Source organism: Neopsephotus bourkii, unplaced genomic scaffold (assembly GCF_033783945.1).
Source record: "Neopsephotus bourkii isolate Nb327-2 ecotype Australia unplaced genomic scaffold, CSIRO-AGI_Nbou_v1 NB_1768, whole genome shotgun sequence".
Classification (NCBI taxonomy): domain Eukaryota; kingdom Metazoa; phylum Chordata; class Aves; order Psittaciformes; family Psittacidae; genus Neopsephotus; species Neopsephotus bourkii.
The window spans coordinates 10,188,273-11,237,500 of record NW_026902242.1 but is presented as its reverse complement, the minus strand read 5'-3'; the positions used below and the strand labels follow the sequence as shown (position 1 = coordinate 11,237,500).

At 39.6% G+C, this 1,049,228-nt stretch overlaps 21 protein-coding genes, 11 long non-coding RNA genes and 1 other non-coding gene across 76 annotated transcripts in view; 18 read left to right on the top strand and 15 right to left on the bottom strand.

The window, feature by feature from the left end:
* The window catches only part of LOC133226035 (uncharacterized), an 8,032-nt gene extending 6,716 nt beyond the window's left edge, over positions 1-1,316 (bottom strand). Inside the window, exon 1 of the long non-coding RNA XR_009729368.1 lies at positions 1-1,316. This exon is cut by the window's left edge and continues 418 nt beyond it. This is a non-coding gene — a long non-coding RNA (uncharacterized LOC133226035).
* Positions 1,317-4,665: 3,349 nt separating this feature from the next.
* On the bottom strand, positions 4,666-6,687 carry LOC133225920 (uncharacterized). Of its 2 annotated transcripts, none has more exons than XR_009729318.1 (3): positions 6,503-6,687; positions 5,036-5,193; positions 4,666-4,913 (listed from the first exon to the last, which is right to left on the bottom strand). It is a non-coding gene; the product is annotated as an uncharacterized LOC133225920 (long non-coding RNA). The 2 variants fall into 2 exon arrangements; XR_009729319.1 differs by lacking the exon at positions 6,503-6,687 and adding an exon at positions 6,333-6,409.
* An 18,319-nt stretch (positions 6,688-25,006) lies between these two features.
* ZNF644 (zinc finger protein 644) lies at positions 25,007-106,231 on the bottom strand. Of its 10 annotated transcripts, XM_061379141.1 has the most exons (10): positions 106,097-106,231; positions 103,212-103,359; positions 54,532-54,583; positions 42,338-42,410; positions 39,018-41,064; positions 38,021-38,576; positions 37,222-37,827; positions 34,517-34,639; positions 27,337-27,439; positions 25,007-26,844 (listed from the first exon to the last, which is right to left on the bottom strand). In XM_061379141.1, exons 5-10 carry the CDS (start codon positions 41,031-41,033, stop codon positions 26,652-26,654), a joined length of 3,597 nt encoding a protein of 1,198 aa, XP_061235125.1. In that variant the 5' UTR covers positions 41,034-41,064; positions 42,338-42,410; positions 54,532-54,583; positions 103,212-103,359; positions 106,097-106,231; the 3' UTR covers positions 25,007-26,651. The 10 variants fall into 10 exon arrangements, with proteins under 10 accessions (XP_061235125.1, XP_061235119.1, XP_061235117.1 ...); XM_061379135.1 differs by having other exon boundaries at positions 38,021-41,067; positions 42,308-42,410; XM_061379133.1 differs by having other exon boundaries at positions 38,021-41,064.
* Positions 106,232-118,025: 11,794 nt separating this feature from the next.
* Positions 118,026-153,871, bottom strand: HFM1 (helicase for meiosis 1). 5 transcript variants are annotated; one of them, XM_061379381.1, is made up of 39 exons: positions 153,815-153,871; positions 153,210-153,308; positions 152,716-152,837; positions 151,117-151,444; positions 150,080-150,342; positions 148,666-148,713; positions 146,865-146,935; positions 145,361-145,493; positions 143,016-143,167; positions 142,612-142,689; positions 142,313-142,474; positions 141,672-141,872; positions 141,502-141,590; positions 140,538-140,581; positions 140,337-140,438; positions 138,241-138,386; positions 136,616-136,710; positions 135,745-135,878; positions 134,771-134,818; positions 133,463-133,543; positions 132,779-132,870; positions 131,865-131,971; positions 131,732-131,779; positions 131,446-131,543; positions 131,228-131,359; positions 128,403-128,488; positions 127,254-127,337; positions 126,040-126,197; positions 125,229-125,332; positions 124,274-124,429; positions 123,777-123,872; positions 123,260-123,378; positions 122,344-122,420; positions 122,080-122,189; positions 119,734-119,832; positions 119,219-119,279; positions 118,863-118,968; positions 118,464-118,618; positions 118,026-118,193 (listed from the first exon to the last, which is right to left on the bottom strand). In XM_061379381.1, the coding sequence occupies exons 2-39, from the start codon at positions 153,278-153,280 to the stop codon at positions 118,127-118,129; spliced, it is 4,323 nt and encodes a 1,440-aa protein (XP_061235365.1). In that variant the 5' UTR covers positions 153,281-153,308; positions 153,815-153,871; the 3' UTR covers positions 118,026-118,126. The 5 variants fall into 5 exon arrangements, with proteins under 5 accessions (XP_061235365.1, XP_061235367.1, XP_061235366.1 ...); XM_061379383.1 differs by lacking the exon at positions 142,313-142,474; XM_061379382.1 differs by lacking the exon at positions 153,815-153,871 and having other exon boundaries at positions 153,210-153,329.
* Positions 153,872-179,066: 25,195 nt separating this feature from the next.
* Positions 179,067-197,396, top strand: CDC7 (cell division cycle 7). Its single transcript, XM_061378857.1, has 13 exons — positions 179,067-179,190; positions 180,748-180,836; positions 181,738-181,843; positions 184,374-184,460; positions 186,295-186,430; positions 187,028-187,121; positions 187,204-187,346; positions 188,193-188,443; positions 189,003-189,097; positions 189,930-190,108; positions 191,336-191,418; positions 194,222-194,371; positions 195,112-197,396. The coding sequence occupies exons 1-13, from the start codon at positions 179,082-179,084 to the stop codon at positions 195,477-195,479; spliced, it is 1,890 nt and encodes a 629-aa protein (XP_061234841.1). The 5' UTR covers positions 179,067-179,081; the 3' UTR covers positions 195,480-197,396.
* Positions 197,397-204,385: 6,989 nt separating this feature from the next.
* On the bottom strand, positions 204,386-230,575 carry LOC133225910 (uncharacterized). The gene is made up of 2 exons (XR_009729311.1): positions 230,527-230,575; positions 204,386-204,481 (listed from the first exon to the last, which is right to left on the bottom strand). It is a non-coding gene; the product is annotated as an uncharacterized LOC133225910 (long non-coding RNA).
* Positions 230,576-245,724: 15,149 nt separating this feature from the next.
* Positions 245,725-362,326, bottom strand: TGFBR3 (transforming growth factor beta receptor 3). 2 transcript variants are annotated; one of them, XM_061379237.1, is made up of 17 exons: positions 362,094-362,326; positions 347,986-348,161; positions 312,371-312,555; positions 291,835-291,972; positions 279,088-279,271; positions 273,349-273,517; positions 271,147-271,294; positions 266,671-266,860; positions 265,124-265,446; positions 264,312-264,461; positions 262,395-262,526; positions 261,992-262,159; positions 259,417-259,716; positions 258,468-258,588; positions 254,705-254,740; positions 252,743-252,850; positions 245,725-246,013 (listed from the first exon to the last, which is right to left on the bottom strand). In XM_061379237.1, the coding sequence occupies exons 2-17, from the start codon at positions 348,044-348,046 to the stop codon at positions 245,895-245,897; spliced, it is 2,532 nt and encodes an 843-aa protein (XP_061235221.1). In that variant the 5' UTR covers positions 348,047-348,161; positions 362,094-362,326; the 3' UTR covers positions 245,725-245,894. The 2 variants fall into 2 exon arrangements, with proteins under 2 accessions (XP_061235221.1, XP_061235220.1); XM_061379236.1 differs by having other exon boundaries at positions 265,124-265,449; positions 362,094-362,325.
* Positions 362,327-378,497: 16,171 nt separating this feature from the next.
* Positions 378,498-382,445, top strand: LOC133226162 (uncharacterized). Its single transcript, XR_009729427.1, has 3 exons — positions 378,498-378,644; positions 378,730-378,791; positions 381,694-382,445. It is a non-coding gene; the product is annotated as an uncharacterized LOC133226162 (long non-coding RNA).
* A 16,482-nt stretch (positions 382,446-398,927) lies between these two features.
* Positions 398,928-414,711, top strand: EPHX4 (epoxide hydrolase 4). Of its 2 annotated transcripts, none has more exons than XM_061379278.1 (7): positions 398,928-399,248; positions 401,442-401,527; positions 404,984-405,141; positions 406,332-406,460; positions 408,567-408,670; positions 409,553-409,701; positions 413,482-413,772. In XM_061379278.1, exons 1-7 carry the CDS (start codon positions 399,006-399,008, stop codon positions 413,552-413,554), a joined length of 942 nt encoding a protein of 313 aa, XP_061235262.1. In that variant the 5' UTR covers positions 398,928-399,005; the 3' UTR covers positions 413,555-413,772. The 2 variants fall into 2 exon arrangements, with proteins under 2 accessions (XP_061235262.1, XP_061235261.1); XM_061379277.1 differs by lacking the exon at positions 413,482-413,772 and adding an exon at positions 413,782-414,711 and having other exon boundaries at positions 398,930-399,248.
* A 2,124-nt stretch (positions 414,712-416,835) lies between these two features.
* BTBD8 (BTB domain containing 8) lies at positions 416,836-450,796 on the top strand. Of its 3 annotated transcripts, XM_061379213.1 has the most exons (18): positions 416,836-416,948; positions 417,027-417,212; positions 425,078-425,349; positions 426,244-426,361; positions 429,587-429,676; positions 431,805-431,885; positions 432,861-432,957; positions 433,585-433,673; positions 433,890-433,992; positions 437,586-437,768; positions 438,540-438,677; positions 439,718-439,847; positions 442,263-442,324; positions 443,365-444,001; positions 444,335-444,422; positions 444,971-445,110; positions 446,241-448,565; positions 449,889-450,796. In XM_061379213.1, the coding sequence occupies exons 1-18, from the start codon at positions 416,836-416,838 to the stop codon at positions 450,356-450,358; spliced, it is 5,322 nt and encodes a 1,773-aa protein (XP_061235197.1). In that variant the 3' UTR covers positions 450,359-450,796. The 3 variants fall into 3 exon arrangements, with proteins under 3 accessions (XP_061235197.1, XP_061235198.1, XP_061235199.1); XM_061379214.1 differs by lacking the exons at positions 416,836-416,948; positions 417,027-417,212; positions 426,244-426,361 and having other exon boundaries at positions 425,222-425,349; XM_061379215.1 differs by lacking the exons at positions 416,836-416,948; positions 417,027-417,212; positions 425,078-425,349; ... (1 more) ...; positions 429,587-429,676; positions 431,805-431,885 and adding an exon at positions 432,069-432,087.
* Positions 450,797-459,583: 8,787 nt separating this feature from the next.
* GFI1 (growth factor independent 1 transcriptional repressor) lies at positions 459,584-567,585 on the bottom strand. 5 transcript variants are annotated; one of them, XM_061379219.1, is made up of 8 exons: positions 566,005-567,585; positions 565,666-565,873; positions 563,797-564,022; positions 563,350-563,556; positions 558,383-558,798; positions 558,156-558,293; positions 556,320-556,506; positions 459,584-459,594 (listed from the first exon to the last, which is right to left on the bottom strand). In XM_061379219.1, coding segments are annotated over exons 3-8 (1,065 nt in total). In that variant the 5' UTR covers positions 563,912-564,022; positions 565,666-565,873; positions 566,005-567,585; the 3' UTR covers positions 459,584-459,592. The 5 variants fall into 5 exon arrangements, with proteins under 5 accessions (XP_061235203.1, XP_061235200.1, XP_061235201.1 ...); XM_061379216.1 differs by lacking the exon at positions 459,584-459,594 and adding an exon at positions 552,963-554,314 and having other exon boundaries at positions 556,341-556,506; XM_061379217.1 differs by lacking the exon at positions 459,584-459,594 and adding an exon at positions 552,963-554,314 and having other exon boundaries at positions 556,341-556,506; positions 567,206-567,585.
* CUNH1orf146 (chromosome unknown C1orf146 homolog) lies at positions 461,610-469,495 on the top strand. The gene is made up of 5 exons (XM_061379297.1): positions 461,610-461,780; positions 463,715-463,808; positions 464,899-465,067; positions 467,879-467,957; positions 469,253-469,495. Exons 1-5 carry the CDS (start codon positions 461,712-461,714, stop codon positions 469,370-469,372), a joined length of 531 nt encoding a protein of 176 aa, XP_061235281.1. The 5' UTR covers positions 461,610-461,711; the 3' UTR covers positions 469,373-469,495.
* On the bottom strand, positions 469,756-491,353 carry GLMN (glomulin, FKBP associated protein). 2 transcript variants are annotated; one of them, XM_061379296.1, is made up of 19 exons: positions 491,193-491,353; positions 490,146-490,217; positions 489,421-489,546; positions 487,889-488,008; positions 487,111-487,219; positions 485,693-485,939; positions 485,117-485,216; positions 481,598-481,785; positions 480,910-480,963; positions 479,934-479,964; positions 479,463-479,552; positions 478,911-478,952; positions 478,743-478,816; positions 478,325-478,409; positions 476,710-476,816; positions 475,544-475,607; positions 472,125-472,248; positions 470,551-470,633; positions 469,756-470,418 (listed from the first exon to the last, which is right to left on the bottom strand). In XM_061379296.1, the coding sequence occupies exons 2-19, from the start codon at positions 490,209-490,211 to the stop codon at positions 470,311-470,313; spliced, it is 1,818 nt and encodes a 605-aa protein (XP_061235280.1). In that variant the 5' UTR covers positions 490,212-490,217; positions 491,193-491,353; the 3' UTR covers positions 469,756-470,310. The 2 variants fall into 2 exon arrangements, with proteins under 2 accessions (XP_061235280.1, XP_061235279.1); XM_061379295.1 differs by having other exon boundaries at positions 476,710-476,819; positions 491,193-491,352.
* On the top strand, positions 491,541-528,984 carry RPAP2 (RNA polymerase II associated protein 2). 3 transcript variants are annotated; one of them, XM_061379327.1, is made up of 13 exons: positions 491,542-491,652; positions 492,772-492,817; positions 493,813-493,927; positions 494,627-494,725; positions 495,772-495,837; positions 497,041-497,129; positions 499,367-499,402; positions 500,247-501,162; positions 501,457-501,551; positions 503,068-503,148; positions 510,183-510,251; positions 528,097-528,246; positions 528,877-528,984. In XM_061379327.1, coding segments are annotated over exons 1-13 (1,824 nt in total). In that variant the 5' UTR covers positions 491,542-491,591; the 3' UTR covers positions 528,878-528,984. The 3 variants fall into 3 exon arrangements, with proteins under 3 accessions (XP_061235309.1, XP_061235311.1, XP_061235308.1); XM_061379325.1 differs by lacking the exons at positions 528,097-528,246; positions 528,877-528,984 and adding an exon at positions 511,287-511,995 and having other exon boundaries at positions 491,541-491,652; XM_061379324.1 differs by lacking the exon at positions 528,877-528,984 and having other exon boundaries at positions 528,097-528,412.
* On the bottom strand, positions 528,580-552,126 carry LOC133226145 (uncharacterized). 2 transcript variants are annotated; one of them, XR_009729417.1, is made up of 3 exons: positions 551,842-552,126; positions 549,925-550,003; positions 528,580-528,908 (listed from the first exon to the last, which is right to left on the bottom strand). It is a non-coding gene; the product is annotated as an uncharacterized LOC133226145 (long non-coding RNA). The 2 variants fall into 2 exon arrangements; XR_009729418.1 differs by lacking the exon at positions 528,580-528,908 and adding an exon at positions 533,191-533,271.
* A 1,471-nt stretch (positions 567,586-569,056) lies between the features above and the next one.
* On the top strand, positions 569,057-571,250 carry LOC133226113 (uncharacterized). Its single transcript, XR_009729408.1, has 3 exons — positions 569,057-569,336; positions 569,868-570,001; positions 570,989-571,250. It is a non-coding gene; the product is annotated as an uncharacterized LOC133226113 (long non-coding RNA).
* A 2,285-nt stretch (positions 571,251-573,535) lies between these two features.
* EVI5 (ecotropic viral integration site 5) lies at positions 573,536-651,265 on the bottom strand. Of its 7 annotated transcripts, XM_061379270.1 has the most exons (21): positions 651,109-651,213; positions 640,324-640,375; positions 639,862-640,091; positions 635,557-635,746; positions 632,260-632,484; positions 631,156-631,230; positions 630,266-630,391; positions 629,371-629,514; positions 628,485-628,574; positions 628,274-628,371; positions 626,759-626,819; positions 624,832-624,885; positions 622,437-622,469; positions 621,734-621,877; positions 614,702-614,836; positions 612,426-612,566; positions 611,748-611,906; positions 609,934-610,080; positions 604,945-605,040; positions 595,237-595,332; positions 573,536-574,806 (listed from the first exon to the last, which is right to left on the bottom strand). In XM_061379270.1, the coding sequence occupies exons 2-21, from the start codon at positions 640,330-640,332 to the stop codon at positions 574,501-574,503; spliced, it is 2,559 nt and encodes an 852-aa protein (XP_061235254.1). In that variant the 5' UTR covers positions 640,333-640,375; positions 651,109-651,213; the 3' UTR covers positions 573,536-574,500. The 7 variants fall into 7 exon arrangements, with proteins under 7 accessions (XP_061235254.1, XP_061235248.1, XP_061235251.1 ...); XM_061379264.1 differs by lacking the exon at positions 621,734-621,877; XM_061379267.1 differs by lacking the exons at positions 614,702-614,836; positions 640,324-640,375 and having other exon boundaries at positions 612,426-612,560; positions 621,725-621,877; positions 651,109-651,265.
* LOC133226114 (uncharacterized) lies at positions 641,437-644,606 on the top strand. The gene is made up of 2 exons (XR_009729409.1): positions 641,437-641,762; positions 643,724-644,606. It is a non-coding gene; the product is annotated as an uncharacterized LOC133226114 (long non-coding RNA).
* A 1,493-nt stretch (positions 651,266-652,758) lies between the features above and the next one.
* Positions 652,759-660,170, top strand: RPL5 (ribosomal protein L5). The gene is made up of 8 exons (XM_061379279.1): positions 652,759-653,004; positions 653,750-653,819; positions 653,910-654,025; positions 655,554-655,688; positions 656,255-656,457; positions 657,393-657,570; positions 659,269-659,357; positions 660,008-660,170. Exons 1-8 carry the CDS (start codon positions 653,002-653,004, stop codon positions 660,105-660,107), a joined length of 894 nt encoding a protein of 297 aa, XP_061235263.1. The 5' UTR covers positions 652,759-653,001; the 3' UTR covers positions 660,108-660,170.
* Positions 657,137-657,233, top strand: LOC133226177 (small nucleolar RNA SNORD21). Its single transcript, XR_009729436.1, has one exon. It is a non-coding gene; the product is annotated as a small nucleolar RNA SNORD21 (small nucleolar RNA).
* Positions 660,171-661,925: 1,755 nt separating the features above from the next.
* On the bottom strand, positions 661,926-676,687 carry DIPK1A (divergent protein kinase domain 1A). The gene is made up of 5 exons (XM_061379275.1): positions 676,166-676,687; positions 666,274-666,408; positions 665,880-665,987; positions 665,016-665,192; positions 661,926-663,756 (listed from the first exon to the last, which is right to left on the bottom strand). Exons 1-5 carry the CDS (start codon positions 676,631-676,633, stop codon positions 662,944-662,946), a joined length of 1,701 nt encoding a protein of 566 aa, XP_061235259.1. The 5' UTR covers positions 676,634-676,687; the 3' UTR covers positions 661,926-662,943.
* A 230-nt stretch (positions 676,688-676,917) lies between these two features.
* Positions 676,918-688,366, top strand: LOC133226112 (uncharacterized). Its single transcript, XR_009729407.1, has 3 exons — positions 676,918-677,021; positions 685,762-686,002; positions 686,954-688,366. It is a non-coding gene; the product is annotated as an uncharacterized LOC133226112 (long non-coding RNA).
* Positions 688,367-693,139: 4,773 nt separating this feature from the next.
* On the top strand, positions 693,140-720,594 carry MTF2 (metal response element binding transcription factor 2). Of its 4 annotated transcripts, none has more exons than XM_061379272.1 (15): positions 693,140-693,393; positions 704,012-704,210; positions 704,993-705,074; positions 706,529-706,624; positions 706,983-707,083; positions 707,418-707,566; positions 708,732-708,827; positions 709,903-709,971; positions 710,800-710,923; positions 713,949-714,016; positions 714,393-714,563; positions 715,186-715,294; positions 715,480-715,538; positions 715,677-715,781; positions 717,675-720,594. In XM_061379272.1, exons 1-15 carry the CDS (start codon positions 693,389-693,391, stop codon positions 718,027-718,029), a joined length of 1,788 nt encoding a protein of 595 aa, XP_061235256.1. In that variant the 5' UTR covers positions 693,140-693,388; the 3' UTR covers positions 718,030-720,594. The 4 variants fall into 4 exon arrangements, with proteins under 4 accessions (XP_061235256.1, XP_061235255.1, XP_061235258.1 ...); XM_061379271.1 differs by lacking the exon at positions 693,140-693,393 and having other exon boundaries at positions 717,675-718,067; positions 719,648-720,594; XM_061379274.1 differs by lacking the exons at positions 693,140-693,393; positions 704,012-704,210 and adding an exon at positions 705,421-705,471 and having other exon boundaries at positions 705,018-705,074.
* Positions 720,595-727,561: 6,967 nt separating this feature from the next.
* Positions 727,562-733,401, bottom strand: TMED5 (transmembrane p24 trafficking protein 5). Its single transcript, XM_061379323.1, has 4 exons — positions 733,171-733,401; positions 731,028-731,125; positions 730,190-730,373; positions 727,562-727,808 (listed from the first exon to the last, which is right to left on the bottom strand). The coding sequence occupies exons 1-4, from the start codon at positions 733,345-733,347 to the stop codon at positions 727,590-727,592; spliced, it is 678 nt and encodes a 225-aa protein (XP_061235307.1). The 5' UTR covers positions 733,348-733,401; the 3' UTR covers positions 727,562-727,589.
* Positions 733,402-734,592: 1,191 nt separating this feature from the next.
* Positions 734,593-763,054, top strand: CCDC18 (coiled-coil domain containing 18). Of its 4 annotated transcripts, XM_061379309.1 has the most exons (25): positions 734,598-734,809; positions 734,968-735,124; positions 735,401-735,568; positions 736,560-736,669; positions 737,536-737,664; positions 740,355-740,451; positions 741,166-741,287; positions 742,355-742,664; positions 743,565-743,665; positions 743,775-743,935; positions 744,593-744,813; positions 745,600-745,710; positions 746,499-746,630; positions 747,377-747,511; positions 748,119-748,196; positions 749,629-749,745; positions 750,964-751,131; positions 751,601-751,743; positions 752,240-752,403; positions 753,465-753,678; positions 754,253-754,352; positions 755,310-755,426; positions 755,879-756,016; positions 761,907-761,975; positions 763,029-763,054. In XM_061379309.1, exons 1-24 carry the CDS (start codon positions 734,694-734,696, stop codon positions 761,934-761,936), a joined length of 3,339 nt encoding a protein of 1,112 aa, XP_061235293.1. In that variant the 5' UTR covers positions 734,598-734,693; the 3' UTR covers positions 761,937-761,975; positions 763,029-763,054. The 4 variants fall into 4 exon arrangements, with proteins under 4 accessions (XP_061235296.1, XP_061235293.1, XP_061235294.1 ...); XM_061379310.1 differs by lacking the exons at positions 761,907-761,975; positions 763,029-763,054 and adding an exon at positions 758,889-759,152 and having other exon boundaries at positions 734,600-734,809; XM_061379311.1 differs by lacking the exons at positions 761,907-761,975; positions 763,029-763,054 and having other exon boundaries at positions 734,654-734,809; positions 755,879-756,241.
* LOC133226139 (retinol dehydrogenase 8-like) lies at positions 755,896-769,502 on the top strand. Its single transcript, XM_061379320.1, has 7 exons — positions 755,896-756,016; positions 761,818-761,975; positions 763,029-763,194; positions 764,384-764,559; positions 765,630-765,723; positions 767,402-767,585; positions 768,685-769,502. Exons 2-7 carry the CDS (start codon positions 761,879-761,881, stop codon positions 768,916-768,918), a joined length of 951 nt encoding a protein of 316 aa, XP_061235304.1. The 5' UTR covers positions 755,896-756,016; positions 761,818-761,878; the 3' UTR covers positions 768,919-769,502.
* On the bottom strand, positions 764,367-766,193 carry LOC133226143 (uncharacterized). The gene is made up of 3 exons (XR_009729416.1): positions 766,040-766,193; positions 764,992-765,135; positions 764,367-764,496 (listed from the first exon to the last, which is right to left on the bottom strand). It is a non-coding gene; the product is annotated as an uncharacterized LOC133226143 (long non-coding RNA).
* A 2,567-nt stretch (positions 769,503-772,069) lies between the features above and the next one.
* Positions 772,070-783,524, top strand: DR1 (down-regulator of transcription 1). The gene is made up of 3 exons (XM_061379294.1): positions 772,070-772,815; positions 777,847-778,010; positions 781,360-783,524. Exons 1-3 carry the CDS (start codon positions 772,596-772,598, stop codon positions 781,504-781,506), a joined length of 531 nt encoding a protein of 176 aa, XP_061235278.1. The 5' UTR covers positions 772,070-772,595; the 3' UTR covers positions 781,507-783,524.
* A 14,895-nt stretch (positions 783,525-798,419) lies between these two features.
* Positions 798,420-854,032, top strand: FNBP1L (formin binding protein 1 like). Of its 3 annotated transcripts, XM_061379316.1 has the most exons (17): positions 798,514-798,716; positions 826,385-826,500; positions 833,358-833,411; positions 835,792-835,939; positions 836,302-836,364; positions 837,917-838,021; positions 838,539-838,667; positions 840,840-840,986; positions 841,787-841,990; positions 844,372-844,530; positions 847,600-847,614; positions 849,190-849,299; positions 849,869-850,001; positions 850,459-850,553; positions 851,009-851,157; positions 851,547-851,705; positions 852,778-854,032. In XM_061379316.1, the coding sequence occupies exons 1-17, from the start codon at positions 798,693-798,695 to the stop codon at positions 852,783-852,785; spliced, it is 1,818 nt and encodes a 605-aa protein (XP_061235300.1). In that variant the 5' UTR covers positions 798,514-798,692; the 3' UTR covers positions 852,786-854,032. The 3 variants fall into 3 exon arrangements, with proteins under 3 accessions (XP_061235302.1, XP_061235300.1, XP_061235301.1); XM_061379318.1 differs by lacking the exon at positions 852,778-854,032 and having other exon boundaries at positions 798,420-798,716; positions 851,547-852,262; XM_061379317.1 differs by lacking the exons at positions 844,372-844,530; positions 847,600-847,614; positions 852,778-854,032 and having other exon boundaries at positions 798,519-798,716; positions 851,547-852,262.
* Positions 854,033-855,404: 1,372 nt separating this feature from the next.
* BCAR3 (BCAR3 adaptor protein, NSP family member) lies at positions 855,405-947,789 on the bottom strand. Of its 3 annotated transcripts, XM_061379313.1 has the most exons (12): positions 913,069-913,427; positions 906,453-906,780; positions 891,581-891,620; positions 867,316-867,444; positions 865,732-866,174; positions 865,111-865,211; positions 862,697-863,337; positions 859,726-859,841; positions 858,739-858,910; positions 858,439-858,562; positions 857,422-857,634; positions 855,405-856,307 (listed from the first exon to the last, which is right to left on the bottom strand). In XM_061379313.1, exons 2-12 carry the CDS (start codon positions 906,770-906,772, stop codon positions 856,120-856,122), a joined length of 2,487 nt encoding a protein of 828 aa, XP_061235297.1. In that variant the 5' UTR covers positions 906,773-906,780; positions 913,069-913,427; the 3' UTR covers positions 855,405-856,119. The 3 variants fall into 3 exon arrangements, with proteins under 3 accessions (XP_061235297.1, XP_061235298.1, XP_061235299.1); XM_061379314.1 differs by lacking the exons at positions 891,581-891,620; positions 906,453-906,780; positions 913,069-913,427 and adding an exon at positions 877,252-877,476; XM_061379315.1 differs by lacking the exons at positions 855,405-856,307; positions 857,422-857,634; positions 858,439-858,562; positions 858,739-858,910; positions 913,069-913,427 and adding an exon at positions 947,638-947,789 and having other exon boundaries at positions 859,722-859,841.
* LOC133226142 (uncharacterized) lies at positions 926,212-936,149 on the bottom strand. The gene is made up of 3 exons (XR_009729415.1): positions 936,012-936,149; positions 933,643-933,762; positions 926,212-926,323 (listed from the first exon to the last, which is right to left on the bottom strand). It is a non-coding gene; the product is annotated as an uncharacterized LOC133226142 (long non-coding RNA).
* Positions 947,790-961,817: 14,028 nt separating the features above from the next.
* Positions 961,818-962,609, top strand: LOC133226117 (uncharacterized). Its single transcript, XR_009729410.1, has 3 exons — positions 961,818-961,859; positions 962,027-962,134; positions 962,250-962,609. It is a non-coding gene; the product is annotated as an uncharacterized LOC133226117 (long non-coding RNA).
* A 14,002-nt stretch (positions 962,610-976,611) lies between these two features.
* Positions 976,612-1,004,426, top strand: SLC25A36 (solute carrier family 25 member 36). Of its 2 annotated transcripts, none has more exons than XM_061379322.1 (7): positions 976,612-976,751; positions 987,087-987,257; positions 990,144-990,221; positions 992,444-992,544; positions 1,000,054-1,000,120; positions 1,002,633-1,002,922; positions 1,003,628-1,004,426. In XM_061379322.1, the coding sequence occupies exons 1-7, from the start codon at positions 976,711-976,713 to the stop codon at positions 1,003,819-1,003,821; spliced, it is 942 nt and encodes a 313-aa protein (XP_061235306.1). In that variant the 5' UTR covers positions 976,612-976,710; the 3' UTR covers positions 1,003,822-1,004,426. The 2 variants fall into 2 exon arrangements, with proteins under 2 accessions (XP_061235306.1, XP_061235305.1); XM_061379321.1 differs by lacking the exon at positions 976,612-976,751 and adding an exon at positions 986,887-987,011.
* Positions 1,004,427-1,049,228: the final 44,802 nt, after the last annotated feature.

The window sequence follows — 1,049,228 nt, the reverse complement described above, 5'->3', positions numbered from 1 at the left end:
CAATTTAATTCTGCAGTTGCTTCTGTTTAAAGAGTGTTTGGGGCGAATTGTTTCTTTTGTTTATGATCAAGCAAACGAGCTCTGGTAATCTTATGTTTTATCTCCCTAACATATGGAAAAGCTATTTATCCCAGCCAATCACAATAAAGCGAAGAAAACCCCATTTTATGGAAAGGTATATATCACAAGTTTGTTCATCATTAAAGATATGATTACCAGTGAAAACCCTCCGAAAGTGGCACATTTATGATTCCGGGAACAGATGGGGACATCCATTTTCCTTGCAAATACTTTTGAAATTGCTCTACTGGTAGCAGTATAAAAATGATATACAGATGCCAGTGCCAACGAAGCCGGGACAAGAGGTCCAGATTTACACAGTAAAAGCTTCACATGCGCTCTGTCAGCTTTGATTGATCTGTGCTATACCTCAGAAACTTGTTGACTGGGAAAGGAAACAGGGCAAATAATTCACCGCAACAAGGCAGATAATTCACCCGGCCAACCGCTCCGCGCCGCTTCCCCGGGCGGTGACATACGAGTCCTCATGCCGCACAAAGAAGCATCATTCTCCGGCGTGAGCAGCGGCCGGTGTCACGGGGAAAGAAGGGGGAGAAGAGAAAGGGGGAGGAAAAGAGCGAGGGAGAGGTGGGAGCAGAGCACACAAAAGGAGAGACGAGAAAGGAGAAGTTGCTCCTGGGTAATGGGCACAGCCCATCTACCTTTTCCGCGCGGAGCCCAGGCCGAGCCATTGAGCCCCAATTGTCATTATCATATTGATTAAGTTCATCAGAGAGCAATTTTAGGTTTAACGCCAGCGGACTGGGAGAGGGAGCAAAGAATTATCTAAGAAAAGCACAACATTCTTACCGCAGGGACGTTTCCCTGTTCCAGTTCATTGAGGGAGTTGATTAAGTTTAAATGAAGCAGACACTGGATAAAAGTAAGGGTATTGACCACTGGGCAGCGCGGCCCGCGCTTGAAAAGGCCTGATACATGCAGAAAAGCAAGATTTGCTAAATGCTCTAATCTTCAATCAAATCTTACATCAATACAGACAAAGTTTGGTAATGAGAGATTCAATGAAGCATGCGGGAGAAAGAATTAATCCTCTTGGTCTAAACTGGGTTCAACTTTGAAGCCTGCTCCGAAGGAAAGACAGTTATCTAAATGCTAAATAAGAAACTTATTGTACTTTTCATGGCATGCTAATCTTTTGTCTATTTCATCTCTATTATTTGTATGCTCATAGGCGGCAGTTGTCATGGTGATTATATCAAACCACTTCTGTGCAGATGCCTGCGAGGAACCAGGGCCTCCCTCCAGCCCTCCGCCGGGGCCAGCCCGGCCCTTCCCTCCCTTCCGCGCCAGAGCTCCGCAACCGCTCACGGCCCTGCCGCTCGGGCGGGGCTGAAATCGGCTCCCCGGCTCCGGCAGCGTTTGGACGGCACCGGCACCCTCCTCTTTTCCCTGTCCCCCCGCATCACCCAAACCGGCGCACCATGACGAGATGCTTTTTTTTTCTCCCTTCCTTCTTTCTCTCTCTCCCATTTTTTTTTTTTTTTTTTTTTGAGGTTGCCTTGATAAGCTTTTGATGTCACAAATCAAACACTCGCCAGGAGGTAGATAATGGGGAGTGTGATCTCCTCTATTTGTACATAGACAGCGTTTTTGCACCGTCGCTGCCTAGAACCGGTGTCAGACTCCCCGGGCTTTGCTGGACTCTGCCCATTGCCCCCGGCCTGGGGAGCCCAGCATCGAAATGGGAGTGGGGGAGTGGGATCCACAGGCAGCCGCCGCTCCCCCGGGCTCGGGCAGCCCCTGAGAAGGGGAATTAAGATTCATGATATGCAAATGCCGAGGTGAGCGCAGACAACTGATTGCGACAGGTTTGGAGGGAAAGAAGAAAGCGGGATGGGGAGAGAAAGAGCCCGATGGTGATCATTTATGTATTTATTTATTTACTTACTTACTTACTCTTAACCGCACGTCGTTAACACTCGCAGGCAGCCACCGGTAGCAGGCACCGGGCTCTGGCCCACGGGCAGCGCTGCGGGGCAGGCTGGGGGTGGGAGGGAAGCGGCAGCCCCAGTACCCCGCGGCTCAACGGAGCTATCGGGATGAGGGCTGTAAATCCGCACGCTGTCCATCAGACATCCTAATCTCTCCCCCTGCGGTACCCAGGGGTTTTGGCACAGCTCCGAAGGGGAGACAGGCGGCACAAATAGGTGGGTGCGAGAAAGAAGGGGCCTTCCCCCGGCTTGCTCCTGAGACATCATAATCTGAGCGCACAAGGGTGGCACCCGGGCTTTTATGTCTTTTACAAAAGTTGCCAAATTAAGGCCGGATTAGGGCTCCCTTCAGGATTTGTGGGCTCTTTAGAGGCTGGGAGCTGCCCATATAGCCCTCCAGTGCTTATGAAAAGCTTAAAAAGTAATAAAAGGGGGAGTGATCCCGAGAGAAAGTAACATGTATAACTCTTATTAAAGGAGCAGCGAGCGGGGCTGTGAACTTGAATAACTGTTTGAACTTTAATTTGTTCATTAACAGGATTTGCCCCTGACTGTGAATGTTATTACTTCTCTTAAAAGCGAGGTGCAAATGCAAAGCCATAATGAAAGAGCCTGGCAAAAAGTTAAACGCCTCGTAATTACACCAGCCTCATTGAAAACTTGAGGTAATAGAAACATGAGGAAGACGGGAGCCGGGCTGACGGGCTTCCAGCGCCCCAGCCTCGGGCAGAGCGGTCAGATCCGGGCCTCGGTTCCCATCCTTGGGGACTCCCGACAGCTCGCTACAGTCCAGTGCCAAACGTGGGTGCTTGAACAAGTTTAAAACACCTTTACAGCATAAAAAAAAGGGGGCGGGGGGGCGGGGAGGGGGAATCCATGTTTTCCTGAGTGGGGGAAGCTTGGTTTATCCTCCAAGTGTTGTAAGTGAAACACGGCGTCTGAAGCCTGATATAATCTGCATGTTTGTATCCTAAACAGGGCACATTAACTGCTCTTTCCCCATCACAACGACAGCAGATAAAACTCTGGAGAACCGGAATAAAACAAACTACTGCTCCTCTCAGAAGGTATATGACTTTGTACCGATGCTTTTGCCAGTTAGCTCCGCGCTGTCTGCCGTTTCATCTGTCACTTATCGCTTTCCCGGGCTTGTCAACTGCGGCTTTTATAGATTCGCTTGTGATCTGCATCCTTCCTCAACAGGAACATGCAGCCAGGTCGCAATTAAATATACAGATACACGAGCTGTTAGCAAGGCTTCACCCTCCCATCCGGAGCGATGATTGCCCTGTCACTTCTTCTTTAGACTTAAACCGCCTTAAAACTCTCCGCTGGAGCGCAGGGTTTGTGAGCTGGGCGCTTGCTTTTGTCCGCCTCCCTCTTCCCAGCGACGGCTTCTTTGAGGTATTAACTCCAGAAGCTCTTTCTCTCCCGGGGGCCCTGAGCCCGCACCGCCCCACAGCCCTCCCCGGGGCCGGGCGGGCTCAGTAACGCACCGGGTATCCAGGGCAAGGCCCGAGCCCGCCGGTGCAGCGGCATCACCTCCCGACTGCACTTCCCAGTGCAGGGCGGAAACGGAGACATCGCATCGAGCCGGGTCCTGCAGCCCTGTGTCAGAGCAGAGGAAAAGCAAGAAGGGACTTCTTAAAAAGAGGGAGTGAAAACTTCTCTACTGCTTTAACACGCTTTCCTGCTTCTACAGCGGCATGCACATTGGGGAAGTTACGTTATCGTAACACTATCAACTCGAAACGTTTCAGTTACACCACTATAAATAAAGATATGACCCATTTTCTAGACCTAATGATTTTCTTCTTATATTCTTTTCAGCATCATTAAACTCATCAGAAAACAAACAAACAAACAGTGTCTCCTCCTCCCTCCCCCCTTTAATCCAATTGGTATTCAGGGGAAAAAACCCCATCATGTTACTCACAAAGTAATTACATTTCTTCATCCCTACTCGTCCATTCCAGCACTGCCACCCCAGGGAAGACCTGCAAAACCAGCAAGGCCCAGTTACCACCTGAGAAGCAATGAATGCAGCCTGGCCTTGACCAAGAAGACATCAGGCAGGAAGGGGATAGGTAGCACTTTCTGTTCTTAACTCATCAGAATCGTTGTTCTAACCCGGAACTGGAAAGAAGCTTTGTAAAATTACCAAGTCCCAAGACAGCAGATCTTAGACAGATCACACCTTCCTCTGAAGCCAAAGATGAAGCACAGGGGGAGCGAGTTTCCTGCAAGGAACAGGACAAACATGCCTACATTTGGTGCCACATCAGGTGCCCTTTGGCTCCATCTCACAGAAACTCTGCCCACAGCAACAGGATGGTTATCCTTAACAGTGTCCCTGAATCAGCTCCAGCCTTACCACCAAGCAGAAACAGCGTTTCTGGCAATTGCTGCCATGTAAGAGTGAACCCAAGCTACTCTGTGGTTATTTAGACACAAAAGTGTCCTGAGAACATGATCCTTACCATGGTCTTGGTCTTCTAATGACGATGCACCAGTACAGGCTGTTCTGCTTACATAGCTGTGCTGTGACAGTGCTTGCAGGATCAGGGCAGGAACTACTAACTAGGTTGCCAGTTTCCCTCCATCTAACCCCTAATGATTGCTTTAGATTTGAAGAGAATTTGATATAGCACAGATAAATTACATCCAAGGCTTCATCAGACATGGATTAAATTGTTCAGCTTCACTGAGTGGACTCGATTACCTGCAAAATTGGAGCTGGACAGCACCTTCATGTGAGCACTGCAAGCCTACCTATTTCTGCTGGAGCCATCCCCGGAGATCCACGGGATGAAGGCCACTGAGGCTGCTCAGAAAGCAACTCGTTATGGGAAACAGGAAAGCAAAACCCTCGGCAGCTCATGGGCCCCGAGGATGTGTCACCTGGTGGTCAAGAGCACATAAGAGTCAGAAAAGATCTTTACAAATATGAGCAGGCACTTATTTAGTTCACAGGAGGCATTTGTTCCTCTTATGGGGGGGGGGGGGTGGGGGGGGCTGCTTACCACTCCTAGCAGGGCCCCGTGAGGACTGCTGAGTTAGGCCACAGGATTGTGTCACTAGAACAAAGGAGGGGTTTGCTTCAGCTACAGCTTCTCCAGGCCAGGGGTGGTTTATGGTACACCTTCAAGCTTCTGCTCCAGCACATCTCTGGTACCCTCACCTTTGAAGACAACAGCAGTTTTGCTTTAAGTATACATTGGCAGATCAATCCTTTATGTATTTCTGATAATATAATTCATGTGATCCGACCTGCAAGATATAGGGATTGTAACACTGATAATTCAGCATTTTACACAGCACATGCTGCTGCTGCGAGCTAACCCCAACTTCAGAGTTGATAACTCCCAACATCATCGCTTTGAAGCACTGGAATGGTGTGATGGCAATCTACTGACTGAGCTAGAACGTATCTCTCAAAATAAGCATATAAATACCATACAGTGCACCTGAAGTTGATTTATTAAATAGTCACGAGTTAAAGTCCTGATATATTAGCAAAAATAACTAGACCTTTAAAGCCAAGAAGCCCTTAGGTTATAGTGAAAATCACTGATGTAGGAAAAGCTTCTCTTTCGATGATAGTGCAATCACACACACACAAAAATACCACCAAAACGTTTCTCCTTTCCTGGGATAAAAAATAAAAGCTATTTTGCAGCAGCTGCATGAAATGTTTCCTAGCGAAGTGTATGCATTTTAACTTTCGGTTGCTGGCGACTGAACTTCATTTTGCTGCGTGAAACCACCTGGCTCTTCACAGAGATGCTACTGCTGCTAACGAACCCAAGCCCGGCGTCCTCCAGTGGGGTCCCGCAGGGAAGGGGAGAGAGCCTCTTGTGAGGGAGCTGCTCTGGAGCGTCTCCGTCCCTTCCTCCTGTTTTGCTTCCCAGGAAACGGGGAGACGGAGCCAGGGAACGGATGCGTTTTTCCCGCGGAGCTCGGCGGGGCTGCCCGGCCCACACCGGCGCTGTCCCTCGGCGGTGCAGCACTACCCGGGGGTACCCGCGGGGACCCGCATCACCGCGCTGCGGATTTACCCCAGCACCCGCCCCAAATACAGCTCCTGTTTGTCAACTGATTTATTTCTAAATACAACTACTAACGCGCTCGGTTGTACCATTAAAAATAACATGGTTTTAATGGGAAAAAGCCGGGACCGCAGCCTGCAGATGACGGCAGCAGCGCGGCTGTACCTGCGGTTATGTCCGCGGTCATCCGGGACCCCGGTCTAGCGCAGACAGAGATATTCATCTGTATTTGGTCGGCATAATGATATAGATGGCTATATGATTATCAAACCTTCGCAGCAGTTCCCGGAGGGGGAGCCTCGCCTCAGCGCCGAGCAGCGGAGCGGTGAAGGGCCCGGCCGCGGTGTGGCGGGCAGAAGGCCCGGCTCCGGTACACGGGCAGGGCAATGCGGGGCCGGGCAAGGTATCAGTATCGATATCGCTACCGGTATCGGCGCTTACGGTGCCGCTGCTCGGCCCTGCCGAGGACGCGGAACTGCCGCCGCGCGGGAGCGGCGCCCTCTGGCGGCAGCGGGAGGAGGAGCAGCCGTGCGCGCCCCCGCCATGCCCGGGTCCCGATGAGGAGGACCCGTGCTCAACCCCAAAGTCCTCCCGATGGGTGCCGCTTGTGCCGCGCCGTCCTGAGGCCGAAGCCATCAATTCACCTCCAGGGGAGGGGGAATCGGGTCCGGGAGGTGCGTCCGATACCCGGGATGGCACCGCGTCCGCCGAGCGCTCCCGGCCCGGGCCCGCCGCCTGGCTCGGCTCTGCCCGAGCAGGGAGCCACCCGCTTCCTCTCCCTCCCTCCCTCATCAAGAGCCCAATTTTGTCATTTGGAAACACTAATTATCTAATCACGCCACGCTGCCGAGCGTACTTGTCTGCCCAATTAGCTAGGACAATTATTAAGATTCGGAGGCCTAATTATGTCTCAATTTAATGCTGGCAAACTCACGGATAGAGCAGTAATTAAAATCCTCTCCTTGCCTTTGCCTTTAGGGCAGCGGCTGATGAGGACCTGTCAGGGGCTGCGCTGCACCGAACCAGCCAAGCGGATTGTGCAACATGACCCCGCATTGTTAAGTGTGTCAACATATTAACCTGAATTCCCTTCAGCTCCCATAATCGCATCGGGTAGGAGGAAGAAAAGGGGCTAAAACATGAAGCATTTTATTAAAAAAACATAAATTCTTTTTAATTAATGCTGTAAGAGATCTGACGCCGCTTGAGCTACCAAATGCTGCGAGTCATATAAGGCTGGTGCTTCTAATTACCCAGCAAAGGAGGGTTTGCTCTTCTCTGTTAGAAAGGCTTCCCTCTCCTCTCATTTAAAGAAAACGATCTTTCTTTTGGGTAGTGTGTTTTTTAAAAGCCAGCTAGTTGGCTCCCAGTGATGAAGTTGATTACCAGCTTTTTGTTTGATGATGGGACACAAGTGAATATTGACTTGCGCGAGAATCAAACAGACGACCGGAGGCGTAAATAAAACGGTCAGGATTTAACACTTGAAAGAAGTTGATAAAGTTGAAAATTAAAAATCATAATATTGGGATAATTTCTAAATATTTATTTTTTTGCGCAGCTCTCAAGTTTGATGGGAAGTCAGCGCCGAAACACCAACCAGAACCAGAGTTACCCCAGTGGCTACTTTCCTGCTCCCATCATGAATGAGGAGCCCTGAGCCCAGCATCCCCCAGTGATGACCACTGCAGGAAGAAGGCTGGTCCTGCTGGATTTACCAGCAGAAACATTCCCCTCTAGCATGTCCCTTTTGGGCTGGAAAAACACAGCACCGAGTAAGGTGGTTCCTTCATCTCCAGTTAGTGAGTTCTTCAGTGTCTGAGACTATGGAAACAAGCCTTAATTCCTGGAGCAGGGAAGGAAAGGAGGGAGAGACAGGGCCTCATCTCCCACTGTGCGTGCCCTACATCTTGGCAATGGCCCTGCTCCCAGCCTCCTCAGATGGCAAACCAAAGTGCAAATCTGTGTTCTGGCTTGTTCCAGTGGCTGTCAGCGTGTTTTCCTCTTGTCAGCAGCAATTGACTGGTCAGGTTCACCCTTGTACAGCGATTGTAACAGCTCATTGACAGACTAGTGACCCAGCCGGACCCGATAATGGAAAACTATTGATTTCTGTGGGCTCAGCAGATCTAAAATGAATGCCCAATATAATGTCATCAGCTGTCTTGGACTCAGATATCCTTTAACTTGTCTAAAGAGACCAAGTATCAGAGACGCGCTGCCTACCCTGACAATCTACTTGATAAAAATAATGCCGGATACAAACAAACATCAAAGTGGCCTCTCTCAGTCACCCCCTCACAAGCAACAAGCAATGAATGCCTGGGTAAAGGCTAAGAAACCACAGCCTAGATGTGGCCAGGACTCCAACTGTCCCTTCAACTGAGGAGGCCCATGACAGGCCCTCCAGGTTTTAAAGACAGAAGAATAAGCACGTAGGGGAGTGACACTGAACTCTGCACCCATCCACCAGCCTCCAGAGAGCACATAAGGCAGGAGGCAGAAAGGCTGCTTGCCATAAGCAATACCAGATATGAGTTTAAACAGCAAGAGAAACAAGTGTGGCAGCGTCTGGGGAAATGCTTAACTTTGTGGGATAAAGCAGTAGTTCAAACATTGACTGTTTTGGTCTTCAGGAGCCAAAGCATGGCTTGTGCTTCCCAAGTAGATCATCCCACCTGTATGAAGCAGCTGTCACTTCTGTGTCCCTGTGGCTGACGGACAGGGCTCAAACCTCACTGACACTTAGGCACATCAGGAAGTCAGTGGGACATTTACTAGTGCAAGATCTATACGAATCACAATTAGCCTGGTGCTGGTTTTCTGTGGGATACCAAGCACTTGCTGGAGAAGTTTCACTGTGCCCCAACCTCCTTTGGTAGGGCTTGGAGCCTTCCAGAGCTTATTAACCAGGTTTCCTATAAGGAAAAGAGAGGAGGAGGAGAAAACAGAGGTACCTACCCTGGCAGATGCCAGCGCACATTTAATTCAAGCTCTAATACCAGTGGAGATTTGAATAGCTTTGTGATCCCCATGAAAAAACTCAAGTGACCTTGGGGAAATATTCCTTTTAATTATGAACAATTGGTCAGCTCTACCACAAAGATACCAGCCCTTCTTGAATGTGTTCTCATCTTTTGCAGCCTTCTGCTCAGTGCCTTCTCCCCATACGTGTCTCGTACCCCTCGCATCATTGTTCTGTCCATGACATGCACACTCATGTATTGTATTGCCTTTGCCTTCCCCTGACAACAGGCCCAGCACTGTGATGTGCTACATACACTCATCAAGAGGGAATGACTGCATGGATTACGTTAACTTGACTGCAGCTGAAGACATTTCAGTTTCTCCATGCATTTCCTACACATTTCCTTGGCTCCCTCTCCTGCAGATGGCTCTGAACCCACCTCCCTCCACTCAAGCTTTTACTTCTAGTTCAATTTCCATATGTTGCTTTCAAGCATTTCTCTTCTTGGCATCCCCTCAAGGCCTTATCCTGTGAGAGTGAGTATGCCGCACCACAGCAAGGCTGTGAGAATTGGTCATTCCGCTTTGGGTTTTGCTTTTTTAATGATCATCTTGCATTAAATGAAATGTAAACTCTTGCAGCCATTGCTTTGTTTATCCAAAACAACCCTTCCAAACATTTCCCATTAGCTAGAATGAGGAGCTGAAATCCCTCCTATCCCTCTCACGGAACTGTCACAGAAGAGTCTTTCAAAGCAACAGAACCTCTCGGGTGATGTTCAAACCCAGATGTCTTATCCCTGGAGAGGCTCACTTCAGTCATTAGCTCTTCTTCCTGCCCATTTCTTGGAATCCCAAATCTTGTGTTAAGCCAAGCGTAGATAACATCTCCACGCTATTCCCTGCCTAAGTACAATGAACATGTTCAGGCCTTTGGATAGCAAGTTCCTGAGGCAGGGATTATGCTCTGTAGTATTACTGTTGTCATATTTTCCCTGTTGTAATGTTCCATGTACATTTATGTCATTTATAAAATACAATTAACAGGCATATTGGAATCCACAATGGCCCGAAGAAGGGAATAATAGAAGTAGAGTAACCATGTACATTTGCTTCCTACAACGACGCAGGCTGTGGTGACCCACTCCCAACCAGCAGGTAAGTAGTAGAAAAGAAACACAAGCCTGAGTATTCAAAAAGTATGGCAAAGCTGCCCATAGTTCCCTCTCACTTAGCAGAGACTTCCCAACAGGGTTCAGCTTCTCTCTGCCTGAAGATGTGGACCCCCTCTGTCCTCACATCACACCTCGCCTCCTTCCAGTGAGTACCAACAACTAAGGCTTAGCACTGCTACAACCTGCTGGCTCACCCAGTCACCAAGACAGCATTCAAACACAGCCATCCAAAATGAAACGCTGGAAGGCTTGTACCAAGTCATTATTCTTCCCTGAGAGAAACCACTCTGACTTGTATGTAACTGCACTTCCCAAACATATGCACCGTGGGACTCGCTGCCCCTTGTTTTCAGTGAAAGGCATCAGTGGAAGACAGACTGCCACATTTTTACTAGTTTCTAAATCAATGTAAATATGTATGTTATAGCATTCCATATTTCAATAGTGTGTGCACATACCTGCCTACTCTCAGGTCCGAGCCTCTTGTATCACCTCAGCGTGTGTACAGTGTGTACAACGCTGCTGTACTGGGAGTTATTGTAACTGGGATGATTGTAGTTCACCAGTATGGGCTGAGATTTTATAGGCAATTGTCCTCTGACAAAGCCCAAGTTGTGGGTTTTAACATTTACAAATAGGTTTGTGCAAATAACTGATTCTGCTGTAAAGCAACTGAATAAAACTAAAATGAACAAAATAACCATGTTGAGAGAATCTGAAACATTTTCCAGTTTCCTTTACTGAAACAGAACAAATCCCCTTAATTTTGCAGTGAAGAAAGTGCTTTGTTTCATCCAAAATGTTGCATTTTGGGCACTTGCAACACAAAATGCCCCCTAACCCACAAAGGAAATAAGAGGTTGGATTCTCCACAGCTGCTGTCATTCCCTTTTTATCCACTAACCCAGTAATTAGGGCAGTGACCCAGGATGTGGGAGATCCATGTTCAATCCCTTCTCTGCCTGGAGGGATTTGAACCTCCATCTCTGAGGAGAGAATTAGAGCTGTGGTGCCGGGGGGCCCTTCTCTGCTGTCTCCCCTGGACAGGTACTTTGTGTACACACTATGTGTGACTCAGATGCCCCATGTCACCCTGGCACTGCCCAGTTCTCAGCATTACTCCCCTACCTCTGCTCCCCAATGATGCTGCATGCCAGGTGGAGGGGTTTCAGAAGCTTAGATGACTCTCAGGTGCGCTGAATGTTTAAGGTACATCCATGACCAGATCACAGAGGTGATCCCAGGTCTGGGTATCGATCCCCCAAGGCAAAATGTGGGTCCTCCTTCCTATATACGTATCACAATGCCAGGGCTTTCCCTGAGGAAGTAAGCAATATGCTTATAAGAGGGAAAAAAGGTCTAGTTCAGATAAAAATTGTATTTCTCTAAGCTGAAATTTCTTCCCACTTTTCTAACCACACTTTGCCACACTTTTCAATTACCCCCTAAAGATTTTTTGTCTATTATTGCAAATTGCCTGGCATGTTAGGAAGAACTGATGTTAAGAAGGATTTCCTAATACGAACGTACTACTTTCTTGGTCTCTATTTTGTACCTTTCTACCATAATTAGTTTCATAAGCAGCTTACCTTAGCCCAGGAATTAGTTGTACCATACTGAGTATAGAACTGAACATGTCAAACCTTCAGCCTTGTGCATAGCTTTGCACACAGCAGCTCATTTGCATAATTTTCCTATCACCAGTGAGATCAGCCCACGTCCTTATTTTTAATTAGGAAATTTGGGCACCTCAGTGCTACATTGTTGCCAATTTTTAAACTACTTTCATTATTTTAATAATGCTATTTAAAATTATTTTCTAGCCCATATTTTTATTTAAAAGAATGAACTCCTTTACTCAGCATTTGCTCTCTTGTTTCTAGAAGGTAGATGAATTGCCTGGCACTTCTCACGAGTGGACTCTGATTACCGAGAAGTCCACCATTTCTCGGTATTCCACAACCCTTTATTAGGGCTGACCTCTGGGGGCTCTCCAGACAAGTGGCCACATGAAGTCACAGTCAGAGAAGGGAATTCACCCGCCCAAGTGTGAGGAGGACTCCTTTGTAATGAACATTAAAAACCTCTCTACTTTCATCTTGCTTTAAGAGCCTCTAGCACAGCGTATTTACAGAATAATAAAACAGGGCTTCAGGCCTTTTCTGCTCATACATCAGTAACAGGATTCTCATGTCAGACTCATGTGCTCTGTACATGGTATAATTTACTGTGTTTTGCTTCTCAAAGCTAATAGTCTCAAATACAACTAAATGAAATAAATCTTCTGATACTGTTCTCAAACAAAGAGTTAAATCCCCAGGCACAAAACTGGCTGAGAATTTCCCTGTGACCACTTCTGTCACCTCCTCTACCCATGAGATAACCAGTCCCCACTGGCATGCCACTTGTGCGACTCCTTTATTGTTACCTAGGACAAACCATCATTCTGATTATTACTACTTATTTGAATTACCAAGACGAAACTTCAAATGAAATCCCTATTACCAAAAGCTATGCAGGTACAAAACTAAGAAGCTTCACTTCTCAAAGAGCTAATACTCTAAAGAGACAGGAGGTGGGAGGAAGGAGCAGGGCATCCACAAGCACAGTCATCAGAACCGACTGTGCGCACAAATCAAGGGAAACCACTGCTTCCAGAATTAGCTTTGCCTCTCCTTTGCACTGATTTTAGAAATGATAACAAACCTGGAGTTACTGGAGTTAGAAATGAAAACAGGGAATGAACGGCTTGTTCTGGGGAATAACATGAATTGCAATCCATCAAGGTAACCTTAGACCTTCATCTGGAAAGTAATAAACATCTGGGATTTTTATACCCACTTCAGTCAGTGGGAAAATGGTGCTGTAAATTATCTGTATTTCACGGGCATGTGTGAATGGGCGTGTAAGTGTGTGTATCTAGAGGTATGCTCATTGTTCCATTTAATTTTTGTATCAATCAAAAATACATTAGATGGTACAGAAAAAGAAACAGCCTTTCTTCTCATGGTATTTTTAATCTGCAACTGTGCAAGAAAGGGAAAAAAACCCCAAGGTCTCATGCTACTCTGAGTCATAAGGAAAGTGAGGGGGGTTTGTAATGAACGCTCACAAACAGATCCAGAAGGGAAGGAAAGCCATGCTCATCCCACTCCCTTACATCTCCACCAGTTATCCCAAATGCAGTTTTGATGTGATTCAGGATCATCACCCAGGAGTCCATCCACAGAATTATGGGCAATGCATTAGTGTGGTCCTATGGGCATCCTGCTTTGAAGCAAAGCATAAAATGTTAGTGCTTTCATTGGCTAGTGACAATCCCTGCTAAGAACTCCCCTATTCCTATCCCCACAAGGGGCACTCTTAATTTAGTCTCACTTGCAGCACCAGATGCTCTAATTACATCACCCTGATCTTCTATGAGGTGTATAGGAGGAACAAATGCTACCCCTATAACAGTAAAAAGTAGTATTTTTAATCTCATCCATGATGGTTTCATTTCAAAGCTCAAGAATCATCCATTATAGCAGGCCCATTTTATGTTTTCGCATGGCCCAAGAGCCTCAGTGAGGAACTCCTGAGCTGTATTCACTTGAATCTGTTTACAGAAAGTCCCAGGCACATAAGGCCATGAACATTTCTTGCCCATCTGCTTCATAAATTTTTCTGTAAGGGTTATTGCGGACCACATGGAATGAGTTATAGGTGGTCAGCTGTTGCCTTGTGGTTTTGCTGCAGTTGTTGCTCAGTGTGCTGCAGGTAAGAGCCCATATCTGCATCAGCCTGCTGATACAGCCTCTGTCCCAATGGAACTGTTAGATCCAGCATCCGGATTACTGTATCAGCAGCATCTTAATGATTCATCTACACTGGTTATATAGAGGTGCAGGAAAGGATATTGAAGTCTGTAAGTTATTTTATTGGAACATTATAGAAACCAGATGTTTTCCCCTTAATCATGATGGCATGTTTAAACAAAACCCAGGACAATTAGAAACCCAATGCCCCAGGGACTGATTACCTATCCCTGACAATTCCCAAGCTTCTCCTTTTTTGTTCTCAGAGTTGATATTTTATCATTGCCTGTCTCCATCCTTTGGAGTATAGTGAAAACTTCTAAAATGCAGTTCTCTACCAACCTGCTTTAAGAACAGCAGCAGTAACATCCAACGTGATGAGTGACTGTTCAGCAATATCTGAACATCTCAGTCATACACAGAGAGACAGAAAGCCCGTTATCTCCATCAGCTGAGACACACAGCTCTAACACACTCAGCATCAGCCCTCTTTATTTACTCCAGGTCATACACAGTAGAACTCAGAGCTAATCTGATTCCTGTCTTGATGCTACTCATTTCAGAATATCCATTGTGCTTGAAAATCAACATATAAGCCCAGTGAAATACAGGTTAAAGGAAAAAGAACAACTCAAATGAGGAAAACAAGCTCACATTCTCAGCAGCATCATGGCCACCCAGGCTCCACATTTGTTCCAGAACACTTCATTTCACAAACAGGATTTGGGGCAAACAAGAGAAGGACAAAGAAGACGGGGGTACCCTCTGCTCCACAAGCATCATCAGCCTTGTGGAACTTCAAGTTCTTGTCTCTGCTCTGCCTGCTATTGCCTTAACAAAGGGGAATATGTAGGTAGCCCTTAAGTGTGGGCATTGCTGAGGCTTTTAACCATTGATCCCACTGGACCAATTCACTTCCCAAATTTCTTCATCATCAGAATGTTACCTGTGACTAATTACCTTCAGGAATTTCACATGGTGAAAACTTCCGCTGCATCAGCCCAAGCAGGGCAGGAAACATCTTCTTTTTACCTTTCTTGAGCTGTGAACAAGCAATAGAAGACACAAGTCAAATGTATTTGGATGGAATAACTGTGCTCAGAACTGAGTATTCACAGAAGAGCTGGTAAGACCTTTCTAGAGAGCTCCAGCATTAGCTAGCATGTATTTTACTGACACGTTCAGGCATTCCTCTCTGTTCAGGTGAAGTGTTAAGATTTCTGCAACTCAAGTATCTCATTTGCCTTCAAATTGTGCCTTTTGTCCCTGTAGTTTGTCCTTTACATGGGTGAGCAATCCAAAATCCACCTACTTCTTGAAAACAAACCAAACCCCCCCCAAAACCCCAAACAAAACCAAAACCCCAACGAACCCCAACAACAACCACCCCAAACCCACAACCTTCATTTAAATAATTAAATTGGAATTAAAACTACTTGACTTATAGAAGCTGTTTATAGAATTATGTCTGTAAAGCATCCAGTTACTTGTTCACTTCACAGAATAATTTTGGCTACCAAAACTGCATGGCCCAAACAGAGCCTTACAAATACAGGCTATGCATTTATGCAAGGAAAAGAAAAAAGGCCAATTTTAAGCATGGTGCTGTCAGAGGGAGGGAGGTGTAAGTGGACAATTCCCATTAGAGCCAAGACAAGGCTTGACACTAAAAGCAGAGAGAAAAGTGACTGAGATCCACTCCCAAAGAAGTTGCTTCCTGGAAGGCAGCTTGGGCTGACTCAGCAGGAGCTGCCCTGCCTGCTGTTAGTGGTAGTCTCTGAGTACCAGCGAAAGGCATATAGATCCATTATGCTTTAAAGGACAGCAAAAACTACACCAGACTTAGAGAACATTTAGTAGATGGCACAGGAAGTTTGGAAGTGGAAGCAAATAAACTGCCCCCCATTAGTTATGCACTGATGAGAAGAAACCAGACACCAAAAATACCAGAGTTAAAATACGGGCAACAGTAAAATAAAGGCCCTTAAAAGCAGAAGTACTCTTCAAAATGGAAGCTGTGGAGGAAAGAAAGCCTAGCTCATGTGTCCTTGCCATCACTGGGCTTCTGCAACTGTGCTATACCTTCCTTGAGCCAGAGTGCAGTGCTCTGCCACAGCCCACGCTGCCCAGCACATCCCTCACCCATTGCACTTGTGAGCAGTGATACACGTGAAGATTTATAGGCATGTGTCCAGAACACACTATATCTTAGGCTTTAATCTCTTTTAAATTACATACTCCCACATGAGACAGAATTAAGGCTGTATTCACGCTTTTGTTACAAGATGCTGTGCCTACATTACAGCAAGTTCAGTGAGTCCCACTGGACTCCATGTCCCTCACTGCACTGCACTTGTGGCTGAGCCAGATGGCTGGGGTGGAAGCCTCTTCAGGAACACATCTCTATAGAGGAAGATGTCACACTGCACTGGGTGACCGGGCTCTCACTGAATGCAACTCCGTCACGGTAATTAAATCACATTAAAGCTTGCTTTTATTACATACCCCCTTGTGATTTTGCCTGACTACATTCTAATTACCAGCCTTGCTGCAGCACACCCGGGTTCCACAGCTCATTCCCCCTCCTGTTTTATGGGAAATGACTTACCTTGCACAATCCTAATGAAAATACTGCAGTGAGATAATTCTCTCCTTTTTATCTTGCATTTCCCATTCTATAGTGTGTAAGCCATGTTTTGCATGGGAGAAAACAAAATGTTCAGGCTTACAGGCTTTGTTAGAAGCAGCAGATACATCTGTTAAGGCTCCCCAAAGTAGTTTAATCACATCTGCTATTTTCTTACCTAATACCTGATCTTGAAGCAAAGATACATTTTTCCATGTCAGATGCACCAGTTTCTCAAAGATGCTACATTTGGCACTTCTTATTCTCCTCCTATTAACTTCTCAAGTAGAGTATTTTAAAGCAGCTGCATTTCACCAACATACTAGTATACTTACTATCATAACAGTAAAATTATACTTTTTACTTGAATATACCAGAAAATACTTACACTAGTAGCTTCTGAGCAATGTTTCTAGCAGTAGGCACAATTCCTCTCGCCTATCCAGTGAGCTCCTAGCACTAATTAGGTCATCTGAACGTTAACTGAGTACTCCAAAATTGCTGAAGGAGTAGGATGTGGCTTCATTTGGTGTGTCCCCAGCACCACCCTTGGCCATGGTTTGTTTTCCAGTTACAGCACTAACTGTACCTAAACACAATGAAGCCATTTTCAGTCTGTTAAAGTAGGGAAGACATCTGAAATCTGGAAGATGACAGCAAGATAAGTACCTACTGCTTCAAAAGATACTAAAACAAAAGACACTAAATCTGGCTGCCACAGTAGCAGGTATCATCCACATCTAGGCTGCAGATACTCTCATGTAACATACCTGCTGCTTTCAACTCCTAAGGTAACATGAAGGAAATGCAGTAGGAACCATCATACAACTTCCACAGCCAGCACACACAACATGTTACATCAGGAGAACTGAAAAGCATGGCTTCTCCCTCTTCTTCCCATTCCTTGGGGGAATTCTGTGCCAGCTGCTGCATATTGCAGTGAATTACAGAAACCTGTAGGCTGCTGATTTTGTTTGCTGCTGGCAGTGGAGGGGGCTACTCATGTACTCTTGGCTCATTTCTACACCTAGACCTGAAATTACAATTTCCTAAGAATTTCACGTTATCTACTGCATTCACCACTTACTAGTAAATGTGCTAGGATTCTCCAATGTGTTTTTACCAGTTTTTAACAGACATCCATGCTTTGCATTGCTCAAAGAAGCTGACCAGCTGCTTCTTAACAAAAATCATTCAAGCAAATGCTCCATTTTCTAAATACTTACATGGTTTCAGAAAAGCTGTCAGGAAAAAAACAACCCACCACCAAAAAACCAAAGAATAAAAAAAAAAAAAAAAAAAAAAAAGGAAAACCCAAAAGAAAGCAAGCAAAGCAAAGGCAGGAATCCATGTTTACGCAGAGAAACCAGAAAGAGGGTACAAAATGTTCCCTTTCCCAGATGGGCTCATGCCCATGGGCTGCAGCAGGAGATGAGGGAGTTGCAGAGCACCAAGTACATCGGGTTTTTCAGAGTACTCTAGGTCCAGGTGGATGTGGAAGGCACTGCCCATGAGCTCCCAAGAGCAAAGTCATCACCAGTCCTGGGCTGGTACCAACTCTATAACCTGGGACTTGTGTTCTGTACAATTCTTCTTCCAAAAACCTAAACATCTCCTCCGCCCGCATCAGTTAAGTACAGGCAGCCGCTGCCTCCATATAAAACAAATCAGAAATCAGGCCATTAGCTATGCTTTTAAGAATACTAAACAGTACTCTGTGTTCACAGTGATATAGCTTATGGGACTTTCCAAAAAAGCTTAATCACTGGTAGCCAGAGGTAAAATAAAGTCCTAGAGAACAAGAGAGATGAAAAACGGAGAAGAAAAAGCAAATGTGGATATAAGCAAAAATCGAGGAAAAAGGAAAACAGACCAAGCTAGGAATGAAGATAATGAAAATGGTCAGGTTAGCAGCCCAGTGAGACGCGGCTAAGTACCGTCCCCAGATGGGAACTGGGGCCTGAGGGCAAAGAAATGAGTTTGGGATCCTGGAAGAACACTCACATTCTGGGTCAAGGTCTTTAGTCATTCATTAGCACTCATGGTCAGCTGCAGCCAGAGAACACTGAGCTTAGTATTGGAGGTTATTTCAATAAGAAGAGGATGTTATCAAATGATGGATGAAAAATAGTGAAGCGATTGTTTTGGAGGCAGTGAATGGTAATTCCTGCATGAACAGAACCTAGAGTATTCAGAGCTCAGCATCGAATTTGTCACTGAGGCCACATGTGAGAAGAGCAGCTAAAGTTCCTTCATGATTGGACCAAATGCCTATGAATTTGTATGTAGCACTTAAAAAGCACCAGTAAATGTACTCCAGATAGCAAAGGGAATGGTACACTTTCAACACAAGAAATGGGATTTAAAACCTCTTTTCCCTGTTACTACCCATTTCTTTAACAGTTTGAGGTTAACGTATTCCTTGGCTGCTCAGCTAAGGATAATATTTGCCCTAACCTCCCCTGTGCCAGGAACCCAAATGCACCCCTGAAGATTTGGAGGCACAGCAAATGCAGCCATCAGCAGGATTCCAGAGACTACAAAAACAAGTGCCAACCTCAGGCTTATACTGTCTTCTCCTGTTTGCAGTTTCTGTTTCAACCTATGGGGTTTTTGTTCATTTGTTTGCTTAAAAAAACTCATTTTTTCCCTGCTGCTTTATCCAAATAAGGCTCTTTTCTTTCTCCTACTTTCACACAATTGTTTTATTCAGACAAGAGACAGATGAAAGTATAATTTCTTGTCAGCAAGACTTGTACCTGGATGACATGGAATTCCTTATTTGGTTAAAACACAGGTTAATGGTGTTGGCTTGCTTGCTGCTTCGTCAAGTCACTTCTGTTCTGAAGCTGTTTCAAAGAGCACAATGGGATTCAGAGCTTCAGCATTAGTTGCTGCAGCAGTGAGGATGGATTGGAGGAGTTTCACAGAGAGCTACAAACATGATTCACAGCTGCTGCTGGCTTAAAGATACATAAACAGATGTTTAACTGTGAAGTTGCCAGTTTCCCATGATAAGCTGTTTAAGAAGTGGGATATATATTTAGGAATACTCACTATACATGTCATGTAAGCCCAGTTCATGTTGCAGGTCTCTGACACAAAAGCAGAGGGATTACAGAATCATAGGGTTACAGTATCACAGTATGTTAGAGATTGGAAGGGACCTCAAAAGATCATCTAGTCCAATCCCCCTGCCGGAGCAGGAACACCTAGATAAGGTTACACAGGAACGTGTCCAGGCGGGTCTTGAATGTCTCCAAAGAAGGAGATTCCACAACCTCCCTGGGCAGCCTGTTCCAGTGTTCCGTCACCCTCACTGAGAAGCAGTTTCTTCTCAAGTTTAAGTGGAACCTCTTGTGCTCCAATTTGTACCCATTACCCCTTGTCCTTTCATTGTTTGCCACTGAGAAGAGCCTGGCTCCATCCTCATGACACTCCCCCTTTATATATTTATATACACTAATAAGGTCACCCCTCAATTTCCTCTTCTCCAAACTATAGAAACCCAGCTCCCTCAGTCTTTCCTCATCAGGGAGATGCTCCACTCCCTTAATCATCTTAGTTGCCCTGCGCTGGACTCTCTCCAGCAGGTCCCTGTCCTTTTTAAACTGAGGGGCCCAGAACTGGACACAATATTCCAGATGAGGTCTCACCAGGGCCGAGTAGAGGGGAAGGAGGACCTCTCTCGACCTACTAACCACCCCCCTTCTAATACACCCCAGGATGCCATTGGCCTTCTTGGCCACAAGGGCACAGTGTCGGCTCATGGTCACCCTGTCGTCCACCAGGACCCCCAGGTCCCTCTCCCCTACACTGCTCTCTAACAGGTCGTTCCCCAATCTATACTGGAACCTGGGGTTGTTCCTGCCCAGATGCAGGACTCTACACTTTCCCTTGTTATATTTCATCAAGTTATTCCCCGCCCAGCTCTCCAGCCTGTCCAGGTCCCTCTGGATGGCAGCACAGCCTTCTGGCGTGTCGGCCACCCCTCCCAGCTTAGTGTCATCAGCAAACTTGCTGATAGTACACTCAATTCCCTCATCTAAATCGTTGATGAATATATTAAATAATACTGGTCCCAGTACCGACCCTTGAGGCACTCCACTAGATACAGGCCTCCAACTAGACTCCGCCCCATAGACTACAACTCTCTGGCTTCTCTCCTTCAGCCAGTTCACAGTCCACCTCACTACCCAATCATCCAGACCACACTTCCTCAATTTAGCCGCAAGGATGCTGTAGGAGACCGTGTCAAACGCTTTGCTGAAGTCAAGGTAGACCACATCCACCGCTCTACCATCATCCATCCACCGTGTTATTTCCTCATAAAAGGCTACGAGATTGGTCAAGCACGACTTCCCCTTGGTGAAGCCATGTTGGCTGCCCCTCATAACCCTCTCATCCTTGATATGCCTTAAGATGGCACCAAGGATAAGGTGTTCCATCACTTTCCCAGGAATGGAGGTGAGGCTAACCGGTCTATAGTTACCCGGGTCCTCCTTCTTGCCCTTTTTGAAGACAGGAGCCTGAAATTACCTTAAGATCATCTTAAGATCATCTAATTCCAACCCTGAAATCATCTCTTGTTCATACCTCAGACCTTATGAGTTAAAAGTGTACTTTTAGGTGAAGATACAGGACAAAGCCCAGCAGTGCTGCAGGTTATACAACATGTACAGTACAGGCACTTTAGAAGCTGTGAGAAGGCGCCAGGGCTCCCTCTGTTCCCTCACTGGACAGTAAGAGTTGTAATCATGAGGTCTCTGGGCTCACAGTTACCACGGATGCTACTTGCTTGAGTTTTAATTGCGGTAAAAACAGTGTGCCAGGTCTGCACAAGAAAGGTCTTTCAGTGCTTTTATAACAAACTTTGCCTCCCCCTACAGAAAAGCATCCCTACAGGGATGCGTTTACTCCGTTTATTTCTAGCCAAAATAGCAGCATGTCAGCCTTCAGGTAACATGTGCAAACCATCTTCATAACCAGCAATACAGATTCCTCCACCTCCGTTCTGGCAGACTGGGGCTACCTGTGCTTGGGTGCAGCCAGGCGCCAGCTACTTGGACCTCAAGGTTCTTCTACTTGGTACACTTAAATTTTACTAACAAGTTTTATAAAAGGCTGTTAGCTGACCTGCATTAGAATTTTAATCATAGAATAATACAATCAACCAGGTTGGAAAACACCGTTAAGATCATCAAGTCCAACCATTACCCCAGCACTACCAAGGCCACCACTAAACCATGTCACCAGGGGCCTCATCTACATGGGTTTTGAACACTCCCAGGGATGGCGATTCCACCACTAATAGGGGACCAGGGCACTAAAGTTACAGGGATTTCCTACTTTGTTTTTTCAATACAAGTTCATCAGCCTATAGTGCAACTACAAATAAGAATGAGCAGTGCCAGTACATCAACCCTAGTAAGACTGTGTGGAGGGAACGCCCACTCCAGCCCTTGTTTAAACAAGTAAACACCGCCAATATTCTTTCATGCCAGATTTGACCAACCCCTGCATATATGTTCTCTGTGTGTGCCACACCACAGTGGTATGGCAATGATTTCTTTCACGCTGTAGCAGGAGAAGGTGCAGAGCACCAGGCAGGTTGGGTTTTTCCGAGTACTCTGGGTCCAGGAGCACATGGAAGGCACTGTGCAGCTAGCACTGTAGGGACAAACTGCTTCTAATTGGGAAAGGTGGTGAAAAAACTAGATTGTGCAGCTTGAGAAGTGGGAGGACAGGTGCAGATGAGACCTCTGTCATTCGTGGTTTGTCGTCCGATTTGGGCTCCTGTCTTGAGCAACAGCTTCCCTCCCCAGTCCTAATTCTGTTCCCCAGTACTGCAGTGCAAATAGCCTCTTCTCTGCCTCACCTCTGATTTCTCAGAAGGCTACAGCCAACAGACCTGTCCTCTTCGCCTCGCCATGCAACTATTCAGGTTAGGGGGGAAGTCCCCGGGTTAAGCCAGGTGTGCCGTGCAGCTCAGCTCTGAACAACAGGAAGAACACCAAGCAGCCTGCAGTGTTAAAAAGGAACATTTTATTGCAAGAGATTACAGACCTGGCACTATGGCCACATGTTTCCATTACACCAAAATTGCTACCCATGGATCAGGCAACAGCACCTACAAAGCACGGTGGATTGAAGTATCTGAAATCATAATGCAGGCAGGTTTTTTTAGGAATTACCATCCTAACAGGATTTAAAAAACAAAGTCAAAACTATATAAACCAAATTTATTTTAAATATTCAACTGATGTTTAAGTATCCAGGGCATTAACTACTGTGACAAAAAGTGAAAAAGTCTGTTAACAATAGTGCTCAACTAAACAGCCTTTGCACGCAGCCCTTACCACTTAGTTAAAAGAAAGTACTTGATACTTGCTGTTCATTTGCCCCACATTTGTTTTCAGAGTCAGGTAGAAGATTTAGTGAGAAACCCCTCTTTAAAGCACTAATGATACACAAGAAATCCAGAACCACAGCTGGCCCAAAAAAGCACTGGAGTCAAACCAGCTCTGCAGGAAAAGATCTCCCATTCTGTCCCATGATGCTGACCTTTTCAAACTCGGGATGGATGCACTTCTCTGAGCACCAACTCATGACTCACATTCCTCCTGGGATCCACTTACCTCAGAGACCTTGGCGATTTCCCTGAATGTGGCTGAAAAGGCAGGACCTTCGACAGACACATAGGTCAAGCACGGAAAGTCTGCCCAGGACCTAAGCCCGAACTGTTATAATCCCCACCTTCGGCACGTTACATGCTTGCTCTCCCTCCCCAGTGGGTATTGTCTGGTAGTTGCTTTTCCTCCCACAGAGAAGAGTCAGCAGCTCACTTCTGGCATCAGAGCTGGAGATGAGCCCTGGGAATGCAAAAGTTGGATCTATGGGCTGAGCTGGACTGCCTCAACCTGTGGGAGCGGCCCACCTAACACAGTTCACAGAGTGCACAGGAAGCAGTAAGTGCCCAGGGATCTTTGTGAACCAACATCTGTTAAGCACTTGACTCCATCTCCAAGTTTCCACACATACAGCCTAAACACACTACCAAAACTGCTACACCACTGCAGCCTTCATCCCAGAGCAACCTACCTAATGGGAACAAACCAACACTCGTGTTTGTATGTGCAATTCTGTCAGTCCAGTCCTGCGGCCCAGACTGCCACAGAGCCTCTCAAGCCACACATCTCAAAACATGAGATTCGTACCATAAAGCAACTGATTTAATTAACTGGCTTCTACCAGATTATTTAGAATGTCTGTAACTCTGGAAAGGGAGACTTTTTTTTTCCTCCTTGTAGGCAGTGACAGAAGACCTGTATTTCCAAACACCAGAAAACAAGAAAACAGCTCCACAGAGGACTAGAGGCTAAAGAAAGCTCAAGGGTAACTCAACTACCAGTAGTTTTTAAAGACCATTCAGTCCATATCAACCATATATGCAATTAATTTAATAATCAGAAGAGTTCTAGAACTTCTGTATCTACTTAAAATTAGATTGTCAAGGATCTGATGCGAGCCCGCCACTGAAAACTGCTGCTCCTCATCAAAAGAATCTCATTTGGAAAATAATCAGCCCTAAAGCTCCCTGTTCTTCAGACACAACCTTGCATTCTAGTGTTACACAAACCAGCTCACTATTGGGATTTAATGAATTAAGTAACTCAGAATTAACTAGGGTCTTTATCATTATGAACCTAATGGAGATCTTTGCTAACGCGAAATTCCGCATGGTATGGCTTTATCTTACAAGCATGCTTAACAATACTAGATAAATATTATTTGCACTTAATTGATTTATCTGTTAAACAGCCAGAAAATATGGTGCTCTCACAAGCACCTTTTTTGGTGAGAAAGTAAACAAGCACTCTATTAAAGCATTATAAACATTCAAGGTGATTTGATCACTTCCCTCTATCCTGTTTTCACACACTGCTGTTAAACTTCCATTTTCACTGTTTATAAAAGAATCCCACAATCACCCACTGATTTTAAACTTGTGTTAGTCTGCATACACATAATTTGTCTGCAACACACTTCAACATCCCAGTTACCTTTCCTAAAATCTCTAGTTTTTTCTCCAGTACTAATGCAGATCTTCCAGGTAAAAAAAAAAGGGGGGGGAATAAATTTTGACAATAAAGCTAAAATTATGTGTAGCAACTTGTACGGTAAAACATCTGACAGCACTGATTTAATGAAAGCCTTGACAGAGCTCGGATGGCTTTGTCTCAAGACCCTGTCCTGCACAACTGAGCAGTTTCAGTCCATCTATTTCACCAGAATACTCACAAGCCTCGTCTGTTAACTGAGCTGTGCACATACAGGAAGACAGACATTTCCCTTCACATTTTCCACCAATCCAATGTAATGTGTCTGTGAACAAGTCAGTTTATTGCAAGTAAATGTACTTTCAATTAAGATCATGAGAAGACTCTAATCTCAAGCAAGACAAATCAATTTCACAAACTTAATTCACACAATGCAAATAAATGCTTCACATTATAGACATTTAGATTTTCTTTAAACCTTTTTATTTAGAGATTTTTCTGGTAAGGAGATATACCATAGGAAAGCAATTTCACTGGCAGTGAGGTATGTATATACTCTACCAAAATACTCCTCTTGTTTTAACTGCTTTTAGCTTTATTTACATATAAAGAAAATATCAATGCATATCCTTGGCTTAACTACAGTATCTGTTACCCTATATGAGTAAAATGAAATGTTACCTGCATACAAAATTGGTTTGTAGAGGAATCTAATTTGAACAAAAATCATATTCTGAAGACAGTTTAAATGAACAAACACAATTTATCATGACCAAGACACCTGCACCATATTTCCATCCTCACAGCACATTTATTTCAGTAATTCTGTAAGTAGGTCCTTAGCATGAGCATAGTGTTACAGTTTTCATACATATAATCACATCCAAAACAAGCTCTAAATTTTAAGTTGTAAACATTCTCTTCATATGTAGAAACATTTCAACCTGTGTTCGAATTCTCTAAAATGATCAATCTTTTAAACAGAATTATAAATGAAAAGTCTACTCTAACCGTGTAGTGAGCAATGCTTATTAGTACATTTCTACAGTGTTAAATAAAATATTAAGAGAGGCAAACTTCTGTAAGCAAGTCAGACTTTAAGTAAATCATCATAAAGAAACAAACTTGTTAACAAAAAAAAGAAGCGTTGTAATAAAGAAAGTCGGACTGAATTTACTATGTTACAAAAACATAAGGGTAAATACCATCTTTGTTGACAAGTAGGAGGTAGCATGGATGCACCACTTTATTGTCAGTGAGAAATGCAACTGAAGTAAAGAATATTTCCTTACCACAAATTTCCAGTATTATGTACATATTTCTCTTAGAAATTTGTTTAAACAAGTTTCCCTCCACTTTTTTAGTACAAAAAGCCTCATGTGATTTAAAAAAAAACACTTACACACCTAGATAGAATAGTACTAATTGCCCTATTTGAATGAAACAGTCTCTTGAACTATGAAGTACATGATATTTAATGCCCTAAGTTGAGTAAATTGTATTAGCAGTTCTTGGTATTATACAAAACACTACATACATACAAACAAAATATAATAATATCTTATTTTACTATGTAATTCTTTTTTGGAATAAACAGAGCCTTGATTTGGGTAACACTGAAGAGAACACGGATTCTTTGTTTTATTAAAATCTGTCTTTTAAGTACCCATGTGCAACAATTTAAAAATGGCTGTCGTACATGTAATGGTCTTGTATTGATAGTGAACACAGTAACTGACAAAAACATAATAAACCTTAAAAACACGTCTTCCACCCTATATAAAATATAAAGACTACTTACTGTAACTGTTAAGTATTCAATTTCTTTTGATGTTACTGTAATCCACTTCCTCTATTTTTCTGTCTTTAGCATTTATAAACATAATTTAACGTAGCAATTTATTTTAAAAAATGACAAAGTATTTCAAATTTACATCCAATTAAAATTTAAAATGTTTCCTTGTTCTATGATGCTGCTTCTGCCATCAGTAAAGAAAACGAAGTTTCAGTAATTGAAGCAGGTTTTTTAAGTAGTGATGTGACTTCAACCATGCCAGCTCCAGTCCGTGGAAGATTTGCGTTGACAATATGTCGCTGCAAGTGCTTTATCCAGTCTTCTTGAACAGACAAAGGTCCTCGAAAGACCAGACCACAAAACCTATGCAGACATTAAAATTATTCCATCAAGATGTATCTAGCTCTACTGAAAAACTATAAAGACAAGACACTGAGTGGAAAGTCTGAATTTTCTTGAAGCTTGTTTCTATGTATTTTAGCTGAAAACGTTAGTAACTGAGTCCATTTACAGCAACTTTGAGCATAAACCCCTGCAGTTTATACAGCTTACACTCTTACATTTTTAACACTAGCAATAACAGTCTGTTCTTACATAAGGTTTCTTTTGAAGGACCGAATATTACTCAGACACGACCAATAAGATTTTAGCTTGAGAAATAGTTGGCAACCTAATGCCTGAATATGATCGATTCAAGTCCTCTTAAGTTAATTAAAATATGCAACCGTTTCCCCCTCCCTTATTATTCAATTTAATACAAACACATTTACAGGATATAATCTTAAATTTTTTTATGACTAAATGTAGTGAGCTCTACAGATTATTTTATTCATTCAATAAAATAATCCTATGTACCTGCATCTGAGTATGTAAACTTCATCAGCACTATGAGGTAATGGCAGCATTTTTTTCTTGCTTCCAGATCTTGATCTTGACTTCTTTTGCTTACAGTCTAAAGCTAGGAAGAGAAATTTCCGTATGTGAAAGTGATACTTCAATAATTGTTAACCAAACAGAGATATTTAGTAAGCATCTCCTATAGCAGTAGTGAAAAGACATTTACCTCCTTGTTATTCTACATTCAATTATAACATAAATTGAAAACAATTACAGTGTGCTCTAAGAAATTTACTGGCAAAACACATGAAGCTTTTTTAGCTTAGCACAGTGCTTGCTCTTTAGAAGACTAGATAATTTGACATTTGGCATTAAACAGTTGTTATAGTATCAGCAAGCACCTACTAACCTATTAGAGAATGCAACAGAAGCAAAGCACCATTGGAAATTCCCTTTCATGCATAAAATGCTGTCAAAATCTTGGAACTTGTTTTGTGTTTCAAGGACCATTGTAAGACCACTCATTTTCAACCAGTCTACAACTTCGTAAAGTTGCAGCTTTCAGCTAACACAATCAAGAATTTCTAGTTTGAATAAACCACCTATTTGTTTTCAACATAAGGCAAAAGTTTATTTTAAGTTTCAAATGAAGCTTCCCTCACTCCTGTCTGAGTTCTAATGCATCTTCTAAGAATTATGTGTTAATCCTTCACAGTGGGACAATCAACAGGGATGGCAAAGCCACTTTTGAAATTCAGTCTAAGCATTTGAAACTATGTATGAAATTAATGTGTGTGAACAGGAAGCACATAGCCACTGTGTTCAGTTAGCATTGAGGTCTGTACCTCCTGTAAACAGATGCGATGGAAATCCGTAACAAAACCTGAAGATTGACTTTAAGCAGCAGCCAAAGTTAGGGGATGAGGGAATTAAGCTGAGTTAATATTGTTATGATGAGAACAGCTGATAAAGCTCAAGAAAAAATCAAGATGCTTGGGACTGCCTGAACTGAGAAGTAAATCTAGCTCTGCTTTAAGACACTGACACTAAAACTCCATAGAAACCTGAAAGACAGTAGCAAGTGGTATTCTTGATACCACAAAGGCAAAATGCTATGCTACTAGAGCATCTTAACAGTAAAATAAAAACAAAGTAATTGTTACACTTGTCTAAGTTTTGACCCCTGTAATACAAAACAGAAGAGTAAATCTCAGTATTCTGAAGCATAAGACATCATCTGGTGAGGCAAAACATGCTGATTTAAAGAACACACATCCTGCATTTGTTATGTCCTCCAAATGAACGCCCCTCAAGCTTTTATCCTGTAGCCAAACTGTTAACTTGTAGATACACTCGGTATTTCCCAGTTCCATCCCCAGATCTGAAGATTTTTATATTATCTAGAAAACTCAGAATGAATTTTTGAGGTTTGAAGGTACCAGAGAACTAATCAAACAAGTAGAAAGCAGGTATCAACCTGAAGAGACTTCCTTCAGAGCCTGGGTTAAGCCATCATTAGGAAGATGAGGCTCAACAGCATATTTTCTGATAGCAACAATGAAAGCAGTCTGGATATAAAGGCAGTAACCTGAGGTGGCGGGGGAGAGAAACAGAAATGGCCAAGACAACTTCTGGAAAAGTGAACAAGCAATAGGTTCTTAATGTTTTGTGCTCTCATAAAAAGCTTATTCTTCATATAATTAGGAAGAAAAAAAATCCAACTAACTTTCAGGCTGTAGGAACTACCAAGTAGTATAAATACTTTACATACCGGAACATCAGTAACACCACCGCCAGGCATGTAAGCACATAAAATACTGAAACCCGGATACCCATTCTCGGAAGGGAAATACTTGTAGGAGAGGCTACGTGTCTGAAGCAGTTATTACAGCAAAAGCTTTGCCATTACTGCTCATTTTGCAGAACATTGTGGGAAGGAGGGAACAGAAGTCAGTATCTGAATGCAAACATATCCATGAATTGCGTCCGATGTAAGTTAGCTGATGTCAGTTGATACAAGTAAAAAAAACGGGCAGTAGACAGCACGCTCCTTCTACAGCAGCCTCCATGCATTTGAAACAAGAATTAGCTTATTTCCTTCACATTGGCAAACGTAAGACATTAATTCCCATCAAGAAATTAGATTCTGTTCACATACATCCCAAGCATTTCATGGAACTTTCACTTTCTTGCTAAACCTGAACTGGCCTTCTGCAACAGAGTTCCTGAAACCTAATGGCTTTGTATGTGTGTAATATTCTAAGAAAGAAACCCTGTAAGGTACTGTGCAGGCAAATAGACAGTGACATAAACAGAACTGCCATAATGTTCGAGGGGTAGTTTCTACTTCCTTGAAAGGTACCTTTTCCAAGAACAATGAGAAAACAAGGAAAACAAAAAAATGCGCATCTTCTCTGAGCCATTTAGGACAGAAGCTCCAGATAAAGCCATCACAAAACAAAGGACAGAAAATATCACCATAAAAGACATCAAGAAAAAAAACATTCAGATCACTCAATACACTCTTTCAGTAAATTCCCCAAGATTGTAAGTAGATTTTGCCTGAGCAAGAAGCTGTTACCAAAAGACAGCAAGCACTAATACTAAACCTGTGTTCTGCAAGATTATTTTTTGTTCCCTTTTTCTTTTATATCTACTGAACGTATTCCTTCACTTCTTAGGGGGCACAAAGCAGCACAAGTACATTCTGAAGTTACTCCCATGAAGCAGGAAATTAAGTGGAAAAGAGTAACAGCTGGGTTAAGCTGACTGAAAAACATAATTCCAACATCAGTTATCAGAGATGTGTACCAGTAACTGTCACATACATCCAGTGTCTCTCCAGCGAGTAACAAGTTGAAGTCGCATGCACACATTTAAGTACTCTGTTGATACGACGCTTACAAGCAAGCATCAAGTACGTCACGCTATTTGCTTCACCTGTAAGAAAGCCATGTTCTGACCAAAAAGTTACTGCTCTTCCAATCCTTTACTGTAACAAAGCATGACCTCCTCAGAAAATATGTTTTTATCACTTTCAGGAAGAACCCAAGGATATTTAGTTCTAGTAAGCGGCATGGAAATTGCAGCAAATTGACAGAGATACACAGGAACAACCTACCATTAATGCCTACTTTGTGGCTATCGGAGCTCCCAAACTATCCTCATTCTCCATAAAGGCTTCTTTTTGGAAAAAGCCTCCTTCCTTCAAGCTTGGCTGCCCAGTGTTTCCTGGTTGCTATTCCAAAACTTCTTTGTAAAAAAAACAATGACACCACTTCATCAAACCTCTTCAAAAAAACACATGCCAAGTAAAAAGGTTGCACATAAACCCCTACTTTATCTCTGTGACTGCTTATCAGATGGAGATGGGAGGCTTAAATGCGCATGCCTAAGACAACATGAACTAGGAAAGTCACAATTATGGGTTCTTCATGTCATAACATTTGGTCTGTAGTTAACAATTAAAGGGCATCTATGCTAAATTGCACAGAATCATGCTCCACTGCTTGACGTCCCCCAACACGGAACATATTTCAGGAAGACTGAAGCTGGGTCTTTATCCAGACTTCGTTACTTTTGCCACAGCATATGTAAGCTAACACAAGCGGAATAACTGCACACATAAATGGATCACTTAACCATTTAAAAACATTGCCAATTAAAAAGTAAAGGAATAATGAATTATCAGATTCAATCACTTGCAATCTATTCTCATCAATACTGCACAGTAAAATGTGTTTGAAAACCCCCTCCACTAATTTACTACCTGAAGGATTTTATGGGGTACTAAAAATCAGCTTACTGTGCTAGTTAATCAGTTGTAAGTGTAGCAGCACAGAATACAGACATGCAAAGCCAGTGGATCTCAGGTCTCTGCTGTAGCTGCATATGCTTCCAGTCAACTTCCCAAAGCTACAATTCCGACAAAGCAGTATTAGAAATTATCTGGAAGCACAATGGCTGCATGAACTGCTACCTCAGTCATACTATTGGCTCAAAGGCCGAACTCCTTGCTCTGTATTCTATTTTTCTCCCCCAAACTTCTGGAAAAGCAGTCTCCATCTACAGAAGCAAAGACTGAAGGAAAGGACAGTGATATCCAGAAGATGACAGCTGGAAAGAACAGACTTGAGAATGTGAAAATAGCCAGCAAAGAGAAGATATAAAAAGCCAGGGTGCAAGAGAGTATCAAAAGACTCAAGGGAGGAGGAGAAGGGGCCACAGAGGCCTAGAGAGAAGAAAAGGAAGCCTGGATATACAACTGTACCAAGAAGAGTGAGATGCACTGTGAAAATCTTGCGTAAGTCTGTTCAGTGCTCTAATCAGAAGAAAGAGGCAAGTCTGCCACATCCTCTGAGAAACACTGATGTGTTGCTCTTAATCGAAACGGGTATACAAGATTGTCATCTACTAAAGATGAGTGATTAAATAATTACGTTGTTCAAAATCAGACCGCATTAACAACAACAAATTCATGTTCCACTCAGACACCTGAAGACCATGATGCAAGCAGATACAAAAGTAACTATCCAAATGGACCTAGACAAGGATTTGCTATACAGTGGATCCATACCGCGTAACTAAGGCACAAATTAATAAACACTAACGTAGGAAACACCAACAGCCTAGAAAGTTGTACATCTAGGATGTTTTTCTTGAGTCCATTCTTAAGATCTCCCATTATGTTTAACTATGTGTATCATATTGCTAAAACTGTCAAGTTGTATTTGGAGTAAAAAGAAAACATCACCATCCCCCCACCCCCCAACAAACTAAATGTGATCCAATTACTGACTCTGAAGAAGCAGGGCATCTGCTAGGAAAGCAATGTAATAGTCAACATCAAAACCACAGGCAGACAAACTGCAAAACTGAGCAGAAGACTAGTACGTTAGCTAACGTAGTGCTGGGAAAGGTCTCCCTTTGGTGATATGCAGAGATGACTGCACTTCTGTTACTAAACACTAATGCCTAGACAGCTTCTGTAAAAACTGCCAGTTAACAGAACTGCAATTCATGTTTACACACAATTACTCACCTACAGCAAGAAACTGAGATAAGTATTCAACCAACATGATTTCTCTTTTTGGTAGTTATGTTTACTTTAGAAGATATAACAAAGGCTTTGTGAAAGCAGAAGAAGGAAGCTTCTGTATGAACATATCATTGCCTCCATATAGGTTCCAGGCTGAAGCCAAACCAAAGACATCTTGTTCTCAACTGCAACCATCTTTTAATAAAAAACTCCTGAGATTCCCCAAGAGCAACACTCATAGCAAAGTTTAAAAATAGTATGTGCTAGTGAAATGTTGCATTAAAACATTTATCTTCACTAAAGTTTATAATATAAAGTGGAATATCAAATAAACCACTTTTTAAAAGCTTATTTTTCTGGTCTATGAGCCTTGCATGGATCTTGCTCAAATGAAAAGTCAACAAGCAAAGTTTACAAACTTTGCAGTTACAGCAGTTTTAATAGTAATGACTAAGTTAATATTGGTTGCATGAAGTTATAGCTAGGACTTAAGCCTATGTCACTGGCTTCAGTGACAGGCCTTTCACCACATGGTATGGGCTATTTATCTCCAAATTTATCCAAATTTATTTATCAGCACCAGCTTCTGCAATCAAAAGATTTGGGTTGTTTTAAAGTCTTGTTTCTAACCCTTCTTTTTTTTTCTTTTCTTTTTCAGCTTTGTCTCTAACCTCTTTTTGCTTCTAACCTAATTTTAAACAAACTTCTAGGTCCAATGATACAAGCCTCAGGAGTTTTCTTAGTTCTTTTAAAGTGGCCACTGCTCCAATGAGTATGCTACTACTTCGCTAGAAAAAAACATTTCTTAAATCAAACAAATATCCCTGAAAGCACCTTAACAAGCTTCCTTCACTTTTCCCATTTAGCGAAAGAGAAGCTGGGTTACTAGGAGCTTGGCCAGGATCCAACTTCTGTGTACTATCCTGTGTGCCACAGTGTGTCCTCCACTGAAAATTTCAACATGCAATTTAAATATACAGCTATTGGAAAGTATGCCACCAGTAGGTATATAAGCAAAGTAACTTACCACAGGGCTAGTATCAAATCACAGCAGTGGTAAATGATGTCCACTATCATCATCTTTCTAATGACTAAATATGAAAACTTTCAGAATCACTAACTAAAGGCATATACTCCTACACGTTGGATATTACTGCGTCTGCTGACTTCCTTCTAAATCTATTATGCTGTATCATTAACTTGATGGAACATAAGACCTGGCAGCCACAGGCCCTGTCTGTAGAAGTATTTCTTTCACCCTTCTGCAGAGAAAGCCCCAAACTCAGTTTGTCATTCTTAGCATAATGAATTACATCTGCAGTTAAAATCTGTGCTTGTTGACACAAAAAACTGATGGTTGCCCTTCTTAATTACTGAATACTCCTGATTTCTTGTCTCCAAATCTTCCTCTCTATATTCCACCTCTGCTCCACAATTTGCTGTTGATCATACGAAGTCTCACTAATCTGAGCAACAATCCAACTGAACTCAGAAACTGCCTATATAGCCAACCAAACTGCAGGCCTCTGGAAATCAGGCAAAATATGCAGTATTCAAGGAATTTCAAAGTGAAGTGGTTTTTAATAAAAACCATTAAAGCAGTGCCAGATGCTGTACTGCACTCACCCCACGTCAGACCAGGTACTCTGGGGGTTGTGAGCCAAACAAGAAATGAAACCAGCTACATACAGTATGTTGCCATAAATACACAAACTGTAAAATTACTTGCTTTTCCTCTCTGAACAACAGTACTTTTAGTAATTTCATGTGCTAGACTGTAAAAGTTACTTGTTGGTTTGTTGTGGGGTTGGTTTTTATTTCCCCCCCCTCATCAGTGAGGTACTTTTTAAAAACACTTCATTAGAAGGCTGGTTTGGAAGTTGTGATATTATAGGAGAATGAATTTAAGCAACCATCTCTCAGTTTTGCTTACATACCTTAAGTGTTGGATCCAAAATAAATGAATAAGAATGAAAATCAGGCATGAGAGTGGACAACAGCAACATACCTTTGCTTACAAGTTGCTGAAGTTTTATGGCAAATCATCTGTTTACCAGTAGAAGCTTCAAAATAATTCTGAATTAACATATGCTTTTGTCCAGTCTGATGAGGAAAATGTATCATAGACAGACTTGCTTTTACATCTGTAACAAAACATACCTGTCCCAGTCAAAAGTCCAGCACTCTTCTTTCGTGCATAAGCGCGTAAGTGGTTGGACAGGCTAACAGCACTTGTAAACGTCGTATTGCAATGCACACACGTTCTAAGCTTCACAGGCATACCTATCATTCAAAAGAAAACTATAATCCAGTTCTCTCTTCAAAAAATGAAATTCTCAAAGCGTTGTAAAAAGTTTTCTGCAATAAAGATGGTTTAAAATATATTCACTGCATTGACGCAATTGTTCAGTATATTAGAAGGATCCAAGTTAACTGTTATTAGTTTTCCATGTAGTGCTTTAAGCCAAACCATGTTACTTGAAAAAGAACAGAAAGGAGGCAACTTGAGCCCAGTAGGCTACTCTGCAGTTAATACCTACTATCATGGTTCCTACAGATCTCCACATTATGAAGCTCTAGTCCCAAAATACAATCCTGCAATTCGAATAGCACAACTCTTTTGAGAAATTTCAGAGCTTGCAACATTTCTCATAAAGGGAATTTAAGCAGTCTCATTGACAAGGCGGTAATTAAAAGTGTTTTACCCACAAGACTAAAGAGCTCAACACTAAATTAGGCTGCTGTTGAAGGCTTGGAGAAAAAGGTGGTAAAACACAGCACTGAACAGCTGCTAAGAACGAACAATTTGTTCAGTGCATTTTCTGTTCATTACTTTAGCTGCACAATCAATAATGAAAGTTAATGATTTGAAGTTTTTTGATAAAATCTTTGTGCTAAATAAATGATCAACAGAGTAACATGCTATTATCACAGGAAAGCAGTGGAACAATACCGAACTCCTCACTTACCAGACAAAGAAACCAAGAAACCATTATAACTTATCCCCTGCTCACCTTCACGGTAATGTTTCTCCCTTTGTTTTACCAAAGATACATTATTTTGGTCGACTAACATTTCAAGTTCTCTACCAATAAATTATTAGAAGAATAAATAGAAAAAGCTAAAACTACTCAGCTGGAAACCCTGTGTTTGATAGAAAGAAAGAATGCTATTCTCCAGCAGCCCACAGAAGACATGCTGTTTTTTCAGGCAAGTTACAGAAGAAGAAAACTTGGCTGGTAAAAACCTTTATAAAAACTAAAACCAGAATTAGAAATATTTGCCTTTTTTAAGGAAAAACAGAAGAATTTCAACTTGATGTTACGTATTTTCGTATTAACTCAACTGGCGCAGTGCGTTAGTTGTCAAATTCTGTTAACTCAGCCAGAGATAATTATACGGCCCCAATCGTAACTGTTAGTACTATATAAGCAAGTGTTTATTTTTACCTGGTTGTTCATCACAACCAAACAGGAACTAGCTAGTATTCAGAAGTAAGTATCAAAACAGAAAGCAATACAGAGTGTCAGGTTTGGCCAGCTATTCCTTTATCATTGTTTTTCAAATCATTAAGCCTGTCAAAGATACACTTCCTTTATTAAGCAATTTCCTGTCTTAAAGGACAACCATGGATGTCCAGAAGACAAGAGATGTAATTCCATTCCACCTCTACTATGTCATTTTAGAAAGCCACCTTTGTTAAGAAACTGACTGCCACACTTCTGTAGTCCCCTAAAAGAACTTCCAAGCATGTCAGATTGTTGTCATGTTTATATGTTTAAGGGAAGACAAGAATACAGGTGAAAAAGTACTAGGCACTGCCAGTTTTACTAACCTGAACTGGGTAGCAACAAGAAAACCAACAGAACAAAAAATATTCAGGGGTATAAAAATAAGATCCTGCTCCTCAATCTAAAGATTCCTGCAGAGCTATAAGGAGGTGTCCAAACAAGAAAAGGGTAAATGCAAGCTCTACGTACATGTTAAAAAGGATGTCGTAAGAGTTCCCCAAGACCAGAATGTCTACTATGCCAAGTAGATTAAAAATCACTCTAAAAACCTGCTCTATTAGTATACAGAGTATCAAGGAAGTTGATTACAGAATTGTTTCATTAGCACAATTCTCAGTGGAGGGGCAATCTAGGTTCTTATGGGTCAGGGGCTGTGCATTAGAAATCTGCTGGCTACAACTCTACTCCAACAAAGCTTGAACCAGCACAGTCTTCACTCAGGACAGACAGGCCCTAAGCAAACATCAGTTTCCCAGAGCAGCCGCAATTTCGAAACAAACAAGAATTAACCTATGTTGTAAGAGTACATTTGCCTAAAACCATCAGAATTAGTTGACAGTGATTCACCATTTTGCAATATTATGTGTTTATAACAGTGTCAACAGTTCTGTTAGTTTGAGCAGATGTTGCTTTGCACAAACCTGAAAGAATTCAGTGAAGTAGCTCCCAAACCAGCTGTTTTAATGCCCAGAAATAGGGTTAGAAGCCCAAACATTTCAGAACTGTTAAGTCTACCAAACATGCATGGACACTTCAACTTGGTATTGGAGGATGTGTCTTGTTCCTTACTGAGGCTCATTTTATGTCCGCTTTGAGTTTGTACGCCCAGCCACAGGCAGAACAGGAACTCTGTTCCATACAAAACCCCCTCAGTGCTGCTGCGGGTTATTTTTCACTTTAGTAAAACCATGTCAGAATAATTTGCTGTGCTACCACTCGCAGTCAGTGTCCTCTGGAAATGAAATAAGAATTAAATGAACAGAATCCCAAATAAAATACTCTGCACTTGTACCTTCTCTAGGAATTAACAGATTCTTTGGAATGTTGTCAAGATGGCTAGAAACATCTTCTTACCTGACTGCATAGTCAAGTCCATTTTTTGTGGCTGATATATCAATGGACTGTCTTCATTTAATGGAAGAACACATTTCTGAACAAACCTCTTTCTTGCAGTTTGATTATGAATCTTTTGAGGAGAAATATCAGGATTCCTCTCTTCTCCTAACCTCTTATTTTTCAGGAGTTCTATCAGTGTAAGTGACTGATTTTTTTTTTCATTATGTAGTACTGCTTTTGTTTCATCACATTCATTTAGGAAACTCAGCCCTTCTTCCTCTGATGCAGACACAGATGTATCTTCAGTCTTTAGGCCATTATGGTATGCTTCAAGAGGTATAACATTCTGAGATAAAAAGTCATCATTTGATGCAAATTTCTGAGCAACAAACGGTCTGGGAATAATGCGGCGACTGTTCAAAGCCTTTAGGATTTTTTCATACTTCTCTTCGTTCTGCATCATCTCATTCAGAACACAGATCGGAGACTTGTGCGCGTCCCACTTGGTTTTGCCAAGCCTCTTCAGGTGTCCTCGCACATGATTAGACAATCCAATTTTAGTATCGAACCAGCCTCCACAGAGCTGACACGTATGCTCAGAGGAAGTTTCAGACTTCTCAATCGCTACAAAGGAAACAACAATAATGTTTTTTGACAACTATAAGCAGTGAAACATCACAACAGCAAATCACAATGACGAGGGGCTTTACAACAAGATAAAGCAAGTCTTGCATAGTGCTCAGTAAATCCCTTTGTCCCCTTTACTGTATACCCAAATTCAAAACCGAAATAAAACACAGAACTCCCCCAAACTTACCTTTTCTAACACGTTTAACAGGAGTTCCTGTTCCAGTTCTTTTAAAATGCTGCATTTTGTCACTTGTGGCTATCTGTTCTGGTGAAACAACATGACGGGCTTCATAGCTTAGTCCAGCTCTGTGAAGATGTCCTCTGACATGATTAGACAATCCAACACCTGTTTCAAAGGTTGCTGGACAGTATGGGCAGGACTTCTTTTCAAGCGACAGATCAGTCCAATGGAAAACTGAATTATGCTTTGGCAATGCTGATCCTACGTTTTCTAAATTCTGAGGATCATGCAAATCATGCAGGAAGTTACTACCCTCAGCATCTTCATAATACTCAAAATAAAAGCCATCATTCTGCTCATAACTAAGTGAAGATTTATCACCAGCTTCATGATCTTCCATTTTACCTTTGAATATGGGGAATAGGTTTACATGCTCCTGATTAATATCACTGTAAGATTCATCCTCCACAGACTGTGTAGTGTAATCACATAGTTCAATATTATCCCATGAACTTTCATCCTCCGTTTCATAGCTGTCTTTTTTTTCAGCAGAGTTAAGTTTCTGTAAAACAACAACAGTCATTTTATGCAGAAAATCTGGATAGCAATCCAAATCATCTCCTTTAACAGAGCCTTCCCTCTTGGATTCTTTAACCACTCTTTTTACAGCTACACGCCTACGAGCTTTACAGCCTTCTGCCCTTTTGCAATCAAGATTATTTGAATCCATGTCAAAGCAATTATTATGGGGACTACTTGATGAGGAAAATAAATGTAAAGAACTGACAGAGTTGGACTCTTCCTTTTTTAAATGCAAAGGATAAGAGCCACTAGATTTTTTAATCATCCTGTAGTTTTCATATTTGTGCCTATACAAATTATTACCACGTGCTTTGACACTAGCTTTCTGCTTTGCTGCTTGATGAAAATACTTAGGTTTCTGGTCAATGCTATTTCTAATCAAAAAGGTCTTGTTTGTGGAATTTAGACTGCACACACTTACAGATGTCTGTGAAACGCTTTTCCGAGCCTTCTGTATCCTGTAGGGCCTCTTGTGAAGTTTTGCGAAGTTACTGGACTGTGAAGTAGAGCCAAATGATCTTTTTACATCCTGTTTTAAAACAGAGTTCTTTGGAAAAGTAGAAGATTGTTTGATCAACTGTTTTGTCCTACTACCGAAATCTAAAGATTCTTCTATGATGCTGCCTTTTCTTTTGTCTAGTCTAAGATGGCTACCAAAGGAATCAATGCATGACGCTGGGTGCAAATATTCCATGTGTTTCTTTAAAATACTTCTAGTTGACGTTGAAAAAGGACACATCTTACACATATACGCTGATGACTTTTTTGAGGATCCTAAATAGGGATCTTTCAAGGATGCCTTTTTCTGTGTTTTCCTCTGGGACATGTCGCTACCGATAACAGAACATTTGACTACTGCTCCATGAGCAATCCCTCGATGGCATTCCAGTTCATTTTCTGTCACAGCCATGAAATTGCATTCCTCACAGCAATAGTATCTTTTATCTTTTTCATGGGTCTTTGCATGCTGCACGAACGTTTTGGGACAATTGGTACCAAATACACACTGTGGGCACTGTAACCGTGCGCTCCTACCCTCATCCTGAAGTTCTTTCAGCTCACGGATTTCTTCCATCAGTTTCTGCCTTCTTTCCTGGTGAATTATCATATGTTTAAGTAGGGAATTGCGATCTCGAAATGTCCTTCCACATTCCCTACACGCATAGGGCCTGGGGACATTGAGATGACGGAAATGACTGTTCCCATCTAAATGGTACATCATATGCCTATGCAGATGTTTCTTCTCCCTAAAATTCACATTGCACTTTGTACAGGGATAAAAGGATGGTTCATCAGTACTGAAAGTGGATGGCGTTTCAGATTCATCCTGTTCACATTTATTTTGTAAAGCATTGGTAAGAAAAGTGCTAGTGTGAACAGGAGAAGTATCGTCTGCACAGTTACTAGCAGGACTGTAAATGAGCTGCTGGATAGCATCAACAGCTTCCAGCTCTTCATCTGGGGATTCAGGCTTTACTTTACTCAATGAGTATTTTTGTGGTTCTACCATTTGCAGCTCCTCATTCTGCTCTAAGAAGTCTACATTTAACAGTTTTGATTTACTAGGAATACAACTGGTATCACCAAAACAGTCCTCAGTATAGCGTGTTATTTTACTAACATCCATTTTCCTTTTCCGTTTTTTTTCTAAGCCTACTTTACAGTGAATGGGAGACTTCTCTATTGTGTCTTCATTTGTCATCAGAAACTGGATAAACTCTTTCTGTGGATCCCAGCTGGGATCACATCCCGATCTGAAACCACCTGTACCTGAGGAAATGCCTGTTAATGTATCGACACAATCATCTTTTACTAGTAAATCTTTATCGTCCTCACAAACTTCTACTTGGCCTACTAAAGTGCTATCTACACTATTTCCTACTGATTTCTGTGAATCACAACCAATTGAAGCAGAGGTAGGTAGATTTTTAATGGAATGAGTCAGGTTCTTAGCATGTGCTACATCAGGTAACAAAAATAAAACTTGGTGCTGATTTGATTTCTGTGTTGTACTCTTTGCAGGCAGCTGAATATCATGAACCACTGTCAAAGTTGAGCAGGAATCTGTTTGATGACCTACAGACTGTCCAGTGGTTAATGAAACACTGCCTTTATTCATAATGGAAGTCTTAGCTGAGGTGGAGTGTGAAACTGGTCCATTAACAGCAGTTCCTCTAGACAAGATAAAGTTTTCGTTAGAAACAGTAGGAGCACCAGTGTGTATAAATAGAGAAGCCTGGCCTCCACTTAAGGCTTTTTCAGATCCGTCCCTTGACAGCTCCTCAGGCAGAGTCAGCGTATTGTTCTGAAACGACGTGTCGCTCTCCTGTGGTTTAAGAATGCCACCTTCTTCCTCAGATATGAAATTATCATCACAGAGGATTTCTTCTTCTTCTTTAGCACCAGTGACATCAGTATTTATCTCTATATCATCCATATTGCTGGTCTGTCCATTAAGTACATTTACACTAAAAACCAAACAAGAACAGAATCAGGCAATCACAGAAATGAATAATAGTAATCTTAACTGACAGCCGCCTTTACACTGTAATCTAAAAATATGTTTTGAACTTGTTAGAAATGTATTTTTTTTCATTTAGGATATTCAAGATGTTGAAAATAAATCAATACTGCAATTATAAAAATTACATATACATATATTGTACTAATAACCATACAGCAAACTAGCGACTGTCCAGTACCCCAGTTCAAAAACACCTACATGCAAGCAAGATGGGGGAAATGAGATTGTCAAAGACTTGTGCAAACATATTCTACATATACATTAACATAAACAGAGTTTAGTTTAGTTTAATTCTAGAAGTAAAACAAGTTCAGAGCAAAGGCTACTCAGACACCTACTAAGACATTTTAGTGTTTTGTTTGTTTGCTTTTTAAACATACTTCCCTTTAGGACCTATGAAACTAAAATAATCGTGCTTGTATACAACTGACCTTATGCTATACATAAGCCTGAGGAAGTGCTTGCTTTGGTATTAAAAGAGGAAGCTAAGCTGACTTCGAACATCTGATTACTGACAGAGACATAGCAAAGGATCAAACTCACTGAAGAAATCAAATGTCTTCCCATTCCCTTCTTACAAAAGGGCTCTTCTAGCTTTAAAATAAGTCAAATCCTGATTATACTGTAAGTCCATTTTAAATTATAATCAAATAAATCAGCACATTTTCAAAGGTGGAACACTCCCTTTCCACCCCCCCCGCCCCCCAAATTAGAATTTTTTAATTAGGATTTACCTACCAGAAAAAACAGTGAATCCAGAGCATGACAATAACACCATCCATTAATACTGAGAACTACTACATATTAATTGCCTCTAGGAGACCTTGTGTACATGTCTTTCTACAAATGACTTATATTCATACACAAAAGCATCTACCCAATGCTTTGTGAGCACAAAGGAACTGCCTACACATGAAAATCAGTATATAATAAACTGGAGCGTGAACTTCAGTTCTACCCTGGCATTTACCTCTTATATAGAACCTCAGAACACAGTAAGCATAAGGCATTAAAACACACATCCAGGAGCCAGAAACATCCATATTTTACAGAAATCACATATTTTACCCTTAAAGTGTACTACTTGCTTTGATCTTTTGGGGGATTTGATTCCTGCCATCGCATACTTAGTTTCAGTTACTAATTAACATTTTTAATAGATCTCAGTTAAAAGGAGTCATTATCTAGACTCTCTGAATTAAGATGTTACAACTCACAAGTAATATCCATGGCTCCCTGCAATGGTCCTTCATCGAAATTAAGGATAATCACTCTTGACATCCTTTTTTCCTAAGGAGAGAAAACAACCTGGTTAAACGACACCACTTTCACCTTTATATGTCACACTCTAAAATAAATCCAGCATTTGTATTAGTTTTTAAATTCAACATTATGACAGCTATTCACACAATTCAAAGCTAGCTACGGCCTCATGGCAATTCTCTGTTATTGTGCTTGCTTTGTTCACAACTGGCAAAAGGACAAAACAAATGCTTTAAACTCCTTTATGTTTGTAAAACCTAAGCCTGAATGTAATAGGACTCATTTACTATTCTGAAGATAAAAATATTGAGATGGGTCATTTTCCACCATAATAAAGACTTCCAATAAGATCACATTCAAAGCTATCACCCTAAAATGGTGATAATGCACCACCCAGCAGGAGTCTTTACATCACGTACACAAGTTAAAAATGGGCAGTGCAAACGTGTACTAAGAATCAGTAATGAGTAAGTCAAAAGAAGCGAAACCTCCAAGGATGTACAACAGCCCCATCAATTTTACACCTGAATTGAGTGAGCTTCACACAGTATCAGGCAGCAAAGTATAAACATGATCACAGAAAGTTAAGAAATTTAGGAAGCCAGTTTTGCCTGAAAGATGTGTGTTTCCTTGTTCTATTACTGCAGAGGTAGACAAATATATGCTCAGTCAATCTGAGAGCCTGTATTAGCTTTTCCCAACAGGAAGCAATGTTGCTAACGAAGTGGTAAATTCAGTGTTAATGAGTGGCTTCACTGTTACCACCTCTGAGGTAAAACCTTCCATGTTCCAAGTTCCACCCATCTGTTCTGGTGTGAGGGGTTCAGGGGAAGAACAGACGCTTCCCATTTAAAGCAAGTTCACTACTACCCTCTGAACAGCAGGGAGGCAAACTGAGAATATCGTGCCTGCTTGGAGACTGCAATCCTCATTATCAGAATGGCTCCTGAAAACTTTTCACAAGTTTATGTGATGAAGACAAAACCATGTTGCTCTTCATACAAAACCATACTGATGCTAAATATTAGTGTTAAAGCTTCAAATAAAACGGTGGCTGGGGCACCATACAATCACCTTTAAACTGAAACTCTCTTCAGAGTTATCATGAGCATTATCTAAAACATTACACTGTGCAATCTTGTAAGAGACTCGCTTCCATACTGTGTATTTATGGAGATTGTGAACTATTCCATATGGATCTGATTAGAAGTCTTCTCTGGTAATCGGCTGTTCCTGCAAGATTTCAATCTTTGAATGAAGCCTGAAATGCTTACTGTATCAATAATATCACTAACATTTTATTAATTTTCTACTAATTGTCATACTTTTCCAGGTATCAGGGTGGTACAATTCGCTGTTTCACATGCATAACAACAAGAAGAAAACAGTTTTAACAGTGTGGTTATTAATGAAAGCACATAAAATGACAGTAATTTAGTCTTATGATGACACCTAGCCAAGATGCAATACTTCATTTACGTTATCTATTCCATGTGTAGAAATTTATGCAGGAACAATGATAGGTGTAAGTAGACACAGATAAGAAAATATTTTGTATAATCCTGTAATTCTGGGGGAAACATTATGATCTAACTCACATCACTGAGGAAGTGCAACACCCAGACTGAAACACTACCTAACACAGTAATTAATCCTTCCTTAGTGTATTTGAAAAACTAAACATTGAGATCAAACTTAAAATTTGCTGTCAATAGTGTTTGTTGTATCTCCTACCAGGGCAAACATCATACAATTATTTAAGCACTTTAGTGCTATATATCTAAGACACATGAAGTGTAAAAATGACAATGCTTAAAAAGCAAACACAAGCACACACAATCCCAGGTTCATACCTTTGAAACACACTTCATCTAAAAGGCCAGGCCAAATTTAATTCAGTTATGTCAGGTAAGCCTAGAATGACCATAGTGCAGTTAACAGTGTTATTCTTGGTTTACATGATACACTTTATTATAGAGAAACTATTTCATATTCAAAAGCAGAAAACAATCAATTATTCAGCCAAGACACATTCCACCCCATTTAATTAAGTACTTTTAAATTTACGTAATTTTTAATATTGGTTTTCTTCATAAAATATCAGTTTTTAAAATCCTAATGAGTTCTTCAGATATGACTGCCTGTGGCCAGACAGTCTAAGCATCAAAAAAGTGTAAGGTCAGATCTATCTTCAAGCTGACAGATCAGAATTTAAATGCCTTAAGCTAATCTTATTGTCTCAAAAATCTTGAACATCAGTATTTTTGCAAACTATCAGCACTTGCTATAACACCCTTACTACACTACATCTTGAGGTTACTACAGCAGAAATGAGGTGATAATTGCATATTAACATAATTATTCGGCAATCCCTCTGAGCAAGCTTCCTGGGTCACTCAGTAATTTAGATTAGATGCAACCTTCCTGTCATCAGATCTATGCTGTCCACTTTCTGTTCATTAAGAATTCTTTTTGATAGAAATATACTTAATTTCATTGTTCTATATAACTTATTAATCGTATTTATAGCAAGTAGGTTTACAGCATCTCCAGGTTCTTATTCCAAAGTGTCAACGTTTGCTACGTAACAGGGTCACACACCAAATTAAGAGTACTGCTTTCATGTAATACTAGTTCATTAAAGCTTACATTCCAGTGGTACACTGTTGCCTACAAGGAGTTGCAGTTAGACATCTGTCAGTTTCTGTTGCAAAAACCCCTGCCTTATTTTACAAGGATTTAGAACAGATTTCAAAGCATACCGGAGCTGAAAAATTAACATGGAAAAAGCTGGTGTAGTTTGTGAAAAGCATTAAGTGCTTTTATGTGTTTTGGTATCAGGTTTCTCATTAAATTCATAAAAATACGCAAATTAGCTAAAAGAGCAAGTATTAAGTAGGAAAAAAATTCAGAAGCCATCTCCTAAATGGATTGAATTTAACCAGTCTAGTTAAAGTAATGAAGAAATACAGCATCTTTCAGCAGTGCTGTTATGAAGGTAAAAATATCTTTTGCTAAGTAACTCCTCATAAACCAAAGTCTTTAAGCAGATATGTGAATGAGCAGGACACTCAAGGGATTATTCAAATATTTAGGAATCAGGAAAGGTGTTTCACATTTGTACTGCTACCATTTAGTTTTTTCAAGACTTTGTTAAGTAGATAGAGAAAACTAACAAAATCTATAATATTATTTACAAGCATTCCTGTAATAAAGTTTTCTCAAATGACACATTATATTAAAGGTGATGGAACCAAAGTCACAGATTTTTAGGCATGAAACAGCAGACCAGAGAGAGCTTAAGCACATCATGGCACAGGACTAGAGATGCACCTCCTTCCATTTTGCCCCATTACACAGTCACTGAGCTTGCTTCAAAGGTGAGATGTTTAAAAACCTTTGGAAAATGAAGGTTAGTACAGAGTAATAGAGGAACCGGTAGCATATTCGCATAAACCAGACACATCTTGAGAAAAATGAACGCCAAGTTATTTAGAACACAGATGCACAATTATTTTTGCCTCTTCCATACAGTAACACACACAGCTCACACTACCTGAGTTTTGGGTGTTATCTGGCAATATGAATACCCAAAGTCAATAAAATCACAATACTCTGATCATTAGAAGAATACCTATCACTTATTTTCCACTTTCTCTCTTTTCAAAAGCTATCCAGATCCACGCTGCAGATGGAAATAGAACCATGAAACCTGACAGCTAGCGGAGTCAGTGACCACCGTGCCTTCCTCCAGCTTCTATTTGTGCCTGCAAATTGAGGTGTTGAAAATACATTCCCTTCTGCACAGCAGAGACACTATTTGAAGACTGCCTTGCTTAGCTTTGAAACCTACAAATTCACCTCAAAGCTTCTGAGGTTTCATGAAAACCTCTGTAGCAAGAGACAGCTTAATACGCACAACACCATGACTACTGCCCTCCCACAGCTACTTTCCATACAAACACATGGTTATTAATATAATTACAGTCTGAGGAGTTCCACTGAACTGAATTATCTTCAATTCACATCCACAGCTGTTCACATGAAAACATAAACTGGAAATTCTCATAGCTAATCAAGACTCTCATATTTTTAAAGCACCAAGAAAAATTACTGATGCCACACTAAGAAGTTACATTATTCCTAAATAAAGAAACACAAAGTTATTGCCTCCCCCAGTCAAACATTTTACCATACTGTTGAAAGATTCCCTGACTTGTCACAGCTATGTAGAAGAAACCAACTAAAGAGAAACTCTGAGTTACAGAGGAGTCACCACACACAAGCAGCCTGTCTTTTCAGGAAGGTTATATTCAGGAACAGATCTGAAACACACTTCTTCTCAAAGTTCATTTACCTTCAAAAGCTGTGTATCAGGTACTAAAGAAACAAAATAAACTTGCCTTAAATTTCAGAAACTTTACTTCTGGTCTAAAATGTTGGAAGAGTGATACTTTAACGGCTCACATGCGAAAGGAAGCAGTATACAACTGAAGAATGAAATTATAGGAGAGAATCCCATTACTGCCACCAACCATTCTTAATCTTATTCCTCTAATATTGATTTGCTTGGGAAAATAAACCAGTTTGTCACAACGGGGTGCATCATGCTAAAATTCAATACTGCAATCAATAAAATAAATTACAATACAATTTAAGTGTCAAAAGAATCAGATGTATGACTTTAAAAAAATACTCTTGGAAGTGCTAACACAGCAGTTTAAGGTGGTTTCACTGGTAGAGACTTTCCAACGGGAGTCAGGTAATTTCTAAAAGATGCCTACCCAGTACAAAAGAAGCATGACTTTGAATCTGGTAACTGAAGAACAGTCACACATTGTCTAGCAATTCACAGGTTTCCATAACTTCCCCCAGCACTCCAGAACCCTGTTCATAGAGGAAAGCCACGTACTTAAACCTCCACATTCCTGCAGCTCTTTGTCTAGTCTGGATTTCTAGTAGTGTGATCTAGTTTGACTTGCAGCGCCATTAGTTTCTACTAAAGATGAGAACTACAGTGTGAGTTTTCCTCCATGCAAACATACATGACTTTGCAGCATTCCAGTAAGAGTCACAGAAATGTAAATAATACAGATTTAATGCTCTGTGGTAAGGCACACTATTTCTCCCCCAAAATGCACTTTTACATGCAGAGATAATTTATCTCAATCTCACATGCTCACACAATTTTTCTCTCTAAAGAAGCTAAATGTTTGAGAAAACACTTTTCATCCCTTTCACCACCATTACCTGTGTTTTTCAGCCAAATGTATTCTTAAGTCCCAAGTATGGTACTAAAACTTGCTTTTATTCAAACATAATACAAGTAGTTTAGTTTATTAACCACCAAAACTACAAAACAAGAAGGTTTCTCATTACAGTCTATAAAGACAAATCCTTATTGTGAGACAGTTTTTTATCTGGCTGCCAAAAAATTAAGGGTTGTGATCAGCAGTACAAAGTATAGCTGGTGGTCAGTAACTGTACCTGTAAACTGGGGTCAGTACTGGTCCAACACTGTTCAGTGTCTTCATTAATGATGTAGATGACAGGGCAGAAGGTACCCTGAGCAAGTCTGCTGATGAAAAAGACTGAGTGGAGCAGCTGAGTGGGCTGTGCTGCCATTCAGATGGTCCTCAACAGGCTGGAGAAACCGGCTGACAGAAACCTCATGAAGTTCAACAAAGTATGAAGTCTTGTACCAGGAATAACCCCATGCACCAGTACATGCTGGCAAGCAGCTTTGCAGAGAAGTACCTGGAGGTCCTGTTGGGCAGCAAGCTGAACACGAGCCAGCAACATGCTGTGTGGCAAAGGAGGCCAATAATACCCTGCGAGGAGTGCTGCCAGCACGCTGAGGGAGGTGAGCCTTCCCCTTTACTCAGCACTGGTAAAGCTACATCTGGAGTCATGTGTTCAGCTCTGGGCTGCCCAGTTCAAGTGAAATATGGAGCTATTGGACGGAGTCCAGAAATAGGCCACTAAGACAATTAGGAGACTGCAGCATCTCATATCAGGGGAGGCTGACTGACTTCAGACTCTTCAGCCTGGATAAGACAAGGCTCAGTATGATCTTAGTATCACAGAATAGGTTGGGTTGAACATGTACAAACATCTGATGGGAAGGTACAAAAACACAGAGTCAGACTCTTTCCAGTGGCATTCATTGACAGGACAAGAAGTAATGGGTGCAAACTGAGATACCCCAGTTTCCATCTGAAAGCAAGGAAAACTTTTTTACTGTGTCAGTAACTGGCACATGTTGCTCAGAGAGGCTGTAGAGCCTCCGTCCTTTGAGACATTCAAAAGCTGTCCAGACATGGTCCTGGACAAACTGCTCCAGGTAACCCACTTAAGGCAGAGGACTGGACAAGATCTCTATAGGTCCCTTCCCATCTCAACTATTCTGTGATTCTGTTTTAGTACACTTTGATACACGGAATTCCAACTCCTGCTCGCGTTACTCCTCTTCAGAGTGCTCCGTATGCTCAGACTATCCACTTCTTCCTTTCATTTCAAATATCAGCAATACAGCTACAAGTGTATTTTTATTTTTTTTAAAGTTTCCAACCACCAACTTCTGATTTATCATTCAGCTTAAGAAAATGACACAAAAATAATCAGGTATATAACAGAAGTACATTCTCTCTATCCCAAGTTATATAGAACACATTCACAGCAAAATTATAGCCTGATGCCCCTCAATCTTCTCTCTCTCTTCCAGTGCTGCTGTTTCCCAGAGTTGTCTCACTACATAAAGTAATATTATCACATGCAAATGCATTTCCCAAGTCACACCTCCTTTTCTATTAGTATTTCTACAATTCAGGACTTTCCACAGGATGTATCCTTCTTCTATGTCACAATTTATTTAGATGCCTTCTTGACATGTCATATCTCAGAGGGGCCTAAGGATGCTGGACTCTTAGCATCGGCTTTTCAGGCAAGACAGTAATACTTCCTCCTCACAGAACCCACTCCTACCAGCAATGCTCTGCTGCAGCTTCAGTCACAGTGAAAGACACACTTCACAAACAGCACATGTTTGGTGCATTCTTCCAGGCTCATACAGTCCTTACATGAGGGATAATACTAAAATGAAAGACTTGCTGTCATTGCAAGATTCTGGTTTAAAGAAAGAGGAAGTAGCCTCAACATGGAGCCAAATGTTGTCGAATTACTGTGCTATACACTGGAATCATGATTTTCTTTGCAGCAAAGGCAATTTAAAGCACTCCTGCCTTCCTCTGCTCCCCCAGGTTCCTTCTTTCACACTTCTGACCATTTCATTATCCAGTTAAAAAAGCTGGGACCCACATGCTGCTGAATCGGCATAACCAAGAGGCAACAACTATGAGTAACAGCACAAACTTTTGGCAGCTTTCTTGACAGAAAAATCTACTGGAGAATCTTTTCCTAAAATTTATACTAATAAATGAAAAAGTGAAAATGCAGAGAACATTTTAGAAGGCAAAAATTGGTTTGGCAGTCCTGTATTTAACTTCAAAACACATCCTTATGAAGAACACTACCATGAAGCAAATTTTATGTTCTAAAATTACTTTAAGTACACTGCTCAATCAAAGTGAAACGCTAGAAGTAAATGCTAGAATAATTCAAGTGGGGAATATTAAATACATCACTTGAGAATAGTATTAACTCAAGAAATAGGCTTAAATTACGTATTAGGCATAATAGCTTGGTCTTCCATAGAGACTTACAAATGCAAATCCTTCCAGTAGGTTAAATAAAAAGTATTCTGATTTCTAAAACACATCACTAACTTTTAGACATTTTATGACAAATCTACTCCCCCTTAACCTATAGCTGTACAGAATCAGTCACTTCATCTGCTCAGAAACAAGTCCTTTTGAAGCCAGGTACTGCCACCAAGTGGTGGTGAAATTCTGTATGCAAATCTAATTACTCCCCACGTGTAGAACACACAGAAATGAAAACGTTCCTCTGGCCACCAAGTGTGAGCAATGGTGTATTTAATGTACTTAAAATTCATCAACCAAAGCAAAACCTACAGAATTTTTATATCCAAATCTAAAACTGACTTTCTGTTTAGAACAAAGGCTTTTCCTGCAATTCAGTCTTTTTGTTCAGGCACCTTTTGTGAGAATCTGGGTAAAGAACTATTTCTTCAATATAAATGCAATATATAGCAACAAACTGACTCTAACAATTAGCTGTTTTCTGTAACTGTACAAATCCCTAGTCAACTTCAACTACAAGGTCACAGAAGTCTTATTTTCACCATAGACCCAAATTTCAGAGAAAGGTGAATTCAGTAACTGAGCAAAAGACCTCTTAAAGTATAAACATTCAGCTTGTTATTTGGACAAGCTATATTATGTACTTCTGTTAGCTTGTAAAGTTCAAAACAGATTGGGAAGGATTTTAGTCAGGTATATTTGACTATTTTTACAGGAATATTTCTCAATTCACTATATTGTTAGTTACCTGCATGAACTAGTGTCAGTCCTACAGACCACAGATGAAAACTTGCATGACAACAAAATGATGCTGCACAATGGATTTACAGTAAAGCTTTCTTAAAAACAACATTAAGAACAGTTTAACTTGATTTTATTGAGGCAGATCTTAGAAAACCTTTCAACTTTGGAAATATTCTGATCTTATTTCCTATTATAGTAAATAAAAGTTGAAATCCTTTTCATCCAGCACAATTTGAAACACATTTAGCAATTTCTCATGCTTTTCGGTTGGCAACAATTTGCTGTCCATATTAACAGCGTCACAAATGTTAAGACTTCTTAACTCCTAAAGCATGCTATCCTTCCCAAATATAAAAAGACTACTTGAAATGAACACTCTGTTTTCACTCATTTAATTCAGAACTTTAGTGTAATGGATTATATTAGCGATATTCACTCATCCTTACCAGCAAAGTAGCTCTCATACTCCTCTATATTCTTTCAGTGATCAAGGGTTAAAAACCTAATAAGACTGAAAGAAGCAGTGCCAGGTTAAGGCCAAAAAACTACCTTGTACCTTTTTAGTTTAAGAACAAAAAAATCTGCCAACTTGGAGAAAGATCACTTTTACCGACAAACATGAAATAAAGAGTTTTTAAAAGACCCTAAGCTACATAACTCTGTAGATGATCAGATGAACAGAGAAAACTTGCAATTCCATGTGACAAGAAAAGATAATGTCACCCCCTTCATAAATGGTTTTTGTTTAAAAAGTCATTACCATAAGTGATTTAATGGCAGAAAACTCAACTTGATGTTACCAGGACAATACGAACAAGATGAAAATTGTTTTGAGATCCATTGTATGAGCCAAAGAAACACACATCCCACGTACTCAAATTTATCCTGTGCAAAATTCTGTACATAACCTATCCTTCTTCAGCATCCACAGTACTATTATAATTTATTACATCCTCTACTTTTACAGCAATACTTAATACATTCAAGACACTTTCTGGAAGCAAGTGTTTTCCCCTGATACCTCAAACGCTTAAAATCTGACCTCACTATACACACTGTTACAAGGAAAGTCAGCTCAAGCACCTACCTTCTGTCACCTTCTGGTTACACAGAAGCGTGACCCACTATTCTATTAACACACTGAGACCAAGATTATTTTTTCCTTACTTTTCCCCATATTTAATACAAGATATCTCCTCATATGGAGCTCAGGAAATACAGCCTGGAATTCAGAAACTTAAAAACTATGGTAATCCCAATAAAGTACATTCACTGCATATAGTATTTTACACCTGTGTGTTTTAAATAGCAAAAGGTTATTATTTTTAATTTCCAAAAGCCAGGATATCAATTTTTTTGCATTTGTATTAAAGAACAAAAAGCCCAGATCCCAGATCCTTTATTCAAAGAAAACCTACATGGAAACCACACTGTCAGTCATTACGAAATACATTCGGGTCAAGTGTACAAGAAAAATGTTTGAGCAAATCATTAAATCCCATTTTCAGCTATTGGTTTAAATTACATAAGCTTATGCAAAAGGACAAGGTTGCACTGAGTCGTGGGAATTCAGTGTTTAGAAGTCTAGAAGATGCTGCAACCACCACAGTCATGAGTGAAGACAGAAGACAGAGGCACTTGGGAAACGCAGTTTGTTCTTTAAGTCTTTCAGTGATCCTTGCTGCCCTTCTCTAACCTTCTGTGCCATTTTTCAGTCCCAGAACTAGACTAGTACTCAAGAAGCAATACACATAGCAATGCAATGCGTCTATGATACACCACAGATTTGTATAACCGGATCTGGTTTTTGTTTTATTCTGGTTTTTGTTTTGCTCCCTGATAAATGCATAATATTTGCATTGATTTACTGACTATTCAGTTGTCATTTTTACAGAACTGCCAGAACCTCAAGATCTCCTCCAAGCAATAATAACACTGATCAAACACCATTACACTGTTTCCATGTATTCTTTTACGCATTTTTTCTGCCCTCTTGTTATGTATGCAAGAGCAGAGGCTTTCCCCTCAGAGACCAGCTTTTTTCTATTATACAGAGACAACCACCATTAAGATGAAAGGTCTTTGGAGTTTCATTCAGATGATCTCATGCTTAAAGAACATATTCAGTTATTTATATAGACTTCTCAATTAATTTTCTGCATTTAAACCAGTAATGAGATAACACATAAATTAAGAAGAGACAGAACATAAACTGTAAGCATGAAGTACTTTCAGTACTTTCAGCATTAGAAGGCACAGGGAACAATATAAATCTTACTGAGAATACAAGTCCCTTCTGTAGCCATGATTCTTGTTTTGCACTCATCCTCAGATAAAGTATTTCCTTTTGCAGAGTTGCATTTATTTGTTTTCTCAAAGCAACATATTCTAGAAACTTCCTAAGTCAAGCTAAGGCAGTAAACATCGTCTACATCTGATTATATGCATGCTACAGCAGTACAGCTTACTTCTAATTGTTCACAGTTCGGAAGACAATCCATAATCAAAAGTCCTGAATCAGTTGTACATTATACAAAGGAACAACATCGAACAAAGTGTTGTTTTAAATTCCCCACAAAGCATTCTGCTGTAATCAGTATTTTAAAGTTGACGGCAGTAGCACTAAGAAAAGTCTTTGCAGAGCAGAAGACACAACAGACACGTCTATTTTAAAATGCACATACTACATTTGGGGAGTTAGAACTGGGTGATCCTAAGGACTTTTCCAACCCTAAACATTCTATGATTTTTAAAACTACATCTACAGCTAAAAAACAAGCCCATCTGAGCAAACAGGATCTTACTCTCACCTCTTCAAAACACCAGGTCACCGCAAGAAGATGTATCACAGACGGCATATTGGTCAAGTAGCAAGCAGGAAACTCGAGAAGCCAGCTTTTGTTTGGTATGGAAGCCTGTGTACACAAGTCCATCATGCTCTGTTTCCACAGCAGAGAATTTACTGAACTGTGGGCCTTACCTAAAGATACTCTTGAAAGACTCAAGCTAACACAGACTAAAGCAAATTGGTCCCTGCTACATTTCACAAAATTTAACGGAGAAGAGACTAATATTACAGTTCAAAGTTTTCCTGAAGTAGAATATCAAGTAACATGAAGAGAAACAAAATATGGGATAAGTTCTCTTTTTCCTCAAAATATCTGGGGGGGTGGGACAAATACCAAAGTTACAGAACAATTTTCCCAGACCCACACTTCACATTTGCAAATAGACACCTGAGTTCTACAGCTCATGAGTACCAGCAGTAAATCTTCATAGACTTTTCTGTCTTTCAAATAGCACCCAGAAGTGTCCCTGAGGGGTCAAATAAACCACCAAAACCCAAACCCAAACTCAAGAGAATTTCATTATTAAAAATTCTGATAGCTGGTCAAGTTTCCCACACAGTTATTTATTAATCGAGTAAGTGCAAGTTTAACAGCTGCTTTCACAATGCAAAGTACACTTTCAGTACTTTGAAACCAGGTGTATTATGTGTAGAGGATGAAATTAATTTGAAGGACTCATCATTTTGGTTCTCAACAGCTAGCAGAATTCCTTGACAGCTTTTTGAGTGTTTAGCAGTATACACTAATGGACCTAAGGAATTTGGGGTAGGGGGGAAAGAACACCCATTCCCCCCCCCCCCCCCGAAAAGCAGAACCCACAAAACTCCTACTCACCTTTGTTTGATTTACATGAAGCTGTGAGATCCACTTCCACATCAAAACAAACCTGCAAAATAAAACAAGAACTTACTGTACAAATATCACTGTTTCCTGCTTGTGTTCTAGACTATGAGGCAAGACAGACAAAGCACAGAGATAAGAAATTCACAGCTAAACAAGTATTCCATCAGTTTTGTCTCAGCGTAGAAATATCAAAATTCCAGTGGTCTTCACCCAATTACACACGTTAATTTCCAAATACACACAGATGTTGGTATTTCAATTAAAGATCCACCAAGAAATCCTGTCAAATACACACAGGCTATTAAGCTAAGTGAGCGGGACAGGAAAAAGTTACAGGTCAGAAAAGCTCTGCTGCATTTTCTACTAGGGCCTTCAAGGTCCCTGGATGGGGAATGAAACACATAAAGGAAATTGTCACAGATGTTTTTTAAATCTTTCAAGGAAAAATGATGAACATATCCAAGATTAAGTGTTGGACAATTTTAAGTCTGGGCCTCACTACTTCCTTGCCTTTCCTAGGACAAAACTGTGCTTATTGTTTTAAGGCTGGCTGAGCCATTTTAAAATCATTACTTACTTTGCCTTCATGAAAGATAATTAAGATTAAATGCTCTAATCTCAGTTTTGCTCATGGATCTTTAACAGAACTAACTATAGAGGAAGTATTTCACTTCCTAGTTGGAGATAATCAGAGTATGTAACATTTGGAAGAGACCCCAAAAGTCACTGAAGCTGCAAAAAAGCAAGAATGGATTTGGGTACAGCATCTCTGGGTCTACTTCTAATGAAGACGCACCAACCAGCATAGAGCTTTACAGAGAAGGTTATTTGTATCTAAACCAATGTATCTATCACAATAAGTAACTCTGAAACAGATACCCATTCTCAAATACTGCTGAAGATTCTTTCCCTCCAATTTGATCACACACAGCTTTATGATTCCAAGTTCCCCGGTTAACCTGTAACTGTGTCAAAGCCACCTCCCAAATTACAAAGAGTAAGAAAAGACAGACCTTTCAAAGAAGTCTTGCTGGCAACATAAAGCAAGAGAAGACAAGTCTCCAAACTCCTTTCCCTAGCCCCAGGATCATTACTTAAGTACCACATAAACCTGTTGCCTTTATGCATTATTGTTATTCAAAATACATGCTCATTTCTCAAGTAAGATGTTATTACAGAAAAAAGTCAAAAATTCTTTAGTCAGGTTTCAGAGTAATGTTGATGTGCCTGGAGAAGCAGAAGTGTTATTTGCAAACAGTAATGGAGCCCTGCTGTGTGTTACAGAAGGTAAATGTAAAGCTACAGTTAAAAACACCCACAAAATACCATGCATTTTTGAAGAGCCATAACACCTTTCAGTAAATGGGATCCAAACTCTTTACAGGCTTTAACATTACCAAACACTAATATCAGCACTAAACCAGACACCTCAGTAATCCTGTGTGTGCACTTTGTCTGGGCAGAGTCAATCCCAGTCAAACACTTCTCTCACTGCAAGTAAGAACTACATCAACGTCTTCCCCCTGCAAAATGATCTCACACCACCACTGTAGCAATTCTCACATTTTCTGAACATTGCAATTAGCTGAACATCAGTAATAACTGTTCTCAATATAGATTTCATGGTTTGTGATTCAAGCGCAGACAAAATTTTTGCATCAAAGGATTTAGCCCAGACAACTGTAGATCAGTGCGGTAATACAGTTACTCACTGTAACAGCTTTTTCATGAAAACATTAATTTGGAGCAATCTATTCCTCTGTTGACATAAGATGGGAAGTCTTACCCTACACTGCCTATCTGGAGGGTATGTACTACTCTTGTACTCACTGAATGTGCTCTTTGGAGAAAACTTAAATGCAAGTACCCTTTGGTTCATAGGAAGCTCACAGACCACTTGGGGGATAAACCTGGGGGTACTCTACTGTCCTGGGGTTTAGCACAGAAGGAAAGAGAAGTGAAGAGAGTAGATGGGATATTGCCTGGCTGAAGGAAAGGTGACAGAAGTCTCACCAAGAAGATGATCGGCAAGCAAACTGCTGAAGCACCAAAGGGCTGGCCACTGCAGCCCTGTGTTACAAACTTCAAAGGGCCCTACAGAATTAACTCCCCTTTCTGGGATTTCAAACTCACTTGTGTTCAAAGCTCCACTCTATGGGTAACAGGTCATGCCACGGCATGCAAACATCTTAATGAAGTCAATGCGATTCACAGAAAGACACCAGATTTTAGCCCGAACTACTGACAGCACTGAGACTCTCACTGTTTAAACCAATCCAACCTACAGTACTTAACCAACACTCAACTCTCAAAGGTCATTCTGCTGTCAGAGAAGATTCCTCTCATGCCAGTATAATCAAACTCTAACACCTACCATTCATTTCAAGGGTGTTGACATTTGGAATAACTGAGCACCTGAAATTCTTCACCATCAGATCCAGGAGGGCTAGTTCTCCAAGACTCCTTAGGGAAAGGTGAAGATTTCAAAATCACAAATGCTTTGGCTCTGATTTTTCTGTCTCAATTCTCATTATCGGAAAAGGAAGCAAGAATGAAAGCCAGACTCCCTCACCAGTAATAAAGACAGCATCAAAAGACTCAAAAGCAGGTAGGAAATGTAGTTACAGAGCATTCACCTTGAGGCCTTGCCACTCAAAAGGGGCCCAACAACAGGTACAAGGACTGCTGTGCAATGGTGAGGCTTCTGATCACTGATAAGCAGGTGCCTGTTCTGATAAGGGCAGAGAACAGGGAGTGAAAGAAAACTGCAGTGGTGGAGACAGGAGATATCTCAAGTGTACCCACAGTGGTACTAAAGAAACACAGATGGATTCTCACAGGTGAGAAAGCTTAAAGAAGCACAAGCATTTCTCACTCATTGGTAAATGTGAACCAAGCCTGGTTCAATGATAACTATGATCACCTTGCCTAGTGACAAAGCAAGAAAGCATCATACCAACGATACTTCTTTTCATGCAACATATTAAAAAGGCCAAAGTAGGCACAAGAAGTTCTCCAGTCTATATGCAATGACAGAGTCACACTGGTGAGTACTGGTCAGAGACAGAACAACCCCTCAAGTGCATCTGAGCTACAAAGACACAAAGAGATTCTCAAAAAGCATTTCAGGAGTCATTTAAAAGGCTGTATACACAGGCTGCAAAATAACTGATACAGATAATCAGAGTTTTCAATCCTTCTGGCCAGCTAGAGAGCAGCTACAAAAGCTTCCATGATGCTGCTTTCCCAAGTAAGCAACAGTTACAGTTGCTACTTACAAATTCAGGTTCATAAAGAACAACTAAGATAACTACTTTCACATCAGCAAAGATAGCAGAACAGATGTTACTCATGACTTACATCAAGCTCATAACCATTCACAACACAAGGTTATGTAATGACAATTCGAGTCCAAAAGTGAGCTACTGCACAAAACTTGCCTAAGTACTCCTCTTGTTATTAGAACTGGATCTTGTATCAACACTAAATTTACTTCTATTCACTTTATGTTATTAGGGCCCTATCAGCTATAGTGAAATACCTCCTATAGCATGCCCCTCTATGGGGCAAACATCTGAGAAACACTAGAATGCAAAGGTGCACAATGAGTAAATAAAATCTGAAGTAATCCCGACAGTAGTTTTGATCCATTTATCTACTACTTAGCCCTTATTTCATAGAATCATAGAATAGTTAGGGTTGGAAAGGATCTTAAGATCATCAAGTTCCAACCCCCCTGCCATGGGCAGGGACACCTCACACTAAACCATGTCACCCAAGGCTCTGTCCAGCCTGGCCTTGAACACTGCCAGGGATGGAGCGTTCACAACTTCCCTGGGCAACCTATTCCAGTGCCTCACCACCCTCACAGTAAAGAACTTATATCCAATCAAAACTTTCCCTGTTTAAGTTTCACCCCATTACTCCTTGTCTTATCAATACAGTCCCTAATGAAGAGTCCCTCCCCAGCATCCCTATAGGCCCCCTTCAGATACTGGAAAGCTGCTATGAGGCCTCCACACAGCCTTCTCTTCTCCAGGCTGAACAGCCCCAGCTTTCTCAGCCTATCTTCATATGGGAGGTGCTCCAGTCCCCTGATCATTCTCGTGGCCCTCCTCTGGACTTGTTCCAACAGTTCCATGACCTTTTTATGTTGAGGACACCAGAACTGCACACAATACTCCCGGTGAGGTCTCACAAGAGCAGAGTAAAGGGGCAGGATCACCTCCTTGGACCTGCTGGTCACGCTCCTTTTGATGCAGTCCAGGATACGGTTGGCTTTCTGGGCTGCAAGCGCACACTGAAGCCAGCTCATGTTCATTTTCTCATGGACCAACACACCCAAGTCCTTCTCTGCAGGGCTGCTCTGAATCTCTTCTCTGCCCAACCCGCAGCTGTGCCTGGGATTGCTCCAACCCAGGTGTAGGACCTTGCACTTGGCATGGTTAAACTTCGTAAGGCTAGCATCAGCCCATATTAAGTAGAGGAAAAACAACTGCTCACAACTGTTTCCTAACAGATCTCTGCTAACTGACACATCTACACCTATCTGGGAAAAGACACTTAACCATCTTCAACCAACATGCTCTCCTGGAATGGCTGCAGTCAGAAATGTAATTCATAGAGAAGTTTTTTTGGTGTGGTGGGTTTTTTTCTTTTGCTGGTTGGTTGCTTTTAAAGACACTTGTAATGTAATACAAATCTAGCTTTTGACCCTATAGGTGATTATGCTTGTGGAAGAAGGACAGAAAAGGAAGAAACAAAGGGTAGAACAAACTGTACTGTCCAAACTACTTTTGCTGGTGTAAGCTGTGGCTAAACAGTGCATTTCACCAGATTAACATAAAAACACAGGAAAAAGCTTACAACTGTAGGCTTGATTTTCAAGTGCTTTGTCGTGATTTAACCCCAGCCAGACAGCTTTCTCACTCACTCCCCCCCTTCTTGCCATCCCCCTACTCCTGAAGGGACGGAGAGGAGAATCGAAAAGAATGCAGCTCCCATGGGTTGAGATAAGAACAGTTTAGTAACTAAGGTATAACACAAATCACTACTGCTACCACCAATAATAGTAATGATGATAAAGGAAATAACAAGGGAAGAGAATACAACACCTCACCACCAGCTGACCAATATAACTCGCCCCCCCCAGCCCAACCAAGCACTGACCGATACCTCCTCCAACCCCACAGTCCTAGCCATTCCGGGTAACCCCAGTTACCTCCTGGGCATGACGTGCTGTGGTATGGAATACCTCTTTGGTCAGTTTGGGTCAGGTGTCCTGTCTCTGCTTCCTCCTGACTTCCCCTCCTCCGTGGCAGAGCATGAGGCCCACAAAGTCCTTGGCCAGACCAAAACATCATTGTTATCAGCTCTGTTCCCAGGCCAAGAGTCAAAACACAGCACTGCACCAGCTACCAAGGAGAAAAATGACTGCTACTGTTGAACCCAGGACAGCTTTCTAGGACTTACAAGCTTTGATTAGTTGGTTGAAATGCAACATTTACATTTATTAGGATATTGCCATCCCGGCATTAAAATCTGCTAAATTCAAAATGGGGGGAGGAGGGGGAAATGGGATGATTTCATTCTAGTACCTGATGCAGCTCTGATAAATGTCCATAATCTTACAGAAATCTAACAATTCTAAGAATCAGTGCAGGAAAAATCAGCCAGCAGAAAGCAGAGATTACTCTAAGAAAAGGCTATTACAAGAAACCCAGAAGAAGCTCCAGCTAAAATTGTACACACAACTATGAAGGATAAAATCACTTCAGAAAAGGACTGAAAAAGCTAAAGCTTAGTTGACAATAGTATCCTAAATCAGTTAATACAGCTGAAAAGCTCTTTAAATACAAGATATACTGCCATTTTCTCCACAAGTAGTCAGAAATGACCTTGTCTGTACAAAATGTAGCTTCCTTCTTTGTGTTTGCAGAAGCTTTGATGCTCTTTGATTTCTATTAAACAGTATAAAAATAACTTCATCTACATTCAGTACCCACAAATATGTAGAACTAACATTCAGTGTAGCTCCATTTAAATCATCACTCAAATGTAAACATGAGGTTTTCTAATACCACAAAATTAACTCCCTTTGAGGATTTGTAGAAGTTCTCTCCATTTATGCTATTTAAACTTCAGCTTAACCAACTGAATTATAAATGCGACAACAAAATTTACCTAAATTTAATTTGCAAAGGAAAAAATAAAGATCATTCTTCTTACAATTGTTAATGAAAAGCAATCTTTAAGTGCAGGATAACCTACTGAAGCCTGCATTATCCAGAAGTCAAATTAAGCAACAATTTAATACTTCACAATATGAAGAGATAAAATTTAAGTCCTTTTAATGGAGATGCTTCTGACTTCAAAGAATCTGCAGTGAGTGAACAAAAGCAAGCAAGGGACTGTAGGAAAGACAGCCTCCTGCATTTTGAATCTCCTGACAGATTTTGAGAGTTATCTGAAAACAGTTCTCAAAGAAGTTACAGCTCTTCCTTTGTGGATTCATCACAGTAAAGCCACATGCACAGTTCCCAAAGCTGTGGTGGGGCTTTCACGCGGAAGTGTTGAAATCTCTTCTTTTTCTGCTTGGAGAAAGTTGTGCTTTTTGACAACACTCTGTATGGGACGGTGAAGCACTTCAAGGAGAAGTGCGACAGAGTAAGAAATGAACACAACTAATCACACCTCAGGCTGTGAAGCTGCTTCAGTCCAAACAAGATTACAACTAGAAGAATGCAACGTTATCAGGAGTATCACTATAGGCATGAAAGCAGTCAGAGAGAGTAGCCTGAATGGAAAAAAAAAGAACTTATGTTTTTACAAACAACAGATTTCATTATTATTTAGGAAATCTGTATTATGCAAATGGAAACAACTGAAAAGGCCATCAGAGGGAAAAATATCCTATGAAGAGTGTGGTTTGGACTAACAAAACATACACTGGCCAAAAAGGTTACTTTTCCTCTCCACCACTAAACAGATAAAGAAGCAAGCATTTAAAGATGTACACAACAGGCCCACAATAAAGATAGAAAGATGTCTGGAGAGAGGCAAGGGGAAACTGACATAATTTAAGAGCTGTGTACTTTAAGAATACATTGTTTAGTAAGCAAATATGTAACTACAAACATACAAATGAAAGCATGAAAGCACCGAACTAATGCATCAGTTTAAAGATGGAGTTCTGCAAACATCTGGAAATTCAAGGCCTTAAGAGAACATACTGAGATGTTGTTTCTGAAGCTTATTTATCAATGCAGTTTCTCCCTCAGCTAAGATTAGGTTTAACACTCTAATTATCACTGATATTTAATAAATAACTTTACAGTCCATCAATATCCAACTAAATTGACTGGCATTCTTCACAATGAGAATTCCCATAAGCAGTAAGCTGCAGAGAAATAATTCACCTTCATTATAATTTCTCTACCAGTTTAAGGTATGGATCAAGACAGCACTTGCATAACAAACACCTGCACATTTTCAGTCACCCTTCAGCCTGTTTTTCTTGACCACACAAACTAGCTCTTCATTGGCTGCATTTACATACCTTGAATAGAACAGTTTCTCTGAAAACAGGAAAGCTTAAAGCACAGAATTACATCATTCCACTCCATACTAATGGCACTGCACATAACCTTGGCATCATCCTTGACACTGAACACTTCTCCTTTCATCATGCAGTCAGCAAAACCTCATCAATACATCACCTGTGCAGGAACTGCCTCTACCCTTCAGTTACAGAATCACTCTTTCCGCCAGTCTTAATTACTACATATTCCTTCACCATATCATCACACAGGCTTTACATAAGGCACACCAAAATACACTGGCACACCCTCTTACTTAAGTACCACATCAATACACTTCAGAATACAGTTACATGAGATCTTGCCCACCTCACAGAAATTGATGATGGTTCCTTACAAATTCCTAGTCCAAGTTTGCACACCCATTTTCTCAGCTGAAACAAAGTAATCCAAAATCCAAACCAGTAAGTTTCTTCACTTAAGTGCTTCCCCCTAAGGAACCAGCTGCCTTGCATAAAAAAAACCATGCATTTTGTGTCGAAATAAAAATAAAAAACCACAAAGCAAAACAAAGCTTTTGGAAACATCTGAGGCAGCACCTTCCATGTGCTCATTGTAAGAAAACAGCCTGTTACATTTCAAGGTTTGTTTTCAAATACCAATCTGTACAGTGGTGTTAAGACTTGTGTAGTGTTACTACACTACAAAACCCATTGAATTTTAATACAGACATGAAGGAGGCAAAGCTATCAACAAAAAAATCAAGTTAAGTTTGTGTACATCAAATCAGTGCATCCCCTTTTGTGTACCACCAAGCAGCAACATTCTGTTGTCCAAATTACTGTCTTTACATACTATGCATTGCTGTAGAACTTGAAACTTGCATTTTATGTATGGGGTATGGATGCCTGTAAATGAGGCAGGATTCCACTGAAATCAGTCGGAAGACTGTTTTGTACAAAATACTGAAGGAAACTGAAATAAGATTGTGCCATAAAAATACTACATAGGTACAATCAAAGTAAATAAAACATGCATGCTATTTGAGAAATACCATGTTCTAAGTATAGATACTTGCATTCCAAGTCATATGCATGCATATATTTTAGATGCATACTTTAAGTAAACACCTTCTTAATTTTAACCACTGAATAAGCCTTTGTAAGTCTCCTGAATAGAAAACAGTTTATCAGCTTCATCTCTGCTCAATTAATCCCGTGCCTTTTCATTTGGGAAGTCTGACAGAGAATTTCACCAACCTTCCTTCCTTCCAGAAAACTACAGAAAAATGGGATCTGCTATAGGTATACAGGACACAGCACACAGATGGGACCTTGATGAAGAGCAGACGGTTCATTGCCAGTCCATACCTGCCATCAAATCTGCCACCTGTGGAATCCTGACACGCAGAGAAATACATCAGTTGGTCTTCACACATTCACTGCACTTCACTTTTCCCTTTCCTGACGTACTGCATTATACACCTCTGAAATTCTTCAACATAACTACATTCTTCTCTATTAATAAAAAATAACCGCAAAGAGCTTACTCTGCAATACATACACTCGCATCCTTATGAAGAAAAATACAACACAGATCCCTGAGTAGATTCCACTCTAAAATCTGATCTTTACTTATAAATCTTCAACCAGGGATTAGGTTAGCCATATTTTTCTTATTTTGAACCCAAAATACAAAAATATCTTAAACAAAAGCACTGCTGCATAAAAAATACCCACAAATATTACAGACTTCATTTCTTTACACCAGAATTATGTTCCCAGATACCACACCTTTTGTAAAATACTATCAGGTTAGTTGTTTTTACAAATTATTATGAAAAGTGATCAATTCTCTGTACTGTTTGGTATTTTGGGGTTTGGTTTATGTTTTTCACCACCCTCCCCCTCCCCAAGTTGTTTTACATGGGCATTATGTTCAGTAAAACTGCTAAGCTATTGTTTGGGGGTAGGAAAAGCAGTAATAAGGTTTGAAAAAATATTTACTAGAAATTAGTTTTTCCAATAAATAGATGCTAAACCAAGAAGCCTCATGATATCCATTAATATCTCAATGGATTTAAATCTCTGCTCCCATTAAGGACACTTTTACGTAACAGCAGTATCTTGCACAATTTTTCTAAGAGTAGTTAAAGCAGCACATTAATAGTCAAGCCATGTTGTTACTGTAGCAACAATGATTTCTGGTAGCCATTTTCTCATCAGCTTTAATACTGTTTCAAAGCCAACAGTCCTTACTGCAATCTCTGTTTAAACCCAAAGGCGGCAAACTGCTCAGCAGTTTTCTCTCTGCCTGCATACTTCAGATACCTCCCTCGAGTCTCTCTTCAGCCTAATGTACTTACCTAACACTCTTCCCTAATGCTGGACTCCCCACAGTCTGTTTACAATGAAAATGGAACAGTATGGCAGTCCATTTAAAAACAACCTATCTATGTTTTGGAGACTAAACAGTCTGCAGGACACTCCGAAGAGCAGAACAGTGATGCAATTCATGATGTTAAACTGCAAGCTGTAAGAATGCAGGTCAAGACAAGATCACCAGGTAACAGGCTTTATAGCCCTGGTCATCACACTGCCAGCAGTCACAGAGAGCCCCTTCTCAGATCACAGATTAGAAAATCAAAGCAAGCACTGTAGCTGAAAGCAGTACCTTGGTGGATTGAAGTATCTCTCATTTTTCTGTATCTAGAAAACCAGTTTAAGACAAAACTAACACACACATTCATTTCTAACCCCTCCTCTACATTTCTGCAGTCTTAAAATTACACCTGAAACACCTTCCAGGCTTGCTTAATACTGCAATGCAGTTCTGAAAAACAGGTTAAACCTAAAGTTCTAAGGCTCAAAATAAGTAATAAACGACACTATTTTCACTTCTTTCTTAAAAAAAATGTAAAATCTCCCTATCTTGTATCATGACAGTTTGAAAGAAAGCTATGTGGCGGCAGGGCACGAACAAGAAAGTGAAGTACATAAACATTCATAACAGCAATGGGAGGAAGTAGTGAGCTGGTATTGTTAGCATCCTACAGAACAGGATCCCAAGTCCAAATTCAGTTCCTCACAAGTTTGTTCCAGTTGAACAGGTAGCTATGCTGGGATCACGAGCTCTAAAGCCCACTGTTGTCTGTCTAGACAGTGCTTTCGACTCTTCCTGTAGACCGTGGCAGGGAAGGGATTCTCCTTGTTCACAGCCCCAGCAGAAGTGTATTTTCTATGCATGTGAAAATGTAAACTCTAACATAAATTTCATAGAGCTTTCATGCACACTTACATTTCCGTAAGTATTTGTAAACCTCTGCTTATAAACTAGTAATAAATATCTCATATGTAAGGACTTAAGCTTAAAATGAAGATAGGTTTATGCTGAACTCTGAACTGCTGTGGCTGAGATGATACTCTGATATCCCTATGACAGTAACCTCCAGCAGAGGACAGAACAGACACTCTGGAGTATTAGCATCTGTAAACAGCACTGCTAACTCCCAAAGAGCTTGCTTGCTCATCAGAGGACTAAGCTATCATTACAAGGAATGTTCTAGTATGACAAAATAACCATATAAAATAATCACCTAAAAATACAAAATCTACTGGTATTCTCACCACAATAGGTTTGTCCAAATACACATACATTTTACACAACAAGATTCAACTCCTGTTTACCAGATTTAAAGTGAAGCTACAAAATACTCTGCTTTCTAATTGGGTTCATATACATGCTATTATTTATCATCCATGAAAGATCACTTTGGGGAGTCACATATACATAACTAGTAACATAAAGCCTGTCCTTCATTTTGCAGGAGCCTGCTTATTGATGACAGAGGATTGGTTTTGGTGAAGGAGTAAAGTTAGAATATGCTCTCTATCGATAACTATTGAAAATGGGTTTTTTTAAGTAAAAATCCATTCCTCACTAAGCTACTCAGTGTTCACTCTTGGTCTGGTGGCACTTAAAGCTTCCAACATTGTCCATCATCTACTTAAGTAGGAAAACTTATTTTACTTTAGATAAGCTGTAGCAATGCAACATAATTAAACCAATTGTGTTTTATTATTACATCATTATGCTAGATAGCTGCATTAGTGTGTCTGAGTCATCCTCCCCCTCCCCCCCCCCCTTTTTTTTAATAGGAACAACCCCCATCTTACAACCCAGGTCATACTACCTGGTATGCAAACCAAACTGGGGCAGATGCTTCCATACACCTCTCTGAAACGTAGAATGAGACCAATCGCTACAATTTTGAACACTCCCATCAAACCACCACAACAACCAGAGATCAGCTCTGACACAACATCTGTGTCTCATTAGCAAGCTCCTATTCATGGTCCTTGTGTCCAGTTTTATCACTAACACATTTAATTAACTTCCATACAGGGCTGTTTCCTATAACACCATTTCCAAATGTTTTGTAAAGTTACTAAGCCTTTCTTTGCTAAAAATTATTCCATGAAAAGCATTTTACTATGAAGCAGATATTCTCAAGGTCTACCCCAAGGTCTCTCTACCCAGGTTACACAGTATCTTGAGGTCTCTTTCTACACAGTTTAATAAACTTTTATGGAGTCTCCATGTCAGATTGCAAGACAAGTGTAGGTGACCGAGGCAGGCTTCACTTCAAGGTTAGGGCTTCAGCAATCTTTTTCTCTTCAAACTTGAATGCTTTAAATGCTTGTGGACTTTGTATCACTGTTCACTTCCTTTTGCTTAGCCATCAGAAGATTTCTCTGTTTGATTCTTTTACTATTTAAATTAATTCTTCCAAATACATAACAACCAGTGGACAAGCTCAGTCCTTCTAATTTGCATTTTTTTAGTAATGAGATGTCTGGGATTTCAGGTGTTAAGTGTGAAGCGTTTCTTGCAGGGACTTATCTCTGTTCATCTGGATACAGGCAGCAAAGTATCTTGGTTTTTACTACCTTGTCACACCTGCAAATACATAACTACTGGCCTACTTTTCACTAGCCAGCTGTAGTGACACACAACCAATAAACTGAGGCAGGGCATACAGCTTCTAACAAATACATTTAAGGGTCACAACATAACTTCCACACAACAAAACAAGAAAAATTCATTACATCGGATGTGCTCGGCCACTTCATCACCACCATTTTGGTCATGTAACATAACACTGCTATTCATACGAAATGCTGACCTCATGCTAAAAATGCTGATGTCTTCATCATATGATGAATGAGAGCAGTGAGTACCACTGCTCTGGCTACAGGAAAGCACCCTTCTGGTACACCCCCAAAGAAGCTGTTAAGATTTTTAGGAATGACAACAGCAACAAGCATGCTGGTTATCCTCACCCGTACACATCCAGCCAACTGGCTGTCCTGAGGCATCTCATCTGGTTGGGGATTAAAAATAACATATACACTTGATTTGTCAATTTTCCTGACCAAAACTGACTTCCCAATCAAACTTTCAAAAGTAGCTCAAGACACAAGACATATAGTCTAAGACTGTTTCTTATGCTTTACACTGGATTACAGGGGTACTACAAAAGAACCAGATCTGCATGGGTTGAAGTTGCATAAAATCAAGAGTATAAAATTAATACACACACAGCTGGCACAAGCCATTCACATTACTACTCCATTTCAGAATACAGATACAAATGACAGGGTTTTTAACTGAGGCAAAGAAACCTGTATGTTTCCCATGCCTCCCTTGCACCCTAAAAAGCACATAACCCTGGGACACAAGTATTTTCTTCTAGCAAGTAAACAGCTTTTGTTACTTGCACTAATAACAAAGCTTCTTAAATGGAAGCAAGCCTCCAACACAAAGGAAATTTTGCTGTTGTCCTGGACATCCACAGTTTCAATGATCACCAAAATACCTCCTGCAAAGACTTCATAAGTTCACATAGATATTGACTATGTCCCAAAAACTTAAGTCATCCTCATCAATAGAGGCTCTGTGACTACTTTTAGGCCCGTAAAGAGTTGACTACTTGCCTGCTGACTGCTCCCTGAGCTAAGCCAGTATTGGTGGTTTTGTAAGCATACAAGTTAAGATTTTCAAGGTTAGTATTTCGTGTTTGTTTTCAGCTGGAGCACCAAAGAAACTCTGATCAGCACTCAATGCTTAGACAGTATCTATGAATGTGAAATCTTCTGGTTTAAATGGCTTAAAGGAGATAGGAACATAGAAGCACACTTAATTAGGGCAATTCTGATATGAATGCTCAGAACTTACCCAATTTCTACTGCATAAACTTTAAACAGCTTCCAAGAAAATGAAAGCCAGGAATTACTCTCCAGAACTGTTAGAAGTGCAGAAACACATGAAGTGTTGCTACAAATTTAAGAAATAACATGTGTTTAGCCCCAGATTCACAAAAGAATTCAGAGAACAAATTAAACAGAAAACGAAATAAGTTACAGCACAGAATAGGTCAACCTCTCCCCAGCTAGGCTTCAGAATACCCTAACCAAAGGTATTCCTCGACTACATTTAAGCCTAACAGAAAATTGCTGGGAATTTACAGCATCTAGAAGAAAACTGTGGTATTTGTGTCTTTATTTTTTTATGAGGTATAGGCAGCCATAAAACTCTTAGATTTGTACTGAAGGTGAGACTAAAGAGAAGGGGAGAGGCGTTTCATAGTAGGGCATTCTGTTGTTTTCTGGTTTGGTGTTTGGTTTTTTACCTTAATAGTGTTGCCCTATTAGAAAACAAAGTGTGAATTCTAAATAGAAGAGTACTGGTAACAAAAGGTAACACTTTATGTTTGTGCTCTTTCAAATAAGCTGTTGATTAACATCACACAGCTTTGGTTTTTATTTCTGAATGCTAAAATCTCCTTTAAGGTCAGGAAGAAATGCTAACGAAGATACAGTGACAAAAAAACAGGAAGAAAAAAGACATTATCAGGAATGTAAAAAACAATGCTCTTTCTCCTGCCGAAAACGGCATTCCAGAAGATGACTTAAAAAGAATGAAAGGGAAGTTAAGGTAAAACTGTTGGCCAGAATGAAAGTGAAGTCACAGAGAGACTATTGTGTACAAAATCACCCTAGATCCTAGTATTATTACTAAATCGGAAGACTTTAAGTTCATCATTGAAACCACAACACAAGGAACCACTAATTAATCCTCCCTCCTTTATTTTTACATCCTTTGAAAAACAGAATGCATTAGCACGCTCCAGGACCAGCTTACTAAATACATCTAAAGCCAAGTTACTTGAACTATATTAATCAGAACTTCATTTAAATCAGCACTCAACATCCTAAACATCAAAATGATCACTGTGCAGAAGTCAAACAAATCCACTTTTCTCTAAATGGTTTAACAGACAAAAAACACCTAACTCACCTTTAATGCTCCAAATGACATGAAGAAATGTTCTGCTGGGACATGGGAGCACTTTTCATGCAAAAGTATAACCCTCTGTAATTCCCTAATGGACATTGCTGGACTACCAAAGAGACTGCAGAATATGGATGTAGTCACAATTTTAGTATGTTTAGTATGTTTCAGTATAGCCTTAATTTAGAACATAGTATCTTGTTCCCTAACACAATACTCTTACACTGGAAAACAATAAGGAAGATTTCGTTTGTTTCTACGCAATCAGTTCTGGTGTCAACATAAGAAGGACATGGAGCCGCTGGTGCAAGCCCAGGAGGGCCACGAGGATGATCAGGGGACTGGAGCACCTCCTGTATGAAAACAGGCTGAGAAAGTTGGGGCTGTTCAGCCTGGAAAAGAGAAGGCTGCATGGAGACCTCATAGCAGCCTTCCAGTGTCTGAAGGGGGCTCCAAGGATGCTGGAGAGGGACTCTTCATCAGGAACTGTAGCTGTAGGGCAAGGGGTGATGGGTTTAAACTTAACAGGGGAAGTTTAGATTGGATATAAGGAGGAAGTTCTTTACTGTGAGAGTGGTGAGGCACTGGAATAGGCTGCCCAAGGATGTTGTAAATGCCCCATCCCTGGCAGTGTTCCAGGCCAGGTTGGACAGAGCCTTAGGCAATATGGTCTAGTGTGAGGAATCCCTGCCCCTGGCAGGGGGGTTGGAACTGGATGATCTTAAGGTCCTTTCTAACCTAAACCATTCTATGATTATATCATTCTATGAGATGTTTATAAAGATCTGTCTGGAGAGATAGGAAAGGAACACACATAAACTGTGCACAGACAAAACTCCTGCAATTATTAAAAAAACCCCCTCTCCCACTATAATACTGCAATATTTTATTTTTGACATAAATCCTTGCTCATCTACCTCCTGCACATCATCTTCTCTGGTAGCCTCTGCTAGAACTTCACTGGATTCAAAACTGGAAGGCAAATTCCCAAGTCCTTTTTAGTGTCTAGAAAACATTTCTAAGAATGAATTACCACAGTACCTGTATGGCATTTTTAGAAAGAGTCTGACACTGCGGTTGCATAGGAACCTGAATGGTTTCTTCCAAGTCTCATTTCTATTTTGGTTCTCTCCCTTGTGCAGAAATAAGTTATGCCTGCTAATGCACATTACTGCTGGTAAAATTGTGACAAGCAATAGCAGCCTTACAGTCAGAGTAAAAGTACACTTAGGGAACAGTTTTTTTCCTGGACAAACTGTTTCTGTTCCTCTCCGAACCTTACGCAGGCCAGGAAAGAAGCTCTCTTATGTACCACCACTTTCACCCACAGGTAATAGCAATGACAATCACACTGAACTTAGCCAGAATGTCTCACCAGGAACATGGCACTGAATGCTAGTGATGTACCTACCTACCTTCAAAACACTAACAAAAGAAAGGTCTGTAAGAATCCATGCTGAAGTAGCTCATCAGCAAGCCTACCACTTCTCAGCACAACACGTATCACTATTGACCAATACATTCAACTCCTTCTAAGGACAGAAAAAGGCAATCACTATCCTAAACCATCAAAGAAAACAAGTCAGGAAAAACAAACCTTCAGAGCTTTTCCCAAAGGAAGGATGCAGAAAGGATATACAATAATATCTACAGTCTTCTTTGGTTTATGTAACACACAAGCAACATTTCCACCTCAGCTTCATCAGCATTTCAGTTCAGTCTGCATACCAGACATGCGAGTTCTACTCCCTCCCATTCTGTAATTGCTCCAAAGCCTCTAATTTTTTCCACTGCAGCTTATCTAGGCTAATTCACCATCATGTGTTTCCCCCAACTTATCTTCTCCCTTTTTCCCCAGAAGAAAACTGCCAAAATATATCTTTTCCATTTATAAGTACCTTAATAGGGAGCACTAAGTGCTATTATGTTCTCAACTTCCCAGAAGACAAAAAACTGCTTGAAAAATCACTTCAGAGTTCTAACATCCATTATAATTTGCGTACAATGCAGTTATTTTCATTAGACGCCACAGGTTCTAGGTTTTAAGTATTTCTCAAAAACAGATTAGGTGATTTCACTTATGTCAATACATATATATATTAAAGAAGGAAAAAGGAAGCAAAAGAGTACAGAGTACCCACTTCACTCTGTGAGAGAGCTGGCAAAAGCCAGCTGCAGAACTGTCACTTCCCACTCTCTGTGACAGCACATGCAATCAAGACTTTCTCACAGAAGATACATTCAAAACAACTATGGTATTAAACCAACAAAAAGCAGCACTTCTGTGTGAAGAAACAAATTTATTTATACTGAAATTTTACAGGCAGAGGCTGTCCTCTTGAAAATATCATTTCTAATACAAAACCAACTAAAAGTAACATTAAAAACTTTCCCTTTCTCCTTCCTCCCCACCAGTTATCACAAGGGAACACAGAATCTGGTGTCTCTGGTGAAGGCTCCTAAGAACACCTGTAAGAATACAGTTTCTTCGCAAACTAAATCATTATAAACACAATAAACACTTCAATAACTACAACCACTGTTTTGCTGAAGCCTAATTTTAAGATACAAATTCTGTGAAGTTCCTGACTCTTCTGATTGTAAAAGAGAAACATGGAAAATAAAGTTAATATTAAGAGACAGTTTTTGAAAATCTACAGCCACAAAACTGTTGCACAAGTCTACACTGAAGATTGAGAAAGTATCAGCAACAAGTATTACAAACATTAAGGGCTTTCTCAAAAAGTAGTCATGAAGAATTACATCACAGAGTGTTCCTAGGAGAGCTGAGCAGTATCAGAAGCGAACAGAAGAACTATTCAGAAGACAGCCACTCAAGACAACAAAACCTGAAGTATAATAATAATAATGAACCTACCAACCAGGATACTCAATGAAAAGCAGCAAAACAAAACAAACCCAAACCATAATCACTACCCATCACCCCCTGACTGCAGCCAGACAAGAAACAGTATCTACCACTTCCTACCAGCAGCAGCAAGAAGCAGCTTCAGAGCTGCCATGCTTTAGAAGCAGACATAAGTAACAGTTTTCCAACAGTAGTCCCCTGACCTACTGTTATTTGCCTTTTCTGGAAGCAAATCTTGAGTGGAAAACCCATCCTGTCCCCGTCAGAGTCACACTGGGAAAGTACATGGGATAAAACACAACTCATGCTATCAACGCACCAAATTACAGTTCTGTGAACAGGCATGCAGGAGGGATTCATCACTACTTTTTAGTATTGGAATGATTACATTTGTTAAGGAATTCCTCTTTTTTTTTCCACTCAAACTAAAAAAGGATACATCAGGTAAAAGCCTGTTAATAAGGTTAATTATACGAGACATATACCTTACACCCTATTTTTCTTATGTTCCATTGCTTTGCTGTGTAAAGTACATTTACAAGGGATGTTAACAGTTGGCCCAAGAAAGCTACAATTATCTCACTCCTTGTCTTCAGGTGCAACTGGGCAAATCACTATAGCACCTGCAATTCCCTCCATCCTCACAAAATAATGTCCCTTTATATATATAAAACTTCTGATTGCAAATATCTCAGACTGCAACTTCTACCTTTCTTATTTTCACTCAGAATAGAGTAAAACTGTACCCTAAACAGTACAGCAAGTATCTAACTTGCAATGATCAGCATAATGAAAAGTTACCACACACTAACAGTAGGCCTGAAATATTCCAAAGCCCAGCAATCTGACCTTTATTCTGATTTGAGCATGAACTTTGCATCCTCTGGATTAAGTCTGAAGAAATAATGAATTACTAAATGTTCCATCATCCTTCAACCAGTCGCTCATATGTAAGATTAAGCACTCAGTATCAATCAATAAATGTCAACTAAAGATTAACCATATCCAGTAGCTGTATTTAGTCACATCTGAAACCAGCAGTTCCCACGCCAGAAGTATCTACCGGACTAAGAGTTGTCTGTATTACCAAGTTCACTCAGAAATACTGAGTTTAGTGCAACAAAAACCAAAAAAAATGCATACTCACTGTTAAGACACTTTCTCCCTTTTTAACCTCATTGGCAACACATAAGGATGTTGCTGCAACGTTTTGTCAATGTTAACAGTTGCTGAGTTGAACAACGACAGAAATAAAGCACAACCCGCTCCTGGATTTTTCAGTTCCTTACATTTAAAAAAGCTTGCTCTCCTTCAATGAGGTGACTCCAATAACGAGAAAATCCCAGGACACCTGGGCAGCCTTCAAACCAAGACACAATACTCATTACCCGACACCGCATCCCAAGCTAGGTAACATGACTGACCCCATGACTATCATGTCCTTACCCATAGTCAGGAAAAAGCACACCTCAGAACTTTATGCAAACTCGTGACACGGTCTTTCCTGACAGGCAGCTGTGATTTGAACATCAATCAGACTACACCTCACAGTATGACTGTACTGTAGAGACGCACTGTGTTTGTGCCCATCTTTACATCACCAGGGAAGCCTAAGCAACCACTGCACACCCCTGCCTATCAAAGAGCAGCTTTTCTACATTTTTGTGGACAACATGGGCAGGATTTTTATACCATCCCTGCTTGTGTGAACAGTTCTCATTTAGTTTTGATTTAGGGGACACAATGTATACAGGCAGGAAAGTGTACAGGATTTTTTTGTTTGTTTGGGTTTTAATTAAGCATGAAAAGGATACTGCTTCCTGATACTACCAACTACATGAAATCCTTTAACCCAGACAGTATCTTTATGTATGTCATCCAGAATGACCAACATTCACAGTTTCCTCGGGTAGCTTATGCTTTCTTTCCAGTAGCTATATGAAGTTTGCCTCTACACAGGGGGAAAAAAAGAAGCAGCACCAAGGAAAAATGTTAACTATCAAAAATCAGCTTATATTTAGAGCGCTCAAGAAGATAAACCGATGTATTTTTAGAGAAGACAGACTTGTTTTGGTTTATTTCACCAGGGATTTCTTTACACTCTCAAGTTGGGTGGACGCTATTTTCATCTGACGGAATCGAGCTTTGGAGGCTATGACAACTGAAATCAGTCTCAAAGTCAACTGAAGTGAGAGCAAAATTGTTCAGGTATAACCTAATTTTATTAAATTATTTTCCTCCCCATCTCTGAATACATAGTGCAGTACATTCACAACCCAGACCACACAGGGAACTAATTCAATCGGCCTTAAAATAACTAACATTAGTGAAGTGCATTTGGTATTACAATAATAGAGGGAATAAAACAAGTATCTTAAGGCAGTCCTCTAAAAGCTGCATCACTGGAACTTTGTTGATGACAAAAAGCTGGTTTTAAATGTAAAAACTTGTGGACAGCGAGTTATTGCCTAGCCAGACACACACAGCCAGTCAGCAACTGTTCAGAGACCTTTAATTCAAACCAACTTCAGGTGGAACTTCACAGCAAGTGACACTAGTCTGTGTTTCTTCCAGTCTGGAGTTCTCAGATCTTTTGCAGATTCGTACAAAGCCTGAAAGCATTTGAAATCAGTAACAGCGTGTGAGCACGTGTGTGTTTTATTACCATGGAGAACTTAATTCACTTTTGCAGTGCTGCTTTCTCCAGAAGTGATGTCAAAAGGTGTGAATAAAAAAAAAACAACAGTATATGTGCTAGAAGGTTCTGCTAATACTTGCAAGTATAAGCACCAACTATACCACAACAAATCCCACTGACAACCCTTAAATTCAATGTCCATACTGAATTTCAGCCTGCACTGTTATTTTAAAGTGGAAGGCATTGCCCTATTGTTTAACATCCAATTTATCCAATTGCTGATACTTCCATTTCAATCAATTGTTGCTGTAGTAAATAACCTCACAAGGATGCTCCCAGTGATCCGTGCCTTTTCCTCCCACCAGCGAGGTCACCTGTTGAGATTTCAAGACAGCAGTATTCTCTTTTAGCATTCACTCAGGAACTCTCATACACGTTTTGTTAGGCACATTCCTTCTAGTGCTGTTCAGTATAAAATAGATTCTGGACTTCATGGAACTTTGGGAGGGAAAAAAAAAAAGGTCAGAGTAGTACACCTTATCTCTGATTTTGATATAATAATACTGGCCAAAGATATTTTAATTATATATACACAAGATACCATACAGAGTAGAGAAAACAAATGTATCTTTAAAAAGCAAAGTTTCTTTGGTGATATGAACAACTTTTTACTCCACAGAACTCCTGCTCCTTGGGTAGATTTTATTATTAAAAATGAATCTATTTGAATAAATGCCTGAGAGCATAAGAAACTGTTTTAAGACAATACATTGAAGATTAATTTCAATTCTTGTTGCAATTCTTGTATAACTCTGCATCACATTCCCTGCAGTTACACACTGGACAGGTTTGCAGCATCAGCTCTGACTGTAAGTCAGTGTAATAGGGTTGTCACACTGCGCTGCTCCTCCATGCACTCTAAACCCCTCTCAAATAAGAAAACTGCTGCATTTTCTCTGCATATAAGTGACCCACTAAAAGCTTTCCAGATCTATTCTACATTGTCTAATCAGTTCATTTATTCTGCCCTCGTATCACCTGCCTTGCACCAGTCAGGTAATGAAGAATTCTATGCAGAAGAATCACATTAAGTTACCAGAACTCTGAAGTAATTCACACTCAACTGTGAGGAATCTTCTCTTTGAAGATCTGTTTTATAATGGGAATGAAAAATTATTTTGCCACTTATGTAAAAAAACCCAAACAATATATTGCTGAAACTTCTCAGTAAAAGGTACAATTCCAGAGATGCTCATCAGCCTCTTAAGTGTCTTTGTCCCATGTGTTAATTCATTAGTTTATACAATATGAAATGGCTTCTTACTCTAAAATCTGGTGCACATTCATTCCCCATATGTGTCTGAAATCTAAGTTCCATGACACAATCTTCATAATTAAATTATGTGCTAGAAAGGGAGGGAGGGGAGGGAGGAATCAGAATATCACTGCCAATGAGATTTTAATTAAAGGGACAGAGTTGTGTACACTGAGAGAAACCTATTTTGATATAACATGCTCGGTTTTCATTACAACCTTGTCAGTTTACAGCCCACACTACCGCAATACAAGTATTTCCAGCAGACTAAAGGTTACATATAAGCTGTAAAAAGAAAGAAAACAATTTACAGATTTCAGATAAATGTCATTGATCAAGACGATGCTCATCACTGCAACCTGGTGTAACACAAACTTTGTCAGAAAACCCGCCAAACCCTGAAGCAGACAGGAGCCCGAACAAATGGCTTCGATACCTGAACAGTTAACTTTTCCTTCGTTGTTGTAAAGCACCTCGGCACCTGGAGCCCCGTGCCTACAGGCAGCAGCACTGCCCCGGTACGTAGGGCACACCGGCCAGCCGTATTTAACAACACCGTGCACTTCCGAGCCGCCCTGTTTCATGCCAAGAAGGAAGGGAACGAAGGGGGAGGGAGTACACCGCACGTTTCCCATGCCCCAGAACAGCAGCAGGCAGCCTTTCCCGAAGTGACCGTGAGCCCGGGTTGGCACTGCGTGTGACGAGGCGCTCTAACGAGGCCAACGGCAGCGAAGCGGCGAGCAACAGAGCGCAGGTCCGCCCAGCAGGACCCGCCGTGCCCCCCTGACACACCGGGGCAGCCAACGGGAGGGGGCCGACGGCTCCCGGAGACCCCCAGGGTGACCCCGGCCATCACCCTCCGGCGACGGCATCCTCCTGCCGCAGCGGCAACACGAGCGGCATTACCTGGGTCCCCGCGGCCCCGCGCGACTCTCCCCACGACCTAGGCCCCGCCGCAGAGGCACCGGGCTGCCCAACAACTCCGCGCCTGGCAATGGCGGCGGCCCCGCTTCCCCCTCCCAGCTCCGCGCTCACTGGCTGCGCCGCTTCATGTGACTTAACAAAAACCTCCTCGGCACGGCCCTTTGTGTCCTGCACAGACGGGACACCGGGAAGGCCGCTCACCGGCTCGGGGAGGGGGCGACGGACGACAGGGAGTAAGGAGGGAGTCGATGAGGAGTGCCGGGGCGGGGATGGCAGCAGCGGCGGGAAGCGCCTCGCGCTCTCTCTCTCACCCACCCACCCTACCCTCGGCCGCGCCGCCACATCCCGGCCACTTACCGCGGCGCGGGCGGCTGCGGCCGAGCGGCGGTGCCGCAGCGGGTCGGTAGGCGGCCGCCATGTTCCCCGGTGCGGCAGGATGGAGGCCTTGAGCCGCCCTCCCCGACTACCGCCGCTAGGGCGGCCCAGACCCGCCCCGCCCGCAGACAGCCAGCGCCGCCGCTGCGGTGCCGCTCGCGCCCCCCGTCCTTCCTCCTTCCCCTCCCCCCCCCCGAACTCCCGGCGTCCGGCGGAGGGAGGAGGGGAGGGGTGTAAAAATAATAGAAGCAGCATAACGGGAAACTCACGGGGCTCGCGGGTGTGCGTCACGCCGGGGTTACGTCGTGCGCGCGGCGGCGTGACGTCACCGCGCACGCTGCCCGGCCCACACCGCTAACACACACACAGAATACCGCACGCACACGCGTCCCGGGGAAGGTTAGGGTGCGTAGCACGCATGCGTGAGTTCTTCCCGCGCCGGTGGCAGGCGGCCGTCACAGCTGCGCGCCTGCGCCCACAGCGCGGCCCCCGGCGGGTCGGAACCGGTGCGGCGCCGGGGGGAGAGGAAAGTGCCGCCCGGCGCGGCCTGCCCTGCTCTCTGTTCCCGCCCCTGCGCGGTAGGGAGCTGGCTGCCGGAGCATCCCTCGGCAGTACCTTTCCCACACAGAGTGCAGAACTAGGTCAGGTGCCGCGGGAGCTGTGCAGAGGCCGCGGAGAGGGGCGGGCTGCCCGGAGAGCCGTGCGGGAGGGGAACAGGGAAGCGGAGAGGAGGCGAGCTGGGCACTCGGTCCGCTCGGGGCGGGGGGGAAGCCATAAGGGGACACCGGGAAAGGAGAAGCGTTCGATGCTTTTTTAATTAACGTTACTGACGGCAAACCCCGATTGAGGGAAAAAATTATGTAGAGACTGCTCTGATAAACTGTTACCTTTTTCCTTGATTTGCTGGGTCCCAAGGATTTCACACTAGAGTTAGCGGTACGAGCAGTCATCACCAAGAACTCAAAAGACAAGTTGAGATTTCAGGAGACCAGAAAAGGAGAAACACGGCACATAGAATTAGAAAAGGGAGGAATAGGTAGAGCCAAGAGCTGTCAATCATTCCAGCCTCTATTCCCAGAAAAGGAATGAAGCAAATAATCACACATTTTTAAGTACATGGTAGCTAATGAAGTGGTAAATTACAGCTAACATGTATTTGTCAAGAAAAGGGTATCAAGCCACACTTATCCCGACACACTGTTGCAGTGTAACCGGCCTTGGATGGGAGTAGCAGTGTATCTGTTGTGGCTTGACTTAGGTAAGGCTTTTGACACCATCTCAGAGAACTCTTAATTGAGCAAGCAAAAGACATATTATAATGAAATGTCTATGCAAAACTACATCAGCAGTGCTTCATTGTGACAAACAACAGGATATAGAAAATGCAGTTCCTTGGAGATGGGTATGTCTGGAGCTTGGTACCAAGTCTAATGGTGTGAATGACAAGAGTGCAGTTTACATTGGAGGGCTCTGCCAGGAATTCCCGACCGGCTGAGCTGGGAGCATGTCACAGGACAAGAAAAGAATTCAAAACGCTCCTGACAAACTGGTTGCAGAAATAGGATGTAATGGAATAACTACAAGTGCCAACTTCAACATTTAAGCAGGAAAAAAACAATTGCACAATGGCAAGACTGGGAATAGACAAACACCGGGGCTTCAGAAAAGGGGATGGGAATCAGAGTCTGTAACAAACTGAACATGCATCAACAATGTCACACCATTGTGGGAAAAAAGCTGCAGTACAGGAGAGATGTGTAAACAGAGCTGTTATACCTAGGACATACAGAGAAGTTCTCTTAATACTGGTAAAGCCTCATCTGTAAGATTCTGTTTGGGCTCTGCATTTCAAGAAAAATAGCTTTCATAAAAGTCCAGCAGAAGGGATTACAAGGAAGGGGAAAAAAATAACAATGTTTTTAGAAGACATGACCCTAACTGAGAATAGGAATGCTTGAGATTTTTAAGTCCAGGGAAGAAAAGACTATGGGGAGAGCAAGACCTTGTTCTCAAAGCACTGCAGACGGGGCAAAAATTAATTGAAAGAAATTTAGGTTAGACATAAGGAAAAGTTTTTGTATGACATGGATAAGTGGATGGAGTATATCCTCTAGAAGGTTCTGGAAACATCATTAATGTATTTTAAAGACTACGTTAAATATCCCTAAGAAAAGTTTAGAAGCATTTGCTCTGCTGTGAGGTAGTAGAGGCAGAGTAGGTAATCACCGTTTCCAGCGACATTTCTGTAAGTGCAGTTACTATCCAGATAGCTGTTCTGATCCTGGTTTTTCCTGATAGACATAAATCCCAGAGACATTTAAACATTTCATGTGTTTGTGTGATCTTAGGCATAGGTATCTCCTTTGGGAGTCCCTGTCATGATACATTCTGTATAGCTGTATGGCATCGTATGTCACATGCTCAGCTAATTTGTTAACTTACAAATTATATTGCACTATAAATTCCACATTGAAAAATAATGACTTTGTTAGTTTGAATCACACCTTTTGCTTTTCTTTGTTTCTTGGTTCGTTTATTTTCATGGTACCACATATTAATTTTCCCCACAATCCAGGAAATATTTGGGTTTCTCTGGAGAGCTTTCTAGCTAGGAAAAGGTGGTGTGAATGGTTTATGTAATGCAACTGAGACCCACCAAACTCATCTCATTAGGCATGACTAAAAGGCCATTAAATAGGACAATTTTGAATCTCCACCGAGTTTGACTGAATTCAAACTGATAGCCCATAGGCAAAAGGCTATGAATTTCATTAACAGTACCCTAGCGCACTCAATCCCCTAATGAGTGCTAATGTTATTCTTCTGAGAATTAAGCTTGTTTTCTGAAAAGATACATTTATAAAATCAAGTTCTGGTATTTTGGAGCACATATGGACAGTTTTGCACTGCACTTAATTAAACACAAGAAACATTATCACTTCATGCAATGCACAGATTTCTTCTAAGGTTTTTGGTCGTAAGTGCTCCATGCTAGCCAAAATACAAACAATAGAAACATGAAAAAGCAAGTATTAACTCTGCCCGTATACTTCTTCCTGAATATCATGTATTTTACTATACCAAACCATTTTAAAGCTCATCACGCTTACATATATTTTGTCCCCGAGAAGATTATTTTTATGCAACAACAATTCTTCCTTCAATTCTGCAATTAACAGTTGAAGGAAACCACCAAATTCTATAAAAGCATTAACTTACAGAAGAAGATGCAGTGTTTTATGATATTTCACATCTGTTTCTAAACACGTAAAAAAGTAAAATGCTCAGCATAAAGAAATCTGAACTTCAGTTCTAATGCTGCCCAATCTCACAATCTTATTAACAGTTTAAAGATACCTTAGTTTAATCCCTCACTTTACTACTTGAGCTAAAAGGCCCAGTTCCATAAGCAGTAGTAGACTCCAAAATATGCTTATGATCCACAGAGTGTGTGGATCCAAAGAAAAATCCACATTTGGTGTGAATTCATGGAGCACATAGCTGCAGTGTTCCATCAAAATGACAGTGTGGTAAAGGATTACATCTAGTGGTGTCAGAACTTGTTTTGATTCCTAATTCCACCAGTTTTGCCATTTAGGCTCATAATATGTGAAAGGTAATAGACCATCTTAAAGGCTGCATGTTGGATTAGGAAGACTTGAGAAATACATACAAAATGACACAAAACTGGAGTGCATGAAATAGAAGATTGTGAAAGAGCATGACCAGTAGAGGACCATACAACATGAGTTCTGAAAATGAAGCCAGATACTGCTCAGCTGGCTTTTTGTTCCCAGTAATTCTGGTTGTGTCCTGTATTCCACCAATATCCTGTATCCACCAATGCAGACAAGGCCTAATAATGATTAAAACAGCATTTGAAAACCTCTTGAGAAAACGTTGGTACCTAGTTCCTCTTGGTCTTCAACATGGCTATAAAAAGCTTAAACCAAGGCAGGCTCTTTCATGTTGGCAGCAAAATATGATTAACTGAAACCCATTTAGAAATGGTTTCTTCATATAAACATTTTTGTAGCTGAAGCTGCAGAGGGAGAGTTGGAGCAGGTCTAAGCTGAAGCATTTGGAATGAAAGACTGCAAATGCCTCCTTGTAACACACACAGCAAAATCCCAAATGCCTGGAGGGAAGAACTTTTTAATGATAATTTCTTACATTTATATAGCACCTCTTATTCCCTAGGACCCCAAGCACTTCATTAGCTCTATGCTAAAAGCCTCATCACAGAAATACAGCCAGTATATGCATGATTTTCTGAACGTTTAATTTCCAGGTGACACATTTCTTTCAGTAACAAAATATTCTGCTTATCCCATATATAGCAACTGAAACACCAATGTATAAAAGATTAAATTGTATAGTTCTGAGCTGTAAAACAATTTAAGTCTGTATGATTGTCATGTAATGGATACATTGCATTTATCCCATCCGTTTCCCCTCTCCATTTATTACTTTGATCTCATCTTTGTATTGTAGCCTTTGGTAGAAAATTGTGTCTTCCATAACTTTTTCAAAATTGAAATGCTCCTCGATGTCTGAATTTCACACAAAAATGGGGTTTATAGGAAAAAGTAGCATTTTTTTCTTAAATCCACTATTAGAAATTGAAAAAGCAGAGGAGTTTTTGAGTACACAACACATAATGCTTTCTTTTTCCAGCTAAGTTGGTTGTTTGAATAAAACATCTTGCCATTACCTACAAAGTTCATCTTGTCTTTGCCCTTAGACTCTCGTAACTACAAAAACAAGGGTCTACAAACATGATGTGAAAGGTATCTGTGTGTTGTTGCTCAACTTGCCACAGTTTTTATCTCTACCCTACAGAGATATTTTGGTTTCTTGGCCTTTCCTACAAAGATATAGTACCCATTTCACCAGTTTCAACATATTTAGGAACTCAGTGCACTGTCTGTTTCAAATAGTAACTAATGTTATTTCCATTTAAATTTTAGAAGAATAATGGAATGAATTGGAGCAGCTTGATTTATTTCAACACTAAAAATCTAAAAGAAGAACAATTACTTTTCTTAACTCTTTGTTGTTTGAGCTGTTGATTCATGTTTTTTTGCTTGCTTGTTTCAGAGGCTCTTTTGAAATACAGTTGTCAGTGATAATTAAAGAGGATTCTCTAGTGTTGTCTATATTTCAGGCAGAACAAAAATGTATTTTATGTATAATATGAATTTAGTCTCTGCCACAAATCAAGATATTCCAGTCATCTTTGTCAGCATCAATGAAACTTTTAGAATTGCCAGTAAAAGAATAAGATGACAGTAAGAATATAGATAAAATTAAACCCATTAGCCATTAAAACCTATGCCTGTTTTAACAGTGAAATCAAGGTAAGGTTGAGTCCCGAGATAAAATATTTTGCCACAGAAGGATATCCAGAAGGTCTCCCTGGCTAAATATTGCCACTTGCCCCTGTGATTTGCCTTTATAACTGTTGCACTGTTAACAAGTGCTTTAACTCTTCCAGCTAGGAGAATTTCCCATGTTACATGATGAAGACAACTGTTTTCCCATTTCTAGGCTTCTGTCCACAGGCATCAGGATGAAAACACCCATGTTTGTTGGTTAGTCCTGTTCCCCTTGGCCAGGCCTGTGCCAGCAGTTACAACACAGCTTTTGTCAGGAGGAAGCAGCTTCTTACCCAGCCTCCCACAGTTGTCCCCTGTTTGCGGTCTCACCACTAAGGAGTGTTATTGTCATCTGCCACGGAGCAGAGAGAAGCAGCTGTTGGGGCAGCACTATCTGCCTGGCACATAAGTCTCCATTCTTAGCTGCTCCTCAGGTAACCACCATAATAAATGTTATCAATTAACAAATACTGGATTGATTGTCAGTAGTAATTAATTAACCTTGCTCTTTATGCTTGCATTTTATCTTGCATTAGTCTAATTCATCCCACAATAAAAAGATGATAGTTAAGCCTACATCTTTGTTCCCTTCAGGAGGATCTGACATCTCTCTTATGTCTGTATTACTGAGCTCAAGTCTCACAGAATTCAAAGGTAAGAAGTAAGCAGATTAGTATAGGAAAACACCACCATATATCATAGCACTAACCTTCTTAAGAACAATGTATTGCCTTGGAGGATTGCCATTTGCATCACGCACAGGAAGTATTAATATACAAAAATATGCTATGAGCAACAAAACGGTAACAAATTTCTTCCTTAGTCTGCTGATGAATTGTAATTCAGTGGAAGAGGAAGAAATCTGTAGCAATAACCTGGCCTTCAGCAGATGATGGAAAGGACCTAGATAAAACAAACATAAATTATCGTAGCTCTGCTTAACCCAGACTGATGACTCAGTTCACATTATAGTGCCAAAATGAGAGAGAGAAGACTGAGATAGTAATTTCAAGCTCCTTGTTTCAGGTATCACCCTGATAACAGTGTATCCCTGTAGAGGACAGGGCATGGAAAAGCCTAGCTATGACTATCAAGCACATGCCTGTCCCATGCTGGCAATGTTACTGATGAGCAGGAAATGGCACTAGACTTGTAGAGTGCTGTGTTCTTGTCTCCTAATTGTGTCACACCCCGCTTGTCCCTACACCCACCTCCGTGACTAGCGTTAAGCTCACACCCACATCTACAGCACATATTAGAGACCTGAGCAATGTTAATGTGGAGAATTAGTGACAATAATCCTTTCTCGCATACTCCATCTTCGAGTTTGTGACTTCTCCATGTCCCAGCGAGGGCCACAGGTAGCATAACACAGGGAAAGTCACCTTCCTCAACTGAACACCATTTCAACACCGTCACAAAAAGGAAAGGTTAGTAGCCAACTCCCACCACTTCTGTGTTTCAAAGTAATCTGGCCAGGTGGAAGTCAGAACAAAGATCCAAGTGAAGACATCTGCACCAAAAACCTTTGCCTTGAGAAGCAAACGCACTTGAAAAATGAACAGCATCTCTCAGTTGTCAATGTCATTGCCACTGTACCAGTACAAGTACATAACTACATACCAGGCAGGATTTCTAGCTACCTTCCCTTCCCCACAACCCCTTACTGTTCTGCCTGGTAGGCAATTGCTACCTAGCAGTTATAAGTTCACTAAGTTAGACGGCCTTACATCCCCTTGTCCATATACTTGACACAAACAATTATGTAACTCTTTATCAGTGTCGGTTTGTAAAGCACCAGAGGTTTGTGTACAGGAAAATACAATAATATTTTTAAAAGAAGCAAAGAAAGCAAAAGAGCACTTTATTACTATTAATGTAGAAATACTGAGGAGCTTGTATTTAGGTAAGATCACAGCAGCAGAAAGTCTGTTTGATATGCCATACCTTCTGTTTGTTTCTTAATTGTAAAGAGTTTGGGTTTGATCAAGACAATTAATTATGAATATAGCTGAGTTTTTTCACATCAGAGATAAAGCTTAAAAAACCACAAAAGCTTTTCTTTAGAGTATATTGTACCGTATAGACAAGTACGTATCTTCAGGGCATGCAAATAGACATCTTTGTAATTGAATACTGAAAACGAGGTGAAAAAAACCTGTATAAAACCATGACAGCTTTATGAAGTCTTCAAGTTAATATGAAACGTTGAGAAGTTATTTGTCAGATTCTGTGGTGGTACAGAATCACTATATGGGAAGTTGACAAAAATGAAGAGAGCAAGTTACTACCTGGGGTTACTACAATGTGACTTCTGTTACCCAGTAACATTCCTCTTTACAACCTCCCTCCTTGTCCCTCTCTATACCAACAGATGAGAAGCATCTCCTAGGCCACATCCATTACCACTGAGCTGCCAAAAAGTATTTTCAGTGCAATGATCAAAGCTATATTAAAACTTCTGCTACTCTCTTGTTTATCCAGTATTTCCACATCACATCCTGCCTAAACTCTCAGCTGAATTATTTTGAACAGCAGTTCATTTGCTATTACCCCATTCAGGAAATACTGTCTTAGGTTTGGGATTTGCAGGCAGATCTTGTATTATAATACTACTGCTTTTAGTGCGAAGCTCAGAGGAACATAAAGTGTCTCATTATAAAATCAGTGAAATAGCTGCAAAGACTTTCATGAGCTTTCAACCAGGCTCAAAGAAAGAAAATTCTAGCACTAATTTTCCTAGTAATAGAAATCTACATATTTAAAATAACTGTAAGATGTGTATCCTGAAATGCATGCTGAGTAGAGGGTTTTCAGACAAAAAAAGAATGAAGAAACTCAGAACAATTGTAATATTCACTTTTAAAACTTGTCCCAGTTTCACAGCCCTTGGCTCTGGTTTCCAACAAGGCGTCCATAGGTCACTGTGTGGAAATGGACTCAGGTAAGGCTTTAGAAGTGTATTTATAGTTACGCCATGGACATAATTCATAAAGTAAAAATAGGGTATCTGTAAGAGCAGAAATAGTTGGCAGAGTAGTTTAATTTTGGGAATTTCTGCAAAAGAAGCAATATCTGAACAGTCTCAGGAAGCCCTCCAGTCTACCTACTACTGTATCAGATGTATCTAATTCCATCACAAGCATATGAAAATTCCTTTTTCAGAAGTTATATGTGAATTGTCATTCAAATATACCTCTGGCTTTGAGTTACTATGTTTATATTCTGCTTTAAAACAGCAGAATGGCTGTTACTTACTCTGTGCAAAAGAGAATCCTGATTCTGAATCTTGACAGGAGCCAGATAATGGTGGTTTAATGTTTCATGTAGATGTCTTAATCAGCAAGTCATTTAACCCAATCAATGTAAGACTGAGAGTACTTTTAAAAGTATTCCACTTATGAATAGCAATAACCATGTTTTGTCACATTTATCAATTATGCTTTCTAAGAGGAGGGTGTCATCCCATTTGTGATAGAGTACATTAAGAAGCATGGCTTTCACAATGACTGTTAAAATAGCACATGCTCTGGGAAACAGGGCTTATTAGGATTCAAGACAACGGGTACTCACTAAGTACGAATTGTATACTATCACTTCCATCATTCACATGTTACAGTTTATCAAGGTAGCTATGCAGGGGCTGCCCCTACATACTGTTTGGTCTCCAGGTCTCTTGAACACATCTGCATGGCAAAGCAAACGAGGCAAATTTTCCACCCAACATCAGCAGAATACCATGTGAAGCCTTTCTAGTCCTCATGCGACATCAGCACATTTGTACCACATATAACCCACAACCTACACACCACTACCTACCCAACTTCACTGGTCACCACCCTTCTGATCATGTTGCAGAAGATTGTTGAACCTTTCCCTGGGAACAGTCAGCACCTCTGTGCTCTCACAGTCTATTCTGAGATGACCCACTCAGGCCTTCACTTTAGAACAGACTCTGTAGTGCTCTCCTTTTGCCTTCCAGACGATACGGAGAATTGGGCCACTCTTCCTTCTGGGAAGCAAGGTAGCTGACGCTCCTGGTTAACAGAAGCAAGAAAGGTTTGGCTTGTAGCTGTGGCTTCCCAAGTGTGAAGGAAGACTGTGATAAGGACAAACTATTTACAGATGGCATCCTACAGCCAGGCAGAGAGCCTGGGCTGGGAGGCAATGAGGGTATGTCACTGTAAACCGGAGGGCAGCATGGCCAGATGGTGCTGAACAGGTCTGGGCAGGTATGGCACACATACAGGTGCAGAGCTGTGGTGCAAGGGCCAAGCCATATGGCTTTGTTGGACAAGTAGAAGGGTGGTCCAAGGAAAGGAGTGGAGATGGTCCAGACTATATGTGGGGGCTGGGAGGCACAGAGAAGGTTTCAGAGCAGTTTCCCTGCAGCATCCTAGCTGGAGCACTCCTGTGGAGCCCCAGAGTGCATATGATGCTCAGGCAGTAGAACCCGAATGGTAGCACAGAAACACTTCCACTGGACAGAAGGACAAAGCTAGCTGGCTTACATACATTTGGCAGTTCTTTTGTTCTGAGCAGAATGAGGACATTTTACTTGCAGGAAGGGGAGGCTGACTGAACAAATGCCATTTCCCAAACAGAGCAGTAAAACTAAATGGGTTGGGGAGATGCTCACTGCTTATCTGGAAATGCAATGTGACTACCTGTGCACCTAGAAGGAAAAATAACAATATAAAATGCAGTGAACTGCAGTGCATCCTGACTATGGGATCGTTTGTCTCAAAGGCTATATGATTCCAAAAATATGCCTTTGAGGCAGAGAATGAAATATCAAGTCCTTTGCATAATTTAATTTATAAATTACAATTATTTTTCTTTAAATATTGGGCTGGGATTGTGAAGAGACTGTGGAAATAGGACTTATCACGAAACAGCTTGTAGAAGAATCCAAAATTTCTCATTTCTGATTTAACTTCAGTGGAACTGTAAGTGTAACAATGCTTGGTCCAGATTTGATCATTCTCTTCTAGAGCCTGGGAGACTTGCAGAAGGAAAGCCTGTGCTTTACATTCTGCTTTATGAGAATACTATTGTACTTTTTATCTTACAGATATTTAAAAGCACTCACTAGAAGTTCCTGCAGCTGTTTGGTCACATAATAACAGACAGACTCTGATTTCTCATGCATGCACTCAGCATGGTGTATCAGAAAAAAGGCCCCAAACCTGCTCCTGCATTCTAATAAGTGCGTGTGTCACTTTGTAGGAGATCAGAATCCTGTCCAAATTCCACAAAATCTAATAGGACAACAGTTGCCAAATGACAAAAGCTATCAGAAGAAACAGAGTAAAAAGGCACATCTTTGTTTCTGATCTTCACAGCTTCAATATTGGCAAGAGAAATGCCAAGGTTTTGAAAATAAAGCCAGTTAACCACTGTAACTGCTCTTAAATATAAACAAGGACATAAAAATAGAGATGTTGGAAGCCAGGATATGAACATTTGAAACAGTAGCTATGTATACAATTACAGTTTTGTTACCATCGCCTGCTCCCAGGGCTGTGCAGTGCCAGGGGCTGCGTGTGTGCTGCGAACAGAGGCACAGACCTTTATATGGGGCCTGTAGCATCTAACCAGCAATGGGGAATCCCAAAAGCAGAACGGTTTTGCAGCCATGCTGTGCTGTGCTGTGCTGTGCTGTGAAGAGAAAAGAGACTGCAGAGAGAGGCAGCTTCTTTCCCTTTACTGTCACGCAGGACATGCATTACACAAGGAAGCAGCAAGAGTACCTTTACTGTCCTCTCCAGTAGCTCTCCTCATCTTAGTAAAGGCAAGCAAAATAAATTCATGACAGCAGCTAGTTGTAAAGGCTCTGCCACAGTGGCAGACACATGCACTAGCATCCTAAACCAGGTAAAATCACTTGGAAGATAATATAAAGTGAGACCTTAATGGGCATTAGTTAAGTGTATTAAAAGTATCCCTGTTTTTCTTGCACAGACACAGCTGTTGAGTAAATGCACTGCACAGCATTGATCATCCATATGACATGGTAAATGAAGATGGCATATTCCTAAGAAAGAACTATAGTCTTGTCTGTTCACAAAAACTGCATCCATTTGATTTAATCAGTAAAGAAATGGATGCAACACAGCCAACGTGTAGACAAAATGCAGGGGTAAAATGACACTGTATGCATCTATTCAAGACTTACAATTTTAGCAGCCTTGTTTTCTGCAGGTACAATACTGGCATTTTTTGTCTGAGCACAGATATAATGATCCAGATTCTGGATGTGAGGAAGAAGAGTAATAAGACAGTGATCTACAACCATGATCCATGCAGGTCTTTCAGGGAACTGCTAAAAGAAGCCAAACAGGATTGTTCATCTGCAGAACTGTACTGAACTGTAATCTGAAACATGGTCATTATTGGACTATTCCTTGTGCTTCAGTTATACCCTGAAATAATTAACTGATGTCATTAAACTACTGTGGCATTGAACACATATTGCACTTAAACATAATTAGTGTTGACAATTAATTATTTCAGGTTTTATGACAATACCTCTTGTGATAAATATTTCTAAAAATCAGATACAGGACGGAGGAGTCTGCACACTAGACTGCCACAAAACTGAAGACTTGTCAAACCAAAATGAGCTATAAAAACAGTAATATTCAGGCATCGTCACTCTCATTAAACACCTAATGATGCCACAGGCATATCAGTGGGGAAATGCTCATGAGGAATTAGAAGGGAAAAAAGCAAATAAACCCCCTGCCCCTAAAACCGCTTGCCAAGCTGTTTGTACATTCTGCCGCAGGCAGTTGCTTGGAAAAGATGGAGACGTGAATGGAGACAGTCAGTGACTATTAGATGCTGATGATGGTGAGGGCAAGCAGAAGAACTGATGCTAGAGATTAAGGGCTGCCTTTTGCTTTCAGTTATGTCTCGCCTGTCTCAACATTTCATAGTATTTAAATGAATCTGTTGCATAAGGCATTTCTCCTGTCTATGCTGCTCAGCAGCCATATTCTCCTCTCTGGTATGGATTGTCTTGGGAAACTTGCCAAGCTGTGACAGAGCAGTGCATAAAAAGAAATCATGCTCATAAGCTGGGGGTGGGGAGAGCTGCAGGTGAATAGATTCAGTGCAGCAACATACATACAGCCTCCTGGTTCAAAACCTCAGCGTTAAAATGAAATGGCAGCCAAAATATGTAGTGTGTAGGGCTGCTGGAGACCCCAGACCGTCCTATTCATTTGCTCCAGGGAGGGTGTGAGCACAGTGCAGTAGAATTGCTCAACACTGCACTGGCTGCTGCTCTAAGAGACTGGAGAACAAACAAGTATTTCCTCTAAAGATGCCAGGAAAGCCCCATCCAGTTTTGAAGCCCATTCTTGCCAGATGCTGAATACTTCCCTTACACTTAGGAAGGATCTGGACCTTTTAATTAAAGACAGTGGGAAACAAGGGTGGACCCAGCCTCTTGTAGAAATAAGCTATTACCTGCCTGCCAGGACCTGTCCGAAAGGTCTGGCATTTCCTGTAGAATCCAGGGAATGTGCTCATTGTTGTTAATATTCATTAATTTATTAATAGCCAAGCTCCCAGGCAGTTGTTGGCTTTTCATCTCTAGACCTCAAAGTGCTTTACAAAGGAGATCATTATCAACAAAGGAACAGAGACATCTACATTTGGTCTTTGGCCCAATGTAAAGAGCATCTCGGATCACCTGTAAAGCAGCTTTGCTACTTGAGCTTAACTCTGGCCCCCTGCCCTGGAAACAATCTCCAAATCTTAAAATGATTGGGGTTAGGAAGAGCGATTTGCAGCTGAAGTTCAGTAACACAAACATCTATAGGGGATTAGGCAATTCTGCACAATGCTGTGATTGGCTGGAAGATGTGGAGGTCAAGCAGACTCTCAGCTAGAAGTCTGTAACACTGGAGTAACCTTCAGGCATCTCCAGATCAGATACCCAGGATACCTTACTACCCAGTGCTGCTGTGGATTCCAGCACTGAGCACTTTCAATTGCCTCATCCCTGAAGACAAGATTTACTGTCCTTTCTCCATTTTCAGTTGTTGCAGTAAAAGACAGGTGAAAAAATGTGCTTGGGCTGCTAATTTTCTTTTGCATTTTTGCCCTGCACACAGACTGGGATTTTCCATCTTAATGACCTGCAGCTGAAACAGATGTTTTGCTTTAGCGTTTTAAAGCACTTCACAAAACTTAACACTAATTTATTCTTTCGCAGTGCTAGGGAAAAAAAAGAAAGATGTTTGATTTTGTTACTCACATAACAGAACAATGTGAAAAATGGAAACAGATGTTTCTCATTTAAGCATGAATAAGAAGGAAGTGAAAGAAAAAAGATGATGTAGGAGATGTAGATTAAGAGAAATACGATGGCTTGGTTAAGTCAAGACAATTTCTTATGGATCTCCAGTCAGCCCTGAAAGATCTAACAGCTTGGTTCCCTGATTCAGCAAGCACATGGAAGTGCTTAACTCCAGCTGTGGAGATTGTCTCACACGCTTCATTTATAGTACTTTTTAAAGCTGTATAGCTATATGAATGCTTTACAGTTAGGAGCTGAGGGATCAGTGGCATTGTTCCTGTAGATAGTAAAGCACTATTTTCACAAAGTACAGACATTTAAATATCAGAGTAGAAATAAAGTCAAACTGAAAATACATTGTTTCCTGAAACATGAAGAAGGGCTTTGATATTACTGCAGCACAGAGCAAGCATTCCGAGACCCAGAAGCAGCAACCTGGGACACACTGAGAGCCTTGGCTCCTCCACAGGGCGCAGCACTGGCAGGGGCGACCTGCTCTGCTTTGGCAATTGCCTCTCACCCTCTCCTTGTCCCTGCAGAAGTAAAGGTCCAACCTCAGCTGCACGGCTTTCCCAGTAAAATCTTTCATACCATCAGGCTTATACAAGATTGTTCCCCTTCTTCCGTCCCTCCTAAGTAAAGTCAGGAGACATGTCCCCGCCCCAGAGCCACCCTCCACAGGTTCAACAAGCCTCCATGGTGCTGTAGGGTTCACCTCTGTGGAAGAAAGGACAGCACTACCCTGCCAATGCTTTCAGCCTGGAGAGAGCTGCAGAGGTCTTTCCTACTACAGGAGAATCCTCCTGGCAATTCTATCTCACCAAGCACGTGCTCAGACAGTTTTCACTCTTTGTTACTCCTGAGAAAATTAACCTCCCTGGCATATTCTGCCCTTTCCAAGGCAACCTATCCCCAACTGGCAGAAGTATACCCACTCCTGATGTTCCCAACAAGGAGGAAAGAAAAAGGGTATGTTCCCATTCCCCATGGATTACAGTACTGTTAAAAAAAAATAATCAAAAAATAAAGCAGACCAACAAATCCCTTTGTTTCCAGGCTGTACTAATCTATGAGGAACCACTGGGCAGAAATACAGTATAAAATTCTTTTTGTAGTGGAATTCTTAGGAGGAAAAATTAAAAACTAAGCTTCAAATCCTCTTGTTTGAGTTTTAAGGACAATTCTTCAGTTGCAGAAAACCGTCACTTTCCACTCAGAACCTGTAATATGACAATAATGTTTCTGAAATTGTCACTGCTTTCAGCACACTTGCTGAGAAGAGATTTGGCCCAGTATGCAGTCCACAGGCTGTGCATGCAGAATTCATAATCTCCTTAACATTACTATATGCAAATGCTCCCAGGATGCAAAGAGAGATTTGTATTTCACATTAATATTTTATGGGAATTTTGTGTGTACATGATAAATGAATAAATGGAGGGACAAAAGGGGACATGGAGAACATGTGCATCATGTGTGAGAACTGCATTAATTCTTAAATGTTTGCAATGGCCACAAGATGGTTAAGGAACAAAAAGATTTATTATTGTAATTACATAGGAGGAAAGAATAAGAGAAGAAAAATGAGAGATCAAGGGAGCAGTTTCATGTTACAGTTTCTCCAGCTGCAGAGCTGGTTTAAGAGGTTCTCCAGACCCTCCTGCCCCCATCCTTTCCAACCTGGCTGCAGATTACCACCCCTTTAATTTTGCCAATTCAACCATTTACATGTTCAAGATTTAAACCAGCTCTTAATTACAACATGGAATCACACCCTTAATCTACTTGGTCTTTCATTTTCAGATGCTATATAATGAGGGGGCAATTCCATATAAAATCTCATCACTAACACAGTGCTGTGGATATGAAAAAAAAGAGGCATATCAAGAAGACTGATAACAGGTCTCAGAATCTGGGGTTTAAACTGAGTTATTTGGACAGAACCACCACTGGTTTCCCACTGTTTCAGCTTCCGAGTCACCCCCTTCCTCACCTTTCCAGTTGCCCTTATTCTATTGAAGTTTTATTGCTACTCTGGAATGACATGAAGCTCTCTCATGCTTTAACTGTAAGAAATGTAATATTGTATTTGTCCAAAAACCTACATGAGTAAAAGAAGATCCCTGAGGGGATATTATTAACTGCCTACTACTTATCATTGATGGTTATTCTCTGAGACAACTCTTCTGCTTAATCTTTATGCTCTCGACAATAACCCTTCTCTCTTTTTGATCAAGTGTTTAATTTTCTTGAAAGATTTTCTCTGACTTTAGTTATTATTGAAGGGGATTTTAATTTTACCCCAACTCTTTAATGGCTAAATCTTGCATATCCACTATTTCAAATAGGGGTATTTCAGTTACTCTAAGTAAATAGTTCAAGGATTTGGCCTTGATAGGTAGCTGGAAAATTTCAAATCGAAACAAAATTGAAATTGCAGTTTCTTTTCCACTTCAGAATAGAGTTCTTAGTCTCCCTGAGTGACCTGTCAGTGTATTGGAGTAAGAAATGGATACTGCTAGACTGCTACGGAGCATACTCCCATGTCAGCGAGTTTTATCAGCATGAGTGGCAGCCCTGCATGGGAAATCTGTTAGCTGGTTATTTCATCTGCAGCTGATCAAAGATAAACAAGATAAAAAAGACAAACAAAGGGAAGTGGTGATGTAGAATGTATTCTTACTTTCCTAGTCTCCACAGGCAATATTATTGCTAAGTTTCCTCTAATTGTTTATAGTAGAACTTTGAAGCATAAGAGGAGAAAAAAAAATAAAGAGAAAAAAACAGTAGAGGTTCAGCAGAGAGTAAAGCCCATAAACCCTTGAAACCTTCTTGAAAACCTTCTTACAAGCATCCTCACTCCTTCCCTATTGTCACTGCATCTCCACAGCCCCATGGAAGTCCAGATGATGGGTAAATATCTAATAATATAATAGTTACATTTAGGGCAGTTCGTATTTCAGGAAAAGACAGCAACATAGGACAGTGATTTTTTTGGGAGGCTTGTTTTGTTTTGTCATACTGGGCGTTCCTGTTTTCAATGACCTTGTTGTCCATGATAATTACAACAGTTTACAATAGTCTCCTGTTCCTTTGAGCCAATAAATTATTAGACTGGGCCCATGGTTTTGCACTTCCAGTCTGTCTTCCCAATATTGGTTTATTCTCTTTGCCTGTCTGATCTGAATGTGTGTGAGCAGAAGCAGAGAGCCTCAGGCTGCTCCTTCCCGTGCAGCCACTCTGTGTTCCTGGTTCCCAGGTTCAACATGGGAGCTCAGCACATCCTTCTTACAGCCTCAAGCAAGACACTTGTTCACTCATCTTCCTCTCTCCTTTTCCACAATAACCTATCTTCAAAGCTACTCTTCTTTCCAGCATGGACTTGCTTGCAGGATGCAGAGAGGTACCAAGAGCTGTATAGGACACAGCTGCTCCATGATCAGGAATGCAGATGAGGAAAAGACTGGAGTGAAAATCAGCAGGGCCAAATGCCTATCAGCAGACACCAGAATATGCAGATCTAAATCTATACATCTGAGCCTTAAGTTTCTCCATCTGTAAAAAACAATGTTGAAATACTCCCCCCATTTCTCAAGAAAGATACTAGGGTTTAACTAGTTCAATAGATTAATGAACACTTACAGAACACCAGATGTCAGAAAAATCTTTTTCCTAAATCAATATGGTTTTGAGTATTTCAGTCAATGACAGAAATTAATTTTACAAACAGGTACAACACAGACTATAAAAGGTGGCTAATAACATCAAGATGGTCCCCTTAAGATTAAACTAATACTACAAAGTCTTTCAGGGTGAGTATTTATTTCCCCTGTTTCAGTCCTGTTGAGGCAGTTGGACTCAGCAGCCCCATTTGCTTTCTCAGCATTTGACACCAGAGTACACAACAGTATGGGTGGAAAGAACACAGCAAGAGAGAGATGTAATCAGCAATGAAATGGAGCAACAGACTTAAAAAGAGCATGGTTATCACAGCAGGTCAGCTGAACTGGCAGCTGTGCATTTCTGGACTAGTACCAAGTGTCCACTACCACCTTACAACAGCCTTTTGGCTTTAGATTTTATCCCTGTTGAAATACGCAAGTAGTTTCCTAACAGTAGTATTGCTTTTCAGAAAGTACTGCTTCAGCCCCAGCATACAACAAACTTTCTCCACTACCTCAGTTTTCTGATCTCCCAAGACTCAAACAAGAGATGTGCGGAGAATCTTTGTGTGCTGCCTTCACACCTGCATTCAAATCTTCCCTGCTTAATGAGCCATGGGCTGTTGCTCTGAAACAGAAGACATTAACAGTTCAGAAAAAAAAGAAACCCCTGCAGATTAATCACCTGGCTTCTTCATGGGCCCAAGTCCAATCACCAGGCAGTTTGAAAGCAGAATATCTCCATATACACTGCCTAACTGATAAGCCTATTAGCTGATTGCTATGCCTGGCTTTGACAAGCATGTAGAATATGAGTCCTTTTCACTGTTTATTTCAAACGAATACCAGAGGTCTCCAAGTGTCGCTATATTCACAGAAAAGAACAACTGCACAGCCATTACATGATGCTTACAGCATCCCCCCCCTTCTCTGGGACAGTGAAATACTATCTATTTCATGCTTCTTGATTTTTAGAGTGAATGTTTCATTGTTTTCTGAACAGCATTTAACTGCTAAGTATTACTTCTGAGTCTGCCATGCAGCAATCCTCGCAAAGACAAGGATCTCAATTCACCTTGAGAACTACACTTTGCTAGAGGCTGGCCACTAATGGTATTCCTGCTCCTTGGTAAATCACTGGTAGCTTTGTTGTTACACAGCCTGACCACTCAATTTTAGTACAGGAGGTATAGTATGAAAAAGAAACAGGATTAAGTGTGGCCAAAAGGATCGCAAATCCATCAAAAGCTGTTCTGGGTTCAGCTGTAACAGCTATTTTTAACCTTAGTAGCTGGTGCAGTGCTGTGTTTTGGATTTAGCCCGAGAACAATGCTGATAACACACCGATCGTTTAGTTGTTGTCCAGTAGTGATCATCCTGACCAAGGACTTTTCGGTCTCAATGCTCTGCAAGTGAGGAAGGGCACAAGAAGCCAGGAGGAAACAGAGGCAGGACAGCTGACCCAAACTAGCCAAAGGGGTACTCCATACCACTGTTACAGCTGAACCCAGGACAAGGCCTTGCCAAACCTTGAAAAGAACACTGGCAGGCCGCAGTGCTTAATTTTCTGGAAACACAGATGAAGAGAACACCCAAACAACCAGTTGTAGTGTCAGCATGATTTCCCCCATCCCACAGCAAAGTAAGCTCAAAAAAAACCAACTGGGATATGGCATTAAACACATAAACAGATTTGATCTGTTCCAATTTATGTAATGGCAATACTCATCCTTCCCTGCAATCCACCTCTTCAACCCTGCCCACCCCAGCTCTCTATGTTTCAGGAGACTTTTTGAACAGAGCGATTCTAGTATAACATGAAGGAAATACCAGCTCTACCTTTTGATCGCTTCTTACTCATCTCCTTTCTCTTGTTAGGTCAAATCTCAGTCTCGCTGAACTCCTGATTTAGCTTATTAGCAGGGAACAGTGAACCCCCATCCTCATTTCTTCCCTTCACATATCTAATGGCTTGTTTCCCATGTTCCCATTTTTACAGCCCTTAGAGGCTTCAGGAGTGCACTGCTTTGATTACCTTTACCTTATCCTTCTTACAGGTCATAGAGGTCAGTGGCATACCTGGAATAAACTGGGACTGTTATTTCAACCGTCAGTCACGCTTCAGCTGGAAGGCAAAGTCCTGTCAGCAGGGAGATTGAAGTGCTGCAGAGCAAAGCAGAGGACAGTAGTATCTTTGATGGCAACTGTGTACTTTAGCTCCTGCCTGTTAACAGGTATCCATGCGCACCGTTGTTCCCCTGACTCTCTTTCCCTTTGATCGTGTTGTGTTGCTATTGGAGCATTTCAGTATACTGGGCCCAGAGCAGGGTATATGTGCCTCTGTGAATACGTACCACAGGCTAGATCATCCACAGATTGAAAGTAAAAAAAAGTTGTGGTGGTTTCCTGAACTGGGGATTTGGCCCTATATTCTTAATATTCCTCTGCCACCAAGGAGGGTCTCATCAGGCAAGATGCTGCGTGGCTTTTGATTAAGACCAGTGTGAATGAATGGAGCACATACAGCACCACACACCCCCCAGAAACAGTCCTTTACAAAGAACAGCCTGGATGCTACAAAATGAGCCACATAAGGAGACACCATAAATACAATGGCATTTTAAACTGGACATCTCTGTAAACCACCAGCCTCTGCTGGGGTTGCATACCCTGGGTTTGGGCACATTAATTCATTACTTCTTCAAAGAGGCAAAAAAAACTGCTGCAAACATGTTCGCTTTATGACGACGTATAAAGACTCTGCTTGGAGTCTCCTGAACAAGCCTTCCCTTTCCTTTAGTGGCATGCAAACAGTGCACACTACATGCATTAAATGGGATTCAAGTCACTTTTTTCATTGCTATTAGAGCAGGTACTGCTGGAGATAAAAGCAACTGTCTCAGAAGAGCAGGTATGACATCTGGTACACAGCACCAAAAATAAATCTTTAACTTCCTCTCATACCTGCCAAACCTGCTCCAAGGAAATAAACCTGGGAAACATTACAAATACACACTTCTCTCTGATTTCAAAGGAAGAACTGACCTATTTTTTCTTTGCCCGTTTTAAACATTTCCTATGACAAGATCAGTTTGCTAAAACAATGGGTTCTGTTCGGAATAACCACAATCATAAAAGAAAATTGCATGCATATGAAGAAGGCAAGTGGCCCGATGTTTGCACTGGAGGTAATTCACACTAATACTGCTATTTATAGTGCAGCAGCACCTTAGGGACCCAGTCAGGCTCAGCACACCTACTTGGTAAGCACTATACAAACATGACATCTGATAGTCTCTCCCCTGTAGTGCACTCATAGTTATGATTTATGCCAACTGGTTGGTAACATCATATAATCTGGGAGTGGTCCTTTGTTAAATTATTTTCTCTGGTCATGTTTATGTAATAAGTATTTTCCATATCCTTTCAATAGCTGACCTGGCTTACAAGACTACTGGAGATTTGTGTATTGGTGAAGATGACCTACTTAAATCAGGAACAATTAAAGACCTAGTTCCTATTTACAAGCTTGACTAAGAAACCACACACACACACAAAAATCAAGTTGTAGCAGCCAGGAAATACCTCTCAGTGCTACAATTCTGGTCATATGGGAGGGTTTGGTGGCGGGGGGAGAATCAAAAAAGGAAGTGCTTGTGATTCATTATTAGCAATGTAAATAGGACACATTTGGAGGCTGTCACCATCCTGATCGCTCATCTGCTTTTATTAGTCCTCATTCTTTATTCTTATTGTCTTTGGTTTTCTGCGCTTGTCGTTAAAGTTAGTTATGTTATAAGCATCTGTTTAGCATATTCTATATGAAAATGCAAATAGAGATGAAAAACAGTAAAATAAATATATGCAGCTTCCCTGTCATGTATATATTTGACTGTACCACGTCAAATACAAAAGAATTATCACATTGAAAGCCTGCTTGTTCATTATGTGCATTACTTTTTTACCAGCAGATGGCAGTTTACCATTATTTTAAATAGGTTCTTTTGTTAATATCAGATGTTTTAAAGTTCTAAGTGATTGTGGAAAAGCTGTGAGCTCATTTCAAAGTTTATTTTTAATTCCATTTCCTTCTGCCTCATCCCCTCTAGAAAAAGTAACCAGGACTGAACTATTTGTTTCAATTTACTGTTGACCAAGGCTGAACATCTTCTATACAGAGCTAGTTCATGAAGCCTCAAACCTGCCCCCTGAGGCACACTTTACACTCCCCAGTTGCCAGTCTGCGCTTGGGAAGTTGCACACAACATTATTAACACTAATAGCAGGTCAACATGAAGGATGCGACTCTGTACAAAGGAGCCAGTGGCTTATTTACTGTTGTGTTGCTGTTGTGGTTTAACCCCAGCCAGACAGCTTGTTCACCCACTCCCCGTGCTTCTTGCCCTCCCCCTACTCCTGGAGGGATGGAGAGGAGAATCGAAAAGAATGCAACTCCCATGGGTTGAGATAAGAACAGTTTAGTAACTAAGGTATAACACAAATCACTACTGCTACCACCAATAATAGTAATGATAAAAGAAATAACAAGGGAAGAGAATACAACACCTCATCACCAGGCGACTGATAACTCGCTCCCCCCAGCCAGACCAAGCACCAGCCGATACCTCCTCCAACCCTGCAGTCCACCCAGCCCTTCCGGGTAACTCCCAGTTACCTCCTGGGCATGACATGCTGTGGTATGGAATACCTCTTTGGTCAGTTTGGGTCAGGTGTCCTGTCTCTGCTTCCTCCCGGCTTCCCTCCTCCCTGGCAGAGCATGAGGCTCACCAAGTCCTTGGCCAAACTAAAACATCATTTTTATCAGCTCTGTTCCCAGCCCGAAAGTCAAAACACAGCACTGCACCAGCTACCAAGAAAGAGAAGAATGACTGCTACTGCTGAACCCAGGACAGTTGCCTGGACACTGTGTGAATTCTGGGTAACAAAGAGTTAAAACCACCATCCTGGCAATGCTGTGAAGGCAGCCAAGGAGGACCAAGGGTGCAGGGAGTCTGTGCCAGGAGATGCAGCCTGCAAGGGCGCTTGCAGAAATTCTGCCACTACCCAAGGCCATGCTTAACCCAGTCACAGGTGCAACTACGAGTCCACCTTCCCTGGCCTAACACTGGGATGACAATGAGAGCTTTCCCGGGGAAAAACTCCAGCAGGGAGCACAAATGAAATGAAGGGATGGGTTTGTTAGTCCACCTTTAACACTTTGGCATTACCAGACCTGTGCAGCCCTCATCGGCACAGCAGTACCACCCACAGCCTAGGACCAGGCACTCAGAAGATACGCTCGAAGAGCCTCCCCCTCCACTCACCCTGTGGTGACGCAGCTCCTCTGCATGAGCCCATCTTCCCTTACCCTAACAACTCCCTCCTTTGTGTCAATACCACCATTCAGAAGCCCAATGAAGCAATGCAGTTGCTTGCAGTTGGATTTGTTCCCTCATCCAACTCCACCACCCACCATAGCACACAAATGCTCCTCTTGGCAGCACTGGGCGCAGATTTTTGCTGGATTAAAACAATCATGTGGCTCATGCCTTCTCACAGGAGCAGCACCAAAACATCAACAAAGAGCAGAACTCTGCTCACCTTACACCACAGGCGTGCCAGTTCTGTCTTTCACTGTGAGAAGGGACTCACACATATCCCTTTCTGCCAACTCTCCAGCCACGGAGCACAATGGTGGGTTGAAACAGACTGAGAGCGAGAAGGAGGAAAGGGTTTCCCTCACCTGCTCACAAGCTGGGGCAGACTGATTTTGTGGCTGGGCTGGGATTTTGTTCATTTGGGGTTTTGTTTTGCTTACATGGCAAACTGCCTTTTCCCTAGGGCTGCACAGGTCTTTTCAAGTCCCGCAAGTTTTGAATTTGTGTTCCTGGTAGTCTCACACTGAAGTGGCAAACAAGAGATCCAGAGATCATTTTGCATCTGTTAAAGAACTAAACAAAGCTAAATATTCCAAAACAACGACCACTGCTACACACCAGCCTGTGACCTATCTTGGGAATGCAGTGTTTTCTTTTACATGCAGTCCTACATAGCCTCTTTTTAATGATCTGCAGAGAGACTGATAAATTCACCCACAGTATAAACTCAGAAGCTGAAAACAACAGAGAGCAGTTGTGTTATACAAATGGACAAGGAGAGATGAAAAACACAGGAAGAAAGGAAATGTGACAACATTTGGAAAAAACAGGAGAGCATTACAGCATAGAGAGCAACAGGACACATGTACACAACAGCATCAGGTGTGGATTGACCAGGGGTGATCAAAAATGTGCCAAGGTGAACAGTCCAGCAGTAGTGGGGGACAGACTGAGTAACAGGTCATTTCTAATGTTGAAGATCTCCGAAGATGCAGGATAATGGGTACCCATTGTGGTGAAGGCCTCATGGGCAGAGCTCTGCTTATAACACTGATTCAGTTCCAACAGCCTTCTGTTGGGACAAATAGCAAATGGAAGTATTTCTGAATCTCATAATTATTTTTTAGCTTTTGATAGCTCCCAAACAATCACACAGCCAGAAAATACACGCTGATCAACCTTTCTTCCTTATATGGACAACTGCATAAGTAAAACATATTCCACGCAAACCTGACACCATCCTATCAACTTTTGTTTCCATCTGCGGAGTACTTTAAGTAACATTCAAAGCAGGTTTAACATCAGTTATTACTCTGCTTGATTACTTCATTCCTAAGATAATGAATTTCAAAACTGTATTTTCCAGTTGAAGATTAAAGAGCTACTTCTAGGCTTCCTACCTTCTTTAATAAAGTAAGATTCAAACTAGTCTCAAAAGTTGAACATTAATATAAAGGAGATTTGCTGTCATCTTACTAAGTGTTACCAGCAATCATTTAGAATTCCTATTACTTTCCCACCCAAACCTCACCTACTTACATTGAGAAACAAACTGGATTTCTTATACCCACACACCCCCTTCATCTTGCAGATACTTGGGGATACCTGCCACTGTAGGACTTCAGGCCTTCCGCTCTGCTTCACTGAGTGAAAGCAGGTTTGTGCCTCCAGGCAGAAAGAGGGCAGCTTTTCATGCCTGTGATGCACAGGTACCCCCCCGGACCTTCTGAGCAGCCTGCTCCTCCTCCAGGGAGGCTGCTGCAAGGAGGGGAGAATGCTGCTGGCTCACCTCATGGCCAGTGTGCAAATAGCATGTAGCCATGTTTTATGGTATACTTGGTATTGGAAAGCAACACACATTCCTTCAGAGTGCAACGCAGGAGGGAATCTTTTAATTGTCAGGTCATGCACATCAGCAAGCAATTGAAATATATTTGGCGAGTCCTGCATTTCCTGTACACACATCATCACCTCCATATTGCAGGCACAGAGCCCCAGCACTTGCCTATGATTACAGTATGCGTCCCCAGAAACACGGATAGAGGGACGAGTTGAGACATGCCCCTTGGCAGAGTTGACCCTGTCAATCTCACCCTGCAGAGCCAAGAACAGGTTAGCTCCTGGCCCTGCTGCTGGAGAAAACAAAGGGAAAATCCCACATCCCAGTAAGAATCCAAAGCAAAATTGTCCTCCGTGGCTTTTGTCTGAGAGACAGCATTACTCAGATCAGCTCTAATTGCCACACAATAGAGGACAGAGAATCTCTTAATTCCCCCAAGAATCCACCTCAAAGGCTAAGCACTCTTAGCATCCTCATAATCTTGTGCAAATCAGTAGCTGGACTCAGCCTAGGTTTGCCACTCTATGAATGTGCACTACACTGGGAGGCAGGAAGAGTTGCAGTCTGAACCTAAAAGCCTATGCATTTCCTCCCCCTGCCCTCCCCCAGCTTTACATCAAAAGCAGAGCAGCAACCGGGTGACTTAACTGCTGTCAGCACCTTCAACTTTTTCTAAGTTTCCTATAAGGGCACAGAGAAACCATAACACTGAAGAACTATGTTACCAGATTTTACACCTCCCTCTATGACTTGTCATACCAAAATCTTTGCCATTTGAGTTATAAGAAGAAAATGAAGGCTCAAAACCTGGCATTTTACCTCAAATATGCAGCAAATCTATAATTTTAAGTTAGTATTTATGAGCTAAGCTCCTCTACTTTAACTTGTTCTACCCCAAAGTATCACTACAATGCCACTTAGAAGACAGTAAGGGTGGAGGTGAGATCACTATTAAGAGAAACACAGCAGAGTACCATGTGGGAAGCAGAAGCAGACTAGAAGCTGACAGTACTGGGCTCTAGAGAGACACCAGCCTGCAGGACAGGAACAGAGAAGCCCACGGACAGAGGAGCTTTGAGACATTAAATACCTGGTGGCTGAGAGCTGATGCAGCTGCAGCAACCATGAAAGGTTTGTCTTCATCTGCTGAGCAGGGCTGTGGGCTCCTTCCCGGTGGAGGCGGACGTGGTGGGTCACGTGCAGCTGTGTCCCTGGAGTCCAGCTTCCTGCAGCGTGCTCTGCAGAGGGCAGCAGCTCAGTCAGACAGGAACTGAAGCCAGGGAAAAAAACCTGCCTGTCTCACAAGGCATCTTACTGTGAGGATGCCCCTGAGCAACACCTCTGCCTCTTGGTTTCTGGGTAGAACCAAGTCCTAGGAATGAGTGTCTCAAACCTGGCACCCCAAAATGGAGTTCCAAATAACTGGATGCTTAAAAATATTGCAGTGCAATGTGTTTAACAAAGGTGGGAGTGAAACATAAAGCAGAAATTCATAATCTTATTGTGTGTGTAAAGGAGGCCATGTCCCATCAGAAGCCAACCTGTGATTAAAACCAGGAACAAAGCAAGGCCTGAGCACCTGCAGGATAGAGAATACCCTCCAATGAAGCAAACAGCTGAAACTAAGAGCCATTAGTCAAATTCCCTTTCACCTCTTAGCGGATGTAAATATGTGAAGGCCAAACTTGGGCAGGACTCTTGGTTTTGTGGCAAGTTTTCTCTGACTTAAGAACTTGTGGTTTTAGTCCAGCACGTGAGATCTTTGGACAAGTTGCACACTGCTACATAACCTGCAGATCTACCTGGCTGGGGTGCAGGACTAATTCTTCATCCACTACTCACCTACTGTGGCAAATACAATGAAATAAGAATACACTAAGTCAGTGAGCCCTGTAAATGGCAAGTGTTGCAAGGGTTACTAACAAAAGAATTTGCAGGATATACCCTATTTCATTTGCACCCTGCATACTGAAAATTAAGATCCATACCCAAGAGTGAATTTTGCTCAGCGAAACTCAAAGTTTAAGTAAATGCAAATAGCCTACACTGAAACTGTGAAAAATAAACAAAGTATCATTTAATTTAATTTGAGCACCCAAGCAAGTCATTTGCAAGTCTGTTTAATGTTTAGGAAGAAAAAGCCTTAGTTCAGTCTCTACAAATGGTTTTAGTTACTTCTGTGACTTTCCATCTCTTGAGGGTAATCTACTCCTAATAAGGACAATTGCTTAGATTTATAACCCCACTGAGGTCTTGTTAAAGATCTAACAGAAATCCTATTTAAATGAAAAGGACAATAGAATCTTTAAAGTCCATGTAGAGTTTAATTAAAACCTGAAACAGAACCCATGTCTTCATGCATAACAAAAGCAAAATCAGATTTCAAAGCTGTTAAACTACATGTAATTGGCATAAACTATCCATTCAGCCAGAGTAAAAAACCCAAAAGCAGGCTATCATATGGAAATTGGAGTCTATTAATAAGTAACAAACCTGATACATGTGCATAGCACCATATTTTTGCATGCATTTTTTTAATTTCCTTAATTTGCTGGGCATATCTAAGAGCAAATACGAGACACTAATGCAGAGGGTTGACCAATGTACAGGGGGGTTGTACATTGTATGTACATTGGTCAACCCTCTGCATCAATACACTGTTAAGTTGAACAAATCCAAACAAGACCAAAAAAAAAAGTCTGACTGAAATCAATGCATTTACATGCACCAGCATTTAAAAACGTTTCATAACATTCCCAAAGAGAGCATGTAAACTGCTGCAGACTCACTGCAAAACTGCTGTAATCTGTATTCCTGTGTAGTCATTATTCATACACGGGAGTATTCAGTTCCTACAGTCATTTTTCACGCATGAATAGTTTAAAACCCAAAATCACTGACATAAATACGGGGGGCGGGGGGGGAGCTCCCTTTCCAGAGTTAACGTCTCATGAACCCTGAAAGGGAATGTGAAGCCAAATGCCAGTCGAGGTGGTGACATAGCTCTCCTGTAAAGAGAGAAGTGGCTGGTTACAGCCCCCCTACAGCCGCAACCGACCTTCCCCAGGCTAAGAGTCACCACCAGCCACTCGCACTCCGCTGTGGAACCAACTCCATCAAGGTCAGGACAGCACAGAGCAGAGCAAAGCAAAGTCTTATCACATCTCCCTTTCCCCCACCAGCATGCAACTGGGGCCACACATGCAGAGAAGGGAGGTCAGCCCAACAGCTGCTTTGGGCATGCAGTTTCCTTCTCAGGAGATGAACGAAATCCCATAACCTATTCCTGCATTAAATAAAGGGCGAAAGGGCACTTCTCCTGTTTTCCACATGATAAAGGATGATCAGCCGGCTAGGGGGAGGCAGACACACAGATGGGCTCTGCACAGAAAGAAAACGCACACGAAGGTACACACCGAGACAGCTTCTTGCAGCAGCGGCTGGAAAAGAGGGTGACAGAATGGTGGCCCTCCCCTCCTGGCTGGCACAATGACAATGCAAAACAGCCATTAGGGAACTCCAGCTCTGAGGTGGGTCACCTCATCTGGAAATACCCCGAGAGGATGGTATGTTAACCATCTCCCTACATCACATCAGTCCCTCGTTTAATGATTTAATCGATTTTGCTAGAATACATTTCAAGCCCATGCTACATAGCCAGCCATTCTATTACTTAAGGCTTTCCCCCTTTTAAAATCGCACCTTTTGCTGGTGCTGTGGTAGTAAGTTGGCAACTTAGCTTTTAATTTGCGTTTTTGTACGAGCTTTGAATATTTAGGGCCACCTCTTTCCAGTTCATAAAAACCTGCCTCAGGCCAGCTGCGTGCCCAGGAGCGGGTCCCTGAGAGGGCCCTGCGGCAAGTGGCTGTGGTGAGCTTCCTGCCCAGAGCTCTGCCACCTCGTCCTGCTGTGACCTGAGAGCCAAAACCACCATGGTTCGGTTACACCACCAGCTTTGCACCGCCTCCAACTCACCTTGCACCCGGTGCTACTACCACCGAGGCGGGGGACCTGGGAACACGAGAACGCCATGCCCCACGCAGCCCGCCCCAAGTCGACCACCCGCTGACAGGCAGCGGGCAAGATGGCGGCCGCCCTGCGCCCCGCCCGCCAGGCCGGGCCCGCCCGTCTCCATGGCGACGGCCGCGCTAGGGGGGCGCTGAAGGAGACAGGCAGCGGCCCTGCCTCAGTCCGGCGGCCTCCGCCGGTCCCTGCCTGCGGCGGACCGCGGGAGCGACAAGGTCATGAGCCCGCCACGCTGGCAGCCGCGGGTGTGCGGGCAGGGGCCGCGCAGCACCGCTCCAGTCAGCGGTGGCTCGTTTCTGCGCAGTGTGCCCCAGGCCGGCCACTGTAATCACTGCATTTAATCCTTAATCAAGGAGGAGGAACGTCCAATATGAGGCCTGTGTGAAAGACACGTTAAAACACTTAAGTGTGCAGTGCAGCCTGGGGTTGTATTCCTCAGTGACCCTTTTAAAACGTTTTGGAAGCTCCTGTCAGTGTGTGGGAAGGCACAGCTGCTTACAGATGTTAGCCAGTACTTGGAATTACATTTTGAATTCCGCTTGGTGGCAAAGGGATCATTGCCTGTTCCATCCACATAGCAACTGGACATGCAAAACTAATGTCGTTCTTGTTTTCAAGACAAACCCCATCCCAGTTTCAAGGCAGTGTGGAAGGTTGTGAAGCTGGGAGCATCTTGGAGCATCCCAACCACTTTCAAACTCCTCCAAAGCTAACAAGCAGAACTACATGGTGGTAATTATTGCTAAGCTACAAATAACAAATACAATTCAAAACACGTTAACAGCTGCCAATTGCAATTCCAAGTAGGATTTAGGATCTCTGTTTTATTGATGTCATGTAGTTCACTTGCCATATACATGCAGCTATTTTCCAGTTTGAAATGTAACTGTAGAAGATAATGCTTTAGTCTGCTCTGCCCATACACACTTCTTTCTAGCAGTAACAGCATTGCCAGGAGGTAAGACACAAGCTTCTGAACAGGAAATGTGGGGTGGTGGTTACTCATGCATTTGTTTTAGCTAATTTCACACAACCACCCTATAGAACAACTGGATTGTCACAACAGCTGGGTGGCAAAGGTCAGGAGCCTCATGCTTAACACAGAACGAGCCTGCATGCTTAACACAGAATCACACTCAGTGAGTACTTTCATCACAGGTCTCCACAAGCATGTTTCAGTCATACTGACTTCCAAAAAAGCCTGACCAGGCAGCACAACCTTGTCTAGCCATGTGAAACATAGCATCCGTGTAAAGGTTATCCATAGGAGAGACAGGGCAATGAAGATGAGGCTTCATGTAAGCAATAGGTGGTTCCTAAAGCTGGGCCTCTGAAAGAGAAAATGAAAATACTTTGGCCTGTTCTTTTTCCTCCTTTTTTAAAGTTACAAGATGAACTGAGTTAAAAGTCTTGGCCCAGATGCCCCACTCCCACGTTAAAAATTATGGGAGGAACTTTTTCATGAAGGCATATCTGTGAGAGAGGCTTGTTTAGTGATTTTACTTTGCTGGGGGAATGGATTGCTGTCCTTGTCCAGGGCAAGCTGATGTGAGGAGGCTGACACTGGCTCTGTGTGCCTTCCCTGATGCAGAGGCCTGTGACTCTCCTTGCAGGCCTGAATCATGTTTCCATGTCTGACACCAGCTCCACCTACAGCTGCAGTCACAGTGAGCACTTACACAGCTACGGCACCTGACCCTGGATCAGCCTAGCACTTCTTCCTTATACCTGTAAAGGGTATGGAGAAATACAGATAAAGTTCTTCCTTCTGTGCATCATCCTACCCCAGGAAAAGAAACAATTTCTCACAGAGCTTCAAGTAAGCAAAGGTGTGGCGTACAATTAACTGGGGCCACAAATACAAACATTTTGATAACCAGCTCAATGAACAGGTAAACATTTTAGTGCTAACACCTGCGACCCTGACATGGGATGACACATTTTCAAAATCAGCCTCAGAGTGACAAACAACATAAAGGAAAATACATACCTACTCTGGAAAGCGTTAATGCAGATTAAATCCAGTCAATAGCAAAAGTCAAGAGTTCCCCATAAACTCTTGTGGTCCTCAGATCTGCTCTTCCAGAAGAAAAGCACTTTGAGAACATGACAGACACTTTACTTTTGAGCATGCTCCAGCAGACCTCAGTAGAGCACATATAGGAGTGAGCAGGAGTTCACTCAAGTGAGTGAATAGGATTATCCCACATGTGTTTCAACTTACCCACTTGCAGCACCAGCACACACTTACCTCTGTAAAGCTAAACCCGACCAGCCAAAACCAGAGAAAGGCAAGGTTTAAGGGTAGTTAGTTCTTTTTAATCTTACCTGCAGGGACCATGAATTAACAACTGTAGTTAGGTAGAAGCTTTTCCTTCTGACAAGCACATCCATAGAATCCAGATTTCTAAGAACAGGCATTATTAAAATGACAGAACAGAATTATTCTTTAAAACATGAGAAGACTGATGTGTTGGAGAGCGAGATTAAATAGAAATGCTTGAAAATTACTTTCCCCATAGCATCACTGCAGGGTAAATCCTTCTCTCCAGTTTTATTTCCAACCTGAAAATTTCCAAATGTTTCAGAGATCACCACAGACACCAGCAGCCTGCTCTAGGGAACTCTCCATCCTCCCATTGCTTACAAAGCTTTGCTTTGTCTCACAAGAAAACCCCCATCTCCTCCACAGCATTGCCTATAAGATCTTAGCTCACTGCATTTCCCTCTTCTCTACCCACTTGGGAGTGTCAGATGCCCCACCCCTAAGCACTGCTTCATTCCTCTCAGAGGAGACAACTGCCTCTTCCCCCAGTAACCCAGAAGTCAAACAGGCACCTTCTGTGCAGCTACCTTCATGCCTTGCAGAAGTGCCAGCAACAGGGTATAACAGGCAATACTTCTGCAGTGAGCTAGACATTCATCACAGACACAAGCAGGAAAAATCCAGGACATTGCTTAACATGAGAAACAGCTGAAGAGGGACTTGGGTTTTTCTTTGAGACAGTAATTTTTGTTTACATAGACTGTAGAAAAATCCTGTTTTCTTGGGCAGAGTTGTTTATAAAAGCAGGAGGTATTTTCTTTGCTCAAAATTCAAAGGGACACTCAACTGGACTAAATATAAACATGCTTTTAGCATTTTATTAGGTAAGCTTTTTCTACTGTCACTATGACTAGTCCTATCTTCCTGTCACCTTTCCCTTGTTACTTATTAGTGCTGCATTTCAACCCATGTATCTGCAGATACACCCATCCACTAAACTAAAATGCAACAAAGCCTCTACCCAATTGTGGATCTGCTTGAACTGTCAGTGAAGCCACATGGTACAATAGGAACAATAGGAAGTACTTGAAAGTATTCTCAAGACAATACACTTAAATAAAACAGCACCACTAGGAAAAAGAAAAATCACAGCAGGTCCTGCAAGAATATTCAGACAAGAACTTGAAGTGATGCCTTGTTTCTTTTCGGGTTACTGCTTGTTTTGCACTACGTTTTAAACTCAGAATGCTGTCAGGAAAGCTGCCATTGCTGTTACTCTCCTGGTGTTTCTGTAGGCACCTTAAGACAGTCACTCCCCAGCAAAACTTTTGCAGAGGTAGGCTCTCGTGGTAGAATGCATTTAGAAATGATGGCCAGATGGTGGCACAGCAAACGCCCCTCTTCTGAAGGGCTGTATGTGCCTATGAGAAATATTCCTTGTTCTATATGCATATCACAGTAGATTAGACACATACAGTCCTCACGCAGAACAACCACTTCCCAAAACACGTCAGCAGAGTATTTACTACCAAATCCAGAAGGAATTTGTGATTCAAACATTGTCCCCATTAATGAGAAAAATGTCAGTGTACAAAAGCTCTTTTTTCTTTTTTCTCCTTCTTCTGAAATCCTTCAAACAGCTGATAACTGCCTTTTATAGATTGAAGAGTCAGGGAGACTTTGGAATCTATTACTTTACTAAAACCCCAGGGGTCAACTTATCACCTGAAAACCATTTTACATGGACAATTTGACTTTCATGTGGAGTGTCAGAACATACCCTGGATGGAAATCTAAAATAAATTATATGGAATGCTGCCTGCTTTGTGCTGAAATTTATCGCTCCCACACTACTATAATTTTGCAAATTGTATCCCTTAAGCTCCAGTGCCAAGATATTATTAACTGCCTGAACTGAAAGAGCAGTTCTGACTGGCTGCTATCATGTCTATGGACAGAGACTAATTTCTATTGAAGCACATGCTTATCTGAAGCTGTTTTCCACCATTCCAAGCTGCCAACTTTATTTTCTTCCACAACACACTGCCCATTTTATTACTGTCATTCTCTGTAGGCACTTTCACTTTGGCAAATCTGTTCCAGAAGTTAAAAATGAGTCTAAGCTTCTGCTAATATGGTTGCCTGAGACAATCACACCCAAGAGAGTGGGAGGGAGGGATATCCACTTGTACCTCTTATCTTCCTAATACAGGTTATTTTCCTCACTAAGCAAGCCTCCAGTCTGAAATGCATCTCTGCGATGTACCACAAGATAAGCAGATCTATTTCATAGCCCACACTTCCTTAATCACGTCTACTGCCATATGCCTGAAATAGAACTGTTTGATAATGTGTTGATGGTTTGGTGAATGCTCTTTTTACATCTATTAGTATAATTTTTAGAAACCACCCAACTGACCTCAGAGGCTAAAATCTTTAGAATTGAGAAGACACTGAAAATGTTAATGATCCAGCTGCTGGATGACTATTATTTGAGTAGACATTCCCAGCTAGACAGAGAAACCTCCTCTAGGCATAACATGTATGTTATGCATGTATGTTATTCCTGCACCCAGTAACCTAACAAGTCTGGATTACAACAGCTAAAATACTACGTCACAATGAGGAAAAAAAAAAGCACAACCCAACAGAGTCCTAGTACTGAACTCTACTGCCCCATTTTCATACAGATAAATTAATAGCCTTTATAAACTGAAACTGCTAAAAAGGAAGTTCTGACCTGCACATCCAAACTTCTAGGCAGCACTACCTTCACTTTTTCTTAACAGTATCTAGTGTCTCCAAGGGGCATTCAGACTAATGATAATTCACCATGGCCAATCATTCGTTCTCAGTAGACAGATACTGCTTCTATCAACGGCATTCAGCTCAGTAAGGCCTTTGCCAAGCAGAGATTGAAAACAAAGGTTTTGCAGGTCTCTTCCAAACCTTTACTGCCTGTCTGTCCAACATCTTTCTTTTATGTTATGTATCTAAGTAGAAGCAGGAGCCTGTTAGTAAATGCACAGTACATTGCAAAGTCACAATCACAGCCTTTCAGGGAGGGAACTGGCTAGTTGACTGGAACTCTGTGTTTATGTTCTCTCACACTGACTTCCCAAGGGTATCTTCAAGGGTCTGGGAGAGCTCCACCAGCTTGCTTGTTGTTTGCTGGTGCCTAAGCTCTGTATTCAGTACTGGTTCTGAAGCCATGCTGGATAGTGCAACATTCAAGCTCAGCAATTAGATGACTACAGTTTATTATTAAAATCCTCTAGAGTTACACTTCTACTGAAATACTGTATTTTACAGAATCTGTGACCTGAAACACCTGGGATAAAATGGTATAATATAGACTTAGCTTTGAAACAGTTACTTTCTGTTTTGGCCAAGCATCTCAGTTGGTCAGTGGTGGTCTACATCAGGCAAGTTTTAGAAGTATGAACTTATCTTTAATAGAAAAGATAACCTGAAGAAAGTATCTGGGACAGTGAAAGTAATATCCACGTGTCTGCTTTAATTATATCCTACCCTGTAGTAAAGTGACTAGAGCCAGTTAGCAGGACTGTCTCACCCAAACAACAGGAATTCCTTGCCTCACAAATTCACAGTACTGAAGGAAAAGAGCAAAGTGTGGAGTTGTCCGCTTGTATTGATAAATATTCTGAACAGTTTTAATTGCTTAAACTGTTGAGATAAATGCTTTGGAATCTGTTTCTACAAATGATAGCTTAATTAGCTCAAAAGCAGAAATTCACAATTTCATAGTGGACACAATTGATAGAGCCTGAATCGAGCTGGAATTGTGATCAGGTATCAACATGCAGCAGCTTAAAACAACTTACACAAGCTGACCTTAATATGTGTGACTATCAGCTTTTCACTGTAGAAATATATATTTTTCAATATCCTTTTCTGAGCAGAAATCATGTCATTTATATGCAAATAATACTATATTCTGCAGCTGTTTCTTTTGTGCTGAAGCCATGGGAATTATTTGCACTTAATAAAGCCTCATAAATAGGTTTTGTCTCTAAATGGATGGGGGAGCAGCAAATATATCACAGCCATTTACAGTTACAAGCATCTTCTTATTTTGAAACTTATATGCATCCTTTAACAGGAAGTTTCACAGCTGCAAAAGAAACATTGTTTAATTTATATAAACAAAATACCCTTACAGCCTTCAAAGCAAAATGTTTTGCATTTTTCCCTATGCTCAACTATCTAAAATGCAGAAATTGCCATGTAGCATCAATCAAAAGGACAATCTAGATCATCATTACATGCTAGCTCCGTTTATTATAACTTAAATAGAGGAAGAAGTTCCTTGCTATTGAGTCTAGGCACTTTTATTACATTTGAAGGAAATACACCTTCTTTATACAAAGTATGTCCACCCCATATGATCTACTTCATTTCTGCAGAACGTGTGACATTTTCACACACCACCAATCAGATGTGCCCCTCAGGTCGTGGCACATGGAAACAATCCATCTAAAAACCACAGGATGACAGACTCAGGAACACTCAAAGCACATCCCACAAGACTAGAATGAAAGAAGAATGGAAGTGTGGAAGTGTACTGTTTAACGTGGTAGGTAGCATACTAAAGTGAATAGGGAAACAATTTCCCCCAGCTGGTATAAACTTTTGAGTTGGGACGTGTTGTTAAGAACGGGACGTGGAGTGCAGGCCTGCATGTTAACAGCAGCGCAGGTTTTCCAGTCACTTCACAACCATAGGAGAGAGCAACAGTGATCAGCACCACTGAAAGGCAGGAGACAAAAGGGCCCCAAAGGCTCTATGACTTACGAGGATGCAGTCCTTACCCCAGCCCACCCCATCTGAAATACCTGTCAAGAGCACATTGAGACTAAGTGTTACAACACTGGGGAAAATAGCGATGGTTTGGACAGGTACGATTTTCTCTCATTCAGGTTTCAAGAACAAATACAGAGATGTGGTTCAGCCAGCGTAGCCCTTACATCAGACAAATAGTGGCAGCCAATAAACCACTGCCCATTTTCTATCTGACTTTTTTCAGTCAAGCTAATCATCAGCCAAACTATCAGCACACAGTGTGTGCCTCAGCTTATTCTCATCTAAGCCTTCAATAAATTCCATGTGTTGGTAATCCTCTGCAGGAAGTTAGTTTTACCCTGACTAGCACCTCCTTTTCCTTGTCAAGCAAAGAAGTTAGGAAAGACCCCTAAAACCCAACAGACATTCATGGGTCTCATTTCATGGATATAATTTAAAGATTCTTTTGGTAAAACAATTGACATGATACTGCTCTCCTACATAAAAAGCAGAAGGAGTGACATAAAGAGGTAAGGCAAAATAGCCTTTCTTTTAGAAGGGATACCAGTTATTGTCATAATGATGCCTTAGAGATGTATTATTTGTGCTTTACAAAATGACAGATTTTAACTCTTTTTCAGGTGTATATTGGTTCCATACAGTGACTTCCATTCACTCCTTATCATTATGCTGACTGCCTTTAAGAACACCAACTTTTATACCTCACATAACTATTCTGTGAAGGTACATTCAAGTAAAAACACATACAAATAACAAGAGTCTGACTTGTAACCACTATCATTATTTTAGTAATTATGGTAATATTTAACCCATTAAAGTCTTCAAATACATGAATAAGGTCTACATAGTTAAAATGATCACGAGACATGCTGCATACAATTATACTGATGTCATGTTTACAGTATTCCATATGCAGTGAATGTACCTTAAAGACAAATGCATCTGGCAACATGTTTAAACACTATACTCATTTTCCTGCTAACAATAAGATCATGGGGTTTGAGGGGATATTGCATTTTCTTCAGGCACAGATACAGTTGACCTGAGTTTGTATTTTGAAACCAATATATGTGATAGGACAAGGAATCATGTAAGGAAGTTGAAGTTAAATTAAAAGCAGGTATAAGCATGTATTTTATTACAGAGAATCAGACAAGTAAGATAGTAAAATCTGACTTCTTGTCACATTGAATTTTCTTTCACCACTCCATTATGGGAAACAGTATTTTTATAATGTAAATTTTATAGAATCATCCCCAGACTAAAGTCTGTGGCATTCTGCTGTATCCCCAAAGAATTACTTACACAATCCCACTGACTGAAAATCAAGCTACTCATTTAATGTTACAACTCTATGCAGAATTAAAACCAAGGATCCTTTCAGACTTTAACAATGTTTTTATGTATTTTAATCTGTATTTTATCTATTGGTAGCAGCTTAGTGAAATTGTCTGATGTTATCCTGTTGAATTTAATCAATATGTTTTATCATCTGGACAGCAAGTAAAAGGAAGCTACATGCAGCATTAGTGGAGCACAGCCATCTTTTGCTGTGCAGAAATAAGACTACTCAACTTAGGAAAGTTGAATCCTTATGTAGATAAAAGAACTTGGGCATCTCTTGTGCACAAGAAGGGCAATACTCAAGTGAGCCTCGCTATGAAATTACAGCACACCAGCTGTTCCAAGCTAACTGTATGTGGTCACTTTCATAATAGCTAATTTGGTGAGTTCCACCTGAACTGAGAGCAATTCAGCCCACTTATAATGTGAATGATCTTCTGACAGTGTCTGCTTCTTTCTAATGACTACACAGGGAGCCAGGTGAACTAGGTTATCACCTAATGTGATTCAGTTAAATGACTAAAATTACAGCTCTTTGTAGCTATGTCTGTACTTAACTTCCAACGCATAAGATGGGATTTTGGTCCTTGGTCATTCATATAAAGCATCTGTGGAGAAACACCACTGTTCCTGCTTGGAAGCCATCTGATTGCCATGGAAGTCAGAAGATGGAGGTAAACTCTGCACTCTTAAGCCTTACCATGACATGGAACTGGGAAAGTGACTAGGATGCACATGAGTTGGACTCAGTAGCAGCATCGTAATTCTGAGCTACCTTAGTTTGGAAATTGAATTAAAAAAAATCATTAAGATTTTACTAGATTTTTCTAATTTTGTAGTCAGTTTGCTTTTTCTGCCTGTATTTGTTTTGAGGTATTGTCATTGTGTATCTGCAAGTAATTGTTGCTATAGAGACCTACTATGATTATCACTTTTGATCTTTGAATTATTATGATTTGAAAACTGGAACAATAACAAATGCTGCCATATGAACAGTCATTCCTTTTCCTGAGATAAAGAAAACTTCAGCATTTAAGTACTTCCAAATTGGTTCTCTGAAAGTGAATTAAAGAGTCATAGAGCTAATATGAATAATAAAGAGAAACAACAGTGCCCAATAAAGCCCTTATCTCTAGAAAAATGTTTTTTGCACCAGAGGTTCAGTGTTCCTGTAAAGACATAGCAGTATTGAAAGATTTATAGTCTGAAATCTGTGAAATGCTGTCAGCAGCAATAGAAGAAGTTTGTAATTTTCCAAGGATAATACAGGCTGTGGATTTCTAGTGAAAAACAGAGACAGGAAACGACCCGATAAACCATCTGCAAAGTGCTCTGAATAGTCTCAAAAGTACTGAAATTCTTCTGTTATCATGTGTTCTGACTATGGGTCAAATTGAAAATTAAAGCCTTTTAAAATACGGTATCAGAAACTTTATCAGTCTGAATGTTGAAGTACCTCAGTAATAACTTCTGAACTCCTGCACTGGGGAAAAATAAGAGAAAAATATAATACCTGCCTGCAAGGGTCATTTTCTTTGGAGTAGTATAGATATAAACCTGTTCCTATAAAGTAACTAAAGCCAAGTGGTTATATTTAGACTATACAAAAAAAAAAAAAAAGGCCAAAAATGGCAATAATATCAATTACTTTTTAGACATTACATAAACTACAAAAATATCTCACAGAAAAATGGAAATACACCTTCAGTGTAGTAATGGGGCCAAAAAAAAACCCTCAAAGAGATGCTTCTTTAGTACAGAGAAGTAAATGAAGCTTACCTTACTCATTTTTATAAAGACCTAAGCACAATCAACCTCCACTAGTTTCTGCCTCGCAGCTCAAGAACCTTTAGAAGGAGCTTCATGCAGAGCAGCAGGAAAAGGTGCAGCACCTGCCATCAGAAGTTCTCCCAGTCTGCAGGTGAGGCCTGAGCAACCAGCAGTTGAGTAAGGTTTTGGAAAGTTGCAAGTTGTATAATGACAATATGATATAAATGATATATAATCTCAAGATTACATTAATTGCTTCCTTCCTCTTCTCTTTCCCATGTTTGAAGCTCAGCCTTGTGTTGCTGTGTAAAAGCTTTTGGCCAACATGAAGAAACTGAGGAACTGCTCAGTTAGTTGTTGCAAGCTAAAAGGCCGGGGAAAGGCAGGATACAAAGGCAGTTAAAGAATGCCATGTAAATATAAACTATACATTTAAAAAAAAAACAACCCACGTATTTCAAGTAGCAGGGAGAGAATCAGGTATTTAAACATTAGCATCCAGTACATTTTAGATGCCCTAGAAGATCTGGAACATATCTGGCACTGTATATGGAGCCGAGGGAAGATTCTCTGGGTCACCTAAAATGACCTTTGGCACTTTGCATTCTTAAATCCTCACTCTAACACAGAACTGGGAGGTGACTAGGAAGTATATGACTAGGACTGCAGGGCTAAACATAGTAGAAATACTTTAGTTTGGAAGTTTAATGTAAAAAACAATTGAGACAAAAAGAGATCTGACATACTGCAAACTTTCAGATGCAATGAAATATTTGAAGTACAGTAAAGTGAGTTAAAGCTTTGGTCTGTTGGAATTTGTGCAGTTAAAACCATACCAAGTGGTGGGTGCTGATGCTGCTTATGCTAGGCCATGCTTTCATATGGAGAGAGTAAAAAGTGTAAGGAAACATCAGAGTCAAGTAAAATGTTATTAACTGAGAAAGATACAACCACATAGTACGGCAAAATAACATTGCATTTGGTTGCAAGAACAGACAACTAAAGTTGCAGGCATGATTTTAACATTTTAATTCCATACATTTTGAATAATTAACAGTGAAAATTAGCAGTTTCTTGGACTTTAGGCAATATCACATATTTTTCTAACTATTGAACTTGCAAGGTCTACTGTTCAAAAAATAGAGTTACAATTAGATAACTAAATCCAATGCTTGGTTGCCTAAAACTGTACTAAGATGCATAAATGTCCATTTTATGACCTTTGGTGTGAAAGTGCACAGGCAAACACAACTTCTGAGTATTGTTTGTAGACGTTTTAGAATGTCAGAAGTCTAGAGTAGCTTACCATTCTGTTCCTTTTATTTGTAAATCTAATTATTTTTACAGAAACACTGCTATGAACAAAATCAGCATTAGAGAAACTGAAAGACAACACTAAAAGGCATTAAGAAATTTCTGAGGAAAGAGCCTTTCATTCATTTAAAGTGTACTTGTAAGCAGGGCATGTCATATACAGCTCACTTCCCCTTATGTGTTTTTCACTTTATAACAGCACCCTCAGTTTGAAAACTATTCTCCTGTGACACATTCCAGTATTTTCTTAAAAACAGCAAAGCCAACAAATGAGTATTTAAGTACATTTCAAAACAAGATAATATACCTAGAATTGCATAAATTTTACATCAGTTGTGTTATCATCTACTATGTGGCATACAACAGAGATCATTCACTTAACTGGATTTGAAGGATTCCCTCTGTAAAGATGACTGTAACTTCTTTCCCCAACTCTTACAATGTATTTTGGTTTATATGTTTTACAAAATGCCATCAAATATACCAAGAAAGGGCTTGACATCATTGATTTCATCATCAAGAAGGTATCTAATGAAGATGAAGCAAACAAAAACATATAGTACATCAAAACCTATGTAATCAGGAACACTATACAAAGAATAGTCAAGAAATATCAGGACAAGCAAAATAATTTTAAAGTATTTCCTTTCTAAAAAAAAGTTAATTGCCTCTATTACTATGAAAATTCATCTTTATAAAATTAAGGTTATACATTAACACATTGCCTAAAAGTCTGTGTTCCATGAGGAACTAAGCATTGGAACACTGAGGCAACAGAAGAACACAACTTTTTATTACCTGGGATCTGCTTCCTTTTCACGTTCTGTGAAAATAAAGAAATCTTCTTTCCTAGTGAATTTAGAAGAGTCTGGGATCTTTTTTGAGATGGAAGAACATTGTGCGGTTTTCAGCTCTTGTGAAAGATTTGAACAGTTTTTCTCTTGAAAACTGAACTGCAGGGTAAATGGTGAAAAGTGCATCTGGTTAAAATAACAATCCAGAAGAGAAACTAGTAGACTGCTGTAGTATGCAGTACAGATATTTATACTATACTGAACACAGCATGCATGCATATCTGGACAACACAAAGGTTCAGAAATTCATTATGTCCAAGCTGACTTAGAAGTCAGCTGTGGTAAATATATTTACACCTAGGAAATTATAGGAAATTCTCTTATAAAAAGTATTTTTACTCACCATATTTATATTTCCATGCTGTGCAGATAAATTCACTTTTGATGGGCTATTAACCACAGAAACAGTGGAGTTCTGAACACTGGTCTCATCTTGTAACGTGCATGAACTGAAAATACCAATTGAATAATAAAAGTATTATTTACTTTTCAGTTCAGAATTTTCTATTTATTTCCCTTCACACTTAAACAGGGAAAAAAAGAAAAATCAAATCATTCAACAATTCCTGCCTTTTAAAAGCTGAAATTCCACTCAGTTTTATGAGTGAGGATCCTTCTCTACATTTAATTATAAAGCTACATGTGAAATACAAACAATATTTTTAACTAAATAAAATGGTAATAAATAATAATGCTTACTGGTTTGAAATGTCATTTGTGGCTTTGCTTCTTGTATACTGTCCAATTGGTTCACACTCATCTGGAATTTAAAGGCAGATATTTCCATGTTCCATGTAAGAATGAAAGTTTAAAACCAGAGTCACAAACCAGCTGAAACCCCCTGTAAATATCTTAAATAATATGATAAATAATAGGTTGAAAATTATACAAATGCCTTAACACTTGAAATATTTCTTCTGTAGGTTTTAAGCTAATGAAAAAATAGCAGAGATAAGCAGTCAAATAAAATAACAACTATGCAGTTGCAGGCCATCCAAAAGATATTTCATTATTATTTTCTCAACTCTCCCTTATGTATTACATTTATCTCAATATAGATGATATTGAAGGGAGAGTAACAAACCTGGTGGTAAAGTCAACTAACCAAAAAAATTCAGGTAGTTGTCTTCACTGTGTACTGTAATAAATTATTCTGAAATAATAGCCTGTAAAATAATTTCTACATAGGAAACAAAGAATTTTGTAAACCATACCTATATCTCTACTGTCAAAATTGCTAGCATATACTAATTTCTCATCATCAATATCATCCCAAACATCAGCCTGCAGTTCAAAGTCCACATCGAAAGCATCTGAAAAACAAGATGTGCTTTTATCTGCATCCATCAAGTTACACATTAAAGATTGAATTTTTTTTTTTTTTAATTCCATTGTCTCAGCTTTTCTCACACTCAAACACTGAACGTTCCCAAGGAAAAGCTGTAATATATTTGTAATGGACAAGTACAACAAAACCTGTCTGGTTTACGACCACTTGCTCAACCTATTGATAGGAGGATTGTAATATATGCAACTTTTCTCAGCATTGTTTTGAGAAAAGTCACCCTCAGTGTAGATTCTAGGAAAACCACTGCTATATCATTCTGTGCCTTTGTCAGAAGCATTGCTTGATTCCAAACTTAGTACTTTTAATTCAGTCCATCCTTCTGTCCAGTTTTCAACACACTGAATGCTCTCTTCCTCCACACAGATCTAATGCCCAAGAACAACCATGACAAACACTTTTTCAAGCATTGTTGTTAAAATTTGTAATTAAGATGTGAGTTAATATTTTAAAATACTTTTTCTGTTGCAAACATGACTTTTCTATCTCCTTTAACTCTTTCCCTTATGTTGTGTTATTTCTTTTCATCACCAGTGCCATTCTCTCTGCTATTTTTTTCATCTTTCTTTTGCCAAACTACCCTCCAGCATCAGACAGTGGTGGAAACTTCATTCTGTTGCCATGGCCCTAATTTGCCTAAAAAATCCTGATCCAGGTCTCCCTTTCAACAGAGGGGTAGCAGGACAGGCTCAAATCAGAAATCCTGTTCCAGAGACATTGGCAACAACATGAAGGGACTGCCATTGTCATTTGGGATGTGCACAGTCAGCATAGTGCATTACTGCAGTTACACAGACTTTAAATTATGTATTTAGGTTACTACAATTTCACTGTATATTCTTAATTACCTTTCTCTTTTTTTTTTTTTTTTTATGAAATGGAAAGATAGTGTATTACAGATGCAGTTAACCCTATAAAAATCACATAAACTGATGCCTTTATTAGAACTATTTTTGGTGCGTTTCTGTAAAATCCAGCCAGCCCAATCATTCTGGCCAAGGCTGGCTTTTCTGCTGCTTATTCAACAGAGGTGGTTTTTAGTCAGCAGTATCTTCTACATTCCCTTGATCCTGTATGATTTGCCTCAAGATGTTCTTTAGCACAGACTATAGCTATACTGGAATATCCATTGGTCATCCCATGACTTTATTCTTTTAACACAATCATATGATACATTAACACCCTGCTCTCTCCCCCTAGCAAACCATGATACACCTATGCAACAGTCTTCCATCTTAAGATGAGAACAACTATAGCAGGTAAATTAGTATTGCAGGAAAATATGAAGCATTAAAGAAATAGGATTACAATCCCATTGTCAAAATATTAAGCAAAAATGAAATTACAGAACCATAGAATGGCATCCCTTCCACATCCCCTCCAGAGTGTTGACTGTACCACACAGCTTGGTGTTGTCATAAAACGTGCTGAGGGTGCGCTCAATCCCATTGTCCTTGTTGACAAGGATGTTAAAATTACGCAGTATAGCTGCCAACACTCAAAGCAGTACAGACTAAAAAAAAGATTCCATTCATTTCAGCATAGTGTTTCTTATATGTCTGAGTATGACTTAAACATTGGAACTGCTATTTAATAGCCAAATTAATCAAAGCTTCGTTCACACAGATCTGCTGTCACCAAATACAAAGGCAAAAGGCATGCAGTGAGAACATCACAGTTATATACTGATAATGAAGACAAATCATTTAACAGCATGTGTAAGAAGATTTGTGGCCTTTCCAGTGGAGAAGAAATAGAAATTTTTTTCCAGATAAGGATGTTTCACTAATTATAAACTCAGTTACTGAATGGTCACATTTTATCAACTACCAAACAAAAGCACTTCTTCCAGCAGAAAGGGAAAAGAAGAAAATATATACATATAGTGGTAAAATACTTCTTGTATTACAAGTGGCTTCAGTGGAAATATATTACAGTCATACCTTTCAGGAAATATTATAGATTTAGAACTTCATATCTTTGATCTAGTCATTACTGTTTTATTTAAAGGTACATTTAGACACTTAGATACACATTAGAAATTCTTAGCAATACCAGAAAGAAACCCAATTAAGACCACTATATCTCCCCTATACATTCAGTGTTCTATAATGTTATAGTGGTTGTCGTAGTGATTTCAGCAAGTTTGAATTTACAAATGCATTCAAATCAAAACAGTAAAAAATCGTAATTTCAAACATTAGCAATAACTTACTACTTTTCCCATAGTTCCAGGATTGCAGTTGTTTCTGAAATCCCCCTAAGCTATTAATATTATCTGCCTGGTCCACTGAAGGTAATGAAGATGACTGTCCATTGCTAGACCTATTAAAATAAAAGGAAGAAATAACTGACATGCCAGTAAAACAGTAGCAGAAAATTGCAAAATAGTTTTAGTCAGAGAACAGGTTTTAGTTGTTACAACTTAATATTACCTAAAATAAGGCAGTTTTCTTTTGTTACTTATGTTAATCAGTACCTCAGCAATGCCGGCAATGAAGATTTAGGTGTAAAAACAAATTGCTTGAGATCCACAGTTTGATTTAACATCTGCATCTAAAGAAAGCAGATTATTGTAACTGGTAAGATGTAAAGATATTGAAAACCATTGGTTTCTAACAACTTTAATGACATCATTAATACTGTATGAAGTTAACATAATTTTTAAAGATCATATGTAAAATCTGATGTTTGCTTATCTAACATAATCAGTTAAAAAGGTTTGAATTACTTGTGTCTACTGGAGGTATCCAAGTACCATGGCAAAGTCAGACTGATTATCACTAACTCAACTGTATTAGCTACAGGCTATATCATTCTCTATTGCAAACAAACAAGCAAACAAAACTGAGGAGGAAATAAAACACTCCAATACCTCAAATGCCATTCTTGTTGCAGAAAGAACTAGTTTAATACTTTCAAAGGGAAAAAGTGTAACCCATAAAAACCTTCAGAGGTTAAAAACTAACATGGTTGTTTTTTTTATAATAGGTGTATTTACCTGTCAATGCAAAAAGATCTCATTGTAGCATTACTCTGATAAATACAACTATTTATTTTCATTCAGGTCATATTTGGCCCAAACCAAGTCAGAGTACAGTACCTTCCAGTGATGCCTCTGCACCTCACCCACCACAATATATCAAATGCAATACAAGTAAAACCAAAGAGTACATGTACAGAAGTGGGTCATTTAAAGTATTCCAAACAGCAACAGAACCTCTCAAAGATTCCTAGACATTTGGTACCTTTGTACTTTGCTTTTTGTATTCCACACAGAAAAGACAAACGTGAGTGTTCATATTTAGTTATAAAATTCTCTCTGCAAACAATACATACAAATACATAACAGATTAAAAGAAATCTATTCAATGGCTGACTGTATTCAAATGAACCTTTAAACGTTTTACTGGGGGTACACATGAAATTGAGTTCCTGCTCCTTAAATCAGCTAGGTACAAAGAAAACTTTGCATCTCCATTCATCTCAGACTTTGGAGGTACTCCAATTTTACCTAAGAAGAAAAGGGATTAAAATAATGTTCAGATTAATTTAGAAGTGATAAATCCTAATTCTTCCCAGATAAATGGGAGCTTTGCCACTAAGCTTAGTATGTTCTAATAAAAGATCTTAAAAGATGTAACACGCCAATATTTATATAAAAGTGTAACAGGCTTTACGTTGCTCTTTAATAAGATGCTGCATGTTCTGAAAGGTATTATTAATTATGTAGTTCCTATAAAAGTGTAAAAGACAAAAGTTGTTATTCGTGCTTGTATGACTGCATGATAACAGCAGCTGAGGCCTGACTCAACACATTGCTTCTGTTAATATAGCTGTTGCTGTAAATTAAGCTATTCTAAATTATATTTGTCAAAAATTAACAGAAATAGTAGATTTAAGGAAACTCACAGCAGTCATGTCCACACACATCTTTGTTTTTACAGCGGTGGTTGCATTCTCTGTTTCCGTATTTCTTGTAAGTAATCCCTTGTTTAGATTTGTCTCCTACATACATACAGAAATGCTCATTTTTTATTTCATATGTATTTTTGAGAGAGTGCTTCAGGCAGTAAAAGACAGGCTAGAAGTAATCTGGGTCACTAGAATTTTGTTGCCTTCAACAAAACTTTGGGCTGCTCAAATAATATTAATATTAATCAGTGGTACTGACAAAGGCAGTACATATTCCCACATTCAGTGATAATATTAAATACCAAATACTTAATTCTTCTTATTTTCATGAAAGACTTGCACTGCAGCACTTGACAAGTGGAAGCAGTGCCACTGTATTTCTGTTATACTTCTGAAAGAAACAGTGTGGGTAAAGATGTAGCTCTCGACTGAAAGCAAACCTCAATTTTTTGTTGATTTTGGTATTAGCCAGATGTTATGATCTGACTGTTTACCTGTATCTACTTTTGCTGCTGACAGACTCTGAGGTGAGCCGTAACATGTATCAAGTGAAGACTTGGCCTGAAGGTTTTGATTTGTAACCACCTTACTTCCCACTGGTTTTGGTGTTAAGTAAAAGGCTGTATATGCTTGCTGTATATCAAGGCCAACTTTAGAAAAAAAAGAAAAAGACAAAAATATTTAAAATCGCTCTAAGCTATTTCTAAACTACTGATTACTTTCAGTTTTGTAAAGAGTATAAATGCTATTAAAGGATCATGGAGATTTATTAAGGTAATGTACCATTAAAAGCACACTATTATATGAATGGATTCTTTCGATCTAGACTAAAAAAACCCGAACATTTTCAGAATTAAAAACATGGTTACTAGACAAGTAACAAAATTAGTCCCTTTAACAGATTTTTTTTTCTCTGTATTGTTTTAAAACTACATTTATCTATGGCTTTACACTGCCAGTATAATGGTGATTGACACTGAGGGGACCTGTGTTTAAATCTACACACGTTAAAGGACAAAATTTTCCACTGTAGAACTGTCTTACTATTAAAGTGAAGATGAACCCATATTTAATACTTTTTCTATCACATTGCAAAACCTAACCGTTCACAAAGACAGCTCCTCCCAGCATAAATAACTTATCAAAATGATAGGTTATCCCAACTGAAAGTTAATTCAACTTAAAGGCAAAGGGCAAAAGAGAATCCTAATCTGTATCAGAGTAAAATATTATCTCCCAGTAACAGTTTTGATGTTTCCCAGTTCATTAATGCACTAATAAATGAAACAGATATGTAACTAGGACTGTTAGGTAATACTCATGTAATATAATTTTGTTTCCAGATCAGTTCATTTTATTGTAATTTTTGGCTTGTTATAAAGTGTTTTAATCATTTATTCAAAATGTTATGCAGTTGTTTTCAAATTAAAAGCATATCAACCAACCTACCATAATCAGAACTAATTAAATTTATACTAATTTCCTCTGATTTAAGAGCTCTTTTCACTTCAATTTTCTTTGTCCAATTGCCAGTTTTCAGCAGCACAGAATCCCTGTAATGTATCAGTGAAGTTTTGTTAGGCATGGACAGTGAAAACATGATTGTATACTATGCTATCTGTAACTAAATGAAAGAGCCTTTCTTTGGTCTTAGTTCTTGGATTTTGCTTGCTAAGTGGCCTAAAAATAACCTTCCAATAATATACAATCTATGGTCATAAGAAAGCCAGAATCCTGCAGGTAAGTTTCAGTTCTGCCAAAAGTGCCATACTTCAGCCAGAACTCATGTGAAGGTCACACAGTTGGAAAAGGTTTTGTTTCTCCTTTCCCATTTCCTCCAAGCAAACCTTAAGCCAGCTGGAGAATTTAATTCCATCTCTGAATGAAACAACTTTGACAATATGATATAATTAAAGAAATATAGCTATGAAGAGGAAGTAACAAATTGAGAAGTTGTTTTTTAAATAGGCTTGTATTTATGGTTTATATTGATATGGAAATTATTATGACTTCCATAATATGACATCAGTCTTGTACAGATACACATACTCTGTGACAAACACACTGGCATGTTTTGATGGTTTTTGAATCTTGTGCAGCATTTTAAATGACAACACTGACTAAAAAATTCTGTAGGATAAAGAGTGATTTTGTACCATTTATCATCAATACAAAGTATTGGAAAACTCACGAATCACAGTAAGGATTAAAAGTCAACAACCTTAAAAGATGTAAGGTAAACCCCCCTGATAATACATACATAATTTTCTGATTAAAAATGACTTGGTTGTCAGCATCTCCTATAACCAATGTAACATAGTGGAAGTCTGTTGCTGTTCTCTTTATTTGTAGCTGCTCATAGTTCGTTAATCTGATGGTTACTAAGATTTCAGCCAATGTATCACTGTATTTTGGAAGCTAGGAAAAAGTGATATAGAAGAAGACATAACTACTAAAACATGCAAAGTATATGCTCTACCATAGATTTTTAACTGTTGATACAAACAGTCTCGACTCAAGCAATTTCAATTTATGCTACAATGTTCATTTGTTGTTCTGAGACATTGTTATACAGTACTAACTTGCCCATAGCTGAATATTCTAAATTTGATTAAGTATTGAGAGTAAAAGACAGTCTACGTTAAGCCCTTAAAAAAATTCTCCTCTGTTCAATGCAAACAGAAAGATACAAGAAGAAAACCTAGGTGTGTTTTGACATCACAACATTCCTCTAAAAGATACCTTTAACTGCTAAATCTTCCTTCTGAGAATAACTTTAAAGATACTCATCTGGTATTATGTCAAATGACAAACTAAAATAGAACTGATTGTTACAACAATAGGATTTCACACATTATTGAGTTTTTAACTTCAAGGGTATCTTCATGAGACGCTTTAAGGCTATGTTTCAAATCTCGCATTTCAGAAAGGTAGCATGGCTGTGTGATCTGTTTAAAGACAAAATGAGCATCAAAACCGCAAAGCTCTTGGCTGCACATAGAACTACACCCTTCCTTTGAAAGGGTATCATTGAATTTAGTGTAAGCATTTAGTGTTTCTCTGTGTTCCTACATGTGACATTGAAAATAAACATCAGTTAATGCTTCTTCAGTAACTTTTATATGGATGCTTTTTCTGTCTCTAGGATTTATCATTAAGACAGAAGAGAACTCTTAGGCTTACATATAATGCTAGAATGTGGAACATACTGGTTCGCATCTGGAACATAAAATGCTATTAATGAGAGAGGGAGGTCAATGTATTACACGGAATGTCTATTCCAAGGCTCTCCTTCAATATTTAAGAATTTGATTATACACACTAAGGTGGACAGAGGCCTTAATATTGTGTTATCTTCTATCAGCAGAGGCTCAAAACTTCTTTAAGTCAATATTTGCTCTTTCATTTAATAATATCATGCTCTTTCATTTAATAATATAAGCATAAAAATAAACTAAGTAGAAAAGCATTTACCTGTTCAATGTCAAGTTCATATTTTGGAAGGTGCAAAACAGATTCTTTTATCTGGTTTCCAAAAGGAGGATGTCTGTTTAAAATCTGCAAAGATTTAATTTCATTTCTGATACATTCAGCTGAACAGAGATGTCAGGAGAAATGTAAATGCAAGGAATAAAAGTCACCAGAGTAGTTATACTATCAACAAAAGCCCTTATCATTCCTGGCTCTTTCCTGTCAGCAGTTCCCAGAGTAGCAACAGAACCAAAAGAAAATTTCAGTATTTTTCTTGTTGCTACCACTGCTCTTCAGGTAACAGGCAATGAATTAGCCAATAACCTCAAAACCTGACTACTCAGGTTTTATATGAGGTGACTCTTTTATGTTGCCCTAGTTTTTATCAAAACAAAATAAATGACAGGAAGACTGCAGAAGGAGGCAGAAAAGAGAACTCAGATTCCTAAAGCCAAAACAGAAAAACCCAAGTAAGATTGATTTCCTTTAGAAATCTGTTTTATCTTCAAGAACACTGGAAAAAGAGTTTCCTCGGAAAAGAAGCCAAAAGCTAAAGAAGTTGTCCTGGGGTCACTTTATAAGCGATTGAGAAGAACTTTGTTTTATGACTATCTTTAACTAAAACTATCAGTAATGGAAATTCAGGATTCTCAATTAACATACATGAAGACAAATTTTAAATATATATATTCCCTTTCTAACACTTGTAAAAGGGAAATGCATATTGTCTTTTGTTTCAAATCATATAATGATGAAATTCTACAGATTTAAGCAATTGTTTTCCAAACCTAGCCAAATCAGTGAAATCATTTAATTTGCTACAATAAAACATCATAGGTATTTTCAAGGAAAAACAGCAGTAGCCACGTAAGTTTCTAATTCACGAGTATAAGCAAATTCAAGGCCAGGGTGGATGTGATTCTCGCAACCTTATCTAGTTTAAGATGTCCGTGCTCACTGCAGGGGAGTTGGACTAGATGAGCTTTGAAGTCCCTTCCAACCCAAACTATTCTATGAGTCTATTATTCTAAACCACTCAATTTTGCTAAGAATCATATAGTAGATATATATTAACCATACCACTTTTACTGGTAACAGTATTAATACTCATTATTTTCCTTATACTTATTTTCATACAAAATAATCAATTACCAATTCAAGTTCCCTTGCATTTGTTTCTTCTATTTTTTTAAATGATGTCAGCCCAGCATTCACCATAGCGTTTGCAAGTGATACACCTGGGAAAAATTGAAGTTTTATGCTGTTAAATGACAATCACTAACCTCAAATTGCTCCCAACAGCTTCATTATAGCAGGTAAAACCAAAGCAGAAATCACTTAATAGTATATTTGTCCCAGCTTTTTGCCCAGTAAATCACTAAACTTTTTTCCAGTTGATTGCTTTCAGTATCATTTCTCTTATCCATTAGTAAAAATAAATGCAATATAAATCAAACATGAAAACATTGACTATTTCAAAACTGACAACTTTAAGATACACTTTCTAGAGTAAACTGGATTTTAGATCACTTTCTGCAAGATCCAGAAACATGTTCTACATAGATAAGATGGAAAAAAAACACATCACACAACATTGTCACAGAATATTTTTCCCTACGTACGGAATTATTTACCTGTGTTAAAAGTCATAAGGATCTCAATGTTTTTGAGCAAGCTAATAATAAAATACACTAAAAATAAGTACTTATAATCTTTTAGGAGTCTTTGCAGATATATCAAAAATTTTTCCTCTGACATATCTACCACAAAAGCAAACTGGCAGAGAATTCCATACAATCTTGTTCCTCTTTCCACGATTCCCAGTTCTTTCAAACTTCCAGTGAGATTTAAAGTCATCGCAGCATAGAAGAAGGCATTTACCTAACCTGACACTACAGCCTTCTACAATAACTAGAATAACTACAATAATTTTAGATAAAAGAATGAGTATGTGGATTCTTCACATGTAATTCTGTAGGAATAGTCAAAGAGATCTGGAAATTAATTGGGAAACCTCTCAAAAGGCTTTTAAGTTGCTTCTTGGAAGACATTACTGCAATCTTACAAGAAAAGACTCATTTCAACTCAAGAATGTAAAAATTTGAGAAACAGAAGACCTTTTGTCCTCTTATATTTGAATACGTTTTGGTTCTGACTGAGGGAAAGCATCTTCTACCACCTCCCCTCTCCTTTGCCAAAGCTCTGAAAACAGTCCAAAGAGTCTCAGCTACTGCAGCTACTTCAGTTAAAGCTGTTGCCTTGTTTCTTTATAAATGAAGTTGAATACTAGTTCATCGTAATTCCTAAAATGGCAGATGGGTTTTGCCAGTGAAGAAAATAAGAAACACAGTAAGACTTTCTTTTTGTCCTTTATTTCTGAGCAAGAAAAAAAAAATAGAAGCAGAAATCAAACTGAATAAGTAGCAAAGGTGATAAAATCCTATATGGTAAGTGATTGTTAACCTGTCTGTCAGAATAAGCAAACAGAAATCAAGCATAGCAAACAAGAGGGAGTATCATTACTGGACAAAACTAACAGCAGTAAGGATTCAGCCAAACCCTCAACCTCAGTAAGGCCAAATCTCAGTTAAAGAACAGTCATTCTTATAAAAGAAATACAGGTTACTAAGGCTTTTTTAAGATTAAAAACCCCATATTGAGGTAAGAGTTTAGAAATCAAGAATTTCTGAATGTGTTACATGTTCTCAATAAATTTCTGTGTGCTCAAGCAGTTAACTTCATAACGACATAGAATAGGCTTATCAGACATATTAATGTAGGCATCTATTCAATATTTGATTCAGGAGAAGAGAGTGAACTTTCAATGGTTCACAAGAAGCCTGTGAGCAGAAAAAATGGAACTTTGAAAGTCAGCAGTTCTTTGTAACATATGCTGGAGAGCAATGATACCAAAAAAAGAAAACAGGACAGATGTGTATGTATAGCACTTCTATTATTAAGAAAAATAAACTGTCTTTATTCTATTCAATATAGTGTACAGGAAAGGATTTGACTACACTGTGTGTGCCATGTTTGTTCCACTGATCCTAACCCCCAGAAATGCTGAACATGAGGCAGACCCTCCAGATGACTATGTGCACATCAGCACAGATCCAGAAGTGGTGGAAATGGGTTCCTACCATGCTGTACAGTACTGCACACAAGCTAACAAGCCCTGCCCCTTCCTTTGAATCCACATGAATGAAGCTATATAGCTTCTGCACCTGGTCTGGCAAGGCTGTAATGTACTGTGCAATGCGGATCTTCCAGTTTAGCTATTCTCTAATTTGCAGGTCTCTGTACTGTGCTCTTCTGTACAGAACATATGTGTCTTCACAGATGAAATACAGAGAACACTGCAGTGAATTCTAAAAGCAAGAATTTATAAGATCAGACATAAATCAGGAAGCTATACTATTACCTCAAACAAGTATAACTACATTTTTGTAATACAGAGCACTCCAAAATTTCCAAACTCCTTCACAAATAATTATGATAAATTTCTACTTCCAGCCAGAAGTTCATCTATTAACTGAATAGAGTGATAGGAAGAAACTTGTGATCCACATGTGTAAGCACCTCCTCCACAGTAAACTATTTCTATTTCATGATTCCTATCCAGGTCAAAATAAATTAAAAGGCTTTCATGCATATGTGTTACAGGACCTATAGTGAAAACTGTTTGGAAAGAAAGGCATAATTTAGAGATACGCAATCACAGAAATGTGGACTATGCCCAAGATACTGAGATGAACATTAAGAAAGAAGAACAACTCTGAAATACTTTGAAAGCCTGGAAGATTACCGAATGCATTACTTTTTAGGACAGACTATTCTGACAACTGTGGTACTCAATTGTGGAAAGTAAGTAGTAAGGAGACTCAATTATGTATGCAGACAACTCAAAAATCAGCAGGCTAATTCTGAGTCTTGATTTTCGATTGGATTCACCCTTATAATACGTGACTACCACCTACCAATTTTTTCCAGTTGTTTAGACACATGAAGTGAATTTTCCCAAAGTCTGCATCTGAAACACTTTGCTAAAATCAAAGAGTTTAATAAAGCAGAAAAGTTGCCCTTGCATGATGCGAGAAAGTCAGTTAACCCTGTAAAAAGAAGATTGACTTGTATTAATCAACTAAAATGTAGCGTATTATTATGTGTTCCAAAAAAGATTTAAATTTCACCATACATCTAGTGACTCTTAAGCCATTTCTAAATATTCTGCCAGTATCTTGTGTCAAAGTAAAGTCTTGAATAGGAATGCATCCGAGCTGAGCCTGAATAAGACTGTTAAAAAAAAAGAAAAAAAAAAGACTGTTTTGGTATATAAGCCAGACTGTAAGGAAAGTATAACAACATAAAACTTTCTACTAAGACCAATTCAGAATAGAAACAATTAAATGCAAATGATGCAAATTTCAGCATCTAAAATGACAGTTTTTCAATGGGAAGTAACAAAACAATACCATATTTACCAGTTTATTTTCATTTCTCTCGTTTTTATCTTCCCCTCCATTGGAAACCTACGAATGAAAATAGATTTTCTGCTCTTCATTTTATTTATTACTAAAAAGAGACTTTCCTTTTCAGTGTACTTATTTTTTATACCTGATAGTTATTTTGTCCTTGTCTTTATTTAATGTGTTCAGTATTTTCTTTTCATTAGTTCTTAACTTGACATCCAGAAATTCTGTGCAGTTGCAGATCATTGTAATCTGTAACAATTTAACTTTTTTTATTCATTCTTTTTCTTTGTCATTTTTTCTACCACTTCTTCCAATTACCTTCTTTTTAAAAATAAAAAGCTTTTAAAAAAACATTATTGTGTCAACCCTATACCATGGAAAGAAGTTCAGTTGATTCTAATACTGACCAACTTCATCTTCCTATAAAGGCTATTAAATGGGAAGACTTCTTTGGTTTTATATTACTATCCCAATTGAAGTTATCCAGAATCAAACACACAGCTAACACGTCATGACATATAAAGGAACTGTAAGTAATTTTTGCCCTCTTATGTATTTCAGTTTACTTTCTTCATACTTTCATAACAGAACAGTCTCCTGAGGAAAAAAGGAATTCCATTTTTTCATGACCAATCTGTTCTGCCATAGTATTTGCATGAAAACAACACGTCTTTTGTGACTTAACAGTGGCAATAACAACCTCTTTTTTGAGATAGGAAAATTATTTAAACCAGAAAGACAGCAACATTCCTTTAAAAGCAAAATGTGCTCTCCATGCAGCTTGTTTTGGCACTAAAAGGTAACTACTAAGCCACAATACAATACAGTGACACATAAAGAGAACAGCTTCAGCAACTTTTATCTTCACAAGCAAGGTAAGTGAGGGTAGAAAGAATTTGAAAGCAAAAGATCTCAAAGAGTAGAAAGCCTCAAAAATACTCCAAAAGGAGTTTACATAGACAAAGCATGAGCTGTTTAATTAAAACTTCTGCTTATCTTTGAATCTGCTTAAAATCAATTGATCATATGTAAATTTTCTTAGAAAAGTTAAATTACCAATTCATTTAAAGTCTCTGTTCCCTTAATTGTGAAAAACTGTTTCACTGTATCAAATGCAATATAGTACCATGCCATTAATCTTCCAGTCTCTGTAAAAGAAGAACATACCTTAAAAAATAAACATGCCAAATATTTTTCATGTATTTTTAAAATCACAAAATCAAAGTGATTTTCTTATTAGAGGAGTCTATGACATTTACCACCACTGACTCAGTATATTATTGCCCCCAGCTGCCTGATAGACATTACTGACCCCATCACAGAGTGGCAGAAAGAAACATGTGCCAGGTACAGTTTTCTCCGATGAAGATGAATTCACACTAATACACCAGAATGTGAACTGTGGTTGCTGAGAAGCCAACCACCTCTAGCAGAGGACTGTATTGATAAACTCATCCTTCATTGCACTGTGTCACATTCAACTATTCTGTGATAATTTTCTGTAATTTTCTCCCAGTCTGCAGCAAATTTACCAGCAACAAGAGATCTGTTCCTGGATAAACATTAAGAGAATGAACTTCCATGATCTGCTGAGGAAACTTGTTTGTATATTCTAGTCAAACAATCTCTCAGATTCTACTCTCTCCTACATTTCTGTACTTTTATTATAAATGGGTCCTATTAAGTTGTGACCTGTTGTAGTTCACTGCTGAAAATCAGTTTATTTTAAAAAGGTGTTACCTGTTGGTTTGAATTTATTTTCTTCATCCATCCTGATCAAATCAAATGATGATAAATCATTTAAGTTCTTCAAACATAGTTCTATCAACAAATTGAAAATATATGTGGGTTTAGTGTATGCAAAACAACTACGTACAAACCAAAACATTATCAAATTGCATTGAATGCATACCCAACTAATTCTATAGAACTCAGGTAAAGGTTTTGGAATATGAAACTGCTTCTGCTACAGTTGGTGGTTAACTTCTGCCTGGAGAAAGCTCACTGAAAGATACTGATACAGGACAGCACAACTCTTTTTCAGGCAAAAATTATATTCAAACAATGTTCAAAATTTAAAAGGATGTTGGGAAAGTGCTCAAAGTGATAGCAACCAGAAATCATTCACACTGCAGTGAAATGTATGAGAACATAACTACACACATTAATACAAAATACTTCCTGTGTGCAGGGAAAAGGAGCTACAACAAGAACTGTAAAAAGAGGTTTTTAAGATCAGAGTACTTCAAAGAAATACAATCCGCACCTACAAAGCATTTGTAAGTGAAGCCTTCTACTCTGGCACTATACTTAGAGGTGATTTCAAACCTTAACAACTTATTTAAGAAGTAACATGCTTCATTAAGTGCCAAAAATAGAAGTGTTCTGATCAAAAAGACAGGAAAAGGTAGAAAACAACTGAATGAACATAGGAACTAGGTAACTTTTCTTACTGAGAACTAAGAAGTGGTAAATGCTCCACCCGTGACAGTGTTCAAGGCCAGGTGACAGAACCTTGGGCAAGGCATCTCTGCCCATGTCAGGGGGTTGGAGCTAGATGATCTTAAGGTCCTTTCCAACCAAACCCATTCAGTGATCCTATAATTCTAATTTTAAACTGGTTCTGAATAAGGTGAAGATGTTTGCATTTTATATCCTTTGTTATCAAGGCTAAATTTATGATGAAGGGAAGATGCAAAAAAGCTCTTTCAGAAACTGGCTAGTAACAGAAATTAGTGAAAGCAAATGACAACCATCAAAGGAAAAGCAACCAAAATCTAAGTGCTCTGTCCCACACACATTTCTGAGTATATACATGGAGATGAGATAGGTAAAGGCATTTTTTTCTCTACACAAGAGAAACCTTTCCACCAGTCAAAATGTACTGATAATGTTTTGAAAGTATTATAATAAAATCAATAACACAACATAGTGAATTACATTTGTTCTGTGAACGAATCTATTAAAATTAATGTAAATATAATATACATGGGTGATCCTGCCCTAAAATGTAGCGTTTCACCCAAAAAAACCTTTAAAGTCACTTACCTTGTAATTTTGCTTCAATTCCAATTTTATCCAATCCAGATGAAAAGCCTTCATGAAAAGACAAAATGCTTTTTAACCTAATATAATGATATACTCCTCCTCGAATCCTTACTCATCAAAACTGATTTACTGATTTGGGGGAGCCAGAATACCTCAAATTGGTAGATTTTATTTATTATACTGGGAACAAGTTGAAAGCCTTACATAGCATAAGTATCTAAGTATCAGCAAGTGACTGTTAAAGCAAATGTACAGAGGTAAAAGCTGCAGATATTCCCCTATGTAAAATATTAGAGTCCTAAAAGTTGCAGAAATGTCAGAACTTCACATGTAGAGTTTTCCTATTTTAGAATACAGGAAGCCACCTAAATCATAACATCGCTTTAAGCACTAGATGTACCGTGTACCAGTCCCATCTATAAATCCTTACAAAAAGTTGTCTCCAGCAAGTGCCCAATGACCTGAATGCAACAAAACCAGGACACTTCATAATCAGGTGTAGAGCAAGTGACCAGGAGCAAAGACATGGTCAGGGCTGGGGACTAAGGGGCTGTTCTGGGCAAGACAAACTGAGGACATCAGTTAATCTTTAATTTCAGAAAAACTATTTAAAATTAGACATTTGGTTTTTTTTTTTTTTTTTTTCAGCAGCGCATTATCTAATCAGCGCTGAAAAGTACATTGTAGCTCAATATTGCATTAATACATGGTAAAGTGTATTAAGTTCAAAAGAAACAGATCATTGAGAAGCTGTAAATGCCTTCTTCATAGTTTTTTAGTGTTATACCATACTGAAACTCCTATTACTTCTATTAAAGCAGCTGAAACTGTTCTTAAAAAGTCACAAGCCATATTACACATTTGGTTTTGAAGCCCTTATGAAATAATAGTGCATAAAGAACTGAAAGAAACAACATGGATCTAGCACATACTAGTGTCATAACTTAGACAAATAAAAAAAACAGCCAACAAACCATAATGAGTTGGATTTTTTAAGGCTCTGATGTACAAGAATGTTGATCGTATCCACTGCAAAGCTACAGTGACATCCGTGACAGTACGCAGCACGATTTCTGCATTCAAGTGCTCAACAAGATGCCTGTGCAAGCTAGTGAAACAAAAAAGTAAAAGGTAAGTACTTTTATCAATTAGTAGTACAGAAAGTGCCCAAAAGAAAACAAAACCCTCCCCAACTCACAACAATTTTCTGGGTTTGTTTTATTTTTTGTTTTCCTGTCAACTGCTCACTTTAAGCAGCGAAATCAACAGAACACTGTAAAGAATACGTAAATAATCAACAATGTAATCTGGTTATTATGGCTTAATGTCCAGCAAGCAAAAATAAAAACCCTGTCAACTGTAAAGTTCCTCATTCTTTAGAAAATAAAGCTTTAAAAGTTCAAATACATTTAAAAGTCACAGAACAGTGTTGGTATTTTGAATATATTTGAAAATTCAAACCTTAGCAAAATTTCATGTTTAACCCTCCAAAGTCTTAACTTTCCTACATGTTTCTCTTGATACTCTGTTCATGTCAAGTGAATTCTGTAGCCTGGTATTATCCAGACTATAATCTAAAAATTCAGAGACACGATCTTGGTTCAGTTCTTGCTTTTTGTCTTTGCAACATGTACTATTTCAGTTTCTTCAGTTTTCCAGCAGAAATCTACAACATTTTTGTTTAGTTTAAGATGTTTAAAAGATGATTTTAGGTAATAAAACAGAGGCTGTTAATTTCTGTAGAGCTTGGTTTGATTACATTTCTTACATTATTTTCTACACATTCTGTAGGAACTATGAGACACTGCTACCATCTATATAGTCTTATAAAAAATGTTTACTTACCTGCTCTCTATTATATCAGCACCATTTAACATCTGCATATACTTTTCCCTTGTGCTCCAACGAGTCATAATAACTGCTGTAGCTGTAGTGTCAAACTGAAAAATAAGACCACAAACAAAATCTGCTGTTTAGCTCTTAGCAAAGAAATTTCAGTTGAATATACATCAGGTATGTGTTGAAAACCTTAAAACTGTTTTCTTAAAATCCTTGTTGAAATGGCTGTTGAATGACGAGGTCTCTCTAACTTAAACGTGAGTTACAACTCCTGTGGGTAGCAAGCAGGACTCGGGATTCCAGCTCTTGCTGGCTGGCAGACACCAGCCCTTACGTGCTAATGTACATATAACAGAAACATGTTGAGAAACACCACAAATGTGAACTGTTAATGACCTCAGCTGTTAAAAGGTCCACAGCTAAGGAAAGGATTCCTGACCACAACCACAGAGAATAATTCTCTGACATAAATTTTTATCATCATCTCCAAACATCAGGAAGTCTTGAATGAACAGTCAACCCTTTTATGGTAAATTTCTATAATCTTCATATCTACTCTCAAACCACCTCACATTATTTTGTTTTGTGAGGGGAAAAAAATATTATTAGACAGATTTGTTGGGGTTTTGATACAAGAAGTTTCCTAATGTCTGCATTTTTTTAAGATCAGATTAATACATGTACTACTGTAAGGCAGATCTTGGTAAATATTTCAGGTCTTGACTCAGGAATTTGAAATGCCTTAAGATTCTGAGTCACAACTTTAAAAATCTTACTGAATTTACTCTAGCAAAAAAACCCCAAACCCAATCACTTAAGAAAGTGAGGACTACTGGCATTCCATACTAGTTTAGATCTTATGTCCAGATAATATACTGTTGTGTCATGTACACAACATACCACAGTGGCTAATATACACACCATATCTCCTAACTATCTCCTGTGTAAGGCTTTATATTGGCTCTATCTATCTATTTATCTATCTTTATTCTAAATATTGAAAGGTTTAAAAGTGTAAGATTTAACATAAACGGTTTGAAGACTTGAAAGAGGCAAAATTAAAATAATCATTTTTAAATCCCACCCCTCCCTTCCTTTTTACAGCTAAAGAAATGTCTAAAGCCTTTCTAACACACAGCATTCTTGGCATCAGCAACCTCTTGTGGAAGCAAAATGAATTAGAACTCTTTGAAGGCACTGTTTCTGGCCCTCCCCTTCTAATTCCACAGCTAACTTAATTATACATTTTCTTAGTTTGATGTTGAGAGAACAAAAGCACATGGCTCTCCATGCTATTATTCAATACTATTCAATATTGCAGAATCTTTATCATGTCATTTGGAAGTTGTATACCAGCCTCCTACTTTTTCTCTACTCCTTATTCATTACGTAACCCAAATGTGATCTTTAGATCTTCTTCCAGAGCAAGGTGAAGCAGTACATTTTAGCGAACAAGACAAAAGAAAACAGAATTCCTTTATGAAGTTACCCAGGAGTAATTTAACTATTAATAACAACCCTTAAAAACCCAAATACTGCTGTAAAATCGTTGGTGGTGTACTTTCTTTGCCATGAATAGTTTCTACTGATCCAACCATATAGAGCATCAATGTAATATAGCATTAACTTACTTGAGGCCTTCCTGCTCTCCCAATCATTTGCAGAATGTCAGTTTCACTGTACTCTTGGAACACTCCTCCAACATAGTGCATTGTGGATTTTATGACTACCAGATGTGCAGGTAGATTGACTCCTATTGCTAAGGTGCTAGTAGTAACTACATCAGATTAAAGTATATTGATTGCAAAATGAAAAACATTGCACAACAATCTTTAACAAATTACATCCTAGATATTTTTATTTAAACATTCCTTAACATTTGGAGATAATCCAGAATCCAATCCATCTTCAATATGACACATACACATTGAAGAAATATTATTCATATTTCTTGATGGATAGGTATTTGAATATAGCCCTGATTACACCTTGCCTTGTAGTGATCAATCTCTTTAAGGTATTTTAAGTCAGTCATTAGCATCTTCATAACCATGGTACCAAACCAGGATCACCACCAATACTATTGCACTACTTTACCAATACACACTTTCACACAGAAAACCCCAATCAAGTTGGTGGCAAATTCTCTCACACTCATGTTTTCTAATTCACTTTCTCTAACAAATATATGGGGTGGCAGGAACTGAACATGGAAAAACACCTATAAGAGTCAAATGATAAAACTACGGCTCTAGGAAAACAAAGTAGCAATGAATTTTCCAGTTCTTTTCTGAAATAAAAGCAGAACTAAAATTCAGGTGCATCAGGAAGGAAAACTTTAGTGTAAATTAAAGACATATCCACCCCATCTTGTGAGAGTATTATGTATTATGTTTTGTCATATTGTGTTGGTTGCAAAATGGGATATTTGTCAAAGCAAAATGCGCTAACCATAAAAAAGTCCAAAGAGAGGTTTTTTACAGTGCAATCAGAATTCAGTCCATATAGGTGTATGCTCATACATACGTGTATGCACACACACACTGTGAGTATACAAACACTCTATTTCAAGACCAAAGAATTTTTCCCCTTTGCAGTATCTGTGAAAGGTGTGTTTAAACTCTACCTTCAGATATATAAAGTGGAATATGCCCCATACTCTTTCAGTTTCCCCTCAATACAACTTAGGTAATGTAATTCTATATCTCAGAAGATTCCAAAATATTCATACAAACTATAAATTTCAAATTACTTAAGTACCAGTAAGCAACCTTGCATTTTTTCAGTGGTAGTCCACATACACCTTCATGGTGTGCTCAGCTGTGGCACAGGTTTTCAGAGTTATTTTTGCAAAAAGCAATTGTAGAACCAGTCTCCTGAGACTGCAGAAATGGCACTGCAGTTGGCAAAGCCATATGCAGTGCACCAGGCAGCCAAAGTACAGTAGATTGCAGGGATGCAGAGACTTTTTAATGTCATGGACACTGCAACTCCAGCAAGGCTGCCAGGTCACAGTAAGGGTATGTACCTTAAATTTTCATAGTGAGTCATGACCATTGGGTAGGAAAGAAAAAAATCCATGAATTTTTCAGTGTTGTGCAAGAACCACACAGACAATTCCCCAGAGGATCTGAATTTTTTTTAACAGAAAAAGAAAGCCTGGATGAAATGAAACTACCATGACTCAAACAGGTACATTCTCATCTTGGGTAACAGCAGATGGAATACTCAGAAACCTCCCCATCAGTCAAAACACCTTGCATGGGAGTTTGAACACAGTAGCCTGCCAATCTAAGAAACATAAACCTAAAAGATTACCTTTATCACTGTATTTTAACCTGTATCACTGCCGCAAAGGATGCAAATAAAAAAAACCCACATAATGTGAACTCTGAGGCAAGGCACACTAGTAGAGAGTTTCACCTCAACAGGATGGCTCAGTGGTATGAAAAGGAGCTGGACATTGGCAGACCTATATAGACATATGAGGAAGGATGACCTCTGTGTATGCTGTAAAAAAGTTCTATAGTCTTTAGTAACAGTGTGTATGCATACTCACAGGGTGAAAGTGTATGTAAAACACAAACACCTCTTTATCTGGATTTCACAAAGTAATAATTCCAAAGGTTAAACAAACCATAGAATCATAAAATTTTACCACTTCCAAAGTGCAGTCCCCTCAGGACACATTAACATCATTTTGACTTTCAAAGTTACATTTACTTACAAAGTACTGGTAAGTCTCCTGCAGTAAAGGCTCCTTCAATTATTTTTCTGTCAGATAACTCCATACCCGCATGATGATAAGCCACACCATACATTAAAAGATCTGATAGTAAAATAATTATAAGAATAATTACAGTTATGAAATAATACTACTCAAGCAAGTATCCATTCACAGAGCAGAGAAGTAGTAGGTTATATTTACCTCTCAGTTTGGAATCTTTCAGCGAATTTGCAGACCTCTGTAATCTATGGAACACACACAGAAAAACCCAAATACTTCAAAATCACAAACCACATTCACTAATCTAAGTGCAATATACAAAGACTAAGTATGTTTTTAAAATGCAAAAATAAAGCTTCATGTGAAACTAGATACACCATTACCCCACCTGAAGATTGTAAGATGTATGCTTTGACATGTACATTTTTTACATACTTTCCCATAGTTCTACTGCATTTGTGCTTTTTAAGGATGTTCGTAGTTTCCAGTTACATGCTAGACTATCAAAAGGACATAGTCTTAAAATAATATTTAACGTATACATTCTTTGGATATTTTCAACCACCACCTTTCCCATCTTTGCAAAGGGAACAAAACTGACTCTCTGGGGCAGCTGCTGCAGCCTTTCCAGGTCAGTTATCTTTCCAGGTCACAACGTACAATCTAGATGTTGTTCACATAACAAAAAGAAGAATTATGTCTGAGGTCCAAAATCAGGAAGTAGCTCCTGCAGCTGCCAGGACTAAGCAACCCTGAAGTAAATAATAATATGGGTCAGGGCTGCATTTATTAAAGGTTCCTGATAATGCAAAGACTCCTTACAGCTTAACTTAAAACACTAGTAAGACCACATCCAATTCAACTATTCAAAATGCTTAACCATTGCAATATAAGGCTTTATAGGTCCATAGGAATTAACATCTGTATACTTAGAAGGCAGCTTTTAGAAATAGCTGAATGTTTGTATGAAGTACCCTAAACATCCAAGAAGTAAATAAAACTTCCCAAGAAGTGCCAGTTTACCAAAAAGAATGTCAACTGTGAGGATGATTTTGTTGCAGACACTCTTCTACTACAAACTGTATTAGTTCAAAAGTTTTCTTCACAGAAGTCACAGGTTTACTAGAACACACAAACACTTATTAACAACTCAACATACAAATACCTTTGTTTCTGTTCTCCACTCAGGAGAAATTTAGCATCTTTTGCAAGAACAGAAGCAGCCTGTTGCACTCCTTTTCTTGTGGCACAAAACTATAAATAAAAGGTTTTTTTAATCAACACTTTAAAAGAAAGAAACAGTTTCAAATGTGATGAAGGGAAAAGCTGTTATACCACAAGTGCTGGTTTTTGTTCCGAGTATGCTTGTATAATACTAGCTATCTTGTAGTTAAGAGTTAAGTCAAATTTGAATTCTGTCTGATTGTCACTGCATGGAAAACCAAGAACAATTTTGCGTAGCTTGACTGGTCGTTGATCCTCATCTATTTTCAGGCATACAGCTGGCATCTTACTATCTGAAAGCCATTCTGCGATCTGTGAAAAAGAAGAAATAGAATAGAAATGAAAAATTTCTGCTTTTAATCTCCCTGTGCTCTAACTGCATCACACAATAATTAACTTGGCTTTTGTCACATGTAAACTATTAATACACTTGACATTGCTTTTATCATTAAAAACACAGGTGAATCGCTGCTATCTACAGGACCAATATAATTTGTACTGAAATCTCAAGTCAGTTGCGAGTTGTACTTAAAGACAAAAATCACAAATCTAAAACTGAAGCATGTCCGTACTTGGCTAATAATTCCATATGGTTGTAGGTCATGTGGTACCTTAACATCTACCTCACAGCTGCCTTCAGGTGACAGCTTCAAAATGACACAACTCTGTTATCAATCTGAATTTATTAGTCCAGATAAGTTTTATAAAATACAACTACATTAATTCAAATAAAGTTAAAATGTAGCTCTTACATCTTCAGCATTTGGGATGGTTGCAGAAACAGCTACAAATCTCAAGGGAGGAACAGTGTCATGATTCTCAAAAAGATGCCAAAGTGAAGACTGAACAGTCTTCATTCGACTGACTACAACTTCTAACGTTGCACCACGGCTTTCATCCTTTATAACATGCACCTATTGGGAATTTAAAAAAATTTGCTAAATATTTCTCCAGTTACAATCTATACATGTCTTAAATAAATGTTATACTTTCAAGTTTCCTTTTATCTTCAAGAAGAAAACCAGTGCATATAAAACATTAATTTTCTTACCTCATCAATGAGAAACAGGCGTACAAGCTGGACTATAGAGTTGTCTCTCCACCTTCTAGTCATGCTATCCCATTTTTCCTAGGAGAAAAAAAAAAACCCCATAACAAAAAACAAAAGGCAAAAGATGCTTGAAAGGCCAACATATGCCAAAAGTACGGTACAGGCAGACATGCCCAAACTTTAATTAGTCTTGAAACAAAATCAGTTTAATTCAAGCTAATGCCATGTTTGTTTCATCTAGCACATGATTACTAGCTGTTGTTTCTATGAACTAATAGTATGCACAGCAGTGTGTGAGCAAATATAAGGATCATAAAAAAAGAGCAGTCCTACTAGAATACAATGAGTAGACTACTACTGTCTGCTTATTCTAGTTTTTGGTAAGAGTTGAGACTGAAACCTACAGGTGTAGTGATAATAATGTCAGCATGATGTATTTCAAATAAGTCATCCACCATTGTATCTCCTGTCAGTTCCTTGCAGCTGAGTCCTATAGGTCCAAATTTTTCTTTCCAGTCCTCAAAACGCTGACTGCACAAAGCTTTTATTGGAGCCACTAAAACCAACACAAAATAATCAGTGTTATATCAGGTAAACCAAAGCTTCAACTGTATTGCTAGATGCTAAATGCATAGATTTTTAAGATGTCTTCTTGAATCTAATTTCCCTAATTTTCAGCTTTGCTCCCAGAACCATAAAATTTGTAACTGGTATTATTATCCTATTCCATGTGCACAGATCAGTGTTGAGCTTTGGGCTCCAGTTCTTCCCCATCAGCAATCAGAACCCTTTTACTACAGTTATTTATGCCCTTTCTTAACCCCCATTTTTAACTCAATCCCACACGGAAAAAATTACTCAGCTACCGAAGATTTTATCATACATGGAAGAAACCACAGGAAAGACATCTTTTCCAACGGAAGATCACACAAATACCAACCTTTTTCCAGTTCAGAATGATTTGAGCACTCTGTATTCAGAGAGGAAAAGGGTCATAAGTGAGAAACCATCCACGAGCAAGAGACAGTATGGTAGAAAAAAATCAAAATCTATCTAAACCAGATGTGCAGTTAAATGTAGTCAGCACCAAGCAGCTAACACAGCAACTAGCAACTAACATGGCAGGCAGCAGTTCTGATGCTGGGCCTTATAAAAACAGACTCCTAGAACAACCTATTTCTTCATAATATTTTTTTTCCACTGGACACTTACTGTGTTTTGCAGATGGAAGTTGATTCCTAGAAATCAGAAGTAATTCTCTAGACAGACTAATACCAGCAACACATGTAAGTCTATATTGGATGGGTAATCTATACAGAAAATGCAGTGATTTAAGTAAAACAAGTGATCTATGCATGATCTGAAAACAGCAGTAAAAAAATAGATCTTGCAGTGATCACATACTAGGCTTTTTAGAGCAACTGAATATGACCCATCAGCATCATATCAGTAGACAAGTGATTCCCAAAATGAAGAGATTTAAATAACCAGTTTCTGCTTCAGAAAGAGGTATAAAATCTCATGTTATCAGTGGTCTATAAGGCAGGGAAATCACCAGCTCCAGAAAACAGATTAAGCTACGAGAAAGTAACTCAAAATTGCAAAGGTAATGATCTTTTGCTGTGGAAGAATACAAGAAGCTAATGATTGCTCTGGTGACTTCAGTCACCAATCCTCAGCATCTTGGAAACAACTCTAATTTATAAAACTACTGCAAGATATTTCATATAGATTGGGCCACTGATGAAGCAGGTATCACAGCATGCTCTGGCAGTACATAATCTGATTAACACCTCTGTTCCAACATTTGGAAAACTACGTCTCCTTCTCCACCACTGTCAAACCTGGAAAAATCAGCAGATCTAATTCCACCAGCAGGTAACTGGCTTCCTTACTGAAGTTCCAACCGGACAATTTGTATCAGTTCTACCAAGGCAATCAAACCATTACAGTACACTGAAATGTTTCACCTCGATACGCTGACAAAGAAACTGTAATATGTGCCTGCTTATACACCTCCTGTTTAAAATACACAGTAAATTGTACACTAGCTTTACTGTAAGAACTTGAACACATTGGAATTAAGATAAATACATTAAGCTGAAACTTTTGTAAATATAAAGAATAACCATTAATAGAAAACTGACAAATATATCACTGTATGAATAAATTAAAACTGGGAAAAGCCACCAATTTCACCTGATTTACATGTTATGAATTCGGTTATCCATAAACGAAAGAAAATAAAAGGTGTTAATGGTTGTGACTATTCTCAAGTATTTTCATTAGTTCCTACACAGATCAATTAAACTCAAAGATCATAGCTTTGTTGCCTTTGAACTAGTAGACAGAAACCCTGTCAGGTAAATAAAAATGGAAGATTTGATCCTCATCTTAGAGCAACAGACAGGCATCTGCCAGTAAGAATTTTAGTTTTCTTTGCTTTCTTCTTCCCTTTTAGTGTCTATCTTGCCTTCCTAGATGACAAACTCTTCACGAGATTTCTTTATTTTTATTTGTATAGGCAATGCTGAACGCTACAATTATACAGTCCTGTTAAATACTAGTAAGAGTTACAATGGTATCACAAAGAAATAAACCCTAAAACAAACAACTTCTTAAAGGTAGGCCACAATTTCTTAACATATTTAATTTCCATATAATTCAAGCAGTCACTCTAGATCTCCACAATAGAGAATGACATTTTCTACTGCCGTTACCAGAAGGGTTAAGGCTGCATAATACTTACTGTAAACAACCTTAATATTTAGCCAAGGCAGTGGGGCTTCCATGAGTAATCTGGTAATAGCTAGCTCGAACATTACAGTTTTTCCAGAGCCAGTTGGAGCACAAATCACAAAATTCCTATCTGTATACAGAAGCTAGGAAAGAATTGCAAAGTAGTAAATATAACACAGCTATCCATAAGCATTGTTAAGGAAAAACCACACGAGGAAATTATTATTACATTGACATATGTACTCCTCTAAAAATATTTGCATTAGCTGTGAACTTTATGTTACAGCACAAGAACATCATCTTCTGCCACACACCTGCCACAGAGCCATAAATGAGATACTGTGTTCATCTTAAGGTTATTATGGAATGCAGTTTACCATTCTGCAGCAAACAAAAGAAGCAGTGTCTCGCTTTATATTACATTAAAACAGAATCACTGCCAGCATCCGACTGGAACCAAACATAGGCTCATCAGAAAGACGTATTTTGTGTTCAAATTCCAAGGGCAATTTGTTTCCATTCTGTAATTCAAACTGCAGTCAAAATTGCAACATTGTTGAATATGTATAATTTTAATAGCTATCATTTTAATAGAATGTTAAGTTTTTAAAACTATTTCCCTGAGAAACTAAAATTATTTCCCTGTTTCTGCAACTTCCATGAAAGTAAATCTTGATTACATGCTGTTTCCCATTATTCTAGGAACAGTCATACAAGATCATTTTACAGGCCAATATGATGTATAGCTCTCCTCAGCAAATAAATGCAAATTTGGAGGCAAAAAATAACCCAAATTTATGCATAGAACTAAAAATGTAGGGGGGGGGGAAGGCAAAACTACAACTCCTTGTATAATTTTAATACAAGATTATTCTGCTCATATAAATACCATTCTTAAAGACTTCACTTTATAATTAGTGGATAAGAAATTAAAACATTTGCAACATCAAAAGTAGCTTGAAAAACACACGCTTATAAAAGCTGGTAAATGACACTGGATTCCCCCTGAAGTTGAATAAAGATTTCAAATGCTCTGATGAATACTGATGGATCATGTATCTCCTCTCTGCAATACCTATAATACAATCTTTATCTGGTCCCTTTTAAAAGAAGTTTTGGTTTTAAAAAGAGCATAGCTGATACAAGAGGCGATGGATAAACATCACTTTTCCAAAAGTAAAACTTTCTCTAAAGTTCTGCTTTTCTTAATCTTCCTATGAAAATAAATTTAAAAATATTACTAATCTGTATGCAGAAATCCACACAGAATTCACATCTTCACATAAATTTATTTAAAACTGACAACAACATTACTTAAAAGTTCTTCTGGTCCCTTTTCTCAGCTAAGCAAAACCCTGCTCAACTGTTCCAGAAGAGGTTCTAGATATATCACAATTTTCTAACCCCTTTTAAGTTATCTACTTTTTCTAACCCCTTTATGTTATCTACTTTAACCCCTTTTAAATTTATCTACTAAGTATTACTCTGTACTGTATCTAATGTTTCATACTTACATCATCCAAAGCTTTAGACTGTGCATAGTTGAAATATGGGAACTCCTTAAAAATACTCCTAAACTGGGTTGCTTGACAGCATTAAGGAATTTAAAGCAGTTGAAAGTCACAAAATTTATTTGAGAACTGTAAACTAATATCTTTCTTATAATTTAAATGCAAATCAAAACATATACAAGAATCTTTCACTGATACAAGCTTGGGAAAGTTTACCAAAAAGCAACCTATTAAACTATTTAGTAGCTTTATTTAAATTCTTTGTGTGCCATATAATTCCACTTTGCCAAAAAAATCCACTACCTATTTGAGATGTCTCAGGATTATACCAATGATCAAGAACCTGCTCCCTGGCATAGGCTTCCTGGAATGGCATACAATTATGGAGAGTGAAACTAAGCAATAAAAGCTTTATTCTACACTGTAAACCAGACATGAGAAGCAAAGCACTGCTGTTTGCATATCTAACGTGTCAATGGTCATATTATATCTGTATATATCTATATATATCTACATATATCATACATATATAGCTATAGCAGAAATTATTTGGCATAATCTTGTCTGTCTGGTCACCTACATCAGTGGTTTTAAAGATATTTTCCAGTGTCTAATATCATGTATTCATCAAACAACAACATTCTTATCTCAAAAACGATTAAGAAGAAAAGAGAGCATTGTTACATTACACATCCAGTAAGTGAGTTGATCCTTGTCTGGACTTGCATTGAAGCCATAAGCAGGCTAACTGTAATGTCTGATCAGGCTGAGGATGCACACACAGTCAGACATAACACCTCCAATAACAAGAACAATGAACTGCTGAGGCCTCAGGTTTATTTTACATTCAGAGACTAAATAAAGATGAAAAAGAAATGGAGTGGGACATGAAATAAAAGCAGTTAAGTAGAACTATTAAAAACGGGTGAAGATAAGCAAGCATTACACTAAATAAAATAAGGATTTTTTAAAAAAACTTCCCTAAAATTCCCTAAGTGCATGCTGTATTTTCAAAATGAAGAACATTGACTATGGCAAATTCAGACCAACTGAGTCTTTATTAACTTTGGAAATTATGACACTTCTTAAAGCTATTCATATGAATTTAAGTTGCCTAAATTTACATATTTCCTATTCCTGCTATTTAACGTACCATTTGACAGTTTACTAGAAACAAAATATTGACGAGACAATGTAAAAACAGAAAAAGAAGTAAACAGACATCTATAGATGGATGGTTAATTGTGTTATGGGCTCAAGGCAGGGCCAAGAAGGAAAATTATTGTAAAACCTGCTTAAAGAATGGAAATACACTGCATGCACACTACAACATAAATACAGAACTATAAGGAGTAGGTGAAGTTTATTTTTTCCTGAGAAAATGGGACAAAAAGATTTGGTTTTCCTAATAAGCCTAAATAATAATTCACTCTTCCTTTATTTAAAGTATATGGGGATGTACATGTTTGCATATAAAAACTTGCCTGAAATATATATGTTATGCAAACAAAAAATTTTACATTATAAAAATAAACAGTTTTGAGGATAAATTTCAAATGTTTGAAATAAGAATAGATTGATTTAGCAATGAGCGAGCCATAAGTTGTCCTATTTTCCTTCTAGCTCAGGAAGTCCAAAGGGTAAACACCTATTCATCATTTTATTCCCAGCATTATGTTACAAATCAAAACTGTTACAGTGTAAGGCAAGAAATCCTATGGCTACAAATTAAAACTGTTATTTTGTAAATGTAAAAAGCATTGTAATAAAATCAGTAAATCAGATACAGCAAATGTAAGGATACGTATTTCTGTAACAGCTCTCAAAATTTCCAGTTTTCTTCCTGTAACTCCTAAAGAAATACAAGTAGTAAATTTATAAAATCGGATTTATTTTCAACCAATACCCATGAAAAGTACATTCCTGACCCCAAGCTGTGTGTTCTGTGAGGCACTGCAAGGCTATAACAAGGTCCAGGTAGTACAGAAGTTGCTGAGAGGACAGGAAAAAGAGGTCACAAGCTCATCATCTGGAAAGACCAACTTGGTGGCCCTTTGCTGAACCCACTCCAGTTTAAGGATGTCTTGCCTGCACCAGAGGCGCAAAACTTGGTGCAGTATTTAGATCCAGTCTCAAAAGTGCCAAGAAGGGGATAATCACTTCCCTCAATTTTCCTGGCTCTGCTCCTGTTAAGAAAGCCCAGGATGCTGTAGGCCTGTGTTACTGCTGGGACACGCTGCTGGCTGATGTTCAGAGCGCTGCTTGCCAGACCCCAGCATTTTCCACAGAGCTGCACCCAGTCAGTCCATCCCAAGGAACCCACAGAAGTTCTTCTCCTTCCCAGGGGCAGGACTTTGCATTTGTTCCTACTGAATTTCATGAGATCACTAGCAGTCCCCTCCCCCAGGACAGACCCCTGCAGTTGCAGCCAGCATGTGGGCAATATGTGACCTGTTAACACTCACCTCTGAGCCCAACTATTCAACCATTATTCTACCCATGCAGTTGTACATGCATTGCTAATCCAGAGTCCTAATTCAGATACCAGAATGCTGTGGAAGACAGTGCTTCTCAGCCATTCTGAGTCTATGAAAAGTCATACTTAAGTCAAAGTACATGACATCCACTATTCTCCACTCATACACAAAGCTAGTCACCATTGCTCAGAAGGCAGAGAGGAATCATGTTTTCCACTCCTGACCAGCTTCCAAATCCCATCCTAAGCCACAGCTCTGCCTAGAATTTTCTGCTAGAACTATTTTTGTATTCTGCATTTCTGCAGGAGTTAGCCAGGTACACAAGGTACATTCCACAGATACAATGAGACCCTGTCCCAAAAAGCTTAAAATCTAGATGTAAACCACATCACAAAGAAACATTCCATTTTCAAATGAAGATGAGACTATTTACCACATGAAGGAATGAGGCTGCTCTTTCTCAGATTTAGAGGACTGATTTGGAGTGACATTTTCAAAATGACTTGGCACTTTTGAAAATGTGATTTTTCTTCTTAAATTGTTTACCCGGCTCGTATTAAAACCCAATGCAATTAAGTTACATAAAAATGCAGTATATTCTTCCAGCTTGACCCAATTATCTCACCTTGAGCTGGTGGGAAAATGTTCTTCACTCTACTTGAGATCATGGATATCCCTTACTATTACATACCAAAGACAGACAGTGGACTATTTTTCTTGAAACAGAGTAGTAATAGTTACCTGTCATATCCAGAATCTCTGAAGCATTAGGAAATGATTTCATATTCATTCCATTTTTAGATGCAATGTTCCCATTATTTACCCTACACAGAGTTAAATCTGAGTCTTCAGTTATTGAAGAATGATGATTATTTCTCCATAAACCTTTTTTTACTTCTTTCATGTTTTCAGTTGTATTTAAGTAAGTATCAATTCCTTTCACATCAATGGGACTATCTTTCAGTTCTGTTTTTGTGTGCATATAATCAGGCATTTTAAATAAGCTGAAAAAGATCCAGAATTTCATTAGTTTGTTGTAATATTACACAGTTTCTCTAACATTTTAAAAGTATATCTATTTGTATCAGAAGCAGAATTAGTAAGATACATCCATAAGAAAAATTTATCTCTAACTTTATTTAATCTGATGCCCTTCTACCTAAAGAAGACTCCTTTCAAGATACGTTTGAACTTTACTGTCATTCCAGAAAGAACCCAAATTAACTCCTTGTCCAGATGAGCTCTGAATCGCTTTAAGAGATTAACTGTCAATCTCTGCATAACTAGGAACAATAGAGACACACAGGTTCTGAGCAATGAGAAGAGCTGGGCAGAAGATGAGTTTATCTGTAAAACCTCTCTTCCCAGGAAGCACTGAAGCACATGTTGAGAACTGATCAAGGTATTCCTGGCTGGCAGACCTCTGCTCTGAAATGCGAGTGATCTTTGCCTTCTTTCTCATTACCATGTCAATAAAGAACTCAAAATAGTATTTTGAAAATCCTTTGTTATATAACAATTTATTTAAAATCAAAGCAAAGAACTTCATCCTTACTTTTCTCCTAAAAGAGGATGAGCTCAGGACACATTTAATTACAGTACTGAAATACTGACAAAAGGAAACATCTTTCTTCCTTATACTGAAAAGAACTAGTGACTGGAATCCTGTTTATATACCTTCAATTGAAGGATGCAAAACTCTGTGTTTAACGAACGTTTCTAAAAGAGTAATACGATCCTGACAGTGGATAAATGATCAGACTTGACTAGACACATACTTTTTTCTTAATGTTGAATGGGCACTCTCGTCATCATCATCACTGTTTTCTGGAAAATTACTTTCTCTTTTGTTTTGTGCAAAAATTGTGCCAGGTGGACAAGAAACCCCTGTTCCTGTTTTAGATTTATTTTTGTCAGAAGAGAGAAACAATGAAACCATTTTCAGACTTTCAGGGCAAAAACTAATTTTCTCTCTTTCTCCTACACTAAATTGGAGCACTTCTTTTTCAGAGGATATGCCAAACTGAACTGGTGCTGGTGATTTATCATGTCCTTCCTCAGAGGTACTCTTACATTGTTGTATAAACTTCTTACGTTTTTTCCCTCCTGCAAAAAAAAAAAAGATTAGCATTTCTATTAATATTCAACTTCCTATTCATACTCAGAGTACTCATATAAATATTTTCCACACAGAATAAGACAAATTCATGTCTTTTACATGAACTGATATTTCTATCTTATTGCAAGAAATTCAGTGCGCATTTTACAACTCATGCTGATGAATGCAATGTATGTTGTTAATTAAAAAGTTATAAAAACATGGTCACTTTCTATGCCTTATATACAAACTAATGGAGCAAAACTATTCCTCAGAGCTACAAAGTAGTTTGTAAGATAGAAACTCTCCACCCTGTCCCAGAATAAAGACAGTCTTTCAAAAAGATGATACAGAGACCAAGCTTGAAGCTCCTACTACGAACAGCCATGATATAAAGCCTACAATCTCAACAGTCAAAATTCATATTGATGGTTTCATAGTCATCTTGGTTAATTATCACATTTTGAAAGGTTAGCTCTCAGTAGGATGTGTCAGCAGAAGGAAAGCAGAAATGAGCAATTGAATGCAACAAGATTACAGAACAGCTGTATTACACAGCCTATTAATTTCAGTATTATCCATCTAGAAACTAGGAAAAAACACCTTCTGTATTAACAATATAATTCCTAAACAGAGACTATCATAAACCAGCACAGCAGCTGAGAAATGCAGAAATCTAGTTGACAGAGATAAAGCAACCAAATTCTTTAAAATAAATTTCCTTAAGGTGATCCTGAATGTCCAGATGAAAGGAATACCTCACTTAGCAGCAAGCAATGGCCAGATTCAAACTTGGCCTCCTGAACAGCAATTTGAGAAAAAAGCCACAAAAGAGAAGAAGAAAGTTAGGTTCAAGCAATATCTCTCAGACCCATGTGTTGCATTATGCTCTTACAGCTGCTTTTCACCGTGTTCATGGAACAATGTAGAATAGCTGAAATTTTGATCATACTTCTTACCTTGCCCACTTCTGCACAGTAAACATGTAGCTTCTATACACCCAAAGATGACTGCTAACACTCCAAACATATGTAAGATCACTCTCAACTAAAATACATTCTTTGTCTGTATTTGCATAGCTAGAATATTCCATATTTCACAGTAATAGAAAAAAGAGGAGGAATTATCTGTAAAGCTAATAATTTCTTAAACCATTAAAAATGAATGTCAAATATAGCTTAGCAAGACTTGGTAAGGTTAGGTTTATGGTTGGACTCCATGATCTTCAAAGTCTTTTCCAACATAAATGATTCTATCATTTTATTGTATGATATTTTACCCTTATGAGTGCTGGCTGTGGTTTTTTCCAGCTCCCTCTGCAACTCCTCTGCAGCTGGAATTTCAGAAATAGACGGAGCAGGTGCAATACACCAAACCTTAGGCTCTTCATTTTCTAGATACCTACTTTTAACACAGAAATGTAAAGTCAAAGCATTTTTAAGCACCCTTCACAACATTTAGCTCAAAATCACTAATCACAACCTACTGTTTCTCCTGCTAAAAGATATTCTTGAATTTGTATGATTTTTAATCACAGAAAAATTTAACAGGCATAACTTCCGCTAACCCGTATTTCTTATAGCCTAAGACACACCTGCACCACTGAAACTTCAAGTGTCCTTGGGAAAACATTTCAAAGTATGGGTTATGAACCTGGAAATTTCTGGCCCATTTCTATTGGTAGACAGAAAACGGAGCTACAAAAAATAATTCTGCTGTAAAACAATTCAGACTGTGGAAAAATATTATATATATTTAACAATGAAGATTTACCTTTGTATTTTATCTGGTCTTTCATAAAAAAAATTGTCCAGTGAAAAGACCATGTTTGCGGAGTTGAACATTTTTAGATCAAATATGAAGTCTCTTAATCTGCAAAAAGCAGCTCCAGGAACCGTGGAACTGAAATGATTAGAATTGAACCTGTATAAGCAGTAGAAATCTTATTAGCCATAAGTGCCAATATTTTATGTCTAGGTTATCTTCTTTTAGAGCTTTTGCCTGCATCCTTAATTCTTCTTCAAAAAGAAAATCTCTCTCCTGATAAAATATGGATCCTATTACTTATGACCAAAAAATACTGTAGGACAGCCTAAACAATCTTTACACTACTATGATATCTCATGAGGGAAAAGTGCTGAACAGTGAAGATGCAGATAAAGTTTATGTTATCTAATTTCTAAGAATAATGCTAAGATTCTCTTGTACAACTGCAGACTGTATTTTTTTCCCGAATGAAAAATACAATCTGTTTTATGAACATATTCCATCAATTTTTGCAAAACAAAATAGTTCTATTATCTAAAAAAACCCCAACAATCATTTCAATTTACAAGCAAATCGGATTACTTTTTGTAACCTATGTACAAGTTGCTTACTTGGATAACTGGAGTAGAGGCCCAACTCCTTAATGTTTTTAGCAGGTTTGTTCTGAAACATCAAGACCAGAGGTTATGTCTAAATTGATCATATACAAGTTTTAAAAATACTCCAGTTAAATGTTCTTCAGTCATAATCAACTCCTGGCATTAGACATGTTTTCTTCATATATTTGTAATGAGAAGTTTCAGAGCTCTTAATTTTGTTTGAGAACAACTTTATATAGCAAAGATCTCACTAAAAAATACCAAATAAAGAATTTTATGACTCAAAAAATCTTAGATTCAGTGAAACAAATGGTAAAATATCAAACCAACAGAGTTTACGCAACTCAATATAAGGCCAAATCTGGTGATAAAACAACAAAGCAAAGCTATCTTCTCTACCTGCGGAGATACACCAAAGGCAACGCTTCTTTTGTACTCTAGCGTCTCGTTAGTAACACATGAACAAAGTCCTTTACAACACTTTGCAAATAGGATTCAGGCTTACTTAATTACTCCATACTGTCATCTGAGAATCAAACATTTTAAAAGTATCTTTTCTTCTACAGAAGCTGCAAAACTTCAAATATTCCAGAGAAGTGTTTCGAATTGAAACCAGAAAACATTTCACAGTATCAGCACAACACAGAGCATGTAATCTAAACTGTCTGTGAGCACAGGGAAGATGACTTGTTTGAAGTTCTAAAACATAAAATCTGTCAATGCCCCTTTCATACTCCTTTTCTGAGCACCACCACTTCTGCCAGTTTCTGCCACTCCCCCACTGCCAGGGTTTGCCACTCTTTTCCTTCACACTAGTAAACCTAGAATTTAGAAATCACATTCATAAATCTAACAAAGATGGTTAATCTGCCACCATGCTCGCACACGCTTTCAATGTCAGTAATCCAAAGCAGGAGTTCTTAGGCTTGAATATCAGTAGTGGCAGCAGAAAGCATCTGTCATTAGTGCTATAAAGTTGTTGCTATTCAAGTAGTAGTATCTGTGTTAAGCACTTATCCAACTGAATAACCACTGCTCCAGCAGCTCCTACGAGCTGCAAACACTGCACACAAGTATGAAATGCTTTTCATACCTCAGGTATTGTCAATCTATGATTACGTAACTTCCATTTAAAGAATCTGGATTCTCATCCTTGAACAGTCTTTTACATACTTAATATTCAGAGCTCTTCAGGCCCCTGCTCTCTATGCATAATTTATTCTTTGTCTGACTGTATTAATTCCAATTGCTTGATAATGTAAATAAAAACGGTAAGAGATGTCAAGGTCATTCTAAGAGACTGGAAAACCCTGGTACATCACTCCTTTGGGCAGTTCTACATTTATCCACTTGCTTGCTGGCAGTCAGCTGAGACAGCCCTCAAAATCCACAGCCAAGAAACACTGAGGGAATTCTCTCAGACTTTTAAAAGAAGAAAAATTAAAGAAGAAGGACAACAATAATGATGTGGGGGAACGCATGTCCAAGATGGACACGAATCCAGGGGTCTTTTCCATACTTTCAGTGGTATGACAGCCCAGGAAAAATGCATATTCAAGATAGCAGAATGAGGGAGATGAGCAGGCATTTGCAGAGCATCACAGACCGCTGAATCACATTTATATTTGCCAAATGCTGTAAGCAAAGTCCTCTCATGTATCTACTTTAAGACAGCTTACTATAAACACTGCAGGCCACAAGAGGGTTTGCTCAGGTTTGAAGCCACTTTGCTTCTCACCTCCCTCCTAAAACCAAATAGTTTCCTCACACCCTGTATTTCACCTCAGCGCTCCCTCCGAGGGGCCAAGTGAAGGTCACAACCTCCAGGGGCTCCGCCCAAAGCAATTACAGCTGCTCAGTTCCAGCCGTGTAATAGGTGCCCTCAAGGGCCAGGGGCCATCCCCACTTCACAGCGCTCGTTCCCCGACCCGGCAAGGAAAGAGAACTCGGCTGAGTCGCTGCCACCTCGCCAACAGCGCCACCCACCACCACTGCGCGAAATGGCGGCAACAGAGAGGCCAAGGCGGTGCCGCCGCAGCGCCCCGGCAGCGCTCTCAGCGCCCTTAGCGCCCTTCAGCCAGGCGAGCGGGAGATGCCACCCGTGGCGATCGTTCCCTGGCAGCGCTCGCCCTCCACTGCTCGCAGGAGCCGGTCGGGGTCTGTGGGCTCCCGGTGTCACGAAATGGAGGACGCAGGCCCGCTCCGCGCCGGCCGCCTTTCCTCTGAGGTGAGGGACGGCTGTAGCACCTGACGGACCAACTGCACTCGTGAGTGCTGAAACACATGGGGAAGGGCTAAATTCTCCTTAAAACGGTAAGAAAGGAATGTGGAGGGACTCCACTGGTGCCAAATTTAGAGTTTGTCCAAACATGGATTTTTTGGGGGGGTATTACTCTAAAAGTCCCTACTCTTCCCGTGGTATAAATCAGGTGAGGTGGCTCATTCCTGTGCCGTATGACTGCATTATCAAAGGGATTCCTGCAGAAAGGAAATAAATATACTGAACATATCTATCCTTAAAAGTACATTCTAGTGGGTTTCTGAAAGTATTTTCTTCCTTGCTGCTAAACTCGAGCAACAAAACTCCAGTTCATATGAATTGAAACAATACCACATAAAATGCTGTAAAATGAAGAAGTAGGTTGCTTTATTTTTTTATTTCCACTTACAGTTCTGGACTTGCCATTAGAGCAAAGCTTGTGAACTATTAAATATAAAATAAATAGCAGAACTGTCTCAGAAAGACTAAGTTTTAAGCTGGTTCAAAGCTTCGTGCCATTCAACAAATACTATAGAGGCAGCTAGTGTAAATATGTATTTCCTCATACATAAATAGATGAAAAGGAGACAGATTTTCTCAAATATTGATTGATTTTAACATAAATAATTTTTATTTAATCAACTTTTGTTTTTCTTCCTGGAAAATACTGATTTTTAACTTTGCATTTCAAATTCTTAGACATTGTATGTTTACTTAATGTAAGTGTATTCCTTCAGGTTGTTCAAGCCTAGGTCAATTAAAAGAATGCAATAAAGGTTATGATAATTTTTGCAATTCAACATATATGAGGTCTTTATTATTCTTAACCTTAAAAAGTCTCTCATCAGAACTTGTCATAGTACAGTATCCCCAAATTTACACCACATGTTTGGATGCTTTAATCCACCTCCCAGTCTAATTACTGGGCAGACAGCCAAGGGTAAAAAGCACTTCATTCCTATTTCCAACATGACAGAATCTTGGCCAGCACAGAACAACAAAAGATTTTATGATAAAGAGCATAGAATGCAGTCAGGATTGCTTATGAACCCATTGTCTGAAACTCAGTTCTAAAGCCGCCAATGTTACTCAGTAATTGGAATAAAAGTGGGAAAATGGTTGTATTTATAAGCATACAATAAGCATTCATTTTGTGCTTATAATAAATTCCAAGACCAGAAAGCATTTTTTACTCCTTGGTAAGGAGAGGCATTAGAGAGCGCTTTCTTCAATTCTGACCTCAGGCAAGTTTCCATCTTAGTTCACAACATGTGCTTATAGCTGACCAGACTTTAATGTTTAGAGCCATAATACAAACAGTTCATTTTTAAAGCTATTTTTTTCTTCAGTTCCCTTCCCTAGGTGACATCTCCCTCAACACACACACACAAATCACATAAAATATATAGCAAAGCAGTCTCTCAACTGCTTGGAGACAGTTTAATTTTTGATTTTCCCCAAGCCTAACATCTGATCTGCCATATGTTCTGAGTCTTTCCAGCTCACAGAGATCACATATTAAGTCATAAACCTGCATGTTCTGGAGCAATGCAACTAGAAAATCACAAACACCAGACATTGGTCAGTGATCCGTATTATAACAGAATAATACTCGTACTTACTAAATACAAATCTGTTAGAAGATTCAGTTTTCTCCAGATCTTACAAATTGAACAGATCAGATACAAACAAATGAAATGCAGAAAAGTATGAAGACGTTAGTAAGCTGAGAATTATTGATGTCTTCTGTTCCCTTCATTTGGCTTTATCCACAATTTGAGAGGCATGACAAAACCACTGGTGTCTAAAAAGGGCCCTAACTGGTAACAGAAATGACAGTGAAATGTTAGAAGTTCTTAAAATCACAGGCCACTCCTGAACTGTATGATTTTTTTACCTATACTTGATAATGGTTGCAATGGTTCGTTTATTAAAGAAACTGTAAAATTCAAGAATTAAATATTTGCAGCTGTAACCTTTCCCAGTCAAATTTGGGAAATAAAAATACGGTGAACCCCAAGCTGCTTAGATGAGGCAAAGGCAGTTTCTTCCATTTTATCCTGTTGGCTAGCATTTACAAACATTGGCCTAATGTTGCACCAGCCTTGCAAAAACTTAAGCCAGGTGAATAACCTGATTTGTGGCAGCTGAAATTACTCATGTGCATAAGTGTTTGCAAGATTGGGTCTTAAGAGAGCTAAACGCAGCTCCTGCTGGGACCTGGCAATACTGCTCTGCATGTCTGCTGGAGGGGATCTCCCAGTCCTGGTACAAGGCACTGCTCCCCAGGGCTGCACCAAGCAGCCTGTTCTTGCTGTGCCCCTGACATATGCTTCCCCAAGAAGTTGAGCTCTTGAACTTTGATGTTTAATGTGGCTAAAGTAAAATATTTTTAACACTATTCCCCCCCCATGGTGAAGTTCTTTTCTGTGCTTATTTTACCTTTGTATCATCTTTCAATCCCTTACTCATCTACTTTTTTCTTTTAAGAGATGGACTCCCACTGAACCCCTCGAGCATAGACTAACCACCAAGAGCTGTTTTCATTATGTATAGTATTAACATCTTCAGATTAACAAAGCAAGCACATGCCATGTTCATAACTCCACTCTGCACAAATCTCATGTACAAACACATTTTATGGCATATACTAAAGACGTTAACAATTCTGTAGACAAAGGAGATAATATAACATTGAGTATAGATTTTACAGTTCTCATAGCAGGCACTTTTTAATTCTTGTATATTTAAAACATAGGCACAGTTGAGAAAATGAGACACATGCAGAAAGAAAGAAAAGGAAATGAATGCTGTGGTGATACTTGCTCCTCTGGCAAGTACCTCTTAGGAGGTAAGTCATTGTTACTTCCCTTAAAAGTAAAACATGAAGAAGGTCTCACTGATACAACATACATGGAGTCTGCTTTTTTACAAATGACAAATAAACCTGAAAGTTGTATCTACAACCACTGTCTTGGAAAATAACTTGGCTATTTTCATCCTGTCAGTTCCAGCACTGTACTTTTTTTAAAGGTAGGAGGGGAATGGATGTTTTTATAAGCTGAAGCTGTTTTGTTGAAGTCAGACCTCCACAAAAGAGTAACAAAATGCTCTTATTAGCTTTTTGCTCTAAATTTATTATGAATCATTGATATTTACTACTATGCAGTGGCTAACATCTGGATTCCAGATCCTCTGATGGTTCATGTACTTTAACAAGGTTTCTTGTCAGCATAATTTCTTGGTTTGGAGTGGAAACTATAATTTTGTAGTTGAAAAAAATAATTCAGAAACATCTGACATTTGTAGATTCTTTTTATTAGATAATCGTAAAATCTACAGATTTTTTTTTCCACAGAATAGTTCTCATTTGTTAGAAATATAAACAGTTCTAATAAAAATTAATGTTATGAATAGCCTTAGTTCTGTGGTGGGCTTTGTGCAGGAACTTAAGTTATAATGTTTTCCAATTTTAGTGTGAGGCTATTTACCACTTTCAAACTAATTCCCTGGAGAAAATAAAGTTTTCTTCTGCCCGTATTTTGAAGTAATATGCACTGGTCATGAGCTTCACTTTGTGTACAGTTTTGTCAGATTAAAAAAAAATTTGCTCATAGTAGTTTTCATGTATCACTCTGAATAAATGACTGAAGTACTTATCCTCCAAATCCTCAGTTGTACAAATATTCCTCAGTAATACTCACAGACCAGTTGACTTTAGTTAGGATTGTAGGTGGAAGCCTGCTAACTTGCTGCTGCTCATTAAACCAGCAAAACCCACACACTTATGGCAAGAAAAGGTCCACAGATTAAGTCAGGAAATGTAATTCTCAGGAAAAGGGAGGTTTCTCATCTTGGAAAATCTGCTAATACAGAAATCTTGATATGATGGAGGTATTTATCCACATACCAGAGACAGGAGAGAATTTGTGAGTTTTGAAATGAGGGGTCTGATATGATTTTTTAGAATATGCTTTGTTTTACACATAGCATTTTTAGTCTCCAGGAGAGTTCGTATCTGTTGAAGTTTTTTTATCCTAGCAGATGATAAATTAGAGGAGTAGACAAGAGGTAAGGAGAGATCGATTCTTCGCATAACACTGGCCACTTAATATCTACATGTCTGATTCTTCTCACGGGAACTTCATTTCTTGGTTTTGTGTCCACTCCATTTTCTTTAGGGAAGAAATAATCTTAGCTATTGTCCACTTTGAAATGCTTACCCCAAGATTTCTAGAAAAGCTCATCTTTCCCACCTCGTTCCCTAGTCCCATCCTTAATTGCTAAACTTAGGTTGATTAAGGTGGAATAAAGCAATTCAGCCCCATAAACTGGATAAAGCATCAGTGTGATCCACATGTGAAGTGAATGTGGTCCAGACAATATGATTAATAGCTTGATTCGGTCAGGCCAAGACACCTATGTAAGCTAGATAATTCTGATAATTTTCAACTGCCTTTCCTAGGGTGACAGCCTGCTTACTTACTCTGTTATTTCTAATAATCTTCCATACTGTAGCTATGCTGTGCATTTTAAGTTAAACAGCAACAACATGCCAATTAAGTTTCTGCAGACTATATGATCTGAACACCCTACAGATCCTTAGCTTTTTCAAAGTAGGTCCGTGTATACAGGTTTTGTTTGATCTCTGGTTCATGTCAACCTGGTTTTGAAACACACCTGAACTAGAAAGGTATTTCTTTATGATATCTTAGTTATCAGGAATGCAGTCTATAATGGGGGGGGGGGTGTTCATGCAGTGATTATTCTTGCATTAAGGTAGGAAGCATACATTCCTCAGTTTGTATTTTCTCTGTACCTATCTATTTTAACTATTATGAGCATAAAGAACATTGCCTTGAGCCTTACTTTAAACTTAGTATTTTTATACTAAGTTTAAAGTATATTATATATAATAGTATTTACTGATTGCATCACAAAAAGGTGATGTGCAAAACTGCACCTCTTGTACAGAGCTAAGTTTGATCTCATCCTGAGGAGAGCTTTAGGGCTTTGCAGCATTGCAGTGCAAGTAATAAACAATAGGAAGTATGAGTGCAGAACTATTACATACACTTGCAGATGGTGGAAGAGACATAAACCAGCCCTCTTGACTCCACATCAGATACCAGGAAAATGTATTTTACAGCACTCAGACTGTATTGTTTCAGAAATTAATATGATGTGGGCCTTTAAAAGGTGCAAGGAAACTGTACTGTTGTACATGCAACAAGTTGTTGACACTATAGTATACACAAGAATGATACAAGTATCTATAGTAGGAGAGAAATAGCCTTAAATCATGCCAGGGTGATTCAGATTGTATATTAGGAAAAAATTCTTCATTGAAAGGGTTAAAAGAGTCATCATCCCTGGAAGTATTTAAAAGTAGATGTGGCACTTAGGGATATGGCTTAGTGCTGGACTTGGCAGTGCCAGGTTAACAGCTGAGCTCAATCTTAAAGGACTTTTCCAACCTAAACGCTTCCATGATTAGAATATTCATTACATTGAATACTTCAGCATAGGTTTTGGGTTCAGTGACCTTCATGTACTAATCTGTGCAATTCTGTTGCAGAATTCTTGAAAGCATTTGAACATATTTTCAAATTTAGCCAAATTTGTAACTTCGGGAGTGGACTGAAAATCCTTGTGAAACAAGTATAATTCAAAACTTAAAAATATCAAACGTCTTCCATTCTGCAGTGCAGTAACTTGTTTAACTTTCAGTTTGGGCACCTGAGGCAATTGTACCAGTTCCTGACATGCTATCTTCTGAAAACAAAACCCAGAATAAAACAGAAAATTACATGAGAAGAAGCAGAACAGAAAGCCCAAGTACACTCATACTTAAGAAATTGTCCTTCAGACGTGTTCGTTCCTAGCAAACTGTGGACTCCACAATGCAGATCATGTCTGGAATAGGCATTGTATTAGGCTGAACATGTTCTGGGAAGCTTCCAAACACGGAAGTAGAGACAGTGACTGAAGCTTGGGGACTTCTCACCATCACAAAAACGTTTGAGTTCAAAATCCCACTGTATTTTGGCACTAAATGCTGAAGATAGCTTACACAGACTCAACTTATCCTCAAAGTAGCACAACTGCTTTGGTGACAATGGAGAACCTGAGATACCAACATGTTGTGAAGAAAGAGGAAAACTTGTCACACAACTTCTGATAAAGATGGAAGACGTGGCAAGGAACACAGCTGAAAAACACAGTGTGTCGACATGCTACCAAAAGAAACAGAGTTAGATATGAAACACTTTTATAACAAGCTGACTACTGACAACGATACAGAAAGTAGGTGACAGCATTTCAAAGTCAAGACATTCTACATACTTGTTGATGTGTTTACAACATAGATGAAAGAGCAGTTTCAAGATTTCACAGAGCAATGCAGGCTGACACATTGACACTGATAAAGTTTTTGAAACATCTTCTCATATAAAGGCACAAAGAAAACTTTATAATTTGCATATTTAGTCCAGCTATTCACTAATCAGCCCCTTCACATATTAATTCAGACCATATAGAATTACTGGTTAATTTTTTGTAAGATACTCGGAAGAGGATATATAAATTCAAATGCATGAAGAAAATATGGATTAAGCAGTGGACTGTATCTACAGAAGAACTCAGGATGCTGCTGTGCTTTATGTGTCTTTTGTTGGAAGGCGGTGATGTGTTTTCTACTGGAATGTCCTGTGGGAAATTGAGAGTCTTGTTTTCCTGTAGAATTCTGGGGAAGACTTGGGAACTTTCAGAGTTTAGCAAGTCATTACAAAATATATAGTGTGCTTTGTTCTTCCTTCATATGTTTCAGACAGCATTATAGTGTTCATTCAAGACCCCTTCCTTTTTTATGAAGGAATTTCAAACCATATAAAGGGGGCCTACAAGAAAGCTGGAGAGGGACTTTACACAAGGGTGTGTAGTGGTAGGACAAGGGGGCAAACACCTTTAAGCTGACAGAGGGGAGATTTAAATTAAATATTGGGCAGATGTTCTTCCCTGTGAGGGTGGTGAGGCCCTGGCACAGATTGCCCAGAGAGGCTGTGGCTGCCCCATCCCTCGCAGTGTTCAAGGCCAGGTTGGACAGTGCTTGGAGCAGCCTGGTCTAGTAGAAGGAGCCCCTGCCCGTGGCAGGGGTTGGAACTGGGTGAACTTTAAGGTCCTGTCCAACCCCCATTGTTGAAGCATTCTATGATTCTATGATCTCCCACCTTCTGGGTGAAAATTCCAATTACTCAATCACTGGGTTTTGTGGGCCAGGACTCTCAGCTCTGTCAGGGTAAAAGCATTTGAAATGGTATGGAATAATTAAGCCTTATATAGAAAAAGTACATATATGCCAACACAACCATATGGCTCAGGAAAATCACCTGAGTTGGAAGACACTCTCACCCCCCAACCAAATCACTGCATTCCCCAGGGCTACAGGATAATATAGTCATGTGCACTCTTGTCCAGTTATTTAATTAATGCAAAGGAACACAACCAAATACCTACTATAAGCAAGCAAAGCATTTCTAATGACATCAGTGATGCATGGATAACATCTGCAAGGAAACCCAAAAGGTCAAATCAATATTTAGAAGTGGAAAATGTAATTTGTTCACATTCTGATAACACTGGATTGCAGGAGTGGATTTTATGTAAGTTTAAAAACTATTTTAGTATTAAAAAAAGTAAAGATTAAGAACTGATGCTTTAACAGAAGTCACAAGTACGAAACAGATCTTTTGCAAATCATAACTTAAAAAAATTAGTATGGTCAGTTTTAACCTAAACTGTTGCTGTAGCATCACAAAGTGTTAGGAGTGGGTTTTGGGTGTTTACTAGCATTAATTACTTCAAAACTCATTTAGGCAACTATTTTCCTGTCAAACAAGCTAGAATTGCAACCTCTAGGCAAATGACTTTAACATTTGGTCTTCATGAGCTAACTACAGAATATCTAGTGTGAAAAAAGATGCATTTCTTTGTGAAGAGAAGTGTTATTTTATTGCTTGAGAAGTTGCTGGTAACACTCTCTTGATAGATAGTATTTTAATTAAATGTAGATATAAAAATAAATTTCACTCCTGTCACTTTGTTTTAGCTCTTGGTTGTTTTATGGCTTTACCGCTCCAGAGCCAGAGTTGTAAGATCAGGGAGGTCCTAAAAATCTCCAACATGAGCTACTTCATATAAAAAGCTATAAAATTTTACCTCATCATCCCTGTTTTGAGACCTGTAACTTTTCTCTCCATGCTTTTGTTTCCTCCAAAGTGTGATCTTTGGCCTGTATTTACAATCTGTGCTTAGACTGTGGAAGCAGAGGGATTTGAGGCAGAAATATCTCCTTGGGCAGTAGAAGTGGCAACAGCAGGAGTCCCAAGGAAAACAAAGTGTTAGGATAAATCTCCTCTAAAAGGAAAGAAGTCACAGTGCCAAGCTGTTCCTCCCAGCTATACATACATGTTAGGGAAGAAGCTTAACCACCGGCACAAGGTACAGAATATAGATCTACAGAACTTTAGAATTAACTTAAACTCACAGTATTCATTAGAAATAACAGTAATTTTTTTCCTAATGGGTGAAATGCTCTAGAGTGTTAAGACATAAGCCCAGTGTTCATGCAGTTTTAGAGCACATTTATTGTGTTACCAGTCAGCACACTGTATCTGAGAGCTCTGCTAGGCAGGTCTAACCACTGCTTTCCAGATGCCAAGGAGAGCAAGAAACAATGCAGCTATCATAGAATAGTTTGGGTTGGAGGGGCCCTTAGGATCATCCAGTTCCAACCTCCTGCTACAGGCAGGGATGCCTCACACTAAACCATGTTCCCCAAGGCTCTGTCCAACCTGACCTTGAACACTCCAGGGATGGGGTATTTACCACTTTTTTTGGCAACGTGTGGCAGTGCCTCACCACCCTCACAGTAAAGAACTTCTTCCTTTTATCTAATGTGAACTTCCCCTGTTTCAGTTTGAACCCATCACCCCTTGTCCTGTCACTACAGCCCCGATGAAGAGTCCTTATCCAGCATCCTTGTAGCCCCCTTCAGATACTGGAAGCTGCTCTGAGGTGTCCATGTAGCTTCTCCAGGCAGAACAGCCCCAATTTTCGCAGCCTGTGTTCATATGGGAGGTGATCCAGCCTGATTATCCTTATGGCCTCCTCTGGCCTTGCGGCAGCTGTCACCACGGTACAAACCATGCAATGAAATAGTAGGTATCAGTTCAGTGGGGGAGGTTTACTTAGTCAAGGAAAGAAAAAAATCCAAACCACCAAACAAAAAACAATAAAAACCTGTACAAACCCACCTTAACTAGTGACAACAGCCACCAACCAAGCAAAAAAACCTCCAAAACAACAAAGCAGCATAGGGAAAGGCTCTGAGAATGTCTGAGACTCCTGGAAGAAGGGGCAACTGGATCTCAACTTTGATAGCACCTGCTTTGGTCAGCTCCCAAAGAAAGATTTGGTCCCATTTACTTGTGGGTATTTTGTGCTTCAAAAGGCATTCTTATTTCCTCAGATACATTCAAAGCTTTTCGACAGGGTCATTACCGTTTCATCTGTTCCACAAAGACTAAAGGGAATTCACAGTGGTCTTCCAGAAACTTTCTGCTTTGTCATTAACTCATGGGGTGGGCATTGTGTGTATTTTAAGGGTTGAAAATGCAGCTTGGGTGTCACCTTGTTCTTCCTATCTGACACTGAAAACATAAAATATGCCTCCAGTAATAAATACAGACCAACATGCATTGGAAACTAAGAAATAGACACATGGACTCTAGTACACATAGCTGTAAGAGCAAACACGTAATTTACAGCAGTAATCTTTGGGAACAAAAGAACAGCAAAACCCCCTCTTGGAATCACTACTGCTGCATGTCCAGACCAAAAAAAGTGTTCAACCATTACCCCTTTCCTGATAATTCAGCAGTTGTCACTGAAATACAAAGAATTCCAAGAATTCAGACTATATTCCCAGTAACTGCCACATCACTTTCTCTGGTAGTAATTTTATTTTTAACTGTTATAACTGGTGATTCCTTTGATGATTTCTGGAAATCCCAGAGGCATTATCACAGAAGTGTGAGATTTAAAGATACATGGTCCTAGCACTAGGAAGTCTGGTTGGCTTTGTTTTTACACTTGAACAATTTGGTACAGATTCAAGGTGACGCTTGAGACATTTACCTTAACATTCTGCTTTACTTTGTTAGAACTGCCATCTTTCTGTTGAAGACCATGTCACTTGATGTGGTGGAATAGGACAGAATCAGCTCTGTTCTCTAGACCAAGAGGGCAGCTTTCATTGCTGACAGAGAACAGGGAAATAAAAGCTAGTGAGATACTGTGATCATCATTAAAGTGACACAGGAATTAGCTAAAATTCTAGTAACTCCAACTGCTTTTAAAATACCCAGTTGTTTTGAGACTTTCCATAAAAACCTTAGGCAAAGGTGGCAGGTATCTCCAAGTGGAATATTCTGATGGTGAAAATTAAGCAGAACATGGCTTTGCTTTAACAACATTTCAGTAATTTCCAATGCATTCAGAATAGTCTTGTAGAAAAACCACATGAAAATGAGATTTTGCAGGTACAGTTTTTTAAATTTCAATTATATTTTTGCATTATCTTCATTTTTTTCCTAGTTTTAATTTAATAGCAGAAATCTTGGCAGTGTTATTTGCTTAATATCCTTAAAACGTTGACTTATATAGCTGGAAAGCATGTAGCATGTATCTGAAGTCATACAGAGTTGAAATTTACATGAAATAGTATTTGTTAATGTTACATTTTGACATTATGCTAAGAACTGTTGACCATATATTTGGAAAGTATTAGAAGATATTCATTCAATGGGGAGAGGGACATGCTACTTAGCAAATTTCTACTGGATAGCCACAGCATTTCAAGTAACTGCTATTTTAAGCATCAAAACCCACAAGAAATATCTATAGAAATATTAAGAAAAGAAAAAACCCTAATGTTAAAAACTAAGGATGCTCATGCATTTTATTACTAATTATTACATTAAGCCAAGCTTTTAGGTTAATAATCTACCAGTTCTTGGGAAAAAGACAAAATATTTCAACATATACATTCAGTTTTTCTGATTTAAAATGAATTCTTTTCAAAGAAGGTAACAGTTAACACTACAGAGGGATTTTTGCCCCTTTGCAATGCTGCAGTTCTGAAACACTAGCTAGAAATAGGACTTCAAGGCAGTGGTGGGAAGCATAAGATGAGTTCAGGAGCTTTCTGTGATTCTGTATCCGTTGAATCATTAGTACTTCTGAAACTCAAGAAAACTGGGTATTGTGTAAAATAGCTTGAGGGAACAGCTTCAGAACATTAAAATACAGTCCACAGGCAGTTTTCTAAAAGAACTCCCTTTTCCATAGTTCTGTCCTCCTTTTTAATATTTTAAGCTACATGCCTTAAGTGATATATGTATTACTTTCCTTTCAGTATACAATTTCTTATACTGCTTTGGTCTGGGGGCCCCAGCACTGCTGTCTGCTCAGTCCATGGGGACCCCGGCACACCTCTGCTACGGTTGCTGCTGTGCCAGGTCGAGCACAGCGTCCTTTGTATGCACTGCTTTCTTCTGCATGGGGTATGGAACATTTCTCTTATAAGCTGTGGGGCTTTGTTCTTATGTTCATAGCTATTCAGAGCCAGAAGTATGGTAGGCACGTGGAAAATACCAGACAGTACCACTGCTGCTTGTCATTAATTGGTGAACTGAGGGGTTAATTTTACCTCTGTTACACTGTTGTAAACAAGGAGTAAACACAGTCTGGTCTATAATGCTAAACTAAGATAAAATACACATGAACAAGAATAGCTAAAGCCTGGAGTTCAGGGCAGGAAGGTAGAAACTTTTAGAGATTTACAATTTTGTTCTTTTAAACAGTAGAAGTTGGAGGCAATTTCCTGTGGTTCATGAGTGGGGGCAAAGACTGAAACCACACCAATCACTTCATCATGGGAGGGGTGGGCTTAGAAAGGCTTGCTGGCTTGTTTGGCTCTCTGTAAAAATCATCTGTAGGGGATTTCTGCCAAGCAACAAGAATGAAAGAGCTCAAGTTAAAGCACAAATATGTGTAGTTTCTTTTGGTTTTACGGTAGTAAAACCTTGTGTACATGGACATATGCATAAGCTAAATAGCAGACAAGTGGACACAGTTTTACTAGTATGCAAAACCACATTCTCACATCAGTGACAGCTTCAAAAAGTAAACCAGATCCTACAAGTATGAAAGGTATTATCAAAAAAAGTGTTTCATACAAAGTCAGTTTTCCTGCTTATTGATTCTGGGAGCCGATTCTCCTCTTTATCCCTCCTTTTTACACCACTGATGCCAAAATATGGAAAACAAGAATACTAACACCGTAAAAAAAATAACAACCCCCTAAATATTTTTAAATGAGCATCAGTGGGTAGAATGTAGACAGAATTCACAATTTCAAAGTGTGCATAAAATACTGTACAGTTCAAGCAATAGAGCACAGTATCATGGTTTCCTAGAATGATCTTTTAACTTAAAGAATTTAACCTTGCTAAAGCAGAATGCAGATGTGAAACAGGTAAATCCTCATAGAACAATACACAGGAGAAGTTCAGCAGTATTAAAGGGCCATAATAGTAACAACAGTGGAACAGTGAAATTACAGTTGCTTAGAAACAGTGTAAGAGTCAAAATCTAGCCTTTTGCATTGTTTTAAACGAAAGCCTGCATGTATGTCATTAGATCATATTGAAAGTGACATTAACAGGATTCAGCCAATGAAGCTGTACTGATATTTATGAAAGGCAGGGCCAAATTCTACCTGAGCTTATATTATACATGCAGTGCTTATTTTGTTTTGCTCTATTCTGACCTAATGGTTGCCTCTGTCATCTGTGATGCTGACTTCATCCTTGACCCCAGCTTGCTTCCATTCCTGTATCTCCTATTGCTGGATCTTACTGCTCTCATTGCTTTACCCATCTATTTTGCTACCTTAATTCTATCCTCACTCGAATCTTTCCTTACAAAAATCTGATTATAGTTATAATTGAAGCTATTTGCTTTCCTAATAGGAAATGCTTGTATTTTGACCTTAATGGTTCTCAGTATAAACATCCAGCAGAAACCTTAAAAATTGATCCACTTAAGCCACATAAGTGTAAAAATATGACCATTTTCATCTTCAGCTATCCCTACCAGCTCTTCATTGATTAAAAAATCTGTTAGGAAGTGTCTTTCTTTTGTTTCTTCCGTGGATTTTCTTGAGACTTCCTTTTCATCTAAAAGCTTGTCTTTACATTCCACTTCTTAGGAAGTAATTTTCATTAGAGCTGTGTGGGTACCAAATGCTGTCAGGTAAGAGATAGCATTGCACACAAGTTTATTTGCATTGATATATATATGAATGAAGATAAAGTCAGTGGCAGATAAGGTCCCATTGGTCAGTGTTATGCAAGAGTGCCCTGGGATAAACAGACTGTGTCCAAAGGGTGTATTTTGGATGGAAAAAAAAACCCAAAAGAAAAATAGGGTTTCAGTTGAGAAGGAATGGTTAGGACACAAAGCCTGTGGCTACAAGAATAATGGATATAATTTAATAATATAATAAAGGGATTGTGATGGTATTCATTTCAACCTTATTTCTTCTCCCTTACTCATAAATCCCTGAAGGAAGACACCCTCCTAAGTTGTATGCTTCCACAACAGCTTAAAGACCCTTGTGGCTAGGACAAACATGAACTTGTCAGCTTTCCCCAGCAATTCCAAATTAAAGCTGTAATGTTCCTGGGAGTTCCCCCCACATTCCCAATTAGCACCATTCTCCATTCTATCCTTTACCAACATTGTTTCTGGAAACTGCTCCTAAGCTGTTTCTGCTATCAAAAATCACCTCACTTTTCTCAGTCCTTCCATCCAGTCCTACTGCTTTTGCGTTTGTCTTCAAGCTTCATATGATAATACCTGTTCCTGAGCAACACCTTTTATTTTGCTAAAAATTCCAGTTAACAGAGGCACAAAAGAGAGTAAGAGATCGCTGTGACAATGAGCAACATCTGAAGAGTGCCATGGACTTGCACAAATGTCAACCAGTGACATCTCAGCACCTGATGTTTGTTGAGTACATGAGCTAGTCACTAGGTAGCTGCAGCTCATACGGACAGAGTGTGAACAGCCACCATTGTCTCCCTCATTGCCCTTTCAGGGATGCTAGTAGCAAGTCCATTTCCAGCTAGGCAAAAGAACTCAAATACCTCCCTGTGTTATTCATAAATTCATTTTCAGTTGTGTTCTTAACATTAGGTATTTTAGAAATGCCTGTTGGACAACAGTAGTACAGCTTTCTCTGGCTTGCTGTTTTCTTAAACAGTGACATTACTTTTGATCTGTTTAACTCATTTCCACATTTTGTGGCTATAAGAGGGAGCAGTTGCATGATCAGCTCACACACTGCTGGAGCAGGTTTGCATACCACAGAGTGAAGAAGAAAACTAAAAATCAAAATGTAATCCTAAAAACCCTGCCCTGGAAAGTTCATATGCAGCCAAACCCTCCACATGGAGCATGCCCACACCAAGGTACAGCGCTGAAGTGTTCCCTCACAGAAGATACGATCCACAAACTCCAAAAATGATGTTGTGTGGGAGGAAGTCCAGAAAAAAAAATGTACTACACACCACCCTGCAGAAACATCCTATGGCAGAAAGCAGGCAAGCAGGTTCAGGCAAGGCAGTGTGACATAGCAAGGTTTTCTCAATTAGTTTCTATATTTAGAGGGATGTTAGAAACTATGGCATTTCAGGACTCGAAAGAGTTCATTTTTCATTTTAAAATGACCATCCTGCTTATCTAACATGCAGAGGTATATGCTGCTTGGTGCTGCTTCTTATCTGTCTGGAGAGAGCTTGTCTCATACACCCAAGTGTGTAACTTGACAGCAGGGTGTCGTGGTTTAACCCTAGCCAGACAGCTTGCTCACCCACTCCCCCCCCCCTTCTTGCCCTCCCCCTACTCCTGGAGGGACGGAGAGGAGAATAAGAAAGAATGCAGCTCCCACGGGTTGAGATAAGAACAGTTTAGTAACTAAGGTATAACACAAATCACTACTGCTACCACCAATAATAATAATGATAAAGGAAATAACAAGGGAAGAGAATACAACACCTCATCACCAGGTGACCGATAACTCGCCCCCCCCCCCGCCTGACCAAGCACTGACTGATACCTCCTCCAACCCTGCAGTCCACTTAGTCCTTCCAGGTAACTCTCCATTACCTCCTGGGCATGACATGCTGTGGTATGGAATACCTCTTTGGCCAGTTTGAGTCAGGTGTCCTGTCTCTCCTTCCTCCCAGCTTCCCCTCCTCCCTGGCACAGCATGAGGCTCACAGAGTCCTTGGCCAAACCAAAATATCACTGTTATCAGCTCTGTTCCCAGCCCGAAAATCAAAACACAGCACTGCACCAGCTACCAAGAAAGAGAAAAATGACTGCTACTGCTAAACCCAAGACACAGGGGAAGCACGGCTCCCATTTATTTGCCAGGGGCCACAGTAGACTAAAAAGATGGCATGATTTTCCATGCAGGGAGGAGAAGAAAAAGCAGCCTCCCCTCATATCACATCTGTGCTAGAACCCACACAGGGCCTTACATATTTTGACACAGAGCTTCACCTGAATGGAAGCCACAGTGGACTTAAACATTATTCTCTGCCAGTCCATAGATGTTGCCACCTTTTCACACAATTAGAAGTCAGCTCATTGTAGTTTCTTGTAACAATGAAGCTCATTTTCATTTCATTACTTGTAGCTGAAAGTAACAAAAAAGGAAAAAAACCTCAGACAATTCTCTTTAAAAATAATTGAATCAGTCAAGTAATAGGAAACTACTCACAAGAGAATTCATCCTTGGAGTTTAATACAGAACAAGCTCTTTAGTGCACCACTACACACCTAAGTAATGCCTTTCCAAGGCATGCTATCCTCTCCTCTTACTGAAGGAAAGAAAAGATTATAATATCCAAGTTCAATAACTGTTATCCCTACAGTAGCTGGTAGGCACTGCAGTAGTATTTGAGACAGCTGAGTTAGAGGTATGTCAACTATTAGCACAAGCAGATTGCAGGGTATTAGTTGCCCCAGGGAAAAACTGAAGCGGCAACAGAAGCAGGCTACAAGTGTATCACAACCCTAACTAATTGTTCTTACTTACTGCTGAGCTGGTAAAGCCCAAAAATCAGGTTACTTAGCTGCCTATGCCAGGATATACAGTTCCTGATTTAAATTCCTGTGTTTTTAGTCCTTGGCCAACTGACTGGGGAGTTTGAACCAGAAGCACATGGTTACATGCAAAGAGAGGTGCCAGGCTGGAAACACACAGGTGAAGACGTACCCGTCCAGAAGGTTTTAGTGGAAAGTCTCTGCTGTACATCTCTGTAATGGAGGAGAGAAGTGATGGAGAGAGGATTGCTGGATTTTTAATTCACTAAAATCCAGCTATACTAATAGTCTTGTGAGGGCACATCGAAAGGTGGCAGCTGTCTTCATGGTGGGAGGGATGCCCAGGGTGAGCAGAACCTCACCAGCCCCAACCAGGGGCAGCCCTCAGCACCCATCTGAGGCTTCCCTGGGCACAGGACATCCCAAGGCATCAACCCCATAGGTTGGCACATATCCATGCAAGGCTGTGGGGAACAGGAGACCAGAACTGTTCCAGCATCACTAAAGCCCCCTCTGGGCTTAAATAGGGTCCTGGGCAGGGTGGGAAGAGGCCCCAGGTGGGGCTGATCAGGGCTGATGAGGCCCATCAGTGCCTCCAGGACCTTGGCAAGTCTAAATGTGTGTAACCACTTCCAACAAAAAAAGGGTGAAAAGTCAACATATTCCTGGTTTCCTCGCTTTGCAGAGCTAGGAGTAAGATTCCCATCCATTTCAATACTCAGAATTAGCATCTGTCCTCTCCCAGGGTGGCAAGTTAGGAACTGCTTATGAATTTTTGGACCAGTAGTTCATCCTTTCCATTCAGGCCCACAAAATGATGTAATGTGCAGGTTAACAACTTATGCTTCCACATTCAGTATGTACTGAATTCCATAGGTGAAACTATACTTGAAGAATACCGTGTGCACATTTTCTGAACTCACTCTGCATTTAATTCTAGCCTTACTAGAATATTGCACATAGTCTGCATTATTTTCTAGATGACATACAAGCTGGTTTAATTTTCAGTTTGAAATGGGGGCACCAGACATACCAAAATTCACATTGCAAGCTTTTTTTCTGCTCCTTTTACTACCCTTTGTAAATAAAGCTTCATAACATGTCCTAGGGGTTAGAATTGGAGTCTACTTTCAAAGAGAATTTTGGTTTTGGCATATCAAATGTCTGTAGCCTTAACAATTTGCTATTCTTGGCTGTAATGCTGTTACAGACACCTCAGCAAACCAGACATTTATACTTGTTTTACTTCTTGTTTTGCCTCTGCTTATTATGAATAATTGTGAACAATACCATGAACAGGCAGCAAATAGACACTGTTAAAGGAATAACTCATCATTACACTGTTGTCTAGAAGATTTAGTTCTGTATTCCACAGGCAGAAGATTAAAGAGTCTGCAGAAAAATGTTTATTGTAATGCCTGTTTTTTAAATCAAACTCCTGAAGTGAGAGTGCTTCAGTATTGATTCTTCTTCAGAAATGAATGCAGTGAGTATTTTAGTGTTAGTGTGTTCAGAACTTAATGTTATCAACATAAATGAAATCTGTGGTATCATAAACAGTGGTTATTTTAGGACTTCTGTAATGCTAACCATTGTGTGAACATGTGTAAAGTAGCACAGAATTAACATACATGATTAAATGTTGCTCTGACCAGCATTATGTTCATGATGACTATGCAGAGTTGAACATTTTTGGCATATCCTTTGCATTCTTGGTTCTGTTGACCAGATGAGGATCCTAAGGTGCAGCACTGGGTGTCTCATGACTCTATTGCTCTATAGGTCTCACGCTTCAACTCCAGAGGGAGAATTCAGAGCCAGTATTTCAAAAAGTGCCTATTTTAACTGCAGTATAGGGACCTAACTTGGACAAAGCAATTTACACAAACTTAAGCACTTCAGTCTCTGTAACTTGCTGAAGAAAATCCTTAGGTCCCTAAATTCCCCCTGCTGCATACATGAAGAGGCTGATGCCTTGACTAAGCAGGGCATCAGGGCATCCCTGTTCTGCCTGACCCCATTGGGAGGTTACAGACCTGGCTGTCCCAAACCAGGGTTTGTTGCCAGGGCTCAGCCTCTTTCACAGCACAGGTAGAACTGAGTTCACTACAGGAGCACACTGACTGGGGTCTGTACCTGAAGGGAATATCAAGTGCTGGACACTTAGTGGTGGTTTCGAAGCCTGCCGTTTCAGGCTGTCAATTGTGCTGTCACACACACAGTTAATCCTCAGTCTGCAGAGCAGATCCTCTGCCATTTTGCACAAAGTGCCTCTACCAAGGAGAAATACATAAGGAAAGAGTATTTCATCTGGATAACCCAATGTTTCCATTACAATCACATAATGTCTAATTATGTACTCCATAAATCTTCATATTTTGTTATGAAGCTCATAATAACAAAGTCTGATAAATAGATTATTTCCCCTGGCTACTACCAATTGAGTAGAAAACATACTTATTTATGAAGCTTTATTAATAAAATCTGAATAATTCAAACAGCTTCTTCAGTGAAGAAACAGCAGTAGAGTATATTCTTATTTGCATATAAATGAAATGATGCCTTAGTGTCAGAGTGAAGAATTAAATAATAGGAATTTTTACAGTGCAGTCCTGACAGCCTCATAAATATTATGGTCGTAAGTTGCAGTTTCCTAAAAATCTCATTTTATCTTTTATTACAAAAATATGACCAAAGGGCCGAGTCCTCCTCATTTTATATGTGTGAGTATTCCCAGTGACAACACAATTACTCAGTAAGTGAGGTTACCAGAGTCAGCTTTATGTCAGATAGATGGAGCAAAAGCACAGTGTTATCTACAGATCTATTAGGAGAACATAACCTCTTATTTAACGATGAGAAAAGCCTCGTGTGATGATAAAATACTGAGAACAACAAAGAAAACGGCAGCTCTGCGTTCAAACAGATGCTCCAAGTAAAGAAAACAGGCAACATAGGGAAAGGCAGAGGAAAAGCACTTTGCTCATAGCTGTAAGGTGCCAGTTGTCCCTTTAGTTACCCAAGTACCAGTTTAGCAAAGCCTAATGTTCCTGTTAGACTGTGAGCAAAACCTGCAGCAACTCTAAGAACATTCAAATGACTCTGAATGGCTTGTTGCTGCTGAGTAAAGCTTTGGCTTTGTCTATTCTGATTTGTTCTAAAGGCTGAAGAAGTCTCTGAAGTGCAGCCCTGACTGGCTGGAGAGAGCTAAGCTGGATGAAGTGTTTTCTCCTCAAGGACAAATAAAGGTGAGGGCCGGGGACACTGCGTCAGAAACTTCTCTGAGGACTGCAGAGCAGCTCAGCAGCTGGGACAGAAATCCCCATTACCTGCCAGTGATGTTTTCCTGGCCACAGTGCTGTGCAAGTGGGTCAGGATAGTCAAATATGGAAAAGGTGTACATGGAAAGGAAAGCTAAACCTGGGGTGGTTGGAGGAACATAATTATTTATAGAGATTCTGAAGAGTTTACGAAGTATAGAAATTTATGTATGAAGCCTAGAAGAGAGGGACTATGTGAGCATGTAGTTTGATCTCCTGTAAATTACAAGCAGTTGCATCTAACCCTAAACTGAGCCTGCTGCACTCAAACACAACACAGCCTGCATTTGGCTGGCCTGTGTTTTCCGGGGAGGCATCAAGCCTCAGTCTGAAGGCATCAAGAGCCAAGGAACCAACCACAGCTCTTGACTGTTCCAAGGATTTATTTACTGTCAGTGGTTCTGAATCAGGTACTGAAGACTATTCTATTTTCATTTGCTTGATTCCAGTCGCTAGGCGTTACCCCTTCACACTGCACTCTTTGCTAGGTTCAGGTGGCCCTTTTATTCGGTATTTTTTCCTGTGCATTAATGTATACACTGTTACCAACTCTCTTTGATCCAGTGAATAGGTTAAGATTTCAGTATCTTCAATTACATGGCATTTTCTCTGACTCCAGATCATACTGTAGCTCTCCTCTACACTCAGTATCCATCTTGCAATGTGAGCATCATGACTGTGCACACCATGCTCTAATCACCCTCAGAATTTGCACAAACAGGTAAAAACTGCCACCATGAAAATTGGCACTCCAGCTATAGGCTAAGGTTTGCATAAGCCCTTTTTGCTACAGTAAACTCATCAGTCTTTTTCAAACTTTGCTTTGTGGAGGAGAACCTGCATTCTTTATTCCAGGTATGCCTTCTATTGATTTTATTACAGCATACTTTGTTTGATTGAGGCACAGTTTAGAAAAGGTCAAGAATTCCACTGCATCTTTGCCTGAGGTAATTTTTCTATCTATTTTTAACCCCTTTAAATAGGCTGTGTTCTAGTATGTTTCCTGACACCACAGTAATTCCTTGACATTTCAGATACAAGTGATCAGAAAACACTGGCAGAGACAGTCACTGCCACATCCCAGTGCATTACTGTAGGGCTGCAGAGCTCTGGGAAGTGCTCATCTGCATGTGAGAGCAAAGCTGGCAATCTCAGCTTCCTGCAAAGTGGTTAAGGTATGAAAATGGAAAATGAGAAACAGAAAAAAGGACTTTAGTCCCACGGTTTTCAAATCAATCTCTTCATGTTAGTGCAAGACTCATGAGTCCTGAGTGATTGAATTTGACAGGATTCCTAAAGGGCACAACAGCATGAAGAGATTTGTCTCAACCTGGTGCTAAAGAGAACAAAATTTTGCTGCAGACTTGTATTGCCTAACAAAAAGAGGAATTAAAAGTTGGAAAGCATGTGGCATTTAGGCTAATGAAGACTGAATAATACATTTAACAGTCTATACTATGACTAAAATTGAATTTTTATATACATGTGTATAAGTATATATATATATTTGTGCTGTCAGGGTAAGAACCACTTTCATTTGCTCATTTGTAAATAGATTGATTTCTAATTCTAGGCTGCTTCTACTGATTTAACTGACCCAGGAAAGGTTAATAGATGTGCTCTAGTGTCAGCAGGGATGCTTTTAGATCTGTCACCAGAAAGAAAAAGTTGGATTGAGATATGGATTCTGGCAGCAGAGGATGCAATCCACAGCAATGTTTGGAACCTTTCCTGGCAAGCTCCCAGAAGTGGGGTTTGGCAATTGCTTGTCAGCTGCAAGGAATATTCTGCATGGCCCTGGCTTGTCATTTGGCTTCTCATCCTTTAGATCCAACCAAGATAAATTGAGGTATTGCAGGGAAAGAAACCACAAGTAGGCAGGGTTTAGATCAGAAGACATAATGAAATGGCTTTCTCCCTGTGTATGAATGCAACCTAAGTGATGGGGATAAAGGCGGTATGGATACGACTAACAGAGCACTGCCAGTAATGGAGCTGTACAGAAATGCTGACAGTTCCATATTGCACAGGATGGGATGGTTCAGTAGAGGATTCAGAAATCACTACGGGTCAGATTGTCCCAAGAGGTTAATTCAGAGTGACCGTAACTGTCACCAGCACTAAGACAAGCACTCACAAATGTTTATGCTGCCCTTCTGACTTCCATAAGATTACCTGGATAAAAGCAAGAGGGGAATTTGGCCTGCAGTATTTTGTCATGATCCTTCATTTAATTCATTTTTGCTACAATCTGCTTTTAAATACTGTCATCCTTAACTGGAATTCTGAGAGTACATCAGTAAATCCCAGCTACTGCAGGGGACTAAATAATAAGCTAAATAAGCGCAAATTAGAGCAACTGTTGGAAAAAAGACCCCCCCATATCACAACAACCCCACAAAACCCACCTGAGCAGCTCATAGCTCTGTCCTGCACCATCTTTCTAAGCTGTGTAATGGGAAGCAACACAAGTTAGCAAAAGTGGTGGAACTTCTTCCTAACATCTTTGTTAACCTAAGCAGTTATTGTAAGGAAATAGCCAGGCTCCAGCATTGCCTTGGGAACTCTGGCAACCCCTGCTTGTTGTTACTTACCAAGGGGTGCTGTTAAATACCTCTACATGAAGCATGCATTCAACAAGAGCATTATATTCTAGTGAGCAAGAGCTCTATTCATTATTAAATGCCAGAGAGCGAGTCTCTAGTAAGAGCAGTGCTATTTTATCTTAGATGAAAAAGAAACAATAACCAAAATCAGATAATGACATAAAGTGCTAAATTCTTTTATGTACATCCATGCAACTTCACCAGCTTCAGTAAAATCCAACAACTACTTTGAACAACAGCAAACCATTATTCCAACAGTCACTTTTCCTACTCGTGCTCATTGTTGGTCAGTGGCTATAGCACAGGTCAGAATAAGATACTTATTGTTGTATTCTGTGCTTTCGTGTCTCACGGACCATCGACTATTTCATAGCGTAATTTATGGCAGAGCTAACGCGACCGAGCTCTTGTCCAGGGACTGCAATCACTTCACAACGATCCCATGCAGAAAAGCAAGCACTCCGAGGGCTGGGTGCTGCTGTTCGGAGCACGAGTATCCCGAGCAGCTATTCCCGCACAGCTCCAGTTACCGGTGACACCGGCCGCGTCCTCCCACCGGGACGCTGAGGGCAGAGAGTCCCCGGCCTCCGGTTGCGGCGACCGCGGTCACAGCAGGCCCGCACTACGCCGGGACCGCTGGGTCCCCACCGCACGGTGCTAGGTACAAGGCCAGGCAGCCAGGCCTGGCTGTGGGGGATGTATCCCCGACCCGGCCTCTCCTCCTCCGCACCGGCAGACGCGGGACCAGAGTTGGGCCCCGAGCACGTCGCCCGCCGCACCTCTTTGGGCGGGCCTCTCCGAGCTTGCCAGCCAATAGCAGCGCGCGTTCCTGCGATCGGCGCTCCCATTGGCCGATGCCGCGGCTTCCGCCGAGGCCCGGGATTGGTAGCGGAGGGGCGGTCGGCAAAAGGCGGCAGCAGGCAAAAACCCCGGCGCGCGCCGCGACAGCAGTCCGTGCTCTGCGTGAGTCCCGGCGAGAGACCCCCACACCCGCCCCGCGGGCGGTGCCATGGCGGCCCCGCCGCGGCTGTCGGGGTGGGATGGGGATGGGATGGGGGGAAAGGGGGGTGGGGGAAGGGCTCCGGCCCGGCCCGGTCTGAGCCGGCCCGGCCCGACCCGCCACGCGCGGCGCGGCCTGCTCAGCTGTGGGGAGGCCCCGCTTTGCCTCCTTCGGGCCCGGCAGTCCCCGCGGGTCCGGTCGCAGCCCCACGGCTCTGGGGAGCCCCCGCGGATTCCCCTCTCCCTCACTCCCGCCCCTTCTGCTCCCGTTATAACCGCTCTCGCCGACCGCCGTTTGGTGCCCGAGTCCCGCCCGTTTGCAGTTCGCGCCCCCTCAGAGTGCAGCTCGGAGAACGACGGTCTCGCTGCCAGGGCTGCCCTGTGGAGCCAGCTGCGGTGAGGGGCTCCACATGGAGCCTGGCTGTAGGGGTATCGTTATGGCAAACTGAAGTTCTCATGTGCGGCTTCTGCCGCTTGTCTTGTAATAAACGGGTTTACTGTGCATGTATACAAAACATCAGCTCATTGCAAGGCTTATTCCAGCCACAACGTTTGGTTTTTGTGGCTGCCCCATCCCTGGCCGTGTTCAAGGCCAGGTTGGACGTGGCTTGGAGTAACTTGGTCCAGTGGAAGGTGTCCCTGCCCATGGCAGGGGACTAGAACTGGGTGAGCTTTAAGGGCCTTTCCAACACAAACCACTCTAGGATTCAACAAAGTAGAGATATCAACTTTTATTTTGGTCACACTTAAGTTTCTCCCAGGGGTGTCCATGTGTGAGTTCCGACTTAAAGGAGCTCTGCATTTTAGTAGCAGCATTGCTTTAGCCAAGGATTCAGCAGCAGGATCACCGGTTTCTCTGTTACAAGGTTCAGGTACCTGACTCAGAAACTGCTGAAGCTGTGTAGGCTGTTTGAGTCTGTCACTATCTGTTGTTTGTAGGGGTTATGGTTTATTTCACTGGAGATGTGATTTAACTGCAGGAAGGTTCTTTGAGCTGAAACTGAATCATTTTGTCTTAATTTTGTATGTCTAATGATGTCATTTAAGTGTTTTTTAAATATAAAACTAAATGTCCGACTGAATCAGATTTCATGTTCCATTTTATAGCTGTTAAGCCCCCATCCAACTCAGTAAACCATTTGTCAATGTATGCACGTACTCAAGGTATTTGGTTCTGCACGTTGTAGCTTGTGTGTTTACCATAAATTAATGGAAATGATACATGGGGTTTTGAGGCCCCTCCACCCTCTCATGGCCAGCAAGCCCTGAGTGTGTTCCCATGGCAGTTTGCAGGCAAAAGCGTTCATGTGCTTCTCCCAAACAAGGTGCTTGCAGCCAGCCTTGAACTGGAAGAGCTGGGGCTGCCATGGGGCCGAATAGAGCAAGGGGATGTCTGTGTTAATTTGCACTCCTTATTCTGCTAGAGGCCATGCTACTTCAGGGTTCGAACAGGCTTATCTGCCTACTCAGCAGTAGTAGAGGGAGTGTCTACCCGTGAGAGACTAGAAATCATTCCTTTAGTTTCCAAGTCCCACTCTCCAGCAAAGCTCCTTCAAAAGAAGAGGCTGTTCCCTGTCCCTGTTCTGTTGCACGAGGATGACAGACTAAAGGTAGTTCAAATTCTTCGGGGATAAAATACATTTCTAGCTCCATAGCTCAAACAGATGAATCCTTTGATTTGAAGTTTTTCAGGATATGTTTCCCCCTTGTGGAAAAGTTCAGCCAGAACTTGGAAGGTTTGGCAAAGTGACAAGCAAGGAAGGTCTTTGGATGGAACTAGGGCTGGGCAGCTGTGAGAGGTAGTGCTTCCAGGCACACTGATCACCTGTTATCCTGCCCTGAGGCTCTCTGCATTTCTTTCCTTAATGAAATAGGATTGTCAATGGTTTTTGATTGTACAGTATGAGTACACTTTACTAATTTACAGTTTTATTACAGTGTTTACAAGATTTGGAAAGAAGCAGTTCAAAATAAGCATATTCTATGATTTCTTGTTATTGGGGAGAAAGACACCTAATTATGCCCCTTTGTTAATCTTATCTAGAAGAGGGAAATCTCTCATGTTGAGAAGATACTTTGTTTTTCTCTTACAGTTTCTTTCCAGGATGTCTGTCTTTGTGTGTTGCAGAACGCAGTGCAGCTATTTCTGTGTGCCTCAATTCTTTGCCTTTCAAAGCAACCTTCAGGGGAAAGATAATGCTTTTATGTGAATGAGGAAACACACAAGAGATGAAAGAGGATCGCTTGTGTCTAAGCTTATCCTGCAGTCTTCCCTCTCTTCCCCCGTTTTTACCTCTTACTAGAGATGAGGAGTGGATTTACTGGTTTGTCTCTGAGATGGTGGGTGACGCTCTCTGTTGTTTTAGGTAGCACAGAAGAACTCCTCTGACTCATAAATCTCGTCTCAGGAACTGAGTGTGGGGCCAGAAAATGTCTTACCTGATCTGCTGCTCTGCTGGCTTCCCAGGGTGTCCCGAAGTGGTGCTCACAGTCTTGGGTTTTTCACTTCAGGTTTGTTGTGTGATGGAGGCAGTGTTGAGGTCTCACTGTGATGAACAGCACCCTCATCAGGCTGAAGACTTCCGTGGAAAGCATGAGGAGAGCAGCAGGCTCTCAGGTATGTGCTAAAGCAGGGATTGCTAACATTAGGTTTTGTTGCTGACATGCTGCTTCATTGCTTCAAGAAGTTTCAGCATCGATTGTAAACTTCTCTGTATGTGACCCTGTTGTATAAAGCACTAATGAAATGAAAACATTTGAGGTGGTTCTTGATTTTAGGTTTATTCCTGCATATTTTGTATGTTACAGAACATCAGCAGCAACAGTTTGTCACAATTTGCTCACCCTATATTCATTTATTACAGAGTGTTCTAAGAGAACACCGGAACTCAAAAAAGACAGCCCTTGAGAATAAGACTGTATATATAATGACTTGATTTTCCTAGAAATAGGTAGTCCTGTCATTCCCTGTCACATCCGTGTCTGGAATTACAGAGTGATGCTGAATAACATTTAATTGTCTCACCTCTTGCAAATGCTTTTCATTCCTGGAAGTAAAGGAAATTACTTTAAAATCTTCTCACAGGAAATGTTGGATATTATTTATTCTTACACTCTGATGGAATAATGACTATATGTTCTCTATACTCAGCTGGGGATTCAGGCCCTGGGAAAGAATAGGTGACGAGTATACTGAGGGCCTCTGTCCTGTAGCTGCTGACCTTTTGGGATGAAGATTGTGTAGGGTTTCAGAATTCAGCAGCAGGATTATCTTCCTGAGGAGAAAGGCCTATGTCTTTGGGTGATGCAATAACATTTCAATGTGAAGTTCTTTATAGTTCTGGTACATGGTTTCATCTCTTGATGTCTTTGAGTATTCGTGAGGAAAATGGAGCATAGTGCAAATCTCAGCCTTTCCTCTTCCTTTCTGAAGGTTTCTGAAAGCTTTTGTGTGTGCCTCATACATGCCAAGTAGCACGAGCATTTGTGTAAAAAATGGAAATTACTGCGCAAACTACCTGGAAATACCACTTTTAAAATGACAAAGCTTTCTAGTGACAAAGTGACAAGAATTACAGCAATACTGGATATGTTTCTTCAATAGAGTTCTGAGCACGTGGGCAATGTGAATACCATCAAGTCAAAAAATGTTATGTAGTAACTTCCTGAATTTTCAGTGTTACTTTCAATAGAATTTTTTTACTACGTTGACAGGAAAATGAAATGATTCCTCTCTGTAAAACTGGGGAATACCCAGAATAACTGTCTAGCTGACCTTAGCCTTTTCCTTCAGGGATTATTGGACGCAGGGCCCTGTACGTCTTGTACTAACAGTCAAGTCTGGTCATTCTTATCCTAGGATAGCTTTGCGCTTTTTAGGTATGATTCCTGGCATAACTGATTATCCTTTTACTTGTGTTTGTTGATCAAAAGCATCTTAGATGACTGTTAGAGGTTCTAGTGTGTAGTAGAGAGGTTTGTTTTTTTTCTGCCATTCCTGAAATATCTCCCCTGAAATGACTTAAAACAACCTGGAGAAGCAGAGGGAACACCTTAAAGGAAAACGATAAGTAACCGGATGTAGTAAGAGAGGCAGCAGGCTCCAGTTCTCAGAAGTATTTTTAGTATGTTGTGTTTTATAAATTGTTGAAACAAGAAAAGTCAGTCAGAAGTTACCTGTAACTTGAATTACCAACTGATTTCTTGTGCTTTTACCAAGGAAAAGGGTTCTTTAGGTATCCTTCAGCTTTTGTTGCTGTATGAAGTGAGCTAACACAGGAGGTTGTGGTTTCATGCTAACCCATACTTTGTTTCTAGCGTATCAGTGATATTTTAAAAATCATTGTCATTGCTGATGGTTTTCTGCCCTGGTACAACACCACATTTTAATGGATACAATACAATTTATGTATTTATGTTAAACTTCATTTATTATTTACTTTTTGGGTGAAAAAATCTATACACTTTTTTTTTCCTTCCATTTGATGGACTTTCCAAATACCAGTTTGTGCTTAGTTCTGTATAATAAAATATTCCCCGCCATTGCTTTACAGAAATGAGTCACAGCCTCTTCATACCTCGTAGATTCAAAAGAAGTGAGTTGTTATGCAGGGGGTAGAGAACACTTAAACTACTAGGATTTGTAAACTGAATGGAAAACTACCTCAATTTTTTGCACTACTACAATACAACATCCTTGTCCTGCCATCTAATGATCGCAGCACGAAGTGCAGCAACTTCAATGCAAACACGGGGTTTGCTATTTTAAGTAACAGTGTGAAGGACTGCATTCCTGAGCTTAAAAAGAGGAATTTCCTACATTTTGGAATTTCATCCGATGGATGTGCTCGGTGCTTGCAGAAGCAGCTGCTGTAGTTTTGTCTATTAATGTACTTGACATTGTAAATCTCATGAAAACATTTATCAGTGAGCTGTAACATGATGTTTTACTAACCAGGAGCCTTTTGCCCCACCAGGAACTGCAGATAATGGCAATGTCAGCAGGGACAGATACCTGTCTCTGCTGGTTTTTCCTGTGTGTATGTAAATTCATTGTCCTATGAACGCAAGTTATGATTTGTGATCTCAAATAGAAATAGAATATTGAATCAAGCAATAAAATTCATATTTCCCCATTCTTTCCAAAGCAGGAATCAAAAAAGATATTCAAAAGCTTTACGAAGCAGTGCCACAGCTTGTGAATGTGTTCAAAATCAAGGAGAAAATTGGAGAAGGTAAACGTTTTATTTTAGCTACCTTAAACTTAGATTTCTTTTGGTATTTATAACTTTAAAAGTATAAATCTAGGATGCCACTATATGCAATTTAAACATTTACTTAAATTTACCTGATTTACTTCTTAGCTTCTATATATATGTTGCTGCCAGTATATGTGTGTTACATAGGGATATTTGCAAGGTATTAAAGGGGGGTATTAAAGCCTTTCAAAAAACCAGCATTCCAGTTTTGACAGCTACAAAGTTTGAGGTAGACTTGAGTAAATGCCTTAGCTCTCCATCCTTTATGTCTTTTACATGAGGAATCTGTTCATATGCAGCTGAGTTTTGACATATTTAAGTACTGTTCCCTAAGGTGGCCTTGTTTCTCCGAAAACCCTGTAGGCAGACCTGGAGGAGACTGAAAGATTATAGCTGCTTTATTTAAACCACCAAAAACTTACTTTCTCTTTTAAAGACATGTGGTATCAAATTTTAGAATGCTTGTGTACACCTTGCCTTAACAGACACTACTGCAGATACCTTCAATTAATGTTAGGCAGGACTGTAAGCAGATGCTTAGGGCTTTCAGCACTTTTTGGAACTTTACCCACTTGATCTCTGAAATGCTTTATGACACTCCACAGTTTAAACAAAGATGTTGATGAGAAGCTAGATTGTTCTGTGGCTGTTTCATGATGGAATACCTGTGATAGCAGGCTACAGGGCTGAAAGTTCTTGTCTCAAATCCTCCCAAAAAACCCCCTCCCAAACCCAGCTCCGTTCACGTCAGCAATAACAATTTCAAAACCAAAACGGTCTCAAAAGGAGTTCCGCCTATCATAAAAAAAGACAGTATAATTAAAGTAAGTCTCTGGTTAAGGACAGTACTCTTGCTTTTGCTCTTGGGAGCAAACAGTGCTTTTAAGAAGTACCATTTGCAGTTTGCAGCATTATGGGAAAACAACTCCACTCTGGAGTCACTTTCATTTTAGCAGTTCTCACCACCAAAAATAATGTCTTAGGTCAACTTGGTAACCCTTGTTGCTATAATCAACGATACTGAATGTAGCGAACTCCAGGGGTTTTGTCACAGCAAGAAGCATTTAGAGGTTTTGCTGGCATTTTTGCATGTATGCATGCACTTAACAGACTGTTGAACTGGCATGATGCAAATGCAATACTTAATCAGTGTGATTTGTAGTGTTTATTCATGCGGAAGAATGCTTCAACTTGTGTATTCAGGTATCTCAGATCATCAGGATAAATTAACTTTCCAAGAGGTATATTAGGATATACTTAAAAGGAAATGGGTGAGTCCGAATACTTCCTTCCTCAAGTTAGACTGTCACATTCTGTCTATGCAGCAATGCTCTGGGCAAACAAATAGTAAAGTTATACATCATGTGAGAAGTCTTACTTTATAGGTAACAGAATTAAGAAAAATGTAACAATTTTAGAGGTGCTTTGAATAGTAAAGGCAGTGCTTTCCAGATTAGCATTATATAGCCCACTTAACATTGTAAGGAGAGAAGTTAGATGTCAGATAAAAATAAGCTACCCAAACAAGAACGCAAATCAAAGATAGGAAATTTACATTCAAAGAGCTCTGTGTCCCAGGCAAGTTAGACAGTGTTACATTTGCATTTTTACTGACATAAAAAACTTGTATACAAGATCACTGAATTCAGGAGTAGAAAAAAGGAGCTGAATTTTTCTCTTCTTGAGTTGGCTTTTGATGTAGCATCAAATACACAGCAGCAGGATTGTGAACAGTTAGATCACTTCTGTAGAAATCTGAATTGACCTAATTAAAAATGCTGAAGACAGTGTTTTTCTCCTTTCCCTACAGGTACTTTTAGTTCTGTTTACTTGGCCACAGCACAACTACAAACAGGACATGAGGAAAAAATGGCTCTGAAACACTTGATTCCAACCAGCCACCCTCTGCGAATTGCTGCTGAACTTCAGTGCCTCACAGTAGCAGGGTACATACACAAAGAAACAGTGGTTGTTTCAGCTGCTGAGCATTGTCTCACTGTTCTTTAAGTTTTGGCATTTCACTTGCTTTTTTTTTTTTAAGCACAGAAATGTATATTCCTTTTGTCAAGAGCAAATAAGAAATGGAGTGTCTTACCTGTAATGAATGCCCGTTTTTGCTAATCTCAGTTTGCAGATGTGTTTTCCATCTGAGAAGTTCTATGAGGTACCTCTGATAACAAAAATTCCAGGTCTGAAATGCTTGGAAAAAAAAAGTCTTCATCAGAAAATGTGGTTTCAGGTATTAATAATTGTTACCAGAGTGTGCTGAATGACACCTTCTTAAAGGAGATGGTAACATAAAGGTTAGATCCTATGTTTAATTACAGCTGTAACTACAAACCGTGGCCCCAGAAATAATCTTTGGAGCCTTTACTGCAAATTGCGAATGGAACATAGCAATGAGTGTCACCAGGATGTCAAATGACTGCTGTCAAATATATAAACTAGATCATAAAAGAAAGCCTGGATGAAGTTTTTAAGAAATAAAGGGAAATAAAGACCTAGCTTCTGGTCTTTATTCAGTGACATTACTTATCTTCTAGGGGACAAGATAATGTTATGGGAGTTAAATACTGCTTTAGGAAGAACGATCATGTGGTTATTGTTATGCCATACCTGGAACATGAATCCTTCCTGGTGAGTCCCAGACTTTTTATGTGTAGTAAAACCTTTTAATTGAATGCAGTTGCATAATTACAGTATCCATATAATCTTTCAGGACATTTTGAATTCTCTTTCCTTTGAAGAAGTGAGGGAATACATGTTTAATCTATTCAAAGCACTTAGGCGCATTCACCACTTTGGGATTGTTCACCGTGATGTCAAGCCCAGTAACTTCCTCTACAACAGGCAGCTGAAGCAGTAAGTCTGTCCAGATGCCCCCACTGTGATCTCAGGTGGGGATGTGCCCATTTTCTTTCTGTATTTAGGGATTCGAGAGTAATGATTCTATAATTCTATGTAGTAAAAGTTTGTAAGGGAGGTTTGATTATACTTTGCCAAACTGTAAGCTTAGAAACTGGAGAAGTACTGGTTATTTGTTTATTTATTCAATCTGTCAAAATGAATTTGTAGTGGTGTTTTGCTCTTCCAGCATTTATTTGAGCCTTAATCTCTCCTTCAGGTGTCGAGGCCATAGAGTTAAGTTTGAGACTCAGAGACAGGGGTTTTGTCTCTGTACTGCTTGTAGCAGAAAATAATTCTTTTTAAAGACAGATCTGAAGTGTGAGCAAATGTGGTCTTACCTCTTTGAAGACTGAAGTTAATTCCAGTAGTATTAGGTGAAGTCTGACAAAACTCTCAGCATTTTTAGCCTTGTCTCCATCATTCCTTCATTTGTCCTCTGACCATGAGAGTCCTGCATGGGTCAAGTCACTTGACTTGGCTGCAGGGTTGGAGCTGTAGAATTAGAAGAATCCCATAAAGGAGTTGCTGGGAATATTTTTTTAACACCACTGGAGAAAGTGGAGCAGATTTTAAGGCAAAAAAACAGTGAAATGAAATGGGTATAGGGTGAAAGCGTTGAGGGGGATAGCTAAGAAAGGACAAGAGGAAGAGGAGGAAAATAAGGCTCTGATGCTGGCAACAGTATAGATAAGCAATATATTGAGTAAAGCTTGAAAGAAAGAGAAGGAAACAAGTAATGAATAGTAAACTGAACTTACTGATGGATACTTTGTGGTTTCTAATTGTAAGTTTGTCTTTCAGGTATGCCTTGGTTGATTTTGGCTTGGCACAAGGAACCCCTGATACAAAAATTGAACTTCTCAAAACTGCCCACTGTGAAGATCAGCAGGGAAGTTGTTCGCAAAATAATCCCGCCATAGCCTTGGGAAATGGGGTTTCTGTCAGTGTCACAGCACCTACACAGACAGCTCAACAGTCAGCCTCAAAAGCAGCTGATAAAAGGTCCAGCTCACTATCAAAAATACAGATTAAACAAGGAAGAGGAGGAAAGGTTCTCAGACTTTTTCATTAATATTGTTGTATGCTTAATGTATTACTTCATCCATCAGGGGGAGATGTAATACTAGAATAAAAGCTGTAGATGCATGTCTTGCAGGTCCTAATGCGCTGCACAGAACTACAGCTTTCACATCAAAGTGACTGGTTTTACTGGCATCATTCATTACCTGTTAGATACACAGTGCCAAAGGCTGTGTAAAAAACCCTAGCATGGGTTTCTATTTAGACAGCCTTAACTTTTCGGTGGTGTACTTTGGAATTCCTCTCCAAGCCAATAATTATTCATCTGCGCTTAGTTTCTAAATTGCGTAATAAATACAGCATGGATGACATTCAGATTGTCTTGGGGCACTTCTGAGGTGTGATTGGTTTTGTATGCATGTTTGCTCTTCTGTCTAGACCATGTTTTCCTCATTCCCAGTAAACTGATGTCTGAAAATGACTTACCCTGCTGCTGTTCTTGTTTTATGTCACTTCACACTTTGTTTTTCTGAACTGTTGGTGTCCAGCTGTGTTAGATAGGATCCTCACTGTCCTTTCTGTTGGTATTGCAGGATTCTGTGCACCATTCTGTCCAGCGCTCTGTCTTTGGAGAGAGGAATTTCAATATCTATAGTTCCACATACCAAGAGTACTCGAGTACAAAAGTAAGAAGTATGACTTACCAGTAAGAGCAATCTGTTACGTATCTGAAAAATTATAGAACTGGTTCTGTAAGATGAGACACTACTGCAGGATGCTGTGAAACTACAAGGTTTGGAGCAGATTATTAAGTGTGTCTTTGGTGAAAGGCTTGAATAATTTTTCCTGTATTTCAGCCCCTTTTGAAACTCTTCAAGAGCTAGTTATGTAGATGTCCCCCGAGCTGATCTTGTTTGTGTGCGGAATCAGTCTTTTCTGCTGCATGTGCATCTGTACAACTAAGATACACTTATCTTGTCAGACTTTTTTCTTTTATTTTGCAGTTGAAGCTGGAGATAAAACTTGTAGTAAATATTTTTCTGCACTTTTTCTAGTTAGTATTTAATGACAGGGGGGAAACCCAATTAAATTAGAAGGTTTGGCCAACGGTGATCATCTTATTCTAAATTAGAGGTACTGCCTGTTTATTGCTATGGCATTTCATGTATGTTGTTATTTTATTCTTATGTTGAGGCAAAAGAATTTGTGAAGCACTATACTAACCTGAGAGATACTGTGTTGTAGCTTCAGAATATCTAATGTATATTGGTTTTTGGTAAACACTGGAAAATGTTTTCTGAAGGGAAATGGGAGGAAACCAGCACACGTAGAAAGCTTCAGTGTCTGTTTTGTAGCTGTTGTGATACTATTGAAAAGGTTTGTTGTTTTCTGTTCTAAAATTGCAGCTTCTTGCTCATGAGCATCTCTTCAGTCTTAGTATTTTAGGAACTGGCCTATCTGTATGTAAAAGGGAAGTTTCTTAAATACGTCACCTTCTCTAAAATATCTACATTGCAGCTCATAAAACAGTCCAAGATAATAGATGTTTCATCTAGGAAGTTAGTAACAAAGAAGAAGATTATTTCTACCAAAGCAGTGAGCAATGGGGCATCCAGAAAAGCTGCTAGTGCCTGTCCCTCAAACCTGACCTGTGACTGTTATGCGACGGACAGAGTTTGCAGTGTTTGCCTTTCAAGGTAATTTGCTTTGACAACGTTGTAAAATTGCCTGTGTGCTGTCAAGCGAGGTCAGAAACATGGATTTCTGGACAGCTGATTAAGTAGGTAAAAAAAAAAGCATTTGGACTGTGCAACCCTTAAAACGCTGAGCATTCTCTTTTGCAACAAGAAGCGTTCATGGAACTCATGGACTAATTGGTTCACTGTCTGCAGCAAGAAGGATTCACTGCTAATGATTTTGTTGTATTTAATTATCCACCTTCATGTGTTGTAGAAAATTGCTTGAATTAATTACAACACTTAAAGCGGACAATACATCAATCTGTCATTAGTAGTTACCTGTTTAATAGGCCTAAATCAGCCAATGGTTTGGATTCTGGAAAACATGGAACGTAAAAAGGAAATCTGACTGTATTTGTTCATTTAAAAATAATGCTTTTTTATAATTTTTAATAGTAGGTTAGAGAATCTTAGTAACTCAGCTCAACTACATCCCTCTGCAGTTAGCGTTGGTTAGGATCTGCTACTGTCTTTTATCTGCACATTAAGGCACACAGATTAAGGCAGAGAATTTTGCTTACTAGGCATAGCCATGTAATTGTGGGGTCCCCTCTTCCCAGACAAAGTACGGTGTTATCAACTTCAAACTTGAGGAATTTGCCCAACTCCAAAGAGAAGTGGCCATAGAAGGTCATACAAGAAAGCTCTAGAAAGTATTTTGGGTTTTTTTAAATAATGATAATCTCACACCTTTTAAGTAATCTAATGAAAAGTGATTTCTTGTCAGCACTCAGAAATAGTGAACATTAGTTTGCTGTGGACTAATACAAAGTCCTGAGGCCAGAGCAGCCTCATTCAAGAACCTAGTGCATATTTTTGCCTTTGGTTAATCAGTCTCAACTATAAAGTTTCCTATGGAAAGAAGCCTTTAGCAAAAACAACGCTGCTGTTGAATGAAACTAAGAAAGGTCATTGTGAGTGAAGTACGCAATAAGTATTTCTTTGGCATTACCTTATGGTAGATAATACTATAAAAATAATATAATAATAGAATAAGGCTTATAATTATCTTATGCAACATAATTTTCTATTAGGTAATTATAAGAGACTTCAAACTCCTATACAACTGGAGTAAGACTGTGTTAGGCTGTTTGCACATCTTACATGAGTAATATTTAGCATTATTATGTTTAGAACTAATGTATCAACTTGTATATTCTAAACATATTTATTTCTTACTACAAGGTGTCAGCAAGTTGCTCCCAGGGCAGGAACACCAGGATTTAGAGCACCAGAAGTATTAACAAAGTGCCCCACTCAGACCACAGGTACTGGACCACAGGGTGAACCCCATGCCATTTTCACCTTTTGATCGTTGTTACTTAGCAAATTATGCTGTCTTTTCTATGTGAGGATTTTTGTTTACGTATGACATTCATTTTATCATCCTTTCTAACACTCATGAAGCGTTTCCTGATTTTACTTAAAAGTATTATTCAGAGTAAGAACAAATTAGGAATGTTTTTCCTGTGTTTGAAACCTGAACGTGTTGTTACTCACTTTAGGGGCAGTGTTGTGTGCAGGAGTTGAACGCAGTGCCTTTTAAAAGAAAACTAAGCTGTAATTTTTATCAAGTTTCTTGGCTTATGGGCTTGTTTATTCAAATCAAATCATGAATAAATCTGAGGCAGAGTTCGTAACTTTAGACTTCTCTCTTGTCACATGAAGTTTGCTGTCATAGCAGGTAGCTAACGGTATAATTACAAATGTGTTTTAGAAAGCATTGGTTAATACTTTTTATCAGATTTTTTCCTTTTTGCTGTTGCTTTAAATAGCTCATCTGTGAAGGACAGATTCTTTACTTAACTGCATTTTTAATTTCTCAGGGTTAAAAACTAGCAAGTGAAGTTTCAATAGTCTGGGAAAATACCAGTGCAGAGCAGAGGAATGCTTTAATGCATTAACTGATGCAAGTAGGATGGGAGAGATTGTGCCTACCTGGAGAATGGAGGACAAAGAAAAGCAAAGTTACCTGTTAAACATTTGGTGTATGACAGGAGCTTTCACTCCTGGGGAATAAATACAAACACTGTAAAAAATTTGATTTAAAATACAATTAGCCACTTTTTTGCTGAATACCTTTTGACAAAATCGTCAATTTGCGGTACTTAAAATGTGTTAAGTCTCTTCTGAGTGTGCATACAATGTCTTTGATATAGCATAATGTTATTTGAAACAACATCTGTGCTGGGGGCATGACTGGGGTTTTGAGAGGCACGGCAGGCTGTTTGGAGTCAGTATGCCTGCGCTGTAACAGCCAGCTTTATGGGCCAGAAGACATCCAGGACAAGTTTAGACAATTTCTGAGTCTGTCTAGACAGAATTTAGGCAGAAAGAAGACATACCTAGGAAATCTTGGACATATGCTGGTGTTAAATATGCTTTCAGACCACTTTCTATTCTCTAACGGACAGCAGGATTACAGAGAATACGGATAAATCTGGAAAGCCTTGGGTGTGGCACAGACAGCCCTGAAAGTACTGACTCATTGGTCCCAAACTCTTGTATGTCAACAAAGGCCTTTATTAGAGCTGGGTAGACTAATACTAATATTTATGAGATGATGCTGTATTTGAACTAACAAGTCTTCTTGTCCACTTCCATCTGGAGCTGCTGCAGTCACCTCCTTGTATTTTTGCCAGTCTTACTACTAGTTTTGGTCTCTGTGCTGAGACCAAGTTACCAGATGGATCCAGCTGACTATCCAGAGCTACTTTAGCGCATCTGACCCAGGCTCACAGTGCAGGGAATACAACCTAAACCCCAAAACTGACATTATACAGCACCAGTGACACTCTGACTTCGCTTTTCCCTCTGTTCCCCCTTCCTCAGTTTGCCCCACTGGTTGTCACTAGACAAAAGCATAGAGAGTCATGACTTTGATGTCACTGCAGAGGATCTTGCAGTGTGCTCATGATCCCAGCTCTGCCGGAACTGTAGGGCCAGGATTTACCAGCCATTCAGATATATAATGGCTATTAATTTCACCATGAGTAATTAAGTTTCTTTAAAGATCCTGACCTACCACACCACTGGGGTGATGTGCACCATCTCACACAGAGAGTGTGGTCTTTTCAACAGTGATACAGTAATAGTATAACTTTTTTTTTACAGTAACTATGAAGATACAACTTTTTTTCCACCATAAATTATGCCAAATTATTAACTTGGGGATTATTTTTTCCTTGAAAGACTTAGAATCTGGTTTTGCAACTCAAGTCAGCCTAATACTCTTTTTTCCCCCTAAGTCCTGTGCTAATAGTATTTCTAACTAAAACATTCAAATTAGTTACTGCCTATTTTACTAGTTAGAGGAGCATAACTATGACTTTATTTCTCAATTGTTATTTTTTTTCTCTTCAGAGTTTGAGAACCTTTCAAACTCTCTCCTGCACTTTCCTTGCCATCTCACAAACTGTGCACCTCAGTGAGCCAAAAACTTATGGCAGACAGGTATTCTCATAACTTTCAGTATTAAAGTTTCCATCATGCTTTGGCATCCATCCCCAGAGCACTCTCTGTACTCTTCATAACACAATGAAAGTGATGAATAACTTCTACTATTACAGTTCTTAAACTGGCTATCTTGTCAAATGATTTCATATTCAAGAGGAACAAACTTCATAGCAAGACAAATTTCTTTAGTACTGCCTAACTGTGGCAGTCTCAGCACCAGAAAAAGTCAGATTTGCATTCATTTGTGCGTTAATTTTTATTTATGATCCTTGGATAAGGTTTTCTTCGTATCAAAACTAGTCATTTTTTTGCTCCCTCTCATCACCACGGGTGAAACAACCTCAAACATTATTTTGGCACATTATGAATTTAGCAAGTTAATGGAATTACGTGAATTCTATGGAAAATCTCAAACACTCCCTTTGTATCTTCAATCTTAATGGTAGCTATTTCCACTGCTGAAGTGTTATCTATGTGACCAAAGGCAGTACTTCAGAACAGAACCTTCTCCTGACAGAAGCTCTTCAGGTCATAGTACCTTTTTACAGAAACTTATGATTTTGTTTGTGATCAAACCATGCATTTAGTTATCACTAAGTTTGCTTTCAATTCCAGCTATTGACATGTGGTCTGCAGGAATCATATTCCTTTCTCTGCTCAGTGGACGGTATCCATTTTACAAAGCAAGTGATGATTTAACTGCTTTGGCACAAATCATGACAGTTCGTGGATCCAGAGAAACCATTCAAGCTGCTAAAACTTTTGGTATGTAAACCTTAATTAGTGGGGAAGAGGGGAAAATGTGTGCTTGGTCTGCAGTTTAGTGCAGTGACTTACAATCTATGAGGTTTTTAATAAATACACAAATACATTTATAGGTTTGCAAGTCATCTTGGAGGGAAGTCACACTTTTTGCATGTAAAATACTAAACGCTCTGGTCTATATGTACAGAGTTTTAAGAAAGCTTCATATTTTTCTGTATTTTATAATTCCCATATGGGGCACTTCATGCTACAGGTTTCCCAACCTTTCTACTGCTTTTCACTAAGCCAAGGCCACTCGAGGTGAAACATGCCAACTAAATGTTTTCTGCTGGCATTTAGTTAGAATTCTTGAGGAAAACGTTTCTATTCCTGCAAAATGTGCCCTGGAGGCTTATGTCAATATGACTTAATATTCAGATGATGTAAACCGTGCTTCCTGCCCACCTCCCCTCCCCAGAGGGCTAGGAAAAGAAAACACAAAACCAAACCCCAACAGATGGCCTGTTAAAAAAACAACCCCAAACAACAAAAGCCCTACCAAACACACGAAGAACTGAAATAACCATTCCCCTTATTATCTGCAGGCCAAATAACTGCCGCACTTGCTACCTGGCAGTGTAACACGGCATGGAATTTCATTCTCCAGAGGTGTAAGACATGAGGTTTCTCTGAAACAAATGTAGAATTCTGTTACAGTTGCATAGAAGATATAACATTGCTTCCTGTAATTTTATTTCTAGGCAAATCAGTTTTGTGTACTCAAGTTGTCCCAGCACAAAACTTAAGAACCCTCTGTGAGAAGCTGAGAGGAACACATAGCAGCTGTATGAGATCCCAGGACGAAGTGCCCAGCAAGGCTGGAAATGACTCAGCTTTGCCAGACAAACCGTGTGCTCCTGCGCCACTTGGAAGGCAAATTCAACAGTTAAAGAGTTTTCAGGAAGGTGATGGTGCTTTAGAAATGAAGGCAACAGACATGAAAGGATGGGATCAGGTTCCTGATGAAGCATATGACCTACTTGACAAGCTACTAGACTTAAACCCTGCAACAAGAATAACTGCAAAAGAGGCTTTGCTGCATCCTTTTTTTGAAGACATGAAACTCTGAGAAGATCCCATGTTCTGTTCTTCCTTTCATGCATTTAAGTAGAAATGGGATACTGAGATAGTTTTGCCTCGTTACTCTCAATATTTACACTCTGTGAAATGCCATCACACTGTGCACAGAACTACTGAAGTTGCCTTGTACAGCTGGACTGCAAATGTCAGTGTAATACTTGCAGATGTAAAAATGACATAAACATCACTAACATGGTCTTATCCTAAGACACTTGTGAGGGGTTATTGCTATGCTTACCTGTTCTCTGAGAAAGTTAACTTTGATCAAAAACTACAAAGAAAAAGGATTTCACAAGCTCTATGCTTAATTCTTAACATATTCCCTTAAAATTTACAAACTTGCCTTAAGGTACAACTGAAATATGGAAGTGCTTGAGAGACTTTTTGGCATACTTACATCTCTCTGCCTTGTTCCCCATTAGTATGTGGGGGGCTGACAATGGAACAAAGTGTGTTCATTTTGACTGTTTTCAGAGAGCAGGTTTTCTTTGGGAGTGTTGCTGGAGGAGGGGCCAGGTGATGAGGGTCGTATCATCAAAAGGAAAGCATAACTGTTTTAACAGTGCATTTTTTGTTCCTGTCTGGGCTTTCCTATGCAGGCAATAGTAATAAATGCAGTTAGTAATTTTGCATAGCCCATGTTTCCTCAGTGCCATGGGTAACTGTCAATATTCAACAACTCCTGCCTTCAGAATGTCTCATGTGACGTGCATAGGTTTGATTTCTGTTATGGAAACTGATTTTTTTAAAATAATACCTTTTAAATAAAGGATTTGTTTTTACAACTTCAGAAAATTATCTAGAGATGTTCTATAAAAGTCAGGTAGGGTCTTCCTGTGGGACGGTGCCGTTCAGGAAGAATCGTGCACATTTATTTCCTGCATAAATTCCTCAGTGATAGAAATGCTTTTCAGATAGCTCGAGTGTATTCAGCTGTTAATGTGGAAGTCTCTTAATTATCAAGGAAGTCTTACCACAGAGTTAGGAACTATTTTCTGGTCCTAAATAGGAAAACCAACCAATAACCCCATACATTCAATGTGCAAAGTGAGTTACATTATGCTCAGCAAAAGTTACTCTAAACCCCTTGATAATTCTGGAAGCTGAAACCTTATACAGTGTTTTTCCATGTGCATTTCTTGCAATGCTAATGGAGTTGCTATAAGAGGTTACAAACCACTGCTTTGATAACTCCTATATAAGTCCTCTCGTATGAGCTGATGGTTTTGATAGTGCAAAGGTCCTGACCAGGGATGGGGCTGCAGAGACATCATTTCAGTCTATTCATACCCTACAACACACACAAAGTGGGGGTAACCTTGCTCTGTTCCTGGCATCAGCTGTTGGAGAAAAATCTTTGCAGATGTCAGAATATTGATTGCAGAAACTTGAAGCCCACAAGCCCCAGAGGCCCAGGTCTTGGTCATTTTTGCTGTTTATGTAATTTAAATGCAGCACGTCACTGAGAAATTATTTGTCTAAAGGAACTGTGGCCAAATTTGGCAAGCAATGCTGTCTTGCCAGTGTCTCCAGCTGTATTGTTTCCTCCTACGTTCCCTCACACTATTGTCTAATGAGAGCACTAGCTGACAAGAAGCAAAAATATGTTAGCTATCTGTTGTTGAGCTTTCTAAAGGGCTTCAGCTCTTCAAGCTTCCCTGCCAGGCACAGCACTGAGCAGCTCCTTGCAGCCAGCACTGCAAACGTTACCATTGCTGCAGTTTAACAGCCAAACAGGGAAAAATCATTGCTGATGGTGTGTTTATCAGAACTTTAGGGGTAAACAGAATTCTGTAAGGAACAATTCTAAGCTTTGTATGTCCTGTAATGTGCTAGAAGAGCACGTCATTATTCCTGCTTCCATACACCTGTTAAATAGGCTAAATAATAAATAGGTTAAAATCCAGAGAGGTTTGGGGTATCTTTTCTAGGAGAAGGTTAAAGTGAAAAGAATAATATGTTTGAACAAGCATATGATTATGAAATACTTAGTGTAGTACTCTACAAAAGAATGAAAGCCAGAAGTAAAATGCAATAGACTCTCAATGGAGAGAGAATTAAAGAAACATTAGAGTTGAGCAGTGGTTGTCACTGAGTTTCTGCTGCTCTCCCCTGTGGCTCTAAGAATCCCTCAAAGCCACAGGGAAGAGCCAAGTACCATATTCCTTTAAAGGCTAATTACAGTATTTGAGATGTTTATAAACTGGATGTGAATCTCCTACCACGAGAGCTGCATTTAGAAGAAACTGCATAGAAATGCCATTGCTGCAACATGTGTTCAGTGGTGGTGAGGCAGCTGCTGGGTTACTGTTAGGTGCTGGCCACCATGCTATGACAGTGATATTAATCAATCGGAAAGAAAGCAAAATGGCAGCAAAAAGCAGCATGGACTTGGAAAAATGAAGAGAAACTGATACCTAAAATCCTGAGAACAAAATGCTGGGAGCAAATCTAAATCCATCTGTGTATCTATCTGCCAGAGAGAACACTAGATTAGTCTCAGTGCTAAGCCAGACCAGGTTAGCAAATTGTGGCATGCATTAAGTTTATGGTATTTTTCCTGGTTGTAAGTGAAAACTAGCAAACAGGAGGGCATCCTATTAAAGAGTGCCTGAGGAAATGCCTGCAAGACAACAAAGAAGTTTTTATGGCTAATACTGATAATAGCGGATAAATGAAACAAAATTCTATCGAGTTTGTAGTCAGATCACTTTTGAGATTGTACCCAAGTGAATTTAAAGCAAAGTACTATGTGGATGAAACAAAAATAAATGGGGAATCATTATTCTGTCTGGAAATAATCAGTATGCTCCTTATTTCATGTATTTGCCACAAGCAGAGTTTAGATACTCTGCTCTCGAGAAAGTAAAAGCAATATGCAGCTGAGACTTCCTGTGCAGGTGCAGAAGGTTCCCCTTTATCCTTAAGTAGCCTCTTGAGGCCACCAGGTGTGATGAGATCCTAAAGTGTTTCCATAACTGCCTGATATCCAGCCAAGTTCCTATGGTCAGGAGCTATGTTGGACCTTAAGGTAGAACACGAAGGACATTTTGCACACAAGAGAAGCAAAACCCCAAACCGGTTTTCTCCCATTTGTTCAGTTTATCATCACATGTCAAAGCTGCTTCAGCTACGGGGGAAAATTACCAACTATTGAATGTACCTCATAGAACAACAGTGTTTGGAAGGAAATTAATACTTAATGGCTTCATGAATTCCTTTTCTATAATGAAACAATAGATCTCAATCGTTAGGCTTATAGCAAGGACAGTTCTCCAAGGTATTACTCAGGCAGCGTTCTTACTGCAGCAGAGTTGTAAACGGGGCGTAATTTCTTTGGGTTTGTATGTTTGGGGTTTCCTTAAAGCGCACAGTGAGTTTTTCTACTAATGTAGCCACAGAACGTTCACTTCAAATTCCTGGTCCCTTTTCCAGAGAGCAGAACATGTACCAGGTCAGTGGCAGTACATACGTGGTTCATACTCCTCTCTGCTGCTGCGTTCCTGGCTGCCCAGCTCAAGGGGTAGTAAATATTTAAATTGGCAGCCTGCGCACAGTGGGTGGAAATTGGATAGTCCCTTTGATCATATGCTTCTGAAGGCCAGTATATAAGCTCTGCTACCCTGGGAACAAAAGTATTCTGGTATCACTGAGGTGAAGATCCAGTAAATTGGGTATTTTGCAACAGGAAGGCACAGCATAACCTAGATAACAGAGGGGTTTTAAATGGGCCTGTTGTATACTTAATTCTGCCTCTCCATGACTCAGCCCTTTTCACTTTCATGTCCTTTGACTCTACAGGAATTTTATCCCTATACAATGCTTTAGTGTATCATGTTAAAAACTAACCACTAATAACATTCCTGAGTATCCCCAGGGTATTGTTTATGCCATTTCTGGAAAGACTTTAAATCCTTCTGTGGGGCTACGGCAGGGAAGAGGCTGGTTTTGTTACATGTTATTTGCTTTCTTGGAGAAAGTTCTTCCATGGTTGTCAGAAGAGTCAGATTTTAATCTAAGCCCTAATTATACCTTTGTTCCAAAAATACTAGCGCTAAGGAGTGCTTTACCCAAGGTGACCATTCAATCCATTTCTTTCATATGTCATGAACAAACTACTTGTAACAATGCATAATTAGTGTTACTTCTTCATGTGAAGATATAGGATGTAGCCTGAAAATGGGAATATTTTAAGGAAATTCCCTTTTTATGAGAAAAGGTTATTTAATTTGGTTTAATGAATGCTATGGGTCACGTCTAGCAGGAGGCAGCTCATTGATAAAATCTCTTGTACTTTCCATTCCTGTCAGCTCAGATCAGGAATCTTTTTGTTCCTTTAGTACTTTCTGGCTTAATGGGTTGAACCAGGGTAGTTTACCACAGTAAATCCACCATGGTGCAGAACCGGCCTGCACACAGCTTATAGCCCAGTGGTTATCGCCTGCTGGGATCCTTCACATGTGTAACCTGGCATATGTTTTCCATTGTGGGTCTGCTTGCAACTAACTCTGTAACTTGAGTCACATTCATTACAGTTGCTTCATGAAAAAACAGTGTGTAGTTTGGATTTATAGGGACTTACCCCTGTTGCCTTTGTTAAAAAGAATCACAGTATTGTGGAATTTTCACTTACAGGCAGCCTATTCTGGGAGGGGAGAGGGGTTCGGGTTACCTCCTGATTGCTATGCTTTTTGTTTGCTAAGTATCAATGATCTGATTAATTTGATGCATTATGACTGGTGTACGGTAAGTCTCCCAACAGCCAGCAAAATGAGGACTGCAGAAACCCTGGTAAATTATTTTGGATGGCTATGCAAATACACCAGACCAATAGTGCTCCATTGCCTGGCCTTGTGTCAGAGCTTATAAAATGATACTTAATCTAGTGCTTTTCCTTGAGACATTCCCATGAAGATCCATCATCTACAAATTTCATAGAACACATTAAGCTGCTTCTGTCCATTTTGAATCCTCATGAATTTGGTAGGACATCACTGTGCCACTTCAGCTAACTGCTGCTGAACCATACAAATCCTGCTCTCACACCCCCTTTAGGACTACATTCTGATCCTTGGAGATGAGCGTATCCTCTGGACATGCTTGAGTCTGCCTACAGCCTCACAGTAAAATTTGAGGTGAAAACTTAAAATTCCTTTAGCAAACCAATTCTTTTTCACATGCTGACTGACCATAATCACAGTTTGTGAGGTGGTATTTGAGTAAGTACAAGTATGTACTCATTCAAAAGAGGAAGCTGTACCATCATGCTTATAACTCACTAGTTTTACCTCCAAGACTTGTGTATCAGGGCCATGAAATGCTGAGGTATACCACACATTTAAATTGTAGCTACAACATCCATATGTCAGTTTTAAGTGCCTCAGTACATGCTAAGCTTTGGCATGCAAACCTGAAAATTAGATTTACCACATAACTTTCAAACGTTAACATCACTCATCTCCTATTGCTGGTATCAGCCTAAGTGAAATGCTAATTTGCAGTGTTCAAAGAAGCCTCAGAATATCCAGGGGAGAAATTCAGTGCTGTGATTCAGCCAAGTGCGTGCTGTTTGGGTTAATCCCAGCAGGTCTATTTTGTACCTTCCAGTGCAACAAAGTGGAGTTTGGAAAATAATTCCTCCTCATGAGTTTTCTGGGAATTACAAGAAAGGATTTTGTAAAAGCTTCTGCAAAAAAAGGACTACATTAAATAAGAGGTCAAAAGAAAATTCAGGGATCACAACACCTGCAATCATTACAGACAGTGGTAGAGGATTTTGGATTGACCCTTTTGGGGAGCAGGACAACAGTGATCAGCAGTGCCCTGAAATGGCTTCACGGCCTCGTTTTTGTGTGTATGTATGTTTCATAAAGCACTGTCAGATGCCAAGGCTGGAGTAGGTCAGCTTCTGTGATTGTTCTCCAGCTTTATGTGCCTGGATGGCAGGCATCCCATGCCCATCACTTTCTGGAAGTCTGCTAAGGAAGAGATGAAGTAAAGCAGGACACAGTGCTAAGCTACCTCTGCTAGTTTCAGTGTCTGGGGGCACAGGCAACTCATGGTCCCAAAAGCACTGGAGCTGGCACAGTTTAAAGTCACCTGTATGACTGAGTAAGGGAGCTGTGGGTGCAGAGGAGGAGCTCTGCTGGCCACAGGCTCTTGAGGCAGTGGTTACCAAGAGGGCAGTTCTTCCAGGGCACTGCTTATGGCCCAGCAGAAGAAATCATTCTTCAACAGTTAACACTGGTTCAGATAATCAGCAATCCTCTCTTTCTGTTCCCACTAATCTTTTCCAGTTTATAAAACTGACAAACAGAGGATAATAGATGGCTTTTAAAGATACGCAGCTTATTTATCAGGAGGAACAGAGCTGGATACAGCAGCACAGGATTTTTTCCTTATCAAAACAGATGAAGAACTGAATGATGGATGCTACCAGATACCACAATGAATTCCAACTCCCATCAAACAAGCTGTAATGACTCATTAACATCCCCCACACAGATAGAGGGAGATCTTCCTGTTGGTCTGTTCACAGAAACATGCCATTTGTTGTTAAGCCATATTTCCCTTGGTTCAGAATGAAGTCTTTCTAACATCAATAAGCAAAATATGTTCCCCCCCTGCACCCTTCCTTTCACTTCTACATTCATCTTCCCCAAAATGAGTTTATCAAATAGATAATGCATAATTAAGTATACCAGACCTAAAAACAGGAGGGATATTTAACTTTTCCAAACTTGCTAGTGACTGAAGAGTCAGAAGAGGCCTCCAAATTGAGTTCTATCATTTGAGTGGAACAAAGCAACAGTTTCCACTGTGTGGGAGAACAGAGCTCAACCAAAAGTGTTCAACAGACTAGTGCTATTTTGTCAGTAGTTTTTCAGGTATCACATCAGTGTCAGGGCAAGAATGCCATTCTCTCTGAACATATTCAGCCATAGTTCTTCTCAAAAGGTTCCCTATGACCCTGCTGGGACACCTGAGATTTTAATTCAGATCTTTATTATAAATAATATATAGAATATTTCTACACAGACTATTCCAGCTAATAATCAGCATGAGTACAGGAAGAGTCTAGACAGGCAAAACCCAGAAGAAAACATGACAGAGAAACACACAGGAGGAGCAGCAACAAAATGAAATGGGAATTCAATCCAAAAGGAAAATCAATTTGTTTTCATAGCTTGGAGGAGCAGAAGGAACAAGCCCACTGCAAGTTTTCACAGCTAGACACCCCAGATAATTGCAGGAATACTGGTCAGCCTACGCACTGAAGTGTTACTGAGCACACCACCCTACCTCAATGTGAAATGAGAACACTCAGACCGTTTTGTAGGCTATTTGTATGCTGGGGCAGGTGTGCATGCAGCAGCCCTGCAGTCCCCACCTCTTGACTGTCCAGATTGGAGACTCATATGAACAAGCTACAGCTCTCTTTTAGGCTGGGGCACTCAAGGTTCCCCCCTTCTGCAAACCTAACATATGGAGAGACAGAAAAGAGAAAGAAAAGGAAGAGAGAAATTTTGGGACTGCATGCCTATGTCTTGCCACACTTTGAAAAGACGGTCTGAAGGTAAGGAACAAACTCCATCCTGCTTGAAAAGTGCTTTGCCAGCACAACTTTATGAAGGAAAGCACTCAGTACAGTGATTACAAACAAACCCGCCCCCCCTTTACTTAGCAGGTCATGTGAGAGAAGCTTAAAGCACATGCCTAAAGTTAAACAGATGTTTAGGTTTCTGCCTGAGTGGGCCTGTGCTGACTCTGCAGTACTGCAGATTTACAGGACTGACTAGCAGCAACTGCAGGCCCTGAATTCTGCTGGTACCTCTGCTTTGCTGATACGGGCTGCTTGGTATGCACATACTGCAAACCCTGGCCCAGATGCCAGATCTCTGTAACGTACACAAAGCCATAAAAGTACCTCTCAAACTCGAGCACTCACCTGATCCAAATAAAGCACATATATTTCTTGAAAATGAAATAGGTATTTGTGTGCTAAATAGGTACAAAATATTTTCATAATCTGATTGTTGACCCAAATATCCTATAATGTCATATTAAACCAACAGTGGGAAAGGATGAAATGCAAGAGAATGTAAAAATAAAGAGTTAAGTTTGCTACAGGACACTTTTTTCACGTAGTGACACGTTAAAGGAGTATTTTATCCACAGGGTCTGGAAACAAATCAGTGTGTTACACATACTTGCGTTTAATCTCTAAACCGTTCTTCAAAACTCTGCCCTTTTTTAGCCTAAAACATCAGGTTTTTCTAAATGGACCTTATCTGCTTTAGAGACAAACTCCATTGTGGGGGGAAGCTCTAGTTGCCAAGCACTTGGCAAGACAGATTTGCAATTAGGTACTTCCCTCTACCCCGAGGAACCTGGGCTATAAAAAGAGAGCAGGAGACAGACCCAGATTTAACTAAATGAACTGCACCCACTCCAAAAGCAGTATGCCAAGTTTCAGAATATTCTGGCTTGCAATAAAGCTTTAAAGATAAGTTTCCAACAGCCATCTCAGTACACACACGCATGCTAGGATTTTATACAGAAATATAGTTCATAGGAAGGCCTGGGCAATGCAAGTTTTGCCAGAATTAGGGCATATATAGAGAGAGAACATGCAAATGCATTGCCTATAAAACTCAGTCCATTAATCACGGATGGCAAGCAACACATATAAGAGAAAAGAGTGGTTGTGAAATAGATTTCAAGATCTGCTGGTTAAAGAAAGTGTCTGTGCCAGAGGTGCATAAGCAGTCTGAATAAATGAGTGTATTCCTGCAAAGTGTTACTGACTATGAAGACAAACTGGCACACAGATCCTTCACTAGCACTACAGACACACAGCAACTGACTTGCTAATCAAGTTACACTAAGCATATCTCTTTCTTACAGTTTTAATGTCCCCAAAGCCTCAGATGCGCATGTCATGTGGGAGGAAGAGGTAAAATGGTCACAAATGCTCAAGTGGTGCCACAGCTAAAAAAAGAATAAAAAAGGAATTATTTCCTAATTCTTCCTAGTTTTTGAAGCATACAGTACAGAAGCAAGATGAATGATCCATTTAAGAAGAATCTATGGAAGAAAGCCTAAGCCTTTCTCTTAAAAGGTTGAATGAATTTAATCCCTTCACATGTGAGAGTTGCAGTGATATTCACAGATTCTTCCTTTCCTACCTGGTTGAGTTTGCTGAAACAGACTGGTCCCCCAAAAACCTCAGCTGTCGTGGTGATGAATGAACACACAAGTGCAGGCAATCAGAAATATGCCCTAGACAGAAACAAATGCAATGTGAAGCATATAAATGTTTTAGGAAATATTTTCATTTACAATTTTTAAACAATCTCAACAACAACAAAAGATTCTAAAATTTATGAAAGATTACTTTCGTATCATAACATTTATGAAACTCATTCTATTAAATATTCTACACATGATTTTGAAATCTGATCTAAAGATGATCAATAGTCTGTGTAAGTCTTTGCTGTACTTTGCTGGTCAGGCCAGCAAAAAGGACAAAAGCCCTGCTTGGATTTTCACATAATTTCCACTGCCTCCATACAGACAGAGCCCACAGCAAGCACATGGAAAGGGACAGCAGATCCATAGCAGAAAGGATTTAAATTCCTTATAAAAATGCTGGATTTCTAGTAGCACAAATCTACATAATATCTTTTCCAAACCTGATTTTCCCATTAGCTTTCATAATAACAAGCAGCACTAGAAGTGTATAAGATACTTCTTCTCTTCCCTAGAGAGCCATAGTTTTTAAGTGATCTCTCAGATGAGGCAGTTCTGGAGGTACCAGGATTCTGCAGCATTGGATTAAAGATCCTTTCAGAGGAACCAGAGAATATACCCCAAAAGATATGGGCAGTACTTCATGACCTTCTAAATTTCATACATCTACTTTAGCCTGGGTTTGTCATTATAAAGCTGTAATACAAGAAAAGTTTACAAAGTGTCTTTCTTCGGGTGTTGATGATGACAGAAGTATGCCATTTCAAAACAAAAACAAGTTTAGATCATCTCTGAAGAATGCACTATCCTGATAACAACCGTCTCCCAAGCAAACTGAGGAACCACTGGGAACCACAGCAACGTGAAATTCATCCTTCTCTGAAATACACAGGAACTGTTTATTTCTTCATGTGCTCAGCCATGATCTGGATTTTCATTTAGTTATTACTGTAGCACAGTGAAATGAGATCTATAGCATCCTGGTAGATTAATTATGGCACAATTCCCCTCCATCTTTTTTGTATCTTGATTCTAATGCTATAGACAGGCACACAGTTTCCCTCCCCCTCCCATTTCTAATTCATCTTTAGAAAGGACCATCCCACACCCAAGTTCAGAATTTGCTGATTTTTAGCAAGACTTTACTATATATTCCTTTCAAAACACAGGTTTGCTTTTACATAGTGTTTGGTTGTTTCCAGTCATTGCAGTGCTGCTGGAGCTGCAGGTCCTGCTTCAGGTCAGGTTTGCCTGTCTGTGATACATGATAAGCATGGAGGTACCAATGGTCAGGTGGGCTCTACTAGGGGAGGTTTCACGCTCTGGGTCAGAGCCATTTAGGGCCAGCCACGATAAGGGAAGGAGAGAAGGGAACATGCACACAACACCAGGTTTTAGTAAAGCACAGCCTGCTCTTCAGCACCCACACCACCAACCTCATCCTCCACTGCAGCAGGGGGGGAGGCAGGATCCCAGTCTGTCCTGATTGATCGCTTGGCCAGGCTTTTTTATTTCCTTTCTTTTGTTTTAGGTTGTTCATACCAGAAAAAGTATGTAGGAACTGTCTTCCTGCATTGAAGCAGGGAAGATCACAACTGTCCCAACCCTACCCATTAGACATCAAGCATCGTTCACACCTGGTATACAGGGGAAAAAAGAAGTTTCCTCCTTATACCATCTTGCTCAAGAGCTCTGTTTGCTCCAGTCTAAGATATCTGCACTATAGCTATCGAGCTCTGAAGGGCTCCAAATATTACCACAGGCTGTAAAACACTTCTCAAAAAACATTGGCAGGGTTCAGAGTTGCAGCAAGAGCCCCAGAGCCTGGTAGCACACTGTAGGAAGAACACTGACGAAACTGAGTGTTGTTCCTGCTCTGGTCCCCACAACAACAGGAAATTTGTTAAACAAAAGTCTGATCTCATCCCAAGAAGCAATCAATGCCCCCAGTACACAGGAAAAAGATATGACCTGGAAAGAGAGGTCAGGAAACATGCGGGCAATCAGCTCAGTCTCAGTACATGCACAGCCGCTTGAGCAGTTTTGATACCCCTTGAGATGCATAAATGGCACAGTCCTGCTCAGGATGAAGTTGATTTTCATCAGCTTCTGCAGTCTGGTGAAGCACAGGAGAGTTCAGCAGGCACATAACTGCACAGTTGGTATGTATTGCTACGTGCCAGCTGCTTGGTACCTCCCAGCATCAGCATCATCTGCAATTCAGCAGCAAGGAAATGCCTACTGAAGGCCAGTAAAAAGTAGGAGCAGCAGCAGCGCTGCTCCACAAGAGGATGGGAGGCAAGAGCAGAGGTGACCACAGTGCAAACAGCCCCCTCACCAACATGCCACAATCTCGCAGCATGGGAACAGGACAGGCAGAGCTGGGTGCTGGCACATGGGCAGTCACTAGTGAAGCAAAAGCAATATAAACTGGGTCCAGTGTCTATGTAGAGGGTCCAGTCAATAGCAAAAGGAGATGGAGTTGAAGACAAGGCTACAACAAAGGCCCAGGACCTATACAGGAGGCAGGGCCAGAACTGGAGACAGGAGCACTAATAAACTTGACCTGAAGCACAGTCTCATGGAAGACTGGTCAGGGCTGGTGCTGCACTGGGGACCCCAGAAGAATGGCTCAAATCTTAACTGCTCACCTCCTTGTAGGAGGAGGTCACTATTGTAACCCTATTGTTTTTATTGTCATGTTCCCAAAACAGAAAGGGAACTGCCCCAATACTTTGTCTCTCTATTAAGAGAACAGTTTTTAAACCAGCTGTTTGGGTAATTTAAGCTTATGCTGCCAAATAAATTGACCGTGCAATTTTTGAGGTTGACTTCATTTACACCTTTTAAAGCCAGCCTCGGGGATCCCAGAGTTGCTGTTCAAGCGAGTATTTCATTGCTTTAACTTAGTATTGAAAATGTATTACTGTCATCTTTCAATCTCTGTGCCTTTCATACAAGCTGCTTCCTGCCACATCACACTCATTCATTTCTAGTTTTCTGCATAAAAAACAGAAGTCAGAGGCCCAGCATGCTCCTGTTACGTAAACCCCCGCTAACAGGAGTGGGAATTTGGGATGCCGAGTGGCCGCGGATGAGTGAGCACTCTTGGCAAGCTCAGATTGTACTTCCTGTGGAACTGGAATGCAGAGCAGTTTGCTGGGCTTTGGCTTTTGTACAGTAATTATTCCACTAAAGAGTTACTCAGGGAAAGGAAAATGAGGCAGATGTTGAAGAAAGCCTAGTGCTAGGTCTGCAGAGCGGAACTCACCTGGAATCAAGGGTTTTAAAGTAGGTCAGCAGACCACATTGCACAGATGAGTAAGTGGTCACTCTAGTCAAATTGCCTGTGGGTCACTGGGCTGCAACAGAACATATAAGAGCAGGATTCCAACTCAACATGACTCAGAAGAGTGAACCAGCTCTATTCCTTCTCTTTTCCTAACTCCTATCCCAGCTTCTCCATGCCCAAATATTCCCAAGCTGCTTCATTTCTAACCAGATGGCTGCTCTGAGTAACAGAAGGAGAATGAGTTTACTTTTGTGAGTGCTGGATCTACAGAGGGGTGTCTTGCTCTCAGGCTCTGGTACCATGCACCCCAAATGTTGCCAGTCTCCAGGAGATGTTGTTGCAGGACAGGCTGCCCAGCCCTGGAGTCCTAGAGCAGGTCCACTGACCTGTGAATGTTACCTGCTTTCTCCCAGTACTCAGGAGCACTGTGGAAATGGAGCACATTAAGCAAAGAGAGATTTGATACAGGATTCAATAGGCTAAATTCAGATAGGTCAGATATTTGCAAATCCCCTGGAACTGGGCTGAACTGCTGCACCAAAACATGGACAGCTACATTTCTCAGTGCACACACAGACACATACATCCTTTCCCCAGGTCTGTGGTTCATGTCTTCTGTGAAAACTTAGGTATAACAGAGATAGTAAGTTTCATACTGGTAATTTAGGGCACTGTTATCACCACCCCTGGGAACTCTGGAAAAGGATTCTAGTTGGACAGTTTTGAACAATTTATACATGCAAAGTTATGAGAGCAGTAAGTTTTTTTAAGTTCAGCTAGTACAGGAGGCAGAACCGAAGTGTCCAACCCATAGAAATGTCATGCAAAGGGACAGTGTTGGTGGCAGAACCCCCACACCTGCTGCTGTTCCCAGGAGACTTGACCTCCCGAATCCCACTGCTCTTTGAATTTCATCCCATCTGATACCCAAGCAAGTGCCACCAGTGTCGCTTGACACAAACTGTTATTTAGTAAGCCTGCATTAGTGACCCTCTTCATTTCTGCTTCTCCTAGCTGAGATGAATTTCCCTAAGAGCTAGAACCCAAACCAGCTCTTCCCAATTGAAGTGTCTGTATCAGGATCAAGGTATGATCATTTCTTCACTGTCTGAGGGTTCCACCACTCTGTACCACCCAGCATGTTACTGGTAGACACAGCACCTCTGCTCAGCACTGTTAATGAGTCAATGATTAACAATTAACATTGGTATATTCTCCCTTTTTTTAAAGGAGTTCACCATTTGCTGTAAGCAAAACGCAGCACTCTGACCCTTTAGCTCATATCCACTCCTCTGCTGCTTCCCTCTAACTTGGCACAGGGGCCACCACCATGGGACTCCCACTGACTGAGCTCCTCCCCGCACTAAGGTGGTGGAAAGTGAAATTTAAGCAGGATCCCTCCTCCCTATGCATGTTACTCATTTAAAAACCAGTAAGAAATAGTTACATCTGTTATTATAAATTTAGAAATCAAATCCTCTCAGATTTTTGACAGATCATTTTCCCTTTGTTTTCTTAACAAGCTGTGTTTGTGAAGGATCCAAGTAACCCCTATATTCTCCGGAATTCATCATTTTCTCCATTTTCTTTTTTCCTTCCTGAATCAGGATCATAAACACATCACCAGTTAAGGACACGATCTAGCAACAGTTAAATAGTCCTCATTCCCCTGAAGATAATGGGATTGCACACATGAGACTGTTTTGAAGCACAACAGATTTTTTTTTAAACATCTCTTTTGGCTTAAAATATTTAGAATAAGATCTCCCAGTCCTCCAGCAGCAGCTGTTCTATGTCTGGCTTTTCACCCAAATCTGTTTGTACCATACCAAGATTCCCAGTGAATAGCTGCAAAACCTCAGGGCTGATTTTCCCCAGCATTGGCAGTTTATCCCTTAATCAAGGAATTTTTCTAATGGACTACTTCAGTTAAATTTCCTTCATTTCATTTTATAGCATTCCTTTGAGGATGCATTCTGTCAAATAGCTATAAGATTAGGGATAGCTCAAGTTCCTGAACCAAAACCTGGAAGTGAGAAGTTTTGGCCAATGTCTCAGGAGGAAGTTTTCAATTCAGGAGGGAAAAAAAAAAAAATAAAAAAAATATATATATATAAAATATCCTGATTTATTGAAAATTTCTCATAGGGAAGAGCTGGTTTTGAAAAATGTCCAAAAAATCCGAAAAAGCAAAAAAGAAAGAAACCCCCAAACTCAAAGCCTTTTTGACATGTCTGAATCAGGTATGTCTAACTCAGAAAGAAGAGTTTGGGTCCAACATTATGTTACTTGATGTACTTAAAAGACCAAAATATATACTTTCATTGACTGAATTTAATTTATTTTTATATCAACATTTAAAAAAGTTTAAATTTTACATAAAATCAGATTTTTATTATTAGAATATTATTAATATTAGAGTATTTATATCTAATGTCTCACAGAGAAAAACATCAAAGAGGGAAAATTTGACTTCTCTAGACCTTTGCTTGTGCTTCTGAAGCTGGAATCAAATACAGTTCAACTTTTCAGAGTTTAACAAGTCTATTTATTTATTTGACATACCAATCAAATGGAGGAAACCCCCAAACTCCCTCAGTATTCTGCTTCCATCTGTGTGCAGGCTAAATCACATTTATCCAACCACTTTCTGACTGGGTGGAGGCAGTGGGAAATAGTTGGCCATAGTGATTTTTTTGTTCCTGACAGTGGTTGCCCTGATGGAAAGTGATGTTAGACTACACAGATGGCTGTGGGTGGTTTTGTGGAGGAAAGCACCACAGAAATCTAGTACTTTTCAATATTTAGTGTTTCTAAATCTAAATTAAATAACAACAATAATAATAATCTAGATACTAAAAACTAGAATCTGGGCTTAGAAAGTTTTGAGTATCTTTGAGCACTGAGGCAGACACAGAACAGGCTTTTATTGCTCATTTAACTTTAACAACCACTTAAAGTTAGATTTCGAAGCACAGTATATTTGACCATGCTTTGTAAAAAAAGACCCAAACAAGTCCAGGAAATATGTGGATATATTCAGACCAGAGAAGGAACTTCACAGAATATTCATCTCCTTCACCGTGTAATTGAAAATATTTTTACTTATATTAAAAAAGATACCAGCATACATTAGGCAACCCATTTTGCCAACTTCTACATGCTAGCAGCTACCAGAGGAAGAACAGTCTCTTTTCCCCCATTCCCCTAACAGTGACTAGGCTACTTTACCCCACTATGGGATGTATATAACACCACATGCACATTTGTCACAGAAGCCTCATCTCTCTGATGGTCGTGTACATGGTTATGTACAGCCAGAAGACTTCAGAGATGGAAAAAGCCACTGTCTAAACTGTAGCCCGCACTGGCTCATCTCCAGGCTCAGGCCACGAAACCTGCAGTTCAGTCCAGGTAACCTGGGCTAGGTACAATCACCTATATGCAAACCACTTCCTCTTAGATGATAAAGAGGAGTAATAAACAAAGATTTTTCTGAATAAAAACCTTTCTCTGAACAAGCCATTCAGAGTTTGGGTATTTAAGAGCATGTTGCGATCCAGTCATGACAGAACAGTTTTGATCCAAAGTACAAAGCAACAATATGTTGTCTTTCAGCTGCGAGCTCCTGGCTTTGTGGAGCAATGCTGACTCCAACATTGACTCACTTGTGCCTAATGCTGTTGCTGCTATTAATGTATCTCTGTAAGTGTGCACAGTTTCATAGTTCAGAAGTTCTCCTTCACAATTTCTGTATTACATATAAGGCAACAGCCTCCTGGCAAGCTGGCGTGACTAATCTCTTGATTTCTTTGCTCTGGGACTCTTTGCAGAATAGACTTGACTGAGCTATTTGTGGTTCCCAATAACAGTTCAGTTTCAAGTTAAAACCTAAATAAAGTGGGAATTGACAGATAATCCCTGTGTCCTAAGAAGAAAAGGCATAGGCCTTTACAGCCAGAATACAGCATATAGCTTTTGGTGAGTTTCCTCAAATCACTGGTAGGATCACTTAAAAATAATAGTATGAGCAATTGTTGGTTTCAGTACATTTACCTTCTAGATTGTGATAGGAATCTACAGACTTCAAACACTTGGAATGCAATGGGGGACGAATGCAGCAATAACACCTTTCTTCCCAAAACACATTTGGTTTAAGAGGACCCCTCCTGCAGCGGAGCGTCCTCTACCCTCCTTCTCCCCCTTTCTCTCACACTGGCACAGTTTCTGTTTTGTCCTTGCTGCAAAGTGAATCACTGAAACAAAGGAGCCCTCCGCTGTTTGTGAGACTTTGGTGCACCACTTAAGAGGCAGAATCAGTGCACAAGTGCACCAACACTTCCAATAATTCAACCAAAGGGATAGTAAACTGTAAGAAAAGCACAGGGGCATGAAAGGACTAGGGTGTGGGAAAGCCAGTACCAAGCTATAATTTCAAGTTAATTTAATCCAAATTCAGGGTTAACACAGCTGTTGAAATGGGCACATCAAAATCCCAACCCAAGCATACATACAGCACATATATCTACCGCAGTAATGTTTATAGGTTTTTTAAAACACAAATGATCTCTTCTGTTCAGCTCAACGTTTTTGAAGTAATGTTTGCTGGAAATTTTTCTTTTGCTGGTACTACAACTTCAACTGTGTTGGTGCTGAAGTTCAGAGCAGAAATACCTGATTAATAGTTTGATTTTGGAAAAGTAACAACACTGCCAAGGTGTTTTAAAGGCAGCTCCAAATAGAGAACAGGTTTTAGGATACTGCTTTGGTGTGCTTCTGCTTTTCTTTTTTTGGTCAAAACATATTGTGTGCCCATCAAATACTTAAATTTGTGTCCTGTGGTACAAAAGGTGCAGAACACCAATAGAAGACAGGAATAGTTTATTTATAGCAAATATTCTGGAATTTGCCTCATCAAATAGTATTCGTTGGAGCAAATCTAGATGAAAGTCATTTGGCTGATGCTATTCTTCCCGCTATTTCATTCAAGTCAGGAGATGAACATGCTCTCTTGAGAATTTCTCTGCTTTGTAGAAATCCTGACGCTATTGTCTGGTGCTTTGAGTGTTACAATCAAATGAGTCCCAGCCGTTCATTCCCCCATCCAACATGTTCTTTCACTCAACTCAACACACCCTTCACTTACAGAACTGATACATTCCCCCTTGCATTCATTTGTAGGCCTAGCTTTCTAGTCTGGTCTCCTACAGGAAGGAGGATTTAGTGACTGTACTGTCTGTACATCTATCACTTGTTTACCCCCCTCCACAAAACCACTTTTGACCACTTCTACAAAATCTGCTGAAGTGTAGAAATCTCTAAGATCTGTTAATAGCTGGCCCATAGATAGAAGAGAGACTCAGATTTGTTGCCCACAAGGGGACCATCTGTAGCATGTATGGCAGTACAGTATAAGACAACAAGAAATTCACTCACAGGCATGCTAGGAAACCCGTGAGCACAAAGCCTGAAGCATTACATCAGCGCCCAGATGGATTTCCACATGCACAACCTCAGCTTTTCAGGAATACCTACAAGTATAAGGCACGTTCATGCTTTAAAATCTGCTGAAGTAGAGCCATATAGTACATAGTACTGGCAAACTCCCAAGCCCTTGAAATACATTAACAGAATTGCACAATCCTGCTGTTCACTTTCTTCCCTGTTGCCTATTTTCAGAGTTAGGTTGTGGGGTTTTTTTCACTAATTTTTCAAGTATTGTAAGTTTGCTACTATTGGTTATCTTTACTTTCTCCTACTTTGCCATTACATTTCACATGGCTTCAGGGCGCGAATTGCCTTTCACATAAACAGTGTCACTGGTTAAAAACTGCCATTTAATTGTGATTGATCATTCTGCAGACCTTTGCACAGGAAAGAGCCTGTGCAATCTGCTCACATCAGCAGGATTTTCCCTGTTAAGAGCAAACTGCTAAAGCTTTGAATTTTCTTTCACTGAAGAGTTTTAAATGCAGAATGCATTTAATTCACAGAATTATCTATTGCCATCTTCTTACATTGCTTGTTTGAACTGCACTGCTTTCTGCTGTATTCCTCCCTAAATGGCACAGTTTACAACAGAAAATACTGAAACAGCCTTTATCTTTTATTCTCTAATCCCTTGCATTACTTAGTTCTATTTTAGTTAATAAAAGCTTATTGTAGCCAGCAACACTGACTGTTGCTATGGTTTTGTACCCCTTACGTTTGTTTCCATTTCTACTGGTCCTTTGTCAGTTGTTTCACATGTTTTTAGTTGCTTCAGCTACGGTTAATCTCCCTATTGCCTCACTTGCTTAGGTATCATTTGGACTCAAACCATCTGATCACATATCTGGAATATATCCAGACTTTTAAAACAACATTGCAGGAGATTATGCTTTGAGTTAGATGGCAGTCTAGCTCTTAGCTACCTTCAGTTTTCTATTGGGTGACTGCAAGTCTTTTTAGGAATGTAACATACTCCACAGTTTTATGGCCACATCAATAATCTTTTTTGTTTTCATCTGAAAGTAATTTTATATCCTATTACTCTTTATGATGTGCAGACAGGCAGAACCTCAGGATGGAGCTTCTGCAGCCACCATTTTATTCCATGGATCTAGCTTCTGGTGGCTTCCAGCTGGGACTCTGGTTGGTTTTCTGACCTTGCCTGAAGAAGAGCAGGCTCTATCTTTTTTTGGATTAAGTCACTTCCAATAGTTCCAGCACTTACTATGAAGTCCTGTGTGAAAATCCCTTTGAAGCAGGCAATTTTCTTATCAAGGAAGAAATTAATGTCTCTATACTTGTGATAAGCACTTTAGTACAAGATGCACCTACTTCCTATAGGTGCTTTGAGCAAGATTGGACAGAAATAGGAAAATTAGAACGTAGAAGTTGGTAGTGTTATAAATCTTACTCGCATGACCACTCCATAAGGGCCAAAGAAATGACCTACACAAACGTTCCCCATCACAACTACAGATTACACAATCAAGAATCTTAAAATAGCAGCAAAACTTACACAGACATAGTGTTATTCTCAAATCTTCACCCAGACAGTTCAGCCTTCAAGATTTCAGGCCAAATCACTTTTCATACACAGATTGGCTGAAAAAAATTGCTGAGTCTCTGTTTTAATCTCTCTCCAACACATCCCAACCTTTTTTATGTGACATTTTTCTACCCTAAGTAATCCTCCATTCAGCTAAAATGGCCTTACAGTTGCTGAATCTTGAAATATACTAGATAGAAGATGACCAAGAAGAAGATTGAGGTTAGCCTTCTGCTGAACAGTCATTGCCTAATTTATTCATCAGAGATGCTTTCAAAACCCCACGTGTTCATATTTGGTAATGTTTACCACTTTCCCATCCTCATCCCATTTGTAGTTAGACTGGATATGAGGTGTTAACATCTAAGTCACCAAGACCTAATCAAACAATTCTGCTCTCTCCCACATATTAAGAAGTGTCTAAACTTTAATTACACTTGACTTGTCACAAGTGCTTATATTCCTTATACAGGACTGTGAAGGAATAATTTGTGGTTTCTAACTCCTGTTAAGAAGTACACAGTTGGTACACAAGTACAGCTGGTGGCCCATGCATAGTGGAGGTCGAAAGGATTAGATCCTGTTTAGATCTGAAAGATGAAGGACACTGAAAATGTGCACATTAGCTCTTAATATTCATGTTGCATTGTTTTATACCTATTGTCTAATACTGCTTTTTAAAAACTTCTGTCTTCTTTGTTCTGGATACGTTTTGTTATGCAAAATACAAGCCTGCACAAAGAACATGCTTGGGCAAAAGACTGCAAGTCTTCTCTTCCAGAACATTCCCCCTCCTCCTTGCATTTCTAAGTCCTTTCTTATCAGGGATTCAGAACTTGCTGATTACAAGTTGCTGTGCAGAAACAAAATATCTACTCAAATCCCACAGATGGCAACATCCTTTATAATTAAATATTTATTTAGTGATAAAGTTCATGTATGGAGTGTTTATAATATATCATTTACTAAGTTGTATGCTTTCTATCAAATTTTTATAGGGAAAATCTATTTTGCCAGGGGAAAAAGTGTCTTTTTTTACTAGTGAAAAATCACAATGGAAATCCTGCTATTAAAAAAGCCCGTCATAAACACTATCAAAGAATCATACCAAATAAGGTTTGTAAGAATCTTTTATTTAAATAACTAACAAACTATTTATACTTTTACAAGAGCCTGTCCTATTTTAGTAAATATTTGGCAAAGTCATTTGATTAAGAGAGCAACCTGACCCTCATTTAACATGTTTTTTTGTCAGAATCTAATCTTCCGTCATTTTGGTTTAACTACACAAATGACTTTTTGATATCTTAGGTTAAGTAATACTTTTTCCTAGCTTGGTTAAGACTGTATTTGCCACGTTAAGTGACCAAAGAGCTTTGAAAAGGCTTTTTTATAGAGACATCTTAAAGCTGAAATTGGTCTTAGCAATTTAGCACTAAGTGCTACATGGAGAACAGCATGGTCACTTCTTGTTTCTTAACTAAATGCATCTCTGACTCCCATACCAAGGCTTGCTTTAGAGGCTATTTTTTGACCTCTGAAAGAAGCTGGTGATCTCTGCTCTCTGCTCAGATACTGAAAGAGCCCCCATCCCCATGGCATGCTACCTGATGTAGTGTCTCCAAGTGACTTGTATGTATCAAAATCAACAGAGAGCTTGGCATTAGTGCGGCAGAGGTGCAAGGCAGCAAGGCACTATCATGCATCCTGAAATAATCTGCATGCTGTCTTCTGGGATATACCAGTATCGGTAACACCTAGGCACACTGTACTCCTCAGACAGCAGCAGCTGCGTGTGCAGCATTTACATATCATCTCTACCTCTACCACACAGCACCGTTTTGTTCTCAGATATTAGGCATGGCTACAATGTACCACTCCACTAACGTTTTTTAGCTTGACTTTTCTGAAGGAATTTTAAAATGATTTCTGTAGAGCACTTCTCTTTGTAAAAGTGGAAACTCACTTTCTTATTCTGTGCACACAAAGATACCAGTTTCAGTACAAATACTGGATGCACACGAAATGCAGGATTTGCTTTACAATTGATTTTGATTTGTAATGTCCAGTAACTTCAGATAAGTAAAGCTGGTAATAAAAAACAAATGCTCCACATACGACACATCTGAAAGAACTTGATCAGAGAGCACTGAATTCCAACAAGAGCATAAGCCAGTCCATCAGTTGAAATGCATTTTGCTGTATTTCATGCTAGTAAGGTACCAGTGTGGCTTCTATTTCAGAGTGTGCAGTGGCTACCATATGACAAAATAATTTCATAAACCCATGCTAGGGTAAGGATTGATTCATATTACAAATACAGTGTAGTCAAGAAACTCTGCTGCAACAGTTCACATGGACAAGCTTTAGCCTTACCAAGATCTGCAACTATTTATGAATACTGGATGTTTACCCAGTTATTGGGATGTTTATTTTATAATTAGATGAGGGGGTGGCAGGGTATGGTCTCTGCAAACACTTGGGTGCTGATAAGAGACAAGTACAGCTGATGGCCCATGGGTATTGAATGTCAAAAGGATTAGAGTAACCTGAAATGGACTTCCTCAAAGGAAGAAACAAGCAAAAGAGCATAGGAAAGAAGAACAAGTAGACTGACACATGACTCTTTGGATGTCTATGGAAGTTAGGTCTACCATGCTACAACAGACTAAGAAGCCTTCATATAAATAACGGTGTACTTAGACTTCAATGACCAGTCACCTCTGCATCCCAAGCACTTTCCTCCTACTGATGAACCGAACTACCTGATTTTAGGGAGCTCATTGCGACTTCCAGAAAGAGATGTATTTTCAGGACCCATTCAGGTTGCAACAATCTGGCTCTTGTTAGTATCTGTTTAGAATTTCACCTCCAGGGAGGTAAAGAGGCAAGGCTGTAAAAGCTACACTCAATAATTAACTAGCATTTGTAGCATCTTATTTGTGGCATATTGTGGATTTTGTGGGCATAATCTAATCAGAATACAGCTATGCCCTTGGAGCATGTTAGGCCCTTTGGAGATCTGAGGCTGGTTTGAATATCAATAATTTGCATTAATTCCATAGCACATGGTCTTCATAGTTACAAGCAATGACAACTTTTCATTTGCTGTTTTTGACTAAGCCAAATGCTTAAAACAGCAAATTAAAAGCTGTGGAGAACCATGCTTCTGATTCTCCTGCCAAATGTGAGAACTATACAGACCAGGATCTGGGCAACCACTTGTTTTCCACATGCCTTATTCTGACAACAGTGAAACCATGAGACAAATAATGGAGATTATCTGGCTGAAAATTAACTTTTTTCTCCTCTCCTCTCCTCTCTCCCCCCCCCCGCCCCCCCCCCGTCCCCCCATTTCAGCTCTCATTTGGGCAAGTTTGCCCCAGTCACAGCAGCAGTCTTTCATCTGATGAAAGCATCAGTATCACCATGACCCAATGTCCACAGGAACTGATCCAGAGACTGTTTTCTGCAACTCATGACTTCCAGGAAGTGAGGAAAGAGGATCATGTTTTAGACTATGAAATCTTGCCATTGCTGTTATTTTTCCTGACAGAAACACAAGCAGTCTCTTCAGACTAACCCTCTTTTTTGTGGAGAAGACACAATGTGTCACATAAAGATACAAAAATCACAATGTGGCACATATTTGTTTAGCTGTGGACAGAAGCAGCCTCACTATGTACATAGAAATGTCTATTTTATCATAGTGAAAACTCCTGGAAGAGGTGAGATGTGAAATTCTCTTCAAACCCTGAACTGATATAATCCAGAATGTACATTCAATTGCTCTACAAAGGGCTCTGTCAGGAGAAAGTTGGTTTAGATGACACTTCAATAGTGAACTAATAAGATGCTAGTAAGATGAAGAAAAAGGAAACTCAAAATCATGATGGAGATAAGCTATCTTCACTGAATAGGCTATTTGTCTCTTGTGCTTGTGTCTAGCAAACCCTTTTGTAGTTGCAGTTCTTTCTGGATACCCTGCTAACTCTGTGAAGAGGACTATTTATCAGGACATTACCCCAAACCATTGCTGCCATCTGTAAATATTTGTACATATTATCAGAGCTCTGACTGTGCAAATTTCTGACAACTGAAATAAATCAGGCCATTTAACTAAAAAGACTCAAATGTCAACTGTAACAGCTGAAGAAAATATCAACTCACACCCTCCCCCAGCAGAGGCTTAAAAGGAGAATGTTCTTGTTTCTGAAAATGAGCTTGTCATTAATTTAGTGAAGTTTTCCACTCCTGCACTGGAAAAGCATGCAAAGAGGTTTTAAAGAGACCAACTTGTCAGTGGGTATCTCCAGCACTGGGGAGAAAGGTCTTAGAAGATCGGCAGCATGTGGAAGGAAAATAAGAGTCTCAAGCAAGCGGATATCACAGCTAATAAGCAAGAAAAAGCTTAGTTCCTGCTGTAAGAACAGGACTGCTGCTGCTGCCCCTCTGCCTCCTTCAGCCTCTTAGCTGACAGAATCATTAGGATAACCTTAAAAGGTTCAAAAGGTATTTCTAATGATGACTGATAACATCATTCTAACAAGGATTTCATGAGCTTCTAGTCACAGGCATCTTACTAAATGCATCTCAGGATCTCAGCAACATGGGTCTGAAATAATGTTGAAGGTACCAGGAAAAAAAGATATTTAAAGCATGAGGCACCATGTTTTAAAGAGTGAAGGAGAAGCAAAGCACCAGACCAGTTGCTGTTTACCTTTCTTAGCCACTAAATAAAAACCAACACCCTACTTTGCTCCACACAAAAAGCAGTATCCATTTGAGAAAGTCTGCGATTCTTTAAATTAATCTTAAACTGCCCATAGACAACATGGACAAGAGTTTTTCTGGTACTTGGCCCCATTTCAAAATTAATTGTATTTTTGCATATACCTGTGTGCATACACACACATGCTATAAAACCAATACATGAAAACACTGCAATACTGCTACTGCTTTTTTGCACCACTGCTGGAAAAGCACAGATTTATTAAGAGTTTTAAGCTTACTGACAAAATGCTCATTCTTGAGAGCTAGTCAGAAATAGATAAAGGTAAATCCTGTGCCAATAAGTAGCAACATCCACTCACTAACATTAACAGGAAATAGGTGTCTGTGTAATGAAACCTCTTGTCAATAGAGATGACTTCAGCTTCAGAACACTAAAGCAAGCAAGTCTATAAAGCAATTGCTATCCATTTGCTAATATACCTGTTCTTTCCAAACACAGCGCTCCACAGGATCCCTGAGCATGCCTTATTACAACAGGAAATTCTGTTTTCTTTTAATGTCACAAAACTCCTTATGACTGTTTTTTGACTCTGGTTTTCACACAATAGAAGAGTGTTTCTTCAAAGCAGCCTTCAGGATTTGCCTTCAATAATTCTGTCCTCCAGATGGATTTTTTTGTGTGTGCTTGGTTTTGTTTTGGGTTTGGGGGTCTGTGTGTGGTTTTTATTTTATTTTTACTTTTTTTTTTTTTTTTTTAAGGATTTCATCATATTCTGGTACTTACGGGGAAGATTTTATAGATTCTACAAAACTCATGAACTGCACTGCACAATTTTAACACCTTCTACAGCATGTTATTTATGTGCATTCACAGGTGACTAGGACAGATGTGATGCATTATCTGATTCAGTGCCCACTGAAGGAAGCTGGAGAGAGTTTTGTACAAGGTTATTATGAGAGGCTTTCAAGGAGAGAAACGTTGTACTCTATCAGTTCTCATTAACAAATTAAACTGTGAACCCAGTAATATTTTGGCCACCTCAGTATAGCCAAGGGGAGCAGAGAATATGAAGTCCCATGGGGGATATCCCTGCAATCAGAGCTTGATTCTGCTTTGGAAGATCAATTTGCTTTCCATTAAAAATGAAGGAAGAAAGTATGTTTTAATTTTTCCTCAATGCTCTCTGCTGGTCTCATACTGTCAAACACACTCTTGCTCAAGAAGCAGTCAAAAATCCAGTTAAGCAAACATGACATTCCCCAGGAGAGCTGCCTTGCATGCACAGTGGTGGCACTCTAGTCTGCTCTGTTTAAAACCCACTGCAGCCCTTTTGAGTTAGCAGCCCTTGTACTTAACATGCACAAGACTTGTTTATAAAAAAGGCTTTAATTAACATGCCAGACAAAAAAAATCCAGGCCTGTAAAGATACTATAAAACTACACAGGAGAATACTGAATAAAGAAGAAATAGTAACGTGCAACAGGAAACAACTTTTCCAGCTCTGTGCAGCATCCACAGGGAACTGAGAGCATGCAGCAACTATTAGATTCAAGCCATTGATAATTTTTTTTCCTGTTCATTTCAAATCAAACTTCCAGCATGAATCATTATGCAGAATATAAGAATCAGATCCACATGATTATTTTCACAAAGTTCACACTTCCCTGCAAACTCCACATCTTTGCATCTGTTGTGCACAACTCATTGTTGTCAGTTGGACTCCTAAGAGCCAGGAGCCACTCATAACAAGCTGGCTTGTTATGAGTGTTACCAGTGCAAGCAAGAATTAAGAACTACAGCATGAACATGTCCACCCTCCAAGAGTCTAGGTGAAAAAGGGTGAAAATGGCCTTTGCAGGGTGCTCACGGAACGAACACGTCAAGCACACAGCAGGCTCCTGAAGCAGTGCTCCCAATGACACCGTCTCATGCGGAGCATAAGAAGTCCCCACCACCAGCTCCCTCCCACTTCTCTGGGGGCACTCCAGCTCAAACACCAGTGCCAACCTCCAGGGAGGCAGCACTTCTTCTGCAAACAGCATTCAAAACCATTTCAAGTTTTACAACATAAATCTGATTATAGCTAGAGAAAAAGTTGCTGTAACTGCAAGTTATTACAATTGCCTATTCAACTACAGTATAAACTGTGAAAAGTTTATATTATAAACATTCCACATAGCATTCTTGGGAAGACTGAAACAGCTAATTAGGCAGTGGCTGAAGGTGCACATCCTGGGAAGCTCTGTCCTGGTGGGCAAGCTGCACCATCCTGCACTGGTCCTGTCTTTCATATCACAGAACTGTTCCTTCCCTCAGACTCCGAAAACAACATTTTCTATCCTGAAAACCTGATTTACCATATTCAGAAAAGCCAATTTTGCTCTCGAGGCTTAAAAGGGCTGCTTGTTTCTGTGGAGGCAATATACATCACACAGAATTTTAAATCTTGTTTTTCATAATGCATCATCATCTAGGTCTTTCTTAACCTAACCCTGCTTTTCTGAAGGACTCCTGAAATGTGAAAGTTTGTGTCTTCACTCCATTTGATCTGTTGTTTGTATGCTCTCCTTCAGTTTTTCCATCTACTGCACTTATTTTAGGACTCTGCATTTCAAGGAAGCCAAAAAAGATTACAGTTCCTTGTATCTGGAAAATATGTCTTCAGACAAACCCTGGTAGTCTGCTCAGTCTCAGCTTTCTCTCCACCAGCATCTGCAGCCAGGCAGGGCATCCTGCAGCATCACCCAACTGAGCCCCAGCACCAGCAGTTGCTCGCAGAGCTGGGGTACAGGACCCCAGGCACGGCACTCACTGGAAGGCAGGCTTGGATAACCAGGATTCTGCTCATTTCCAGTGTCTGAGGAACAAGGACACTGTGTACTATTTTTTTTGTGTGAATAGAACGGTTGCATTTCTGCCAAGGAAACACATGCTCCTGCCAGTGTCTGCTGACAGAGCAAGCCCTGGCTGGTCTCCTGGGCAAATAAGAGCAAACAAGTGGAGGAGGCCCAGTACCCTTCCCCTCTTCCCCAGCTAGTGACATGTGTGAGCATAATTATCCCCATCAGTTCCTGTTTCACCAGAAGCAGGAAAAACCACCTAGGTGCTTAAATCAACTGAGTACATCAAGTGCACAGGCTAATAAAGCCTTTTATTGAAGACTGAAGTTAGATTTCAGTCTGAGTGGTTAACGTGTTTTGGTCAGCTGTTTGTTTTTCTCGTCAGTTTGCTCCTGACCACTTTGTTTGCTGTGAGGTATTTGTGTCTTCTTATTACTTTTATTATTTATATGAGACATAAACCAAACACACTTTCCACCCTAACTAGCAAAACAGCCCAGTGCTCTGTTTCTCTTACACAGGAATGGTCTGGAGGCGTGACATCTATCTTTCCTCTCATTAGGTTAGCCCTTAAACAGGCAAGACTTTCTCCAAGGCCAACTGTCTGGATCTGTCACTGCAGACTGTGCCAGCAAGCTCATACCACCATATCAACATGATGAAATACCAGTTCCAGCTTAACTTGTACTGCTTCCCATTGCTAATGGTTCAACAGCCTCAGTAACACAAGAGATTAACGACAACCAGCAGTCTGCCACTCAATTTTTGTACAAGACATTATTCACTCAAGTAGGATATAAATCATCAAAAGCAACAAATTGTTGACTGTCATAAAAAGAGTTCACATATTAAATTGTGTGCTACCCTGGAGATTTGACTTTGGAAATAGAGTATCGTGGACTGTTCACATCTTTGAAAGAGCAAGCAGGGAAGACCTCCTCTCAGAAAGCTTTCTGATGGACAGACCTCTCCCAGAGCAGAAATGATGCCAGCTTGAATTTCTGCTGTATAAAGAGGGGAGAGGAAGGAAGAGACTGATTGAGAGTTTGTTTTAAGTCCATGTTGGCAACTATTGCAATTTTATCACCACTCTTCAATTTTGTCCTGGGGACCTATTTAATAAACCCCTCAGATTTCATTAAAAATAATACATTTGTAGTTGTGCTTGCAGAGAAGCCTTCTTTAATTCTATAGTAAATGCTATGCAGATAAGAAACCAGAAATCCATGCCAAGTTTTAGCCACTGAACATGGCTTGCAGTGGCTTCTCTCTCCTAGTATATGCTTTGGCATAGGCTTCAAAAACTTCTAGAGAAGCAGGCTAAGTACCAGGAGTAGCTTGCTCTCTCTGAGCTTTGTGCTCCAAACCCTGCACCACAAAGCTTCAGCAACCTTGAGAACGTGAGCCCCAACTTAACAAGATTTTTACTAGATGCGATTGGAAGGCCTGAAATATAGCACTAACTGCATGCCATATCCAGTGGGACATGAGGGTAGAAAACAAGAGGGTGTTGTGGAAAGGGAGGAAAAAAAGAAATAAGGAAAAAAACAGGGAAAAAAAGACAGGCAGACAGGTGAGCAGAAAATACAGCTGGAAGTATGGGGAACTAAGCCTAGTTAAGAGCAGGAATACCTGAGCGAAGCAGCTAGGGACAAGCATATGAGAGGGAGTTGGTGCCATCTTATTAATTCCATGACAAATGTGCACAGCAAATTCAAACAAAAGAACTTGCCTTCTCCAGCTATCTGGGCAAATTCATTGCCACTGGTGCTCATTTTGGCTAATTCATCCATACAGAAGACGACAACTCCTTCCTGGAGCGGCAGCAGGGACAAGTTTTGAATCTCCCCAAAACACCATGATTTCCTTTCTTTTTAAATTAAAATCCTTTCAGCCTTCCCCCCAAACACAGGCAGAGGAAGAGAGAGAGGTTGGGAGGTGCACAGATTGTAACAACCCCTCACATGCACAAGTTTCCACACCAAAGGAGGTGAACAGGGTACTGTACAGCATACTCAAGGACCTTTAGACCTTCAGATCCACTTTATTTGCCGAGGTAGGGTAAATTTCATTGCCAACAGGGATGATATGAGGATTCAGACACTGCTGCTTTAGACACTGTACCTTTGCTTACACCAAACACACCACCAGATTCAGGGGAAGATTCTCTATACAGCCAAAGGCCAACAGTACAATAAGTTCCATGCTAGGGAAAATTGCTGAACAAATTGTATTCTTTCACATCAGCATTTGTTTCTAGCAGTTGTTATCGCAGGGACACTACAAAGAGAAGTTGCTGTTAATGACCTTCTATATCTTAATTGATCTTAGCTTCCTTATCCAAGGCCAGGCAATGTGGTCTGCTAGTCCTTGAGTTAACACTGCATGGACTGTTGAATTTACCCTTATCCGTGTTAACACAGTAGAGATCTAAAAATCTCAGTACATAGCCTTGACTCTCAGCATGCATGAGAATCTGGCAAATTCCAATTAGATTATAAAATGCAAACCCTCCAATGTAAATTACAAAACAGCCTCCTGAGAGCAAGCTCAATGGCTTCAGAATCAATATTCCACAGAGGGCTAATTGTGGCAAAAAAACTGTGTTGAAATTCTTGTGTCCCTGATGGGTTTCCAGCTTTCATTTTCAGCTGTAAACAGTCAAGGAAATGATGTTTGAGTTCCCCCTTTCCCTGGAGGAAGGGATACATAGAGCTTTCCAAAGCTTTGTGGATTCCTTTGGCACCTCCTAATTGAGATCTCCCCTTGCCAAAGAATGAGTATTTTACTTTGTGATTTTCTCAAAAATGTGCTACAATGTACTAGACATTTGGTCAGCATTACATTCATTAGTGTATTTCCATGGGCTTGACAGCGAATCTGTCCCTAGCTGCATGGCTTGGGTTAGTACTCAAGGCTACATATAAAATGAAGTTTCCGAGCATAGAATCACAGTGATGAAATATTGCAGTTATCCAACCTTTGGAACTGTGGCCTTGGAGAAAGGACATACCAAACTGCCTTACCCAGAGATGCCATTTGCCCTGTGTCTGAGAACAATGTGAACCATGACCATGACAGGGAGGTTTTGATAGAGGTTCTGCCAAGTAGCTTAACTGCAAGCCTCAGTACAGACCCACATAGAAGCTGTACAGCTGCCAAGTAGGATAGGCCTGGAGAAGAGGCATCTTGTCTTACTTTTTCTTTGCCGTGTACTTGTCCTCAGGTACGCAATGTAATCAGAACTGGATAATCACCACCTAATCTGCTTATTACCTTGAAAGAATAGCTTCAAGTGCTGTTAAAAAGGCTATATTAAAAAGGGCTGCCTAAGCAAGTGGTGGGCTGCACAAGGATTTCAGCCATGGCCTCTGGACCATGCCTGGTGGTCATGGGTTCATGTTCAGCCCATACTTAGGGTTATGAGAGACACACAGCCCCAAGCAGGGCCAGAATGCAAAGGGGCGGCCAAAAGATTAGGTTACCAAAAATGAACTCCTGACATATTTGTCTGGGCCATAACTGGACATTATTATATACTGATCAGCCAACACCTGGGGTTAGTGTTAGGGCAAGCAAGAACTCATAGTGTTAGGAGCACCAGGGTTGCAGAGCAACTAAGAGATGCCAGAGGGAAGGATAGGATGTGCAAACTTTTCAACCCTGACAGTTTCAGGGCCATAACTGGGAGTCATAGGCTCACCCCATGACTAGAATTCAGGTTCAGGTTTTGGGTCAGTGTTTACCTGGGCTTTTTTTCTCTGCTAACCCTAAGCCCAAGTATAATAAGACCTGGACTGAACATTTTTCCACATCCACCAGTCACCCCCTAAATTGTCAAGGACAAAGTCCTCACGCAGCCCACCCTTTCCTTTGGTAACCACTTTTTGCCTCTACACCACCTGGAGCCCTTGGCTTTTTCCACTTACTCTAACTCTGGACTTGTCTTTGCCACATTCCCCAAGACCAATGGAGCTTTATCAACAGCTGATTCACATTGCTCTTTTTCACTTTAATGATTAGTCTTGTCAAACCCAGGCTAGTCTTGCATTGTGATCATTGCTAACCTTAGGGCAGTTCCACTGACTCTGGGAGCTCACTATCCTGGCCCTGAGTATAGCCTATATTTCATGGGAAGGAAAGAGACAGACCAGCTTGCAGCCTGCTAGCATTGCAAGCTGTAAGCACAGTGCTGTTGTAAACTGTATTTGTGGCCATTTTTTTGTCTTAGCTTTAGTATTTTATGAAGTTGAAGCACAAATATTGCTATACTACCTGAATGCTTTAACTGCTTCTATCCATCATCCCTCAGTTTGAACCCTTGTCTTTGATGCTGGAGTAGGGCTCCAGAGAATAAACAGCCCAGGAATGCTACACTGCTTGCTGGAGTCCTAAATAAGAAAGTGGGTGAGATGGTGTTTCTATGTAATGTCAGACTATTTGCAGAAGGGAAGGGAACAAACAATGCTGTTAATGCTGTAAACAACTGCAGACTTGTAAACACTAAAATAGCTAAGGCAGCTGGCAAAAACCTCTTGAAGAAAAACTACAGCAAACTTCTGACTCCAAAAGCAGAAGTAGAGATCAGTTGGCACAAACATCTTATTGTATGTTGAGAAGTAGTCCTCAAAATTCCTTGGGAGTTAGAAGCATTTTGCAACAACCACCACCTGCAAGAGCACTATAGAGCCAAGGGATATAGGGGTAGCACAGGAAAGGGATGATGGTAGAAATCTTACTGGCCAAGCTCACTGTTTTCAGGAAACATTACAATATCACATACTGAAGTGCCTGGGTTAGAATCATAGAATAGTTAGGGTTGGAAAAGACCTTAAGATCATCAAGTTCCAACCCCCCTGCCATGGGCAGGGACACCTCACACTAAACCATATCACCCAAGGCTTTGTCCAACCTGGCCTTGAACACCGCCAGGGATGGAGCATTCACAACATCTCTGGGCAATCCATTCCAGTGCCTCACCACCCTTACAGTAAAGAATTTCCTCCTTATATCCAATCTAAACTTCCCCTGTTTAAGTTTTAACCCGTTACCCCTTGTCCTGTCACTACAGTTCCTAATGAAGAGTCCCTCCCCAGCATCCCTATAGGCCCCCTAGGGTTGTTTTCCTTGATTTATCATTTGATTTTCCGCATGGTTTAGTAATAAGCCACCTTATTTCCATTTAGTACCATTTAACATCTCTAGGAAATATGTGTTATGAAATGTTTCCTCAAAGCAGTTTTTAAGCAGGTAACAGAAACTCCATAACACTGGCTCTGTGCATACAGCGGAGAGAGAATTAATCTATGGCCATCTGCCATAAAACAATGTCTCTCAGGTCTGCTTAGCAGGCAAAATAGCGTGAACATGACAGCCAAGATGGCATAGTTGTACCAACCTCTTGTAACTCCATAAACAAAAAATTAGCTGGTGGAAACAGAGCACAGGTTGCAAAAAAATACCCCCAAATATCTATTGCCTCATCAAGCCATTTGCCACTAAAACAGATGCTGTACCTAGGTTACTTTCCATTGTACAAGTATTTAGAAGTATTTAGTGAGCTCAGGCCATTGCACAACACCGTCTGCATAGAGAGGGAGGAATTAGTTTTTCCAGACTTGGAGCTGTATCAGAGACAGCTGAGATGCATTCACAGCTGGTTCTTTTTGGACCCAGCACTGACATGAGTGAGCACTGAACAGCAAGTGATCTGGTGCCTGTTTGTCAGTGGAACTTACAGCAGACCAGGACACTGCAGTCATATAAAAAGTACCTCAGACACAGTTACAGACTGGCCTTAAAAAAGGAAAAAAACCCCATGAAACAAGCAAAGAAAACCACTGCCAACACACAGATTTAGTCAGCTGAAAAAGCTTAAGCAGCAATAAATAAATGTAGCAATGGCAATCACTGGCTATGATTCCCTGTTGGTGTCTATAGCTAAATTTGATTTCAGCTCTGACTTTCTGCCAGCACTATATACCAATTCCCCTGGTTTTTATTCAAACCAAGACCATGCTGTAAATTAACTAAGTTTATGGTGCTCTTGAATCACCCTTTGCCACTGTCCTCCTCTTTCAAACATGATGACATTAGAGTGCCTTTGCAGGCCTGTGCCAAAGCTAACAAGTCTTGGGTACTTCCTAAGCATTTTGGTATGGATCAGTATCCTCAATCTTGCTCCATACAGAAACATGGAGAAATTTAATGAAGCCATACATTTTAATACATTTTCAGAGCTGCAAAATGGAAGAAGTGTAGATTGATATGATAGCCAAAGCTGTTTATATCTGCATGTACTAATTTTTCCCCTATTTACCTTTTCTCTTGAAACCTCATTCAATGACCAGAGTTGCTTAGATAAACAGCTAAGCATATCCAAAAGAAACAACAGCTAAAGTCTAAGAAAACTCTCAGTCAGCAACATTTTCATCATTGTTTCAAACCACCAATGTTTTCCACAAGCCAACATTTCTTAGGTCTCAGCTTTAGTAACACGCTTGTTCAAAGTTGTGTTTTATCCTCACCAAGTTAGCAATGTATTAAATCTCCTACGTATTAACATTGCCTCTGTTGGAAAGCATCTTTTATGTCTTACTATAAATAAAAATAAATAAATCATTGGTCCAGCCTTCCATCACCTGAAGTGGATAAGAAACCATTTGCATATTAATAAATCCACAGGAAAACTCTGTAACTCCAGCTAGTGTTTGTGAGCCTGCTGGAGTCCCGTTGGTTGCTGGAAGGCAGAGCACAGTCAGCACCAGCTGTGCTGCATTGCGTCTGGGCTGTCAGTGTGCTCCTGCTTTTCCCCTCCTGAGCAATGACCCTGGGATGCTTGGACCCTGGTCACAGTTCTGTTCCTCTTCAATATTCCCAGGGAATCCCTAGCAGCTTGAGGAGCAGGAAAATACAGATTTCTGCAGTAATACAAATACTGAAACAGTATAAAACCGCAGGAAAATGAAACCACACCTAAGCCCAAGCAGCTGGGCTCAGCTCTGGGAAGATGAGAGCTCAGTAGCCAAGTGTCAAACTTCAGCTCACAACTATGAGGGCAAGAGCTGAAGGTTCTGCTCTGTGCTGCATATCACACTGTTTCCTCTGCCTGAGTAGCCACGCAGGAACACCCTGCTGCTTTCAGTCTTCCAGACGTTTGCTTCCACAAGAAACCCTTTGGTATTACCTTGGTGGCTGAAGAAAAGAAGAATATCCCCAAGGTTTAACTTGCCCCCTTCCCTCCATGCACAGATACTCAATCTCCTGCCACCATGGCCAGGATGAAACTCACTGTGATGTTTTTATTTTTAATTGCAAATTAAATGGAAGTGGACAGAAAACTGAGCCATAACCCAAGCTCCTACTCCACAAAAATCAGTTTTTACACAGACTTCAGAAGACATATCCTGACATGTGAATTTATGAAGGATTTTACAGCTGATATTCCTCTTTGCTTAACATGCACATTTTTCCCCAGTTTGCCCTCCAACATCAAGCCATTCCTCTCTCCCTGCTTGCACATACATTCTTTTGTGAGTCTTAAGTAGAAATAAAGGAATGCAGTGCTTATCTGACATTCTGTTTACTCCTATATATCACCATGTGTAAGATCTGTAAATATTTCCCATATGTTAGCTAAAGCAATCCCTCCATTTCAGCATCTGCAAGATCTGTCCACACAGCCTTTCAAATTGGCCTTAATACACTACTTCTGACGCAAGTCAAATAAAGACAGTTCAAGGGCTCCCCCCCCCAACTGAATATAGCTTTACTCTCAGATGCAAAATCACTGTGGGGTTCATAATCACTGTAATTCTACAATTTTAGGTTCAAAAGTCTGTCTGAAAAATAAAACCGTAGACTTTGTTAAGATGCCTTACCTTAGTCTGCAGAGCTCAGAGAAAGCTCCAACACCCAAAATGGTCGAAACCTTCCCCCTGTACCACGAAATAGACCCTTGCAACATCTCCACCTGCGACACACAACCCACACACCCTGGTGGCAGGGGTAGGCTGTGGACTCACTGATGTGCATTTAACACAGCTGAGCTGGGGAAACAAGGTGTGCTCAGCTTTGTTAGCTGTAACAGAAGGCACATAGGAGAAATCCAATTTAAGTCATTTAAAACCAAACCATTGCTTTTGGCACCAAAACTTCAAGTCAATTCAATGAGTTGACATGATGAGAAGCATTAGAATAACTTCATGTAATCCTATTCCACCAAAGTCACTGATTAAATGAAGTAAAGTGGTCTTCCTTTTGAGAGAGTCCTATCTCCATGTACAGGTTCCTGTGCTTGGCAGATTTTTGTGGACAATAGGTTCTGTCATGGTCAAAAATCAAAGTAAGATTTATGAACTTAATATTCTATGTAAACAGATACTCTAGTAGAAACATGAATGTTAGTGCATACTCAGTATAAGAGAGTTAAATGGAGTAAAGAAATAAATGAACTGTACTCTAGTGCCTATTGATTTAACTGGCTACATGGACTTCTGTTAGGATAATATCTGGATGGCAACATTCAGAGGAAGTATTTATACAACCACAAACAACCATAAATTGCAATATATTCAAAGTTCTGATTCTAATTAAACTTCCTTTTACCCTCTACTTCTCCTTCCTTTGCTATTTACTCATCTCCCTTGTAGCCCTTATTCCAAGCTGTCTGCACAGGCAGGAAAATGTCTTCCTCTGCAAGTAAAATCATCATTAACCTGAGAGTAGGATGAGAGGATTTCTCTGAAAAGCTAAAATGGGAATACCTCAGAGAGTTTACTAAAGAACACTCAAATGTTTTCTGCAAAGATACAGCCAATTTCTTTTGTTTCTCTCTCACCCCCTGCACCCAAGCAATAAGTGAGTCCGCTCCATAATGCACCCAGCATACACTAATCAGATCACACAAAATAAATGTCTCAAAAAGCAATCTGTGCTTCTAAGAAATCTCCAAAACAGTTTGAGCTGCCCCTTGCCATGTGTTCCAGTTTCTCATCCTAATCTTAAAGAATTCATCATGGATAAAGCACACCCTCCCCCAGTAAAAAAACTGCTGCCTGTGGCCAGTATTCTTGTTTACTTGAATGTGGTTGCTCTCCAGTCTGAGTGAAAGCAGGAAAAACTCAGAATGGAGAAGACAATCGATGGAAGGAGCCCCTCCTGTGTATTGGATATGCCTGGCTAGAGATGGAGCAAGATGTCCCAGAGCAAGAGCAAGTTGTGTGCTGCAGGATACTCCAGCCTGGTACAGCAGCAGGGAATGGAGGGCAGGAGTCCAGCAAATCCCAAGGGGTCAGGATATCCCTCATTCCTAGTAAAATGAGAGCACCACAGTGCAAAGTCTGACAAAGGAAAAGGCAGATTTTGCTGCCAAGCTTTCAGACTTCCTGAAGACAAAGGCTGGGCAAGGAAAACAGTGGTACAAAAAGGGAAAACTGTTTATCCAAATTACAGAGCAGCCAGAGCTTAGGGTCAGACCAAGGTATCCCAGCTTCCAACCTGGTGGTCAGCCTCTGCCTGGGAGCTGGGAAGAGCAGTTCTGACCTCAGCCACACCAGAGGCACCAGCTGTGATCACACAGGTCTCTAAATATGAGGGTACTTTGTACCGAATGTCTCGTTGGATAGTGTGATTCACCCAGCTGTGATACAACATCCATCCTCTCGGCATGAGAACTTGTTAAATACACTACTCCTGGTGGAAATGTGGGATCCAGTGTATTTCAACACCCTCTAATCATCTATGATGATTATTAGATTAATTCTCTTGACCTACAAATCAACTTTATTAAAATGGAATATGTTCTATGTCCATCTGCAGAACATTCTCCTTCCCAAGAACGAAAAGCTTATGAAATAATATAGGACACAGCATTCATTGCTCAGAGCCAAAGTAATCTCAGAGCATGCAATTACTTTCGAAATATGGAGTCAACAAAACATGGTTGTTTCAAGTTTACCCTGGACAACGATGTTTCCTCCCCACATGAATCCCTTCATGATGCCTCCCTTTCCTGGGAGTGTTTAGTTTACAGCCTTACATTTAACAATCATGCAGATCCACTCTTCCATGAATTCTGCATGTTGTGGCAGATGCACCTTGCTGTAAACACACTGGATAATAACTCAAAAGAGGGAGAACAGCCTCTTACATCCTATGTACTACCCTTTACTGTAGCTTATGAATTTACAAGCTTTGTCAGGAAAGGGATTGTGCCTATAAAGTAACAGCTCCTGAGTTCCATTTCTTCATGGATATATCTGTTGTTAGTGGTAAAATTGCCTCATTTATTTCTAATTCATAGTGTTATTTGCAGTAGGAAACAGTACTGAGTATTTCACTGTTTTACCTTTGAAGATAGCATGGGGAAAACAAATTACCAATAGGAACAAGAAATCCACACCTTAAAATTATAGAGAAATCTTCTTGATGTACTGTTTTAAAAATATAGTGAGGGATTACATTTCTTTGTACCTGCCAAAAAAATGTGCCTTTCAGCAAAAGAAGTTAGAAAACACTTACAGAAAAGTGTTTTAACCTTTAGTATTTACTGTAGATTGCCAAAGTACCTGAAGTAGAACAGAGACCTCCCCCCCCCCCGAATGCCAGCTGTCAGATGTGCATCATCTTTAACGTGCTCAAGTGGATGTGAAAGGCTCACGTGCAGGAAAAGTGAGGCATAGAAAAGCTAAATGCCTTGTCAGGGCTACTGGCAGTGCTGGGTTCTCCACTGTGCTGTGCCCTGCAGAGTGGTTTACATTGCTCCATAGGAAGTACAAAGGTTATCTTTCTTGAATGGCATTTGGCTAGGGGATGTCATTCTTCAGAACCAATGCTTAAATGAAACACAGCAGATAAGAGCTTCCCCCAAAGGGCTTCAAGTAGACTGTATAAATCTCAAGCAATGTAGTAATACATCCCCAATCCCCTGGATTTAGACCTATCAAGATCTGCTCTGAGTTTCCTGCATCTGGGTACCAGAACCTGGCTCAGCTAATAATCAGGAGTTGTGTCACAGAAATCAGCACTAATTCTCTGCTATAAAATCCACATCACACCTCCAGATGTCTCAGACATGCAGACAAGGTGGCCTAAACAGACACTTTCTGTGTCTAATTTACAGCATGTGAACCTTTTATTCTAAAGGTAATTCCACTGTATTGCAGTACCTGGAGTATGCAGAAATAACAAAAACTAACAAGAAATAGTTTGCTGAGACCTATTTGTCACTATCAGGATTTAGAAAGGAAATAAACACAAGGTGTTTTATTGCAAAATGAACTCAAACTGTGAGAGGAGGAAGATAGATAAACGGAGATTAACAGTAAGGAGTCAATTGTTCAACCTATCTGCAGGAGAGAGACTAACATGGGAAATTGCCATTAGGGCTCCAACAATTTATACACAAACCCCCACGTGCCTTGGTTGGAAAACAGACCTGCAGTATTAGATACTATTGAGATACCAGTAAGCAATACAGTTTCAGCTCTCTGGCACTTGCCTGTTTGCATTGGCCTGATAGGAGCATCAAAGAGAAACCACTGCCATGGACAAACGTTTTTCTTAATTGGCATCACCAGTGAAAGGTTCTTATGACTAACATAGTTATAAGAGTAAAACCCGATGGCTTTGCAGGACGTACGTGCTAGCTTTGATCAACCAATTTCCCTCAAGAAAAAACACATGGGCATCTCTTCCATGTTTTTAGTATCCCAGTGACATCCACATGAAGTTATCAAGTGCTTTAGAAGAATAAAGCAAAGGTGTGAAATTTCCTCAGCTGGCTGCCAGTACATATCTGAGTTCACAGCCAGAGGCATAAAGCTGTATGACATAATTCAGTAAAGCAGTTTAACATAAGCTTAATTTTAGCACTAGAAATCTTCAGAAAAATAAAGCAAGGCTTCAGGGAAAATACAAGATTTCCCATGAAAGCTTTGGTGAAGTTTCAGTCTGAATCACATGTTGTATACGCCTTTTGTTGGGGTCATCTAGTGAGCACTTATGTGGCAGTCAGTCCTGTGAAAGACGAGAAGTTCACAGAACATCCCTGCAATCTCTCAGTCCTGGATGATGAATCACAGAGTATGTTGAAAGCATAGCTCATGATACATGAAGAGTGGTTTTCTTAAATTTGATGACTGATAAAAGAACTACTCTAATTCCTAAAAAAATAAAAATATCTTAGCACTGTGCAACAGCTTCATGTGTCTGTATTTACAGAACTGGAGAGTCATTTCTTTCCACAAACTTAAAATCCTCCCCCAAGAGTTCAACATGCTTACTGCTTACAGCTCTTCTGTTTGTTTTCGTACCTATGACTTGTCTAAGAGCAGTGTGCGATTCTACTGTTTTGGTTGCTATTTCAAAGCATTTGATGAGCCCTGAATGCAAGTTGCAGTCTATATGCTGTTTGCAGGGTGCTTTCTGGAAATAGTTCTTTATTACTGAAGGCTCAAATGATACTTCTTTGTTTCCTGTGAGGTCACCTCTCTTACACACTTCCAGAAGACAAAGGCAGAAGTGTCAAGCTAGAGGTGTGCTTGTTTTGTCCAAAAAAAGCATGCTCAGAAGCATGAAGAGACAGCACTCAATGCAGGAATGGCGAAGAGCTCAAGGGAAAAAGAGAAAGAAACCCCCCTAAAAACTTGGATCAATTAAACAGTTTTTAAGCCTCATTGGTAAGCAGCCTTCATCACATGCAGTGCTAACTAGCCCAATCCCAGCCAGAGCATGGACCCACTTTAAAGTAATTGCTAGTTAAAAACATCTGGAAACAGGCAATGTGAATAGGATTTATAATGGGTGGGATAGTTACAGCTGAATCACATATGACTAATGCTAGCTTTTTCCTTGGAAGCCTAACCAAGTGTTGCTTAGAGGAATGACACAAGAGCAGCAGTGGCCCATTGACTGCTGTCACCCCTGTCAGGAGCAAGCCCATAGGCAGCCTGGAAGCCATTTGGCTTCACAAGTTCCGAAGGGACAGCACCTGAGACACACAGCAGCAGCATTTCTCTACCTTTACAAGAGTGACATTGCTCCAGAAAGACAATGTGTCAAATATATCCTGGTGTACTTGTCTGGGCAGGCCCACAACCACTCTGTGAGTAAACAGTTACAGAACCACCAAAGACTTTATGGTGTCAGAGAGAGCTTGTGGGCTTTGCTGTAGAGAATGTCTGTGACTAATCAACACATTATTCATACGTCCATGTGCGCTGCCCAGAACACCTGGTTCAGACTTTTTTGGGACATTTTATAGTGAATTCACACACAATTCATTGGTGCCAGAATGGCTCTAGTGCGCTGCTACCTTGCAATCCCTGCTCAGACCACAGGCATCTTTGAAAAATTACCATGGCATTTTGTATTGGCTGATCTGAAACGTGGGTCATCTTGACCTAAATGCAAACAGGAAGACCAGCACTGCAGTTGTCAGAACCTCGGCTGGAAATAAAAGCTTTTAATGCTGATAAAGGCTTTAAAACTGCAGAGCAAAAATCAGCTGAACTAGTGTGCTGAAGTAAAGTTGCAAGAAGTATGACTTCAGAGACTAGGGAACAGGTCCTGTTTTCAATAAAAGTCTAAAGAAGGAGGGAAGAGCTGGGGTTCAAGAAATCATTTTTGCATCTGAAGTACACTGGCAGCTATTCAAATTGGCTGCTTGCCAGATTATGTTTCTGTTATTCAGTGCTAAAGAGCAGCTTACACACTTGAGAGATGCTCTGCTGGTGTAAACAGACAGAATCGGGCTGAAGTCAGAGGAGCAGGTTTATACCAGCTGAGAATCTGGCCCTTAGTTTGCTCTAAAAATGAAATATGGACTCTGAGTAACAACAAACTTGTTTTCCTTCCAGCGTGGCACTGAGCCTGGCTGCTGGCAAGTGGGCAAGTGCCTCCTGTTTGACACACGTTGGTTTCTTTCAATGCTGTGATAAATGTTCGGAAAGGTTAGTAAGCAGAAGGCAACACTTGAATTATCCCACCTATAGATGGAAGCTGCACAGCAGTGACCCTGGTCTCCTCTTAGCCTCATCCCGTGTAACTGCTATCTTCACTGATTGTGTCAAAATAAATTTACATCATTGTAACTCTACACTGGCACCACAGCACACATAAACACTGAGAATTTATGAGTTCATTCCCATTACATGATTTTTATGAGAACTCCCCAGCCTGAGCAACGCAGTCTAGAGAAGATGGATGTCCAGATTCATCCTGGCCAGCTGCAGGTGCTCAGTTAGGAATGAAACTGATCTAGGATCTCCCCGGTGCCCATACAGGAGATAGGCAAGGTGTGCTCAGTCAGCCTCTAGCGACCACACAGGAAGCACAGCTGATGATTCCCCTAACTGCCTGAGCTAAGCAAAGGGAATCCAGACCTCTAAGATTTTGAAAGAGCACAACTAAGCCATATTTCCAGATGTACAACGCTTGTTTGCAGCGCTGGCTAGCATACTTGAGATGATTTCTGCACTACTCATGTGTCCACGCGCATTTGTCCTCTGACATACACATTGGTACTTTCCCTTCTTGAGTTCTCCCACTACTAGATGGAATGATTTGTGTTTGTATATACACGTGGGTTTATATTTAAAAACGCAGATACATGATGACCAAGCTTTTTTGGTATCACGGTTTTGTCTTTGCTCAATAACAGCAATACAATGCAAATACAAAAATAACAGCTGGGGTCCCTGTAACAACACTATTTGTCATTACTCAAATAAACACAGTAATTAAGATTTCTTACAGCTTCTGAGAGAGAGAATGTCAAATTTGTTCTTGGTTCACAGCTGTTTAACCAGATATTGACTAACAAGTATGTGCTCTAGACGCATGAAATCTGACTTTCAGCCTCCTGTATACTTGGCCTATGACGTAAATTTTTAGTTAAGCTTTTTGTATTTTACCTCTGAATTTTCATTCAAGCAATGCCACAAATGAAAGTTTACAAAAGCAAGCAATGGAGAAATCTTCTAGAATTAGCTTAGCATAACCCTACTTTTACCATTAGACCCGAGAACAAAATCAAGTGTACACAATGCCTTGCCAGAGCAAGCAAGCTTCAGAGAGATTTCTGAAATTCCCAGTACAATTACGGTCTCCCCAGTAGGTTATTTCATAATGCTGGTGACAAGCACAATGCAAGCAGAGAAATCATTCCTTGTCCACAGAGCAGATCATCCTGTGCATTCCATGGCCCACGGGTACAGGAGAAAGGCCAGGCAGCCAGCCTAGCAAAAGCCTCTTGGTTTATGACAGACCCTTGTTGTCTGACATCTAATAAACTATGACTCACTTCAGGGACACACATTTGAGGGAAGTCACAGAATAATTAACTGAGCACTGCCAGTAAAAACACGGGTGTTCTTACTCTGGCTTTGTAATGGTACAAAGCATGTCAGCAGGGTACACACTTTCCAGTGTAATCATCCCTCAACCCTCCCCAGACAGAACCAGTGCATTCTGCTTCTCGTGCTACAATATTCGTAATCGCAGCATTGATCCAACTTTCTCTGTCAGACAACTTGACAATAACCTCATCATGGATTCCTTCCTCTTTCCACCCTTAATTACCAACATCGCCTCCCCACTGAGGGCAGAGACAACTTAGTCTATGTGAAATAAAAATACAGCCTTACCTTCTTCCTAACTTTGATGTTTGCCATCCCATGCTCAGTCTTGTCTGTCTCTGCTGACCATCTTCCACATCTTCAGCACCTTTCACCATCTTGCACTTGCAGTAGTCTCCTTTTTTCATGCTGCCCTGTGCACTGGAGCTGCTGACAAGAGAGCCATGCTTTATGGCTCTCAAGAGAGGGTTTGAAACATCTAGTCAGAGGACTGGGATCCAAACCCCACCTTTGGGTCTCTTTCCACTTAAAGCAAAAGAGTGAAGGCAGGTCTGTTTTGTGACCAGAGCCGCAGACCATGCAGAGATGCTGTACAGAGTCTCCAGAGGACACAGGGGCCCTCATCACTCCCAATATGGTGGTTCAGTTAGATGGCAGTGTAATTATGGAGCTAAAGAGTGAGGCACCTTCCCTCGTCCTCCATCAAAACCCTGAGGAGCCTTTTTTGATCACTGCCATGCAACCCTCGACTGTGCCCCAGCACCTCTGCGCTGGAAGCTGCCTCCCCCTCGCTTCGTCTGAGCTTCACCACAGAGCCCCTTTAGGTTGGCCGCCATCTTGAGCCCACCTCAGGGGGACACCCCTCAACTGTTCCCCCTTGTGCTAGAGCTGCCTTCCACCTTACTTTGTCTGAGCTCCACCACAGAACCCCCTTGGGCTGGCCGCCATCTCAAGCGCATCTGAGAGGGGCACCCTCAGCTTTCCCCCCTTGTGCTGGAGCTGCCTCCTCTCTTGCTTTGTCTGAGCTCCACCACAGAACCCCCTAGGTCCAGCTGCCATCTTGAGCTCACCTCAGAAGCTGCAGGTCTCACCCTGCCCCTCTGCTCCAGCGCGAGGCAGGAGTCTGCTCTCATTCATGACGCAGACTGTTAGTTAGAACTAGAATTCAAGCTAAAGTTTCAGTTTGAGCATGGGTTTTAGCAGCAGAGGAGCTCCCCAGAAGCAGTTCCCTGTTCTCCTGACACCACGGACACACGCCACCTGAGCACATCCCAAGTGGCTTGTCATTTGGTTCTGTGACTTATAACTAGAGCCTTCTGTATTTCACAGCCTTTCTTCCTGAAGCAAAAGACAGAGAGAGCTTACAGTAAAACCTTATTTGTCTGGAAAAGCCTGTTATTAAAGGGTTTATCACAGGAGATACCCCAAAGTTACTATTGCCAAGTCTTGTCCATAATAATCCTGCTTCAGTTGCTGATGCCTAACACTCTGTGAGTTCCTGGTGATGGGTAACATCCCACCTGAACACCCTCTGCTTGCCAGAGACCAGGTCATGGCTGCAGTGTTGTGTGGTGGCCCTGGGAGCCAGCCAGCTCCAGCTCCGTTCAGGATTAAGTGTGGAGTGAGTCTTCAGCCTCCCATTTCCAGACACTTCCTAACTGCTTCCTTCATGTTATTTTATTTCAATGATTTAAATTTTCTGTGACATGTTTTGGCACTCAAATATTTTGTGAAAACCTAAATATTCCTGCTGAAAGTGCCCTGCATGTATGAGCCCCTTAAACCTTCCTGCTTATTTTATTTTCCATTCTTAACAGCTAACGTTACTAATCACTTTTAGGATCACAGGCTAATAAAAATACAGCACAGAGCAAAGACTTTCCCTACATCCCAAGCGCTTACATCCCCATGGGATATGCCTGCTTGTACTAAAGGACAGACTGAGAACTCTTTTGAGCCTTTCACCCTATTTACAAAGCAAAGCTGGAAGTGAAATCCTTATAGAGAACTGGGAGCACCAAAGTGCAGGGACTGCACTTTAATTTTAGCAGGCATATCATAAAAAATGGACATGGCTGACCAAACAGAAAGGGAGTTTGCTGAACCACTTAAAGCATATTTAAATACCACCAGTGCTTAACACTCAATAGCCTGATTTTTACAGTACTAACTCAGTTTTTTGTCAGTACACTCTGTTCCTTACCAGAGCTGGCAGTTTACAAGCAGCAGTAAGTAACGTCAGAGTGAAAAAGAGACTCCACCCAAATATCTTTTAACCAATTCTCCAGCAATACGCACCAAAATAATTGGATGGAAAAAACCTTGTCATTTTAAGAAAGTGCAAGAGGAACAATTTTGTGCTGCTTTTCTTCCTCGACTGTCCATAAACCTCTTTATCCTGAACACAGAAAGAGTGCAGCACTAAATGCCAGGCTGCTTGCATAGCAGGCCTGGAGCCACCTTGGTGCACTTCATCTTCTGGACGTGCTGCTTTGAGTCCCTAAAGGCTTCTAGCAAAGAAGAGACTATAAAAACATAAGTTGAGCCGTATCCTTCTTTGGGAAGGTGAAGTGATGTAACTTGATCTTTTTTGAAGCAAAGAATTCAAACAAAGTGAATGCACACAGGTTTGCAAGGCCAGGGCTAGGTCCCGGAGATCTGGGAATACAGTACAAAAATCAAGCTGCAAGCATACTTCCAGCCTCATAAATATCTGCTTTACAACTACAAAGTGACAGCTCTGAAAATGTATCAAAATATTGGCTCCTTCCCCTTTTGTATTATTTTGGAGGGAACACGGCGATAAATCTAATTCTGTTTGAATTTAAAGAGCTCTGGACTGTGTTTTTGCCAAAACTGGCACTTGGTATTTTTTGACTCTCCGAAATGTTTGCTTCAATCGCAACTGCTTGATAGGAACAAACACGCGCAACACTGACACCTCCCCTGTAACATGGGGAGACTCTTACTTCTTAATGTCAAAAAATAATCATGCAAATGTATCACAGTTTGAGGGCTAAAAATTGCATTTTAAAATTGATTCCTCATTTGAAACACTGATCATGCTTTCACGTCATGTTTCAGTTGAAATTCAAATCTTAAAAGGTGAAGAACAGCTCCAGGATCTTTAGGCTGAGAGTCAGCTCTATGGAGTTAATTTCCAAAGGGGAAAAAAAAGTCTTTATGCAGAAACTGAAATATGGTTGTTATGAAGCAATAAATCTCTGCACCTCTGCAAGATGTAAGTCACAGGCAACGTATAAGCTTACAACTGCTTCTAATTACTGGCCTTTTCTGTACTGAAGGAATCTTGATATTTACAAGTAATCATTAAACATTTTAGAACCCTTTCTTGGGGAACTTTCTTTCCTCAGTTAATAACCACAAGCTTTGAATAACCCAGTGAAATACCGCTGAGGCTGGCTCCCCCAGTGTGCTCATAAAGAATATTTTGCACATGAAATACAGGAAACAAAGCAATAAGCAGGACAGTAAACACTCAAATCCTTGCCCTGCTGACACATGGCCAAACTATCTGCTCTAGCACAGGAAGACCCTTCAGTAAGTAATGAAAACACCTCAGCCTTGCTCACGTGGCTCCAGTGTACTTGCAGTCAGGGGTACAACAGCCCAAGGGAGCTCTTCAGGCACAGAACTAACAGCAGACTCCTTGGCTTGACTGTGCTCAAGCCAGGCTTTGTGCAGGATGGGACTGAGGCTGTGCCTCGACATGCAACAACTAAATGCCTGCAGAATCAGAGCTTTGAACTTCAAATTAGAGTGAAGAGCATTTACCTAAATAGATCTACTGGTTTTTGCAAGAAGCCATGATACGGAGAAGCCTGTGGATAAAAGAACACAGAAGGAAAATGGATGTTGCCACCCAAAATCATATACCGCCTTAACACACAGTCCCCACTGAAGTTTATAGGACATAAGGATGCAGCAGTGAGACAGAATTTGATCTGCTGCTGTTGGCCCTGCACAACTTCAAATAAATGAATCACAGCACCAATTATTAATAAATTGATATATACTTTATTATGCATAAGAGACTAAGATGACATGACACTGTGGTTATCAAAACTGTACAACTTTGCATTTCCACAAGTCTCTGAAATACTGAAGGTAATATGAAATACAAATGGGGTGTTCAGACTGGCCACAGGTATTAGCAAGTAAATTTCTCCCATTCTTTGATTTAAAAAACATCTGGCATTTAGATCCTAATGAAATGTACTTATTTAATTCAAACACGAGAATGTTGTGTTAAAAAATGGTAGGAACATGGCAGCAAAGATCTCTATGAACACTCTATGAACACTCATCTCACTATGAACATCCCTACAAATGACAAACGACAATAGGGCAGAACAGTCACCTCACACGAAGGGCTGTCAGCAAACCAACAGTAGAGTCTTCTTGTGAAGTATGAGGTAGATATACGTAACAGAAGGAACAGTACATACAGGAGAAAAAATGGTTACAAAAGGGCAGGGGGAAGGTTACAATCATCAGCATCTACAAACATTTCGCAAAATCCATTTCCAAGTGGAAAATGCTACAAAAATAGCCTAACACAGAAAGATGTGACTTCTCAAAACATGAATATAGTGATGTCCAAAACCAAATGCTGTAAAAGGTTAGACCTAGTGATTAGACAACGCATGACACAACAAGCAGTCTACTTCAGAGTTTAAGTATGCTACCAATAGCTTTTACAGACAAAAGGTGTCCCTTTTAAGCCCAATCCTCCCATTCTTATATAAGAAGTTCCTTTGCAGTCAATTCCATCACGCTACAGTTCACCCCCGCGCCCGTCCCCCTGAAGCCCTGCTTTAAAGCCTCTGCTGGGACAGGAGTGCCTTGCTGCCCTTCCAGCATGGCGAGACCAGGTCTGACAGAGGTGGGAGCCAGTGGCTTTGCAGTTACACATTCACCACACACAGAAACCTGCTGTAGAGACAAATGCCTATGATAAAAGTAGAGCTTATAGGTGGATCAGTACTCTGAACTGCAGGCAGCTACCAGCTGCTGGGAAGTACTATCCACTTTCATTATAAAGCTATTATCTGGGAATGCCCGGGTTTGGTTCTCTCTCTCCGTCTTTACTGAAGCAGAAATGGGTGTTCCATCTGCTAATTAAGCGTAGTTTTGGTAACCTCCAATAGGTAATTAGTTCAGATCGATTAAAATGTCTGAATAGCTGAGTACACCGTGTTCAGTTCATTTAAATTGTATTTCAAATACAAGGCAACAAATTGAATCTTTCATCTTTCTATATTTTTGGTGTATCCAAAGGTAAATATAAATCTGTAAATTACTTTAAAATTTTTTTTAATAAAAAACATTGATAATGTTTCTCTCAAAAATATACAATTATCTATTTTACATAAAAGTTTTCAACCTGTCCATCCCAACAACCAAATCCAATACTTCCTATGAGAAACTACTTAATAAAATATCTGAGAAAGGAAAGGCTTAAAACAGGGAAAAGAATTTACAAGATATATAAATTTCACAGTAATTGAAATTAAACATTTCATATAGAGTAACTTACATTTATCTAAAACATTTAAATATATCTTTATACAGAAATTTAATGTAGTAAAATATAGCTATGATTGAACTTAAAAGACTCTAGTCTTCTTTGAAGACATCTTTAAAGACTTTACACATAGAATATGCTTATACAATACATTCTGCTGAAGGTTAGGCAAAGCGCTTTCTTTTCAACCACAAAGGAGGCACATTCGTCCTCCCAACATCTCGTAACATCCTGCATCCCCTTAAGTATAAGAATAACTACACTTACATGTTATCCTCCTGATGGTACCAGCACAGCTCATTGGCCTGGTAACATAAACCACTTTTGGTATAAGCAACTCTATACACTGGCCATCTGCAAGGACTCCAAGAATAGCCATAACATGTAGAGCTGGGCATGTGCTTGTACTAGCAAGGACAAGGTGTGTAGTTACTCGTATGCATAAATGCTTGCAGGATTAGTAACAGATTTGATTGAAAATGAGTAATATTCCACCTGATCCTGGGCACTTACATCTATTGCATATCTTGCACTTTGACCATCCTGGCATCAGCAAGGCACAAGTGTAGAATCAGCAAAAGAAATCTGCAGCTCAGACTTCAGAGCAGACTATCACTCTAGTGTAATGAATTCCTTTCTCCTCTTGCAGAACACAGGTAACCTTCGCTACAATTAATGAAAGTTACTGATCTCGTTTTTAGAGGAAAACTATGCTTGTTTTTCTTCAGAAGGAGAAGGATCAGTAGAACACATCACAATTACAAAGTGGCAACATAACAGTCAGACAATTACACATTAAAAGTGTCTTTTTTTCATTTGGCATTGATTTGGAGGTCAAAATATGGCAATGACACTAAAAAAATACTGTGGCAATTAGGACCTTTCTGCCATTTCCATATTCCAACACTACTTTGGGAATATCCAATTGCAATGTTCATACACCAGTCTGATACAAAACTGCACAACTATCTTAATAGCTTCATTTTCATGCAGTGTTCTGCACAAACAGGCTGTACTGCACATTCTTTGTGCCCTCAAAACCATCCCTTATTTCAAGGGGAATTTGGGCTAGCTAGAGGAACAGAACCAAATCACCTGTTCTATCTCCTCTACCTACCATAAACTGAAGAGAGAGCTGTTTTTTAATATATCTATCTATATATATATATATACGCATTATATATTTTATGTGAGGAAGGAACACTAACCTAATTTCCCAATTGTTAAAGTGGTAAGTTAAGTTAGGCTCTGTATACATAGGTATACGTCTATTTGCATAAAAACATTGCCATTAAAGGTACACACATCTATGTTAGTGCACAAGACCATTATTTGTCTTAATGTCTGTGTGTGCCTCGATTTGGTATAGGATATTAAAAACCTCTGTTGTTTAAAGAGCTTTGGCCCAAAGAACAAGAAAGGGAATGTTAGAGTGTGCTCCTCTCCAATTAGCAAATCAATACATAGTAAACCAAAAATACCTGGAACAAACTTGAAGCTGCAAACACAACAGGAAAGCAAATGAGATGCTGTAGCTGTAAGCTGAACAAAACAAAGATCACTCAAAAGTAGCTAAACATAGCTGAAGTAATAGAATGTTATTAACCAAAGAGATCTGACCTTGAGGCTTTCTTGCTTCTGACAAGTAAAAATCTTTTGACCTAAGATTATCTTTCTTTTGCTTATGTTGTGTAGTGATAGGATAAGGGGTAACAACTTTCAGCTGAAAGAGGGTAGATTAAGATATTAGGAATAAGTTCTTTACTGTGAGAATGGTGAGGCCCTGGGGCAGGGTGCTCGGAGAAGCTGTGGCTGCCCCATCCCTGGCTGTGTTCAAGGCCAGGCTGGACAGGGCTTGGAGCAACCTTGTCTAGTGAAAGGTTTCCCTGCCCGTGGCAGGGGGTTGGAACTAGATGATATTTAAGGTCCCTTCCAACCCAAACCATTCTATGACTCTAGGATTGAAATCCTGTAATTAATACCTCATGTCAATGAGAAGGCTTAGGGAAGGAAAAAGTCATACAGACAAAGCAGCATTTTCCCAAACTGGCATAGATTTCACATTGAGGGTCCACAGACCCATAGAACAGGTTGCAGTACTGTAAAATTAGTAGCTTTGTCACATGTTGCACAACATCCTATAGAAGATCCAACAGGCTGTGTTTACACACTCACACACACAGTGGCTTCCCCAAAAGAAAGTCTTTTTCCTTTTTTTTTTTGTAGAAAAATCCCTCCTCTTTTTTCCTTTTCTTTCCCAAAAGCAATCCTTTTAACTTAAAAAAGCTGATGTCCACACACAGTCCTTTGAACCTATGCCCTCCTACGTGCCTCCGCAGTGTTAGGTGGCACTGCTGCTGGAGCAGGGGGTGCTCTGCGTGCTGCCGATGCTGTGTGCTGCACTGCTGTTTTCAGAGGCTGGCGGGGATGTAGGCACCTGCTGCCTTCCCGTGCTTTCTCCTGAGGGAAAGGGAAGACAAAAAGTGGGGTTGGGAGAAGGGAAATAGAAAATGTTAGTTGTCATGAAAAGCAATACTCCATTCCTCCCCAGTCTTCCTCTTCTGGTGGTTTGTATTGCCCACCCAAATATCTTGGGTGACAGTCATAGAATCATAGAATAGTTAGGGTTGGAAAGGACCTTAAGATCATCAAGTTCCAACCCCCCTGCCGTGGGCAGGGACACCTTGCTCTAAACCATATCACCCAAGGCTTCGTCCAACCTGGCCTTGAACACTGCCAGGGATGGAGCATTCACAACCTCCCTGGACAACCTATTCCAGTGCCTCACCACCCTAACAGGAAAGAATTTCCTCCTTATATCCAATCTAAACTTCCCCTGTTTAAGTTTTAACCCATTACCCCTTGTCCTACCACTACAGTCCCTAATGAAGAGTCCCTCCCCAGCATCCCTATATGCCCCCTTCAGATACTGGAAGGCTGCTATGAGGTCTCCATGCAGCCTTCTCTTCTCCAGGCTGAACAGCCCCAACTTTCTCAGCCTATCTTCATATGGGAGGTGCTCCAGTCCCCTGATCATCCTCGTGGCCCTCCTCTGGACTTGTTCCAACAGATCCATGTCCTTTTTATGTACTGCTGAAAATGTTACTAGACTTTGACACCTGAGCATTGCACACGGGGAAAACAATACAGCTGTTTTCTTAAGCATTTTAAAAGCAGCTGATGAAAACTGCCAAGATAGACACTATCTTCTGTTGTCAGCTGTCACTCAAATGGGTCCCGTTACATGACTCTGATCTCTTTATAGTTTTGCTGTTTCATGAAAAAAGGCCAATGAAACGTAGGGCTTTAGTTTTAACGTCAGCTTATAGAGCAGCATACTCAGTTAAAAGTGGGGCTGAAGACAATGTTCTTCGATCAGCTGGACACCACACACCCTGAGACATGGCCAGTTTTCTTCATGTACAAAACCAACAAGCTACCCTGCAAGCTTGACTTGATTTACTCCAAGTATAATTTGCAGGAAGTTCCCCTATAGCTACCACAGTACATGCATCACTTACAACCTCAAGTGAGAAGTCTCACCATTTCTTGTTAATTGTTTACTGATGGTAAATTCAAAGCTCTTTGTTACTTGCACTGCCAAATCAAGCACTAGGAGTTAAAGCCATATTTATGGCTTCTGATAAAACCTAGATTTCTGTCTGCTCACCTCACACCTCTCTGGCACCTGTGGCTCAGATGCTATGAAAAAAATCCAGGTCTCAACTAAGGTGGAAGTAAAAATTACGTGAATACCTAACAGATCATAAAGAGGCCATGTAGGAAACCACAACTGACATTTTTAAAGTTACAGCGCTCAAAATCTGCAACCTTAGCAATATTAAAATAGTCTCTTCAAAACAGATGGCAAGACTAAGTTTGTATGACATGCACTGTAGCTGGCCCCTCCCTTGAACTCCTCTCTCAGGCTGCAAAGCTGTGATCTAAGCAGCAGTAACAGACTGCTGCTGCTTGAGCTGCAGACCAACCATGGCAGCCAGTGCCAGCAAAGGAGCAAGACGGAAACATTTTGCCACATCATGGGCAGGGATGACTGGGAAAAAAAATAATCAAAGGCTGTTGCATCTCCTGCCTCATGAGTTTATAGTGACACAGTTCTGCTCTACATTGCCCTGATGCCATGCGCTAGTTCTGCAGAGTCCAGTTTTTCTTCCCTGCTCAGGATTTGGTAAAGTTCTCATTAGCCGGTGTCTGCTTCAGTGACAGGTTGAAGGCTGGAAGCACAGCCTGCATCCAGAGGGTTACAGAGCAGGGACGAGCCAGCTTCCTCCCCCAGGAGCTGCTCTGGCACATCCCCATGCCCTGTGTGCTGCTGCCCAGCTGCCAGAGCCCCATGCTCCTCCGGAATGCGGCTGCGGAGGAAGTGTGCCTTTAACACTTTGTGTCTCGGGCCATAAGATGTCCTTCTGCAGGCTGCTCAGTATTCAGAGGTCTGCTACAAACAAGGGAGCTCTGAGCACTCCTCACAGCAGAGGCTGCATCTGAACTTTGTAATGGGAACCAGCAGGTTCGCTGTTAGCTTACGCCACAGCTGTAAGTGCACCGAAGGCCCCACCACACACAGCTCTTGCCTTACACCCCACTGGCTTAGGAATGGGGAGGAAAGGGGGGACGGGACAGGACAGTGAAACAACAGACTAAACCACTAAACCACATCGCCCAGGAGACCAATGAAATGCTCAAAAAGAGGACGAGGATCTCACTCTTAAATTCAAGCACTCAGCCCGGCATCTACTCTTGTGAGCAGATTTTGATTCTCTTTTCCCCAGTGTAAGAAATATCTATGTAGCTTGCTCACGAGCAGCAGATTTCTGCTGCAGGTCAGAATCTATCCTCAGTTGTCAGTAAATAAACCGAGTTTCAGCTCTAATTTGCATTGGAAATAGCTTTGCAACCCATCACAGGAAACTGTAGCAAACCAGTGCCTGTGTTATTATACTGTAAAAGCTTTCATGAGCCTTGTTTGGATGCCTTCCCCTCGCAACTCGCTCCCTGCTCCTCCAGTTGTTTGTGTACAAGTCTTCCTTCTTTTTGTACTACAGGATATATTTACAAAGGCAGTGATAAGCAAACTCCCCTTCATTAAAGCAAAACAAGCGAACACAAACATGAGAAAGCAGTGAGGCAGTGAACCCTACCCCGGCAGCAGGAGGAGAAGCTGTGATGGGCGTGCAGAGGAGCCGCAGCTCCCCCGGCAGGGCCCCTGTCAGCCCTCCCTGCAGCTCCGCTGTCACCCATTTTACAAACCACATGGTTACACACAGCTCTACGTCAGCCTCGGCATGGCAATACAATCTGCATGCATTTAGCCATAAATTCACTTATAAGCTAAACACATATTGGTTTTGTTTTATGGCAGAGTGACAAACGCAGTGCTGGGGTCCCTATGTGAGCCCAACAGTTTGCTTTACTCTTCCCAGCTCCTCTGGAAAGCATCTTAGGAGGAACCTTTCCTTTGGTTTGGGATAGGAGCCCCCTTCCCTCTGCTGTAATTCAATTGCCTCTGAAGCACCTCATCTCTAGAGCATAATCAGCAGCTCTGATACACCAAACATTTGTCAAACAATAACAAATTCTCAATGTCCTCAAGCAAAAAACAACCCAAATTCCAGGGACGTTATGAACGCAGTCTAGTAACCACATCTGGACTGGCTGACTTTGCCTGCATTTTATTTCCTCAACACCTAGCTAATCTGTAGTGAAGATTTCTTAAAGAATATTCACAAAAGGATGTAAAGAGATGTAAACTATCACCGTGAAGGCATTTTCCATTTGCCTTTTTCATGTAAACAGCTTCATGTATCTCATCTTCCTGAACCAGAACTGCTCAAAATGGACATGTCTCATTTATTGATGGTAAACAAGCTTTTACCCATCTGAATGCGACAACATGCACTTTATTATTCACACTTAGGAAAGCTGCCAGTTGTACTCCCTGTCCAGGAAGTCTGAATGTTTGCTTTTCTATCTCCATTTGCCAAATATAATTGGTTGCTATGTTAGTTTATTTTAAATCAGATCCATAAAAAAGGGAGCAGTGGGGGAGGAGAGACGCTTTTAACTTTCCAGATTTTGGAACATTTTACCCTCTATACTTGCAACACTGCCTGGAGAAGGAAAAACACACTTCCTAAGAGAATGAAGCGACTGATATCCTCTGTAACACAGTTTACATGGATTAGCAGTCTCACTAACTCATCAGACTTGCACACATCCCTTCCTAAACACAGTCAGTTATTCCTACAACAGATACTACCTTGACAGATATTTATCTGGTTACATTTTGAAAGTCTGCATCCATGCACACTGCAACTTTTGTGCTTCCTAAAAACAGCCAGGTAAATTGGGTTAATTGTGGCAAATCTCTGCTACCTTCCCTTTGTTCCTCTCCAGCAGAACCCACACAACTGTGGAAAGCTTTCAGTCACGTTCTATGTCCTTTCACTGACTGGAGAAAGAAAAGTATGGAGTCATTTTGCAGAGCAGTTAGCTAAAATTCCTTCTCTGTTGCTGTAATCCTAGCCTTCCCTCTCTCTTCCTCTACTACCTGTGTATCTTAGGACATTTGTACTCCATTATTAATTGTTTCAGAGAGCCTGGAGTATTCTAAAGCATAGTTCTCATGCTCTGGCAGAAGTTGTCCATGACTGAAATCACCAAACCCCACATGTAGGGAAACCACAAACAAACCCTCAACACAACAATCCTCCTTTAATATCTGGGGATGAAATTCTACTTCTTTTATAGTTCTCTTCTGCTGTCAATTGTTTGAGATTTAAATGTTAATGGCCTATCAATGAACAAACCAGCTCCTTTATGTAAAGCTTTCTCTATGCTAGAATGAATCTGACAGTAGAGACATAGTGATAAAAGCCTTTTGCTGTATTTCATACAGGACTATAGCAATAAAAAATACCTTTCTTCAGAAATTCCCAGTTGCCATTCTCCACCAGCAGTAGTCTTTGTCGATGCTCTTGAGCATCAGCTAAATACTTTAGAATGAGCTCCTATGTTTCAACCTTTGGTCTGAAGTACGTTAGAAACCCCTGTGCTACTTGCAACAAAAGATGGGATTTCAGAGCACAATTCAATGCATGAATTCTCTAATGGCAGAAGACAGCCACTCTGTAGATGAAATTTAGAATATCTCCCTCCTCGTCCCCCCCCTTTATTTTAATAAAGGCCTGCAGCTAGCTCCAGAATGTTTCCACAGCAGCTGGATTATCTTGTCTGCCACAGCAGTTGGCCTTTAAGAGACTGTCCCTGCCAGAGCCTTCACTGCACTCTGCTGCAAGCTGTGCTTTGGAGATAGAAGATCCTATGCACAGAAGAATTATGTGCACAGGAACACAGGTTCACTTTCACAATCCTTTCAGAATCTGAACCACATGTTACTAGGTATTTTTTATCATTTCTGCAAATCTCTGATGAGTTACAATGTCCCCTTCCTTTCTTTTCTTCTCACTACTTTTGTCTGGCTTTTTTCTCCACTTAGTTTCATCTCTCAAACACAAAGCAAGAGCAGCTGCTTGCTCTACTACTTGCATGCAGCCACTGTGATGTACTTTGTTAATGTAACTCTTTAATGGGATTGGTCCAAGTGCTATTGTTCCTGAAGGATTTATCATGTTGGCTCCTCAGTGTTCCTTGACTACTGACACACAACATGTGTCTACATGTGTCTCTGTTCTATATGTGAACAGAGACAGAACTTCCATATATAACTTCCAATATAAATTATATTACTTTAACAATGCTTAATTTTATGTTAATAAAATCTACCTATTTGGAAACTATCTTCTTAACTTACACATTCACTCACTGAAATTGCACTTTGCTTCCACAATGTTTCAATAGTATATGAGGCAGAATTATACTGTTTATACATATTATCACAACCTTTAAATTTTCCACATCTCAATTCCAAACAAGCTTTGTGCACAGCTGATGCATTGAGAAGTATTAAACTGCTTACACAAAACTCTTGTACTGCCAACTAGAAAAAAAAAACACATAGGTTTTGGGTTTTTTTTCCAAATTAACATAAGCTCCTGGGTCATAATATTTACAAAAGCTCTGACCAACAGTGCTGGATGCTCACTCCTAAATAGCCTCCATGAGGTTTTAGATGTTGAAAAAACCTGTGGTGGGTTAGAGGAGAATTCCCGTGTCCCAGAGACTCATAGGTTTGAAGTAACTGACTTCATTTCCCCCCCATCCAGAGATCTTGGAAGGGTCTTGTCAGGTCAGAAGTGGAAGCAGTTGGGAATCCAGCAGGCTGTATGGATCCTGAAATACCCATAATCCACCAGCACTCAAAATAAGATGTTGCAAATCAAAGCCCCATCAGTGTCCAGTCTTTGTCCATACCACCCTGCAGATTACATGCAACGAAGTTCCCAAAACTCTCTCTTCTTTCGATACAGTACTGTGTTTCTGCTAACTTATGCAAAAAAAAATTCTAAGATACTGAAAAACCACCTATGCATCAAGGCTGCACCAATTCAGGCACATTCCTGGTTATTTGGTTGGACAAAATTAAGTGAGAAGACACTCAACTTCTATCAATTTAATGTCACAGTTGAAGAATGGAGGAATAAATAATTGGGGGAAAATTTCTATGTAAGCAAAGCACAGGTAACATTTTCAAGTCTAGAAACATTCAGAATACATCTATGTAAATAAAGCATTCTCTCGGCCATTTGGCCCACTACTCATACTGATCACATCGCATTCTCAGTCACATCAGCCTAATTTAGTAACTGCAAGAAATTTTTTAAGGAGGAGTATGGGAACCAAAAGGGATCCACTGACTGAAACATGAACTGAATCTGAAATACAGAGATGCTACTAATGATTATGCACAAGGAATACTCAGTGTCATTCATGTCCCAAGTGAGTTTTCAAGATCTGCATTTAAAATTATTTCAGCAAATTTCAAATCATGTTCATAACATGTAACATGATTCCATCCCTTTAGGGAAGGGCAGGTTTCAATCTGCCAGTACGCACCAACAGGCTCATGGGAGGAGGTGCTGGAAACACCCTAGTAAGAGCAGAGAGCAAGGAACAAAGCCCAGGATAGCCTCTGCAAGGTGGGAGGAAAGGGAAGACCACATTTCCTGCAGCATGATCTGCACTAAGGTCTATGGGAGCCCTCACCCTTACCTGTGCGAGAGTAGATGAACCAGAGTGCTCCTGTTAGCAGGGCGCCGATTACAAATGCTGCAAAGGCAATGCCCACCACAGTCAGCGTGTCCAGCCCGTAGAACACAGCTGCAAAGGTAAATACACGTTATGAGTACTTCTCATATTCAGTGGCAATAGTGGTTTATAAAAATTCATCTCATACTTTCATGGGAAAGACTTTTACAAATTCATAATTAATTAAGCACTATTTTAAGGAACAGACGAGCTGATTTGCATCAAGGAAATAAAAGTGATGCTTTCAGACACTGGCTTCACTCCAAGCAACTGTTCCACATCGCAGAGGAAAAACCCACCTCAGCACACCCAAATCTGGAAAATGTTGCAAAAATTATGCATTTTCAGTTGACATTAATAACTTGCCTTCAATTATATATCCATTTATTTTACAAATTATTTCTAAAGGGCTGAGATTTTTAGCAAAAGATGCTTTTTATTTAAATGCCCTAATACTCAAGCAAACTTTCCCCTACATCTCCAACAAATTCAGTCTGAAATCTAGGTGGGGAGCGGAACTGCTGTTAAGAGGAAAGAGATGCCAGCAAAAAGTCAGTGAAAACATAAATAGAAACAATTGTTTTTCACATTTGGCAATGCTTTCAATAACTGAAATTAAATCCAGAGCACAAAAATAGAAGCATACACACACGCAAATAACATTCTAGGGGAGAGGCCCTTTTGCAGTGCCATTTCCAGGGCAACAGCATCTGGTTCCTGCATGTATTGCCCCCCAGTGTTAACCAGCCAAACAGTGAAACTTGGCTTTTGTGGTTTTCTTTTTGGTGATTAGAAATACTTAAAAAAAAAAAAAAATCACCACTTTTAGTGATCATTTGGGGGAATTTCTTCTCACAAAATTGATTTCTAGTTTCAGTATTTTTAATGTCTCCCAGTGCACAAAATGGTTTAGGCCAATGATTAACATTTTACTAAGTTGGCCAGGAAATGAGCCGACTGGATCTTCTCAATAGTATCCTTCAGTGGAATTTCAGTTCTCAAACCACAACCAACACCCTCACTTTACATGTGCCTGCATCCAGCAGATGTCCCTGTGGACATCCCTCAGTCCAAAACCTCCTGAGTTCCTGAGGGTCTTCTGGCAAATGTCTTCTCCAACAGTTCCTATTGGCAAGGGCCTTCAGGACTCACTTCTGGGTGCCTGTGACCAAGTTTGCATATGCAATAGCTGACAGATAGTGGCTTAGAAGGTTTTTTTCTCCCAGAAGCATCATTTCTCATTCCCCTTGCTATTTTGAGCAAATTTAGCCCCAAAGACATAGGGACAAGGGCAGAGGAAAAAAAAAAACACCCTTCTTTGCACTTCCTCTTCTCTATCAATTCTTGATTTTGGCTATAAATCATCTTCACCTTCCTGTTTACTACTGTCTTCTAGTGATGCTTCTCTCCTTTTCTTCCCTTGCTATTGACCCTGATAAATTCACCACATCAAGACAACAGAAAACCCAGAGAATTTAATCCATATCAAGTCAGTGATCTCATCTCCAGCATGACCTGTAAGTGCTGGTGCCAGAGTAACTGGGGATGTGGCCAGCTGTGGTGCAAGGTAGGAGCGAGGTTTGAAGTAGAACATGGGAGCTCCATCAGTTGGCATTGATGCTGAAATGCTGGTATAGGGAAGCAGTGAATGGGGAAACAACAAACACACATCAGCAAATGCACTTCCTAAGGCTGCACGGTGTTTCCCCAGATCTGATTTGCACATGTACAAAAAGTCACAGCCCTTCACTCTAAACGCTGATCGGAATCTTTCAATCAACAATACAGTCAGAATTCTGTCTTGTCCCAGAATTTCACATGCACACACACACGCTCAGAAAGCTTTAAGATAATTTTCTTCATTGCTCTAATACTCTCTAGATAAAAGTTTAAGGCTTAAAAGAGATCTATTCAAGAGTTACTTACGTGGCTGTCTCACATTTGGCTTTGGAAGGGAAGAATCTAATTAAAAACAAAGAAAGAAAAAAAGAAACAAACCATTAATCAGAGTTCCACATACAGCTTACAAACTATGCAAGCAACCTTCAAGACCTGATCTGACATAAATGCATTAACTGTAATCTTTACAAACTAGGAATTGCAGGAAAACCAGCCCAAATTCAATAATCTTGCTCAGCTCAGAAGAATTCTGTTCGTGTATTGATCACTCCTTGGAGAAACACATCTATAGTACAGTTCATGCATCATATGTTTTGCTGGCAAGTACACTGCAATTTTTCACACCCAGATGTCATCAGGTCTGACCTGTACTAACTCTGGTTATTCCTACATGGAGCTCTTAAAGATTTTGTACAGATTGCAAAGGCTGGTTTTAAGGTGATTACATTCATCTGAGTATTCACTAATGACAAACTTGAGATACCAGTAAGCTATATCACAAATATTCAATCAAACACTGGCTTCCACAACTGAAGAAAAGTCAGTATTATGGCATGATACACCCTGCTTTGTCCAAACTGCATGAGTATGCATTGATTCACAGTTTCCTGAGTATATCCTACTTGGTATTTTGCTTTAGAAGTTTGGTGATATAATGATATATAAGAAATAAATGCTCATAGCTATTATATCAAAGCTATTATTCTTGGCAAGAATATCAAATATCATCATTATTATCATCATGTAACAGAAAGAGACAAGTAAACATATACTTAAAAATGAAGAATTTTCCCTTCTTTTGATAACTGGCTTCTCTTATCTTTCTCCAAATATGCCACCTCAAGCAGAAGAGCCAGAGATTCTGGCTTCGGCCCCAAGGACCTGTTTGGTCAGCTGCAGTTTGTTTCTGGACTGCCCAGTAACCTAGGGATCTCATTTAAATTCTGGCATATCTGAGTGTGTTCAGTGCAACAGCTGTAAAAGGATTTGGTAAGACTGTGTCCCAGTAGTTGTTTTTGTATCTTTAGCAACTGAGAAAAAGAACTGTTTAACTACTATCTAAACACAGCAGCTCAAAAATACTGCAAATAAGTATGTTAAATTACCCTTAAACCAAGGCCATGCTTCTACTTTCTGAACCCCAAATGGCAGCACTACCCTACAAGATCATTAGGCTTGCATGTGCCTACAACATCCAAAAAAAGCATTTTATTCGTTATCTGTGTGATTGTCACTTGTTCTAACACACAGCAAAAGTGTAACTTAATGCAAGATTTGTGAGGACGGCTGGACTGAAACCAGGGAGCACTGAATAGCACAAACATAGGTAAGGGCACTATCAGTTTGTCCAAACACTCCACCAGCATATTCCAAGTGCCAAGAAAATGCCTTCTGAGCTGAGGGGAGAATGAACTTTTCATGCTCATTCTGCCACTGGCCTCTCTACAGAGGCTATAAAGTCCGTTAATGATAGGCTGCATTGTCCACTATCAATTCTCCCCAGTCATCCAGCTCTTACACATATTTTAATGTGATTTGCTCAGTGCAACACAGAAGCAGCAGGAATCCTTAAGGTCCAGGAAAAGCATCCAAGTTAGAATAACCAGCAGCCAGTCTTGAGAAATTATCATGATTTTCTACAGCTTCACAGCATAGAGGCACTTGTTAGCTGCTCACCTGACCTCCTTTCTATGATCTCTCTCCTTTTGCTGTGGAAATAATAATCTATAGTTTCCACACTTCACAAAAATCTGAACAATTGGTAGATTATTTCTACAGAAGAACACCTATTTCTGAGCATTTAAAGGGCCACCATTGAATATGCCTCTCATTGAAGTGGGGGAGAGTATGTGCATGAAATGCAGGAATGCAAAGGCAAAGAATGTGGCATGGAGTTTTAGACACTTCCATTGGGATCTACTGCAATAATGTAAGCAACTGAGCTTGGAAATAACTAACAAAATTAGGAGGAGAATTATTCCCATTCAGACACACAGTTCTGGTTTCTATTACAGTCAATGAGTCATAAGCCTGTGTTGGAAGAACAAAAGACAGCACCTTTGCAATGACCAGCTTGTTCTGACTTTTGAAATGTCAAGTGCATGACTTCTGCATTTAGCTCAGAAAAAAGATCCAATGGCAGTAACTCACGTAAGATGCTTTACAACAACGAAAGCTGGCCTGTTCCCACGAAAGCAAATGAAGGACACCACACCTCTGAAATATCAATTCACCTGTTCAGTATTTCTTCTCCAAATCTTACGTTCGCATATTGGCCAACAATGGCATTTGGTTTTTAGAAAGAGGCTGCTTGATTCACTGCAGAACAACTGCATACCAACAAAGCTATGCTGCTAATGTGCCGCTTTGTATGATGTCTGAAAGCTGTGATATGCTGGAGAGATTTCCACCAAACACCCCACAATTAGACTAAATCATCCACAATGCAACAAAATGCTCTATCACACTGGTGTCTTGTAACTAATCTTTATAAATTTAGCTCATCTTTGCACACTGAGAGCTTGTGCCGCTCACAAAGACAACATTCTCATTGAAGCCTGGGACGGGAACTACGCACAATGCTCCACACATCAGAAGGGCAAGACAGCTCAGAGTACAAGTCTGTTTATTGAAGGCTTAACTTCAGTTGCAGGATTTACTCATTCCCAATAGAATAACCACTAGGAAAATAAGAGAGCTTTGCAAAAATAAAAAGTTGCAGAATTGGGCCCACAGCACAGTTTGCATTCTACCACACTGACAGGCCTTTAATTCAGAGTGGATCTGATCTGTAAATTTGTAAAACCCCCAAAACTAAATATGAGCTGACTTGCAGAGTTAAACAGAAGCAGTTGTTGCTTATTTCCCCTAGCAATGCTGTATGGAACTTTACATTGTTTGAAGACTAAAAAGCATGCACTGTACAAGGGACATTAAAGGACTTCCGATCTGCATCCTTTTGACACTCCCCAGAAAGCATTTCAAGGGTCAAACAGCCTTTGGACATAATTGGAAGATTTTAATGTGCAAGTGAAGCTACAAAAAGTTCTGCTTAAATTCCCATGCTAATATAAAGAAAGGAAAAGACAACACATATTTTCTTCTCCACATGCACCAGAACGTGACTGATGCTGCAAGAGGGATTTACTACGAAAAACTTTCAAATTTAACGTAACTGTGAACACAATTCCTACTTCCCATCACTCTCAGGGCATAATCTTAAACTAGAGTCAAGTCCCATCGTGCTGTCTGGTATTATCTCGTAACGCTCTTCAGCATTTCCAGCTCCTTCAACAGCCACACTGGTGAGGTTTTTCCTTAAAGATTATAGAATCAAACAAGCCCGAAAGTGGAGCTAAAATCCCTTTGTGCATCTCACCTTTTGCTCTGAGTATCAGGCTTTAGAGTCCCCAGTACTCTGAAATTCCATTGTTGTCATTCTTAAATATGTATTTACATGCAAAGTGAAGAAATAATACAACAGGGAGAAGAGTACTGCCTTTGATCTCTGACCAACTAGAAGTTGCTGCAAGTACTATTAATAAATATTCATACTTCTCAAAACCGCTCTGGTGTAGGATGGTATTCTTTCCACAATGCCTGTCAAAACCACATGCCCAGAGATCAGTAACAACAGTCAAAAACCAGCAATGAACTGCCATGATGATTGCTGCCATGGAGATGTCTCAACTAGTAACACCTTACAAACACAGTGTCGTAAGATCAAACAATGCCACATGGAGCACTCCAGCATTTCAAGCAGCTGTATCTTACACAACAGTACAAGTACCTTCTGGTTTTCCTTCATGTGATACTACAACAAGGGGCTTGGTGAAGGTTTTCTTGTTGTGCATCATAGCCAAAATCATATCCACATTGAGAGAAGTGCAAGCTTCATCAGGAGGAATGCACTGCAAGTGGAAGAAGCAGTGCATGAGGTCAGAGAAAGTCACCCATTGCCAGCTCCACAGTTGCCCCATCATCAGTTTTATCCTATATTCTTTACCAAAAAAAGAGGATAACCTCCAAAAAACCCCATATAATGTACTGGCACAGGTAATTCTTAGCTGTGCTTCAGGACACAACCTTTGCCTTCATTAAGGATCCTTTGACCTTCATGACAGGTGTTACTATTGAACTCAAAAAGTAGTAATTATTTTATGATAAATCTGTTTTTAAAAACCTGGTAGCCAAAACTGTAGCTCCCAACACGTGTTGATCAACATTAAAAAGTCATCTTTAATAACCCCAAACAAAACATTTTAAGGAAAACGTGCATAAACCCCAACAAAATTTCAAATTCTTAGAACATGTTCTTTAACAACCAATTTACAGCCATTTCCATTAGTTATAAAGCAAAATTTGGCAGTTCTCTTTTGTAGCAGTCAGATAGCTGCTATTTTACATGTCATTGGAAATTAAAGGTAACATTGTTTGTGCTTTGGATTTTAGGTAGCAAAGATAAATTTGAACTACTTGTAAAATAAAAAGAAATTTCTATTTATCCCATGTAACCACCTAATGCAATTTAAACAAAAACTGTAAATCATGCAATGATTTACATCACAAGTCTTATCTGTTAAAGCCTTGGCCCTAGAGATAAAATGTTCATGACATCAATGCCACGGAAAAAACATTTATCCACGGAAAAAACATTTATTCACTTCAAAGTTCAGATGACAAAAAAATCTCTTATTTTCATCTAAATCAGAAACTTAAGACTTCAATAAATTACTGACCTTTGGCAGTCCTTGAGTATCTTTATCTTTGTTGGTACACAAAGTCAACTCACAGTGAAGAAAGAGCAGTGAGATGTTGAATATTGGTTTAAACACAAAGCTAAACCTCTTTTTGTCCTTCTGTGCATATGGTATCAGAAAGTTCACCTTCTCAGTGCTATAGAATTTAACAGATTCATCTTTAGGACAAATGTTTTCTATAATGGTGTAGTCAGACATTCTATCGGGATTTGAGAATGGGGAAATGAAGCATGTTTGAATGGCAAAGCCCAAGGATCTGTCAGCTTTAGTCACAGACACCTGCATTAAAGAGAGGCGGCAAGATGTCAGAAATTGCATTTTCAGTTCACATTTCATTAATATTTTCAACAATTTTTCAAGCAGTTTTCCAGTGCCACTTCCAATCTGAACTATTTTGAAGGCTAAATGTTAAGGGTAGGCTGTCAAACTGCGAGACAGAAAAGCTGTGGTTTCAAAACCAGCAGCTGTTTAACCGCACAACCATGCCTAAATACACCAATCCCTTATCTTTCTGAAAGCAGAACTAAAACCCAGTCTAGATCAGACACACAGTTAATGCCTGCAACTGCCACCTGAAATGGCTCTGCTTCCCTTAGACATACAGGCTGGAACAGAGCTGTATGGAAGTCAATTATTAATTCCATGTCTTTGTATCTGCTTGAAACATTAATGAAAAAGGGCAAAAAAAGAAAAAGGGCAAAAAAGAAAGGCAACAGACACAGCAGAGAACCCACCCCCAGCCAGGAGAGGAATGCAGAGGCAGAGAGGAGGTCATGGTCTGACATGTGGGTGGCATTCCTGGACTCAGGGGGCAGGGGAGCCTCCTAAAGGATCCTTTTAGTTTATTGTAAGTCTGAAATTCATATTCCTTTATGAAAAATGACTGCAAACTTCCAGGACACTGATGCTGTTCAGCTGGGCTGGAATGCAGGCAAGAAATGCTACAGAATAATTAGGGAAAAAAATTTAATGGAATTTGTGACAAATGAAGCATGTTGCTCTTAATAAACAACAGAAGTGTTGTGCCTCAACTATTAACACTGCCTGATGAAAACAGTTACACAAGAAATGATTTTCTTCTTAGAAGAAATGTGCTTTATGTGCACTTAATCCTGATGTGCTGCATGTATATTTAAGGAAGAGCCTGCCAAAGTTTCCTGTGGTCTGTACAGAAATTTTTGGATGCTATGAGTTGTGCAGTGAATAAAGGCATTTTTTCTCTCCCTTATGTGAGCAGCAATCAAATCAGAAATGAAGGGATGTACTGAAGCATCTAAGCAAGAAAGACCATCCTCTAAAATGAACAGAAATAAAGACTGATGAATGAAAGTCAAGTCACAGATACTGACAGTTAAGCTGACGGCATAAACTACTTTAAAAAGGGATCATGTCAGGGGCAGGCATGCTACACTATCATGAAACACCATCAGGTAAATAAAGGGAGGAATGATATTTCAAGGAAATAAGAGAACTAAGGAGGATAGTGAGACCAAAATGTGGTAAGAAAATGACAGAAGAGAACAAAGATGAAGAAACATAGCCAAAAGATTCAAATACAAAGAAACATTTCTAGCAGAGAAACAAAAGGGAGCTATAGAGTTCTTACAGGTTGTGACCTAAGCAATCTATTGACCAAAAGAATTATCTATATTAATAACAGAAGCAAAACAGGAACAGGAATAAAAATGTTAGAAGTCTGCGTCAGCTAAAAATGGAATCACAGAACTTCAAAACTGATACAGGTTTTCCACTGTGCAATAAGGAGAAGCAGGGAAAATAAAGTTTTCTGCCAGGACAGGTGATGAAGAAATCAGAACATCTGTCTGAATAAACAGCTCCAGAACTGGTCAAATCCAGAGGGCCTGGAGCCACAGGGATTCATCCCAGATCACTGAAGGAAGCAGCTGGTTTTGTCCAAATGAAAAAAAAAACCCCCACACTCTTAACTGAACACAACACATTTTTGCTTCAACTGCCTTAAGTATTCTCACTGTGTAGAGAATGAGGAGGAGACACAACACATTGAAACAATGATGAAAACTGCACCAATGTCAAACAGGCAACTACGCTTCTGCAACACGGGCTGCCAAAGAGGAGGTATCTTGGGCAAGGGAAACATGGTACAGCACTGCTTCTGGCAACATCCTCATTTTCCTGGCTTTATAAGCTCAAAATACTGACTGTACTGGTCTGAAGTTCCTCAGCCATTATTACTGAATAACATGAACTCTGAAGTCTTCATCAAGAAATGCCAGTTCAGAAGAAGAGCTCAGAGAACACCTTGAAATTCTGCACAGAAAAGCAGATTTGGCAAAATGACCTATTTACCTTGTTAAATTCACCGATTTTGCAGGAATCTCTTGGTTTTGACCCAAAATAAATTGTCCTGCTTCTTACCCCCCAGTTTCTGTTCTCTGCAGCAACTAAAGTACCTGCTTGTCTGCCTAAAGCAACTTCTCAACAAGACCTTTCGACCGACAAGAACAGATCTGGCGCAGCTGCATGGCCTTGCAAACCGTTTCCATTGGTTTGAAAGCCTTTTTCAGTTTGTTACCTCCACGTATATTTGTCCGTTCTCAGCAACAGAGAAGAGTCCTTGGGAGGGAGCAAGGAACAGATCTGTTCTGTACAGCTCCATGTTGAAGGTCACATTGGCAATGTGTGGTTCAGGAGGCCAAAACATGCCTCTGTCATCCTCTGGCTGGTGCAGTGTGCAATTAAACTGAAATCAAACAAACCAATACAATAACATCCTGAGTCAGGGGTGGGAGCTGGATAAGAACAAATTTGAATTGTACAATACAGTGTAAATCTTCAATAGGGTCACAAGCAATATAAGAGAAAAGAAATGTGTTAAAAGACAAATTAATTGCTGTACAATTAATGTGATTTCTTGTGAAGTGCCTAGTACAGTAGGCATTTCTCTAGTGTCAGGTGCAGACCCAAGAGGGACATACCGCTATTTCAGGCCAGCTTGAGAAAGCAACATCTCCTTCATCAGCATCTCCTGGAAACCCATTATCACCTGATTCCATGTCATCATCATCAAAGCCACTGCTTTCAGCTGGTGATGACAGCTGAATAACGATCTGCACAAAAGGGATTTGAAATGCATAAAATTAGGTGATAACTCAGCACTCTCTCTTCATGGTTATTATTTCCTTCTCTCTTCAGAACAACACAAAGGCCAGAAGAAGTGCACCAGCTAAGCAGATAGTGAAAAGCACGTCTTAAACAGCCTTGTGCTGAGCATGTAAGGTATGTAGGGTCTATTTAGAGAATGTCCCTTATTTTTTTTCCACAATTCAGAGCCAGCAAAGACACCAGTCTGGGTGCTAGCATCTGAATGAGCAGCCTAGCATTTCCATTCTATTTCTGGTATTCCTATAACCAACACTGAAAAAAGAAATGGCTTTCTAAAGTGGGTTTTTTTGCAACTTAGTTTTCCTTAATGCACTCATGGAAAATCACTGCAAGTGTTCAGGTCATTAAAGGATTTTCTCTTCTGTCATTTGACTGTTTTTTTCAGAGATGTACACCTAAAACCACCATATCCCTGTCTTAATTTTTCCTTCATTTTTCTCTGAATTACTACTGAATTCCCCCTCCCTTTTCGTCCTCCTTTACACACTTCTCCGTTTCTTCACCTGACAATTCCTCTTTTTGCTTTCCAATGTTCTGCACTCTGCTGCTGTAAGCCCTGCAGCTCCTCAGCTAGCTCCCTCCCCTCCAGAACTTCATTTTGGTTGTCTTGGCCATTGAGCAACTGCTCAGAAGTGACAGATACACTCTTTGAGAGTCCACTGCATGGTGCTCATTTTTTAGGAGAAATGCTCCCAAATTCTGAAAGATACCATACATGTTTTGGAGTGTCAGTGAGTAGCCAAAACCATTAAAAGACGTGATGCAGAAAGGAGAAGAGGCAAATATCCATTTTAGTTTGGGCCATAATATAAGGGCAATGACAGTATTTAACTCTAGACCTGTGCTACTCTGTAGTTTGGAGGTGTTTCTATCCACAGTCTTGGTCTGGGACTGTTTCTAAAGTTAGGTGCTACAGACTTGCCAGTACAGAATGGTTTTAACCAGGCAAGGTCAGATCAGATTGCCTTAGCTGTGTTTGGGTTGGACCATCATTTGCTGAGGTTAATTCTATGTACTGGAAAGCTCAGCATGAGAAACATGTCATTACTTTCTAACCCAGATTAGCTGCACTGTACTCAAGCTCATAAGCCGAGTCAGCCTGGAAGCAGTTGCTTAGAACTTAACTGGCTCCTTAGCATCATCATTCATTCAGAGTACTCAAGAATCCCTTCATCGTGTACATCAACTGATAGCAAATATGAATCCAATTTAGAAGAGAGAAGCATGCAAAAATATTATCTTCTCCCTTTTCACATGCAATTTGGGAAGAAGAAGTTTCACTTAATGAAATAATGAATTAGTGAGTAATTCAGCATATGAATTAAATGGTATTGCTTTGTGCAATCACAAAACTTAACTCCTATTTCTCCTTACAGCTATGTAGTACTGTTATGTACAGGTACATCAAAGCTGCATGGGAAAAGCTGATGAAAGTTCTCTGAGACTAGTATGGATGGTCCCCAGATTGCAGTCATGCAGTTTTGTAACAGTATTTAACTCCAACTCCTCCTTTTTCCTTTGGAATACTATCTGACCACAGGAGCACACTGAATGTGCAGCCTTCATATCTCCTTGAATACAGGGACTGTGACTACAACTAGGTTTGAGATAGACAGGAAAAGATCCGGATGCATCCCTTTTGCTAATACCAAAGCTAACTACAATGGCTTCCTTGTCCTTGTACCACTATGATGTGCAGCGCAGGAGGCTCTTCTTTGTAAAATACTCACAGAGTTAAAATAAACAATCTTGTTCAAGATATATGCTGTCCGAGTCCCACATTTGTTCAGCAAAGACTCCAAAATGAAATGGGTACCATTCATCCTGGCTTTGCAAGAGTGATCCAACAGCGAGAGTTCTGTCCTCGTGTAGCCACTAGCCTGAAACAAAGGTGCTTTGTAAGTGGCTGAAACACAATTGTGTTAGGCTCTTGCTTAAAGTGCAGCTCAGACTACCGCTCATGACTGCTAATAGGAGGAAGTGAAGTTCATTGTACTGACATTCAGGGAAGGTCACTCTCAAAATGCTGTTGTACAAGACAGGGAATAAATGTAACATGGAACAAAGAAAACAACAGGTTCATTATTAATCTACTGATTAATAATGCTGATTCTGTTTGGTCTGAAATGAGCTAAAAATGCTGTCTGTGTCGGGCTCATTTCCACAATGGCCACAAGCAACCTGTCAGCTGGTAGATGGTAAAGACAGATCTATTCAGGTCTCATGCAGCTATCAAAAGCAGCTTCTTTGTACTACAGAAGTTAAAACCAGACTGATGGCTGAGTACAGTCGTTTTCTGACAAACCAACCCTTCAAAGCTTTAATCAGAAAATCCCTCTACAAACTACCTTATTGTTGGGAAGAGGAAACATGACTTGAGTTACAACTATATTATAGTTTCCTCACCAAACTCTATTCTGGGAGGCTGGCTGGTGATGGGTATAGACCTTAGAATGTTTATTTTTTATTATTATCAAAATGCAAATAAAATGATTTGCCCAGAAAAGCCTTCTCAAATTTGAGAAAAAGAGATTACACCAACCTGCAGAGAGTCTTTTTCTACAGCTACTGTCATGATTTTGTCATCACACTTTATTGACAAGGCCATATCAGCACTGCCCTGAGCCTCTTCAGGTTCTTTATGTTTTGAGAGGGAATGCTCAAAATCATGATTTATTAATGTATCCACTGAATCCCTGGATGGGAAGATTCCTTCTCCCACTGTGTCATGTCTTCCTCTGTTAATGTGAAAAGGAAAAGTCAGGCCATCACTTAATGCAGGATTCTTTGGGGCAGGCAGTGGGTTAGCACCCAGCAATTCTGTCAGCTCCGGAGGAAGGGAATGATCTTCTTCATCATTCATCTCTTCTAAAACAAAAAAGGAAGGAAAAAGAAAATTAAAAAAAAGGGAAAACATTAGGTTATTAGATATTTTTCCTAAAAGTATTCAGAACTAATCATTTTCTTACAAAAAAAGCAGAAAATATTATCCAGAAAAGAAGTTCCTGAAGGACACTTAAAGCACAATCTTTGTATTTTCCAGGTATCTAGCCACAATTCCTCCAGTAAGGGTTTAGTTGTTATTGTGACATCTGATCTCGGTGTATTTTAGTCCCTGCTAGAAATCTGCCGCACCAGGAGCTGAAAATAAACTTTGAGGAATGGGCCTATTATATGCAAAAGGCAATCACAGATAAAAGGAACATCCCATTTAGAAAATATTCTAGTTTATTGCTGCTGAAATAGCCTAAGTGCAAATCATGGCATGAAATACATTCACACATTCAGTTACTCCACAGTTGTGGAACTACTTACATAACCAAAGTGAAGTTAAATGAGGCTTAACTTTATACTGTGCAAATGAGAACACTATCTACTGGCTTACACACGCAACTGCTCAGGACAGAAGTCTCAACACCCACCCCAAGCAGGTAGTTTATCTGTAACCCAAGAGAGTGCAATTGATAAAATTAATGTGAACATCAGCTTTATCAAACCAGCTAAGCAACACTTCTAGTGGCTGAAGTAGTGAATAAGCAGATGCAGCTCTACTAGCTTCAATGGACACAGATATTTTTACATCAGTAATGACTCTGGCCAAATAACTAATTTAAGGGTTGTATTTATTCAATTTGCTCAGATTTTTATGGTAAGACAGTTTTGTCTGAGAGCAATTTAAAAGTTTATTTAATTATCTCAAGGAAATACTATGCTCACACTTTTGGGAAAAAAAAATATTATAGAATCAAAGCTGGGTTTATTAACGTACAAAATATCCAGCTACTGAAGTCCACTGCAGTGAAGGCTGCGCATGGTCAGCTGTAACAGCTTGTGAGCTGGATAAACTCTAACCATTTAATTTCACTAAAATTTCAGGAAATAACACAATTTGCCCGGATTTTTCTCATCAAAAAGCCACAGAATACTTATTTTAACCAGCATTCATAGATACTCCAACACCAACTTTCTTGACGATGAGTAACAAAAGTAGTGCAACCCCCAACAACTGACAAAGCACCTTTCAAATCATCATATTCCTGGAAATACAAGACATGTTTTCTATGTGCTAGAAGTCCATTTCAAGTGTACCTGTATCTTCAAGTTGCAGATGAAATCTGTTAGCAACAGGGGCTTTTGTGTAGGAAATAACTGGACTGTAGTTATGCTCATAAGCCCACTTGATCAAACTCTCATGCGATGAGGGAAGATCAGGTATTACTGATTTACTCATGCTCATGGACCGTTCCATTTCCTTTCCAAAACCAATGCTATTTGATGTCTGCAAAGAAAAACTTGGTTCATGATTTACCATTTAAGGATAATTAAAATGGAATAGTGACACTGACTGAACATGTTTTTTTACTCTAGTAAGTAACAGCAAGCTGAGAACACCTGGGAAATAAACCAAACTCTGCCACCTTAGGCACAGAATTGCTTCAAACACGGAGAAAAGGCCCCCCTTCCTCCCAGCCTCTGCCAGGAGTACAATAAATGAAGGTAGCTTGGATCTGTTAATCCCTAACGAGACAAAGGCATATTTACAGCTGTATTTTCTTCAAAACTGAGTTGAAATGACTTCTGAGGTAAGGGGGACTCAGGATGACAACTGATTCTTTCAAATGCCCCCTTCATTTCTTTGAGGAGAGCATTACTTAAGCTACACATGGGAAAACCTTCATTCAAATGAGCATTACTGAAAAAGGCAAAACATAGCATGCTCATGAAGTAGAGAGCTGATACCAGCTAATGCTTTAAAGTCAGTTGGAATCGAGGATAGCCTGTGCCTCTCTGAATGAGCTTCATGCTGTGTGTCTCCTGCAAAATGTTGAATATGTTAAACAGGACTGAATTCAACCCTTAATAGAGCAATATGCAAGAGCATACACATTTATGCAAGGCCAAATTGCTTCGAAGGACAGCATATACTTTCTTCACAATAAAATTTCAGATTTCATTAACAACGTAAGTTTTGCACAAATACATTCATACAGTGAACTCATAATGCACTTGCTGACCTTTCAGTTTTGCCATTAAATCATTAAAAGTAACAGCTCCTCAGAGTTGGCCATGGAATACAGATAAGCCACACAACCAGTTCCCTTTCATTTTCTGTATAAGTTCTGTATAACCTGCAATTTCCTCATAAAAATGGGTTAGTAAAACAAATGTAAGAAGCATCTCTAGCTGTTAGAGAGGCAGTTAGGAAACATTCACTGATATTTCACTTGCTTTTAAGTGCTTGGCCTCTTAAACTAGTATTCACACAAAGCTAAATACATATATATTTATTTTCATATACACAACATTACTATTATGCCTATAACAATCACATCAACAACTACAGAACAAGCTGAACAGACATACAGCAGGAAAGGCACAATGACCCACTTGTCAAGGATTTCTGCAATGTCATTGAATTGCACTTTCTATATGCAGATGACACCACTGAATGCTCTACAACAAACACCTTCACTTCTATGCCTGATTACCTTCATCATATAGGCTGCATTTTTTTATATCCCCATTGGTTTCCCTCAGTGTAAGCTAATCTTGATTCTCTTTCACTCTAGAACACCGAAAGATTGACTGCATCGATCTCTTTTGCCCAGACTGCTTTTACTCAGTGGTTTGTATGGACCTGCTACCCAGCATCACTGAGCTCAGCTGCACGTCTCTGCCTGACCTCAGAAATGGAGCTTTTGAAGAAAGTAGTGAATAAAGCTTGTACAGAGTCCTGATGGAATGGAACAGCACAGTTTTTGTTTGGCTCCCTCCCTCATTTCTTCCTAATGACCCAGTTCTACATCCTTTAAACACTCATCGCTTCACAATTGAAGTTAAAAGAGAATTTTGGACGCAGAGTGTCTGGCTTGAAGATACTGTTACCAGTACAGTTATCAATGACCAGCAAAGGCCACTGAAGATAAGAAACAGAAAGGAAGCAATAAGTATCCTAATTTTAGTGCCTTACAACTGTTTTGGATCAAAATATCTCTTTTTCTTCAACAGATACTAATCTGGATATGATTTATCACACGTTTTCACATTACCACATGGCTTTGACTGGTTGGAATTATTATACTACCCCAACTTTGCTGAACCTCCCTCTCTGCTTTCCCTCTCTTTTTGCCATGAGGAGACAGCTGAATAAACATTATCTCAGAATTCTACTGTCCTAACTGGCACCTGACCATTCTGTTGGCTTGTTTTTACCTCTCCACTCCATGCTGAGCCTGTAAACATTCAGTCCTGCATTGCCTCAAAGAAAGAAAACCAAGCACAAGGGCTTGAAGAAATAGAGATAGTGAAGTGCCTTCACTTGCCTGCACTGCCAACACCTTCACTCACGGTAGATGAAACCAGGCAACGAAAGCCACCTTCTAACCTACTGAGACCATTTCAGAAACTGGTGGGCAGTTGTTCTGTAAATAAAAGTCCCTTTAAGCTTTTGAAACCCTCATGGGTTTGTTCCGCACATTTCACCTCTCTCACTTTTTGCTCCTCAACTCACTTGTTTTCTTTCTGCAACTTCACATCTTTGCCCCCTGTACAACCCACAGCTTTCTCAAAGGACACTGAGTCCTAAGTAATGTGAATGGCAGAGAGTCCACAAGCACAGAAATACACAAGCACTGCACCGGGGGTGAAGGAATGACAGACTGCACACACGAGTTGCACACACAGCCTGGAAGGAAAGCATTGTGCACATATCACATGCAGTTTAAACTATTCCCATTTTACTTGATTTTGTGTTCATCCTCTTTCAGAGTTTCAAAAAACACAGCAAGCTGGGAGCTGAGCCAGATGACCCAAAAAGTCTTTTTCACTTTGTCTATGAACTTAGACCTTAATAACTCATGGTCCTGAATCTGAGGCAGCTTAGCACTAACCTTTCCCTCTCGGTTTGCCAATCCCCTCAAGACAATTCTGATTAGTACTGAGGGCAAGAAGTTAGGAAAATTGAAGTGCATGGAACTGCTTCAACTAATAAAAAGAACATTATGAAACATTACCTAATTGTTCAGTAATGTTATTATGCATTGTCTAAACTTGGGCTTGGAAAGGCCTTGGGCTTAACAGAGATACTGAGAGATCCTAAATGCTGGATGTACAGGCTTTATAATGACATGGGGGTGTTTAGTTCTCTCCCACACCCCTCTAAATGAAGGAGAACAAATACACATTCAGAAAATGAAGCATCTATATAAATGTAGCAGTATAGCAAATGAAGCAGTATGGCAGTTACAAATCCTAATATAAATATGCAGTATTTTATATACTGATATTTCCATATATAGTATTCCTTTCTCGTTTCCTTAATCTAAATAAAATGTTACAATATGAAATACGGTACTTCGGCTATCTCCAAGCATGAAGTGAACTGATGCACAATTCTCTATCCTGTAGACCTATAAACAGGTCTATTCAGGACCTACAGAATGACCAGAACATCCTTTCCTGTCCATTAGATAAACATGCATCAGAGATCAAAAGGGAATTTCATCATCCACCCTAGACAATTTTTCCATTCAATTTCCTGAGTAGCACAGTAATTTATTTCCTTTTATTTCCCTGTCAAATTCTAGCATGAAATCCTGCCTATCAATCTGTCCTCTTAGAATATTTAGACTAAGCAGCCTTCTGATCATGTCAGAATTGCCCTTGCACACATTAAAGGGAGAAAGCTACTAAGCAAAGTGAAATTCTTGTTAATATAGATAGCCGGAGTTTGAAAATGCATCCAAGTTACTGCAAAGCTTAATAAGGAGGCCACCCAGAAGTCCTGAGCAAACATTCAGCTCAACTGCACAATATGCTCTTAACTGATCACTTAAGACTGAAACAGGCCACACATCTATAGGCTGCAAGAGCAGTCCAATTTGTTCATTTCAAAGCAAGGAAAAGCTCATTTTCTTGGTAGAAATAGTGTTGAGCCACAAAGCCTATAGCAAAAATCATTCTGCATCGGAACCTCCAGTTATGTATAAGTATAGTTTCAGAAGTTTAGTTTTATAGATCCTGGGTTAACGTTTTTTAAAGCTTCCTCGCTGTGGTCTGAGGAGAGGTGAGGTCAATTTGAACAAACATTGCTGAGGACAGAAGTGCTGGGAGGGAAGAGGGCTAAAGACTACTAGAACCACAAGTGAAAGGAGTAAAAAAGCCTTCACTTCTACAGGGATGTACATGCCATAGTATCTAGGATTATCCACTCTGTACTCACAGGCATCTTTCCAACTTCTGAGATGAACCTGCACATCCACTCACCAAAGTAACAGCAGAAAGGGAGATGAACATCCAACTCAGTATTTAGGGTACTTCAGTAGTAGCCAAAAAGACACAGACCCTAAATCCTTGTATTTTTACCACCTGGTTTCTGTGATGTGCTGGTGAGTTTAATAGCTCATGTACTAAGTTAATGAGGAAAAAACCCATAGTTTCTGATTTTACTCCTTGAAATGCAGTTAATAATTAAAAAAGCAGCTAAGAGAGAAAATGTGATCTAGCACTGTATCACGTTTAAATGGATTCTATATTGTTGCAAAAAATGAAGGTGTCTCAACTTACAATCACTTCCAGCTTTCCTTGGACATCATGCGACTTGATAACCCAATTGACAGACTTTTTACACTTGAGGATAAGTACGACATCTCTGACAAGTTTGGCACCTGGTTGAGATGGTTTAATGTCAACGATTATATCCACCTGGAAAGCACTGTATGTGGAAAATAGGGAGAAAGTCAGACCAGAATGCCAGAAATTTTCAGCTATCAACCTTCTTCCAATCCATCATGTTTCCACTGTCTGGCCAGCTGATTAAAATGCTGGAGATTATCCCAGGCAACACAACATGTGCAAAACAGATTGTTACTCCACATACGCTTAAATGATTTTGAATAACAATAGAAATAAAATATTTTTTAGATAAAGCATATCTTTTGGTCTCTTGTTTACAAAAACTGTGCTACTCACTTCAGCTGTTACTTAGAGGAGATTAGTTATATGACTAGCAGTTTGCTTTAGAAAGTAAATATTATTTTCTTATTTCACTGTGACAGTGCCTAAATATAGCTGTTCCAGTTTCCTTTGGCTATAACAATATTAAAGCTCAAAATCGTACCTTAAAAAAAGACAAATTAAACAGGTCAATACCAAAAAAACTGCACAAATACTGTATCGGGGAGGGTCTCTGCCTAGGCAGTTAAATTGTGGAAATGACTTTGCTTAGGATCTTGCGTGTGTTGAAGAATTAAGCTGTGTATTCTGTTTCCAATACTTCTGGATATATACTTTCTTTAAAATGAAAAGAAAAGCAGATGTCCAGCCTACTGCTTGCTGGAAAATAGATGAACACTATCCAGATTTTCAAGACCTCAGTAAAATAAGTAGAGCAAATGGGTTTGTACCCATTAATAATATCTTGTCGTGCAAAGTATTAGTTGAATAGAAAAACCTTTAATTCCAGATTGTCTTATGGGGCTATATGTCACAAGAACGTGCTCATCCCTAAGTAAGATACACTAAGCATCTTGGGACCTTTGTTTCACCTCCTGCAGTTTTACACATGCCCAGCTCAGCTTCTGTATGTTTCTTTCTGGATATAAACTTTTCAAAAATAGCTGTGGATAACAGAGAAAAGTAAAAATGAAACAAGAGGAATTTATTACTTTTTACTTTAAATAACAAAATATTTTGCACTGTTATCATATGAAAAACAAATTCCTATCTTACTACCAGCCAAAGCCAAAAGCCCAGAGGACTTGGAGACAGGGCTGTCATTGCACAACACTGCAAGGGACTTACTGGTGTTGACACTGAAGAGCCGCTGTGTTCAGAATGGGGCTGCAACTTAGGCCACTCAGAGGCAAATCATTTGGGTTTACCTATACTCCACTTCCACTACACCTCTGTACATTTTTACTCTCCCAAGGTTGACAGGCACGGATATTCCAGGCTCTGGATTCACCATCTTGCAATAAAGTAGTTACCCTTCTTGCAAAGATCCCTCCTCTATCTCCCTGCGTGAACGTCTCATCATGGAATGGATGTGCCCAAATGTAACTACATGAGGAGTACAATTAGACGTGCTGGATATCCAGTGTCTGCAGTACACAGACAGGATTTTAATTCTACCTGATCTGTGAGGAAATTGTATTTTTCTTCTTGCATACAGAGAGTTGAGCAATTTTCCCTAACCACTATTTATAAGCCTTTTTGGACAGTGGACCTCTGTCAACTCTTAACATTTCTTGCAATACACACTATCCATTAAACTTAACTGGAAACTTGACAGAAAATACTGTTACGGTTCTGCAGACCCATACTGGAACAATTATCACGGACCACAGACCACTTGTGACCTCTGAACCACTGCTTGAAAGCCACTGCCCTAGGCCTTGCTTCCAGCTACCCCTATCTGTGACAGGTCAAGATTACTTTCAACCTCTCTCTCACTTCCTCATACAGTGGTCCCATCTTTAACACTGTCTGTCAGATACTCCTCTCATTCTTGGAATAATTTGATTGACTGAGCAAGAAGAGAGGCAGGATAGAGTCCATAAGAATTGTGCTTTGCAGCCTCGTCCAGAAAAATCCTGGGATCATGAAGCAGAATTCAAAACCTTTACATATTGAAAAAACAATCTTTAAGACAAAGCACTAAGGTCCAAGCTCTTCTTGTAAGGTTGAAGCGACTGTTTCAGTCAATTTTCAATAGACAGCTTCGGCCATGATTTCAAACAGATTTAGTGTATTTAGACAATACTTTACCTGTATGGATTGGAATTTGGAGTGATTAGTTCAATGATGTGAACTTCTCTTTCTTGGACTAAGTGAGACATAAGGCACCCTTCTGCTGTTTTTGGTTGTAGGTATCCTGCAAGGTAATTTAACGAGAGAAAATTCTTCTCTATGTTGCACGAAGGAGGAAAAACTTGATCTGGAGGAGGAAAAGAAACGAAAGCATACGCACCTTTAAACACGATATTAGCTTACGTGCATGTATGCACATTTACTTCATTGCTGCACTATATGACACAGGTCTTTAGGCTATAAAGTTCATCTACTATCTATCATAAGCACTTATGACAAATCAATATAATACTGAATAGGAGATCACTGTTGTAACAACACAGCATATACTTGATGTAAAAGATAAACTTCTAAACTGAAGAGTTTATATTTATTATTAGATATTTAATGAAAGAAAATCCCAAGAAAGAGAAATCTGAAAACAAAACTGAAGCAAAATATGGAGCATTTTCCAAAATGAATAAAACACATTTAGTTTGTTCCTTGCATCTTTAAAACATTTATTTCTTTTGAAATTATCTAGCAGAAAATGTGATCAATTCCTTCTCCCTTTAGAAAATGTTTTATTCTTGTTATTATGAACTTGAAGTATTTAAAAGATCACAGAAAGTATTTTCCATTTCCTTACTCCATATATTTTTCCTATACATTGTATAGTATCAGTGCTGTGTAGAACTATTGCAGTTCTCTTGTGCATGGAAAATAACATATAGTAAGAGAATAATGAAACCAGTTATCGATATTAAAGAAGCCTGACCATAATATCCCTAACTGAAAGGAAGAAATTCTAGAGTAGATATTCAATCTCTCTTTTGGTTTTAACTGACGAGCTGATGATGAGCATTAACTAGCATACAACACCAAACATAAAACAGTCACTTGGTGTAAAGTTCTCATGCCCAGCCTACACTGCCATACCCCCCAAAAAAAAGTTTCCATTGAAGAATGGGAATACTTCGTATTTCTGAGATAGCTTTACATATGAATTGTAACAACACACAGAAGGACTAAGTATCATGTTCACAGCAAAGTCCTGTAAGAATGTAATTCCAAAGGGCTGGCCCTTTGACCTTTGCTTTACAAAGAAGGCTTTCCTACTACAGTTAGAAGGAAGAGAGATGCATGCAGAACTGTGGAAAAGCTCTTAAAAGCTGAGTTGAGACCACAGTTAGCACTTGCTCCCTAAATGAAAGCTGAAATGTCACCCCTGAAGAGCATTTGTGTGTGGTACACAGCTTTGCAGGGAGACCAGAGACAGGGGTGAACCCGGCCTCTGCAGAAACAATTAGGGAAGTTTCTTCTCCTGACTGTACACAAAGTAGCCTTTGAATATTGATCTTGCTGTCTTCTCTACAGAACCTATGAGAGCTGTATGAAGCTGTTAACAATTCATACCGCCCAAGCAAAGCACTCTTCTAACATCTGCTATGTGCCTTGCCAGATTAGCCTTGAATGCTGCTGCAGTTTTGACCAGCTCCTCCCACCACAGCACAGAATGGAAAAACATCCCAAACGGCCTCCACTGAGCTTGAATTTATACCTGTACATACGCACACAGATGGATATACTAGGTACTTGCTTCTCAGCTGCCATACAACACAATTCAAGCCATAAAATAACAGCCTGTGAATAGTTTGTGGATAATTACACACATGCTATTGTTTGCTATGGCAAAGAATTTGGTTCCTGCTCCAAGCACTTTCATTAAACATCTCCGGAGTTCTCAAAAACTGCTGGTTTTGCCACCACCAGCACAGAGGCTCCCCAGCCTGGGCCTCTGCTCTATAGCATGCTTTTCTTCTGCAACAAATTTTAACTACTAGTTTTACTCTTGCCTGTTCTCTTACTCTTGTGTACCAGCACAAGATCTGTGCTGGAACAGAAAAGGGGATCTATTTCATCTTTCTTTCCTCACCACACTACTTTTTTAGTTTCAGGACTGTCTGCTTTGGAAAGGGACTGCAGGTGTCTGCAATCAGTTAAAAACCTTACTAAACCAGCCAGCAAACAGTCACATTAGGGACCCTGTGCCTCTCCAATCTTGACAGACTCCCAGTATGGAATCAGGTTAGAATGTAATATCCTCAGCACAGGGGCTCTGGCCAGCTTGCAATGGAGCTGCGCACAGCGGCCAGCAGCACATGCCAGGCTGTTCAGATGAAGACAGAGGATTGCACACTGGGATCTGGAGTTTCTGTGGGCAGCACCTCCTTCTTACAGACAGCAATAGACATTGTTATATTCTGCACTAATTAGGTGCCATCTATAGGCTGTAGCTAAGCTGGATAGAAGTTGAGCATCCCGGCTTAAATGAGGAGGTCTTTGTGAAAGTGAGTGCCATTAACCAGGTGTAACTCTCCAAGACACGTACCCTGGGCAGCAGCAGCAGCTTGATTCAGCAATACAAATCCCATTGAAGCAGAGCCTGCCTTTCAAAGTGTGAGCTGAGAATAAGCAAGGCATATGGGATTTCTCCCAGCCACTGTGATGGCAGGGCTTTCTCGTGTATTTTGCAGTTTACTAGCTCTTAGCATGACAGAGATCAGAACCTCAACAGACATTTAATAGCAAGGTATAAACGGGAGCAGAGAAGGGAGTGCAGTGGTCCCCAGAGGCAGGGTGGAAACTCTTGGCAGTGCTCATTCCCCAGCAGGACACACGGTTAAAGCCTGACACCATGCAATCACCTGCAAGTATTAAGCAAGTACAATGGGCAGGATACATGCACCGCTATGTACAGGCTACAAACTGAGAGTCAGGACTGAAGCTTCAGCTTCTGCCAGGACAGGAGCAGAGTGTTACTGTCTGTAAAAAGACTATTTTCAAGTCTAGTTATTGTTACAGCTGATAATTACTTTTTTTTCTTATTTAGCTAAGAAATGTGTTGAAATTAGGCTCCTCCAGGCTAGGACATCTGCCCTGGATTTATACTGGATGCATTAGGTAACATTTAGCTAACTGCTAAGTCTTCCTGACTTGTACAATCGTATCTCATTGAAGCATGAAGAATTAAAGTGAATTCTGCTGGGAAACCTGTACTAAGATCACTTTCACCATGAGCAGTTTTGCTTTCTAGAATCTAACAATGATTATTATGACAGTCACTTTGCAATTCACTTCACTAAGCAAATCAAACCAAGAACAAAAACCCCACTTTTTGTACCCCCTTCCTCCAAACCTTCATTCTGGCCCCTTTAAGTTCTCACTGTGCTCACCATACCTGCAGTATCTGAACCACCACTCTTCTGAATTGATAAGATTGAGATACATTCGGCCCTGACCCAGTTTGCTAGCTCGCTCAGCTGCCTTTCATTTGAAGCTTCTAAAGTGATTTCAGAGACTCATGGCACAAGCAGCAGCTTTATTCTATGAAAGATCACCCTTCTTCAGATCTTTGTCCTTTGGCTTGCATTTTGCTGTATTCAGCTACAGCCTCCACTTCTAAAATGTGTCTTTCAGCTTCAGATCTTTCTAACTTGAGTGAAGCTGAAATGTAGACAATTACATGAACACTGCCATTAAATTCTGTACGAGTCACGTAGCAATGAACTACTTTATATGACTACTTACAGAGATTATGAGTAATACTAAGCTGTGATTCAAAAACTGGCAGCTGAGGGTTACCTGACTAAAGCACTTGAGGGTGTGAGTTTTGTAGGAAAAACCTGAAATGTCCATCAGCATACACTGGGATTTGTGGAATCCAGTGATTCCATTGCTCGCTCTGCAGAGAAGCAGACCAGGTCCACATCCCACGTGGTTTCCACAGAACTCCTCACACGCCTAGTGCAGTTCAAGAACTGACCCTCTCTCCACCCCAAACAGATGCATAGCCCCCAAACATACACACTTATTCACTCCTCTGCCAAGAATTTAACTCAAAATCAAACATGGTTAGAGCTGAGCTAGCTCATAGCAGCCTTCTCAGAAACTGTCTATTTTGGTTGCCTGCCAAGTTCCATTTTGTGTACTGACTCTTAATTAAATTGTGTTTTAACACATTCTAAGGATGATGCAAAGCTCTCATATTTAGTTGCCTGCTTTGACTGGAGATGTGCAAATCAACACAATTTTATCTGCTTTTTGACATGTCTAATTAAATGTTCATCTCTGCAATGCAGAGACCACTACTCCCATTTATACGTTCCAAGAGCACTTTAATAAGCTAATAAATATATTTCTGAATGATTTTCTGGCTCTGAAATCCAAAACTGGTGCCAAGAAAAGTCACACAGGGGAATACTATACAAATTTGGCAGGATCTGGATAAAGCCAACACAGGCATGTTCTGATTTTGGGGGGCAAACCTCAGGCTTCAGGAAATCAAATGATCAGATACAGGTGGTTAGCAAAGAATGTTTTCTCCACAGCAGGTTTTGGGCTGGGTTTTCTGGTAGCCAGCTAGTTCAGCTATGCAGGGGTTTCTCTGGAAGTACTGCTGAAACACTACTAAATTAGGCTGCTGATGCTAGTAAACACTGAGCCCACCAGTACAGGTTGGACATTGACACAGTGTTTGATTGGTTTCTACTCTTCCCATCACTGAGTTTCTTGAAAGACAACAATTAGTTTCAACATATCTGGACCATTCACTGCAACGCAAATCAGCTCCAGTCCACTTTTACCAGCCTTTATTCCTGCTGCTTTTGATTTAGCCTGAACCTAGATGTGTGATTTGGCCTGAACTTGGATGACAGCTTCAGAAAACTAAAAAAACCCACTAAACTGCAGGCTAGTAGGTAAAAAAATCTTAAAACATCCCACACCTGCAAGAAAGCAAATTTCATCCCAAATCATCCTGCATCATAGAGGAAGGTGTGCTTTCCCTGTGAAGCTCCTTTTACTAACTATAAAAAACCAAACTTGAATAGAGGTAAGTAGGGCATAAACCCCTCTGAACCGACTGCCTTTCTCCAAGAATGTTGAAGAGCCATGGCTCCTGTGTTATCCCTGGTTTATGACTGGCTCAGGTGGAATTCCCCTGCAGGAGACATGCTATGAGATCAGCACCAGCTTGAGACAAAGTTCTGCAGAGGTTCATATTGTTAAGTTGTTCCAACACTGCTCAGATACAGAGCTACAGCCCAGGCCCTACCCTAATATGTGCCTGTGAAACCCCTGTGGAGCTGGAGTCCTCTCCCACCTGCCCTAGGCCACCTGATGAATTTGGCATGCAGCTCACCCAGACAGGAAATCTTTCTCCTTGGGATGAAAACACAGAAAGACACCAGATTGAGCCAGCTTATGTCTGTGAGGAAAGCAGTAATTCTTTGTCCAAAGTAGTCTGGAGCCTTATACAAGCAAATGCTAAAAAAAATCCCAACCCCAAACCCCTAACTCAGGTTGTTCTAGAAACTACCCCCTACCTCAGGTTCTTCACTTCAGTCCTTTATACAAAAGATATCCAAACAATCACCATGAGTAGTTTATTCCTTTTTAAAAGGTGAAACTTGGACTCCTGTAAGATTCTGGCCAACTGCATCCACGTTTATGGGCATAAAATTAGGGCACCAGAATCCACTAGAAGTTGCCCAACTCCAAGGTCTGGTCTTTACACTTCCTCTTATTTCTCTGCCTTCCCCTTTCATATCACATCCCCTGGAAAATGAGTTATGTTTAAAGATTCAAATAACTACAGCAAAACATTCTCAACATCCAGAAGTATTTATCAATTCTGTTGGGTTTCTTTTGGTTTACCTTCTCCTACTTTAATATAGATATTTCTTGATATTTTGAGCTCAGTGAAAGATGTCACTGCTCCATATTCCTTCTGGGCCCACTGTAGCAGTTGTTCATTTTTCTCAGGAAAAAGCTTTTCTTCTGTTTCTGCTGACAAGGAGAAATTTCCCTTCTCAAACCGAACAATGGAACCTAAGGACACCTGATGGGAATAAAAACATAGTTTTAATGTGGTACATTTATCCTCACAGACAAGGTAGCGTGTTTAAGCAATGTAATCTGTCACACCCACATGCATTCACTGAAGGTGATTACAGCTTATTTCCAACAACGCCTAAACTTCACATGTTTTCACATCTGCATCATGATTCCTTTTTCAGAGATGTTGTTACAAAATGAGGCACCCCTCATCCAGGCTGGGGTGCTACAGTCCAAAATCATCCTGCTGCACAAGTGGCACAACTGTGCTGCAAGAGGAGCTGAACTGTGCAAGTGAGGGGAGGGCAGGAAAACTAGGACAGGAGAGAGTAAAAAGATGATGGTCTGAGGAACTGAAGCAAGACAAGGATGTGAAGCTCATTAAAACTTGGAAGTACTGAAGCAACTCCTAAATCAGAAAGAACAGAAGTCAAAGCCCAGTGACAGAAAGGCCAACAGAGAAACACAGAGTAAGGAAAGAGAAAGGCTAAGAGGAAGGGAAGATATTTATTGTTGCTTTATTTACAGGAAGCAAGGAATTGTTTTAGTCTAATACATAAAGCAGATGAGTTATACATCTTTGGAAAAATCTTTATAAATGTTACACTAACTCAGGTCTTGACTGGTAAAATTGTAACGCTGTTTGAAATATTCAAAATGGAGAAACAGCAAGTGGGAGTGTAACAGGTTCTGCAGGAAAGCCTAAGATTTTCAAATACAGCTTCACTGGAGTGGAAATAGCATCATTCAAGAAAAGGCAACAGCAGAGGGTCAGGCTCAGATTGGGACCTGCTTCAACTTGCATTGGTCTCAACAGATAAACAAGTTGTTCCAGACTGATTGCAAAGCTAGACTGTGCCAACAACAACCTTTTGGCTCTCTTGCTCCTACAGAGGGACGTGGCCAACAGTTTCAGAACATTTGTCAGCTCTCAAGAGGTCCTTATATCAAGTAGTGAAAGAAGAGCACTTCTTCATGTGCCCAACCTCAGGAGCCACCACTCATCTATGCACTTCCCTGTTTCCTCCTTCAAGGTGCTGGAGGTCTGCGGCCTGCATGCTCTACTCAGGCTGGTCTTTCCATCAGCGCTTGATTCCACTAAGATCTAAAACATCAAGTCACGGATAACATGTGCTTGAGTGAGAAAGCACAGAAAGACGAACAAGCTTTCAGGTCTGAATGCATCAGTGAAGATTTCTTTGGACATACTCCCTGTAGCAGTGTGCTGCCCAGTGCTTGCCCAGATGTAACACAGCCCTTACTTCCAGATCACTGCAGTAGGCTTCAGGAAAGAAGTACTATTTTCTGTCCTAAGGGCAGAATAGAAAGAAGCTTAACGCACTCAGCTGCTCTCTCCCCCTTTCCCTTTCCCTGTCGTTCTATTTTTTTCTCCAACTGAAAATCCAAACTGATTAATGATGATGACTGGAAGAGTGAAAAATACATTATAACAATTTCTAACCTGTTCTGAATATTATTTACACATTGTAGCAGGATAATGGTTGTTAGTATCTCTCCCTAACCTTTTAAACAACAAAATGCATCAATAGCAACTATTTAATAAAGATTATCTGAGGTCAGGTTCCTGTTAGAGAAATGAACTAGTTGCAACCAGCTGCTGCTTTCCCTGGAGCTGTTGCTCCCAGCACTATTTCAGGATGTTACACATCAGTTTGTTTAGCACCTACAAATATTTGTCAAAGTAGATACATAAATTACATCCTTTGGCACATGGAAAGAATTTCAAAACTCCTCCCTGTGCTTCCAGCTATTACACTAGCATTTACATATCACATACTCTCCTGCAAGAGGAGGCCCATGTAATTCAGAGTTCAATTTGACCAGGCCTGTGACAAAAACCAGCTTAGAAATCCTTTTGCCAGAAGAGTTTTCAAAGTTTAAACTAACATCTGTTTCAATTCTGAATGATCTTCCTCGTTTGCTGTTTTGCACATGACTACCATAAAACATTTCCTTGAAAAGTCTTTATTCAGCATAATGCAGAGTACACCATATTCTTCCAATACTCTCAATACTTGTCAAATAAGAAAGCAAACTCTGCCATTGGAATAAATCAACTGCCTCCAAATTTATAACACTAGGAAAAGAGAACAATAGTTATCTTTAAAATGTAGTTATCAAGTAGCATTCACTTGATACTTTCATCACTTGAAAGCAGCCACACCATGAACTGATTTTACAGGGCACCTCTACAATGCTCCTAGAACATGAAGGCTTATAGCGTTTGCAGTCTTGCAGGACAATGCTGACATAGCACAAGGCAGGTATGCAGGGATCACATACAGAAGAACACCATCTCTTAGCAATGCTGTCTTTTACATCTGAGGCGTGTGGAACATCTTTTTGGAGCTCTGGCCTAGTGGTGCTTAAAAACTGCAGGGCTTAAGGATTTAAAACATCTGAGGAAAGTGTAAGAGAAAACATTATCCCTCCTAAATATTGAGAAAAAACCCAAAGCATTAGTCTGCGATAATGCATTTTCACTGTATTTTTCATTTGAGATATTTAAATGTTCGCTAATACAACAGCTCTTCCTCAGAACACACTTGGCTTTCAATTTATTCCTAATTAGATTTGAAGACTTTCTGCATCATTCTGTGGCATGACAAATGTCTTCCTCAGAGACAGATCTTATCAATGAACCCCCAGAGCACTGAGTCCCACTAGGGAGGAATGGACAGACAGAAAGCAGAGTGACTAAAAAGTCTGGCACAAGCATCCTCCCTACATGATCATACAGTAAATATCTTTAAACAAACATGAAGCTTATCATCATTTATTTTTCTAACCACATGCTCAAGTCTATTTGAAATGCTGGTTCCACTACCAGGTTTTAGAAAGGACTGAACTGCTGTGCCTGCCAGTGTTGGGATTTTTACTACACGGACCTAAGGCAAGGTTAAGTGAGCCAAGTACGTTATTTTTTCTGGAAAGAATTCAATAGCCTCTTCCAAAAAAGGCAACCATCACTGTTTCAACACCTGCCTTGAACATTAACTACTTACTTTTCAGAACAAACCAAAAGCAGCTTTCGCTAACGTACTTAGGATAAGCCAGAGCATTAAAACCAAAGAATTTGGGAGTATATCAAGGATTTTTATCTGAACACTCATTACACAGCTGACTGGATGATTAAGGAACTGCTGCCACATATGCTTTTATCACCTCACTTCATCCCCAGTGGTTACTTTATGAGGCTGCAGAATGGAAAAATGTGCCCCAGGTCTATTTCTTCCTGTTGTTCTGAGGACATCAGAAGTGACTGCATTAGAAACACCCTCTGCTGCCGAGTTCACCTACATGCCTCACAACACTTCTGAGGCTAAATGAGGAAACTTCCAAGCCTGACTCGGAAAAATCAGTCTGCAAGACAAAAAGATGGTTATGGTCACTAACCACAGCAAGGACCACAGTTCAAAGGGCACTTCTGCACTCAGAGGAAGTGAGGATCAAGTATATGATTCTGAAAATAAGGACTGTGATTTCCTTTGCACTGTACAGAAGCAAGGAAACATACACCCCTCATGCTGGGAGAAAATACAAAACTCAAACAACTTTATATGTCCCTCAAGAAAAATTTCCAGTCCTACAAAACCTGACCTTGAAAGGATGCTGTGGTAGTTCAGGGCATCAGCTACCTGGCAGATGTGCCAGATGGTGTAAGTTACTACTCCCCAGAAAGAACAACTCTCAGAACCATCCCTGAGTTGTGTCAAATACATATAGTGGTGAAGGTGAACACTGCACACACTCAAAACAGCGTCTTCTGTTTCCTATTTTACCTATTTCCTTCTCTCTTTTAAAATGTTTATTGCTTTTTGTTTTCTTTGAGCCTGATCCAAGTGGGATATTTACTTTGTTTTATGACATTTTAAGTATTTAATATAGCTATAATTCAGAACTCCCAAGTAGGAAGAAGTAGGAAGCAAGTTTGTAATTTAGCCTTGAAACAGGTAAGCACCTTTGGGAGATAACTCATTATACAAAGTTATGTGCCCATGACTACACAGCATGAACCAACCCCTCCCCTTACAGCAACAGCTACACCACTACCCACCAAGGCCCCTTCAGCACAAAGGACCAACAAAGCCACCTATAAAGCCAAGACAGGAGCAAATACACCAGCAGAAGAAAAGCAACCCCCTTTGTAGTTTTATCTGAGCTATTCAGTATCAGACCTCTGGCAAAACATGTAGGAGAGGAGTAAGTCTGCTCAGAATGAAACTCTAAAACTTGAACCAACTTGCACAGTGGCCAGCATGGGCTTCAGACTCAGCTGGTGTTTTTTGTTAATGTACTTTGATGTGTTTTGGTCCCCTTCTCCATTCTCCTGGATGGAGAAATTTCTCCATCTCCACTTCTCCATCACCCAGATGGAGAAATATCAGGTATTTGGGAACTAAAAAATACATCCGTTTATGTTCATAAACCTACATTCAACATTCAGTAATCACCAAGAGAACAATTCTCTTTGGTGACTAAGAAACATGCTGCTTTTGAAATGAAATATAACATTCTATCATCAGCTTTGCATGGTCCTTACCAGCCACAAAAGTGTGATGTTTTCATGCAGCAGCAAAGCTTTTAATTTTCAGCTTAGTGTTCTCAAGACCACATAGAGTCATAACAAAATTCTACTTCCAGTTTTCAAAAGCAAACACATAAAAGCAGCAGCATTATCTTAGTTATATTTTAGATTTTAATTCTAGGAGATGCTCAACTACAAAAGATGCTGTTAGGAATTAAGGCTGCTCAACACTTTCTCAGGATGAAAGCAGACCCTTGGGAGGTCAGATTCTTGTCCATCTTTATGTACCTAGAAAGAAGATCCTGGGATTTTCAAACAAAACTGAAACTGTGCCAAAACAAGTGCAATGTTCAAAACCCTCATGGAACAGTTACTAGAATGATACAAAGGAAACAAGAAAGAAAACAAGTTCATGTTAAAGGGAAATCTGTTCCCAAAGTTTAAGGCTCAGCAAGGGTTTATTAATTGTACACAGGTAATTGTCCACTCATCTCACATTAATCTTAAAATTAAGATGTTATTAACATCTTCATGAACTCAATGTAACACTCATTTGATCTGAACAAAATACTGTAGCAGAAGCCTTTGCAGGGGTTGTTTCAAGTTAGATTCAATGTAGTGGAAGAAAAGAAGGGGAGAATAAAAGCCTATCTATGCAACTGCAGCCATAGTTTCCACTGGAATCGATGACTCAGTAACACAACCTGTTGTGATTTATTATCTCCACATCACTAACACCAATAGCCTGCCAGAATCTGCTGCCTGCCTCTGTAAACTTCCACTAGCTAAACCCCCTGTTTACTGAAACAAGCAGAGAAGGGAAGGAGCCGTGACCATAGAGAGAAGACCACCACAGACACCTGTTCCAGGCCCTTCAGCCTCCTGCATGCTGGGTCTGCAAACACATCTCAGCTACTAAATGCCTGAATGGTGTTTCTTTCCTCGCTTTTGCAGCCTGGTTTAACTTAAAACCCAAGTCTCCCTATCTATCAGCCTCCCTTACTCTGGAAGTGATGGGTCTGAGTTCCTAGAGGGGGAGCACTCAGGATCAGTGGCAGCAGTGAGAAACACCAGCATAAGATCCAAGACGTGGTCCATCCACACTTCTAACATAAAGTTTGGTTGGAGTGGTGACCCATGAAGACAGCCTGCTCCTAAAGCTGAAAGAAACACCAAGCAATAAAGCCTGAGTTTTGAAAGATGGTTTGAATCACATGGGACAGGAAAAGATCTAGTATGAACCAGGTGATAGTCTTAACAAACCAGACTCCAGAAAATACAGGACTTGAAAGCCACAAGAAAGGAGAATCTAAAGCACACAGACCTGCGCCTTCGTTCTTCTGAAATTTACTGGCAAGTTGGTATTTTTGCAATATTTCTGTCCAAGCTGAAGTGCTTCCAGTGAAAGCAGAGGACACCAAGGCACCATAAAATTTCCCTATTTTGGGACATCACATACCACATATAGACATTTTTTACCATACACTGCCTATTTGCTTCATGTACTGTGTATCTTGCTTCCTAAGCCAGAAATATCACTCTCTTCTGGAACGCCTTCCTGAAGCAAGCTTCGAACAAAAATAAAAGTAGAAAAAAAACCACAAAAAACCCCCAACAAACCAAAAGAAGAAAAGCAGATATTTAAAGATGCCTCACTAGGGTTATTGTACTCAAACTCCTTTTACTGAATGCAAGCAATGCATCACTTTCAAACATTGATTTACCACCCTGTCATGTTCTGCTGTCCCTATTTCTGACAAAATCCTTCCACTCTACTGCCAAGAACTTCAGAACCACCATACATAGCCTGAGGTCCCCTTGATATTTTGGGGAGTAAACCAGTTATACAGACTTTAGAGAAGCAGGATCTTGCAGGGAGGGTGAACCAGACCAGGAGACAAAGTCTCCAAGGAAATTGACTATTGTGAAAAGCATTGTATGAGTTACTGTTTATTAAACATTGCTTTTAATTAGACACTTCATGTTATTTTCACACTCTTTGAAAAGGCAAGGAAATGGTGTGGGGAGGGTAACGGGGAATATCAACTCTGCCAAGTGAAAAAGGGCAACTACAGGATTACTTCCAGCTCCTGAGTAGAAGGAGGATGAAGATCCAAAAAAAAAAAACCGAACCAATCAGACCCAGGTTTCTATAGAAATGCAATAGTCCTTTTAAATTCCTCTTCAAACTGTTACACAACACTGAAAATCTCCTGCTTTTACTTTGAATAGTGAAAGGTCACTTTTTATACCAAATTTATCACTAGTCATGCATTTCCTATCCTTCCTCACTCTTCTCCTAGCAGAGCACTCTGTTCACATCTGGGTCTGTTTAACCAGTGATTGGAAATTTAGCCTCCTGATTTCCCGTTAAATACTAGGCACAGGAAAACAAATAGCACTTGTTTTTCAGTGAGTTTTGTCAGTCATCCAAAATCTAGTGCAAACCATAGAACAGCCTGTGGTTTGGTGGCAGGGACCCAAAATATGTAAACCATATTTTCACGAAGTAAAAAGAATAAACCAGCTATTGGCTGAAGTAATAAGAACATGGCCTTTTTCTTCTTATACAGAAATGACTAATAATTAAACTCTTAATTCTATCACTTACTCTTCTTTAAAGCTTTTTTCTTTTCACATCTCAAGCCAAGAGCATGTGATCTGGTTTTGCAGTTATCATTAATGCTATTGCTTCTTCCATTTTACTAACTTAATACGCACATTCATTCCTATCAAAGGGGTTCTTGTAAGTAAGGTTATTTGCTTGCACAACTTACTCATTCAATCATCTGAAAAACTAACTCAGAGGAAGAGCTGAAGCATCACGTCTTGAATCAAATATTATATAAAATCACATATGTTGAAGGGGATTTGAGTTTTATTTTAACACTGATTTCTGTCAGGAAATCACCAAGGATTGGGTTCTTAAATTCTCACTACTTTCACTTGCCCAGTACAGGCATTCCTAGGTTACAAAAGCAATAGAGAAAGGCTACCAAATCTAAATTAAAACTAAAAAATATCACTAGATGAGCAGCACCCACAAACCCCTCTTTCTGGGTAGTTACATAAATTGCTGGTTTTCTGCCAGGACATGTTCACAATAAATTGCTTTAGGGAAGCAGAGAAATAACGACTTGATGGAAAGGGAGGAAATTACTTTGTTATATGAAAACTTCAAAGTGTGGTGGTGGGAGATGTCTGGTAAGGTTTTTCTGCAAGACTGACCTGCAAAAAGATCACAGGTAAAAGCATTTTCTACAGGTGTTACCTAGATTATGTAAAACTGCAATCTGTTGCAATCCAAGCATCCGTCAACTTCCTCTCCCACTCCCCTTTTAGGTTATAATTTTGGCATTTATTTCCAGCTGAGCAAAAAAAAATAAAAAATAAAAAAAACCAAACCAAAACAATATATATATATATATATATATTTAGCACAGATATTAAGTGTTTCCCCCTTGCTGAACTGATCAGATCTTCCCACCCATGCACTGCTTTTCTGAGTGACAAGAAGACCAACAGCGCAGGCCAGGAACACCTCAACAGAAAATGCCGAGTCCCAAACTGTTGAATTTTTAAGATATGTAAAAAATATCCAACCAGACTAATATGACTCTATATACCAGTAATCAAATGTGATTTTCAATACTTAGGTCAGGTGGAGTTCATGCACTAACCCATTTCAGGTATTTTTGTTCTGAAATGCCATAATACTTTAGGTATATTTTTTTTAACACAATGCGACTTACTTTACTAAAATCACAATAATTTTCCCAGCACCACCTACTTAACCCATCAAGATATATATAACTCACGCAGAGTCTGAAAATAACCCTGTCTCTGCCAAATGTATTAACACCATACTACATACTCACTATACATTCACTTTTCTCCAACACACACATAGAAATTTACATCAGGGTTTTACCAAGATGCCAATACTTAACACTATTCACTAGCATTTTTTTCTGGTTTACAGATGGGGAAAGGACCCTGAGAAGCAAAATGATAATACAGTAAGGCAATAGGCTTTAATTTGAATGACAGTTTGCTCCACTCTGAGGTTTAGGTACCGATGGACTTTCTGTGAAAATGAAACTGTGAGCTGTGTCCATGAAGATAAAGCACGTGCCAAGCCACTGTGCTAGGTTAAGCTACATGCATCACAGGATGAATGCAAGTGCAAAACCATATTTATACACCGAATTCGTATTTTTTTTGTACTGAGAGGCATTTACCAAGGAGGCATTTTGTGCTTCTCTCTACACTACATGCCCAAAGGCTAGATTTTTGCCCCCAATCATTTTAAAATTCTGCCTAATGGAGGACCAGACTCAAGGCAAAAATCCATGCTTGAACTGTATGATAAGAAGTTAAACTCCAGCCCAACTCAGTAGTACTGTATTTTCCTGGTCTTTACAATATGTGCTGACACAAAATTTAAATCTTTTCATCCTTTCCTTTAAATAAAGCCTTACTCAAACAATGAATTCACAGAGCAAAGGCAGCAGACCATCTTCCTAATGTGGACACAGAGAACATAGAGCACTAACTCTACCCTCTGCTGCAGTATAAACACCATTTAAGCTCAGTGTGCCCTAGTTTCTCCACCTATACAGTGGTACTAACAGCACTTAACAGAGTGCTCCGGTTCATTATCTATTCATCTCCTGAAGTTCTCTTCTTTCGTAGAAATAACCTTGGATCTTCTAATGCATTAATTTTTATTTTTATGTATTGATTCATTCAAAACACACCTCCCTGTAACAGTTTAAGAACTTTATTATGATGCTTTACAGGGAAAAAAATAGTAGCTAGCAATAAAAAGAAATAACCAGCTAGGACTTCACTAATGGTTACATGATTCCTTAACAGCGAGCCCTGACCTGGCTCTAGGGGTGTTGTCTTTGTCAAGAGTAAGTCCCAGAAGTTGCCATTTAAACCTCTTACCTTTCTAACTAGGGATGAATCAATGAACTGGTGCAATTCATACTTTACATACAGTATATTAATAAAATTGTGAATGAATGTATTGTATGCAAAGTCTGAAAGAGAAGTTGGAAAGTCAATGATTATTCTGCCCGAGGCTTCCATAGAGACAGACACAATAGTTATGACAACCCTATGGTATGTGTGACACAGATTTCTGTTCTGAGCACAGAATTCGTGGGCATTAAAAAAGGTTTTTAAATTTGAAATCTTTTCTGATTCAAAATACTGTGCTCTCCGGCTTGGCTATACATTTAAGGAGAAGGAGCAGGACAGAGCTGCAGAAGTACAAGGATAAGCCAAGTATTTTCAAACTAGGGCCAAGGCAGCAAGCTCTGTGCTCTGCAGCCCTTGGAGCGGTTATTTACACACCAAGGCTGCAAAACTACAGCCCCTTCATTTCTTTTTGGCATATTGCATTCACCCACAGGTGCTGCTAGGACTTCCTCAGCATTTCTCAGTGCTCTTTTCTTCAAAAAACTTTTGGGAAAACAATGCATTTGTCCCTCTGTATAGAGTGGAACTGTGGAAAACCCATAGGTGATCACCACAGTTGAAGTTGTTCAGCCTGTAACTTTATGGCCTACCATCCCAACCACACTAGCTACTGAGAAACTGGTATATGAAAAGCAGGAAAGCTGATGGGCTTCTGATAACAGGCTGAAGTTAGCTTATGCCTGCAGCTAAGAGAGCAAACAGAGAATTCAGTTCTGTGGCGATAGGGAATGAGAGACTAAATTGGGAGAAATAATGGTGGATCAGTACCCTGGCATTTTTTGTTCAAGCTCTTTACAGAAAATAATAGAGACCTTAACACAGTGGAAGGAAGAATACATAGAATCATATGGCACTTGTAAAGATACAGAATTGTTACAGACAAAATTGTTATTCAGTTGTTTAAACATGATTAGGCATGGTTCAACATTGAGAGCCAGTTCACTCCTTGCAATGGAAAGGTGAGCTCCCTGTTCATATCTGCACAGTTTATATGGGAAGCAGTGCTATCCTACCACCACAGGCATGTGCTGGGAGGATGGATGAAGTACCATGACTATCAGCCTTTACTATGACCAGCAGAGCCTAAGAGGCTGGAATACGGAGGGGAGTTACTAGAGCCCCATCAAAGAACTGAACCTGTACTACCTACCAGCTACTGCTGCCCCACCTGAGAGACAGCGCAGTCCTTCCTGCAGCATCAGGTTTAAATCACTGTGGCAGTTCCTGAGGTAAGACAACTTCTTGTTTGGCACAAATCATGAGTGCTGCTGCTCACATTTCCAAGCCTGGTTTTGTAACCAGGAGAGCTTGAAACAGTTTTCTGAAGCAAACAGTTAGCTAATGGTACAGTTTGGGCAGACAAGGCCTTAGGCACATTCCTGTTGTTCCTATGCCCTAATGCAGCCTGCTGAAGCCCTGCTGAGCCAAGCCAAGCAAGCCCAGCATGATCACAGCCTGAATACCAGCACAGTCTGCTGAGCAGAAATAGATGATGGCTCTCAGCAGAGCACCTCTTTGCTCCCAGAAGCCAGGTGAGGGAAGAGGGAAATCCTGGAGGAGGAGAATGAGGAGGAAGAAGAAGAGGAGAGAGGAGAAGAGATAGCTGAACAAACTAGCTGATATGGAGTGATGATGTAGTAATTGTAGGAGGAGATCTAAACTGGAAGTAGATCCAAGACTTGATTAACTGATGAAAGGTGCCGTTTCTTTTGGCTGGGATAGGAATGAGGACTCTTAACAATATTGTTCTTCATCATCTTGTTCCTCAGTCATTTTCTAAGCAGACCTGAACTGTACTGGTTGCACTAAGAACATATACCAGGAATGGTCAACAAAGAAGGTAACAGTCAAGAGTCTCTAACAGAGCAACAAGAAAACCTAAGATTATTAATACCTTAGAAGACAAAAAAAAAGCATATGTTCTTTGCACCAATCAGTAACACTGTACCAAAATCAGGATGGAGTCCTTCAGAGTTCAAAATATCAAGGATACTTCTACTCATGTACCCTGATGACAGGAAAAAATAAAACAAACCCAGAAAGCTTTAGGTGTCCAGCAAGTGATAGGACTCCTGATGCACTTAATGGTGTCACCACTATAGCAGGTCAATTGAGAGAGCATTGTCCCTTTCCAGTGCACTAATGCTGCAGTACTGTTCATCTTCCCCTGCTGGTGATGCATAAGTGACACCATCAAGTTCCTATCTGGTACTGCAGAAACAGTTTTGCCTACCACTGTCAGCTGTGCTGGAGGAGCAAAATTAAACCCTATAAGGACAGAGCTAAAAATAATCAAGGTTAGTTCTGCAATTAGAATTGAATATAGTAAAAGCTGTAACTTTGAAAAGACAACTCGTGATTAGACATGATGTCACACATTAAAAATTTCATCCAAACAAATTGTCTGTTTCACTACAAATAGCAAACTTGAATGTCCTGGCAAACTGTAAGGACATGATTTACAAATACTAGGTAATATTTGGATCCTACATTATAAGCAGTGCTCCAGTCTTTCTGAGAAATAAAAATGACTTCACTCTGGGCTTAGCTCAGTCAAAAAAGCTGCATTAGAGGAGTAAACCATAATTGTACATATTGAGCTCAATGCATACACATTTTTGTTTTGGTCACAGACCACACAACTAGTGTCCACCCATAGTATTTCCCATTGCTTTAAGACTTCTTGCATTATGGTACTATTAAACTTCTAATCAGGACTGGCAATCTATTATAACCTCACAGCTTTCTGAATTGGGAGTGGCTGCTAATTGCATGATATACACATCCTGAAGAGGCAGGTTTGCTTTCTTTACCTTGAATTCACCTAACAAAGAATTGGTTACTTTTCCCAAACTGCTTTGCCCTAACACCTAACTGTTCCCCAGAGCCCTACACCGAAACCTGACCTCCTCTTAACTTGTTATTTTTTTTTAATGTATGTTTGAAAACTTTCCAAATGAATGCCATTAACCAAGTCTTGTGCGACAGTAGCTATGATAGAAAGCAGGCAGAGGTCTGTGTGTACTTACAAAGAAAACTCTTTGGATTCCAGGTGCCAACCTTTCTGTTTTCAGCTTCCAGACCAGAGGCAAAGGAGAGTTGAGAAGAAACACCAAAGGCTTCTGGTGAATATGCACTGATGAAATTGGATTCAAATGTAACGTGACCTACAGAGGAACATATAAATATATGAATACCTCCTTGCAAGTTTCAAAACCAAAGTGAAATTTGAAAGGTCTTTTTTATATATATATTATAGCTTTCAGCATTCAGACCTTAGGACTCAAGCTTACAGACTAATCTATTTCCCCCCAAAATCAGTCAGCAGAGCACAGATAATACAAAGAATGAAACAGTTAACGTTTGTGCTGTATGCTTGCGAAGTGCTGCTAAAGTGTTTAAGAAAACCTTGGCAAATGCTGATGAAAAATAGCTTATGCAAAAGGTCAAACCACTAAGCTGAGACTTGGAGAACACGGAGATAAAAAGAATTGCAAAGCAAACTCTGCTTTCTAGATGATAGCCTACAAAGCTGGCTTAGAGTACAAACCTCATCTGCTGATGCTATTAGGGCATAAATCTAACCTGCAAAATAAATGAAACTAAACAAACAAAAAACAGGAGGGACACGTCCAGAAACACAAAGCAAGCACTGCACTAATTTGTGGAAGGAACTGCAATAAAAGACCTAACATACACCAGGGAAAGAAAATGCCTGTCTTCAGGGACTAAACGAATACATATGGAAAATGATCCTAGGAAAGCGGACATTGTAGAAGAGAGGCAACCTGTTAGAGGTGACTTGTAAGCAATGAGTTTGCAGTTGCTGGAAGCCTCTCCTGCCTGGCTCCTTCTGTCCCAATGCCTGTCCTTCTAGAAAGGACACAATCTCGGGCAAAACCCTAACCAAGTGCATGACAGAACAGCCTGCCAGTGTTTAGCTAATAACAACTTGTAACTGATATTATACTGGTTTTGCAGTATCTAAGATTTTAAGCAGTCAGCATTTGGCTTTATAGCTCATCCTGATTTACAGGAAAAAGGCTTTAGTGCACAATGGGGAGACAATCTATCACACAGACTGCGCAGGCAAGCTGATGTCTCAACAGTGGGAAACAGGTGGGACAATCACAGTTCTTCCTAAGAAAGTGTAGAGAGCGTAAACACAGCCACCAATCTGAATGGTGGCATGGACAAATGAGCACACAGCTAATTCAGATTTCTTTTGTTTCCTGCTAGAGAATTTGAAAGAAAACCTGAGACATGGATGGTGCTAAGGTTCACTGCATTATTCTTACATAGCAGTAGGCATCAGTTTACTACTTAAAGTAGTGAAACAGGTGTCTAATCCCATAAGCACACCTCTGGGGGCACTGAGGACATCCCTATCTGTTATCCTTATTAAAACTTGTTGGAAAACTGATATTAAAAGAATAATTCTGTATTTGTGCTAAACCCAAACTGCTTTAAAGATATGGGGCTCCTCCCTTCAGCCAGCAGCTCGGGCAGCACTAGTTCTGCTTGCAGGAAGGCTGGGCACCACCACGTTCCACCTAAAGGAGCCACCTTCCTCACTGCCTGGCTCAAGCTGTATTTGTGCATTTCCACCAGAAAACACGGAGTACCACAGATTACCACATCTCTCAATTTTCTGGAAAGAAAGAAAAAAAAAATATAAAATACCTCATTTTAGGTAACTGCAGTGTGTCAGCACTCTGAATGCTAACAGGATGACAAAGATTTCAAATGCCAAAGTCATGACCTTAGCTATAAGAACTGCTTTACAGTATCAGGCTATAATAAGAAAGAAGATAACATTATTTGTTTTACAAGGCTTCCACTTTGTTGTTCTGTCTAGAAATGGAGAGATGGAAGTGGAAAGAAAAAGGTGCTTAGAACTGCTATTAAATTCATGGCTATTAAAAAGCTTTCAGTAATTCTTGTGGGTTTTCAGCTGTAATCACAGCTAATTAGTAATAAGCTGTTTAAACTATTAAATATTATTACCTTGTTCTGGGGTTATATTTTCTTACAAAGCACGAAAAATACTGTAATCTAAGATGACCAAAGCAGCCCAGTTATATCTTTTGCAGTCCTGATCTGGCAAATATGAGATCAATTTTTATTCTGATTAGGGTTTTCTTAGCTCTAAATGGCATAAAGTGCATCCAGCTTTAACTTTTTTAAAGTTTCAAAGAAAAAGTCTACTACACTAAATAGAATAAATATTAAACACATGCACGCTTAACATATGCATCCATTTTCACACCCAATGATAACTGGGTTTCCTAAAGGATACTGATCCTAAAGGTAGTAAAGGCTAATGTAACTATTAATGAAATCAGCTGTAATATAGGTTTATGTATATAACCAAGAGTAGGAAAAGAGTAACAGCCCTGTCACTCTGGCCCACATGTACTCAGTTTGGGTTTGCACCCTGGCTGTGTTTTCATTAGAATGTCAAGTCAATGTAAAGAAGCAGCTCCTATTAGAAATCTTTAACGTTTCTGGTATTTAAAACCTCTGGTATTTATTAAAACCAGAAGTGATACAAGAAATATGACACACTCTGAAAACTTCATCTCAGAAACAGCTAGGCCAAGTCCTTTGGGTAATAAGGAAATGGAGAAGTATCTCTGTTTCAACTAATCTCAGACAAGTTTATTCAAAGCCAACATCTATCAGACAAGACAGATGTTTTAGACTTCAGGAATATTTCTGCCTGTTGGTTTCATCACATGAGAGAGCATTAAGAGCAATCACACCATCTTAGTGAGAAAATCAGAGACTCTTTGCAACTGGATCTACCATCAGATTTTGTAGCTGCTATTCCTTTACACTTTGGAAATTAAATATGTATATATTATGCACATATATGACTATTTCCATACATGCATGGAAATAATCAACAAAGTTTGAGCCATATTCAAAAGTAGTGATGTATCTATCCATGCCTTTGGCTGGAACTGTAGGGTAAATTATATCACACCCTGGAATTTTCCTGCATTTCTGCCTGAAATGTGCAGACTGATCCTTAAGAACAGCTTAAGAAAAGCTTAAGAAAGCTATAGGTCTTGAACACAAAATCAAATGATTTTTCACTAGCAAATTAAGTATCTCTGTGCAAGTTTTCAGGATAAATGCTCATGAATGAGACGGCAACAAACCATAAACCATAGAATGTGCAATTCAGATTCTTAGTCCTAAACCTGAGAGAGAATATAGTCAACGTGATCAAGCTTCTGCAGTAGCCTCTGCCACTGTATTTCTTGGCATATATATTCCCTGTCACTACACTTCTTAGAATAATGAAGTCCTCAGCACCAGCTTGGTTTTACAGGCAAAGAAAAACAACCCCCAGAGCTGCTCAAAAATGGCTCAGGACCATCCTGATCATCATATTTTTCATCATTCATTTTTGCTTCAGAGGAGCAGCTGGGTAGCCTTGTCTGAACATGACGTTCCCACTGAGAAGTCACACAAAATTAGCAGACTTCTCAGTATAATTATTCCCCTGCCTATTCTTGATGATACACAACAGTGGTATCTCTTATGGGAGACTTTTTCCTGGCCCTTAGAAAGATTTTTCCAGCAAACTGCTGTGGGGAGTTACTAGTATTTTGCCAACAACCTAGTTGCCAGGCATGTGGGTTTTACCTTGTGTAACAGCAGTCAGTGGACTATTACACTTGGTTAAGCTCTCATCCTCTTGCCCTTTTGCTAGCTTCTGCCATGGTTGTCTCCACCCACAGCACTGCAGTGGATGATCTGCAGTGTTATCTCACCAAAACGTCATTTCTGCTAGAGTGCCCCCACTGTGGCTCCAGTTGAGCCAGATACTGGCTGAATCCTATGTGTTCTCCCCTTCCCCTGGCCATCTTTGTGTCTCGCCTTAGCTTATGAGCTCTTCAAGGCACATCCTGTCTCAAGTGTCTAGACAATTCAGAACACCTTCTGAACACTCCACAAATTAACAGAAAGGTACTGGATCACTTCAAACCACCAAACAAAATGTTTCTAATTAACAGCCGAAAAGCTAAGTAGAATTTTTCCCTTTTTGTATTTTCACTGGCAGCATCCATATCATTAAATACTTAAGTGAAGCGTTGCCCAGAAACTCCACCAGAAACCAGTCATGTTCAGTGCTGTAAGCTAGACATGAAGACATGGTGTGGAATTCTGAACTCAATGAACTTTGTGGTAAAAATCATTATTTTTCTGGAACTCCCATGTAAGCTTTTTTTTTTTCTTTTTAACATTAGTCTCCAGAAAAGGATATTCCCCATCCGTTCTTCCAGGTTCAAACAAGCTTATAAAAATACACACATTTTGTACTTGTTAACAACATACTGTCTCAAAGTCTTCTGCATCTTAGACGGTTTGGTCAAACAATACCAAAAGAAAATTAAACCAGAGCTATTAAATGGACTAATGCTCTTTTAGCTCACCTAGTCCATGTAACAAGCAGTTACTACTGATCTGCTCAAGTTGATTTTAAAACATATTGAGGACCAGCACTTTACCCATGCAGATATCAGTATAACAATGGCACAGGACAATCACAGAATGGTTTGGGTTAGAAAGCACCTTAAGATCACTCAGTTCCAACCCCCCCTGTCATGGGCAGAGACACCTCACACTAGACCATGGTGCCCAAGGCTCTGTCTAACCTGGCCTTGAAAACTGCCAGGGATAGGGCATTTACCACTTCCTTGGACAACCTGCTCCAGGGCCTCACCACTTTCACAGTAAAGAACTTCTTCCATGTATCTAACCTGAACTTCCACTGTTTAAACTGATCACCCCTTGTCCTATCGCTACAGTCCCTAATGGAGAGCCCCTCTCCAGCATCCTTGTAGGCCCCCTGCAGACACTGGAAGCTGCTATGAGGTCTCCACACAGCCTTCTCTTTTCCAGGCTGAACAGCCCCAACTTTCTCAGCCCGTCTTCATACGGGAGGTGCTCCAGTTCCCTTATCATCTTCATGACATCTCCTCAGCACTTGCTCCAACAGCTCCATGTCCTTCTTATGCTGAGGACACCAGAACTGCACAGTGTTGCAAACAGGACAGTAAGTCTAACATATGCCTCACTACCACAGATGAGCATAGCCAGCAGCTTCATTGTGCAATCAACAGTTAAGCCAGACCTTCTGGACATGTGTGTCAGGAGCAGTCCTCTCAACAAGGCTCAACTTCAGCAGCTGTTTGTCAGAGCAAGCTCCTCTTCCAGACCCACGTCTGCCTTTGCAGCTTCCTCTGGCACACGGTCCTCCTCATAATGCATGACTAATTTGCGAGGAATATGACAATTTGGTCAGAGGTGAAAAGTAAAGATTACAGCTAGTCTAAAACCACCTTATGACAAACCCTACAAATTCACTTTTAAAAAGCACGCCAACACAAAGCATAGAACTGTGACTAGGACATGAACCACAGAGTAGTTCTGCCATTTTTGATAAAATACGTTTTCAATGTATGTCATAAAAACTGTAGAAAAATAAAGACCTTTAAAAGGAAGCACATTTCAGAGGTGCCATGTCTATCAAGCCAGCTCTGTTTGCATGTATCCATGCTGGTCACTGCTGTCTGCCCAGTCTCCACAGAGTTCTTTTAAGGTCTCTTGCAGCAGCACGGTTAAAGCGGCTGCTGAGGCTCCTCTATCCCCGGGGATCACAGTTTCATGGAAGGCTGAGTATCACCACAGAAACCAACTACAAAAACAGTCTGCGGGCTCCTGCCCCGTTCCTCTGGTAAAGCAATTTGTAGTACGTGAAAGGCAAGGGCACAAATGCTGAAAACTGATCAAAGTAAATGCTGCTGGTAAAGTACCATTTTGTTTTGCTGACTTCAAGGCATCACATCACAGCCTCTGTATTTTGTTCTAAAAAGATGAAAGTCAAGTGCCAAGGATTTGTAAGGTTGAATTAACTATTCCAGTGTGAAGGGCTTTAGAGAAATTCATACCACATTTTCCAAAACAACCATTACGAATTTGTGCTAATAAACGTGCACAAAATGTGCTGTGCTGTATTGAATTACATTGCCCAGGCTAGGACAGCTGTTCTTTAATAGAGGAAAATGAATTTTAACTCTCAGATCATATAAACACATTTTCTGACTTAAAAGTGATGCACCTAAGAGGGATTTGTGAGTTTTTAACTCGCTGCTCAGCTGCAAAGATTAAGGTAATCAGTATAAAGAAGGCAAAATACAAAAGTGAAATTTGAAGATCTATACCTGTCGCTGCCCTCTATTAAGTGTTTTCACTTTTTCATTAATATTTATAAGACAAATTATTCTGGTATTGTAGCAGTCAAAGAAACTAACATGAAGAAACTTATCTTCCCAATTCATCACTGTGTAATATCCAATATAAGAGGTTTAGAATTTCTACTGAAATCCACATGAAGAACATTCATGTCCATACATTGCTTATAAAAGAATTCAGTCAAGGATTAATCCATGAATCCACTTCCTGTGGTGGGATCTGGTACTGCACTGATTTATAAAAGTGTTAATCAATTGCTTTAGGAAGGATCTCCAGGCCAGTTTTTCTTCTAAGATGAAAGCAAAAGTGTATTCTTCAGGCAGGTACTGTGAATTCAAAACGGAACACTTCCCTCCTCCCCCTGCCTTGTGTTTTTGCTATGCTCACTGAATATTGTGTTACAGATTTGATACCGAGCCAGTTATAGTAGATTGCAACGTCCAGCTTTTGCGAGCCAACAGTTTCTGAGAGAAAATTTGCTGATTTTTCCAAGAAACACAAAATACATTCACGTGGTGTTACTGCTTGAAGGTACTTTTGTGTAAAGGGTTACATATTCACACTCTTAAATCAAACTATGATATAAGCCAGTTCCTGTAAGCACAAGACCCCTGCCACACTCATTTGCACAGGGCAAGGACCTATTTATTTTCAAAACTTAGCCCAGCAATGAGACAGAAGATCTTCAGAACAGCATCACAGAACTAAGTATCTCCAGGAAAACTGCAATGCCATTAAAAACAAGCACTCGCATCCACACAGTTACTTTTTCTCCTGCAGAACTCAAAGCTGTACCACCCTCACAGCCCATGCCAGGTACACCATGCTTCCATCTTTCTGTCAGGACAGCACTAAAGGATGCTGCTGGAGCAGGGACCAGCCCCTCTGGGAGAAAGCAGGGGGGCTGCAATGCATGAAGCACAGGTGGGGAGGGAAAGCCTTTTCTTTTTGCATTACTGCCAGGATGAGGCACGGTTTAGTCCTCAGGGAAGGGGTCTAAGTCCCTGGTAGCAATTACCAGGTGTGTGGAAGACTGAATTTATTTCCAAGGCTCATGTAACACTCATTTTAGAATAAGTCCTTTGCTTATTTTATCCTAAATATATGGTTGCAAATGGACTGGTATTGCCTGGACCTTCTCAACCACACTCTACGAAGAGAATCAGATTGACTAAACAGCAGTTATAGCTCAGTTCTGAAAATCAAGGGAAAGATTCACCCCTGGCATAATTCCAATGAAGCATTAAGCCGGACTGATGTGGTCCCATACTACTGCAAATCTGCTGGTGCTTATGATCTACCACCACCCAGAATGGAAAACTGGGCTCCAAAAATTATGCAACAGAACAGAAAGGTTGATAAGAACTACCCAACTATAAACTACAGCCCATTGCACGCTCCTGCACCACATGTGTGCCAGGATCCACCAACAAACTATTCTGAAGTATACACGATGCTCTCAGAAGGCCACTTTAAAATGAAGATGCATTGTTAATGGCTCAGAGCAGAAATGCAGCCTCAGCTTGTGTGTTCAAGGGAAGAACTAAACAAAGCTCCCTTCACCCTCAGTGAGGACGCAGCATCAGCTCTATATTTGGCACATGTTATCCTCAGAGCAAAGCAATGTACGCAGATGTAACAGTACCTTTAATAAAGATCTAAAGTTTACACTCAGAACCAACCTGAAAACTGACCTGCCCATCCACTGACATGGTAGCTGTGTCCAACAGCCTGATAAAAAGAGTCCATTCGAACAAAACACTAATAGGTTGCTGCATATTCAAATGCTGTCTGTAGTTCTCCTTCCAGTCTATGTTCTGGTACCTTTCTAGCCCTAAATATTAAATGACCAAGCTGAGGATTTGTGTAACAGAATGGTATTACAGCACATTTAGGTATAGACTCCTCACATGGATTTGTAATTCAGCTGCTCCAGAGAGACTGAAAAACCCAACTACAAGTAAAATCTAGTGCTATAACACTGTCAAATACATTATGTGCAAGATGAGTACAGTATAGTACAGCGGCATGCTGTATGGCACTAAACATACTGCTCAGTACCTGGCCGTGCTGCCATTTTCAATTGCACCAGTAACAACTTTCTCCTCAAAAGTTTAAGAGTAGGCAACTGTGCTGGCAAGTTTTAACTGGAAATGCAGTGATGGAAGTGCCCGTTCAGAAAGCACCACAGCTCACGCAGCATCAGACAGTTCATACACAAGTAGTAGTTCTTACACAATACTATAAAATACTAGTTCTAACTTCATGAAAACGTTGGACTGTTTCTGCCCACAGCTAAGTCACATAATTTATCTTCAGATAAAAATGTAGCCAGTTAATTTCTAGCGTTCCAAAGTTGCTATTTTAAGCTGGAGCTGCCAAATGCAAGCACATTATGTTAGATGCTAATAATTTATGCAAATAGCTAGGTAATCAAAATATTCAGAGCAAAGCTATTCCTAATACAAATAACTTGGCAAACTGGCAGGATGGTTACTGAAGTCCTAATTTGCACTAGAAAGTGGTATTACTTTCAGTTAAGAGAATAAGAAAAGTGAAAAAACTTGAGGCTTTACGTAAGGACAGCAGATTTAGAACTCAAAGGGTAGTAACTGTATTAGCACAAGTCATATTTAGACTGTGCTACTTCTGTGACAATGATCTTAATGGCTGAGGGGGCGTTAGACTGGAGACGAGAAGGCTCAGGGGGGGACCTTATCACTCTCTGCAACTGTTTGAAAGAAGGAGGTAGTGAGGTGGGGTTGGTCCCTTCTCCCAAGTAACAAGCAATAGAACAAGAGGAAATGGTCTCGAGCTGTACCAGGCGAAATGTAGATTGGACATTAGGAACGATTTCTTCATTGAGAGGGTGCTCAAGCACTGGAACAGGCTGCCCAGGGCAGTGCTGGAGTCACCATCCTTGGAAGTACTCACAAACGATGTAGACAAGGCCCTCAATGATATGGGTTAGTGGTGGCCTTGGCAGTGCTGGGGAACAGTTGGACTTGATGATCTTAAAGGTATTTTCAAACCTGGTTGATTCTATGATACTATGATTCAAAAGTATAACCCAAAGACTTTACTGATACATTTTACATAGTCATCATACACAATGTAAACTGTACTTGAGTTTTGTTTATCTGAGTAATACAAGATCCATCTTTCCCTGTGTATGTATATATTTCAACCCAGTTTTTACTTTTGCTGTGTTATCCATTATATCATTTGGAGAACCAGAATTCTCCTGAAAAGCAAGGGTTTTCAAAACCATCTCTGCACAAGTATCTCACCCAGCTCTGACAATCGGATCTGATCTTTGCAGGCCATCTCTGCTGTGGGCACCTGCAGAACAAGGACTACCCACAGTGACAGCCCCAGGGATCATCAATGGAAAGCCTATGCCCACCAGAGCAAGGCTGGGGCCACTTCACACATTCCTCTTATGACCCCAAATAGATGCTCAGGCTCCCAAAGGTAAAGTGAAACCATTTGTGCCATCTGCCCTTCCACACAATAGCCAAGCTTCACAGCTCTTGAGACCTAAAACCACAAGGTTTCACTCATTTTTGCATAAATCATTAGATGCCAATACTGTTCACATGCCATATAATGAATCCTAAGGGGAAAGTCATCCTTTTATACATCTTGTGGGAAAATCTCTTGTTGGTTTTAGATCTGTTTAAGGGCACAGGATGCATTCCTGTAAGATGCAAGTACAGTATCTCCCCTATTGTTCTTAAGTGGCCTATTCACAAAATGGTATCACATCAAACTAAGTTTAACAATTAAGGCAGCAGACTCATGTGAAAAGCCAACATTTTCCCAGACAATTCTGCACTTATGTGCAGATATATTGCAGATCTGTGCTTTTCTTTGGTCAATCAGCTGGGCTGCAATGTAAGTTTAATTTTATTCTCCTTTTCCTTTCTCCCAACCCTGTACTATTACCAGATAGTTGTGTAACATAGTGCCCAACACCTTGAAAAAACAAAGGTGGGGAGGGAAGGATTTAAGCACTAAATTGAGGGATATACGGGTACATACTAAAGAGCAGATTCTACTCCAAAGCAAACGTTTCTTAAACTGACAGGTAGAAGCCAGATGACAAACTGCTGCTAGGACCATTTTCCTTACATGCATTTGGGGCATTCTGAGCAAATCTACAAAGGCTTTTCCAGGTAACCACAAGATTCCACCACCTGTATTTTTCAGCTGGCTAGATAGGTGCTATTCACCCAACCAGAAATTAATGTGTTGATACTGTGGTGGTACATCTTGCCTCCCAACAGCTCTCATTAATCAGAGTATGATAGTAACTGTGGGTTCAGAGGCTCAGCATTAGCACTATCTCATCTCTGCCAGCAGACACAGCAAGTTCACAGTTCTCTCAACTGGAGAACAACATGCAGATGTAACAGAGCACATGGTGTCATACAAACATCACAGAAAAACTGGAATCTGAATACAGAATTATCCAAATCTCAGGGTAAATCCTGAAAGGATGAACACTTCTCACTTGTTTCAAAAGCTGCAGGTGGGGAAGGGGAAGAGGCTGAGACAATGAGGCTTCACAAAGCAAGAAAACATGACAAACAAACATGAGATGATGGAAAGACTGCAGGACAAAGGGTTATGCCATTTGAAAAACATATAGAACAATTTGTTCCTGTAAGGTTTTGCAGCCAGATCACACATAGATCTAGATGAGTGGAAAAAAGAAACGTCATTCTACAGGTGTCTTTTAGAGAGGCACAATCACACTGGGATGTGTAAAATGTGGAGTTCACATTTTTATTGGATGTGTAAAACTAAAATCTTGCTTCCCAAGCCAGAGTAAAGAACAGCGTGTGCACATGAGTCATAAAAAACTGAAACACTGGGCAGCAGCACCAGATTTAGGGAACAGTTTTGTTGACTTTATTGTCAGTAACACACCAGCCTGAGTAGGAGTTGGTGCAACTGTGTGTCTGTAATACAGAAGCTCACAAATGTATTAGAAATTAAATACAGTGGAAACTGCTTTTGGAAGATTCAAAGTAACTGTAACCAACACATTGTCTTCTTACTCCTCTGCAGCAGGTCTTCATTCTTCCCAAGTTTCTTCTATTTGGAAACTTGAGAAAACAATCAGTACTTTTACTACTCCCTGTACAAACAAAATAGTATTCTGGGAATAGTTCAAAGAATGAATTTATGATATTGATTACATGGAAAAAAGGGGAAAAAAAAACCAATCACCAAACCCCCAACAAACCAAATCTTATATTTAATCAGGCCTTTGTATATGCTTGCAGAATCAAAGCCATGAAAACTGACAAAATGCGCCAGAAGACATTACTGAGGCTGCCATGCAAGTATTTGCTTGCACAATGATGCCACTCCATGCACTCATCTGCACTGTGTTGCAGATTCTTGCTTAAAAACAGGTTTACTGAAAATAGTGGCATGCTTTCCACGTAAGTGTAAGAACAGACTCCTTGCGTGCTGTATTTTCCCACGTCGCTTCAGATGCATTTTTCAGTGTCCTCAATGCAAGTATCACCTGAAACCCAGTTAATGGAGGAAAGAAGCAACATTCCAATGGTCTATTCTGAAAGGATACTGCAAAGCAAGTGCACTGTGCTTCTCTGCAAAACTAACGTCATGCAGAGTCACATTTCCCAACAGGTCTCAAAGCTTCACTTACGTATTTGCATGCACTAGCAGATCATGTCTGTACAGAAGAAATGAAGACTCTGCATCCTTGGGTGATGACAAAAGAGCAAGTCAGGCTTCAACCAGCCTTCAGGGTTGGAGAATCCCTGTTATCTCCAGAAAGGTGACATGTTTTAATACTTTTCCCTTACTGATAAGATTTGGCTCATCACCAAATATTACCTCTAATCCAGAAGCATTGCCAGAGTCCTGTTTATCACATACAGCATCAGCTCCAACCAGAAGAAAAATACTTCTGTATTCTAAATTGCCATGGCACTTGTTAAAGAGGCACTATCAGCTATAAATTACCTGTAATTCCTTTAAACTTTTTCAAGAAATTTAAGTTGCAGATGCTTGTACCTCACGGTGGTGTTATTTTCACATCTTCTTTAAGTAACAAGTTTTACCCCTGCAGAAGTACTCTGTTTATGTGTCACAAGGGAAATAAAATGTGCTTTTAGAAAAACACAAACTTGAGTATATGGTGTTATCAAAAGCATAATCTACATTAAAAAAAAACAACCCACAATTAAACCATTTGTGCCTCTTGTATCTTGCCACTGCAAGGTTTTACTTTTTTAGCTGATACAAGAGGAGCATGACTGTCAGGCACAGCTCTACACAATTTATATTGGAAGTTTTCCTCAATGCTGGGAGGTTGGAGGAGAACAGCTTCACTAAATACAGCTTTTGGTTCAAACAGACACTCCAGAGAACAACATAAACATAACCACTCATGACAAGTGGTGCTCCAACACCTCTCTCACGTATAGCAGGGGGTTGTAACTTAAGGTCCTTTCCAAGCCAAACCATTCTGAGTCTGTGAGCCCAAAGCTAGACTGGAACCTGCCCATCAAGTTTGTTATAGAAACAGACTCCTGGAAATGTCATCACTTCCTTAATTACCTTTTCTTGGGGAAATTAACTATAGACAAGCAGTAATTCATAAATACTCCAGGGCATGTCAGAGAGAAGCTTTGAGGAGGGGACTGGAGACCACAGATGTGAATCACAGTTTAGGATGAAAATCAAAACACACTAAGAGAACATGTGAGTAATGTGCACAGTGTGCTTACACACACAAGCAGCAGAAGAGTTCATCTAGTAAAGACAGCAGCAGTAGCCCCCTTTCCCTCTACAGTCCTACAACTGCGTATTAGTACGTGCTGGGCAATTGAAGCAGAGGAAGAGAAGCGTCCAGCAGGTCATTTTAAATAGCAGTCAGCAAAACTGAACAATATGAGAGACCAGAGAAGTCGTTCTGACATTCTTCTGTTTGAACCCTTTAGCTATCTGTGCTGGGCCTTGGCATGGCTTCAGTCACTGCTCCAAGCAGCTCTGAAACTGAGAACAGGTCTCACTTCCTGTGCACAGCAAACAGTCCCTCTTCTAACCGTGGAAAATACCATGACTTTCCAAGGCAGAAGTCACTGCTGCCTCTTTAAGGGCGGCATGCACCAAGCCACGCTCCTGCAGGACAGCAGGCTCTGCACAAACAGACTCCTCTGGCCGACACATGACTTCCGTTGGCAGTTCTGGTGGGCAGGACTTGAAAAGACTGCCAAATCCCAATGACCAGCAAATCCAGAGCTGGCTAAAAACATCCCACAAACCCTGCAGTCCAGAGCAAACAAGATGAAAAAAACACATTAAAAAAGGCTGGATTTTATGTAAGCACAGATGCTTCAAAGTGCTAATGAAGAGGAGGAAGAGGGTTGTAAGGGCTCTAAGAAACAGAGGCTGGATGGCTGTTGGTTTCTTTGTTTTTTAGAGACATGGCAATTCAGTGTTCCTTTTAAGACATCAGTGCCATATAGCATCTTAGCTGCATGCAAGCTGCCGCTTTCAGTAAACATGGCTTCATCTGAGAGAGGCACTGAATGATTACAATTTCTGTGGAGCATGCTGTCAGTATCATTTAGAGCTTTAAGGTTTACCATGTGCTTCACTTCTGATTCAGTCCAGCACCCAGGCAGCCTCAAAAGGGCGTTTGAACAAGGCTGTGGGGAAAGGGAGTAACAACAGCCTGTGAAAACACACTGGTGAGCCAGTGGAACTATCACTGTGGGCAAGCTTTGGAAAATACTCAGGATCAAGAGATGCATATGATGAGGGACTACTGCTTTCCAAGTAACAAATACAGGGTATTCCTGGAGTACATTTCAACTTGACTCTGAGACCTTCCTGGCATAGAGCACTGGTGGAAGTAGTAATTCACTTGGGCTTCCCATTCTCGGTCTTCTGATGTGGGCCCCCCTTCCCTCGCTCTTACAAGTGGTATGCAAAACACCATGAAAGAAGATGGTGATAAAGAGCAGCAGTCAACTTCAAGCTTGACACAGAGGTTTGCAGGCAGTCAAACTGATTTTCCACTGCCACACTGCACGTCCTAGTTGGACTGATAAGGATGCCTCTCCATGATTTTGTGAGCCACAGATCACCAAGGAACAAGCAGTTACAGGGTGAAAGTGATCAAGTTGATCTTGGTGGGCTCCATGTAACAGGAGAGCTGGCCTGCATATAAGAGGTTGAAGCCAACCAATGTTTTGGAAAACCTGAATATCATGCTCCCACCCAGACCCAGATATGGTATCTTAAAATGTCCACAGTGGCCTACAGAAACATGCAGTACCACTCAGTACTGTAGGAACAGGAAAAATCTACAGCCCCACTGAAACCCTGACAGCTGGGGAAGCCAGTATGAGCAAAGTACAGCGTATGTGCCACAGCAAAACTGCAAAGTCAGGCACAGGACAGGAAGCATGGGGGAAGAACTTCCCCAATAGCCAAAGTTGTTTCCCAAACTACACTGGAGTTTGTCAACTCCCCGTACAGAACTGGCTGGCTAATTAGATGTCACACTCCAAGTGACAAAGGCCGTCTTTCCTGGAAGACACTCTTACTGGCTGACCCATGAAGCTGGATGAGATCAGCCCCAACTTCCACCAAACGTCTTCCAAGTTGTAGTCTTCAGGGTTTACCTTCTCACATTTGGAACAAAATCATTTGCCATCAAGTTACCGGTTCTCTCATCAGAAGTCTCACCTCAGACTTCCCCATGCACAGAAAAACTAAGCATCTCCGATACTGCCATCTTCTCTCCTTCACCCCCAGACAGACTAGGCAGGAATACAGTCACCTGCCCTACTCTTCTATTAGTTCATGCCATGCCTAGTTCTAAACCCCTGCATATACTTGCACTGCCATTTGTATGTCTGCTGTTATAGCTAGATATCCATTACTGCTGCCAAGCAAGGGTGGTCAGAAAGTTGAGACTCAAGAGCAGCAACATTCCCATGCAATGTTCAGATCTGGTCTGTACCCCGGCAGAAGCACAGGCACAGTGCTTTGTTTTATCTTTGAAAGCTTCTAAAGCAGCAACTGTTTTTCTTCAGAACAAAGGCCTTTTGGCCAACCTAAAGTACCAAATATACCCATGAACAGCAGCACAGGCTTTGCACTACACCACAGTAAATGAGCATAGGGCAGATGCAATACAGCCTTGCAAACCAAGCAACATGTCCTTTACTTCCCAGTTTAATTCTGTACCACATGTTCTGTTCAGCTCACCAGAAACATCACATTTGTACAGCCAAGTGACCTGGCAGTGCACAAATCAAATATTAACATTAGTGAAGTCTGGGGTCTTACTCAAAGGTTTGATCTCACAGAAGTAACAAACTCTTTGTTCCTGAGCTTCTTATTTTGCTATAATTTCAGGACTGCATTGGATAATGATTCAATTACTTTAATTTGGATTATTAAGCCCAAACTGCAGGGTGCTTCAAAAATACAAATCAAACCAGCCTGTCTTGTCAGTTTTAGAGCAGCTGGTCAAGCTGACATGGAGAGTTTAGCACTGAAAAGCCGCAGTAGAAAAAGAAGCTGAACTTATTTTTACTGTGTGAGATCCTAAAGTCTCAGGAAACAGCCTAGAGCAGACACTGATGGATGCTAAATGGAAACTTGCTTTAACAAATGCACTCTTAGAGGAAGAAATAAACAAAACGGAATCAAGCCAGTGACTAGGTAACAAACCCGTCACTAACTCCAGCTGTCAAATAACAAACCTTGGATCCCCTTCCTGCCTGCTGATAACACGCGACCTCCAGGGCCCCTCAACCATGGCCCTGGTGCAGTAGGTCAGCATGTTTAAACCACACTCAGTAAGTGGCCCCTTTATCACAGCTGAATCTCAAGGCTGTCCCCAGATCTCTGGATGCCTGAGCATGAAAAAAAACATTTTTCCCTGACATAGCCTTGGGTAAAGCTCTTGTGTTAGATTTCTGAGAACAGTTACAATGAACGCACTGGGAGCTAGAATAAATATGTGGAAACATAGGCAAAATGAACCAGGTTTTCATCAGCCTCCTTGTCCCTGTCTTCATAGTCCTAAAATACATAACCACTGTGACACAAAGGAATTATCTTGACTTCAGGATGCATTGCAAAGGCCAGGATGTAGAAATACATTATCAGGTGACTGTTCCAGAGTCTCTTCCTGTCACGTTTTTACAATGTAGAGGATCTCTTCAAAAAGTACTTAAACACCGGACTTACATAAGTTTGCCCATCATTTTATGACTTCGAAGTGGGTCAGGCTCAGGAATCTGAGATACATCACTAATAAGTACCTGGCTATTATCATCAGCCAGCTCCACAGGAACTAACAGGCATTTTAATAGCAGGTTTGCTCTCAAAGGAAAATATTTTTTATTCTGAAACTGTTGCCAAGTAACAGTGATTAAACCATGGGGGAAATCTGTCAAATTACTGAAGCCTCAGTGGCATTACTCAAAATTATAGAAATAAAGATGAGTCCTTGATTTTCCTGCCTTCATTTCACGTAACATGTGTTGAACATCTGTATCAGCCATAAAAGCTATTGAAGATGAGGATATCGATGAAAACAATAGTGAATCCATTGCCAGGAACTCTGTCTCCATGTATTCATATGTATTCAATCCTAAATATTCACACGAGTAATTTTATATGTCACTGCTCTGCCTTCAGCTATTTCAATTGTGGCTGCATGCCTGAAGCAGCTCAGGGAAATCCAACTGACAGGTAAAATACAAGAATCCTCCACTAACTTAGGACTTGATAACTTCATCTTCAAATAAGTTTTACATTTTCTAGATGCATTTTTTTCTGGTGCAATCTCCAGTTTCCAAGTGCCTCCACAAACAATAACCTTTTCTTATAACAGAACAAGCAGCTCCATGAGAAAACAACTATTTCAGTTCTAAAACCAGTGAAACTGAAACCGTGTAGATAGTAACTTTCTCTTCAGCTTTGGGTAGAGTTCAGTAGTTGCTGGCTTTTAGCTGAGACCCAGATCAGAGAACAGAAATGCACACATGCACTCACTTCCCCAGGAATACTTGATCAAATAAAACAAACAAAAAAGGCTTGCGTTCCTCATGCCAAGTTCAACATAAACACTTGTGGCTATTACATGCACCCGTATTCTATTTCCTATGATAAAGCACGGTCAATATGAATTGTGATAAGACATTTCTAAGAAATACTTGAAAAAGATTGGAACTTTGGGGTTCTTACTTGAAGAAAGTGCCTTCACAGTCTCTGTAAATGAGATTTCATCCCAACAGGGATTAATGAAATAAAATACAAATCCCTTGAAGATCACAGATACGGTCACAGCATTCGATCACAGATAGGACCAGATTTCAGCCTTAACATGAAAGCAATATAGTACTGATGTAGTTTTGCAAAGTTTGTTCAGAACTCATAAACCCAGAAACTTCCAGTTCACCTTTTTTATCTATTCACATTTACAGGGAAGAAAAAGCACCCAAACTTTACCAATCTTTATAGAATCCCTGCATGTATCACAGGAGGAACATGTCCCTTCCATGCCCTCCCCTCTGTATCAGCCACCCTCCTATACTTAGATTTGCTAGCATTTGCCTGTATATTCTACACAAGTGTCAAAATGAGTTAAACTAATGCATACACATTTTTATGAGAACCAGGATAACTGCACAAGTATGTTTAATGCATAAGCCCTCAAAGGAATTTGCTAGGGGAAGTTTACACTCCTCCCAGCCAGTAAGGAATGTGTAATTTAGCAGCATCTAGCACAGGGCAGGTTAAAAACAAAACAAAAGCTGACCTCCTCCCCCAGAGAAAGCCTTCACTTAAAGATTCTCAGATTTTGCATTCCACATTATCAGAACTTCAACCTCTGAACAAGTGCAGGATTTATTTTAAACATGCTTTTGATGCTGCTAAACCTAACTAAGGCACTGTCAAACAAAACGACTGGTTTTATTCTGGAGTATCCTGGAAATACTGGATGAGAAATAGATCTCTACCTTTGCTATCAGCATTTGCAGGCAACAGGAAATACCTCAGTTGGTAAATCAAGCTAATGTAACTGAGGTGATGGGTACATTCTACTTTAAGACAAAAGGCCACTTGGAGCCGAATTTTACAATAATGGAAAAGATAACATTTGCTCTGCTTTGTTTCCCGGCTTTGATCCTATAAGTAAAATCTGATTTTTCCAAGTTGTTTACGCTCTTTTGCTTGACACTGTTGCCAGCAAGCTTTGCTCTAGCTTCCTGTGCATTTTCAGAGCAGCCATCTATCTCCAAGGAAGGGCTGTGACTGGAAACTGGCTGGGAGATGAGGGAAGGAACTTAAGGGGCTACAAATCCTTAAGCATGTTCTGTGCTCTACACTTTGGTATACCAAAGAAGCACACGGAAAGGACAGCTTGGGACAAGCTGCTTTCTTACTGTAAGCATGCTAAAGGAGGCACAAGCAGCCTCTTTCTTCTAGACAGCAATTATTTTTATTGCAAGCCAAATATTTAAATCTCATGTCTTTCTATCAAGGATCAGACAGCAGTGGCACAGCGTGCAGCCTTGTGCACATGTGACTTGCTCACGTTGTGTGCACACTGTTACACAAGCAGTGCCAACAGCATCAAACCAGAGCAAAAATTAGGGTTATGCAAATGGGCTCTTTGAGCTGATTCATTCTGGTCTGTCAGGAGGCACAAGCCCCAGCTGTAGCCTGCTCCATCCTGCCCCTCGGCACCCTTTAGTAACTAAGAAATTACCATTTCCCGCTATCCCATCTTCACACAGTGAGAGCACTCTTCTGCCTGTTTTCAACAAAATTTATGATCACCTTGTGAGACCTACCACCTCCTATATTAAATTTGTCTATGACTCGCTAACGGACTTAAAGGTCCCTGAGTGATGAAAGAGGCAATGACAAATATATAGCAGAATCACACACAGCTCTAGCTTTCACGCCCAAAGACCTGATTGTACCTATGCTTTGTCAGGCATTCACAGTGTACTCATCACACGACAATCCAGTGCCTGGCAAATTAAGAAAGGCTTTCAAAACCAAAACAAAACAAATATAAAAATCTCTGTTCATCATTCCGAGCCCCGCAAAAAAACCCAAAGTGCTTTTCTATCCATTTAGTGACAGCTGAACTGAGAAAGACCTGACATTTTTGATTAAGAGCAACCCATGAGATGCCTACTGAAAAAACAGTAAACAACTTTTTCATCATACACCAGACATTTCAGACAGTATATACACTGAAAGTGAACACAACAGTTGAAGTTTCATGGATGCATCCAAGACACATTGAGCTGAACACACCACAAACCCAACAAAGCTGCTATTGAAGCCAATGGAAGGACTTTGATTATGTCCAAGAGTATCTGCCTTTATTTAAATCACTTTATATAAAAGACTCCTCTTAAAAGTTCTTTCAGCACAGATAATAGACCCTCTTTTTCTAAGCTTTTGCCTGCCTGCAAGATCATCATCTTTGTTCTCTCATTACAAATTCTGCTAATTGCGTACTTGCCCATTGCTCTCACAGGACACACAATTTGTGTGTGTAATACTATAAGGATATGAACTAAGATGCTCAGCTGTCATGCCATGAGTGTTTTCTTTTCAGCACTCTGTTTCGATGTGTTTTGAGAGTAAACAACAGTACTGCACAAGTTAACATCAAAAATTTTCTGCTTGTGCCGTTGCTTTCAGAGCAGCTGAAGCTCTTGCTAGTCCCTCTGAGTGCAACATACATAAATAAGTAATAATTGGATTGTACTTACGTACTTCCATAGTCAGCAACACTTGCTTTCTGTATGGCAGTCCCCCCACAGCGAAACAGTAAGGATGTATTACAGAGGTAAAAGAATCTGAACTTAAACATTTGTTTATAGTGGCCTTGGCAGGGATCCAAAGGTATTCATGCTAATTTACAACACATTTAGGTAAACGATCTGCTTTTGAAGGCAGCCAATTCTGCAAAGGCCTCTTGTAGATCTAAATCTGTTTCTTATTTCCTTTGCCCACCCTGCCACCTTTTTAAAGTGTACTTCGTGGTTGTGAAAGGTGATGGAGAGAGTGGCGGGGTATGGAAGTGGTTTACTCATGACGCACAAAGCATAGGTGGAAAGTATCCACACACACTGTGTGTGCTTCCTTCTGGTCACAATTCAGAAATAACTTCATTCAGTAAATTAATGTAGAACAATCCCATTTGCAGACACACTTGGAGCCAGGGATCAGGACAAAAAGCAATTTCCCCTTTACCTCTCTTTCATGATGGCCAAGCCCCTCGTCAGGATTTCTGAGATTGAGGACATGCACCTCTTGTGGCAGGGCTGTTGTACCTCGGCTTGCACAGCCAGACAACACCGTGAAACTCTCCAGCAAGGCATGGACTGGGTGCGAATTGTTAACAGGCGACAAGACACATTCACTCCTAGGCACAGGGCCTGCAGAGGAAGACAAAGAGGCACATCATTTGGAGAAAAGAGCTATACACAGATTACACCTGTCAAACAATCATCATCCTTTTGGTCATGAAGCACATAGGAACAAAAGCAGAGGCTTCATGTTCATTGTCCACAAAATGAAGACATTTATTTTCACTGAATACACTAACTTGTTGGTTCATTTCTCTCTGAAAGTCTAAATTTTAAGTATGAATTCCAAACTGAAGGTGGTCCTGTCTTTACCAGGGAGAAAAATCAAGGATTAAAAAGGGAAAAAAAAACCCAAAACCAAACAAAAGAAACCCCAAAGTGGTGATAGTGGTAGGAGGAATTGGGTCATCTTAGATGCGAATTATTTGTTTATGTCAAACATTGTTATCTCCAAGCACTGAAAACTGCAATCATGTACATATAACAATGAAAAGTTAATCTCTAGTACACAGGTAATTACATCAGGAAGGATCTGGGAGAGTTGGATTTGTTGCTTTTGAAGCAGTGCTGATTTATAGTGAATGTTGTTCAAATAGATCGTACAAAACAGCAGGCATCTGTCACATGATAAAAATGAAATGTTTGTTTACTGAGTCTATTTTGTGTCTGACAGCAATTATCTACACTGATAACAGATATCTAGTCCAAAACAGAGTGTACGCCCTTTCAAATAATCACCACAGCATGATGTAGTGCCATACTCTTATATAGTACGTGAGACAGCGTGATGTGATACAGCAAGATAGCACAAAAACTGAAACATAGGGAGCAGTTTACATTTAAACTATATCTCAGGAAACTAAAGAAAGACAAATATTTATGAAAAGCAGCCCTGCTTTTCCAAAAGGACTCAAACCCACCCCTGACAGTAATAGATACTGTATGTTTTTGATTCAGAAGGCCACAGGGGAACGTAATTGACTTAACCCCTGATTTGCACCAAAAATCACTCAGATAAGAATGAGACACGCATCAACCAGTCAGTTCAGAGGCTGCAAGGCATAAAAGAGAAATATAAGCTAAAAGCATGACTTTTTTCCCCCCCTTGGAGAGCATGCATCTGCAATAGAAGTAAAATGCTTCTTTCAAATCCAGTTCAAAATGAAAGCAAACCCTCAGCTGATCAAATGGCAGAGCTCCATCTGCTTTTGTGAAATCTACATCCAGCTATTGCAGCCCCAGAGGTCATACGACTTATGTGCACACATATGTTTAATTATATTACCACTGATTACAAAGGCAGTTCACTCACGACACAGCTAGCAGCTGGCTGTTTAGAAGGCAGAGTCCATCTTAAACCAGACTTCATCTGGAAAAAGCAAAGCCCCTGAGCACAGGGAGATTTCCACAGTGGCTTGGGCCATGCGTGCCTTGTCCTGCCGAAGGGGCCATTCCTGAAACCCACCAGTGCATAGTACGTATCCCACCAGCTCCCCCAGAAAAGGAATATTTGTTAAAGGCAATGCTCAAGGCATGAATTATGCATGCCTGTGCTTGGGAAACAGGATAAACTTTCTGCTCTGTACAGAAGGAGCTTGGTAGTAGCACTGACCACCAGCCTGGAGGATTTAAGGTTCATTTGGGTTTAATTCCTTCTTAAGAGTGGAGCATCTCCCTTATGAGGAAAGACTGAGGGAGCTGGGTCTCTATAGTTTGGAGAAGAGGAGATTGAGGGGTGACCTTATTAGTGTATATAAATATATAAAGGGGGAGTGTCACAAGGATGGAGCCAGGCTCTTCTCAGTGGCAAACAATGAAAGGACAAGGGGAAATGGGTACAAATTGGAACACAAGAGGTTCCACTTAAACCTGAGAAGAAACTTCTTCTCAGTGAGGGTGACGGAACACTGGAACAGGCTGCCCAGGGAGGTTGTGGAATCTCCTTCTTTGGAGACATTCAAGACCCACCTGGACACGTTCCTGTGTGACCTTATCTAGGTGTTCCTGCTCCGGCAGGGGGATTGGACTAGATGATCTTTTGAGGTCCCTTCCAATCCCTAACATACTGTGATACTGTGAAGAATGTGTATACAAAGTGTGACCAGTCCAAGCAATGATACTCAGTTCAAAACCAAATCAAAACCAAACCACTAAAAACACAAACTATGAAAAAGTTGCCTTTTGTAATGGTTGAAGAAGGATTTAGAAGTATTTGTAACAGTAACACAACCAGCAAAGAGGCCTTGTTTTCCTGATGTACAAGCGTAGATCAGAGAACCTACTAATCAATTAGCCCAGCCATTGGTGTGCAAGTCCTGCAGCAGACCAGGTTATACAAGCTGCACAAAAAGCATTTCTGAATTCCACAAGCACTTCTTGGACTGTGGAATAAATTGAGAGCCAAGGAGTGTTTGTTCCTTGAATTCCTTCTTGCAGACCAGAATGGAGCTGACATTTGTTAAGATGTTTCTATCATAAAGCACACATGAAAGAACAAGGTGCAAGACTCAGAACTCAGCAGAAACTGAGTTGTTGACAAAAACAACTCAGGAAAGGTTCAGGAGAACAGCTAGTAACTCCCTCTCTGAAGAGGGGATTCCCTTGCAAATGCCAATTTCCATGCAGTACATCTACCAATCCTCCCCTCCAGCCCTCATCTGATCTTTATCCTGTACAAATGGGCCATATTAGAAGACAAGACATCTGGATTTTCCCCTCAATTCCTACGAGGACTCATCCACATGAAGACAACAGTGACTGGTACATTCAGGCTGTCTGTAACTGACTCCCTTGCTGGCACCTCAAGTGTGCTTAAGCAAGCCCTTCTTGCAAGGCCCTCTGTTCTGCTTGACATGAAAGACTGAAATACTCCCGGAGGGAGCAGAAGTTCACATCCTGGATAACTGTGTGCAGCTGAGCTTATCTACACAGCAAAGAGCAGAGCAAAGCATGCCCGCTCTGCCTGTGCTCCATACCGGCTGGAAGTGGGCCAGATCTCCTTGCAGAAACCCCATCACCCCACTGGCATGCCACTTCTGTCAGCTCTGTTTTGAACAAACAGGGCACAGAGCTGCTCTAAGCTGCTCCATATAAGAAACCAGTGTTTTTGCAGAGTTCCTGCATTTGGTAGAGTTGCTTTCAGATCAGCCTCATAAGCAGCTGGTCCTCAAAATCAGAACAGAAGATCACAGTACCCACTGAAGGCTGGTTCCACTGCATTCAGACCACATATGTTGTAAGGCTGCCTACATACAAAAGGAATGATGGTGGGTTAAGTAACAGAGGGGCATTTTTGCCAAGTTTCATGTAGGTGCTTGTGTAGCTATGTCCTAGAGCCGTAATACTATTTCTAGGAGCTCAAGACTCTCATAAACGTTATTTCTCTTAAACATGCTGCTGGCAGTACCAAACAGCAATCTTAATGCACTGAAATACACACATATGCCCAACCACTACATGGAGTGTAGTGCCATGTCCAGCATATGCTTGCATGCCTGGAGGTAGTGCCAAGCGAAAGCAAAACTTGTCTCTAGCTCACAAAGTCCACTGATGGTAAGCCTGTCTATGGCACAAGCCACCTTCTCTCCATCTATCTATTTCTTTATGCATAAAATTGCCTATTTTTACACTGCACGCACCCCAGTGCTGCCTGAGTTATTCATTAAACATTAAGTAATTTTATTTCCAGCACTTCCTACTTCACTTGCAGATCTGTCCCAACCAAAGACAGGTAGGTGCCACTATGAGCACCCTCACTCCAGTGGGAGCAGCAAGAGCTCTCATCTTTTCAAGTTAGCTGCTCTGGCTCTTAGCTCCCTCACAGACCCCTCCTGCTCATGCGCATTCCTTCCTGCCACCATTGGAAAGCTAGTTACTTCTCCGAGGCAGTTTAAATCCTAAAAATGCATATTTACCACACTGAAAAAAAAAAAAAAAACCAAACAGCAATCCCTTTTTATGACACTACAAATCTGATTGTTTATCACTTCTGCACCACCTGCTTCTACTGAGAGCCAGTGTGAAGCCACAGCCTCATCCTGCCTGGATTTCACTGTTGTGCTGCTCATCCCTTTACAAACAGGTTCCTGACAGCTTCCTGCTCCAGCCCCACAGCCCTCACCTTCATCAGCAACAACATCTTGCCAAAATTCATTATCATCACCGCTGAAGGGCCAGTTCATCCAATGAACAATTCAAGGCTGCCTCATCAGCTCCGAACACATACAGATACTCTTCTGCATTTACCTCCATCGAAGTGGCACTTGAAGAGTCAAAAGTATCTTCCAGTTTATGCACCTTTGTGCTCCTACAAGCCTTTAGTTTCTTCTCTGTAAGAACACAAGTGTGCACGCACAGCCATCACTGGGCTTTTGTTTAACTTTGGAGCATGCATCCAGTTAACCTTGTTAGCAAATTCTGGCTCTTCCCACAGTCAAACTTTTGTTGCTTAATGCCTCAAAAGCCTTTTGAAGATGGAAAGCAGGTTAGGCAGTATTATAAGAACCACTTATTACATATGTGTTTTATGATGGCAAGTGTTTTATGACAGCAACTGTTCAGCAAATTTTGAATTCTAGAGAATCATTTAGTATTGAATTATTTTCCACTTCCAATTAATAAGTCTTTTAAAGGAAATCTTAGTGCAGACCCAACCTTGTTTGATACGAACATCTGGAACCTATTCAATACAATTTTCAACATTCTTGTTTCCCATATCATCCATGCTACTAATGAGTAACATGTGTTCTGCTGGAAGAAAGTAGCAGAAATGGGAGTAAGACACTAAAGGGGAGAATACAACAACCCAAGAGCAGCTCATAACTGTGATGGATTTTATTCAAATTGTAAAGGATAATATACATTCTGTTGTACTTCTACAGGGATTTCTACACTGTTGTCAGCTGAAAAGAATGACCAGATCCTGCAGATTATGTCAATCTCTGATGGGGGACACATGGCGTGCTATAGTGGTTCCCATACGGCACACCAGAGAACACAAACTACACCAATGGGATATAACACTCCTTAGGAGAAGGACAGATCTATTCTAATGGGGTTTTGAATGAAGGAATGACACAAATCTAGTCATTATACAGTAAGACAAAACATTCAAAATCCAGACTTGAGGAACATTAGAGATCTCTGTGCTGTCAGGTACAAAGTAATAAAATGACTGCAGATCCTGCTAGAATTCATCACTTCATATGCTGAAAAGTGTATCTCGGAGGAGGCTGACTGTCCAAGCAGAGATTTCAGTATGCCCAAATGACAGACTTTCACAAATTTCTTTTGAAGAAGGTTAATTTAAGGGTATTTTTTACATCAGCTAGTGACAATGACAGATGGAACAAGGAGGGAGAAAAGAGACAGGATCCTTCAACCTACTTTTGAATGATAACAGGGTTATGTAAAAACAAGAGGAGGGGAAGCCATTTTCTCTTGAACTGAAAAGCTTAAGATTCACTGCAGAGCACTTGAGTAGATTTAGCAATAACTTCTTTCTATAATCTTTACCACACAGTTCTAAGCATACAAAGTGCATGGGCAAAAGGCCACTGCTCATTGTGGAATAGTTACCACCTACACAGCCTTCCTCTCATTAAGGGTTTCTCACTGAGGGAAGCATTTATACCAAATAGTTGTACTCAAAGATTCAAGCAACTTAGAATCGACAGAGAGGAGGAGTGCCTATCACTTAAAGAGAAAACATTAGTCATTACTATTATTTAGTATGAGTGGCTCTGTAATAACAACTACTAAATTCCTTCCTGCACACTCCTTCATGGAGCACCACCTGGGAAGCCAAGTGGCTGGTGATTCAAATGGAGTAGAGGATAATGGACAACCTCTACCATCAATACGAAGAGCAGCTTTTACTACAGGTGACCATGAAAAAACAGCTTCAACTCCTAAGTGAGCACCTGAGTAAGACATCCCTGCTCAGGATCAGTCAACTCTGGCAAGCAGCCTGAAGTCCCGAGAGATGGAAAAGACGAGATGGTAAGAAATACCACAGCTGCTTTGTGATGAGAGGCAGTGGTATAGAGGAAACTGCAGTGTTTCTCCTCATGGAAAAGGAGAAGCATTTCCACCATGATCACCAACAAGAAGCTGGACTGTCAAAGACTCTTCCTGGACTACACCATTTTCCTCTCTGAGTAAGTATGACCACCGTAAGATGCAGGGGAGAGGAACAAGATATTGAAAGGAAGATTTGTACATAGGGCCTGCACACTGGCCAGTAGAAAGACTGAAGTAGAATATTTTTGTATTTGTACAGATCTACTGCTGATTTTTGTATCTTCCAGACTGTTTGGCTGGGAGGGGGAGGAGAATGTTACAATTTTCTTGTTCTGCTCATGGCAGCAGCTCCAGATCTGAGGAAACACAGCACATGCAACACAAAATGATACTGCTGCTAATCTGCCATCATTTTGGTATGCAGGAAGAAATTCAGTGCCAAACAAAATTTGGGGGTGTTTTAATATCACTTTTCTGCCTTAGTACATAGTCAGAGAAGGGTGGGACTAAAAAGATTATAGATACATTCTAACAAAAAAAAAAAAAAAGGAAAAAAAAGCAACTCCCGGATACTTTAAGAAACAAATTTTAAAGTGTGGGGTGGGTTTTTCAGTTATTTAACCTTCATTTTCAAATTACAATAGGATATGCTCAATACTGCAATAAAAGCTTTGATATTTTAGAGGGCTGGGGAATGAGATGAAAGCAATAAGCTTACAGTATTAAATAAATTCCATTCTTATTTGGATATTCTCTCCTCTTTGTCCTTTCTACATGTTTACTTGACACTAGGACAGAAAACCTCAGTGACATTTGGCCTTTTCACAGTATGTCCCAACACTTACGTACTTAAGTAATATATTACTTAAAATAGGTATATAGATACACCTACTAATATGTAGATATTTTACAGTATGTCCCAACACTTACTTATGTACTTACTTTAAGTAATATATCTAAGTAATATATCTACTAATATGTAGAAGACCTACATATTAGGTCTTCTAAGCCTTTCCTCATGCAACTATGACGGCATTGAAATGCAGCAGTTATCTCCCTTCAATAAGACTACTTACATGAACTAGGAATTACCCAGGGAGAGTATTTTAAACCTTAAAAGCTCACATTTTCCACATCTGTGGAGTAACTAATGAGAGTTTGTTCAGTCACTGCATCTTAACCACTGACTAGCATCAATGAACTTAGAGCAGATTCTGCTTTAACAAGGAAAAGCAGACCCTTTGTGCACTGCAGCCAAAGCAGGACTGAAATGGAGTAAATGTTAATGAAGGCCCTTGAATGCATTTCAGTACTTCAGCAAAAACTGACAGAAGAACAAAAGTGTGAGAAAACAAATACACACTGAAAATTAAGTGGGGGTACATGAAAAAAGTACTGAAACCACAAACACAGCATAGCTGTTGTACACAGGGCTGGGTAAGTTTCCCTTCATATCCTGATTTTTCAGAGAGTTCTTTTACCACCACATCTAGCACAGTCTTCTCAGCAATGAAGAGTACTTTTCATGATGCAAGTACTTTTGACTGAACTACCACAGGGGTGAGGGGGACAGGTTTAAAGTTACAGGGGAAAAGATTCATGGACATGGACTGATTTTGGCTATTTTTTAAAAACCAAACCACCCCAAATCTCAGCCTCCACATACATCTATTCAAAATGAGCTATAAAACCTGAACTGAGAAGAGGAAAAAAATCCACTGTATCCTCAAGAAATATTTAATACAGATGGCAAGATTTGGTTGTAGAAAGAGTTAAATAAAACATGTAAGTTGTACTAACTAAAACCATGTGCTTATGCAAAAACACAGCAGAGCTTCCCCATCCCAGTGCTTGAAGCCCACTAATCTTCAGAAACTCCCTTCCTGACACTATCCTTGCTCCTTGTGTTTCTCAAAGGGAAAAAATACCCAAACCAATCATCTGGAACTATGCATTAATCTACATACCTTACGCTGGTTTCTGTTGTTAATGTTTCAGACTCCTGCTCTGTGTGCTCCCAATCCCAACTATCAACCCCCAATTAAGTCCAATTCCACTATCATCAACCCTGCCCAGATTTATTCTATGTAGGGGCCAAACTATTCTGATGGTTCAATATTGTATTTAATCTCCAATGTATTTTGAGCCTCTATTTTCTGTAGTCTTTCTAGATGTTTCTGTGATGCATGGTAAAATCTACCTAGCATCTTCTGCCTGCCCACTGGGAATCATCAGGACCCACAGATGACATGCCTCATACCTTTTTGGGGTTGCTGTTATGTTTGGTACAACCTTCTGATGCTGGTTTCTCCTTCTAAGCAAAGTAATCCTTTAGGCCTCTCTGGAGAACGTGTTGCAAAATATCCATTCCCACTGTTTCTAACCACTGGTAAAAACATGAGGTTTATCTCATCTGTTTAGCAGAGATGATCTGACTTCAAATGGTGCCTGCACAGATCTCACATTTTTTTCCATGCAGGAAAAGAGAAAACACAAAACGAACAACAAATTACATTTCAAAAGTAGAAATGCTTTCTTCTACTTTCTTCAAAATAGGCTTCTATTGATCTTTTGTCCTTATCAGGACATAAAATTGATGCAAGTTCAATTGGAAAAGTTTACCATCAAATAGAGCTCAACTTCTGTAGCAATACACTGCTATTTAGAAATGATTAATTATACCTAACCTACCCATTTCATGAAAATAAGTAAATGATCAAGTCCAATTAATTCTTTATACAGCAAAACTTATTTCAAAGGCTGAACAAGCACAGCAAAGCTAGGCAACGTCAGTCAGTTCAGTATCTTGCTTAACAAAAGGAACTCCATCTGTCTTGTTTATACACCTCAAATCAATTAAACAGAAAAGTCAATGAGTTAAAAACCTGTTTGGTTTAACATCTGCTGAGCACAACTTTAAGATACAGCTATGCATGAGGCATAATCTTAGAAAACAAACATCTGCACCTGGAAAACAAAGAAGTCTTTCAAAGTAGACGTACTGTACCACAGAGCTCCATTTCATGTAACCTCTTTCTGACCAGAAGTACCATCCAATCTCTACCTTCTCCTGAGGTTTGCAGCAAAACATTGCTTATTGGAATTCCTCTCTAGTATTTTTCCATGCTTAGACATCCAAATACTTCCATACATGTTCTCTCTCTCTCTTCTCATCTCTTCTCCCAAGCAAGTATTTGAAAAACACACCACTAACACAAGAGCATCTTTTTAAACTGTATAAACAGAACAGCATGAATGTGTTGACTTTCATTTAAATATATCCAGAAAGCACAACCTCTGTTTTCCATGCCCAAGAACTGAAAACAAAGTAGTCCACTATTAATGTTTCAGAAAGGGTTGACGAGTTTTTCCCATTGGTAGCCTCAACTAGTAGAAACAGACAAGTTTCCAGCAGCAGGTCTAAAACTCAAGTGTAGGTCATGCTCTTGTATAAGTCTCAGGTCCATGGAGCTCCTATCCTTTTTCAGCAGTAGCTAACACTACTCAGACTGAGGGCTTTCCCCACCATAGACACGGCTGTATTTCAGAGATGCCTGACTTCCATCACAAATTCTCTAAAATGCAAGTAAATCATTGTGCCTTAACAGCCTTAATGGAAGGACCAAATGTAGCATTCAGTTTTCACCAATGTTAATGGATGAGTTTGTCTTAAGCACCATGATCGTACAAAAAGGAAGAAATGAATAAATACAAACTATTTGTAACATTCCTTGTTCATTATTCCAAACAGCAGTCAAACTTCTTGTTGTGAAAGTCTCTTTTCCCCAGAGATAGCCCATAAATTCTCTCAGATTTATCCCCCTTTACCGTAGAAAGGATAGGAAGTTGCATGAAAACAATGAATGGAAGTACACTTTTTATCAGACAACGACAGGAAGCATTCTGCTTGGTTTACATGAGAACTCTGTATTAGAGCCAAAAGCTGGGGTGGGGAGGGAGGAAGACTATGAAAATGAAATGCCTGCTTAGAACAAAAATAGCTTAAACAGGCTTCAAAACCATTGTATTTTCAATAAATTGAAACTCCTCAAGCCATCTTACCCACACTACTGCTGTTACTGTAATGAGTAAATTGAAGATGACAGAGAGGAAATGCCAGACTTCATAAAATCAGTTTCAGGAGGCAGAGAGAAAGAACCATACTTGCCTTCATGATCAGCCACAGAGGAATTCATGCATCATCAAAAAGCATGCATAACAACACGTGTAAACATAAATCAGACCTCAGCAGTCTATGCTTATTTAAGAAAAAAAGTCTTTTGAGCCTCTCAGCAAAGTGTTACCTATTTAAACTGCAAATGTATACTTCAGTTCTTTGTATACTCATGGGTACTTTGGAATGTGCTGATACAAGTTCTCATGATTTTCAAACCAGCACAGGAAGTGTTAATATCCCCTCTGAGGCAGCATTATTAGCTATAGTAGGTGGTACCAAAATACACAGTAATAGTAAGATTATACAAGATATTCACTCAATTGGGGGCAGGATTTTTGGTTTAAGAGGATTTTGTTTACGCTTGATCCCCACTGACTTCCATTTGCAGCTTTTTCCCAAAATACATGGTGCTGTACAGGTTGTCCAAGGGGCACTACCACGCAGTTAAAAGAGTTTATAGCCCAAGTCTTACCTGATGACTAATGAGGGTACCCTCAAGGAGATCAGGAGAGATTAAAGATGTCTCATGTTAACTGAATCAGTGTGCAAACCAACCAGAGTTGATAGCTACTCTTTCAATTTCCAGGATTTTATAATTGTTGTTACTGGAACTATTAGACACTCAATAAACATTTCTAAACCATTACAGCATTAGAGACTTCTACAAACCATTAACAGATTTTCCTTTAATTCAGAACATGAGCATCATTTTTGATAGGTCATCCAAACTCCAAAATGAATTCATAGCTAAAGTTTTCCTTTTTATTTAATTTCTTTTATTTGGGCCCAAATTGCTGCTTCTCCTTCACACAAAGACACACTGAATTTACAGGGGCTCCGTCTGCGCCTTTTTTTCTCTATGCACTCCTTTCCACAGCTCTCAAACTTCTCTGTAATTTGTTTTCTGCTGTATCCAGCCCTTATTATTCCATTAAACAGTTCCTATGCAGTCACTCGGTTTCACCAGCACTTGTCATTCACTGCACCTACATACATACAAAGGACTCTTCTTTCAGTAAGAAGCCTTGCTTTTTTATCTATCAATGGCTTATTGGCAAGTCATTTTTTGGTCTTCAAAGAGGAAATAATGCATTCTGGATGTTGATGCATATTGATGCACACACATCTGGAGAGAGAGAGGTGATTTTCTTGCAAAGATATCTTTCTGATGAGTGAGATGTAGAGCACCAGAGGGTGTAGGCTTTAAGCTCAACAGCAACTTGCATGCAATCTTCTTCTGCTTTAACTTTGCCACTACCCCTGGGGGCACATGGGAGACTTCCCATTCATGCCTCACACGTCTGAACAACAGGCTGCCAGTCACTGCCTCTAATCCTTGGCCAGTACTGGAGCATGTGGATCCTGCTTGCAACACCAGGCATTCAGTGAAAAGCAGATGAAAAAGGCTTTTTGCTTTGGGGTTTGGATCCTTCTCCTACCCCTTGGTTTTGCCTGTCAGAAGCCCTTCTATGCTGGCGTATAGGTGCTCCACTCCAGCATGAAGCTTTATAAGCCTTCCCCTCCCTAATCCCAGCTAGCACGTCAGGAACATCACTTTATACTAAAAAAGGGAACATCTGCTCAGTGCTGAATGTGGAGAAGATCTGATAAACACGCTGCTGGCCACAGAGTCGGAACAAGAGCGGCGGCTTTGAAACGCATGATGCACATGCTGCCAGCCAGACCGGGACGTGTTGGAGCTGCCTTTCCCACCTCTTCAGCTGCAAACGGGATGGAAATGTTCAGCAGTGGACAGGCCCCTACATAAAAGGCAAAAATGTTGCTCCGTTACTTGGGCTTCCAGCTGTGGAAGCTGGCAACTGCTTGCCTTGGTCCCATCAAAGCAGCGGGCCTCAGAAGAAGTAGCACAAGCCAAAGGGAAGGAAACAGTCTTGGGAGAAGATGGCTCCACAACTGAAAGAACACCAGCCCTTTCCTAATTAAAAATAACAAGATTACAAGTTCAATTGAAGGCTGAATTCCTGTAACTGACCCTTTAAGGATGAGTTCACTAAACGCCTCACTGCACAAACCTTGAAAACTGATCCGTGTCAAATGCTTAAGCAAAACAAATCTTCCCTCCTCAAAACATTTAAAGTTTCAGTTTTGCCTTGAAAAAAGAGAAAAAACTTCATACCAAAAAAAAAAAAGGGGGGGGGTGTGGGGTGTGGAGCAAAACGTACTATACTCTTCCCCATCCCCCACTCAGTTAACCAACTCTGCTCATTCTCTGTTGCAGAATCAGCAAGGAAATCAGTTCTGGAATATGCCCTGCTACAGGTTTTCTCTTCAGACTTGCTAATTTTATTATCTGGTTTGTTTTTAACAAGGAAGGACCATGTACCCAAAACTGTTTGACTCCGCATAAAGGAGAGGAGGCAACATGTGGTTGACCCCAGTACTGAGGGATGTTTACGTAGTCCTTGATCTATCCTGAACTCAAGGACAGCATCCCCTTGGACAAGGGAACAGTGTCCACACTCCCCTATCTGAAAGCTATAAAACTAAATGCTGACAAATGTTTTTCCAAGTTCATCAAGGTACCTCAGGCAAGTTGGCTGAATCAGGCTGGTGTTGACAGCTCAAACCACAGCTCAATCTCCAACAAGGGCTATAAACATAACAGAACAGTGGTAGTAGAACTGTGGTCCACCCGTCATTGATGGCTCAGCTGCCCATACATAGTCTGTGGTATGTGTAACCATACTTCAAAAGGGTTGACTACACATCTGGATATTGCTGCAGAAGACAAAACCACCTCATGTTTCTGAGTTACTAGGAACAGAAGTCAATCAGAACAGCCATCAGTAAGCACCATCAGTAAGCAGCTGACCTAATTTTGCTTTAAGAAGCATTTACCCTCACTATTTCCATATATGCCAATTATTCCTCAAAAAAATATCCTATTTCTGATTACAAATAAGAAAAAAATCCTTTATCATGTTAGTTTTCAAACTCCTCAGAAAAGATACACATTAATCTATAAAGCCCCTTTAGATCTGATTACGTTAAGCAAAAGAACGTATGTTAATCGAGATCCACAGGCATCTGCCTATGTTTTATAAACAGTGTCAAGCGACATCTTGTAGAACAAGACCAAAGAGAGTTTTCTAAAGTCCACATGCCAGAATCTTTAAAACATTGTTTAAAATACTTATTACCAAATATTCAACTCCCTGCTGGGTGACAAGCTCAGCTACAAAATTACTTTAACTCTCAAGACAGGCAAGTAACTGCAACAATAAAAAAGAAAGGCCTACCGAACCTTGCAGCTGCCTTTTCTGCTTAAAACAGAAGTGTCATTACAGCAGAAATACAAAGTGCCTTTAAGTTATCATGGTAATAGGCCTTAGCCTTGCAAGCTTATCTCCAGAGTCATTTTTTAAGCCATATGAGTGCAGTCAGCATTGGCTGACTGTAGGCATGATGGCTCATGTAGTTCAGCAAGATCATGGATATTCCTGAAGTCAGCAACTAGCAAGGACTTTGCTCAATGTATTCAAAAGCTTGCAACCCTCCCCCCCCCCCACCAATCAAACATAAGAACACACCTTAAAGGATGTTCCTCATGCGATTTTAGTAGTGAAGAATCAGGGAATTCAGGTTTTGATGCTACAGTTACGATCTCCCTCCTTCATATCTACTATCAATTTGTACTTGAGACTAAAAACCTCAATTTATTATCCTAAACCAGCCTCCAAAGTGAAATATCAGAAGACAGCTAACAGAGTAAATGAAACTCACTCTGCAATACTGCTCCATGACCCGGAGATGGGAGCCCTTAGACCAGAGAAAGGCATGGGTAGACAAGCGCAACAGTTTGGCCATGCACTGGGGTGAAGCCCCAAGCCAAGGCAGAGTGGGGCAATATGGATTAGTGCATAGATGGTATTTGAAGTTTTCTGGGAAGCCCCAGCCTGGGTGCAAGCAGGTGTCCAAACGCTGGCTTGTGGGTGACAAATGCTATGTCTGGCATCTAGTGCACAGCTTGGTGCTTCACGTACACGGGTTGCTGTGCCATCCACACGGGACCATGGGAATGGACTCAAATGAGCAAGTCTCTCACAGGATGGCAGGTTTGACAAACCTAATTCTACAGGCAGAGGAATGAAAAGCCACTGAAAGCAAACTCTGCAGGTTTACGAGACAGAATGAATCACCCCACATCTCAACACAGCCAAAACCAGGGTGTCTCATTCCCTCCACCTTTCTTCTTCCCACCAACACTTCCCAGGTACTTTATGCCTATTTTGATGCTCATCAGACCTGCCTCCGCCAGGAGCTGATTCAACTCACTAATGTGACAGGAAACTAACCCAGCAATAAAGAGACTAAACAGGTTTCCGTTGGTCTTTGGTGCAATGAATGGCAGGGAGGAAGGCTTGAGGAGCACCTCGGCTGGCTCCCACCAAGGGCAGTAGGGTAGCCTGCACCCCTGTCCCTACTGTAGGCAGCAGAAAGCTATCAGACTTGATTGCGCTCACAAAACCACAGACTGAGCATGAAAAGATCTTCCTAGAAAGAGATACAGCTGACTTGAGACAACGTGCTGTCTGTGCAAATACATTTTCCCTCTAGTCCACGATCAGCACAACAGTGACACAAACTACCACTTTCCAAAGCCCCTCATGCATTTTCACTTTGACTAAACCTTTCCACAGTGGAGAACACAACTAATCACAACTTAGCAACCACTCTGATTACCAAAAGGGCTCCATGCAATACCTCACTAACTTTCATGTATATATGTGTATGTGTAAATAGGCACACACACACATATCCTCCAAAGCTATGTGACCCCCATGTTCACAAAAAAAAACCAGTGGAAATGAGATATTTCAATCACACTTCAGTAATACGAAGGTATTTGTTCCACTTTTGATGAGCACACAGGAGACTGTTGTTTTTTAACATAGCTCTTCCTGAAGCAATTTCATTTACTTTCCTCAGCATTACTAAAGAAGTCACCATTCACAATGACAGGACATTGCAGGCATGACACAAGGTCTCTTAAAATTGCTTCCCTAACCAGCATTCCCGTAAGCCCACTATTAATACCTCAGATGGAAGGCAAGACTGAGGCTAACTCCTTTATAAGTAGTACCAAATTGCATTTCAGCACACCTCTCTCATCATCTTCCTCTTCTGTGTTCAGCTCCTGGAAACGCATTTACAGCTGCACTGGAGTATTAGACCTGATGTGGGAGAAAGCTGAGGTTTGAATGGATTTAATAATTTGTGAAAAGGATACACTGTATCCTCAGGTAATTTAGATATTTGGGACCTCATGGCACAAGTCTTCAGCTACCATGAAGTTACTCACTCTTGTTGAATCAACCTAATGTTTTCTTTTTCACACAGAATTATTTTCAAAGAGACTGAAGGAGCTCTCAAATGCTTTTACCAGATGAGCTCTCAGTCCAAGTTAGACCAACCTCTACCTGTCACAGGGGAAGGCTAAGGGAGGGGAAATGCAGGGAAAATGAAAATGAGGATCAGGAAGTTTTACTTACTGTTCTGATTAAACAGATCCTGAGTAAATCCTGTTTGGTTTACAGATTCTTGTAATTATCCCAGGTTACTATTATAGTACCTTTTTATGACACAAAATGTATGCTCACAAGATGCTACAAATATGAAAACTACTGCACAACGTCTTTTGCAGTTTCTTTACACATTCACCTTGCAAGATCACCATACCATCTGAAGGCATTAAATAAATACCACACCACAAACAGCTTCACCTGCATTACTACTGAAACAGGGTAGGTTGCTAAAATATCCCAGTATGTCCATGGAGAAGTTGGCAAGGATATAGAAGGGGTCTATATTAAATTTTACAGTCTTCTGGCCATGGCAGAAGAGGTTGCTTGTAGGCAAATGCCCTGCAGTAGAAGAGCTTGGGATAAACTCTTCAGATCACTGTAAAATGCTGTCTCACCCTGAACTTTTTCTAATATAAAGAGGAGCAACCATTTGTCAGTTTGTAACAAACACAACAGCAAAAACACGAATAAAAGAAAGTTAAAATCTGCAATGGTCAGTCCTCTCTTTCAAAAGCAGAAGGGTTTTCAGTCCAATTCAGGGTTCCCATGGGGAAATCCTGCATGGCTATACAGCAGTGTAACACCAGTATGCACCCAGTATGCCCGCGTACCATGGCCATTTCACCAGAACTTCTAAATACCTGGAAGCAATCCTAGACCTGTATCATCATTAGCTTTAACCAAGCTCCTAGATCCCAGGGAGTCCTGAACAAACAGCAAAACTCCTGTTATTTTATCCAGAATAAGCTTCCAAGCAGAAACAAAAAAGACATGGTGACAAAGGGCAAACTACTTTCTGATAGTCTTGGGTAGCCTGCTGCAGGCAGGCAGCATCTAACTCATGAGGCCAGCTACACTTAGAGCATCTTAAATACAGATGAATGCTCCAGTGGTCAAAAAGTAGCTCGAAGTAGGATTAAAATAATGTTGTTTCTAAGAATTGCATGTATTTCAATGCCTGCATCCATTGCACCCAACTAGCTGTTAGGGTCATGCCAAAATGACCAACTGCTGCCAGGTACGTGTACAAAGATACCAGCCACTCCAGTACAGGGACATGATCAGTCAGAACCACCATACACAGAGCTGGGAACCAGAAAGTCTGAATCAGCAACACAGAATTTGAATTACAAAATTCAAATCCCTTTACATTATTGTTCTTTATTATGCAGGGTGACTTGATATGCAGTTTGTTGCCTCAAAGGAAGAGAAAGCTTTCTATGGGATGAAAAAAGTACCTCTGATTCAGACCAGCTTTGAAAGCATCTCATCATGAAGAGCTGCATCTATGGTCTTTAACCATAAAAAACCTTTTTTAAAAATTAATGAATAAGTATCTCCTCAATAATAAAGGTTTGTTTGCTGGGCGCAGTATCTGTCCAGATCAAGGGCATGTTTTTTCTAGTCTGGTGCTGCTTCTATTAAACTGTCAATAGTCAAACAATTAAATAAATACATCTGCTCTTCAAGCTCACTGCTTTTGGATTATAGTTATGAAAAGCAGAAAACATCTTTGTTTTTTCCTCCCCAAACTGGAAGAAATTGAACTTTGTCCTCTTCATAAGGCTGACTCAACAGGATGAGTGGAATACAAGTGCAGAGGTCAAGTGGCCTGAGAAATCCCTGTTGCAAATCTCCACACAAAAAGGCTGATTAGGAGCAACAAAAACAATACCTGAACACTAACAAGTTCAGTGTTTACACCACACTCTGAAAACAGGCTCTGTTTGAAATGTGATGTTACATGTTAAACTCAACTTCTAAGCTAATACCAAAGTGGGAAAAATGACTAACCAACCCTCCACTAGTCCAGAGGCCATTCCACCATAGCTCTGTGTTGCCACCATCACAGTGAAGTTATCTCCAAGCAAGATGACCTAAACCAGAAATGCCAGGTCCTAAGACCTAGACAAATATTTTTCAGAGTATTTTCAGAGTCAAGGATCTGAGGCTGTTGAAGTTCTTGCACTCAGCAAAACAGGTCCTGCTTTCCTAAATACATAAAGGGAAGCTTAGCACTTAAGATAAATGCTTTGCCCCAGTGTGACTCCAGGGCTATATTTTCCACTTTTATAACCTGTTAACATAACTACCACTAATTTATAGAGCAAAAGAAAATTAGCAGTTGAAAAAGTGAGCTTGTCCTTAGGCAAAAGAAACCAACCCAACAACCAACCAACCTTGATGGCTTTTAAATGAGAATTGAAATTAATGTATTTACCTAACACAGCATGTTCTTTGTGAACTATTTACACAACAAACACCACTTGTGATTTACATCTTCCCTAAAAAAAACAAACCCAACATATTGTTATACACACTGAAACAGAAGCTGAAGGTCTAAGTATGCAATGATACAGCACCTGTCCAGAACAGCACTTTACAGCATATGCCCCATGATCTCTCCAGTTCTTTCCTTCAGTCTTTGCTGTCTGCTCTTTCTTTTCACAGCTTTGCACTCTTCTCAGTCAAGCTCCATATTTACTACCTTAAGCTGGACAAGCCCAAATTTCTTGGTTGATAACATCTTGCACACAGTTCTTGCTGCAAGTTCAAGAACACCTTTGCCAGTCTGTTTCATAGCTTTTTTCATTATAATCTCTTTGGGGCAGGTATCACTTGGGCCTTAGCAAAAGGATATCCATTCTGCTGGACTTACAAGCACCCAAACTTAGCTATGCCTATCTGCATAAACATTATGTGTCACTAGGTCATCACAACAGAAGTCCATGTTGCAGGAAGATAACAAGCATGACGTGTTTTAACACACAAGTGTTATCTTGTTTGACCAGATAGTACCATGTGTCAAATCACAGTGTAACCCATCCCCATGAATCTTGTGAGATGCCAATTATATGGGGAAAAAGAAGACTGCATGCACCAAAAAATATTTTTATAAAAAACAGAAATGCTAGTCTTGAAAGGCTGAAAGAGCTTAAGCACCAAAAAGCTACCTAGTTTCTTAGGTGACAAATACATCTACATTTTCAACAGATGTTGCTTTAATTGAATATTACCTATGTGTACGGTTTGCTTTTCAATACAAAGTGATTCTTTTGGTAGGCATCAGGTAGCCATGCTGTAGTCTTCAACTTCAAACTTTTAAAGGTTATCCTTTCAACATAAAATTGAGCTTCCTTATGCTTCAGCACAGAAGTAATCAGAGAGAAACCTATAAACAGCATTACAACATTAAAGAGCAATTTTTCAATGTCAAAAATATCCGCAAGTTAAACTGTATTATATATTTACCTGGTTTTTAATTGAAAGCTAATTTGGGGATTGCATAAGAATTTCCATAGTTCATTCTCCCTTCAAAGATTTGGTGGGAGTTCTGTTTTTCAAACAAGCCTTAGCTCTGGTAGTCTGCTTTGTAAATAAAGTCTAAATCCTATTATCCACACAAAGAGCTGAAGGTCACTACTCATTATCTCATTATATGGCCTAAGTATGTAATGTGTTTTCTTCTGGGATGTGATAATTAGCTTTGTGTTTCTTTGTTTTTAACAAGAACTTGAAGATACCGGAATCTTTTAAGGAAGTGGTGAATCATATTGGAAGGTTGTGTGCAATAAGAATCAAAGTTACAGCCCTTCCTATAACTTAAAATTTCATGGCCTCTACTTCCCAAAGGAATCTGCTCTTGGGACCCTGCTTTTAGGAAAACAGCTCCAAATGAACACAAGTACCAATAAGCCAGAATTTTCTGGTGAGGAACATCTCAATATACACATTCAGAAAAAGAAAATTCATTCTAAACAAGCCACAAAATCCACAGAGACATCGTGTGTTTTCCTTTCCATTGAGGATTCAAATCATGGTAATATACTTGCAGTTTAATCAAGTTAGGGCCAGCAAGTATGTATACTGTAAAGCAGCCAAGTCCTAAAATCATTACCTTAAACCCAGCATACATGCTGAACACTGTAGCAGCACATAACTCCTTCAACTCCCATTGAAATCCACAGGTTCTTGTGGGGATGCTGGGGTTTTATTATCTCACAGAGTCAAGCTCTTAGTCCTTCATCAGGCAAGAATCCAGATGAAATCCATGGGAGATTTGCCAGAGAAAGGACTAAATGGAGAGTGAGAAAGGATGATTCTAAACAACTTGGGAGCAGATCTTTATAGGGAACACAGTGCGCGCATATTGTACGTCTGATTCATAGGGAGTTATTTAGCTCACGCAGATGGCAGCCACATGTAAAAAGATTTGGCCGTATATATCCTATACTTGCACCTCTTCTTCATTAAAAGAAAGAATGGCTCATCACTGGACAGGCATGATTTTGATTATCTCAAATGTACAGAATTTGACAGAATGAGTCAAGAATGAGATTTAGTCAAAGCTGCTAAAGTAGCCATAAAAGTATGTAACTTCAATCGTAAAATAAAGCACTTACTAATCAGTACCCTTGAGGTTCTTCTCTGCCCTTCAGACCCCCACCAGAAATGAAACTAACCCCACGCCAAAACAAAATCATTCTCAACAGACAAGTGAAATTGCTCACTTAAGAAATCTCTCTCAAAAGGTGATCTGCAGTATCAGTCAGAGCTCTTAAATGAATTACTAATGCCTCTCTTTCAACTTCCCTTGAGGTAAAGTTTTGCTTAAGGACTTCCTTACTAAATGCTACTACTCTCTTCTTTCTACCTACGAAACAACTCAATGCCCTGCTCTGTGCACCCCTTCTTCCTTTCCAAAATGCAAAAGGATTTTCTCCTCCCTGACCTCTTTCTGCTCATTTCTTTCCTTATTAAACACGTGCTCTTTGTGTTACCCTATTGGATTACTCCCCATATAGTTTTGACAAGGCATCTGAAGAAATGCAGAGATGTGGTTCTACAAGAGTTAACTGCGTCCAAATTTTGTTAATGCACTGACCAGCTGCTTGTTAGCTGTAACCACAAGGAGCACGCACACTGGCAGTTAACTGTTAAATGCATTTGCAAAACTATTAATAAGCTGGAAATAATTCAAGCCCAGGACGTGAGTACAGTGTATACTCCCAGGCGAGCAACAGATATAAAAAGAGAACTGAGATGGCCTCCATATGAAATCACAATGGCTCTTCTCCTCAAGTAATCTTTTATTGACTTTTGCCCTTTTTTTTTTTTATTTAAAGGGAAGTTGGGGAAAGGAGTTTTAACTCAGGAAATAAGTCATTTGTGCCCAATGCTAACATAACCTTTATAAGGCATGTATCACAGTATCACTGCTGCCTGGAAAAAAAGTCTCAGGGAACCTCAAAGCTGATTCAGGTTTCATGAAAATATAAAATGTTCACACACACACATCTAAAGTACTTCCCTTGCAGAGACCCCACAGAGCTGAAATCCATCTCTCTGTATGGCAAGGGTTCAACTCCTGTTTAAGCGCTTGCCTGAAAAAAGCAAGAGCCCCCTTGACACTACGAGCAGCAGGGACTCTCACAGGGAACCCTACTGCCAGTGATACAGTGCAAGTCATTGTCTTTTCCAGTGCACAGAAACTCTGGATGCTCCTTGAATGATCAAACAAACAAGGCTTCAAGGAGGGGAAAAAACAAAAGGCAGGTAGATTCTGTAAAAACTAACCACAAAATATTAATTAAATGTAAAAGCCTGAGGATGTTCACGCTGCAAGAACACAGAAGCTTTCTTGCCACAAGTTAACTGGAAACAGATACCACAGTGAGCAAGGTGGCTTTTTCCTTCCAACAAAAAGACAAACCAACAATCCAGCCCTACATAGGGGTGAGCAGTGAGAAACCTTACAAGTGGGACTTTCAAAGTGACTTGGCAACACTTACAACAGCATAACCCTGTTTTCAGGTGCAATCAGTAAAGGATAGTGGTAGTTAGAAAACAGTCTCAATATTCTCTAACTTACTAGATGTAAAATAACTTTGCAGTGGAGTCAGCAGTCTGTGGGGCCTCATACATACTTTGCAAGCTTTGAAACAATCCCCCAGAAAGAGCATTAAAAGTGAGTAATATCCCTTCCTGTTAAACATTAGAGGTACACGTAAGAACTGTCACTGAGTCAGCACTTGGTGGTGGCAGCTCGTAGAGTAAAATCTGTTTTGCTGGAATTTGTAACAATCCAAGTGTGCCCACTGCTACACATCTCACATACCCATACATGTATTTTTTTAGTTAGTACTATTATTCTTGTAGAGTACAATAACAGTCAAACGACCCACTTCAGCATATCCATAATTAGGGGGTAACATAAGGTTTTGATTTGGGGGAAAAAAGCTAGGCACTATCCTTCCCAGCTGACAAAAGTTGGACATAAAACAAATAGCATTTTAATATGAACTGAAAAGAAAAAGCAAACAAAGAACCCAATACAGGGCCCGGTTAAATCACCCTAAGGGTTCTCTCACATTGTTTGATAGGGTTGAGATAAACTCAGATGTTTCAGGTTTTCACTGGGGAACACTGCAACATAACGCCCCAAGTGTGAAGGGTTCCGGCTCAGTCCAAATTCAGTTACTGCCTCTCATCTAACTATTTTAATAGGAAAAGCATGTGAGTTTCAACATCCCATTGTATAATGGTGCATTTCCTTTCCATAATGTATTGCTGGAATTTCCATAATGTAGCATTGGAATCGGCTATGTTGGCAAACCCTTCTTATTGGTACAATTACATCAGTTACATAAACAAAAAAGCATTTTTGACAGCCTTTAGTGTATTTTTTGGGTAAGGAGGCAGAGCTAAGGCAGTAAATCAAAAGGCTTTGTTGCCATATGTTCCAATTCTGACAGGATATGTTTTACTCAGTAGATGCAGTCTAAATGTGCCACCAGGTGAACCGCAGATGAAGCTACTCGAAGTACTTGAACAATACTTCAATACTTGACTTCTATAAGAGGAAATACAGTTTTGATCTAGTACAAACATGAACTGCTGCAAAAAAAACCCAAAAAACAAAGGGAGGCCACTACTCCTGCCACCTACCTTCAAGGGTCCTTGTGTTTGCTCTAGCAATCATGAAGGTTCAGGGAAAAACCAACTGCTCTTCTAGGACTTCAAAAGTTCTCATGTAAACACACAGGAGCCAGGCTGAAACTTATTCTTCCTATCAGTGAAAAAGTGGTTAAACTTCCATTCCTTTCAACGAACTTAACACCCATTGTTTTACTAACAGCTCATGAGATTTGTGATCATTTACTGGCTGTACAAGTGAGAGGCAGTCTTCACATTACATTGCAAGGGAAGTTACTTGGTTAAGCATAAGCCTTGCTATCCATACTTTAAAAAAACACCCCCTACTGATGCAGCTGAAGAGTGGTACCACCGTTTTCTAATAGGATACAAACAACTGAATAAACAGACACACCCCTGAGGTCAACACAGACCTGACTCACAAGAGAGAAAAAAGGCAGAGCAGCTCAGCAGTCCCACTGCTCTCATCCCTACTCCCAGTGCCACAAGACTGCCTGGAAAAGAAGAATGAAGTTCTTGTTCAGCACAAACACTCTTCTCTATTGATAACAAGGCTACAATAACAAATCAAATATATTCAGAAATAAAGCACGGAAGTGCGCTCCCATTCACCAATTCTTTAACGGCCCTTAATATAATCATGAACAGCTTGGTTAACCACCTAGGACAGTCAACTACAGCTCTCATTCACCATAAATGCAGAGAGAGAGACCCCATATATAACATAGAATGTTAAGCCATTGTATGAGAAAAAATGCTTACATTTAAAACTTCCAAAGTAACTGCACTGTTGTATTAAAATGTTCTTTGAGATTATCCAGGAGATTACAAGGACTGTTGTTTAAAAAGTCTGTGCCGGCCACTCTGTGTGTACAATAGGAGCGTTACAAAGGCATCAAATACTCATTTGTGATGAGATCATCCTAACTAAGAAAACATATTAATACACATCTTGGATATAGATGGTTACACCGAGGTATGAGGCACAGGAGGAAGAATGCACCCCCAAGGAAAGAAGGGAGCAGAGAGCATCACAGTCATGGCAGGATCCCACTGGAAGTAACAAGTATGGGCCCCTTCATTGGCACTACAGCAGGTTCCCACTAGATCTCTAATTGTATCACTCATGCCTTATTTAACAAAACAGTGTGGAGGACCTAACAAGAAAAAGCAAATCAGAAGTGGAGAAATAATATCAGAAGACTTTGGACCAGGATAACTGACTGTTACCCACTTCAGGCCATGAACCCTAGGATTAATTCCACTAAGGAAGCAGGAGCTGTACTACACTGCTTTCAAATTTCTGCCACAAAATTGTCCTAGAGACGTAGTGTTACAGGACCATGTCAGGATCAGACACCCAATGACTGGTTTCGAATGGGATTAAAGGGCAGAAGATGTTGTGACTTTGTGCAAAAAGTATCGACCCTTTCCAGGTTGTAGGGCTTGTAGGCCAGGAAGCAGTCAAACGAATCCTTGGAGAAACATTCCAGCAAGGGACCCTAGCAGGGAGCACTTGGGCACCAGCATACAGGCTGGCACTGAGGAGCACTACAGAAAAATCATATCCTTTTTACTGGAATAGAGTATCACTCCTTTCAAAAATTTAAGGAGAGCAAGTGGAACAAGGAAGGCAACACAGGTATCAGAACTGAATTCACTTAATTAGTTCACTCAACTAGTGCAAAAAATGTTTGCTGCTCTAATTAAATTAATCCAGGTCAACAGGCCAAAAAAAATAATAAAATCAGTGATTCATTGCTTAGGAATACACCCCAGTAAGTCCTGATTTCCTTTCAGCACTTTTGTCAAATCACAGACAGATATATGAGTGCTTGATCTACAAAACCATCTTAGGTGCATTATGATTTCACAGGAGAAAGAGGGAAGCTGCATTCTAGGACTTCTCAAGGCAGGGGGGCTTCTTTGTTAGCAACAACCTTTACTTGAAATGTCTTGGACAATTTCCTTTGATGAAAACTTTTGCCTGTGTGATGCTAAAGCAACCAGAAAAATTAGCCAATTAGGTTTTCTCCATTTCTTTAACACCACCATCAAGCAGCTCAATATTCAGTACTGTTTCATTAGAATTCTTTTCTCCTGAATCACATCAATAAAAGTGAAATTCAGTTTGGTATTTACAAGAGCTGACCTACAGGCTTCTTGCTGCAAATGGCCTTTTGAGATACAGTAAATGTAACAGACCAAGAATTAAGTAACTTTAGTTTTTAAAATTCTTTCATTCAAAACCAGTCATCAGTCTTACACATTGCTTTACTTTTTGCATGCGATTGCTTAAAACAACCAGCCCAGCTTTGCTAATTTAAAAAGAGAATTGGGATTTCAAGGGAATTAACAAGCAACAGAACAGGGCCTTTTCCAGCGTTGCTTTTATTTTTCTGCTACAGGCATGAAATATTCCTTATTCTAAGCATTTTAGTTACATGATTTTTTCTCCCCCTTGTTATAAAACCTATTACTAAAGTCAGTTAGCTGGCTTTGTGAGATACTGGAGAAGCATTTGCCTGGGTGTTACAGTTTAAACAACTGCAATCCTTTAAAAAAAACCTTGAGTCCTTGCTATGATGCATATTTAACCCTCTTACTTCCCTCCGTGATGGTATCGGAGAGATCAAACATTAGCACTCAGTATGGCCACGAGGCTCTACTTCAGCAAGAAAAACAACTACTCTTGGCCTAGTTCCAAAAAGCAACTGAGACAAGTAATATCCAAGGTAATCTCTGAAGTTTTCTTGCCAGTTTTCTCAAACACCTACTACTTTCTCAGCCTAAAGGCAAAAATATCCCATAGAAAAATTAATTACTGCTTTGAATTCGTTAGTGTTATAAAAGGAAGTTTTGCCAAACTGATCTAACATTTCAAAGCACAACATGCACAAAACCAACAACTTTCAAAATTACATAGTTTAACAAATTATATTCATAGGTGAAGTCTGCCCTAATGCAAGCAACTGAAGCCACATATTAAGCTTCTAACATGTTGCTCAAAGTATGCATGAGATGTAACGTAGTCCTATCTGCTAAGTTTTCTTCTAATGATGCAAGAGAACATTTCACCTGAAAACCCTTTTGCCTACAGCTAAAGTGAGAGTGTTCCACACTCCCACCCCTTTGCTTCGAGTATGACTGATTCTACTTCCTGTAAAATATAAACTTTAACTTATTTTTTTCTTTCAAATAAGGGCTGGCATGGCAGGAGAAGAGAAAAAAGAAGCAGCTCTATCAATTCAGGCACCCCTCAGGACATCCTAACTAATTTATGACTTGCCAAAACTTCAACCAGCTTGCTTCTTATCTGAGGCCACAAAGAACTTCTGCAGTTCAGCATCCAGGAGTCTAAACACAAACAAGGCAGGCAGAAAGGATGACAGACCTTTAAATAAAACCTTTCCCATTTTCAAGCCTCCAAAAAAAGGGCAGGGGGGAGGTTTTGAAGAATTAATGAGATAACAGCAGCTAGCACTGATGTGATCCAAGTACTTTAAAGCTATTACTTGAGCCCTTCAAACAGTCCTGCATGAAAGATGACAGGGCAGAACGCATCTGTTTTACATATAAAGAGACCAAGATTGAGAGATGAAATAACTCGTGATGAGATCAGAGAGAAAGTCACTAATACAGATACAAGCCTTTCATCTTTCAGTCAAAAGCTGAGGCTCATAGGTTAAGCCTATGCATTTAATATACTAAGTATAAATTAATTAAGTATATATAAAAATATAATTAATATACTTATGGCCATCAGGCCACCTTCATCTCCACAAGAAGAATTGATCCAGCCTCTGGGCTCTCCTCCAGGAGCTTTGCTCATGGCCAAGGACAGGCCACAGCTGGAAAGAATCGATTTGTCAGCCCCTAACTCACTCCACCCTCTCCCAAAGGTCCTTCAGACACAGGCACTTGTATTTAGTCACACACAGGGTGAATACACACACACCGAGTCTCAGAGGGCAGTTGTGAGTTGGCTGTGTGAAAAGTGCGTCAGTCAGCAGCCTGGAGAAGACTCCACCATGGAACTCAGACACAGCAGAGCGCTTCCATACCATTGCTGAGGCCTGAAGAACAGCCATGACATTGTGATGCTCAGTGCCCATTTACTCCCAGTGAGGCACACAATCTAGCAGCTGCCCAATAAGGGAACAATAGATCCATCCTATAAAGTACACTTAAAAATATGAAGAAAAGCTCACTGTGCTTGGAGCAGCTACACTTCACTGGAGTTACTTAAAACCTTTGTTTTTGTCACCTTGGGTCAAAACTTGCCCTTCCTGAAATACTACTGACTTAAAACAAGTTTACATCAAAGAGGAATCCAGTTCAGTGCCTTCAGGTAACAAAACATGGCACAAAGTCTTCGCACTAAATATATATTTTTTTACTCCAAATTCATGTCTTCTGTGACTTACAGCTTGAGGGACTTCCACTCCTTTTCTTGTCATTAGCTACAGAGGATGAAACTATTTCTCTTTGAAAAGGAATATCTCTGAACCCTCTATTTTCTCTACACTATACCATAACCAGTAGTAAAAAACAGTATTGAGTCATGCAAATATATTTCAGTGCAAAAAGCTTGCAAAAGACTTGCAGAAACTCAATACATTCTTCATGTGCAAGTAACAACTGCTTTTCTAATAGCAGATGCTCTATTTCTTGTTGCAACACCCTATGATCACATGCAGGAATCACAGAATAGTTAGGGTTGGAAAGGACCTTAAGATCATCGAGTTCCAGGCCCCCTGCCATGGGCAGGGACACCTCGCTCTAAACCAAGGCCTCATCCAACCTGGCCTTGAACACTGCCAGGGATGGAGCATTCACAACCTCCCTGGGCAACCTATTCCAGTGCCTCACCACCCTAACAGGAAAGAATTTCCTCCTTATATCCAATCTAAACTTCCCCTGCTTAAGTTTTAACCCATTACCCCTTGTCCTATCACTACAGTCCCTAATGAAGAGTCCATCCCCAGCATCCCTATAGGCCCCCTTCAGATACTGAAAGGCTTCTATGAGGTCTCCACGCAGCCTTCTCTTCTGCAGGCTGAACAGCCCCAACTTTCTCAGCCGATCTTCATATGGGAGGTGCTCCAGTCTCCTGATCATCCTCGTGGCCCTCCTCTGGACTTGTTCCAACAGTTCCATGTCCTTTTTATGTTGAGGACACCAGAACTGCACACAGTACTCCAGGTGAGGTCTCACAAGAGCAAAGTAGAGGGGCAGGATCACCTCCTTCGACCTGCTGGTCACGCTCCTTTTGATGCAGCCCAGGATACGGTTGGCTTTCTGGGCTGCAAGCGCACACTGCCGGCTCATGCTCATTTTCTGATCGACCAGCACCCCCAAGTCCTTCTCCGCAGGGCTGCTCTGAATCTCTTCTCTGCCCAGCCTGCAGCTGTGCCTGGGATTGCTCCGACCCAGGTGTAGGACCTTGCACTTGGCATGGTTAAACTTCATGAGGTTGGCATCAGCCCACCTCACAAAAGCGTGCCAAGGTCCCTCTGGATGGCATTCCTTCCCTCCAGCGTATCAACCCAACCACACAGCTTGGTGTCATTGGCAAACTTGCTGAGGGCGCACTCAATCCCACTATCCATGTCAGCGATGAAGATGTTGAACAAGACCGGTCCCAACACCGATCCCTAAGGAACACCACTTGTTACTGGTCTCCAGCTGGACATTGAGCCATTGACCACCACTCTTTGTGTGCGGCCAGCCAGCCAGCTCTTTATCCACCGACTGGTCCATTCATCAAATTGATGTCTCTCTTAGAGACAAGGATGCTGTGTGGGACAGTGTCGAACGCTTTACACAAATCCAGGTAGATGACATCAACTGCTTTACCGCTGTCCATCAGTTCTGTAGCCCCATCATAGAAGGCCACCAAATTGGTCAGGCAGGATTTCCCCTTAGTGAAGCCATTAGTGAATGCTGGGTTTGGGGCCCTAGAGCCCTTGGAGCCTCATTTTTCCTGTTACAGATAAAACTGTTTGATGCTTGCACATGCCCTCCTTAGTCCAAAGGACAGAATTTATATGACCTTGCAGCAAAATAAATAAACATGCACAGTTCAGCCCATCAACAACCTGACGTCATTCTGATGAGGGGAGAATAATTCCTAAAATCATAACGATGCAAATACCTGTTAGTTAGAAGACAGTTATTTTCGGGTATGTTCCAGAGTACCCACTTCTTTACTCTGTAGACCCTTGAGTCAGAAAACTTTTGTACCTCTCCTTGACATCAGACAAGACAAAAATATTGTCTCTAGTAAACCAAGTATGCCCTTTTCATTTTTTTATTAACGAGATCAATTTTTGTCTTATTTTTAAGATAAATGACAAATGGAGAAGCTAAGAAAGAGTTAAGAAGGGCCTACAGTACAGAAAGGATATTAAAAGATCTAAAAGCAAAATCCCAATTCCCTTTGGAAAACAAAAGAATTATTTTTAGAACAGTATTTATATAACAATTATGTGATGCTTAGGACTGTTAAAGACAAGTTTCTCCTTAAAAAACTTCAATAAATTTCCTTAGAAAGACAAGGATTAATGCCATTCACCAGTCTATGCCGTAACATTTTCTGCAGAACTACTTCTTATCAGTTGACAGAGACACTATTGTGTCTCAATCTATACTGACTTATAAATTTGCCTGCATCTATACATACTAGTACAACATTATGGACTTGACATTTCTTAGGATTCCTTTGGCATCATCCAGAGTCAGTTTTAGTCAAAGAACCAGACTTTCATGTTTACCCATCAATGCTCTCGTTCAGCAAAGCACTTAGATACACACTCAGCTTTTTTGCTAAATCAGGACCCACAACCCAACATCCTACTGCTCCATGTGGGCGCAAAACTGCCAAAATCCAACTGTTCTTTTTTTTGCTTCAGAGCCTTGCTGATACAGGAAAAATGCAGTCTGCTGAGTTTAAACCATTCTAAGTCTGTGATACAAATACCTCTTCTAAAATACATAACCTTTCTCTGTGATGCTCCAAAGTTCTTCAGAATTTTTGTGTGGTTTTGGAAGATATAAAAAATACTATTTATGCATAGACCACAAAGAAACAGCACAGGATCTGACTCAATTGAGCTGCTCGAGAGACAGGCAGAAAACCAGAGTAAAAACCCAAATTTACACAGGAAGACATCACTAAACTGCAGTGCTAAAGAAACATTAACTCAGAGGACCTAGATTTAGACTAGCGTCCCAGTTCTGACCAGTCTTTGTATTTAAATTGCTCCCTTAAACACATCATTTACTGCTTGAAAGGTATTACTTCTTTTTTGTGTGAAATTTCCATTAACTATCAATACTTCTTATGTCTATTTTGGCTTCTCAAAGCTATCTCACCAGCTCACTGACATGAAGTTAGGAATTCATCATTAAAGGCTCATCGGTGGTTCCTAATGAGTGTTTCTCAGCACTGAGAGCATGACAGGCTCTCACAAAAAGAGCATGGCAGCAGTACAGGTATGAGATAAGCAAGCCACAGCACGTAAACCAGCCTTCCGCTCCTCTAACTCTTCTCTCAGCTTGCAAGTCATGCTCTGTGTACTGGTTAATATCATCCTCTAAAAGACTGCCTAACCAGACCATAAAGGGATAGCACTGGGTGGCTTTTCAAAGAACGTAAAAATTGGCTGATTACAGAATCACAGAACCACTTAGGTTGGAAAAGACCATTAAGATCACTGAGTCCAACCGTTACCCCAGGACTGTCAAGCCCACCACTAAACCATGTCACAAAGGACAAACTCATCTCCCCTCATGATGTCCAGTCACAGACACACTTCATCTGCCCCTTCATAGTGGTCCATAGCATATAGCTGCCAGCACAACCCCCTCGTGGCCACCCCTCACAGCCCATGGCTGCGCCTGCTCTCCCCTCAGGATCTCTCCTCACAACCGCCCCAGAACTCCCTTCATGATCTTCCCTCATGGCCACACCTCCTGTCTCCTCATGATCTCCCCTCACAACTGCCCCAGCACTTGCCTCTTGGCAGTCTCTGCTTTCTCTTCACCATCTTCTGTCAACCTGCATGGCTGTCCTGCTCTCCCCTCATGACAAGCGTGAATTCCTGCATCCTGTATTGAATAACCCCATGGAGATGTATAGAGTTGGGAGTGACTGGCAAGGAAGCAGCTTTGCTGCAAAATTCCTGAGAGTTCTGGTGAAGCAAAGTGGGAAACACAAGTCAGCTGCATGCCCCTGTGGTACAGAAGAATGATGGCACATGGGTATATTAGCAATTGTAACCAGCAGGCTTATTAATTCATTATTTACCTCTATCTAGCATTTCTGACAACATTTCTAGAGTATTGTGCCCAGTCTCAAGAAAGACCATAAGAAGAGTGCCACAGAAGGCTAGACTGAGCCTGAGAGATGCATCTGATCAGCTTCACCGCATCACTTAATGATTATGAGAAAGAATTGAAGGAAAAGGGAGATGGAGAGTGAAATCTCTATCCACTCACAAGTTGCAAACAGTTTGTGCTTTACTTCAGCCCTAATAATTCCAGGGCCAACCTCTGTCCCTTGGTTCTCTTCCTCTAACCACAATTTAAACAAACAAACCCCCCTGCACCTCTGGCAACAAATGTACTGAGGAAAAAATAAAGCTTACCATTTAATTACATTGGGAAAATACCCAGCAAACACTGTTTAAACCAAAGCAATGTGTGTGAGCGACTCCCAGCATATGTATTTTTAGGTTGTGTTCTTTACCTACCTGTGGAAGGACTTTCTATCGTACTTTGAAAGATCCTACATTGTTTCTGCAAACACCATGTTCAAGGTCAGGGGAAGCTCCTCTTCAAAGAAAACCAAAAATGATGTCATGACAAGGCCTGTTCTTTCCTGTTGTGATGCTTATTAACATGGTACCCACCACCACATCTTGGGGGGGGAGGCACAGATCCAAAAAATACACCAGATACAGACAAAGAGCCTTACTGAAAATGAAGCACACATGCTCTGAGCAACACAAGATTACTTACAAGAACAAGTATGCGGAAAGAAAGAAAAAAAGCTAGGTTAACAATAGAGAACTAGGGAATAAAGAGCTGTTGAAAGAAAACGATAGAGACAGACCTAAAACAAGCAGATAAACCAGAATGGACATTCTTACAGTAAATGGGTAAATTCTTCAATATATCCAATTTTTACAGTCTCTCCATCAGCCTGACCACAACCACAAACTCCACGAAGGGATATAAAAAAATGAGAGCAATTTCCACCTTTAAAAGCTCATCAGGTGCTTCCTAATTAGTTATTTCTCAGAACCTTTCACAAGAACCCTTACAGTCCCTACAGGACAGCTTCACAGAGAGGTGCCTACAAGGAAGGCACAGGAAATGCTAAATATGAGGGAAGGAGAATACAGCTGCATGGGTGAATTGAGGTTGGTATCAACACCACAGCTGTGCTGCTTTGTCAGCAGCAGGAATGACCTGCACTGCCGGAGGATCTACTCCAGGAAGCCTGAATGAGACCCTGGGCCAGAGCAGGTCCACAGGCTCCATCACCTTTCTATCTTCTTCCCAGCTCAATAGTAAAGCAGGAAAGAAAAAGACAAAAAAAACAAGTCTAAAACACATTCCTATTCCTTCATGGAAGAACCTATCTTGTTGATGGCTTAGCCCTCAGGGTCTAGGGCAAGTATGTGTCTCAGCTGCCCTCCAATCAGACAGACATCATGCACCCAACTGCATAAAATTGCCAGCAAGTAAAATAAATACATTTCAGACTTTGATTTAAGCCACATTAGGACAGAATATTTTTGCTCCTAAGACTACAAAGCCAGACTTGCTTATGAGGTTATCCAAGGCTATAGCGTGTGCAGTTCTGAGTGTTTATGTGGAGTTCCTACTGCAGGTTGCCAGACCTTAGTCTAAGCCCACTTCAAAAACATAATTCCTTCAGACAGGCAGGTAGCTTGCCAGCAGCTCTCTTCTCCATCCTGCCTTGAACTTTCCATGGGGAAGAAAAGGCTCACAGTAATCGAGGTTTTCTTTGCAGTCTTTTTCTGTACAATTAAAGATGTATAAATAAGAACTTACAAGAAATCCATGTACAAGCTCAAAGTAAATCAGATTCAGATAAGCATTTAGCTACACACATCTGAGCAGTAAGTGAGGGTAGAATAATAGACAAATATTCTTTGAATACTTATACAGACTATTTTCAATGCAAAGTTAGCAAGGTGTATTCTTCAAGCTATCAGCATGAAAAACATGCAATTTTGTAGCTTGCGTTTGAATATGCATCTCTGTGCATCATGCCATCCAACACCTGGGGCTTTTCTGAGATAGACTTCACGCATTAGTACCTTAAAAAGCAAGAATGGAAAGAAAACAAAACATGAACGCAGGTTTGTCCAGAAGATCGCCTGTATCTAAAAAGATAACAATGCTGAAGGTACTGGAATGCCAGCAACAAAACCTAGACCAATAGCAGCAGTGGCAGACAAGAAAAAGGTGTGTTCTTCTGCAGCACCCTCACTGCTTCAGAAACCAAGAGTAAGCTAGAAAAAGCTCAATATATAAAACTGAACACCCTCGGGAGGTGGCATGCTGCCCCCTGCCTCCCCCAGGCTTTACCACAGGCACGCAGGGATTTCATTTATACTTCTTAGTCTTATTTATACTCCTCAGTTTTATTTATACTGGCTTGGTAATGGTTCAAGCCTGAACAAGCAGGGGTTCTGTACACCGGCAACTAAGAGCTGAGCCTGCGGTCCCCTGGCTGTCACGCTGACAACAGCTCATGGGCATCTGCCACACAACTAGAACATGCTACTTGTTCCCACCTCTATTTCACCTATAGACACAAACTCCCTGCCTTTAAAGTATAATTGTTTAAGTTAACAGGACTACTAACAGAAAAACACTGCAAAAGCTCTATCTAAACAATCTTCAGAGAACAGTCCTTCCTTGGTTGTAACTGTGTCTGCCTGAGATCTCTCCCTGACACACGCACTTCATCAGAGTACATCAGTTCTTTATTGCTCTTATCTCACTGTACTCACTATACTCTGTAAAGGACATTAAGTAGGTGATCTCATTAAGAATTTATTGCAACAATAAAAAGCATGGAAGAAAAACCAAAACCCACAGGACCACAGTCAGAGTGCTTCCTCACCTCCTCTTAACAAACTGTGGCCCTTTCCATTCCCTTCTGCTATCTACTTCCCATGAAGATAGTGGGAAGAATGAGTCTCCAAAAGAGAAGTAACTTTGAAACTAGCCCTGCTCTGAGCACAGGGCTGGATTAGATTCCCAGAGGTCCCTTCTAGCCAAAATTGTTCTACTATTCTACTTATGAATAAGCATCTGATCAAGTCCAAGGCTATCGTGCTTTTTTAAGAGTTTGCTTCAAGAATAGCTGCCAGAGGAAAACAGAGAATTAGGGAGTAAAACCAAAAAACCACAACAAACTTCAGGACAGACATGCTAACAACCAATAGTAGTACTGTGCTTGATAACACTTTTAAATTAGTGGGTTAGTTAAAGCTAGCATTAAGAGGTAAGCTGACTTCTTGGGCAATCTCTTCAGCAGCAAAAGGGAACTGTGGCTGTGATCAATTAACAGTTTTTATTTTCTTCACTGGCACCTTCTTTCAAAGCTGATTTTTCTGCATCTCTAAATTCAAATTCACTCCCAGCAATCGCTCTTCTCAGCCAAGACCAGCATTCACATCCTCAGCTCAAGCCGCAGATGCACTCAGACACACCCTGTATTGCTGCAAGTTCATCTGGAATGAAGCTATTGCAAAACCTTAGCATCATGTACTATTAAACAATCGAAGTTACTAATGTTGGATGGATGCCTGCAGGAGGTCAAGCCCAGAGAAAATCCCACAAGGCTTGAGGGCTTGAAACAACATAATTTTCCATGCTGCTGATGAAAAGAAGCCAAACTGTAGCACATTTAATTGCTCAGCCCTGTCTCTTCGAAGCTGGTCATCTTTTCCACAGTGAGGACATCTCAGATTTAAGCAAACCATCTGTCCACTGTCCACTTTTCCCACTATCTCATTTTGACTAACTGTATATCCACTTGGCCTCCTCTCCAATGACCCACACTATGCTGGACACATAAGAAGAGGCTTCCCCTTGCAACCACAGGAAGAACTTTGACAAACATAGCGAGAAGAATCACTTCAGCACTTGAAGAAACTACAGTATAGGTACTTGAACTGTACAGATCTCTCTCTGTTCCAAGTTACTGTAACACAGTTTTTATTTTGATGAACTAAAATAAAGGGGACTTCATTCTAGGTTACGGCCCTCAAAGGCAGCACTGAACTGAAAACGGGTACACCCTTTCAGCCCAGCTTGGGAGAGAGACCCCAGCTCAGCTTCACCAGCACAACCCTGCACCCAAGGGAGCAAAAACAGCCTCTTGGCAGAGCTAACATCTCCACAGCATCACATACTGGCAGAGCTACCCTGCTTTCACTCCCAAAGGCTTCCACAGTAACCTTCCGCTTTGTAATTTATGTGCACCACACACTTCTCTTACTTTCTTTTTAGAATAAATAATTACGAAAATAACTTACGTTACAACTGCAGTTCTTTAATGATTTTAAAGGGGAAAACAGGTGCAGAAAAATGCTCTCACAGGAACAGCACTGCTCCTCACATCACCGTACCAGCAGTTATGATCCCAATAGTTTTATATAAAACCCAGCTGACCTACATTTTTCCAGCATGAAAAAGTATTTTTGATCAATAATTCTGGATATATACAATAAGTTCCAATGAACGCATGATTTACATAATGTCACCTACCTGCAGCTGCAAAGCACAAAATCATCAAAGCAAACACTGAAGTCACACAACTTGAAGACATTTTTGCAAGGGCTGTATCTTCTCAAATCAAGTCCCTTTGTAGCTCTTCATGTAGATTTACTTCCTTTGAAATTTGTGGTGTGTTTTGAAATCAAATCTTCCAGACTTCTAATTGCCTACAGAAAGAAGTAAAAAAACATTTGAACACAAATATCACTTACAGAAGCATTACCAGGTATTTAAAATTATCTCCCTTGTAATAAGAGAAACAGAATTCTTTCTAAAAGGACTACTAAAGAAGTTCATTTTATATTACCAGATAGCCAAGGTACTGACAGCTCAGTACTCTTCCCTCTCCTCCACTTCTGTGCAGCTGCTGCTCTTTCATATTATACATTGTGCAAGTTGTGATCTTCTTGGAAGTGAAATCCCAGAGTTCTGTCAACTGAAAACTGCCAGTAGTACTCATAGCTTCAGACATGTTTATTTTAAGTATTCAGACTTTCTCTGGGACAGATAAACATTTGTTTGGTTAATTACCTGCTGTTACCTGTATTACACCACAAAGCAATGTTTCACATGTGCTTTAGCTGGTTTACCAGTAAAACGATAAATTTAACTCATTATTTCTCAGTATCAAAATTCTGAAAGCTTTTCCAGGCCACTTGACAATAAATACAAACACAAAGCTGCTCATATTATGTTAAGAGATTTCGAGACACGATATACCAGGTCAGTAAAACAACTTAAATATGCTATACAAATAAACGCAATAGAGCTGATGCCCACAGGCATTAAAAGCATAGGGAATTCTGACCGCAGAATGCACACTGCAGATTCTTGAGGGAAAACACTCACTAGATGTGCAATATCCTCATCCACTTTTTTTATCTATTCTCAGTCATCTAGAGGTCTAGAATGTGACTATAGATCAAGCAGGTAAGGAACCAGGATGTTGGTATTGTATTCAATCTAACACAAATCTTACCTACTTTACTTCACTACCAGTCTTCAGGAGCAGACAGTAACAGATGGTGCCTCAGCAACCACTAACACTCACCACAAAGCAATGCAGGCAATTACTAACAACCATCACGGGGCTAAGTGAGAGCAGAACGTTGAGTCAGGACCAACATCTGAACCGCAAAACATGAATACCAGTCAAAAAGTTCTTGCTGACACTAAACTGGAATGAAACGTAAAGACAAAAGGCTAGGCTCTGTTATACAGCATGTGCTGTGCACAATCAAGTCTGCACAAGGAAGACCTGTACCTAGATCATCACTTCAAGACACCTGCTCATAGCACTGCTATGACTATGAGGAGAACACTAGAAACTCCTCTGCAGAACCTCTCCATTGGTTAGCTGGCAGAGCCAGCACTGCCCTGTGCAGAGGGAGCTGCAGCCACCCAACCAGGAAAGGAGTGTCAGTGCCCAAGCACAGAACTACAGCCTCAAGCAGATACTTCCCTCAGCACCCTGCTCCCAGCACCTCTGACCGGTCTTGGCAGTGCCCCAGGTCCCATCTGTGTAGGAGAAGAGCCCAGGAGTGTCTCTGTGGGGTGCTGAAGCACACAGACACCACACTGCTGCAGAACAGGAATGGGGCAAGGAAGGGGTTGAGTATCTATCACAACACAGGGTTTCTTACAGGTCACTTTCAAACTAAGCATCCTGTAAGAAACACATCTACTTTTGTTCCCTGCTGGCTTTTGACACTGGATGTTTTAGTTTAAAATTCTGTAACTGGTTCTCTCTCATGTGTACCTCCTCATGGCCTGGCTTCCACCAACTTCAAAACATTGTCAAACCACAACAGTGAATGAAGGAAACCTCTAGAGGAAAGCTAGTTCGGCTAACACTGCCTACTAATCTTTATCTTCAACCTGCTAGTGCTTAATCTGGGGAAAAAGAATTTACTCTTCATTCTGAAGAGGTACATGTCACTTCGCACAGTGCAAAAAATATCTGGGTATCTTGTTATCTGCTATTCATGAAGTTATGTATGATTAATGTATCAGAGTTAAATTCAGACTATGATTACCTGTGAAAAGATTTAGTCAAATGAACCTAAAACCTTGACCTCAAAAATTAAGAACCTGTGAAACTATCCTTGGACATTTCAAGTAACCTTAGCCACAAAACCAACCTCCAACTGCAATTTTGTGCTCTGCCATGCACTGTCCTTTTCAAAACTGGCCCTGAATTTAGAAATAAGAGATTAATTCATCTAAGAGAAAAAACATTTCAATAAATAAATACCTACTTATGTATCATTCACATAACAAAGCCAGTTCTATATCATTTCACTTATTCCATCTTAAAACATAGCACTGTTACTGATGTTGAATGTTTCCTCACTTACAGGTTCACCAGCACAAACTATTATTTGCTAGGGTCAACACCGCCACACAACCTGACTGAGGTAATGAGACACTGCAACAAACTTTTATCACTGAGAGCAAGACAAACAACACAGCCTCTTAAAGCAGCAAGAGTCCACCCCAAAAACCCAACCAAGCATGATTTACACAAAGATTTCTTCCACAACATTTTATAGAAGATGGATTTCGAAGAGAAAAGTTCTGGAGAAGGATGAACACACACACAAACACAATGCTAGAGAGAGCTCAAAACAGGAAAACCTCATAAAACAGCAGCTTCTTTGGGCAATTTATAAGGCTTGTAAAAATTACTCATCCTGAACATACTGGAAGCATTCAGTAAGTTCCTAGATATCTTGCATTTCTCCCCAGAGTGTAAAGTTATACCGCTAAACCCTTAAATCCATGAGGAATACCAAACTCTGTGGTAAATTAAGGTAAACAGGAATAATAAATTGTTGACAAGAGTGTTGGACAATCCTTCAATACAGAGGGTTTTGAACCTGAAAATCCAAATTAAACAGGTTTCATGCCAGAATGGCAAGCCATAAGGAATTCATGACTTCCACTGGCCAGTCAAGCACAGGAAGTTGGCAACTGGTGTTGTCAATGGTTACGTGGAACTTGTCTAGGCTAGAAAGAATTAGTCTCTTCAAGGCTCTTCCAGCCAGTGTGTATTTCATGTTGACAAATGAAGGGGGTTTTGGCAATAAGAATTCTATACACTACCTTGTCCCCTGAACACCAAAAGCTTCATCATCATGCAGATGTGGCACATACGGACATGGCTTAGTGGTGGACTTGGCAGTGCTGGGTTAACAGTTGGACTCTACCATCTTAAAGGTCTTTTCCAACCTAAACCATTCTATGATACTATAGTGAACATCATTTGGGAAGTCAACTGTAAGATGTAATCATTTTTTGCTATTTCTCTAGATAAAAAGAAACCTACTCAGTGAGAGTATTCGGCTGAGAACTGCATAGTTAAATGTTGCCATGAAGGAAAAATATCAAATAGGACAAATCTTGAGGTTTCTAGCCAGTGTCACCTATAAAAGACCATCATAATGTCCTGCAAGATGTCATTAATAAGCATTCTGAAACTTGACTTCCTACATATAACCATTCCATCAACAACAACAAACAAAATATTAATCAGAAAAAGAGTAACTACAGCACAAATGCTCACTAATAAACTGAATAGGAAAACACAAGCCTTTACTTAGATCACTCTTCACAAGCACAGACCTCATTCTTCGGTGAGGTTTTTGTAAGGCACACAGCTGTTCAGAAATAGGGAGCAAAGGGAAAGAACTGGAGATAAAGCAACACTGAGAAGAATCCCATTCTGTGATGACCACCAATGTATGTTAAAAGGCCAGTTAGCATTTGATTTCCATTTGAAAAAAAATATTTAAAAGGGAAAGAGAATATATACACATTTCCATCTCTATGTAAAACCAAGAGAGTCATTTGATGCCTGTCACAAGCCACTGACCAGTAACATTTACAAGGCATAAGTCAGAGCAGGCAGTATATGAAGGGAAAGCCCTAGGCTTCTACACTGCAAACCAGAAAAGTCCACAGAACAGGGGGACATTTGCTTGGAAATAAAAAGAAATCTTTGTAAAGGGCTCACGAACCTAAACTATTTATCCAAGCAGTAAACACAAGTGCTAGTCCATTTGAGATTCAGAAGAAATTTCCAAGAGAACCATCTTTTCCTTTGGGGTACATCTGGGTGGCTATTTCTGTAACTGAGGTCACAAAAGAGCATATTAAAAGCATGATAAAAAAAAAAAACCCAACGAGGAAGAGCAGCAGAAGGTGACATGAGAGTTCAGGTTTTTTAAACACTCCATGCCAATGCTTTATACTATTAGAAGCTGCAAGAAAGGCTGGCAAAAGAGGGCATCTGCAGCCACAGCCACTGGAGACTCTGCCTAAGAGACACACACTCTGCTAGGCTCATTTTCACTGAAGTTTGCTGTCACAGAGGCCACTGGTCCTGAAAAAAAGTGCACAAAAAGGCACAAAAGAGCCTGTTTTGTTGAGAAGTATTATTTTGCAGACGCAATCAGGAATAAGAGCTACTGGGAACATCAGGAAGAATCTTATTACTACTAGGTTTTATTAAGTCTGAAAGAAGACTGGGGTACACACCTTGAAAGTGTATGAGGACAAGAGGAGGAAGTATGAGGTTTTAATGTGGTCTGAAGTAGGAGCCTCTAATGTCTATGAGAATTTTAATACATTAAAGGGGACAGGCCACTGCTCTAAATGTGAGTTTCTTGCACATGGAAATGACCAAGTGTAAGCCCTAAGGATTAAGCTCTGCCTTCAGAACATTTGAGCACCTTTTTACTCAGCCTATTGCTGTACTTCTAGCAAAATACCGATTACATATTACTCTTGGGATCAGCGATCTCCTTATCTTCAGTTTGTACCACTGATCTTCTGCTGGTCAGTTTAATTTTGCCTGCTTTTTCAAAGCTTCTCTGCCCAGCTCAGCCTAGCAATATTATCTGCCTGCAGGTGGCCACAGCCACAGATCTGGGGTTGTTTCTGTTTCCTATTAAAAGGCTTCTATACCATAGGAATTTGCCACATTTATTGCTGAATTGCATTCTTATTGCTTTATTTTTCCTTTTTATTTCTGGTCCCTTAAGCCTTTTCCCCAGTAGTCAACATCTGTTTCTTTAATCACAAACTACCTTTCCCCATACAAGTTCTTCCCTTGCCTTAACTCTATCCTCCTCGTCGTCTAACCTTTTCCTCTACTGCCTGAAGAATAACTTCCACTTCCTCTTCTCCTTATCAACATGGACTCTGGTAATTCCCTCCTCTTTCCACACACAGTGCCAGAGGTTGCACAGCTCTCTGTAACACTGATAACAAACACTTCTCTACCAAAATGAGCCAAAAATCCTCCTCTTATAGGTCACAAGTCCCACTGAAGTGAATGGGGATACTAGAGTGAAGCCAGCAGGATCTGTCCCTTTGTGTTGTTTTACCATAGCAACGTGAACCCAGGTTTCTAGGCCACCCAAGGCAGCCTTTACAGCCAAAGCTTTTTCACTTTTTGTTTGTTTGCTTTATGCATGGCAACCATTTCACTCAACTAGGTTTTCTCCCATTGCTCCATGTTGGTTCCCTATGCGAATGCATGAATACATGCATGACATGCAGAAGAGAAAAAGGTAATCATCTGTAATCAAGTAGACTCAAGCTCAATAAAAGAACCCCCCCCAAACGGTTAACTACACCAGTAGCTCTTTCAAAACCTCTTCTATTTCTAGATTTGTAGATTTTATTTATAATTCTACTCCTTTTAAATATACATGTTAGCAGATTTCTTTTTTATTAGATCAGATTTATCCTCTGTCAATTCTGCATTATTTGGACGCATACTTTGGTCAGAAAGCTAACAGGGCTAGAAAACATTAATGTGGAAATGACTTTGTATCTATTGTTTTTTAATGCCTACATCCAAGGCAGATACATGAAGTCCCACAGTTCAGAACTCAAAACAGTAACTTATTCATAAACCATTAAGGGGACAGATTCTGTTTTAGAATCAACGTGATTTCATTTCAGGGAATACATGAACAGTAATAAAGAATAAAAGTCCTGACATATCAAAAGCCTAAGAAGAACTAACCCTGATGGCCTGCAGTTCACATGCTGCTGTGCTTGTAATGGGACATTTCAACAAATCACAGTTAAAGGCTATGGGAACTGGACAAGTGCCAAGGGAAGATGTTTTATGCCATTTAGCAATTGTGCCCTTCTATTCCACATGACTTTTGTTTTAACATTGTATTTATTTTCTCATTAATGTATTACAAAGCATCCTGTCAAATTACAGGAAGCCACAAAACATACACAAATAAGTCCATAAAAGATGTGAAACCATTCCACCTTTTTAGTAACAGTTCACTGAGGTTGGTTTTGTTACCTGGTACGTATTTTGCCCACAGCTGGCATGAAGCTCTGGTTTGGATGACAGCAGCTACTATCAGTTAAATTTCGTAACCAACTTTCCCTTCAGCTTCCCAACAAGTTTCTTTTTCATCACCTGACTTGAACTACTGCGAGTTTAGATCAGAAAAATAAAGTCATAACACCAGACACTGTGAAAGTTTCAGCTGAATAATCATTGCATAATATAGCACAAAAGTAAGAGACAGTCTACAGAAACAGGATAAAAATCATTCTGTTTAATGTTCCCAGGACTTCCCTTCCCCCAAACAGAGGGAGGTATGCAGCTAAATCTGCATAGGCTGAGGGGCAAGGTTTTGCTTACCAAGCATAAACAAGAGAATAGCCTCTTACAGGATCAGGATGTAGGAGGCTTTCAATAGGTGGAAGGGAAGGAAGTGTACTTTGGGAGTCTTTTAGTGGAAGGAGTACACAAGAATCTTCTACAAGAAGGAGGCTGGAACAGATTCCTTTTTGACAACAGCAGAAATTCCTAGAGGTTAGCATATGTCTACAGAAGGAAGCACACAAGACACTAAAGACAGAGTTTAGCAAGACCAACATCCTACATGTAACTTAAATACCATATCAGATGTTTTCTACTTTAACATAGAGCACTTGGGAGCATCCTGTTTCAGAGCATCTTTAAAGGGAGTGGGGAAAACAAGATGTTGGGATGCTGTACTGTTCCTGTACTATAATGGCTCAAGCAATCTGCAATCTAGTACCAGGTTCAGCCCCGAATTTTCTGTGCAACTCAGTCTATTCTTTCACAACCAAAAGAGTTGTAGCAGGACCTTGATGTGCTCACAGCAGCCCCCCCCCCCCCCCCCCATAACAATCACCTAGGAAAACGACACTGCTTTAGGGAGTTCTGCTTCCATCTTCTTGTTAGAAGATAGATAAAAAAACATCTCACTGCTCTTATATCAGGGAATACCGGTGGCACAATTATATGCCATATTCCTGATGAATATTCAGGTAGCAGGAGGAGGAAAAAAGCAGACACTTCTAGAAAGGTACATACATAAAGACTGGGTTAAAGTTTTCATGAAAGCTCAATAAATCTATGATTCTAATACCTACATTTAAATAAACCTCAGGTACCAAATGAACTCAACCAGTAATATCTCACCACAACTAACAGGAGCTAGGCTAACGTTTTTTAAATGGGACTTGCTGTTTCTGAAAAGCTTACCCTGAAATAAAAACATTTCTAGTGCACAGGAATCTTCAGGCTGAAAAAGATGATCATAAATTGCACAAAACAAATCTCTATAACCTTTCCTCCTCGTAGTTAATTTTATTTGGCCTAATTGCTTCATTTTTTTATGGTTTCTAATTGGAAACATAATAGGTTTCCTGGCACTGGACTATCTTATTCTACACAAACACAGTAGCAGCCAACAACCTCACACAAATTTCATTTATCTTAAGTTTTACTTGGCTTGGTTTCTAATTGCACACCTAAACTAAACAGATAACAGCTCTAATGTACCTATCAAGACAGATAAAACTCTAGGGAAGGCATCTCCTTGAGAAGGAGCCACAGCAGGAAGGAAAGTTACCAAGATCTCAGCAAGGCTTCTTCCACTCAGGGTAAAAGAGTTCAGCAAATTGTTCTATCACTGAGTGCTTGATGCTGTGGTTTTTTTCAAGACTGAACTGCAAACCCTTAGTCCTGTATCTACAAATAATCCAGCTGGAATCATTCTACCAGGAAAAAGTAAAATCAATCTTAGCTGGATTTAAAAATCTTTAAACAACCTTTAAACATTTAGAGAACTGGTTCTGAAACCATTGCCTACAAATACCTGAAATTCTCTGGGTTAATTGTGAGAAGCCCAAAAGGGGTAATAATGAAAAGCAAGACTATAGCATTAACATAAATTTGCTATATAAAGATGCAATCCCCTGGGAGGCAGAAGAGGGAGGAGAGGAGAAAGGTAGACAGCAAAGGTTGAACAGGATTGAAAACCAGCATTTCCCATTATAGGGGAACTGGATGAAGTGATACAAATCAGCCCTCCCCACTGCCACTGGCCACAAGATATTATAAGATGTAAAGTAACAGGCTAGTATTTTAGCTACTAGGTACTTTAACCGCATGCATTATCAAAACCACATTTTGGGGAAAAAAAAAAAAAAAGAAGGTAATGAGTTTTGCTCTCTAGAATAAAGCACACTCAAGAAAGAAGGCAGATGAACAGATTATCTCTTTGGGTTGCCAAACAAGAAGATATACGCATTTATCTAACATTGGCTGATAGCCACTACGTTTTCAGATGCGTATATGGAAGATTGGAAACTTCTCCCACACAAATAGGGAAGGCCTTAAACTGCCTCACAGTTCAAAGAATGAGTCAGAAGGAGCTTCTTCACTTCGTGTAGGGGTAATCTACCCTCTCCCCATTTGTCAGACAGATAACAAGTGTAATTTAATTTATTGGGCATAGAAACATATTCAGGACAAGGTAAACTTTTCCATAACAAATTATCACTTAAAGCACTGTGATGAGGATTTGTTTCAATCAAGACACACATCACTGCCATGTTCTGCTCAGAGTGGAGATAAACTCCCCTGTAATTTTTATCTTACAGAATTTCCTGTCTTTCAGTATTTTATAATCAAATGCACTTATAAAGACCGTAAAAAGCTTTGAACACAAGCTTAGGGAGATGGAAGGCCACAATAAATTCCTGTGTTCATATAAATAATTTGTGCATCTCGTATGGCAGAAGGAAATCACTACACCTCATCACTGGAGTGAACCAGATCACCAGATCTACATGGATTCAGACATACTGGTCATTTAAACTCTGGAGGGAGGAACTAATCCCTCACATACCATAAGCTGTACATACTGGAGGAGTGACTTGGTCCATTAATGCAATAGGTTAAACAAAAGAAAAGACCCACCTTTTCAAATACAGCAATAGCTCTTTTGTAAATTAGCAGAATTTTACTTTACTCAAATCATTGTCAAAAACAAAGTATCACATTCTTGATGAAATACCACCATAGTTCTCAGTTACATTAAAAGTATGGCTCTAGTCTAACAAACAACTTCTATAAATCTAAGACAAAAGAAAGAGGACATAGAAGTCTTCAATCCACCTCCAGCTTCTGGGCAAAGAAATACACGTATTCAGCAGATCTGTATTATGCAGTCAGCTCCCTGGATAGTTTGGGATTTTTTTAATTGTCCCCAACTCACAATAAACCTACACCAATGTCCAACAGAAAATGCCTGTGCTTACAAAGGAAATCAAAGCGTAAGTGCATTGGCATTCTTTATTCTTTTTCAGAATCACTAATTCTTATAGACAGCTTATAGATCACAGCCCCTATTGCCTTCTGTGCAGAAATACAACCTATACATGTTAGCTCTATAATTAACCTGTTTCAGAGCCATGACCTCTAGATAAGCTATTCTTCTGCAATCTAAATAGGTCTCTTGCAAGGTCACAACTAAACTTATATAAGAGGGGCCCCTCCAGCCAAATCCCAAAATCTTACAACATACTGCAACAGGAAGAAAAAATAAATCTGAACTTGGACAGCGACTGTATTGAAATTAGACAGATTACTAAAGTGCTACATGTAGGGCAATTAAATTTGTTAAAATGAGATGTATCTGTCTGTTGTTAAAGTACTATACAGAACAAATATGAAATACTTTCACGTTTTCATCAATAAAATAATTTATTATAAATACAATAAAAGAGCCTATTTTGCCAAACATGATTATTTGTAAGGAGTACAACAATATTAACAGCTACAGTGCAATAGAGAAACTGTTCTCTGCTGAACTTTATAAACTTATTTAGATACTCAAGGTCATAAAAGTTGCTCTTAAAAAAATAAAAATAAAAATCAATTTTGCCAGAGTGGAAATAAAAAATGTGGGATATACACAAAGTAGCAGCTATAAAGTCCCTCTTTCAGTGATTTCCAGAAACGTGTGAATCTTGTTTCCTTTTGGCTACCACAGAGTTAACTGTTGCTGTAAATAAATAGCACAAGAAATGCTGCTCTGTTGGATGACTGCCAGGACATAAAAATGTGAATCCACAGTTAAGGATAAAATAATTCCAACTGCACTGCTTCTTTGCTAGTATGTTTTTATGGCAAAACATGCTTATATTCATGAAGTGGCTAGAAACTAGCATACTGCTGTTGATCACCACAAATATTACTGCTGTCCAAGTAATGCCTATGTATAATACACAAGAATGCTGTGGAACTAGATCAAAAGTAATGTGATTGCTTGCAATCAGTGTTCCACAGAGTATTTTCTGAGATTTACAATTGCCCATGACTTGGTAATACGTATCTTAACAGAATATTATTGGAGATATCAAACAAAACAGTTCTAAGACAACTTTGGCAAAGCTTCAGTGCTCTTTTCCAATGACGTTCACAAAGAAATCTCACTTTGACTTTACACATTGTGGACTGGAGCATGTCAGAGAACTGTAAACGGGAGGAAGTTTTGTGATTCCACAAAAACAATGGAAGAGGGAGATTGTCAGTGGAACTTAGCATGCACCTTTTTGTACCTTCAGTGATAGGCAACATCACATAATGCTCTTGGAGAAGAATGCACAGCCACTGGGATATGCATACACATGGACACTAAAATAAAGGGAGGAAAATTCATATGCAGTCAATACCTCAGTATTCAGGCAGTGCCATTCCAGAACCAGAGAAGCTTGCATTTCTTCCTTTAAACCTACCCTGCAACTGTTCATATCAGTTGAAATGTATTTTGTCTCCACTTCTCCTGATGCTAGGAGAATATACAACTGTTATTGCTCACAAGTACCAAACCAGCTACCCCATGGTACATGCTCCCAAGCACTTTTTAACTCCAGCATCAGTGAAAGACAGCTTAAGCCCAAGTATAAGCAGCAAGATAAATCACATTTACTGCAGGGTGAGAGCCAGTTCCCTGGCTCTTACTGGGGAATAGCTGACATGCTGCAAATTCCCATTCTTCACTTAGCATTCAGCAATCTGTTTGTACACTCGTACCTTAAGTATTTGCCATTTGGCTGTATCATACTCATGCTTCACAGACTAGAAAGCAGTAAGGATCAATGCAAGTCATCCAGATGACCTTCTCAGGCACAAGACTTTGCATTAAGTATTCCTCACACACAAGTTGTAGTCAATTGTAACACAAATACAAATTAAAAAAAAAAAACTTATTATTGATCTGTGCTGGAAGTGTCATTTGACCTTTACAAAAATAAGCTAGTAATGACTTCTTAAAACCTAAGAGAATATCTAAAAATACTCTCTCTTATGGAAACCCTAAATACTAGGAATAGTTTCTTGTGAGAATACAGCTTTTTTGCAACTCAACTTTAGTTTTTGAAAGTTCTATATGCAACCACAAACATGTTACAGCAACAGTTTTACTGTGGAAATATTCTGCCTAGCTCATTTTCGAAAATTTTACAGGATTGCTCACAATATTTCTTCTTTTTGGGGTTTAATTAATTCACCTAAAATATCTTCAAAGAGGTTTATCTTCACTTAAATAAACCTCTAATAATCTTTTCAAGGTTGGTTCTGGCTAACATGACAAAAATTCCATTCAGAACAGTGGGAGACATGCCTGTTAGCAAACTAGTATCAAGCATTCAAAAATGATGTATTTATTACATAGTATGGGGTTATTTTCCAAGTAAATTGATAATCATCTTCTAAGGAAATACTATCAAAAATATAGGCCCAACATTTTAACAAACTGCAATTGTGGTAGGAAGAGAGACATTACAGAGAGAGAGATCTGTGTTCCCCCTGCTGGTTTAGCAATTAACTTCGAAACACTGTTCCTAGAGGTAGGCATCAAGATGCTGAGGTATTAAAAGATATTCTGCATGCCAGAGAAGAAAAACTGAAGCTTACTGTTTAAAAGAAATCACGCCCATAATAGATAGTGCTTACATGCTCTGACTAGGTGATCCCATGGAGACCCAAAACATGCATCAGAACCAACAACCAAACAAGACCTCCCCAGAGAGAGAAAGCAGGGTAGAAAAGAAAAATCTGAAGTGTCACTTTAAACTTAACAAGGTTGGACTATAACAAACAATTGGGGGAAGCAAGATTCAGAGTAAAGGACTCTTCACCAAAGGAAGCCAACAACCTGCTCCCCCTCCAACACCCGTCCCTCCCTTCCTCCCCCAGCCAGCCGGGAATGCCAAGCACAGGCTGCAGCCATTGGTGTCAGCTCAGGTCTGTGTCCTAACAAGAGCAGTTCCTCAGCTAGCACTCAAGCTCTGTAAGCTTCCATAGGTTCAACTGGAGCCATTCAAAGGAATAAGCATCTGCCACTAACATTTTGCTAATGCTCTTGTTGGAAATACTTTTGACAGGGCACCTGTCTAAATTAAATTGCACAGGTGCTAATTAAAAGCAATTTATGTTGTCCCTGGCATTCATTGAAACAGACATGGACTTTAAGGGAAATCAAGTATTCCTAGCAAGAAGAGATAAACAAATACATTTTGTCTTTGTAAGCAATTGTATTTACACGTGTAGTTTTAAGTCTTCCCCATGCAAGACTACGACAGCAACAGTGCTCCCTGTCATCATGAGCCAAACCTAACCAGTCCCACAATTCACAGAGCAAGCAGCTCTCTCATTATGAGTTTTCTCTCCAGGTGGAGGCTAGTATCAGCCTGCTCGGCCTCATCCAAAAGCAGTAAATATATCCATACCTTGGTATAAATACAGACCCATTCAGGAAAATTTCCTTCTTAGAACAAAATCATGACACTTGATCATACAACTCTAATTCATTATAAACCTATCGAGAGGTTTCTACTGAAATTGAACTGTGCTGGTGATCAAACATCTGAGAATAATAAATGATAGAAATAAATTATAACACCTATGCCTTAACAGAACTGAAATAAGTAGCTTTACATCTGGTTACATTCACAACCAGGGGAAAAGGTGCAATCACACACACAGCTACACCTGAAGTGCTTTCTGCTCGAAGGGACAGGAAGTATCATCTCCCATACTGCTTGACTTGAATGACAGTCTCTCTGGAATTCCAAGTACATCTGAAACTAGGGGAAGTTGAAGAAGTTACTTAACTTATATCTAATTTCAGTGGCATAGTTCTGCTACTACTTGGAGAGCTGCAACTCAGAAGACTGCAGGCAACTGACCTCAGCACATCCCCTACAAAGCCTGCTACGATAAACCCCACAGGTCAACAACTGCTCTGTGAAAGAGTACTGGAATGACACTTTACTGGTGTTTGCACTTTTCTCACACACACTGAATTTACACTCTGCTAGTACATTGCTGAACTCCCAGCTGGGCTCGTTAAGGGTGCGATACCTCGGCTCGCACAGCGGTGTTAGCATCTGCAGAGGACTTAACCTCGGTGCCAGCGAGTAACTCGCCCGGCACGTCCCATCCAGCCTGACAGCGCCCACGTTCGCTAGGACACCTGTAGCTGCTTCTCGCCACAAGTCCCCTCACGACCCTGGACTTAACCCCTGCACGCACGGACGGACGAAGCCCTCACGGCTGCACAGCCGTTGCCAGCGCTCCTCACAGCACCCACGGACACACCGTCCGGCCCCCGGAGCCGGGCAGCCCCGCGGCAGCCACCGCCACTCTCCCGGCGCGGCCAGGGTGACATGTCCCGGGGGACCCGGTGCTTCCGCCCGACCCCGGCCGGGCCGGGGGTCGCGGCCGCCGCTCTTACCTGGCAGCAGGTCTGGCCTCGCCGCGTCCCTCAGGGGCAGGCGAACAGCGTCGCCATGGGCACCGCAACGGCGGCCGGGACGGGGACAGGAGGCGACGGGACGTGAGGGCAGCCCTCGCCGAGGCCGCCCAGCGCCAGCCGCTGCTGCCCGGCCCGCGCTGAGCGGGAGGAGGCGGACGCTGAGGAGGCGCGCGGCCGCCCGCCCGGCCCCCAGCTCGCGAGTAACCCCATGGCGGGGCGGTGCCGGCGGCGGGAGGGGCCGCTCCGCCATTGGGAGCGGGGCGGGGACAGCGCCGTGACGGGGGCTTCCGCCCGTCCCACAAACGGGGTCGAGGGGCTCGAAGCCGTGTGAGGGACTTAGAGGGGGCGCTATAAGTTTGGGGGAGACTGTTCAGCAGGGCCTGATGCGATAGGACGAGGGGTGATGGTTTTAAACTAAACGCGGTGAGATTCAGGCTGGTACAATGGGAGTTGTAAAATCTTGGCACGGGCTGCCCAGAGTCTGGCTGAAGATGTCCCTACTCATTGCAGGGGGCTGGAATAGAGGAGCTTTGAAGGTCCTTTCCAACCCACACTACTCCTTGACTCGGTCAATGTCGAAGCCATTGAATTCTGGAGCAAAAATCCACCATTAAGGCAGCTGCACCATGGAGGAGGCCTTTCTACACATAGCCCAGCTTAACAATAATTTTATCCTTCAGCAAGGATAAGCTGAGAGCTCATTTCTGATACAGTTCTGCAAGACTACAAGGACTCATTTGTGCTGCCCTACTGCTCTCATTACCTAAAAACCTTTAAAAATCATGGTAATTCTTACTGCTACTGGAACTTTGCAAACATTAATACAGCAAAGTTCCCATCTCAACATTGAGTTCTAATCCTATTATCATCCAAAAAAGCAAATATTCCTGCATAGGCATTGAGACCATGCGGAGACACAGAGAAACACAAAGGACTTCCAGAATGCTTGAATAAAACTTTACTAGTTTAATGTGGTTTCTCACTTAGGGGGATGTAAGCATTTTTTATAGTGCTGGTCTTGTTCATTACCAATCAGGCCATTTGTCCCTGAATCACCGATGATGAGTTCCTACATCTACCCAAGTAAGAGGTGTGTTAAGAGCCTTCAGGCACTATTCAGCCACTCTTGAAATGCCAGTTTGCAACCTAGAAAAAAACATTGCCACTTACACTTAATTTTGATCTCTACCTACTTGGATGAGTCTTAGGAGTTCTGCTGCATGTGCCATACACCAGTAACCGGCTGGGACCTGGGAAGTGCTCAGAACCCCAAGACTAGGCCTCAAAACATCTACATGATCTGTGTATGAGACTCTAGCAAGTATATCAAATGCTGCTGTAAAAAGCATTTAGTCTACATTAAATATTTTGGTGAACAGGCTTATAAAACCTGCAGAAACAAGTAAAATGCAAGTTCAGACTGCTTGTTGGCAGCCTAGGGCCACTTACATAAGTTTTGATTTATTTTTAGTGTTCAAGAAGTTGTGCATGTTGGAGCATGACACACTCTTATCACTCTCAGTCCATATGTAGGATGCTAAATCTCTGCAAGAGAGATATGGAGGCAGGGAAAGTCCCTTCAGCAAAGAAGAAAATTAATATTCTACAGCACTAAGTGCAACATATGTATTGCAATGCATATTGTGTGTCTACTCTATTTCCGCTAGCTGAAATTCCGGAGTGCTGATTAAAAATGGGATTGAAACTTCAGCAAACCAATTATTTTAAATACTCAGTGAGGTCCCAGTCATGAAAAGATTAAATTAAATAGATTAGGTTCACTCAAATGAGCAGCCATGAGAGCTGTTCAAGTGTGTCAAGTCAAATGTGTACACAAGTCTTGGCAAAATCAGATTCTTTGTACACAGATCTGAACCCAGCCAAATTGTTTTAACCATTTTACCTGATGTTGGTTAAGAACTGATTCTTGTCCTTGGCGCCAACTCAGTTAGGTACTGACCATCCTTGACCATAGTTCAGACTTTACACCACTTCCTCTGGTGTCTGAAGAAGTTCAATACTCTCCAGGACATGCTCAACACTAATATGTAGTTGATGTACATGGAGTGCAAAGGCTGAAGATATTAAAAACTGCTACATGAAAGTACAATTATATGCATGGGCTGGTTCACCCAGAAACATTTCATGGCACAATAAACAAAACCACCCAATTTCCTGTTGAAAACAAAGCAAATTCCTGTAGTCTTAGCTGTGGTGTTCAATCTTTGCAGCTGCGGAACACAATTATATATGTAATTTACATTTCTACTTACTTTTAATGTATTTGCTGATCTAGCGATTAACTTCTTGTCCTTCCTTTCCTTTTTTTTTAGACAGCATCAATTCTGAGTCATTAGCACCAATGTTTTTATTTGCACAGGCCCATGAAATGCTTTAGGGATACTTCTGTGGGTAACAACCTCTAATTCACTATTCACACAAAATTACGAGCCAGCCTCAATTACTAACTTCACCTTATGGCCATAAAGCTGTAACCTGCACTGAAGAGTCAGCTGAGTTCACATGACCCAAACTGGAAACAGCATCAATCCATTAAAATGGCATTCAACCTGAACTATTCCTTCCCAGGGAATTTGGATACCGCTCTATATTCACAGAATCACAGAATAGTTTGGGTTGAAGTGACCCTTAAAAGTCATCTAGTCCAAGCCCCTTAGCAATGAGCAGGGTGATCTTCAACCAGATCAAGTTGCTCAGAGCCCCTTCCAACCTGGCCTTAAATGTTTCCAGGGATGGGGAATCTACCACCTCTATGCAACCTCTGCCAGTGTTTCAACACCCTCATTGTAAAAGATGTCTTCCTTACAGCTTGTGTAAATTCACCCTCTTTTACTTTAAAACCATCACCCCTTGTCCTGTCGCTACAGGCCCTGTTAAAAAGTTTGTCCCCCTCCTTCTTACAAGCTCCCTTTAGGCACTGGAAGCTGCTCTAAGGGCTCCCAAGAGCATTCTGTTCTCCAGGCTGAGCAAACCCAACCCTCTCAGCCTTTCTTATTATTTTAGACCTTTACAGTAACAAGCAGCATACATACACCAGCCTTCATCAGTCCTAGGTCAAAAGCCTTCACATCGCATTCTTCAAGGTACATGTACATCCCATATTACTCTGGGTTTACAGGAGCCTGAAGACTTGGCATTAGCCAGGTTCTTGAGCACCCAGCATGCTGGATATCCAGCAAGGAGCTCAGCTTAGCACATTTACCACTGATTCAACAAATAACTTCAGGCACAAAGTTTTAAGCAGACACTACTGAAGATAATAAAGCATTACTTATAGCTAACCAATGCTCATGTATTGAATCAAAGCCACAGCATTCAACTTCTTGTGTAATCTAATTTCCCATAAAGTAACTTAATACATTGGAGTTTAACAACAGAACTAGTTTCTTGTTCTCAAAACTCTACCATCCTAAAACCATTATTGCCTAGGTGATTTCCAAGGGTTTAAGGAACACAGAATCCTCTCTGCCTTCTGTATTGATGCTAAACTGGGGCCTTGGGACTAAACATGGAGCTGGGGACTATGTGCTGTAGCAGGTACAGCACTGAATATACTTCCTGCTAATGAACATACTCTGATGATGAATCCACTGCCACAAGTACAAGTGGGCTTTAAATAGCTGCTGTAGGATGTTGGCTTCGGATGATCACTTGACTATTTATAGCACTATTAGTATAGCATTTACATTAATTATAATTGTATATTATATATATTATAGTATGCACTATATAATAGTAATTATAATTCATGCACTATAGCACTAAAAATACTTCACCCACCAAAAAGAAGTAGAGGGTAAAAGCTCTACAAAATATTTATTTTCAAATTGAGAATAAGAATTGGGTTAGAATTGGAGATTATAATTCTGAAAGCACAGACATGCATAAGTGAGCAATTTATGCTTTCTTGTCATGAAGTATTTCAAGATCACAGAAATTACACTCAGACTTTCACAAAACTCCATCTTACTTCAGATAGTGTCTAGAATCTTTTCAAGGCTAAAATACTGTGCCAGATTCAAAGATGAAAAGGACCACACTGTTCTAAAAACTGTTTGACTATTTGCTTTTAAACATATAGATCATGTTCTACATTAAGCCAACACAGGTTCTGTAACCCTTGCTCCACAAACAGGCCAGCATCCATGCTCTTGAAATGCTAAGGAAACATTGGTAATTTTCAATGCCCAGAAAAGAGTAAATATCCCAATTCACTACATTTCAAAACAGGAATGCATGAATAAGCATCCTGCAAAGGTATCATCTCCTACATAAAACTGGCTTGGAATTGGGATCAAGCACAAGGAATGTGTTCAGATGACTGCAGTTTTTGCCAGGTGACCAATTCTGTTCCTCTCTGAGGTAAAATGCTATTATTTAAAATTAACTTTGTGATTTAAGATGAAGTGTTTTATTGTACAGCTGGAGGCAGGGAAAGGTCTAAAAGCCTTAACTGTAAGTTGCTTAGGTGTGGGTTGTTATGCTGCATCACTACAGTTATATGACTCTACGTATACAACCTTTAATATGAAGGTTCAGTTAATAAAACTAAGTCATTAAAAGCTTTTCAGGAAATAACTCATTAATGCCAACTAATGAGGTAAAATTCTACACACCTCACTGAATGATTCTGCATTCCTTGAACACCTAAAACTTCTGCCAAAGGTAAATAAATGTTAATGTTGAGCTGTTCAGCTTGCCTACACTTGAAACTTAATTTGGATTAAGGTAGGGAATGAATTTCAAGTGCAGCAGCAAATCTGGAATTATTCCAAACACAAAGCCATGAAAGGTACCATGGGTTTTGACCTCAATACTGATGCTACATATCCAATTCAAGTAACACATTCTTAAAGATTTCAGATTAGAGTAAGGAAAAAGACCAAAACCCAGCATGACTAACCATCCCCTTTGTGCCTCTCATTCTCACCTGCATGCCTTGCAGAGGCTCCCCTGTACCCAGTACTCCTCTTTTACTGACTGATATGCCCCTTACCCTCCTTCCAACATTCTTCTGATAAGATGTTTATAGGCCCTCAACCTAACAAGTGCAAATACAACAGACCAGAAGAGGGAGGAAAGAAAGACAGATTGTATGAGAGAAGGGGAAAATCAACAAAAGATCAAACAAGAAGTATGTGAAGCTAGCATACCATCAGCGCTCAATCACTTCTTTCTGGCCGGGTCCCATTCCTCATATCGCATGTTGTCTGTTTACAGCCCAATCCAAAATCTAATCAAGTAGGCAGAAGTCAATAGGTGACTTTAAACTCTTCAGTTCTGGACAATAATTCACTTTATGTTTGAGCAAACAAACCTAGAAAGTAGTCATATAAAAAAAAAAAAACAACAAAAAAACCCTTAACACATACATTCAGATTCAAGCCTATACATTAAATAACTCATATTCACCCTTGCTAATCCTTAAAATATGGAATTATACATATGACTAAAATTGCACATGTGGTTTGCAGGATCGGGTCCCAAACTGCTGGATTCTGTTTTCAAGTTTATATGGCATGCTTGTGGTTTCAAGATTATGTTATGTGATGGAATTCTTTGCAGCCAGGATATCATAGGCTAAAATCTTCTCATGGTTATAATGGCCTAATTACTTTATTATTTTTTATTTATGTAATATGCACAGGGTGCCATATGTTTTACTGGAAAACATCAAGACAAAGTTGCTGTATAGAGAGTGAACAACTTCAATTAGCAAAGGTGAGTGAAAGAAAGGAATGCAAGACAAAGTAAATGGGCACTGAAGCTTGAAACACTGTATTAGCTATGTGGCTTGGATATTGGTTTAGCCTTTTGACCTTTTGTTGGCTTGTTTTTCTCTTCTTCTTCCCTTCCAATCTGATTTGATTCCAAGGACACAATCCACTGGATCTTAACACAGAAATAGAAGGAGATTCAAATACAGCCTTCCTCAGTATGAAGCAGAGCCAAAAATCAAGCAGTTAGATGCATAGCCATTATCTTCCATAACACAGATTTCATCCAGCACACTAAAATGCCTGAATTAAGTCTACTTAAGCTATATTTCTATCCCAGAATAAATGAATTGGCTAAAAATTCAGGATCTAGCTATAAATCCCAGTGAAATAAAAAAACTCATGTGAAGTAAAAAACCAAACCAAATCTAACAACAAAGAAAACCCCAGAAGTGCAAGTCCTTATTTTATTAAATAAAGCTACTGCTTTGCTATCAGTCTGTTTGCAAAGGGGCTTGAAGACGAGGAGGTCGTGAGATGTTTATAAAGTCATACAGCAGGATATTTCTGGACCCCAGTTTAGTTAATCACATTTTAAAGTGGAACCATAAAATAAGCCTCTTTTTAATACAGTTTCCAAAATTGCTCCCCCCCCACCCCAGGCAAAAGTCACCCATTTAAACCTATGAGTTATATGATCTTAAATACCAACCTGTGGCAACATTTCTGGATATGGGGATCACTGAGTAACATATTGCCAGGCTCCAATTTATTTCTTATTTGGACTGCAAAAGTTCAAGGAAGCAATTTGCTCTGTGGTCACATTTAGAATTTCTTCTGGAGAAAACACCTCTATTTTCCTTTTGCAATGGAAATTACCAATACTACTGCAAAACAAATGTGTGAAAGTGTTTAATTTTGTATTTTCCTATGTGACTTACAGTTTAGATCTAGCTGTAATTATGAATGAATATAAAACTTTTTTCTTCATATATATACTGTACAGTGTTAGCTATTTCAGAGGGCATATTCTTTTGTCTTTGTGTATATGTATAAGAATTAGTCTTTTTGCAAGTGTTAAGATCTCAGTTTCATCCCTCCAAGTGATCTGTAATATGTTACATTCCTTATTTTGCTTTAGACTGCTACTGATTAATGCCTTATGTTGGATATTTGTTTGTTTTTCCCACATTAGTTCATTGTCCTTGAAATTTCAATAACACGTGTGCCAGGGGATGTGACCTCTCAATCTTCACTGTCCTTCACCAAGTCTGAGTGGAGATGTAAGACAAGCGCATGCATTTAATATTTGAAGGGTTTACGCTTAAATTTGGCATATAATTTGCTGCTGACTTACATGTCAGACATTGATTCCTAAAGTATCAATTATTTAGTGTAGAGGTGTGTGAGCTGCTATCAAAATCCATTCTTGCTTGCCATTCATACATTAAATAAGCCAGATGTAAGTCTCTTTTTCTTTCACATATACACAGATGATCAAGAAAGGTCTCGAGAAAAGAGAGAAAGGAGGAAAAGTCACCCAGCCTCCCACCTGCTCCTTTACCAAACTCTGAGAGAAAGATTACTCCTTCCAATTCTTGGGTCTCTTGACTGCACTACTGAGAATGGGGCTTGTGGAGAAACACAATCATTCTACATGCAAGTCCACACAGAGACGCTGAAAACAGCTGAAAGAACCTTGAAATAAACTGATCAACACCACCAATCACAGCACAGCTTCAAAAACAAAAACTGTGAACTGTCCGCGAGCAGCCCAAAGTATATTCAACTAGCCGTATTTTCATTAATATTCCTTGCTAAGGGCCCAAACACAAGCCTTGGTAATTCTCACAGCTGCTTCTTGTAACCCGCCAAGATTCCCCAAGATTGCACAATTTACAAAGCATCGGCTGTGTTTCTGAGTTATCTGTTCCCCAGAACTGGCAATGTCAAACATGAAGGAAATAATGAGCTGAAGGACATCAGCAAACTAAGGACGTCAGAGCCGGTGCCCCCAGTGTTATCACGTGGAAATCACTTAAAAGCAAGGACAATCCCGACCTTGCTGTATCACTGGACTGAGAACCTTATGTACAAAATAGATTGCTTGAACTCACCACTTGTGAGCTGCGCATCTGCTGAACCATCTGAAGTTTGTCAGACAGATGAAATAATTCCACACTCAGTGCTGTTGAAAACCATAGACAGAAAGAAACAAAGGCAAGTTATATATTTAGCAGAGATCATAAATTTATGTATCTAGCAAATTTGCTATTCAGGCCCTTCAATTTTGCCACTGCCTAAAGGATTCATTTTATCTTGAGGACTGGGAGTTCCGCCTGCATCAAACTCTTTTTTCTGAGGTATTTATAGGCTGGCATGTTAGGTGTCCACCATAGCAATATAGAGCTGCAGGAGGTTTCAAAGCTTATACTGAAAAATTCATGCTTTTCTGAACTAGCCAAAATGTACCTAAAAAGTTCAACTTGCATAAGGTGTGACCAAAATTACTAAGAGAGAAACGTTATGAGCTTGCATTTTTGTTTTGATACTTCATTCAGTCACTTTGGGCAGGGGGGGAGACAAGGGGAAACCCCCCAAATCATTTCTACACAACATACTCTTTTTTAAAACATGGAAGGATAGCGTTTACCTACTTTACAAAATACATTGATACATCCAAGTACACACCAACAGACAGAAAAATCTATAAACCAGAGAGCTCTTCATTATCTCATGGATAAAGAGAACACAATTTTTCATGTTAATTAGACAGCTATATACTTGGACATCAAGATATTTGGATATTAAAAGACAACAGAAGCAGAATAGTTAACTACATTGAAAATTGTCCTGATGTGTGAGCCACAAAACTATCACTGTGAGGGTGAGAAAGGCCTCATGCTAAATAACATTGGCTGGCCTCCATTTGTCTCATCCCGTCTCTCCCATGAAATAGACCAACCACTTTGCTAATGAACAGTAATTAATTCCAGAAGGGACAGGAGGTACAATAGATTCCCATAACCATTTTTAAAAGGAGCAAGGCATGATCAGACTGCAAGTATCTCTCTACTAACAACTAGCACTGTACAATGGGAAGGGGTTTACAGAACAAAACCGTGTATGTTGAGGGTCTGATGTCTACATTAGATGCAGTTTATGGGGAGTTACTTCCAACCAATTTCAGGGTGGACTACATGTCCATTAGTTGCTGAAGCATCTTAGGTCCCCAGACACAGTTTAATTTCACCAAGGAGGAGTCCTATTTGTGTACTCTAAGACTAAATCATCTTGTGAACCAAAGCCCCAAATATGGGAATGACCAGGAGGTCTATTTCCAAACCCTGCTCCTGATCCAACCTAAAAATGCTGAAGTGGGCATATCCCAAATACCTCACAGGACACAGTCTTAGCCTAATTGCTGTACAGGGACTCACATGGGCCAGAGAAACTAACAGACAAGAACACTGCAGGGCACTGACAGCATTAACACTTGCTGCTTGCCAAACTGATGCATCTAATACTATTCTAAGATATTCTCACTCAAAGTGAATTTAAATTCATGAAACATTTAAAACCTCTGCTTCTAAGCCTTGAAATCTGTGCTGATGCAGAGAAACAGCTTTTATGTACTGCTCTGTCCTTCTTTATTCTTATTGTGACTCAGTGTGGTGTCCAGGCTTTGTACTGGCTCTCTGCTGGCGAGATCTTCACTGACTGTCTGTAAAGAAATTGTAGAATCCTTCTTTCCAATCCTCTTTCTCCTCTAAAACAAAATACAAATGACTTTTCCATTACACTGGGAACTTTACATATCCATACCTGTATGTATGAGGCAGATATACCACAGGAGACGCTGTCTTGTGCTTACCTTTATTTCTAGAATATTTTTACAATGAAGAAGTAAAAGCATTTAACCACAGTCCTATTTCATTGCAGGGGATGGAATTCATATCCTGTAAGAGAAAGAAGCTGGATTCTTTGGGTCCAGTTTTCAATGTTCAGAATATAAAAGGTAGCAAAGCCTCTTTAATGCAGAAGAGATTACAAAGGTAATTTCTTAAAAGCTGCATAGTAAATCCCACATACATTCATGATAAAACAGACTTATTTAGCATAGGTATGAGAACAGTTCTTTTAAAACCAAAACCAAGAGTGGTCTTTCACCTTATATGTAAAAAAGTGTGATAGCAACAAACGAAGCCATCCATCCAGCAGAAAGGCTGTTAGGAAATGTTAGGTCAAGTCTGCAAAAGACAGAAAAAACATGACTGAGCTGCTTGCTCTCTTTTCTAATTACAAGAAATACAGTAAAGTAAAACTAAATCCCAGGTTGAGTTTTGTGTGTTTGTTGAATTTCTGTGGGTAAAAGAATTCCCAACCAACATATTCAGCAGTTTAGTTGAATTTTCTTGTTCTACATGTAGTGTTTGAAATACAGGTTTGTTGTGGGACTCAAAACCTAGTCCTTGGTAACTATTGGCATTTTATTAACAACAACTATACGTCTATTTTTTAGTGTAACCATATACATCTCTCATAGGGGCATAAGCTGGGGACCATTCTTAGCCTGTACTTGTTTTCCCTATGCAGCCACGCATGTGGTGAGCAGCTGTGGAAGTTGTAAAGTTGTCTTTACACACTGCACATGCTGTTGTACGTACTATGCACACACATTATGTATGAAGCAAATCCTGAAGCAAAATAATGCACTGGATAGATCTTTTTTACTTATTTTTGTAAATATTTGGCTTCCTTTAAATAAAAACAAACTTTGCTTGCTTAAATTCCTTCAACAAAATAATAGCACTTAATTATTCTGAATTGCAGGTTTGCCAGTTCTTACCATGAGCAAGTCTTTTAACCACCTCCACTATGGCAAAGAATCAAACACTGTCAAAAACTGAATCTGCAAGGAGCCGTTACTATGGCAGTGTGACCAGCTCCACCACAATGAAACACAGAAATGAGAATAATGTAAATTGTTACTTAGATATACATTTTCCTCCAGGGTGCTATAAGCCAAAACTGAAAACAGCTGACACTGAGTCACCCTTTTTTTATAATAAATATTGCTAATATGAATCTGATGTGTTAAAGGGTGGGGGGGAAGCTCCAGAGACCAACACTCCCCTTGTTAATATTCTACCACCAAACTGAAGGAAAGGTGGGGTGATTGCCCCATTTCTGCTGAGAGCTTATTCTGAAGGCAGCTAAATCAATTTCCACAGAGATATCTTATCTGCAAGACTCATGAAAAATATCTGAAGAGTAAATGGTTAGCATTTGGAATGGACCACACTGCACGAAGTAACAGTTATTTCATAAGAGATTTCCCATGGTATATATATATATTCCCAAACCCAGCTACAAGGTCTTCACTCCCACACCCACCACAAGTGATATTACTTGAATGCCGTGCTATACTATTAATATGCTCAGGGCAATTTTAAGCAACAAAGAACATCTAGCCAAGCACACTAAAAGTATACTTTATTTCTTGGTTATTATTAAAAAACAGGAAAGCAGATCCATTTAAATAAGAAACACCTCCCTCTGCTCTCATCTTCCATCTGCCAACAGATACAGATACTGCACATGGGGCTTATCACACACTAGAAAGGAAAGCCTTATACAAGCCCACTGTTCATTTAGCTATGTAAATGTGAGCAATCTTTTATTAGGTCACCTCTTTTCCTGCTTTCTTACAGTCCTTGTAACATGTACCAAAGAATAAGCATTATTTTGAAAACTTTCAAAATTGTAAATTTTTAATGTATGTAATTTAATACATTTTTAAATGTATTTTTACCAACTGTGTGCTGTGAAAATGTGCCACCACTTTAAACTTAGTTTAAACTTAGCATGTATGAAAATAAAAAGCCATCAATTGCACATACAAATGGTTTGAAAGTGTTTCCTGCTTAAACACCATGTGTGTTTTCTGCATACACTAAAACTGGACAGATTAAACTTAAATATTTTTCTTTCAATAATTAAAAAAAGAGCAAAGATCAATTTAATCTGATTTATGGATCTGATTAAAGAGCTTACAAAAACTGTCAGCTAATTCGAGGAGGTTCACAAAACATTTTCATTACAATATCTAATGACATTGCTCTATTTTCTGCACACTACATGTCAAAAAACTCACAAAAGAAGCCAACTTTTACAAAATGATTTTACTTTGCTACTTTTAGTATCAACTTATGTTTGTTCTGCATTCTGGAACAGGGCATGGATTATTCTGGTATTCTGATTTAGGGCATCATCTCACCCATTTCTGCCAGTGAAGTTTTTAGGGAACTTGACCCATAATATACATCTTGTTAAGCTCCAGTTTAACCAGTTACTGATGTGTTCACCAGTAAGTTTATAAGTTGCTCCCCTCAGAGTTAATTAAACTGCTTGAGTGTCTAAGTTGTGTTGACTAAAGCTGTAATGAGGTCATGTGCCTGGAGAGATGCAAACTGGAACCCCTCGCTATTTCAGTTTACATGACTTCAGATCTCCTAGTGGTACTAACAAACAAATACTAGCCAAAGACCAAGACTCAAAGAAAAATGAGACTCAGGCCAAAATAAGCAGAGAGAAAAGTACATACTATTTTGTAGGATGCTGCATTTTGTTCCCTGTAGAATCCTGCGTTACTCAGCTGAGGTCCCAGTCCTGGTAGCTCTGCTTATTGGGAAAATTCACACATTATTTGACACAAGGAAGAAGGGCTGAATCAGGCCACTTCAGATTAAAGAGCTTATGAACTTTAGCATTTAAACATATGTTCACCAGACAATCTGCTCTCCAAGAAGTTAGGGTTTTTTTCTTTTATCACACTAATTGTCATGTAGCTAAGCCATTGTTGACACATAGGAGAGAGATCAGACTTCTACCATAAGGATTATCCACATAGCTACTACAAGAGATACCAGAATCAGTTTCTGCAAGCATACAGGGGCTGGCTTTTTTTTCCAGCAGACATCTTGGAGAAGGGGAGGAGGGGAGAGTTGGAGAGATCCTTCAACCAAGAATGTAGCTTCCAAGAATGACTTACAGATGTCAGAGTAATGTTCTAGGATCTTCCTATTAGTCCAAAGCTATTATTTGCAACATATGCAGAATAAAAGCCCCTTGCATAAGACCGTAAACAAACTTCTCAACTAGAATTCACTGTGGCTCAGCCAGCTTCAGCCCTGGGGGCAGGGAGGGGCAAAGGGGGGTAAAGGGGGTCTGATTCTGTAGTATTACACTCTGGTTTTCTTATGATTTTACTGTTACATTAAAGCTGGGATGTCTCTATTATTCAGGTTCAAATCACCACCACAGAACTACTGGAAATGACAATGATAAGGCAAGTAAAACCACACCCAGAATTATGAGAGATACTTGAATTCAGACATGCAGCAGTAATGAGAAAATATGGGAGTTTATGTTTAGAATGTATGAAATTGGCTGCCAAAAACAAGAATGAAAATGCATAAGAAACATCCACATTGGGCAGCTCATATCTATTGAGGAGGTATGATATTTAAGTGCATCCAGCTTTCACAGTAAATAGCATTATATGTCATTAATCAAATTTCAGCAGTAAATGGTAAGATGCTGAACACCTCATTTACTGTGAAGCACTTTCAAGGTTTCCATTTTCATCTTCATGCTGGTTCTTAATTATCAGATGAAACTCTTACCAGTGTAAAGCAGGGGCACATAGAAGGAGATGTGTTTCCTTTACCTTAATTGTATTTTTTTACCTCTCAGTTTGAATGCTTTTCTGTGTTTTTTGCACTTTTTTGGACCAAATTAATCTTGTTGCAACCTGCTGTAATTTAGGGCAAGAAAGATGTTGTAGCAGCAGGAGTCTTATCAACATACGTGACAGGTAACTCTGTTCTTTCTGCTCCTGTTAATTCACAGGACCCAAGGATGTGAGGCAGGGAAAGCCCCTTGCATGAGTGGATACAATGGGAACTGAAGATGCCTTGGAATCAGCAGCACTGGCCTTTCTGTGTTCAGAGATGTCAGACAAGTAACAGTATCATTTTACTGAGAGGCAAAGCATTTTGCCCAACTGTTATTACAGTTACTCTGTAATAACAAGAAGCAGCAATGCAGAAAGTGAAATGTTTCTAGCACCAAGGTTAAGCATTTTAGGACAAGTCCAACAGCTCTTGTTGGAAACTTTGCCAACTTGAGGACTGGCACTTGACAACACTTTTAATCATAAGAGAACAATGAAACAATTGAAAACTATTTCAAAGTAATGGAAAAGTATGCTGCATGTTCAAAATTTTACAGAGTATCTCTTTCAAAAGAGCTTCAGCAACATCATTCAATTTAGGTTTCCCATGAGCCACAAAAAAAAGAGAAAGCATTGAACAGGCCTTTATTCATATTTCATGAACTATTAGAATTATTTATGTTCCTACATAATTCTGCTGAAAACTGCAGCTGACTGAGCACCACCTGAGAAACTTCCATGTTCTCTGTAAAATCATACAGACAAGACAAGATTTCTTCATGTGGTAAAATCTGCTGAAGTGCTCAGACCCTCACTAGAGGGCAATAATGCCAGAAAGGAGCAGACTTTGTGAAGAAACACCAGTCTGAGGTTTGTCTCAGTGTTTCATTTTTCCTGGTAGCACAGCTCATGAGCAGGCACTTATCCTGCAAGAATTCCTCAGCTCCAGCTTCTCTAAGTTGTCATAAACCTCCTATTTACAAACTGCTGCAGCTGTAATGAAGCTTATTGCCATCTCTATTCATCGCATCCATCAACATGTAACACTTCTCAGAATCTAACATTAATGCATGTAGGACAGTGTGTTCTCAAAATAGCTCAAGTATCCTGTAAGACTCCACTTCAGCTCCTCTATCTATTCAACTGATTATAAACTCGTTCACAATTATTACTGTATGTACTGTATGTAATTATGTACTGACACTTGAAAATTAGTGAGATGCAATATGAAATGCTAGATCAGATTTTTCTTGTTCATGTTTTCCTAGATCATCATTTGTAATGAATAGAAATAGATGGGACAAAATAGAACTCTCAGTTCCTGTTAACAATACAAATACTTCCGTTAAAAATCAGTAATTGCATAAATATAATACATATGGATCTATACATGTATAACATTTGTTCTTCATTCTAAGCAGTGCAATGTCTCAGTTACATTAGGATTACAGAAAGGAAGAGGACTTGCCATGCTACAGCTGTAACTGCTGCCTCTGCTCTGTAGCAGCAATAAAGAAAAATGCAAATATTAAAAAATGATTCTATCTGCTTTTCAGCAACTTGCAAATTCTGCTGCAACTGTAATTCAACAAAATGTGCTTTTAAAAAGAGCAGTAAATGATTTATTATTCTACTAGAAACCTACCTGCACTGTCAGCCGAAGATTTTAGCTCGATCAAGACTGATACTTTTATCTCTGATTAATTTTTTTATTCAAGATATCATTCTAAAATATATAGTTGTATATTCCTAAATTGAACTTTGTTTCAGTAGTTCTCCTATAAGAGAATACTATATATATTCTAATATATTATATAGTCCTGTAAGTATAGCAGGACCTAAACTAATGTAAGATGTTTGGTTTAATAAAGCAAGTTTTACCATGTTAAATCTACCCAGGAGTTGTTTCTTCTTTAGTGAATAGAAAGATACAGTTCATAATTACTCAGTTTTAATTCTTGATGAGTGAAGTCAAGAGCTATGGTGCCTCATGAGAGCTGTAACAAATCCTAGGTTTGATCCAGCTCTTATTACCTTTAACAGCAGCTGAAGTGGGTTCCTTTTTTCCCTTGATATCTCCACTGTACTGCACGCAAACAGTTCCTTTCCGTTTCTGTTCTTTTATCCTTTCACACATAATGTGTTTGTTTATAATGAAGTAAAATAAAGAATATTTCCTGCTTAATATAGGGATTTTTCTCAGTCACTTTTTGATATTATTCTTTTGCATACTTTTTAATAATTTTAAGTTGATTAATTGGATTAATCAAATACCTGAATAAATACAGAGCACTTCCACCTTCCACTGAATTACAGCAGTTTAAATCTACTTTAGGACTAAACCCTCAAGATGGAACATTCTTTTAGAATATATTTCCATAGGGTTATTCCATACAAGATGCAGAAATTCATGCTTGTCATGAGGGGAAACCAGAGCAGCCATGAGGAGAGTGGGTGCAGCAGCTGTGAAGGGAGATCACGAGAAGAGAGCAGGGGAGGCCATGAGAGGAAGTCGTGAGGGGACAGCAGGGACAGCCATGAGGGCAAGTTGTGAAGGGACAGGAGGAGTGGCCATGAGAGGTAAGGGGAGATCGTGAGGGGACAGGAAGGGCAGCCATGAGATGTGAGGGACGATCATGAGGGGAGTGTTGGGGTGGCTGTGAGGGGAGATCGTGAGGTGAGATCAGGGGCAGCCATGGGCTGTGAGGGGGGGCCATGAGGGGTAGGGCTGGCAGCTATATACTGTGGGCCACTATGAAGGGGCAGATGAAGGGTGGCTGTGACTGGACATCATGAGGGGGGATGAGTTTGTCCTTTGTGACATGGTTTAGTGGTGGGCTTGACAGTCCTGGGGTAACGGTTGGACTCAGTGATCTTAACGGTTTTTTCCAACCTAAGCGGTTCTGTGATTCTAATATGGATGTAATTTTATCTGCCACTCATATACCACAAGAACCTGCACAAATAACTGAAAATATACAAAGTACCTGGATGAAATATCTTCTTCCAGAATGGACATTGTACACCTTGTATTCACAGTGAAAAGTACACAAGGTACAGTGGGATTTGCCTCCTGCAGGCAGCAAGTTTTACTGAGAAAGTGCTGAAGGGTCACACTGTTAATGAGTCACATCATTAGAATATTCCAGCGTTGGATAGATACAACAGTGGATTTATGTTTGCAGGAATCACCTGGAAAAGGTATAGGAAAGATGAAAATAAGTTGCACAGTTTTTGTTACTCAGAGGCAGAAAAGCTGTCCAGAACAATTTGCTTTTAATGGCTCTTTTAGCTCAAAAGAGGCCCTGAAGTGAAGAATAAACAAACTGTCACAGGAACAGAGAGGAAGTCTCTTAAGATCAGGGTTAAGGTTCATTGGTACAATTGCTCTAAGGCAAAACATTACTGCATCTTGGATTAATCTTGGCATGTAGATAAATAGGAAGGTACAGCAGTAATGCACATATAGTGACTTTTTTGTAATCCTTGCACATGCAATACAGCCAAAAGCGTAACACAAAATGCAGTGTCCTGTAAAAATGAAAGAGAATTCTACATAGGTTGAAACAGGGGTTTAGAAATTCAGAAAACTGGATGATAATAAACCAAAATAAAAACACTTTGCTGTTGCAGTCTTGCGCAAACTGTGTGACCGTTGTTTAAGCTAACCAGAGACTCCAGCCAGCCATCTATCTCAAAGAAATACAGTTTTCCCAGATACAACTTGCCTGCAGCTTCTTTTCCATCATCTAAGAAAAAAAGCTCTACCAAACCCCTCTTCCCTTCTCTCTGCTCAGTATTCACTGTCCATGATTACCAGAGTCCATTATTTACCCCCATGTCTCTCACCCCCAGCAACATCCCTGCCTGTCCCAGAGCTGAGTCAGTTATCAGCACACAGGCTGTGACCTCAACCCGAGTAGTCTGTTCACCTTTGCCACCTTCAGAGCTGCACCTCTATCAACTGCTCAGCTTCAGGTGGCGGCCAAGGACAGTCCAAACTGCAAGAGTGGTACTCAGCAAGGATGTCTGGTCTTCTCTTGTGTGAGGTTCCTCATTCCCTCTCTGTGGACTGTAGCTAACGCAACATCTCACCCCTCAGAGAAGTAACATACAGCCATCCTGATAAGGTGATAAACATCTGTGACTAGTGAAGGACTGTCACTATTGCAGGAGCAGAGCTGTATAAAGCTGTAGGTCCACACTGCTTATCCTTCCTTGTTTATTTGCACAACACAGCTGAAGTAGAGGATGAAGGGGGAAAAACATTCTTCCAATAGCAAGCATCTGCATCCCAGTGCAGCACTGCATTATCATTTGTCCTCCCTAGTAAACAGCTCTGGCCAGCATTATTTATTAGAGCAAGAGCAGTAACAGTCCATCAGACTCTTGGATAGGGCAGACACCCGAGGACTGCAGTGGCCACTTACTAAGCCTCTCCATTTGCTGATACAGCGCTTCCTTCACAGGCTCCTTGGCACAGAGAGGTGGAATATTCCCACTGGCCTCAAATATTACTTCTTTTTTTCCATTATGGTATTTTAGCAACTGTTGCACTCTCCAGGACTTCTCTGGCCTAAAACAAAGTTAGAACCAGCACTGACAATAGAGGCTCTCCCAGGCCAATTTCTAACATGATCAAACTGTTCTTAACATAAAGTGCCTGTAGACACTAATAGCAAGAGCTGCCGCTGACATGCACGGAAGGAGGAGGGGTTAGCAACCGAAGAAAGTCAAGCAGGCCTTAGATGAGTTTTCCACAGAAGTGGATGCACGAATGCACAGGTAGAAACAGCAGAGCAGGCTCCCTGCAGAAGGACAGGCTTAGGTGCAGGAGGACCTCATGCTTGTGAAATCACTCACCAGTTTGGAGCCAAGAACTTCGATATTGCAGCTGCATAGCAGCTTCTCTTCATAGAACCACTGCTCTGAAGCATCAGCATCCATATGCTCAGCTTCAAGCCACTTCATACAAGCAGCTACAGGAGCTGCTAAGTCTGGGAATGCCTAAGAATTGGAAGACTTCTTCAGATTGCCATTACCAATGAGTCTGAGCTTCAGTAATCTTCCTTGTGACTCACATAATCTCACTACAACTATTTGAGATGTTTTGAGCACATAAACATACAGATCGCTTCACACTGCACGCGGTTATTCTCTCTGCATATGAACAAGCAGCTAGTAGGTTTTAAATGGTTTGGTTATAATTCAGTAGTTAATGATTTGGTTTGCTTTTACAATACACTACTACATGGGTTCTGCATATGCAGAAGAGCCAAGGAACAGATTACTAAGCTTTAAAAAAGTCACAAAATGTCATAATTGCCTAAAAACCAAAGCCATATTAAGATTGTAAAACATACGGTCAGTTACCACTCAGGAAATCTCACTAAACCTATAATCCCATAAAGCCTGTGACAAATTAGCAGATGGTTGTATAGTAAAATCTAAGTAAAAATTGATTAAAATTGTTCAAACCATTGCAGCCCCCCTCAGAAATGTACATCCTATGTCATTTGAATTTTGGTATGTAGCTTGCCTCTTAATTCCCCACCTGCCTTGATCCAGACCCAGGAATGAAGGGACTCTCTCTGATTGCCCATATCAACTCCCTAAACAAGTAGATTCCTGGAAACACCTCACATAAAAATACCTCTGGGTCTACAAGTGCACGGTTCTCAGCTCAGTCTAACTAATGGCCCCGACCACACTGGTATCCAAACAGATTTTTGACACCCCCATCAACCTTCACTCAGTTCAACAAAATTACCCTCTTACATTGGCAGGCATTTACAGCCAGTTCTACCGTGCATAGTCCTCTGGCATTAAAGAAGTACCATTTGTTCAGCAATGAAAGCAGTGGGGAAGCCCCTTTTCCTCCCCCAAAACCCAGAAATGACACTTGGGAAACAGCAATGCAAATAGACTTCTGTTTTAAAGAATACAGGCAGCTGATCTTCTAAAGACACTGGAACCCTGCACCTTAACTTTACTGAATTTAATCTATTTGCATTTACGACTGCACATGGAACTAGGCCACAGTCCTCAAAAATAAGGAATAATGTTCCCTTGGAACTGATGTATCTGTTTTCTTTATTTACAGGTCCAAGTGAGAGCAGGTTTGCCACCCCCAAGATGCCAGTTCAAAAGACAACTAACCTCTGAAAATCATGGAACCACAGAACATAGAGTGCCACGCATGCCTCTCAGATGATGTTCTAGCAACACAGACAAGCTACAAATAGCCAGATAAATCTAAGACAAGGAGAAAGAAACAAAAATCCCAACAGAGCAGTACAGACCAAGCACACCCCCCTCCTCACATTGTCTCACAGTTCACTGGGGCAGATGCTCCCTCAAATGCTCCAGTAATTCTGTTCTGGCAGCGTAGAGGATGCCACAAATTGCTACCATCCCCTGTACCACTGTGGTTCCTTTGCTCTGGCTTATTAGCTTAATCTAGAAGTATGCTGACTTGGAACTAGAGTCTGATCCTGCAAGATCTTTCCTTAAAGCTTAATAGCTAACAGAATAACTGTTATTCTGTAACTGTCATTTGTTTCTTCAGTCACACATTATGTGTGAATTCAGTATGAATTCTCTCTTTACAAATGTCACAAAAGTATGCAAATGTCACACTGCTCATACGTTGAGGGTGAGATACATTGAATGTCTGACTAGTGATAGGATGCTTTCTCCTGTTCTGAACAAGCAATCTGATAATAAAAGTCAAGGCCAAAGCCACAGAACCACACTAACTTTAATTACCTTGAAACAAAAAGAATAAACTTTCAACAGCCCTGAGATGACATCTACTGGCAGGAGATTGCAACAGTGTAGGGCACAACCAGGAAGCAGAGATGCTTTGTTAAGGATCTCCAAGTCATCCCTGTAGATGATCTGGGACTGGACAGGATGAGAGCTCATAGAAGTCTATGCAATTCCTCTGTAAGGGTGGTAGTCTCTCACAGAGAGATCAGAAACATAACTGGGGGATGTAACTCCTCAATCATCACCTCAAGTTCTGCATGGCAAGAGGTTTTATTAATGTAAATAATTATGCTGAAATCAATTTTAGTCAGATCTGCTTTGGGTTAGCTTAGATCATGGAGTGTATGAACACATAATAGCTTGCAAATGTGTTCCAGCAGTTCACAAACTTCCTAGGTCTCAGCTGAAGCACAGTAATTAGTAACATGCATACCCTCCTGGAGAGCTGCAAGAGTCAATGCAGCTTGCACAAAGCCACAATTAAAGAGGCTATAAAATCCAAAGTATTCTGAAATAAACCATTAGTAAATTATAAAAAGATTGTTTTCTCAGAGACCTGAAATTGTAAAAAAACACTGCATTAACAAAATCAATTCACTATGCAGGTAAGACTGCAGATGCATCTTTCACACTCTCAGTTTTCCACATAGCATCATGAAGAGATTGGCAGGGTGGGGAGCTTCCAAAGATTTCAACACACATGAAACTGGACTCAAGTGCTCTGGAGTAATTTCCTCATGCTGAGGATTTGGTTCTGCTGGTTTCACACCCCAAGGCTGCTCACAGCAACCTGGGATAGTAGAAGGTGCCCCTGCCCTTGCAGGGCTGTTGCAAGCACTTCCCCTTTAAGGGTCCCTGCAACCCACACATTCGATGGTTCTACGTGCCTTGTGGCTGCATCCAATGACAACCAGGGACCACCACAGCTCATTCTGCTACAGTCCCTCGATTGGGCACGAGCTGAATGCTGAGCTAGTGAAGGGTGACATTGCTCTACACATGGCACCACTGTGGTAGGTAAGAAAGGCAGCAGGAAGCAGGAACAGGGCACCTCCCTGCCATGGATGCAGGGTTTGACTGGTGTTTCCAGTTGTTACCACTGACACCTGCCTGTACAGGTGTACCTGCCATGGGGCTCTGCCACAAGGTCTCAGCTGAGCAGAGTTACAGAGATACACACAACTGCAAAGTTACTGCCACAGGTTCCATTCAAACTGCTCTAAATTACATGATTTAACGTCTTTTGGGTAACAGAAATTAGATCCCTAATATATAACTAAATTACATGATTTAACATCTTTTACATAATGGAAATGAGATTCAAAATTCAAGAGTAAATTACATGTCTTTTACATGACAGAAATTAGATCCCCAAATTATGTCTAACTTAAATGACTTAACGTCTTTTAAATATCAGTAGATCTCCAGGTTATGGCTCAATACATGGATTTTACCATGTACTCTTGCTTTAGGCATACCTTAGAGGACCTGTTGGTTCTGAGAACCGAAAAACCAGAAAAAAAAGCAGATCTCTGCAATGGATGCACGGTTTGACTGTAGTTTCCTGTTCCTATGGGCCACACATGCCTGTACAACTGTCATGGGGCTCTGCCATGGGGTTTCAGATGAGAAGTTCCAGACAACTGGGAAATTGCTGCCACAGATACTGTTCTTTCTGTTCTACATGGCAGAAATTAGATCCCAAATTTATGACTAAATTACATGATTTAACCTCTTTTACATAAGAAAAACTAGCTATCAAATTCAGTGTCTTATGAAACTTAGTCACAAATTAGGGATCTAATTTCTGTTATGTATAAGATGTTATATCATGTCATAAAGAATAGTTTGGCCAGAATGTGCAGCAGTAAATTCCAAGTGCAGCTCTGGTGGGCAGTGCTGCCACCATAGGACTGATTCCAGAGCACTTGGGTGCCACTTTGATGTGCGTGGAAAGCTTTGGATGCTCCCCACACTGCCAGTCTATTCATGCTGCTGGTGGGATTGTACAGGCTGTGTTCTGCAAGTAAGAACTTGTGGAGAAATGGGGAAAAGTGAGACAAGATTATTTATCAGTGAAGCTCCTGAGCCCTTTTGTTTTCCCTTCTCTACCGCCCTGTACTTTCTACACAGAATCATGGATGCAGAGCACTATCCTAGACAGCAGCATGACGTTAATGGATGTATTAAAACATAGACCTTTCTGCAAGGATTGCACCTGCAAAATCTCTGGGTTTTAGCTGCAGAGCTCACAAGCAGCAAGCACCCCATAACTGCTATACAAGTTTAAGGCTGGCAACCCTGAGCCATGCTCTGCTCCCTCAACAAGTTTAACCTAACTCGAAGTGTAAACATCTCCCTGCACTTGGATGTCTGTTGGCTGAGTCTTAGTATCTTTAAGCTTCAGCAGCTTTAGAACGTAGGCATGAATAAGGGAGTTTCAGATCTGCCCCCTCTCACCTTTGCTGTGGGAAGTACGTGGATATATAAGCAGGAAGGAATGTGCAATAGGGCAGTGGAAGAAAGTATTTAAATAATGAAATAACTTGTATTAAAGTGACTTAGAGGGACAGGGATGGCAAGGACTTACAGACCTCTCTGGTACTGCTGGCTTGTTTCAATCTGTTGGAGTAGGATTCTGTAGACTCTTTATTTTACAAGGTAGCCCTATGTTACTGCAACCCTTCATTTACTCTGAACATTACTAACTTTATTTTGTAGCCCGACGATGACATTGTGATTATGGCCCAAGAACTAGAAAAAATGTTATTGCAGAGTATAGCCAAAACACCACTAGAAGAGGCAACATTTCCAACAAAGGAAATGATAAAGGAAAAAACACAGAAAGTAAGATCTGCAGTCTATGTCAAGTTGTTAACATATTAAACAAGCAAAAGCAGGAAAAAAAGAAGCAGGGAATCCTCCACAGCTTGACACAACTCAATCCGGGATCAGTCAGGATGTTCTCTATCTTCCCAGAACATATCAGACAAGTAAACACACTGCTGTAAGCCTTTAACAGATGCAGTGCAGCCATAAAGTCTTTCATAGGTAGTAGCTAAACTTCCTATTTTCTACTAATGTAGTGTGTTTAAGGAGTAAACCTCAGGATTAACAACCCCACTGGTAGTGCAACAGCACAGCTTCAGAGGCAAACTCCTGATGAAATGTAGAGCTCTTGCTCCAGAAAAGAGAAATTCAGTCAAAACATCTCAAACTTATGAGGAAATCACTCAGTAAGTGCTTGATGTGGCCCACAGAAGCCTCATTCCAAGGGGGTGGGTGATTAGCTGCAACTTATTACTTATCACTGACTTCCTATGTCTTTCTAGTTGCTCTTACAATATGCTTCACTTTCACAAAGTGGGTGTTGATTCTTGTCAGGGTTTAGCTGCCCTTCACAATTTCCCTTGAAGCTTCAGGTTTCAATATATTTTGCTTTCTGAAATGGACAGAAACTACCTCTTCAGTCTATAAAACCCTGTCCTGCAAGGAAGAAGGAAAAACAATTCACTCTTTCCCTTTTGCATTCCCTATCCAAGGCAGCAAGTCACATGCATTATGAAGCTAAGGTCTGTGCAACACCTCCCCCAGTTCAAGGCAATCACTACACAACCTTGCACAAAGAAAAGCTGCCTCAGATCTGAAGTAACAGAGCTGCCTTTCACCCTGGGCCCTAAGCTGGACTGGAGAAACTGGCCTCACAACAGTAAAAGCCAACTGCTCTGTTAAGGCCTAAAGAGCTTCTGTGGGTTTCTCATATTCTACCCACTCCATCACTTGGGATCTAGGAGCAGTTCATGCTCTAAAGCACAGTGCTGATGTAAGAACTTGCCCTCACTACCACAACATGAATGAAATCTAATTCTTCCCTGGTGTTTAGAGAAGCTGGAGCTGCAACCACTGCTCAGAGCTTCTGCATCTTTAATCCTACAGCTATAAGATAAGAACCCACATGTTTAGCACTTCAGAACATAGTTTGAAATCTAATTTCTGTTTCTGGTATCCAACTGAACTCCACAGGCTGCCAGTGCTGAATGGTTTAGAACAGGAAAGAAACAATAGGCCTATACAAGTCGAAGAAACTACAAACATGGCCGGTGAGGGAACTGCTGATTCAGTATTTATGGGTCAAGAACCCAGTGTGTATTGTCATGGTAAAAACTGTAACTGATATCAGGGGTGCAAAGTTAAAAATGTCTGTGAACCTGCCTTAAAGAGATAAAATGCAGAAAGAAGCCTTGGAGGTCAATCTGTTTGCAGAGTAATGGAGGGGGTGCAGTTTCCCCTTGTCCACAAAAAAAAAAAAAAAAATAAAAAAAAAATAGCAAAGGCAGCAAATCAGAAAGAAAAAGCTGTTAAATAGATGCTCAGCTCTTTTTCTGCATCTGGAATGGACACATCTCCCTTGTGTCCAGGGGAACTGGTGTTCAAGTAACTTCACGGTCTTGAAGTTTCCATTGGAACAACAGGCTTTGAGACAGCTTTTTATGCAAAATACACTATTCACTGAGATAAATCCACCCTGAAGGTATAAAATAATCAGACAGCAGGGAGGTGGCAAAAGATGACAATTCTGCAGCACCTATGGCTTGGGAGAGGGGAGGCCTGGCTATCGATAAAGACCCCAGCATGGAGATCTGGCAGCAAGCACAGGAACAGGCTCTTAACAGCCAGAAAACTTGGCAGGAGGAACTGGAACTGCTTGAATTGTGTCTTGAAATGGCATAGCTTTAACCTACTTTAAGACTAGAAACAGTGTGGTTTGGCTCCTCCTTGGTTATTTCAATCATTCAGCCAGCTTGCCACTGGTAAATCTCCCTCCTGTGTAACAGTCTCAAGTCCACTGTAAATGAAGAGTGGACAATGAAGTGACAGAAGATGAGGATTTATATGGCAAAAAAAAAGACCTAACAAGGCTGATCCCACTCTTGTATACAAACACCTCTCTGCTGCAGCTTGATCTAAATTCTCTCTTTTACTGCTGCAGCTGAAAAACCTAAGACCAGCACCAGCAGCACCGGTACCAGCACAGCTGCTTCTAGGTCTTCAGACAGAAGCAACTCTGAATTGGGTCAGTAGACTTCTCCTTGTCATCTGCCTCCTCAGTTACCACTTACTCTTCCACATGCTTGACAAGGATTTCAGTTACTCTTGAAGGTCTGCTCTATGTTTAAGGCCCAATTCACTGCTAGTAAACGAGTGGCTTATGCTGAACTTCTAGTTTAAGAAAAGAAACAAATAAAAAACTCCCAACCCCTTCAACAAAAAAAGCAAACAAAAACCCACAAACACATCCACTCAACTTTCCAGTGAAAAACCAGAGGGCCCAAAATCAGCAAACAAGAGCTCTGTGTATCTAACTAAGAGACTTGACTATTAGGCTAAATCTCACTCCTGTGGTTTTGATTCCTCTTTGAAAGTGTGGTTTACTTTATCTGCTCTCCTGATCTGCAACCTCAAGGGTGCTTTAGCATGGGGGTAAGGCTTACTCCCTAAGCTGAAGGAGAACAGTGCCAACAGCCTTCCCTGCAGTGCCAAAGCCTACCCTGTTGCTTAAGCTGTCTCAAGCTTGTCCAAGGGCCATTACAGTCCTGCAGCGTCAGCACATCCTAGTGACATTTCTCTCTGTACACACAACTCCCTCCACTTTCCTAGGACACAACAGATCTGCCAAACTGGAGTCCTACAGTATGGGTTTCTAGATGAGCTAGCAGTGTAAGGTGAGAACCCTTTGCAGCATGGGGAAACAAACACAGTGAAGTCATTGGGTGGCAGCAAAGATGTTGGTCCTGCAGGAATCTCTGTTGGGCTGGTTATGTCTGGAAGGAGTTCTCTAAATATGTCAAGCTGAAGTCAAAGTATCCAAGATGAGAATGTTCCTTTCCCTGGGAGCTTTGGTTCTCTAGGTACAACTGCAACTTGCATCTTGGATGTGTGAATCATAGAGCAGATGACAGTGACTGATTTTTTCTTATCTTTTCCATCCCCCTATTTCTGACACCTCCCTGTATTTATGGTTACAGAAACCTCCTCGAAAAAGGCTGGAGCCAGGAAGAATGGGACAACCTCTATGGAAAAGCCTGAGGTAAACTGACCAGGATGGGTATAACATTTTTGACCTAAACAATGGTTTCTTACGTACAAAGCTACTGGGAATGACACGACTGCATCAGGAAATAAGGAACAGGGCTTGAATGCTGCTTGTTCTGTGGGACTCATTTACATAGAGATGTAAAATGTGCTCTACGTCAAAAAAAAAAAAGCTTCTCTACTTGTGTAGAAATCGATGTCCTGGGACAAGTCCTGTGGCTTTTACCTCTTACAATCACTGTGGTAATCCCATGTTCGACAAAGGAGAAGAGAAAAAAAGAGGGGAAGAATGCAACCCATAGCTACATCCCACACACCCCCACAACAGGAAAATCCATAAACCACACGCACCGTTGTCAGGACACTTTATATTACTTATTGCTATGTTACTACTATGAGCAACCACAGTTTTAGCTAGAAATAACTGTTCTTGCCTTTAAGATCTAACTGCTCTATGCTAGTATAGATAGCAGGAAGGGAAGGGAAGGGAAGGGAAGGGAAGGAGGGAAGGAAGGGAAGGGAAGGGAGAGAAGAGAGGAGAGGAGAGGAGAGGAGAGGAGAGGAGAGGAGAAAGAGAAGAGAAAAGAGAGAGAAGAGAAGAGAGAGAAGAGAAGAGAAGAGAAGAGAAGAGAAGAGAAGAGAAGAGAAGAGAAGAGAAGAGAAGAGAAGAGAAGAGAAGAGAAGAGAAGAGAAGAGAAGAGAAGAGAAGAGAAGAGAAGAGAAGAGAAGAGAAGAGAAGAGAAGAGAAGAGAGCCCCATGCAAACCACGGCTCCATCCCACACACCCCCACAACAGGAAAATCCATAAACCACACGTACCGTTATCAGGACACTTTATATTACTTATTGTTATGTTACTACTGTGAGCAACTGCAGTTTTAGCTAGAAATAACTGTTCTTGCCTTTAAGATCTAACTGCTCTATGCTACTATAGATAGCAGGTGTTGATTCCTGTCAGGGGTTTGCTGCCCTTCACAATTTCCCTTGAAGCTTCAGGTTTCAATATATTTTGCTTTCTGAAATGAACAGAAACTACCTCTTCAGTCTATAAAACCCTGTCCTGCAAGGAAGGAGGAAAAACAACTCACTCTTTCCCTTTTGCATTCCCTATCCAAGGCAGCAAGTCACATGCATTATGAAGCTAAGGTCTGTGCAACACCTCCCCCAGTTCAAGGCAATCACTACATAACCTTGCACAAAGAAAAGCTGCCTCAGAACTGAAGTAACAGAGCTGCCCTTCACCCTAGGCCCTAAGCTGGACCGGAGAAACTGGCCTCACAACAGTAAAAGCCAACTGCTCTGTTAAGGCCTGAAGAGCTTCTGTGGGTTTCTCATATTCTACCCACTCCATCACTTGGGATCTAGGAGCAGTTCATGCTCTAAAGTACAGTACTGATGTAAGAACTTGCCCTCACTACCACGACATGAATGAAATCTAATTCTTCCCTGGTGTTTAGAGAAGCTGGAGCTGCAACCACTGCTCAGAGCTTCTGCATCTTTAATCCTACAGCTATAAGATAAGAACCCACATGTTTAGCACTTCAGAACATAGTTTGAAGTCTATCTTCTCTTCAAGGTATTCAAGATCAAGTCTTTGGGTGTCCCTGCTGCTGGGTTCAAAAAGGGTGAGAAAAGAGTAGGTTTACACAATTCAAATCAGATGCACAACATGGCCAGTGAGAGAGCTGCTGGTTCAACATCACAGAGTCAGTAACCAAGTATGTATTGCCACTGTGCTGATATCTGGGTGGAAAGTTCTAATTAGCAGCTTTTTCATAGTACACTTGGATTTTCATCCCAGAAGGCCTTTAGAAGGGAATAGAACAATACATAAAGATGAAAATAAATTAAAAGGACAGCACAAACACCTACCCTACAATATGGCTTTTGTTAACTGAATGGTATTCCACCCAGTCCATAGTATCACAAATATTTGGTTTCAGGCTTACCATAGTGACTATAGGAAACTTTGCCTGTTCCTGCATTTTAAGTGTTTTGAAGTCTTGAAAGGGTTTGGGGAAGTGTTTCTCACATAAAATGATTTGGATCTTGTTCAGTAACACTGCAAATCAGAACTGTTTGTCTGAGGTTAGGATTGTCAAAGTGGTGTCTGTAAGTGGTGGGGATATTTTCCATCCCAAGTAATGAAGAGCCAACAGCATGGAATATTCACACATGCTCTAGGCTCCTGGAAACCTGATGACCAACCTTTCCTGGCTGACCTATCTGCTCTAAACCAAAACAAACAGAGGCTGGAAAGCTTTAGGCAATATGAGTTTACATGACAAAGGAAGTACTCCTAAAAAATGCTGGAGTCAAATAGAAGAGGTGCTGTGTTGAGACTTTCTGACCAGACTTTTTGGGACCTCTCCTAGAATTATCCAGGAGTTAATTTCTCATCTATAGTTGAGCTTAACCAAGCCTTTCCCTGTCCAATCTCAAGAGGTCCAGTCCAGTTCAGCTTCATCTTAGTAAATGTTTAGCACCATTTCTGTCATTGTGAACCGAAGAAGAATAATAAACTGCATTATCAATTCTTAAGTCAGCTTCTACAACAACTACACTTCTATCACTGAAATTTAAGGAAACATAGTCCATAAAATCAACATGAGTGAAAAATCTTTTTTCTTCTTTCATCAGGACCCCATACACCAAATGCTAAACCTAATGGTACAAACAGGCTAGAGACAAAAATCTGAAGTTCTTCCAAGACAGATAAGTATTGCTCAAGTTCTATTTGCTGAGTAGAGTTTGAATATATTTACCAAGATCAGGAATTCCCCGTCCTGGGATTGTCTCTGAAAATCTGGTCTTGGGATTCAAACAGTTTGTGTCTGAGAGGTTCTGATAGGTCTCCGGTTTTGTTATAATCTGTGGTGATTTACCTCGCCTCTAGTGCTAAAAACAAACACAGAAACAAATACATCTATGGATCTGGACCTCTGCAGAAGGTAAATAATATGACATTCAGTTAGAGGTAACACATCCATTTTGTCATTAAAAACATAGTTTACCTCATCCAGTTTTAATATTGAAGCAATGACCAGCATTCCTGGAACTAGTTCTAATATTCAAGATATTAGTGTGCCCTCCCTTGCTGATCCAGCAACAGAAATAAGAGTGGCATGTAAACAGCCCTGGGCACTATTGGAAAACCTGCTGGGAACATCCGTTTGAGCCTTTTTAAAACTAACTTACTGCTTTTATCGGTGTAGTTTCCTAAATGCTACTTTTTCTAGAATAAACATTTAAAAAAATGGTAATATTGTACAATAGAACATAAGAACTGCAGTGTGAGATCTTGCTAGATTCTGATAAGGGCTACTGAAGCTTTCAACCTGTTCACCTCTATTCAGAGAGGGCTGCAGCAACATGCACACATAAACTTGTAATAACAGAGGAAGCATATACCATTTGGATGGAAACTTCATAATTCTTTCTTATTTTTTTATTACATATTGAACCTGCATACTATTCCTTGATGTCTGACTGCTCTGAAAATACATTCATGTGCTTTCTTGCAGAAAGAGTCTGGATTAGATGTATAACGGCAGAGGGATATTTAGACAGCTTTTGAACAGCTTCTTGAAGGACACTCGAGTTCAGACAGAATTTCAAGACTGCTAGAAACACTATAATTTATTAAATGTTCTAGTTATGAGCTTAAATATTAACACCACTTTAAAAAATATGGTATCACCTCTAAAACATTCAATAAACTTGTATATTGATACCTGAAGCATCACAAGTTCTTTTTGCACTACATTCTGATTATAGTTTCATACGTGAAAATACCAGATTCTCCATTTTTTGTCATTCTTGAAAAAGCTGTCATATCCAAACTCCTGTTTGACTAATAGTAAATGTTAAGACAATCTTCAGTGTATGCAAGCTCCTCTGAAACACTTAATAGTAAATGTTTGCTCATTGACACCTGAAGCGTCACAAGTTCTTTTTGTTGACGTTTAAGTTCTATGTAATCTAGTCTGCTACACAGTGGAATAGGAGCTGTTCTCTTCATTACAGTTTCATATGGTGTGTATGTATATGAGTATCAGTTGATTGAATTCTTCTCGCTTTTTAAAAGACCTTTTTTTCAGAAGCAGTTGAGACTCTGTTGCACTAAGCAAAGCCAAGCTCTTTTCTGACTGTATGAAGACATAATATACTAAATAAGCACCAACAGAAACTACTTGAAAAGTTCTTGTCAATCATGTGATTGCTATTAAAGCAATTATTTTCCTATGGCACACTTGCAGAGAATCTAGCCTGTGACAAAAGATCTCTGTAATAGTGATCATTTGCAAAGAGTGTGCAACATTATTTATAATTGCAAAAAGTTTCCTGGAACTCTGTGATTTCAGCAGCAAATCCTCTGTACTTGCATGCCCTTTAAGGCCCTGACATGCTGATCTCCTCTTTCATGTATTTTATGCTAACAGAACATTTGGATAAGGGTACAAGCATGTTTGCCCAACAGTTCTGATTCTTCACAGGAAAAAATCACTTAAAATATCTTCCATCTGTCCCAGTTCGAAAGGCTTTCTGATCAATGGAAGATTTTATTAATGCTGGACTACTTGTCTGAAGTAGACACTAGACTGTAAAAACCTTACATGCTTGTTTATTACAGCTATTGCAAACAAAGTACAGGACTAAGAAGACATGGTTCTATAGAATCAATACCAAACCACAATATGTACAACAGAACTTTTGGGTGGAAGAGGTCCTCTCAAGACAGTATAGTTCAGTGGCCTCCAAACCTTTTTCATCATGCACCCACCACTCATTAAGAGATTTTAAGCATGTGTATTTATGTCTTTGCAAAACGTATACATGTTCTACTGTGCCAGTATGTTGTTTACATTATAAAAAATCCAGAAAAAGGGAACTCAACTCTTTTAAATTATGTTGATTCAACTTTGCTTACTTATTTTTCTTTTGTAATTTAAAAAAAAAGTATTATTTTTATTAAAGATTTTTTTCCCACTTTCCACTTTGGAGACCGCTGATTTGGTTGAACCTCCCACTCAAAACTCCGTTTCTGTGAAGACCTCTGGCTTGCTGAGTTCCCGAATCAAAGCTGGAAGTGAAGGTAACACTACCAGCATTGTGATGAGGGTCTGCCAAAGAGCACCCAAGTAAACAAAGTGGACAAGACTTTCTACAAATGACTGAATTTTCAGATGAAGGAAATGAACTGCATCTAAAGTTGTGTCAGCTAACGCATGCTTAAAAATGGCAACCTTGTCTTTCAGGTTGCAGGCTGATGATCTAGTGCTAGCTCCAGAATACCTATCCAGCAACAAGCTGGAACGGCAGTATTACATTCAATAGCAGAAAGAGTACGTATTGACAAATGCTCAGCTTGGGGTATTGCCCCTTGAAATGCCTATGAGGTCCTCTTCCATGAGCCTTGCCTGGATGCATGCTCAAGTGTATATTGTCTGGGAGACGTGTACATAAATAGAAAGGGGATCTGGGGTGAAAGACAGTTCTTAATGCAAAGTGATGCTGTTAGGAAGATTTGTTTCACATCCACATCAAAAGTGATTAAGGCCTACCTTCATTTGTAGTATATACATCATTAATAGCTGTTTGTCCTGCAATAAAACATTACAGTTCATACTCAGGACTCCTACACTGCTATCATCTAGACATACTTTCTGACTGGATTAATGCAAGCTCAAGACCTCTTGCTTTGGAAATAGGAGGTGATGGAAGGTAGGGTAAGAATTTATTTTCTGCATTTCACACATTCTATTTAACTCTGAGGGCACTGCTGATAGTAACTGCTGCTTTTGCCCCTTGAAAAACTAATTCCAGCTTCCACAACTCTACATTGTCATGAACACTTAAAAGTCACAAGGTCAGTGCTGCTAATGCTAATCTGATGAATCCTTTATCTGCAACCGGCAAGTCAGTTAAATAGGATGATCAGTTCCTACCTCCAGACAGAAGGCCAAATTCATAGGAAAGAGATATGGCCTCCAAACTCAAGCAGCAAGCCTATAATGGCTGAGTTTGCCCAAAGCTATCACCACACTCAAGGAAGCAAGAATACCCCTTGCATAGATACCTCCTGCACGCAACAAGCTGCTTAAACTATTTTTTGCTGCCTAACAGTTAAAATGCATGCTATATTCTGGCGCTAATTTATCTTGATAATTTATGCAAATAGCTGCACTAATATGTCCATTTTATACTTTTGTCTACACCAGTAATTCTTATCTGCATGTAAACAAAGGGTTAGATAGTTAAAAGCTCTAACAGGTTCCTCAGTCACTAATAAATGGAACATCTTAGATTTGTCCCTATCAACTAGGAGCTGGTCAGGCTGGAGGTAGGGTCAGTGATAGGCAAAGTTGTCCTGTTTTGTCTCTCAGCTGAACTGACAAAAGATAAGCAGGCAGATGGCACGTTATGGAGCACAAAACACACTGTCAAAGCACATAAGACTATCTGCCCTGGGGTTGGTTTGGCTTGGCACCCATTAGAACAACAATTTGGAGCAGAAGATAGGATAATGGAAGTGTAAGCTGGAAAAACAATTGGGATTCTGCGTTTTTCTTATTCATATGAGATACATAGAAGATTCTGAACTTTCTTTTGCAAGATGCACAAAAATGTGTGGAAGGTGTTTGCCTTGTACGAACAGGTTTGCCACACATGTAGCCAGCCTGGTCCTGGAGTACAAAGCAAGCACTCCTCAATAAAAGGAATTCTAATGTTTCCTTGGCCAACAGGACAGCAAAGATAGTGCAGATAGAGGTGCCCAGAAATGCTGAGCTAAGGCATGCAGCAATCTCACTGTGCAGAAGCTGCTCAGAACTCTAGGTTCCCAGCTCTATCTCTCTATCTTCTTCCCAGTGTTGATACTGTATCCCTATCTAATATCTAAAAATGACGCAGCTAACCTCCACAGGCAAAAGGTTTGTATAATTTAAGACATTTGATATAAAACTTCCAAGGTAGTTAGTGATGTACAAATAGACTTATTACTATCCTTGTGAAAACACTTGGTCTGCTTTTTGTACAAGAAATGTGGCATAACTTGGTTAAATACCTGGTTATAGTAAGGCACATCACACTTCCATCTTTGATTCTTCTGGCATTCTAGATGACTACTGTCATTTTGTGAATGCTGCGTCTAACATGTTGCTGGGCTTTCATTAACATTTCTTTAGCAATAAGAGGAAGCTTGTGGTCAACTCCAGGATTTCCAACCTTGGTTTTCTGATTTTTCTTAGAGGATGTTTTCTGCTAATTCATTCTGATTACTGGTTTATTAAGGAATTTGATGACTACCATGATACAAACAACATTGGTTGCTTTGCTCCTGCCAAACTTCATAATTCTTTTAACTGGGTTTACTGACGTGCACTGTAGGGAAAACCCTGTGGCAGTTAAGTCTGATATTGAGAAGCTGCAAAGTCTTTTTCCCTATAAAACAAAGGTTATAAACACAAAGTCTGATTAGCTATATGCTAATCCTAAAGTTGGCACTATGAGTAATCTGAGCATGAGCGGAAGGCTCAGGCTTCGTAGGCATGATTCATATAAACCTACTGGAATCTGCAGAGGTTAGTGTCTTAACTGAATCATCAGCTTCTGCTGTTATTCCTCCTCCTCTTGCCCAAGGGAATGAAGAAAGAATCTTTAAACAGCCCATCACCTTTTCCACCAGCAGCCTAATAAAGCTCCTTGCCTTAAGTTCATACGGCTCACATTCAGACCATGAGTAGGGATGGTGAACGACAGAATTCAGCGTTGCCAGCTGATGTGGGCTAATGACACTTCCATCTGCGTTACAAGAAGAAGCTAGGCATCTTTTTACAGCCACCTGAAGATGCTATCTTTAGCGGTAAAAAAATAAATGCAGATAATGGTTTTGTATCTTACTTGAACTTTTAAATGCATGAAAATGCAGTAATAGGCAATTCTTTATGACATTCCTTTCCGCTGCTTCAGGGTTTTTATTTGATGTTAGAAGAGAAAAATGCTGTACTTGTTGAAACCAGTGTTAATTTTGTCACTGCCTTCAACAGGACTAGGATTCAACATCAGTGTCTATATTTGTAACTCTGAATTTAGAACAAGTAGGAGAAAGCATTTGGTATGTTGCAGACAAAAACTGCCTACAAGCTGTGTTCCATGCACAGTGAAAAACGTATATTCTGTCTGCATACATGCTCATCTGATTTGCTTCTACTGGACAGAGCAAAACAAATTTCCTTGGAAGTTCTAATCCTTCAAACTCACCTGGACCAAGAATGAATTTTGGTCTTCGCCAAATTCAAGTAAAATCTGGCAATCCCTCTGCTCCCCAAAAAGCAGGCAGTAGCACCCAGGCCTGTGTCATTAGCTGAGACTCTCATGTGGCCTCTACAGGTCTTAATCTGCCTGTAAAACCTACCTAGTCTTAGAAGCAGGAGGTTTAGATCAGGGAGCACAGGTGAGCAGGCTGTGCAAGGAATTGGAGCAGACTTGTCAGGATTTGACAGGCGAGCTCAGTTTTGCTTTTCTTGAAGTCAACAACTACTATGTCCACATTTTGTCAACTCCCAGAACTAATAAGCCCTAATTATTTATAACTTGCACTTTTATAACCTGTAAAATCAGTCACTAAATATAGTTACACCTTTTCTTACAATTTTGAATTACCTGAACCATTCTGATTCTAAACCACCCTTCACCCTTCGTAACAGTAGGTTAATGTCAGGTAGGTGCTGACTGAAGCCTTTCTTCTTATCCCAGCACCTCTGGCCTCATCTAGGACTGTGTTTCTGTGTCTTGTGCATGTTGCAACTTACAACTGACAGGTGCAAGATTGTCCAGCTTCCAATATCAGCCCTTGGTGGCTGAGCCCTCAGCTCTAAATGAACTCTGTTGGAACAGAGTTAGTAATGATGACCCAACTTCCTCTACTAGCAGATTTCACTATTAGAATAAGTAAAAAAGCCAAATACATATATATATACACACATACATAAATGTGCATATATATGTACCAATTTCGTGCTGGAGCTCAAAGTTTGTGGTTTTTTAAGAAATATTCATTAGTAAGAGCATGTAGTAACTAAAGTTGTAATACAAACATAGACTAGAATGGTTTGGTTTCAGTTAGATTACTTCAAACCCTGTCCAACCTGGCCTTGAACACTGCCAAGGATGGGGCAGCCACAGCCACAGCTTCTCTGGGCAACCCTCAACAGCCTCACAGGGAAGAACTTCTTAGAATCATAGAATAGTTAGGGTTGGAAAGGACCTTAAGATCATCTAGTTCCAAACCCCCTGCCATGGGCAGGGACACCTCACACTAAACCATCTCACCCAAGGTTTTGTCCAACCTGGCCTTGAACACGAGCAGGGATGGAGCATTCACAACCTCCCTGGGCAACCTACTCCAGTGCCTCACTACCCTTACTTACTGAATTTCTTCCTTGTATCAAATCTAAACCTCCCCTGTTTAAGTTTTAACCCATTACCCCTTGTCCTATCACTACAGTCCCTAATGAAGAGTCCACCCCCAGCATCCCTATAGGCCCCCTTCAGATACTGGAAGGCTGCTATGAGGCCTCCACGCAGCTTTCTCTTCTCCAGGCTGAACAGGTCCACCTTTCTCAGCCTATCTTCATATGGGAGGCGCTCCAGTCCCCTGATCATCTTCGTGGCCCTCCTCTGGACTTGTTCCAACAGATCCATGTCCTTTTTATGTTGAGGACACCAACATACTGAACACAATACTTCAGGTGAGGTCCCACGAGAGCAGAGTAGAGGGGCAGGATCACCTCCTTCGACCTGCTGCTCACACTCTTTTTGATGCAGCCCAGGATACGGTTGGCTTTCTGGGCTGTGAGCACACACTGTAGCCGGCTCATGTTCATTTTCTCATCGACCAGCACCCCCAAGTCCTTCTCCGCAGGGCTGCTCTGAATCTCTTCTCTGCCCAACCTGTAGCTGTGCCTGGGATTGCTCCGACCCAGGTGTAGGACCTTGCACTTGGCATGGTTAAACTAAACATGGCTCTTCCTTGTATCTAACTTAAACCTGTGCTGTTTAAGTTTAAACCCATTACCCCTTGTCCTGTCACTAAAGTCCCTGCTGAAGAGTCCCTCTCCAACATCCTTGTAGGCCCCCTTCAGGTACTAGAAGGCTGCTATGAGGTCTCCAATACACTTACAAAATCGCCTTTAAGCGGGCAGTAGTGAAGCAGCAATGAAAGAATGCACAGGCTTGAGAAACACGAACTTGTAAGCACCCGGCCCCATACCGTGGTGCTTCCTTTCACGCGCAGGTAAGGCGAGTGCATCAATTACGTGACCCGGTCAGTAAAGCCTCCGCCTGCCCGGACCTCTGGCAGGCACGGAACGCTGCCCACGGCCTACCGAGCCTGGCCGGGGCGGGCTGCGAGGGCCGCGGGGGGCCGCGGGGGGCCGCGGGGCGGGCGCGCCGCCGCCGCTCCCGGTGCCTCCGCTCGGGCGGCTCCTGGCGGCGGCGGATGCGCTCCGAGCCCCTCCCGGCCGGCGGGGACGGCGGCGGCGGGGCCCGATGGCGAGACCTGGCGCTGCGTGCTCGCCGCCCGCTCGCCGGGTGATGGTGGCGGCCCGGGCGCTGCTGTTCTGGGCACTGGTGTACAGCTACTGCGGGGTGTGCGCCTGCATCGCTGGGCTGCGGCTGCTCTGGAGCATCGGCCGGCGGCCCGGAGACACCTTCCGCTGGGTGGTGCGGGAGAACCCCCCCGCCTGCCTCAACGACCCCTCCCTGGGCACCCACTGCTACGTCCGGATCAAGGTGAGGGCGAGGGCCCCGGTGCCCCGGGAGGAAACGGCGGCAGCAGCGGCCGGGGCGCGGAGCCCTCGGCGGTGTCTTGTCTCTCTCCGCACCCTCCGTTGCTCTGCTCGCTCCGGTATTTAGGGTTTGCCCGGCCGTGCCCGGGAGCTCCTGTCGCGCATCAAGCTCGCAGGGAAAACGTAGAGTGAAAGGGTAGGTCCTGTCCCTAAGGTTGGACAGGTAAAGGCACCGCTCAGCTTTTATACTTCTGATTCCCAACTGAGAGCTGCTCCTCTGCGAAATGCTCTAGTGAAGCTGTATTATTAGCTCGGTTTGCTTTGTAGCTCTAGGTGAGCAGAGAACGCATGGCAAATATTGTCAAGTGTTATTTTCAATAAAATAAGCACAGAGACCTCAGCTCTCAGGGATCTGTGCAGATAGGTTTCTTCCAGTACTAATATAAATTACAGAGCCTCCCAGTTTCGCATGATTCGCTTATTTGCTTTTCCTGACATCATGAAGAGGCATGTGCGTGCAGTGTTCCTCATATGCCATGTTCCTTTTCCCTATAGCACCAAGCAGTGAATGAATGGGTTGCTGGAGAAGCAGGGGGAATGGCAATAATAAAAGAGCATTTGAGGGCAAATCAAACTGCTGTCAATATGACAGTTTATCACTCAGTCCAGGAGATACAAAACTCTTTCTGATGGGTAACAGCAGGCTAATGTGTTGCAAGCATCCCACATATCTGTACAGATTTCAACAAAACAAATAAAAAAAGTCCGTTTCAGAAAAGATGGCAACATCCTATGTCTATTGGGGGGCAGAAGAAAGGGGAGAGAAAGCAACAGAAAAGGTAGAGGATGGGCTTAATTTGGGGCATATGACATTTAAACTGCTGCTGGTGGTGACTGAATTTGTACAAGGGAAGTGGATGTCCTTAAAAGCAAGAAGTAGATTAACATAAAAACATTGAGGGTCAATCCCTAGAAGACACAGACTGAAAGAAGCAGGATGGAGAAAGGCTTGGCCACTGCTCACTGAACTGAGGAGAGGAACCGTGGAAGGAAACTGAGAAATTTGTACTTTTTTAAACATTAAAAGGATCCAAGACAGAGTGATGTGGATAATGGTGAAGATGATATGATGGCTCTAAAATTTGCCAGGATTTTACTTCTACCTCTAGGGACTTCAACTTCATTAGCATCCCAGAGGAGAAATACAGTGTAATTTTGGGCAGAACTGACCAAAAGTACCTGTTAGTGAGTATAATGAGTACAAAAATATATCTAGATGTTCCCTGTTCAGAGCCCTTTCAAGAATCAAGCTGTAATTTAATGTTTTTGTAGCTGGTTAGTGACTGATGACTGATGACATAGCTCAGAGAATATGAAGCATCTATGGCAAGAAAAAGTTTTCATATGCTTTTGTGACACCCTGGCCTGATCCAAGCTCTTGGCAAAGACATGGGGGTTTTCTTCCCTTTTCAAGACAGCAGCAACAGTGCAACCTCTGACATTCGCTCTGGAGCTGTGTAACCATTCTTCCTGCAGTTCCCTTCACATGACTTCTGAACAGCATGTTGTGTTTTGTGAGCTACCTCTTTCCCAACTTCTGTGTTCACTTCCATGCCAGAATTCAGTAAACCCTCTGGGTCATCATTTCAGCTTATTTAAATTGTACTGGCTTTGACCTTGAGTTAGTGGAAGCTTGTGGATATCCATTAATTCCAAAGGCATTTCAGAGTTCAGCCTCAGCCCTGCTAACAATAAGAAACTTGCTTGCTGGTAATTCTCACAAGACTCATTTTCTTAAAAGATGCACCAGAAATACTGACTACAGACAAGGCGGAAAGAAGAGCGTAACGTTAAGGCTTTCTTTTCTGAAGCAAGTCTGAAACCAAACACTAAAACCAAGCAAAACCTCCATGCTTTCTCATTACTTAATTTGGATTGCTTCTGGTCCTTAAGAATCCAGGCAGCCCTTTGTTGTTCCAGAATGCAATATGATGGTTTTAAATAGTTGCATAATCTTACAAACTAACCGAAAGATTGGAAGTGCATTTAAAGTATACTGTATGTTCAGCTTCAAAAACTGGTATTTTTGGCAATGTATTGTTTCTTAGAATATTGTCTGCAAACATATTCTTTCTGAAATCCCAGTATAGCAGTTCTATGCTGCAATAAAAACACACTTCTTTTTTTCTCATTTTAGGATTCAGGGTTAAGATTCCACTATGTGGCTGCTGGAGAAAGGGGTAAACCACTCATGTTGCTGCTTCATGGCTTTCCAGAATTCTGGTAAAACTCCCTACGTGCTTTCCTTGTACAAAAGAGGCTGTGTAAGACATCCCAGAGTGATCATCTCAGCTTAAGTATCCCCAGTGTAATCCGTTTTTTGTATCTATGAGTACTAACTAATGGCATTGAGTTTTAATGGGGAAAAAACATTGAAACATTTTTATCTGAAGCATCCACAAAAAATTCCTGATATAAACCAACCATCTTTCTTTGTATTGTCAACCCATTTTTTCCCCAAGTATGTACACTGTTTGTCAAACTTGAAGGAGGAACTGCTCATTTCTAATGAATTTCCTGTTTGAGTAATGTTTTTACTATATAGCTCAACTTATGAATTATAGCAGAGGATATTAAAATAAGGATCTGTTATATTTTAAGTGCAATTCAAATTGCTGCATTTATTAAAAACACTATATATCAATTTTTAACTGGGGGAGGAGAAGAACTGTGAGTTCTATAGGCTATTGTGCAGCCTAATTTCAGGATGCTACTCAGGGAAAAAGGTTCTATTATTAGTACATCACAAGATGAATGATGAATCAAACCTAATCCTAAATATTTGCTTATAACAATGAAAAGCAGCCATGTGTCTAATGATTTAACCAAATTGCTCAGGCTGTCATTGCCAGGTTTAACTAGTGAGGCTTAAAGGACATGCACCAAAAAAAAACCCAATAAGGGAACAAGGTAGAAGTAATGGCAGTAATTCAGCGAGGTGAATTATCCTCTTCCTTTCTAAACGCAGATATGGAGGTAAGGGCCACTGTTGGAATTCTGATCTTCCCAGCTGGATTCAGGCTATGAATGATAAGTTGACCCGGGTAAAACAGAGATCAGTCCTCTTCCCTTATCAATTTCCTATGGATGCTAATGGCCTTGAGGATGATGGTACAAAGTCGTATTTAAGATCAATTTTCAAAGAAGTAGATTGTTCTAATTATAAATTGCTATATAAAAGAATTAAAACTGTAAACTTTAAAAGACAGATGAGGGGTGTATATTCTATGCAGACATTGTGCGTACCTTGTATAACTCATATTGTAACAGAGTCAGACAGCTGAGGCTGCAGCTGATTTCCCCCACAGCAGGAATAATAACAGAAAATGTAGCATTTTACATACATATTCTGCTGAGTTCCAGTATATTATTCTACAAAAAGCAGAAAGCCGTTGTTACAGTTGAGAGTGGTGAGTCATGCCTTAAGTGACAGTTAATATATTGTATTACCTGGCCATTCAAAAGGAATGAGTAAGAAAGTGTTATACAGGTCACTGGGACCATCAAGAGCATAATTTTTAGAGATGTTTACAAAAAGAAGACTACATGTCCATAGTCTATAAAATAGTCAAGCTAGCAATACTGGTGTTGCTTTGGCAATTCAACCAGTGAGGATTTTTTAATGGAAGAATAGAGAGATCATTGTGAGAGCACAATATAAAATAGTAAGAGATATTTAAAACAGCATCAAACTTCTATCATTTGTCCAGGGGAAAAAAAAAAAAACCAAAAAAAAAAAAAAAAAACCACCAAACACCAAACCCCAAATCAGATATGATTCACAGTTAGAAATAAATAGGACAAAAATAACCAGCCAATACTGACCTTAGTATGTGCCTGGGAATGGCTAAAGGTGAAAGATCACTCAAGAGTATCATGCAGCAGGGTCATTTAGTGCTTTAGATGCATAAGAACTTGAAAATCAGTACCAATGTTATGGAAAGGCAATAATAAAATGTTTGGAATTGGGAACCGTGTTGAGACAGCTGGGTGCCTGTAAGAATTGTGTGTGAGTGGCTTCATGTTTTACAAGCTGGCTTTCAGAAATAATGTGGTCACAAAGTCACAAAATAGTTTCCATTATTCAACCTTAGGAACGTCAAAGCATTCACCAACATTTCCAAATTCTGCTTGCAAAGCAGTTATCCAGTTTATCCACATTTCAGGTGTGGGAAAACAATTTCGTTGAATAGAAAACCTCCCCATTTGGTAGGTCAGACATTCAGTGACTGATGGACTGTTGTGAAAACAGAAGATGAGAATAGCAAATAGACATTTTCTGAAAACAAAAACAGTATATTTATGGGCCTCATTGTTTCTTCTTACTGAATTATACAGGATGGCTACAACAGTTACCATGGCAAATTCAGCTCCCAAGCCATTGCATAATGCCTTTACAAATTTTATTTCTGGAGATCTCAGCTATATCTTGTATCTGCATTATATGGCACTGAAATGAAAATGTTCTGACTGTACTGTTTAGATTAATACAAATTTCTGTAACTAATGAGTGTTACTGTAGTATTACTTATGTTCAGGTTTCCTGATAGGCTGGAGGCAAAACTAAATTCTAAGATCCAGTGGTGTGATATAGACACTTTGAATTAAGGTGGAATTCTGTGCACCACTCTTATGGTTGCTGATGATTCAAATCTTATTTATTATTTGAGACTATTGAAACAAGAGTAGAAGCAAAAGCTAGATCCCACCACAGAGGGATGCAGCCATTATAAATATGGCTAGAATGATTTTAGTTTTCATGTATCTTTCTATTACAGTGTAAGATAAGACTGAGTCTGTCTTGGTACTGGCCATCCTGAAATTTATTATGGTTTCCATAACAGCTGAAGGGCTGTTCCTGCAGGATGAGACCCACCATTTTCTTGCTATTTTTGCTTCATAACACATATCTAGTCACTATATAAATGAGGAATAACCCCGACCTTTGTTCAAGTTCTTAATTTTATGTTTTTCAATGTATGTAATGTTGTCACTCTTTTCCATAGAGACACAAGCAATGAAATACTTTGTGTAGTACCAACACATTGAGAGATTATTCTGAAACAATTCTGGTAGAATAGAGACACAGCTGAAAGTGTACTTACATAATATAAATCATATAAACTTCACTAAGTTAATTTGTTATTCATTGTACTTCTTTCTTTGGTTTATTTGGTGTATTAATTTTCTGACATTCCTTTTCTGAAAAAAAACCCAACCAAACCACAAAACAAGCATGCCTTGAAGCATGTTTCCCTACTCCATCAAAATGTGCGTGGGAGAAGCCAGAGAGAAGAGAAAGCTTTTCAGATCTTATTTTTCAGATGATGCTACAGCTCCGAAGATAAAACAGAGTAGTCCTCTGTATGCTCTGGTTTATACCTGCTTCCTTTGCATCAAAGGCAACATGCCAGAAGACAGGAACTGTTAAAACACCCAGGCTCTGGATATGCCCCCTTTCTGGCTGTCACACTTCCTTACTGGGGAATTTAAGAAGGGATCACAAAACTACAAGAGCCACAAAGGACCATCAACATACCACAGAAAAGAAAAAGAATGCCACTGCAAACAAAGCCATGCTAATTTATCCTCAGCTATTTGAAAGCAAAATCCTTGAGTGCATTTTGGTATCACACTGCTTGACCTTGTAACTCCAACTTTTTTTTCCCCCTTCGTTAGGTATTCTTGGCGCCATCAATTGCGGGAATTTAAAAGTGAATATCGAGTGGTGGCCCTGGATTTGAGAGGTTATGGAGAAACAGATGCTCCTTCGCACAAAGAATATTACAAGTTAGATTGCCTGATAACAGACATAAAGGATATTCTGGAATCTCTAGGTGCGTTAGTAGAAGACAAACTGCTCAGCTCATAAATCACTTCATTTTCTGCAGAAAATACTTCAAAGATCCCCACACTATGTTTACATTTTCCAAACTTGGCTGGTTGTGTTAATCTCCATGGTAATGCCATGGTTATGCTTGAGAAGAGCTCTCATCCTAAATCAATTTCATAGGGATTTAACATTTTTTTGAAGAAGAATTTTTGAGGTTTGTTATGTTTATTTGTTCTAAACCTAAGTTAAATTCTTCTGGAGAGCTCCATTATACCAAAAGTGCTTCAAAATATTTCTATTCAAGAGGTGTTCTAAGGTGCTTTGACAACTGTGGCAAACTGTATGAACAGTTTGACTTTTATGCATTTCATTTGTAGTCTTATGTGCTCAGCATTACAATACTCAGGGAGGAGGGTGATGGTATCTGTCATTGGTACGTATTATATTCCAGCAGTAGTTAAAGGAGGAATGGTTAGGCTTTCTAAAAGCCAGTCATGATTCCCCCCCCCTTTACTGTTGTTTTACTGATGGAGAAATAAGTATGTGAATGCCAAGAACGTTAAAAATTGCCATCATACTAGCATATGGAGAAAAGCTAGAGGCCTGCTAAGTATATAAATGTGTGTATTTATGTGTGTGTATATATATAAATGATGTATGTATACATGGTTATTAAGTATAATGCCCACTTTTTGCATAATGATGATGTTCAGTGCTTAGATAACCTCCCCTACTCAGAGAAATACATAAGGATTATTTTTGTTCAGGACAGGTTTAGGAGACTGCTCAGTCTTTCTGTCTGCAGTTTCAAACTCCAGACTCCCTAGACATGACAAATGTACATGCATCATAATGACTGCAAGTTGAATTGTATGGCTGACCCTGTGTTGGCTGAGAACAGGGTGGCCATTTGGGTACTGACTGACTTTAGTCTGGCATTGAGGTCACAGTTAAAGTGTAATTGTTAGTTCAATTAAATAGTTGTAATTATTTGTGAATTTTTTTAACTACAGTAGTGCACTATTTTTTCTAGCCATTTATTATGGAGACAGTGCAGTATTAAATAGTTATTAATTACATTAATAAATGTGCTGAACCACCTATTTCGCCCAGTAATGATTTTAATGCGTTTGGTATTTTGTATGGTTGCAAATTCCACTGACCTAAACCCACACATCTGTGTTTATGTGCTAGGATACAACAAATGTGTGTTGGTTGGCCATGACTGGGGAGGAATGATCGCTTGGTTAGTGGCTATATGTTACCCTGAAATGGTGACTAAGCTGATTGTGGTTAATTTCCCTCATCCTTCTGTGTTTACAGGTGAGTTTTGTAGTAGCTTTTGCTAATCCAGAGTATCTCCATTTTCATTATGATTGTGTTTGCTTTGAGGTTGCTAAAGAAGAACCAGCTACTTGCCCTTTAGATGTTCATTAGATGCTTTGCCGGTATGCAGTGCCTATCACAATCTGGACTGTAATGAAGCAGCCAGGTATCAAGTATTTGAGGTTTGGAAATAGGAGTGCTTGCAAACAAACTTACTGATACTTATCTTAATCCTTGAAGGCAGAGAAACACAGTTCTCACACATATGAATCTGGTTTATATGCTCTGACAGGATAAAATTCCCTGAAGAAGGGGATTACAACCTGCATTACACCTAGGTGTTATTAAATCTGCATAGAACAGCCTTTGCATAAATATGAATCAGACATTAGAATTTAATCCTGAGTTCGGTGAAAAGTGACAATTTGTTGTCATTATTATTATTATGATCTGGGACAAAATTCACTGGAACAAGAGAGCCTCTTCAGGTTCTTACTGGAGGCTCAGGAATAGACTAGCAGTGAGCTAAAACAAGGATTTAGGTGCACTGGCTTGTGTGATAGGCTTTGAGCTTGTATACTACCCACAATTACATTTATGAAAACCATTTCTTTTATGTTTACATTTATTATGGAGAAACATTTCATAGGTATTAGATCCATATTCAGTAATTAAAATGAAAGCAGTATCTCATTGGTTGCTGACCTTAGCCTGTGTCTCTTTAAGCAATTTCCCCAGAAATAGTTAAGACTATTCAGTGCAGATTTAATTTGCATTAACTTTCATTACAGCTGAATAAAAATCAGACCTTACACCACTGTGGAATCGGAACCATTCACACATATTGTTCTCACAGTGTTCTTGGGCACCATCCTAAGATAGTAAAGAACATTTTGCAGGTAGTAAAGTCTCACCGAAGGAAAGGTCTGTTCACCACCACTGGAGCAAGTAGGAGCTTTTTGCAGTACTTTCACTGAGAGCATGAGCCAGGCTGTATGGAAGACAAATATATTTTATTAGAGTATTTCTTAGCATTTGTTTGCATGTTTGTTAAAGTACAAAATCTGTTCTATAGCTTGATAAAGTTGCCCTGGTTCAAATTTCTTCTACCATGGCTTAAATGAAAATATCCAGTTTATAAATTGTGCAGAGAAGTAAAGCGAGCAGTGTTGATGATGGTCCACCAAGGAAAAATGTAACAGGTGATGCAATTTAAGAACGTATAAAATATGAAAGCTTAGAAGATAGCTGACACTTCAGTTTACTGTTTTAAAACCCATTCTTATGCACTGTCAGAATTAATACTTCAGAGAGATCTCCCATGTTAGGAGTGCCATTTTGCCTTCTTGAATTTGCATCTGTAAAGAAATTTACAGATGTAAATTCTAGTTCTACATGTAAATACTAGTTCTACATTTCCTAGTAGCTGCATGCATTCTGTTCTTGCTTTGAGGAAGTCGGGTATCTGAATGGCAGTGCTGGCTCTTGCAACTCATCGGAGACACAGTTACAATTGAGGAAAAAAGACAAAAAGACCTAATGCAAATTTGGCAAAACATTTTCTTTTGTTATATATGCTCCAGTGTCTTTAATAAGTTGCGCTATGTAACCTTGGCTACAGTTCTTGAAATTGCCAAGAAAACAACTGCTAGAATAATTCTGTACTTTTGTGAACAGGATCGATGCTGTCTTTAGAATGTAAGTGGATTATCAGCTACAGATTTCTGTGCACTACAGTTTTGATGAGAGAAAAAGGCTTGTATTTATGCCTCTTTTTCCACAGCTGAAAAAAAATGCTTTGGGCTCACTACACAAATAGATCTCTAAGCAAAAACCTCTCATGTGGTTAAACTCTCCAATGTCACTTCCCTTACCCAACATTTGGCAGGCTTCTGGTTTGCTGACTGTATTAACACATCTAAAAGAAGTATGTTCTAATGGCCACATCATATACTTACTCCTGAAATAATAGTCATCTTTTGTCACATAGCATGCCCTAACACAGTATTTTTAAAACATTCATTTAAGTTTAAAAATAGTAATATTAGAAGTAATTTTGAGTCATCAGTTTTCATTTTTAATTCATGGGCATTTTTGTTTCAGAATACATTCTACGACATCCATCACAATTGATTAAATCTGGTTACTACTTCTTTTTCCAAATGCCATGGTTTCCTGAATTCATGTTTACACTAAATGATTTCAAGGTGAGCAAAATGAGTGCTCTTGTTTATGTATTTAACTGTGTGTGATGGGAGAGTTGCCACCCACATTGATCTCTTCTGATGTAGTTAGAATTACTCAAAAAAATTGAGCTTTCTGTTTTTTCTTTTTAAGCATTATATATTTATATGAGTAGGATATAAGTACATAGAGCCTCTGAGATTAACTTCTGCTTTTGCATTTCTGGGATACTCCGCCTAGACGATCAGCTGGTTTGACTTGTGCCCATGCCAGAGGGACATACTTGATGCCTGGGGAACTGGAGCTAACTTGTTGAGGCCCCTGTGTGTGGTGGGACTTCCTCTTACCCCTCAGAGGCTGGGAGTCTGGGCATCACATTCAGCCACGTGATGAATCCTGCCTGAGCAACCAACAAGGCCAACATTTTACGTAACCTTAAAAAATAAGCAGAAACATATAGAAGGGGGAAACCAGCTGCAGATGTGTATTCCCCTACATGCACACAGCCCAGTGCAGAGCTCCCAGTGTTGCACACACACTGAGCACAGTGAGCTGGGGAGGTCCTCAATCATTTTCCCTCTTGCCCTGTCAGCAGCTGAGGTCCATCCCAAAGAAAAGTGTGTACCTGCACTTGCCTTTGCCTGTCACACATGGCAGCTCAGGGTGCAACACTGAGAAACTTGGGAATACTAGTATTTGCCTGTAACTTGATTATTCTGAACCGAATTATACTAGAAATAAGCTTAATATATACTTTACAACTAGGTCTCTAAAAAAGTTCTTAAACCATTCATTGTACTCTAAAAAATGTATAAATAAGATTTTTGAAAGATGTGTCCTGTTGAAGGAGGGAAATCATATTTTCTGCCTATCTTATGTAGTGGCTTTTTATGCTCCCTTTGTAGGTTTTGAAAAGTTTATTTACGAGCCAGGCCACTGGAATTGGAAGGAAAGGATGCAGATTAACAGCAGAGGATATTGAAGCTTATCTCTATGTGTTTTCACAACCTGGAGCATTAACTGGACCCATTAACCATTACAGAAATATTTTCAGGTCAGTATAACATTCTGAAGAAAAGGTAACATATTTTAGAGACTCCTCGACCAACACTGTTACTGCATCTTCTGCCACTAAAGTAGAAAAAGCACCATCTGTCTCTGGAGTCTCAACAGGTAACAAGTGCACCCACGTCAAGCCGTGTGATGCAAAGTGGATTGTATCAGTTATCCACACAAAACAGTGAAACAAGCAGAGTGCAGATAAGGACAATCTTTGTTTCAAAATCTAATAAAGCAAAGAGCCTGCCTCATGCACAGAACCCATGGCAACCACAAAAATCCACCTCTAAATGATACAGAATTAGCATCGATTACTTGTTTGCATTACAGTTCATATCGTCTAATAATAACATCTATGAAAATCTTATTATTAGATACTACTACTAGGTAATATGGCATCCAAGTACATTACCTTCACTTCTAAATTTGCAAAACCATGCCTAACTTTAGTTTGGTTGTGTTTGGGCTGGTTTTGTGTTTCGGTTTGTTTTTTTTAAGGTGGGATAGGTTTTTTTGAAACTAAGTGTAAAACTAACCCTAACTTGTGGGGTCTGCATTGGTCTCATCAGACTGATAGGCAACAGTAAGCAAGTAGCAGGGAGCATGCACAGACTAAAACTGAGAGAGTATCATGTTAGGAAATATTTTTGCAAGCTTCATCTCTAATACTTTATTTTCTCAAGCAGTTTTCTGGTGGTTTGAATTTTCCTGGAAGGAACTGGCTTGGCCTTAGAGACTGATGGCCCCTTTTTACCTACCAAAAATGTAACAGGGCCATAAAATCTTTAACTCTGTGTATCACATGCCGATATACACATGTATGACTTACAGCCCTAACTTGAAGGACTGTACCTAGAAGAATGGGATTGAACTCTTTTTTCCTTTGCTGCCTCCAGTCTTTAACAGTGCTAAATCTTCTGCATGCTTCTCTAACACAAGACCAGCTTCCCAATATTCTTTAAAAATGACAATTCTCTTTCTTGCCTGAATTGTGACAGTAGATGTTTGAAGTAAAGTAACTTTTCATTTTTCCTGGTCCAAATTTAGTGACATCTTTACTGCCATTTCTGTGCCTTCCGGGCTGTCACTGTCAGGACAGCAGTTAGCAGGGAAATACTGTGAGGAAAATGGGGATCTAAGCTAGGTGCTGTCTTGTACAGGAAAAGAGATAAAACTGGAATGAGAAAGTAGAGAGATGGTGTATTTTCTTCTAAACATGGTAAGACCAAGCACAAAGCACAGACACCAATGGGGAATACATGCTGGTAACAGTATACTTATTTAACACTATTCAGAGAGTGGTTGGTGACATCAGTTGGGGTGTCCAAGGGCAACAGGCATCTCGTGGCCCTGCAACAGCACTGCATTAGCCCCCAAGGTAGGGCTAACGAGAAGCTGGAGAGGCATGAGCACTCTGAGCCCTGTTCCTTACATTTGCCACAGCACTCACATCAGTAAGTGCGCACATGAAACAGATGCTTCCCTGACAGTAATAGTGAAATATCTGTGGTAGCTGATAGCTTAATTGCTGTGCGATTCAGATGAGATGAATGTAAGAGTTGGGTATGTTTAAACCATTGTTTCAGGCCTCTTCACGCTCTAAAAAAAGCCTAGTATAAGTTTTTAATCAGAAAGTATCTATCTTCACAGCTATTAATTCCACTGTGTGTGTGTGTTTGTGCATTGTCTGGCTTATAGCTCTAACAAAAGTTACCTGTACTGAATTTAGAGAATATTATGTTAGGTACTGTCAGCCACAATGCAGGAGGCTTTGGACTGGAAGGAAAAGATTAGTCTTCAGCTCATTCACTTCTTGCCACTGGTTCTGATGATTGCACCTCATGTGTTATAAATCCTTAAATATGAAAATTGGATTGGCATTTGCACTTCCTCCCCTATAAGCCATTAAGCAGCACTATGACTGGTATTCACCGTAAATAACAGTGGCTGGGACTGGTGGCCTATGTGTCAGAAGTTTCCAACTCATTACTATCCACCTGGAGTTTCACTCTTCAGAACTTAATTTTTCTGCACAGTTATTTACAAAGAAATGACTGAAATCCCCAACTTCCATTCATCACCAAGACAACCTTGTTTAAACAGCACAGAAGTCATTCCCTTCACTCTATTTTACATACAAACACTTTTGGAATAAAAATCCTAGGTTTTGTTATCATGCAGCGCTTGTACAAAGCCCAGTAGAGTTTTCCTAAGTGAGGCTACACATCTTGCAAGGCACTTGAACACAAAAGAAAAACTGTAAACCCTGCAATAGTGAAAAAATATAGATAGAAATAGCGAAGAGATCAAGGATACTGGATTTAAAAGGTAAAGAGATTAAATGCACTGAATCAGAGCATCAGATTATCAATCTTTAAAACTGATGTGATGAATAAGCTATGTTTCAGTGGGTGAGGTCAGGTTGTTTGCAAAATGAGATTTTAAATCCACTGCTACAAAAGCAATTTTAAGAATTTTCCTAATTAATCAAAAAGATATTCAATTCTTATTTTAAATGAACTTCTATTAGTATGTCTTAATAGTATCTATAAGTATACATAAAGAATGTCTGCAAAGTCTCCATTTCTTTGTCTTATTTTAAAAGTAATGCATGACATGTTCTTTGTCTTTCCCTTTTTACATAGAGGAAAGAGAGCCTAGTCTCTTAACTAACTCCTAAGTTTCAACATAACACTTCAGTATGTATAAAAGTTTCTTCAAAAAATTTTTTGTTTCTACATTACTGGTTTAAGTAATCATGTTTGAGCATTAATATAATAAAGACTTGTATCTGACCAGGTGGAATCTGTTTTGAATTGTCACAGCTAGTCCGTTACAATGTGGGTAAGATTAAGCAATTCAAGCATAAATCAGATAAAATTTTCAGCATCTCAAAAATAGATGAGCTGGAATAAATACTGGTGGGCTACTATGGTTTATGTTGAAGCAGTCTTTCATTTCAAACTACTTCTATATTTTCTAATGTCTACATTTAATGTGAGGAAATATTTCTAACATATTCCATTTAAAATCCTTGTATTAAGAATAAATAATTAATTTTTACTGAAAGTTTAAACAGGTCATTGTGGTGGTATCATTTTTATTAACATTCTACTTTCTTCAAAGTATTTTCTCAGGGCTATTCTTCAAAGTGTTCTTCAAATGTCTTATAATGTATTTATCTTTAAAGGCTTTCTAGTCTGACAAATCTGTGGGTTGTGATGTTACAGTTTTAAAGAGATTATGACTCCATGAAAAGCAAATTTTTAAGGAGCAGTTTTCTTTCACTGCATACAGATGTAGGTATGTAAGTCCAAGGCCTTCAAAAACATACTGTAGCTCTTTCTAAAGGGAACTCTGATGTACTTGGAGCGTAGCGTCAATTTCATAGATGAGTGAATATAACTGAATTCTGTTCAGCATTTCAGACATCACTGGTCTATAGAATGTATTTTTCCACAAATATTTTTAGCTGTACTACATGATACATACTTTTGATGAGGTCTGAAGCACTCTAGCTGGTATCTTTCATAGTGGCCAGAAATGGCAGCCTGCCTTTTCCTGGACAAACATCTTGTGATAAGGCAGTTTGGCTACTCAGGTAGATAGATGCCGGGAACACTGTAGTGTAAATGTGATTCAAAGCGTCATATTTCACTAAAACCTACCTGCAGTAAATAATACAGGTTCAGAAATTTGACACAGCATTCATCAACCATGGGAAAGGTACTGACCTACAGAAATTCTGGCCACGTTGTTCTGTATTCCCTTCTAGAGATCATGGGGCTCCTGAGCTGAAGCATCAATTGTGTTCCAAAAATAAGACCTCTGTTGCAATCAACTGCTGATTACAGATGTTACAATAAAAGTATCTTCTAACAAATCCACCATCCTAAAAAACAATTCAAAGACTTTGAGTCACGGTAGTGTTTTCTTGCTATTGTAGAAGGTATCTTGGCACCTAGAAAGCCTGCAATGAGATTTACTGTTGATTTCAAAAGCTAAGCTGGCTGAAATCTGGTTTAGTGATTTTTTGTTAAAATGAGACCTAACTGAGTGTGTTTTATTTTTAAAGCTGCCTACCTCTGCAGCACCATGAAGTCATCATGCCAACCCTGCTGTTATGGGGAGAAAGAGATGCGTTTATGGAAGTTGAGATGGCAGAAATTACACGGATTTATGTTAAAAATCATTTCAGATTAACTATTTTGTCTGAAGCCAGTCATTGGCTCCAGCAGGATCAACCTGACATAGTGAACAAGTTAATATGGACATTTCTAAAGGAAGAGACAATAAGAAAAAGAGAGTGACTGTTTGTACATGTCTTAAGGGGTCTACATAAAAACTCTGCAGATTCAAAAACTAATTGTTATCAGGGCCATATTTCCAGCCTGCCTTCTATTTTGAGCTCTGTTAAAGTGTTTTCAATGTACTGTACATTTGGACACTGATGTTACTGCTAAAAGAAGAAATGAGTATAAGAATACGTGATGCCAATATTGGTTTTACCTGTATACTTGTATTTTGCACATAAAAACACCTGCCTTAAGATATATATGTATTTGTACAGAAAGAAAATCATAGAAAGTTGCTTGGTTTTGTTTTCTCCCTTGCTTTACAGTTTTAATGTGTGGTGCCTTTTACAAATTTATAATGAAATAATAGAGTGGTGCCGTACTGAAGGAAGTAATGAGTTTTCATTCTAGATACGCCTCAATCTTTTTAATGTATTTTAGCATTAAACAGTAACTAACTCTTTTTATTGATCTCTATTTTAGGGCACTGAATGATTGAAAACTTTCTGGGCACCTTTCTAGTCTTCAAGTGGGTAATGATACGTATCTTGTTGTACTGTTGAATGCAGTTGCTTTGTGCAATGTGTATTTCTTTCTTGACTAAAAATGGGAAACTTGTACACTTAAGATGTCTGACCAAAAATAATGGAAAATTAAGATATAACATGTATGTATTCCACCTCTGTCTAATAAAATGCAACTTAACGATACTCCCTTTGACTTTCTATGGAGAGATTTCTTACTGAAGCTAAGAACTGGGTTTGAATAGCTCAAGTGTCTGTCCACTGTGCAGCCTTCCTCGTGCTGACTGTTGTAGTTTCTTGGAAATAATGCCTCATTGTTGGCATTATCCTTCCTATGTTAGCAACCACTGTTCTCGGCTCCAAGAACTGCTGCCAAGTTCCTGTGTTTATAGGAAGAAGAAACACAGTGAAACAGAGGGCAGAATTAACTTGCATGTGATGTCAGGGAGAACAAAACTGGATGCTAACTACAAAGATGAAAGAAGCATGAAACATGAGTTCCCAGAAGAGGTGAGTCACCTGCCTGCAGGGACTCTAAAGGCTCCCTCTCCACCTGCAGTGCTCTGGGAACAGGTAAGGATGAACAAGGACCAGTTGGGGAAGGCATCAGAGCCAGCTCAGCCTGAACCAACTGCTCACACCAGAGATCTGACAAGTTACTGGGGAGTCCCAAACATACCACATTGCCACGTGTGATGTCTCTCTCAAGCCACAGTGTCCCCCGTAGGTACTTGGTGCAGCCCCTGCTGACATGTTGCTTGTTGCAGTGCTCAAAAGAAAGGGAACCAAGGCGTGTCATCAGTGATGATCTGCTCATGGCTGGCCAGATGCTTCCTTTCGTGCTGTTCAAACACCTGAGGAACTGTCCCCTCAGCATGGCAGCAGCATGGTGACAATGGTACTGATGCACCTTTTCCACCCATGGCTGGTACCTGCTTTTTAAGGCTAATTTTCCCCAAAACACTGTCAGCACTTATCAGCTTGGATGGTTACATGCTTCTTTTACCTCCGGTTGGAGAGGCTCTTCATTGCCTCAGTTAAATTACCTGACAAGAAAGCTGGCACTGGGGAGCGCGGCTTTTTCTGAGGAGACCTTGCTCACTGGGACTGCCACCTGCCCTCCCAGCTGCTGAGAGCTGTCCACCAGAGCTCTTGCCTGCTGTGAGAGGTGGATCTGCAACAACAGGCAATAGCCCAAGGCCCACACTGCTTTTCAAAATGCTGGATCTGCTGTCCTGGTCAAGGCAGGCACCGACAGGCCTTTACGAGGGCTGGGTCATAGAATCATATAATCAACCAGGTTGGAAGAGACCTTTGAGATCATCAAGTCCAACTTTTCCCAGGCACTGCCAAGGACATCACTAAATCACGTCACTGAGGGCCTCGTCTACACAGTGTGTGAACACTTTCAGGGACGGTGACTCCAGCACTGCCATGGGCAGCCTGTTCCAATGCCTGAGCACCCTTTGGGGAAGAAGTTGTTCCTAGTATCCAGCCTAAACGTCCTCTGGTGCAGTTTGAGGCCATCTCCTCTTGTCCTGCCCCTTGTTCTTTGGGAGCAGACCCCTCCTGGCTCCATCCTCCTGTCAGGCAGTTGTAGAGAGCACTAAGGTCCCCCCTGACCCTTCTCTTCTCCAGACTGAACCCTCCAGTTACCTCAGCCGTTCCCCATCACACTTGTGCTCCAGGCCCTGCACCAGCTCTGTTGCCCTTTTCTGGCCCCCTGCAGCACCTCAACGTCTCTCTTGCAATGAGGAGCCCAGAACTGAACACAGGATTCACGGTGCAGCCTCACTCACGCAGAGGAACATGCATTCACTCCAGGAGCTTCATGGCAGAGGTGCAGCCAAGGCTGTAAGTATGCCCCTTCCCACAACTGCATCCCGGTGACCCTCTGAGGTGCAGCTTAGGTCCAAAACCACCGACAACCTCCCCCGGGCTGCTGCTGATAGCCACTAAGGCCTGCAGAGGGCTCCCTCAGAGAGGCACTGGAAGGCGCCCCCTGCCGGCTCCGCCCCGCGCAGGGCCGCAGGGGAGGGAGCGTCGAGGACCAGTCGGCCTGGGGAGGGGGGCGTGGCCAGGCGGAACGCCGCTGATCCTCATTGGCGGAGGCCGGTGCTGGCCCCGCCCCGCCAGCGGGAGCGGGGAATGCACCGTAGCAGGGCCCTCCCGTGCTGTGCTGAGGCGCGTTTGTGGTTCTCGATGTGAAGAATAGTACCGGTTGTTCTTTGGAGTATCACGTGACGAACCTTTGGGCTGGTCTGTCGATCCCTTGTGGCCATCGCACCGGGCAGGAGCGGTTACGGGCAGATGGCGCGCTGCTGCGGGGGTGGCGCTACGCCAAAGGGCCCCGGCCCGGCGGCGGTGGAGCGGCAGCGGCTGAAGGAGGCGCTGGCCGAGCAGCTCCGGCATGACCTCGGCAGGTAGGCGCGGGGCGGTGGAGCGGGACGGTGGGGTAGGGTGGGACGGGCCCGGCCGGCGGTAACGGTGCGCTCCCGCAGGCTGCTGGAGGAGGGGGCGTGCTCCGACGTGACCATCTGTGCCGGCCCCGCGGTGCTGCAGGCGCACCGGGCCATGCTGTTGGCGCGGGCCCCGCGGCTGTTTGCCGCGCTGGACGGCGGGCGGCCGCCCCGAGAGGTGCTGCGCATGGACGGCGTAGAGCCCGCGGAGTGCCGGCGCTTCCTGCGGTGAGTGCGCGGACGTGCTGCGGGCACCAGCCTCGCTTCTCGGCGCTACCTCTCCTCTGTCATTCCTTCTCTTTTTTTCCAGTATTAACACTTGTGCTACAGCTTTCCCAGTATCTTCACAGCCTTCCTGCAGTGTCTGTAGAGTACTTTCCCGTAACTACTTTCTTTGCCTTGGTGCCTCTTCTGACAGCACGTGGGTATACTCTCTGTATGTAAAGGCTTTGTAATAGAACAAGAGAAAAAGCAGCAAAAATCCCGAATGTATCCTTTTAAATTAGCTGTGTTTACTAATACCCTTGTTAGCAAGATTACCTAACAAAAACAACAAAGAAAAACCACTCCAGTGCCACCTTAAAAAGAAAAAAAGAACAAACCAAAGTTATGGATTTGGAAATGTAGGAGGGCTTCCTCATGTTAGATGAAGACGTGTCAAGAGTTGCATCAAGTTAGAAACTGTATGGTCAGTACTTCAGCCCTAGTGATCCACAGGCTAGTCTAAGCATAGCCCAGCTTTCCCAGCAAGGTGGAATCCTGGCATGTGGCATGGTGCAGCATGTGGGTCAGCTACTCCCCAGGGACTGACTGGTGCAAGGATCCCATGCGTTGTGTTGCTGGCTATTGGCACGTCTGCAATCTCGCTCATCTTGCACATGCTTAGGTGAGTACCTGAGGGGTGTTGGCTGGTGCCGCCACCAGACCTTGCAATCTTCCTTGCCTGTAAGTGCTTCTAATCCTTCTTTCAAAGAACCGAGCAGCATTGGCTCTTCTGGAACAAAGCTGTGGTGGTGCCACCTTCCTCCTATAAAACAGTGTTGATGCTGGAGCCAGTTGGCACTTTGGAGCACGCGTGGGAGCAAAGCAGTAGGTGCTCTGGGACTACAGGTGAATTCAGAATATATGCACTACAGGCTCTTGAGATTGTTCACAGAATGAAGGGGAATGCATTGTAGTTTAGTGCTTAAAATAAAACTGAGGCTGACTTCTCCCTGTTTGTTTTGCTCATTCTCTCCTTAAATTTGTGAATAAGGCAGCAGATGGCTAAAAAGATGTATTCAGGGTACTAAAGTTATAACAAATATGAAAGAAAACCTTATGACCTGAGAATAACTCGTAAAACACAGAATCATCATGGTGGAACAGGCTGATAAACTGGCATTTGTCAGCTTACTGTCAAAGTCTGGCAGGAGCATTAGCAGAACAAGCAGTAAGAAACAAAACAACATGGCTTTTGTCTCCTATTTTTCTGAGCTTTGTTATTCCTTCCATTTCATTCATTTGCTTCACATTCATGTGAGAGGTGGTACAGAAGGTTTCATGCAGAAGCAGAATGCAAATTTTAAAAAAATCCACATTATTTTAATTTGGAAAATTATTATTTGGAATAATTCTTTTAATTATTTATATGCTGTTATACCACTCTTTTACTTTCCTAATGGTAAGCACTTACTATGTCTACAGTTCGCTGATACTTGATTTCACTTCTGTGTTTGCTGTAATTATCTCTGGAGTCCTGCATGTTCTCCAAGAAGCACACTATTGAAAAGCACCTTTAAACCCAAACCAGCTCATCCAACTATAAACCTTTCATCTTTTCACTGTGAAAATGAACTTCCCCATATATTCTAAGCTATGTATGAAGTGCATTTTGCAAAATGGTTGGTTTTTCTCCGCTTGGGTTTCAGTACTGTTTGATACTTCACCTTTTGAAACCTCTAATGTAGCACAATCTCTGAACATCTGTGTCTCGGAATGCACTGGAGTTTGACCACAGTGAACCGCTTTGGACCAAGGAAAGGAAGCAGCTTTGGCTGAAAAGAACCTGATTGCACTGTTCAGATGATTTCTGCTAGTATCAGTGGCTGCTGAATCTCAGCAATTTCTTATCATTAAGATGCAAATTAATTAGATCTTCACAAATTCAAACCAATGCCTTAAATTACTGCTTGAGGTTTACTGGAAGCGAGCCTATTTCTTGGAGCACGTGAATTGCCACCATGAGTTGTAACAAAGACCTGTAGCTGCAGTTGAGCTGGGAGAAAGTTGTAGTCTTACAAAGCTTCCAGGTTTTCTGGTTATACTCTTTCCCTGCAGAAGCAGAATACTAGTACAGTATTGAAGAGTTCATCAAAACTGTAACAAGATCTCATTCCTTTTTCCTGTTTGTATTCAGCTTTTATCTTCCCAAGTAAAAATTATCTTTCCTTGGGGATTTGGGGATTTGATTTTCTCACAAGCTATATCTGGCATGCATCTCAGTGAGATGTACTTCCTTTGGGCCTCTGTCTCTCTTCATCACATGTCACTTGTGTGCTGAAGGCTGTGCAATGTGGGGAATCTGATGGGACTGACTTAGACTTTGGAAATGATAAATCCTGAACTGTGGAAGTTAAGATGCTCTATAAAGGACTATCTCCAGTGAACGGTGAAGGCTGAGAAAGTTGAGACCAAATTGTGAACCAGAACCTTTATTTCCCATGTTAGGGAATTAAGGAATTTACTCCTCTGACTAGCTGAGCTATTCTAACTTAATGGCTTTAATTCATACAACCATATTCTCTTGTATGTTACTACAGCACCAAGTTGTTGTGGTTATAAGTATGAACTAAACTAGTCATTGAGAATAATTAGACTTCAATAAGCAAAGAAGAGGGCAAGGAAAGAAGATGCTACATGAAGCTTGTAGCTTAGATTTTATGTTGGGGAAAGAAAGCCTTAACCGTGATGACTTGTTTCATTTGACAAAAACAGGCGTTAAATACATGCTCAATGATGGCAGCCTTATCTCCTTTCCATATACATGAGTTTCCCGTTTTTTCTTGCTGCTTTTTTTTTTCTTTGATACATGTTTATCTCCAACCTCAGTTTCTCAGAGGAATTTGAGAAGTTGAAATGTCAAGTCGCAGTATATTTGTTATGTGTGTGAAATTAACATCTTGCTTTGGACAGCATAGTATCTTAATGCCATGGATTTATGCCCAATGTGAGAAAGGGGCAGAAACTTCACTGGGACTATGGCTGCTTAAGAGGTAAATTCTTCTTCTGAGATGCTTGGCTTTCACAAGGAGGCTGAAAATTTAAACGGCACCTTTGTGAGGCAGAGAAGCAGTTGATGTTGCATCTCATGAGAAGAAATTCACTGAAATACTTGTCTCAAGAAATCAATTAAGTTAGAATAACTGTCTTAGCTGCAGAAATCAAGCAGATGGTTCTTTTAGCAAATCGAAAAGGAAATGGAAGAGTCTTGAGTGATTAAGGTAGCTTGAAGTTGTGCATATGACATGCCTAACTTGCATTAACATCAGGAACTAGGTAATCTTTAAGGTCCCTTCCAACCCAAATCGTTACGTGATTCTGTGATGTTCTGGTATGTGCTATGCCAAGTTCCTCCTGCAAACAACACATGACATCTGTACAACTTGTAAATAAAAGGAAAACATAATTTGTTTTGTCTCTTTTCATTAATTGTATTACACCTACACTGCCAAGGAAGTATCACATTTTGGGTACCTGTACTTGTCACTCTATTCTGAAGTTACCATAGCATCTTTTTTTCAGGGCAATTAAACTGACGCACTCTCAGCAGCAGAATTTCCCCTTTTCATGTGTCAGACTTCTGTGCTGGCAGTTTCTTACCATCCATAGTATTTTTGATGGAAAAAGTTTACGATTTTCTGATAGACTTAAGCATGAACAGTCTGTGTTGCTAGCTGATAGGGGGAAAAAACAAATCAACAGAAAAAATGGCATTAATGGCTTCTGTATCTCTTTTGTATCTGCTTTGTAATCTCTTTACTAATGCCCTATAAATCTGGGCATATACGGAACAAATCTGTAACAAGATATAAAAGAGCCTGTTTAAACAGCCAGTGTCTAAGAACTCAAAAGCACTTCTGGAGTGGCATCAATGATGTGTGTGGATGTATAACTTGAAGGAGAATGTGGATAAGGAGAAGGTAAATGTCTTACCCAGATGGGCTCTCAGTGAAGAACTCCCACATAGAGCAAGTGGAGGCTTCTGCAGGAAGCATTTGAAAGGTGGGGTGCTTAAGTAGTTGATATTATTATTATTTAGTTAGTAATTTATTTATTTGGTTAACAAGTACTTTGGAACAATAGGAGAGGCTGTCCTAACAGCTTTCAGTAAAGGTTAGTGATGATGGTGTTAATTCCAGTGACTTTTGGTGTTCTCACGAATACAAAAATGGGTTCTTTGTGCTTCTACAGTATTTTGTGAAAATAAACCCTGCTCTTTCTCTTCCCTTTTATTTGCATTGTCTTCACGTTTGCTAGTGGCATATAACATCTGCTTGAGATTTTTACATTCTTGCAGACAGTGGGTATGGCCCATAGTAAAGAAATGTACCTCTTCATTGGAAGGACTAAAGAAGTGGATCATAAGTCCAAATTCTTTTTCAACCCAACTATTAACATGGGATTTCTTTGTGATTGTGTTTTCTGTATTTTTAGTGAGCATAAAGTTTTGTTACTCATTCTAGTTTGTAAGGCTCTCTGGCTGTTCTGAGAAAAGAACTGTTCAGTTGTTCTTCTACTGAGACTATCATTTTCAAGACTGTGTGGAGTCACGCATCTACAACTGACAGAAACAGGTGGGCCTTGAAGACAGTTCTACGGCGGAGAAACTTCCCAGAGAAGTTTAGCCTAAGAGATACGGAGTATTCACCTTCAGGACACCTTTGAGAAAACAAACTGAAGGAAATCTTTAGATGCACAAAAGTAAGTTTGGTTAGGCTGCTTAGTGTTTTCTTAGTTCTTTGCAAGCTACCCACCAACACATGCTTTCCTTCAAAGTGCATTTTGAGATGCCTACATATGCTATCAAATAGCCCCATACTGTTTGTATGTTCTGGGAAGCTCTTTGATCACAGTAAGTACAATCTAGTACTTTCCTAATCATCATTAGGGATATGTTGGAAGAACTGGAATGTTTTTACATTTTACATTTACATTTACAACCTTCTTAGATTGTTCAAATGACTATGAAAACTGCTTCTTGTAAATGCTTAACTCAGCTCAAAACTGGTCAGGTTCTAAGACTTCCCGGTGATAACCTCTGTGTAATTTAAAGAAGAAATTTTTAACTTTATAGAATAGTAATTTTCTGCACTTTAACTTACTAAACTAAGGTGTCACATCAACACGTTTGGAAGAAGAAGAGCTATTCAGATTGTCATTCTGCAGTAAGGGTACTACTGGTTTCTTACAGCAACTGTGTTTTAAAAGAGATGGTTTAACATTATCACTACAGCATGTGAACTCCAAGGTCCAAGCTATGTGTTTTGCTGTGGATGAAAGATTTCCCTAGCTTTTATTTATACAGGAAGATGCCATTTGATACTCTGTAGAAGACAGTCTAGAAAACTTCACTTTGCCTTTAGAAATAAGCCTATAAAATAAAGGATGTTGCCAAGCAATGTTTTTTCTGTAACAGGTTTCAGAAAACTGCAGAACATTCCATTCTGGAAAGAACATCTAATGGGATTTAACTACGATAAAGGAAAATTTCTAAACTTTAAAGATGTGCCAAAATCATTACTGTTTTCTGAGAACCATAAAATAGATGCCTCCATGAATCTTTAAAAGTAGTAAAATTACATTTTCTGTTAAGCAGGACTCTTAATATACAGGTATTCTGCTGAGTTTCTGGAAGTAGTGAATCCAGGGCTGTGACTGATTTTTAGATGCTAGCTGAATTATCAAGCTTCCTTGACTTCACAGGAAAAAAATCTGATTTCAAATAGAGTTAACTTTTTTAGATCTAGAAACAAGTTACTTAGTTCTGGTTTAATAACATGCCACTTGTTTTATGTAGAGTTTCTAGTTATGGAAAAGATGCCATTACTGACTTAAGCCTAGTGATAACAGAAATGCATTCCTGAGGTTTCTTACATAGATTATCTGAAAACACCCTGAGGATTCCCAGGAGATTGTTGCCTCATTGCCCAGTTTATCAGATTCCCTATGGATATGTTGTTCAGTTACAGGCAGAAAGTAAGCAAGAAAACTATAATAAATAATGAATTTATGGCAAAGTAGTGTGCCTGTTACTGCTAATTTCTTCTCCCTCAAAGTCCATCTGTACTGTCTTTACATGTTAAATATGCAACAGCTCTGCGGCAACAGAAAGGTGAATAAGTAAAGTTCCAGTCCAAATTTAACCTGACACATTACGAATGGCAGTTCTCTTTCAACAAACCCTTACTGGAGATCTTCCTGCAGTTTTTCACATTCAGTACGTGTTACCAGTTTACTTTGTGACTGTGTATTTGCTTACACCTGGTGAAGATGTAGGGATAAAGTTGGAATTGCTGGATTTTTTTCTAGCAGAGGCAGTCAGTGTGACTTAAGTGATGTTTCTTGGAAGATGTAATGTGGAGAAACAACTTGAAGACAACATTTCAGAACACCAAAATACTTCTGTGGAGTTTTGAAAGATGTAGGTTATTTGGTTTCTACTCTGAATTTCTGTTCTTGAGCTCTACTGCCACAGAGCTGTAAAACACATGTTAAGTACTGAGAAGCACAGTGAGTGGGGAAAATGCGTGGCAGACATGGTCTTGAATTTTCTAAAGGATTGCAAAGTACTTGCTCAAGCAAGCAACTTGTCATCCTGTTCTTGGTAATGTGCAATGTCTTACTAGTCTTTCCCTCATGCTATTGTTATGCTGGGTTGGAAAGCACTCTTAAAAGCAATAGATGGTCAGGCCAGGTTCACAGATTAGGAGTTCTAAAAGCACATTTAGATACAACAACCTTAAAAGTCCATTTAAAAAGGGTCCATTGATCTTTTACTTTCAATGTGAAACGTTATTACTCTTGTCACACATTTTCAAAATCCAATAAAATATTAAAATTCCCATTGCCTATACTCATCATTCTCTCTTAGTGAGAATCTGTATCACACAGATGAAAAAATGTCTACATAACTCAATCTTTTAAATACAGGAATCAAGAAGGAAGACTATTTCTTTGTATGTTTTCTCTGCCCTTTTGGAGGACAGTGTTCAAATGTCACACTCAAAATTACTATGTTCCCAGTATTAACAATAAAGCCTCTTTGCCAAGGAATGAGTGACTAAATGTATATATAAGTATATCTGCTAAATCCAAAGTAACTGTAGCTCTTCTGTTCAACTTTGCTAACTTCATCTATATGGTATGAAACCACTGATAAAGCGTATTATCTGTTCACATTGACTTTTTCAGGTTCCATTAAGTTACTGGAGTGCAATCTTTCTATAAATATGAGATCTCTGCAGTTGCAGACTGCAGGCTTTGTTAGCCTTTCCAGATCTCAAGCCAAAAATAAACTGGGGAAACAGATGGGAAAGTGGGAAGCTGGAATTACTATATGGGCAAAGTGAAACCTCTTGGGTAATCTTAACTGCAGATTTGCATGCATTCAAGTGCTTCTTTTGAAAATGCAATTTCTATTTCTAATACCATTAATTTATATCTAGACCATTCTTATGGTTTTGTACTTGCAACCTTGATGTTGGAAGGTTTTTATGTTTTGGGGTTTGTAGATTTGATGATATTAAAGGACAATCAAATGCCTATTCTTGATCATACTAAAATTTATAAATCTGTCATTAATCAAACTGCTTGCTTCTGCTTTTGCTAGTAGATGATTATAATAGTTGAGCTATAAAGTGCAGACAAAACAGAGGTTTTAATTAATAAAAGCAGAGCAAGGAACAGACACCTGTGTTCCTTTTAACCTGATCCTACATTCTATTTACAGTACTTGTTTGTGCTTTTTGTCTTTGTTAGTGACAAAAAAGTTATCTTTATATTCATTTTGCTCTATTAAAAATTACAGGAGTAAACTTGATGTCATCTTCTAGGCTTGTATATTCATCTGATAAAAATCTCAAAGAAGCTGAGGAGCCAGCTATGATTAAAAAAGTACTGGAACCCAAATTAGTACGGGAAGACAACACTGCTACCCTTCAGAACACTCAAACAAATGTAAATTGCCTTGGAGACAGCATAAAACCACCTGTTGATCAGAATGCTTCAAGTGGAGCTGGGCAGAAAGAAGTTGCTTCTTCACCTTGTATTGAAGAGGTCCTTTCAGAAGTAGTCAGTGACGCAGAAGGCAAGAATGCCACTGCAGGTAGGTTTGGAGCTATGCTTTTGTTTGTTTATTTTGGGTTTTGTCAGTTTGGGGTTTTTCTTCTTTCAAATAATTATTCAAAAACTTAGATGTAAAAATGCGGGCAAAATTTGAAGCTGACATGGATATTCTTTGCGATGGTCTACCTCATTCTCTCGCACTTCAAAGAGATGCATTGCTGCAGAGGATTGGCAAGAGTAGTTCTCAGCCAATGTGTGGCATAACAAATCTGGAAGGAGTTCTCAGGCATTGGCCATGTTCACTGGCATTTGTCCCCTTTCTTTTTCTCTGTAATACAGCAAACTTGAGTCCTCACCATGTGGGACTTCCACAGAGCAGAATCTCTCTATTCTTTTCCTTTTCTAGCAAATTACACTAGCTTCACTGTTGTTTTATGAGGATTTTGGAAGCTTTCAGAATCTTTCCCACTGTGACTGAATGAAAAAAGTAACCCAAGGAAATGTGTAACTGCATCTATACCAGAGGTGTTTGATGCCACAGCTGTGTCAGTAAGACAGGATCAAGCAACAATTCTGTTCAAGCAGAAGTTTGTAGCACTACATGACCCTGAACGTCTTCAGAGTCTACTTTTCTTTAATGAGAGGTAACAGATCTTCAGAAGAAATGAATGGGCTCCATAATCTTACAAAACAGTAACAACAGCACTTCTATAGAAATAAATATGAAGCACTGTACAAGTTTCTAATAGTTCAAGTCAGACTGAGAACTAAAATGCATGGTCTGGAAAACCTTTCAAGGAAAGTTCTACCTTGATTATGCAATATTGAGAAAAATAAATAAATTGTCAGATTCTTCTTTTCCAACCCTTTGTCTGTGTACTGCCAAAAGTCTGCTCCAGACAAAGTGAAGAAAGCTATTTCTCTCCATCTGCAGGTAATTCCAAACTAGAAAGTGCATCTGTGTTAGGCGAAGACTTAATGATGCTCTACAAGAAGTGCTGTTGCCCAGATGTTAATATTTGCGTAGAAGGCAAAGAGTTTCAAGCTCACAGGTACATAAGTATTTACAGTAAAGTTTTTCAAGCAAAATCCTTCCAGTATCAAACACTGCTTGTACTGTATATCTATAGAAAGTTATTGCTGGTGCTGTTATCTAGCTGTGAACTGTTACAGGATTTAGGTCTCATGTGAGAAGTGGCCGTAGTTTGATACTAATGAAAACTATTTATCTCATTAACTGCAACTACTGTGAAAACAACTGCTTTTAGGACTTGTAAGATTGCTATTGTTAGCTCATATAATGAATAGTGAGGCACTGGAATAGGCTGCCCAAGGATGTTATAAATGCCCCATCCCTGGCAGTGTTCAAGGCCAGGCTGGACGGGGCTTGGAGCAACCAACCTGGTCTAGGGGAAGGTGTCCCTGCCCATGGCAGGCAGTTGGAACTGGAAGGTCCTTTCCAAACTGAACCATTTTATATACTTGGGTATAAATACTGGGTAGGTTTTCTTGGCTAACCTGTTCTTAAATAATCCATGCTCTCTGAAGAGAATGAAGAAAAATCAGCTTTTAATCCTGAATATTCAACTATAAATGCTGAATAAATTACAATGCAGGTAGAAAGTTTCTGGGGTAGTAACTGTATTTTTTTCTGTTTCTCACAATCTGTGCATACAGAATCTGATTTTACTTTCATTATTTCAGTTATGTGGATGTAAAGACTGTTAGCAGTCCCTGTAAGATCTAAAGTCCAAGACCAATTAAGAACTTTGGCTTATTGGACTTCTCTATCTTAGGAAAGCAAATTAAAGTGTCAGTACCATTCCTTGTACTTTTGATATGAGTCTGTTTGCATTTGAGATAGCAAACTAGACAGCCTGTACTTTGTTCCCTTTGAGTATATAAGTAACTGGGAGAGACTGTAAAAAAATTCCAAATTCCCTACTTTTAGTATTTTATGAACATAAACCAATGTTTTGGGGGGGGTATTCCTGACAAGAAAAATACCTTTATAGAAGATAAGTCATAATCGTGTATGTGGTGTTTTAATTCTTAAGTAATAGAATTAGGATTATGTACTAACTCTCTAGAATGTAGTGTAGTCAGGCATGTTTGTTTCTTCCAGTCTACGCTATTATAAGACATGTTCTCAGTCTGCACTATTATAAGGCATGTTCTCAGGCTCATAACTTAGAGAAACAAATACTTTAATGCAAAAAGGAAGTCAACAAACAGATTCCATCAGCAGAGCTGCTTTAATTTAGGCCACTTAGTGCCTGGAGCAATGTATCTAGTTTAACCAGCGTCAAAAAATAACAACAGTACGTCACAGAAAACAGGGATGCTCTGGAATGAGCACAGAACTTGCTGGTGTTAGTACTGCATCATGTGAACGGTAGGAGTCAATAAGGGCAATCTAACTTTGGGTATCGTTTTGGTGAAAGCACCAGTATGATTTGCTTATTTTAAGGTTTTTCTGAAGTTCTTAAACACGAGACAGTTTAAGGCCCCACTCTCTCCCACCCACTTATCTCAGTATTCCTTACTTTCTCATGAAGTCCTGTGGACTCTGCTCTGTGATTTGCAGTTACGTGGTGCTGTGTTGTATTCTTAGAGCTCTGAGGGGAGCAAGTCAGATTTGTTCAGTAATAAACTTGTGGCACAAACCACGACAGCAGGAAATCAGGGAGAAATGGTCTTCCAGTTCATACGGTGCCTCCATTATGTTGTTAAAATGTTATCGGTGTGTATGTAGGTAATACATACTTGTCCATATTTCACTAAGTAGCTGTCTGACATAAAATTGAGTCTCTGAAATACCCACTTCAGCTATGCCCTTGAAGTTGATCTGGCCCTGATCATTGCTAAAATTTATTTGCAAAAGGATGACAGAATTGGAGATAATGTATTTTGTATCATCTCCATGATATTGTATTATTGTCTCTTACAAAAACAAGATCATGTTTGATTTCAGAATGTCACAAAGTTGTGATGTAATTAATACCTGTTTACATGTGGACATATTACACTGAGATATAAAACAGTCTGTAAAAAATCCATTATTATTATTATTGCTGGGTGAATCACAAGAGGAATGTGCGAGAAGTTCCTAATTTAAAGTATTGAGACTTCTGAAGCAGAAGGAGGGAGGAGAGATGAGAGATTCCAGAATATATAATGACTAGAAAAGAGACCATAAATAGAATTCTTCTTACTACTTCCTACACAAAATGAGAGTGCTTTGAAACAGTTTTAAGAGCCAACAAACGCATGTAGAAGAAAGGATTCTCAAGCCTACTGTAACACTTCACTTTCTCTGCCAAAGAAGATGCATGACCTAATTTTATAAATAACAGCAGGCTTAGTAAGTGTCAGGAAAAAAAGAATCACATATATAAGAATATTATCTATGGCTGCAGTAGCCCAGATAAAATATACAAAGGCTCACACTGTAACTGCTGTAAATCCGGAAGGCTGAAATCACAAAGCAGTTTTCATCCACTATCTTCTCTTCCTTTCTCCCCTTTCACTTCCACCTTAAGAAGCTCCTGTTACAAAGGTTTTCCCATATGGTTTTGTGAAGACTGTGATACGGGTGCAGATACTGAGCTCCACAGGCTACCTGTCTGTGATTTCTTTATTGTCCTTGATAGAAGCAGAAGTAAATTCAGTTAGGCCCTTTATGACCAGTTATGCCTTTTATAAGTGTAGTAAGTCTAAACAGAAGTAATTGATAGCTTTTAAGCAGTTCTGGAAATGCCAGTCATATTGTTGTATCATATATCAGGATCAAGTTTGTTAGATTTCCAGGATGTGCTGGCCAGCCAATTTTGAGTAGGAGAATCTCTATGCTTCTCTCTTCATTTAAAAAAAAAATACACATTTTGTAGTATAAAAACAATTTTAAGAGATTCAGGATATAATCATTTGGCTAAAATGGGGCTATGTAAACAAGATTATTTACTGTTATTCAGTAAATAAACCAAAGTAAATAGCTTTGGAATTTTATATCATATTAAAGGAAAATGCTTATGAGGATAGATTTCCCCTGTGTGAATGTCAAAGTCATACTAGAAACAAGCTTTAACAGAAATTTAGAGTACTGTTTGTGTTTTCCTCTAGCATATTTTGAATTCCAAACATACTGAAGAAAAGGCATGCAGTATACAGATGACACCTTAATGCATAAGGGGCAAAGATTTAAGTCAATGTTATCAAAGAGTCTCATAATAGATATTTGTTATCTAGTGGAATAATGTTTACTTTTTCTCTCTCAGGGCCATTTTATGTGCCAGATCTAGTTACTTTGCTGCTATGCTGAGTGGAAGCTGGGCTGAAAGCTCCCAAGAGCGCATCACTCTTCAAGGGTAAGTGTTTTCTTTGCAAGCCGTGTGGGAGCAAAGGTAGGCAATTTAAGATCACTGCAAATATGTATCAACTGTGCTGTGTATAGTGCCCTGAAGATTAATCTGCCTTGACGCTTTTCTTCAACCTGATATGTTTCCCAGGTACTGTTTTGACTCCAATATGAAACGGCGTATGTAGTATTTGTTAATGCTGTCAGGTGGTGGAGGGAAGAAGTCTTTTTTAATCAGCAGAAGGGAGCTAATAATCCTTTGTTTTATATTCATGGCCTATTTTATAATTTTCCTCTTTGACTTCACATTGTACGTTTCATGAAAAGTACTGTGAATGTCTCAACAGTGTAATTTTTCATACCTATTTGTACAATAAGAGTGTATTTACAATGTGAAGACAAATAAGCAATTAAATGTCTTAAGTAGTGTTTTAATAATGGTATCTCAGCATCATGCACTAACCAATTTTGACTAGTATCCTTTTTCACAATGGCTTTCTGTGTGAGAGCTGAAAATAATGGAGCTGTGAGTGTAGGAAGAATACTTAAAACTTCATAGATAAACTGAGGACTGCCAGATTAGTTCTTTTGAGTATCAGAAAAATCAATTTAAATAGATTAAATTTTCCTTAAAAGCAAACTAATACTGATACTTGTTAGCTTTTTTGTTTAGACAGAATTTTGGCTGACTCTGCTTTCTCCAGGAAGAGCTGTGTACCTTAGAGTGGTGCAAAACAGAACTGCTCAGTACTAATATAAAATTGCTTGGCCAAGTAATACTTTATTGTGTTATTGTTTCAGTTTTCTGTCAGTGTAGTAATATTGCTGCAAACTCAGGAAATTATCTGTTCATTTGGTTATAACATCCCAATCCTCATAAAACAACATGCTTTTAATTGATTCCTTAGCTTTTATGCTATCCATAGTATGGTTGAGAAGCTGATAGTCAACAATTATTCTTGTATTTACACTTCTGTCTTTCTAATTGATTTCTTCATGGCTAAGAAAATTTCATCCCTATCTTTCAGTAGACACTTTCTCCTGAGAAGAATTAATCTTTATACGAGTATATTCCCATGCCAGTGTCTCATAATTTGTTATTAAGAATCATATCCATAATTTTACTTTTTCTAGTTCGGTTTTCTGTTTGGTGCAGATTCCCATGCTGTCTGTTTAAGCACTCATCAATAAGGTACATATGGCTTCCTCTGAAATAATGACAATTCTGCATAATATAACAGCTGTCAAGACTGTGGGGAAACTCCTTCTTGCTGATTTTACAGCTATTGTGTACTAATATAGACACAACTGTGCTCTGATTTTGCTTCTTAGCATGTTGAAGGAGGGTTTTTTGTCTGTTCCTCTGTTTGTTTGTAGTCATTAGTGTCTGTTGCTTAAATACATCTTAATGTTTTAAAGGGTCTTAGCTCAATCTGCATGACTATATTCCATTTATACTAATGTATACAGCACTTAGTGTTATGAAGATTGCATATCAAGATGTACATACGTTAGTAGTATTGTTCAGGAGGTTGTGTCCAGCACTTAAATAGACATTCTGTGCCTAATGCAAGGATGAAAACAGTGCTCTGTGTAGGAATTCCGTATTTCCTAATCTGAATCTAGGCATACAGACTTTTTTTAAACATTCTGAGGTGCAACATTCCTACTTAACATGGTAATAAAAGTATTAAATATATTTTAATTGTAGGAAAAGCTTAAATATATCATAAAATCAATAATTAATATTTATAAGCTGATTTTTAAACAAAGAGTTGCTTAGTAATCGACTTATTACTAGTAAAGAGTTTGGCGATGATGAAAAAAACACTTCCTTCATACTGTCAGTGTAAATACTCTAGATAGCAGCATTAGTCTGCTTATGCCTTGTTTTCAAAGTATTAGAGTTTCAGCAAGACTACTGAGCAGCAAAATTCACCCAAAATATAGTCCATTTAGATCTTTTTACATTGCAATAATGTTGAAAATACCTTTGATTTTATAAGATCGTTTAACTTCCATTCACAGAACAGCTGGATGATGTACCAACCTTCTGACCAACCGCTTTTGGCTAAGAAATGTGGTGTGTTTTATTCTGAACTCTATGTCTTTATTTGCCTTTTTTCTCTCTTTTGCAGCATAAGCCACGTAGAAATGAGTGTCATCTTGCATTTTATATATGGAGGTATTTTGGACTTCCCAGACAAAGTTGATGTTGGGTATATGTCAACTTTTATTCTCTTTTTCTAACTGCAGTTTTTGCTTGTTCTATATTTTCTCAGTTCAAAGTCAAAAGGGCAATTCTTCATGTAGTGTAAGACAAAGATGTCAGATACGATCATTACACCTAAAGATACTTGAGGAAATTCCAAAAATAAAGCTGCTGAAGGAATCTTGATTATTGGTCAGCTACTGGAAAAGGTGTGCCAGCCATTTTTGGAATGTTACATGAGGACAGTGAAAAACAGGAGAGTGCTTTATACCAAAATAGGTCCCAGTTGGCATGTACTTTCTTTTTAGTTTCCAGAATAATATATACTATGTGTCATAATATTTAGCAGTTAATATTTGGAACTTGTTTTTAAACACTCATTTGAACTGATGCATAGGCTAAGTAGTCTTAAGTACATCAAAGATTATCTGTAGCAACCAAGGTAAATGTTGGTATATCTATCTAAAATAAAAATATGGAATTGTTTATGATATGCCCAAATGTCAATGTTTAGGTAGTGAGTTACTACAGAAAGTAAATGATGGTATTGACTGTTATATCAAATAGTACTTTGCTCACTGCTTTTTAGTATTTGGAAGGGACATAATTCTCAGGTGTGATGCAGTCAATAACATCTTATGTAATCTTTGGAAAAAAACCTACAAAATGCCAAAACTCTGCTGGCACAAATACCCTTTTCACTTGCTGCCATAAAACAGAGAAAGTGAGAAGCAGTTTCTCAGCCAGTGGCTGAGGCTTACTTTTATGTACACCAAAGCTGGTGACTGAGAGATTATGATTAGGTCAATGCCTGCTTCTGTTCGAAGACTGTCCTTTGGCAAGTTTCGCACTTTGTTATCAGTCTGTTTCTGCGGTAAATTCTGACTGCCAAGAAGGTGAAATCAGCATGTAAACTGTCTTGCAAGCAAAATGCCTATGTCAAAATGAGTTTTGATTCCTCTTGCTACTGCTTCCTCTTTAGTCGCATGCTGAGCATTGCAGATATGTATGGCCTCGATGGGCTGAAAGAAGTAGCTATCTACATTTTGAAACGAGACTACTGCAATTTCTTCCAAAAGGTATGTCAGTTCTCATGCTATCTTGTGAACTGTAAAGCCCAGGAAGGACTTCTATTCTATTAGTTACACATCATGTTGACAAAATACTTATCAAATGTGTGGTCAAAGTGTTAGCTCGAGTCAACAGGCCCTATTCTTGTGTGTAAATCTGCTAAATTCACTGGGGTTGATAATGGGAGTAAGGCCTGTGGTATCATCCACCTATTTGTAGAAACTTTAAAACCACAAGTGATGAAAAGCAATTATTCCACATGATTAATTCAATATACTAAGTTACATGGAGTATCATTTAATACATTCCATTATCTGTGCAATTGTTCTTAATAGGAATTTGGAAATACTTGCAAGTCAGATTTCATATATTTAGAAAATATTTGTGTTCAATTAAAACTAGTTTAAAACAAACAGCTGCTTAGGTTTGAGCATTTTCATGCACTGGCTCACTAGGTTGCATGCTTCTTTACTGACATGTGAAAGCAGATAATTCCCTGTTCTGCATAAAGGCAAATAAACTTAAATACCATTGTAGCTAACAGTACTTCTGTTTGAACTGAAGATTTTGTGCTTCTGTACAGTTACTGTAAGTCAGAATGTACAGTAATGCTGATAATTTGCTGACAACTCTAGCCTGTTCCTGGAAAACACCAACCTGTACTAGAATGTATGGCTATTGCTCACTCGCTGGGAGTGGAAAACCTTTATGCTGCTTGTATGAAGTAAGTAAAATACAATAAATTACGGTTTATGTTTTTCATTTATCTGCTTTCTGTTCAAAGTATTTTGTTTTGTGAGATCGGGTTTATTCTGGCATATAAAAATATTCACATTTTAAACATCTTTTTCCTCACAGTACTTAGAGGTATCACTTATGCTAACAAATGAAGACGGAACATTTTTCCTTCCTTAACTAAGAAAGGCTCTCTTTTCAACAGGTGGGTAGGAAAGCATTTTGCAAAATGTTTGTCAGAGAGAAGCTTTGCCAGCTTACCTACTGAACTTCAGAACAACTGCCTTGTTATGTTGATTAACTCTTTGGTAAGTGGCATATAGTGTGCTTTGTATAAAAATACAGCAATGTAATTTATTAAAGATAAGAAATACAGAAGTTTGAATCTGTAGTACACTTATGCTATGTAAATTTCCCATTAAAATAACAATTTAAAACCAGATTTTGATGTGCAGGTGTCATTGGTATGCTTTATGGTACAGAGTCTAATGATAATCACATTCAAGTCCAGCATAATAATATAAGACAAGTTTATGAAACACAGCTGTGACATCATAGTACAGCATTACATGTTCAGATAGTAAGGAACAGGAAATTGCTCTGTCAGTGTTAGCTGGTGGCATACATCATTTGTGAGGGTCTTTCCCTGTTTGAATGTATTGTGCTTTGGAAGAAATTGGTTTTTTTTTCCCAGACTTCAGGTGATCGCTGGCTATCAGTGGTGACAAACCATTTCTTTACAGGCAAGCTGACTTCAAAAATAAAGTAACAGTATAGCATATAGCATACATAACTTCTGCTTCTCTGATAACAGCATGGAACTGGTCCCCTCAAAGCTCAGCATTCATTTTTTGTGGCACATACGTACATTGTTCCAATTTAGATCTGACCAAAGTACTTTCCAATTGTGTTTCTGTCTAAAACAATGCTCAGAGCTGATTTAAAAGTAACTGATTTGATCTAGACTTGATAACAGGAATTTGGTTCAGTAATTAGCCTGTAAAAGCATTGTACTGGAACAGAGATACGAAGAATATGTAGATCTAAAGGTGAATTTGTAGAGCTGCTGCCAAGCATGACCGTATATGTGGCTGTAATGTGGACTGGTGTACACAAAGTTTAACTCACTCAGGTAGCATTCATAGGATGAGTCTGGTTCTAGCACTCACCAGCCATCGAAGCATGTGATGCTTCATTCCGTGCTAAAATCCTTGTCCCCACGTCTCTTGTTATCAAAGCTAAATAGCTCGACTATGGCTACCCACACTGCCAAACATACCCCAGCTTCAACAGATGTGCTCTTAAATGGGTCTGGCTAAGAAGTGCCCCTCACTGAAAGGGCTGTGAAGGCTTCTTGTGATGGGTTTTTCTCAGCCCCCAAGTTTTTATTTTGACGGAGTACTTACCCCATCATGTGCTGAGGCCTGCAGGTCAGCTGTGAGTAGTGGCTGCTACTGCATATTGAGGTGGAAGCCTGAGAAACAAGATTATGAAGCTAAGTGGCTGTACCAAGAGAAGTTTGAGAGTATCCAGTTAGAAAACCCAAACGGTCCTTCTGCCAGAGAGTGTAATTTCTAACGGAATAAAAATAGTACCTATAGTTTTTAAGATGAGGTGTTCTACCATTACATTAGATCAGTGTACACGGTTATTCATAGAATATATACATAGCTTTGTATGTCATATGTTGTATAAATGCTTAAGAAGTTTTAAGTAATGTTTTCAGGATTATAGATCAATTCATTCTAATCTACAGCTATACATAGTTACACCAGTATCAACCTCCAAACTAGCTCAAGTGTGTACTGTAGCCAAGAGTATAGGTAGATACAGTTCTAAGCTCCCCCCCAAAGCACCCTTGTGCAACATTATCAGGGCAGCTTAAAGGTAAACCTAAGCCACATTATGCCACAAGATGCTGTGGTTTTAGTTTGTGTCAAAATATATGAGCTATCTTAAAGCTACCACTAATTGCAGAACTGTCATGGTACTTAGTGCTGCTCAGCTTCCCTGGAAGATTTTTGCAGTCTGGACTCAAGTGTGTTTTGGTTCCTAGTTTAGTTATTTAAAAATCTGTGTTGGTGTGTCTTTGGAAGATTCGTTGGTATTTTATGGACTGAAGCCTAGAAAGCCTTTAGAATTGCAAAATTAAGAAATAAAGCATAAGCCTCTTCTGCCTACGGAACAGTTGTGGTGAGTGATCATTTAACCTGGCTCTTAAGACAGTCAGTCCAAAAACTTGTGGAATTCCCAGTGAAGTTATACATTGTCTGCAAAAATGCTTAAGGACGCTTGAGGGAGAAAGAAGAAAAGGTCTGACATGAATTTTGCAGGGACTACTGTATGTTTATGATCCCCTTTGCTGCTGCAGTTCTCTGCTGTAAAACTTTTTAACAGTTACACCCAGTTAAACAGTATGACTCTACTGATTCCTTCATTTACCAGTCTCAGAAAAGTAAAACCCTGTTAATGTGGGGCAGCCCTCTGGAGAAAGAAAAGGTGCAAAGGAAAGGAGACTGCTGATCAAAAAGTCTCTGGGAAACCCCAATGATGAACACAGAAACATTAAAATGGGAGTGCAGTTTAAAACACTGTTCAGGTTCTTACCCCTGGTGTCTCTACATGTAAAAAAAATACCTTTTATGTTTTTTAGCTAAGTAATGTGGACTCTGCTTTAGAATGGTTGGGAAAAATACAACAAGAGAATTAAAATTCAGTTAGAGTCACTCCTACAACATGCTGATTTAATTAGAAGTCAATGAAGGCATTTTATATTTCCCTGGAAGTGCCTAATGGGAGTAAATGCTTATTGCCTTGTGAGCAGGGGCTGAATTTTGGACCATTCAAAAAGCTTGTAATTGAGTCCTGTGGGAGCAAGATTAAACCATAAGCATATACTTAATCCACCTGGGTTTGCCCACAAATGAGTAAAATAGTAAAATATAGTTGAACAGTGGTTGGCCAGATTTTATGTTTTAATGATAATGTACATAAAGAAAATCCTCCCTGTTTTCTACTTTGCATGGGACAACCAGGATTAGAATCTGAATTTACAGTACGTGTCTTTGTGTCAAATGTTTATCTGAACTGTTGCTTTCTCCAGGGTTGCTGATCTTACTGCATCATTTACCAGTGACCTGCTAGGTCACGTTGAGTACAGCCATTCTAATGGCTCTAATTCTGCCATGGATAACAAAACATTTTGAGTTATCTTCAGGTGATGTGTTAGCCAGCAGAAGCTGCCTTCAGGTGTTGTGCTGATGCAGTACATGAAAGAACCAAAGGCACAGACCAGGGAAATAAATACTAGCAAATGTGTTTGCTTGTTTTAAATGTGAATGTAAATGTAACAGTTACATTTCTTAGTGAAATGTTAGCCAACAGAGAGTAAGTTCAGTGGGAAGACAAATATTTGATGCCTGACTCCTTGAAATAAAGCAAAAGGATTTGTAACTATGAAAATGGTTGGGTATTTATGTATCCCAAGTGCTAGGCTATCCACACTTTCACTTACCTGTTTCATTAAAGAAGTTATTACATTTTTCAGTGATCTAAAAGGATTTTTGCAATTCAGTTTCTGCAGTTAGTATTTGCTTTATTTTGCTCATGACTGCAGTACGTAATGATACACAGATTAAAAAAGTACAGTAAAAGCTACAGAGAGCTTCACTGCCTAAAACTTCAGTGGGCAAAGCAGCAGCAGTAGGTTTTTCTTTTTCTGCTTTAGTTTCAAAGGTAGGTATAAAATGGTCAGAATTATCAAACTTCAGATTTATTTCAAGAAGGAAAATTAATACAGGATTGCATCCTGTGTGTTCAGTAACTAAACAGAGGCTATTTTATGAGCAGCAGTTCTTTAGGCGATTACCTGGCAACAGGCTAATTTCTGTTTTATTTGAAGAGCCACAAGAATGCTGTTTTCCTTTTGATGGAGAGTGACCGCCTGATCAATAGCCTTCCCCAAGTGAAGTGGACAGAGCCAGCTGTAGCCTTGGCATCCAGGCTACAGGAGGAATGTGTAACATTTATTGTGGCAAACTTCCTACACGTAGTACAAAGCGAAGGCTTCTCTATTCTGCTTCAGGTAAAAGTGCCCTTAAGCTATAATATGCTTCCAAATGAATGGAACTGTATCACACTTCGTACATTTCAGGTTGATGAATAAGGAAAATAGGTTCAACTCTAGCTTTAAAGTACAATTCTATGGAAATTTAAGATAAAAACTAGGCATTGCTATGGGATTTTCTATGGGATGGGGTTTTTTCAGTGTTGTTTTAAAGCACACTAATACTTTGATATGCAGGGTTGATACTGCACTCAGGGTATGTGCCTCAATTGAGTTCCACTTAATTTATGGGACACTTCCTGTGTTAGAGAGATAAGTACATACATAAGCTTCAAAAAAAGCTTTTGGACCCTTAGAACAACAGTATGTACTTACAGGGATGGTTGTATTGCCAATCTACTCAAACTTGTACTGGAATGTGGCAATGCTGCAGGTCCCGGTGAGAACATACCCAGTCATGTAGCTGGTTCATTTCTCCCATTAAAGATTTACTCAGTATGTAGAGAATTAAATAAACATGGAGATGTTAAAACGTTTTTGTTTTGAATCTAAAGTTGCACTTGGCTGTAAATTCATTACAGTGTGCTTGTCCCTAAAGTTCAGGTTAAAAAGAGGCCTCAGGATGATTTGCTAGAGGCCTGGAGAGGGGTGGGGTTATGGGACAGATACAAAGGAAGATGCTCTGCTTTGGAATACCTCCTGCACAGTGTGAGAGCAGAGCTCAGTCATGCTTTTGCATAGGAAGTACACTCTTTTGTTTTAAACGGCTGCCTTTTGTTGTTTCCCCAGGCACAGGCAATGAGCAGCAAACCTGACCTTCTAGAACTGATTTTTAATGCAACTGAAAAAAGTATTAATAATGAAAACAGCTGCTTTCTCCTTGTAGCTGTGGATACGTTGTTGGACTCCACAAATGTGAAGGAGATGGTAGGTTTTTCAGTGTGCTGTGTTTGTACTGAGAAACTAGTCTGGTATTGTTTCATGTAATGGTTCACATCAGATGATGTGCTTTGAGCTGGGATGGCTCAGCCCTGCAATTGGGGTCACACAGAAAAGCATCTGCATAAATCCAAGGTCTTAATGGAAGCACAGCAAATGTTGGCATTTGTGTAGTGGAAATTAACACTTTTCCTTTAGAGAAACCCTATCTTTGGCAATAAAAACATTACTGTGTATTACTGAGAATTTAAGTCCCACTGGCACCACTGCTCTGCTGATTTTTGCTGTCGCTTTAGATTTGTGATGAGAACTTATCAAGATGTTTCGTTAAATTAGAGGGGAAGAGAATTTAGTCTCTTCTCTTACGTTTCTTTGCCCCCCTAGTGTAAAAATCACAGCTACATTTGCTTTTGTTTAATAAGACTGCCCTCTGAAGCAAGGGCTGCCTCTTAATCTAGTGTGTTTTTTGGACTGGGGGAGGTGTCAGTCTCCATGTGTGTAACATACCATGTACATCCACACAATCTAAATAATGCTATTTAAGCTGTGGTTGTCTGTAATGCTGAGGACAATTCATAAATAGTATGATAGAGAATGAAAAATAAATGCAAAATGAATTACTACAATCTGGTGCTATTGTAGATCATCGTGGTAAAAGCAATGAAAATTTAATCAGATACATTATTTATCCCTAGAGGATGTGACCTTGTTGTGACACAGCTGACAGTAAAGAGCTATTATGGGGCTCATTTAGAATGAAAAGAAATGGGAAAAAGGGGAAGGGGAAAAAAAGAGCAATGTGGTGTTCTGTAGTGCTGTAATATGCCTTGGTTTTCAAGTATTGTAAAAATCACTGTGGTGAGCACTGATCCTTCAAAACCAGCATCTCTATCTCCCAAACCATTATAAAATATAAGTGATGACATCATTGATCTAGCTTAGGGAGTAAGTAGATTCTGAAAGGAATAATGACTGGTTGCTATGACAATCTGCCCCTCGCCAGCTGCTGATTTGTTACTTGAACACAGGGTTTTACGTGCAAGATCCAGGCGCTGCGTGATAAGCTCTGGGTCTTCCTGGTTCAGTCTTTTTATGCTGTTCGTCACACAGAAAGCTGGAAGCTGATGAGGCCAGACCACCAACAGAAAATACAAGCAGGTATGGCTGGCTTCAAATGGCATTATAATTTTTTAGCTATTTGTTTAGTAGATAAAATGTAGGTGGTGTTCTAATGCCAGACAGAAATTAAAGCAAAAATTGTGATGCTGTATGTTTTTGAAGGCACATTTTAGAACAGACGTACGATAGCATGGTTAGCTAGTTTCAGACATGGAAACCAGTAAGTCATCTTCTGTGAAAAGTCTCCCCTGCTTTTCTTTTTAGGAGTGTACATAATAGGAACCAAACCCGTGTAGATTGATTCTGTTCCTATTTACAGCTGCTCTGAACTATTGAAAATACTGCAATAGGATTAAAAACCTTATCTGACTCATTTTCAAGGAGATAAGCACTGGGGAGGAATGAAATTTGCACAAAGCAGATTACTGATTCTGTAAATACTGTTTCTATCCTTTCTTGATTTCTGCATAAGGTATAAACATTGCTGTCTCTTGCATAATGCTTCTCTCCTGCACCGTCAGTAAATGCAGACAGCTTGACTTCACAGTTGATTGGTATTGTGATATTGTGTATGCTACTGCAGAGAGCCCCTAAGGAGCTGCATAGTGTTCTCTCAAGATTTTAACAGGCAGCATTTCCAACAAAAAGGAGGTTTTGTTCTGAAGGTTTCTTTGTTTTGAAGTACACAAGTATGCTGGGGATGTGGAACTGACGATGGGAGTTCAGGTTATGGCTGAGTATTAGGTTTGACAGCACAGTGTTAGAAATCACTTTTGATTCGAGGGAGAAAGAAACATTTTGGTGTCCTTTTTGTTAAAAGGATATTAATAGCTTATGATTTGATAGTTATGAAATTGTTTACACCTATAGGTAGATAAAAAACGTATTCTGAAATTATATACTGAGGGAAAGATGCAGTGAGTGTCTCTCTAAGAATGATTAAGGCATGTAGTCAAATAACATTCATTGCTGCTGTATGAAACAGGTTTACGATTTCTTTCTAGATTATAAAACCCTCCAGAAGCTGAGGAGCTGCCTTTGGGGTGGTTTATTTTTAGGATGATTTTGTCCTTACTGTAGATAATGTTTAGGCTGCTTTGCACTAGTGCTTTCAATACAAAAAAAAAGGTGTGCCTTAGTTGTCCAAACTCCATCTTGCCAGAAATTGTTTTGTTTTCTTTTAGATTGCATTATAACTCAGAGCTACCATACATTTTATGTGTAAACAGGCTGAAATGTTTGCATAAACTATCTGGGTTTAATAACAGGCAAAAAGATCACACCATACTAATAGACACAGTTTAATCTTCAGATTAAGCATGTGTAAGATAACTTAAATCAACTTTCATCTTAAAAGATTTCTGGTGGTGGTTTATCTTCTGGAGATTTAACCTATGTAAAATTAGAGGGCTGTAATAGGGAAAGAAAAATGCTAAAAGAAGACAGTTGATATTTTTTGTTTCATGCATTTTCTTAGGCATAAAGTTTATATGGATTTTGACTTAATATATTGATACATATTAATATGCAGAGTCATTGCTAGAAGAAGGATTAGATCCCTGGGGTGCCATTTTAACAATACCTTTTGTGTGATTTTTTTTTTTACAGCCCTGTAGAAAAATTGGTTTTAATATCTTCAATAAGAATTCAGCAGCTTTTTGTTATACATAAAATGTAACCATGTACAAACATGAGGCACTGAACGTTTACATTTTTAAATGCTTTTTTCAGCTGAAATATTAATGCAAACAAAAATGAAACCTTACTGCTGCTAGCTCCATACAGTGTCTATAAATATCCCTTTTGTATTCTACAAGCGTGATTGATTTAAATGCTTTATTGAAAAATGCTTCCCTCCCAGAGCAGTCAAAAGACAGGCATTCACTGCCTGAAAATTCCCCATGACAATCACAGGGATAACTCTCATGACATGACACTGCATGCTATCTAAAGAGGCACTGTGATCTTTGCTGTGTATATGTAGATATTTTAGCTATACCACTTCTGAAAACTAATATAACTGAATGTAATAAATCTCTTCTTTATAAAGAAATATTCTATAAAGTACAGTATGTCACCTTAAAGTCATGAGTACTCTACATTTAAAAATCTCCTCTTTTCTAAATGATGTATACTTCCAAAGCGCTCAGTACACTGCTTCAAGTGAGCTAAGCTTGGATAAACAAAAGTGTCTTGTTCTGTAAGTGGGGAAACTGAACAGTTAAACAACTTCCTTATGGCCACATGACTTCATTACAGATACCACATTTTTCTATTCTGAACATAAACCCACATATTTCCACATAAAATTTGCCATGTCACTAAAATTAGCCTTCCTAGAATAGTTACAGAACGAACTGCTTTCTGACTTCAGATGATGTTAGTTGAGTAGCCTGGATTGTTTTCTGTCGCTTTCCTGTTGAATAGTAAAGAAACTGCTTGTTCCTTTTACAGCTGCATTTGACAAGGGTGATGACCGAAGACTGGGCAAAAAACCTGTATTCACTAGTTCTCAGGTAAACATTTATATCCAAAAATACTTGCAAACAAAAAACTTGCAAACAAAACTATTTTCATCATGTGTTGTAAATTACGTATTAATATTTAATGAAACTTGCTTTTGAAAAATTTGTGTTTTTTGGTGAGCTGTTACTTCTGCAGAATCAGTTATGTCCAGTACTGAAAACATTTTAGGACTCAGCTTATACTCTGCTACATTGTCAAGCAGATAAGCTCAAATAAAAGGCAGGAATTTGTGTTCAGAACCTCACATTCCCCTGTTGCTACGCAATGAAACCGATCTGTTTCCCAGAGCTACTGAGCTAATGAATCTCTGCTACTATCACAAGTCACTGAGCCTGATTCACTCCCTGCCCTGAAAAAATACTTTCTACTGCTCTCAACAAACTCATCTACCGAGACTCACACTCAAAACTACAGTACGATTTAGTAGAAAACCAGTATGGGTTTCATATGATTTGACAGTCTGGATACATTGCAATGGCTTTAGTATCATAAAGATTCCATTTCATGCACTTAATTCTCCATGTTTCAGTATATTTCTTTACCCAAGAGAATTAATACTGTCACTTATCTGGTTGGATACACTGTTGGTAATGGGTAAAAACATGACGTATTGTAAATCAGATGTATGTATTTTTGGTTTTATGTTTGTAAGAATTCATAGTGTTTCCTCCTCTTTGAAAATATGCACATCTAACTCAACAAAGTTTTCCTACTTCAGCAGATACTACTAATAAAAACATTACAGACTAATTTGTCCAAAGTAAAAGCAAAAGTCTACTTAGGTATTTCTGTATCATCTATATACAGCAGTATTTCACACGTGATTTACCATTCACTCTAGTTAGTTCTGGTATTTTTATATCTTTGCAAGCCAGCAATCTGAGCTGCAAAAGTATTTTTGAAGTTATTTTATGCTGACTCTTACTGCTTTAGATTTATGTACTACTTAAAAAGTCGCTGTGTTTCAGCAATGAAAGGTAGTTTGTTATAAATGTCTTCTGTTTTGTTTTCCTGACTCTGTTTTTTCTAGCTAAACAAATCTATTACTGAATCTCTTGGTATAAGGAATACTTCCTGGACAGAACACAGCAAGAAAGATTGCTGGGGAGATTCTTCCACTAATCAGGATAAAATGAAATCTGATGGATTAGGAGCATCTGGACATACATCTAGCACCAATAGAAACACTGTTAATAAGGCTTCAAAGCATGAGGATGTAAAAGGGAAAGATGGCAAAAAACTAGTTTCCAAGATTACTAAGGATTCAAAACCTGGGGAAAAAGCTGCTTCACCAAAGGCTAGAGCTGTCATAAAGACAAAACCAGAAAATAATGGAAATGTAAAGGCTGAAAGCATGCTTACCAAGCAAGAGGTAGAAAAGACATCATCTGCATGTAGCCAAAAAAATTCAGGAAGTGGCAAAGGACTAAAGAACCATGAAGGAAAAACTGCAGGTGCCAGACCTAAAGTGCTGTCAGTAACTTCAAGCGTGCAGATTAAAACAAAGCCATTGAAAAAACCCACAGGGAAGGAATCTCCCTCCTCAGTGACTGTGGCAGGAACTTGCAGCAAGTCCCCAAACTCAAACACAGATAACCAGACTGTGAGTGAACAGACTGAGGAACCCAAAGAGGAGAAATTGGTAGAGGAAGGAAAAAAACAGACAGGTAATTTTTTATTTACATTTTGTGTTTCTGAAGTCCACTTCTGACTTGTCCCAGACTGGTCATAAACTGAAAATCAGCCTGGGAAGCTTTAAAAAAACCTACTATAGATTGGTGTCACCCTTTTCATCTAAATTAATATTAACTTAAAAATATTAAATTTCTCCTCTATTAACTGACTCTATGATGAACTGATAGCCATATAAAATGATAGAAGTTCTGCAAGTTTAGCATCCGTGCTGTTCTCAATAGCTGATCATAATATATTGGATTTTTTTGAGACTTACATGCAATACATCTCCCCCTATAATTAACTACAAATTTACTTTACAATAGTGAAAACAAAGTCATCTGTGAAAACACCAAATGGAGCCACCAACAAAACCAAAAAGACTGAGCTTGACGCTAATGTCACCACAAGCAGGTATGTTACAAATCAATGCACTGCTTTACATATGTGTGTGTATATGTTTGTGCAAAGAAGTTTCAGGTGGACTATTAAACTTAGTGTTAAGTGAACATGTTCTTTTTTTATCTGAGAATGGTGATATATCATATGTTATTTTCAAAACCATTTGAGTTAGCTACTGGAAAAGTTGCTGTAAAGGTAAAATTGGCTTGGCTTTTGTGTTGGGATTGTTTCATACTAATCATGTTAAAATTGTTATAGGTCATTCAGAATTCTACATACTGGAACAGTAAATGCCCATACAAGGTGTTGTAAACTTACTATTTCTGGGATAGTTTAGATTAAACTGGACAGGAAGACAGCTAAAGCACTCTGAAATGGGTCAATTGTGTATTTATATATATGAAAGTACACCCATCCATACAGGTTTTGTTTTCAAGAAGTATGCCTTTAGGTTGCGTTTTCAATGTCTGTTATGTGTTTTAATATGCACACGTATATATTAAGTACAATTTAAACATTGCTAGAAAAGCTTGGAAATAATGGATTATTTTTTTTTGCAGTCTGACCAAAAAATCAACTGGAAAGGGTTGTAATGAACAAAATGTGCAAGGTGTTCTCAAGAAAAAAGTGAATGTGAGTAGCAATTCTGCAGCACAGCAAAAGGCTCAAAACACGCCTACCAATTCTCCCAAGAACCAAGGTAAAGTTTCATACAACAATGAAATGGTCCGCCATTATCATGCAACACTTTGTCTCTCTGTCTTTCCCTCAGCACACGCATTTGGCAAAATCTTCTGAACAATTCTGAGTATTTTCCATGTTGGACTTTTGGCGAATCCTGAATTATAAAATGCAAATGAATGTGTGTCAACTTCAAAATATTTAAGATGGTCTTCACTGCCAACTGGTGTTTTCCTCTGCTTGTTTAATCTGCTTTGCAGTCTTTTATTTGCTGATCACCTGCACTTCAGCACTTGGAACCATGCCCGAGTTCAACAGCAATTCTATAGGTCAAGCATTTCTAGTACGCATCAAAGTTGTGGCCTGCCAACCCCTTTATGAACTGGTTAGCTTATTCCTTCCTTTCTCGATCATCTCCTCTAGGAAAAGCACTACCAATACTGACCTACCCCACAAATACTTGATTTCTACAGCTATTTATATCAAGTGTGGGCAAAAACAATGAAGACCACAGAGAGGAAAGCCTGTTTGACAAAGATATAAAGCATTAAAGGATGGAACTCTTTAATGCCATTTGGACTGGGCACTTACTGGGGAGGGAAGAATATTCAAGTTATATTTCCTTAAATGCATTATGATATGGAAAACACAGCTCCCGTCAATTTGTGGTATTAAAGATTTTGCAGTATTTGCTGACAGAGCAGTGACATCAATTCTGGTATTCTAATCACATTATAACTAATATAATTATTTTCCGCCTGCTTTCATTTCCTGTACAATATAAATTGAACACAGTACTTCCCACTTCCTGTGCTAAGCTGCTGTGCAGTGCTTCTGTGCACTGTTAGCTGTTGCTTTCTGCTCCAGTGATGACTACTTCAGTTAGAGGCTGATGTAATCCATTTATGTATTGCCTATGAAGTGCTTTAGTTTTAAATATGGCATGTAAATGGAAGATGATATTTTTGTCTACTATTTAAGATCTCAATTCTTAATTCTTTAACAAGTCTTAAATCCTTTAGTTACATACAAAGATGCGTATCTTGCTTCTCAGCTTAAACAAACACCAACATAAATTTGGTGAATATACTTTTACTGGCATATACAATCTTTATCGTGTCTTTTTTTTTTTTCTTCACTGTTTGTTAGGACCTCAGGGGGAATCACCCAATTCACTGAAATCAGGAATGTCCCCAAAACATAATGAAGAAAAATCTGTATTGCAACATGTGGCTCAGACAACACACCCAGAAAAACATCCTTCAGCCAAGAAGAAGAGTGTTAAGCAGTCACAAACACCTGTAGCAAAAGCCACTGCAAAAATAACCCCTAAAACTGCTGTTCCATCAAAACATGCTGAGATCACAAATAGTAAAGATCCAAAAATGAAAACAACTGGGCAGTCTGTATTAAAATCTCAGTCCTCTGCCCAAAAACATCCCAGGAGTGAGTCTCCTGTTGTCCAGAAGAACATTCACACCCCTGAGCACAGAAGTTCAGGACAGAAACTTGAAAAAAATGTGCCTGATGACAATAATGAATGCTGTTCTGCAAAGCAAAGTGAAGCTTTGAAACCTGGGATGCAGAGTAGCAGTGAAGATAAACTGCTGGCACCCTGTCAGTCCATTAAACAAAAATTGTCAGATCCTTCTGAAAATGTGGAAAATAAAATACAGTCCAAATCATCTCTAATTACAGAAGAACCTATGTCTCAACTGCATGTTTCACTGCAAAATGGAAAGGAAGCAAGTCAAATCTCTGGAGATCAGACTGGAATTAAACAGATGGAATATACACAGAAAGATAAGACAATTGAAGTTCCCTGTCACGCACAGTCTTCCAGTGATGGATACTCAGATTTTTCCAATGAAATAAACCAAAAGGCCACTGCTTCAGAACTGGTGAAATATTCAAAAGCAACAGAAGTCTGTACTGAACAAAGTGATCCATTAAACTCTGAAACAGGTGTTAACTATGGTGAAAATGCTTTACAAAGCTCTTCCAGAACCATACCCAATGAAGAGGATGAGACATCATCTCCTCAGATTCATATGGAGGAACTTCTTACAGCCGATGAGCTGTGTGACACATCAGCCTTGACTGAATACAGATCAGTTTCAGCAGATTTAGATGATGTTTCAGAATGTTCCACAGAACAAATAACAGAAAAATATTCACCTAGTTACACAGAGCCTATAGATCCTACAGAAATGCCAGAAAACCATGAAAATGCAGAAATTCCCTTTGTGGACCACTGCAGTACTGGTGCACTAGATCCAAAAGAGAGTCCTGAATCAGATACTGGCAGTGCAACCACATCCTCTGATGATATAAAGCCAAGATCAGAAGATTATGATGCAGGGGGCTCTCAGGATGATGAAGGATCCAATGAAAGAGGCATTTCTAAATGCAGCACTACATTATGCCATGATTTTCTCGGAAGAAGCAGCAGTGACACAAGTACACCCGAGGAATTAAAAATTTATGACAGCAGCCTAAGAATAGAAGTGAAAATGAAGAAAGAGAGTTCTGATCTATTCCGTGTTAATTCAACAAGTGATGATGAAATACCAAGAAAAAGACCTGAAATTTGGTCCCATCAAGAAAGTGCAAGGACCAATACTAGAGAAAGCAAAAGTTCTACTTTCAGTAACACACAGTTTACTCAAGAAGCAGACCAGGTTTCTTCTTCTGCTGATGAAACAGAAGATGACAGATCTGAAGCAGAGAATGTTGCAGAAAAACTTCCTCCACCAAATGTTCCTACTCAGCAGTTCCAAGGAATTGATAATTTAGCTTTTGAAGATGCAACAGAAAATGATGCTGCAAGTCAGGAGTTCCCTAAAACTAAAAACTTCAAACGATCTGTTTTACTTTCCGTAGATGAATGTGAAGAATTGGGAACTGATGATAGAGTAGACTCTCATACTTCACGTCAGCATTCAATAGATTCTCTTACTCCTTCAGAAGTATTTGACAGTGTTTCTCAAGAGCACCATGGAAATACTTTCTATTCAGGATACTCACTGGAAATTGAAGATAGACTCCTGGATTCCAAACAGCATAAAGAGAGAGACAATAAATCAGATAAAAGTGAAAGTCCTCTCCTACATCCCCATGGCACTGAAATCCTAGGGAAGGGGGATCAAGGTGTTTCAATGACTGAACAAAACTGCCCAGAGAAAGTATGCTCAGCAGCTAGTCCGTGTCCAGGAGAAAAACAGAAAGCAAACATGAAGAATGAGGTGGCAAGTGAATTTAACCAGTGCAGTAAGTACTTAGACAGTGACGCAAAATCTCAAGAAAGACCTTGTCATTTGGATCTTCATCAGAGAGAAGCTAATTCTGATGTGCAGAAGAGCAGCTCTGCAAAACCCATAGAAGCCAGTAAGAATCAACTACTGACTCAAGAAGGCCAAGTGAGAGACAGTCAACCAGCAACTACTGAATGCGCTAATACTGATTTACTTCCAGGTAATGTATAGAAATAGAAACATTCGGTAATTCAAAGCAGATTAATAGGGAGAGCTTTGGCAATTTGTCTAGGATTGAATCCTGAACTGAAGTAATTTTGGCTGAAACTATACTATTTTTAAGTATTTCACTTGGGTAATGAATGCTTGTCTGTCTGAAATATCCGTCAATACCCTGCTGGTCAATGAGAAACTTCATTACAAGAAAAGAGAGTTTTATGTAATGCTAAAAGATTGGATGCAGTTGTCTGTACATCAGTTATTTTTGATCCAATCTAACATTGACAGCATCAGCTTTTGATGGAATATCAGTATTTGTTTTGTCTGCTTGACGACGTATAGTATGTCTGAATGGGATGTGCAATAACTACAGTAATAACCTTAACTAAAGGGCACTGAACTGTTTACCTGAACAGCTATATGCATTATTATTATTGTAATTTATTTATTTATATATTAAACACAAATTTGGGTCCTTCTCCCACTGAATATAATTATTTGCCATATACATCAGTGGGAGCAGGTTTGAACATTTAGAGCTTATGAGATGTCAAAAATTCTCAATTTTACTAGTAAAAGCGTATTTCCTAAAAGAGAGATTATACTTAGAACTAATGCTTATATACAGAAATGTTCTAACTTGTCTCATGTAGCTAGATGAATACTTGTCTAGTTTTGTGCTTTGTCTTCTTTATACCAGTAATTCAGTCTGTTTATCCCACCACAAATATACAATAGTGTTGATTACAACTATTGTGTATTCAAGAGGAATGAAATGCTGATGATCTATGTTCAGCCAGATCACAGAACAAGACATTAAAAGTTGTACTGTTTTTCTTTAAGTTTGCTTGCCCTTGCCTGCAGCTGCCCTTGCATGTGCAGTGTAGAAATAAGCCTGTGGATAAACATTTTTCCTTTTAAATCTCTTCTAAGCTGGCATAGCTTAAGTCACCATTCCAAAATCATTCTCTATTAATTCCTTCCATGCACCTCCTGGTCTAAATTTAATTTATGTAGTAAATGAGGATTTCATGTGCATTAAGTGTATACTGATGTTGTCATTTTCTGTATCAGAAACTTAATTCTGGAGGTTATTGTTAATTACCAGTGATGATCGCTGCTTTAACTTAATTTATAAATGATACTTTGGTTTTTATATAGGAAATAAATGCCTCAGATTTTGTCGATTTTGTATAACCTTCCATCCCCCTTTTTTTAACCTGGTTGGATTGTCCTTCCTGAATGAGTTAAATTTGCTCTACACAGCCCTGAGGGGAGGATCATCTGCAATTTTTACATTGTACAGTATTGTGAATTATTTCAGGAGACATAGATGAGTATGACACAATGGCAAAAACCTGCATGTATGAGCATCGGCCTTCCAAAACCCTTTCTCCAATATATGAGATGGATGTTGGAGAAGCAATTGAACAGAGGATGGATTCGGAAACAGCAGTTCTAGATGTGGATTTTGAAGATCAGCAGTTTGCAGAACAGGACTGGACTCTTCTCAGGCAATTGTTATCTGAGCAGGACTCAAACATCGGATTCAAAAACTCTGTTCCTGAAGACCTTAACCTAGCACAATGTCTCATCAATCAGACACTGTTTCTGGCACGAGATGGTTCGAATCCTCAGGGTACATCACAAGTTGACACATTCAGCAGGTGGACTGAACTAATGTCTCCACTTGATGATTCTTCAGCAAGCATTACAGTGGCAAGCTTTTCATCTGAAGACTGCTCGTCCCCTCAAGGGGAATGGACAATTCTTGAACTGGAAACCCATCATTAAGGTGAACTCCAACCCATTCCCCAAAGCTATTTTTGATGAGTTGTTTCCATACAATAATGATACTGCATCAGTCAAGAACAAGCAATTCTTGATACTGAGGCAATCTTTCTGATATTATGAGGTAAATATGTTTATTTATAATCTAGATTTAATTGCAAGTACAATAATTTTTCAAGACTTAAATGTATGTCTTTTCTAAAAATGAACTTTGAGCATGTATTTTCTAGGATTGTTAGAAAAATTAGATGATATGAAAGAAAAATCTTGGTTTCCATCTTCACTTTTATCTTCTTTTCTGACATCTAATCTTCTCAATGACCAAGAATTTCAAGATGATTGCACAATTAGTAGAGTTATTCTCCTTTCTTTTTTTCCCTCTTATCTCTATATGGTGACTTTATTTTACAATAATAAAGATTCAGAATGGTTGTGTTGAAAGGTGATGTGTGCCAACGCGGCTTTAAATAATGGAAATACATACTTACATTCAAAGAAAACATTTCAGTATCAATCTGCCTTGGGCCATATTACTATGAGCAGCTTGTTTCATCCGTTTCTTCCAGATTTGATTTTTTTGTGTTTTGGGTTTGCTTTGTTTAGAAATTTCCAATAAATTTTTTAAATTGTCTTTTCTTTAAATACAAGACTTCAGAGGGTCTGTGCTACAGGAACAGCACTGCTTCTGTCTTAAAAATGCACATATTAAAGTAAATATTTTAATGGCATAGCGCATGTATTCAGAGGAGTTGGTAGAATGCTGCTCCTGTTCTAAAAAACAGCGTATCTGGCATCTCCAAAAGTGCATCTCAGTCTGAAGTCATGAATTCATTACACTTGCACCTTTCTGGCGCAGCCTGAGGCACAGCAAGATTCTCAGGAATTTGGTTTTGTTCTCATAGGTGCTATACTTTTGGAGGGGTAACAGGATTCTTGTATCTTCATTAATATGTCTATAGCGTAGCTTTTATATTAAGACTAAATGTCAACATAACCATTCTTCTCAGTATTGCTTGTTCCTCTGGGTTTGGCTATTAATTTGGGTGTGGATGGGACTGTTTACTGTCTTTTCTGATTTGACAGAGGAAGGAGGGAGAAACTATTTGTGATTCCTGCAAAGTCAGAACTCCTGAACCATACAGGTTTTTTTCCCTGGAAAGCATAGGCCCTCTAAGATACCTCCATTATGAAAATACTAGGGCTTGCCTTTCACAAAGCTTAAACAGAAAGTATTCTATCTCCTCTTAGCCATTAATAGAAGTGCCTTCAGAAGTGGGTGCTGCCATACGGGCAGTAAAAGGCTCTAACACTTTTCTGCACTTAAATAGTTCTAACAACATAAGCTGGCTGAAAACACTGATAATCTCATCAGTTTTGCAAGCTTTTGCACAATTCTAACAGTGCAGCCCCATTTTCTTTGGAAACATCCTTTCTTTTATCTCATAGTCAGAAACTCTCAGTTCTGTGAAAATATGAAGCTGCCCCAGCATATGATTAAAGAAGTTAGGACTTGTCTCATCTTTAGACTTGACATAATAAAAAAGCACTCAAGCAAACTAATTTATCCAAAAATCCACTTTGTTGAATTTCTGATACAGAAGTAAAAGCGATGTTTTATTTTTCCCAAAATAAATGGAGGAAGAATTTTATCTCATTCTTCAATATCAAGGCAGAGGAAGAAACAGGAAAACCTTCCTTTCTTTTTATGTCAGTGAAGAATTAGGACTCTAAACTCAGGGAAGAAAAATGTTCAGTTTTATAATAATCTTTCCCCTACTTTTTTAGCAGCATAAATTATCTGAGATATTGTGATTTAAAATACTTTTAACGTAATATGCTGTATTTACCCTGTTGTATTACTACTGATAGAGTAATAAGAACCTTCAGAAGCGCAAATCATCATGAAAATCTGGTTTTCACCTTCAAGTTCACAAGGTATATTGACAGTGGATAACCTGAATAAACAAAAGCACTCTAATATTAGCCATAGTAAAAGATGCAATGCTAGAGAAGCTCTTACAGAAAGCTTAGGCATGGTGTTTTCTCAATTTCTGTGGAAAAGACTATACTATAAAGTTGTTCACATAGAGTTTAAACAACGGTAAAATCCTAACAATATTCTGATAGTGGGCATTCACATGTTAAACAAAATGAAGTGATGGAAAGGAAAAGGCTTAGAAGTGACAGAAAGTGAAGGTTCCCATTGCCTATTTTTTTCTTTAGCCATATTTTTAATTTCTTACTGAATTAAAAAAGCAATACTGAGAAGTCATGCACAGAGTTCCTTGTTTGTATGAATCCATATGGGGGGGGGGGGTTAACTGTTTGGTTTTTTCTTTGCATTTACTTTTCCAGTTGTATGAAAATTAAATTAGCTTCTCCGAGTCCCCAGTGATGCTGTTGCAATTCCTTTAATAGTTTTTCAGTAGCCCAGTGATTAGGATTTGGTGTATTGTTCAGTTGGTATATATGCAGCCATAGAATTCAGTTTCCCACAGCCTAATAGTCTCTGTATAAGTAGCAAGAATAGAAAGCTGTATTGTTTTTAATTCGCATTACCAGAGTGCCTGTGAGGCTTAATCAGAGCAGCATCCCACTGGCTAGACATTGTACAAACACAGAACAAAACCAGGCTTCCCGCAGAGCCCTTATAATCCAAGTTAAGACAAAAGACCAAAAAAAACATGGATGGAAAAATGAAATGAGAGTGTCAATATTTGTCTAGATGATTAGCAATGGTTTCAGCACACCATCAGTTTAAATATTGTCATTTTCTTCTACATGCGTTACGAGAAGAAGAAATTAGAGAGTGACATTTGGATGTTGGTACATTGAGGGAGCTGTAGGAATGTATATTCCTGACCAGCCCTGGGTGCCATCTAAACTGTTCCTATCTCACCTTATTCAGGATGATGGTCAAGTTTTAAGCAGATGCAGGTGGCTATTGTTTTACTAGTATCAGTCATTTGACTTCTCTCAAGTCCTGCTTATGCTTCCTGCCACTGATTTTGTCACTCTTTTGGCCTCTACTCCAGAACATGAGAGAACGAACAGATGTTTGTTTGAAAATGTCATACAGAAACAATCAAACTTAGACTCCAAGTGAACAGGAATTAAGAGATCATAAATGACCTCTAAAGTAAAGACAAGGTATGTACATCTGATGGCACAGTGAAAGGGCATTAATGAAGAAACTAAAGAGAGGACATAGTCAAAACAATGTTTAAATATTTAGCTTGCAGTAGTATTTTGAATAAAAACAGTGAAATTACTTTGGCAAAGCTGAGAAAGCACTCTTGCAGTCAAGAGGTTATACTGACAGCTTACATGAGATTCTTACGTGAATGGGTAAAGATGTCTGTATCCTACAGGTAGTGACAAGAAAGTTAGTGAAATTTAGAGGACAGGACTCAGAAATCAGAGTTTAATAAGCTATGAACCAGGGTTTGCCACCTTGAATATGTTATGAAAGTGAGAAATAAGGACGTTTTACAAGCATGCATTAAGTTTAAAATAGACTAGATCTCCAAAAGGTGGTATTGATAGGCATAATTACTCTTTTTGCTTGGAAAATTATAGAGTCTGGTCTGGACTGGAGAAGCAGCTTTGAAGGTTTTTCACATATAGCTAAACTAGCTAAGATAGTATCTGTGTAATAAATCACCAACATATTCCAGAGAGAAGAAAAAATGAAAGCCCAAAGCTTGAAACCCTATAGGAAACTCAGGAAAGTGGAGATTCTTCCAAATGATCTGCTTAATAAAAAATAATTAAGGAAGTAAAGGAAATAAACCAAATGGTGACAGGAGTCAAATGAGCATGACAGGTTATCAGGAAAAATGTACCAGTGGCTTCATTGTTGGCCCAAAAGACAGATGAGCAAAAAAACTGCAGTTTTGAAACTGGTTAAGAACATCTTCTTAGGGACTGTGATCAAACTGAGATACTGGCTTTCTCAGAGTGCAAGGCAGGCAGTTGACAGTTTGGTAAAGTATGACAGAATTGCAGGAAGAAAACTGAGCTTAACCATTGAGAGAAACAGTTAGAAAAGCACATCAGTTAATAACAGTTGGGTTTTTTTAAGGGCATGAGATTATGCCATATTTGTATACTGCAGCTAAAGAAACAAGACTGAGACCTAAAGTAAAGATCAAGAGAGATAAGTATGCAGGCAGTCTGGGGTGCTACAAGTGATCAGGTTAAGAGCATAAGGAAAGACAAACATCTGCTTCTGTGGTAGAGGTAATGGAAAGGACACTCCATATATTCATTTCTTCTCTTAGAAAAGTTTGCTTTAGAATCATAGAATTATAGAACTACAGAGAAACACAGGCTTGCAGAGACCTCCAAAGGTCATTAGTCCAACCTCCAGCTGAAAGCAAGGGTAACTTCAAAGTTAGATCAGGTTGCTAGGGCCTTACCAAGGTCCATAGTATGTAACATGGTAATAAAGTCAGCAGGAAGGAGCACAGTGCTCACAGGAAATAGTTACTTGAGATAAAAATATTATAATAAAACTACTTATATCTGGAATGTATTAGTAAGGAAGTACAAGAACAGCTTGCTTATAAGGTTTTTATGTTCTGGATGATATGTAACTGAACTGTACATGTTTAATAATCTTATTCCACACTTTGAAAGCTTTTTAATTATTTCAAAGTTACACTGAGCTTTTGAATTTGCAAATTTTATTATTTCAGAGGAACTAATGGGCAAGAGAACTTTCTGTGTTTCTCACAAAGCCTGTCCATAGGACCTGTTCCCCTAGCACTGTCTATCTCAGCTACTTTCAGGGAGTAAGTTCTAGGCACAGGCTGTAGGAGACTGTTTTAAAGCTTTGAATATATATTATTACCACCTAGAAAATAATTAGTAGCATGTTCATTCTACTTTGCTCCAGATAATCTAAACCTTTGCATGAAAGAATTAAGAACCACTATTATGTTCTTCATCTGCTGCTCAGAACCAAGACATTTAAGAAGTCGTTATTTTGCTTCCACTAACATTAAAGGAAGAGCTCCTGTTGACCTCAGCTGAAGCACGTTCAGGGCTTACCTACATTAAATGCATGTACTAGAAGTGCTGTTTTTCCATTTTATCTGCTTTATAGCTTTCTAGTTTTACTCTACTAATTCTAGATGTGACAAATTGCAGCTAGAAAGACTTCAATTTGGGAGTCATAATTGTATGCATTATGTTAATATTTCATCACTGGGCTGATTTAACATTTATACATTGATAAATGACATTCTTGCCGGGACTACATGGGAACTGAGGACAAAAGATAGAATGAGAAGCAGCAGCTTTGTTACAATGGGTGACTCAATGGAAATGTGCTTTTAGATTTATAATCCAATATAATTAGAAGCTTGCATCTCTTGCAGAAAATCCATCCTAGTTTTCAGCTCTTGAACACAAGCCACATATGTTATTTTTGAAAAAAATCACTATAATGTATTCAATTTTGGAACAAAATGCAGCTCATATACATTCTTTGGCTAATTTAAAGCCACGTTTCCTATCAACAACTACTGTGTGTGTGTTTATGGAAACTTGTAACAGAGGAAAACAATTTATATAAACAGTGGATATCAACTGGGGGAAAATACTGGGGTTGATAATTTTTTAAACTTTGGTAACTAATAACTGAAGAAGCTATACAGTACATGCATGCACACATACCTCTATTACTTCCATTTGACCTTCCTTTTATACTTCGCTTTGCAACCTATACTGTGTAGTCAATTAGGCCACAGTTCTGCAAACAAGGGAGCGAATCCACTTAAACATTTGCAGATGGGCTTTCAGGTTAACATTCCCTTTTCAGAAAGGGTAATGGAACTGCACTGGGGGCAGACACTGCATACTTGGGTTATTACATGGTACTCAACTTAATGAGGTTCTAATTCTGATGAACCACCTGGACACAATTAAAGTATGAAATAATTAATAAGGAATTTCATTAAGTTGCTTCCCTATTCTCCTTAATTTATTGCTGAGTTCCCAGCTCAGAAGACATTCATTACAGAAATTAAAGTCCTAAGGAATTTAATTTTCTGTATTATGTGCAACAAAAGAGTTTTCACTATTGCACAGTAAAATACGAACACTGATCAGATCTTCAATAAATGAAGCCTCAGTATTGGGAAGTAGTGACTATAACTCAGTAACTAGATATATTTAACAAGGACATTGATGGTCAAAATAGTTTATGTTAACAGAAGGTGAACGCTAACTGGATTAGAGCGAGTGCATCTTCTGGTGGTACATCCTCTGAACAGAGGCTCACATACACAAATTTGGGGACTGAGTCCAATTACCAAGAGAGTCCATCAGATTTTATATTTATGCACACAAGTAAAAGTGAGTTTTTCTCAGTTCTCACTGCAATTAGTGACTGCTGTCAGATCCACACTTGTAAAAATCAGGGTATTTTTAAGTGTCTGAACAGAAAGACTGGTAACCCAAGTAAAAATTGTGGCTCATGTAACTTACTTTCTAACTGTATAAGCCAGTTTTGAGAGTGAGCTCATTAAATTACTTAAATCTACAACATCCCCATTTATGCAGTCCTTATTTAGTCATTTGTGTGATTTTTTTACACTTGTGCTAAATGAAATCATTTTAGTGTTTCACTTCTTTTCTTACAACCCTCTGGAGTGTGGCATAGCACCCTGCCTCAGTAAAATTACATCAGTGTGTTTAAAATCAGTGTAAATAGAACAAATTATATGTACCTGCCAGGTTCAGTGTAGGTAGCATAAAAACTTTTTGTTACCTTCATAGAATGAAGTAATATTCATGTCCCTGAACATGAGATCTGTAAGACAAACTTCCTTCCCGTAATAAAATGTCACCCTGTACCTTCATGGTAGAAAAGGAAACTTCAATCTCTGCTTTCTGATTATCATAGTCTAGCAATTAGGATTAATTTTATGCCTGTAAAAGCAAACGGATTAGGAGAAGAGTTTTAGTCACTACCTGTAGTCCATGGCTTCATGGTCCTGGAGTATTTTGACCACTCAGTCTTTGGGAGGGCAAGGGGAAGGTGTTAAGCTCTCAAACTGAATGTTTGCATGTTTTTTACCCGCTTGCTTTTCAAACCTAAGTAATTAGCAGGGACCTAAGTAACAATATTTCCAAATAACTCCTTGTGAACAGTCTTCTGTTTCCAGAATCTCTGTACAGTTGCATAGTCCCACAAACTTTCTTTCCCATGCTATATACTGAACATTCTTAGTAGATTTCTGTATGACAGCAAATAATAAATCCTATGTGTAACAAATGCTGAGTCATTGTACTTCATTGGATTTGTGGACTGCTGCCCTTAATTTTTATTTCTGTTCTGTAAACTACAAAAAAATCTGTTTAGTGCACATTCACTCCTGCTTTTTCTCCTCTAAAAGGAAAAAACTACTTTTTCTTGTATCATATCATTGGAAAACAAGCCAGGATGTCTGTGAAGATGAACACTTCTCATATAAAAATCTACAGCAAAAAGTGGTACCTATGTAACTGCCCTACAAAATCAAAAAGTGGTGCTGATTTAGAACATATGGGATGTGGCCCAGGACAGCACAAACACTAATTTGATTAACGATTTTGCCTTGTCATATATCAGTTATTCATCCAAATGCTTCAGCCATTACCTTCATCATATGGGAATTCTAATCTCAAGATCCTTGTATTCCTGCCTAAATGGGGTTCTCTGCTCTGCTCCCTGGAGTTACTTGATACACTGCCGGACACAGCCCTATTCTTTCTCTCTTTTGCAGCTTCACCTCTATGTGGAATGCACTGTGGAACTATGTGGAAAAGGAATGCTTTTGAGATTGAAAGCCAAGACTAGCAAAACATCAGAAACTGGCAAAGTAGAGATTACTCTAAGCAGTAACATAAATTTAGCTCATACTCCCAGCTAGCACAGCATCCCTCAAGGTCACTTTTTGGAAGGGAAATTACTGGGGCAAAAATGCTGTGAAAAATAGGCAGCTCAGAAAAACCATCTTCTTTGAGGCCAGGCTCCGTTTCATTTGCATTCTGACATTAGGCTCATAAAAGAGAAAGCCAAGTGAGAGTCAGACTCAAATGGCATTTGCAAAACACACTGCTACCAGAATTGTTCCTTGAGCAGTTTCTTTCTGGAGGGCTCAGCATGTCCCTTAGCATAAAACTTGGGACCAGGCAAGTGCTAGGCTGGGGTGGCTCTTACGAAGGAGGCAGTAGGTCGGTTCCCCTCAGAACTTCCATAAAGAGTCTTGGTTTTATTTCAAATGCGAACTACTGTCAAATGTAATGACAGGCAGAAATATATTAAGTCCCCTTAATAATAAGTTATTATATATAAAGATGCACAGAATTTACACCAGTTAAAATATAACAACTGGACAGGAAGCAGATTCTTTGATGTTAACATTTTGGCTTCCCTTGTTGTTCCACTCTTATCTATCATTGTACTTTGACACCTCTCAAGTAGGTATTTTGAGGTGGAGGATTGTCCAACTTCACTTATTATAACTGGTGATCAGGGGAAAGGTGTATGCTGGTATCCCAGGAGCCTAAATCCAGTGTTTAAATTTCTCTGTAATGTATTTTTTTTATGTAACAATTTTTCCATTAAGTACCATACATTACTAACAGTATTACACCGAAGGAAACAAACATTTACTCACCTGTTAATTACACTTTGAAACGCCTTTTTATTCAGTTCTGTTTCCTCCCATTATTTTTTCTGCATCTTAATTACAAGAAGTAGATTTAGATTTAATACAAGGAAGAAGTTCTTCCCTGTGAGGGTGCTGAGGTGCTGGCACAGGGTGCCCAGAGAAGCTGTGGCTGCCCCATCCCTGGCAGCGTTTAAGGCCAGGTTGGATGGGGCTTGGTCTAGTGGAAGGTGTCTTTGCCCATAGCAGGGGGTTGGAACTGGACAAGCTTTAAGGTCCCTTTCCACCCGAACCAGTCTGTGATGTACTATGAATTGCTTTAATTCAATTAATGAATATACATACTAGGCATATTCCAAAATACGAATTCAAATACACTACAGTGTTACAAATCAAATATAACTACTACAAAACAGTTCCTTCCTACTCTCTACCCCTGGGGTTTTTCTAGTAATGAAAACACAAATTCATTCATAATGTGCATGAATTCAAACTCCACATCTGCTGGATCGCCAAGCCTCATCATAAAACTGCCTTATTATTTTATAACTGTATTTTATAATAACTCCTGATGTTCTTAAGGCCATCATTTTTGTATGCAGTCAGTGCACGTGGCTCCACTGTGTTACAGGAAACAGCTTCACAGTTTGTTGGTCCTGCCACCGCTCTCCAGAACACTGCAGTCAGATGCCTCATACATCTGTTGTTTTCCTTTAATTTGGTGACATTCATCATCATATTCTACAGAAATTTAAAAGTTCATTACTAGAAATATTTGACTTCCTATCAAAAGTAGCATGCCATTTCCATACCTTTGCAGTGAGGGGCAGCTAACTTGGGTGCATTTGACCAACAGAAGTAGGAAATCGGATGAAAATCTGCTTCCTGACTGAAACAAAGAGAGTAAAATTTAAATCTGTAATTATTTCAGAGCAAGACAGACAAGTTGTTATTTAAATGCATCTTTTTAAATACAGTCACTTTCTTCTATTTTAAAAAAGAAAAACTTTTTACTACAGTCTGTATTTTCATTAAAAAACCCATTAGTTTCAATAGACAAGCATTAGTGTAGATTCACATACTGGCTGAAGAGCAGAACTGTTAAATCAGTGCTCTTTTCCAGTACTATTAATGACTCTGCACTCTAGTCCTTTACCATGCAAAAGAAGTACTGTTTCCTCTTAAAAGAGGCTCCAACATTTTAAGTATTTCACTGTGCTTTTTCCTTGCTTTCACATTTTTATACTGTGTAACTTGTATATTCAGGGTATCACAGAAAGTAACATGGAATATTCTTCCTCAGAAACAGCTGCAGAATTAGCTGTCCATGAAAACCTTCCCTCAAGATTTTCTCCTATGCAAAAGTAGACATTACTTTGTAACTCCTCCCTATTCTGCCTGGTAGGCTTCCACATCCTTGTCCTTCAAATCCTTTTTATCACCTAAAAATATCACAGAACCCTTGTACAGCGGTAATCTCCATGACAACAACCAGATTATGGCAGACTATAAAGGAAGTACTTACAAGGTAGCCGCATTTCCAGAACATACCAGGGGCGGCCATTTCCTGTACACGGCAGGGGATAGCAGAGCAGTACTCAGGCGTCAAGGAAACACAACTGGCTTCAGTGCTTCCTCACTTTCCACCGAGCCTGCAGTTACCTTCTTGGCAGTAAATTATAGGCGCTTCATAAGGTAATCCGGAGCTTTTGTCTGCCATCTCCTCACACCTCAAACTGAGGCGAGCTTGGCTTCAGCTACTGCAAGCGCCCGATAAGGAGCAACCGCAGTTCTTCCTGAGGGCTGAGGGAAGGAGCGCAGTCTCGCAGATGTCCGACTGCTGGTTCTAATGAGGCTGAACTCGCACCGCATGCCCCGATACCCATCTTACTGCAGCATGCTCCAGGTCTGCCAGTAAAGCAAGAAGCACGAACCGGGCCGTGCCTGCCCATTGCTGCCTGTCACCGCCAGGGCTCCCGCCGCCCTTCTCTTTTGGGAGGTGGATGTGGGGATTTTGTTGTAGCGCCTTACAGGCTTTTAAAACGAGGGGAAACATGATTACAGCTTAAGTTGGGCATTGACTGGCACAGAGGCTTTGTGGAAGCCAGGTCTCACGCCAGCAGCAGGCGCCCCAGGGGTACGAGGCCTGGCGCAGCGTCCATGCTGGCTGAGGTCTCGCCAGAGAGCTTTAGCGTCCCCAGCTGCCCCCACACGAGCCTCGCTGAACTATGGCCTGCTGAGGTAGAGTGAAAGACGAATGTACATGTAAAGAGCAATTGCCCACTCCTGTAACATGGTGGGGCTGGAGGCCTGGGGCAGGCTTCCCAAAAGTGTTGGCATGTAAACGGTGCACAGTGCAAACAGTCCAGGGTGCTTTTAGGAATATATTTTTGAAGTCACTTATTCATTATGGTGCTCTCCCTGTTAGTTCTTACACAGGAAGCCCTCTCAGATACAGATTCTTTAAAGCTATTTTGGTATCTGATTGCCATCTTAGTTTATTTCAGTGGTAGTGGTAACCTATATACATTTTGTACAGTTTTGGGGTTCAGTCAAATCTTCTACTAGATCTGTGTGCCTTAAACATTTCACCTCTTTAACTGGCAGGTAATATTTGTTATCTTTCTTTTCCCAAGCTTTTCAGAAGGTAGAACCTGAGATTTCACTGCAAAGCCACAAAATCCTAGGAAAAAATGGCAGAAACCAGTGGGCAGGAACAGTCAAGATGGATAACAACAGTCATTATGAGTACATCTCTCCAGGTACAGTGCTACTTCTCAAGAGCAGCATCTGATTCACAAAGAAGTGCTGAAAGAAGCATTTTCTATATTCTAGATGGGAAAATCTTGTATGCAATGTGAATCAGTCTAGTTTTTTGAGGATCAAGCAGTAATATTAACCTGACGTTGCTTCTACTGTAGTGCTGGTTCTTTGTGGGTGTTGATTTTCTCCTCACTGCTTCTCTATCTATTTAGTATTCTTGCCACCTGCTATTCTGAGTTTCACTGCTTTAGGATTGTCCTCCTGACTCATCATTTCTACACTGCACTGATGCTCCTTTCAATTAGCACTGTAAATAATTCCCATCGGAATGGTTTTATTTCTCTGAATTTCTCCCTAGACATTTTATTTTCTACTACATACTATCAACATTGAGGTACACTATTAAGAAGTGTGCATTTCAGTTTAAAATAGAGTTACAGCTAGTGATGTGTATTTGTATCTATTAACATCAGAAGCCAAGACTGTGTTCCCCAGTAAAGTGAAAGGATATGTCAAGGAGCTAGTAATTAGTTTCTGCAGCTAATGCCAATTTCATGTCAGCTGGCTGGAATTTAGAGGCATGAGGGCTTTGATTCACCAGGAAGGTTATCTTCCGGTTGGTTGACAAGGTTATCATCTCATTTCTTGCTGTATAAATGAGTGAATGGTTCTGAAGTTATTCCTGAACCTCCTCAGTTTAAAGCCTGTCCTTACTTGTCTGCTTGTCTCAAAATGGCAGCCTGTAAACTATTCCAGATTGGGAACTGCTTCAAGAGCAGCTTAATCCATAATACAGTGACAGGTATTGGAGAGCAGTGACCTCATCAGATATACCAGCAAAACTCATTCCTGAGAGCCCCAGCTCTAGTAGAAACTACAGCTGTCAGTAAGGTCTCCCTGTGAGGAAAGATGTGGAAACAGCTGAATACAAAGCTAAGATGGCTTTTTGTTTACAAAGTAGTGCTTTGTACCAGTTTTGGTTACGAGCTTTCTCTTTCCCCTCTGCAGCTATACTTCTCTTATAGCTGTTACTTGTATTTGTGCATTAAAGAATTCACTGTCAACAGTGGCTTAGAAGCAGAGAGTTTTTCCAAAATTGTAGTTATAGCTCATAAGCAGGTGTCATTGTTTGTTCCCTTTCCAGACCAATTGAAAGCACAGCATTCCTGGTTACTGTCTCCTGCAGGGTTCACCTGCTATCCTGACTTTATTTTGTACTCTACCACTAAACCATGACACTTCCCCACATAGGCAGGTTGCCTATGTTTTAACTGGGTGGGTTAAAGAACATGATACTAGCTAAAAAAAGGGTTCAATGATTTCACCTTTCAAATGTGTTTGAACAGCTTCTCTAGAACATACCACAGAAATGGTTTCTGCAGGCTGTAAAATACATTCAAGCCCACTCCATTCTGTAGATGATTATGTCGCATAGTGCAATGTTCCAGTTTGCCTATCAAAAGGCTTTAAAGAAAATCATGTCCCATACAGATTTTCTGAACTATCTTCCAAATGAAATGCTGACATCTGTGGAAATAATGCAGGCTAATTAATTGAAGTCATGGAAACACACTACTGCATGTTCCTCACTGCTGCAAATCCTCCTTTAGCACATCTCACAAAAATAAACTGTAAAATGCTTCAGCTTCTTTATGTATTATGCGAAAGTTTCCCGAGGCAAACTGAATGTGTGCATCCAAAACTGCCTTTCAGTGTTTGATAACCTCCAATGCAAACAATTCAGAATTTCATTAACTGAACCAGTTTAATTAACATTTTACTGCCTTTTTATTGCTAGTGGAATGAAAAATATTTTTTAACCCACAGTGCTCAAGTTCTATCTCTAATGGTTCAGACAGGGCTTTAAGAATATTTCTACCAAGCTTGTTGGCTGAAAACGTATTTTAAAAATAACCTTTTGAAATTTATTTAGAATCATGAAATTTCTACAGTTCTACAGAGGCAACAGCACCGTGTTCGATACTCAGATTCGGTGGAACCTGGATCCGTGATTTTTTCTCTTTCTGGTACAGTACTTTGAGTTTATGCTTTTAAACTCATTAACTCCAATGACGTGCAAGATCAGGCACTGCTGTAGGCTACACTGAACTGAATAAAAACTGCCGTATTGGAATGTCATGCTAGTAGTGGAAGGAGCTGTGGTATGGTTAGATGTAAATCATGGGAGGGGGCAGAGAACTTTGGGGATGAAACGTTTTGTACTTTTTTTGGACATTTTGTATAGCATTACATCACTTCATTAGATTTGGTGATCATCAGCTGAGCTGTTCAGTAAATTCTTGCTATAATTGAGCAAGCACATTGAGTGCCACTAACATATAAGATAGCTGTCAGGATCTTTCGCGTTCCTGGCTGTAAACACAAGAGTGAATCAAGATACTAAGCTTTCATCCTCCAAGTTGAGTTTGCAAACCTGGTGGTAGCAGAGGAGTTAGGGAAAAGATCCTGTAAGAAGTTTTGATTAGGAAATTGCTGAACCTGCAAACATGAAATACCTATCCTTCCCTTTTAGAGCAGAAGATGCTTTAAACAGGTAGACAAGATCCTTTATCCTCCTGAACTATAAGGACTAACAAGGCAAACATTGGCTTAGACTTCTTTAGCCTCAATTGTTAAGCCTCCTAAACCTCAGCCTTTTTAATTTTTCATTTCAGAATAATTTACTTAACAGGGTTATAGTTTAATTTTTCATGATACACAGTTTAGGTGACTTTCAAGATGTTTATCTCATTTAGAAATTGGACTTGCTGAGCTATTCAATCAATCTTTGCATTTGCCCTAAACTCATTCTATTGCGGCAGTTACTTTCAAAGGCATTCAGAGTCTGCACTTTGAGTGTATTGAACAGTTGGGGATTGTTTGATGTTTTGGTAGAAAATAACCTCTGAATTACTTGTAGTTTTATCTTCAAATTAGTAGTCATCACTGGCCAAATCTCCTGACTGCATTTCAGTGTCAAGGTGCATAAATTCATCTGTGTGCTTTGTTCCATTGCCTTTTAAACTACTGTTCGAGTAAGAATTCTGCTTCCTGGTTTGTGATGAGAACCTCACACTGCTGCCATGACATGTACGTTTACATCACTTTCTTCAATAGGTGTTGCATTTATGCTGTCAGACACTCAAGACCTGTGTATGACAGGGGAAGAAGAGTTTTCTCAACGAATTCAGAAGTTCATGAGCATTCACCGGAACAGTTTTCTGGTTTTGTCAGCTGCTCTTCATGGCCCAGAAGAATGGAATGTTATGTTGACGATTCAGAAAAGGTATGATTTCAACATCAAACCAAGCTTTTTCTTGCTACGAAGAAATGAAGTAGCAGTCCTAGATTCAGGATGATTGTTTTAGGAATTATTTTCAAAATTATTATTTTTGTTTTGCTAATGCACTGGAAAATTATTTAAGGTATATGTTTAATAATGGCAAATGAACGCCAAGTGAATCAATCTGACATGTCATAGGTAACAGAAGGGGAAGTTCCTCAAAACATAGCCCTAAAGTGATTGAAAGGGATGTTATTTGCTATGTAATAGAATTCTTTCTAAGGTTTTCTCTTGAACTGGAAAATCAGGCAATTTTCTTGGCTCTGGCAGCATCTTTTCATAGTCATTTTCAAAATGGAACAGGCAACGTTCCTACCTGAGAAGAGGCTTTATTGTAAAGTACAGATTCTTCACCAGCTTTTAAAATCTGTTTACTTGGAACAGTGTCTCTTATACAGTCCTGGAGCAATTGAAATAATCAGTGTTATTTTAAAGCAAAAGTACAAACCTGGTTTGTTTAAAATGGTATCTGTGATTTAAAATGAAGCCTGAAAACATGCATGTTTCAGCATATACCTTGCTGACAACACTTACCCAATTGTGCTCCATATTCGCTGTCAAAACTGTTTCCTGGTAGGTACAGTACTCCTAACTGCAGTTGATTTTTCGCTCTTGACATCAAAGAAATGACTATTCTAATGGCTTCTTTGATCTTTACCTCCTGGAAGCTAGCACCAGTTCCATTAAATCCTGGGCACGGTCCCAGATGCTGATGAGCAGCACAGTGTGCAGGATGAAATGCAGGAAATCTATTACCCACTTGTGAAAATTCCATACATTTTCATGAGAGCTCTCAAAAGCTCTGCCACCATTCAGCAAGAACATGTTATTCAGCTGATGGCAATGCTAATTCTGAATCTACTTCATTGTGTACGCAGATTTTGTGCATGTGTCGATTAATAACAACTGTGGTGCTCTGAAGCCATATTCCAGTTGGCAAGTCAGTCATTTTATTAAAATAAAAATAACACTTTTGCCATTGCAGGCCATAACCAAATTGATGTTGACAAGGCACAAGTATATTATGATGCAGGTACTTTTTTACTACCTGGCAGCTTGGAGTTCTGCTATTGTATGTAAATTACTGACAGAGCTTTTGCATTGCTGGGATTCAAACCTGTGCCATGTTCTCTTGAATCACCAGTCACCTGTTGGATTTGTTAAAAACGAAGTACCTGGTATTCTCAGGTCTTCCTGAATTATTGTTTCTTTCTGCTTATCTATGGTTTTGTTGCAGCTGGGAAGGGATTTTTTATTATTATTAACAAGAACATTATGGGATTGTTGCTCAACAACATGAACACTTGATGCGGATTCTGCATATCGGGGGGAAGTGGGAGAAAAGCTATTTTTATCATCACAGCTCCAATGAGCATCCCACTAGGAGCCTCAGTAAATCTGAATGTTAAATTTTAAACACCGTGGAGCAAAGACCAGCCATGTGTTCTAACAGACAGTATTCTGCATGGTGATCAGGTTAATAAAATTCAGACTAAATTTAGACCCACTGTTACTGGAAGCAAAACTACTGATAGAAATGGATTTTCATGGCTCTAGGTAAGTACACATCACTGTTTCCTTGTTCTACTTTGTTCATTCATACTTTGCTTAGTCTATTGCTATTACTAGCAAAGCTGCATGTATTTATTTCTCTAATCCCTAAACGTAAATCAAACCGCAGTTTCTGCATGAGATTGTAGCAGGACTCAACAGTGACCCAAGTACCTCCTCTTAGGGAAGGACACTGCTTGTAACATTTATTTTTGCTAATTAGAAGAATGGGCAGCCAAGTTCAGCCCAGCTATCTACCCAGCATGGGTCCTAATGTGATTGAGTCCAAATCATCGAGCAGACTGAGGGGTAGAGCAGGTGGCAGTCACAAGGGGAGAAGACAGGGGAATACAACTGAGCAGCTGGGCACTTCCTTTGGATTGATTTTGTTTATCTAAAATTCCTCCTTTTCTATGGTTAAGCCCCTCTGATATTTTAGCTCTACACCAGCAAACAGCAGCAATGCTCACTTTGGTGTCGTTGCTACAACACACTTAAGATACAAGTCTTAAGGAATGAATCTGTGCTTGCCTAATCTTTGATCTCGTTCTCTCCCCCATGACTGCACTGAATGACACGCTAGGATTTTAAATCTGCAGATTTCATCCTCCAGGATAAATGCATATGAATAATGTTATTTATAGAATGAATTTTGGGTTAAATTATTTGAATGAGCAAGTCCTTACAATAAATTCTTAGCGGAATTATCCCATTATCTTAATCGCAGCTGATGTGTAGGTTGCTATAATTAGATACTACACTAAAAAGATTTAGTTCAGATACTTCAAATGATGTATTTTTAGCACAGTTGTTTTTAGATATTTTCCTGTGTTTTTCCAAAGCCATTAAAAAAAAAACCTGAATATTTTTTCCTGGCACTGAAAATGGACAGTCTTCAATACAGCAGGAGAGGGGCCAGCTCTCTCTGAATGTACACATGCTTAAGAAGCGTTGACATATTACAGCCCTAGAAGAAATAAGCCCTTCCAGATCCCACCTAAACAAGTGGGACAGAAATGGGACAGATGGCTATACAAACCACAGGAACTCTACAGTGGCCTTTAATGATAAAGGCAATGTTCATTGTACTTGTGAAGGCACAGCAAGAAGTTGTTTCCATCATGTGGGAATGCTTTTTTAGTTTTGTGGCATAATAAATTAAATGTGCTTCTAAAAGTAACCTTAATTTATTTTCATGTTTAGATTCCTGGGCAGTAATTTACGTATAATACCAGTTCATAACAGTGCTGAAACTGTTAAGTTAATGCTAACTATAGCTAAGGTAAGTCTGGCTGCATATTCTCAAAACTATTAGTTCTTCAGAATTATCCAGGAAAAGCCAAGAACTATAAAAATACTTATTTTTCCCTAAATGGAGCATTTTGGTTCATATTGACTACAATCCATTAAATACATGGAGGTAGGACCAGCACTGTGATACTTTAACAATAAAGACTCAGCTAAAGGCAATTTAAAAAGCTCTAAATAGCATCTATGAAGACAAACTAGATATTTAAGAGTTAACTTGGCTTTTCCTTACCACTGTTAAGTTAGGATGTCTTCATTTATTAGTACAGAACCAGCATAAGATCTAAATATGCAATGACTTGAAGTAAAAATGACAATCTGAAGACTCTAGTTACCTGTGGACTTCGATGATGCACATACTATTATATTATTCCTACAGCTTAATGAGTGTAATTTGTCTGTGTATCTGCAACATAGCCTATATGCACAACACACAATTAAACCTGTTTACTGAACATCTTTAAAGAACATGAAGATTTTAATTTAGATACTCACTGTAACCAGTCCTAGCAGCATCCCCTGTACTAAAAATAAAAAGAGCAGGCTGAAAGACATGCTAGGAATCAACTATGAATTTACATTTTATCCTTTCCTTAAGTAGGCATCTCAAAATGAAATTGCAAATTATTAAATACTTATTACAAATTTGAACACCGTACTTAAAATTTTTTATGGTATCTACTGATGTCTGTCCCAGACTCTTAATACAGTATTAACCTAAAAGCTTTTAAGATTACTGTTGATCCTATAAACTTGAATTTGCTTTCCTACTTGTTCAGGATGTTTACACCAAACTCCCATAGGAGACCCCCATGAAGAGTGATAATAGCACATACCACAAATCTATTGGTTGCTGTTACATTATTTCTTAACTAGTACAGTGCAGAGCTAGTTTAATGAGCTCTTCTTTTGCAACAGAATCCTTAACTGGTATAGGGCCTAAAAAAGAACTTCTGGCCTTGGTACTGGCCAAGAGAGCAATACCATCCAACTAATCCTGAGCTACCTACCCAACTCCTGTTAAAATACTATCCAGATAATTAGATGTAGTGCTGACAGGACTGGTTATGTTAAGACTGGTCTTGCACCTGAGGCGATACACCAGATCACCTCTGTGTATATCATTCCTGAATATCCATTTCAGAAAACAGGCTTCAGATTTCAGTGCTGAGTAATTTTACATCTGTTCTATTTGAAAAATAAGATGTTGAATATTCTATTACCTAAGAGTTACTGTGTCCTACTAATAATATTATTCTTTTCTCCAAGATAACTTCCAAGCCACAAGCAAATGATATTCGTTACAAAATGGCAACGACAAAAGCCCAAATCATAGAAAACAGTCCAGTTTGGAAGATGCTTCAGGAGTACCAGCTGCAGTGGAATTGATTTAGCATTTGAGGGTTTTATTCATAAACAGTGGCTACATTTTACACAAAATATAGAATGTTCTTAAAAATATAGTGACATTTCAGAAGACTGTATATACAACTTATGCAGTTGGAATGAAAAATTATATTAAATAACTATACAGTGAAAAATAGCATACTTTATACCAAATGGGCATTGTATAGGAAAAAAAAAGTGGTTTAACTGCACTATAGAAAAGCCATCCTTATTTTTAACTTGATTCTGAACCTATATAACACATGTATGTATGAAACCTTATGCAATGTGTTTTTGTAAACACAAGTGTTACCTCGTTTGCTACTAAGTTTTAACATGTCATTTGGCTCAAAGTTGATGTTTTTCTTTAAAACTAGTTTTCCTCATTTAAACCTGGTTTTCCTCACCATAATGTTTCTACTATTATCTATGTGAATCTTAGAGTCCTGGTTTAATATTGGCATATAAACTTTCATATTTACAAAGTGTTAATAAAAATACCTTGTGCTTAAGCAGTGCTTTTTAATTAATGCTTCTCCAGTCACTTTATAAAAACCTTTGTAATTCATTCACAACACCATTCAGCAACTATTATCTAACAAATTCTGAAAATGAACAGAAAAATAAATGCACAACCATTATCTCCTTGCCATGACAAAAGAACAAAAAAAAACCCCTCAGCTTTCATTTCTAAACTTCAGAAAAAGCATCAGTTTCTGGCAAGGAGTGCTTGAGAAAATAGGCCATCTCTGTGAAACCCATATAACAATAGCAAAATAAAATAAAAAAGAATGAAGACTTATGAAGAGCAGCATTTGCAGTTCTTCTAGAGGCTACTCTAAACTGCTGTTCTTTAAAGGTTGGTACCTACTTTTCAGCTAAAGTCTCACAGTCAAAATGATCTTCTAAAGAAGTATATTAATTCAAATACTTCACCTGACCTAACTATTTTCATCCATTACAGCTTTTGTTTTCACTTCAATAAGTTCTTCTACTCGAGCCAGAACACTTTCTATTAAATCAAAAGTGAAGAGAGCGGAGTGTAAAACCTGAAATGACAAAAGAGGTTATTTTTATTAGAATAATTTTTTTCTCACTGTATCTGTATGTTTGTCTCCAGATGCAAAAAAAACCCAAACCTTCAGTACTTCTGAATGACTTCAAAGGAAATGGAAACTCACCTGTAGCTGCATTTCAGTAGTCATGGCAGGCATCTTTTCCCCACCAACAGTTACAGAACAAACTGTGTTAGGACTCTGTGTCTCTGTAAAAGAGAAAAGGCAACCAGAGCTCAGGCTGCTGTTTCACGTAACTTTGAGAATGGAAATAATGTTTAATATATTAGCATTTCTAGACAGTAATTGTTAAAACCCACAAACATAGGGATTGACCAGAGTACAGAAGGTGCTGAACTTCAAGAGGAAGACAGTTTGAGCTGGATGCTACCTCTATGCTTGCCATAACATACAACTACATTACTAAACAGGCAGTATCTGCAACTCAATTACGTACAGCAAAAATGGTCTTTTAAAGGAAAAAGAACTCTTAAATCTGGTCAGTTTTTGATAAATTCTTAATATTTCAACATCCAGAGAGATAGTGGAAGGTTCTTTAGCTTGACTTGATGAATCCAGACATGAAATACTTATTAACAAAAGGCTGCAGGCTTCTCTGTTTCAGGCAGACTACTTGCAGCAGGCAAAACTACAAGGACAAAGCTGAAAACTAAGGGGAAAACCTCTTACATTCAGACCACATATTTGAAATTCAACATAATGCTTACAAAGATTATACATTGGGGAAAAAGGCTAAACCAATTACTGCTACGAGTTAGATGTTCTCTCCCAAACTCAAATCTCTTTATGTTTTGTCAAAGGCTAGATAAACATAAAAGGGACTTAAAGAAAAAGCTTCCTAATTCATTTTAAAGTATTTCCTTTACAAAGATACCCACAGGTTGCCTTCAGAAAAATTCCCCTTCTGTGCCTCATACTTATTTAGTTAACAACAACAGAAGAGGATAAGACTCGGGGCAAAAAGCTTTACTGACATCTTTGGTAGCAAAAGCAAGAAGTTCCTTGGGCTGTCTTAGTTATACTGGAGATCACAAAGGAAGAGAGGATCTGACATACACAGAGATTGCCTAAAGCAGCTACAGCTCTTACATTCTGTGGAATGTGTCTGTTTAACCCAGAACAGAACCTGATTCTGCATGTCAGATTTTAAATATATATATAAATGTGTGTGTGTGTATACATATATGTATATATATAAATATATATACATATATATTTATGTGTATGTATATATACACATATATGTATATATATATAAAAATCCCTGTGTAATTCTTCAGGCTTTAAGAGAGCACCTATTTGCTGTGTGAATTACTTCTTTTCTTGTTCACCTCCCCATACCTGCTATGAAACTTAAGGGCTATATTTTCAGAGACACTTAGATGTCAAACCTTAAAAATCAAAAGTATAAATGCAGAACAAGCTTTGAAGGTGTCCTGATGCAACATTTCTGTCAGGTTTCCGTTAAGTGATGAGAGATAAGTTCTGATATTTCTGACCAATTATGAAAATTATTTATATTAAATGTAGCAACTACTGAAATATTATTTGAAATTTTGAATACTGTCAACAGTGGTATAAAACATGATCTATACAGCACTCACCAATTCTTTGTTTCCAAGGGACTTCCATAGTTTGTAAATACAAACACAGCTAAGACAAAAAAGAAACCGACTAACCTTTTTTGTTCTCTTTCTTATTCTTTATTTCTGCTTCATAGTGTGCTTTTGACATATTGAGTCCTACATGCAGTGGCTTTAAAAAATTTTGCTCAACCCTGGGAATCATGGTCCATACTCCAGTCTATCCAAAGAGAGCAGAGAAGGTTACAAATTAGTTTTAAGGAAGCACTGCAGTGCTAAGTTTTTAAGCACAAGGCTTTAGACAAGACTTTGTAACACACACTTCTGTGCTGGGAATAAAAAAGGGAGAAAAAATGTAGACTAATGAATTTAAGCATGAAGAGAATCATGATGGTTATTTAAGCTTCTCTCACATTATCTGTTGAAAATTAGAGGATAAAGCAGTCAAAAAACACATGGGGAGTGAAACTTGGTACGTAGGCTGATAACTACAGCAGTGGAAACACGCGTTTTTAACTTGGTCTTGTAAGCAAAACTGAAGGGATCTGGAGAGGTTGGAAGGGAGCTACTAGCCGCTTTCTTAGGCTAGAATCTCTACAGGGAGTAGAGAGCAGTTGTAGATTCCTCTAAGAGAATTCAGCAGCAAAATACAATAAATGCTTAAATTCATGTTCCTGAATTAACACTGTATTGTGATGCCAAGTGAAAGTTCTGATAAATGTCGAGCTCCCCAAATACATAATGGTATTATCTATATTGCATTCAATTTAAAAAGCTTTATAGGAATGTTCCTGGATATGCTACTACCCCATATCCTTAGGCACAGAAACCAAAGCAACCATGAACTTCTCCCCAGTTTGGCATGGGTGAAGGGGGAGGTTTACAATAATGGCATTCAGGCGCAAGACGTACCAGGAAAAGATGCTTAAAAGCAATACTGTTCAAGGTTACACAACACAAGAGGAACACTTCTCTGCCTTGGCACCTTATCAGCTTATAGTTACAAAAATGCAAGAAGGAAACAAGTACAAAGCAGTCTTTGTGCCTCTCGATATAGGAGCCATTTATATGGATCCTTTCTTCAGGCAATATCCTCAAAGGGCAGAGTAAGGTCAATAAAAATAAGAATTACTACATAGTATTGTTGATTACAGTGGAAAATTCACTACATTTTAATGCTAAACAACACAAAGTTAGGCTGGTCAAACAAGAAAACTGGTAACAACTTCCACCAGAATGGGGCTAAGAATGAAGAAGTAACTTTGAAGAAAAACACTGACTTTTACTTTATTAATGAAAGTACTTGTTACCCACCAATCAAAACCTCTGAACTGACAGAAAAGGAGGCATTTTCTTCCTGCCCCACTTGCACTATATGAAGGGAGACAGGGAGGAAGTAAAAAAGAACTGGCAGCACTTAAATGTAAGGGAAAACTTAAGAAGAGGTGATGCCCTTTTCTCCTCAAACTATAGGGACATTGTATGCCAGGCACTGTTACAGCAACTGTGTGCGACAATATTTGAGATTTTAATAATAATAAAGAGGAATTCTCTCTTTTCTGACGAAGCTATGCATTTACATGAAACGGATGGACTATACTGAGCACTTAAATAGTGATCACTCCTTAAATATGATGAACAGATATAGTCTAACAATAATAACTATATAAATAGTAGATTAGAAACACACCAACTGCTATTAATTTTCACTACAGTTTTGGATATCAGTGCAAGCTGTATTATTATTCTACTTAGAATAAAGTCATTAGGCACTTAAAAAACTTGTGTTCGTGGATCTCAAAGTGCTCTAAAAGCAGACTATAGATTTTTTTCTGTATTTTAGAAAACAGAAAATGATCTGCTGAAATCCATTACTCCAAATCATAAAGAAAGTCAAGGAACTGGGGGAGAACAACAAAACACCTTAGGATACTTAACTGCTGGTTAGGATATTAATCTGACCATGATTTTGCTTATTCAAGTCAAGAAAGGTTTTACTGTACTTTAAAACTGAAAAGCAATTTTTCTTTAAACTGTCACTAATTGAAACAACTATTTCAATGCAAAAAAATCAAAACATTAATACTAAGGAGCTAGGTGATAACTGTTCACTACATGATGTACTAGATTAAAAGCTCCTGAATCACATAAATTAGAGGAATAGTGGAATACAATGATTTGAAAGAGTCAACAGAAGTTGCATTTAAGATTAGAAGTAGAAGCCACTTAGTGGTGGAATGTAATCAGGAAGCCAAACACAATTTAATTGGCTCTTCAATGCTGTAGCGACACAATCCCAAGTAAGTGCACTTATAAATCAGCTGCTAGAATATGGAATCCATATATCGACCCAGTTGTGAAATTAAAACAAGTTTCCCCTTGAGTATCCAGGAACACATTTCCATCAGCTGCAGTTGGACAGGACTGACTGTACACAAACCCAGCAGATCCATCACAGTGTATTACACTGAGCAGCCATAGAGTAGCTGAGTAACAAATACACTTTGCACTAATCTAACAAATGTTGCTGACTGCTCCAGACAGCAGACAGCTAAACAAAAGAGAGAAGAAAGAGGTGAGGATTACAACTAAAGCTATAAAATCCTGCTTTAAACCAAGGTAGTGCAATATTATATGGGAAAAATACATAAGGGCAATTTCAATTTTTTAAATGTACTGCAAAGTTTAAATCTGCAGAGTACTCCTGAAATATCTACATTCAAACATCCATACACTGAAGTGAAGGTAAAGAGCTATACCTATAATACACGTAAACTGCGGTGGTGAGCAGTTTGGGCTGGCAAGTTACCTCTGTCCATAAAACATTCTAAGCTGTTTCCAGTAAAGCAACCTAACAGAAACGTGGATGGGTTTGGCCATTCCTTTTGCTACTTCAGCAGATGGACCTTACAGGTAAGATTTTTTTGACGCTAATACCTGAAGAAGCTTTTAATATGTACCTATCATGCACCCACACAGTCGCTGTAAATACAAAGTATGGTTTTGCACAGCTAAAACCTATCTAAATATGTTTTCTGAGAAATCATAATAGTAACAACTTTTAGCATATTGCACCAAAAAAAAAAATTTGCCTAAAGATGAATAAAATGGATCTCTTGAACTGTAAAAGTTTGTATTATTATTACAAAGAAATCCAGCTGGAAGCTTGAAGAACACCAATGAATAAATAAGCAGAGTAACAAATACTGGGAATACATGATAGAGATGGTGATTTTATAGTGACATACTATGAAATTATGGACACAGATGACAGCTCATCAGAGTAAAAGGATTAGCTTGCTTACAGTAATAGTTAAGTATGAATGCATAAAGTTTTATCAGAATAAAGAAACACATCAAGTATCTCCTAACATAGTTAATAAAAGCATCACTTCTGGATTACTGACCAAAGAAAAATGCAAAAGCTTGGGTTTTAATCAAGGATAACAGTTTTCACATGAATGCAGCTCTCAGCCTTCAGCTAATCAATCATTTTCAGATCAGTTATCACTTACCTGATTATCACTTTCGCAATCTTTAATGACCAAGTATCTCAGTAGATTTAGTGATGCCATAATCCTGTAAATTAAAAATGTACTGTTTATCATTCAGAGCAGATTTGTATTACAGGGATAGTAATTAAAATTGTCCATTAGCCAGACATCCTAGAAATACCCATTTGTACAAAATACAGCCACCCATCTGTTGAGCCATACAGCTTAGTCTCAAGCACTGGTGTGCAGTAACATCCATGTTACAACAGCTGGCTCTTTGCAAGTAAAATTAAAACTGTTAGCAGGCTGGCAAAGGCTGGCAATTGTGGGGGAAAGAGTTCTCTGAAGAGACAGAACCTTATGACAAAATTTGTAATACACATCTGTAGTGATCCAATTCATTTGAAACTGATGTGACAGTTTTCTTACCGTTGTCTTGAATTCCCAGTGCTTTCTGAATATGCTTTTTGTTTTTATTTTACCAAACTTCTTAACAGAAACTATTTATTGCTTCATTGAGATAAACAATTACACATCATACACCTGGATTTGAAGTAGTTATGTGTCCATCTGGACACTATCACAACCTATTGATTTACAAGACCAACCTTTACTTATGATATAGGAGAAGACTTGTCCTCTGTATGAGATTTTCAGAGACATTTCAGTTATATTTTATATTACTCAATGCAAGTATTTGCTGTTCAGGTGGCTCTGTGTTCCCATTCATGGGATAGTGGATTCCCAGCAGCCACCTGTGAAACAGCCTCCAAAATGTTTTGTGCTGTAAGTTGTATCTGGTAATTGTTATTCCCCTGTATCATGTAAGACAAACCACAATTCTTCTGGTCCTCCAATTGCTGACAAACCAAATATTCCTAAAGAAATAATGCTCTACCAATTAGTGCTGGCATTTGACACCTGAGGCCTCATATCCTCAGGGAATGGAGGAGGAATTTCTTTCTTATGAAGATCAATTTATAGCATTGTGACATTATTCTATACAGTTAGTTAAAAGGATGTTTGAAATAAGTGATCACTTCTATTTCTAGTACCAAAAAGTTAAAATACACTGATGTTGTCACGTAATTACATGACACTGTACCTCCCACTGTAGTCAGGTGGTTTGAAGTCTTTTTAAATGATTACAAAAGGGAGAAAAGCCTCTAATTCCAAGTAAAACTCACCTATCGGAGTGTTGCAGAAGATCTGTCTCAGCACCTTCTGGAAGCAAAAACACTATATCTAGAAGGGAGATCAAGTGATGTCCTGTAAACCAAGTGTTGTCACATGCCTTCTGAAAGGAAACCAACCCCAACATGACAAGTTTAGCTGAGTTCAAAATTTAATTCTTAAAGGTATCTTACATAATTTAACAATAATCTTATGAAACCAGAACAATGTTGGGGAAGAATGAAACACTGGAAGTACTGTCTAATCACTACAGGTGATGAAAGTACATATACTGATCTTTTTATAACCCTCCCTACTTTGTCTCTCTATGCCAAGCTGATCCTTTCAATTCTCCACCTTTTCAGCATTCCACCATCAATATAGTTAGTATTTGTTTTCATAAGCTTAGAACATGGTAGTACGCACTCTCATTTTATTTCTGTTGAGGTACAGAACAGAGACTATGTTCCATACCTCAGTTTTCATTTCACAACAGTGATAATTTTTAATCTATTTATTTTTAAGATGATCAGGTGGTTTAAGTCTGCTTTGTGTATTTCTAAACCCAGAAATGGATTGTAGAGAAAAACAGCTTAGATAAAGAGATGAGAAGGGTTAAGTCAGATCAGATGAGGAACCTGGAAAAATTAAGACTACCTGGGCACAAAAACTAAGATGAAATAAAGGATAGCAATAGGAAATTGTTATCATGATGTCTACAGCAGAATTCTTTGCAACAAACCTAGAATATTCAAATTCCTATGATGAACTTATTAAATTATTTGCCTTTTTGATAGCCAGGGAGCTCTACATGGAAGAAATGCATTAAGAGAATTGTGAAGCTACATAGTAAAAAAATTATTAGTAAGGAAATTTCAGAATATACTTTTACCTATTCAAACTAGGTGCAAGCCCCTTTTGGAACACTTCTCATACTATCATCTTCTTCACCCCTGCTGATTCAATATACAGGGCAGACTATGATCGAATAAATAGTAATTCCCTGTTTTCTAACATAATTATACTAGCATAAACATGCATAACTTTCATGTATTGTCCTATTTGACAAAAGCCAGTATCCTTGAGAATCAAATTTGGTTTGGAAAAGGCCCTAGCAGTTTAAAGGGGGAAAAAAAAAAAGAAAAAAAAAGGAGTTAATAATTTATTTTAATTATTTTTTTCAACTTCATGGTATAAATGATTATAAAATATGATATTTAAATGGCTTTGATCTAGCCTAACCATTTCTGATGAATTCAACATTCATGATGCACTCATAATGTAATGATGTCATCGCAAAAATAATGAAAAAATTAATAATTCTGTCTGCATGTACCTTCAAGCACAGACAAGATAATAACTTCTGAGAAAAATACAATATGATCATGCAATTAAAAACCACAGTTTTAAAACTGTAATGTAAAAATACATACGCAAGATGTATGTGTATATATACATAGCATAAGCTATATTCATGCTTTTAATTATATCATTTCCCGATCTTATGTTTCTTTCCAAAGCAGATTGTTTTTAATGCATCCCTCAAAGCTTAAGCTGTACATGTTTTCTCAACATAATACTGACAGAATTTTGGGATAGCTCCTTGGGTTTTAGTGGGAGTAGCCTCACCGTTAATGATAAGTGAATCTGATCTTTTATATTTTTAATAACGTATCCCTCCACACCAGCATGGTTGCTTGTCTTCAGAAGACACCTTCAAACACACACAGAGGAGAAAGAAAAAAGATAGATATTATCTCCGCAAAGCTGCCTGTATAGATAGTTCAAAACTTAAGATGACATCATGGCTTTATTCACTAAGTGGGAGGTTTACCACAGAAAAATGACCATGCAATCTTTACACGCTAGCTTACATAAGACAGTTGATTTTATGGGAGGCAACTGAAATTCATTATTTATCCAAAAAAAATAACATAGTAAAATTAATGTGGTTTACCAAACAGACTCTCTCAGAAATCACTGTACCTACGCAGTTAAACTGCAATTAAGCTGGTATTACACAATGAACAGTAACTTGGCTCCTTACCTGAATAATGTATGTTTTCCCTCTGTGTCAAACTTATGTATGTACAACTGAAAAACATTTAAACTTTTCTTTCTCTGAAGAGAAAAAAAAAAAAAGATAGTATGAGATTGATGCTAATGAAATAAATCCAGCACTCACTTAACTGATTCTGTAGGTCACATTACATACCAGATGCTCTATGGGACAAAGGGTCATAACTTTCACCAAATCCTGCCGTTGGACCAAGAAAACATAATTTCTAATTAGGTACAGATTATTACATTACATCATACTGACTAAAATCTACTCAAGACATAAAAAAAACCCAAAGAAACAACCACCACCAGAGCCCACAAAACCATGCCTATGATAAGTTCAGAGAAATTCCCATTAGCTTCAGTGTTTCAAATCCCAGGGCTGATAGACAACACACTGTTGGGCAAAATATGAATTTAGTCAAGAGCAGATTTCTAAGGAAGAGGCAGAAAAGAGCAAGCACCATCTTTCAGCTAAAATCAGTGCCCACCGGCTTCAGTGGCCTGTACATACTCTAAAGCATATTTAACCGTTACTAAAACTTCATGCTGTATTGGGTAGAAGAGACAGTCAATTCTGTATTGCAAGACACTGAAGGTATCCATTTAAAGACACAAGTGTATAAAGGTTCAGAAGTATCTCAAATACAGCCAAATATTATTTATAATCAAGCTTCAATGACTTCTGTACATTGCTTCTTATTACCTGAGGTACATTAATAAAATCTCTGAATTCTAAATACTGATGGAGAAGGCTATTATCTTCCATCCTCAACAAACAGCTCTCAAACAGATCCTGCAGGAGGGGATAAAAAAAGAAAGCTGGCAACATTTTGCACATATAAGACATTAATTTATATGCTTAACCATTAATATGCTTAATATGCCATTAATTTCATGGCTAAAACCACCTTCACTATAAATGCTCACTCAGACACTCAAAGTTTGTAGGATCTACAAACAATAAACAGCATGAAAACATTTATGCATATGTGTAAAATTCAATAAATCTGGTTTTGCAAGACTAAAGAATACCTAGTTAAGCCTCAACATTTTTCTGAAACTATTATCTGAATTATCACTTGTACCTTTCTTACAAGGGGTAACTAAAGTTTTACCATTACTTAAACTGGGAAAAGGAAACATTATAATAATGAAAATTTGAAAGAAAACTTACAAGTCCTTTAGATAAAACAGATTCTTCTGTTCTAGGGGAACAAAAAAGAAGAATCAAACTTAAGTTGTTAATTAAAAAGACACTGTTAATATTTCATCAAGATAAATAAGAAGAAATACCAGAACAGGGATGAAAAATAACTTGTTCCTTCAACAATTTTCATTCTCTTTTCTAAATGTAGTATCTTCACATTCCTCCCTAAGATTTTTAGAATAAACTAAGTTGAAAATTAGATTACTCCCTCTTCAGGGTCAAAAATGCTATTTCCCCACCCCTCCCCCCAATTTAATTCCTCAAAAGCAGCATCTCATATCCCACAGGTATCAAGACACTGATTAACAAAGAAAATGAAACTTTTCCCAGATGATTCCATTTGCAGAGTTCTGCAAGCCTAAAGAAAACACAGCAGATTCTAAATTAAAAAGACCAGGAAGTTTTGTTAAGTTACCAGGAAACAGTAAGAAGTTGTAACAGGAAACTTCCCTTCCATAGCAGTGCTAGAAACTATTTGGTCAACACTGCTGCTTATGGAAGGTGAAATAATCACAACATACAGAAAAGTCTGGTTTCCCTTAGACAGCCTGACCTTTGATCATGTTGCATATTGTACAAGAATACATCCAAATTAATATTATCACAATAGTCTCCTGTAGTAGTAAACTAATCTTTACAGAAGTACAAGTAAATATACACTCTAATTGTTCTGCATGTGTTTGGAAGACCTTAATTTTGCATTTTCAGAATAAAGTTTATAAAAATTATATCATGATACAAGCAGGAAACAACAAATAAATGTTGTAGTCAACTTTTCGTATTTCATGATAAAAAACCACCATCTTCTTGTGGAACTCAGCATTTTAACTCTCACATTTCAAAACCTCCTCTGATCTTATTTGGTACATTCAAAATGTGATTCTATGAATTACTATAAAAGATCACACCCAGTACCTAGAACTCCAAATGTCATAACCCCTACCTTTTCAGTAGTACTTCAATACTCGTCATATTGCATTGCAGAAGGTATGATGGACTAAAAGAGAAAAATAAGGTTTATGTTAAACTGTATAAGCCATATAGATTTGCACATAGTTAACAGATCAGGTTTTTTGTAAATAATATAAAAAAATCTTTATAATATTTATAATTTTGAAATAGACACAAAATAGTAAGTCAAATTGCTGTTAATAACCCTTATATGGGAACACTCTACAAATACACAATCAAAGATTCAATACATGTTAACTTTCAGCAAGTGACTAATCCTACCAGTTTCTTTGAAAGGACACCTCACCTAAAACTAAGGACACCTCACCTAAAACTAAACCCTAATAAGAGTGTTCAAGGCCAGGCTGGACGAGGCCTTGGGTAATATGGTTTAGAGCGAGGTGTCCCTGCCCATGGCAGGGGGGTTGGAACTTGATGATCTTAAGGTCCTTTCCAACCCTAACTATTCTATGATTCTAAGAGTAACCTACCGGACTAGAGTATGTTCTTATATACAGAATATAAGCTACATAAAATATAAATGCATAAAGGCTGGCATAAAACACACACTAATGAAATACAGTTTTAATTCATAACTATTCACAAATAATAATTTTTCTTCTGCTCAGAAAGAATCTTGAAAATACAGACTTACAATACGCGAGAAGAACAGTTCTTACCTAAATACCATCGGAAAGCAATCCATACCAAAATGCTGAACAACCATCAGATACGATAGGCAGGCCAAAGAATCAGCAATATTCTTTTGCTCTATGTCTGCAAACTCCTGATTCTCCCACTCTGCATTTTTGCTTTTACGATGTAAAAATACCAATGGTATCAGTTCTTTTATATCCCACAAAATGTCCTAAAAAAGAAAGACCGATTGCCTATAGTAGCCTTTAAAAGACCTGTATACCAATTAAGTTTCAAAGATGTAACTGTATTTACAGTAAATTCACTTACATAGCATAAGAATAAATTGATATAAACATCTGGTGAGTATTTATGATATGTACACATACACTAAAAAGGACCCTGCAGGAATATAACTGCAGGAAAAATAACTACTGTTAGAAGAATGGTACTAAGATAGCAAAGTCAATCACTCAAAAGTTAGCAAAAGACAAAACACAGTCACCCTGCAAACCCCTAGTTTGACTCAATTATCCACAAAGCTATGAAGAATGGTAGCTTCATCACATCATGCCACAGGATCCCTCTGTTTTTCAGATCACAGAATAATCAGTATTTTGTTTTCTACTCGCTTATCAATGTGCAAAACAGTATTTACCTACTAAACACAAGCCCTGCTTTAAAGTTAAGATCACCCTGTATGGCCTTTTTTCCAGTGACGTACAACACAATGACACTCAAGCTCTTCACAAATCCTAGTGTGATCCCCCCCAGCTCCACATACATTCATGTGGAATGGGAGGTAGTGTATATCCTGTTGTGCCTATTTTGAAAGAACAGTGAGATCAACGTTAACTCGCTGTTCCGGGGTTGTCCAAACTGAACATCCAGGATCCCACATTTTGGAAAATCAGGATTACACAAGGTGTCATACAGTCAAAACATGACCTTACCTGCACCTCTCATTGCACAATTCCACCAACAGCAGAAGTGAATTTATTAAGAAAATTAATCAAAGGTAGCATAAAGAACATGGTTTAGAACATAATTAGCATAAAGAATATGGTTTCAGACTGTGCCCAACAGGAGAGGCAGAATAAAAAGGCAGTTTTTCAAAGCACCCTTCAGCTATCTTAACTAACATCTTCTGGTAATCCCTGTCTCCTTCACTGTACACCCTGAAAGTCCTGCAATAAATGAAGTAAAGGTCTCAGAGACAAGATTCTCTTTCACTGCACAAGCCCTGATTGATATCACAGCAGTTCCATCCTATGCTAAGACATGCTGTGGAAAAAAACAGACGTGATCATGATAGAAAACCTAATTATTGTTGAAAAACAACCAGAAGCTTTGCTAACAGCTTAGTGTGCTTCACTTTACAATCTTAACATTTGGCTATAGAATTTTTAAACACAAATTGGAGAAGAAACAGTTGCATCCCACAGCAACTTCCAGATTTCCCCCACACGTAGGCACATTTGCACAAATACATAGTGAGTGTATTTATGTGTGCTTTCCCCATCTCAGCTGGCTCCAAGTCTTCCTTTTGAAACTCATCAATAATTCTCCCCTAAGCAGGGATAACAAGACAGAACAAAGTTCAAACTTCAAACTTAATTCTTTCATATGGTCAGCGTTAACATGAGAAGTAAGTGTATCCATAGTTAAGCAAACAACTTGCAGGAAAGAACTGTAATGGCCAGTTTCTTCTTAACAGTGATTATTAATAACCAGTTAATAGTAATTTAATGCTCAGTTCTCCTATACTTCTAAGAAGACATCAGCTGCAATCTTGATACCAATCAGATATTACTGTCTATTCAGTTTACCCAGCCAGTGGCCCTTTGACTATCCTGCAGGAAGACTCCATTTAGCACTGAGAATTTTTTCCACTCTTATATTTCATTACAAGATTTACCAGCCTGTTTCTGAATAAACTCTTTATCAAATGATCCAGTACCTGGCTGCCAAGAATGTTCCTTCATTTCATCGTCCCAACACACATCATTGTATAACTGTGCATTTGAAAATTAGAGACAACTGATATTTACAAACACTTTAAATTTGGGGTACTGGGTCTGCCTGGCCTGGAGTTGATTTTGTTCATGGCAGCCTGTGGGGTGCTGTGGTTTAGATTTGTTACCAAACCAGCTGCCACGTGGGGTCAAGCCACTACATGTGGATACATGTAAGAGAGGAAATATTCTTTACCACATTCGAAACAGGAACAAAGCACAGTTCTAATTGCTGTAGTGTGGAGACAGTGTTCTGACAGAAGAATGGATATCTGGGACATGAACTGTGAATAATCTCGAAAGATACAGCAAGGCCGTGAGAGGCCCGAGGAAGCTTATGCAAGCAAGATAAGAAGCAGCTGGAATTCACCGAGTTATGAGAACTGTGAACTGCTGGCAAGCTTTCAAGGTCAAGTTCTCACACCTGTGCTTAACCAGTTTTATGTCAGTCGCTAAGGGTCTTCACGACATGCACCCAATCATAATATGCCAGATCACTGTAAGCATTTGTAAGCAATAGTGTATAAGGAGTTAAGGCTTTGCAATAAACAGCTTTTGTCTGATCACACTGATCTCTGACTGAGTCCGTATTTTTTCTGCAGCACTGTAGCTTTATTAATCACACCTAGTTCCATTTTGAAAACATCCATGTATTGTGTGTCCCAATATATGCATGAACTGTATCTGATTATCTTCTTATAAGGACTGATTTTGCTGCAAGTTTAAGTAAAATTATCTACACCCACAATAATCTTCCTCTAATAAAACACAACTGCTATGTAAAACATTCACAATCAAAATAACTGCATTGATATTGTTTAAGTTAGCTAGCACTGCACTAGGCACATTAGAGATTTCTCTCTATGCAGCATGTATCTGAAGGGGGCCTATAGGGATGCTGGGGAGGGACTCTTAATTAGGGACTGTAGTGATAGGAAAAGGGGTTATGGGTTAAAACTTAAACAGGGGAAGTTTAGATTGGATATAAGGAGGAAATTCTTTCCTGTTAGGGTGGTGAGGCACTGGAATAGGTTGCCCAAGGAGGTTGTGAATGCTCCATCCCTGGCAGTGTTCAAGGCCAGGTTGGATGAGGCCTTGGGTAATATGGTTTAGAGCGAGGTGTCCCTGCCCATGGCAGGGGGTTGGAACTTGATGATCTTAAGGTCCTATCCAACCCTAACTATTCTATGATTCTACGTACATTTTACCTTGACATAATACTGCAGCAAAGACAATCCTTTAAATATTCTAACAAATTCATACCTCACCAAGAAAAAGCAGCAATTACAGCAAAGTACCAACTGCTGATTGAGAGATCAGTTCAGACTGGTTTATCATGGAGAAAAATTGTGTCTGCAAGACTTGTCATTTCCAGAGATGGGACATGGAACTGTCCTAGCCCTTTACCTACGTGCATTATATTACAAGACCCAGTAAGTCATCCCACTAACCAATAAAGGAACCAAAGTGAACTCTGGAATGAATTGTAGGTAATTCTGAACCAGACTACTGTTTTCGCAAACTGTAATTAGTTTTGACTGCACTTACAATAATTGCAGCTGCAAAATGCCGAAAGGGATGTTCATCAATGCCTTCAAGTTCTTCAAGCTGAGCTGTCAATAATGGGTATTTCAGGCTTTTCATACAGCTGAAATAAAACCAGGTGAAACTAAATCACCAGTACAAGCACAAATACAGACAATAACACTGATGACCAAGACTGAAGTCTATACTCAGAGCTATGCTCACGAGCTGCTGATATTCTGAGGAGAATAGAATATAAAATGAATGTCTCCTATTGAAGCATTCCTTAGACTTCACCTCCAGAATATGATTATCCTCACTGTAGGAAATTTCAGAAGCAGAGGAATACCAAATCAGCTTCACAGCACAGAGACTAACACTTGTTTACTATATCCCTGCAAATCTTTACCTTTCTTCTCTCACTTCACAAACATGTAATACATATTTAAGTTTTCCTTATTTTTCAAAATACCACATTAGTTAAAGTTGGCAGCATTATAAAACACTAACAAGATGATTTATTTACTTCCTATGTAATAAATACCTACTGTTCATTTTGTTAAGTTATAGGAATATATTACACTGACATAAAAAGCTCACAATTTTAATAATTCTTCTTTCAGCTCTGTGTCATTATATTCTGATGACTTCTCCATGTTTTTAACAACTTCATTCACAAAAGGTTTAGTGAAGTCCACCACTGCATTACAACACTGACAGAGACCCAGTTTATCTTCTTGTATTTGTTGTTTTGTATATGGTACAGGTAAGGGAGTAAGCTGATTCATAATCATGGCCAAAGATAAACCCACTGAGTAGGCCTTCTTGTTCTGAAGCTTCAAAAGCACTGGGGGAAAAAGAAAAAAGAAAGGGGGGGGTGGGGGCGGGAAAGGGAGAGAACATTTTGAGACATGAAGTTATTACTTAGTACAGGAAAATGTGAAGAAAAATAATGTAACTGCACAAGAAAGCCTTTAGTTTCAGGGGATGACACGTGAAATCACATGAGCAGATCAGCAAGACTCAACATCACCAGCTAGTTTGATATGCTGCCATTAAGATGACCATATATTTGAGGATGACAAAATGTCATGCATTTCAAAACATTCTCCCTTTCCCTGTAGCACCATGATGAGGAGTGAAAAAATCTCTTTTCAGAACTCGTCTAAGTGAAACAATACTCTTTTATTTGACTTGGAAAACTCTCTTATTGCTTGATTCCTCCTGTGCTTGACAAAACCAGAGACAATGGCGCAACCTTTCTGGTGAGATCTACTGGAAGCAGCCAAGACGCATTCTATAATCCGTGGTACAACCGCTTCCCAGACTGAGGAAGCAGCACAAGTGGCTCTCTGCTTAACTGTGTCAGCGCAGGCTAACTTCAGCCTGGTTATCCAAAAACCTACATACTTCTCATTACCAAAACACTCCGCTTGTTAAATCCTAACATACCTCGGGACTGCTACAATCAGACAACACTTGATTTCATCCCACATATCAAAACAGAAACTACTTCTTGTTACCTACTTAGTGGGGGTCCAAATCAATCATTTTTAGTTTTTATATGTAAGCCACAAAAACTACCCCCTAATTAATCAAGTGTTTCAATCTGCTTCAATGTGAAATTAAGTTCTATACTATGGGAAGATGGAGTTGTATGTTTTAAAAGTTAAATGAGGAAGGATTTCACAAACCCATGTGATTCTCTGTGTAACAAAAGTATGACTGGTTTACACCTCTAAATGTAACTGTTACAGGACCACATTCTTGTAAATGATCAAAATAGTTGAATATTGCTTTTTCAACTGATGCTATTAATCCCACCTAAAATCTTTCTAACGGGCCTATATAAGTGTGCAAGTTATACCCTGTGTTATTTTGCAAAACATAATAGTCTAAAGCCTGTCAGGACAGACATATCCTGAAACTACTCCAGCAAAGATTAAACTAAATTGATAAATAATTGGTAAATGAAAAAATTATTTAATTCTGAAATCACATGAGAAACTGCATCTTACCTGTCTGCAAAGGCTGAAGCAATAACATGACAGTTTGGCACACTTGCTCTCCAGAGGTCTGCTCAATCTGCTCAAGTAAACCCAAAAAAAGTTCCTTTGGATTGCATAGCTGCAAGAGAGGAACAACATGTATGTTTTAATAATGATGGTCATAAGCTAAAGAATTCATCATAAAGAAACTTCAAGACCAAAGCTCCTGAAAGTCAAAAAAGGAGATCTGAACATCCAAGATAATCTGTAAACAAACAAATATAAAACAGTAAGTACTTCCCTATAATTTTTACCTTCTGTACAGTCTATGTATATGTGTACAGTTACAAAAACATAAATAATAAATAAGGACACTAAACTTGGTTTCTAAGGTCTATAAAAACCTCACAGTACCTTAGTAAAATAATCCTTGGGAGTAGAGAGAAAAACACTTCAGTGTGAATTTAACTCCAGCTATAGAGTTTGTAAGTTGTTTTTTATTAGATACATAAATGAGAGAGATATAGTTTTCTACAGATTAAATCTTTTTTTTTCCCCCTTACTGCTCCATCAGAATCATCAGGTAATCACTGTCATACTGTATCTGCGGTAGACAAGAGCAGTATTGCTGTGGCTTCTCTGACTGCAGCAGGTGGCTATCTTTATGAGTTCTACGTGCCTTTTTCTTATGGGTAATGCTGTATCTTTTTTGTTTTGCCTAGTTACTAATTTCACCAGATTTCTAAGAAGTTAATTGTCTCTGAGAACACTAAGCCTGTGTCTACTTCAGATGAAACTGAAAACATACCTCTGCCAACTGCTCTAGTATCTTCAAGCAGTGTTCTCGCTTATCATCTTCCTTTTTATACATGAAAATACATCTAACCAGGGGAGAGATGAGATTCCAGCCCATATTCTTGATGATAACCTAAAAAAAAAAAACAGATTTTCAGAGAATAAACCAAAATTGGGTATCTTCTAAATCCAGACAGATTGTACCTATGAAGGCCAAAAAGACAACAGATTGATGTTGTAAGCAAAACTGTAAGAACGTCCTTAAAAATTTAACAACTATTACCATAGAGGTCAGTATTTGACATACACTGTATCCTCTCCCCATACCTATAAACACAGTTGCATATTTTGTATAGTTTTCTTCAATGTGTTAATTTTAACATGTCAATATATAAGGATTAATATGACAATACATTTAAGCCAGGACTGAGTACAGGAATTTAACTGAAAGAAATAACATTTAGACAAATTGAGTTTAACCCAAGGGAATTGAGATCTTCAGCTGTTACTCCAAACTCACAAATGCAAAACCAGACTATGAACCCCATGTAACATTGCCAGAACGTTCCATCCTACACTTTATGTCTGAAATTCCTATTTAGCTGTATACAAATTAGTATATTTTCCCAACTCCCCAAAGTGCCTACAGACACTACCACCTCTTATATTAGCATCAGCTTAGTTGGTTCTTAGTTTTGGCCAATATTATTATATCCATCTACGCTGGGTTGAGCCCAGACAGCAGCTAAGCACCCACCAAATGCTTACTCACTCTCCTCCCGCAGTGGGATGGGGGAAGAGAATGGGAAGAGCAGAACAGAATAACCCATGGTTTAAACTTAATAAGTGACAAAAAGGACAAAAGAGAGTAGAGGGGAAGGACAAATCAACTCCCAACATCAAACCAATGCCCAGCTAGCCTCCAAGCAACAGCTACTTTGAAAAAACAGGTCCCCGTCCCCCTCTGTTTTTATCGCTGAGCAGGATGTTATATGGTACAGAACAATTTGATCAGGTGTGCTGTTCCAGATGTGTCCCCTCCAAACTTCCCTACTTACTGAGGGGTCAGAGTGAGAAACGAAGGCCCTGATGCCTTGCAAGCACTGCTCAGCAACAGCTGAAACACTGGCATGTTATCAACAAATCTAAAACACAGCACCACAAAGGCTGCCATGAAGAAAATCAACTCCATGTCAGCCAGATCCAGTACACCGCCTGAAATTCTGATCTGCAAAAAAGGACACAGTCACTTTCTCTCAGTTATGCTTTTGTCCTCTCTTTTCACTTTGCTTAGCCCAGTCATTAATGGTTAAGATTACTGTGACTTGGTTTCTGTGAGCTACCTGAAGTTACACAAGAATGTGCTCTTACACAGAGCAACTTAGTACATACCCATATGTACAGCCTTGCTCTACGGTGAAAGTAGCTTTCCCTTTTTAATAAGCAGTTTTATCTATTTAGCTAAAATATAAGCATTTCCCTTTTTAATAAGCAGTTTTATCTATTTAGTGCACAAGTAATATATAGCACCTACTTAAAACTCACCTTATTTTTCTCATTTTGAATTACTTCTAATAACTGAGCTGCATACCCATCTTCTAAACATTTCTGACCTGCTACCTGAAACAGATTAAAATCTTCTCCTTTGAAGTCAGCTTCTTCCAGAATTTGCTAGAAAGAAAATATGCATGTTCAATCCCACACTTATAAAAGGCAAATAAAAAATAAGAAAATTCAAGCTTTCATGTCAAAATTAAATATAGTGTCATTGTAACTGTTCTTAGATATATCTTTCATGTATTAAAAAAGCTATAGAGAGCTACTACAGAAGACAAAGCAGGATTTTAATAGTACTAAATCTGACTACAACATACTAATTGGAAGACGTGTTTTCTACAGTAACCTGCCAGGGATTTCTTCCTTCAGACAGGTATTGCTGAATACAAGAATACTTTCTCCAGGAAGCAGAAGTTGTCAAGCAGCTTGGGTGGACAAGCGTATTAGTGGCATGGGTTAGTGATGGCCTTGGCAGTGCTGGGGAACGGTTGGACTTCACGATCTTAAAGGTCTTTTCCAACCTGATTCATTCTGTGATTCTATGATAAGTGCTATAGAGAAGTCAATGAAACATGAAGGATCAACTTAGCTGCCCAATGAGTTTAGCTAACAACTGTCTTCTGTTTGGGGGTCATTTTGGTTTTAATAACAATATACAAATAGAAATACACACTGCTTGCACTTGTTACTCTTATGGAAAGAAAATTACTTACACATCTTTGTATTATGGCTTGAAGTTCATCAACTGCCATTGTAGTTTGCCGTTGTTCTTCTGGCATTGAAAACTAATTAAAGAGTGCAATATTAAAATACACGAAGTAAAAACAGAGACAAACACTGCATTTTCTGTGTCTTTTCTCACCAGAGGAGCTCCTGCTCAGCCCTGTCTGGAACACTCTAACCTCATGCCTGGGAGATACACAGCCGATTCAACCACCATGCCAGTTGATACCAACTAGTCCAATCAAGATTACATATATAATAACATTTATTTCTTTCTAGTCTCTAGGTGAGACTATTTCAGTGGCCTTTTACCTCTAGATACTACAATGTAAAGCCTTCTTGCTAAAAGCCATTAGCTTAAACATTTGAGTAGCGTTAAGTATATACAAAGTTTTACATAGTCAGGATCACGAATCACAGATAAAATCAAGCTTAGTTATCCCATGTGACATATCATAGGCATAATCTTTAAGCAATTCTATATGTCTAAACCTGGTTATATGATTACTATGAGCATCAATTACTTCCACACCTGGACAACTCTTCACCATAACACCCAAGTTCCACATTTATACAAACAGCTCAATGTAATATCCTCAAGCTTTCCTCTTATGTTCGTCCTATACTATACTCACACAACATCTGGATTACTAAGATATGAACTGGATGTTTACAAAAAAGAGGCAAAATCCTAAAAGGCATCTATGCATGAGTTTTATTATTTAAAGAACAAACAACTCACGTTCTATTCCCAACAGCCTATTTTAACATTTTCACGTCACTACAGTCTATCCCCGTATCAAGCCTGTCGTTTTAATTTGGTCATTATCACACACTTTTTTACCATATGTTGTAAATAAGCTCTTCATTTTAGAGGATGTTACTAGCCCTCCCAAAACAATTTAAACATGTAAACATATTGAACATTTAAATTTAAACAAGTACTTAAACAAACTAAACATTTAAACAATGAAACGTACTTCTGAACGCCCATATTCCTGCATTTTCAACCCTCCGTCACTTCACAGTGTACTTACAGCCTTGACACATGCCCTGAGTGAACATCCCCCGAGCTGCCCCAGGGATTTATCTTTAATACTTAATCCAGCTTCTAATTAAGTCTTCCCAGAGGTTTCAGCGGCAAGCTGACAGCAGCTGAACCATGTGAGACGGAAGCCTCTCAGCCACAGCTGAACTAGCAAACACCAGGCCGCCCTCCCTCTACCCGCCGGCTCGGCTCGGCTCGGCTAGGCTCGGCTCGGCTCGGCGGGCCGCAGTTCTCACACCGATCGGCCGTGCCCCTCCGCACCTACCACTCCACACACAGCTCCGCCACCGCCTCTCGCTGCGTCCGGCCCACGCCGCGCCGCGATGGCGGCTCCGCCTCCGGGTGAAAGGTCAGAGGGCGGGAATGAAGGAGGGAGAGGGTAGGCGCGATGATGGCGACCAGGAGGTCGAGGTGCAGCAAGAAGGGGAAGGTCAGCCGGCGGCGTGAAGGTAGGCTCTGGGTTTGCTTTTCCCCTCCCGGTGCTTTGGGTTCTGCCCTTAGGGACTCAAACAACTTGCTGTACCCGGGGGAGCGGCTGGGCGGGCTCGGCGGCGGGCCGAGGGTGTCGGGCTTTGTCCCCTAGGGCCCGGTGGAGGTGCAGCCGGTCGGAAAACGGCGTATTCCAAGGATAACAGCCCGTTTGGTACCCTACCTGGAGTACTGCGTCCAACTCTGGGGTCCCCAGGACAGGAAAGACGTGGACCTGTTGGAGAGGGGGCCAGGAGAAGGTCACAAAAATCATTAGAGAGCTGGAGCACTTCTGTGAGTAAAGGCTGAGAGACTTGGGATTGTTCTGCTTGGAGACTTCGGGGAGACCCAGTTGCGGCCTTTCAGTTTTTAAAAGGAGCCTATAAAGACGGGGGAGGCTTTTTAGCAGCACCTGTTGCAATAGGAGGAGGAGTGATGGTTTTAAACTGAAAGAGGGGAGATTTAGGCTGGATGTGAGGAAGAAATGTTTTACAATGAGGGCCAGAGAGGTGGTGGATGCACCATCCCTGAAGACATTCAAGAGCAGCCTGGATGTGGTTCTGGGCAACCTAGTCTACTAGAAGATGTTCCTGCGTGTTGCAGGGGAGGTTGAAATAGGTGAGCTTGGAAGGTCTCTTTTGAAGTAAACCATTCTATGATTGTATGGTTATTTTCCCTCACTATGTTCCTTGTCTTAAGGGAACCGCTGCCCTAGTCCCCCATGTCAGTATGCAGGTTAGGGCAGGCAGAGCCTTGGGGCAGTTTGCAGAGGTGAGTGGAGAACCAGAGTGAGTGTGATTGGCAGAAAATTACTGTCAGAATTACTTTTCCTTTAGCTTTCTGACTGTACAGAACATGATGAGAGTATGAAGTGAGTTGGGCCTATCTGGCCTCATGAGAAGCATGTTCAACTGGTTGCTGAATCATTACTAGCTTACTGAGGTCACTCTTGGCCACAAAAGCAAGCTTCTAAGCAATTCTCATGATTATGATTATGCTTACTGTTTAGAGGTTTAATACTTTTCAGATTCCATGGTTTTCCACTTTTAAAAAAAGTACACTCACGTCTGTATTTCTATTCTTGTATGTTTGTTTTCTAGAAAATAAGAATCTAGATGCTCTGAAGAATGAAGATGCTGCTCAAAGGTATGATTTGTAGCTGATAATTAGTGGTATTCATGTTGGTTTGCCCTAGTTTGAAATCTCATTCTCTGCCTTACATGGTTTTTTGCTTTCTCAGAGTACTATGGCTTTCAGGCGATTGCCAGCATCAGCGTCTTGCAGGCTTGTTTGGAATGATGCTGTGTAACTTCTAACAGCTTGCACATACGTACCTTGGATAATACGCTAAAGTTTATGACTTTAATCTACACAGTTGTATTTCCTTAGTCTGTAGTGCTTGCTCTTTGTCGTCTTAACTTCTCTGTATACCCGCTGTTTTTCTTTATTCACTTTAAAACCAAACTTCAGAGGAAAACCCACTTTTTGCCATGAACATTTACCTGAATATTCACTTGGTCCTGTAACAGAAGTAGGCTTCCAGTGTAGACCTCTGTTGGTTAAGGCAGCAGAATTGACTGTTCATTGACAGCCTCTGTGGAAAGCACTGCCAAATGGAGATTGAGCAGAGATGCTTGTTTTCTAAGTATTTGCTGGAACACAATAGTGACAAGACTCAGGAGCACTCGGGAAACCTACTGAAGTGGGATTTATTAATTTTATTCCTTCCTTTACTTTGTACCCTCACATATAGTCTTGTCCCACTCCTTTTTTCTTCCTGTTCTTTATGTTTCATCCAGCTCCTGTTCTCCTGGCAGCACTCCCTAAGTTGTTCATCCCAGGCTCTGCGCAGCCAGTCCCGTGTTTCCCTCTCCTGCAAGAAAAGTTGTGTAACCTTGTATGGCAATAATGTAGTGCAAAAAGAGTCAATGCTTTTCCTGACCAGGTGGAAATAAAGCAAACCAGGATTGGAAATTCCTTTGTGGTTACTCCAGAATTACTTGTGCATCACTTTGTACTTTTGCCTTGTTTGCCCAACATGGTGTGATGCGGAAAAATGTAAGCTACTGTATTTCAGAAAGATAAAGATATGATGGGAGACTTGTTTATGAAGTCTGCCCTCTGTGTCTGTTCTGCTACAGGAAAGCAGCTCTGGAGGCTGCTGTGAGAAAGAAGATTGAATTTGAAAAAAAGGCGTTGAATATTGTTGAACAGCTCCTGGAAGAGAACATTACTGAAGAGTTCCTTCTGAATTGTGTAGGTGTTGCAAGTTTCATACTGTTTTGTATTTTCATGTTCAGATTTACTTATTTAAGTTCTTGGAATGATTTACTGCAGTTTAAAATAGACGAACCATTTATTCCCTCTCATCAGCTCTGATGATGATTGCCTTATTTTAAGGTTCTGCTGCTGATGATTGCCTTATTTTCAAGGGCTCTGTGGTGAAAACATGCCCTAGTTTTGCAGGACTGTTCATTTATTAATCCTCACTTTATTACCGCAGCCTTTGTTGATGCCTCTGTGGTTCTGGGCTGATAGATGAAGTATAAAAATTGAGGTCTATTATCACATCATCTGTGAATTCAGACAGTGTCTGTAATGCTCCACATCTTATCAAGCAGCACAGTTTTGCTGGAATGGTATGATGATTGCTTCTGTTAAGGCTGTAAATAGGTGTAAAAAGCCATATATAAATCGAGGAAAATTACTGAAGTAGGTGCCACACTAGAGGCAAAATTATGAGGATCTTGTATATGTAAGAAGCACCCATGTCTGTCTTCTTTCCCTGTTTATCCTGTTACTGTTTTTACTGTATAGGTTCTAAGTGTTGCTTATTAAACTTTCTAGGTAACTGTTACAAAGTTAAAAATATTAACTTGCTTACAAGATGTTTCGAGTACAAAAAGTGGCAGATTTTCCAGTATCTGTTGTTGAACTGTTCCCTTGTCATTTTAGGGAAAATATATTACCCCATCTCACTATAAAGACGTTGTTGACGAACGATCTATCATCAAACTGTGTGGTTATCCTGTATGCCACAACAAACTGGAAAATGTAAGTTGCTTTTTCTTAATGCTGCTACCATAAGAATCTCTTCACAGTTTTTATTCTCTTGCATTTTCTTGTTAATTTTCAACTGACAATATTAAACATAGATTAAAATACTGTGAAGTAATGGGCCAGGTATCATATCATTCCTTTTCAGTATAATCCTTTTGAAGTAACAGGTAACATTTGATCAGTTGACAACCATTAGTATATGACAGAATCAGCATCTACTTTGACAGTAATAAAGATGAATGAGGTATGGCTCCGTGTCCATCCTTTGTGCATGCAGAAACTTTCTAATTTTGTTCCTTCAGTGTGACCACATATGTGAGAAAGATTGAAGTGAAAAAATAATACAACACAGGGATATTACTGCGTGAATGCATATACATCTGCTCTAAAAATGAATGTTTCCTGTGTCAGAATTGTAATCATGCTTATTTAGATTTGGTAAGTCAGAGCTCAAGCAAAAGTCAGAGTCTAGTTAGATAGCCTGTGATGAAATACCAGTTGTGGTACACCTCATGCTCTGAAAAAAAACTACTCAAGTGAGAAAAACGTTGCTCTTTTGGACTTCTTATGTCTCCACATAAGTTCACTGGGAAACTGCATTAAATTTTAAGTTCCTTTCTAGGTTTGTGTGGGTAGTGGTGGGGGTCTCTGATAGTAGTCTCACATGTGTATAAATAGGTATGGATTAAAGAAGGACCTGTCTGTAATTGCTCAACACTTACACAAGTAAATTTCCTACAAAGCATCTCCATTGGTCAGTGCTAGTTCTCTTGTAGATCTGAAGTTGTCCTCTATTGATGGTGAGGTGTAAATGATCAAAGATAAATTGCCATTCCAACCATAACAATTCTGTGATTCTGAGAGTCTTAACATCTGAGAAGGTAAAATATCAAAAGGACTGGGAGGAAGAAGTGGTTGTGGTATGCAATTCAGTTAAAACAGAGCCTCTTACACATTAAGATAGATGAATTAGAAATGAAGTTTTGTGTAATGTCATGATTAAAACAACAGTCTTGCTGATGAAAGCATTTTTGGTTTAGGTGCTGAAACAGAAGTACAGAATTTCAACAAAAACAAACAGAGTTTATGACATCACGGAAAGAAAGGTATGGAAACAAGTCTACTTCTAAAATGTATTTGATATTCTCAGCATCAGAAATGCTGTTTTGTAACAGCATTGTTGTAGTTGCTTGATTTTGAGCCAGTGGGGTTCTTGGGAAAATAATTTTCATGAACTGTTAGAATATGAAGGTTTTCATTCATTTCAATTTCTGCATGTTCTCTTTGGAAAGAGAAAACTCCACGTTTTCTAAGTTTAAACATAAAATAGAATTTTTTACTTGGTTTGAATGTGGTGCAGCTGAAAAGACATCTGTGAAGGAGTGTTCTGTTTTGCTCCACTATAGTCAATGAGCTTTATTAGGGTCAAAGTGGACATCCTTCTCATTCGCTCGTTTGCAATAGTGTGATACAGGTTCCATCACGTGCATTCCTTAGCGTGACTACCTTTAGGGTTCTTTTTTGAGAACTTCTCAACATAAAACCTGCATCTTCATGAAGTCTGTTTCTTTCTTGAAGCATGTCCGTGCATGGTTACCTAAAAGTCTTTGCCTGCTCACAGGATACTCAGTCATCTATATGTGCTGAGGCACTGAATTGTAGGAGAAATGTTTCTTGTTCCAGATGAAATTTCTTCTGTGTCACTAGTACATATTCCTTTCCTCTGATTATAACTCTGGGATACACAAAACTGTGGGAATTGATTTTTCAAGCTACCAGGCAAGACTCAAAAAAAATGGGATGTTTTGTCTTGTTCCCTGATGTGCAAGTTTATTTTTCAAAGATGCTGCAATACTTAAGGTATTTTTCTGAGTACTGCAAAATACCCAAGTTCTGTTCCTAACCAGAATTTTCACCATTAACTACCTGAATTTAATTGCGTGACTTTTATGTTGTATGACCATCTTGTTGGGTTAGGAATTGTTCTTTGAACAGGTTTGGGTGCTTTTTTAATTATTGTCATGTAGACTTCAACACTGTTTCGCTTCTCAGTATGTAATAAAAGCACAGAAAGCAGAAAAACAGGGGACAAATAAGAAGCTAAAAGTGGCTTGTGGGGAGTGGGGTGAGCCTTTTTGATAGGTTTGGTTTCTCAGATGAAGCCTGGTCAGAGGCCTAAAAAGAAATGTGAATTGATACTTTGTTTTACAGGCATAAAAAAAAAAAAAAAAGCAACAATTACTTTTCTACCTTTCTGTGAATTCTGAAGTTGTCTTTAGTAATGTTTTGTTGCTTTCTTTCATTTCCAGTGCTTTTGCAGCAACTTTTGCTATAAAGCATCCAAATATTTTGAAGCTCAGATTTCCCAAAGTCCAGTATGGATCAGAGAAGAAGAAAAGTAAGTATAACGTTGTATATCCATTGCTCCTTTTGAGAATATTATGCAATGCTTATTGCTTAGCTGCAGTGCATCAGAATGATGGGGCTGAACTAGAGGTAACTGATGTTAACAGCTTAGCATGTGTTGATTTTTAAAGTGTTGTTGCCATATCGATTACAGTAAGTGACACGACTCAGTGCTACTTGTGACTATTTAGTAGACATGACTTATGTTAGTTTAGTTTAGAGGGAAGACTATTCATAATAAATATTCAATTCCTGAACTTGAAATTGTACTTACTGGAACTGGATTTTGCCAAACCATATAATGTGTGAATTCACCTTACCCTGTTACAAGAGATTTTCCAATTTTAACACAGCAGTTGTCTTTGGTCTGAGGGTTAGAGTGTGAATGCTTGCACCTCAGAGCAGACTATAACTTGAAGAGGTTCTTTATCCTGTCTAAACTTCAAATTGCCCATTTCCTGTTGAAACTTCAATACACATGTTGGAACAGGGTGATGCAGTCCATGTTCCCAGCTTAGGAAACACAGGCTTGCAAATAACGATTTGAGCCAATGGGTGTCACTGTTTAACAATAGATACTTGCCTAGAGAATGTTGAGCTGAATTTATTCCACTTTTGTTCTCTAAGGCACTAATTTTGATAGTCTACTGGTTTTCAACAAAAGAAGCTAGCTGAAATTATATGTTTGAGTTTGTTTTTGCAGTTCGGATCAGTCATCTGAATCAGTATCTGGTCAGTGAGAGAATTGGTTTAGAGCAGCCTTATGGGATCTGAGAGATTTTAGTAGGTAAAACTAGCCTCTTAATTGAATGTTTAGGTGAGTTTACCAGTATTTTTGTGCTTTTGTTGTTCTGTCTTTAAAGAAAGTATTTCTAAAATCTCCTTTTATTCTTGATGTTGAAAGTCTATAGTTCTGATATGCCTGACATAGTTAATTATGCTGTGGGGAGGGAGATTTTTCCAAACAACAAACAAAAGCCCAGATAGCTCATGGCTAGGTATGTCTGTTTGCACAGTCAGACATGTGCACACACAGATACACATTTACACATTAGGATACCTGAAACTCTTTTGACAGAAAAGACTGGAAACTCCACTTCAGACTCTGAAGAAGAGTTACATATAATAACTTAAAGCATTTCATGTTATCACCTTTAGTTTCCAAAGTTAGTTCATTCGTATGAGTTGTGGAGCTTTCATCTTTTTAAGCCTATGGGGGTTTTTATATACTGTCTGAGACGTGTTAGTGCATTGACTTGCATTTAGTGCATGCTTAAAAGGCTTTCTTTCATTTGTAGGACAAGCAGGTGAGGATTTTGACTTTTAGCATTGTATGAAATGAACAGCATTGTCATGCTACCTCATAACTGAGTTGAAGCAGATTAACTGCAAGTAGAGCTTTGGAAAGAAACCCATCAGTATTGGTTTAGTAATGTTTCTTAGAGTTTCTGGAAACCTTTGAACTCTATTTTCTTAAGGCAGGGTAATTTGAGAGCCTAATTTTTACAAAGTAAACTTTTAAATAAATAAAGATACCCTGAATATTCATATATTTTTTACATTAATTGGGCGTGGTTTTCTGTAAATATCTCAGGATTGCTTTTACTATAGAAACTTTGTGACCTATGAAGATCCTGGCATGTTTACTTTGTTGAAGAGACCAAATGGTGATCTGAAAGCAGTCTACAACTACTTGAAGTTGCAAAGATTAGAGCCAAATTTTGCTTGGTTGGTGGCAGAAAACTTAGCAAGGGGTGATAGCCACAAATTATTGCATGAATGGTACAGGTTGGACACTGGGGGGAAAAACTGCACCAAGGTTATGGTGGAATGAAACAGGGTACTCAGCAGTGTTTTGAAATCTTCATCTTTGGAGGTTTTCAAAATTTAAACTTCATGAATTTATGGATGACCTGATCTAGTGCTGGTGACAATTGCAGAGGTCAGACTAGAGACTTCCAGAGGACCTTCCTGACCAACATTTGTGTGACTTGCTGGTTCTATTAAATGTTGTTTAATGTAACAGCATCATGTTGCAGGCACATGTCGTGCTCTGTGAACAGTTATGTATAAACCTGCTCTCACTAACCCTGATTTGAACAGAGGGTATTGGGTTAGAAGGTCCTTGGATATCCCTTCCAACTTCAACTATGTATCCCATGTATTAATGGTTACTTAAAGAGCATTAATTTAACAGGAAAATCTTCATTCTGTGTCTTCTTTTTGCAGACCACCAGACATAGAGCTGCTGAAGAATGGACAGAGGTACACTGAACAATATTTTTTTTCTGTTATAGGCACTTCTAGTTAGAAATATTAGCATCAAATCAGGTGAAAGGGGAATCTTTGATTTCCTGTGTTATACAAAAGACCTTATTAGAACCTACACAGTGGTGGGGTTTTTTCCTTTGTGATTCTAAGCCAGCATATTTGATCTGTATGATTTAGTGTACAGCTGCTCTTGGCCTCTTTGTCTTGAGCCTGTTGAAATCTGAAACAAATCCACTGTTTGTACTTTGCATATTTTATACCATCTATTCTTTATAAAGAAAATGGTACCAATTATATGTGATGAAAGCTTCTGTGCTTCTTAATCTAAAACATCCATATTGCTAAAATGAAATCATGCTACTCTGTCATCTCTCTGTACCTTGCTGTGTATTGTGATTTATTTTTTTTGTTTGCTTTCTTTTGCAACACATGGCCATTAGGTGGCAAACTTACATATGCTGAAACCAGCTCTGCTTCTCCCCCTGATTTTAGGGTGGTGTATTCCTATACATGTTAAAGCACCCATCTTCATTTTAGAATTGCGGTATTCTTCGTGCTAAGTCATACATTGTTGTCTTCAGTAACACCTTGTTTACTATTTCTTTTCTAACTGCCAATAAGCAACTGAGAACTTGCTTATCTAAATGGTGTCTATATTTGTCATCTTGATTGCAGAACATCACAAGTCTTGAGTTCCAGACGGCTTTTAGAAGAGCAGCTATGATTGTTAAAGCTTCCATTCTGCTATAAGAGAAAAACGCTTTATTTATCAATACAAGAATGAAAAGCAGGTAATACCCTTTCTTATTTCATTGATGGCTTGTGTTTTCTGTTACAGTGGAGAGTCTGGAGAAGAAGTGAAAATATGTGATGAGATAATTAAAGCATCCGACATCGAAAATCATAATCCATGTGAATCTGCTTCTCAAGACAAAGCCAGTGACAGCAGTAGTGATACCGAACAAGAATTTGTTTCTTCTGTCCTACCAGGAAGTCAGTCAAGTTCAGCCAGTATTGCACAGCAATTGCACAGAAACAGCATCCTCAAAAAGAAGTCCACTCAGAACATATATTCCAGCCCTAAAACTGAAAACTCAGATGTGGCAGAAGCCACTGAACAGCTATCTAATTGTAAATTAGATGCTCAAGAAGAAAAGTGTGCTTGCTCTGGTCATAATGGAACACCTTCAACATGTGCTACCCCAGGGAAACCAAGTGCTTCAGAAAACTGTGAAAATACCCGTGGTTCACAGATAGTTTATCTAGGTGTGAGCAAAAGAGGGGCAGAACATCTTAAAAGAGCACTAGCTAAGTCAAAGGAGCATAGAACATCAGACCAGAGGCATCCAGTTAATTCCAAGGGCAGTTTATTACAAGTGCTTAAGCAAACACTTACAGAATGGAGAACTGAGGAAACTTTAAAATTTCTCTATGGCCCAAACTACAGTTCTTTATGCTCTTCAGAGAGCATAGCATCTGCCAACCAGGAGAATGAAGAACTTGATGAGGATGACTTAGATACAGCTGATGATCTTAGTGCTGGTGCTGTAGGGGAGTCTGAAAACAGTTTGAACTATTCGTTACCTTTCACAGGCCCAGGTGGAATAGTTAAGCCGGTGCCTAGTTACGAAAAGTTAAAAGAAGAAACAGAGTTCCTACAACTCCGAGTAAAAGAGTTCTATAAAGGAAAGTGCATCTTGGCTGAAGAGGCAGAGACAAGTGCACAAGCAGAGGAACATTCAAGCAAAGATGAAGTAAGTGTCCAGTGGAATAGTGTTGAGGCAGTTTGTTTCTGTCATCGTAAGTGAGTAAGTATCTAGCATAGGGAAGGGGAAAAGCAGGTTAGCACACTGTATGTTGGGTCAGATTAAGCAAGCTTCTGTCCAGTAAGTTTTTGTGTTGTTTTTCTGTGTTTGGGTTGGTTTTTTTTGCTATTTGGGGATAAGAGTTTTCTTATGTTTAAGCATTTATTGTTAAACTGTGACTATTTTGATGCATTGACTTTGAAATACTATGTTATAGCTGTTGAAGTTTTTTGTCTGGTACAGGATGATCAGCAGGAAGATCTCACCTTCCCACTTGTTGATTCAAATGCACAAATGCAGATTAGAAAGAGAATCGTCCTTGAAAAACTGAGAAAAGCGTAAGTATCCTTTCCTTTGGTGGGTGTCAAGCTGAAGTTGCTGCTCATTCAGCATCATTTTACATAACAGACACTATGCAAGGGCATTCTGGCTTTTTCTAGGTGGTCTTAGCTATAACTTAAACTTGTTACTGCCCTAAAGAACTTATTTCTGAGACAGTCATCTGTGGTACAGTTGCAAAGGTCAGTTGTTACAGGCGTTTGGCTTTTCTGTGGTTGTAGTTTGTGTTAGCAGTCAAACCAGATTTTCCTAAAACACTTCATTCTGTTTCTCTACCTGCTAAAAGTGTGGATGAGCCACAGACATGGAATCAAATTATGCTTCAGGTAAGGTGGCTCTCTCTGACCTTTCTGTCAGTGTCACAGGACTAGTAAAGCAGTTTCTCAGCGTCTTCAAGATTTTCCCTAAGTTTGTCAGTCATTTTTAGCCTCTAGCAAAATTTCTGTTAAAAGTCTGGTACTTGATGAATAGAGGATAAGAAAAACAGACTGAGTTTTTTCATCTTTGAAGGTTTTATTCATGACTGTCCGCTTCTTTAGTTGGTTGCTTTAAATATCATGCCATGCAGTAGTCCTGTCACACTGTAGTCATAGAGACAATCTTCATTGTGATAAAGCATGATTTGTTGGTGTGTTGAGATGAGGTGAATGGGAATATGAGCTTGTCCAGCATCCCAAGAGCCCTGTGTTCAGTTTTTGTAAAACAGGCAGTGATAGAACGGTGAATTGAAGTCTTGATTCTTCAGCAGTATTGATGCATCACATGCGTATAAATGTAAATAACTGGATATTCAAATGCAAGAGGATAGTAACTGTTAAACAAGTAAATAGAGGCAAAAGTTTAATCCTGAATTTGAAAACCAACACATGTTATTTCCAGCATTTGGGAATACTAACAGCTAGTTAAACAGCACGTGTGGTTCATTGTGTGCTGTATCAGTTTTACACAGTCAAACAGGGAGGCAGTCTGTAGTCTTCTTTCTTCTTAAATGTTCTGATGACCTTACTATTATCTTGATTTCAACTGTCAGGCTTCCAGTGGAATGTTATTCTTGTTGCAGCCATGTGAGCCTGCAGTTAGCGGATATATTCTCTGTGCAAACCTCATTTAGACATGCAGTTTCCTTTTGTCATTTTTAAACCAAGTAAATGTGAATATTTGAAACATTCATGACACTTTGTCTAATCCTTGTAACGCAGACACTTTGATTTTTTTGCTAAGGATGTCTTGTCAGAACAGAAACATGAAGTTAATAAGAGTATACATGTGAAAGTATGTTTAGTTGTTCTTCATGTTCACACTGAACTAGAAATACTTATTTTTAAAAACAAGCTACTATAAGGTGAAGGTATTGCCCAAACACCACTCAGAGGAATCTGAAATGTAAATCACTGGCCTCATCTGCTGCACAAAAGTCCATCTCTAATTAACTTTGTTGAGCTTTGATGGAAGGCCTCCTTGAGAAGAAATAAGAAAGAGGAAAGTGTATATTGACTGGTGTCTTTTGCCTTCTAGACTGCCTACAGTTTTGGGCCCTCTTCAGATTACTCCAGGTGATGTTTACACAGAGCTAAAAAATCTTGTCAAAACTTTCCGGTGAGTATTGGTCTTTATTTGGAGATTCTTTTTGCTTGATTAATTAAACATGCTGTTGAATGTTTGTGATTTAGACACTGAGAGGGCCCCATTTCAGATTTGCCCTTTCCTAGCTGTGTGTTCATGTAGTTAATGTCACGTTCCCTGTGGACTTACAAGTCAAGCCTTTCCCTGCTCCTGACAGTGGCTAGGTCACCAGGAGTATTTGTAGGTTTCTAAAAACTAGGCCAGTGGTCTCTGGAGGATGGTGGTGAGTCTTTTAAAAGTTCTGCTACCTCGTCACCTCCTATTAAGTGTGAGTTTCTGAGATCTGTCACTTTCTTTTGCTCTGGCTACCTACAGCTGGGCTAAATGGTTTTACTGTAATTCGTAATTGTTACCACTAACTTCTAGAGCCAGGAATAAGGTCCGGTTTGGCCTGTCCCCTTCCTGATCTCAAGGGGAAGTAGATCTAGTGGACACTTTAATACCACAGCTGAAGTTTCTGGTTCAGTCAGAAGCAGTGAAGGCAGTATTTGGGAACACTGGTATAAAGAGGGAGGGAAAACAGCATGGTGGTAACTTCTCTGAGCAATTCTAGGTTTTGTTTAGGACATAGATCTCATAACTTGGACCTAGATTACATCCTGCATCTTGAAGTATTGTCAGGAAGAGGAGAAACAACAGTTGCTAACCCTATGTACATTGTCACTCTTGAAAATTTCCCCCTAAATCCCCAAGAGGTTTGCATGTAAGTTATCCAAAACTCATTCACGTGGTTTTTGTTTTGGTGCATAGAAACCCATCTCTACCTGATTCCTTATGATTTATCTGACATCTGGTAGGACACCACTAAAACACGTATCTAAATGTGCAATTCCTTGCTATGGAAGATATTATTTTCCTTTCTGGTGGCTCTCTGCATGATCCCTAAAAGACTTGTTAGTGTTTGAATTTGACTCTGTAGTTGAAGTCTTTTAAGATGTGATTAACATTTTATTTTACCAACAGCATTGAAATCAGGAAAGATATTTTGGGTTATATTAGAGCAGCGTGTATATACTGTGTGTATATAAATATGTATCACTACTATTTGAATAGGATCTTGGTAACTTCAAATAGTTTAGTTGCTCTGCTGTCTAAATGCTTAACAGTCACTTTAGCTTATGGATTGAAACTGGAAAAACTGCATTTGGTCTCTCTCAGTCTACTTTTTTATGATTTAGTATGTAGCAATTCCTGGAGGTTCTCAAAACCAGAACCTCTATATTAAATCATTTTTGCTATGCAAAGACAATGTGGCCTGAATATGATGTTTTAAAAGTGGCTTATAGCAAAAGAGCCTCAGAGCCAAAATGGACTTTAAAAAACTTAAATATATTTATATACATTTGTGGATTTACAGCATTGAATGAGATCTAGGTAAATTGGGCTTTGACCCTAATTCCTGGCTCATGTACCAATAATTTATTTTATTTTAAAAGTCTTCCCTGATTTATTTCTGATCCCCAAGATACCACTTTGTGAGTTGAAGTCTTTTCTGTTAGGAAGTAAGTTGAAGGTAATGGTAGCAAGTTCTTGGGGCTCTCTTACGGTGAAGATTCCATATAAATTGAATGGTAATTCAGCATTTTGGGAAGGGAACAGTTCAATCAACTGTGGGCACTACACAAGAATTTGTAGTGCCTTTATACATCTCTCTCTCAAAACAAATGGAGCTTTATAGTCACTGATAGTAAAGCAAAACAAAAATACAGGAAATAGGAAAATAACAAAAGCCTTTGGGCTCTTTCTCCTTCTTGCATTTCTGATATGGAAGGGTCTGACAAACAAGCTGGCTCATGGATATTAAGATGAAGGCATAGGTTTGAATCTTTAGTTCTGTAGATAGGTTTAAATTTACCTAGTGTGAGTAGTCTCTCTGATTTTTAGGTTGAATGCTTTGGCAGGGGGCCTGGGATAAATGTTAAACAGGGTTTATGTTTGCAGGGCATAGAAACTTAAATGCTGCTTTCTTCATTAATGTGGGTAAAATGCTTAATGGCTGCGAAGGGAGTACTGATGAATGCTATTGCTCTTCTGCGCTTTTTTACTGGAGATATTTCAGGCTGAAGAACTTGCCAAAGAGGGCAGGAGATAAAACACATGGCTGTAGTAGAGCTTAGCTGAAGAAGGGTAAAAGAGCAGGTGGTGAACTAAGCAACAACGATTTTCAGCTCCATTGGTTTTTAAAGGAACGCTTGCAGGTCAGCCTCCTTTGGGTAGCATTTTATTCAATCACTACTTCTGGGAAACGCACTAGAGGCATCTCAAGAGACATTTTAGAATGGTTAGAGCTCTTCCCAACCAAAGTCCCTCAGTGCCTGTAAGCTTTTGTTACGAAAACTGAGATGTCAGATAATTCTCCTGAGTGAGTAAGGGCTCTTTGTTAAAAGATCACAAGAAAATCATCTATTTATGTAGAAATTATTGTTATGTGTGGTTGTTGATTTTGAAACATAATATTTCATATTGAAAACAGTGTCATCTGTGTCTTATGATTGCAAGTCTTTTTAGTTCCTTTTCTGGAGCTTATCACTGACATTGAACTCTTATCAATGAATATGATAGCTCTTTCTTAAAGATGTTCAAGAATTTTTGTTAAAGATTTGTCTTACCTTGTTTCCAAGACAATCTGTTAGCTTTTAAATGTGCATCATGAATGTATGTTATCTAGTATACGCACTGATTAATAGGTTTTTAACTATTAATTGTGTTGAGTGGAGTTTTAGGTTCTGGGTTTCCAGTCCTTTTCTAATGACCTTTTCTCAGGTAAATGGCCCTCTCTTAAAGGGAGCATGAAGTTATAATAGTAGCACATTTTTGTTGGCTGTTACCAAACTAAATGATACTACAGTATGTAAATAAGGGGGTAGAGAAGCTGGGGTTTATGGTTAAGCTGGTCTAGTTGAAGCCTAAAGAAAAACAACATATGTTTTAGTATTTGCCTTTCCTGACCTGGGTTAAATAATTTTGTTCATCTTAGTGCAAGTTGTGGAAAAATTCTAGGTAGCTGAGGTTCCAAAGTCACAGCTTTATGTCCTAATCGCATGGAGACAGCTTGCTGCCTTGCAGAACAGGCAAACAGCCAAACTAACAGGTCACATTCTTGAACTGAAGTTAAATATGCTTACACCTGGGGATCTGGCTGCCTGAACAAAAAGGCTGCTTCATTTACAAAGATGCTGATGACTTCACTTTGCAACAAACATCAACTGTAAAATGAAAGAAAGAAATTTCCACCTGGGACATGTGTTTTTCACTGAGCATAAGAACACAGACATGCTGGGCAAAACTGAAAGAGGGCAAGCATGGATGGGTTATCAGCACACGTACATTAAGCACCAGTAACTCATTGGTGCTAGCTATTAGTCAAATTCATAGCAACTTGTTAATCATAGATTCATAGATGGCAAGTATATTCTGTTGTGAGGATAAACTTTTAGAAAAGGAAATAACACTCAAGACTATAATTTATAAATAGGTATAGAGAAAAATACACTTTTAAAATATTATTTTATGTTAACCAGTTACATTTTCTTGCATCTTGTTCATACTACCTGATGGTACTACTGTTCAGTGGTAACTATTTAGCATAATAATCCTGGTGTCTTATCTCATATTCCCCATTGGACAGTGTTCCTGTTATCCTGTTATTATTTCCTAGCAATCCCAGGAAATGTAATTCTGCTGAGGAAAGGGTGGTGAGCTCCTGCATTGCTGAGTTTCTTTCTCATTATTTCAAGTTTCTTGTGGTCTCTGTCCACATTCTTGCACAAGGCACTTAGGGATGTGCTTAAATCTGCTGCCACAGCAGGCACTGTTTACAAATCAGGTCATTCTTTGCTAATGGAGTTCTGCTAGCAGAACTGGCATCTGACAGCAGTTAAGTAGGAAGACAACTAAAGGAAAAGAATTAGAACCGATTGTGTATGCTCTTTTTCTGACATTTTTTGGCTGGACAGGGTGCTGGGCCATCTAATCTAGATCAGTTCCAGATTGGACAGAGCCTTGAGCAACATGGTTTTGTGTGAGGCATCCCTGCCTATGACAGGAGGATTGAAACTAGATGATAAGGTCCTTTCCAACCCAAACCATTCTATAATACTGTGGTTTGCTAAGAAAGGTTGGACCAAATGATCCTGGAGGTCCCTTCCAACCTGGCATTCTATGATTCTATTTTGGGTTTACTTTTTCTATTTGCTGGTTACTTTAACTTTGGGCACCTCTGTATTCCTATAATTACTGATACTCTTCTGTTTCAGAGTTCACTTTGCAGACTGGGCACTAGTCAGTTATTGGAAGGTCATTTGGGATGAATTTTTTTTATGCATTTTATGAGGGTGAACCACAACACCCACAAACTAGCAATTAAGAGATCCACACAGCTATGGGATTATCCAGCTTCTGTGGTTTACCTGTCCTGCCCTACAGAGGCCAAGAAAGTAGAGATGCTGTTTTGAAGGGTTGCATATTGTTTCCTTTCTTTGAGTACGTGAGGGAGAATTTAGCCAAACTCTTTAACAGAAAACATTTCACTGCAATACTTCAGTCATGTACACAAAGTTTTGTACAGTTTTAACATTTCCACATTGTATGTTTATGAGAGAAATCTAGTGACCTCTCCTTCATGGATTGTTCTGAAGTAACCATTTTTCCTGGAGGCAAGACAAAGAACTAATGAACCGTTTTTCCAGAGGACTTGCACTTCCATGTTTTCTGAAAGCTTTGCTCTTCAGAGGCCTTGGTGTTGACACACAGCTTGTTTTTGAAAGTGACTGCCCTTCCACTGCTCCTTTTTATTTCAGGCTTCACACCTGTAGGTTGCTAGCTTTAGTCTGATCAGCCTGAAATGTGCACAAGTGTTTTAGGGCAGGTGTTGTACTGAAAGGTTACTCCTTCTGGAAGCCTATCTGTTCATCCAGCCCAGTGACAGTAATACATCAGCAGATCCATACTGCCATATCCTGATGGTTATCTGTGTCTTTTGACTACCTCCTTCATAAACAGCATATTGATGGCAGTAACTAGTGTTCAGACCTTGCCAATCAATACTAACATTGAATAAGAGTTAATTGACACAAATAGCTGCACCTCTCAGGTTGTGTACAAGGATGACACCTTCCTGTCCTCTAATCAATAATAACTCCTTGTAGAGCACTGAAATAAAGCTGCTTTCTCTATTTGACAGAGTTCTCCCAGATGACTCAGAGCTGTCTTTTCCATTGTGTCTTACCATAGCAGAATAACTGGAATGTTACGTTTGAATTGCCTGTCAAGATGATTCCATCAGGCATTTCTTGGTAGTGTTTATCACTGTCATCAGTACTGAGTCGAAATATTCAGCCTTTGTTTTGTCTCTTGTTCCATAGCTCGAAATGGTACAGTTTACCAGGTGGAAGCTTTGTTACCAGCTAATGCCATTAGGCTATTTCAGACAGTAATTGGTAAACATGAATCTTGTCACATCAAACTAGAGCCAAAAGATTCAGCAAATACAGGTTATTTTTGTTATCTTTGACAATTTCTGTACATGAAGTACAAAACAGGTCTTTTCATTATTCAACAGAACTCAAGCTCTTGAGATGCTGCTTGAGTAATCATTGCTTCAAAGCCTTATTTTGGTTGGAAAACTTGGAGAGTTGAGAGGAAAACTACTGTAATACCACTTTGATCATTCCTATCTTTAGACTTGATGATCTTAAAGTCTTTTCCAACCTAAATGATTCTATGATTCTGTCCTTAACAAAAATTAGTTTTGTTAATTTTTAATATTACAAAATGGGGAAATGCAGAATGATCCTATCAAGCTTCTTAATCATGAATGCATTTTTAATGACCATTTTAAATATAATTGGGGGGAATTTATTAACAGAATGTGAATTTCAGCAATGGGAAGTACAAATGCTTTTCTTTTCCCACTTTTTAACACCTTTTTGGTAACTAGATACTTGCCCAAAGAAATGAAAAATGTAAAAAAAAAAAACTTGGATGTGAATTTGTTGCCATGTTTTTAACTTTTAAGCAGCCTTCCACATTCACCAGTGCCTGTAGGTGTGTTATCGATGACAGGGCAGCTTCACTCGTGATCTGAATTTACACAAGGCTGTATAGAAGAGAAGCCTAGAGCAAGAAGGAAGTAAACACAGGGAGGCACTTGCCCCTCGATACTTCTGTTGGATGGTGCCATGTGTCTGAACAAAATGAATGCAGCTGCCCTTTTTGAGTGCCCACATAGCCATAGCTTCACTTTTAGCTGTGACTGCCATGGAATTGCTTGTCTTGAGCACTGCAAGTCATGCCTAAATTCAGCGATAGCAACTCACACATGAATTGTTTTAAGTCACATTAACATTTGACTTAAAGATCTGTTTTACTACAAAGTTCAGCCAAATGGGTCAGCAGGTATAAAACGCAGCAGTGATTTTGTTGAGCACCCATGTGGTTCTTTATTCAAACCTACTTTTCTTGCTCTTATATCTGCACTGGCTCCCATTCTGTAGTTGTAATTCTGGTTTTCCATTTTTAAATCAAGTATCATCAGAGGATTTTCTCCAGTATCATACAAAATCCATATTAGCTTGTACAGCAAATCTGGATCTGGAGCCAACAGGGGAAGCTAAGGGTGTAAGAAGGCTCATATTTTCATAAGCACATGTGCAGGGCCTGATAACTTCCCAGTGGGTATGAGTGAGAGGGGAGTCCTCACAGCAGCCAGGACTATTTGTGAGCTAATTTAAAGAATTAGCTTCTGTTCAGTTTTCCCCATCCCTCTTTTATATCAAAAAAAGAGACATATTGGGGATTCTGCAGTTCCTCTGTTACAGGATAAGGTGAGAGAGAGAGAGAGAAGCTTGAAAGTTGTGAATTGCTCATCTACAGCTGTAAATGGTACATCATAACTAGGTGTATTAAGTCTTTTAATGGTAGACTTAAATCAAAATTCAGCAGTTACAATTCTGCTTATTTTCACTTTGAAATGTTCTGATATTTTTTATTTTCTTATTATTTTTCAGGTTAACAAACAGAAACATTATTCACAAAATGCCTGAATGGACTCTAATTGCTATTGTTTTGTTATCTGTGTAAGTACCATTTAATGTCAAACATTCTCATATGTAGCTGCTTTAGGCTATCAAGACAAGATGTAAGTTTCAGATAAAAGGAGGGAAACTTTCCTTTAAGTGGGGAATCAACAGAAATGTTTTTTCATGTAAATGAACTGTATTTTCTCTTGACAAACTAGGTTTGTCCCACTTGCAACAGCACCTTAACACTGAACAAACTTAGTGTCATGTTAAAAAACAGTTAAGCTTTAGTGGTTTTTAAAGAGGTTCTGGTGGGGTGAAGGAGTGTTCTTCACTCTCCCATTTGCTGCTGACAGATATTCTTCTCTGTTACAGTAGGACAAACTGACATGTATTATTTGGATTGTATTGTATTACTTGGAGTTGGCATAACTGTTACGCTTTTAGTTTCTCATTTTACTTAATTTCTTAAAAGATTTTACTTTCACAAATTAAAGGCAAATTATTTCCATAATATGGAAATACTATTTCCATTTTTGCTTCTGCGTATGTTTGTTTGAATATTTTAGCAAACTTAGAGAGGAAAGTTTGTTGTTTGTTTTTTTTAACAACTCCCAAATATCTGAAAGGAATATGGGGACCCAGTGTTTTATTTCTGTAAGGATTAGCTTTATTGCTTAAGATTATGATACTACAGTGCCTATAGTCCTCCTTAGCTTTATTCTGTTACTGTAGAAATAAATTCTTTCCAAGGGTTTTCCTAACAGGAAGTCTGATTTTATTATAGTGTCTTTCAGTCAATGTCTATATAGAGATATGATATATAAAAGCTATAGTTATATGCATTAAGTAACTTCCTTAATTTATATTTTCCAAATTCATTCACTTTTCTGAAGTTAAAGATATAAACTGGTATAAACCAGACAGTTTTCTCACAAATCCATTTTAAACATTTAACATGAGTTCACCTTTTAAGCAATCACTGGTGGTTTCACACAGTGTCAGGCCCTGGCTTTCAGTAGGGTTAAACCATCAAGCAATCTTTGTATGTCTTTCAGCTTGAATTACAAGATTGCAAAAATCTTTATTCAGAGGCTGGTTATTACCACACTGCTGCTGCTGCTTTTGGGCTTTGTGGGTCACTGGAGCCTGTAGGACAGAGACATACTCTACAGACATTCACAGGTCAAGAAGAGTTGTGGGCCAACCTCATAGCATCCCCAGTACTGCACTTACTTTCCTTGATATTACTTCAGTCTGACACATTGTTCTGGCTTTACTGTCCCAAGGAAGACTATACCAGCAGGCATTAGAGCAGGCTTCAGCGAGCCTTACATCTGTGTCACCCAGCCGGATACCGCTCAAATGATTCATTAAATCAGAACACAGAAAGTAACTTTACTTGAATGCCTTGGCATGAATTTTTTATCAACTATAAGAACAAATCTTTTGTCATTTTTACCATATATTCTTATGGTTGAATTGGTAATTTGTGAAACAGATCTTATGAATTTTTCAAGTAGTCTCTGTACAGTTAAGGAAATGGTGACTCTTTTGGTCAGAAGTTGAAATATCTTGCTGGTGTCTCTGCAAATGATGAGCTCTAAATGTTTACATACCTAATGACTGCTTTACAATTGCTTTAAAATGTTCTACAAGTAGCAGGCGGTCATGGTTCTCGGCTTACACTGATTACTCTCAAGGGCCCAACCCTAAACAAGTGGATTGTATTTGATCCTAAAATAGAGTAGATTTTGTTGTCGTTCTAGTGAAATCATCAATAAAACTCCTGTTGACTTCAGCTTTTGTAAGGTCCGGGAAAGCTCATGAACTTGAGATTTTGAACAACTCTCAGCCACTTCTTAAGAAAGGATGTGCAAGAATGTAGGTGGGGTAAGAGTGAGTGTTAAGATTGCTCTAAGAAGATGATGAGTATTGCATCATTTCTGGAAAGATTAAAACAGAGCATGTAACTACTTGGGAATTCTAATCAAACTTGAATATTTAGTGGAAGTTAGAAGTGTGCAGGGAAAGGCTACTGAGGATCTGGGCAACCCTTTGCAGACAGGTCCTCAGACTGTGGCCCTTATCTCCTGTAGTCTGCCAACAAACCTGTCATATCTTACTAATGTTGTTCATAAAAAGAATTATATTCTGTTAAAGTTTTCTCTGGCTTCCCCTTAGCTATACTGAGAGTGTGTGCACTATGCTGCTTATTTCCTTATGGGTAATTTCATGTAAATTTTGAGGTGCTGGAGTGTGTTCAGAGAAGGGCAACAAAGCTGGTGAAGGGTCTGGAGCACAAGTCTGAAGAGGAATGGCTGAGGGAAGTAGGGATATTTAGCCTGGAGGAGAGGCTGCTAAAGGAGACCTTATTGGACCGCCTGAAAGGAGGTTGGCTGAGAAGACTGGTACCCAGATTGCTACAAGTAACAAGCTGTAGGACAGGAGGAAACCGCATCTGTTTGCACTGGGGAGGTTTAGATCAGATCTTGGGAAAAATTCCTTAACTAAGACTATTGAGCAGTGAACAGGCTGCCCAGGCAAGTGATGGAGTCACCATTCCTGGAGGGATTTAAAAGATGTGTAGGTGTAGCACTTAGGGATATGGTTTATTGGTGGCCTTGACAGTGCTAGATTAACAGTGGGACTCAAAGGTCCTTTTTAACCTAAATGATTCTGTGACTCTTTACTGCCTGTTGCAGCACGTGTAAAGTTGTTTAAATGGCAGAATTGTATGGGGCCTGAGTTGGAGATGGCTCTTTACTAGCTTCTGTTACTGAAAGAGGAGAACATTTTCAGAATGTGTATTCATAGGCCTTGACCTCATCTGAGACACAGGATGAACATTTTACTGCTAACACTAAACAGTGAAGTAACGTAAGTAACACCCTGGAAGAGGGTAACACTTCCAGGAGGATGAAAGAGCTTATTACTGGTACCAGAGGTATAAGAACAGAGACTACCAAAGGCAGAGCAAGAATGGGATTTCAGGGTGTACCTCCAAAGAAACTGAAGACCTCAACTGTTTTTTTTGTTTGTATGGAAGGGGCAGCATTGTTTTGTTTAAAGTAGCAACTGTTGGGCTTCGCTTGCACCCCATTTTGTGAATTGATATTGTGGCTCGCCACTTCCTCCTTGTACATGGCATCTGCTAAGCACTCAGTGTACTTCACAGTGCACTTTGAGTGCCCTCACCCTTTTTTGTGGTATGTTACTGGACAGAATAACCATTATCATTACTGCTGTATTGAATTCAAGTGTCATCACTGTTGAATATTTTGTATCACATTATGATTATGCTGTCTTCCTTTCATGGGAGTGTGCATATTAATTCTTTGTAGGATACAGCATGTTGAATAGTCATAACACCTAATTTTGGTGCTTAAGTTAGACCTAAGCTTCCTCTATAGTCTGCTGGTCCTCAGGAAGCTATTAAAAGTAGTTACATGCCCTTGAGTTTACTGACTCAAGAAAGCAGGGCTCCTAATTCTTTGCTTTGAAATAAAGTGCTTGAAACTAGACAGTGGGACTGTCTTTCTCAAAGTAGAAAGCGTTGGAGATCACAACAGTGGAGCATTCCCTGTTCCTAGTGAACAGCTGGATTTATTCAATCAAGTTATCATGTAAAATATGAACAGCTAGTCTCAGCCTTTATTGAAAATCTAGCCTGAGGCACTCCTGGCTTTATAACCAGCATATCCAGCAATGCTTCCTACAGTCACTTTGACAGCCAGAGAATTACGTTCAAATAATTGCATTCATGCTCATCGTGGAGTGGGTGCCTCTTTAAAATTACCTGTAGGTGAAATGTCTTTATTTATTTGTCATTTGAAATAACGTTGACAGTGGTAGCTTTCTATGTCTTCCTGCTGCAGTGTGTAGGATTTTTTTGTTACAGTAATAGCTGCTGTATAATGCACTGTAAACTAGAATACAGAAGTTGCATCTTTTCCCCCCCGATAAATAGATACAAATACAGAGGTTCAAGAAAGCAGTGGAAGATTGGTTGCTATATAAGCAAGGGCACTTGCTGTTTTCAGTGTATACCCCTGGTACAGTCTAATGGAAAGCTTTCAAGATATTTTCAGGAAATGTCTGCTTTCATCTTACTTATCTGGGCTGGCTGGTTCCAGTGAACTGTAGTCAGCTGCATCTACCCAGCCAATGCAAGAGGTTCCCCCCGCTAAAAGCTTTGAAGCATTTCAAAATGTTCTGGGATTAGTTTATAAGCATTCGGCTGCAGTATTTAAACAAACTCAAAATGACCATGATCACTAAACAAAAGCCATCATTATATGTGTGCAACCACTTTAGATAAATGTGTCATGCGGAGATGGACTCTAGAGGTTTACTCTCTTGGAGATAACAGTTCAGGAACTGGAGAATCTTGGGTTCAAGAATGCATTTTTACCTCTTTGCACACAAGAGCACATCTATTGCTTCAGCACTAACATGTCTAAATTAGTTTAAGAGGAGTTCAGATGTTTGGGATATTGCTGCTGTGTTCTGATCTGAAAATGTCTGAATGTATGAAATGCGCAAATCCAATGTACAAATAACATACTGGATCTTAATCAGACTTGCAGAGTGACTCCTATAGAAACCACATACAAGTCAGCTGGATGATCTTTTATATAGCAAGTTTGGTGATACAAGATTGGGTCCAGGTTTTAGCTGAGAAAAATCATTTATTGTTAAGCTAGAAATATAGCAATTGCCCATTTTGAAACGGAGTTTACAGGACTAAAAAAAAATCTTTGTTTTATAAGTGTTTGAATGGTCGTAGTATTGTCCCTGTTTGTAGAGTTATATTATAGTGTGAAATAGCAAAAAGGCAACTTTTGTCTTAACACATTAAAGAATTTAGAAGTATATTATTCCATTTTTCTGTCTTAATTTTAGGTTGTCATTTGGTGAGTGTGAACTCAAATGGGTTTTCTGTTAAGCAGTTTTTACGTATCAGCGCTTTCTAAACACACTCAAATCTGCATATATGGTGTGTTGTGGAGATCAGTATTACTTTACTTCCTCCTAGCATGTTCCATGTACTACTTAGAAAACATATATACAACAGTATTCTGAAGGATTTGCCATGTTGCTAATTGGAATTAATTGCTGGTAACTTTAATTACGTATCTTCGTCATTCACAAGGGAGAAAGTAGAAGAAGAAACCTTAGCGGTTTCAAAGAAGGTGTTTCTCCTTGCACAAAAAGAAACACAACTGTGGTTTTTTGAGTGTTGCTGTAGTGCTGTTATGCAGGGAAGTGACACTGTGGATTTCACTGCAGCATATGCAGCTGCAGGTTTTTCCAGTCTCGTATTTCTCGTGGATCTGCACGTTCTGCATGTTCCCAGCAGTGTATGTGGGCATTCAGACTGAAGTTGTACAGAGCTGGTGTGCAAAGGGATCACTAGTTATAAACTGTCCTTCATGGTGGTGGTGTTCTGACTAATTTTTGTTAGAATCTACAAATACATTTGTGTGTACATAATGTTGAATCTTCTGCTTTAGTCACCCTTGTGAACTTTGTATTCCAAATGCGCTTGTGAGTTAAGATTCTGGTAGCAGGGAAAGTACTTTCCTCTGCCACTTGATTTTAGCCTTTTGTGTGAGTAAACAAGAGATTTTTGTTGCAACTTCTGTTTCAGCCCTCAGAAGGATAGCATGCTAGGTTTCAGAAGACTGCTTTATCACATTGACTCTGGGAGAAGCTAACTCAGGCAATGAAGTTCTCTTCCAGTTGAACTCTGTGCCACAGTTATGATCAAGCAGATAGAAGAATTGCCCAGCCCTATGGGATAACTGGTTTAAACTTATGGTTCTTGACAAGGTGTATCTTTAGAAGATTTCTTTGGTAATGTCTGAGTTTTCCTCCTTCCATAGTTGCTGCTTATACCTTTGCTCATTGGAAGTCATGTCATAGCACAGAGTAAGTTGTACAGTTACACAGTAATACAGAAAGCTGAAAGTAAGATGTGAGTAATCCACACTCTTAACAGCTGCACTAAATGTACTTTTAAACTAAATGTATTTTACCTTCATCCACTGAGCAAACTGAACTGTTCATTTTGCAACTGAATCCTGAAGCTGTAGCCCTATGAAAATATACTCACTTCCTTATTAATAATTAATCTTAATACATTCAATGCAAACATTTTTTTATCATGAAGCATTACCCACCTGTTAAAAGAAAAACACGACTTTGACACACACTTGCATCTTTCATTTTCAGAGTTCTAACTTAGTAAACTTTCTAAAGAACAGCCTACATTAATGCAGGTATGACACATACACAGTGTTTTTTTACTTACAGGAAACTTCATTTTAAGATGAAAATCAGTGTTGATTTGGCTTGTTATTTCTGGTACACATCATTGGAAAGGTTGTTATGGCTTCCTAGCATGCGATCCCCAGGTATTTTGTACCAACAGAATTTTTAGCATGAGTTCTGGATTAATTTGGTTGGTTCTATGCAGAGTCAGAATGGCACCTCTACTAGATTAAGTGGTGTGTCCTGTTCTTCTTTAGCACTGAAACGAATTGTGCCAAAGTAGAAATATTGTATTCCTTAACTTTTCTGGAACCACTACAACAGGAAAACTGTGACTGTAGAAAACCCCTGAAAGAGCAGTTATCTTGTGAAGACCTAATCATTCCTCTCTTTAAGGTTTCCGTTGCAAAGAAAGTTTGTTCTACTACTTGTTAGTTTGTTACTTCTTGAGATATGAAACATTTTGGCACCCTGTGGTCTGGTGTAGTCTGGAAATTAAGTTCTGAGCCTGATGTGGAATGTTACCAGTGAATACAATGTACAGTAGTCCGTGAAATGTGTTCCTTTCTTGTTTATGAAAACAGAAGATACAGCCTTTTTGGGGGAAGGGAAGGAGGAAAGAAATCCATGTCGCTGACAAGATGATGTATAAAGCGCATCTCTTGGCAATGGGCTATGATGAAGCTCTCAGAATTTACTGACCATCCAAGCTGGTGGATTTAGCATCAGGATGCAGATGGCTCTTTTGGTACAAAGTGTATGATTAAAGTAAATATTTGGGATAAGATGGCAGCCACTGGTTAATCAGAATGTTGTATAAATAAGCGTAAAGTAACTATACATGAAATTTTGCATGGCATAATACAAAGAAATTGGAACAGTTATTTCCATAACAACAAACTATGTTCTTTTCCCATTCCTTCTGTAAAGTAAAAGTGTGTTTTAGTTGGCTGTCATTAAACATAGCTAACAAGTGTGTGGTAAGGTATGTGTGTATAATTCATACTGTTAGGTGCAAAACCAGCATCAGTGGAAAAGCCATATGGATGCTTGATTATTTAGAGGCTTGGTATCTTTGTACCTTTCCTTTCATTTTGATGTACACCATACTTAGAGCTGTATATATCCCTCTCTCCCACCCTCTATCCATCTCTCTGTCTGAACAGTTGAAGATAACAGTGAATAGCTGTAACACATTCTTTATAAAGCTCGATATTTGTGAGATGAGGTATCCAGGTTTTTTTTTGAAGGATAAAAAATAGCTTAGATTCATGTGGCTCTTCATGTTCAGTTCAGACCTCATCAGGTATTCTGCTTTTCTAGGTATACTTTCACAAATCAGTGCTAATAGTGTTCTGTTATAGGGAGAGTGACATGGAGATTAAGGGTAAGACAGTGATTTACTCAAGATCAGCAAGTCAATAATAGATCTGGAAATTAAGCAATTAAACAGGAAAAGGAGTTGGGGGAGTTGTTTTGGGTTTTTTTTTTTGGGGGGAGGGAGTGTTTTCTGTTTGGTTGGGTTTGAATTCTACTGGGAGGTGAATGTCTGGGAAAACGTGCTTACAAATCTTTAACTTTGGGGGATTTTTAAGACCCTCATTTTGTCAGGTGCACTGCCACTGGTTTTCCAAACTGGCAAAGGCAAGTAGAAAAATACCGTGATCCTTATGTGTAACTTCTGAAGAAAAAAACCCTGTGGACAGAGTGGAAGCAAGCCTATTCCTAGCATGTCTCTTTACTCAGCTGCATTATCCCAGGTGCTTGGTCTGTGAATTGGACTGAAAGGGAGATAATCAAGTTACAATGGTGTTAGAAAGTTGTGAAACTAAACTATGATCAATTTTATGATCATCGTTTCCATAGTAACTGAGTACAGGTGAGTACGTTTTATGAAGTCAAGTATTGACAATTTACTTACCCAAGCACGTTGCTCTGTAGCTAGTTTAGCTATAAGACAATATATTTTGTTTAATCTTGATTATTTTTTTTTCTTCCATATCACTGAGATAATGAATTGACAGGAATAGATGACCAGTGTATGGCAGCAATCAGGTCCTGCAGTTGCAAAAATGGATGTATATGAAAGAATCTTTAGTTCATTAAATGTACAAGGCTTGTATATAAAGGCATCTTTTAGGTATTAAATTGTCCCATGATATGTGCACAGTAATTTATACAACAGTGTGCATTTTACAAAGTCCTTAGAAGGTTCAGGCTCTCAAAAGCTTATAACTAAGCATTTTGTAATCTTTAAATTAAGAGACTTACACCCATGCTTAATTTTGTGTAGGTAAGTAACCCAAAGACTTCAATGGCATAGATTCCAGTATTTGAGAGGTGTCCCAGGAAAACTTTGTGGAAGATAAAATGTAAGGAATAGAAGACGACTTAAAAGGATGAAAGGATCGTTTTAAAAATAAATTTTAAATTTATTAAATAAATGTAAATTTAATAAATTTTAAATCTTGACTAAGTTGAAAAAGAGGGGAAAAATGGGAACAAATGGTAGGACTGAGAAGTACCTTTGATCTGTCAGCTGGTTAGCAGGAAACAGACTTCAAATACATGCAGCTCTTTAAACAAGGCCTGTCCTTGAAATGTGTACCTAAGGAACTTAGATTTGTTAGAAACAAACAGCTGATAGTGATTTCTTCTGAGTTTCTGTTGTGAATTTCTTTTTGCCTTGGCATTATGTAGATTTCATAGTGAACTCAACCAAAACCTTTTGAACAAATCCCTGTATGAATATTGGTGCTTTAAATCCACACACTATGATAGAAGTTCTCATGCTTCACATCTGTGAACTGATGTTGTAGTAATAACTTGGGATATGGTAACATAGAGGTCGGTACCATACTTTATTCTGCAGTCATATCTGTCAATACAAAATAGGTTTTTGTAATTGTGTAATAGGAATCACAGTCTCTGATCCTGCTAAACTTTGTCTGAAGAGTACCCTGCATAAGAAATATAGATGTTGTTGAGCTGGTTTTGGTGCTTGCTTCAGTCATCTTGTCTGGCTAGAGGTTTTTCTAATCCACTGTTAAATCTGGAAACTCTGATTTGCACAAGATTGCCCAAGCAATTGGTTTTTGCCAGGCCTATCTGGTATTTGTGTTGGTGGCAGTCTTGGTAGTCATTTTAACATAAAGGTTTGCAAACGGAGTTCCCAAATACCACTAGAACAGGAGACCAATAGAACCATTCCGTATTATTACTATAGCTTTAAAGGAGTCGTGGGTCCCTGAATTTTTGTCATTCACATTGTAATATCAGAGTATTTCCAGAATGCTCTTTCTTATTAGACACACTATGCCTGGGCTAAAAACAATGAGCCCCAAGTACTGAATGAAGCCAACTGCTTAGTGTTACAGGATCAGCATAATGCTAGCAAATGCAGTTTATGTTCTAACACATGTTGGCTTCAGGCATACAGTGTAGAGAACTGACACAAACAGCACTAAATGGCTGTACTAAATTACACTAAATCATTATGTCATTTGATGAAATGTCCCACCATAGTTTCCCTGAACATATCTCGCACTTACTTTGGGTGTTCCTTTGCATTAGACTTTGCCTTTGTCTGTAAAATTAATTCCTGGCCTTATGACGTAAATGGAATTCTTTCTATACATGTTTTACTTGTCCTTCATAGAAAGTCAAATGCCATCTGTCTTACAGCAGTCAGTATTTTGAGGGCAGTCTGAATTTACTTGAATTTTTTTCCTCTTCTCGTTTTTTCTGTCTCTCGTTGTATCAGTGCAATATTATTACATTAATATTATTTGTTGCAGGATCTTTGAAGTCACGCAGCTGGCTGTTATAAATAACAGCTGGCAGCTGCTGGAGAGATCCTTAACTCTTTGGGCAGAGGGAGAAAGTGGCATAAACAGTCTACCCTGCTATTCATGCACATAGTGTGTTCGTTAGGTGGAAAAAAAAAAAGTACAAAGATCCAGAATATTTGCATTTCATTAAATCGTTCAAAATAAACAATTTCTGTACCTCATCAGGTAGCTAGATGCCTGTTGCCTCAACATGGATCCCCTGCAGAGTACAGTTAAAACACTGGAGTGCCTTTCCAAAACTTTCCTTTTGCAGCTTGATGGACAAACAAGACATGAACTCTCGGATGGTATGTTAGAGTAGAACCACTAAAGTGTTTTACAGCTGCTTATTCAGCCTTCAAAGCCTGTGTGAGGAGAGCACGATACAACATGAGGGGGCTCTGCTGAGCGGTCCCAAGGGCCTGACCTTAAGTCCCCAGCCACTGTCTTAGAAAGCAGTGTTGGTTGGGCTGGTGTTGTCTGAATTACCAGTTGCCTATTTGGACACAACTGATTGCAGGGGGAAGAAAGAAAAGAGGAAAGGAAGGAATCTAATCCATTGCCTCTTTTTTAGTTGTTAGTAAGCACTTGTTATCATGTGTTTAGATAAACCCTTGTTCCTGTAGGTATGCTTTCCTTTTACTGGTAGTTGTAACCACCTGGGCTGCACCACAAGTGAGTTTTGGCCTCAGTAAAAGGGAATGGAAGTTGATTTGTGTCTGGACATCAACTATACGAAAAGTGTGTGAAAGGTGAACTTAAAAAAAACTCTATATTTTGTGTAAGTATATACATAAACATGTATGTATCAAAGAGAACATTCTTCTTGAACAGATTTGTAGAAGCTGCATAAGAAAATGAAGGTCTTGGAAATGGGAAACAAAGTTAACTTGGGAATGAAGCGTGAGTTTTGCCATATACTCGGATTCTGTAGGAATCCAGTTGTTGACTTTGAATCAGTGTTTGTAGCATTGATTGAAATGTAGTGGACAAAAATTTTAAACTATGAATAATTTAGTTCCTATTGCCATCAGAGGATTGAAGTGTCTGTGCTGGATTCTGTGGACAAGTCAGTACACAATAATGAAAAGGAAGTTAAATAATAAATAAAACATAAGTGGCACTTTAGCTTCAAAATTCTTGTCTTTATGATGAGAATTGGTTCTTCAGGCTATGTTTAAAACTAGACCAGAAGTAGCTTTTTTTTTCCTAAGAAAATTGCCTATTTATTTCAGTCAGTTGTTACCATTCAACACTGTGGGCTTTAGAGTTATTTTATCTTTCATTAAGAAAATGGAATATAGGAAAAAACTTAGGAAGAGTAAAAAAAAACTGACACTGAATACTGACTTCCCTCTTTGACCAACAGGATGCTGTGTAGAACATACAGAATCACAATGATGCTTTGAATTACTCTCTCAAAATGTCTGAGTGCCTTTCAGTGGGGGGTTCATGAAGTGGATAAATAGGGTATTGGTCAAAGAGCCCCAGATTAGAGGTTGCTTTCATTTCAGAGTTGCAGATGACACTGATTCTAATTCTTTTTTTTTCTGGCACTAGTATAATTTGATTTAAAAGAAGACTTAATTCCAGAGATAAATTTAAATTCTTGTGCATCTTGGTTGTGAGATGCTTCCAGTTCAAGATTGTCTGTCAAATATTAATGCGTTCTAATGGAAAATACCCACTCTAGAGACAGTCTTTTGCTTTTAAGGTTTGGTGGTTTTAAATGTTGAGCTTTTTAACTCATGCTCAAACTAGAGTTATAAGAAGCAAGTGGGGAGATAAGCAAAACTGAGCATAACAGCTAAATTATAGAAGCTGAGGCTGTAATGGTTGCTAATTTCTGAATGCAGGTTAAACCAGTGTGATATGTGTAACCATTTAATTATAACAAAAGTTATCATTTTTTAAGCTCCCTAGTGTTGCATCTTTAACTTACAACTACAGTCACACTGTGCTTCAGATCAGCTTTCTGGCTGATATAAACTCTTGCCTGATAGAAGCATTATGCTTTCAGGGCTGTGGAAATCTCTGCTGTGATTTAAGGTTCCTTACTAACAAAATTGCTGTCCCTAGACAAGTGTACTGCATGCAGTGATATACTGGTGAGGGACTCAATTAATTAAGTAAGCAGTCTATGTGTTATGTAGAACATACAGAATCACAGTGATGCTTTGACTTACTCTGTCAAAATGTCTGAGTGCCTTTCAGTGGGGGGTTTATGAAGTGAATACATGCAGCAAGTGTTTCAGTTCACCCCATCAACTGAAGCCCTATTATTAAGTGATTGATACATTGGCCACACTCCAGTTGTATGTGGAGGCAGATGGCCTATGGGCTGCAGTGCACATTATTTCAATGAGTTTTATTGCTGATCTGTAACACTTGTTGTATTGACTCAGTCTAGCCATTTGTCTAATTGTTTAATCAGTTGTGTCGGAGACTTCCTTCACAGGAACATAATTAAAATGGAATCTAAGACTGTATTCTGTAAAGTAGTTTTACAAACTACTATATTAGAAGAATGGTGTTTGCAGTTAGTAACATACTTATTGCACATAAATCTGTAACAAAATCAAAACACCTCAGTCCTTGTGAGTTTCAATCCTTTACATCTTGTAGAAGCTATCAGAGATGATTTCCTTCATGATTTCAACTCAGAATGGTTTGTACAGAGCTGGTAAGACAAATATGTTAATCATTCTTGTAGCAGTTGATATTTAGGTAGTTCTGTCCCAAATGTTTACGAAAAATACATGTGGAAGATGGAAAGCTGGAAATCTTGTGGGTTTAAGGCTTTGTAACTTAATTCTTCTAAGGGCCAATTAATTATTTATAAAGATGAGCAGTCCTACTTTTATGAGTTTGTTCTTCCAAATCTGGAATTGACCAAGTGTGAGTTTTGAATGGAAAATTGACAATTTCCAAGATCTGTGAGCCACATGATGGTAGTATCCCCTACTTTTGAGTTAAAGATTTTGACTTCAATAAGCTTCTTTGCTTTCAGTGCCATTTAATCAAACACAAAGAACACTGCATCACTAACTGGTCATTGCCAAATCTCATCAGTACACTTCAATGTAAAGTTTCATTAAATATTCCTCTTCTGTGTCTGAATATTGGCAATACCCTGGAAGACTTTTAGTGCAAAGGGGTTTTCTATTCAGATCAGGTTCTGTTTAATGCTTTGTTGGAGTTGACAGGTAATGCTCAAGATCCTTTTGTGCTGGTAGAAGAAGTTTCAGCCATCCTAGTTTTGATGATGTTAAAAAAACCAACACTTAAGTGCTTAAAAAAAACAAAAGAGAGAAACTGAGAGAATTAAAAAAAAAAAACAAAACACCATTTTTATGTTGTGATGATTACATTAAGTATTACTCGTGGCACTCAAATGCCTATAATAACTGGCAAAAACACCCTATTTTCCAAAGCTTTCTATGGAAGGACAGGTGGTGCTTGCCCATTCTGTCATTCTGCTATTTAATGCCATTCTCACTCAATTCCAAGCATGGCAGACAAGGTAAGGGAGTGGCAAGTTACCTTTTCCTAGAAGGAGCTTATTTTTGTTGCTATTTTTTACATTTAATATATGGCTTTTATTCATGAATATACCAAGTGCTTTGCGTGATATTCGGTAAGTTTATACGCGCTCAAATTCTCCATGCTTTGTGTCATTTTAAGTGACCACCTCTGGGGGAACAGAAAGGTTCCAGCTCTTAGGTGGTTTTGTTCTTACTGCTTTTCAGGCATCTGTTTCAGAGAGCTGTAACTGGCTGATATCACGGTGCTGGCTTTGAAATTTAAATTTTTTTTCAAAGAGGATTACAGACTTCATCTTACACAGAATCAGAAAGGATTTCCTGAGGTCCAATATCTAAGAATAGTGCTGTACAATTAGTTTGGGGGTTTTGTTGAGCTTCTTTAAAACGATATTATAATTTTTGGATAGGAAATGCCAATTAGTACTTTCAACTACATAAAAATACTAGTTCATGCAAAGCACTGAAACAGTGTGAACATTGTGTGATAGACAGATGTCATTTAATAGCTTGATGGTCACATGAATTTCACTTTTTTTTCCTTGAACATGTAGAATAACCAGCAAATCAAAATTTTATCTATCAGATTGAGTTTGGTATTTTTAACACTTCTTAAACTGATGTAAGTGGGTGTGCAGGAAACTGGCACTGTTTTGTGAAGTCTGATCTATACTGTACTACTATTCCATGAACTGAGCATGTTTCATTTTAATGGGTATATAACTTTGGACAGTGACATTTAGGTCTATGTGCTTTTGTGGTTGGTTTAAAACCATTTAATCCTTTAGATTCTTATTTTTATTTTACTTTAATGTGAAACAAACTTTTGTGAATGATGTTGTAATATGAAAAAGAAGGAAGAGAAGCAGAATTGATCTTTCTCTCTTAATTGTTGCAGTAGCCAGCTATTAATTACTGTTGTGGTCCAAAGTATTGTATTTCTGTTTATATTCTACATCTTTTGAAGGTGCTGCTGAGTTTCAAGGCCTTTCCATGATCCTTGAACTGAAATCCTGTATATAATTTAATTTAATCAGCTATGATAGTTTCTTCAGAGATAGGGTCATTGCACCTTTAGGGCTCGAAGATACTGATTCCAAATGTTGTTCTGTTTTACTTGCATACCATTATGGTTTAATTTTGTTTCTATGCAAGGATGAGAGCACAGCTCTTAATGTGTTGTCATGCAGTAGTTATACCTCAAATAGTCATTGGACCAGTGTTACTTAGAGCACAGAATTCAACTGCTCTCTGCAAACCAGCAACTTGTGTTTGTTCTTTTGCAGACAAAAAATTCTGTTCCAACCGCCAGATAAAAGTAGAAGAATACTCAGTTTCTCAATATTTAATGCTTGGCTGTTTCTCTGACAATAGCAATACCTTTTTCTTAGTATGGGCTATAGTAGCTACTCTTTACAAGGAGTGTCTTCAAACAGTCAGAGAGTTAGGACATGTTTGTAATTCATGAAACCATGTCCTACCACTGACTGCAGTTCCAGAAAAGGAAAACACAAATAGAGTGCTTAGCATGAGAGTATAAAGATTTAAGTTTTAGAATATTACTTAAAACTGTACAAGTTTGCTGCTGTTTTTGAAAAAATAACATCCTTACTCATGTCTTGTTAAACTCAAGGCAAGAGTAAGAAAATTCAGCTAAAAATGTATTTAAATCTCCAACATTGCCAAGAGTGTTCAGCAGTGTTAATACTGCCTGGTACCAGCACTTAGGAGGTCAGGACTGCCCCTGCCACCAGTCTTGTTTCATGTATAACCTACTTAATCCTGAGGAGGGTGAACTGAAGATTGGTAATACTGCATCTCCAGGTCTTTCTCTCACTATCCTTGTCTCCAGGCTAACACCCTGATGTGGTCACTCTGATCCCCTGTCAGCACTTTCTCTGCTCCCCTGCTGGTAAAATCCACTGCTGGTAAAACAGTGCAAAACTCAACCTCCAGACTGTCACCCTGGGCAGCAGCACTCTGCTTTACCCATTTCACTAGGGTAAAGAAACAGCTCAGTCGTGTCTGTCATCAAATACATTACAAATCCTTGTGGCCTCAGTCCAAGAATCACAAATCCAACTGTGAATACTTCCCTTTTGTGGGAGGGTTTATATAGCAAGGTTTGCACACAAGTCTATTTATTTCTATGCTGTGTCCTTTTCTGAGCGTCTGCCAAAGTCCTTGTCCCCAGGTGTCAGTGTTTGATAGTTAAAACATTTAGATAAGTGTACTTGCTGAAAGGGAATCCAAAAAGAAATAGAAAATAATTTAATTCAGTAAGCCTATTTTTTGTAGATTTATTTTTGTATTAAAAGACTATTTACTATGTTTTCCAATAGTTTACAAACAAAAGACCTTACTATTTTTGCTTAGAAGACATATATGCAGCTTTCTAGAAGTGCAGATGGTCTTACTACCAATTACTGCAGGGAGGTTGATCTCAGTTGTTGCTTATAGGTTTTCTGAGCTGAGAATTTTTTAAGCAGCTGTTGACTACCTTAAGTTTCTTATTAAATGCACATAATTTTGTTAATGTATTCTAAAATAATTCCTTCCTCTATAGTGTCAGTTTTTATTTTACACTACTTAAATTTGGCACTATTTATTTAAATACAGTATTCCAGATGAAGTAACTGGTGCTAGGAGATAAGTTCTTGTTAAGTGATCTTGTCAGTAACGTTTCATGTTGAAGCATAAGCTTTAATACTTGATTTTGGTCATTAAAAAGGTTTGGGTTTTTTTAAATCATTTGTGCTTGGGAAGTAGATTCAAGTATTACTACCTTTGCAATAGAATTATGAGAAAAACAGAGGACTTCAGGATAAAAGTAGATTTGAATAAAATTAAAGCACAAATGAAAACCAGCAGCTGATCTTCTCACCTCATCTCCATACAGGTATTATGAGCAACATGGTGTTGTACGTGTCTCTGTAGCAGGGGGGTGAAACTATATGACCTTCAAGGTCCCCTCCAGCTCCAACCATTCTATTATTATATACATAGATCTGCATGGCAATAGCTCCTTCTAAACTGAGGAATGCATTTTAGCAGCGCACTATATGTGTTTGGTGTTGGATGTGCACTAATACCCTATTTATTTCTATTGTCTGTTCTCACATATATACACTTTATTCTCCTTCCAGCTTCCATTCATTTAAGCTTTAAAAACAGTGGAAATTTGATGAACTTCATCTACACAGCAGTTCAGAAAATCAGGCCCAAATGGAAGACTGCAGGCACTTTGAGACTTTTAAGCACCTAATTTCGCTACCAAAGTAGAAAATAATTTCACTATAGCAAATCTTTGCTATAGTATCAGCTTTAAAATTGATACTTAATATCCCATAGAAAAACTTCCAAGGTTTAAATTAATGTTGTTCTAGTTTTGTCTGTCTTTCTTAAAGCCTGTTTTTTAAATAGTTCACTGTGTAAGAAGTATAATTCAAAATGCTTTAGAACAGACTGTCAAAACTAAGAAATCAGATTGCTCTGATTACTCACTCAAATTGCTCCTTGGTTTGAGAATTTAATTGATGTCTCATGAACCCATGTACATTAAATAAAATTAGTAATACTCTAAAATGTCTCTCTGAGAGGCTTCTATGTGTTTAGAGAAATCTGATCTTCAAGCAAAATGCATTTGCTGTTTTGACATACAATGTGTGTTATGGCATTTAGAACAGAGGGAGAATCATCCAAATAAGTGGCCCTCTTGAATGTCTTCATGGAGTTTGACAGTGTGTGACTTACCAGTTAAGTACAACTTCTGTCAAGGAGTTAAAATATTCATCTTGAATTTATATTTGAGTGTATTTATATGTATATATGTATTTGTATTTAAAATAGTCCTATTGGTTACTCTAAGAATTTTATAGTTCTCATCTTATATAAAGAGCTATAAAACTTTTACAGTAGGAATGTTTAGGAGCTTTGTGGTAAAGAAGAAAATCATAGAATCATAGAATAGTTAGGGTTGGAAAGGACCGTAAGATCAAAAAATGACTGATAACCTTTTTGCATGTAATTATATAACATTTTGCCCTTTCTTCTGAATTTAGTTTGTCTACATTATAGACCAGTGTACACCTGTATAATACATACAATCTTACATACTGTAATGGATCAAGTATGACATAAGTGCCTTTCTTCAATACAGGTATTCAAACTCAGAAGCTTTGCTTTCTTACATCTGACACTTAAAAGTCACTTTTCTGTAGCATATATATATTTAATTTTTACTTTTTTTGCCAGATTGTCACAAACTACTCCACTTTTCAAGAGTACCGAGATGAGCCCAGTGCACACCCGGTTCCTGACTACATTGCTGGAGGAACTGCATTTCACAAAGGAAGATCTGGAAAGTTTAACAAGAATATTTCTCAAGGACTGCCTGCTTCAATGGTCAGTCAATTGCAAGTTATTTTGCATGGTATAAAACTAAGCCACTTAGCAACAAGTTTGATTTTCAGCATTTTGTGAGTGTGCATGCTGCCTACAGATCATATCAGCCAGAGTAGAACATGTGTAAAGTACATATTAAAGACATACGTATGATATTAAAATGAGTGTTATCATCTTGTCATTTACAGTAAAGGCCAGCTGCTTACATACCACTTCAATCTTTTGATAATAGTTTATATATACAGTATTCTTATATAGATGATATATGTATTTTATATATACATTTATGTATAATTGGTTTTTGTAGAGTTGGTTTACTGCAATTCTTGGAGGAATTTTTACTGAAGTTCTGCTACAATTTGTTACAAAAGAAAGTGTGGCTACAATGGTTAAGTCTTAGTTTGGGCTTTTTATTATTGAAATGAAATTGTTATGTTCAGTCTTTTTGGTATAAAACTGAGTTAAAAGCAGGGTATTTTATTCATAATACTAAGACTACATTTGGGTAGGCTGAGAATGTGAACAGCAAATAGCTTATTTACGTTGATCATATTTAACTGATTTGATTAATATAGCATTATAGTAATTAGTGTGGTAACATTACTGACCTCACTCCTTTGTTCCCCACAGAATAAGGTGATCACTTTAACATCTCCTGCTATCTGAAATAGTGGCGCAGAGAACACAAGAACACCTTCAATTGTTGGACCTTCTTTCTTTAAAAAAAAAAAATAAATTACATTTACTCTTAGTTATACTTCTTCACTTTTGATTTTTCATTTCCTTTCTATGAATAACGATCCTTAAGTCTTGTGGAGAAGCCGACCCTAACGGCAGTTGTTTAAGACTAGTTAAAACACAGATCATCTGACAACTGTCTGTTTAAAAGCAGTAGAAAGGAATTTGGATTGGTTTGGATTTTACTTGCCTTGGAAATCTTTAGCCAAAATTTGTCTACGAGACCTGGGGAAAGAAAGGAAAAAAAACAAGCATATTGGCCTGGAGTGTTAAGAACACTATAGCTGACATTTTTCCAATTGATCCAATGCTTGGAACAGTTATCTTTAAGAACAATGACAAGAGTATATAAAGATGTCTGACGTATAGCCTGTTTATCTTGCTGCTTATGAGAAATGGGGTGGTCTTTGAACTTGTGTACAAGTTAAGTAGCTTTTAATGGTTACTAATTTGGACTTTAAAATATATTTTAATAACTAAAAACTTAATTTTTGGCTTTCTGTATTCATTTCAGAGTTTTGTTTAGAATTGTTTCTGTCACCGATTACAAAATGCAATTTAAAACTAATCCATTGGTAGTTGTTAATGATTCCATATTATGGTTTCCTGCATAGTTCTCACTGTCCTTCAAGAGACCTGAGAAGAAATTGTCACAGCAAATGCCAGTATGAGTTAAGGCTGAAGCAGGATGTAGCAGGGCTGCTACATAGCAACTCCATTTAAGAAACAAGTCTATTCCTTGATTTTGTTTCTGTAATTGGACACCAATAGGGAACTGTACACTTCATTGTGTTATTGCAATGTAGTTCCTTCATGACAATCAGAATAAACGCATTGATTGCCCCCCTACACACAGAAGCCCATGAAGCTTTTCTGTGGAGGCTTCACTGTGTGGTAGAGTTCACTTAGGTGGTGCTTGACTTTTCCTAATTTTGTTTGTAATGGGAAGTTATGTTCAGTATTACTTATAAAAGAAATAATTTAGAATGAGGAAAACCTTTACTGCAGAGTTCAAGCTATGCATTTTTCACAGAACACAATAGGAAAAGAGTAGCCATTGTGATCAGAGAATGTCTGATGTCAGGGTCATGATGTCTGGATAGAAGATACATTGGGTCTGCATCATGATGGAAAACTTTTTACTTGATTTGTATGCAAAGAAGGAACAAGACCTCACCAAAAGGTAAGCTTATAGAAGACTGAGCAATAGGTGTGATACTCTGAGCAAAACTTAAACCTTGAAATTATATCTCCCTGCTCCTGATTTTGGAAGGTAAATACATTTCTCTTTTTAGCTAGTACTTCACTGTAGATTCTGAGCAGCCATTGTTCTGTTCTATGTACATTTACCTTGGGGCATAAAGATTACAACCCGCTGACAGTGCTGCCATACTGAGTACACCTAGAAGGCATTACAAATTTACATCACACCAGGAATAGGACTGTGTTTGAGCAGGTTCAGTGGCTCTCATTTGGAAAGTTTTTACACTTTGTGTCAGGTTTGTGGTGGGATTTTTTGGGCAGTTATTTTTAGGCTTGGTCTTCAGCAGTTACTGTGTAAGAACTATGTGATCTGGTAATGACAATGGATAGTTCATAGGCCCAGTGACCTCTTTATGAGGATTCACTCTTTTTGTTTTTCCTTGCCCCAAGAGAACAGAATAACCTTTCTCCTCCCATTCTGTAATATGCTGGAAATGCCCTGAAGGGGCATAGCCTTCACTTACCTTTAATGCTTTATATCGCTTAGATGTTTATAAAACACATATAAGTAAATGCAGGAAGTATGCATATAGCCATTATTTTTAAGGAGGAGGAAGGCTGTAGCCTCATCTCAAAAGGAGGGTTCATACTATCAGCATCAACTGGTTATACAAAGAGCACAACTCAAGCACCAGAAATTAACTTCATCTGTGTAGTTTTCTTATAAGCATATTTCATAACAGCTTAACTGGTTAGAAGTGTTTAAATCCAGACCTTAGTTGAGATTAAAGCTAATTTCTGCCACAACTGTCTTTACATGCTTACCCTTTCTCAGCTCACTGCTTTGCTTTTCCCTTCTCATTTTGGTTATGTTTTCAGGTAGGTTGTATATCATTGATATAGTAAAGAAGAGAAGAACAGTTTAAAGCTTAAAGCAAAGCCTGCTTCATGCTCTTACAGCTTCTTTTCATCAAAGGAGCAATATGTAACATACACCTGCATAGTGTATTTCTTACATTTCTTGCATAGTGGATTTCTTACCCAACTTTCTGTGGGGGTAATGAGGTTATCTCAGGAAGAGAGCAGTGTTAATAAAACTACATATACAGAGAAAAACTGGTGAGAGTTATTCAAAGCAGTCTATGTGCTGGCCAAAGAGGATGGAGGAAAAGCTTTTGTGTCTACTTTCACCGAAGTTCAGTTCACAGTCCTGTAACTGCTGTCAGTGGAAGTACTGCACTCTGTAATGCAGTATTTCCTAGCATAGAGCCCTCCACTGCTGCTGGTTGATTCTTTGTATCCATTGACCAAGCTTGCTGATTTTTCTAGGGTGTTGAAGGGAATAATGGGGTTCAGAGTGATGCTGAAGGGAACGAGAGTATTCAGAGTGGTTCACTTCATGCCCGCTTTCCTGAAGTAGTGGTTAAGTCATAATATAACCTGTAAATTATCAAGCATTTGAAGTATCTGCATCTTTAAAGTTTGCAAATCATGTTACACTTATATATAGTAATGCAAAATTCTACATTAAAACAAGTAAAAGAAAACTTGATTTATTTCATTGAAGTCTATCAAAAACAAACAAGCACCTTAGTAAATCTAGAGCAGCATAACTGACATGGCTGTGCTGCTGTCTAAACTCAGAACTGGAACATTACATCCACCCTGTCTTTAAAGAGTGATACAGGGAACAACAACGAGTGTGGTACATGTATGAGATACATCTGAGGCCCCAAATGCTGTGTCCACACAACACACAGAAGATTGACCTGTAGCTTAAAAGCGAGGCGGAAGCATCTGTTGTGGTCTGGGGGGGGAAACGGCAGTTCTGTGAATCTTGGTGTTGAACCTGTGTGTCATACCCTTCTCTGCCTGGTCTTAGAGGATCTAAGCTCTACAAAATGCAAGCAAGGATGAGCAGCTCAGTTGGACAGTAAGTCTCAGCTGACCTTTAACTGCTGGAGAGAAATGGTCTAACACATCAGAAAGAAGAAAAAGGAAGAGAAGGGGAAGCCAGTATTCACACCTTTAAATTTAGCATCCAACCCTAGGTACTTGCCTGTTTCCACAAAGGACCTATGTTCTTTGGTTTAGTTTCTCCAACTCATACCTTAGCCCAGTGTTGGAAGCAGGGGGTGTTAATGCCTCTGCCCCTGTTCACCGAAAGCAAGCAAAGTGAGCTGAGAATTTTGACCATGGTAGTCTGGCTCTGCCTGGGGTAGTTTATGTAGTAATAAAGTGTGGCACAGAATTGAATGAGGACCTGCAAAGTGGGAAGTTTCTAAGCAATGTGATCCCACTGTTCCATTATTTTGACAGCTGCTACTTCACACTTCTATTTTTCTTCACCTCTAAGAGTTAGAAACCAAAAGAATCAAAGTGAGTGACAGTCCTTAGGAAAAAAAAAATAATACTGCCAGTGTGTTGAAAGTACATCCAGGATACCTCTAAGCTTTCCATACTTCCTCTGTATTTCTGCAATTGCTTACAAACACCCAGTACAGCAGGTGGGGATTGCCTTGATCTCACTGGGGTAGCAGATGAATGCTGAACTGTCATTTCCAATGAGCATTAAATATTGAAAATCTGGAATGAGCCTGTCTTTGGCAGGTCTTAAGTTTCCATAAGCAGCAGGTGGTACACAAGGCAGGGCTAGGCACCTATAAAGGCCTCTGTTTCTCAGCTGCATATCTCTACCACCTGACAGCCAGGCATCCTCTGATTAGGGCCAGAGGAAGTAGGTGTGACTGCCATTAGCAAACACAGTAATATTGCTAAAGACTTTTCCTCCTCTGAGCTTGCCTTTTGTGACTCTTAGAACCACTTCTCTGCAGACTCAGTGCGGTGGGAAAAGGGCTGCCTGAAAGACGCCATAGAACATGAACTGTGGCATTTGTGGTGCTAAACAGGATTTGGTGAGGTGGGGAGGGAGAGCTGGAAACCTGCATCTTCAAGTAGCTCTCCTGAGCACTCCGGTTTCAAAAAAGCAAGTGAAAGCAGTGATCTGGACATGTGTGATCAATGTTAGTCATTCCCCCTTAGTTGCCTGCAGCTGTAGAGCAAGGCATAAGGCAACCTGAAGTTCTGCAAAAGTAGACAAGACTATCCAAAAAGAGTAATAATTAGCAAGAAGAAAAGTGAGAAACAAGCACAAGCCTTTTTAAACTGTTCTTGCCCTGGAAAATGGGCAGTATTGTGAGATAAGTAACTTTTTCAGCATGGTCTCGTCAATACAGCATCACATTTGGAGCAGCAATAACAGTCATGGCAGGGCTAGAAAGTCCAAGAACAAAGGCCAACTTTCTGACCAGTGTTTCTGAGATCTGTGAACCACAAGTTGCATCTTCAGAGTTAAGTCGTAGACAGAGGAAGGCTTATCAGTCATAATACAGCAATTAAGTGTGGCCCCTGTAACACCTCAGATGTCCACTTGTTTGCTGGTTTTACTGTACTGTCCTGCAGTTACCCCAAGACAACAGCTCCCTAACACTTCCCTTCTCTGAGAACAAACTAGAGTTGACACATGAGTGATCATAAGTCAGCTGCATGTCACCACTATGCAGACTCCTTCCTTAGGAGTCAGTCCCCAGAATGCTTTGGCAGCCTGTGCTTTAAAGGCAAAATCTTCAGTACATTTTTGCAGGCTTTGACTACACACAGCAGCTGCATGCAAAGATCAGAGAGCAAAGCCAGTACCACTACTGAATGGTATATCCTGCATCATAGCAAGCCAAATCAGTGTCATTTCTGGCGCTTGCTAGCCTCTTAAATTTCATGGGGTATGTAATTGAACTGAACACACACTGGGAGAGCAGCAGCTTCCTACAATTTAGTTAGAGAGTCCTACAGTTTGGTTAGAATTAGTCATCACTACAGAGAGTTCGAAGGACTTTGGATGCAGCTTTAATAAGCTGCAAACACTTAGATCAGGATTTACATCATAAATCTTGCCTTTATGTCCTACTCAAATAGGAGTGTCTACAAATCAGGTTAATATAATTTAACAGTAGAGTAGTTAAGTCACAAAATAAGATCATAACTGGTAGTATTATCTAAGAAGGCAGAAGAACTCTGCTTACAGCTGCCAGCTAAGATCTGACTCATCTAAGGCATTTTATAACAACCATATGTTAGGCATGTCTATCACCTATAATGCAAAAAACGATAACATTTCCTAATCAGGATTTACCACTGAGCAAGATTTTCCATAAACAACTCAGTATTATAAGCTCTAGTCACAGGCAGGAGAAAGCCTTTTGCAGACGCTTCCCATTTGTTAATTTAATAAATAGAATAAATGGCTACAAATGTGTGGCTAGAACTGATTCAGCAAGTCTGGCTGTAGTTCAAGGCACAGGTATGTTACTGTGACAACTGACACTTAAAACACCACCGAGGAATTGCTTTAGAAGGTAACTTCTTGTGCAAAAAAGTTTGTGCAAACCTGGGCATTTCAAACTGAGGACAGTCTTGAAGCAAGAACAACCATGTAAACATTAAACGTAATTCACTGAGATGGCACAAGCAAAGTTGTGTTGGTATAGTCTATTTACCTGCATAGCCAGAAAAGAGAGGGTCAATTGTATCAGTACAGGAGAGAAAGATACGAATTAAGTTTGAAAACATTAAGGCCTTTTGCTAACAACACATTTGGTTCAGCTGGAATAATCCCAGTGTTTTAACAAAGGCAGGCGCTGCTGTAAACCCCATTACCTGCTCAGTTCTGAGCAAATTTTACACCTACTTCACTTTTGCACACAAACTTACCTAAGCATACACCACCCTTTAGTCCTTTCAAAAAGACTTCTAGTCAAACGTCCATTAGCCTTAACTATTCCCAGGCTCTTGCTGCAGTTACCAAATAGTTTAAGAGTAACAGGGGAATGAAGCTGCCATTCAGACACTCCCTTCTGCTCTCAAAAGGTCTCTGATGACAAAGCTCCTGTTGATACAAACTGATGTCTTGGTACTTAGACACCTTATTCAGGAATCACAGTCCCTTGTTTTTGAGGAGAAACCCTTTACTTTAAAGATATTTACGAATACACTTTTCCCCCCCCTGAACCGTGGGCTCCCACTCGGCTTTTGTTTTATTTTAGTGAATATTTTTGCTGCTTAAGTTCCTTGGCTTGCTATAAATTTTCACAACTAGATATAGCTAATGTGTTGCTTCCTTATCAAGGTAATGTCTCCAGAGGGCATTTGAAACCAAGGAAAAATAAGTGATTTTATAGATACTGCATTAGCCCTCACCAGCTCTGGGTCAAACACATGTCATATCTGCTAACTATTCATTTCTAAGATCCTCCCAAGCTCTGCTTTTTTGTACGCTGAACATCTGATGCTTCTTGTTTTTCTTCTATAACCACAGATGTGCCCTCTTCAAAAAACTCCCAATCTCAAAACACTAAACTGACAAGCTGAGTGTCAAACCACACACCCCAAGCAGCACTGAAGAAAAACAGAATCACGCTTGAAGGAAAAACAGAAGAAATCACACAAGTTGTTTCCAAAGAATGAATCTGAAACATTTTCAACTCAGTGCAGCCATTGTTTCTTAAGAACGTAAATGCCATTTGATGCTTGTAGGGGTTATGCTCACTTACTGTATAAGCAGAGGCTGTCTCAGAAAGAGATTAACTGGAACAATGCTTTTCATTTTCTTGTTGAGTTTTATCTCTCTTTAAGCTGAACAGGAGCCTTGCTATGGGACAGAGATCGGGCTCGGCTGGCAAAAAGCAGCATGGGTGTTCCTGTGCTAGCTGAGTTATACACTAGGGTAAGTGAGGCCTCTTCACCAGGAACACGTGGTTTGTATGCACCATGGAGCCTCTCTGCATCACAGCCGCCATGCATTGCTTGCTGAGAGCACACCAGAGAGCTGGACAGTAGCAGAGGAAAGCTCCTGGAAGGAGCAAGCAGGCCCACAGCTACTGCTTTGCTGTATCAGGTCCCTACATTACAGAAGGCTATTTGAGCACACAGGAGCAAAGTGATTTTGTCCAGGTCTTCATGGACAGACTATAGTAGGACCCTCAGATCTTTCTGTTGCTCCTATCTGCAAGCTATCCCACCCTCCACTACAGGGGCTGACGTGGGACAAGATTCGGTCCATGATGCTCAAGTGCTAAGGTGCCACATTCAACTTGTCAGTAATGCTACGAGTTACATAGAAGGCCTTATGATAGCGCCCTGCAAAGCAGGACACATAGAAGCAGTAGAAAGGGTCATTTTCACATTGAAAATTAGTAGACCAGCTAGCAAGTTTCTTAATTACATTGTCAAGAACACTTCACACTTTGGAGCATGCTGTCACCTCATCTCTACAGTTCAAAATCTGTCATAGCATTAAAAAGAGTTAAATGCATAGCTGCAAACAAGTATTTAGCTGCCTTGAAAGCTCTCTGTCAATATGCAACTGTAAGATATTTTTATTGTGCAGGTTTCACTGAAAGAAACATCCATTTTTAATCTTGTGAGGCAAAGGTAAAACACTGACCTCCAGTTCTGGTACTTGACTGCTCATCTATAAAGGTCTGTGCAAGAGTAATGCTGAATTCTGGGTTACATCATTTATATTTTAAGGGTTCAAGTCAAATGCTAGATTTCTTTTTTTCCTAGTTCTCTATCTGATAACCTTGAATCCAAAAGAGATGATGCCTGAAGCAAAGCTGATAAAAGTCACCAGTACTAAGCAGCATGTGTGTCAGCAGGAGGGGAGAGCACAGATACATATCTTCACATCCTTATTTCCTTTACAAATGGAGGAAGGAAGTTCCCTGCAGGTTAGCCAAGAGTATCTGCTCTTACAGCCCAAGAGCCAGCAAAGTACAATTTCCAAGAGCCACAGGCTTCTAGATATACCAAATCTATTATTTCACGGTAGTATCCATCAAGGTTTTTGTATACCTAGTACTGAAAACCATTCACTGAAAATTCACAGCTGAGTATCACAGCCAAAATTACAGACACCTTCTTTCATATATCTGCTCTGTTCCTGTCTCTTCCCACTTCTGCAAAATCTTTCCTATTCTTCCTATCACAGTGCCTGGCCATTCCTTTTTCACTTCAACCCTTCACTAATTCCAGTCATCTTCACCCCTGATCCCTGTCCACCCCTGTAAAGATCCCACCCAGCAGTTTCCGTGGCATGAGATCCCTGGAATTCCCAGCCCTTGAGCTGGCTTCCTGCACCCTGCAGAAGGAAGGGGAAGGAACAACACTGCCCAGCCACCCTCTCATCCACACACCGACCTGCTGCAGGCACAGCTCCAGTGGCCAGCACAGGATGCTAAACAGGCCATCCCTCCCCTTGCTCCTTGAGAGAGGTTTATGTGCCATTTATGTGCTATGGTTTGGTGCCCCTTCACAAAAGCAACCTTTCTGAAGCTGGGAGGACACTGCCCCAGAGCCACACAATTGTTGATGGATGGACAAAGATACAGATGTAATGATTATTACAACAGCACCTATAGATTATTATGAAACTGGTCTGCAAAACAGGTATGAATCAGCCAACAGCTACAGCAGTGCTCCTGTGCAGAGATGATTGAGAATTTTTATGCAACTTCTTTAATCAGAAGAGGCCTACTTGGTTGAAAATGAAACCTCTGCAGGAAAAGGTTGGTTTTGATTAATTTCTCAACTTGAAAAAGGTGTCTGAATTGTCAGGGTGTTTCACTTCAACATTTCTAAGCATAGAAAAGGGGGGAAAAAAATCAAGTTCAAATGTAGATTTTCACTTGTCTTCTCAAATTGTTTACTGCAGATTAGACTCTGAACCCACAAATGCATTTTCCTCTTAGTAGAAAGTCCAGTATTTATTTTTAAAACTGATGTGATGAGGAGCAGTGATAGCTTTGTTCAGAATTTCTTGCTATAGAGGAATCCCCATATAGTAGCCCCTGTAAAGCCATTATCATTCATAATGCAACCTCAGGGAAGATGTTATTGCTGAAAGGAAAAATGCATTCATTCCTACTTTTAACCAATTGCTGTATGAAATTGTCTGGTTCCGTAAGATTACAAATTTCACTGCTGATGAGGGATCAAACTAAAGAACAATTACACAGGATCGTGCTTATTTTTAGAGCTAATTTTTTGTTTTGGGGCACATTTAAATGCATGGAGGTGAGGACTTTTAAGAGGATTATCAAACAGCAATTTCATCATCCATTCCAAAGCATTTTCCAAAGATAGGTAACCCCTTTTCATAGAAAAGGAAAGTGAAAGGGGAGCGTAGCGACTCATCCTGGCACATAGACTATGACAGATGCAGAGTCAGAGGTAGACTCTAAGGTCTTGGTACCCTCATGGCCTGGGGTCTAACATGGCTTTCACCAAAACTGATAGCAGGCATCCCACCAATTTGCAAAGGAACATCCCTTTCTGCAACATGCACTTGAAATTCAAAATCTGTTCATAGAATCATAGAATAGTTAGGGTTGGATAGGACCTTAAGATCATTCTTTTTCTTCTCAGCGATACATGCTGTAATACCTCCCTTACTCTTTGCCTAACCTTACCCAGAGCTGAAAGGACAATTAGAAGTTCATCAAGCATATTTTTCTGTATCATTTGCTTTGTCTTTATTTTGCTGATACTATCAACTTGGCTCCACACCAAACAGAATTGTTACAGCTGAATTGGGTCAGATTTTCCATAAGTATGCACCACCAGATTTGGGTCATATCTGTTGATACACCCACTGCAACCTTTAGATTCATTTTTTAACATGGTCAAGTATGTTGAAGCCAGACACCTCAAAACAAAGAGAGACTACAAGCAGGCCATTTGCTCTGGCCTCAGTTGTGAATGCTGAGGTCTTTGAGCAATCTGGGCCACTTCATTTACCTTCTTGCCTATTTATAACCTTTCTGCCCATTGAAGAAGACAAGATGAAGCTACAGATCTATAGGGGAGCTGATGGTTGGGACAGCACTGCACAGGAGATGCTTGGCAAGCACAGGACAAGAGCACCATGGAGACAAGAGAGTCTGAGATCCTCTGCCTCAGTGCTGCTCACTGCAGCCACCTAACAATAAACTCACTGGGGTAGCCCAGGGGCTTTAAACTGACTTCAGAGAGAAGATAACATGATCACTCTCATACAGTGGACTATTCTAGGCTTTGAGAGGAAAGAAACCAAGTCCTTTCCTGTGACACTGTGTGTGGACTGGACTTAAAAAAACAACTAATGTTAGTTTTCAAGAGCCCTGCAAAACTGCAGTTTGAAAGCAGCAATGAACTTCAGTGTGTTTCCAGTAGTAAAAGATGAAAGAGGGCATGAGAGATGGTCCAAGGAATACTAAGCCAAGTAGTCTGACAGTGATTTTGGGTTAATTTGGGACCACTAAGGAAGAAGGGGTTGAGAGTACATGAAAGCTGTTCTTACAAACTAGGGAAATTGAGAATCTTTTGTCTCTTCAGCAGGGGTTTGGTAGATAAGGAGGGATGCAGCAGATGAGCTTCCAGCGAGGAGGAGAAAGGGATGCAGGAAAGAAGCTGCAATGCTAGAAATGTGTACCAGTAGAACTGGCAGAGAACATGAGAGCGTGGAGAGCTATAGGGTGGTGAGGAGAGTAGATCAACACTGCAGAGCAAGCTGAACCAAACTGTCACAGAATGTGTTTTAATGCGACTATTAAGGTGCAAGAAAACCCACCTTGGAGAAAAGCAAGCAAGCTCCTGTGATGATGAGAATCTGCCACTGAAAGCAATGATAGATACTGGGGTATGAAGTCAACCTGGACAACTCAGCACAAAGGCGTAATTATGTTTTTTGCACCTGCATCTATATATCAGTGTTACATACTACTTATCTCTGTACAGATGTTTCAAATACAGTTGTTATTATAAATAGAAACACCAGCAAATCTGCACACACGTCAGACCTGTAAAACCATTGCAGAGGCAGACCATGGTGCAGATGGTGAAATACAGTATTGTGTGGGAGTTCACTATTTCCACATGAGCGTTATTCAATCACAGTGGCCCATTTTCACACAGCTTGCTGAGCTTCAGAAAGTTTTCACAAAGGTTGAGGTTTGACATTTTGAGATAGAATAGCTTAGTCCTCTATCCTCTAGTGAGAGCTACAATAAATGATCAATAATAGAAGAGAAACACAGATGCTTACTTCATCTCTTTCCAGGGTAGAAGCACTGAAAACATGCTTTTTTTGACACAAATGCTTATTCTGGGATCTTCATTACCAGGATTTCCAGTAAAATAGCCATAGGCAAAAAAGCACTTAATCTGACTGTTACATTAGGCTTCCTGAAACCATCTGTAGGTGCAATTGCGAGTGCAGGCATAAGAAAATGTCTTCAAACTTCTAATGGACTGGCAGAATGATATTCCTATCAATAGGTAGGATCGTGATGGGGTCCTACATAAAGTAGATTTATATACATTTATATACATTTATGTACATTTATTGATTAAAACTTATTTTTTAACTGGCGTGACTTCTGTGCTAGTTTATGCAAAACATGCCTCTAAGAATGAAACAGATTGAGACAGGACATAACACCCTGTTCACAACAGCATAATTCATGACTGCACTGAGAAATCACTTCTCTCTTTAGATTTAGGTAATAGTTCAGAGATGCTTACTTCTAGAAAGCAGTATTTCTCTCTGAAACACTCAGTTCAACAAACTCCTAGTTACGTATTTATCTAATTTATTGCCTCTGCATATTTGTTATGTCTGCAATACAGGGTAGATAGAGCACATCTTCAGTGTCATTACCATCACAGTCATTACCATCACAGAAACACTGTAGGTGTTGGCACCACTTCTTAATCAAAATTTCCAGTTCTGAAAGGGCTGGTGCAATACTATCCAAACATCTAAAAGAGACATTCTTCAACTGGATTATTCTCTCACTAAAAGCATGTCTGCTAGTTGAACAGGTTTGTCCTAACCTTCTCACTTGGTGTCCTGAGGCTGTGGAAGGAGGAAAGGGACCCTAGTGGTAGCCTGCCTGCTCTCATCTCTGCCTCATAGATGCAAGGAATCATCTTAATGGAATTTAGCTGCAGAGACCTTGAAAGTCTCCACCAAACTTGTATAAACTGGGGGTTCAGAGCTTGCAGTAGATCCTGCAGGTTGGACAGAAGTAGAACTCTGATACGAAACAGCCTGATCCCAATATCCTGGAGCAATGAAAGAACAGCAGAGGTACCAAATTGTTACCTATCACCAACATAGGAGTTATAAGACATCTGATCTGTGTGCCAGTGTCAAGCCACCATCTGAAGCCAGCTGTACAGTGATTTCCTGGCACACAGCTGAGAGTCACTGCTTTGCTCTAGGAAGGGACTGCAGCAAATTCAGAACTGTCATCCAGACACTGCTCACAGGCATGCAGGCAAAAGCATCATGCAGGGGTCACTGAGGAAACTCCATGCTCCCTAGTCTCCCCACGCATAGGTCCCATTTCCCTGTCACAAACCGTGAGGTGAAGTAACAAAGATCTCAGAGCAGCAGCTTGAGAGGGATGAACTCTTCCAGGTGCTTTTCCCACCTTGGAACAAAGCAGTTCTGCAGGGAGCCTCCAAAAAGGAGTGTGGAGAAAAGGGAAGACATCCCACCCAGCATGCAATAAGGGAGAACAGCAGCTTCATAAAGAGGACACAGAGCCAAAGTAACATTTCCCCAAGACTTTGTTCTCAGAAACTGCTGAACCACAGTGACAGCCTGTAACCCAAGCAAACAGCAACATTAAAGTTCAAGCACTGACATATAGGAGAGTTCAACCTACTTTATTAATCTGACAGTTATAGGCAAATGAGTACCATAATGCCAACTACTATACAACTTCTAAACATGCAGTGTTTCCTGTAGTTATAGCATACAGTAATCACCAGAACAAAACTTCTGTTAGCATCTAATGACTGCTAAATCACCCACAAGAAAAAACAGCACTGAACAATTCTGCTTTTTAAATGCAACGGAGATGCAAAAGAGGCTTTTGAAATTAACACCCAATACAAAAGAAGGGAGGACCTGTCAAACCCTGCTGTGTGCCTTCTGCTAACTGGGCCAACCAGCACCTCAAAACCATAGAGTATTTAGGCAGGGTATAATCCCACCACAAAGAGGCTCCTATCATACAGTAACCTCACCTCTCTGCTGAAGTTGGTTACTAACCAGGAATGGGTTCGTTGTTCACCCAGGTTTCTGAGGATTAACCGTTTTGTTATAGCTTTAACTATGCCACTTGAGTTGAATGCAATGAATTTCAGGCTGACCGCAAGCTGGTGTGCAGCTACTGAGCGCAAGTTCTTTCTCCAGGAAGGTTTAAGAGTAGCTCTTAGTGTTATGTTAATTCCTGGCCTTGAGGAAGAGCAGACTGAAAAACAGATGCTGCCATAAGCACAAACCCAGAATGTGCTGAGCCAAGCAGAATCGCAGCAGAAGTACGGAGATACAGAGTAACAGCCACTGACCTGACATTTCCAATAGTCAGCAGTGACCAGGAAACAACCATTTTCCCCCAGTACACCAATTGGTGCAGAATTTAGCATGCAGAAACACTCCGATGGCACCAGTGGGACTCTTGCTATATTTGTTAGATGCAGTCCACATACTGTTGTCTGTGTTATGAAGCCACAAACCAGTTCAGTTCAGAGCACAGACCACTTGCATCTGCCCTAAATATGACAGATCAAATGTAAGTCATCCTAAGCCAGGTTCCTGTTCTTTGACTTCAGTTAGAGTAAGGCAAATCAGTCACATGTGAGTCAGCTTCTAAATGCTCCTGGGACAATTGGAGTTTGCCTATATACAGAGCTATGCAAATACCAAAAATGAAACTAATAATTTGACCTTTGTTTACCCATGAGAGTCTCAGTTGACCAAAAGGCAAGTCAGATTTTAGTACCATCTCTAGGATTGATTCAGCTCTGAATTAAGCCAGCTTCCACAACTCAGCTGCAAGTACGGCATGTCTGTCAGCCTACGCAGGGTCTGTAGTGACACCAAGAACCCACAAGTCATACAAAATAAACAGTTTGGTGGAAAAATCTGGAACAGGAGCACTAGTGTGGCAGAATGCACTGATTTAGTCACTGCTTTTACTCCAGCAAGGAGCCTTCTGCTGCAAACATCTCCACCACGTCTGGCTGCCCCAAGGGAATGCCCAGTGGGTTGGAGAAGGTACATGAGCAGCACCAGTGATGGGTCAGGCCCTGTCTGCACAAGTGCATAAGGGCCATTTATTAAGGGGGACATCTGAAACTGTCACCAGCACCAAGCATACAGGACCACCAGTGTTAGAGACCACCTGTCGCAAAGGTCTTTGTCCCTTTGCTCACATGTAAGACCAAGACCAACCCTCATTGACAGCACTTTTCCCTCTAGTAAGAACTTCATGACCATCTTTTAATACCTTGGGCAAATATTGACTCGGGTCCAAGACAGTGGAAATATTTGGTTTGCACCAGATGTGGTGCGTACAGATCTTTGAAACATTAGCTAAAGGAGTGATTTGTGAAAATAAAACTTCTAGGTGGATGTGTTTACTTTGCAGGGTTGTTCACCTTGTGCTCAGATCCCAGAAGTGTGCGTGAAGTCTTTCACCACAGGAAGAAAGCCAGCTGTAAGCGCTGCAATGCACACTAAAACTGTGTGCATGCACATGCATTCCTGCATCTGCAGCTCACCCACATGATAGTTAAAGGGCTGAGGATCACTGGTGAGTAATTTAATGAGTCCATACATTCCTGCCTTGACAAGACCCAGAAATGTCATAAGAAGACATTACTATGCTTATTGCTTCAGAACACATCCTCTGTAGTATTAGGTATCTGACGCTAGGCCTGCTTTCTGCAAGAACCTCAGCACTGTTACCCTGGCTTCCAGCAGACACCAGTTTTTGAAAATGCTGACATTGTTCCAAAGGAGGGAAATGCCCCCTCAACTCCTATTTCTTTTGCCCCAGCTGATTAGAAAGAGTTGTAGTAAAAAGCACATATCTAAGCGGGGAACTAGAAGGCTGAAAGCAACACAAAGGTACTTTGACTGGTTTAAGTTGCTTCAGTTTCCAATTCTTAGGTCCTTCCACACCTCAGGTGTCAATTCCCTGTGTGCATCTACTCTCTCCTGCTAAAAATCTGTCAGGTGTGGCTTTGGCTGTTGCAGACCTTGTTATGGGAACCAGGGAAGGAAGGGAGGGCACTAGAACACAAGCACTTCAGCACCCTTCAGTAACTTGTGGATATTCCTTCTGTCCAACAGTTTCATGCTGAGAGTCAATGGGCATTTTTTGGTGCCTTTCAGGAGGAACAGGAGCATGAAAAGAGGTTCTTTTCCATATTTACCAAATAAGTATAGAATTAAAAAAAAAAGCGCATCACATAGAATTGTGTTCAGTATATTCACAGGAAGAATCTTAGTGACACACTTGTTTCTGGACAACCTGGGGCCAAACTCATTTGAGAGACACTTGTACAGAACAGAACTATTCTTTGGGACTGTTGGACTGTAAATTCATAGCAATGCTGTTTGACAGCTTCTCTTAAAATAATCCTCTTTGAATCTGCAACACGTCCCAGGCAGGACTCAAGGTGTACAAGAGTAACATTTGCTGAGTCTTTTTCCATAAGTGAATCTCTTCATCAGATAGACAACAACACCTGACACCTGGGGCTCTTCTACTCTGAACAGTCAACAGATATAGCCCAGAGCATCAAAAATGAGCAAGCCACACACTGATCTGCATGTATATCAACCTTTAATGGATTGTCTCCCAACCTTGCTGGAAATTCAGGGGTGCTGGAGCTTTCTTGGTCATGAAGGACCACCACAGCTGCCAACAAACTCCTCCAGACATGCTTACCTACAGGCTTGTTGTGAATCCCTGCAGGAAACTAACCCTTAAAACTTTACTCAGACACTAAGTTTGCATTGCAATCAATCTCGTAACAGCTGGGAGCTGCAGGAACATCACACCCCCCAAAAGGGGAGTTAGAGGTTGCTTTCAACATGATGTCAGTTAAACCAGCACTACTGAAGGGCAAGGCACTTCAACAGTAATATACCACATGTTCAGGAACTAAGATTATTTTAGAGGAGCGCCTAGGAAGACACTTTTATGTACGTGTAAGATAGTTCATCTCATGCCACAGTGTCACAGCAGCACAGAGTCTCCTAATGCAGCTGCATATCCAGAAAGGCCACTTTGGGGTATCTCCCTATCAAAGTAATTCTTCACAGAATCCCAAGGGTTGGAAGGGACCTCAAGAGATCATCTGGTCCAACCCCCCTGCAAGAGCAGCGTAACCTAGAGTACATCACACAGGAACTTGTCCAGGTGGGCCTTGAATATCTCCAATGTGGGAGACTCCACAACCCCCCTGGGTTCTTCAGATATGTTACAGTTAATATGCCTCATTCCCTGAGGTTTCTGAGCCATCATTCCCCCCCCACTAACAATGCTGTTCATACCACCCTCCCCGGGTATTATTGACAGTGCAGCATGCTCTTAAGTTCCATGTGTCCCAGTGAGTTCAGCCTAGGTTTTCCTTCCTCAGGATTGCAGCATATATCCCAAGTCATATTCAAATCACATTACCACTTCAAGGTGTTTAAGGCATTCCCACAGAGGAATCCAATTGCTCCAGTACCACCCCACAAACCCTTAGCCTGACCTTTCTGGCTACAACTGCCCAGAGCCTGGACATGCTAGAAAACATACACAAGTTTTGTCTCAAGCACTGTGGTGCAGTTTCCTCTCCCTCTTTGTTAACCACTGTTACAACATGCAACCAAGCACCACCGTTAGCAAGATGTGCAATTACCCTGTTTGAAATCTCCCTTTCAAGTTTATCAGACTGCAAATGCACAAGGTCTCTGTATGCTCCAGAGGGGTAGAGTTAAAAACCATCTCCCCTAGCTCACAGATTTCTCATACTGATGGCATCTTTCCCACTGCCCCAACTTCTCTGCCCTGACCAGCCCTTACACAGAGAAACATTTTAGTTTGTTGGTGTCCTACACAAGCGAATTTTAGTCCTCAGGGTATCATATAAAGCTGTTAAATCAGATTCTCAGTCACACGAAGATGGCTTTGTAAGAAGCTAATGACAAAAAGGATCTTTGAAAAGCTCTTTCACTGCCATGTGAGAAATTAGACCCACTTCACACTTAAGTTATTGACAAAATACTTTGATATGCTGTGAAGAACATGAAACCTCCCAGAAGCACAGTTGAAGCAGCTGCAGCATCAGTGTGATCAGAGATTATGCCACATGCCCTGACTACTGTGGGCTGTGCTGAAGGAGTACTTTAGATCCCCTACTCTAGATACCTGATTTCAGTCAACCACCCTTTGGTCTCAATAAACATAAGAGCACCCCTTTGGAGTAAAGGGACTGAAATAATAAGAAACAGAGCATCCAAAATGAAGGCCAGATGTGTGGCAGGCTGGGAGGAGGGCTGCACAGTCACAGGCCTGTCCTTGCCATGCAGCATCCTGGCTGGAAGCATACATGCAGGAGCCAACTCTTAGCAAGGGCGTCTGCTACCAGCTCTCCCATAGATGTGCCCCAGATCTCTCAGTGACAGGGGAACAGGAAAAACATACAGCATTGAATCACCCCACAGCAGTAGCAGAGAACAGGCACAGCAACATCCACAGCTCAGCCAGGAGAAACATACGCAGCTTTCTGGGTAGGAAACAAGACCCAGCATTTGGGAAAATAAGCACAAGGAAACAAGTCGGGGGGGGAGGGGTCAGGCCAGGGTTTGTTGTTGGAGTTTTGTTATCTTTTATCTCCCCAGCAAAACAAAGCCCACCAGACCTCCAGCACTGTAGTCCACCCTGGTCAAGAGGCAGTGGTACCACCACTTGATTCACTCACCAATACTTATGCCTTCAGGGCATAGTATTAGCAAATGAATTTCCACCATGCAGCTAACTAGCAGAGGGATTGCACAGAGGCAATAACATTCTATGATTTACCTAGGAGAGTCTCACTACCAGCACCTCTCACTGCAGTGCATGCTACAGTTCTGGTCATGCTGCTTAACGGCAGCATTTCCCCAATTTTTGGGTTAACAGCAGCAGAGACCAACCCAGCCAGTACAGTTGTCCTTTTGTGTTTTACTGTATGCGATCCTTAAGATCCAACACACTTTCTGGCTTGAGAACCATGTCCCCTTATGCCTGCATTTTACGAAGAGCTCCTTGGCTCTACAGCTACTACTGAGAAACACCAGCAAAGAGAATGAGGTCCTTAACCTTGCTAGAGCATCAGTATCAAGGTTGCAGCAGCCTCCTCCATCATGTGGAGGCCCATAGACAAAATTGCTCAAACATGAGATTTCAGCAACTGAACATGCAGAGGAACAAAACGGACATCCAAGTGGCAAGTGGAAAGAACCACAGTTAAAACCAAACCACAGCAGTCTCGAAAGAAAGTAGTAACAGTCAAACATCTCCCGCTCAGAAATTATTTGGTGCCTAGCAGTCTGAGATACTTCACACTTAAGCAGGCACGTGGTCCTCCATGGCCCCACATCTGGGTGGAGAACCACTGTGAGCTACGTGAAAGTCTTCACACAGATATTTAGAATTCAGAGATAAGTAAGAGAGGACAGAGCTCACTCCACTTGCAGAAAACCCTTTCCTCTCACAAATGCAACTGTTCCTTTTGATCCCTGCAAATGTCTGTGACGCAACTTGAGCTGGAGAAGCCTACATGGAAGCACTCACTGGAACATCGATCCCCCTTACACAGGATGAAAGGAGAGGTGGCAAACGACCTCACCACCTCAACTGGCCTCAGAAATCAGTCCAGAGATTGCCAAACCCTTGCAGGAAATGACAGCAGTAAGCCCTGCCAGACCCAGCCCCAGCTTGATAAGCAGGCAGGGAGAGAGCAAGGCTACCCGGCTCCCAGAGCAGTGGAGCTCACACACAAGACACCTCAGCAGTAATGGAAATATCACACAGGAAGGAGGCTCTTCTCGACTGCCATTAATGCTAAACTACTGAAAACAAATAATTCCAAAACTGACTGACAGCAAATACACAGAGTACGCAGCAGAGCTCAACAAAGTCAGGCCCCTGCAGCATGAAGCCCAGCACAAGTGCACAGGAAGATCCATTTCTTTGTTCTCAGAGCTTGAGGAACTGGTGCCCTGACTCACACACACTATTACTCAGTGCAATCAAAAGCATGCTGGTCCAGTGGGTCCCAGCTACTCAACTGCCAGGTTTGTACTATAAGGGATGTCTACACCCACAAACATCACTTCTGCAGCATCTCAAAGAGTTGCAACAAGCTGTATAAAGAGGATCAAGACCATTTTTCACCTATTCTCTTTTTGGGAGCCAGTCTAACCCCCCTGCCCACTTATCAATGTCACTGTGTTTCAAAGAGGCAAAAGGCAACAGTAAATGCAGAGCTGACAGTTTGTGAAACTGGGAATTTAGTAAGTGTAATGGATAACAGAATATCCCTTGGTTTAAATCAGGGTAAATAAATCACTAGAAGTAGCCACTGCAAGCAATTTAGACCAAGTAAATATCTAATCTCTTCTGGCTGATCACTTAGTGAAATACACTGCAACACTTAAAAACTTTCCTATATGAAACACTGAAAATGTCTGGGTTGCCTCTTTTCTTATCAGAAGAGTGTACTTACTCTTCTCAACACTGGGAGTTCAGCTTCCTCTCTCTTCCACTCATACCTCTTTATCCCCCTTTGAATTCACCCACTGAGTCGTGAGTTTGGGAATGTATTATTCATAGGAAGAAAAAAATAAAAGGAAAGTGTAAAACATAAGTAGTATATCATTCTCTTTCCCTTTAACACCAGCTGGCTACACTACAGCAACTAAATCATATTAGCCGTTTTAACTGCATGCTGTGCTGCACTTCTGCCAGTGCCCTTGGCTGACCCATGCCTCTGTCCTGCACACCAAGGAGGGAGTTGGCAGGAGGAGCTAGCAGCCAAGGTGCCTTCTGGGCTGCTTGAGCGGAAGAGTCCAGTATCACCACAGCGCATGCTGCCACTGCCTTAGCAAGGTGGGCTTGGGCAAGCTGCAGGTGAATGTGCCCCATGCATGATATTATCCAGAGCTGGGAGACCACATGCTTATCAAAGTTGTTAATAACTGGCTGGAAATAATTTCATTAGCTGTCATGTTATTTTCTTTCTAGGTTTGCCTTATTCCATATTCTTGTGTCATGTCATTTCTGCTAAACAAAACCAAAAAAGCCAGATGAGAAGCAGCATGTTGGAACAAGCACACAGAAATGGTTTGCTTCCATCTTATTTGAAAGATTTATCACATGTTCCAGGTTAATCTGTTAGGAAGCATTATTCTAACAAGGTGTGGCCTGCATTTCTATAATGTATGAAAGATTTTCTTCCAGATTTATGTGCTCCCTCATATAGTCCATATGTTGTGTATATTGTAAACTGGGGTGATAAAGACTCAGGACTTTTTCTGAGACTCAAGTGCTAGGGTTTTTTCTTCCCCAGTAGGAAAGTTACAGATACAACTAAATACTATGGTGTCCAAATGAGATGTGCCTGCAGTTTTAGATGCACAAAAATCTATTCAAACCTGCTTCCATCACTTTACACACCTTATAATCCATTACAGACATTTACCTGCCTTAAATCTAGTTAGACTGCTTTATTACTCAGAGGAAAAAAAAAGAAAAAAAACTGGAATCTACCACTATCCTACTGACAGCTGGAAAACACCAAAGTTACCTTTGGCATTCTCAGAAGCCACCTCCTCTGCAGGTGAAAACAGACACACATAGGATCTGGCTTGGCAATGAAGTGAGGTCTAGGATTCAGCAGGGAAAATCTCCAGAACTTGAACTGTGAACAGGCATCTCGTAAGGTCCCTGCTAGAGAAGCACTTCATTGACTTACATGCATATTTTAGTGCTTTTCTAAATCAGAAGTCCCTCAAAGGGCTGTATGCAGAACCACATTTCGCTTTTCAGTTTAGACCGAGATCAAAACAATAAATAAAGGCAAAATCCGTTCCTGATGCGAACTGGGGTTATCCTGGAGATTAATTTGACACAACTGACCCGTTTGTTTTTTCTCTCTTAATGAAGGGAAATGCAGAGACTTGAGGAGCATTCCTTTGTCAACATCTTGCAAGTACAGTTGTATGAGTCTCACAATCTTTCACCAGGGCTTATTTTTGAAAGCTCTTCCTTGATTCCCCCCATCAACTGCAACAAAGGTTTTGCTTGAGGAAGGAGCAAGATCCAGAGGAGCTGCTCTCTTCCCCACTTGCAATATCCAATCTGAGTGTTACTATCAGCTTTTGGAAACTGACTGATAGAAAGCACAGATGATGTTTGCATATTTTAATGTTAAACATCCCTGCTTGGCGTAAGGATGGAACCTAATAAACTGCTTTGTTTCTGTGTCATGAATTAATTCAGCCTGCTAACTGATTTGGATAAAGCATTTTGATTCCAACTAATAAATTTGCTTCCTGGTCAGGCAAAACAACTTTTTGGAGGCAAAGTAACAAGCTTGTTAGCTTACCAAGAGAAGTACTTCTATAAGGAGCAGACTTTTTATAACCCACTTGTTCCACCGATGTCTTTTAAATCAATCAGATAAATTCACCTTGTTTTTCAATGCCCTGAATCCCGATAGCTCTGCACACTTGATAGGTAATTTAATCATCGTTGGTGTGGATGAACACAAGCTCAAATTAGCTTCTGAAAGGCTTAGTCATCCTGTGGATAGCTCTGCCTTTCCACTTTTATGCAGGAACTGAGCTTCACCAACTGGTTAGCTAGAGGTGTCATTAAAAATTTACAGAAAGAAACAAAGGTGTGCTCCAGCGTCTCTCCTTACCCTTTCTACTGTTACTTTGGCAGACAAAAGGTATGGAACCTGCTTCATGAATAATGAGTCATGTAATATGCATAATGCATTTTTAATGGTATACAGTAATAACACTGAGGTATTTCCAATCTTCAGACTTGCACCACAGCCTCTCAGTAGCCTGTTCTGATTCTCCACAGATAGATCTCTTTTTCCTCCTCTTCATTTCAAATCCCCCACCTTAAAGCCAAGACTTTTCCCGCAGACATAGCCACATTTAACCCCAATCAGCAGCTGAGCTAGCAATGGATGCAAGCAGGGCTGGTGAGACATGGAATACTCTACCATGCAACCATTTCAAAGGGGTTTAGGCCTGAACAACCCTCACCACCGGCGCCCTGAGACACACCAGTAATGCAAGACAATCTAGTAGAAGACACCCTTAAATCAATAAAATACTTGCAGAGTTCCCTCCCTTGAAGAGCTGTCTTATCACAGGGGCTGTGTCAGAGCCCTCCTGTGCTGCCATAGTTGCCTCCTCCAGCTGCCCAATCCCAACTCCAGTTGTCCTGTCTGAAAGTCAGGCACTCTGTGGTCAGGCACACATCGCTCTTGTAGTTTTAAAGGTAAATGCCAGTCACTAAGCCCAGTTGGGGCCTGCAGGCCCACAGTAGGCCATATCTGACAGGAAAGGGTCCTCTCAAGGGCCCAGACTGCTGCACCTCAACCACCTCACACCCAGTACCCCCAGCACTCACTCCATCCACAACTACAGCACCCCAGGAGGATGAATACCAAATGTTGCCTCAGGGTTAGTCCCAGGCCTACCTGCTTCTCCTGCTGAGCTGTTCCTTGGAGCCTCCACTGGTGTGGGCAGGACCAAAACCACCACCAAACCTTCCCCATTACCACTTAGCCCCCTCCACTTCTGCATTAAATAACCCAGCCTAATTGGCCTAACATGGCACCTGGCACCTCCACTGGTGTTCTGCACCAGCCTCTCGCCCTGCCAGCTGTGACTGTGTGTCACTTTTCTGTTAAATAAAAGCCCTGTCTGTGAGGCCTTGGTGTTGGCAGCCACTGTGTGGAAGAGCTGTCCCAGCGATGCATGCTGGCTTAGTCCTGAGGAGACTGAGCTCAGCTGCAGCCTGCAAAGGGAGCCCTGTGGGGAAGGGGCTGCGGATGAAGCTCTGAGGTGGCAGAAAGCAGGAGCATGGCGGGATCTAGGCAGTGCTGTGGCAAGTGGAGTGCCATGGCCCTCCAGTGGGCTGAGGGATGAGCACAGAGGGGGACTCTGCTCACTGGTTTTATATACAATGAACATGCAAAGCTGGAAACAGGAGTATATATCCATGTGAGCACAAGGCTTTGTGCACATGTAAAAGCCCACGCTGCCATGCTGTGCTCTGATGGGAAAAGGACAAGGGACCCCTCTATCATCCTTCTGCTCTTGTTTTGTATGGGCTGCAACTGCCAGGTGGGGCAAGCCCCGCTGGCAAGGCAGGCAGGATAAAGTCAGTTCTGTGAGTCCCAACAGGCTTAAGTCCCTTAACAGTCTTAATGATACACCTGCTGCTCAGGTGTTCCTGCAGGCTCCCTGGCGCAGGCATTTAATCTTGTGGGAGAGCATTCAAGTTCCTCCTGAGCTAAGCAGGGAGTTCTGGCAGTTTGCATTTGCAAAGCAGGCATTTAAAACTGCTGTTTCCCCTTCAAAACTTTATATGGATATACAGTTTACCCCAGTCTTCAGGACTGTGTTCAGCTGAAATCAGGGGGAGTTGGACACATAAATATAGCAGTGGTGCTGTTTAATCACAGAGCCCATGTGCAAACACTGAGCCTGCATTCCCTCCTGGAATGCTGTATCCCTGATCATCACTGTGGATTGTCATTGTAATGGCTGACATTTACAAACATGCTAGTTAACGTATCAAATGAAAATCACTCTAGAACATCCTCATTACTTTATTAACTTAAAACATTGTTCCAATAAATACGTACCAATAAACATAAGACACTTCATAAAATCTAAATAAAGACATTTACAAACCTGTCAACTAAGTAAAAACAGCTTCTTTTTATTTTAACCGAGGTACTTGCAGGGTCATTTAAGGCAAATTCAGTCAATTATACTTTTATAATGATTCCTGCCCACCTCAACCAAGTTTCCCTTTAAAAAATAAAAAACTAAAACAAATATACAAATGATGCTACTGAGTAGCTATTTTCCAGTTATTTGAACAAGCTCATAGTGTGGAGGCCAGGAACAGTTCTGGACAGAAAGTCTGCACCTCTCTGGTGCTCTTGCCCTCCTCAGTCAGGATCACTTGTTTCATGGGTTTCTAGTTATAAGGCATTAACTCTGTGCTTTGGCTTTTCCACTTGTCTTTCACAAGCTTCCTTCTCCCCAGAGGGTGTAGCAAGATGTAACCCCTATGCCTCAAACACACATGCACACAACCAGGCTTTGCACAGAGATAGCTCTGGAACAGTAAAAAGGGTGTCTGTGTAACTGTTAATGCAGCTCCTTGTTTGCACCAGAACAGGTGAGAGCAGGATCAGGCCCAAGCTAGTACCTTTGCTTAAAAACCAGCAAGAAGATGTCAAACTGCACAGCTCAGTCCTGATCCTCCAGGTTTTCCTGACAGGAAACCAAGAGTGAAGCCACTGAAACTCAACCAAGGTGAGTGCTCCATACATCACTGCAGAAGGCTGTCATTACTGTGTAAACACTGTTATACCCATATTTCCCTGTGAGGTGATTCAAGCTACTGAACTTCAATGGGTTCACCTTGGCCATGGGAGAAATATTTTCCAGCTTACAGATATTTGGTAGCTTATCCATCTTTGGAGTATCAGGCTTTTAAAAGGCTTATTTTCCAGTGTTATTTCAGAAACAGAGAGAAGAGAAAGAGAGAAACCCCAGCCTTTTAATTTCTGCTGTCATAGTCATTCAGGTTAAGCTGTTAATACATGGCTCTGTCCTCTTCTTTCCCCTCTGAGCTCCTGGTCAGAAAGGTAATACCAGGCTCTATGCTTAGGACAAGGCATGGGTCCATTGGGGAAGCCAAGGGAGTCTATTCTCATAGTGTTGTAGATGCTTTCCATATTGCAGCTGGGACTCATTTCAGGCCATGTTGTGTCTCCCGGTGTCTCCGTAAATCCACCTTTCTTTGGAAGCCTTTGCCACACAGATCACAGCCGAAGGGCTTGAAGCCTGTGTGCTTCCGACTGTGGGTGATGAGGTTGGAGCTCTGACTAAAGGCTTTCCCACACACCTGGCACTTGTGAGGCTTCTCACCTGCAAGCAGAAGGCAAAGAAGAGAGAAAGAGGGTGTTAAGAGGCAACTTGTTGCTTAGACAGGACGAGAGCGAACAGGAAATGCACACTGGACCTTAGAACTCATCAAAGAGACTCCTGTGTGATTACTGAGGAAGTCATTCTAATAAAAAGCATACAATTGGGAGCCCCAAAGCATTACCTGAGCCTGTACTGCAGCAGAGCAGGCCTGAACTTGGCTGCACCTCCATAGTACAGATCTGAGAGCAGCCTGAAGCACAGAGTGTTCTCAGGATACAGTAACTTGTGAATGCACTTGGCTGCATGGCTCTGTGTGATTTAAATTGCCTTTGTGTCCTAGAAACATAAAGAACTCCTGGAAAGACTCTCAGGTCATTCTGGCTGACATCAGTTGTTATAGCAGCGTGGTGGCAAGTAGGATAGATAGGTGGAGGCTGTTAAGCCAAACCCACTGAGTTGCGCTCTGTCCCGAAGGGAGGTCTGAGTGCCCTTAAGTGAACCCTGAAGGCCAGGATTCATCCAGAAATCTGCTCTCATCTCTGTTCCCCATACTGAAGTGCTAGCAGTCACCCCAAGCCATCCCTGAAATTCTCCTGCAGGCAAATAACATAAAAGGGAGCAAATTCAGCCCTAAAATTCTCCTGCAGAGGGATGAGTGACAAAACTCCACTGGCCTCCATGGAAGCAGAATCTCAGAGCATTTTCATAGTGTTTGTTATCAAATAACGGATAAAAAGGAATCCAACCACAAAACCAAGTCTGATTTTCAGAGCAGCTTTGCACCTGCAAAGCCCACTGACTTCAGCTGGCACAACAAACTCTTTTCATGTTTGAAGATCAGATTCTCAGAAACATAAAATAATACAAAATGTGCTGGAGGCTCAGTTCACAAATGTATGATGCATATGAAAGGGATCCTTGATTCAGTTAAGGATGTGGTTTTGTATTAGCAATGTAGAAGTCCAGGCACAATTTCTGATCTCACAACCAAATAATGGTTTTGACTGATTCAGTTTGGCTGAAATTTCCTTCATCGAGATTCACTGGAAAAAGTTACTGTGGAACTTTCTGTATTACTTCCTAAATAGTTCATTTTCATCCAGCAAGCTTCTGGTGGAAAACCTCTGTAAGTAACATTTATTGTTCACTGCTTGTCTTCTAGAAAAGTAACAACCAAGCAGTGTTACATGTAATGTTGCACTATCTTTCTACCTATTTGCCATGTTCAAGCTTCACCCTTGATATCTGCTAGGGGTCACTACCAGGAAACAGGATTTTGGTCATCTGAACCTTGGGTTTGGCCAGTAGAGGTGTTAATTTTGTGTCTACAACTGCTTCATTCCTTTCCCTCTACTTTGAGTGATTCAGGTCTGAAAGGTAAGATTTTCTTTTTAAGATTTCTGATAAACTTGCTTTCTCACTGAACAATATTTTAAAAACAATTTCCTTTGATGATTCACCTGCACTTTATTAGTTTCCATGTTTATTACTAGCAGTGAAACTTGAGAGCTCTGCACCTCTTCTTCCATTCTCTACAAAACTGCAGCATGTGGAAGTGCAGACACCTCTGAACAAATATTTAGTCTGAGTTGGACCCTAAGCCCTCCAGTTTAGTGTTTGGTCTAGAGGAGGGGACTCATGTTGTTCCTATTTTAAACTGGTAAACTCTGCAAAAGAAATGCTGCAATCAAATTCACCTGTCATTTTCCAGGACCTCAGCTGTAAATCAAAGCTACACGAATATAACACTCTCCAAATCACCTTACACAGAAGCCCTTTGAATAAACTGGTGGATCCTCTAAAAGGAGCACTGATTGGATTCTGAGGATTTGGGTTATTTTGCAGATGCCTTTCATTCAAATCACCCTCCTTTGCACAAGTAGAGCTCAGAACAGCAGCAGGGTGCTGGGAAGCATGGGGAGGTGCATGTACTGTCTCTCCAAGGAGGAATGGACTGCTGCAGAGAGACCTCTTCAGAGATCTGCTCTCACAGTCAGGGCTGAACACCAGCAGCTGCAGGGCTGACCTGTGTGAATGAAGGTGTGCTTCTTCATATCAGATTTCTGGTGGAACCGTTTCCCACAGTACTGGCATGGATAGGGCCGTGTGTCCGAGTGGATGAGCAGGTGGGTAGACAGAGTAGAAGATCTCTTAAAACTCTTGCCACAAATCTTACAATCAAAGCTGCGTTCCTGCAGAGAAAGGAGCCCAAACACACACGTTAACACCACACCAACACATCAGTGTTGCCCCTTTTGCCTTAGCAAGCACTTCCACTACTCCAGAGAACTGGACTGGCCTGTGGAGATGCTAACAACAATGCTAACTAGATGCTAACATGATAGCACCACATGATAAAAAGATAATGCACCCTCTCCCATTGCTGTGCACCACTCCTCACAAAAATTTAACTGGACAGATCTTCCTGCTAGCCGCAACGGCCACATTGGGAGCAGCCCTGAGGGACCGAGCAAAGTCCACCTGCACATTTCAACAGGGGCCCAAGACATGATCACTCCACTGGGAAGCCCAACAGCTGCAGCGTTGTTCAGAGGCCACCTTGCCACTGTACACAGTAAAGTGGGTGCTGAGGTCTGCTTGGCTCTCCTGGGAAACCTGTGGCAGGCTGACTTCTGCTGGCAGGGTAACAACTAAGTGCTTATTTGTAGTTCCGTTAAAATGGGGAATGTTCCCAGGAGGACCTAGGGAAAACAGCTTTTTGGCTTACTACTTTAACATATCAGAATAAATTCATTAAAACTTTGCTGTCTCTCTCTCCCCTCTCTCACACACTCTTCTCCACCACTTTCTTCTACCATAAATCATATCTTCTTTCCATCCCTTAACTGCCATCACACCTGCCTCTTCCTGCTATGCTTTCATACAATCATAGAATCAAAGAATCATAGAATAGTTATCTTAGTTTATTTGGCTTTTAATGTACTCTTCCTGAAATGTCCCCTTCATGGACAAAATATGCAGTGCTACTCTTTTCACCACTATTTAATGAGTGATGAGATGTTTCCCTTTATTGTGCACTCTGCTGTTGCATACTCAAGAAATTGCAAATAAAGCAGCAAAAAAACCACTGTTATAACTCAATACTCCAAAAGCTGATCTGAAGAAGGAAGATTTGCCAGGTCAGGTGGGTGGGGAAGGGGAAATATGGCACAATATCAGCAGGTGGAAAATGTTACATGTCCTCCTACCAAAATTAACTACCATATTCTTTTGGTGTGTGACTCAGAGTGTGTCGAGACGGGTGAAGTCTGTGCTCTGTACCTCACTGGCCGTTGAGATGTTCCCTGCACAGACACAATGACTACAAACAAGGGAAGACTCACTTCTTTGTGGGGGGGGGAGGAGAAAGAATGAGGAGTGCTGTGCTGAAAGAAAGCACAATTAGTTGCTTTTGCTGTTAAAAAAAAGTCCACATCTGCATTACAATTTTCGAGAGTAAAAATTTATTATTTATTATCTGTTACTTCCGGAGGGCCAAAAGTGCCCATTGCTTAATATAGACACATGTGAGGTCTGGGGAATGGAAACAAAGCCTGTGCTCTTCAATTAGTAGATTTGCTCCTTTGCTCACCAGCTGCCCACCCTTTCCTCTGCCTAACACCATCTCCTTCACCCACAGCTGCTCACTGCAGCCCTACCGTGTTCTCTTCCTCTCCTCAGTTTAGATGTCTGCTTACTGTTCTGGCATGATCTTAAGGTCCTTTCCAACCTAACCATTCTGCATTTCTATGGTTGCTCTCCTGGCCTCCCTAAAGCCAGCCAAAGCAAGCAGCTGGCCCTGGCCCTCAACCTTCATCTTGGCAGTCTGCCCCACTCTCACCTGCGAATGCACAGCCTTGTGCTGCTCCAGGCTGACTGCATGGCCAAAGGTCTTGCCACACATGTCACAGGCAAAGGGCCTCGTGCCACTGTGTGAGCGGCGCACATGTACCTCAAGGCCATGTGGTGTGGAGAAGACCTGAGTGAAGAGAGCATACAAGGTCAGGCTTGCCAGGGAGAAGGAGCTGGGTAAGAGTCATAACCAGAGTGAGAGAAAGGGATCCCTACCTTGCTGCACTTGACACACTTGTAAGAGCCAGTACTGATGAGCAATGGGCGGCACAAGAGGTCCGACTCCACTTTGATGCCACCTGGGCCCTTCTCTTGCTGCAGCCCAGGCTGTGTCTCAGCATAGAGTCTGGGTGCTGCTGCTGGCGGACGCTCATACAGCCCCGGGCCTGGGGAGCTGAAGTCACCATAAAGTCCAAGAGAAGAGCTACACTCAGCACTGTAGAGGGCAGACTCAGAGCCTCGCTCACAGAAGAGCCCAAGGGCTGAGGTTCGCTCCAGTGTTGGGCAGGGCCTGTAGCTTTGCACAAGATGCCTCAGTTCAGAGCCAGCCAGGCTGTTCCACATGTACGGCTTGAAGGGCACTGAGAAAGGGGGTGCTTCATCTAGGGATGGACACACAGATCGCTCAGAGGCTGTGGAAACACAAAGGCAAGGGAATTAGTGCACTTCACAATACAGCCACTATCGTGGGGCAGAACCATCTCAGCACTCAGACTTGTGCCCAGAGTCAGACCCCTGTACTGCACATTGAGGCTGCCCTTTCATCTCCAATGAGAGGACATTTTATATTGCACAGCAGGGTCTGTGCATCCAGTGCTACCTATTCACTTGCTGTCCCAGCCAAGTTATCTGAAGCAGCCACCAGTCTTATCTACGTCCATCTCTGGGTGTGTGTACACTAATCTGACTGTTGAGACACTAAACAACTCAGTCGGCAACTTCCTTTGGTTTGATCTGCAGACCCTCAAAAAAGTATATCTAGTGTGTCCCAAGATGGTCATCAAAGATCTGTCCACAGGTTTAAGCTCTGATGCAGATCCCACACATCCGTATAGCAAATATGACATTACAGGGGTGCCCAAAGGAGCAAGCGTGCTGAGATTTACCTGTTCAGCAAAACTAAAACCTGCTTGCTGCCCAATTTTATGCTAAAACATAGTCTCTCAACTTCACGCCAGAACTGTCTGTAACTATACTACAGCACAACTGAAATAAAGAACTGCTACTGAGATGCTTGAATGTCATGCCTTATTTTTTTCAGAAAATGTAAAATCAGTCCTCATCTGAACCAAAACCATGGTTGTTTCAGGTTGCTCTAAGTTTCTCCAAGTAAAGAAGCTAGTCCACTCAAAATATAGAGCTTTGTAAAATCATTGGTATAGGCTGCATTAAAAATTGAAGACACAGAAAGTTTTTCCTTGTAGTCATAATCAAAGCGATCTCCCACCAGAACAAGCTCAGATGGCTTCAGTTGGCTCTAATAGGCTCACCTTTGGCAACATCATCTGACCAAGGCAGTGGACACAAGAGGAGTCACACATGGGGGACCATAGTGGAGTCTGATACAATGGCAGGAACATCACCTTTGAGATCAGTGGCTAAAGGCACAAATGCTCAGGGAGCCTTGCATAGAGGAAAGCACAGTTGGGCAGGGAACACGAGGTACCAGATCCCAACTGTGTTTTCCAGAGATGCTGATTAATGCCCTAGGTGCTCTTCATTCAGTCTTAATCACAACAGGCAACAGCACTGGGAGAGTCAGATGTCTCCACTGGCTAAAAGTTTTACTGAACCAAGGAAAAATTAATCTGATAACTGCTGAAGTGCCAATGCCTTCACAGAGATGAACAAATCCCTTGCAACTGGGGCTTCCAGAATAACCTTCTTTACCCAAAAACTTGTCCACCCATAATTCCTCTCTCACTTTTTATCATTCCTGCCAATTTTACAGTTCCCATGAGTTTCTCAGCCCTCAGCAAGCCAAGATACCAGAGGTGGGCTAGGGAAGAAAGGCATGATGTGTTAGGCTACCCATTTGGATAGGCAGGTGGTTATGGGTGGTTACACAAGGGAATGGGAAATGAGGTGAAAAATTGAGCTGTGAATAACTTGACTGTTTCCTGTCTTTTACTTAATTTCAGATGTCAACGGTCTCTAATTCTTCCATTGAAATTAGCAGCCTTTTTGTTAGAAATACATGCTCACATACCAACTGGGACATCTGAACAGAGCGATGAAATCAAAATAGCTGACATGGTGCTGAGCATGATTTTTCCTGTTCTGCACTGACTGCAAGGTTGTGGTCAGCATCACATCTTCTATCTTGTGTCTTCGCAACCAGTTTCAGTGTTGCCATCTCTCATGATTTTATCACAAGATTCAAAATTATCTTAAAGCCCCAGCTCTTGAAACTGCATGATTTCATCAGGCCCTCAGCTTTCCTTTTGTTTGCCTGTTCTTTTTGTTTCCTTTTAAAGTCAACTTGTAGCCCAGACTTTACAGCCCAGACTGTAAAGAAAAGCATGAAAATGTAAACTCTCAGTGTTTCAACAGTAGAACTGAATATCCTTAAGGTATAACTTACAATCTTGATTTCTAAGCCATTCCGCTGAGTGAGAGGAGAGGGAAGGCTGACCTGAATTTTGAGCCCTTGAATTTGGCAAGCCGGGACACAGTAAACACTGCACCACAGATCAGTTTGCGTGCAATGTTCCTTCCATCACCTCACATGCTTTGGAGACATCTCAAGCACAAGTGCACACTATACTTTGCAGGGGCAAGCTCAAGCCATCCAAGCTCTATACCCAGGGTCAAAGTGACCTGCAAATCCTGCTCTGCCACACTGCACGGCACTTCTGTGTCTGCCTCTCCTCTCCTCCACAGCACCTAAGCCTCCAAGGGGTGAGCAGGAGGCAGAGAGGGATTGTTCCTCCTCTTCCTAGCAATTCTGTGCAGCCTTTATATAGATCCCTTCTGGGAGAAAAAAATATCAGTGCTCTTTTTTGAAGGCAAAGCAAACTCAACCCAAAATGATTGAGAACAGATTGATACAAACAGCAAAGAAAGATCAGTTTATCCTCCACAGGCTACAAAATAGCACACAAAATAAGCAAAATCATGTGATTAGAGACACACATAGAAAGAGAAATTAAATAACAAAGTGATTTTCACTGATGAAGCCAACAATGTATTAAGAGTGTTAACAGGTATTATGTCTGTGCATGCTCATCTGGATAGGCAGCATGGCACCCAAAGACAAAGCTGAAATCTGGCTTTCACTGCATACTGATGTGCAACCTGCACCTATGTTCATTCTAAGGATACAGGGGTAATAGTACTACTCACTGCACCCGCTTTAAGCATAATTTAGAACCATCATTTCTCATCTGCCCTGCTTGTCAGAGCACAGAAACTGCCCCATCCAGGCAAACTCAATCATAGAAATACAGTCACTCACAAGCGTGTCTTGCATAAGCAACCTAGGCACAAATTCCAGCTTTGCACTGAATCTGACAAAGCAGCTGGAAGACAGAAGGGTTAAGGGGGAGATGTGGGAGCAAGCCCAACTATCTAATCCTGCTGCCACTGCCTTCATCATTAATGTAACAGCATCTCTCTCAATGCACTGAGGTTCATTTAATAGAGCTTTTCCTTTACAGTACTCAGATTCTCTTACCTTCCCATTCCTCCTGTGAATGGGATCAGGCAGTCTCAGGACCCCTAACACCCCCAAATAATCTTGATATGGGGATGTCACCCTCATTTTGCAAAGATACCTTCCCTGGATAGCTGGGTGGCTGGCTAGGAGCTGATTAATCCCATCGCTTGGGAAGAAATGAGCTGGGAGGAGGAAAAGGCAGAGCGGCCATGGAAAATACCTGCTCCATTTTGCATCTGTCCTTTAGACACCTTGGGAACAGTCTCTTTCCCGCATACAGCTTGGAATTATTTGGGGAAGGAGAAGGAGGAAAAATTCATTTGACCAAAAATTTCACACATTGCTACACTTTGTGGAGAAATATTAACAAGAGCGTATCTGCTGCGTTTGGTCCATTGTGTCATTTGCACAGACTGGAACTGTCCTGTGGATGGCTGTAATGATACTGGGCAGCATTTTGAACATTCCCTCGAAGGGCTTTAGGACTCTTAAAAAAGGGGGAGGCCTTAAAAATGCAAACCCACATCATTACAATCAGTCGTTGATATACAAGGACATTACAAAGGCTAAGTGGGAAAATCAGTAGGGAAACAGGACCCAACAGGACTAAGTATTCGTTTCCTGGCATCTGCTGTCAGTAAAGCTGAGACAATTTTTCCTTTGCTAAGATAGAAATTATTCTTTTTTTCCAGCTGTCACTTTTTAACCGAGGCAATAAAAGGTGGGTTTTATATATATACATATTTCTGTTATAAAATGACACCATTGTATTTTTAAACGAGATAAGTATTCGCGTCAGGCTGGGGACAGCATCTCCCACTGCTCCAACCACATCAAAGGCAGGACAAGGGAGCTAGAGACAGGCGCTGCAGCCATAAGTGTGAGTTTCCTGGATTTGGGGTGTTTAAATCTGACCATCGTTATTTTCCTCTGGTATTTACGAATGCGTTTTTAGAAAAGAAAAAAGGGGGAGGGGGAGGAAAATAAAAACAAAAAAAAAGAGAGGGGAGGAGGGAGGGAAGGGAGGGACTGGGAGTATCCTTTTTATAGGCAAGAGGCAAGAAATAACCTGAAAGGGAGTTAGGAAAAAGGTCTAGCAGCTACTACGAAACACAAAGTCGACACTGCTTGTGCAGGTATACAGATAGCCTAGTACATTTTTTTTCCCGTTTTAAAAAACATCTAAACTCTGCGTAGCAGGACCTTGCAGGAAAACATAAGCTGCTTGCCTTTACCAATTAATCAGAAACAAAAAAATTAATGCCTGATGGCATCACAACTTTTCTACAGCCTGTGGCTTGCTGATCCCTCAGTAGTGGGAGACGGGCTGGAAAAGCAACCTGAAAGAGATAACCCGAAAACGAATGGAAGAGACAGATCTGCTTTTTCCCACCGCACGTGAAAAGGCAATTCTGTCCATTCCACTTGTTTTCGACGGCGGGCCCCAGCCATGAGACATTGCCCCACAGCACTGACACCGACACGCAGTCGGACCCTCGCCGAGTTCTGCTCGTCCCGGTCCTACCTGGCGAGACGGAGGGCGAGGGAGGTCTCCAGAAATCCTCAAACTCGGACACTCTGTCACAGACGCTGCCCTCGCAGCTGGGCGCTGACTCGGAGGTGCCATCGGCAGCCTCGGCAAGGTGGGATTCCGGGGAGAAGCGTCCCTGGGAAGGTTCTGGGTCGGGCAGGATGGTGCGGCACAGACCCGCGTCCTCGGGGATCTTGCTGTCTGCAGGGCAAAAGGGACGAGAGGGCTCCTCAGTGCGGGTCCACGGGAGCTGCCAGCAACCTCCCGCGGCTGCCCCGCTCCCACCAAGATTTACTAGGAGACTTTCTCCAACCCGCATTAGCCTCTCCAGCGTTTCGCGGGGTCCACATTGCCGCGGGGCTTCACGGCCACTGGCCGGTGCCGCTGGCAGCGGGGTGATGCGCATCGGGCGGGCCAAGGCTGCGACCGACGGACTCCTACCTGCACAGATCTGGGCTAGCACCGTCTCCAGCCGCAGGCTGTAGTCCTCGTCGGCGGAGCGAGGCTGGTGGTAGCTGTGCGCTTTCTTGCTCTTCACTAGGAAGGACCTCGGCATGGTGGGGGTGCTCCCGCGGCCGGCACTGCCGCGCTCCCTCTCCAAGCGCCGGGCACGGCGGCCGCAAGCGTCACCCCCGACTCTCCCGCGGGGCGGCGGCGGGAAGGCGACCTGCGGGGAGGCACCGATCCGCCGGTGAGGGCCGGGGGCGCCGGCCGGGAGGGGCCGCTAGCCGGGGGCGGCGCGACAGGTGGCCCCGGCCCCGCTAGCCTCTCCCCCCCTTTTCGGAGCGCAGTTACTGAGCCAACACTAACACACACTCCCCCTCGGTGTCCCCGGGGCCGCACCGGCCACGTTCCGAGGGCCGATAGCTGGTAACAGGCCTCAGCAGAGGCCGAGAACCGTTCTTCGGACGCCGGCTCTTCGTCGGAAGGCAGGAGAGGTTCACAGGATCACCGCCATCGCAGGGCCTCCTCTGTCGTTACACTTTACACTTTGCAAAAAGCGAGTTTAAACAGCGTTTTGGTTGGTCCTTTCGGGGGACTTCAGCGGCGGAGAGGGGGGGATGTGTTTGGGGCTCTTTTTCCCCTCCCGTCAGTGGCCTCAGGCTTGCAAACAGGCCACAGCAGTGGCCGGGCAACCTTCGTGGGACGAGCTAAGGGTGGGAGAGCTTCTGAGGGGCCGCTCATGTGCACCCCTGTCCCTCTCATCCGCACCGGCAGCCCAGCCAAAACGGCGCCACCAAAACGTACCCCCAGAACGGCTGGTCAGTCCCCGCCCTCCAGGACGGGCTGTACGGCGCAGGGCTGCTGCCAGGACGGGCGGGGGAGTCGTTACAAACCCAACAGCCTAAACCCGGCGCCTGAGAGGCTGTTGCTGTCGAAGGGACTCATTCACCCATCCAGCGCGAACCACGATAACGCGAAAACGAGCAAACCGGAATCTGTCCCTGCAGCCCGCAGATGCTGGTGCCGCTGCACCTTGCAGCTGCGGACACTGGAAGCCGGGGAGAGGAGAGGGACGAGGTGGGAAACCTCCTGGGGTTGCTACTGGAGCCGGGGGGGCGGGGCGGGAGACGACAAGGGGGACAGGAATCGGGTTAACCAGAGCTGCCCCGACCCAGCTCCTCGGGGGAAACACAGCAGAGGTATATCGGAGCCCGTTTAGCGCCTCTGTCGTTACACTTCACACCTTGCAAAAAGCGAGTTCAAACTGCTTTCGTTTGGTTCTTTTCGGGGACTTCGGGAGGTTGGTTTGGGCTTTCTCTCCTCCCGAAAGGAGAAAGGAGGGCAGGGCCCCGACCCCGTCCGCCCCGTCCGGAGCGCAGCCCGTTGGGGAAGTGCCGCCCGCGGCCAGGCGCCGGGCGGGCGGGTGGGAGCGTTGCAGCCCAGGCTCACCTGCGCCTCGGTTCATCCTTGAGCGGGGGCTGGCAGCGAGAGGGGTGAGAAATCAAAGCGGCCCGATAACGCGTCGCCCTCCCGACAGCAACTGCAGCTGCAGCCGCAGCCGTTGTGGGGGGCTCCGGGCGCCGCTGTGGCCACTGCGTGTTTTGGTCCCCGTGCGGCGCCGCCCAAGGCCTGACCAGGCTGGAGCCGGGGCCGTGGGAAGGCTAGTCCAGTAGCCCACCTGCCCCGCTCCCCACCGCTCCTCGCGATGGCCTGAGGGCTGTGGGAAGCCTCCCCGAGCCGTCGCGGCGGAGGCCGGACTGGAGCGGAGCGGGGGCTGCAGGGAGGGGGAGATGAGCAGAGGGCCGGGTAGGTACCACGCCGGGGCGGCTGCTACCTACGCGAGGTGAGAAAAGCAAGAGTGCTTACCCATGTGGAGGGGTGAAGGAAGCTGGGCTGCAGACGGGATTTGCGCCGCAGGCTGCCAGTTTGGGTGACTTTAAATTTAGCCTCCCTTTAAGGAGCAATGGTGCTTGAGTTGGCTTTTTCTTTTTTTTTTTTTTTTTCTGTGCCTCTCAACTCCTTCAGAGCTCGGCCCCCTAAACCACAAACTCCACTTCCTGAGCGTTAGGAGCTTCTGCAAAAAAAAAAAAAAAAAAAAGGGGGGGGGGGGTTAAAAAAGGAAAAAAAAAAAGCCGAAGCCTCACAGATCAGCATTGTCCCCACTCCTCTTTCTCTATCATTTTTACTTAAATGAAAGTGTATTACCGTATTCCACCTCACAGGGCTCGCTGAAGTGACACCAAAGTGTCATTCTGGAACGGGGCGTTTCATTTCTCTCGGGGTTCTGCTCTAGAAATTATACACATCTATCTGAACTATTCTTGGATCCCCTTCAACTTCCGCAACGAGAACAAGTCACAGATTCAAAACACAGATTGACTCAAGGCGGGCAGACGCAGAGGGCAGGGGACTGAGGAGAGGGCGCCCGCGCTGCCGAGTCGGCTCTGGGCAGCATCTCTGCCCCCTGCCCGGGGACGGGGTCGAGCCGCCATCGAGCTGTGCGTGGCATTTAGAATCGGGGCTTAGGCAGGGCCCCGGGCGACGGAGACCTCCCCTAGACTAGAAATAACTTGTTGTGGAAAACTCTTTCGGGATAAATACGCCCAACGGCGCTGAAAATACCTTAAGACCCAAGCCTAGAGGTTTGCTCATTTCCCTTCGGATTTAGGTAATGGTTAAATATGGAAGGGGTAGGCGAGATCCCCCACCATCCCCCCTCCCCGGTGCACAGTGGCTACTGTAGCTTGAGGGCGGCTCAAACGCGAAGGCGAAAGAGAAGCTTCCCTTTCTCCTTCCTCGCCTGAGTGCCGATGCTCAGGCTGCTGACTAGGGGAGGCTCCGTGGGGCAGGCACCGGCAGCGAGCACGGTGGCGGAGGTCCGTGGAAAGCACCGCCCCGACAGCCCGCACCAGAGGGGACCTCTGCACAGCGCAGCCCGGCAGCCTGCTCCCTTCTGCAGAGCCCGGCCCCAAAACAGCTTTTTCTAGGTCTAGCCTTGGATTCCTGATGCAGCCAGGAAATCCAGCTCACACAGAATCTTCGGTATCTTTCTGAGGTGCTTCCGGGCTTCGTTGTGACATCCTGGGCCACCAGCAACTTCGTTTCGATGGCTGTAGGGCCGCCCGTAGTACTGTTCTGCAGCGAGCCAATAGAGGTTTAGCATCATTTCCCGTTCGGAAGCGACTAAGAACTGAAGTCGGACAAGGCAGGAGCAAACTCCAGCCTCTCTCACGCCCAGGAGCGTGATGGCTTTGCGAGCAGATGCTGCTCTCCACCAGCACCCCCGAAGCATTCACAGAAAAAACAGTCACTTCGTGCTTGTGAGCCCGCGTGGAACACGGTATTAACCCGACTTCTCAAAACCTAACTAAGCAAGCAAACACCGCTGCGAGAAAAATTGTCCAACCTGCGTGATGCTTTAGCAATGACACAAAAGGAAGTTGAAGAACACGACTGAGACATCGCACTTAACACCTTCATTACTGCCGGAAAGTTCCTGATGCTGGGCACAGCAGTTTTACTTACGGCATCTGTGCACCGCAGTCCCTTTGCCTTTGGCTGATTACTCTGAAAATCAGCTTCAAAATGTTAGGGTCAGCTTCAAAATGCTGGAATCAGTAGAAGTAACCAGATTAGAACAACTCGGTGTTATCGCGTGCGTATGTCTTGTTGATTTAGTTTGAGTTTTGGCAAAACAGCCTTCCCCGTTTGCCATTGCCGTGGGGTGATAAACTACCTTGCGAGGAGCGCTTTGGCTGCATGCAAAGCAAGCATCACTGAAAATTACTATTAACTATGACTGTAGTCTATATGACTGTAGTCTAAATGACTGTAAACAATTCTGACCTGCTCAGAATAAAAATACATATTTGTCTTCATACACCTAAATTCAAAACTCGTGCGGGTGCTTTTGGTGTAAACAGCACGGCGGTTCCCGAGCAGGGGACACCCTCTGGGTACCGCACATCTCGCGCCCCTTACTTCTCACCTACTGCTTCTCAAACTCCGTGAAAGCCTTCAGCAAAGCCAAGGAAATCAGAGAGGAAGGCGAGGGTTTAAATGATCGTACAATCTCTCATGTAAGGGCTGACGCTGTATGGGCACCAGGACACACCTGAGGCTCCCGCGGCGTCGGCTTTCTCCAATGACTAGAGGAGAAAGCGCCCGAAGATGGCTTTGTTTAGCGATTAGCAAAACCAGCTCGCGCCTTCCCGGGTGTCCGTCAGGACCGACGACCTGCTTCACTCCGCTTATAAAGACAGGGAAAGCTGACCCGTGCTGAGGGCGAGCCGGAGCTGCCGGCTTCGTACCGGCTTTAGTTCTAGCCGTGAAGGCGGCCAGAACAGTCTCCGGCAGCGGCCGGGATCGGTACCGGGAGGCGCCGGGTGCGGGCACAGGCCGTCGTTACTGCTCGCTCCCTCACATAACTCCTTCCGCCTGCGGCGGGCCCTCGAGGCCGGGAGAGGTGGAAAACGGCCCCACTCCCTCACCCCTCTGAGGGGAGCCCTGAGTGGGGCAGCCCTTAAGGGGAGCCCTGAGAGGAGTCCTGAGGGGAGTCCGTGAGGGAAGCCCTTAAAGGGAGCTCTGAGGGGAGCCCTGAGGGGAGCCCTGAGGGGAGTCCTGAGGAGAGTGCTTGTGAGGAGTCCTTAAGGGGAGCTCTGAGGGGAGTCCTGAGGGGAGCCCTGAGATGGAGCCCTGAGGGGAGCCCTGAGGTAGAATGCTTAGGGGAGTCCTGAGATGGAGCCCTGAGGTGGAGCCCTGAGGTAGAATGCTTAGGGGAGTCCTGAGGGGAGCCCTGAGGGGAGTCCTGAGGAGAGTGCTTGTGAGGACTCCTTAAGGGGAGCTCTGAGGGGAGTCCTGAGGGGAGCCCTGAGATGGAGCCCTGAGGGGAGCCCTGAGGTAGAATGCTTAGGGGAGTCCTGAGGGGAGCCCTGAGGGGAATCCTGAGGTGGAGCCCTGAGGGGAAGCCCTGAGGAGAGCCCTGAGGTGGAGTCCTGAGGGGAGTCCTGCAGTGGAGCCCTGAGGTGGAGCCCTGAGTGGAATCCTGAGGGAAGCCTTGAGGGGAGCTCTTAAGGGGAGATACTTGAAGGGGGACTTGAGGGGGAGCCCTGAGGGGAGTCCTGAGGGGAGCCCTGAGGGGAGCCCTGAGGGGAGTCCTTGAGGAGAGCACTGAGGGGAGTCCTGAGGAGAGTCCTTAAGGGGAGCCCTAAGAGGAGCCCTGAAGGGGAGCATTGAGAGGAGCGCTGAAGAGGGTCCTTAAGGGGATCCCTTAGGGGAGTGCTGAGGGGAGCCTTTGCCACCCCTTGCTGCTGCTCTGCCCAGGAGAGTGCCTTGGCACTGGGAACTGCACACAGGTTCTGGGGCTTTGCTGGCCCTGGCTGATGCTGCAACTTAGGATCTTCTCACATCCCATGGATTTCCAGCCCTTTTTATTGCCTCTCATGCATTTTATCTTGCAACCCAGAAATATCACTAGGTTGCCATCACTACAGAGGAAGGGACTGAAAGAGAAACGCTGCAGCTGATGCAGACCATAGGTAAGGCCTGAAGGCAATTTCCACGCCTTGGCCATTGTCCCAGGGCTCTTTCCACCCCTGAGGGGAGCTTGCTACCTCTAGTAACAGCACGCTGAACATTGGTGAAGAGACTAAGCTCTTGTTCTTGGTTGATTATTTAGGTTAAACCTAAAGGTTAAACCTTAAAGCTTACTATTTGTAAAGTAACCTTTAAGGTGTTCTTGTATCATCGTGAGACATTGTAAGAGCTGTGTTGACAGTACCAAATATTCTGTACCCCAATGTCCTGAGTTGATGGAGGGATGTAATTAATGTGAAGTGTAGGTGGTGGGGTTTTAACAAAGCTGCTCTAATGCATCTCCCAAAGCGAGCATAATATTACAAGTTAAACATTTGGTAAGATACAGTTGAAGGCAATGGTAAGTACATGATCATTACCCCATAGTGACAAAAGAGGGGAAGAAATAAAGAGTCTAAGGTAGCGTGAAATTATGTTACAGTCATGCTCAATACTGCAGGGCTCCTCAACTTAATTTACTACACTGTTCACAGCATCTGCCTGATGTCGCCATTAGAGCTAAGATATTGGATAAGGCACCAAAGGTGGTGGGATGCAGATGAGATCTTCATGCTCAGGAGTGATGAGACACTTCAGGAGGAAGGATCTGAAGAACAGGATTTCACAGGTTAGTTGCTTGGTACATAGAAGAGGAGAAGCAATTCACAGTTCTCCCCACACCACCACCTCCAGCATCATATCGCTATTTTCTTTATATTTCTCCTTGTTGCACAAACATGCGATGTAAATATGTGAGACATGAATCAGTTATTTTGATAGCCTTTTTTTCATTTATTTTATTGCTGGGGTAAACAAAGTAACTTCTGCTGCTGTCAGAGCAGATCAGAAAAGCAATGATCACTGTGAGCATGAACTGGAGAGGGGAAATGGTGTTGGAGGCTGGAATGAAAAGAGGGATTCCAGCCTGGGGAAGGAGCGGACCCAGAACTTGCCTCCATTATGAACAGAAGAAACCTAAATCAATCGGTTACAGAATGTAGACTACGCAAAATAGTCTTGGGAATTTTAATTCTCATATTGGGATGCTAGAAAATTCATTCACTTATGCAACAGTACACAATCCTAAGAGTATGCCACATTGCTTTTATTTTTCATAATTGTGAAATGAGGTATTTATTTCTGGGAAGGGAGGGTGTTAAGCTCCTATTATCATGGATTTTAGTCAATCAGAGTCCATGTACGCATAGGTAAGCATATATTAATGCATCTTCTCCACACTGAAGCTGAAACTTCACGCTACATAGATGCTATGTTGAAAGTCAATTTACTGTGTGCTTTTCATTTCACCATTCTGAATCTCTGGTTCTACAGACTACTGTGTCAGTGTATTTCACTGATTTTTCTTAAGCTTTGAGCTAGTTTGTAAAAAAAAATCCAACCCCCTCAATCAACCAAAACCATCAGAGAACTACAAAGGATATAATGGTACAATTACACTAATAAAAGTATTTCACAAAACAGTTATGAACTTACATAATTCCAGGTAATACATAGCTTTCCTCTTCCTTTCAATACACATAGCTGGTGTAGCTATTGCGTAATTAAACATAACACTGTAATTTCCACTTAGATCGTAGTAACTTCTATTTTATAGATGGTGGTGGTGGTTGTTGCTATTATTTTAGTCTCCAGGACTAGCCTAATGGCTTTCCTAGGGGATTTGCATTATCTTCTACCTTCTTCTGGAAACAGTTACGTTATTTGGAGCCTCTACAGGTAACAGAATTGGCGGCACATCCAGTCAAAAATGTGGATATTTTTATGCTAGCGGATCTTTAGACCATTCTAGCCTGAAGCACAAATGGTGTATGAGCATCAAATTTCACTAAGCAGTTGCACAGTCTCTGATATAGAACACTGACTACATTAAAACCCGAGAAACATGTAATTTCTTCTGTGTTGTGGTTCCACAAAGGGCTGAATACAGGTTAAGTTCAATAATACAAGATTTACAAAGTGATTTTGTTTGATTTATGCAACCCCCTATGTGGATGATTATTTTAATCGCTTTCATAGCTGTTGAGCTGTGTAATAACACATGCTTCTTGACTTCACAGGTGTGCTTTCTCCCAAACAATCATGTTCCAAATTTTTCACAAATGTTACAAACTTCTAATATGTGAAATGGAATTACTTAAGTAAAAAGGTGTCTAATCATAAATATTATTAGGATCTAAAATATTCTCTCCCTTAGCCCCCAAAATAACAAAATATAATCATTGAGGCTTCTCTACCTAGTGGAGACACTGGATTATCAGATTGGAAAGCAGAACCATTTTCACTACCACATATGAAAGCATAATTTACATGGGAACTCTATATATAGTAGGGCATCCTCCTTCCCTGTTTCACTTGTTCTCAGCTGCAGCACTTGCGGTGTCAAGAATCTGAAGTTTTATGATTACATGCTTTTTTTAACCTTATGCTTTTAGTATTCACATTGAGCTCTTACAGGATGCCTGTAAAAGCAAATCAAAGGGAAAGGCATTGTTAGAAGTTCATGCAAGCAAGATCATGGTAATTAGCATGCTTTATTTATTGACATGTTAATATTTTATCTGTGCTGTTGATGATTTGACATTATTTTGGTGCGCATTCAAATTGCAATACACATAAACAAAGAGATTAGTGTCACTTTTTGGCAAAAGAGTTGCAGAAAAAGCAGGGTGATTCTGAACAGCCTCCCATGGGTTGTATTCCTAGGATATTCTGCATAACTAAGTCTTCTGAAACTGCAGCATGTCCAGTGATTCACCATCACTAAAAGATGTAGTTAGTTGGATAAGGACTTCTGCTTTTCCCTTAGTGTTTTTATTTCTGCTGTTATTCAGTATCAGTATTTATTCTATTAGTAAACTTCAGAACCACACAAGTTCAGGAAATAACCCTTGCCAACTAATCTCATTTGCTATCACTTGAACAGTAAGGCAGTTATTGCAAAATCATAACACTTCACTGTTCAAACACATAGGATTTTTATGGTTGTCCAACTGAATTTAGCGCCTGCCACTTATTATAGAACATTACCTTTAAGAGAGACTTGCAGCTGGTATTGATGGCAGGCAACAATGCATCTGTCACCTAGCCTTCTGAGCAACACTTATCCAGGTGCAAATATAAATTACCAGATACTCATTGGAAGGAAAAAAAAGGCAACTATTATTTGTTAGTGAACAAAGGCGCTCCTGATACGGTTTTGCATGTATGAAATTTCCTAGAGGGATCAGAAGCAGACAGCTAAACCACCTCAGAGACGGCCGTTTCCATAGGCTATACTGGGAACTACATATTCATTGGTAGGATGTGGGGAAATTTTGCAGAAATACTGAAGCATATTAGGAGCTGCAGAAATAAGTAAATTGGAATTAGTCATCCACTTGAAGATTTAAATTAGGTTGCACTTAGGTCAGATAATACTGTTGAGATGCACAGAATGCACTTCTTCCATGCAGCCTTCTCTATCATTCTTTAAACATTTGTTATCTCCTCAGTTATGCTGTTCTATTTTGGATGTGTCCTCAGAAAGAAAGTACTAACAGGACTAACAGCTGCATTCAGCAGTATTCTTCTATGCCTTAGCAATTTTAAACAACTACACTGCTCCTCCTGGGTTGCAAGACAATTAATGTATGTGCTAGCAGTACCTACTGTTTCTTAATTAATAGAATAGTTGCAAATATTGCCAGAGATGAAGTCATAAGAATTGTTTAATTACATAAGCTAGCAAAAATTAGCTGCTACTAAGATTATTCTTGACTGGAATGTGTCTGCGAGGGCAAGTGAGTGTTCATATGACAATAGCAGAATACCCTGTTCTGTTCAAGAAGCTAGGACCATTTTACTGGATCTCAATTTTCAGGAAAGCATGAAGGCAAGATGCTCATCTCATCTCTTAACTGCTTTGGCGAATTGCAGCTATTTGGTGGTAGGACCAATAGCTTATTTCTGAGACAGCTCTGTAATCTAAAACTTTAAGACAACTGAACGTGCATATTTGTATTGCACTTAATTAGAACTAACGGTAAGACACGGATAATTTTTCACCTTATTTGAACTACCACTCTGATCTAGAGCCAGCAAGTAACTATGCTGTAACCAGGGACTGTAGCTTAGAAGTGACTAAACAGTAAATGCTGCAACCTTGTTAAATCATGAAAAATTTATTTTCATTACATATATATGAAGGTAAAAGATTTCAGTCAATAGTGTTTTGAACAAGCATTTCTGACACGAACCTGTTAGTGTAGCTAGGCTGAACTTAATGTAAAGTTAGTGTTTTGCCTTTATTTAGTAATTATTTTCTAGTGTGCGTATATACAGAATTCATTTCCTGTTAGAATACCAGACAGTAATATTGCAACATTTACATTCCTCATATAAAATGCTGTAATATACATTTTCAGCTCAGTGTAGATATATAAATATGTACAAAATAAACATTATTGTAATTAATATATTCAGACCAGGTATCATTTAGCAACATCAAAAGCAGATGCACATAGATTTAAGTGAAAATGGTGAAAAACACCTTTATGGCATTAGTGACCATTATTTGCATATATGAACTAGTACAGATAAAGGCTTCTCTTTTAAGCCTTCTGTGGGCATCCAATAACTTCAGTAAAAACAAAAGTAATTGAGAAGCTTAATATATATATATAGATAATGTGTCATGATCAGATGGTTTACTAGGGTCCATCTTGATCACAAATAGATAACCATGTAAAACATACACGTTTGTTCAGAGCATAAAATATTGCACAAGAGCAATTTCTTTTGAGGAAAATAATTCCTGTTTGTGAACAGCAAAAATGGTTCTCACACATTAAAGAAATGATATATTTGCAGTTTCTAAACCAAGGAACATTCAGTAATACTGTCAGAACTGTCATCCATGAACTTCCTCCCAGCCTGTTTTATGGCAATGGTGTATCATTAGCAAGATTTGGCAAAGAGAGAAGGCAGATAGACAGTACATGTATATATTTATCACAGGCCAGACCAGATCCAATGGTTACTTAACTGAAACTATCCAGCAGCTGGTTTTTCTGACAATTTCACCCTTAAAAGAAATATGAAGGTCTTCAATGCTAGTCACAGTGATAATCACACGGTAGTAGAGTAAGATTCCATTCTTCTCTGCTTGGAAACCATCTTGTCCGAGTTCTCAGTGTGAAGGGCACTTTCCTCAGTATCACTGTCACTGCTGTCTACAACTGTGTGATCCAAAGCCATCTGACCAGTCCTCCTATGTAGATGAAAGTTCACCCCACTCTCCTGTATGGAGTTAGTTATAAAATCTTCATCAGAAGAATGAAATGATTCATCATCTCCTGTGAAATGGTTGACAATGTGAATCCCATCAAAAGTGGGTTGGTCTGAGAAGTCTCTCTGGCCTTTGAGACATTTGATCTGTTAGAAAAAGCAGAAGTTAACAGTTAATCAGAGTTGAAGAGTTCGGTAGTAACAAAAAACCCCTTCAGAACCCCAAAAAACCCACCCCCAAAACAAAACCCAAAACAGAAAAAATAACCCAAAATGCATTTCTAGAAAATATATTATTGATGTCTTACTGGATCAAATTCTACAAGTAGCACATCTGAAAATCAGCTGGGATGAGAATAAGGTGATTTCTTACTTAAGGCTGCCCACGGACAGACCTTGAAAGAATGTCTTAAATAGTACTTGGAATTTTCCAAAATTCTCCTTCCACTCCTAGAGCATTTCAGTTTTAAGGTTTAATAATCAAGGTACCTAGAATCACTAATGACAGATTCTTCTGGGCTATTTACTGCATCTTTAATATCCCCACAAGGATGGTTTATAGTTAGTTTTCAGAGTGACCTATTTGTTCTGACATCCTACTTTTACAGCTCCATTTTTTCCCTCCTTATCACCTAAAGTCTCATTTGAGAAAAGTCCTCCCCCAATCCCAAAGAGCAGGGTCCCAAGCATATATTGCCAGTTCCACATAGCCGTAAGAAAGAAACCCAAAACCAGAGAATATGCTTAGTTCTCTCCACACTGCGAGATATTAGTGTCTTTTCATTATCTAGATCAGACCCAATAAGCTTTCAAATCAAGAAGCATGAAACTTCTCTTTGTAAAGCATAAACAGATTGTAGTTCCTGTTTTAAGAGAACATCAAACAAGAAAAAAATGATTTTCAGACCATGACAAATATAATAACACTTAAATTCAAAGCACACTGCAAAATGATAAACTGTTACAACCATGCATTCAAGCTATTCAAAAGTAAAACTGAAAGCTCTGAAATCTGACAAGTCCCTGTTAATTTAGGGAAAATAACTGACCTCACTGAAGTAATCCTGAGGCATGGGTTTGTTTTCTGGTTTGGTTTTTTTTTTTTTTAGAATAATTTCAGTTTTGCTAGTTTTAGTAGCAACTACATCACTGTCAGCCTGACAATTTAACAGTATTAAGCTAAAAATTCCAAGGATGCAGAAAAACATTAAAAATGCATTATAGCAACTTCATAATGTCACTCTGGAAGCTTAAAAAGGATGATGCACCAAATGCTATTTTGTGAGTGACTTTTCACAGTGAGAAAGACCTGGAAAAGAAGTAAAGGCCTGAAGAGCTTCTTCACATAAATCTATTAGTAGTTTCAGACATCTGAAGCAATATTCAATTTAATAAAAGTGCATGTAGGTCCTTGCTATTGACACCAACAGAAGATTTTACCTGTCCATTCAGGGAAGAAGGAATCTCTGTACTTACCATGGGCTTGTGCAAAAGATGAGAATAAAAAGGAGTTGAAAAAAGATCAAAAGTCATCATCACATTAGAAGCCATCAAATCAGACATTAACAGCATATAAAAGCTCCAGCTTTTAATCTATATCAAAACATTCCTGTTAGGAATATGGGTACATGCTGTAAATCTAAATCTCAGTGGTAACTACATGTACTAATGTTAGTTTTCTGCATTTTCTTCACACACACATAGGCTGTAGTTGTTTAATTACAACCTTGCTGTGTAAAGGCAAGCAAAACAAAAAAGTTCCACACCTACAAAGCATAATACATGATGCAAGCGAAATCAGCTTTTACCAGATATTAGACCCTGGACAGTAACATGTATCTGGAATAGATTTTTACTAGCTTACATACCTAGATACAGAAAGCCTAATACAGAGATTCTTGTGTCAGTTAGAAATACTATCCCTCAAAATATCCTGCAATATGATCAGATTAGCTGCCACATGAAGTTTCCAAAACAGCTATAAATTTTAGTCACTAAGGAAAGAAGCCACAGAAAAACAAAACCAAACCCAACAATTTCTCTCCACCCTCACCACAGAAAAAAGCCCCACCATACAAATGATTACAAATTTCAATTAGAGTACAAAATTATACATTTTAAGGTATGCATAGTTAAGCCATTGCTTCACCTGCAATTATAAAGCTGATAGTCAATGTTAGTTGTTTTGAACGTTCAGAAAGCCAAGCCAATGACCTCAACTGTTTTCCTGAAGTCTTCAACACAATACCTTTAGATGAATGTATTTACGTAACATAACAAAATCATGGCTTCATGGTTTTAGGCAGTAGCCTTTCCAAACACCAAATGAGAGTCTGTGGAAAATGATGTTGGTGAAACAATCATGAATAGACACAGTCTTTGCCAGTTCTTAAAGTCAGTCTGGGAAAACAGTGCGCTGCTACCTTTTGTTATTCTAATGAAAGGATGTTCAGTGTGTGACCTTCCAGGAACACTTCTTTTGACCTGCAGCTTCACACTTGCCTGCCCTTTTTCTCAAACACTCCTCAGAATCAAGGTAAGCTAGCCTGCTAGAGAGAAATATGAATGTACTGTAGAGAATATATCTGACAAGTCTATTGATGGTCATATTTAACTTCCACTACTGCTTAAAAAAACATTAATCTCAGCCAGGAGCACAGACAAACACTGTAGCATAGAATCTGTCTGTATTATGGGGACAGACAGGCTGGAAAGCAACACTGCTGGAAGAGGTCCTGACACACAAAGCTAAACACAAATCAGCAGTGTCCCTGAGCAGGGATGAAAAATAACTGCATACTAGGCTGTATTGACAAGGGCATAGCCAGTACATCATGGGAACCAATTCTTATCTGACATCTGTGCTATTCTGCACTTGCTACCTCACTCTTTCCTCAGTACAAGATATTCATTAGTAGATTCAGTGGAGAGGCAACAACACAGTTAAGGGGTTGAAGCCTTTAACTCCTTAACTCCTATCTTAAGGCAGGAGCACCTTGAGATAAAAGAGAACTGGTTCTTCACTGAATTGTATGGTGGGAGAAGAGACATTAATCATAATGCAAAACACAAGACTGTGTTTGAATATGAAAGGAAAAGAGTTGCTACAAGGCTAGTTAGGAATCACAACAGGTTGTTTAGAGATTGTATACTCTTCACCCTCAGTGGGTTTCAACACCCAACTGACAAAGCCCTAATCCCTACTTTGAGTTCAGCATTGATCCTGTTTTAAGCAGGCAGTTAGTGTAAAGGCCTCCCAGGTTCCCTTCAAACTTAAAAGATAGCCTGCATTTCAGTGAGATGTGTGAAAAGCATAGGCAGTGGGATGCATGTTACTGTTCTGATAACAGCCATTTTCAGTTTCAGAAACTGAAATTCAGGAGCATTTCTGAAGGAGCCTGATGATCTGCAATTCTGTACCTGCCAAAATTACTGCACTTCTTAAAAATCTAAGTGCTGTCATTTGAATCCAAATGCATTAAATTACATTAAATATCAGGACACAAATTTATCACAAAACCTAGTCTTCAAAAGAATGTTATTTTTATATACAGTTATAAGTTTGTCACTTTAATCTTGAAAATATTTAAGTTGTTCAATTGAAGGTAGAATCTGATTTGCACCTTAATTTTTGTTTTTATACATTAATATTGATGTAAGCAGCTGATCTCCAAGAAATTAAAACTATCCAACAGAATGGACTGGGGTCAGCTGTACACTATTTTCAGTTTTGTGTAGTTTCAGTGTTGAAGATACTTAAGGAGCACGTCAATCTAGTATTTGCTCAGGAGCATTTCTGAAAGAGCCTGATAATCTGCAATTTCTGTTGCAGCAGAAAGGCTTTGTAAGGCTTCTCAAAGCATTTGGAACTACTTCTAGACAGCATGTGCTCCAAAGCAATTAGATACCAGTGACTTATACCAGCTTAAGGATCTAAAAACAGAGGTTTCTTAAAATGAAAACTTTGTACTCTACATAACTTACAGCCTAGCAAGTGAGCCTCTGCATTTCTAATAGAAAAAGCAGTATCTTTTTTAAAGATGGGAACATATGTGTTCTACCGGCTCAGAGGAGTGGTCCATCAGCCTAATGTTCTGCTTCCGACAGTGACAACAAGACTTTCATGTGGTTTTAAGGGAAAGCATGTGAATATGACCACTTTTTGCAATCCATTCCCTGCATACAGCCAAGCTGCCCCGCACTTGTCCAGAAACTGTTGTAGCAGACATGAGAATCTATTTCTTCCTAGGTGCTTCAGCATCCATTTATAGACCAGTTGTCCATGACTGATTTAATTTTTTTATTTACTTTCTACCTCTACAGCTTCCTGTGACAGTAAGTTCCAGAAATTCCTTTATTTGTTTTAAACTAATCTCCCTGTTTCAGGAATTGCCTGAAATTCTAGTAGTGCAGGAACAAGCACCGAAATGCAGTTCTGCAGTCACGATTCTTTAACTTATGTCATAATGCCTCCTTCAGCCTGCTCTCTAAAACAGATGATTCCTAAGCCTTTCTAGTGTCATGAGCAGGCAGTAACTCAAGATGACTGATCATTTTAGTTGCCCTTTAACTTCCCTACAGACCTTTTTTACACTCTCTACATCCAAGGTTTTGTACTAGCACTACAAAACATTTTCTTTTGTTTCTAATACACTTCCTATTGAAGTCCAACATTGTCTTGTCTGTTTTCACTGCTGCTGCATTCTAAGCAATGACACCCCACCAAGTGACATTCAAATGAACCCTGGCTGTTTTTACCTCTTTGGTTTTGCAAGAATCGCAAATCTGGTCACATCTGTAAAAAAAGCTAGGTCTGGTAAACCCACATGTTTTGCTTTTAATTCTCAAATTCAGGTCATATTGTCTATATGACTGCAGCTTCAACCCAGTTTTCACTACAGCATGTGGTCTTTAAAAGGATAACATTATTTGACCAAAATGTTTGTTATCATTACCAATTCAAAAGCAACCTGAGTCAAGAACAGAATCTTAACAATAATAACGTTTGAATTTATGTACCTTCTTGTATCTAAAGAATTCAGCATTTTAAAGACAAACTATCTGTCCTACTGGTCAGCATATGAAAAGATTTTAATTTTATATACTCTTAAAAGGTTAACAGTGTACTTTCACAAATTCAGAAGAGCTGAAAAATGGCTAACAGTCAGATCGTTGAACCTCAGAATAAACTTTCTTACCTGATGCTGACTGCCTCATCAAGCCAGGCGTGAAGGAAAAACAGTAAAGAGAAATTTAGCAGTTTTAGTACAATTCACAAGTTCTTCCATTTTAAAATCATACAGCAGCTTTTGAAGCATGCTAATCAGTTGCCAGCAAGTTACATTTCTAAGCCCCTTGGTTTTTTAACTAGAGAACATGAGTCATATTTCCAACTGAGACTTTATTAAAGAGACTTCTGCTGAAGCTCTGGGAGACATTTTTATGTTGTAACCTGTGATTTATTTATTTTTTTTAAGCAAGGAATTCAGTGGTGCAAAGAAGTCAAACTGTTACTTTTTGATCTCTCCAAAAGGCTTCACTGACTAATTCTTGAAGTTTACTCAATTCTGAAGTAGTAAACAAGAGTTTTAACAAAGCTACCAATAAATATTCAACTTACTGACACTAGGATAAGCAAGCAATACACAAGTGAGATCAAAATAGCATACAAGTATGAACACTGCCTTGGGTGAATGAAATTGGTTTTGGCAGAAGGCAGGATGTTAATTTTTTATTTAAAGAATAAAGATGGTGAATTCCCAGTGCTTCTTTTAGAGAAATCTAAAAAAATCAGAGGTCCCTCTGTCTCTACTTTAGTAACAGTAGGAAGTTTTAGTAAGATTCCCTGCTTGAAAACCATACACGATTCAAAAGAAAACCAGAAGGTTGCTGAAAGTATGATTCAGCCACATTTAGCTGAAGAGAAACAAGTCATAAGCTTTTTCAAATATCTGTCTTGTAATTCATATAATTACAAACCAGTTAAAAATATCATTTATGATCTACTAAATTATAATCACATTTAATATGAATAAAACCAGTCTATTTGAAGTTCTTAAAAATTCCACAGCATCCACAGCTGATTCCTACTTACTACTGACCCTCTCCATTGTGACGAGATCACTCTAGTTTAAGGCATATATTAATACAACATCACTTCTTTAAAATAAAGCTCTCAGTAATTTCTTTTGCAAAAATGCTTATCTCAGAAAAAGCAATTGCAGCATCTCAGACTGAATTAATAGAAAACACACTGTCATCTGGAAGACAATGTATCAGGCCAAGCAAATATGTCTAGTAAGTCATATATTATATTATCAAATATTACATCCAGAAGCATTTCTGCACATGCACACAAAAAGAATGAAGGTTAAGGTTGCAGGCCTTTTCATACTACTTTTTCCACTTTCATGAATATAAGTGACTCCTTGTATGTCTTAAGCTTTCTGAAGCCCATTTTTAAATATACAATTGTACTTCAACAGTGAGCCACATTCATACTGAAACCATCGCAACATGAACACTGCACAAATGGAGACATCATGAGCTAAATGAACAGTTGCAGAAACTAATATTAGCAATCCATCATCTAACATAATTCTTAACAAGTTTAATGGCTCTAGAGTTACAATGCAAATGGGGTTTCTCAAGTTCTCCAGCAGAATTAGCTTCTGTATATGAAAGGGACTGCTACACATGCATTGTGACAGAACTATATCAGAGCCATTGCTTATTGATCTCTGAAAAGTCTGAGGTTTAAAAAAAGCCTAAGTATGGTTTCATATATTCTGCATCAAAGTTTAACCCAAAACCCAACATTAAAGACATTCTTAATTTTCCTCAAGAATAAGAGATTTTACCCAAACGTGAGGATCATATGCAAAAGACAGAGGATAGTCTTTTGAGAGCTTCCTGATGACTTGTATAGCTCTCAAGATTATGTGTAAAATGTCAGCAAGACACAGTGCATATGGCAACATTTTTTGTTTAGAAACAGTGAAGCATTCTCTAGCAAATTTAACAAGAAATTTGGAAAAGGTCTGTGAAATTAGAAACGTGTTATAATTGTATTAAACAAAGCTCAAAGTTGCAGCTTTTATTTCAGTGTCAGTCAATTTCCTGTTTCATTCCAGTGAACATTAAGGGTGTTTTTTTCTAAAGCCATAGCTATAAATGCAGGCATAATTAGGATTACTTTGTAAATAACAGCCATGAGCAATGCCAGACAAGGGTCATTCTTGGAGCTGATTATTCAAGAAGCCCAAACCAACCAGACACTGAACCCAGGAACTCTTCTTTGCCCCACTTGCTTTTGTTACCTGATCACTGTTGTCCCTCCAGAGGAGGAGGCCCAAATATCATGGACTCCCTGTTGGAAAGATGATAGCTGAGAGGAACAGTATGGGCTTCCCTTCTCTGAAAAGCTGCAGAGATGGCCACCCCCTATCTCTTACCAAAACCATTTGTATTCTCCAATGCCATATATACCTCTAGAGATTTAAAATCTGAATTAGGATAAATTTTGTAGACCTCAAAAGACATGTAAGGAATATGTAAAAAGAAAAAAAAAGGGGGGGGGATTACAATGAGCATCTTTCCTTTCCTTGTGAAGCAGATATGGAAAAGATCTGCAACAGTCAGAGATATCCTCAGCAGAGAAATTCAGAAAATAGGTTACATCTCATTTGTAAGTTTCACAGGGTTGTCTTTGTTTGTTTGTTTTTAAATTTAAATTATTAAAATTCTTCCAGGACAACTTTGAATCTTCTCAGATTTCCTAAAAAAGTCAGCTTAAGATCTAATTTTGTAATTGATACAATAGACAATAATATTCTCAAATAGGAAGTTTTACTATGCTGCTGTCTTTACTGCTGCTTTCTGCAAGATTCAATGTCATGTCAAAATTCAGAAAATCCCAGCAAATTAGCTAGATTTTGTTGAAATAAAGTGGGTTGTCAGAGACATAAGGAAGAAAGCGAATACATTTAAAAGTGCATTCAAAAACTCAGGAAAAAATATTTCAGGGAAGTTTTACTACAATACTAATGAGGATAAAAATACTTTCCCTCCTTGTAGTTCACTTAAACTACAAATAGTGAAGTTAGCCTGAAGTGTTCGGGGTGGAGGATGGACATAAATTTGGGGTTGAGTAGATTGGGGTCACCATTACATAGCCTTATGATTTGTCTTGGCTTTTGTTTCTCCTCCACCCCCAGAAGCGATGTTCGTAAAGCAGCACTCAAGATTCTAATCAGAGTCTCATTTAACATATCAGACTAGTTAAGCAAAATAGAGCAAACAAACTGCTCTCTAAAAAACCATCCAGTGCATTATGTATTGTGACTTCAGAAAGCAGGAAATGTCTTGATTGTGCTTACAAATAACACACAGTGAGAGCATTTCAAAAGCTGTTTGCAAAATTGCTTCCTTTGGTTAGTAGTTAATAAATCTGTATTACACGTTTCATTTGCCATGGAGGCTTACTTATTTTAAGACATAGTTTTGTCTTTGATACCCTTTAAATGTGGAAATTAATTTCCTTATCTAAAAATTTTCATTCAGCAGAAGTTTCAGTCAGATAAACAAAATGCTGATTTTTAGGGAGTCTGGCAATGAACTTTGAAATGAAGTTGTTAGCCAATCCCTGTAGGATCCCCATAGGAAGAGCCAAGTTGCACTCCTACGTGTCTGAACTTCTTGATCTGCACTATCTCAAAACAGCACAACTCTTTCTGGAGTTCATAAATTGAATTCGATCTGATATAGTTGCAGTCTGACTTATACACTTGTTACAGCAAATGCAGCAAAGCACCTTGAAACTGAACCCCAAATTTAAGTCAACAGGCAACAGCAGAACATGATCAGAAGTCAGAGCAAGTATTAAACTCCAGGTCTGATAGGCCTTTTGTGGGCTCAAAGAAGAACAGCAGTGAATGATAATACTATATGTGTGAACAGACCTAGACTGCTTTTTTTCGGTTGTACCAAAATGGTTGCTGTACTTTAAAGATAAAAACCTCAAGAGTCTCTGGACTGAGATTTTTAGATTTCTTTTGTCATCTATATCAGGACTGAAAGCAAGAGTCATGAGGTACTACAACATTAGATGAATCTGCCCCATGCATCATTAACTCTTTGGAATCCAAGCTCATGTTTGTGATCAACTACTGTTTAAGGGAATAATTACTTTGTTTTTGAAACTCATACTTTTAAAAGAATGACCCAGCGGAATAGAACTGGTATACAACCTGTAATATTTATCTCAAATGAACTTCACTGAGCATATCACTAGACAGAGTTTGAACTATTGCAGCATGTGTCATAAGTGAAAAGCAAAGAGCTGCAAGAAATTTCCAAACTGAGTCATCTCAGGCTTCTGGGCTATTTAATAGCACTTAAATATTTGGTCTCTCTTTTTAACTGCCAGCTTCTTTAAGTTATATTCAGTCTCATAGTAGTATAAAATGCTTTACAAAATCCCTGTGGATGTCAGAAAGTTTAAGTCAAATCTAGGAAATAGTTGTAATGCGGTAAAAGAAAGCCCATCTCCTGTTGTCCTGCTATTTATTTCATATTGCTCTGAATGTACTCTTACAGTTCCTGACTTAAGTTTTTATAAAAAGTGTCTTTTCAACATTATCAGTTAAAAAGCACTTGAGCCAAAAGGAAACATGATGTTAAATGCATGTTGCGTATCAGTTTTACCATAGACGTGTCTGCTGTATTGTAAACGTGACAAAGATTAAAACTAGCAACAAGTGCTCAGACCAGAAGGTTTCCAGTGAATCAGAACAGGAAACCAATAAAGAGATCAATGGGAGGTCATGACTTTTTGATCACTGCATATAAGGCTGAAGAATCTGGTTTTGATCTAGTGCTGTGTAATCAAATTAAACTTTGAAGCTCTGTATCAAATATGCAATTGAAATAGCAACAGTGCTAAGGAAGTACCCAACTTTCAAGCTTTTTTCAAAAGAAATCAGTCTTTGGTAGCCATAAGCCAGATTTTATATACTGAGGGAATTTTTCTAAGATCTGACATTTTTTTTGCTGTGAGACTGCATGCAATTCCAAAAAAAGTTCTAAGCTGAGTTAGCCCTGGGAAGTTCCTATAAATACCTACTTGGTAAATAGAAGGCAAGTTCCCAGCAACTCTTCCTACAAGAAGTTCTAATGAAAGTGTTTATTTGGAGTGAGGACATGGTATCAAAAATATGTTAAAACAGCAGCATGATCACACTGAATATAATGCAATTATTATATTCAAGGAACTACCTAAATCTCAATGCTCCTTCTCCCTAGAGCACGCATTTACAAATACAAAAAGTTACTGAAACCTCAAGCATTAACTAGAATGTACTGGCTGATATAGAGACTGAAAATGTACACATTCTAGGCAACAGTTACAGGAAATGATCATTTTGCACTTTTACTCTGTCCTTTTAAAGCAGGAGCTCAACTCAGCATTTTTAAATGGACTAAGTAACATTTAGTTTTGCCTCCGACTGCAGAAATTACTTCCATCAGCGCTGGTTGCCATTCTGAGACTTATAAAAAGACTTCAGGAGAGGTTTCCACCACATTTCCACTGTTTGCCCGACTTACATTCAGATGAATTTACAGAGACATATTATAAGCTAATACATAGCATTCCTCTCCTAAGTTTGTTTCACAGATGGCACTTATGTATGGCTGCTAACATAATTTTATTTATTTATTTTTTTAAGGAACATCTACTCAGATAAATTCAAACCAATAGAACCTCAATTTCTCCAATCTTCAATCCCAAAACTTGATTTACAGGCAGAGACACAGGAGAGACCCTGACATATCTACTACAGCGGATGGGTCACGCAGCTTCAACAGTCAAGAGATAAGCATTATTGCTATGATCATGAAATAACTTTATCTACAATCACTTCTCTTGCTTTGACAATCCAGACAAACTCCGAACAGGTACTTTAAGTATAGCTAGCTACGTTAATCTCTAATGCTGCAATCAGGGACTACTATGTTGTGCAGCAAGACAAGTCTAGGGCTTTGACACAGTAGGACAGAGTCAGAAAAAAAGGGGAAAATGTTTGCAAAGAGAACAATCACCAATTTTCATGTATTTCATCACGGAATCTAATCTGTCAGTAGTGGCAGTGAAACAGTTAAACTTTATACCGAAAACTTTCGCCCTCATCGATGTGAACAAAGTCATACCTCCGTTTAAGGGCTGACTGCATCAATATCCTGGTTACACTGTTCACATTTAGAGGTTTCCTTCACTCCATTGACAAATGGAAGATATTTTGTTAATGGTGGTGTTACTGGGGGAAGGGAGAGGAATTGACCTTACCTGATACAAAGATGGAGGTTTTAACCAAAGGTCTGTGGAACAGAATACCATCATTATGGAATCAATCCTACCTTTTTGAGCAAGTTAATAACACGTCTGTGTTCATTACAATATGAATTCCCATTCAAAATTAACTGAATTAAACAACTGATGTTCATAAAATATACAGGGATTCCACTGTGCAATAACACTTCTGCCTGCATTAACAGCTTAGTTAAGCCAGACAGTTTCCAAAGCTAGTTGTTTTATTAAGGGCAGGGTAAATAAACTGGAGAAAATTACTGGAGAATTAAGACTCCCAATCTATTCAGTCTTACACATCTGTAACAATCTTGGTATTATCAAGCCAGTATAACAACTCTGACTCTCAATTACAAGCAGAGTTAAAGGAATAAAGCAGTTCACTTTTCTAAAGCATAAAGTATATATTTCACTATCCTATGCAGACAAAGCTGCTAAATGAGATTGGGTGTTTGCAAACCACATGACCTCACAAATGCTATCTTATCATATCACAGGTTCCTCAGACTGACCACAACCACTTAAATCAGACTCTGGCAGCACAGAGGCTCTGCAACTTTGACACATGCTAGTAAAGCAACTACATTTTTAGCTGCCCAGCAGCCTTGCAAGAACTTTACTTGTGGGGAGGGAAAATCTGAAGGTCTCTTGTCCAACTGTGCTTGCAAGATATGGTAAAAGAAAAGCACATGATTTATTGTGCTATAAACTTCCACCACAACTTGAAATGCTTGCTTTGTAAATCTGAGGGCTAACATATTTCCTTTGAGGGACAACATTTCTTATCAAGTAAGAAAACATTTATAGAAAGCCACATATTTTGCAAGCATTTGTCTAGTGAAACAAACTATTAGGTGTTAATGGGATTCTAGTCACTATGGAAAGAAGTGCTTTGCAAGTATTAACTACAGTACTTTTAACAAACAAGTTTTAGTGAGAACAGTGAAGTGAAAACCATGTAAAAATTGACTGAAATAACTCCCACAAAGCTTAGCTGGTTTTATAAAAGCAAGTGAGTAAAATTACACTTGACAAGAGACAAATATATATCTGCCTGTACTACATGGAAAGCAAATAGTATATTCCAACCAGAAAAAAGGGGGGAAAATAAGTTAGCAAAAGACTGAGTGAAAGAGCACTATATCCAATTATAAATTTTACCAAAAGAGTATTAAGACTTTTTGGACTTGCTCTTCTCTCCTTAGCTCTGATCAAAGGATTCTAAATGCTGATAAATCTGATCTCTCATTCTCATTTGCCCATGGGATCTGATGCACTTCTATTACCCTATAAATACATCTTCAGAGAAGAACTTTAAAAAACATTCTATTAGGTTGAACTTCAACTAAAATTGAGCTCCCCAGCTAATCCTTCTGTCTCCACCATGCAAAGCTACATACAAATAATTCATAGCTTTAAGTTACTTAAAAATATGCCCACACTACAGTCATGACTGCAACAGAGTATAGGCACATCCAAAACAAGTAGCTTGCCGCCAGCAGTCCAACTCCAGCAGGATGAAGCTCAAAGTTATTTACCCTGCTTCTGAATGTAGTCTAGTGGTGCTTCAGTAAGAGAATGTTTGATTTGGTAAGCACTGAATCTGACTCAAGGGAAGAGAAAAGGAATTATGCTTCCTGCTGGTATCCCATCATCAAGCCCAGATACTACTATTGCGAGAGAAATCAGGAGCTAGGAATGCTGCTAGAAGCTACCAACCCATCTTGTGCAACACCAGTGGGTCACAAGTAGCACCATAATTTTGTGCTCATCTATGGCAATGCATGACTCACCAGTCAGCTGTTCGTAAACACATTCTCTCATCTCCTCAGAGAACAACCTGGACCAAACTGCGCTGGAGACCAGGACCTCTCACTGGTCCACACTGATTTCAGATTACTAGCTAATAATTAAAAAAAAAACCAAGGAGGAAATAATTTGGCAGCTTTTAAACACAGCTTAAATATCATACACTTGTATGGTAGGTAAGACTGAAGGAACAGTTAACATGATTTAAACCTTCCTCCTGTACTATAAGTACAATGTACTATAGTGCACTGAATTTCATTTAGGTGTTGTATGGTGTGGCCTATATAGGTGGGCTTTGCGGGTTTTTTAATCCTTCACACTGATGGCTACAGTTTACTTTCCTTTCTCCATTTAGTTTCAGTAGTGAAAGCCTAGAAAGCTAACCCAAGTTGCAAAACTCAGCCATATTACCAATTACTCCTTTGGTCACAGCTTATGCATTATTTATCCTCAAAGTAGTTACTTAAAGTGTCTTAAATCTTATTTACACAAGCAAAAGCCTTTAAAAGCATAGTATTTAATCTCCAACTTTTATATCTCTTTTCATTAAGCCAATCTTACAATGTTAGCTCACCAGGAGCAAGATCAGACCATGAGATAGCACCTGTATCAGAATCTTACTGACTGCATTAGGTTTTTAAAACATAATATCAGATCCATTCCTAGATAAACTATATGTATGTGTGATGAATTGTAGACTAGTGGTCACTGCTTCTTTGAAGAGCCATCAAGTTTTCAGACACCGAAAATGGGAAAGACTTCAAGAAATCCCCCCTTTTTTTCACTGTCATAATGCAAAAATACCCACCAGGCTTTTAATTAAATGTTCTATTATAAAGCCTTTTTAAAGCCTCAGAAAATTATTTCTGTGGAATAACAATAATGCTTCAGTCACCTGTCATCATCTTTTCATCAGCAGTGCTGAGACTCTGTTAACATGGGCAGTTTGCAGAAGGCTTTCTGAGTGTTGTAACAGTGTGCCATGTCAACATCAGGATTTTGTTTTTCATTCAAATACCAAACAAACATGCATGAGATTTGTATATTAGAAAACAATCTCATCCTTGCTTTCCCTCAAAATATTTCAAGCAATTATTTAAGAGTATAGAGAATCACAGAATAGTTAGGGTTGGAAAGGACCTTAAGATCATCTAGTTCCAACACCCCTGCCATGGACAGGGAAACCTCACACTAAACCATCTCACCCAAGGCTCTGCCCAACCTGGTCTTGAACACCAACAGGGATGGAGCATTCACAACTTCCTTGCACAACCCATTCCAGTGCCTCACCACCCTCACAGTAAAGAACTTCCTCCTTATATCCAATCTAAACTTCCCCTGTTTAAGTTTTAACTTGTCACCCCTTGTCCTATCACCACAGTCCCTAATGAAGAGTCCATCCCTAGCACCCTTATAGGCCCCCTCCAGATACTGGAAGGCTGCTCACTACAGAGGAAAAGCTAGGAGAAAACTAGTGCTGTATTCTGTCTCTGCTAGCATTATAAAGAATATTACATCATAAAACCCAAAAAACCTAAAACAAAAGGCATCACTAAGCTCTAAGTATTCTTCAACCGCTTCCGAGTTTAAAAAAACTCCACAATTACTGGATCCCTTGAGTACTGGAAAAGGTTAAAAATGGATTTTAAAAAGTTGCCTTCAACATCTGCATTCCTGCTTTCTAAGGAAAAAGTGCATGCTAAGTGAAGAAAGCACTATGTTTCTGTACATTGCTGCTCCCTTTCATAAAGCTGTCCCCTAATGCAGGTGGCCAATACAGAGCAAAATCATAGCCTCATGGAATAATGCTCCACAATCACAAATTGAACAGGCTGCTTGGTTTTGAGGCCTTGCACAGGTATCAGGTGCAATTCAGTTTTTAATATGAAAATTGTCAGAAGATTAAAACAAACCTACATTTGTATAAATAAGAAACCAAAATCTAACCACAAAACAAACTCATTAAAGCATTCCAAGAGACAAAACTCGGCGAACAGTATGACCAACTTTACAGAGTTTCACATGAAATACAATTTAAACTTAAACACTTCAGTACTAAATCACAAAGTCTGTAAGACTGGAAACCACTTGCTTTTGTCTCCAAAGGTGTCTTGTGGTCTGCCAGCGTAACTTGTGGGTAAGCACGTCAATTCTAATCTTTTGTGCCACTCCTGTAATCTAGGTAACACATACAAGCCTTGCAACATCCAACAGGAAGCAGAGACAGCTGCTGTGTAATATATATATATAAAGTGACTGTGTACAGAGGGGTAGTGCATGAAATGCAGAACTTGAGCAGTTTATAAATCATTTAATTCCATTCAGTTTTGAATTCAAAGTAGGGTGCAACAAACTACAAAGAACCTCCTCTTTTTTTCTTTTTTTTTTCTCTAGTATGTGATTTATGCTGCAATAAGTAACAACTAGTTCAAGATTTATCCTAGTTTTTCTTAAACCTTCAACTTTACTTAACTGAAACTTGTAACAGTCCAAACCTGCTACATACAGTAACTGCTTTGCTTCAGTACTACCTACTGAAGTGGGATACTTTCTTGAATAGTAATGTTTCACAAAAGTTGCTTTCACTTGACATTTCAGTGTCTAATCAAAGAAAACTTTCCTGAGGTACTAGCACTTACTTTGCAGCCTGAGAGCATGTATCCCATGGTACAAATATTTCAAAGCCTGTGTAGTCGTGCCATTTATGTTACATCAGTTAAAGCACATTAACTGCAAAGTCAAGTGTCAGAGTATAGTGCTCACCAGACCTTCTTTCTGTTCTCCAAAGACAGGGCAACAAAGTTTATGTACCTATTTACAGGAGACAGAGGCAACAGCCTGTCAGGGCTTCACAACAAAAAAGCCTGTAGGTTAAAAACCTACTAAGCTAAAATTCAAGAATGCTGTAAAGAGCTTAATGGCAGGGAAGTGGAGGAAGAAAGGAAATGCTAAGTGGAAAGATTTCAATTAATGAAAAGAAAAAATGGCAATGGGATATGAATTTCTGAAAAGGCAAGCACAATGTCTAAGTCTAGTGCCTATTAAAAGCTCTGAAAGAAGTTTACATTTTGACTTCCTGTTTGTGACAGTCTTCAGAATTTCAGGTTTTCACACTAGTTTCAGCCTTCAACAATAAAGCCATAAGGCACAAGCATGTAACAACTTTGTGCCCCATAAAGCAACTCAGCCAAAACAAGGAGAGGAAGTGCAGCACTAATTTGACTCTTCACAGGATCAGCTACTGGCTAACTAGAAATACAGTAGTCTCTGCTGAGTGTCCTTTCAGCACCAGCTGTTCTTCAAATAATGCTAGGTTGTGCAAAAGATTAAAGGATCTTTGTAAGTAACTTTCAAGGCAATGAACGTAAAAACAACTGGTATGTACACTAAAGTTAAAATTGCAAGTTAATAATAATTGACCTGCATGTAAGGGAACGCTGAGTGAAGTTACAGCAGCATTGAGGAATTTAAGTATGAATCCAACATTTCACATAGTAATATAAATTATGTTCACTATTTTATTATAACCCATCCTTGGTTACTCGAGTTTGTGCAAAGGAAAAGATGCATATGAGTAGATCTAAGACGGCCTGCATAGATGAAAAGTCCACAACACAAGACTTGTCACAATGTTTTTAAAGCTCCAGAAGTGTTAATCAAATACAAGTTAAAGACCTACTGTGAAGTAGTCAATATATACCATTCATCTTACTATGCTACCAAAATCCACTGGTTAGGTATAAGAGGAATCAGGCAGATATCTTGTTAAGAACAAACCAAAAATCCAATATAGTAATTCTATTTCTAGTTATTTTAACTCATTTGAAAGGTAAGAAAAAAAGTATAATTTTTTCCAAAACACCCTATCATTTTATGACCTTTTTTCTATTTCATTTACCTTGTATATTTGATAGCAATGTACCTCATTGCTTCAGTTTTGGACACTATAGTATCAATTTCCAGTATGTGCAGTTTTACCCAATAACAGGAACACAAACTTGAATTTACTAAATATAAGTCTTCTTATAATATTATTTGAAAACTGACTGTACAATTACTATTCCTAGAAGAATAGTAAAAGCAGCTGAAATTTATCCTTTAGGCTGCAAGCTGCACCATATTTAAACAGCAAGCAAAATTTTGAGCTCAGAAAAGCACAAAATTACTCAATGGACTCAGATTACAACAAAGGGCAACTGGGTGGAAGTTTTTGAAAAGTATAAACAGGACATTAAAAATTAACATTAATAATATGAAATTATATGCAGAGTTCTGATATGCAGCTGATTTAGGTTACCACACTGGAACAACTGAGAGAAGTATCTGAAATCTGAAGTTCAAACTTATCTCCACCACAAAGCCCAGAGGTGTCACAGCAGCAGCCTACTGCACCTATTCCATAGTAACACCCCCAACACCACCCTCTTACAGTGGAGAGAATTCAGTTTTAGATCCTGGACAGTAACAATGACCTTCTTTGCCATTCTCGTGTTCTTTACTGGTGTCCTAGGTTTGCCCTGTCCCTGGCTACTAACCCGGCTAGCAAAAACTGATGGAACAGTAGACCTTTCACTGGAACTCTGTGATTAGGATGGATTATGCTGTTGCCACATCTTGGTACCATCACAATCTGATATATCACAGGATAGAATTCAAGTATCTAGCACATCCTGCATGTTATACAGGAACACATGCATTCAGATTCCTGGCCAAAGACATGAAATAGCATGTATTAGAAGGCCAGAATATGGATTTATCTGCAGTTGCTTATATTAAGCATAGGATTTGCTCATTATTTTGTTCCGCTCTTTGGATGGAGAACCTACAACAATTCTGATGTAAAGTTCTGTAAAAATGTACTACTGGAGAGAAAAAAAATTTCAATATGCAGAATCAATATTGATGGCCATGCCAAGACACTTAATCTTGTTCCACACACAGCCACCCCACTCCTACATTAAACTATAACTTTTGCATCAATTTATGTCCAAAATTCCACAATAGCAATATTTTAGATGGTAATAATGCAGTCACCAAGAAGTCTGTTGCTTTACCAGTGCCTTTTACATGTTAACCAGTTGGGAGGTTGTGGTCAGCATGTCACATATACCATCACCCTATCTTCAGGAAGATGGATTTGCAAATTTGTAACGGTCCTTTTAGCTTTTGCAGAAGTAGAATCAAAAAGCAGCTAGTCCAAAACCAAAGAACATGGTCATTAATGGATCTACACATGAAGACAGTTCAGTGCATATCTAAAAAAGTTGATCATATAAATTGATATTTAACTATTTAGACTAATCCTGACATTTAGCAGTTGAGGGAAAACATTTTGACTCTTCCTATTGCAATTTTATTCAGATTTTCCTGTTTCGCGAACCACCGCAAAGTTCTTTACTTAGCAGCTATGTTAATCCCAGACTTTACTATTATTTATTAGCACAAACTTACTTGTAAATACTATATACATTTCAGACTTAACCTTACACTATCTTAAAATCAGCCCCCCAGTAATGCTCAAAATAAAGGATTGTGCATGAAGTACTAATTTCCCTCCCAAGTTTACCAACTGGACAAATAGCTGTAGGGAAATAACTGTAGGGAAAAATAAACAAATGTTATTAGCAAATGAAGACTTTCAGGCTCTAGGAAATTCCATGTAAGGAAGCATTTAGAAATGCTGCTAAGGTAGAACGTGCCTACTACATACAGTTTCTTTCTACCGTTTTTATCTATCCTAGAATGAGATGCTTTGTTCCTATAGTGTTTACCCAGTTTGGAAATTTAAAATTGAGCCTCAACAAAGCACACATCAGGAAGAGGAATGCTCATCTCCATGGAATTACTCCAACTCTGCTACTGTCCAAATTCATATTCTCTCTAGCTACTATTTGCTTTCAATCAACTTGAAATGCTAATAAGGATTTGTTTAGACTTCACAGTTTAGGAATCCGTAATATTAATCAGATTTACCATTGTTCTGTGACCTAAGGTACCTCATCTTTGTTCCAACCTGTCCACATTAACTCACACACAGTAAAAACAGACACAATCATATGCCTTCATGACAAGTGAGTTGCTCAGCCAGACATATGACAAATGCTTGTTTAGAGAAAATTATGCCACAGCTTTCCAACAGTAATTCTACTTTTTCTTGAAACCAGTGGTTTTTTTTACCTTTTAAGCCTACTCTGAGCAGAGGAAAAAGTCAGCACAGTGCCTTATCTATTCATAATACAAAATATCTGGCTTTCTGGGAACTCTACAAGCAACTTTCTTACAAAGAACAAAGCAAGCTAGTTATAGTCCTTTAACGGAAAAAGCTAGGTTATTGAGTTTTTAAATCTGTTCTTAAGTGAGCTTAATGATTGGTAAAGGTGCTGGACTAACAGCTCTAGAGACTACCCTCAATCTATAGCACAAACAACAGTCCAGGATCCTCCACTATAACTCCCAAGGGATTGATACTAAAAGGTTGAATCCACCAAAACTATTATGAAAACACTACTTAAGCTTAAATAATGAAAGGATATGTTTAATAAAAGCAAAAAGGCAACAACAAATAACTAGGTTGTATTGCTCTAGTTTACTATGGTTTTAAGCAACACTATCAGAGTTGTGCATTAAAAGGCATATGGAAACAGAAGCAGACTACAATGCAAAGATGACTGGGCATTTTGCACACAGTGTAGTGTTAGGTAAAGACATTTCATCACAATGCAGGATGAACTGAAATGAGCACAGCAGTTACATAAGCCATTTTGGTTTCAGGACCACCTGATCTTTTTAACTAACAAAGTTATTACAACTATCAGAGCAAGGAAGTTTGATGACAGAAATTTCATAGGTTGAAGGTTTTGGCAGTTTAAAGCTTCAAAATCTGTTAACTGATATTAGGCAAGCATCCTTTTTCTTTTTAAGCAATCTCAGTATAATGCCAACGTAAAGTTCATCCTCGCAAGAGCAAGAACTGAAAAAAAAAATTGACACATGGACTCTTCTGCTTGCATAAACACAGTTTAGTTTCTAAGTAAATTAGCCTTAAAAGTTGTATCAAAAGACATAAAGGGACTTATTTCCATGCACACAGCTCCAGATGCAGCAAATGCTATACAGTGAAATTCAATCAACTCATGAAATTAAGGAAATCCCAAGACGGAACATAAATTCTGGTTTTGTTTCATGTCAAATCACGTAATTAAGCAATTTTTTGTTGTCTTACATCCCAGAGTCAGGGCAGGATTCATGAATGAGTTAGTTTTATTGTATTCATTTAACATAATGTACATTGGCAAAACCAGATACGGAAGCTGTAATAACTATTAGATAAGCAAAACCTGCTACAAATGAAAGATAGGACAAAAGTTGCAAGTGATCAGAGACAGTAGTATTTTATCACTTACCTCATGGTGCAGCTCAGCTATCTGATCTTTCAGCTCTCTGATGTACTGGTTAGAATCAGATTTATTAAGCTGCCCTTGAATTTTTCCTTCTTCTCTCTGTTTTGGTAAAAACAAAAAAAACAAAAAAAACCCCAACAACAATAGCGTATCAAAAAATATTACTTTAACTGTCTACATATTTTGTCATGAACAGAAGCTATTCCCAGAAACTATCCAGTATTTTTCATCTGGCTGAAGTTACAGCAGGTTCTTGAATTCTAGCTTAGACCAAGCTGACCTTCTCAATACTAACCTTAGTACAGGCAGGATTTCATGGAAGAGCATGAAGAATAACGAAGCTTCACAAGTGGAATTCAGATCCAATGTACATGAGGTTGCATAAGCAATTTAGTAAAGCATTCCTACAGAATGCTATCAATATATGGAATATATCCTACTGTGCATTATTTTCGCTACCGTAGTTTTCTTTTAATAACAAGGAATTTCCTTTGTCTCCAAGTGACAAGTAAACATGTTCTTTCATTGCACAGTAGGACATGCACTGGGAAACACTACAAAGGACAAGCTTTCTTCTCCCCTAAAGATGTTGTAACATATAAGACACTCCTAAAAGAGTTCCAGGGAGCATAAGTGAAGATGGGTACGTCCTCCAGCACCAATGCTGTAAGAGTTATAGAGAAAACCTGGCAAGTAAAAAAAGCCAGAGATGAAAAGGAATGCAAGATTTCCCTCACTTGTCAACCAGATGCAGCTCCTAAGTTTCAAGATGTCTAAGTAGGTGTCATCTGCAGTTGAATGTCTGCAACACTAGCATTCAGCTTGTCTTTAAAGGAAATCCTAATTTGACTGACTCAAATCAGTAGATCTGAGATAAATAAGTATCCTTGATAGAGGAGACAGGCAGCTTGCTACTAGTAAGTTAAGAGCAGTGTTGCTGTTTTTTTTCCAGTTGATGACATAAAACACTTGGATTTTGTGTAAATCATATACAACCAATATATTACAGAAATACAAATACAATGGGCATATCTGATTTTTCTACCTGTAGCTCATTTTGCCGAAGTTCTACTTACAGAAGCAAACAGTTAATTTCAACAACAGGCAAGCTCAAAGTCATTTGCAAATAGAATTTAAGTTCCTTTTAGAATGAAAGGTATTGATTTTTCCTCAAAACACAAGACAAAAAGCTTTAATGGAGAGGTTCTTTTCAAACATCCCTCTGAAATATCAGCACCACAACAGAACATGTACCAGGACATTAAGGAGGACGGACAACAGACCACCTTCCAAACTCTTTGCTACATGAAGAGATAAACCTTGAGCACTGTCAGTGTTGGCAATCTCAAAGCAATTTCTCTAATTTCAAGCTATTTTTTTCTTGCAGCAAGGTATGCATTACAATATTACTTTAAAACTTTGTCATATTCATACTAATTCACAGAACCTGCAACACAGAGGCACAAGATCCTTTAATGCATAATTCCATACTGAGCCTAGTTTCCAAGGCTCGAATTCACACCCACACAAATTAACATTACTAATTGGAGTGAGCGGGTGGCTGCGTGGTTCTGGGCTGCTGGCTGGGCTTAAATCATGACACTGTTCCTGTCCTAAACAGGTAAAACACACACAACGCCCCCCTCTGTTACCTCTTTACAACGATGACTACCGGCATTGGAGAAACCAAAATAGAAGGAACACAACCTGGAGACTAAAAATCATGCTGTTTACATCTGTAGATAGGAGAAGTTTCATTGCTGTCAGAAATTAAGATTCCAGACAATGAGAACAACCTCATCTTTTGTGATAGCAAGAATGTATAGGATAAATGCATGTCTAAGTCCTTGTTTGAAACCCTGACTTTAAATTTAAGCCTCTTGTTCTATGACTCCAGATTACTACGTAACCATACATTATAGTATCAAAAAATAAGAGTAAAGCAAGGATTTACCATAAATACAAGACAGGTGTCACAGCCCTTTTAAAATGAGAGTGTAATAAATAGCTAAGGTTACATTCAAACTGAGGACAAGAGGACATCAAACAGGCATTCCCAAGTTAAGTCAGAATAAGCTAACAGCAGAAGCAACATAATTTACTAGCTTAAGCTTGGCACTGCACAAATAGCTGGAAGCTGATACTGTAAACCATACAGAGTATACCATATTGGGAGTTACACTCTTTCATTATATTTAAGTGGGTTTGTTACTTTTTATTCCATAAATAACACTGTAAAGTTAATGCAGGTATCACAGAATAATTTGACATATATATTTCCTCTTAGAAGAACTGACTCTAGCTCCAGCCAGTTGGAGCTGAATGGAAGGCATAAGCATGGCTTGCAATATCCTCATTATTAGTGAAGGACAAGTAAGTTTCAGTTTTCCTTTCAGAACTATAGATTTTGCAGAGCTCAGAAATCCCCCAAAACACACTTAGCACGAAAAAGGAACCCTGCAAAGGCATTTTATGCAAGTGTCGTGGTAAAAAGTCATGCTATAACTTCCTCTAGAACACTAGAGGTCAGAAGCTGATGCTTCTAACTGGCTGCAATAGAAATCAGGTATTTCTAGCTAAGTAAATGAGCTATTTAAGTTCTATAAGCTACAAATTCTGTCTACAGTAGGTAAATTCAAATGATGACATAGGAAATTTTAGGATGAGGCAGAGTTGTCTTCACAGCTGCTGTTCAACTCTGAGCAAATATGAAATTCTACCTTGGCTTTTAAATAAGCCAAATTGATCACACCATTAATGTGGTTATTTAAAAACACTCATACAGGCACAGTAGCAAACCCTACAAAACATGCAGGGGTCAGACACTACAGTGTTTATATATTTTTTAATTCTTACCAAAATAATCTGATTTAGAGAATAAATAAGTAGACAGCTGAAAGTTTACATGTTTCAAATGAACCAAAGCATTTATTTTATAAAAAAGTAGTTTTACCTGTCAGGTTACCATCTTTAAGCCACCCAACATTCTTTGAAACTAAGAAGCTGTCTCATCAATACATATATTTATTTTCATACAAGTACAAAATAGTCCTATGATCGGCAAAATTGTTTCACTTTCCAGTCACATTTCATATTTTTACTAAGTTCAGATTAGTTTCTAGCTCCTTTTAACTTCTGTTAATCAAAGGCAAATTTTAATGTAATTTAGTTGTGCTAGCAACACTAGTTTTTCATGAGGGCAGTTTGTCAAATAGAAAAATTGTCAGCAGGATAAACTTGAACATGGCATTTCCTTCTAACATGACAAGCAATATGAAACAGCATTCCCTACTATCTGGCAGTATCTGTCATAAAGACATAACACTCTCTACCAAAAATTCTGTAATTCTAATTTGCTTCTCAATCTACCCTAGATTATACAGCACATTACCTATCACTGATTATAATTTCCTAGTGTTTTTAATCATAAAACCATATTACATAGATAAAATTTCTAACTCTTGAGGCTGATTTAGTAATGAAGCAACTGTCATTAATATCAGTGTTAGTATTTGTTTGGTAACATCAATTAAAATTCACCAAGAAATAGAGGGACAGGGAATTAGCTAGGTAGTAAGTGACATCAAAGTGTGACAGAAACTGGGAAGTAAATATACAACAGGTACTAAATAGAAGTAAAACAAAAAAAAAGGACCTTAGACAATAACACTCATGGATTCTTGCAGATTGCATCTTCAGTCTGCTATCTGCAGGATATGGCTGTTCCATTTATTTAGTTAGTTGATGTACTGCAGGTCACCTGAAGATAATAATCTTCCAGGAATAACTACTAGCTCTTTATCATTCATTTGGTTCTCTGGAGATGAGTGTTTTCCATTCTTCCTTGCCATATCTTCCACACTGTAATGTACCAGACAGCCCCACTAACACAAGATAAATAAAACTGCTTTCATGTAGCTTGAATTTAACTGAATGCTTCCTATTGTAGCATTCACTTTAGTAGGAACCAGGCATTTCACTCTGCATTGGTTTTATACTGTGCTTGAGAAGTTTTGTACTTCTGTTTTGTACTCAGGTCAACTGTAATAGGTCAGAAGTGAATGTTAAGACTCCACTTACAACTACAAGTCTTTAAGGAATGAACATCACACCTTTTAAAAGGAAACAGCATAAACAGTTGGTGCTCTCTCTCCATGTTTGGTTTGTTGACTATTTATTTACTTTTAACCTGATTTTATACCCATAGAATGTGGGTTCTTTGGGTTTGTTTTTTGGTTTTTTTTTGTTTGGTTGGTTTTGGTTGTTTTTTTTTTTTTTTGACAGGGAGCACTATTATAGAAAATCTGTAGTATTTAGAGAGGTCACAACAACACAGAACAGCTGATCTTTAGGCAAATAATAGTCTTTTTGAGTTTAAAGTTAACATGCAGTGAGAAAAATACAACATATCAATAAGCAAAGTGTATTTTCAGAATAGTAAAATAATGAAAGCTAGACAATTCTGTGATCTAGACATTTTGTTTAAAAACCCCTGCAGTCATATGTGAATTAACCCCTACACCCGTTTCCCTGCTTCTGCATCCTGGCCCCACTGCAGTGCCTACCTCCTCTTCCCAGAAGGGTATTTAGAAAAATAATGCCAGTTGGTGTTACACTGTAATTAAAGATCCACCATCTTGATGTTGCTGCTTTTGAAGATTAATAGCTCTTTCCAGTCTTAGGTTCTCTTCCAACAGACCAACTCTACCAGCGCTAACAGTTCAAAAACTTTCTATCAGGCAAGCAAACACCCTAGTGGTCAGGTATCACCTTCGCACAAAGGAAAGGTACCTGTTATCAGCGTAGAAAGCCAATACACAACCCCACCTCCTACCTCAGAGATGGGTATAGTGAGTGAGTAGCATGGGCAGCGAAGCAGGAAGTGAGCCCTACAGATCAAAAAACAGGTGCTAAAACAGAACTCTCTTAGGCCCTTTCAGTTTTGGAAGCTCTCACCTCTCTCATCCTGCTCTGAACTATAAAGTGACTGTACTTGCATGCATACCAAAAGTTACAAGAGCTCCTGAGAAGAAAATCTGTTCCCCCCAACTTTGCTTCTTAGCATGAGGAAAAATGCTGCCCAACAGAAAGTATCGGTTGAGATTCACAGTTGTCATCACGCTTACATCTTTCTTTGTCTGGCTTTTAAAGAGAAAAACAATTTCTCTGTACCTTCAAAAAGCAGCAGCAGCTGGTTTCAAGAAATACACCTAATGCCTACTGAGAACTGAGCATACGGAGCTCAAGCAGCATAGGACCAGGATACACACCTGACAGCACAAGAATACAGGGACAGACTGCTTCAAAGAATGATGATCTTAAATACCTGAACCATTACTGTACCGTATCCCCTAAAAATCAAGTATAGTAATCATAAAGTTTAAATAATATAAATAACCATGTCACTGGAAACCTCTTAGAACATGCTGGAGGCACTAAGCTCAACTGACATTTAAATATAAGATACAAAAGATCAGTGTAATCAAGCTTCAGTTGCAGATGTTTAATCCCAAGAGGAACACAAGCACAAAGTTTTCTGTAACACTCTTGATGATCAGATCAGAGTAGGAAAAGAGACATCAACAAGAAAATCGGCTATTTTAAATTATAAGAAAAAAATCTAGGATTATTTTCACTTTAATAACTGTGAACTTAACACAGAGAATAAAACCCAATGCTTTAGACAGCCAAAATCTAAGCATACCAGTTAGTTTCTGTTCCTCAGGTAACTGTATCATCTTTACTAAGAAAGTCTAGAGGGTTGGACATTTCCTTAACACCCTTGCTTGATCTTTTCCAACTTCAAAATATTTACTTGGTAACAATCAGCCTCAGCTTCTTTTCAGGGGAGACTTTTAAACTCTTACTCTGTGGCAAAAGACACTGCATTAAAAATGTAAATGAAGTTTATTCAAAAGGGTAAATGTGGTAACTAGTGTCCTTTCAGTGACTTTACAGTGACTCATTTTTGACTTTCAGAAAACATCACTAACATCACATACCACTATTGATAAGAGTAAAAAAAAAGTTTCCTGTAATTTGAAAAGATGGAAACAATTTCTTTACTCAACAGTCAGTACTTGAAAAGTTATTAAACAGAGGTCATAGAAAGGCTTCATTCTAATGAAACAGTGCTAAAAGTTTAAACTGTGGGGGAGACAACTAGCACAATCATGGATTTCCTTTACAGTTATTCTCAAAGCAGCTTTGACATGGTTAGAGATAGGGTAAATGTGACAAAGTTCTCTGAATCTGCCAGGAAACACATCAGGAGGAAGTGATGTTACCCCCTGTACAGATCCACCTAACCAAGAGGAGAATGAATTCTTACAGCTAGTTTTTGCTTTAAGATTACTCAGACCTGAGTGGGGTTTCCTGTATCACAAGTGTGTTCTGTACCTCTCCAACTCAAACCAGCCATGGATAATTTTAAGCTATGGATAACTTAATTTGCTGAAAAGTCTTGCTTTCATCCTGCTAATACTTCCAAGTCACATTTGCTTCCCAAGAGTTTTATAAGCTGAACTGGCAAGTAAGAGAAAAATAAGGAGAGGATAGAAAAGAAAAAGGCTGACAAAGTAAACTTTGTTTATATGTAACTTTAGGGTTTTTCTTTATCACTTCTGGGGCTTAGTTATATGCAACCCAAGTTAAACTTCAGGGTTTTTTTGGTTATTTGTTGGGTTTTTTTGGTTATTTTTGCTAAGGAATGAGTTATACAATATCCATCAGGTATTGGACTATTCCCTTGCACTTCAATATGCTTACACAGAAGTTTAAAAGCATAGGATCAGGAAATGAATGCCTGACCAAGATGACATTCAGAATATATAAAAAATAACTTCCTAACATCACAACAAACTGACAGCTTGCTGCATAGTTACATCTGCTGTTAAACGATAAGAGTTCCACCTCCTTCTCCCTCTTTGTCATTATTAGTAACCAAACCTACAAGCGGCCCAGAAACTGTGACTTAAATCTAGCATTTATGCATGTAATGTCAGATCAGTTCTTATGTGGGAGTAGTGATACTCTGCATTACAAATTTAACACCAGTGTCTTGCACCTACATGAACAGTTAAAAGAAAATTACAAAGTTTAGGTTAAGCATTGCTATGGACCATGTGGACTGGCACTAAATCCCTAGAGCTTCTTAGAAAAGCACCATCCCCCTCAAAAAAAGGAAGGTTATGTGGTGAGTTAACTTCCTCCATCTTTATCAGCTTTGAAACAATATGAACAGCAGACTTGTTCGTGATTCTCTGTGTTAAAAGCGCTATTACTTTGGGACTGACACCTACTCTCCAAGGCTAGCTAAATGTATTTATGGTATTAAATATTGCATTTCAAGTCATTAAGGCAAGTCAAGATTAAAAGGCCCTCTTCTTCCCACATCAGGTCACAGCAATTCCAGTGACAAGCTGAATGGAAAAGAATGCTCTTTCTCCGATGAAGAAGAAGCTATTTCTATTTTCAATTTCCTTAAAAAGCAGCTTTTGGTTTATATTTTACAAGCTTTGGGAGTTACAGGTTTCCAACTGCATGATTACCTTTTCTGGTGCAGGTGTTTCAGAGGCCTTTGAGCATGAGTACCGGAAAAGGAAGTTCTGGTCGTAAGTTTTACATTTGCTGACAAAACACACTGGTCAAAATCATTTGTTTGCTTACAGAATCTTAAAAAAAAAAACAAAACAACCAAAAAACCCAACAAATAGAAAAAAAGGAAGAAAACCCCAACTAATTGTCACAGCCAAATAAAAGCATTTCAACTCACATCTAGAATGGCCAAAATAAGTAAAACGATGTTAGAGGAACTTATTTCTACCAAATCACTTTTGTTTTAAATGTCTTTCAGTGGTTAACAACCAAACAAGAGAAAAACAACAAAAAACCCAAGGCCACCTAGAATATGTGAAAAATGGAAAAAACATAACTAAAGATTGCATCATGAAAGCAGTAATTGTGAAAACAAAGGAGGGATGATGCAGAACAACCAAACGTGAGACAACAAACGCAGTATCATGACAAACGCAGTATCATGACAAAAGAGGGGCAGCATAATCTTTGGATGTATTAGCCCGACTAATGAAATAGATTACATTCCCTCACTTCTTTACCTGCCTCATGACAAGGTATTATAAAAACTTGTATGAAATTCTGGCACCCACAGCTTAAGCAGACATATGGCAAAGGAACAGGAGAGAGCTGTGAAATGATTGAGCACTGATGATTTGATCAAACAGAACAAACAGTCAGACGTATTTACATTAACAAATGAACACAATTCTAACTGGGCAACAGCAATCAGAAAAAACATTATGCTCATTATGGGATTCACCATTTCTCAATTTCATAAAATCGAGACTAGAGTACTTTTGGGGAGACCCATATCAGTCAAGCAGTGGAAGCAGGATGGCATCTAAGTCAATGCTAAAGTAAAATAATGCAAAATGGACGCTTGCTCCTTGCCTACAAAATCACATTGTCCTAAATAACCTTTAAACCTTTTTCTTTGTTGGGTTTTTTGTCTAGGTTATTTTTTGTTTGAGGTTTTTTTTTTGTTGTTGTTGTTTTTGGTTTTTAGTAAAATGCTAACACATGAGTAGAAGATTGACCTAAACTCAGCTACTCTCTTATCTTACTAGATGATAAATGATTCAAATGTAATACTTACTGTACTTTGATGAGTATTTCTAATGTACTGATCACAGCATTATGTGATTAAAAGACATGATTCCTTTATCTTAATTTAGTGCCTGCTGCACTAGAAGAGAAATATTCAAAGTGAAAACTCTTTTTGCAAGCTCCGTTATATTTATTTGTACATTCTATATATGAAGAGATGCAAAAGATGCAAGTCGTTGAGAAATCATAGGAAAAGAAGGCTTTGACACAACACAGTAAAATCATCACCTTGAAGGGAAGAAAGACACCAGCAACACCAGTAATACCAGTTAAAAGTAAACTAGAGTAATAGCTTCTAACTTGGGAATAATAACCAAGAAAACCTTTGAAGATAGGCACAGCATAATTCAGACAGGAGAACAGTATATGAGTATAGGAAGGACAGACTAGTAAGGCATCATGATTTCTCAAAGCCAAGAAAATATAAACAGCCATGTCTGGTTCTCATCAAGGGACAGTGAAAGCTCCAAAAGGAACTGAAAGCACAAGGAACAGCACGGAGGCCAAAGGATGCATCTTTAGATCTTACAGTGATATGACAGCAGTAAATCACATATGTAGTTTCAAGATTTCCATAAAGGGAGTAAGTGTTTTACAACAAATCTTCCAATACTGGCCATAGCAGAAGAGGAGTAAGCACAGAAAAGAATTGTTGCTGGAATCAAGATGTGTGCATTCTTTATTTTTGAGGTGGACAGAGAATGTTTTCAATTTCATCTATTTATCAGTAAAAATTACCAATCATGGGACAAACAGAAATACACAAGCCAGTTTCACAGTGCATTGCCTGTAGCACAGCACTTGCCCAGAAGAAATTACTAAAGCTCACAAGTCTGCCCCTAAGACAGATTTCAGACCTTTGATTATAAAGGATGCCCACCCAGGAAGATAGCATTATCCCAACCAGCAAAGCAGAGCATCACATTCAGAATAGGTTAACAAGAAAATAAAGTGGAAGAAAAGAAACCCAGTAAGTACAAAAAGTAATCAGCATCAGGTTTCACATTTAAGGTCATCAGCTGTTACCTGGATTTCTAGTTCAGCAATATGCTGTTGGAGCTCAGCCACAGCTGCAATACGGTCTGCCTCACGGAGCCGAACTGCCATCACTTCTTCTTTACTCTGAAAGAATTAATAGATTGAAGCTAACAAATAATATCAGTTTCAGTTTATTAAAGACCATGCAGTGCTTTTACCCGAACTCATGTCAGTAAAGAAAACTGAATATAATACTGTATGAACTATCATACTAATTGACAAGGCATACTCTAGAGAACCCAAATTTCATTTTAACCCAAAGAGCTGTGTGATCATCTAATATAAATTCCAAATTATAATAATACAGATAAAAAAAGTCTGTGTAGTTCTGAAAACTTGCTGTTATAAATTTCCAGGACCATAAAACAGCTTTCTTGTGCTCCAGAAATGTTGATTGTAAACTAACAAATAGTACCAACATCTGAAAACCCAGTTCACACTTCAACATTTGACTTTATACATAAGCAAAACTACACAAATTACTTATTTCATCACTCGCTTTATAAAAAAAACAACCCCAAAACCAAACACAGGAGCACACACGTTCTCAATCTTGTCTAAATCTAGGTATCTTAGTCACACTATACAATAAAGATTTGCAAGACAGTTCAGAATAAAATTCTAATGCCTGTAACCTACAATCAGACTCCTGAATATAAGTTTCAGCTGCCAGTTACAATGAGAGACAAGTTGTGTTTTGACAACAGAAAAGGAAATTTCCTTATTTGTTTTACGAGGCAGGTCCCCAAGACTTCAGAGAACAAAACAAGCACAGAGAGAAAACAGTGACAGTGACTGAGGAATACTTTCAGCTGGAATACGAGTAACTCTGGGGAAGAGACAGACTAGGCCCAGGTGCACACACTTTTGTGTCAGACTGGTGTAACTGTGCAAACTGTAGTTACTGTACAGTTTTCAGTTATTTTAGTATGTATTTCAGTATTTCAGTTATTTTAATACATGCTTCAAACTATTAGTACTTAGCCACCCTTCATTAGACAATTTGGTTGAGACTAAATTGAACATGCCAAAGCTTATCTATAGCAGCTACTTGAAACCATGCTGTTCATTTAAAACCAAAGATTCCTTCTGTGAAGGCACACCATCTACATAATCCAATCAACACCATTTGTAATCAGTGGAGTCCATTTCAGAGGAATCCATCATGTGCTAACCCATTATTGCTAAATTCTGCTGCACAATTACTTGAATGAAGCCAAAACCACGAGTCCTCAGGATTGCATATATCTAACTGAAAGCTGAAGGACAGACTGGCTTGGTTTGACTTTGATATCTGAAGTGAGTCAATAGTGTTGCTCTAGATGATAGTGATGTTTTATCTCTGAAACAGAACATGTTCTCAATAATTACCGCAAAAGTTGATATGGTAGGAAAGACAAGCCTGGGGTGGAGGCACAAGTCTTATGTTGTAAATTCTTTAGCAAAACTGATTAGAAAACTCAGTGCTGTATTTCAAGAAACAAATTGAAATTAAGTCCTTGCTGTAGAAGCAGTCATCAGGTAAAAGAGGAAAACTGTAAGAGCACACACCAGTGACAGAGCTGCCATACAGGTAGTATGAGATGCAACTGCTTCAAATATATTAATTTCTACATATGTATTTTAAGCTATCCTTTAAAGAAAAGCACAAGCTGTGGAATTAATGTACCAATTCTGCATAGAAAAAACAACTGGATATTTAAAAAATCCTAATAGATCCTTTTATGATACACCTCTTCAAGTCAAAATATTACTATCTAGCAAAGATGTAGTGACAGAAATAAAACTAGACCATGATTTCAGATTCTTTGAAACAATAAGACGAAAAATCAAACACCAGTTTCTAATGGAGTCAGGAATAACAAACTTGCTAGATTTAACATGCAAGCTGGAAGTTGTAAAATATTTAGTGCTACAAAAACTTAACATTTGTCTGTATTGCTCCAAGACATGACCTGAAAGACTACTGAAACTTTCATCATCAGTTTGGAATACAAACTTGTTGTGTAAGTAACATGAAATAGCTTTATTTCAGTTGTTTACTTAGCAGTACTGCCTTTTAAATTCAGCCTACCTGCTATTATCTGTATTGCAAGCCAAATCTAAGTTGGTAGCAACACTATTTAGCAAAGTTACAGACACTAAATCTAATTCTAGAAGGACTGTAGGTATGACAGAACTGATGGACAGCAGTAGACCAGTTGATGTCATCTACCTGCACTTGTGTAAAGCATTGGACACTGTCCCACACGACATCCTTGTCTCTAAATTGGAGAGACGTCAATTTGATGGTTGGACCACTCGGTGGATAAAGAACTGGATGGATGGACGTACACAACGAGTTGTGGTCAATGGCTCAATGTCTGGCTGGAGACCAGTAACAAGTGGTGTCCCTCTCGGTGTTGGGACCAGTCTTGTTTAACATCTTCATCGCTGACATGGACAGTGGGATTGAGTGTGCCCTTAGCAAGTTTGCTGATGACACCAAGCTGTGTGGTTCAGCTGATACACTGGAGGGAAGGAATGCCATCCAGAGGGACCTTGACACGCTTGTGAGCTGGGCTGATGCCAACCTCATGAAGTTTAACCATGCCAAGTGCAAGGTCCTACAGCTGGGTCAGAGCAATCCCAGGCACAGCTACAGGTTGGGCAGAGAAGAGATTCAGAGCAGCTCTGCGAAGAAGGACTTGGGGGTGCTGGTCGATAAGAAAATGAATATGAGCCAGCTTCAGTGTGCACTTGCAGCCCAGAAAGCCAACCGTATCCTGGACTGCATCAAAAGGAGCATGACCGGCAGGTCGAAGGAGGTGATCCTGCCTCTTTACTCTGTTCCTGTGAGACCTCACTTGGAGTATTGTGTGCAGTTCTGGTGCCCTCAACGTAAAAAGGACATGGAACTGTTGGAACAACTCCAGAGAAGGGCCACGAGGATGATCAGGGGACTGCAGCACCTCCCGTATGAAGATAGGCTAAGAAAGTTGGGGCTGTTCAGCCTGGAGAAGAGAAGGCTGCATGGAGACCTCATAGCAGCCTTCCAGTATCTGAAGGGGGCATATAGGGATGCTGGGAGGGACTCTTCATTAGGGACTGTAGTGACAGGACAAGGGGTAACGGGTTAAAACTTAAACAGGGGAAGTTTAGATTGGATATAAGGAGGAAATTCTTTCCTATTAGGGTGGTGAGGCACTGGAATAGGTTGCCCAGGGAGGTTACGAATGCTCCATCCCTGCTAGTGTTCAAGGCCAGGCTGGACAAAGCCTTGGGTGATATGGTTTAATGTGAGGTGTCCCTGCCCAAGGCAGGGGGGTTGGAACTTGATAATCTTTAAGGTCCTTTCCAACCCTAGCTATTCTATGATTCTATGAAATAATGGAGAAAAAAAATCAAAAGGAATAATCTCAGATTTTTTTTTTAAATAAGGCACTTAGGAAACTAGTGATTATTGTAAACATAAACCAGCCAGCAGAAACGATTTCTTCTAATTAAGATTCAGTTTCTTGTTTCCTAAACAAGATGTGGTGGAGTTTGAAGACTCAGAAGTTAAATACTTTAGATTCAGGTTCCACTAGAAACAAATGGATCTGACAAGACAGCAAGGAAAATGAAAACCTAATGAAACCTGAAATAATAAGTACATCTCAGTTATTTAATGTTCTTAAATATGTTAAAAATGGAACTGAACAACAAAAAAAACAGGATTGTGATACTATAGGAAATCTATGGACATTAATAAGGCTGTCATTTCATCTCCATGCTAGATGACAGTGATAAATCACTCAAGCTATGGTATTGATTTATACTGCTCACAGAAGCCTTTGATGGAATAGCAGGTAACGCAGTCTTTGGGGTATGTATGCGTGTTACAAGCAGAATGTATGTATATTGGACAGAACTGAGAAACAAACATTCAACCAGTAACAGTGTTCTGCATGGATAAGAGTAGGAACAAGTACTGCACATACGAAAGTTTTGTTATCATTAAAGACAACACTAAGATGTGATTATGAACAGCAAATTATATAACATCTGTTCTCATTTTGCCAACTGACAATCACTTTAATAAATAGTATTCTAATTGTTCATTTCATATTACAGTACTATGTTTAACATACAAGTAACTTCTTTAGAAATTACTGATTATTCAGCACTAGCTAATTCCATAAAAGACTAATCGTACAACTTTTTGATGTAAGTATAAAGTTGTTTTAATGTCTTTAGCAAATATTTTAACTATAGTGATTTGTTAACTAATACTTGTTAATTTTTTAAGTAAATTCAGTAGCAATTTCAGGAATATTTTCAACCAAGAGAAAAAAAGCTTAAGACTTATCTTTTATTTCCTGTCTACATTATGTGTGCACAAGTTAAAGACATAAGTTATTAGTAAATGGTTATGGATTTAGTTACAAAAAGTAATTAAATCTGAGATTCAAATACCAGACTGGGCTCTTTTGTGCACTGGCACTAGTAAAACCAGCTTTTGCCCAGTAGTTTTGGGCTGTCCCCTTAAAGTCTAGTTACTATTAGGCAATGAGTAGTGTAACACTCCCCCCTGTAGATTTCTCCATTCAAATACTACTTGTACTCCCTTTCTCTGAAGCTAAACTAATTCTGCAGCAACAGTCAGTGTTGAAGTAATGAACCTCTTCTGTCAGTAAAGACAAACAGAGTCCACAGTTACCAGAATCTGCTGGGGAAGAGTGCCTTTTTATAAGTTATACACAGACACTCTTCTGAGTAGAATCCCACTTTAAAGTCTATCTTTCTGGGACCACAAAGAAGTAGCTCTGTCAAAACCTCAAGTGATTTTTGTGAGACAGTAAATTCAATGCGGTATTGTCAAATGAGTTAAGAGAAGTTTTGGGTTTGTGATCTCTACTCAATGAAGACGATTCTATCCAACAATAGCAGACAAGACTAAAAAGTACATATACATTAGCACACAAATGGTCAACATTGTGAATAAATATTGTTTACCTTGCATTCAATCTCTGCTTGTCTACGTTTTGCTTCATTCAGCTGAGCAAGGAGTCCTTTGTTCTGTGCAGAAAGATATTGTACCTTCCCTTGTAGGTTGGTAACCTCTTGCTCTGCCCTTCTTAAGTGGTTACTATTAATCTGATTCTGAAATTTATGACAAGAAAGAAAATGCATGTTAAGGAAAGATCTTTGACATTAAATTTAACTCCTTAAAGTCTGACAAGAATGACTTGTAAATCATTTACTATAAAAAACTTTTGATGAAAAGGCATTCAGAATTTTCTAAATCTAATCAGAAAACTTTGCATTGCATTTGGTTTATGACCACGACATTCAAAGCGTTCTTAAACAACAGATGACTCATTGTAAGAACATTACTGCAAAACTCCTGTAATTGTTTTTCCCAATCTCTTACTTAGATAAGGCAAAGATTTTGTGAGATTTTCTCCCAACTACAGTAAGAAGCTGAGACATCCAAGAAGCATCGGGTATGTTAGAAATACTATGTACGCATTTCTTTCCAGTGAATTACTGAAAGTAATGTGGCACCTTGAGATCACTGCATTAGTACAAGTCACACCATTTTTACATGAAAGTATACACAGACCAATAAATTAAAATGAAAACCAATTCATTTCTATAGGATGACAGCTGAACAGTGTAAGTATGTACAAAAACTTAATACATAAACACTGAAGTGAGAAGTACCTAAAGGTGTTGTGATATATAATCCAGACAGCAGGATACATATGCCCCCTACTGACTAAAACAAACACTCAGATGGGGAAATAGTAACAAAAGCCCACATTTACCATAGTGAAATAGTAATAACACTGCAAGTAGAATTTTAAAAGGTCAGAGAAAACATTTATCCAGTTGCTATAGAGGAAGTGGTGCCACTGTCAGAAATGAGCCACCGTATTCCCTGCAGTGAGCTCATCTCTCTAGCACACCCTTATATGCTTTCCTAATTTCTGGGACTGCTGAAGCTTGCCAAGTACAGCTTTTGCTTGTTTAGACTTTTCAATGCACAGACTCCTTCAAGTAACAGCTACATTGAGCAGCTATTCCATGGGAAGGTTTCTCAAAAGCCTGTTACAAAACCCTTCTCCATCAACTGCACATTATGCTTATTGATTCAGTTGACAGTTCACTAATATAATATGAAGTCACCAACTTTAAAACACTTTCATTGCTTAACAACCTATTCCCTAGTTACCTTTTTGGCAGACAAGTTATTTTTGTCTGATCTGTACAAATCTCAGCAATAATGAATCATGCTTTGCTTTTCTGGCATATGAAAGGTAAAGCTTCTGCTAAAAACCCCCTGGCAATATACAGCTACTTTGCTGTGAGTCCACAGTTTAGTAACCACACTCATCACCTCAGTAGATAACCTAGTATAGGTAATTTCATCAGAAGAAAAAAATTACTGCCATTTGAAGAATTAGAATTACTGTTATCAGCATAATAAGAATTAGGGTTGTGAAACTTAAGACACCTTAGATGCACTTTTGTTGTTACAACAGTTACAATTTAATGAATTATAATTCACACACATTTACAGATTCTATCAATTAATCCAAATGAGAAGCTCAGAAAATCACAGAAAAGACTACATAAAAGACGATAAAAAAAAAAAGTAAGTTAGATTGTATGTATTAGTCTCTTTCCTAGTCTAAAGGCATTAAAAAGCACATTTTGGAATTAAAGTTACACCTGTAGATGGTAAAGATTATTGGATCTCTATTATTTGACACCAATTTGCCAGCATTATCTCCATTCATACATGCTAGTGTTCAGTAACATACCTGCGTTTCCATCTCCATCATTCTTTGTTTGGTCTCTTTCAGTTCAGCCTGAGTTTCTGCTTCTCTCAATCGGACTGTCATCAGCTCATCCTGTAGCTCATTCACTGTATTTTTTCTGGGAGGATCTTTCCATCTTCCAGTGGTACGAGCTAGATGACGCTGAAAAAAAACAGCATGCCATTGCTGACAATGTCTGATCATTCCTGCAGTCCCCTTATTTCATTTAAGATCTCAGAGTTTCATAGGTCAAGTTACCATTGCGCTTTTGTTTGTCTTAAAATCTAGAAACCCATGGAAACTTACTAGCTTTAAGAATAGACAATTAAAAAATGAAGGCAGTCATTCACAACTACAATAAGACAGTAAATTGCAGGAATATCCTAAGACTTTTGCCTCTTTCTAGCCCTTAATATTTACTGAAATGGTACTGTTCAGGTACTGCCTTTCTACCAGAACAATTAAATGGCAGCACAGGCTCTTTGACATCTAGAACAAGGAATCAACTCCTAACATACTTTTGAAATAAAGTTTCTCGTGGCAGCTGCATCCAAAGATTTTTCTCACCTCAGCAGCTTGATCTGCAATCACTAGTTTCTACTTGATCTCTACATCTCAAAATTGTGCTTTCTTATCATTCATTGAAAAGAAATACTGCTCAAAGCGTACTGCTAATCATACCTGCCAGTGTTCCTCCAAATCTTTGACTTGCTGCCTTAGTTCTTTGAGACCCATCAGAGCTTCTGCTTCTCTTAATTTTACTGCAATCAGTTCTTCTTGTAGTCTAGCAATGTTTTCCTCATCAGGGAGAGAGCTGTTCCTCTGCAACAAGGACCATCTTCTTAAATATGTATTTGAATAGATTTGTGCTTAGTGAGACCCACACCAAAAATATAGACATGGAATAGTAACTCTTCTTACTAGCCAAACTTGCTTGATTACACATCCTCTGCAAAATAAAAGCCTTAAAAAAATCTAAGTTCCTGGATATAGCAAGGGTGTACAAGCATCTTCTACCAGACAACTACAGAAAAAAAGTTGGCAAATTAGTTTTAGGTATTCTGACTTCCAGATTTCCCAGAATGGTATCCCTAACAGAGCAGTACTTATACTATTTTGCATATAGCATCTTAAAATACAGAGAAAAATCTGAAAGATTTTGAGCTACTTGATAAAATTAAAGAAAATTCAGAACTGAAATTACACCTTTAGAGTTATAGCTTTCATTTAGACTTACAGGGAGTCTATTTTTTTGGGCAGCCATCTGCCTTTGTAAAGGAGAAAAGATATATTGACAAAGGAACCATCCATTAATATTGATAAACAACAATCAGTCAAGAAAAGGTCTTACAGATGAAAGTGCATGGATGTTTACAAAAACGCACAAGGAAAAAGTAGAAAGACTAAAGAAAGCTAAACAGAAAACAGGAAAACACAAGGCAGGAGCGACCTGGGTAAAGTAAAACAGCGATGAAAGTGCAATAATGGAAGTCTGGGAAAAAACAGGGGGAAGAAAAGGGACACAGTCTGCCTAACTACCATAGCCCTACATCAAATCATTGATCACCAAATACTTGAACTGTGCTTCATCCCTTTTTACTGTGTTTTTCAGTAGTAATTTTCAGCAAAATGAAGTACATATGTCTATATGTAATACTGTGACAGTTGCCAGGGCATCTTGAGGGTCAAGAGCAAAGTGCATTATTAACATAAATGGAACACAGCACAAGAGCCATTTATGAGCATCTCCATGTTTCAAAAAAGTCACAAGATCAAAGTATTGGCAAATACAGGAAATGATAGGCTGAGTCTCTGAGTGTTTACATCACTGATTGTGTAGCCATGCAGGTCTTGGGTTACAGAGCAGAATCTTCCCAGGTTACGTGACACATCACTAAATGAGTGGTAAAGAGCGGTACATGTAGGAATTTCAGGGAGTTCACTTTCTCATGTGCCCAAGTTAATCATGACAGACTGTTACTACTGTGCATCTGTGTTTATCTATTACACTGGAATTTCACTCACTGCTCCAGTTTCTCCTTCACATTAAAGTTTTTGATGTATGCTATCTTCATGTTGATAAAGGTTAAGTGAAAAAGTAGTCTCTTTCTGAACTTAGAAAAATAAGTTATATATCAGTGGTCAGTACAGTAAAAACTACCAGATTGTCAGCCTGCCAGATTCCTAATCAAGCACCTCAGATACAAAAAGAAAAAATCTTTATTCCAGTGGGTTAATCTAATTACCTAGCAAGTTTTGGCCACACTGCTGAGTATTCAGCTCTAAAATTTCCATGAGGAAACAACTTCCAAAGCCAATGTAACAGGATCTGAAAACCATGCTTTATGTTGGGTCAGTGTCCTGGGTTCAGTCAGTTAGTGGGGATTTTATTTCCACTTCTTCTATTTTATTTTGCATGTAAGTTTTTCTTCAAAGACAAGTAAACATTTGACAGCCAGTTTGAGTACAGCTTGAACTCTGGAACCAGTAAGTCACAAGCTGGGATGGCACCCAAAAAGCAGCAGAGATTTTGATATTAAACAGTGGAGGTGTTCTTTCCTGTCCATAATGAAACAAACTGGGAGATACTCAAGAACTGGGAATGCTGAACTCTTTACTCCTCCCGTTTCAACCTTAATTTTCACATCACCTCAATGCTCACTCTGAGCCTACTGCTCTTGTTGCAAGATAAAACTGAGGCAATTGATGTTTTCTGCAAAGACTCCAGCAGAATCCAAGTTTTGCACTGCAGTGGACTTCAGAAACAGAAGAAAACTGATCTGTTCTTCACAAACCTTTCCAAGTGCAGACAGATCTTAGGTTTTTGCTAAATTAATTTCAGATTTGAAAAGTCATGAAAACATAGAAGATTTAAGAGCACAGTAATGCAAAGAATTATAAGGACCTGTATTGTCTTTCTAGTGTTATTTTATATAGAGGGTCCTGGTTTGATTTACCTTTTCCATCTCTAGAACTTTATCTTGCATCTCCTTCAGGGCACAATGGGATTCTGCTTCACTCAGCCTGGCTTGGACCAACTCTTTTTCCAGCTGTAGCACAAAGTCTTCACTGTATTGTGAACTGCATTTATGCTACAAAGTTTGCAGAAATATGTTTAGTATGAAGCACAGATGGTTTTAAAGGGGTTTTATTTGCCAGATTCAAATGCTTAACATTAGGAATACTAGCTTAAGATCAACAGAAGTGCTTACCTTATGCAAGTCTATTAACATGTCCTTTCAGACTGCTAACTGTAATGCTGTGCTTCTCCAGCAACTGCACCTCCACACAGCCAAATGTGTAAAACCAAACTGAGACTAATTAGCACTGATGAGCAACAATTCACTCTTTGTTACCCAAACTGAAGAATTCTCAAAGGATCTGTGATTATTTTGTTATACGCAAAAAAATGCTTAGGAAAGACTGGCTAATTGCAAGATTAATACAAGTATCTCTCTTAGTCCCTACTCACTTAAGCTCTGACTTAACAGAAGCTTTTAATAACTTGGGTTTAAAATAAAGTCATGTATGCTTTAATGCACAGCCACTTTGGTTTGTTCCTTTCTTACAACTCCAACCCTTAGCTCTCGTTTCTCATGATACTTATTCCTTCAGAGATTCTCTTTTAAAAGCAAGTCTTGTGGATTTATGAGAAAAATCCAGGCACAAATAGCAGTATAGATCCTTCTTGACAGACAGCATATGCCAAAGCTACAATAAAATTTGGTTCTTTCCATATAGGACTTACTCCAAAACTATCCCTGACCAGCTCTGCACACCCCCATACCCTCAGTAATAAAACACCCTTTCCAAACCTCATGGGGGAGGAGGATAAAAAAAACAGAACAAAAAAAAAAAATCACAGTTCTGCACAAGTTAATTCACCATTAACTTATTTCTTGCCTGTTGATTAGCTGGAATTCAAGCTGAGATCTATCCTTTCACTTGCTAAAGCAAAATTTCATGAAATTGCATCTTTCAATAGATAGATCCAACTGAAGTTGTAGTAAGCATTTATATTCAAAAGCCCCACTTGCTCTTTTTAACTACTGACTGAAGGAACAAGTTATTTTCTTTCTTCCCTGTGTCACTTTAAAATGACTTTAGATTCACCACAGATTGTCAGACTTGCTTGGTAGGCCATGCCATCCTACAGCAGCATTTACATTGAAATCCCCAAAGCACAGATGCCTAGGTAGTGTATGCATAGGTGCTCTGAAAATTAAGTTTAAAGGGGAACCGTTTAGTACATCTTTGGTGCCATTAAAAACATTGTGAAGAATATAGTCTATACTTGGGTTCACAGATGGAAGCTTTATTCAATTAACAATGCAACTTTAAAATCCATAGAGCAGTTGTTATACTGAAGATACAACTATTTCTTATTTTGTTTGCATCAAACAATTTAGTTTTCTGCACCTAAAAACAGTTGACAAGATTAACAGAAGAGCCTTCAATCCTGTATGCTTCTGTTAGGGTATGACATTCCTTGACCTTTAATGCACAAGCCAAAGGCAAACAGGACAAAACAAGTATTTACAGCATGTAACTACATGGTCAAGGAAGTGGGTTTTAATTTGTTTTTATACTTCTGCACACCACTTAACCCTTTCATCATGACTCAGTAGAACCAAAATTCAAAATCTACACTAATGCTAGTGTTACAATTTGTTTTATTGTTATATATATATGCCTACAGGGAGCTATAACAGAGGGGATTTATACAAAGCACTAAAAGGCAGAAATAGCTCACAGAGGTAGTCTTTAGTGTCATTAAGACTATTCATTTAACTGCTACTTCTACTTAACTGTGCAGTTGAACAAAGTAAAAAGATCAGCGTATTTTAGTTTTTCCTTATGCAATACTAACTTAATCCCTCTTCTCTTTAATTCACATATTCTCTTTGCTTCAGCAAGCAGTGGAGATAGGCCTGATTTGAGTGTAAGAGAGGATGGGTGGACAATTCTGATGCATTTCCACAATTGCTTCACATAATCTTTCTTATTCCCTGGCTGTTGGTACAGTTGCATCAGATGATACACACAGCAACCTAAATGGACCCTATCTGGCTTGTTACAGATTCTGCTTACGGAACAAGAATGCATGCAGTATTCTTCCCTCAGGTAAGAAGTCCTCTTGTACTTCCCAGGAAACAGAGAGAAAACAGGAGATTTGAAGAGCTGAATACATATTGTTGCAAAATCGGGATGCAAGTTTATTCCAAATAATTTTGGACTAAAAAAATTAACTGGTATTTGTCAAATCATAAGTAACAAAAAGTATAAGAAAAGATACTCATTCAGTTTTAGGCACAAGTCATTACTTTTTTTAAATTGGTCTTTAGATTTCACCTGCCTAAGGAATACGCTAGGAGTACTTATCTAGCCACAACAAACTTTAAATCAAGTCTTGATAGACTGGTACCCCCTCCCCCCTGCCCCCAAGAAAAAAAAAATAAATACAAGATCAAAACAGATTTTAAAAAAAACAATACTCAAAGTTACAAGTTGTGATTTTTTGCTCCTTAAAACACAAAATTTCAGCAATTTAGTATATATAAAGGTAACAAGTTCATAGTCAAAAGAGTGATAACTGAAGACTGACTTCTTTAGCAAAAGAACTGCTTTAGGTATTTTCCTTAAGCCCTAAAATGTTTGACAAAATCCACAATGCCACTCCAGATTTCCAGGCACCAGCCAAATATTTTAACCAGAGCAATACTGTTTGCCTTGGCTGTGTTGAAAAGATGTCTATTATATAAAGCACTCCAAATGTAGTTCTACAGCCATGTACTTCTGAAAGAAAGAAGTCCTTGCTTGGCTTCACAGAACTGTATTTATTTTCCCCCAACACTGCTTAAAAATCTTAGTAACATCTCTGAAGCTGACATAACCATTCCTAATAATGTTTTGACTGATGATAGATTACACAAAGTTACAGAACGCTTTTCCTACACTGAAGGGCAACTAAACTAACAGATGGTTCAGCAGCTACCCAGCTAACTTTGTTTGCACATGTAAGCACTAACTGTAGCACTTTAGTAAATACAGTAGTTTTATTTTCTGCTTTTTGGTTGCAAAACAGAACATAAGGTAAAAAACCCTGTATTATAAAATAAAGCAAAGCTTCCATAAGGTTGCATCACTCATTTACAAGCACGCATTACTTTATTATTATGCTCTTAATTAATATAAGTCACTTTAGCATGAGTTCCTGAAAAGAAACTATGCATTATGGAGTTGCTATAACAGTGACCAGATACATGGCTATAAATTACCTTGCAAAATGCATATGCTTCCATCTGAATGTTTAGTCAATTAAAATTCTATCTTCACATAACACACTTGAAGAGCCTATTTAAAAATAAGATGTGAAGCTATTTAGCTTGCACTCTCATTTCTCACATTCGATTTTCAAGCATGCAGACTGATGAACTAGGTAATCATTGAAAATTAGAGTATCATTGGGAAAGACTGAGATCTGTGTTCTGGAGGTGTATTTAAATGGCAGAAATCATTTTCACACATTCAGCAGTAGCCATCTTTTTCATTTAGGAACAATAGCAGAAAAAGGAGAGAAAAACTTCAGCGTGTAATTATTAGGAGCAAGTTTAAACATGCTTATTAAGCTTAGCCCTAAATCTTAAATATCATCGCTCTTGCATGCTTTAAAAAGAAAACTTCCTGTATTCTGTTGAAGTCAGGTACAGCTTCCTCTATGCAGTTCTTGATTTACTATAAGTATGAGAAAGAGGTCTCCTTCCTCTTAATCTTCTGGCTACCCACCACATCAAGAAGCCTTTGGCAAATTTCTATATTTAAAGAATATAAAGACAGATTAGTACCATTCTCTTCAAAACCATTCTGGCAAATATTGAGGTAGCCGAAGCACTGAACTCCAAGGGCATTTCAGAATATTTCTACCTTTACAAATATTTTTTCCTAGCTATCAATATAAAAAAATTGTACAGGTTTTAAAAACTTGTTTTTAAAAGTTTTTAGATTTTAAATTTTAAAATTAAAAATTTTTAATTTCACTAGTTTTAAAACCTTAATAAAGAGGAATGCTTTCAGTGTAAGATCTAAAAGTTTGCATCCAAAGTAAAATTAAGTGTGAAGTCTCTATCCCAAGTATTACTATCTTCTGCTTTCCTTCCCACCCTCCAAATCACCTTAAATAGATTCAGAAATATGTAGAATACACTTGATTACAGTTAAACATGTGATTTATTATATGTTCACTAGTACTATTTTCAGGTTGTCTGGGAGAAGTACTACAGCAGAACTTCCTTTCACTAAGAAGCAATGATAAGAACTTAAGTAGACTCATCACGTTGTGATAAAGTCACTCTGGTTCAACTATAAACTCCCTACATATATTGCAGCACAGGAAAAATTACGAAGTTGCATGTAATTTGGGCTTCTGGTGTTGGACTTAAGTGAGAATAATATTCCTCTACCCATCTCTGTATTCAGCCTTATGAATAAGTGCTGCTTCTTTATATACACACACATCCTATAAGCATTTTCCATACTTACCTTTAAGCCATCCAACCTGTATAATCAAAATCTCCATCAAATCTCATAGAGCAGGAGTGCTACCAAATCTCAGGACAGAATAAACCCTAGGTAATATTTAAATACAAATGCATAACCTTTTTACAAAAGATGGGTTAGCTTTCTTAGACATGTTATGGCTTAGAGAATATTCTTGCTGTCAACAAAACCAAACCCTCTTCAGAAATTCAAAGCCGAGCTTTATAGCTTCTATCATGCTGAAACAGACAACTCAAGATTGGAAAAGATTTAGATAACAAAATACATAGGATAGATGCTGTACCATTAAATAACTGCAGATAAACTACGCAGTTCATTTTTTAAGCGCAATGATTTTTGCTAATCATAAACAAAAAATTGGAGGGGGGGAAAATTAAAGCATTTGTGCAACAAAACTGAAGAAGAATTGCCAAGAGCAAAAAAAGCTGCTGGCACTCGGAAGCAGCAAAGAGATTCATTCGTCTGTGTACTCTAAATGCAACGCCAAAATTCAAAACAAGTTCATGGATTTCCACTAGGTGGTACCCTACGTGTACGCAGCTGTTTACAGCTGTTGCTCCTGGAAACACAGAGTTAAAAGCCTGTTCAATGACAACTGTTAATAATGCAGCAGAGTCTGGGGAACTGCTAACTGAAACCATCTCCACACTTTCATCATGTTGTCGATGTTAATTCAGACAGTTCTCAAAACCAAAGTACTATTCCTTATTCTTCAAAATTAGCCATCTCCTAGGCACAAATCTCTTTATAACCATGCGGATTTACAGCCTCAGTTCCACCCACAGTCAGACTACTTCCTATAGTCATAGTCACATTTAAGAGAGGGAAAACAATGCTCACATTTTACTTACTCTCTATTCCTGCAGAACCTGCCCAGTCTGCTGCCCTCACAGCTCCAAAATCTGGTTATCTATAGTTTTGCTTAGGACCAGCTCCCATGCCTAGCCAATCTACCAAGCTTCCCCATCACTGCTACTTAGTAAGGTCTGCAGCATAATTAAGAGCATTGCCTTTGAAAGTTGTATTAGCCATCAATTAACTAATAGATAAATTTAGCATTTTAGTCTCTTAACTTTTAATTCAGTACAGATAAGTAACACGGATGCTTCCAAAAACACATTCCAAAAGCACGTGTACTACTATAATCAGACAATAAACACCTAGCTACCCAGTCTGTAAACATTTCTCATTTTATTTCACATGACAGTTTACAAAATACCTAAAGTTTTGTAAATCATTGCTAGAACATCTAGCATCTTTCCAGTTATAATTTCATATTCTTTCCCTGAAGAAATTGCTAAAGAAAAAGCAGCACTACATATTATAGAGTAACAGCTCATCAATAACTCCTTGCAACTAGTCTAGAAGATGTACTTTTTTTAAACCAAACTGCATTAAACAGATACAATAAGCTATTTCTGTTATCTTGCATGTAAGTTATGATTTCTTTTCAATCTAACAGTAAACCTCACCTCTACCTTCCCAGATGAGATACCAGGGATCTGGTAAGAAGCTACAGCATGCTAAGCTCTAAAAACTTGTATTTCATACACCTAATATGCCCAGGGCTTCAGACAAGTACTTGGATACCACTTACTTAAACCAGTATGAGCATACTCACATGAACATTGCTAGTGCACATTTTATTCAGTAAGTGAAGACTGCCAAAATTGCTGCCCCCCCCCACCTCACTAAGAGAAGATACAGAGCACTTTAGAAGTGCCTTAGAGGCAGTCAACTTCAGCCTCATACTAACAGCCTGAAGCCTTGCACATTACACTACCTAGAACATACAGCACATACAAACACAGAATAACTTAAGAGCTTCTAAAGGTCATTTTCCTGCTTTATCTGCACATAAACCAACACCTTTTCATAAAGTCCTGTAGTTCTAAACTCAGGGACAACACCCTTCTACTTCTGCAAGCAACTACTTTATGCATGCTTGGAAAAAAAATGTAGGTACACAGAAGAAACATGGAGGAGACTGACTTCAATGAGAAGCTACATAAAAGCATTATGAATCAACTCTCAAATTTGAGTAGCCAGAGTGACACAATTTGCAATGGCTAGATTTTTAGCATTAGGAGCTACCAAAGGCTTTAGGTGTGGGTTTTTTGTTAGTATTTCTTTAGTGATGGTGGCTTTTCGAGTGGGGTTTTTGTCGTTGTTGAGGTTTCGGCTTGGTGTGTTTTGTTGTGGGTTTTTTTGCTGTTGTTATTTTAAATTAGTAACTTACATCTACCCAGGGTTATGCATCTCATCTATCAGTAAGAAAAAGACCAAAATATCACTTAGACCAATTTGTGTAATTTTAGGAATGCAAATCACAACAAACAAGCATTTACAAGGACAGCACTGAGACCATGTAATGATGAGTGAAAATAAACATGAATGAAAAAGATGAGATGATGTGCTGCCAGGCTCCTTACCCATTGCTGCTGTTGGAGCTCCCTGATGGTATTCTCAGCTTGCTCCAGTTTAGTAATGGCCTCATCACTCTGCTGTTTGATGGTGGCCAGCTCCCGTTTTACAAGGTAGTTTTCCTCAGCCTCCTGGGCCCTTGTCACTTGTCCCTTAGGACATAATTTTTTTTTTTTAAGCAATTGAGGACAAATCCAAGACAGACTGCCTTTGTGATGCTTAGCTGCTTATTTCATCAGATTGCTTTTGCACATAGCATGGAGTACAATTGGTAGAAATTTGAGGACAAAGTAGTACTAAACAGCTGCTTTACTACTTCATAACAAAGTTCAGCATCCATTTAGCAAGCACAATTGTGTACTTGCATTCAATAACGTTCCTTTCATGCAATATTACTCAGTTGCACATGCACAGATTTAAGTTCACAATATTCAAGTGTTAATACAGTGTCAGAGAATCCACTTCTCATAGGAATTTGTATAAAAAAAATGACATTAGGTTAGGAAAATTATTACAATGTGCAGGTATTGGGTTTATATATTTTTAGTAAACAATATTAAACAAGTTTCTAGCAAGAGATTAGCTCTCTATTTATTCCAAATCAGCAAAGCAGGCATAGAGTACAGCATGCAAATATGCATGCATCAAAGCAATTGGGGGTTTTTTGAGAGTAGGAAGAGAGTCGTACAGTAAAAGACTAAAAGACTATACCTGTATCAATCTATCTGCCAAGGAAGCACTTTCCTACAAAGGAAAAATTCAGATAGGAATAAGGAAAAGAAAAAAACAAAAAACAAAGGGGTGATAATAGTGACAAAAAAGACAAGAGCTGAGAAAAAGAAAATGCCCAAATTCTACCCATTTTCTGTACAAACTCTTTTTGCAAAATTAACAACTTCTCATATAAATTAAGGTAACACCCTGAAAGGAAGCAGCCTTTTCTGCAATAGCTTTAATACAGTCCCTGCTTATAAGAAGTTCTCAGAGCCAGATTTCCATAACTCTTCAAATTCACCTACAGGAGACTGAGTATTTAGATCCAAATGGCTGGCTTCCCAATTAACAGAAAGTACACATACAGTATCTGGTATGATCTAGGAGACAGATGCAAGGTAGGGTCTACGGTCTGCCCACAGTGTGAAAGGAAGGCATAATTTGAGCACAGAGGAGTCTCCACTAAGCACTGAGGCATTCATGCAGAACTAAAGCTCCCAAATAGATGAAGCAGGAAAGTCAAATAGTGCAAATTGACAGACACAAGTAAAAAAATATGAACTATGACAGCTAATATTTTGGTTTACTGAACTCAATTGAGCAGTTAATAAATCCCTTTTCCTTGCCAAAATTCTTCAAGAAAGAAATTTGCACTGATGCATGCTGACTGACAAGCACTACATCCCCCCCCCCAAGTTGCACATTTCATTAATTTCTACTCTGTCACTCCTGAAAGCACTCAGGTTTTGCATATTCTATAACAGAACACATCTATTCACAGATCATCTTCATCCTTGGAACTTTTATTAAAATTAAAGTTCAAACTGGTTCATAAGAGCCAATACTTAGAAGTTAAGGCAAGACATTTGTCATTAAGGTACATTTAGGAAATCACAACTGAATCAGACAGGTTAGGATGAGGAAAAAATATTTTATAATAAAAATAAGTTTCCAACAGAAGAACTGAATGGGTGTGTTTACACTTTATGATCTGCTTTTCAGATGCTGTTATGAGAGCAAACATCATAAATTCTTATTAACATATAAGACTTTCCCATTCTGAAATGTTCCAATTCCAGTCAGAATGGAACACTTAAAATGAGTTCTGAAATTTTTAGTACAGAACTTGCAACAACACTAGTGTCTGGCAGTTCATCATGGACTTCCTAATTAAAAACCCCTCTGATTTCAAACCTCTGCAAGTTAAGTGTACAATAGGGATATTTGGTATTATAGATTTGTGAGGAGCATTGAAGTGATTCACCACAGCTTCAAACATCTTAAGAGTTCACACTTTTCAGTTAATTTTATCAGCACTTCAATAGAAACAAATATGTTTATAAAATTGCATTTCTAGTCACATCTTCCATATGTTCTCATTATGTGCATTTTTCTACACTAAAAAAAATCAGAAATCAACTAAGTAGAATTTGCCATACGTTGACTGTTTTTCCAAGAAATTGTAGTGGATTAAACAGCAGAAGTGACATCTGTCGGTTATGTCACTCTAAATTTTCTTCCCTGTGAAACACAAACCACTGTTAGCAACTCACAAGAACATTCCATTTCATTTGATGAAAGATAGTTGCTATGCCTGGTTAAGACGGACAAGAATGTTCTCATTCTAGAGCAGGCCAGCTCAGATGCAATCTGTCACAAGAAGCATGATACCAGAATATAGGAGAGGCTACTGGGGAACAATGCCTGCATGCTGGCAATGTAGCAATACCGGTTATCATGCATACTTTTAAAGTCATATCCAGTTACAAAGAAGCCTAACAAAACTCTGCTCCAGACTAAATCTGTGTGAAATAAAAAATATTCTCCCCACACTGTACCCAGAATTGCTACAAAAATTCAAAACTACATGAAATAAATTCATAGCAGCAGATTTTCTGTACTGAACGTGAATGCTGCAACACCACCCCTCTGTTGCTGTATTTGCTAGTGATGAAGTAATCTGCTTTCATCTCCATGTCTGGTCATTGGTAGGTCTGTCATTTTGCTCCTATGTAAAAATACCCAGCAAGGTCAAAATTGAGGATTCTCTCGCAATAACCTCTTTTCCACCCAAGCAGTCCACTACTTCATGTAGTCTTCTGGGTTTTAAACAGATGCTTCTAATTCAGAAAGAAAACAGTACAACAGAAGTTGGATATATCAAAATGTTTGATTTCATATTCAGTAAGAGTCAGACTTAACAACTGCACACATTTACAAGCACTGACCCTAACTGTTTCATTATTGCCATGCTATATGGGTAAGCACTGTTAGTAAACACCATAGGTTAGCAGAAAACAGTAAATGCTGAGATTCCCATTTCATATAATAAAATGGCCATGAATTTAAGTATAAGTTAACATAGGTTCAATATAATCACCAACATACTTACTTTTTCTAGTGTTTCAATGCGCTGCTTCAAGAGTCTATTTTCAGTTCGTAGCCTCTGGAAGGTAAACAGTTCAGAATTATATTTCTCAAGTTATGAATTGAAAGTCTGTTAAAAGCCAAGCAAGCTAAAACCATTTTTATCATGTCACATCTATGAAAATTAATATAAATACAAAAAACAGTGACCTTTCTAACATCTTTCTATATGATGTACTAACTCAAAAGATGAGTTTTAACAGCTTGATACAGCAGAGGTGAGATTAAGTCTTGTGTTACACAAAAGCATCTGTGTCATATTAGATGAAAGTAGCATGTCTGCAGGTTAACCATAGAGCTTAACAGCACATCAGACTGGACAGCCTCCTCTTCCTAAACAGAGCCAGACATGCTTGTCATGGGTGAGGAACATGGAAGTGCCCTCCCTGCACTAGAACAGGCTAATGAGACAGCTACAAGGTTTCCTTCCTTTTCCTCTCAATGATTTATGTTAATTTGTATCATAGTATTTCTTTCCATCTGTAAGGTTATTCTGAGAATTATTTACCTCAGATGCCCCAGAAGTAAGAATTGTACTGAATTGCACATTTTACTGGTGCATTTCCTCTAAATTTTAGCAGTCAGCATTCACATAAAAGAGATCCGTATGTATCCCTAAGAATAGTGATGGATATCAGTTCAGTAATACTTTACCCTGCCAGGCTAAAAGGCAGACTCAACGCGCTTGTTTTTCCATCTCCCTAATACAGCAGAGCTTCTTAGCAGAAGACAGTGAATGATTTCTATAAGGTCCCAAAGAAGGGCCTAGAAACAGACACCTTTGGGTTGCTGGGTTTGGTTGGGTGGGTTTTGGTTTGGTTTAGGTGGGGTTTTTTTGGTTTTGAGATTGGGGGAAGCAAGGAAGGATTTGAAAGAAGTTAAAAGATTAGAATCTAGAGTTTAAGTTGTCTTTCAAATGGTATTATTATGTCCTGTTCTGCAGAGGGCCATCATCTGAATCCTGCAAATTTCTTTCAGATGCCATTACCAGATCCTAATGCTGCCAACTGCCTCTGTGCCTCTTACAACAGCAACTGCCTGAAAAAGCCTGGAACACCTTTGTGCTTCCAGGTACATGTCACTGAATTGTGAACCCATGCCTTAGAACCTGATACTGAAAGGCAAAATGACTAGCAGTGGTCAGGAAGAAGTAACCTGTACCTTCCTCCCTCCACTAAGCTTTACATACTGCACTTGACTATCATTTCTCCCACTGCCTTTTCTCATGGAACCGGCTAAAAACATGACACAGGGAAGGAAATCCAGACCAAACACCATGTTGTGAAAAAAAAAAAAAGTGATAAAAAAGGGGAAAAGTGGCAAATACCTGTTTATAGCACAAAGGCAAAAAGATGCAGTGATTAAGTACATACAGGAAGTAGGTCAGTTCATAGAAGGGAAATAAACTTCACCCACAGGGTGTTTTTTCCCCCACATGATGTATTAATTGCAGAAGCTCCAAAAGAAAAGGTGACTACAGACAGAAAACACAATCTTGGGTCCAATGTGCAAGAAAAAAATAAACAAATCAAGATCTCAAAACAAAACCCTTATTTTGTGTTTTAAAAACCTCCTGTGTGGGACCCCTACAGCTAAACCAGCATATTTGGAAACACTGATAAATGAGACCACCTGTAACCAAGATTTAATCACCAGAAAATAATGAAAAAATGAATACAGCAGATTTTCATCAAAGATATCTCTTTAAATGTCTGCCAGAAGTCTCAGTAATTTCACTCTAAGTGTCCTTTATGAACAGACACTCCAGACACAAGTGTTGAAAGAATCTGGAGATCTCAATTACATGCCCTGCCACACATACCGATAAGATATTTAAGTCCACATCTAGGAATTTAACTGATCCATAACTAAATTTGTTGAGGCTCTCTTACTTTAATTTCAACTTGCTCTTCCATTTCTTTTGTCTTTATTGTAGTGTATTCCTTTTCTAACCTAAAAATTAGAAACAGTAAATTATGATTAGAAATAGTGTGGATAACTTACTTGTTGGTATGATACCAAACAAACAAGAATAGAACAGAGATACAGATTATTGATATTTCCTCTGTTTAAGTGGCCACTTGAAATGCACTCCTGTAAATATTCAGTCTGGACATTATACTTAAACATAAAGACTTTTGTAGGTATGAACAGACTCTGAATGGGCACTCTGAAGTGCAGGTGCTTCTCATATACATTTATAGCAGCAATGACTTGGACCTACTCTGTAACAATCACTCAATGTAACTATACAATATCAAGTCAATAGATTCTGCCAAAGAAAACAGCTTGGAAAGCACTGAAGACAAGAAGATGCAAAGATATTTGAGATAAATATCTTAAACATGTAAAATAATTTTGGCCCCTCGCCAGCAAACTACAAAATTGTCCCAGATGAAAAAGGTAGCAACAAGAAAAAATAAGCTGAGGTCAACAACGTCTCTACAGAGGGCAGCCAAGGAAGTTTAGTTTGGAATGGTAGGATCTTAAACTCTATACACTTCTATGGACTTTCAGAGAAAGTGTTTTTCCTGAAAGCTTAGTTACTAGTTCTGTTTTAGAGAAGACTGCTCACTCTACAGCAACGATCATGGGTCACTGACAGAAGGACTGGCAAGTTCAACTCGAAAGACCCCAGCACAATCTGCAGTGCAAGAACAGTAACTGTACAATAAATCACAATCAACCGGAGAATTGCCAAACTTAATCCTGGAAAAGCACAGTATGTGCAGCTTGTCTTATCAAAACACAGTTTACCAAAGGCAGGAAAGAGAAGACATGCAACTAACCTTAAAAAATTAGTATTAACTCAGGATTTCAAACCCCAAATGAAAGTTGTTTCACAATTATCAATAGTATTACAAAGTTTCATCTATTTTAAACAGCATGACCATACACATGCTCTTCAGCGCTGCAAATACTTTTTCAGTTCCTAAGAACACAAGTCTTAAGAATTTAGGCCAGATCTTAAAGTTTAACCTCCTTTCCCTACTTCACCTTCAAAGAAACCCACAAAACAACCCAAACCATCCTCACCCCGAAAAAACCACACTCACACCCCCCCATGCCCCCAAGTTTTTTCTATTCATACCATGTCCACAGAAGTGCTGTAACTTCCCATAACTTGCAGGTTTCTTAAAAAGCTTTTCAGGTTACTTTATAAATGTGATATAACTCTATTATATACAAGAAAAAAAGCAAATACCGCTTTAGGGGAATTTTCTTGCAGACAGAACTTCAGTTTCAACCTCTTATATTATCACATACCAAAAAAAATTTAAAGATGGCAAATTCAAAATGAAATAGTGAATAACTATTACATTACTGATCAAGTTTAAACTGCTGTTTAAAGATAAACAGCAGTTCTTAGCAACAGTAAAATCCATTTCTCAAAATGTTATACCTACTTTTTCATCTTTTTTGCATTGTACTTGACTTGGTAAGATGCTTGGATTAATTTGTCTGGACCGCTGTCAAACTGATGCGGAATGACCTTTTGAAAGTGCTAAAAGCAATCAGAGCACAAGATAACATACAATTAATAGCTGGGAGGAAATATACACACACTCACATTACACATTTCAGACATCTCTAGCAATTATTATAACCTTAATTTACCTGTAACATTCCTTCCATGTCAAGTTGCAGTAACTCTGCTTGATTCATCTGAAGTACTGCTAAACCTACTCGAAATACTATCTCTAAACCCTGAAAACAGAAGAAATACCCAGTAGTTATTCATGGCATCATCAACAGCATAGAACAACCCTACTGTTCACTAATGTTGCCAATCTCATCCAGTTTCTCAAACAAACAAAAGGGTACAATGTACTTAAACTATTGAAACAGATACAAGGGAATGTCTTGCCCATACACACCCTCTTGTACACTCTGGAATGTAAGCGGAAAGGAGTCACCATTGACTTAGTATTTTCTAAACAGTGATTACAGAGAAAAAGAATAAATGGACCATAAACTTCGGTCTGTTCCCAGTTACAACCACACAAAGCTCCATTCCTAAACACAACTTAGGTGTCTTTGCAAAAGTGACTGAATAATTCCATGAGTTTCTTCTGCTACTGTACATCACCTGGACAGTAACAGATAACAACACTCCCTCTTCTTGGCCTGCATAATCTCAAGGAACTTCAATTTGGCTTGAAAGCCGCATCACTTTCCATCCCAAAGTTTCTATAATGCTGAGAAACTGAGGTCCCTGTTGGATGCAATGCTACTGCATCCGGAACTGACAGATATAGTAACTCTTCAACAGGCTTAAAGCAGAATTACATACAGTACCTACATTCAAAGACTTAGCTGCTCCTCCTTGGCAAACTACATACACAGACATCTTTCCCTACAAAATAATCTGATAAGCGTAAGGACTAAAAGCAGGACTATGTGAGATTTGTACACAATAGTGGGATTTATACCACTACCTAAAAAAAGTAGCTGCTTTTAACAGCTACTCTTGAAATAGAGCATATGAGTATTGAGTAGTTACCTCAGACATAAAGATATCAAATACTCTTGTTGCAATTGGTAGTGGAAAAGTTGTAAGGAATATAGTTAAAAACCATGACGATGCATACATAGAAGTGTGGAAACTCTGAGACTGAAAGTGCACATAAAGCTCTGGAAGATGTTCCTAGAAGAAAAAGAATATATGTTAAGCTTTTGCTGGGAGTTCTAGTGTGTCCATGGTTTTGAGAAATTTTGAATAATTGATATTTAGTACAGACAGCATCTTAGTAACAGAGGACTAGGAAAGACGGGACTCATCATTACCGAGAACCACGCAACTGAAGTCCCAATATTGAATACCCCGTAGCACTTCTACCATGCAAAACAGAGACTACAAAAACACCTCCTGATCATAATAGGAAGTCACAGGCTTGTAAATCCCAAAGTTATATCTAGAGCGGGCTACAGAGAAGAGCTGGAGAAATCTAGGCTATGGCCAGAGATATGTGTCTTAACATCCCACCCCGACCATCACATTCAGAAACAAACCACAAACCTGGCCAGGAAGAAAGTGTTCCAAGTGCCAAGTCTGAACACTTTTAAGTCTACATATGAGACTATTTCCCAGTTTGCATCGTTAAAAATAGCTATTAATTGGCTCTGAACACTTTCAGAATCTTCAATCCAAACAGAGTAAGACAGTCATATGCTTAACTATAGCAATAAAAATCCTCATGCTTGTGTTTAAAGCTAGTCACTGTCTCCCAAGATTAAAAATGTAGATCACACAGCCATATGCCTTTACTCCTGAAATTCTGACACTAGCTACTGTCAGAACAGCCTGTTAGCCAGCAGACATGCCCCCTGTTAACTGTAATTTCCAAGTTCCTTATTAAGAGTTACTGAAGAGAATGTTTGATAGATTTTGTATGTACCTGTATCATGCATTCAAACTGGTACATACAAAGGCCCAGTTCAGCCATGCTTGGTTTAAAGAGTTCTCGCAGTCTGTAATCTTGCATTAATTTAACAAACACACAGAATGCTTCTTCTTCTGGCATCTATAGTAAAAACGAAAAAAGCACAATAACAACCCTAGACAAATGCAAAGATATGTCAGAGTAATAAGAATATAGCAGAGTAAGCCTGGGAGGGTTTAGGGTGTTTTGTGTATGGTTATTTTGGGGTTTGGGTGGTTTGGTTTTTTTTTTTGGGTTTGTTGTTTGGTTTTAGGAGAGTAGAGGTGGTGGTGGCTGGTTTGCTTAGGATTTTTTTACTGTTGTTTGAGGAGGGAAGGAATGAGGTTTGGGTTTGATTGTTTGTTTTTTAAAGGATTTATAACCAACTACTGTAATGAAATTTTCTATATAGAGTTCTACTAAGTGGTTTTTAAAGTGAAATGGAGGTACGCACATTTCTTATAATGTACCCTACTTCATCATAAAACAAAATGCAGTAATACAAAGGCAGCTTTAAGATGATCAAATCAACTGTGAAGTTCCATTAGAACTCCAAGAAGATTCAGTGTAATAGAACTGAGAAGTTAGTTAATAGTTGAAACAGCATTCACCAAAATAGCTCTGAAGTCTGCAATCCTACCTTAGCTCTGAGAAATAAATGTATTCTCAAAGACAGTATCTTGGCAAAGAGAACCACAGAGAAGAAATCTCATGTGATTTGTAGAGTGAACAGCAGTCCTTCACAATTCCATTGTAACAGAATGATGAAGGAAAGCTGTTCTAGAAATTCCCAGTAAGCCACTATGTTTAATAATGCATTCTAGCAGGGATTTTAAAGGTGCACGTATTTTTAATATCATGTTTACCTGCATAAGCAGTAATCCAACGATAAAGGCGCTTCCTTGACAGTATCCAACCTCCCGATCCACCAAAGAATAAGCCTGGGAAAGAAAGTTTAAAGACTCTCAACAATTTAAACCTCATTATGAATAAAAGGTAATAGTAGTTCATGCTATTACTTTGCTAATAACTTACTTTTCCTCTCTCAAATCCAGTGAGGAGAGACATTCTATGCAGAATATTTTAGTTAGATATTCTAATCACTACTTGTACAAAGGGATATGAACTCTGCTCTCTGATAGCTACAATGCTAAAACTAAGGTACACCAAAAAAAAAATAAACATGTTTTTCTCAACTACAGGAATTGGCCAGAAGATAACAGACATGGCTGGCATACAAACTGCACGAAGTTAATACTTGAAGAAGGAGACAGACGAAAGAAACAACAGGTTTTATCAAAAAATTATGTGCTTCAGTTTTATTTACAGGTAGAGGAAATGCAGTGATCTCCACGCAAGTTGCGCCTTCATTTAAGAGTTACGGAAGTTACTCTGATTTGGAAACATGCTAACTTTTCTGTTGAAATGATGTTAAAGTCTCTCAAAATTTAAGCTTTAGTACAATGAAGACAAAACAACGCAAACAATTTCATGGTGGCATTCTCATTTTGTGCTTAGGCACTGTAACAACTGCACATTAGCTTGTACCTGCCGTTTACTGCTACCACTTGCAGCTCAGAAACACTTGAAAACTGAATGATAGTTCTGATTTACAATGCTCTTGTCTTGGCTAACACTGTTTACTTAACAGTACACTTTATTCCATTATACTATCAGCAGTTAGAATGGGACTTAGTTTTAATGGAAGCTTAATAAGTTTAAATCTCTTATAATGTAAAGCCATTAACTATAGAAGTAACATACTTAAAAGATAGTTTTCAATAGCTGGAATTGTAATTAGTGGAATACAATTTGTTAAAAGCATTCCCAGTGTCAAGTAGAGCAAGTTTAAAAAAATATCTTAAGCACATGAAACTGATGCAAGTTCATGATACACAAAGCAAATTTTTCCCCAACCTTTTGTGCACATTCTTGCTAACGTATTTTGAAGGGCTGAAATACTGACTTACCTTCATGACATTGAACAAGACCTCCTGCCCAAGGCTGTCTTTTTCCTTAAAAAAGTCATGTTCAGGGTATGTTCTAGCAATGTCCCTTCTTATTAATTTTTCACAAGGAGATGTCATTTTCAAGAGCTCTGAATACTGATCCTTAATTGGCATGCTTTGAGCACTGCATAAGAGTTGCCAAACAATTGCTCTGAAATGATGAGGTATCCCTTTTCGAACAAGCTCCTAAAGCACAAAAAGGTATACAAATCTATTTATATTTTCTGAAAATATAAACATAAGCTTTAAGAACAAATCACTTCAACAAATAAAAGTTCCTCACAACTTCAGAAAATGTTTACATCATGTCACAAACCAATCATGCATTTTATAGTATGTAGTATAGTAGGTATATATGTGTAGTTTAGCATGTACGTTGATAGCTAAAAGAAGTAAGGAGACCCTGTATCATTTCAGGCAGCTAAAATAGCTAATGAAAGTAAACCCCTAGTATGCTACATGAAAAACTGAATATTCAAGTAAATTTAAATAAGAACTCCTATTACTCATAATTTACTGCAGTTAATTTTATATTTCACAGAAGATGACTGAAGATAATACCCTTCATTATATTTGTAGTGATCAAGAAATAAGAAATCTGTGATTAAAAAATATTTTCAAGATAGGTAAATGATAAGAACTGGAACTACCTGTAGCACAGCCAACTGCAGCAAAAAAACCTGCATAGTACTACTGTCAGAAATAATTTGGCAAACTTGACAACTTGTGTCTAATTTCTCTGCTGTGCCAGTATTTCCAAGTTCTCCTTTCAGAAAGTATTAAAATGCAGTTTCAGACACTAGACCAAGAAAACATTAAGTTCACAGGTACTGAAGTAACAGAATTTCCTTCATCTTCCTTGGAAAAGAAAAATCAGCTAGGTATTACACAATTCAGACCTTCCCAGTTTAAGAGATCTAAGAACCTGATACTTGTCTTTTCAGAAAGCACAAGCACAAAGTAGCCTTGTTGCTTGATCTGAAAACGAGAAAAAAAGCGTGATTCAGAAAGTTCACAGACTGTCTTCAAGGTATGCTCTGCATCAAGGATCAGTCTGACCTTGAAGATGGTCTCTTCCAGACAAGACAGTTCCTTTAATAATTTTTTGTATCTTAAGAACTTATCTATTCTCTCTCCTAAAGGAGAGTTTCTTTCACTAGTATTTAGTCTGAACAAAATCTCCTATCTGCAAAGCTTCCTCTTCTTCCTGTTTGTTCCAAATATTTCTCCTACTTTGCCAAATATCAAGAATAATTAATGCAACAGTGATAACTTTTAAAGATAATCTTGCTTTCAAGTTTTGTTTTTGTTAAGCTTGAACTCTACTGTAGGAGTTCTGCACCGCTGACCTCAATTTTCTAATATCCCACAATCTACAGCCTTCTTCAGACCATCCCAGTAAATGCCACTCCAACTATTTGTCTCATCAACGACACAACTATGAGGCCCTGCGTTATTTCCTAAAGGATTTCCAACTCCAAGACAACCACTCTCACACATCAGCTTTCCATATCTGTCTCCAGTTTTGTCAACAATGCACTATCAATGGACCAACAATGTGGATCAGTCACCTAATACCTCAAAGGCTACTAGTAATGAAGCATTGGCAAGTGGTTTCTTGTTTTAAGTTACTATGCAGCTACTTGACAGAGTAACAAGGTCAATCCCTTCAACATCCCTAAATGAACAGCAGGAAAACACACCTGCTAAGCAGCACTAAAGCAATGCTATTCTATATGCTATTATGCACACTGAAAAGCAGGACTTAAGTAATCCTTCGGAATCCCTCCATAAATAGGAAGAGAGTTCTGAAGTGGATCCAGAGATACCAGGATGGAGCATGTCACCTGTGCAAAAAGTTATATACACTTATGTATAAAGCGTAAAAAACTTAACAGGTATCTAATACCTTAAGACCTGCTTTCACAGCCAAGACAAAAAGATACCTATGCTGCTGAAGTCATACCTACTGGCAGAGCCAGGAAATACATATGCATGTTCTGGTATTCCATTGTAAATGCAGGATGGCACTGTTTAGGCTGACTCTTGATAAAACAAAAAACAAAGAAGATATTTAGAATTATTTAACTAGCAAAGGAAAAGTCACTAGCAATATACTTAAATATTTACCAGAAGTTAGTCAAATACTCCCCAAATATACTTGGCCAGCTGTAAAACCAAGTGTAATCATGAAACTTTAAAAAGTTCTAATGCAGGTAGCTCAAATGAATTCTTTCCAATCAGATATACTTATTACCATCTCACTTCTTTCTCTTGCCAGGCTCACATGGCCGCCTTCTCCTGGTATTTTGGGAACACCTTTCCAGAAACTTCTCCCTATGCAAGCTAGAAGTCTTGAATTAATTTTCTTTCCTTGTTTCTTCTCTCAAGTCATGTTCTCTCTTCACAACTGCTTCACATAAAAGATACTTTACTTTAGACCATTGTTCTGCCTTCCCACAACCTATTCATACGCACACATTTCAATCTGCTCAAAGGACCTTGAAATTTGTATTCTGCACATAGAACTACAGACTAGAGCCAATAAAGAACCAAAGCAGAACAGACTTGCCTACGAACAACAATCCCACACTGCTGTACTTTGCAGCCTCTGTAACATGGGTACGTTCAAAAGCCCTAGCTGCTTTTTAGTTTGAATTTAAAGTGTAACTGAACTCCAGGTCTGTACATGCTCACAACTAACCCAGACTGTACACATACTGGCCAAAGTTTGTTCCTGCTGCTCAGAATTTAGAAACTATGTGTTCTTATGCTTGAGGTCATCCCTGGGGTCAACACACTTGGCACGCACAAAAAACTTGAACTCAGAGCCTCATACAGTAGGACTGTCAGCTCTTCTAATGAGAATGCTTGAAAAAGACAGCTGCTCAGTGGGAAAATAATCATAGCATCCAGATGCCCTCAAGAGGGTTTTCAGTAATTCCATGTTGGAAGCTTGAAGCAAATCTTGCCTATATTCATGGGAATCTCTCATTAGAGGTAGACTGAAAGCTTTAGTATTCAAGATACAGTAAATAGTAGTTTTTAATAAAAGACATTACCTGGGCAAAGCCATTACCAAAGTTTGGTAACAGTTGCACAGGAAGCACTAAGGCTTAGGGATGAAACAGATTCAACTGGAAGCTCCTATTACATATTTATTTAAAAAGTAAGACCAACTGGAAGATAGAACAGTATCATCTGTATCACTTTACAATATAACATAAAAAGGGTAAACAAAAACTGTCCAATTACTACCTTAACTTGTTTTTCTTTCTTTTTCCGTACATCTTCCCATTCATTCACGATCCTCCCCCAGAGGATCCATGAGTCTTCTTCAAGATGGCTGAGATTGCTAGAAGCTGATGAACTAGATACAAGAGAAGATCCACTATTTCTTCTTGACCCATTTACTGATCGCAAAGATTTGCTATCTGTTTCCAGGAGCCTGCAAAGAAAGCATAAAAAAACCCCCACCCAAATAAATTCAAGTTTTTCTAATCATAGGACCACACTATTAATTGTTTAGAAGTCAAGTCTCCCAGACTCGTTACAAAGAATGCTTCCAAACTTTCCATGGAACAGTTTTTCTGACCTTCATTTATACTAAATTTGAAACGAACTGGTCAGTGTTACCGTTTCTTCGCGAGATCTCAAGTAATTCTGCAGACAGAACAGCAGCTCATGTTGCAGCACTTAAGAATGTCGTATCTTGCATCAACAGCACTAAGAGAAGTGAGATTTTAATACAAGTGTCATGTAGTCTCAGGTAACTAGATCTTAATACATGAAGATATAGAACTAGAGAAAGCACAGAAGCATTGCAAGTCCAGCTCTCTCTTACACATTTCTCAGTCAGCTATTAAAAGCCCAACAGAGAATAAGTGCAAGTTTTGTTTTGAGGCACAAGTACCAGCAAGAGGACTGATTTTGCCAGCAACAAAACCCCTACAACTATTGTGCATCAGACTGAAAAAGAGAACATAAAAGTTAAATAACCTCAATGATAGTTTCAAATTATATAATAGTTTGGGTTGTTAGGGACCTTAAAGATCATCTGGATTCAAATCCCCTGCCATGGGCTGGGACAAAAAAAAATCCAGTGTTTATTTGGAAAAAGTGAACAGAAGTCTTTCTAAGGAAAAGTAAAACGTCAAAGCTCTGCAAAAGAGAGTAAAGAAAAGAAAAAAATTAGCTTCCTCAAAGTCTACCTGATTACACTTTTAATTGACAATGTAAACACACACAGAAAAACTAAAACCTTAAGTAATTTTAAACACCTGACATTTGCTAACACTGTTCGTAACGCAACATGGTGTTTTACAAACAAAATCTCAGAGCTGAAGAATGAGGATCAGGCAACAGAAGTGGGTAGTACAGTAAATAATACAGTACAGTATAATAAAGTGCAGAGCTCAGACATAAGAACTTCTAGGATGCTCAGGCAGCAAGTTGTACATAAAGACATGCCAGGAGCTGGACAAGCTGCTGAAGGGACTTCCATGTTAGCTGCTTGCCAAGGCCATCAGTTTTGCCAGGAGCCAGAGATTCTGGGCAAAAAGGGATGTTTTTTGTCCTCAACTAACAGTGAGCCCCATAAGCAGGGGGAAAGTTTTTAGACCACATGTTTGGTAAGACCAAGTATTCAGACTGACTTGAGAAAGTGTTTGGCTATATTGAGCATTTAATTTGTGTTTAACTTCCAAGAATTCCTATGTCTGTAAATCAGAGTGACCTGGTTGAATAATTTCTCAATGCACATGCAAAAAAGCTAACCTTCCCCCCCCCCCCCCCCCTGCATTTCAGCAAGGTCAGGTTAGGCTTTAGGTGCTTGACAAATTATAACCCAAGTTAGATTTTACCCAAGATTGTACACAAATCTCAGCAGACATACCGATTTTTAAGCGCTCTGCTATGATTTAAACCAGCTTTCCCTGTTCCAAGCTTTCACCTACTGGTGTTCATAGAAGTTACAGAAAAAATGCCATTTAATTCATGAAGAGAGAAGTACAGTCTCTGCTCTATAAAAAAGTAGTATTTTGTTTGGAAAATGGTTAAATAGTAATGCCTTTGGGAAAAAAAAAAAACAACCTACTTTTTTCAAGACTAATTTTCACTTAGTCCATATTAATGGAATGCAGAAAATCTTGTTTTCAGAAAAAAATTCATTTTTAATGTTTAGAAACACGGCCTGTACTGATCCGTATTGAAAGTTTACAGTTTGAACGCCTCCTCTCAAGCCAAGACAGTGCCTAAAGATAAATTCAAAGCAGTCATAGAGGAAAAGCCAGCACAGAATAATCATTACACTTAAAAAAAAAAAACAGGTTTCATTTTTCACAGCTTTCTACAGAAGTTACAGTAAGTTTCTATAATTTGACCTTACCTGGATAAACTCATTATCCTTAGATTTGAAAACAGGAAGTTCTTTTTACAGTAAGAAGCAAGTTCTGTGGCTTTTAGTCAATGTTTTCTTTCACTTGAAACTTTATAAATGATTTACTAATGCCAAACAGCTCTGCCAGGACTCTGGACTGAGCTATGACATTATTCTGAGAAGACTTTCAGCACAATTGGGTTACAGAATGCTTTGTAAGACATAGCTTGATACAATTCGAGTTCTTTCCATTTCTAGCTGCTTAACTAATTCATGCTCTCCTTATTTACATAGAAGCCAGCAGTGAGAAAGAAACCTTTAAAAATATCCATCACCAGCAATTCTTCCAGCAGGCAGAAAGAATAGTTCCCTGTGTTCAGAGGACAACTTCTTGTCAACAAAGTGCCACTGTGCTAAAATGCAGACTCAAACTGTTCTGAAAATACAGTGTATATATCATGATAGCATCAGATTTCTGTATTAAAGTGTAAAATCTCATGAGAGAAGGTACACTTGATAGATAGCCTCTAATTAGAATTCGCACAAGACTAATGGGGACTTGAACAGGTCTGGCTAAAATTAAATAAAACAAGATTTGCTAGCTTACTTACTAAATGAAGAAAGCTTGACTTGAAAAAGAAAGCCTACCAAGACCAAACTCACATTCTTCTTTAAACAAGCAAGCTAGTCTAACTGCAGGGCTTAATGAGATGGCTCTGGAAGTAAAGACATTACACTCCAACACAGATAAGCAGTCCAAAGAACAGGTATTACTACTTTTCAAATAAAAGTTAGTCACTTAGTTGTGAACAGAGTGGAATGCCTCAGCTCAAATGCAAATCAGCTTTCTTAAAAGCACTCTAACTTTTCTTCTCCTGATAAATTTTCATTTGCACACTGAAAATTACATACAGCTCATCTTCAAAGGAGAGACAATCTCAAACTGCAAGTAGAAGAGAATGAGGTGTTCTAAAAGCTGCCTTCCATTCTCAGTCAAGAACTAGACAGATACAACTGTACTGCTATTAGACTGCAGAACATGAACATGAGAGAAGACATGCTACATGACAGAATGGCATTAGCTCCTCCTCCCAGTTACTCTTATCCTCTGCTGAAAGTTACTGCTCTCATAACTGAATCAGCAGAGTTAAAAATGAAAAACAACCACAGAGTTCCTCAACTGCCTCAGTGCAAAGTCCAGCACACCAGCAGAACTGGAACACAAGCTGGTTTGAGCTAAACTACCAAACTCTGCACTTCACTACAGCACGAGGGACAAATACTGCCAAGTTTAAAACCTATCTAGAGCTCAACTTCTGTGCAGTCAACCTCTCATGAACCACTGAAATACACTTGTCAAACAGAACCAAATTTTGCAAGAGGCCAGATGACTTTAAAGTCTTGTCTCAAAAGTGCAAACAAGTGTGGGCTCTGGTAATCCAGCATTAAGAAATCATACAGTCCAATTTTATTCCTTAGTGAGACAGACAACTTGCAATCACTGTGCACGTCAAGATCAACTGATCCAACTGAAAGTTGCATCTTGAGCTGTAGAAGGTGCAGATAAATATTCCCTTATGGAAAGGCTGCCAAGAAAATGGTTCCTTACCATGCTAAATAAACCAGGATCAACAGATAGAACTGATCAGGAATTTGCCTGTAATGAAATTAAGGCGTCATGCATTTATCATCATTAGTGTAACCACAGGAAGATGGCCGGACACTGCTCTGTGTCTAAACACAGCACATCATACAGTAGAAAGCAAGAACTGGGTAAAAATGGAAGAAGAGAAAATGGAATTCAGAAATCTAAGATTTCAAAAAGCTCACAGAAATAATATTTTTGATCTAAGAAGGCAAGGAGGTTATATTAAAATCTCATCCCTGAGATGCTCCATTTTAAATTGGATACTAAAAATCGTATGTCTCCAGTGCAATTTCTTCAGATTAGAGGCAGTTATAAACATCCCTGTAAAACCAGGAGAGAAAACACCTTTCAGAGTTCCACAAAGATAGAACTACTGCACAAGAACACAAGTTCTTAAACTTCACGGCCTTGACATTGCAATGTTGTGCCATGAAGCTTTACCAACTAGCCCCCTTTTAACAGTCTCTCTGCTGAAACTGCAATAAGCCAGTTTTAGTCCCATTACTGTTCTTGGAAGATCAAAAAGGTTTTCATTTACCTGTTCTGTTCCTCAAGTTTAGCCAGTAATTCTAAATCATCTGGACTCAGCTGTGTTGGTGAAGACGGCGATAGCACGGGTGTAGACAGAGTGGTAGAGGAGGATGTAGTGTGTAACGAGGCAGATGGACTTGCCACCTGACTGGCCATTTGACTGACGGTGTGCGAGACAGTGTTCTTCACCCATGAGAGAGTAGAGCTCAGTTTTCCTGCAACCTTGTCTGTCGCCACCTGCCATGACAAAAAGAAGAGGAGGCAATAGTTGTCTTTAATACCTTTATTTTCAGTAAACCTGCTGCCCTGAAAAAAGGAAAAGAAAATATACATGAAGGGATGCTGGGACTATGTATTTCTCCAGAACTGTCAAGTTGTTAGAAGCAACACAAGCATCAACAGTAATACAGTATCATAGACATAACGTGCAAGTTACATGCTGCTAAGCCACCAAAGAAAGTATACTCACAGAGCTCATTTCTGCAGTACAGAAATACTGCAGGATCCAGGATCAGCTCAGACTTCCCATTACAGAAATAAATAGAAATAAAAGCTTGTTTTAAAACATCTTGATAAACTAATAATGACACAGAAACCACTAAAAAACAGGTACAGAAATAGTCAACTACTTCCTTGATAGGCACCGGAGCACTTCACAAACACTTAAGGCCACCCACTGCTCACCTTCAGTTAATCCCTACAATGGCAGGACAGATAAGCAGGTGCACCACATTTCTAATCTACACCAAAGCACAAGATCCTCTAGCCAGTGCACAGGAAAGTCACCCAAGAATCTACATCCGTGAATCTACAACAGTTACTGAATGTCTTACATTAAGGTCTCTCACTGCCAGCTCCCTTTTCTTCCTCACTTTATCTCCAGGTGACCCTTACACCAAGCGTCTTTGTCCCCTGCTCCCACAGCTAACATATGGCTAAGCCTGGCATTTGAGAAGATTCAGGAGGAAGAGTGAGAGGTGTTACTAGAGCATAAGGGAGCTTCAAGCAGGCAGTCAAAGAGGTGAATGGGGACTGATCATAATCTGCTGCCACTTCTTGACCAGTGTTACAGGGTAGTGCAGCCCTAACAGATTGACTGATAACTAGAGAAGAAAGAGCAGCAGCCCCTGGAGATATTTTCTAATCAACCCCTCACTAGAGCTTCCTTCCTCAACTGAAAACATAAGATGATTTGATCTACAGTGATTCAGACCTCAATTCTTCCATGGCCCAACTTACAGAAACTCCAGATGCACCTTAAAGGAAAATCCAGCTGCCTAGCAAAATGTTACACTTTTCATAACCAACTCTGAAGAGCTGAAGTGGTGCTGCTGGCAACTATTTATTCTGACCTTTGCTGACTTCCTCTAAACACTGAATTGCTCAACAGTTGTCACTAACAGCTCTGCAGTACAGCCAGTACAGTAATTGCTAAGATACTAAAGACACTGAGCTACGGGGAAAAAAAAATCCCTTCCCAACACCCCTTAGTAGAATCTAATTAAAGCAGAATTTCAACTGAATAAAAGTAAGTCCGTCTCAGCACACTGTGCATGTACCTGAAGCACAGCATATAGACTGACTGGCTGTTAAAGAAACAGCTGCTTGACACAATGCTACCATTAATATTTTTGTGAATCAAATCCTGCAGTATTTTATTTTCATGTCATATTGAAAGAAAGACTCTTTGAACACCTTAAGTGTTTAGTATTCCTCCTAACAAAAGGAACACTACAGACCAACAGAGATCATAGATCTCCCCACTTCTTCTCCACCAGCAATATAACGCTTAAGAGCTCTTCTAGAGGACTATGAAAAGATTTCCAGTTTCCACATGCTTAACATGCATCCTGGAAGCAGTAATAAGATTTTGCCAGAAACCTTCAGCTGCAGGGATACACACCACAGGTAAGGTCCCAGGTGGTCCTTCTATCACTGTTAAGACAGGAAGCTTGGGTATATCAATGTTTAACAAAAAGAGACCCCAAACCAACATAACCTTTTAAAGATATTCTGAAAAATCCCTTCCAATACTATAACTTGTCACCATCTTTTATACAAGAACAGAGTAAAAATTGATACATGTTTCAAAACCTTGAGCTTAATACATGCATTAATATTTCACTCAGTCAATATCCTTTACCATCTATTACTGTGAAAGGATAAATTATTGCTGTTTCCCTTTTGAATTACGATAAAGGTAACTCATGCATCTCACTTAAGACTGATTATTTCCTTAAAGGCTTTAAACTGCCAAAAATATAAGTGATGCAACTATTAAAAAAATAAATGCTGGCAGAAACAGGCCCAATCTTAACAACACAGCAGAAATGACTGCCATATGAGCAGGTTTTAGGACTCACCCATTCTAAGGATTTTACATAGAAATATTAGAAAAGCAGTGATTTTGACTAATACCCTGTGTGACAGAAACAGGAAAAGAAAGTATGCAACAGGGTTTATCTCTTTACAAAGTAAAGTAACTAGGAAGACTTGAGGTGAAAAAGTAAAGCCAAGGTGAGTCTGGCTTATTCGTTATGAAGCTCATAATCCACGTTAGGATACCTGAAGCAGGGGCTGGGGTGAGGGGCAGAAATACAGAATCTTGCCAACATTCATTCATCACTATGCATTAAAACACACTAACGTGAATGTAGAAGCCAATTATGTTAAGAACACTATGAAAAGGCATGGTCAAAACAACCCCCATGCAAGACATCAGTCAAATGAGAACGATGCGCCTAACAGCACTACTATTTCTAAAAGCAGCTCCAAGTTTCATTACAACGTATTCAGAGAACTAGTAAAGTTTTCTGAAAAAAAGTCAGAACTATCTACTTGTTGAAATCAGTCCTTCTGCCTTTAATTATGCCAATGAGAATCATGGCAGCATGAACACTGGCAGATCCTGTCACTGGGTATCACCAGTTCCAGGAAACAGGAAAATCTGTATGAGCCTTTAGTTTAATGCCTCTCTGCTTCAGGGATGTGATTGTGCTTAACACAGCGTTCTGCAAAGACTCCGGAAAGCCACTACCATTAAACCTTTAATCTTTTCTTTGTATGTTTTGACAGAGTGTGCTCAAGGCTTTCCTAAACAAATGCTTCTTTTAAAAACTGGTTATTTTTTAACCAGTGATACTTCTTCAAGCCTGCAGCAGTGTCTCCCTTTTGGCATCCCTTCCTTTATAGAAACAATGGTCTGTACTTAGTTACAAAGTGTCCTTCCCTTTGCTACTCTACCTTAACCCGGAAATCATAGTCCATAGATGTGCTCAGCTGACTGTAGCAGTAACGAGGACAGCCAGATGACAGATACTCCACAGTGGCTGTCCCGAAACCTTAGCTAGATCACAGACATAAATCCAACTACACCAGAGAAGACTTTCACTTTTGCCATCATCCTCTCACAAAGCATACGAACCTCTGCTACTTCGACTCTGCCTTCTCTCACCCTGAAGCACTTGCACTTGTGCAGTTGCGCTATGTGGAGCCCTCCCATGCTGCACCATGGCAGTAGGTCAAGCCCAGACTCTGCTCCCAAAGCCCCAACACCTACCAAACCTAAGCAAGCTCTCCATCCCTGCAGCTAACTAGCTCAGGCTGGAAATCCTCCGTTAATGGTGTCTTTTGCTAAGCTCATCTGAGCCAGTTTTTCGACAGTGCAAAGAAAATTGGTCTCCTGATTATTCACAGCATTTTTCAGATGCTGAAGTTACATTTGAAGAGCATAAAAGATAACCTACATTGCCTGGGAAGCATGCCAAATCATCGAGAGCACCATCAGGATGATCAAGCCATTATTTATTATTTCTAATGTGTGATCAAAACCAGAGCTGACTTATTTTTAAGTATTGCTTTTTCCACAGAGGGGTCTTAGTCCGAAACCTGCTGATCAATCAGACTTCCAACACAAATGCTGCCCCCAGCTCACTACCACGGACACCATCAAAGATGTCCAGGTCTGGAGAGAAGCAGGCAGGGATACAATGCCTTCACCCTGTGCAGTAGGACACAGGGAGCTGAGGAAGCACCATGCAGCTCCAAACCAGGTACGCTCATTCTAGCTCCAAGCCACACCAACTGCACTGCTCCTGGTTTGCCAGCAGAGTTCAGTCACATCTGTCTGTCTAATACCATGTAGATACCTCCTAAATAAGTGTGTGAATGTTGCATTTGAAAACACTGATCTTTAAGAAAATGAGGGGGGTAAACCTTAACTGCTAAAGACTTTGTATTCTGGGGAAGCTTCTGATCAGAAAGCCAGCAGAACTACCAGCAATTCTTACCCATCTGGTCAGTCATCAGGCAAGGCACAGACCTGCCTGCTGCATACTTTAAGCTACTGAAAAGAAAATTAATGATCATATTGATGTTACACAGACATACATACAACGTGCAGTTTATATATGCCAATATTTATTTAGAATACATAAAATTCAGTATCTCAACATGCATTTAATATCTTTAATTAGCTACTGATCACAGCACTTTACCAGCTAGAGGATGTACAATACTGTGTTTCTTTAGTTACTCAGAAGAGTACGGCAGTGGAGCAGCACTGGAAATATTGTAAGTAAGGCAAGCTGAAGGTAGACTGCAGCATCCCGTATTATAGACAATTATATAAATCCCTTTCTCTGAGAATCCCAAGATAGCACTTTACAGTAAGCCAAAAAATGTTACTACCACATATTTTTGCACTTGCCAGACAGAAAATATTTGGTTCTCCATAAAAGTCTATTTAGATTTGATTTTTTAAAAAGGTATTTTACTATAAACACTGAATTAGCTTAATACTCATATTCTTCATTTTTCTAAGGAAAATCTGGATTCAAGTTACAGGTATCCTGATTACCCAAAATACTGTCTCATTTCATGACAAAGTAAAATAACTGCAAGCCTCACACAAACATACTATATATATGTTCTCTAATCTTTCTTCTCTTCCTGAAAAGAGAAAGAAATGGGAACTTCCAGAATACAGGAAGCAATCATCACACTATTCTATGTATAAAAAGAAGCCTCACATCATTGGGGCTGAAACTGTGTATGTGGTTTTCAAGCCAGTTATATGGCATTCTTTGGACCTGGTTTCCTGCTTGCTTCAAAAACAGTTAATGGCATTCTAATACCTGAAGAATAAATTAAACTGACTCAGTCAGTGACATATGCAGGAGAGGCAGCTGGTGAATCAGCCCGTTACCATACTTCCTGACAAGCTCAAAATCCTAATTTAGGGCTCAAATATGGTTCCACTATAAGCGTCTTTTATACCTTCAATGCTACAAATTCACGCCACTGATTTTTGCTGAAGTCTGGGGAAAAAGTCCTGATTTACCCTCATATTCCTGATTTTTCTTGTAATATCACCTGACAATGGTTAGGAATATTATGGCTAGCACTCACCAGGTTCTATTTCACTGGACATTCACAAGCTCTCTAAGTCTTTCTGATGCAAAGCACAAAGCAGTCTAACATTTTATATTGTGTAAATCTCAACCTACCAGAAAGCTTTCTGTAGTATCATTTAATAAATACACATCCTTTAAGTCATCTTCAGACTCTAACATGTTACAGTTTTGATGGTTCCAAAACATGTCAAAGAAGAAACTTAAAGGTTTAAGTTCACATATGCGACATAATAATCTAATACAAAAAGGCATTTTAAGGAGATACTTCATTGAAGCATTGTACTGACCCACTAAAAGTTGAAACCATTGCTCAAAGTCATATGAGTAACATTCCAATCACTGACCAAGTTGCACTGAATCCTACTTATTTCCAAGAAAACCTCCAGGTTTTGAGTTGCCTCTGAAGCCCAGTGTGGTCGGCAATCTGTCAAGCACTGTCCCAGTATGCTAACTGGGAAGACAAACCACAGTGCTTCTGCAGACACTACCTCCTGTCCATCTAAAGATAGTTTCTTTTATCAAACAAGTTTCAAATCTGATACAGAAATGTAACAACCTTCAGGAAACCAGAAAGATCTCCTTTCAGTGAGAAAAGAATTGAATACAGTGCCTTTGTACAAAAGATGGCTGAGAGCTCCTCAGAGCCGCAAGAGAAAAGGCTGACAGACTACAGCAAAAACCTTAACAGCTTTTGTTCCTTTGTTCTCTTAGACCTCAGTTTGGAAAATATATTTGTATTTGAGGTTCAGCATACCAAGTTACATGCATACATACTTGAAGGACCACCCCCTTAGCTAACAAAACACAGGGCAGAAGCAGGTTAACCAGCTAAAATAAAGAACTGCAAAATCAGTTTGGTTTTGAAGTACAGTGGAAGAATTCTTTTTTCAATAAAATGCAATCCAATCATTTAACTGTAATTCAAGTAAGAATCATCAGGCACTTATAACACATGCTGAAAGACACATATGTTTATCATTAAAGCTCCTTTCCACAGATTTTGCTTGCTTTCTTGTTCCCCAAAGCCTAGCTTCCTTAATGCTGCTTTTAGCCAACTTCCTCCTGGAAAGGAGCCAGGACTAGCATCTAAACTACATTAGAGAAAAAGCAAACAAAAGTATACAAATGCCGTTAAATTTACTAAAGGCCTAAAGTCCATATTTTGGAGGTGAGAAACAACACATATTTTTAAATATTCACTAAGCTCCAATTAAAACCAATGTTTTTAACACAACTCTTAATTAAAGAAAGTATACAACATTTGCAAGGAGTTAAATAAGCTGAAAAGGATCCAATATCAGCCAATATGAAAATACCATTCCATGCAACCTCTGGTTTTATGTACCAGCAGCCCAAGTATTTTGCAGGTGTCATTCTCCTTGTTTATAGGGATTAGATAAATTTACGTCACAATCTACAGGCTAGAGCAAAAATGCTCACCTCCCATTTACCAAGGTGTGCATATGCCCCTTTCCAAAGGGATTTATTAAATGAGACTTGATGGAGAAGCCAAATAACACAAACATGGCCTTACAGAATATGCTGACACTTGATTTACTACTTACTAGAATTTTAAACAAATCAGGCGACAGTGGTTGGTGAGACCCTACCTTCAGTATCTTACTCTCCTTTAAATGAACAGCTAAAGGGTCGACTTTCTATTGCTTACACTCAAATTCAAAAGAGTAAACTAGTTTCTAAATGACTGGCTGATAACCAGCTTTACTTGTGGGCTATAAACTCATTGCAACCTGCAGCCACTGATAGAGAGCAAGAAATAAAAGGTCCAAGTTTCAGAAATGAGAAGTGTAACCGATTTAGTAATTTCCACATAGGAAAGCTGTCTGAGCTATTAAATAAATATAGTGGATTTAGACCCAAGTGCAGATATCAACAGTCAATTCTGTTGACACAATCCATGCCAACACCTGTGGTCTTACAGTAACAATTTCACCCACCAATTTCCTTGGTATACCCATGACTTGTCTCCACAAGCACTTACAGTGTAACTTGAGGCAAGCATATTTTTGCAGCTAAAAGGGTCGTCCTCTATGCTACTGGAGGTTGCAAGAGTGCTCCCGCAGCACTTAGAGAAAACTAATTTTCCTCAGTTATTGCATAAAGAAAAGGGAGATGGGTCTTCAGAGAGATTATATACCTACTCATCATCAAATGAAATCAGTTATTTTCCAATTGGTTGACCACTGACTTTTATATTTTCATTTGGAAATAAGAATATTTACTTCTTTCAAAAAGGCTTACTAGTGGGAAATGCAAGAAAGATCAATGACATATTATTTTTAGTGCCAGTCTCACACTAAGAAGACTACATAAAAACCCCAAACCTGTTCTATCGTGGTCTATCTTATTATGGAATTTTAACTTACTTTTGCCATTCTGTCTTTAGAAAGACTGATCAAATTCTTTTTCCAAAGGGATGAGAAATATCTACTAAAGCTTCAGCCAAACCCATGAAGTTCCACCACTAATGCACTCAAAGGGAGAAGAAAAATAAATATTTTGCTTAATGAATATTGGGGTTTATCTCTGCTATTTGAGACAGCATGGAAGTTGAAATGCCTTTTTACTATGCCTGAAAGTAATTCACTGTTAATGTACATAATCAAGAAGAACACCTGAAAAATGAGAGCTTTAAACTTAACTTCCTCCATACAATGTCACCCTAGAGAGCAATGTGGACAGTTCATGTCCAGAATGTTAGGGTTTGGCTAACTATTGGTTTTTAACACCCATTTTAAGCAACACTCAATAGTTCTACCCTTCAGTAAACTCTTCTAACATCCTGTTAGTTTGCAGTACACAGTCAACTGGTGGCAACAACAATCCTCTATTAAAGGACTGGCCCCATCTGCCAGGGTGATGAAACCAAAGAAAAAAATGCATAGTTAATAGTGCCTATGATGAGGATGAGTCAGAATTCTCTATCATCATAATGCAATTATACTCTTTTAATTTAAAAAAAGATCAAAAACATGCTATGGTGTCATTATACAGGTATTTAATGCTATGCTAAGAATCACTAAGACTTAGTCATGACAACATGGTGTAGGAAAACTCAGAAGCTTGAGAAGTTCGAGAGCTTACCACATAGCAGAATGCATTTTAATAACCTATTACCAAAACATTAATGGTTCATTTCTTTGTTAATTTTAATGATTAGACTGGAAGTAAAATCAACATAGATCAGACAAAATGATGCAGCCTGAAATAACATGAAGATCAAAGAATGACCCCTGACAGCAGGACCAGAAGGAGATCCCATCCTTCACTGCCCGAATCCTATAGCTGGCTCCACGCTCCCCAGGCTCTCTCAAAACACCATCTTGCTCTAGAGTTCACAGGAAGCCAAACAACACTAGAGTAAGTAAGAAAAAGTTATGATTCACTAAATCACTTCTGCTGTTTCCTTTTGAGGATACAGTTTCTGCATACATGCATACAACACAAACAGATCCCAACTGCGTGTAAGATGAACACAAGACAAGAGCCTCTGCACTGTTACTAACCACCACCCCTTTATTCCAGTCACCCTTGCTGGGGAAGGAAAGGATGCACTGCAACTACAGACATCTAAGCAGACAAGGCTACAGTGAAAGCACAATATTCCCTACTTACAGGAATAAAAAACTTACCAAGAGATGACTTTGTTATGAACTTGAAAGACACAAGGCACACTAGCTACAACCTTAAGTGACACATTCAAGCGATTTAGAGAATATACCTAAACAACTCCTAATTGGGTAGTCTTACAACAGGTAATATTTGTCTCTTTTTTAAATGATAAGTATTTTAATCAGGTCTGGGAAAAAAGTGAATTCAGAATATATAATCAAAGCAGGTATAGGCTCTTTGAAGGGGTAAAAAAAGCATTCACAGTCGAGATTTATTTTCTTTATTACTCTTCTAACTAACAGAAAAGATTTTTCTTTTAAAGGATGTACTTGACATCAAATGATACTCATGTATGAAATTTTACTATGTCAATTCCTTAAGCATTACAAACTATTTTTTTTCTACAAGTGAAGAAAACTAACCAGGAAGAGTAAGAGAATGTCAACATAATACTTGATATGCATACGCTCAGCTTGGCCGTTTTCCCCTTCTGAATCGTGATATCAGAAGGCTGAATTAGCAAAGTAAACAACTTTGTTTTTCAAACACTTGACTGAAAAAAGGACTTGTCTTCAAATTTTTATTACTTCTCCATTTATATCAATCCTACCCAAAGAACAACCAGACAATAACACAGCTCAGGCACGTCCTTTCATCCACCCCTTCTTGTGAATTTGGAAAAGCTTTTCTCCTATCTTTTCCTTTTCATGAACACCATTTCAACCATTCTCATCTCCAGCCATCTCTTGCTTACTTGTTCAAAAGCAATCAAACAAGCCCATAGAAAACAAGCTTATGAAGAACAGCAAGGAAAAAGTAAAATCAATTCAAGACACCCAGCTGTAGTTCAGGAAGAGCCTAAGCCTCAGCCCACAGGAGGTCAGGAGATAGAGAAAAGTCGGGTTGTTCTGGTGAAGCTTTCTTCTCCCAACATCTGCTCCTCTCAGTGACAATCCCTGCAGCTGCTCTGAGCCCAGTTCATTGAAGTCAGGCAATGCTGATTCATAACACCAACTGCTTTCCTCATCATCATGTCCCTCTTTTTCACTACCCATCTCTGTTTCTTCTCCTAATCCTTACTTGAAAAAGAATTCAGACCTATATATTTCAAAATAAGTCTTAAACTCTTATAGGTGTAAATAGGCAGATGTGCAATCATGATCAGAGCAGAAACCACACACTGAGAGAAGAGAAACAGGCACATTTTTGCAAAATGTTTTTCATTACTATATACCAGAAAAAAAACAAAACAAACCGAGATCCAGTCACTTTTTCCTTTAGAAACATGAAATAATGTGAATTTTTTAAATTGTAGAAAAAAGGTTTTAGATACTTTCGGAGATAAGTAAAACATACTGAATACTGTCGCTTCACTGTACAAACCTGCCTCCTTTCTATATCTTTTGTACGTGATCTTTGAACCAAAAATAACTCATCGCAGGCTGATATGAGTTTGTTTTGATACAGCCAGTGTTAATGCAAGCTCATGCTGGAAATTCAAAATGGTATATGCAACTTCATGGCTGCTGTATAAATGCTCTGCTTAGCAAGAATTAGATGGAACTACAGAAAAACCACACCAAGAGTTCGAGCTGCAACACATAACAAGTAGTCACAACATCAGTATCGACTTTTTACCCTCATTATATAATCTCGCTCACGCAGCTGCGGCAGGAGGTGGTAGAAATGAGACCTCGAAGCTGCGCTGGTAAATTGTATTTCTGTTCGGAACCGAAGACCTGCCGGGCCCCGCTTTAACGTTACTTCCACATCACCAGGCAGAGCCCCCCCGCTGCAGACAGACGGGCCCGACAGAACAGCCCCCCTCGCCGCCACCCGCGCCCTGCTCCACACAGAGGAGCTGCCAAAGACCCGTTCTCGTCCCCGCGACGGCTGAGCCGCGCCCGTGCCGCGGAGGAGCAGAGGACCGCGGAGGGACAGGGGCAGGCCGGGGCCGGGCACCGCGGCCTCCCGTCACCGCCACCCTGCTGGCCCGAGGGTCTTCCCCGCCCGCCGCTCCACCGGGACAGCAGGGCGCCGGGCCCTCAGTGGCCGCCGGTGCCCGCGGGGAGGTGACGCCCCGCCGCTGCCCAGCCCAACGGGAAGGAACACTGGGGCCGGGGTCGCCGCGCCCCGCCTAGGCCTGGTCGCTGCACTGCCCGCGGCCCCTCACAGCAAGGGAGAGCGAGGGCCCAGCCGCGCCTCACCTTGGAAGCGTTGCCTGCGGCGGCTCGGTACGAGCATCGGCGTGTTCCGCCGCCAGCCCCGCGGAGCTGCGCCCTGCCCCCGGCCGCTCGGCCCCGGCAGCCGGGACACGTCCCGCACCAGCGCAGGCGCACTCAGAGCGCAGTCGCCGCTGCCGCCGCGAGGGGCAGGCCCGCGCCCCCACCGCCACGGTTCGGCTGCAGCGGAGAGCAAAACCTACCGGAATCTCCATCTAGCGAAAGCTTAATTGGAATCGTTAATTACAACGCTACCAGAGCATACACAGGCTGCTTCACAGCCGAGGACGTAAAGAACAGACTCCTAAAAGCCAAGTAAGAAGCAACAACAGGAATAAGTTACAGGCAGGCCTCCAGCATAGTTATCTTTGCCTCAATAAGGCAATTGGTGTTGTAGATAACAGCAAAAGAAGTGCAATTGCTGCGAGACAACAGGCCTGCGCAAACACAGGGGGATACTCTTCTCACGGGAGATACTGCTGAAGTGCCCCTTTCATTCGTCCAAGTAACTTCTTCCATATGCAAGACAGTGCTCTAGAAGACATGTGATACATCGTACCCGAGTAAAAACACCACATGCAATACAACAGAAATTGAGAAATAGGAAAAAAAAAATGTAAACACACTCTTTTTCCTAATGATAAATGCCACTAGTAATAAACACTTCATTAACACATTAAAAACACAAGCTCCACAACCAGGCTACCTTCACAAGCTCAGAGCCTATACGCGCAGCAGACACCTTTCTAACCAATGCAGTCACCGAAGGTAGGTTCGGCCCCAAATTTGTAAGCTCAGGGGTGGGGCTGACCAGCTCAGCTGGAGTCCTCATCACACAGGCAGGTGTGGTGGGTGGGTAGCAGCCCAGTGTTGTGATGACGGCTATTGCAGGAGCAAAAAGTCTCCTTACAGAGAAAAGGACAAGGAACTGACTGTATTTTTTCTAGCTCAGCACCAAGACTAATGGAGTTTTACTTATGACACCACTCACCCCCATGCTGTATCTAAATACTTCATATCTGGAGCTAGTAGGTAGGAACCATGCTAGTATTTACCTGAGGTAGGAAACATTTATTATTTCTTTCATCCTAATATAGTTATTTTTATCAATTTAATAACGTTTAAAATATTGACCTATGTATAACAATTAGCTTGGGTTTGGTTTGGGTTTTTTGTGAAGGGAATGCAGATAACCAAATGCATCAGGAGCAAAGGTGATGCTTTGTGCACTTCCCTGGCAACGTCAAGAAATTTGGTGCTATTTGACCTGTTTGTGTCAGTGTATGGATGTATATATCTTTGCTTTAATTCATCAAACGTCAATTATCCCAAGTAGCTATAATTTATCTTAGGAACAGTGTTTGATTGGGCTTTGGTTGGTTTAATGTTTGAATTATTTATTGTTCTATCAACCGCGAAGATTTTCCCTAGAAAATTAAGGGAATTAAACCCCTATGTTTCTGTAATTGCCTGTTTTAAGATCACACCTATCAGTGTTTTTGTTGTAAGAATTCCTCCGCTGTGATAACAGCAAAGGAGTTTGTCTTGCTACCTCCTGCTTCTGCAGGTAGCGAAAAAGCACTTAGGAGCTATGACAAGTGACAGCAGTGTTATTTTTCCTTGGAAATACTTCTCAGGGAGGCTGTCTGCAGGCAGAAGGACGGACAGGGTCGACGCCGTCCCGCCGTGCAGCAGCTCCTCCAGGCCGGCAGGGGTCAGCAAGGCCGGGGCCGGCTCTGGAGGCGTGGCTCCGCGTCGCCGGGCTGGCGAGAAGCTGCGGCTGCGCACCGGGACCGGCCTTTTTCCCCCTGCTGCGGAGCGCAGTCGTTGTGCGGAGTAGGCCCGGGCCTAGGCCTAGACCGGACAGTACCTGGCACGATGGTCAGTACCGGCCCCGCGGGATGCCCGCGCCGTGGGGATGTTCTGCCCGCCGCGCTGCGGCCGCCGCGCTTCTCTGCCCGCGCGGATGGAGGCGGATTGGCTCCGGCCCGACGCCGGCGGTGGCTGCTCCAGCGTGGCAATGGCTGCCATTAGTGCTGGGGCTGCGGCAGAGCATGGTTCCTGCACGGCCCCATTACCGTCCGCGCTGCTGCGCTGAGGTGGAGGCAGACCGGGTCAGGCCCGGCCCGGCCCGGCCCGTGGGTGCTTGGCGGTGCGGCCCGGTTTGACGGAGCCCCGCGGGAGCCGGCTGGAGGCTTGGGGTCTGTGGCCGCTGTCTTCCTGCGGGGCAGTGGGGCTGAAGTGTGCGGAAGCGCGGGTCGCGGTGCCGTTGGAGGAGCGGGCTCCGAGGCCCTGGGGGACTGGCTGGGAGCGGCACGGTTACTGCTTCAGGTCGTGCAGGCAGACGTTCTGCTAAGAAGTCTATTTTCTGGTGTTTCTCCTGAAACAATGAATTTCACAGAAGTGTGCGTTTAGTTCCTGTGGGAAGGATCAAGCTTCTGGGGCTTAGTGTGGCTTTTCCCCCTCCCCCGCCACCCTTTACTTTAGTGATGATTTTCATTTAAATGTATAAGTAAATCCGGTTTATTTCTAATTTCACTACGGTTTTACTTGGGACGTACAGTTAGAATGGCTTTGGCTCACGTGATTCTATGTTAATAACATCCAGTCGTGTTTCTTATTCAAGGGGTTTGTGAAAGTTGTCAAGAATAAGGCGTACTTCAAGAGATACCAAGTGAAATTCAGGAGAAGGAGAGGTATGTTTAAATTCACTGTGATTTATAGTTGAATGCCGCTGACAAATATTCCTATTCACATGTTTTCACACTGTAACTGTTGTATTTCAGAGGGAAAAACTGATTACTATGCTCGTAAGCGTTTGGTAATTCAAGATAAAAACAAGTACAACACCCCTAAATATAGGATGATTGTGCGTGTTACCAACAGAGACATCATTTGCCAGGTGAGGTCTGTGGTGCTGTTGCTGCCTTACTAGCCTTCCCAGTGTGACACAAACAGCGAGGGTGGAGTGGCTGAAGCAGCTGAGGTTTTTAAGCTTGATCTGAGCAGCTTTTATAATGTAAAATGGTTTCTTAGGAGAGAGCAATTTTTAATGTTGCCACAACTTCAGTAATAAAGCGTATTCATAATGCAAAACAAATGTTGGTAGTGTCAGTGTCCTTCAGCCAGGTTATTTGTAATACAAAACTGGGCTGGTTTGATGATGCTAAGTAAAGACCTTGGGAAGGGGGAGGATTTCTCTATTCTGTGTTTGCTTTATTTAAAGTGCTTGAAAAAGGGAGTCATTGTATTTGACTGAAGGCAAAAGGGTTGACTGACCTGTCAACCTGCACTGACAGTTGTACTAAAGGTGCCTTTTCTTCTGAGAGGTTTTTTTCCTGTGATGGCATGTATATGATGTGAAACAGTGAGGCTATATGATGCCCTTCCAGTGAGATTAAAGCAGTTTGGTAGATAAGCACAGTAGGCATTTGGTTGTCCTCCCTGAGCACACAGTTGTGTGTTGCATCATACGGCATTCCTCATTGTGATTCGCTTTCCTGTTTCATTTCTAGAATGTTTTGATGAATTTTGAAGTTAGAAACGTAGTGTTTATTATAAATATATGTTGTTAACCTCAAAAAAGCAGCAGCTGTAAAAGTTAACTGTTCTGCTTTTTACATGGGATAATGATATGTCAAGAACAGAGTGGGTTTTTTTTCAGTCAGTTTAGACCTGTTTTATCTTTTGAAACTCAAAACAAAAGTTGGTGGTGGCAGGTGCTGATATTTGATAGATGGTACCTATCCAGTGTGTAGGCATCCTGCAAAAAGGGTGCAACTTTTCGATGTAGGAAGGAGGTATGGGATTCAAAAGGAGAAGGTTCCGTAGGTGAAAGGAACAGGAGAAACATACCTGATAGTATTGCTGTCCCACAGGAGACCTCAGAGATGGTGAAAATCTCAGACCCGTTAACAGAATAATTCCATAAGGTTATTATCTTAGAGTGGCTTGGATTGGAAAGATCTAGTTCCAACCCCCTGCCATGGCGGGTTCATAACAATGTTATCGCAAACTCTGTATCAGATGCTGTTTGCATCTTCCTGAGGTGTGTTATATACTGTGTTACGCAGAAAGTGGGACAGGATCCATCCACATGCATAATGAGTCTTGGAACGGTTGCTTTTGTAGGCAGTTTCCTGGCCTCTTGATTTGTGTGGAGAAATAAATGAAAGTTGTTGCTGACACGGACTTTCTCTGGCCTAACAGAGATTTGGCTTCTTTGTGCCTGTACTTTAGGACTTAATTATGCCTTTAAAAAACAAAGAATGAAAAGGGAATGACAAGCCCTTGATCTTGCTTGCAGGGGTTGGCAGTGTATAGTATAGACATTCCTCTGTAGTATTCCTGTCAGCTCAAGTAGATGTCGAAGAAACTATAAACTGAGCCCAGAATTCTGGTGAAAACACTAACTTTTGTTTCCTTGTCAGATTGCCTATGCTAGAATTGAAGGTGACATGATTGTCTGTGCTGCTTATGCCCATGAGCTGCCAAAATATGGTGTGAAGGTTGGTCTGACCAATTACGCAGCAGCATACTGCACAGGCCTGCTGATGGCACGCAGGGTAGGTATCTGTCCAGGCTACTGCTCTGGTTTTCTTACCGAAGGGAAAGCTCACTTTTTCCAGTGGTGTGCTGGTATTGATAAATGACTCTGTGGGCTTCTCTCAATAATAACTTTTGCTCTTTACCACATAGGTTTGATGGCCTCCTGTGCCTGTCAAATCACAGGAAGACATGTAACCACGCAGGTTCAAATCCAGCAGCCCACTTTTAAGTCTCAACACTTAAGTTTGGTGGAGGGAGGGAGTAAGAATAAAAATATAAGAATGCACCTCTAAGAGCTGAAAACATATAAACAGCATCCATCCATTTTCCGTATGAGCTTAGGAACACGTCTTTGAGTTTGCTGGTGTACCTGTTGGAACAAAAGGTTGAAACTTAACAGACGTGCTTCCAGTGGTGGTTGGTTAAAGCTTTGTTATTAGTTATGGGGTGCTAATTTTTTCAAAGAAATAATTTAAGACATGAAAATTTTACTGCAGATTTGGGCTTTACGGGGGTGGTGGTTCTTCATTTTGTTCATTAATGGAAAGAATTTCAGAAGTGCCTTTGTTTTCCTTTCCTGCAGCTTCTGAATAAATTTGGCCTTGATAAGATCTACGAAGGCCAAGTTGAAGTGACTGGTGATGAATACAATGTGGAGAGTGTAGACGGAAAGCCTGGTGCTTTCACATGCTACCTGGATGCAGGTCTTGCCAGAACTACCACTGGAAACAAAGTCTTCGGTGCTCTGAAGGGTGCAGTGGATGGTGGTCTGTCCATCCCCCATAGGTAATCTAGTCTGTTGGGAAGGATTCCTTTAGAATTAACCTGAGATTCTTCTGTAGGTGACAGTGTACACACACTGTCACTTAATGTCCCAGTGACCTGGGAATGATGATTTAGCCTTGGTTCTCAGGTGGGTTTGGGTTTTTGTGGTTGGTTCATTGGCTATTTCTTAATCCCAAAAGTTCAAATCTGAGAATGCTGCTGGGAATCTTGCAGCTACCAAGAGATGTTACTAAACTTTTAGAGACTGAAAAGCCATTTTGTTGCTTTGACTTAAGATCATGAAGTGATTGCCTGTGGTTAAGTAAATCTGCTTTAGCATTCTGTTGGTTTAAGTCTTTAGCAAATCGTGTGTGCTTAGTGCTTTCAGTGCAAACAACTGTACATACCAGGTACAATACCTCTGATGCTTGCTACAGGTGTCAGGACAATAGTAGGTCTGAGCTGTCCACCTGCACTTAAAATTCTTATACAGAAGTTTTGACAGCTCCTGTCATAGGCTGTGAATGACTGAACAAAGATTTTTGGCAGTTTTACCAACACTGATACTACTGCTGACTGCTGCTTTCTGCTAGCAGCAGTGAATGGGGAGGGAGAAATGAGCTTTGTTGTGTATTTTCTTCCCTTTTCCCATGATCTTCTATTCATTCCTGACTAATTTAGCAGTTTTTCTAACTTGGCTGCTACATGATGATACTCCCAATGACTGAACACTCTGTAGTTGGTCCATGGTGTGTATGTGATGTACAGCACTGTTTCAAGACGGGACTGATGGCAGCCGAGACAAACTTAAAGCTTCCATCTCTTGATTTTCTTTATCTTGTATTTTATAATTAGAGGGTCCTATCCCTCAGTTACCTGTATTGGTTATTTCTGTGTGGAACCTAGCCTCTGAATTGGAGCATTTGTCAATGTGTCTTTGCAATGCTGTTTCACAGTACCAAACGTTTCCCTGGGTATGACTCGGAAAGCAAAGAATTCAATGCAGAGGTTCACCGCAAGCATATCATGGGCCAAAATGTTGCAGATTATATGCGCTACCTGATGGAGGAGGATGAAGATGCTTACAAGAAACAGTTCTCCCAGTATATAAAGAACAACCTAACACCTGATGGGGTGAGATTTCTCTCTGGCTCATGTGCATTAATAGAGGTGTTATTAAGTCTTGCATAGAGACTTCTCTAGTAATGCAGATAAGATTAATATATAAAAAATTATACATATTACATGTTATCCATGCAAAGGAAGTATTTTTTCCTTTAAGAGCTCTGCAGTATGTTGTAGACCTTTTGAAAGCAAGATCTTTTTTCCTGCCATGAAGCTCACATTCTGCCTCTAAATCTAAGCTTACAGGACTGCATTCTAAGCTGGGCAGTCTTTGCAACCTTTTTTGGGGGGATTTTGTTTGATATGGAAGTTAACTTGAAGTTTCTATACGTGCTGCCCACTTATTCCTAGTTCCACACCACAGCCTGTCATTTCTGCAGCTGTGGGGATGTGCTCTGTGTCCAATCTGTTCTACCATTTTTGTGACCCTATAGGTAATTCTATGTTCCAGGTGAATATAGGGTAGCCCAAACTACTTTTGTTGTAGCAGCTGCAATCTTGTGAAATTAGACTGTAACACATCTTATTTCAGAATATTTTGTACAGAAAACTATAAAATGTGCAAGATTACCAAGGTATTAGCACTTCTTTCAAGTGTTTAACTCCTTTCAGATAGCATGCCTTGCTGCCTGTAATATTCTTGCTTGGTTTCCCCAATTACTGGTCCTGAAGCTCCAAACAAACATTCTCAAGTCATTTTTCAGGCTGTGGAAAACATAACTTTATTCTTTGTCCCTTTATTGCTATGTGGCTTGGGATGGATTGTTGGTTGGGTGGGTTTTTTTGTTTGTTTGTTTGTTGTTGTTGTGGGGTTTTTTTAACTTAATTGCTGCTTTTTGTAACTTAATATTTGCTAAAAGATAAGTAAGGTTATATTGCGAATGCCAGCTTCATCTAGTTTACTAATCAACAATATTTATAGCTGGTATTGCAATTAAGTGAGTCTAGGACTTTTGGCAGTAGCTAGACACTCTTTGTGCATCCTGACTTCTCACAGCTGGGATCTAGTGATCTTAATTAACTACCAGCAAAGGTCATGTTATGGAGCCATAGTTAATTTTGAGACACAGCAGCATTACTGCACCTTTGGGGACAATGCAGGGACTGTCAGTTCTTGCAAGACTTGCTACTCTAAAGCTGCTTTCACTGCTTCTGCTTCTTCCATCTTACTAAACAGCTTTGTAACATGTGCTGCTGTAGGGTTTGAAAGGGTGGTAAGATGACATGTCTGACAGTTTGTGTGGAATAATTTTGGCATAGTAAGTAAACATGAAGTATTTTATTCTAAGTAGAATAACTTTCTAGATTGCCTTTTCATTTCAGTGTGGGGAAGCTATGGCACTGAAAGCAGGCTTTGGAGGAAATAGTATTTCAACTGCAAGATAATAGCCTGTATTTGAGAGACTTGTGAGTTGTCTGTAGTTACTTTATGGCAGAAGAAAATTGCTTTCCTCTTGTTTGTGTCCCAAGTTGTGGGTTTGACTACCGAAATTGTATCCTAGCGATAGCAGCAATTTCAGTATGCTGCAGCAGTGTATAAAAAGTATTTCACAGGCAACCATGCAAAATTACAAGCTGTATTGTTATGTATTATGGAACCCTTTTCTAGTGCATGCTCTGGTCAGGGCGTCTTGGTTTTTTTATATGATGGTACAACTGGACCTCTATGGAGAACTGAACAATTCTTTTTAATTTTTTTTTTTAAAGATGGAAGAAATGTATAAAAAAGCCCATGCTGCTATACGGGATAATCCAGTCCATGACAAGAAACCCAAGAGAGAAGTCAAGACAAAGAGGTAAACCTTTCATTCTTTTTAACATGAACGTGACTGTTAAGAGACGCTTTTGGTTATGTTAGAACAAGTAATGAATTCTCATTGCAGTTATGTCATAACTTGCATTTTTTAGTTGAGATTAAGATACAAGCAGTTCTGTGTCACTTTATCTTGAGTTAACTTTAGACTTTAAGAGCTCTCAATTATATAAAAGTATTTCTCAAGTGGAGTATGCTTTTGGCCTGAATAGCTGGAACTCTTAACTGTTTATCTTCAGCTGTTAAATCTTTTCAGTGGGAAAGCTGCTTCTCTGACTGATCTGTCAGCCCTAAACTATTTGGATTTTTCAGGGTTCTGGGAGAAGAGAAATCAAGGCCCAACTGTTGCATTGGGCTCGACAGTGTCTATATTCTAGTCACAAGAGTACCGACTGAGCTTACCTTGTGAGGAGTTAAACTGCTGCAACCATGAAGCTTCCATGTCCAACCCTGTTGTCTTGTGTACCCAAGCTACAGCTTTAAATCATTATATAAGGAAATTGTGTGTTACAGAAGTGAGAATATGTTCTAGCACAGCATACTTGATAAGAGTTCTGGTGCACTGCAGCTTGCTTGACCACCCTTTTGCTTATTTCTGCCTTGGCTATATTGTATATTGTGCTTGCATTGCAGATGGAACTGTCCCAAGATGTCCCTCGCTCAGAAGAAGGACCGTGTTGCTCAGAAGAAGGCCAGCTTCCTCAGGGCTCAGGAGCGCGCAGCTGATAGTTAAGACAACTTCCACAGTTTGCTATGAAGCTTTGGAAAAAGTGGCAATAAATTTATTGAGTAAGCAGCTGTGAAAGACTGGCTTATTTATGTATCTTAGAAAGATGCAGAATAGTGATCCAGATAGGCTGTAGCTTTAAATAGGTTTCTCTCCCGCCCCCTTACAAATTGAACTCCTTCACGGAGGAGAGGTGACAGACTTGTAGCACCTGCAAGGCTGCTGCATTAGAATCATTCCCATGAAGGGGAAATCAATGTTACTAATTTCTAGTGTGGCTAGTACCAGACTGAGAAAAAGAAATAGCGGCTTCTAACTAAAAAAAAAATACCATAAATTTTTAAGTCTTTACATGTCCTTCACCATTTTTCTTTCAGCATACTTGATGTGATGAAGGAATCTATATGGAGCTTAGGAAAAACGCAGGAGTACTCACAGCAGGTGCTAAAGCCTCTGCCTAAAGGCAGCCGTAGGCCTTCAGGAACACAAACAGCAACACTTTGCCTACTGTGACTGAACTAGGTGATAGAGGAGTAGATGTCTAATTGAAGTATTTAAGCTTCCTCAGGTAACTGAAGTAAGTACTTTGATGCACTCAGCTCTAAGCTGATTAGAGCTGTGAAACAAGTACTGTCTTAAGCTGAATACTTCCCATGATGTAGTGTTTAGGCAAGAGAATTCACTTTCAAGTTGCATATACATGCTTAGTTAGAGAGGCTGACTGGCCCCTAATCCTTATTTTCTTCTATATCTTAATTTCATACGCACTTATTTGTTTCCCATTAGACTCACTGAAGTTGTCTGCACAGTTAAAACATGAGATACGTAGGCTACATGGAGGAATGTTTTGCTTTAAGATGCTGATAGATGGTAAGTACTGCTATTGAAAGAGAAAAGGAGGCCAGTGATATATTGTAAACAATGTATTTTTTTCCAATGAAAGCTCCAACTTGATGCAACAGCAATAAAAATGAAGGTTCTGTACAAGAAACCACTATTAAAACATGTTTTCCTGTTGTTCAAAATACCCAACAGTTGGGATTCAATAATCTCTGCCCAAAACCTGGTAGCAATTACGTTTTTCCACCAAGAACATGGCCACTTTACACTTGAGTGCATTGCTGGCTGCAAATGGTTTCTAGCTTGTGATTGGAGGACATCAAGTTAAAGAAAATAATTAGCAGAGTAATTCTTAAAAGCTGATGTTTACAGACCAGTACACTCTCAACTCAAGCTGCATACTGTTACATATGGAATGGAGAAATGACTTTGTTGGTCCTGTATTTCAGTTTAACCATTCAAGGAATGCATTTAATAAAGGATACCTAAAAGCAATCAACAACCTTTCAAATACTTAAATCTTGTCCTGATTACCTCTGAAAATGAATGATGGGGCCGATATTTAGAAGGATATGGATGACTGCCATTAAAATTATTAAGGATTGAACTACTTCATACCTAAAGCACTTATAAATTAAACATTAACAGGTATTTTTGAGGACAGTATTAAGGTGTTTTATGGACACTTATTCCTGCAAAATTGTGAACATAGATGTGGATCTGAGAAACAATAGATGCAGATTAAAGGTGGTACAGTGGTTGTGCCATAGGGAGTGCCAGGATCAGGTAGTGGTTATTTACTCATTACTTCAGACCTAACAGTGACTCATAGATGCTGCTAGGAAAAAAAAAAAGAATGGTACTATACTAGAGCTCGATAACAGCTAAGAATGAGGTGGAACCTTTAAGCAGTATTTTGTGATCCTGATCAATCCAGCTTCTGTCCTACAGGTTAGCTCTATGCTCTGGCTTACGTACCTTCCCACAATAGCTCAAGAGGATCGAAGTACAAGTGTGTAGCTAAATTTGGAGGGACAGTGAAGAGTCAAGACTATCCACAGCTACTATTTGTTTCACATGTCATACAGCAGACTCCTACATTATGCAACCTTCCTATTTTTACTGTTAGGACATTTTTGCTATCAATATTTAAAAAAATTAATTAAGTCCTCATATGATAGCTTTTTCCACAAACTCCTTACTTTTCCGTATTTGTTACAGCTTAATTTGGGTCAAAGGTTTCAACTGAGGTACAACACAAGGGCTGTTGTTTTTAAACAGATGCTGATATTGCTGTTATGCTACATACATGAATTTAAGAAATAACATATGCTAAAATTCTTGGCTCCCAACATGGTTCACTGTATAAGGGCTTAAGAAGTGTTAACTACTTAAACATTCAAGATTCAAGCATGAGGTAACAAGTTGTAAACAGAATCTGGTTTAACTCTCATAACCTGTGAGTCTCAGAAGAACACTAATTTTCCACAGTTTAAAAATTATTAATGTGCAAATTCTGCCATGCCAAGGTATTAGTAAACTTCAATCTCACAGTTCAGTTTATCCACAACAGCAGCTTGGACTCAAGACATGTTATTTGCAGTAGTGGTGTTTCTTCGTCAAACTAGTTGGGATAATGATGTTTCTTTCGCAGGTATTTCACAAGCGAGCAATGGTTTTCACAGGATCCTAAGATGTTCCATCAGTTGATGTGGTGGCACAGAGAATACTTTCAGCCTGTTCAAAATCTGACAAAGTGCACAGAACAGTCAAGCATGCAGGGGTTTTGTTTCCATAACACAGCACTAGAACACCAGATCATTCAGTGGCATGTTCCTTCTTTGAGAAGCCCTGTCACAAGGTACTGACTGAAGGGCAAGAGTTAGGGTCTTTAATTAAATCTGAGTAAAGAACCATCTTTAAAAAATGCTGAGTTAGTTTTTACCAAACAGGGTGGGCCACTCTAGTGGCAGGCATCAATTCTCTTCCGCTGGTGGAGAAACTAAGAATCATTTGTATGGGAAATTTTCTTCCACAGTAAAGTTTTCAAGTTATTGAGTATTAAGGAATGCTCCATCTCCATCTGATTTGCTGTGACTTTCAGGGCAATACACAAGTACAGTTGTTTTTCTAGTTCTTCATGGATATCAGAAGGAGCACCACGAAGCAGATAGTCTTTAAGTAGCTGACAGGCTTTTGCCAAGTTTGGCTGAATTACTTCTGTGGTACATCTCATTTTGCTTTGGTCGCATAGAGTTCTACAGTCTGTACCATAAATACAGTCCAAATCTGATTCACACTGGCGATCTTTTATTATTTCCTTCAGGTTCATTTCTGGCACAATTTTTCTCATGTCTATCATTTTCAAATCGTATTTATCATTATATCCCAAGTTTTTGGCACTTGTATCACACATAAGAAAGTTTCCGTAAGGTCCATGAAAAATATCTTCTACAAATTCTAAAAACCCTATGGCTATTTTTGCTTTTCTTGGCCATGATGGAGTAAACCACTGGTCCATGCTTCTTCTGAAGCCAGAGGGAATGAAAAGTTCTATAATCCACGGAAGGCTGATTCCATAGAGAGAGGAATATTCGACTCTTTCAGTCACATAGAGATTCCCACAAAACCCCATCAACTTGGGAGTATGTTCTTTATCCTGCAAGATCACCATTAACAGAAATTCATCTAGCTGGAGCAGTGCCCATACAGATTTTGCCTCAGGCAAAGAAACTCTACCATCCTTGTTTCCATCAGCAAAAGAGAGGATGAGATTAACCAGTTCTGAAAGATTTCCTTGTTCACCTAATTTGGCCTGAAAGCAACAAATAAAAAAGATTAAATATTATTTCATTAACTATCACAAATCCACTTGTCATTTTACCTCCTGTCTTTCTACTCCTATGGATAGTATAGTAAGGGTACATTATGTTCTAGTTTCCACTGGTTATAGATGTTACAGGACTTGCTATGACATCCCTGAAGAGCATCCTTTTTGTTCTGTTTCCAAAGGCATCAAGTATATGATCTTCTTAAAGTGCTAGTGTTCTGTGCATTTCAAAATGCAAACATGAGAATTCAAACACTGTTCTTGGTCAGGGCAGTCTTTAGAAAAACTGTATCAAGTAGCTTGTTAGATATTCTCTGAGAAAAAGTATGTAGAATTCCAATCTTTAGATCAGGTTTAGTTGTCAGCTGATAATGGCCAACTATAATATACCAGGACACACTGGGTACAAATCCCATAGGATAAGTGTACCAAAATCTTTATTTTCATTACTTGATATAACCACCTCCATTGTATCAGTACAGAGGAGCCATTGCTGGTATCAAAACTGTTGCATTTTCAACTACCACCAATGCACACAGAGAGGCAAGATAAACGTTTCCCAAATTCTCAGAAACTACTCTAAAACACCTGCTGTTCACCCATCCTTAAGAGACAAAGCTACTGTAATGGATGATAACTGTCATCAGCTTTACAGTGTTACATTGCGTGTGCATGTGTACACGTGTCATACCTGTGTATTTCAGCTAGAACAGCATTATTTCCACCACCACAGACATCAAAGCATTGCAAGTGCTGAGTTACAAAAATTGGGGTTGCACTAAGGCGCTGGAAATATGTTTCACATTAATATAACACAGAAAGAACTGGGAGAAGTATGGCTGGTCGTTCTGGTTAGAGAGATTCCTGCTGCTCTGTTAACATACTCACTCTTCCCAAGCACAAAGAGTCTTCAAACTGTGCTTTAGTCTTCGTACTTGGTTACAATAACCCCAAAAGCAGCAAAAAAACCCCAAACAAAACCATAATTTTACCACACTTGTATTTCTATACAAGTGAAACCTGTACACATGAAAGATGTATCCCAGGTTCCACCTGTTAAGAAATAAGGAAAAAAACTGATAAGTACTTCAAACTTTGAGATAAATACCTCTGGGAAAAAACTATTTTTGTGCTGATTATCTTTCTAATATGTACTTGACCAAGGCTCATATTATTGGGTCTCCTCTTCAGCTGCAGGAAAATAAGCCTTTCTGTCAAAACAGTATAAACAAACAGGTACTTACCTTAAAAAGACTATATACCATTTCTTTGAATTTCTCAACAGTGGTTCCTCTTGTTGGTTTATCAAATAGGACTATTTCCTTCCTTGGTTCTGGGTCAGTACCAAGATCAAGCTGAGCAGCTTCTTCCATCTGGCATTTTATAACACCTTGCAGATTTCCCCAGATCCCTAAATACATCTACGCAGGAAAAGAGGGAAAAAGGTAAAAAACTCTGTAGAAGTCCATCATCTCTGAAGGCCACCTGTACTCCAACCACTGCTTCAGGAGTCAAGTAGCAACACAGAAAACAGGCCTGTCTACAGATATTGCCCAGAACACATTCAAATGGCAATTTCAGTACGCTACTGAAGGTATGTAAGAGACACTACACTGATAAATACAAAGCTTGATAAACAGTTTCTTGGCATTACTACCATAGTAGTAATATGCAAAGATTGTTAAGAGGCTGCTTCTTCTATTTGGGAAGCAGGATAGCAGAGTAGTAGTATGCTGTACAAAAGTATAGTTACTCTGTCAGAAAGTGTTTTTTTTTATATATGTGTTTCTAAAATATATGTATGTGTAGTGTAAAATTATACCCATCTGCTTATCGGAGCAATAAATTATATACAGGTATATTATATATATGTGCATATTATATATACTGCGTTACTAATAACATTATACCTATATATTCTACATATAGGTATATACACACATGCACATATATATTAAAAAAACATGCTTGCACATCACAGCAAATACAGTTTGAAATAATCTGTATTAAACAGATAAAGCTTGCTGACACAAAGATCTACTTGATGTTCCAGACCATGATATTTCAGTGGGAAATGATAAAAACAGGTTGGATGAGTAAAGCCTTACCTGGTTATTGGGCTTTGTTGACAAACATTTTCCAAAGTACAGTGTTTCTTTAGCACAAAGACTGCTACATGCTGACCCATCAATAACTCCAGTCTTGTATTTATCACACTGAAACAAACAGGGAGAAAAGTATTTAACAAATTGCCCAGGAAAGGAAGCAACAACTGCATCTCTACCAACACCCAACTCTTGAAAGAAAAACCTCAGAAAACAACTTTACTATCCCCACACCAAAACAAGGTTAAGAAATGTAACTGGTTTTATCTGTCACTGAAGATATAAACTTCAACATGCTGGAATATCAGATTTGGTTAATTTACATATTGCACTGACTGAAGTGACTGTGGAATTACTCAGGACAAGCACTTAAGAAAGCTATGCTAAATATACTTACTATTATTTTCCTACAGTCATGTCCTCTGCATAGTTCTGTGTAGGTGGAGTACTGAACATATGTAACCCAGCTGCCAACAAATACTACTAACCAAGAGATAAAGAGATATTTCATCCGCACATATGAGAAACGTACCTAGAGGATACAAAAGAGAAAATATTCTCTGTAATTCGTTCAGCAGCAGTCAGCATGATAGGAACAAACATGATTTACTATTTCACCTTTAAGAATTTGACTTTCACAGTGATAAAATAAGCAGACTGCATTACATGGAACATTTGCCTTCCTTCAGTGAGCAGAACTGGCAGGGGAGGTCAGTTTAACTTACATAGGTAGAATAAAAATCAAGATATAAATAAATAGAAGAAAAGGTGATAGATCCTCATTTTGATCAAAATCAACCTTCCTTGGAAGGATACCATTTAATTATGCAAGTAAAATTCCTCTAGACTAGCCTCACCTTCAGTGGTCTTCCCCCTAACTGTATGCAAGACTTTCCTGCTTTCTTCTGTGGCCTTGCATTTAATTTCTTCACTTGCGATAGAGGAAAAAAAAGTATTTATAAATGAAGACTTCAGGGACAGCTAAGTGCCTTGTAAGGGAGGAGGCACATTTTGATATGTTTTTTCCCTCCTTTTCTCGTGTGCTAAGAATTTGTTTTTCTTAGATCAGGATTAAAAAAGAATTAGAAATTAATGATTAGCTTTAGCAACAGGATACAAGTGCGTAGGTCAGTATGAGATCGATTTCTGTTAGTATCCTGATCTTCAGCAATGGGTACAAATAGATGCCATCAAAGAGTGGGAACATATGATATATATCCCAAATGTGCTCCCTCCTTCCTCCAGAAGAACTTGCTTTGATTAAAAACAAAAAAAAAAAAAAAAAATCCCATCAAGGAATTATCAGTGCCAAATAAATACTGCAGCTCAAGCTGTTGATTCGGATCACATTTTCTTCACAATGAAAAGCTTTCTTAGCCACTGGTAACTGGCATCACTACGTTACTGCTAGAAGTCTCTGACAGATATACCTCGGAGAAGTGAACCCTCTGTAAGCAGGAGCTTGAAATGCCTCATTCCCTTGGTCCCTCCAAATCAGGGCTGAGGTTAGTAATGGGACAGTGTTAAACAGAAAAGTAAAGCCATTTGCATCCCATCTATGTCTGAGGATTTCTGTTTCCAGAACAACTTTTATGAAACTGAGCAAACGTTTGATTGTGAGCAGTCAAGAGATAAGGTGAGAAAAATAAAATGGAAAACATGAAGCTACTTCAGAGCAAACTCTCAGCCATGATCTGAAAGCTTAGGAAGTTTATGGAGGGAGACCTGGCAGAGAAGTGGGTTCCATAAGATAGCAACAGAACAAACAATAATATTAACCAACTTTAAAATGGAGGGAAAACACAGAACTGAGTAGATGTAAGTAAGTCAGGGGTTTTTAGCTAGAAAGACTACAGTAATTTATGAATACTTATAAAAGCATGACAGACAACCAGCACACATTACACCCTTTTCTCTTGGAAGAAATAATCCAAGAAAGGTCAGTTCCAAAACACCCAAAGGTGATTCCAATCCATGCAGCTGTGGTCCATGCAGCTGGGGGTAGGGAGGACAGAACAGCAAAGAAACAAAACTGATAGCAAGGGGCTGGGTAGCATTAAAAAAAAAAAAAAAAGAGAAATCCCATGAAAGAGAAATGCCTTTCCCATTGAAAGAACACTACTGGAATGACAGACTTGCAGGGCTTAGTGCAATTTACTAGCTTAAAAAGAGATGAACCACCATACCTACATGGTTACAACACATGGCATCACAAACTTTCCTGCAAACCACACTACTTGAACTGATGAAAGAAGGAAGTCATCCTACATGTGACCTAGCAGTAAGTGAGAACCAGTACTTTATCAATGATTTCACAAACACTCCCCAGTCACACAACCCAGATCATCCCCTGTACGAAAGAACTGCAATCTTAGTTCAATCTCATGTGGATTCACCCTCATCTATTATTTCTTTCAGACCATTTTCTGTATTTAGTAATTACAATCCTCAGTAGTTTTTCCTTCCCAGTACCCATCACAAACTCAGCCAGTCTGAGCATCCCCCTCTTGAAACACACATCACCTGCTATTCTTTTTCTTCCAGTTATTTCCAGTCTATTCCCACCTGATTCTGCAACACTTACCATCTTCCTCCACTGCCTGTCTTCCATTCTCAAGTAAGTTTCCAGCACTACTCAGTGCCTCATTCACTTCAGTTCTCCCGCACAACTCTCCTACTTCAGAATCCTTGTCCTGAACTACTGCTCGTGTACAAAATGCATTTATCTTCCATGGGCATCCTTTTTTCACAGCTCTGGGAAGCCAGCATAGGCAGTATGGCAAAGCACTAGGGGGAGAGCGTCTCTCTCCCTTTTCTCACTTCCAGAACCAAAGGAAAGCTGTAAGCAGGGCAGATGGAGTCTTTGCATAGGTTAGTTCTTACACCCGCACTACACAAACCAAACCAAACCAAACCCAGAGACATCTATTATTCCTCAGCAGATCCACTCCAGCAAGACCAGGTTACCAGCCCTGAGTCAGCCCTCCAGCAGAGGTCTCTTGAAACACAGTTTTGAACTGGAATGTGAACCAAACCAATAGATCAAAAACATTTAAAGTACAGGATTAAGAGATTGACTGATTTGGATCAGTTGTGAGCACTGAGACTGTTTTTTTTCCTCATCTAGAGCATACAGCATGTTTTTTCCTTGCTTCCTTCATACTTTCCATTGGTTGAAGGATAGAGCATACATAATAGTTTTAGTTCTTAAAAATAAGAACTACTATATTACAGTCATGCAGGTTCAATGTCTTCTGTAATAACTTCTTTTTATTTGTTCTTACACCACCTAAAGCCTCATGGTTTCATAACCTAGTCTGCATTTTTTTTTTGCTGTTTTCAACATAGTAATACCACTAGTGTGTGCTCTGTAGTACACTTACTGAAATTATCAAACCACCTGAGTCAACCATGTCTTTTAACTTTGGCCTAATGTTTCTGCAACAAACAGTTGATATAGCATCAAACTGAAAGAATGACCTTCTTTGCAAGTACGAGATACAGCAGCATCTGATCGTACAAAAGCATGGTATTTTGATACAATCAGATCAGACTCAATTATTGATAACTATGCAACAAAAGCATGTTCCTTAGGGGTTTTTATTCATCTTTTTGTCAGGATTGACTTCTAGTCAAATGAGCAACCACTGCCCATTATTCCCACTTCCACACACTTCCCTAAATCATCTACTGGAGGTTACCACCACATAGCAGAAGTCTGTAGAAGCAAACACAGACAGGTCTCATACTCTGAGAATCATCTTCTTCATGAAACAAGATTTTCACTGGAAGTTCCCAGTAGTCAAACAAATAGTGAGCTGGAACATCTAAGGTATGGGGGCATGCTCACTCTAAAGCTTATGCTGTATGTATAATAAACTAATGGAATATGGGGTCAGAGAAGCATCTTGGACTATTCCAGCAAATGTATTTAAAAATTCAGTAGCAAAGATGGGTGCTTTCTCTGTCATCTCATGTACTTGAATCTTCAAGTGTCTTTCATTTATGAAGTTTAATTGCATATCCTCAAAATAACTTTTACTGAAACCTACCAGAAGTTACCTTGTATCTTGACATACCCCTGCACATTCTTGAAGGAAACACTTTCTCTATGGGTCCCATTCTTCACATAAGTCTAGGAGCTATTTCCTTCAGAAAGTTAAAAAAAAGCTTAAAAAAGTTTCCAACGTAAGCAGCATAATTTAATTCTTTAAAAACATTTAAGTTTCTCCTTCTAGCCACAAAAGGGCAGGCTGCAACACAAAGGCAGGATCGACTATGCAAATCTTTGGGTGGGGATCAAGTTAACTCAAAGTGTATTCAATTCATTTCCTACTTTTTCCTTGTCAAGACTGCTATCTATAAACAAACCACATCCAAAGCATTTATTCTTACAGTATAAAAGAACTTAACTTGCATCTCAACAATGCTAAGATCCTGTGCCAAAGAAACGCATGCATGAACATAAATATTTATAATCATGATGCTGGCTATAGGGGACCTATTCATATGGTCCAAGTCCCAGTTCACCCCATGTTGCATTCTACATTGCATTCCAAATATTTCCTTCAAGTTCTGTTATCCAAGTTAGGAAACAAGGAACATAAGGAGAAATTTTGCTGCTGTTATTATAAAATGGGTACTGCCTCAAACCAAAGTAATCAAATCAAGGCTGAAGCTATAGCAAGACACCTCCTTTCTTCTGATAAGCACCAAGCCTTCTGACAACTTTAAGTGCTATGTCTTAAATGCAGTTTATAGTTTTATTTCTCCAAAGAGGAGTATTATTTGCCAGAAACTATCACAAAATTGAAATACATTCCACATCTGGATACCCAATACCACACATAAGAACTATCCACATCAAAAACTGCATCAGTACAGAGTTCCTGGTTATGTTTACTTCAACATACCAGCATATTGTCCAGGGCTTTCTAGCTTACAGAAGCCAAATCTGGATCTCTTAACTCCATCACATACATTTTCAGAGATTCAAAGTAACACAAGAACTTCTTTTATCATGTGAAATTCTACCCAATGGCAAAGGATACCAAATATAACGGCAGGCAGTTCTCAGTGATTTGAGCAACATCTGTGTGAGACAAGTCATAAAACTTTAAAAAAAAACAAACCATGGGTTGCAGATTATTATACACAAGCAACCACAAGAAGAACACAAATGTCACTTCCAGATACTAAATGCAAATATATTAAGGATTATTGTTCCACAGCTGCAGTCAGTCTGGAAAGTAAGTCTGGGGAGAACAGGATGCTTGGGGCAGTTTGAACAGCAAAGACCGAATAAAGCAGTTGCCTTCTTTCAATTTTACTTTTGTTTTTAGAAGTGAAGTTTTCATAACTATTTAATTAACCAGGGCCTCACAAAATACCTCAGAACACCTACAGGGAGAACTAAAAATGATGTTATCACATCCTCATTTCTACAGACAATTCTGACAATGGTCTTCCTAAAGCCTGTCACAAGCTGCTTCTCTACAAAACGTCTGCTCTTAAAATAGGATCACTGAAACTTCTAATAAATCAACTTTCTTCTGTATTTCCCCACACATAGATAAGAGGAAGCTCCTATGAATCAGGAATTATAGCAAGTAAGTGCTAATGATTATCTTTCATCTATTTGAAAAATAAGATACAGTGATTTCCTTTAGGGACAGGTTTATGTTGTTTGGGTTTTTTTATCTATTTTTAATAACCCTAATGTTGTAGAATACAAATAATATAGCGCATACAACTCCTGGTAAAATCTGAGAACGAGAATAGAAATAAATGTGACAGTTTAAGGCAAAGCTGTTTCATCCATAAAAACTGCTTGGGAACTAAAGCTGCTAGGACAACAAACCCTCTTCATTCCTCAAAGTTTCTTGCTGACTCCTTCCATGAACCTTTATAATCATAGAATCATAGAATAATTACAATACTAAACTTTAAACCGAAGTGCTATTTAATGCTGTTTTTTTTAAAATACATACCATTTAATATGATCTCAGAGACCACCAGAGGTCTGCAGGCCTCAAGACCACTGCAGAGTATTGACCATACTCACAGTACAGGACAGAATACTGTATACATGCATTTATTCAAATTCGTCCTTCTCCTCAGGCAAAAAGAGAATGTGTTTGGGACAGAAAATCCTCCCCAGATGCCATCTGACTACATCATATACTTGGCAGGAAGTTCCAGAGAAGTTAGATTTATTTTGGGCTCAGCGTGATGCCAATGCAGTCACATAGCTTTTGACTTGCAGAAGAATGACAACCTGCCAGTTCAGCACACGGACAAGAGCATACGTCCTCTTACAGAAGACCACAAGTTCCACTCTCTTTGATTCAAAGGTAATTACTTTTCTAATAAGGACTTCCTTATTACATGCCACAAAAGGCCCGATCATTATTTGATTTCTTCCCATACATTCTCCCTATCAAGCTTCCATTCCCAGAACTGGTCTGTGAGTGTAGACACACTTACTCCACTTCATCTAGGAAGCACCAGAACTGATGTGCATATGCTGTACTAATGCAGCAGGGGCACAGGTTTACTGAGCCTGGTTACGTCACACATGCCTTAATGCACCCTGAATACAGCAGCTCTACTGTGCACATGCTTTGCAGATCATTTGAACACTTCTCTGAGCAAAACGTCCCAGACAGAGATTAGGAAGCAATAGGTATAGAGAGATTTGATTTGGAATTGTTAACAAACTACTAGGAAACTTATAATAACAGCATATTCAGGGCAACAGAAGGACTGAGAGTTCCAAAATAATTTAAAAAGGAAGATAGTGTTCAAAACCAGGAAACAGGATTACTCTTTTCTGCTCCGCTCTTCCACCAAGACTTTTAAATATGAACCAGAGAACACAGGGATGAGGGAAAGCACTTGTAATGCTTGAAAGGATACTACAGAGTCAACTTCTTCCATCACTTGGATATTCTACTAAGTCACGTGCATTGAATAATAAGTAGGCATTCATTCCCTGAAAACAGAACTGGAAAACCACTTCTGGCAAAACTGAAGCCTGGATGCACTCCAAAGCATATGGAGAGAAGCAGATCAAAATGCAACATAACTTGCCAGGTTTTGGTAAGTGTACTTTTTTATTCAAAATGTTTTTATGGTTAAAGAGTATGAAAGTGTTTCTTTATTGAATAGCACAGAGAGCTTAATCCTGCAAAGTATTCCACATAACCATACTGCACTAATCCTCTCCAAATGAGAGTTGCTCGCTCCATGTTTTACATATGATCAATGGGAAAGAGCAAACAAACAAAAATTGTAGGCTGATCATGTAGGGAATCCTGCTTTGTTCTCTATTCAGGTTGGTTCACAGATCATAAGATGCATTTCAGGTAGGCTGACATGATGTCTGAGATCATTATCTCATGCTGCCATGAATTCCATGTACTGGATACATCCACACCTTTAAGAGCAGACAGTGCATGCTTAGATTATGCATGCACTTTATTTGTATCCTGAGTAACTAAACACAGTAAACAGAGTTGGAAATATCTTTTGAAATAAAATAATGGCCAAGATGGAAAACAGAAGGTTTCTCCTTAAAAAGTTAAACACCACCACCACCAAATATCACAATCTTACAGGAAAGAGATTATATAGAAAAATTCTGTTATATAGGGCTTTAAAACTTGTTTATTCTTTAGATCACCAAAGACAATCTCTTATTCAATACTGAAGTCCATGGGACATGTCTAAAGAGTCTGTAAACTTGGTCCAGAATCTCTAGAGGCCAGAAACTTTTCAGGCACACGAATGTTCTTTACACAGTTACTGTAATGCACAATCCTGCTGCCTTACCCTCAGCCTCGTGATGCAATTGCTAACTAATCAAAAGGAACTTCAGGACAATGTCTCCCAAATCTGGGACACTAACCTCTCCTGGTAAAATGTAAAATGTGAACAGTGTTAACCACCCAACTGTAAGATCTTAATAAAAACAAAAATCTAAATATACCTTGGTGGTATTTAGTAGCGTTTAAGTTTGTCAGGCTTGACTTCTTTGTTTTGTTTTCTTTTCTATTATTACAGATCTGCAGCCTAAGCAATGGGAAAACTTTGCACCTCAGAATTACTGTTCTGGGGTGAAACATAGTCTGTGTGGGTCCCTACCCACTAGGTTTTGGGTTTAAGTGATATATACCCAAGAGTTCGCCCTGCTCCTTTTGCATGAGCTGACACTTGACAGCACATCCTTCTGGCTACGAACATGTAAATTAAAATCAATAATAATAACAGTAACATACATTTGCCACAGAATATCAGTTGCAAACCACCTAATAGCATCCTGTTCCTCTTACACAAGAAAGCTAGGGCAGGTATTAAGCTCTGTTTTGCAGAATCTGATGTTCTATCAGCTCACTTCACAACACCGTTTTCAAACCGTCTGGAACACCAGCCAACAACATCTGGAAGTCACTCAGCAATACCTTCCATTGTACAACCATCTTCCCTAGTGTGCTACTTGAAACACTGCATAGCAATGCTACACGTATCTTTATCTTGCTTGTAGCTACACCTAAGTGAGTTAACATCTAGCATTTACTTAGAGAACATTGGCTTCTTTGGAGACAAATCTCAATAAAGTCCTCAACAATTAGTATAGCTAAACCATGGCTACATTTGGCAATGTACCAGTAACACACAGTGACAGGAAAAGTCAATATATTGATAGCTTGCTGCCATTCTATGGATGTATCAAATATCAACATACATTCACCGTCTAACATAGACAAATGTGTTGATTCTGACAAAGCCACTATTCCTAGCCACTATTTCCTAAACCAAATCTGTATAATATTTGCATGGAGCTATTAAAAAAGTATAGAAAAGCACAGTCAGAAATATTTTTTTCAGTCTGCAGTAGAAGCAAATATCTTACCACTCTGGCTTTTGTAATAAATGATTTTGATGGTTTCCTGTTTCTCAGCAGATTTTTAAATAACGTTTTGCATGAAAGGCCTTAAAATAAATGTTGACAAGAAGAACGGAGAAGAATGTTATCAGATATCACCATATAATGATCAGTGACTTAGCACAGCAAAAACATTCTGGAGAACCCTGATTTGAAAGGTGGCATGTAGATTATCAGTTATCTTCATTTGCATCAGAGGCTTTCTCCTATGGCAATCTAAATGCTGTATAAGTGTTTACCTCGGTAAGAGATGGAGAGGAATATTTTCTAGTCTATCAATTAAAGTGGTACTGACCCAGATACATATTATAAAATTAATACTAAGGAGGGTAAGATTATACACATATCTGTGCACTTCTTAAATGTTATATCCTATTTCAGGAACTTACAAACAGAACAAGATCGTAAAAGCTCCCTATGAGGAGGAATTAAAACATTCAAGATTTTAAAATGCATCAGGATAAAGTTCACATCTTTTAATCCAGTGATCAGAAAGCAGTCCATAAGATATAAACAGATGACAAACACATAAGCAGTATGTATAAGTAAGCATTTCATTTATCCTCTCCAAATCAACAAATGCTCATTTTAGTTAATATAATGCAACAGATGAAAAGGAATCCCAAAGAATGTACCACAACGTCGTAACTCACATTTCACCATAGAGCTTCCGGCTGCATAGCAGCCACAGTGCTTTCAACCGAAGCATCCTTACCAAGACAGCTTAAGTAATACAAACATGTACCGATGTATGTAAACACAAAAGTGTGTCCCTGAACGCATGCACAAATGCATGGAGCAAGTAACTACTCGACAGCAAAAGGAAAGTGCCGGACACCCATTCTTTCGGGACACGTGAAATAAATGAGCCTGTTCATGCAAACTCTAGTCCATCCCTGGATGGGATGAATGTCCACAGCACCGGCCGCAGGTGTAAAGGAGGGACACGTGGAGAGAAGCACCAGAGTTCCTCCGGGCCCCGGCAACGTGTAGAGGCTCAACTACAAACCCCGAGGGGGCCGAGGAGCCGGCGGCCGCGTTAACAGACCCAGCAGCGCGGGCCGGAGGCGGAAAGCGAGGCCCGATCCGACCAGCGGCAACAGGCGCCGAGGCCATCCGCCACCTGCTCCCGTGCCCCGAGACCCGCCGCCGAGGGGCCCGCCAGACGCGGCTTGCGTCTCAGCCCCGCTGCCGCGCTGCGCAGCCGAGCGAACGCCGGCCGCACCCGCGGCGGGCCGGGGAAAGCGGCGAGCCCTGCGGGGGGCGCCCGCTCCTGAGGTAACTTCGCAGGGGGGTACGAGCAGGGAGGGAAGGGTGCTGCCACGGCCCGCCGCCGGCCTACCTGCGCATAGTGGGGTTTCCTGAGCCAGGCCCCCGGGAAGAGCCGCCTCGCCATGGCAATCACACATCCCCGCAGCGGGCGGCGATCGGAGGCGGAGCGGTGAGGAGCGCTTCCCCGCCTGCCGCTGCAGCCGCCGGCTCGGCTCCGCTCGGCTCGGCACGGCACGGCACGGCACACGCGCGGCAGCGGCGAGGGAAGAAGGGGCGAGTGCGCCGGCCCTCGGGCACGGGGGGCCCGCGCTCTCTCCAGTATCAGCGGGCGCCAAACTACAGCAGCTGTCAGCGGGCAAAAAGGGCGGGCAGTGGCCGCCCCAGCCGGGTGAAAGCCCGCCCGCGCCCCCAGCCGCGGCTCCAGGGGAGGGCTGCAGCCGCGAGGGACTGAGGCGGGATGAGGGGAGACTCCGCCTTCTCCCCTCAGCCGCGTCGAGGTAGTGGGGCTATGCTTGTCCCTTTCCTGCTCTCGGGCCATGAGGGGTAGGAGTGGGGCTTCTCGAGCCAAGAGCCATCCTCGAGGTGCCCTTGGCGCTCAGGTCTGCCTGAAAGTGGTCGGGACCGGTCTGGGGACAATTATGAAGAAGTCAGTTAATAAATAACGTGTCTCATTGATTGGGAACAGGCTCCTGTCATTTACTGGACAGGGTATTAAAACCAGCTGTGGGCCTGTACAGTCCAAAGCCCCTTATTTCCTCCAAAATAAGGAGAGAGTTTGTTTGGGCCCATATTAACAGAGATGAGGGATATAAAGCTCGTAAAGTAGTGAAAAAATAACTAATTGCTCCTTCAGCAGTGGGTATCTCAACAGTTCACACAGTGTGAGAAGTCCCAGACCAACTGAAGTTAGTGGGAGCACTGCTAACGTAAGTTTGGTTTTTGTTCTGCCTTCTTATCATTACGACTTGATGGTGACTTCTTTTAATGCAGTGTTAGCAGAGTCAAAGTCAGTGCTGGGAGTCTGCTGTTCAGATGCTTTTTGGCGGCAAGGCTTTAGGCCAAAAGATTATGCCACGGTGTAGGGTTAAAAGTAATGAGGAGATTAATGTAGCATGTTACGGCTTTTTTGTTCAGTATGCTTACCAAAGAAGGCTGCTTTGATGAAAAGACAGGTCACAAAAATATTACTGTAAGGATAAATTACTTGTTTTTGGCAGGGCTTACTCTAAAGGAAAGATGTGTATCTGGAAACCAAATGTGAGGAGTTCACAAAGTATTACAGCTCTAGCTCTGCAGAATGCAAAGACACTTGTGCTTTAAGATTCAAGACCAGTCTGCGACTGCTTTTTGAATAATACAATCTCTGCCAGAGTCACTCTGAAATATAAATCTGAAAATTAATTAGTAAGATTTAGCACTCCTGTAAAAGCAATGCTGGTTTCAATAACAGCCAGCAACTCCCACAGTAAGGGTGTTCTGTTCCTATTCAGGCAGGCCCTGATGGCCATGCTTTCTGCATCACCTCCCTCTACAGCTGACTGGTTTGTACAAGTTCAGCTAGATTACAGGCTTGCAACAGAACGGCAACACAGAGGACACCATAAAGCAAACATTAAAACATTTTGCTGAATAACCTCAAGCCATTACTTCATCCAGTGCTCTATGCCAACCCTTGGAATGACAGGCTGGCAGTAAGTGGGAAATGCAGGTCTCCCATATGGCTGGCAAGGATCTAAATGTTTCATTCCTGTTATGTCTGGATCTGAACAGTTCTTGGCACATGTTCATTAGGGGATATATTTTTCACTTAGTATATGAGATCTTTGTCATATGTGAGAGCAGGTGCTTTATTCCAGCTCTGAAGTGTTCTTCTTCAAGTACTCCTTGTTCCCAGCTTTGCTAAATGCTAAAAGGTAAGGGATTTCAGCTGCTTTCGCCTACCTGTTAAAGACAGAATTCCCAGTTAAGTCTCAGTAGAGGTAACTCCCAGGAAAAGCTAGGCCACGTAAGCCAGAACAGAAACAGAAAAGGTGTAACATGCACTGACTTTGCATTCAGTGGGTGTGCAAAACCAAAGTAATATTCTAAAGACCAGGGGGAAGATACATAAAAGCAGCAGAGATAGAACATAAATCATATTGATATGTTATTTACTGTATAGCCTTTCCATTCTGCAGTTCACACATTATCCATTTTTGTGTGCCAGTGTCAAAACTTTGGTATATCTTAATGCCTAAGCAGTAAAAGTTAAGCTGATTTATTGCTACATGTTAATATTCAGGTTTCCTACCCAGCTATATCAACATCGAGTGTTGTTATTCTAGTGATACAGGGTTTGTGTAGAAGATAGAAATCAGCTCCTGATTATACAAGTGCAGTGTTTGTCACTCAAAGTGTCAGAAGATTAATGTGGTTTTATAATACCTTCTTACCTTCCCATTCAGTTCTGTGGCAACCTGGAAGAGTGGTTACATGTGTTAAAGCATCCAGAAATACTAGACATACAGTGAATGAAAATATGAGACTAATGAGGAGAATGGAAAACTACACAGCATAATCTGAATTATTCAAGATACTCAATATAATATGCACCTTGAAAAGAAATAATTTTATCCAATTTGTTTTGAAGGGAAGTCTGTGTTACTTGAGCAAGTAATACAGGTTTTAACATTAAACAAGATCTAAATATTAACTTACTGCAACGGTGCTAGACTTGCTTCTGACATGGTTATTTGAAGCAGCTGCACCCACATACTGATTTAACTATAATACAGTAATAAAAGACTCCATGGGAAATCCTCAGCATTCACACACTCTCCCCACCATTGTATTCTATCCATTGATCATCTTACTAATGTTAAGAATCACAGAACTTCTGATGTTCTCATCATTGTCTTCAATCACAAGTCTTCTCTTTCTCACAAGAGCTTTACCAACTTCCAGTCTTCCTAGCATGGCTTCTTGGATTAGTGCTCTTATACTATGAATATGCCTAAGAAATAGTCTGATCATGGGCAGTACCAGTAGGAATGGAATGCCTTAGTATTTGCCAGTTGCCTGGGGTTTTATTTACTTTTAATACGTGTATTTACACAATATACAATATGAAAATGATTTACAACAAAACCACCTACATTTCCTAAAATAAAGTCTACAAGAATTTAAAGGTTCATATTACTCATCTATCAAGGTACTTGCTCAGAGATCTGTCTGGGAGTCTGTTTTTATACAGACTCTATTTCCCAAGTCCTTTCTACAGGCCTAAGCCTGTCTTTGTGGAAGAGAATGAAGATTTGGGGACATGTCCAGCCTTTACATACCTAAACTTTCCCTCATATTGCCTTCAGAGTAAGATTCCATTGCCTTCCTCCTGTGCTAATTTCTGTGAACTCTGATTTAATCAGTGTGTTAATTTTAATTTTATCCTAATCGATTATTTCCTATCACATTCAAATTCTTACAAATGCTAATGCTTCTAGGGCATGGACGGATGGAACCATCTCTTACCCAGAAAGCAGACAAAAGCCTGTTAAGGACTCCCGTGTGGCTTAACTTGTTGTAAACAAATCATTAATCTATTTGAGGAAACAGACTCTTCCAGCCAGCAAGTTTCATTTTTAAGGCTGTGTTTACATGGTCACTTCAATCTCGCATGAATCCACCCTGCTGCAGAAGCAGACGGTGTCACCTTTTCTTGCTGTTGGTGCCTACCTTCTCCTTTGGGTTGGCGCAACTGTTTCTGTTGTTGTATAAAGAGCTAGATTAATGTTCTGAAGTAAAAAATAATCTTTATTCTTTTTTACTCTGAGTTCAGTTAAGAGTCAATCCAATTCTCTTCATCAGTGGCTTCGATTTATGCCAGAATAAAGTGTCTGTCTGTACTTAAACTTTTATTTAAACATATCTATATCAAAAATCATGTTTTAATACAGTCAGATGAATGACACAAATGTATGTGACTCATAGCTCTTCACTGAGATTAGATCCAAATTAACTAGCATCTCTCAATGTTTGATAATACTTGGGGGTACAAGTCTTTGATTTGTGAGATATTGTGTCTCTCAAAGCAGAAAATGTCTACTGTTTTTTTCTGGTATATTATTTAAAATTCAAAATGTACCAGAAAACATTACAGTTAACAGCTCTTAGTAAATAGGTTTTCATAAATTAGTGATAGAAAGCTTTATATATATATAAAAGTCCTTTTATATTAGAGAACTGGGAAAACTCCAGAAATGCTCTACTCAGAAGAAAAGCTTTGAAGGTCATTACCTCATTAATGATCAGTCGAAAGCAGATGCTAAACAACAGTTTGCATTTGTATTCTCATTGCTTCAAAGTCCACAAAGACAACACAGTTCAGATTCAATCCACTGATAAAATTACGTTTCCTTTGTATGTATTTGTCCTTTCAAGTCTAATTCCTCTATTAATTGCTGGAGATGGGAGGTTCAAGAGTGTTACCCAAGGATTAATTGAGGTTATATGTTAAAGTGCAAGGTCGAGCTACCACTGCTAGCATTAATCTATTTCTCATTTGACGATAATTTTATCATTTTCAGACAACTTATTGTTGTCTAATGATACTTAAAATGTACCCGTTTAAAAAAAGGTCTATAATTAGAGTCTTAATTCCTATTTATGGACTTTCCCACAAAGATAAATAGTTTAGCTGGCATTTTCTTAATGCCCTCCTGGCATTTTCCAAAACTTCTTACCCTGAATTAGCACTTCCATATTCCTCTGTACTTCAGAAGGTAGCCTAGACAGCCAGGAAACATCCAAGTTCTAGCCCACACTCTTTCAAAAATCCTACTTAGGTTCTAAGTACTGGATTCCAGTACTGAAGCTAGTAGATGCTGACATAAGAGGGTCAATGATGAGAAGGAGATGTCAGCAGAAATCAGTTTAGAAGGAAGATGTTAATTTTTAACTCCTAAGGAAGGTTAGTATTGGAGCACCTCCCGTATGAAGACAGGCTGAAAAAGTCGGGGCTGTTCAGCCTGGAGAAGAGAAGGCTGCGTGGAGACCTCATAGCAGCCTTCCAGTATTTGAAGGGGGCCTATAGGGATGCTGGGGAGGGACTCTTCATTAGGGACTGTAGTGGTAGGACAAGGGGTAACGGATTAAAACTTAAACAGGGGAGGCTTAGATTGGATATAAGGAGGAAATTCTTTCCTGTTAGGGTGGTGAGGCACTGGAATAGGTTGCCCAGGGAGGTTGTGAATGCTCCATCCCTGGCAGTGTTCAAGACCAGGTTGGACAAGGCCTTGGTGACATGGTTTAGTGTGAGGTGTCCCTGCCCATGGCAGGGGGGTTAGAAATAGATGATCTAAAGGTCCTTTCCAACCCTAGCTACTCTGTGATTAACTCGCCTAGCAGGGTAGTGGCCTTTTTCAACACGTGGTGTACTTAATGAAGATCTCTGACTTAAGCACAGTAAGCAAAGCAGCTGCAATGGTTTAGTACATTGCTACTCCCAGCTATCCTGCCATCCCTTCTGCTGGAGGACATTCCACATCAGAACTGTTTCAGTTCACAGTCAAGCCTATTTGCTTTAATTGCCTATGGACATCAGTTCATACTAAAATGCTAGACTATGAACCTCAGCTAGTGAGGTACAGATGGACCCTGTCTTCTGCCAGTGATGGTATGGAGGAGAAAAATGGGCAGAAGAGCAACTACGTATCACAGAGCTCCTATGTGAAACCCTTTCTTCTCTTGGCCTCCACTACACATACCTACTCCCATGCTGTTCTTTCTTTTCTGCCATGCAACTGTTCGTGTAGCTGAATGGTGAATCGTTTGCTGAACCCAAATTAAAAATAGCCCAGAAAAAGCAAAAAGCCATGTTGGTTCTCTGGTTTGATTCTGTATGCCACTGTGGACTGTCATACTCAGAAATGCAAGAATAGACTGGCATTTGGAAGAAGCATCAGAAACAGGAACTGCTTAAAATGGGGTAAGAAGAAAAGCTCTTCAAATCTGCCCTAAAACTAATGGCTCCTTCAAATATATACTCCAGCACAGTGATTTGTTGGGCAGAGTAAATGAATCATTGTGTTATGTAGGAATCTGAACTGAACTAATCATTTCTTTAGGCCTTAAATCATACATAAGCAAATCTGTTTCAGTTTGCAGGCTTTGATGAAGCTGAGAATCTGGCCCTGTACGCAAGAATTAGTACCATGTATCGGCATGCCTTATCAAACCGTCTTTATGATGATATTGGCAAAAATTTCTCAAATCATAACTCTTCTGCTTGTTCTGCTACATTCAAAACCTCTATACATGAGATGCAGCAGTTTTGTACTGAATTGTTAGAGGATTCTGACAGCACCCTGGGAAAGCAGTAACAATGTGCAGAACTCTTTAGGAAATCTCCAGTTGTAAGGATTCTAAATTTATTAGTCTACATCCTTTTTTCTCTTTGCTATTATCTTAGTAAAGTTGGTAATTCTGAGATAACTTGTAGTACATTAACTTTTATAAAAACTTATCACCCATTATGAAGGAAGCAGCAATGTATTGCTTAAATTCCAGGCTGTTAAGTAACTATATGTACAGTTGATGTACTTAAGTATTCACCATGTTTTTTTCTGGATAAACCAGTTTTCACTTCCCTTTCTATAAACAACAAAACAGTCAGCTAGTCAAATATATTCCTGGCACAAGGCAGATGTCTTTTTCGATCCCTAGAGTAGGCAGTGTATTGATTGTATATTAATTAATTCCTGTAGCCTACTATCTAGAAAGTACTGTGGGATTGTTGATAGAAAATACCCTAACAGGCATAAGGTATTAATTATTTTAGATTTGTCAACATCTGAATTTCTGCAGCAATCACACTGTTAACAGAATTACTAGAATAAAGTAACTCTTTTACACTTAGAATGATTGTTCTTAGAAGTAAAAATGCTGTTTTAAGCAAAGTATTTGTTATTATTATTATAAAATAATCAATAAAATTAGAGTTTCTTTTTATTCCAGATTGTGATGAAGTTTACAGCACAGCTGGACAAAGTTTTTGCCTGCACTAATGCTGTGTTGAAAGCACTGGAGAAAGAGGTTGTAGTAGGAACTTTTTCAACCAGCCCAACTGATACAGAAAATGCATCACAGAATCATAGAATCGTTTAGGTTGGAAAAGACCTTTAAGGTCAAGTCCAACTGTTAACCATGGAACTGCAACTAAAGTTATTTTATTTGATGATAAAGTATAAGAACAGAGGCCTCAAAGATGTATTTTAAGATTGGTCTGTATGAATCTGCATCAGAAATCATGCTATTTGATTCCTTGTCTTTCTTTTAAAAGAAACTTAGTCTGCATTTCATATACTATTATTAAAAATAGCTATAACTTGTTTAATTGTATAAAGAATAAACTGTTGCAGTTAATAAAAGTACTTATTAGCTCAGAGGAAACACACTGAAAAGATATCTTTTGTGACAAACTAAATATATTCAGTGCTGTTATGGTGAACAGTGCAACCGTTGTGCTGTTATAGTGAACAGTGCTACTGCTGTGCATGCCCTCAGTTCTCATTGTACATAGGCTCACAGCTCTTTCCAAACAGAGCACTCAGATGACACCACCATCACACCAAGACAGGAGCTGTAGCAGATACAGCATTTTCTGTTGACTGAGCTGGGAATAAAACCCTTTGTAGATCTTTTATATTACAAAGTAGCTGCACAAAAGGAGATTTAATCCTCACCACCTGCACTTCCAACCCACAAAACCAATTTGGCTTTGGAATTTGGGAGCATACCTGCAAAAGAAGTTAGTAGTGGGTGAGGTAAACCAATCAGTTCTCTGAAGACAAAAGAGTCTTTGTTAGAGTTTTACACCTCTAACAAGGGTTAACTGGGTAGCTGGTCAATGCAGTCATTGTATTTGACACAGGTAGTGTGATTTGAAAGTATTTCAGATGACTATAGAAATTTATTTTCTATTTTGTCTAGATAAGAACAAAATACCTTGTTACAGTTTAAGTCAACTTTGATGTGAGATTTGCAGCGGTTTCAATCGACTTATTTTGTGATTGCCTCTTTATAAACAAACTTACTTTGTGCTGACATCCAAACTGAGCTCCTTTTTCCTATGTTTTATCCCAGCTTCTTGTTCACTTCCTGCAACTGTCCACACAAAACCCCTTCTGTACGGTGTTGTTTGAATGTGGACTCATTTACACAACTGAGGATATAGGTTTATGCCCATTTTTACTTCAGTTCAAATTCCTACCACAACTATTGCTCCCCATCAGAAACTGATGGCTACAGTTTATTATAATTTAAAATCAGACCAAAGTGGAAACCGCACAACTTTTCTATTGCCTTTTTTTTCATCCCTCTTTCCAGCCATCATGTATGATTCAAAGTTCATTCTAAACAGAAGAAAAACATATTCAAACAGTGATTAATTCACATTAAATTTGCTGGTTTGGTTTTAAAGTATTTTTAAATAAAAAGGAAGAATGTTTTATTTCACCACAGGCTATCCACTGATAATTAAATCACACTGGTAATCTGATACAGCGTTACATCTTTACTAGTATGATAGCACAGTCACAGACATTTTACATCCTAGAACCTGCAGTAAATTAAGAAGTCCTTGGAGGCCATCACTGCTTGACCTCTTGGTCTGCTGAATTCCAGGCAGGTCAAAAGAAAACCAGTTCTGCTTTTAGCAATCACCTGCATGCTAGAGCAGTGCCTTGTTAATGCTTGCCTGCATTTCTTCCTCTCCGTGACATTTCTAGGATCATTCCTACCTGAGAAATCTGAGGCAATTGGTAAAGGTCCTGGGAGAAGTAAACTGACAACAGGCTGTTGTAATTTGAAGGAGAATTAGGATACAGCAAACTGGCTTCTGAATTAAGTAATTCTCACACATACTTAGTATGCTTTCCCTTTGTGCATTGTCTTCCTAAATTTATCTTGTCTCAGCTTTTCAGGGTGTTTTCATATAGGCATGCCCTTTGAATGTGATCTTTCTTGTCCTGAACTTGTCTTGCTATCCACTTATGGAAGGTCGGGGTATTCCCCTTTGCATTCCTCATGGGCAGGAGGATGGACTTTCATTTTTCTCTAATGGAGAACAGCAGAGCCATCAGGACTTCTGTGCCATTGGGACCTCTGGGCCATCAGTGTTGCCCAGGTTAGGAAAGCATGTGGTCCTCAATTCCAGTCAGGCTGAGGCCATCACATGACACTTCTCAGTATCAGTGAATTCACAGGACTTCTTAGTAGGCATGCCTGGCCAACTTCTCCTTTCCTGATTCAAGAAGCAGCTAATTTGTCCCATCATCAGAAATACTTCAGTTGTCACTTCATGAGCTGTCCACGCCCATGGAACATGCATTTGGCCATCTGAAAGAGAGATGGCAGCCCATGAGGTCGAACCAAAGGTCAGTTTGTGTTTCCCTGTTGGCTTGTTGTAGATGTTTCATTCTGCAACTGGAACAGAGGAAGAAATAGCTATTTTCTATATGAATACTTTTATTGCCCCTTCTGCTACCTTGGTTCTGTGCTTCCTCCTCAATGCACACGTACGGTGAGCTTCTAGACTCAAAGTTACTGCAAGGCTGATCTGGATGAAAACAAACCCATTTTTATATGTAAATATATGTATTATTTATACATACATGCATGAATGTTTTTCAGCTGGAGCAGTTCACTGATCGGCCACATCTGCATGCCTCCTGGAATAGGGGACAGCCATCACCAGGACCTCAGCAGCCCCCTGAGCTGCAGTGAGTGCAACATCAGATGACAGCAGCTGCTAGACAAGTTTGGCTGGGTCAGGAATCTGTACCCTCATCTGCAACTGCAGAGAAAACCCCTTCACTGGGATTCACCTCACCAGTCCCTCCTTCGGTCCAGGCCTCCGTACCAGTGCTGTGGGGTGAGTTTATACTACTTAGAGCTATCACGCAGGTCACTATAACATGAGAGGAGCACCCAAGTGGGCTCAAGGGGAGCCCTGGCAGCACGCTGGGAGGGAAGCAGTGGGACTGCCAGCCCCTAGCTCACATTAGCTGCTTTGCAGAATGCATGCTTCCACTGGCTGCAACGCCAGGGCAGTGCTGCTGGCTGTGTGCATGTGCCACGTTTCCCCACTTCTCCCAAACCCATCTTTAAGTTTAGCTGGCTGGTAACTACACGCATGCTGTGACAGCTTCAAATTGTACTATGTTCACTACATTAACCTAGTGGAAATACAGTTCTTCTGTGTTGATAAGACCATTTTTTCCTACTATTTTATTGATACATTCTAAGAATTTCACTAGCTTACCGAGGCACAGCCTGGCTTACAGTATGCTTTTGCTGCTATTGCAAGTGAACAGAGTGTTGTGTTGGTTTTACACTAATATTTAACTAATGTTTTTTGATGATCACAAAAACACATAGCATGGAAAAAAAACAAACTTTGTCTGTCCTGGAAGCCCCAGATTTTAGGGACAGGGTCAGGACTGTATAGATGAAGATGCCAGTGCCCAGTGTGAAGGATGTCAAAACAGAACACGAATGACTGATGTAATAAGCATTGATTTGTATCCTGTTTCTGTATCATCTTCTTAGCTGAATGCAGATAAGCAACACTGTCAGAACAGAATCTGGGCTTTCAGGCTGAGATAACATGGCTTCAAAGTGGAAGGATCAAAATATATGTCAGATAATAGCTAGTACATTTGGATTAGCCACAACAATGACATTCAGACTGCACCTTTTATTTAAGCCTATCAAAGTTAGCAAATGTAACAGTATTACTATTTAGTAAGTGGGAACATGGATTATGGAACTGATGACTTGGCTGAGCATCAGCCTGGGACCATTTATGGTTCTTTCTGTGCAGCCCTCTTGGACTGGCAGCAGCTACAGAAGGGGCTATGCTGTATCGTCAACCCTGCAGCTGAATTCACCCTGCAAACAGTGGTAAGTGCTAATAGGATCCTGTCATGCTGCACTGTTCAGATGTATTTTGTCTCCATCAGAGATGCTATTAGGAAGAAACAAGTGAAAAAAAAAATAAGAGAAGCAAGGGACTTTCCATCTTACTGGGTCTTGGCAGGTCAGCTGAAGGCTTGTGAGAAGGCCCATACTGCATTTCAGGTGGTGGAAGAACAGAAAGAATGCTGTACTAATTCTCCCTCCAGCCAGACTGATGTCCAGAACAGATTTTTCACCGCAGTTCAAACAGCAATGTTCTGCCAGGTATCTGTGTCCTGAGGGGCTGTTAAACATTTTTTCACCTCAGTTTAGAGTTAAATCTTGTCTGTACTGCTACAAAATTTAACCACACAGGGGCTGGAAACTCTGTTTTAGCAGACATTTTCAGAGTTCACAAAGGAGCATAGATGCTGATGGACAAAACCTTGCCATAAAACTGTATGATGCCACAGTCTTCAAGAAGATATGATATGACCCATCATGCTGTAAAATAGTTCAGACTGCAATTAGTTTTGCTAATGCATAGAACAGAGCTAAAGCGAATGAATAAAATGCTTGCTTAGGCTTTAATTCTGAAATGCTGACTATGCATTTTTACTTTGGTCACTAGGGCTTCAGTAACTCCTTTTGGATTTGTGCATAGAGAGCAGGAGAAGGAATGCATCGCATCAGTGCACGAGTGAATTCTCAGGGAGTCTAGGAACCGGGATCTCTGTCTGATCCAGGCAGTTAACCAAAATGTAAGTCTTGTCAGCTATTTGTTTTCTGAAAGAAGGTGGTTATATGACTGAGGCAGCAGAATTGACAGTGCAGAGAGAGTAGTAAACCTCTCTCAAATTCCAACTCTGAGTAGTGAGCTCATATTTTTATGTACTGGTCTCACAAGAAAAAGACAGGAAGAAAGATTACGCAGGACTAGGCTTGCATACCTTCACAAAATTCCCACTAGCTAGAATAGTAATAAGCTGAAGTTCTCACATAGCTATTTTCCAGAGTTAAAATAAATGCTCATAAGTCTTCAATACAGCAAAGACAGTATTGCCAGTAAGAACACAATAGCTCACACATAAGCACCCTCAGCAAGGACAAAACTAGTCAAGCACTTTTTTCCCCTTTGGACTTCACTCACTGTGTTCAGGTACAAAAAAAGCATTAGTGTCACTGAGACAGATGCGAGACATACTCTCCCACAAGAAAAGCCTTTCCCACTCTTCAGCTAGCATACGCAAAGATGTAGTCAAGAATGTAGAAACACTGTCTCAAGCTCTATTTCAGTCCTTGACTATCTCAGTCTATTATGAGTTTTGTGTCTTTCCACTCTTACACACAGGTGAACTGGGGGATTGCTTCTTGCACTGCCAGGAAACAGCTCTCACCCATGGCAGGGTATGAACTGCGAATCAGCAATAACAAAGGTCTTGTATTAGACTTAGATGAACACTTAATAGTTTGTTAAGTACTTTGAATTGGGAACTATAGAACACCTGAAGAACCATCTATCCACCTACCAAAGTCCACCCAGTCATGCACAGTCCTGATATGATTTACGAGTAATTTCAGAAAGGTTACACATCTGAAATAAAATGTTACGTGAATCTAGTAGTAAGGACTTTCTAAGCTGCAGCTTCTTGACATTTTTTCAAGCATCTGAAGTGTCTTTTATTAGATGCAGAGCTAACACCCAGAGTTGTTTGTTTTTTTCCCTTTTTAAGAGTCTTTGAGTAATAGTGTCAGGGAAGGATTTAAAGTTAGATTACCAAATGTTACTTTTTAGAAGGTAAGTAACCTTCTAATGTATTTCAAGTTTAAATGTAGCCTAGTTCAAAGGCTAATAAAGATTGTGATATAAACAGATCAAATCCTAACACACAGAGTAACTGCTGTTTAATTCATGTGTTGCAGAAGTGCTTTAGAGACTTAATCAAAAATAGGACTGCAATACTCTCATAATATCCTATCTTTAAAAGTTACAAGCAGTAGATTGTTAAATATAAAGGAGATAAAAATGAAGAAATAATTGGTTAGGATTAGGGGGCAAATAGGTTGTATTTATACATTGACTTTAACAGAAAAAAACAGTATTTGACTGGCTAAATTGGATCAACAATAACCATGACAGTGAACACGTTTAAAAGGATATTTTTAGTTTAAGATTTATCAAGCAAGATCTTGACATTCATAAGAAAATGATGGAATTTGGGACCTTTTTGTCCCAGGATTTCCTTGTTTTTATCTCTGAGAAGATAAAAAAGTTGGGAATGACAAAGTGCTTGTACTAGGAAAAAAATATTTCTGTGTGAAGACCCATATTAGCGTACCTTACAGCCAGTAATATTATTTTCCTCTGTACCGTTGATACAAGGATGGAAAATTATTCATATTCTTGTCTATCTAGAAAAATATTTAAAGATGCCTGTTTTTAAATGTTTTCAGTGCTGGTTTTATATCTTTAGTATATACAGTAATTGCTGTGATTTATAACAATTATTAGCTAGTTGTAATACAATAGAAAATTCATTGCATGTCAGAACATCACTTGCCTATTTTTTAGATGTTGAAATAGATTCTTTCCTGAGTTGAGCCATAATAAATGCAGCATATGTGCATTGTATCACTAATTACCATGTTTACGTAAAGCTAGATGTACCATATTTATCTTGATTTAAGATAGGAAGATCCCAGGTGACCTTCCTTGCTGTTCCCATGCTTAAACAATGCACAGAAAATGGCCTGGGATCTAATTTTCCCTCCTTCCCGAATTGTGGTCATGACAACCATCTGTACAAAGATAAGCTTTACAATATTGTCTTGTTCAGGGGTATCATTTTGACATTATGTGATATTGTGTGATACAGTAAGCTGATGGAAAATAATACTGTGCAGCAGTTGGTGCTCTCATCTACATGCACTGGTGAATTTTAGTTGTGGTTTGGGTTGCTTGTTTAATATTTATGTGGCCATTGTGGCAAGGGAAGTATATAAATATAATACCAGCCTTTAAAATGTATGTTAACATTTGCAAGAAGGGGCCCTGGCTAAGAGGCCAGAGCTGCTGCTTCTGACTCTTCAAATTTATCCATCTTTGCTGGGTACAGGGAATTTACATTTTGAATATGAAATTTTAGTTTTCACTGCTGTGCCAGCAAGGCAAGATGCAATTTTAAATAGCCAAGACTTTGCTTTTGCATGTCTTCATGGCAACAGCTTGCTTAACAGTAGGTGGACAAATACAGACAGAGGTAAAGACAATGCCAGGTTGTTATTCGTTATCTCCTCTCTGAAATACAGCTATTTATGAGGTAACATGGAATTAAGCTAAACATATCTGTTATTATTGACATGAGAAAATCCTCGCTGACGCTGGAGGAAAGCTAATTTAATTTGGCTTTAGTCACTCTGTGTCTCAAAGTACATACATAAAATGGCTATAATTGAAAACGTAACAGGAGACACAACTGTATGTTCAAATACTTTTGAGGTATTAGTGGAAAACAGAAAAGAAAGAACGTTCATGCTGAAGTCCTTACATCCAGTCTTGCCATATGTTAACAGCAGAAATAACTGAATGTTTTACTATTACCACAGAATAGAAAGCAGAGAGCGATTCTAGCTTGCTTCAAATCAGATTTATCATAGATGTTTCATAGTACATTAATAGGAACTATGGAAAGAGTGTTTAAATTGTTTGTATTCTATTGCTGTTGATTTCTTTGCCCCACTTTGCTGGTGATTAACTAACAAGGATCCTCCTTCTGCACTAACTACAGGTTTCCTGATTTGAGCACTTTAACTTGCAAACCATTTTTAAAGGATCATTTGCACATTTCCAGTAAGACCCCCAGCCCTGTAATAACTTGGTCAGGTTGGGCAAAGGAACAATGAAAGAGCCTCTTCCAGTGCCCATTCCTCCCAGAGCACAACTTGTTGAACTTGAAGACCTGTGTCTTCATCACTGTCTACATATACCTCAGCTATTTGATTTACTTGGTATAGCAGATGGCTCAGGTGGGTAGGAATTACACAGTCACTGCTGTAGAAGGGGGTTTCCTGTCAGATGGAGATTCGGTGACTGCTAAACTGATTAAAAGAAGGATGCTATAGCCTGAGTTACTAAATTAAGGTAGTGGAAGGCGAGGTGTGTATGTGGGTGGTGTATGGTTTTGAGCTTTTCCAGCTATCGGTAATAGCTGGCCTTAAAGGAGACAGAGTTTGAAATGGTTTTATTTAGTGTTTGGCTATGAGCTGATATTGTACTTCTTGGATATTATGGGAGGAAGATGCTATATGGAACTGAGGTTGTGGGAAAATACCGATAGTCTGCTGATGGTAGTAATAAAGCTAATGGTGACAAGTTTCAAGAGCTACGTTCTGGGTGAACTATCACAATGCCTCTAATAGCAAACTAATCAGTTTATCAAACCCTAATTATTCTTGTATAATGTAGGGATTCCTAGGTTTTTTTCATATGGCCCTCAGATAATGCTATTCCAGCAGCAGCTCCTAGCTTCGTGACAAGTCATGCTTTATGGATAGAATGGGGCTATGCAGCTCTACAGTTCTGCAGTGGGGTAATGCAAGCTGCTTTTGGGAACAGTATCCTAGGGAAAAGGAGGGTAGAAATAGCATGTGTCTTGCTGGTCAGGAGCTTTTGTGTTGGGTTGGCTTGGTGCTGGTGGTGAAACGATTTGCAGTATAGGGGAGTGATTCTACTTTGGCAAGTTTTGACTTAAGTCACTTCAAAGATACACCAGGACAAGACGGCAAGTATGACACTAAAAACATTGTGAAGGAGCCAATTATTGATGTTTAAATGTGTTTATTCTCTTGTTGACTACAAAGTTTGATTTTTAACTTAGCCAAACATTGGTTTGCACACCATGGTTGTCATTAAAAAACTGATTGAGTGTAATTCTTCTGCTGGTGACCCTCTGCCTCTAGCACTAACACAAATACCTGACTGCTGTTCCCAACACGTGACAATCCACAGAGAGTAGCCAGGGGCTTTTGTGTAGTGCAAGTGTGGTTTCACCAGTAGACTAAGATGATTACTGAAGAGTGTCTAGTTAGTGCATCCAGGGGAAAACTGTATCCCCTAAAACCTGTGGAAATTTCCATCATAGATACTGCTTTATTCTGATATAACTAGGAGTTGGCCAGACTAAACCATACTCTGGTGCCTTGCCATCCTTCCTGGGATGGCAAACTGATCCCGCATCTTACTTTCATTGGCTTATTCTGGGGAGATAGATGATTTGGGGAAGTCAGGGAAAACATGAGCAGGACAGAGCCAGGAACTGGGAATTCCACCATCCAGGCCACTAAATCCAGCCTCTCCCCGAGCACTTGGTACACCGGTTGGTGAGATCTGACCCAGTGAGTACTTGTATTTCAGTACTGCACAGGGACCACAGCAGTGCCGAGTAACTTACAGGGTTGGGGTAAGCTTTGTAACCTGTGTGTGGCACTACTGCACCAGGCAACTGCTGCGTTTAACCACGGCGACTGCCATCTGAGAAAATATTCACAAAACCAAGCTCTTCTCAGTGACAGAAAGCAACAACCGTATTTCGCTTAGCTAATACAGCTACTGCTAACAAGAGAAAACGAGGTTTCGCTTGCCCTCAAAAATGGCAGCATGCCCTTGACTCGCTGCAGAACACTGCGTTCCGTTCCACCCGTTACCCTGTGCCCCTTGGCACCAACGAACTGCCCGCAGCAGCCCGTGGTGCCTAGGCCGGGCCTCACCGGTCACCCTGTCATGCAGCCGGACTCCCTTCCTGCCCTCCCCAGACCATTTTAGACGCCGGGGCCACCCCGCATTGCTACGGGGCACCCGAATCACCCCGAACCCGGACAAAACCCCCTACACCGAAAAGCAAAGCACAGCACCCCACTTCACACTGCCGCAACGAGTCCCGGCCGAGGAGCAGGGATCTCTCCTTCGGCAAGCGCGCTGAAAGTAGTCCTTCTTTGTTCATCAGCGGCGAAGGTTCGTCTCCACCAGTGTCCTTCCGCCGCGGCGCCCTCCAGCCCCGCCCCCTGGCCCAGGCGCTGCTGTCGGCGCAGGCGGGGCGCGCTGGGGCGGGGCCGCGGCCCTTTGTGCTCCCAGCATGCACCAGCCTCTCCTCCGCGGGAAACAAAAATGGCGAGCGGCTGCGGTGGAGCCGGGCTGTCCGTGAGGCGGGTCTGACCCCTCCCCCGCCGCCTTGCCGCCGCTGCGTCGTGGGGGCCGCGCTCGGGGGGTCCCGTCGTTCACCCAGGGCCGGGCCGCCCCGGGGGGGAGGCTTCTGAGCTCGGCAGTTTCCCTGTATGAGGCGGTTGGCACCACTGGAGAGACCGAATGAGGTGAGGTGAGGGGGGGCGGGCCGCGGCTGCGGGGGGGTAAGGAGGGAGGAAAGAGTGACGGCCGGGCCTTGCGGGGGGGTGAGGAGAGGAGGGGGGGCCGGGCGCGCCTCATAGTTGAGGCCGCCGGTGCCGCATACCCCTTCTCCTTCGTGGAGGCCGCGCCACCCGTCGGGGAGGGGGTGCGAGGGGCCCAGCTCCGGCGTGGGGGGCCCCGGGGGCCTTTGGGGGTGGGGAGGAAGCTGTCTCTCGGGCGGCCGCTGGCGAGCGATTGAGGGGTCAGCGGTGCCGCTCGGTGACCAAAACAAAGGGAGCGGAGGCTGCCGGCCGGCTGAGGGGGTCCGCGGGGTGCTGCCGCCGTGAGTCACGGCTAGGTTTGCGGCAGCACTAGCTTTATCTTTTCCTTTAAGGCTGTCGTCCAAGCGGGTTGTGTTCGCTCGAGTGCGGAGAGAGCAACACAAAAGAGGTGGTTGGTGGGGGTCGCTGGTAACTTTGTTTTTGTTTTCTCTTTCTTTTTTGTTTGCGCCGTCTCATAGTCTCTGTCAAGCTAGACAGTTCGAAGGTACTCAAGAAGCTTGTATTTTCGGTCTGCTGAAAGGATGTGCAGCAACGCGTTTTCTTTTCTTTGGTATTTGAATTCTGTAGGAATGCAAGAATGGGTTGACACTTTTGTTAGTCAAATGAAATAATACGGTAGTGTGTTTGATCCGGACACTGATATTAGTGTTGAAATTCTAGGGGGTATCACCCATCCGTGAAGTATCTGAGTGCTGTTTAAATGAGGGGGGCCTGAACAATTAAATGAAAGGACCTGCCAGGAGAGCAGTGTGGCATTATGCTTGTTTCTTGGATTTCTGATAGTTAGGACTTGCTCATGGCTTTATAAGGTCAAACTTAGTATTGGATAATAGCATGATTTTTTTCCTGACTTGGTGTAAGGGAAACTGATCTATGCTTTGTACTGAAACTGTCAAAAGCATGGGATAATAGGAAAAAAGTTTTCTTGTTGTGTTTTGTTTTGTTTTTTTTTGTCTGTAACCAGTTTGGTAAAAGGTAGCAAGTTAATGTGCGTCCATTTTTTGAGAGCTCAAATTACAATCCATTTGAAAGCATTTGAGATTAAAAGAATAAAAAAGCTTAGTTCCTATAGTGTTAGAATATAGCCTAAAAGGTTCATAGCTTTTTAATGGAAGGAGAATAAAAGGAAGCAAAGAATCAAAATATGAAAGAAGGTGTATCATAAAGCAGAGAAAGGGAGAATGCTCTTTGCAAGGAGCTATAAGCAGGTGAAATGTGGATCTGTACTGAGAATATAACGTAGTAATGTTTTCAATAGCTGACTTATTTTGTCAGATACAGGTGTGTCTTCTCAACAACTCTGCTTCCCTGCTCTGGAAAGAATTTTAAATCAGATGTCGATCCTTCTCAAAGTTGGCTTAATATGATAAGTCACCAGTTGTTTTTTTTTGGGGGTTTTGTTCCAAATACGTGAAAGAGGCATACGCTGGTAGTTAGTATAGAGGGTGACCTTGGATATGGTAATGTCTCTCCTTTGCTGCGTTAGCAGATCAGGTAAAGCTTGTGAGAAAAATGGCTGTAACAAGTAAGCTGGTGGTCATTTCCTAGTGGAGCGTGAATTTCTGTATTCCCTGGAGACAGATGTGAATGAATATAGTACTAGAAGCACCAGAATGGCCTTAAAGCATGTTTTGTGCTTTTCATGCTAATTGTGGAGGATAAACTTGGAGGGAGGAAACACAAGAGACTAGAAGCTGGTATGAATCTTCCCTTGGTCTGTGAATTGGCTGTACTTTGTGTGTCACTGACTTCTGAGCTAGCTGCAGAGTTAGTTTCACCTTCTTTACAGGCCTTCTCTGCAGGAAATGGAGGGGAAGTGTGTCTTTGAAACACATCAGAAGGATTATAAACCACGGGGATTGCTGGGGGGGGGGTCCTTGGGCAGGGTAATACCTGTTACTGAAGGCACTGAAACTAGTTAAAATACGTGCTTTTAACTATCTTTGTTTCAAGCTGATGCTCTCTTCCTAGGAGGTATAATCTCTGTGGAGGAATGAAATGGTTTAGTTCTCTTTGAGAGAAAGAGCTAATGATGAGAGCATTCCTGATCAGTCTGAACATATTTTGTTCTCTTGGAGGATAATACTGTATTAATTTTCATTTCTTTCTGTGGGATGCTTATAAAGGGTTATATTCTTCTAGACTAGCCTTAAAGAAGGGTGTATTTATGGGGTTTTTATTGCTTATGAAATTGTTTTTCTCCCCCCCCCCCCCCCACTCGGCGAGTCAGCATGTTCTGTTCTTTTTCACCGCTTGGGTGCATGCTCATACTGTTATTACCTTAGGTGTATTGCCCGGCATCCTGTAGTTGGGGTACTGCACAAGCCCAAAAGGTGGTTGCGGTGTTCAAGGAGGTGCTAAGTATGCACTTAAGGTAGTCTCTTGTCCTCCTGCCATGCAGTACTGCGAAGAGGCTAACTACATTTCACAGGAGCCTCCTCTCACAGGGCAAGTGCTTCAGTCCCCGACTGTTTTGGTAGCCCTCTACCAAGCTCATCTAGTTCGATGTCTTCCTTGCAGCTGGCAGAACCAAACCACAGTATTCTAGATACTGTCTAATGAGTTTTGTGTAGAAGGAAACAATTGCTTCCCCTCAGTCTTCGAGCTAAAGTTCTTTCTAATGTGCAGCAAATTTATAGACCTAACTGCTGATCAGCTGAATGGGCTGCAGGGGCTCAGTTAGTTCTTATTACCACTTGTTTTAGAAGCAAAATTTGCTACTTCTTTCAGCTAATGTGGTGGATATACTTGTGAAAGCATACAGCTGCTTAAGAAACACATTAATGAAAACATATTCTCTGACTACTAGAGAGTTCTTTAAAGTGTTTAACTAGACAGAAGAGTTCAGAAGAAAAATCACAGACACAATGTAAGGCTCTTTCAAAGGCTTAAAAAAAAAGATACCAACAAGCACTCTATTTGAGTAGTAATGCGTTGCATGAAAATCATGGTTGTGTTGGGTAGTATGGTTGACTTGGTAGAGCTGAGAAGTGTAAACAAGCTACATCTTGCTGACAAGGAGTAGCTTATACAGAGTGGTTGCCATGAGATCATTGGTAGGACAGAGTTTTTCTGCCTTAGGTGATTTTTTCAAGTTCTGTCAATGATGGATTTGTTAAGCACTTAAATGGCGTGTAAATTAGCTTGTTGAACATCTTTAAACAAAGATGTGAACTTGGGGCCCATAGGAAGAGACGGGTTGCTTCCAAGAGCACCAGAATAACAGTGTGATGTTCTCATGAGTCTGTTCTTTACCATCCTAGGTTGTGGAGAACAGGGGTAATCTCTAATGATTAGAGAATGGCAAATGTTATACCTATATTCAGAAATGGCCAGAAGTTCAACCCAGGGAACCACAGGCTTGTTAGGCTCATGTTGGTCTGTAGTACAGTTGTGGAATAGGTCTTCCTGGGAGATGTCAGCATATTCGAAGAATAAATCGTGGCCTGACCACCTTTGGTGTTAAAAATGGCAGGGTTTGTGGACTGGGGAGGAGAGGAGTGCATGCCACTCAGCTCCAGCAAGGCTGAAGGAAGTGGCTGATAAGAACCTCATGAAATTAAAGATATGAAAGGGAAGTCCTGCATCTGAAGGAAGAATCTCAGGCTAAGTTTGGCTGGGGGTCAGCTTTGCAAGGTTGGCTGGGGTCTGGTAGACAGACAGCAAGAACATGAGCCAACATTGTGTCCTGTGAGCAAAGGCAAGTTGTATCCTGGGCTGTATTAATAGGAACAGAACCAGAAGGCTGAGGGGAAGTAATTGTTTCCTTCTACACAGAACTCATTAGACAGTATCTAGAATACTATGGTTTGATTCTGCCAGTGGAAGGAAGACAAAAAACTAGATGAGCTTGGTGGAGGGCCACCAAAACAGTCAGGGACTGGAGCACTTCTGTGAGAGGAGGCCAAGGGAACCAGGTTCATTCAGCCTGGAGAATAAGGGCCTAACTGAAGCCTTCCAGCTCCTGTGAGATGCAGTTAGTCTCTTCACAGTACTGCAATACTGCATGGCAGGAGGACAAGAGATAACACACATGTTGAAATAAGAGAGATTCTGATGGGAGTGGGGGGAGGAGATGGGTTTTCTTATTTTATCCCCACCGCACCCCGGACAGTTCAGCAGAGGAAGAGGAGCCCAGGGTGTGTGGCCTCTGTTGCTGGAGGCTTTCAGGGCTGACTGGATAAAGCCACCTTGTCTGGCCTCATGGCTGATGCTGTGCTGAGCAGGACTACAGAACTCCTGATATCCTTTCTAACCTGAATTATTATCTCTAAAAAAAAATGTAGAAATTAGATGATCTTGAAAATATATTTCTTGTCATCCAGCCATTACTCTTGGCTTTTCTAGACTGAGGGATGCCTAGGTTAGCATCCCTTTATCCTTTTTCTGTGTATTTGGTAATGTGCCTTAGGCTTTTGATGACACCAGCATACAAAATAGTGTAAAGATAATGAGCTCAAAGCTTCTAGATGTTCCATGACATAGCACCTTGGAAGCTTAATATTAATTGGGCTGCATGAAGTAGTGTAAAAGGATAGACTAAGACTGTAATCTGGAGTTGTGTTGGATCCTCTGCTTGAAAGAAATTCATAATCATTTGCTAATAGAATAGCCTGTTTGTGTATAATTGGAACAGTGACAGTTGGAGCAAAACTGCTGTTATGAAAAGACGAAGTGAAGTTTTTGGTTTTTAAATTGGACTGATCTGAAGTTTGGGCCTGGCTTGGGGCAGAGGACATATCCTGTTATGTCTGTTTGCCTTCTTGGCCCAGCAGAATCTTTTTATTTGAGGAGAGGGAGGTACATTTGACACAGTGAACAGGTAATGTTTGGTGTGAGATCTCAAACAGCAGCAAAGCTGTGAGGAAGAGGGGAAGAAACATGTGGCTGGGATCCAGTATCTCTCCGGCTGTCAGCAGAGGTACTGGATCCTACTCATGGGTTAGTTGTCAGGTTGGAAGCATTACTTGTACTTGGCTGTGTGGTGCTGGGTAAACCACCTAAGATGGTGGCTCTCAGTAAAGATTCATTTCCCTTTGCTGCTGCCTTGTGGCAAGTGCTCTGAGCACCTGCTGCTTACCTGGCTTGTCACCAGACCTTTGGATGAGGTGCTTTAATTTGCTTAAAATGTCAGAAAATCCGTATTTAGGGAAGAAAACCAAAAAGTGTATGGAGAAGTCACCTTGTTATTCCAGAGCTGAGGGGAAGGGAGGGAGAGCAAGCTGCTGTATTGAATAAGCCATGTATAAAATCTGCTGGGCTCTCTCGTTTTCCCTTCAGTGTGATTTGTGTTTATGGGGAATAAATGAATTACCTGTAGTTCTCAATTTCATGTGTTGTTTCAGTAAATGAAAATTTTCATATGCTTTGGGCACTTTGTTGTTAAGATCTAGTATCTTACAAAAACTACCTGTAGTCCTAGGGTAGCTATTGCCTGTTACTGTTGCAGTATTTGTGAATCACAGCCCTTGAGGAAGAAATGTTGTGAAATTGCATGGCTTGTCAATGAAACCAATTCAGTTCATGCAGTCAGGCAGTGCCAGCTGAGGGAGTTTGTGTCTCAAGTTGCTTGTTTGCATTTGTTCTCTTGTGCTGACAAACCATTCTGTGAGACAAATAGTGAAATGGAATTGCTGAAAAGATAACCCTTGTCAAGGGAGTTTTTCATAACAGAAGTTGTTTCACAGCAGTTGTTAGAACTGAAGGATTACAGGAGTATGAATGACCTTAACCTGGCAGTACTGCTGAGGAAAGGACACTTAGAAACAAGATGGAGAGTGCCTCGTCTTTTTAATTCTCCAGGATCTTCCCATCATTTTCCCCTTCTCCTGTTGTAGGATTGTGGTGAAGATCTGGGAGTCAGAGGCCCCATATGAACTTGGACACTTTCTAACCTGTAATAAAGAGGTTAGATTTACAAACAAGTCAAAACTAACAGAAATCTAACTTGGATTTTGACAAATAAATTGTATGCATAGTAAGTTGGCATGGTTCACAAATCAGACTGATTTATGTAGCTCACCATCAAGGGAAGTTTATATTCCTGTTGAAAGAGAATGATGACTATCACCTGCTGCTGCAGCATATTATAAACTTATTAATTAAGTAGGTGAATAGAAAGTCTTCTGCCTGTCTTGCTGGAGGGTATCTGTGGTTATGATGAGCCCCCAAGGTGAGCATTTTCAGAACTTCACAAGACCAACTTCTCAAGAAGTGCTCAAAGTGCATTACTATTTGGAAGTGTATTTCAATACATAGATATGTTTTACTGACTTCTGAAAGATTGTATGGGTGGTTCGGTATGTTCTTTGCATGTGAACTGCTTGAGAAAGAGTACAGCCACAACATACTCAGTATTGCGTAAGGGATGTGAAGCCAAGGTAGACTGGACTTACTTACTGTATGACATGCTGTGCAGCTTAGTTGTGCAAGTTGTGTGAGATAAAGTAGGCTTTTATATTTGGTAAAGTGTTTATTTTTTTCCTTGGAAAATCAAGATCTCTGGATATTTTGCAATGCAGAGTTCTTTTGAGTTATTTTTTAAGATTGTGAGGAAATTGTTACTGAAAGGTTACTAATTTTGTTGGTAACTGTAAATGTTATGTTAGGAAGGTGCTATGGATGTAACTTAAGGGAAGACTTGAAAACAAGCTCTGGAAAATGTGGAACCTTTAATTTCAAAATTGGCAAGCAAGAAGTTAACCTCATTTTGCATTTGCACTTCCAACAGGTATTTATGCTAATGGTAGGTGTAACTTTTTGCTACTCCATTACAGTGGAGAGGCCTGTGGCAAGGCAAAGCTACTCACGTGTTAGGCATGTAGTTCTTACGTTGGTCTGCACTGGATTCCTTGTGCTTTCTTTTGTGCTTATGTCATGTTTCCAGAAGGCACTTCAGAGACACCTACTTAAGTAACTTAGAGCTTGCTGATTAAAGTCAGCTTTTTAGAACAGTAGCTCTTCCCACTTAATCTCCATCAAAAACATTGGGGGAATGCTTCCCTGGAAACAAACTTCTTATCCATGTGGAAAGCAACAGTTAAGCTAGTGTCAGCCTATTGTGATAACTAACCCTATTTTCAGTCCATGTGTTAGATAAAGCATAAACTGCCACAGCAGGAGCTACTTCATCAGCTGTTTAGTCATCACTTCAGCAGTGCTATCTCCCACAAAGAGAGCAGTGTGGACAATGGAGAAGTGCCTGTTTTATTGGCTCAGACCTTTACTGTGTGTCAAGATCCTTCAGTATCTGGAGTTGCTATTGTAAATTTAGGCTGTTGTATAAGTCAATGTGTAGACTCATTTAAGTGCTTGTGCTAGAAAATAATGCACAACACATTTTTGTTACAATTTGAATGGAGTTATGGGACAAACTTCAGTACTTAATAGCATATGTATGTTTCTGAAGACTTTTAAAATGGGAAACTCACAAAAGTAGTTGTTGCTTTTTAAGTGGAGATCTGTACTAGATTATGTATAATAAATGAGTTGTTTCTTACTTCTAATAGGACATCTGAACTTGAGGCTCCCAAGAATCTCAAAACCAAACTGTAAAGCAGAATGATGTGCATATATTCATGGCAAAAAAATTATATATAAAATTAGATACAGGGAAGAAACTCTTCCTAGTGAGGTTGGTGAGGTGCTGGCAGGGGTTGCCCAGAGAGGCCGTGGCTGCCCCATCCCTGGCAGTGTGCAAGGCCAGGCTGGACAGGGCTTGGACTAACTGCTCTATTGGAAGGTGTCCCTACCTGTGTCAGGGGGCTGGAACTGAATGAGCTTTAAGGTCCCTTCAACACAAACCCATATGATGATGTTGTCTTTCCTTATTCTGTGAAAGATCTTCCACACCTTTGTTGCAAGTACTGGAGGAGCCAACACTCCTGCCTCTGAGCTGCTTTGTGTAGTCTCTTAAACCAGATAAAAAGCTGTAAAGAAAAATCTTTGAACCTCTGAAAGAGAAACAGGACGTGAAAACGCTTGTAAAACAATTTCAAGGTGCACAAGTAAATTTGCTTTAAGTTTTTTGCACTACACGTGGTGCCTTATTGACCCACTGAATATGCTAAGTCATGTTCATGGATGTAATTTGAAGTATCGAAATACTTTAATAATTTGTAATGGTGAGTCATTGCCAAGAAAAGGATTGTTGTCTGAGACCAGGTTATAGTTTCACAACTGTTTCTGATAAGGCTGTGCTGATCAAGCCTTGCCTGACCTTTGAATGATGATTTCTATGTGCTAAATGTGTGTAGTCAGAAAGGTTTGAGGAAGTGATGAATGGAAACAGGTTTTTTGTTTTTTTTTCCTCTCATGACTGGCTTACTTCAGATATGTTTGTTTCTGAGCCTGTTGGGTGTGTAAATGACTATGCAGATACAAAGGAGAGAGTAGAATATGGTTGCAACAGGTATTAAGGGTTGGGGCCCTGCTTTAGAGGCCCTTGTGAAATTTTAAGCTATTGTACAAGATAAGGGACAATCTTGCAGTGAGGTACAAAAGATTGTAAGTTTAAATAATGAAATATTTTAAGGATATGAGGTTATTCAGAATAATGTAGGAAGTAGGCAGGGACACCTCACACTAGACCATATCACCCAAGGCTCTGGCCAACATGGCCTTGACCACTGCCAGGGATGGAGAATTTACCACTTTGGGCAGCCTATTCCGTCTGTAAGAGCTTAAAGTAGAACTGTGGAAAAGCAGCACCAACTTTAAATGGTTTTCACATGAGAAGCTGCAGAACTGGTAGGGTTCTTACCTGGGAAATACTTCTGGGTGGGTGTAAACATTGTTACTGGGGAGTGAAGGGAAAAGGTAGACTATGACCGCTGTTTTCTCATGCAGTGGTGAAGGGTGTCAAATGAAGTGACAAGGTGCCAGCTGTGAACCAAGCCAGAAGAAGTACTCCTTTAAAGGTTCAACAAAACATGTAGGAAAACATGCAGGAAAAAGTTCCACTAAGGACTAAAATACAAAGGCATTACTGCTCAAGATATTTGGGTCCACAGGCTGTAAAAGACTTAGAGAATGTCTGCGGGAGGAGCGCTATTCTTGGAGATAGTTTTTGTTTTTGAGTTTTTTTTCCTGTACCTCTGGTCTTCCCCAGTCAGCTGCTGGAATATTTGTGTTTGAGATCAGGCAAGACTTAAATTGGTGGCCCAATTGTACATGACGATGCCAGAGTTAGTTACTGGGCAAAATGGAACACTTGTCTGGCCCATTGTCTGGCGTGCTCTCAATGTCATGACCTACACTGATTATAAATGTGCTTAAAACAGCTGTCTAACTTTCTTGTGTCTAGCCTTCTTGGTTTAAACTGTCCAGTCCAAAAAAATCAATTGCTTTCTAGAATACTAACTTTTGCATTTCTGCATATTTTTGGTATTTTCAGACATTATAATTCCAAGTTTATTTTCATATTGAAAGTAAACATCTAGGGAAAAAGGATTCCATCCTCTTTGAAACTTTAGAAGAACTTCTCCGGCATCTGAATAGTAATTCTCATCAAACTGCATAGGGTGCTGATTCATTTACTGGTTTTATTAGTGCTTTGATTATTGCAAACATTTCTGGTGCTAATAATGCACCTAAGCTATTTAGAATGAGGTGAAACTTTGCTTTTTCAGTTGACTCCATGTAACTCTGTTCTGTCCTTGTATCTCTGTCATAGTAATTCATACATTTCTAAATTCATACATAGTAATTCATACATTTCTAAAGAGAAAATACATTTGGATATAAGGATAACTTTGTTTTACAATCTGAAATTCTGCTTATTACTTATGAAGATTGTTGCTTGTGCATTATCTGGTCCTGTGTTACAGTTCTCTATGTTTTACTCCTTGGAGTGTTTGGTAGCTAGTCTGACATAAAAGCATAATCATACTTATAGATGAATAGGCTATATGTTGTGGAATTGTATGAGGAAAAAACTATTGTTGATGAATGTAATTTTAATTTTGAGCTTTGTCTGTGAACAAAAGTTCCCAGATGTTTTGTTTTTCTTTCCTTATTCTTCTCTGAGTCTAACAAAGAGGAAAACTTATTTCACATTAGAAGCTTAGCATGTAGAAATTCTTCCTGTGCTGGAAAGCTCTATAGCTATGCTTAGTGGCAAAGCATGATGCTGTGTTTGGAGGTACCTTGAGTAGTGCTCAACCTGGTTTCTTTCCCCCCACCTGCTTAACCCTAACATTTAGTACCTTTTTAGCTTCCTTGGAATTTTGGAAAACTGTCAGTCATTAAAGTGACTAATTGTTTTGCCTTAGTAATTCTGTATTGAATGCTTTTGATTACTTTTTTGGTGACTTTATGAAGACTCTCTGAGTTGAAAAGCTTGTGTCCCCATCCTCACTTACATTAGTTGTTTTCATAGATGACTTTTCTTTACATAAACTTGTCTCTTTCAATTCTTGTAGACTCTTGTAGTAGCAAAGGCTACTATAAGGTGAGTTTTAGCTGTGAATCCTACTAATATTCAAAACATACGGTTTTTCTACTTTAACCTAATTCTGATTATCTTTTCTCTTTCTTCCCTTAGAGACTCTACAGCGGTGGGTAATTCACTGGTCCATAAGCGGTCTCCTGTACGTCGAAGCCATAAGAGCTCAGCATCTCTGACCAAGCAGTCGTTACGTGATGGACAGAAAGCCAAAAAGCCACTGTGTAAATTTGAAGAAGGTCAGGATGTCCTAGCTAGATGGTCAGATGGCTTGTTTTATCTTGGAACTATCAAAAAGGTAAAGGATTTATTTAAACTCACTGGAGTCTTACAGTACCAAGACAGGCTGAGAAAGTTGGGGCTGTTCAGCCTGCAGAAGAGAAGGCTGCGTGGAGACCTCAGAGTCTCCAGCAGGAGACTCTGCAGCAGGGCTTTTCATTAGGGACTGTAGTGGTATGACAAGGGGTAATGGGTTAAAACTGAAGCAGGGGAAGTTTAAATTGGATATAAGGAGGAAATTCTTTCCTGTTAGGGTGGTGAGGCACTGGAATAGGTTGCCCAGGGAGGCTGTGAATGCTCCATCCCTGGCAGTGTTCAAGGCTAGGTTGGACGAGGCCTTGGGTGATATGGTTTAGTGTGAGGTGTCCCTGCCCATGGCAGGGGGGTTGGAACTTGATGATCTTAAGGTCCTTTCCAACTCTAACGATTCTGTGATTCTGTGATTCTGTGATTCTGTGATTCTGTGATTCTGTGATTCTGTGATTCTGTGATTCTGTGATTCTGTGATTCTGTGATTCTGTGATTCTGTGATTCTGTGATTCTGTGATTCTGTGATTCTGTGATTCTGTGATTCTGTGATTCTGTGATTCTGTGATTCTGTGATTCTGTGATTCTGTGATTCTGTGATTCTGTGATTCTGTGATTCTGTGATTCTGTGATTCTGTGATTCTGTGATTCTGTGATTCTGTGATTCTGTGATTCTGTGATTCTGTGTTATGGTGTTGTTGTGTCTCTCTGTATTAAGTACATTATTCTGTCTAGTATTTTACTCATGGCTTCTGCTCTATTTTTGGTTTTCAGATAAACAAACTGAAACAGAACTGCTTCATTATATTTGAAGACAGTTCCAAATCCTGGGTTCTCTGGAAGGACATACAAACAGGCAAGAACTTCAGTGAAGTAGTCCTTGTTGGGTGTTTTGTGTAGATTACTGTATCTGTTAAAGTAAATTATTAGAGTATATTTTTGTATCCTAAAGTGATATAGTTTAACATGACCCAGGATGCTGATTTAGGTGGATAAAAAAGTTCTTTTCAGTTAACTCTTTATCATTGCAGTTACTTTTTCTGTTTGTTTGTTTTCACATATGTATGTGCAGGGAGGGGAGAACACTTCTAAGCATAATCAAATTTGAGGTTTTTTGGATGGGAATAGAGTGTAATACTCTGTCATAGCAGAAAACTCCAGGCCCTAATTTACACAGAGTTTATGTCCTCCTATGTTTTCAGTTGAAACATCATGACGTCGAAAGAAACCAAAGACTGGAAAATCAATCCTAGGTTTGAATGGAGTTTTCACATTTAAAAGTAATACCTTAATTGTTGCACATAAGGAACCATTACACATTTTGGAGTATTCATGTAATATAAAGAAATATGCAGTTATCAAGTGAGACATCTATTGTACATTAGCTTTGATTTTTGAAATATTTGGGGAGCAGCTAGTATTTTGATAATCTAATGCTATGGAAGCATGGATGACAGTTTCTCATGAAAAACAGTTACAATTTCCTCATCTCATACAGGCAATGGAAACTTCATCTGGCTCTTGCTGATTCTTGGTATTTAAACTGAACACTCTGCTAACAGGACAAGCTTTGTATTTGTAACAGCAAAAAATCTGCTTTATTTATGAGCTTTTAAAGTACTGCTATTCTGCCTCTGTATAGTACTGGTTTATGATCTTTGCTACACTTATCAAACTTCAGTGCACGAGTATAACATGTAGACTAAGAAACTTATATTTTATTCCATTTTTTTACACTGGTAGGTGGTATATGATGGGAGCAAGATGTAGTTTTGTTTCCTGTTTGCAAGGCCACTTTTTTTTTTTCTTGTCTCTACTGTTGCTGCATGCTTTTGTATGCTTGCGGATATGCATAAGCAGTAATAACATACTGCCTCAGGGTGCTGGAGTTCAATATTAAAGCACCCTGGGCAGATCTGTCAAAGGATATGCACCAAGTTGTGCATATGAAAAGAAGCACAAACTACTGTAAATACAAAACATACATCTCAGTTGTCCAGATAGGATTTGTTTATGCGTATTTTTTAAGTTGGCACTTAGTCTTTATTCCATTATTTTATGTTTTTTTTATGTTAGTGAAAATACATAACCTATAAATATTCAATAATCTATGACAAGTGCCATCAGTATTTGTAATGCATATGGTTTGTATAAAAAGTTAGAATTTAATTTTGTTAGGAAATGAGGATTTGTAACAATACGATTCTACAATGCAAGGATTTGTAACTGAAATAACAAAAAAATCCATACACATGGTAACCATTCCAACTGCAGTTGTAAAGAAAAAATCACACTTTCATCTTTGTCTAGGAGCCACTGAAAGTGGGGAAATGGTCTGTACAATATGTCAGGAAGAGTATTCAGAAGCACCGAATGAAATGGTTATATGTGATAAATGTGGGCAAGGTAACTAGAGTCTTTCCTATTTACTGCATTTTAAAAGATGTTTTGATTTGTTTTATGAAGGAGGATATTTGTCTGGCTGACAGCTTAACTGATGTTAACTTTTATAGCCCTTAGTGGCTATTAACAGCTCAGTGAATAATGATAATTCATGTTAAAGTGACTAACAAACATTTTGTAAGTAAAGTTTATTTTTTATACTAAGAAGTTCAAAAGAACGTTATGAATGTGTTACCATATTTTAGATCAGATTTCTGGCACTTTATGATGGATAATGCTTTATATTTGGGTTAAAATGATATATAGTTAATTCTTTGTAAGCTTTTTCTGTTTTAATAACACTTTGGTCATTTTTCATAAGGTTACCATCAGCTGTGTCACACACCAAATATTGATTCCAGCGTGATTGAATCAGATGATAAATGGCTCTGTCGACAGTGCGTTTTTGCAACAACAACAAAGGTGTGTTTATAGAAAAACATGTCTTAATACATCCCATATTGTGTACATACTTTGCTTCTGAAGCTGAAACACACAAAAATACTGAATTTTCTCAGTGATTTCTTATTTGTTAACTTTGACTTGAATGGAAGTTTTATATGTTGGAAATTAATATGTATTTTAGTTATAAGTACATTAGGCTTTCAGTTTATCTTTAAAATATGCAAATATTATAAGAAACACAGCTGATAGTGTTTTATTATAGACAAATTTCCATAACTTCCAAATTAAAGGATTTGCAAGTTTCAGGAATACGTTACTGCTTTTGTAAACTTGTATATTTGTTTTGGACCAGAGGGGAGGTGCGCTTAAGAAAGGACCAAATGCCAAAGCACTGCAAGTCATGAAACAAACATTACCTTATAATGCAACAGACCTTGAGTGGGATGCAGGTCATAAAACCAATGTCCAGCAGTGTTATTGCTATTGTGGAGGACCTGGAGAGTGAGTAAATAGATGCTGTAAGAACGTCTGTCTGCCATACAGTTGATCCTGTAGACTTCTACTTGTGAATGTCTTTGTTTCTCTTGCATGTAGATACTAAACATAATGCGAAGTGGCATTTTCAATTTTTTTGTAATGTCTCCTGGGAAACATTATTAATGGCTTTCCTTCTCCCATCAGATCTTTTGTTTTAATCTTGTCATGTGACCATCACATAACATTACAGTCCATTTTACAACAAGCCGGAATGCCTTCGTTTGTATTGCTACTTTTAATGTTTTGGGATTTCATGGGGTTTTTTTTGATGTTGCAGTTTTAGGCAGTGTTAACTCATCTCTCTATTACTAGTCACAAATGTAAGTGTATTTAAGGATTAGTCTAGTAAATTTTGTTGGAACAGACAGCTGATTCTGCTGCAGTATCATACACTGGATTGCAGTTACTGGCGGGGGGGGGAACGACGGGGACTTTTTCCCCCTCATGACATTAGAGTCCTTTGCTGGTTATTTCTCTGAAAGAAAGGCAAGAAGTGAACTTTTTAAGTAGACAAAGATAAATACTCTGGTGTCTGCATGGATGAGTAAATAGATAAAATAGCATTGGAGTCAAGAGTCTCACAAAGGAGTGAAGCTTTTGAGTTTATGTTTGCAGAACAGAGCTCTAGTTTGAGAATTTTGGGGACTTGGACAAACACTGCCTTCAGTGTTGCATGGTTCTTTTTATCAAGGGAGAGCTGAAAAAGGAAAATGCAAATAAACCTTTGTGAACAGGTTTGTTTTAAGGATTTGAGTAGTCCAGTCCTCAGAACAAATGTTTCTGACTTAAGGCAGTTGGAAAATAACGTGGAAGTGAATCCAGTATGTGAGAAGAAGCTTATATGGTTACTGAATTCTTAGAGATAATAAAAACAAAAGTTTGGTTTTCATAGGAAATTAAGCTTTTCTTTTTTTTTTTTCATTTATTAACTTAGTTCATCCTTTAATAGACCATCTTTTATTATTCTTAGTCACTACTTTTCTAGTAATGACTCATATCCCTACAGATGACTGTTAGGGTCAGAAGATCCCTTGCTACTTAATTTAGACATAATGAAGAATAAAAAAAAAGGAAGAACAATTGCCAGTGACTTTTTTAACACATGTTATTTTTCTTTCTGTTGGTGAAGCTGGTATCTAAAGATGTTGCAGTGCTGCAAATGTAAGCAGTGGTTTCATGAGGCTTGCGTGCAGTGCCTCCAAAAGCCAATGCTTTTTGGTGACAGGTAAGAAAATGAAGCTGTACTTCATGGTTGCCCTTACTTAAAATATGATGGGGATCTCCCATATGAACTTTTATTAGAGTATCCATAATACAACACTGCTTTCCAAAAATGGGGTGAGTTTTGGATAGAAGATCATACAAGCTAAAGCATGTGTTCAGGTGCCAGGAAAATGCAGTTCATCTCAGTTTAATGAAGGAGAGTGGGTTGTGGATGGTTGAAGTCAAATTGCTACTGACCTCACTTAATGTAGATGTCTATTATACTATGGGTGCTGTCTAGTAGGAGATTGCAGGCTTCAAATCAGACTGCTTTAGTGGGTCAAAAGTTAGATAAGGGCTTTCAGGTTCACATTGTCTAGGTGACCAGTGTCTCATATGAACAGGCACCATGCTTCAAGGTAGGTTGCCAGTGTGTACGTGTGATAATAGTTTCATGTACTAACAGCATAGGGAACTGGAGAAAGCTGGAAGGATCGTTACACTGAAGGGAGCTGTATACTTCCTCTGTTGATACGTAATGAGTCAGGACAAAAGAAAATGAGTAAGAGTGCTAGTCTGGGCTTTTGTTTTAAGAGGAACTTGAAGTAGTTGGAGCAGATGAGAGAAAACTGGAGAACCAAATCAAGTAGTATCTTATTTGTTATCAGTTATACTTTCCTTTAGCTGTTGGTTGTGCTGGAATGGTTGTATGAAGGAACTGAGTTAGGACCTAGGAATGCATGGGTCCTCTAAGTGTGTGCTTGCACTGATGCATGGGTTTCTGCATGAGAGAATAGGGTGGGAACACTTCAGAACACTTTCACAGGCATAGTCACAGGTTGAGGGACTTCCTTGGGGAGTATGAAACAGTGGTACCAGGATAAAATTCATCAAGTACCTTGTCTGGTAGGTACCAGTACAGATTTTAGAGGCTAATGAAGGAGGATGAATGATGAAGGGACTCTCAGATATCATACGGCTGGGTTTCTAGCCTGCATAACTCATTTTTGCATAACTAGTGTGGTAAACATGAAGAGTGTATGTACAGACACCCACCACCCAGACACATGTATATCTGTATATTTATATATTTTTAGGTTTTATACATTCATTTGCTCAGTTTGCAGTTCTGGACCAGAATACCTCAAACGTTTACCCTTGAGATGGTACGTATGAATTAAAAACAGGAATTTAATACATGCTCTGAATTTCTCTTTGGTGTTTTGATCCTTCTCGCAAAAAAGGAAATTCACTTGATGTCTTCTTGTTTCCCAAGTTGCTCTTAGCGCTTGTACTAACAGGGACATCTTTTCTTCAAGGTTAATCCTTAAATGTAGAGATATATTACAATTGCATGCTTTTGGGTTTATTCCTGGGATGGTTCAGTGAAGCAGTGAGCAACTACTCACTTGTATATGTGAAGACTGAGATATGAACAAAATTTTTCTTGCAGTCTTAGGATCCTAACATTAGATAAGCCAGATGTAATGATTACTGGAGTACACATCTGTACACATAATAGTTTCCCTGATGAGACTTGATGGTTAATTGTAGTTTTGAAATCTTTGAACTAGTCCATATTACAAATTATACTCAATCTTGTGGATATGTATGCTAACAAATACATGGTGGAAATAACTTGTTAAATGCTAATTCAACAGAATACTGCATGAGCTCAGAATCTATAGATTCAAGTATAAATTTGGACTTACTTAACTATCTTGTGATTTAGACTAGTTTTGGAGTTTAAAAAAAACATGGTAACAGCGAGATGAGGCAGAGATTAAGATTCAAAGCAGAATGAATTGCTTGAAGAGAAGTGACAGGAAACTTCATAATGTTGTTCCCTGTATTGAGTGTTGTATTGAGTTGTACTTTGTGTTCCTCTGTCTATATCATGCTAGTATCTTCTCTAAGAAATTTTCAGAAGAAAAGCAGTTGAAAGAAAAAGAGTCTTTATTCCTGTCTTTTATTCCAATATTTCTGAACTCTAGGGTAGATATAGCACATCTATGCCTTTACAACCTAAGTGTTATTCATAAGAAGAAATACTTTGACTCAGAGCTTGAACTCATGGCCTACATTAATGAAAACTGGGATAGATTGCATCCTGGTGAGGTAAGTCATTGGAATACTTTCTTGTTTTTTCTCACAGTGCGATATATATGTCCTGAATGTTAATGACCTATGCACTTTTTTATTCTGGATGTTGAATCCTTTATTATCTTTATTATCAATCTGGTAATCCCAAATAATGAGGAGGTAATCTTTAATTTTCTCTCAGAAATAGAATGATTTTAAGTAGCGTGTGTTTTTCTGTGCTGTAAAATTCCTAAAGCTATCCATGTAACTTATTTTATTATTTGAATGGTAACTTAATAATCAACAACCTAAGTGCACATATATATACACACACATATAATTCCTACTTCTTGGATAGTTTTGTGCAATGACCAGGAAATCTGTTTTGAAGGTGTAACACATAACAAAATACTGTACATGAATATCTAATTTCCTCTTTTCTCACTTTTCCAAATATGGGGGTGATCAGTTTGTGTCCAGCCCTAAATATTATTTGGATCCTTTTCCAGTCTGATTCTGCTGCTTGTCAATGAGTCTTGGTTTTTTGATCCCTATTATACTAGTTATTTCTTCAGCTATTTGATTTACTGCGCAGTTATTTTAGCATTAAAGGAAATCTGTTTCTTCAAGCAGACTCACTTCATATTTAACAAAGAGGAACAGTATAGGTAGTTGTTTCTGCACTCAAGTTTGCATGCAAAATTTATATCTAAATTCAAGTTGCCAAACTGCTTAGTAGAGTATGCACTTTGTGCATAGAAATTCAGTGTTATGAAGTTAAATGCAGGAGGCATAGAACTGGGTTCAAATTTTTTTCATGAGTGCATCCTACTTTTATACTTCTCGGGGAAAATTCATACATTTGTAATCCATTCCTACTAGCAGACACAATTTGAGAAATCAAATGTGTGTTCTTAGTCCTATCAAGTCTCAAGGCTTAACTAAAAAAAAGCTGCACAAAATGCAGTTCTCATATTGTCCTTTCAATAGAATGAGATGTTCTGGCTGTCTTGGCTTATCTGCAGTCTGGCAAATACATAAGCAGTGTTTAATTTTGACTTCAGTTTCTTAGTGTTGAGGTAAATGTAGAAGACACTGTTGTGTTCTTATTTCACATACAAAAATTTACTCTGGATTTCACAAAATTACATGCCAGAATGGAGGTCAGAGCAGCTGTGGTGGTGTTGAGTGCATCTATCTAGCTGCCATTGACTTGGAGCACATATGCCATTTTGAAGAAGTTGAAAGGCTACAGTCCTCATTGTGCTGCTCTTCCCCTTTATTATGCTTTCAATCAGTCCACGCTCAAGCTGTGTGAAAGCCACATAATGAAGGGGAGAGGAAGGAGAGGGTAGACAAAATCACCTCTTTAAGTGGTATGCTCAGTTCTTTAATCGGTATTTCTGCACCTTAATGGAAACTACTTGTAAGTCTGAAGACTACATTTCTGAAGGGTAGATTTTGGAATAATTACATAAGCACTGAGTTGAGGAAATCTTCAACACTTGATTCTGAAAAGATTTTAAATATTACTGAGTTGGGAAAAACCGTCTTGAGAGATCGGAGGGAAATGTACTTTACTACTTTGGTTCACCTGGTTTGTTCTTTAAACAAATTAGTCATAAAAGTAATACTTACAATATAATGGTTTTAAGGCTTTGGTTTTGTTTTTTTTTGAATACTCTGAACTTGGCACTGTTAGAAATCACACCTCGGTTTCTTTCTCTAGCTGCTTATAATTGATTAAGAGGAAAAGTATTTTAGCCATAGTCAGATGGGAATAAGTGGTGGAATTATCAGAACTCCTGAGTCAATTGTTTAGCATCTTGTTATTTAGGATGCAAGAAATGTGGCAGTTTTCTATAGTTAAGTGCTGCAGAGTTGCAAGACTTCTGGATAGGGATGGATTGTACTGAATGCCTATAGTAAAGATGTGTGAAAACAGTTCTTAATTTTTTTGGCTGAAGTTGGTTGAATAACTCAACTTTCTTAGTCAGGTAGGTGGTGAATCTTGCCCCAGGTTGGGCTAAAAGGTTGGCTTTTATGTTTACGCATTGATTTAGCTGTTAGCACGTTCAATCCTTCGAGCATTTCTATCTGGAATAGTCAGAATTGTGTTTTTAGGAAGTACGTGAAGGTGGTGGGGTTTGGGTGTTTTTTTGAGCTGCAAATGTGCAGTCTGCTCTGTGGTATCTGTACTAATAGTAAAACTTACAGACTGTAAAACTCAAAGATAAACTTACTGCAGCCAATGGGATATAAGTTCTGGAACATTTTGTGTGGTGACTGGAAATACGGTAGCTTCATTGGAATTTAAAAATAGCTGTCTAAACATAAAAAAAATTATATTTGATTACATAAATGTTGTGTCTAATTCTTCACAGTCACCACCATCTTGCTCTGCTCTGTCTCTAATTCTTATATATGCCGTTTTTCAGAGAGAAGATTCCACTGTTTTGGTAGCTTGATAGGGACTTTAGGCTTTGGTGTAAGACTGGGTCTGAGCAGGAGGGGCATGAAATGGATTTACTGTTGGCTTTTTTTTTTTTCTTTCTCTATGCTTTAACTTTTCTGGGCCTCATCCCTTTTTTTTGTATCTCATTGGCTGATGTTGGCAAAAATGGGAATTGGATCCTGTGGTAAGATTTGGTTAAAATCATCACCAATAAAATAACAAGTGTCAGTAATAGTTATATTCTGTTTGCAATCTCAATTAATTTGGACATATATAATGCCACAGAAGAGTTCTTGTTAGCAGTTTTGGGAGAGCAAGTTAATATTACGTTTTTTCAGTAAACTAAAATTCCTTGAGACATTTTTCCTGCACTTTGTACAAGTAAAACTCAAATTCTTTGGCCTTGATGCTGACATCAGTTCTGTGGGTGTAGATTACAGTGCATGGGATAATGATTAGTTACCTTTGGGGTTTGGTCGTTTCTACAGCTAGTACTTCATAGATGTACTTCACATCCAGTTCTGTAGTTACAGTGACACAAAGTAACTGCAATCTTTCTATTACTAAAGAATTCGACAGGTTAAATGATTTCTTAATACTTCACAGCTGGCAGATACACCAAAATCTGAAAGATACGAGCATGTACTGGAGGCATTGAATGATTACAAGACCATGTAAGTTATTGGTACTTTTTGTTTTGAATGTGGCTTGCCTGTTTAAGATGGTGTAGATTACAGTGCTCAGTCTATCTGATAATCAGTTTGACTGGAGATAACTCACAAAATTTTAAATACTGTTTCTATTTCAAACTGTAACATAACTATTTGAGTGTAACCCAGATAATGTGAAAATTGTTTTAACTTCCACTATTTCCACTTCCCATACTGTAGTGTATGTGAAAGTGAGGATTGTATTAGTGGAAAGAGAGGGATAAAATAACATTAGAATGAATAGTCTCACTTATATAGTTTTGTTTTCTATGTATACTTTTACTATAGAAGTTGCTTTCTCTGGGGCCAGAATTTTAACAATTAATTTAAAATCATCTAGGTTTATGTCTGGAAAAGAAATAAAGAAAAAGAAACATTTGTTTGGCTTGAGAATTCGTGTTCCTCCTGTGCCACCAAATGCTGCTTTAAAGGCTGAGAAAGAACCAGAAGGAACTTCTCATGAGTTCAAAATTAAGGGCAGAAAATCATCTAAGCCAATCCCTGATGTGAGGTAAAATGACGGAATCATTCTAGGAATGTTGTGGTAAATCGGGCTACTTTGGGTGTATTTTGGTGCCTACAAGAAGGACCTTTACATTGTTTAATGTATTTAGAATGTATTTATTTTAAAGTAACTGTAGAGTTGGGCTATTTGTGAGAAAAAGGTCTTTAAGCAAATTTTATTAGCTTTCTATTATCAAACCAAGCAAATATTTAGTGGCAGGAACAATAGGAAATATCTAGGTTTGCTGTCATTTGGGAAATAGTGTCTTGTCTTTCAGGAGCTTTTATACAGTAAGCTAAATAACATTCTAGATAGGAGGTTGTAACTTGTGTTAGTGAATGTGCCCTCTTTTTTACTAAGTGTGATCATATGACTTAAGCAACACCTAACTCTGGTTCATTCCTCTTCAATGCTGGGAAATCAGTAATGTCACTAGAAAGATCTTGTATCTGTTAATGTTATTCTAGAAGCAAAAATGTGTAGCTTTGTACCTGACAAATTGTATTTATCGGAATGATCTCTTAGTGCGTAGAAATCTAATCATGTATTCATTGCAAAACAAAAAGAAAAAAGTATTAACTTTAGATGATCTTCAGTAATACAGAACAAAATATCTGTTTTCTTCTAGGGAATTAAGTAATGGTATAGAAAGAAAGGGGAAAAAAAAATCAGTAGGTCGTCCACCTGGTCCCTATACAAGAAAAATGATTCACAAGACTCCAGAGTCATCTGCTCTGGTAAGGTTTTGGATATTCTCCCTCACCCACTCCACTTTTCCCTTTAACTGGATTATAATTTTTGGAGAAAACCATAACCAGTTAATCTGAATCATGATATTCCCCCGTTTGCCCTCAAACAAAGTTGATACAGCAGTTAAATTAAATTTGAAGTACTTTTTCTTTGTTTTCTTTCCCCCCTTTAGGATAATGAACCAGTTCCAGTGATAGAGAACCCAACCTTGGAATTACCCTGCACTGTTGGGTAAATTAAAAATCCCAAAACCCCTAAAAAAATTGTATTATAATATCATGTCATTTATCTGTTTGCTTCTGAAATGTCAGTTCAGTTTTTGCTATCTTATTTTTCGTTAAATGGCAACTCTGTTATTGTGCATCTCAGGAAATCTGATGGAACTGCGCATTCATCCAATACCTCAGATGTGGAATCCACAGGTGCTGCCAGTATGAAAGAAACTACCTCATCTAGCATTTCCAGACATTATAGGTAGTTATTCCATTACTCTCTGTGCTCTAAAGATCAATATTTGCAATATACTAATTTCAGTAAAACTTTCTGAAAGGGGGATGGAAAACAGTTGGCTCAGCAGTACTGCACCCTTAATAAACACAAGTTGCAGGGATCCTAAAAGATATGTTGTTGATGCATTACATGAAATGTTCTACATCAGGTGGCTTAAAAACCTGAGGTTTTGTTATACTTCCAGTCCATTCTGAATCTTTTGGCTAACTTCCATGAAATCTGATGGAGGTAGTTCCATGAAGAGAGATGCTTGCATGAGAGGGGACCAAACCAGCGACCCCCACTCACAGAAAGGCAGGAAATTTTCTAATGGTCTGTGGCCTAGTCATTGCCAGTGCTGTTTTTTGCTGGTGTTTCTTGGGCTTGTTTTCTGTTTTGTTGAAGCTTTTGCACAAGAACTGTAGAAGATAAGCTAGGAGGTTGACTTAAGCTTATGAGACAGCTGTAGTAGATGTGAGATGGAGGTAAGGGTACTGCAGAACTCCTGGGAGAGTATAGAGGAACTGATGACACTGCAAAAGGGTATAACAGAGAGGATGTGGTGACTCACTGAGATTTGGATTAATGGGCAATGGAGACTGGATAGATCTATGAGTTGCACAAGGAAATCTAAGTAAATGGGACAAAAACCTCGTCTTAACTAGTTCTTACAGTGCATAGGGTGAGGTTTTTCTGCTCACTCACTACTGTTTTATTGTTGTTAAATTAGATTTACTGAAAAGAATTAAACTCCATAAATGCTTCCTGAGTTTAGCCTTCTAATAAAAGCCACAAAAGAGCTGATGCATACCCATAATTAATTTTAGCAGCTGTTGTTTTTGTATGTTTGTGTATTGGTGTTAAAGAACAGTAAGTATGCTGTAATTTTACTGCAGTCCGCAGAGCATGAAAAATTTTTGGCACAGTCTTCATAAATAAATTATTAACTATAATCGACTTTTCTGTAAATTAATTGTTACTTAAACTTTTCCCTCTCAAGTTCAGCAAACACAGATTTCTGTCTTGCTGAGATACATGGATCCTCAGTCTACTTACTGTCTTCCTTCTGTTTTGGGCTGTCAAGGGTGCTCATGATTCATTTTTGTGTACATTACTGCTACAAATAGTCTGTCTGCAAAACCTCTTGTTTAACTTCCAGACTTCTGAAATTGCTAATTGCGGACTTATCTTAGTAGTAGTAGTCACCGTTTTGTATTTCTGCCCTTTATTCCTTTCTTTTAGAAGTTAAAAATAATGCACTTTTAGAGTTCTGTTTTTAATGTTAAAAGACATGCTTTTTTTCCTTAGTGTGTTACATAGGGGTCTTGAACATCAAAGTTCAAATATCAGTTAATTTAGGACTTCATCAAGTAAGTTTTAGTATGCATAAATTATAGAGGTATTTTTTTACGTATTTATATCTTGGACCCTTTAATATTTGGGTGATGGCTTATTCTTGCATATTGTCAGCAGCTTCCTTTTTCTGTTACCAGATGTAAATCTGAGTTTTGGTTATACGTACTTTTCTGGCCATGTGTAATAAACCTTTAGAAAGTCATGCATGCTCTAGAAAGTAGTGATGTAAAATAGATTGTTATAATTGTTCATATTTCAGAGTCTGAACTGAGAGATATTCAGCTTGAAAACATTTGGCTAACTGACTTTTTTTGCATTAGTTCATTTTTCGTTCTGTAAGTCACTCTTATTTTGCAAGTGCCATATTTATAGTCATCTATCTGTAGGCAGCATCTATTTTTATTAGTGAAAAATAGACCAAAAAAAGTTATGGGTTGCATGGGAATAACTAATGACAAAGCATACAATTTGCAAAAGTTTTTTAGAGTTAATGCTGTGATTTCTTTTTTGCTTGTTCAATAGTTTATCTGACTCAAGAAAAAGGACTCGTACGGGAAGAACTTGGCCTGCTGCAATACCACATTTGAGAAGAAGAGGTCGCTTTCCTCGAAAAGCACTCCAGACTCAAAACTCAGAAATTGTAAAAGATGATGAGAGCAAGGAAGATTACCAGTATGATGAACTCAATACAGAGATACTTAACAACTTAGCAGATCAGGAGTTACAGCTCAATCATCTAAAGAACTCGATTACTAGCTATTTTGGTGCAGCAGGTAGAATAGCTTGTGGGGAGAAATACCGTGTTTTGGCTCGTCGGGTGACCCTTGATGGAAAGGTGCAGTATCTTGTGGAGTGGGAAGGAGCAACTGCATCCTGACTGTAGGACTGAACATTATGTTCACTGCACTGTCATATGTAAGTACAGTTCATAATGCAGAGCCTCGAGAGAAACGTGTCTTTAAATGTGTTTCTGAAAAAAAAAACAAAACAAAACCAGTTTAGCCTTAACATGTAATTGTTATCATTACAGCTCTTGTGATAAAGACTTATCTTTTTAAAATCTGATCTGAAACTTAAATTTTTTAATCTGAACATTGTTAGATTGCTTTAGGTTGGGATATTTTGGGTTACAATTGCTTAAAAATGTGCATGGTGTTTTAAAAAAAAGAAAAAAGACCTTTTCTAGAGAACATTCCATGGATACAGTTATTGTGATTTAGAGAAAATACTATGTAGATAGCACAAATTTTGAGAAATTTTGGTTTGTTTTCTTACCCAAATGTTTGCAGAAATGTATTTCTATTTCAATACTTTCTAGATTTCATAAGTGCAGTGTATATAATGCCTACTGATGACTGTAAAATACTGAAGTTTTCTTTCGAAGTGTAAAAAAAAAAAAAAAGAAAAAAAAGAAAAATATATTGAGCCTGTAAATTGCTCTGTGACCAGACTTCATTGTCTTCTTAATATATTCTTTGTGTGTATGTGTGTGTGTGCGTGCATATGTGTGCATATATACATGTGTATATAAGCGCACACATACTTGTGTGTGTGAATATATATGTGTGATTGTGACCTATGCAATACAAATTATGGGATTGGGCAGCTTCTGAGAAAACATCCCATAATTCTTTTTTCAGGAATAGTTGCCAGTATTTACACAGCAGCATTTCTTCTCAGGCTTATTGGGTGCTGTTGCTTTCTATGTACTAAGGAAAAGTGTCAAACCAGTGCAGCGTGTTCTGGCAATGGGTGCAGTCATTGATGTTCATATGCTCTAGGTTATATATTCCATTATTTTCCATGTGAATTAACTGTTAAATAATGCAGGATCTGAACATTTTGAAATTAACTCTGCTAGAAATAACAATTTGGAAGTTCTTGTGGCACTCTGATTGTAAATTCTGTGTCCCAGTTGTAAACTAAGTTGACAGCAGTCACACACCAGATTCCTACGTATCTGTAGAAACAGTCATATTTTGATAAATGTAATATGAGCAAAGTGTATTATTGCACAGGGTCAACAAACAATTTGTTGCCATTTGAAGTAACGTTACTGATTTTATTACGACATTACCTCTTTTGTTCTTATGAAATGCACCAAGTTTTAAATAGATAAGTTGATTTTACTTGTTTAAAAGAAAAGTCTCTTGCCAGTATTGGGCATTTTCTTTGCTACTTTTGAAGGGGTTTTAGCCAAAGAGTAAACAGAAGAATACTTTTACTTAGGTGGTTATTCAGTGTACTGCATAAGGTTAGTTTTCTTACTAGCTTATGGTTTGCCACCAAACTAAAACAATGTAACATTTACAAATGACAGAGTGTTTTAAAGTGTACTGCCTGAGTTCGTATTTATTCCTTTACTTGATTATTTGACTTTTTTTCTGCTCATCTTGAACATCTTGAAAAGGTGAATTTTTTTTTAATAGTTGTTTTTCTCCCTTTTTTTTTTCCTTTTTTTCCTTTTATTTTATTTTTCCCATGTCACCTTATAGCCAAAGGAAGCAGAGAAAGCTTTTTACCCTGTGCTTGGCTTATGGCTGGCCAGGTAATAGTAGCTTTATAAAAAATGCTAATTAAAACCTGCCACTTCTGTTTACCTTCACTAAAATGTGCGTTTTCTCACACCCTCAGCTATTAATTTAATGTTGCCTTGCCTATAGCTGCAATATTTTGATAACACAGCAACTTCATGTTAATTTTTGAATGTTTGTATCTTGGGATAATGCAAACTGTAAAGCCTTTGTAACTTAACCCACACCATCTGTACCTGTCTATTGTTTCACTTTATCCAAGTCCTTTAATTCTAACTGAACACCAGCAGTATTTTTCATAAAGCTTCATTTAAAGATAAATATTGGAATGTACTTGGGGACTTAGTGAAGGGGGAGAAAATATTTGTCAAACTTAAGCTGTCCGTAGACTTAACTATTGTGAATGTCGTTTCATTTTATTATGGTGGTTGACTTGACTCTGATGTTCAGTTTGTATTTTCGGAATTGCTTTTTTCTTAGAATTAAAAGACCAACATTAAATGTGTGTATTTTTTGAGAGAGAAGAACGAGTTTTGATTCTGTATTCTTGTGAAGTATGTACTTGGTGGCATTCTCCCATCTGTTGTTTCTCTGACTTTGCTGTTGTTGTCCTGGAGGCACTTGCCCTGCACACAAACACTAACTAGTGTTCCAGCTATGGTTGAGGGATGCTTTGCTACAAGGGGTCCTGTACTGGGAAATGCTGCAGTAGTGCTGATGAAGATACAGCTAGAGTAGCAATTAAAGCACACCTACAAATGCCTTTCTCATTGTATGTGAATTTCATTGCATGTAGTAATGGAGTCTCTAAAGGAAAAATACAAATGTTGCTGTATGTAACAGTTTCATTTTGGTATGACTTGATCATTGTGTGTATGCATGTGTGTAAATATATGTAATTCAACTTTGTTGTGGTCACTGATTTAGAATCATTTCTATGTGTATCAGATTTAATAATTTTCCATCATGTATTATTTGTATTGCTGTAGTATTTAGGAAGGTGAAATCTCTTTTGAGGCCATTCTAACAATATAGGCATTACATGAGCATGACAGCAAAGAAATAGTAAATGACTGCTCAGAAATGTAAAATAATTGTCATGGCAAGCTACTTGTTGTTCTCAACAAAAACTTCAAGAGGAATTTTGAATAAAATCTGCTTTTCTATGCATAACAAGCATTTTGAGTAAGATTATAAAGGAATTTTGAAAAGTGTCTCAGCTTGATGTGGGAAATGAAGGTTAGTATTTTGATTAAACATGAAGAGAAATAAGAGGCCTTGAAGGTGCAGACAAGCAGTTTGGGGAGTAGGGGTAAAGTTAAGTGGATAAACAAAAATGGGTATGTCTTGGTAATGTCCTACTAAAGTGATCTTTAGTGTTATGTTTTGCAAGGAAACTGGTGAATTGAGATGGACCATGTCAAGGCTGGAGCTGGAGCAGTAGTCAAAACACAGTGATAAGGACAAACTGGACAGGATTATCAGTTCTGTGCACAGAGGAAAGAGGATGAATCTTGCAAATGCTATGCAGGTAATTTTCAGGCTTTAAAATAGTTACCATTTCTCTAGTTCCCTCACATCTGCCTGAATGGAAAGTAACACTGCAGTTAAGCGTATGATAGCAGAAAATATTTTCTAGAGATGGAGAAAAGGATTTAGGATAGTAAGTTGGGTTTGGCTGATGCTGAATTTAAGCTGATGGCTGAACACACGTGTCTTTGATGGACACTTTAAAATAATTGGAAATTGCTAATTTAGCTCATGCCTTCTTTTCTCCCATGCTTTTTCTTCTGTGCTTGTGGTAATGAGCCCGATATTGTAGGTGCACACCTGCACAGGTAAGTGCTGAAGTGTTAGTTTGGGAACGCCTGTTTATTTGGCCACTTGGTACCTGAGCTTGTTTCCTTATTCCCAGTCTCGTGGTGTCCTCCTGTGGGAGAGAAGTGACTGGGAAAAGTGATTTCAGGAGAGGCAACATGAGTAATACCTGAAGCATAATTAGGGCTTTGATGGTGGTGTGTGTCTGGTTCTGCCTTTTTCATGTCTCTCCGGAGAATGCAATCAAGAGTTGTCTCATTAACTGTTAGGAACAGGACTGTTTGTGTTTTTTTTGTTTTGTTTTGTTTGTTTGTTTGGGGTTGGTTTGTTTGGTGGTTGTTTTTTTTTTTTTTTTTTTTTTTGCTGAACAGCCATGGGTATTGTTGGTTTTTACCATTCCCTGAAATCCTCCAGCATAAGAGAAAAATTACCTTACTTAGCTGTTTAGTACCTGGTCCTTTAACATAATGTTGAATTAACGATACAGACTATACATAAATGCTCTAAGAATTTTTCTCTTTGCACTACGCTGTTCTTACAAACCTCTCTTATAATTTTGTAGGTATTAGGTGGAGAGTGAAGAAAGGTATCTTGTTTCTAGAAACTTGGTACACGCTAAGGGAAGAAAAGGGGCTTGTGAGCTATATGGGTTCCAAATCTTACTAATTATAGCTATTGATAGCATGAGAAGATGATGGAAGTCAGATGCTTCTGCTGAAACTTCAGCAGTGCAGGTGGGTTTACTACCTTTTATAAATTTCTGATTTTAATAACTTTACTACTGTTTTAGTTACCTTAAACCGTTGGTTTTGACAAGAGATTCATACAGTAAGGCGTAGAGCTTCTGCTCATTTCTGTAACACTTTACAAATACAATGCTTGCTCATCTCGTATTCCTTCTGTGTGAGCAGTGAGTTTCTGTGATACGATACTGCTGGAGCAGGGGGAAAGCATGGAAGAGGGAAGGACGTAACATAAGCCATTTCTTGGCAATAACTAAGAATTGTTTGTCTCATGTCCGCACCAAAAGTGGCAAGTTTTTACAATTAAAGTCTCAAGAGAATTCCTCTTTGAAATGAGGGAAGGCACAGGAATTGTTAATTTATAAAGACATCAGATACAGCTCAGCAGACTACATGGTTTCAGGTTGCCTTTTTTTAACTGTTGAAGATACTGAATCTTTAGGACAAATTGCTATGGAAATATTTATTTAAAAAATACTTAGAGGAAAAAAGCCTAATTGCTGTGGCTGGTTGAATAAAATGTTTAGTAAGGTGGTCTTACCACTGTACTACATAGTCATAGACTGAGGAGAGTGCTGCAACTTGAAAAACAAGCAGTTACGACAAGGAAGTGCTGCACTGCACTGAGATGCAAGGGACTTGTGCTACAGGAAGAAGTGAAGGCAGGTGTTATTTCTCATGGTGTGTGCTTCAAGAGACCAGTTAAGGGAACTTGTGCATGCTTTTTGGATGTCTGTGTCCAAAAGGGCTTTAGATTGTTTTCACTGAACACATACCTTTTTGAGTCAAACCACTGTTCCTTCTACTATTAACTGTCTGATCTGGCAACACAATGTTCTACTGTTGTAGTTTAATTATTTACTTCATCAGTTCAAACACAGTACAAAGAGGAAGTTCTTGTTTCGTTATTTGAACAATGTGGTTAGCAGGCTTCCGGACAGGTCAGGCTTATTGAGAGTCTTGTGAAGTGAAAAACAAGATCGGATTTGTCCTGTGTAGTACTTGACTAAACTGAAAAAACTGCCCCAAAACATTGAGCTTTCCATCTCAGCATCTTGTGTATATGCTTATGAATAATGTGAAATTATCGTGCATTAATAACTAGTATTGGGTTTCTTGATTGCTACACTTTAATAATCTGTGATACTGCTTTCCTCTTTTCCTTTCATTTTTCCCTACATGCTTGTTTTTAATGACGATACCTAATGAGAAATGGAAGTATTTAAAATTGTGAAGTTGTTTAGAGGAAGAAAATGTATGTATTAATGGAAGTACTCAACAGATCACTAGATGTCAGCTGATTTTTGCTGTTGAGAAATACTTTTCTAAATTCACATGACCAATGCACTGTTGTTAATTGTAAATGCACAAACATGCATGTAAGTTAGAACAACTGATCAAGACAGTGCCTTCTGTAATACACTTTCTAAAAAGGGTTTTTGAGAACAGACAGTCATTGGGTTAGAGCACTCTAAAGTTTGTTTTGACTTCAGATGACTATTTGCTGCTGTCTTTCTGAGCTATCAAACTTGCAAATTCCCATTATCTATTCTTTGAGGTGTTTCCTCCCACTTTTTTTTCCCAAAGTGAGAAATTTGGGACTACTTTTAGTTAATAATGTGTAATGCTCAACTAGACAGACGTTTTCCCAAAGTCATGGCTGTTGATTTAGGCTAGCCTTGGGTCTTGCTGTCTCTTCTTGGAACACAGAAATTCAGTAATAATTTTTTACTAGTCTCAGTAGTAATACTGACCCCTGCTATAATTTTGCGCAAGACAGTACCTACTGTTCTTCCTAGAATTGTTCTTAAAGTTGCCTGTGTAACTGGAACTTGCACTGTTCTGTGTGTGTAAAGAACTGCAGGTGCAATATGGAGTGTAAGTATTAAGGTACAGATATTGAGGGGGGGAAATCTAAGGCTCATACCTGACATGCATCTGAGAGCTTCAAAACTCAATGTACTTTCTGTTACAAAGATAACGAGTTGGTAACATTCTGACCTGACACCTATGCAAATCTTAAGTTATTTCCATTGCTGAAGTTGATTTTAGGCTACAGAACACAATTTAAACAATGCATGACAGAGAATCACCGAATGGTTTGGACTGGAAAGGACCTTAAGATCACCCACAGGCAGGGACACCTGAATGCTAGAGCATGTTGCTTAAGGCTCTGTCCAACCTGGCCTTGAATGCTGACAGGGATGGAGCATTTACCACTTCGGGCAACCTGTGCCAGTGCCTCACCACCCTAAATGAGCAAGGTGCATTGTTAAAGCTGTTGTTACCTCAGTATCAGCATTCGTAGATAAAGCATTCTTCCTTGATTATAAAATTAAGAACACAAATGCAGGTTTAAAGTTAATTTATTGAAAATCAATTAAAATTGTTTTTACACATTTTTATTCAACATTTGCAGGTCTTAAAAGATTTAATTCTGAATAAAAAGTCCATTAAGAGAAAAAATGTAGATTTATATTCTTTGTAAATTTTATACTATCAAAAGCAACCTGTTCTTCCAAAGCCAAATGAAATCTTACTTATCTACAAGTCCAAATGCCAAATCCTTCACCTATGATAAACATATTCCAGCTGCCAAAGTTAAAGCATAGTTAACTTTATTCCCTGTTTTGTTTTCTATAATGAACCTTGCATGGGGGGAAAAGACACAATCAGAGCTCTTGGTTGTAAAATAGTAATTTCTTCCAGAGGAACTCTGGTGACAATTGTTATTTTCCTTCTACCAGAAACTTCATTTTGTAATTGAAGAAGCTACTGCAGTTCAGTCTTGAGATGGAGAAGCCAGCATTCATGAGCATCTTCAGTTAATACAACATACTATTTTGCTGCTGGATATTTAGCCACTATCAGAGGCACAGCAGAGCAGCTGGGGAACCTAATCCCTTGAGGTGCCTTGGGGAAACTTGGAAGAGTGCCTCTATTGGAAGTCTAAGCTGAAATCTGGAATCTAACAGGTAAGAGGTAGGAGTCTTAGTCACAGCTTTGCAGAGCTGGTTCAGCATTTTGTAGATAGTGTGTAGCATCAGACATATGGTAATGCAACCAAAGATAAATCTCTTCTATCTAAAGGGGAAGAGCCCTAAGGATCTTGTTTGTCTGTCCTGAAGGGACCTGGCAGCTGACTTCAGTGAGCTTTGGCTTATACCCTGATACAGGTACATGGTCTACTGGTACTGCAAGATATACAGGAAAATGGCAGAGAAGTATTATTTGCCACTATCAGAAAAGAGTTTTTTTCCTAGGCTTTGCCCTGACCATAGAAACCAGCTTTCCAGTTCCAGGCAGTTTAGAATAGATTGCATCATGTGGAAAAAGAAGACAGGCAGAACCCTAAAGGGAAACAGTACTATTTGGACATAGCTTTGCAAAAAGAAAAGGTGCTCAACCACCTTCAGAGCCCTCTGTAACAAGTCCTGTAAGGAATAATACTTTTGCTTATAAAAACTATTTAGAAATATTATTGCTAGGTCCCATGGTCCGAGTGCTGTTCCTGTGTACTGTAGCCCTTGCTAGCATCTGCTTCATTTGAAGGAAGTGTGTTTTCATGCATTTATTGACCCTGTTTTATCTCCTTAAAATAATTTTTGCTAACAAAGTATCAAAGTTGCAATTCCGCTGTTTGTATCCAGATGACCCAACAACAGGCACAATGTAATAATACACTTCTTAAAGTGTTTAAGAAAGTGCTTTTGAAACAACACTTTTGTGAGGAAATGTATTTTTAATACATTTATAGAAGAAATCTGAGTGACTTGGTGCATTATAGAAATGACTGACTTAAAGTTAATCTCACATCAGGGGTTTTGGCAAAAATTCCCTGTACCCTGTAAAAACCACTTTATCTAGAAATTACCAATTAGTGATTTGAGGACAGCTTTGCCTTGATTAACTAATTTTCCGTATTCTGTTGATTCTGAATTTTGAAGCCCATACTTAACTGTTCATGTATTTTGTGACTTAAATAAATAGCTAGATGTGAGAAACACTGCTCACATGAACTGAGTGTATATACATAGCTCAAAGACTTGTGAAGGTAAGCAAAAAGGGAAAGTTTAGGGCAACAGCTTTCTGTTGTCATGCCTATGTCAGTCTCCCAATTAACTGCTCTATTAGTCATAGATGTAGTAGACAATAAAAAATAAATTGGCAAATAGGGATTTGAGATTATAAAAATGAATGTTAATCTTTCCACATACTGTGACACACTCCCCTTTATTAAAGGGAAAGTATAATATGAGAAATAACTTCTTGAAAATTACTATTACATGATGTTGCAGCAACTAAGAGTATGCAAACCCTACTTCAGGGGGTGTGGGCATTTGTTTTTATACCATAACACCTGCTTCTTGAATCTCGTATAACAGCTAAAAATGGTAACAGGCTTGTACAACTGAAGAGAGAAAGATCTGTGAACAGGAATTGCACCTATTTTCTCCAATTCTTTCCAACAATGACTCAAGTTCATGATGATGGTGCTTCTTTAAAGTGCTGATGTTAGTCATCTGTGTATAAAAAGAGTTCTCGTTTTGTTCTTGCACTGATAGCCCAGTGTTCCTCCATGATGCCATGCAACAGACGCTGAACATTTTTGAAAATGCGTAAATCAAGATAAATCATAGTAAGGACAGACTACTCCAGTGGGCCCCAGTCCTGTAAACACTTAGGCACATCTGTAAATTCATTCAAAGTTTAACAGCAAATAAACCAATGTTTAAGTTACCATTTAAGAAGTTTTATGTGAACATGGAAAAAGTGACAGTTTAAAATCATCACCCCTCGTCCTGAGAAAAAGTCTTTCCCACTCTTACAGGTCCCTTTTAAGAACTGAAAGGCCACAATAAGGTCTTTCTGGAGTCCTCTCCAGGTTGTACAACCCCAACTCTCTTTTTCCTCACAGGAGAGGTGCTCCATCCCTCTGATGACTCTTGTGTCCCTGCCACAAACCTCATTTAACATTACTTTTCCATGTTCACCATGTTATGCATAAGTTAGTTGTTCACAATCATGAACAAATCCTACAAGTAAAACAAAATAGTAGCACTTGCAAAAATGGAATAACTTGGGGCAAGGCATTTTGTTTATGGTAACACAAAAACACGCACAAAAAACCCAAAACCCAAAGAAAATGACCACCACCCCCCAGCCAAAAAGCCCAATGTGATTTGAAAACTTGATGTCTACTGCCTGTTGAAAAGAATCTGAAAGGTCATGTTTTTTTGTTGTTCTTCACTGTAGTAGGTTTTTTTCTGCCCCTCTCCCCCCATACCTGTTACATTGTTATGATCATAATACCTGTTACATTGTTATGATCATAATGAATATTAAGTTCTACTTTTCCTTTTGTCTTCAAAGAGACTTTTCAGCATGTAAACCTGAACAGCTGATACCACCACCATTACACCCAAGTTGACCATGGACCAGAAATTCACTCTGTCAAAGTTGCTTTCTTGTATATTCCGGTCCCGAGCCTCAAATGCTCTGAGCAGGGTCTGAATCTGGACACTTTTGCTTAATCTGGCTTTGACACTGTTGATGGATTCCTGGTAAGTAACAAAAGAGTATATTTAGAAGAAAAAACCCCAAACCACATGAATTAAATGTATAGCTTGCAACACATAAAAATACTAACATTGTGTTACAATCTGTAATTCAAATTTATCCAAGATGACAGTCACTTTCACTTTGAAATACCTCATTAATTTGTTGTATATCACCTAAAAAGGTTTAGTTAACACAGCATTAAGGTTCTATATAAATTTGGGTTTTCCCTTCTATAGGCAAGAGAGGGGAGAGAGAACTTAAACCTAAAACCAGTTTTTTAATATTCCACATATCTTGGAGAACTGTGATTCCACGTATTTAAGGCAAGCAAAAAGCAGTGATCTCTGAAGAACTAGTCTCACAACTAGTTATGTAGCAGCAGACAAACGAGGTTTTTGTTTACGTGATAATCAAATGAAGGTACTTTATAATGCAAACTACCATCTGGACTATAGCTGTAGTGAAAGAAAAGAACTACAATAATATTCCCATCTTTTTATGCTTTCAGTGTAGTGGTTGTAAATTGCTGTTTCAGCTTTAATACTAAAGCAGAATTTTGACAATAAATTCTGAATAGGACAATTGGAGGGTGCTACAAAGCAGGGGAACTGGAGGAAGTACATGAACACCCTGGACATAACAGCAGCTCAAGATCCACTCCTTACAAAGTAAATGCCTGGTCCTATGACTTGTTAAAATTTCATCTGTAACATAGTAGACAGTCATAACCTAAAAGCTGATCTCACCAAGTGCTGATTTACATCATTGATACAATTATGGGGCCCACAAATAACTATTTGTGAGAAAAGTAATGTGTGCAGTAACAGGAGGCTGAAACTTTTTTTCAAAAAAGTTAAATCCAGCAATAACATTTACTCCGTGAACATTTTCTCCACTGCATATTTAACAAGTATTTCAAAAGAGCTATTTTTTGGAAGCCAAATAATCTTGCAATAGTGAAGTTCATGTGTTACACAATAAGGAACATCAACACCATAAAAGAGCTTTAAAAGTAAGATACAATTCCCCATTTTCCCCAGCAAATATGTTATTTATCTTTAAAAAGTTCAACTCTGAAGTGTTTATGTAAGTTCCTCACAGAACTTGCAAGTGAAGTAATAAGAAAACAATGGCATCAAGTACTATTGTGAACTTTACAGAAATTACCTACTTCATAAGATCTGCAAAGCTCTCAAAGATTAAGTTCTGTAGTTCTTTTTCTTCTGAAAGATAACACCAGTATATACACAAAAAAATCCATTCAATCTTGTTACCAAGTATGTCAAGCTATCAAAATCACCCAAGTATTGCTTGTGATGAGTGAGAAGTATTTTCTTCACAATTTCCCCTCTAAGTCTTTCTAATTGTCTTGATTGCCAGTCTTAAAGAAGTTCAGGCTAGGTTTCCAGGTGCTGTTTGAACTATTTGAATGTTTATTGTATGGCTATAGAAGATCTTACTGTTTCAAAATCTGCATTTTCTTTATTGCAATAACTAGAATACATAAAATGGCATTCTTTATACAAGTGTATTCAGTGTTTGTGGATGTTGGCTTAGGTTTTGTGTGTGGCTGGTCTTATTTTTAGTTTGTTTTGTTTTTAAGATACCTGTTGGCTGTAGCAATAAACACAATTTGCATCCTGTCAAGCACTAAGAACAGTAGTATAGGAAAACCACATAATGCTCGTCTAAAGTAATCTCAACATTTAATGATCAAGAAAGGAAATAAAGTTTTGACTTGGCAGTAGCCTTCATCCTACATCAGACAGGGTCAGCACGCAGTTTAAACAAACATTACCATAGTTAGAATGCTTGCAAAGGTGAACCTGCAGTGTAGTACAGATTACCTGCTGCCCTGTATATTATTCTGAAGAGAAGAAATAACATTTTAAGGATAAAAAAGACTACTGAAGTAATACATAAATTATTGAAAATTATATTATATGAAGATATACTGAAGTATTCAATATGGGGCTGGGATTCAAGATGGGAAGAAGAGGCTAACACAGTATTTTAGTTTCAAACATTAGAAAAATCCATGCAGTGATTTCAACTACATATCACTGGCATCAAACAGTACTTTAATACAAGTATTCATTTTGTTGCTGATAGAGACAAATGTCCCATTTTAGTAGTAGGGTCACTTAAACCACGACAAGTAGGAAGAAAGAAACCTAAATTGGAAACAGTGAGTTTGAGAGCTAGGCAGTTTGGAAACAAGAGACCTATGGTGTTAGACTTGATGTATCGGTAAAAGCAATATATAGAACTGGAATAGTTTCCAGGATGATGCACCAGACCAAGGCAGCATAGCTAAATGATACTGAGGTTTTTTTCCAAATGCTCATGTTCAAAAGAATTAAAAAGATTAAATACTAACCAGAATGTCTTCCAATTTCATATCTAGGAGATCTGTGCCTGTGACATCCTTCTTCCAGTCTTCCTGATCTTCTCCGTCTTCTCCCATGTTGTCCAGGATCAGTTCAAAGAAAATCACCTTTTCAGAAATGGTACTGAATGTGTTGTCAAAGCAGAACATATAATCCCCATCTTCTGTTTCCACCCTGTGTGTATAAGCAAATGTTATTAACTACACTTTTTGTTCTGGTTCTGAAAAATCAAGTTTTGTAAGCAGACTTGCCTCTTAAAGAGTGGCAGTCCTCTGTTTAGAAATAACTAAATTATGCTTTTTTTATACTAAAATAAGTAGTCAGAGACACATTACAGGTTGCACAGGCACAGCATAACCATCACACTTACTCTAAAGGCTTGAAGTTATGGAGAAGTTTACTTTCATTTTACTTTACTCGAATTTTGAGTCATAGCTAATCATTACAAAAAAGCTGTATTATGAGAGGAATTCTTATACTTGATAGTACAATTAGAGCAATTACTACATATCTTGATTAAAGTGCTGGAAAAATGGGGAACATTTCCATTTATTATTTATATGACTCACAAGATCTTTTGATACTAGATGTGGATACCTTTTTCAATTCCATGGTAACTTTTTTTGTTTGCTGACCTTTAAGAACTATCATTAAACCAAAAATATCTTTCACTTTATGGTAGTATCTATGTAAAAAGCATTTCCTATTAGAAAGTCTTTCATCATAGTAAGGAATAAAAAGTATTCAACCTTTGGTTTAGTTATATTTGCTAAAGAAATCAGAAAAGTACTTTATTTAACACTTCTAATTTGTAGATATTAAACTTACGTGTGAACTCCATCTGATTTTCTTTCATCAAAAACTAGAGTTTCACCCTTTGGAGACAGTAAGTGAAAATCAACATCTAATCCTGCTCCATCTAGAACCTGTGAATCAAAGAAAAACAAAACCACTTCCAACCAGTGCAATTCCTTTTTGCATTGCTGATGGCAACATTTTCAGTGAAGAGAATTGATACAGGAAGAATCCAAAAGTTGAATCTGTCAATATGAGTTCACACCAAGCTAATTTGAAACTGTTTATTAACTGGTTCAATCCAAAAGCATTTTAAGCATTTAAAATCTTAAACTAAACATGACCAATTATGTTGAGCTGCTATTGAGCCTTTCCCTATTCTTTTTTAATACTGTGTACAATTTTGTCATTGGGCAGGGCAAACAACCTGTAAGAACACTAGCCGATAGCCAAATCTAGCATTTCTATGACACACATCATCAGTGGGTAAGTGCCAGAGCTAGTTTTATGTTGGAAACCTTGTAACAAAGGTCTGTCATGTTTATGCACACATATATTTGTGGAAGAACACAAGCTATGCAGCCTCATCCCCAAGATCTTGCTGTTGTGTGAATTAGCAGTGTAGGCGGCCGTACTAGACTTCCTCTGCCACTCAAAACTGTACCACAGATCACCTCACCTTCTAATCAGATTCAAGGTCTGAATTCTCCAAGGGCATTCTCATTTCCCAAAGGCAGAAGGAATTGAAGGCATTTAGCTTCCTAAGCTCACAATAAGTGTGTACAGTACAACAAAGCTGTAAGGGGGTCAGAGTGAGATAATTTTATGACTTAGGTCCATGCCAGGAGATTTTTTGTGTTCACTTGTTTTCCAGTGAGCTATTTGAGTACAGCAGTCTACTTCTGCTGAAATTGAGGGCAAAGTTTAGACCGGCTTAGTGACATTGGAGACTTACCAAGAAAAAGAGAAAGGACAACATGAGTAGCTAAGAGCTGACCTAATTAAAACCCATATATAGTGATATGCCTTTAGGGCTATGATACAATCTAAATATCCAGAACAAAGCTTCCTATCATCATAGTTTACTGCATTATGTCTTTGACTTCCATCCCACATTAAACACTTCTATGATTTAGCTTAACTCAGGATAATTAAGCACAAAATCAATTATTTCCAGTATCATACAGAGGTCCTTTTCTAAACATTCAAATAAATAGATGAATCCTTACTGTTGGTAGTAGTGGTGAGAAATTTATGCCCAAGTAGAAATAAACTCACTGTTACACACATTTGTTCTCCGTAAAATAAAATCCTAGATTACTGATCCCAAATAAGTTTCCTTTTGCTTAGACACCTCAATCTTTCATTCTTGTTCAGTTCTGCTACAAAATAATCAGCAATTTCAGCTTTGTATTTTTATTTGGGAGGCAGAAGAGGGGAAAATGTGATGGGGAAGAGACAGATCCCAGCCAATTCTAAGGCACAATACTGAACAGGAAAACAGTCACTGCAGCTTCCCTGTCTATGCCTGATGTATTGAGAAGTCTATTTTAAGGAAGAAAAAAGAAAGTAATGAGAACATTCCCAGAGTATCTGGGCAACTCTGCTCTTCCCAAGAAGGGCATCAAGACCTTAACGTTAGTCTAGTTAAATGAGGCTGTTTCCAAAAACCTTGCACCACTGAGATTAGAAGTGTTTTATCAACACAAAGATAGGCAAGTAAGGGGTCTGTGCATCAGCAACAATTTTATGCTTTAGAATTACTATGCAAGGCCACGGCCATTACATTCCTACGTTTATTCCCGTTTTAAAGGAATGGCAACTGGAAATCTTGTAAGGAAGTGATCTATTTAGAACAATTATAAATAGGCTGTAAACGTTGGGGGGCGGGTGGGGTTCCCCTCAACCATAAAGGCAGAGTTTTCACTACCGTGTAATCCCAGCATGGGTCTTTCAGCGCCACACAGGGCCGGCGGCACCGCAGGCACGGCGCACATTCTCCTCGGGGCCGCTGATCGGGAACGACACCGGGATGGAGCTGGCCGCGGCCCCCGGGAGAGCCTCTGTCAGAGGGAACCGGCAGCCGAACCGCCCCGCCCGTCTCCCGTCAGCCCTGCCGTGCGGGAAGGCCCCTCGCTCACCCGCCTGGGGCGTCCCCGCAGCCGCCCTGCCTGACCTGATACTCGAGCTCCAGCGAGGCCTCCTTGCGCATGGGCTGGTAGAAGCACTCCTTGCGGCCGGCGGGCAGCGTGAAGGTGAAGTCGCTGTCCAGGGACGGGCTGAACTCGGCGGCGCCGGGCGGCGGTAAGAGCAGCGCGAAACACCCGAGCGGCACCAACAGCCATACCCCCATCCCGGCGGCGTGCGGAGAACACCCGCCGTGGCGGAGCGAGGGCCTGGCCCGGCCCCTCGGAGAGCTCCACCAATCGCAGGCGCCTGCCCACAGTGCACCGCGACGCAGGGACGCGGCGGTAGCGTGAGGTGAAGTAGTGGGTTGCGCATGTGTGGTATGGGCCTGGCCGGGAGGCGGGACTGGGCTGATCGGGCCCGCGCTGTTTGAAGCGGGGTGAGGCTTGGGCCTTGCGGGCTCCAGTGAGGGGGGGATCGGTGCTGACAGCTGAGGTGTAGCCCCTTTTAGTTTCTCCCGTCTCTTTGGTCCTGTGCAGAGCGCTGAGGCAGGGAGCGCCGGTATCGCCAGTGCTGGGCCTCAGCGATCTGGGTCTCCCCGAGGCGGAATCGCCGCCGTGCCGGGTGCCGGCCTGCGAGGCCTGGCGGCGGAGGGACCCCCGCGCTGCTGGGAAAAGGCCAGCATTGGTTTCTGTGCATCATCTGAGTCCGTTTCCCATCTGAAGCCCGGTTTACTAGGTTATATTCTGTACTGAAGACGTGTGTCGTGTTGTCAAGACACCCCCCAGCTGAGCAACTCACAGTGTCTCTTCTGTGAAGTCCTCGCTGCTCCGATCTTTAATTTTGCTGGTTATTGAATGGCGAGGCAAGTTTTTTGTCTATGTGCCATCCCTGGAGACAGGCTGGATGTGGTTCTGGGCAGCCTGATCTAGTTGGAGATGTCCCTGCTCATTGCAGGGGATTGGACTAGATGAGCTTTGGACATCCTTTCCAACCCAAACTGTTCTATGAGTGTGTGATTGTATATGCTGTCACCTTTTCAGTCACCCTGCCAGCAGCTGCATGGGGCTTCTGAAGTAACTAAGGTGTGTTGTACAAGGGATCTTTGGCAACCAATGTATAGCAGGCTTTTCTGGTTTTCATAGTTCATGAAGCTTCTTGCACTTTATGAATACAAAATGAACTCAAATTTTTCTCAAAAAAATGACAATTTGTACAGAGTGATTTTTATAGAATAGAATTATAAAATCAGCCATGTTGGAAAAGACCTTTAAGATCATCAAGTCCAACCATTACCGCAGGACTGCCAGACCACCATTAAACCGCGTCACTGATGGCATATCACTCATATGTAGTGAATGTGGGGAGAGGTGGTGTGTGAGATGTCACCAATGACATTTGTCAAGTCAGTATTAGGTGGTTTTGGTTTTTTTTCTTCCTTCCTCTTTTTTCCTAGTTGCCTTATTTTGGTGTCTTTAAAAGTAACTTTGCAAATATTTTTCACATATTTTTAACAATGTTTTGACATTAAATGTTACTTTAGTCATACGTGTGGCGCCAGTGGGTTGTACTATGTGGACTTGCTCTGAAAGTGCTGCTTATGAAGACCTTGCAAATTTGCAATCATTATGGAAACAGCTGAGAAGAACTGAAAAAAACCTACAAACTGTAGAGGAAGAGCTTTCCAGGTATGAGTGTGTTTGGGAATGAGATCAGCCCATCTCTTGTAGTGTAATTCTATCTTATTCAGTTTAATGGATTATCACAAGTAGCTCCTTTTGAAAACTCTTTATGAGCAGTTTAAAATAATAATAATAGCATAGCAACTTCTTACTTTCACTCCTAGCACTCATACAAGTGAGCGTTATGGACCCTGCTTGGATGAGGCTGTAGACTTCACTCCGAAGGACCTTGTTCAGCCTAACTGCAACTATCAAGGCTTTTTCAGCTGTAAGACGAATGCTGGTAAAACATCAGGCAAGAATTTTCAAAGGACATCTGAAGTAAATATTGCACTTCATTACTTATTTTTATTACCATGGTTTTCTGTTCTTTACTATGTTTATGAGAATTGTTTTGCTTTTAGGGCTTGGAGTCGATAGCGTAGCAATGGACAATCATATTAACAGGCAACTGTCAGACAATCTGTGGAGCTGTCTTAAACATAATATTTCAGTATGTTTGTTCTGCAGGTTTCCATTGATGTGTATATTGCTTACATATGCATGTGTGTGTATATATATATAAAATACATATATAAACCCTTTTGTTATGTCTAGTCTTACCCAGTATCCACAACTTCTGATAAAACCATGGAAGAAGATGAACGTCTTAAGGAGAAGCTGGATGCCCTTCATGAGCAAAATGCATCTTTGACTTCTCAGAACCATTACCTAAAGAACAGACTGGAAACAATGAACTTTGAATTGCTGCAGTCAAAAACAAGAGTATGTATCTTCAGTGTATTCATCAGAAAACCAAAACCAAACCCCCTTAAAAGCCCCAGTGACGATGACTTTTGAATGTCACTCCAAGCAGAACATGCTGGATTTTATTTTGTCTAAATATTAGATAGATTAAAACTTTTATATTCTATTTTTACATAATATTCAGCATTTATTTTGGAACGAGATCGTTTAGAAACTATTTCTTCATGGGGAAAACAACTATATTAATTATGAATTCTATCTGTTCATGTTCCAAAGTTTAATCTAAAGCCAGTAAGTCACAGAATGAAAAAAATCCATTATGTAAGAAAATAGCTCAATAATGTGTTTAGTACTGTACATTCACATGTCTGAGCTACATGGGGAATAATGGGAACAATAATGGCATGGTAGACATTTGTCTAGGAAATAAAAAAAATTAACCTTCCAGGTTGGATTAATATTGTTATTTTGAAAAAGTAAAGGTGGGTTAGAAGGAAATATTGTATCTAATAAATCATTGCTGATTTAATACACACTTGTTTTTTCAGGACAAGTCTATTCTTGTATTGAGCTTATAGGTAACATTAAGAAAACATAGCTATGGTTAATGCACTTTGTTTGAGAAATGTTATCTTCAGCCTTGGAGATATATAAGTAAATAAATGAGTAGATAAATGTTTGACTGTCTGGCATGGACAGAACAAATAGTGGAATATAAACTTTTGAGGAAAAATAAGAGACAAGATCAACATAGAAAGAAATCAGTGTGCTAGACAATGTACCACACTGCAGTGGTGCTAGGGAACTGGAAGGGTGTCAACTGGAAGACTGAAGTTCAGTTCCTGTAGATGAACATGCATCTTCTACAGTAAGGTTAAGAGCACTGTATCATTCAGTAAGCAGATTATTCTGTGTCTCATCTGAATGTGTGGGTGTATGTGTGTGTGTATATACATATACACATACACACACACATGTTAATTAAACCTCAAATATGTTTCTGTTTCAGATTTCTTACCTTGAATCGACTTTAGATGCACATTTAGTCAGCATTCCAAAGCTGAAAGAACAGATTGTAAACTTGGAAGCAGAAGTTTCAGCTCAAGATAAGATTCTCAGGTAACAAGTGTAGTTCTGTATCATCATTTTACTGTGGTCTGCTTGCCAGCACAATCTCCTCTTTGGGGTGTCATGATAACTGGTACTGTGTGGGTCTTGTAATCTAGGGCTTGAAACTTTCACTTTGGATCCAAATTTAGGAGGAGGGAGGTGTTTTATTTTGTACTGAATGTACTTCAAGAAATGGAGGGGAAAAAAAAATAAAGGTTGTTAAACCAGTTCATAATGTATGTTAAACATGAATGTGCCCTTATAACTAACTGGAGTGATTTTATGTTACACAACTGTATATCTTCTGTTGTAAACGAGCATACATATTTTCAAACATGATTGTGCAGCATGTAAAGTAAAAGATTCTTCATGAAAATATTGATGGAGACAAATGCCAAACTAAACGTAAACAGTGTCCAGAGGCTGTCAGGAAGACATACCTGTCTGTCAGTTTCTTACAATCTCATGCTATATAATATTCAATTAATATCTCAATGGTCTGTCTTCACTAAAGAAGTAAAAATACTTAATTTATATTTTAGTGCTGCTGTTTCCCATAAGTGCATCCTGACCAGTCACTCCTGAAAGAAAAATGGTGATTTCTGTGTTCAGATGTCATGGCACAGAGTCAGCCATCTATGTCGTTGGCAACTGTGACATCTGGTGCCTATTGATGAGCTTTGGACACCACTCCAGACTGCAGACATCCTTGTGGGGAATCTGGAGACTATGGATGTTCCAAACCTAGTTTTAAGAGTTGCAGGGTGTTTGGCTACTGCTTTGCAGACATCATGTGGGGTAGAGAGCAATAAAAATCGGGTTTCTTTACAAAAATAGTTCCTAATTTTTTAAATTATGCTTTGTTTATTTGATAGAGATGCAGAAGAGAAACTAAATCTAAGCCAGAAAACAGCAATGGAAAGAGGAAACATGTTGCAGAGATATAAAAAGGACTATAAAAACCTGAAAATTGAGTTAATTGAACAAAGCAAGCAAGGAAAGAGGTAACTAAGCAATTTTAATAAATGGAATACTGAGTAACAGTGTGTGTTTATTTCCATTGGTAAATGTTTACTTTGTGGGATCACATTATTTCTGTGCTTTAAGAACAGACCTTACCTACACTATCAGACCACATCTGATAATATAAGTGAAAGTAACGCAGTGATTTGTAATGGTAACATAAAAAATTACAGTGCCAAACAAATCGTAACACTCTTTATATTTCCTAAAGAATTATCTGATAGATGAAGTCAACAGAGCTTAAAATATACTCATAGTTCTAAATTACAACTAATTCTCCATTATGTTTTCTCAACAGTCTGAATTTCAATTTATTTATGTTACCTTTGCAAAGTATCCCATGGGATCAAACAGTATTATAATTTTTTTAATGACATGGCGGTTATCTTTTGTGCCTGTCAAGAGTTCAGGGAGCTTCTGAATGATGTTCTTACTCATATGATTTAGTCTTCAAAACTTCAAAAATGGAGTTGAAAGAAATACTGAAGAAAGAAGTGTTTGTTATATACAGAATTAATAACCAGCACTGGGAAGTATTCCCTTTTATCATTGGTACATGTCGTGCAACACTCAGAAGTGTTTCAGAGGACTCAAAACCCCCCCGAATTGCATATAAAAATAAAATATTCATATTTTTTGAGATACAAAAAAAAAAAAAAGTAGCAAATTAGCTCCACAGTTTAATACCAGCTATTCATTCTGCTATTACACAGGTTTCCTTAGCGGTCGCTGCTGAGCTTAATGGCAGTCCTGCAAGGAGCAGGGAGTTGGACTTGATGATCTGTGTGTGTCCCTTCCAACTTGAGATATTCTATGATTCTATCATATCTAGTCTATGTTGGGTTGTTGTTTTTTTAAGAAAGGAGAAATTCTGTGTGAATATACTAACTCTTTGGACACTGTTTAAATCTCGAAGTTTGCTGGTAGTTGCAGGCTGTTTTACGCTAGTAATCAGTTTGTCACCTGTTTTTTCCCTTCAGAATAGACACAATGTAGTGGAGAGCTGAAATGTGTCCACAGTAAATTTTCCTGAAGTACTTTTGACTTTATCTTGCAAGAACCTACAGTTTGTGCTCAGAACTCAGTATTCAACAGTACTGAGTGCTGTATTTTGGGGGTTGACATGAAGAAAGTAATAGAAGCACAATTTAATCGAGAGAACATTTTTATGTTATTCTTAATCTTACCTGTCTGTATGGTACTGCTGAAAAGGATGCTGTAATTCCATCCCAATCCCCATTGCCCTTTCCTATTTCTTCATTTAGCCTAGTGGTTGTGTGGCTACTGGAGTGTTAGATAATTTCTTTTGGCTGTTGGAAGCTACCATATACAATCCTATCACCTCCAAAATGTTATTTTAAAGAAATGAGAGGGATAAATAACAAGACTCCTGCCTGCACAATTCATTTAGCTGCATTACCTGGGCAAAAAGCCCAGGTAATGAATGCCTTAACAAAGCATTTCTTGAGCTTTTTGAACGCTAACCCTTTGTTTGGCTTGTGTACCTACCCAAGAAATTGCCTCTAACATTCCTATAGCTAGACAAATGGAAATACTGTGCTACTGGTGAAGAAAAGCTTTTATTTATTCACTGTTCATTCAGAGCATGTGGGTTAAAACTAGCTGTACTTAGTTACTAGTTGCAAATGTAAATAGAAAAACAAAGCTTCTGCTATGTATTAAAAGCAACATAGTGTTATGGTTAGTATTAACAATTATTACAGGTTGTTTTTAATCAGTAATTACAACCACTTATTGTTCTTTGGCCAAGCAAACTGAAGTGCTTTAGACTTAGACTATTTTCTTTGTTATTCTGAAATCTTTTCTCTCCTACTCTGAACGCTTTTGCCCTGTCCAAATGGGCAGCACTCTTCAGACAGAGAAACAGTGATCCAAAGGTAGGCTGTACTTAGATGAGGCACTTGTCCTGTCCTCACACTGTCTATAGTGGAAGAAAAACAGATGCTGTTGGGCAGTGGTAATTCGTGTGTGCTCGTGTTGGGTGTCCTGAGCAGGCTGCATACCTGACCTGTCTCAAGGTTTCTGTTCCAACTTCCCTAGTGAATAACAAGAGGAGAAAGTAAGAAAGGAGCAGGAGCACAGAGTAATAAAGCAAAATAAAGTCTGGGTTTCCGCTTTGAACAGCTGCTCACCTGGTATCATCCCAGTTGCAGCTTCCTTTAGTATTATTGATGCCATCTTTCCAATATGCTCCAAATAATTTGTCCTTTGATCAGTTCCTGTCAGTCTCACCATACTTCCATCATGAATGCTCCCTTCAGTATCAAAACCTTTTGCAGTTCCCATTAAGCAGTTTGAATCTTAGTGAGCACTACTATCTCCTGCTTCTTTATCGCACATGCTAATCCAGTCCCTAAAACAGGCTTTTACTGCTAGGGACAGGTGGATGATTTGAATCAAACTCTTTTTAAAGAGGAATCAGTTTAAGCATTCTTGGTCTTACTGGAATTTTGCTTATGTTAATATGCCAAAATTATATTTAAAATTAATTTATGCCTGGTGAAAATTTTTTTAATCTAGGGCTTGGAAAGTTGGAGGAAGAAAGGAAATTACCTGGAGCAATTACTTCAGGAGTTGTTTTTAGTATCTGGAGGAGAGTTACATAATTACTGAACTTTGTGAATTTTAAAATCGCTATGCTTCTTTGCAGGGCAGAACAACAAAGAAACGAAGCTTTGTTGAGCGTGGAGGAGCTGACAAGAGCTTTCAAAAAGTATAAAGAGAAAATAACTGAAGCATTAGAAAAGGTGGCAGTTTATTCTTCACTTGTTTTTGCCGTGCTGTTAGGGTTTTGCTTCTTCCAGTAAGCTAGGAAGCTAACAGCAACAGGTTCACCAGTGAGTCAGTTGTTTCTGCTTATCGTTGGCAAAGTCATAAGAAAGGTGGGACAGGGTAAGCAACTGTTTGTGGTTAGAACTTCAGTTTTTCAGTTTTAGACTGTCTTCTCACAGTCTGGACAGTCTGCATCTTTGAGGTATCCTAATGCTGTGTTTCTTCTGACTCCTGCTTGCCTGCTGGGAAATTTACATTTAAAAAGTATATGATCCTTTTGAAAGAATTCTTTTGATTCCATCTGTATAAGCTGTTCAATGAAACATCTTCTTGTGGGAGGAGAAAAAAAACAGGCCTGAGACAGTTAGCTTTTACAGAGCATTTTTATTTGATTAGACTTCTTTCCCTGTGGAATGTGGCAAAAGTTCTTGCCAACCACAAATATGCCCTAAAATATTAAACCAAAATAACATTACTTTTTTCCCAAATGGCAGGAAAAGAACAACTTCTTTGTTCCTCTCCTTCACAACAGTAAGCGACAGAATTATCTACAGACTTACCAGAAAAAAAACAAAGCAAACAAACCACCCCACAGCATAATGTTTATAGTATTCATTTAAGAAAATGCTGTTGGCCACAGAAGCTTAGATTATTGTTGTACAGTAACAAAAAAAATATTGCTTTTTAAGGTTAAAGCTGAAGAAGTAATCTTGGGAAAACGTTTGATTAATTGTGAAAAAGAAAGAGAGAAGTTGAATGAGAAGTGTGTCAGCTACAGAAAGGACCTAGACATCCTAGAGGAGCAACTAAGGTAACGCAGAGGCTCTTAAAAATCTCTGTATAGTGATTTGAGAAGAAACTGCACGTTACAACTCTCACTATGAATGTGCTGCTCGATACATGTAGTTCAAATTAAATCAGGACCAGTGTCAGTGAACACTTAGTATCAGTATCAGCAATACAACAGTCGAACAAGAATATTAAAAAGGTAAAAAATGTTAGCGTACACTTAAACATTTCTAAATTATTTTCTCTAAATAATCCTTAAAGTCACCAGCTGGTTGTCTTTAATGTCATTAGGTTTGGACAAGTGTTTTCTTGGACAGTTTCAGGTATCCTATTCACATGCACTGCCCACACTCACATTCCTGTCTAACAATTTTTCTTTAGGCCATTTTGGCAAGGGTGGGCAGTGTGGGAGCACCTCTGTGCTAGCTTGAGCCTGTTGAATAGATCTCTGATCTTGATAGGGATCTTTCTCTGGACTGCTGTCTATTCTCTGCTAACTTGCACTGGGTTTGGCACTCATCAGGACCTTTGAGCTAATTCAGTTTGCTAAATCAGGAGGTACCTAATAAACTAAATGATTTGTGGTGAGCTAAAAATAGTTGGCTCACAGTACAGTCAGATAGCGGAGATTAAAAATAGGACCCCTCCCTGTCTTGTTAGTAGCAGAATGCTAGACTAGCTCAGTCTTAATACATTATCTTCATCCATTCTGATTTTAGTTATCATTACATAGTTATGTTATCCTGTTCTTAAATATCCTTGGCTTCAGCACAATTAAAGCCACCTTGATCTATTTCCTACTACTGACTCTTCTGATAGTACTTAAACCTTTATTAAACTGCTTAAGAATGAGAAGTAATATATTCCCTCCTTTTGTTTGCTGATAGCAGTTTGCATCCTGGTCTTTAGGAACAGTGAAAGCTTAGGACAGCAATGAAAACTCTTTGGTCTGTTGCATACAGCGAATCCTAGATTTTGAAAGGAAGAAAATCAGTAAAACAGTATAGTTATGGTGTTGTCTTCTAGTACTTTTAATAATGAATATCCTCTATGCTGAGCTATACCTTTTAAATGGATATACTTCTTTAGGCAATTAAAGGAAGAGAATCATAGCACGAAAGAAGAAATTAAGATTCTTGAGGTAAAGAACACTGAAATGGTGTCAATGCTGACTCGATCTGATCAGAAGGTCAGGGAGCTTGAGAGTGAACTTCATGAAAAAGAAAGAGTACTTCAAGAGAAAAATGTTCTAATAAGTGAAAACACAGAGCTAAGAGATCTTACTGAACAGCAACGTAACCGCTTGAAATTATGCCATCAAGAAATTGAAGATTCAAGGGAAGAGCTCCACATACTAGAAACCATTATTTCCCAGTTGTCCCTAAGTACAGCTGAAGAGGTACAGTAACTGATACATCCTTAAAAATGGTATTATGTGTCTTAAACAATTCTAACTGACATTGCATGCAAATCCAGTGATATTCTTGAGAAATTATTTGCCTAAAATATCTTTGCTTTTTTAGGATGCATGGATGACGTGTTTTCTCAATTGAAATAATTTTGTCTTCTCATTCAAGAACAAGGAATAGATGCTTTGGATTGCTTAATCAGCCAGCATTTAAAATTACACTTTCTATTTCCGTGTTCTGTGTATTGATTTGTCAGATGCATGTATAATCTCTGAGACATGAAGATGTCTTATTATCATATTCCAGTGAGGTTCTTCTCAGTGGAACATTTACCATAAGGCAGACATGTTTTGTCAACCTCCACAATGGAGAAATCAGAGCAGGAGAGATGTTTGTAGGAACTTCTTTTTTTTGTTTGTTTTTTGCTGGGAAACAGAAGGCACACCAACCCTGGCTGCAAGTGAACTTTTGTTTTACCAGGATGAACTCTGGCTCATGAGCCTGAAGTTTATCATTAAACTGAGTGACTGGGAGAGTCACGTAAAAATCCCAAAGTTGTGAACTGACTGCGGTTACTGGAGGAACTGGTTTTGGGAAGTCAGGAAGGGCTAGAGAGATGTATGAGGTGAGGAGTACACAATCCATCAGATGTCTTTATTTTTGAACTATAAATGTGAGTACGTGTAATGAAACCAAAATCAAAAAATGCTTTCTGTATGAGTTTGGAATTGCCAAAGTGACCTCTGCTGAAAAGAATATAGTAATTTTGTATAAAAATATTTTTTGTATAAAAAAATTTGTCTAAATTATGTGTATAACACATGAATTAATCATACTGTGAAGCAATAAAGTTGGTTTTGCATTGAACTTGATTTTCCCTTAACTTTTAGTTTAAATGGCACCACTTGAAACACCAGCTATCCAGCTCTTCAACAAAAGAAGCTCTCTCTGAGTCTTGTGAATTGAACAAACCTTTGATTGCAGACCAAAGGTATTACTTTCTGGTTACAAAATTATGGCAAGAATAGGCAGATAATAAGGTGGCATCAGAACTAGGACGTATGAAGAATGTTAAATAGTTTTCTTCTTTTTTATAATAGCATTAAACTGGCAATGAAAGACGCAGAAGCTCAAAAGCCTTGTTCAAATCTTACTGTCTGTACTGGAGCCAAGCATCTTTCTAATGATAATGAAGGACAAGAAAATAGCACGTCATATGACCTGGAAACAGAGCCTGTCATATTGCTCAGAAGTCAAGGAGGTAAGCTTACAGGAGTAGCTGTGCAGTTGTGTCTGATTAATCCACAGAATATTTTGGTGGGGTTTACATTGGTTTTATAGTGTTGGGTTTTTTTCTTTAAATATACCTTTCAATATATAGTTTGGTTGAGCAGGGAGCATTTTGCCACCTTGGAATTCTGGAAATTGTTATGTTCTCCAGGCACAATGTTCTTCTTTCTTTTGCTAGTCAAGTTACTTGTTCATAAATATCCAAGCTATGAATCGTGTTGAAATAAACACATGTATTTTTTCTTCATGCAGGCTATGCTGAGGTCTCCATATTTTCTTTGATTCTTTTCTCTGTATCCTGCTGTTGCAGAATTTTTGCTATTGTTTCTGCGATTACTGTTAGGACTGCTCCATGAAATGACTTCAGGGCACTTACGTAATCACACTGTCTTCAGTAATTTGGGAGTGTTTGGCGGTATTTTTTTGTTTATTTGGGTTTTTTTGTTTGTTTTTATGAGTCACAGCTTTCCATTATATTATGGGGAAAAATAAACAGGTTTTTTTTTCAGGATACTGTATGTGTTAGTTGAATGTGCTGTCATGAAGTTACGTTTCTCTTTGGCTTGTATGATTATTGTTTGAGTGCTGGTTTGTAAATTAGCCTGAAATTTATTTTTTCTACTTTGAGAGAGGAGAAAATGTCAGCAGTTGGAACTTATCAGCAAACAATTTGAAAAGGAGAGGCAAAGATTCCAGAAAGAGACAGAAGAATTACGCACTAAACTGACAAAAGCAGACGAAGAGAATTCTTCTTTGAAGACCAGCATGGCTCAGAGAGCCAGTCATTTCCAAGTCATGCAGGAAGACCTATTGGAGAAGGCTTCAAAAGCTAGTAGCTTAGAGAAAGAAGTAAGTTTTTAGCAGCACTGAAAAAATACGTCACTTTTTGATTGAAAGATAGTTAAGACAGTAGTTATGAAAAAACTGCCATATTATTTTTAAAATCTGGCTTATTTAAGAAAAATTGTAAATAAACTTTTGAACAAGCAGGAAAACTTATGTAACAGCCTTAATTTGTTACTTGCCAGAAAACTTAAAGCTAACATAGTTAGTGATCTTTACTACTACTATTTTGATTCATTATGTGGAAAATATGCACAGTCTTCTTGCTTCCATATCGTTGAATTAATGTGCAATCTTAAAATGCAAAAACACTTATATTTTTCCTCTTTAAATATTAGTACAGTTGCCAGAGATTAACATTCTTACCGAAGAGTAGCAAAAGACAGAAATGAAGCTTCAGCTAGCTCTTGTCTGTTTGAATAAGTTAAAATGCTGATGTTTACATTCTGGTGCTATGTGTTTACAGAATTCCAGCATAATGGCATTTATAATAGTATTTCCTAATAATGGCCATACATGTTATAAATCTGTAACAGCTAATTCATTCATATGGCAGTAACAATTATAATTAATTGGATAAATTAGAGGTAAATTATCCTGAATTTTTCCCTTAAGTAATAAAGCTTAATAGATCATACAGAAAACCCCCAAACCCAAATAAATAATTAATAACACTAGGAAATAGTAGTAGCTAAAATGGAATTGGTGAAAGCATACACAAGTGAGAAAGTATACACAAATACTTGAATAAACAGTTGTCTTCATGCTGTTTTGTGCCATATTTAATTTCAGATAACAAAGAAATCTTCTCAACTTTCTGTACTTGAGAAACAGCTGGAAGAAAAGACTACTCTTTACTCTGTTGTTGCAACAAGAAATACTGAGTTGGAACAGGAACTCATGGTAAAATGTTCTCAGTGGGAAACTACATTTACGTAAAAAGACACAAATGGAGATTAAAATTCAGGTTAAAACAGTATTCCACATATTCAAAAAGAATAGACTTTCAGACCTACTAAACAATCTATGCAGTTTTTACAGTGCAGTCTTTAAAAACAGAATCTTTCTTCAAATAAAACATCCCTTTTTTTCCTGCTTTTGAACACAGCTGTTAATGGACATTACTTGTTCAGTGTTACGATATGTGCGATGAAAATCTGGTCCTATTATTGTAGCATTGCCATTTGTTTCAGTGAAATATATGTAGGCCTGTGAATGAAAGTCTTCTAAATGGTAGTAAGTGAGGAAGATGATCTGACATCTTGGAGCACCGTAATTCTTGTCTGGGTATTGTTATGCAAACTCTAGTTTTGAGAAGGGGTCTAAGGTTGCTATAAAAACTGTTTATGTGGTCCTTTGAAATGGAAAGCTGTATTTTAAAGATTCCATCTATTGATGTGAACCTAGAGTTGCTTTTTGTCTTTGTCAGAAGTTCCTAGTTCCAGTTATAATCTGTGCCAGCTGTCCACCTTGGTAGATACTTTGTCTCTATGTAGTAGCTGCATTTAGTGGCTTTCTTTAACTGTGTTATAGATGTGACATCCTTAGAGATGAAACATGCTGTGTGAGACTTTATTATTTTCCATTTTGCTCTTTTATGAAATCTAGCAACTCAATCATCAAACACTATTTAATAACACAGCTAAGTATTTTTATTAAGTTGTTTTATTACTGTTGTTGCTGTTTCCCAGGAAAAAAACAGACGCATTTATGAGTTGGAAACAGCTTTCGGTGAAGAACATGAGAAAATAACTTCTGCCTTTGAAAAAACAAAGTTGGCTCACCTTGAGCAGCACAAAAAGATGGAGAAACAGGTTGAGCTAGTAAGTGCTTCTCTGTGTGCTTGCATGTATGAATGATACACTTGATAACTTCTTGTCTGTGTTAATTTCTTTGTCTTTTCTGAGGCAGCTATCCAATTAAAAATTTACATTACAAAGTTATATTTTCTCCTTAAATTTCCTGAGTTTTAGTTCATTTTTCCATCTAACACTACATAACTGCATGATTTCTCTCCAAGATCTTCATATCCTCTTTTCCGCTCAACTGAAGAGAAATAGGGACTTAAGAAGAATACTGTAAAGCATAGCTTTTTTGCCTACTGGGGTTAGACCAGGACAGCTTCTAACAATATTCACTTGTCTGCTGAACCTCTGCCAGCCTGAGCCTCACAAGCATCTGTGTTCAGGGAAAAGGGTTGGTAGGTTTTTCAGTCTTTAGAGAAAAATTCTGTTCTTCCATGTGATTAAGAGTACAACTGTGGCTATTTCTAGCTGTTGAGGAAGCTTGTCATCTTCTATTAGAGAATGTATGTGCATGCCTTACTGTCTTGGCTGATGACAGACAATTACACTCTGCCTGCCTTCATTCTCTTGATACTCCTATTGCTTTGAAATATTAAGCTTTTAGGATATCTTAATAATTTTAAGACTGTGCAGTACTGCTGATGGCAGGAATGTACTTAACTTTTCATTCTTAAAGTGATGGGTGAATAGAACCAAATGACATATTAGATGCACAAATTATGTGATATTATTAAAATAATAAGCCATGAATTACTTATGGACAGCTTCAGACAGAGCTGGCGAAGAAAGATCAACAATTAATTGAACAAGAGAAAAGAATATCTATGTTGCAACAAGATGTTATACATAAACAGCATCGCATTGAATCATTGGATGGGCTGCTGACAGAAAGCAGAGAGGTAAGGTTGGACCTTGACTTTCGTTAAATGCAAATCAAACAAGTCTTTCTTTAAATGCAAATCAAACAAGTGACTAATAGTGATGAAAACCGTATCAATAACCACATAGAAAAACTGGAAAAAAATCTGAGATCCTTATGGTTTTGCTTCTTAATTTTTGATTGAGTAATTGACTGAATCTAGTCTGCATCTCCTACTGTTACTGCTATATATTGTACAAACTTTAATGGCCTTTCATTATTTTCCATCTCAGCATTCTGGTTTTGTCTCTGGTTTGCCCCTTGGGCTCCCCAGTGTAATCCAAGGAAGGAGATCTGGATAAAGAATATTTGTCTCTATTCTGCAGTAGGTGGAAAACCAAGAATATTCTATTATGGCAATGCTTTATTTCTTTTAATAATTCCTGCTGCAGAATATGAAGGGACACCTATCATGAACCAGATTCACTTCAGAATATGATGTACACAAATACAGTATGCCTGCAATTGTGTTTTAAATACACTGATTTTTTTTTTTTTCCTGATTCTTAGTATGGGTTTTTATTAGTTAGATTATTGCTACTGTCTTCACATGCTGTTCTCTTGAATAAAAATATTTGTACACACAGGAAATGGAAAATCAGAGTGTCAAGAAAGATCAAGGATTGAAGGTCCTGAAAAGTCAGTTAACAGAAGAAACAGTCAGAGTTAGTAAGCTCTCTAATTTTCAATTAATAGTGTTAAAGTTTGCAGTAATGGTGTATTTCCTTTTATCCTCCATAGAAAAACTATAATAAGGTTGCTTTATAGAAATTTATCTCATGTAAATATTTCAGAAGTTACTAACTTCAAGTCTTGCCTTTTATTTTTAATTGAAAGTAGTATGATGAAACCTGCAGTAAGAGATTATGCAGTGCATAATTGCTTTATTAAATTACTGTAGTTACTAATAAGTCAGATTTGTTCTTGTTGTACTCCAAGTAGAACATCTAACAAAGAATATTATGTAGAATTTTGCTCTAGATACAACATACATTCTGGACATACGTGGTATTATATTATTGGTCATGGTTTTAGCCATCTGTGCCTCTTCCTAGTGTTTGCCTGATTAGTATTTTCAATGCAGCACTTGCCAACAGTACTTTAATAAACCATTGCCATGTGGTGATTTATGACAGTCAGGTTTCAAACAGTATTCAGTCTTCAGGATATTACTGAGGAGATACTGGGTATTTAGCTGGTAGCATGCTCTTTCTGAACTTGTGTTGGATCAGTTCTCTATTCAAGGGGCTTTGTAGTATTTGGGATGTTTTCCCGAGATTTAAAATTAAGACCCATTATAACTTCTTTTCAGAAAGCTCTTGATTTGGGGGAGGAGAGGGGTATACATTCCAGTATGGTTTAGAAAACTGGTAGCATATAAGCATTAGCCAATTTGCAGCTAGGTTGAGGACAATTCTCATTTATAAGAAAAGTCTTCTTAGCACTGAAAGTGCACAGTTAAAAGTTCAGTTACTATGAATTGAGACCTCTGGAATTTGTTCATTGTAATTTTTATCTGTTCAAGATTATAAAATGTTTGTTAGAGAGTACTCAAATGCAAATTAATATTAAAAGGGTAAAATAGATGAACAGTGTTGATGTTGCTTTTTGCTTTTAGTAGAACTTGGGCACTGCCAGTGCAGAAAAAAAAAGAAAAAGACTACTCAGTATATTTCTGAGAGAAACTGTATTAAGAACTGTTACTTTTGAGAAAGACTTGCCACAACTCACATGGTGATCATTAGGAATTTATTTATACGATTCTGTATGTAATAATGTGGTAGATTAATGATCTGGTGTTGGGTACATGTTTGCTTTTAAATTCTAGCTACTGAAAAATACTGGAATACCTCCTCACAACTGATAGTTTCATCTGATTTAAACACAGTCTAAAGTATAGTAATTTAATTTCACAAGTAATTTCTGAATACTTTTGCAGTTTTTAAGTTTATCATAATCTTCTATGTGTGTTTCAATACTCTTTTGATAAAAATGAGCTTTTCAGTTTTGCACAAAGGTGGTTTTTAACACTTTTTTTTAGATTACTTAATAAAGAGTATGCCATTGAATTTTAAGTGATCTGTTACATTCAATTAGGTGAGACAACTTGAGTCAGCACTAGACATATGTAAGGAAGAAGTTGCACTGTATCTGAATCAGTCACAAGAAAATAAGGAATTATTTGAAAATCAGCTCAAGAAGAAGTCTCAAGAGGTAACAGCTTGTTTGAACAACTATCCTGTATTGCAGAGAACACTTGTTACCAATGGTTTAATCTAAAAGTTTGTCTGTGAAATAGACAAAACATTTGCAATGGGAACTAGGCTATAAGCTGAAAAAAGACTGAGGGGCAAGGGGAAAATCATAACTAAGAAACAGTGGATAAGCTTAGGGAAAGGAAGTACCAAGGTAAATGGAACTGTGGAAAGAAGTAACAAAATTATAATTAAGTGAAAGAAAGCATTATCTTGGAGAAAAAATTGAGAGAGCACCATTGCAATACAAACTGAGGTGCACATAATTGATTTGTTTCAAGTACTGTAATGGGGGAGAGGTCCTGGACATAAGAAAATTTTTACTGCAAGCCCCTGAATTTTATTATACTTTCCAGTACTACATGAAAGCATGAAAGAATTAAGTTTCAATATTATTAGTATGAATTTTTATTTGTGAGGATGCCTGACCACATGAGCTAATTACCATAGCAGGCTGTTCATGTCAGTGCTGCCCTACTTGCTGAGAGAGAGGTAGAGTCACCTGAAGATTGCTAGACCCTATACAGGAGTAACTAGATGGAAATCGATGGTCTGTGTTATGCATAAGCCTGTGTTATTTACTGCTACTTTCTAAGCCCTAAAATCTGTTGTTCTTATACTGCATGTGAAATGCAGTATAAGATGGATGCTGTGTGAAACTGAAGGGTAGCAAGCGAGGCTTTGTAATTCATCACTGAGAAATCAGACCACTCAACGCATGACAAGATAGGCACTCAGGATTCCTGTTTTTTATTGGAATGACTGTTGTCATAGAGGCAGGAAGAAATAAAGGGGAGGACTGAGAACAAAATCTCAAGGAGAAAACAAGCACTTGCTGAGAAATAAAAGTGACAGAAAGAAAAGCAATTCAGTAATTCATAAATGAAAAATCTGTCTTATAGATGTTTTTAAAATATTGACCAGTTTAGGTAAATTTAGAAAGCAAGAAGTCAAAACCTGGGGCTGTTGTGTTACTTCTTTACTCATGTTGTAAAGTACAGCTCAGTGATGAATTAAGAACTGTGTTACCTACTGTTGAAACTAATGCAAAAAATTCAGAGCCAGAAGTTTTATTGAATCATAGGTGTGATTCTGCGCTTATTAAGAATGAAGAGAATAACTGATGCAAGTATAAATAAAAATGTGTGACTGTAATGGAAAATCAATGTGTTTTCAGGTTCTTTATTTACAGAAAGAAATAAAAATAAAGGATCAGAATATTCAGGACACAAGTGAACAAAATATTCTTCTACAACAAACTTTGCATCATCAGCAGCAAATGTTGCAGCAAGAAACTATTAGAAATGGGGAGCTGGAAGATAATCAAATTAAACTTGAAAAACAGGTACAGTATGCTGAGAAGTGTCTACCTATAAAGACAGATAATTAAATGCTTTTATATATGCTTTTGTAATACCTTTAAAATCAGAATGTTTCTTTGGTAACTGAGTTAATAGTTATTATTTTAGATATATCTAAAATAAAGAATATAGCGGTTTGTTTTGTCTTAAACTAGGTTCTATGCTATCAGAAACTCTAGCATTATTATGGCTAAACACTTGGAAACTCAAGCCCTAGACTGCAATTAAGGAGAGATGTACTGCAGTTCGTAAAGTTGGATCTTGTATTTACCAGAAACTATTTGTCTTTCAAATGTGACTGCAAAGTTCTAGTCTTAAATTATAAACAATTTTAGACTATGAAGAAATCAGTTGTGTTAAAACTCTCATTATGTGAGTTGCAAGACAAGGATCTATATTTCTTTGGTATGTAAAGTTTAAGTGCCAACACTTTTAAAATACCATTTTCAATAGATATCCAATTTGGAACAAGAGCTTCACAAGCAGAAAGCCTGTGCAGAAAATGAGTTGAGAAAAGTAGAAGAGAAGCATCGCCTAGCTGCTCAGGAAGCAGATTTAAACAGAAAGAAGGTGGATGAACTTAATCGCACGATCAGGTACATTTAGAATAACTGAGAGGTTATTCTGCAGGTACATAAGTCAATAAGAAAGGCTGCTGTCTAAAATGGTATTCAGCCATGTAGTTGAATGTACTTAAATGTAGTTGAATTGAGCTATGTAGTTCAGCCTCTGTATGAGCATAGACTCGAAATCAGAAGGATGTTTTTAACTAGCAGAGGCATGAGTTTCTGGAACAGTCTTCCAGTGGAATTAATGCAGGTTCCAGCAACCTCTTTATCCTTAAGATGGAATTTCATAATGCAGCTCAAATCATACATACATCAAGTTGCTTGTCATTTTAGATAGCAGACTATAGGAGAGCTTGCTAGTCTTAAAGAATATGGTTTTCATTGCAAGAAAAGTGTACTTAACATGACTTTTAAAATTCTAATTTACTTACAAATGCCTCACTCTTACACCATGTGAGGACATGTGTATGTAGGCTTTTGCTATTACAAGGTTAATTTTGTTCTGGTTGCTTCTTTTACTTAGACAAATTAAAGTGGAGATGGGTCAGTGCAAGAATGAACTTACTGGTATGGAAAAAGAAGTTGTGCAATTAAAACAAGATGGTGAAAACAAAGCAATGCAGATAAATCAATTGAATATTACTTTGGAAGAAGCAAGATCAGAACTCAATGAAAAGGCAAATGAGGGTAATTTCTAAGGCTTCCTTTCATCCTGCTATTACTTCTGTATGTACTAGATTAGACATTTTTCCTTTGCCCTGTTTTATAATAAAGTACATCAGAGTCAAAACATGATAAACTGGGGTTTTTTTTTAATCTGTGGGTAATTCCATAGTTAAACAACACCCACCCCCCAATCCTAAAAACCCACAAGCTTTTTTAACAAAGCTTTACAAATACTTACTTTTGTGGGATGCACCTTTACCCCAGATGAAGTTTTTTCTCGTAAAATGGAATGCAGATTCTTAATGTGATAGTCAAGCAAGACACATAGGTCTAATAATGGCACATGTTATTCACAAAAATTCAACTCTTTAAACAAACAAAACCCCAAAAGAGAGTCTATAGACTTTTCCCAAGGCCATGTAGTGATAGGACAAGAGGGTATATCTTTAAGCTGACAGACGGAAGATTTAGATTAGACATTAGGAAGAAATTCTTTCCTGTGAGGGTGGTGAGGCCCTGGCACAGGTTGCCCAGAGAAGCTGTGGCTGCCCCATCTCTAGCAGTGTTCAAGGCCAGGTTGGACGGGGCTTGGAGCAACCTGGTCTAATGGAAGGTGTCCCTGCCTGTGGCAGGGGCTTGGAACTGGATGAGCTTTAAGGTCCCTTCCCACCCAAACCAGTCTGTGATCCTGTGATACTGTGGAAATAACAAACTTTCAAATCTCTCTTCCTCCATTTAATTTAACTTTACCATTCTTCTAAAAGAGGAAGCATACTACAATTTTCCTTGCATTTTTCATAACACCACATAGTCAGTTACTATGTATTTTCTCCTTGAACAAAAGTTTTTAGATACATGCTCATATTTCAAGCTAGTTACATATTGAGATGAATAAGAAGACACTTAGGTACCATGAAAAGGTTGTTGTATAACCTCACAAGTCACCGTTTTTCTACATTTTCCCCAAAATAGTGATACTGAACATTGATTATAACCACAAGTGCTAGTAGGCAGCAGTGTTGCATACTAATCATCACACTGATGATTAAACATTTTGTGTTTTGTGTGTGTTTGTAAAACAGTGAATGAATTAGAAGATAAGCTGTTTCAAAGTGAGACTTGCCACAGAGAAGCCTTACAGAAAATAGCAGAACTAGAGTCAGCATTGCAGAATGCCCATGGAAAATTAAAAATCACTTTAACACAGCTTCAGGAATTGCAAGATGCATTACAGAATGCACAGTCCTCTCTGGAGGAGAAACAAGTTGCTATCGTGAATCTAACAACTGAGCTCAGGTAAGCTGGTATCTTTTCCATCATGAGAACTTAGCTGTGTTAGGTTTTCCTTGGGAATAGCAAGTAGTTTGGATGGTCTCTTTTTATATTCTTAGCAGCTCTCTGTAAGTTTTAGGGGTTTGTGGATGTAAGATAAGTTGATGCAATAGCTTATCAGCTCACTTTCGATTTCCAAAAGTGGTGCTGAATTCTTTTTTCCTTTTTTTAAATTCTGATTTAAAATCAACTAAAATTATTTGCTGAATCCCAAAGCTGTGAAATAATAATAAGAGGAACTACTTTCTTTTACAATTAAATTGTCCAGTTTCCTTTCTGGCTATAAATTAATGTTACTATTCTTTTCTAAGAACATCTTGTCCTAATAACCAATTAAATAACTTGAATGATGTAGTTTTTGAGAAATCCCCATCTGGAATATAGTTAACAGAATTATTTCATTTGAGTTTTGTTTTTTTGCAATCATCCATTAATTCATCTTTTAGAGTAATTTAGCTTTAAGTAATAGATCTCATCATTTTCAAGCTGGGTACTAGAAGCTAAGCAACTGAATGTGAATTAAACATGAGAATTTCAGGTATTGCAAGGGAGAAATTGAAGACAGAAGGCAAGAACTCCTTGACATGGACCAAGCACTGAAAGAAAGGAATTGGGAACTGAAACAAAGAGCAGCTCAGGTTTGATTATTTTAAGTATGTTATGGACAATTATTCCTGTTATGTAGTAGGTAACTTACAAATAGCCTGCTAGATTTAGTCGCCCTCACGTATCACTCCGACCTATACTGTTAATATAGCCACAGTGTCAACCTCAAAACCAGCTGTGTGTTACTGAAGCCAGGAACGTCAGATTGTGCTCCCCTAAGGGACTACAGACTACTGTTTTGATAGAACAGAAGCCTTGTGCAAACCTGTCCTGTAATTCATCCTGAGCAATAAAGCCATAGGACAACTGTTATCATCTTGATGTTTGATAAAATGAAGGGAAGATCTGCACTGAGGTGTACTTGGAGATGATAGATTCCTTTTGCTCTGTGGCGTATTTTATCAGCTCTAAAGCAGCTTCTAAATATAAAACAGTATCTTTATTATGAAGAAGTTTCTGTAGCTTACTTGAAATAATATCAGTCTTTTGGTCTGGCTTCAGGGTTTGACACCCATAATGGAAAAACTATTCTTCTGTCACTTATAATTAGCCTTCTAATAGCTGCTTCCTGCAGGCTACCAGCCTGTGTATGCAGGAGTATTTGGGAATCAGAGAGAAGGAGGGGTGGGGATTTAAAAGTGATTTATCAAAGCAATAGGGGTTTTTGCTTTTTGCTTTGGCAAAATCTGGCACCTTCTTACAGGATGGATTAGTATAGTACATTGAGAACTAGGTTTGTACTGTCTGTATCTGAGGACCAAACATACTTGGTTACAGACTTCCCCAACTTTCCTCTTCTCCCCTTGTGTTTGGCTCCTGTTTTTCGAATGGGACAGCTTGGCTGCATTTGTACATTGGCTATTTGAGAAGATGTTCTTGAGACTACAAAGGATTAGTTTCATTCCTTTTGCTTTCGTGTTTTGTAATACTACTTAAAATCTGCATACTAGTTCAAATTATACTTCCTTCTGTTTTTTTTTTACCTCTAGATTACACAGTTGGATATGACAGTTCGTGAACATAGGGGAGAAATGGAACAACAAATAATTCGATTACAGTGCAATTTAGAGAAGTCAGAGCTAGAAATTAAGGAATGCAATAAACAGGTAATTTTTGCTTAGATTAAAAACCCTGTTTCTATAACAAAGAGCAGTTAATTCTATGAGAAAGTCTGGTCCTGGGGCAGAGTAGCTCGCCAGGTTCAAACTAGAAGAGTAAAACTGGTTCCTTATTGTAGGGACAGGAAAGAGTGTACCTAAATAATGTACAACCAAAAATATATTATGTTTTTCAATTAAATAATTAAAATTTAAACTTTTGCAGGGACATACCAGTATAGAAATGAAATTATTTCTTTTACTTGATATGCTATAGCACCCAAACTGCTTTTCTAATGAAGGAAAATGTTGACAAAATAAATATAAACTAAAAAATTGACAAGGGATTCCAAAGTCAGAGGTAATACTCATGGTATTGGTGAGTTTTGTTTGTTTGGAGGGTTTTTATTGTTCTGAATTCAGTAAAATATCTGTTCTGATTTAATTGCATTTCTTGTTAGATTGAGAGCTTAGAGAAGAAACTCCAGCGTTGCAAAGATGAGCTTCGTGGAAAGGAGTTTGAATTGCTCCAGAGAGATCAAGAAATAAATCAGCTGAAGAAAAAAATTGAAAGGAAACAACCAGAACCTCTTGAAAAGGTAAAATGTTCCCTGGACACACAACAAATGATACATTTTTAATGCCATTGCCATAACTGCCTAGCAGAAGTGATATGGTGTCTCTTTAGAAGTGTCATTACTTCTCCCCAAGTAATTGCATTTTATATCCTGGTGTTTCCTGAATCTTAATCCTCTAAAGTTAAGCCAGTTTAATGATTTAAAATAACAAACTTAATGGCACACTCTTAATTACCTGCTTTGTGAGGAACTCTGAATATTGATTATGTTTAGTTAACCCCATGTTCTGGACATGGTCTTCCCTAAAATGAAATGAAATAATATGCCGTATGATGACAGCTTCTTATGACTTGGTTATCTGTCCTGTGAAAATAATTGCAACAAAAGAGCACAGAGATCTAACATGCTTATAGGAATGAGAAAAGGAAATTTTCTGGCTTAGTGAACGGGAACATGCAGATAGAATAAAGTTTTAATTTATGAAGTGATACAAATCTGGTTTTGGGGCATGAATCACTCTCTACAAGTACAATGCAATTTGAGATAAACAGGCTTTCTGCAAAAGTAAGTTCAGTCAAAGATGCTTGCCAACTAGAGGTAAACACCAAAACTGAACTGGCTCCTGCCATTTTGTTATGCTGCATTTGGGTGTTGTTTCTTTCCCTAGGTTAAGACATCAGAGAAGTCTCCTTTTTATGTAGACACCAAAGGTTCTTGGTCTGTATTCTATGGGGACTTGGCTGTGTTACAAATGAATATGAAGGTTCTTTCACTGCAAATTAAAGCAATGTCAGTTTTTCTATCTTGATTTCTGTTAAAGGTTATTTATGACAGTCGAGAACAGGACAGTGCCTATGCTACCCTTCACGCTTATCATTAACATATTGCCAACTTTTCCTAGGACTTTGGGGAGGATTCTGAAGGATTTCCTAGCTGGCCCCTGTACAACTGCTGACTAGACCCTTCCTTTCCAGACAGGTTGTCTTGTCACTATATTTGCTAAGGAATGCCACATAGAGGGCATCATGGAAGAATGATATAAGAAAGTCATTGAAAATAGACCTACCCCAATCATGTTCCTTTAGAGACTTGGGATGAAGTAAATGAGATTTCAGGTTTATTTTCATTATAGTAAGTGGATAAAACACTGGATTTTGGAAGTATTCTGCATAGAGTATGAAGTACATAGCAGAGGGGTTCTAGCTCCATTTAGATTATGATATGGTTGCTTCTTTGTTTGCAAGTTGAGTATATTAACATGATGTAAGAAAAGACTTTCTCTGTTAGCAACACTCTGCATACTGACTGACCAGTCTTCCACAGAAACCTTTTGTCCTAGTTCTAACAACTCAATTGCCTAATCTATCTGGGGAAAAGGGGTGGTGTGTGTGTAGAGCACTGTGTCTGTATGCTTTGCCTGGGGGTATAGTCTGTCTCATTCTTTTTCCTCTGGTCCATTTTGCCCTTTTGGGATCCACAAAATGATCAAGTCACGGATACTGTAGTTGAATTGTTCTTTGTTCTCACTCTGCTTTAACTTGCAGTGAAGATCTTGTAACAACACAGCATTCTGCTACCCTTAGTTGTAAGTATTCCAAATAAAGGAAGAGGAAAAATCTTTCTGAACATTCAGAGTGGCCATTTCACTTTTCTGTGAAATTGAAATAATTTCTTAAGAAAGAGATTGGCTTAAGCAAATTGATCTTATGCGGCCCCAGTTTCTTACTGAAATGAGAAATGAAATTGTGTTAAAAATGGTAAATGAAGTTAGAAAAGAATTGGTGCTTACAAAGACCAGTTTTTAAAAAGGGTAATTTTTACCATGTTTTTGTAAAAATATACGTGTATAAAAATAATTAAAAGTTACTGTCATAATCTTTCCTTTGTTAGCTGTAAGCTGCTTATGTGCTACCGATGGATATCTATGTGCTCTATTTATAGCATTCCTTATGAAGAATAATATTAAGCTGAACAAGTATAGATACAACATAATCACTTTGATATTTATAATTAACAGAAGCCATGCTATAATGGGATGTTATGCAATATTAGTGGCTGGTATGGCCTCTGTTGTGCTACAGTACTGGCTAACGTAAGCATAGCTGCTGCATATGGTATACTAGAGAGACTGGTTGTCTGATCAGCTAAAACTCCTGTTTGGTGTTTATTTGCAAATGAACTGTCAAATATTTAGGTCCAGCATATAAGCCTGTTTTTCAAAGGAGGGGAGTGAGGGCTGAACCTCTAGAAATAAACCAAAAAACACCTACCTCCAACCACAAACATACTGTGTTTGCCTACATTTATTTCTGTATCCTTCAGAAAATCCAACATTAATGTTGATAAGATTTTCTCCATTTGTATTGGTAGAAATCATAGGCTATTTTCCTCTTGATGCTTGGTACAGTTGATAGGGGTTTCACAAACACTTCCTGAATGCTCAGAAACCAAAATTGTTAGGAACTTAAGTATGAGAATACAGTTCATGCCTTAAGCCTTCCACAGAGGAGTTATCTCAAAAGACATTGCTCCTTCAAATGGTACATTTTCACAGCGTTTTGTATATTAAGATATTTTTTCCCTTCAAAACGTTCTGGATCTTATTTTCCTACTTACCTACTAGAACTTAATATATGTTGAAAAATGTGTACATTTTACTGATTTTGTAAGGAAATGCACTTCAATTACAGGAAAAGAATGCATTAGTTACTTCAGTCTGGGGGGCAGAAATTGAGGAAGAAACCACGAATTTGAGACCTGCAGCTAGTTTTCTTGAATTTGTAAGATGAATCTTAATATTGAAAAGTAAGATCTTGGTACAAATGGATTTAGATATGGTGAATTGAATGCAGGAGTTTAAAGGCAGCTTCTGATTACAGGTATTTTTTTTCAGGGACAAGACTTGTGAAGGAAAGAATGTTGCTCATTGGACGCAGGAATGCTGTTGCTGGCAACATAATTGTGCACTCAACAACATAATTAAGCATTCAAAAAGGAAATATTGTATTTGTAAATGATGAATATGGTTATTTGTACTGAAACAAATTGCAACCTTTTTTACTCTTTCAACTGTTTCTGAGATTATTGCCTTGATGTTATTATTATTAACATCTTGATTTATTTTTGAGAAATAAATTTTAGTTTTTAAGTATCTTGAGTTGCAGGAATTAATATTGGCTCTTATTTTTTCTCAAAGACTTTAAACTGTGTACTTGTGTTTCACATCCAACTTAAGAGCACAATGGTATTACCATACAAACAATTTTTGTTTGGGAATATGAATTCTCCTCCCTCCCCCAGTGTTGCAGACAAAATATCTTATTAAAATTGACCTATTTGTAAGATGTTTTGGGACACTGTTTGATAATAGACACTGGCAAAACCTGTTTGCTTTACTCCAAACCGTATGTTCCATTATCTTTAAGATGCAAATGTGTGTGGGAGAGGGCCATAAAGTTTGAACTATTTTTCTTTTTTCCCCAAGCTAAAATCCATCCAAAAATGACTATTGATTAAATTGTCATCATAACTGTGCATTCTAAAGCATATTTATTTACAGTTTTCCAAAAGTACTACACAATTTAGCTGGTAGAAACTGGACTAGTGGGCTCAGTTTTTAACACTTTCATATTCACATAAGCATCAGAAACTGCAAATACGGTTATGAGGCCTAAATCTGAGTCTGCTAAATGCAAACATGATTTATGTGTATTAAGACATGTGATTTGTACTTTAGAAAATCAAGCTAGTAAAGTTATCTGACATAAAGCAGAGGAAGAGAATTGAATATTTTGCAATTTAAAGATAAGGCTTAAATTAAGTATTTTGTATATTAAAAGTGTATCTCAGGCATCAAATCTATCTGTTGCATTTCAGCATCTCTGCAGGTGGAAGTGTGCTAAACTCCTTGGGTAGCAAGTAGGTGTTTCACTACCTACCTGTTATGCAAATATGTTCCACAAATACAACTTTTAAGTGGTTATACAAAACCAGGCACCTATTTTGCTACATCTGACAAGGTCAAGATGCACTCATCTAAAGTATTTCTGCAGTTTCAGATTATTTATTTTGCTGTTATGAGAATTACTATGTAGCAAAAGAATACTGTGTTTTAAATCAAGCTATTTGTTTCTCTACATAACAGTAAATGAAATACATTACAATTAGGTTGATCAGTGTAATAACTGAAAAATATTAAACTACTTTAATGTTTTCTTTTCTTTAGGCGCATCCATTTTCCTTCAGGCTAGAAATCTATGCATCAAATTTCAGAGAGTTTTTTAAACACAGGAACACGTAAGCCCTTCAAACCAGGATTTCAAGTGGAAAATGTAACCCATCTGTAATTACAGTTGCATCACAACACTACTGGTATTCCACTCCACTAATGGAGTGTTGCATAAAGCATCGCTTGCTCCACCTACGTTGACTAAATATAAATGTGCATGAGCAGCAAAAGCAATTTGCTTGATATCTGAATCAGCTAAACAGCATTTGCACTGAAATTGTGTGTCTGGATGCCACCTTCTGTGGTAAAACTGTGGGTCAAACTGATAAATAAGTAGAACCATAATCACATTTTTCTTTGAATAATTACATTTTAACTTTGAATGCCATCTTGCTGCTTTGTTGCTTGCCTCAGAAGTTAATTATTCCACTTACACTGGTCAAGTGAATTTGTTTTGGAAAGGAGGGATATTTGTATATTTTTTTCTCTAACATCATAATATCACTTAAATTTTTCTATAGTCTTACTTTTCTTGTGTTACCAACCAACTTACATGAATGTGAATACTGGAATGCTAAGTTAATTCTTCTGAACTGCATTACATTAACATGGGGTTACTGAATCCTGGAAAACATTTATCTGCTATAATGGCATTGCAATTAACTGAATGCTGTTCTGAAGGCTAATTGCTTATTGAAGCGGTTCTTTTTCTGTCACTCAGGATGGGTTATAAATTTCACCAGAGACTGGTTTTCTTTCTGAATGTAGCATGCCCACAGTTTCTGTATGTTAAATCGACAATTGCACAAAATTGCCAGTCCAAATGTCCATTTAATTTAGAGTTTATACACAAATCAGTAGAGTATTTTCTCCAAAGCTAAAACTGAATCAGACATCATGCTAGTTCTGACACTAGAAAGTGTTCAAAGAGGTTACAGATCCAGTAGCAAGGATACAGTGGAGCTGGTCTTCCTGGCTATTCCCCACTGCCAGCATACTTGCTAACTTTTCCTATTCTTGGTTGGGAACAGTGAAAAAAAAAAAAAAAGTGAGGAATCTCTGTAAAAACTTGTTTCTGTAAAAATCCACATATGGTTTTTCAGTTTACTTTTTCTGTAAATCCTCTTAGGACTCTTATAATAGTAAAGCATCAGGGAAGAAATACACTTATCATTCTGTTGCAGAAGAATGAGGAGGGTGCTGTAAGTGTATTAGTCTGAACACCTTAGGAAGAGGGATCCCATTTTGGGTGTCGTTTACTTTCAATAGATGGGAGTGGAAAACTTGACACTACAGCCCGGTTGGAATTGTGGCAAAGCTTTTCCTGACTGTAGTATGCAAACTGGTTATTCCACAACTGAAAAAAAAATCCATGTACTTAACAAATGTCTCATTTTAAAGATTAATCAAATTTTGTATTAAATATAATCCATGATGATAATGCTGATTATCAGCTCATGCAGGAGCATCTGCTTCTAGTTTTGTCTGGTTGGAGATTATCCCTTAATCATGGAGGGTCCAGGTGTGCATTTTCAGATTTGTTGACTCAGGAAAGCTGGAGATAGCATTAAAGGCCAATTGCATTGTACTGTAGCTACAGTTAGGTTGTTGCTCCTCTGAACAAGAGCTGTTGTTTGCATCACCCAGTGAAAAGAATGGCAAGAAGAAATGTCCTCATTACAGGTTGTTCCTCAGGAATTGGACTGGCGTTAGCAGTAAAAATGGCAAAAGATGAACAGAAGAGATTTAAAGGTAACTATCTGTTATTTATCTTTATAAAATCATATTCTTCAAGGCAGTACTAATGTGTTTCTCTTTGATTTAACAAGTGATTGTATTCAGTTTGCTGACTTGTTTCTTTTTACTTTCCCTCCTACTGCCAAGAAAATACAATACAGTGAAAATACACTGCTTTCTCTAAGGAGATGGTATTTCTGTATATGTATTGCAGCTGAACAGCTACTTGAACTGAATGGTTCACAAAACAGTGTAAAAAAAAATAGCTGTAAATGTCTGTACCATGCTACCTTGGATATACATTCAAAGCTGTAGTTAGTTTTCCTTCTGTGTACTAAAATCTTTGTTGAATGAACGTACATACCCATTTGAGGACCAGAGCAATTCATGTAGGAAAAGAGTTCTTATATTTGCAGTTTTTTCCTTAAAGCACATTTAAGAAAATTTTAAGCACATTGTAAGGAAATGGATGGCAATGGATGGCAAGACGAATACAGCAATGTGTGGTAATTTAGTTTTTCACACTTATTCTCACAGTATTTTACTGCTAACTGACTGAACGCAGATTCATAGTTTTCTGTGTAATTAGTAACAATAATGATAAAACTCATTTCTATTTTGAGAAGATGTTTTTTGCCACCTAAGGAAGCATCTGCCTTCCACTATTTAATAAACATAAAGTTGTTCTAAACATGTTGACAGTGATTTAAAAAAAAAAGATATATGAAATCTAAAATTAGGTTCTAGCTACCTAAAAATGATTCAGCAGCGTGACTTGCTACCCATTATTTAAATTTTGGTGGTAATATTATCTTCATACACTTCATGTATGAATTAAACAGCAGTTTAATTATCCTTTTGAATTTCTTCACAGCAAAAATTTCCGAGACTTCCCAAACTCTGGGATATCAGTAACAACATATGTTGAAATAAATTCTTTCTACTTTAAGTTTTAATCAGCACTTGTATTTAACATATGGATGTAAAATCAATATTCTTTAATATTTCTCAGTAAGACTGAACAGAAGAGGTTTTATTTCTGGTAACTGTTACTTCTGTGTGTTGCAGTGTATGCCACAATGCGGAATCTGGCCAAGAAAGAGCCACTAGAGGAAGCTGCAGGTCGAAGGCTGGGTAAAACCCTGGAAATTAAACAACTGGATGTCTGTGATGAGCAGTCTATTAAAGCTTGTGTGAATAGTATCCCTGACAGAAGGATTGATGTCCTCGGCAAGTACTTGGTGTCTGGGCTATAAACAGATATCAGTTTTCTATTTTGCATGATCTTAAATACCCTAGAGAATTTCCATTAATGTGGGGTTTTTTAATACTGAAATACTTATAATTACATAGTGTATTTTGTTCGAGATTCCTAAGACTTCATGAAGACATGAGTGGATTAAATCTCACTGTGCTTCTGTGAAGTAGGGAAGCTTGTTTTCCCTGTTTACAAAGGAGAAACTTGCACACAGGGAAGTATTTTGGATAGAATTACAGTTTTCAGTAAATGTGAGAACTTTTGCCTAAATTGGCGTCTTCATGTACAAGTTTTCTGCCCTATCAATGAAGCATAGCCCTATTTACAATGAAGGCAACAGCTCTCTGTACTAAGAAAGCAGCAGCATCTGGTAATTGGCAAGTAAAAGAAGAACTGCAAAGAAAGTAAGGGTACTTTCATTTTGTATTGAAATTTGTAACTGCACTGTGCAAATCATTCAACAAGAGGTATTTCCATAATGGTGTGCTAAAAATTAATGTATCTTAGATGGGAATTGCTTACACCATCAACTATTAAATCTTCTCTAATAGAAAATTATGGGCCTGCCTTTATTTTGATTAATTATTAAAGCACTGTTTAACAAGCTGCTTCTGCAAACTGTATCGTACTCTGACTTGGCATACTAGTTGTAGTGCAGAATGCCAATTCTAGCAATCATTCCCCACTTAAAAATATCCAGGAATAAAAATGAATGGAAGTGTGGTGGTTTGGGGATTTTTGTTTCTTTTTTTCTTTTCTTTTTTCCCCTCTAAGATGTGAATGTTAACAAAACAAAAAGCAGACCGTAGCTTTTAAATTCTTAATGTTGAATCATAAACAAAACAGATAATTTTTTGGCTCATTTTCCTGTAGCATTTTCATGATTTTAAGAAACAGGACTAATCAGAAATAAATTTGTTAAAATGCAAGATATCAGATAATTTAAATTGTATTAAAGGCATAACTAAAAATAAAAAATATGGAAGTCGAGTGTATTTGCAAAATTTTAGTGACAGAATAACATATTTTAATCCTGTCTGTATGGATTATTTAAGGATTATTTAATCCTTAATCCTCATTTTACTTTCAAGTACTTTCCAGTAAAGACTGAATTAATGTTTACTGAGGTTGTTGCTCACTGTTGTCTACCATTTTGTGCAGTTAGCAATGCTGGAATGGGGCTCATTGGACCTATTGAATGTCAGACCATAGATGAGATGAAAACTGTGATGGATACCAACTTCTTTGGACTGGTTCGACTCCTGAAGGAGATTTTGCCTGATATGAAGAGGAGAAAGAGTGGACATATAGTCATAATAAGCAGTGTTATGGGAATACAAGGCAAAGTTGCTTTTTTTGTTCTTGTTTTCTATTTGAACTAAGAATTTACTGTTCAAAATCTAAGCTTACCTCTTTATTTTAAAAAAAAGCATATCTAAGTATTGTGCTTTGTAATGCTGAAGTTCTGATATAAAAAGCACAGCACTTAGGTAAACCTGATAGTTTTTATGCATCAAGGTTGTATGTTGCTACACAACTACTCCCAAGACATTTTAACAACAAAGCCCTTAGAGTCAATTGATACGGGTTTTTGGTTTTTTGCTATAACTCCTTTAATTTATTTTTATTATCAGGAAAACAGGGCTTAGCATTACTTTTCTTTTCCTATTGGAAAGAATTAGTGGAAAAGATTTTGAGGACAAGCAAACATGCTTACTACACTCCGAACAATAATAATGGAATAGAATCCAATCATATTGTGGACAACTTTACCTTTTTGTAAAGTCTCTCCTGTCGTAAAACTACAGAGTCTAATTTTAGTGACAGATGAGGATGTTCTCACTCTTGCAGTCCATTCAGTCTAGCTGTATTTGTTTCAATTATTATAACAGTGGCATTGATTTTACCTGGATTATTCTGGTGAGCAAAGGTCCGAAGTCAAACTTCAAGAGCTGTTATTGTTTAATATAACACTTACCATCCATTAGATGGATTGATGTAGTAGTTTTGCTAAATCACTCACATGCAAGCTGGATCTCTTGCATAATCTCATCTCTTGCGTTGCTCTCAGGTTATGTGTTTATCTATAGCCTATTAAAGTTTTGCTAATGAATAATGCAGATGGTGTTGTATGTTCAGACACTTTCATGTCTTAGACTACAAAATATTTAATACCATCCCCAGGCGATCATCAGCTAGGAGGAGGAAAAGCATTGTTCAAGCATTCTTTCTTAGAATAAACAATTTTGAGAATATAGGCAAAAAAATCAGTATTTAGATTCAGTATAAACAAGGATTTTTCTAATGTTTGCCCTGCAAGACTAGACATTTTTTGAAAATAGAAGAGTTTTTTAAATTGTTAGTGTGTTGAATGCAGTCATGTTCTCAAGGTGTTTTGTTTGCACCATCAGGTATCTTATTTAATGACGTTTATGCTGCATCTAAGTTTGCTGTGGAAGGATTCTGCGAAAGTTTAGCTATACAAGCGCTCAAGTTCAAACTGCAGTAAGTATTGATCCACTGGGGTGTATTTGTATTTTATATAGTTGTAAATAAATTCAGAGCTAGCAAACAAATTTTTAAAGCTTGCTGCTATCCAGGAGAAACAGATTGAGGAACCCTTGGAAATAGTATATCACAAAAGGCATAGAAATGTCCATGTTCTTCACACTATGTATGCAAATAAAAATGTCTACATGATAAAATAAACGTTCTCTTGGACCGTTAAAAGCTGTTTAGGTTTGGGTAAGACATAGTTTATGTAACACTTCTGAAAAGATTCTTGTGTACAGTATCATAGGAATAAAACGATAATACCAACCTGTAATATTCTCCTTTAGAAAGGATAATAGACTTCTTAAGCAATTCACAGAAAAGGTCAGGAACTCATCATAGAGAGTGGGCAAGCAGAAATCAATCAGAAGGAAACACAGGGCAAGATACCTATAATGACAGGAGATGGAAGGAAAGTGAGAAGAATGTGGTGTACTACTTAATGTTTAAGACAGTATTTAAGAGACTGGTCCTCCTGTTCATCATCTACGGGACTCTGGGGTTTGATTTGTCACATGTATATTCACATTCATGTAATTCTGCTGCTATTCTTTGTGAGATGTCCCACAATTGTTAAATATGTCACATCCAAGCATTTAGCCCTTGTGCTCTGGGAGAAGAGACAGCTGCTTCTTGGAAATCCCATGATTTCTGAGACAAAACGCCATCCAAACTGAGCAGCATACTGCTCTGAGAAGTCTGGAGGGATTTAAAACAAATATATTGTAATGATAAACAGGGTATACCAGAATTCATAGTAAGATTTCAATAGTATAAGGTAACAGCAAAAAGGAGGTTAAAAAAAATGAAAGTAGAATGGAAAAAGTTTAAGGTCTGGTGTGAAGAATGACGCAAGAGGAAAGGCTTTAATTCCAGCTGCAGCTGGAATTCTCTTGTCAAGGTCAATACCTTCATTTAGTCCTGAAGAACAGCCTGATCAGAGCTCAAGTCTAGGAAGAGGTCCTATCCCAAAGACTTTGATAAAGAGTGGCTGGAAGTAATTGCTGCCTGAGAGAAGAACCAGGAAAGAACTGACTAGTAACTGTATTTCAGTGATTTGCTGTAATACACTACCAACCCAAAAAAGATTTTCCAGATTTGGCAGCAGCAAAATTCTCTATATTGTATTTCATTACAATAAAGTGGAGGGACATTGCATGATGTAACACTGATAGCTTGACAAATCCCCCACGTCTTTGAACTACTTGTAGTATTATTATGGGAAAGCTGTAACAAAGAAAGGTAGGATTTTGGTCAGAAAGTAAGGAATTTTGTTATCATCCTTTAATATTTTTTTTCTTAATATTTGATGTGTTCTTGTGGATAAATCACCCTTAGATTCCACATCTGTGAGACAGCAAGTAACAACTGCACTCGCTTCTGCCACAAATTAAGTTACAGCACTGCACTGACATTTAAGCTCTCCAGATTTCTACTACTACATGTGGATGGGTAGGAGCATGAGAGCAATGACGTAGCATGGCTTCCCTTTACAGAACGTCCTGTTTAATATTGCTTGCTAACATGTACACACAGTACAACTCCTCAACGTTCCTTTTTGAGAAGGATAGAGGGGTGTATTTCCCATGGAGGATAGTTGATAACCACTCTATCATTGCTTTTTGAACAGGTTAAGTTTGATTGAACCAGGCCCCGTAGTTACAGAGTTTGAAAGAAAAGTGTTTGAAGATGGAATGAAAATGGATCTTTCAGCTGCAGATCAAGAAACAGCTGATATGTTTACTAATATTTACCTTAAAAATTACAAACAAATATTTCAGAGCCTGGGACAAAGTGCTGAAGAGGTCGCAGAGGTAGCTCTTCAACAATTTTCCATCTTCCTTTTTTCTTGATTTTTGTTGTTGCTGTTGTTTTCTTTGTAATTTACAAAAGCACTGGTTGACTGGTGGGTTGTTTTTTATTTTTTTTTTTGATAGAAGCATTAGATTTAATTAAATGTAATTGACACAATTTGAAATGAATTTTAAAAAGGTAAGAGATTCTGAAGAGTTTTAAACCAACCCCTTTAGAATATTAAAAGAATGTTCATTTTGAATTATTGAAGACCACTATTAATGGTAGTATAAATCCCACTGATGTCAAATGCACTTACACATCATCTGGTGAAATCTTAACATGCTGCAGTGTTACCATACTCCTACACAGGGTTCCAACCAGTAGCAAAAGCTGCTGTTCTCTCTATCTCAGTCATAATCCCTAACGTGAAATTCACTCAGCCACCCCAGACCACCAAAACACAACAGAAGATAAATGGATGTGGTTTCTGGTGCTTGAGGCTTTCTGCAGGAAGATAAATTTAGGCAAAGCTGAGGAAAAGGACACTGATTTCAGGTGTTTGCTGCTAAGGAATAACTCCAGTGTCAACTGAATGTTCCCAGATCTTGCTGCAAAGTGCATGGTTCCAATCCTTACCCAGTGAACTGTGAGATAAAGGATCGACCTATTGTGGGCATATAAACTTAATTTTGGAGGACTATTCAGGATACTAAGGTGTTATCACCATGGTATACATAAACAGAAATAGGACTAAAAATAAGTAAGAAGTATGCATGGCCTTGAAAACCATAGAATCACAGAATAGTTAGGGTTGGAAAGGACGTTGAGATCATCTAGTTCCAATCCTCTGCCACGGTCAGGGACACCTCACACTCGACCATTTTGCCCAAGGCCCTGTCCAGCCTGGGCTTGAATACTGCCAGGGATGGGGCATATTTAATATAAAGTATTTTAAGAAAGCATTGTAGTGACATTCTAACAAAACTACATACAGGATTTTACATCATTTTAGCACTTTATTCTTCCATTTTTTTCTCTGCTTAACTGAAAGCTAGGCTTTTATTTTATTTTGTTTGGTAAAGATTCTTTAACAACTCTATTTCTCATTCTTGACAGCATACAGTAAAGGTAATTCTTGCAGAAAATCCACCTTTTCGCCATCAGACCAACACCTTGTACACTCCAATGACAACTCTGAAATACGCAGATCCAAATGGAGACCTACCCATTGATATATTCTACAAAATGGTTTTTCATCATGACAAAATCTTCAATGCAAGTCTTAACTTTATCAAATTGCTCAGGTGGAGAAGTAGGAAGAGCTTTGACCTGGGAAAAACCTCAGAATGAGATTATATCATGCAAATTGGAATTGTTGTAGCTACGGACAACACAGTTTATTCAAATGCCTTTGCTCTGTAGTTGTGAAAAGGCATTCAAAATGTTTGAGTTTAGCTAAGATGTTTAGCCAAGATATTCAACTCAATAAATTTATCTTGAACTTTACAGTTTGTAGAACCTTGAAATTAAAATACCCTAACTATAGGTTTATTCTGTTTAGTGTTTGCTTTATAGAGAGATCTGTTTTCATGGGAACATTAATATTGACTGATACTTGCATATTCAGTATTAACCCAATCCCCTTCACTTACTAGAATATAATACATACAGAGATGTGCACTTTATGTAATTATTTAGATTCTGAATACCATAAAATATTTTATCTTTTTGCTTCTTAAAACAGTAGTAGTATAGTAATCCCTCATAATAGTATTTTAATTTTCAGAAATCAGGTCTATTTACCAGTAACATAACAGAAAGGACTATCAATCTTAAAATGTCACAACTAAAGTATTTATGCATGTATATATGTTATGATGTTCTGAATGCTTCATTTATATGCAATGGTTACTGGCATATTACATATAGTGGACAATAAAATGTGGGCTTTTTAAAAAAAAAAAAATTTAAAAATAAAATATCTTCTTACTGTCTAGGTACTATTTTTTGGAAAAAATAACAAAACAGCATCAGTAAGAAGTAATTTAAATCCGTTAAATGCCTACAGTGCCTTGAGCGACTGAAGCTGAGCCACAGGCTCTCCTTTCCCAAGCTATCATAACAGGTATGTATTAAACCAAAATGCTAGCAGGAGGTGGAGGTCTTTTCCCTCTCTTCCTTTCACCTTAGTCCCACAAATCTCCTGAGGCTGAGCTGGAGCCTGGGTTTTGGCACTGTTCCTGCACAGCATTCTTGTTCTCTGACCTCCAGCTTTGCCCTGGCGCTGCCCCAGGCGCCCCTCGGGCCTCCGGGCTGCAGTTTCTCAGCAGCTTCAGGAACAGTCCTTGTTCCAATGAGAAAGCCCAGCTGGAGCTCACTGGGGATACAGGAACTAGCTTTATCTTTCCCCCAGTACTTTCTCACTAAGTCTAAATCTAATTCCATGCTGGGACTTGCAGTGGCCTGCCTCTCCCCAAAGGCTGGTTCCGAGGAGCCAAGCAGCAGCCCCTGCATAGGCAGCTCTCCAGGGAATGCTTGGCTTGCTTTGCAGTCATGACCCTTTTGGTGAGGCCCAAGGTGTAGGGGTGCGGAGGCATCTCTCTAGGACCTTGACATGGTTTAAGCCCAGCCACCACCGAAGTACTATCCCTGAGGGATGGGGAGGAGAATCAGGGGGGAAAAAAGGAGGTAAAACACTTGAGTTGACGTAAGAACAGTTTAATAATTGAAATACCAATAACAAAAAAATAAATAAATAAAAGGAAATAGAGAGGAATACAACCAACCAGCCAACTGCAGGCACGCACAATACAATTGCTGTCCAGCCTGGTCTGCCAGCAGTGGTCAATCCCTTCCAGCTAACTCCCCCCAGTTTATATCCTGAGCATGCCATGCTGTGGTACGGAATGCACCTTTGGCTGGTTTGGGTCAGCTTGTTGTGGCTGTGCTCCCTCTTGGCTTTTTGTGCTCTTCCTCACTGGCAACATATGAGAGACTTACAAAAAGTCCCTGACTGAGAGTAATCACTGCTGAGCAATAACTAAAAAACTGAAAAATCCTTGACTTAGAATAATCACTGAGCAATAACTGAAAAGTCCTTGACTTGGAGTACTACTGCACAAGAACTAAAACATCAATGTGTTATCAGCACTGTTGTCAGACCAAAGCCAAATCACAGCACTGTACCAGCGACTGGGAAGAAAAATAACTCTATCCCAGCCAAAACCAGGGCAGATCAAGAGGCAGGGGGAGGTGCTCAGCGGCCAGTACCCACAGCAGCCCCAGTGCACAACTGGAGGCCTCATCTATGTCCCAGTTGTAACTGAAACCTCCTTCCCCAAAATACCAGGCTGATGCCTGCACCCCAAGTTCAGTGCATGGATGGGGGAGAGGTGGGAATAGCAGCTATGCTGCAAGTGGGGAGGCAGGAGTTAAATGACAGTAGTGCTGTTGTGGCTGAAGGGAGCATGGCCACTCATTCTCCTGCACCCCAAGGTGCAGCCAGAGACCTTGTCACTGTCCTGTTGTGGGTTAGGGTTCAGTGCACGGTTATGGCTTGGGCAAGAGCAGGAGCACATCAGTATCACACCTGCATGTCTGTCTCCAGCCTGCAGCTTCGGCTTGGGCTGTGCTACTGGTTTTTTTGTCTTTCCAGTACTGATTCGGAGAAAACTCCAGGAACAAACTTGCCAACGTTTTCAAGTTGACAAGCAGGTATTCTTTATTGCGGCACCAGGAGATACGGGGGATAGCTCCTCCTAATGTGTGTCACTGTACTGCCATGCAGGCCATCCTTATATAGTCACTGGGCATATATACATATTTATGAGGCTACACATGAATTACATAATTGTCCAGAAAGTTTCCCGCATGCACACAAAGATGCGGTGGTGGTCTTTTGAGAGTCGTTTACTTTTTCCAACAATCTTCATAACTTCTGGTATTCTTTGAAGCACCAGCTTAATAAACTTTACAGAAATAGCAAATCATCCTGTCCTACTTATCAGTTAGTTTAACTACTTCCACCCCATCTCCAGGTCCTGTTTTTCTGTCTGTTTTACACTTTCTGTACTAAGGTCCTAAGGACCTACAACTATGTCACCTGCCTTCAAGCACCTCAGTTATTTTCCATTACAAAGCCATCAAACTTGTTACTTAGAATTGATTACATTTTGTGCTTTTGTGCCTCCTTGTCTCAGTACAAAGCAGCAACGTAGCACCAGGACTGCAGGTTTTACCGGGCCTTCCACAAATGCCCGTGTGCTTTGGTTCATTTTGCTCCGTAAAACCCTCACAGTACTGTTTACCAATTAGGTGAAAACAGCAAACACCACTCCATAGGTGAAGCCTTGGTGAACCCAAACCAACGCCTGTCACTCCTGGGTAAACCGCAGGCGAGGCGCTTGCCGGGGCTGTGAGGCGGCTGCTCCTGCAGAAGCGAGAGGGAGGCCTAGCCGGGGGGGTGACCCAGTGCGCTGCCCAGCCCGTCGCCATTGCCACTGTCACCCGCACGTGCTGCTGTCAGCCCTTCCGGCCCTACCGGGGCGGTAGTGCTGAAGCGGCGGAAGCGCGTCCCCGCTTCCGGCGGAAGCGACGTCTCTCGCAGGTCGAGCCCGTAGTCAGACCGTTTCCGCCTCGCGGCCGTCCGCACCACCGGGCCGGACGCTGCCACCGCTGCCGGGGGAGCCGGGTCGAGCCTTGCTGCGCTGTACAGGGGTGATTTAGCGGCTCGCCTTTCCCACAGCCGTTCATAAGGCGGCGGCCCCAGCGCCCAAAGGATGTGGTGGAGGCGGCAGTCGCAGGCGCCGCTGCCGAGCGAGCCCTGAGCCCGAGCAGCCCCTTCTTGGTCCCGCATCCCGCCGGCCCCGCTCGCCCTTCCTCCCTTCTTCCCTCATTCCTTCCCTCCCTCCCTCCGTCGTCAGCGCCCGCTCCGCCCGCCTCCCACCCCCCAACCCCCCCCCCCGCGCTGGAGGCCCGCGCGGCGTCTGAGGGGGAGCCCGTGAGCGCGGGAGCTAGCGGCAGCCAGGATGGCCTCGTCGTCGGGCAACGACGACGACCTCACCATCCCCAGGGCTGCCATCAACAAGATGATCAAAGAAACGCTCCCCAACGTCCGCGTGGCCAACGATGCCCGCGAGCTGGTGGTGAACTGCTGCACTGAATTCATCCACCTCATCTCCTCCGAGGCCAACGAGATCTGCAACAAATCGGAGAAGAAAACCATCTCTCCGGAGCATGTCATCCAAGGTAGGGGCTGTGCCCCCCGCGGGTCTGCGGGCTGCGAGCCGCTCTTGTCCGTCCTCGAGCGGCTGCTTCCGCTGTGTTTTGGTGTTCATCTCTGTACAGTACAAAAGGCGGGGGGATCTCGTAACGGTCTGGAGGTAGAGCGTGTCTTGTCAGTCGCGTTGCAAGGGGAGGTTGTCTTTGTGTGATGAGACCGGCTGCGGAGCGTGCCCAGGACCAGCCCTCGTCCTGTGCTCCGGAGAAGTCTGTGATGCTCTGGGTGAAGTTACCAAGTCCATTCGCCCTTTTCGTACCTGTGAAACGAGGTCAGCTTCAGAACGAGTGGTTCTGCACAGTTCTTTCATAGCGTGTTTTAGGATCCTGAATGTGTTAAATGTCTTTCTAATTGGAGGCTGACAAAAGATGCGTGGCTCAGTTTGTGGGGCCCAGCCTTTAATCCAGAGTAGTCCTGTCTGGATCCTATAAAAAGCAGATTTCTCTAGGGCTATCCTTGTAGTACTGAGTATTTGTATCTGTTGTAGACTGATGTGACTGATGCCATCGCATCTGCTGTTGACTTTTTCCCCTTGCTTCAGTAAAAGGCGAGGTCAGTCTGTGTCTCATTTGCTGTTCTTTAAATTCTGCTACAAACAGAGACTTTCATTGCTCATCCTTAAGTCTGCAGCAGACATGTTTTGTCAGGAATCATTCGCGTTGTTGCTAAAGCAAAAGGTTGTTGATACCAGTGTCTGCTGCAAACAGATTTGTAGCAGTAATAGTGGAAAGTACTGTGCTGTCTAGTGGAGATACCAACAGCAGTATTTGCAGTACAGCTGAGCTGTTTTTCAGGACTGTGATGGTATCAGGTTAGTTGAAAAAGTGGGCTTTTTGTAATTTGTTTTTTTGGGATTATCTGGTTGAACCAAGCAAAACGATTCCTTGAGATTGTATCAGCTTGCTCACCACAAGAATTTAAGTACTTGACTGGATTATGAACGGCAGAAGAAAATACGTGGTATGTATGAACTTTAGTATTAATAAATACATGTAAATCTGGAAGTTCAGGAGCACAACTGCATCACAGAAGCTCAGGATGTATAGAGTAAAACTTGTGCTTGCATGTGTAAGCATACTTAGTAGATGGATAGTTTCTTCAAGTGACCATGAGAACATTTGAGTTCAGTTCTTAACATCGGACAAGACATGACCTATTAAGGTTGTGGAATATCATAGAATCATAAAATAGTTAGGGTTGCAATAATGAATGACAGTATTTTTTGCCCACTAGTGGTGATCTTTAGTAAAGATTTTACCTACTTCTGCCCTGGGGTTAGTCTGGATGGTTTTGAAAACAAAACTAAAATGTGTGGTTTTGCGTAGTCACACTTGGGTGTGCATGTGTCATCAGCAGGTGGTCTCAAACTAAGTATGTTACGGGGCTTTGTGTCTTTGTGTTACAAGATTTTAGAGTTAGGAAAAAGTTCCAAATTAGATCTGTACTTTTTAGTCAAATATTGCTAAGGAAAACTTTTTTGTAATGCTCCAGAGATAGGAGTTGGTTTTGGATTTTCTGCTGTTCTTCTTAGCAAGATGTGTGGGCTACTGGCTTCTTCCAGACGCTGGCTAGTTGTCAGGTGATCCCTTTGTTGAGGTAGGAGGGTTTAGATGGCTCAGTTTGGAAACAGTGAAAATGTGTATACAGGTGTACTATTTCAGCATTTTTATCCATCTTCATACATTCTAGATACTTGCAGCTTTGACTGCCTCTTAATGTAGCTCTGGATAAGGATGCTAACTAATTAGGTAATTGAAATATGTTTGTTGTGGTCATCCAGATACCTTGTTCCTTTTGAATGCTTAAACCAGTTCATTTAGAAGTAGGATGAGGCTAATGGCCTCACACCTGGTCCAGTCTAAACACAGCATGCTGCCAAGAGGAATCCTTTTGTGCCTTCCTTAGAGCTGGATCTAGCAATTGCTGATACAACTGACTTTGAGAATCAAGGGAGGAAGCACAGGTTTCTGTCAGATGAGTTTGCCGATCTGACTGTTTCTGTAAACAAGAGGTTACTAGATTGGAAGCGAGGAGCAGGAAGGGTTTTTCACTGGGAAGGAGGAAGGGGAAAGAGGCACTGCAGTTGGTGACACCCTTCCATTGGACTGCATTAGAGACAGTGTGAAACTGCACTTGGTCACTGTACTTAAGTGTTTGGCAGCAGTGGTGATTAAGACACTTCTTCCTTTCCTGCGCTGTTAAAATGATTGTGTGACCATGTGCTGAGCTAGAACTCTTTCCCGTTGCCACTGGGTTATGCTTCAGATAGACTAAGTCGCTGCTGTGTTTCATTGTGTGGTAGCACAAACACTTCACTGGCACAGTGCTGTCAACAGCACATGGAAAGAAAAGCAGAGGCTTCTTGCATCCCATGAGAGATCTGATTTGGTAGATATACTCAGACTTTGCCAAGCACTCACTGCTAGCAATAAAATACAAAGCAGCTTCCCTGGAGAGTGCCGAAAAGCATCAAGGCTGTGTAATAGTCCTAAGTGGAGAGAGTCTTCGTGTTTATTGTTGAACCCAGCTGTGAATCTGAGGTTCTAATAAGCAAATGAATATCCTTCCATCCTGGAACAGAAAATAGCCTCATTTGGTAGTTATGTGAGCCATGACAAAGCAGGCTTTTTTTATGAGAAATTGAATTCTGAAAACGGTGATATGTTAAATTGACATTTTAATGGACTTGATTAGTTTAGTTACTTGGTCTACACAGACCTGTTGTGCAGTAAGGTAGGCTGTGGATTGATGGCAAATCCTGTACCTTCTTTTCATGAGCTATTAGGGTACTAACAGTAGCTCTGCTAAAGTAGCAGTGACTTGTCCCACATTTTAGCACTGTGCTGGTATAAAGGGGTTGATACTTACTCTGTGCATGTGTTCTGTAAAGCCTTGATGTGCTTCAAGAAGATAGTAAGTTTTGTAAGTCGTTTCACAGCCAGCAGAATGATAATGCACTAGACCTGTGGTGCCTATATGGATCTTCATAGCTTTATTATGATGAACAGTTGTGCAGATCTGGCTTGATTATGTCACATGCTTTCTTTAGGATTTTGTGTGTGTGCTATATTCAGTACATAACTGTTCAAATCCTTTGCGTTAATTTACTTTCTTTTAAGGGCCATTTAGAATTTCCTTAAAAACACGTATTGCTGTTGACTGCAGATTAGGCCATCTTTCGTATTCTGATGCAGCAGATTGACAAACCTAATCACTGAGAATGTTCTTTTGATGAACACCTATGTGTTTTTGCTATGATGGTTGGTTTGTCTTTGTGAAGTTAGACTAGAGTCTTAAAAATTTTATACTTTTCTTAAAATTTTAAGGGTTCTTAAAATTTTATACCGTGATTAAAGAAGATATTACTTTAGTCTACTGTATATGCTGTTTACATGTTAAAATTGCATGAGTTCTTAAACATAGATTGCTTAGAAAACCAGTTCTGGATGAGATGTGGATTTGCCTTCTGTCTTCTGAGGCTGGATTAATCGAGTTGCTAAAGGTTTTTGGTAAATCTCTGCCCTGGGTTCATAGAAACTGTGGGCTAATTGAACAGTGTCTGTGTGTGGGCTGAGTCTGAACTGGCATATACTGTCTCTGGAGTAATTTCATTATCTCTACATCAGTCTGTCTTTTAACTTTGTTTTTCTTAAGAAATAGGTATTATGTAAGTTCATTTGCCAAATGTTATCTGCTAAAGGAATGGTGGTCTTGCATGACTAGAGAGCTGTACTGTAATGCCCTGTTGAAGACAGTGTATTAATTGTCTCCTTGACAACAAGTTGGAAGCTGAAAACCTAGTGACTGCCTTTGGGTTATTGTTTAGTTGTATGATACAGTGGCATGCTGCTGTAATTATGCATATGAAAATGTTGCTTACAAAATTAATTTTAGAATATAGTTGTAGTTTAGCCAAGAGCTTGTTTATAACAAGTTGTTGACTGCTGTTGTGCAGTTTATTTTAGTACTGTTTCTTGAATAGCTTGTGATGTAAAGGTGAAATAAAGTAAGATAAAGATTAAAACAAATGTCATTCTGTGAAGGAAACTGATTTATGTAAATACTGGAAATTAACCAGGTGGTTTATTAAACTGAGACTTTAATCTGTTTCTAGTATAATTTGTGTTTATTCTGTAATAAGTTCCACTTAGGGGTGTGTGTCTGGAGGCATATCGTAACTTCATCAGGAAATGTGTGCTTTTTGTCACACTTGGGTTTTTATAATCCTTCCTGTTACTTGTGCATTCTTCAGAAAGCCTGTTGTTGCAGGATATAGCTGCATTTCAGATTTCTTTGGGCAGATAAAAGTGCAAGATTTTAGTTTCTGAATATGTTTTCACATGAAGATAAATAGAATGGTTTATGTTGAGAAATAAAACATTAAAGAGCTCATACATAATTCTGTATAACTTCACATGTGTAAATGATGCATTTTTAGTTTCTTGGCGCTTGAAAGACAAACTTAAATGTTAACAGACAAAAGCTAAAATTCATAGGTCTAAGGTAATATTTCTGCCTAAATGAAGGATCTGTGACCATTTTGCCTCTGCTCTGTTACTGGTTGCTAATATACCTTCTACTGAAGACTTAGAACTGGAAAGGTAGAGTCCTTGAGAGACCGAAGGTTAACAATTCAGATAGGGAGGACTACTTAGCTGAACAGGTTCTGCTTGATTCTGGTATGGAGAAGATGGGAGAAAGATGCCTTTTGAAGAAGAATGCTTATTCTAATGTATTGGAAAGCCATGAATCCTCTGCAAGTGCAGGCTGCTCTGCAGCCTTAATTTTTCTAGCCTGAAAACATGGACCCTTAAATGGCATAGAAGAGACAGGGAGGGAATATATGTCAGATCTTCTTATGAGCACAGATTTCTGTCACCAGATGATAGACAAGTAATTACTTTTTTTAAAACGAAGAAATGTCTTAAGTGGAGAAATTTATACCTATTATCAAAAACTTTGTAAAAGATAAACAGTGTGTTCTCTTTCTTTCTTTCTAGCACTAGAAAGTTTGGGGTTTGGCTCATATATCAGTGAAGTCAAAGAAGTCTTGCAAGAATGCAAAACAGTAGCACTAAAGAGAAGAAAGGCCAGTTCACGCTTGGAGAACCTCGGCATTCCGGAAGAAGAACTTCTAAGGCAGCAACAGGAATTGTTTGCAAAAGTAAGTGAAGCTTCTATTATACTTCACAAGAAGTGAATACTTGTACTGGTGAGGTTGGAATTATTAATGCTGGAGATCTAGGGCCACAAAAAATATGTGCACACCTCAAGAAGTATCCCCTTCCTTGTCAATTGCTGTGACATCTATGATGCTATTGACCTTGGCCTATTTGAATTGAGGGAAATCAACAAATAAGATGGTGCTAGTTGTTACTTCTGTTATTTGACATACAGCACTTGACTTGGTATGCAAACAAATTTTTTATAAACTAGGTTTAAAAAGCATGGATTTTTTTTTCTGCTCTTACGTATTTGCATTCTACTGGAGATAATATGTTAGGAATTACTTGGCTGAGGAAATAAAAGAACAACAGCTGGTGCTCTAGGAAATGACTGCTTTTGATGCATCAAAAAGTAAAAAAATCTTTTTTTGTTTCTGGCCATCAGTGCACAAATGTTATTTCTTAGGCTTTGAAAGAAACATTTAACTGTCCAAAATTTCTAAGTTGTCCTTTCTCATCTTCCTTTACTCTTGGCAAGACTCTAATTGAGTGAATTCATGCATAATTTTTTAGAGGCAATTCAGGCATAGGAAAAGCATTTTCCTGCAAATACTGTGCAAACAGAGAGACACACACACATTCTCTGTCATCCCAGCCTCTCCCTTCTCAGCTTTCCTAGATAGTTTGTGAAGACCTCCAAGTTTATAAAGCTGATTTTATTTTTAATTATATTTCTACACCATCTTTCTATTATTCTGTTAGTTTAACAAGACCATCATCCTCTAAGTGATGTGAAAATTATCTTGGGTTTCTCTTTCCATTTACCCAAGGCATGAAGCTTACTTTCTCAATGTGCTTGCTTAATTTTCTCTGCTGAAAATGCTTGTTCCATTGTGTGTAATGTCTGATCACTGTGTCCTTCTCCCCTCTTCACTATACTTTTATCTTGCTGAAACAATTAATAGCTTGTTTTTCATATTACAGCATGCCAACTACTTTAATCTTAATTACATGATGCATTTTAAGGCATTTAAAATTTCAGCCTACCACACAGCTATTGTCTGTGTGCAGTGAACTACTTATGATAAATTTGTTTATGCCTAACTTTAGTTTGACTGTACTAACATTAGAAAGACTAATATGCTGCTTCTGGATTAAGGGAGAGTGTTGCAAATAATAGTTTAATACCTTTTTTTTTGGCTTTCTAATTTGTTTGAAGGATTTAGCATTGTATACCAAATAAAAAAGTAGCAAAAATAAAGTGTGTTAAGGGTAGTACGAGAGTACTAAGTAAAAACATAAATGCTGAATCCATGGCCACCCTAAAGCAAGCCACGCTTTATCTAAGGAATGACCCCTTCAGGTATGGTCTTTTAAAATTCTATAATATTGTGCCTTAATGTTTAAATTAAGGCAATGCATCCAAGATTGTATGAATAATATTTTTTTTATAATTCTTGGGAATTTGAATGTTTTTCCCTTAGCAATGTCAGCCTTGTTTTTCAGCAGTACCAATTGTATTATGATGTTGGAGGTAGTATAATTATTCTTAAAAACAGTTACACAAGTGCCTGTTTGTTTATTTGTGCCATCTTGTTAATAGTCTGGAACATGCCACTAATACTGACTTCTTGCTGTAGCTTTAAAATACTTGCTGTTAATGTTATGAATGTTTGATGCCTGTAGATTGGATGATTGTAAATATTTGAAGTCAGGAATGGCTTATCCCTTTGTTCATGCAGGTCTGTAAGTTTCTGTGCAAGATTAGGCCCTTAACAGAATTGGGGGTTTTACGAGGCTTCCTCACTAAGGTTCATCTGGGCAATAAATGAGTTAAGTTTGCCAGGTGGTTATAAGACTTCTTCATCAATAGAGCTGAATGGTTTGGGGTTTATTACCTTTCTTCCCATTTTTGAAATGGCTGATACAACTATAAATATGGTAGTGAGGGTGGGCACTGACAAGACGATCCATCCAGTGTGAAGTGCTGAGCCTCTGATTCCTGGTTCATGTATGTGTATCAGTCACCTCATTGAGTGTGCAGTAAACTTCACTGTAGCAGGGTCAATGGGGAGCCCTACTGTTACATTGTGTGCGATAAATATTTATGCTGATTCTATGTTTGCAGATGCTGTTGTCTTCTTTTGTTGGAAACCTTACAATGTCTTCAGTTGTTTTTCAAACTTTGTAACTTCACTGCCACTTAAATTTTGAAATACTGGAAAGTGTTCATTGAGAAGAGATTTATACCTCTGCAAAAGTTTTTTCTTTTAATGCTAGAACAGACTGAGGAAACATGGCCCTTAAAATAAGGAAAGACTCCTTTTTCATTTGGCCAAGTAGATAAACTGGTTTTGATCACTTTCCAAAGCATCATCTTTTGGCATCTTGAAATTCACAAAACTGTGACATTGTTGATGCTTGGAAAAAAAAATCAGTGAGTGCAATGGGATTAGAAAGGAATCATTGCAATCTTTGTGATGACTTGTAAAAGTAGAAGACTAAAGATTTTTAATTAACTTTTTCAGACAAAATAGAAAATTCACTCAAATTTTAGTTTTCAGAATAGAACATTCACTCAAAATGGAATGTTCACTCAGACGTTGACTCAGAAGTTGAAGTTCTACCTTGAACACAATTGACTAGTAAACTGTTGAAATCAACAATAGTTGCTGAAAACCAAGTGAAAATCCTGGATAGGAAAATGAGAGGTCATGTTGTTAGAGCATCTTGTACCTTTCAGTAAAGGACTGTACCTTTCTGTAGCAAAGCTTTCCTCAGTCTACATACCTGAATTTGAGAAGACCTTGCATTGCTCTGTTTTTCGAAGATTGCTTAGCAAAGCAAGATAATGTCTTTCTTCTGTGTTTTTTGTAATAATGTGTGCCTTTGTGGTGCAATAGGATGATTTCATAATTGCAAATTTTAGTATCTGTAATCAACGAAGTAGGGCTGTTCTCATCTCTGAAATGTGATTAAATCTTAAGATCCCTTGAAATCAAACCCTAAAATTTCCATTCCTTTGCCTCACTTAATTTTTCCATTAGGAAGTGGCTCAGCACAGTCCTTATGATGGACTCTAAGTACACTAGCTCATGCCTCTTGTTTTTTGTAACTGTAAATGTCTGAATAGTGGCCTCTTCAGAAAGAAGAGAGAATAGAGCTAAACATCTTGGTACAAATACTAAACAAATAATAACACTTCTAGATGTGTTTTTATAAGTAAAATAAATAAAAATTATACAAAAGAAATCTGTAGGTATGGATGAAACTGTTTTCTAAGGTAAGGTGCCCAAACGATTCTTCACAAGCTATGTTTGGACTTAACAATTAAATTCATGTCTCTAGGCTAGACAACAGCAAGCAGAACTGGCGCAGCAGGAATGGCTACAGATGCAACAAGCAGCTCAACAGGCACAGCTTGCTGCTGCCTCAGCCAGTGCATCCAATCAGGCAGGATCCTCTCAGGATGAAGACGATGAAGATGACATCTGAAGTTCACCAGCTGAATTCGTCTTTGCTAAGGAATACTTTTTCCTGCACAATGAAAACAGTGAAATGAATGCTTACCTGTAAGTTTGTATGCATCATGGACTGGCATTTGGTATTCTAGGGGTGTCTGCTGTGGTGTGCTGTACATGTATAAACTGTCTCTTTTTGAACTCTTGAAGATTTAAGGTTCAGTATCATATCAACTTTGGATTTTTAATGGTGTATATGGAAATTTTAGATAGCATTGCGGCATTTATTTGATCAATAAACAGTGTTACAATAAACGTTTATAAAATATAGTGAGATTTATACAAAAAGCTCTAAATCCACATTTGAATTTCTTCCCTTTTAACTAAACCATAAAATCTTAGAATTTTTAACTGGTTTGGGGGGTGGGGGGAGTGGTACAGTAGCCAATAACCTCTTAATGGGAAAAAAAAGCAGAGTTCAGCATAGTAAAGTCTGAATTCTTACTTTTTAAAATGAGGATGTATATGGCAATAAATATTATATATGCTCAAATACCACACTTGTTAAAATTTGAAAACGATACATTTTCACCAAGTTAGGAAAAGGTATGTTTAATAGGAGTTGTACAAATTCAGTCATTTTTTTTGTATAGGGGTGGAAAAAAATAAACCCATGGTTTTATTATGACATCCTTTGACAGTCCTAACTGAGTATTTCACTTCAAAGACTGACTGGTTTGAAGAACTAACTCTTCTATTATTTCACTCCAGTTTAATGTTAACCATTGTTGATGATATTTTGTAGTCCAGAGCTGTTCATATTGTTGAAATGTAAAGCTGGAACTTGGCAAAACAAAATGGGTTTAGTTCCACTGGTATAACTGGGAACGATTTAAATATTCAAGCCTAAGATGGCAAAAGCTGAAGCTAAGAGCATGCTTACTATAAAAGAGGGAATTTATTTAACCTTGATTAGTCATTGTTGTCAGCGTAACACTAACTTTCTCCAGACTAGATTGCCACTGGATTACTAAAATATCTTGTTGAAAGATAACATTTTCTTCCTTCAAATTGGTGCATAGGTAAGTCCAGGTTTTTGATTAAACTGTTCCCTGAGAGATCAACAATACATGGAACAGAAATGATATAGTAGTCCTTTTGATAGTTGATTTGAAACTTCTGTTGATTAATGGATGAGCAGCTGTTCTTTGTGTTGGAATAAAGCACAGTAGTGTCCATTGCTGAGTTTTAATGTGTTACTTGAAGTAATACTGGCATATCTTCTGGTACACTAATCTGAGCAGACTAGAAAAGCCACTTGCATGCTGCTGTAGATGATCCGATAGCTCTCTAATGATGTGGATTGTTTCATTAACTGGTGTCCTCAGCAAGTTGCTCTAGTTGGAATTCTTGAGAAGGGCTGCAGCAGTCTGTTTATATAAGAATGCAAACAGAAAATGATGTGCCCATTTTTACATGGAGATCTGAACAAAGTACATTTGGCATGTTCGCATCTCAGCCACATAGTGACTTCTTGTTTAAATTTGAGATAAATAGAATTGCATATTGTATAAATGTGAACACTTAAATGCATTAATTCAGTGGAAATTCAGAAAAGTATTGGTTTGAACGCTTATGTTTAAACAGGAAAAACAAAACAAAAAACCTTTCATGGCTACTTTATGAAATGCATTTGGCAAGGTTCATCTGAGGAAGTGGTTTTCTGTAAAGGTTTAAGTACCAAAGGTAGAAAATCTAGTCTAGTGATACAATGTTAATGTGCAGTGTTGGTTTTTCTAACTTGTACTGTAACACCTTCACACTTTCTATTTTAAATGAGTATTTTCCTTTTAAATACTACTAGATATATTTTCACACCTTTCTTTTCTGATGCAGAATTCAGGTTAACATTTTACTGCATCTGGTATGTATGGTGTAATATGTTTGGATCCTTGTGACCTTTCTTTTGGACATTCTTGTGCTTTTTCATATGCTGTATTCTTCAAGCAATAAAATTCTGATGTGTTTTTATAAAATTGCTTTTATATTTAATGAATAGTCTGTCTTCATTGTATTTATAAAGAAAACTGTTAAGATTACCTAAACTCGGCTTACTTAGACCCACTGAACACTTCTTGTGACCAAAGTCTTTACAACCCAAGTGCTGGGGGATCGCATTGCTGTTCACTGGGGTTCATGCTTGCAAACAGCATTTCTGGGCTTGACCTGCTCTCTTTCCTCTTGGGAATTGCCTTTTGTATATATGCATTTTCATAACCTGACCTTCTCAACTTGAAATGTTGGACAAAGCCGCTGTAGACCAAATAGAACTTACTGAAATAGTTTCACAAAGTGAAGGACCCCAGTCAGGGTGTGGAAATAAGAGTATTTGTTAGTCTCATGTTGAATTAATGTCATGCAGATAGTCTTGTTCAGAGACTACTTATTCAGCCATTCCACCCCAAGTATGAGAAGTAAATGGGAGACAATCTTCACTGATCTCTCAACAAACTACAAGTCTTGTATTACTTTCCTACCATGTACCAGCTGTTCAGTGAAGACGAGATTTCTGAACTTGTGGTGCCACTGGGGTTGTTTTTTGATACACCAGATACATAGAGTGTAAAGTTTGGTTAGTGACCCGTGTTGTTACTTTGTCTCAAATGAAATGCATATGCATAAGGATGTGTTTGTTTCTTAACTGTTGGGTGGGTGAGATTATCTGTGGGTTTTCCATAGTTATTTTGACAGTCTGTTTCAGAGCGTTTTCATTAAGTGACTTTATTGCAAAGCCTTTCTTTTCTGTTACTTTAATAAAGTGCATGTGTGCGTGACATTGCGGGTACTGACTATAGTTGTACTTACTACGCTGAGATGCTTTTAAAGGAAGGATTCTGAATATCAAATACTTAAATTGGTATTTGGATTTCTCTATTTAAAAGCATCTAGTTGAGTTTGGTATTGAAAGGTGGGGAAGGAATTCCTGCAAGAATGGAAGAAGTCTGAAAGCCACACTTACAAATGGAGCTGTTAAGATTTGGTATGGTACCTCCATTGATGAGGACTCTGTATAATAATGCCTGTGCTGATCTGGTAATGATTTTGAAACAGTGCCAAGTCAAGGGCATAAAGTGATTTAATGACTGTGAACAGCAAAACCCTAACTCTGGAGTGTACACCTCATTTTAGCCTTCCAGTGTTGTGTTGTGATTTCATGTAAACCATGCTCAAAAGAGGAGGGAGGAGTGTCATATTAAAGGTTGAGTGCTGTGGTTAAATTTAGTTTTCAGTATTACACTATTAATCTAAGATGGAGAAGTTTTACTTTGCAGCTCACACAATGGGAGCACGTCAGTGGGATACTGGCCAGTGTTAAGATTGATTTTGCTTGCAGATAAATCAGACAGGCTAGCTCTTTTGATCCCTGGGGCTTGCTGAAAGTCTACTCTGTGAATGTGCCACCTGTGAGTCAAGTATGCTGGGTATAACTGATGAAAAGGAGTCAGTGAAGCTCATAGTACACCAGTTAAGGTTTGCTGGCAATCGGGCATGATAGATTCTCCTCCAAAAGATGTTTGTGCTGAGCTTGAGTAATCTTTTTTTTTTCTCCCCCAGATTTAACTGAGCTTTTTTCTTTTTGGTTCTACACAATCATAGCCACAAAAATCAGAAATTTTGAGAATATAATAATGGTACTAGAAGTCGTTATCCCAGTTCTCGAGTACGTGGGGCACCAAATATGCAAGAGTATGTACAATCCTGGAAAGAACAAATCCAGTGAATGCTTGAATTGGAGGCTGTTCTTTGCTGTGGTACTGTGCTATAATGCAACTGAGCCAGTACTTGGGGAGTGGAGGTTTTGCAGCAATATGATTCGATAGTGAATGCAATTGGATGTGCCATATCCCGTGCATCAATCACTCATAAATAAGTGTGGATTTTGCTGTGTGGATGAGTCTAGCATAAATAAACTCAAATAACCAAGGGCAGGAATATGTAGCAGATGATGCTCCTGAATGTGTTGGGGTAGGGGATGTTTAATTTTTAATTCTTCATGTCTGTGATTTATTGTCATGTCAATTACCGGGATACAACATGAAGGCTTCTATCCTAAATGTTTAAGTAAGGAATTGACAGTACTGCTACAACCTGGTGGTTTTTTTCCCCACTTTTAAATGTAAACAGCTACTACACTTTTATGTACCTGGGGTGAAGATTTAGAAGAGGCATAGTAAATTATGTAAAGATTACATTTAATTTTCAGGCTGAATGTTCATGTGGTTAATTTTTGTAATACTTTTGAGATGGTTTCTTCCTTGTTTCAAAATAATTGATTTATCTCTTTTAGCTCCCATGTAGGTTGACTAATGTTTTACATAGTGTAAGTCTGAATGACTTCTGCACTTCAGAAGGAATTAGTACGGGTTTGGTATTAGGTCAGTACTGTTACTAGTGAGCAATCAAGCTTTTATATCTTCAAAGCATCGTACAAGCATTATATAGGTGTAGGCAGTGTTACACTGCCCAGTGTAATAATGTTGGTATTTGAATAGTCCTTGCTGTGCTTTGAAGCTAACACTTTCACATGCTCTAGAACAAAAAGGTGGTGCACTGTGTAGAGGAAAAAGATGTTATCCTAATGTCAGACTTCATGGAGGGGTGACTCATCTAGAGAGCAAGTAATAGGGAAAACAAAACAGACTTGTTATAAAAGTCATTGCTAGGGATGAAATAAATTATTTGTAACAGTGAAGATCTTGGGATTGCTGGTTATGGCCTAGGACTTGGTTTCATTAATGTTATGTTCAAATTTCATTGTTACCTACAGGAGTGAAAAACCACAGCTGTATTAGAAATCAAATTCAGTGTCCTTTTTGTTTCTGGGATGAATTTGTATTCTCTGCTAGGCAGCAGCGTAACCCATGGAAGAGGCAGTGCAGTGTTAGTAATGCAAAAGCTAACTGTTACATCTATGCATGCAGAGATAATTATTTTCCAGGCAGGTGAAACTAAAATCTTAAATACAGACAGTTCCTTCTTAAAAATGTACTTACATGAATCTTCCATATTCTCTGATGGTATTTCATATTCTATACTTGTGGTAGTTTGTCTGGATTGCTGGTTAAATTGTATGCAGTTGAACTCATTACCCTTAAACAACTTCTTGTTTTCAATATGTTCTAATGTTTTGAAACTTGAACCTGCTAGAAACATGTTATGTTTTCATTTCTACTAAAGTTTTACAGTTTGAGATGTTTACAAAATGGTTTTAAAATATAGTTCTAAATAAAATTTAAAACTAAGGCTTTAAACAAATGAAATCGGTTTATCTTAATGTTTTGTATCATTAAAATGAAAGGGGCAATGTTTGATGAATGTGAAAAAGCTATTTGTTCAGTCTGCAGACTGAAAACATGGGACTAAACCGTCTGTCGCTGCTCTTAGTGAGTTATATTCTCCAAAATGGTGAAAAATGTTATGTTACCTATTTTAAGCGTAAATTGATGTTCTGGGGAAAAATTCACCCCTCAAACTTTTCTCCCAGTAAAATGATGACCTGACTTCGTAGGTGGAAATAATATAGGTCATGAATCACAGTCCTGCAGGAAGGAATATAGTAGCAGACAAGCTTGGAGGGCATTTAATTGACTGCTTTAATTGTGGTTTTGCTCTAATCACGAGAACTGGATGCTGCCCTAAACTGAAATCTCTAGTATTGATTGTGTTACCATAGCGTATTTTAGAAGTTTCTCCTTCATGAACACAGACTAAAGCTTCTGAATGCTCAAAAGAATTTTTTTCCCCATAATGTATTTGTGTTTGGATCTATTTTTGTCACCTGCCTCAGTGGTGTATGTGTTCCAATCCAGAGGGACACTTGAGTCTTCAAACTCAGTCAATTTCTTTTACTTGGTGCTGAAAACGGTGCAATTATTTAGCTTTAGAAGAGATCATAGGAAATGGTGACTAGCTTCTTTTCAGAGACAAAAGGTAGTAGCAGCACAACTGAACCCTCGTGTTCTGTGCATTTCGGTTTCAACTGGGGAGATCTGAACATAAAGAGAACACTACCGTAGGTAGTGGTAAATCCAATGGGAAAAAGCCCTGGCTTCTAGAAGATGAGTGTGTTAGGGAGGGAAAATAAGAGTCTTAAGAAATTATGTATATCCTTACCTTCACATCTCACCTTTTCTCAAAGGGAGAGACTTACTAGGATTCACTTGGCTACTTGCTAGATTTTATCTGCCTTCGAAGCCCAAAGAACTGGTCTTCAGACTTAGTTAAATAGGTCTTCAAAAATATGGTATCACAGAAATAAACTTTTTTTATACAAGTTGTTTCTCTATTTTTGTTTCTTTGAATTAACTTGAAAGTTTAGTTTTGCTAAACTTAGGTTATTTGGAAACTGCAATTTGTGTCTGATCAGAATCTCACTTGGAACAAATAAGAATGATAAATGGGGTTGTAGCTATCAGTGTGAGAGGGAGACATAGTAAAGTAATTGATTTGCTTAGTGGGATATGTATTCTATACACATTGTTATCATACCCATTGCTGATTTATTTAGCAATTCCTGTTCTTCTAAAGTGATTAGCAGGAGGGAGAGACTTAACTTGGGTATGTGAATTATTCTTGAGTTTCCTTCAAGACTGATCCTTTGACAGCTTTTTCATGCACAGGTGTGGTATTCTGCAATGTGGATGTCCACTTTCTCATGAGGATTAAAAATAACAAGGGAAGGACACATGAAATTAAACCACAGAGGTAAAATCTTTTAAAGGAGAGAATTCAGGCCCTGCAATTGTATGGAAGGCAGGACAATCGGGGGATCCTTGGCTGCCTCGGTTGCAAATTTGTATAACTCATACCTCACCCACTGAAATAAGATCTGATTGATCACAGCAGAAACGTGTTGGTATTGTTACACTGCTTGTTCTTTCCCTTGCCAGCAGGCGGCTGTCACGGCCAGAAAACGGGTTTCGGCTGGGTGTGTTGTAACTACTGATACCTGTTAACTGAACCTTACAGTCTGTTGTAATGGAAAACCGCTTGATGAATTGCCACAACTCCTTTAATGAGATCAGCTAGTAAACCAGGATACTGATCACGTTCAAGTGTTAAGGCACATTTTTCACAACTGCATATACATTTGTGTTTCTGATCATAATTCAAAGTCAGACGATAGTAAAATACTTCAAGTCTGAAAATGAGTGGTTCTGATCCTTAGCTACACATTCATCCACTATTCATTTTGTTACAGCTTGAATTAATATCATGACAGACTCTCCATCTTTCAATATTGATACAGTATGTCAACCCATACACTCTGCTTGAAAGCTGCTAAGTAGTCAATGTGGAAAGCAGTTACTATTCAAGTCTTTGGTTATTATCTTAAAACTAATAATCTTTATGCCTGTAGATAATACAGTAATTAAAAATGGTGGCTATTGCAATTCACCATAGCTGTACGTAACTGCATATTAGATACAGCTCCATGTTCTTTTAATGTAAGGAAATGTGCATGGATGGGCTTGGTGGGAGAACAGAGAATACTGGTTAGGTGAACTGGAGATATCAGAAATTAAAGTAGCAAACCCTTGGCATTTATGATTACATTGTGATATAAATCTGAAAGTATGTGCAAGGAAAATGGGCGGATGCATAGTATTCAAGCAGATGGAGTTGAAAAGCAGCTTTTGATATCATGATTCATGGGTCTTCCTTGGTATTTTGTAATTGTTGAGGCTCCAGCTTGGGATGCAGTTGTTTATTATGAAAAAGATGTGCTGAGTTACCATGTGATAGTCTTGCTTCATGGGGAAAAAAGCAAATTCCTGTGAAATAAGAGCTTCTTGGTACTTACAATATTGATAGTTGGTGCTGATTGACACCACATTTCTTCTGCTACATATGGCACAGAAAGATGTGCTCTTGGCTATAGTACAGGCAAAAAGAGTGAATACAGGATATTTCATACAAGCAGATGGAAGTTCTCGTTTTCTCCCTGTAAGCTGGTTTGAGTAACCTTTTAGTTCTGTTATCCAGTCACTGGTGATGTCTTTCTGTTTTGCTTGCTGAGACAAGAGAAAAAGAAGAAACATACTTTTCTCTTCATGTATGAAATGTGTTTCAGTACAGACTGGAAAGATGGGGGGTACCATTCTTAACACAAAAAATCAGAGATAGGAGAAAACATTAGAACACACTAAGCAGTGGCAGAGGCTGTGCTATGTACAGTTTTCCTTTTGCCTGGAAGCAGAGGTGGTGTGGTGTAACTAATAGAGTTTCCTGCTTTATAAAAAAATAAATCCAAAGAAATCAGTACTCAGAGTAAAACTGTGAGTTTATTTTGCCTAACAGTTGAAACAGGAACCCAGTGGAAGTCAGCCTTTAGTCAGATGCTCTGATACAAACCCTTTGCCTGCTGCTGGTGATGGTTAAATAGCCAGCTTCTAGGAGACAGAGGAAGTCTGGAGAAGACAGCACAATCTGAAGTGTGAAGACACCTATTCTTCTGTCTCAAACTGTTTTCTGAGCTGTGAAGTAATGATTACATCACATGGAAGCCTTAGAAACATCAGTATTTTTTTAAATTAGAGCACTTAAAGTACTGGTGATGGGAGAAATACATGTGTAAAAGGGGGGAGGGACCAAAATTCTTTTGGTTTTGAAGCAAAAAGAGGTAATACTTATGGAGTTTGGAACATTTCATTTTCTTTGTGGAGTAAAAGTCCAATTTTAATATGATGGAGAGACTGCTGGCTAGAGGAGAAAAGGATTAATGGCACCTCACGCTGAGAAAGAGATATTTGGAAGTAATTTGTTAGGTCCTGCTGATTTTTGTGGCAATGGAAAGCTAAGCTGCTTTGCTCTTTAGAAAGTGTACCACAGGGAGTGCCAGACAGTTTTTTTGCCACTCCACATTAATCACACAGACTTTTTCTGCCAAGGTAATATCCGTAGGTACGCTTGTAAACTCGAATTCTGTTGAGAAGTGAACAGAATTAGCAAAGTACATAACTTGTAATCACTGCAATGATGTGGATTCAGTCTAAAAATAAAGTCAGGCAGCTTTCTTTTTAAAGCCTGCCTTAATTAGTCACTGATGGGCAAAACAGCTAAATGTAACAATAACTTTTCTAAGCTAAAAATAAGTTGTCATCATCTTCCATAAAATGGTAATGATTTCCAAGGATACTGGAACAATCTAGTCTATCACAAAGCCTTTGCTGTGTGTCAGAATTGCTTAAATATGTCTTTTATGTGTTCTTGAGTCTCTTTAGTCAGACTTTTTTATTGTATTAGTTTGATTCCCAGCACCACCACCCTGAGACTGACCTTTTTAAGGATGTGACTAAAAGAATAAAAATATTTTCAATTAAAAAAAAATAAATATTTAAATAAAAAATGTACCATCATGAACGGTAATACTTTAATTACTTCTAGGCCTTAGGCCAGTTGTAATCTCTGATAATGGAAGCAATGTCAAATTTTAAGTGACTAATTATAACATTTCCAGCAATATCCTGCAGAGGTGCAGTAGACTCTTCCCCTCATCTTACAGCTAGGTCATTTCACATCCTGAACTGCCTAACTGGAGGAGAGCGTAGCTCAGGATATACATGGGATCTCCGAAAGCAGGAACGTACTTAACCAAGGAAAGGGCCTAATGGTGGCTGATGTCAGACTTCTTGCTAAGCTAAATGGTAAGTGTTATGCTGCTAAGACTTCTCTTTTATTTTTAATGAGTTAAAATTTGATTTGATCGCATGGTCTTAATATATTGCTTATGAATGCCAGGTTCCGTGGTAACTTAGATAAGTGCTTTTCAACTAACTTACTATCAGTTATCTTTGTAGTTTCTTGTTGTAATGAGCTATAATATTCTCTACTGAAGAAGAGGTGGCTACTAGTTTAAAGGTGAAATGCACATCTCTGTGTACATACCTGATACACATACACACATATGTATATATGTATAAACACACTTCTGGGTTTGAAGCAAGTACAGGTTGAAAGCAAACCAAAAATCAGAAACCAGTCTTGAAAACAGTCATGCCTACATTTCAGTTCAAATGCTAATAACACGACTGAAATCTGTTGGCAAGAAACAGAATTTGCACTGGAATGATTTTTTTTAACCTGTAATATGAAAGCTGTATAAAAGGCATTATGAAGGTTTTTATCCTATATCACACATTTTAAAAGCTTACGTTAGGGGTTTTTAAAGTTGTACTATGTCCCGATTAGATGACAAAATACTTACTGCCTTTCCAGGAATATTGGAAGCAGTCATTCCTCCATTTCCCTATAGTGTATATACATTATCCAACTCTCCCAAATCTGTTTCATTTACTTTACCTGAAAAAGCAGTGGCTCTCAGCACTATCTCAGATAATTGTGAACTGTATCCTCTGAGTCAGAATTTGTCATAATTCTCTAGGAGTGTTGTACAATGAAGGTCCAAGATCTGAGCTGGTTGTGAATGAACCAATACGGCTAAATGGCTCATCATGCTTCCATGCAGAAACACGTAGGCTGGGTCACAGAAACACTGTGTTAATGTGTACAGCTTCTAGCCTAATCAGCCTTACTTCCTAAGTCTAATTGTTAACCTCTGAACGTGAATAATTAGCCAGACTGCAGTAGTGCTCTAATGCAACGATACAGTTTCCTATTCCGGTGCTAGCTAGTTCAAAGCCAGTTCAGTAATATCTTTTGATTGCTCCTCTTTATAGCCTGCATATGCTATTAAAAGGCAGGTATAGCCTAGAGGCTGCTTGCTAACACCTGTCCTGTTTTACATGGTATTTTGGAGCAACCTCTCAACTTGTTATGGAGGTTGTGGAGTTACCCAGTCCTTCTGCAACATCGTCCAGTTCCTGATGTTTGCTTTACCCTAGGGGTTGTGAAGATCTTTCCTGAAGAAAGCTGCATGGAAAGAAGGAACCCTGTTTGTCCTGGGAAGACCTCTCATTAACTAGAATTAGGCTTTTTAAGCATTACTGAGAAGCTAAGTACTGTATTTATGTACCTGTGATACAGGCTGAAGTTTCCTTCTAAAATGTCTAGAGATCACCATAAAACATTCAATTTTGTTATATTGCTCTGAATTGAAAACAAATCCTGACATGTTGAGAATGTTGGCCTTGCACATATTGCAGAAATTGGAGCAATTAGTTAATTCTTAAATTACAGTTAAGTGAAAGAACCCGAGGGTTCAGGTATCAATCAGCCAACCACAAATAAATATGCATTGCATGTTGAAACTCTTGCTGTGTGTTTCATGCAAGGAAAGGCCAGTATTTCAAATTTGAGTGCCAAGTGTCTGGCTTTCAAAGCTTCTGGATCCATAGATCTAGAATTTAGGATCAATTTTCCAGTAGATTAATTTTCAGTGCTCTATTGGGGCTTCTAAGGTTGAAAGTTCTAACTCAAAAGTTATTTTTTAGGGTTTATTTTTAGGTATCTAAGATGAAACAATTGGAAAGATGAGGTTTTCTGAAGCAGTCTGAAAGGTCCTGGCTCTCCTGAAGCCAGTAGCAAATTGCTAAATGATTTAAATGGTCAGGACTCTCACCCTTGGTGTTTAAAGGTTCAATGTCCATCTGTTTCTCAAAATTATGCTTTAAAAAAAATGACAGATCAGGCCTCCAGAAGCTGCCCAGATCATTGGTGCAAACCTTTGTTAGGACACAGTAGAATGCAGATTAATGTGCAAGTAAAGATTTTGAAACCCCTGTTTCTAAAATGATATGCAGCAAGTTACAGCATAGGTATTAATTTAAGAGAGCATATAAAATGAGAAATCTTACATGCATATAAAAACCATATGAAACAAGAAAATTGTTCTAATTTTTCTTCTAATTATGTTTTGAACCAGGTTATCTCATTATATGACCTGATAATGTTTTTTGAAGAATCATATAAAGGTATGGGGTGAACTGGTAGCTTAAGTAAAACATCAGGACTACAGAGCCCTGGGAGAGGCGGTTAGGAGCTCTGGAGCTCAGATAGTCTTTTCATCTATTCTCCAGGATACAGGAGAGGACCTAAAAAAAGTCAGGAGGATTAGCCAGGTTAATAAATGGTTAAAAGGGTGGTGTCATAGTCAGGGGTCTGGGTGTCTTGAACATGGGACCCAAGTTTGTAGGCCAGGTCTACTGGGGGCTGGTGGAGCTGGTCTGACAAAAGAGCAGCAGCTTTGGTAGGAGGCTTGCCAGACTTGTCAAGGAGGCTTAAACTAGATGTGTTGGGGGAGGGGGCATCATTCCAGCCCAACACACCCAGTCAGTTGCCAGCACCTATAATAAATGCTCAGAGCAATGCAGAGATATTCCAGCTGCTCCAGCCAAGGAGCCGGCTTCATTTGGAGCTCGGCTCAGATGCCTCTATACAAACGCCTGTAGCGTGGGGAACAAACAAGAGGAATTAGAGATGTGTGCACGTCTACAGGGATATGATATAATAGGCATCGCAGAAACATGGTGGGATGGCTCCTATGACTGGAGTGTTGGAATGGAAGGTTACAGGCTCTTTAGAAAAGACAGGCCTGGCAGGCAGGAAGGGGGAGTTGCCCTTTATGTTAGGGATAGGCTGGAGAGTATGGAACTCTGTCTGGGGACTGGTGAGCAGTTAAGAGAGAGTTTGTGGGTCAGGGTTAAAGGGAAAACAGCAATGGGAGACATTACTGTGGGGATCTGTTACAGACCACCTGATCAAGAGGAACCTGCAGATGAAGCACTCTATAGACAGATAGGAAAAGCCTCATGCTTGCAGGCCCTTGTTCTCATGGGTGATTTCAACCACCCTGACATCTGTTGGAATGACGGTACAGCCTGGCACAAGCAATCCAGGAAGTTCCTTGATTGTGTGGAAGACAACTTCCTTCTGCAAGTAATAGAGGAAACAACAAGGAGAGGTGCCATGCTTGACCTTGTGCTCACCAACAGGGAAGGGCTCATTGGAAATGTGGCACTCCAGGGCAGCCTTGGATGCACTGATCATGAGATGGTCGAATTTGAGATCCTTAGGACAGTGAGAAGAGCGTGCAGCAAGCTCACTGCCCTAGACTTCAAGAGAGCAGACTTTGGCCTCTTCAGGAACCTGCTTAGTAAGTTTCCATGGAATATAGCCCTAGAGGGCAGGGGGGCTCAAGACTCTTGGTTGATCTTCAAGGATCACCTGCTACAAGCTCAGGAGTGTTGCATCCCAACTACAAGGAAGTGCGGCAGGAGGGCCTGAGGAAAATTCAAATGAAGAAAGAGGCTTATAAAAGGTGGAAGCAAGGACAGGCGGCCTGGGAAGAATACAGGGATGTTGTCCAGGAAGCTAGGGACCAGGTTAGGAAAGCTAAGGCCCAGTTAGAATTAAACTTGGCTAGGGATGTTAAGGATAACAGGAAGGGATTCTACAGGTACACAGCAAATAAAAAAGAGACTAGGGAGAATGTAGGCCCCCTCAGGAAGCTCTCAGGAGAACTAGCTACACAGGATTTGGAGAAGGCTGAGGTTCTGAATGACTTCTTTGCCTCAGTCTTCTCTAGCAAAGGCTCTGACCGCACCACCCAAGTCTTGGAAGGCAGAGGCAGGGACTGTGAGAATGAAGACCTTGGGCCCACTGTAGGAGAGGAACTGGTTCGAGACCATCTTAAAAACCTGAACGTGCACAAGTCCATGGGTCCTGATGAAATCCATCCGCGGGTCCTGAAGGAGCTGGCGAATGAAGTTGCTAAGCCGCTGGCCATCATATTTGAAAAATCATGGCAGTCAGGTGAAGTTCCTGATGACTGGAAAAAGGGAAATATAACCCCCATTTTCAAGAAGGGAAAATGGATGACCCGGGGAATTACAGACCAGTCAGTCTCACCTCTGTGCCTGGCAAAATCTTGGAGCAGATTCTCCTGGAAGGCATGCTAAGGCACATGAAAAACAACAAGGTGCTTGGTGACAGCCAGCATGGCTTCACTAAGGGGAAATCCTGCCTGACCAATTTGGTGGCCTTCTATGATGGGGCTACAGAACTGATGGACAGCGGTAGAGCAGTTGATGTCATCTACCTGGATTTGTGTAAAGCGTTCGACACTGTCCCACACGACATCCTTGTCTCTAAATTGGAGAGACATCAATTTGATGAATGGACCACTCGGTGGATAAAGAACTGGCTGGATGGCCGCACACAAAGAGTTGTGGTCAATGGCTCAATGTCCAGCTGGAGACCAGTAACGAGTGGTGTCCCTCAGGGATCGGTGTTGGGACCGGTCTTGTTTAACATCTTTGTCGCTGACATGGACAGTGGGATTGAGTGCGCCCTCAGCAAGTTTGCCGATGACACCAAGCTGTGTGGTTCGGTTGATACGCTGGAGGGAAGGAATGCCATCCAGAGGGACCTTGACACGCTTGTGAGGTGGGCTGATGCCAACCTCATGAAGTTTAACCATGCCAAGTGCAAGGTCCTACACCTGGGTCGGAGCAATCCCAGGCACAGCTACAGGCTGGGCAGAGAAGAGATTCAGAGCAGCCCTGCGGAGAAGGACTTGGGGGTGCTGGTCGATGAGAAAATGAACATGAGCCAGCTTCAGTGTGCAGTCGCAGCCCAGAAAGCCAACCGTATCCTGGGCTGCATCAAAAGGAGTGTGATCAGGAGGTGGAAGGAGGTAATCCTGCCCCTTTACTCTGCTCTCGTGAGACCTCAGCTGGAGTATTGTGTGCAGTTGTGGTGTCCTCAACATAAAAAGGACATGGAATTGTTGGAACAAGTCCAGAGGAGGGCCACGAGGATGATCCAGGGACTGGAGCACCTCCCGTATGAAGACAGGCTGAGAAAGTTGGGGCTGTTCAGCCTGGAGAAGAGAAGGCTGCGCGGAGACCTCATCACAGCCTTCCAGTATCTGAAGGGGGCATACAGGGATGCTGGGGGTGGACTCTTCATTAGGGACTGTAGTGATAGGACAAGGGGTAATGGGTTAAAACTGAAGCAGGGGAAGTTTAGATTGGATATAAGGAGGGAATTCTTTCCTGTTAGGGCGGTGAGGCACTGGAATAGGTTGCCCAGGGAGGTTGTGAATGCTCCATCCCTGGCAGTGTTCAAGACCAGGTTGGACGAGGCCTTGGGTGATACGGTTTAGAGCAAGGTGTCCCTGCCCATGGCAGGGGGCTGGAACTTGATGATCTTAAGGTCCTTTCTAACCCTAACTATTCTATGATTCTATCAACTGAAGTCTACAGCAGTTAATGGAAATTACTTTTCCTAATCCTGAAAGGCACGTTCAGTTGAGTGAATTCAAATGCATGTTTGTTCATCATTTTTATAATTTATTAATTTCTGCTTCATTACCTGAATCCTCAACATGTGTTCTGCTTGGTGAATATTATCATAGAATCATAGAATCACAGAATGGGCTGGGTTGGAAAGGACATCATCCAGTTCCTACCCCCCAGGCACAGGCAGGGATGTCACCCAAGACTCTGTCCAACCTAGCGCTGAACACCGCCAAGGGATGGAGCATTTACAACTTCTTGGGCAACCTGGAAGTAAGCCTCACCACCCTAACAGTAAAGAATTTCTTCCTTATATCCAATCTAAACTTCCCCTGTTTAAGTTTTAACCCATTAACCCTTTGTCCTGTCACTACAGTCCCTAATGAAGAGTCCATCCCCAGCATCTCTATAGGCCCCCTTCAGATACTGGAAGGCTGCCATGCACAGCCTTCTCTTCTCCAGGCTGAACAGCCCCAACTTTCTCAGCCGATCTTCATACGGGAGGTGCTTCAGTCCCCTGACCATTCTCGTGGCCCTCCTCTGGACTTGTTCCAACAGATCCATGTCCTTTTTATGTTGGGGACACCAGAACTGCACACAGTACTCCAGGTGAGGTCTCACGAGAGCAAAGTAGAGGGGCAGGATCACCTCCTTCGACCTGCTGGTCACACTCCTTTTAATGCACCCAAGGATCTGGTTGGCTTTCTGGGCTGCAAGCGCACACTGAAGCCGGCTCATGTTGAGCTCTCTGTCGTGCATGCAGTCTGCATATGAGTTGATGTATTGGAGGTCAATAAAGTGTGCCCAAGTCTGGAACTTCATCTTCAGACTCTAAAATTTAGGGGTTTATGACCACTGGCTTGCTAAAACATACATGTGGCTACAACAGCATGTGGCACACATTGATTTTGTGGATGCCCACAGAACCCAAGTGCATTTCTCATGTAACATGACTAGTTTAGACATTTCTGTCCAGAAAGTACATGGCTGATCTGTGATCTCATCTGCTTATTTTGATATATTTTAATTCAGTAATTCAGTTATCTGTGTAGAAGAAGTTGCATTTCCCTTTCAGATGGAAAATAGGACTAAATTAAACGTGATGCAAAGGAACATTACCTGAAAGGTGACTTGGAAATGAAAAAATTAGTGGATTTAAATATTTTTTGTTTCATGAAGACTTCAATCAGTGTTTTCACTGAGGTTTTATTGTAGCCTATAAAAAGGCATTTTAGGTAGGAATGAGGGGAAAATCAAGGAACTGATGTTGTGAGAGAGTAAATTTGGGTGGCTTTGTTTCATAACAAGATACTTTGGTGGAAAAAGTCTTATTTTACGAGGATTTAACACCTCTCCCTTTCTAGCTGGTGAGGAAACTCCCGGTTGCAGTTAAACGATACGATTCAGACAACCACTGTATGAAAAATAGGGTATTTTTCCTGGGGTATCCCCTCCCAAATCCTCGGCTGTAATTTACGAACACACCTGTAGCGTTAAAACACAAACGCTTCCGTGTTTGTTTCTCCTCCCGCCACCGTGCCAGGTGTGCAGGGTGCGGGCCTCCCGCCTCTCTCCCTGCTGTGAATCAGCGTTTCCCGGCGGGAGGCCTTGCAGCCGGCCGGGATAGGAAGACCCGTGACCGCCTTCCCCCCTCGTTAACGGGTAACCACACGGCTGCTCACGGACGCGCTTCCCCCCGCCCCCTCCGTGGGGGCTGCGCGTAGCGCCGCGCCCTCTCCCCCTCCCCTCAGCCGGGCCCGCCCCTCTCCCAGCCTCCTCCGCGGCTGCCCCCCTGCCCGCGCGAGGCGGAGCTGGAGCTGGGAGCGGTGCTGTTTGTCGCCGCCGCCTCTCCCCAGTGACCGAGGACACCGGGGCTACCTGGCGGGACCCCCGTTCTCCGGCCGACGCCCGACGCCTCATTCCCGCTGTCGCCTCTGCCGGCGCTGGCCACGAAGCAGCCATGAGCTGGGGCACGGAGCTGTGGGTGAGTCCCTACTCGCCTCTCATTGTGTCTGGGATTCGCCGCCTTCCCTTGTCTACTCAGGCGGCTTCCCCGGGGGAGGCGCGGGGCGGAGGAAGCCGAGGCGCTTTGTTTGGCGGCGGCTCCCGGGCGGGGGGGGTTGTGTGTGTGTGTTGGGGCGGGCTGGGGTCGCTTGAACGCAGCGGAGGGAGGTGGCGAGCGCGTTGGGACGGGGAGCGCCTCGTCCGAGGTGCGGGTGCGCGCGCGCCGCCATGGCGCTCACGGCGGCGGGGCTGTGGGGAGGAGAACGTGCCGTCTCCCCCTCGCCCGGTAACGGTCGCAACGGGTCGGGCTCCTTTGTGTGCGCCCCTTGCCCGCCTCTGAGGAGGAAGGAGGAGAGGGGGGCGCGCTCGCTGTGGGGCGGACGGGGCCGGTGGCGTTCCCCGGGGGGTGGTGTGGGGCGGGGTCCCGGCTCGGCTCGGGTAGGGGCCGCGGCGGGGCCGGGCGGTCGTAGCGCTGCTCCTCGGGACTGCTTGGGCCAGTGAAGCGTTTGGAGCCGTCGTCCCTGACTGGAAGCAGCTATTGTATAGCTTTGTCTGTAACAGCACTTCAGAACATCGGCTAATCCTGTATGGTATTGTGGTGTTAGTACAGAGACTTTGGTAGCGAGGAGGCAGGCAGCGCGCCTCTGTCCGAGTGGCGTTGGGTCTTAAGCTTCCGCTTCTCCTCGGGCTTTTCGCTTGTGCTGAGGGCAGTACAGAAGGGGCTTCTCCCGGGGGGGAATCTGCCGGAGGGAAGCACGGCGGTGTCTGTGGTGGGATGCTTCATTTTCTCTGTCAGATTTCCTACTGGTGCTGCTGTAACTGGAGCTGACGCTGGTCGTGGGAAAGCTGAAGTGAAAAAAGTAATAGTACCGAGCAGGATATAACGTCCTTCGTTTATTTGCTTTTAAGGACTGTGAAGCGCAGACACTTGTGCTCAGGAAGCGAATAAACTACAGGAAGCTAAACATTGCAGCTTGAAGTCTGTTCAGGATCTTCTGGCTGGGAGCTAGCTTTATACTTTGTTTGTTTTGAAGTTGAATTAAATTCCTTTATCAGTAGTTTCTAGTACAGGGCTATTAATTTCTAAAGGAGCAAAGATCTGCTCAGCACGGAGACAGCCTGAGTGAGCTGTGGAGTCAAAGGCACGCTGAGGCATTGCAATCGGACGGTGTAGGTGGGGTATGGGGTTAGTTGAGGCAATGAAGCTCCTGAAGCCACCTGAATAAGTCCTGGCTGGCTATGCAAAATGAAGGTGCAACAGCATTGCATCAGGTGTGCAGAAGCCCGATTTAAAGGCATTTAAGGGTGTCTTTAGAGTTTTGTGCAGTGCATCGTGCTTAAGTAGGATTTACAGGCATGATTGGAATTTAGATAATATACACTCGTGAAGTACTGACAGCACCGGTGTAATGAAACTGGAATATAGGACCCTGGTGACATTAACAGTGAGCAGTAAGTAAAAGCCGTGATTTATCTTGGCAGCACAAGTATGTCTTTGTAGCTCATGCTTGGATATACTTCAGATGGGAGATAGTAGGTCAGTGGTTTGGAATTGTGGGGTTTTGCGTTTTAGGAGAGCACTGGATTTCCTTCTGTAAGTACTTAAATATGTATCTCTTTAGAAAAGAGAGTTTTATCTTGCTCATCTCTGCGTTTTTGGCAGTCTCTTAATTTTCTTTTCTTTGTTCAGCTTGTAAATAACAATTAAGGTTTTGTAGTCTACCGTGTTCAGTTTTTCAAGAAAAAAAGGGTTTACTTACCTTCCTTGTGTGCTTAAGAAATACATAGAAAAAGGTGGGTTTTGACCTCAGACTTGCTTTTAATGACGGGTATTTCATTTATAGTGTCATGGAACTAGCTGAATTTTATCTAGACCTACTATATGTTTGTGGAGTTTTTCCCATTAAGTCCCTAATTATTATGTGTTCATTTGAAGGAATAATGCTAGAATTCTAAGCTGAAAATTTTGCTGCAACGTTTTTATTTCAGCAAAAAAATTGTTTTTTCTTGATATCAGGTGGTATCTGTAACTCTACACTAGTAAGGTAACAATGCAGAATGGTCTGCTTGGAGCTATACAACTAGACTTGGACAATACGGGTTTTTACATAAATGTGCACCCTTTAAGTGGATTATTTTTAGCCCGTTTAATCACACTTAAAAAAATACTAGGGTTATAAAGCAAACTTTTCTTAGTTGGAAAAATATTGAGTGCTTCTCTTAGCTATTGAAAAAAGTATTGACTGTGTAATTGTTTTAACAGCTTGCGTTGGTCAGGTAAAGTTTATTCTTTTTTTAAACCCGGCACAAAATGAAATTAATTAAAAATTGGCCAAAGTCGAGGTTAAAAATACAAGGAAAACCACTCTTTGTGGAGCTTAAAGAAAGGGCTCTGAAGAAATAAATAAACTCAATAGATGTGTTTGTGTTCTGCAGTTTTTCCTTCGTGGTTACCTGTTGCCAGCATCAGTGCAGCTTTAGAAGGCAGCTGCTGCGGGTTTGCTAATGGCAGGTGGGCACAAGCAACTCATGATGTTAAGAGTCTCCAGCTGCAGAGACCTGTTCTGCACAGGTCTTCTGGAGACCTTCTTGAGCCTAAAGCTCTCCCTCATTAGTGTTTGTAGCTGTGGTCGCGAAGTGGAATTTTTCAGGACTAAGATTGGTGTGATAAGTTTTTCAGAATACTTGTAAATATGTGTGTAGGTTTTGCTGATTGACTGAGACAAATTTGATGATTTTGTATTGGGGGTTAACCCTGCCTGGTCATATTTTATCTCTTCATGCTGATTATTGGTATTTCATGCTGATTGGCAGTTCTGACTTCTTTTTTTCTCCTCAAGTCTTATGCATTGTGCTGTTTCTGATAAGTAGAAAGTATGTGTGGATGAATTTAGAGACAAATAAGGAGGCAGAGAAAAATCAGGGAACTGGGAAAGCATCTCTTGTCTGGTACTTATGTGGTACTTAATTAATGTGTCTGTTCTGGTATTGTGATGATGCGTATGCTAATTAAGTGGTGTTCAAAAACTGAAGATGATGCCCTTAGTGATATGGTTTAGTGTGATGGTCTTGGCATTGCTGGGGTAATGGTTGGACTTGATGATCTTGAAGGTCTTTTCCAGCTTGTTTGATTCTGTGATCAGGGGCATGAGGAGGGAAAGATTTTCTTTGATGGCCCAATACTTGCTACTTCTTCAAATTCTGGAGCTGCTATTTCTGTGGAAGATGTGGTTTTTGTTTTTTCAAGCAACTATTTCTGTAAGTACACCATTATTCTCTGAAGTGGGTGTGCATTGGCCAAAACATGTATGTCTTGAGTAGGCTGAAGGAGATGAAAGCACTTTGTGCTTTCCAGTATATCCTGGCTAAACAGCGTGCTCCCTGTTGTATTTCCTTTGGTAACAGTGTATGAAACAATGTGAATTAGTAATAGTAAAATAACCGTTGATTCATTTGAGACATTCTGTCACATTAGATATGTTTTCTTCTACAGTGTTTTCTGTGCTGTGTGAAATGTGTTCCCCTTTTATGCTTTTTTATCACAACAAAAAATGTTGATCAATTTTGGAAGTATTATTCCACTATCAGTTTTATGCTCATCAGTGCATTTATCTTTGTGCTTGCTCTGCAGCATTTTCCTTATGGTACATCCACCAAAACCTAAGATACTTCAGTGAACTGCCTTGCATGGTGATATTCTCATAGTGGATAGAACAGAGTAGTGAGAACTGTCTTCTGTAATGCAGTTGAAATTGTATTTTCTGAGAAGTTGATGTTGAGTGCTAAATCTTGCCTGTAATGTTTAGCTTTTTCCTAGGCAATATTTGTAAAGGAAATCTGGTGAAAGGGGGCATATAATCACAAAGTTGCGTGGCTGCACTTCGTTGGTAATAGGAAAATTTTTTATTTAGATACACTCTTCAGAGTTTTGCCTTTTTTAACACTTTTTTTTCAAGTGCAGCATGCTTGTGTTCACCTCATGAGCAGTAAGAGTTTACTCATTGGAGTCCTGGGCAGACTTGCTTATTTGCTTTATAAGGTGCCCCATCTGATTTATGTCAAACTATGCAGCAATATCTGAGGCAAGAATAAATGAATGGAATTAAAACTGGGTTGCTTTTTTTTTTTTTTAAGTAACTGTAAATATTTAGAAAGAAAAATGATGGATTATGATATGCTAAAGAATTAGTGTGAACATCTGTTCAACATGCACATTTCTGTACATCTGGAGTTCTTTCTGTGAGGGGTGTGGAGTGTACAAATAACATTAGCATAGAATATTTAACAGAATGTGTTTGGTTATTGTCATCTTGGGGTTTTGTGCAGTTAAATCAAATATGTAGTGCTTTTGCTTTGATGCTAAAGGCTCACTGAGGTCTGGATACTGGAGGATGGTCGATAATGAAGTTCTTGGCTTAATGAGTGGAGACAAGTAAAAGTCCATGTGATTAGCACTCTGAAGTAGCTTCCTTGGAAATTGATGAAAGAGTTTGTGCTGTCTGTTTAAAAAAGATCAGGAAGGGTGTTCTTCAAGTTTTGATGTATGTTGTGTCTTTCGAACCTCTGTGAACCCCTTAATAGTAGTTGCCAGAAAGAGTTTGAATACTGTGTCAGAAGAGTTTCAGTCTGTAGAACCAGTCTAGCCATCTGTTTCTCACCTCTTGATAAATATTTAAAGCAGAAATTTTGCTGAGGGCTTTTGTGCTAAGATTTTATGATTAAAAAAAAAAAAGTCTGTGGAAGATTTAATGATACTATTGTTGTGAGATCCTTGGGGCCAAAGCACACCATCTTTTATAATTAAGAAACCACTGGCACTGTAGAATACTATTTTAGAAATGAGTTACTTTGGACCAAAGGAAGATCAAAGTATATGTGGTGATGTGCTCTTTTTAATCTTTGCTTAAACAAATTTCATTCTGTGCCTAAACCCAAGTTTCATTTTCAAAAATATGAAATAATTTTCAGTTGCATCAGTAGTTTTTCAAATGCTGTTAAGAATTTTCTTATGCTTTCAGTGCCTGTTTCAGACACTGTTTCTTTCTTTGTTTAAAATCAGATACCTTTTTTGTGTGGAAGAAGGTAAATTGTGTGGTGGTGATGTCTAATCTGTAAAGTTGCCAAGTTTAAGTATATGGAAAACATCCACAGAATGTAAATATGAAAAAGTTGACTTCAAAAAGTACTTAAGTATTATGTAGCACATTTGTCTTTTAATGATTTCTTATGTTTTTGCTCACCAGAGTAGAAAATTTGGTTTTCTTTTTCAGCTAAATAAAGGTGTTTTTTTCAAAGCAGTTTGAAACCAAGGTTTCTACATCTTAAACAGAATACTGCCTTTAGCATTATTAATGCTAGCAAATTTGTTTTGGTTTATAACAGTTAAAAGAAATTGAAAGTCAGTTGAAATATCAAACCATATTCTTTGTGGAAGTTCTCTGCTTTTGAATCCTAATCTTCATAAACTTCCAGTGTGCTAACATATATTGTGTTAAAGGTGGTATTCTGTTTAATATGTAGATGTTTGTGAGATGAAACCTGGATGGTTTTCTCCCCAGATTTGTCCTTCACCTTAACCTGAAGATTGTAAGCGCTACTCTGTATGGATTCTCTTTTTATTAATTTTTATCGCTGTTGTGGTCTGCGAACGTGTGCAAGGAATGTGTCTTGTGGCTGCAGGATGAAATCACAGCCTTTCCAGATGCATGGGGTAGCCACACGTTTCCTCTGTCATGGGTAGATACTGGGTAAAATGCTTAACCTCTGTGAAGTTAAAGTCTTTCACAAGGAGCATTGTGCTGCTTATCTCATCCTTCTGAAGACCTCTGAGATTTCCAAATAGAGAGAGTTATGTAAGGATCAAGTTCTTGCTTATTGGATGTGTAGTTACTTCAGGCTCCAGAATGAAAACAATTGTATTGAGTTTTTAGTTAGAAATTGTGTTTGTCTGTATTTTTCCAGCCATTGTCTAGTTCATAAACATCTGACCTTTTTACTGATATTTCCAGGAAGGGGTGAGTCATTGTCTTAAGACTTTTATCAGTGTGGGTTTGATGTTGAACGAATTTAAGAATGCACATGTGTTTGTGCCCTGACTATCTGTTTAGAAAGCATTTACTCAGTTTTGAAAACTGTTTATCATCTGATATCAATGAAAATGGTGTTTGTTTTTATTTATAGCCCCACACATGTAGGTACTTGGAAATGTATATGCTCTTCAAGAGAATTTGTATGTATGTGGGAGTTTACTAATCTGGAAATGCTGAACACCGGGAAAATATGTATATTATTTTAAAAATATATGTACTATCATTACTTTTAATCCAGAATCTTAGAGTTGCCTACATCCACATTCTAAATGGTACATATGGCAGTTTGATTTCCTGAGTGAGAATAGCAGGAGGCTGTTTGAGATTGTGAGATCTCTTAGCTCAACCAAGCAGAGATTTCTTTAAAGAGTGTATCTGTCAAAATAATGATCTTTTGAATTGGCAAATCCATCAGAAGTTAAGATGGAGAAAAGCATGAGTAGAGAAAAGTCTGTTGCCAATGTGTTCAGGTTTCTGTTCTTGGCAAAGGGTACCCAAGTGAGTATGATTTGTGCTTTCAACAGTCTGCAAGTAAATGCTGGAAGACGAAAGGTTTGTGTTAATGCTTGTGCAGAGTTGTCGCTAATGCTGCAGACCTGCTCAAATACGTCTAAAACTGTCCAAAAGTTCATTTGTGTAGTTAGATTAGTTCTTATACTGGATTGATCTAGGTGAGACCCTCTATTATTAATACAGTATTTAAATACCTAAGTCCTTAAATTTGCAAAGCAGTTTCTTAGCATGCTTGGTAAAACCAGTAATTGACTAATGCAGGGGTTTGGGGCTTTGTTTTTTTTTTACAAAGGAAAGGAAGTTCTTTAACACATTTGAAGTGTTATTTTTGTTGTTGATCTCACACGTGTGCATACTTCTTCAGCAACTTGGATTCTTTTTGGTAGAAAAAATTCCCCAAAGTCTTGGTATGTTTAGCTTTTTCCTTGTGTTGGTGAACAAATTGTTCAGTGGAAGCTGAAATTCCAATCAGCTTGTTTCATTTTGCCCCTAGTGAGTTTACGTACCCCAGTCCCTTCTGCTTTCTTGGCAGAGTTAGAAGGTTTGTCTTCAGATGCATGTCAGTGCTTCAGCTGAATGGGAGGAGAAGGGGGAAAAAGTATTATACTAATGAAAACCTTCTGGTTTTCATTAGAATGTGGACCCTCTACACTGACTTTGTTTATGGAATTATCTGCAGCAAGTTTGTTAGTCTGAGTTGCTGGTTTTTCTCAATTAGAAGTTCTATTCAAAGAGGAAACTGGCAGCAGTATTGTATTTTCTGATAGGTGACAAGAACAAGAAAGGGCTTGATTTCAGGTGTTCTTTTCTGTTAAGTTTGATCATACTGGAATTTGAAATAGCTATATGTGAGATTCATTAACACCTTTTTTCATTTTTTTCTTTTTTTTTTTTTTTCCTTTAGTCAGGACTCTGCTTCTGCTTTGTCATTTAGAATAAAGAGGGTGTTAGGCTGCTTGAAGTGCTTTCTGACGTTGTGGTTTATGTGTTTGTACATAGCTTTGTTACTTTTTACATCTTTCAAAGGAGAAGTGCAGTCTTAGAGTAAGCTAAAAAACTAACATTGCAAGACCTGAATTTTTCTTTGCCTTTACTGTTGACCTCTTGTGTGGTCTTGTGCAGGTAAACTTACTTCTTGTCTCTTAGTTGGCTTCTAATATTGGATTAAGGTTTGTGGCTTTTTTTTTAAATCAAATCAATATTGTAGCAGTACCCACATTTTTAGCATACTTCAACATTCTTTAACGTGTAAGTAGAAAGCAATATAATGTTAGAAGCAAAACGCAAAAAGCAACAAATTCTAGTAACTTGTCCTGATTCTCTTCGATCAAACTGTCTGCTTGAAATAACCATTAAGAACTTCACTTGAATGGGTAAAATCTGCTGTGTACTCACAAGAATGTTCACTGTTTTATCTTGGTATCTATTTGTAATGCTTATGCTTAGCAAGTATTTGTTCAGGAGGCATGTACTGTGCAAATCACTTCTCATCGGCTGGTACACAAGCAATACTACAACATGCTTTTTTGTAGTTCCATATTAAGTAAACTGTATTTTCAGCATTGTGTAATGAAATGGCACCCACTTGATCTGAGCTGGGAGTGTTACTTAAGCACTGAAAAAATTCTCAAATGTGACAGCAATTGCACTGGCGAGTTGAGAGGCAGCCTTACTTCTGGCATGCTTGGGGAACCAGATGTGAGTGAAGGTGGTGAACATGGGTGTGCCTTCTGGATCTTCATCAGCTTAGTGAATCCTTTGGAAGGACAGCATTTGATTGCCGGATCTCCTGATGGCTGCCCAACGTGAGTGAATGTGAAAGCCTCACTTTGTAAATTCTGATGTGCGGGGTAGTAGGCATTTGCTGTAGGTAACATAGGGTTCTCTTGTGGCTGTGAGTACCAGCACAATTGATACATGTGAAACCAATATCCATGCTATGACACAGTTGGCTTTCTCTGCAGCAGAAGAATATTCTGGTAGGGGAAATCGTCTTGTTTCTAAGGCCCAACACTTCTCTTTTTCTTTTTTCCCCTCCCCCCCCTCTCTGCCCAAGTGGATAAGTTGTTCCTGGTTTTGCTATCTTGACTTCTAATTGTCCTCCTGTTTTTCCCCCTATTTATATGAAGTCAGTCATAGTTAGAGGAGTATTTAGGGTATTTGATGTCTGTAATCAGTAGTCGGAATGTATTTTATGTGTCTCTGTTTTCGTGCCTAGAACCATTACTTAACATAGTGGGCTTGTGTTGTGCTGCTTTCTACATAGAATCATAGAATAGTTAGGGTTGGAAAGGACCTTAAGATCATCAAGTTCCAGCCCCCCTGCCATGGGCAGGGACACCTTGCTTTAAACCATATCACCCATGATCACAGAGTACAGAGACCATCCCCAGTTTGGGTAATTTTCAGTTCCAGCAGGAGATGGGTCATTTACTGATCATGTCAAATGATAAGGGTTGTGCAAACCCCAGTATTGTTCAACATGACAGGCAGGGATCTCAGCTGCAGCATCTTACCTGTTTTCTTTGGTAACCTTGCAAGCCAGGGGTAGCAATGGAGTAGACCTTTACTGTGTTTGCAGGAGATCGGTACATAAGCATCCTAAGAGAATTAAGAAAATAATTGTTGAATTGTATGAAGGAATGTTGGAGTCTCAGAAAGAGTAAACAGTTATCCTTTGGTATAATGAGGTAATAGAGCTGTAATCAGCCAGCAGTGCCCTTGAAAGTGAGATTAAGAAGCTAATGTTTGATGCAAGAGAGAAGGATGCAAAGACACAGGCAGAGATAACATCCAAGAGATGTATGCAGATGAAATAATATCTCAATACCAGAGAAAAGGATGTTGCTGTTATTGAGAAATGAGATGGGAATGGATAAATATTGCAGCTACTGGAATGGTTAGAAAGAGCTTGCTTTTCAAAAAAATTGTGTAAGAACTGTTAACAAGTCTTAGTATAGAACATGGATTTGAGATATAGGAAAACAAATCAAATGCTCCTGTGAAGGAAAAGTTAAAGGTTAAGACCCTAGTTAATAAAGGTAAAAAGCAATAAAGTGTAGTAGCTGACAAGAGGTGATGCACATTTTTCTGCATTTTAATGAAACATGTTTTATCGTATCTTTTCTCTGAAAGCGGGTTCAAATTTGTGATTATTAAATGGAAAACTGTATGAAGGTCCATCAACAAATTTGTTCTGAAGTTTCAAGTATAGGTTCCCTCATCCCCCTTAGTTCTACTTTTATTTAGACCCTCATAGTGCAGGTACTTACATATTTAAATGTACCAATATTTGTTCATTTTATCAGCAAAAGTCTAACAGGATCAACTAATTTATGTGCTTGGGAGTAAGTATTGCATGCCAGCTACTTTTCAGAGCAAGTTTTTTTAAGAGGGGGCAGTTGCAAAGCTGATCAAGTGTGCAGGTACTCTGATATTGCAGTACTAATGTATTCTTTAAGGTAATCTTACAGGACAGTCCTGTTACTTTTCACCCTGTCTGGCCTCTCCAGTGTGTTTCTGTGGTAAAATATGCAGTATATCCGGAGTTCCTACTTTGCATCTAAGGTTCCTGGTTCTACTTGTGGAGTGTAGTTGCTGCCCTGCATTATTTAAATCAGAAAAATTACTGATTTTTTTTTTAAAGAAAATACTGATTATTTTCTGTAATTATTTAATGGGATCTTTCAAGTTTATGAGCTTTGCTCTAAACTAGGATTTAATAGAACAAGGGGTTTAGATTAGAACTTGGATCTATTGATGGTGGAAATTTCACTCTCAAGTGATTCAGAATTAATCTCATTAGTTAAAATTTTTATCTTAATTGGGTTTTATTATCTGGGAAATTTGCTAAATAGTAGATGATGACGTTTGAGGTCATTGCAGTATGGTCAACAAGGTGTTACAAATCTGTTTGGACATGGGTAAGAAAAGGATGAACTTGTGTTAAAAGGTTTTTCAGCATGTTGTAATAAAATGGGAAAAACCAGACTGGAGTATCTGGTATCTGGTATCTAGAAGAGAGCATGTTTAAAAGAGGAAAAATTAGTTTCTTAGAAGTAAATAGCAATTTATCAAGAAAGTCCAAATGCCTGGGATTTTTGTACTTCATAAGTAATGGGAGGGGAATGTAGACTGTACAGTTCCATGAAATTTCAATAGAAATGTCACCATGTGAGGCAAGCCAGGCAGTTCTGTCAAGTGTCCTGACTCTGTATGATACTCAAATATTTACTCCTGTAGCAGGAGGTGTGGTGGTCTGATTAAGCCTTTAGGTTGAGACTAAGGAAATAGGGGCTGTAGGTTATTTGTTTTGGTTTAGCTTGATTGCTCCTTTGTTTTGTAAAAGCTGTGAGGCCTTTCCTGTTCCTAGTCCTGTTCTCATTCCTGCTGAAGTTTCATTAGTAGAACTTGATTTTTTTCAGTCTATCTCCCTGAGGCTCTGTTAATACTAAATTTTCGGGTTTTTTTTCCCCTGATTGATCTTTCTCTAATAACAAAAGAAAATTCTTTCTAAAAGTGGCTTTTTGAGAAACACCTTTACTTTGGCACTGGTGCTAGGGAGTGTAATGAGTGTCTCTTTCCAGGACCACTGTTGCTGTTCCATGGGTGCTAGCCTAGCACTTGAGAGATACTAGTATGGTTCCCTGAGTTTCAGCTTTATCTTTTGCATTCCTGAGAGGGAAATAGTAAGCTAGGAGTAGTGTGTAGCTAGTAAGTTTTTACTGGAAGAAACATCCCATCATGGGATTGGAATTGGACTCTTACAAAGCCAGGAAGTGTCTCTGTATGTTAAAACTTAAGTAGATGCAGACAAAACCAGTGACAGGCTTAAGTGTACTGGTGGCTCTTGTGCTTGGATGACTTAGCACTCGGTGACTTCGAGTTGCTTTGGTTCTGGGGGGGATGTCCTTCAGTTTCACTGAAATTTCAATAGTTGAACTGAAGTAATTTTCTCTAGAGGTTTAAAACTAAGTCTTAAAGATGAGATGCCAGTGGTATTTATATGCTTAGTGATTTTTACATTTCTCCCTCTTCTCTCTGGTTTACATTGCAAGGCTGTAATTGTGGGCTTGACATCATTTGTGTAAAATGCCTTGCAGTTTTTAAGAAACTGTGCAATCAGCTGAAGGTGATAGTACTGAATGACCAGCATTCATGCTTTTTTTCAGTTATGAGTTAAAATGGAATATCAGTGCTTCAAATGCAGATTTCAGCCTTGAGGTGTAGTTCTGAAAGAAGAGCTGTTGTTTTGTCTTTATGTAGACCTTTGGTGGGAAAACTGCTTTTAATTTATCTGTTCTGGATGCTGGGAAACTGAACAGTGAATTTCCAACACAGACCTTATGTGTGTTTCTCATGATATTGATAGACTAGTGCATTTCAAACTTACCGTAAATGCATCATCAGATGCTTTAAAGTCAAAACTGAAGCTTGTGGCTTCCATGACTTTTTTTCTTTTGTTAGGTCATTGGAAAAGAGGCTTTTTTTTTTTTTTTTTTTTTTGCTGATTTCTGTTTGTATGTGGGAAGAGGGTCATGCTGCTATATCCCTGTTAGACTGACAGTTTGGATGTTGCCTGTGGTACTTCTAGGACTGGTACAGTTACTGTTAGGAAGACAACATTACTCTTCAAAATGATGTTTTTTCCTGTCTTTTCTTAGGTTGTTAGTTCCTCTTAATCAATACAACGTACCCTTGAAGTTGTTATATACAACTATGTATATAAAGTTGCATGTATAAGTGACGTTTTGGTCATTAACTTCACCGTATGTCTGTGGTGGAATACATTCTCTTTGGTTCTGGATTGTAAAACTTAAGTTTCTTTCTTGTTGTTACATACAAGCAATCTGGAGTGTGTTTTTAATTGTAGCAGATTGATATCAAATGAATATTTCCAGCCTAATGGGCTAGTAAAAGATGTGCAAATATTAATGCTGGGTGCATCTCACATGAGTTGGTTCCTGCATATATATATAGATATAAAAATATATATAGAAAATAACTTGAGACCTGAGTTTTTAACAAATGCAGTAAAAACAAGTCCAACATAACTTTCAGACCTGAGAATAAAATTTCTTACAGTATAGTCTTTGCACTTTAAGAAATGCTATGTATTAGGGTCACATTAATTTAAATGTCTTGGGCTAAAGTCAAAATACATTTTTATAGTGAGCTTTTGAACATTTTGAAATATTTAGTATTTATCTGAGTTATGGGGGTAAAAATTACAAATAAAAACTACTTATGACAGTGTTCTCCTCCGTCCATTGCATGGATGATCTGTAGTTGTCCTTGAACTCTTTTCTTGAGATTTTTCTTGCTTCCTTCCCAAATCATAGAATCACAGACTGGTTTGGGTTGGAAAGGAACCTTAAGATTATCAAGTTCCAGCCCCGCTACCATGGGCAGAGATGCCTCACTCTAGAGCATGTTGCTCAAGGTTCTTTCCAGCCTGGCCTTGAACACTGGCAGGGATGGAGAATTTGCCACTTCTTTATGAAACCTGTTCCAGGGCCTCACCACTTTCACAGGGAAGAACTTCTTCCTTATATCTAACCTGAACTTCCCCTGTTTCAATTTGAGCCCATTACCCCTTGTCCTATTGCTTCAGAAAAAATGGGTGGTTGGAAAGTGTCTTTAATTTCTCATTGTGTTCTAAAGATGCATTGCATTCAGGTACCGGCGCAGATAATAAAATGATGAATTAAATTTTATTTTGGTTTTCTTTATTTTCTTTCTAGAAGCCAGGCATGGTTTTACATATTGATGTGAAATCAAAAAGAAATACTTAAAGAAAAGGCACTTGGATTATTTTTTCTACTACAAAATCCTGATGTGTTTTCTGTTTCAAATTGAGATTTGTTAATCACTAATTTGAAATGGTTTTGCTAGGTTAAAAGTGTTAAGGCTCCCCAGATATGAAACATTGAATTTCAGTGTTGTGTTTTTATCAAATTCATAATGTTAAAAGCAAAGTTGAAACTCTCTTATAAATAAGATTGTTTCAGACTTGTAGTCAACTATAAGAAAAGACAGAACAGTTCTATTCAGTGTAAGAGAAATGGTTTTGTGGCTTTGTCATTAATTCATGTTTTATTAAATATTTGAGGCTGTTTATCAGAATTTATTAAGCATTTTATGATAATTCCTAGAGCATAGATTATTTACTGATCTTTGTCACTTACCGTTTAGTATTTTACTAGTTTAATTCCCTGAGGACTTAGTGAAATGAGTACTTAGTAAAGACCTGAGTAGCACTTAATGTTGAAGAAGGAAATGACAAATAGTTGGGTTTCTCATATAAGACATAAAGAATGTGATATGGCAATGACATGAAATACAGGAGAGGTTCCATGTATTTATGTGTGAAAAATACTGTGCCTCTTTCTTCTACTTACAGGTCAATGTGTAGTGAGGAGTGTTAAAGGGTTCTTTGGTTAGAACTGGATTTTGGAAGAGAAGTACTGTGATTTGTAGCGAGTTGCTATGTTGATCTGCAGTTTAATTTTTAACTAAATCTCCAGTATAATGCTGAGTAGGTTTTTTTGTCTTGCTCCTTATTATTTCTGGTATGTCTGTGAATACCCTTGTATTTTTGTTAGTTTAGTTAGGAAGGAAATAGTTGTGGAAGGTAGGCTGTTGCTGAAGTACATTTTAATTTCTACATTGGCTGTTTGGCTCTCAAAAAGAAATAAATCTCTTCAAAAAGAAACAGGTGCACTCTGGTGTCAGCCTTGTGAGATGTGACTCTGAGATTCCATGATTACCTCTGTCCTGAATGTGAGTACTATCTGTCTTCAGAAATGCTTGCACTGATTATGCTATAGATTTGCTTGCTTTCAGTGTTGAGCTCCTACACTGGTGTGGAATATATTTATGCAGCCCATTGTCTTTTTAATACTGATGTAATTGCTATGCTGGGTTACAGAAACAGTATGAAATTGAGCTGGTTTGAGTTTGGCCTTTGTATATGTTTTGGAAAGAATGTGGTACGTAGCTATGACAATTTAAAAGTGTGGCGCATGTATTTTTCCGTACACTGAGGTTTCTACTCAGCTGTTGTATATGGGACTTCAGTGTCCAAATATACTCTAATAGGGGGTTTTGACCATTTAAAAAATGTAAGTTTTCTAATGGGAGTGCATATGCTCACGATTAGATTACATTATTCTGATTGTCTCCCTTGTAAGTTAAGGTGTTTGGGAACCTTGTTAACCTGGAAGGGGAACAGTATGTGTTTGTATTATTTGATCTTGCAAAGAAAGTACATTTCTACTTGAAGAAAAAAAATTGTATGAAGAATGTTAATGCAGTTTTTACAGTACAGGTTATGATTCTGAATTCTGTTGTGAAATATGAGGAGTTTACTGTGTATTTTTGGGCTCATACCTTAAAAACTCTGAGATAAACTGATAGCACTACAGAATTGTGTTACATTTTAATGTTAGCTGAATCACAAAACCTTGAAAAATTCCATTGTTTTGAAAATGCCAGTAGTAACATCTGGTTTCAGTTTAAATTTTTTTATTCAGTGATGTTAGTTACTATGAATTTTGCTTTAAAAACAATGATTGCAGTAGATACCATTGCGAACAGGGGGTGTTTTTTGTGGGTTTGGTTGTTGTGGGTTTTTTTGTTTGTGGGTCTGGGGCTTTCTTGGTCCCGTTGTCCACCCTACCCCCCAGATGTTATCTTTATCTGAAATAACATTCCAAAGAAATCCCTAATTTACTGCCATGCTAATTTCCTGCTAAGTATATGGTTCTGGTTTTATAATCAAGTTTGAAAAGTATTTACTGTTTCTTCACAGGATATTTGTGAGGGGAAAAAAGACGTGGATTGAATGTTCTTTTTCTTGAATGCTAAAATATTCACAATTGATAGTGAAAGGGAAGTTCACCTTAAAGTAGGACTTTTTACAGGAAAATCCCATCGTCTGTTGAGGGGAAAAAACAAACAACATATGTTGAATCAGTTAAGGGATGAGCCTTCCAGTTCTGCAACTGTTTACCCAACTGTTTACCCCAGTGACCGCTGATCCTCTGAAGTATTGAGCAGTGTCTGCTCCATTTGAAGGGAAGTAAGTGTGCTCAGAACTATGGTACAAATTCTGTTCATATTTGCAGCCTTTCCTAAACAAAAAAGGCCAAGGCTTTAGTTCAGTAAAATTGAAGAGCTGATCAGAATATTTGTGTACAGGTACCTCGCTCTGAGTGATTTAGAAGAGCAAATCTATCTGATGGGAACTGGTAATAGCACCTGGAAATTCCTTCTCATATTCCAGTTGCCTTCATGGTACATCCCTACATGAGGAATAGAAAGGAGTTGAAACAGTTTATCAGAGCTGTGCAAAATAAGGAGATTCTGTCTGGATATCTGCATCTCTGTCTAAAGGCAGAAGTTTGACAATTACCAGAGGATCCAATACGTGTTACTTCACTAGCAAGTTCTTGTAGGGTTTACTGCATATTGCAGTTATGCCTGTTGTGAGAAGTGAGCTAAAAGTTAACAACAGGCTATGTTTATTTTATTCCTAATGCCAGGCTGTGTTTGTTTTATTCCTGAACTATAGGTTTTATTTTATGAGTTTGTAGTTTACTCCTGTTACTGTTTAGAAATAGTGCTCTGACATGTATTTTATTTCAGCTTAATATTTTTGATTCTGTATGGATGTTATGTGATGTTTGTCCTAATTGTTAGATTTACGAACAGTACGATTCAACCCATACCAAACAGGTTTTTTCTTTGTACTTGTTCCACTGGGAGAGTTAAATATGCATCTTTAAATACAAAACACACCGAAGTGACTTGTCTGCATGGGATTCGTACACCCCTCTTGTTAAGCACTTCACTGTTCTTAAGTCAGTTAAAAAGGGTATCCTCAGAACAGTCTACTTCATAGCTGAGCAGACAAGTACAAGGAAGTGATATTTGGATGACAACAAAGTTGATACTCCCTTATTTTTCACCTCCCCCAGCTGGCAGAGGGTACTTCCTTATTTTAAATTTGTATTGTTTGCTACCATAGTCTTTTTGGTGACTTCAGAGCTGTGACTGTTACAGTTCTAAACTGTAGTATATAGTGTGGTTATATGCAAACTAATGTCGCATCTCAAGTCTGTAAAAGAAAGTAAATAGTGCATTGTAAGCTGGTTGTCGTGGTAGTGCAACTGGATGTACTTGTACAGACACAGTTTGTACAGAGATGTGCATTTACATGTAAGGGATGGAGATGTAACTTGGTAAGAAATGACTGTGCCCTGCAAAGCAGTGAGTGCAGGCTTATTGCACCAGAATGAGCAGCAAAGCTGGTGGAACTTGTTTTCTTCTGAATTTGTGATGTAGGGTATTTAGTTGTTCTAATAATATTCCATTTGCAAAGCCTTTAGCTCTCCCCTATCATCTCCTCTGTACCTTGCCCTTGTTGTGTTACCTTCAGAGTAATAATCTCCTGTTCTCAGGGAACCTTTTTGCTTTGTAATGTCAATACCATTCCCTTTTCTTGAGCACACTGTTCCAAGTTCATTCCCTTAGTGTTTGGAGAGGAAAAAAAGCAGTGCATACTGTGCTTGTTAAATTCAATGCCAGACTGGCCAGAAGAGAAACTTAAACCCTCTCTGAAGAAGTTGGCAGTAGGTAAGATCTCTTTCTGTTTTTAGAAAACAGATCCTTTAGAATTGGAAAATAGATTGTTACATATGCAAGAACTGGCAAGTGGCAGAGCAGTTTGCTCATTCAGTCTCCTGTGAATACATTTTTAATAGTACTTTGGAAGCATCTATAGAGAGGCATTAACAAGCCTTTAAAGTTTTCAGTAGTTTCACTGATGGATTGTTTAGTCATACAGTAAAATATTCACGTTGTACATTGAGTGTCAAACCATGTAATGATCTTTTCTGAGGAACAGAATGATTCTTTACACAATTTTTCAGAAATCGGACCCTTGCCAGATACTTTGTTGTTGCAGATTTTCTGCATACTGATGTTAGTCATGCAGTTAATGCTCTGGTTTTACACAGGACTGCTTCACGTGAAAGCCTCACAAGGCTATTGGTCATACAGTGAATTCAGTGTTCTGATGCTTCACTGGTGTGTAGCCCCACTGATTTATAGTCTGTATAAATCAGAAATTTATATGGAAATTTCCCAGGTATTTCTTACAATTAGCAACAGCATCTCTATGCAATGTAAAAGCACTGATACTTTTTTACTGTGATGTTTATCAGACTGAATGTCATTTATGGTTACACTTCTTCCTATCTCCCCTTGCAGGTGACATAAGCGAAGTTAAAATCTACTTATGTTTCTGTCTGTTTATTAACACCACACAGTCACTCCTAGAAGTCTCAGGAAGCGCCTGATTTCTAGCTTGGCTGTGGTGAAAATAAGATTTTTTTGGTGTTTAGGAGAATGGACACAATTATGTCCTTTGTATAAAGAAGGCAAGTATAGTGCTGTGTTAAAGTGGCAGTCGTCTCTGTGTTAAAGTGGCAGCTATTTTAATCCAGTAATACTTGAAAACATTGATTTGTGATCTGCTGTTGTCTTGGACAGAGCTGTTTGAAAACAGCTTGATGTGTGTTAAAGTGGGAATTAAAGTAGAACTAAGTATCACAGTATGCTAGAGATTGGAAGGGACCTCAAAAGATCATCTAGTCCAATCCCCCTGCTGGAGCAGGAACACCTAGATAAGTTTACACAGGAATGTGTCCAGGCGGGTTTTGAATCTTCTCCAGAGAAGGAGACTCCACAACCTCCCTGGGCAGCCTGTTCCAGTGTTCCGTCACCCTCACTGAGAAGAAGTTTCTGCTCTAGTTTAAGTGGAACCTCTTGTGTTCCAGTTTGTACCCATTTCCCCTTGTCCTATCATTGTTTGCCACTGAGAGGAGCCTGGCTCCATCCTCGTGACACTCCCCCTTTATACATTTATATACACTAATAAGGTCACCCCTCAATTTCTTCTCCAAACTATAGAGACCCAGCTCCCTCAGTCTTTCCTCATAAAGGAGATGCTCCACTCCCTTAATCATCTTAGTTGCCCTGCGCTGGACTCTCTCCAGCAGGTCCCTGTCCTTCTTGAACTGAGGGGCCCAGAACTGGACACAGAATAATTACTATTTCAGAATGAAGTTTTGGTTCAAATGCAGGGAAGACTCAAATATTTTAAATATCTCTACAGAAAGCATATGTGGAAAAATCTGGTGACTTTTTTTTTTCTTCTATTTTCCTCTCTATTAAATGTTTAATGAGACTAAGGGGCTCTTTGAAAGTTGAGTGCATTCTGATCCAGTTTTCTAAGTAGCATTTCCTGGTTTATGTTTTATGTATGCTTGTGTTTTAGAAAGAGGGGTGTATGGTTAATGATACCTGCTTTATATGTGTGTGCATATTTGTTTTTCTCAAGTAGCTGTGGTACAGAAGACTCTTCCATTTGCTTGGGACAGAGTATCTTACCTTCATGCTAACTTGTAATTAGAGATGCTAAAGTTCATACATACCCACAGTGAACAACCCTGTTCATTGATAAGCACAACATGAAAAGCCTGTGAAGGGCAGCAGAGAGAAAGGATGCCTGTAATTGTGTTCTGGCTACTAGGCACTGTGCTGGTAGAACTTCCTGAGGAGGAGGAGATGGTGCGTTTAGAAAACAGCCTTCCCTGTGGGGTGAGGCAGGGCTGAGCCTGCCACGGGAAGAGAGAGCAGGAGCCCCTTGAGAAAAACAGAAAGCAGACCCATAGGTGAAGTTGTGCAGAATTGAATTTCGCTTTACTGAACTTTGCATCCTGATACAGTGAGGTAAATACACTGAGTTCATATGAACATACGCATCTATTAACTGAAGAATTCTGAGGGTTATTCATAAACTGGCCAAACAGGAGTTGTTGAGATGCCCTCTGTTGACAGCACACTGCTTTCCTCTGTTGTCTTTCTGCTGGTATCCATTGTCTCAGCTGTGAATGGTTTTGGTCAACTTGCCCTGCTGGTAGAAAACTAATGCTATTAAAACCTAGTCCTTAGGCCAGCTGCTATATTCAGTGGCATAAGTGAGCTGGAAAGCATTGCTGTAATTGCTAATGCCAATCTCTGGTGTCTTTCAGTTGATGTGCTAATCTCCAGATGCGGAACTTGATTCTATTCTGGTTCTGGCTGCTCATGCCAAAACCAGTCACAAATGTTTCTATTCCTGTTCTGTCAGTGGCAGATTCCTGTCCTTTCCTGGAAAATGAATGTGTCTGTCACACCTATGAAGTTGTTAGCTGCCAAACAAGACATCCCCTCCTGCCAGACCTGACTTCCCATCAAAAGTTTCCAAAGCAGTTCCTTTGCTGCTGGTCCGAGGAGATCTTTAAAGGGAAAAGCACAGACTTTGTATTTATCTTCCTCAATTGTGCCTTTCCATTTTTAGCTTCATTTTAGAAACCTGCCTTGCTGTATACCTTACTTTACAGCATGGCTAGATCTCCAGTGGTTCAGTACTGTTGAGTTTTTTGCTGACTTTATCAGGTGTTTCTCTAATCATGGAAACTGACTTTTAAAAATCTAAGTTGACAGTGGTATTGCTTATTAAGAATGTATATAAGTGTTTAACAGGCAAATAGATTTTTCATACTGCATTCATGCTGTGAATTTATTCATTGCTTAGAACAAAATAGTCTTTCATCTGGCTAAAAGTAATTTTTTAGGTAACTTTATTTTCCTTTTGCGCATTAAGCACTTCATGTCTGTGTTTCTAACAGTTTCTCACTAAATATTGTCCAACTGCAACATACAGTTTATTGTTAACACCACTGTCTTAGTTTTTGCTAGCAAAATGGATTCATGTCCTGAAGGTCAGCCCAAAGATAGTTTTCGAAAGTTCTATTTAGAAGTTAATGTCTCCAAAAGAGTAGAACATTTTCTTCATACTATCCTGCCTGTAAAATCTATACTGAGTTTTTAATACGAAATTAAAATGCAAAGCACTGTTCAGTTTATGTGTATGAACCTGTAATTTTTTTACCTTAATCTGAGTGCCTCCGCTTTATTTCCAGTGCAACTATGGCTTTTGATGCTGCTGCTCTGAACTCTCTCATGTCTATTAATCTTGTGGTCCATAAAGTGCATAGCCTATTAAGTTTGCTCACAGCCACATTTTCCCCTCTCTCTTAGCTTTAATGCATAGATAGTTTTTAAAGGGAGTGAGGTATAATTTGCAGATTAGTCTGGAAGCTATGTTCCAGAACTCGTAGAAAGCAGAAAACGAAGATGCTTTCTGATTTGTTCTTGATACAGAATAAGCTCTTTGTTAGTTGTTAGATGTAAAACTAACAGGATGTTTAAAAAAATTAAACTACTGCTTATCTGGAAGCAGTTCTTGTCTGCCTGTTAGGAAGAAGCACATAGCAATTGCAAGGAAAACAGAAAGACCAGAAGACCAAATTGATAATTATAAAGACAGTCTGGGAGAGAGAGAAGTGATAAGTTCAGACAGTAAAATAGAAGAGCTATTATCCTAGGATAGAAAAGAAAGCTGGAATGCAAACAGATAGAGACAAAGGTACAGATCAAAACCAATTAGGCACTGAAGAGGTTTCAAAGGTCAAAGAAACTGAAATGTACTGTCAGAAGTAGATCAGCTTAACATATATTCTAATTAAAATACGATTTTGTAACCTAATTTTCATAAAGGGAAAAGTATTCTATAATGGCAATATTCTCACTACCATATTTGTCTGATCATGGTTGCCTTGATTTTTAATGTAGCGTCTCATGTAGGTTTTTGTGGAAACGCTGTCAGGTTTTGGTTGTTGGTTTGTTTTTTGTGGGGTTTTCTGTTTGTTTGTTTTTTTTTTTAATGGGGGGATTTATTTTTTTATTTTTTATTTTCCATAAATGAATACTTGGATTCATCCAGCTTGGACCATGCATTGAGCTACCTAATCCTGCTGAAGGTGTCCCTGCCCATGACAGGGGGTTGGAACTGGATGAGATTTAAGATCCCTTCCATCCCAAACCAATCCATGATTCTATGGAAATGTTGAATAATTTGACCTGAATTCAGGCCTATTTAACAATAACAAAAAACTCCAAACCCCAAACAAACAAAAAAAAGACAAGCTGCACAATGTTTTATAAAAGAAATCAGATATTTCTGGAGAAGAGTTTGATAAAAATATGTGAAGTAGTCACTTTAAAATAATTTGTAAGTTAAAATATTTAACCTTATGAATAGCACTGAGTCTTTTTGTCTTCTGCAGTACTGCTGATACAGGAAGGTAAAGCATTATGTGGAATTCACCCTATCATTTAAATTTATCCGTAATTCCGATTCATTTGAGAGACCCTCATGGGCTTCAATTGAGAAAAAAAGAACTATGATCAATGTCGAGTTGCATTATCAGCCACATTTTCTCAGATTACTGTAGACTTTGAGTTTCTGGTTAAGTGATTTGTAGCTTTTCCATAAACAATAATAAAATACAACATTTCTATCCGTAAATGCATTGTGGCTTTTTTGATGCCAAGTGTTCTGGGTTTTTTCCTTTAACAACGCCCGATTCCTGCTTTCCTGTGCTGTGAACACATTCTTTGTGGACTCTCATTAGGGCCTGGTATATATTTCCTTATCCTGGACTACATAACTGCTCAGGATTTAGAGAGCAAAATATGGAATTGTGCTTTTTATCTCCCACTCACTGAATCGGAATTTTACACTGGAAAGGCTATGCAGCCTGGATAACAAAGAATTTGGAAAATACCCCAATCTTATGTCAGTGCTTCAGAACTGCACATGAGATCGCTTGGGTAACTGCAGACTAAAACTGTGGTCAGGTAAATGTGTGGGAACAGTGATGTACCGTTGATGCAAAAGAGAAAAAAAAATGATGGATCATAATGCTAACTGTTGTGATTTCAAATAAAATATTGTAATTAAAGATGTATGTTAAAGATACAGCAGATGTAATTAATTATATTAAGCAAGATGGGTGCTTAAACTTGTAAGTTGATGTAGTTCTATGCTTAATATGATTGTTAAGGCTTTCAACTGCGTTGTCTGGAGATAATCAAAACGGGTCAGTGAAATATAGGCTAATTAGCAGTCTGATGTTGGTTTGGTAAACCGGAGTTTATTGTAAAGGAACTATTTACTAAAGCAGATTCCTTTTTTAGGAGGAGGTGATACTGCAATCCTAGCTTTTAATGCAGAAAGGCTTTCCAAAGGTGTAAAATCTGGGAACAATTAACCCTTTAAAAATCTCAGTCTGGTTTAATGCCTTTTATTTGAAACTCCCGTATATACAAATGCCTGAAGTAGCTGCTGATAGCTTTAGATAGGCTAAAGATCGGGTATTTATGCTGTAGCATCCCTCTATGTTTTTACTGGTTCTTGAAGTTTGGGTGAAAAAAGAGTGTCAGTAAGAGGGGGAGAGCAAATCTTGAGTTTAACCTAGGAAAGACTGTTTTGTCTTTGTTGCAGATTTGATTCGACTTGGCTCCTTGCTTTGATGTTCAGTTGCTATTACTGTATAGCTTCCTGCTATCTGCAAAAACCTGTTAAGCTTAAGACTATGTATCTGAAGTATTTGTAACATTGATCTGTGGTTCCAGTAAACAATCTGGAAGTAGAATTTAGGGTGGTAATATTTATTTTGGAATAGTCTATACTGACCTACTACAAACATTCCATGAAGTGTCAGATTTGTTTGTTTATGATGCAGAGACTTTGGACTTCATTCCAGCTTTTGAGTGGGCAGTTTCTACTTAAGGCCACCATCCATTAGCTGGCATTAACCAGTTTAATAATAGTCAGCTGCAGTTTTAATAAAGCTTTTTACAAAAAATGGCCTGCTCAGCTGCTGTGGGGTGTGGGGAGTTACTATACAAACAGCAATATATATTTGCCTTGGAATATTGGGAACATGGTTTACTATCAAGGTAGTACATTGCCAGATACTGTAGATGTGTTCTTTTTTTTTTAATTGCCTTTAACTGACCTTTGGTTAATGCACTTTTTACTTTCCTTATAAAAGACCCAGCCAAATTAATACTCTGGTAAATTTATTTTTAAATTCTAAGCTTAAATTTTATTGCAGTTATTTGGTTCTTTTTCTGCTCTGTACAGTATTGCCTGATCTTTTTGCACTGCTTTTTCCATTCAAGATACTGCTTGCCTTGTATCTCAGTGCATTAATTTGATTTCATTTGTAGCAGTTTGGAAGATTTTCTGCTTGTTTTCCTGGATGAAAGGGAAACTTTCTGCTTAATCAAGGCCCAGAGCTCAAACATGGATGCTTCTGGGGAGAAGTTCAAAGGACCACAAGTAAATTGGTGACTCGCCTCTAGAAGCCTTCGTGAAAAAGCCATTCCTTTCTGCTTATTTATTGGTGTTGCTTTTATCCTTTCTCATTTATCTCTGTGTCATTATGGGGCAGCTAAGGTGTTTTTTGTGACTGCAGACTTTTATGCACTGGTTTGTTGGTTGTAGAGAGCTTGAAAAGTTGTGAAGCTGATGTGTTGGGTTATATTTTCTGTCTGTTAATTAAGAGCTCTGTTTTACAGTACATACATGACTTGGAGATCTGAAGAGACATCAGTATGTCAGGTTTAATCTACGGAATCAATGTTTATGCGAGGGTTTATTAGAGCAGTTTTGTTTGGAATACAAATCTGTAGGTTTTTATATTTTTTGGGGGCATCATAAGACAGTTTTCAAAAATGTTTTGATACTTATTGAAATAATTTTATTATTGTTCATACTGAGTGCTTAGTTCTAAGATAGTGCACGTTTACTGATGGAGAAAGTCAGTGGACAAACTGATGTTGTGAAGCTGTTTCACTCTTTAAAACAGAACGTACTACTCCTCTTGTTTTAGTTTTAGTAAATGTGGACTACTGGCCCACTCAATTAGGATTTTCATTCTTTATCTGTGAGATCATTAATGCATCCATGAGTAGTTTCACAGATGTCAGTGATGGTGGAGGAGCTGGCCTAATGTAAAGGTCTGCAGAGGGGGGGGATAGCTAATGTGTTTTACTTTTTTCTCACACTGGATTTACTCCATTCAGATTGTTCTGTGTATGTTCTGCATACAGGGAGGGAACAAATTCCTTCTTTCCCTTGAGGAGCGATGGGATAATCCTACAAAGCTGACTTTGCACAGAGGATACTGTTTCTAGAATCAGATGAAGAGGAGGAATTGAGGAAAGGAAGAGGTTTTGGCACTTATTCAACGATTAAATACTTCTAGGAAAGCATGAGGGGAGACCAGCATGGCAAATGTACTCACTTTGTTCCATTCTAGTTTCACATTAGTAGCAGAGAATTAATTTTGACCACTAGAGTCCTTTTTTGTGGGAAGAAAATATTTGGAAAACCATCCTCTCTGGTTACATGTTTGGAAACATAAGTAATGTGATGTTCCCTAATGCTAATGAAACCTTAGCAGCAAATGAAAGCTTTGTGGACTAAAGAGCCTAAGTAGGACAGCAAAGGCTTTGTTCTGCTGAGCACTGGAGGAAGTCAGTTCTTCCTAATGGCATTAGATGTTGACTTCGTGCCAAAAGCACCTTTTGGAAACTTCCTTTGGATGCCAGGTTAATGTTGCCAGAGTAATGACAAAAGTGAGTGGAATATAAAAAAGACTTCTGGAGATTTATGATGTATTCTAACACATATATGCAACAGCAGTGTGACACCCCAGCACAACAGTGTCCCTCTTGCATATAGAATGAAATAGTTAGGGTTGGAAAGGACCTTAAGATCATCTAGTTCCAACCCCCCTGCCATCCTTGTGGCCCTCCTCTGGACTTGTTTCAACAGTTCCATGTTCTTTTTATGTTGAGGACACCAGGACTGCACACAACAATTCCAAATGAGGTGTCACGAGAGCACAGGGCCAGGATCACCTCCTTCGACCTGCTGATCACACTCCTTTTGATGCAGCCCAGGATACGGTTGGCTTTCTGGGCTGCAAGTGCACACTGAAGCCGGCTCATGTTCATTTTCTGATAGACCAGCACCCCCAAGTCCTTCTCCACGAGGCTGCTCTGAATCTCTTCTCTGCCCAGCCTGTAGCTGTGTCTGGGATTGCTCCAACTCAGGTGTAGGACCTTGCACTTGTCATGGTTAAACTTCATGAGGTTGGTATCAGCCCACCTCACAAGCGTGTCAAGGTCCCTCTGGATGGCATTCCTTCCCTCCAGCGTATCAACCGAGCCACACAGCTTGGTGTCATTGGCAAACTTGCTGAGGGCGCACTCAATCCCACTGTCCATGTCAGCGACGAAGATGTTAAACAAGATGTTGAACATATGCAAATAATGTCTATGCAGCTTCTAAAAACAATAGGGATGTCACTTTTTTCAAAGATATTTAGGGTGGAAATGTGCAGTTGTTGCGAAGTGGGCACATCATAACAATATGAGATAGAGGCCATGGTTTCTGAAATACATTCAAATCTTGTCTTTAGTCTCTCTCCTTGTCTCTTGGCTGTTTCTGATGGAATGAGTCAGGGAAAGCAGCTGCGGGTTTGGAGAGAGTGATGGCGGAGGCAGGAGCACATGGTTAGCAGTGTAACGGGGTGGGCAGTACTTGTATGCTATTGAAGTGTTAAAGGCGCTAGCGGCCATGGTTGTTAGCCCGTGGTGTAGGATAGTAGGAGTCATAAGGCAAGACTTAAAAGCAGCCTTAATCTTGTTACGTTCTTTTTAGTCTTACTGGCTGTATATAGCTGTGTTGGTATCTCTCTTAGTTGGATACATTGTCCTTGAGTCTTCAGCCCTGCAGCGTTTTATGACAATACTTTTCAATTTGACTTCAGATCATTCTACTGCATTTTGAAATTGAAATAAATTGATATACTGAAGGTCAGTGTAGTTCATGAGGTTCAGTGAAGTTACTGAATCTGCAAGACAGTTTCTGATAAAGATGCCTCACATCTTTTGTCCAAGTTAAACTTTGCCTTTAAAGGCTTTCCTTTAGCTTTTTTGTTTCCATTTTCTTATTTTGATTTTTACATTTACTAAGAAGCTGTATTTGGATTAGCACAGACTGTTGCAGTCGCTTGTCATTTTGGATTACTAAGTAACTGTTAAGAAAAAGTACTGTAAATGCAGTGGCAAGCTGAAAATACTTGATTTTTTTTCTTTTTTTTTTTTTTTTCCAATGTGGCAGATTTTTTTACCATAAACTACAAATATGTGCTAGGCTAAAAATGCTTCCTAGGCTGCATTTTATACCTATATTCATTCCTGCCTGGTCTCTAGCCCCCATATTTCTACTTGCTTTTTGAATGTTCAGCTTATGCTAATTAGTGTGCCCTTCACCTGTTGAGTATAGAACATAGTGAAAGATTGGTTTTGAAAATGATTTAATGTGCTAAAAATCCCCAGACTTTTTGGCAGCATGGTTTATTTTTGTCTGTTTCCCTGTTTTGTGCCTTTGCTTCGCTACAACTTTCTTAATGGCTAAGGGCAGGTTTGCTTTCTTTGGAATCTCTTGGTAGAGCTGATCACAGACTGTGTAGATAGAATTGATTTAATGGATGTTTTTCAGATGCAGACTACACCCAACTCAGCCATGCAGCTATAATGCTATTTTTTTTTCAGTGGGAAAGCATAAGAATAAAAGTAATTTTTTGTATCCAATGAAATCACTATTTCCGGTGTTTTAGAGCTGCCACACTTTGAGGAAGTATCTCTTACTTACCTAATACTGATCTTTGGTTTTATCTTTGTTACCTTGGAGGTAGAAATCCACTTTTGAATGAAAGGAGTTTTGGGGAGAAAAAAAACCACATTTGCATTGTGAAAGTAATCAAAGACTGTATACAATTTAAAATGCAAGTATTTTAGCTGTTTTTACGGAAAGGTGTAGGTACAAAAAGGTGTAGAAAGCTTGCACATATAGCGTAATGTTCTGGTATATGACTGATTTATAACTTGAATTAACTTCTATCCAGGTAGCAAGCATTTCCTCACAGCACATAAATAAATTATAAGTTCTTTCTGGTGCTACTGTGATTCTTAACTAACTTTGGATAATTCTGTTTCTTTGGTTTTAAAGGATCAGTTCGATAACTTGGACAAGCACACACAATGGGGCATTGACTTCTTGGAGAAATACGCAAAATTTGTAAAAGAAAGGATAGAAATTGAGCAAAACTATGCAAAGCAACTGAGGTAAGGATTCTTTTCTTTTTAAAGAGTCTTAACTGTTATGTAGAATCACTGTATCTGATGATAGGCAAATACGTAATGTTGTGATTAATGATCATTTTTAATCTACAGAGTGAATTAGATCACTTGTTCTTTTCACGACAGACAAGTTTTTCTTTACCAGTCCAAAACAGAAAGTTCTCTTTGGGTGTGTGCTTACTTGCTTGCTTGTTTTTGTCTTCTTTCCTTCCCATCCACCCTTCATATCTTTGAACTGCAAAGGTTTAAGACTTAAATATTAATATTCAAAACCATAGTAGTATTTTCCCACTATTGGCATATTTGCTGCAAAGTGCATTACCCATATCTGCATTTTTGTGTGTGTTCAACCAGCTTCAAGCCTCTGCTGCTAATTAATTTCTCATGTTGAGCTGGCAAGAGCCCCGCTACATTGTGTTATGAAATCTGGTTGAAATCCTGGAGTAGAATTTGAGAAAGCAGCAGATCTTCCTGTCCTGAAAGCACACCCTTTCCGTAGCTGGTCTTGTCCCTTTGGGTGAGACTGTAACCCAGCCACCCTTTATCTTGCGTCTCCAGTTTGCTTTCTGTTGGTGCCAGGTGAAACATCTTTTAGATCCAGTAGGAATTTCCCCTCAGGGATCACAAAAGGATCATACAAGAAGAGCAGCAGCAGTGAAATGGCAGAGAAGAACATTCTGCGGAATAAAATAGTTTATTTTTTACCAAAAAGTGCACATAGTGCAAAGAACAAGATTTAAATGAGACACTCTTGTGAACTTGGCCTTCACTGTAACATTTGCTGTCTTGAATTCCTTTGGGGATTCAGCTGAAACTGCTGCCTAGCCCTTGTGAGACTGAAACTGATAGCAGCTTCTCTCCTGTGGTGTTTTCCATCCTCTCATCATTGGCAGACTAGGTTGTCAGCAGATACAGAGTTGAGGAACCCTCCTCACGAACACAGTAACGAGGCTTATGGTTGACGGTGTGGATGTTAGGCTGCTTATTTCCTTTTTGATTTCTTTATCAGTTTCCTTTGATACGGTTGTGTATATTCATGAAACATAATAACGTGTTACTTTGCTGAAGGAATTTTGTTCTTAAAAGGAAGGAAATAAATACCACTTTTCCAGCTCTGGTGTAGAAGAACTCCAGGAGGTAAAGGAAAGCTTGAAGCATGCACAGCAGCAGTGAACAGCCCAATTTTGACTTGTTTTCAGTTGTCTGTTTATAAATGGAATTTGTATGGGCCTGCCCAGATCTTTTCCTTAAATATCATGAACAAATGCCTTTTTTCTTAATTATATTTAAAGGTTCATTCCACAGCTCTGAAGATGAGACACCACATTATTCCTTTGGGATTTGACTAAAAATAGGAAGTCTTTTTTGTTCAGCATTTTACTCCTCTGGGTAAAACTATTGACTTTGAGAAAAGTGTCTTTCAAAACTGAGAGTTCTGTCGAGTTCCCCTTCTGTGAGATGACTGGGCTGACTGTCCATGTGCAGTAAGTATGACGTTTTGGGAAGCACAGGCCTTGCTGCACACATGTTGTACAGTGCATGAATGCACTTCTGCCTGCTGCCAACAAGGATCTGGACAGCACACACACCAGTGAGTGACTGATTTTCTGCCAGTAGACCAGTTCAAGAGGCTACTCTTTGATATTCTAGCCTATGTGTTTCTTGTTTAGTAGTGAACTGTCTTGTGATAATGTAATTTCAGCCATCATTCCTCTGGATGATGCTCACTGTTTTCAACCACGTAAAACAGTTTTGAGGCCCCAGGGGGACACCGAGATCAAGCAAAATTCACCCCTAGAAGAGTTAGCTGTCCTGCAGCTTGCTCCTGAGAAGTTCTGAGACAGAAGATCTTGGGGATGGACTATGGTTCATAGATATCGTACCATAGATAGATACTAATATCTCTGATAAGAATTTCTAGTTTATCATCATTTTCTTTCCTTTTGTAATGAAATGCAATCTGAAAAATAGTGTTGAGAATATCTTTGTAATTACCCATATAACTGAGATGTATTACACCCTTGTTTAGTAGATATATGAACAGTACAATGGGTACTTTTGGTAGTTCTGCAGCTCTCTTAGTACTTGGATGGGAGGCCAAGAAGAAACAAGTTTAATGAGGGAGGTAGTACTAGTGGTGTATGGTGGTACTTTTTCCTCTGTCTTGGTCTCATTCTCGGGCCATGATCATTCTGTTGAGATTGTTTATGGATTTTATTCTTATAGACATGAGGATGAAAACTTGAGTGAATTGTTCATAACAGCTTACCAGAAGTCAGAATCTGTGTCCTGGCAGAAATTCACATTCACTTGGTGTATATATACCCTTGCATTTTGATAACTGCTGGTTTTGTATATTGCCACAACTTAGTGATGAGGCTTTCCCAGGTGCAACATCTGTTTCAAGACTCCTGCAGGTAACAAGTTATGCATGTACAGCGTATGAGGAACTGCTTGGATGAACTCACTATATTCTTATATGTAGTTGTTATAGTTTAGGGTTGCTGAGTAATTCCAGAAATAGTAACTTGAGAACCCTGGCCAAATCCTGGGTTTGGGTTGCAAGTAATCCCTTGCTGCTCTTTGATAGACAGTTTTTGATACTGAGAAGAGCTATGAGAAAAATTGAAACTGCTGAGGAGGACTCCTTAAATGTCTACAGAGGAGAAAAAGAACTGTATGGAGAGCTTGTCCTGGCTTTGCCTGCAGTATACTTTGCGCTGAGAAAAAGCAACCGTGATTTCATTTTTGAGCTAACTTAAGGAGAATCTGAACTTCTGCATAGCTTAGGTCTCAACTAATGTGTTGGGATACCCCAAGTATTGCAGAGGCTGCTATTATAGAGTTAAGGAGATGTGAATCAGGACAAACATGTTGCAGTATACATTGTAGATGAACGGATTTCATTTTAACTATATGACTGTTTAATTTCTTATCTTATAATTGCAAAAATAGGCTTTTATGTGCCAAATTACCGGGCTCTTGTCTGAGTTTGGTAACTGAATGATCAGATGCTATTCTTGGTGAGCATTGTTTGCCAAAAGGGGTGAGGTGAAGGTCTGTTTTCTTTATTTCCACATCATCACACACAAATTAATTCTAGAGGTTGACTCCCTTTTTGTGCTGTCTGAAGCATTAGGACACTTGAGAAGGTGGAGGAATTCCACTTCCTGTGATGCTAGGCAGTAATACAAGTTAGACCTGCAGTTACAGATGAAACTATCATGCAGAATATGACTTCTGAATTTAGTCATCTTCTCTGTTGTCAGTTTAAATAAAACAGCAGTGGTTGTTCCAGAAATGTTAAGAGTGTTTCCCTTTAGAATTGTATGTAGTGATCTCTGGAGATGTCTGATTGATCTGAGCAAATGTATTTTTCATGTTCTTTCTGCACACTGTTGTGTACAAATGTGTTTTTCTAAGTACACTAATCTGTGAATCTGTCTGGTCACACTGCGACATAGTGACCATATTTTTCTATGCAGTCTTGGAAAGGTAATTGAAAATGGGAATAAGCTCAGATGTGAAGTTGGACACACAAATTACCACCATGTGTATTCATTTACCAAATCTCTCTTCCTTTGATTGGTGCTTAAAATTTACACTGTTGGATATTATCCAGGTATGGATGTGGCAGGGTTCTTATAATGTTTCTGCAAGTCAGAACACACGTTTTCTTAATGGCTCCAAGGGTGTTCAGCTTTGTGAACTCCAAGATTCATCTCTTCAGTTAAAACACTTTCTGATGACATAGTTTTCACACAGTCCATAATAGTGATCTGCAATCTCTGAAGCCATCAGAACCCTAATAAAAGTATTTCTTTATGTATAAATATGAAATGCCTTTAAGTGCTGGTGCATTGTTTTAGTAACTTATGCAAGCAGACTGATTCAGAGTTAGTTCCCAGGCTCATTTACAATGTAATGCAGAGGCTGTAGAAGTTTAATATGAGCAGATGTCACAGTACCTGAGCTGCTACCTTAATACAAATTGTACCATATTGATTCTGCTGCTTCCATTCTTTACTTTCATATTAATTATTGAAGAAAACTTAGGTTTGAGCTGATAAACACAATTTTCTACAAATGGCTAAAATTTTATGTAGAAGTGGCACGGGGGTTGGAACTAGATGATCTTAGGGTCCTTTCCAACCCTAACTTCTGTGATTCTAAGTTTTATGTACATGACTATAACTAATTTTAGTTTATTAACTAGGGTGCTTTTTTGGAACTTCTGTCTACATGACTGAGGTTCTGCTTCTCTTGACAGTGCTATAGTCCAGAAAGTAATATCGTCCAGGCTGCTGTCTCACTGGTCTTGGTCTGAGACCAATTTATACAGAGAAGAGAGGTTGATGAAATTCCAGGAGCAGCACAATTGCATGTAGTTAGTCCTGTATGAAAGCTGCTTCCAGATGTCTGTAAGACAAAGTATGGTAGAAGTTTAAATTATAACTTCCAGAGAGGATTAAAGTGTCATCAGTTGACTTCTCTAAGGAAGTTTAGCTCTTGGATTTGATTTAGTTCTGACTATCTGTGATTACTGCTGCAGTTTTCTTCTAAACTACACCAGATCTGTATTTGGATCTTAAGGATTAGGCACACATTTAGATAAAAATGTTAAAGGATGTTATGTGCCCTTGAAATGTCAACTGGCTCCAGTTTGAAATGTTTTACTCTTCAGACCCACAGTCATACCTGCTGTGTTCCAGCCTGTGTTCTTTCAAAGATTAAATCGGATTTCTTTGGTTTTTCCAAGTGCTGCTGTTCACTTCTTGGAAAGCCATTTATGCTTCATTGTTCATGTGAACAATGTATTTCTCTTTGAGCTTTAAATTCTGCATTTGCTTGTTGTTTCATGCTGACTTTGATTGTTGTACCATGTGCTGTTACTGAATCTTGATCACACAGTGCCTCAAAACTATGTTTGTGTGATCCTAAGGTAGATGATTAGTCTAAGATGACTAATGAAACTGACTTTTTGTTGGAGAAAGGATTATAAAGTATTTTGTCTTCCTAGAAGTAATAAAAAGTAACATTATAACATGAAACTCCTTACAGAAATCTGCATGTCCGCAAATCCTCTCCAGTTCTCTCCTTTTCAACACCTGTGAAAATCTTCCTTTGAAAAGGCTCATGTATGGTTGCTTAGCTTACAGCATTGTATGCTTATTATGCATTTCACCTTCTGTATAGGATAAATTTTAGGTGATTCCCATTCGTAAATAAGCACTGAGGAGCAAGGTGGAAATGTAAGGGAAAAGGAAACATGGGAATGATGTTAGCAAAGAAGACAATTCTTTTTTTTCCTCCTTGGGTTTAGGCTTTTTCCAATCGAAATGTCTGCTTAATCTCTACCAGTTGGAACGTTACAAGGGGCAGTGGATTCTGGTGATAGCGAAGAGGCTCCAATGAGAAAGTTCTTAATTTGCAGAGAATTTTTAAGGAGTTATTCTGTCTGCTAATACACAGTGATATAAAAGGATTCAACCGTCTTATAATGGTTGGTCTTTCTAGTTGTGATTTCTAAGGGCATGAAAAGACACAAAGGGTCTCAACTTGCTATTTCCACACCGATTCCCTGCTCATGTTTTGGTACATACTTCAGGACTGAACATAGTCTTTAGAGAAGACCCCAGTGTCTCTTACCTGTTTTTCTTTTGTACAAACCCAGATTCTTTATTTGTTGTAACATGACAAACACAGGGAAAGAATAGTGGTAGAGTTCTGATTTTCAGTTTCATGGAAAAACCTGACAATTCTTATAACTGCTAGAATAAAGAGTGGCACCAATTGAATTCATGAACATCCAGCTCCTAAAAAGCTGGAATTTTTTTTCCAAGATTGATAGCATACGTTTTGAATTTCAGGAATTTTGAAAGAGCTCATTCCTGTCAGAGAAGCAGTATTGTAAGTCAGGGCAGAATGCTGTGCTACAGTAACTGGGTTTTAAAGCCAAGGTTGACATAGAAGAAGATAAGAATTCAGAAAGTCACTGGACGTTCCTCTTACCCCTCCTGTTTGTAAAATTGTGCTGCTGCTATTCCTGTTCACAGGATTTGGGACATTTGTAACAGTCTCTGCAAGTAGTTTGCAGTTGTTTGTTTAAGCGGTGTTGTATGTACCTGTGTTACTTATGCTTTAGGGTAGAGCAGGTGATGTCATTTGTGTATTTCTTAAGGTGCCTTTTATATATTTGAATGATAAGCAGATGAGTTCCTATCGGTGTTCTGGGACTGTGACACTGTGTATGTAGATGCTAGTTCTGTGGAGCATCATCTAGAGATCTGCTTCATCTCTGAAAACCTGGTATTTTCCAGTTGTTCCTGAAAACAGATGTTGCCTCTTCTGTTCTGGAAATAGCCTACTTGAAGATGTGCAGATACTGTGGTTAAAACCTTTGTTCTCAATGTACACGTAAAGCTTAACTCGGGCATGGAATTTTGTGCTCATGGGTATAAGCATAAGGTGTATGCTCTCTGTGTGTTACACAGTGATTGTGTATTTGGGTTTTTTTCTGTTTGCTAGCTTGCTGGCTTGTTTTGGTGTGCGAAAAGGATGGTAAATAAAGAACTCATAATTTTATGTCTTGTCGCTCTGCAGTAGAGGTTTCAGAATACTTATAAATGTGTTGTGCTGGGTCAGTGATTTAAAGTGTTTACAGTGCCAAATTTTTGCCTTGTATTATCTAAAGGACCCTTGTAACATGACAGAGGGAATAGATTTGTTCCTTGAAGTCATGGAAAATAAATGATCTGTTTGTGCAGTTTTCAATGTCTGTGCGTGTGCGTCTTCTCAGGAGAGACCCCGAAATAGCGTCTTTGGTTTGTTCTTCCTTACAGAAATCTGGTTAAGAAGTATTGCCCTAAGCGCTCTCCCAAAGATGAGGAACCCAGGTAAAAATGTGCATTGCAAGGTCTATGCTTAAGAATGAGTGTTCTCTGCTCTTTGGTGGGGGGGGAGGAGTTGGTGTTTTGGGGGTTTTTTGTTTGGTTGCGGGGGGTGCTTTTTTTGTTTGTTTTATTTTGTTTCAGGGGAAGGGTTTGGTGGGGTTTTTGGGTTTGGTTTGGGTGTTTCCTTCTCCCGGTGGTGGTGGTGGGGTGGGTGGGTGTGTTTTTTTTGGTTTGTTTGTTTCAGGGTGAGGTGTTTGGTTTTTTGGGGTTGTTGGTGGGTTTTTTTAGGGGTGGTTTTGTTTGGGTTTGTTTTTATTGTTTTGGGTTCTGGTTTTTGTTGTTGCCCCTCCCCCTTTTTTCTTTGGGTTTTTTGTTTTGTTTCAAGGGTTTTTTTTCAGTGTTTGATGTTTGGTCTGCTTTGGGGTGGGCTTTTTTTTGGGTGGGTGGGTGGGGTGTAATTTTTTTCTTTTTGTTTGTTTGGGTTTTTGTTTGCTGGGGGGGTTGGGGTTTTGGTTTGTTTTTTTGTTTGTTTTTAATTTTGGGGGGGGTGGTTTGGGTTTTTTGGTGTGTTTTTTTGTTTGTTTTTTATTTGTGGTTTGTTGGTTTGGGTTTTTTTTGTTTGGATTTTTTTTTCCCCTGTTTTCCTGTTTATTTCAGGTTTTGTGGTGGTGGTGGTTTGTTTGTGTCAGGGTGGGGGTTTGTTGGGGGGTTTTGGTTTCTTTTTTTGTTTGTTTCCTTGATTTTGTCTCAGGTTTTTTTAAATTATTTCATTGGTTTGTGGGGTGTTTTTTGTTTTTGTTTTTGTTTTTTTTTTTTTTTCATTTTGGGTTGGTTTTTTCCTTCCCTGTTTTGTGGTTTTTGTTTCTTTATTTTTTTGATTGTTTCTGTTTTGTGGGGGCTTCTTGTGTTTATTTATTTATTTATTGGTTTTGGGGGGGAGGAATTGTGGGGTTTGGGGTTTGTTTTTTAAGACAGACAAAGACTTCTGCTTGGCTTCTTACAGTTCTTTGGTAATCCTTAAGCATGACCTGAGTTTACTTAACGTTTGTATTTTAAAGCAGTAAACATGGCAGGTTGTGCTTGCTCTGTTCCAAATGGATCTTAAGCTAGCTGGAGGTGTGAAAGCAGTAGCTCAGTGTGCTATGGACAGTCTAGTATTGTTTTTGTAGAAAAGCTATTATTTTTTTAGTACAAAACCAGTGATGTGTCCTTAGCTGTGTTTTTTGCTCAGTTTGGTAGAGTTTTTCAGTGCATTTGTATGGCAATATGATCGTAGCTGTGCATTTGCATGTTGAGACTTGAGCATACATAAAATTGGCATGTTTTTGACCGAAGTCCTTATAAACTGCTGGCTTGCTTTGATTCCAGAGATAAAGTAAGTGAATGTGGAGGAGCAATTTGTGCTAAACTACTTTTGATTATTTATCAGGGATGTGCTGCTTGTGCTCTTCATGCCAGGAGACTTTTTTTTATTAATTTAGAAAATACATGACACTTTTTTTTCCTTAGAGATGACTCTTATGAAGTAAAGAAATGGGCAAGTTTCAGGTTGCAGCCAGAGCACATGCTGTGCATGGTGCCTGAGAATTCACACTTGGCTTTCCTCTTTTGACTATTTAAAGATCCTGGACCATAGGGAATAGGATTTCTAGTCCTAGGATGGCATTTGAATTCCCCAGAGCCAAGCCTATGGATATGGCAGTATTCCACAGTTAAAAGAGAAAAATGTTTTTATGTTTTAATGTGGTGCCTGTGTTTTTCTTTTTTTCCCTTCCACACACACCTTCTACCCTTTGCCCCTCCTCTTTCCCCCCCTTTTCAGTGCCAGCCATAGTGGCACCTTACTTCCAGCCAAGAGGTGGGCAGGCAAACAGGCAGCTGTCTCCAGAGCTGATAGCAAAGCCTGTTCTGTAGATCATCCATCGGGATGCATATGAGTGGTATGATTGGCATGTTCCACCCTCAAGACTACCAAGCACATCATCTCTGCTGCAAGTTCAGCCTCCAAGCCTAGGGATGTATGTATCCGTTCCCAGGCTCAGGCTTCTGTGTTGGCAGCTTAGGAGATACTACACTATACTACAGGGCTTTCCAGGTAGTATTCTTCTTCTTTCTTTTCCATCCACAATAACCCATACTCTTATAAAATGTGTTTGAAGAGGTATTGCAACATACAGTACATGCTAGGCTTAACATGGGCTTTCCCAACTTAGGTTTGTACTGTAATTCAGTTCCCATTAAGATGAGGTTTATTGTAAAATGTGTATGGGGGTTTCTTGTAATTTATTTAATAAGGAGTACAGACTGTAATAAAAGAATTCCATGTAAACAAACTGTCTCACTTTCTGTATATGTGTGCTTGTGTGTGTGTGCTTGCCATCAGGTTTACGTCATGTATTGCATTTTTTAACATCCTTAATGAGTTGAATGACTATGCTGGACAACGAGAAGTAGTTGCAGAAGAAATGGGACACAGAGTGTATGGAGAATTGATGAGATACTCTCATGATCTAAAAACTGAGAGGAAAATGGTAATTTCTATATTTTCAATGGATGATATCAAGCTGAATATGTCTTTTATTGAATTGATGTGTGGCAATAAGTGGGTTTTGTAATTTATAAAACACACATGTGAAGTCACTCGATATTTTTATGTACTGGTTTACTACATTTACAAACTCAAAAATTAAGATCTTGAGAGACAGTGCTTATTAGCAGTGTTTTTGCCAGTGTAATTTTCACTTGTGATTACATGATTAGTAATGTCTTCCAGAGAGTACTGGTAACTTGTGGGAGACGCTGCATGTCATACTGTGTCAGCTAGAGCAGGGACTAAGTAATGGTAACAGTATAAAAAAGATACGTAAAGTAAACTTATCTGTGGTATTTTTAGCATCTTCAGGAAGGGCGAAAGGCTCAGCAGTATTTGGACATGTGCTGGAAACAGATGGATAATGTGAGTTTGCGTTTTGTTGTGCGTGTTTTCTTTCCTGTTCAAGTTAATAATATACAGTCTGTTAATGGACTGTTGTCATGTGTCTTGCTTAGACTTCAATGCTCAGCTCTATTACTGAATGTTCCAATCAAACTTAGTAACATCCAAAATACAGTTCAATATATTTGTAGTTCCCTGTTTAAAAAAGATCTATAAACAGCTTCTGCTGCATATGTTTGAGTGAAGCCTTGGCTTTTAGCCAGCCTAAAGGAATCTGGTTTTAACATAGGCACGGATGACTTTGGTTGCTTCTTCACAGGCTACTTGTTTTTTTAGAGAGACATTAATAATGACAGTCTATTTATATGAAGATAAAACCTTAAGTCACTGTATAGGGTTGTTACATGAGGTCTAATCAAGAATATTGCTATTGACTATCATAACCTCAGGAGGGAGAATTACTTTTAACAGAAAAACAGGAAACACACATCTCTAGAACAGATTGTCAGCTCCTTTTTCTTGAGATACATTCTTTTAAAGATGTGGAAATAAAAAATTCAACCAAGTGTTTTCAAGATGCATTCTGATGTTCTGCTGGTTCTGTGTCTTAGATATTTCTTCTATCTTTAATCCAGATTGTGAAGCGATACTGGAGAGGTGTGTTTCTGTTTTGTTGTTGTGGACCCAGACAGGCAATATCTTGCTTCAGTGTCATGCCAGAGTTTAATTCATGGTCACAGGATCAGAGTAGAAGCAGATGTGGTAGTTTTCATTTCAATCTATCAGTTGTGTTGTGTGCAATGTATTTACTTGAGTGCAAAATCAGTGTTTTAAATGCATACAGCCTTTAAGGGACACATTAGCCTCTGCTGCCTGACTTGGCCCTGAAGCAGGAGAGCAGCGGTTACGCAGGCTCTGTTGCTGGTTTGTCTCTAGAGATACCAACTTCTTGAACTGCAGTAGTTTTTCCTACAGCAGTTGTCTTGACAACAGCCGGATATGTTGAACATCAAGTTCCTTGAATGCTGTTATCTGTGCTGCTTACAGCTATGCCACTTGGTATGAATACTGATAATGATGGATATGCTAAGAACTTGTGATGTACATGAATCCTTCAGGCTACCTTAAAAGTAATTTAGCTTAATTCAAGTCAAATTGATCACTGAAGAAGGGAACTTGAAAATTTTACCCAGGCAAGCCCAGGTTTAAGGGTTTTTTGCCTCCTCCCCCTGCCCCTTTATTGAGATTATTGAAGTCAGGCTATAAAGTGGACTTGCTTGTTTATAATAATCTGTGGATCTTTCTAATAGATTGTTTTGTATTCTGATCATTTGATATTTTGTAGTGTAATTATGCTTGTTTCCTTGCTGGTGTTTCAAGGAAGTAAGTTTTAAATAGAACAGTTGAAAAGGTTTGAGACTTGTTTGATGTGAGAACTACATTTACTTCAAGGTACTTAGTGGATTTCAGATATTTATTTGGAAGGTTTGATATTTAGAATTCAGAATTACTGTACAAAGCCAAGAGGGGGTGGATGGTGGCTGTTGAAGCAACAAATCTGTGACTTTTGTAGAGCAAAAAGAAATTTGAGAGAGAATGCAGGGAGGCAGAGAAGGCACAACAAAGCTACGAAAGACTGGACAACGACACTAATGCGACAAAAGCTGATGTTGAGAAGGTGAGAGCGGTGCTGTTTCTTTACTCTGTTGATTATAAAAATACTTTATTTGCCTGTTTATCATTGGAGGTGGAACAATATTTTTTGACTTGAGTATAGAATTGTGTATACAGTATGCTTGCATATTATGTGCAAAATCAATGTTCCTGTAAAGTGAAAGAGCACAGAGAGGGAGTGTATTTCATTAGTCTCAAGGTGAGGCTCTTGAGATAATGTAATCTCGACACATACCAGAGGCTTAGTGGTATTTGGTATCTTGTGATATGTATGTTCAGTCCCGTCTGGTTTTTAGGATACATGTTTAAGCAACCTGGCTAAGGGAGCTAAAATGATCATTGCTATATATCATATATAGCAACTAGATTGTCAGTGTAGATGAAGTTTCATGTGCTTTCTATTTCAATTATAAGGATGTCAGTTTTGATGACTTGTGCTTTTGCATAGTTAGTAAAATAAAATAATGCTATAGGTAATTGAAAAACACAAGACATGTTTGAACTGATAACTTCCCTCCCAGGCTAAGCAACAGTTAAACCTGCGCACACATATGGCTGATGAAAACAAAAATGAGTATGCTGCACAACTACAGAATTTTAATGGAGAGCAGCACAAACACTACTACATTGTCATTCCTCAGATTTATAAGGTAAGAAAATAGGTTTGGTCTTTTAAAGGAGAAGTAGATTTTAAAATCTGGAACTTTATTTGAAGGGGTTTTAGTGGATCACTTTATCAAGAAATGAGCAGAATCTTGATGCAACCTGTGTTTTATCACGAGACACTGTTTACAGTAATAATGCCAAGACTTGTAATGAAAATAACTATTGCATTTTCTATGAAGTCTTTCTATTTTATGGCCTCTTTGTTTAAATATTGCTGAAGAGATATGGCAAAATAAATATTTGAGGCATCTAGGTGAGAGCGAACATTTAAAATCGTCATTTCAATAAGACGTGATCATTAGTTCTCTTGATACTTGTGTGTTTGTGAATGACTTGACTCTGGCAGAGACAGAGGAAAGCATATAGGTAATGGTGACCGTGTGCTTTAACATATGTCATACGCAGGTATAAAATGGGAGGATCAGGAGCAGAACTACTCGCCCCTGTCACTGCTTCATCCGTGTTACCAGCAATTGACAGAATTCTGTAAATAATGAAAGAACCCTCAAAGCTCAAATTGGCTCAGTACTTTATACCTAAAAAGGGGGTTTCTTAAGGTGCTTCATGTAACTGTTAAGGTTTTTTCTTTTAAGATTCTTTCAGAGTCAGAGACCTTGCAAAACTCGTTTAAAGTAAAGCAGTTCAGGGTGCTAGGTGAAGGAGAGTTCCAAAGTGTGTTGGCATTGACATTCAGCTGTTTGGGAGATACTGTGACTGCAGTAACTGACTCTAAGACATAGAGTGAGGAAAAGTAAAGTGAAAATAAAGTGGTGCACCAGGTTAATTGTGCTTGATATGTTCCAGAAGCACAAGGGAGTTCATAGTTTTGAAAAAACACGTACTAGAAGGTCTGGGATTCACAGGAGAAAATGGTCTTGGCTTATGAAAGAATTTTCTAGTGTTTGAACTGTTAGGCAGCACTGCAGTAGATGTAGCATTAGCATGCTGAGGGAGGAATTGCAGTCAGCTCCCAGTAGAAACAGTGTGATAATCTTCGTTTGTAGCTTGGGCCAAGGTTTTGGTTTACTGCCTTTATTTCTCCAGGGTTAAAATCCATTATTGTTGTAAGATATTACTTAGGGCTTTTTAAACCTCCAATACAAGCAGAAAGGCCTAGTCCTGCTCCCTCTTGGGACTACATCTTTATTATTTCCTTGCAGGTATTTGATAACATTCTGTGGGAGAACCCTAGGAGAGGAATTTAGTATGACTGGGTTGCTGCTTTGTTTTGGAGAGCTGAAATTGGATGCTGTTTGAGTCATCTGCCATTGCTAGAGCAGATTCAGGAAAGATCCAACTTGTTATCCCATTTTTTTATAACCTGTTGATACATAGAATCATAGAATAGTTAGGGTTGGAAAGGACCTTAAGATCATCAAGTTCCAGCCCCCCTGCCATGGGCAGGGACACCTCGCCCTAAACCGTATCACCCAAGGCCTCGTCCAACCTGGCCTTGTTTTCTTTTGTTTTGTTTTTTTTTTTTTTTCTGCCTTTTACTAGGGGAAGGGTCCAGGGCTTTTATGATGAGAAATACTCAAAATAGTGTTTCTCTTCATTTGCTCTTTTTTGTTCTGTTCCAGTAGACTTTTATTACAAATCTTATGTAATGGTATTTTTCTTTATTTTCTTGCACACTTCTAAAGGAAATGGTTTGTATTTGAAATTCAAAGAGCATGTCTAAATCACATAATTTTAATGTGTCTGTTGTGTCCTGATTTTCTCATTGTTAATACATATTGGGAAGTATAAAAATAAAAAGCAGGATAGAGGTGTTATCACCAGACAGAATTTATTTGGAACTCAAATAAGAGTGAGGACATGTAGAAATCAGTACAATTTCTTTACTGTAGTTTTAATTTTTTCATTAAACAAATGCTCTGAAGTAAATAGGTGGCCGCAGACCCTGCACGTTGTTTAACAAAGAATAAATCAGATAGTATCAGGTCTTCGTAATTACTGTTCTGTGCGTCTTAAGTCTGTGTCTGAAAGGACTTGTTTTTAAACTTAATTAAGTTCTGTTTTGTTAAGCAAATAAAAACACTGGAAAGGCAGAGAGATTCTGTACTGCACTGGTGACCACAGTGACTGCATACATCAGGATTGGGGAGGGAAATCTGCAAACAAAAACTTCCTTTTTTCTCGTTTTGTGCTTGCAGCAACTTCAAGAAATGGATGAAAGAAGGACTATCAAACTCAGTGAATGCTACAAAGGCTTTGCTGACTCTGAGCGCAAGGTTATTCCCATTATCTCTAAATGTTTAGAAGGGATGATCCTTGCAGCCAAATCAGTTGATGAACACAGAGTAAGTAGAATTGAGCAACCATGTAAATATGCATGAGCAATGTAACTGATACGGAAGCTGCAGAGAGGGGAAAGATGGACTTGGCCTCCACTTTTATCTCTCTGTTGTCAAATATCTGTCTCCTTTAGAAGTGTTGTGACTTAAGTTTTAGCCCAAATGGTCACTTTGACTTTACATGTCTGTTCTTCCTGTGCAGTTATTTTCTTGTGATCTGAAGATCTTTTGATGCTTTCTGCGTGTGATTTTTGACACATTGTTAGATTATCCTGAAACATCCTGGAATACCAGCATGGTTTTCTCCAGCATATAGCATTCAACCATAAAAAAGGGCGTTCAGTTAACAAATTAGCATTCAGTGTCCTGTTTGAGTGCTGCTACTGGAACTACTTCTTCCTTATAATAAGGATTATTCCCTATCTTATCTTACTACATCTAGCTTCTTAGTGTTTTCTTCATTTCAGTATTAATGTTAGAAGGTGGAGTCGTAGTACGCCCCTAAAGCATGTCCTGTTTTAAATTTGGGATAACCCTTATTATATTTGGGGAGTATTTGCTGGATTCTGAAGAGCAGGGTATGCTTTGATCTACACTCATGGTAACACTGCTGAGAGAAAAAACATACATTATCTTAACTTGATCTCTCCAGAAAAATGCATTCTGAGCTCTCTCTCATCTTCCCATCTGTGCAATTAAAGGGAAAAGTTACTTCTCCATGGTTTGTTTTGTTGTTTTTTTTCCTCTCTGGTTGTTGATGGGTTTGCTTGTTCTGCTTTTTAATCCCCTCAATGTCCTGTGTTTAGGACTCTCAACTAGTGATAGACTGCTTCAAATCCGGTTTTGAACCTCCTGGAGATTTCCCATTTGAAGATTACAGTCAGAATATTTACAGAACTATCTCTGATGGAACCATCAGTACACCAAAGCAGGAGGGAATGAGAATTGATACAAAAACTACAGTGGGCAAATCGAAAGGAAAGCTGTGGCTATTTGGAAAGAAGCCAAAGGTAACAATTAAGAAATTATTACTTGGGAAACTAAAATGTGAGAATCTAGAGTGCATGGAAGCAGCAATTTATCTATTTTTAAATAGCTTTCCCCTTGCCTGCCACTGCCTTCTAAAACACACATAAGGAGATCTGAAGGTATGACTGGGGTTGGACACTTGCCACACTACAAAACAAGTTGTCACTGGGAGAAGTGTTCTAATTTTTCTTCCAGTACTTTGTGCCTGGGAATGTTTTTAATGGTTATTTGATAGAAGTGGCTTCTGCTTTCTGAAACGTTTCTGAGATTCTGGAAAGACTTCCTGCAGTTGCATAGGAAAGGTGTTAATTGTGAATGTAAAGGGGGAGTGCACTTTGAAATTGGGCAGACTTCAGATCTCTGTTACACTACAGAAAGCAACCCCTTTCTAAATGTCATGTTTTGTAGATGTTTATATATAGGAGTGTCATACAGATTTTTATTATACCTGCTGCTGCTTATGAAAGGTTGAGGTTTGTCTGAAAACACTAAAATTTACAATGCCTCATTGATAAAACATACTGGTCAAGTTTTGTATGGGTGTAAGTCCCAGAACAAATATTCTAGGGAATAGGTAACAATAGGTATTAATACTTAATAGGTAACAATACATAGCATGCCCAAGAAAAATGCAAAGCAGAGATACCTTATGCCTTTCTTGTATTGTTCTATGAGTTTTGGTTAACACTTTCTGTGCAAGATGCCTTCATGGAATAACAAAAGAGATTATCAATACATGCATTAGCTATATAAACGATTAGTAAAGCATCTACCCTAGGGCTCTGTTTAGTATTGGAGTATAGTGTATATATATATTAGTATCAGTGAGTCACTTTAATGATTCCCACAAATCTATATGGGGTTACTTTAATGCTCCAAGTCAGTTTCTGCCATTTATTTTAGGAAACTATTCTTAGAGCTTGTTAGTGGTAGGACTTCCTTTCCACTTGATAGTATTCCAAGAAAGCAGATTTTCACTGAGAGGATATTGCTGATTCCTTATTGCCTACTCAGTGTATTATGCAACTGCAGCTGTGTGAAAACTCTTTACTTTCCATGCAGTTTAATTAACAACTGATAATGGTCTAAATGCATCAGTGCATTAGCATACTTATTGCATCTGGCTGCAGAAGGGGTGAGATCAGCCTGTTCAGTTTGACAACAAGACATCTCGCTGAGAATCTGGGATAGGGAAGCTATGAAGATACTGGTTTTCAGTCTGGACCTTGGCTTTTACTGTAGTCTTAAGAAATCCCCATGTCTGATGACAGCTGAAGAAAGCTGGCAGGGCTGTCCTTACTTTCTTCTCCCCAGTTTATTCCCTCTGTATGTGGCACTCAGCCTTAATGTTTAGTGCATGGAATCACAGACGTACATGTGTTTATACATATGGTATGCATCTCTTCCTTAAGCACCTAGAGGAAATGGAATAGTCTGTCTGATTTATATTTTTTTTCACCTGTTTCGGGGGAGAATGAAGAAGCGCTCTACTGAACAGCAGCTGGGAGCAAAATACTGATTGGGAGATACATATTTAATTGTAGATGCTACTTAAAGGTTTTCTAATACATTCTTAAGCTAGGTAATAGAAAAATGGGATTTATTATAGCTGGTGTACTCATGGTGGCCTTTGGGCCTTCATTTAGCTGAAACTATGGGTGGTTTTGACTTAGGAAATATACGTTTACCTATTTTTGATGTTGTGAGAGACACAAGTCTTTTGGAAAGGGAACAATTTGTGCAGCAGAGGAAATAGAACAGAAAAATGGAAGTGGGGAAAAAAAGCAGAGGTATGAGACACAAAAAGAGAGAAGGAATCTGAAAAATGGGGGGGAAGAAAGGGGAGGAAGTTCTGGCAATGGTATTTATTAAGAACTCCATGCAGCCATGTGTCAGTCCAGCTTGGCTGCAGACATGGAATAGACTCGTTGTTGGAAGTCATCCCCATAGAGGTACCTAACAGTTCTGTTTCGGCTCACCTGGTAGGGTGCATAGAGATGTAGGGAGAAACAGTGAGCAGGAACACACAGGCTTCCCGAATGGCTGTAACTAAAGGTGGGAAAAGCAAAATTTCCTGTTTTAAGAGAAAGGCAGCGTGGGGATCTTGTTAGGATCTCTTGGAAATGTTGATTCCACAGCTTTTTTGAGTATTCTTTAATTCTCTGCACCAACCTGTAACTCTGAATATTACTTCACGACGGAAACCCTTTAAAACCAAGTGCAGTTACAGCATAAATGTGTCTGGAACATTACAAACAGTTTCTGCATTAGATGGGGATTTTATTTCTGTAAGACAGAATTTTCATTTTAAAATCACTATGAACATTTGGCTTATTTATTGCTTTCTTTATTTCCACATTAGCCACAATCCCCACCACTAACCCCTACTAGTTTATACACATCCAGTACTCCTAATGGGTCCCAGTATCCCATATTCTCCATTGAACCAGTGCATTATTGCATGAGTGACATAAAAACAGGGAAGCCCAGAATTCCTTCTTTCAGAAGCCTCAAAAGAGGGGTAAGTTTGATAACAAGTTGAAATGCATGATGGGCTATGAGCCGTGTGTTTGTGATGTGGCTTTTCTCATGCTCTTCACCCTCCTTATAAGGCTTGCTTTGTTAAAAGTAACACTGTGCCTGTCATGTCACTTTTGGGATTCTTTGTTTCATGTTACACTGAAGTTACCAACAGGTTAAATACAAAAACAAACTAGAAATCGTCTTTGTGGCATTCCAGATACTTGCGCCTAAAAGAAAGGTGTTATAAAGAGGGTGCTCAGCATGTGTTTGATACCTTTCTTCATTGTTGTTCACATTCACAAATGTTTTCCTACCATCGTGTAACATGTTTTTGCAGTTATTTATCGTTGGGTATATAGTCTGACCACAAAAAACCATCTGACAGAGCAGATGGCTTACTTGCTGGCTTTCAGTTGCAATAATAGGAGCTGATGATGAGACACTGAACTGAGAAGGGAGGAATTTCACTTCTTTTATACATTAAATGCTATAGCACACAGTGCTCTTCAGATTTTGATATACTGATTTTTTTGAAACATTACACTTTTAATGCATTTTCTGGTGAACACCTTGGTTTTTATGCAAGGTTCGTTGGGATAAAATTATTGACAAGTTACTGCCAAGTACCACCTTCTGAGATGTATCGATTCATTTACTAATTTATAGTGGCATGTTCCCCAGATAGAATTTAGGAGACAATACAAAGGGAAATGCTAAGTGGTTGCCTAGCAACATTTATAGTACTGGTGATAAATGTGCTGGCACTCTGCTGTTATGCAGTGCAATCACTACAGGCTGCCCAGTTTCTGTATGTTCTATTATATTTATTGATCCAAATCATTGGATGCCTTTGAATTATATATAATTTGTATCAGAGAACAATATCGACCCGCTGTCTCACGTGCAAGAATGGTTGACTACTGCTGACATAACGTGGAGATCGAAATACACCAGTGTTACGTTGCAGTAAAGTCATGATTTAGAGGCTCCTTTGCTGCTGTTCTGAGGTGTAATGAGTTACACTTAGAACTTTCTTTAAATCATGTTGTGGCATCTTATTTCAGGTCTCCACATACCTTGGAAATAGCCTTTCTACAACCACGATTTTCTAGAAGGTTCTTGTGTTCCTTTAAGCGTGTATGGAGGACAGTCTCTCCCCTTCTGAGTCGTTTATCTCATAATTTGTGATGGTCACTAAGAGAACGTTCCTCCTTTAGTTCTTACGGAGGGGTTAGACAGTTCTTGAAATGGCTTAGGTCTTGACTATACTTCCTTTTGCTGATGAGTAAATGTATTGACTCCTGGTTCACAAATCAACACCTGTAATACAGCAGTTCTTAGACCTCCTACCGAAGCAAAAGACCATCTCCCAGCAACTACAGAATGCTAACAGAAAGTTAAACCATATTTTAAATATTTTTTTCAGTCTTAAATTCCTTTTAATTGCTGCTCATGTTGTAAAAATGAATTAATTTAATACACAATATATTTCCATGAAATTAGCAAGGGTCACTAGTACCCTGCAAATCTAGATTAACTCAAATATCCCACAGGGTTAAACAGCTAATATCTGTAAACCTTCAGGATGCACATTTATCTGTTCTGAATCTCCTTGCAAGCACTTCAGCAGACATTGCATTCTCACGTACCGAGTACCTTTTGAACTGAAATGGATACTCTAATTCTAATAGTTTTTTTTATACCATCAGTCTTATTTTTACAGTACATCTTGATTCAGTGCCTCCTAGTGGCTAGTGTATGATGTGTTTTTGCACAAATTTTCCCTGGAAAATTATGTCATTTGAGGTATTGACATGCAGAACTAACATTGGCACGTGTCAGGCTAATCCTGTGAGTGTGCTGGCTGTTCTGTTGAACATGCCCAGTACAAGATTGCGCTTCAAGGCGGTGGAGATCACAAGCCAGGCTGCATACATTCTGCACTTCACCCGGTAGATTTTCCTATCCTGATGTTCACCGAAAGCAGCAACCATAGCTGTAGGACAGGTTAGTGTAAGCAAGTGTAACTAGCTTTACTAGTGCTGCTGTTACACGCTTGCTTGCTATCCCTTGAATCTGTAACATTTCCAGATAGCATTAGTGCTGCTAAGAGGTCCTTGCTCAGTGCCACCCAATGTGTGAATAGATGCATTGTCAACAGCGATATATAAGCCTCACGTTTTCATGGAAGACCTTTTATAAAGGGAACAAGAAGTTTATTATTTTACATCTTTGGACTTTACTGAGGTTTCTTACCAAAGTATCATTCAGATTTAGTGTGTGTGTAGCCCTACCAACAGCATTAACAATGGCTGAGGATCAGAAATTATATCAGAGATACATATCTGCTCAGTTGCTTGGTGTTTCTCTGTAAAGGATTATCTGAAGTCATTGAAGGCATTGCAGGTCTTCAAAATGCTGCGAATGCTTGACTCAAGATATGATTTCTGGCATCCCGCATTTTTGTTGCTTCCTGTAAGGATAAAGCCTTTACTCTTTAAATGTTTGTATTTATATCTGGACTAGAGCATTTCCAGGATAGCAGCAATGACCCACATGCAGTTTTCAGGAAGTTACTAACTTTTAAACTTGAAAAATATCTTTGTTGTAGCTCTACAGTGATAATAAATACATTGTCGAAATTAGATTTGTAAAAGTGATGGTAGTGGATTGTTAGTTATAATGAACAAATTACCTGCATATGGCTGATCAGTCCTTCATCATCATCAAATTCTGCTATTTTGTGCAGTGTTGGCTGTGTGTTTGTTTCTTCTCCTACAATAGAATTTCCTTAACATATTTATTATTCAGAACACTGAAATTGAAAAGTAATTTCATGAAGTTGTGTTTGGAATTTTGTAAGTTAAACTACCCATTATCACCTAGTAATTCTTAAAGCAGAAGTGCATTTCTGATCATTGTATTTCACTTTTCTTGTGCTCATAGTGAAGTGTGGTTTTTATGAAATTATGAATCTTAAGTAATATTATAAAGATACATTTTTAGGATCTAGTCATTGCATGTGAATAATTTCCCGTTTCTTTCTGTTTTCAAATGAACTGTGCAGTGGTCGGTGAAGATGGTAAGCCCGTGTGCTGATCTGTCTGCTGTACTTCTGCTAAGATAGCATGAAAGTAACCTTTTGAAACTGTTTCCATATCATAACTGCTTTAAGTCAGGTGCTGAAATACATCCTCAGATGTTCCACTTATACATGCAGTCTTCTCAATCATCCATGCTTAATGTAAGACAACTAGACTTGTCATCTGGCTGCAACTAAATGTCATTTTGGAATTTTAGGGTTGACCAGTTGGTCATGATGGAAATACTGGGTGATTTTGCTTTGTCAGGAAAATTATTAAAGCGGCATCAAATAGATACATGAAAAGATTACAAGCTGGCTTAAAGGAGAAATATTGAATACTGCAAAACTCATTCCCTGGGATTTAACAAAAAAATGGCAGGGGAGATGTTCCTTTACTGTGAGAAATCCTAGAAAGCTGTTCTATGGAATAAAAACCACACCTTAATATTGTTATTTTGCTGAGTAGATCAGTAAAACTTCACGAACAGACCTCTGTCCTTCTGATTGTTGCTGTAGTTTTAACTGACCTTGTTCCTTCACAGTGTGCAAAAGCACCTGAAAGGATTTTATTTTTTTTTGCTCCAGAAAGAAACACTTCTGCTTTCTTTTGGACCCATTGTGTCTTGATTTCCCTCCTTTTGTGGTGTCTTGTCCCTCCTTAAGAAGCAGTGATACTGTGATTTTACAAGTGCAAAAGAATCAAGAAGCTGAGGGGCAAGAGCATGTTAAAAAGGGGTGGTGGAAACTTGGCACCTGAGCCTAAGACTCTGTATGTCAAATCACAACAGCCATGTTTCTGTCAAGTTTCTTCTTGACCAGTTTGGTTTGACAAGTAAATAAATGAGTTTGGAAAGTAAGAGGTTTTATCCCTCCCTGAAACATTTTTTCTAATAATTTCAGGATACTGAAAAAAAAAGTGTCTTTGAATACTTGAGCAAGTTTTGAATCAGATTAGTACATTTCATAAGTTTAAGCCAAAGTTTTGCTGTTACAAAGGCTTTTACTATGAAGTAGTTTGACTCAAGGTAAAATACATCTTATGTGTTTCCTTAGCCAGATTGCTGAACTTCCAGAAGAGAACTAGAGTAGTTCTTTGGAATGAATATCCAGTATTTTTCTTTTCATAACTTCCAAATCGCCATAGAAGATGCACTCCAGAGAAAGATTCAATTATATGCATATTATCATTAGTATTATTACGTACTCATCTTAGATTTTTGTTCTGACTAAAATTACTAGGTAACTGTGTCCTTTCTAAATCTGCTTTAAGTGCAGTGGGTGTAATAGGAGGCACATGGCTTAGCATCTCAGAAAAATAATTGTTTCCAAATTTTGAACTACATTTGCAAGCCAACTGTTAACAGAAAGCATTGAGAACCTTGAATGAATGACTACGACCTGGCAGCAAGAACGTGTGTTTCTTCTGTTGGGGTCTGGTTTAGAGCTGTGTGTTAAGTAGGGCTTTTTAGAAGGTCCATCCTGCTTCCAGTGAATGCTGTCCGTGTGTGGGTATGTCAGTTCGGCTCTCCAGATGTGTGGGTGTCACTTGTTTAACAGTATTTTTACTTGCAGGGCCCTGCATTAGAAGATTTCAGCCACCTCCCTCCAGAACAAAGACGCAAGAAACTGCAGCAGAGAATCGATGAACTTAACAGAGAACTACAGAAGGAAACAGACCAAAAGTGAGTGCATTTTTTTTGAGCTTTGTTGTGATTCTCTCTCTTTTCAAGTCCCCTACCTAAGCCAACAGCACTCAGAAGCTAAGAGAGGATATAGTAGCCCAGGCTATTAGAAAGCATTTTTTGGTTCACGTTTTATTGTACGTAAGTTCAGTTAGCATTGCTTCCTTCTGCTTTGCTATAATACACATTTTGATCCTGATGTTGCATAGGGAACTCTAAAATAATGCATAGAGAAATAAAGGTTGTTGAGCAACTGAGCTGCAACTTGGTGCATTAAGAATAGAATGTTATTCATATTTTGGGAAAATGTGTATAACAAACAATATGGGAAGCAGTAACAAGACTGGATAGAGCAGAGGTTATAGTTGGTGTCCTTGTGTGCTTGTGCACGACTGAAGAGGCAGGCAGTGCTAAGATGACAGAATGGGAAAAAGACTTGGTTGTGGTATGGGAGCAGTAGTTCGTGTCCATGCTTATGGGTCACAAGCTCGTACACATGAGCATTATTTTAACTTTAATGAACCAGTACTGGTGTGTAATAAGTCTTGTTGGGTTTTGTATCTTTTTAGAGATGCTCTCATAAAGATGAAGGATGTTTATGAAAAAAATCCCCAGATGGGTGATCCAAGCAGTCTGCAACCGAAATTAACTGAGACTATGAGCAACATGGATCGTCTGCGGATGGAAATACATAAGAATGAGGTGAGACGTTAAAACAATTCCTTGGAAAACGTAAATGAATGGTAAAGTTGTAGTTTGCTTTGTAGGCTTGTAAATGCAGCACCTGGAGAAACTACCTGATTTAAGAAAGTGCTTCTGATGTGATTGTTTGTAGGGTGCCATATTTTGAAGTACATTCATCTAGCTAAGGATGTGCATTATTAAAGATGTACACTGTTCAGAAGGATACAGAAGTTTTACTTTTCAGAAGAATTTCTTAATATTCACTTAATCTGAATTTTTTATGTGATTAAAGATAATTCTTCTGAAGACTGTGGAGTATGGGCTAAGCATGAAGGATAGATGAAGTGATGATGAGACTTTCCCTGTCAATGCAGGGTGTGTGGCTGTATGCAATTACATGTGTGTATTAAATGGTCTTTGATGGTTTAGAATCAAGTTTTCTTTGACACCAATATTTGTCTTTTTTTCCCCTAAGGCCTGGCTCTCTGAAGTTGAAGGTAAAGTAGCAGCCAGAAGTGACAGGCGGCACAGCAGTGATATCAACCACCTTGTAACACAGGGCAGAGAGAGGTCATTATTCTATCTCTACTACCTTTATGCTAGAATGAGTACATCTCTTTGATAGTTAACAGTAGGTGATGGTTGTTACTTATCCCTTGAAAGTTTATATCCTTCTAAAGGAAGATCTTAATGGTTCTGAATTCTAGAGGTGATTTCATGTCATTATGGTAATATTAAAAAAGTGAGTGTAATCAAAACACCCACTCAAGAAATAGCCTTTTAAAGCTGTCTGATTCTGTTGCTTAAGATTCTGTTGCTTTTGAATTTACGTTTGTTTTTGTAGCAGATTTCAGTCCAAGCCTTTCCTAGGTCATTGTTTTCAGAAAATCACCTCCTGCAGTACATACAGAAATGACTAATGGGCCTTCCCAGAGTGATTTTTCCCTTGCTGTGACACATGTATGTTCCAAGTTTTAGAGCTAAAAACTCCTCAGAGTCCTCACACTCCAATCATTGCATTATAGCCCTGAAGGCAGTTACACGGATGATGCCAGTCAGGAGGTTCGAGGCCCACCACAGCAACATGTGCAACCCAGTGAGTTTGATGATGAGTTTGAAGATGATGATCCATTACCAGCTATAGGACATTGCAAGGCAATATATCCCTTTGATGGTAAGGTTCACAGCATGCACAGTCATTCCTTGACTACAGGGCATGGATTATTTCTTATGGAAAAGACAGGTAAAATGATTTAAAGTGAATCAACTGTATGAGCAATGAGCTGCTCATGAGATTTGTGGAAATACTTTACAAATCATCACCTGAATTCATGAGCAGTGCTCTTGTGCTGTTTTAAAATAAATATTAGCACAACTATTGGCAAATATTCAGCTTTACAATCAGAGTAGGTTTTTGTCTGTAAGCCTGTCTGAACATATGTTATGTTGCACAGATTTTTGGTTCTTCCTGTTTATATATAATCTGGAAACTGTGCCCTGGGAAAAAGATGACTTGAAATTCTGTCTGAACATTGAAATTTATCTGCCTCTTGTTTCTCCCAGGTCATAATGAAGGCACTCTGGCAATGAAAGAAGGAGAGATTCTGTACATTATTGAAGAGGACAAAGGAGATGGGTGGACAAGAGCTCGAAGACATAATGGAGAGGAAGGCTATGTGCCAACATCATATATAGATGTAACACTAGAGAAAAACAGCAAAGGTGCAGTAACCTATATCTAATGATAAACTGGCAGCTTTCAGTTGTACATTCCCCAGGCAAAATAGTGTAAAAAAAAAAAAAAAAGTCACAGAGGTTCATGGAAAGCATTATGATATCGACAGTGGTCTGTTGTTTGCAATGTGAGTTTGCTGTAGTTTTTTTCAGAGATGATAACCCTAAATTACATATCTGTCTTACACTGGTTGGGAAGTCTGACCAATGTCTTCTGCTTTAACTGATGTACTAGGGTTCCTGCCTTACAAACCACTAAATCCAATTCAGCTGTCATACTGCAAAAGACCAGATTCTGCTTGTTCTGTTAGAATACTTTGTTTTTATAGACAGCTGAAAAATGGCTTAGTTTTAAAGATAATCTCTCTCAGAATTTACCAATGCCATTTTTATGACTTAAACTAAATGTTTAAATAGAGGGTTTTTTCCTCTAAGAACTAACTGAACTCAGTTACTGAAAATTATTAATTTCCTTCCTTAACAAGTACTTGGCAGCTTTCACTTCTTAAACAGGAAAATGTTTCCTGATTCTGAAAGCTCAACAATACTCAGGAAAAAACATTATGATTAAGGAGGACACTAAGTCCACTGACCTGGCTCTCCTTTCTTTTCAGCACTTGTAATGTAGAGTGTTGTGTATCGGACACAACTCTATTGTTTTAACTCTAGATACCTTAAAGCAAAGAAAAACACCGTATGTAATGCTTGATGTGTTACTGAAACCTCTCTCTGCTCCTGACATAGAATGATGTTATAGTCTTAATCTGTGCCTGTAAAATAAGTGTTTGAATTGCATCATGTTTAGTTTGAAAAAAAATCTTAAATATGCAGCAGTTCCCCCTCTGAGGACTGGAAATGGCATTGCACTACTTGATTACTAGGGTGAAAGAGAAAAAGCTAATCTAATAGCTGTGGCTTGTGTTTCTAACAAGAGTCTGTGGAATTAAGTACAAGGCTGATGTGTAGCCACTGAGAAGGGCCTGTTAGAACCAAGCACGCTTCTCTGTCTTCTAAAGGCCTTCAGTAACTGTGTTCTTTTCTTTTTCCTCTTGGACTGCAGGTTCCTGAAGCGGGTTTCTGAGAAAATGGGCGAGATCTTGAAGGAGGTTACATGCAGCTGCTGGGGGGTGGGGGGGTGGGTTCTAGACTGGGAGGCCCAAGGGGAAAAGCTAGTTGCATGAATGCATGCAGACATACATTTAGTCACTAACATCTTAGCATCTCCATACATAGGTAAGGATGGTGATACAAATTCTTCAATTTGTGCAGGAAAAGAGAGTTCCATTACCAGAGTAACAAAGCTACTGCTCCTAAAATTGCTTTATTTTCATTGTCTAAGTTGTTCCGGATGCACAAATTATATTTCACCTTGTGCTATATTTTGGTTATATCTCAGTTACATTCTTCTCAACTCAATTGGCAGTCATTTAGAACCATAAGTCAGTTATCAGTCTGCCTGTACCACCTCCATGCTCGCCGTTAACCTCCTCCTGCATGCCTAGGACAGTCGGGCATGTCTGCATAACACTTTGCCATCATTGCTTGTCTTATTTTGTAACAAATCATTTTCTTCAACTATCTTCAGCACTAGAGTTCCATACCAGTATCCATGTATGCTGCTATAACTATACCACTGCAACCATCATTACATTCCAGTTTTTGGCATAACTGATAAGAGACCATATGTATTTGTGTTGATTTGGGGAAATGCTACATCTATGCTCTAGCCTACAATGCAATCAAGAGAAACTCCTAGAACTGTGGTCCATCTTCAGCACTTCAGTAACCTGTTGTGAGCACTGAAAACCTGGAACACGTCCAGAGAGATTCAACACTGCGAGCTAACGACTGTTTTCAGAAGTCAACCACTTGCCATTCAAATGCTGCCTTAAACTAGAGTGCCTAAATCTGTTGTTTGCCAACACTACCACTTACAGTATCCCACAAAGGGCTTTGTGTCTTGGCTCTTTTCACAGTGCTGCAGCTGCTGGGGTAGCCACAGTAGGCGTTTTCTAGAGCTCTACTTTACTGGATACATGGTGCGTCATGAATTTGATACATTGAGATGTGTATCTCTTCATTTGACTTTTAATATTTTTTTAGAATATTTTTATGGAAACTGTCTTTTAGTTTTTCACTATGAAGTTCCAATTTTAATTACTGCAGTGCTAGTCCATTTCCAGGTGATGCTTCATTGTATGGACCAGTTGAAATTTGAGTGATACTTCGTTAATGATCTATGTGCACTTTTACTTGTAAACAATTGAAATTGGATATGTTTATACGTGTAAATATAGTTGTCTGCAGTGCCCCTATTGCTTATGTTGTCTAGCCTCCCATTTGTGGTTCTATTAAATACACCATATGATTTACTAGGGTGGTAAGAATTAGACTAGCTATGTTGGGGGGAGGGATACTTGTATCAAAGCAAGCTTGTCAACCCAGCCACCTGCTGTTTGTTTGGGGAAATGAAATCAGGATCAAAACATCCGGCTTTCCTGGGGTCTGAAGCAATAGTTAGATGCAGTAGTGCTGGATTCTTTTTAATTTCAGTGTTAGTAGGAACTGTACTACGAATAAGACTGAATTGGAGTGACTTGTGTAGAGGTTTATTCCTTCTGTTATGTACACCACTATTACACAGCTTGACCTAGTGTATTAGAGGGGCTATTAAACTAAAGTTTAGATTTTTGGAGCTTGTATACAGGGTTATTTATATAATAATGTGACATTACTCAATACTGACAAAACTACTTAGGTAGTTTTTGGGGGGGGGTGGGGGGGTTTGTTGGGATGGGTCTTTTTGTTCTGGGTTTTTTGTTTTTGTTTTCTCTTAAAATCTAGTGCTTTTTTTATTTTAGAGAAAAGGAGGAAATTGTGATCTGTGTATTTTCTGCTAAAGGGCCTGTGGTTTGCCTGGCTAACAGCCTTGCAGGTCAGTAATAACACTTCCTGGTAAAGGACTAAATGTTCTCTTAAGGCTACTGTTTGTTTTTCTAAAACCAGGATTTGCTTCCTTTGGAGGCAGGTTGCTTTCGTGAGGGATAGTGCAACTTGTATGAGGGTTATTAAACATAGGAAAAAACATTTGTACTTGCACAGCTAGCTATAAATCACTTCTAAAATTCTGAACGTGAGTTGTCTTAAAGAATCTTACATTTTCCAGTAATTTTTAATCATTTTTTGTGCACACATTGATTTCCTAAATGTTAAATGCTTTGTTTAAAAATAGTGTTCTCTGTTGAGAATATTTTCATGGAATAAAAAATCTTTTCATGCTCTATGGAATTACCTTCCCCACTTGTCTTCTGTTAAAGACTTCCAGCATGAGCACTGTAACTTCCTGTTACCGTGGTAGAACCTCTGGTGTGATTGGAGGTGGGAGGAATAGATCATACCATTTCGGTGTTTGCTGTGTTGTGAGCCTGCTCAAATCATTTCAAGTTCTGTAAAAGTAACATTTCACTTAATAATAATGAGCACATGAATCTCTAACCTTAGTTCTTGCTTGAACATTTATCCAGGTTCTGAGGATAATGCTAAAACACCATTTTTATATGCAACACAGTGGAATTTGCTGCTGAAGCACTCTTAATACAAACACCACACATGCTGATTTCCTGTGAAAAGTGCTAACAGCTTATGCTTTGCCTTCATCTAAGAAAAGAATGCTACTTACTAAAATGATTCACCTCAGTAAATGAAGCAAGTTTAATGTATTCATACACCCACATTTACTCATATCTGAAAGCATTTTAATTTTCTGGATTGTTTGTTCTTGCCATTTCATCATCTATTCCTGGCAGCATAGCTCCTGTTTAGGCTCCAGCAAAAGCACTACAGATGCTGTCTTAAACACAAAGTAAGTTGTCCCAACATACGCAACTCATTTTGTACCTTCACAGGAGCAATGATAGTTGAGCTTCCTGTTGAGATCACAGATATAATTTCTGCAACCTGCAAATTATTTTGCATAAAGATACACTTTAATTCACAATTCTATGTACAGTGATCTATGTTCATTAAAAGAATACTATACAACAAGTTTTCTGCAATGTCACTTAATCTATTCTTGTATTTACACTGTTTACTTAATTTTAATATTAAGAAGGCAATGCCCGTAAGTCTTAGGCATTATTAAAACATTCTAACTAGGAAATACAAAAAGCTGTAAGACTGACTTACAGGGCTAACCTACCTGTTTTAAAGGGATCACTCACTGACTTAGTGACACAGTAAATAAATAATCTGTTTAGAAATCAGTAGTTTTAAAACAAGTGTGCATTGTGCAGTTAAAAGTTCTAAACATCTTGTGAAATGGAAGAAGTTTGTGCTGTTTCAAATTGGCAGAAGAAAACCAAGGTTATTTCAAGTATATCATTTAAATAGTGTTTACAGAGTCTTATATACTTAATTGTTCCACCTGCTTCAGTGGGGGAGGTTCCAGTTTTCGGGAAAGTGCAGTTAAAATCTGGCTGAATTTCTCATATCTTTCATTCTGATTAACTTGGGCTCCTTTACTGCCCCAGAGCAATCTCATTTGAAATTCTGTCTTGAAGATTTCACTCATTTCTTCATCTGGCTGAAAACCTAGTAAAGAAAAAGAATCCCACAGTATTACTATCAGACAAGTTTTTTTATTCAGAAGAAATGGATTTTAAAATTATTCCCTCCAAATAACATAAGCCTTAGTGTGCTGGGTTCCTTTAGATATTTTTAACAATTGACAGTCCTTTCCATTACTGACATTCTGTAGCGTATAAATGCTTTAGGGATACGAGGACAGGCTATCCCCTTGCTCAATTTTAATGATCTGGAATTGTCATTACAAGCCTTACTTTAAATACAATTATTGCTGTATACACGCTACCACCATCAAGATACACTTTAATAATTCACAATTCTATGTACATTCATTTATATTCATTAAAGGAATATCATATAACAAACTTTCTGCAATGTCACATACTTAATCTGTTCTTGGCTTTACACTGTTTAATTTTAATATTAAGAAGCCAATGCCCTTTAATCTTACGCATTCTCAACATATTCTACATATTCTAACTGGGAAGTACAAAAAGCTTTAAGATTGCTTTAAGATTACCTTACAGGGGTAACCTAACTTTAAAGGGATCACTCAGTGACTTGATGACACAGTAAATAAATAATCTGTTTAGGAATCAGCAGTCATCTGTCTCCCTTCACTGTTTCAGTCAAACTTTAAAATACAGTCACATGTTGAACACGTTGCTGCTTTCTGGCTCCAAGCAGTCAAGATCATAATGCTGCATTTTGCACTACTGTAAGAAAACCTCATGATGACAAATGGTGGTATATTTGCAACAAACAGAGTAGGGATTTGAAAACGTACAGAGAAGAAGCTATCCTCAGTCCGTACTGTACTTCTGCTCAGCTGCTAGAAGGGTCAAGCATATTAAGTCACGAGAACTTTGACTTTTGTTTAGTAAAAACATCTGTTGATTACTGGAGAACTACAGTGATTAATAATTAACTGTCTTCTTTTAAGCTATATTGATGTCCTCTGACTTAGTTTCCTGCAGGACATTTGCTACTATCTCAGCTCCCATGAAAGAGGAGAAGAATTTCTTCCACTATTGGTGACACTTAGGCAAAGACCTTATTCTTCAGATATAACCCCTGCTTTGTGTCAAGGTGCAGCAGTTTCTCCTACACTGCTCCCTACCTTCCAGCATCCGCCCTGCAGTCAGGCTGTACATTTCTGCATTCTGTGCTATCTGACGAGCCATGGCCAAGTGCTTGAGCATTATCTCACAGCTTTGGTCACTGCTTTCCCACAGGTCCATCCCTTCAAAAATGACAGCTTGCCGCTCCATCAAGGTAATGAGAGGCATCAGCAGTGGCACAGTCACATGCTTCTGTGGAGTACTGGTGGTCTCTGGAATAGAGAACAACAAACAAATCATATCAGACATTATGAAATTGCTAATTCAAGAAACTATTGGAAACTATTATTTTTCTTCCATCCTCCAAACTAACACATTACCTCAAGTGCATCAGTCCTACCAGTTTCCAGGGAACTGGCTGGGAGAGAATGCCAAAGCAAGTTAATGTTGGAAAACTACTCTTACCTGTTACAGAAGAGGGCTCTGCTGAATTATTAGACAGTGGTACAGAGATATAAAACACATTTAAAATCTGCATAATTAATAATTACAATAAATTCTGTGAGGCTTACGTTTTCTTTATCCATTCTCTTGGATAAGTATTCAGATGTTATTCTCTGCCTCGCACTGCTTTGGAGATGAAAGCTGCAAAGAATGGATGCAGAAGCCCTTGGTGTGATCAGAGGAATTCTCTTACTAACCCATTCTTTGTATTTAAGGATTCATCCTCTGATCCAGTAGGCAAAGCAAGTAAAAATCTAAATTTGCCAAAAGCAACTCTTTTCTGAATAAAGGAGATTATTTTTTTTCTGTCTTTGAGGGAAGCAAAGAAAGTGTTTCAGTTTCTGCTCCACAAAGAGGGAGTATAAGTTTGAGAATGCTGTTAGATTCTGCCAGTTTGTCTGACAGACTTGTTTCTTTCGATTGCACTGTCTTATAGTGCATTCTACAAGTTCACAGCACTTTTAACATGTGATACACAGCTATCCAAACAGCAGCTGCCTCATCTCCCTACACAGGAAATGAGCAGTGAGAAGTTAAAAGGACAGACAGAAACCAGTGTCACTCATACTCACTGTTCCACTCGTCTTGTCCTTCATGCAAAGCTTTGCTAAATGGCTTCAGCTGTTTTTCATACATAATGGCAGTCTGGGTATAATGATGTCTCAGAGAGGTCCAGGTTTGTTCTAACCTAGTGACCTGTTCATAGACAATGACAGAATACCTTGTTAGTGATGCCACAGCAATCACAGGAACAGCACCCTGCTAGTGAAGTTTGTTCTGATGAGCTCTCTAGTCTTGATGAAGTTGCATAAATGAAAATAAACTACCAAACAATTCCATAGTTTGGAACATAAAGAGAAACAGATTTTTACCTGTGGCATTTCCAGTGCTTTCATAATGGCAGAAAATCCATACAAATCCCCCAGTGAGTCTTTCAGCTCCACTGCAACTTGGATAATCCTGTTCAATGTTGCTGCTCTATCTTCTACTGTTCCTGTGCAACCCAGGATATCCACAGCTATTCCTATAGCCATGGTATTGTGCCTGTAAATGAAAAAAAATATGCTGTTTACTAAATAATTATGCTTTACATGTGTTCAGGAAAATCTGTTCAAAGGTTTATTTCAATAGCTTGGTGTGCCCCAGTAAACTTACTCTTGCCAACATCCTTGTATCAAGAAAAGTAATGCCATTATATAGGACATAGACATGTTGGCTTTTAAAATAAATTTAGTAAGATTTCCTGAAATACTATTAGTATACGAATTTCTGCTTAAGCAATGAATGACTGAACAATTCTGGGAAAATTGCCCTAATTCCATTTTGTCCTCTGCACTCAAATCCTGGGATCTTCCCCCAAACTTTCAGCAATCAAACTACTGAAATCTGATTCAGAGCAGCAGAAAAGCTAGATCAGGGATAGAAGACCCCTAACTGTTCCCCCTTAACTTGTGCAGAGGTTTTAGAATAAGATCTGCTGATCATTTTTTGCTTTAGTAGCACTTCTAGCCTCTTCCCCAGCTGCAGAAGGCTACTGCCTTCAATTTTTCCAGAAAAACACATTCAGCTATATTCTAGGTCCCCCCCTAAACTTTGGCTTGGCTGAGTTCTTAAAGGAGATGAGGGTGTTGAGCTCTAAGGACAATTCCTCTTTCCCTGTGTTACATGCGCGGATTTGCCCCAGGACGTTAAGGAATGTTTCCTATGCAAAAAGCAGTTCATGCCGCATCTCTCTACCCTGCCCTGTGTACACATGAATTCAGACAACCTGTAGGCAAGCACTCTGAGGAAGCAGAGTACAACATAGCAATGCTCTGAGCTAGCCAGCTGCCCTGGAAATGAGTAACAGGAACACTTACCTTTCAATGAGGTCAAGGCGCAGTTGATGTCCATAAGGCAAGGTGATCAGTTCCAGCCCAGAGTTCACTCCCATAAACCTCCTCATCTCTTCAGACACTTCCAGTATCCTTGCCACCTGCCAAGGGCAAAAGACCTGCGTGTGATTTGAAACTCATTTACTTCAAACCCCCGCTGCAACCACATAGAAGTCCTCCAGGTTAGTGCAGGGCATACAGAGCTAAGTGCACAGCATGCAACACTGGAATACAGTCATCTAAGAAAAACTTGATTAACTTTAATGCACTTTCACTGCCTTACACAAAAAGACCAACATTTGCTTTGCCACCTTCATTTCTAAAAAGATGATTGCTCTGAATGCTTTTGGATTAAATCACAGGCTCCTCATAAAGATTAATTAGTAAAAGGTCTTTAAGAAGGACACTGAATGTTGAGGGCCTAATGAAGTCAGCATGTGAAAGCTGACACCCTCACCAATTTGTCTTTGCTTTTTAAACACACAGTATTAGCTACCAGTTATAGCAATAGAAATTATATATGCTAATTTGCTAATTACAGGCAAAACCACATTAACATACTAATGTGAGATTATCTGCTGGTTTAAGGCCTGTATGATGACACATGCACAAATCCATCTACCTGCTATTTACTGACATATCAGCAGGCTTTCTTGGTTATGAAAAGATGAAAGCAATCTGGGCCACACAACAAGCCTCCCTGGTACAAAATCTAGCACTGTCGAGAAACCTGTTTCACTTCTGGAGATGCAGGAGTGATCTGAAGCCCCTAGAGACACACACTGACTGCTACTTCATTGTCAAAAAAAGTCCTCTCAGGCCTGCAAGTGGCAGATACTCCATCCCCATATGGGTGCTCTTCTCATTATTAGAAATCTCACTATTTAAAAGGCAAACAGCCACTGCTGCCACTCAAGACAAGCTATGAACTTCAGCCTTATCACAGATCTCAGTACAAAGCATTTATTCTGTCCCAGTTCACATGCCAATCCTGTTGCATCATGCAGTTCTTATCAGTGTGGTAGTATGCAGCAAGTTACCAATGAATGACAGTCATTGGCTTTCAGCACTGCAAGATAAAGATAAAACAGACTTCTCTACATGTCCCAGCCAGTTACCGTTCCTGCTCCAAAACCCAAAAATCTGTTTCTGTAAAACACTCCAGTGACTTCTAATGAACTGTACAGGCTCCCACGCTTCCAAGAGACAGTTTCCTTGGCCTCATTCCAGAGCTCACAGAATTTAAAATAAGAGACTAATAACAACCTAATTGAATATAGTATATATAAAACTCCCTTACTAATTCTCTAAGGCATGCATATCCTGTGCCTTCAAGCAACATACACTTTAACAATATATTAAAAGACATTCTGGTTTTTATTATGAGGTTCAAGAAGGAAAAGGTGAATTTCAGAACTAAAATGTCAGAGGATGCTCTTGCTACTCTTGGAACCATAGTAAAGAAGCCAGTCTGTCACTTCTGAAAAGATCAAGCAGTTGTAGAGCTGAATTTTTCTGAGCCACCATGTCTACATGAAGCCTCACTCCAGCAGCTAACACTGCTACTGAAGAGAGAAGCTGCATTTGACGTTGGCAGGAACCCAGCAGCTGGCAGAGAATGGCACACTCATCCCACTGCTGCTCTGGTGAACTACCCCCTTCCCACATCTGAGGTGTGAATCAGTGCAGCAGTGCTAGGCTGAGCACCAGACGTTTAATCTGGAGCACTACCACTTCCTTTCTTGTCTGCAGTGGAGCTGCCCAGTAAGTAGCCATGCGTGCCGCTTCTCAAGCTGCACTTAAACCCAAAGAAAGCCCCAACACTCAGTTCCTGTAGCTGCTCTGTGGCAGGTACAGCACTTGGCAGCCCAGCAAAGTGGTGCAGATTCAACTGCAGTTGAATTTCATGTATTACAGAAAGTCAACAGCTCACAAGGAAATGACTTCTGTCCTGGTGTATTTCTGAACCAACAGCCCATCCCCAGCTCTGTCAGCTGAACAAAGTATACATTGTAGGAAAATAATGCTTTGTGGTTTTACATCTTTCCAAACACTTTCCTAGCAATACAGTTCTCATAGGAGAAAAATGCACAAGGCCTGATAGCTATTTTCCCCCACCACCTGTCCAGCCATAAGACAGAAACTCGGGTAAAAAGAGCATCTAGTTTAAATACATTTAGTTCCACTGAACGTCATACCAGCCAGGGTATGGCAACCAGGTAATGTCTGTCTACTGTATGCTCTTGTGAGCTAACTGGCTATTTCCTTTCACAAGTGGTACTTTCCACAATGGTTTACAGCACAGACAGCTCACCCTCCGGTATAGAAGAAAGGCTGAATCACAGATACACAGCAACTGATAGGAGATTAAAAGGATGTATCACAGTGTTGGTTAACATCTTGTTCTTCAAACAGAATCGCAGAATGGTTTGTGTTGGAAGGGACCTTAAAGACTATCTAGTTCCAAGCCCCTGCCACAGGCAGGGACACCTTCCACTAAACCTGGTTGCTCAAGGCCTGTCAAACTTGCCCTTGGACACTGACAGGAATGGAGCATTCACAGCTTCCTTGGGCAACCTGTGCCAGAGCCTCACCACCAGCACAGTAAAAAAATCCTTCCTTATATCCAGCCTAAATCTCCCCTGTTTAAACCTATTACCCCTTGTCCTACCATTACAGTCCCTGGTGAGGAGTCCCTCTCCAGCACCCTTGTAAGGCTCCCTTCAGATACTAGATGGTGCTAAAAGGTCTCCACACAGCTTCTCTTCTCCAGGCCGAACCACCCAAAACTTTCCCAACGTGGGAAAAAAAAACACCCCGACACCCTAAAAATTCCTACAATCAAGTCAATACGTTTGTTGTATTAGCTGCAAATCTACCCATTAATCTTTTCAAAATGGTTGTGTAAAAAGTATGAACCTGCACAGTACAAAATAAAATGCAAGAGTTTTCTTACCTTGCAGTCCATTCTAAGAATATGCTGTGCAATAACCTTTGCACTGTTGTTGGTGAAAAGCTCCTTAATTCTTCTTAACATTGATGTTTCCAATGGCTTGTTTTCAGGAGGAAGTAGTTTGGATTCAAAATCATTCGGTTTAAAACTAGACACAGTCTCAAACACAGGTGCAGAAAAGATGCTGTCATCTTCAGCCATATGAGTTGAAGCTTCTAAAACATCTGCAGAGTTCATCATAGGGTCATCTTCCAGGATCAAATAGTTTGTTTCAGAGTTCCTGAATGAGTGTGTTCCCTTCTCCTTTCGTATCAGATGTTCCACATAGCTGGTTTTCTGACATAACTGCTGCTTTGTTGCTGCAGGATCTCTGGCAGGGCTTAGTTCACAGTAGTGTTCTTCTGAACTGTTGGAAGCTAAGGGAGAATCTGGGGGCTTTATCAGGGGTGCTTTGCTGGGTTTAGGTGGAGGCTTTGGGCAGAGCTGACTGTCTGATCCTCTAAGAGCTTCTCCTACTTGTAACTCAGATGTGACTTTCTGAACAACTGTGGGGCTTAGAGAAGGCTCACTGCCTGTTCTAAATGCAGGAGAGCTTGGATATGGGTCTGCATCTGCTTCAGGTAATCGAAATGGATGTCTTGAACCTGCAAGGGAAAACGGAATTTTAGAAGGCCAAAACACGTATCACTCCTGATGCCTGTCCCAGGGTTCATATCTTAATGCTAATTCCTGAGGAAAATATTGACTGATCATGTCAGTTACACTCTGACAAAATGCATATGAAATTGTCTTTTGAGGAATAAGCTAGCCAGTAAATTCCATTCTCTTGCTGATCCTCCCCAAATCCCAAATACACAGAACAGCTGCACCATAATATTATTCTGTGGTAATGCTGACAATAATTCCAGTCCCTGCTGCATACATAGGCTATACTGTCAGAGCTGGATAGTCTCCATAGCTTGGAATAGGAGGCTTCTTTGTAACCTGATCTAGGCCATAAAAGCAGAAACTTCCAGCCACACCACATAAAAGATGAGTCACTTCTGAGAATGACAAGTTTGAGATGAAAGAAAAGCTTCCCACAGTCGAGCCTGAACCTGCCATGAGGTATGGAAGGAATGAATTTCAGGGCTGCTAACCTTTTTCCTAAATGGTAGCTGACGGCAAGAGCTGGAGAAACACATTCATATGCTTCTGTGTATTTGTACCTCATTCTGGACTCAAACCTCAGCATCCAATGTAGGACTGAAGCCTGTATCAGACATTCCCAGTCTGCAGTTCTCTGTGCATATGCCAGCAAAATGGCCAGTTGCAGCACATGGGCTTTGCTTCCAGCTGGCTCTCACTTTCTGCAGACAAAATCTGCAAAGCACAGCCTGTCACCACTCATAAGCAGTATCATACCAGAACCTGCTTGAAGGACCCTATGATAAAATACATAGCAGTACCCTTCAGATTAACTGGTGTAGTACCAAAAGAAAACTTTTTGCAGCCATGGACTGGAGTAAGATAATTGATTCAAGTACAGATGGACAGAAACTTGTTTAATGAATATCTGTCCATCCGATTGCTAAAGACAGGAGCACATCCATTCTATCAAGATACAGTCTCACTTTACAAATAATCAATATTATCTTTGCCTCAAGAATTCTTTCCACAACAGGCCCTACAAATTTCAACAGCTACCACATTCAGAATGACTAGCAGCCTCAGAAGTGAAACAGTAGAATTTGTCCACAGAGAACAGATGAATCCTTGAAACTTCCTTAGCCAGTATGTTAGTATGGATACAATTGCTTACATCTCTGAAGAGTATGAGAAAGAAAAAGCCACCATCAACAACCATCAGGTGTTGGTACACCTTGTATCACTGGAGGAAGACAATGACAGTCTCCATGGAACCAGACAGCAGCAAAAGGAACAAAAAGAAAAAGGGAGGGGGGGGGAGGAGGGAAGGTTGAATGCAAAAGCCAAAGCAGTGTTTTTTTTCCTGGGGAGGAACACTAGCACACCTGCATACTTGTGGAAGCAGTTACCAGACTCATGAGACAGGGCTTCTACTTAATAGACTTGTCAAAATGACATGTATGAGACAAGTCAGTTCTTGTAAAGCACAAGCAAGGAAAGGTCATACTGTCAAAAAGATACTAATGCCAACTGTAGCTGTTGTTTTTTTCCTGTGGAAGCCTACTGAGCTGTGTGCCAAGGTACTCAGCTACCTGGTGCACTGTAAGTGAAAACCCTATTCCAGTGATTTAAGGAGCAAGTAATATGCTAACACAGCTTACACTGGCCATTAAATAGATCTGTATATATAGGACTGAGAACACTCAACAATCTTGCTTTGGTAAGAAGCATAATGGACCACCTGGACACACACAAATTCTAAGTGTGAAACATTTAATTATAGAACATACCTATTAGCAGATAGCTCTCTGACTGGTGAGCCTTCAAAGGGAATCTTTTTTCCAGAACATGATCCAAACAAGCTGGCTGGCTACCACTTTTCTCTTTGTTTCTAGGGTAAACAAAAATGCAAACAAAACTATATCAATATTATATAAACCATATATATCCAACACTCTTAACACACATACATAATTGCCAGAATATATCAAAAACAGTGCAAGAATCATTAGCTACCCACTTGGGCAGCTTATAAGAATAAAAGGTATTCATGCTGTTGTGGCAGAAATGAATGGGCTATAATATATGTGACCCTGCAACATTCATGAGGGTGTTTTTTTAATGGAACATTTGGTTTGGACACTGAAATTAGGATCCATTATCTCACACTTGGCATTTTATTGCAGAAGTCAAACGTGGAAAGAAAAGCTTCTCTGGAGCAGCAAGATTTTATTCTAATCCTTTGCTTTATTCTGGTCAAGATTTGCAAAGAACAAGCTGCACTGCTGTTGTGCTTCCAGAGCCTACATTTGCTCTCACTCTAAAATCAGAGTGAAAATTCACATCATCTGCAGCTAGAGCTGATAAGAGTTACCTCATTTCCCTCCGTAAGGACAGCAAAATTAAAGTACCTCAAAAGATTGCCCCTGGGTATGCTCTGCTCTGGGGATTGCATGCTGGATATACCAAGACTCAGCCTTTTTGTAGTTTCTGGTTTTCCTTCAGGGATACTTGGCTCCTTTTGTCGGACTGGAGTTACACCATACTTTTCCTCTAGACACCTGAGAGGCACAGTCCTGTTGATAGGCTGAAAAATAATTGCTCCACTCTGCTTTGATATTGGTGTGCGATTCCCAACATAGTATCTAACCAAGCCAGGAATGCTGTCGAAGCTTTCCAGTTCAAGCTGATACTGAACATGGCAGTAGGCTTCATTGAGTCTTAGAACTGTTCTGTTGATCTTAAAATGCTGCGAGGTATTTTTCCACTGACAGGTAAGAACATAGTTCCCAGGACTGGAAAGAGAATCCCTGATCAGAAAGTCTCCATCTCTCTGAACCAGGCCTTCTGCCACCTTTTGAAGAAAAAGGATTATGCAAAAAAAAGACTTTTAGAATCAGAAAACAAGTAGTCAGACAACACACCACAAAGTATTCTTAAACACAAGATTTCACTTGGCTCCTCTGGAAGGACAGAAATACAAGAAGCCAGAAATATAAAGAAAAGCATGAAGTGCAGTAGAAAAATCATGTCTCCAATTCCAGATTTAAGAACCCATCCCACCGCAGAGATCTGGAGGGGTTTCTCTGAAAATGCCCAGCAGCATGACCCACACCTATGTATTTCTTACAGTTTGCTAATAAAATAAGGCGTGAAGGGAAAGCAATGACTCAGGATTTTAGACTTCAAAACATCTGAATAGACAGTCACACTGAGGTTTAGAAGCCTACTTACTACAGGACACCAGAATTGTCTTTTTATTATTACCTTCTGTGACAGAATCTTTCCTTTTTTTTTTTATTCTTTGTGAGTACTGCATAGTACTGGGAAGAGTCAGAGCAATCCTGTTTTTCCTGTTCTGAGTTAGTCCTTTCATGTGATAAACTCTGCATCTAACAGTTAATCTTGGTTGCAGTGTACGTGGGTGCTGTGCGGGCTCTCCTTCCCGGGGGAAGGGCAGCCTGCAGCTCCGGCCAGAGCAGGGAGCCCCGCAGGGGGAGCTCCAGGCGCTCTGGGAACTGAAACTCCAACTCAGCCACAGGTTTTAATACATTTCAAAGATGTTTGTAAGGATTAACATCAAGTTAATGCATAGATTTTGTTGTGGGACTTTTTTCCCCTCCCCCAAATTCCAGGTGCAAGAAAGAAAATACACAAAAACATCTTAGCTTTGGTTAAGAATGCCAAACTAAATTAATGTCCGTGTGCCTGAACAATATGTGGAAATAGTATTCTCATATAAAGCTTAAAAATTCCATTTCTACCTTTATCCACGCAAATCATGAAATATCTGTGTTACCTACTGTTGTCTGCCCTGAATCTTTTCCCAGCCTCATTTTATTACCAAGCTGTGATAAATACCACAGCTTTCACGCAAACAAGCATTATGTTTCTACTAAATTAACGAAGACATCAGAGATGTGTATAGTACTTAAGTACAATTCTGCTTGTCTACAAAAGCCCAAAGCATGTTTGGCAATGCAATGACCACGTACCTGCCAAGGAATACGTCCATGATACCAAGCATGGCTACGCAAGTCTTCACTGCTCAGCTGCAGTTCTTCCTCTAACTCTTTCTTCAGCTTTTCCGGGCTGTTGTCCATAACCTGCCTCTCCCTAGAAAACTGTAATAAAAGATTAAAAGCTACAACTGTGCCAAGTTTAGTGATTAACATTTTACCTGGGTTCTAACTTCCATCACATGATCAGCACCAGCCACTGGAATGCAGGTGCTGCTTTCAGCAGCCTGTCTTGGCTTCACCCTCTGCATTTGTAAAATCCAGCATTTGGTGAGATAACGTGTGATTGTTAATACACTGCACAGAACAGAGCACAGAGTTCTGTCTGTACCCCAAACTAACAGTGACACACCTACAAAGGTTACTTCCTCTTCCCAACAATATTTCTAACTATACCCACAAAAACGGAGTTGAACCCAAATGCCCTGCTCCAATATTCTTCCTCCTACTTAAACATCCATTTTCAATTCAGATTCTTTCTCCCCCACCCCCTGGAACCCATCCAATTAAGAGCATTTCAAATGCGTTGAGACAGGCTGGTCATAAATATTTCTGTTGCACTAAATTCAGTCTGACAATGTAAATTTTCAACCTTAAAGGGCCTACTTTTAATAGTCATTAAATCTGCATGTCCATGATGATCCCTTCTTAAGGGGAAAAGGTCCTGTTGCCCCATAGCACAAAACACATGAGAACTGCTTAGAGATACCTCCATCGCCACTACACAACTACTATAAAATTATCTGGACAGTTCCCAGCTTTGCCTCTTCTTAGGGTATAGCTTCCACGCTGGACCACCCTGGCTCCTAAGTCCTTCTTGTGGATGCAGTGTGGCCAACAAAGTAAAGTGCAGAATCTTCTCTAGAGAGTTGTCATGTACTGTCATAAGCTTCCCTCAGTGGAGGGAAGTTCTTTGGACTTCCTTACATCCTCCAAGGGCTGGGGACTCCAGTGCATTCTTACTGTTGTTGAAGAGTTTCCAAAGCCTAAAATACTCAAAAGATTAATTGCAGGATATTCTATGTATTGTACTGTATTGAATTGTGTGTATTCAATGTAAAATATTCTACATTGATCAAAGAATCAAAGTATACCCTCTCTCAAAAGAAAGTACAGGGAAGGAGTGAGATGTGAGAGAGGCCTCCAGCTGGAGTACAGACTAAAATGCAAGATTTTGCTTCAGTGTGTTATGGATTTCATTTTTCCTTTAGCTCTGAACATGAGCCAAAACCCACAGGTTCCCTTCACTGACACACTGATGTAAATATGCAATCCATGCATTATTCAAACACGAACTGGGAATGCTCGCCCATCAATCCCATTCTCTCTATGAACCCTGCTCTCTATAGCATTTCCTTTTTCATACTAAGCATTCACAGCACCTAACCGTGGGAGCAGGTGGCATACATTTAGCACTTGTTTCAACAGTCCTCCCTGTGATTTCAAGCAGACTGAATTACAACAGATTACTAGACAGCAGATTTCTGGTGGAATAATGCCAGAAGAGGCATTCTGCTGCCAAGACTATTTAAACATGCTGGGAGCCCAGAGAAATTCTGAGATAAATTCTCCTCTCCTCTCTGCTTTTCTCAGAGAAAACTAAGGTTTTTCTTAGACAAACACAAATCAGCATAGTAGCTTACACAGGAAGGCAAAAGAGAAAAACCACCTGGTAAAGAATCACTTGTCACCTCAGTTCTGCTTCTCTGAACCGTAACAGGGTGGTACATAACCATACAAATGTGGTTCAAAGCAGACAAGCATTTTCAACAAGGAGTAAATCCTTTGTGCTTTTGTACAGTCAAGGTCTTTCGCCAACTTCCCCGAGCCTAACCCTAACCCTGACATCCCCCTCCACCCCACATCTCTGTGACCCATCACACTAACCTAACTAAAGGACTAGCAGCACATACCTGCTGCCTTCATTTCCCAACTCCAATTGCTGGGTACCCAGTTAAAGCTGACTGACACTGATTCCAGGATTGACAGTTACCCATTTCACTACTACATCTTAGGGGATGGTAACAAGTATTACAGCATTTGTATAAACGGTAGGTAGAGTGAAGAACACACACACTGAGGATAGATTTTTCAAGAGCACCTTTACCCTGACCACACAAGGAAGTAAGTGGCTGGAGAAATTTTACAGTACCCCCTCCAATCTAAATCACAGCATTTAGTTTTAATGGCATACAAATCTCTAACACTCATAGCTGTGTATTTTGCTGATCTTCTGAAAGGAACTGCTACTTTAATTGTAATGAATTGTACTTACATTTTTGAAAGATGCTTTTGACTGAATAGAGACCTTGAAACACAAAAAACTACTGTACAGGTTGTTATCATCATTCGAAAAGCATATCACTGCACCTCAGTGGTAGGCAAAGCTACTGTAAATGGAACAGACTGCAGTACACAAATGAAATAACTGAATTTGCTTAGGAGAGCTAGATTCTTAGCCAACAAAAAGAGCTATACATCTTTGTGTTAATTTCATCCATTGTACTGACACAGATTATCTTAAAACCCCAGGATGATCAAGTTACAGATGCACATGAATTATGAATACAGCAGAGAAATCTAGACCTGCTTCTGGTTGATCAATAGATTTTTCACTACTCAAATAATGTAATGAGACACGTATTGCACTTGAAGTACATCTAGCAACACAACAAGAAAAACATTTAAGGAATCCAAACCAACCAAATGGTTAACATTCATGATTATTGGTGTGTTAACAATCCTCTCCACCATGGTCTACCACACTGAGCATATTCTGATTGCCAAAGGTCAGGTATCTCCTGAGATGAAGCAAACATGCTTAAATAACCCTTATGCAACTCTGAACTTTGTGGAAGAACTCCTGTGGCTAGCACAAATCCCAAAATACATGGCAGGGGAAACGGCCTAAGTAAGCAAGTTTAGTAATAGCATGCCTTCCTGGACAATTTTTTGTTGGTTGAGGCCAATTTCTTATACAAACCCTGCCCATTAAAGGAGAAGTGTTACCAATGATCTCACTGTAATCATATCAGCCTATCCCTTTCTATGCTAAACACTGTACTCAAGGCCCCAGGTCCTGCAAGAATCTCTGCATATGCTCATATCCACATCATGCAAGTGAACTCTCAAAAATCATTCCTGGCACAGACTACACAAGCACGTTAGTCTGTAAATAAGGAAGAGTGTAAACTTACAACATTAGCTATGGCAATGGGCTTTCTTTTAATAGAAAAGGTGACCTATTCTACACAACATGATGCAGATACTTCAGCCTCATATCTGAAGAGCACCCAAAAGCTAATGGGCAGTAATGGTATGCTGTAAATTTGCACTAACTTAACAGTGACAGACCTTCATTTACTAGTAAGTCCTCTTTTTTTTTTCCTTTAAGATGCCATCTTGACTCCTATCCAATCACAAAAAGAAACCTGAATTTACAGCTAGATTGCAAAGTGGATGGTAAAAAATTAAAGAAAAAACAGGTCTAGAGCAAAAATTAAAAGACTTCAGTATATTCTGCAGCAAAACATGGTGGAAGCAACACAGGGAAGCTTCCAGTTTAAACTCTTTCAGATTTCCAAATAGTAGCAACCCTGTCAGAGATCCCTGGAATATAAAAGCAAATCAAGTCAACAGAACTCTTTTCAATACAGATGCTTTTCCTGACTTACAAAGGACTCTCCCTAGCTATGTGCTTTCCAGAACTGTTTGTTCACATTTTAGTTGCATTGTTTCCAGTCCTGGTGCTATTTTAAGATATTCCTGCTATGCTGAGCTTTTTGTGAACAGGTCTTTAAAAGAAAAATACAAAACTACTGAGCAACAAAGTATTATCAGCCTCCAGCAGAAGCCCTCAAACTTACCTACACACCCAATGGGGAACAGAAAGCCAAGAGTTTTGGGGGGGGGCGGAATTTCCAGTCAGTAAAGTTAGTGTTTTCAATAAATGTCATGCAGGTTTATTATATTTCACAAATGATTTCTACTTCAGGGCATTAAACTAAAAGCAGATTTTTCTTACAGATGTAACAAATTACCCTTGATGTCACGTACTATTTTACTTTTTTTTTGCAAGCAAATGTTAATCTAGCATACAAAAAAATAGAAAATATCAAAGTTTAAGTAAATCTAACATCGAAGTATGATCTCAGTTAGGTAAACTTAACCAGGAATTGATCTACCACAATATGCTGTTGTTGTGAAACTTGTGAACACATGTTAATGGTAGTTTCTCACAATAATCTGCTGTTCATGCATCCAAGGGGTTACTTTCATTTGATAGATTGGCACCCTTCAAAGGAAACTCACTGTAGCAAGCTCTTGTGTCAACCATCCAGGCTGAATTTTTCACATTACAGTAATTTTTAATTGTGCTGAATAATCTACTGTTTGAGGTTGGTGATAAGCAAAATAGAAGTCCCACAGTTATTTTTGTTGCCTACTGGCAGTGGATTCTTTTCTCAGTTCATATCTCCAACAACTCCAGTGAAGTACACGTACCAATAGAGTATCAAAACAGCAGAGATGAGAATCACACAGGTTTCTACAGGAGCTTACTTCCACTGTTACTAATTCCTCTCTAAGGTGATTAAGTGGGGGTTTGGTTGGATTTTCTTTTGTTGGTTGGTTGCTGTTTTTTTTCAACAGCTTGATTTATGAGGAAGAGACTTTTACTTTATGGACACAGCTTGGAAGTGGTCCAAAATCTGTCATGTTAGATCAGCTCCTTCAGTTCTGATAACATGGAATTTCCCATCACATCTCTTCCTGTCCTTCGTGCAAAGTACTACCTACTTGAAGGGCAGCCAAGGGCTGTTACAATCACACAACTAAAGGTGGCCACCATTTCCATCCAATCTCTATTATTCCCTGGTGCTTTGCACAGCTCTGCCAGCTGATATTTAAATTGGCCCAACAGGCAGCCCTGGAACCACCTGAGCTCATGTTGCCTTGAAGAATTCAAGAAAAAAGAAAAAGGAGGTAATTCTTAGGGGTAGATAAGAACAGCTGTATGAAAACTGAAGTGTGATCTGATTGTGGAAATAAACCAGTGCCTGTCTTAAAACTTTCAATAAATGCACTTTATCTACCTAAACCAAATCTATTACACCTTTCTCCCAAATCCATCTTTTCTCTAAAACTAGAGGCCTGCTGTTTGCTTAAATACAGCACGAACTCTGAACTACAACTTCCTCAACTTGTAAAATCACTATGTCCTACAGAATCTCCAAATAAATGGAGAGATGGAAAATAGTTTGTGATAGATTAAAACCTTAAATTTTGCAAGATTTGCATAGCTTTTAGTCAAGTGGATAACTTAACAGCAAGATCAATCAACAGAAAAATATGAAGGGGGTGATGAGGCAGGGACAGGAAATACCAAGAGGGAACACAAAGATGTAAAACAAGGAAGAAAGGGGCGGATGCACAGACACTGGACACTAAAAACATCTGGAAAAGTAACAAAGGAATTAATTTTTTCTATTTATTATTATTATTGCTCTAGAGAGCAATCAACTTGTTCACATAGAAAATGAACAATCTCTTGTCAAAGTTCCAATTCTGGATCAAGATATACTTCACTGGCTGCACAGATCCCTTAAGTCTCTAACTCTGCACTCCTGTGATCCTGATCAGAATAACTGACTGGCACTATGAGCATTTATTTTTATTAATTTAGTCACATCAATTCATAACATGGTTTAATTTTAATTATAATGAGTACAACATATTTAATTTCACTTATAACTCCACTCATCAGCCACCAAGACCAACAGACTTGCACCAGGCATTTAAACAATACCCATGAGCAAACACAGAACATTCTTGTTGGCCTTTACTTTCTCCTCTACACTAAACTAGTACCATTGACAAAGAGCACATGGACAAAGTTTTTTGGTTTGGTTTTTTTTTTTTTTTCCAGAAGGAGCTAACAGGGAAAAGGGAGTTTCTAAATTTAGGAAACCAATTCATAATTAACTTGGAAATTTTGAACAACTGTGGCAATGCTCTTCACAGGTGCAGTTTTTTCTTCATCTTCCAGAGCACACAGAGCTCACTCAGGACTGTAACAAGCACTGTATTAAGTAATGGGAGGTACAAAATGGGTGTTAGAAGTCTCTCTGCATATATGACAGCCAGCTTCTGTGGGATTTTAGTTTTCTTTATCACTAATTGTTGTTTGAGACATAGAACATCTATAAAAACTTTCACTATGCCCAAGATACTGGAGAGAAATTTTGAACCACTCAGAGAATTAACATAGGAGGATGGTAATTTTGAAGCCACAAGATTTCTGTGTGCTTGTTTAGACAACAGGTGACAACTTTTGAGGTTACTGATGAAAAGATAACAAATCACCATGAAAACTTCCATCATGACTGTGACAGCTCTTTCAAATCAAATACACTCCATCATGGACATGTTCCCAGTCTGCCTGACATTTACAGAAAAGCTGCCATCTTTTTATTAACTAGCAAGATGTTTGGGAGGAGGAAAATAAAGGCTTCTAATATCAACTTAAGCTTAATGTTAGCTGAAGGTAATGGGAAGACTTAATTCTAGTGCACTATGCATTCACTTTCCACTACAACACTACACTGATAACAAATCCTTAACTTTCTAGAAGACCACATCCAGAGCTAGGAGGACAGCCTCATTTCTAGAATATGGATCCTGAGAAATCCTGAGTTTGAGTTAGCCAAATCCTTATCTCCTCACTCAGTGACTGTGGGAGTTCTGACTAACAAATCAAAAGGATTTTAGAAGCTGTGTTTTTTTGTTTTAATCTAAGAAATACCTAAATGAAAGGTATTACCAAGAAGTTAAATGCAAAAGTATCTACTCGGCAATGTTCCCTTTCCCACAGAACAGGAATCATTTACACAGTACCAGTGGTTCTTGTGCTATCTATATATTTAAGATAGACAGTACACTGGGGTGAAAATTTAATAAACTGTCTAAAATTACCATGGGAAACTGAAAAACAATTACATAATATCAGACTCATTAAACCCCAAACTCAGCAGGAAGGCAACGGGGGATCAAAGTTCAGAGAGCTAGACAAAATTTTACACCATTTTGGTAAGTCAATCTCTGCCTGCCATTCTGGCCCTCCCCAGCACCACCACATCTAACATCAAAAAGGCAGGCCCATAATGTTGGGTGGTGATGACTTATACTCATGTTATCAAATCCAACTGCCTCCACATACATGCTGAAACTGGATACATGAAGCCTGAGGATGCCAGCAAAACAGATTTAGATCACCACATACTGAAGAAATGTTAATTAAGATCTACTATCTATAAAAAGTATTTGCAATTCATCCAAGATAAAAGATGGCACTTGCAAAAAGTAGCTTACTTATAAAAGGCTTCTTACGCATGCCACATTCATAGCATTAGTACATTACCCAGTAATGAGCTAGATCAATGTGTTGGAAGTTTTGACAGACCTGATAATTTGAGTGGCTTTCCCCTTTTGCACAGCTTCATCTGAGGGTGAATCATGGCAGAGAGCTAAGAATGAAAATACTTGAACTTCAAGGTCTTCCCTCCAATCATTACAACTATACTAGTTACAACTAAAAGACCCTGTCATGGCTAAGTTAACTTTATAAATTTAGACCTCTTTATTTTTTAAGTCACCATTTATCACTGATTTTGTCTTAGTTCTTCCCAAAAAATGCAAAAAATGAAGAACAGTATTTTGTCTTGGATGTGGCATTAAGTCCCAATTCAGAATTCTCTCAACTTTTTTTCCTTTTGAATCAAACACAAACCCCTGTCTTGAAGTTTCCCTTCATTTTCCTCAAATGTAGAAACCGACCTTAGCTATAAGCAGCTGTTAATACCAAATGGGATTGTCAGAAGTACTGACGCATCATGACTGAAGAATGAGTAGACCCATGTTCGGATATTCTGCACTGATCATTATATTTTCTATTAACATGAGAAAACAAACAAAACATCTGTTACTGGGATCCTGATTTCACACACTAAAATTAAGTACAGCAAAATGCGAGTATTCAAGTGCTGTACTGTTTCCTGTGTTTTGACAGGACACAAGAAGGCACCTCTGAGCTTGGCCACATACTGTTTCCCATTAAATCAGACAACATAATTACAACTGAATCCAGTAAGAACCTAAATCTCTCAGGGGTAGCTGCAGACTTCAGCAGCTCAGTTATGGATCAATTTGGTATTTCATTACGATTATAATTACCATAAAAACTAAAAATTCATCTCATTTTGCTTGAGGTGCTATGTTTTCATGAATTAAGTAAGAAGCCGCCTTAGGTCAGGTGTTCAGACCATTCTAGGCACTTTGGCATATATAGAAAGTACATAATTTGGTCCCAAGGTGCAGACCTCACTTGATTTGGCCACTAGCTGTTTGTATACCTACAGCCACTTTCTCTTAAGCAAATGCATCCCCATTTCCTACCATCAGAACGTCTTAAAATAGCACTTCAGAGTCAACTAATGCTAAATCTGCAAGCTGGAAAGCATGCATTCAAATCTATTTTAAATGCTGCAAATCTCTTTAAATAGAACCTTATTTTTGAAAGAGCCCAGCTGTAATTTGTTTCTGCATAAAAGGATTTATTTTTTACCTTCCATACACCAAACACTATTAATGTTTCAGTTTCTCTAGAGGCTGTATGGATTAGACTAAATGGAAAGTTGCCATGACAACACCACTGTTATTTTAAGGATTAGAAATTCATGCCAAGTCAAATAAAGGGCATGCATGGTCAAGAACAACAGTTTTGTAACTGTTCTGACAGCCAACAATAAAACCCGACACAATTTCAAAACTTTTAGAACAGAAGAGTTAAGCCTTATCCCTACAATCACAACAAAAATGAAAATTAGTTACAGTAACAGGAGAGCAGTTTTAGCTCTATTCTGATAACTTCTGACACTTTTCTCAGTGAGAAAAAAAAACAGTCTGATCAGAGTCACTGTGCCCAGAAGACTGAGCCCCACATCCCACTTTCGAAATGGACAGTTAAAAGGGTAAATCACTGGAGGAGGGAGAAGGGGGGCAGCTCTTCCCCACTTTTAAGTGCCTCCATCAAAGTTAGAAAGCTGACAGGCCAGAAGATAGCAACCTTCACATCCTTCTTCATTGGAAGCACTCCACAAAAATCTATACACATTACACAGTGATTTACAGAGCTGATGCTATGTTATTCAAGGAATAATTCAAGCATAAATCTTCAATAAAAAGACAGCAAAGCTTAGGCATAGCTCACAGATCCTCAGAAGTATTTAGGTACCCCACCTGAGTACAATTCAACTCCCAAGTAACTTTCACAATTCTGCAAGTGTGGCTCAAAATGTTTCTAAAAGCTTTTTTTTTTTTTTTTTTATTTAGTGCATACAGTGCATTTTTGCATAAAGTGAAAGATGCCCCTGCCTATGGGAGGAAGTTTGGACTAGAGAATCTAAAGGCTCCTTCCAAACTAAGCATTCTATGAGTATATAATTTTGTGTATTTTGTAATTTTATAAGTTAAAAAACGTTAGGACAAGTCTAAAATTGTCTTAAGTTCTTAAAACCCCCGAGCTTCTGAGCACAACTCACTATATTTTCAGTAAGTAGATGAAAAAGTTAGGGAACCAAATGGTCCGATCAGTTATATTCTGAAAACGTGATTTGCTAAAATGCTCTTCAGCAAGTTCCAAACCAGGGCATTTTGCACTGAGTGCCCAAACATACAGTCAGCTTCAGGCTCATAAAACTGAGAGCTGTTTAAGCTTCAATCTGAGATGAGATGTTCTTTAGGACAGAAACACACTGTACCCAACCATCATATAAAAACAAACACTTCTGAGCAAAACCTAAAAGCATTACTGAGAAGCACACTGTTTATTTAGTGCTATCAAAAAAGGGCACCTACCTTGACTCTGATAATAGACTTACGATGATAAAAGCAGCAAATTGCTGCAATCAGCATTTGAAAAACATTATAATCCTTCGGCATTTTCAGTTCTGCTGCTTGTGGTTCCTCAAGGCTGAAGATAAACAGCCGCTATTAGCAGTTTTCAGAGGTTTAGCAAGCTTTTTACTAACACTACTGCCTGGTAGAGCTGCTCACCCCCTACTCACATATCCGTCCACGGCACTTCCACAGCCAAAGCTGATACTATCAAGTCGGTGGCCGCTGGCATGCTTGCTTCCAGCATGCCATACAGAGAGTGTCAGAAGCCTCATGTGATCTGTTTCACTCACCAGTGAAATTCTAGCTCTTCTATCTTGGTATCCCCTGCCTCAGAGATGTATTTAAGCTATCAGTTCAAGCCAAACTTTTCTTCTTGAAGAGATACAATACCTGACTGTCTCCCTGTGCTGATAAAGGCTTAATCTGTTGCTCCAGCTCAATCACACATCTCTATCTGCGTCATCAACAATATATACACAAAACACATAAAAGGAAAAAAACCAAGAGGAAAAACAGTTGATTACTGTTTGATGACTGTTCCTCTTCATACTTGGATAAGAATTACACCTTTAGAGCTTAAGTTACCAAAGAAAATTATAAATATGTTTATTTGTTATTAGGAAGCCTCTGGCAAGCAGTCCTTGGAAAAAAAATAGCACAAAATCAACACTGTCAGCATGAACACTATTAGTGGTGCAACCAAGGTACCTTTAGTATTTAAAGCTAGCAATGGACAGCTTTGGCTTGGTGACAGTCCCATGGGATTGTGCATAATGCTAGAGAAAAAGAACTGAATTCAGGAACACTTCTGATTTGGCAAAGTAAACAAGCACTAAAAATAAAAAGCAACATTTTTATTTATTATTCTATTCTCTTGCACAGTGCAATTCGTAGCTTACTGACCATTACATTACTCAAAGAATCCATCCTACATACCTCAAGGCCCTCTCAATAACAAAGGCAAAAGGCAAATAACTCTGCTAATTGCAATAGCTGTCAGGGACAAGACCTCAACTCTGCAACAGCTCAGTTAACAGCACTGGTGAAAGGAAACAAAATATACTAGATTGAGGAGTACAAGATATCCTGTAACACTTAAAAAAGAGAACCTTTGAAGAGATCAGTCATTTATAACTGGGATGGTACCGAAAAGTCCAGAAGTCACAGACATTTCAGATCTCAGATTAGGAATAAGTTAGTCCCAAGGAGTGGAAAAGTTTCTTGCCTTTTTCATCAGTAACATACATTCCATAGTTAGGAGTGCACATATATTAAATACTTATTGATGTTACTTGCAAGACAATACTTCTCACCTAATAATAGAGCACTTTCTTCCTACACTGGCTGAACAATGTGAGTGCCCTCAGTGCTTGCATCAAGCAATGAGACTTGGCACATAAACCAAGAAGTAGCACTGGAATTTACACAAAGATTCTCAATCATCATAAAAACCCACAACTTTCCTAAAAACTGAGGGTTGGAGTGGCTGTCCTGATGGAGCTCAACATGAAGCACTTCACAGTAGCTTGATGCGGTACTTGTGACAACAGAGAAGATGCAGTACCCTTTATCTACTTCCTAATTTGTCAAGTTCTAGATTGCAAATCCAACCACTATTGTAGTTCACTAGTTAACACACGCATATTTCCACCAGTCTCAATAGCTTCACGTGTACTTTCACGTCTTACAGAAAGACCTGTTAGTTTTGCAACTTCTTGTATGACTCATTTACCCAGGGATACACCGGAATTAGAATTGATAAAGTTCTCTACGTGTAGTTTGAACTATATAATTCTTAATATAGTTTCTTCCCCCAAAACAAGTAGTAAAAACACAGGGGAGGCAAAGAATTAAGTTTTTGCATATGTACATATGTATAATACATATGTACCTTCCCAAACCTTTTTAACAGGGCTTACACTCCCCCTCTAGTCCTTCCCCCCCGAGAGCAAAGGGACATAAGCAACGTATCTTCAACAGATTCCCTGAGTTGTAGGCACAATCTCCCCCTTCAATGGGAATAGCACTGCTCAATCTAGAAAGTAAATTTGGCCTAATATGTATTCAACGTGGGCATGTCTATTTTTCATCTGAAAGGCTTGTTACTAAGCAGCACTGAAAAAAGTTGAAGTGCTACATCCACAGCTACATGAACAACAGGGCATAAATTACAAATGGTAATTGCCTGTTCCTTATTTCCTGTCTGTAGTGGAGTAAGTAAAGAATCAAAAATTACGTACGCTGTGAGAATGCCAGAAATAATGAACCTTAAAAAATAATACTGTACGATTTCACACAGCAGTTGCTGACACTTTTTGTCAACAGTATTAACTGGCAGGAAAGAGGGTGCTTTATTTAGATAGCGAATCTTTTTTTTTAATAAAGCTAATGGGATTTTTGTTTTATTTAAGGTTAACACGACTTCTGCACATACAGTTCAATAAAGGGATGACATTTTTAGGAGTCAGAAGCAGAGGCTTTGCATGACTGTGACACAGCAGTATGAAAATTGAGACTACTGAATCTCAAAAAGTACATGAGAAGCCCCTGGTAATAGTATGCTAGTTCCTGCACTGCTGCTTTCAGCCAGCATGACTGAGAACAGCCTTCAGGCTGCTCCGAATTACACTTCATATGTAGATAAGATTTACACTTGTAAATTTTGACTCAGAGAAACAAAGGAGGGTTTAGCCATATTTTCCCTCACCTGTCCTGCAACAATTTGCTGGTACTTTGTGTTCTTAGACTCTACACATGAGAAATAAAGCATCTGTTTCTTGCACCTTAGAATATACAATCTTTCCGCTAAGTCAAGTTATTGATGTATTTATAATGCCCTTCAGCACCAACAGCTCAACCATCAGCTTCATTTCTTTGTTTTCAAAGATTCTTGCCAAGAACCTTAAAATACTGATAATCCCTTCATCTGTTTCTAAGAATAGCTGGCTATAGCAGTTTTTATAAGTATGCTTATTCTGAAAGGATTTCTAAATTCATAGAATTCAAGGCCCCTTGAGTTTAAGGACACTTTATCATATATTCTATGTTGAGCTCCTAATAGTCCATCAGGAAGATAAAGTGTCTCTGCTGACCTGACTCTAGATTTATTCAGGGTGTTTTCATGGTCTGGTCTAAATTACACTCACCCAGCACTGCATACTGGGACTGTTTCCCTGACACAGCTAAACTCTGTCCAGCTCCACTCTCACAGCACGCTGTATAGGCAGGAGTCTGAAGCCTTCATAGTGGTTAGTGTGAACCTGCCCTGGGGGAATCCTCTTAGGCTGCTATAATTGTACAGGTTAAATAAAACACAATGTAGGGATAATTTCTTTAGGAGGGTTCGGTTTCTTTTTCTCTCATCACAAGAATATGCCTTCAAAGTTTTAAGTGGCTTTAGTAAAGCAATCGAACTCCATAAAAACATAAATGTTTGAAAACTCACAAGCAGTTAGATCTACAAGAAACTATTTTGAACCAAATACCACCCATGTTCGTGGAAGTGCTTATAATTCACACACAGGATTTGTGATTTCATGTTACAGAGAAGTAACTTCGAACTAAATTAGACGAGGGAACTGGTGGCTTGCCACTGCTACAAATCATTAACAATTTAAATCAGCCTAACACTATACAGTGAAATACATGTAATGCTTTAGATTTCTCTCCACTAAACGAAAGTAACCAGAAAGCCATCTGTAAACACAGAAGGCATGGTGTACTGTACAAGGGTCAATCACAAACATCTGATATGATACACCATGCAGCCAAGCCAGAGCACACAGCTCACTGTGGACTGATGATATCATACAGAATACAGGAAAATCCTTATTACCCAGTGCATATGCATATACACTGAGTACCTATGGCTATAAAATGGTACATGTAAGGTTGCAACAAAGTACACTATGAATAAAATTTGAAAGAAAAAGTAACCCAAAGAAAATCAAAGCATTTAAATCTTCAGATTGAAACATTCTTCATTTAATACATAAGACTTTATAACTAGGTATTTCTTCTTTTTAATGAAAGTCAGGAAACAGGGGACAACTGCTAAATAATTTGTCCATGGAAACAACATCTTCACAATGCCTATTAACATTAAGTTTCAGTACTTAAGCCCTTCAGACACAGTCCATAACCTCTAACAACGTTCTGGGGGCGATGCCTCCAAGTACAAGCAGTGCCTAACTGCTTGTTGGGCACTACAAACAAGCCAACTGCTTGTTTACAGCTGAACACTTTTGAAAGTGTAGAATAAGTGGAAGGAAGAGGATGACAATACTGTCAGCAAGCGTAGCTTACTTTCATCTGTCCCTAACTCAACTGTCTGAAGTCTCACCACCTGGCTCATGTCCTACCATACCTGTGTGAATTCTTAACAGAACTGACTCTTTCATGTTCTCTTCTATAATCTCATTTCCTGCATGCTGTTGCTGCAGCTTCTGAGCATAAATCAATAGAGCTGGCAGCAACTGTAATTACACTTGTTTGCAGTACACAGGCGTGGTATGGGAGAGGTTGGCGTAATTTCTTCCTTGTCTCTATCGCAGTTCCATGAGGCAAAGTCAGAAATATGCTGCAGTTGTACGGGAATAGTGAGAAACCAGAATTTGCATCTATTTAGCTTTCAATGCTGCTTGAATAAATAAATACATTTGAAAATTTGACTGACATAAAACCCAGACTGGCAGGTATAAGAATAAAGTGTCCAACCAGCTTACGAGCTGCCTACTGGGTCCTAATTTGTACTTTAAGACACCCAACTACCTTTGGAAAAATCTGTTTTTTTTATAACTAGACATACAACCTTTAAAGTCATCTGGCAATAGGCACAGTTTTCCTACTAGTTATCTCCCTGTTAAGAAGCCATCAGCAGGTACAACTGATCCCACCAAAAACTAGTACATATTTTTGAGCTCCATCTACTGTCTGCCAACCCATGTACAAACAAAACGAATTTTGTAATGCTTCACCTGTCTTTCCTTACATTTATTCATTGGATTGAGGGAACGGGGGAAGGGAAGAAAGAAAATATGAAAAGGCATGAACTTCCTTTTGTTCAGAATTAGTTCACAATTTATGGTTATATTTTCTTCTCTTCCTGCTGGCTGTCATTAATCTAACTTTAGCTTTGCTGGACAGCACAAAAGAGCTCCTCTTGCATATAAAAAGATGCCATTAACACAACTGCTAACTTCAGAGTTCCGTTTTTGAAAGCTTCCCCAGTCCTGTCAACATAAAGTGTTTGTTTGTCTGAGATTTATACCAATTCCAAATACAATTCAAACATGAACAAATTCCATAACTTCACATTTAAAAATCAGCTATTTACCTAAAATTCCTGAATACCCGAAAATACTTCCTTTTTATATAAAGGGAGATTTTGGAAGTTTAGCACTCAAAAATAAAACTCACAAGTCACTTGGGCTCTGTCACAGCTCAGTTTTTCAAAAGCCTTTATAAGGGGCCTGTCTCCCTCCCACATTTTTGCACAATACACTCTGATGAAGCAAAAGCAACAAGCTCACCTCAGCTCATATACCTCCTTTTCAAAAGGGAATTAACGGAAGGATTTGAAGGCATAGAGGTATTCTACATGGCCAACATAGCATTATATTCCCTCATTTGCGCAGGTGCTTAGCTCCTAATAGTATCCAACATATAAAAACTCAAAGCTTCTCCTTTGCCACACATCTCTATTGATGGCATCCCAACTGAAATGTACTAATACTCCTCCTGCCCTCTCCACAGGGCAAACTATGTCAACAGAATGTCTCCAAAAAGAACCAAGATGTACAGACACACTGAGTGTACCAGTCTTGCTCTAATTACTATCTATAAGCATAGCGCCTACCTATAAACTAAGAGATTAGGAACTTTATAGCTTTTATCAGTAAAGCGTACCTGAACTGGTTATTAATAATCTGCCTTTCACAAGCTGTATACTCACTCCCCCTTGTGGTTCACACGCTTATAGACATTTAAAAACCAGCTGCAGTAGGGCATTGCTACAAAGGAGCTAAATATAAATATTTTCATGTTCAGTCAACTTTTGGTATTAGTCCATCTTCAGCTTTACGAAAAGGATCCAACCACATCAGTAACTATCACCTTTAAGGCGTAACTCCTCTGGAACACCATGCATTAAAAAAAAGCCCCAAAAGGATACAAAAGTAAATATTCCACACAGGAGACACAGTTAAGCAACAGCTAAGAAAAAATCAACACAGAATTTGTTAGACTACAGTCAGATCTTTGCTGCTGTTAACAGTTTAAATATTTCATGCGAAAAGGAGTACAATTCTATGTGGTATTCATACCTTTTATATATATATATATATATACACACACACACACCCCCCCCATTCATGTATGTATATAAAAGCCTACCATAAGCTGCAAGAACTCCAGCTGAAACTATCACACAGATATAGCTTTTTTTTCTAGTGTCAACTGGCAAGTGTTTGCACAGAAATTGAAAACGGAAAGAAAATCAAATTGACTGTACAAGTAAATTAAGGTTTATGCCCTTTACTGCTCAGTCCACACTCAAATCTTCAGATCCTTTTCATTACAGCTGTAATTGCTCTTGCCAAGATAGAGAAAATATTCACTACTATAGTATGGCAATACTATAATTCATCACCTTTCTTTCTTCCCCACAGGTATCACTTTTGTGGGAAACTGCATGTTCTTTTCTGTCAAATGAGGCAATCCAGTGCCTACTGCAATGCAATGGATTGGGTCCAGGATTACACCTTGGCTGAATCCGATGCAGGAAAGCATGGTTTGTCAGAAATTATTAGTCACTTCAACAATCACAGTATTTGACAGAAGAGAAAACAAATCTGTTTGCAACGTAAGAGGATCACAAATCAAGGTGAAGCAGACCATGTCTCAATGCCTTAAAAGTAAAAACCACTCTTTTTTTTTAATCTTTTAAAGTGCAAATGCATACCAACATTTGGTAGCATTTCCTTTCACCAACACTGTCATTTTGATTTGGAGGTATTACCAACAGAAGCATACAACTGCCAGCATTTGAGAGCCACAGGCATGAATATTTTGGTGAAAAAGGGTAATTAATTTAAATCCAAGTTCCATAAGATCACTAGAGATGAAAATATTACTTCGTACTTCAAAACTTCTACCCACGTTTCAGATTCAGACCTTTGTAGTTAACGTTTCACATATGTGAATAAGGCTAACAAAGATATTGAAAAGATCGACCAAGTATTCACTGCCACTAGTATTACTAGTGATGCCAAGGAAATCAATGCAAGGTAACTTTATAGACACTTTTCACCTCAAAGCTCAGTGCAATTTCAGTACATGTAGTGGCTTTTGATGACTCCAGATCAGATAGAAGAGTTAATGAGGAATAAGACAAGAAGCAGAATACATTAACTGGGTCAAATTCATGATAGGACAGATGCAAGATGAACCCTTAACATGCAAATAGCGATAGTGCATGCTGCTCTACGAATTAGCAACACTTTAGATTTACCAAAGCATATTCAGCATTATAGAACATGCTCCACAAACAAAAAAATAACCTAAATTCCATTTCAACATCAGGAGAAAGAAATGCAAGAGCCACTGCTAAAAGACTTCACAATAAAGGCCAGAATAATTATAGAGCCACTATCCAGTTGACTGAAGTCATATGAGAATTCACAAAGAGAAAAAAGCCCTCCCACAGGATGCTGAGAAAAAAACAAAACAAAACACCCCTCCCGTAACAAACACAACTTTACAAAACCCAAACCAAACCAAAAAAACCCAACAAATATACATAAAAAAGTGAAAAAACCAACACCAACAAAAAAATCCTCCAGAAAGCACAAGACATCTCCCCACGCCCCCTTGATCTTTGAGCTCATCAGGGCATTCAGAAATTGGAGGCTGGGAAAGAACAAAAAGCCCCAAACAGCAATAGCTAACTTGGGAACCTCTCTACTCAGAAAACATGATCTAGGACAGCAGACAGAAAAGTGAACTGTCTTGCAGAGCTGTAGAACCAGACTTCCTGAATATTTACTGCAAACAGAAGCTGGGATTTTAGTCATCACTTTGACCCAAATCATTACTGAACTGCTACTCAACTATCTTCTCAGAGATTAGCCTGTTGGTCAAACAAAACCCAACATGAGAAAATACTGAAACTTGGATGTAAGATTCCATCATCAGTTATGGAAAACTACATTCTAATAAATAATACAAGTTTTCAGTAACTCCAAAGAAGTAGGGCAAGATTCTCATAATGATTTTAAGGTAAATGACTACTTGAGATCTGCTGAATTTCAACGAGATATGTACCACCTTAAATCTTTTGTGAAATTTTCTTGGGCTGCTGAAAGCTTTTAAGAATAACAATCATACATACTTAAAGAAATATTTGCCCCTTATAAGCAGAGAAAAGGCACATCTTATAAGCAACTTTACTACTACCAAAACAGGATTAAAAGTACAAGACGATTTAAGTTACTGCAACAGCCAAAACTTGTCCCACTAGAAAATTAAATCAAGGTAGGAAACCTTTCCCCCCCATTCTGTGTCTCTGCAGAAAAAAGCAGCTAAGTCCCAACAGTCAGACTACAGGCTTTTTATTAGTACAAAGGTTACAATGGAATTATTATGAAAAATGGATTTTACTAGCCACGACCTGATTACAAAAATACACACTGAGGGGGGTTTTCCTCCAGATGGCAGTGTGTAACTACAACAACCGATCAAGCATCAAACCTGAAAGTGTTCATTGTGAGACAGGTCAATTTAGTTATTCAACATTACATTAGCTCTAACAGGATCTTGTATTTCTGATCTATACAGCTTATATACAAGCGGCAACTTCTGTGTACTGATATTTCACAAGCTTCTGTTCCTAATAAGTAGAGAAACATGGGGAAAAAGTTAAATACCTCTGACTGAACACCACTGACACCAGTAATGATTATTTGAGTTGGATGACAAATCCAGAACAACAGAGAGAGATGTGTAAAGGCAGTCAGCTGTATGGGTATACTCCTTTTCTCCTCAACTAAATACATTGCATCTTATAATTCCACCTTGTGTCATGCTGTTGCCCTTGAAGCAGTTGAAAAAATGGGGAAAAAAAAAAAAAAACAAACCTAAACCAACACATATGCACACAAGGATTGAAAAAGAGACTCCTGATCATTTGGTGCCTTAGGGTCAGACATTCCTCAAAGCTCAGATACTTCATGTATAACACTGTCAAACAATGCATAAACCCAGCAAACTTACTGCTCACAAGTCACAACTCGCATCTTAAGAGTCAAGTCTCCACAGGAGAGTGATACGCAGCAGCTCATGACTAGGTATACACTGTACTTGGCAACTTTTCCAGTGGAGTGGGGATTTCTCTAATATATATTTCCATGTCTAAAAAAGTCTCCTTGCAACGGAATTCCAATGTCATCAGGAAGAATTTTTTCCAAAACTGCAACTTACTTATCATGCTAATGCAGATTCCCCCCCCCCCAAACTTTCCCAACCATCCATACACACACACACACGAACTCCATGTTTAATAGTACCACATTATCTTCTTGGCACAGCAATTAGAATGCATTAGAATATGAAAGTCAAATATTCACACATATATTTTACTGATATCCACAATATTATTAATTTGTGCAATCAAGTGCATAAACTGCATCAATAAACCTCATCACCTGATCAAAGTCCTCTGAACCTGAACAAAATTCACAAAATATTGTTCTATCTTGCAAAGCCACAAATAATGACCGATAGATGACAATGTCATAAAAAAATGGATTTGTAGTTGAGTTCACAAAATGACAATAATTTCTATGCCAGTTTGCTTTCTAAGAAAAATCAAGGAGGAGTAAAAACAGGGGGAAAAAAATTAACACTGTGGGGCAGAAATAAACTAGAATCTTTCAGTAAAGCTCAGAATGGAATAGTTTTTTTCTGCAGCTGTAACTTCGTTAGACCACTGACAGGTTTTTTTAAATTCTGAATCTAAATATAAACTTCCCTTGTGATCATGCTGAGCAGATAATCAGCCATAAATTTGGGGTTTTTTCCACTTATAGATCAAACTCCAAAACCATAATAATACTCATCAACGATATGTATTTCTGTAATCATTAGCACTATTCCCACAGGAAATGTGAAAAGAGGAGGGAAATCTGGTTTTCTTTCTTCCACCCTGGTAACAGCCTTAATGACTAGAGCACAGACTTCTATTAAAAGATCCTGAAGTATTTATAGTGAATAGGAATGGGATAGAAAGCTATCTTTAGTTCACATGAACTTGATGAAAATGACTCACAAGAACTTCTCTGACACACTCAAATCTGCCAGCACTTGATCCTTTCCCCCCTGCAGGAGTCTGTTCTGTGGATGTGCAGACTCAGGGTGTGGGAACAACCTGCTAAGACTACCAATGGATCTATTATTTGGCTCATAAACCTTGTAAAAATCTCACAGAATGTACAACGTGCTATTGTGTCTGTAAATCTCTTTCATGACTTGGTTAGCAGCCTGACTCAAAGCAGTCTGGCCTGTTTTCACTTCTATCATAAAAGGGTTTTTTGAAAGAGCCATTTAACTGTGACCATGGTTTCAGCAAGACTGTGAAGACAAAGGAAGGGTTGAAACCATATGGACACTTCAGTATTCAGGCTTCAGCAAATCAGTACTTTTTCGTTAGAACTTGCTTTTGCATAATTAGCTCTCTATGTACTGAATGAACTAATACATCAATATTCAAGGTGCAGGAAACTGCTATTTGTTACCTGTAATTTACATTAAATTTTTAGAAACCATAGTGCGCCTACAGAGAGCATTCTCTAATAAAAAGCCTTCAGAGGATTAATATAATAATCAGCACTTTTGTCTTGTACCTTGAACAGAACAGACCAGGAGAAAAAACTATTAGTCCTTCCTCTGCCCAGAGCATTTTGAAATACAAGGAATTATTTATGTTACTTTTAGTCACAGATTATAGCAAATAAAGGTTTGTATAACAAACAAATTGATACACTCAGCTTTTTAAGTTCGCTATCAGTCTCTGTGACTTATAGAGCAATGCCTGCTTGTAGTCACTATTGCCACAACAAACACCATCATATTATTTTCACTGAGAAACATACCACATTGGATTCAAAAAAACCAAACAAAAACCAAAACTGTGTTATTTTTTCACAAACCTGAATGAATTTTCTGCATTTTATTCACAGCAGAGTCCAGTTCCCCATCAGGAGCACATTCTCAACAAGTATTAATTATCTTTCTTACGGGACTCACAAGAAACTCAAGTAGCGTGCTGCAGGATCAGCATGGCTAAGGGCAGGCACAACTAAGACACAGCTCAAGCAGTTCTGAAGGCCCCAGTCTGAGTTTAAACGGAGCCCTTGCTCTGTGGGTGTGGGTGCAAGTCATAAGTGAGGCTGATCAGGACACTTAAGGCAAATGAGCGCCCTCAGGGCTCTGACAGTACAATTTTCTTGGGACTCTAACTCTTGGGTAGAATCACCAGCAGCCAGACCACCCTAATACAACTTAAACTTGTGCCACATACTACTTGAAAGAAAATCTGCCTTGTAAAAACACACATTAAGCCAAAATCTCTTTGGAGTAAGATGAAACACTAATTGCTATCGAGACTTTGTGTACAATTAGCTTGTTCTAGTTTTGAAGTATGCTTGATACATCATACACAACACTCAAGTTTGTGTTTTCAGTCAGTCAATCAACACTTCTCTGCCTAGAGACATTACTAGCTATATTTTCCTGGGCATCAGAAATACGAATGTGTTTCGCAGAACTTCAATATCCTGAATCAGCAAAATCAGATTCCCCAAAGTTCTCATTTTCTCCCTCTTATCATACTATCACTTCATTTAAAGGTGTTTGTTTCACCACTTAAGCATCACCAGTCAAAGCCACCAACCAAAGCCATCAACTGGCACCAACCTTCTTGCTCAAACTAAGTACATATACATTATATGGCAAACTTGGGCAAATGGCAATGTTGGTGCAAGCAACATTGCAAAATGCTAGAAATCTCTTTTTCAGCTTTGTAACTTGAGTAGGTTGGTGTTCTGCAGTTCATATTGGACTTAACACTGCCATCAGAATTTATTCAAGAAGTTGGAGAATTTATAAGCATTAATGTAGTAATTACTACAAAGTGAGTTATAGAAGACAATGAACATGTACTTACTGAAACTTAAGTCAGCAAAGGAGGTTCCAAGATCCTGTTATGAACTCAGGCACATCTTTTACAGTCATAGTAAACTGATAACTTATTGGTGAAAGGCCTCCTTTATTTGGCATTAATGACAATTTTTTGAGTAAGAATACATTTCTGAAAGCAGTTTTGTTACTAACCTGGACTTTTGCAGCCAAAAAAAGTTGGGGGGGGGGGGGATGGGGCTAGTAATGTCACTGGAATGGGGACAAAACTCATAGTTCTCTAAAGTGAGGGCACACACAGGAAAAAATGAAAGAGGAAGGAGAAAAAAAGGCAACGGTAACCCTTGTATTCTCCCTCACAAGACTCTTTTCCCCAGGCTTTCTGCCCCGACATCAAAGTTTTAATAACAAAGCTTAGCACCAGTGCTATTGACAGGAGTCCAAAACAAGCTTCTACTAGAAGAGTTGAAAAGACCAGAAACCACATTTGTAATAGAGAACTTGCTGCAACAAGACAAGACACACATATTGATGAATTGGCACATGAAACCTCTGCCTTCTTCTTGGTCGTATTATTCAAACTGTAACAATGTACTCTATATAGCATAATGCAAGATAGACAGTAAATTAAATAGGGCAATTAACATGTCCACCACCTAGTTGCTTTTGGCATGCCTTCTTCTACAGTATTCTTCAGAAGGCTCTTGGCCTCCTCTGTCTCTGCGACTTTACCATATCTCAACTTCAGGCTGGAATTGAAGCCAGGGACCTTGCAACACTGAGCTTTTTAGAGCAGAATTCCAGCAGCAGTCCTCAGAGTCCTCTGGCAGTCCCTTTTCCACAGACCTTTGTGTTCTGCTCTTCCTGTTCCCTTCTTTGAAACCCTAATTCCTATCTCCACTCCAACCCTAGGCATAAAATCCAGCAGAGGACCCCTCCACACTTTCAGGCAAATTAATTCTTTGCACTTGCCTTTGCATTACATATTCCTAGTTTACTTCTGTTGCATTACATATTCCTAGTTTACTTCTGTGATCAACCTGAATGAACCCCAATGTGGACACTCTTAATTTCATCAGCTATGAACACCCACAGAGGGAATTCTAGCAACAGAACTCAGCTTAGTGTCTCTCAAGCTCCTTCCTGACCAAAACTCTAACCTGAAGTAGAAATTAAGGTGTCTGAGAAATTCAGGCTCTGCATATGAATAGGTACAGAAATATCCTACATCCAAGGTTAAGAGAAATATCCTACATCCAAGGTTAAGAGAAATATCCTACATCCAAGGTTAACCTTTTTTATCGGACAATGTTCAGAGGACTACTGTCTTCAAAAAGACAGGGAACAAAGCCCAACAATTAAAGAAGTCCATTGTTGAGAGACATAACATAGAAGCCAGGTCTTTTCAAGGTTCTCAGAAATAATATTCACTTAAATGAAACCTGTTGAAAGGTGCTAATTCAGTGGAAATTGCAGCACTGCAAGAGACTCTCAATGCAGAATCACATCCCTAAAGCACCTTCCAAATTTTATATATTGCCAACTGAGGACTGATTTTTCAATAACATTCATGAATGCTCCAGAATGTTTTATTTATTCTAATAAAATACACATTTATTATATTTATTTTTTCAGCACTTAGATCTTGTACAAAAGGAAAACAGAATTTACAATTTTGCCAGGATGCCAGTTACTTTTTCGACCAGAAGTGATTTTCCAACTGCAATGGTAGTAAGTATATCGCTAAAACCGTAAACCTTAATCTTTTATTTTTATGATCTTCTCAGATGTGCTCCTTTACTTTCCCTGAAATCCATAAGCAAGTATTCTTTCAATCTACTAACAAAGGCAAGTTCATAGGTAGTCACCACAGAACTGAAGAGGACCCAGTATAAAAATGCAACCTACCCCCCAAAGTAAAATGTTCACAAGCATTTCACTGAATCAGGCAGAAAGCAATCTGATATTTGTAATTAATTTTTCTGTAGCAAAAGATAGACAAAAGCAGTATTTAACAACAAATGACTGGAAATGCTCTGGCAGTGCTGATTATACACCAAATGAAATATTCTGAGTATAAGAAATGGTACCTTACCTTAACATATTCCAAAGTAGGATCCAGAATGTTCTGATCTCTGTGAGAAAATGAAGCAAGGAGATAAGAAATAAAAAAACCACATGGTAAGTGCAAGTATAATGTCATACTGAAGAGATGCATTCATACAAGCAATAGGCTACTAGGTCATGTTAAAACCCTTGGTAAAAACTGTGTGTTATAGCTAGATCACCTATGCTATCTAACTTTTCACAATATAAATCACTGATTTCTTCTAGGAGGTCAGGTAGTAGAGCCACTAGTAATTAATCTGTGAAATAAAGCTAATTATACAGTCTCAAGCAGAGCAAAAACAATCTTGAAATTTCAAAAGATGTCTGAAAATACTCACCTAAAAATATGTGAAATACTACCTAAAACATTCGAAATAAATTTAAGAGAGCTCTTCCAATAGGTCCTAATTTTATTTCTTTGCTGCTTATTTAAGCTACTGCTACTGATAGCATTGAGAGGGCATTCCTAACACAAGAAAATAGAAAGTAAAGCATTCACTTTTTATATAAGCAAAGAATTCATAGGTTTGCAATGATAGAGTGTTTTATTTTTACATTTGGAAAAATAAATACAGTTCTTGCAGTCTTTTAAAAAGTTCTCAGCATTATCACAATTTCAACATGACAATTATCTGAAAGCCAGGTAATCAAGTCATTGCCCTATTTAAAAAAAAAAAATAAAATCTCTTTTGGAAGTTTTCTATACATACAATGGCAAAAGGCCCAGAAGCCATAAATAAAAGTAAAAAGAAATATATTTCTTCAAAGAGTTTTGTGTATTTGTTTTTACTTGAGAACTAGCAAGTTAACAGAGTTTGCAGCACATGACTGGATGCTTTCTACAGAACCTGGGATGACACACATGGTGCTGGCCTTCAATACAAACATGTAAGAGGCACGATGAAAACTCTGCAAACTTACAGACGATCAGGAGCTTGTTACAGCAATCACGTTTGCCACACAGAAAACATATACCCCATAAATATTTGGTGGAAATAGTTAAAATGACCTAACATTGTTTTGAATGAAACTGTGTATTACCTGAAGCTAAGTTATAATTTTATACTCAGTTTTCGGTCAGGTTCCCTAACCAGGGGAATTTTAACCCAGAATACCTACACATACACAAAACAGAGCCCTCCCACTCCTTAGCCCTGCCCATAAATGATGGTGCTCAGCTGTTCAGGCTGTTCATGGATTACTGTTTCACATTATCCCAATATTTAACCAGGGTCAAGTTCCATTCCCAGCTTTGTTAAAAAAAAAAAAAAAAAAAACAAAAAAACAAAAAAACAAACCACCAAACCAAAAAACCAAAAACAACAACAAAGCTGCTAAATTCAATGGAAATAGAATTCGCACAATTCAAAATTTTTCCCACCCAATATACGAAGAAGGGATAGCTTGGTGTCTGTACGCGCATAAACTACATACAAACATACCAGGGGAAAAAAAAACATGGGTGAAGCACAGAGGAAAAAGAAAAAGGAAGTTTCTAAACAGAAAAAAACTTTCTTTCTCAATGCTTTGCAATTTGACTAGAGTTGGGGAGGAGGGGGAGGGCAGGAATCCCATTCTTAATCAGTTCAGGAAAGTCATTAAGCATGGCTGAGCTCCTTTCACATTCAAATGATCTGTGGGAAGTTATACCAGTACCAAATGCTTCTGAAACGCTTTTTAATTTAGTTCTTCACTTGCCCATAGAATCTTCCAGGACAAAGCATCTACCAGCACTGCATATGCAACATGCTCCAAAAAACGAATGTCAGCAATAACACAAACAGCTAGCTTACTTCAGCAGTAAGCATGTTTTGTCATGGACTGCATTTACAAACTCCATTCCCACAGACTGGCCTTGCTACAGACTCCACCATTCCCACTCAAGGTACAGACAAAAAATCTTTAGGATCGACCAAGCCAAAGCAAAATGAAGGAGGTAGAAAAGCTTTAGAGACAAAACAGTCTATTTACTGCTATATAAAGCAGGAAAACCAGAAGAGAAAGAAGTGACCTACATTTCCTTCACCACCCACTTGCTTTGAGAATTTCTGCTTTAGGAAATGGATGGTGTAACTTTTTTCAGAAGTACTGTAACATTTGATATGGTAGACTGTTCCGCAACAAAACATAGGAAACCCTGTAACTCACCACAAGCACAGGATATACATAAAGATGTTTATGTTGTAGCCCTATTCACCCCAGATACTTTTCTCCTACCAGACCTACCCTCTCTCTCCGCATCTTCCCTTGCTGTCCAAGTCTTTACTTTCACGCATTTTTTTGGAAGTTATTTTCAAGGAATGGTAATTGATGTGCATTAAATAATAGTAAAGATTAACTACTGCATTTTCCTGTTGCTCAGTTCCACCATAATACTGCCACATTATATGCAGAAAAACAGATTAAGCACCCTAATTAACTAGTAACTAACCAAATTACTTGATCACAAAACTAACTCCTGAATCTCAGCTCTCTGTCAGCAATGATGATATGGTCCTTTAGGCCATATAATACCAGCAAAGGAAACCTATAATGTCAGGAATCTAAAAAATATAAAGCACTTGGTTTCCTTTTCATTTTCTCTGTCAAGGAATCTTAAAAATGGTGAACCACATTCTCACTTCTTGTATTGGATGATCTGCAGAGAAATATTAACACTGCCCCATAACTAACAGATCAGATGAAAGGTACTTGCAGGCTCTGTCACCTCTTAAATCAATTAAACTGAAGGTTTGTTTCAATGATACTAAGTTCTTCATCTTTCATCAGATTCTATTACATTTCAAGAAATGCTAATGTTTATCTTCAAATAAGCATGACTTCACACCAGTAATGATTTGCATCTGTTTACCTACAACATGTATGTATTGGTGTCTGCACATAAGTCAACCATTACTATGTAAACTGTGGGCTCATAGATTGGATTTTATTACACATTTTGGCTTCCTGATAATCAGATAAGATGTATTTCCATTCAGATTAAAAATACATTAAATGCAGAAAGGTGTCACCTGAAACACAGAAGTTCTCAGAACACCTCCAGGTAAGATGTTGGGTAAGGTCTGCAGAAAGACATACGGTACTGACTTAAAGCTCTTTTCGTATTCATTCTGTTACAGAAGGGAATTTGCGAACTTAAGAAAGATATGCAAACACACTTGCACATCCATTTTGGGTATTTACACTGCTGTTAGATCACCAGTTTCATGACAAAAACTAAATCCCTTTACATTTTTTTGCTCATGGGGAGGGGGGGGAAGACAAGAGAAGTAAAAAAGGCACTTGATTTGCTATGTGTCATTCTTCTGAATAGTCCAAGTTCTCTCCTGACCCTCCTCACATGCACAAAGTCTGTGTGGCAATTGCAGTAGCACACACACTTCTCCAGGAATAATTCATCACCAAAAAAAGCAATTAGTCATCACAATCCTAAACTTCATGACTCTAAGACTGCCCCAGCCAGAAACACATTCTCTCTAGAGTAACCCTACTGACATCTGACAATATCTTTCTTCTGGCTGATCTCGCAGATATACAACCTTTTAATCTCTCTGTACTAATCCTTGGAAGCAACTTCTTTCCAATCCAGCTGAAAGATTCTTATTAGAATTATTGGGGTTTTTTCTGCACTTACAGGTTTTTTACTCATACTGCCAAGAAAATAATGCACAGCTGGAACATTAGATATGGAGCTCAAGAAACCCTACATAAAAGATGAAGACAACACAGAAAACAGAGCTCTCTTGCTTCCTCCTTCTTCCCCCAGACCAAAATCTGTTGCAGCAATGAAGAGCGTGCTGTCTTACTGGTTGGAAGCGATTATAACAAAGTACTGATACATTTGAACCGTGTAAGAACAGGAATTAATGTTACCTGTAGCCTCCTTCAAGATACAGATGAAGCTGACAGTAATGAGAAAAGCGAATGGAATTCAGATGTTTTTGAAGTTGACAACATCAGTAGTCATCAGCTGAAAGGAAGGAACTTGGATCACGTTTCTGGTATGACAAACTAAATACTGCCATACAGCCAAGTTCAAATCCTGCATTGATTTGAAGACAATGAGCAACCAAACATGAAAATCTGGTAAAGAAAACACTGAAGTCTGAGTAACTACTTACTCTTTTAAAATATTTGATAAAAGTATTACATACTTAAAATTAGTGCTACAGTTGAAAAGCTGAATCTTGGAATTCATCCCCAACACATTATTCAGTTCAGTGAGTGCAAGAGAGTAACTCAGAAACAGTCTTTTTTCCAGTGTCTGAGGTTTGTCCGATAGTTTTCTACAGCACTGCTTCAATAAAGAACCTTGAAGCAGGTATCCTGCAGTCTTCAGCTGTTAATTCTATGAAAAACTCCACCTTTCTGCTAACAATTCTACATTACTTTCATCACTGCTACTGTAAAGAATCCTACAACTCACAGACCTTGATAGACTAAGACATATTAAGTATCTGCTTTCTCCAGGTCTTTGGCATCTTCTCAGATGTATCAGCCACAATTATAAGTTAGCTACAATAACTTTCACAAAACTGAAGCCTAGACACAATTGTGTTATTAGAAATCCCCAAATCCTCACCATCATTCAACTATCACATAGACACTCTTACAGTAATGGAAACTGCTGAATGGCCCTGAAGCAGCTTTGAGCTACTTCACACTTCTAAAAATGTACTTGTGGGAAAAGCATTAGGACACGCTGCAGTACTTGGCATGTGAAAGCACATTTGGTTGATTGTTTTAAAGTGACCTTTGCTGGGGACTTTCAAAAGCATCCCCTTCCTACTAAATTGAAAGAGTGATCCTGAGAAGAACAATCTTCTCAATAGTAGCAATGCCAGATCAGAGTGAAGACAATACAGGCTCCAAGGGAGCCTGATAAACTGAAAATGTACCGAGCTGTTGTATGGCTTCTTACACAGATAGAAGTGCTATAAACAGACCAGATGGGATCAAATAACTTCTCCAATTTGTGTCTTTGAAATCTCTCCATCTATGTACATTTGAGAAATACACCACTACTTAAGTATGAAGGTGCAAGTATGAGCATGCTAGACACTGTGCTTATGCACTGCAGACTGATGTTATTTGTACTGTAAACTAGAGTAAAAGATCCAGTGATTTTATCCTCCAGCAGCTTCTGCTTCACACACACACTCCTACTACATACCTAAGGCCATTCCACCCTTCTTTCTACAGCTGCACAACATCATGGACATGACTCACTCAAACACCAGTGGAAACAAGTGCAAACTGCTATGACTAACTGCATAATGACCCACAGTTCACACAAGAGCAGTAGGGACTCTTCAGTAATTAAAACTCAAGAAAAGAGACGATGTACTTTTCTCTGAATTAAATGAAATCTCAACTCATTCATATTTGTTCAGAATGCCTCTTCAGAGATAGTATTACAGCCATTTACAACTTCAATCTTCTGCATCTCCCCAGTTTGCTCCATTTTACCTATCACAGCAGAAAAATCTACCCCATTTTTTCTACATTTTCCAAACCAATTTCTGCTTCTGCACCAGATACAGTACTGGTCTTTACAACCTGTTCAAAAGCTCAGTCTAGGCACCCTCATTCTTTTTCCTTTATTTTCCATAACATTCGGGAGTCCCAGAGCCAAAACTCTGTTCTTCAAAGCCCTTCTTAAAATCTCCTACTCCCAGGCAGTTACTATGCTGTCAAAGTATTCCTTGGGCAGGAAGACTATCGCTTATCCAAAGCAGTCACTGTTCCTACAAACTTTGTTATATGTGTCCTGCTGTCAACTTGCACTTCAGCTGGCAACTCTTTACAGTCAATGCTTTAGTTGCTGTAGTTATTGAGAAGGCAACTCAAAAATAGCTGAACCTTCCAAAATGAACATGCACATTCCCAAAAGACTGACACTCAGTAGAACCACAGGCTCCATCAATTCATCTGAAATGCACTCAAATCTAGGAAAAGTTTGTATTTCGACTGAAGCATAGGAAAATTAATCCTTTCCTTTAGTACTGAATAAGATGATGGTGGAGGAAGAACTCTTCTCCTTGTCTAGTCCCTTACCCCGGTTTAAGAAATTCATTGCATCAGAAGTTTCTCTACATTAAATACTGAGAGTGAGCATTAGGAACTCTTTCCCCTGTGTGACATTAAACTACTCTGGGGATATTTTACTCAATTTCACCGATATCCTGTTAATTAAAAGAAATTTATAATCCTGTATATTACAACTGATCACTCATCTCCCTCCCCCACCTCCCATCATCAAAATAGATTGTATTTTGACAGGTTTGCATCAATGAGTTGCAACAAGCTCAGAACAATTTGAGGAACGTGAAAGTGGCAAAAAGTGGGCACAGGACTGTTCTGTCATTGGAGCAGGTTAGCAAATGTTAGGGATACTTGATTTTAATTTCATGTGTCTGTATGATTCTGTGCCAATTGAACTGGTTTGTGCAGTAGTATCTGAAATTCTTTAAATGTATGTCGAATTATCTTATTATCAAAACAGACAAGAAAAATCCACTAACTGCACTTTTTTCAACTACAGAACAGAAAGACTGAAAATACCTTTAAAGGAAAACAAATAGTTAAGTGCAACAAAGCAGTTCTAAGGTATTAAGAAGCACAGCAAAGGTATGTAAGAAGAGGAGTTGCAAAGAACTTACTGTAGATTCTATAATACTTTCACAGACCATCACGTATCTCACAACCTCATCATAAAAACAGGTGTCAGATCACAGCATAGGACAAATTGCAATGCAGTATTAGCTTTCGCTAACAAACATTTCTTGCTAAAAGGAAGCAGTACAGCTACAAGTGGTAGTTCCATTGAGAAGGTGATGAACAGGTGCCTTGCAGCATACACAGAATCGTAGAATTACAGAACAGTTAGGGTTGGAAAGGACCTTAAGATCACCTAGTTCCAACCCCCCTGCCATGGGCATGGACGCCTCACACTAAACCATGTCACCCGAGGCTTTGTCCAACCTGGCCTTGAACACCACCAGGGATGGAGCATTCACAACTTCCTTAGGCAACCTGTTCCAGGGCCTCGTCACCCTTACAGTAAAGAACTGTCTCTTTATATCCGATCTAAACTTCCCCTGCTTAAGTTTTAACCTGTTACCCCGTGTCCTATCACTACAGTCCCTAATGAAGAGTATCTCCCCAGCATCCTTATAGGCCTCCTTATAGGAAGCTGTAGACTGCCATGAGGTGACCCCTCAATTCTTCTCCAAGCTGATCAAACCAAGTGACCTCCAGCTGGTATCTTTATTTAAAGCATAAAAGGGATGGAAAGGAAAATAAATTATCAAATGTGGACAAGAAGCAACCTGAGAAGCAATACAGTACTTAGTACAAGTGAACAGGACACTCCTGAATCTTTACAAGAGACCAGGAAACAACCAAGTTTGGGGAAAAGCTTTGGATGTGATGGAAGGAGTAATTCAAGAAACTTTCCGTTCCATACAGCACCCTTTGCCCAAAGAAGAAATGGCCTGAAAAGACAGAATTAAAAAAAAAAAAAAAAACCCAAAAAAACCAACACTCATTTTTGGCTAGGGTTTTGAGGAATTCAGGCTGCATTTACCTGCCAAGTCATTCACAAACAATAAGGTCCTGATCCCAGAACCAATTTCAAACAGTGATACAACTGTGCCCATCCCACACAGCACTTCAGTTCTCTGCTCAGAAGCTGAAGGACTGTGGTTTAGTTAATGTCCAGTTAACTACAGAGGTCTCACTTTTTGAGACATTTTGTTCTGTTGCCCTCATCTCCTTTCCCCAAGATCCCACATGGGCGGGCTTTTGATTACTGTCACCTGTAGCCAGATTTCCAAAATCCCCATAAAAAAGCAAGAAGTGAGGCTTTGGTTCTGCATGTCTATGTCAAGCAGCAGATGTGAGCATCAAATGGGAACTAAGTGGTGAAGTGTTGAGAACAACAGAAGAATCTGATTCCAGGAATGGACAGAGCTGCTGGAAAGGCAGACAAGCCAAAATAGATGTGACCCCCAAAAGTTAAAAGATAAGAGGATTTGGTACTGAATATAAGCAGAGAACACTAGCTATTCTCTGCTTACACAACAGAGCATTCTTCTACCACAAACATCTGACAGCTTTAATGGACAGATCTGCTCCACCTTCAGAGACAGCAGAGGTCAGACTTGCAGGTGCATATGAACAGGACACATCAAAAGAAAGAACAGGAAATTCCGAGACAAATAGTATGAAGGAATCCTTCCTTTTGAAAACCATTTATGTGTGTATTGAAGAAGTCAATGAGAGATACTCCATAGGCCTAAATTTATCATACTCGTCTTACTCCTGCTACAAACTCACAAACTGCCTGGTTCAGGGTTCTTGGAAAATAAAATTCTTACTAGAAGGAAGTTTCAGGCATCAGATCAAAACCATACATATTTTTACTTTTAAAATTCTGGGGGTTTATAAAAATTTCCTCCCTACCTTACCCAAAAATTTAAAGGGAACAAATAATAAAGATCATCTTCCTGTTAATTTCACAACTATTTTTATATCTGAAGAACTACACTGCAATCTATGAACCCAAACAGCATTATCTACTCTTCTCCATACAGAAAACATGTACAATACTTGTTTTATTTGACATATTAAAATCTTGACTTGATAAAATTTTGTTTTTTGATTTTCAAAGTGCACCTAAGTACTCTGTGCCCTAAGTGCACACAGCGTAGTGATAAAAAAATAATACATGTGCCAACTAAAATTATCCAAAAAATAACATTTTCAAAATGACTAGTTAGAACAAAATAAATGCTAAATATATGAACCACACTGTTCTCAGAACCCAAAGAACAGAATTTGCAGCATGTGCAGAAGCAAAACAGGCTTCAAATCCTGGAGCAAATCCCTGCATAATGTGCTCCCTACCAAGTAATACCCTGTCAGCTCTTTCCCCTTATAAATCAACTGTCAATTCATGGCCTTCAGCATGCTGCATGCTGCATCTATTGCAGTAGTAGCACTAAGAGGAAAGGAAAAGTTTCAGGAACCCAGAATCCAGCCGTTAGATGACTTTATACCTCAATATGCTGATGATTATTAATGTCAGTGGTAATAATAAAGTTTAAAATTGATCAGGTTTTCAATTTTTTTCTGGACAGTTAAAGAAGATGAGACAAGTATGCAAGTGTCATCCAGCTAAACACACAGAGCCTTGAATACTAGAAATTTTGAAGAGAACAGAATGTCACAGATTATGAGATAAACTAATCTACTCCAGAATAACTCTGCTGCAGCAATAGAAAGTCCAATGTTAAATGATAGCACTTTATCTCAAATAATGGGGAAAACAGCTGACATAGAAAAACAAGAGGAAAAAGAATTGGCTGACTAGTACGAAAACTAAGTCTGAAGTCTAGCTAAACACACAGTTGAACACAGCTATCGAACACAGCTATCACAGTCTAAAAACTACAGAACTTCAGTGTGTTCTTAGTGTCTGTATGTAGACAGGGCTAATCTACAAAACACATTTTAGTTTACAGGTTATTTGCCACATTTTGATCTCCTGCAGGAGGGTTCAGTGAGCACTGGAAGACATTACAACTACTGGTTTGCCCACTTTCTCAGGTGAAAGAATCAAACTAACCACAACCTGCTCCCCAGCCAGATTCAATTCTTCTTAATTAACATCACTGAATCAAGTAAAAAAAAACAAAACAATAAAAACTCCCCACAGTCTCCCCCCCACACACTAGATATGAACAGTTCAAGTCTGAGATTTTGGTAGGCTAAAAAGAAGCTGTTATGCCTGATCTACAAAAAGGAACAGTCTGTAGCCACATCAATAAAAGCAGAAGTAGTGTTGTAGCTACTATCTCACTCAGGATTTTCAGCATAGCCAAGAATTTATAGAGCTTGCAAACAGAAAATCAAGACAGAAGGAGAAAAGGTTAAAATTACAGCTCAGTAGTTACAACTCTCTGTTTCTAAATATATAGACAGTTAAAAGTAAAGCTTTAAAAACAGGAAGGGGGAAATCTAATTCTGACCAGCTGGTTGGTCAGAACCTCTCATGAACAGTGATAGAACAAAGCATCCAGAGCATTACATGTAATTTAGAGAAAGGCATGAAGTATTTTGATTCCAAGCCAGTTTGACCAGTGCAGCCCTACTGTTTATCACTATTTTTAAAACATAAGTATAGGCAAAGAACAGAATTTGAATAGAAAACAGTCTTTGCAAGTGTGAACAGATGAAATGGCTACTGGAAAGACAGACAGTAAACAGGAATTAAACCAGCACATATTCACAAACATCTCATATAATGGGAAACAGCCAGTGTAAATTAATGTCAGCTTCATTTGAAGGCCTTAATTGGCATGAAAACTTCAGAGTGATCATTTCTGGCAGATGGTGCGCTTCAACACTTCCTAGGGGAAGGCTCAGCAGAGAGAAGATAGTGATTTAATGCAAATGTGTGACCACACAGCTTCTCCCAAAATATCCAGTGCTCTACTCATAGAGAAGTTCATACCTCACATACAGGGCAAAGATGAAATTAATTCATCTCTGTCTGTTAAATGCTAAATTTCTCATACACAGACTTCTATCAGTCAAGTGTATTTCCTAAAAAGTCTGAGTTGAACACACATGAAACATGAAAGGCTTTAAATAAGCATTTTTCTCTACAAACTGCATAAAAATCAATAACCTTATTTGTAAGAAATTGTGTCTACTCTGATTTTACTACTGTGCTAGATTATTTGTCCTGAAATTTGTATTAAGTTCCTCCAAAGCATCATGAAGAGAACACAAGCAAACAAAAAACTCAACAAGGCCAACTTTGTGCAAATTTGGATCCTATTTCTGGCCTCTTGACAGTTTACAATTTCACACCAGAGCTGTTATTAAACTCAATTCACTTTATTTTTTTTCCAAAGCGTGTTTGTTTCAACAAGAATACAGGCTGGATTTTTCCTCTAATACTTTGGAGGCAATAGAGGAACTACCAGTATTGAGAAAGGAGAATCTTTTTTCTTTTCTTTTTTTTTTTTCTTCACCGTGCTTTAGTCAGATTGTAACAATCACATCTTTATTAGCCTGATTCTCTCAGGACAAAATGTTGAAACTATCATAGCACCTGCATTATTTCTCTCCCCACAAAGCAACTTTGGAACTAATGACCTGTTTGACAGTGGGGTATCAAAAACACATTTCTCATAATTAAAAAAAAAAAACAGAAGTAGCTACAGGCAGCAGAAGGAACCCCTTCTTCCAGGACAACTTGCTGAGAGGAGGACTGTGGAAAGAGGTTCAATATTTATTAGAACCCACATAAGAGGAAACACTATGAATAGCCTAACCATGGAAATAGTCTTAGTTGATGTTTATACTAAGTACTGAAGAATACATGCAGCAGCACCCATGACTATGGAATGGTTTTGTGTTGTCTTCTAAAAGGACTAACTTCAACTCAAAACCCCAACTCTAGGAAAAGCCTCCAGAATATGTCTTATGCTTCATCTTTCTTCTTTCCCTGGTTTGTGGATTGGCTTACTAATAATGAATAGTATATATGCAGCCCTATTGAAATTCAAACAAAACATAAGCTTTTGAGCAAGTTTATATGAGAAACATGTCTTTTGGAATCAGACTGTTAGTTTTTATGAACCTGTTAGTTTTCCTTTATTATAAAGTTTAGGAACACAGAATACTATAGCTGTTAGCTGACAGACAATCCAAGCAGCAATTACTTGTTCTGCTACCTCTTGCAATGAAATAGACAGCACAGTATCAACAGAGCGTAATCTAGTTGTGCTTTAGAATATTAGCAAAAGATCCTTTGCTCCATCCATTTTCTTAACAACGCTCGGAAATTTCTTGCATCTCTACACTGAGGCAGCATTTAAGTAAGATCATATCTGATCCATATCTGATCTACAAAGGCAACTGCTACCTTAACCCAAGACTAGGTGGGTACTATTGACATCCAACTGATATAGTGTAGAATGTCAAAATTGGCTTTTGACAGCTGGCTTCATCACTACAGTCAGACTTGCTGTGATAGTGGTAGTTCTGCGTTGCTTTTAGATCTTGTTTACTGAATACTGGACTGCATTAATGAAAAAGCATGAAAATGCCACAAATCTGTTACACTGGAATGACACCCAAGGAGAACCATAATCATTCAAGGGCACAGGTAATTCCAAATAACACCACTTCTTCTGTTAAACCAATATAAGTTCAAGTTTGTGCTTATAACAACTTGAGGCTATGACTCATGATCTACCTGAGTTTTGCCCAAATGTAGGTATGACAAATCTTCCTAATAAGGACTGCAGACTCATGCTGTGCTTGATCACAGGAAAACTGAAGTGAGCTGGACATTTCCTATATTGATTTATTTGTAATTAATTACGCCTTGTAAGTCTAAACCATTAAGAGTGCTTTTGTACATCAGAATTTTATTTTTCCATGTTAATCTAGAAGATAAACACGGAAAATCCATGAGAAGTTCCATAAAGACATATTATTTCTGGTAATTTAGATATAAAAATCCTGAGACAAAATAATCCCATAAATAAATTATTATACATATACTTCATCTTGGCTACAGAGTAATCAGGTAGCTGTAAGACAGGATAGAAGTTTCTGGAAATCAGAAGAGTTCCATTAGGAAATGACACAATTCATTATCACTCTCCTATTCTTGCCTTATTTTTTTTTCACAAAATTGTGTATTTAGAAATTATATTACCCATTTTGAACTACTTAAAATGTATCAGTTATGTTTTCTAAATTGATCAAACTTAAACTATGACATTGCCTGAGTCACAGTTCAGCGTAATCGGATCCATGTGCACATGAACACTGTAATCCCGATGACTATTAGTTCTGGCTCACTGACTTGGGTTGAACAATCCATCATGGAGAAGTCTGATTAAGATGCATGTCCACACTAAGTTTTGTAAACAGCACTATAGCAATGAAACTGATTTACTCCTGAGTAAGAATATCCATGTAACATTATATTATTTCATAAGTTCCTACACTGAAATGAAAATATTATGGGGCCTTTTTGATATAATTCTATAAGGGAACATGGACTTCCCCATACAATTAGTCGCAGCTAGTTTCAACATGTCTGAATATTAGAATATATACCTTAGCATATATGGCAAAGTGCTTACTGCAGGAGAATCAGACATGCTCTCCTGATTTTCTTCTAAAGTGTACTAATAAAAAGCGCACAGTCATCCCAAAACTACTCAAAAAGTAATGTATTTGCTGACTGTCATACTGGTAGTGTCTTTTGCTCTAATACAACTGGGCTGTTAGGTCATGCAGCAGAATATATAAAGTTTAATTGTAAAAATTAAAGAAAGCAAAAGTTAGAAGTTGCTACCGCAGCATTCCATGAGTGTCTTAGCAAAGAAATTAGAGGATCAATCCAATTGCAATAGTGCTTGCTGCTATGACTCAAAAGACACAAATTCTATTAACAGCTGCATTAACAACATTCTTTTAATCTCTTATTATTTCAAAAGCATCATATTTTAATTCTGATCAGGCAGAACTTCTCTACATTTTCTTCTCAAGCATTCTGTTCTAACACTTACTGCTTGTGCAAAAGTGTTTTTTACAGGACAAGGAAAGTCACCAAAATTGCAAATATATTTAACAAGGAGCCTTTGGTCTCTGAAGAAAAACATCTCTTGCAAATCATGTTCAGTAACTCCTCTTCAGAAGCAAGACGTAAGATAAAACTTCAGTGTATACTTACATATTCTTTCCATAGCAGCAGCCATGGCTGCTTGTGCTCTAAAAGTATGCAAGTCAAAGAAGCAAACTACATTAAAAAGCCAGTTCACATAAGCAGGTCTATTTCAAATATCAGTGACAGAGGAATATTAAATGCACTGAGACCCTTTCTTCCTTCAAAGTGAATACAGTATAGAGAAGAAAGATTTATTTTCAAATGAGAAGAAAGCTTGATCCTGTATGCCACAAGCAAAAAGCATACAAAACCCACTCTACACATACAAACCCACATAAATAGAACTGTCCTTCCATCACAAGATTTGAGATCAAGAGTGTTGTATAGTGATGGACACAGCAAAACTATAAATCCCTGTTCAGAAGCTGTAATTTGGTTATCTTTTCTCAACCTTTAACGCTGTCAGCCAGGCAACCTAACACTCTCACCTTTGTGCCTTTATCTGATCCACTGATTACATGGAATTTTTCTTGTGTTAGCTGGGATTTTTCCCATTTTATAGACCTCAATATCAGAACAACAAAAAGGGACATTTAAAAAATAAAGTACTTTCTGTGTAAGTAATGAAATATCAGTGATGATAATAAATTCATAAAAGAAATGCTAGCTATGAGAGTGTAATTCTTTCTCAAGAGTCACAGATATTATAACCAGGAAGTCAGGCAAGAATAATAAACAGGGGTAATTTGCCATTAACTCATTGTGTACACTGGGTTACACTGAAATCACTAGATCCCATAGAAGTGGGATCCCACATGCCTTAAACAGGCATGAGTATTTAGCAGCCCATATACTGACTGATCTTGCTGCAAAAGGAAAACTGTTTTGAAACCTGAGCTATTAAGAATTTCTCAGAATTCCTAAAATCTATGCATCAGACTCACTCCTCACCCTCCCCACCCCTCACATGTTTCACCCTATTCTTTGTTTGGTTTCCTACATCAAGACCTAAATTGAGTACTAGGCAGAAAAGTCAACCTCAGTTAAATGCAGAGCTATAGGAAACAGCTACACCTATAACTGGACATTTAGCACTCTAGAAAAATACAAAACAATTCTTATGCAAACACATTTAAATTAAGGTTTTACAAGGTACCTGGGATGGAGTTTGTTGCTCTTCCCATTTTGCAGGGGGTACTCTTCTATAACATCCTGCACAAAAGGTGGCTGCTGCCGGTGTGGTCTGGTGTGTGGCAGTGTTCCCATGTGGCTAAACATATCACAAGACCTAGTGGGAACTGTCCCCTTCTTCTTCCTAGGAAGAGTGCCATGGATGGAGACATCTTGAAAAGAGCCTGAGCAATGCTCAGTTGGCAAAGGTTTAGTGCTCAAAAGGTCCATGGAAGAAGCTAATGAGAACTGGTGGTTCACTGGACCATCTCTGGGAAGACTTGAAAATTTTCCTGCAGCTATCATTTTTGGTTCTGAAAAAAAAACAAACAACAGTAAGATTTATCATAGCACATCAGTCAACAAAGTCCTTGCTTTAATGGAAGTTCAATAGCATGACTAACAAAGGCTTCTAAATTTTAACTTCTGCTTTGCTTTAAGGCAGATACCTCAAGATGTAGCCTATATTATAATCCAGTCACGTTGCTCCAACTGCACATCAAGCACTAGTGTATATTAACTTTTAGACATGTGAAAAGTCACAACAAAAAACAACCAATCTGGAAACACATGCAAGGGCAGGCAGGCCCTGAGCAATTCTCCATTTTCATCCACAAAGTTGTAATTTTTTTGCTCCTTTGCATCCTCTGAAAACTCAGGTGTCAATTTAGACTCATTATCAAAAAAATTTCAAGAATATTTTGACAAAAAAAAATAAAGTACACTACAGCTTGATTTGAGAGAATATGTTTCTAAATCCAATAATTGTCACACTGTGAGGTGAAAAAACTGTTTCTGAAAAGTCTTACTCAAGTAGTAAATCTAGCAAAGAACTAGCCACATTTTTAACAGGCTGTAAACTAAAGGGTTCTACCCAGAGATAAGGGCATGAGCAGATTACTGGAATTCTCTTCCTCACCATGCACAGCCTGCTGGCTTAAACTGTTGTTGACATTAGGGATTTGCATAGCTGTCAGTCTCTTGTATAATCAATTACAGCCTGCCATACAGTACACGTTTTTCTGTTATCATGAGCAAAAAGCTTCATGACACGAACACTTCAGGCACATTAACAAATTGCTGTGCTGTTCCTCAAAAAACGCTGCCTTGTGCTCACTTTATAGTGTTATATTACAGGAGACAGGCTGCCTTACCCTATCTAGTCATATTAGCATGCAAAAGCCACTCTACGGAACAGACCGACAGATCTACAGGTCAATCAATTCTATGATATTAACCTACATGGTACTCAACCAGGTGCAGCAGACATAGATATGAAATCAGCAAGCAGAAGAGCTTTTGGCAATAACACTTATGGACAGGGAGAATCTGCTCTGACCTTGGTCATGTTTCATGCTAGAAAATAAGAGCAGCACCCTGAAGGCCCAGCAGCCTGGAAGTCAGCTTGTTACAGCTGCACAAGAATTCCTTTGGGTTTGGGGAATGTATAGGTGTTACAAGGAACACAGTTGCCTCTGTAGTCCGCCTGTTCTGTTCTCCAACCTCAGCATCACAGGTGCTTTCAAAGTGTTGCTGCACTGAAGCTGAAGTACTTCTATACTCAGAGGTTATCATAGCAGGTTTAGAGTAACACCAAAGTTCATTTCAAATTTATGAAAGTATTCTGCTCTTTCCTGTCAGCTGCACTGCAGATATTCAGACCGGATAAAGCTTCAGACTTGAACAACAAATGCCTTTCCACTTCTCCTTTACTGAAGGTCCTACAATAAATATTCATTAAATTATAAATAGATTATACATAATATTTAGATATTATATTTGAATATTATGATAAATAATATTTAATTATTTTTTTTTTTACTCTTCCATTTGCCAAGGCTCTGTCAGAGCACCACTACTACGTACTATAGTAAAAAAGCCTCTGGAAATAGCACCTCTGTCCACAGAATCTGTTTGACGTAGGTCAGGTTTCTTGTTGAAAAAAGTAGAAAAGAGTTTGGAAGTTAATAAGGACTGACATTTTTAGTTACACAGATCCAAACAGAATTCGAAATACTAAAGAAGTCAAACTACACTCTTACAAAAAAAAAAAAATTGCCATAAATTATAATATGGCCTTGATGTGACATACTAAATCACCCCTCCATTTATCATGCATTTTGAGGACATAGCTTCTGCTGGCTAGTATTAAAAACATCACATAATTATGTTCAAACTAATACCAGAGTGCTGTAAAGTCAGTTTTGCCTTACAATTGTTCTAAGCAAAGCATCTGGTCCAGAGATAGGAAGACCTAAAACGCAAATGCTTACCACAAAGCTACAATGTACTATAGTTAAATGCAAACTGAGAGACAGAGCTTGTTTCCAGTAAATTCAGCCTTTTTATTAGAGAGGTATGATAAAAATTGCCTCAAACAACAGATGGGGGGCGAGGGGGAAGCATCTTAGAATTCACACAGTCATCTGAAAGTTCAATTTTGCAGTAAGGCAACAAACACCATTTACAGAGCCTGAAACGGGAGGATAACTTGCTCATACTGTACAAACATGTTGTTATTCTCCTTTTGGGGGCCGCTGAGATTCTGAAGGTAATAATCTTGCCTTCTTATTTGTTCACAAAAATCATCCTCAAACCTCTGAACTCTGTCTAGTAAGTGAAGGTTATCCAGTCAGAAGGATTTTTCTTAGGCTTTCCTGCTAGATTACCACCACAATGCTGAAATAGAACATGTGGTATTTCATGCAATGCCAAGCGGGTATAAACACAACCAATGAAAGTCTGAGTTTAGTAGTTGATACCAGATGAGTCCACAATAGGCTTATAATGACAGTAAGCTGTCGACCACCTCATGTCTGAGGATACATAAAAAAACCTGAGAATTCCCTCTCCTAGCCAATGGTGGGATAATTATTATAGAATTAGGTTTCCAATCCAACAATCTGAAGTATTTCAACAAATAAACAATGACCCTCTGAAGTAGAGCATTTTCCATTTAACCTGCCTTCCTAAGAAAACCAAACACTCTCACTTATACCCTACTCATTGCACCTTCTAAGTCACTCAGTAGCTCTCCATGATTTACAAACTCAATACCCAATCCTCAAAGTCACAGCTGAATTTTGTTTTGAGGAATCAAGTTAGGCTTCCAAAGTTAATATGAAATACCTAAATTCAAGAACTGGCAAGACACTTGGCAACAATTACATGTGTACAGAAGCTCTGATAATATTCTGAGCAATCCTCCCTGCAAAACCCCTAAGAAAACCAAACCCAAACCAACCCCACCCAACCAAAACCAAACAACAACCAAAAAAAAAAAAAAAAAACCAAACCACAACCCCAAAAAGCCCCAAACAATAGGCCTGCTAACTTCTACCCTTAAATCTATCTGCTTGGCTATGTGCTGCTGTACTACATTGTCCTTATAAATGTAAGCTGAGAGCTACAACAGTTAGCTCAGTAACAAGAGTCCTGCCATTGTTGAACATAAAAAGTCCTGCAGTGTTGAACATAAACACTGCAAGAAGGGAGCCTCTTCAGCTGAAGACTCTGGAATGTCTCAAATACTTCAGCATGTGATTCAAAGAATATTTGACTTTATTAGATACAGAGCCCCTGAAAATTTTAGTCCCTAAGAGACAGTGTGCTTTGAACAACTGCCATCATGCAATCACCAGTGGAAATGGCAGAAATTATAGCAGAACTGAAGTTTAATCGTACACATTACTATTTGTCAAAATGGAGCATCCCATAAAACAGAGTCCTTTGGAAGTCATTTGAGTTCTCCCTAACTAGATGCAAACAAGACTGACTCATGCCAATACAATGTTAAAAACGCTAGGTGAATTGGTATTTATGTAAAGAATAGCATTTCTCTTCAGCCTGTAATTTGGGCAAGTATATGATGGAATCAGCAGGAGTCAGATTGTAAATTCAGAGAATTGGAAGCCATGACAGATTTCCAGGTAACTTCTGATATATTCTAGTTTTTTGTTATGAATGAAGGTGAGGGAATACAAACAAAATGGTCTTTAAAATCAATATGGTATTTAGGAAAAAAGTACAAGATTGGACATAGAATAAAATACGTATCTGTTGGGCAAGACCAAACATGCACCAAGCTCTAATCTGGTGGGGTATGCAGCTCTTCACATCATTGCTCAAAAAAATCCCAGCCATATGGACAACCAAACAAATAATCTTTGCATCCCCAAAACAACATACAAAATATCCTACTACTGGTGCACTCTTGGCTTTGGGATGCAAATACAAACTTTCTGGATCAGCTTGTCTTCACGAAAACTTGGATGAGCACAGTCTGGAGAAGTTTTGATTCCACCCATACAGGAACATGTCCCTTTCATGTCACAACGTAACTAGTAGCAACGGCTGCTACTTTGTTGTTTCAATACATTAGCAGGGAAATGAGGGAAAAGGAAATGTTAATTTCAGCCTCAGAGATACATGAGTGGCATAACAAACAGACCAACACTGTATATGTGCTCATGGATACCTCATAAAAGAAAACAGAAAAGTAATTTCAGATTTCCAAATCAGACTCAAGCTGAGTTACACCTAAACCAGTTTTGCATTCAAAGATTCACACTTCTCTCAGTCTTCCTGATCTGCAAACCAGGTGATTCTCCCTGGTAGATCAAAGTCTCTGAAGTCTATACCTGGTGTTATCATAGCACCAATGGTACAATACTTCACTCAAAGTCTTACCATGTCTTTATTTTTATCTACACTAGGAAGATAACAGGAATTGAACAAGGTTAAATAAATCCAGCTGAAGAACAACTGCCTTATCTTCTCAGGTTTTTACAAGATGGAGTCAACTTCTGTGAAAACCCTACTCTAGTTCTGACACAGCAAATCTCCTCACAACCTCCTCCCACCCACCTGCCCTGCCTGCCTCAAAACCAAATTATGATGAGTGGGAGATAGAGTACTTTTTTCTTCCTGCTAAGTTACCCTGGCACACTTGCATGCATTATACATATGCACACAGGAAATAATGAAAGTGATGAACCTAGATGGTGAAGTTCAGGACAAAAACCAAGTCAATTTCCTCAGTTTGTTTTTTGTGTCTTGTTTGTGTTGGTTTTGCGTGTGTAGAAAGAGAACAAGTTAGTGAAAAAGAAAAAGCCTACCTGAAAAAAGCCCCACTCAAGTTAGTATACCATAGGAAGAAATATACGGCTAAAACTATAGCCTCTATAAACTTACAGTTGAATTCATGTTAATTGTCTCCCTAGAAGCAATGTAGTCATCTTCATTAGTATAACAAAAGAGAGGACTGCTTCTCCCAAAACGGCTTAGAAGCAGCTTTCACAACCTGTGTTTTCTGTTGCCCCCCCCCCCTTTTTTTCAGAAACAAGAGAAACTGATGCAGTAGCTGTGACACAGCAAACAGGTCACAGGACTTTGAGAAGAATATTAGATTTGAGAATCTACAGCCTGTTATGATATGGAGAAAAAGACTAAGAGAGCATACGCAATAGTTCAAAGGCCCTCGGCTACTATCAGGAAAAAAACATGAGTCTGCCAAACATCAAAAACTCCTCACAAGGTTACAGCCAGGTTAGTGCTTCCAAGGGATCCTGAAATGCTACCACAGTGTTTATACTCTCTCTCTTTCCTTATGTATGCCATACAATTTACACCCCACATACATTCCTGCACTGTAATCAGACAATCTATTTAAAATGTTATTTTTAACTATTCTCAGGCAACAGAGAGTACACAGGCCAGCATAAATTACCTTTGAAATCTCTCGGTTTAGAGATGAGAGAAACAGATAAACTCCACATTTCCTCGTGATTTTTTACACGTAGAATGCCTTGATAGCTATACAAATGCCATGAAAAAGTAATCATTGAAGAAGACTCAATAACAAATAGAGAGATCCCCATCTGGCCAATATTATGAAATTAACTCAAACTTCAGTGCCCAATCAGTCAGCTCAGTAATTCTGAATGGTATGAAGCCTTGACTTGAAAAAAACATTCTCTCCCCACTTTGGCAGAAATCGAGGACTTCCCCAAGGTTACAGTCAAATCTAGGCATTTTTCAGCTAATGCTTCAGAACACAAGCTTTTGTTTCTCCTCTAGTATAGGAAATCATTTATTTTGCCTGCTCCTCTGTTCCCATGATGTTACTGAAAAGAAAGCACACCCAAACCACGGAACAACCCATTTCAACTGAAAACGAAGTACTCAAAAAAAATTTCAGCAACAAGTATGTGCTTCATTACGCTGAGCTAACAACCGACTGATAGAAATCGCAGATTTCGACAGAAGTCCTTTCTATCCAATCCTCTTTAACTGACAAAAAAAAAAAAAAAAAAAAAAGACACAGCATTCCTTTTTTCTCTCCTTGGTGAAGCACCTCGGTGTCTCGAATTCAGCAGTACTTTACACTTAAGGAAGATTTCCGTGGGATCCATTTCTACAAAACCTGATTACTGCCGCAGCTACAGTACTTTATCAGTCCACAAAGTCAACCATTGCCATGGTCAGGGCTCGCCCAGCTCCACATCTCCCTGCCCCGACAGAGCCCGAGGGACGCTCACACACACTCAAGCACCAGCTTCTCATTCTCTGCCCTAGAAGATAACACTGTCCCCAAGAGTTACCAGTCTGATCACTGTTGCTTCTTTGCCAGCTTTCTGGGGATTAGTTGGAGGTTTTGTCCCGGCCAAACGATCTCCCGGCACCGGGTCCCGTCCAGGTCTCTTGGGGTTGCGGAGCCGGTCAAGAGTAGGAGAGGGGGGCCAGACGCCGGACCCGGAACACCAGCGTCGCGGAGCGCTTCCAGTAAAGGAACCGGGACGTTGTCGGAAGAGCCCAAGGTATGGCCGCGCCGCAGTAGGAGCCGGCGCGTACACTTGCACAAGCCTGCCCTAAAGAAGAGCAGTTCGCGATAACTAAAGTAAGAGTGACTCAACCGAGCCTCCCGGCAGCGCCTTATCGTTCCCTCGCCCGGGCCGCGGAAGTAGGAATCTAGTTCCGCGGCTCTCCCGTTCTCAGACAGCAAACTAGATCAACCCGCGGGCGGCACTCACCGTGAGTGCGGGGCGGTGCGGCCGGGCGCCCCGCTGCCGTGCAGCGGCGCGGCCGCAAGCGCTGTGAACCGAGCCAGCGCCCTGACGGGATTTACAGCCCTGCAACCACACCCTCGGCGGGCTGCTGGGGCTGGGTCCGGGTCCTGCCGAGACCCCGTCGCCCGCCGCTCGCATGCCGTGACCAGCCGCTGCCCTCTTCCACGGATTCGACAGCTTCACTGTCAGAATTTCGTCTCCCAAATTAGCACTACGGCAAAGACTAACAGTTTCCTAAACCCAGCCTGTTAGTGGACAATTGGGAGCCTATTATATACACACTACTTGCATTAGCAGACTTGTCCCCCCATACCACCATGTTACATGAAGTTATCTGTGCAACAGGTTGGTGGAATAAAACACGTTTTCTAAAACAAAGAGTTAAAGAGCTATAAAGGATCGAGAGCAACTGACAGAACAGATGGCTAGTTAACCTGCGTTTGTAAAGCATACCCTCCAAAACCAATCAGTTACAGAGAGAACATCCATTTCTAACAAATCACCTCCGGCATCTTCAGCTGTACCACTGACTCAGCCAAAGAGCTTATGATTAAATAGAAATCAAGGCACACTCGGTTGACTCTTAAAGCCCTGTCTAGCTCATTTTTTTTCTTTAACATTGTATTTGTCTCTTTCCTGTTGGCTCAGTCTTTCAGGCTGCCTGGCAAACATTGCTCTGGTTTTGCTGCAGTTATTCCAGTTATCAAAAGCAATTTTGATAATGCTGTTCTTTGTGTCTTTCCAGAATTAATAAGCCAACATTCTGCAAACCACTTCACAGCCATCCTATTGGAATTAGCTTTAAAGAGGCAAACATTTCTTTGTCCAGCCAAACGTTTAATTAATTTTGACACTAAATATTTGTTCCCTACGAAGTTTTATGCTGGTTTTGTTTTGGGAGATCGTATTCATACACTATTTTCATTTCACTCTAACATTCAACCCTTTGACCATCTTTCTCCATTTTCCCCCAGGAGTATCTTTAATAGGCTTCTTCTGATATACTTACTTCAGAGCCTGACTACATGATGTTGCTGAAGTTTTGGTCCTAAACTATCTAAACAGTGTCATTAAGCAGCAGGTTATTTATCTTCAAAGACCTTTAAGTATTATCAAGCCAGTCATCAAAAAGAAATGGAACTATGGTATTCTCACTCTAAATAAGTTAAACTATATCCAGTGGTGACAACAGCAGGATTAAAATTCCACATGGTGATTTACCACAGTGACATGTCTGGGTACTGTGTAGAAGTACATCTACCTCTCTCTGGTCTGTGGTTTATGTATTGTCCAGAGCACTGACTTTTGCAGTTTCAGCTATCTAAAATACCTTGCAGCAAAACTGTCTTAAAAACAAAGCAATTCCAGACAAAGCGCATTGCACCCTCCTTTGAAGTGTAGCTACAGCTTCAGAAACATCTTAACAGCCCAAGATTTTTCAGTCATCATGTATGTTGCAAAGGCAGGTATTGAGAGAGGAAAATGATTTGAAAAGTCTAGAAATTTTTATAGATATGAGTGGAATCTTTGCATTAAAAAGCTGAAGTTCAGTATAAAGTAAGAGAGAAAAAAAAGAAAATCAGAGCATGCTCAAATATGCAGTAAGGGAAGAAAAAGAGACAAAAGATTAAAAAAAAAGAATTTATCTAACATACCAATGTAAAGGAAGCTCACAGTGACATTTCTGACCGGCATTCCCCTTCCCCAGCAGCCCCACTTGGGTTCCTTAACACTGGCATGTGCAGTAGGAAAGCATTATCACTGCTGGTATTGCTGTGTACCTATTACAGTAACCACTTCCAAAACAGGAAAGTTGAGGCAAATGTGAAAGACAACAGTTTCAAAAAGGATTCATCCACTAGTGCTAGGATATAAATCACCATTTGTGGCATGCTAATGGACACAGACTTCTACACTTAAATAACTTTATCCCCCAACATTACAGAAGATTAGAACATCATAGTGACACTGAATAGAACCTTGAAGTTTTCAATTCAAACCAATTCCACATAAAATGAGTCTTAAGCACACAATAAGAACTCACTCCAATTTTTTTCCATTTTTTCCCCAAATGCAACAACATTGGAGCCACCGATGAGCCAGAAAAGCTAGAAACCTTGAATAGCTGATGGCACTCTGCTTTTGTCATTGCCAGTGGTGCAAAACCAGGTAAGTATAGAGGACACAGGTAATACAAATGTTTCACAGTGATGGATTCCAGAACACAAGTAACTATCTCTGGAGATTTCCTGTAAGATATTTCAGGCAGTCTTTCTTCAAAATATACCTGGAAAAAGGAGGTGAGGAGCAGGGGGAAAAGAAAGGAATCAAAACCCAACACACTACAACCCATTTTGGATACCAAAATGCCTCAGTAATACATTCTGTGCAGGAAAAATGGAATCATGGTGAAAATACAGAAAGAGGAGTAGAGATACCTGGATTAAACTTTCAGTTCTAGTATTCTGACCCACTAAGTCTCTATATGACCTATATTTTTGTAACATACATCAGAGTAATGAATATTTTTCACAGGAGAAAGTAGTATTTGATATCAGCTTATCAAATGGAAGATGCTATAGAAGTGCACACTATTGTTTTCCTCATTTCATAAACAACAACATCTTGCTTTTCTATTTAAACCATACTTTCACAGTTCAGGTAAAAGACATAAAATCATGCCAAAACCTCAGGTCAGTTAGCACATAAGGTGGTGTCTATTGGCTTATTCTAAAACTTGGGAGGTTTTCAGGCACTGTAATTACATAGGAAGTAATGCTTCATTGTCATTTTTTATGAGTAAGAAGCAGAAAAGAAGTAATTTCCTTAGTAACATGATTGGGTGTTAAGTAATGAGATGGGTAGCTGGGCAGCCATGCATAAACTGTGATTACTCATGCAAGACTCATTACATCCTTTTCCGAGGAGTTTCATTCTGTAATCAGATTAAAATGAAAATTAGTCTTTGTCTTATGTATGACAATTTAGACAACCCATCCTTGTACATACTTGGTGCCAACCTGTTAAAGGGCCTGCAAGCTGCAAGAATGAAGAATCTGCAGGATTGCCCAGAACTATAGCTACATTACTTGTGAGTAATTAGCTACATTACTTACAAGTTACCATTAACTAAGGTAGATTAGATTCCTCACTGCAAATTTTTGTTGCTTTCATACTTTATATCCACTTAGGAAATGGGTTTACTGAGATGTGGGATGAACTCTGGAAGCTCCCCTGTCCTGAAGCACAGTACCAGCATTCCATGTTGACCTGACATGCCCCTTAGCTATTACATGGCATCACATTTTCTGCCTATCACCTTGCCACATAAATGTTAATGGTGAAGCACTGTCCTTTGTCACATGAGCCATGGGGAGGCTGAGAAACCAGCAGTGTGCTGGCATTGCTGGCCAGACATCACTGCTGTGGCCTTCTAGGGTCACCCTTGACTTCTGCTTTCTGAAGGGAGTATGTACAGGTGCATCTTACCACCTAGTGCAAAGACACCTATACAAGCAGCTATTTAAAGAGATGAGTGATTAGGAAAAGAACTGTTACCTAGGTCCCAAGACCTGTGACACGGTAAGCCTGCATGTCTTAATCATGCCAAGGGTTGTCTACTTGCCAGTTTTTGCTACTTGGCTTACGGTATGATGGGACAATACAGGAAGATTCATTGAAACTTTTCAGTTTGACCTTAAACATCAGGATTATAGTCTTCCTAAATAATAACTCAGAGAAAAATACATCTACTTTAAAAACACTACTGTGCAGCTGTAATGATCAAATGCAGAAGTAACTACACAAGATGAGGAAATTGTATGCTTGGATTGCTCACGCAGCAGTTCTTGCAGATTCCCAGATAAACAAAAGTCAAAGCAAGTTTCTACTAAAGACTTGTCTTAGAAGAGAAAGGGCTGAAACAAACAAAATGCTACATTCCCTCAACTCCCACAGATGCCACATGGCAAAAATAATGATCACTCTAACTGTTGGTTAAGGAATCAAGTTTATTCACCAATAATTTTCAAATTAATTGAAGACAGATAGGCCAAATTAGTAGGACAATGAGAACTGCAAAATGCTCCATCCAGTACCTGAAATCTGACAATATTTAATTGAAAACTATGAACTACTGCAACTGTGCTTTCTAAGGTCCTTCCCAAACACCAAGTGAAAGAGACAAGTTTAGTCAGCAGCTATCAAGACCTCCATAATAAATCTACCAACATCCAGCTTTGCTATTTGGTCTTCAAGAAACTCCCAAAGAGCTGTCTGTTATGAATCAGTCAAGAGGCCTTGGGATTGCTTGCCTCAGAAACATTCACACGCAGAAATGTCCCATACCTGATCACCCTGGAAATAATGATGTAGCAAAGAAGAAAAGTTTGAGTTAAATTACCTTAGCTCATTCAGTGACAAACTGTTGCATTAACATACTCTGGCTTGCTGGAGTTCCTGCTACAGCACTTTAAACGTTTTGCAGACCTAGGAGAGTACAAACTGGGCATATGTAATACCAGATGCCTGATCTTCAGTCACTACTGGCTATAAGACTATAGTTCTGACAAATCAGTATTTTCCAATAGAAATTAGCTTACTGTTAAAACTCCTGTAACCTGCAGCTCATTATTGTAAGTCTACAGCCAGAAAGAAGCCAAAAGTTTTGGGAGGATTGGGGGGGGGGGGGGGGAGGGGGGAGGGGAACCAACAAGAAAGTCTCATTGTAGCTATCAGGAGTTCTCAGAATTATAGAAGTTCATGTAGTTTTTGGGTCAGGTAGTCTTAGTTCCTCCCCCCCTTCTCAAATTGGTATTGAAAATCATGTCAAGCAACTTGTACTGGCATAGATAAGACAGATCTGTTTAAGAAGTTTAAAGACATGGGGAAAACTTCACTAAAACCAGTTTTCTTTATTGAATAGTTTTGATGAATGACAAATTGCACTGGAATACAACACCGGAACAAAGCTTGAAAAAGTTTTATGGTTTCCTTTTTACAAGGGAGTCTACTTTCCTCTCTTTACTTCTAGCACTGGAAGAACTAGTAAGATTTCCTTGTGATCTTCTGTTTTCCCGTGTTTCTGTAAAAAATCTCTAACACAAGAGAAATAACAGCCTCTATTTGTATGTGACAGGTGTTGAGGAGTCTCTCATTTAAAACATACCTGATGTAGAGACAAGGATAAACAGAAGGCCAGAAAGCCTTCAAATGAAGTTGGAGCTTTCAACAAGTTAAATGGTAGAGAGGTGTATGTTTGTAACAGCATCTACGTTTGTGAATTCCTCGAAGAGAAATGGCAAAAACCTTCATACCCTTGTATATCTCAGTGAGAGCAAAACAGACCACACAGGTAGCAATACCACCTCTATTATGCAAATGAAATGTTCAAAGCAGCCTCCTCTTCATTTATTGGCAAGGCTACCAGAATACTTTAGCATGAGTCTGGAATCTGCCAGGTTGTCACTACATACCACTGCTGCAAAGCACTTCGGTTGTATTTGTATTGTTTCAAAGAGAAGCATCACAAATCAGAATAAGTAAAAATCTGAGAGCATCAAAGACAAGATATTTGGGGTTGATAAAGCAAAACCAGTTACAGCTTTGTGTTAATTTTTTTGAGCATGTAATGAAAACCCATGTGCGAAGCCCTTGGCTATTTTACACCTTCTTTGAATATGGAGTTCTCTTATAATCCCAATTTGCTATTTATATACCCCAATCACAAGCAAGGATCTGCACTGCTTGGTCATCTTCCTTCTTAATAGCACACATCTTAGGTCTTCTATATAATGAATGACAAGAAAACCAACATGGCAAGAAAGTATTTCATATTTACTGCAGCAGGGCAAGAGATACAGCATATCAGAAACAGTTATATAAGAATTAAAATGCAAAATCTTTTCCCCACCAAAAGCAGGAAGTTATGGAATATTAGCTAACTATATTTAACCTAATTCAACTTTTGCATTTTTTTTATATTCACCCACAGTAGATTCATAGAATGTCTTGGGTTGGAAAGAAACTTATCATCTAGTTCCAACCCCCTGCCATGGACAGGGACTCCTCACACTAGACCATGTTGCCCAAGGCTCTGTTTAACCTAGCCTTGGAATTATATCAATGCCAATTATGCTACTATGTTATATCAATTATCATATTATGTCAATGCATATGTTTTATTTAAATCCATTAAGGCTGTTGTCTTTGTATGCCATGTTATAAAATATTTAAATAAATATCCTATTAAAACTTCAATCTTCTGTATAAGAAAACCCATACAAGACAAAAAGGAAAGAGTCTTTCTACCCGTAGCCTCCCAAAGGAAAACACTTAAAAAATGTTAATGAAGATGTTAATTAAGCCATAAAAATGCTATTAATCAGAATTCAGCTCAAAAAATAAGGTGATAGAAAAACAAGTTTCTAACTTGTAGAACATTCAATTAAAAAACACAACTTCTTGTCACTTAGCTTCCTATATGTCTTTCCATTCATAATTCAACCAATGATGTACGGAAAAGCACATCATCAATGCTTAACATACACAAACATTGCAACAGTCAAATTATCAAAGCTTTCCAAAATAATTTTCTATTTAAATTCATTGTTATAAAGGAACCAAGAAATACTTCCATGTCTGCCAATATCCAAGGTGTTGGGGTTTTTTATAGTCTCAAAATAGATACTTGCATTTATATATTTACATTACCCTCTGTATGGGTAACTTTTCTACTGTACTGAAGGAGCTGGTCACATCAAGGTGGGATTCCTTAACATATCTGAAGCACAATATATTCTTTCATTGTAGGTCATAAGAAATAACAATAAAACCACACTCCTACAGATCGTAGCGCAATATGGTAACACAATTAAACATTACTCTGCTTCAATCTCTCACAGCTTCAAGCCCTTGTTTAGTTGTGTTAGAGGATACTGAGAAAACGATGGTTCCTTTCTAGAGCTATACTTTAAGTGCTGGGTTATGCTTTCAGGATGCCTGCCTTGAACTACTGATTTTACAGGTAGAGTGCTATGCCTCATGCTCTGGGAATATAGGAGTCAGATTACAGCTGATTTGTCATCAGCTCCTCCCATACCAGAAGTCACTTCTAGAAGAGGGTATGTTATTTCCTGGCTTCTTTGTCATGCCAAACAAACATTTCTAAGACTATAAAAAGGTGTTAGATAGATGCTGAGAACATTCCTATACACACAGACAGAACACAGCCCATATTTTGCTTTACTTAGGAGTGGTTTAGTACCCAAATTTTTGGATGCGTCTTCATTCCATACTGGAACAAGCCCATGCAAGATGCAGGCCCCACCCTCTGATTCTACAATTTCTCTGGAACACAAGACAAAAGGTACATCTTAAAGGAGTCATAGCATGCTATGAATGGATACTGGCCTAGGTGGCAGGACACTAATATCCAAAATGAACTGAAGTGCGCACCTAAAGGTAAGTCAAGTTACAGGCAAAAGGGCTGTGGAAAGAGTATTTATGGCTCATCACATTCATACCTTTTTGAAATTTCATTTTTGTCAGATAAAATGCTTAGAGGCTGAGAAAGCATTCTGGTAAACCATCACTATGGGTTGGTGTGCTCTTACCTGTTTATAAAATTATATTTTTGTTTATAAGATTATAAAAAAAACCTCTGCCATTACCTGATCCAAGGTCTGAGCAGCTATCAGTCTGACTAAGTACACAGCCATGTTGTCTTCTGTTCATGAAACAGTGGTAGGTGTTCCAAACTGGTAACAATTTTGTACTTTTGAAGAAAGTTTGCAGAATTTGTAAATATTTTTCCACTTGTGTACTTTGATTTGCAAGGAAATGAAAAACAGTGACAAAGCCCTAAGCAAATTTTGAGATCAGGATTTAGAGGAAAGGAAACTAGTGCTTTCTTGAAATTCAAAGACTGCACTCAAAATAAGAGATAAAGTGTTCCAAGCCAACTACAGATGTAGCTTTTAGGTCTAATTTCACTCCACCAGCTGTCAGCATTCCTGAGTGATGTGCCAGGAAGTTAGCCATCTGGAGATATCTCTACAATCAACAAAAAAATATAAGCACCTACATAAGGTAATTAAAACTGAAAGTGGACTGAATTATCTGCTGAATTCATCTGTCTCTTTCTAATATCCAGAGAGGAGCAGAGAGTGACTTGCCTCTTCATAGAACACCTTTAGCTGTAGCTTCACTTTAGGCAGTGGGGTTGTTTCAGCCACTAGGCCTAACCTCTGCTGTCTCTTCCTTAGCCACTCGTACAAGTGTTTGTGCAGCTGAACAATGAACTGGCATAAGGACTTGATCTGGATGAACATTAAGGGGAAAAAAAAATTGGTTTCAGACAGATAAATTTCCCCGTGGGTTCACCATGCAGCTGCAAGATAGCTTTACTGACAACAAAAGGGAAAATACAAGAGATAGGGCAAAAGCAGTTAAAGGAAAGCTGAAGAGGGCACAGGCTGCTTAGGCTGGCATTTTGGAACCTCAGCTTCAACTAAGATTAAGATTCAGTGGAACAGCAGCCTTTCAGTTTTCTCATACTGATCAGAAAAGTCAGAGCCCCATTATTCAAAGCATTGATGCACTATAAAATTGTTTCTGCTGGAGCGAAGTGTTTTAATGATCTTGAATGGTTATTTTTCTACCTATTAGCTAAGGCTGCTTATGTCAAACCAGTTATTCTAATAACTTCCCTACCATTGACTTGCAGAAAGATAGTGTAAAAGCATAAAGGTAGTGAACTTTGTATTGTGTACTCTGCCTAATTCAACAGATAGGCGATCATGTGCACATATTTGATCCAGGTCAAATGTGTTGCTGGGCATTATGTCAATGCACAGATCTTGATACTAATTACTGTGGAAACACAGCCTGAGTAGCTAGAGTTAAGATAGGTTGAAGCAAAATCTTAGTGTACCAAGACACATTCTGTTCAAGTAGTTGTAGAACCAGATAACATTTCAGAAAACAGAAAATATTTTTACAAAGTTCCCCAAAACTTAACTTCGCTGTTCAAATGAAATGCTCAGTCCTATGAAATTAACCTTGTGAAAATGCTTACGTATTAAAGGAACTTATCACATCAAGCACTGTCTGGAAACTGTTGAACCAGCAACAAATGTGATGCTGCTGTTTTGAAGCTCAAGATAACAGTAAACTGATAGCATAACCTTTCCTCTGTGCTGCTAAGTACATTAGTAGGCCATTAGTATTAATTTAATAGAACTGAAGATTATAAAAAAAATTATTTTTTTCCTAATGTCTGACTTCAGTAAGGTTTAGTACAGAGAAAAAACATAACTGGTTAGGCATTTTGCCCCTAGACATAGCACTCTGTTAAAGACAGACACAAAACAAAACCATGTCATAATAGGCTGGAGGCTAGATAACAACCATTAGCCCCTGCTGTGAAAACAAAGCAGTCTGCACTCATGTATGGCTGACTGAATTGATCTGTTTTGCAATCTTCCCACAAAATCTTTAATAGGCAAAGCTATCTAGGATGTAAATATCGTGGTGTAAACAGAACAATTCAAAGATCAATTTTAGCTCTATTTTTCCAAGCACAGAATTCAATTACACACTTATTTTCATTAGCCAAAACCAGAATGAATAAAAACATGGCTCACCAAGATAAAATGCCCATAAAAATAGGAACCAGCACTACTGTTACTAGAACTTAGCTTGAAGAATTCTAACACCTACCTGACAAAAAAAACCAACCAACCTAAAAAACCAAATGGTATCATGCTGTCACCATGCAAGACACACGTCCGGAGGTCAAAAAACACATACAGTTTGGAGATAAAATGTCCAATTCAAATTCACTGAAATCAACAGCACAGCAAGATTAGGTTTATCTCAGTATAGCTGAAGTTGAACAATCACGAGTTGTAGCTATATTAACAGCATTAGGAACATTCCAGTGAGTTGATTCAAATGTTACACAGCTCTCTAAATCATCATAGTGAGCAGTCCTTTGCTTTGAAAAGAACATTACACTGAGAACTGTATTATGTTCCTCACACCAGTACCTGAAAAGGTTACAAAATGCAGTCTTAATGCCACATGAAAATCTACTGTAATTGCAGTACCTGTAGTTTCACTGCAGTAATCAACTTGAATAACTTCGTAAGCTGTTCACAGAAGCAGTTACAAAAACTGTCATATTTATATTCATATTTTAAGAGTTAAACCAATGAATTGTAGAAGTTATGTAATTATTAAGCCAATTTTGAACTCCTAAGAAAATATTGATACAATACACTGATCCACTTGTATGCAAACACTTCTAGTTTCTTCTGTAAAGTGACAAGTATCTAAACACATTTTACCAATATTTGATTTTTACATATGCTCCAGGAGTCTTTTTAGCTTGACCAAGAGAGGGTAAAAGCAGGAATATTAGCCAAGTAAATCACTGCTTCACACAGAACCTGTAAAAGCCTTAAACAGCGATCTTTAGTATTACTGGGCAGACTGCTTGTTAGCTATTCTCAAAATATCCTGTACAGGAAGTCATAGTTGAATAATGTCTCACTATATCCTTCCACTCAGAGTAGACTATCTTACACACCTTCTTCCAACTCTTATGCACTTGAGTTGAATTGTGATACTGAACTGATAAAAGCATCATAAAAGCAACAAAAGATTTAGTGATCAAGTGTTAATTCATAGCAAAATCCCAGATGGAAAAAGAGGGCCAGGTTTACTTGTGTAAGCACTATTCCTCTCTCCATGCCTCATCATGCCTTAGTCAATGAGGAATGGGTTAAAGACCAGTTGAGCAATCTGGACATCCATAAATCCATGGGTCCAGATGGGATGCACCCGCGGGTGCTGAGGGAACTGGCTGAGGTCATTGCTAGACCGCTCTCCATCATCTTTACCAAGTCTTGGGAAACGGGAGAGGTGCCTGAGGACTGGAGGGAAGCAAATGTCACTCCTGTCTTCAAAAAGGGCAAGAAGGAGGACCCGGGTAACTATAGACCGGTTAGCCTCACCTCCGTTCCTGGGAAAGTGATGGAACACCTTATCCTTGGTGCCATCTTAAGGCATATCAAGGATAAGAGGGTTATGAGGGGCAGTCAACATGGCTTCACCAAGGGGAAGTCGTGCTTGACCAATCTCGTAGCCTTTTATGAGGAAATAACACGGTGGATGGATGATGGCAGAGCGGTGGATGTGGTCTACCTTGACTTCAGCAAAGCGTTTGACACGGTCTCCCACAGCATCCTTGCGGCTAAATTGAGGAAGTGTGGTCTGGATGATCGGGTAGTGAGGTGGACTGTGAACTGGCTGAAGGAGAGAAGCCAGAGAGTTGTAGTCTATGGGGCGGAGTCTAGTTGGAGGCCTGTATCTAGTGGAGTGCCTCAAGGGTCGGTACTGGGACCAGCATTATTTAATATATTCATCAACGATTTAGATGAGGGAATTGAGTGTACTATCAGCAAGTTTGCTGATGACACTAAGCTGGGAGGGGTGGCCGACACGCCAGAAGGCTGTGCTGCCATCCAGAGGGACCTGGACAGGCTGGAGAGTTGGGCGGGGAATAACTTGATGAAATATAACAAGGGAAAGTGTAGAGTCCTGCATCTGGGCAGGAACAATCCCAGGTTCCAGTATAGGCTGGGGAATGACCTGTTAGAGAGCAGTGTAGGGGAGAGGGACCTGGGGGTCCTGGTGGACGACAGGGTGACCATGAGCCGACACTGTGCCCTTGTGGCCAAGAAGGCCAATGGCATCCTGGGTTGTATTAGAAGGGGGGTGGTTAGTAGGTCGAGAGAGGTCCTCCTTCCCCTCTACTCTGCCCTGGTGAGACCTCATCTGGAATATTGTGTCCAGTTCTGGGCCCCTCAGTTTAAAAAGGACAGGGACCTGCTGGAGAGAGTCCAGCGCAGGGCAACTAAGATGATTAAGGGAGTGGAGCATCTCCCTTATGAGGAAAGACTGAGGGAGCTGGGTCTCTATAGTTTGGAGAAGAGGAGATTAAGGGGTGACCTTATTAGTGTATATAAATATATAAAGGGGGAGTGTCACGAGGATGGAGCCAGGCTCTTCTCAGTGGCAAACAATGAAAGGACAAGGGGTAATGGGTACAAATTGGAGCACAAGAGGTTCCACTTAAACCTGAGAAGAAACTTCTTCTCAGTGAGGGTGACAGAACACTGGAACAGGCTGCCCAGGGAGGTTGTGGAATCTCCTTCTTTGGAGACATTCAAAACCTGCCTGGACACGTTCCCGTGTAACCTTATCTAGGTGTTCCTGCTCCGGCAGGGGGATTGGACTAGATGATCTTTTGAGGTCCCTTCCAATCTCTAACATACTGTGATACTGTGATACTGTGAAATGTCATGAAGACATTTGTGACACAGTCTTCCATCACTTGGTCTGATAACTTCATTGTATCTTTCTAAGCATACAGGTTATATAATTTTTTAAAACCCTGGCAGCAGTTTAATGTTTAGTTTATTCCTCTTATTGTCTGCATAAAGTACCCCTGTGATCCATATTCCTCACTCCAGTGAGGCATCTTAGTATTTTAGTATTTTAGACAGTATCTTGGGCTGAATCATAGTATTCATTTATCACCTCTTTGTGACAGGAGTATTTGCCTTAAGTCATCCTCTCACTCTTTAAGAGACAACATGAAAATCTTACCTGTCTTTCTTTCTACATCCTGAATCAGTAGAATATTGGAAATGATGTGTGTTATGTGGACTCAGTTCTCAACTCCCATTTTTCTAAGATCAACTTCTGTAAGATGGAATAAGTCCTGCAGCAAATGCCAGAGTAAGGAACATACTATACCTACTAGTCCAGGATAATTCTAATTTCTCTCAGACAAGTTTGCTGTTTCTGATCTGTAAGCTACGTAACAGCAAATGTAAGTATATTTATACGCTATATGAAGCCCTTTTGTTGTGAAAAGCCTTGTCACTGAAGTGACAAAGAACTTATCTTTTAAAGCATTAATTCATTGTCTGTTTCTTCTCTCAAAAGTGGTCAAGATAGACGGGGAGTTTCTAAAAGTTATTATTCCTTTGCACAATAATTTGTAAGTAGTGCTAGCATGCCAACTGCACTTAAGCTAATGAAGAAAGATAAATCTCAGAGTGAACTGAGTGGCATAACAATATCGGAAAGGAAAGGCTTATATCATCAAGAGGACAGTCACTGTCAGCATCATCATGGCTTGACTTCACGAACGAAGATTTGGGAAGGGCTTTACCCACGCTTACTACAAGCGCGCTGATGACTAAAAAGGCCAATGTGAGGTAGGCAAATTCAGCTGCAAAAAGCACAGTGAAAGGTCTCCTTGGGCCTTTTAGGCGGGGCGTGATTCTTTCTACGTTGTCTTTTCTCCTCAAGACTAGTTCTGCATGAGTTCTCAAAGGAGTCAATAGCATTATGTATGGTGTGCCTCCAAGTCTCCCGATTGGAGGCCAAGGTGGACCACTGATGGTAGTCAATATGGCCAAGGCTAAGGTATTGTTTCAGGGAGTCCTTGTATCTCTTCTTTAGGGCATTTCTCTTGGGGCTACTGGTGGGAAATTCACCGTAAAACACGATCTTAAGGAGGCGGTGATCCTTCATCCTAGAGACGTGCCCTGCCCAGCGCAGCTGCAATTTCAGCAATATGGCCTCGATGCTGGTGACCCCTGCCTGTTCGAGGACAGTGACATTAGACACAGAGTCAGTCCAATGGATGTTTAGAATTGTACGGAGGCTGCGCCAATGAAAGCATTAGAGGAGTCGCAGGTGATGGCAGTAGACGACCCATGATTCAGAGCCATATAAAAGAGTAGACAATACAATGGCTCTATAGACACTGATCTCTGTACTTCAGGTGTTTATTGCACCAGACTCTTTTATGGAGTTTTTGGAAGGCTCTATATGCCTTTGCTATTCTGTTGTCTATCTCTTTGTTGATCGTGGCATCCGAGAATCTAATGCTTCCCAGATAGCTGAACTGCTGAACTGACTTAAGTTCTGACTCGCCAATAGTAATGTGGGGATGATGGTAATCTTCTTGTGGTGCTGGTTGGTAGAGAACTACTGTCTTCTTCAAGCTGACTTCCAGCCAAAAAGCTCAGCTGCCTTCACAAAGCAAGATGCTAAACGCTGCAGAGCTGCTTCTGTGTGGGCAACAAGGGCAGCATCGTCAGCAAAAAGCATTTCATGGACAAGATGATTTAGGGTCTTAGTGTGGGCCTTCAGTTGCCTTAGATTGAATAGCCTACCATCAGTACGATATCGAATATAAATGCTGTTTTGTTCGTCAAGTTCTACCGTAGCCCTTTGGAGCATCATGCTGAAGAAGATTGCATATAAAGTTGGTGCAAGAACGCAACCTTGTTTCACACCACTGGTTATTGGGAAGGGCTCAGAGAGTGCATCACCATATCCGACTTGGCCTTGCTGACCCTCATGTAACAGAATAATCATTTTGAGGAATTTGGGGGGACAATCCAAGATCAGCCACAGGCCTTTTCTGCTCACAGTATCAAAAGCTTTGGTGAGGTCAACGAAAGTTACATAGAGCCCCTTATTCTGCTCTCTACACTTTTCTTGCAGTTGCCTGAGAAAAAATACCGTGTCTGTGGGACTTCTATTAGCCCTGAAACCACACTGACTTTCAGGTAGAAGTTCTTCTGTGATAGCGGGTACTAATCTGCTCAATAGTATTCTTGCAAGAATTTTTCCACCAACGGAGAGCAGAGTTATACCTCGGTAACTTGAGCAGTCTGACTTTACACTTTTTTTCTTATACAGAGTGAGGATGATTGCATCATGAAAATCTGATGGTAATTTACCTTGTTCCCAACAGCACACAACTAGTTCATGAAATTTAGCATGAAGTGCTTGGCCTTCATGCTTCCAGATTTCAGGTGGGACTCCGTCAACCCCAGCTGCCTTGCCAGTTTTCACCTGCTGTATAGCCTTAAGAGTCTCTTCCATGGTAGGGTCTAAATCCAATTCGTTTTACACCAGATGCTGTAGAATGTGCTGGATTCCTTCGCCTTGGACTACACGGTTAGCACTAAAGAGTGTTCGAAAATGTTCAGACCAATGATTCAGGATGGAGATTTTATCTGTAAGAAGCGTTTGGCCATCTGCACTAAGCAAGGGGCTTTGAACCTGAAATGTGGGTCCATACACTGCCTTCAGAGCCTCATAGAATCCTCTGTGGTCACCCAGATCTGCACATAATTGAGTCTTTTCTGCTAGGTTGAGCCACCACTTGTTCTGGATGTCTCCAAGTTTCTGTTGGAGTTTGCTACATGCAATATGAAAGGCTTCTTTTCTTACCTGGCAAAGTGGCTGAGTGAGGGGTCCTTGATGAGCAGATCTCTTCTTTGTCAGCTATTGCTGGACTTCCTGGTTGCTGTCGTCAAACCAGTCTTTGTTTTTCTTTAAGGAGAACCCAATGGATTCTACGGAGGACTGCAGGATGCTATTTTTAATATGTTGCCAAAGCACTTCAGGAGAACAATCTATAAGCTGGTCTTCAAGCCTAGTTTGAAGGTTAGCCTGAAAGCTGGCCCTCACTGCAGCTATTTGAAGATTATTAACATTGAGCCTCCTCCTCGGAATGCCGCCCCTCTTATATTCAGGCTTGAAGTGGAAATTAAGTTTGCAACGCACAAGGTGGTGGTCTGTTTGACATTCTGCACTAGGCATTACTCGGGTGTGACAAACATCATGAATATTTCTCTTCCGCACTAAGACATAATCAATAAAGTGCCAATGTTTAGATAGAGGATGCATCCAGGCTGTCTTCCAGCTGTCTTTCTGCTGGAAAATAGTGTTGGTGATGGTAAGCTGTTGCTCTGCACAGAATTCTAGTAAGAGGCGACTGTTATAATTGCAGCTGCCAACACCGTGCTTGCCTAGTACTCCTTTCCAGGCTTCAAAGTTCTTACCTACTCAGGCGTTGAAGTCACCAAGGATTATGATCTTATCTTCTATAGGAACCTTTTGAGTGAGGTGACGCAGGTCGGAGTAGAATTTTTCTGCAGGGTCAGCTTGCAGAGTTGGAGCATATATGCTGAAAAGAGCAACGTGTTGCTTATTGTGTAGTGGAAGACGTAGGGAGATAATACAATTGGAATGACCTGTCGCAGATTTTCAAGTTTAGAGACTATGGAGTTTTTAATCATGAAGCCAACTCCAGAGAGATGACTTTCAGTTTTGGATTTGCCTGACCAGTAGAGTGTATAGGCGGCACCATGTTCTTTAAGACTACCTTCCTCATGAAGGCAAACTTCACTAAGAGCAGCAATATCGATGTTGTGACAATTCATGGACAATTAGCGCAGAACGGCACTCAGGACACCCGCTGTTCTCTGTATCAAGCATGGTTCTGATGTTCCAACATGCGAGTGTCAATCTGGACACATCTTTGGAGGCAGGTGTATGCCTTTGTCTCTTTGTCCTTAATCGACCGCAACAGAAGATGCCCGTTGGCAGCGGCTAGTAAACCAGGTGGAGGGGTAAATGAGCTCTGGCTAGGCCAGCTTTTCTAGGCCTTTCTCCATATGGAGCAAGCAGTGCCCTCCTTGAAAAATAAGGCTGCTTGGTCATTCAGAACGTTGCCAAACAAGACTGTCATCTCCTGGGTCAGTCTCGAGCCACCAATGTCCTGAACCGCCTGCATGCAGGGTTGGGTCTGCAACTTCCAGTGCACTTTATCACCTGCCGTTTCATCCCTCACCTGTCACTACAAGGCTTTGCAAGTGTGGGTAAACCCTTCGGGCCTGCACAGTGGATTCTTTAGGTGAGGCACAGCATGCGCGGAAGTGGCCCCACCCTTTATACCTGAGGTTTATCTGCCAGGGCCTAGCGAGCTTGGACAGTGACAGCAAAATCCTCAGGTCGTAGGTTTAATTAGAGTGTCCTTATCTTAGATGGATGGCCTTACAGGGCTTTACGAGCTCCATCTGCCCGGGTTTGAAGTTGGAGTTGTCCTTCTCTTAGGATGGTTGTCTGAAGGCTAATGAGCTCATCCTGCCCATGGACACACTTTGTCTAACCCTTCAGTTGAGACCTGTCTGGCATAGGAGACCCTACCAGAGGCATGTGCCACCACCAGCATAGCTCCCAACCTCACAAGGGCACGCAAACTCTTTCCCCACAACAAGGGGGTGTCCGCAAAAGAGACTGTCACTGTAATTAGTAGATAACATGGGTTGCGACACTGTTTGGAAAAACATGAATTTCCAGATTATACATTTGGGTAATCAAATATAACTCTTATCTTTTTATCCCTGTTTCCTGCCACAACATCATTACTATTTGATTTTCAAAATAAGTGCAATGCACTATTTAAAAATCAGTACAAAATTTCAATTTGTTGATTCGTAAGTATGTACAACATTTCATTTGAGGATGACACCTTTTAGAGCAAAAGAAAACACAGCCAAAGCAGAAAATTGATGATCAAATGTATTTCTTTTCATTTCTGTGGTTCTGCACTTTCACTGTAAATTAGGTAGGGATAAACCCATAGGATGCACTACCCTTTGTTACTGGCAAGTTATATTACTAAACCTGACCTTAATGGAGATTTGACAAGTAAGGCCTAGGATCCTAAAAAACAAAAATCACATTGTTTCACTATGTAAACAAGACGACACAGAATTCCTACTCTAAATGAGCCACTGTTTTTGAAGTGGTAATTTTTGATTCCCTCTTTCAAACTAAAACCACTGCAAAAGCCTGTAATTCTTTGATTTAGACTGAGTAGACCTCCAATTGCTGAAAGCCTCTATTTTTTTATGTCACTTGCTGTAACTGTTTCAAAAGCTATTAGGTAAATATAGCTGTGCCTGAAAATACCCTATTAAGTTTTTCTCAAATGATACCTCATATGTATCTAATGAGATGAAAGAAAGAAGTTGATTAATTATTATTCTTACATTATCACTTTTAAGGTTTACCCAAATGCAAAAATTGGTTCTAATGATGCATTCACATTTGAGTAGAAAGGACTTCTCAGCTTTTCAAGAGTGACAGAGGCTCCCTCTGCTTTCCTCAAAAAACCTCAGCACCCTCCCATCCAAAACCCACAAAATCATCCTCTAAGAAAAATGGGGTACACATACAAAGAAGTAAAATGCAGTCTGCCTGTTCTTCAAACCTTAGAAAAAAAGCTTGTAAGGAGGAACACAATAAGGGCTGGTGTTAACCCTGGTACTGAACAGCATATGCTCAGGGTAAGAGAGTTGGAGCTTTTATAGACGTATTTGGGTTGGGAATTTTTTAGTAGCTTTAAAGAGCTTGCTGCATTTTGCAGCAGACAACACTAGCATGTGGAAGTTTTGTCAGGGAGAAGCTTCCTGACATGAAATTTTTTTCTTTGTTCAAGTACATAACCATCTTCTGATTTGTCTTAAGAACTGGCTACAGCAGTTGCAGTTGACTGCAACCCAAGAACTCTTGTCTTCTACTGCCATGTATTTACTACTTACCTAAGAACAATTTAATTCAAGAGACTGTACATCACTGTCCTCAAAAAAATGGATATAATCATACTTGCTACTGCAGAGATTAAAAACCCAGTGTAAATAGTTATTAGTAATTATTTTGAAAAGTAGAATACATCAAAGAAAACTACTCAGAATTTTAAGAACTTAGAAGCTTGATTCTTCAGCATATATCCTTGTATTAAGCAGGTTAGTAAGTATGTGAAATCAGGTTAAGTTAGGTGTTTTCTCAAAGTGTTGGGTTAGGAAAGTATTCAGTTTGGCTGAGGAACTAAGAAATGATAAAATGCTTGTAATCTACAGATATTGCAGAAATGAAAGCCTGACTCATGGCCTTGAACCTCAAAAAAGTCCATTGTATGCAGAGTGATGCACTAAGCCTATTTTTAAGTTTTGCACTTCAGCAAAAACTATTCCAGGCAGCATTCAAGCTTTGTAAACTGTAAGCTGTCTTTGCCGCAGGTTTTTTGGTGTTTTTTGATTGTCAAAACAGCTGTCCCAGGGTTCTATATTATTGTCTATTCTGTGTCTTCTGTCTTACAGTGAGTGTGAATGATAAAACAACATTTTCCAACGTGCTTCTGTCTTGCTGACTGGGTCCATTTGGCAAAGAAGAAAATGATGTCCTTTTCCTAGTTGTGACAAATTCTACTTATATTTCAAAATCTGTTTTTATTTTGCTTGGATTATGAGATGACCATGACAAAAAGAACTCTGGTACACCAGCAGCACATATGTGACACTGAAATCAATTTTAAATACCCTTCAGTGCTACTTCATGAAAATTGGATTATTGACAAGAACACATCTATTAAAAATTTGTTTAAAAGTGAATCCAAAGATCTTTCGACTTGATAAGAACATTCAGTTGTGGGTTTGTTGTGGGGTTTCTTTTTGTACACAAATGTTCTGAATTGGAAATACAGTGAGACCTAACTAAAATATGGCAAATTAGCAGTTGATTATATAGTATGTAAATTCAAAAATTCTGTATATGGATGATAAGAACCGAAAACACAAAATGGACAATAAAAAGAAATTTTGATCAAGAAATACCTGTGGGAAAAGGGCTTCTTAAGAATTTCTATATAAATTTCTAGGGATCTTCAAGATTACTGATGGAAGGCCCTTCTGTAACATGGTATTTGCTCAACAAAGATTATTGTTAAACCACATAGTACCCATTTATCTAGAAACAACGTCATATAACAATTGACACAAAAGTGTATGTTTTACCTAACACCGTATTTTACGAAAGAAACTTCACTGTTAACTTTTACAGAACAAAAGTTACTTATATGTTCTTATTTTTGTGAACATATACATTTGTTACCATATCTGAGACAGCCACAACTAACATAGGGCAAGCAGCATTAAAAACAATGTTCATTTTGCCTAGCTCCCCAGTAAAAGTCTATTTCCCTGGGAGTCTTAGTACACAGTTACAAAAGGCATTGGTTTTATTTCCCCCTTTCCTAAGACAAACACAAACTACCAGCCTTTAAATTTTTTGCACCAATATCATAGTATGGAACATTAATCACTTTCATCAAATCATTTTGCTTGACATTTTCTCAAGAATTTTATTAATAAAGCTAGTTCCTACCTCTATGCCATCATATTGTTCAAAAAGCATGCAATATTCTGCAAGACCAAGCTGGCTCAGACAGTTACTAATGGGTAGGTACTTCATTATCTATTCCCTCACTGCACAATTCCTTTGACTCTGAAAAACAAAAATAAAACAGCATTACTAATACTATTGCTTAGGAATGATAAATGACAGAACAACTCATAAAGTAGTTAATAGCATAGAAGTTCCACCATTGTGACTAAAGAGATTAATACTTTCTTGGCAATAGGCAGTTATCCATGCATTATGGGTACTACATTTAACTCATTGCTTCATTGTGATCTTCACACAAACAGGGAATGGTGAAGACTGTTTTGTTTAGCTGTCACAGTTGAATTAATCTTTCAGAAGAAGATGAATCACTCAAAATAGTTGCACTAATTTTAAAATACTCGGGCTTTGTATTCAAAGAGAAAGTTCCTCAATATGCTAATTCAGTGATAATGCCATTCTTCTTACATATGTAACACATGACCATGTATAAAATGAAGAGGAATAGCAAAAGTGGAAGCATTATCTGTAGGAATAGGAAGGCATTAAATGGAACTACATATTCTGTATGACAATCAAAAATGCAAAAGATTCTGTGATGGGTATTTGTCCAAGGTATGACCATAACCCAAGTGAACCTATCATGAAGTATTTCTACACAAAAAACAACTGCAGGATATTTACAGCTTGCTTTCCATCATGGTGCACTTTGTACATCCTCATTGCTTCCTTAAGGCCAGGTTTATGTGGGCAACCTGTTCTAGTTAAAGATGTCCCTGCTCATTGCAGGGGGTTGGATTAGACGAGCTTTGAAAGTTCCTTCCAACCCAAATTACTTAATGATTCTATGATGTCATCCAAATTTGAGTTGCATGTAAATAAAAATACTCGTAGTAATTTTTTCCAGTGCTAAAATGAAATAAAAGATATACATTAAGATGGATATGATATACACAGGAAGACAAAAAATAGATGTGTAAAATATTCTCCAATCATCACTGCTCTATGTAATCAGTTATGCAAGATCTACATAAAAAATGATGCCGCCCTTGTTGCCCACACAGAAGCAGCTCTGCAGCGTTTAACGTCTTGCTTTGCGGAGGCGGCTGAGGTTTTTGGGCTGGAAGTCAGCTTGAAGAAGACAGTAGTCCTCTACCAACCTGCACCGCAAGAAGATTATAGCCATCCCCATATTACCATTGGCGAGTCAGAGCTTAAGACAGTTCAGCAGTTCAGCTATCTGGGAAGCATTATTTCCTTGGATGCCACGATCGACAAAGAGATAGACAACAAAATAGCAAAGGCATATAGAGCCTTCCAAAAACTCCATAAAAGAGTCTGGTGCAATAAACACCTGAAGAAAAGTACAAAGATCAGTGTCTACAGAGCCATTGTATTGTCTACTTTTATATGGGTCTGAATCATGGGTCATCTACCGTCATCACCTGCGACTCCTGGAACGCTTTCATCAGTGCTGCCTCCGTACAATTCTAAACATCCATTGGACTGACTATGTGTCTAATGTCACTGTCCTCGAACAGGCAGGGGTCACCAGCATCGAGGCCATATTGCTGAAATTGCAGCTGCGCTGGGCAGGGCATGTCTCTAGAATGAAGGATCACCGCCACCCCAAGATCGTGTTTTACAGTGAACTTGCCACCGGTAGCCGCAAGAGAGGTGCCCCAAAGAAGAGATATAAGGACTCCCTGAAACAATACCTTAGCCTTGGCCATATTGACTACCATCAGTGGTCCACCCTGGCCTCCAATCGGGAGACTTGGAGACACACCATACATAATGCCGCTGACTCCTTTGAGAACTCACGAAGAACTAGTCTCGAGGAGAAAAGACAACGCAGGAAGAATCGCGCCCCACCTGTTCCACCCAAGAAGACCTTCTGCTGTGCTTTTTGTAGCCGGATTTGCCTATCCCACATTGGCCTTCTTAGTCATCAGCGCGCTTGTAGTAAGCATGGGTAAAGCCCTTCCCAAATCTTCATTCGCGAAGTCAAGCCATGATGATGACATAAAAAATATTTAAGCTTCCAAAGAATAGCTGAGTTCAAGATTTCTATTTGCAAGTTTGAACGTATCCTAAATAAATTCAAGGATGCCTAATTCTAAACATATATGTTATGACCTAAACATTTCCTATCACAGCACTGATGCCAGAAGCAGGAAATGCTCATGTTCAGGCATGTAGTGTCTTTAATCATACATTTTTGATTTCTGATTTCTGGTTTTTGGTTTTGTGTTTTGTTGGTGTTTTGGGATTGTTTGTTGTTGGTTTTTTTTGTTTTTTTTTTTTTTTTAAGATTTTCCCCTCCTCTGTGCTTGAGGAAAAGTACTTACTCATTAGCTCTCCATAAACCAACTGGAATGATGACTTTCCAGCCACAGATCACTTGTTCCAACACATCTGTCTACTCTGAGCACATGACAAGAAGCTGCCCAAAGGCTGACATGTTATGGTCTGCAAAGAGTGAGTGTTGCTTTACATCAGACAGAGAAAGCTGTTTAGCATTTTTAGAGTTCTTGGAACACTATTCGAAAGTGCTGAAGCTTCTATTTTTCTTTTTTTACACTACACATTGCAACATATAAAATACTGTCCTGCAGAAAGGCAGGCCACAGTAGCAGTACTGTATTGAAATATGATACATTCCTAGATATAATTTAAAAGCATTTAAATTAGAACAAGTACTCTAAGACACACACTGTTTTGTACTAGACACCTTTCTGGAAGCTACCATGAACTTCTTCAATGGTCAACCTCAGAAGCAAGTCAAAATAGCTACAGTTCAGATACTCGTACAACACCATATTGCACAAGATGTGATCCTGGAATTCATCATTTAATGAGCTATTAAAGAACAAACCTGCTAATTCACAAATCACATGGTGAAATCCCTCTATCATCCACTCGAATACTCTGCTATATTACTTGCTTCATTATGGTGTTTTTATCATTGTGAAAATATTGCAGGCTGGGGATGACAAGCATATATCTAAAGAATGCTGGTAGTATAGTAACTAAGAACAGCTTGTGAAGTTACATGGACCAGAAAATCTCAACATTAAGTGGACACACCACAAAAGAATTTCTCTGAGGAATGTTAAAACCACAGAGAACATTCTTATGTGAGGCGAGGACAAGATCAACCACTGAAATCTTTCATTTATTGGCTTGCTTTAAACAGGTACTTTCAGATTGCAAGTTGGTCAGCATGAAAAGCATATGATTTTCAGAGAGATAAAAGGAAAACACAGTTAGTTGGTTAGGATGTTAGTAAAACCATGGACAAATAGCTCTCTTTGGTTCATACTCTTTTAATGTAGTCACAGATTTCAGTTTTGTTGTCAAAAAAAGAACTTGTTTTCAAAACTGTTTAACAACTTCCAAAGGAATAATATTTTTAAGACTATAAATTTGACATTTCAGGTTGAATACTTGGCTTCTATGCTAGTAGATGACAAACAATATCTACAAGAACTGGTACAGAGTCACCATAATTACCATTCCAGAACAAAGATAAATTCTGCACTAAGCATGAAAGGAATCCCAGAATTTCCACAGAGCAACATTCTCTTTAAGCAATAGTGATAAACAGTGGCTATCTAATCTTACTTGTCTTACTTGGCCTGCTGCATTTGGTCTGTTATTAATTTATACCAAATGAACACCACCCCCAAAACCCCCACAAAAATTCATGTGCAAGCAGAAAATTAGTTAACCTTATATGACAGGATACTAAGAGATACAAGATGCAGTGTCTTCAAATGTACTGCACTTACACCTCTGAATGGGATTATTTTCTGGCATACTTTTAGGTGCTATTAAGCCTTTGTTGATGCTTGTCTAGATTTTTCACTACTGCTTGAATGAAAAATTTGTTCTTAGATGTGAAGGGGGATAAAAAATAACCTCCTTTCTTCCACGAAATAACTAATTGCCTTCCTGACCCTTCTGATAATGGTAGTTTTGCTGAAGAAAAGTAACAGAAACATTAACTCAAGCATCTCTTATTCAACCAATATTACATTGTTAATTAGACGCAGGCTACAAACTAGTGGTCAGGACATAACACATATTGAAAGCCTGATCAAGGTTAAAAGTAAAGTGGAATTATAAAATAAGTTGTAGAAGACTCCTCGTATATATATAATTATGAGAACTAGGTTTAGGCAGAAAGAGTTTCCTATTATTCTTCTACTTTTACACTACTTACTTCTTCTTTCTTTCTGAAAGTAGGATTAACTGCTGCTTAGGGGATGTAATGCCAACATTTTTTAGCATCCAAAACAGAATTACAAACACACCAGCAAAGTGTGTAGCAGATGTTGGGCACATATTTTTTTCACCCACTAAGAAAATAGGATATTTTCTTTCCAGAAGAATAACAGAAACAATGATATAAGATAGCAGAGGTATTGGAGGGCAATACAAGACCTATGTTCTAGTTACCCATTCTAAAGACTCACTTCCTGTACATCTCAGGTTTCCTGCAATAAAGAGACCATCATAGGGTTAGTCAGGGATAAACCCAGGGTTGCTCCATGACTTGCTTCATTCTGTATGACTGTTTCTTCAGTTACAAGCTGAAGAGTGAAGTTAACGGTATTCTGAAATCCGTATGCAGAAGGTCTTGCAGTACTATCGACTTACTTATACAATTTCAGGGATTTTTTACACCAAATTAGACAATCCAAACCCAGCCTTGGTTTTGTACAGTTCTGTTTCTGAACACCAGCTGTTCAGAGGCTTTTGTGAAATGAAATAGCTCCCAGAAAGTTAGCAAATGGATAATAATGGGAGGTTCCTATGGTAGCACTTCTGAGCTACTGAGCTGAACTTGGCTTTCTGTATTATCTTAAAAACATGCTCAAAGTTACAGTCATACATATTGGGGAATATTTGAAGGAAGATCATAGAGAAAGGTTTTTCAATATGTAGGTTTTAAATTCAGTGTTCACACTGCAATGCTTTACTGATAATTCACTGGTTTTCTTCTTTCTTTTATCACAACATCCCAGAACTATCAAAAGATTCTGCTGCTGATGTTGGCTTGTTATACTCCAGACACAAGCTGGACTCTTAATTCAGCTATGACTTTGCAAAATTAGCTTCAGTGTCATTTCTGAAAATCTCATATGTATGTATTGCAAAGACACCAAGGTTGAATAACTCCAAATCACTATATGGAAATATAAAGTATTCCAGGGATAACCATTAATGCTCTGTTTTCGGACCTCCCTGGGAATGAAAAATTAGTTCCTACATCTGAAGGGGGAAAAATGACAAGGAGCAAGCCATGTATCATGGTGTAATCTGTTCTGGCCAGTTACTCAGGTGAACCAGCTATTTCATCTCATCTGCAAAGTCATTTCCCTTGTAGCACCTTTTCTACTTCAGCAAATTGGTTTGTATTGTACTTCCAAATAAAAACTAGCCTCCTGCTGTGACACATCCATTTCTTAGGGAAAAATTATTTATTGGACAACTGTATGAGTAAGAGTTTTCTTAAGGATTTTTATCACTTGACGGTGGCATACCTTCCTAACTAGCTCCTTGAATCAAGGGCCCACCAGTTGTGTTCTCAGATGAACTCAGATGTACTTAGATTTTCCTCTGGCACCACTGAGATCAACAAACTCTCTAAATTACAGCCTCAGTAAAGCTAACCTTCCCATACAACATTCTATACACCCCAGGTCCTGTACCGCAGCACAAACTAATGACACTGGCCAAAGGTCTGCTCTCCTTGCTGATCACAACCATTCATGCTTAACTAAGCAGTTTAGACAGGTGTTTCTTGAATGTTCAATTATAATGCATATTTGAATGGCAGAAAGGTTCTGAATGCAGTAGATAGAATTAAAAACTAGAAAAGCTGATAGTGATCATGATGCTTGTGATGCCACATGTCAGATTTTACCACCTGAATACATCTATTCTTTTACAGCCCAGGTCATGTTTCTATTTCTCCTCTCCCTTCTTTAAACAATTTGCCAGTTTCTGTAAAGCACATTGTCAGTAATACAGTTTAAGACAGTGAACTGTGTATTTTGGAAAAATCTCAGCACTTGTTCCGTAAAAGGAATATTAAATGCAGAGTGGGAAAGTCAGAGACACTGATCAATGCCCAAAGTTGATTTCACTTCTATGGCAGTGATAACATCTTAGTGAGAAAAGTAACCTTCTCTGAGATTAATGAATATAGTTATAGTAAACTGCCACAGTTACTGTGAAATTTGACTGAGCCTACTGCCTTAAACTAAACAGACATTTTCTAGTTAGCATGGCTCTCCTAATCTAATCAGGCTATAAGTTGGTAATACACTGATCAAAACCAGTGTACTATAAAGCCATTTCCATCTTTCATTATAGCAAAAGGGAAGGGCGTCTGCAAGACAGGGCAAGAGACAGAAGCAGCAAAAATACCTGGAAAGCAATCCATCAGCAGAACGTGTCAGACACTGATCAAATAAACACTGGCACTGTGCACTAAACGGTCCAGAGAAAGCACTTCTTGGGCCAATGACTGTGGCTGAAAGGAGTGGGAAACTATGACTGAAAAACCTGTTTCCCCTACTGTGTCAATCCTTTTCTAGTCACAAAAATAGCTTGGTACATTGCATATGAACTGCAATACATCAGAGGTAAGCTACCACCATTTTTTTTTTCTTCAGATAGGAACAATATGCAAAGCTTTAAAGTTTTGGTTAACTCTGCATGAAAAGAAATAATAGGCAACAACTACTCATCATGTAATAATTACTACAGTCAGATTCCATCTCCAGCCTTCCATGAAAAAACATCTTAGAGTGGAAGAATTACCTCAAAAAATGTCATAGATATATGACCTTTGTACAAACCACATGCAGAAGGCATCAGGGGTGGAAAGGGAAAAGGAAAGCATGAGAACATAACACAAAAAAGGCTAATGTTACAATGATGGCTTGGCACTGTCCCACACAATGCTGGAGATTTATTGTTCACAAACATGGCAATATTTGTGGTGTACAAAGCAAACTTTGCCTGTACCAAATGCATACTTAAAATATTGCAAAGGAACTATTTTCTTACAGTTCTATAAGCCTTTAGCTATTATACTTTGAAGAAATGTGAAAAAAGATGTAATAGAGAATAAATGTATTCATATTCCAATAGACTATCTAAACACAGCTTTGCTTTTCTCTCAAATTCATTTGACTACAAGCATTAGTGTTCAGTTGCTGTCAGCAATGGTTACATGTCTGGTGGCAGCACTGCTGAAGCCAGTTTACATAGCTACCATCTATTACTAGCCTCCAACTCAAGTGATTAAGACAGGTATTTCTTAAGTTAAGTGCTTGTTCCTTCCTTGCACTGATTTCTTTCCTGTGCCAGCTCTAGCATTCGCTTAACTGCAGTGAAGAGGATCAGAGACTTGATCTGGCAGACAAAATGACCCATAGGAAGCAGTTGTTAAGTCAAATCAGGTCTCTTATTTCTTTCACTGTACAGCCACAGAAAAGGTTGTGCTGGCACAGGGGAAGCAATGAGGGTGAAGTGGTTGAACAGCAAAAGTGCAAATCTGAGACATAAAATCTCCTCTTAAATTCTGCTGCAGGTTAGGGACTCCTCTGCCATCCAGACCACAGTCTGCATGTAAACATATACCCTTTTATTCCACCTTGGACTGTGAAATAAAGCAAGTGAGGCACAGACTTTCTTATTTCTGCCAACTGTGTTATGGAAACAACTACAGCAAAGGGATGGGAAAGGCAGCAGGGGAGTGCCAGCATTGTAAGTCACTGCAGCTGTTTGATTCAGTCCAAGAATCAAGGCCCTTAGACAAGAGAAATAATAAAGCTTCACAGAAAGTTTCAGTACTAGTTTGTGATACCCAAGAGGTTTAAACATCTGTTTTCTTTTGCTCTAGAGCAATCTGAGAGTCTTTTGAACATACCATGTTGATATACATCTAAAGTAGTTCCCTTCTCTTAGTGAAAGGACAGGCTTGATTAAGGTCTCTTGCCTCTTTATCCCACAGGACTCTATGCAGAAGCAGTATTACTGAGAAACTACAAAAGCATACATTTTACTTCAATCCTATTTCATGATTTAATGAAAAGAGGTAAGTACTGGAAAACAGTATGAGAAACAAAACAAAATTGTATCACCAAGTATACCACTGTCTTGCAATACGAGTGACAAATAGATCAAAAGCAGCAGCTCAATCCAAGCAGTGTGTTACACTGAATTTAAAACACAAATTAAAGTATGTCCCCTTAGGGCTTCCAAAACACCATATTTTTAAGTCATTATCAGTATTGCAGCATAAAACAAGTAAACAAAAAATCTTAAGACTATGCACATATGAGACTTAGCTTTTCCCTCTCTTACCTCTTTCTTGAGCTTTCAAGACATCCTGGCAGTTTATTTCAAGCTTTTCCCTTAACTGTGACTATTAAAACGTAAGTTAAAATTCCAAAGTTTTCAAGTTATCACAATATTCTATACAAAACAGAAAAATGGAAAATAAATTGTAATCTCTAGGAGAAGCACTCAATTTTTGCCCTAGGCAAGGACAGACATAAGTATGTTTGTAAGGTACTACAAACTGCAAGCTTCCTTTCATATTTATATTGATACCAATTAGCAGTAAGTACAACAAGACAGTAAGATATAGGCGAGCTTTATAGATATTTCACATTGTAACTACAATTGCATTTCATGAGTTAAATAATTAAAGCACAAGTTTGATAAGTCTCACAGTGTAAGTATATGATGACAACTCCTCCTACTGGAAGCACATCTGATGCAGCAAAATTCAGAAAACCCCAGATTTCCTAGGCTTTTGCTGATACTGGCTAGCTACATTTTTTTCCCCTCTACCAATTTAAACTAGTCTCATCCAGCTTTTCAGTACTACAGAAAAATACCTATGGGCTTTTAAGGAAGATGAAAATCACTTCACTTTAAAGTTTTCTGCTCTAATTGCATTACATGGTTTATTTATACACATAAATGAGAATCGGGTTTCAAATTAATTTAAAACAATCTCTTTCTCTAGGACTATGTCTCACCACTACCTCTTATAACTTTGGGTGGTGCTGATATGATGTAGAGTAACTTACATGTATCGTGAACAAGAAAGCTCTGATAATTTACTGGTGCTGGGAGTGCAGCTCCCTGTGGCTCCTTTTTGTTTCGTCTTTTACTCATACTTCATATCAGCTGTGCCAGGAATGATTTCCATGTGAATGAACCCCCTACATTTATCTGAATAGACTACTCTGTTCAACCCATTCCATTTCCAAGGGATCAGACTGCCACAGACATTACACATGCTGCTCAGCCAGAAGCTAGAGGAGTGGGTTTTACAATAACAGCTCAGAGCAGACAGAACTAGTAGGAATATGCAGTATTATACGATATACTGAGCAGACTATCAAGACTCGCATTCATTTATTTTAATCCCCAGTTTGCTTCATGTTTCCTTGTTCAAATCACTGTTTTAAGCTATAATAATCACAATATTTTTGGTAGAATTTTGACAAATTGTTGTAAAGGTCTTATGGATACCAAATTCTTTGAAGAGAAACATGAGCATATATACTGTCAGCACACTAGGCACTGAAGTGACACATCTAACCTGGACTTTTTAGGTCAGTCCCATGTTTAGCAAATCTACAGACTACAATGAAAAAGAAAAATCATTACTCAACTTGTATATACTGTTCTGGCCAATGTTTGTGTAAAGATAAAGAGTCTACAAAATACTAATCTGGATTTAAATACATACTGACTCAGCAACCACACAGCAGATTACCATTCACAGCTAATTAAAGTGTCAGCCTTAACATCTACTCAGGCTATTGTGTCAGACTAATTCAGTTATATGGAATATGTCTATGGGGTTTTCTCCTTGTGTTACAGTTCTGTTTTCCACACATTTCACAAATAATACCACAAACATGGAGTTACTCTACCCTTATATCAGACTTTAAACCAAGTATTTTCAGTTGGTACGTAGCCAATACCCATCATCAGTAGCTTACAAGAAAGAATTAAGATAGCGGTTATCATTATGGACTGCTTATGGAAGGCAGAAACTAACCACCCTTCATTTACCTTCCTTACATAACAGAAGTATAACTTTCTCCACTTCATAGCATCAACATATTTTTAATTATTAAGCTAACCAGAAGCTCTAGAAGCAGCAGGCCTTCACATTACCTTATTCAAGTGGAACATACTGTCACAGATGTCCTGGATAGCAAAAATATAAATGAGTTTAAGAGACAGCATGTGCAAAGGAAACAAAAAAAATCAAAACCTGTTTAAAACAAAGACATGGGGACAACCAAAATTGCTAAAAATCCTTACCCAATAAACAAGGGTAATAAATACCCCTGTATAATTATGTTCTTACACCACTTTTATAAGCATAAGCTTGTCCTATAAAATGACTGATATGCTTTTGGTCTGATTCAACATCCCCACAGATGTTCTTGCAAACTGTAAATGTATTTATGCAATACAGACTCTAGATAAATAGAGCTAAGGTCATCATACACTTCAACAGGAAGTGTCAATCACTACAGTCTAGTAAGTCTTTCCTCTTTATGTATGTCTATGTAGTCTTCTGTAGCTAGACAGGAATTAATTTTACCTGTACCTGAAGCCAGTCACAAGCAGCCTAAGTGTTAGTGCAATGCTGAACTTGAGCCAGTATGCACTGTTGGAAAGACACTACAGCTGCTTCTCATCTTGTACAGCCAGAGCCTATAATGCACTAACAGGAACAGACTGTAAACGTGTATCCCACATAATCAGAAATCTAGTTAAAGCTAGCATGCTAAACTCTCTTCAGGGGGAGGGGATCAAGAGAAAATGAAGTTACAGCTGTGATTCCAAACTAAAATTTCACTGTAGATCAATCCAATTAAAAAAAATCCTAGTCCTACTCCTTTCAATTCCACAGCCAGATCAACCCAGGAGTTATTCACCTCCATCACACCAAGTCTGATGTTTGCATGGTCAAATGCTGAACTGGATATGTGAAATGATCCTCTTCTACAAAACAAACAACAAATGCCCCTGCTAAGAGGGCAATTTTCAGATGTGCTGATCCAGAACCACTCAAATGAAGAGCCTGTCTCAAGTCCTTTAGCTACTTCGTAAGTTTCTGCAATATTTTATCATGGAAGATTCATCTTCACCTCTTCTGCCCTGAGAATGGCCAGTAGTTCTGCTGTGGCTTTTCAATAAGGATGCTCAGAACATGTACACAGATCTCTTGAATCAAGCCCCACTGTTTTTTGTTTCCTTTAAGGTGCTTTAATTTTTATGGTAATTTAGGTCTTTCTTCCAAGTTGTTCTACAAATAATGTAACTTCCTTTAAAAGGCTGAGGGAGTCATATGACCAGTTAACTCTAGTTACCAGGTGCTACCTAATCTACCAAGTTACACTTGATCTAAGAATCAAACTGGCAGCAGTAATAATAATAACCAAAGCAGAGCACAGGAGTGTGTTTGCTGAATTATGACCAACAAACGCATTCTCTTTTCAAGCTCTGTTCACTATGCCCCTATATTGCTGTTTATTGCAGTGTTAGCAAAAGAAAGGACTACTTTGACACTCCTCATGTACACCAGCACTAAATAAAATCTTTCTAGCTTAAGACAGCGATAAAGGTGGTTTGAGCAAATCAGCAAACCACCATCTAATTTTACATTGAAATGGATCCAGAACAAAAAACTCAATTTTTCTGAGTTTGGTTTATCCTTTTCTGCAACAGCTTGAACCTCTCTGCTCTGCAACCTGCCTTTGCTCTCACATCCATGTGTTCTTTCGGCTTCGCTGCTCTAAGCTTCTAAACTGTGTAGTTAACAAAAGGAATTGCCTCTTCCTTCCTTCCTTCTCTCTTCCTCTTACTCCTCCCCATTAGTCTGGTACCCCAAGCTGCAATGCCAACCTGGTACATTTCCCTAGCCATCTTTGCACTCATTTTTGTTGACTTTTCTTTTACAATTTCAAGCACAACCCCTAATGTAAACTACTTCTATTTATTTAAAGAGGAAAAACATTAGACAAAACATTTCATGTTGACTACTCAGCTTATAACTCTTCCAGTTATGTACTGAATTTCACAAAACCAACAAAAGTGACAAAATATACTTAATGATAAGATCTAGGAGAACAGGAAGACTGCATTCCTGCTAGGCCACGGTGCTTTCATTTAACATTAAAGGTTATTTTGTAGCTTTTCTTACAGTAAATTAAATTACTCTGAAATAAAAATATATCTTCCTTTAAAATCATAGCAAATTATATTTTGTTAGAAAAGTTCCTGGTATTATTTCTAAAGCAAATGACTGGCAAAACCTGCTTAAGATGTCTGGTTACCTAGTAAAGATAATGAAGTGATAAGAAATGCTTTGGGATTAACAGCAGAACATATTAGCTGCTATCTCCAGATATCCTTCATAAAGCCACATTAACAATACAACAATAACAAACAATAACAATACAAAAGACGTAAGTAATAAACTTTGTGAAATGTAAAATTTTGTTGTAAATTCAATTCCCTCAGAAAGTAAAATGGCTCACTGATTTGTTTCTTTTTAAACAACTTATAATTTCACAGGAAAAGAGTGAATTTCCTGAAGATAATCAATAATCAGAATCAAGCAGGTTGGAAAAGACCTTTAAGATAATAAAGTCCAACTTTTCCCCCAGCACTGCCAAGTCTAGTGATAAACCATGTCACTGAAGGCCTCATCAACGGAGTTTGTGAACAGTTCCAGGGATGGTGACTCCACCACTGCCTTTGGGGAAGAAACTGTTCATAATATCCAGTCTAAACTTCCCCTGGTGCAGCTTGAGGCTGTTTTTTCTTGTCCTATCCCTTGTTACTTGGGAGAAGAGATGAACCCCCACCTCACTACACCCTCCTTTCAGGTAGCTGTAGGGAGCAATAATGTCCCCACTGAGCCTTCTCTTCTCAAACTGAACAACCCCAGCTCCTGCATGGAATCATTTTTGTTGGAAAAGGCTTTAAGACCATCAAGTTCAAATAAGCAGGTTTATTAAAATAATCTATATATCTATACAGCACAGGACACAAAGCTGGAACAAACGCAGTTTTAACCAAAATTACTATTTTAATTTTAGATTGATGTTCTCTCCCTCTTCTAAACTGAATGTTCTTGCCTACATGATATTTAGGGCAACAACTCACAAGACCAGGCAATCTGCATTGAGACAGCTAGCAATAAAAACAAAATAAATCTGACTATCATTAAAACTTGGGCTAAAATTTGCAACAGTCCAGAAGCTGCCCTATGGGGAGTTCAGCCATGAAGAGCAGTAGGAGTCATAATCTCATCAGCTTTCTTAGTAAGTCAATCTGCCTCTAAGAGTCTTACAGATCCTTTACTTATGAAATTCTAGAATCTGATCATATGTGCAGAAAGAAATAGAGTATTTTTACACTACAACTTTGGACCCAAAAAGCTGGCCAGCTGAGATGTGAAGATACTTGGGTTCCAGCTGGAGAAAACATTAGTGGCAAGTCAGGAATCTTTGAATCCACTAAGTTAACCTGCAAAAATGCTACCAGTTGTATTTTTGTGAACAGAAGGCAAGTCTGATAAATAAAGAACTTCCCTTTCACTCTGAAGATATAGAAAAGTAGTGCCAGGATTCCTAGGGCCAGATAAAAACCAGCACAGGTAGATAACACAAAGTCCTGATCCAGTCTAAACTTGCGATGCCAATTCAAATCTGTTCAAAGTATTTTTGATTAATTTTGTGGTATAATACCAGTTTTACTGTTCTTTCTGCAGACAGCCCAAATGATTTCTTCCCAGCCTCCTCCCATTTACTTCCTACTCCCCAGTACAGTGTTGCTGCATTCAAGCCATGCACCACCATTAAATAAAGGCTAGATTTCTCAGTCATTACCACAGAGCTTCCTCCTTACCTGCTGATTTCTGTACTGCAGCATTCCTCATAACAAGCTTCCACTGACACTGTGCTGTGTGCTGAGCCTCTTCATCAGAAAGCTTTCCAGCCTTGCCTCACCATATTGAATAGAAATTTGCTGCAATAATAGCATGCATACAGAAACAGCAGAATCCATACAGCTGCAGTAAAGGACACCACCAAGTAGAACTCTGGCTCTCCAGATTAACTAACAGGACTCAGCTGTGATTGAGAGTAAAGGTTATTGCATCAGCCAAGCCCCAGATTTGCACTAATTCTGAAAACCTGAGTGACACAAGTGTGGCTTAGATTGCATTAAATCCCAGTGCACTGCAGGTGAAGCACTTGTAGGTCTACTTTGCATTTGAATACATTAGGTCTGTAGTCTTGGAACTAACAGATAAACTCCTCATCACAAATGTTATGGTTTATTAAGTACAAACTAAAAGAAGTGCTTCCTTGCTTTTAAGCTCTGAATTTAACTCTTTAAACTTTTCCTCTGGCATCTGCCTGAAGCCTTAGGTATTCTCATTAGAAGAGCAAAGGAAGACAGAAACAGCTGCAGTAGAAGACTGTAGTAGAAAAGAATACAGTAGTAACAGCAGCTCTCCTTTGACATATTTTTTTTCATTTATACTCCACCTATTTCAAAGACATTCCGTGTTTACAATACAATAGTAAATCTGCACGCAAAAGTAACACAGACTTCTACATCAGCAGTAGTATTCCACAAAAGGAAACTAAACCAGAACCTATCTCATGTCCTGTCCTGAAGGGCTTGTTAAATAAACAGGCTTTTGAAGGGAGCCTAGATTAGGCTCAGTGTGGGGGAGAGACTGTACTCTGCTGGAACAAGAGGGTAAGCAAGCTTCAAGACTGACAGAACTCTATTGTAAAACCTTAAGTTTATTAGCACAAGCATCCCTGATAACCTTAAAAGTCACACTAACATTAACCAAAACATCCAGAAATCTGACCAAAGTAGTGCACAAAAGTCTGTAACACTGTAATCATTGTACTGTGTTGTTGCAAGAGGACCATTCTGAAGTATCCCAAGTACATGAAGCTACCATATAAAGAAGTATTTTCATAAGATACTTAACACTATAAGGAAAATTTCTGCTCTCAGTTCTAGTGGCTGGCCAACTTTGTGAATGCTCCTTAACTCTTCTTCTCAGATTGAGACAACTACCTCAGTGATATAAAGAATAGAAATGCCCCAACCAGCTCATACATTCAGTAGAATCTGAGTGGTATTTTTGGGAATGAAAAGAACGCAAAGAAATGAAAAGAAAAAGGTCCAAAAATGGAATTAAATGAAAATTGACAATGCAAAGAAAAAGGCCCAAAACATTATGGTAAGTAATTATAGGTTTACTTTAAAGTTACTAATAACAATCTACTCTAAGAACATCAACTGATACAGTTACATATCATACAGATCATAACCTTTCCATTTCTTGGATAATTAAGTCAAGAAAAAAATTGAAAATAATTCATTCTGTTCTCCCAAAAACTTTGGCTAAAAAGTACATTCCATTACAACAGGGTATATTATTTTCTTAGAAAGCTACCCAGACATAATAGGAAGTTAATAAATACAAGGCAATTCTGTGACATAATCCAGTTAAAGATAACTGCACAAAAGATCATGCTCTACAACAAATAATGTTTCATGTATTCTCACTAAGGAATATTTGACATGGAGTTTGTTCCATTAACAAAATGTGTGCCGGATTAGGTGTTCACCCATATTTCTGGATCTGCAAAATAAACTTTACCAACATGTCAGTTACTTGTAACTATACAATTTAAACCAGAACCTGTGGACAATTTCAACGGTCATACTGAAATTATCCACTCTTTGATCTAATTATAAATTCAGTGTAATATTTTTAAAGGAAAGCTTTTAAACAATTATTTAGAAACTGTTTTCAATGTCTTATGCAGTGAGCAAAAAAACCATGATCTATTCAAAGGAAATCCCTATTTTGTTGATTTAGAAATCAAAATAGTTCTATTTTTCTTTTTAAATGGTATCTGCCTGCATACAAAGAGAGGCCTTTTATAAAAATCAAAACCAACTTGCAAACACCCAATGCCCCCCAAAAACCCCAAGACAACCCACAGTGCTTTTCAGTCTGCAATACCTTTTATATTAGTGTTATAATAGCATATAAGAGCCCTCATTTAAAGTGTCTGAGAGAAGAATAGTACAAAAAGACACCAACCAAACTGAAAAAACAGGACAGTGTATGGAGGAAATGAAAGGCATTTGTTAAAAACAGAGAGCTTTTCCCTCAATCTAAGATAGAAAACATTGATGACAATGGAGAACTTCAAAAGCACAACCATATGGAATTCAGTAACTGTTAGCTATTGTTCAAAACCACTCAACTTGTACTGATTCTCCAAAACTACTGCTAGGTTCTATAGCTGAAAAAATATTAATGCAACAGGGAACTGGTATAGCGAGCCTAACGATGAGGGGATTAGAATTTAAAGTGAGAGCACTGGACTTTCTTTTCTGATATCATAGTTCAAATCCCAAGACAGACAGTAGGATGAATGAGCCAGGGGGCCTTCATTCATTCTCCACCAAACAACATACCACAAAAGATCCATACATTATGCCAGAAAAATTCTCAGCAAGAATTAGTGGCCTTGGAAACAGAAATTCTTGACTCAGAGTCTGGTGGAAGGTCACCGCTCTAAGAGTGCAAAGTTCACTTGATTTGCATTTGATATATTGATATGTAAAGGAATTTCTGAGTTGTTTAGGATCTTTTCTTTCTTGCAAATGATCCAAAGATGAAGGCAAATATTAATCTCTTTGATTTCATAGCTCGGTAGAAGGCGACTAAAAAAAGAAATTCTTCACATTACTGAAGGAGCTACTGAAAATATATAGACAAACTTTTTTCTCATTTCTGTTAAATTAAACAAGAAAGTATCTGTATAAAGGAAAACAGAGTCAGATTTAAAGTTTCCAGTTTCTACGCCATTACTTCCCTATAAAGTAATAAACCTACATCCAATTTGTTAGTTCAGATACTGCTTAACAGCTTCAGAAAATCCCTGTCAGTTAATTAAACAGGAACTGGTGTTTACTGATTGATAACCCCCACCTTTATTTCAAAACAAACCTAAGATACATTGATCTTCTGTTTTATTCCATGATGCTTGAATCAAATGAGATTAGACAGTTAAGAAAGCAGCACTAATCTGATGACACTACTCCAACAGATAAAGTGACAGGCCTTTCATTAAGAACATACAGAAAAGACTCCAACAGTGACTAGATTATTTTCCTTCTTTCCAGAAATCCTTTTATATGACAAAGAGGTCTTAGTCTCGCATCTAATTATAATTCCAATCATATAATCCACTGAAAAGGATTATGCAATCCTTGCACAATTTAGAGGTGTATTTACTGCAGAAACCAATAACACACTTAGATAAGTACCTTCAATGCAACAAATCAGATAGATGAATGTCTAAACATTAGCACTGATGACTCCAATCAGCTGCTGGGGCACAAAAAAAAGAATTATGGGCACGAAAATAATGGTTGCTTTCAAGAATTTTAGACCTAGCTGTTGAACTCAGTTTATTACCAAGTGTGACCAAAGGGGAAGACAGAAAGAGGCATTTGCATTTTTATGTGCACTTGATCAAATCCTTGCACAAACAGAGGACATTCACTGATCTGGTCCACCATCATAATGACTGCAGACTGCTGAAGGATTTTCCTCGACTCAAGGTTGACAAATATTGCCTGAGAGTATTCTTTAGCCACATACATGTATCTTTCCCTGGCTGGTTGATAAACTAAAACCAACTGTAGAAATACAGTTCTCAAGCAGTAGGGGCTATGAGGTATGGCATTCTTTATCATTTGAAAGTAAAAACAACCTAAAAACATGTCATTTGTATGCATCTTGTAATTTTTGCCATCCAAGGAACAACGGCACAACGTTTCATTTCTTGAAGTAAATTTCTAAGCTCATAAAACTTCCTCTATCACTAGTACCTGCATTTTGGTTCCCCTTGTGTTGAAGCATACTAGCTGCAAGACTTTGAGGAAATAAGCTTCAAGAGAGGAACACAGGACTGTTAAGCCCAGGAAAAACATCACATAAGACAACTGTAAAATTAATTGCAACATGAGGTCTTACCTAAGAATGATTAATATATTTTGAAGTTGTTACTAACTTCCTCCTTTGCTGAGAGAACGGCATATAGAAATATAAATCACAGCCTCTGACCCCTGCACATACAGCTGAAATCAAGACAAGCAAAACAAAGACGTGATATTAATTGCTGCTGTAGCTAAGTAAAGTTTATCTGCATACTTGAAAAGCTTCCCTATGACAGTGCCAGCCGCTGCTGAGAGGAATGTGTTGCTGTCATCATAAGGAAAACATGAATCGGGGCATTCCAGTATTACAATATCATGGTGGTGAACATGCAAACAAGACAAGGATGAGAGATATGAAAACATCAACATTTAGAAAAGGTATGTTATGTGCGTATTTTACTAAGAATATGTGAATATTGCATTGTATTTCGGCACCCTCTAGTGTTGACTGGTGCAGAGAGTTAAAATTCTGAGAAAAAAAATCCAATCCATAGTATCACAGACGCATAAAACATTTTGGGTTGGAAAGTTCATCTAGTCCAAACCCCCTGCAATGAGCAGGGATATCTTCAACTATATCAGGTTGCTCAGAATCACATCCAGTCTGGCCCCGAATGTCTCCAGAGATGGTGCATCCACCACCCCTCTAGGCAGCCTGTGCCAGGATTTTAATACCCTCATTGTAAAGAATGTCTTTCTCACATCCAGCCTGCCTCTCCCTTCTTTTAATTTACGACCATTACCCCTTGTCCTATAGCAACAGGTCCTGCTCAGAAGTCTCTCCCCATCTTTCTTATAATGTTACTAATTGTGGAGATGCTCCTGAGGTACACAAAGAACAGGACTCAGTATTCAAAAGCACAAAATCGGTGCTCCAAAAATAAGAAATATGCAGAAGCACTAGAACTCAATGCGTGCAACTGTATAGGAAGAGGTCTGTCTGAATATCTAAGAGAATCCTTATATTTTTTACACAGTTTCCTGAAGATTTACTACTCCTCTTTGCTTAAAATGGGTTGTTTACCATTAAAAGGTTCTTTGTTTTCAGTTATATCTTTGCTAAAAATAAAATTACTACTGCAACATTGGAATGAAAATCTCTTTTTAGTATGGTTCACTCTATCATCACTCACAAAGAAGCTGATGCTTGTGCCATGACTGCAAAACTTTTCCAAGAGCAGAAACAAGTACAGTCATGTGAAATGAGCTCTAAGCACTCCTGCTGTAGAAGTGGGAAAGCAGACATTACACCAACTGGGTATTACCACTAATGTTTTCCTAAGCCTTTTCTACTGTACTCCAAAGGTATTAGATCACAGATATCTACATGCGAGCTTGTCCACTTAGCATGTTTCAAATCTTTTCAATCCCTCTTTTTCTCTCTCAAAGCAATCACTGCATCTTTCCATTTGAGATTAAAGCTAACTGAGAACTATCAATTACAAATGAAAAACCTATTCTACATATTCCTGTATTTTCCCCTCAAGATTATCCCTTATTTCTTCAAAGGCATCTGAAAAGATACATTAAAATAAGATTAATTTTATTTTCTAAATAATTAAAATTGATTGAGTGACCAAAAAAATTCCAAACGGATTCTAATGCCTGAAAAACATAAAATAGCCCTGAAAATTATACAGCATGAGAAGATTCCCTGCATTACTTAACTTGCAAACAGAAAACACATACAATTTTTGTGAAAAATGCAGACCATGTAAAATCTTGTTATAAATAATTTTATCTCAAAATATTACATTATTACAAAGAATATTTTATCTTATTCTCTGTGGATTTGAGATTACCCCTATTATATAATCACATTATTTTTTATTCTGAATTTTAAAACCCACTATTAGTCTACTGAGGAATAACTGCCACAATAAAGATCCAAGATTAAGATCTTTCTAAATTTTAAGCCCACAAATATTTGGTTCAGAAACATCTGTGAGCTCACCTAATGGCTTGTTATTAACCAGTGAGTACTGTGCATAACAAGAAAGATGGTACCGACAAATAATATACATACAACAGCTCTTACCAGAGAAGGAGGTTATGGTCTACTACGAGCTCTTAAAATGCAGAGGCTTCTTGGCAAAAGACACACCTTGAGAATTCCTGTGCCAAATCAGCAGTCAGACCTGCCTAAGAGACAGCAGCTGAATCACAGGGAACATAACTGAGCAGTAAGTTTCTTCCCCCCTAAGTCACAGCTGTTTACTGTGTGGAGTGAATTTTTTCACACCTTTTTTTTAACTGTTACTATTATTTTTCTACCAAGTGAAAACCTTGCCAACTATTTGCCAATATGCCATTATGAAATACAGAAGTTCCTGCTTATGACTCAGAGTTTCACAGGATATTTCTTAAAAAATATTTCTTACCAAAAAATGATTCAAAAAAGTTTACTGATAAATGGAAGAAAAATGTAAGAAGAAAAAAAAACCAAACCACAAATCACCAAAACCCACAAACAACAAACCCAACCACTCCCCCCAAAACAAACCAACAAACAATAACAAAACTGACATGCTTACATCAGTGTGAAACTATGCACAACCTCAAAACAGCCTCCAACAATCCAGAGCTCAACAGATTAATAGGAAGAGGTCAATTTATCTACTTCAGGCATCACATTATATTCTATTATGTATTATTATAATTTGATTATTGGAGCCACTTAGGAGTTTCTGTTAGGATCATTCCCCACTCACCTGGGTTGTGTATCTGCCTTAAAAACATTGATGCACTCAAAACCTAGATGTGCAATTGCATCACTTTCCAGTAATTTATCAAAGTGATTTTTTTCTTTAGTCATAGGTGTACTCACCCTGATCAGAAGATCACTGTATTGAGGGGTTAGTGATCTGCATAGCAGGCGCAGGCCAGTTTTGTGCTCCATGTACAGCTTGGTTGTCAGACCTGTGCTGTGCAGCACATTCCCCTTGGCTGCAGGATGAACTCATCCAGCTGGCTCTAACAGAGGAGCCTGCAGGCAGCTCCCACTCAGTACTGGCCATTACACCACCTGTGTGTCCTTGTCTTTAAAAGTGCAGCAAACAGTTTTCAAGGGAACCAACTATCTGCTTGACAGTAGATATGAGAACTAGAATTGATTTTAAAACATCCTGGAAGAGCTCAAAAAACTAAAACATCAGATGACCTTCCCATGGACAGGATCTCCCCATGTGCTGAACTCTCATTTTATCCATATTTGATTCCACAGAACTCCGCATCTGGAAGGACATAAAATTGTCTACACTATCCTTTTTCTTTACAGCATTAGCTCCAATAAATGGTATTTTACAACACTCAAATCCATAATGAACCAGTATCTCCTGGTACAAAACAACAGGTCACTAGATTGCTTTTAGGTATAACCCCAAGGGAGAGAGGTATGATGTATGGAATGTTAAAATCTATAAATTGAAAAGTAATGATTTTATCATTTATGTAAGTGTATTAAAGCTAAGATGCAGATAGCTTGCAGTTGTAAATAAAATCTTAGCACCATCAAAATTGCTCTCCATATCCCAGGTCTTAGCTTTTCCTTCGCCACTTCTTTTGTTCACCTGCCCCTTCCACTGTACTCGATATCTTCCAAGATTTCTAAAGTAACCCCTCTAACCCATAAGGCCTCTACAGAACTAATACCAATTATATAGCAACTAATACCAAATACAAAACCTGCCAATTTGCCTTCCAAACTAGCCATGAATAGTGTTTGAAGGTAAATTAATAAGCCATATTCCCACTTTTATACATATCTTGCACATAATAGCATATGTTATCACAACACTAAAAAAAAAACAAGTGATAATTTTGTAACAAGATTCTTGAATTAAAACCACTTGTAACAAACTCTGATTTGAAATGTCAATGAGCCTGGGTGTAAACGTCTACTCAAACCTCTCTGATTGTTTTGATTTCCTGCAGAAATGACTGGTACCTATTATAAATTTGGATAAAGTTTTATAAATGTGTATCAGTTCTGAATACAGGAAATGAATTTTTTGGGGTGTTAAGTCAATGCTTACTGCCTGCCAGCATTTTGGAAATAAAAGTAACCCCCTGAAAGAACAAAGGACATTATTCAGTGTGAGAACTGAGGAAAATTCACTGTTGATTTAGAGTGGCAGAGCTAACTCTGCACATTCATCACAAAGAAGCCTCTGTGTTGGTACTGCCTGCACAGAAGAGCCTTTGATGTGAAGCTTTTCATTTCTTCATACTCTAACTTCTGCAGGGTGATAAGTTGCATTAACTTTAATGACTGGTTTGATGAGACAAAATTGGAAGGAAGAATACAGGACAATGACGAAACAAGGATCAGTTATAAAAAATCACTTGCTAGTTCAATGTTCCTCTACTGTGGCTATAAAGAGATAAAAATGTATTCCTGATAGGTCACAGAAGTGCAGAATCTGAGTTGTGTTCTGCTTTTAACCTAACTGCAAAACTGCAATATGGCACTCACTTATATGATACCTAAATGAGCTCCAAACCAAAATTCTGTGGTTTCAGAATACGTGTTTTTTTTTTTTTTTTTTTCCATCTGTAAGTCTTGAAGCACTGACCAGACTGGAATATTCTACACCATAATACACTAGTATACAAGGCAGCTGCCTATTTACATAGATATTCCAATAAAGATTCTCTAGAGCGGATTTTAATTTCATGGTGTACAGGGGACTTTGCTGTTTTCACTGTCCTCACATTACATCTATCATCTTAATTACATGAAAAATTAAGTCTTGCAACTGTAATATAAATTAGCCAGATTTCAAGATGGCAGTCCAGCTCTGCTTTGCCACCTGAAACTCCATGTGCTGTGCTCACGGCAGCACTTTCAGGTAGGCCACAACTCAGCTCATTAAGCACAAACATCCAGGCCCTACTCCTAAGCCTCAGGTGCCAGGACCTTGCGCTGGCATCACCTACACATTGCTGCTTACCAGAACAATGCCACCAGCAGGACAATCCACCCTTGCTTTGCCACCTAAAACTCCATTTGTACGTGGCTTGAAATAGTGGTGCTCTGAGACATTACAGAAACCAAATTTGAAAGCACAAACCTCTGACCCTACCGCATCTGCTGAGGTGAGCAGCTCCAGAGAAAATGCTTTCATTACCGGAGCATGAGGAAAACACAGCACCCAGGAGTCTCGACCCTGAGCGGCTAGAGCCACCAAAGAAACTCCATACCCTCAACAGACCTTGCACAGAACTCAGTCACGCTCTTGAGGGGAATTAGCTAATTTATAGGGGGAGGTGCTAGGAGGGGTGGCCCTGAGCGGGTGAAACACCGCCCTGGAGGCGTGCCGAGCAGGGTCTGATGAGGATGTTTGCACGGGTAGGTGAGTAGGAGGGGTCTTATAGCAAAGTAGGGGGCAGGTGTGAGTTCAGTTCTCCGCCATAGGGACAGTGATCTGGAACGGCGTTTTCTCCACAGAAAGTGAGGAAGACTTTTTGCTGGCCGGAAGGACAGAGTAACTCAGGCCGAGGTTCCTCATAAGCACACAGCTGAGCAGGCATCTGGCTGCAGTGAGTGCCAGAGCCTGTCGGCCATGTTAGGTGGCAGCTGTGTAAGATGGCGGCAGCATGTTGATGATTTGCTCTGTGGTGGCAGAGCTGTAGGAGAAGGTGGACCAGCTAAGGGGCATAAGGGAATCTGAGGAGGAGGTTGATTGGTGGACCTGCACTCTTACCATCCTTGAGAGTAGCAAGCCAGCCACCCAAAACAACTGAACTTTAGGATCCCCTGCCTTCTTGCCATTGGGCAGATGGAAGGAACCTAGGAGACAGGGGAGGTTGGAAATGGGTTACTCCTATCCCCCAGCTGCATGACCTTCCCAAACACCCCTTTACAATAGATAGGAGGCCCTGGTACTTGAGCATCAGAAAAGTGAAGAAGGTGATCATAGAATCATAGAATGGTTTGGGTAGGAAAAGACCTTTATATCGTCCTGTTCCAACCTCCTGCCATGGGCAGGGACACCTCACACTAGACCATGTCACCCAAGGCTCTCTCCAGCCTGGCCTTGAACACTGCCAGGAATGGGACATTTACCACTTCTTTGGCCAACCTGTTCCAGTGCCTCACCACCCTCACAGTAAAGAGTAAATATCTAACCTGAAATTCCCCTGTTTAAGTTTAAACCCATAATCCCTTGTCCTATCACTACATTCCCTGGTGAAGAGTCCCTTTCCAGCATCCTTGTAGGCCCCCTTCAGATATTGGAAGGCTGCTCTGAGGCTGCTATGATGATAAAGGATCATCCAGGTTAGAAGATTTCCCACAGAAAAGTGAGAGAACACCTGGTTTTAAGACTGGCTGTACTATAAAAACAGAAGAGTGGTGGTGATTGGTGGTGATGGTGACTCCACACTAAGGGGAACATCCTGATCAAGAAAAAGAATAATCTGGAAAGCAAAATACCTCCTTCAAAAGCTGCCTTTTCTGCTGAGAAAGCATGGGAATGTCCCTGCAGAGCTGGAAATGCTGTTTGTGTGTGATGTGCTGCTGCTGTGGGTTCAGCCAGCAGAGCAGGATGCAAACTTTTGACCTGGGTGACTTACTTGTGGGTGTGATGGGGTGAATACTTGCTTTTTCCCCCTCAGAATGGCTCACAAAGTGTTGATGCATTGCAGGTATGTCTTGTGCTCTGATTTATTCTCCCGATTTGATAGTCCTGTATTGTTTAGAGAGGAGGTTGCTGTGCAGGAGGTAAGTTATGCTTCAGTTACAGACTTGGTTTTGTTCTTGCAGGGCCTGTGACATTGCTGTCGCATGGGATGTTACTGTAGAGCTTGTGATCCCTCAGAGGACAATGATCCCCTCTGCTGTGTATCCTGGAGCAATCCTTCCCAAAATAGATCCACCTCAGGGTGAGTGGTTTTGGGTTTCTCTTCAATAACGTGTATGTATGTGTGTGTGAGTTGCAGCTTGCCTGCTCGCTGCACTTCAGCACAGTGTCAGGGTGTAGTTAGTCTCTGACCTGGGCAGGTCAGAGAGCAAAGCCAGTATCAAACTCCATCCTGAGCATAAGGCCAGGATTTATGTTGCAGCAATGGTTTCTGGCTCAAACTCTGGGAGCTCATCCATCAGAAATACTAGGGAAGAAGGAAGTTCGGGGTTTATTCCCTCAAGGAAAGTAAGAGTGAGTGAGTAACTCAGGAACTTAGGACAGCACAACATGAAGTGTTTCTGATGGAGGTGGTGGGTTTACAAACACTAGAAAGCCTTCACCCTGGAGTAGTCTGTGTCAGTCACAGCCCACATGTTCAGGAAAGGCCAATTTTAAAGGAATTCACAGAGATGTTGCTGAAGGATTGGCAGAATGTGCCCTTTGGAGGAGAGAAACTGCAAAGAGCTCCCAGCTGTGTAGCCCATAAGGCAGGATCTCTTTTTGGGATCTCATTTGTCACTGTTCTTGAATCTCAGAAGTAAATACTGGGACACAGAACCAAAATGTTTAGCTCCAGAACAGTAATGAAAGGGCACCTAGTGGGTATAAAGGGGCACTTTTTGCTCTCCTTTCTCCTGTGTGGCTTAACTGCCATTCTCTGTCTTTTATTAGATGAAAAGGTAACAGGAAATGGGGTTTGGCCATGGTTATTTTCTTTAGCCAGTGACAACTGAATGGATGGTAGCTGGAGACTGAGTTAGAGTCAGGCAAGAGGAAAATGGGCCTCGGGTGACTTTGCTGGTGTTTGTGGGGCAGGGACCATTCTCAGTGCAGAGAAACAAGGGCAGCATTACTTCTGGAACCTGAGTACAGGAGCTCAGGGGGCTCAGCAGCAGAGGTTGGGATGGAAGGTGCAGTGTGAGTGCAGAGGAGTTTGATCTGAGACGCCAAAGACCTTTGTCGTTTCACTTCAGCATGCCCATGTTGCAGCCATAGTGCTGCAGGGAGGCTGCAGCAGAGGTGCAAGGTGAGTCCTGGACACCTCTAAGCTCATCTCTAAAGATCCTGCTTTACAAAAGCAGCCAGGATCCAGTCTGGGCGGGCAGGACAGGGGCCCAAATCCCACTCCACGCAGGTTTCCAGCAGAAACAGCTCCTGTGGCTCTGAAGGGTTGGGGTTAGGTCTGGTTGGAGTGAGGCTGAGGGTTAGTTTCCAGCTGCTGGAAATCCATCTGTAGGGGGTTTGGAGGGTGCAATCATTCTTGCCTTAATTCCTAACTCTGTGTCTCAAGATGCTTTACTGACTGACTGTGGCTGGGAAGGGAACAACTATGTACTACACTGCTGAGCCAATGAGGAAGTGATGGTTTTGTAGAACTGGAGTTTAGAATTCCATGGAGCAAGAAATTCCTTCAAGCTCCCAGGGCTTGAGGATAGGTAGCAGACTGATCAGTGACCCTTTTGGATAAGAGGAAGGGTAACAACTAGCTTCAGAAAGAGGAGGAGGGTGAGTGTGATTTTGACAAGAGCAGCAAAACAGGAGACAACTGTGTTCCTACATGAAGTTGGTTCATGGTAAAACTAAAAATCACCCCCATGAGATAAGAGACCCTTGCCCACAGAGACCTGTGGATGTGTCATTCCCCTCGAGAAACGTGCACCTTGCTCTCCCCTATTCCGTACAACTCCTATTCCACGTCCCTGTGCTTTGAACAGCCTGGAATGCTGTGGTGCTCCCGCAGCACCTCCCTGCTCCCACAGCTCTTGTTTTCCCTGCGCCCTTCCTTTCATTTCACCTCACAGCAACAGGCGCCGTTTGTCCGCTAGGGGGCGGCACGGCACCGGTCCCGGCCCGCCACTTCTCGCCATTGGTCGTTCCTCCCACCCTCACCGCGGGAGCCGGCAGCCGCTGATTGGTCAGTCGGGTCCGTAGCGGGTGCCACCCCCGAGGCTACCGCTGGCCCCTGTGTGCGGTACGACTAGCAGCCGCCAGGGGGCGCTCCGGCGGCGGAGCAGGTACTGGGTGGTCCCCCTGGAGGAAAGGGGGTTCTGTCGCGACCCGAGTCGGGCTCCAGGCGATCTGCGGGTCCCGCCGTGCCCCTGGCGAATCCCGGGCCTGGGCAGGGCTGGGGCTTGTGTGTGTGTGTAGGGGGGGGTGTCCGGGCCCGGCGGGACTGAGCGGGGAGAGCCAGAAAGGGGGGCGGGTGCAGTCCCGATAGCGCTGGGGTAAGGGCTGGCGGGACCCCGGGTCTGCTGCAGCCACCCGTTGGCGGGGTCTGTGTTCGAGGGGGGAGGGGGTCCCTGAACTGCACACGGGGACACTATAACTGTCCCACACGATGTGCTTGGGGTCGATACCGTGCCTCGGGACTGGCTGGGCGGGAGCCGTGTCGGGGATCCCCTGTGATGCAGTTAATGTTTTTTTTGTGTGTGTTTTAAAGTCCTCGTGTGACGCGAGTGCTGCTGGATTGGCCACATCCTGGAATGAGACACATTCTCTGGGCTGCACCCAGGGCAGGCCAGGAGGCTTTGGGCTGTGCAGGCTGGATGTTCCCGGACATCACCTTGGCACCAGAGCCCCTGGCCTGGATGAGCCATCTCTGTCCCTGCAAAGGGATGGACACATGGATGGGCAGAGGAGCCCCAGCCATGCTGGGCTGTGTAGAGCCCCAGAAGAAGGAGGGCTGCCGACGCTGCCACCTGCCCTGTGGCAGTGAGAGGAGTGCATGGCTCCAGGATGGACATGGGCACAGGTTGGGGATTTGGGCCCTGTTTTGCTTTTGGGTTCGTTTTGGGGTTGGGTTTGGTTCGTTTGGGTTGTGTTGTTTTGATTTTGCTTGTTTGACTTGGGTTTAGGTTTTGATTTGGGTTTGGGTTGGTTTGTGTGTTGGTTCAGGTTTCCATTTCTTTCAGGCCCAGTTTCTGTTCATTTGCAGCTCCTCTGGTTTGGTTCAGCTCCAGCTCACAGACAGCTCTGACCAGTTTGAGCTCCCAGGAGCTGACTGTGCCACATCTGTCCCTTCACAGGAATGGACAGAGGAGCCCCAGCCACAGTGTGTGCTGTGTGAAGCCCCAGGAAGCAGCTGGGCTGCTGCCCGGCACTGCTGCTGCCCTTGCCTGCACCTGCCCGCAATGCTCCAAGGACTGTACAGCTCCAGCTTGGACACAGCTCTGGGTTTGGGCCTCCCTTTCTTCTTGGTGATGGGGTTGTTCTGAGGTTGTGTTTGGTTATGAATGTCGTTTAGTTTTGGGTTTGGATTTGGTTTGATTGAGTTTGGGTTTGGGTTTTGATTTAGGGTTTGGTTGTTTTGTGTGTTGGTTCAGGCCCCCTTTTAGCCACAGCTCCTGAACATCTACATCTCCAGTTCAGTTTTGGCTATAGCTCATGTTGCTTTCTGCTCTGGGTTCAGGTCGATCCTGCAGACAGTTCCAGCTCATTTGCAGCTTCAGGTCAGTGGTTTGCCCACATAACAGCTCGATATTTTTTTTTGCAGCTCCAGCTCATTTACGGCTCAAGGCTTGACTGCAGCCTCAGGTCTCTGTTTCTGCCCTCTTTTTTTTCCAGGCCCAGCCCCTGGATGGCTCCGGTTCCATTGTGGCTGCAGCTCATGTCCATTTCTAGCTCTGTTTGCTGTTTCAGGTGCAGCCCCAGTCAGTTACAGCTTGTGCTTGTTGAACTGAGGCTGGCTTGTGGCCAGGTCAGGAATCACTCACTGTCACAACACGTAGATGAATATAACCTGTCATAATTGTTCACCATCCAGCTCTGGGCTAACAAACACCCAGGACTCCTGTGGTTGTACATGCCTTGAGTAAATAAAAAGTTGAAGCCCAAACAAAGTGTGAAAAGCACCTTTTGCCTATCTCAGATGTTTAATGCAGCCTGGTGCATGCCGGCATCCCAGCATTTGGGGACCAATGCGACTGCACCCCTCCACCCCTGTCCCACAGCGTAACAGTCCCCAGCCCAGCCCTGACCCCAGAAACACCTCATAGCGGCTTGCTTCTGAGCCCAAAGGTAGCAGGACTTAAGTTCTGGCCCAGGCACGGGGCCGAGGATCTGTTCTATGGCCGGGAAATGCCTGGCTGGGTACAGCCCCGGTCCCAGGTCGAGAGCACCAAAACACCCTCCTAAGCCTGCAAAACACGCTCCTGAGACCCGAACCGCCCCTGACTGAGCCGCAAACCGGCCCTAGTTGAGGCTTGCCCCGTGGGACGGCCTCGGGAGCCACGGCCTGGCCGGGCGGTGCTTAGGAACTGGCTGGGGGGACCCACGGGGCGAGCCCTGACCCGGGGAGCCGCCAGCGCCTCGAGCGAGGACGGAGGTCACCGGCTCTGGACCTCAGGGCTTTATTCCCAGAGCCCCGCCGCTCCTGCGTGCGCTCCCCACCGGGTCCCAACCCCCCCCGCGCCTCACCTGGGCCCCGCTGGAGGAGCCCGGAGCAGCGGCGCCGGTGGGGAGCGAGCCAGATGGATGGCGGACGACGGCGGACGATGGGGCTCAAATCTCCTCCGCCCCGCTCCACGAATGCTCTCGAAGCTCCCCCACTCAGCTATGTACTTGCGCTGGCCGGGGTTGGGTAGTTTAGTGTCAGCGTTGTCCGCTCCCCGGGGCCCTAGCGGTGCAGCGGTTGTGCCGGCGTCCGGCGTTTCCCGGGGGCTTCGCGGCAGAGCTGTTCTCGGGGCACGGCCGGTAACGGGGAGCGGTGTCCAAGATCCTCGCTGCCCGTGGCCGCTGCTTGCGCCGGACAGGGGCTGTCCCGCCGGGGCTTCGGGCACAGTACGAGATCGCGGAACGAGGGCGGCGGCTTCATGCAGAGCCCGAACCGAGACGCCCTCTACCAGCCTGCTTCTCCAGGACAACACTGCAATAGAAGGAAGGACCCCTCCATATCTCAAATCAGCTAACACAAGCAACGTGTAATGTCACCAAGCAGAATCTGTACTCTCCTATTTGTTCATCGGGGGTTGTTTCTACTTGGGCTGTGGCTGGGAGGAAGTGCTCAGTTGCACTGGGACACCATTACCTACTCATCTTCCTGAATTGTGCCTCTACTTCTCAACGGTGACTCAGTAATAGGCTAGGTATACTGATATTTATAGCCCACCTCAAGGCATTTTCTAGCTCTTCCCTAGTCAGTAGGCTTTATTGAAGATGTTTTACTATACAAGCAGAGTCCCTTAGCCTGTAGGATCCCTACTTTAAAAAACCTGTATCCCTTGCAGGCTAGTCTTAGCTGAGACAATATGGCCTGCATTTCATCAGTGGCAGTTACCTGCAGCTTTTCCATTTCAGCTTGAGCTAAGGATGTGTTTAGCATTTCTAAAGACTCGCATCTATTCAGGGAAGTGTGTGTGCTACATAATAGAGAAAAGAAACCAAATTACAGATCATATGCATGTGATTTGTTCTAGGGTAGATTAGAAATGATATAAAGCATCTGTCCGCAAATGCTGTATTCTTTAAAAGTCACTTTGGAAATGACTGAATAGTATGGAAATGGAAGCTTTACAATTATGATTACAGACAACATTTGGCTTTGTAAACTTTATTGTCTTATCCCTCATCTGAAATGCTCTGTGCCTGCTTTAATCCCAGCAGTGTTTTTTTTTCTTATAAAAGGAAGAAAAATTAGTCTGGTATGTGAGACTATAACAGGGGAAGGAGGGTTGTTAGGAAAATCCACATATCCATCTGTAAATCTCCTTTGGTGCATTCACTCAGCCCTCTACAATAGTTAGCTGTATGCACTCTGGGAGCTCATTTCTCCACAGCACTGTTCTTGGCATAAGGTTAGCTGTAAATAAGGCTGAAATATGGACAAATCTTTTTAGTCCCATCATCTCCAAAAAAGGCAAAAGATTAAAGAAAGAAGCTATAACAGAGAAGAATAATCTTACACTTACATAAAGAAAATCTACTTTATCTAACTCACACTAAAGGCAGCTCTCTTTTTATACGTGTTGGGTATGAGATGGCATGTGTGACAGTGGCACTCCTTGATCTGCCTGCTTATAGCCCTGACCAGTGCCCCTGGTACTGCTGACTGGAATCAGAGCACTGTTGAATAAGCTTTATTCCCTCTGCTTGGGGCTATGGTAAGCAAACAGAAGTCTGTCTGGTGACTGTTCTCTATTTTCCTAACTCTGCAACTATTCTGTGCTCTGGCTGATGTAGGTAAGAAAAGGCAGCCCTACAGATAAATAGTGGAATCATCCTCACATTGAGCCAGTCCTGAAGGCTCAGTACGGCAGTAGCTTTTATCTTGTTTTGCAGAGCTTTTCAGTGCTACAGCAAATGAGAGAGGAAAAGAATGTGGCGTCTCTTTTCACACTAGACTTTCCTAGCTGGTGGTGGCAAGGTGCCATCAGTTTTGTGGAGGAGGAAGGTGCACATCCAACCCTAGTTTGGGAAAGAGACCACATACACAAGTTATGCAATCATCTTGAATTTAGATTGCTGACCGGAATACTCTCCAAGTACTACTTCACTATTTACTGCTTTATAGACCTCAGTGCAAGAATTCTATTACAGCCAGAAAGCTTAACACAAAGCCAACCAATCACCCATACAATCCAAGTGAATCTATCTACAAATCCAGGCATCTCTCTGTGAATAACCTTTGGTATCATTCATTTGGCCTTATTCCTGAATGTAGCTCTGTACACAAACCTCCCTCTTGGGTGTGGAAACATATGTGGCTCCATCTATCTCACAGCTGGCTTTGCCTTCTTGCATAATAATTGTGCAGAATCAAAAACAATGTAAGAACTCACCATCAACACTAGAGAGGCTTGCACTTTGGCTTACTTTTCTAATATATCTGTAAATATATAGCCAAATGACCACATCTGTTATGGAGCAGAATACAACCCCATAAAACCCCTCATGTACTTTTCTTTCCTCCACAAGTCCAAGGCCACAGGCCCCTAGAATCAGAACAGCCAACATACTTCCTAGTTGTGAGGACAGCCTACTTCTCAGCACATGTTCTGATTCAGTGGGTAAGACTACATGTTAAACAACAGCCTTGGTGATAGCACCTCTGACTACTGGAGGCATCAGTGTTTGGGGCCTATAAAACGAGGCTGGGAGCCAAACTTATCCCCTTTGCCCTGAAAAAAAAAAGATACATACAACAAAACCACATCTGAGGAGGATGAAACCATAGTATTTACCAAGTCTATTGGAGGAAAACAGGATATTTACAGCCTGATGGTAAAGGTCAATGGATAAGTACTATAGTTTTATCCCACAGATGAAACATTGCCAATAAAGAACTCAGGAGATAACATGGTTAGGTTCCATTTGGAGCCTGAAGAACTGGAAGTGGCACACTGAGGTTTACCCAGTTTCATTCAAATTGAAGTATTTTCTTCAAACGTGCATGCATTATGGCCATATGTTGAAGTCATGCTGACATAATTGGAACAAACACTGAAAAGTGAATGATGTTAAAAATCCCACTGCTTTCTGTAAACCAGGTTTTAACACTGATGTTTGCAGTCAAAAATCCAGTGTCTGCTTTCTAAAAAACAAGTTTGAAAACTGAAATTTTCACTGGTCATGTTTGGGATATACTGGATATAAACATAACCAGTGAGTTGGCAGCTTGTTCTGAAGATAAATTCACACTCCCATTTGAGAAAGGAAAAGGCTATTCCACTCGAAGAAGCCTGATGTTTATCCTGCTTTTAATTGATGTCTCCATTATCTGACCTCTCAAATGGACTACAAAAGCAAACATCACAGTACGTTTCTGACTAGCCTAATCTCCCCCTGTCCAGACGGAGGTATTGATTTCAGTTGAAGATTAATCAATGCTGAACTATAACCAATTGCATTCAGTGTGAATTAGGTTCCATTTAGAGTTTGAGGAACTCAAACTGTCACATTGTTTGGGGACTGCTCAATTTATTCAAACTGAAGTGTTTCCTACACGCACACACACACATCACTCCAATTCAGTGTGAGAAGTCACTTAGTATAGCCAAACTGTGGCATTCAGTGCCTCTATTGACATTGCAACCCAAATTCCAGCTACTGAAGTTCTCAGAAACTGGAGTAAAAATAGCATGTATGCTTCTCTGGCCTGGTGAAACAAGCCTGTCTTCTGATCACGTAACAGGTTTTTTCTACAGACTGCTGCCTAATCACATAATGTTGACATTGTGGTGCATAATATAATGCTCCTTTGCAGCATTATACACCAGAGTGTTGTTTAAATATATATAAGCAGCATACTGCTTAAGCAATAATTTTTCTTCCTCTAAGCAGTTGCAACCGTGAAGAAAACATTGGATCTGTATTTCCAAGTTATTCTTCTACATATTTCTTTCCAGAACTAGGCTAAGGCTGAAAATTAACTTCCACAGCAACATTCTAATATCACAAGCAAAATTAACTGTGTTTCTGAAATTACATCAGCAGCTGGCAGCACTGGAAAATTCTTCATATATAAAGGCTTCAGGATATATTTGCCATGTGATTCTGAAAACCCAGTTCCTTCTTTTAGAAAGTCTTGCTAATAACTACGAGCAGGAGAATGCAAAAAGGGCAGACAGAACAGTGAGTATATGTTAGCATATGCCATGATGTATCAATAATCCTTTGTTAGTTCCTTTTTATGCTGTCTTTTAAAAGATACATAAAAAGTCATGTCTGTCATCTTCATTCACTGGCAATCCATCAGTTTTCATTATTTATTTTCTACAGTTTTTCATGGTTATAGAGGAAAGTTGCACAGACATAGCACACACTATTTGCTGTTCTTTGAAACTCTTAAAGGAAAAGTATTGGCCTATCCTCACATTTCAAGTCCTTTTGAATATGTGACTAAGTCACAGAAAAAAAAGTATCCTGGACCCACTCCAGGATGGAATTCTTAAAGGCAACTCCCAGAATTGGGAAACAAAAATCCCATCTGTCCCACTAAATATGTTAGATGAAATCAAAACTCTCTCTTCTAACATTTAGCGTATGTTCAGATCTTAGGATTCCCACCCTCCACTCCCCCAAACAATTTAAATATATCACTGGAATTGGTTCTTCTTGCATAATACGGAATGGCTGTTTCTTGTAAATGCCACATACCCTTTTTCTTGTAATGCAGTGCATTTTGAACTGGTTTTCATACATATTTCAAATGTGGTTTCAACGTCCTCTTTATGAGGGTTACATCAGTAACTCTTTTATAGGGTCTCAGTCTGATAATCATAGGTGAGTTGGATTATAACCTAGAGGGATAGTTTTATTGTTCAATAGGCAATCATTTTTATGACTGTGACAAAGCTTGTTAATTACTATCCAACCTCTGAGAAGAACACATTCTTAAATTAAGTGTATGTTTACCTTAAAGAAGTAGCACTATCATAATCTTAGATCAAATTCACTATTAGCTTCCCGTTCTGGAAATAACTGTTGCAGAATGGGTAATAACATCTCCTCTGAACATTATGAATTTGGTTTTGTAAGAAGAAAGCCAGCTACTCAAGTGCTGTCATTCAATGCTTGTTCCTTAAAAAAAAAAAAATAATAAAAAATCATTAGAAGGTAAAGCCATTCAAAGAAAGATCTTTACACATTGTTAAATACAAACTGACATTTTATTATTCATGTTTATGTCAGACCAAAGTCAAAATGAGAATCCACTGTTAATATGTCCACCACGAACCGACAGATGGAGGGTCGGTGCATATGAATTTAACAGTTACTTGAACAAGTTGTATGCTTTCCCTTTCCATTCTTCTTTACATATCAGAATGGGTCATATCCATTTGAAAGACATAAGCCTCAAGCTACCCACGTCAGCCTTCACTAATTCAAAAATGTGGCTTAATATCTGAAAATATGAACCTTGTGCTGTAGTCTGAATAAAACACAGTATCAGACAAACTTCTCTTTGATTCCTTGTCTGTAACTAATCTATCATCAGAACTCGAAGGACAACAGGAAACAAAGTCGGTACTGTACTAAGCTGAGTTTAGGAACATTTGAATTCTGCTTGGATATACTTGAAGCACATGTGTGTTAGATAATCACACACAGACTTGGCTTTGTGAGCACATAGTAGACTGCTTTGCTCACATGGCAAACTAAAATTAAGATAAGATTCCAATGTAACTGGAAGAACATTGTGGGAAGGAGTAAGGAGTTTATTCTTAGCCAGAAATTTTTGTCTTTTGAGAGATGGAAATTGAAAAGATATTTTTTTAGAAGGAGAGATGGACAATTCAATAGCATGAGTAAAAATAGGGTGTTTGAAATATAGATCAGCAATCATGCTGGGTTATACAGAATTTCTGTTTCTTTTTTTTGGGGAGAAACACATCCTGTTAAACATCTGTTTCTTCATGAAATCAACTTAATCAATGAAATTTTGGCATCACTTTATCATTGATAAAATGGAATGTTGTTCTTCCCACTATTGTTACTAACAACCTAACTCCAAATCCAGTCAAGAGTTGGAAAATTAATGTGTCAAAACCATCTCCATCAGCTTTTACTGGAATCACACCACAAAAACCACTGCTGTTTCCACAAGGCTGGTAAGACCAAGTTCATCCAAGCTGCAATTGCAGCAAGAACAAGGGACTTACAGCATGGTAAGAATGCAACTACTTGAGGTTCGTTGTGTCTAAACATACACAAAAAATGAGCAAAAGATTTTCCAGAGGATTTTCAAAGCACTAGAGGAAGGTTGAATTGTGTTCGATTACTGAAAATAAAATCTGAAACAACATTCGCCTTGTCAGGATAAACCACCTATGTACGATGCTCGAGATCCTCCCTTTGTAGCGAGGATTTAACAGTTTTCATTTTCGTTATGGTTGTTACACTTAAAAATTAAGGCTCTAACTAAGCTTCGTGTTATCTGCATAATATCCAGGGTACAACCCAGGAAACAAAAACTATACTCTACAGGTACATACCAAGACTTCACATGCATTATCCCTTGAACCAAGCAAAGCCTCCTGGCAATACTTCCTTAATCGGTTCATTAGCAGTAATGAAGCCTAGCTCCCTAATGTACACCTGAGTCAGCAGATTCCTTCCCCAGGCTTAAGTAAGCTAGAGAAGTAACATCTCCTTCAGATGGAAATTAATCATTAAGCCACATTTATCAAATGAGAGCAGCAAGGTGTCTGACTCCCATGGCAACTGCTAGTGCTAGTGGCCTGAAACACTTCTATAGCTTTCATGCACAGCTAAAATGGTTGGATTTGCTCAGTTGTCTAAATTGGGCTGCTTACATTAAGCCCTAAAGGCCAACACACCACTGAGACCAACATGCATTGCTGTGATCCCTCCTCCACACTTACACCCAGCTTCTTCCAACAAACACAGCAGTGAGTTGCTGTGCTAACACATGACTACTAAGCTCCCTGATCTTGCTCACTCCAGCTATGTAAAATGCATGCAGTCACACATTCACACATTCTAAATGAGTCACTCTGCAAAACTGCAGAAGTTCTGCTACATTCTATTTAGGAGTGAGTAAATTTCTCAAAGTGATGTGAAAAATTTCACATGTGGAAACTGATTTTGGATCCATGTGACACTGTTTACACAGCACTCTGAAAGTAAGCTAAGGACAGAACCCCATGCTTTTAGGGATGAGCTTAAACAGAATTGCATGTTGGAGTTGCATCTTTCAGAAGGCAGGGTAACCTACCTACCTTCTCACAGTTTGAGACTCATCTGATCATAGGGTGCATACAGTACTTGAAATCTCCCATTTGAGACTACAGGTCCTGTAAAAAACCACATCACAGCATCTTCTTTTTCTCAACCTGAATTTATTCATGACCTCTGGTAATGCTGCTAATATTGACCTTTAGCTTATGGGCTATTTTTCTTTTCTGGTTCCTGTAGCTTAATCCCTTGACATATTTAAAGGCAGTAATTGTATCTTGTCCAGCCTTTATTTATCTAGTCTAAACAAACCAAATCTTTTAAGTGTTCTCTGATATGATAAGCCATCCATTTTCGAGATAACTGGAATGTTTCTTCTGTACACCTGATTCAATTTGAATGCACTTGCCTTGAAAACTGACAGGATTAAGTCATGCAAAGTGTTCTTCACAGCTTTCACAAGGACCAAGCACAACAGAATTAACTGCTTTGTTGTCTCTCCAGTACCTATGTGGATGTTCCCAAATCTGAAATCCAGTTTTCAACAAAAGGCTTATATCCTTCGTAACAAGCACCTCCAGATATTGAGATGACCTGTCCTGTCTGCTCTCTTTGTTCACAGATCATCCTGCTTTCTGTTCTTTCTCAGTCTTACATATACACCACTGTTCCAAACCTCAATTTTGTGCTTTTACTCTTCCCACCTTTTTTTTTTTTTTTTTAAGGAAATCAGCTGTTCCTCTCTTCTTCTTTTCCTACTTATTAGCCCTATTCCCTGTCCTCTTCTGGTTTATCTTGGATATTTCCCAAGAGATTCTGTAAGCTACAAACTTCATATAAGCCTTTGAGCAACAGACATACTAATATATGTCTCCTCAAGGAGCAAAGGCTGCTCCATTCTGAAGAAAAAGAAGGCCTATACAAAGTCTGAAGTTGCTTACCACAGTCTCCCTGCTGGCTTTCTTGGTCAAAAGGTTATTTCTACACCCAGTGGTCTGTCCAATGGTTTTGGTTAAAACATCTGACTTGTCTCATTCTGCTCGTTATTTGTGAAATGAAGTTACAAATTTATTCAGGTACAGTTTGATAGAAGAATATTAATAAAATCACAGTACTTTAAAAACTGTCTCAGATTTAAGTGTCAGCTTTTGCTAGGATGGAATAGAGATCCCCCAACTACTGCACTTTACATCATTACAGAAATTTACTTCTACCCTTTAATAACAGCAGTACAGACAGACTCATTAACTTTCAGAATAAGTACACTTTATGAGCTAAAAACCATTCCTTGTAATGTCTTGCTGTGATTCTAGATCCGCCACTTAAAATATGCTCAACACATGGCAAAAAATAACACCCCAATGCCATCATTTTTGCTGATGGTATTTATCACTCAAGGCTGAGTCACACAAGGCAGAGAACAAGTCATTTATAGGACACCCTTAAGGTTTGGGGGTTTATATATCTGAAGTTATTCTCCCTTCATTGAGAAGATCTCTGAACACATTAGCAGAGGGAAAAAGAACACCGTATGTGAAAGCACAACCATCATCTCATCCCATTTTCAACAGTTTATGGAAACAAACTGTATAAAACATTAGGAAAAGCGTATTTAAAAGAATAAAATCCAACCAATCCCTCTTGATCTCTTATACCACATACTAAAGAAACCCATACATTTTTTTTCTCAGAGGCTTACATTACATCTAACTTTAGCCCTTCTGCCAGGTCTTCATTAGTCTAACTACTTAGCCAGACATATAGGGAAATTAATGCTAGCTGTTTAACAAGCTGTACTTCATCCATTCACAAACATTGAATCAAATGACTTTAAAATGCACTTCTGAACTAACTCTAGTCCCAGAGCAGAATAGCTACAGATTTAAGCCCTGGAAAACTGCTTTTCAGCAGGTATATTCCCTCACCACTCCCACCTCATTCCCTGTGCAGTGCATGGTACACTTAACCTTATTCCTTCTGAAGGAAATAAAGGAGAACCTGGTACATGCTCAGGATAGCCCACACCAACTATTGTATTGTATTACATTACAAAGTACTACACTGTGAAATTTAAGGAAAATATGCTGTTTTCCTACCAAATTAAAAGTGCCCCAACAATTTCTCAAATTATGTGGGTTCAGTTCCTAAAAATAAAAAATACTTTAAAGGCAGAACATAAAGTTCATGGCCACAATTTTGGGGCTAGTCTATATTCATTCATTCTTCTATATACTCTTGAAGTAATACTTCAGGAAGAAGACCAAAGGAAGTGAATAAAAACTTAAACTTTGTGGGCTTGATTTCTGAACTTTCATAATTTTTAATTCTACATATCATTCCTGAAAACATGCATTTATATGAAATACCTTAAGACAGCTCCTCTAACTTTTCATGGTAATTGGAGAGAAACAGAGCATAGTGATGAGACAGTCATTTGAAGAATGCATAAAAGATTAGGAGGAAGGAAGAGTAGTTCATAGGAAGAAGCAAAGCAGCATACTGCAGTTGTGTCTCTTACTGTGTTTTGAGCAACTTCTGTAGATGGCCTTGGTCAAGGAATCTTGGTTGCTTCTGTCTCACTATTCAGCATCTCACAAACAGCCAACTGATAACATGTGCTTCATGAGTCCTTGAATGTGGGGCTGGCCTCTGTGTCCAGCTCTCAGCAGCACCACGGGCATACACAGCATGCTTTATTCACATGGTATTCCCTAAGCCAGAGCCTTAGGTGAGCTCTGTACCACTGTCTTCTGTTTCTCAATCTCAGTTCTCTATTCAACAATATGAAAGGGAGGTTGTTTGGGGGGATTATTTGTATGGGGGTTGTTTCAGGTTGGGGGGGGTGGGGGGGGTGGGTTGGTTTTTTTTTTTAATTTTATTTTTTATTTTATGGGTTGGTTTGTGGAGACAGTATTCTCATGGGAGAATGCATAATTGGTACATAAACTGAATAATCCTGAAAGGTACAGCAAGGCCCTGAGAGCCCCAAGGAAGCTTAAGTAAGCAAGAGAAGAAGAAGCTGTAATTTACCAAGTTAATGAGAACTGCGGACTGTTGGCAAGCTTTCAAGGCCAAGTTCTCACACCTGTGCTTAACAAATTACGTGTTAGTCGCTAAGGGTCTTCAAGACATGTATCCAATCATAATATGCCAAATCACTGTAAGTGCCTGTAAGAAATGGTATATAAAGAGTTAAAGCTTTGTAATAAATTGGCATTCGCTGATCACATTGATTGTTCCTGCGTTGTCTGTGACTCCTGTGTTGACATTGGTTTGTTTTGTGTGTGGGGTTTTTTTTTATTTGGGGCTTTTTTTTTTCTATTCATACAACTTGAGGAATTTGCTCAACTGAAGGATCCTACCTGTTACTTTTTGAGTCCTCCAAGGATAGAAATGTCCCTCTCTCCCCATAAGCATGTAATACATCCATCCATCACAGCAAGTTATCAATTAATAATTTTATCCGACAGCAGGAGAATTTCATAGAAGGAGAAAGGAGTGGATTAAAATGGTTCAGAATCAAAGTTCCCAACTGAAAAAGCCTTGTTTTCACATTGCTTGAAGAGAGAAAATACATTTCTGTGAGCTTTTCCCTCTGGGAAAGGGAATAATGTATCACTTAGATAAATAGAGCATCTAAGAATGGTAACTATTTCATAATAGGTTGATTAGTACAAAAGGTATTTCACAGGCAAATTGTTTGCTATTGTTTTACAAGGGCTAACCTTGGCAGTAGCAAAAGATAGCAAGTGCTTGTTTAAAGAACACTATAGGGTAAACAAAGCCATGAAACCTACATCTGTGTTTCTAATGTGGAGTTATCATTTCATTGCCTGTATATTGAAAACTTGTGTGATGTAGCCACATAAATATTTGAAAAAGAGAGGGTCACTACAACCATAACAATAAGAGCAAGAATCCAACACAGTAGTTCCAAATAGAAAGACAAATGTGATTTTTAGAAGCCTGACTGAAAAATAGCAGCAGAAATTATATCATCCCACCTTAATCTGCCATAAAAGAGCAAGGAAAAGCAGTTGTATCAGGAAGGGTGGTTAAGTTTTTCTGTTGCTCCTTCTTACACAGAAAACCATTGATGAAATTTAAGGAGTGTTTTCTGTTCAAAGCCTGCACAAGGAAAAGTGCAGCACATGCTATGGGGTGGTATCCTGAGAAGAAATGAGAGCTAGAAAATGTAGAAACAAGGGCTTCATTTTTTTGCCACAAACTTTTCTCTTTATTGCAACTTAGGAAAATCCCATTACATGCCTTAGCTACACCAAGCTAATAGGAAAAGTATGTCCAAACCCCAACAGAACAGGCTTTGAGCAACCTGCTCTAGTGGAAGGTGTCCCTGCCTGTGGCAAGGGGTTTGAACCAGATGAGCTCAAAGGTATTTTCCAACCCAACCCAGCCTGTGATTCAAAATGGTTCAATAGCTGTACTTATTCTTACTATTCAATACGCATTCATAAAAATAATCCCATTACATTTGTCACAGTGTAAGACATAAGTGCCAGATGAAGTTAGTAGCTCCCAGGTTAGGAGTTCACCTGTACAGAGACAGTATAAACCAGTCTTTGTTATTTAATGTTCTTTGGAGTTTACAAGGACATGTGCTCACTGGGTGGCATCACATGGCCTACAGAAAAGCCATCCTCTGTTCTGTCTTAAGCAACTGAGGGAACTGGGAAAGAAATTGGACTCATGACCTAAAACTAAGTAGGTGGCATACAACCCTTCATCTTTCATGCAGTGTTTGAGTAAATCAGTGGTAGAGTTTTCCAGTACTCTCAAAATAATGTCTGTTGTAATTAACCTGAATATATTGACTCTTTTCTGTGCGACATCCTGTGCCAAGCTGCACGTGATCCCTTCTCACTTTCTGAAAGTTGAGTTTAACATGTCTCATGTATGCATACTATAGGCTTCTGCAAGTCTTTCTTATTTTATTTTGGAACAATTCTTACTCAGTTTTTCACTAGCTTCAATGTGCTGTGTATAGCAGGAATGCAGAATTCCAACTGCAAAACTGGAATATATTCCATATGTTGGAATATATAATTGGAATATATACCCTACTTTTACTTGGCTCAGTTCAATGTAACTACTCTTAACCCCACCATCTCCACATCCCACATTTCTCCAAGCTTTCTGCCAGTCACCCAACCTCCTCCTCAACTCCCATTACAGTTGCACAATTCCACATGACTTTTGCAGCTTGTGTCTTCTCCGCACCTCACCTTCTTAAGGGTATTTTGTAGGAAAGGACTGCTTCAAAATGTGTGCTTGTTTTATTAATGCAGATATTCAAGGTTATTGTGCTATTATGAAATAATCCCTTATATTTTTGAAATAATTCTGTATTTATTTCATGGATATTCACAAAGATTGTAGGCAATCACCTATTTGCTTTTGAGTGCTTGGAGTTTCAAAACGTTGGCTCAGACAACTTTATACACAATCCTGGGAGTTTTCCTGTGCAGCATTATTCATTTTCCATTACCTATATATTTTTTTGAAGAAAAACAAAGACAAGTCATCCAATGAGTTGCAATGCTCACTTCAGAAACAGTCACTGGAGAGCAGTGTTTGGGTGCCTTTTAGGGGAGACAGAATTACAGAGTGGTTTGGATTGGAAGGGACCTTAAAGCTCATCCAGTTCCAACCCCTGCTACAGGCAGAGACACCTTCTACTAGAGCAGGTTGATCCAGGCCCCATCCAACCTGGCCTTGAACACTGCCAGGGATGGGGCAGCCACAGCTTCTTTGGGCAACCTGTGCCAGGGCCTCAGCACCCTCACAGGGAAGAACTTCTGCCTAATGTCTAATGTAAATGTCCCCTCTGACAGTTTAAAGCTATTCCCCCTTGCCCTATTGCTACACTCCCTGATGAAGAGCCCCTCTCCAATATCCTTGTAGGCCTCCTTCAGACACCAGCAGGCTGCTATGAGGTTTCCACGAATTGCGAGTGAAGCCATTAGATATTTACATTATAGATATGATCTATAATGTAACCAACGAACCCCCAAAACCTCTCAGCCCACCACACGCCGTGATAACCCCACACCTTGGGAAACTGAAGGCACAACAGCGTTACGCCATAACCCCCTTCCTCGTAGTTTTGGCAGGGCAGCTCGCGCCTCAGGCGGTGACGTCGCACCCCCCCCCGCCAGTGGCGTCCTCTGTTAACCGGGGGCTCATTGCATATTCATGAGGTAAGTCCCCCGCCTGCCGCTGCGGCTCCTAGCGGGGGGCGGAGCCAGGCTAAGCTCCGCCTCCTGCCCCCTCCGCCGTCCTCCGCAGCCGACGCCGCGGTGCGCATTAATGCTGAGGGCTGGCAATTGCCGCCCGGACGAGTCTTTCCTCCCGCCGGGTGCAGGCGGCGAGGATGAGCCAGAGAGACACCCTGGTGCACCTCTTCGCCGGCGGGTAAGTGACACCGGCCTCGGCCCTCCCGCCCATCCTTTTCCCTTACGGGCTCCGCGGAGCGGGATGCGCGGTGCGTGCCGCCCTGCAGCTCTCCCCGCGGCCTTACCGCTGCACACGGAAGCGGCTCCGGTGGGTTTTCCCGCCTTCCCTGGACTGTGGACGTCCTGCCCGTTGCTGGCGGCAGCCGCGGCCTGGATCGGCGCTTCCAGACTGGTTGTGCGCTTTGCGGCCCAGGCCCGGGGGTGCTCCGGCTGCCCTGGGCCTCACTGGGAGCCTGAGGCGGTGCTTTCTGGGCCCGGTCCCGTGTGTGGCGTTCTGTTACAGGCAACACGCGAGGGGAACGTGGGCCGTTGAGGAAGAGGGGTAGAGGTTTCCCTTATAAATAGCTCGTTTCCTTTGATCCCGCGCCAGGAGTTCCACCGTTATCTGGCGTTTCTGTGGAGAAACATACTGAGCCCTGCTCAAACGCGTCAGGGAGGTTGCCCAAGCGCGCTTGTCCCCTCAGCAGTCCAGGAGTGACAAGCGGGGAACGCTAGCGTCTAAAGGCCGCTGTGTTACTTCAGTGCGGTTCGATACTGGTGCCTGCTGCGGTTTGACGCGGTTATGGAGGTTTCTGCCCATGAAAGTAGAAGAATTCGGAGAGACGAATATAGTTAGAATATGTGGCCTTTGTAGCATTGGTGAAGTTTGAGGTAACTGGTACCTTTGCAGGTGTTAGTCTGTCTTCATGTCATTAAGCTTTGTAATGCTTGGGATGTGTGCAGTCACACACCAAGCTTAAAAGAGAAAGCTGGGGATCCTGTTTGGCTTAATTATAGAAGTGTATTTGGGTTATGAGTGTGGTTGTGGGGAAGTGGGAGAAGCGACAAGACTGCATCCAATGAGAGCTTGGATTTCCGTATGTGCTCCTTGACAACGTGAACTGCCTGCCTCTGGGCTGGAGTGTTTCATAGAGAAGGATCACACAGTGTTTCACTCTGAGCACGTCTGGGTGAGTTGGATACACATTAGCAGTTCCTCTGCTTCCAGCACATTTGCAGGTTTCCCGTGTTACGTACCTGATACGTAGGTATGTAGGTGCTTTTACTGCTCCCTGAACTTCTGACTCTGTTTAAGAGGCGAGCGATTATACACTGGGAGGCCTGAGATGGACAAGTGCGTGTTTTATCTTCAGCCTTCACATTCCTGTAAACAATCAAAAAAAATGGAGTGCTGCCTTATTTATTGTAGCACTTGAACTCTATAGCTCTGCACAGCAGAGATAATTAGGCAAAATCATAAGTAATGATAGAGACAGGTTTATAAACCTGAAACTTTAGTAAGACTCAGTGAAGACTGCTCAGCTCAACTTGTTCATAGCTCGTTTCTGCACAGCAGTCTGGTCTGTGCTTAGCTGCTGGCCAGTTGGGTAAAGGGTTATGCTGTGAGGAAAAGGCTGAAAGCCGTTTCCTCCTGTGCCAGCTATGTGTTTCCTGTGCCCTTAGTTCAATATAGCTTTCTGTGTGTATTTAGTCGTGCTTAGTAGTAGAAGAGTTACTCAGGGTCATCTCATGATTTCTTGGCAGGCATGGTGGAGTACAGGTCACCTGAGTGATCTTTAGTCTTTAATGAAACTTAAGGAAAGGAAGGAAGCTTTGTTTTCTTTTAGGTTTTGCTGGAGACTGTATGGGCACAACATTATTATCTCAATCTGCTGGCTTTATGGTTGTGGGTTTGGTTTTTTTTTGGTTTTTTTTGTTTTTTTTTCTGTAATGTCTAAGTTCAGACTTCAGTTCCTGCTTTCTGTAATGAAAGTGTAACTGATGACACTGCTGTTTTAGTAATGCAGGTGGGGCCGGCCATCATGGGTTTTTTCTAAAGCTGCCTAGGTTTTTTTATGATCCATTCAGCAACTAATAGCCTGCAATACTTTGGGCCATTACAAGTTTATGTTGGGAGTTAGTGTCATATATCTAATAATTTTTTCTCCTGATCCCTTTTTTCCTATCTTTGTGTCCTTATCCCTTTCCAACAGGTCTGACAAACACTTAGCAGTGCTGGCCCTGGGTGTAGTGATGGTGAGGGAGTTACTCAGCACTAAGTGCTTTGTTTTTTCCCAAGTAATTCATAGGTACCTTCATTTTTAAGAATCCCATCTCTGTTTCATAACTGCATATTAATTGTAAATACAACCAATATTTTGTGGTAGAAATACTAACTATGAAGTTTAAAAAGAAAGAAAATAAGCATTGATTTGGAAATGGTTTAAATGTAGTTTCTAGCACCATCGCTGAACTGATGCTTTCCCCTTGTTTTTTGATAGAGGGGAAAGCTCATCTAAATCATTTTGCTGGACTAGTTCATGCATTAGCCAGTGCAACAAGTACTACTTCTTTCATGTGTAACCCTTTTCGTATATACTACTCGGACCTTCCTGACTGTGAAAATAAGATATTCTCTCAAGTTCTATATGTAAAAAGAACAGCCATCAACATGAGGAGAGCATCACACAGGAAATAAGATGGGAAAAATCAATACTTTTTAATAAAAAAATGGTTACTAACTTTTAAGAACACATTTGTTAAGGCAGTTTTAACTGATAGAATATGTAAGCAGTTGATTCCGTGGAATAACTTTGCTGTCACCTTAGAGCATAGTTTTCTAGACTGTGCAAAACTGCCATGGTGCAGTCTGTACTGAAGAGTACGCCATACCTGACTGGATCAATAGCGTAGCTGCAGTTCAGGTTCATGCTGTGACATGTTTGAAATCACCTAAGTCATGTTTTGTTGTGGTAGCCCTGTTCGTCAGGATCTGTTTCCACAAACTACATAGTTACCACAGTTGCCTTTGCTAATAGTATCTTGCCGCTGTGGCAACTGTTACTAAGTGGATCACAATAGAAAATTATGCTTCAGGTGAAACTCTTGATGTTACTTCTGTTCCTTGAGAACTACTTGTTTGCATTGCACAGCTCATTTCAGGAGTTGAACTGTGGAATTTTCGGCATATCATCTGGCTTTCCATCTCCTAGTCAAATAGCAACTGTTGTCGCTGCTGGCAGCATGTTAGTTGTATGAACTCAGGTGCTTTTATTCCAAACCAAACAGTACATTGAATGTGCTGCATTTTTCAATTACAGAGTCTTGTGATTGAAATGTAGGCTTTAGATGAACATTTTAGTTCAAGTATATCAGTTGGGGTTTTTGTTATTAGACTACTTAAGCAACAAAAAAGGAGCAGAATGACCTTAATGTTTTTATAGAGAAGACTGATGTGTTTTGGATTAATCTACTTGCCAGTTGTAATTGGTATATCAAATAAAAATTCACATGTTGACTACAGAAATAATTTCCAGGTTTTTATGATTAGTTCTTCATTTTCAGAAAGCTGATGCCAGTATATTTGTATCATGCGAACTTCCACCAGGGCATGAGAACTTACCCATTTTGTCAGCAGAAGGAGGGACTGGTTTGGGTTAGGAGGTGGCCAGCTGCTCTTCTGAGCTTAGGGTTGGACAGTCTTGGGTTTACTTCCTAATTCCTTCTTTACTCTTGGTGCTTCTTGCAGAAATTTGTCTGTTTACTAATTTACTAAGTGAGAGTATAGGGAGGAATCTGTTTAATTATCCTGATTATAGAACTGTCTACAATTGATCTGTAATGCCAAACACTGATTTTCTGACAGAGGTTCTTAACAAATCCCTCCAGTGGCTAAAATAGCAAAAGCTCTAAAAATGTATTTAAGATAAATGTTTGAATTCTTCAGGAAGATCAGACACAGTTGAAATGTGTCAAGTAAAGGTGAAAGACCCTTGGGGTTGTTTGATGTTTCTTAGATCTAAGGTGATATTAGTTAAGAATGTGGCAGGTACTGCCATGATAAGGACTTTTTTCACTCCCTTTCAGAAAACGGCCAGTTGGTCTATAACTGAGTTGCCAAACACTTGGACCTTAGAGAACCCTTGACCCTAAAATAGATTCCTGGCATAACCATGGATGTCTTTCAGAATGTGTTCTTCCCCTTACAAGGCATAAGGAGAAGGTTACTACCTTCCTGTCGAAGCTTCAGGTTATTTTTGTTTTCAAGATTCTCTTCTGTGTGGAATAAGCCAGTGTTTGTTTAAAGTGCAGGGCACCTTCGGTTTTGCTCCATGAGGTAACCTAATTGCAAAGAAATTGCTGTTGGTACTCGGGAAACTGTGAAGTTAGTGTTTCTCATATTTCCTGCTAGATGACTGGTGCTTTCAGCTGTTTTTACTTCATACAAATGTCATTGTAAATGTTTATTTACCCTAGTTCCTAATAGGAGCTGCTACACATGTTGATGTTTGTTTTGGATAATGGATCCCAGTGATGCTTGTTCCCCTTGTAGAAACCTAGAAGTGAAAAGAGGAAAAACACATGTCAGCACATCAGGGGAATTTTATTTTCACACTGGTAAATAGAAATAGCAAGTTTGATTAGTTTTTTTAGTTTAAGGATGTTAGCTTAACTTAAACTTCCCTAATTTAAGGAAAGAAACATAATGGTGAATAAGGGGGTTAAAAGTTTCTGTCTGTCAGTACTTCTAGTAGTTATATTAATATTAAAGATGGAAAGGTGTATAATATGCAAGTTTGATAGTATAATAACAGGAATCCCCTGAAAATTCAGGATTAATGAGATAAAACTTTCAGGAACAGTAAGAATGTACTACTAAAGCCCTTAAAATCCCTCAGAAGAACAATATTGTATATGTTGATGTAAAAGTTACTCTTGTTTTGAGACAGCTGTATGAAAATGCTGACAGATTTGGGTCCTGAGTTTGCAGTTAAGTGGTGAAGAGATTTGAAATACTTCTGTTTGCATTTTGTTCCTTTTGGCAGAGTTTTGAGCTCAATTCCCTTGCTGTTTCTTTTGGTAGCCAGTATTTGCATGGGACTTTCAATTTCATACAGGAAAGAGAAACAGCTGGTAAAATACATGAATGAATGTAGACCAAAGATAACAGGGTCAAGGGTTATCTCTGAGTCTTTAGGACTGGTTACAAGTCCTGTGAAAGGTGAGTCTGAGGCTAGTGTTATGCAGTCTTTTCTTTTAATTTTTATAAGATACATATTGATTTGAAAGAATGAAGTTCTTGGAAGTGGTAGTTTCAGTTCTAGGTCAGCTGCTACTGGGAATATTAATCTGCTTTGGAGCATTCATAGACAGTCCAGTGGCTGAAGTTGAGACCCTCATCTGTGCTAGAGGTGTCTCTGCTGTTAATTGCAGGGTATAAAGTAATAGTAGAAGATACTCAACTATTCGGGAAAAAGGCAGGGATTCCTTGGTAGATGCCCTACACTTGTTAGAATAAAAGGTGTTCTTGTGCAGTCACCTTTGGAAATAGAGCCTGGGATTAGAATACCAAACTGGATTAGGTTTTTAAGCATGTATTTATTTCCTTGCAGTGTCTCACAAATAATGCATGATTATCTGGCAGAAAATGGTTGCCAGTGCTGCATCTGTGTTGCATTGCTAAGGCATTTAAAGCCCAAATAGTTCCAGGTTTGGTTTCATTAATCCAGTGAGGTGATGGACTACTAAATGCACATCAGGGATCAAATCAATGGTTTTGCTTGATTGGGGTTTTATGTTTGGTTTATGTTGGCTTTTTTTTTTTTCTAGGTTCTTCTCTCCCAGGGGTGTCAAATAAGTGTCTCTGTCTAGTCTTAGTGTTAAATTTATTGCAGTCCTGCAGATAAGATGATTTAGATGATACACTTTTCTGTATTTGTTTCCCTGACTGCAATGTCTCTTGTGCCTTCTCTTACAGTTGAAGACGCAGATTGAGATTTCTAACTTGACTGTGTCAATAGCAGGATTTTAATCTTTTTAGTTTTTAATCTTTATTTTTGTGGATTTACCTATTGATCTGTGCTCTTCTGCCCTTCAAATTACTTGGGAGTTAAAAGTGGGTTCTTGTGCCCTTCTGTGATGTGTTTCTGATGAAAGTCATCCTTGCAAGGTTTATATACACTTGGCAAAGCTGAAGAAGGCTTGTAGTAAACATTGTTTAGAGCCAAATGTGCCATTTAGGATAGGTAAGAAGAGCAAGTCATCATTTGAACAGCATTCATTAGAAACTGGTGTAAGCATTCAGACACAGGAGTGCCTTGGGTTTTGCCCTTCTTCACTTCAATTCATACTCTGTCAGCAAAAGTTTTTCTTACCTACTCATTCTACCAGGTGAAACTTGCCTAATACTGGAGAAAAAGTTACACATTACCAAGTGCTCTCCCAAGTCCCAGTTTGTTGGAGCCTAGCACATGACTGGAGATGCTGGAGCCTAGAGTGGTTTATGTAGTACAAGTTTCATAAGCAGTTAACAAAAATCCCACTTGTTATTGAGAAGAAATGTAACAGTTTTCTAGTTCTTTGGAGATGTTTTTCTGAACTGTGCTACTTCCTAATTTGCGTTAAACCACAATTTATAAGGTAAAATCCTTAATTTGAGCTGGTGAGGAGGATAACAGGAGTGGTGGCAGTAGTCTGCTGTCAAGCTACAGAACACTTTGATAAACTGGAGCTGGTGGCTGGCTGTTAATGACCTGCCAGGACTCTGAGCACGAAGTAGCAGCAGTCTCTTTATTCTCTCAGTATTTCTAGCAGTCTCTTAAATAAGCAGGGCCGGAAATGTATTTGTAAGTAAAATACCCTGTCATTGATGCTGGTGACAGAGCTGTGGGCATGCTGCTTAGAAGTAGTTTATTTGTTCCGGGTGTGTAGTTACTGAATGCTCCCTCTTCTTTATTTTCCTAAAAGCTATGTTTATTGACAGTTTCTCATAAACAGATTTTTGTTGAGCCTTGCTGTGTTTAACTTAAAGTTCAAGTGAACTAGATAAATCAGTGTAGTTCCTGGATTATGTTTTCACTTAGTGCTTGAGCTCAAACTCAGTAGATGTCATGATTACTGAGCAAGGTCTGGTTCCTCCACACTATGGGACTTGTTTTGTTCTGGTGAGGGCACACCTTCAGTACTATGTTCAGTTTTGAGTTCCTTATAAGAAAGCTATAGGGGTGCTGAAGGAGGTCAAGGGAAGGGCAATGGAACTGTTGCAGGGCCTGGAGCACAGGTGTGGTGGGGAATGGCTGAGAGACCTGGGGGTAGGGGTTTAGTCTGGAGAAGAGAAGGCTGGGGGGGACGGGGGGGACAGGGATGGACTTCAATCTTATTGCTCTACAACTGCCTGACAGGAGGGTGGAGCAAGGTGGGTGTCAACCTATTCTCATGAGAACAAGAGGAAGTGGCCTCAACTTGCACCAGGGGAGGAGTAGGTTGGATCTTAGGATAAATTTATTCATGGAAAGGGTTGCCAAGCATTGGAACAGGCTGCCCAGGGAAGTGGTGGAGTCACCACCCCTGGAGGTATTTAAAAGACACCTAGATGTGGCACTTCAGGACATGGTTTAGTGGTGGACTTGGCAGTGCTGGGTTTACAGTTGGACTCAAGGGTCTTAAAGGTGTTTACCAACCTAAATGATTCTATGCTTTCTCTATTATATGGGGCTTTTTGAGGGCTGGGAGAATGAGGTTTTACTTTTTGACAGAAATGGGGAATTTTGCAATGACTTGTGAGCAGTTCAGAACCACATAGCACTATGAAACATCTCTGGATTTTTAAGTAGCAATGTTATGCCTTGAAGATAGGGGAGAATTTTAATCCAATCTATTACTACTTAGTGAAAAATGTTCAAAGTATTCTTGGGTTCAGCTGAGACATCTTAAACTGCTTAAAGAAAAAAAGAAAAACAGCGAAACAAACCACTCAATAACACTACAGTAAAACTGCCAAGGGTGCTGATTATTAGAAATGACTTGACTGGCAGATTGTGGTGCAGGTAAAGGGTACACAGGTCCCAAAGGGAGGCAGGTGATCTGCTGCTTCCTTGTGATGCATGTAAAAATAGTGCTGGCAGCCGCTACATTGGCTGGTTAACACTGGACAACTACTGCTGTAGGCTTGGTTAAAAACAGCAAGCACTGAGTAATTGAGCTGAATGCAGTGTTTAACCCATCCACAGTGAATGTCTGACTGAGTGCTGTTACAGTTGGGCATCCCTTGTGGTCACTCGGGTATGATACAGAGGAACATGCAGGATATAAGCTCAAGGTCAGTGTTAATTTTCAACTCCGGAAAGCTTTTTCCAGTGTGACGTAGCTGTGGAGCCAGTAGCATTAAAGGCTCCAAATTCCAAGCTGTCTTGAATAATGTATGCCAAGTTTTTTTCCTCCTCCTTTCATCTCCCTTCTATAGTGTTTATCTCATTCATATAAACCATACCGTGTGCTTTCCCCTGCTGTTACTTTGCTTGAAAACAAGTCCTCGTGTAACCTGTCCAAAATCAAATGTAGAAAGATCTTTAAGTAGACTCGAGGATCAGAAACAGAGGGTTGCAAGAAAGGAAATGAACTCTAAAGCCAGCTTCCTATGTGGCCTGTCCAGGCATGTTACTGTACAGCAGTGTCTGCTTTGAACTGCAGGAGATGCAGTATCTTGCTGTCTATCTTGAAGATGCTCAAGCTCTAAAGCCCCGTGTCAAGTGTTTTTGAGGGCTGGCCTACCTGTGCTTCTCATGGTAGTGTTAATGTCATGAACCACAACATGTTACAGGCTCCTACTGCTTCCTACACTTGCTAAATAAATATTAGCACATGTAGCTGTCTCTTCATGCAACTCTTATTTTAAGAAGTCTATTTGTAGCTGAGCATCAGAAGAGTAAGCAGATTCCTCATTCAGAGATGTTTAAACATGCTACTCTAAAAGCTGTGTCAGTAGCACACACTGGAATACTGTCCTTCATCTTCCTGTGAAAACACCTTTTTCCAGACTGACAAACTTAATTTCTTTCATCTATTCAAACTTGGGAAAGAGTATAATGTTCAGTCTAATGTTGGAGTTAGGGGTGGGACAAGATGCCTTTAGGCTTAGTAATAGGGTACATCTAGGTCACTGGGTTTAAATGGAGCATTAAGTGAACATCAAACATTATCCTACCTTGCAGCTGTTTGGCATGGTCAGTTCAGTTCATACAAATAGATTTGTTAGGATGCAGTGTGTGTGTGCTTGATCCTTTCATGTTACAGCAAAATAGCTGATAACTATCATGTCAGAATCAAACACCAGCTCTTGTTACTGCATCAGAGAAGTGAATGTTGGGCCCTTTGAGTCTAGTAGAAACTGTATTTGTGTGTTAGTGGATTTCAGGCTGAGCTGTTAGTAGCATTAGTACCTGAATGGGTTTGGTGGGGCTCTTTCTTGGTTATTTTTGGTTGTAGTTTTTATTTGACGTTTTTTCTTTTAAGGATGCTTATAGTGTTCTGGTCTTGGTTTTAAGAAGGTATTTGGCAAAGTTAAGAGTACATAAAAATATTCAAAGGAAGCCCCCTTTTTTGTTGTTTTGTAATGCTAATGTCAAGGGATTTGGGATTGTCATTTGGAAACACAATTTGTAGTTTTGATGTTTTTCCTTCAGGCTGTATGTGACTATAGGTAAGGAGATAGGAACGCAGATATTAAGTCAGTTATGAACAAGCACCAGAAGATTCCTCTGAGCGTAGCTGCTAAAAGGCATCAGGTTCCTGGCTGTGTTCTGCTCCAGTACAGCAGGAGTAACTCCAGTCTCAGCACAAGTCATGTGCGGTTTGCCTTGGCTTGCTCACAGGAATGAGTGGTGAACTGAAACAAGATCTGCAAGTCTTGACCTGGTCAGCCACTAAAACTCTTCTGCCCTCCTAGGTTCTACTCTACAGTATCTAGTCTGTCTTTCTGTAATGAGCAGAACTCAGGAAACACTCAAATTATTGCTTTCACAGTAGAATGCCCAAAATATAATTGGCATTTTGAAGACTTTTTCGTAAGTGTCTCAGTTTTGTAAAATTGCCAGTTTTTACCAGGTTTTACATGGAGTCCTGTGTGCATCGTGTGTATAATACCTTTTTTTTTTTCTAGCCTTAAGGTTTTTTGACACGTTATTGGTGGTCAGGAGGACACTAAAAATTCAAGAGAAGTTAAAATTTACCATAAGGAGTTAAACATTTCAGATGCTGAGCTACTTTCCAGAACTGATTTGAACAGTGTGTACTGAAGACTGCGCACCTGAACTATTGTGAAGTATCTTTGTTTAAATTTCCACTCCAAGTTGTGGAGTTAACAAACTGACTTAACAGTTTATTTGCCTTCAAGGGCAAATAACTACAGCATTTTCATGCATGTTCCATTGTTACTTCACTTCTTGGGATTTGACTGTGTTGGGTATAATGTTAATTATATGTGAGTGTGTCCTTCAGGGTCTTTGCAGTTAATGTGATGATCCTATTTGCTCTGCAGATGTGGCGGTACTGTTGGTGCAATTCTGACATGTCCACTGGAAGTTGTGAAAACACGATTGCAGTCTTCCTCTGTGACTCTCTACGTCTCTGAAGTCCATCTCAACACTGTGAATGGTGCTACCGTCAATCGAGTAACTAGAGTTTCTCCTGGACCTCTCCATTGTTTGAAGTGAGTGTACCTGTTACTAGGTTTTGGTTACATTGGGGAGGGAGGAGGAAAGAGATGTGTTGGGAAAATCTCTATGAAAGATTCAGACTCTTACATCTGGCTTGGTGCTACTGAGAAAACTTTCTTTTATTTGCTTTTTTTAACTGCAGTTAAGTTTAACATTCCACTCTTCTGAATGTCCTTCATGCTTGAGTTCATACTTGGAATTAGCCAACGCATGTGTGCCCTGTACAAATCACAGCTCCAAACTATGTCCCTAAAACTCACTGGCAATACTGTTATATTTAAGCACCAGACTATTTTCATCCTGAAGAATTGTTACCATAAGACTTTTTAAAACCATGTTATGTCCAAATTGTAGATGTTGCTGAATATGGGGCAAGAAGCCCTATGAAAATTAACTGTGCTTCTTAATCTTTCTCAGCTTTCACCACTCCACACTATTCCTGCCTTTCAGTACCTTCTGGTGGATGTGTGGGTAGTAAGAGGCCAGATTTTGCCATAACCTGGAATGGTTTGTTTGCATAGCACCTTGCTGAATGGGACTGCCCTTCCTCTCACCAATGCTTCTGATGTTCAGTAGCTGGAAGGCAAGTTGTATGGCCACAGTTAAACTGCTTGTGTAGACCACAGGCAGGTGTCTGGTACCTGTCCAGGACACTACAGATCCAGAAGAAACAGTGGTACACTTCACTCCTAAGTTTCTCTTAAGAAACTGAGGTTCTACCTGTTTTGTATATATGCATGTGTTATATGTGCATATATACATAAGTGTAACACATGATACCTTGATGGTAGTGATTTTTTAGTAGTGTGTTTAAGTGGAATTTACTATAATCTAATGCTGTGTCCTTGCTGATCTCTGGAATATGTTTCTGTAAGTGTTATAAATGCTTTCAGGATCATGGGCATGTCAAATTTGTCATTACAAAGTGCTTTTGAGGATGTGTTCAATGTTCCAATTATGGCTGCAGAGCAATGCTGCCAACAATTAGGTATGACAGGTAAATCGTATCTAATTGTTAAGGATACAAACCTAAGATGTTGTGGACACATTACATGCCAGCATTCCTAAGTAGTGGTGGTAACTTTGCACAGCCCTCACTTTATTTTTGCTTACTGAAAACAAATGTAAACTTTCAGTTGAATTTAGCAGTAAAGCTGTGGTGATCCACTTGTTGGAAATGGGAATAGGTTTGGAATCTCCTTCAGTGCTATAGATGGCTTTCACCTGTTTGTTCTGATAGTGAATTCCAAACAAAATAGCCATTTACACAAATACAGTTTGCTTTATAGAGTTATTGACTTGCTGTTAACTGATATGTCAGTTTGAAAAAGAAATATATGGGATCATTATTTGTGTGTATTAGCCACTGTTTCTAAATAAGCACAGAGTTCTGTTTGGCAACATCTACAGAAGTAGTTAAGACTTAAATTTAAATCTGGTTCTTAAGCAGTTGCTATAGCAATTTGCAGTAATGGGATGCACTTAGTCCTTGTTTCTCCTCCAATGTCCTGCCATTCTTCTTAGAATACCCTATCTGTTTAGCATCTAGATTGTTAGATTTATTTCACTAAATCTGGCTATTAATGGTTATCCTCTTATTGTGCCAGTTTACCTACCTCTATAATGGTTTTCAACTTTAGAAACCACAGGTACATGGGAAGGGTATTCCAAACACTTAAGTACTAGTAATGCCTCATTTGAGGTCTCAATTCACTGCTCATATCCCTGTTTCTCTGTAGACGCTTTCCAGTCTTTCCAGAGCTGTGTTTATAGTGGACCTGGTACCATGAGATGTCACAGCCACCTTGTAGCCCCAGGTCTTCACATGGGTTACAGGTCCTTTTTCTGTTAATCTCAAACTTAAGTGAGCTGCCTTGCCTGAGAAGGTGAGGATTGTCTCCTGGAATGAGTCAAAGGAAAATCCGTGGGCTACACAGCCCAGCAACAGTGCTTGAGTAGAAGCACACAGGCAGCAGTTCAGAACTGATAGGGAGGAAAACCATGCAAGCCTTAAGGAAGGGTTACTTCTTGTGTGGGAGCTTCCTGTTTCCTTTTACTGTAGTCAAAATAATCACTGTAACTTACAGAAACAAAGCCAAGAATGAGCTCTTAGTTGAATGCTTAGTGGATTTAAATCATTCATGGGGATAGGGAATGCAGGACTTAGTGTCTGAAAGACTGCTTTCCTCTGACATGTAACTTAGGAGTCTTGTAGAATCAAATCAGGGTAGCACATTCTAAGCCATGTTGAGGTTTCTGTCTTACTGAGAAAAGTAGAGAATAGATTGCCCAGCCAGGGCCATCTTTTGCATGGTAAGCAGAGAGCTGACATCTTCCTGAGCTGCTCTCAGAAGGCATATGACTTGCTGTAACTTAACCTTCTTAAGTTGTTTTCCTCTCCTCCTCTCTTGCTGCTTACCCCATTCTTCCCACCCAAAAAAAGTTCCCAAGTGCTGGGAGCTAAGAGGTGAGGCAAGCAATGTAAAATAGAATCAAATCTTTTTCTCCCGACCAATCTACAACCTACAGGAATGTGAACATTGCTGTGCTTAGTATTTTTCCCTGATAAAAGGACACTTTCTTTAACTTCCTAGTAACAGCTAAGCTAACCATATATGTTTGTGTTCCTGTTTTTGTAGTGTTGACATAAGGCTGTACTTATGCATTTGGTTCCTTGATTTCTATGGCAAGTCAAGTAATAATGGAATTTTACTTTATGGCAGTTGTAGGAAATGACTGATTTTTGTGGCCATCACTGTACTGTCAGCTATTGTGAAATGTTTGCACACAGTAAAGCTCAAATGATGTTGTTCTGGTGGTCAGTGCATCCCTTAGTTTTGGTGTGAATGTTATGGTATTGTCACTCTTTCGTTTTCTAGGATGATCTTGCAAAAGGAAGGTCCTCGTTCCCTGTTCAGAGGGCTGGGCCCTAATCTAGTAGGTGTTGCTCCTTCCAGGTAAGTGCAAATGTGTAAAGTAAAAAAAATAACTTTGAAATTTAGGTTGCTGTACATTAAGGGATTTAAGGTTAATTTGAAGCAAGTTTTTCATCTGCGCTTGTAAATATTGAAGAGCAAATAACCTTTGGTTGCTGGGGTAATTCTGTTGTCTGAGAAATGGAGCCACTCGTATTCTGCAACTCCAGTCCCACATGCATGCTCCAACTGTCTCAGCATTTACTAACCTATGTGCTAGTATAATATTTACTGTTGTGTACTACCCCATATGAAGAGTTTTGTCCAGTTAAGGAGGGAAGTGCCTAAGAAGTTGCACAAGGTTTTGTTCTTCAGTCGATTTAGTGCCCTTTTTTGTTTGAAGAGAAGACATTGCTGTCTTGTGCACACACCTTTCTGGTTTAGCTCTTTGGATGCTTCTGGAAAACTTCATTTAAGTAGACTGAGGGTTTGGCATCGATCTGTCTTCTACTTGAATCTGACAGATGAGGTGGTGTTCTGTAGATCCTCCACATGAGTAAGAGGAAAACATAATTCAGGAATTGGAATACTTTGAGCAGATTTTATTTTTTTTTAAGGAATTAGGAATACCTATGGCACTTTCTGGTCATTAATTTAACACTGCTGTTTGAAGTAGATTAAATAATTCCAGTAGCTGTCTTTGTTCCCGACACCTGTGGGGTATCAGCACTTCCTAATCTGGAGAGCCTGTACTCTTGTTTGGTAGTCAATCTGGTATGTATGTTCAGCTTTGATATGACTTTAAAAGCTACTTCTATACAGCAATGGATTCAATGTTATAAGTGACTATCCTCAGTGAAAAATATGCTCAATTGCAAAAAACCCTGTTTCTTTTTAGCATTGTTTGTGTTGAATCTTCTATTTCTCTTCCCTTTTTCCCCCAGATGAAATACTTACCTTGTTGATCTTCTCCTATTCCATTTCCCCGCTGTGCTAAAAATGTCAATTTGATTTACCGTGTGAAGTCTTATAAATAAGCACATCTTCATGCCCTACTGGCTGACTCAGTCTTCATCCAGTGCTTCATTTCAATTAAGCATAAGCTAAATGGATTTAACAGCAGCTCTTTGTTTAAATAAGCCACAGAGAAGCATGTTTCATAACACATCCAGTATGCTTAACCGAGTTCAGATTCCATTTTAGAAATTACACCCATGAAGTAAGCACTTCATCTTTTCTTTTTTTTTTTATAATGAAGAAAAACATGTTTACACAGCTAATTAGGTTAATGTTCTGTTCCTGAAAACTGGCATGTTTTTCTTCTCTTGTAGAAGGGTGTTTAAGTTAAAACAAGCTTAAATATGAGGTTTAGATGTGCTTAAAGTAAGTTGTGGGTTTTTTTGTTTTTTAGCTTTATTGAAGGAAACCAGGCATTTTTCAAAATGCATTGCATTGACATGGTAACTTGGATGTGTAGCTTTGCTTTGATACCAGTTCACACTTGAATGTAGTACAAGCTTGCGGATATTTTGTAGTGTAATCAGAAAAAAATTGTCTATTCTAAGTACAGAACTAAAGTGTATTTAAAATATAAATATTTATGGAATCATAGAATAGAATCATAGAATAGTTAGGGTTGGAAAGGACCTTAAGATCATCAAGTTCCAACCCCCCTGCCATGGGCAGGGACACCTCGCTCTAAATCATATTACCCAAGGCCTCGTCCAACCTTGCCTTGAACACTAAGTTATAAAGTATAACCACAAGTTTATCCATATTTACATCTTACATGCTAGAATAATGTTATAAATATTTAAGTGTGCTTTTTGGTTATAAAAAATAGCTACATGGTAATTCTCCTGAAATTGTAATGGTATTGAAATGAATTTAGGTGCATTAGAACAAATCTGATCTATTATTAAAGAAATACAGAATACTAGTTCAGCGTGTTTTGCGTGTGTAGCTGAACTTTCTAGTGCTACAAAATGTGTCATTGCCACATTTCTAATCATCTGGCCTTCCCTTCACTAATTGTTAAATGGAGCTGTTGTGGAAGAAACAGTTGTCAAGTATGATGTTTGGGTTTGTTTTTGCCCATTCCTACAATAGTCCCTCTACTCTGCAACATCTATTTCTTGAGTAGCTTTTTACTGAGAAAGTAAGACTTGGACAACAGTCATCTTGAATTGGCGAAGTTCTTGGTGCTGCTTGTAAGGGCATTGATGTGTAAAATGAACATAACTTGGATTTTGTTCTAATTTCAGAGCAATATATTTTGCTGCCTACTCAAACTGCAAGGAAAAGTTAAACAGTATTTTCAATCCAGATTCCACCCAAGTACACATGATTTCAGCTGGTGTGGCAGGTAAGGATCTATAATTTTTTATCTTCATTCTACAGCTGTATCTACAAATTACAGATGGCAATAAAATTAGGAAAAAAAAACCAAAACACAAAAATGATCGTTTTGTGTAGTGGATACCTTTTTTTGGCCTCTGAGGAGTATGTGCATGGAAGTTAGCAGTTAGTGTTAATGCAGATCTTTAACTGTGTGTGAAAGGTCTTTCCTAGGCAAGCTTGCATGCCTGCTTTTTCAATAGTAACTTTCTGATATGTAAAGTGGAAGTTTTCAAAACAATAACTTTTTGTTCTGCAAGCTGAAAACATTGTTTGCAGTGAACTTGAGTTTAATGCTTCATGATTTGTTTCTTTTACCACCACTTAGTTACAGCTATGTTTATCTGACTTATTTTTGCTCTTCTGAAATATGGCAGCAGGTATTTGTCTAAATGATACGTAACACTCTCTGCCCCCTCTGCTTTTGTTCAAATACCAGTCTGTGTGAAGTTTGCTCTGCCACTGAAGTGATATATTAAAAAGCAGATTTGTGTAGTTTTTGTATATTTTCATTTCTGGAAATGAAATTTTATATCCACAATGTAACCATGGTATATTTTAGCAGCTACCAATATTTGTTTGATTTGTATGTTCTGTGCTTTGAGATCATTAAAAGGGGAGTTAAAGGCAACTGAGCTGATCTGTGGTCAGACTTGTGCAGGTATAATCAAAACTTGGACTGGCAACACTTCACCTGTTGTTGCCCAGGTCTTTCCTACCCAAACCCAAATGTTCAAAAATGGTTTTATTCTGAATAGGCCATAGACACTTCACAGGTGAATTCTGACAGGTTTATGGTAGCCTGTTCAAGTTTCTAGTGGCTGTCAAATTTTACAACCAGTGAGTATTAGTAATCTGGAATGGACTGCTAAAGGTGATGTCAGAATAATTGTTAGGGTTAGATTTCTATTTAATAATTGCTGATAATCTAGTACAAGAAAAAGTTATATAGGTAGAAAAATCAAGTGACGTGAGCATTAGTGTTTTGTTCAATCATAAAGTTGATCTATAGCACATAAGAAATGAAATGGCAGTTTTGAATCTTCTTAAAGATGAGGAGAGCAGTTTTGTCTTAAATGGAAAATCAAGTGCTCAGATGATGCAGTGTTTTTTCTTATCACCTGGAAATATGTCTTTTTTTTGTAGGTCAACAACATGGGAAATGGGATGGAAGGGGATATAATGAAAAGTTCATCCTAATCAGTCAGTTGTGCCAAGAAAACTGGGTTGTCTTCAGTTCCTCAAGGGGATAAAACATTCAGGGGGGTGAGGGGAAGTATGGGTAAGAAAAACAGGTCTATCCTGAGTTGGAGACAAGTGTAGTAAGTCATGCAGTGCTACAGATGAGTGTTCAGAGTATTCCTTATCTTTGGAAGCTTTTTCTGTAATGAAAAGAATATGTATGGAGATGTGCCGTAGTGACTTCTCCTAAGTGCTTGCAGATGCAGACTCTAGTTTATCAAGGAGTTCTGTATCTTTTTAACTTGTTTTCCTTCCAGAAGGTTGGTGTTATACACTTGTACTTATGACTGCAGGAGACTGGGGTGAATGTATTTCAGCCTTAGTTGCCAGTTTTTGCCTTTTTTACATTTGGAAACAAGTTTTAATATTGAATAACTTCTGTGGCTGTTCTCTTTCTCACACTTACCTAGTTCTGCAGTTGTATTTCAAAACCACATAAGCAGGGAAACTGAATGCCCAGTGCAGGTTCACACAACAGGTCACTATTTTTTCTCTTGAGATGTCCAGGCATCGTGTACTACAGACATTCTCTGGAAGACCCTTAGAAGAAGGTTCCTTGACAAATAATTTCTCCATACTCAGTATTGGCAGTATTATGATTTATGTGAGAAGTGACTGCAGTTAAAATTAACAGTACATTCATTGGGAACATGCTAACGTTGTTTTTGTAATTCTGATATATTTCAGAAATTGCACTTAAACCAGCTTTTAACAGTTTTACCCGCAAGGTTTGTATTTCTACACAATGCAAATCAGCTTAAGGAAATGGCAAAATAACAGGGACAAGGTTGTATGTGAGCTCTGAACTGTTTGACTTAAACAGGTTAAGACGAAGATCCCTATAGTATTTGCTTTGGAACTTCAGATTTCAAAACTGGCAAGGTGGATAAACAACTGTAATAATGAGCAAAAAATAATCAGTACTGACTATTTTCTTTTGCAGCTGCCACTGGTTTCAGTAAGGAGTTGAGTAACTCAGTCTTAAATGAGGGTGGTGGGGTTTTTTGGTTTGGATATCACCTTTCTATTACATACAGGCTTCTAATACCCAATGAGCATCAGGTGGGGTTTGCACTTAAAAAGCTTTTCCTGTAGGTTGCAAAATACAATAATGATGCAAAAATACAAGTAAAAATCTGTAACTTCCATAAAGCAGTAGCTACTGTAAGTAGTGAACTTTAGCAAACTTCGAATACTATTTGTATTGTATGTTAATACTTAAGTATCTCAAGCTTGAGAGAAGGTAAAAAAGGATAATTTTATGCATATGGTAGTTTTGGGAGTGAAAAGCTGAGGTATGGTATTTTCAGCATTTTTGTCTGGGTTTAGGCATTATTTTTCCTTCTCAAGATGAAACATTTTTGGGTTTATTTATTTTTTTTATTAAGTTTGTTTTATCCCAAGGAGGATGAATTGTGCTGCACATTAGTAACTGATGCCTTATGCAATTAGAAATGCTTTTCTCTTGCTGTGTGCTAGCTTCCAGGATACAATTCATATCACCTTCACATCTAAAAAAATCTGTGTTTTATCATGAAGCAATCTGTTTTGCTTACTACTTGGAATATCACATGGTTCTCTTTTTGATAACTTGAACAGTGAATATATCCGAAGTATACCACAAGAATGAGAGCATTTCCTTGTGTGAAGAAAATATAATCTCAGTACACTTCAAAGATAGTCTAAATTCTTAGATTCACTATCAGCTCTGCCTTTTCATTGCACTTATTCAACCTCTTTTGCCACACAGAATAAAAACTGGGGGGAACTGAATGAGATACTCGATTCTTGTATGACTTTCTTGTTTGCCCTTTTGATGATTCATAGCCTCATTCAGACAACATGGTTGCAAATCTGCTGTGAAAGTACTTTGCCTTGTATGCTATTGCTATTCTTTCTAGAATTCTACTGGGAAACCAACCCAAATGTAGGGTGTTTTATTTTTATGTATTGAAAAATTGGGACCAGTTGTTACATACACTTGTAACTTTTAGTAGTTTTACACAGTTACTAAATACCAAATAAAATGCATATTTAGTTCATTGGTAACTGGTAATAGAAAGCGTGATTTTATAAGGCATCTATCTTGCTTTTTCAGTCCCAAGACTAGGTTTTTTTGAATTTTATTTGGGAGGGAGAGGGAAAGGAAGAGGGTTCCCACATAAATTTGTTACATAGGTAAGTATTTGGAGATATAAAATGGAACTGCTGCAAATGAGCAGGAATTTCAGTACTCAGTGCATTTTACATAACTTATTTCAGTATCTGTGGCCTGTTCTGATTATTTTTCTTTCTTTTTGTTTTTTTTCCTAAACTTTTACCTGAAAACAGTTAGATCTCACAATAACTAATTCACATATCCTTCCAATGGGATTCAATTTGTACACGTGTGTCTGATGAGGTCACTGCTTGTTGTTATGATACAGAAAAGCCTGTGTCTATTTTAGGCAATTACTGTACATTTCTCCCGTGAAAAGAGTGAGATCGTGTCATCTCATGCTCCCCATCCGCAGGTCACTTCCTGCAGCAATATGGACTAACTTAAACCTCGTGAGTACTGAACTGGGCGTCTCTTGCAGCCTTTAGTGTAAGAACCACACATTGGGTTTGTCATATCTATTTAATAAACAAAATAAGGGGAATTCACTTTCATGATCTTGAATTTGGATGATGTGCATTGTGCAATGACATCACTCCTCCTTAACTCTGTTTGGAGCTGGGTTGTTTTTTTTTCTGTGCAGTTCAGGGGAAGGTGAAAAATACCTTTCACTGATAGCTGCTACTTTACTTACATCTGGTTAATTGAAAGTTCTTACTGGGTTAAAAAAGGCCTTTTGGTTTTCTTTTTTTCCTTAGTGTCCCAGAGCTGCCTTTAAAATGCTGCAGCTGATACTCTGTCACATTATTTCAAAGACCTCTTTTCCTTTTCTTTTGTAGTATGTATACAATCTCCTTTCTGTCTCTCTCTATGCTCTCTTTTGGTTTGTTTTTATTTTACTACTTTGGATTTTTATTAAACATTCCATATTCACATGTGTCTGTATTACATTGGCTTACAAATTAAAAGAAAGAGCAACCCTAACCTTTGAAATATGGTGCATAATAGGAATACCTGGGATCTTACCTGTCAGTAGCTGTATAAGTAGATGGAGGTATAGCTGTAAAAGTAGACTGAGATAATGCTTTCCATCTGAAGCAGGGATACGATTATGTAGAATAAAACATAGCTAAGTACAGGATTATCTGGCATTAATGAATTGTTCTATACTTCTAATGAGTCTGGAATGTTTCTTGAGGATACAACACGTTGATAAGCATTGTAAAGCTGTATAAAGTTCATTCAGACTTCTAAAAAGAGAAAGGAAGGAATTGATAGAGCTTCATGGCAGTTGTTGAAAGCTTCCTCTCCCCTCCCCCCCTACTTTAACAAGTACTTCTGCTGCATATTTGCTATATTTAGAAAGAGAAGCTTATCTTATCAAAGATCCCACGTAGTATCTTGCATGTTTTTGAGTACTTTCCTTGGCATCAGCATGACTCAACTCTTAATTTGTATTTCCTCTTCCAATAACTGTATTTACTACATTACCTGTAAGAATTGAGCTGTAGTTGTTTCCTCTTGAAACCTGCATTACTGAAGGCTCTTTGATTTGAAAGCTTTGGTTTGGACTGTCAATTTAGGCTTATGATATTCCAAGGGAGAAAAAAAAATGGCTATGTTGGTGTCTGATCCTACTGTTAGAGTGCTATGCTTAAATTATGTTCAGCACAACACAGAGTAGGCTTTGTCCTGTGCCAATCACTCCTTACTGGCAATTGCCAATATACTCTTCTAGGACTATATCGGGAATTCCCCCTCCTTGTCTAGGAGTATCAGGCTGGTGCTGTGGGTGAATGCAGTCACTGCGGCCACTCAGACACTGCCTCTGATCTCACGTGTGCATTGCCTGTTCCAGACTTAGGATCTACAGAGAACACCTTGGGATAAATAGGAAGGAGAAAGGGCTGAGCAGGTAATGCTATAATATACAGTTTAGCAGTACCGATATTCCAAAGCATGCAACTTAAATAGGAATGAAAAAAATGTTTTGGTCTTCCTGACTTAAAGATCTAGGAGAAACTTAAGAACTAATTTTATTTTTTAGAGGGAAGTCTTTCCTTGAAAATGTGTTGGTAGGGAAAGTAATTAGTAATTACTAATTAGAAAATTAGTAGTGTCCTCCCACCTTATTCAAAGCCATTGTTGCAGTCCTGTGCGTTTCTAGTGCCCTTCACTCCACTATAGGTATGGAAAGATTCTCATCTGAACTGAAAGAAAACTAAAGCTTTATTCTTAGTGCTAGTATAAAACCGATAAAAAAATGCAAATCCAGTGTTTCCTTTAAGCTTAGTTCACCCCAGGGTCAGGTGCTGTAGGAAGCAGAGGAGTTTCTGTGGCATTAAGGCTCCAGCTAGTTGAACTACAGAACCGTTTTTGCAGATGTGGTATGTTTTACAAGCATCCCATGCCTTCTTATGGCACAGTAGTTCCCTGATGAATTGAGGTTTTAGGTAGCTATTTACCTACACAAAATGCAGATACAAAACGCATTTTCATGCAGTTGTATGAAGAGCTCTATATGTTCTTAAACACATTAAAGAGTAGCGTATCAAAAATACCCCAAACCAACCCCAAAACTTTATTATCTATCATGGCAAGTTATTTAGCTAAGAGTTTTGAGTCAGTTTAAAATAAAAAAAATCTGCTTAATCAAAATATTAAACTGAAATCTCTAAAGTGTTTTTGCTGTTTTGGCACAGAAAAAGAGATAAATCTTAGTAGCTGCTAAGTCTTGTAGCTTGTCTTTAGAACTGTAACTGAAAATCATAATGACTTATTTAAGACTTGGGATGGGGTAGGAGAAACCTCAAAACAGTTAAGATCCCCTGGCATTTCTCTTGAGTATTGCAGTCTTTTGTGTGCAATGTAAACCTAGATTGTGATTGAACAGAAAGTAACCTGTATGCAAGCAGTTCTGCTAAATATATATAAGCTATTAATTATCTCCATAAACAAGCTTATCAATAGCCTATTTGTTGTGTAAGTGTTGTGCACCAGATATGCACTGGACACGGTAACCTGTTGTTGCTTTCCCCCAGCTCTAGTCCATTCCCTTGCAGGAGGGCAGCATGTCTTTGTAGTGATCTGCAAGTGATGTGTGTCACCCTAGAAAGCAAGTGTCTAAATTTATCATCTCTTGCCTGGCCATGTTCCAGCTCTTCCCTTTTCCTCTTCTCTCCTGCAGACATGACACCTCATGAATGGTGCATGTATGGTATTACAACTCTAGATGGTTTTTTGTTTTACTTTTGTTTTTTCAAAGCTGTTTTTCACCCTGCTCTTTTTCTCTCCACGGTTCTGCAGAAGTAAGAATGATTCTTACTTCTCTTTTTGTTGTTTTTTTTTTGTTTCCTTTTCTCTTTTTCTTCCTTTTTGTTTTCTTTAATGGACTGAAAATCAAAGCTTTAACCCTTAGCCCTTATGCAAGCCTGAATAGTTGCTGTCTGTCTGGATAGTTAGAAGTCATACTATTTACTTTAACAATTTAAACACTCATATGCTTGTAAAAGTAGTCCTAGGCCAACCAACAATCTCTGCTTTGAATACTAAATAAAACATTATCTCTCAAATTTAACTGCTCATTATTGTTCAGTATTAAAAGGTCTCTTAAGTTACAGTAATACATGCCTTTTAACTGCACCAAAAGTAGTAGTTATTCAGTCTGCATGCTTTTAAACTCGGATTGTATTTCAGGTAGCAAATTAAATTGACAGAATGCTTTATACCATCTCAAATTGCTAGAGCTGTATCTGCAATGCATTCTTATTGACATGTTTGCCAAATTGGCTAGTATCAGTCTAGCTAGCTTTGCTGTTCTCTGGTGTCAGAACAGGGTTGATATGATTAGAAAGGCAGAGAAATGTACACAATTGGGCTTAATTTACATGGGTCGTCTCTTGCTAAGAATCAAACTTACACAATAGCAATGTAAAATTAAAAAGTAATCTAAACATTCATTGGCTGTATGGATACATAAGATATCAGTAACAGTAAATCAGCTACAATGGGTACTTCCTAAAACTCAGTATAGTCCGAGTTTTTGCATCCACTGTACCTTACTGTGTGTGTTTCAAACTTAGATGCAGTTGCTGTTGTGATATTATCAAATATAACTTTTCTTTTCAAATATTTTAGGTTTTACTGCGATCACAACAACTAATCCCATTTGGCTAGTAAAGACACGATTACAGCTTGATGCAAGGTATAGTGACAATGGGAACTCTCACTTTTGTGATAAGATTTCGCTTAACTGTTGTGAATCTGTTCAGCATCCCCAGATGGAGTCATTTGTTAGATATCCAACATCTGCAATTTCATAAGTTGCTGCTGATCTATCTACAAGTTACATTGTTATTTTTCTCTATTGTAACATACCTCCTCCAGCATGCCAGAGGCACTGGAGTAGACTGATAGACCAGTTTGGGATTGATTATGAAGTTAAGTCTCTGCATTCATTTTCCTACAGTAATACATTTTATTTGGTTTTAGCTTTGAGCTAAGCACTCCTTCATATAAGGATTTTAAGTGTTTTAGCAAAAGTTTAGAGAAATGCCTGAAGAGACTTTTTATTTTTCATATGCAATAAGCTGTAATCCATAAAAAGGGAAGCCTGCTTTCATGGATCAAAACACAGGAATTGTTCTAATGCGGGATAGACAATAGAAGTTGTTTGGACTTATTGCATCATCTTTTTCAGAAACTATTCTATAATGAAATTTGTAATGAAGTAGAATTTTATGCAAATAGGGAGGAAGAAAGACCTTTGTGTTTATTCCTATCTATGTAAAACTGTAGAGACACACTGGTATGATGCAAGTATCTCAGTGCAGCTGTCTTGTTCATTTTACAGATTTTTTTCTTACTGAAAACTTATCATGCAATATAAAAGTCTTCAGCCATTCTAAAGATATTGAGCCACGTGTTGCTATTTTGGAGGTCTGCTGGTCTTCCTGTATTAAGCCCATATAAGCATTTTTCCTCCTAGCAGTCATGTTGTTGGCTGCAAGTTGACCATAGTAAATATATCCCAGAACTAATTTTTATGTGAAGTTGTTTGTGATGCCATTGTATGATTGGAGGTGATAATTGCAAGACTAATTACAAGGAAGTTTTGGTGCTGTATGCATCCTAATGGTATCTTGTGCCTCTGCTTGATTTTTACTGATTTATCAGTTAAATTGCTTGAACTATAGGGCTTTAAGGCAATTAGGGAAAATGATGGTTATCTTGTGCATGTTATTTCTGTACATTATATCAAGCACACAGCTCATGTGGGAGACCTGAGAAAGGATCCAAGTTGGTGTAGGACACTGCAATTATGTGGGCTAGTCTAGCACAAACTGCATTCTCAGCTCTTCTAACTCAGTTGTTACCGCAGGATTGAAAGTAGGATTATAGTGGCCTGATCCTTGTTCCTGTTGAAGTTCTTAAAAACCCGTCTTATCTCAGTAAGCGCTGAAGAAAGCATGTCTCTTGTTTACAGACTGAAATTGCTGTGGCCTTCAAAGCAGTGCTGTGCATCTTGCACATCAAAAGAAAAAGTTCTTACAGTAGTCTGACCTTACCAGCGACACGTGGGGATGGGGGTACCCCTGGGGCTGTAGCTGTAGGTACAGCTTCTCTTCTTACCTGTTGTTCTCTGACTCTTTTCTCTTGCCTGTCAGAAAATCCGTGCCAGTCCCTCAGTTCTCTGCAGCATCTGCCACCTAGGTTATACAAGATCTGATCTGCAGCTCTGTGTGCCCACTTTCTCTGCTTTGTTTCGCTTCTGTCTGACACTGCAGGTTCAAACCATTGGGACTTAAATTCTGTCACCAAGTGGTGCCTCGTGCTACTTACACAATAGCTGCTGCTACTGTCTGTCTGGTTTTGTCAGTATCTGTAAGAGTTACCGAAGTTCTCATAAAGTTTACTTGCTTTATAAGAATTTAAAGCAAGTCACAGTTTTATTCTGTGACTCACTCTCTGCTGGTGCTGGCACTTCTGGACACAATGAATCATGCTTTCTGCAGTCTTGTAAGGGTTTTGCTGTGTACAATATGCCTAGTGTTTCAGTAGGCAGAACTCAGTTCACTAAGTAAGCTAAAAATGAGAGTAAGATTTTATTTACCAAAAATTTCTTGATACAGTCATGTCTAATTAGTATTTTCTTTATATCAGCAGTGACTTAGTTGATTCAAATAATTGTTACCTTTGTTGTATCAGTTGCTGTACTCTGTCTAGACATGCTTGGTATTGCTGATAGCTGTGATACTGTGAGGCCTGCTGTTTGAACTCTGAGCCACTGTAATTGCCATGTTATGGAGCTGCTTTTTTGAGGCAGAATTTAGGGGAAATCCATTTTCATTATGCAGAATAAAATGGTCATGTTTTCCATGAGTCACTTACAGTGACAATTTATTTGGGAGTCTTTTTCAAGCAATTTAGTCCTTTATTCTGTAAGACTTGCAGAAGCCTAGAGCTGTTCAACTTACCTATGTGACACTTAGACACCATGTGAAGTTTGGCTTGGATTCAGTATAGTGTTTCACCTGTGTTTAGTGCTAAAGGCCTTAGACTTTCAATTCAAGTTCTGTGTGCTCTTAAATGTATCTGAATTGGAGTCCTCATCATCAGTGTGAGATATTTCCTAAGTCCTCTTGTCACTCTAGCAAATTTGTTTTCCTTCCTCAAGTTGCGGCATCTTGATGTCTCTCTTGTTTTCTCCTTTTTAGGAATCGTGGAGAAAAGCGAATGAGTGCTTTTGAATGTGTCCAAAAAGTTTACCGTTCAGATGGTATTAAAGGCTTTTACAGAGGAATGTCAGCGTCCTACGCAGGCATATCTGAGACTGTTATTCATTTTGTTATTTATGAGAGTATTAAGAGAAAACTACTGGAGTATAAGACTGCCTCTGCTATGGACAGTGAGGATGAATCAGCAAAAGAGGCTTCGGACTTTGTTGGCATGATGATGGCTGCTGCCACTTCCAAAACTTGTGCAACATCAATAGCATATCCTCATGGTAAGTGGGGCATGTACAGCTGAATCAAATGGGTCAAAAGGAGCCTCTTCAGTGATATTTGTAGCAGACTTTGGATCACTTGTTCAAGAGCTATTTCTTAGTACAAAGCTTGTCATGTCAGATTGAGTCAGCATGAGCATAGTGTGTGGAAATTGAAGTATTTTTAAGTGGATATCTAGTATGGCCTCTACTTAGGCGATGCTTACCTTTTCCAAAGGGTTTGGTAGGGTATACCCTAAAGTGCTTAAGGAGAAGGTCCTTTTGCACTTGGGATCTCTCTGTATGCTCAGCAATTTCACAAAATTTGCCAGCAAGTTCTTTTCCCCCTTCTAGGAAAATAGGTTGTCTAGTTCGGTTTCCAGTTGCACTTGTTTACCTGCAGAGTAATTGTCTATGCATTAATGGATTGAGTACATTATTAGTGGTGGCTTCTAAGCTGAAACATAAGCCCAAACAAAAGCTCTCTTCTGGATTTTTAACTAAGCAAATGATTTTTGCTTTCTTAATTTTATAGTACTGACAAAAATTCAACTTGTTTTCCTCTTACACATACTGGGCTTGCTTCTGTCTTCTTCCTCTGTTTTTGAAGACTTCTTCTAAGTTAGAACTCAAGGAGGGGGATTTTAAAGTGAAAATCACGAATTGGTTTAGGGGAAGATAATTAACAGTGTTGAGTGTTAACCACATGTGGTTTTCTTTGTGCAGAGGTTGTACGAACAAGACTAAGAGAAGAGGGAACAAAATACAGGTCTTTCTTCCAGACACTATCTTTGCTTGTGCGAGAAGAAGGGTATGGCTCCCTCTACAGAGGCTTAACTACACATCTGATCAGACAGATTCCAAACACGGCTATCATGATGTCAACCTATGAAGTGGTAGTCTACTTGCTCGATGGATAGCAATGCAACAAGGCTTCCTAGAAGAAGGTGGAAGATGGAGAGACTGGAGTGGACCACTGAATGTCAATGCCGACGTGATGGGCAAAGGAAAGATGTATCAGGAACATGCAGCTATGGACAAAACGGAAGGCTGGTTGTGGGCAAATCTGGATAATCTTGCTGCCTTACTGTATGGTCTCTTGACAGTGTGATAAATGGGAGCTACTCCTTAGGGAATACCTTTATACATTGCTAATTCAAAGTTGTTACTTTGTTTTCACCTGTTAATCCAGGCAAGGCTGTTAAATCATCTTCAGACACCTAATAGGTGAGGGAGGGAGTGTAAAATTTAGTACTGGGCAGCTTTATTCACTTCCCTTAGTGATTGCTCTCAACTGTCCTTTTTTGGTCTGTTCTACTGCACAGTAACCTGTGGGAAGAATGGGAAAGACAGTGCTTTCATACCTTTCTGTATCCAAAATGGCCATTCAGTTGCTCTGAAGATTCATAGAGAGTGAGATAATAGTGAGTGTGTAAAGTTTTCCATGTTGCTATCTCAAGACAAAATATGGTGCAGGCACACAGAACAGTGATTTCTTCACTATTAGGAGTGGTACTCGGTGGTTTGTTTGGGGTTTGGCTTTTTGTTTAGTCTTGGTTTTTGTTTTTCAGGGTTTTCATTTCTGGTATGTTTTAAGTTTGAGCAGTGTTGTAAGTTACTGAGAGAGGTTTCTATTGTTAATCTCCAAGGTTATCAAGCTGTTGATATTGGTGTTTGTAGGTTCCTAGTTCTTCTACATCACCTTTTCTCTTCTGGAACTTGCCTGCCTTAAATAAGAGAGATGTATGAAGTGTTTTCCTTGCCAACCTGTCGGGTCACTCACACAGCTAAGTAAGAACTTGCTGAATACTACTTTAGAACCTTGTTAAGTATTTGTAATGTGATGAGGAATCTCAGGTAGTCCAGTCTACCATTTGTGAAGACAGGATTCACCCAGATAGTTTCATGCTACATAAGAAAAAGTGATATTACCCTAAAATGTCTGTCAAATCCTGACTTGAATTACCAGTATTTTTGTGGGAGTACAGGGGCAGAACACGTATCACCTTGGCTAAGGTGACCAGGAAGCAGAAAAGACAGTTGAAAATGAAATAGATCTTTTTTTCAGTGCAGCCTCTGTGCAGAGCAATGAAGAAAACTGTAATTAAGACTCTTGGAAGCATTCCGCTAGGTAACTGCTATATCACTTCTTCCAGCTTGAGCCTGTATACTGAACAGCAGTATAACCTTGTCCTCCAAATTGTCTGAATATAAAGGTATTGGTCTTGCTCAATAAGACAGCTGCAGAACAATGTCACATTCAGCAGTGATGCTTAGCTAGTTTGTTTTGTCATAACTTGCAGGGTTTTCCAAAACCATACAGCTGGAGTGTCAAAATCAGAACTTTAATGTTAAAAGAACTTCTACAGTGTTTCAAATGATACCTTTTATCTGCACCTTGATTATTTCTCATTCTGCATCCATGATCCTTATGAGGAAGGGTTATCATTATACATTGGGGGCAATAGCTTTCTACATATAAATGCTGCTATCCTTGTGTGGACAGAACTGTGCTATAAACTCTTCCAGTGTGGTACTTCAGTACAATTAAACTGTGTGCAATGGCTTTTGTTTTATGAATGACTCCTTATGCACTTTGTGGCCTTCTTATGGATTACGACTTTCTTTCCTCTTGAGATACCTGTAGTCAAACTGTTCAAAATACACAGTTTGGCTTTAAACAAAGCATGTAGTTAGATTTCTGTGTAAGCTGTACAGGATAAAACATGTCATCTCTGTTGCTGTAGTTCTGTAGGCTATATGTAAAAGCTCAAAGCTTACAGAACAGTTTGTCTGGGTTTTTCTACTTTGCTTTTGTTTATTTTGACCCTTGTCATGTTCTCCACAGTGTCAAAGTATTTGAGTATTTAATGTAATTCTCTGTACTAATTGCCTTTTCTTCTAAAAGCCACCTAAAGTATTACAGTGGAGGCTTAGCTGTATTGTCTTCATTCTCCTTAAAGAATGTTCCCTAACCTTTTCAAAAGCAGATAGCTGGTCTGTGGTGAGACCAAAGATGAACTAGATTGTTTTAAAGTGAGGGGAGTGCTTAAATGTCTGAAGTGGGCTTTTCCTAGTGAGCTCTCTAGGAAAAGTCTGGAGTATTCATGACTTGCCCCAAGTCTTGCTGTGATGCCATTGTTCAGATAATTCCTGTTTTGTAGGAAGTGAATTACTCTTCAGGCAGTCCAGATTATTCAATCATAGCCAAAATCTAAATTGGCAAAGACAAGTTTGGAAGTCATGAATATAATTAACACTTGGATTAGCCTATGCTTCATGGGGTTACTCTCCTGTTTTATTGGATACATTGTCCCTTGGTTACATGTTTGTCTCACATTTATTCACTGGGTACTTTGTGCCTTGCCTGGGTGAGAAAGACCCTCTGGAGTTGGTAAACAGAAAATGTTAAAGACAATTGATGATGGGAGGTGACAGCGAAAACTAGACAATCGGCTGCTTCTTCTGCCTTTTTAATGGGTGTTTAAGCAGTTTTAGATTTCTGGAGTTACCTTTTAGGCTTGCTTTACATAACAAAACTTCAAGATTCACAGGATGGTTTTTGGTAGTTTTAAACTACCAGTACATGCAAAGTTATCCCTGAAATATTTCCCAAAGATTTTAAGTATTTATATTGTTTTTCTTTATATTAAAAACTGAAAGGGAATAAGATGATGCTACATAACCTTTTAACTCCAGAACTAAAGGAGTGCATTTAAACTTTCTTGCCACTTAGATGGCCATCTTGATTTATATATGAATGTAGTGTATTTATGTCACACTTTGCTGTGCTAGCGGCAGAGGTCTTGGATTTATGGAAAATCTCAGTAATTGAATTAGTTTCCTCCTATTTCCCTTGCCTAGATGAAATGTAAATGTTAATGCAGGCTGTTAATTTTGACTCGGCACCATCACTGCGATTGCAGTTTCCCGTTTCAGCCAGAAGATGGCACTGAAGCATGCATTTGTCTACCAGGGCTTGGTTACAGTGCTTTGGTTGTCCCCCGTACTGCCATGCCGGGGGGACATGGTAACGTGGCCCGAGTTTGGAAAGCCATCAAAGAAAATAGATTTCAGTGGATATAGACACACTTCTCAGCCCCAATATTATCTATTTGGTCCCTGTAGAGCTGTGTGAAAATGAATTCTGTTGCAGAGGCTGAGCCCAGCCTTTAAACTATCAGATAAGCTGTTTCTGTCTGAATTCCTGATCTGCTAGCTTATATTGTTTTACACTTGGGGTTTAGGGAGTTTTTAGGTTGTTTTAATTGTAACTGAAATGTCAAGCTGTGTGCTTGTATATTGACATTGCACCTATCTTGTTCTCTGTTTACATAGTGCCCTCTGTATATTTCCTTTCTCATCGTGGTGTTTGTTGATGACAGTTTCTGCTATTCTGTTTTCGTTCTCATAATGACATTTGTAACATTCCTCAGAATGTAGCATTATAAAAGGATGCTTCCAGAGACAAAAGATTGGAGAGCTTTTTAAAGTGTTGCTTCCTATTTAAACTGTTTAAGTTGGGAAACAGAGCTGAATGCTGAAGCGTGCCTAGGTAAATGTATTGCTTCTTCCAACCTTGTCTGTTAAGATTCAGTTACTGTAAGTTTTCAGCTCCTCTATTTAAGAGTCTGCCTACCCTGCATATGTGAACATAACTGTGCCCTCAGAGTCATAGCTAAACTCTCACAAATGACAGGTTTGGAGTACTTCAGTGCTCATGTGAGGTTTGCTATTATTCTATCCATGTAGTTAGCTGTAGATTATGTGCATTTACTCTGTATTTATATGGTAAACTTTTTTTTTGTTCAGATTGCTTTAAAACTCAAAGCAAATTAAAATGATGTGCTTCTGTTCAAATGTTGCCTTCTGTGCTAAACTGTACATTATTTTTAACCTTTTATTTTTCCTATTCATCTATCATCTGTGCCTGAACAGTTGTGATTAAAAATAAGCAATTCATTGGAAGATAAAGTAAATCATTTTCTGCCATTTTATAGTAGCTGAAAATGTGTCTGTATTATACCTATAATGTGCTTTTTGGAGAGGTTCACTGATGACTTAAACTGGGTGTGTTCTTGCAGTTGGATTTGAACACTGTTACCTCTGCAGAAGGAAGTGTTACTGTCTGTCAGCTGAATTTCAGTAAGGTGATCAGAAAACTCATGTCCATTTAAAGCGCCAGCCAGTAGTAGCCACTGCTGACAGAAATGAAGGGAAGTATTTCCTTAAAATGTTCGTTTAACTGTGTATGCACTTAGATCAGAGTCCTTGAACCAGTAACAATTTTAAGGTATTGTTTCTTTTAAGTGTGTTTGATCTGAAGTCCATCTTCAGAACTTCCTCAGAAATCATTCTGCAAATGGATCCATAGGATTTGTTTGGTGGTCAAATGCTGTGGTTTTTTTCCCCTCAGTGTGTGTCCTGGAACTGAATCCTTTGCAGCCTTGAATATGAAGCCAGGATTGATGTCTCTGATTTGATTATTTCAGCTATGCAGAACTACTTCAAAACTTTCATTAAACCAACACATCTGTGATTAAATGTTTCTTCTCTTTCAGTAGGTGTGTGAATTGACCTGCCTTGCTGTGCTTCTGACGCCTTCTAGCTTCCAGGTCTGCCAGGCTTAGAGGTGATCAGTCTTCTGCAATCAGTACAGGCAATATGTGTGCTTATCCTTGACACAGCTGGAATTGTCTCTAACTGGCATAATTGTAATTGTCTGTAATTGATCTTTCACCTTAACTGTCTGAAAGAGTCATGTTGGCAAGGCAGAACTCAGGGTAAGTGTTTGGGGATGTTTTGGCGTTCATGATGCCTTGCAACCCCTTCTGCTGGAGGGCTTGTATTAAACTTGCCCTGGAGAAAAAGCATGTGTATAAAATGAAGGTGTGTTTCAAGTCCTAATTAAGTTATGGCTTGACATTAATGCAGCAGTGTAGCCTGGTGTAGGTGCAACTTCAAAGCATGTGAGGCTTAACTATGATCTCTTTGACAAAACAAAGCCCTTGATTTTGATAATGCACTTAACACTAAAACTAAATAGCACTTCTGGAGACAATTGCTCCTCTCATCTTCTGTGTGCTGTTGCCAGCCAGCATGCTTTACGCTGACTGTGAATATCATAATCTTCCTGCACAAGCTTCTGTCAAAGGCAAGAAATACCAGGATAGGAGTCCAGCTCTCTAGAGCAAATTGGTGCAAACAAAATCGTGTATTGAACTGTAGAAGTTATATTGGAGAGGAGGAGCTTCTGGTTTTGTAAATGAAATATTTCGTGGGATGCTTTTAAGGCTGGTTTCACTAATGCAAAGATACTTGTTAACGATAAAGTTCTGTGAAGTTACCTATGTGCTTTCAAAGACAAGCTCCAAGTGGTAAAACTTCCTGGATAGATTTGGGAGTGCTTCCTCCCTCAGCTGTGGCTGTTTAGAAATCATATTCTTTCCCTAATCCTGCCCCTACAGCAGACACTTGTGATGGGCCTGAGGATGTGAATGTTCAAATTGCCTGAGTGTAAAAGAAACTCAGAGTAGTTTGTTCTGAGACTTGGTCATCCATTCAGAATTCAGAAAACAAGTATGCAGTGTGTAAGTGTGACACAGTATTTTGAATTCTGTTAAGTTAGGACTTACTCTAATTAGAGACTAGATAATAGAGATCCAGTGCTTAAAAGGGAAAAAAATTCAATGGGAAACTATAGGGTTATGTGTCTGTAGCAGGCAGAATTCTAAGTACATTGCTTCTGCAAAGTATGCTATAGACATAAAAGTAGCTATGATATGTAAGAATTTATGTTCAAGTCAGCTGATGATTACTTGTGATCCTCTGTATTTTAGATGAAGTGAAGTGCAGGAGAACAAATCCATATGGTTTTTCTTTTGTGGAACTACATGATGTGGAGCCAGAAAGGAAGTCTCTCAATTATTCCAGCATGGGTGAAATCTTGGCTAAAGAGCAAGTGTTTAGTAACAGGAGCTGTTGGATTGGTGGTGAAGAGTACAAGTACTTGAAGTACAAGACCTGATGCTGCAAAACTGAGAAATGTTTCCTGACTGTTGCCATGTCTGGCTTGAATGTAAGAAAGCTTTTAATGATAATGCAAAAGAGTTTCAAGTAGTGAAAGCAGGAAAGAAGGGACTTAAAGGTGCCTGAACAGTGTATAAAAGGGTGACTTGTAGTAGCACAGGCCTAAATGATCTCTGCTGCGTGTTGAATAAGGATTAGGCACTCTGTTTAGGACAGAGTTAACCCTGAGCTTGAGGTGCATGTGGCTTGTTTCAGGGGGATTTATAGAAAAGATCAAGTTCAGCTTCTCCCTTAGAATCAACCAATCCCAAGAACTTCCCAGTATCCCCCTTCATACTTTAAGCAGTTTATCATAACAGCTGAAGAATATAATGTATTTTGTTGCTGATCTGGATTTTTCCTGGTCTTATGCCACACGTTGCTTTTCTGCAAGTGTTGTATTTTTCTCGGTCACTGAGGAATACTCCATTAAGTGCCAAGATGTCACTACGGCGGAGTTACTGCTTTCTCACGGAGTGTGCAAGGAGTAAAGGAGGTTCCTGGTGTGTGTCTACTTCAGTTGACCTAACCTGGGAATGAAATATGTTAAATCTTCTATTATGAATCATTTCATCCTTGTTTGTTACTTTGGTCCTGCTACATCTAATTTTATTGGTTCCTGGTCCATTCTGCAGTTTAATGAGTTCATACAGTATATTCCAAAGTAATCAGTCAAATATAAATCACCTCTCAGTACATCCACTCTTATTTCTCTTAATATTGTTTATTACTGTTTTGACTCTATGATGAAAGTTCAGCATAGTGCATTCCTGTTGCATATAGTTGGTTTTCTCTGATTTCCCAGGGAAAGGATTGTTTAGACTTAAAACGGATTGCGACAATCAACATGCCATGTCCTCTTTAGAAACAGCCATCCCACATCCATGAGGTCCAGCGAGGCTCCCATGTAATCATTCTGTGTTTACTCAGGTCAGGCTTTGACTAAAAATGAAGTGGGGGGAGTGTTGCAGCGCAGGTGCGGAGGAAAAGACAGCACTTTCAAGGTGAAATCTAATTCAGCCTGCATGCAACTCACATAGGTAGTGTGAGTTTCTGCATTAACCAAAATTAGGGAATATTGAAGTGGGGGTGTTACAAAGGTTTCAAGGGAACTTTATGGGGAGAAGCTGTCCTTTTCAAGTTACAGGTTAAGAATTTTTCTGGAAAGCATAAAAATCTGGGAGTAACTTTGATGCATCTGAGTTAGAATAAGAGTAAGTAGTGTTCTTGCATTAACAAGCAGCAGCATGTGAAAACAGACTGTAAGGAATGGGAAGGTATTGTGATTGGTTTTATTTTTATTGTTTTCATGATCTGGGGTTAGATGCATAACAGGGGGGTTTATTTTAAATGGTGGAAAAAGTAGTCCCCTTGGCCAGCAGTTCCCACTTCAGTGATTAAAGCTCTCCAAGTGCTGTTTTGCAGAGTTTTTTCTCCATTTAGCTGTGCCAGACTGTTCCATTGAGAAGGTAATAGTATAAATACTTTTCAGGGACATATCTGAGTTTGTGCTATCTCCACCTCTGCAACATCTCCGTAAGGCCATGCAATAGAAACATTTGTGTGGAATCAGTTTACCCCCCTCTAAAGAGAAAACCAGTTCACTATGACTGCTGAGTATTCACTCAGGGTAGACTTGGGCTAAAATTAGTATCAGTGAGAGCCTTGTGGGCACAGATACCGAAGGGAGAGCGAATTTTTTTCCAGTTTCTATAGTTTATCCTTTGGATAGAGAAAGGAATTAAATACTGAATAAATAACTCCATTCTTAGCCAGGAAACCCAGTGAGTGTGAATCTTTTCCCAGAGGTGGGATGTTCTAAAAGAAAGTCTGGGAAGTCACAATGGATTTCACCCATATCCATGAGCAAGGTCTTCTGGGGAAGAAATAGGGGTTTCATTGGTCATCCTCTGCAAACAGCTGCAGACATACTTCCTGTTACTCCTTTCACTGTCCACAAGTACTGTCTTGTGCTGAAAATTCTTACTGATGTTCAAGTAACTTTTTCCCTTTGGCTGCTAAAGGCAGAATTTGTATCTAAGCTGTTAAGTTCTCAAAGTAGTTTTCAGGTGCTTTCATTCTATCATACTTCAAGGTTATTTGGTTTTCCCTCATCTGAAATGCAGCTGTTGGTAACAGCTTGCAGTTTGCATTATCTTGCTCTGCCACTGCAAATCTTTCCTGGCCTTTGCAGCAATTGAATGACTTGCAAGTTGCTTTGGGGCACTCTGAGTTTGTGCTGGGTACGTCTAGAGACTTGGGAATCTGGTTTGAATTATGTGGAACAAGAATGATCTATTATCATTCAAGCTTTTTCCTAAGAGACTAGTTGAGGGAAAATACTGAAAAACAGCAACCATCCAGCTACGCTTGTAGGGTGGTCCAATATTACTCCCTAATTCTTTCAGGCCATAGATGGAGATTTTAAGTTCTTTATTTGCAATACTAAAAAGAAAAGAAAATTGCAAAACCAGTATAAAAAATATTGACCTTTCCACATTAGAGAGAGGAATATCTGCCTTAGTCCCTAACTGTTATAAACCAAGGGGAATGTTGCCAAAACTTTATAGGTTGGATATAAATGGAATATTACCTCTTGAGCAACAGCAGCTTAGGGCTGTTAAAACCACACACACTGAAATGTCTTAATCACACAGTGGTGAGCCAGTTTGAGCTTGCAGTTCCCCATAGCTCATTTGAGTCAGAGCTATACTTCCTTCCCATCACCTTTCTCAGGGTACAGGATTGTTTCCTTATGGCAGGGCAGGGACTCTGGAGTGATCCTAGGGTATGATGGGGTATTTCTGTGGGACAGCATTTTGATAAATCCCTGGGTCTGAGCTTTTACGTGGGCTTTTCTTACCCTTTCTACCCTCCCTGAAAAGGTATGTAGAATTAATCTGGGAGGGATGGGATTTTTACACATGACAGACATAGAATCATAGAATAGTTAGGGTTGGGAAGGACCTTAAGATCATCTAGATCCAACCCCCGTGCCATGGGCAGGGACACCTCACTCTAAACCATATCACCCAAGGCCTCATCCAACCTGGCCTTGAACACTGCCAGGGATGGAACATTCCCAGCTTCCCTGGGCAACCTATTCCAGTGTCTCATCACCCTAACAGGAAAGAATTTCCTCCTTGCATCCAATCTATACTTCCCCTGTTTAAGTTTTAACCCATTACCCCTTGTCCTATCACTATAGTCCCTAATGAAGAGTCCATCCCCAGCATCCCTATAGGCCCCCTTCAGATACTGGAAGGCTGCTCTGAGGTCTCCACGCAGCCTTCTCCTCTCCAGGCTGAACAGCCCCGACTTTTTCAGCCTATCTTCATACAGGAGGTGCTCCAGTCCCTGGATCATCTTTGTGGGCCTCCTCTGGACTTGTTCCAACAGTTCCTTGTCCTTTTTATGTTGAGGACACCAGAACTGTACACAGTATTCCAAGTGAGGTCTCACGAGAGCAGAATAAAGGGGCAGGATCACCTCCTTCACCCTGCTGGTCACACTCCTTTTGATGCAGCCCAGGATACGGTTGGCTTTCTGGGCTGCAAGCGCACACTGAAGCCGGCTCATGTTCATTTTCTGATTGACCAACACCCCAAAGTCCTTCTCCTTGGGCTGCTCTGAATCTCTTCTCTGCCCAACCTGTAGCTGTGCCTGGGATTGCTCCGACCCAGGTGTAGGACCTTGCACTTGTCATGGTTAAACTTCATGAGGTTGGCATCAGCCCACCTCACAAGCGTGTCAAGGTCCCTCTGGCTGGCATTCCTTCCCTCCAGCGTATCAACCCAACCACACAGCTTGGTGTCATCGGCAAGCTTGCTGAGGGCGCACTCAATCCCACTGTCCATGTCAGCGACGAAGATGTTAAACAAGACTTGATCCCTGAGGGACACCACTTGTTACTGGTCTCCAGCTGGACATTGGGCCATTGACCACAACTCTTTGCATGCGGCCATCCAGCCAGTTTTTATCCACTGAGTGGTCCACCTATCAAATTGATGTCTCTCCAATTTAGGAACAAGGATGTTGTGTGGGGCAGTGTCGAATGCTTTACACAAGTCCAGGTAGATGACATCAACTGCTCTACCGCTGTCCATCAGTTCTGTAGCCCCATCATAGAAGGCCACCAAATTGGTCAGGCAGGATTTCCCCTTAGTGAAGCCATGCTGGCTGTCACCAAGCACCTTGTTGATTTTCATGTGCCTTAGCATGCCTTCCAGGAGAATCTGCTCCAAGATTTTGCCAGGCACAGAGGTGAGACTGACTGGTCTGTAATTCCCCAGGTCATCCATTTTCCCCTTCTTGAAAATGGGGGTTATATTTCCCTTTTTCCAGTCATCAGGAACTTCACCTGACTGCCATGATTTTTCAAATATGATGGCCAGCAGCTTAGCAACTTCATTCGCCAGCTCCTTCAGGACCCGCGGATGGGTTTCATCAGGACCCATGGACTTGTGCACAGTCAGGTTTTTAAGATGGTCTCGAATCAATTCCTCTCCTACAGTGGGCCCAAGGTCTTCATTCTCACAGTCCCTGCGTCTGCCTTCCGAGACTTGGGTGGTGCGGTCAGAGCCTTTGCTAGGGAAGACCGAGGCAAAGAAGTCATTCAGAACCTCAGCCTTCTCCACATGCTGTGTAGCTAGTTCTCCTGAGAGCTTCCTGAGGGGGCCTACATTCTCCCTAGTCTTTTTTTTAGTTGCTGTGTACCTGTAGAATCCCTTCCTGTTATCCTTAACATCCCTAGCCAAGTTTAATTCTAACTGGGCCTTAGCTTTCCTAACCTGGTCCCTAGCTCCCCGGACAACATCCGTGTACCCTTCCCAGGCTGCCTGTCCTTGCTTCCACTTTTTATAAGCCTCTTTCTTCATTTGAATTTTTCTCAGTAGCTCCTTAGCCATCCAAGGAGGTCTCCTGGCCCTCCTGCTGCACTTCCTTCTAGTTGGGATGCAACACTCCTGAGCTTGTAGCAGGTGATCCTTGATTATCAACCAAGACTCTTGAGCCCCCCTGCCCTCTAGGGCTATATCCCATGGAACCTTAGTAAGCAGGCTCCTGAAGATGCCAAAGTCTGCTCTCTTGAAGTCCAGGGCAGTGAGCTTGCTGCACGCTCTTCTCTCTGTCCTGAGGATCTCAAATTCGACCATCTCGTGATCGCTGCATCCAAGGCTGCCCTGGAGTGCCACATTTCCAAGGAGCCCTTCCCTGTTGGTGAGCACAAGGTCAAGCATGGCACCTCTCCTTGTTGTTTCCTCTATTACTTGCAGAAGGAAGTTGTCTTCCACACTATCAAGGAACTTCCTGGATTGCTTATGCCGGGCCGTACCGTCATTCCAACAGATGTCAGGGTGGTTGAAGTCACCCATGAGAACAAGGGCCTGCGAGCATGAGGCTTTTACTATCTGTCTATAGAGTGCTTCATCCGCAGGTTCTCCTTGATCAGGTGGTCTGTAACAGATCCCCACAGTAATGTCTCCCATTGCTGTTTTCCCTTTAACCCTGACCCACAAACTCTCTCTTAACTGCTCACCAGTCCCCAGACAGAGTTCCATACTCTCCAGCCTATCCCTAACATAAAGGGCAACTCCCCCTTCCTGCCTGCCAGGCCTGTCTTTTCTAAAGAGCCTGTAACCTTCCATTCCAACACTCTAGCCATAGGAGCCATCCCACCATGTTTCTGCGATGCCTATTATATCATACCCCTGTAGACGTGCACACATCTCTAATTCCTCTTGTTTGTTCCCCATGCTACAGGTGTTTGTATAGAGGCATCTGAGATGAGCTCCAAATGAAGCTGGAGCAGCTGGAATATCTTCATTGCTCTGAGCCTTTATTATACGTGCTAGCAACTGACTGGGTGTGTTGGGCTGGAATGATGCCCCCTCCCCCAACACATCTAGTTTAAAGCCTCCTTGACAAGTCTGGCAAGCCTCCTACCAAAGCTGCTGCTCTTTTGTCAGACCAGCTCCACCAGCCCCCAGTAGACCTGGCCTACAAACTTGGGTCCCATGTTCAAGACACCCAAACCCCTGACTGTGACACCACCCTTTTAACCATTTACTAACCTGGCTAATCCTCCTGACTTTTGTTAGGTCCTCCCCTGAATCCAGGAGAATTGACAAAAAGACTATCTGAGCTCCAGAGCTCCTAACTGCCTCTCCCAGGGCTCTGTAGTCCTTCTTTATATTCCCCAGGCTACGACTATCTATATCCCTAGCACCCACATGTATCACTAGAAGTGGGTAATAGTCCGTGGGAGTTACTAGAGCAGGCAGCCTCTCTGCCACATCCCTCATCCATGCCCCTGACCCTTGCAATTGGGACAGGCCGACTGACGAGTGCTTCTGTCCCTTTCAAAGTAGAATCCCTTTCTGCTGTGACCCACCGCTTTTTCCTGGCAGCACCAGTAGAGATCTTTTTCACCAGTGCATCAGCTGGCTGTTTCTGGCGCAAGTGTGTTTCCTCATGAGCCCCCTGTAGGAGAGCAAAGCGGTTCTGCGTGGGGACAACAGATTTAGGAGGAAGCCCCTTGTTTTTAATTGTCCTTTTCCTCCTTTTTTTGTTGGTTGGTTTTTGTTTGTTTTTTTTTTCACGAATTCCCAGCTTCCCAGGTTAATGGCCTCCTTCTTTCCTTCATGAGCTAGAGGGGAAGCTTGAGGCCCCTGTACAGTTTGGGCCTGGAGCAAGCATTCCTGCTTCCTCTCAGCTGCCCTGACATTTTGCAGCCTACATGTAAAGACACTAAAAGTATGAGAGGTTTGATTTACTGGAAAAGACACAACCACTCACCCTTCCCAAGCATCTTAAGAAAGACAAATCTTCAAGAAGCTTAGAGCTTTATTCCTCCCTAGCTATGAAAAAATACCTCTCATTATTCAAGTAAAGAGTTGGCAACATGTGGTGGTATTCACCATGATCATGTTTCTTCCTAAAGCTGAAATAATACTGCACTTCGTGGCTGTAAATCCCTTCCTAAAGAAGGATACAAGCAAAGAAACAGAATTTGCAGAAAGCAGGGAGTTGCTATGGTTTGGAACCCCTTACTTGAGACCATGGGATGAATGATGCTCTGAACTGAAATCTGTTCAGAGTCACAAACTGTATGCGTCTTCATTATATCCTGTCTTTCTAGTTTGCATGTTCTGGGTAATGAGTAGAGGAACTTTCCTAATATCTGGTTTCTTCTCAGCCTTGTCTCCAAATGCAACTTTGAAGGGAGATGTAACAATGCTGCAGCTACTCCTAGGCCTGTTCATGCACTCAGTGTTGCTCCTCTTTGCTCAAGGTATAAAAGTAAGTTGGAGAAGGGGGTGGGCTTAAACTGTTAACAAGGAACAAAGCACCTAGCTCTCCTACTGATTTGACTTTGCATCTATTCACTAGATGCTTATTTCCTCCTGTGTGGTTGTACAGTTTTTCTTTCAGCTGCAGACTTCTGGTGTTAAAGGGGGTAATAGATGGAGAAAGCAAGATTATGTGCTACACCAGGCTTTCTACAAGAACACTGAAATCAGTACTGTAAAAAAAAGCTTTGAACAGTAAGACCTACAACCATCTTGAGTTGACAGAGTAAACAGCGTTCTTGTGACTGAGCAAAAAGCCTGGTAGTCACTGCTAAAGGCAGAGTAAGAGTGGAATGTCAGCAGAGTCATACTCAAAAAGGTATGAATGACTTTCACACTGAACCTGGCTAAATTGCTCCTTTGAATTAAGGCCAAGACAAAAGGAAAACCATTTGAGGTATTAGTGAGGTCTAGCCTAAGGAAAAGTGAGCTATCTCTTGGCTCACACCAGAGCAGGGAGTAGTTTAACACTAGTGTTCTCAAAATGGCTTATTATGCCTAAGTAGGTTTAGGCTTCTTGTGTGTTGTATATTTGGAAGTCAAAGAGCAAATCTGCACTGAAATGAGAGTATTGCTACATGCAGAAGATGCTAACGTGTAGAGCAGCTTTTTCACCTGCAGTATGTCAGTATTAGCTGTCTGCTGGAGTGTTTGGATGAAGGCACCAGTGAATACATGGATTAAAGTTATACTTTTTCTTGAGCTGTGATGGGCGATTGCCTTCAGGCTTCCCCATGTACCAAACGTGCAGTTTTGTTACTGACTTGGTGGTACTGTACCATGACTTGGTGGTACTGTACCATAACTTGATGGTGCAGCATTAAGTTCTCATAATAGAGCATCTCTTTCCTGGAAGACTGCAAATGAAAAACGACTCATGATCTTCTTCTTCCCCCGTCTGAAGCTGCCTGCACTATATCAAAATGCTCATTTGAAGTGCAGCTTCTGATGGCTGATTTAAGAAGAATCCCTTAATTTTTTTCATTTTACATAAAAATGAAAATTTTGGTTAATTTTGTGTAATGTGCATGCCCAGATTCCCTTGTACTTGATGGAACAAGGTGCAGAAGATGGAGGAGATTCACTTTGGTATTCTGATAGCTTTGTAAAGAGCTTGTTTTCAAAGGAGCAATTTGACCCAAAGTCACTTGGAAGCTGCAGAACTTCCTTCATAGCTTAAGCATTGAAGCTGAGATATTTTCAGGCGTTAGAGACTGGAGAGAAGACAGTTATGCAAAAGCATAAGCCTTTGTCACTGATGGATTTTAGGTTAAATGCCCACTGCTGTAACCAAAGCTGAAACTTCACAAACAAAACACCTTTGTGTGAAGTTGTATGTGCTCTACGAGTTGTTGCTATGAGCACATCATTCAGCGTGAGTAGAAAGCACCATAACAGGGTAGTTGCATGAAACTAGAGATAATTCCTTCTGATTCAGACAGGTAAAATCTACAGTAAACCTCTCCTACTTGGGATTGCAGAGGACCTATCTGGTTGTGTGATGCTGTAGACTACAAAGGAATTGAGTGTATAAAATGAGACTTGAGCACTTCTGTTTTGCTTGCCAAAGACCCCTTGCTGCTTCATCTTGGAGGTAGGTGAACTGCAGAAATCCCTAAGTGTTTTATTTTGCCAAACATCTGGAAGTTATTTTCTTCTCAAATCCACAGCTGCCTTAGTGGGACAGGAGCATTGCAGCTCAGCCTCAAGCTCAGCTGAGATCCTGAAACTTAGCATTCCTTCTCCCAGGTTCCATAAGGAGCTTGGCCGGGGAATAAGCATGAAATAAAATGCATGGAATGACTGCTGCTTTCCTTACTGATATGGCTGCTCTCGTTCTACTTGAGTGGGTTGTTTTTTTTTGTGCTCAGGAAGGACAGAGGAGGCTCGGGTTCAGATTCCTTCCCTGGCTAGAAGATTGTTGCCTTTCAGAAGTGTGTGACAGGCTGTTCCTTGTTGAGAGGAACCTTTACTGCTTCTCTTTCCAGTTGGCATCACAGCCATAAAGAATTCCGGAAACTTGGAGAAAAGAGTTGTGAGACAGGTGTTTTGCTGCCTTGTTCTGGTCTTTTTATCTCAAGTTAGTGGTAAAAACTCTACAAATCTTCCAGGTGAGTTCTTGGCTGTTGTCTTGACTGGACAGATAGTGCTCTCTGTATCAATGGTGTCCCAAGGTTTGGAGGCTATTTACTCTTCCTTTGCTCTTTACAGATAGATATGAATAATCAGAAACTTGATGGCTTTAGTCTGCATTTGGATTGTGAGATCTTGCACTGTCTATACCTGTGCACTGACTATATGGGCCCTCAGGAACTTCACTTTGAATACAGTAATTTCTCAGGACAGGAAATCAGGAAAGCAGCAAACTAACTTATGGGCACTCAAGTCCTTTACTGTGCTTGATACAAGTAGTTTGTCCTTCTGTTAACTTTGGTCAATAGCAGTGTTCTGTCAAACATAGTTCAAGATCTCAATTTTAGATGCTGTTACATTTTGTCTAGCTTCTTATACTGTGTTTTTAATTACTTTTGCAGGTGTACGATGTGATAAACTTCAACTAGTGTTGAAAGGGAACTCCACATAGAGAAAATACTACATTGCAGTGGGAGATGACCAGCACCTACTTCAACTCTATTTTGCCAGAGTACTCTGTCAGCATATATTAAGACTGTGCTGAAGGTCTTAAAGCTAGTAAACTGCTAGTAAGGTCAGGGAAGATATGGTAGGAAAACTACATATGTTTTTTACCTTCTACAAACTTTCATTTACTGTCTTCCTTGCATTATTGATTGATTTTATAGGTAAAAGTTGCTGCAGCATGGAGGGGTGCACTGTATTAGCCTCCATAAAGAAATAATTACTTGCTATCCCAAAACTGAAAAGCCCTGAACTGCCACTGGTCAAAAACCACTGTTATTGCTGTAGTCAAAGAACAGAACTATTAATCTAATAGTTAACCCTTTCAGATGAGTGCAAATCCCATTTAAAAAAAAACAAAAAAATACAATCCAACCCACTGTGGTGTTTGGCAATCTATGACAGCCTTACTGAGGAGGCCTGCTGGAATCAGCACTGGGGCTTCAGCCCCATAGTACAAAAGGGTTCATGAAGTGACCATAGTATAAGGCAATTTAAAAACCCACTATGTCAGCTAAACTCTCTTACTGAATTGTGTTGAGGGAATTTGGTTATGCTGAATACTATTAACCTAACATTGAGGTGTGTTAGTCATGGACTGGGACCTCTTTTGTAAGCAAGATGCATACCTTTTGAAAGGAATGTTAATTGCCTTCTAAGCAGGCCCAAATTAATGCAGGATAATTTAGGTTATTACTAATAGATGCAAATTGATTTTCTGCAAACTGTCAGGTAAATGGCATAGTCTAATTCTTGATTTAGCTTCCTCTTAGTCTGCAAAGATTTAGGAGTCGTAGGGGGAATGAAAGCATTTCCACCTGTAATATCTGATTTTGTTTAACAGAGCTGTTATTTAGCCTGTTAATTTGAGGTGTTACAAAGTGTTTCACTGTGAAAAAGCAGTGTAAGTCCAGAGACCTAGAGGGTCTAGTGAAAAATGACTATTTTCTTTAGAAGGTCATTCTGAACCTTGAACTCTGAAAGTGGGGGCTTGCTCTTGACCTTGGTATTGCTGGTCCCTGGACTCATGTGATTGACAATACTGAAAACAGCTATAGAAAACTACCAATTTTCAGTTAATATGAAAACTGATAGTTTTGCAAGTATCTGGATATTTGATCCAGTGTACTGTTTGTTCTTTCTGCCAGCCAACATTCCCATTCACGGTATAAATGACTTAATTTCTCCCTCTGGGCAAAATGGTGAATTTGTTCAGGCGCAAACATGTCTTTCCATGATGAAATTTTATCCCCCTTCTATCAAAAGCAGCTTTTTATACAGAAACATGGTTTTCCCACTATTTTTCTAGTCATTAGACATTTCTGTACAGAAACAGTGGTATAGCCTTATGGGAATTATATGCCAGCTAAAGCAATTCCAGTCATTGTTCTCTAAGCAATATTTCCACCCCTCCATGCACCTCCACTTAAACTTTTCCAGGTTAGTAAGTCAGTAAGATGGAATTAATGGAGGCAAAATTGCATGAATGCCTAAAAGAATAATTTAGTTTGATTATTTCTTTATATAGAATGGTTGGGGTTAGAAGGGATCTTAAAGATGACCTAGTTCCAACCTCCTACCATGGGCTGGGACACCTCCTGGGTTGTACCATGGGCAGGGACACTAGAATCAAATAATCTTGGAACATTGATATGTTCTATCAATAAATATATCCTAGCATGAATATAAGGTATGTAACAGAATGAAAACCCCAAGACTGTCTAAGAAATCATTTTTAAGGTGAAAGACAATGGTAATATCGTCCTACAGTCAAAATTATGTGCATCACAGGTAGGGTCACTAAACAGTGAATCATGAATATATCACAAGACTTGGAGAAGTACCATAAATACCATCTTTCCTGTCCCACAGAACTGAAAGTTTGCTTGAGCTTTCTCATCTTATCACTCAGTATATGAAACATTATGGGAGTTACTTATTTATGGTGACTGAGTGTCAAGAGATGTATGTTACTAAGTTCAAGTTCTCAGGTTGAATTTTAAGTGACCTTTTATGGTGAGGGTTCACTCTGTATTCATAGTTTTTGATTGCTAATTAGGTTGATACCATTTAAAAAAGCTTGACCCCCACTGCTTTGGAAAGCAAAAAAACACTGTAGGTATTTGGCACTAAACCCGCAGTGTTAGAATGAGCAAAATCAAGTGAGCTATATATTCCCTGGCAAATCAGTTTGCAGAGCTGCCTGAAATGTCCCCCCTCTCCAGAGATGGGGGCATAAGGCTCTAGAAAGGGGTGAAGTTGTTTAATATAAATGTTCAATATGTGAGCATGAATCAGACTAGGAATTCTAACAAAGGGCAATAAAGCCAAGACCCAGGGGTCAGTAGAGCTGAGTTATCAACACAGTAAAGTGTTATGCACTGGCTTGAATACATCAGTGTGTAAAGATGTTGGTGCTTTTTTTCCTATGACTGATAAATATTTGTAAGTATATCTGTGAGTTGCAAGAGAAATTCCCTAGTAGGAACTTTGATATAGGTGTGTAAGAGAAGAATTTGTATTCCTTGTCTCACTTTACTAAGGTTTCATTGTTGATATTCTGCTACAGTTTGATATTAAGGAGATTTTTTTTTTCTGTAGGTAAACGTAGTAGATTCTAGTAAGTCAGTAAGTTACTTATCAGGTGAAACCATCTAACACCATGTCATACTGTCCTACGGCACTACTGTTTATATAGGTAATGTATGTCTCAAGTGTTTATAAAATTTTCAGAAATGGGACCTTAATATATAGATGTAGTATTAGTACCAAGAAGCAGTGTGATTTGCAGGCCCTCTGTGGTTTAAAAATTGGCCTGGGAGTGGTAACAGCAAACTACTGAGAGAAGAACACTGAAAAGGTAAATAACTTGCGCAGTCCAGAAATATCCTTCCCCTGCTTTTCAGGAGGGACTTGTTGCTCTGCTAGCCTGGTTCGACCCTGCATTAGTACTGTTTCTGTGACTTGTGGAAGGGCTGAGTAGCAGTCATGGCACTTCACAGGCACGTAACAAGATATTAGTCACCCTGTGCTTAGCAGTTTTTGGACCAAGAGGGGATTCTTCTGTGATTAAATCCAGGTCGTTGTTATGGGAACTTATGGCCTATACCATTCATAAACCTACTATGCTTTGTCTTGAAGGTAATCAGGTTTCTTGTTCTACTGGGACGTTGCCTCAACCTTCGTGCTGAAACTGTGAGCACAACTACTGTGCTAGTAACAGTCCATAGAAATTGATGTAACCAGTGAGAGCAGACAGCCCTCAGAAGAGTTAGTGTTGTCATATTTTGTTTATATTTGAGGCAGTTTCCATCGTTTCCTTTCTTTACTAGGATTCATTTTGGTGTGGAGAAGTCTCATATATGGCAGAAGTGCCTTAGGCTGCCTTGTTCTTTGATTTGAATGATAATAATGCTGTTTTGTTTTATTATTGTTTTAAGATAGTCCATATTTCTACAAACAATCTCAATAATCAGTTAGCTATTGCAGTTACCACAGAGCACAGCTGGCTCAGCTTTTATGCATCCATAGCAATTAGTTCACACTGGCTCTCTTGGATTGGTTTTGTTGTATCTTCTGCCTAAATTGCTGGTTTGCAGCAGGAAGTTTTTTCTGTTACTAGATAGACACTACATTTTCTTTTTGGTTATGCATGAAATCATAATACCATTGAAATACAACCGTATAATAATTTTACTTGCATCCTTGTGATCCTTTTATCCCAACTTGCCTAAGAAAATTGCTTGCAACTGCTCCTGTAATGTTGAGGAAAACTGTTGTCCTAATGCTATTTCATAGTGTCTGTCTGACCTTCAGGACTGTGAAGTACTTCAGTATGAGTCAGCACTTCCATTCCTGCCTGAGCAGCTGTGCCACACACATCAGCATGCCCAGTAAATCACAGTGCTATCTCTGTAGAAATTAGCCATATCCCAACAGGCAGCAGAGGTCAGTAACAATACATGTGTAATGTAAGGTGGATTCAACCCATCTGTCTGATAATGAAAGAATTCAGTAGCTGACGGTCTTTATTACAAATCTCATCACTACTACTGTAAAAGCTAGTTTTTATCCTCCCTTTTTTTTCTGAGGAAGTTTTCCTTTTCCCATTATTTGCTCCTGGAAACTACATGAATCATAAAGCAGGTGACTGCACTGTATTGTTCAAGATTAATGCCAATAGAAAAACACTCTTGGAGGGGGGAAAGATAAAGCATTTCCTGTGGAGTTAAACACTGATTTCTTTTAGTAGATGCACAATCTGTCATTGCTCTACCTGTGATGCTGAGGAGAAATAGATTTATACATCTGTTAGTGAACTATGTGAAAACTTGTCTTTTTTCCCTTTGACAGGAAGACCTGTCCACTAGTTTTAGAAGAACCTTCTGAAGACACTGTACTTGTGTTTCTAAACTTAGGCTGGTTTCCTGGATTCACCTAGATGGGAATCTGTTACGCTCAAAAGGGATTGTATGTCTTGGGCTCACAAAGACCTTAAATTGTAGTATAGCTTGAGTCAAAAGTATAACTCAATTTATGCCAGCTTCCTCTCTCCCTCAGGCTATTATGCTGTGACAGAACAGATCTCTTCCTCTCCTTTCATCACACACTTGACTTTGTAGAACTGTTTTAGACACTCTTAAGCCTTTTCAGTATAAGCTGTTTATTCCAGTACTTTTCATGCTAGTTTTTAACATTTTATTAGGGATGACATGCTGCCTTGACAAAACAGAATAGGCATAAAGGATGCAGAAACCCAATTATGACCTCTGAAATCTCCCAGTGATGTTCACAAACTAACTTGCATCTTTTCTATCTTGTGTAAGTAAAACCATTAAACTAACATGACCCAATAGAAAAAATATTACAGATACAGAGAAGTCTAATTATAGACTTAAATGAGCCAAATCATAGTTAATTTTCCTTTTTACTATTATAATTTTATTATTATAATTTTGTTTGGCTTATCTTTGGGATTTGGGGAATCCCATGAAACATTATTTGATGTTTTAACAGTTTGTGAACACTTTCATTGTGAAATCTAATTGCCATACTCATGTTTTTATGTTCATGATAGGAAGTTATTTTATCATTGCAAGAGTACTAAACCCAAATGACAGGTTCTGGACTGCTTTCACTAAGGATTTTTCTTTCTTAGAATTCAGTTGAGATTTTGCAGATGAAAACCTTCTGCATTTCTGCTCCTGTTCTGAGACCAAGACATTTTGATATAACCAAGAATTGCTTCAGGGTCTGTGATAAGTGAGTACAATGGAAATGCATCATAATCTTTGTTTTTTAATTTAGTACATTCCAGAATAGGGCTGGCTTTTGTCTCAGGCAATACATGTCATCAGCTCTCTGCACGCTTTTCCATTGTTTCTCTAGGTCAGGTACTTTTTTAGGGACATGTGCTGTGCAGGCAGATGAATTGGCATGTGATTGAGGAATTCGAAAGTGAGACACTATCAGGAATGTTTGAAAGACATTATGCCTGTTCTTGAGATAGGACAAGTTGGAGGCCTAATGGGATAGACTTCCAGGGGTAGAAAGGATAGCTGAATTTATTAGTGTTTAGACCATTTCTAGGCTTGCTTCCCAATTTCAGTTGGACGGATGGCTTTCTCTCTAAATCTTAGCAAAGCTATCTGACCACGTGTATTACTTGTAAGGGGTTTTATTAATTGAACTTCTGGAAAGTTTTGTTTTGTTTTGTTGTGTCAAAATGTAAATAACAGTCACCACAATGTGGAATTAAAAGCAGGCTTTAAAATTGCCACAGAAAAATCAAATCTCAAATATGAAATGAAAATAGTAGACCCAGATAACAAGTACAAAGAAAATACAAGTTTTGTCACATCAAAGCATGTTTTTCTGAAGGCGAGTTGCAATTTCAGCTTTGAATATTGACTTGCCATAAGGGTTGTTATGTCCTTCACAGTAATAAAGGGGCTTGAACTGTAGATTGTGGGGAACAGAGATTTTTTTTTTTTTTTTGCACAAGTGTCTCAACTTATTCAGCTCTCTTGTTTTCAGACTTGGAGGCTGTGTTTGGCCATTCTGCACACAGCCCTGCAGTAGAAGAGGTGTTTCTGAAGCTGACTGTTCCCCTGGCCTGGAAGCAGCTGCACAGACATTAAGCTGTATTTGTGTGTGCTGCTTCCTGGGCCAGCTTGAAGATATGATTTTCCAGCCTGGTCCATCTGCTTGTTACCATTCCCTGTTGGAGGCAGTTCTTCTCTTAGGTATGCTAGCATATGCATCTAGGTGAAGCTGCTTTTGAACACAAATAATTCAGAATAATATGAACTATGTTTTTAGTATAGTGGGGTTTTAATAGATCATATTGTCAGGAAAGCATGATTCAGTATTTCAGTATGGTTATACATGGTGCCATGCTGTAGCAAGAGCAAGGGATGGGGCAAGCAGCTGAGAAGGGATTTGGAGTAATAATGTGTTTCAGTGGTCCAGACAGAACAGTCTGACCACCTCTTGAGGTGCAGCAAGAGGAATCAAGCAGGAGGGTAGCTTTTAGCTGTGATTTACTGTACATGGTATGTTTTCTTTTTCCTACAAAAACAGTAGTTAAATGCTTGGTTCCCACTGAAAGTCATTCTGAAATTCAGAAGAGGGATGTTTAACTTCCATTTGTGTCTTTGAAAAATCTCCCCTTTTATTTTGCCAGTGTGTAACAGCATTAAAGCCCAGCTACTTTTCAGATGCTTAACATCAGGGAAAAAATGGTGGTGTGACAATATCCTTAAATTTTATAAACCTGCTGTTCAGTGCAAAGCTCCTTCATAGCAAAGAAGTTGAATCAAAGGCTCACCACTGCCAGCTAATCATTTGGCAGTTTATTTCTATCAATTGGCATTTGTTTCTAGCTAATGTGATTATGCTGGCAAAAACGCGTGCTCCTGCCTCTCTTTTCTTGTTAAGAGAATAAGCTGATAAATTCTTTTTCTGCTTGAGTTGGTTGATTTGCCCTATGTTTTCTTTTGTGAAACCGAGTGTCTATTCCCTCTTTACATCAGCAAATTTGGGAAAATTGCCCATCATCTCTTTGCAGAATCTAGAGGTAAATAGACTTTTAATTGGCTTTTTTCACAATTTTCAAACAAAAGATATTAAATTAATATGTGAGAATCTAGAAACCAAAATGAATGTGTAACTCCTTGTCTCTGCAAGGCTCTGAATATAGTGGTAGCAAATAAGATGCTGTTGCTTGCTAAAGATTTGAGTTGCTGTCAGTTCACTGTTGTATACCATTACAGGTCCTGTAGGATTGTTGGCAGGTAATTTTACCTTTGACCAGCATCTGTGAGGAGGCTTTTCTTAACTTGGTTGTCAATAGGACAGACACACCAGAATTCAAGTGCAGTTCAAAGGTGTTCAGGTATCAGGGTAAAGCAGGTAGTTTGAACACCTAGTACAGAGCCCCCCACAAACACACCCCCAGATCAGTGCCATTTTCCTGTGTACCATTTCCAAATCAAGCTTTATGTCCCTGGCAGTGTTCAAGGCCGGGGTGGACGAGCCTTGGGTGACATGGTCTAGGGTGAGGTGTCCCTGCCCATGGCAGGAGGTTGGAACTGGATGATCTTAAGGTCCTTTCCAACCCAAACCATTCTGTGGTTCTATAATCCTGTCCATTCCAGACAGTGTGAAACTTGCCGTTGGTGTGAGTGCAGGTAGGATGCCTGGGTAATTCTTTGGTTTGATCATAATGTAAATTCACACAAAAGATTTGTCTCCTTGGTGCATTATCCAAAAATAAGCATATTTTTAGTACAAACCTCTATTTCAGACAGAGCAGCTCGTAGTTAACTCATCTGGAGCTGTGATGTCATCAGCTCTTGTACACAAAGCATATTCCAGTCTGGTTCAGAGGCTGAGAAGGAAACCCCCGAATGTCAGTGTTTTGATTTAGTGAATGGTGCTAAGCTATGCTTCCCTCAAAATGGACAGAATATTTATTACATTAAAGACTGTTAGAGACTTGGTTTCCTGATGGTGTGTATTCCCTTGCAACCACTTGTGCTGAGATCTTGACAGGATGCGTGAGTGACAGGTACCCCATGAGGCACTGTAGTGAAGCTTGCCAGCCAAGAGGTTCAGTGCAAGAGTTCAAGAAACCTTTACTGACCAAATTCTCAGTTTTAATCATCACTGCACACTGGATTTGTCCTCTGCTGAGCAGCCTGTCTTAGCTTATGGGTTCTCTGGAGATCACAGGTGAGAAGAGTACACCTGTAAGGCATATGTGTTTACAGGCTTCTTGTGGGGTACTGAAGTGGCAACAGGGCACAACGTGTAAACAAGGGCAGATCACCTGGGGGAAGAGAGAAGCCATTTCAATTCTCATCGAAACAGGGAGTGATCTCTTATATATGCTTAGTGCAGAGAGAGTTGCAATTACCATTTGAAAGTAATGCTTCAGCTCAGCTAAAACAAACCTGAATTCATTGAAATAGAGTTGTTTCCACACATGCAAAGCATTTGTATTTACTCTGGGGAGAAGTAAAGCCAGCAGGAGGCCCCTTCAGGCTTAAGAGTCAAGGTTTGCAATCTTCAAGCTGAGGCCTCATAGCAACATGTATATAAAAATGTGTAAATAATCTGTCAGATTGTTGATAGAGCTTTTGCTTTTGTCTCTGTAGTGATTCTGACAGTCTTGGTGCATGGAACTGGTCAGCCAGAGAAGTAATTGAGGCATTAAGCTATTGTACCCCACTGTATCTCAAGTCCTCCATAGCCACATTTGTACTAGGTAAGTTTAGCAGAAAAAAGGCTATGGAAATAAATGCCTTGAAAGCCATCTTGGAGAATGGAACTTAGAGAAGGGAGAGTTTGGTTTTTAAGTGGAGTTTAAAAGATCTGAAAGCAGAAGCTGTCTGTATTTCCATGACAACCTTTCCATTGCAGAGGTCCTGTCACTACCTAACAAGCTGGTGAATGAATCAAAGGGTCTCTGTACAGCAGATACTATACAGTCTATGCAGTGGGTGGTAAGTGCTGCCTTAATCACTCTTCAGTCTAAAAATCATTTTTTAGAAGAGCTGCAGGAAAATCATTCCAAGTCAGAACTATTGTGTTTGCTGTCCCAGGGTTCTCCTGCTGCAGCTCAGGAACTCTACTTGCTCTAGGAACAAATAAGAGTCAGGGACAGTCAATGAGTCAAGATAAAGATGCAGAACTGTACCTATGAGATAGTGACTTCTGGTGACCTACACAGTGCCTGGCATTGTTTTCTCACTGCTGCTCCAGCTTGTAGCATCTGTTCCCCTTAGCTGGTGCTCATTCCTGTGTAGTGATTAATGAAACTGTAAACAAAATCACCATAAGGCTCAGTGATGCTGCCTGTGTGCTGCAAGCCATCATCTGGGTCACTGACTGTTCAAAAGTAGCTATGAATATAATAAGGCATTTTCTATCAGTGTGAGTAGTGCTCATGTAACTGTAACTCTGATAAGCTGCTATGAACATACTCCCCATTGAGCTGTGATTTAAACTGACAGAGGCACCTAAATCTGTAATGAAGAATGACTGTCTTCCATTCATTTAACTACAGAACTGTGTCCAATCTTCCTGCTTCCCAATTGCAAGGCCAGCACAATCCCTAAATGTTTCCATGCATGCTAATTTTTAAGGGCAAAAAGTCACACTGTTAAAGACAGCCAACATCAAATTTGGACATATACAGCACAAATCAATCTTCCAGGTAAGGCTCAGACTCTTTTGGCCATTGGAAATCATTTGTTTCTTCACATTTGAGAAGTGTCAAAATACTACTCCTAAATAGTCCCTTCTTCAGGCAGCTTTCCTTTCTGGGAAGTTTTTGCTTGTACCAAGCAGAGATTTTTGTGGAAGATTTGATATCCATTGATGCACTGAAGCACAATCACTTAAAACTGAAAGATAACACACTAGAGGTTTTATTTAACTTTATACAATCTGAAATATAATCCCGAAGTGTCATTTAGGATGTCAGTTTTGCCAGCTTTAGGTCGGTGGCATAGACTGAAGGGTCAAGGTCAGATCAGAGCGGGTTATTAAAGGGCTGTGAAAACTTGCAAATGGCATTTTCCCTGCTGGTAACACAGATGGTGCTACTTTAAAACTATTGTTTGACAGTACTGCAGTGGATGGTGATGAAAGAGGATTATACTAAAACCAAGGGCATATGTTATCTAATTAACATAATGCATATATATTTTATTCTCTGGATTTCCAGTGATTGAGAAGCTTGGCACCATTTCCAAGCTCTTTTTATGTTAAATTAACTGTAGCTATCTTATTCTTCTGAATCATTCACATTCATTTTCACATAGGAAGCTTGTGCATTGTCTTAGTCAAGAAAAACACATATGTACAGATTGGAAACTCCTTCTGAACTGAATGGGAGTTTTATCTTTGGAATGCAAGTGCATCACACAGAGCATTTTCACAGGGAAGATGTCAGAATATTTCATTTGTGTGTGCATTCTTTTGTGAAAATGTATCCTGGATAATGTCTTTGCTTAGGCTTTAAGCTGGAGATTAGAAAGGGCAGCCACAGCTTCTCTGGGCAACCTGTTTCAGTGCCTCGCTACCCTCACAAGGAAGAACTTCTTCCTTATAGCCAACCTAAATCTCCCTTGTTTATTTGAACCCATCACACCTTGTCCTATCACTACAGTCCTTGATGAAGAGTCCCTCTGGTATCCTTGCAGGCCCCCTTCAGATACTGGAAGGCTGTGCTGAGGTCTCCATGCAGCCTTCAAGCTGACCCCTCTGTTACGTAAGTAAGTCCAAATGCACTGCCTTTGAGCTCTCCCTGCTGACGTCAGCAGTTGAGCTGTGATAGTGTTTTGCTAAGAGAAATCAGGAGATAATGAAATGGTGCATGCTGGCTCTTTTCCATTATGCCAGAGAAATTGCCCTGCTTTTGGCTGGCTTTAGCCTGGCTTCTGAGGGGAAAAGAGACTAATGAATTCCCATTATCCTTGACAGAAACTGTCCTGTATCTCTCAAAATTACCTCTACCAATCTGTTTCTCTCCCTGTTGGCTTATTTCAGTCCAAGTTGTCTGCAGGAACAGTGGCAATTATGGTCAAACAAGTTTTCTCCAAAATAGATGGCATTTGGATAAAGAATCCCTATTAGGTGCCCTTATAAATGGGAATGATGCATCTTGAGTTGGAGTTCAGTGAATCCACCAGGGAGCAAGATCTCAACCAAAGCTTCACTTAAAGCTCTCAGTCATGGCAGATGAATGTATAAGAGAGCAAACTTCATTAGCTCTGCTGCCCACCAAGGAAACTTCCATCAGTGCGAATTGCAACCGGATAACATGGGATGTTTAGATGTCTCTGTATGTCACTTAGGGCTGCAAATCTTACTCCTCCAGTAGCTATCCCAAGGAGCTGAATGTTACAGTAATTAAATCCAGAAGTAACTTGGTGTCATTGGCATGATAAGAAATCTCTTTCACCAGCAAAAACTGTTTTCCAAGTTTGTAATTAACTGGCTTTAATGGTAACTTGATTCCTTAAGTGCTTTTTGAGCACTTACTCAGAAAAGCAGTGCATTGAGACTCTTGAGACTATCAAGGAGTTGCTGTGTTTTTTCTTATCTCACCCCCCCCATCCCGAATTTCTGCCCATTTTTGTTAACGTTTATTCAGGATTAACAATGATTCATCTCAAATAACAGCTGAAATAATTCAGAAAGCACTTGTTATGCAAAAATCTGCAAACAATTGGCTAATAGAGCTCTCTGCTTGGGTTCCCATAGTTGAAAATGAGAAAGATTTTGCAAAGTCATGGAAACAAAATAGCTGCGCTAATCTGAAAACAGCAGCCCTGCATCTGTTTTCAAGGAGAAAAGGAGAGAAAAAGTAATGTGATGCCTGTGAATGACCGAGTCTGTCATGTGTCAGTCTCTGGGTATGTATTTAGCACTTCTGTACCTCTTTCCTTAAGACTCACTGATGGGCTAATATTCCATCAAAACCAGTCTGCCTTACTTTCTGAAAGGCAGCTACACTCTCATTTGAGAGGAGTTCAGATCCATTTGTCTGCATATTTTTATGCATTTGAAGAATACTGAAGAATCAGGCTTGCTATTAAGAAAATCACAGTGTATAAAAAAGAGCACTGCAGCAATCCTTCTTACAGAAATATATCCTTGTGATTCTTTTGGGTCTGGTTTCCTAGTTTTATCTCCAAGAATCCTCTTCTCAGTTGCTTTGAGAGACAGACAAAATTGTCCTCTGATTTCCTTAATGACAGTACCTGATGGATGGCTTAATAGGTATCAAGGTTTCCAGCCAGATTGATCAAAGCATTAGGCAAACTTTAAATATACATCTCCTGTTAGTCCTTTTACACCACAGAAAGGTACATATTACTAGAGATCAATAGCACATAATGAACATGCAAATAGCGTTGCAAGAACAAGTCCATCATGGCTATTGTTCTAATAAGAGGGATCCTGATTTCTCCTTTCTGATTCCACATGCAACTTGTGTGCAAGTTCCTATAAGCTTACTGGAATTTTGCTAAAGCTCAGGTGAAAATGTATTCCATACATGCACAAGTCAGAGTAAGTTTATATACACCAGTCATACTAGATGTGGGCTCAGCTCTCTACTTTTATATTGAGATAATGGGAAGAAAAAGGAAATACTAAAACATCCCTAGTGAATGAGGCATTTCTAACAATATGTAGTAAGATAGGACTCAAATCAGGGAAGAAGCACTATATGATCTTTCTGCAACTGGTATTATAATTTGTACTGTGGCAATGATTGTGGTCCCATTTAGTTGGTCACTGAAGGAATAAACAGAAAGCTTGTCTCTTGAAGGGCTCCTTTCTGTGCCTTCATAACTCTCTTCCCACTTCCTCCTTTAAATAGTTTTTAAAGTTTGTCAAATTGTAATGAGAGACTTTGTCTCACAGATGAAACATGTTCTTAATGTGGGAAATGTTAACACCCGCTGACTTTATTCCTTTTTTATGATACAAAAGGAAATCTAAATTGGTATCTTTGAACTGAAAGTCATCTTTATACCTTTACAGTCCTTTAAAGTATCACTGTTGCATGTGAGAATCCCAAGTAGAGGAAAAACTGCAGGTTTACAGCAACAGAAGTGTTTCGTTTTGGGGAGTTCTGATTTGCACAAGTGCTGTCAGCTGACAGACAGAAAAGCAGAACAAACATAGAAAATAATGCTGTTACATGATGTCGCTGTTGCTTTTCACTTTGTTTTAGATAGTGACTTTGCCTCTGCATCAAACCAAGGTGTTTGCATCTCTTACTCCCCCTTAAGCAATAAATAGCTCAGTTGCCTGCAGCAGGCTGGAAAGAGCCAGCTACATTCATGGTATTGCCACGGGCATGTGATTACTTAGAAAATGTGGTTATTTACCAGTTAACTGTGTGTTTCTCTACCATAATTTTCTGTGGTAGTCCTGTTCGTTCAGTAGGCTGTTGAAAATACACCTTGTACAGCATAGAGAAATGCACTGATAACAGGGTACCCTGCCTAGTAATTAAGTCATTTCCAGTTTTCCTTAAGATCACCTTCAGCTGCCTCCCTGTTCATGCTCTAGTTTCTCCCTGTTCTGTTTTAGTGCTCTATATAACAGGTTACAGAATTCAGTTTCTTAAACTGGCACCTTTAAAAAGTGCCACTTTGGAAAAACTCAACACTTGAATGATCACGTGTGTTTGCTCTGCAGGCTTTTATATAGTAATTGTGGGTTTTCTTTTGTTGACATTTAAGAACTAAAGCAGTGTGCTGAGAATCACACAAAGCAGCAGAGAATCATTCTTGTTCTGGAAGCTCTTCAGCAGCAGCTACTTCACTGTAGGGGCTTCCTTTTGTGACACCCTCAGAACACTGCCCAGTTGTTTGAAATGGTACTTAAAGCTGGATGATCAAGTGCATTTAATAAGTCCCCTATCTCTAAAGAGAGTGTGTGCCTTTACCCCAGCTTGCTTCACATCTGTATGGTTTAGATGCTGACACACAGACATACATGATAGCTTAGATTTGCTACTTGTAAACCAGATATTACAAGTGTGTGCTATCCTTTCTGTAAATCCCCTTTGTGAGTAGATTGGGTAAACCACAGCCTTGCTGCCCATTGTAGTCCATCATATAATTTGCAGTGTCTTCTACTGGCATCACATTACTGCTTATGTCTGCGAAGGTGGCACTGAGCCTCTCCTGGGACAGGCTTGTCTATAGGTAATGCTAGGGTATGTAGTTAGCCAAAGGAGAGATGCCTAGTGAAGTGATTGCTCACAACTTGCAGGCAGGGAATACTTCAGACAGTTGCTTCATCTCAGGTCTGTCAGGTAGATACTACAGAGGTATAGCCTTACTTTCTGTTTTATTAATTTCTTCAGAAAACCATGTTTCTTTGGCTTCTGTGAATAATTTTGTTTAATGATGTATAGAAAATTTGTAACTACTAAAATAGCTATAAAGACACTTAATGTTAATATTCACTACAGGATTCACCAAGGATGACATTTTCAAAGCACTTTGTCACCAATCTGATACACTTTTGGGTGTTTTACATGTAGAAACCATGTTTAGACAGACAGATTTGAATATGGCAGTGTGCCATGCACTTAGGAAAATGTAAGGGCTAGACGTCTGCCATAAGCTTTGTGACTTATTTGCAAATATAATAGTAAATTTGGAGTTATTCTGAAACAATAGTTACTTCCTGAGACAGTTAAACCTACCTAAATGGTTTTCTGCTTGCTTAGATGTGTACCATGTCTCTGCAACTTTTGCCATCTTGTCTTGGCACTATGTATTTATCTCTTCTTCACAAGACTTTCATGCCATTACTGTATGTAGCTCCATGCTGGGGTTTCTTGGTCAAAGTCCTACAATGTTATAGATGGCTCATACCAGATTAAAGAAACTGTAGGAAGTAGAAGGAAAAACTCCAAAACTGTATTTGGCTAACTATGCTGCTGTTAGTTTAGCCTGTCATTTTCTTCAGTCTACTCTGGGGTTTGTAATTAGTAACTCTGAAAATTTTGCATACATTTCTAGCATGGGGTTGGACAAAGGAAATTACCTTGGCAATCTAGTAGAGCAAATACATCTTTTTAACCTCTTTTTCTCAAACAAAGCCAGAAACAGAAGTCTTTGTGGTTCTCATTTTCCAGCCCCGCACAATCCTATTTTGTCCTTGCCTTTCAACTAAATTAACAGCATTATATCCCTGCACCCCAGATATTTTTGCCAGGAATTGTACTTGGACATGCCTTAAGTTGCTTGCTTTGGTTTATTGGAGTTCAAGCAAACACATCATGCAGTCGTGGTAATTAATGTAGATTTAATGTAATTTAATTTAAATAATGTAGAATTAATGCAGATTTAATGAACTTGTGTCATTTTCCTGGTTGGTATATGTCTGAAATGCACCATGAAGTTAGCAGTGAGTGTTTGTATTGGAAAACAGCAAAATAAATGCTGTGTTTCATCTGGCTGCTTGCAGAGCATCAGTGGGAATCATTATACATGTACAAAGTGTGATGTATGCGCTTAGCTGAGCTGCTTCTCTCAGAGGGCTGGAACTTGTCGCTCTAATAGCCTGATACTGCTCAGCCAAGGTCACACTGGGACATGCTCAGGTTTTCCATGTGCTCTTTAACCAACTGAATTTGGAAGCAGAGCTAATTAAAAATGCACAAATCTATATCCCTGCCTTTATTATCAATGCCACTGACAGGATCCTTCAGGTGAAATCCACACTAAAAGGGAAGGAAACATGCACTTCAAATTAAATAACTCTGCACTTGAGATGAAAAGCAGGTGAGATCTTGACTAGGCAAATTAATCCACCTACCCATCTATTGTGTGCTGAGAAATTATCTTTATCATGCCTGTGACACTTCTGATATTACTCTTATCTGCACTGAAATGCTGTATTCAACAAAACTGATGAATCAGGGAGTTCAGCATGAAAAGAGAGATATAATCATATTTATCTTGCTCATACTAATAACCTGGGAAAGCACTGCTAGAGAACCTGTTGTTACCCTCTGAAAGCAGAGCAGACATAATTGCCTGTACTGAGTGTTTGTTATCCACTGTAATATGTGGTCAAATCACTTTTGAAGGATCTGGTCCCCAGAGGTGGTTGGTAGGCTGTGAAATCAAAGAAATAATAAGTTTAGTGTGGCTACCTGCTTTCACAGGGAGCTGCTTCTTCAGACTGACATCAGCTAATGCTAAGATCTTATGGAATTTAAAGAGTTGAGTCAGTTGCTCTGTGGCCTGTGCCTGTTGGGGAGTTCAGCCTGGATTGCCCCCAGAACTCAAGAGGGTAAGATGTGCAAAAGGACAATTGTTAGGCTGTCTAGCAGTGTGGAAACCCATTTGTGAATTAAGCCTGCACTGTGCTGAAAGCTATGAGAACAACCAACTGTCATTGAGAGCATCATCTCACATTTGACTGCTTGCAAAAGATCAGTTTAGGGGGGAAAAATATGGAAAAAACCCCACAAAATGGAATAAATCCCAGTTATTCAAAGAACTTTGAGATTAATGGAACCTTGTTTAAAAATCAGCATGAATTTTTGTATCATTCCATATGCTTTGTCCATTTAACCTTTTTTCTTTTTAAACAGCTTTCAAATAAAGTACTGAAAAACACTTTGGAGGGGTTTGGAATGAAATGGCAGATTTTGTGTAGTTTGTCAGCAACTGGGAATAGAATTTCTCCACCCCCATTTTGCTGAGGGCACCTTCTCTATTGTTGATCTCTTTCTGATCATCTGTACTGCCTGAGAAAGGAGAAACCTCTATTCTGTTAGCTTTACTGAAGAAATTGAATTACTTTTTTTCTATGGTGCTGAATAAAAAAGAAAGGGATAGTTTGTAATTATTTCATCCTGCTGTGATGAGATTAGAAGTTGAACTCAGCACCTGATAGTGGATAGCCATCACTAAAGGTGATATAAAATGATATAAATGAAATGATAGAAAAATGAAGTCTAGTATTTAATTTACAATTTGAGCAGCAGCTCAGTTTCTCTGCTCACCTCCTCATTAAACTTTTTTTCTAGGAATCATCATTAATTCTGTTCCTCTGCTCCTCAGGATGCTGTGTACTTCCTAACTTAGCACTCTACACAGTAGGTGAGAAATGATTAATTTCGAGCTCTTCGGAAACAATAGAGAAAAAAAATAATGGAAAATTCTTTTCAGGTCTGAAAGGAGGGTGTGGTGTATACTGATTCATCAATACCCTTGGACTGCCTCTCTCTCCACCATGAACATCTATGCTCCTTTCAAAAGTTTGCCACAAATTGGTAATGTTATGTTTAGTTAAGATATTCCTTAGATCCTCATCTTTTTTTTTTTTTTTTTTGTGGATTTAGCTTGCTGTATTGGGAATGACCCACAAATGGATTTCACTTGAAAAATAACTGTGGCTATTTAAAATGTATTTTGCAATAACTGAAGTAAAAGGTTTTGGAAGGCATTGGAGTCCAGTAAATCCATTGTGTTTAACATTTGGCACTTCTCACAGGAGGTGTTTTTTAAGAACTATTACAATGTTGCACCTCTGTTACAAGGCTTCACAAGCCAAGCTTCAGATGAGATTTTCTAACTGGAATCCACCCTTCTACAAATAAACTTAATTTGGATGTGACACCTCTTGTGTTCCAGTTTGTACCTTTATGGATACAAAAGTTTGTATCTTTGTACCAGTTTGTACCTTTATGGGTACAAACTGGAACACAAGAGGTTCCACTTAAACTTGAGAAGAAACTTCTTTTCAGTGTGGGTGACAGAACACTGGAACAGGCTGCCCAGGGAGGTTGTGGAGTCTCCTTATCTGGAGACATTCAAAACCCGCCTGGACACGTTCCTGTGCAACCTTATCTAGGTGTTCCTGCTCCGGCAGGGGGATTGGACTAGATGATCTTTTGAGGTCCCTTCCAATCTCTAACATACTGTGATACTGTGATACCTCACCGTGAAGCACTGAACATGGGTGCTCTCTGCTGCATACAGCTACCTGTACTGGTCCAAGCTGTTAAAATCATGTTGGATGGTTTTAATATTCATACTAAACACTGAGTCATTTACAAGCTATTAAAAATATGGTTTGTTACCTGAACTGCAAGTTAATGTTTATTATCTGAATGATTTTCTTCACCAGAGGAAAACAGAAGTTATCAGATTCTGTTAGTCTGTGAAGACTAGACCAGGAATATTTCACTGGAGGCATCAGGTATTTTTATTAACTACCCACTTGAGCAAATTAATATTCCTAATCTCATTTTTTGCAAATGGGCAATTGTGCTGTAGAAATCCAGCAGCACTGGTGTTATTGTTCCATAATCCAAATGTTTCTCTGGTGTGTATTACAGATTTGCCAGTAGGCCATTCTGTTCTGCTCCACTGTTTTTCCTGATTATGTTATCTATTATTCTTTCCATGACTTCCATCCCATACAAACAATATATTTTCATAATTTGAAGTAACATTTGTTCAATAACTTACTTGTGGACTCTGATTGCCAGTATTATTTTATGATACAAAGCCAGTTCAAAGTTACATGTTTCAGCTTTAATGAGTAGTTCTGCTTTTCTTAGTTGTACAAAAGACAGCTAATAAATTTCAGCTGGGTTTGCTTTTTCCTTGAAAGCTGGGCTTACTACTATAGAAATGGAGAGTATAACCAATATGAGTGTGACAAGCTTAATTCCTGCTTATTACATTAATAGTGGGGTGTTGTGTTGGGAGTTTGTTTTTTCATGGCAATAATCCATCTCTTCCTAAGTGGTTGAAGCTTATCTAATGCCAACTACAGCAATTAGCCTCATTCAAGCTGCTCTAAAATTCATGTTGTCGTATTTACCCTTGATTGTTTATATGGGAGGGCAGAAAGAAGTATAGGTCAAAAAATGACAGAAAAAAGAAAACATACCTTAAAATTTGAGAATTCTGTTGTTTCCAAGGTGAATGGAAAATTTGTGAAGTGTTGCATAGTCACCTAAGGGCTATCCATCAATATTAATGTCCAGTTTACTCTAATGAGACATGAACTACTTAGTGGGAAAAGCAATTAACAGGTGAAATATATCCTAGATTCTCATGATTTAGGCCATTTTATCATAATCCAGTGATGGTTATCACACAGACTTTACTTCCCACACAGATTATGTAGTTTACAAGCTGTTTGGAAACTTATCTTTAATTTATACCTGATTGTTCAGATATGAACCATATTCATAGAATCACAAAATAGTTTGGGTTGGAAGGGACCTTCAAAGCTCATCCAGTCCAAATCCCTGCAATAAGCAGGAACATGTTCAACTCAATCAGGTTGCCCAGAAGCACATTCAGCCTCACCTTGAATGTCTCCAGGGATGATGCATTCGCCACCTCTCTGGGCAACCTGTGTCAGTGTTTTACCACCCTTATTGTAAGGAATTTTTTCTTCACATCCAACCTGATTCTCCCCTCTTTTACCTTAAAATCATCACTCCTCATCCTAATGCAACAGGCTCTGATAAAAACCTCTCCCCATCTTTCTTACAGGCCCTCCTTAAGTACTGAAAGGCTGCAATAATATTACTTCGCTATTTTCAGATTTGGCTTCATTTACGATTGTGTCGTGTATTGACATCAAGGTCAGTAAATGACTCCCCATGACAGGATCTGTTTCAAATTTCTTTGTGAAACACGTCAACATGACCCCTCTGCCTGCTGTGTTACTCCATGCAAGCAGAGTCTAACTCTGCCTTCAGTCATACTTCCTTTTTTTTTTTTTTGGTGAGGAAATAAATGTTGCCTGAATGAAGATCACGTAATGTGAAAAGGAATGGATTACATGTCTTGTGTTCTCTTATTTCTCGGAGGGTTAGAGTGGTTTAACTCACTGGTCCTATCTCTGTCAAGAGCTCTGAATTCACCTTGGGCCTCAGACAGATCGTAGAATCATAGAATAGTTAGGGTTGGAAAGGACCTTAAGATCATCAAGTTCTAACCCCCCTGCCATGGGCAGGGACACCTCGCTCTAAACCATATTACCCAAGGCCTCGTCCAACCTGGCCTTGAACACTGCCAGGGATGGAGCATTCACAACCTCCCTGGGCAACCTATTCCAGTGCCTCACCACCCTAACAGGAAAGAATTTCATCCCTATATCCAATCTAAACTTCCCCTGTTTAAGTTTTAACCCGTTACCCGTTGTCCTATCACTACAGTCCCTAATGAAGAGTCCTTCCCCAGCATCCTTACAGGCCCCCTTCAGATACTGGAAGGCTGCTATAAGGTCTCCACGCAGCCTTCTCTTCTCCAGGCTGAACAGCCCTGACTTTCTCAGCCGATCTTCATACGGGAGGTGCTTCAGTCCCCTGACCATCCTCTTGGCCCTCCTCTGGACTTGTTCCAACAGATCCATGTCCTTTTTATGTTGAGGACACCAGAACTGCACACAATACTCCAAGTGAGGTCTCACGAGAGCAGAATAAAGGGGCAGGATCACCTCCTTCGACCTGCTGGTCACACTCCTTTTGATGCAGCCCAGGATACGGTTGGCTTTCTGGGCTGCAAGCGCACACTGAAGCCGGCTCATGTTCATTTTCTCATCGACCAGCACCCCCAAGTCCTTCTCCCAGGGCTGCTCTGAATCTCTTCTCTGCCCAACCTGTAGCTGTGCCTGGGATTGCTCCGACCCAGGTGTAGGACCTTGCACTTGGCATGGTTAAACTTCATGAGGTTGGCATCAGCCCACCTCACAAGCGTGTCAAGGTCCCTCTGGATGGCATTCCTTCCCTCCAGTGTATCAACCGAACCACACAGCTTGGTGTCATCGGCAAACTTGCTGAGGGCGCACTCAATCCCACTGTCCATGTCAGCGACGAAGATGTTGAACAAGACCGGTCCCAACACCGATCCCTGAGGGACACCACTCGTTACTGGTCTCCAGCTGGACATTGAGCCATTGACCACAACTCTTTGTGTGTGGCCATCCAGCCAGTTCTTTATCCACCGAGTGGTCCATTCATCAAATTGATGTCTCTCCAATTTAGAGACAAGGATGTCGTGTGGGACAGTGTCGAACGCTTTACACAAATCCAGGTAGATGACATCAACTGCTCTACCCCTGTCCATCAGTTCTGTAGCCCCATCATAAAAGGCCACCAATTGGTCAGGCAGGATTTCCCCTTGGTGAAGCCATGCTGGCTGTCCCCAAGCACCTTGTTGTTTTTCATGTGCCTTAGCATGCCTTCCAGGAGAATCTGCTCCAAGATTTTGCCAGGCACAGAGGTGAGACTGACTGGTCTGTAATTCCCCGGGTCATCCATTTTCCCCTTCTTGAAAATGGGGGTTATATTTCCCTTTTTCCAGTCGTCGGGAACTTCACCTGACTGCCATGATTTTTCAAATATGATGGCCAGCAGCTTAGCAACTTCATTCGCCAGCTCCTTCAGGACCTGCGGATGGATTTCATCAGGACCCATGGACTTGTGCACGTTCAGATTTTTAAGATGGTCTCGAACCAGTTCCTCTCCTACAGTGGGCCCAAGGTCTTCATTCTCACAGTCCCTGTGTCTGCCTTCCAAGACTTGGGTGGTGCGGTCAGAGCCTTTGCTAGAGAAGACTGAGGCAAAGAAGTCATTCAGAACCTCAGCCTTCTCCACATGCTGTGTAGCTAGTTCTCCTGAGAGCTTCCTGAGGGGGCCTACGTTCTCCCTAATCTGTTTTTTATTTGCTATGTACCTGTAGAATCCCTTCCTGTTATCCTTAATATCCCTAGCCAAGTTTAATTCTAACTGGGCCTTAGCTTTCCTAACCTGGTCCCTAGCTTCCTGGACAACATCCCTGTACTCTTCCCAGGCCGCCTGTCCTTCCTTCCACCTTTTATAAGCCTCTTTTTTCATTTGAATTTTCCTCAGGAGCTCCTTATCCATCCAAGGAGGTCTCCTGGCCCTCCTGCTGCACTTCCTTCTAGTTGGGATGCAACACTCCTGAGCTTGTAGCAGGTGATCCTTGAAGACCAACCAAGAGTCTTGAGCCCCCCTGCCCTCTAGGGCTATATCCCATGGAACCTTACTAAGCAGGTTCCTGAAGAGGCCAAAGTCTGCTCTTTTGAAGTCCAGGGCAGTGAGCTTGCTGCACGCTCTTCTCACTGTCCTAAGGATCTCAAATTCGACCATCTCATGGTCACTGCATCCAAGGCTGCCCTGCAGTGTCATATTTCCTATGAGCCCTTCCCTGTTGTTGAGCACGAGGTCAAGCATGGCACCTCTCCTTGTCGGCTCCTCTGTTACTTGGAGAAAGAAGTTGTCTTCCACACAATCGAGATAGAGGAAGAATCCATACAGCAAATAAGCCAGTGAAGGGTTTAATTAAGTTGGTCAACAGTGATCCACACTTCAGTGCACTGGTGTCTGAGATGGCAATCAGGCATGTGCATAGGTCTGTAGTTTGTGCTAGGCCAGCATAGTTAAGTTCAGCATGGCTTTACTGGTACGCACTGTCACTTCACTTGTGCTGTCGTTTAAGGACATTCAAATCCTCCTTAGAAATCTCTTGACAGAAATGCAGACAAGCCTGAAATAGTCCTGCAGGATTGGTTTAAGGCATGCCCTTGTTGAGCCCTCAGCCTCCCCACTCCCTAGCCTACATGTCTTACAGCTTCACTCCTGGGAGACCTCTGAACCTGCAAAGTGTTCTCTGTGAACACAGAAAAAGCTGTAGTGTTTTCCACGCACAGCTAGCTTATAAAGGTTGTCTCATCTCATAGATAAAGGTGCCCTGGACATTATGTCCTATAATGAGGTAGGAAACAGAGCATCTTCATCTCCTCTCTCCTTTCTAAGTGAATTTACAGGTGGCTGATTCCTGTCTCTATTTTCAGTAATTTATTATTTTACTTAAATGAAAATACAAGTTTTATTTTGGGCTGACTTTTGCATATTCATTAAACAGTTCATTAAATTATTTCACAGTGGTGTTAAAGTTTGCTCACTGACAACTCAGAATGTACGTATCTCATGGCCATCTAAATTAGCAAAGCTGAACCATGACTGACTTGAAGTGGCACAATCATTCCGTCCCATTGGTAAAATGGAGCAGTGTCAGACAGAGGCTGAAATTTTAATAGACAATTTCCCATTGCAATCTGTCTCCCTCATTTCCAAATTTCTTTACAATATTTGCATGGTCAGCAGAACAAAAACTATCTCCACAAGCATACAAGCATAATAGGAACACTTAGAGGTCCTGACATTTCATATTTTGATATGCATTCATGGTTTTGACATTATGGTTTATGTTGTATTTGTATTTAAAGACAGCTTCAACAGGGAATTTGTACAAAATGAAGTCAAATAATAAGAAGAATATAAACTGGTGGATTGCCTGTCTCTTCAAAATCTGACTTGAACCCCTCTTCTGCAGTCCGCATTTTATAAAACATATCCCTATTGAATACACTGGATTATATTACACAATCCTGGATTTTGAAGGACACCTGTGGTAGCTGGAAGATTAATCCATTCAAACAACAGAGCATAGATTCTCACTATGGAACTAACACTAGTGATTCATTGGGTTTGGCAAACTATGTGAAAGACTGCCTCTTATTGGATGTTATGTAGAAATACACATGGATTGTGTGCAAGTCAAGCACTGCAAGGTGAGATTTGTGTAATCACAAGGTAGTTGCTAAATCAAAAGACTATTTGCTCACCCAAATGTTCATTGACTATTGTTTATTTTCTCATTTCAGCTCGACACACATCCTGTGAAAAAGCCAACTGCTTTTTCAGATAATTTTGCAGTAAATTAGAATTTGCTTGGCAGCACAAAAATTGGCACCAAACAGAACTTACCTCTTCAAGTTTAGATATGACACAGAGAATAAGGTTGGAGTATGCAGTTGAAAATTAAGAGTTATTCCTGTAATTTCACTGGGTTCCCATAAGTCCCCATAGGATTTACATCTTTGCCCCCATCTCTTAGAAATTCATTAAGTTACACTCCCATGAAAAAATAGTATAACAGAAGTATTTGAAAACCTTAAATTAAAAAAAGACAGCTCTACCTGTTCTGCTCTTAATAGTAGTAATAAAATAGATGCCAGTAGAAATGTATTATTCTACATTTACAAGTCATAAACATAAGACCAGGCTTATTTTGGAAAAAGTGCACACAGCTTCTTCCAGTGGGATTTACTGAATATGAATATATATAGCCAAGCTGGAAAGCACAGATGAAAGCTGTAGGAATGTGAATTATTTCCTTCCTCAGCTAAAATGTGCAAAAACTTAAACTGCCAGAGATTTGTGTAACTCCAGCGTTTCCTCAGAGGCTTTTTTCCTGCTTTCTTGACACATTGCTGATTTTGATAAAACACTTCGAAGAAATGTTGCCAAAAGTAGTTCCCAGTGCTGAGAAATAAATATTGAGCTTTTCTAAGAATGATATGTTAAAATATTGCAACATCATTTGCAGTAATGTTACTTTGACTGGAAGCAGATCTCGGGTTCTTATCTCTTACATGAGTCGTATGCATAAACTTGATTTTTGGTGATGATCATGTAAATATAGATCATGACATTGATCAGTAATAACATCAAAGCTGATTTCAGAAGGCTTTCTATAGCTTCTAATAACTTGGACAAAAAGCATCTGCTACTGCGGATGATCTGGTCTCCTAATACCTTTTCTGTTGACGTGAGTAATGGAGAAACTGTTATAGATTTATTATGCAAAATCAGCAACAATTGTATCTCTAATGTGGCAACATAATACTGTGCTAAACTTACAATTGTGTTTTTTTATGATATATAGAGATTAGAACACAAACATTTTCTAGAATTGAGAAATTAAACAGGTTATTATTGTCTCTGAAGAAAATTGTTATGGTGATGGCAAGGCTATTATTTCTATTCATTATCAGTGCAACAAATTGTTTTTTCAAGGTTTTGTTACTCATCTTCCTCACCCCCAAATCTTTTGTGTCTCTGCTAAGCTAAGCTAAGGTTCAAATGCATTTTGCCTATGTACAAAATACACAGTTCTCTATTTATTGTCAAAAATAAATGTTCTTAACAAAGCATATGGATTATGCTGTTAATTACAAAGAGCCTTTATAACCTTTCTGACATGCTAACTATATTCTTTTTGATAATTACTCTTAGGCTATTATGTCTAATTATTCTTTGCATACGTTTATTCATTATATTGGAAGGCTTCTCTTTCCTAACACAGGTATACATGGTTGGTTTCTACAATATTTTTATAAACTTTTATTTTTGTCAATGAATGGTGTCATATTATTAAATGACAGGCAAAAAGGTCCAGCTGTAACAAGACTTTCCTGCAGGTAAGCCTCCTCTGCTTATCACTAGTCTGCAAATCTGTGATGAAGAACAAAGAATGCTAATTTACTCCAATAAACACATGGCAAATAAACGGGCATGCATCCTTGATAAAATATTATACATGAAAAAATATAAAATAAACCAATTATTACTGGTTTCATTTCTGTTCTCTGTTGTCCTAAGATCACCTGGCTATTTTCCTTTAACCAGTGAGTTGCTCTTGGTTGTGGCATTTGGAGGCTTTTCATCTTTTTGGGCTGGCATTTACACAGTATTTCTTCCAAAGGATTAGCTGTTATACAGAGTTAGGAGGCATAGTGCGTGTCCCCCCAGAATAGTTTTGGCGATCCCTCTGACTCCACCTCTGCTTGGTGGCTGCTGCTGGATGCAGAGACTAGAACTGGTGAGCCAAGTAGACTCTTCCCATTGTTTTCCTCTATTATTTATCAAACCTAGCCAGTAAATAGAGCTCTGCCTGCATGCAGTGCCTTGTGTGGCTTTGTTCATACACTGTGTGTGTCTATCTCCTTCTGAGCACATAGGCCACATTGAGCAACCTGCAACTGTGCTTGTGAACAGGTCTACAGACCTTACTCTGTAGGCTCAAAGTGCAGGTGTGCATACATACAGACATGTACATAATGCTTTCATACTGTTCTCTGTGTGTAACTTACCCATTAGTACCATAATAAATGCTACAGCGGGAGATTCCCCAATGCTGGGTTTTGGGACAATGGATCACAAGGGTTCTGCTCGTTTCTGTCACTGTGAACCATAATAAATCAGCCCGGAGGACTGCTGATCTGGTGTGGATTTCATAACATTATGAAACTAATTTTTGAAAGGATAATTCTTTACAGCTGCTAACGAAAGGGAATTTTAATAGCTATTACCTGTGAGTTAGGTCTTCAAACGAATCTCCAGGCTAGACGAGGCTCTGCTAACAAAGCTGAGCTCTGTCTGAAATACATTATCATGTCATGAGTGGCAACTAAAACACATCTTAAAAGTGATTGACTTTAATACAGAACTGTAACCTTTTGAATTCTGTTATCACACATATATCATGCACTAATCTGATTTGGATATGCAGTGCTTGGCTTTACATTTATGCAATCACCACAATATTTCTTAACATGAAATGAGCAATTTTATGTCTTAACAAATGTATCTTGTTTCCTAAATTGAACTGTGCAAAATTCATCAGGAATCAGAATATTTTATTCTTTTAAATGCTAAGAAGACATTTTAAAAAATTAACAATGGCAAAAGGTCAATATTATTTGCCTTTTGTTGCGAATACTTTGCCACTTACACAACCTACCGCCCTCTGGGCCACTTTCAGTGCTCATTTTCAAGTGCACTTACAGTGCTCAACTCATACACTTCATTAGCATTTCAAACTAATTAAAGTTTATAGCCAACGTGGTGTTTAAAAAACCAAAACTTTTTTATTTTCTTTTTTGTATTTCAAATACAGAGTTTATTCTTTAGGTGGTGGAAGTTCAGGACATGAATATTCAGCTTTTGATCAGTGAGGGTCTTGGATTCTAGTATTCTGACACATTAGCATAATTGATTACCATTTGAAGAAACAGATCTATTCACACTTCCCAAACACTGAATCCCCCTTTCCTCCATTCTTTAGTCCTGGTATGAAGTATCACAGTATTTTCAAAATTAAAAGCACATCCTTATGTGAACATATAACAGCTAGTTGAGGTTATTTTTATAATGTTCTAATAAAACTGATTTGATGTAAATCATTCCTATTGTCCGGGACAGTATTGTTGGATTATAATGAGAAATGGGCTAGGATTTTAATGTGGTATGATACAGGAACACTAAAAATCTCAAAAATTGTAAATAACAAAGCAGTTTATGTGTGAAACAGATAACTTCCATGGTAAATACACAGCAGTTTTATTGTGCCTAATTTGGAATGCACAGTGCCCACTTGCATCTTCACACAATTCATTGTGCAGAAGTGAAATCAAAACCCAAACCTCAAGGATCAAATGTCACTACAGAGCGGGCATGAAGTGGTTCTGGTACATTAGCTGTGTATCTCCATGCTTCAGCATATAGACAACAGATTAATTTCAAGGAATAACTTAGGCAGGTTCATAACAGGAGAAAATAAAAAGCCTCTAACCACATCTACTTCCCTTCAGTGTGTACTGCATTTCCTTGATAAAATTTGGGTAACTTTTTGATTTGTATATTACTTGATTGTTTTTCCTTACCCCTGAGGGGTAAGTTATGAGGCAGGCAGATGTTCATAGCTCAGATTTACAAGCTGAAACACTTCCTACAAGAGGCTGAGCCATTCCATACTCCTAGATATCACATCATATTGTACTCCTAGATAGCATGGCAGAGCACCTGCGTCCTTTCTGCTTCCATGTATGTGAGGAATGCCTGTTTATCTTGATCTACAATAGATTTTTCAGTAAAAGTTTCTGGTCCATAATTAAGAACTTTGCAAGACTTTTAAAAAAAGTTTGTGAAAGTTTTAAATGTCACGTTATGCTATTCCCTGTTTCATAAAACGGGAAACTTTAGCAAGAAGGGGAAATCCAGAGAAGCTGAAATAAATATTCATTATCATAGAGAACAATGATTATTTGGGCTTAAACGGTTTCTGTCTCTATGCGTTTGAGCTCCACAGGAACTGCCCTCACCAGCAGGCGCCCCTGTTTCCTCGGGCTGGGCCCTGCCCCGGTGGGTCCCCTGGCTCTGCGGGAGGCGGTAGAACCCGCGGCAGCGGCACCTGGGGGAGCCGGGCCCCGAGCCATGCGGCCGCGGCCTGTCAGGAACTCCTCCCCGTCTGCAAGGGGCGTGAACCGCGGGGATCGCCGGCCGGCCCTTCTCGCTGCCTGCTGGCGTTCCAGTCTCGGGAGGAGGCGGCGGCGGGGTAGGAGCTCTGCGTCCCCCTCGCTTCAGGCGGCGGCTGCGGTCGGGTTGGTCCGTACCGCTGAAGGGGAAGGGCCCGTCCTCCCCTCAGCGCGTTTCCCGCCTTCCCTCAGTGGCGGCCCCCGCCGGATCGCTGTGCCTCGGCGGCTTCGTCTGCTGCGGCCGCTCCGCGCCGTGAGGGAAGGGGCTGGAGTTAAGCGGTTCCCCAACTGCTTTACCAGAGGTAATGCCCCGGAGTTACTCGTTCCTCGGGCTGGGAGTGCGGCTTTTCCCCTTCTGTCACAATAGAAATGTGCGTGTGTTCTGGAGCCTTGACGGTTGTGTACGAAATGCCTTCAAAATCTGGGGTGAACACATCTGATACTGCCTATTTCACTGCCTTTGTCGACATTATCTGATCTATTTTTTCTGCCCTGCTGTTTCTGGCATTTGTTATCTTTCACATATTAAATAGCAATGTCTACAATATCTATAGCTGCTGTGAAGGGTCACTGGTTTTATGTCCTGATGGTTATCAGGTCTGGAAGTGGTAAAGCCTTCAACAAGCACAGGATTGCCCGAGGAAGTAATGACTGCTGCAGTGAACAGTCCCATTAACACTAATGAGGAGTTGTGTGGCAATTACCTTAGGGTGCCACAGGTGACCTCCTTTAAAATGCTGTCAGGGACAGCATCTCTCTGGCATGCTGTTTTAATATTGGTTCAAACCTGTGGCAAAAGGGTGCTTCTGCCACCCCAGTCCTCACATAGCATTAGATGTACCCACTGTTGTCATGCAGTGCAGCCTGGCACTTAAGCAAATTGGAGTTTTACAAGTCATAATTCTCTTCAATCTGTCATCTCCTCAGCTTTCCCTGAGTGCTGGACAAGGATGTTGAAGTACCTCAAACTTTGTGCTTCTGTGCTGTTGTTCAAGAAACAAAGGGCTTTAAAGAGAGTTCTTGGGATAAAAGTAACTGTTTCCAGTGTGTTGCAGATGCATGTTAGT

Excerpts from the sequence above, each read along its gene's own strand:
- FNBP1L (XM_061379318.1), top strand. The coding sequence starts at position 798,693 with ATGAGCTGGGGCACGGAGCTGTGG. Across the intron at positions 833,412-835,791 it reads CCCAAAGATGAGGAACCCAG|GTTTACGTCATGTATTGCAT; the intron begins GTAAAAATGTGC and ends GCTTGCCATCAG. Across the intron at positions 836,365-837,916 it reads GCTGGAAACAGATGGATAAT|AGCAAAAAGAAATTTGAGAG; the intron begins GTGAGTTTGCGT and ends TGACTTTTGTAG.
- RPL5 (XM_061379279.1), top strand. Across the intron at positions 653,820-653,909 it reads GAAATTCAGGAGAAGGAGAG|AGGGAAAAACTGATTACTAT; the intron begins GTATGTTTAAAT and ends GTTGTATTTCAG. Across the intron at positions 656,458-657,392 it reads GGTCTGTCCATCCCCCATAG|TACCAAACGTTTCCCTGGGT; the intron begins GTAATCTAGTCT and ends GCTGTTTCACAG.
- GLMN (XM_061379295.1), bottom strand. The coding sequence starts at position 490,211 with ATGCCAGAAGAACAACGGCAAACTACAATGGCAGTTGATGAACTTCAA. Across the intron at positions 479,553-479,933 it reads CTGTTTTATCTAAAGGACTT|GATCTGTTTGAGAGCTGTTT; the intron begins GTAAGTTTTCTT and ends CCCCTCCTGCAG. Across the intron at positions 475,608-476,709 it reads CTTCTGCAACACTCCGATAG|GATTATGGCATCACTAAATC; the intron begins GTGAGTTTTACT and ends TTTAATTTACAG.
- BCAR3 (XM_061379313.1), bottom strand. The coding sequence starts at position 906,772 with ATGATAGCTGCAGGAAAATTTTCAAGTCTTCCCAGAGATGGTCCAGTG. Across the intron at positions 891,621-906,452 it reads AGCAACAAACTCCATCCCAG|AGATCAGAACATTCTGGATC; the intron begins GTACCTTGTAAA and ends ATTTTCTCACAG. Across the intron at positions 867,445-891,580 it reads CTACTTTGGAATATGTTAAG|TTTTCTAGGGAGAGGCAGGT; the intron begins GTAAGGTACCAT and ends CTTTTATTACAG.
- HFM1 (XM_061379381.1), bottom strand. The coding sequence starts at position 153,280 with ATGTTCAACTCCGCAAACATGGTCTTTTCACTGGACAATTTTTTTTAT. Across the intron at positions 151,445-152,715 it reads CACAGCCAGCACTCATAAGG|GAGGGAAAAAACGTAAGAAG; the intron begins GTAAAATATCAT and ends TTTTTTTTGCAG. Across the intron at positions 142,690-143,015 it reads ACATTATTATCACTACACCT|GAAAAATGGGATAGCATGAC; the intron begins GTAGGTTTCAGT and ends TTTTTCTCCTAG.
- CDC7 (XM_061378857.1), top strand. The coding sequence starts at position 179,082 with ATGCCGCGGCTTCCGCCGAGGCCCGGGATTGGTAGCGGAGGGGCGGTC. Across the intron at positions 184,461-186,294 it reads CAAGGAGAAAATTGGAGAAG|GTACTTTTAGTTCTGTTTAC; the intron begins GTAAACGTTTTA and ends CTTTCCCTACAG. Across the intron at positions 190,109-191,335 it reads TGCAGTGTTTGCCTTTCAAG|GTGTCAGCAAGTTGCTCCCA; the intron begins GTAATTTGCTTT and ends TCTTACTACAAG.
- ZNF644 (XM_061379135.1), bottom strand. The coding sequence starts at position 41,033 with ATGGATGATATAGAGATAAATACTGATGTCACTGGTGCTAAAGAAGAA. Across the intron at positions 27,440-34,516 it reads TGGACTTTTGACTGGGACAG|CTTTAGACTGTAAGCAAAAG; the intron begins GTATGTTTTGTT and ends TTCTCTTCCTAG. Across the intron at positions 26,845-27,336 it reads GTTTACATACTCAGATGCAG|GTTTTGTGGTCTGGTCTTTC; the intron begins GTACATAGGATT and ends ATGTCTGCATAG.
- MTF2 (XM_061379272.1), top strand. Across the intron at positions 707,084-707,417 it reads TTTTTGCAACAACAACAAAG|AGGGGAGGTGCGCTTAAGAA; the intron begins GTGTGTTTATAG and ends GTTTTGGACCAG. Across the intron at positions 714,017-714,392 it reads TTGAATGATTACAAGACCAT|GTTTATGTCTGGAAAAGAAA; the intron begins GTAAGTTATTGG and ends AAAATCATCTAG.
- DR1 (XM_061379294.1), top strand. The coding sequence starts at position 772,596 with ATGGCCTCGTCGTCGGGCAACGACGACGACCTCACCATCCCCAGGGCT. Across the intron at positions 772,816-777,846 it reads TCCGGAGCATGTCATCCAAG|CACTAGAAAGTTTGGGGTTT; the intron begins GTAGGGGCTGTG and ends CTTTCTTTCTAG. Across the intron at positions 778,011-781,359 it reads AACAGGAATTGTTTGCAAAA|GCTAGACAACAGCAAGCAGA; the intron begins GTAAGTGAAGCT and ends TCATGTCTCTAG.
- SLC25A36 (XM_061379321.1), top strand. The coding sequence starts at position 986,965 with ATGCATGTTCCATTGTTACTTCACTTCTTGGGATTTGACTGTGTTGG. Across the intron at positions 987,258-990,143 it reads GGACCTCTCCATTGTTTGAA|GATGATCTTGCAAAAGGAAG; the intron begins GTGAGTGTACCT and ends TTCGTTTTCTAG. Across the intron at positions 990,222-992,443 it reads GTAGGTGTTGCTCCTTCCAG|AGCAATATATTTTGCTGCCT; the intron begins GTAAGTGCAAAT and ends TTCTAATTTCAG.
- EPHX4 (XM_061379277.1), top strand. The coding sequence starts at position 399,006 with ATGGCGAGACCTGGCGCTGCGTGCTCGCCGCCCGCTCGCCGGGTGATG. Across the intron at positions 405,142-406,331 it reads GGATATTCTGGAATCTCTAG|GATACAACAAATGTGTGTTG; the intron begins GTGCGTTAGTAG and ends TTTATGTGCTAG. Across the intron at positions 406,461-408,566 it reads TCATCCTTCTGTGTTTACAG|AATACATTCTACGACATCCA; the intron begins GTGAGTTTTGTA and ends TTTTTGTTTCAG.
- TGFBR3 (XM_061379236.1), bottom strand. The coding sequence starts at position 348,046 with ATGTCTTCAAGTTGTGTGACTTCAGTGTTTGCTTTGATGATTTTGTGC. Across the intron at positions 291,973-312,370 it reads TTGGCCATCATGAAAGAGAG|GTCACGTTACATTTGAATCC; the intron begins GTAAAGGGGAAA and ends GTTCCTCTGTAG. Across the intron at positions 252,851-254,704 it reads GCCAAATGTGAGACAGCCAC|CTGTGTTCTACGGGCTGGAC; the intron begins GTAAGTAACTCT and ends TTACCTTTGCAG.
- EVI5 (XM_061379270.1), bottom strand. Across the intron at positions 635,747-639,861 it reads AAACTTGAGGAACAGAACAG|GCTCCTGGAAACAGATAGCA; the intron begins GTAAATGAAAAC and ends CTTTCTTTGCAG. Across the intron at positions 595,333-604,944 it reads TTGCTGAACTAGAAATCCAG|AGAGAAGAAGGAAAAATTCA; the intron begins GTAACAGCTGAT and ends TTACCAAAACAG.
- CCDC18 (XM_061379311.1), top strand. The coding sequence starts at position 734,694 with ATGTGGACTTGCTCTGAAAGTGCTGCTTATGAAGACCTTGCAAATTTG. Across the intron at positions 748,197-749,628 it reads TAACAGAAGAAACAGTCAGA|GTGAGACAACTTGAGTCAGC; the intron begins GTTAGTAAGCTC and ends ACATTCAATTAG. Across the intron at positions 751,132-751,600 it reads AAATTAAACTTGAAAAACAG|ATATCCAATTTGGAACAAGA; the intron begins GTACAGTATGCT and ends CATTTTCAATAG.
- CUNH1orf146 (XM_061379297.1), top strand. The coding sequence starts at position 461,712 with ATGGCAGAAACCAGTGGGCAGGAACAGTCAAGATGGATAACAACAGTC. Across the intron at positions 461,781-463,714 it reads TTATGAGTACATCTCTCCAG|AATCATGAAATTTCTACAGT; the intron begins GTACAGTGCTAC and ends AAATTTATTTAG. Across the intron at positions 463,809-464,898 it reads CGTGATTTTTTCTCTTTCTG|GTGTTGCATTTATGCTGTCA; the intron begins GTACAGTACTTT and ends TTTCTTCAATAG.
- TMED5 (XM_061379323.1), bottom strand. The coding sequence starts at position 733,347 with ATGGGGGTATGGCTGTTGGTGCCGCTCGGGTGTTTCGCGCTGCTCTTA. Across the intron at positions 730,374-731,027 it reads AAATCAGATGGAGTTCACAC|GGTGGAAACAGAAGATGGGG; the intron begins GTAAGTTTAATA and ends TTATACACACAG. Across the intron at positions 727,809-730,189 it reads TGAAATTGGAAGACATTCTG|GAATCCATCAACAGTGTCAA; the intron begins GTTAGTATTTAA and ends GTTACTTACCAG.
- LOC133226139 (XM_061379320.1), top strand. The coding sequence starts at position 761,879 with ATGGCAAGAAGAAATGTCCTCATTACAGGTTGTTCCTCAGGAATTGGA. Across the intron at positions 761,976-763,028 it reads TGAACAGAAGAGATTTAAAG|TGTATGCCACAATGCGGAAT; the intron begins GTAACTATCTGT and ends TGTGTGTTGCAG. Across the intron at positions 765,724-767,401 it reads GCGCTCAAGTTCAAACTGCA|GTTAAGTTTGATTGAACCAG; the intron begins GTAAGTATTGAT and ends CTTTTTGAACAG.
- GFI1 (XM_061379216.1), bottom strand. The coding sequence starts at position 563,911 with ATGCCGAGGTCCTTCCTAGTGAAGAGCAAGAAAGCGCACAGCTACCAC. Across the intron at positions 563,557-563,796 it reads GCTAGCCCAGATCTGTGCAG|ACAGCAAGATCCCCGAGGAC; the intron begins GTAGGAGTCCGT and ends TTTGCCCTGCAG. Across the intron at positions 554,315-556,340 it reads GCACACCTTCATTCACACAG|GTGAGAAGCCTCACAAGTGC; the intron begins GTCAGCCCTGCA and ends TTCTGCTTGCAG.
- RPAP2 (XM_061379324.1), top strand. The coding sequence starts at position 491,592 with ATGATGGCGACCAGGAGGTCGAGGTGCAGCAAGAAGGGGAAGGTCAGC. Across the intron at positions 501,552-503,067 it reads CTTGAAAAACTGAGAAAAGC|ACTGCCTACAGTTTTGGGCC; the intron begins GTAAGTATCCTT and ends TTTGCCTTCTAG. Across the intron at positions 510,252-528,096 it reads GCTATTGTTTTGTTATCTGT|ATTGTCACAAACTACTCCAC; the intron begins GTAAGTACCATT and ends TTTTTTTGCCAG.
- BTBD8 (XM_061379213.1), top strand. The coding sequence starts at position 416,836 with ATGGCGCGCTGCTGCGGGGGTGGCGCTACGCCAAAGGGCCCCGGCCCG. Across the intron at positions 429,677-431,804 it reads GAGCGCATCACTCTTCAAGG|CATAAGCCACGTAGAAATGA; the intron begins GTAAGTGTTTTC and ends TCTCTTTTGCAG. Across the intron at positions 437,769-438,539 it reads GCTTCTCTATTCTGCTTCAG|GCACAGGCAATGAGCAGCAA; the intron begins GTAAAAGTGCCC and ends TTGTTTCCCCAG.
- DIPK1A (XM_061379275.1), bottom strand. The coding sequence starts at position 676,633 with ATGGCCCGAGAGCAGGAAAGGGACAAGCATAGCCCCACTACCTCGACG. Across the intron at positions 666,409-676,165 it reads GGAAACCCCACTATGCGCAG|GTACGTTTCTCATATGTGCG; the intron begins GTAGGCCGGCGG and ends TGTATCCTCTAG. Across the intron at positions 663,757-665,015 it reads TGGTATATAGTCTTTTTAAG|GCCAAATTAGGTGAACAAGG; the intron begins GTAAGTACCTGT and ends TGTTGCTTTCAG.